Source organism: Papio anubis, chromosome 8 (genome assembly GCF_008728515.1).
Source record: "Papio anubis isolate 15944 chromosome 8, Panubis1.0, whole genome shotgun sequence".
Classification (NCBI taxonomy): domain Eukaryota; kingdom Metazoa; phylum Chordata; class Mammalia; order Primates; family Cercopithecidae; genus Papio; species Papio anubis.
In genome coordinates, this window is record NC_044983.1 from 26,629,109 (window position 1) to 27,782,541 (window position 1,153,433).

A 1,153,433-nucleotide genomic window follows, 5' to 3' on the forward strand; every position below is an offset into this window, starting at 1 on the left:
CTGGATTACTGCTGTTTACTGCTGCAATCTCCTAACTGGTCTTCCTGTCTCTCCTTGCTCCCTTTACCAACCCATCCTGTATAGGGTTACCGGAGTAATCTGCCTAAAAGCACATTTTATCCTGTCCAGACCTTCCTTCCCATGGTCCACTGCAGGACTTAATCCATGTTCCCTGGGAAGACTGTCGTCTATGAGCTGAACCAAAACGGTCTGCCCTTGTATCAGATAACCCTGACCTTTCCCCAATTCATAGAGAAAACAAAAGTTAGTGGATAGAACTTTCTCAATTTGTAAATATTTTTCCCTATATGTACTTGTTTTTCTGTAGTAGTAAGTCCAAGCTTTCATCTGCTACTTTTGTAGGGGACAAAATCAATGAATAAGCAGCAAATAAATCATAAAGATTTGGCCAAAGGAGATCATACTTACTTTGATAGATTGGTTTTCTCATGGGCACATATGGGTGGTTGTGATTTTTACAATGCACGTCAATCAATTATATAGCCATTTTCTTAAAAAGCGTTTCTGTTTGTTTCGTGATGGAATTCAATATATCAAAATTTTATCATGAATAAGAGAAAACACTGCCCTCCCAAACAAATACTTGGCCTCTTATTCAGTTTTCCCAGCCAGATCGCAGCGACTCCCCTTGATAGCAAAGTTGTCTAATCTCTGTTCATTTTTGCTTTCTTATTTGTTTGCTTTGCATAAACCACTCCATGTCCCTGGCACTCTCCCCCTATTCCTGTCTGCAGAAACCTCCCCAGCCTTAAAAGACCAAATTAACCCTCTACTTGGTGAAAACTTCAAAAATCATGACGACTCCTTCTAACTCAGAGCATGTCTTCCCTCTGTTAGTCATCTGGCACTTAATCAAGTACTGCCTAGTGGATTCGTACTTTCTTGTGTACACAGCTGTAGTTAACTCATTCTTCTGACCAGGCGGGGCGCTGTGGCTCACACCTGTAATTCCAGCACTTTCAGAGACAAAGGTGGGTGGATCACCTGAGGCCAAGAGTTCCAGACCAGCCTGACCAACAGGATGAAACCCCTTCTCTGCTGAAAACACAAATCATTAGCTGGGCTGGTGGTGCATGCCTGTCATCCCAGCTACTCTGGAGGCTGAGGCAGGGGAATCGCTTGAACCCGAGGGGCGGAGGTTGCTGTAAGCCGAGATCGCGCCGCTGCACTCCAGCCTGGGCGACAGAGGAAGACTCTGTCTCAAAATAAAATATAAAATAAAATAAAATAAAAAACTCAGTTCTTCTACTTGTCAATGCAAGGATACTTTCCTTTCTGAATTGCACTGGAAGCAGAGTTCAAGTGTTGGAGTAAGATAAAATAAGATTGAAAAGCTGTTAGAGAACTTTGTTAGGAGTTCAGACTTTGTTTTATAGGACAGGGTTTCCTACTTTATAAGCTTTAATGTGCGTACGAATGGAGGGAGAGCTTATTAAACATTCAGATCCTGTGCTTGCCTCAGCAGCACATATACTACAATAGAAATGATACAGAGATTAGCATGGCCCCTGTGGGAGGATGACACTCCAATACATGAAGCATTCCATATCTTTAAAGGAATCGGCCAAGTGCAGTGGTTCACACCTGTAATCCCGGCACTTTGGGAGGCCGAGGCAGGTGGATCACTTGAGGTCAGGAGTTCAAGACCAGCCTGGCCAACATGGTGAAACCCCATCTCTACTAAAAATACAAAAATTAGCTGGGTGTGGTGGCGGGTGCCTGTAGTCTCAGCTACTCGGGAGGCTGAGGCAGGAGAATCGCTTGAACCTGGGAGGCAGAGGTTGCAGTGAGCCGAGATCATGCCACTGCACTCCAGCCTGGGCAACAGAGACAGACTCTGTCTTTAAAAAAAAAAAAAAAAAAAAAAAAAAAAGACTCACCTCCTTTTTGTATCTGCTTATTTCACTCAGTGTAATGTCCTCAAGGTTCATCCATGTTGCAGCATGGGTCAGAATTTCCTTCCTTTTTAAGGCTGAATAACATTCCACGGTGTGGACCACATTTTGCTTCTCCATTCATCTCTCAATGGCCCCTTGGGCTGCTTCCACCTCTGGGCTACTGTGAAGAATGCTGCTGTGAACATGGGTGTACAAATATCTGTTTGAGCCCCTGCTTTCAGTCCTTTTGTGTATTTCCCCAGATGTGTGATGACTGGATCCCATGGAAATTCTGTTTAGTTTCTTGAGGAGCGTCATATTGTGTTTTGCTTGTTTTTTGAGACAGAGTCTCGCTCTGTCACCCAAGCTGGAGTGCAAGTGGCACGATCTCAGCTCACTGCAACCTCCGCCTCCCAGGTTCAAGCAATTCTCCTGCCTCAGCCTCATGAGTAGCTGGGATTATAGGTACACACCACCACGCTCCGCTGATTTTCTAGATTTTTAGTAGAGACGGTGTTTCACCATGTTGGTCAGGCTGGTCTTGAACTCCTGACCTCAAATGATCTGCCTGCCTTGGCCTCCCAAAGTGCTGGGAGTACAGGAGTGAGCCACCGCTCTCAGCCCATACTGTTTGTTTGTTTGTTTGTTTGTTTAATTGCAGCTGCACAATTTTACATTCCCACCAGCAATGCACAAAGGTTCTAATTTTTCCACCTCCTTGACAACTTTTCTGTTTTATTTGTTTGTTGTTGATAACAGCCATCCTAATGGGTGTGAAGTGGTTGGTTACTTTTTTTTTTTGAAATGGAGTCTTGCTCTGTTGCTAGGCTGGAGTGCAGTGGCATGCCTCCAGGGTTTAACCGATTCTCCTGCCTCAGCCTCCTGCGTAGCTGGGACTACTGGGGTGCCGCCACTACGCCCAGCTAATTTTTGTATTTTAGTAGAGACAAGTTTCACCATGTTGACCAGGCTGGTCTTGATCTCATAACTTTGTGATCCGCCCACCTCGGCCTTCCAAAGTACTGGAATTATAGGCGTGAGCCAGCGCACCTGGTCAGTTGGTTACTTTTTTTTTTTTTTTTTGAGACGGAGTCTCACTGTGTCTCCCAGGCTGGAGTGCAGTGGCGCGATCTCGGCTCACTGCAAGCTCCGCCCCCCGGGTTCACGCCATTCTCCCGCCTCAGCCTCCCAAGTAGCTGGGACTACAGGCACCCGCTACCGCGCCCGGCTAGTTTTTTGTATTTTTAGTAGAGACAGGGTTTCACCATGTTAGCCAGGATAGTCTCGATTTCCTGACCTTGTGATCCACCCGCCTCGGCCTCCCAAAGTGCTGGGATTACAGGCTTGAGCCACCGCGCCCGGCCCAGTTGGTTACTTTTTAAAGTGGTTATGTTTCTTTAGACTTTTAGTTGTTCAAAAACTGACAATGTGATTATTTGCTTGAATGATTCTAATGGAATCAAAGACTTGAGTGGAATAAGTGAGTGCTTCTCTAAGGGTGTCAGCATGTATATTCAAAATTTCCCAGAGCCCCTGCCTAGTAGTGATGGAATCTGTGTTTTCATGAACGTCAGTCCTGTTTGAATTTTTGAGACACAAATGGGTAGTAGTGATGTGCCCTGATCTCAAATAAGAGGGGAAGGAGCGCCCTCTTGTGTTCCTTCTCTGCTGGTGTCAGTGACTACAGAAAGCCTGCTGAGAAATGCACATTTTGGATCTTCCAAAGACATTCCAATGACAGTGCTACTGTCAAAAGCCAATCATGTGTCTACTGCGTGAAAGAAAATGTGGAAATATGGCATGAATGAAACTGGAATCCTTTGAGGAATTCCCAACCTAGTGGGGGAATAAGATACATGCAGAAATCACTCGAGTAGAAGACAGATTGAGCAAAATGAACAGAGTATATATAACGTGAATACGGGAAGATCAAGACTTCGAAGGGGAGAGAAGTCGAGATTCACATCAGAATGTAAACCTGGCTGGTTAAGGAGGAACTTGAGATGGCACTGGATTTTTTTGTGGTTTTTGGGTTTTTTGTTTGTTTGTTTAGTTTTTTTGTTTGTGGAGACAGAGTCTCACTCTGTGGCCCAGGCTAGAGTGCAGTGATGCAATCTCAGCTCAAAGCAACCTGTGCCTCCTGGGTTCCAGTGATTCTCCTGCCTCAGCTTCCCGAGTAGCTGGGATTACAGGCGCTCACCACCACGCCCAGCTAATTTTTGTATTTTTAGTAGAAATGGGGTTTCACTGGCCAGGCTGGTCTTGAGCTCCTGACCTCAAGTGATCCACCCACCTCGGCCTCCCAAAGTGCTTAGATTACAGGTGTTAGCCATCTCACCCAGCCAGCACTGGGGTTTTTTAATGGTGCCAGCTTCTGCTTGTCTGGACCTGGGAGGGCCAGCCACATAGGTCTAGTTGTCGGGTTCCCTAGTCATTTGGAACGAGGACCCCAGAACTCACGGGTTCCCTGTCTTCTCAGTAGTGCCCTTCCCACAGCAGTCTCTCTCTTGAGTTTCATCCCCCGAACTCTCCCATTCCTAAATTGGCTGATGGCAGGGGCACTGCCTCCATAGCTTCCGCTGTCCATCATGCACACAAAGAAACTTACATAGGTCCTCCGGTTTTAGGATTTTGCAAATATAATCAGGGTAGGGACAAGTGACAAAGGGATTAAGAAACTCTTGAAATCTCTGTTTCTGAGAGCAGCCTTCTGCCATCCTCTTAGAGTCCTGGGAGGTGACGCTCCCATCCCTCAGTCTGCATCCTTCTGTCTCTCTGTTTTTTGTTTTGTTTTGTTTTTTGATGGCGTGTTTCTCTGTTGCCAGCCTGGAGGACCGTGGCGCCATCTCAGCTCACTGCAACCTCGGCCTCCCTGGTTCAAGCGATTCTTCTGCCTCAGCCTCCCAAGTAGTTGGGATTATAAGTGCGTGCCACCACACCCAGCTAATTTTTGTATTTTTAGTAGAGATGAGGTTTCACCATCTTGGCCAGGATGGTCTCAATCTCCTGACTTCATGATCTGCCCGCCTCGGCCTCCCAAAGTGCTTGGATTACAGGCCTGAGCCACCGCACCCAGCCAAGAAAATTCTAAGTTCTGCTATTTCTCCTGAAGACATTCTACAACCTCCTTGTATTCTCTCCACCCTCCTCCACTACTTTCAGTTCAAGTCAGCAGCATCTCTTCCCTGGAAAACTGTGATGGCCCCAAACTGGTCTTCAGTGTTGCCCCTCTCCTGCATTATCCAGAAGTCAGAGCTCTTTCAAATGCAAGTCCTAGCAAGTCACTCTCCTCTTTAAAATCCTGTCCTGATTGCTCAGCTATGTTGGAGATAAAGTCTTAACTCCTTAGCACAGCCTGGCTTCCCATTTGGGCTCCTGGCTATCTTTTCAGCTATCTCTCTTTTCCAACCCTGCTGCAACTCAGCCCCACTCCTCTAGGCTCCAGCTGCACTGGATGTTTTACAAGGACCACTCACAGTGACAAGAAGTTTCCTGGATGTAGATCTTGTGGTGCTGACGCCAGGACAGCACTGGCAAACCAGGATGCTTGGTCACCCAGGTTTGGCCTGGGGTCTCTTTACTTTATTTGGCTTACTTTATTCCTCTCCGTCCTCTCTGTGGAATGCTCCCCCTTGTACACTCAAACCTCGTAGTTACTATGAAATACTGTTCATCCCATCCCAGGTTTCTCCCTCCCTCCTTCCCTCCCTCCTTTCCTTCCTTCCTTCAACAGAGTCTTGCTCTGTCACCCAGGCTGGAGTGCACTAATGCAATCTCAGCTCACTGTAACCTCTGCCCTTTGGATTTGAGCAATTCTAGTGCCTCAGCCTCCTGGGTAGCTGGGACTGCAGGCACCTGCCACCACGCCTGGCTAAATTTCGTACTTTTTTAGTAGAGTCAGGGTTTCACCATGTTGGCCAGGCTGATCTCGAACTGCTGACCTCAAGTGATCCACCTGCCTCGGCCTCCCAAAGTGCTGGGATGACAGGTGTGAGTCACCGTGCCTGACCCATCTGGAGTTTCTGCTTGGACATCACTTCTGCAATGCCCCGTGGAGTGGCTCACTCCTTGCTTCTGTGAGCTTTCACAGCCTGGCCGCTCTGTCTCCTTCGCAGCTATGATCACCGCGTTGAAGGCAGGAACAGTTTCTTTCTCATATCTGTATTCCCAGAGACTTGCATGAAGTCTGGTGCAAAGTGGGCATTCATAAAGTTTTGCTGAATGTGGCCGGGCGCGGTGGCTCACGCCTGTAATCCCGGCACTTTGGGAGGCCGAGGTGGGTCGATCACCTGAGGTCAGGAGTTCGAGACCAGCCTGGCCAACATCGTGAAACCCCATCTCTACTAAAAATACAAAAATTAGCCGGGCACGGTGGCGCATGCCTGTAATCCCAGCTACTCGGAGGGGCCGAGGCAGGAGAATCGCTTCAACCTGGGAGGCGGAGGTTGCAGTGAGCCGAGATCATGCCATCACACTCCAGCCTGGGGACAAGAGCGAGATTTCATATCAAAAAAAAAAAGTTTTGCTGAGTGAATGAATATCAACACAGTTTACCAACCATTACCTGGTTCCTACCACAATGGGAGATGTGCCTACCTCACATGTCTGTGTCCAATGTATGGCAAGGGTTGCCCAGGGAACCATCCTGGGGCACAGAGCCTACCCCCAAATGATCACAAGATTATTTCCCATCTCACATGTTCTCCTAGAACCTTGCAGCTCTCCCAAGTCTTCGTCCTCTCTGCTTGAAATTGGACAAGCCCCTCTGGCCAACTGGGGATGGTGGAAGAGACGAGGAGACTTCCAAGGCTGGGACCTCAAAGGTGATTCCGGTCAATCTGGCTCTCTCTTGGGACCCTCATCCTTAGAACCCAGCCCCCCTGCCATGAGAACCCCAGGCCACATGGAAAGGTAAAGAGGCCCCGCCCTCAGTCCCAGCTGAGCTCTCAGTGGGTGGCACACACCCACTTTCCAGCCATGTCCCTGTATCCCCTCGGACATGGATCCTGCAGCCCTCAGTTGAGAGGACGTGGAGGATGCTGTGTGGGTCGGAGGTCTTGTCTCTGAGAGAGAGACAACCTCCCCACAGAGCCCAAACCACAGATTCATGAGGAAAATGACGGACTTGCAAGCAAGTGCATTCAAGGTGGTTTATTACACAGAAATAGATAACCCGAATACTCCTTAAGACAACATGCAGGCTGGGCGCGGGGGCTCATGCCTGGAATCCCAGCACTTTGTGGGGCCAAGGTGGAAAGATTGCTTGGGCCCAGGAGTTCAAGACCAGCCTGGGCAACATAGGGAAACCCCATATCTACAAAAAATTAACAAATTAGCTGGGTGTGGTGGCACACGCCTGTAATCCCAGCTACTCAGGAGGCTGAGGTGGGAGCACTGCTTGGAGCCTGGGAGGTGAAGGTTGCCGTGAGCTGTGATGGTGCCGCTGCACTCAGCCTGGGCCACAGAGAGAGATCCTATCTCAAATAAAAGAGACAACATGCAGCCTCTGGCACTGGAGGGGCCTTTCTTTCTCCTGATACGTCCTTGCCCCAGGGGATCTTGGCTTATTCTGAAAAGGGCTGTGAACAGACTCTGGTCTGGCCCATTCAAACATCTGCCTGCAATGTGACAGGCTCATGATATAATCAAAGAATGCACTGGCACAAAGGGGGTTAGACGCACGGAGCTACAGGCCATCCCAGCTTATCTGTCTGTCCCTGGCTTCTGGGGGCAGCCCAGGAGGAAACCCTTCCTGACAGCCGTCTTCTTTTGGAACACATGGGAGGAACACAAGGTCTCGACTCAGGGAGACACATTCGCTTCACCCTGGATAGGACAAACAAATCAACTGAACCCACCTATCATTTGGGCATCAATACCCCTGTGTCCGGGGCCTTCCGCCCAGGCCACTATCTTTTTTTTGAGACTGAGTCTCGCCTTGTTGCCCAGGCTGGAGTGCAGTGGCGTGATCTCGGCTCACTGCAAGCTCCGCCTCCCAGGTTCACGCCATTCTCTTGCCTCAGCTTCCCGAGTAGCTGGGACTACAGGCGCCTGCCCACCAGCACGCCCAGCTAATTTTTTGTATTTTTAGTAGACACGGGGTTTCACCGTGTTAACCAGGATGGTCTCGATCTCCTGACCTTGTGATCCACCCGCCTCGGCCTCCCAAAGTGCTGAGATTACAGGCATGAGCCACCGTGCCCGGCCCAGGCCACTATCTTTTGTGTGTGTGTGTGTGTGTGTGTGTGTTTGTGTGTCTCTTTATTTTTTCATCTTTTTCATTTTACAAGAGATGACCCTTTCAATAACCAGACAGTGGATGTGACAGGAGAAGTTTCAAGGCCAGGAGTTTGAGACCAGCCTGAGCAACTGAGCAACACAAGTAGGAGAGCCCAAATGAAAAAAAATGAAAAAAGGAGGAGGAGGCCGGGGTGTGTGTGTGGGGGTGGGTGTGTGATGGGGGTGAGGGTGGCTGGGGGAAGGAGAATGAAAGAAAAGAAAAGGAAAAAGAAAAGCAACCACCAAGAAAGTTAACATTCTCCAATTGTGCAGGCACAAAAAAGTGTGATTTCATGTCTTTTCCAACAACACGGATAAAGCAAGAAGCAAGTATGTACCCAGGGAACTGCCAGGCCACTATCTTAAACCATGCCAAAGTATATATTTACAGTATGTAGCGCAAGGACATAAGTGTTCAACATTACAAGCTTGGCAAACGTGTGTGTGAGTGTTTTTGTTTTGTTTTGAGACAGAGTCTTACTCTGTCACCCACGTTGGAGTGCAGTGGCACGATCTCGGCTCACTGCAACCTCCACCTCCTGGGTTCAAGCGATTCACCTGCCTCAGCCTCACGAGTAGCTGGGACTACAGGTGCCTGCCACCACATCCGGCTAATTTTTCTATTTTTAGTAGAGATGGGGTTTCCCCATGTTGGCCAGGCTGGTCTCAAACTCCTGGCCTCAAGTGATCCACCCACCTCAGCCTCCGAAATTGCTGGGACTACAAGTGTGAGCCACTGCACCCAGACTCTAGGATTCTAATCTAGTTAAAGCAGAATGATAGAAAAACAGATGTTAGCTGGGTGCAGGGGCTCACACCTGTAATCCCAACAATTTATGAGGCCAAGATGGGAGGATAGTTTGAGCCGGGAGTTCAAGATCAGCCTGAGCAACGTAGGGAGACCTTGATTCTACAAAAAACCAAAGAACAATTAGCCAGGTGGCATGTGCCTGTGGTCCCAGCTACTCAGGGGGTTGAGGTGGGAGGATGCCTTGGGCCCAGGAGGTCCAAACCCAGATGGGTTTGATCAAAGGGAGGTGCTATTGAAAGTGAGGAAGGCTGGGAAGGGAGAGAGGTGGGGTCTTCTCCGTCTTCCCTCCCTGCTAGGCCTTGGGGTTTCTTTGTTGTTGTTTGGTTTTGTTTTCTAGAGATGGAGTCTCACAATGTTGCCCAGGCTGGTCTCAAACTCCTAGGCTCTAGTGCTCCCACCTTGGCCCCCCAAAGTGCTGGGATTACAGGTGTGAGCCACTGCACCCAGCTCCCAGGCCTCAGTTTTGATGTGGCTGTGTTGCTCGGCCACACCACACATGTCCTGGTGGACGGCCCCTCTTCCGTGGCTACAGCTCTTCACTGATCCCAGCAACTCCACCTTCTCTCTCTCCTTTGCCTCTCCAGCGTAAGGGATGATAAAGTTTTCTGCTGTTGCCAATTCCTGGGCACTTCACCAGCCCTTCTTCATGCTCTTTTTATTTATTTATTTTGAGACAGAGTCTCACATTGTTGCCCAGGCTGGAGTGCAGTGGTGCCATCTTGGCTCACTGCAACCTCTGCCTTCCGGGCTCAAGCGATTCTCATCATGCCTCAGCTTCCCAAGTAGCTGAGACTACAGGCGTGTACCACCATGTCCAGCTACTTTTTTCTTTTCTTTCTTCTTTTTTTTTGGTAGAGATGGGGTTTCACCATGTTGCCCAGGCTGGTCTTGAACTCAGGGGATCAAGCGATACGCCCACCTCAGCCTCCTAAAGTGCTAGGATTACAGGCGTGAGCCACTGCACCCGGCTCCTTCTTCATTCTCTTAACTCTGCCCACAGCATATGTTATGGGCTACACTATGTCTCCCACAAATTCTATGCTGAAATCTTAACCCCCAGGACCCCAGAATGTGACTGTATTTGGAGATAGAGTGTTTAAAGAAGTGGTTAGGGTTAAATGAGGTGGTTAGGGTGGGCGGTAACCCAATAGGACTGGCGTCCTTTTAAGAAGAAATTAAGGCCAGGCACCGTGGCTCACGCCTGTAATCCCAGCACTTTGGGAGGCTGCGGTGGGTGGATCACCTGAGGTCAGGAGTTTGAGACCAGCCTGGCCAACATGGCGAAACCCCATCTCTACTAAAAATACAAAAAGTTAGCTGGGCACGGTGGCGGGTGCCTGTAATCCCAGCTACTCCAGAGGCTGAGGTGGGAGAATTGCTTGAGCCTGGGAGGCAGAGGTTGCAGTGAGCTGAGGTGCCATTGCACTCCAGCCTGGGCAACAAGAGTGAAATTCCATCTCAAAAAGGAAAAAAAAAGAAGAGGAAGAAGAAGAAGGAGAAGGAGGAGAAGAAAGGAGAAGAAAGAAGAAGAAGGAGGAGGAGGAGGAAGAAGAAGAAGAGAAAGAGGAGGAAGAAGAAGGAAGAAGAAGAAGGAGGAGGAGGAAGAAGGAAGAAGAGGAGGAGGAGGAGGAGGAGAAATTTAGACACAGACATATACAGAGGGATGACCACTTGAGGATGCAGGAAGAAGATGGCATCTACAAGCCCAGAGAGAGGCCTCAGGAGAAACCAGCCCTGCCAGATCCTGGGTGTCTAGCTTCTAGAACTGCAAGGAAATACATTCCTGTTGTTGAAGGTTCTTGGTCTCTGGTGCAGCCCTAGCAAACTAAGATACCACGGTAAACAGCCCCTCCATTCAACTGCTCATGCAGCCTTGGGAATGAGCCTGTATCCTTCTGGGACCTGTCTCACCCACCTGGTACTACCAGTGGTGCCGTTATATGTCCCATCACCAACCTCATGATATCTATCATCATGTTTCTACATCCGTAAATCTGTCCACATTTATGCCATGAATTCCTTTTTACTGAAATACTGTAGGACTCACTACCACAATAAGTACTTAAGCTGAAAGTTTCTAATAGGAGCCAAGTAAATTCAGCTCTCCACTGTGCAAAGCATCTTGTCATTTCTATAATAGAAGTCTTTCTATGTTGTTCAGTCCGCTTTGGCTCTGGAACCTGGATGAGTCATGCCTGGGGCCCAGGGTGCCTCTGAAGATGCTGCATGAGAATTTCAGCTGTGGTGGCAGTGGCTGGGAGTCCCACTGACTCAGGAGGAGGCCAGGCGAGATGAGCTGGAACTTTTAGGGGAGAGCTGGAACTTAGGGACATCTAGAAAGGAAAAAGGAATCATGAAAGCGAGAGTTATTAAAACACCAAGGGAGCTATCTAGTTAAACTTATTTTTAATGACATAAAACAATTTTATAGCCGGGCGCGGTGGCTCAAGCCTGTAATCCCAGCACTTTGGGAGGCCGAGACGGGCGGATCACGAGGTCAGGAGTTCGAGACCATCCTGGCTAACACGGTGAAACCCCGTCTCTACTAAAAAATACAAAAAACTAGCCGGGCGAGGTGGTGGGCGCCTGTAGTCCCAGCTACTCGGGAGGCTGAGGCAGGAGAATGGCGTAAAAACCCGGGAGGCGGAGCTTGCAATGAGCTGAGATCCGGCCACTGCACTCCAGCCTGGGCGACACAGCGAGACTCCGTCTCAAAAAAAAACAAACAAACAAACAAAAAAAAAAAAAAAAAAAAAAAACAATTTTATAAAAGTATAGGGCTAACTGGGATTTATTGAGATTTCCCAACTTCACTTCCCTCTGCCCCCATGCAGTCTTCACCCCGAGCTACAAATAATACGGTCTTTAGCGTCCAAAGTGCTCTCACATTATTTCATCTGAACCTCAAGATCACATGCAGTAGAGAGGATAGTATTAATAAGTTTCATTTTGCAGATAAGTGAAACTGAGGAATTTGAGTGACAGTCCAAGTTCACACAGCTAAAAAGTGTCACAGCTGGAGCTAGAAACTTGGGATTTTTAGATGAGACTATTGGCATCATTTCCATATTTTAATTTAAAATATTTTTTAAAATAGATATTTTTTAGATATGAGGTCTCCCTATGTTGTCCAGGCTAGTCTTGAATTCTTTGATCCTCTTGCCTCTGCCTCCCAAAGTGCTGAGATTACCAGTGTGAGCCACCGTGCCCAGCCTGTTCCCATAATTTACACTCTCCATTAATCAATGCATGCGCTTGATCTCTCTAAAAAGGCAAATGTCACAGGTTGACATCACAACCAAAACTCACAGTGGGAAGGGATTTCTCCTCGACATCTGGCCGTGAGCAGGAAAGCGAAGAGAATGGAGAGAGGAAAAGAAAGAAATAATCCGAGTTGAGCTTGAAGGGAGAGAGAGTGAGGCACTCTTTAAAGTTCGCCCTTATCTTGGTTCCAACTGTGCAAGGAGAGACCTAAGAGGATTGGGCTGAACACAGATACCGTAGCCTCCCCTGAGCACAATGCCCCCCCCCGTTACTCCATACTAAGCTGCCAAGTCACAGGAGTCTGATCAGAGTCCTTGTTATCTCTTTAACACTGTGGCGGGTATGTTTGCAATACACAGGGTTTCTGTAAGTCTGGGAAAATCCTACTTTAGACTTTCATTGACTCAGCAACGACATCCACCAATGACAGCTCTCTGGTCCTCCCCTTCAGCTAACGGGCTCCCTCTCATTCCACAAGGAAGCTCCACACCTGCCTGAAGTGCTCTCTGTAGTCCTCCCGTAAGTCTAACCGGTCCTTCCAGGCCTGCCTTCCTGCAAGAAGCTTGCGTGTCTCCATCCACAGCATGTTTCCAGCAGGTGGATTCCCGAAGCCTTTATTACCGACTTCTCTGGCTTCGTGTTGAACATATGCTCTAAAGCATTAGTACTCACTTCTAAGTGTAATTCTTTGTCCCCCAGTGAGACTGCAAACTCCCTGAAAGCAAAACTGAAATCTGTATTTTATTTTTGAGACAGGGTCTCACTCGGTCTCCCAGGCTGGAGTTCAGTGGCACAATCATAGCTCACTGCAGCCTTGACCTCCTGGGCTCAAGCAATCCTCCCATGTCAGCCTCCCGAGTAGCTGGGACCACAGATGTACACCACGATGCCTGGCTAAATTTTTTACATTTTTTTTTTTAGAGATGAGGGTCTCCCTATGTTGCCTAGGCTGGTCCTGAACTCCTGAACTCAAGCAATCCTCCCGCTTTGGCCTCCCGAAGTGCTGGGATTACACGCCCACTGTGCCCAGCCAAAGCTGGAAGCTTACACTTCATTGAATCGACAGGTGTCTGCCTATAGTAGGTGCAGACATGTTTGTTGATTTTTTCTGGGAAAGACGGGGCAAAACTGGGGTTAAAGTAGCAAGTTGTCAGCATCAAAAAGGAAAAGGGGGAAGAGATGGGAGTAAATAATCTTCCCTCGTTTGAAGTGTTTGGTGTTGATTAAGATCCCTGTAGTGGAAGCATTTTCATTGTTGTTTCAAGATCAGCATGAGGTAAGAAAATAAACAGGAAGGTTCCTCTATGCTCTTTTAGTGACAATGAAGATAAAATAATACCTGTTGAATGGCCAGGTGCAGTAGCTCATACGTGTAATCCCAGCACTTTGGGAGGCCGAGGCGGGCGGATCACCTGAGATCAGGAGTTTGAGACCAGCCTGGCCAACATGGTCTAGTAGAAACCCTGTCTCTACTAAAAACGAAAAAAATTAGCTGGGCATGGTGGTGGGTGCCTGTAATCCCAGCTACTCAGGAGACTGAGGCAGGAGAATCTTTTGAACCTGGGGGGTGGAGGTCACAGCAAGCAAGACCACGCCATTGCACTCCAGCCTGGGGAAGAAGAGTGAAACTCCATCTCAAAAAATATAAATAAATAAAATAAAATAATACCTGTTGAATGAAGAAAAAGCCTAGCTCTCTGTGATACAAGAATGGGCTAGTCACATCTCACCTGTAAGAGTTTCAAATTTAATCCTATTACCGAGTAATGCTTATCTGTCACTGCATTTGCAGAACCCCTTTCTCCTGAGTCCCCGGGCAGTTCACAGGTCCAGGCAGGCTCCTCACAGCCCTCCCATTTCACCATGGCAGGTCCCAGGGCTTCCCCTGCTCTCCTCTCCTCTTGGTAGCTGTCACCACCCATCCAGACTATGGCATTTCTCTTCCCTCCAAGATGGGCTCAAGGAAGATGGTCTCCTTCCGGCCACCATTTCTTGTGGTCCCGGAACACAAGCTCACAGACCCTCTTCATTTTGAGACTTTCATGTCCATTATTACAAGAGAAAAGACAAGATTTAAGGGAGAAAACATGGGGAAGTTCTATAAAAGGGTAAAAATCTTACAGTTCTCGATCCTGCTCTATAGCACCGGACTATCTGGTTGAAATGATAACTAGAAGTTTCTTCTATACCAATGTTGGGGTCTCCCAAACCTTTTCTTTCCTTCTGATCTTTTCCCCTGGCTGTGAATCCACCCCCACCTTCTTCCCCCAGAAAGGTCTGTCTTCACAGCACATAGACTTCACAGCAAGAAGCACCTTAGCGGGATAACTCAGGCCGAGTTTCACATGGTTTAACTTCTGAGCACCTCGAGACACAGCAAGGCACATTTCACGACACCTCTATTCTCCGTGAGAATCTTCCCTAAAGGGCATTTTCCTATGGCTCCTCAGGGATTATTTTTGCTTGTCTCTTTGAAAATAATTAAGCTTGTTTATTTTTTGAATAGGTTCCTTTTCTACATAGTTCAATATTCAAAAGGTACAAAAGCATTCAGCGAAAAATCTGCTCCCACCTCATCCTTGAGCCTCCTAATTCCCTTTCTCAAAGTTACCAGGGTTGTGTTTTTTTGTTTTTCTGTTTTGTTTTTTGTTTTGTCTACTTCCAGTGATATTGTGTATGCATGTGAGCAAATGTAGACATAAAATGCAAATGTACCAGCCCACTCTCCTTTTTAACACAATTGGTAGCACGCTGTGAACACCACTGCTGTTTGCTCACTATATATGTGAGAGGCTATGTATGGAGTGTGTGTGTGTGTGTGTGTCTGTGCGCGTGTGACTGTTACAAATCAATACACGAGGCCGGGTGTAGTGGCTCACGCTTGTAATCCCAGAACTTTGGGAGGTCGAGGTGGGCGGATCACCTGAAGTCAGGAGTTCGAGACCAGCCTGGCCAACATGGTGAAACCCCATCCCTACTAAAAATACAAAAATTAGCTGGGCGCGGTGGTGGGCACCTGTAATCCCAGCTACTCAGGAGGCTGAGGCAGGAGAATCGCTTGAACCTGGGAGGCAGAGGTTGCAGTGAGCTGAGATCGCACCACTGCACTCCAGCCTGGGCAACGGAGTGAGACTCCATCTCAAAACAAAACAAAATAACAACAACAACAACAACAAAAAACCCAAATCAATACACGAAGAACTTCCCTAGTCTTTCAATGGCTGTGGAGCAGATGAACCATACCAATAGATTATTTGGGCCATTTTCAATGTCCTGCTCCTACAAACGACGCCAACATGAATGATCCTTTATGATTGTGCAGGCCCCCCCGCTTTTTGGTAGGTGGACGTTGCCAATGGCCATGCCATCTATCAGCATTCCTAGTGCTGCCCTGGAACACCATCGTAAGAATATTCCGGCCAGGCATGGTGGCTCACGCCTGTAATCCCAGCACTTTGGGAGGCCAAGGTGGGCGGATCACCTAAGGTCAGGCTTTCGAGACCAGCCTGGCAAACATAGTGAAACCCCATCTGTACTAAAAATGCCAAAAAAATTAGCTAGCCATGGTGGTGCACTCCTGTAATCCCAGCTACTTGGGAGGCTGAGATGGGAGAATCACTTGAACTCGGGAGGCGGAGGTTGCAGTGAGCTGAGACCGCACCACTGCACTCCAGCCTGGGTAACACAGTGAGACTTTGTCAAAAACAAAAACAAAAACAAAAGCAAAAACAAAACAAAACAAAAAAACACAACAACAACAACAAAAGAATTTTCCAATCCCCCATCTGTCCCTATAAAGAGGGATGGGATCAGGTAATTCAAAGATATTTTTCTCATTAGTTGAGCTTTCTGTTCTTTTTCTAGAGGTATTTACACAATATCCTGATGTGCCGTTATTGTGTCTTGAAAGGGAAGGAAATAGAAGAGAAATGCAAGGCAATGTGTTTGGCATTGGAATTCGCCAGGGTTCTGTTCTTGGCCCGCTTCCTGGCCAATCAGTGCCTGAATCTTCCATGGCTGGATGTGTTTCTGTCGCCCTGCTATTCCCCTGGGCTCCGGGCCCATCTATTCAGACCTCTTCTGAACTCGTATACTTGTGGTCCCTGAGGTACCTCCAACCTGACATTTCCCACTAGGTTTCCAGTCCCACTGGGGAGAGGCAAGAACCTTAATACAACTGCCCGCCCCAGATTCCTGGGACTTTTCCCTTGCTGGGCCAGAAGCTCTCCCTTGTAGCCTGGAAGTTCTCGAGGGCAGGGGCTGTTATCTTATGATTATCTCCCTAGGGCTAGTTCAGTGCCTGTAAAATCCTTGTTCATTAATGATACACATACCAATGCTTCCTTCTTCTTTCTCATCTCAGGGCAATGGCTGAAACCACCTTGCAAGTGAACTTTAGATGGGGATAGAAAATCCCTATTTTCAGACTGGATGTCATTTTACTGGGCGCAGAGAAATGGGTGAGAATGCCAAGAGGCTACTGAGGGTGAGGGGCCAAGAAAGACAAGGGTCCCACAGGAGGCTAAGGCCCAAGAAGAGGTAGAAACAGGAACAGCCTGTGTATACTAGCTTGTCTACAGACCTGTGTTTTTCACTCCTTGATTGATTTTTTTTTCTTTTCTTTTCTTTCTTTTTTTTTTTTTTTTTCTTGAGATGGAGTCTCACTCTGGTGCCCAGGCTGGAGTGCAGTGGCGCAATCTCAGCTTACTGCAACCTCTGCCTCCTGGGCTCAAGCTATTCTTCTGCCTCAGCCTCCTGAGTAGCTGGGATTACATGTGCCTGCCACCACGTGGCAAATTAGCCCAGCTACTTTTTGTATTTTTGGTAGAGGCGGGGTTTCACCATGTTGGCCAGGCTGGTCTTGAACCCCTGACCTCAGGTGATTCGCCCACCTTGGCCTCCCAAAGTGCTGGGATTACAGGTGTGAGCCACTGCACCCGGCCCCTGATTGATTTTTTTGTTTGTTCTCCATTCATGTTATTTGCAGATATCTGCAAATGATCACTGATGCAAACAATACCACTGGATCAACCCGAGGATCAGTGAAGTGAACACATTAAGTAAAGAAGTATGTGGATACGGAAAATAGATAAATATAGTAACAACAATGACAGCACCTGCTTTGTGCCAGTCCCTCTTCTAGGAATACCAATGACGGTAATAACTGCAAATACCTGACAGCCAGGCATTGTGCTAACATGCATTTATTAATTCATTTCTTCTTCACCACAAGCCTGTGATGTGGTAAAGAACCTTACCACATCTTCACTTTTTGTGACAGTCTTCACTTTGTAGAAGATTCACCTCCTCCCTTTAAAAAAATCTCCATCTCAACGTTTTATGATGATTCCCAGTTGAGTAGTCGATGCAGGATTTTTCTTGGCCCCTTTGCCAGACTTGCAGCAGGGGCACCCTGTCTACTCAGCCTGCTGTGCTCAGCCCCTTGCGGGAGGGAGCATGCGAGTGAGTGAGTGCGGAACCCAGTCGGCCACTCTAAGCACCAACACAGGAGCAAGCTCCATGTGCAGGGCCTGCAGCCAGGCCAGGCATGTTACCTCAAGGGAACGTGGTGGCTCCTGGACAAGGGTGCCCACGACCCTGAAGCCCCAGAGGGGGCGTCAGTGTGCTGATTAGCTCTTTTAGTTCCGTTGTCCATAGCCCAATGGATGGCAGTATATTAGCACTCATTGGCCCCTGCACCTGTCGCGTGGGGCAACTGCCCTCTGCTAGTGAGGGCAAAAGGCCAGTGTGGCAGCCTTTTTGGGTACCCACACTCGGTGGATCCTAAGCTCTTGTCCAGCATCCAAGAAGAATGAGGTCACGCTGACAATAAAGGGTGATGAGGGCAGATTTTTTTTTTTTTTTTTTTTTTTTTGAGACAGAGTTTCACTCTTTCTGCCCAGGCTGGAGTGCAATGGCGTGATCCTGGCTCACCGCAAACTCTGCCTCCCAGGTTCAAATGATTCTCCTGCCTCAGCCTCCCGAGTAGCTGGGATTACAGTCACCTGCCACCACATCCAGCTAATTCTTTTGTGTGTGTTTTTAGTAGAGACGGGGTTTCACCATGTCGGCAAGGCTGGTCTTGAACTCCTGACCTCAGGTGATCTGCCCGCCTTGGCCTCCCAAAGTGCTGGGATTATAGGTGTGAGCCACCGTGCCTGGCCTGAGGGCAGATCATTTTATTGAGGACAGAGCAGCTCTCAGCGGAGAGGGGAGGCAGAGGGGTGAGGAGGTTCCCCACCCCCACAGTTGGGTGGTTTCTCTCTCCCCATGTGGCTGGGTCAGGGCTTTTAATGGACTCAGAATGGGGAGTGCATGCTGATTGGTTTGTGAGTACACAAAAAAGGTTAAAGCAGAGACACCATTCAAAGGTGGGCACAACAGTGTAGAAAACCAATTAGAAAAGGGTAGGTACATGTAAAATAGGTGAAGGCTGGGGATCAATCAGGGGAAAGCACGCCAAACGGGAAGACAGATTCTCAGTAGGTCTGTGGATTTGACTCGTAGCATGGCTTTCAGGCTTTCAACTGTCTACGGGTTGGTGGTGGGATTCCACCAGGGATCCACCCCTATCTGCCCAGGCATTTGGCTGCCTCCTGCTGCTATCAGAGTGATGTGGTAATATTGTATATAAATATGGATTATTGTGTTTGAAAAACATAAAATCAGAAGTTATTGGTTTTAGCAGTGCAAGCACAGTTTAAACTTACCCCTGTAAATTGCCTAAAGCACAGGTTGGGGGCTGAGGTCATGGGTAGAGACAAAGCCTCTGAGTGCAGAGGAGATGGTTGAGGAGGTCCTCCCCGGGGGGGCCTTCCTCTAAGAAGAAGGACTAAGAGGCTGATGCTAGTCCCAGTCCCAGCTTCATCCGGTTGAGAGGATGCTTAATCCTCAGGATGGAGTTGCTTCAAGGACTTTCCATCTAGGAATTCTGGAGAAGGACCCCTGCTGTCTCCTGTCTGATCAGGAGCCCAGAAAGCTGCTCAGTCCTGTCTGGACACCTTCCAGAGGGCCCCCGATTTGGCCAACACCTATAAGCAAAACATTCCCTTTCACTCCCAGCGTTTGCTTCTGGCGGAAATAAAGGCAAGGTGTTAGAAAGAAATAACCAACGCAGTTTTAAAGAATCCATAGGCCTGGCTTTGTGTTTATCTTTTAAGTAACCTTGGGGTAATATTTTTAGCTGCAGAGGAAGGCTAAGCAACTTGAGCCAGTGTTTTGAAATTTAAATCCAAGACTATGTGACTATATCTTTCATGCTTCCAAGTAGGTGAAATAGGCCATAAGGTCTGAGTGGTTGGTGGTTAGTAATCATTGTGAACATCTGTGTCTTACAAAATCGACTTCCAGTGTAATTTGTGGTAAAGTACCATATTACTAAACACACACCACACACACACACACACACACACACACGGTACATACATATATCTTATTTTATGTTATATATATATATATATATTTTTTTTTTTTTTTTAAGAGAGGGTCTCACTGTCACCCAGGCTGAATTGCAGTGGTGCAATCATAACTCACTGCAGTCTCAACCTCTCAGGCTCAACCAATCCCCCCAACCTGAGCCTCCCCAGTAGCTGGGACCACAGGTGTGTACCACCATACCTAGCTAACTTTCATTTTTTGTAGAGACTGAGGGGGTCTCATTATGTTGCCCAGGCTGGTCTCAAACTCCTGGACTCAAGTGATCCCCCTGCCTCAGCCTCCCGAAGTGCTGGGATTATGGGCATAAGCTGCTGCATCCAGCCTACATACATATATATTAAACCCCAATGGTAAGAGTGACTAAAGCATGTTATAACAAATATGTATATAACTAATAATATTATATAAATCACAAACACAGTTCTCTTCTGGTAGGTCCTGAACAGAAGTTAATTTGTGTCAAATATTTTGTGTTAAAATAAAAACAAATAGCCATTTGGCATTGGTCTAAATGCTCAGTGAAGAGAGCAGGTAGAATCATTTCCATTGGAAATATCACAGTAATTTATTACGGATAGCCTGATGAAACGAGAGGCAACAAGACAGAACAAGTAAACTCAACTCTCTTCCAGGCAAAGGAGAAATGCAAAGACTCCAAGTAGCGGGCTCGCCTGACAGTTGATTTTGCCCCAAGGATTCTTGCCAAGGAGGCTTTTTCATCTCTTAGGTATAAAAAATTAACAACAACCAAGATTGTAGTTCTCAGGCAGTGGAGTGCACATAGCATATAATTCATGGCACTGAGTTCAACACACATGTACTCTTCAGTCTAGGAATATGGAGTAAAAAACAAAACACTGGCTAGGTGCAGTGACCCACACCTGTCATCCCAGTGTTCAGGGAGGCAAGGCAGGAGGATTGCTTTTGGCCAGGAGTTCAAGACCAGCCTGGGCAACATAGTGAGACCCTGTCTCTACAAAAAATTGAAAAATTAGCCAGGTGTGGTGGTGTGCATCTGTATTCCTAGCTACTTGGGAGGCTAAGGCAGGAAGATCGCTTGAGCCCAGGAGGTCAAGGCTGCAGTGAGCTCTGATTGCACTGCTCCACTCCAGAATGGGCAACAGAGCGAGACTCTGTCTCTAAAAAAAGAAAAAGAAAAAACAAGGACCACCACAATGATGAGGAATACACACACAGGCACAAGACTATATGGAGGCCATGCAGGAGCTGAAAATATATGGCTTACATTCCACATAGCTATTGATGCAACTGTTTCTTACACAGTGGAAACTGACTATAAGGGCCAGGTGTGGTGGCTCACATCTGTAATCCCAGCACTTTGGGAGGCTGAAGCAGGCAGATCGCTTGAGACCAGTAGCTCGAGACCAGCCTGGGCAACATGGAGAAACCCTGGCTCTACTAAAAGTACAAAAATTAGCCAGGCATGGTGGTGCACACCTGGAATCCCAGCTACTTGGGAGGCTAAGGCATGAGAATTGCTTGAACCTGGGAGGCGGAGGCTGCAGTGAGCCAAGATCGCACCACTGCATTCCAGCCTGAGGAACAGAGTGAGACTCTGTCTAAAAAATAAAGAAAAGAAAAGAAAAGAAACTGACTGTAAGGAAGAGAAAAGACAAAGGGGGGAAGAAGAAGATAAATGGGAAAGGTCAAGGAAAAAGCGAAAAGGAGACTCTTGTTCCATGGACCAGGGCCTCCCGCCAACGCTTTCTGGCTGCCTGGCAGGTCCCTCCTCCATCTATCTCTCAGCCGCAGCTCAGCATCAGATTTCTCTTGTCTTTCATTGTGGGCTCGGGTGATGGCTTAGTATGATTTTTACTGCTGTTACTACTACTATTACCACTACTGGCTTTGAGCTAGGTACTATGCTAAATGCTTTACATCCTTCTCCCAATTGAGTGACGTTAGTTAGTCTTGTTACTAACTCCATTTTACAGATAAGGAAAAAGAGGCTCAGAGAGGTTACACAACTTGGCCAAAATCACCAGACTACTAAAATAGTGGTACGATGGGCATTGAACCTAGGCTATTTGCATCCCAATCTGTGTCCTTAGAAAGCAAAGTAGGCTGGGTGTGGTGGCTCATGCCCGTAATTCCAGCACTTTGGGAGGCTGAGGCAAATGGACTACTTGAGGTCAGGAGTTTGAGACCAGTCTGGCCAATACGGTGAAACCCCATCTCTACTAAAAGTACAAAAATCAGCCGGGCATGGTGGCAAGTGGCTGTAATCCAAGCTACTTGGGAGGCTGAGGCAGGAGAATTGTTTGAACCCAGGAGGCAGAGGTTGCAGTTAGCTGAGATGGCCCCACTGTACTCTAGCCTGGGCATAGAGTGAGACCCCGTCCCCCCCCCCAAAAAAAAAAAAAAAAGAAGAAAGAAAGAAAGAAAATAGAAAAATAATATGATACTGAATGACAGCACAAACATGTATTACATGCTTAATATAGACCTGGGATTTAGGTAGGTGTCATTATTCCCATTTTACAGACAAAGAAACTGAGGCTTAGAGAGGTTAAGTAACATCCGAAGTCATACTGTTTAGTACAAGAACCCAGGTCTGTCTGACTGCAAATCCCATATTCTTTCTTACTCCTCTTTCCAAATGGAATTCCCAGGAATTTCATTGGTTGAATGAAATAATTAAAAATATCTCCCATGGATATTTTTGGTTCTGCACATTCAAACCAGACAGACATTGTTATAGAATGAACACCTGGCATTGCAGAGTGGCTCATTCCTGTAATCCCAGCACTTTGGGAGGCTGAGGCAGGAGGATTGCTTGAGGCCAGGAATTTGGGACCAGCCCCGGCAAAATAGCGAGACCCTGTTTCTACAAAAAATACACCCCTAAAAAATCACAATTAGCCAGACTTTGTGGTGCACAGGTGCTGGCTACCTGTGACGCTGAGGTGGGAGGATCCCCTGAGCTCTGGGAGTTGTTGAGGCTGCAGTGAGCTGTGATCACACCACTGCACTCCAGCCTGAGTGACAGAGTGAGACCCGTCTCAAAAAAAAAAAAAATTAATTTAAATTTTAAAAACCCCAAATACCTGAGGAGTGCATCAGAATTTGATAAGAAGTATATTAAAGACTGCCTGCAAGGAACCTTCTACAGAAACTGTTTTATAAATTCTTCTGTTTTGGTTCATTATACTTCCTAAAGTTCAAAGAAAAAGATTGGAAACAGAAAATAGTTTGTATTGGTTTAAAATTAGGATTCACGAATGTAATGTTTTTTTATTTTATTACTACTATTATTATTATTTATTTAAGTGCTCTGTCACCCAGGCTGGAATGCAGTGGCACAATCATGGCTCACTGCCCCCTTAACTTCCTGGGCTCAAGTGATCCTCCTACCTCAGCCTCCCAAGTGGCTGGGACTACAGGCATGCGACACCACGCCTGGCTAATTATTTTATTTTTTTTTGTAGAGACAGGGTCTCGCTATGTTGTCCAGGTTGGTCTCAAACTCCTGACCTCAAACCATCCTTCCACCTCAGCCTCCTGTGTCCCTGGGATTACCCAGCCACTGCACCCACCAAACTCTCATTTTATAAATGAGGAAACAAAGACTCAGGGGATTTGAGTGACTACTCATTAGTGGCAGAGTTGATACTAGAACTGGGGTTTCCTGATTCTTAAACCATTGTTCATTCCACAATATGATCCAGGAATCACTGTAGAGTATATTCCTGTTTTTTCTTTTCTTTTCTTTTTTTTCCTCTTTTGAGTGAAGGAAAAAAGGTGAGAAAGCGTGAAGAAGCACTTTTAAAAATCAGGACTCTAAGAGTAAAGTTATCCCTGGAAAGAGGTGAAGAAAGTAATTTCAGAGGCTGGAATTAGCAGAGGACAGAAAAAGATAAGGTCTAATCTAAAGCAATTAGAGTAAGCAGGCAATTAAAGACTTTTGTTACTTGTATTTAAGTGAATGCTCTGAAATGGCAGGCTTTTTGAAATCCGTGGCTGAACCAGGACCTAGAAAGTGAGGACACCTAACTCCCAAGTAAAAGTTCAGTGTTAGACAAGAGGTATTTGTATTTATACTTGATAAAGGAAAAAACAAAGAAAAGAAACAAGATGTCAGCTAGGGTCCTCTTAGCCCAATTCCAGGGCCTCGGAAGTTCAAAGCCCATCTCCTTATTTTCTGTGAATTGTCCTAAGGAGTGTTCATTTTCTTAGCTTTCTAGACTTCTAAGATCTTGCTTCCATGTGTAAATGGAGTAGAATTTGCTGCAGAGATGGAGGCAGGTATTTACATCCCAGTAACGGCAAACAGGTTTAATTGGAACAGGTGGTATCTAATACTGTTCCTACCTTTCTCCCCTACCTAATCTTGGCTTCTCTCCTCCTCCTCCTCCTACCTCTTTCCGCCCTACTCCCGCTCCTCCTCCTCCTCCTCTTCCCTTCCAGGAGCAGAAACAACAAATTCTTCCTCTAATCTCTAGTTGAGCAGGTTTTCCCTGTCTCTGAAGGCCTAGAGTCTGCTGACATCCTTGCTCTCAAGGCCTCCTCCTTCCCTATGAGTTTAGTAGTCTCTCCCTCAAGAAGACAGCTCCTTTCTTCCCTAAGAATTACATGGAACTGCTGTTAAAATTTAAAATATAGGGCTGGGCACAGTGGCTCATGCCTGTAATCCTAGCACTTTGGGAGGCCAAGGTGGGTGGATCACCTGAGGTCAGGAATGTGAGACCAGCCTGGCCAACATGGTGAAATCCCGTCTCTACTAAAAATACAAAAATTAGCTGAGCGTGGTGGCAGGTGCCTGTAGTCCCAGCAACTCGGGAGGCTGAGGCAGGAGAATCACTTGAACCTGGGAGGTGGAGGTTGCAGTGAGCCGAGATTGCGCCATTGTGCTCCAGCCTAGGCAACAAGAGCGAAACTCTGTCTCAAAAAAAAAAAAAAAAAATTAAAAAATATATATATTGTATGTCTTTACACAAGGTTGAAAATCTTTGAAGTTTAATGAAGATGGTATCTGACTACTGTGGAGTTTATATATATATATGTATATATACATATATATACACACACAGTGGAATTTATATATATACACACACATATATATACACACATATATATATATAAACTCCACAGTATGTGTGTGTATGTGTGTATGTGTGTGTATATATATATATTGTTTTTTTTTTTTGAGACAGTCTTGCTCTGTCACCCAGGCTGGAGTGCAGTGGTGTGATCTTGGCCTCCCAAGTAGCTGGGATTACAGGCATGCACCACCATGCCTAATTTTTGTATTTTTAGTAGAGATGGGGTTTCACCATGTTGACCAGGCCAGTCTCCATCTCCTGACTTCGTGATCCGCCCTCCTCGGCCTCTCAAAGTGTTGGGATTACAGGCATGAGCCACTGTGCCCGGCCGGAGTTTATATTTTTAATTGCTTTGTTTTATATGGAATCTTGTTCTCATAACTAATTGTAATGGGAGTGTCTTGACATTTACATAATTTTCATAAGGAGCCTTCAAAACTGTAAAGGATTAGCAATCAGGTCTAAGCTTTATTCCCATCTTTTTTCTTTTTTTTGAGACAGAGTCTTGCTCTGTCACCCTGGCTGGAGCACAATGGTGCGATCTCAAGTCACTGTAACCTCTGCCTCCTGGGTTCAAGTGATTCCCTTGCCCCAGCCTCCCAGGTAGCTAAGATTACAGGTGCCCACCACCACACCCAGCTAATTTTTGTATTTTTAGTAGAGACGGGGTTTCACCAGGTTGGCCACCTGACCTCAGGTGATCCTCCTGCTTCAGCCTCCCAAAGTTCTGGGATTACACGTGTAAGCCACCTTGCCCAGCCCATCGTTCATCAATCATTCACCCCAAAAAATGGTTAGACTAAGTGGTTCTAAGGCAGCACTTGGGGTCCGCTTTAGAATCAAAAGCAGAAGAGCAAATCAGGTACACTTGCAAGGGGGCGGGCTTTGAAAACTCAAACTCATCGAATAGGAAACATGACAAGCTCACCGCAACATGTGGAAGATGTGAAACCGTTTCCCCAAGTATGGTTCTGTTTTTGGAGAGAGCACTCACATCTGTAGGCTTAAGTAATGATACGCGAAAAGGGAGGCTGGTGTCAGTGATCTGAGAGCCACATCCCCAGAGAGATGAACTAAGGAATATTACCTGTACTTTTTTTTTTTTTTTAAGATAGGGTCTCACTCTGTCACCCAGACTGGAGTGCAGTGGTGAGATCATGGCTCACTACAGCTTCAAACTCCCGGGCCTAAGTGATCCTCCCACCTCAGCCTCCAGAGTAGCTGGAACTACAGGTGCATGCCCCTGCCATGCCTAGCTAATTCAAAAACGTTTTATTGTAGAGATGGGATCTTGCTGTGTTGCCCAGGCTGGTCTCAAACTCCTGGCCTCAATTATTCTCCCATCTCAGCCTCCCAAAGTGCTGGGATGACAGGTATGAGCCACTGCCCCCCAGCCACGTGTCCTCTTTTATTCTCCCATTATCTTCTCTCTTCCTGCCCTTTCCATTTAACAAAGCCTCTTTCCTGATAATAGGAGCGAGGAATCTTCAAGTGTTCAGGTCTCAGGTAACCTCCTAGGTTTGAGGGTCAGGGTTTGGGGGTATGTCACTTTCATCTTTGTCTTTAGAAGGTGCTCCCCTAAGTTTGTCCTGCTCACCCACTTCTCTAGGTCCTCCTGAAATCTTCCTCCATAAACCTGTCTAAATGATGGGGGAACTTTCTGTCAGAGGTGTTTGAACCAGAGCAACTCCATCTTGAAGGGGGGCTGGGTAAAATGAGGCTGAAACCTACTGGGCTGCATTCCCAGACGGTTAAGGCATTCTAAGTCACAGAATGAGATAGGTGGTCAGCACAAGATACAGGTCATAAAGACCTTAATGATAAAACACGTTGCAATAAAAAAGCTGGCCAAAACCTATCAAAACCAAGACGGCGACATGAGTGACCTGTGGTCATCCTCACTGCTACACTCCCATTAGCACCATGACAGTTTACAAATGCCATGGCAACGTCAGAAAATTATCCTATATGGTCTAAAAGGGGGAGGCATGAATAATCCACTCCTTGTTTAGCATATAATCGAGAAATAGCCATAAAAATCGGCAACCAGCAGCCCTCGGAGCTGCTCTATGGGGTAGCCATTCTTTTATTTCTTTACTTTCTTAAGAAACTTGCTTTCACTTTACGAACTTGCACAAGATCCAAGAACTCTCTTTTGGGGTCTAGATCCAGGCCCCTTTCTGGTAACATTCATGTATCAAATGAATACATGATTTTCTGCACTGGAATCACACCTGGGCTATGTCTGGCGTAACAAATTCACTCTATGGCTGCAGTTACCAGAGTTTTACCCTCACTTTCCTTTGTTCCCCCGATTGGATTTCCTCAGTACCCATTTCCTCTTCTCTTCTTCTTCTTTTTTTTTTTGAGACGTAGTCTCGCTCTGTCACCCAGGCTGGAGTGCAGTAGTGTGATTTTGGCTCACTGCAACCTCCGCCTCCCGGGTTCAAGCAATTCTCCTGCCTCAGCCTCCTGAGTAGCTGGGACTACAGGCGCGCGCCACCACGCCCGGCTAATTTTTTTTTTTGTATTTTTAGTAGAGACAGGGTTTCACCGTGTTAGCCAGGATGCTCTCAATCTCCTGACCTTGTGATCCGCCCACCTTGGCCTCCCAAAGTGCTGGGATTACAGGCATGAGCCACCACGCCCGGCCTATTTCTTCATTTTCACAATCATCTTGCATCACTTAGGAGGCTGATGAGGGCGAACTACTATCCTGTGGAGAGGAGAACTGAGTCACACCCGCCTTGTATCCCAAACAGCCAAGCTTGTCTTTGGCAAGCTCATCACCGGCATGAGTCATATATCACAGCATACTTTTTGGGGGATTTAATGATGCCTTATACTCTTTATCAAAACTACAAAACATAAATAGTGATTATAATTAGTATATTTACAAAAAAACACAAGAATAGACAGACACACTTAAGAGCCCCGTTCACGAAGAGCTAATTCTTCCATCATTGCTTAACGTACTCTGGTTTCCCTTTCAGCCTTAATTAGTACAACTTCTTAACTTTTTAATTTATAATGAATGCTTTCACTTAAGCAAGCCCTGCTAGTGTTTGACAGATGGTTAATGTCAAAAGCCCATGGGGATGGCTTAGCTTTGGGTTTTGTGTTTTCGAAGCAGGAGAAATGTCTGACTGTGCTGATAATTTCTCAGCATGCATCACCATCAATTTTTATTGTCCTTCAAATTCCCCATTCTCCCTTGGACTTCTCTTCCACTTCTTGCCTATCACGGCCTGGAGACCAGGCAGAAGCACGCCATAATGGCTCATGTGATAAGCCTCATAAAGTTATTTTTCTCAGTTAATGGCTTCACTGACAATTTTACTGCTTTGCTCTAAGCTCCCCCATTCCCTTGGGCATCAGTACACACGTCTATGATAAGCCTCATCCAGCCCAACAAAACTGGCCCTACAGAATTCAGATGGCCCTGTTTAAAGAAGCTCATCTCTCTGCTTTTTTTTTTTTTTTTTGCAACATAACACTTGAAAATACATTTAAACAGAAAGTAATAGAGCTTTAAAGCAGAGCTATAAAAGTGATTTATTCCTGAGTACGTACTGTTTCCTCTCCCAGCTGACATCCATTTTATATTAATTTTCCTTGAGTGTGTATCTTCATCTCTTTTCTAAATCCTTACTACTATATATGAACTTTTAATTTCACCCTTAGTCCTTTCTACTTCGTGCCAAAGACTTGCATAATGTGCTGAAAGATCCACAGGGCTTCGGAGCCACGATTTGGGAAACTCTGCTATGCAATGATAATGCTCCCTAGTCACAATTACTGGCTTTATTAGGTAGTCAATTCGCTGTTTTTTAATTAGGAAAGGAAAAGTTCTTAATTCATGTTTTCCAAAGTTACTTTAAATGCATTTTCCTTTTTTTTCTATTCTTTTTTTTTTTTTTTTTTTGAGACAGTCTCACTCTGTTGCTCAGCCTGGAGTGCAGTGGTGCGATCTTGGCTGACTATAACCTCTGCCTCCTAGGTTCAAGCCATCCTCCTGCTTCCCCCGCACCCACCACAGGCATGTGCCACCACACCCAGCTAATTTTTGTATTGTTAGTGGAGACAGGGTTTCGCCGTGTTGCCCAGACTGCACTCGAATTCCTGACCTCAAGTGATCCTCCTGCCTCAGTCTCCCAAAGTACTGGGATTAACGGCGTGAGCCACCATGCCTGGCCTAAATGCACTTAGATCAGGGGAACCTTCCTTCACTTAGAGATAGCAATTTCTGATAGCACCTCCCCCTGCCCCAAAGGACTCGGCAGAAAAAAGAACCACTGATAAAAAAAAAAAAAAATACTTCCCTTGGCCAGGAACGGTGGCTCATGCCTGTAATCCCAGCACTTTGGGAGGCTGAGGCAGGTGGATTACCCGAGGTCAGCAGTTGGAGACCAGTTTGGCCAACATGGAGAAACTCCATCTCTACTAAAAATACAATAATTAGCTTGGCATGGTGGAGGCACCTGTAATCCCAGCTACTTGGGAGGCTGAGGCAGGAGAATCACTTGAACCCAGGAGGCGGAGGTTGCAGTGAGTCGAAATCACGCCATTGCACTCCAGCCAGGGAAACAAGTGCAAGACTCTGTCTTAAACAAACAAACAAACAAACAAAAATACTCCCCTTATATCATACAGTTTTCAAAGCAATTTCATACACATCAGTTCATCCAGTCTTTTTTTTTTTTTTTTAAAACAGATGAGAAAACAGAGGCTCCGAGAGATTAAATAAAGTGTATCTTCAAGGTCATGGCTTCTCTGTCTGTCAGTGTCAGAAACCCGAATTTAATCACCACTCCATGATTCTGATTAAATAAACGAATTCAATTTTGCAAATAGTATTAGAGATCTGGAGATTTTCATTAGTGTTATGGTGACGAATCTTTTATAAACAATACTTACCATTGATTGTGCTTTTCTTAGCCTAGTTCTGTCCTGCAACTTATTTTTCTTATCATGTGACTGTCGGCTGAAATCTGGGGTCATTTCGTTTCTTTTTTTTCTTCTGTAAATTGGAAAGCAGTGGGGAAATTATAAAGTATCTTTTTAACACTCGGTGGTTTGCATAGCTATTTGTCTGTTTGAGTTTGTTGTTGCCGTGATTTAAAAGATTGTCTCCACTTAACTGGAAATAAGCCAAATATCTATCAATAGAGAACTAGTTGAATCAACTCTGGCATCTCCACACAATGCAGTACTATGAGCTGCAAAAGGAAGGTAGGATGTTTCTATATTCAACTGTAGAAGGATCTCCAGGATATACTGTTACATGAAGAAAGAAGGGTGGATGAGACGGTATGTACTGTGTGCTGCCATTCATTTCAAGAAGGTATTAAGATCTCTGCCTCTACATATTGTGCATATATATTTACTTGTACTTTTTAAAATGGAAGGATTATGGCCAGGTGGGGTGGCTCACGCCTGTAATCCCAGCACTTTGGGAGGCCAAGGCGGGTGGATCACCTGAGGTCAGGAGTTTGAGACTAGCCTGGCCAACATGGTGAAACCCCATCTCTACTAAAAATACAAAAATTAGCCAGGCGTGGTGGCACACACCTCTAGTCCCAGCTACTTGGGAGGCTGAAGCAGGAGAATCACTCGAACCCAGGAAGCAGAGGTTGCAGTGAGCCGAGATCGTACCACTGTACTTCAGCCTGGGCGACAGAGTGAGACTCCATCTCAAAAAATAAATAAATAAATAAATAAAATGGAAAGATCAAACCATAAAATGAAAAACAGTTACCTACAAGTAGGATTCCCATGTGAACTGATCAAAAACAGGGAATGTGAGCTGGGCACGGTGACTCATGTCCGTAACCCCAGCTCTTTGGAAAGCGAGGGGGAAGGATAACTTGAGTGCAGGAGTTTGAGACCCACCTGGGCAACACAGTGAGACCCTATCTCTACAAAAAATTAAAAAATTTAGCTGGGCATGGTGGTGCATGCCTGTAGTTTCAATGACTCAGAAGGCTAAGGTGGGAGGATCGCTTGAGCCCTGGAGGTCCAGGCTGCAGTTAGCCATGACTACGCTACTGTGCTCTAGCCTGGGCAACAGAGACCCTAAATCAAACAAAAAAGAAAAAAGAAAGAAAATTAAAAAAAAGGAACAAGTAATACGGAGGAACAGGGACCAAAAGTTAGATTTCTCCAAGTATAGCTTATTTTGTATATTTAATTTTGGAACCATCTAAATTTTTCTCAAAATCATAAAATAAAATGAACTGAAAAATATCTAAAATCTGAAAAGCAAAATGAAACATACATATTATCTATTGAGTTGGTGGCATTACTACACACAAAGGAGTTACTTCATGTGAGTTTAATGCAGTAATTTGTCTGAATATTCTTGATAGAATATATCTGAGAGATAAAAACACAGACAGGGAAGTCAAACTGTTTTCAGTAATCACATCACTTGCTTTAATATTAGCATTTGTTTTCTAAAACTCCTGTATATATTAGGATAAAGTAAGGATCCTCCAACCACAGCCCACAGGCTCAAGCCAGTCTGCCACCTGTTTCTGTAAGTAAAGTTTTATTGGAACATAGTCATGCTTATTTCTTGCACATCGTCTATTACTATATTCAGGCTACAATGGCAGAGTTGAGCAGCTGTGACAGAGACCATATGCCCTGCAAAGACTAAAATATTTCCTGCCTTGCCATTTACAGGAAAAGTTTGCCTGATGTAATAGATCTAGGCGATGAGTATCCATGGCTACCAACACAAGAGAGACAACCAGAAATGATGGGCGTTGTGACGGAAGTACATATCCCTGTTCAGTATATACATAAGCCTCTAGGTCTGACTCTCAGTATAGCCAGGTACAGGGGACAGAAGAACCTGTTAAAATGCATGTGGGCGGTGCAATCAACAAAATCCAGAATGTGAGAAGCTCTCCAGGATAAATGGTCTGATAGCTATAACAAATAAATTGCAAGGAAAAAAAAAAAAAAAAGGACAGAGGGGAAATCTATGGAGAAAACAAAAGAAAAGAAAATGCTGAAGTGACATGTAGATCAAATGCATGTATATTGCTATGTAGGCTTCTGTTTTTTTTTTTTTTTTCTTGAGACAAGGTCTTGCTCCATCACCCAGGCTGAAGTGCAGTGGCACAACCATGGCTCACTGCAGCCTCCACTTCCTGGGCTCAAGCAATCTTCCCATTTCAACCTCCTGAGTAGCTGGGACTACGGGCATGCACCATCACATTTGGCAAATTTTATTTTATTTTTATAGAGACAGGTTCTTGCTATGTTGCCCAGGCTGGTCTCAAACTCCTAGACTCAGATGATATTTCTGCCTCAGCCACCGAAAGTTCTGGGATTACAGGTATTTGCCACCACACCCGGCCTGATCTTTTTGGGAGTTCACTCCAACCTCTCAGCTCAGCTCCCTTGGCCCAATAAAGAAGGGTGATATGGGCCAGGCGCAATGGCTCATGCCTGTAATCCCAGCACTTTGGGAGGCTGAGGTGTGCGGAGCAAGAGGTCAGGAGTTCGAGACCAGCCTGGCCAACATGGTGAAACCCCGTCCCTACTAAAAATATGAAAATTAGCTGGGCGTGGTGGTGAGCACCTGTAATCCCAGCTACTAGGGACGCTGAGGAGGAGAATGGCTTGAACCCAGGAGGCAGAGGTTGCAGTGAGCCGAGATCATGCCACTGCACTCCAGTCTGGGTGACAGAGCAAGACTCTGTCTCAAAAAAAAAAAAAAAAGAAAAAACAAAAAAGAAGGGTGATTTGCATAAATGTCCAAAAAGAAGATCAAAATTGGGGGACTCCCACTTTCTGGTTTTAAAATTTATTACAGAGCTACAATAATCAAAACAGTGTCATACTGGTGTAAAGACCAACATAGAGAACAATAGAATAGAATAAGGAGCCCAGAGTTAAAACCCTCACATATATGGTCTATTGACTTTCATCTAAGACTATTCAGTGGGGCAAAGGACAGTCTTTTCAACAATGGTGCTGGGGAAACGGGATATCTACATGCAAAACAATGAGGTTGGACCCCAACTTTATACCATATGCAAAAATTAACTCAAAATGGATCAAAGACCTCAACCGCGGAACTAAAACACAAAACTCTTAGAAGAAAATGTACAGGAAAATTGCCATGACATTGGATTTGGCAATGATTTCTTGGATATGACACCAAAAATTTAGACAAATTGGACTTCATCAAAATTGAAAACTTTTGTGCCCTAAAAGATGCTATCAAGAGAGTGAAAAGTCTGGGGTGTCAGGTCTACTTGGGGAAATGAGCTTCAGGGTTGCTCCGTTTCATTTGTTTAATCTTTGCACTATCTCTTGATTTTTCTGTCACCAACCTGACTCCAGCTCAGTCTTTCCGGCTTGCTCCATTCCCAGGACTCTGATCTCAATTATGTGCCTCTGAAATTGGACCTCTGTGGAGTAATACCTCAGCCTTTCTTGTACCTGTGTGCTGGTTCATACTGGGCTGGCGCTGTCCATCATGCCGGCAGTAGGCACCAAAACTTATGAAGACCTAACCACTAGCCGGGCATGGTGGCTCATGCCTGTAATCCCAGCACTTTGGGAGGGCGAGGTGAGAGGTTCACTTGAGTCTGATCACTTCAGTCTGGGAGTTAGAGACCAGCCTGGGCAACATAATGAGATCCCATTCTACAAAAAATAAAAAAAATAATAATTTTTTAAAAGGCTTAGCACTTTTTTAAAAAGACCTAAATCCTTGACAAATCCAATCCAATGGTCCTTGATTTGTGTTTAATTCATCTAGAAGTGAAAGGTAATGCCCTTTTACTAAGGGAAACATTTAAGCAAGAAAGAGGCACTTCCATCCCTGCACTCACCCAGCCTTCTTCTTTGAAGTATAATATTTAAATAAACAACAAAGGAGCTCCACCAGGAAACCTGAAAGATCCAAGGCTGTTTCACATATTCCACATCTTTGGGGAGAGCTGAAGAGTCACTTTCAGCTTAAGATATTGTACTAGAGCCCTATTGGCTCCTGACAGGATGTTTCTAGGTTTGAAAGATACTCATGAAGAGATTTCTGGTGTGTTTGTCAAAGAACCAAAAATATTTTTTCTTTGTTTTCTTTCTCTCTTTCTATCTCTCTATCTCTCTCTCTTTTTTTTTTTTTTTTTTGAGATAGGGTCTAGCTGTGTTGCCCAGGCTCGTCTCAAACTTCTAGGCTCCAGTGATCCTCCTGCCTCGGCCTCCCAAAGTGCTAGGATTACAGACACATGCCACCTTACCCAGCTTTACTTTCAGAATTTATTTATAAGTATATATACATACATACATACATATATATATATAGAAAATACAATCAGTAAATCTAATGAGTGTCAGGTTTCTTACCATCAGAAAAGGGAGGTACAAATACAGAAAGAATAACGGCTAGAATGAACCCTTTGGTGCTGGATTGCAATTTAATATTAAAATATTAGAAGAAGCCAGGCACAGTGGCTCATGCCTGTGATCCCAGCACTTTGGGAGGCCGAGGCATGTGGATCACCTGAGGTCAGGAGTTCAAGACCAACCTGGTCAACATGGTGAAACCCTTGTCTCTACTAAAAATACAAAAATTAGCTGGGCATGGTAGCAGCCGCCTGTAGTCCCAGCTACTTGGGAGGCTGAAGCAGGAAAATCACTTGAACCTGGGAGGTGGAGGTTGCAGTGAGCTGAGATTGCGCCACTGCACTCCAGCCTGGGCGAGCGTCAGAGACTGTCTCAAAAAAAAAAAAAAAAAAAAAATTAGAAGAAGCAATGTTAAATCATTACTATTACAAAATGCAAACATACTGTAACCAATAGAGCAAATTTGCTAGTAATGGTTAGTATCCTGTTCTATTACTTTTTGCTTCTATGTACTGAAAAGCTTTTGTATTTCACAGTAAGTTCTATTTTCATCTCTTCATATACTGAAATGCCAATAAATTATTTCTAAAAACAAAGACGTTGAGAAGAGCATGGAGCTTCTTACCCTTGCCAGACAGTCTCCAAGGGGTCACAGTTGTCTAGGTAATTAAAACGAATGATATCTGTTGGATGCTTATCAGAAGATCGCCAGGGTGGAAGTGCTTTCTGCCCTGAGTTATTCTTCTTTCTTAAAGAGGAAGAGGACCGAAAAGCTGATAAAGGAGACTGTTTTTCCTCTGGAGAATTGCTTGTAACTAGTTGAACGTCAGCGATTACAAATCCATCCTTTGGGGGTGTCTAGAAGAAGAAAGTTAATTATGTTCTCAAAACACCATAATACGCTGGGTGTGGTAGCTCACGTCCATAATCCCAGCACTTTAGGAGGCCAAGGCAGGCGGATCACCTGAGGTCAGGAGTTCGAGACCAGCCTGGCCAACATGGTAAACCCCATCTCTACTAAAAATACAAAAATTAGCTGGGCATGGTGGCGGGTGCCTGTAGTCCCAGCCATTCGCGAGGCTGAGGCAGGAGAATCACTTGAACCTGGAAGGCGGAGGTTGCAGTGAGCCAAGATCGTGCCATTGCACTCCAGGCTGGGTGACAAGAGCGAGACTCCATCTCAAAAAACAAACAAACAAAAAACAAAACCGCACCCTATAATAACAACAACAACAATAAAACAAAGAATATATTGAACATCCTATACCATTACCATGGTGACAATGATTATAGCAGCCACCACTCCAGGAGTACTTGCCATGTTGCAGGCACTGTCCCAGGCAGTTTTCATGCATTATATTGTTTAACCTTCACAATAACTCTATAAGGTAATCATTACTACTTCTGTTTTGCAGAAGAGGAAATAGAATATAGAACAAACTAATTAATTTGCCCACTACTACAAAAGTAGTAAGTTGGAGGGCCAGAATTTGAATACAGAACTGTCTTGCTTCAAGCCCATATATAAGACCTCCCTATCCTACTCTTCTACCATACCATTGTCTAGTTTGTCACAACTGCAGCTAATTTATTCATAAAAAGTACACATTCCCCCAAAAAAGTACTCCAGCTCTCATGACCTCTAACACATAGAAACAACTTATAGAAACAACTTTGAGTTGTAGAGACGTAGACTAGAAATTTTATCAATTATCAAAACCTCAACCACTCCCAAAGAATACTTCTGCTTTAATCTCCAAAACTGAAAGCCTGTCTCGTGTCTGTGAAATTCATAATGTTTTTATGTGGTTGTAGCCTAAGGAAAGTACTATTGGTAAGTTGAGAAGCCACTAAGGGCTTAATTTTTGTTCATTAAGAGATTAAGGAAGCTTTGCTTGGTAAATCACTTTGCTTCCATTGTTGGTGAAAATCAAGAAATTCCTCAGTTCCTCCAAGCATAATCAGTTAGTTTCTCATCCTTGTTTCAACAGCTCTTTGTATACAATTCTATTGGATAACGCTTTAGTACTCAGTGTTGTAATTATTTGTTTATTTTTCTATGTCCTGGGCTACTAGACTAGTCTGTGAAAGCAGGGCTGGGGTCTTTCTATGTTTAGCACCTAGCTCACAACAGTGTTTAATAAATATTTATTCAGGCTGGGCGTGATGGCTCATGCCTGTAATCCCAGCACTTTGGGAGGCTGAGGAGGGTGGATCATGTGAGGTCAGGAGTTCTAGACTAGTCTGGCCAACATGGTGAAACCCTGTCTCTACCGAAAATACAAAAAAATTAGCCAGGCGAAAATACAAAAATATTAGCCAGGCGTGGTGGTGCATGCCTGTAATCCCAGCTACTGGGGAGGCTGAGGCAGGAGAATCGCTTGAACCCCGGAGGCAGAGGTTGCAGTGAGTCGAGATCGCGCCACTGCACTCTAGCCTGGGCGACAGAGTGAAATTTGTTTATTCAATGAATGACTGTAACCTAGAAGCAGATTAAGAAGACATTTCATATTTACAAAATTGATAGCTCATTATTGGTTTAGTATTCAGTATTTTGTGCAAGTCTCATTCAGAATGGACATTCATTTCATTTCCCTGAGCTTATATTGAATTAAATCTGTTTTTGCTGGAAGAGGTCTAGTTTAATACTGCTGGGAATAAATAATATATGATAATAAAAAATAACTTCGGGGAAAATTTTAGGCATAAATGCTAGTAGTCATATGTAAAAAATCATTAATTCTGTATAGTACAAAATACTTACACTTTAACAAAATAGGTAATAGTGAAACCTGTGATAACTTATTTGTATTAAGTAAACAAAATTTTTGTTCACATCGCCTGGAGTCTTTTTGAGAATTTTCCTAATCATGAATAGATGTTGAATTTTGTTAAATGCTTTTGTTTGGATATATTGAAGTGATCATATATCTTTCCTCTCTTTAAAAAAATATGGACTGCTTCATGAATTTGCATGTCTTCTCTGCATCGTTCCAATTTTAGTATATGTGCTGCTGAAACATGCACTTTTTTCTCTTTTATTTCGTGAATTACATTGAATTTTTTTTTTTTTTTTTTTTTTTTTTGAGACAGTCTTGCTCTATCGCCCAGGATGTAGTACAGTGGCTCGATCTCAGCTCACTGCAACCTCCAGCTCCCAGGTTCAAGTGATCCTCCTGCCTCAGCCTCCTGAGTAGTTGGGATTACAGGTGCATGCCACCACGCCCAACTAATTTTTTTTTTTTTTTTGAGACAGAGTCTTGCACTGTCACCCAGGCTGGAGTGTGGCACAACCACAGCACACTGCAGCCTCAACCTTCTGAGCTCAAGTGATCCTCCCAACTCAGCCTCCCAAGTAGCTGGAACTGCAAGAGTGTGCTACTGCACCCAGCTAATTTTTAAATTTTCTGTAGAGACAGGGTCTTCCTATCTTATATAAGCTGGTCTCAAACTCCTGGCCTCAAGCAATCCTCCTGCCATAGCCTCCCAAAGTGCTGGGATTATAGGCATAAATCACTGTGCCTGGCCCCAAAGTCAGTTATATATGTATATATATAAAAAACTCACAACTTCTTTTCATTTTACTAGTTGGTTAATCACTTTTCTCTCCTCTGCCCCTGAACAGCCTGAGCTTCCACTATTGCTTCCTGAGAATGAGATGCAGGAGAAGTCTCACTAGGAAAGGAGTCAGAGCTACGGGAATTTTCAAGAGAACTTTAAAAATTCTTCACTTAAAACTCTCTTTTTAAAAGAAATCCTCATGGAGCATACCAATTACTGAAATCAGGAAGACTTTTATCATTGCAATTGTAACAATATTAATTATGCATAGTTTATTACTGTATTAAGTGTAGATGGAGCCTATTTCAAGAAAACACAATAAAGCCTAAACTGAAATAAGCAAGCTAGGAGTTGACTGTTCATATTTCAAAAGGATTCTCCAATTTTAACAGGATTCATTGCTGTTTTTTTCACTAGCTTTAATACCCCTGTGGTTTTAAAAATCATTTTAAAAATGTAATTTACACATAATTTTTCAGGAACTCATCTATTGTACAAAATTATGCACAACTCTGCATGTGTATAGATAATACTATAAACAAAGGGCTCATAAAATTTTCCCATAAATTATCTCATTAGCTGGGACTATACGAATGAATATAAGCATTGGTTAGAATGCATAGGAAGCCACTAGAAAACATTATTCTTGAATTATTTACTTTTTATTAATATATGTAAATGCTCTACATTGCTTAGTTCCTAGCAAAAACTAAGAATTCTAATATGCCCATGGGGCCCTTCCCTGATGACTCATTTATTAGAAAACTTTTCCTTATAAACGATACAAAAATAAACTTCAGCTCACCTGGTACAATCACAGAAAATTTGAATTAGTAAAGTAAAACTTGAAGACCCATAGGTAACAAATACTTCACATTACCCACAGAGTTCCCATGTAAGAACCGTCTGATGTCACTGTCAGAGACACAGAAACCAGGGACCTGGACAGAGAAAAAGTTCCGTGGTCCTAACCGCCTGGATGCAACTGTGGTTTGGGAGTGGCAAATGAGGGCTCTCAACTAACATGAATGTCTTGAAAACAACTATCAAATCTCAGGAAAGGAGAATGTTGAAATCACAGTATATGTCCTTTGAACTACCTCCCTTCCCCAATTTCCAATCTGATCCTTTATTCTTAGTTCTAGAATTTGCAAAGAGTCAATGTTGGCAAGCTTGCGGCTTTTGGTCTAAAATTCACCTTAGGCTTGGTAACATGAAGTTCTTTCACCATTTGAATATAGTGCTTCTTCCAGATCCCCTGCTCAAAGGGAGTTGGAGAGAAATTGATGTACCAGTTAAACCGTAAACATTTCAGCATCCAGAGCTGATCCAGCTCGGCTAGGTTCTTCCAATGCCAGCACACCTGGAAAAACAATTACAATTAAACAAAACCAAATCGAACAACCCCCTCAGTTTATATGCCCACTTTCTCTAGGGTTTGAACTGTCATCCTGGGCCTGAGATAACTTTTTTTGTCCTTTGCCTCCAAACCATAGCTTAAATGGTCACCTCCTACCTGAAGTGTTTCCTACCCAGGCAGATTTAAAGTAAATTAGCATTTGCTTTAAATTCTAATTCAGATTTAGAATCAGAGTCAATTAATATTTATGGAGCACCTATTAATTATCTTCATAGCAACCTAGGGAGGTAAGTACAATTATTACTCTCATATTGCCAATGAGGAAATTGGGGCTCAGATAGACTTTGGAACTTTCCAGAGGTTTCCAAAGGTCATGTAAAAGATGTATAAGGATTATATAAACTTGGGTCTGCACTTTATTTATTCTTTTCATGGTGTGCTTCCTTTTCCCTCCTACCTTAGTCTGTTTTCACATTGCTGATAAAAACATACCAAGACTGCGTAATCTATAAAGAGAAAGAGGTTTAATGCACTCGCAGTTCCATGTGGCTGGGGAGGCCTCACAATCATGGTGGAAGGCAAAAGTCATGTCTTACATGGCGGCAGGCAAGAGGGAACGAAAGCCAAGCAAAAGGGGAAACCTTTATAAAACCATCAGATCTCATAAGAGTGACTCACTACCATGAGAACAGTATGGGGGAAACCATCCCCATGATTCAATTTTCTCCCCCTGGGTTCTTCCCACAACACGTGGGAATTATGGGAGCTACAATTCAAGATGAGACTTGGGTGGGGACATAGCCAAACCATATCACCTCCATTCTTTCAATTTCACTAAATATAAATGTTATAATGAAATATAATCACTGATACCATGTGATGTATAGAGCCTTTAGGATTCCACAAAGCAGAAAGCATTTATTCTGTACATACCAGTTCCAGAGCATTATGGCTAATTCCACCCATCCAGCAAATGGCGGAGATGGCCCTACTATGTGTAGCAATATTTATAATAATTTACCCAAGGGTTTGAATAAGTCTTGCCAGAAACTAGGATCAAGTTCACATATAAAGCTGAAACGAGGGATTCAGTGTCTTTGTAAGAGTTGCAAAGATGACATATAGCCTTCAAGCCCAAATTTCACCCTTAGAAAACTGGCCTCTTTTTCAAGATTAATTAAATAATTAATAATTTTTGAGTGCCCCTTCACCCCCAAAAGGGAACACTCCGTAATGGCCTTGCTGTCCATACACCTATTTTTCTATCCCTCTCTGCCTCCCCACTTCCACTCACCATTTATTGAGTTCCTCCTATGTTTAGTATTGTTTTATGTGCAGAAGATGAGACGTTGAGGAAAGAGTAGGGCACAATTAGAAGAAATAATAAATTCAGGAAAGGTTAGGGAAGGAGGAAAAAGTTAAGGATTTGATAGAGCCCTATAGGCAGCAACAGAAATCACATTTAGTTTGTTTGACCCAGAAATGAAACAACACCAACCTCATCTCCGTATGGTAAATTCACTCAGAATTCAATGGGGAGATGGAGTTTTTGGGAAAGGGAAGGGGGAGAAAAGTCTCAATTTTCATTCCTTTTTTCCTTATTCTTCTTCTTTTTTTTTTGAGACAGTTTTGCTCTTGTTGCCCAGGCTGGAGTGCAGTGGCGCGATCTTGGCTCACTGCAACTTCCGCCTCCTGGGATCAAGCCATTCTCCTGCCTCAGCCTCCCGAGTAGCTGGGATTACAGGCATGCACCACGCCTGTCTAAGGGTTTCTCCTCTTCTTTAGATAATGTTTTGACCTGAGTACTTAAGTTGTTTTTCTTCCCAAGGCAAATATAGTTTTTGTTTTTTGTGTTTTTAGTGTTATTTTGTTTGTTTAAAGGTAGAGAGGAATGAAGAGAATTGAAAGGTAAGTAAGAGCTTTCAAATCTACAGGACACAGTTCCTCCACAACCTTCCATCTTTTTAAAACAGCAGGGACTTTATATGGTTTACTTTAAATTGAGCTGAAGAATGATGGTCTGTGTTTCCCCCACAGTCAGTAGCGAGGAGAAATTATGTCTTACAGTGCATACAGATGATAGAATTAGCAATTTCAAATAACATTTCCTTCTAATAATAATATTATCCTTGTGGAAAATGAAAAATTCTGAGAAGTTTAACCCATGACCCCATTAATCAGAGATGACCATTGTTGACAACCTGCTACAGTTCTTTTCCTTTCAGTCTTTATTTGAAGTATATACAAAAGAAAATCAGGAAACCCTATATACAACTTAAAATATTTTTTCATTTTAAATATTATAACATCTCTGTTCTTCCAAAACATGTTTACTAATGGTTGCACAATAATGCATCATAGGCCAGGTGCAGTGGCTCAAGCTTGTAATCGCAGCACTTTGAGAGGCCGAGGCGGATGGATCACCTGAGGTCAGGAGTTCCAGACCTGCCTGGCCAACATGGCAAAACCTGTCTTTCCTAAAAATACAAAAATTAGCTGGGCGTGGTGACACGCGCCTGTAATCCCAGCTACTCGGGAGGCTGAGGCAGGAGAATCGCTTGAACCTGGGGGGGCGGAGGTTGCAGTGAGCCGAGATCGAGTCATTGCACTCCAGTCTGGGAGACGAGAGCAAGACTCTGTCTCAAAATAATAATAATAATAATAATGCATCATATATGGCTGTATGATACCCTCTTATTACTGGGCATCCAGATTGCTATGCTCTTTTAAAAAGTCATTTCAGGCCAGGTGTGATGCCTCACACCTGTAATCGCAGCACCCCTGGAGGTCAAAGTGAGTGGATCACTTGAAGTCAGGAGTTTGAGACCAGCCTAGCCAACATGGTAAAACCCTGTCTCTACTAAAAATACAAACATTAGCCAGACATGGTAGCGCATGCTGTAATCACAGCTACTCGAGAGGCTGAGGCAGGAGAATCGCTTGAACCCGGGAGGCAGAGGTTGCAGTGAGCCGAGATTGTGCCACTGCACTCCAGCCTGAGCAACAGAACAAGACTTCATCTCAAAAAAAAAAAATCATTTTTGGAATAGGTATGTGCATATTAACACCAAATTCAAAGAAACAAAGGAAGTCCCTCTCCCATCACTATTCCCCAGTCACCCATTCTTCTCCTTGGATGAGACCACTGTTACCAGTTTCTGGTAAATAATTCTTGAATATTCTAGGTATATAGTAACAAACATATATATGTATTTTTGAGACAGGGTCTCACCCTGTTGCTCAGGCTGGAGTGCAGAGGCATGATCATAGCTTACTGCAGCCTTCAACCCCCAGGCTCAAGCAATCCTCCTGCCTTACTTAGTCTCTCAAGTAGCTGGAACTCTAGGCACATGTCACCATACCTGGCTAATTTTTTCTTTCTTTCTTTCTTTTTTTTTTTTTTTTGAGACAGGGTCTCACTTTGTGACCCAGGCTAGAATGCAGTGGCATGATCTCAGCTCACTGCAGCCTCCTCCTCCCAGATTCAAGCAACCCTCCTGCCTCATGCCCCCCAAGTAGCTGGGTGCAGGTACAGGTGTGTACCACCACACAGGGCTACTTTTTGCATTTATAATAGAGATGAGTTTTCACCATATTGGCCAGGCTGGTCTCAAACTCCTGACCTCAAGTGATCTGCCCACCTTGGCCTCCTAAAGTGCTAGGATTACAGGTGTGAGTCACCTCCGCACCTGGCTGACCTAAGTTTTTTTTTTGGTTTTTTTTTTTGAGATGGAGTCTCACTCTGTCGCCCAGGCTGGAGTGCAGTGGCGCGATCTCAGCTCACTGCAAGCTCCACCTCCCGGGTTCACACCATTCTCCTACCTCAGCCTCCCGAGTAGCTGGGACTACAGGTGCCCGGCACCACGCGCGGCTAATTTTTTGTATTTTTAGTAGAGATGGGGTTTCACCATGTTAGCCAGGATGGTCTCGATCTTCTGACCTCGTGATCCACCCGCCTCGGCCTCCCAAAGTGCTGGGATTACAGGGTTGAGCCACCGCGCCCGGCCTAATTTTTTGTATTTTTAGTAGAGATGGGGTTTCACTGTGTTAGCCAGGATGGTCTCGATCTCCTGATCTTGTGATCCGCCCACCTCGGCCTCCCAAAGTGCTGGGATTACAGGCATGAGCTGCCACGCCCAGCATGACCTGGCTAATTCTTAACTTTTGTAGAGACAGGCTCTTGCTATGTTGCCCAGGCTCTAGAATACAGTGCTGCAATCTTGGCTCACTGCAGCTTTAAACACCTGGGCTCCAGCGATCCTCCCACCTCAGCCTCCCAAGTAGTTGGGACTATGGTCATGGGCCACCACACCTGGCTAATTTTTGTATTTTTTGTAGAGATGGGGGTCTCGTCATAATGCCCAGGCCAGTCTCAAACTCTTGGCCTCAAGCATTCCCCAGCCTTGGTCTCCCGAAGTGCTGGGATTACAGGCAAGCCACTGTGCCTGGCTGTATATATTCTTTATTCTTTTCAAAATGTGGTAGGATAGTTCTACACCTCTGCTTTTTTTTTTTTTTAACCAATGACATATCTTGGAGATAGTTGCAGTTTATTTACCCAGTCCCTCCTGGTAGATATTTTCATTGTTTCCAACCTATTGCTAGGACAGACAATCGTGCAATATTCTTATACAAGTGTGGCTTTTACCACGTTGCAGGATACCCATCAGACAAATTCCAAGAAGTGGAACTGCTGGGGCAAAGGGAATTTTTATTTGAAATGTTAATACTGCCCAATGGTTCTCCATGGTGGTTACATCAATTTATCTACCAGCAATATATGAAAGTTCTTGCTTTCCCACATCCTCACCAATATAGAATATTATCATTTAAAACAAATCTCAATCTGAGTCATGAAAGATGGCATGCCAGAATGAGGCTAAGCATCTTACATATTCTAGAGACATCTGTATTCCTTTTTCTGTAGATTACTTGTTCATTTCCTTTGCTCATTTTTCTCCTGGGTTGTTGGTCTTTTTTTTTTTTTTTCTTAATATAGATTTATAAGAGCTCTTTAAAAAAAAATAAAGAAATTAGCCCTTGCATGCAATCGATTTTTTTTCCCTGCCTACTGTTTGGATTTATTTATGGTGTTCTGTTCCATGAAGAATATTTTAATTTTTATAGTCACAGTTTAAAAATCTGCTTTCTTCATTCTTGCTCATGATACAAAAAATGGAGGAAGCAAGATTTTAAATTGTGTATTTTCTTTTAAGACTTCTGGGTATGATGGAATACTGACATCCTTTCCTGTTTTCTTTGAGGACTTTAATGGTTTCCTTTGGTTTCATCTGTCTTTTATACTACTTAATTTTTTTTTTTCCAGAGAGTTGCTCAATTGTCCCTATACCATTTATTGAATAATACATTTTTTTTTTTGAGACAGAGTCTCACTATGTTGCCCAGGCTATAGTGTAGTGGCACAGTCACAGCTCACTGAAGCCTCAACCTTCTGGGTTCAAGTAATCCTCCCACTTCAGCCTCCCAAGTAGCTGGGACCACAGGCACACATCACCACACCCACCTAATTTTAAAATGTTTTGTAAAGATGAGGTCTCCCTATGTTGCCCAGGTTAGTCTTGATCTCCTAGGCTCAGACAATCCTCCCACCTTGGCCTCCCAAAGTGCTGGGATTACAGGTGTGAGCCACCACACCCAGATCCATCTTTCCTCCTGCATTCATTTTCTTAATTTTAAAAACTCAAGTTAACATGTCACACATATATGAATGCACACGGGCGGGTTATTTCCAGTCTTGCCAGACTCTATGAAAAGACTCAACAAAATGACTACCAGTTTTATATCTAAAATAATTTAACTTCATTTTAATACAGGACGGAATTACTTGTAAAGGAAAAAAATAATAACAATCACCTACTTTTCCAAGGCCTGTATGAGCACACCTGCCCACTTGGATCTCTTTTAATCTCATTCTCTTTTGTACATATCTCATTAGGTCCTTATTTTGAGCTTTTTCATTCATGAATGACCTGCACTGTACAATTGAGGACTTTATTGCAACTGAATGCCGTACAGTATAAGACCATCCTGCTGACGAACCATTTCTTACATGTATATGTAATTCCCCAACTAGCTAATACTTCTTTGTTGTATACTAATGTGGCCTATACTTTTTTCCCCATTTGAGTTCTAAACAGAGTTGGACGCAAAGATGGTGAAGGTTAATACAAATGTACGAACATACTGATCTTCCCATCTCTTTCTTAGTTTCGTGTGTGTGTGTATATGTGTGTTTGTGTATGTATGTGTATGTTTGTGTTTATCTGTATGTCTGTGTATGTGTATGTGTGTTGCGCGCACATGCATCTGCATGCCCATATTGCGCATGCGCGTATGCGCGGCTGCGGTCGTGCATCCAGGCCTGTGCGTACGTGCTCCAGGCTCCAGGCTCAGATCTGCGCAACTGTACGCTGCCCAGGCTGCGCATGCGTTCTACGCGCGCACATCTGCCCAGGCGGCATGTGCGCATACGATGCGTCTGCGGCATTACGTCCCAGGCCTGCGCGTACGCATTACGATGCGTCCAGGCATTACGTCCGGTGGCTCAGTGTATGTGTGTTTCCCCTTAACTACTTCTAGTTTCAAGTTTCCTAAGGCTGTTCTCAGAAAACATTACATACCCCTTCCTTGCCTTTACCTGTGCACAACGACAGAGGCTCCGGGGGTCCAGGAAAGAAAAGATGTATAAAGATAACACCCTTGGAAGCTTGGTTGTAAAGTCCAGGGCTTCTGCTGGAATTTTCTCTTGAAGCTTTCGACAGCAGAACTTTTGCTGGGACAGCGAGCAGCGCTCCAACAGGCCTGTGAGGATTCTTCTTCTCTGAGAGTCTGTCCATTTGTCAAACTGGAAAAACAAAAGAAAGCAAAATGTAAAAAGCTCCAGGTTTAGTCTGATAGCAGATTCATTACAAGTAAGAGATGACAATGGCACAGAAAGGGAGTTTAGTAACTTATTTCTAGTGCAAATCAAGTATTTATTTCCCTAATCAGCAAATTCCATGCTTTGCCACCTGTCTTCTCTCACATTTATATGGGAGCATGTGCATGGCCTAAGTGTGTACACAGAAGTGCATGTGACCTCAAAACTTGCAGTCACATATGAACAATAAATTGGGAGCTGCCCATATTCATAAACTGAGAATATATCTGCTTATAAAAGACAATTTTAAGGGAAAATAACTGCGCAGCTCCTCCCCGCAAATAGTTTCTGCATTATCCCATCAGTGCTTAAAACGGCAGGACCAGAAACAAACCCTTGTATTCACAACTGGAGATAAAGTATTACAAGCAAATATCCCTGAGAAGGAAAGTATATTGGAGTCAACTCTCACTAGTATGTAAATGACTGATATGATCGGAGAGGATGTGTTGATAAAGGAGGACTTGAAGAGAGGAAGTGAATGCCAAAGGAAGCCAGGGTACGTCCAACAATTGGCTACCTCACAATTTTCCTCAGAGATTGCCCTGAACAACACCCAAGATCAGGGAATGACCAAGGATGAGCACCTTGGGACTGCCCAAAACCAAAAGAGAGGAAGGAAAGAACACCTACCAGCTCAGTGAGCCACTTCACTGGAAGTCTAAATCTCTTTTCTTCCCTGGCCCATTGGGGAAGAGAAAATAGGGAAGTTTCAGCTGGCTGTATTTTTGTATATTATTGCATTTCAGATATAGATATTCAGTATAGTTATAAACAGACTTTTTTTTTTTTTTTTTTTTACATGGAGTCTCGCTGTGTCGCCCAGACTGGAGTGCAGTGGCGCAATCTTGGCTCACTGCAACCTCCACTTTGTGGGTTCAAGCGATTCTCTGGCCTCAGCCTCCCAAGTAGCTGGGATTACAGGCATGCACCACACCTGGCTAACTTTAGTATTTTTAGTAGAGACAAGGTTTCACCATGTTGGTCAGGTTGGTCTCGAACTTCTGACCTCGTGATCCAACCACCTTGGCCTCCCAAAGTGCTGAGACTACAGGCGTGAGCCACCACACCTGACTATAAACAGAATTTTATAATCTGTTTATAATCGTTTAGTCGTAATCATAAAATACACTGACTACCTAAAAAGGCATGTAAAGGAAAAATTTATTTTTTGCAAGCATTACAAGATAACTTCATTATAGTTATACAATATATTTTAAATTTAATTTGATTTTTTTTTTTCTTTTTGGCTTCTCAAGGGTCAACTTGATTTTTTTTTAATTAATAGTGTTAAAAAACAAAATGTCAACAAATTGCATTTAAAGATCTAATTGGCTTTTATTAGCGATTCATGAATCAGGCAGCATCCCATCAAAAGAACAGACAGCAGGTCCTCAGAGTTGAGCAGAGGAGGTTGGTTGGCTTCAGGGTTGGAAAAGGGTTGAAGAAAGCAGAAATAGGCCCAGTGCGGTGGCTCATGTCTGTAATCTCAGCACTTTGGGAGGCAGAGGTAGGAGAATCTCTTGAGCCCAGGAATTCGAAATCAGCCTGAGCAACACCCCATCTGTACAAAAGAGTAAAAAGTTAGCTGGGTATGGTGGTGCACAACTGTGGTCCCAGAAACTCGGGAGGTTGAGGTGGGAGAATTGCTTGAGCCCAGGTGGTGGAGTCTGCAGTGAGCTGTGGTCATGCCATTGCACTCTGGCCTGGGCAACAGAGAGAGACCCTGTCAGAGAAAAATAATAATAATAAAGTAAATTTTAAAAAAGGAGAAATAAGGAACAAAAAGTGGATTATTTCAGAGTTACTTTCCTCATAAGATTAACACATAAGACTTTCTTATGCCAGCTCAGATAAACTGGGACCCTTCAGATTGGTGGCTGTGAATCTCCTGTTTTAGGTTTGTTTGTTTGCTTGGTCCTGTTTTTCATTTTTAATTTAAACTGGCCCTTTTTAAAGTTCAGTTTGATTACGTGAGAGTGCCTCCATTCCGGGTTGGTTTGGTCTGTTGGGGCCTAGTATAGGAGCTCAGGCCAAAACAATGGCCTTCCATAAATTTTAACAGTAGAGGCTCGGTGGCTCACGCCTGTAATCCCAGCACTTTGGGAGGCCGAGGCCAGTGGATCACGTGAGGTCAGGAGTTCGAGACCAGCCTGACCAACATGGAGAAACCCCGTCTCTATTGAAAACACAAAATTAGCTGGGCATGGTGGTACATGCCTGTAATCTCAGCTATTCAGGAGTCTGAGGCAGGAGAACTGCTTGAACCCGAGAGGCCGAAGTTGCAGTGAGCCAAGATCGTGCCATTGCACTCCAGCCTGGGCAACAAGAGCAAAAACTTCGTCTCAAAAAAAAAAAAAAAAAAAAAAAAAATTAACAGTAGAATAACAGTAGAAATACTTCCTAATTAAAACTATCCACTATTATAGATTTATTCAATGACCCACAAATCTCACTTTGGAGACTATCACTGTGGTGGGGAGGAGGGGGATCCTAAAATGAACAAACAGAAACTTTAACTGCGAAGACCACAGGAATAAAACTGATTCATATGTGAGTGTTCCCTGACTTCTAGCCCCGTTTCTATACAAGCCGTATCTCCAACTGCCATAAAAGGAGACTTCTGGCTGGGCGCAGTGGCTCACGCCTGTAATCCCAGCACTTCAGGAGGTCGAGGCAGGTAGATCACGAAGTCAGGAGATCGAGACCATCCTGGCTAACACAGTGAAACACCATCTCTACTTTAAAAAAAAAAAGGAAAAAAAAATTAGCCAGGCATGGTGGCGGGCGCCTGTAATCCCAGCTACTGCACTCCAGCCTGAGCAACAGAGCAAGACTCCGTCTCAAAAAAAAAAAGGAGACTTTTTTCCCAGCTCTTTCGGATGGGTTCTCAGGAGAATGCGTAGAGAGAAACCAGGCCAGAATGGCTAAGGCCAGAGGAACTGGCCCCAGAAGCTGAATTGATCTATGAAATAAAGAGCCAAAAAGAAGGTGAGAAGAGAGAGAGGGAGAACAGTTGGAAAACTGGCTTGATGGGAGTCACAGGGGTGATAGTAGCCTCTACAGTAGCTAGTGTGGGAGCGCTCGGGAGTGAAGGAAGACTGGAGGAGTATGGCTATGAGTTTTGAACTGGATTTCTTGTTTTCTTTGAAAGAGACAAAATGAAGATTGGAATTCATTTTATTTATTTTTTATTTCATTCTGTTTTTTTAGAGACAGGGTCTCACTCTGTCACCCAGGTTGGAGTACAGTGGTGCAATCCTAGCTCACTACAACCTCAACCTCCTGGGCTCAAGGGATCCTCCCACCTCAGCCTCCTGAGTGGCTGGGATGTGCCACCACATCAGGCCTGGAATTCATTCTAAAATGACATTTGGGCAGTGCTATGTGAGTCTGGCGAGGCTGAGCTACGTTGAGACCCAGGATGATTATGGTCACAAAAAATTTTCATAAGGTATTATGGCTGCCACAAAATCAAAGATAACTCAAAATGCCTAGTAGTAGGGAATCAGCTAAACAAACCATAATATAACAACATGATAGGGGAAAGCAGGGCATTATGGGTTGATGGTGGGCTTCAGAATAAGACAATTTGCTGTCTCACTCCCAATATTCTATTAGTTCTTTTACTCATCAAAAATATGTCAGCCTCGATTTCCTCATTTACACATTAGCGATAATTACATCTACCTTGTAGGGTGGTTGAGAGGATTAAATACAATAATATATGTATAAAATTCCTAATAGAGTACATGACTCATTGTAGACATGGCAGCTACTATTAGAAAATGTCACAGTGATGTTAAAAATAATATGTATGTGGGTTAAGTAACTATAAAAAGAAATGCGCATAAAATTACCATGTTTGTACATTGACAAGGATGGAAAGTGCATTTAGAATAAATGAGGCTAGCTCATCCACTTTCCTGCTGCCCTCAAAAGAGAGTGGGCTCACGTTGCAGAATGAGTGATTTAACACAAATATAAAAGAACATCAGGATGATAAAATACTGAAGAAATCTATAAAAGAAAACATTAAAACACTTTCTCTAGCGATGAAAAAGATAATTACATTGGTTCCTCATTTATTTCCCTGATTACAATGGTCAGAGGTAATTTGTTTGGCTTTGATAGGTGTTCTTTGCCTCAAGGGATTTTCCTTTCCAATTATGTTTGTTTAGGCTAATAGAAAACTAATTTACATTCCTTGAACTACCAACTGAAGAAGGTCGGGAGATGACTCAGAAGAATGCTGAACAGTAGGGGAAAATCCCTTTAGGATTTAGAAGGTGCTAGAAATAATCCAAAAAGTACATAATCCATGGAAGGGTTAACTGTACAGGAATTCAGTTATCCCCCACATCTCTTGCGTCACCTCTCAAGGAAAAATACCCCTGACTGAGTAGCCAGGGACCTCATGTATGAGACTAGGGGACTGTCAGGACCATTATTCTCCTATTCTAGCATCACGTACGGTACCTTGCTTCACGATTCATTCCTGAAGGATGCCTTTTTTAAGGCTTTCTTGACTCAATATAACTGTGCACATCCTATTTTTAGAGTAGTTGTTACAAGGATTCTTGCTGCCGTTTGAGGAAGTGAGAAGGTTGCTGGGGTGATCAGGTTCCACCCACCTCACACTGAATGGTAAACAGAGGGTGGGAGGGAGATAAAGAGAGAGGCTTGTGGCAAAAAGAGGGTGGGAGGGGGATAAAGAGAGAGGCTTGTTTTTGCTGGCTTATTCGTTATATTATCTCTTCTGGTTGAGTTTCTGAGTCCTATTATCAAAAATTTAATTTCACAAAGTGTAAATACGTTTTTGTCTTAGAAGTTTCAAACAGGGCTGGGCGAGGTGGCTCACGTCTATAGTCCCAGCACTCTTGAGAGGCCAAGGCGGAAGGATTGCTTGAGCCCAGGAGTTCAAGACCAAAACCAGCTGGGCAACACAGCGAGATGGTTTCTTTAAAAAAAAAAAAAAAAAGGGCTATGTTGGCGTATGCCCGTAGTCCCAGCTACTTGGGAGGCTGAGGTGGGAGGATCACTTGAGCCCAGGAGGTAGAGGCAGCAGTGAGCCGAGATTACACCACTGCACTCAAGCCTTAGCTACAGAGCAAGACTCAGTCTTGAAAAAAACAAAAGTTTCAAGCAGACACATATAGAATCAATAGAATAAAAAATGAAAAGCTTCTTTAACACTGCTCCCTATCAAATCTCACTTCATCTCCCAGAGATAACCACTGTTCAAAAGTTTGATGTTCATGCATTTCCTTTTTTTCTAACTAAAAATAAAAAACAATTTTTAAGGCCAGGCGTGGTGGCTCATGCCTGTAATCCCAGCACTTTGGGAGGCTGAGGCGGGCGGATCACCTGAGGTCAGGAATTTGAGACCAGCCTGACCAACACGGAGAAACTCCGTCTCTACTGAAAAAAATTTACAAAATTAGCTGGCCATGGTGGCGCATGCCTGTAATCCCAGCTACTCGGAAGGCTGAGGTAGGAGAATGGCTTGAACCCAGGAGGAGGAAGTTGCGGTGAGCCGAGATTGCGCCATTGCACTCCAGCCTGGGCAACAAGAGTGGGACTTGAGGCGCACACCACCATGCCTGGAAGATGGTCATGCATTTCTATACGTTCACACACACACATATCTCCATCAAGTTGGAGGTAGTGAAATAAATTAGAGTATACCCATCCCAGGGAATACCATGCAGCAGTTTAAAAAATACACAAAATGGCCGGGCGTGGTGGCTCAGGACTGTAATACCAGCACTTTGGGAGGCCAAGGTGGGTGGATCACAAGGTCAGGAGTTCGACACCAGCCTGACCAACATGGTGAAATGCTGTCTCTACTAAAAATACAAAAATTAGCTGGGCGTGGTGGCACACGCCTGTAATCTCAGCTGCTCAGGAGGCTGAGGCAGGAGAATTGCTTGAACCTGGGAGGCGGAGGTTGCAGTGAGCCAATGCACTCCAGCCTGGGTGACAGAGTGAGACTCCATCTCAAAAAATAATAATAATAATAATAAATAAATAAACAAAATGTAGCCACACATGTCCTGATATGTAATGAACTCCAGGGCATATTGTCTTCTCATTCTGTCATAGTAGGATGAATATAGCATTTTTTGTTTACTCAATTTACTACTGATACCATTACTACTGATACCTTTCCAGTAGGAAGAAAGAAAAAGAAGGGGGAGGAGCAATATCTTGGTACATGCTTTTTCATGCCTTTTCATGTTCTGAATGAATAAATCTCTAGTATACATAAATATAGAGGCTCAAAGGGTACGTGCATTTAAAATTTTAACAGATCCTGTCAAATGGTCTTTAAAAGGTCTTTACCATTTTACATTCCCTCCAAGTGAGTTTAAAAGTATCTTCCTGCTCTCTAGTGAATCCTTCCTTACAGCGTATATTATATATATAATATATATAATGAAGAGTTATATATATTATCTAATTCTTCAATTTTTGCCATACAGGCAAGGAAGAGAGAATTTGGGAATTTCATTGTTTTCATTTGCATTTCTCTGATTTTGGTAAAATTGAGCATATTTTATATGCTTAGTGTTCATTTATTTTTTAAATATTCCTCATTCTTATATTAGCCCATTATTCTGTAGGGACATTTGTATTTTTCTTATTGACTTGTAAGAACTCTTTATATATCCTGGATATTAATCATTTTTCTGTCATGCAATTTGCAAAATAGTTTTCCTTGTTTCTCTTTTGAATTCTAACTCTGATTATGGTTGTTTCCAGCAAGTTAAAAGTGATGTCATCTACTTTATTAAAATAGGTTATGATATTACTACTATTTATACTAGCAACAGAGCAGAAGCTGAGAGAAAATCTGAGATTCTTTCCCTTTTCACTTCTGCTGTGTTCTCTCTCAATTTGGGAGGCAATAGCCTTTTCTAACAGGGATTGAAGGGCAGAGATTTGAGAGGAAGGGGATTAAGTAGTAGCATGAAACAGCAAAGTAGAAGAGCTTTTCAGTTTCTCTTGATTATTTTATTTGCTGTTGTACAGAACATTAGACAGAACCATGTGCAAATAAATGAACAAAAATTGCCAAATTCTATGGCCAAATATGAAAACACTTCCAGACTGTCTATCATTGAATACAATTCATATTACATTTTATCTCTCACTGTCTAGATTCTTTTTTAAAAAATGACTTCACTTCTAATACTAGATTAAACTTTAAAACTAACACAGTGCTGGATGCCTACAGTGAAAATTCCAAGCAATGCTAAGTAAAAACACTGGTATCTTTATTTCTCCTTCTTCCCTCCTTCCCTCCCTCCCTCCCCACCTCCTTCCTTTCTCTCTCTTTCTTTCGAAAATGCATTTCTTATGTTACTGTCTTGAAGTCCAAGAAAATCTAAAAATTAAAATGGAGACAGAAATGTAAATAAAGTAGAAATATCTCCCTTAAGCCCCATTCATTGGGTTTTTGCAGGGGTACATAGGCTACCATATGACTTAGTGATTTTAAGGAATAAGTTTGTTTGGGGAAAGGAGAAAAACAAGAGACCATTATTTATTGATTTAGAAAATATCTGTTAATGCCTGGTAAGCATCGAGGTATGTACAACGAAAAACAGGATAGAAGCCAGCCCTGCCTCCGTAGATTATTCTCTTGAAGAAAGAAAATAGAGAATCTCAAAAAAAAAAAAAAAATGCCCAGAGATGGATATTTTGATCAACATCCAGGGATGGCCATTGAGACTTTGTGTCCCTCCTTTTGAGGAACAGATGAGAAAGTCCTAGTTTTTGATGAAGGACAGTTGTATCTTGTTAGGTAAAAACATAACATTGTTACAGTTCTTGTATGAAAGTGTCAGGATCTATAGAAGGGTATATATGAATGCTGAGTAGCCAAATGGGTAAACCGTGCTGGTTACTAAGTTATTGTCCCTCAGATCCAAATTCATCTTTCTATTTTGGGGTTTGTTTGTTTTGAGACATGGTCTTGCTCTGTTGCCCAGGCTGGAGTGCACCAGTGCAACAGCTCACTACAGCCTTGAACTCCTGGGCTCAAGCAATCCTCCTGCCTCGTCCATCCCAAGTAGCTGGGACTATAGGAATGCACCACCATGCCTGCCTAATTTTTTAAATTATTATTTTTGTAGATATGGGGTCTTGTTATGTTGCCCGGGCTAGTCTCAAACTCCTGGCTTTAAGCTCTCCTCCTCCCTCAGCCTCCCAAAGTACTGGTATTACAGCTGTGAGCTATTGCACCTGACCCAAATCCACCTTTCTGTGCTCTACTTTGTGGGCATAGAAGGCAGGATCTCTTGGGCTGGGCATGTGGTTCACACCTGTAATCCCAGCACTTTGGGAGGTCAAGGGTGATGGATCACCTGAGGTCAGAAGTTTAAGATCAGCCTGGCCAACATGGTGAAACTCCAGATCTACTAAAAATACAACAAACTAGCCAGGCGTGGTGGTGGGCACCTGTAATCCCAGCTACTCAGAAGGCTAAGGAAAATCACTTGAACCCGGGAGGCAGAGGAGGTTGCAGTGATCTGAGATGGCACCATTACACTCCAGCGTGGGCAACAAGAGCAAACCTCCGTCTCAAAAAAAGAAAAGAAGGCAGGATCTCTATCACCATATTTCTCCTTTGACAGCTGGCTCCCTGATAAATGCTGCCAATGAGGAGGAAGGTGCTAGAGGGAAACTGAGGGACGAGAAACTTACTCCTGCTTGGTTGCTGTTCCTATCAGGATCACCTAATTCTTGACCCTGACAGTAGCCATTGATTCCGAGGTCCAGCTTTTTTTCCCATACACCTAGAACCATCATGTTTTGCCAGCTGTATCAGAACCAGCTGGCTGTGATGTCATCTGCTTTACTCCATAGAAATCTGGCTTCCCTATGGTGCTGAAGGTCTTCCCTCTGAGCTCCCAGTACCAGGAGAGCTGGTGGTAGCTAATTCCCACAGTTCTACCTCCTTGGAACCTCAGCCTTCCCTTTCTGTCTCTTCTGTTCTCCAATATTTGCTTAACCAATCCTTTTCATTTAATTATGTCTGTTAAAATAAGATACGATTTCTGTTTCCCTGACCAAATCCTAACTGACACTTACAGAAAGCACCTGTCATGCTTCTCAGGAAATGAGGAAGCACTCCCTTAAATCCAAAATGAATTCTCTGGGCTCTGTGATAATGCTACAGACTGAATGTTTATGTCACCCCCAAATTCATGTTGAAATCTCAACCCCCCAGTGTGATGGGATTAGGAGGTGGGGCCTTTGTGAAGTGATTAGGTCATGAGGGTGGGCCTCAAGAAGGGGATTATTGTCCTTATAAAGGAGACCCCAGATAACTCATTCCCCCTCTTCTCCACGTGAGGACACAGTGAGGAGGTGACTGTCTATGAAGAGAGGCCTCAGCAGACACTGAATCTGCCAGCACCTTGATCTTGAGCTTCCTAAGCCTCTGGAACCATGAAAAATAAATGTCTGGGGTTTTTTTCTTTCTATCCAAGTTGAGTAAAAAAATGCCTGTTATTTGTAAGCCACCCAGTCCGATTTTTTAAAAGCAGCCTGAAAGATGAAAACAGATAACATAATGCAAAAACACTATGTTTTTAATATAAATATAAACTATATTTTAAATGTTTACCCATTTGCCAAGCAGGGCTCTTCTTTCTTCAAATACCTATAATAAGTAAAAAAGAATATGGTAATTTCATATATCATAGTTCAAAATACCCATTACAAGAACGATATCATTAAGGGATCTGTGAATAAATATTCATTGTATCAGCTGAATATAAAAAGACAGATTTTACTCCTGAGGTTATGTATTTTTACCCTGGGCAAGGTTTCTCTCTTTTTTTATTTCAGTTTCTACATGTGGAATAATTCATATGAAAGAAGAAGTAATAAGGCTGGGTACAGTGGCTCACACCTGTAATCCCAGCACTTTGGGAGGCTGAGGCAGGCAGATCATTTGAGCTAGGGAGTTTAAGAGCAGCCTGAGCAACATGGTGAGACTCCATCTCTACAAAAAATACAAAAAATTAGCCAGGTGTGGTGGTGTGTCCCTGTAGTCCCAGCTGAAGCTGAAGTGGGAGGATTGCTTGAGCTCGGGGAGTTGAGGCTGCAGTGAGCTATGATCATGTCATTGTACTTCTTACCTGGGTGACAGTGCCAGACTCTGTTAAAAAAAAAAAAAAAGAAGAAGAAGAAAAAGAAAGAAGTAACAGTTGTTTAAAGGGAAAGAAATTTTAAAAATGGAATTATAAAGGTAAATCAGTTTTAGAATTTGAAAGGAGATGAAAAAACTAACAAAAAAACAGGAACATGAAACTCCCCCGTCTGAAATATTTCAGTATTAATAGTATGAGAATTTACGAAACAGGTGAATGATCAGTTCTGTTTTTCTATTTCAGTGTATACACATATCAGTGGGCGTACAAGTATGTACACATCTGTAGGATTAGAAATGTGTGTGTGTACACCTCTGGGCTTCCACTTGAATGTTTGTTGGTATAAGTTTATTACAATATACTATTTAGGACAGAAACTAAATCTTATTCATCTTGACATCTCCAGCAGAGTGCTTACAGAGCATGTTACAGGTATCTATGTTTATTGAATTGAATGAATGTGATTGTGAGAATGAATATCCTTATGGATGTATCAGTACAATGTGAGTATCTTTATATATTGGTGTTGAGGTGCTTTTCTGAGCATCAGTGCATATGCACATTTCAGTGAGTGAGGAAAGGAAGACTAATGTAGGTACATGTGGCAGAGAAGGGGCTTATTAAGAGAGGAAGAGAAAGAGAGTAATGAACATATTTGAATGTCTCACTTGCTTTATCCCATACACCCTCTGTCAGCTTTCAAAATCGGGATTGATATTTTTCCCTCCTCTTGGCACTCACTACATTCTCTAGTGCTGTAAGAATGTTCCCGCTTGGAGAGGTGGCTCAGACCTATTTCTTCTCTTTTTATGGAAGAGGTTGAGGAGCTGGTTTTATGCTTCCCACAGATCGTGTTTTCCTTCCTTTTTTAACTCTCAAGCTCTGGTTGCCAAGGACATACAAAATAGGAATTGAAATAACTGGTTCAGCCACCACCTCGGGACCAGTGAAATGTCAGTTTTGCTCTTGGCCAGGGAATCTCTTCTGTCACAGACAGACACTTTTTGCACATAAAAGAAGAATAAAAAGACCCTTCCCCGCAGCTAACTGCCACCTGGGCTACCAGGACCCTCAAATAATGGCAACAGATAAACTCAGAATTTCTAGATGAAAAGAAGTAGAAGAGAATCTGTAGAACACAGAAGATTCAAAATATCTGGATTCAAATATTGTCTGAATTCTTCTCTATCAATCATGCATCACCCAACCCGTGCAACCAGTGTTGTCACTTTTCTGAAGCCCGCGGATTTCTCTCCTCCCAACTCCTACTCCATTTATAGTTCATGCTTCACTTAGACTTTATAGTGTTTGTTTTGCTCTCTAGTGGTGTCTGTTAATTTTATCTTCCCAAGTAGATTACAACCACTTTCTCTTACATGCTCCATAGGACCCTCAAGTACAGAGTCCATGGAAGGCCCTCAATAAACCATTTTGCTGATTGACTAACAACAAGAAGAAAGCTTCAGAAGTCATCGAATTTTAGAGCTAAAAGGAATCCTAAAGATCTTTTTATTCCATTCCTATATTTTAGAAAGGATAAGCAGAGGACCAAAGAGGTTATATTTACAGATATTTAAAAAATCTCTGCGTCCAAACTATGTGTTCAGCTCAACACTGCACTTGATTCCTCACCAGATCCTTGGTCTTCCCCATTCTGACTTCCAGCCTTACATTCTTGATGAACTTCTGCCCATGCTTTGGTCTGACTATAAGAAGAAGCAGAGGTTAGGTCCTGAGACCACAACAGAGCTTCAAGAGGAAGTTGAAGCATGGTGTCCAATGATGGTGTAACCCATTGGAAACAAAAGGAAACTGACTTAAAGGGGAAAAGACGGTCAACAAGAGGGTAGTAGAAAAGGAATGGGGTGGATATTGGGAAGTGCTACACAGGCTAAAACATGAGACAAAGTCTAAGCAGAGTCCATGCAAGTCCAGCTCTTTACCAGAAGGTAAACTCAAGCAGAAACTGATGGGACACAAGGGGTAGAGGAAAGACACTAGACTGAAAGTCAGGAGACCCCAGATCTGGTTCTGACTCTACCTTTGACAAGACGTATCATTTTGGGCAGATAATTTTGTCGTCAGGTTCTCAGTTGGACTTACAGTCTTACACACCCTGGTTTGGAGCAAGTCTTTATTTCAAAGATTTGCAATCAGGTTCTTCATTTTAAAGAGCTGGAAAACAAAGTATTTCTTCCAAATGGAAATATTAAAATGGATCTTCTTTTCTTGCAAGATGCTGCAGTCTGTTTATATCACAGTTTACTCAGAGCCTGCTGTTAAGTCAGAATCCCACGGTTGTTATTTTAGTCTGTTGACACTGTAGTTACATATTTCACCGTGTGACATCATTACAATGTAGGAGTGAGATATTTAGGGGCCCCTAAATAATGATCGATTGATGGTAACTGGGTGCTTTTTCTCAGAACACCTTTTTTTAACATGTACTGTACAACATGTGTCAGCCATACTCTAAAAGAAATGTGGATCACTTTCTTTTCTTTTTAAAAACTGTGTATATTTAAGGCATACAACTTGATGCTTTGATATATACATACATAATGAAATGTCAAGGAAATTGTCCTATCCATCACCTTCCACAGTTACCTTTCTATGTGTTTGTGTGATAAAGATCACTTTCAATTAAAACACTAGTTGGCAAAGAAATACACATTTTAAAAACATTCCTTCACTCAAAATTCACAATGCTTGAATAACTTACTAATCCGTTAAATATGCCTATCCTGGTGATGCTGGATTTTTTTTAGGCATCTAAATTTGAATTTAGAGAATTCAACCTCTCTGCTTAAAGCCTGCTGTGAAGTTAAAATCCTGTGACTTTTATTTTAGTCTAAGATAGTTACATATTTCACATTTTACTACAGAATAGAAGAAAGACAAAATTAAAACAAAAACTTAAAACCAAGAAACCTTAAAATTTCACTGATCATTGGTGACAAATACCCTCATTTAGAAGTGTGGAAGCCCCTTGAAATGATTGTCTGCATGCCTTTTGGCCGGCTGTCTCCTTGGGCATCTATTTTTAATTCCTTTCACACAGTTAGAATGTTAGAACCAGAAGAGACCTTCAAGGTCATCTGATCCAATCCACTCATTTTACAAAGGAGGATAAAGCCCAGAGAAGGTAAAATTGGTACAGCTGATTTGAAACCAGAGTTTTCAATTCCCAGAGTTATCGTCCTTTGTTTGCTTATATGTACGAATATGTGTGTGTATAATATATGATACATATTTATATTCTAATTTGTTTTAAAATTGGAAACTGCTGCATTGTATGAAGTAAGAAAATGAAAGCTCTCTCTTCTAACAGACCCTCCTGTGTCCACCAACACCCATATAACTCTTCGGGAAAAACCAGTATTAACAGTTTGATATGGCTGGGCATGGTGGTTGATGCCTGTAATCCCAGAGCTTTGGGAGGCTGAAACAGAGGCTCACTTGAGCTCAGGAGTTTGAGACCAGCATGAGCAACATAGTGAGACCTTGTCTCTACTAAAAAAAAAAAAAAAAAAAATTAGCTGGGCATGGTGGTGTGAGCCTGGTGGTCCTAGCTACTTGGGAGGATGAGACAGGAAAATCACTTGAGCCCAGGAGGTTGAGGCTGCAGTGAGCCGTGATTGTGCCACTGTACTCCAGCCTGGGTGACAGAGTGAGATCCTCAAAAACAAACAAACAAACAAACAAACAAACATCAGCTTGGCATAATCACATACAAATTCCATGTGTGTGACTGTGCATTCGTACACATACTTCTGTGTATATATACACACTAAGATTTTTAAAAATAATTTTACGCCACACAATAACCTAACTAAACCAAAAAATGATTTTTTTTTTTGGAATAAAATGGGAGTTCGGGACAATGCAATACATATTATCTTGAGAAGTGATCGTTAAATTGGATAAAAATCTGTTAAAGAAACAATGAGTGCTGTGATGCACTCGTTCCCCTCCAGAACTGAAGGATTTATTTCCCCACCTGCTGGAAGGCTGCTGGTTGACAGTCACAAGCTTGAGAGAGCTGCCTTGCCCAAGGTCAGACTTGGCGGGGCGGGGGGGGGTAGGCAGCTGGCGCCCACTGAATGGTCGGTCAGTGTGGAAGTATAAAGACCAGACCCTCTTCCCCGCTTACCCCTTGCCACAATGTAAGACAAATGATGTGGTTTGGATCTCTGTCCCCACCAAATCTCGTATCAAATTGTAATCCCCGGCCGGGCGCCGTGACTCACACCTGTAATCCTAGCACTTTGGGAGGCCAAGGCCAGTGGGTCACTGAGGACAGGAGTTCAAGATCAGCCTGGCCACCATGGTGAAACTCCATTTCTACTAAAAATATGAAAATTAGCCAGGTGTGGTAGCTGCAATCCCAGCTACTCAGGAGGCTGAGGCAGGAGAATCGCTTGAACTGGGAGGCAGAGGTTGCAGTGAGCCTAGATCGCGCCATTGCACTCCAGCCTGGGCAACAGAGTAAATTCTGTCTCACAAAAAAAAAAAAAAAAAAAAAAAAAAAAATTGTAATTCCCTATGTTGGAGGTGGCGCCTGGTGGGAGGTGATTGGATCATGGGGGCGGTTTCTCATGGTTTAACACCATCTCCCTAGCACTGTCATCAGCGGGAGTAAGTTCTCATGAGATCTGGCTGTTTAAAAGTGTGTGGGACCTCCCCTGTCTCACTCTTCCTCCTGCTCCTGCCACGTAAGATGCCTCCTCCTGCTTTGGCCTCTGCCACATGGAAAGCTCCTTGAGGCCTCCCCAGAAGCAGATGCCATTGTGCTTCCTGTACAGCCTGCAGAAGTGTGAGCCAGTTAAACCTCTTTTCTTTATAAATTACCCAGCCTCAGGTATTTCTTTACAACCAATCTGAAGCATCATGGCAGCCTCAGGGAGTCCTATGGGGTCAGCGGAGCCCTCACTGAGACTGCATTCCAGCCAAACTTCTTCCTCTGTCCCACATCTGCCCCTTTTCTCTTCCTTTTATTTCCTTCCTTTCCCAGGTGCTAATCCAGAAAGTCCTCTCCAGTCAACACTCTACATGCTAATCTCAGAATCAGCTTCTCTAAAAATCGAACTGCAAGAGGCATTCAGGAAATTTTTTGCCTCCTAAGACACTTTTCTTCTCCACAGCTGCTAAATTGATCAAGACTCATAATTTTTCGAAGAAAATTTCTGAAAATCAAGGAATCCAATGAACGCCTATTTGAATTCAAGTCACTTTTTCACATGTGTGTAAAACCTTCACAATTCTATGGGAAGACAGATTTCAAAATGAGACCCTGAAGTTTTGGTAGGGGAACCAGATAAGCTGTTATACAAACTGTGGGAGAGTTTCAAGCATTGCAAACAGGTGCTGAGTAAATTACTGTTGAGCTGGATAAAAACGATTTTCTTTCTTTCTTTCTTTTTTCAGAGACAGGGTCTCTGTCACTCAGGTTGGAGTGCAGTGGTGCAATCGTGGCTCACCCCAACCTCCAACTCCTGGGTTCAAGTGATCCTCCTGCCTCAGCCTCCCAAGTAGCTGGGACCATAGGCATGCACCACCATGCCAGGCTAATATTTTATTTTACTTTTTTTTTTTTTTTTTTTAAATAAAGATGAGGTCTCACTACGTTGCGCAGGCTGGTCTTAAACTCTTGGCCTCAAGCGATCCACTGGCCTCACCCTCCCAAAGTGCTGGGATTACAGATGCGAGCCACTGTGCCTGCCTCCCAAAATTTTTTCAATAGATTTGTTTGGTGTTCATGGCTAGATGAAGGCTGAATCTTTCTCTCCCTCTTTCTCTGCCTTTCCTTTTGTTTCTACAGGTCCCTCTATTTTTTTTTTTTTTTCGTTCTTTTTCCTCTTTCCTCATTTCCTTTATCATTTTCCTTTTTCAGTCTCTCTCCATTTTATTTCTCACTATTCCAATCTCTACCTTGGCCCTTCTGTTCCTTTCCTAAAATTGCTCATCAGTAGAAACTGATTTGACTAGAAATAGAAAGTACCGAGCAGGAGGGTTCAGGTTGGATGAGAGCTTTGCCAAGGGATGAGCCCATCTGTTGAGTTTAGAGGGGCAGAGGGGTAAATCCAGGCTAAGGACACAAAGATGAAGAGGCAGGAAGACAAGAGTCCATGAAAGAGGTACCAGGGAGTAGACCTGAACTCTGATTCAATTTCCCTCCCTCCTTCCCTCCCTCCCTTCCTTCCCTCCCTTCTTTCTCTCTTTCTCTCTTTCTTTCTTTCTTTTTTTTCTGAGACAGAGTCTCACTCTGTTGCCCAGGCACTGGAGTGTAGTGGCACAATCTTGACTCACTGCAACCTCCACCTCCTGCGTTCAAGTGATTCTTCTGCCTCAGCCTCCCGAGAAGCTGGGACTACAGGGGTGCATCACCACGCCTGACTAATTTTTATATTTTTTAGGAGAGACGGGGTTTCACCATGTTGGCCAGGCTGGTCTTGAACTCCTGACCTCAGGTGATCCACTCGCCTTGGCCTCCCAAAGTGCTGGGATTACAAGTGTGAGCCACTGTGCCCAGCCCTGGCTCTATTTCTTATGCTTCAGGAACCAAACCAGGTTCCTGGGGGTACACAGAGAAAAGACAGAATCTCAACTCTTCATGCATGGGAGTTGACTGGGAAAGCCAGTAAATAATGATGAGAGCAAAGAAAAGGAAGCAGGATGCAGCGGGAGGCTTCACAGAGGAAAGGACATTTGAATTGACTCAGATAGGAGGCAACAGCAAGAGCACATGCAAAGGCATGGAGGTGTGGGACAGCAGGGTTCACCTGGGGGCCCTGAACTGGGCCTGGGCATCGGATGTGAAGGAGCAGTGGCAGAGATGGAGCTGGGAAGTTGGCTGAGGTCAGATCATGAAAGATCCTCAATGCTATGCCTGGGGGTGTTGGAATTTACTCTTGGGAGTGGAGCCTACTATTGGTTTCACATAATAGAATCGGAATCTTAGAAAGATCTCTCTGGGACCAGAAAAGAGGATGGATCGGCAGGGACAGAGGCAGTGAAACCAGTTAGGGGGTGACTGCAGTACACTAGGCAAAGGGTGCAGACTGTGAGCTGAGAATGGAGCTGGAAGTAGATAGGCGGGTGGAGAAGAGAGGCCTGAATGAGAGATTGGGAGGAGGACTCAGAGTACTGGAAAGCAAATTACATATGGTGGCAAGGGAGCGTTGGTAGACACTTCTCTGTGTGCCTCTCACACTCTGAAACATCTTGGCATGCCAAGAACGTAAGGTCCTGAGTATTCGTGGCCGAGCACGGTGGCTCACCCTGTAATCCCAGCACTTTGGGAGGCCGAGGCAGGTAGGTCAGGAGGTCAAGAAGTCGAGACCATCCTGGCCAACATGGTGAAACCCTGTCTCTACTAAAAATACAAAAATTAGCTGGGTGTGGTGGCGTGCACCTGTAGTCCCAGCTACTAGGGAGGCTGAGGCAGGAGAATCACTTGAATCCGGGAGGTGGAGGTTGTAGTGACCTGAGATCACACCACTGCACTCCAGTCTGGCGACACAGTGAGACTCTGTCTCAAAAAAAAAAAAAAGCAAGGCCCTGAGCATTCGTGACTTGGGCCATTCTTGCAGGTTGTGTCTGCAGTAGGGCAACCTTGAGGGATGAGGTAATGTCTCCCTTCGGGAGCAAGAGCAGGGTTACTTACTGCTTACTATCAAAAACAGTGGATGCCCTGGGCTCATTGTTCCTCAGCTGTGGTTCAAACCACTGTATGTGTAGCATTTATCTGGGCCCTAGGCGTCACACCTGTGGGACGGGGAGGACCAGCAGAACCCATGCAAACATAATGTTCATGCCACTTGCTGCTTTGTGAGTAAAGTTGTTTTTGACCCAAGAATCTCATCTTTTATTGTGAAACAGCAGAGTCTTCTATTCCATAAGTCACAGGCTAACTTTTTAGCTTGTAATCTGGGGGAAAATCAAATCCCAGACTGGACAGGGAGAAGCAGAATTTCTGGCTTGAGTGACTTGGTATGAAGTAGTGTCTCTCACCGGGGGAGGAACTGGTATGTAGGAGCGAGAGGATGAGGTCAGTTTTATACATGGTGATTGTGTTTTCCTGCCAAATAGGTGTGGTTCTTATATACAGCGATTGGTCACTGGAGCTTACAGACCTGTTGGTAAATTTTGTCCCTAACTGAAGCAGGAACAGAAACCCCTAGAGGCTGGTCACTCTCACACCACAGCCGTCCACCGTGATCCTTTAGTGTGTTCCGCTGGTACATTCCCAGAGTGCAGGTGGAAAATAAATATCTTTGTTGTTGTTGCTGTTGTTGTTGAGATGCAGTTTCCTCTTGTTGCCCAAGTGGGAGTGCAATGGTGTGATCTCGGCTCACTGCAACCTCCACCTCCCAGGTTCAAGTGATTCTCCTGCCTCAGCCTCCCAAGTAGCTGGGATTACAGGCACCCCCACCACCACACCCAGCTAATTTTTCTTTTTTCTTTTTATTTTTTTGTATTTTTAATAGAAACGGGGTTTCACCATGTTAGCCAGGCTGGTCTCGAACCCCTGACCTCAGATGATCCGCCTGCCTCGGCCTCCCAAAGTGCTGGGATTATAAGCATGAGCCACTGCACCCGGCCATGAAAATAAACGTCTTAAGAGAACCTGAGTAATGTGAATAATCAGCTGAAATGTATTCTTTTTATATATCTTATTAAATGTGCAGCGTTACCCAGCAACCTCAACTATACCAAGAAAACCGGGTTTTGGGGAATGCCGTGGACCACTCTCTCCTTTCTCAGTTCTGGTGGTTCTAGGGAGAACAAGCAATGGAAGAAAAAAGGCAAGTGGGGTGGGAGAGGAAGGTGACAGTGGGCGAAAGAGCAAATCCAAGACATTTTCTTCTTGGGCAAGGACTCTGTGTCTATTGCCAGCTTTGCCCATATAGCAAGGGTTCAGTAAAAGTTTTTGAATATCTTCATTTTGGTTTTTGTTCATCCATTACACAATCCTAAATAATTCCTGTTCACATTTTGGTAAGTAAAATTTTAATATCTTTTTTCCTTTAAGTCATGGATTCAGTTGATAAAATAGTTCTGGTCACTTACCCGGTCATTCAATAGCTGATGGTTTAGGGGTGTCCAGGTGCTCATCTTTGTCTGCATTTTGGGACCATCTAGGTTTTTTGGAGGTGCAAATGCCATCATGAAACAACTGGATATCCTTCCATAAGAAAAACAGCACCTATCAGAAGAAGTGAATCATATAACCCTCAGAAAACAAAAATTACTAATACCGGCCGGGCACGATGGCTCATGCCTGTAATCCCAGCACTTTGGAAGGCCGAGGTGGGCAGATCACTTGGGGTCAGGGATTGGAGACCAGCCTGGCCAACATGGTGAAACCCTGTCTCTACTAAAAATAAATGTAAAAAAAAAAAAAAAAAAAAGCTGGGCCTGGTGGTACATGCCTGTAATCACACCTACTAGAGAGGCTGAGGCAGGAAAGTCACTTGAACTTGGGAGTTGGAGGTTGCAGTGAGCCAAGATGGCACCACCGTACTCCAGCCTGGGCAGCAGAGCAAGACTCCACCTCAAAATAAATAAATAAATAAACCAATACTAATACCATATAATTTTGTAGTATGTTGGCAGAGGGAATGGGGTGGGAAGAGCATTTATTGGGGGCATCTTATATGTCAAGCCCTTCATATGTCTCCTCAATGGAAGCGCACAATTATCTGGTAAGGTGGTGGGTTTTAACTCATTTTACACATGAGGAAAATTTGGCTTATTGATGTCACCCTGTCCAAGGTCATACAGATAGCAAGTGGTGGAACTGGTAGTCGGACCCAGGTCAGTTTAATGCCACTTTATTTTCACTGGACTCTGGGGGGAAATCCAGAATCACCGCTAGCTGAGGACATACTATATGGGCCAGGAAGAGAAGTATTTTAAATTTGAAATCATCATGCAATATGAAACACTTCATTCTTGTCCCTTGTGATATTAACTCTCCTCCTCCCCTCTTAACTTCCAGATATCCAAGTAACAAGAACTCCTGCCTGAGAGCGTATTAAAGAGGTAGCATGGCGGGAGAGACAAAGCCAAGGCTTTGGAAATGAACAGATTTGAGTTTATTGGGGAAAATTTGCTATTTTTAGTCATCCAGTATATGTCTGCCTCCTTTTGATTAAAGCACTTTAATTTTCAGGAGGAATTACTTTTCCCTCATTGTTTAGAGCCTGATGGTTTAATTAATTAAGGTAGCCTGTCCTTCCCTAGCCAAGAGATGGTCATGAGACCAAACTAGGCCAACTGGGCTGACAATGGCTTATTCTTTTATTCTTATTTTATTAACCGATTTATTTATTTTGAGATGGAGTCTTGCTCTGTCACCCAGGCTCGAGTGCAGTGACACGATCTCGGCTCACCACAACCTCCGCTTCCCAGGTTCAAGCGATTCTCCTGCCTCAGCTCCCCTAGTAGCTGATGGAGAGTAGTTCTGATATATACACTCAGGGTTGCAGGTTTCTGCATTTTCCACACTCTGATGGTGGGTTTCACAAGGACAGGTAGCAGAGATGGCTAATGGGACCAGGGCCTGCTTGCCTGATCAATGGGCTCCACAAATGACCCCACAGCAACAGATACTGGATATTTTTTATTTTTTGAGAAAGAGTCTTGCCCTATTTCCCAGGCTGCAGTAGAGTGGTGCAGACACGGCTCACTGCAACCTCCACCTCCCAGGTTCAACCTCCACCTCCCACGCTTCTCCTGCCTCAGCCTCCCGAGTAGCTAGGACTACAGGCGCCTGCCACCATGCCTGGCTAATTTTTGTATTTTTAGTACAGAACGGGGTTTCACCATGTTGGCCAGGCTGGTCTCGAATTGCTGACCTCAGGTGATCTGCCCACCTCAGCCTCCCAAAGTGCTGGGATTACAGGCACAAGCCACTGTGCCCGGCCTTGGATAATTTTTTTAAATCATTATTTTTTGGCTGGTATGGGATTTTCCCAAACACTATCTGAGATCTTTGAGGTTCTCATTTGACATGTAATACTCTCTCTCAGGAAGATAAAGCCCACGTTTTAAACCCCCTTGGGTGCCAAGACAATGCCTTCCTGCAGTTGTCTGCTGCCAATATGCCACTGGAATGAGGGGCGCTCAGATCAGCACTCAGGTTCTTCTCAGCCTCAACAGCTACTATCTGAGACACATTTAGGTGAGTTACTAAGCCAAAAGAAATGATTTCATTACAGTAATATTAACTGGCAGCTAATGATAAAAGTACATGTGAGCAAGCTGGCATGGTGGCTCACACCTGTAATCGCAGCACTTTGGGAGGCTGAGGCAGGTGGATCACCTGAAGTCAGGAGTTCAAGGCCAGCCTGACCAACATGGTAAAACTTCATCTCTACTAAAAATACAAAAATTATCTGGGCATGGTGGCGCACCTGTAATACCAGCTACTCAGGAGGCTGAGGCAGGAGAATCGCTTAAACCCAGGAGGTAGAGGTTGCAGTGAGCTGAGGTCGCACCACTGCACTCTAGCCTGGGTGACAGAACAAGACTCTGTCTCAAAAAAAAAAAAAAAGTTATAGATACAAAGTGTAGCCTCTGAGTCTGGCTCTCCCCAGCTAAAAAGTGATATATTTGTTTTTGTTGTTGTTATTTATTTTCTACATTTCTTCTTCTTATTCTTCTTTTTTTTTTTTTTTGGAAGAGTTTTGTTGTTGCTGCCCAGGCTGGAGTACAACGGTGCTATCTTGCCTCACTGCAACCTCCGCCTCCTGGGTTCAAGTGATTCTCCTGCTTTAGCCTCCCTAGTAGCTGAGATTACAGGTATGAGCCACCAGGCCCAGGTAATTTTATTGTTTTAGTAGAGACAGGGTTTCACCATGTTGGTCAGGCTGGTCTCAAACTCCTGACCTCAGGTGATCCACCCGCCTCGGCCTCCCAAAGTGCTGGGATTACAGGCGTGAGCCACTGCCGTGTCTGGGCTACATTTCTTCTTTTTAAACTAGTTTTTTTGTTGCCTGTAATCCCAGCACTTGGGAGGCTGAGGCAGAAAGACTGCTTGAGCCCAGGAATTTGAGACCAGACTGGGCAACATCGTGAGATTTTGTCTCTACACAAAGTAAAAAAACCCAGAAAATTAGCTGGGCATAGTGGTGCACGCCTGTCGTCCCAGCTACTTGGGGCAGGGGCAGAGGGCTGAGGTGGGAGAATCGCCTGGGCCCAGGAGGTTCAGGCTGCTGTAAGCTGTGATTGCGCCACTGTACTCCAGCCTGGGCAACAGAGCAAGACCAATTTTTATTATTTTAAAAAGAGTAATTTTATTATTTTAAAAAGAGCAATTTTTAAATTATTTTAAAAAATAATAAAAACATAAAAATTAAATGAGTTGTTTTGAATCCTTTCTTAAGAGCTACATGGCTCTTGGAGAATATGATGAAAGCTATGAATTCTTCCCCTAGAAAAATGCACATACGCACAAAATTTTGCTTACCCCTGCTCTATGCTGAACAACTCTCTCCTTTCCAGTTTGTGTAGGAAATCATGTGACTGATCCTAGGCACGTTCTTCTGAATGAGGACAAGTAGCTCTCCTTGGTAACTCCCCCAAGGGTCTGCACTGGTTGTTTTCTTTTTCCTGGTTCCTCAGAGCTACATGTCACTTAGATTAGACTTTCTTTCAACCTGCTTAAAGATAGATGGGTTTTCAGCAGACGGGCCTGGCCCCGGGAAGCAGCCCTCTTGGCCATATAGGCCAATGTGGATGTCCTGCCTCGTCTCTTGCTATTATCCTTTTACAGTATTTTCCTCCTTCCATTCCAGAAGACAGGCAGTATGTGTATTTGCATGCACATACATGCTCACAGAACAGACCACTTGCTATTATTAAGACAGATTTTTTTTTCTCTTTTGAGATGAAGTCTCACTCTGTTGCCCAGGCTGGAGTGCAGTGGTGCGATCTCGGCTCACTGCAACCTCCGCCTCCAAGGTTCAAGTGATTCTCCTGCCTCAGGCTCCCGAGTAGCTGGGATTACAGGCATGCACCACCACCCCTGGGTAATTTTTGTATTTTTAGTAGGGATGGGGTTTTCCCCATGTTAGTCAGGCTTGTCTTGAACTCCTGACCTTAAGTGATCCGCCCACCTTGGCTTCCCAAAGTGCTAAGATCACAGGCATGAGCCGCTGTGCCCAGCTACAGAGATTTTTATATAACACATACAAAACATAATTGTCCCCACTTAACAAAACAAAGCCAGTTGTCATCCTCTCCTTCCACAGATGTCTTGCTGTTGCTTTTTGTAATCTCCTTCCTTGTAAGGACTACCTTTGAATATTCATCTTTTTCTTTCTTTTTTTTTTTTTGGTGGGGGGGGGGGGGGGGGCAAAGTCTCACTCTGTTGCCCAGGCCGGAGTGCAGTGGCACAATCTCGGCTCACCATGACCTCTGCCTCCCGGGTTCAAGCAATCCTTCTGCCTCAGCCTCCCGAGTAGCTGGGATTCATGATCAGCTAATTTTTGTATTTTTAGTAGAGACGGGGTTTCAATATGTTGGCCAGGCTGGTCTCAAACTCCCGAACTCATGATCTGCCCACCTTGGCCTCCCAAAGTGCTGGGATTGCAGGCATGAGCCACCACGTCCAGCCAAATATTCATCTTTTTCTTAGAATTAAAATACAGAAAGAGGGCCTAGGACCCTAGTTCTTGACATATGGTTCTAGTCTCATTTTCAATAGCAAGGATGGGTCCTCTGGCCACATACTTCCAATTTGATCTTCTAAGCCTTTTTTTTTTTTTGACAGGGTCTTGCCCTGTCACTCAGGCTAGAGGGCAGTGGTGTGATCACAGCTCACCATAGCCTCAACCTCCTGGGCTCAAGCAATCCTCCATGTCAGCCTCCCAAGTAGCAGAGAATACCGGTGTGCACCACCACTCCTGGCTAATGTTTTTGTATTTTTTGTAGAGACAACGTCTTGCTCTGTTGCCCAAGCTGGTCTCAAACTTCTGGGCTCAAGCAATCCACCACCTCAGCCTCCCAAAGTGCTGAGATTACAGACATGAGCCACCACCTCCTGCCTTAAGCCATTCTTCACACTGTCATCATTATTTAACCACCTTACTAAGTACCTACAAGGCAGATGTTAGGGGTACAAAGATAAGATTCTGCTTTAATAGAGCTCACAGTCTCCTGTTAGGTATTTTTTAAAAGACCAGTTGATCATGTCACTTTTCAGCTCTAAACCTTCAGAGGTTCACTGATGGCTACAGGATCCAGACTTCCTTGCACGGAAGTCTAGGTCTGCCATGATTTTACCTCCATCTACTCTTTCAGCCTCACCCGACCCCACCTTTATGCACTCTCTGCCCAGACACACTGAACTCATGGCCACTCTGAGAACGTGCCACACAACTCTGATGATTCTTGGCTTATGTGGTTTTTCGGTGCTCACTGCTCACCTGAATCATCACAGTAGTATATCATAGGTACTCAATATTTGTTAAATCAATAGAAAAAATGACTACAGCAGTGGAAGTGGGGAGCAGTTTAAGGATTAAAACTTGTAGAAATGTTTGGGAGGCTGAGGTGGGTGAATCACTTGAGCTCAGGAGTTCGAGATCAGGCTGGGCAACACAGTGAAATCCCGTCTCTACCAAAAACAAAACAAAAACAAAAAATTAGCAGAGTGTGGTGGTATGTGCCTATAGTACCAGCTACTCGGGAGGCTGAGGTGGGAGGATTGCCCTGGGAAGCAGAGGTTGCAGTGAGCCAAGATCATGCCACTGCACTCCAGCCTGGGGGACAGAGTGCGACCCCATCTTGAAAAACAAAAAAACCACCACCACCACCACCACAACTTGTAGAAATGTAGGCCAGGTGTGGTGGCTCATGCCTATAATCCACGCATTTTGGGAGGCTGAAGCAGGAGGATCTCTTGAGCCCAGGAATTCCAGACCAGCCTGGGCAGTACAGCAAAATCCTATCTCTACCAAAAAAAAAATAAAACATAAAAAATTGCCAGGTGTGGGTGTGGCGGTGGGTGCCTGTAGTCCCAGCTACTCAAGAGGCTGAGGTGGAAGGATCGCTTGAGCCCAGGAGTTCAAGGCTGCAGTAAGCTATGATTGCACCACTGCAGTTCAGCCTGGGCAACACAGCAAGACGCCATCTCAAAAAACAAAAAAACCAAAACCAACCAACCAAAAAAACCAAAAAACAAAACAAAACCCTTGTAGAATTGTAGAAATGTAGAGTGAAACTCAGAACATGATACTGGGCTCTGGGGTTATATGCAGAGTTCGCTGAGCAGAATAGGATTGGGTCTGTCTGCTAACAGAATTTACCCATATACTGTAATATCATCAAACAAGGGAATCTCAAATTATTATCAGGAAATTATCAAGAAATAGGGTATGGGTAGATTTAAATACGAATTCATCGTCCGCTTAACTAGTTTTTTAAAAAGCAAGAACTATAATACAACGCAAAGAGCTAGTGTTTGGTACGCATATAATTATCTGTGGGTTGTTAATTTCACAAGTATGAATATCTGGCAGTTGCACTGTAGCCCAAATGAGAGGGTACAATGAAATCCCCAGGAGCACTGACAAGGCTCATGAGAGACCCAGGAGCTTTCCAAAGAGAGTCTCCATCTTTTTCATGCACTGCCCACAGCTCTCACCTCTTTTAGCTTGTCTCCCTCTTCAAGCCTCGAGCGCTGACGTTACCACAGTTGCATTAGGTCAGCTTTTCTCTGACTCCCTCCAGCCCCTCACCCCTCCCAGCTTCCAGCAAGCCCAATCACCGCCTATAAATCCCGTCGCTGGCATCCGGGGTCTCTTAGGCAACAATGTGTGGGCTCTTGATTGGCCGCGAGATCCAGGAGGGCTGGCTACAAAATTGGGCACGGGGATAAAATTAACAAGTGTGGCGGCCGAGAGCGTGGGAAGGACTGCAATGTCTCAATATAACCCGAGAATGAAGATGCGTCGAATCCTGAAACAAGCAGCGTTGAAAACCTTCATTCAAGACGTAGTGTGTCCCAAATCAGCCCTACCTACCTACGGAGCATGCCCAGTCACATTGTCCTGGTCACTCCGGAGCTGCGAAATGCAGGCTCCACTGTGCCAGGTTTTAAGAGTGGCCAACAGGTAAACAGAGGGTTGGAGGAAGAAGAATTCGAGACTGGTTCAATGAAATAATAGCACCTGCAACAGGAAGTGGAAGGATGGGGCCAGGAGGAATTGCCCAGCACACAGACACACAAATGCTTAAATGCAAATTTCAATTTATTGGATTATAGAATTCAGGCTGACTGACAGATACACCAGGGAACCAGCAGATGGCATGCCCTAATAAGAATAACTAAATTTGGGAACTCTTAGAATCCCGTCCAATTCATTAAATTTATTGAGCGCCTGTCTTGTAATAAGAAGCGAAATGAGAATACAAGGATAAAAAAGAAATCTAAAAAGGAAGACTGGAAAGTGCAATATACAAATACCTAATGGAAGGCTCCCACGGTTAACAGCTGTTGTAGAGTTATGAACAAGTGCTGGAGGATACCAAAAAGTTCAAAATTCTGGAACAGAGGTCCTTTGGTCAATGTAAATCAGGTCTTATAAGCAGCAGTGAACAACAACAAAAAGCAAAACAAAACAACAGCAAAAAAGACTTTCCTCACTATCTTTGTTTCCCAAAACCAATAAGAAGGCATTCTCCGACTTAAATGTACAAACCCTGTGTTTCTGTTGTGTTTTATAGTTTTTATTTTTATTTTTTAGGGGACGGAGTTTTGCTCTTATTGCCCAGGCTGGAGTGCATTGGTGCGATCTCAGGTCACTGCAACCTCTGCCTCTCAGGTTCAAGCGATTCTCCTGCCTCAGCCTCCTGAGTAGCTGGGATTACAACCATTTGCCACCATGCCCGGCTAATTTTTTTTGTATTTTTAGGGGAGACAGGGTTTCACCATGTTGGCCAGGCTGGTTTCAAACTCCTGACCTCAGGTGATCTGCCCGTCTCGGCCTCCCAAAGTGCTGGGATTACAGGAGTGAGCCACTGTGCCTGACCTGTTTTATAGTTTTTAAATAGGCAGCATTTGTGTATCTCCAGTTTGAAAAGAAAAAGTGAAGCTCATAGAAGTTGTTGCTTTCCTTAGATTAAAATGGATCAGTAAGTGGCCAAACTGAAATTAGAACCTACGTTGTTTGAATTCCAGCCTAGGGATTTTTTCCATATGACCAGGTTGTACCTAAATGAATAAACAAAGCCTTGGGGAAAGGGGCGGTGAGGGGGTGGCCTGGGGGAGGTACTTAGATGCAATACTAAATTACCATGTATTACCAGTTAGCTTTTATGGTTTCAAAACGGGTTCATCCAGAAAGAGACCAGTTTTAACAATGTCGGGAGTGCTGTGTCTCTCTATGAAGTTCCCGCTCATTAAAGACTTCGTATTTGTGGTTACAACATGGAATGAAAGAGAGATGGGATCATAGAGAGCATCTCCTTTAGCCCTGTTGGATTTGAATATTTTCATTCCTGAAAAGAAGATCTCTTTCTTCTTGCCTCTCAACCAACACCTTCTGGGCCTCTTGTTGTCCTGCACCTCATCATCAGACTACTGTCCTCCCAAAAGAACCTGAGCCACACCGTCCAGACTGTCTGTGTTCACAGTGAGTTCTCAATGTCTGACACTGCAACATTACTTTTTATTTATTTATTTATTTTTAAGAGACAGGGATGGCTTTGTTGCCCAGGCCACAGTGTAGTGGCACAACCATAGCTCACTACAGCTTTGAACTACTGGGCTCAAGCAATCCTCCCAGGCTAATTTTTTAATTTTTATTTTTGTAAAGACAGGATCTTGCTATGTTCCCCAGGCTGGTCTCCAACTCCGGGCTCAAGCGATCCTCTCTCCTCGGCTTCCCAAAATGCTGGGATTATAGGCCTGAACCACCTCACTCAGCCCCAAATATTAATTACTTTTAAGGGGGACATTTCGAACATAAAGAAAAGTTTGGACACTTTCATAAGAAACACCCTTGATTCTCCAGGGAGATTTAAAAAAAAATGTTACATTTGTGTGTATTTCACAGATACAGGAGAAGCTTCTTTTGTCTCATTCCCAGGTCTCATTCCCTTCCCTGCCTGCCTAGAGGCAGTCATTGTCACGAAATTGGTGTGCAGCCTTTCTGTCCATTTTTATGCTTTTATTATATGTATCTTTGCCCTCATAGACATTGTATAGTATTGCTAGTTTGTTTTTTTTCCTAAAGAGGCATAATCACTTATATATCTTGTGTCCGCCCCACCCCACTCAATGTTCTTTTTCTGAGATTTAGTCATGCTGATACAGTGGTGATCATTTCTACGTCATTCCCACCTCCCGATGTTGAGCTATGATGTGTCCCATTCCTGACAGTCTTTACAGGATGGTGGCTAAATTGAATAAAAATGCACCTCGCACAGCATCTCCGGAGGTTCCCCAGCTACAAGGGATCTGATACACACAGATTTCCCCCACACTATCTGCCCCCTCACTCACTCTCCACAGAGGCACCGCTGGCTCCAGAGGATACACTGCCCTGCCTAGAATCAACCTAAGAATCAATATTATTTTAAACATTGTTTACTGCATAAGTATTTACTTATTAGAGAAACTGAAACTGTCATTTCAGATCTCATTTATCATGCCTGTTCACACAGCTCACCTTCTGATGTGAAACACTAGGTCTAAGTTCAATACTCTTAAACATTTACTTAACACGTATCAAGCGCCTTTCTAAAAATAATTGTAAAACACACACAACGTAAACGCACCATTGTAACCATATTTAAGTGTACAATTCTAATAGTGCTAAGTCCATTCACATTGTTCAATTTCTTTAAGTTCTATGTGCTACCAAATGAACAAAATGATGCCCATGCAATCTAGGTTCACGAGGAACGAAAAAAGAAGAGAAAGAAATGGTTAAACGGTGCAGTGAAAAGAAAAACAGCCCTTTTCTTTTCATCCCAACAACAGGTTGGGATGAATCCAGGCCCTGTTGTTAAAACGCTGCATGGCTTTAGGTAAATCATCTAACCTTTTGGGGCGATCTTTTCCTCGTCTGAAAAATGAGAGGTTCAATTTAGACGATCTTTAAGAATTCTTTCAGCTTTAAAGCCAATTATGTAGAAAAGGAGAGGAGAAACATTTCCTAAGGAGCAAAAATTGGGGCGCGCACCAGTAACGACCAGCTCCACCTGTTTCCAAAGGTCTTGGCCAAGAGGCTATGAACTATCCCGGGCGAGTAGCCTGTCTGCCATGCTGTTTCGCGTGGAGCTCTGTAGCAGGCCAGAGCTCCTGCACCCCATTCCACCCTCAGCATCAGGGCATCTGCCTCTTGAGCACCCCAAATCCCCAGGTCCAGAGGTCGGCACCTCTGGTTCTCAGACCAGGTGTAGGTGGTCCTGCAATCACACCTCCGCGCTCGCGTGTTATCAGGGGAGGGAGTGCATTGCCAGCAGGCCCCCGAGTGCATCTCAGATTAGCGCCTCCGGGGCTGGGAACCAGCACGCCGGAGCAGGGCAGCTCCAGACGTCAATCAGCGCGAGAGGCACAGAACAACGAGACACGCCGGGCCAGCCCGGTATGCCCAGGCTCCGGCAGGGAGCTTTCGGCCGAGCGTGCTCAGTGCGCCTGCCCCGTGCGTGCGCGCGCGCTCGTGCGCTCGCTCCCCGGGCCGCGCGCCCTGGCGCTCGCGAAAGCTCGCTGTCGCTGGGAGGCGCGCGCCGGCGGTCCTCCGCCGCTCCGGGTACCTGAGGGACGCGCGGCTGCCCTCGGCTGGCGGTGCAGCCCCCACCGCTTTGGAGCCAGACGCCGGGGTCTGAGGTGAGCCCCCCGAAGCGTGTGGGCCCCTGGGCCGGGGCAGCGGGAGCGGCGAGTGTGGAGCCCGCGGACGCGCCGCGCGGCTGCCTGCTCCTCCGCCTCAGCCCGCGCCGAGGAGCCAGCAGCAGCCCGGCGCCTCCTCCTTAGGGATCGTTCCTCTCGTCGCGGCCACAACAAAAGCCTTGGGCACCGGGCTGTGGCGGGCGGCGGAGCGGGGGCCTGGGCCCGCGGTGGCGGCAGGGGGCCTCGGGGACTCCTAGTTTGGGGCTGAGGGCTGACGGGGGAGCTGCCCCTGGAGACGGTTAACCCTGTCCGCCCTGAGCCCGCGCTCGGCAACCTGTGCGAGTGTGGACCGCGGTTCTCTCGCCTCCACCCCGGCCCAGACCCTGCGCGGCTGGGAGAGGGGCCTGGTCGGAGCCGGCGGCAGCGCGGGGCGCCGGGGGGCGTGGGCGGAGGACAATGCGCCGGTGGCTCCCTGCAGCCCGAAGCGCGCGCCGCCAGGCTCCCGACCCCGGCTCGGGTCAGCTTCGGGCCCACCTTTGCCTGCCCACGCCTGAAAGTTTCCCCGCCGGTCCGTCAGTTTGCAAAATCCTTGCTCCCTTCCGCGAGCTTCCCCCGGCTGCCTCCTCCGCGGGCTGTGGGTTTGCCGTGGGGTGGCCACTGCTGGATGCCCGAGGGTCCGCATCTGAAATCAAGCTGTTGTGAAATAGCCTGCAAGGTTAAGGAGCCTTGTGTCCTTTCAAGACACGTAAACATTTTCCTAGAGGTGTTTTACATCCTAGGAGTCTTGAGTTCGATCCCCCTGTTGTAAGATAAGCCAAGGGGGCTTTTCTTGGCTTTGTTTTTAAGAACAAAAGCACGTGCCATGAATTGAGGCAGAGGAGTAGACTTCAGATTTAGAGAGATCGGCCCCATGAAGGAGGTTCGGCGGTTTGCCCAGTGTAGAATGACTCTTTGAATTTTGGTCCCCGTCTGGATTGAGGGAGATGCAGCAGCAGTACAGAAGAGCAGCCACATCAGTGACTGCTATGGGAAAGTGTTCAGACACAGCTTCATCTTAGAGAAGTAATTCTGATAGGGAATGCTTATTAATGGGAATTGAGTTACTTTGTAAAGCCAGTATGATATGAGCAAGGAAACAAAGACCTGACTACCCCTGGGGATGTTACCTCCTTCCCTCATCCTCCTTTAGTCCTTGGTGGTGTGCTGGTGCCGTTCCTGCATTTTAGTCTGGAAAAGGAATAGAAATCCTTAGTTCTGTTATTAAGAAGTGGTTACTCCTGAAGATAATGCTTTCCGTCTTTACTATTAAACAAATCAATACTATCTTTTTCCTCCAGAAAAAAAGAAAACCCACAAAGATTAAAAAAAAAAAATCAGAGTCGGAGAGCCTAGGAAAGAGGTGTAAGAGCTTGACTGGGCGGGGCTGGAAGGATAGAGCTGAAGATAAAGTATAACTAAGAGGCAGCCCTTCTACTATATCCCCGTCCCACCCCATTGTTTGAAACTGTTAGGAAAATAAGTAAATTACGGGTAAAGCCTATCATTCTGCCCTCTCTTTCCTCCTATCCTTTTTCCCTCATCCACTACTAAAATTCTGTATCTCCATTTCTCCTAAATCTGTAAAAGCGTCCCATTTATAAAAGGAGAAGAAGGACAATGAGCCGTTTCCTCATCCTAGCTACTCTATGCTTCTGAGCTTTATTTTGTGCTTTGAGCATTCAGGTGGATATTTCTTGGGAGTTCCGTGATTGAGATATTTGAAGTAGAGAGGGCTAAGGGAATTTAATAGCAAAGTGCACATTCTTTCTTTGTATAGAACAAAGTGAAAGCTTTATCACTGGGGAAGGAGAGAGGAGTTTTTTACTCACAATAAGTTGTCTGTTTCCCAGGAAACAAACTTAAATTTCATATTAGTTTGATAGTGAAACTCTAAGATTTTATATTCAAAACTTTTTCTGAGTATGTGAGTTTGTTGATGTTAAGCTGCTGTTGACTTTCTTTTCCTTCAGAGACAGATAGTAGGAAACAATTCGTACCACTTCTTTGAGCGGTTTTGGCCTGAAGTTTTTGGTTTTTTTTTCCCTATCCCCAGAATTCTAGAATTATGCATAATTAAAACTGCAGCTGTGCACAAAAATAAAAAGAATGATTTTGAAAATATGTACTGGATAAATTATTCAGCATAGATTGGAGGAAAATTTGTGGTAGTCTCGAGGAAAGAAATTAGATTTTCAGTAGTGATATTTCTATAATGCTAGGAACAAGTGAAGTGTAACAGCTTCTTGCTGGCTAGGAAAGAGTTTTACCTACTATGTCAAAAAATCAATTTCCTCTTTTTGCTTTCCAGTTCATCATGTTGGGAACTACTGACAGTTCGGTATATTCAAGGAGTGTATTGCACATTAAGTTTGAGATGAATATAACTAGGCTAGTGGACCTGAAAACCAAATCCTGGTCCCCAGATTTTATCTCATTAAAATAATTCCGTAGTCAAAGCATGCAAACCATACAGCCTTGTTAAGGGGGATGGAAAGCAGGGACTTGGTATTAGAGAATTTTTTGATAGCAGATTTAAGAGAAGCTGGACTGAAATTTCAGCCCATTTTAAAGTCCAGAATCTATCTGTCTCTTAACTTTTCAGTTTTATTTTCAGGTCAATTTTTAAAGATCTTCTGTCTTCTTTAGTCTTAGTAATTAATAATTTCTAAATTGGACTGAACTTTGATGCCTACCATTCATTTAAATTTTGAACCTAGATGGATTTACTTTTCCTCTGTGTGCGTGTGTGTGTGTGTGTGTGTGTGTGTGTGTGTGTGTGTGTGTTTTAAGCCTTAATCACTTAACACATTGGAAGATTAAGTTATTTGTTGTAATCAGTAGATGATGACAAATGGACTTTAAACATTAGATGAAGTAGGAAAGTTCAGAAAAGAGATTCTCTGAGATTAGTAGGAATCTAGGTCCTGTGAATTAAATATGAAGCTATATAAACTTTCTTGTAGCAACCAGTAGGCAAAGGGCCAAAGACTATATAGACTTTAAGAAAAGGAAAGTACCATTTGAGCAATGAGTGTTCGCTGAGTGTGTATTTTGTCTAACAAGACAATAATTTTCTTAAGAGAAGGAACTGTTATTTAGAGATAGTTATTGCTAATCCTTGCAATGCGTTCTTGAAAACGTGTCTGAAAAAAGACAAAGAATATTCCTCCTGTTCCCTCTGTAGGCACTGTGTAACCAGCATTTACTTCTTGAGACAACCTTTAGATGATCTTTCTCAAGTTGAAATGCAAAATGTTACCTGCATTTATCAGGTGTCAAGAAAATGAATTCTCAACAGAACAATGAAATGGAGCCCTATCTGTAGAGAAAGTGTAAATTGGAATAGAGTTGCTGAACATAATCTTTTGTTGCAGAACCCCTTTGACAAACCCTTAGGGCCCACTTCTCTCATCATCCTTTCTTCTGGGATTCAGTCTGCTTTCCTCTTCCCAGTTGCCACCTCCTGCATTTCCCACCGAGTTCTTTGGGTCTGATTTTGCAGCCAGCCTGGGAAGATGGTCTTCCAAGATTGGAATCCCTTCCCTTTATTGCTGTCTTTCAGGAGAAATACTTAGTTTATTTTATTTTAAAGACTTTTTGTCATCAAAAGAAACCTGATAAATAATGGCTGGGAAATATAAATTCCTAATGTTGTACATTCATAAAAATAGAAATGTGTAAACTTTAAAGTATCTAGTCCTTTTTGTTTTCTGAAGGAATGTTAACCAAGTAACTTAGTCTGAAATCAGCTTTCCAGATATTCTGTATTGCTCTATGGAGAAGTGAATGTGTCTCTTTTCCCCTACAAAGGGCATGAGCAACTGTTGCATAGCATTCACTTTTTGCAGGGCCCTCACCCCTGAAGCTGCTCACTCCAATTATGTTAATCTAGTAGGTCCCCCCTTTGTTTTTCCAGTTGATATACTGCAGTTTCTTATAATAAAAAAAGAAGATAATATCAATAAGAACGCCCCAAACAACTCTTAACCTTTATTTAATGACTTGCTACATTTGGATAGGATCTCTTTGGCCAGAATCTTTACTATGTCCTGCAAATCTGGAACTTCAACTTACAGCTTTTCCATGGATGACCCTACCTTAGGAAAAATGGCATGCTCACATGATTGTGATTAAAGCAGATAATTCATTATGTTATTGAAGACATATTATTTGGAATGTTTATCAAAAGTTTTAATTTTTTTATTTTATTTAATTTTTTTGAGACAGGGTCTCACTTTGTCACCCAGGCTGGAGTGCAGTAGTACAGTCTCTGCTCACTGCAACCTCCGCCTCCCACGTTGAAGCAATTCTCGAGCCCTTCCTGAGTAGCTGGGACTACAGGTGCAAGCCAGCTACTTTTTGTATTTTTAGTAGAGACAGGTTTTTGCCATGTTGGCCAGGCTGGTCTCAAACTCCTGGCCTCAAGTGATCGGCCCGCCTTCGTCTCCCAAAATGCTTGGATTACAGGCGTGAGCCGCTGTGCCCAGCCAGGAATGTTTTTAAGTTGTGCATACGATTTGATTCAGTTGATTGGTTATCTGATTTTTTTATTATTGAAAATCAGATTTTGACTCTTACTATATTGATCATCACTGATTTGCTTTTCTTACTAGGTACGGTAGAGCAGTAACGTGTTCCTTGGCTTGTTGCTTAATTAGTAGTCAATAAACCAGTCATTTCACTAGTAGTTTTTCTTGTCAGCTAGTCAGCACACATTTATAGATTGAGCAGAGTTAATTACTTCATACACAAAATAATGCATGATAGGTTCTTTAACAAAATTCCATAAAGCATTTAATATTTTATTTTTAAACAATCGAAATAGTTTTACTATATTACGTGTACATATATTTTTTCTGACAAAATGAGCTATATACATATACTGTTTTGTAAACTGCTTTTAAATTTTATTTTTTATTTATTGTTACTATCTTACCATATCCACAAATACAGGTTTATGCTCATCATTTTTAGTAACTATATAATATTCCATCATGTGTTTATACCATAATTTATTTAACCAATTTCTTATTGGTAGACGTTCAGGTTGTTTCCAACTTTTAGGTTTTTTTTTTTTTTTTAATTGTTATAAACAGTGTTACACTAATATTTTGGTTGTGCATCATGTGTACTTATGTGTTTACTTAGAATAAATTATAAGATAGATTTGCTGGATGAAATTGTGTACATTTTAAGGGCTTTTGATGTAAGTAGCCCCCCTTTTTTTTTTAAAGTACCAACTAGTTTACTATTAGCATTTGAAAATGTTGAAATGTTGAAGGTGTTCTTTACCCTGTACTCCCACCCTTTACTATGTTCTATCATTATTGTTTTTTCCCATCTGATTGGCAAAAATCTTATCTCACATTTGCATTTTTTATTAGTGAAGTTGAATATCTTTTCATATGTTTCTTGGCTACTTGTCTTTCTTTTGTAAATTTATGTCTTTTGTTTATGTTTCTATTAAAATGTTATCCCCTATCTGCTTTTATTTTTAAAATTCATTTTATGTATATAATTATATAAATGATACCTTTATTCTTTTTAATTATTCTGTTCTAGGATAGCATTTCTCAAGACCTGACATGGAGCACTTGTAACCTGAGGTAATCATTAGAATGCGTATCATTCTCCAGGATTCAGATTTCTGGGAGAATCCATGAATCTGCTACACTTTAAGATTAGAGAACTGCTATTTTGGGGGAAATGAAAATTCTTTAACACCTGTACTTTGCCTGTTTTCTTTTTGTCTCACTGAATTCCACTGCTGTTTTTTCCCTTCTTTTAATAATCATAAACTACAGTCTTTCTGTATCAAGATTATTGTCCTTTCACAGCTGAACAGTAGATTTTACAAAAGCATCTTGGTACATGGTAATGTGAATGTCATAGTACATAAGGAAGCACTTTTATAAGAAGGTGGGATACTTTACTTGCAAGTGAGGCAAAAGGAATAAAAGAGGAAACCAGGTAAAATAGATGGAGTAGGCAGAATGTAGGGGCTATCAGCTAGTTTTAAAAGCTGAATGAGATATTGCTCAGTTTCTTCCTCAGGTTTTATGTGGTAGTATTCTTTGAACCATTGATTTGAAACCCCTACCTGCTTGAAAAATAGATTAGTTTAAATGAAATTTTTGAAATTCTTGGTGTTACTATATACATATTCAATAGGGAGTAATGTTCCCTTTAATTTTTTTTTAGTTGCAGGCAGATGAATATGCTGCATAAGCAATAAACAACAAAGACTGAACTTACATGGATGTTTTAATACTACAATCAAATAAAACTTTCAACAGTTATTTGATGTATTTAATGATATGCATAGTTGTTACTGTGCTGCATGGTAATTAAGATAAATATGTTTTTAACTATGGTTAATATCAGTTTTCTTTTCTTTTTTTTTGTGATGGAGTTTCGCTCTTGTTACCCAGGCTGGAGTGCAATGGCGCAATCTCAGCCCACTGCAACCGGAGCCTCCCAGGTTCAAGCAGTTCTCCTACCTCAGCCTCCCGAGTATCTGGGACTACAGGCGCGTGCCACCATGTCCGGCTACTTTTTTGTTTTAATAGAGACGGGGTTTCACTATGTTGGCCAGGCTGGTCTCGAACTCCTGACCTCGTGATCCACCTGCCTCAGCCTCCCAAAGTGCTGGGATTACAGGCATGAGCCACCCCGCCCAGCCCAGTATCAGTTTTCTATAGGCAGACCTCCACATTTGTGGGGAGAAAAAAAATATGGCAGGCCAAGAATCCGTTTCAGAAATTTCTGATGTAGAACATGAGGAGCTTTGGGGCTTTTTGAGCAGGGTTTACTTTTAACCTTAGTTTCCTAATTCTAGGGACCATACACTTTTCTCTTCCGTTAGTCAAGACCATCTGCTAGAGGGAGAAATTGGGAAGATTCAGCCATTGTTTTACTTTCTCCAAATAGTTTTCTGTCTAGTAACTGAAGCTTGGGACATAGAGTTCCCAATCATTGATAGTTAATGCACAAAGGATAGTTTCTTTCCCCGCTTAAGCCAAAGCAGTTCCAGGTCCCACAATCTAAGTTATTATAGGTGCTAGTATTTGAGTTGTCCTGTTAATCTGGGGCTTTGAGAATTTCTGAACCTGAATTTCTCATCTTTTCCCAACCTAGGCTCTCCACAACAAACATAAAACTATCCAATGCATATGAAACAAATTGAAATGAAAGCAAAGTTAACATCATTACTAAACCAAATCGAAATGTGATAGCTTAGAATATGCCTTTTTCATACCAGACCTGCCTTCCACTCCACCCACACCCTCTCAGCTCCAATTGAGAATCACACATAAGTTTGCCCCTGGAGAAGTACATACAAGTTAGAAATTCTAAAGCTCCGTGGAAACAATAACTGGGAATTATTCTTATTTCTGCTGTGACTTTTTAGGGACGATTTCTATTCTCTGTGCAGCATGGCTATGTGTAATGACCATTCGTTGATGAAATATTTCTTAGTGCTACATCTGTGTTGTTAAATTTTTGTACTATCTAAAATATAATGTAATACTGTGAAAATTTCCTAGTATTTTAGAACCTTCTATACGTCAGTTCAGTATTGGTTGATAGAGGTAGCATTTGTATAAACTAATTCAGTGATTAAAATGTCTAATGTTTAATACTGCTTTACCATTTATAAAGTACCTTTGCGTTCCTTGTCTTAATGATTCACTCATATCATCCCTGTGAGCGAGGTGGTATTGGAATCATTTTCAAGAAGAAAAATTCTGGGTGCATAGAAGTTAAGTGGTATGTTTACATTCACACAGCTAGCAAGAGACTTGAATCTGTATCTTTTGACTTATTTTTCAGACCACTTTCACAGATGTCTTCTGCTACATCAGTTAATGCAAAAATATACTGTTAAAGATTAAAACACATACAATTTTAAGTTCAATAATTTAGGTTATAAGCATAATATTTATATTTTAAATAAAATTCAAGACAATAGCATAAGAATTTTTCAAAATGAATCAATTATATATTGTGACTGATGAAAAATTGCCATTATAGATGAGAAGTTAAACCATGTGTTATATAAGCAACTGAGGGAAGAAATGAAATTTGCATTTAAATGCTGTTTAAGAATCATTTTAGTGTAGCTATAGCATAAATGATAAAGTAGAAAAATTATATCTTTATAAAGTACCCACATATTGTTAACTATTAGGTCAGTGTAATATCTCTCATCAAAGATTATTAATGTCAAGTCCGTAATACTTTGAGAGCAAATTACTAATTTCTCCCATTTTTAAAAAATAATACTTTCCAGATATTTCAGTCGAAGGAAGAAATAGCTCTTCTCCTAAGATGGAATCTGTGGTTTGGGAATGTGGTTGATCAACTTGATATGTTGGCCAAATGTGCCCCATGTAATAAAATGAAAAGAAGAGACAAGATGATGTCATTTTCCCATATTGTGAAACCAAAAACAAACGCCTTTTGTGAGACCAAGCTAACAAACCTCTGACGGTGCGAAGAGTATTTAACTGTTTGAAGAACTTAACAGTAAGATATAGAAGAAGTATCTTCGAGCTGAGACCTGCAGGTGTATAAACATCTAAAATACATATTGAGTAGGCCTGATCATCGGAATCTCGTTCAGACCCAGGAAGGATGGCTATGACTTGGATTGTCTTCTCTTTTTGGCCCTTGACTGTGTTCGTGGGGCATATAGGTGGGCACAGTTTGTTTTCTTGTGAACCTATTACCTTGAGGATGTGCCAAGATTTGCCTTATAATACTACCTTCATGCCCAATCTTCTGAATCATTATGACCAACAGACAGCAGCTTTAGCAATGGAGGTAAGACTTGGTCTATTCTTTGATGTATCTTAGTGAATGACTCTTGTGTTGTCCCATCAGCCAATCTAATGAATGTGTTTGATAAACAACAGGAAAATAATATGCTATTTTAAATTATGTCTTATACATTTAAAAATTTGTATGTTTTGCTTCAGACTCTAACAGATTGAAGAATTCACATTTGGTGAATGTAACTGTTATATTTTAGACATTATACTTTTATAAAGAAATTTGAAATACCAGAACATGGGAGATAATAGCCATTCAGAAGTTTAAAATTTAAGAATAACTCCCAAGCAGTGAAAAAGTTTTTGTCAATGCGAATTATCTGTTCTTGATCTCTCAGAATTTTATGAAAGTTTGCTGCCTTATTTGAATTTTTTTAATGGTAATTCTTCAGACAGTTCTTAATTATTTTAATTTAGAAACTATTTCAAATTTACAAACTGTGGACACATTAATTGATATAGTTAATAATAGGTTTAAATAAGGGTATTTATATCTATAATGGTTTTAGAATTGAGGACAGGGATATATATATACCAGATAAGAACTGGGAGGCAGTAAGCAGTGGTGGTATTAAGAATAGACTTTGAGGTAGACAAACCTGTTTGAATTCTACATCTACCACTTTCTAACTGTATACTTTGGCCACGTTATATGAACTTTCTCACCACTTTCTCACCATAGTTTCTTTGCTTGTAACTTAGAGACTTCTGTAAGGTACAAAGTGAAAATCCATGTATAGTACTTGGCACATAGTAAGTACTCTATAAGTGATAGCTTTTACCATTTGTTCATATTCTCATATTAGTGAGGCTACCTAATATAATTTAGAGGGAATGCTTGATACATTAGACTTCAGCCTGTTTCCATAGCGCTTTCAGCAAATGGAAGCCTGTGTTTTAGAATTCTTCATTTTATAGTAAAATCGAAAAACCTAAGTCTGAGAAAATTTGTAAGATTATTATTCATATATTTTGAAATAAGGAGGGCATCTTATATATTCCACATATTTGAAAATGCTGTAGATGTTGAACAAAACATTTTTTGCTTTTCCTCTGAGTACACGAGGTCTAAGTGGTTGAAGAGAGAGATTTGGTATAGGCTATCAGATTAGGATATATAAAAATGGGTATTGGTTTAATACAATAAGTTGGTTCCAGGTATAGTAGTCTTTGCTATGTATTAAAGCTATTGATTTCTCACAGAAAATTGAATTAGAAACATTTTTATGTCTGGTATCATTTTAAATCATAACTCCTTTGGGAAGCAAATGGGTTAATAAGAAACAGGTCATAAAGATGCTTGTCCTGACTTGGGTTCAACTTTTGGCTCTGCCATGTAGTAGGTTTAAGACTTTGGACGAGTTACTTAACAAACTCCTGATCTTTGTTTTCTTCATTTGTGAAAAGGCAGTATATGATATACCTTGAAGGGCTGTTGGGATTAAATAAGAGATTTATAAAGTAGCTAGCACAATGCATCATACACAATAGGTGATTTGCAAATATTAATTCTATTCCAAATTCCATTTCTAAATCATCTAAAGGGAAGTACTAGAAACACCACATATTTGCTCCAGTGAATTTGCATCCCTCCTTGTAGGTTCATGGGGCATTCATTCATAGTGATAGCGTGATAGGCCCTCTCTGCCTTCTCAAATATACACAGGTAGTCTAGATATTTCAGTGACAATGGGGTTGCCTCTGTTTGAATTTCAGACATTCTAGGGAGAGCACCTAAGTGAGTAATAGTTTCTAAGAGAAGGTTCTAATGACTTGAAGTAATGTTGGGAATAGTTGCATATTGCATGGTTATCATATCAGGACAGTGATGCCACTGGCTGAAAGAATAATCAAACACAGTTTGAGAGTGTAACATTTCTTTAATAGCAAATGACGTGGAAATTCAGCAGACAACACAGCCTGTTCAGTGCTGCTGATGACTCTCTCCACCTCCATCCCTCTACTGATCCAGGAACCAGCTTAGCAGGCACAAGTAATTGGAGCAAACCCAGCACATTCTTGAGTGTTTGCTGTGAGACTGGATGAATTCAAAGACAGTTTCCTAGGTGTAGCATCTTTCAGCAGGCCCCAGGCTTTAAGCCTGCCTAGAGTCCATTCCTTTTTTCTTTTTTTGTGTGTGTGTGTTTTTTTTTTTTTTTTTGAGACATGTTCTCACTCTGTGGCCCACACTGGAGTGCTATGGTGCAGTCATGGCTCACCACAGCCTCAACCTCCCAGGCTCTGGTGATCCTCCTGCCTCAGCCTCCCAAGTAGCTGGGACTACAGGTGTGTGCCACCACCCCTGGCTAATTTTTTTGTATTATTTTTAGAGACAAGGTTTTGCCATGTTGCCCAGGCTGGTCTTGAACTCCTGGGCTGAAGCGATCCACTTGCTTGGGCCCGCCAAAGTGCTCGATTATAGGTGTGAGCCACTGCGCCTGGTTGGAGTCCATTCCTTTACTGTTTTGTGAGTTAAAATGAGTGCCTGGAACACAATGGTATGTGGGCAGTAAGCTAGATTAGCCACAAAGAGGGGAACAGAATCTGGGTTACTTTAAATTTTATTCACAATCAAGTTGGATTTCTTACATCGTGTCTGCAGGGTTCATACTCTGTACTTTTATTGAGATTGGGACATGTTTAGATGGGTAAGTGTCAATCCATTAAGTTAGAAAAGAAGATTCTTGCTAATATGTTTATTTCTTTATCTCTGCTTTCCAAAACATGCACGTCGATATACAAACATACATGCTACATTCTTCTAAGTTGTTAACTTGATGTTCTCTTTTCCCCCTGGGAATGAGTAGCTTTTGATAGGAAAAAAAATTCTCACTTCTGAGCCTTCCAAACCATTTTGAGCTGTCCAAATTGCTAAGTAAAGTTTTGGGAACTGTTCAGCATGGAGCAATAATCAACAAATGTCAGTAGCAATCTTTACTGAGCCTCCTATTATCAGGTATTTACGACTCTAGTGGTAATAAAAGAGATCTGGGCAGGCTTTTCCTCATACTGAATAGTTGAACCAAATTGGCTAGGATGGGAACAGATTAGTGTAAGAAGCACTAGAATAGGGATAGAAGACTTGTATTCTGTCACTAACTAGGTTTGAGACCTCTTTGTGTTGATTTCCAATAGGAAGTAAATTTTTTCTCCTGCCATTTTATAGGTTATTGTTAAGATCAAGTGAGATAAGTGGCATTTATGTTAAAGAATTTTGAAAAGTTAAAGTGCTGTGTGAATACAGAGCATTATTCTTTGTTGCCTGTCACCCTGTTTTTTAATTTCAGTTAGTGTGTAGAACGAGCAATCTTTAATCTCTTTGGGAGGCTGATTGCTTGCCCCTCCCCACCCCGTATATAGAGGAAAGTAGGCCTCTCTGTAGGATAATCAGAGGAAAAATTCGTGGGATGGTTTGTGTTTGCCTCCATTTCCTGTTTTCCTTTGTCATTCTCATTAAAGATATTTTTATGATTTAAGGTTTTCTTATAATGGGAGCATGGGAATCTGGCAGTGAAATAATCCTAGTAGGAACACAGAGCTTAAAAGCCTGAACATCCTGTATCTTTTATGGTTCATTAAGAACCAAGTATGTTTGAACCAGTCTCCCAGTTATCCAAACTCAAATTTGAGCTTTTTACTAAAAAACTTTATTATGGTAATGTTCAGTATATACAAATAGAATAATATAATGAAATGCCATGTATCCAGCATCCAGCCTTAAACATTACCAACTCGTAGCTAGTCTTGTTTCATTATCACTGCACGCCCTTCTGGGTCACCTTGAAGCAAATCCCAAATATCAAAATTTAATCCACAAATATTTTGGTATATATCTCTGAAAAGTAAGGTCTCTTTGAAAATACATGAACACAATACCTTTATTTCTTTATCAGTGTCAAGTATCAAATTAATGTTCAAATTACTCTTGCATATTCCACAATTTTTTTTCATACTGGCTTTTTCTAATCAGGGTTCATACATTGCATCCGATTGATGTCTCTTAAGTCTGTTTTAATTTATAGGTTTTCCTTTCCTGTTCCCCTTTTTTCTTGTAATATATTTGTCTTATAGAGTTTCCCATAGTCTTTATTTTGCTGATTGCATCCCTGTGGTGGTGTTTACCATGTCTCTGTCTCATTTATTTTTGTAAACAGGCACTGTAGAAGCTTGGTTTGACACCAGTTTGGTTTTTTATTGTTGTTTTGGAAGGAATACTTCATAGGTAGCTAACATACTCCTGCCAAGAGCACATAATATTAAGTTGTTGCTCTTTTTGTAAATGTTAGCAGCCATTGATGATTTCCTAGACCAATAGTTTTGTTAGGGGTTTGCAACATGGTGATATTCTAATTCTGTTACCCTTTCTTCATTTCTTAGCTGGAATATTTGGAAGCTTCTCATTGACTATTGGATTACTTTCTTGTACAGTTTATATAAGAAGGATAGGATAAGTGCTTCCATGTTCCCCCTTTATTAGTTTTTAGAATAATTAGTTGATTCCCAACCATCCATCCAAGGTGACCAGTGAGGGTTCTTTTTTTTTTTTTTTTGGTTTAAGTTTCATTGTGAACTCAAGGTTGTTTTTTGTTTGTTTGTTTTTAACATATTTGATGTTTTAAATCTATCACAGTGATTATTGAGGCTCAGAATATTCCATGTTTGGTAGTGGGAGCCTCTACATGGTAGCTCCTGAGTGTTTTATTTTTGAGACAAGGTCTTGCTCTGTCACCCAGGCTGGAGTGCAGTGGAGCAATCATAGCTCGCTGTAGCCTCAAGCTCCTAAGCTCAAACAATCCCCCTACCTCAACCTCCAAAGTAGGGACTACAGGTACATGCCATCATGCCTGGCTAATTTTAAAGAACTTTTTTTTTTTTTTTTTTTTGTAGAGACAAGGTCTCACCATGTTGCCCAGGCTGCTCTTGAACTCTTGGCCTCAAGCTATCCTCCTGCCTTGGCTTCCCAAAGCATTGGGATTACAGGCATGAGCCACTGCACCTAGCCCTCCTTAGTGTTTTTGACACCACCCTAATGATATTTAATAGTTTCTTTTCTTTCTGGTGTGATTCAAGCTCACTTCATAAAATTCCGCATCAAACCCTGAATCATCAATTTCTCTAGGAAGCACTGGTTCCTTTTATTTTGGAAATGATAGCATTAAGAGATCACTATCTGGGTGCTAAGTCTGTTGATACTAAGTCATTTTTAGGCCTTTTCATGAACACAGCAAGGGAATACTTTTTTTTAAAGAGAAAGTCAATCATAAGTTTATACTGATACTTGCAATTCAAGTAATACTGCAGGATGTTGTTTTGTTTTTGAGACAGGGTCTTGCTCTGTCACCCAGGTTGAAGTGTAGTGGCACAATCACGGCTCACTGCAGTCCTAATCTCCCAGGCTCAATTAATTCTCCTACCTCAGCCTCCTGAGTAGCTGGGACTATAGGTGCATGCCACCATGCCTGGCTAATTTTTGTGTTTTTTGTTTGTTTGTTTGTAGAGACAGGGTTCACCATGTTGCCAAGTCTGGTGTCGAACTTTTGTTCTCAAGCTATCCACCAGCCTTGGCCTCCCAAAGTGCTGGAATTACAGATGTGAACCACCATGCCTGGCTATGGATTTTATTTAGCATCTTTAAATTCATTTTTGTTTCTCTATTCTCTTATACTCAAGTTTATTATACACATATATTATAGATTTTCAGAATAATATTAGTAATATTATTACTAACAATAATTACAGCAAGCAGTTTAAGATTTCTTTATACTTTTTTGTCCTTTAGGGACAAAGATTTCTTTTTTCTTTTTTTTTTTTTTTGAGACAGAGTCTCGCTCTGTCGCGCAGGCTGGAGTGCAGTGGCTGGATCTCAGCTTACTGCAAGTTCTGCCCCCCGGGTTCACGCTATTCTCCTGCCTCAGCCTCCCGAGTAGCTGGGACTACAGGCGCCCGCCACCTCGCCCGGCTAGTTTTTTGTATTTTTTAGTAGAGACGGGGTTTCACTGTGTTAGCCAGGATGGTCTTGATCTCCTGACCTCGTGATCCGCCCATCTCGGCCTCCCAAAGTGCTGGGATTATAAGCTTGAGCCACCGCGCCCGGCCGTGGGACAAAGATTTCTTTATACTTTTTGTTCTTTAGGGATGTATATCAGCAAGGATGTACAGTGAAATTATTGTGTTTTAAGTCACTGAAATATTTTTTCTTCATGTGGTTAAACACAATACACAGGTTCATACGTGTTATTTTGATTTTGAGGAATGACATTTATTTTGTGATTATACTTCAAGGTACGTTGAGAGAAGTCTAGTTTCTATCCCTCTCACCTCTATCTTTCTTTTTCCTTTCACCTAAAGGTAGCCATTTTTAAAAAGTTTTTATCCTTCCGTTTAAAAACCTTAAATGTAACACTTATATAAAATATTTATTTAATATATATCTATATATATTCTTTCACCTTTTTTGATACAGTTATACTGTTTTTTTCCCTACTTTTTTTTCCACTTAATATATTTCGGATATTTCATAGTAGCATTTATAGATGTTCCTCATTTTAAAATTTTAAAAAATTGTGGTAAGATATACATAATACAGTTATGTAACATAATTACAATTCCATCTCCAGAGTTTTCTCTTCTTCCAAAACTGAAAATCTACACTCATTAAATAACAAATCGGTCCCCATTTTTTCTTCTTCCTAGTCTCTGGCAACTACCATTTTACTTTCTTTGCCTCTGGTATTTTGTATAAGAAGAATCACAGTATTTGCCCTTTTGTGACTGGCTTATTTCATTTAGCATAACATCCTCAAGGTTCATCGATGTATCATGTGTTGGAATTTTCTTCTTTTTTTAAGGCTGAATAGTATTCCATTGTAGGTATATAACATGTTTGGCTTATCCATTTATCCATCAGTGAACCCTTTGGTTGTTTCTACCATTGGAGTATTGTGAATAGTGTTGCTATGAACATAAATGTACAATCTGAGTTCCTGCTTTAAATTATTTGGGGTTTGTAGTCAAAAGTGGAATTGCTGGGTCGTATGTTAATTCCATGTTTAATTTTTCGAGGAACTGTCAAAGTGTTTTCCATATGGTGGCACCATTTTACATTTCCACCAGTAATACACAAGATTCCAGTTTCTCCACATCTTGGCTAACACTGGGTATTTTCTGTTTTTTTTTTGTTTTGTTTTGTTTTGTTTTGTTTTAATAGCTGTCTTCATAAGTATGACATGATCTTTATTTTTTTATAGTTAAATTTTACTCCATTGGGTTGGATATACAGTATTATGCGTTCAATTCCTGTTGATGGACACAGGAAACAACTGTGTTTCTGGTCTTTTACTGTTACATAATCTTACAAGTGTGTTTTCACATTTTGACTAGTGTATTTTTGGGATAGGTTCCTAGAAGTATAAATGTATGTGTTACTTTCCTTAATATTGCCACACCTCTTTATAGGGGTTGTACCATTTTGTGTTCCCACTAATAATGTGTGAGAGTATCTGTTTCTTCACAGCTTTACCAAAATAATATGTTGTCATATTTGTTTGTTTTAAACCAGTATGATAGGTGGGAAATGTTGTCTCAATGATTTTCATCACCTACTTTACAGAGACAGAAACACCTTCATAATTATTGATACATGAGGGATCTTAGTACCGACAAGAGTATGAAATTCAGAGACAAAGCAGTTCAAGCCCAAGTTTTGCTACTTATCAACTGCGGACAGTAACAATATAATATCCATGTGCCATCATTAGAATGGAATTGGTTATGAGGATCAAACGAGATATGTGAAAATTGCTTTTTAAAATAACAGTGGGCCAGGTGTGGTGGCTCAGGCCTATAATCTGAGGACTTTGGGAGGCCGAGACGGGCGGATCAGCTGAGGTCAGGAGTTGGAGACCAACCTGACCAATATGGTGAAACCCCATCTCTACTAAAAATACAAAAATTCGCCGGACGTGGTGGTGGGCACCTGTAGTCCCACCTACTCGGGAGGCTGAGACAGGAGAATTTCTTGAACCTGGGAGGCACAGGTTGCAGTGAGCGGAGATCATGCCACTGCACTCCAGCCTGGGCAATGGAGCAAGACTCCATCTCAAAAATAATTAAATAACACTGGCAAGGTGCGGTGGCTCACGTCTGTAATCCCAACACTTTGGGAGTCTGAGGTGGGCGGATCACCTGAGGTCAGGAGTTTGAGACCAGCCTGACCAACATGGGGAAACCCCATCTGTACTAAAAATGCAAAAATTGGCCGGGCGCAGTGGACCTACGCCTGTAATCCCAGCACTTTGGGAGGCTGAGGCGGGCAGATCACGAGGTCAAGAGATCAAGACCAGCCTGGCCAACATGGTGAAACCCTGTCTCTGCTAAAAATATAAAAATTAGCTGGGCATGGTGGCACGTGCCTGTAGTCCCAGCTACTTGGGAGGCTGAGGCAGGAGAATAGCTTAAACCTGGGAGGCGGAGGTTGCAGTGAGCCGATATCCCGCCACTGCACTCCAGCCTAGCGACAGAGCAAGACTCTGTCTCAAAAAAAATAAAAAATAAAAACAAAAACGAGGCGTGGTGGTGTGCTCCTGTAATCCCAGTTACTTGGTAGGCTGAGGCAGGAGAATTGCTTAAACCTAGGAGGCGGAGGTTGCAGGGAGTGGAGATTGTGCCACTGTACTCCATCCAGTCTGGGTAACAGAGTGAGACTCCATCTCACACACACACAAAATAAAACATCAGTGCCAATCCTTGCCTAGAGGATCAAATCCAAAGCATAATAGACATTCACAAATTGGCTTCTACTTATTTAGCATTCCTTAAGTCTATCAAGTCTGTAAATGCTATCTCTGCTTGGAAGGCTTTTGTAGTATCCCATTTGGTAATGTCTTAATTTTCAAGGCCTGGTGTGGCTGTTATTTCCTTGTGAAACCTGGGATGCCTAGAAGTTAGTGACTCTCTCCTCCATACTCACCAGTGTGTTTTATATGTACCTCTATTTTTGTGTGTATATTATTATATTGGAATTGTTTACGTTTTTATTCCTTCTACTAGAATTAACCCCTTGAAAGTAGAGCTTGTCTTTATTCATCTTTGTATGCCTAGTACCCGACACAGAACCTCACACATAGTAACTGCTAAATAAATGTTTGAATTAATTCATGAACTTTATAAATCCTAAATCCCTTAGAGGTGGCAGTAGTAATTGATTACGGTTTAGTGCTATACCTAAGCTCTTAATTTCCTAGGGTTATAAATAATTCTGTGGTTGGTGGAGATGGTGATGGTAATTCCAGTACCAAGGTTACCATATACTTTTGCATACTAGTATTTTACTTTTCTTTTTTTCTTTTTCTTTTTTTTTGGGGACCAGGGTGTCAAAGTGACTTGAATCCTTCAACATTATGTGTTTCTACTTATAAGTGGTATAATTAAGCAAAGAAAGCAACACAACTTTCTCATCTCTAGGCCTCTCATGTTTCTTCTGCATGCATATTCTCCATCTTTGCTTATCAAAATTCTCTTGTACTTGATCCATTGTTAGGTTGAAAAAAGAAAGTAAGGTAGATAGCAAAACATTAGTATGGTATCATCCTGGTTTGGTTGAAAAACATATATGCATGTTCATTCAGAGTGAGTGATCTGGTGGGATTTTCACCAGGACCAACAGTGGTTGTTCCTGAATTAGTAGTTTGTTTGTGTTTTTTATGTTGTTCTTCTTTTTTTTTTTTTTTTTAATTATACTTTAAGTTCTAGGGTACATGTACATTTTCTGGTTTTCCTGTAAGGAACACATTATGCTTTTAAAATAGTAAAACTAGCAAATTTTATTTTTAAAAACTTTCAACTGTCCTTTTTTGCTTAGCTCCTGGTGCAGGGTCTAAGATTTAGTATTTATTAAATATATTTTGATTGGATAAGTACAATATAGGGAAGAACTTGGTAAATACTGCAAAAAAGCAAAGTGCTAAGGGGATTCAAAGAGAGAATGGTCGTATGTTGAAGGAGTCATGGAAGGCTTCAAATCGCAGATGGTATTTAAATGAACCTTGAAAGACAGATTTTTTTACTGTAGTTTTTATTTTAGGAGAATAGTATAATGTGCCCCCATATAACAATAATTATTAACATTTTATGGATAGGGTTTTTAGAAAATGAAACTTCTTTTATTACATTTATAGAATTCATGGTGTTAATCTTTAGAATATGTGCATTATCAAACAGATTTACTTTATTATTTTTTGTTAAGGTTAATATTAATAGGTGGTTTTCCCTAAACAAACATCTAGCAAAGTGGCCTAAGAAGCCTGGTGTGACGAGAAACCAGCCAGGAATTAAACTTCCAAATTCAAAAAGGTACATACGAGTAGTAAATTGCATTTAGTCATTTCAGACTTTAGGACAAAAAATAGCAGCTTCTGAAATTTTTGATTGATTTTCTTGTGTGACAAATCACTATAAAGTGATTTGTCTTAAATTATTAAATGCATTGAAATTTGGTTTGTAAAGCTTTATCTTTTGAGACTTAATTCAGAACCGTCCATGATACTGGAAATATTAAAAGTTTACTTCCCATAGGAGAGTCAGATTTATGGACCTCTCTGGGAACTCGGCTTTAACTTATGAAAATACATATTCTTCTCTGATAATGAGAAATTTCTGTAAAAAACTCACTGAAAAAGTATTGGAAGGTATTTAATATGCTATCACAGAACATTTTTAAAAATTAAGATTTGAACAGGAAAATAAATCTATGAGATTAAAGACATTTTTACAAACCTAGAGTTTTTTTTTTTTTAATACAAAATAATTATTAAAGTTTGGACCTTTTCTCATTAGGCATTTTATTGTTACAGAAAGGGGATTTTTAAAAGGTCTCATTTTTAGTCACTTACAGTTACTCTAAAAAGTTGTTTTTGAATAATTTCTCATTCTAAGGGATCTGAAATAGCCATTTTTAAATTTTCAAGACCATTCCACGTTTGGTTTTATATTTAGTGAATTTAGTCATAAAACTCCCAAACCCCATAGGGTACAGTTTCTATGGTTACCAGACCCTTTGTAGAGTGACAAAGGTTGGAATTCTGATTCTCATGAGTCAAATTTTGGCCTTTGACTGGGTCTCCTCTGCACATCCTTGCTAAGCTTGGGCTGTTGCTATGCTTGAAGGCTTGTCAGCAAGCAGGTTCCTATGGTAACAGGAATGGAAATTTGAAAGAAGAAAGAGAATGGTAGCACAAAGACTTGGTTGATTTGAATTTGAACAAAGAATGGAAGGTTCCCTGTAGTGCACCTTTGTTGTAGAAACCAGAAATTTAATTTTAGAAAGTTACTTTCCAGTTTGTAAACTTCCTATACCCTGGTCTTGATTTAGTGAACAAAAGTATTATGGTTTAGGGAAGTACTCAATAAGAATCTTTTAAAATTCAGTTAGCTAAAGTTCCTTTTCTGTAGTTCATAGAGCTTTCATAGTGTTTCTTATGTTATCCATTTGTTCTCAGATTTTTGGTGTTCAGGCTACCTCATTTAATTTTGATTTTGCTGAGGTCAGAAATTGCTAAGGTTAAAATCAGGGCAATTTGCTTATTTGAAAAATGTTAATATTTGTATTTGTTTTTATGTAACAGCTCTATTGAGATATAATGTGAGTACAGTAAACTGCCCTCATGTAAAACATTCAGTTTGATGAGTTTTGACAGATCCTGTGAAACCATCACCACAGTCGAGATACAGAGCATTTCTATCACCTCAAAAGCTTTCTTGTGCTGCTTTGTAGTCACCCCGCTCTCTACTGCCTGCTCCAAGCAACACTGATCTGCTTTCTTTCATTATGGATTAGTTTCCATTTTCTAGAGTTTTGTATAAATAGAATCATGCAGTATCTACTTTTTTATATCTGGTTTCTTTCATTCAGCATAATGATTTTGAGATTCATCTGTGTTTTATTTTGTTTTTTTGAAAACTTCACTTTAAAAACTGTCTCACTTGGCAGTTGAGAACAGGGAATTTAGCAAGGTTCCTCCTTATGCCCACCAAGTAGGCCTGCTACAGCTCTATTAACTTGCACCTTTTCCCCAATCCCTTTCAAGCTATCATTTATTAATTGTGTTCTGTATGCTAACTTTATCTTTTTACTTATGAGTTATTAAGACCATTTTACAGAAGAGGAAACTGAAGCTTAGAGAGATTTGAATACAACAAATTTGTTAAATGCAAGGGCTCTGGATAAGAATGCCGAGATTCGACTTAATCTTGGATCTGTCTTTGTAGTTGTGTGATCTTGGAAAAGCTACTTAGTTTTCTATATCTCGTTTTCTTCACGTGTATTGTAAAATGAGTTCATAATAATAGTACTTACCTTATAGGATTGTTCTGAAGGTTAAATGAGATAATATGTGTAAGGCATTTTGAACAGTGCTTGTATTAGCATTGGAATGTATCCAAATCACACAGCACCGAAGTGTGTTACCAGTGGCAGCGAATCCATACGGGTCTGCAGCAACCTCAGTTCTTGCCTCCTCAGAAGAAAGAATTCGACTGAGGGGCATAAGGCAGAGTGGGAGACTGAGGCAAGTTTTGGAGTAGGAGTGAAAGTTCAGTAAAAAGCTTTAGGGCAGGAACGAAAGGAAGTAAAGCACACTTGGAAGAAGGCCAAGCAGGTGACTTGAGCGATCAGGTGCGTGGTTTGATTTGACTTATGGTTTTATATGTTGGCGTACTTCTGGGTCTTCTCCCCTGAGTCTTCCCTTGGGGTGGGCTGTTTGCATGTGCAGTAACCTGCTAGCACTTGGGAAGGGGCTGCATGTACAGTGTATTTACTGGAGTTGTATGCATGCTCACCTGACGCATTCTTCCCTTACCCGTCTAGCCTTCCTAGAGGAAGGTCATATACCAGTAAAATGCTGCTATTTTGCCTCTTAGTGAACATGTTTGAGCCCACTCCCTCAGCTCCTGAGATCTTATCGGGAAGCTGCTAATCACCAATTTCAGGTTTTTCTTATCTGTTGGGAGGATGCCGTTCCCTGGCATCAGCTGAAACCAATTATTATTTTAGAGCGGCTTGAACGTCAAATATTTTCTTCCATTCTGTTGGTTGTCTGTTCACTCTCCTGATAGTGTCCTTCAGTACACAAAAGCTTTTATTTTTGTTGAAGTCCAGTTTACCAATTTTTTTCTTTTCAACTTGTGCTTTTGGTGTCATATCTAAGAAACCACTGCTAAATCCAAGGTCATGAAGATTTGCCCCATGTTTTCTTCTATGAGTTTCATAGATTATGCTTTTATACTTAGGCCTTTGATAAAATTTTGAGTTAATTTTTGTATATAAGGTAAGGTAAGAGACTAATGTTATGCTTTTGCATATGGATTTTCTCTTATTCCACTGTCTTTTGTTGAAGAGACTTTTTTCCCATTGAACAGTCTTGGCATCTTTGTTGAAAATGAATTGGCCACACATGTGATGGTTTAATTCTGGACTCCTGATTCTGTCCCATTAAACTATATGTCTGTCCTTATCTAGTACACACTTTTGATTCCTATAATAGCTTTGTGATACGTTTTTAAATTGGAAAATATGAGTACACCAGTTGGTTCTTTTTCAAGATTGTTTTGGCTATTCAGAGTCTCTTGTAATTCCATATGAATTTTAGGACCAGCTTTTCCATTTCTGCAACAACAGAAGGCCATTGGGATTTTTGAAGGGATTACACTGAATCTGTAGGTCTTTTTTGGGAGTATTGCCATCTGAACAACGTTGTCTTCCAAACCATGAACACAGGATGTCTTTCTGTTTATTTAGGTCTTCAGTTTCCGTCAACAATATTTTATAATTTTCTGTCTTACGTGATATTGGATAAATTTATTCCTAAGTATTTATTCTTTTTGATACTCTTTTAAATGGAATAATTTTTTATAATTTTCTTTTCTGTTGGTGGTTTTTAAAATTTTCATTGATCTACTTGGGTTTATATCTACAGTCTTAATATTTGATTTTAATTTGTTCAAACTATTTTGCATCCTTTTTTTCTCTCTTATCTTGCCTTCTTCTTTTTATTGTTTGTTTCCCTCTCTGTTGCTTTGTTAGTTGTGCGTTCTTTTATTGTTTACCCTAAAAATTATGATAGGTACTTTTGACTTATAATATTCTGATAGAAATAATTACTTCAACCATTCCCCCATTAGTGTTCTTCTGACCCTCCACCGTTTCCACTTTACTATAATGTATGTTAATTTTACGTGTATTTTGTATGTATTTTAAGATGATATTATTTTTGTTGGCACAGAGTATTCGTTTATATTTTCCCACAGTCATCCCTTTTGTTGCTCTTAATTCATTTTTAATTTTCATCTTAGATCATTTCCCTTCTGTCTAAAGAACTTTCAAGCATTTCTTTTAGTGCAGTTTGCTGATGGCTATTTTTTCCTTTTTTGTCTATCTAAAAGTGTATTTATCTTCATTTGTAAATAATATTTTTACTGGCTAGAGATGATAGGTTTGCAGTTATTTTCTCTCAGCTTTTTAAATAAGCCATTCCATTGTTTTCTGGTTTTCTGAAGTCAACTCTGAAAGTTACTGTCACTTCCTTGAAGGTAATGTCCTTTTTCCACTGACCGCCCTTAACATATTTTTCTTTGGTTTTCAACTGTTTAAATAAGATATGCCTAGCTGAGGTTTTCTTGTATTTATCCTTGCGATTTGGGGAACTTCTCAAATCTGTAGGTGATTGTCTTTAATCAGTTTTGGAAAATCCTTAGCCATCATCTTTGTAGATTTTGCCTCTGCCCCGTTCTTGCTGATCTGTCCTTTTGAGATTGCATTTACATGTGTTAGATCTTTTTTGTGTGTTTCACATGTTTCTTACCCTCTTTTCTGTATTTTTTGGTCTGTGACCTTCCTTCTGTTTGAATATTTTCTTTTGCCTTGTTTTCTGTTCTGCGAGTCTTATCTTTTGATATCTCTAATAAGTTCTTAATTTCAGTAATATAATTTCAATTATAGAATTTTAATTTTATTATAATTCTAACTTTCTGATGAATTTTTAATCTTTTATTGAAGATAAAAAAGATAGTCATAGTTATATACAGTCTTGTCTGTTAACTCTAAGAGCTGGATCACCACTTTTTTTTTTTTTTTTTGGGGTTTTCAGTTATATCACCCTGTCTCTTGAGATGCCCAGTAATTTTTTACTAAGTGCTAGACATTATAAAATATTAGTGAGATTCCAGATAGGTTATATTACTATAGAAAAGATTAATCCTCTTTTCTGCTTAGCAGATAAATGCAATTAGCACTTTACTTTTATTTATTTGTTTTATTTATTTATTTATTTTAGAGACAGGGTCTCACTGTCTCCCAAGCTGAATGTGGTGATGTGATCGTAACTCACTGCAGCTTCGATCATAGCTTACTGCAGCCTTGAACACCTGGGCTCAAGTGATCCTCCTGCCTCTGCCTCCCAAGTAGCTGGGACTACAGGCATATGCCGCCATGCCTAGCTTTTTTTTTTTTTAAAGTAGAGATAGTCTTGCTGTTTTGCCCAGGCTGATCTCAAATTCCTGAGCTCAGGTGATCCTCCTGCCTTGGTCTCTCAAAGTACTGAGATTACAGCTGTGAGCTGTTGTATCCAGCCAGCAGATCACTTTAATTCAGTCAGGAACTGAGCTGAGTTAGAGGCTGCATTGCAGTGCTGGTAGGTCTCTCCCTCTGATTTGTCTCTGCTACTAGGGTGTAGTCATTCAGGACTTCTCAGCAGAAAGTTTGGTATGTTGAGATGCTGTGTGGAGGTTGAACTGTAATTCATGTCTCTTTAGACTGATAAGACTGCCAGAATCTCCACTCTGTTCTCTTTCTGCTTAGCTTCTTAGCTTCCTTCCCTGTGTAGCTTTAGAATTTTCAGATACACATAGGGAAAACTGACTCTGTGTTAGGCTCAATCCTTCCCACTTCTTCTCACTTAGATCTTATTTCTTTCATTTCCAATTTTGTCTCTATAGCCTGAAAAGACCACCTACAGCTCTGCTAGTTTCTCAGGTTCTCCAGCACAGCCTAGGCCGAGCTTGATTCCTAGCCTCTTGTCTTATGCCCAGTTCAACAAATACCTGCTTCGAAAAGTGGCTGTACGTATCAGGCTACCTGTTTGTGCTTTCCTGCTCTTTGAATTTATTCCATCTGAAGTTCTTTAGCAGTTCTCCAGTGGCTTTAAATAGATAACTTAAAACTTTTTTTCTCTTTGTGAGTTGTTCTTGATGGAAACATTGGTGTAATACAGAGTACTCTTTCTTAGAAGTGAAGGTCATAGTTTGTTATATATCAGTTATTATATTCATTTTATAGTTCTCTGACATCAGTTTCTTTAAGTGACTCTTGATTTTCTAATTGTATTATGTATAGGAGGCTCTGGAAAATAATATACATCAGTCCAGAAACAAATTGATTCGTCCACATTAGAAAGGCCTGGTGGTAAGAATATCTCAAACAACTTCAAAATCAGCAGTGACTCAAACTTTTATATAAATAAATGCAAAAAATATTCCATAGTCAAAAGCACAGACGCACATCCTTGGGATATTTTTTCTATTCCTGTGGTTGAAATGATTATTTTACGGGGTTTTATGTTTGGGGCTACTGGTTTTTTTTTCCTTAATATTAACTTACAGCATTAGCTTTGTTTACATCATGTGATTTCACAGTATAAAGAACTCTGTTTAAAATGTGAAAAAGGCATGGTGCTGTAATCCCAGCACTTTGGAAGGCTGAGGTGGACAGATTGCTTAAGCCCAAGAGTTTAAGACCAGCCTGGGCAACATGGTGAGACCCTGTCTTTACAAAAAATACAAAATTTAACCTGTGTGGTGGTGCGTGCCTGTAGTCACAGCTACTCAGGAGGCTGAGGTGGGTGGATTGCTTGAGCCTAAGAGGTAGAGGTTGCAGTTGGCTGAGATCCTGTCACTGCACTCTAGCCTGGGTGACAGAGCGAGACCCTGTCTTTAAAAAAAAAGAAAAAAAGATCAAGAAAATTTGAGCCCAAAGTGAGAGCCCTTTCCCTACCCTCAATGCTTAAATTGCTACTATGTTGCTACTTACCTTCCTCTCCTCCTCCCATTTTTTCTCCTATTACTTGTCCTCTCTCTCCTGTTGACTATTGTTAATTGAAGAGAATTTAGAAATTGAAATACTTAAAGGAGGCCAAGTGTGGTGACTCACACCTGTAATCCCAGCACTTTGGGAGGCCAGGGTGGGCAGATCACTTGAGGTGGGGAGTTTGAGAGCAGCCTGGCTAACATGGGGAAACCTTGTCTCTACTGAAAATGCAAAAATTATCTGGGCGTGGTGGTGCATGCCTATAATCGCAGCTACTCGGGAGGCTGAGGCAGGAGAATTGCTTGAATGTGGGACGTGGAGGTTGCAGTGAGCCGAGATCATGCGCCTGCACTCCAGCCTGGACAACAGAGTGAGACTCCATCTCAAAAAAAAAAAAAAAAAAGAAAGAAAAGAAAAAGAAAGAAAGAAATACTTAAAGGAAGAAAACTAAAATTTCTTGTAATCCCGTCACCAATCTAGTCACACTTTTGAACATTTGGTGCATGTCTTTTGTGTATTTATTCTTTGTAAAATGGATTTTGTCAGTGGTTCTCAACCCTGCTTCTTCATTAATATCACCTAAAATATAGATTCTGGGATACACCTCACATTTAACTAAATCAGAATCTTCAAGGGTAGGGCTAGGAGAGTTTTATTTAAAAAACCAAAAAGTCCCCTTCAGAAAATTTTAATAACCCTCAGAATTTTCTTTTAATGAAAAAGAGAATGTTGCAATATTATAGAAAGCTTTAACTTGTATACAGCTCTTTAACTAATTATTCAATTTTAACTTTTCCCTAGCCATTCCACCCTATGGTGAATCTGGATTGTTCTCGGGATTTCCGGCCTTTTCTTTGTGCACTCTATGCTCCTATTTGTATGGAATATGGACGTGTCACACTTCCCTGTCGTAGGCTGTGTCAGCGGGCTTACAGTGAGTGTTCGAAGCTCATGGAGATGTTCGGTGTTCCTTGGCCTGAAGATATGGAATGCAGTAGGTGCGAAAATTGTAGATTTTCATGGATCATTTCTTATGTTGCAATATGTTTGAAATTACTTGTCTTCTTTTCCATCTGTTTTAAAAAACTTTTTTTGAAGTGTACATATTAGTCATTAATTTTGAATAGCAGTTTTATGGCCTCAGAATTGTTTATTTGCTTAGAAATTTGGAAGCACTAAATGAAAAAGAAAACATTTCTGTGAAGAAGTTTTTAAAAGACTTAAGAATTACATAATCAAGACAGTTGATTTTTCCCCCTTTAAAACATTTTTTTCTGATTATGAAAATAGCACTATTTGTGAAAAATTATACAGAGAAGAAAACCATTTATTACCTCATCATTGCAGGAGCTTAAATACCTTTATGATTTAACTATAGACTTGTAGGATAGTTCTCTCAGTTCTTTTTTTCTGTCAAGTATTAACATACCAAATCCAGAAAATGTCAAATACTTTTCAAATTACATCCAGTATATAGACTATAATAAGCATGTCTTAAAGTTTTGAGGATTTATTAGACATTCTTAAAGTTTCATTTGAGTGAGCATTGTTATTAGTAATAATATATTTATTATATAACAATGTTTTACCTATTTGTATTCTGAAATATTTCAAGGATAAAGATTAAGGTGAATACTTATGTATCTATTATTATCTAGCTTTGCCCAATCTTAACAGTTTGTAATATTGGCTTCAGATTTTTTTTAAGAAATAAAACAATACAGGTTGAATTGAAGGTTTTTCCTTATTATCCATCTTGAGCTTATTATCTTCTTACCCCCCAGGAGTGAGATAATCTTTATGTTGAATTTGTTTTAAAATCATTCCCATGTTTGCTTATATACTCTTACTACATATATGCATATCCATAAACAACACATTTTTGTATGTATCTATCTGTGTTTGTACCTGTAACCTGTAGGTCTGGTACATTCCTTTTAATTGCCATGTAGTGGCCAATTGTATTAATATCCTACAGTTATTTAGCTTTCTACTGATGGTCATTTAGGTTGTTTCCAGGTTTTTGTTATTATAAGCAACCTTCTTTTCTCCTGCATATTTAAAAATAATTTTGTTTGTTGTCTGGCAATAGCCCTTGGAGGCAAGTAAAGCAGATTTTGTTACTTACTTGACAGATGGAGAAACTTAAGAAATAATAAATGCTGTACAGTAAGTCCTCACTTAACGTTGTTGATAGGTTCTCAGAATATGTGACTTTAAGCAGAATGACATTTAATGAAACCAATTTGTTTTCTTTTCTCTTCTCTTTTTTTTTTTTTGAGCTAGAATCTCACTCTGTCCCCCAAGCTGGAGTGCAGTGGCATGATCTTGGTTCACTGCAACCTCACCTCCCGGGTTCAAGCGATTCTCCTGCCTTAGCCTCATGGATACCAATTTGTTTTCTTATAAACGTTATAACAAAATGACGTTGAAAAAAAAAAACAGTGATTTTTAAGGACCTGCTGTATGGTGTCTTGCTTGAAGTCACAGTTTAAAAGAATCTATCTACGATGTTAAATGGGGACTACTGTATTAGCTTCTTGTAGTCAATTCATTGATGTTCTGCTTTCTTATATTTGTCTATTTCCCACCTATTTTACCTGCCCTTTTATTTAGTCCCATCTAACCATTCATCTCTTCTCTCTCCAGACACCTGAAAATGTTGCTAGTTTCTCTTTTAGAAGTCCGTAAATAAAACAATTATGAATTGCCTGGGTAGGAACTCTTGTTTTATGCTTCTTGTATTTAACGCCTATTGTTTAGGTGTCTTTTTATTTTAATAGCTTATATATAAGCATAGAAATCTCATAATCTTTATTTTTAAAATTTGTTTTGATAGGATTAAACCTGTTTTATGTCCTCATTATATCCTGGGATTGCCTAAATTTGAAATCTTAAATTCTGAAAAAGGGAACTTTCTTTTTTTCTTTTTTTTTGAGACGGAGTCCGCTCTGTCACCCAGGCTGGAGTGCAGTGGCGCAATCTCGGCTCACTGCAACCTCTGCCTGCTGGGTTCAAGCAATTCTCCTACCTCAGTCTCCCGATGAGCTGAGCTTACAGGCACCCGCCACCTTGCCCAGCTAATTTTTGCATTTTTGGTAGAGACGGGTTTTCACCATGTTGGCCAGGCTGGTCTTTAACTCCTGACTTTAGGTGGTCTGCCCGCCTTGGCCTCCCAAAGTGCTGAGATTACAGGCATGAGCCACCGTGCCCAGCCTCAAAGGGAACTTTCATAGCAACCTTTTATTCTTCCATAGCTCTCATACTTTTGTACCTACTATACTGGTTGCCTTGGTTCATTTATGCAGCTATAACAAAATACCACAGACTGGGCAAATTATAAATAATAAAAATTTATTTCTCAGGCAGAGGCACAGGCAGGTTGTGTTTCTAGTGAGGGCTGCTTTCTGCTTCCAACATGGCACCTTGTTGCTGCATCCTTCAGTGGATAGGAACACTGTATCCCCATGTGGCAGGAGAGCAAGAGGGGCAAGCTCACTCTGCAGCCTCTTTTATAAGGACATTAATCCCTTAATTGTCCCAAAGACCTCACTTCGTTTTTCTTTTTTGGTGATAGGGTCTCGCTCTGTTGCCCAGGCTGGAGTGCAGGGGCACAGTCATAGCTCACTACAGCCTCAAACTCCTGGGCTCAATCAGTCCTCTTGCCTCAGCCTCCCAAGTAGCTGGGATTACATGTGCGTGCCACCATGTCCAGCTAATTAAAAAAAAAAAAATTGTAGAGATGGGGTCTTGTTTTGTTGCCCAAGGAGGTCACAAACTCCTGACCTTAAGCAGTCCTCCCGCCTTGGCCTCCTAAAGTGCTGGGATTATAAACTGAGCCACTGCACTTGGCCAGGCTCTGCCTCTGAGTGCCACTGCAGTGGGGATTGTTTCATGAATATTCATGTCCCCCAAAGTTCATGTGTTGGAAACTTAATTCTCAGTGCAACAGTGCTGAGAGGTGAGACCTTTAAGAGATCATGAGGACTCCACCCTCATGAATGGATTAATGCCATTATCTCAGGAGGGCATTAGTTATTGCGAGAGTGGGTTCCTGATAAAAGGATGAGTTTGGCCTCTTTTCCTCCCTGGACCCCCATGCTCTCTTGCCTTTTTGCCATGGGTTGGTACACCAAGGATGCACCTCCTTCCCAGATGCAGACCCCCTTGACTTGGACTTCCTAGCCTCTAGAACTGTAAGAAATAAATCCCTGGTTTTTATAAATTACCCAGTCTTAGGTATTCTGTCATAGCAGCACAAAATGGACGAAGACAGCACCTATTCTAATAATTCATGGACAACCCCAGAATTTTTATTTTTTTATCCTAAATAGACCCTTTCTGGTCTCATTTGTTTATTTATTTAGCTTAAATGTTGTGGTCTATCACTTGAAATAACATGTTTGATAGCAGTTTCATCTCATTCCTCTTACTGTACTTATTTAGACCTCCAAATAGACTGATTAATTTTTTTACAAATTGATTATGCTATATATTTAATGATTCTGAAATTACAGCAGTTGTATTTTCTATTTGTAACCACTTGTCTTGGTCAGAAAAATTTCTGTTCATTTTCCTCAGCACTTGTGCCAAATCTGTATCACTTAAACTTGTATCTCACCTTTGTTTCCTTCAACCTCAGCCTGTCCTCCTTTCCTGAAAATGATTCAGTCCATCGTGTAAGTTTCCTTCCTGGATCTTCCTCTTTTTTCTGCCCCTTGAATAATGGTGCTTCCCAGAGTTTGGTTCCTGTTCTCTACAGCCCTCGCTGGATAATCTCATCTCACCTATTTTAACTCTTATTTATATACTGATAATTCCTAAAGCTGAATCTGTAGCCTCTCCCTGCAAAGCTCAAAACCTGCATATATCCAGCAGCTGTTGAAAATCCTAACATATATCCAGTAGCCATTGGAAATCCTGGCCTCAGTTTTCTCAGCAACCTCAATTTTGGCATATGTAAAATTGATTTTACTTCTTGGCTTACTTTTTTATTCCCTTGAAGTATCTTCTGTTCCTACTTCATTGATCTTAATTCCCACATCCAAGTTATGCATTCTGTTGCTTTTAGCTAACTAATTTCATATCCATCTCATTCTCGCTGCCTTATTTGGCTTTCATTTTGGCACATCTGGTGTCCCTGCCCCCATTTTTGCCCCACTCAAGTCTATCTTTTACACTGCTCCTGGTTACCTTTCTGATTACTTGGGTTTGGGTTATATGAATATATTCACTCAACCAACATTCTTTAGTTCGACAGATGTCAATTGAATGTCTTTGGTGTGCTAGGCACTATTCTAGATGCCAAAAATGAGCAGTGAGGAAAACAGAGATCCTGTTCTTATGGAGTGAAAATTCTAGTGGTGGAGGTAAATAAAATTGTAGACAATGTCACAGGAAAATGAATGCTAATAACAAATGCGGTAGGTGATAGGAATACAATATAGGAGAGCAGAGGGATTCTATTTTCTATAGAGTGCTTGGAGAAGTCCTTTTTGATAAGGAGGCTTTGGACCAGGGACTTGAATGAAGTGAGAAAACAAATGATGATATCTGGGGGCAGAGCAGGCTAGGCAGAGGGGAAACAGAGCAGCAAGTACAGAGACTCTGAATTGGAACCATGCTTCCTAAACTCAGAACGACAGGAGACCAAAGTGGTTGGAGCCAAGTGAGTGAGGGAGAATGGAAGGAAATAAGATCAGAAAAGTACTGGGGCTGAGGGTCTGTGTAGCTGTGGTAGGGAATTTGGATTTGACTCTGAGATGAGAAGCCATTAGAGGGTTTTAAGCAGAAGAGAGGGAGAATCACGGACACAGGAGTAGCATATCTTTAAAGGATTACTTTAGCTGCTCTGTGGAGATGGAGATCAATTGGAGGCCCCTCTAGAAGTCCAGGGAAGAAGTATTGATGGCTCAGACTGGGCACCAGAGGGGAGGAAATGAGAAGAGGTCGGTTTCCTGATGTATCACTAAGTAGAATCACAGGAAATGCTGGTAGATTGTGATGTGTATATGAAAGATAAAGGACCTCAACGATAACCCCAAGGTTTTTGGCCTGAGCAGCTAGAAGTAATAGAATAACCGCTTATTGATATGGGGAAAGCTGTGGAGTAGAAGTCAAGAATTTGCTTTCAGAAGGGTTGAAGATTGAGGTGCCTATTATATATCTAAGTGTATATGTTGGGTTGGCAGTTAGATATACAAATAATTTCCATAAATATATCAGTATCGGGTAACATGGGAAAATTGTAGTGTTTACATGGTTTTAAATTTTGTTAATGTTTACACACATACACACACACATTTCTGCAACATGCTTACCTCTCCAGTCTCATCTCCTGCCACAAGTCATGCACACTTTATGTTCCAGCAGTAACAAACACACCCTGTTCAGACACCTATGCCTATGTCTATATTTGCTTACTAGAATGCTGATTGGCTTACTGCTAATACTGATTTAAAATCCTGTATTGGGGAACTTACTCTGTGAAGTCTTTCATAATTCCTACCACTTAGGTAATTAATTTGTCTTTATCATTATCATTTTTGTACCTCATACAGATTTTAATTGCTAGCAGAGTGTCACACTGCTATATTTTGTGTATGTTGTGTTTATAAGTATGTGTCTCCTTCTAGATTCAATGATAGAGATCTGTATTTTTATCTTTTTAACTCCTGGCATATTGCGATGTTCCAATAAATACTTGAATGCAATACATTCTGTCATTGGCTTTATAATTATTTGTAAAGAAAACGGTTTGTATTAGAAAATCTAAAAAATTTGAAGATATTAATCATCTACAGTATAAGGTTATATATGTGTTTGGCAAACTTAATGATAGTTTCTTAGAAACTATATGATACATATAAAACAGCAAACAGCTAGTTACTGGGAGTCTAAAGTCTTAGAAACAGTTATTGGCAAAAAAATTAAAGATGAAGGGAGTTCATGATAATGGTCTCCTTAGTTGCATAAATATCTGCAACACAACCTTGTTTTCTTTGTCTCGAGGCTATCATACTTTCTGAAGACATACAACTAGTATTTTTTGCTCAACTGTCAAAAATCTGGTTGTATGGACCACAAACAAGATATCACCATTTACTTTATTTCTACATATTACATTTGCTCTCCAGGAATAAATAAGGTTGTGAGTGCCAGATTTGGAAATCCAAATTGTTAGATCGTGGTAGATTTCCCCATAAGTAAAAATAGTTCTCATGTTGTTTTGTTTTTTAGGTTCCCAGATTGTGATGAGCCGTATCCTCGACTTGTGGATCTGAATTTAGCTGGAGAACCAACTGAAGGAGCCCCAGTGGCAGTGCAGAGAGACTATGGTTTTTGGTGTCCCCGAGAGTTAAAAATTGATCCTGATCTGGGTTATTCTTTTCTGCACGTGCGTGATTGTTCACCTCCTTGTCCAAATATGTACTTCAGGAGAGAAGAACTATCATTTGCTCGCTATTTCATAGGATTGATTTCAATCATTTGCCTCTCTGCCACATTGTTTACTTTTTTAACTTTTTTGATTGATGTCACAAGATTCCGTTATCCTGAAAGGCCTATTATATTTTATGCAGTCTGCTACATGATGGTATCCTTAATTTTCTTCATTGGATTTTTGCTTGAGGATCGAGTAGCCTGCAATGCGTCCATCCCTGCACAATATAAGGCTTCTACAGTGACACAAGGATCTCATAATAAAGCCTGTACCATGCTTTTTATGGTACTCTATTTTTTTACTATGGCTGGCAGTGTATGGTGGGTAATTCTTACCATCACATGGTTTTTAGCAGCTGTGCCAAAGTGGGGTAGTGAAGCTATTGAGAAGAAAGCATTGCTGTTTCACGCCAGTGCATGGGGCATCCCTGGAACTCTAACTATCATCCTTTTAGCGATGAATAAAATTGAAGGTGATAATATTAGTGGCGTGTGTTTTGTTGGCCTCTACGATGTTGATGCATTGAGATATTTTGTTCTTGCTCCCCTCTGCCTGTATGTGGTAGTTGGGGTTTCTCTCCTCTTAGCTGGCATTATATCCCTAAACAGAGTTCGAATTGAGATTCCATTAGAAAAGGAGAACCAAGATAAATTAGTGAAGTTTATGATCCGGATTGGTGTTTTCAGCATTCTTTATCTCGTACCACTCTTGGTTGTAATTGGATGCTACTTTTATGAGCAAGCTTACCGTGGCATCTGGGAAACAACGTGGATACAAGAACGCTGCAGAGAATATCACATTCCGTGTCCATATCAGGTAAGGGAAACCTTGTTACAAATTTCAGAATGTGTGATAATAAAACAAAAGCATATTACTATAATGAGTTAATATCAGCTGTTTTTTGAAATGTCATGAATCTTCAACTTGTACGTTAACATTTTAAGGGTGAGATAAATACTTTGTAGTAAATATGTAATACACATATTTGATAGACATCTTCATTTTAAAAGATGACTTACAAGTCTACGCTATGGGCTTTTAAGCAGTGTACTTCTATTGGTGATTTTTTTTTTCCAGAAGTGTGCAGTATTGTGGGGGAGAAGCACTTTACCAACATTTATAAAACTGTGCTGTCTTTTTATGGGAATTTTACTGATGTTCAGGTTAGAAATTGTTTTATTAATAGCAGTTTTGCAAAAATAAGATGCAAGTATAAAAACTCTTAATGATCTTGATTTTTCTTCTTTACATACTGAATATTTTGTGATTTCTTTTTGAGTTTAGAGTTCAGAGCCTCTGGTAGTCTTAGAATTATGGAATTTCAAATCTAGAAAGAACTTTAGAGATCATTTATTCAGATTCCCTCTGTAATTTAGAGTTCTTGAACATCTAGCATCATATTTGAAGCTTTGAAATGTTAAATGACTTGCTCATGAGTAGTAAATGAACAGCTAGGATTTAGTCTTAGATAAATGTAGTCAAGGAAAATATATCAGAGGAGTTAATGCTAAGTATTTCTCTCTCCCATCTTTAGTACTTCTAGAATCTATGTTCCTACTATTACCCTATCTTCTTTTATATATTTACGATTATTATTTAGAGACAGGGTCTTACTAGAATGCAGTGGCATGATCACAGCTCACTGCAGCTTCAAACTCCAGGAGCTCAAGCAATCCTCCTGCCTCAGCCTCCCGATTAGCTAGGACTACAGGTGTGCACCACCATGCCCAGCTCATTTTTTATTTCTTTTTTTAAGAGATGGGGTTTCACTACGTTGCCCAGGCTAGTCTCGAACTCCTAGCCTCAAGTGATCCTCCCTCCTGGACCTCCCCAGATGCTGGTATTACAGGCATGAGCCACCATGCCAGCCTCTCTTGTTTCTTTTAAAACAAGTTTTCTTAAAAGAGTACTCTAATGTGGTGTCTCCTGTTTGTCATTTTCCAGATTTCCTATTATAAAAGTGCACCAGCCACCTTTTCATCTCCTCCAACCTTTGTTACTCTAATACTTTTAAATACCTTTATTGAAGTACTTATGTATTATAGATAACTTTTGTTTACTAGTTTGTTTCCCCTACTACTATACAGTGAATTCTTTGAAAGGAAGAATTTCTTTTTTTGTGTTTTGAAGACATTCTGTAGATAATAGTAATGAGAATGTGGGTATATAGCTTGAGAAGAGAAGACATTTTTAAGACATGGTAACAGAAATGTACATTTAAGAAGTGGTTACTGCTACAGAGAGTATGGAGTTAGCACATAATAAATGCTGATACATTTTTGATCACTGAGAATGCCAATTTCCCTTTTATTTTGGTATAAATAGTCCTATACAAATAATATTTATCATTGTATAATATTAGGTACTGATTTTTAAAAAATAAACCAACTCATAACTTAAGAGACTAGGAAAAAATGAATAATTGAAATTTCATTCAATTTCTTGCCAGAACTGCTTACTAAAAACTCCTAATACGAGTTTTCAGACCTAAAGGTAAAAATCCAGTTTTCCTTCTGAGAGAGAGATGTTGAGTTATATTTTATGCTTCCCCATGTCAGTTTCTAAGATTGTAAATTATTATTTTAGGGCTATTGAAGAAATAATGTTTGACCATGAAATAATGGTCTTAAAAAATACCAAACCTCAAACATGTAAATCAGTAGAGTAGTTGGGATGCTGCTTTTTTCATGACATACCTAGAATTCTTTTAGCATCTTTAGAACCAGTTTGAACTACACTGAAATATATATGTGTGTGTGTTGGGGGCGGGATTAATAGTGTTTTCTAAGAAATATTTCCATCATACAGAAATGAATAACAAATGATAATAACAACAAAGGTATTAAACTGTAAGGTATTAAACTGTAGGAGTCCTAGCTTCTTTTCTTACTTTCATTAATTAACTTTATAACCTTGGATGAACTTCACCTCTCTCTGCTTCAGTTCTTCATAATATGAGGATAGTAATAGAATCTACGTCCTAGGGTTGTTTTTAGGATTATGCATGTAAATACTTAGAAGTGTGGCTACTAGTCTAGGGCCACTTCACTCGGAATGCTCTCGATATCTTCTGATCTCGGAAGCTAAGCAGGGTCGGGCCTGGTTAGTCCTTGGATAGGAGAAGTGTGGCTACTACATAATAGGTGCTCAAAATGTTGGCTCTATTCTTACTTGTTATTGTCTATTATTGTTGTTGCTACCATTATTTACATATAAATATGTTTTTTAAAAGCCATCCAGTAGTAAGCTTTAGCAAATGCAATATTTGTTTCAGACTTTTAAAAGAAGTCATAAATTTAGCTGAAACTTCCTGTGTACCCTTCCCTCATCCTGTTCCTCTTATTCGCTCCCCAGAGACAACCATCATCGTGAATTTGGAGTTGTTCATTCCCATAAAAGCCGATACAATTACCAATACATATGTAGTTATAAAAAATGTTTGTTTCACCCATGTTTGACTAAATTCTTTAACTCAACATTTTGTTTTTGAGTTGCATTTATGTTAATACTACAACTCTAGTTTTTAAAATGTTTCCTTTTACTAATATAAAGGAAATTTATAACATATTTCAAATATATAGAGATATAGAAAATAAATATCCATGTACTCACAACCCAACTACTGTGAAATCTTGAAATTATGGCATATGTATCTATATCTGTCTGTGTACCTATGTATCTAATATTAAAGATACAGTTAATACCTCCTCTGTTCCTTTCCATATTCCCATTCCTCTTCTGTCTCCCTCCCTAGAGAAACTCTTCTCATAAATATGGTATTTTTCATTCTCCTGAATATTTTTATACTGTTGCTGAGTGTTTATGTATCCATGAAATTTGCTGTTGATGCAAGTTTCTAAAATGCATATACGTGAGATCATTCTGTAGCTCATTTTTTAACTCATTTTTCTGTTTTTGAGAATATGTATGTTGGTTTGTGTACTGATAATTTGTTTTAACTGCAGTGGAGTATGCTACTGTATAAATATACTGTAATTTATTCACTCATTTATTGATGAATTTCATAGTCATTTTTAATTTTTTGTTATAAGCCATTTTTCAGTGAATATTCTTATAACACCTTCATTTCTTACATATGAACAAGAGCTTCTATTGGAAGTTTTGCATTGTAGGCTATAAGCACGTTCAACTCAAGTGGTTATTTTAATTTATACTCACACCAGAGTATGCGTTTCCCCTTTGTGCCCATTTTGGCACTCTCAGGCTTTTAAATTTTTGCCAACCTTTGAAATAATATCTTAATTCTGTAGTAATTTACCTTTTTCTTATTATAAGTAAGGTTGAATGTGTTTTCGTATTTTTATCGGCCATTTGGGGTTTCTCTGTGATTTACCTATTTTTTATCTTTGTCCATTGCTCTGTTAGATTGTTTGCTTTTTACTGTTTAAATATTCTTGGTATTCTTTGCCAGTCATTTGCATTACAGATATTTTCTGCTTTGTGGCTTGTCTTTTCACTTTATTTGTGCTTTGTCTTTTGTGTTTTAAGATAATCCTTCCCTGCCACTAAAGTCATTAAAAGGGCCTGCTGTATTTTTTCTAGCAGTTTCTACAATTTGCTTTTTTGAGTTATATCTCTAATCCCATAAAATTTATTTTTGTGAATATCATAATTTTATTTTTCCATATGGATAAGACATGTGCTTTCTGCATCATAGATCAAATATTTCATCTATTTCAATTGTAATGCAACCTCTTTCATGCACAAGTTTGATTTTTAGGCTCTCTCATTTGTATAACCATGTGTCAACTTCACATCTTCCTTACCTTGTTCTTCTTCTTCAAAACTATTTTAGCTATTCTTGGTACTTTGCTCTTCGGTATGAGTTTTAAAATCAATTCTCCATGAAAACACTGTCAGGATTTTCATTGAAATCGTTTTCGATTTATAAATGAATCTGGGGAACACTGCTGTTTTTGCAATATTGAGTTTTGATATCTTGTTTATTTACATTTTCATTAAATTGGTTGTTGGTGGTGTACAGGCATGCCATTTAAAAAATTTTTTAATTTATTTATTGTGACAAAGTCTCGCTCTGTTGCCTAGGTTGGAGTGCAGTGGCACAGTCATAGCTCTCTGTAACCATGAACTCCCAGGTTCCAGTGATCCTCCTGTCTCATCCCCCCAGTAAGTGGGGCTACAGGCGTGTGCTACCATACTTGGCTAATTTTTTTTTATTTTTTGTAGAGATGGGGTCTCCCTGTGTTGCCCAGGCTGGTCTCAAGTGATCCTTCCACCTTGGCTTTCTAAAGACTGGGATTATAGGTGTGAGCTACTGTACCTGGCCCGATTGATTTTGTGTATTGGTTTTATATCAGACATCCTTGTGGAACCCCTATTAGTTCTGATTGTGTATGGATTCTCTTAGGTATTCTTTCTAGAAATCATGTTGTTTGCAAGTAGGGACCAATCTGTCTCACTTGCTTTCCAAGTTTTATATTTCATGTAAGAGCTGCCTACTCTTGGAAAGGATTTGCGCGTCCTCCTGTAAAACTCTGTCCTCGTATCTTTGAAGTGAAAGGAAAGAAGTTGGTTAAGAAAGTAGGCTTTTATAAGTTAACCATTTAATCTCTTCAATACTAATGGTTTTATTCAGGTCTTTTATTTCTTCTTGAGGCATTTTTTTTTTCATTTATATTTTTCTGGAACATTATTTCATCTAACTTTTCAAATACATTGGCATAAATTTGTTCATTTTTAAAATGTTTTTACCATTTTACTTTTTGTTCCTAATATATATGTTCCTTTTTTTCCCCCATGATCAATCTTGTTAAAGGATTATTTCTTTTTATTTGTTTGTTTTTGGTAGAGATGGGGTCTTGTTATGCTGCCCAGGCAGGTCTTAAACTCCTGGCCTCAGGGATCCTCCCTCGTTGGCCTCTCAAAGCACTGGGATAACAGGCCTGAGCCACTGTGCCCACCAAAGATTATCTTTTTAATTCAATTATTTCTGGTCTTATTTCATTCCTACTGCTTTCTTTAGAATTCCTTTGTTTTTCTAGATTCTTGAATTGAAAGCTTAACTCATTTATTGTCAATATTTTCTAATTTTAAAAATACATTTAATAGTTACTTTAAATTTAACCAAAAGACCATTATTAACCAGTTTGGTCATTCACACTCATTCTGTCTCCTGAACTTAGCTTTAAGCAACTTTATGATTTTTTTTTTTTTTTTTTTTTTTTGAGAACCTTTATTTATTGAAGTTTGGGAATCTCTCTCTGGCTTTTTGTTCTTCACAGAAATGTCCCTTCACAAAGCTGATGGAAAGGGATGTTTTTTACCCTAACATCTCATGGGTTAATAACACTTGAATACATTTTAAAAATTCCCTCCAATAAGTATTTTTTTCTAGGATTTCCTTTCTCTTTAGCATAATAATTCAGAGACTGTTCTAGAAAATAGTGCTGGTGTGGCTAAAGTTTTATTCTATATGTGAGTCCCATGAATTCCTTTGTGATTCTTGTGCTTTCCAATCTTGCTTGCGTAAGTAGATGTTGAGTTAAACCTGGCCTGTTCAAAAAAAATAAAGCACTATAAATATGAACTCTTATTTGTATAGACGTCATTGTGGGTAAAATCTGTGGTTACTGATATCCACAACAACCTTTTCAAATAGACAGCATGGCTTCATTCCTGCCATTCAAAAGCATTTAAAGCAGAAAGAAGTAATGTGGCTTACACAGTTACATTAGCTTAAGGATCAGCAAACTATAGCCCATCTGAACTGTAGCCTACAGATAAACTAGAGGACCAGCCACCTGTTTTTTTAATTGTAGTTTTATACACATACACACACATTATGTATACGTTCTCATTTTAATCATTTTTAAGTGTACAGTTCTGTGACATTAAGTAAATTCACATTGTGCAACCATCACCACCATCCATTTGCAGTACCTTTTTCATCTTTTCAAACTGAGAAGACTTAGCAAAATGGTTAAGACCCCGTTTCTACAAAAAATAAAAAATTAGCCAGGCATGTTGGCATGCTCCTGTAGTCCTAGCTACTTGGGAGGCTGAGGCAGGAGAATAGTTTGAGCCCAAGAGGTCAAGGCTTCAGAGAGCTGTGATTGCACCACTGCACTCCAGCCTAGGTGAGCGAGCAAGACCCTATCTCAATAAAAATCAGCCAATCAGTGAGACTCTGCACCCATTAAACAATAACTCCCTATTCTTCCCCACATCCCCTGTCAACTACCATTCTACTTTGTCTCTATGAATTTAATTCTAGATATCTCATATAAATGGAATTATACAATAATTTGCCGTACTTTGATTTTTTAAATATTCAGATATTAGGATATTAATATTTGTTTTTGTTCAGAATTTATTTTTAGAGGAATCTTACACAGATTTCTGAATTGAGCACCAGTGATGTGAAATTTTTATATTGAAGTAATACCCCACATACTTGAATAAAGATCTGCTGTTATTGAGTGTGCCTTATAGAACACTTAGTAGGTGCTGATGATAATTCCTAGTAAGTTTTTTAAATGTTTTAAGCAATGATGGAGCAGTCTCCTCAGGTGACTTAGAAAGAGAAAATATTTGAATATATTTGCTTAAAAACCAGTAAGGTTGCTTTACAGTTATCTCTCATATTACAGAAACTTTCAAATATCTGAAAAAATCAGTTCGTGAGTTGTTTATCATGTTTTTTCAAAATACCAATTGGGTTTAGTGCAAATCGCGTGAATGTAAATTCATAATTTAAAGAAAAATTGGCTGGGTGTAAAGTATTTTAAAATGAGTGCTGTGGCTGAAAACAGTTTCACTGGCTTGTTTTTTCTGTTTTCTAAATAAAATTCTAGGTTTTAGCACAGTTTTAGATTGACAGAAAAATTGTGAAGATAATACAGTGAGTTCCCATATGCCTTGTACCAGCTTTTCCTGTTATTAACATCTTATATCACTGTGGTACATCTGTTGTAATTGGCTAACCAATAGGGATACATTATTATTAACTGAAGTCCATACTTTAGTTCGGATTTCTTTAGTTTTTATCTAACGTCCCATTTCTGTTCTAAGATCCCACCCAGGAGATGACATTTAGTAGTCATGTCTCCTTGGCCTCCTCTTGGCTATGACCGTCTTTCAGCCTCTCTTTGTTTTTGATGTCACTACCTAGATTTTAAAATACTATACCAACCATTTTTAGCAAGAAGACTCATTTTTAATGTTTATTAAATAATACTTGAAAAGTAGTATTGAATGCCTAAATTATGAATTAATTATGAAACATAGTCTGAGTAGTCAGAGTAGTATTTCACAATTTAAAAGCTGGTTTATTTCTAGAATACTTTTTTTATATTGTGTATTTAAAAATAATAGATCAGTAATTTTACAGATATTTGGGTTTTTTTGGTCTAATAATAATTTCCTCTGTTTAATGCCTTCTAAGAATTTCAAAGTATCCTATGAAAGAGTTACAGTTCTCAAAGATTCTTGATATTTCTAGAAAAGAATTTGAATTTAGCATGATATTCATTAAAAATGTGGGCTTTAAAATCAGACAGGCTGGGTTTATGACTTGTTGCTACCATTCCTTCATATAAAATGCAGGAAATAGTATGCTAAATACAGTAATATGTACCTCATGGGTGGCAATGAAGATTAAATGAGAAATTTAAACCTCTTACCAGAGTGCTTTGCACAAAGTAAAATTTCAGTATTAACTCCTGTTACTACAAGTACATAATTCTTGAGGCTTTAAAAAGGATTATCCTATACTCTGCACTAGAGTAATTTTTTTCTTTTAAACATCGATTTTGAAAAGCACATGTTTCCTTCCTTTCCTAAAATGCCCCTTCCTTCATTTTTTTCATCTGTTTCATCCATCTAATTTAATGCAGTGTGTCCCAAGGAATTTTGACATTAGAACTTTTATTTCAGCAACAGAAATGTGTTATACAGGCAGCTTAACCAAGACTGTCAAATTCACATTATAACCATTTATAGAATTCTTTAAAAATTATTTTTATAGTCCAGGCACAGTGGCTCATGCCTATAATCCCAGCACTTTGGGAGGCTGAGGAGGGTGGATCACCTGAGAGGTTGGGAATTCCATACCAGTCTGACCAATATGGTGAAACGCTATCTCTACTAAAAATACAAGAAGTAGCTGGGCTGTGGTGGCGACGCACCTATAATCCCAGCTACTGAGGAGCCTGAGGCAGAAGAATTGCTTGAACCCAGGGGGCAGAGGTTGCAGGGAGCCGAGATCGTGTCACTGCACTCCAGCCTGGGTGACAGAGGGAGACCTGATCTCAAAGCAAAATTATTTTTATAGAAAACAAACAAAAAATATTATTTCTGTTCTTCTGAGCACACAAGGCATCCCATCTGTTTTATCTAGTCTTGATTCAGAAAAATACAAAAATAGCAGAATAACATTAAATCTAATTTGTTATGATTTTAGCTTCATTTTCTGATGAGTCTTTCCCTTTACCAGGCAGTTCCAAAAGGAGTCAGAATTGTTTATGAAAGGACCATGAGGGAAATGGGTATGTTTTATGCTTCCAACATTAGACAATGAGTAATTCTTTTTTATAAATATGTAGTACTACTAACCTTTTTTTTTTTTTTTTTTGCTACTAATCTTTAAATTGGTAAATATCCTGCCTACCTATGACTTCCTAGGGCCAAACCTCAAAATTATTTAGTTTCTGTAATAGAGGAAAAGAATGAGAATTCCCTGAAAAAATATTCTATATATCTTGTTTTGCCAGAAAATATTACAGAATAGGATAAGAAGGAAACATAGACTGTTATAGAAATTTATAGAAACCGTTAATACTGTTATGTACTGGTTGTAAAATGCTGTCAAATGACACTTTTGGATAAATATGATAAAATATACAAGTTATTCTGGCCTCTGTTAAACAGAATAACCTGTGTGTTCAGTTTAAGTCTTAACTGCAGAAATACCTGGTATGCAAATAGCTTACACATTTTTAGGAAAAAATTCAATGTACTTGCCATTATCTACAGTAGGGCATGGCAAACTGTCTGTAAAAGATCAGATAATAAACATTTTAGACATTGCTGGCCATTGCTTTTTGTTGCAGCTACTCAGCTTTGTGGCTATGGTACAACTACTCAGCTTTGCTGCTATGGTACAAAAGCAGCCATAGACAATAAGTCAGCAAATGGAAGGAAGTATTCCAATAAAGTTTTATTTGTAGAAACAGGCACTGCAACAGATTTGGTCTTCAGGCTGTAGTTTGTTGACCCCTCATCTATAGCAAGTATTATTCTATGTCATCTTTGATCATTCTTTTATAACAGTGGTTGGTGACCTATGACATTTTTCTGTCCCATATAAATTGTCATTGTTGCATTCTCATTACTACTTTTGAGGATCATCCTTTTACTCTACTGCATAATAGTATTAAAAATATTTAATATATGCTGGGCTTGGTGGCTCACGCCTGTGATCCCAGCACTTTGGGAGGCCAAGGCAGGCAGATCACCTGAGATCAGGAGTTCGAGACCAGCCTGACCAATATGGTGAAACCTGGTCTCTACTAAAAATACAAAAATTAGCCGGGTGTAGTTGGGGGGCGCCTGTAATCCCAGCTACCCAGGAGGCCGAGGCAGGAGAATTGCTTGAACCCGGGAGGCAGAGGTTTCAGTGAGCCTAGATCACGTGCTGCACTCCAGCCTGGGCGACAAGAGTGAAACTGTCTCCAAAAAAAAAAAATAATAATTCAATATAATCTAGTACTGCTATCACTATAGTAAATAAATAAAAATGAATTCTAACATATCACTGTAATAAACACATGTGAATAAGACGTATTTCCAGTAATCTTTGAAGGCATTACCATACCAATTTAAGGAAATAATTTTAGTATTTTATGAGAATAGTAGAGTTAGAAGCAACATAGTTTAATAATCATAGTTTCGTCTAGTTTTTTTAAGTTATATGCTGTGTGTCATGTCTTGTGCTCAACAATTTATACACGTCATCTCATTTAATCCTCACATTAGCCCAGTAAGTTATATTGTACTCAGTTTTACAAAGGAGAAAACTGAGTCTCATATATTTATACAGTTTATCCCAAGTCATACAGTAAGTTACAGAGTTGGGATGTGAGCTGATTCCAAAGTCTATAGACTTAACATCACTTTACACCTCTTCCTATGCAAAAAACACAAGTTTGAGTATTTGGAGAGACATCATGTAGTTCTGGCTAGATCTTTAGTTTTGTGTCTGTAGGCTAATCACTAAGTTTAAACTTTCTTCATCTCTAAAATTTTTAAGGGATTGGATTGAATAATCTGTAGGGTTTTTTTCTTAGGTCTAATATTAAATGAATCTAGAAACTGTTCTCCCTTAAACCACAACTTGTTTTTCCCCTTTTACAAAATTCATTCATTAGTGCAAAACCATTTATTATATATGTACTATTTTGGCATATTGATAGTTGCTGGAGAAGCAACTGTGAGTAAAATACAGCCTCTGCCCTACAGTTCATAGCCTAGTAAGAGAAAATAAACATGGAAATCAGATAATTCTATGACTAAAGAACAGTTAGTTTGTAGTTCTGTCTCATCTCTTAAAAAAAACAAAAACAAAAACGGAGAACCCTAGTAAAAATAAAAATGTCTTTAGGAATATGATAGTTATACCCTATATCAGGGATCTCCTACCCCCAGGCGACGGACCAGTATAGGTCCACACAGCAGGAAGTGAGTGGTGGGTGAGCCAGCAAAGCTTCATCTGTATTTACTCCCCATCGCTTGCATTACTGCCTGAGCCTCCTGACAGGTAAGCAGCAGCATTAGATTCTCATAGCACGAACCCTGTTGTGAGCTGCGCGTGTGAGGAATCTAGGTTGCATGCACATTTATTGACTAGTTCATCTTTTCTCCACTGATCTATAATACTGCCTTAGTCATATATCAAGTTCCCATATGTGAAATGTGTTTTGCTGTTCTATTCAAGGCTACATTGTCTTAATTGCTATCACATAATAAGCCTTTATATTTGATAGGGCGAGTAAGTGACTTTTCAAAGCATAATAACAGTAAAGGTTGCTAAGCAGTGTAGTGTAGTTGCGCACAGAAGCTGCCAAGGCAGCGTGGCCTGCCTGTAATCCCAGCACTTTGGGAGGCCGAGACGGCGGATCACAAGGTCAGGAGATCGAGACCATCCTGGCTAACACGGCGAAACCCCCGGCTCTCTACTAAAACACAAAATTAGCCGGGCGAGGTGGCGGCTTCTGTGGTCCCAGCTACTTGGGAGGCTGAGAGGCAGGAGAATGGCGGGAACCTGGGAGTACGGAGCTTGCAGTGAGCTGAGATCTGGCCATCGCACTCCAGCCTGGGCACAGAGCCGGTAGACTCCGCTCCCCAAAAAAAAAAAAAAAAAAAAAAGTACACAGAAGCAGGAATCAGAAGACCTCCATTCAGGAACTGTTGTCACTTACCAGTTGTATGACAGACTCTGTATGAACCTGATGAATAGCTCATTTTTATGCGGGCTTTAGGTGACCATAGGCTTGATATAAGTCAATATTTTGTAATGAATTTATTTAAAAAAATAAAAGCAAGCCCAATGCAATATGTACTTCTGTTAGTAAAGTATAGATTCCTCTTGATAGGGAAAGAAGCCAAGGATTCTGCCAACCTGATTCAAAGCTAAGGTCTCAAAAACAAGTATTGAATTTAGGCTGCCACAATAATAATAATAATAATAAAATACTTTAAGTGTTTTTCTTTTTTTGCAGGGTATTTCACCCTTAGCATGAGTAGTTTTTTTTCTATTTAATTAAAAATAATTTAAGCCTCAAAGTCTTTGTGGATTATGTATCTAAATAGAAAAATCAAAACGCAGGTAAATGGTTTGTGTATGATGGTTGAAAAGAGTTATTGCAATTCTGTAGATTAAATCGGAGCACTGTTAGTGGAGATCAGTGATTCAGAAGACAGTGAATGTAGGCTATTTATAGCTAGCCAGGCTGTTGTAGAACAGGGACAGTCATCAAGACCCAGGGCTTACAGTAAGTAGATGCTGATGTCTCCCTTTTTTGCCAGGTATTCTCCAGGTAGATCAAAGAAATACATCAGGTAAGTTTTGGGGATTTTTTTTTTTTTTTTTTTTGAGATGGAGTCTCGCTCTGTCGCCCAGGCTGGAGTGCCATGGCACGATCTCGGCTCACTGCAACTTCGCCTCCCAGGTTCAAGCTATTCTCATGCCTCAGCCTTCCGAGTATCTGGGATTACAGGCACCCACCACCACACCAGGCTAATTTTTGTGTTTTTAGAGACAGGGTTTCACCATATTGGTCAGGTTGGCCTTGAACTCCTGACCTCAGGTGATCCACCTGCCTCAGCCTCCCAAAGTGCTGGGATACATCAGGTAAGTTTTTTCCAATTGCAAAGGTGATACAACATCAATAGGAATATAGCGTTTTCAGGAACACTTAAAAAGAATACTTGAAAGTTTTCTTATTTGTCCATTTTAATTATGCAAGGAACTGAGATGTTTTGTGAGTTTTTTCTTTAAAAATTCTATAGCCAAGTGTGGTGGCTCACACTTGTAATCCCAGCACTTTGGGAGGCCAAGACAGGTTGATTACTTGAGGTCAGGAGTTTGAGACCAGTCTGGCCAACATGGTGAAACCTCGTGTCTACTAAAAATAGAAAAATTAGCTGGGCGTGGTGGCGGGTGCATGTAGTCCCAGCTACTCAGGAGGCTGAGACAGGAGAATTGTTTGAACCCAGGAGGTGGAGGTTGCAGTGAGCTGAGAATTGCACCACTGCACTCCAGCCTGGGTGACAGAGTGAGCCCCTTTCAATAAATAAATAAATAAATAATAAACAAATAAATAAAATTCGGTTTATTATAGGGCTTTTTAAAAATAAAAACTAAACACTGTATCCCATTTCCTTTATTTAAATACTTTTCTTTAGTGAGCTTTGCCTTTCTAGCTAGTATATGGCCTATTTTACATACTAACTACCCCACTATTTTTGTGTCTCTGTGTGATTTATAAGTAGATGATAATGTATTCTCCCTCCTCTTTGTTCTTCATTTATAAGGGGACACTCCTTTATAGCAGTAGCTTGGCTGTTCTTCCGTAGTGTCTTGGCCCTCTGGCTCCAACACTCTGCCTGTGGCATGTTCAAAAAACAGGTGTTGTTTGAGTTGCTTTCTTACTGTATCCCTGCCATGGGCAGGTGCTGACTTGTCTTTTCTGGAATTTTGGCTTTAACCAGAACTCTGTAATGCAAAATGTTCTGTGTTACATCCTTGCTGTTTTCCAAATCTTCTTGCCTAATTGGAGGTTTTGGTTATTGCTATTACTGATTTTGTTTTTAGCGCTCCTTCCCTCTTATGCAAGCATTTATGTTATGTGAACAATATTTCTAATTTACACAGACAATTCAGTTTAAGGTGCTAAAGAATAGAAGTTGGAAGATAGGGTGTCTCTCCTAGGATCTCTGTTTTCTTTCCCTTCTCCTTTTTTCTGTGTAATCTTATCCAGTCCCATGTTTTAGACTATACAGCCCAACCTTGTTTCTGTGTTCCAGAATATCTATTTACATGACACTTCCTTTTGAAAGTCTATAAAGCATTTCAAATTTAGTATGTCCAAAACACAGCTCTGAATTTTTCTCAAATCTGCTTCCTGCATCCCATTCCCAGTTCTGCTCCATTCAGTAAATGGTATCATCGTCCACTCGTTGTTCAGACACAAATTTGGAGCTGTCTCTGCACCCTGTCTTTCTCACATATCTCAGATCCAGTCCTTCAGCTTCTCTGTACCTCCACCTCTACCTTAGTCCAAGCCATTCAGTAATTCACAGTGGCCTTCCTATTCATCTTCATGCTTCTACTTTTGTTTGTTTTCAACACAGTAGTCAGAGCGAGTTTTAAAAACATAAGTGAGATCATGTCGCCGGTTTGTACAAAACTCTCCAGGGCTTCCTATTACTCTTAGAATAAAATCCTTTTTTTTTTTTTTTTTTTAAATACTATTCCCTGCAGTGCCATATATGACTTGACCCCTACCTCCTTCTTTGACTTCATCTCCTACCACATCTCTTCCATCCATGCTCACTTTTAGCCTTGCTGGCCTTGTTGTTATTCTTCAGAGACAACAGACTTGTTCTGTCAGGATTATTGTTACTGCCGTTTCTTCTGCCTAAATCCCTACTTAAATGTCATGACCTTGAAGAAGCCTTTACTGACCACTTTGATCTAAAATTGCTTGCTGGCCAGGTGCTGCGGCTCACGCCTTAATCCTAGCACTTTGGGAGGCCGAGGTGGGTGGATCACCTGAGGCAGGGAGTTTGAGACCAGCCTGGCCAAAATGGTGAAACCCCATCTCTACTAAAAATACAAAAATTAGCTGGGCGTGGTGGTGCATGCCTGTAATTCCCAGCTACTTGGGAGGCTGGCGCAGGAGAATCGCTTGAACCCAGGAGGCAGAGGTTACAGTGAGCCAAGATCCTGCCATTGCACTCCATCCTGGGCACAACAGAGTGAGACTGGGTCTCAAAAAATAAATAAAATAGCTTGCCCATCCACCACCACACCACACCCACACACGTTATCCCCTACCTTGTGTTTTTGTTCTTATTGCTACCTGAAATTGTAAGATTTCTTTAGTTCCTATACATTGATAGCGCTGCACCCTTACCCTGTTCTAGAGTGTAAGTTCAACAAGGGCAGATAATTTTCTGACTCATGATCAGTCATCTAGAATTGAAGACAGCCTTGAAGTCATTAAGTTCAAGCCTCTTATTTTATAAAAAGTGATTGGACCCATGTCACATTGCTCAGGCCAGTGCTCTTCATATCACACAATTGTTCTGCTATCAACTCTGATTAGCTCTCTTTATCTTTTTTCATTACAATTCTGTTAGTTTTAATTTTTATGTTCTTTGCCTTCATCCTCTTCATCATATTACTTATGTAAGTCACCTCTTTACAAATAATTATTTTTCTTCAGTTAGTCTTTGTTTTCTCACCATTTATTGAGTATAAGCAAATGTGATTTGAAGTCTGCTTCCCAGCTCTCATTCTTTCCCTTGCCACACTCTACTGTTTTTTGTTTGTTTGTTTGTTTTTTTGAGACACAGTTTTGCTCTGTCACCCAGGCTGGAGTGCAGTGGTGTGATCTCGGCTCACTGCACCCTCTGCCTCCCAGGTTCAAGCAGTTCTCCTGCCTCAGCCTCCCGAGTAGCTGGGATTGCAGACGCCTGCCACCATACCTGGCTAATTTTTGTATTTTTGGTAGAGACGCTGTTTTGCCACGTTGGCCAGGCTGATCTCGAACTCCTGACCTCAAGTGATCTGCCCGCCTTGGCCTCCCAAAGTGCTGGGATTACAGGTGTGAGTCACTGCGTCTGGCCCACACTCCTTTTTTATGAGATTTTCTCTTTTTGTGAGCCAAAAAAATTATACAGTCATGGTTATATGTACATTTTAACTAATATGATAGATTTTTTAATAATGGAAAAGGAAAATAACTTTTGTAGCAAAACTAGTCTCTCATTCCCTTATAAAGTTTTTCCAGATTAATAGGCTCATAGGCTATTAGAATAAATCTTAGAATTTACCTATTCCAACTCCTTAATTTTCAGTGGGGAAAATGTATCTATCAGCTTAGAAAACACTGAGGTAAACAAAATGAACAATTCTTCAGGACTTCTCAGAACCTTGAATATATTAATGTCTAATCCCTCAGGGGCAGGGGGAGAGTCTCATAATACCCAATATCTTTTTAAGATATTCTGTGGTAAAATAAAATCGGATAAAATATGGATTACCTGTTAATATCTTCTGGGATAGTAGTGCTCCAAAAAAGCATTTTTGAATATTTATTAGGTGTCAAACACAGTTCTAAGTACTTTACGCTTTTCAACCTGTTTTATCTACTACATTCATGTGTTCCTCCTTAATATTATGTGAATATCTGCCTTTAAGAAGTAGTATGCCATATTGGATAATACATATTGGAAAATGCAAGAAAGGATGTGTTTGTGTATGCAGAATATAAGTCCTAGGTATTGATTCATTTACAAATTTATTGTGTTTTCTATCTAGTTGATCATTGATTTATTTATATAGCTTACTTTACATATTTATGATATTCCTATATCATATACTGTAGATTAAATATCAGTATAATTTTTGATAATTTCTTAGAGCAATTCATTTGTAGAACATTTGTTGATATCTATCATAATATAAATTTACATTGTGTCTCTTGAACTTGTGGAATTCCATTAATACAGTAAAAGTTTTCTGGTTAAATGTTTTGTCAATTTTGATTATACACATATAGTCTTTTCTACTTTTTAAAAAGTCCAGAATATGTGGGAAGAAAATGATAAAACATACTCAGAGGAAAAGCCCTCTTACCCCTGTAAATCAATATAACCACAATTTACGTTTTTTCCATACTTTTTGATCCCTATGTCTCTAGTCTGTTTTCTGTTGAGTATAACAGAATACCTGAAACTGGGTAATTTTTAAAGAAAAGGAATTTATTTCTTACAGTTATGGAGGCTAAGAAGTCCAAGGTTGAAGGGGCCGCATCTGGTGAGGGTCTTCTTCCTGATGGGAACTGCAGAGTCCTGAGTTGATGCAGGGCGTTATATAGCGAGAGGGCTCAAAGTACTAGTTCAGTCCCTCTTCCTCCTTTTATAATGCCACCAGTCCTATTCCTGTGATAACCCATTAATCCATTTATGAGGCAGAGCCCTCATGACCCAACACCTCTTAAAGGTCCCACCTCAATATTCCCCCACTGAGGTTTACGTTTCAGCGTGAGTTTTGGAGGGGACAAACATTCCAACCATATGTAGCAACCACTATGGTAGCTTCTCTTCAGAGAGATGCAGCCCCCTGCCTCCAACCAGGGAACCACATCTCTTGCTCTTGAGTAGTCCCTTTCCTTAAATCGTGCTGGCACTGTGACTTGCCTTTGATTAGTAGAATGCAACAAAAGTGATTCTGTATGACCCCAGGACTTGGCCAAGATCTCCTGGAATGCTTGCTTTGGGAGAGGTCAGCCTCTAGTAAGAAGTCAGACTATCTTGAGACCACAAGATGTGTGGAAGCCCAGGCTAGTCCTAAGCTGTGTAGAAAGACTTCATGAAGGGAGGGAAACAGAAAGAAAGGTGATTGAGAAGATCAATCACAGAGAGAGGGAGAGATCTTCTCAGTCAGCTCCCATCTTTTCCAGCCATCCTAGCTGACATTTGAGTGAAGAAGCCATCCTGTAGGTATGTCCAGCTCAGACTAGCATCCAGATGATTCCAGCCCCAGCCATCATCTGACTGCAGCTACATGTGAGAGCCCAAGTGGGAATCACCCAGCTGAGCCCAGTCAATTCACAGAACTGAGAGAGAATAAATTCTTGCTTTAAGCCATTAAGTTTTGGTGTAGTTTTTTACACAGTCATAGATGGCCAGAACAGTGCATATTGGTATATTAAAAAACATACCAAAAGTCATATTTAATATATGTATAAATAATGTTATAGATATTATAGTCATGCACCACATAACAGTGTTTCAGTCAACCATGGACCGCATATGGGACTATGGTGTTCCCATAAGATTATAATGTTGTATTTTTATTTTACCCTTTCTATGTTTAGATACCCAAATATTTAATATTGTGATACAATTGTTTGCACTATTCAGTACAGTAACCTGCTGTACAAGTTTGTAGCCTAGGAGCAATAGGCTATACCATAAAGCCTAGGTGTGTAGTGGGCTATACCATCGAGGTTTAGTCTAACTACACTCTGATATTCGCAGAATGACAAAATTGCCTAATGACGCATCACTCAGAACATATCCCTATTGTCAAGTGACACATATCCCTATTGTCAAGTGACTGTATAATTTTGAAACATAAATGGTGATCATATTTGGCACATCGGTCTACACCTAGTTGTGTGCTGTAGCTGGCTCTCAGGCCTGTAAGAGGCAACTCCACGTTCAGTGATATCACACTGGTTGCTTGAAAATGACCATCGAAGTTGGCAGATGCTGCAAATCAGGGCTTCCCTTGACCCAGAGAGCCAGTTGTTGAACTTTTACCAGCACACCACTGTCTGTATTTTCCTTTTTTCATTTACATTATTTTTTTGAATGACTGTTTATTTGGTAATTTGGATGTACCATAATTTATTTAAACAATCCCCTATTATTGACCTGTTATTTCTTTAGGATGTTATTTCTCAAAATAGAATTGCTGAATCAAATGGAATATACATTTAAATTTTTTATAAGTTTTACAAGATTGTGTACTAGTAAGGTTATACCAGTTTACCAACAGTGAGGGTGTTTCCCAGTGCCCCACCCAGCACTTATTTTTATATTTAGAATCTTCATACATATATTTTTTTAAATTGTTTTTTTATCTTTAAGAATTTTTAATGGTTCGAGGCTGGGCGTAGTGGCTCACGCCTGTGATCCCAGCACTTTGGGAGGCTGAGGTGGGCGGATCACATGGTCAGGAGATCGAGACCATCCTAGCTAACACGGTGAAAATCCATCTCTACTAAAAATACAAAAAATTAGCTGGGCATGGTGGCGGGTGCCTGTAGTCCCAGCTACTCTGGGAAGCAGGAGAATGGCATGAACCCAGGAGGCGGAGCTTGCAGTGAGCCAAAATCGTGCCACTGCACTCCAGCCTGGGCGACAGAGCAAGACTCTGTCTCAAAAAAAAAAAAAAAAGTTTTTACTGGTTCGAAACCCAAAAGCTACAAAAGTATATGGGAAAAGTCTCTCTTCTATCACTGCCTGTGCTTCCCAGCTTCCCAGTGCCCCTCTATAAAATTCCAAGTAAAATTCCAAGGGTTACTTGGAATTTTATAAGGAATTTGTATATCCTCTTTCAGTGGTATTCATGCGTGTACAGACAAGTATATTCCTTTGCTCCCTCTTTCTTTTACTCACTTGGTAGCTCCCACACACACTTCCCCACCTTGCTCTTGTCATTTAATGATATATTGGAGATCAATACCAAAAGAGAAAACTCTTCCTCAGTATCTTTTCATGCCCTCATGGTATTCCATTGAGTGGATAAATCATACTGCTTCTAATATTTTACTATTGGTATATGATATATGTACAATACTTGAACATACATCATTTCACATATATATATGAATATATAGCATACATTTTTAAAATAGTTGCTTAATCAAAGGGCATAACTTTGATAGATATTGCCAAATTGTCTTTTATAGAGGTTTATGAATTTACCTCTCCATCGCCAATATATGAGAGTATTCGTCCACACATTTGCTAATGCAATATACTGTCAGACTTTCAGATCTTACCTATTTGATAGGTTGAAAAGTAGAACCAGCATATAATTAACTATGAGTCTGAGCTCTAGATCTGTCTTTTGTTTTCTGTAAATTGTTGATATAGTTTGCCTGTTTTTCTTCGGGTCATGGGCTTTTTTAGTTGTAGGAGTTTATTACTCATTAACGAAATTAGCCCTTTTATCTGCCATATAATTTGCAACAATTTTATATCAGCTTTTTAATTGTATTTTGGCTGCTGTTAACAATAGTTATGGCCATGCAGAAATGTGGGATTTTATCTGGCATAGTTGTTTCTTTCTTTCTTTCTTTCTTTTTTTTTTTTTTTTGAGACAGAGCCTAGCTCTGTCGCCCAGGCTGGAGTGCAGTGGCATGATCTCAGCTCCCTGCAACCTCTGCCTCCCAGGTTCAAACAATTCTCCTGTCTCAGCCTCCCAACTAGCTGGGACTACAGGTGCCCACCATCACACCTGGCTAAATTTTGTATTTTTAGTAGAGACAGGGTTTCACCATATTGGTCAGGCTGGTCTCGAACTCCTGACATCAGGGGATCTGCCTGCCTCGGCCTCCCAAAGCACTGGGATTACAGATGGGAGCTACTGCGCTTGGCTCACTTGTCTCTTTTTGATGGCTTATAAGTTTTGTGTCATTGTTAGAAAGTAACTCCTCATCTCTCTCCCCGAAATAAAAGCTTTCATCTACAACTTTAACTTTATGGTTTTTTTTGTTGTTAATTTTTTTCTTACGTTTGTATTTTTGTTTTTTTGTTTTTATTTAATTATTTATTTCCTTTGAGATGGGATCTTGCTGTGTTGCCCGGGCTGGAGTGCAGTGGCGCCATGCAGCCTCTGCCTCCTGGGCTCAAGCGAGCCACCTGCCTCAGCCTCCCTAAGTGCTGGGATTACAGGCCTGAGCCACTGCGCCTGGCCTGAATTTTTGATCTTTTAGAAATTCATCTAGGTATGAAATATGGTATGACTTCACAGCTGTTTTTTTCTAGAAGCGTGTCCAGAATCCATTTATTGAATAAACATATTTTTTCTGAATGGTTTGAAATGTCACTTACTTAAGTACTGCTTATATTAAACACTGTATACCATAATTACACAGCTTTAATTATTATACCTTAATGATCTATTTTTCTTCTCTTTCAGGACTTTCCTGTTCTTGTTTGTTTTTCCCTATAAACTTTAAAATCAACTTGTCTAATTCTCATATAACTCTTGGTATTTTTATTGGAATTTTGGAATTTGATAACTAAATCAAGGAGAATCTCCTTTCTTATGATAAATTATTTCTAACTAAGAACATGTTTGAAGTGGGGTGTGTTTTAAAACATCTTCAAATAGATCATTTTTCGTATTAAATTTATTCTTAGGTGTTTTGTCTCTTTTGTTATAGTTTGTATTAGTATGCTAGGGCTACCATAATGAGACCACAGACTGGGTAGCTTAAACAACAGAAACTAATTTTCTCACAGTTCTAGAAGCTGCAAGTCCAGGATGAAGGTGCTGGCAGGTTTGGTTTCCTCTCAAGTCTCTCTCCTTGGCTTGTAGACGGGAGCCTGCTTGCTGTGTCCTCACATGGTCTTTCTCTGTGTGTACACATCCCTGGTGTCTTTATGTCCAAATTTCCTCCTCTTATAAGGATATCAGCCAGATTGGGTTAGGATCTACCCACATAACCTTAATTACCTCTTTGAAGGCCCCACCTCCAAATACAGTCACATTCTGAGGTACTGGGAGTTAGGGCTTCAACATACGAATTTGGATAGAGGAGACAGTTTAGCCCATAACAATGGTAAATGAAAAATTTTCTTTCTTATATCTACTAATTGATATTTATATATGTGAAAGTTATTTGTGTATTTTATTTCATACCTAGCCACCCCGCTTATAATTTATAATAGTTTTTACTTTATTCTCTTAGTTTTTCCAGGTATAAAATTATATTATTTATGAATAACGATCACATTGCCTCCTCCTTTCTAGTTTTTATAACCTTTATTTCTTTAATTGCAGTCTAGAGCTGTTGAAATGGTTAACTAAGAGTGGTGGCAGTAGATACTCTTCTTGTATCCCATATTTTAATGAAAATATTTCTGGTGACTTTTGGTGTTTCTATTAAGCATGATGTTTGCTTTTGGATTGTGATATAGATATATAGCGTCTTTAAGGACTCCATCTATTTGTATTTTATTACAGTTCTTAAAAATCAAGAGTGAATATTTTTATCAAATGCCTTTGTGGCATTTATGAAGATGATCATATGTTTTCCCTTTGATCTAATAATATGTTGAATTTATAAATAAATTTACTGATATTGAACCATGCTTGCATTCCCCTGTTTGGTCCTGGCCTATTCTTTTAATTTGCTGTTCAATTCTGTTTGCATACAAATTCCTAAATGAGACATAAATAAATAGTTTCTTTATGGAGCCTTTGTTAAGTATGATTTTATTCTTGCTTTATATCAATAATTTTAATAGCTTTCTTTTTGTGTGTTTTCAGACAATTTGAAATTATGTATTCTTTAATGGTTTATTAGCATTTTCCTATGAAACTCTTGGGTCTAGTGCTTTCTGAGAGGAGGTGGCTCTTTGACAACTTTATTTCTTCTATAATATATCTGTTTAAATTTTTTTATTTCCTCTGGAGTCAATTTTGTTAAATTACATTTTCCTATCATTTGTTTCCATTGGTTTTCAAGTCTGTTTGCATGGAATTGAGCAAAGTAGTCTTTTTAAGATTATTTAATTTTTCTCTATTTGCATCTGTTTATTATCGTTTCTGTGTCTGTGTATTTGCTGTTTTCTTCCCTTTGTTTTGATTAGACTGGAGTCTGGACTATTCCTTTTTCAGTAACCAACTTTGGGTTATTCTGCTATTTTTTGTCTTAACAAATACTTTATTTCTTCTTTTATCTTTTTTTTTTTTTTTTTTTTTTTTTGGAGACAGAGTCTTACTCTATTGCCCAAGCTGGAGTGCACAGTAGCACAATCTTGACTCACTGCAACCTCCACCTCCCCGGTTCAACTGATTCTTCCTGTCTCAGCCTCCCGAGTACCTGGGACTACAGGTGCCTGCTACCACGCCCGGCTAATTTTTGTATTTTTAATAGAAATGGGGTTTCGCCATGTTGGCCAGGCTGGTCTTGAACCCCTGACCTCAGGTGATCTGCCTGCCTCAGCCTCCCAAAGTGCTGGGATTACAGCCACCACACCCAGTCTATTCTTCATTTTCTTTTCCTATAAAGGTTTGCTTTATTGATTGATAATACAATTGATATTTCTAGTTAGTCATTATTCTATTGATTTGATTTAAGGCTTTTTGTTCTATAGAAGTTTTAAATTTTTAATAGTCAAAACTATCAGTCTTTTCCTTTTATTGCATCTTATTTTCACATTACTCTTTTAAAAAGTTCATCTACATCACCACCACCCTTCCCCCGCCATTGTACAAATGCTCTTCATTCTTTCGTGTTTTAGAAGATGACTAATGTCAGCCAAGTGTCTATCATCATATCTATCTAGATAGATAGATATGTCTCAATGTATAGAGTATAAATTTATTGTCAAATTTTCAGGAGTGTGTTTTTTCCACATAATAAGAAAATTACCTATAAAACCTTATAAGTGAGAACATCAAATTTGTAGAATTATTTTACTCTTACTTTATTTAAAAGATTTTGGGTCGGGTGCGGTGGCTCATGCCTGTAATCCCAGCACTTTGGGAGGCTGAGGCAGCAGATCACCTGCAGCCTGACCAACATGGTGAAACCCCCTCTCTACTAAAAATGCAAAAATTACCTGGGCATGTTAGCACATGCCTGTAATCCTAGTTACTTGTGAGGCTGAGGCAGGAGAATTGCTTGAACGTGGGAGGCAGAGGTTGCAGTGAGCCAAGATCACACCATTGCACTCTAGCCTAGGTGACAAAAGCAAAACTCAGTCTCAAAAAAAAAAAAAGAAAAGAAAAGAAAAAGAAGAAAAATATTTCATAATGGCCTTTAATAGAAAGTTATTTTTATATATTTAAGATGCTTTTCTTTCTGTTCTTCCAGGTTACTCAAATGAGTCGTCCAGACTTGATTCTCTTTCTGATGAAATACTTGATGGCTCTCATAGTTGGCATTCCCTCTGTATTTTGGGTTGGAAGCAAAAAGACATGCTTTGAATGGGCCAGTTTTTTTCATGGTCGTAGGAAAAAAGAGTAAGTTGAAATAAATTATCACAGTGTTCACAAACCTCACATTTACGTAATTTTTTTTGTGTTGCTTGTGTTAAAATGATTTGGATTTGGAGAATTATTCAAACAAGACTATAACATTTTCAGCAGTATCCAGTTATGATTGGCACAGTAGCATGTCTTAATTTAAAACTAAAAACTTATTTTGAGAAGATGGCCAAGTAGTCCCGAAGATGACCAAGCCTCCTGTACTAATTCAGAGTATTTGAAGGAAGTCCAGTCTTTGTGAAAAAAATTCAAATTGTAATTTTCTTAAAAGCAAATTAATGCTTTTCTCTACATTCTTATCTGATCTTCATGATATTCCTTTGAAGGTTGACATATATTCTTATCTCTCTTTTACAAATGAGAAAACCAAGATAGTGGTTAAGTGCTTGGCCAAAGTCACACAGGTATTTACTGATAAGAGCTAGATAAACTTCTGTCTCCAGTTGTCCATTGTTCTTCCAAGTGTACCAAAAGTGACATAAAGAAATACTCTTATTCCATTCTAATATAGTACATGTTAAAGCCAAATAGAAAAATGGTATTAGTAGATTAATTGAAATGTGTTAGAGGTTGTTTAATTCATAGTTGGCCATACTGCATATTACAGTGTGATTTGAGGGCATATTTAAGGAATCTTTAAGTGTTTGTACCTTAGTTTGTAAAACAAAACAAAACAAGACCCTTCGGTTTTCACAGTGGAACAAATGATTTCAAACTCTACTTAGTTTTAAGTCTCATAGGTATCTCTATCTGAGTTATCGCAAACTCTGAGTTAGTGGATTCTATATTTCTTATGATTTTACTTAACCTAGGATCCATGAAAGAATGATTTTTTCGTGGGGTAGTCTGTAAATATTTTAAAATTATATGTAGAATGTGCCTAGTATTGGTTAATGTCATTTTCTCATATGATACAATTTGAAGTTACTTTAGTTTCTGCCTCACTAATAAAGTTTATATTCACTAAAATACCAGTAATTAACAATTTCTGTTACACAAATTATATTAACAACACAGTTTAATATACAGTCAGCCTTTTGTATCTGGGGGTTCCATATCAGTGGATTCAACCAACAATGGATCAAAAATATTTGGGAAAAAAAAATTCAAGAAAATTCCAAAAAGCAAAACTTGAATTTGCTGCATGCTGAGCACTACACTGAATCTATGCAAATAAAGTGAGGTACTGTAAGTAATCTAGAGGTGATTTAAAGTATACAAGAGGTTGTATGCAAATACTACGCCATTTTATATAAGGACTTGAGCATCCTCGAATTTTGGTACCTACAGGGGGTCTTGGAACCACTGTCGTGAGGAAATTGAGGGACGACTGTATACATTTCTTATTCTGATATCTGAGACTGCTACTAGTGATATCAGATAATGCATTTCTCCTTTAAATATAATTTCGTAGAGCAGAGAAGGAAAGAAGGGGATGAGCTCACTCAATAGCAACCAAAAACATTTATCTTCTAGGCATATTCATTCTTTGAACAACGAGAACACTTGGACACAGGAAAGGGAACATTACACACTGGGGCCTGTTGTGGGGAGGGAGTAGGGGGGAGGGATAGCATTAGGAGATATACCTAATGTAAATGACGAGTTAATGGGTACAGCACACCAACATGGCACAGGTATACGTATGTAACAAACCTGCATGTTGTGCACATGTACCCTAAAACTTAAAGTATAATAAAAAAAAACAAAAAAAAGAAAGTCTTGTTGAATGCTTACTATGTGCCACCAACTACTTTTGGATACCAGTGATTTGATAGCAAACAGAACAGGCCAAGACCCTGCTCTCTTAGAGTTTCCTCCCTTTTGGGATTTACTGTGATTTATTTGTGTATTCTTTGGAAAACTGTATTGTAATCACAGTAAAACACGATGCTGAGGAAAGGACTTGAATTAAACATTCCTGGACACCTCTGGGCCATATATAAATAATTCTGTAATAGAGTTGCATTAGAAATTTCAGATAGAGCTAAACTGAAGCTTTCCTCAGAGAGATTTATCCTGGATAGTTTGCGGGGATACTGGTTGGGCCCAAATCCTTTTGAAACTGGTTAAAACTCTCGGGCCCTTCCATTTGGATTTCTGCAGCTGTGGATTTCCAACCAACAGTCCTTGTCATCTTCCAAGCCAGAATGTGCTCTGAGCTGGAGTGGCAGCCCCTTATTCTGGCATTCAAGAGTGTGGGCACCCTTTGGCTATTTCTAGCATTTGTCTGGTTAGCCTTTGGGAAACGACTATAAGATAATCATAATAATGGGTACTAATTTATTGGGCATATTTAATACTCAAAGACTGTTCTAAGCACTTTACACATTAAATCGTTTAATGCTGTAAACAGCCTTGTGAGGGAGGACATCATTTTACAGATAAGGAAACTGAGGCATAGAACCAAGATTTCATAACAAGTGATTGCTGACATATAGATTCAAACCCAAACAGTCTGACTCCAGAGCTTTGCTTTTAACTGCTTTGTTATACTATGCTGTAGACTAGTTTCTAACATTGTGCTAATCAAATTAATGTTCTCCCCTTAAGTGAAGCCAGATTTAAGACCATACTTATGCTAATAATTCTGACATAGATTTAAATATTTTTAGAAATCCTCTTTTGGATTACCTGGGTCATTTCACTTAATTTCTCTGGACATTATCTGTAAAATGAGGGGACAAACCTTCACCATTTGAACGTGAGTTAAACTTTTGGGACAACTAGAAGTCAGTTTTAACCAAGTTTAGAAAATAAAGTCAACAACCAAGAATGACTTGGTAGGATGTATGTATATATGTGAATAAGGTCATTGATGACAGAGGAACGAATCCAGATTTTTTTTTTTCCCACTGTTTTTGACTTGTTCTTTTTTCTGTCATGTTTTTGACACTTTGTTTTCCAGATATATATAAACACTGTTTTATCATTACCTTGTAATTAGCCTCTAAGACTTTAAACTTAAGTTTGATCCTTGACTGTTGGTTTTGTTGTGTGATTTTTTGAAAGTTCTTTAATCTCTTAAAACTTTAGTTTCTTTGTCTATGAAATGGGGATTATAATGTCTGTTATTAATAGATATCCAATATTCCCTTAGAAATATACTCTTAGGACATGAATCTCTGTAATGATGACATTATTAAGGGGATTCAAAGAAGAATATATATAAAGTACTCGATAAATACTAGACTTCCTTCAGCCCACCTACCCCAACATGAAAAACAACAGCAATAATGACAATCCTTTTGTAATGTGAAAATTTATAATATATGTAATTTCTCAATATATGATCCAGTCTTTACATGCTGGAGTTTTATTTTTGAAGTGAAATTGATGATCTGATTTTAACTTTATGATTTTTCATAGTAAGTCCTTTATTTACATAATCCAAGACACTAACCTTTACAACTGTTTAGCTCATGTATTAATTTAATTACTGCCTTGTTCATCATCATAAGCCATCTTTCTACTTAATCCTTTGATAGCAGTTAGAATTTTTTGTTTTTGACAATAATTTTTCCCCTAAATGTTTCCCTTTAAGCTTCTAATATGTCTGAGACTTAATCGTAACTTTAATTTTTCATTTTGTTTTATTCTAATTATGACTGCTCATGTTTATTCCAGCACTAGACAACTGCTTCTGCATAAAATCAACTCGTACACTAAAACAACTGCTCTTACAACTTAAATGTTGTATCCATGCTACAGTGAAGCCTCTACTAGTTATATGAACCATGCAAGAAAACAATTTTTCTATTTTAGAGTTATATCTTCATAATAGTTCAGTATCTTGAGAATGACAAATTTCTTTGGCTGAAAGGGACCTTTTAGAAATGATGAAATTGTATACCTTCATTTTATAGATGAAGAAATGAAAGGAAGAGGAGATAATGACATGCTTAAGATCACGTTTTTGTTGATAAAGTTGGAACTAAAATCCTGATTTCCTTATTCTAACACAGGCCTTTTTCCATCATACCACCTTAGGGGACAGATTGACATGGATTGTTGTTATAGTCTTTCCTCTGTCAACAATGTTTCTTCATATCAGTCCTATAGATCTAATTTGGCGAGCAATTAATTTCAAGAATAATATCAGTGTTGCACAGAAGTATTGCTTATTGGTCTGTGGGAAGATTGGTATGTATGTTAAACTTACTATTTTGTTGTCTAGGATAGTGAATGAGAGCCGACAGGTACTCCAGGAACCTGATTTTGCTCAGTCTCTCCTGAGGGATCCAAATACTCCTATCATAAGAAAGTCAAGGGGAACTTCCACTCAAGGAACATCCACCCATGCTTCTTCAACTCAGCTGGCTATGGTGGATGATCAAAGAAGCAAAGCAGGCAGCGTCCACAGCAAAGTGAGCAGCTACCACGGCAGCCTCCACAGATCACGTGATGGCAGGTGAGTTTTGTTAGTAGTGTAGTTTATTTCATAAGCTGAATTATGGTCATACAGCTTAAGAAAGAAGAGCAGCCAATTCTGAAATAGAAGTTGAACATAATTAAGCCTTTGAACTTTGCTAGATAGAGTTGTCCAGACTATGGTCAGACTTAAAGTCAGTCAGAGTCATTTAGATTTGATGCGGTAAGCAATATGGGAGTTATTGCAGGGGATTGAGCAGGGAGAAGACAGGGTAAAAGTGGTTATTTTAGTAAGACTAATTTAGTAAACAATTATGGAACACCTACTACATCTGGCACTGTACTAGGCCCTAAGAATACAAAGATGACTTAGGCATGATCTTTGCTCTTAATAAGCTCACAGTCTATTTAGAAAGAAGTGTAGTCAGTTTGTGGTTTAGAACATGGATCTGGAATGATAAGCCTCAGTTTCCTTATTTATAAAATGAAAATAGTAATATCTGCCTCTTTAATAATGTTGTACAAATTAAATGAGATAGCCTACCTAATTCCTTGGAACAGTGCCTGCCTCAGCGAGTACCTCATATCAGCTTCTATTATTATTGTAATTGACAAAGTAACATATAAGTATGATAGTATAGTTCAGGAGTTAGCAAACGTTTTCCGTAAAGAGTCAGATAGTAAATATTTTAGGCCTTATGAGCCATATGGTCTCCATTGCAACTATTTGAGTCTGCTGTTGTAGCATGAAAGCAGTCGTAGACAATATGTAGTCAAATAGAAGTAATTGCATTCCAATAAAACTTTATTTGCAAAAATAGGATTTGGCCAGCAGGCCTTAGTTTGCCAACCCCTGTTTACTAGGTACAGTAGTAGCATAGAGGAGGGAGTGATTAATTCTGGTGGCTGGGGAGGGGTTGGTTTCACAGAGAAAATGTTTGAGAGAAGCCTGGCTGTGCGTTTCTTGTTAAATTTGAAAAATGAGACACTAGAATTAGAAACTGCTTGGGATTTTTTCAGTAATTTATTTGAGAGATGATAAAAGCTTTTAGGAGAATGGTGGCAGTGGGAGGAGAGGAAGAGCTGACCTGAAAGATATTTAGAAAGAAGAAATGATGTAGCCAGATGTGGTGGCAGGCGCCTATAATCCCAGCTACTCAGGAGGCTGAGGCAGAAGAATCACTTGAACCCCGGGAGGTGGAGGTTGGAGTGAGCTGACATCATGCCACTGCACTCCAGCCTGGGCAACAAGAGCAAAACTCTGTCTCAAAAAAAAAAAAAAAAAAAAAAGGAAGAAGAAGAAAGAAGAAATGATAGAGATTGGTAAGAAATTAATATTAGCAGCTAGAGAAAAGGAATGTGCTAAAGACTTTTTTGGGATTTTTTTGTTTGTTTGTTTTAAGATTTCTAGTTTGGGAAACTGAAAGAATGGAAATTATAATACCTGAAAATGACAGGATTCTGTGTTCACTTGAAAACATCTGTTTCCACAGCTGTTTCTGTCCTGTCAGTCTCAGTCTTCTCCCTGTCCTCCTAGTGTAGGATCCGATTCTCTGTACTTTCCTTTTTTAATCTTCTGTTTTTTCCTCTTAACTTGTTTTCTTTTACTTTCTGTTGGTCAGCTACCCTGTGTTTAAAAGAGCAGCAGTCTTTCTTTGATGCTGATGTATCTTGTATCCATTTCCTTTTCCTTTCCTGGCTAAATTTTGGAAATAACTATTTTGAATATTTTTCTTCCTAATCCATCCTTTATGCCTTGAAAATGTAGTCTTTTTCTCCTCTCTACCTGCCTGAACTGTACCCTCTAACATCACCAGTGACTTCATTTTAACCACAAGGATCCTTTCTCCTTCCTTCCTCCTTTTGTTCCACTTAGCGCTCCTATATGAGAAGCATTCTTCTAAGTGCTGAGGATGCAGAGAAGGAAGACAAAAGAGTAAACAGTCAATTACAATACACTTCAGTAGGTATAGTAAAAATGTGTACAGGGTGCATTGGGATATCAGAGAAGAAAACCATTTAATAAATCATAGAAAGTGAAAGCTTCGCAAGAGATGTCTCTTCTACTTTCAATAGGATTCAGAGGAGGCAGTTGGGAGTTAAAGACAAGGAAACAGCACATGCAGAGGCAACGAAGACAGGCAGGTAGTTAGGTACGTGGGTATGGCTAGAGCATAGACTGCATGTTTCGGCAACTGACGGAGAGGAATTCATACTGAGGAGTTTGCATTTTTCCCTGACAGCAGTGAGAAACTATCATAGGACTTCAGGCATTGAAGTGAGAAAATCAGATTTGTATTTTAGAAAAATCACTTGGCAATAGCATCGGAATGAAGAAAATTGTGAGTAAGACTAGTTAGGAAGTTTCTACAGTAATTTAGGGGTCCCAGCTAAAAATACTGATAAGGAGGGAGGGAATCAGAATTCTTTTAAAATATATTTATCAGTCACCACCCTCCATGAACTCAGCTTTATTTGACGTTATCGGCCTTATCCTTTCTTTCTTTCTTTCTTTCTTTCTTTCTTTCTTTCTTTCTTTATTTATTTATTTATTTATTTATTTATTTATTTATTTATTTTTTGAGGCCGAGACTCACTTTGTTGCCCAGGCTGGAGTGCAGTGGTACTATCTCAGCTCACTGCAACCTCTGCCTGCCAGGTTCCAGCGATTCTCATGCTTCAGCCCCCTGAGTAGCTAGGATTACAGGTGTGTGCCACCACACTCAGCTAATTTTTTTTTTATTTTTATTAGAGACGGGGTTTTGACATGTTGGTCAGGCTGGTCTCGAACTCCTGGCCTCAAGTGATCTCCCCATCTCAGCCTCCCAAAGAGCTGGCACAGGCATGAGCCACGATGTCCGGCCTGGCCTTATCCTTTCAATGATGAATGAATAATTATTTATAGTATAATATCTATGCATGTGACATACTATGTATAAAGATGTATATGGAAGGAAAGTAAGATGTAATTTATGCATTCTAGGAGCATATAACTTTATAGGAAAGATAAGATGTGTATGGAAGAAAAGTAACATGTAATTTATGCATTCTAGGAGCATATAACCTTATAGGAAAGATAAGACATATACATATGAACCAATTAAATAATAGCACAAGCCAGGATATAATTAAGACAGTGAGTGTTAAAGATAATAGATGTAGAACTGCAGGAAAGAGAAAGGTCAGATTGGTTCATGAAAATATCTTAGAGGAGATAAGTAGGGTGAATGAACAGTAAAAGATGAGTTTATATTAAGTAGAGAATTTCTGAGGGCAGTTAAAAATAGATTTCAGCCACTCTCATCTGAATAGAGCTGTAGCTTAGATAAGAAAGTTTACAATCATCAATATGAGGTAGTTGGCAATTAAAATTGTGAGCTAGAATCCCTTGAGTCACTATTAAAAAAAGAACAACAGGCCAAAAACAAGACCTTGGGAAATATTCACAGTAATAATAATACAGGAAGAAGAACAATGGGCATGTGAGTCAGAGAAATTGCTTATCATTCTTTTTGTTATGATCTATTTTCTGTATAATTGTCTTTCCTCAGCTAAGTTTGCAGCTTCTAGAGAATAAGAACTAAGTGACACCACATTCCTTCACAGTATCTAGCACAGTGCTAGGCATGTATATAGTAGGGAATGTACACATCTATCAAATAAATAATGACTTTAGAAATAATGTGGATGTTTCCCAGAAATTCAGGAGCCAGAATGACAGTGGCACCCTACTGAAGGTGTTTTGTAATGTGGCGCACGAGTACTCATACTGTAGGACTCTTTGCTGTACCTAGAACTTTAAGGCAGATTTGAGAGATTCCAAGACTATGGTGAACCAGAAGTCTGAACAAGGATTGTCGTAATTTGAAAAGCCATCTCATGGAGATTTCCTTCTGCTTCAGTCAGTTTTTAACTTTGTGTGTCAACACTATGTTTTGGTCATTTTCTAATCATCTCATTGGCTGTGGGATCTCTCTCTCTCTCACACACACACACACACACACACACACACACACACACACACACACTTCCCAATACTCACTCTGGCCCAGATTCTTTGCTGGATAATTAGTGATCTCTGTGCTATAGAAAACAGAATAGGCTGAGGTGAATACACCTACACACATATGTCAGCTTCAAAGAATAAGTAATTGGTGGTTAGATGAGAGAGTGGGTGAAAAAGGAAGTGAATAAGTAGGTAGGTGGAGGTTTGGGAATGAATGATTAGGTTGGTAAGTGGGTGCCATGACAAGAAAAAGCTAGGGAATAAATAAGGAGGTATTAGTAAAACTACAGTTAATTCAGTTATTTAGATTAGTGATAGCAAATACTATGGAAACTGAAAAAGAGTCAGTCGTCTTCAAGGTTTTTTTATGTTGACTTTGGAAGGCACCACAGTATCTTTTTGACAATAGCAGCAAATTAACCATCCTAATTGTTTTGTCTAAGCTTATATTAAAATTTATTTACATTTTCACATTGTGTTTTAGAGTCAGTGGTCACAGTGGTTTAAATGACTGTCAAAAAATAAACTTGGTAACTCCTACATATACAGTTGAGATTAAACAGTATATTTAAATTTACTTTTCTATGTAGTTGACTCTTAATTATCCATGGGCAGGTTGTTCATATTCTAAAATGTTTTGTGGATGGCCATATGTGTCACTTAAGGAATTTAGATAAAATTATTCAATATAGTAAATTTTTCTATGAAAAATACATTATTTGAGTTTTTGTCACTCAAAGCTTTATATTTCATTTTAGAAAATGCTCAGCTTATATTTTTATATAGTGACTTTTAAAAGATAACTTTATATCATTACTAGAAAACTGCATCATATTTTGCTCTTTTCATTTGCCATATTTATTTGAGACAGACGCTTGGGTAGCCATTGAGAGGTGAAAGATCTCCAAATCAGCTGCCAAGTCATATTTGGAAACTTGGAAAAATCTTCTACTCAGTTTTAAGGCAACAACCATTATGCAAAATAATAATTATTAGACTAGAATAACAAGCCCATTCTGAAACGTTTTCATCTGCATACATTGTCATTATTTACCAAAACATGCAGAACAAATTTAAAACTGTTTTAGGTCCTAAATATGAAGCTATCTTTTAATGAATGAGGAATAATATTTTACCTATTAACACGAGAAATGTTTAAAATATTTATCTTTTCATATTTAACTTTTCTTTTTTTGCTTTACTGAAACAAAAATACATGTTTTTGTTTTTTGAGACAGAGTGTCGCCCTAGTCGTCCAGGCTGTAGCAAAGTGGTGTGACCTCGGCTCACTGCAACCTCTGCCTCCAAGGTTGAAGGAATTCTCCTGCCTCAACCTCCCAAGTAGCTGGGATTACAGGCGCCCACCACCACGCCCAGCTAATTTTTGTATTTTTAGTAGAGACGGGGTTTCACCATGTTCGCCAGGCTGCTCTTGGACTCCTGACCCTGTCAGGTGATCTGCCCTTCTCAGCCTCCCAAAGTGCTGGGATTACAGGCCAGAGCCACTGCGCCCGGCCAAAATACATGTTTTTTTGAAAAAATAATTTTCAAAGGACTTCTCAAGTTTTAAACTCTGATCTAATGAAAATGTTACTAGAAGATCACCTCTGTGGTGTATGAATCTATCTTTAAATTTTATAAATAATTCACACTGAGTCATGAAATTTGTTACAATTATTTTTGTGAAGGAATGGTGGATTAACGCTTTCTGACAGCCAACAGATCTGCAGCTGCTTATGATTAGTTTTTTTGATGACTGTTTAAAAAAAAAAAAAAACCTAGCCTACTATATATTATTTTTAGAAACGTTACTTAAAACTTAATGTTAATTAAAGTTATAGATTATACTAAGTTTTCTTTGAGGTTTATTATCCTAAATCAAATACTTTTACAAAATGGTATATGTATAGGTGTAAGTATAAACAAAAAGTATTTTAAACAAATACTTCTTGAGGCACTAGGGATTAAAGGATAAAATATGGTCCTTACCTTGAAAGAGCACACTATAAAGCCAGAATCATTGATAAATAGCATGCTAGCTCCATAAGCAAAGGCCTAATAAAAAAGTCATAATTGATTTTCCTGACCTTGACTGGCCTAGAGCTAATCTCATTCCTCATGGCAAAGCTCGGTGAGTCAGGACTGCAACAAAAGAAAATTTAACAGCTCCATTGCTGCTTTCCAAGATAAGTGCAGAGAAGGAGACAACCTGCAGTTAGCAGAGGGAGCCCAGCTCACATACTCCAAGCTGGGTCTAGAGCTGAAGGTACAAAGAATTTACTTTAGCTAGAATATAGGTTACAAAGTGTTAGGACGTAACTTCCAAGCAGATGTAGCTTCCATGAAGGAGCGTCTTCACAGCCTGAAGCCCTGATGAGAGGTAATTAAGATAATTTACAGGTAGTTAATTCAGTTGTTAACTGGGCTATCTAGAAAGCAGCTTTCGGCACATACTGTCATCATTGCTTGCCAGTTTATTCATTAATTTTTTTTTTTTAGGTTATACCGATTTCACCTCTGATTTCATATTCTCCCTCTTCCAATCAGTCTTTTAATAAAATTTGAGTGTACTTGTCTACTGATCATAGCCACTCTTCTTGGCTGCCAGGGACAATGCCACATTTCTTCTATTTGTTGTTACCCCTCTCCCTGAACCCACCCTGTTCAAAACTCATTTGAATGACAAAGGTATCCATATCTAGTGCAGCTTTAAATCGATCAGCCTTATTTAATCTTAGCTTCTGTCCTTTTGCAGAGAATGAATGGAACCTTAATTCTGAGTGGATTATCTCTTCTCTTTTGTTGGCCATGTCAATAATTCTACAGTGTTAACGAAGTTAAGCAATCAAAAGTTGGTTATTGGCCGGGCGCGGTGGCTCACGCCTGTAATCCCAGCACTTTGGGAGGCCGAGGCGGGCGGATCACAAGGTCAGGAGCTCGAGACCACGGTGAAACCCCGTCTCTATTAAAAATACAAAAAATTAGCCTACAAAAACTAGCCGGGCGTGGTGGCGGGCGCCTGTAGTCCCAGCTACTCGGAGGCTGAGGCGGGAGAATGGCGGGAACCCGGGAGGCGGAGCTTGCAGTGAGCCGAGATCGCGCCACTGCACTCCAGCCGGGCCAAAAAGGGGAAACCCCGCCTCAAAAAAAAAAAAAAAAAAAAAAAAACAAAATAAACTCTCTCGTGACAGGTACACGCCCTGCAGTTACAGAGGAATGGAGGAGAGACTACCTCATGGCAGCATGTCACGACTAACAGATCACTCCAGGCATAGTAGTTCTCATCGACTCAATGAACAGTCACGACATAGCAGCATCAGAGATCTCAGTAATAATCCCATGACTCACATCACACATGGCACCAGCATGAATCGGGTTATTGAAGAAGATGGAACCAGTGCTTAGTTTGTCTTGTCTAAGGTGGAAAACTTGTGCTGTTTAAAAAGATTTTATTCTTTGCCTTTTGCATGACTGATTGCTGTAACTCACTGTTAACATGCTTTCAGTCAACTACAGATTGTGTCCACTGGAAAGGTAAATGTTTGCTTTTTATATTGCATCAAACTTGGAACATCAAGGCATCCAAAACACTAAGAATTCTATCATCACAAAAATAATTCGTCTTTCTAGGTTATGAAGAGATAATTATTTGTCTGGTAAGCATTTTTATAAACCCACTCATTTTATATTTAGAAAAATCCTAAATATGTGGTGACTGCTTTGTAGTGAACTTTCATATGCTGTAAACTAGTTGTGAGATAACATTCTGGTAGCTCAGTTAATAAAACAATTTCAGAATTAAAGAAATTTTCTATGCAAGGTTTACTTCTCAGATGAATAGTAGGACTTTGTAGTTTTATTTACACTAAGTGAAAAAAGAACTGTGTTTTTAAACTGTAGGAGAATTTAATAAATCAGCAAGGGTATTTTAGCTAATAGAATAAAAGTACAACAGAAGAATTTGATTAGTCTATGAAAGGTTCTCTCAGCATTCTATTGAAATAATCTTCATCCAGAGATATTCAGGATTTGGATAGCAGTGGAATAAAGAGATGGGCATTCTTTCCCCTATAATTGTGCTGTTTTTCTAACTTTTGTAAATATTACTTTTACTGGCTGTGTTTTTATAACTTATCCATATGCATGATGGAAAAATTTTAATTTGTGGCCATCTTTTCCCATGTAATAGTATTGATTCATACAGAACTTAATGTTCAAAATTTGTTTTGTGGAGGCATGTAATAAGATAAACATCATACATTATAAGGTTCTTTGTGGTAACCACACTTACAAAATGGCAAAACATTTTCTCTGTATTCATTGTTGTATTTTTCTATAGTGAGATGTGATCTTGCCAAAGCCACCAGACCTTGGCTTCCAGGCCCTCCTATAGTGAGTTGATTGTCTGCACTTGCCTTGCCCAATAGCCAGTAGGCTACAGCTTTTGCCCCACACCCTTATTTTCAGATTCTGGATCATTCTTGTTTACAACTGAAATATATATAACCTCAGTCCAAAGTGGTGATTGATTTGATATTGGAAAATCACTGTAGCTAAATGAAGCATGATTAGTAGTCTTACTATGAATATCATTTAATCTTAAAAAAAGTAAAAAATGTTTATCTGGTAATGTTTAAATAATTTACAATATAAACTGTAAACCTTATTAGGCATGAAATAATCAGAAGAGAAAGAAAAATGCTGGAACATGCTGGATGTATTATGTAAAAAGCATATTTAAACAAGGGTCCTCAACCCTGACTGCAGATAAGAATCACTTGGGTTACTTTAGATGCCTAACACCTTCTCCTCATACAAGTAAGAATTGGTAGCTTTCTTAAAAAGGAAAAAAGCTTTCCAGGTGATTCTAATCTACAGCCTGGCTTGAAACTCACTTTATAACTTGCCCCTGCTGATCTGATGGCATCATATATCACATGAACATCCACATGGATTCAGTCTTTGGCTTTCATATCATTATCTGATATTCAGTTGTTCTGCATCAGATGCCGAGTTCTGGGCTCCACTCTTAGAGAGACTTAGTAAGGCCAAAGTGATAGGACTTTAAAAATCTGTAGTTATAAAAATACTGCAGGTGATTCTTATGCAGATAATCCAAGAATCATACTTTGAAGATTTATTCTAGACTCTGAAGAGGCCTGGCTCTGCCTTCTGCTATTATAGTTTATGACCTTTAACAATTCAACTTTCCGAGCCTCAGTTCCCTTGTTTGTAAATGAAGATAGAAGATAAATAACTACTCTACCTACCTCACAAAGCTGTCAAATTAAGACCAAGTGAAAAAAAATTCTGTGAAAGCTCTTTGAAAACCATAAAGCATTATGAATGATAAGGGATTAGGTTATTGTGGATTTAAGAGGTGTGAGGACTGCTGTAGTATATTCCTTGACGTGTTGAATTCATGTGTACTTTCTTTCTCACCCTTTAAAACAAAAACTGCCAAGAAGTTAGGTGTTGAAAAAGAATCTTCTCTTCAGGCAGCAAAGTCAGTTTTCTGATAGTAATAATTTGTCTATTATGTTATATATTTCAAAGTACATATATGATAATATGACTTACTCTTCATGGGAGATATTTGAATATTTGGCCCAAAGTGTTTTCAGTTTTTCTCTGTGTTCACTGCCTTGGAACTGGAGTTAATGCTCAAGGCAGGTAGGTCTGAATTCCCTCATAACTGACAATTAATAAACATTTTCTCTGAAAGCCAAACATATAACAACTCATTTATCAATAATTCATGAAGCTTTTGTCTGAGAATCTCTCCTGCAAACAGCATGAGAGAACCAAAACAAACATTCACAAACAAAAATAAGTTAATGTAGAAGGTACCAGTTTGAGCTCGAAGATGTTGTCATTCATTGCCATCTGCATTATATTATCAACTGCCAAAATGTTAATTGGTTTTCTTTTACAAGTGGGCCAAGTATAGACAGTTAAGTGAACATCACTATGAAAATCTTAACTTCGTGCTTCTACATTTTTATATATTCATTTGTATTTTCTCTGTCAAATTAATTGTTGTTATGTATGGGAATACTATAGTGACTTTTCAGTTACTTTCAGTAAGTATCTTAATTTTGTCCCACAAAATTTATGTAATATTGTTAATCCATGGTTTTAAACAACAGTATTTAGTTTGGGCAGCAGTTTCAAGTCTCAACTAGCTTAAACCAATCTGAGTAAGTCTGGACAGTTTTCCTACCATATGTTTAACTTTGATTGGCATATGATAATGTTTAGTGTTTTCTTTTTTCAGTTGACAACTGAGAAAACAATAGTTCTCTCTAAAATGTTAATATATTATCAAAAGCTTTTCAAAAAGTACTTTGATTTCAGCAACATTGTTTTATTCAATAATTAGACAAAAGATCTAAGATAATATTAAACTCAAAACAGTTTGTTTCAAAGAACAATTGGTCAATAACTCAGCTGGCACAGGGCTTCATACAGTTTTTCAATAAATATTTAAATGAACAATTCTTGTCACACAACTTGCTTTTACTCTAGTACTGAGTCTCACATCAAAGAAATTGGAAAGATCTAAATTTAACCAATGTATTTGAAATGAAGTCTCTGCTTTACCAGAATCATATATGGCAGGTAATAAGCATGTAAAATACACTGAATGAAACATATTTTGCATAGATAACAGTCCATGTCACTATTGTAATTAAAGAAATATATGTACAGACATGTACCAATCCTTTTAATTAATTTTAGAAGATAAAGAATGATTCTTAGAAGTGAGTAATTAAACTCCTTTTAGTCTTATGCTGTTAGATCTTTGTGGACCAGTTGGGTAAATTAATCTTCAAATCAACCTTCCTTTTTCTGCTGCTCTTAGAGCAGATTTATAAAAATTCTAAGAATGTGTTCAAATTAGAAAAATTTACTACATTTTAACCTACCTCATCAGTTTCTTTGTGATAATAGCTGGAAATAACTCAAATTGTACCCATCTTAGTTTAGGCTATATCTCTGTGAAATGAAAGGAACAACCTAATTTTTTTATATAAATTAGTGAATCATTTGCTGGAGCTTAGAAAATATCAACATACCAAAATTCCATTATGATGATATTTATATTGCTTTTTGACATGCCAAAGGTACATTTACATATTACCATATTTGGATGACTTACGTAGTCTAGTGTAATGAAAATTCCCATGGGATTGGAATTTAACTCATGATGTCAACTGGGCTGGTCATTTAATTTCTCTGAGTCTTTGTTTCTTCAGTGTAAAATGTGGATAAGGTAATTTTTGGTTTTAGCCTCCCTCACTGGATATTGTAAGGATCAAATGAAATAACATTTATTATAATGGTCTGTAACCCATAAATTATTCTACTTAAAAAAAATTTTTTTTAGGGACAGGGTCTTGCTCTGTCACACAGGCTGGAGAGCAGTGGCATAATCATAGTCCATTGTAACCTTGAACTCCTAGGCTCAAGCAGTCCTCCAGCTTCAGCCTCCCAAGTAACTAAGACTGTAGGCATGCACCACTACACCTGGCTAATTTTAATTTTTTTTTTTTCTTTTTTTGAGATGGAGTCTGGCTTTGTTGCCCAGGGTGGAGTGCAGTGGCACAATCTCGGCTCACTGCATCCTCCACCTCCTGGGTTCAAGTGATTCTCCTGCCTCAGCCTCCCAAGTAACTGGGACTACAGGTGCACGCCACCACGCCCGGCTAGTTTTTGTGTTTTTAGTAGAGATGGAGTTTTGCCATGTTGGCCAGGAGTTTTGCTGTTCTGGTCTCAAACTCCTGACCTCAAGTGATCCGCCCACCTCAGCCTCCCAAAGTGCTAGGATTACAGGCATGAGTCACTGCATCTGGCTTAATTCAAATTTTTTAAATTTTTTGTAGAGATGGTTCTCACTATGTTGACCAGGCTGGTCTTGAACTCCTGGCCTCCTAAAGCACTGGAATTACAAGCATGAGCCACCATGCCTGATCCATAAATTGTTCTACTGATATCATTTGATTTTGTTAGAATTTGGGGGGGGGCTGTAGAAAACAAAGTTACAGTCTTCATTAGTATTTCTTTTTAGCAGTAACAAACAAAATAAGGCAATTAGACCAGTATTCATTTGGTACAGTCTTTAAATCGGTCATCCAATTAACCTTTAAAAAGTAGGTTATGCTTTTAAATTGTATTGGTTCTTTAATATGTGTTATACCAGAGTATGCTCTCAAATTTTATGTAGTTGAATTTCTAGAACAAATTTGGGGATATTCATTATATTTTTCCTTTTATATGAAATTGTGTAAGTACATTAGCTTGACTTAAATTATAAAAATATATATATATAAAGAAGAATGTAGACCCTATAACGTTTCTTGTCTTTGACTTTTTGGCTTTTATGTACCTAATTCTTTCTGATTGAGAACAGTTTTGAAAAAGTCATTCACTTGTTGGTTTTCATCATGGCAAAACTTTACATTTTAAGTCATCACACTATGAGAATTGTACACATTTATAATTTTTTAAAACTGTGTAAAGTAAGGATTTTTTCTCCATTCTTCACTCACAAAGGATAGCATTTTTATGGAACCTAGATGTACAAAGGAACTCATGATTCTTTTAAATGTTTTTATGTAGTTTTACAACTGATTAAGAAAAAATGTTTACATTTAATACAGCTGTATTTCCTAGTAGTAGCTGTATAATCTTATACATTATTCTTATATAATTTTGACCTATTTTGTATGAAAATAATTGTGTTGGCATCTCTTCATAATTTCATTCTTTTCTCTCCTTCTTTTGTTCCAATTAGATGAATTTGGGAAAGGAGTAGGAAGACTATGCCTTCCGTCTGACTGTAATCAGTCTCCTGGGTTTTTTACTGATTTAATCTTAATCCTGTGCTCCTCTTTAGTCATTAAATTGATATAGGATTACAGTTTTCTCTCAGGATCCAAGTCTTCTAAGAATGAAAATGTTAAAGTCTACCCAGAGTCAGCCATCCTTGCAGACATTTCTATTTGGTTGATTTATAAAGATTTAATTTATAAAGATTTAATATTAGTTAAACATGTTTCTTATTCTGTGATCTCTAATTAGGAAGTAAAATTCTGTTGACATAAATATAAAAGAAAGTAAAGTTTTCACTCAAACACCAAACCACTACATTACTTACTTCCTAAGACACAGTAGTTCAATCTGTTGAAATGCATTGAAGGATAATTTCCTTCAGATTACTTTTTTAATCATCATCTGCCTCAGGAAATCTGTTATGTTCTTTCTTGAATATTTTTGTTGGTGTGAAAGTGTTGCTTATACTTTATGCTCATTTTATTGGTCACTGTCACCAGTTTTTCCCAGTAGAGATTAAACAAGTTTTTTTACCTTGAAATAATTCAGATTTTGAAGATTCACTGTTTCATTATATTGCTAATTACCATTAACTGGTAAAGTTAGTCTTTAAAGATTTTTTAAGGTTGATATTTTATCATATTTCCTGAAGTAGGATGGATTACTTTATTATTATTGTAGCATTAAGGCTTTTTGTTGTATAAGTCAGCTTGTTTGTATATGCTAAATTGCAGATATTTCTTTGTGTTGTGCTTATTGGTTTTTTTTTTTTTTTTTTAACTTAGAGCTTAATAATTTCTATTTTCTATCCTGGAGTCTAAAATTAAACAAAAAAAAATTTTCTAAATTGGCAGAATTTTTTTTTTAATGATTAGTAAAAATGCATTATTTTATTTTTAAAAATACCATAGGATTTTGAGTGAGGAAACTTGATTTCTAGTCTTGCCTCTCTTTTGCAGTTAACTGTGTAACTTTGGACAAGGCATTTTACCTCGTGCTGCCTCCATTTTCTCATTCTCTAGGGAACAAGAGAATTAGTTTAGATGGCGTCTAAAATTCCACCCAGCTCTCATTTAGTTCTCCTATGACCATTTTATAATCATTATTTTGGTCTCATTTTTATTCTTGTTATTCATCCCATGAACTAGATCAACTTGTATTATTTTACTAGATTGACTTGTATTATTAATGTCATTTGCATGTAAATTGATGGGATTCAGATATGTTATCAACTTTTTCCATTAGCAATTTTAAGTAATTTCAAAAAAGGAAAATTATATTACAGGTAATAAAATGAAAGAAAGTTATAAATATTAGACATGGCTTTTTTAAATGGGAAAGTCTTCTTAAGTACCAATATAAGCACCTTAAATTGATATATAGAAAAGAATGACATAACATTTTGTGGTCTTTGTTCTCTTAAATGTGAATATAGCTGGTTAGCCTAAAATTTACACAAAATGTATTCAAGATCAAATTAGTGAACAAAGCAGTGGTTCATATGGCTAATTTAAAAGCTATTCAATTTACCAATATTAAAATAATTATAAAATATAAAAGAAATTTCAGAGGAGTTGATTGAAAACTTTTTGTTCAGTAATTATTCTTAAGCTGCATTCTTAGGTTTATTATGTAAATATAGTTGCCAGATTGCCATGGGCAAGTGAATGTCTTCATTTGAAGTATTGTTAGAGATCAGTGTGGCTTGCTATTTTTAATTTTTTTCTGGCTATACAGAAAATGTTTCTCAAAGGGTTCCTTAAATGTCATCGGATAGAATGTAGAGATTGAGGCCAGATGCAATGGCTCACGCCTGTAATCCCAGCACTTTGGGAGGCTGAGGTGGGTGGATCACCTGAGGTCAGGAGTTCCAGAACAGCCTGGTCAACGTGGCAAAACCCCTTCTGTACTAAAAATACAAAAATTAGCCAGGTGCAGTGGCTCACGCCTGTAATCCCAACACTTTGGGAGGCCAAGGCAGGCGGATCACGAGGTCAGGAGATCAAGACCGTCCTGGCTAACATGGTGAAACCCCCGTCTCTACTAAAAATACAAAAAAATTAGCCGGGTGTGGTGGCGAGCACCTGTAGTCCCAGCTACTCAGGAGGCTGAGGCAGGAGGATGGCGTGAACCTGGGAGACGGAACTTGCAGTGAACCGAGATCTCACTACTGCACTCCAGCCTGGGCGGCGGAGCGAGACTCCATCTCAAAAAAAAAAAAAGAGATTGTATTAGTTCCATTTCAGATTTCTCTGGTAGATTAAGTGTTCTCTGTGCACTAGGCCAAGGAAGTTCCTGTTACCTTTAAAGATCATTGTGTTTGCTCTGATTGTCTACATTAGCTCATATCAATCTTTTGAACACTGGTTCAGATCTGGGTGTTGGGATAAGATCTGATGATTAGAGAATAGTGGAAAGTTGATATAGGAAGGTATACTGGTTTCTGGTGTGATTCTTTAGCTCCACTTGATTCCTTGTCTTATGTCATTTCACTGGATCATGTAACTCTCCTGGCTGTCAGAAATTAAATTAGATGCCCAGCCTTTCTCATTCAGAGATGCCTATATTATGTTATTTTGATTGCGTACCAAAAAAAAATTGTTTTCAGTTCTCTGGCTCTGCAAGTCTTTGTGATCACATTTGTTAAATTGAATCTGAGATTCAGATATTCCATTTAATATTTTCTGGGTTTTAATAATTGGATATCCTGTAAGATAAAGCAAGTAATCCTAGAGTGATTTACTTTATGTTTAGTCATCCACCATTTTCCTATTTCTCTACTCCTCCCATTCTAAATTTTTAAAAGGAAATTTACAAATGTCTTCCCTTATCCCTGCCTCAGATAATTTTTCCCTGAACTCATCTTGTCAGCAGAAACATTTAATATGAAATAATTCCATATTTCTGAGACAAGATCAACACAGTAGTTCTTTACATTGAGCTGAGGTGAATGTATACTTAAAAATACTCTTATTTTCTTTTTATATGAACTTAAAAAACTTTAAAAATCATATATAGGACTCCCCAATGTGAAAATTTTAGGCTGGACATTCTCTTGCCATCAGGTGCTATTTCTACCTTAGCTGTGAGTTGGACTAAATCCGAATTTTGTAGCATTCATCTTTTTATAATATTTAACTTCCCTAGAATCACGTCTTTAACCCCAACTTCCAACAACTTTCCTGCTTTTATTTTCAAATGCCAAATTGTATCTTTGTGTTTTATTTTCTCATTGAAGTGTAAAAGTATCACATATATGAAGGAATGACTGATTTAGACATTCACTTTGGCATAATAAAGATTGATATTGATGCCATCCACCATCCCTTTCCTCTAGCCCCAGAAAGAAAAGTTCGACAACTCAAAAACGAGTAAATTCTCTTATCTTGTTATTTAATAGAACAGTGGAAGCTGTTTCTTCAAAACTAAAATATTTTACCAAAAAAATACTTTTTGTATTTTAATCTGATAGTGAATTTGAGGATTATTTATGTAAATGTATCATAATTAACAGTAATTATTAGTTACTTCACTCTCTAATTTGTGATACCCAAGACTCATATTTATTTAATGTGAGGTGTTTTTTGAGCCTTTTTTTTATCTTGTTTTCTTAACTTTTTACAGTGTTGTTAGATGATCATGGTCACATCTCAGCATGTAGATCAGCTCCTGTAGTAGATCAGTTGTTCTCTGTTAGAGTCAGGCCAAGAAGGTTTTTGCTACATGGTCATAATTGGATAATACAGTATTATTCTGAACCACCTGAAATTGCTGGTTTTATTGGTCAAAAATGATCAGATGCTGGCAATTTCATCATATATATATTCAAGAAGGAACAAACAAAAGATCTTTTAGAATAGATATGTTAACTTCTCATCCTAACCCTATCAACATATCAGATGTTTTATGAAGGAGATTCTACAGATAACCACAAGTCTTACCAAGAAAATTCTCCTTAAAAAAATTATCCTTCATTTTGTTGTAAAATTTTCCAGTTTTCAAAAATGTTTTATCAAAATGACTTCATAATTGAAGTAAATACCTTTTGGGAGTATATATATGTTAATAAGGCTTTCACTAACTCTGTGTGTAGTTTAAAGCTTTTATAATCTGAGATATTGTTATATATTAGGTTGGTGAAAAAGTAGCTGCAGTTTTTGCCAGTTTTTTAATGGCAAAAACCGCAGTTAGTTTTTCACCAACCTGACATAAAAGGATTCATCTGTAAGTATCATTTAGAGGCAAAACAATTTTCCCCCTCACATCTAATATGGACTCAAATTTTGGCAACTGGAATTGTATCCTCTTGGTAGGCATTCTAAATTAATGAATACTGCTATGTGGTATAGTAAACAAATTTGCCATAAAATGCCATTTAAAGATTTTCTTTGTACCTTTATTTCAGGTTATAAGAATAAAGGTATATAAGTTGAAGATCATACAAAAAAACAGGAAACTCCTACACAGGAAATCCCCAATTTTATGATTTAATAGGTTGTAAATTGAGTTGTTCCAAATTCAGACTACATCTCATCATATAAATAATATGAATAATAAGGGTAAAAGATTAGCCAACAAAAACTAATCTAGTACACCACAGAGGTACTCTAGATACATTTTTATGGTGGAGAAAGGTTACTTTGATCTCTCAATAATTGCTTGGTACACTTCTTCCTGGGCAATATGCTCATGATACCCTCTTCATGTGACCTATTCCTCAAATGCTACATTCTCCAGAACTTCCCTACCTGCCTTCTATCCCCTAGTTATTCTTATCAATACTTCCAAAATATAACCTATCTCAAGTGTTAGAAATTTGCTTTAACTAATTTATATTAAAGTGTTAGTGACTATAGCCCTTTTAGCTCTCTTAAAGAGAAATCTGCATTAAAAGCAACCACGTTGCTGTTAGCGCAAATTAATCTCAATGAGTAGAATGTTAAGCTTTAAAACAAAAGTGGACATCATTTAAATTAGTGTTGATGGGACATTTTGAGGCAAGAGATACCATTAAGTGACCTCGCTTGGAAATCTGCCCCCTTTGCCCAAACCCATGTGATGTCTGAAACTGCTGTATATTTTCAGTGACCTTGAGAAAGGGAGCTAGTCATTTGTATTTATGGGCCTTATGAAGTCACGGCCTGCTGATCCTGTTTTTTAAGTTCAAGGGCAATGCCTGAAGCATCCTAGATCTCCTTCACCCTCATTCTACCTGACCAACAGCTAGGTCTGTCTTCCACCTCTTTCTCATTGATACTACATTTACAGATGAACACTAACCATGCTTGTTTAAAAAAAAAAAAAGTCTTTCCCCATTTTACTGTTACACTTTTTCAAGAGCTATAAAGGTAGAAAAGGTATCCTTTTCATTATTCTAAAAAATATATCATTTTTAAATAGCTGGCACTTAGAAGTTTAGTTTTCTGAACTATTCTGAATCAAATTGCTGAGGTGATTCTAAATGTCTAATCTTGGTTTATCATATAAACATCTAATTAGAAAGTGTTTATGCTAAAGACTTGTATTTTGTGGCATTAGTTCTTTGTGTTTCTTTTTTATATGTTCATTAAAATGGTTCACTTCCAAATGAGTGGAAAAGTTGCTGTTGTTGGGATGTACAGGGCAAGTGCACTTGGTTAGAGCATGAACTGGGAATTTCACATTAGCTGATGTGCTTTGCACTCTGCTCTTGTAGATTTATTTTGTTTACAGTAGACTGATGTCAGTTTTTGTAAATGTGTTTTCTTAGCACTTTAACTGTGAGTGTACAAACTGATTTTAAATGTAGTGGTTGTATATTTTGGTTATAAATTGGAAATTTTTAATAAAATTAAAAACTTTGTTCTCTTTTCTGTCGTTAGTACCTGATAAATTTTAATTTTCTTTGTCATCTTCCAGACCCTTTAAACAGTCTATTTAACATTACTGCACTGCATTTTTAAATGTTTTCATATTTTAAGTTTTTCATATAATAATGTAGGAATCACAGTAGTCTGCCACATAGAAATAAACACACACCATCCTATATTATATCCCTTTTTCTCTTATTTTGTCAATGCAGATAAAACCCATCTCTGTTCATTGTTATATCTTCAGCACATTACACTATTAGACACATACTAGAGGCTCAATAAATATCGGTTAAATACACTGAAGTATTTATATCAATTTCCCAATAAGAAATCCTACCCATATAAGCAAACAAATTATCAGGTGATTTATTTTCATGCACAAGAAGGCAGAAGAGGATTTAAACTATTAGTAGTATGTATTAGCATATATCTTGCCTCGATCATACAGTTTTTTATTGGGAGACCTTAGAAATCCTAAGGTCCAGCTTAACCTGGTGCAGACCTTCAAAACACCATCCTTTATAACCCTCTGCTTGAATGATTTCAGTAGCAGGAAGCTCACTATGTAAAGCCTTCCATTTCATTTTTATTTTATTTTATATTTTTATTTTGTCTTCGTTTTTTTTGTTGTTGTTTGGCCTTCCATTTCATTTTGAGACAACTCTAATTGTTATAAAAGACTTTCCATATATTGAGTGGAAATTATACCTTCACTCATTGATACTATTCTACAGATATACAATAATTCTATCACAGAAGTACTTTCTAGACATTTGGAAAAAAAAAAAAGGTATCCTATTTCCTCCAAATCTCTGCAGGCAAAATGTGTCCTATTCTCCAATTCCTATTCTCCAGTTCTCCTATAACATCCTGTCAGACCCTAGTTCTTCTCCAAAACACTCCAGTTGTGAATATTCCTCTTAAAGTCTTCCAAAGAACTGAACACTCATCTCCAGATGCTGTAAAATCAGTGAAGATTGCGTTGTACATTATGTGTACATAAACTTTGAATTAACCTCTACACTACTGTTAATCCGAAGTTTATGCAGAAAAACAGGAGCCCTTTTTTACAATCATCTCCCTCTAACCATTGAAGGGTCTAGCCATTTATATGATGAAGATATGTATATATACATATTCATTAATTGTCCAAACAAATTTGTCAACTAAAGTCAAATATTTCCCTGAGGCACTGATTGTCTACTATGTGCCAGGCAGTGAACCAAATAAAGTCCCTAATCTCCTGACTATTTCTAAGATAAACCAAAGACTTAATTAAGATGGAAAAATATCCTAAATTATTGTTGCTAAATTTAAGATTCGCCTTTGAGGGAAGGGAGGAGGGTATTTTTGAGTGTTTTATGTTGATCATTGGCTAACTTGGTGGGCAAATGCCGGTCATTCGCCAGTTGAGGATTAATCAGCGTGTATGCTGGAGCACAGAGGTACATATATGCACAGTTTCTTCATCTGCAAAATGGAAGTATTGGACTAAGCCAGTGGTTTTTAGCTATGGGATCCTTCATCAAATAAAGTAGTATATGTAGTCTCAGTACGTAAAATAGATAAAAGCACCCTTTTGTTTAAACGAAGTGTAAGGTCCCTGAATTCCACTTATTTGGCCCAGCCCTTCTTAACCCCTGTCCATTACAGCATCTCTTGAAGCACCTAGACAGAGCTCTCTTCCAGCTGGAAGAGCCCACTTTAAAAATTACTAAACTGTTCTGTATCTTCACTGGTGGTGGCCACACACATCAGCATGTGATAAAATTGCACAGAATTGCATATACACACACCCAAATGAGTGCATATAAACCAATGAAATCTGATTAATATTGATGGATTATATCTATACCAATTTCCTGGTTTTTATATCATAGTTACCACTGGGGAAAACTGGGTGTGGGTATTCTTTAAACTGCATGTAAATCTACAATTAAAAAGTGTAACAAAATTTTTTCGTAAATTAAAATAATCTCTAGGTCCCTTCTAAAATTCTCTGATTAATGCCCCATTCATTTTCTAGCTGCCTTTCCTTTCTGTTAATTTTAAAGAAACAATTAGCATTTGTTTTGAAGAGACTCTTGGTAAAAGTATCTTACCCGGGAATTTTTCGATTGTTACGTGGCCCTCCTAATTGAGTGTTCTCAGTGAAAACAAGACACTGGTAATGTGCTTTACATAATTAGAAAATAGCCCTCACATTCTACCTGTTTCCAACCCCCCACTTCCTCTAAGCTTCCTAGGAGCAATGATTCAGAAGTCAAACTGCTCAGGACCCCTACTCCAAGTGTGGCAGAAGAATGGCCTCTTAAAGATGTCCACTTCCTGATCCCCAGAACCTGAGAATACCTTACCTTATATGGCAAAAGGGACTTTGCAGATATGATTAAGGTTACGGATCTTGAAGTGGGGAGATTATCTTGAATTATCCAAGGAGACCCTATCTAATCACATGATTCCTTAAAAGAAGAGAACCTTTCCCAGCTGTGGTCAGAGAGAAATGTGACAATGGAAGAAGGCTAAGAAAGGCTCAACATTGGAAGGACTTAACCCAAGGTCACTGGCTTTAAAGATGGAGGAAAGAGGCCATGAGCTAAGGAATGCAGGCAGCCTTTCAAAGCTGGAAATGGCTTTCAGCTGACAGCCGACAAGAAAATATGGCTCTCAGTCCTGCAACTGCAAGGAACTAAATTCTGCCAACAACCAGAATGAGCAAAGGTATTAATCCTTCCTGAATGTCTCCAGAAAGGAACCACTGACATCACGACTTTAAGGCAGTAAGACCCACGTCAAGACTTCTGAGCTGCAGAACTGGAAGTTAATAAATTCATGTTGCTTTAACCCCTAAATTTGGGGTAATTTCTTACGGCAGCAATAGAAAGCTAATATGCTAAGCCTCACACCTCCACATCTGCAAAGTGTAGGCAGTAAACAAATGAGTAATGGAAAATGGCCCAAGGAGGCCATTAAGAGTCAGAAACATTTCAGAGAGCTGGCCAGTTGCCATGAAACAGACTGTTGAGGTGGGTGGAGGCAGGTTGGAGGAATTGAGATTAATAAGAGCAATCGGTCCCTGCTGCCTTTCTTCTGATTTCATCTCTTTTATTATTATTATTTTTTTTTTTACCATTACTTTTTCAGTTTTCATTTATTTCCATATGGTCTTCATTTTTCTCATTTAATCTAATCAAGCATGGTGGTTTTTTGTTGTTTTTTTCCCCAACCCCACACTTCCACCAGCAAATGAACCCATTTGTCAGAAGGAGATGAGGAGCAACTTAGGCTTTGGAAAAATGAGATTTTCACATGTACCAACTATTGAAAAGTTAGGGAACACAGCTTTAGTATCTAGTCTCTGGGTTCTCCTGAGACTGTGAACATACACAAAAAAGAGTTATACACAAATCCACTTATTTAAACAAACAAAAGCTACAACACCAGGCACTCAAAAATATTTTGAAAATAACAAAAGCTCTCTACTAAGGTACTGATGAGTCACTGTCTTCTATTCTGCAGCTGAAGAATTATATTGAGCTCTTTTCACTATCTCTATGGACAGCTCAAGACTAAAAGCCCTTTGGGGCTAATGGAATGTCCTCATCAGCCTCAAATAATACTAGACAAGCTACTGTACAATAATAAAAACAGCAGAGGAGTTTAAACACGCCACATGACACCAGACTTGTTGGAAAAGTGTTTGCTAAATGTGGGAAATACGTTCATACACTATGTATGCAAGCTTTTGATTTCTCACATGTCCAGGTGACCAGAAAGGCAGAAAGAGGGAAGTTGTTCTCTGACGACAGATAGGGTACAGTTGAGCCAGATTAGGGGAACTGTTGGTAACAGCCCCCCAGGGCACAGGTAATGCATGGGCCTCCACTCATCAATTTGGTGGATTCCAAATGAACCCTTATTATAGTGACAAAGATTCCCGTGCATTCTCAGTGTGATGGTAGTAAGCATTTCTGAAAATTCCAAAAATGTATGGGCCAGATATTGGCTTATTTCTGGAGCCCCTGCTACAGCACTAAAATTAACAAATCCAGAGGTTCTCAGGTGGGAACAAGCTAAATCCTGTAACTGAAAACTCCTTGACGTCCTATTTTGGGGGAGAAAAAAACTGAAAAATTCTTCCTTTCTTCTCCTTGTCCTGTTCATTGATAAAGGCTCTTTACGTGACATATTTAACTCTAAGCCTGTTTCAGCTGTCATAATTTTGGTTGTTTTCAGAGCCAAGGGTCATTTGTATATTGTTCCTTGTCTGTTGATGAAAATTGCTTTAGAAAATGATGTTTCAAGTATCTATAACCATTCAATAGCATTCATTCATTCATTTATTCAGTAAATACTAATTTGTTTACCTACTCCTTTTGTAAGACCCTAAGCAAGCAAAGGAGAAAATGACATGGTTTCTTTTTTTTTTTTGAGACAGAGTCTTGCTCTGTCACCCAGGCTGGAGTGCAGTGGCACAATCTCGGCTCACTGCAACCTTTTCCTCCTGAGTTCACGCCATTCTCCTTCCTCAGCCTCCCGAGTAGCTGGGACTATAGGCGCTCGCCACTACACCCAGCTAGTTTTTTGTATTCTTTAGAAGAGACGGGGTTTCACTGTGTTAGCCAGGATGGTCTCGATCTCCTGACCTCGTGATCCACCTGCCTTGGCCTCCCAAAGTGCTGGGATTATAGGCGTGAGCCACCGCGCCCTGCCAGTGACATGGTTTCTAATCTTGCAAAGCTCACACAGCTCACACTGTTGTGAGGAGATGAGCTCCTAAACACCTGAGTACTGCAATACTGCTGTGCTCAAAGCATCATGGAGGCACACATGTGGAAGAACTTCTGCCATGAGGACTGATGGTACAGAGGGGTTTATAGAATATGGAAGAGTCAATCAATGTTTATTGACCACCTATTGATTGTTGAGATTACGTCAGGGAACAAAATGCCCTTGTTCTGTTGAAGTCCTGTAATCAGAATTTTGAATCTAAAGGGAGAACACAAACAATAAACATTAATTTCAGATAGTGATAAATATTATAACATGGTCCGATAAGAGACCCCTAAAGGTCTTCATAAAATATGTGGATATTGTTTAAAGTAATAAACAGTGGTTTTAGTTAAGGGATTAACATGACATAATTTTATTTTTTTAAAAAATTATTCGGCAGCTCCATAGAAAATGGGTTGTTAGGACCAAGATTGCACATAGGATCCTGGGCAACATGGTGGAACCCATCTTTACAAAAAAAAAAATACAAAAATTAGCAGAGTGTCACGGTGTGCACCTGTGGCTCCACGAGCTATTTGAGAGGCTGAGGTGGGAGGATCGTTTGAGCCAGGGAGGTAGAGGTTGCAGTGAGCCGAGATTGCACCACTGCACTCCATACTGGGTGACAGATCAAGATCCTGTATTAAAACACACACACACACACACACACACACACACACACACAAGGAGACCAATTCAAAAAGCAACTATGCTAGTACACATTAGAGATACTAGTATGGCTGGTACTCAGATTCAAGTTGTAGAGATGAACAAAAAAGGGAAGTATTTTGAAAGTACAGCTAGAAGTACTGATGTACTGGACGTGACAGATGAAGGAAAGGGGATGAATAATAGATGACTTTGTTTTTTGACTAGAGCAGCCTGATGGATTATGGTGTCACTTACTGAAATGAAGACTGGGGGAAGAGCAGATGCTGGAGAGAGAAAAATCATATGCTCTATTCTGGACTGGTTAGATGTAAGGTGACTGCTAGCCATCCAAGTGGAAATGCCAGGTAAGTAGGTGGACATATGAGTCTGGAGCTCTGGTTGAGTTTGACCTGAGATAGAAACTTGAGAATCATCAAGATTTAGATGGTATTTAAAGCCATCCGGCTACATGAGATTACTACCTTGGAGAAGACGTTGTAGTGAAGAGAATTTGAGTAGAGGACAAAAGGTCAGGAAAGCAGAGAAGGAGAGACCTGTGAGATAGGGAGACAGTCAGGGGGATGTGTTATCACGGAAGCCAGGAGAGAAAGGAGATTTGTAAAGGAGAGAGTGGTTCAACCAATCAAATGATTCTTAAAGATCAAATAAGGCAGTGGGCGCAGTGGCTCATGCCTGTAATCCCAGCACTTCAGGAGGCTGAGGCCAGTGGATCATCTGAGGTAAGGGGTTCAAGACCAACCTGGTCAACATTGTGAAACCCTGTCTCTACTAAAAATACAGAAAATTGGCTCAGCGTGGTGGTAGGCGCCTGTAATCCCAGCTACTCGGGAGACTGAGGCAGGATGCTTGAACCCGGGAGGCGGAGGTTGCAGTGAGCCGAGATCATGCCATTGAACTCCAGCCTGGGTAATGAGTGAAACTTCATCTCAGAAAAAAAAAAGATCAAATAAAGCCAGACACTGTGTCTTACACCTGTAATTCCAGCACTTTGGGAGGCTGAGGTGGGAGGATTGCTTGAAGCCAGGAGTTTGAGACCAGTTAGGCAACAAAGTGAGACCCCTGTCTCTACAAAAAAGAAATATATATATACACACACACATATATACATATATTTTTACATATATAATATAGAAATATATAGTATTTATATAATATATTAAATATAATATAAATATAATATTTATATAATAAATTATATATAAATATATATGTAAAAATATATGTAAATTTATATATTAGCCAGGTGTGGTTATATATATTTTTATGCATATTATATATTATATATTTAGTATGTATTATTTGTATATTAATATATAAAAATTAATGTATATATAAATACATAGATTTATATAAAAATATATATTAATTTATATTTATTTTTATATATTATATATTAATTTATATATATACACACATACATAAAAAAGCCAGGTGTGGTTAGCTCATAGTCTCAGCTACTCAGAAGGCTGAGGTAGGAGGATCACTTAAAGCCCAGGAGTTTGAGGCTGCAGTGAGCTATGATGCTACCACTGTACAAGACCCTGTCTTAAAAAAAAAAAAAAGATCAAATAAGATGATGACTGAGAAAGACAATTTGATGTGACATCATGGAGGTTATTGAAAAGAACAACTTCAGTGGGTAGGAGTAAGGGCAGTTACGAACGGATTGAGGAGTAACTGGGGAATTTGCATTTCTAGCACTTGAAAGATTAGATACTTTCAGTGACCTTCCCAACAAAAACAGCACAAATTCTGGACTATGTATGAAAATCTTTGTAATTTGCATTGCTAAGCTGCCCTGATCTTACCAATAAAAGTCAAAAACAAAGTGAAAGCAAAAATCATTGGTAATAAGCACCAGAAGCAGCTCTGCTGTGAGAGTTTCTGCTGAACTCTAGAGACAGCACAGCATGTGGGGGCAAGAGATTGAGCCTAAGCTCCAGCCCATTAGAGAATGTAATAGGAGACTTCCAAAGGGGTATACTTTCAATGTGAAGGTGAGGGAGGAAAAAAGAAGTCATGCAGAACAGGACATCAAAGAAACTTAATTGCTTCAAATTTAGCGTTGGTTGGCAGGAGTATGGTGAATCCCCCCTGAGAATTTGTAACCATAACTGCCTTCATGAACATTGTTTGTTCCAAACACACACTTTTCTCTGTGTAGTTTGAACCTAAAGCCAAGAATATAACTCAAAGGGTCCTGGATGACTGTAATTTCATGCAACCGGCAGAAGCAAATGCACCATTTCTTTGGAGGAATGCAATTTCAGTTCAGGTGTCAAGGAATTTCCACAGAGAAATTTGCAAGGTAAATGAAAAGTTCATAGTCAAAACTAGCAAAACACACAAAAGAGCACAAGACATTGTGAGTGAGAGCCTGTTCGCCAAAGACTTCCATATTCTAACATTAATAAAGAATACAAAATAATTTAATATATTTAAAGAAATAAAAGAAGGTATTGGGGTATAACTAAGGAACAAGATACTGTGGAAAATGCCAAGACAGATTTGGAAAAAAAAAGACCTAATTGAATTCATAGGTATGAACAATTTAATTAGAAACAACAGAAGAAACAACTGATGAGAGATTAGTGAAATAAAAAAGTGATTTTTTTTAATGTCCAGGATTCTTTAGCTTTTCGCTTCTAACAAATAGAATAAAGCAGAAGTGAAGCTATACAGTTTTGGAGATAAGGTCATAGGAGTCACTGTGGCTTCCTGCAGCTTCTTGCTGTTTCTCTTGGATCCCTTTCTGGGGAAGCCAGCTGTCATGTCATGAGGGGACTCCAGCAGCCCTGTGGAGAGGCCAGGTGACAAGGAGCTGAGGCCTTGGGGCAAGCCAAGGCCTGGGAAGCAGCTACTCTAGCCCTGGTGATGCCCTCACACGACCACAGCCCTGGCTGACGGCTCCTTGTGAGACGCTAAGCCAGAACCACCAACCAAGCACACCTGGACTCCTGACTCTCAGAAACTGTGAAATGATCAACCTTTGTTGCATTACACTGCTCCCTTTTGGAGTAATTTGTTATGCCACAATAAATAACTAACACAAGACTGATTTGAAGAAGTTATCCCAAATGCAGCACAAGACAAAGAAATAGACGAGAAATGACATTAAATCAGCATTCCAGCAAAAGCAATGGGAAAAAGAAATATTTCAAGTGCTAATAGCTAAGAATTTTCTAGAATTGTTGAAAGATATTAATCATTAAGTCCATGGAGCCCAGTGAATGCTAAGATGAATAATTTTTTTAAGTGCATTTGGACACCTTATAGGAAAATGGAAGAATACCAGAAGGGAAAAAATGATGCAGCCAGAACGGAGACAGATCAATCATAAAGGAATAGCAATTACACCAAAGGCTGGTTTCTTTACAGCAATAGTGGAAGTCAGGAGTCGGGAATATATCTTAGTTTATTGAAAGAAAAGCAATTGTAAACCAGGAATTATCAGTTGGCAAAACTCTCAAAAATGAAGGCTCGGCTGGGCGCAGTGGCTCATGCCTGTAATCCCAACACTTTGGGAGGCCGAGGCAGGCGTTATCACCAGAGATCAGGAGTTCGAGACCAGCCTGGCCAACATGATGAAACCCCGTCTCTACTAAAAAAAAATACAAAAAACGGCCAGGTGTGGTGGCGTGCACCTGTAATCCCAGCTACTCGGGAGACTGAGGCAGGAGCATTGCTTGAACCTGGGAGGCGGAGGTTGCAGTGAGCCAAGATCGCTCCACTGCACTCCAGCCTGGCAACAGAGCAAGACTCCATCTAAAAAAAAAAAAAAAGAATGAGGGCTCAAATGATCTGGGTAGCCAAGATCACCACTATGGCCACCTACCCCAAGTCTCTCCATATCTACCTCTTACTGTTTTTCAAGAAGAATACAACCATACACATCACACACCTTTAGCATAACAAGACAAACACCGCAAATTTCAAATTACCTAAAGCAGGAAAGTAAACACTGTCTTACAGCAGAGATTTCTCTTGAGGCCCCACTGCCAAACTTTGCAGAGAACCAGAGGGTCTAGAAAAACTGCACTTAAGAACGAAAAGGGGCCTGGCGCGATGGCTCACGTCTATAATCCCAGCACTTTGGGAGTCTGAGGCAGGTAGGTCACTTAAGGTCAGGAGTTGGAGACCAGCTTTGCTAACATGGTGAAACCTGATCTCCACTAAAAATACAAAAATTATCCGGGCATGGTGGTGCACACCTGTAGTCCCAGCTACTTGGGAGGCTGAGGCAGGAGAATCACTTGAATCCAGGAGGCAGAGGTTGCAGCGAGCTGAGATCGTACCACTGCACTCCAGCCTGGATGACAGAGCAAGATTCCGTCTCAAAAACAAAAAAGGAGAGAGAGAGAAAACGAGTTTGAGCTAAAATCAAAGTTTCACTCACATTATGAAAATATTGGAAAAGAGTCCTGTCAGATTAGAGGTCGCAGGACTTTAAGAGTACATGCAAGATTCAAGGACACCGTCATCTTCTCGGGGCAAAGAGAGTAAAAACATGGGGAGCAGTAGAGGCAGAAGTGCCCTGTGGAAACTGAGTAGTAAAGGGGAAAAGAACCACGAGGGGAAATTTCAGAATCTTGCAAAATGAAAGAAAACCAAAAAGTCAAAGGACAGCTAAACCCTTCCCTTGACCCTTTCCCAAAATCTGCCCATTGAAGAAATACACTTTACTACCCCATCAGAAGAGGATGCTCCCAAACTCACCACAAACCCTGCTCAGGAAATGCATAGACGTAAACAGTCTTCACTTATATAAACCTACTTCAAGAAAGAAACAGAAAAAGAAAAGCAAAAGATTTTGGCCGGTAAAATTTCCATCACCGCCGCCCAAAAATAATATCTGCAAAGCTGAGAAAAACCAAAACAGAACGCTACCCAGAAATATAAGAAGACTGGAGTCTCCATATTGATAGGGTCCACTGGGCACTGAGAAAACTGATTTGGAATTATCAATTCTGAAACATATTCTGGTAGGTAAACTGTGGATGCAACCGAAATGAATCACACCGCCTGGCATTCACGTCCTTTGTAATCTCCTCCCACACTGACTCTGGCTTGGTCATGTGAGTTGCTTTGGCCAATAAGACATCAGCATGTTGCAAGCAGGTGCTTGTTAAGTGTTTGTGTATTAGGGGTTGTCCTCTTGGAATGCTCCTACTTGGAGCCATTAGCCCCCATATAAAGAGGCCCAGCTACCCTGTGTTTTAGCCACCCTAGCTAAGGCAATAAACATGCGAGTGTCCCAACAGAGACCATGTGTAGCAGAAGAATTGCACATGTAATTCCAACTCAAATTGCAGAATCATGAGATATAATAAATATTTATTGTCTTAAGTCACTAAGCTTTGGGGTGGTTGGTTAACTAAAGCACCTGGTAAAATGATTAGACTTTAAGGACACAGAAAAAAACCCTCGGAGTCTTGAGAAGAAAAAAAAAGTTAACTAACTTAAAAAGACATGAGAATTATTCTGGCATTAAACTTCTCAAAAGCAATATACAAAGCAAGGCCAACATAAAGCCTTATTTTTAGGAGACTCGAGAAAAGAAGGAATTTTATGTTCAGCTAAAGTGTCCTTCAAGTATTGAAGCTTTAGGGGGAAAAAAAACTTTAAACATACAAGAACTAAATAACCAATGGCTCAAATAAGAAATCAGAAGGGAAATTATAAAATACTTTGAAATGTATGAAAATAAAAACACAACATACCAAAACTTACGGGATGTAGTGAAAGGAGGGAAATTTATAGCTGTAAACTACATTGAAAAAAAGAGGTTCTCAAATCAATAACCTAAAAAAAAAAAAAGAGCACACTAAACCCCAAGGAAGCAGAGGGAAGAAAATGATAAAAGTTACAGCAATCAATATCAGGAAATTAACATTGATACAGTACTACCATATAATCCATGGATCCCATTCAAATTGTGAACATACACTTTGAGCCCATGTATATATTCTATTCCTCAACACATTTTTACCCACTTGCTTTTTTTACCCACATCCTTCTGCGAGTTTTACCTGAATAAATGTTAGCAGACTATTACTCTGACAGCTGTCAAATAATTGATTTTGCTAATTCTGTCATTCCTTACACTTTTTTTTTTTTTTTAAGACAGAGTATCCCCAAGCTGGTGTGCAGTGACACAATCTCAGCTCACTGCAACCTCTGCTTCCTGGGTTTAAGCAATCCTCCCACCTGAGCCTCCTGATTAACTAGGACCACAGGTGTGCACCACCACACCCGGCTGAGTTTTCAGTTTTTTTGTAGAGATGAGGTCTTGCTGTGCTCCCCAGGCTGGTCTTGAACTCCTGGGCTCAAGTAATCCTCCTGACTCAGCGTGAGCTACCACGCCCAGCCTGTTTACTTTTTGTTATACCTTATGCTGTAACTTATAATTAATGTTAAAATCTGTAATTTGATGAAACTGTGTTTTCCACAGAATAAGGCTACTTATTTATTCAATGCTTTTTTTTTTTTTTTTAAGAGACAGGTTCTCGCTTTGTCACTCAGGCTGAAGTGCAACAGTGCAATCACCGTGCACTGCAGCCTCAACCACCCAGGCTCAAGCAATCCTTCCCGCTCAGCCTCCTAAGTAGGTGGAACTACAGGCATGCACTACCACGCCCAGCTAATTTTTTTTATTTTTTTGTAGAGACAAGGCCCAGCTATGTGGTGCCCAGGCTGGTCTTGAACTCCTGGGCTCAAATAATCCACCGTAGCCTCCCAGAGTGCTGGAATTACTGGCGTGGGCCAATGCGCCTGGTCTAAAATGCTATTTGAACTTAAACATATTAGTGTATTTTATGGGCCAGGCGCGGTGGGCCACCCTGTAATCCCAGCACTTTGGGAGGCCAAGGCGGGTGGATTGCTTGAGGTCAGGAGTTGGAGACCAACACAGTGAAACCTTGTCTCTACTAAAAATACATAACTTAGACGGGCATGATGGCGGGTGCCTATAGTCCCAGCTACTCAGGACTCTGAGGCAGGAGAATTGCTTGAACCCAGGAGCAGAGGTTGCAGTGAGCCAAGATTGTGCCACTGCACTCCAGCCTGGGTGACAAAGTGAGATTCCATCTAAAAAAAAAAATATATGAATGTATTTTATTAGTGCTACTCATTATTTCAGTGCCCAACCCAACCATCTCTCTCCCCATCTAATAGTTTTGTGGGGCCTCCCAAGGTCCCTCAACCAGACTCAGACTGATGACTCAGCTCTCTTCCCTCTTGGCAATATTTAGGGATATTTTGGGTTCTGTCACGAACCATGAGGTTCATGGTCATGAGGTAATGGTCATGAGGCTCTGTTTGGGTCCTCTTGTCTCCCTAGGCTTGTTGCCTGCAATAAGTCATAATCCTAGGAAGAGTTAACAACAGGCTTAAAAAGTGGGTAGTGTGAGTTAAAGTCAGTGGTATGTGTTGGGCCTGGGGGCAGAGTGGACGCTCCTGGCTTTGAGTGACTTTGGCTCCAGTTTCTGGAGATAAGAAGTCCAGGGTCTGACTGTGGGAGACGGTGACCAAGGTGGAGCGTAGGAAATGGTCATTGGAGATGAGGGTATCAGGTAACCAAGAGGCTTGGATGTAGTGTTGGATGTATTGTTGGCACAGACCTTGAAGCTGCTGAGGCAGCTGCAGGAACCAGGTTGCAGAAGAAACCTGGGACCAGATGCTGCAGTCTTTAGCGCATGAAGGAGGGAGAGGGAGTGGTAAAGAGATGTTGCAACAAGAAGTGGGGGAGGGCCAGGCGCAGTGGCTCAAGCCTGTAATCCCAGCACTTTGGGAGGCCGAGACGGACGGATCACGAGGTCAGGAGATGGAGACCATCCTGGCTAACGGTGAAACCCCATCTCTACTAAAAAATACAAAAACTAGCCGGGCAAGGTGGCGGGCGCCTGTAGTCCCAGCTACTCGGGAGGCTGAGGCAGGAGAATGGCGTAAACCTGGGAGGCGGAGTTTGCAGTGAGCTGAGATCCGGCCACTGCACTCCAGCCTGGGCGACAGAGCGAGACTCCATCTCAAAAAAAAAAAAAAAAAAAAAGAAGTGGAGGAGAATGCTATAGATGGATGGTGCATTCCTCACAGAGGCAGGGCATGTGGCCCAAGTCCTAGAACCCAGTAGATACTCAATTCACTTATTACACTGAAACTCTCAACATCAGAGTTGCGCATAGGTTAGAGTCTAACCGTTAGACAACAGAAATGCAGTTAAAATTCCTTTTCCTACTTGAGAGTGGGCTTTTTTTTCTCTTCCCCATTAGCTTATCAGCATGGATTAATTTACAGATTAACATCTTTGTTTTGGAATGGATGAGATAAAGATAGGAAATTTTGTACGGTAGAAGGAAATATAAGGGTTCGGTTTGGGGATGTAAGTTCTAAGCCTGGAACGTGTTCTGAATGAGGCTAGGCGAAAGGTTGTAGGCACCAAAACCAATTTCATCTATTAGGTTGGTGCAAAAGTAATTGCGGGTTTTGACATTAAAAGTAATGGCAAAAACCACAATTACTTTTGTACTAACCCAATACTTCACAGTTTTAGACCAGACCACTCTTCACTGGTTTAAAACAAACTCCGAGAAAGGAATCCTACCTTCTCTTCAATTCCCCCTTCGTTTGTATTTTCAGTGGTACTAACTGCCAATTCTCAGGCTCCAAATGTTGTCTTCTTCCTCTTCCATCCCTGGTTTTCCTCACTCTCCCTGGCCGTGTCAAAAATAAAATAAATTCTTGATGCAGGAACTCCATAAACATGTCTATGGAGGGGGGAATCCATTCTTTTGAAAAGAATCTCAGGATTGGAAAAGTGCTTAGAAATCATCCAACCTGGGGACTGGCAGACTTTTCCTGTAAAGGGCACACAGTTAACATTTCAGGCTAATTGTGACAGTTGTCTTGGGTGTGACTAGTGGGGCCCATGTTGTCACAGGTAGTAAAAGCATTTACCAAGACAGTCATGGGTAAAGAAAGGAAGATATATTAGAGAAAGGATGAGAATAAGTTGCAAGAATGCAAGGGGCAGCACAGCAAGGAAGGGGCTGTCTGCAAAGATGCAGGGGCCGGAGGGAAGCTGTACAAGGTCATGCTAGAGGGGGTTACATGCAAGTAAGCTTGGGCTATATACACTCAGAAAATATTGGGGTGAATTATAACCGCCAGGCCTTTCCAGGTGCCTGAGGGAAACACTTTGCTGATCTTAGCCTTCTTGCAACTCACATACCTTCATTTCTGGAGCTGCAAGATACTGGCTGTGGTTTTTCACACAAAGGGGTTGCAAACAGGGTTAGGTCCCTGGATTAGGTCCCTGTTCTGCTAGCCTGGCTCCTTCCTAGTTCCTGTTAACTTATTGATTTGTTAGGGCCCCGGTCCCTGGATTAGGTCTATGTTTTGCCAGCCTGGTTCATTCCTAGTTCCTGTTACCTTATTGATTTATCAGACCCCCAGTGCCTGGATTAGGTCCCTGTTCTGCCAGCCTGGCTCCTTCCTAGTTCCTGTTAACTTACTGATTTGTTAGGGTCCCACAACAGTTTCTGTCACAACCCCTCATCTCTACTGTTGTAAAACAAAAGTAGTCATGGATAATACAGAAACAAATGAGTAAGGCTGGTGCCAATAAAACTTTATTTACAAAAGCAGGCTGTGGGCCAGAATGGGTCCAAGGGCTGTGGTTTGCTGACCCCTGATCCAAACCAACAGATAATAAAACTGAGGCCCCGTTAGCCTGAAGGAAAACCAGGACTAGAAATCCACTTTCCGTGAGTCTCAGAGAAGAGCTCCTTCTATTAGAACAGAGATTCTCAAATTTTGCTTTGCATCAACATCACCTGGAGGCCAGAGAGGTGAGGGGCAATTATGAGAAAACAGATTCCTAAGGGATTTTTGATTCACTAGGTCTGCGGTAGGATCCAGGACTCTGAATTTTAAAAGCACACATGATTCTGCCCTCTATGGCCCAGGGATCATACTTTAAAATACATTTCCCCACATCACAGATGCTTTTTTTTTGAGACAGAATTTTGCTCTATCGCCCAGGCTGGGGAGCAGTGGTGCAATCATAGCTCACTGCAGCTTTGACCTCCCTGGCTTCAGTGATCCTCCCATCTCAGCCTACCAAGTATCTGGGACCACAGGTGCATGCCACCATACCTGGCTGTTTTTTTTTTTTTTTGTTTTTTTTTTTTTAGATATGCGGTCTCACCATGTTGCCCAAGCTGATCTCAAATTCCTGGGCTCAAGTGATCTTCCCACTTCAGCCTCCCACAATGCTGGGATTACAGTCATGAGCCCCTCTGCCCAGTCCCCCCACATCAAGGATTTTTGAGTCGCCTGGGCAACAAGTAAACCTTCTGTATCCCAGACAGACAAGTAAGCAGGTGATGACGAGACGTCTTGAAAGCGCCTCTGGATTTGCCCTCCCTTCCCCTTCGCCCCAGCAGCCCTTTCTCTTTAACAGCTGGCCTCAGTCACGGGGAGCAGGTGGGGCGTGTGCAGACACACCTGCCGGCAAGCCCAGAGGGGCGTCCCTCTAGGGAGCTTTCCTAATGAGCACCGCCTGCTGACTGACTGGAGGGGAGGAGCTCATTATTCGCTTTTGGCCCAGAGCCTTGTCTTGTAGGATTGCAAATGAAGGAATGCCTGTGGCTCCCACGTTCACCTCAGTGGAAAGATCTCAAAGCAACAGTGTAGTTCACACATCTCACTGAAAAGGGTCAGAGCAGCTGGAAGGAAGCTTGTGGAAGTTGCTTGGCACAGAATTTTCACACTTGATCTATTCCTTTCTTCCTCCATCCATTACTCCCACCTTGATCCCTTGAATGGGAACATTGTTTGCCCCAAGTCATCTAAAAGCCTCTGTTCTTTTGAACAATACCTGCCCCCCAGCCCCCAGATGCTTAGGAAATATAACCCGTAAGAAAATAACACGAGGTTAAGAATATTATGTCAGCAGTCCTTATTCCTGTAAAGGCGCGGGCCTAATCCAGCCACTTTATTCCTTGTGTTAGCCCTGCTTCAAACCCCTGACGGGACCTTTTTCTTGTAGCTCTTCTTCTCTTGGCAAGAACTCTAGAATGAAAACTCTAGAGCCAAGCCTAGATATTTAGTGTTAAAAGTTAAGTTGGAATTTATAGAAGTCAATTCCAAAATGCCCTCCTGGGCCATCCCCCAGCTGACACCCAAGGAAAGGGAAGAGGCCGAGGGCAGAGGTCAGATTTAGACACAAGGTTGATGGCCTCACTGCAGTAACCACCTTCTTAATCACAAGACCACACTATGCAGACCGGGCGCGGTGGCTCACGCCCAGTAATCCCAGCACTTTAGGAGGCCCAGGCAGGCCAATCACCTGAGGTCTCCATCTCAAAAAACAACAACAACGACAACAACAAACAAACAAAGGACCACAGAAGTGCAAAAAGGGAGGTTCCTCCCTCCACCAAAAGAGGGAGGTTCCCTTCACTGTGCCCCCCTGTTCCTGTCACCCACAGGTCCTAGAAGAGAGAGAGCCTTAGCTGGTCTTCCTGGTAGCCTTTGCACCCGCTGTCTGTCTATGACACGCTGACTCCCACTGCCCCCTGCACTTCTGAGCTGACGTCGTATTCATTCAAAAATGTCCGTTTATCCTCAACAGATGTCCCCGACTTAGGATGGTTTGACTTAACAATTTTTTGACTTAACGATGGTGGTAACAACATGCATTCAATAGAAACCATACTTCCAGTACCCATACAACTTTTCTGATTTTCACTAAATTACATGAGGTATTGAACACTCTATGTAAAATAGGCTTGTATTAGATTACTTGCCCAACTATCAGCTAATATAAGTGTTCCGAGAACATTTAAGGCAGGCGTGGCTACGCTGTGATGTTCTATAGGTGTATTCAGCACTTTTTTTTTTTTTTTTGAGATGGAGTCTCACTCTGTTGCCCAGGCTGGAGTGCAATGGCGCGATCTCGGCTCACTGCAACCTTTGCCTCCTGGGTTCAAGCATTTCTTCTGCCTCAGCCTCCTGAGTAACTGGGATTACAGGCATCCGCCACCACACCCAGCTAATTTTTGTATTGTTAGTAGAGATGGGGTTTCATCACGTTGGCCAGGCTGGTCAAACTCGACCTCAAACCCCTGACCTCAAGTGATCTGCCCACCTCAGCCTCCCAAAGTGCTGGGATTATAGGAGTGAGCCACTGCACCTGGCCGCCTCAATGCATTTTCGACTTAGGATATTTTGAATTTACAATGGGTTTACGGGGATGTAATCCCATCCTCATTGAGGAGCGTCTGTATTTGAATCCTCCATTGTCCAAATGAGAAACAGGGGACTTGAGAGGTAAACAGGGGACCTGAGAGCCGAGGTAACATAGCCTAACAAACCGCAGGACTGTGAGCCCTGCTGTTGCCATGGAATGGTGCAGCTTGGTGAGTTTTGAGTCCATGGCGCTCCCTTTCCTGTGGGAAACCAGCTTTGATAAGGAGAGCGAGGTGGGTGGGGGACACAGAGAGGCACTGAGGGAAGCCCATCTTCAGAGATGAGCCCAGGCTTAGCCTTGCAAGGGCTTCAGGTACATGTGGAGCAGGGGAGGGTGGGGGGAGGGGGAGGAGGCTGCTGGGCCCCCTCCCTGCTGCTCATTCGCTTTCCTTCTGGCTCTTTCTGTGCGTCTCTCCATCTTTCTGCTTCTCTGCCTCCTTCCCTTGGCTTCTGCTTCTCTGTAGCCCTGTTTAGACCAAGAGTTGTTTGGGGCTCCTGAAGTATAGAAACATGTTATCTATTTTATGGAAAAATGGCAGTGAACGTAGGAGTACATGTGTTTTTTTGTAGAACAATTTATTTTCTTTGAGATATATACCCAGTAATGGGATTGCTGGGTCAAATGGTAGTTCTAAATTCTTTGAGAAATCTCCAAACAGCTTTTCACAGTGACTGAACTAATTTACATTTTCAACAACAGTGTACAAGAGCTCCCTTTCACCACAGCCTCGTCGGAATCTGTTTTTTCACTTTTTTTTTGCGAAAGAGGCCGGGCACAGTAGCTCATGTCTGTAATCTCAGCATTTTGGGAGGCTGAGGCGGGTGGATCACAAGGTCGGGAGTTCAAGACCAGCCTGGCCAAGATGGTGAAACCCTGTCTCTACTAAAAATACAAAAATTAGCCAGGCGTGGTGGCACGTGCCTGTAATCCCAGCTACTTGGGAGGCTGAGGCAGGAGAATCACTTCAGGAAAATTGCTTGAACTCAGGAGGCAGAGGTTGCAGTGAGCCAAGATAGTGCCACTGCACTCCAGCCTGGGTGACAGAGCAAGACTCCATCTAAAAAAAAAAAAAAAGGCACCCATAGAAATGGGTTGTTGCCTTCACTTTTTAATAATAACCTTTCTGACTGGTGTGAGATGGTATCTCACTGTGGTTTTGATGTGCATTTCTCTGATGATTAGTGATGATGAGCATTTTTTTCATATGTTTCTTGGCTGCTTGTATGTCTTGAGAAGTGTCTGTTCATGTCTTTTGCCCACTTTTTAAAGGGGTTATTTCTTTGTTGAATTGTTTAAGTCCCTTGTAGATTCTGGATATTAGACCTTTGCCAAATACATAATTTCAAATATTTTGTTATATTCTATAGGTTGTTCACTCTCTTTTTATTTTTTATGTTTGTTGTTTGTTTATTTGTTTTGAGACAGAGTCTCACTTTGTTGCCCAAGCTAGAGTGCAGTGGCATGATCTTGGCTCACTGCAGCCTCTACCTCCTGAGTTCAAGCAATTTTCCTGCCTCAGCCTCCCAAGTAGCTGGGACTATAGGCACATGCCACCATGCCCAGCTAATTTTTGTATTTTCAGTACAGATGGGGTTTCATCATGTTGGCCAGGCTGGTCTCAAACTCCTGACCTCAAGAATGGCATAAACCTGGGAGGCGGAGCTTGCAGTGAGCTGAGATCCAGCCACTGCACTCCAGCCTGGGCGACAGAGTGAGACTCCGTCTCAAAAAAAAACAAAAACCAAAAACCAAAAAACAAAAAAAACAAACTCCTGACCTCAGGTGATCACTCTGTTGATAGTTTCTTTTGCTGTACAGAGCTCTTTAGTTTAATAGGTCCCACTTCTTAATTTTTGTTTTTGTTGCAATTACTTTTGAGGACTTAATCATAAATTCTTTCTTAAGGCCTATGTCCAGACTGATGTTTCCCAGGTTTTCTTCTGGGATTCTTATAGTCTGAGGTCTTACATTTAAATATTTAATCCATCTTGAGTTAATTTTTGTATCTGGTGAAAGGTAGGGGTCTATTTTTCTGCATATGGCTAGCCAGCTATCCCAGAACCATTTATTGAATAGGGGTTCCTTTCCCCATTGCTTATTTTTGTTGATTTTGTTGAAGATGAGGTGGCTGTAGGCGTGCAGCAGCTTTATTTCTGGGTTCTCTGTTCTGTTCCATTCATCTATGTGTCTGTGTTTTGTTTTTGTTTTTGTTTTTGTTTTTTGTGCCAGTACCATGCTGTTTTGGTTATGATGACCTTGTTGTATAGTTTGAGGTTGAATAATGTGATGCCTGTGGCATTGTTCTTTTTGCTTAGGATTGCTTTGGTGATTTGGGTCCTTTTTTGGTTCTATATCAAATTTTAGGATAGTTCTATCTAGTTCTGTGAAAAATGACATTGGTAGTGTCATAGGAATAGCATTGCATCTGCAGATTGCTTTTGGCAGCATGGCCATTTTAAGGATATCGATTCTTCCAATCCATTTCCAATGGCATGAAATGGTTTTCCATTTGTTTGTGTCATCTCTGATTTCTTTCAGCAGTGTTTTGTTAACTACAGAGATTTTGCAGAGATCTTTCACCTCCTTAGTTAGATGTATTCCTAGGTATTTTGTTTTAAATGGGATTGCATTATTGCTTTGTCTCTCAGCATGAACATTATTGGTGTATAGAAATGCTACTGGCTTTTGTAAATTGATTTTTTTTTTTTTTTCAGACAGAGTCTTGCTCTGTTGCCCAGGCTGGAGTGCAGCGGTGTGATCTCAACTCACTGCAATCTCTGCCTCCCTGGCTCAAGTGATTCTCCTGCCTCAGCCTCCCAAGTAGCTGGGATTGCAGGTGGGCACCACCATGCCCAGATAATTGTACATTGAATTTGTATCCTGAAACTTTACTGAAGTCATTTGTCAGTTCCAGAAGCCTTTTGGTGGAGTCTTTAGGGTTTTCTAGGTATAGAATCATACAGTCAGCGAAGAGAGTTTTGACTTCTTTTCCTATTTGGATGCCTTTCATTTCTTTCTCTTGCCTAATTGCTCTGGCTAGGACTTCCTATGTTCCTAATTTTAAAAGCCACCTAGCTGGATATTTTCTCCTTAGAAACATTTTTTTTTTATGAGGATAGTTGCAGGCTGCTTTTGACTTGCCTATGACAATTCACTTTGCCCCCCAGGAACCCGGTTAATGGGAAGTTCCCCAGGATGGCCTACTTAGACATCTGGAGCGTAACGGCTCCCTCTAGCGTCACTGTTTCAGATTGCATATTGCTCGGGTGTGGAAGGTAAGAATTCCAGTCCATGGACAGGATTGGCTGTCAGCAGGCTGTGGGGCTGCCAGGACAGGTGGCTGCAGATGTAGGGGAGAAAAGGAAGAGTCTTATACTGTGCTCCTGAGCAATGCGAGACTTTTCATGATTTGCCTCAACAATTACAGAGAACACCCCTTTGACATTCAAGGGTACAGACTGCACTCCCACTTTGTGGCATTCCGATATCTTGGCATATAAATATTCCCATATGCTGTATTATTTTTCAATGTTGAAATATTGGTATTTTTGTTTGCACGATGCTGTCATTGTGGTATGTTAAAAATCTGGGCTAGGCACAGAGGCTCATGCCTGTAATCCCGGCACTTTGGGAGGCCAAGGTGGGAGGATCACTTAAAGCCAGGAGTTCCAGACCAGCCTGGACAATACAGCAAGACCCCCATCTCTACAAAAAAAGAAAAATTAGCTGGGCATGGTGGCATACACCTGTAGTACCAGTGACTCAGAAGGCTGAGGCCAGAGGATCATTTGGGCCCAGGAGTTTAGGCTGCAGTGAGCTATGACTGCACCACTGCCCTCCAGACTGGGCAACAGAGCAAGACCCTGTCTCAAAAACTAACTAACTAAATAAATATATAAAAGAAACCGTTACATCTTGAGATATATTTAGAGAGTTAGACACTAGCTTAATTTTCAAATGGAGTAAACATGCACTCATCTAGGAAGCATTCTCAGATGCTTTGGTAAGGAGCAAGGACAGAAAGGAAAGTAACTGATAAGAATCTCTGGGAAGAATGAGTCTTAGTTCTCAAAGACATTTGAACCAACACAATATGAACATGACGGCGTTGAAGTTGAAACAGGTAACTCTGCGTTAGAATCTCCAGCTGTCCATGCCAGAAGATGATTAAAAAAAAAATCCAGACAAAAGCTACAACTAAGAGTCAATAAAATGATTGCAGTTCCTGGAAGGTAAGCACAAAGCAGTTGTCCTAAAAAGATTCGTTTCAAAGTTATAAAGCAAGACCAAAAACATGTGTAATTTGAAATGGACTCAGAGAAAAAAGTCAAAGCTGTTAACTCTGAGGATGCCACCTGCATACCACAGCATGTCTGGAGCTGAGATCCTTCCATCCAGCAGATAGTTGTGTGTTTGCATTGCCACTGTGTTTGGTACAGTAACAGGAAAAGGTACAGTAATGAAGCACAGAGCAGGGAAAGCCATGCCTGCTACACCCCGGGGGCATGGTCTCCAATGAAGTAGTTTCCCTATTTCACCTTTAGGGACTGACAAAAGTTACCTTGACCTTCAGGGGTTAAGTGATAACCCAAATTGGAGTGCCTTTTTTGTCTGTCTAAGGACAAGTTTTTTGTTTGTTTGTTTGTTTGTTTTCTGAGGCAGAGTCTCGCTTTGTCACCCAGGCTGGAGTGCAATGGCGTGATCTCGGCTCAATGCAACCTCTGCCTCCCGGGTTCAAGCGATTCTCCTGCCTCAGCCTCCTGAGTAGTTGGGATTATAGGCACCTACTACCACACCAGGCTGATTTTTGTATTTTTAGTACAGATGGGGTTTTATCATGTTGGCCAGGCTGGTCTCGAGCTCCTGAGCGCAAGTGATCCACCCACCTTGGCCTCCCAAAGTGCTGGAATTACAGGTGTGAGGCACCACATCTGGCCAATTTTTATGTCACTAGATGGGTTTTCCCAATATTATCACTATTTCCACTTCATTCTCTCCCTTCACACTCTCTCCTTTCTTCCACTCTGAGTCCCATCCATCCCTGCCTATGTTTCTCCTGACCCTCACATCTTCCCTGCTTCCACCCAACCCTCTCTGTCCCTCACAGCTCTCTTCACCCCCTCACGTGGTTTCATCCAGTCTCTATTTCAGCCCTTCCTGGTTCCAGAAGAGAGCTCCTTATAAGGTCCATCAGCCCGGGATGCGTCCTTCTGTCTTGAGGGGCCTCCCCCTCCTCACGTAGCTTTCTCCTTTTTCCTTTGCCCTTCTCTCGTTTGAGTATGAAACCGATGTCGGATTTTTCTTCTTGGTCACTTTGCAAGCCGGGGACACTCGGTCGGCAACATTCCACCTGGGCCTCGATCGGCCACACTGGCGTGCCCCGGCTCACCTGTGTCATAGCTTGGACCTGTGTTCAGTGGTTCCCAAGCTCTTATACCGCACCCAAGAAGAATGAGGATATGCTGGACATTGAAGGGTGAGGAGGGCGGAGAAGAATTTTATATAGCGATGGAACAGCTCTCAGCGGAGAAGGGACACGGGGCGGGGGTGGCTGGGTAGTTCCCCTATCCGATGGCGCGAAAGTTCCCCTGTGTGGCTAGGTCTGGGGCCTTTTAAGGGCTCAGGATGGGGAGTACATGCTGATTGGTTTGTTAGCATGCCAAAATAGTTAAAGTGAAGACACCACTCAAAGGTGGGCATGACAGTGTAGGAAACCAATTAGGAAAACGTAGGTATATGTCAAATAGGTGAAGGGTGGGATTAATCAGAGGAAAGCACGCCAAGCGGGAAGACAGTTTCTTAATCCGGTGTGATTATTTCACTTGTAGCTTGGCTTTCAGGCTTTAAACTCTCTTCAGCTTGGAGGTGGGGTTTCACGGGGGATGCACCCCTATCTGCCCAGGCATTTAGCTGCCTCCTGCCACTCTCAAAACTGTCACTGAATAGTTGGGATTTGGGTTCTTTGGTCTGACAGTGCTGGTATAGCCTTGCTCTCCAAATAAGATTGGCGAGAATGTCCATCGCGTGCCCAGGAATTTGCACTCATTTCTGTGACTTCCCAAGTGTGAGCCCTGCTCCCACCATGAGTTGAGCTGATGGATCTCACCCAGGCCCTGTAAGTGCTGTGTGGGCTCTGCACTTCCTTGACCCAGAAATGAGACTCAGCCATCCCCCACTTTCCCACCTAAAACCTACTTTCCAGAGGCATTTGTGTGAAGAATAGACTTAGCTGATGTTCAGGAAGAGAGAGTAGTAGGTCTTTCAATATAATCCATAGGCTCACAGAAAGGAAAAAAAAAAAGAGTAGGTCACAATGCTTCAAGGCAAACAGCTGGAAACAGACATCAGAATGTCTGTGTTTAAAAGTCCCTCGGGTAGCCAATGACTCTTGGTCATTTTGCCCCCTTATTGCTCTGTTCTTGTGACGTCTGCACAGCCGCTTCACGCTTCCCTTTCCCGCCTGTCCTCCTCCCGTGATTTTTCTGTTACCCCCAAACACTATACATGTATTTTTCTCTATTTCACAGAGCAATTCTGCATTCTAGCCTACTGGTTTTCAAAGCGTATCATAATCCATTAGCAGGAAGTAGAATAAGCTTAGTGGGTCAAAAGAAGATGTTCTTTTATTTTTTGAGGCTGAGTCTCTCTCTGTCACCCGGGCTGGAGTGCAGTGGCGTGATCTCAGCTCACTACAACATCTGTCTCCCGGGTTCAAGCAATTCTCCTGCCTCAGCCTCCCGAGTAGCCGGGACTACAGGCATGTGCGACCACACCCATCTAATTTTTATATTTTTAGTAGAGGTGGGGTTTCGCCATGTTGGCCAGGCTGGTCTCGAACTCCTGACCTCATGTGATCTGCCCGTCTCGGCCTCCCAAAGTGCTGGGATTACAGGCGTGAGCTACCATGCCCAGCCTAAGATTTTCTTTTTCTTAGTTTTTTTAATTGAGAGGGAGTCTCACTCTGTTGCCCAGGTTGGAGTGCAATGGCACGATCTTGGCTCACTGCAACCTCGGCTGCCCAGATTCAAGCGATTCTTGTGCCTCAGCCTCCTGAGTAGCTGGGACTACAGGCGCCTGCCACCATGCCCAGCTAATTTATTTATTTATTTTTTAAGTAGAGACGGGGTTTCGCCATGTTAGCCAGGCTGGTCTTGAACTCCTGACCTTAGGTGATCCGCCTGCCTCGGCTTCCCAAAGTGCTGGGATTACAGGTGTGAGTCCCCTGTATCCCGCCTAGATTTTCTTTTAATTGAAATAGAATGGAATGGAAAATATCCATGTGGGGTGGTAGGGGAATAGGTATGGTTGCTGGACACAGTGGCTCACTCCTGTAATGCCAGCACTTCAGAAGGCCGAGGTAGGTGGATTGTTTGAGCCCAGGAGTTTGAGACTGGCCTCGGCAACATGGCAAAACTCTGTCTCTACAAAAAATACAAAAATTAGCTGGGCGTGGTGGCACACACCTGTGGTCCCAGCTACTTGGGGGGCTGGGGTAGGAGAATTTGGGCCCAGGGAGGTGAAGACTATAGTGAGTTATGACCACACCACTGCTCTCCAGCCTGGGTGACAGGGGGAGACCCTGCCTCAAAAAAACAAAAAGTATTGTTTTGTGAAATATGTTTGGGTTTTGTTTTTTTTAGGGACAGGGCCTTATTCTGTTGCCCTGCCTGGAGTGCAGTGGTGCAATCACAGCTCACTATATCTGGGAATTCCTGGGCTCAAGTGATCCTCCTGAGTAGCTGGGACTACAGGCATATGCCACCATGACAGGCTAAGTTTTTATTTTTTATATTTTGTAGAGATGGAGTCTCAGTATGTTGTTCAGGCTGATCTCTAGTTGCTGGCCTCAACTGATCCTCCTACCTCGGCTTCCCAAAATGCTGGGATTACAGGCATGAATCACCATGCCTGGTCAGTTTTGATTATACTACATGAATAAGTGTTATTAAGGGTTGTAATTTTTTTTTCAAGTCTGTAAAACACCATCTGGTCCCTATGGTTGAACTTAGCTGCAAGTCCACTTTTTTTTTTTTTTTTGCCTCGCATTAATAAACATTTATTTCATTCAAATTAGAGCAATAATCTTCCATATTTGAGTATCTTCCCTGCCCATAATTCAAAGGAAAAAAATCCAAAATGATTAGTAAAGAAAACAAGTGAGGATTAGTAGATCCTTTTAATTTCTTAAAAAAGTTTTTTTTTTGAGATGGAGTCTCTCTCTGTCGCCCAAGCTGGAGTGCCTGGAGTGGCACGATCTCAGCTCACTGCAAGTTCTGCCTCCCGGGTTCATGCCATTCTCCTGCCTCAGCTTCTCAAGTAGCTGGGACTACAGGCACCCGCCACCATGCAGGCTAATTTTTTGTATTTTTAGTAGAGATGGGGTTTCACTCTGTTAGCCAGGATGGTCTCGATCTCCTGACCTCGTGATCTGCCTGCCTTGGTCTCCCAAAGTGCTGGGATTACAGGTGTGAGCCACCGCGCCCAGCCTGTTTTAAATATTTTTAAGCTTTAAAAAGTGTTTCAAGTTTGTAATTCCTAGTAGGAAAACATTATCTGAATGAAAACCCTAATGGCAAACTACTGTAAGAAGCTTGAGCTGTGGCCAGGTGCAGTGGCTCACGCCTGTATTCGCAGTACTTTGGGAGGCTGAGGCGGGCGGATCCCTTGAGGTCAGATGCTCATGACCAGCCTGGTCAACATGGTGAAACCGTCTCTACTAGAAATACAAAAATTAGCCAGGCGTAGTGGTGGGCGCCTGTAATCCCAGCTACTCAGGAGGCTGAGGCAGGAGAATCGCTTGAACTGCGAGGCGGAGGTTGCAGTGAGCCGAGATTACACCACTGCACTCCAGCCTGGGCAACAGAGTGAGACTGCATCTCAAAAATAAATAAATAAAATAAAACAAAAAATAAAAAAGCTTCAGCTGCATTTGGGGTAGAGGGGTAGGGATTACTGCAGAACTGACATCCATCCAGGGATAGGAGAGCAGAGATGTCTTAATAGGGTTAATCTCAGGGAAGGAGCAAGAATGTTTATAATTTGTAATGTTTCTTAAGGTAAATAACAATGGGCCGGGTGCGGTGGCTCATGCCTGTAATCCCAGCAATTCGGGATGGTGAGGCAAGTGGATCACTTGGGTTCAGGAGTTCGAGACCAGCTTGGCCAACATGGCAAAAACACATCTCTACTGAAAAATACAAAAATTAGCTGGGCATGGTGGCGCCTGCCTGTAATCCCAGCTACTCGGAGGCTGAAGCAGGAGAATTGCTTGAACTCCAAGAGGAGGAGGTTGTAGTGAGCCAAGATCGTGCCACTGCACCCCAACCTGGGCGACAGAGCGAGACTCTTTCTCAAAAACAAAGCAAAAACAAAAACAATGATGGTGTTTTAAACTGTATCAAAAATGCCCTTGCATCAAAGCAGCTGCATCAAGCTGTCACAAATCTAGTAGAATATGGAGTTCCAGGGACCATCAGGCTGGAACCAAGCTGGCTCTACCCACGTGGGGGGAGTGTCTCTTAATTGCCGGCCAAGCAGTCTGAAATAAACTTACCAACTCATCTTGTTTAAGGGGCGTGGAGCGGGGGGAGTGGGATGTGAGTGAGAGGAGCAACCACGACTGCACACCTGCTGTATACAAGGCCTCCTATCTCATTTAGCCTCAAAACAACCCTGTGTGTTAAGTATTATCACCCTAATCTTGAAGATCTAGGAACTGATAATTAGGGTAAGTGACCAGATTTTTTTTTCTTGCCGGGGATTTTTTTAGTGCTCCAGCAAAACTCCTTGCAGGGCTGATTTAAAGTCTGGGCCAGGGCCAGTAATCCCAACACTTTAGGAGGCTGAAGTGGGAGGATCACTTGAGCCCAGGAGAGCAGCCTGGGTAACCTAGCAAAACTCTGTTTCTACAAAAAAATAAAAAATCAAAATAAATTAACACAATAAAGGCTAAGCCAACTGTAGTGGCCCAGACATCAATCTCTAAAGAGTGCGGATACCTTACTGGACACATAATGAGGTGAGACTGTTTTACTTCCAGCTCTTTTCCTGGGGAAAGGAGCATAGACAGCAGCAGATGGTAAGACACAGTTGATGAGTCATACCCCTGGCTACTAGGCGGAGGGTGGAGCAGGGCCCGGTGAATGCAGGGTTTGGGCCAGGTTGCAGTGATACCTGAATCCTCAGGGCAACAGAAGAAAGGCTGAGCAGGGCCACCGGAGGGTCCACTGCTCTTCCTCCCGGCAACCTCACCCCATCATGCCATGCGGCGTGGCCTCCCTTCCACGTACTGAACGTTCTTAATGTTTAGAGTGACAGCTATATAGTTTAAAAATCAAACTTCCACACAGTTATGTACAAGAGTCTAAATGAACAGGAAGTGTGTTTTGTAAAACAAAATTGAGCTTTCTCCAAATTCCTTTTTAAAAGAAACTAATTTAGAATGCTGTAAAGCGTTGTGAGATCTTTCTTCCATAGCCTTGAGGTTTTATGTGAGGGAAGATTGGGAAGAGAGAGGGAATCACTGAGAGGGGGTGGGGATAAAAAAAAAGGAGGAAGACAAGGATGTGTGGGCACAGAGAAGACTATTGTTTTGAAGGAGAGGCAGGTGGTCTGCCTCCCACGGTCCCAGGTAACTTGCACCCAGCCCTGTCTCTCACCAGCATGCAGGCCTCTCCCTGCCCTGGCAGCCTCCCTCAGGGGGCCTCACTTCTCCCCGCAGCCATACCCCAGCTGCATTTCCTCTCTCTGCGGGTCACACGGGATCAATGAAACAACTCTCCCACGACAGCATTCCCACCACGAGGCATTTTGTAAATTACTGTGTATATAAATGGAGACCGTTTAGAAATTGTATGTGATTTTCAGCTGGAGTAAATCTTTTCTGTACTTAATGCCAGCGTTGCTGTAAATTGTTTTCCTGGGGAGAAAACAGCAAGCCTACCACACCACAACCCCAACAGGCGTGATTTCTTTATTTTTTTTTAACCTTTAGAGTGACAGCTATGTAGTTTAAAAAATCAAATTTCCACATAGTAATGTACATGACTCTAAATTAACAGGAAACGCGTTCAGTAAAACAAAACTGAGTTTTTTTCCAAAGTCATTTTTAAAAGGAAATAACCAGGCCGGGTGCAGTGGCTCACGCCTGTCATCCCAGCACGTTGGGAGGCTGAGGCGAGGGGAATCATTTGAGGTCAGGAGTTCGTGACTAGCATGGCCAACATGGTGAAACCCCACCTGTACTAAAAATACAAAAATTAGCCGGGCGTGGTGTCGCGCGCCCGTAATCCCAGCTACTCAGGAGGCTAAGGCAGGAGAATCGCCTGAACCCTCTGCTTGAAAGCCGAGGTTGCAGTGAGCCGAGATCGCACCACTGCCCTCCAGCCTGGGCGATAGAATGAGACTCTGTCACAAAAAAAAAAAAAAAAAAAAAAAGAGAAAGAAAAGAAAAGAAAGAAAGGACAGAAAAGAAAGAAAAGAAAGAAAAACTGGGGCCGGGCACGATGGCTCACGCCTGTAATCTCAGCACTTTGGGAGGCCGAGGCGGGCAGATCACCTGAGCTCAGGAGCTTGAGACCAGCCTGGCCAAAATGGTGAAACCCTATCTCTACCAAAAATACAAAAATTAGCCAGGCATGGTGATGCACTGCCTGTAATCCCAGTAACTCAGGAGGCTGAGGCAGGAGAATTGCTTGAAGCTGGGAGGCGGAGGTAGCAGTGAGCCAAGATTGTGCCACCGTACTCCAGCCTGGGAGACAGAGCAAGACTCATTCTCAAAAAAAAAAAAAAAAAAAAAAGGAAATAACTTAGAATGCTGTAAGCAATCGTGAGATAGAATGCTGTAAGCAATCGTGACATCTTTCTTCCACACCCTAGAGGTTTTACATGAGGGAAGATTGGAAAGAGAGAGGGAATCACCGAGAGGGATGGGGACAGAAAAAGGAAGGAGGGAGACAAGACCATGTGGGCACAGAGAAGGATCTGGGAAAAATAGGATAAAATAGGAGATACAATAGGATAAAATAGGGAAAGGGAGAGACAGAGGCTCGATGGGTGCGGGGCGACTTGTCCATAGTGGATCCCACCCATAGAAGTTATTCCACAGGTGCGGTGCTTTTGGAGAATTTTCCTTAACTCTGAGATAGAGCATGTGTGTGCAATCAGGGAAAACGCAAGGGGAAAAACGCAATCAGAGAAACTTCTAATTCCACCACTTTTCTCAGGGCATACACTCATCTCTTTATCCACAGCCTAGGAGATTGCAAAAGTGCAAAGGGAGGGTCCAGATTGCTGCCTTTGGGGAGGGACGTGTGCTTCCACCTGCTGCGTGTCTGCTTGTCTTGCACACTCACAGCACCCTCAGATGCCACTGGGCACAGACACCAAGCAGGCAGCAAAGTGAGAACGCGGGGAGAGGGACAGAGCCCCGCTCGTTTCTGCTTTGCAATTTGTGATAATCTATGGGTTACTTTATTTTGAATTTCTAAATACATTTTCCTTTTGTTGTTTGTTTGAGGCAGGCTCTTGCTCTCTCGGCCAGGCTGGAGTGCAGTGATGTGATCACCACTCACTGTAGCCTCCCAGCTCATGCGATCCTCCCACCTCAGCCTCCAGAGTAGCTGGGACTACAGGCACACTGCACCTCACAGGGCTAATTTAAAAAATTTTTAGATATATATTTTTTAAATAGTAGAGACAAGGTCTCGCTATATTGCCCAGGCTGGTCTCAAACTCCAAGGCTCAAGCAAACCTCCTGCCTCAGCTTCCCAAAGTTCTGGGATTACAGGTATGAGAATATATTTTCTCACTTTTTGATTGAGGTGTAACTTACATACAGTAAAGTGTGCAAGTCATGACAGTTTCTTACATGTGTATAGGCCCACGTAGCCACCAACCACATTAAGACATAGGATAGGATGCCTCTGGACTCCAGTGGGCTCCTTGTGCCCCTCCCAGTGAGTATCCCCCAGAGGTGACCACTCTTCTAGTCTCCATAACTATGCATTGGCTTTGCCTGTGTGATTTGTACCTATGGAGACAGAGTGCTAGACAGACATATGGAGACACCTCTGTATGCATTAGTTGTGTGTTTGGCCTCTTTTGTTCATTATTGTTTTTGCCATTCATCAGTGGATGGTGGTACATATAGCAACAATTCATCCTTTTTCTTCTTCTTTTTTTTTTTTTTTTTATGAGACAGAGTCTTGCTCTGTCACCCAGGCTGCAGTGGTGCGATCTCAGCTCACTGCAACCTCTGCCTCCCAGGTTCAAGTTGTTCTCCTGCCTCAGCCTCCTGAGTAGCTGGGACTACAAGTGCATGCCACCATGCCCAACTAATTTTTGTATTTTTAGTAGAGACGGGGTTTCACCATATTGGCCAGGCTGGTCTCAAACTCCTGACCTCGTGGTCCACCCGCCACACCCTCCCAGAGTGCTGGGATTACAGGCATGAGCCACTGTGCTGGGCCTATAATTCATCCTTTTTCTTGCTGTGTATCATTCCGTGATGTGACTGATCACAGTGTATCTATTTCATTGTTGATGGGTATTTGCATTGTTTCTAGCTTTGAGTTATGAATAAAGCTGCCATGAACACTCTTGTACAAGCCTTTGGTGGACATAGACTCTCATTTTGCAGACTCAGGAATGGAATCCCGGAGGCAGAGCTATGCACACGTTCAGCTTCAGTAGGCACCGAACCCGCAGTTGCTTTCACCCAAGGTGCCTTGGAGAGAGAAGCATCCTCCATGGAAACTCTCACCTGTGGCTTCTAGAAACCCACTCGGTTGCCAGCTGGTGGGAAGTGGTGAGGGACATAAGGATAAACTGACTGGAGAGTGTCAGAGAAAAGGAGAGAGAAGCAAGGAAGAAAAGGGAGGAAGAGTCAGGTCTCAAGCACATAGAATAAAAACTTATCAGGGGGTGCTGAGGTCAAAGCCAACAAAGAGGGCGGTGTTGAGGATGCTGTCCCCAGAGCGCGCTCCAGGATTGAGTGTTCTCTTGCTGACGACAAAAAAGAAAGAAAATGGAAACGACAAAGCTTTTATAAGAGGTTAAAATCATTCAGAGTTATGTCATTTGCCTGTAAAAATGAGTAAATTAATTTTCCTGACAACAAAATCAGAAATAAATATCTCCTTGAAATCCCTTCTTGTCACCAGCCTGCAGCGGTGGTGGAGCCTTGGTCATGTAGATCAAAATTTACTGTCCCCGAGAGGCAGAGGCCATGAATTTCCCATCTTCTTTACTTAAAAACAAAATTGTATTACAATAGTTGAACTTTATCCTTTACAAGATGCATCTTAGAAAAACTTTATAAGCAAGTATTAAAGTTGTATATTTTCTTCATTAACCTGTAACATTTCATCTTTTTTTTTTTTTTTTTTTTTTTTTTGAGACAGAGTCTCACTCTGTTGCCCAGGCTGGAGTGCAGTGGTGCAATCTCAGCTCACTTCAACCTCCATCTCCCGGGTTCAAGCAATTCTCCTGCCTCAGCCTCCCAAGTAGCTGGGATTATAGGCATGCACCACCACGCCAAGCTAATTTTTGTGGGGTTTTGTTTGTTTGTTTTGTTTTGTTTTTGAGATGGAGTCTCGCTCTGTCAAGGCTGTCCAGGCTGGTGTACAGTGGCGTGATCTTGGCTCACTACAACCTCTGCCTCCCAGGTTTAAGCGATTCCTCTGTCTCAGCCTCCTGAGTAGCTGGGACAACAGGCACGAGCCACCACATCCAGCTAATTTTGTATTTTTACTACAGATTGGGTTTCACCATGTTGGCCAGGATGGTCTCGATCTCTTGACCTCATGATCCACCCACCTTGGTCTCCCAAAGTGCTGAGATTATAGGCATGAGCCACAATTTTTGTATTTTTAGTAGAGACACGGTTTCATGATATGGCCAGGCTGGTCTTGAACTCCTGACCTCAAGTGGTCTGCCTGCCTTGGCCTCCCAAAGTGCTGGGATTACAGGTGTGAGCCACCATGTCTGTCCACATCTGTTTTTTGTTTGTTTGTTTGTTTGTTTGATTTGGAGATGGAGTCTCACTCTATTGCCCAGGCTGGAGTGCAGTGGCGTGATCTTGGTTCACTGCAACCTCCACCTCCTGGGCTCAAGTGATTCTCCTGCCTCAGCCTCCTGACATTTCACCTATTAATTCGCCCCAAATATATATATATATGTATGTATGTATATATATTTTAAAGCCTATCTTAAGTGGATACAAAATTACAGCTAGAATACACTCTAGTTGTAGCACTATAGGGGGACTACAATTAATGACAATTTATTGTATATTTTCAAAAGCTAGAATAACAGATTTTGAATGTTCCCAACACAAAGAAATGATAGATGTTTGAGATGACGGATATGCTAATTACCCTAATTTATTACCTATTGTGTACATGAATTGAAATATCACAAGGCCAGGTGCAGTGGCTCATGCCTGTAATCCCAGCATTTTGGGAGGCCGAGATGGGCGGATCACCTGAGGCCAGGAGTTCGAGACCAGCCTGGCCAACATGGTGAAACTCCGTCTGTACTAGAAATACAGAAATAAAACATTAGCCAGATGTGGTGGCACGCGCCTGTAATCCCAGCTACTCAGAAGGCTGAGGCAGGAGAATCACTTGAGCCAGGGAGGTAGAGGTTGCAGTGAACTGAGATTACACCACTGCACTACAGCCTGGGTGACAAGAGCAAAACTCCATCTCAAAAAAATAAATACAATAATAATAATAAAAAAATAAAATAATTATTATTATCATGAACAAAAGTCTGATCCTAGCAGCTCCTCGTCATCCCTTCAGGATGACTGGACAGAGTGACTTGGGGTTGCTTGGTAATTTCTGAGTGCCTGGCATATTGCCCTGACAAGGGGGAAGGTCTGGACCTCTGGTCTGTGTTACTTGAGCAGATCAGCACATGTTTGGTTTGCATTTGCAGTCTCCCTGTGCTGAGAGGAGAGAAAATAGCTATGAACTGCTGGCAGAAGTTTAAGATCCTCCCCACTCCCTGGGTCTGCTTTCCGTAGTCATACAAAGGTGTTCAGCTACCACCTGACTAAAAGGAATACTGCTCACTCTCTCTTCGATTTTTTTTTTTTTTTTTTTAAGACAGGGTCTTGCTCTGTCACCCAGGCTGGAGTGCAGTGGTGCGATGATAGCTCACTGCAGCCTCAAACTCCTGGGCTCAAGTGATTCTCTTGCTTTATCCTCCCAAATAGCTGGGATTACAGGTGCATGCCACCGCGCCCAGCTAATTTTTGTATTTTTAGTAGAGATGGGGGTCTTGTTGTCCAGGCTGGTCTCAAACTCCTGGCTTCAAGTGATCCTCCTGCCTCAGCCTTCCAAAGTGCAGGGATTACAGGCGTGAGCCACTGTGCCTGGCCTAAAAAGTGTTTTAATTGTGGAAAAATACACATAACAAAATTTACCATCTTAATCCTTTTTATGTGTACAGCTCAGTTGTGTTAAGTACATTCACATCATTGTGCAGTTTCTCCACCATCATCCCCAGAACATTTTCATCTTCCCAAACTGAGACTCTGTCCTCATTCAACACTAATCCCCATTCCTCCTGCCCTCAGTCCCTGGCAACCCCATTCTACCTCCTGTCTCTAGGAATCTGACTTCCCTTGGTGCCTCATGTAAGTGGAATCTTACAGCTTTGCTTGCTGTGACTGGCTCATTTCACTAGCATCATGTCCTTAAGTTTCATCCATGTTGTAGCATGGGTCCAAATTTCCTTCTTTTCTTCCTTTTTTTTTTTTTGTTTGTTTGGAGACAAAGCCTCGCTCTGTCACCCAGGTTGGAGTACAGTGAAACAATCTCAGCTCACTGCAATCTCCACCTCCTGGGTTCAAGTGATTCTCCCACCTCAGCCTCCTAAGTAGCTGGGATTACAGGCGCCAGCCACCACGCCCGGCTAATTTTTGTATTTTTAGTAGAGATGGGTTTTCACCATGTTGGCCAGGCTGGTCTTGAACTCCTCACCTCAAGTGATCCACCCACCTTGGCCGCCCAAAGTGCTGGGATGACAGGTGTGAGCCACCGCATCCAGTCTTCCTTCCTTTTTAAGGCTGAGTAATATTCCATCGAATACATAAGCCACATTTTGCTTATCCATTCACATGTAGCTGGATATTTGGGTTGCTTCTACCTTTTGGATTCCTTTATACATTTTACTAACATTTACTGAGTACCTACTCAGTATAAATAACTGTGATAGTTGCTAAGGGGAGTTTAAAAAAAAAGAATGGCATGATTCTTCCCTCAAGAACTTATGATTTTCTAGGTGTGGGTGTATAAAAGTAATTATATAAGGTAAGATAAAATAAGTACAATAATGTGTGTACATACAAAAGAGTACTGGGGCCAGGAATGGTGGCTCACTCCTGTAATCCCAGCATTTTGGGAGGCCGAGGCGGGCAGATCACCTGAGGTCAGGAGTTCCAGACCAGCCTGGTCAACATGGTGAAACCCTGTCTCTACTAAAAGTACAAAAATTAGCTGGGCATGATGGCACATGCCTGTAGTCCCAGCTACTCGGTAGGCTGAAGCAGGAGAGTCGCTTGAACCTGGGCGGAAGAGGTTGCAGTGAGCTGAGATCGCATCACTGCACTCCAGCCTAGGCGACAGAGCGAGATTCTGTCTCAAAAAAAAAAAAAAAAAAAGAGTATGGGAATCTGGGGAAGCAGTGACCAATCTCAATCTGAAAATATCAGACAGGTTCTCAGAGGGTGCAGCACCTGAGCTGTGCCCTAAAGAGGAAGAAATGGGGTTTCCATAGGTGGTGAGTTGGGGTGGGGTGGGAAGGAGCTCAGGTAAAAGCAAATAGTGTGAAAGCACGTGGCATGCCATGAAAAGAAGGAAATAATTAAGAGTGTCGTGTTTACTTTAGGTAACTGATCCTCCGAAAAGACTGCTAAGCACAGACTTGAGGCAGTAACTTCCGTGCACATGTCTGTGGTAAGAGACCATCCACTGCCATAGCACAGAGCACTGGGAACACAAGTTAACAGTCTTGAAATAGGTCATCAAGGCCGGGCGCGGTGGCTCACGCCTGTAATCCCAGCACTTTGAGAGGCCGAGGCGGGCGGATGACGAGGTCAGGAGATCGAGACCATCCTGGCTAACACGGTGAAACCCCATCTCTACTAAAAATACAGAAAATTAGCTGGGCATGGTGGCGGGCGCCTGTAGTCCCAGTTACTCAGGAGGCTGAGGCAGGAGAATGGCATGAACCCGGGAGGCGGAGCTTGCAGTGAGCCTAGATCATGCCACTGCACTCCAGCCTGGGCAACGGAGCGAGACTCCATCTCAAAAAAAAAAAAAAAAAAAAAAAGAAAGAAAGAAATAGGCCATTAAGCTGGTCCCATTACAGAAACACACAGAGAACTCCCTTTGCAGAGATCTCCTGGCGGAGAGGCCTTCGGATGTCCAGCTAGTTGGGATCACTTGGGGAAGGGTTCAGGGTATCCTGCTGAACTCACCCATCCTGTGACTCCTGCCCAGTGAGCTAGTGCATTTAGGCACAAATGTGCCTAATGTGAGACCATCTTGGGAGTCCAGTGAAAATGAACACTCCCCAAGATAAGGCTCTCCACTTTACTACTAGTTTTTGTGGGTTGGAATTCAGTCTTTCATTTACCCAATCAACATACCTTTGTTGACAGCCAAAGAGTTTCTGGGTGCTAAGATATAGTTAACAAGATACATTGATAAGATCTCTGCTGTCTCATAGAGCGTCCCTTCCCGTAGAGTGAGATAGAAAATAACCAAAGAAATAACCTGGCTGGGCACAGTGGCTCACACCTGTAATCTCAGCATTTTGGGAGGCCAAGGCGGGAGGATCACTTGAGTTTAGGAGTTCAAGACCAGCCTGGGCAACATGGTGAAACCTGGTCTCTACCAAAAATACAAAAACTTAGCGGGTCATAGTGGCGCATATGTGTGGTCCCAGCTACTTGGGAGCCTGAGGTAGGAGGATCACTTGAGCTTAGGAGGCAGAGGTTGAGCCAAGATCATGCCACTGTACTCCAGCCTGGGAGATAGAGCAAGACTGTCTCAGAAAAACAAAAAACAAAAATGAACCAAAAAACACACGCACACAAAACCCAAAGAAATAACCAAGAAAATTATCAAACAGCAATAAGAGCTGGGAATTAAAATAAAATGGCGTACCGGTGAATGGGTGGCTTCTTGTGTTGAGTGATCTGAGATTGTGACATTAGGCTGAGTTCTGAAGGAGCCTACCACACAGAGGTCTGCTAGCAGAGCATCCCAGGCAGAGTCACAGATCGTGCAAAGGCCCTCGGGCAGGACTGAGCTTGACATATTTGAGGCACAGAAACAAGGGCCGATTTGTCCAGAGCACAGTGAGTGAACAGAGAGTGGGTACAATATGAGTTAGAGAAATAGCCTGGGGCCATCACAGAGAATGTGTGACTCAGAGAAGGGAGTCTGGATTTTTTTCTAACTGCAATGGGAAATTGTTGGAAAGCTGCAAGCAGAGGGAAAACTTGATATGGTGCATATTTTTAAAAGGTCACTGGCATGAGGATTTGGCTGGAGGGGAGGGTGGTACAGTAAAAGTGGAGAGTGGACTTGGGTGCATTTCGGACATGGATTCCACAAGCGATAAAGAAGATTTAAAAAAAAGAAATCTAGGGAAATTCCTACAGTTTTGGTTTAAGTTACTGAGTGGATTATGGTGCCTTTTTAAAGATGAGGACCCCTGAAGGAGGAGATCTGGGTGGGCAAAGGAAAGGTGGAATCCAGTTCTCTTTTGCATAAGTTCTTTTGAGGCGTATGCAAGGCCAGGCATGGTAGCTCATACCTGGAATCCCAGAGCTTTGGGAGCCCAAGGTGGGTAGATCTCTGGTGGAGGCCGGGAGTTCAAGACTAGCCTTGTCAACATGGCAAAATCCCATCTCTACAAAAAGTTTTCAAAAATAACCGCGTGTGGTGGTGTGAGTCTGTAGTCCCAGCTACTTGGAAGGTTGAGGTGGGAGGTTCGCTTGAGCCCATGAGATTGAGGCTGCAGTGAGTCGTTATGAAGCTACTACACTCCGGCCTGGATGATAGAGTGAGACATTGGCTCAAAAAAAAAAAATTTAAAAAAGCCAGATGCAGTGATTCACGCCTGTAATCAATCCTACCACTTCGTGAGGCCAAGGCAGGTGGATCACCTGCGGTCAGGAGTTCGAGACCAGCCTGGCCAACATGGTGAAACCCCGCCTCTAGTAAAAATACAAAAATTAGCCGGGCGTGGTGGTGTGTGCCTATAGTCCCAGCTACTCGGGAGGCTTAGGCAGGAGAATCATGTGAACCCGAGAGGCGGAGCTTGCAGTTAAGCTGAGATCCCACCACTTTACTCCAGCCTGAGTGACAGAGCGAGACTCCATCTCAAAATATATATGTGTGTGTGTGTGTGTGTGTACGCATGTGAAACAACTCCAGAGTTAGTCAAGAGTCCTGGGAAAAGAGATCAGGGCTGAAAATATAGATGTGGGGAATCCTGGGGCAACAGGGGAAATTTCCTCATCTCTTTGTTAACGGATCGTTAATTAGGTCCAAGTCAATGTCTTGTGTGCTGGACAGCCGCTGTAACATACCCAGGGATCTCTTTCATTTCCAACCTGACCTAGTCCTGGCAAATACACTACTTGTGGTTGTCATCTGGACCAGAGGAAAAAGGGATGAACTGGGATCCCAGAGCTCAGGCGCTGAGAACCAGCTCTGATTCCAGGAATCAAAACAAAGAAAAATAACAGTTATCGAGCACTTTCACGTGGCAACCCTATGTGGTGCTTCTCAGGATCTCTGTCTTAATTTCCACACCAGAACTTTGTGATGATTCTTACTTTCCCCACTTCACAGATGAAGAAATGGGCTCAGGTTGGTAAAATGGCTTCTTCAAGTTTGTAAATCAAGCCCAGATCTATTTCTTTTTTTTTTTTTTTTAGATGGAGTCTCACTCTGTCTTCCAGGATGAAGTGCAGGGGCGCGATCTCAGTTCACTGCAACCTCTGCCTACCGGGTTCAAGCAGTTCTCCTCCCTCAGCCTCCTGAGTAGCTGGAACTACAGGCACATGCCACCACACCTGGCTAATTTTCTTTGTTTTTTTTTTTTTTTTTTGAGACGGAGTCTCGCTCTGTCGCCCAGGCTGGAGTGCAGTGGCACGATCTTGGCTCACTGCAAGCTCTGCCTCCCAGGTTCATGCCATTCTCCTGCCTCAGCCTCCCAAGTAGCTGGGACTATAGGCACCCGCCACCACGCCTGGCTAATTTTTGTATTTTAGGTAGAGATGGGGTTTCACCGTGTTAGCCAGGATGGTCTCGATCTCCTGACCTAGTGATCCACCTGCCTCGGCCTCCCAAAGTGCTGGGATTACAGGCGTGAGCCACCCGCTGGCTTTTTTTTTTGAGGATGAGTCTTGCTCTGTCACCCAGACTGGAGTGCAGCGGCACAATCTCGGCTCGCAGCAACCTCCGCCTCCTGGGTTCAAGTGATTCTCCCACCTCAGCCTCCCAAGTAGCTGGGATTATGGGTGCCTGCCACCATGCCTGGCTAATTTTTGTATTTTTAGTAAAGAGGGGGTTTCACCATGTTGGCCAGGCTGGTCTCAAACTCCTGATCTCAAGTCATCCACCCACCTTAGCCGCCCAAAGTGCTAGGATTACAGGTGTCAGCCACTGCGCCCCCCACATCTGTTTGATGCTGTTCCACTGTATTACCTCTCCTTGCTGCATGTGCTTGGGCCAGATTTTTAGTCCCTCTGGGCTGGGGTTTCTTCATTTATTAAGTGGGACATTATTAGGATGGGTGTGGTGGCTCAGGGCTGTATAATTACAGCACTCTGGGAAGCTGAAGCAGGAAAACTGGTTAATTCCAGGAGTTGAAGATAAGCCTGGGCAATATAGTGAAACCTCATCTCTACAAAAAATAAACAAAATTAGGTGTGGTGGTGCATGCCTGTAGTCCCAGCTCCTTGGTAGGCTGAGGTGGGAGGATCACTTGAGCCCAGGAGGTTGAGGCTGCAGTGAGCTGTGGTCATGCCACTGCACTCCAGCCTGGGTGACAGAGCGAGACCCTGCTTCTAAAAAAAAAACCACATTGACTGTTATGGTTTCATCTTGCTGTAATATTCTGGATTCTGAATGCATTCGAGTGTGTTTATGTTTCAGTTTTCTAAGTGACTTTGAATCTTACTGTAGCTGAAATGCTTTAGCGAGAGCATGATTTCCACGCTTTCCCAGCAAGAGGGGTGATGATTCAGCAGCTGGGGCATCTGAAATGCAGGGATTTGTTGCTGCGAGCCCCGAGGTGAAAGGCCTCTTGGAAGCATAAAGGATTCTGTCGCAGTCACTTTGCTCCCTTTGCCCCCAGCGCCGTCCTTTCCATAGCTCTGGAAAATAGTTCTCATTTTCTAAATCATTGTGCTTTGAAGACCAAGTCTGATGGCGAATGTCAAAGGGGTCACAGGGTTAAATACAGAACCGAGTCTGTTCACTGCTGGCTGGGAAGCTGGCCGCTATCTCCCACCCCAGCTAGACCTCGTCATCGGGGCTCCCTGCAAGAGGACCGTCATTTCTTTTAGGCTTTGCCAACAGCAAAGAGCAAAGGGCTCTTTCTTCATTGACGTGTGCCCACCTGGATCCAGAACAGTATTCTGATGGCAGACAGGAAGAGCCACTCCAGCTTAGTGGCGTGATGTTTGTTCAAAATCTATCTTCAGTGCAAATGTTCTTCGGATGTTTAAATCTCCTATGGTAACTTTTTGGTGGTTGTACATTTCTAACATGTCTTAAAACTATAGCAAGGTGGGCGGGGCATGGTGGCTCACGCCTGTAATCCCAGCACTTTGGAAGGCTGCGGCAGGCAGATCATCTGAGATCAGGAGTTCAAGACCAGCCTGGCCAACATGGCGAAACCCTGTCTCTATTAAAATACAAAAATTAGCCAGGCGTGGTAGCACATGCCTGTAGTCCCAGCTACTCAGGAGGCTGAGGCAACAGAATCATTTGAACCTGGGAGGTGGAGGTTGCAGCGAGCCGAGATTGTGCCATTGCACTCCAGCCTGGGAGCCTGGGTGACAGAGTGAGACTCCATCTCTTTAAAAAAAAAAAAAAAAAAAAAAGAAAGGAAAAAAAAAGAAAAAAACAAAACTCTAGCAAAGTGAGTTAACTCTCCAGGTATGCTTGACCAATAATCTACCCAGGTAAAAGTTATTATTATATTCTTAATTTTATAAAAGCCCCAGGGTGAATTCTTATCATGAACGGGTGCTGAGTTTTATTAAATGCTTTTTCTGCATCTATCGCTGTGATCATATGAGTTTTCTTCTATAGCCTATTGATGTGATAGATTACACAAATTGACTTTTTTTTTTTTTTCAGACAGGGTCTTGCTCTGTTGCCCAGGCTGGAGTGCAGTGTTGCAATCATGGCTCACTGCATCCTCGACCTCCCAGGCTCAAGCAATCCTCCCACCTCAGCCATTCAAGTAGCTAGGATTACAGTCACACACCACCATGCCTGGCTAATTTTTAAGTTTTTTGTAGCGATGAGGTCTCACTATGTTGCCCAGGCTGGTCTCAAACTCGTGAGCTGATGTGTTCCTCCTGCCTTGGCCTCCCAAAATGCTAGGATTATAGGTGTGAACCACTACATCCAGTCTATAATTCTTTTTAAACATTGTTGTATTCAATTTACTAATAATTTGTTGAGGATTTTTGCATCTATGTTCATGAAATATATTGGTCTATAGTTGTAATGCCTTTGTCTAGTTTCGGTATTAGGTATGCTGGGTTTTTTTGTTTTTGGTTTTTTTGTTTTTTGTTTTTTTGAGACGGAGTCTCACCCTGTTGCCCAAGCTGGAGTGCAATGGCATGATCTTGGCTCACTGCAACCTCCGCCTCCTGGGTTCAAATGATTCTCCTGCCTCAGCCTCCTGAGTTGCTGGGATTACAGCCAACCGCTACTATACCCAGCTAATTTTTGTATTTTTAGTAGAGATAGGGTTTCACCATGTTGGCCAGGCTAGTCTCGAACTCCTGACCTCATGATCCACCCACCTCGACCTCCCAAAGTGCTGGGATTACAGGAGTTAGCCACTGTGCCCGGCCATATGCTGTCTTTTATAGAATGAAATGGGAGGTACTCCCGCTGCTTCTATTTTCTGGAAGAGATTGTATAGAATTGATATCATTTCTTCCTTAACCATTTCGTAGAATTCACTAGTGAAACCATCTGGGCCTGGTGCTTTCTGTTTTGGGAGGTTAATAATTATTGATTTGGTTTCTTTAATAGGTATAGATCTATTCAAATTATCTACTCCTTATGTGAGTTCAAGGAATTGGTCCATTTTATCTAAGTTATCAAATTTCTGGACATAGTTGTTCATAATATTCTTTAATTATTATTTTAATGCCATGGGATCAGTAGTGATGGCCTCTCTTCTTTCATCTCTGATAATAGTAATTTGTGTTTCTCTCTCTCTCTCTTTTTGTTTTTTTTTTTGTTAGCCTATTAGCCTAGTCACAGGTGTATTTTCTTTTTTTTTTTTTTTTTTAGGGACAGGGTCTCACTTGGTGCAGTCATAGCTCACTGCAGCCTTGACCTCCTGGGCTCAAACGATCCTCTGACCTCAGCCTCTGGAGTAGCTAGGACTACAGGCACATGCTACCACACCCAGCTAATTTTTTTATGTTTTTGTAGAGATGGGGTCTCATGAAACGTCATGAGCCCAGGCTGGTCTCAAAATCCTGGCCTCAAGCAATCTTCCTGCCTCAGCCTTCTGATCCCTAGGATTACAGGCATGAGTCACTGAACCCAGTCAGATTTATCAATTTTATTATACTTTCAACAAACCAGCTTTTAGTTTTGTTGATTTTCTCTATTGGTTTCCTGTTTTCAGTTTCTTTGATTTCTAGCCTAATTTTTATTTCTTTTCTTCTGTTTACTTTGTGGGGTTTGGGGGGGGCTTTTTGCTTTTTTTTTTTTGGACAGGGTCTCACTCTGCCACCCAGGCTAGAGTGCAGTGGCACAATCTCAACTCACTACAACCACTGCCTCCCATGTTCAAACAATTCTAGTTCCTCAGCCTCCCGAGTAGCTGTGACTACAGGCATGTGCCACCATGCCCAGCTAATTTTTGTATATTTTGTATAGATGGGATTTTACTGTGTTGCTCAGGCTGATGTCGAACTCTTGGACTCAAGTGATCCACCCACCTCAGCCTCCCAAAGTGCTGGGATTACAGGTGTGAGGCACCCAGCTCTTCTGTTTACTTTGTATTTATTTTGCTCTTTTTAAATTTTCCTAAGGTGCAAGCTTAGGTTGCTGCTTTTGGATATTTCTTCTTTTCTCATATTTCCATTCAATGCTATAAATTTATCTCTCTGCATTGCTTTCACTGCACCTACAAATTTTGATAAATGATATTTTCATTTTCATTTACTTCAAAATGTTTAAAAATTTTTCTTGAGTCTTCTTCCATGTATTATTTAGAATTATGTGTTTTATTTCCAACTTTTATTTTAAGTGTGGGGTACATGTGTAGGATATGCATGTTTGTTACATAGGTAAACGTGTGCCATGGTGGTTTGCTGCACACATCATCCCATCCCGCAGGTATAAAGCCCAGCATCCATTAGCTGTTCTGCCTGATCTTCTCCCTCCTCCCACCCCTGTCCTCCAAATTATGTTGTTTAATCTCCAAATATCTGAGAATTTTCCAGCTATTTTTCTGCTATTGATTTCTAGTTTAATTCCATTGTGGTCTGAGAGCATATTTTGAATGAATTCCATTCTTTTATGTTTCTTAAGATGTATTTTATCCAGAATGTGGTCTACCTTTGTCAGTGTTCCATGTGCGCTTGAGAAGAATTTGTAATTTGCTGTTGCTGGATAAAGTATTCTGTAGATGTGAATTATATTCAGTTGATTGATGGTGCTGTTGAGTTCAGCTGTATCTTTACTGATTTTCTGCCTGCTGGATCTGTCCACTTCTGATAGAGGAATAGAGGAGTGCTGAAGTCTCCAATTACAATAGTGAACTCGTCTATTTCTCCCTGCAGGTCTATCTGTTTTTGCCTCATCTATTTGGATGCTGTTGTTAGGCACATACACATTGAGTATTGTGATGTCTTCCTGGAGAACTGACCCGTTTGTCGTTATGTAATCTTCCTCTTTATCCCTGATAATTTTCCTTTCTCAAAAGTCTAATATGTCTGAAATTAATATAGCTACTCCAGTTTTCTTTTTTCTTTTTTTTTGAGATGGAGGTCTTGCTCTGTCGCCCAGGCTGGAGTGCAGTGGCTTGATCTTGGCTCACTGCAACCTGGGCTCAACTACCTCCTGGGTTCAAGAACTTTTCCTGCCTCAGCCTCCCAAGTAGTTGGGATTACAGGCATGCACCACCATGCCAAGCTAATTTTTGTTTGTGTGCATATATATTATATATTTTTTTTTTTTTTTAGGAGAGATGAGGTTTTACCATGTTGGCCAGGCTGGTCTCAAACTCCTAACCTCAAGTGATCTGCCTGCCTGGGCCTCCCAAAGTGCTGGGATTACAGGCTTGAGCCACCATGTCCAGCCTGCAGCTTTCTTTTGATTGGTGTTAGCATAGTATGTCTTTCTCCAACTCTTGGATTTTATTACATTAAATCTATCACTGGGCCAGGCGGTGGCTCACACCTGTAATCCCAGCAGTTTGGGAGGCTGTGGCAGGCAGGTCACTTGAGGCCAGGAGTTTGAGACCAACTTGGGCAACATAGGGAGATGCTGACTATCTTTTAAAAAAAGAAAAAAGAAAAAATATATCACTGGTGAAATTATTATTGTGAAAAATGTAACTATTCTTACAAAGGGCAGTACAGTAAGGTACTTTCAGTCATTTGTACCTTAGTAAGAATTAGTATATAAGAGACTTTCAATAAACAGGTATACTTTTCTGTGGAGGGAAATGGGGGAGGGGGGTGAGGGATGAAGAGTCAGTAACTGAAGGAGGGAGATGAAAGACCTACAAAGAGAAAGAGAGGCAGTCAGACATGAAAGCCAAAATGTGTGCTCTTCAAGATTCTTACCCAGGGCTGATATTGCCTGAATGCTTAAGAGCTTTCCTCTCTAAGTGAATTCAGTTAACAGGTGTGCTCGAACCCTTTGCACAAAGGCTGCATCAAGGAAACACAGTATGCCTACTAATACTCGACTCCAGGAAGCCCACTTCCTGTTAGAGTGTCTCAGTCTTGAGAGGATTTGTCCTGGCAGGACCTGCTTTTTAGCCACGCCAAGTATGTGGTGTGTCTCTGTGGAATGATTTGAGGAGTGTCTGCAAGATTGCCCTGTCCTACTCATGCCAAAAATTCCACCATGAATGAGTCATACCTGTTGCTAGCAACACCCCGTGCGGGGAAGGCGAGGACACAGAAAGAAGATGGGGCAGCTTCCTTCCTCATTTTGCATGAGGATGGCCTATGACTAGGGTCTACAGTGGAAATAAGGTCTTATGCGGAGGGGAAAACATATGTGAAGTGTAAGCTGATGTTCATTGCAACATTATTCACGATAGCCAAAATGTGGGAACAATCCAAGTGTTCATCACATGAATAAACAAAAAGGAATGTTTATGTACAACATACAATAGTACAATATATATGTACTATTCAGCCATAAAAAGAAATGAAGGTCAGGCCAGGCATGGTGGCTCACACCTGTAATCCCAGTACTTTGGGAGGCCAAGGTGGGTGGATTGCTGGTGGAACCCAGGGGTTCAACACCAGCCTGGGCAACATGACAAAACCCTGTCTCTACAAAAAATACAAAAATCAGCCAGGCGTGATGGCACATGCCTGTAGTCCCAGCTACTTGGGAGGTGAGGTGGGAGGATCACTTAAGCCCAGGAGATGGAGGCTGCAGTGAGATAGTGCCACTGCACTCCAGACTAGGTGACAGAGCAAGACGCTGTCCCCAAAACCAAAACCAAAAACAACAACAAAAAAACAAGAAATGAAATTCTGACACATGCTACAACATGGATGAACCTTGAAAACATTATACTGAATGAAAGAAGCCAGACACAAATGGGCAAATATTGCATGATTCCATTTATATGAAATATCTAGAACATGGAAATTCATAAGACAGAAAGCAGATTTGAACTCACTGGGGTCTAAGGGGAGGGGGGAGTGGAAATTATTGCTTTAATAGATATGGAGTTTATCTTATGGGTGATGACAAGTTTTGGATAGTGTTGATGGTTGCATAACATTATGAATATAGTTAATGCTATTGAGCTCTATACTTAAAAATAACTAAAATGGCAAACTTTATCTTAAATATTTTACCATAATAAAAAGGACAGTGAGGCCGGGTGTGGTGGCTCACACCTGTAATCCCAGGTACTTTGGGAGGCCGAGGCAGGTGGGTCATCTGAGGTCAGGAGTTCAAGACCAGCCTGACCAATAGAGTGAAACCCCATCTCTACTAAAAAAAAAAAAAAGGTATATCATAATAATAGTAAAACTGTAGATGTGACTCGAGATTCCTGGCATGGGAATAGACTGAGGGAACTATGGAAAAGAGATAAAATCCAGAGGGGGAAAAACGCAAAGGCCTAGAATTAGAAGCAAACAAAGCTTGTTGGGAAATGGGAACCTGGGTTCAATGAAGTCACCAGGGGCTGGCAGTGAATGTAGCTGCTGGGGAGCTGAGTGGAGGTCAGATCAGGAGAAGCCTCATGTCCGGCACAAAAAAGGTTGAACCTGGCGCAGCAAGGTTTCTAAGCAGGAAGGAGCTTATGGCTGGTCAGATTTGACCGTGGGTAAAATCACTCCAGCAAGTGTGGGGGATTTATGGCCTGAGAACAGTGCTGAAAGCAGTGAGAGAACGCCACAGCGTCAGCCAGGCGCGAGAAAATAGGCTCTGGCCTCGCTCCCACTCCCCAGCAGCCCCTAGTGCTCCTAAGAGCCAGTGTGAGAAACAGGAGACCCACCTGTGTCTCAGTTCTGTTACCTGATTTAGCACGAGCTTCCCGTGCTCTAACAGGAGACCATATGGCCTTCTCGAGGCTCACCTGGATACCAAGTCTCTAAACTGGGGAGGAAGCCCACATAGAAATTACCTTGGTGATTAAAAAAAAGAAACACCTGTGTGAGCCCTGGACCCTCTAACCTAAATATCTACCTTCCTGGCAAGGTCTCCTGGGGGAGAAGTGAAAGAAGGGGATTTTCCTGCCCCGCTTTTGCACTCCGAAAGAACACGCTTCCTCCTGCTGTGTTGGGGCTCCCTGCCATTCCCCACCCCTGCTGCTCCTCCCTGGACTGACCCACTGCCCATGGCTCCCAGCTCCCCTCGCCCACTGCTGCCAGGTGGAGGTTCTGCTCCTAACCCCCAAGGGCTGCTGCTTTTGTCTGCTTTTCCCCCATGGTGCTCCCAGATACAGCTCCCTGCCAGTAGCTTCTCCACTTTGAGACCCTGTTAACTCAGTCACCTGGGCCCCAGCTCCTTGTTCAGTGACTTCATGTCGGTAGCTTGAAATCAGCGAGGGTGGCAGTATTACAGCACAGGCATCTGCAGACACCACACATCAGAGCTTTTATTTCTGGAGAGCCAGCTGTCATCCGTATCCGTACACCGCCGACAGGGCTTCTGGTTCTTGTAGACAGACTCCTGCAAGAAAAAAAACTGATCCCACAGTGCCAGGCAGGGCTTCAATTCTCTGAGATCCACTAAGTCCCCACCACCTCAGGAGGCAGGGCCAGTGCTCCCTGACATTGTAGAACTTCTCATTTCACCCCTGTGGTCGGGCTAACTGATAGAGGTGGCTCAGTTCACAAGCACATTCTGCAGGCTCCTATGGAACTTGAACTAGAGCGCTGAGTTCTTCAGCAGGAAGGATTGTGTGTGCCATCCAAGAATGGGGACGCTGTTTCCCGTAACTGCCAACCCATGTCCTCTCATGTTCCTGGGGTTCAAATGCAAGGAGATGCTGCCCCTACACCCGTCTCAGGCATTTGGACCGGAGTCCAGGCACGTTAGATTCGCCATGTAGGTTTCATGGCCTCTAGGCTGTCTTAGCTCATTAACATCTCTGAGTTTAACTGGAAAGGCCAGAAAGGTGTTAAACAGAAACAAAAACATTGTAATCAATTTGGTTTGACTGTATTTAACCGTTTAGCTTTCCTTTTTATTTGTTTTAAGAGATAGGGCTCACTCTATCACCCAGCCTGGAGTACAGTGATGTGATCATTGCTCATTGCAGCCTTGAACTCCCAGGCTCAAGTGATCCTCCTGCCTCAGCCTACTGAGTAGCTGGGGCTATGGTGGGCACCATTATGCCTGGATAACTTTCTTATTTTTGTGGAGACCGGGTCTGGCTATCTTGCCCACGCTGGTCTCTAACTTCTGAGCTCAAGCGATCCTCCCCTCTCAGCCTCCCAAAGTGCTGGGATTTCAAATGTGAGCCACAGTGACCACTGTTGGCTTTCTGAGACATTTAAGATCATGTACATTATTGTTAATTATGATTGTTTTTGTCATTCAGTTTGTGTGATTTTCCAAAGAGTACACTTTGAATCTCCTGGTGTGTTTGAATTGTCCCCCTCCTTGCTCACTGACAGGCTGAAGTCCTAAGCCCCAGCACCTCAGAATATGAACTTATTTGGAAATCAGGCGATTGCAGATGTAATTAGTTAAGATAAGGGCATGCTGGAGTAGGGTGGGCCCCAAATCTAATCTGACTGGTGTTCTTATAAAAGGGGGATATGTGGACACAGGAAGAATGCCACGTGTACATGAAGCTGGCCATCTACAACCCAGGAGAGAGGCCTGGAACAATCTTCCCTCACAGTCCTCAGAACTGGAACCAAGGCTGCCCACACCTTGAACACAGACTTCCATCCTCCAGGGCTGTGAGACAGCACACGTCTGCTGAGTTAGCCCCCCCCAGCTTATGGCACTTTCTGACAGCAGCGCTAGCTAACCAATACGCTCTCTAGCAAAACGTACTTTTCCGTTTGTGCCCCACCAGGGTTTGCAGACAAGCAAAATTGTCATGGTTCCCTAACGCCTCAGAATGTTTTCTTCCTAAGTCACTTTTTAAAATTATTACTTACAGTGAGGAAAAACTGAAATATTGCAATGCTATCTACAATTAGGATTAGTCCCAACCACTGAGAAACGTTAAAAACTGATCTAATAAAAATAAAGAACCTTAAGACGCATTAAACTCTTAAGCTGCTCAGAAACTGCTGCTTCTGTTCGTGGACACGCAGATTTGCCACAGTTGACATCACTGGCCACGTGCTGTCTTGTGTTTGTTACTTAACATCGCATGACAAGTATTTCCACGTAGTGACAATGTTCATATCTTATTTAAGTAGCGACTTACTAGTCATTTGTTATGTTCTCATTTTTCACTAAATTTTTGTGTAATTTGTTTAATTCCATTTAAACTTTTTCCTCGGGGCATGTATGGGAAGAATTCGGGATTCCAGTTTTAGCCCCTGTCACACGGAACCCCGTTCTTCTCTAGACTGAGCGGATCTGTGGTTTCCCCAGAAATAAAAACGACGCGTACAGGTTTCTCCCTCCCCTTGACGTCATTTCGTTTGACCCTTTGTAATGATTTTCCCTAGTTTCTCGAAAGCTTGCCCTAGTCTTAACGCTGCTTTCGCGTTTCCTTATATCGCTAAGCGGGAGGTGGCCCCGCACTCTAAGCATCCGGCTCATTGTCATGCTTTACCGGGACCCCAGCGACTCTGCACCCTCGGCGCTCGGCGCCCTAGCCCTCCGCGGCGTGCACCCGGGTGCGGGTGTTGTTGCAGCGGCGCCCGCCAGGAGGCAGCGCAGGCTCGGTGTTGGCTGCGACGTCCCACAATGCACCGGGCTCTGGGGCCTGCGCTACCTCTTGAACCCAGCTGCCGGGCCTCCAGAAGGCGGGCCCGCGAGCCGGCGGGGGCGGGTCCTCCGAGGAAAGGGCCGGGAGCCTACGCGGAGGCGGTGGTCGGGACGTTAGGGGGCGGGGCCGGGAGCGGCCGAGGGGGCGGTGGGCGGGGCATTCGGTCGGGGGCGGGCCCGAGAGCCGCCGGGGGGCGGTGGGTGGGACCGGGAGCCGGCAGGGCCGGGACTGCCGAGCGCCGGGGGCGGGGCCTCAGGGGGCGGTACTGTGGAGAGGGCGGGGCCAGGCCACTGGCCCTGTTGCCCGCCGCAGTGGCAGCCGCTGGAGAGCGCGGGACCTGGCGCTGCAGCGAGGTAGGGGCTCTTCGGGATCTTCCCTTTCGGGAGTGGGAAGTCTTTTCTGCGTCGTGCTAATGGGAGAAGCGGCGAGCTGCTAAAATTTAGAGACGGCTTCGCACTTCTCGCCGTAGCCCGGGCTTTGCCCGGGGAATCGATTTTAAAACTCTTTGTCTGGCCCCGTCGTCCTGTCCGCGGGCCGGACGTGGGGCGCCTGCTCTGGGTGTCTGGGGCGGGCGATTGCAAGCTCGCGGTGCATGCCTCCTGCCTCGAGTGTGGACGTGAACTCCGGGGTGGGCTGGGCTGGGCTGGGTTTCTGCAGAGGCGGGAATGTGTGAGAGCTGGGAGAGTGTGGCTGTCAGCAGGGGTCCGTATCACACTGTGGCCGGGGGTCCCAACCCCTGCTGCCTCGGGTACGGGGTAAGCGGCATCTGCCACCCTCCCGCCTCGCGCGCTGTCAGGAGGCGCCCTCCCCGTGGGTAAGCCCGTGCCGTGGGTGCCCTCCCGTCCCTGCAGCCCCAAACATACCTACCCCAGAGGACACCACAGAATGCGGACCCCAAAGCCAGCTGTACCCGCGAGCCCCTCAGCACAGCTAACTTTAATTTGGTATCCCACAATTGGAGCTTTTCAAAAGTTAAGTTTGGCAGATTGGAAGCCTGGGAATAGGGGGCGCTAGGAATGCTGCATTTTGTTGGTGTCTGTCCTCAGCCTGTTTCTGGGTCACCCTGCAAGGCTCCATCCGTTCAGTCTCACCCCTTGGTAAGAATGTCCTGCCCTGAAGGCTCCAGGCTGAAAGTCTAAGGTGACCCCATCTTTGCCTACTTTTCAAGGTTTGGCAAAGCACGTGTGTCTTTTGATCCTTATCCCCCATGTAGCATAATTCATGTTTTTAAAGGTATGTTTTTATTTCAAACCTTCACCCTATATTTTCATTCCCATAAATACGAATTGGTTGATTTTACTTGTTAACTCCTTTAGGTGTTTAGTAATAAAGGTTATAATTAGGAAAACTGAAAGGTATTCATCAGGTAAACACGATCCTCCTTAACGAATTTGCTGATCATAAAAGGAAGCAGATGGGAAATCAGGCAAGCTTGGTTTTAAAACATTTCTGCCTCTGAGAAGGTTGAACTATTAAAATTACATTTATTGTTCATTCCAAGTCTAAAATGCTAGCAATGAACTCAGATTCCTTTTTTGCTAGACGTTCATACCTGTTGACTTGAGATAATAAAAAGTAAGAAAATTCTCCCCATCCCCAGAACTGAAGAAAATTCTTTCAAATTGTTCTCACCTTACCTATCCCCAGGAAAAGGAGGTAAGTCTCAGGTTGTTGGGATTCTAAATATTTTGTTAAGCAGAAATTCCTGCTGGTCCTTAACTTTGCTCTGGAATTATCAGTTCTTTTTCAAAATGTGAAATTATGAATTGCCTATTATATACAATATTCCACATCTCACATTAATATTCATTTAAAAGTGTTGTGAGGCCGAGCGTGGTGGCTCTCACCTGTAATCCTAGAACATTGGGAGGCCGAGGTGGGAGGATTGCTTGAGCTCAAGAGTTCAAGACCATCCTGGGCAACATGGAGAAACCTCATGTCTACAAAAAATGAAAAAGTTAGCTGGCATGGTAGTGAGCACCTGTGGTCCCAGCTACTTGGTAGGCTGAGGTGGGAGGATCACTTGAACCTGGGAGGCAGAGGTTGCAGTGAACTGAGACCACTCCACTGCACTCCATCCAGCCTGGGTGACAGAGTGAGACCCTGTCTCAAAAAATAAAAATCATTGTGTATTTGTGAGTAAAAAGAAACAAATCTTTAAAAGATTAAAAACAAGAAAAAATTAATATATGTTAGTGATTACCATTTTGACTTCCCTGGAGCGACAGTAAACCCAAAAGATAAAACCAAAATCTAGTTATTAATAGTCACTAATACCATAAGGACTAGAAGGCACCATTTGAAGCTTAAAAAGAAGTTTAAAGACATCTTAAATTCAGACAATAACTTTGCACAGTGGTTTGCGAACATCGGTAAACCCATAGCCTCAAGTGATTCCTATGGAAAGACACTGACACTCAGATCAAGAAATTTAAATACAAATTCAGGGCTTACTAAAAAAATAAGCAGATCAAGGGTCTCCAACATCAACTGTAAATACACATGTTAGGTTAATTTAAAAAATGATCCACTGTTTTTTACAAAATTCCAATGCCCGTATGCTTCCAAAAGGGCACAACTGGCATAGTTTTTGCTTCTAAAGGAGGTAAACTTTAAAAACGGACCTGTAGTTACAGACTGGCACTTAGAGGAGTTAACATAAACAGGTGACTGACTCATCAATTACTCATTTTTTCTGAGGATTATTTACCTACTAAGTGCAAGACTGGACTCATAGCTTTAGCTCACTCCTAGTGAAAACACTGTACATAGGATCTATTAATGGAGGCTGTGTCATCAAGACCTCAGAAGTAGGGGCCAGTGTATTTCTTAGACACTGATGAAACAGAAGCATCTCTCAGAAGAACCACAAAGACATGAGTAGCTCTGTGTTAAAACACATCATTTATTTTGAAGGGAGAAAGGAACAGAGAAAGAACAACAGAGAGGAACTCAGAGCATTTCCTCTGTGGCTTCCCCCTTTGTGGTGCCAATTTAAAAAAAAAGTTCTTTATTGTCTAATGATACTAATTTTTAAATAATAGTCATGTAATGTGAGGCTATAGAAGCAGTTATTCTGAAGGAGAGAGTCACTCATACATGAACTATCCAGGTTTCCAATAATAAAAACATCACTCTATTCCTATTCATGTATTTGTTCAATAAACACCCTAGCACAGTTCTAGGATTAGGAATATGAAGATGAATAGTTTAACATGTGACTTTAAGAGGCTGATCTAGTTGGGGAAATCAACCCAGAGATAATTATAGTATGTACATGGTATGATGATAGATGTCTGCTCGTAGTGCTATTGGACCTCTGAAAAAATCAATGGCTGAAATTATTATTAAAGGATGACTAAGTTTTAGCCAGAAGTGGGAGGAGAGTGCTCCAGGTAGAGGGGACAAACATTAAGAAAATCATGGAGGTAAAGGCCAGGCACGGTGGCTCATGCCTATAATCCCAGCACTTTGGGAGGCCAAGGTGGGAGGATTGCTTGAACCCAGGAGTTTGAGACCAGCTTGGGCAATATAGTGAGACCACATTTCTCAAAAAAAAAAAAAAAAAAATATTAGCCAGGTGAGGTGGTGTACTCCTATTGTCTCAGCTACTTGGGAGGCTGAGGTGTGAGGATCGCTTGAACCTGGGAGGTGGAGGTTACAGTGAGCTGAGAGATTGCACAATTGTACTACGATCTGGGCAACACAGTGAGACCCTGTCTAAAAAAAAAAAAAATTAAATTAAAAAAAGTTTTTAAATGATGGAGATAAAGTACCAAAATATGAGGCCCAGAAAGATACAGAATAAGACTAAAGAAAGAGGAAGGGGTCACACCATAAAAAGTCTTGTAAAGGCAGGGGGAGCCACTGGAAACTTTGGTGGGAGAATAACAGGATCAGATCTGCTTTAAGCAGCTTACTCTGAGAGTTCACTGAAGAATGGACTTAGGAGGATAGAAGGCAGGAAGAGCCGTTAAGAGGCTGCAACGGTGATTAGGAAAGAAATGATGAGGGTGCAGCATTGGTGGAATGTGTGACCAAATGGTCATTCATTCTTAGACATTATCAGCTTTCTTAGACATGATTTCATTTGGTTTTTATAACCACCCTTTGGTTTTTGTAGGGTAGATTAATAGGCTCATTCTACAAGTGTTTACTTAGGTGTTTTGTGTTCACTATCCCTGACTCTTACAAAAACCCTATGAACTGAGCATTATTAGCCCATTTCCCAGAAGTGTGTACTAAGGCACCAGTGAGGGCAGAGGCACAATCAGCCCCAGGTGCGGTCTTTCATACAGGGCTCATTCTGAACAGCAGGTGGGTCCTTGCCTCTGAAGACGGAGGTGGGACAACCCTTCCAGGTAAACCCACACCTCAGGCGCCAGCATGGGAGTGAGACCGCAGTGTCTGGCTTCTCAAGCAGTGCTGTTTATGCATTTAAAAGTCCTCTGGCCTAGTGCGGTGGTTCACGCTTGTAATTCCAGCACTTTGGGAGGCTGAGGCAGGCGGATCATGAGGTCAGGAGATCGAGACCATCCTGGCTAACACCGTGAAACCCTGTCTCCACTAAAAATACAAAAAATTACCCGGGCATGGTGGTGGGCGCCTCTAGTCCCAGTTACTTGGGAGGCTGAGGTAGGAGAATGGTGTGAACCCGGGAGGTGGAGCTTGCAGTGAGCCAAGAGCGCTCCATTCTGGGTGACAGAGCGAGACTCCATCTCAAAAAAATTAAAAATTAAAAAAAAATAAAACAAAATTCCCCTTGAGGCTGGGCACGGTGGCTCATGACTAATCCCAGCACTTTGGGAGGCTGAGGCAGGCAGATCACTTAAGACTGGGCAACATGGCAAAACTCGTCTCTACAAAAAATACAAAAATTAGCCTGGCATGGTTGTGTGTGCATCTGTTGTCCCAGCTACTAGTTGGGGCTGAGCCGGGAGGATCTCTCGAGCTGAGGAGGTAGAGGCTGCAGTGAGCTAGTATAGAAGTTCTGGAAAAAATGAAACATAGAATTATATGATCAGCAATGCCACTTCTGGATTTAAACCCAAAAGAATTGTAAGCAGGGATTTGAATAGATATTTGTACATCCATGTGCCTAGCAAAGTTCTTTACAATAGCCAAAAGGTGGCTGCTGCCTCAGTGTCCATGGACAGATGAATGGATAAACAAGACCTGTCAATACAAACAGTGGAATATTATTCAGCCTTAAAAAAGAAGCTCTGAGACATGGTGTAACATGGATGAACCTTAAGGACATCATGCTAAGTGAAATAAGCCAGTCACAAAAGGACAGATACTATATGATTCTACTTGTATGAGATCCCTAAAGCAGTCAAGTTCATAGAGACAGAAAGCATGGGGGTTGCCAGAAGCTGGGGAGAGGAGGAGTGGGGAGTTAGTGTTTAACGGGTGCAAAGTTTCAGCCTGGGAAGATGAAAAAGTTCTAGAGAAGGATGATGGTGATGGTTATGCAACAATGTGAACATACGTAATGTCATAGACCATTGCACTTAAAAATGGTTAAGATAGGCTGAGCACGTTGACTCAACACTTGTAATCCCAGCACTTTGGGAGGCTGAGACTGGTGGATCACCTGAGGTCAGGAATTCAAGACCAGCCCGGCCAATGTGATGAAACCCTGTCTCTACTAAAAACACAAAAATAATCTGGGTGTGGTGGCACGCTCCTCTAATCCCAGCTACTCGGGAGACTGAGGCAGGAGAATTGCTCGAACCCAGGAGGCAGAGGTTGCAGTGAAGCGAGATCGCACCACTGCACTCCAGCCTGGGCAACTGGGTGAGACTCCATCTCAAAAAATAAAAAGAAGATAGTTAAGATAGCTGGGCAGGGTGGCCTCACGCCTGTAATCCCAGTGACTCAGGAGGCTGAGGCAGGAGGATCACTTGAGCCAAGGTTGAGGCTGCAGTGAGCTATCATTGCACCACTGCTCCAGCCTGGGCAACAAAGTGAGACCTCGTCTCTTAAATAAAATAAAAAATGGTGAAAATGGCCAATTTTATGTTCAGTCTATTTTACCACACACGTAAAAATTTCCATGGAACGTCACGTTATGATCAGATTTTCAAGATCTAGGAGCTTGTGACAAACTTGTTTTTTGTTTGTTTGTTTTTTGAGACAGAGTCTCACTCTGTTGCCCAGGCTGGAGTGTAGTGGCACAATCTCTGCTCAGTACAACCTCTGCCTCCCAGGTTCAAGCAATTCTCCTGCCTCAGCCTCCCGAGTAGCTGGGATTGCAGGTGTACACCGTCATGCCTGGCTCAGTTTTGTATTTTTTGTAGAGATAGGGTTTCACGGTGTTGGCCAGGCTGATCTCCAACTCTTGACAGATTTGTGATAAGGAAGACTAGGAAATGCAATTGGGAAGATTAAAATGGGCATCTCATAGATCACAGCCCAAGGAAAGAATGCTGGCTGGATTCCTGGAGGACAAATCACAGAATGAGAAGCTGAAAGGTGGCAGAGATGGCATTTAGTTCAACTTCCTCTTTTTACAGATGAGAACAGTAAGGCCCGAGTTATCCAGTGACTGCCTAGGGTCACTGAGCAACTTCAAGCAAAGGGAGGATGTGAAGCCAAAACCTGTCCACCCTCCCCCACCCCCACCCTCCCATTCCCCCTGAAAGACAACCAGTGCCTGGTACTGAGAAGGAATCTCTGGGCTGACTGACAAAGCTGTGCTCTGGCTTGCTTTTCAAGCAGAAAACAAACCGAGTTTTCCATCTCCATCAGTCTTGCTACAGCATATTCATAGGACTACCATGGCTGAAGAGATTTGGGTGCTCAGAATTTGGTGTTTGGTTGCTGGCTGTCTAGGTATCAAGGTGGAAAAGTGGTGATGTTAGAGTTCGTTCGTTCATTCATTCGTTCATTATCAAATATTTGAGGGCTGACAACGTGTCAAATATCTTTTCCAATTTCTAGTTTTTCTATCTAGTAACAACCATCTGCCATCTTTATTCTAGATGTTCTGCCAGTTGCCCTTGGACATAAACTCCTTTTACATAAGCTTTCGTTGAGTCCTGGATGGGGCCACTCGGGAATAGGTAGAGTTGGAGGGTGGATGATATGAGATGAAGGTGGGCAGTACCAGATGCCAGACAGAGTTTCAGTTCCGTCAAGGAAGCCACCCAGAGCTACAGGATTCCATTTCAGACGTGTGTCTAGGGGCTGTAACATGCAGAAGTGGAATCCTGTTAGTGTAACTTGCTCCCGCAGAGACCAGGTATGGGGATTGCCTGGAGGTCTAAATGCCTGCATGGATGTTCAGAGTGATACATGCAGCAGAAAACTCAAAAGACAGACTAAAAGGAGAGATATTCAGAGATAAGCAGAGATGCAAAGAGAGAGAGAGAGATGTGGAAGAGAGTGCAATCTGGAAGAACCACAATTTTCCTGGGATGACATCTCAATCTTGTGGCCTCTAAGGATAAAGCCAGACTGACTCGTCACAATGATGCATAAAGGTAGATAGAGCCTCTTTTTCTTTTTTAACTGATACGGTTTCGCTATGTCCTCACCCAAATCTCATCTTGAATTGTAGCTCCCATAATCTCCATGTGTCTTGGGAGGGACCTGATGGGAGGTAATTGATACATGGGGGCAGGTTTTTCCCGTGCTGTTCTCATGATAGTGAATAAGTCTCTTGAGATCTGATGGTTTTATAAAGGGGAGTTCTCCTGCACACACACTCTTGCCTGCCACCATGTAAGATGTGCCTTTGCTCCTCCGCCTTCTGCTGTGATTATAAGACCTCCCCAGCCATGTGGAACTGTGAGTCCATTAAACCTCTTTTTCTTTATAAATTACCCAGTCTTGCGTATGTCTTTATTAGCAGTACTAATACATTAACCCACTATTTGTACCTGCTTGCTTCCAGGAGAGTTGAGTTGTAGACTACACGATAAAACAACTTTAAAAATGAGGCACTAGGGTGGTTTAGTAAAACAATGACCAGCTTTGAAACCACTTATCAAACTCTGGAACCTTGGAAAAATTACCTAACCTACCAGAATGTTATGTTTCCTTATCTGTAAAATGCAGATAACAACAACTTTACAGAGTGTTGGGAGAATTAGAAATCCATTAGTGTTTTCATTCAGCATTTTCACTGAGTGCTACATTAGTGGCAATACTGTGTTAGGAGCAGAACAGGTAAGGATGGGTAAGACATGGTGCCTGTCCCTTGAGAGGCTTATAACTGGGGCGGAGGAAGACAGACACGTAGATAGACAAGTGGGTGAGGTGTCAAAGAACTTTGCTGGAAATGCATACAGGAAAGAAAGAAGGTCTATCAGGAAATGTGTGCAGAAAGAAGGAAGGCATGTCAGGAATGGCATGGGGCCAGGCATATAGGAGACACAGTAGATACTAGCTGTTTTTAAAATTATAAAACATAAAAATGATCAAAGCAATGAAGCAGAAATAAATCTCATGGGACACCTGAGATGAGACATTTTGGCAGAGAATTTGGCTTTAAGTCTCTTAGAAGCCACGACAGAAAAGGAAACAGGTTGGGTGACATCATTTTCTTATTCTAGTAAGAGAAAGTACACAGATTCAACTTTAGAGAGGACTTTTTTTTTTTTTTTTTGGAGCTAAATCAAGGAAGGATTTATCACGTGGACTCCCTTGAATATAATTTTGAAGCTGTGAACAGTACCATCAGTAACATTTTATGGACAGCTCTGATGGTTTTTATACCACGGCACTCCTCTTACCTTTGGTGGAAGCTCTCTGGAGTTATCACTGACGTGTAAAGTGGTTTACTGTTAGAATCCTGGTGTGCTAGGATTCTGGGAGAGTCACTTTCAGGAAGTTACCTGGCGATGAGTCATCAGAAGAACCTGGAGAAGTGAGAGGATTGGAAAAGTTCTCAGTGTTCTGAGCTCAGTTATTTTCTCTGTGCTACAGGGCAGAGGATCCCTTGGCATGAAATAAGAGCTAAGTGGTCCAACAGGCGTTGAAGTGTTAAAACAAGAATAGAATAAGTCCTGTGCTAATCCTGACACAAGATAGTAGGCTCTGGGGATGATAATGCCTACTGCTGATGGGAAGGCCAGGGATTAGCAACCAACCAGGGAATATAGTTCAGATAAACTAAACAGGAGGTAGGGTGATGTCATGGAAAAGGCATAGACTTTGAAGTCAGGTTTATCAGGTTCAAATCCTAGGTCTACTAGTTGGTAGTTTCACAAATTACTTAATTTTCTGATCCTCAATGGGATATTAAGAGTTATCTTGGGCCAGGCATGGTGACTCACGCCTGTAATCCCAGCACTTTGGGAGGCCGAGATAGGTGGTTCGCAAGGTCAAGAGATCGAGACCATCCTGCCCTACATGGTGAAACCCCATCTCTACTAAAAATATAAAAATTAGCTGGGTGTGGTGGTGCACGCCTGTAGTCCCAGCTTCTAGGGAGGCTGAGGCAGGAGAATCTCTTGAACTTGAGAGGCAGAGGTTGCAGTGAGCTGAGATCGAGCCACTGCACTCTGGCCTGACGACAGAGTGAGACTCCGTCCTGCCCCCGCTCCCCGTGCCGCACCAAAAAAAGTTATCTTGGGCTGGGCATGGTGGGTCACGCCTGTAATCACAGCACTTTGGGAGGCTGAGGCAGGTGGATCACCTGCGGTCAGGAGTTCAAGACCAGCCTGACCAACATGGTGAAACCCCATCTCTAATAAAAATACAAAAATTAGCTGGGCACCGTAATCGCAGCTACTTGGGAGGCTGAGGCAGGAGAATCGCTTGAACCCGGGAGACAGAGGTTGCAATGAGCCGAGTTCATGCCATTGCACTCCAATCTGGGCAACAAGAGTGAAACTCCATTTCAAAAAAAAAAAAAAGAGTTATCTCATATTTCTAGTTGTTTTGCCAATTAAAGATAAGGTATATAAACAATAGTAATAGTAATAATAATGAGTGCTAACAATGATTGAGACCTTAGTGCAGGCCCTCTGCTAAGTGCTTTAACTGCATTATTTCATTTCTTCTTCTTTTTTTTTTTTTTGAGATGGAGTCTTGCTCTGTTGCCAAGGCTGGAGTGCAGCAGTACGATCTTGGCTCACCACAACCTCTGTTTCCTGGGTGGAAGCGATTCTTCTGCCTCAGCCTTCCAAGTAGCTGGGATTTACAGGTGTACTACCACGCCCAGCTGATTTTTGTATTTTTTAGTAGAGATTGGGTTTCACCATGTTGGCCAGGCTGGTCTTGAACTCCTGACCTCAGGTGATCTGCCTGCCTCGGCCTCCCAAAGTGCTCTGATTACAGGCATGAACCACCACGCCCAGCCACATTTATTCTTAATAGCAAGTCTCTATGGTACATACTACCTGGCAACTAGAGGATGCTCAGCAGATGGTATATATTGGTATCATTTGTTTCAAATTAATAAATAATAAAAATATTAAATCTGGCCCATTGTCTGTTTTTGTAGTCCATGAGCTAAGAATGGTGTATAAATTTTTAAGTGGTTGAGGAAAAAAATTAAAATAGAGGCCGGGTACGATGGCTAACACTTGCAATCCCAGTGCTTTGAGAGGCCGAGGCAGGAGGATCACTTGAGGCCAGGATTTCAAGACAAGCCTGGGTAACATAGCAAGACCCCATCTCTACAAAATATTTAAAAATTAGGCAGGTGTGTTGGCGCACACCTGTATTCACATCTACTCAGGAGGCTGAGGCTGGAGGATCACTGGAGCCTGTGAGTTTGAGGCTGCAGTGTGCCATGACTGCACCACTGCACTCCAGCCTGGGCAACAGAGGGAGACCTTGTCTGCAAAAAAAATAATAAAAATAAAAAAACAAATCAGGCCAGGTGTGGTGGCTCACTCCTGTAATCTCACGTTGGGAGGCTGAGGTGGGCAGATCACTTGAGTCCAGGAGTTTGAGACCAGCCTGGCCTTCTCTACTAAAAATACAAAAATTAACCGGGTGTGATGGTGGGCGCCTGTAGTCCCAGCTACTTGGCAGGCTGAAGCACGAGAATCACGTGAACCCAGGAGGCAGAGGTTGCAGTGAGTTGAGATTGCCCCACTGCAGTCCCGCCTGAGTGACAGAATGAAACTCTGTCTCAAAAAAAAAATTTATGACATATGAAAATGATATAAATTTAAATTTAAATTTTTTTTTTTAATGAGTCTATTTCTAATAAGCCCAGGCTGTGGTGCAGTATGGCGGATCTCGGCTCACTGCAGCTCGCTACTCGGAGACCTAACCCATTCTCCTGCGGCCTCCCGGTGGCAGCTGGGACTTCCCCTGGCGCCCGCCACCCTCACCGACTGGACCCTATTGTTCTTTAGTAGGCGAGTTCACCATATTAGCCAGGATGGTCTCGATCTCCTGATGACCTCATGATCCGCCGTCGCCGACCTCCCAAAGTGCTGGGATTACAGGCTTGAGCCAACGCGCCTGGCCAAATTTCAGTGTTTATAGGGTTTCCTTAGAACACATTCATGCCCTTTTGTTTACATGCTGTCTAAAGATGTTACATGCCGTCTAAAGCCATCAGTGCTGCATTAATCTTCAGTGGTTGTGACAGAGATACGAATGGCCTGCAAAGCCCTACATGTTTACTATGTGGCCCTTGACAGGAAACGTTTGCTGATCCCTGATTTAGAACAAGACTTCGAGGGGCAGCTACAGAACAGAAACTCAGCCGACCTCTGTAAGCAAGATCGCCCAAGGGTGACTTTTCAGACATGGAATCCGGTAGGAGCAGAAATCCCATCTGCCCCCTTGTTGAGACCCATGGACAGGGCCTGTGCTGGGCAGTCCCGCATGCACATGGGCCGGGTTGAGGAGAGAAACAGGGCTGGGGCCAAGCCCATCTAGGGCCAGAACTTAGTGGAGCAGGCTGAGAAATCTGGGATCTCTGAGCTTTTTGTTTCTATGCTTTCGCATTTGTTTGCTTTTCCCTTTGTATTTTAGCAAAAATTCTCTTTTAAAATTCTCGTTGAAGCTAAACCAAGGAGGAGAAATGATCTATTCACATCTGGGCCAGGAGAGAGTCCGAAGTTCTTCATTGTTCTTAAGCCATGCTGTGTCTGCCTGGCCCCTGTCACTTCCTTGTCGGGACTCCCCTCCTGATCACTCCCTATACCCTGGCTCTGCCCAGGCCCTGCAGCTCGCAGCACCCAGGAAGAAGTCTGCTGCACCCTTCATGCTGTTTTATTCTCTGCTGGTCCCTCTGTTTCCTACCCCTCCACACCTTCCCAGCCTGGCGGAATCCTCAGCCTTCAAGATTCTGCTGAAGTGCCACCTCCTCCTCCAGGAGGCCCTCCCTGGCTCTTTCTGCCCATCCGGAAAGAGATGACCACATCTGCTTTTTTCTTTTTTCTTTTTTTTTTTTCGAGATGGAGTCTCACTGTGTTGCCCAGGGTGGGGTGCAGTGGTGCAATCTCAGCTCACTGCAACCTCCACCCCCTGGGTTTAAGTGATTCTCCTGCCTCAGCCTCTGTAGTAGCTGGGATTACAGGCAGGCACCGCCATACTCAGCTAATTTTCTGTATTTTTAGTATAGACAGGTTTTGCCATGTTGGCTAAGCTGGTCTTGAATTCCTGACCTCAAGTGATCTGCTCGCTTTGGCCTCCCAAAGGGCTGAGATTACAGGGATGAGCCACCGCGCCTGGCTGACATCTGCCTTTTTGCCACACTCTACCTCCTATCCTACCACCTATCACTCTGCATGGGCGATGTCCACTGTCCATGGATTCTTTCCCATTAGGGATGACATTATAAGCTTAGCACCCTACACGGCTCCTGGACCATGGTAACCTGGAGTGTGTGAAGGCTGAAAATGAGGATCAGAGTCCTCTGAAGGACTGGGAGGAATGAACTTTCTCACTCAAGAACTAGAAATTCCTTAATAAGAGATGATGGTGATAAATGGAAACTCAAGCAAGGAAGGCCTAGGGTGGCAATATTCCTGGCTGGGCTTTTTTCTTTTCCCTTATGTGAAGGATATTGAATCATTCAGTAGGAAATACCCTTAACTGTAAAAGACAGAAAGCACTAAGCAAGGAATGGTGGCACGCACTTGTAGTCCCAGCTACTCAGGAGGCTGAGGCATGATCACCTGAGCCAAGGAGTTTGAGACCAGCCTGGGCAACATAGCAAGACTGGTCTCTAAAAAAAAAAAAAAAATTATCTGGGTTCAGTGATGTGCACCTGTAGTCACAGCTCTTCAGGAGGCTAAGGTGGGAGGATCACTTGAGGCCAGGAGTTCGAGACCAGCCTGGGCAACATGGTGAGACCCCCGACTCCAAACACACACACACACACACACACACACACACACACACTAATCAAACAATATTCATGTAATACCTCTCCAAGGACTTATAGCACAAGACTACATTGCAATTCAGAGAAGACATTTCAGGAGGGGCTGAGACAATGTTGTGCAACAACTTTGTTGATGATAAAATATAAGGATAGAATTTTCTTTTCTCTTTTCTTTTCTTTTCAATAGAGATGGGGTTTTGCCATGTTGGCCAGACTGGTTTTGAACTCCTGAGCTCAAGCAATCTGCCTGCCTTAGTCTCTCAAAGTGCTGGCATTACAGGCGTGAGTCACTGCCCCTGGCAGAGGATAGAATTTGAAAAATGCAAATGTTGGCCTAGCGCGGTGGCTCACACCTGTAATCCTAGCACTTTGGGAGGCTGAGGCAGGTAGATCACCTGAGGTCAGGAATTCAAGACCACCCTGGGCAACACAGTGAAACCCCGTCTCTACTAAAATACAAAAAAATTAGCTGGGTGTGGTGGTGCGTACCTGTAGTCCCAGCTACTTGGGTGGCTGAGGCAGGAGAATCGCCTGAACCCAGGAGGCAGAGGTTGCAGTGAGCCGAGATCGCACCACTGCCCTCTAGCCTGGGCAACAGAGCGAGACTCCATTTCCAAAAAAAAAAAAAAAAAAAGCAAATGTCTAACTTGGCCAGGAGATAAGATCTTTCAAGTACACATGAGCTCTTATCACTCTCAACAGAATCTTGTCACAAGACAAGGAAGGATTTGGGGCTGGAAGGATCTTAACTAATAGCCTCTTGTTATCTGCTCTCTCCAAGGGCAATATCTGCCCTTAAGAGAATGGTTGTCTATAATTTTGACCTCAGCTGGGTGATCACTGAGCTCTCAAGACCTTTATCTTATAAGAACAGTTTGAGTTGGTTTTTTCATACTCTCACTCTAGCCTAGGAATCCTTTCGGCCACTTTGGGCCTGTTGTGAGTTCCTAGGGTGGCAGATCTCCATGAGCTTGCCCGTTTACTCTGCAGAAAACTTAGTGTTATAGCAGGTTGGCGCATGGTGGCTTATGCCTATAACCCCAGCACTTTGGGAGGCTGAGATGGGTGGATCACCTGAGGTCAGGAGTTCGAGACCAGCCTGGCCAACATGGTGAAACCCTGTCTCTACTAAAAATACAAAAATTAGCTGGGCATGGTGGCGTGTGCCTGTAATCCCTTATAAAAGAAACCTTTTATAAATCAGTCGTTTTATTGTAATCAAACTTCTAGATTCCATTCTTTCTCATCAGGTTCTGGTAAAATGGGAGCAGTTTCTATGATCAACGGGACTCTCCTAGCTTAGTCTATTTTCTAGCCAGCTTTCTCTCTCTCCTGTTCTCCACAGCAGATTTTCAAACACCCCCATTCCCCTTAAACCTCCCAGGTTCCCATCACTCCCGGCAAAGAGCCAGCCGGCTACTTTATGGAGATAGGAGAGACAGTCAGTTCCTGCTGCCGTCCAGGTGCATCTGAGCAAGTTTTTCTCTCTTTCTATCTCATTCCAGCTGAAGAAGTATCACTCCTTTGATTAGGGCCAACCTTTAAATCTGTTGATTGAATCAGCATGGTAGTGGCCTGTGTCTATAATCCCAGCTACTCAGGAGACTAAGGTGGGAGGATCACTTGAGCCCAGGAGTTTGAGACTAGCCTGGGCAACATAGCAAGACCCCATCTCTAAAAAAAAAAAAAAAAAAGAAAAATCAATCAATCTGTGGATTGGCCTGTGCTCTAGGCCTTCTCCCTCCTTTAGGGTCTCTCTCATTGATGATCACCTCTCCTGCATCCTTCTTGGCCTTTACACCTTGTCCCATCTCATCCGTCAAAGTCTGTCTTCCTCCAGCAACCCGCCCCTTCACAGCCCAGCTTCTTGGCTTAGAATTGTTTCTCTCCAGGGACCTCCTTCCTCTTCGGCTCCCCAGCTGCCTTCACTCTGGCATCTGTTCCCCTGGCTGCACTGAAACCATCCTCGCAAAAGTCACAACCACTTTCCTGCTGCTAAACCCAATGTATGTGTCTTAGTCCTTATCTAACTTATCTCCCGAAAGCACGTGTCTTTGAGAAATTCTCTTCTGCTGGCCCTGTCCTCTCCCACTTTCTTTCTTCCTTTTCCTCGTGCTGTTTGTTCTTGGTCTCATCTTCCTGGATCTCTTCTTCGATGGCAGTTCTGCCCCGGGCCCCCTACTCTCCCTGTACCCATCTTCTTGGAAATCTTTTGGTTCCAAGTGACAGAACCCAAACTCATGGTTTTGTTGGTAGTGGTGTTTTGCTTTGTTGGTTGTAACAGCCAACCAAAGGGATAGTTGAGTTTATGGAGTTATTTATGGTTGTACAATTAGCTCCATAAACTCAACCAACTAAAACACCACTACAAACGAAACCTATGACAAAGGAAATGCATTGTTTCACGCATCTGAAAATCCAGAGGTAGATCTGTGATATCTGGTCCAGAGACATAAAGTAAGGTCGTCATGCTCAGCCTCCCTCTGCCTGTCTCTTGGTTTGTTTTCCTCTGTTTGCTTCACTCTCAGGCAGCCTCTCTCCAAGTGATGGCAAAATGCCTGCCAGCATCTCCAGACTGAGACCCAGTCCTCTTAGCAAACACAAGACAATCTTCTACCCAATTTCTTAAGCTGGAAGTCTAGGATTCTTTTTTGTTTTGTTTTGTTTTGTTTTGTTTTTTGAGATGGAGTTTTGCTCTTATCACCCAGGCTGGAGTGCAATGGTGCAATCTCAGCTCACTGCAACCTCTGCCTCCCAGGTTCAAGCGATTCTCCTGCTTCAGCCTCCTGAGTAGCTGGGATTACAGGCATGTGCCACCACGCCTGGCTAATTTTGTATTTTTGGTACAGACGGGGTCTCACTGTGTTGGCCAGGTTGGTCTTGAACTCCTGACCTCAGTTGATCCACCCACCTCAACCTCCCAAAGCACTGGGATTACAGGTGTGAGCCACTGAGCCTGGCTAGGAATAATTTTTTGTTTTTTTTTTTTTTTTGGAGATGGAGCCTCACTTTGTCACCCAGGCTGGAGTGCAATGGCGTGATCTTGGCTCACCGCAACCTCTGCCTCCCGAGTTCATGCAATTCTCCTGCTTCAGCCTCCCAAGTAGCTGGGATTACAGGCACCCACCACCACACCTGGCTAATTTTTGTATTTTTAGTAGAGACAGGGTTTCACCATGTTGGCCTGGCTTGTCTCGAACTCCTGACATTGTGATCCGCCTGCCTCGGCCTCCCAAAGTCCTGGGATTACAGGTGTGAGCCGCCGCGCCTGACCAGGAATCATTTTTGACTCCTCTTTCCCAACATTGGCTTAGACACCAAGTCCAGTCCCAGGTTCTCAATCTCTCTGCATCCCTGCTGCCAATAATCTAATTCAGGTCACTGTCCTTTGTCTCCATCCCTGTCTGACCACCGGGGGGTTTCCTGCCTCAGCTCCTGCTGCTTTGCACTCCACTCTTCCCATCACAGCTGGGACCATCTTTTGAAAACATTAATCTGGTCCCATCCCTTCAATATACAAAGTCCCCATTAGCAGGAAGCTGAAAGCAAAACTCCCTGTTATGTTTTCTGTAAGGCGCTGCCTGCTGCGGCTCCTGCCTGCCCCTGCCCGCCTACCTCTTTATACTTCCCCTCTTGGTCCCTGTGATTTGGCTTCTGATGCCAGATGAGCCACTCCTTCCCAGTTCTCTCTCCATCCTACTCCCTCCACCTGGACTGTTCCCCTCCTGAGTCCCTCCTGACAGCTGATTTTTGGGTCATAGTTAGACATAACTTCACCGAGGACAGCCTTTCATACTGCAGTGTGTATATACTCTTCCTGTTAGAACATTCTACTTTTTCCATCTTAGTACTTATCACCCTTTCTTGTAATTGCTTTTAAATCATCCATACTTTTGGGTTGGGCGCGGTGGCTCATGCCTGTAATCCCAGCACTTTGGGAGACCAAGGTGGGCAGATCACTTGAAGCCAGGAGTTCTAGACCAGCCCAGCCAACATGGCAAAACCCTGTCCCTACTAAAAATACAATTAGCCAAGTGTGGTGGTACGTGCTTGTAATCCCAGCTACTCGGGAAGTTGAAGCAGGAGAATCACTTGAACCCAGGAGACAGAGGTTGCAGTGAGCTGAGATCACGCCACTGCGCTCCAGCCTGAGCAACAGAGTGAGACTCTGTCTCAAAAAAAGAAAAAAAAATCCATACCCCTCTGCAGACTCTAAGGATCACGAGGGCAGATATTTGCTTTGCTTTATGAAATACCCCCAATATTACAGAATAGAACTCAATATGTATTTGTTGACTTGTACCATAAAATGAGATGCAATTGTGTTAGTGGTTTTCCAGTTCTCTTCTAGATTTTAGAATTTAGATTGATTCCATAAACTGGAAAAATCTAAAAATATAATATCTACTCTTTCTCTTTATTTATATGCTTATCGTTCCCCCTTAACAAACGGTAACGTTTGAGAATTGAAAAGATCGTAGTAAAATCTAGCACTAATTCACTTCATTTGACAGCTTAGGAAGGGAAGGCTCAGAGGGTCTCCGTAACTTGCAGAAACCACAGAGCTATTTATGGTTGCATAATTTGATCCATAAACTCAAACTCAGAGCCCCCAACTTTCAGTCCAGGGCTTCACCATGGTATTAACACTTTTATCAGCATTTTAATGTATTTTTAATTTATTATTTTTTTGAGACAAGGTCTTGCTTTGTTGCCCAGGCTGGAGTGCAGTGGTGCGATCATAGCTCACTGCAGCTTCGACCTTCTGGTCTCAAGCAGTTCTCCTGCCTCAGCCTCCCGAGTAGATGGGACCACAGGCATGTGCCACTACACCCGGCTAATTTTTTTATTTTTGTGGAGATGGGGGTCTCAATATGTTACCCAGGCTGATCTCAAACTCCTGGGCTCACATGATCCTCCTGTCTCAGTCTCCCAAAGTGCTGGGATTATAGGCATGAGCCACTGCACCTGGCTGTCACTAGCACTTTTAACAGACTAGTGTAGTATGATTTTTTTTTTTTTGTATTGATACAAAGGAATCTTATTGCTTATAGCCTCATGTTTTACTTTTTAAAATGTACTTTTGGATCCTGTACATCTCAATAGATTTTCAGGAGGAAAATCACTGCCAGGTCTGTAGATGCCTGGGTATCCTCTAAGGTTCTGTGCTCACAGGTTGGGTTAATATCTAACACATTGCTCAGACAGAGCCAGATGTTACACACTGCTTTCAGTTCTCCTTCAGTTTCACCTCACAAGGATAGTGACTGAGTAGATGCCATCTGGATTTGATGATCTGGGGAATGCTTATATTGTGTAAAAGAAGTAACAGACTTTGGTTTAACTCTTTGTATTAACTGTTCCCCATTGCTTCTGTGAAATCTACAGGACACACTGTTAACTTCACAGGGGCAATGGAACAGTCCATTACGAAATATGAGCTTGAAAAGAAAGTTGTTTCTGTAAGTTAAGGTTTGGAAAAGACCAAGCAAGAGTAACAGTCGAAAAATAATTATTTTAGAATTGGGTATGGATTAAAAAAACAAATATTGGGGAAAAGTATTTAGTTAATTTATTTTTTTTTAAGACGGAGTCTCACTCTTTCCTCCAGGCTGGAGTGCAGTGGCACAATCTCAGTTCACTTCAACCTCCACCTCCCGAGCTAAAGTGATTCTCCTGCCTCAGCCTCCAGAGTAGCTGGGATTACAGACGTGTGCCACCAAGCCTAATTTTTGTATTTTTAGTAGAGATAGGGTTTCACCATGTTGGCCAGGCTGGTCTCAAACTCCTAACCTCAAGTGATCACCCCGCCGACCCCCGTGGCCTCCCAAAGTGCTGGGATTACAGGTGTGAGCCATGGCACCTGGCCATAACTTTTTTTTTTTTATTTTTAATTAAAAATTTAGGCCAGGCACAGTGGTTCATGCCTGTAAATTCTAACACTTTGGGAGGCCTAGGTGGGCAGATTTTTGAGTCCAGGAGTTCGAAACCAGCCTGGGCAACATTGTGAAACCCCATCTCTATAAAAAAATACAAAATTAGCAGGGGCATGGGGACATGCACCTGTGGTCCCAGCCGCTTGGGAAGCTGAGGCAGGAGAATCACTTGAGCCCAGGAGGTAAAGGCTACAGTGAGCCAAGATTGCACCACTACACTCCAGTCTGGGTGACAGAAACACTGTCTCAAAAAAAAAAAAAAAAAAAAAAAAAAAAGGGCTAGTTGTGGTAGCTCATACCTGTAATCCCAGCACTTTGGGAGGCTGAGGTGGGAGGATTTCATGAGCCCAGGAGTTCGAGGCTGCAGTGAGCTCTGATTGTGCCACTGCACTCCAGTCTGGGAGACAGAGCAAGACCCTAGCATTACAAAAGAAATGTTTTAAGAAAACCAACAGTAGAACCGATTGACCAATATATTATGAAACTCCAGTGAATGGACCTATTCCAAAAGGAAATTTCTTGGCCACAGATTGCACATAACTGTTCTTCAAGTGTTAATTTTTTTTTACCATTAACTTTTTTTTAACGTTGAAATTTTATTTTAAAAATTGACATGCAAAAAATTGACTTTTGGGATATATAGTTACAGACTTTTTAATTTTAAATTTAACGTGTAGAAACTACTTTTAAAATGACTTTTATATAAATATTGAGTAGATGCAAAAGAAAATGTGCAATACAGGTGTAGGGTATAGAAACAATACTACGTTGGGCCAGGTGTGGTGGTTCACGCCTGTAATCCCAGCACTTTGGGAGGCCGAGGTGGATGGATCACTTGAGGGCAGGAGTTTGAGACCATCCTGGCCAACATGGTGAAACCCCATCTTCACTAAAAAGACAAAAATTAGCTAGGTGTAGTGGTGGGTGTCTGTAATTCCAGCTACTCAGGAGGCTGAGGCAGGAGAATTGCTTGAACCTGGGAGGTGTAGGTTGCAGTGAGCCGAGATTGAGCCACTTCACTCCAGCCTGGGTGACACAGCCAGACTCCATCTCAAAGAAAAAAAAAAAAAAGAAATAATACCACGGTGAATCCTGTGTACTCACCAACCATTTTAAGAACATGATGGCTTGTCTTAGAGGCCCGCATTGGCCCATTCTACTCCCTTTCTTCCCCCTAAGAAATAACCACTATCCTGAATTTTGAACCTATCATTCTCCTGCTTTCTTTTAGTACATGCCTTTGTATTTCTTAACAATGTGGGTTTTTTGTTTTACGATACAGAGTCTTGCCTTGTCACCCAAGCTGGAGTACAGTGTCACAATCATGGCTCACTGTAGGTTCAACCTCCCAGGCTTAAGTGATCTTCCCATCTGAGCCTCTCAAGTGGCTGGGACCACAGGTGGGCACCACCACACCTAGCTAATTTTTAAAGTTTTGTAGAAATGAGGTCTCACTATGTTGCCCAGGCTGGTCTCAAACTCCTAGGATAAAGTGATCCTTTGCCTCGGCCTCCCAAAATGCTTGGATTACAGGCATGAATCATTGTGCCCAGCCTAAGCCATATGTTTTTAAAACATATTTACAGTTTGATTTTTTTTTCTTTAGTTTGACGTTTAGATAAATTAAATTATACTATTTGTATACTTATGAGCCTTTTTTTTTGCTCAATATTATGTTTTTGAGATTGATTCATTAAAGATGGGTGTGATTCCTTTATTTAGAGTAGTACTCTGTTATATAAAGAGATCACAATTTACTTATCAGTTTTACTATCGGACATTTAGGACGTTTCAAGTTTTTCTTTTTTTTGCTAGTGAATCAGTGCTGCTATGAACATTACTCTGGGCGTATGCTTGGACATAGAATCTCTGAAGTACAGTCTCAACTGTTAATTTAAAAAAAAATGTTTGGCCCAGTGCAGTGGCTCTCACCTGTAATCCCAGCACTTTGGGAGGCCAAGACAGGAGGATCACTAGAGGCCAGGAGTTTGAGACCAGCCTGGTCAAGAGAGTGAGACCCCACCTCTACAAAAATTTTAAAAATTATCCAGGCACAGTGACTCACACCTGTAATCTCAGCACTTTGGAAGCTCGAGGTGGGAGGATTGCTTGAGCCCAGGAGTGCAAGGCTGCAGTGAGCTATGATGGACAGAGCAAGATCCTGTCTCTAAAAAATAAATTTTAAAAGTAAAATAAAATGTTCAATGTATCTTTTTGTTATGATTCCTTGCTTCAACTGGTTATTTCAGTTAATAGAAAAACCTACTCTCTTACTGCATGTATGTGGCTTGTTCTATGCTTCTGAATCTTCATTTATTATAATTTTGCTTTTGAAATGAATTTGAAGCTTCTCAAGGGCTATTACTGGACCTATGGATTTCATATCTCTTAGATCTTACCATGGTGCCTGATGCAATGTTCTGTATACGCCTCTGGTGATGGAGTTTTATTTCCCTAGCTATTGGTCAGGCCAACTAGTCTTTCTCATTTTGGGTTAACATTATCGTATTGTTTTCATCTTTTCTCCTCCTTTCATTTCTTCTTAATTTGGGGCACATTGTTTCTTCTGAAAAGGGGAGTGAGAAAGGAAATAATAGAAGGAACTGCTCAGCCAGTCTCTACTGGGGGCCTGCACTGTGTTTGTCGTGGTACTTGACACTAAAAAAAGAAACTAACATGAAATGAAAGACAAGTTTAAGATATATTTAAAACAGATGTTTGTGCTTTAATTTAAAAATTCCAAATGCAACCCTTTGACCCAGCAAGTCTACTTCTTGAAATCTATCTTATGGAAATAATTAAAACTCGTGCAAAAACATTTAGGTCTAACATGTTCATCTCAGCCTTGTTTGTAATGGAGAAGAATTAGAAACAAATTTTCAACCATGGGGATTTAATACATAAATACAGTGGAATTCCTCTGTTAAAAATTATATATATATATATACACACACACACACACATACATATATATGGATACAGATATTTATGATTTATTAATTGGAAAACATGAGCTATAATGTACAGTGTCATCCTATTTTTGTAAAAGACAAATGTACAACAATGACTAGGAGAATGGTCACAAAGAATATATACTGGTGATGAAAATAAATTTTTTTTGCTTATCTGTGTTTTAAACTTTTCTACAATAAACCTTTATTTTTTATTAGAACCACTTGTAGTCTTACCATAAACTAAGGCTTTCTAAAGTTACTCTGTTTTTTTTTTTTCTTAAGAAATGGGGTCTTGCTATATTTCCCAGGCTGGTCTCAAACTCCTGGGCCCAAGCCATCTACCCACTTTGGCCTCCTGAAGTGCTAGGATTACAAGAATGAGCCACTGCATCTGGACTTTTTTTTTTTTTTAAGTTATTCTCTTATTGATTGATTGATTGAGACAAGGTCTTTCTCTGTCACCCAGGCTAGAGTTTGGTGTTGTGATCATGGCTCACTGCAGCCTCAACTTCTCAGGCTCCAGAGATCCTCCCACCTCAGCCTCCTGAGTAGCTGGGACCACAGCCCACACTGGGCTAATTTTTGCATGTTTGGTAGAGATGGGTTTTGCCATGTTGCCCAGTCCGGTCTTGAACTCCTGGGCTCAAGTGATCTACTGCCTTGGCTTCCCAAGGTGTTGGGATTATAGGCCTGAGCCACTGTGCTCAGCCTAAAATTATTCTTAAATTAAAAACTGCTTCAGCCACCAGAGCTTCTGTTAATGTAATTATTGTATATAGCTCTTTTTCCTCAGAAGTACTCAATTACAAATAAATAACTGTTAATAGTTGAGGTCTTGTGAAAAGGAACACATTTCTTTTACTTTCTTGCATTGATAATGCTTTTCCCCCAGCTGCAGTGGGTTCCGAGTCCATAGCTATGTTAAGTTAGAGCCTTGTGAGAAGAGAACAGGGGACTTGGATTTTGTTTATGGTTGACATACTAATTCTCTTTACAACCTTGGCATATTTACTTTTCCGCTTCTTGTCCAGCAACTCTCTGTGAAATGTGGAGAATGCCTTTCTCATTACTACCCTAGCAGATGTATTAAAAGTCTCCGGGGACTCCCCTCCTGGAATGAAACATGATCCATCTTGGCCAGCCAGGGTAACCTTTCAGGTTACCTTGTAACTTCCAGTGTAACTACTATGCACATTCACTAAATTGTCAAGTTAAATCTGAGTCATTACTTATTCATTAATTCAACAGATATCTGAATATTGACAGGCTGGGTTCACATGCCGGCTTTGCTATTTAACTCTGTGAGCTTGGGGGAAGTTAGTTAATTTCTCTGGGCTGCCATTTCCTCCTTTATAAAATGAATAGTATGAATGCATAATTGTTGCAAGGATTAAATGAGATACAAAATGCATCATAGTAAGTTCTCAAAAAATTACAGCTAAGTGCCAAGTACTGAGCTTTAAGTCCCATTCATTCAGTATACACTAAGTGAATCTTACTATGGGCCGTGTTCTAGGCACTTGGTTACTTCAGTGAACAAAACAGACAAAAATCTCTGTTCTTGTGAGTCTTACAAATTCAAGCAGATTAGAAATAAACTGTATTCTAATCCATGGCTGTTGCTAATAAGCATTCCTATTAATTTAGTTCTTGTTTTTTTGAGACGGAGTTTTGCTCTTATCGGCCAGGCTAGAGTGCAATGGCACGATCTTGGCTGGCTACAAGCTCCTCTTCCCAGGTTCAAGCCATTCTCCTCCTTCTGCCTCCCTAGTAGCTGAAATTATAGGTGCCTGCCACCATGCCCAGCAAATTTTTTGTATTTTTAGTAGAGACGGGATTTCACCATGTTGGCCAGGCTAGTCTCGAACTCCTGACCTCAGGTGATCCACCCACCTCGGCCTCCCAAAGTGTTGGGATTACAGGCCCCAATTTAGTTCTTTCTATGTGACAGCCACTGTGTGGAGTGATTGCCTGCATAATCACTCATACATAATCTCATTTTCTCATTAACTCTGTGAGGCAGAGATTCCTGTTGTCATCTGACGGTATGGCAGCTGAGCATCAGAGAGGTTATGTTAAGTTCAGGAGACAAGCCAGTGGAGAAGATGGTATTCAAACCCAGGCTGTCTGTCTCTAAAGCTCACGCCTGATCCCTGCACGTTGGGAGTCTCGCTTCCAGTGTCTGTGTGAGGCTGTCATTTTTGCTGATGGTGCTTTTCTGACATTCTTGCCAACACTTTTTTCTAAGCAGCAGAAGCTGCCGGGGAAATAAATTTGAGTTTTCCTCATTTTGTATTAAAATATTTAATTATCTCTGCAGGAAATGATTGGAGAAGGCAAAAATGACAGCTCTGCTTAGAATGTTTCTTTGAATCAATCAGGAATTGCAGGTGACTCTCCTCAGCGTGTGAAAAAGAGGTCTCAATTAGAAGGAGAAGTCAGGGTGCAGCCTTGAGGGGGCACTAGATGGGTTGGGGCTGGGGGGTGGTAGGGGAGACCATCAGTGGAGGTCCTTTGATGCTGGTCATGCTACCAGGCTAAGGTGAAGAAATCCAAGAGTTGACGCCTCCTGTACACTGCACAGTGTTGTATGGATATTGGATAATGGATTGGTCCAGCACCTTTCCTGTATTTATTCTTTACTGATTATTTCTCGATTCTTTCCCTACTGGTTTCTTATGTCATTCTGATGCTGAGTTTCCATACAGGTAGGAGTTTGTTTTGGGCCCCTTTGGTTGATTGATCTGGTTATCTATTTCTGGGCTAATATTGTACAGTCTAAATACTATACTTTGTAATTTTGGGTTTTTTTCCTGGCCCTGAGTCTTTCAGAAAGGTGTGCCTCCTCAGCTTCTCCAGCTCCCCCATATCCCTCTTCCTCTGCCAGTCTGCAGTTGCCCAACCCTCTGGAATGTTCACGTCCTCCAGAGGTAATGTTGAATAAGTCCTGCACAAATTTAAAAAATTATCATTTGGAGATATTTCAAGTATTCAGAAAAGTATGAAGAATAACATCCCCTAGTCACTGCTTATCTTTGACACATCATAACATTCTGCCTTTTGGCTCCAGATCCTTTTTTTAAGTAATATGAGAAAAAGTCATGAACACCCACTGTGCACCACTTCCAATTTCACTATCCTCCCTCCCTGCCTCCCTTCCAGAGGCCACCACTCTCCTGAGTGAGCTGTGTGTCATTACAGGGCATGCTATCCTCCTGTTACTATATATCCACGCACAGATCATAAGGCACATACTTTTATTCTTTAAATCTATTTTTATTAGAGATAGGGTTTTGCTATGTTGCCCAGGCCGGACTCAAACTCCTGGGCTCAAGGAATCCTCCCATCTCAGCACTCTGGTAGCTGGGACTATAGGCGTGCACCCACACCCAGCTAAGATTTGTTTTGGTTTCTTTGTTTGTTTGTTGAGACAGAGTCTCACTCTGTCACCCAGGCTGGAGTGCAGTGGTGCAATCTCAGCTCACTGCAACCTCTGCCTCCGGGTTCAAGCAATTCTTCTGCCTCAGCCTCCTAAGTAGCTGGGATTACAGATGCCCGCCACCATGCCCAGCTAAGGTTTTTGTTTTATAGAGACAGGACAGGATCTTACTACATTGTCTAGGCTGTACTTGAACTCCTGGGCTCAAGCGAGCTTTCTACCTCTGCCTCCCAAGTAGCTGGGAATACAGCCATGTGCTAATGTGCTCCGCATAAGTCATATTCATGTATCATTTCCTTGTACCTCTATGCAATTATTCCTCTAGGATATTTATCTAGAGCTGCAATTGCTGGGGCTTAGTGAGTGCACACTGATCTGGTCAAATTTTTCTCCACAGTGCTTGTCCCAGTTGATGGTGTGTATGACAGCTTCTCTACCATGCTTACTACTGTTTTTACTCTGCCTTTACCGTTTTTACTCTGCCTCTACCATGCTTACTACTGTTGGCTGACTTAAATTTTTGTGAATCTGATGCCTGTGAAATTGTGTCTCGTAATTGTTTGTATATGCCTTATTACTAATGAAGTTGAGCATCTTTTCATATGTTTATTGGCCATTTGCATCTCCTCCTTGTTGAATGATCTGTTCATATTCTTTGCTTTTTTGTCCGTTGTGTTGTCATTTTTTGGTTGAAGTAGTTATTCATATATTCTGGTTACTAAACCTTTACCAGCCATGTGCCATGCAGGTATCTTCTCCAAGTCTCTTGCTTGTTTGTTTCTTTACTTTGTCTATGGTGTATTTCAGTGTGTAGATAAGTTTAATTTTAATGTAGTCAGCCATTTCACAATAATTTCTTTGTGGTTTATGCTTTGAAGTCTTATTTTAAAAATTCTTCCTCTACTCCCAAATCATGTGTACATTATCCTATGTTTTCTTTTTAAAATTCTATAAAGGTTTGATTTTTTTTTTTACATCAAGCATATAAGCAATAAGCAGATAATCCAAAATACAGATGTTGTCGAAAGGCCAGGCACGGTGGCTCACGCCTATAATTCCAGCACTTTGGGAGGCAGAGGCAGGCAGATCCCCTGAGGTCAGGATTTGAGACCAGCCTGGCCAACATGGTGAAACCCCATCTCTACTAAAACTACAAAAATTAGCTGGGTATGGTGGTGCACACCTGTAATCCCAGCTACTCTGGAGGCTGAGGCAGGAGAATTGCTTGAACCTGGGAGGCAGAGGTTTCAGTGAGCCGAGATTGCACCACTGCACTCCAGCCAGGGTAACAGAGTGAGACTCTGTCTCAAAAAAAAAAAAACAAAAAAAAACAAAAAAAACCCCAGATGTTGTTGAAGGCCTCTCTTTACCTGTCCCCAGTTTCAGAATGTATTCTGTGATTGGTATGAGGTAGGGGTCCATTTTTCTTTTCTTTTTAATATGGATAATTGATTGGTTCAGCACCTTTATTGTATTTATTCTTTATTATTATTATTATTATTATTATTATTATTATTTTGAGACAGAGTCTTGCTCTGTCCATGCTGGAGTGCAGTGGTGTGATGTCAGTTCACTGCAACCTCCGCCTCCCAGGTTCAAGTGATTCTCCTGCCTCAGCCTCTTGAGCAGCTGGGATAACAGGCATGCGCCACCACACCTGGCTAATTTTTGTATTTTTAGTAGAAACGGGGTTTCATCATGTTGGGCCAGGCTGGTCTCAAACTGCTGACCTTGTGATCTGCTCACCTCAGCCTCCCAAAGTGCTGGGATTACAGGTATGAGCTACTGTGCCTGGCCTGTATTTATTCTTCACTGATTATTTCTCTATTATTTCCCTACTAGTTTCTTATGTCTGTCTGATGCCAAGTTTCCATGCAGGTAGGAGTTGGTTTTGTGCCCCTTGAGTTATCTACTCTGGGCTAATATTGTACAGTCTAAATACTATACCTTGTTAAAAGCCTTGATATCTCATAGGAATAACAAGGCCTACCTTCTTTTTCTTTTTTCAAATTTACTTCTTGTTATTTTCAGTTCTTTGTTTTTCCATATGTATTTTAGAATCAGCTTATCTAGTACAGGTTGAGTCTCCCTTATGTGAAAAGCTTGGGACCAGAAGTGTTTCAAATTTTCTTTTTCTCCTTTTCACAGGTATTGAATGTTTCAGGTTTTTGATTTTTTGGATTTTGGAATATTTGCACTGTTACTAATCCCAAACTGCAAAATCCAGAATGCTGCAATAAGCATGTCCTTTGAGTGCCATGCCACTGCTCAAAAGTTTCAGATTTTGGATTTTCAGATTTGGAATGCTCAATCTGTACCTTTAAAAACAGAATACATAATCCTGAGTACTTTCCAAGGCTTCATCTAGACCCCCATGCTGCTGTTTGCACTAGACCCGATGACATTATCCTTCCTGATAAGCTTTCAGAACAGTTTCTTCTGTTTTTTCCAAAGACACGGTCTAACTTTGTCCCCCACGCTGGAATGCAGTGGCATTATCATGGCTCACTGCAGCCTTGAACTCCTAGGCTCAAGCAATCTTCCCACCTCAGACTCCAGAATAGCTAGTACTACAGGCATGTGCCACCACACCCGGCTAATTTTTAATTTTTTTGTAGAGACATGCTCTCCCTATGTTGCCCAGGCTAATCTCAAACTCCTGGGCTCAAGTGATCCTCTTGCCTCAGCCTCCCAAAGTGCTGGGATTATAAGCATGAGCCACCATGCCTGACTGGCAACAGTATCTAATTCCTGTATTCATAGGTCATTTTGCACATATTACTTTTTTCTTAAAAAAATGTGTTGAAATACATATAACACAAAATTTCCCATTTAAACCATTTTTGTGTATAACTCAGTGGCATTCATTACATTCATAATTGGTGCAAACATCCCTACTCTGACAAAACTCTCTTCCCATTAACCGAGGTTAATAATTCCCAATTCCTTTCTCCTCTCAGCTTCTGGCAACTACCATTAGACTTACGTATCTATGAATTTGCATCTCTTCTTATATGTGGAATCATACAATATGGTCCTTTTGTGTCTAGCCTCTTTCATTTAGCATGTCTTCAAGGTCCATATTGTAGCATGCATTAGAACTTAATTTTGATGGCTGAATAGTGTTCCATTGTGTGTATGTGTATACTGAACCACATTTTGTTTCTTCCCATGTTGGGCATTTCAATTCTAGCTTTTGGCTCCTGTGAAAATACCTCGATGAACATCGGTGTGCAAGTATTTGCCTGAGTCCTTTTTATTTCTTCTGGGTATTTTCGTAGGAGTGAAGTTGCTGGATCATATGGTAATTCTATGTTTAACTTCTTGAGGAACTGCCAAACTGTTTTCCACAGTGGTTGCGTCGCTACATTTCCACCAGCAATGTCCAAGGGTTCCCATTTTTCCATATCCTCTTCAACACTTGCTATTTTCCTTTAAAACAAAAAATTATAGTCAACCTGGTGTGGTGGCTCATGCCTGTAAACCCAGCATTTTGGGAGGCCACGATGGGAAGATCTCTTGAGCCCAGGAGTTCCAGGCCAGCCTGGGCAACATAGGGAGACCCCATAGCTTAAAAAAAAAAAAATTATCTGACTGTGGTGGTGCATGCCTGTGGACTCAGCTACGCAAGAGGCTGAGGTAGGAGGATCGCTTGACCCCAGGAGGTGGAGGCTGCAGTGAGCCATGATCGTGCCACTGCACTGTAGCCCAGACGACAAAGTGAGATCCTGTCTCAAACACACACACACACACACACACACACACACACACACACATATATATATATATATATATAGAGAGAGAGAGAGAGAGAGAGAGGGCACAAGCCATCTTAGTAGGTGTGAAATGCTATCTCATGATTTTCATTTGCATTTCCTTAGTGATTAGCAATGTTGAGCATCTTTTCCTGTGTTTATTGGTCATTTGTGTATCTTCTTTGGAGAAATGTCTGTTCAAGCTCTTTGTCGTCTTTTTCTCCCCATTGTATTATTTTTTAGAGTAGTTTTTAAGTTAACAGCAGAACTGAGCAGAAAGTAGAGAATTCCCATATACCTCTCACCTCCACACATGCATAAGCTGACCCACATTTAACATCCCTCATCAGAGTGGTACATCTAATACAATTGATGAACCAACTTGACACATCATTAGCATCCACAATGCATAGTTTACATTAGAGGTCACTCTTGGTGTTGGTATGCAGGTTTTGATGACTGTATAATGACATGAATCCACATTATAGTAGCATATAGAATAGCTTTACTGCCCTAAAAATCCTCTGTGCTCATCCTATTCATTTCTTCTTTCCTGCTAATCCCTCCCTTTGCACATTTTAAAATGGGATTGTTTTTGTGTTGTTCAGTTGTAGTAGATTTTTATGTATTCTGGACATCAAACCGTTATTGGGTATATGATTTATACATATTTTCTCCCATTCTGTGGATTGTGTTTTCACTCTCTTGATAGTGTCCATTGATACATACAAGTTTTTTATTTTCATGAAGTTTAGCTTATCTATATATTCTTTTGTTACCTGTGCTTTTTAAGTGTCATCCTTAAGAAACCACTGCCTAATCTAAGACCCTGCAGATTTGCCCGTATGTTTTCTTCTAAGAGTTTTATAGTTCTACCTCTTAAATTTAGGCTTTTGATTCACTGTTAGTTTTTATATGGTATAAGGTAAGGGTCCAACTTCATATCGCATGTGGATATCCAGTTTTTTCAGCACCATTTGTTGAAAATACTATCTTTTTCCCATTGAGTGGCCTTGGCACTCTTGCTGAGATCAATTGACTATAGACATTTGGGTTTATTTCTGGGTTCTAAATTTTATTCCATTGGTTGATATGTCTATTTTTATGCCAGCACCACACTTAGTGCTGTTTTGATTACATTTTTTTGATAACTGTAGCTTTGTAATAAGTTTTGAAATCAGAAAGTGTGAGCCCTCCCACTTTGTTTTTCTTTTTCAAGATTATTTGTGGCTATTTTGGGTCTCTTAATTCTTTATGAATTTTAGAATGGGATTTTTCTTTTCTGCAAAAGATGCTCTTGAGATTTTGATAGGAATTGCATTGGATCTGTATAAAACTTTGCATAGTATTGTCATCCTAACAGTGTTAAGTCTTTCAGTCCATGAACATGGGATGTCTTTCAATTTATTTAGGTCCTTTAAAATTTCTTTTGGCAATGTTTTATATTTTTTTCACTGATTACATTTTAAGTTAGTTGTTTACTGGTGCTCTCTAGGAAAAGAGTAGCATGTCTCTAGAATATAAGACGGTCTTTCTGAAATGCTGAGTCTTATAAAGTTTAGTTAGAAAGGGAGAAAGCAATATTTATTTTTAATACCAGAATTGGTTTCCCCAGTCATGATTTTTGAGAATTGTTAAACAGGTGAAAAAGAAACTTGTATGGCTTCAGATTCTTGGGAGATTTTGTGGACTTATTATGTTTAGCAGGTCATAATGAGATGAGTTTACCCTGTGCTGTTTTTGTTTTGTTTTGTTTTGTATTGTATTTTAAAGACAGGATCTTGCTTTGTTGTCCAGGCTGGAGTGCAGTAGCATCATCATAGCTCACTGCAGCCTCAACCTCTTGGGCTCCAGCAATTCTCCTATCTTGGCCACCTGAGTAGCTAGGACTATAGGCATGTGCCGTCACTTCTAGCCAACTTTTTATATTTTGTAAAGATGGGGTCTATGTTGCCCAGGCTGGGGAGTCTGGCTTAAAACAGAATCTTTCAGGAAGATGTTATTGTTGAATCCATGTTCAATATTGTAATATCATCTTTAATACCATCTTCTATCATTATATCCACATTGCAGTCTATATCATATAATAATATAGAACAAACACTTTAGATGTTTGACTTTCTGGAGCCCCATCTTCTTTCTCATACCCCAATTTTGTTGTAATTCTGCAAACATTCAAACCTGAACATTCGAACATTCTAACCCTCTTCCAAGAATGACTCTTAACTTCTTTCTTCAGGTGATGGTACCACATCAAAACACTGCCTAACAAGGCAAACAGAGAACTATTATTTAGTCAAACCTTTTGGGCTTAGGGAAATAAAATGGTAGCAGACCTTTGTTTGGGAGCCAAAGCAAGGTGAGAAGAGTAAAGCCGATGTATTTTTCTGACCCTCGTCATTTCCCTTGTGTTTGTTTATTGACTTTTGTAAGGTTAGCATGAGGTCTCTGATATTAGCAGCATATATTGAATATTGTCTCAATATTCTGAGCACTTTAAAAATCTTTCACCTGATTTAATCTTCATTATGAGTTCACAAGGCCAGGCCTGGTGACTCACACCTGTAATCCTAGCACTTTGGGAGGCCAAGGTGGGAGGATCACTTGAGTCCAGGAATTCAAGACCAACCTAGGTGACAGTGAGGCCCATTGTCTATTCAACAAAAAGAAGAAAAAAATTCTGCAAGATAAATATTATTATGCCTATTTTATAAGAAAGTCAGACTCAGAAAGATTGAATACTTTGCCATGGTCATCCACAGAGTAAGTGATAGAGCTATATTTAAGCCAGAACTAGCTGATTCTGAAACCCATGCTCTTGTGATTTTCCTAGTCTTCTTTAATATACTTTGAGAATAAAAATCATTCTTTTTTTTTTTTTTTTGGAGACAAGGTCTCCTGTTGCACAGGCTGGAATGCAGTGGCATGATCATAGCTTACTGCATCTTTGACCCCCCTGTGCTTAGGCGATCCTCCTACCTCAGCCTCTGGAGTAGCTGGGACCACAGGTGTGTGCCACCACATCTGGCTAGTTTTTTGTATTTTTAGTAGAGGACGGGGTTTTGCTATGTTTCCTAGGCTTGTCTTGAACTCTTGGGCTTAAATGATCCACCAGCATCGGCCTCCCAAAGTACTGGGATTGCAGCATGAGCTGCTGCACCTGGCCTAAATCATTCATTCTTAATGGGTATTTAGCTAACAAGCCCAGGCATCACATTTCTCCATCTACTATTTACAGAATGATTCAACCTGGTCATGATGGGGGCCTGAACAAGGACAGTAGTTGAGAGAGAGGAAGGGACTAATTGGAGACCTATTATTGGCCTAGAAATAATAGGAGTTAGTTGATGATGCAGTGGGTGAGAAAGAGCAGGTGGTGTCAAGATGAGTACAGATGCAGGATCATTGAGAACCTTCTGCCTTTTAGACAATAAATCTTTTCATTTCAGGGAAGCACCTGCCATTAAAACTTATTTTCTCTATGGCATGCTGGACCCTGGTCATTAATAATTTATAATTTATCATCCGTGAGCAATCAGAAGGTTGTTCAACCATTTTTTTTTTTTTTTTTTTTTTTTTTTTTGAGACAAGGTTTCTCTCCCGTCATCCAGGCTGGGGTGCAGCCTCTGCCTCCTGGGAGGTTCAAGTGATTCTCCTGCCTCAGCCTCCTGAGTAGTTGGGATTACAGGTGAGCCACCACACCCGGCTAATTTTTGTATTTTTAGTAGAGACAGGATTTTACCGTGTTGCCTGGGCTGGTTTTAAACTCCTGACCTCAAGTGATCTGCCTGACTCAGCCTCCCAAAGTGCTGGGATTATAGGCATGAGCCACCATGCCCAATCTGTTCAGCCATTTTTTGAATTATATCCTCCAATTCATTCCCCTCTGTGTCATTTGAGTTTCTATAATTTATAATCAAAAGAGTCCTGACTAATAAAGGGGGAAGTTTTTTGCTACAGGGCTGTTCCCAACCTTGGGATTAGGAAAGGTTTTGGGATAAATACCTTGCACACGTCAAGGTCTACTGTATTCTTTCAAGTATTGAGGGGCTTGATTTTGCGTCTGATTTTACTGACTTTATATAAAGCCTTGTGTTAAATGGTGGGAAACTTTGCTAGCTTCAAATATGTCCAAACCTCCTCAAATAGTTTAAATATTTGCTTATTCCTTTCATAACCCCTAAAGAGCTGAGAAAAAAAATTTGTGAAGACTTAAAAATTATTTGTTGTTTCTGAGATGAATGTGACCATCATTATGCTCTTTCTTTTCTCTCTCTCTCTGTCTCTGTCTCTCTCTCTCTCTCTTCTTTCTCTCTTTCTTTTTTTTCATTCATTTTGAGACAGGCTCTCACTCTGTTGCCAAGACTGGAGTGCAGTGGCATGATCTTGGCTTACTGCAGCCTCTGCCTCCGGGTTCAAGTGATTCTTCCATCTCAGCCTCCCGAGTAGCTGGAACTACAGGCGCCCACTACCACCACACCCAGCTAATTTTTTTGTATTTTTTGGTAAAGTGGGGGTTTCGCCATGTTGGCCAAGCTGCTCTTGAACTCCTGACCTCAGGTGATCCACCTGCCTCGCCCTCCCGAAGTGCTGGAATTATAGATGTGAGCCACTGTGCCCAGTCTCATTATGGACTTTAGCGAGTGTAAGGAAGACAGTGGTTTGAAGTGTTGGATAGAGAGTTTTAAACTCAGTGGGAGGAAGACTGGGGAGGAGCTATTGGCCTGGCCAGCGCACTGAGTAACGCAGTCATCTCTGCATCTACTGCCCTTTCTTACCCTGGCACCTTGGACAGCTCCACTCTGCCTGGCCTGACTAAGTGGGCCCCACTGACCTGCAGTCCAAAGATAGTTTCAGCGTTTTGGGAACATTTTTTTGTTGTAATATTTTAATTTTAATTGTTTAGAGCTGTAACATTCTTATGCTGCCCATCTGAGCTTCCTTTTTTATCCTTCAAGGTTTCTGGACTACATGGTTTGGTAACAATCATGGTTTGGTTTTTATTTTTAATGTATACATCTTTCACATTGTACACTCTAGTTTTTTGCTTTGTAAGAGTCATACAAAATTGGAAAATTGGAAAAAAAAAATTGGAAAGCACATCAAAACATAAAGACCAGGGGGGAAAAACCTACCCATTATTACACAACTTGAAGCCAGTAGCATTCGCATTTGGGCATGTTTCTCTGTGGTATCTTTGGGGAGTGTTCCAAGCTTGGCTTGGCAGCTAGCCTTGCCTGGGCTCTTTGACCTCCTGGGCTTCACTCCTCCCTTAATAGTGGTTTACTTAATCGACCTTCCCTTCCGCTTTCTGCCTTCCCATAGACAGAATTAAAGCCAGCTGCTTGAGGATTCTGGTAACTGGTGAGGACAGCTGATCCTGAGCCCGCTGGCAAGAGGGCAGGCTGAGAGGGTGGGCTCGGACTCTGGCTGATGCAGGGGCACCAGGCAGGAAGCTCAGCAGCTGGGCAGGGGCCTGGACACAGAGCTGCCCGCGCAGAAGCCACGTGGTCCCGCTCTCACATTTCCCCTACTGTTCAGAGCCGGCCAAAGCTGAGGGCATATGCTTGACACCGGATGGGGGATGGGGGGTCCCCCAGAAACCAACTTCCTGCTCATTATGTCGGGCCTCAGCAGGGGATATTTGTTCATTATTCTCTTAATTGTTTTGAGTAGGAACATAGTCACATGGTTTATGGAGCAGAAGTCTCCCTCCTGCTCAGCCCCATCCACCCTGTTTTCACCCTCCCTGATCCACTCCAGGTAATCAGCTTTTCATTTCTGTGTGTATTCATCTAGACTTTATTTGTGACTACTAAAGCACATACAAATATATTCTCTATTCTTTGTTTTCCTTCCTTGTAAACAAAAGGAAGTGTCTTATACACCTTTTCTGTACCTTGCTGTTTTTTTTTTTTTTTTCCTACTTAATATATCTTGGAGACTTTAAACATATCTGTACCTTGAAAGCTTCCTCATGCACTTTTTTTTTTTTTTTTTTTTGAGCTCGCTTTGTCACCCAGGCTGGAGTGCAGTGGCATAATCTCAGCTCACTGCAACCTCTGCCTCCTGGGTTTAAGTGATTCTTCTGTCTCAGCCTCCCGAGTAGCTGGGATTACAGGTGCCTGCCACCATGCCTGGCTAATTTTTGTATTTTTAACAGAGATGGGGTTTTGTTGTGTTTGTCAGGCTTGTCTCGAACTCCCAACCTCAAGTAATCCATCCACCTCAGCCTCCCAGAGTGCTGGGATTACAGGCATAAGCCACTGCACCCGGCCCTCCTCATGCACTTTTATACCTTCAAAATATTCCATTGTATGTATGTAGCACAATGTATTTCATCAGTCTTCTATTCAAGGACATTTGCCTTCTTTCCAATCTTTTGTTATTTTGAGCAATGCTACAGTGAGTAACTTAGAGTATATGTTATTTCCTAAGTATGGCTGAAGGATAAATTCCCAGAAGTTAAATTACCGGGTCAAAGGAGAAGCTCATTTGTAATTCTGATCTCTGTGGCCCACTTCGCTCCATGGGGTACTGTGCCAATTTGTACTTCTACCGGGAAAGTATGCAATGCAGTCTTTGTTTCTCTTGGGGGATTATTACATACTTCTTATATGTTGCTTTGAACTGTTCTTCTTCTTTTTTTTTTCTTTCCATTTGGATGCTGTCCTCCCAGTTAGAGGGCAAGTTTATTGAGAGCAAGGGCCAAGTGTTTTATTGCTTTTGAAGTGTCTGCATTTATAAATAATATAATACTGCACCCTAGGAGCATAAGAACTACTTCTGCCTTCAGTATCATTTGGGAGATTAAGCCAATTAAACTTGAATGACAAGAGGATTCTCACGCCTGGTTAGAGTTCAGCTGAACTGATTTCAACTTCTCCCTCCAAAGTCAAGGTATTCCACATCCTTGTTTCAGGTAGTTATGGGAGGAATCCTGAGAGGAGAGTCCTTGACCGGGACGTACAGCAGTTTTGCTTACTTCTGTGTCAGCTTCTATCCTGGATCTGGGTGTCAGTTTCCCAGATGCAACCCCAGGGTTGCCCCTAACATCAGCAAGTCTAATTGCTGCCGGTCCCGTCGCTTACTTTCCTCAATTTGTGCCAGCGCCTGCCCCAAACTCAGCAAGAGAACAAAGAGCTGCTTTTAAGCTTTTTGTATCTGCCACATATGCAAACATGACATCATTGCAAATTTCGTTTGCCTATATCCTGGTGGTGAAAATGTCCTCAGTGTTTCTTTGTTGTCTCGGTTCTCACTGTGCTGGGGTCTCCCCTGTGTCTAATTCTGCCCGGGGGTCCCTGGGTCTTCACATTCTTTGGCTTGAATATCCCCTGAAAGAACTTTGTAAAATTGCATGCCCCCCTCGCATGTTGACAATCTACATGTGACATTTTATTATACGTTTAAACAGTTGTGAGGATATATTTTACAGAATATTGTCAATATTGACACTCAACTTTATTTAAAAAATAAAGTTGGGCTGGGTCTGTAATCCCGGTGCTTTGGAAGGCCAAGGCAGGAGGATTGGTTGAGGCCAGGAGTTTGAGACCAGCCTAGGTAACATACCAAGACCTCGTCACTACAAAAAATTTTAAAAATTAGCCCACTGTAGTGGTATGCACCTGTAGTACTAGCTACTTATGAAGCTGAACTGGGAGGATTGCTTCAGCTAGGGAGGTTGAGGCTGCAGTGAGCTGTGATTGCACAGCTGCACTCCAGCCTGGGTGATAGAGCAGTGAGACCCTGTCTCCAAAAAAAAAGTTGTTAGGTAGACATGTACACATGTATATATATGTTAAGCTCTTAAATAATGATAATAAATATATGTTTGTACACACACACACATATATATACACATACCCAATTTTTTATTTTGTTAAAATATACATAACACAATTTATCATCTTAATCACTTTTAAGTGTACAGCTCAGTGGTATTAAATACATTCATAATGTTGTGCAACCATCACCACTGTCCTTCTCTAGAACTCTTTTCATCTTGTAAAACTGAAACTCTGTACCCACTAAATACTAACTCTCCATTCCCCGTGCCCCTGGCAACCCCCACTCCACTCTCTACCCTTTGATTCTCACTATTCTGTGTGCCTCACATAGGCACGTACAATATTACTTACTTATCACATACTAAGGAAATAGCCCTCTATTCCAATTTTTGGCTTTTTTGTTTGCGATTGCTATTTTAATGGAGAAAGTTTTCTCTCTTTTGTTCGTTTATATTATTTAATACAATAAAGTCTACCAATTTGAAGTGTATAATTTGATAAATTTTGGTCATTGTATGTATAATCTCATCACAATCAGACCATATTCATGTTGAGGCTTTGTATATGAGCTTTATCATATATATATGTACACACATATACACACAATGAATGTATTATGATATAAAGCCTTAGCATAAATATAAATGCATACATGTGTATGAATAGATATGTATATTATATATAATAAAAAATAAATACATATACGTAAATATAAAGCCTAAACATGAATATATGTATGTTGGGGTGTATATAAACACACATATATGTATAGTACACATATGTGTTGATATTAAGGCTGTATGTTATATAAATTATAAATGTAGGCTGGGTGAGGTGGCTCATACCTGTAATCCCAGCACTTTGGGAGGCTGAGATGGATGGATCATTTGAGGTCAGGAATTCCAGACCAGCCTGGCCAACATGGTGAAACCCCACCTCTACTAAAAATACAAAAAAAATTAGCTGGTCGTGGTGGCAGGCACCTGTACTCCCAGCTACTCAGGAGGCTGAGGCAGGAAAATTGCTTGAACCCGGGAGGTGGAGCTTGCAGTGAGCCGAGGTTGTGCCACTGCACTCCAGCCTGGGACACAAAGTGAGACTCCATCAAAAAAAAAAATTAAATAAAATATAAATGTATTTATTACATGTTTCACATATTACACAAACAATATTAAATATGTGAAAGTATAAATATATATAATACAATATAACATATAAATATACTTATATAAACTATAGAGGGTAAATGATAGGTCCTTAACATAAATATGTGTATAGATGTGTGTGTATATATGGGTGTAACATACACATGCGCAGAAACCTGTTACATTATTCTTTTCTTTTGATGGTATACAAAGGAATCTCATAGTGTTTGACTCCCGCCATCATCCATTAAAAGAATACCTGGACAAGCTCTCCTTTAAACATAAGAAATGTTATTCTTTTTTTTTTTCTAAATTTGAATTTCCATTCCACTTCCCACACAGCTTTTTCTCATATATATTTTTATCCTTGAAAGTCTTTTGCTGGTCACCCTATCATACTGCATAAAAAGGATAGACCTAAATTGATATTTTTATTTGCTGTCACCATTGAACAAGCGTTTAATAATTTCTTCTGATGAAGTTGTCATCAGTAGTAGTAATACAAATTGGCCAAAACCACACTATGTATTTCCAATGAATAAATCCTTATTAAATAGGAAGTTAATTTAAGTTAGAAATATATTCCTTAATGAGATGGTTGGCCTTTTTCTCCGATTAGTTTATGTGTCTAGGTTTGGTTCCTACTCACTGCTGGAATCAGTTGGGTTTCTCCATGACACTGCAGAGGAAACTTGTTTGTATAAAGAGTAGAGCCAGGTTTGGTGGTTCACGCCTGTAATCCCAGCACTTTGGGAAGCCAAGATGGGTAGATAATTAGAGTCCAGGGGTTTGAGACCAGCCTGGGCAACATGGTGAAATCCTGTCTCTGTGAAAAATACAAAAATTAACCAGGCGTGGTGGCACGTGCCTGTGGTCCCAGCTACTGAGGAGACTGAGGCAGGAGGATTGCTTGAACCCAGGAGGTCCAGGCTGCAGTGAGCTGAGCTGCAGTTGCGCCATTGCCCAGTTGTTTGAGGCTGCAGTGAACCATGATTGTGCCACTGCACTCTAGCCTGGAAGACAGAGTGAGACCCTGTCTCCAAAAAATAAAAAAGTAGATGGAAATGGAAATAATTGTATTACCGTACTGTCAGTTAATTCTTTGAGCTCATTCTGAGCCAAAAACCCTATTCTAATTTATTGTCAAAAATAATTTTTAATGCTCTATCCACATGCAATTCAATGGGATCTCCTTGGGCTTGAGGGAAAGGAAAAATTTTGGAAAGCCCCTGACTTTGCAAAAGCAAATTTTACTCAGTCCTTGCGGTTATATGTTGGTTCAGCACTAATACCGGGATTGGGTTTGGTGCCCGAGGAAATATGCCATGGTAAGATTAGGATGGGTAAGGGGTGTCCTCTTGTTTTTATAAAGTGGAAAAGGGGCTACTGGGGAAAGTAAGACTCTGCCCTTCCCTTGCAGGCAAGGGCTCAGGCAGATCAGTTGCAGAAAAGCGGGCCTAATGAATACCTGGAAATCAATTCCTTTAAAATTGTTGGTGCCCTCGTACTGAAGAGGAAGTGTTCTTATACCTCCATTTGAAGACCATTATTCTTTTGTTTTTATTTTGTGATGGTGTCTCACTCTGTTGCCAGGCTAGAGTACAGTGGTGTGATCTTGGCTCACTGCAACCTCCACCTCCTGGGTTCAAGCAATTCTCCTGTCTCAGCCTCCCGAGTAGCTAGAATTACAGGTGAACTCTACCACGTCCAGCTATTTTAAATTTTTAGCAGAGACGGGGTTTCACCATGTTGGCCAGGCTGGTCTTGAACTCCTGACCTCAAGTGATCTGCCCACTTCAGCCTCCCAAAGCGCTGGGATTACAAGTGTGAGCCACTGTGCCTGGCCTGAAGACCACCGTTCTTTGAAACCCCTGATCTCTTCTACTTTACAAGACAGCGTTCTCAAATCTCCTCTCAGCAGGACGGTTTCAGGCAGAAGCTGGTTTCTCAGTTTTCCTCTCTGGGGCAGGGCTGAGGAGGCTGCCGTTGCTGGCTGCAGGCTAAAGAATTTGGCTGCTCAGTAGACAGGCATTACGAAGTGAATAGACCCCTGGGAAAAGACGAAGAAAATAGGTGAGGAAACATTGCTGTCTCTTTATCCTTCGAAAATACACATGGGCCCTGACCAGGTGACACCTTCTTCACCAGTGACAGAATGACTATTGGTGAAGACACACTTGACAGGCAGTGGGTTAGAGAATGAGCAGAGAGAAAGACCCGGATTTGGCGGGCTGTCATGGTCTGCTTGGGCTGCCCTAACAAAATACCATAGCAGGCCGGGTGGCTTCAACATCCGGTGTTGATTTTCTCACCATTCTGGAGGCTGGAAGTCTGGGATCAGGGTGCCAGCATCCCCGTCTGGTAGGGACCCTCTCCCTGGCTTGCAGGTGGCTGCCTCTCATAGTGTGCCCATGTGGCCTTCCCTTGGTGAGTGCATGGGCAGAGACAGAATCTTTCTCTCCATCTTTGTTTGTTTGTTTGAGATAGGGTCTTGCTGTTTCACCCAGGCTGGAGTGAAGTAATGTGATCATGGCTCACTGAAGCCTCAATCTCCTGGACTCAAGTGATCCTTCGGCCTTTAGCCTTTCAAGCCGCAAAGCCTACAGGCATGCACCACCAAGCCCAGTTAATTTTTTAAATTTTATTAAGGAGATGAGGGTCTCACTATGTTGCCTCCTTCTTCTTATAAAGCTGCCAATCACCACCAATCTTTATTGAATTAGAACCCTACCCAATGACCTCTTCTAACCTTAATTAACTCCTAAAAGCTCTATCAATAATTAGTCACATTGGGGGTTAGGGTTTGATATGGTTTGGCTGTGTCCCCACCCGAATCTTATCTTGAATTGTAGCTCCCACAATTCCTACGTGTTGTGGGAGGGACCCAGTGGGAGGTAATTGAATTATAGGGGCGGGTCTTTTCCTTGCTGTTCTCGTGAAAGTGAATAAGTCTCATGAGATCTGATGATTTTATAAAGAGGAGTTCCCCTGCACAAGCTTTTTCTCTTTCTGCCACCATCCCTGTAAGACGTGAGTTGTTCCTCCTTGCCTTCCATCATGATTGTGAGGCCTGCCCAGCCATGTGAACTGTGAGTCTATTAAACCTCTTCCCTTTATAAATTACCTTTACCTTTATAAAGTCTCAGGTATGTCTTTTTCAGCAATGTGAGAATGGACTAATACAGGGTTTCAACATATGAATTTTGGGGGACAATTCACTGATTCACCAAGAATCAGGATATGAGGCATCTGATCCTGATTCTGCCACTAAGTGATTGTGATCCCAATGGACTGGTGGCTTGGTTGTTTTTCTGGGTTTCAAGGAAGGCATGTGTGATTATGGGGAAATGGTGACCCAGTTGTGGTTATACATACAAGATCTTGTGTTGAGAGGCAGATTGCATTCTGTTCACTGTGTTGTTTACTGTGACAAAGTTGAAGCTAACATATTCAAGTTTTGTTTTGTTTTTTTGAGACAGGGTCTTGCTCTGTCACCCAGCCTGGTGTGCAGTGGTGTGATCACAGCTTACTGCAACCTCCGCCTCCTGGGCTCAAACAATCCTCCCACCTCAGCCTCCTGAGTGGTTGGGACTACAGGCATGTGCCACTGTGCCCAGCTAATTTATGTAATTTTTTTTGTAGAGACAGGGTTTTACCCTATTGCCCAGGCTGGTCTTGAACTCCTGGGCTCAACCCATCCATCTGGCTTGCCCTCCCAAAGTGCTGGGATTAAACATGTGAGCAACTGTGCCTGGTCAAAAAATATTTTAAAAATAATAAACATTGAAAGATAGTTGGACATTAACATGAAAAGTCTAATTTAAGGCATTAACAAGAAAAGTTCAAGTTCCCAGAGACCCCCCCGTATAAGTCAGGTTTTACAGTATACCAGCCCCAGAAGGATGACAAAAAGGACAAAAAATATCTGTGTAGAGTTAGGTTGATTAAAGGAAAATAATAAGCCCAAAGTCTGAATTTGAGTTTGTTAACTGATCTCTCAGCCAGCACCAGGGCAGAAAGAGGGCAACTGACCCACAAAAAAATGGTGAGCATCTCATCTGTAAAATTAATCACGGTGGTTGTGGGAGACCCAGGCCATCCTCTTTCTGGGGTCTTTTTCATTTCATTTCTTTCTTTCTTTCTTTTTAACAGAGTCTCACTCTATCACCCAGGCTGGAGTACAGTGGCGCAATCTTGGCTCACTGCAACCTCCACCTCCCAGGTTCTCCCGAATAGCTGGGATTACAAGCACATGCCACCACACCCAGCTGATTTTTGTATTTTTAGTAGAGACAGGGTTTCACCATGTTGCTCGGGCTGGTCTTGAACTCCTGACCTCAGGTGATCCACCCACCTCGGCCTCCCAAAGGGCTGGGATTACAGGCGTGAGCCAAAGCACCCGGCCTCTGGGGTCTTTTTTCATTTTGAGTAAGCAAACACCTGAAGTACTTTTTTCATGTGGAATGAGTGGTGGTAAATGATGTGAGTTTTGACAGGTCTGAATATATTTTTTTCATATTAATTCTTTAACTGTATCGGATGATTCTTTATAGAATCCAGAGTTCAAAATATTCCTTTCCCCAGGCATTTGAAGATATTGTTCCATTGTCTTCCAGCAACCAGTATTGTCGATGAAATTTGATGGCAGTTTAATTCCCTTTCCTTTTTATATACATCTCCCCCACTGGAAGCTTTCAAAATTTCCTGGCGTTCTGAAATTTCATAAGAATGCCATTAGGTCTTTCTTAAATTCATTCTGTACAGCAGTCAGTGGCCCCTGTAATCTGACGATGAGTTCCTCTTCAGCTCAGGGTCTTTTTCTCTCATATCTTTGGTGATTTCCTCCCCTTCCTTCTTTTTCTCCTTTGGAATTCCTATGAAAGGAATATTGGACTACCTGACTCTATCACCCTTAAGCCTTTTCTCTCACATTTACCTATTTTTGTCTATTTCCTTCTTATTCTGAAAGTTTTCCTTTACTTTTTTTTTGTTTTGTTTTGTTTTGTTTTGTTTTGAGACGGAGTCTCGCTCTGTCGCCCAGGCCACATCTCAGCTCACTGCAAGCTCCGCCTCCCGGGTTTACGCTATTCTCCTGCCTCAGCCTCCCGAGTAGCTGGGACTACAGGCGCCCACCACCTCGCCCAGCTAGTGTTTTGTATTTTTTAGTAGAGACGGGATTTCACCTGTTAGCCAGGATGGTCTGGATCTCCTGACCTCGTGATCCACCCGCCTCGGCCTCCCAAAGTTTTTTTTTTGTTGTTGTTGTTTTGAGACGGAGTCTCACTCTGTCACCCAGGCTGGGGTACAGTGGTGTGACGTCGGCTCACTGCAGCCTCCACCTCCTGGGTTAGAGTGAATCTCATGCCTCAGCCTCCTCAGTAGCTGGGATTACAGGTGCCCGCCACCACCATGCCTGACTAATTTTTGTATTTTTAGTAGAGATGGGGTTTTGCCATGTTGACCAGGCTGGTCTCAAACTCCTGACCTCAGGTGATCTGCCCACCTCGGCCTCCCTAAGTCCTGCGGTTATAGGCATGAGCCACCGCGTCTGGCCGCTTTACTTTCACATCTCAAGCTCAGTATTCACTTGTTTACTTTTTTTTTTTTTTTTTTTTTGAGACAGGGTCTCGCTCTGTCTGTGGTCATGGCTCACTACAGCCTCAATCTCCTGGGTTGAAGCCATCCTCCCACCTCAGCCTTCCAAGTAGTTGGGACCACAGGCACATGCCACCACACCCAGCTAATTTTTGTATTTCTTGTAGAGATGCGGTTACACCATGTTGCCCATGGCTCAAACTCCTGGGCTCAGGCAATCCTCCCATCTCAACCTGCCAAAGTGCTGGGATTACAGGCATGAGCCACAGTGCCTGGCCTACTTGTGTACATTCTAAGGAAGGCAGTCCTGCCATCTGATTTTTTTTTTTTTTTTTTGCCCTGTAATCATACCTTAATTACCAAGTACTCTTTTTTATTCTTTTCTGGATGGGTTTTCTATGTTTAGCTGGAGGGCAAAAGCTGAAGGTGTTTAAGACAGTGGCGGTCCCAACTCTCCCAGCTTTAATGAATTATCCTAAGGATCGCCGTGGTGTACTTCTGTGCCTTCTGTCTGGCGCCATCCAGTTAGAAGCTTCCATGGACTTCTTTTTTTTTTTTTTTTTTTTTTTTTTTTGAGACAGAGTCTTGCTCTGTCGCCCAGGCTGGAGTGCAGTGGCGCGATCTCGGCTCACTGCAAGCTCCGCCTCCCGGGTTCACGCCATTCTCCTGCCTCAGCCTCCCGAGTAGCTGGGACTACAGGCGCCCACAACCGCGCCCGGCTAATTTTTTGTATTTTTAGTAGAGACGGGGTTTCACCGTGGTCTCGATCTCCTGACCTTGTGATCCGCCCGCCTCGGCCTCCCAAAGTGCTGGGATTACAGGCGTGAGCCACCGCGCGGACTTCTTTTCAAGACCTGGCCTTCCTGGTGGCGTTTGAGTCTGTGGTTTTCTTGTCTACTTTGTCAGTCTCATCCTAATGCTTTCTGCCCTCCAGGACTTTTAAAGATTTCTTGCCTGCTGATCCAGTATTTTGCACCTCTTATTATTTCATTCTTTTTCAAAGTATCTTTTTCATCATTTCAATGGGTCCTTGAATGGGAGATGAGAAGGATCTTAGGTACTCAGTGCATCAGTTTAAGCTCTGGAAGCTTCTTTTCTTTTCTTTCTTTTTCTTTTTGTTTTTAGACAAGGTCTCGCTCTGTCACCCAGGCTGGACTGAAGTGGCACAATCATGGCTTACTACATTCTCAAATAACTGGGCTCAAGTGATCCTCCTGCTTTAGCCCCCCGAGTAGCTGGGACCACGGGCGTGTACCACCATGCCTGGCTAATTTTTTTTTGATGGAGTCTCACTATGTTGCCCAGGCTGGCCTCAAACTCCTGGACTCAAGCAATCCTCCCACCTTGGCCTTCCAAAGTGCTGGGATTATAGGCATGCTCACGCCCAGCCACTCTTTTCTTTTCTTTTCTTTTTTGTTTTTGTTTTTTGAGACACAGTTTCACTCTGTCGCCCAGGCTGGAGTACAGTGGAGTGATCTTGGCTCACTGCAACCTCCACCTCCCGGGTTCAAGTGATTCTCCTGCCTCAGCCTCCCCAGTAGCTGGGATTACAGGTGCATCCACCACATCCAGCTAGTTTTTGTATTATTAGTAGAGATGGAGTTTCCCCATGTTGGCCAGGCTGGTCTCGAACTCCTGACCTCAGGTGATCTGCCTGCCTCGGCCTCCCAGAGTGCTGGGATTACAGGCATGAGCCACCATGCCCAGCCCCAGCCACTCCTTTCTTAAAATTGTATTCCAGTCCTCTCCTCCTGCCTTCGACTCCCTGTTTTATCTCCTTACCTTGCATAAAGGTCCCCACAGCAATGCATCCTGGACAATCCTCCTGGCAGACTCGACTTGAAGGTGTGGGAGCTTCCTGTGCTGCTCCGTCTGTTGACCCAGACACCAGATCCTCTGGGGCAGCAAGGATGAAATACTTTGGTTGTGCTAATGGAGCTCCCCCATTGTTTACCTGTCAGAGAAAAATTGCACTGGACAAGTTAAGTAGGCAAAGAAAACTTTTTTCAAGACTATTGCATTGGGGGTCAAGACTCAACTCTGAATGTAACAGCGGCAGCTGGGGATTTGTAGACAATGGACAGGGTGCAGGGGCCAGTGGATGGAAAAGTAATGCGAGGAACTTGGCAAAGTAACAAATGTGGGGGATTCTTGCAGAACCAGATTCAGCAGGCCAAGGATGAGACCTGGTCAAGAAGAGCACTCAGAGAAGCCTGACTCAAGTTTGGTCAAGGACCGGGAGTCACTGTTGGCCCCTCCTTCATTCAACGTACTGTGAATATTTCTGTTCAATACTGGGTCTCCTGGCCAAGTGTCTACCCTCCTCACTGGACTTGATAGCTCAGGCTTCTGATACTTCTTTATTTTGCATGGTTCTGATTGGTGAGGTTTCCTTAAAGCTTACTCAGCTCTAATGCTTTGGCAAGCAGAATCAAATTGTGTTTAAGCCCAGGCTTTGGAATCAGAAGCACTTGGGTTCAGATCTTGTCTCTGCCACTTATTAGCTGTATGACTTTGGGCAGGTCACTTATTTTCTTCCCTTGGCCGGGCGTGGTGGCTCACACTTGTAATCCCAACACTTTGGGGAATTGAAGCAAGAGAATCTCTTCAGTCTAGGAGTTCAAGACCAGCCTGGGCAAGTGCAGTGACTCACACCTGTAATCCCAGCTCTTTGGGGGATTGAGGCGGGAGAATCTCTTGAGTCTGTCCAGGAGTTCAAGACCAGCCTGGGCAAGATGGTGAGACATTGTCTTTACAAAATAAAACTGGAAAAATTAGTCGGGTATGGTGGCGTGCACTTGTAGTGGCAGCTATTTGGGAGGCTGAGGAGAGAGGATTGCTCGAGCCCATGAGTTCAAGGCCGCAGTGAGGTATGATTGTACCACTGCATTCCAACAACAAAGTGAGGTCCTGTCTCAAAAAAAAAAAAAAAAAAAAAAAAGAAAGAAAGAAGAAAAGACAAAGAATACTTTCTTTCCAGAGTTGTTAACTTTTTTTTTTTTGAGACAGGGTCTCACTCTGTCACCTAGGCTGGAGTGCAGTAGCGTGATCTCGGCTCATTGCCACCTCCGCATCCCGGGTTCAAGAGATTCTCCTGCCTCAGTCTCACCAGTAGCTGGGATTACAGGCACCCACCATCACGCCTGGCTAATTTTTGTATTTTTAGTAGAGAGGGAGTTTCACCATGTTGGCCAGGATGGTCTCGAACTCCTGACCTCAGTTGATCTGCCCGCCTCGGCCTCCCAAAGTGCTGGGATTACAGGCGTGAGCCACCACACCCAGCCCAGAGTTGTTAACTATTGATGTTATCATCATTGTTCACTAAATGGAAGCTATCATTAATTTTCACATTTTATTGATCCCAACTCACTCACATCATGTAGATCTCCTGAAGCCAGGGCCAGCCCCAACATACTTCCCGTATCATGGCTAATGTACAAGTTGACCTAGGCTTGGCATCTGGCAAGCATCTAATACGTACCAGTAACCAATAGCATACCCCTGTCTCCTTTGATAGAAACAGAATCTCTCTCTCTTTTTTTTTTTTTTGAGACGGAGTTTTACCATGTTGCCTAGGCTGGAGTGCATTGGCATAATCTCAGCTCACGGCAACCTCCATCTCCCGGGTTCAAGCAATTCTCCTGCCTCAGCCTCCTGAGTAGCTGGGACTACAGGTGTATGCCACCACACCCAGCTAATTTTTGTATTTTTAGTAGAGGTGGGGTTTCACCATGCTGGCCAAGCTGGTCTCAAACTCTTGACCTCAAGTGATCCACCCGCCTTGGCCTCCCGAAATACTGGGATTACAGGTGTAAGTCACCATGCCTGGCCTGATAGAAGCAAATCTCCGAGGCCCTTTATGGTACCTCTCTTACTCTGAAAAGCATTCATAGTCTTCTTCAATTTGCACTGCACTAACTATAAGGAAAATGTCCTAACTTTATTCCAATAGCAGCATGTATCAAGGCCATTGGAACACTCTTTTTTTAATGGCATAATTATTACAGCAGTTACCTACATCAGTACTTAAAGTGGAGTGGGGTGTTAATGTTATGCAGCTTTGCCGCTCTTTCATGCCTATCAAATGCTTCTCGTCAAGTTACCATTTCCTGCATAATGCTATTACTCTGTTAGATAAATTGATATGTCCTCTATGGCCTCTTTACTTTCAAAAGTATGTCTGAGAGCTTTCAGAAGTTTGAGAAGGAGTGTGTGTTGTGCAAACTAAGGGGGAAATGGAGGACAGAAAGCCCTGTCATTTTTGTAGTAGCTCACATAGAAGCTTCAAGACAAAAGACAGAAATGGAATCTATCCCCATAATTCACAAATTATGGGGAATGTACATGTTGTTTCCACTTTTGATATCATCTCTAACTCCTCTGTTCTCTGATACTAAGCAAGAAAATTAACATCACCCAGAATATTATAGTGGGTGTCTCAGTGACCATGTGTTCCCCTTCCAGCAAGCTTCAACCTTCACTTCCAGGGCTGATGGCACAACAAGGGCTGAAATCACCACTGAGTCATTGAATCTGAATCACCTGTACTGAGATGCCAAGTTACAGATGTCCTTTAAAGGGACTTTGAGGCCGGGTGCAGTGACTTATGCCTGTGATCCGAGCACTTGGGGAGGCTGATGCGGGTGCATCACCTGAGCTCAGGAGTTTGAGAGCAGCCTGAGCAACATGGCAAAACCACGTCTCTACCAAAAATACAAAAACTAGCTGGGCGTGGTGGTGTGTGTCTGTGGTCCCAGCTACTTGGGGAGCTGAGGCCGGAGGATCGCTTGAGCCAGGGAGGTGGAGATTGCAGTGAGCTGAGATTGTACCACTGCACTCCAGCTTGGGCAGCAGAGTGAGACTCTGTCTCAAAAAAAAAAAAAAAAAAAAAAATGGGTGGGGCAGAGGGAGGACTTTGAGACAGGTTGCTAGGAATAGTGCTAATCTTTAGTGAGGTAGAAATTAAGGCAGAAAACAGTGATTTAGAAAGAATTTTTGGTCCAGTGCTGTATTAAGGGATTGCCAGAGAAACAGATCCAATAGAGTATGTGGGTGTATAAAGAAATTTATTACAGAATTGATTTGCATAATTATGAAGGCTGACAAGTCCCAGGATTTGCAGTTGGATGGCTGGAGACCCAGAAGGGCTGGTGATGTAAATTCTAGTTCGAAAACCTGCAGACTTGAGACTCAAGAAGAGCTGACGTCTCAGTTCAAGTCTGAAGGAAGAGGCAATGTCTCAGTTCAAGTCTGAAGGCAGGAAACAACTGAAGTCCCAGCTCAACAGTGAGGCAGGAGGAGTTCTCTCATTCTCAGCCATTTCGCTCTAGTCAGGTCTTCAACTGTTCAGATGAGGCCCAAGCACAGCAGGCTTTACTCAGTCTCTCGAGTCCAATGTTAATGTCATCCCCAGACACCTGAATAACATCTGACCCAATGTTTGGACACTCCTGACCCAATCAAGCTGACACATAAAATTAGCCATCACTAAGTTCCTCCTCCTCAATATCATTTTGGTATTTAAGTAGTCCCTTCAACTATCTGAAACATAAAGGAGGAGAGAATAGAATGGGAGCAAATCTTTACTCCCTTTCCTGACAGCACCGTAGCTTCTGTTTTACTTTTTTTAAATTTAATTAATTTATTTTTTGAGATGGAGTCTCACTCTGTCACCCAGCTGGAGTGCAGTGGCACAATCTTGGCTCACTGCAGGCTCTGCTTCCTGGGTTGAAGCGATTCTCCTGCCTCTGCCTCTTGAGTAGTTGGGATTACAGGTGTGCACTACCATGCCTATCTAATTTTTTGTATTTTAGTAGAGACAGGTTTTCACCATGTTGGCCAGGCTGTTCTTGAACTCCTGACCTCAGGTGGTCTCATCTGCGTCGGCTTCCCAAAGTGCTGGGATTACAGGCATGAGCCACAGTGCCTGGCCTAATTTTATTTTTATCGTTATTTTTTTTTGAGACCGACTCTCTCTCAGTTGTCCAGGCTGGAGTGCAGTGGCACAATCTTGGCTCACAGCAACCTCTGCCTCCTGGGTTCAAGCAATCCTTGTGCCTGAACCTCTGGAGTAGGTGGGATTACAGGCGTGCGCCACCATGCCTGGCTAACTTTTGTATTTTTAGTAAAGACAGGGTTTCACCATGTTGGCCAGACTGGTCTTGAACTCCCGATCTCAGGTGATCCACCCGCCTTTGCCTCCCAAAGTACTGGAATTATAGGCATGAGCCTCCATGCCCAGCCTAGAGCTACTGTTTTAAATGTACCTGTAAATGTTGGCTGCACCCTTTAATCAAACTCACCCCATGTTAACGCATCGGTCACTAAACTAGGATAAAGGTAGGAGTTACTGAAATGCTGCTTTCCACTGGCACCACTTTGTGAGGAAAAGGGAACCCCAGAAGAATAACACTGTGGGCATAATTTCTTTATTGTACAGTGAATTCAGCCTTGCAGTTATTTTTCAGAGATGAACAGAATTTAAAGTGTTAGAACTTATTTGGGAGGCTAAGGCAGGCAAAGTGCTTGAGTCCAGGAGTTTGAGACCAGCCTGGGTAATAGAGTGAGAGCCCTGTCTCTACAAACAAAACAAAACAAAATTATGTTCCTCCACTTTTCCAACATTTAGCTTTTACATACACAGCTGATGTTTTCCTCCCTTAAGTAGCTTGGAGGAGCTGAGGTTGCTGAAGTAATTGTGATAACTGTTTGCTTTCCTTAGAATATGGTTTTCTGGCCAGGAGTGGTGGCTCACGCCTGTAATCCCAGCACTTTGGGAGGCTGAGGCAGGTGGATGACCTGAGGTCAGGAGATTGAGACCATCCTGGTTAACATGGTGAAACCCCATCTCTACTAAAAATACAAAAAATTAGCCGGGTGTAGTGGTGGGCATCTGTAATCCCAACTACTGGGGAGGCTGAGGCAGGAGAATGGCATGAACCTGGGAGGCGGAGCTCGCAGTGAGCCAAGATGGTGCCACTGTACTCCAGCCTGGGTGACAGAGCAAGACTTTGTCTCAAAAAAAAAAAAAAAAGAATACGGTTTTCTTAAGGGAGATCAGATTAGTTTGTCTTGGTTGTGAAGATTGTCAGGTGTAGCAATTGTACTCTTGAATTTACTGTATTCCTTTGATCAGCATCAATATCAAAGTATATTCCTTTGATCAGCATCAGTATTACCTGGGGATTTGTTAGTACTAGGAAATCTCAGGTCCCATCCAAAATCAACTAAATCAGAAACTCTAGGGTTGGACCCTAGAAATCTGCATTGTAACAAGCCACCGAGGTGACTCTGATGCATGCCCATGTTTCAGAATTACGGATTGAGTATATTTGCCATGTAGTTGCTTGGTGGTGATGCCTACATCTTGAAATTGACCTAAAACCTAGAAAGGTAACCAATATGGTTTGGCTGTGTCCCCATCCAAATCTCATCTTGAATTGTAACTTCCACAAATCTCACGTGTCATGGAAGGGACCCGGTGGGAGGTAATTGAATCATGGGGGGTGGGTCTTTCCTGTGCAGTTCTTGTGATAGTGAGATCTGATGGTTTTGTAAAGGGGAGTTTCCCTGCACAAACTCTCATTCCCTCTTGCCTGCAGCCATGTAAGATGTGCCTTTAGCCTTCCGTCACGATTGTGAGGCCTCCTCAGCCACGTGGAACTGTGGGTCCATTAAACCTCTTTTTCTTTATAAATTACCCAGTCTTGGGTATGTCTTTATCTGCAGCATGAAAATGGACTAATACAGTAACAAACCAGAATTCTACAGAACTTCAAAACTACAGATGACACTCTTCCTTTCAGCAGGTATTTTCATCACTGTATGGTTGCTAAGTTTAGTCATATGCCCATGAAATGGTTAATTTTATCTGTCAACTTGACTGGCCATGGGATACCCAAAATAAACATTATTTCTTGATGTGTCTTTGCGGGTGTTTCTGGATAAGATTGACATTGGGATTGGTGGATTCCATAAAGTAGATTGCCTTCCCCAGTGTGAGCGGGCATCATCTGATCAGTGGAGGGCCTGAAGAGAACAAAAGGCAGAGGAAGGAGGAGTTTGCCCTGTTTTTGGTTTCCTGCCTGCCTGCTTGAGCTGGAACATCTCCAGACTGGGATTTACACACCATTGGTTCCCTGGTACTCAGGACTTCGGATGCAGATTTAATTATACCACGAGCTTTCCTGGGTCTCTGGCTTACAGAAAGGCCGGTCATGGGACTTACTATCCATAATCGTGTGAGTCAATTCCTTACAATTAATCAATCTCTTTCTCTCTCTGTTTTTCATTGTGTCTTTGAGAGTGTTTGTGGATGAGACTAGCTCTCTGTATCTGTCTATATACAGAACCAGAAGGAGATATCTGGAGATATCTCTATGTCTATCTATATATAGAGATATCTCCTCCTTGTTCTGTTTCTCTGGAAAACTTTGTATAGATTTTGGCACTGAGAGTGCTTCTAGAGGAACAGAATTTTAAGGATGAATTTTCTGAACTGGTTCTGGGGTTTCTAGAATTGGTTCTCTAATATGATTAAAGGCACTAATGACTCTATTTCCAGTAGTAAAAAGAGTGCTAATAGTCCATAGTGTGAGCTGTTTGTGGAGATACACAGAATACTGTGTTGGATACTCCTAATCAACCAACTATAGAATCAATGAGCTCACTAATGTTATATATGATACTTTTTTGTTTTTTGAGATGGAGTCTTACTCTATCACCCCAGCTGGAGTGCAGTAGCACAATCATGGCTTACTGCAGCCTTGACTGCTTAGGCTCAAGTTATCCTCCCACCACAGCCTCCTGAGTAGCTGGGACTACAGGTATGTGCCACTTTGCCCAGCTTTTTTTTTTTTTTAAGAGACAGGGTCTTGCCGTGTGGCCCAGGCTGTTCTGAGACTCCTGGGCTCAACTCATCCTCCCATTTTGGCCTCCCAAAATGCTGGGATTACAGGTGTAAGCCACCACGCCTGGCTTATATATGATACTTTCAAACATTTTGGAAAATGAATGAATATAATGATGTTGGTTGGAACCCTAATGTCATGCTGGTGGAAGGAAAGGATGAGGTCAGGGATTCATATTCCTAGTTCGTGCACCACAAAAATGACCTAGGAGCTTCTATGTGTGCCCTGAGGGAGACCTTTATCTACTATACAGAAGGGCTGAAATTGCTGAAAATCAAATGCAGAACCTCATCCTGCAAGTGGCTGAATTACAATACAAGTTGAACTCACAGCTTTGCAGGCTCTGTGCAGTTAAAGTGAGAGCATTAATTGGGAAAGAATGGGATCTTGCAAGTTGGGATGGGGATGTTTGGAAAAACTTTGATAAAGCTGAGGACATTGAGCCCCTAAATTCTGATGTCTCCTTTATCAGTCAAGGAGCACTCCCACCTTTGCTTCCCAACCCCAGCAATGGCGGCATCCCCACCCCTCAGTTGTATTGGTCTTTCCCCCTCTGAGAGGAAGAAGCCTGCATTGCCTGAGGAAATAGTAATGGCCTCCCCTGAGGCAGGTGCCGAGCAACACAATGTTAAACTCCTCGGGACCCACCCCACCACTCCTCTTTGTTAGACTTCAGTCCAGCAGCCCCTGAAGATGAGGTACACTGTGTGACTGGCCCATAAGAGGTGTGCTACACTCCACTGAACTACTTGACTTTTTAAATTTCTACAGACAGAAATTCAGGGAATGTGTATGGGAATGGATACTATGAGTGTGGGATAATGGTGGTGAGGAGAGCAAAGATCACCTGGGCAGAGGGCACCAAGCAGACCATCCAGAGGCCAAACTCCTCAACTGAGGGATTTACAAATAATGAGATTCCCTATGATCTAAAGTAGGCATCTGGTATGCGCTTCTTTCTCCAAAATTTATGTGTAACTAGAATTTATGTACATCTCCAGAATGCATGCATGTCAAAACTCATTGTGCAACCCTTGCTGACATCAAGGCACCAAAATGTCTACAAATGTAATCATTTATCATGACCTATGTGGTTAGTATAGTCCAATTTACCATTAAGCTCCCTCTTTAAGGTTCATAAATACCCCTAAGGAAAAGTCCACTGCAGCACGCTCAGTCCTTTTTTGCAGAAGCACTCAGCTGCACTTTTCTGTCTAATAAAACTGTCCTTTTCTAACCTATACTGCTATCAGTAGATTCTTCTTACTACGCTACTATCCACCAGCTTACCACTTTCTGATGCTGGGGCTCTGACACCTCGCCCAGCAGGTGGAAGGAACATAAAGTTGGATCGGGCTGAATGTTTTGACATGGGCTCACTATGGGAGCAGAGATTCTCCTTTCAGTGTTGCAGCTTGGGGCGTTAGAAAGTGTTGAATCCGGCTGGGCGCAGCAGCTCATGCCTGTAATCCTGCAGTTTGGGAGGCCAAGGCAGATGGATCACTTGAGGTCAGGAGTTTGAGACCAACCTGGCCAACATGGTGAAACCATGTCTTTACTAAAAATACAAAAATTAACTGGGTATGGTGGTGCACGCCTGTAATCCCAGCTACTTGGGTGGCTGAGGCTGGAGAATCGCTTGAACCTGGGAGGCGGAGGTTGTAGTGAGCCAAGATCACGCCACTGCACTCCAGCCTGGGTGACAGAATGAGACTCCGTCTCAAAATAAATAAATAAATAAAATAAAATAGAATAAAAAGGAAGTGTTGAATCTGATTGGTTGGCTGGCTGGCTGAAACATACACTCAAAAGTGGTCCTCGTGAGTGAACTGGAAATGGTGGACATGCCTTGGTTTAATGTGGAGGAAGGGATTCAAAGACTTAAGGGACTGGCAGGTTACAGTGCAATTGTCATTTGAGGTCTACTCACCCACCCTGGGAGGGTCTAGAAGGCATACGTTTCATCAGTATTGTGAGAAATAAATATGTGAGGGGTGCCCTGGCATCCTTGAAGAGCTCCGTGATTGCTCTTGTCTGTGGGCCAGACCTTGTGGTGTGCATTTCAGTTAGTGAACTGGGAAGCATAAATGCAGTGGGTGTAGCTGGATCTCAGGGTGGCAGGGGCCAAGGGGGTGGCAGAGCTGTCATACAACCCAGATTATTGATATTGATGCAGAGTGGGTTTAGGAGATAGTAAGTTGGTTTTAGACATAGTTTAGAGAACTGTGCAACATTTTGGTAAGCAAGTCCAGAAAGCAACTGGACATTCTGAGGGCTCAGAGAAACAGTCCTGAGATAGAGACATAAATTTGAGAATCACTGGTATAAACCTATGTTAAAACACACAAATAACCAAATCAACCTTTGGTGGATGAGATCACGTAGGGAAATGATAGAGTGCAATGAAGCCAAGGCCCAGGACAGAGCCCTGGGGAAGGTGCAAGCCTTAAAGGGACGGAGGAAGATCACCCAAAGTGGTGAAAGGAGACAGGAAGTAGAGGCAGTGCTTTTCAGACCCCAATGTGCGTAAGCATCACATGGAGAGTGTGTTGAAACAGATTTTTGGACCCCCAACCACAGAGATTCGGATTCAATAGGTCTGGGTGAGCCTGAGAACTGCATTTCACATCTGGCTCCCTTGGGATGCTGATGCTCCTGGTCCGCAGCCCATGCTTTGGGTAGCATTGGAATAGGCTCGTCCCTTGTCTACAAAGAGAAGGGAAGAGAGTGAGCATCTGAGGGTAGCTGGAAGTTTCTGGGGATGTAAGAAACTTGTACATCTTGATAGGTCGAGGTGAAGGAGGCAGTAGAGACAGGGAGAAGTTGAACATCCTGGAGAGAAAAGGGATAATTAATGAAGGAAATGCATGGAAGAGATTAGAGGAAAAAGAAAATGAAAGCACCAGAGATGTGCACAGTAAAAATATTAAAGAGCTATGGTGCCTGCTTTCAGAAAACTAAAGGCCCTTTGAGGAAGATGATTTCTTATCACTTCCCCTCCTTTTATTATTTTTTTAAAAAAATCTAACTCCTTGGAGCTGCTATTTACTTGTACCTTTCTGACTCCCCCACTGTGCCTAGGAGCCTTTGTCTCTCTGCCAAAATTCTCCCAGGGCTGTAACTTCCGGGTACAGAGACCTGAAGGGATGACTCGCTACAGATGACTGAACAGTAATGAATAGATTTTCAACAACACAAGGCATTTCAAGGATAAAGGAAAATTTCAAAAAACGTATGATCATTATTGCAAAATTGTGTTTCTACCACTTCTTGCTAGAATTGCTGTCAAGCTGTTTGACAGCTCCCCTGGGATATCTCTGTGGCATTGCAATCATTGTGAAGCACAAAGACACATCTCGCTCTCCTCTGTTCACTAAAGCTGCTTCTGTATAGCCTCAGAGCCCTCTGACAAACTAGAAAAGCATCAAAAATCACTTTGTTGTGTTACAAAAAAAAAAAAACAACACACAGCCACCCCAATAATAGCTATGAGCAGCTATCTGCCTGTGTGCTACACACTCTGAGTTCAAGACAACAAAATTTTATTGAGGGCTTGTAATAGAACAAGCACCAGGAGAGGTGCTGGGATCCAAAGATTAGTAAAATACTGTTGGGATTCTGAGAGGTCCTTCATCTTCCTCTCTCTTTTGAGTCCTGAGCCAAACGGTACAGTCACAGGAATCAGACTGGGTTTAAAATGTCAGCTTGATTGCTACTGAAGCTGGCCTGGAGAAGGTGGCTTGGATCCAAGGCCAAAACAGGCTTCTCATTTCTTTCTCCATGAATTGAACTTGACCTTGGACATAGGCATAGTCGCTGGAAACTGCTGTATCTGCTGCTGAGTGGAGAAGAGAAGAAGGCACGTGGCCTGTGGGCAGACATCTACAAAAGAGGAATTCAAAGGGAGCCTGGACAGTGAGTGTGCAGTGACCCTGCACCTAGTCTCATCGATCACACACTGAATTGTTTTCTTCTACAAGGAAGAGTAAGTAAGCAGAGTGCGCAGAGAGAAGGATGGACGCTGAGATAGTTTGGATGTCTGTCCCCTCCAAATGTCATGTTGAAATTTGATTCCTAGTGTTGGAGGTGAAGCCTAATGAGAGATGCTTGGGTCATGGGGGTAGATCCTTTAGGAATAGATTAATGGTGGGAGGAGTGGGTGAGTTCTCACTCTATTAGTTTCTGAGAGAACTGGTGCTAAAAAGAGCCTGGCACCCCCCCCTCCCCTCTTTCTTCCTTTCTTTCCATGTGACCTCTGCACACTCTGGCTCCCCTTCAACTTCCCCCATGAGTGAAAGCAGCCTGAGACCCTCACCAGATGCAGATGCTGGTGTCATGTTTCTTGTGCAGCCTGCAGAACCGTGAGCCAAACAAACCTTTTTTTCTTTGTAAATTAATTATCCAGCCTCAGGTCTTCCTTTATAGCAACACAAATGGACTAAGACAGATGCCATCGCTTCAATACTGTGGAGAAGAGAAAGTTTCCTAGATTCTTGGTCAAAGCAAGCATGGGGAGAAGGGAAGAGCATGATTTCCCCTGTATGTTCCAACTGGTGTCTTAGTCCATGGGTTTTAAAATAAAACCTCTGGCCAACCGAGGATGGGCTGCCCTCTTGCACTGCATGTAGTGGAAGTGATAAAACAGATACCAGGGGATGCAATCCTAGGCATCAATGGCAAATTCAGCTCTAACTTTCTTTTTTTTTTTTTTTTTTTTTTCTGAGACGGAGTCTCGCGCTGTCGCCCAGGCTGGAGTGCAGTGGCCGGATCTCAGCTCACTGCAAGCTCCGCCTCCCGGGTTCACGCCATTCTCCGGCCTCAGCCTCCCGTGTAGCTGGGACTACAGTTGCCCGCCGCCTCGCCCGGCTATTTTTTGTATTTCTTAGTAGAGACGGGGTTTCACCGTGTTAGCCAGGATGGTCTCGATCTCCTGACCTCGTGATCCGCCCATCTCGGCCTCCCAAAGTGCTGGGATTACAGGCTTGAGCCACCGCGCCCGGCCCAGCTCTAACTTTCATGAGGCCTCTCTCTCCCTCACACCAGCTTGTTTGTGCATCTGCCTGGGACCAGGGGTGGACTTTCCAGTCTTGCCTGCAGAAGGTTCTGTAAAGACACAGAACAATGCATTGAGTAGATTAATGCCAGCACTGTGCTATGCTCCAAACCAAAGGGTCATTTCCTGTTCTTGTTCCCATTTTAAGAATGTCCAGTCTAGGCCAGGCACAGTGGCTCATGCCTATTATCCCAGCACTTTGGGAGGCCAAGGTGGGCAGATCACGAGGTCAAGACATTGAGACCATCCTGGCCAACATGGTGAAATCCAGTCTCGACTAAAAATACAACAATTATCTGGGCGTGGTGGCACGCGCCTGTAGTCTCAGCTACTCGGGAGGCTGAGGCAGGAGAATCACTTGAACCCAGAAGGCAGAGGTTGTGGTGAACTGAGATCACGCCACTGCACTCCAGCCTGGAGACAGAGCAAGACTCTCTCAAACAAAAAAAAAAAAAAAAAAAAAAAAAGTGTCCAGTCTGGTGGCTCATGCCTATAATTCCAGCATTTGGGAGGCCAAGGTGGGAGGATTCAGCCTGGGCAACATAAAACATAGTTTTTTTTACAAAAAAACTGTTTTCTACAACATAAAACACAGTTTTTCTACAAAAAAACTAAACATAGCAGGCTGTTGTGAGGCATTCATGTAGTCCCATCTATGCAGGAGGATCGCTTGAGCCCAGGAGTTCAAGGCGGCAGTGAGCAATGACTGTGCCACTGCATTCCAGCCTGAGTGACGAAGACCCTACCTCTTAAAAAAAAAAAAAATGTCCAGCCTTGTCTACTATGATCCTAAATTGTAGCATGAAAGTACTCTAATAACGCCATGCCAGGAAAATAATACTGCCCTGAATTAGGATAGTTGTCTCACTATTCAATTCCAAAAGGCAATTTAAGTTCTTGCATCAAGAAACTCTCAATCTAATAGAATAAGACAAATGCTTAAACCAATGATTACAACCCAATCCAGGCTTTTTATAGTAAAAACAAAAACATTTACAGCTGCTTAAACCAAGCAACATTAGTTCTTTTTTATGTTTTGAAAAGCAAGCTAGAATTTAATATTTGTGGTTTTTTTTTTTTTTTGGTGTAGGTTAACAGTACATAGACAAAATACTATTGCCTTAAAAAAGAACTGATTCCTCAGCCAGGCTCAGTGGCTCATGCCTGTAATCCCAGCACTTTGGGAGGCCAAGGTGGGCAGATCACCTGAGGTCAGGAGTTCAAGAATAGCCTGGCCAACATGGCGAAACCCCATCTCTACAAAACTACAAAAATTAGCTGGGCATGATGGCAGGTGCCTGTAATCCCAGCTACTTGGAGGCTGAGGCAGGAGAATCACTTGAACCTGGGAGGTGGAGGTTGCAGTGAGCCGAGATCACACCACTGCACTGCAGCCTGGGCAACACAGTGAGACTCTGTCTCAAAAAACAAACAACCAACAACAAAAAAGCGTATCGGCCAGGCGCCGTGGCTCACGCCTGTAATCCCAGCACTTTGGGAGGCCAAGACGGGTGGATCATGAGGTCAGGAGATCGAGACCATCCTGGCTAACACAGTGAAACCCCGTCTCTACTAAAAATACAAAAAATTAGCCGGCTGTGGTGGCGGGTGCCTGTAGTCCCTGCTACACGGGAGGCTGAGGCAGGAGAAGGGCGTGAACCTGGGAGGCGGAGCTTGCAGTGAGTGGAGATCACGCCACTGCACTCCATCCAGCCTGGACGACAGAGCAAGACTCCATCTCAAACAAACAAACAAACAAACAAAAAGGCATATCCAGAGAAGAAGTATCCTCTTCCTCTGTTTCTTCTTTTCTTCCCCCCAGCTTTATTAGGGTGTAACTGATAAATAAAAATTGTGCATATTTACAGGGTATGACACGATGTTTTATGTACACATTGTAAAACAATTAAATCAAATGAATTAACATATCCATCACCTCACATACTTAATTTTGTGTGTGTGTGGTGAGAACATTTAAGATCAATCTCTTAGCAATTTATAAATATACATTGTTAACTACAGTCACCATACTGTACAGCAGATCTCCAAAACCAATTTATCCTGTCTAACTGCAACTTGCTACCCTTTGACTAGCATCTCCCCATACCCCCAATCCCTACAACCACCATTCTATTCTCTTCTTTTATGAGTTTGACCTATTTAGATTCTACATATAAGTGAGATCAATGCAGTATTTGTCTTTCTGTGCCTGGCTTATTCACTTAGCATAACATCTCTAGGTTCATCCTTGTTGTTACAAATGATAAGATTTCCTTCTTTTTGAGACTGAATCTCGCTCTGTCACCCAGGCTGGAGTGCAGTGACATGATCTCGCCTCACTGCAACCTCCGCTTCCTGGGTTCAAGCGATTCTCCTGCCTCAGCCTCCTGAGTAGCTGGGATTACAGGTGCCCACCACCATGCCTGGCTAATTTTTGTATTTTTAGTAGAGATGAGGTTTCACCATGTTGGTCCAGCTGGTCTCAAATTCCTGACCTCCTGATCTGCCCGCTTTGGCCTCCGAAAGTGCTGGGATACAGGCATGAGCCACCACGCCTGGCCAATTTTCCTTCTTTTTTGTAAGGCTGAATAGTATTCCACATTTTAAAAATTCATGCATCCTGGCCAGACGCACTGGCTCACACCTGTAATCCCAGCACTTCGGGAGGCTGAGGCAGGCAGATCACCTGAGGTCAGGAGTTCCAGACCAGCCTGGCCAACATTGTGAAAACCTGTCTCTACTAAAAATACCAAAAAATTAGCTGGGCACAGTGGCATGTGCCTGTAATCCCAGCTATTCAGGAGGCTGAGACATGAAAATCATTTGAACCCTGGAGGCAGAGGTTGCAGTGAGTTGAGATTGTGTCACTGCACTCCAGCCTGGATGACAGAGCGAGACTCTGTCTCAAAAAGTAAATAAAATTCATGCATCCCTTGATGGACACTTGGGTTGATTTCATATTTTGGCTATTGTAAATGGCGCTGCAATGAACATGAGAGTGCAGATATATCTTTAACATGCTGACTTCATTTACTTTGGGTAAATACTACAGAAGTGTGTTTGCTGGTCATATGGTAGTTCTATTTTTAATATTTTGAGGAGCCTCCATACTGTTTTTCCGTAATGAGTATGCCAATTTCCATTCTTATCAATAATATAAGCTGGGCATGGTGGCTCACACCTGTAATTCCAGCACTTTGGGAGGCCAAGGCGGGCGGATTACCACAGGTCAGGAGTTCCAGACCAGTCTGACCAACATGGAGAAACCCCGTCTCTACTAAAAATACAAAATTTGCCAGGCGTGGTGGCGCATGCCTATAGTCTCAGCTACTCGGGTGGCCGAGGCTGGAGAATTGCTTGAACCTGGGAGGTGGAGGTTGTGGTGAGCCGAGATCACGCCATTGCACTCCAGCCAGGGCAACGAGAGCGAAACTCTGTCTCAACAACAACAACAACAATATATAAGGTTTGCTTTTTTTACGCCTACACCAACATTTGTTTTCTTTTTGATAATGGCTATTCTAACAGGTGTGAGATGATACTTCATTATGGTTTTAATTTGCATTTTCCTAATGATTAGCGAAGTTGAGCATTTTTTTTTTTTTTTGGTATACTTGTTGGCCATTTTAACGTATTTTTTGAGAAATATTTGTTCAGGTCCTTTGCCCATTTTTAAATTGGGTTATTAGTTTCCTTGCTATTGAGTTGAGTTCTTATGTGTTTTGGCCATTAACCCCTTATCAGATGTATGGTTTGCAAATATTTTCTCCCATTCTGTAGGTTGTCTCTTCACTGTTGATTGTTTCCTTTGCTGTGCAGCAGCTTTTTATTTTTATTTATTTATTTTTGAGATAGAATCTTGCTTTGTTGTCCAGACTAGAGTGCAGTGGTGCAATCTCAGCTCACTGCAACCTCTGCCTCCCAGGGTCAGCGATTCTCCTGCCTCAGCCTCCCAAGTAGCTGAGACTACAGGTGCGTACCACCATGCCTGGTTAATTTTTTGTATTTTTAGTAGAGACGGGGTTTCACCATGTTGCCCAGGCTGGTCCTAAACTCCTGACCTCAAGTGATGCCCCCACCTTGGCCTCCCAAAGTGCTGGGATTACAGGCGTGAGTCAGTGTACCCAGGCTGCAGCAGCTTTTCAGTTTGATGCAATCCCATTTGTCTATTTTTGCTTTGGTTGCCTGTGTTTTAGGGTCATATCCAAAAAGTCATTGCCCAAATCAGTGTCAAGAAGCTTTTCTCCTGTGTTTTCTTCTAGTAGTTTTACAGTTTCAGGTTTTGTGTTTAAGTCTTTAATCTACTTTGAATTCATTTTTGTATATTGTGTGAGATAAAGGTCTAATTTCATTCTTCTGTATGTGGATATCCAGTTTTCCCAGTGCCATTTATTGAAAAGACTGTCTTTTTCCCATTGTGTGTTCTCAGTACTTTTGTGGAAGATCAATTGACTATAAATGTGTGGATTTATTTCTGGGTTCTCTATTCTGTTCCATTGGTCTGTATGTCTGTTTTCATAGCAGTACCATGCTATTTTGATTGCTGTAGCTTTGCAGTGTATTTTGAAATAAGGTCATGATGTGTTCTTTTCATTCAAGATTGTTTTGGCTATTCAGGGTCTTTTGTGTTTTCATATGGACTTTAGGATTATTTTTTCTATTTTTATGAAAAATGTCATTGGAATTTGGATAGGGATTGCATGGAATCTGTAGATCACTTGGGTAATATGAACATTTTAACAACATTAATTTTTCCATTCAATGAATACAGCATATCTTTCCATTTGTGTCTGCAATTTCTTTCACTGATTTTTTTGGGGGGATATCTGTCACCTCAAGCATTTATCCTTCTTGTTTATAACTGTTTCAAACAATCCAGTTATACCCTTTTAGTTATTTTAAAATGTACAATAAATTATTGCTTTATGGTCACCCTGTTGTGCTATCAAATATGAGATCTTATTCATTGTTTCTAACTATCTTTTTGTGCCCATTAACCATCTCCCCTTTCCCCCACCACTGCCCTTCCCAGCCTCAGGTAACCATTGTTGTTCTACTCTCTATCTCCATGAATTCAGTTGTTTTAATTCTTAGCTCCCACAAATACGTGAGAACGTGAAGTTTGTCTTTTTGTGCCTGGCTAGTTTCACTTAACATAATGACCTCTGTTTCTATCCATGTTGCTGCAGGTGACAAGGTCTCATTTTCATATGGCTGAATAGTCCTCCGTTAAGTATATGCACCACATTTTCCTTATCCATTTGTCTACTGATGAACACTTAGGTTGCTTCCAAATCTTGGCTATTGTGAATAGTGCCTCAATAAACATGGGAGTACAGCTATCTTTTTGATATACTGATTTTCTTTCTTTTGAGTATATATCCAGCAGTGGGATTGGTGGATCATATGGTAGTTCTATTTTTAGTTTTTTGAGGAACCTCAAAACTCTTCTTCATAGTGGTCATACTATCTATCATCAGTGCTTTTTGGTTTTCAGAAGGCATTATTTCCATCTGAGGTGGCTCTGTAAAAATATTTTTTTATTTTCACTGAGCATGATGCATGATGGCTCACCCTTGTAATCCCAGTACTTTGGGAGGCTGAGGTGGGAAGATTACTTGAGGATAGGAGTTGGAGACCAGCTTTGGCAACACAGCAAGACCTGTTTCTATAGAAAATAAAAAATGCTGCTGGGTATCTTGGTACATGCCCGTAGTCCCAGCTACTTGGGAGGCTGGGGTGAGAGGACCACTTGAACCCAGGAATTTGAGGCTGTGGTGAGCTGTGATTTTGGCACTGCACTGCAGCCTGGGCAACAGAGTGAGACCCTGTTTCAGAAAAAATATTTTAAAAAATGTTAATTTTGAAAAAATTTCAAACTTGCAGAAATGTTGCAAAAGTAGTAAATCTTAATACAGATTTACCAATTGTTAACATTTTGCTATATATTTTTTCTCTCTAGACAGACACACATACAAACACAGGCTATTTATTTATCTGAAACATTTTAAAGTTGCACATATCGTGATCCTTTGACCTTAAATATTTTAGCATGAATTTTTTAAAGCACAAGGCCATTCTCTTACATAATTACAGAATAACTTTTAAATTCAAAACATTTAGCATTGTTATAATGCTATTATTTATTATATAATAGAGTCAATTTGCAAATTTCACCACTTGTTCCAATAATTAATAAATAAATAAATAAATAAATATATATATATATATATTTTTTTTTGTGAGATGGAATCTTGCTCTGTTCCCCAGGCTGGAGTGCAGTACCATGATCACGGCTCACTGTAACCTCTGCCTCCTGGGTTCAAGCGATTCTCCTGCCTCGGCCTCCTGAGTAGCTGGGACTATAGGCACATGCCACCACGCCCGGCTAATTTTTGTGTTTTAAGTAGAGGTGGGATTTCACCATGTTGGCCAGGCTGGTCTCCAACTCCTGACATCGTGATCCACCCGCCTCAGCCTCCCAAAGTGCTGGGATTACAGGTGTGAGCCAGCGTGCCCAGCCCAGTAATGTATTTTATAGCAATTTTTAAAATACCAATTTAACATCCAATCCAGGATAACACATTGCATTTAGCTCTCATGTTTCTTTTGTCTTGTCTATTCTTGAACGTTTCTTCAGCTTCCCCTTCTTTCTTGCTGTCTCCCTTTTCCTTTCCTTTCCCCCTCCCCTTCTCCCTCTTCCTCCTTTCCTTCCTTCTGCCCTTGCTTTTTTTGATGACATTGACATTTTTAAAACATAGCCTAGTTGTTTGGCCCTGTTGTCCAGGCTGGAGTGAAGTGGCAGGATCATAACTCACCGTAATCTTGAACTCCTGGGCTCAAGTGATCCTCCTGCCTCTGCTTCCCAAAGGGTTGGGATTACAGGCACAAACCACCCTGCCTGTCCTTTCTTTTTTCTTTTGAAATATTTTCAAACTTACGGAAATGTTGCCAGAATTATATAGCATTTTGCAAGTTTTTTTGTACATTTGAAATTATTTTTACTCAGATTCACCAATTTTTGATGTTTTGCCACATCCACGTTTTAGCATTTTTTCTCTCTTCGTGTGTGTGTGTGTGTGTGTGTGTGTATTATATTATGTGTGTGTGTGTGTATATATATATATTTTATATTTTTATTTTTTTCTTGAGACAGAGTCTTGTTCTGTCACCCAAGCTGGAATGCAGTGGCACCATCTCGCCTCACCTACAACCTCCGCCTCCCAGGTTGAAGCAGTTCTGCTGCCTCAGCCTCCCGAGTAGCTGGGATTACAAGTGACTGCCACCATGCCCAGTTAATGTTTGTATCTCTAGTAGAGATGGGGTTTCACCGTGTTGTTCAGGTTGGTCTCTAACTCCTGACCTCAAGTGATCCGCTCACCTCGGCCTCCCAAAGTGCTGGGATTACAGGCGTGAGCCACGGTGCCCGGCCTATGTTTGTGTATACGTAAAAAATCGTTTTATAAAATTGAACCAGGCCAGGTGCAGAGGCTCACACTTGTAATCCCAGCATTTTGGGAGGCTGACAGGGGGGTGGATCACTTGAGCCCAGGAGTTCAAGACCAGCCTGAGCAACGTAACAATACCCTCTCTCTCTCTCTAAAAAAAAAAAAAAAAAAAAGAAAAGAAAGAAAAAAATAAAAAAATTGAACCACTTAAGAATAGATGTCACCCTTTATGTGATAGTTTTGGAAGCGGGCCTTGAGGTTCTTGCCGATTGGACAGAACTTGGTGTGGGGAAGGGAATTAGCCAAAGGGCTCTGCATGTGTGGAGATTCAGCCCGTATGTACATGAATGTTTTGGAGTAAATGGGCTGACGGAACAGGGACCAGAAAGGCAGCTGCAACTTACAACTTATATTAAGGAATTGGGACTTCATTCCACAGGAAAAAAGAAAACGTTGAAGGTTTTAAAGCCAGCGATGATAGTACCAGATTTATTTATTTTAGAAAAATTAACTCTAGGGCAATTAGGAGGAGAAAGGACAAGATAGACCAAGTAGGCAGATAGTGCATTCCACCAGGTAGTGAGGGAGACCCGAAGGAAGGGGATGCAGCGGAATGTTTGTTGAGTGTTTACTGTGCGCCAGCTATTTTACATATGATATCTCATTTAATTATCACAAAAAGCTGAGGTCAGAGAGGTTAAGTCACTTGACCAAAAACAGTCATTAGTAGGTTTATGGCATAGTTAATATTTGAACCCAGGCCCATGTGACCCTAAAGCCCACTCTGAAATACAGTGGGGTCATGTAGGACAGAGCAGGACTCCGGGAAGCCATGAGACTCTGAGGTGGGACTGTCAGGCCCTGCTAGCCAGTTGGACATGGTAGGTGAGGGAGATATAAGGGTAACAACTGATGTTTCCAGCTTGGACTCCTGGCTAGACTATAACAGTGACATTCCAGTCCAAGCTGGAAACTAGAGAAAATGATTACTAGGGGCTGGGCACGGTGGCTTACGCCTGTAATCCCAGCACTTCAGGAGGCCAAGGTGGGCAGATCACTTGAGGTCAAGAGTTTGTGGCCAGCCTGGCCAAGACAGTGAAACCCCGTCTCTACCACAAATACAAAAATTAGCTGGGTGTGGTGGTGCATGTCTGTAATCCCAGATACTCGGGACGCTGAGGCAGGAGAATTGCTTGAACCTGGGAGGCAGAGGTTGCAGTGAGCCGAGATCGCACCACCGCACTCCAGCCTGTGTAAAAGAGCAAGACTGTCTCAAAAAGAAAAAAAAAAGAAAATGATTACTAGGGAAGGGAAGGAATTGGGAATTGGGGAAGGGAGAGAAAATAATGATTTTGTTAACAGTTTGTATAAATTTGGTTTGGATGACTGTGTTTGTGAAAACCTTAGACAATATATCCAGTGGACAGTTTTGCTCAAGAGCTCAGAAGAAAGGTCTGGCCTAAAGATAGTGATTTGGCTGGTGAAGTCTTAGAAGTGTTCACCTAGTGATGAAAAGATGGCTAAGGATGGAGACCCAGGCATACAAGCATTTAAAGGATGGTGGAGAATTAAGACTCAGTGAAAGAAAAGAGAAAGGATGGGGAGAGGCAAAGCAAAGACTGGACCATTTCAAGAAGGTGAGTGACTAGGTCTGTTAAATTCTAAAGAAGAGTTCCAAAGGAAAGCTTGAAAGATTTAGTGGGATAACAAATTAGGAAGTTTCTGGTTATCTTTTTTTCATTTTTTTTTAATTTGTTTTTTTCTATAACCTCACATTAGAAGTGATCACTGGTTATCGTAATGAGAGCAGTTTCAGTAGATTGACAGCAGCCAGCACCCCCAGGGATTAAAGAGTGAATGACAGTAGAGAAGAGATGACTCTTTTATGTATGTATTTTTTTTGAGACAGAGTTTTGTTCTTGTCACCCAGGCTGGAGTGCAGTGGTGTGATCTCAGCTCACTGTAACCTCTGCCTCCTAGGTTCAAGCAATTCTCCTGTCTCAGCCTCCCAAGTAGCTGAGATTACAGGTGCCTGCCACCATACCTGACTAATTTTTTTGTGTGTGTTTTTAGTAGAGACAGGGTTTCACCATGTTGGCCAGGCTGGTCTTGAACTCCTGACCTCAGGTGATCCATCCACCTCGGCCTCCCAAAGTGCTAGGATTACAGGCGTGAGCCACCGTGCCCAGCCTGAGATGACTCAAGAATTTGGGCAAATGATGATGATGACAGCAGTTGATGTTATTGAAGGCTTACTGTATACCAGGCCCTGGACTAACAATTTACATGGATTATCTGGGATAATCCTTACAATACTCCTATGAGGTAGGTACCATTATTATCCCCATGTTCTGATGAGGAAATTGTAGTGGAGAGAGTATAGAGAGGTTATGTAATATGCCCAAGGTGTTCTACCATGAATACATTGTGGCACAAGGATTCAAATCTAAATCTTTCTGGGTTCAGTGCCCGTGTTGTAAGATGATAGTAGCTTGAGCTGAGTTATTCTCTTATTTTCCCGCCGGCCTGAGACTAAGCCTGTTTATAAGCGGAATGGGGGTAAAACCCTATAGTAAGGAGGATAGTGACCATATATGTAGCAAAGAGAATAACTGATCAAACAAGATTTAAAGGAAGGATATTAGATCACATTAAAAAATGGAGCATCTAGTTTCAGAAAGGAGTTAGGGACATCCCTTTGTCAAGGGCCAGAAGAGATGAAAGAAGAACCAGTGAATATGTACTCAGCTGTCAGCTTAAGGCAACATTCTTTTCTGAGATTTAAGTAACATTGGCTTAAGTCCCCATTCCGCATCCATTGGGAAACTCAATCCAAGATTTCTGTGAATTCCTGGAAGCTCCCCTTCTTATGGTTTCTTTGGCTTTGAGTTTCTGCTTCCACTAAATTCTTTATCTTACTTGTTACCGAACTTATGTGGCTGTTCTCATTTCTTGGTTCTTTGCTGACCTGGTTGTGAAACTCAGCCCCTTGCAATCTTTTTTCTTAATTTTCCCCCAGATCACTCACATAAGGCATTTGTGCATGTGACAGATATTACTGAAGGCTTAGGGGATTTTATATCCTTAGCAACACAAATAACTTAAAATTCTGACAATGGATATCTCTATTTTAAACACTCTCCAGCTCCCCATCACTGGGAACTCTCTCCCGCAGATCCAGCCTCCCACACTGTTATTTGAGCCCCATCTCTTTTTATCCACCTCCATTTCCTCTCCTCCAGTCCCCATGCTTTTGGATTTTAAAAAATATAGATCTGACTAGCTGTCTCTTTGCTTCCGAGTTTTATTCTAAGTCATCCTGTCTTCTTCCATACTTCAAATGTCATTTCAAAGTAGTTTCCTAAATAAGGCATTTTCCATCCCTAAGAAGAACTCTAGCATCTACTAAAATAATAGTTTTTCACCTCAATACTTATAGTTTTAAAGGTGGAAGGAAAGCATTTCAAAGAGTTCACATGTTGTCTTCTATTTTCTTAGTGAAATATAAGACATGCTCCTCTTTTGAGGTAGGGATGAGTCTAGCAAAGATTTGGACAGCTGGGGTTAGGGATTCTGTCAATAGACATTTACCAGTTTTCTAAAACTTCATAAAATACCATATTTACATAAAGTAATTCCTTTAAGCATATAAACTTCCAGGATTGATTTCCCTTGCTAGAGATGGATTATTTGGTTTACTGAGTACCCTGGTCAACACAAGAAAAGTAGAAAAAGCAACAGGGAGAAAAAAAGTCAGAGTATGGAAACTAAAGCCAGGGTAAAGGAGATCACAGTCTTTGCTGATCCAATCTCTCTTCCAACTCAGCCATAAATACAGTTTCTGCACCGCACCACATTGCATCCCTGGGGGGCTACAGGGATGTTCATTTTGCAGCTGAAATAGGATAAAAGGGTTGTATTTATTATTTGTTGGTCCTTAACAAATTATCTCAAACTTGATGGTTGAAAGTACAAATATTTATTTAATTAAAAAAATAGTCTGCACATTAATTTTAATTTTTCTTTTCTTTTCTTTTTTGAGAGAGTCTCACTCTGCTGCCCAGGCTGGATTGCAGTGGCACAATCTTGGCTCACTGCAACCTCTGCCTCTCAGGTTCAAGTGATTCTCATGTCTCAGCCTCCCAAGTAGTTGGGATTATAAGCACATGGCACCACACCCAGCTAATTTTGAAAATACAAATATTTATTATTTCACCGTTTCTGTAGGTTAGGAATTCAGAAGTGGCTTAGCTGGGTGTTTTTTGTTGCTGCTGGTGGTAGTGTTTTTGTTTTAACTTTTAAGTTCAGAGGTACATGTGCAGCTTTGTTATAGTAAACTTGTGTCATGGGGATTTGTTGTACAGATTATTTCATCAAGCTGGGTGGTTTTGGCGCAGGGTCTTTCGTGAGACTGCAGTCATCTGAAGGCTTGACGGGGGCTGAAGGATCTGTTCCCAATCTTATTCATGTGGCCGTTGGCAGGAAGCGTCAGTCCCTCACCTGGGCCTCTCCATAGTGTTGTCACAACGTGGCAGTGAGTTTCTCCCAGAGTGATCTAAGAAGGAGAAAGCAACCAAGATGGAAGCTGAAACGCCTCGTGTCGCTTAATCCTGGGAGTGACATACCATCACTTTTGCTGCGTTCTATTGGCCACAAAGATGGATCCTAGCTGGGGTGTGGGTGGAGACTTCACAACAGTGTGAATACCAGGGGGCGGGGATCACTGGGGACCTCTTCAGAGGCTGGCTGCCATGGAAGTCTCCGAAAACATTTTGTATTGGTGGGGGTGAAGTTGGGGGGAAGTGTATGCCTTAATATATACGTGTGTTGTTAGACAGGCTAGACTGGTATTATAGTTACCAGACTTTTAGATTTAATAGACCAGTAAAATAAAAAATAACTGGGTAGGGGATACCAAAATTAGTATATTTCAGTGTTTTGTTGTGTGAGAAAGATACAGAAAAAGCTGCCATTGACCACCACCATGGTCATTTCATAAAAACACATTTTAACATAAAAAAGGGAGAAGGACATAATCTCAGAATAAAGTCTAATCCTTTCAATTGAATCATTCAACTTTGTTAAAAACTCGCAAACTTGTCTGTGCTTTTCGCATTTAACTGTGGACTGATGAAAACTTCATCCTAGCTTGGTCAACAAATTGTTATTCAGGAATTACTGAGCTAGACCATAGGATGCTCCAGTAACTTTCAAGATGACTGTGAGGATCATGTAGAAACATAATAGTTCATTCAAAGTAAGTGAAAAAGAAGGACTTGAAATGGTTGACACAGAGATAGCAATTTTATAAAATCATGCTCATGAGCTGGAAGGAAGCCACAGAGCTGGTAAATATTTAATGTATCAGTTTTTGTGATTTTTTTTTTTTTTTTTTTTTTTTTTTTGCCATTGTGTTCCTACTAATATTTAGATGTTGGCCGGTTGCAGTGGCTCACGCCTGTAAACCCAGCACTTTGGGAGGCTGAGGCGGGTGGATCACCTGAGGTTGGGAGTTGGAGACCAGTCCGACCAACAGGGATAAACCCTGTCTCTACTAAAAATACAAAATTAGCCAGGTGTGGTGGCGCATGCCTGTAATCCTAGCTACTCGGGAGGCTGAGGCAGGAGAATTGCTTGAATCTGGGAGACCGAAGTTGCGGTGAGCCGAGATAGCGACGTTGCACTCTAGCCTGGGCAACAAGAGTGAAACTCCATCTCAAAAAATTAAAAAAAAATTTAGATGTTTATTATTTAATTAATGAAATAAAGATAAATAGAGCATTATTGAAGCCTCGTTAAATGTACATAAAAGTAATACAAGGCTCGGCATGAGCTTTTAAAGGACTTTCATAGTTAATACATTTCACAGATGTTTAATATATTTTTTTATTATTTGCATCATTTATGTCAAGTATCCTTTTTCTAAATAATCACCTCTTCACTTTAAATATATGCTTTTCTTAATAACCTAGATGATGTAATTATACATGTTTCTTTTGACATAAGGGTGAAATATCTAACACTATCCATTAGAGATGGGCTTTGGATTGTTAGTTTTTTGCCCTCCAAATTGATGGATTTGTAGAAATATGGTCACATTTTCATTTGGTTCCACTTTTGATCTATGGCATAGTGTTTGCAAGGCTGAAGGCTTGGGTTGGGAAAGGGATCAATTATTATTTTGTTCTGGGATTGACTTGGACCCTACTGGAATCATGCTATCACCTTTTAGGTTGAGAATTAATTTTGAGTAATATTTAGGAAAAAGGGGGAAACTTTCTCTTCAATAAAATCTTATTGCAGATCTTCATAAATTGGTTTAAAACCTATATATTTTTCTTTTGAAAATCCCTTTGGTGGAAACTACTGTTTCTTTCCATACATAAAGTCCAAATGTTATTAACAAGTTATATATATTTAAAAGTAGCATAATTAGTTTTGGAAATTGCACTTTCAGTTTTGATTTTACAGCCAAATTGGTTGACTAAGAAGCTAATTGATGTGCTTTAAGAACCTCTGTGAATTTTGCCAGTTTTCAGTTGGAACGCCTTGTTCACACAAGGCATTTTTAAATGAAAGTAGTGAGCAGTTGATTTTTTGAATCTATGAATAACATTATTTTGGTGTAAGGACAATTCTAGAGTCATTGAGCTGTATATAAATGTGACACTGGAACTCAGCCATCAACACTCTGCCTAATTTTACTTCTTTCCTCTGGGTATAGCTCTCACTGCACTAAGTTCTTCCAACAGTCAGACCATGTTGTGACATGTTGCGTCTAACTGAGCACATTTTTGCTACTCACCGGCATAATTTAGGGTAAATGTTAGATGCCTTTATGCTTGCCTTAGGGTACATTTGTAGGTACAAGCCTAGAAAATTTTGATGGCATTTTGATACCTGCCGTTGGTGCTAGCTAATTTGAGTCTTAATTGGTCATTACAGGTTAGGTGTCTTATGCAGATAACAGATTTTTTTGTTGTTGTTGAGATGGAGTCTTGCTCCGTTGCCCCGGCTGGAGTGCAATGGCACGATCTCGGCTCACAGCAACCTCTGCCTCCCGGGTTCAAGCAATTCTCCTGCCTCAGCCTCCTAAGTAGCTGGGATTACAGGCACCTGCCACCACACCAGGATAATTTTTGTATTTTCAGTAGAGATGGGTTTTTTGCCATGTTGTCTAGTCTGGTCTCAAACTCCTGACTTCAGGTGATCCCCCCACCTCTGCCTCCCAAAAGTGCTGGGATTACAGGCATGAGCCACAGTGCCCGGCCACAGCTAACAGATTTGAATAAGGCTAAGCTTTCTAATGTGAAACTTGAGTGTTTATTTTTTTTTTACAGCCACATGGCAAGGCAGAAAATACTATGACATGAGGTAATGAGTTAACAAATACTTTAATAATAAAATGTGTCTTGTCTTGAAACTGATATTAACTCAGTGTTCTTGCCACAAATTATCTGTGAGCCACCCAAATGGTCCCACCTTTGGCCAGACAAAAACCAGCTACTTTTAAAAGGTAACATCAAAGTCAGGACTTCTAGAGTGAGCCATTTATCTGGGTAATGAGTGCTATCTCTGGAGCCTTAGAAGATGACCTTTTGGCTTTTTGGCACTGATAGACCAAAGAGAAGAGTAACCTTGGAACCTCAGTCTAGAAATTGTCATGCATTGTTCTAATTATAAGCCACAAAATTGCTTAGTCATTTATATATAGAAGAGATCTTGAATAGCAGCTGTCAGCACTTTCTTTTAAAATCAAAGCTTTACAGATAGACTAAGTTCTTATCTGACTTAACCTCACTGATAATTCCCTTTGAAGATTGCTGGGGGTCACCAATGGCTTGTTTGGGATTGATCTAGAAGGCTTGCTGAGTGGATTGTGGGGCTGGCAGCCATTAGCACGGAAAATGACTCAGGCACCTCCCTCCCTGAGACTTGAAGTAACTGTTATCACCAGTTTCTCCTTCTGTGGGACTCAAACCCCCTTCTTTTGGATATTAAACACGTGGGGATAAATAAGCAATCAGTGGGGGCCCCCAAGAGAGCATTTGCTGAAATCTGTAAAATAATTTCTTGGTAAGAGAACACAGACTTGTTGGGCATATTTGTCACACTCTATGCAATTTACATTTTTCTGGCATGTACACCTCAAATGATAATTCCCTTGTGAAAGAAATGTGCGCACCAGCTTCTCTAGACAGCCAATCTTTTGTATCATCTCTACATTTGAACTCATTTAACAAATCAAATGCCTTTGTTAAATCTAATGCAGCAGACAGTTCACATCGCCATAGTCAGCATTTATCTTGCACCACAGTGGAGGAGAGTTGGTAAAGTTTCAGGCTCTGGAGTTAGACTGCTCGGGTCCAAAACCTGGCACCACCACTTGCTAGGTTGGCGATTTAGGCAAATTAGTTAACCTCCCTGGGCTTCATTTTTCTCATCTGTGGCAAAGGAATAATGGTCCTTATTGTTTAGGGTCATTAAAGGAGCACATGGGATGACACATGCAAAGTGCTTAAGAGTCTGGTTCTGAAATAACTACTTAGGGGCCGGGCATGGTGGCTCACGCCTGTAATCCCAGCACTTTGGGAGGCCAAAGTGGGTGGACTGCCTGAGCTCAGGAGTTCCAGACCAGACTGGGCAACCCGGCGAAATCCCATCTCTACTAAAAATACAAAAAATTAGCTGGGCATGGTGGCACATACCTGTAATCCAGCTACTCGGGAGGCTGAAGCAGGAGAACTGCTTGAACCCAGGAGGCAGAGGTTGCCAACACTGAGCTGAGATTGCACCACTGCACTTCAGCCTGGGCGACAGAGTGAGACTCTGTCTCCAAATAAACAAACAAACAAAGTAACTACTTAGTTACTCCCAGGGAAGAACATCGTAACTTTAGTCAGGGCCATGTTTGGTGACCAGAGACAGAAACGTATTCATGTTAGTTTAAGTAAATGAGGATTGTTTTTTTTTTTTTGAGACCGAGTTTTGCTTTTGTCACTCAGGCTGGAGTGCAGTGGTGCCATCTCGGCTCACTGCAACCTCTGCCTCCTGGGTTCAAGTGATTCTCTGCCTCAGCCTCCCGAGTAGCTGGGATTACAGGCAGCAGCCACCATGCCCAGCTAATTTTTGTATTTTTAGTAGAGATGGGGTTTCACCATGTTAGCCAGGCTGGTCTTGAACTCCTGACCTCATGATCCACCTTCCTAGGCCTCCTAAAGTGCTGAGATTATGAGGATTTTTTAAATAGTAAGGCTACATAAGCAATCACATGGACACCCAGTGTCAGCTGGGACCTGTGGGTACCAGAGGTCAATGTCAACAGCCTGTGAGTCTTCTCCTTGCATCTCTGGTGGGTTTATTTGCTTCTCTCTCTATGCTGACTCTATTTGCTTCTATTTTCTGCAGACCAGCTTTCTGGGCTTATCACTGTGCACAGGCCCAGAAATTCTTTCTCCCAAATCTGTGTAAATTAATAGGTCAAGCACTGTCTCTGTCACGTGACTCAGTTACAGTGACCTGTTCCCACAATTCCAGGTGAGAAGTCCAGTAGGCTGGGACCAGAGGAGAGGAGGTCATGCGGTAAATATAGTGGCTCCTTCCAAAGGCTCCGGTGTCTTATGTCTCTAAGAAGGGGGCATAATGGTGGTGGTGGTGGGGAGGAGGCAGGGAGTGTAGGAATAATTGGCAACTCTACGATAATCATGGTGCTGATGTTCAAGGGAGATTAAAGGTGTCTTACTTTGAGTGCCAATTATTTATTTTTTTAAGACATGGTCTCGCTTTGTCACTCAGGCTGGAGTGCAGTGGTGCGATCATGTCTCACTGCAGCCTTGACTTCCTGGCTCAAGCGATCCTCCCACCTTAGCCACCTAAGTGTGCCACCATGCCAGGCTTTAAAAAATTTTTTTTTAGAGACAGGGTCTTCCTATGTTGCTCAGGCTGGTCAAACTCCTGGACTCAAGTGCTCCTCCCACATCGGCCTCCCAAAGTGCTGGGATTACAGGTGTGAGCCACCACACAAGCCCAATTATTTATTTTTAAAAAACTTTTTATTGAAGGATGACATACATATAGAAAAGACGATGTATGGGAAGTGTAAGCTTGATGAATGTGACAAACTGAACACACCTGTGAACCCAGCACCCAGCTCAAGAAACAGCATTATCACTGTCCAGATGGCCCCTTTTTTTCCCCCTTACTTAAGACTCCATAAGAGTGAATTAGTTTTGCCTGTTTTTAAGCTATCAATGGAATCATATACTGTACACATTTTTGTGTGTCTGGATGCTTTTGTTTAACATTGGGAGAGTCAGCAAGATTGTGTATATTTGTAGAACATTCATTCTTATTGGCGTAAAGTATTGTGTGCATGCATACACTATACATATATATACTTTTTTTTTTTTTGAGATGGAGTCTCGCTCTTTTACCCAGGCTAGAGTGGAGTGGCATGATCTTGGCTCACTGCAACCTTGGCCTCCCAGGTTCAAGCGATTCTCGTTTCAGCCTCCCGAGTAGCTGGGATTACAGGCACGTGCCACGACACCTGGCTAATTTTTGTATTTTTTAGTAGAGACGGGGTTTCACCATGTTGATCAGGCTGGTCTCAAACTCCTGACCTCAAGTGATCTACCCGCCTCAGCCTCCCAAAGTGCTGGGATTACAGGTGTGAGCCATTGTGCGGTGTTATATTTTATATTTTGTTTATCTGGTCTACCTCTGATGGACATCTGGGTACTTTTCTGTTTTTGGGTAAATGGTGCTGCTGTGAGCTTTTGTTGATCATGTACACATTGCTGCTAACTACTTTTACCGCCAATGGCTTATACTAGGTATAATGAATTATCTTCCATCATGTGTAACTGAATTGATGGTCACTCATGAATACTTATGAATACCGTTATGCTTTTTATCTGGTGACTTCTTTTTATGTGGTAACTTTCGTGGTGTGAGGGCAGGGCCATGTTTTACACATTTTGCATACATAATAGAATCTTGCATATATTTCTATAGATGCTCAACTATTTGCTGATTGAATGAATGAACAAATGAATGGTGCGTGCCTCCCTCTTTTTTGGGAACAAGCTCTATTTACAGGTGAGGCCCCCAGCTGTGATGTTTGGACCAGGATGACCTGCTGCTTGGCTAAAGCTGATTGATTAAAGGGGTGGACATGTGACCCAAGCTGGGCCAATGATGTCTCTCTTATGGGAGTTTAAAATTTGAAGCTGAAAGGAGAGTGCATGCTGCTGATGCTCAGTCCTTGTGACTGTGCTCCAGACAGAAGACCCACAGGCTCCTGCTGCTGGGTACCAAAGGTTCAATGCATCCTGCTTTTCCTAATTTCTAGATGTAGATAAATATCTACACACATCGCAGGGCTGGGTGCGGCGGCTGACGCCTGTAATCCCAGCACTTTGGGAGACTGAGGTGGGCAGATTGCCTGAGCTCAGGAGTTCAAGATCAGCCTGGGCAACATGGTGAAACCCCATCTCTACTAAAAATAAATTAGCCAGGCATGGTGGTGTGTGCTTGTATTCCCAGCTACTCAGGAGGCTGAGGCACAAGAACTGCTTGAACCCAGAAGGCAGAGATTGCAGTGAGCCGAAATCATGCCACTGCACTCCAGCCTGTGTGACAGAGCCAGACTCTGTCTCCAAAAAAAAAAAAAAATCTACATACATGACTGTTAAAAACAACAATGCAAAACTATTTTGGATTCAGTTTCAAAATACAAAGTAGAGATAATAAGTGCTGTAAAATGTCAAAATATGGAGAGATCAGTAAAGACAGTGAAGACTCACTTCATTGTGCATACTGTTGCCTTGGCTTCCTTCTTGAGGACAGCTGCTGTGAACGTGACCATATTTTCCAAGCCAGGATTTCAGTGTTAAGGGATGGGCCAGGAGGGGAGTTACGGGGATTGGGAATGAGAATGGGATGTAGGTGTGAAACTGTAGAGGATCAATGGTAGAGATCCTACAAGTAAAGGCTTTAAGTCTTGGAAACTGATTGAATGTGAAGGCAAAGAGAGAAGTTGAAAATGATGTCAGGTTTTGAGTTTCTGGGTTAGGAAAGATAAAGGTAACTATTTTAAACAAGGACATTTGAGAAGTGCAAAGTGGGAAGGGATAAAGATGAGTTTGGTTTGGGATATATTAAATTTAAGGCCCTGGTGAGATAGCCAGATGAGCTCAAGAATTAGGAAGATTTGGAGTCCCATGTGTCCTTTGCTCCATGCTGTGTGGTGTTGGACACCTTATTTATTTAGCTTCTTGAAGTCTCAGTTCCCTATCTGGCAGCCAATACCTCCCTGTAAGGATTGAAGTGAGGCAGTGAATAAAAGGGTTTAGCTTATTGCCTGGCAATTAAGTATTCATAAAGTATATATTAATAGGGTGATGACGGCCCTGGGTGGTGGCTCACGCCTGTATCCTAGCACTTTGGGAGGCCAAGACAGGCTGATTGCTTAAGCTCAGGAATTTGAGACCAGCCTGGTCAACATGGTGAAACCCCATCTCTACAAACAAAACAAAACAAAACAAAACTTAGGCTGGGCGTGGTGGCTCATGCCTGTAATCCCAGCACTTTGGGAGGCCAAGGTGGGCGGGTCACTTGAGGTCAGGAGTTCGAGACCAGCCTGGCCAACATGGTGAAACTCCGTCTATACTAAAAATGCAAAAATTAGCTGGGCATGGTAGTGTGTGCCTGTAATCCCATTTACTTGGGAGGCTGGGGCAGGAGAATCACTTGAACCTAGGAGGTGGAGTTTGCAGAGGGTCTAGATCATGCCACTGCACTCCAGCCTGGGCAAAAAGAGTGAGACTCCATCTCAAAACAAAACAAAAACAAAAAACAAAAATTAGGCACGGTGGCAGGGATGTATGGTCCCAGTTACTCCAGAGGCTGAGGTGGGAGGAACACCTGAGCCCAGGGACATCGGAGCTGCAGTGAGCTGTGATTGCACTACTACACTCCAGCATGGGCAACAGAGCAAGATCCTGTCTCCAAAAAATAAATAAAAATAAGGATGATGATGATGATGGGAGGGTGTCCAGAGTGCTACTGGCAGCAGGGCCCCAAGCTCTGCTGTAAAGGACCAGCTTGCAGATGAAGATGATGCAAGGAAATTGGCTGAAATTAGCAAGAAGAGAGTGTGAGGAGGAAAAAAGTAGCCCCAGTCATATCGTTGACAGAGAACACAAGGTAGGAGAAGGAACAGGAGACAGAGAGGGGAGCAGGAGAGTGCAGGCTCACAAGATCAAAGCGGAGGGGGGGTCAGCAGCAGGTGAATATCCCTGTTCCCTAAAGCTTCATAATCTTTTTTTTTCTTCCCTAGACGGAAACTTGCTCTGTTGCCCAGGCTGGAGTGCAGTGGCGCAATCTTGGCTTACTGCAACCTCTGCCTCGTGGGGTCAAGCGATTCTCCTGCCTCAGCCTCCCAAGTAGCTGGGATTATAGGCGTGTGCCACCACGCCTAGCTAATTTTTGTATTTTTGGTAGACAGGGTTTCACCATATTGGCCAGGCTGGTCTCGAACTCCTGACCTCGTGATCCACCTGCCTGGGCCTCCCAAAATGCTGGGATTATAGGCCTGAGCCACTGCGCCTGGCCAGCTTCATCATCTTTAAAAGCAAGTAAGTCAAAGTTAAGGGCAGCAATGTGTTAAGTTACTCCAACGTAAAAGAAGACAGTCCAACAGGTAGCAGGTACCTGCACGTCCTCTCTCGCCAGTGTGGAGATGAACCAAGGCCTGGTAGTTCTTCCGTCTTCTGTGGTATCTCCTCCCACACTGCCAAGCCCCTACCTGCTACCGCCGCGTACCTTTGGAGGAGAGCCAAGTAGAGGAATTGTTAAAAAAAAAAATAGAATTTATGATACCCAGGCAACACTCACTCCATTTTCATTTCCTGCAATGCTTCTGATTTTTAAACTTTGCCTCCTCCTCCTCTCTTGACTTTCCTCAACAAATTGGTAACAGTAAGGGGTTGCGTATGTACACATCTGATGGCGATAAGACTTGGAAAGCGTTTGTTTATAGTAATCAAGAAGAAAGGACAGGAAAAGTGAACAGGAGAGGGGAAAGCAAGAGAAAGAGGATAGGAAAAGGAGGATCCGAGTAGGGACTGGTTTGGGGGTGGAGAGATGAAGAGTGTGCTCTAGAAAACAGGTTGCTATGGGTTTTTAAAGGTTTGTTTTGCAAACGTCATCCTTAGCCCAAGCTGTCCCCCGTGGGCATCAGTCTTCACCGTTTTCTCAGCCTCCTCGCTGGAGCACTGGGCCTGGGCTCCAGCAGGAAGGGCAAGTGGATAAGGCCGGCAGCTGCGAGCCTGTCTCTGGGGTGCAGTTCTTCTAAAGGCAGCCGACCACCCAAGCGCAGGGCCAGAAGCCAGCCTGGGCGGGCTCTACCCGGCTTCTCCAGGCCCTGTGTGTTTGGGGTTCCCTGGCGAGGAAACCCTGAAGTAGAAGCCCTATGTTCTGGGTATTAAAAACATTAAAAAAAAAAAATACATTGAGACAAATTTGATCGTAGCTCATACTGCAGTTACAGGTTTTAAAAGCTGGCTTCTAAGTTAAGCAGGTGACCAGGTAGGGTGCCTGCTCCCATCCCCATCCCCTGTTCCATTATCCAAGAGGTCTTGTCCTGATTTCGCCAAGTGTGGAAACACACAGTTACGTGTTCCTTGGGACTGTGGAAAATGTGCAGTTTGGGGCTCACAGGGGCTGGCTCTTCAGCATTGACACGGTGTCCTCCTTTCCTGTCTTGTTTTGGTGATATCTCACACGACTGGATTAACCTGTTGTTTTTGCAAAGCCCCAGGATTTTCCTAAGCGTCCAAGCCGTCCGGCCTTGTCTTTGTTATGAAATAGTCAAAGGGCTTCAAAACTGCAGGCCGTTGCCGCGCACGGCGCCCGTCCTTGGAGGCCTTTTCTCTGGGGATGGAGTTTTAGATTTCAGGGGTTTGTGACTTGACTTTTCCTGGGCCAGCGCTACTGCGGACGCGGCGGTGGCTCGGGAGTCAGAGCCGGTTCCCGCGCCGCCGGGAGCATCCTCCCTGCCCTCCGCGGTCGCGTCTTCTCAACTGGGCCCGGCGGCCTTTGCAGGACGCGGGTTGCGAGGCTCCGAAGGCGGCCGGCGCGCCCCCCGCACCTCCCACAATCCCCGGCGCCCGGCCTCGCGCCCTGACCCGGGTGTCACCGTGGCGCTGCGGGAGGCCTCGGCGGTCTTCGGACGCGGTCGGGAAAGTGGAGAGCGCGTGCCCGCGTCCGCGCCCCCGCTCGCGAACGCCGGCTTCGGCCATTTCCGGCGCGGCGCCCTTCGGCAAGTTCCGCAGGCTTCTGTCGGAAATGGCTGCCGGCCGGCAGGGGGAGCGGCGGATCCGGCGCGGCCTGGAAGGCGGGCGGCCGGTAGCCCGAGCGGCTTCTGGGACGCTGACTTTCGCGCAGGCAGCGGCAGCGGCGGCGGCAGGTCCCTAAGCTGGAAGCCGGTAGGACTGCTAGCCGCGCGTGAGCCCGAGGAGCGGGGGCCGCGCCCGGAAGGGCTCGTGGGAGGGTGCCGGGGCTGGCCCCGAGCGCTGGGGACGCGGCGGGAGGAACCGGGTCCGCGGTGCCCTGGGGAGGCTGCTGCCCGGCGGCGGGAGGCGTGCAGCCTCCGAGCGGAGTAGGCCTGCCCGACGGCTCAGGGGCCCGGGGAGAGGCCGCCAGGCCCTCGGCCGGCAGCGGGGAAGGCTAACGGGTCCCTGGGCTGGGGCACCCCCTCCCCGCCCCCACACGCCCTCTCTCGCCCCAGTTTGGGCTGCTCGGGACCCGCCTCCACGTCTTTTCTTGCACGCTCGGTTGCAGCTATTGAGCTTCCTCTGCTCCCTAAAGCCCTCCATCCTCTGTGGCTCGCGGCGTTTGTCCGGCTGCTGGCCCGGAGCATCTTCTGTCGGCGGAGGCGCAGCCCCGGACTACCCCCACCCCTTCCCGTGCACACCTTCCCACATCTGCCCCCTGCTTCTACACGCAGTCGCTTGCTGCCCTCCCCGCTGGCTCTTTTTGCCGGGCTCGCCTCCTTTCAGGAGCCACAGTCAGAGGAGCCGCTTCCTGTCCGATGGTCCAAGTGCTGCAGGACCCTGGCTCCTAGGCCCAGCTCCCCTAGAGCCGGCCTCGCGCTGCCCGGGCGGGACCGGACAGGGCTGCGCGGGGCGTGTGTGCGCGGCGGAGCTCCGAGCCCAGCGACGGGGACAGCACCTATTCCGAGCCCCTCGGAGGCGAGGCAGGGCTGCCCGGCTGCTGATGGGTGCTGCTTTCTCTTCCCCACATTGAGCGAGAGGTTCGGCTCCTTTTATTAATAAAATCTGTATGGCTCTCAGAAGACTTAAATTTTGTGGATTTTGCCCCTCCCCCGCCAGCCGCACCACCCCACCCCCGCCCTTCCCTGCAACCTGGATTGTTTTGCTTCCCCTTTTAAAAACTCTAAAAGCTTCATCAAGTCTTCTTGGTTCGACTGCTTTGGTGGAGGAGGAAGCGCAGAACACCACCACATGTCCATTTTTTTCCCCATATGTGATTTACTTAAGAGGCGTCTTTAGCATTTCTTGTCACTTTGTCCTATTCTTTGTCCAATTTAGGTAGCTTCATTTTTACTGGCCGAGCTCCCCGTGTGTTCTTTTGTTTTTAAAGGCATTGTGTGTTGCAGCCATGCAGACTCTGCAGTTTTCTGTATTTTGTTCGCCAGCGAGTCCTGCATTCTGATACAGTGACTGTCTGTGACCTGTGTGCTGGTATAGTAACAGCGGGGCACAGAGTCTGGAGCGAAGCGAAGCCTTTTCAGCGACTTGCTGTTTAGCAGAGGGACTTTTAAATATTTTGTGATGAAAGAACTGTTTTCTTAAACTGTTATTTGGTGTGTTAAAAATACCTTATCCTGTGGGAATTCCCCATTCTTTTGCCCGTGGGGGGCCCGAAGGATCATAAGAACTCACGAGCATGAGAGAATCTAGCTTAACTAAGTGCTTTCTGGAGGAGTTGGAATTGTGGCTCTTCTGACTTCCGGAAACATGTGTTTAATATCCAGATGTGAGGGGCATACCTACCTAAAAAGTGATTGACAGGCATATGTCTGTATCCCTCCACCTCTGGCTTTTCTAGTGGGGGAAAACTCTGTTAATATTTGGTGTGTAGTTGGAATCTTTCAGTGATGAGGCCTCAGAGTTTTGATCTCAGAGTAAAAAGATTTCAAGTGAACAGTTTGGAGAGAAGTAAGTCAGGGGCCAGGCTGAGCATGGGAAATGTATTTTTAGGAGAGAGGGCAAGTCCAGAGGGTGGTTTGAAGCCAGCAGAAGAATGTCTTAGACTAGACAGAGACCGGTTCTTTTCCGCAGGGCCCTAGGCCAGCTGTGGATTGGAGGGTTATGGGTGATGAGGGGGTGCAGGAGTGATGCGGAGACCCTGTCTCAGTTGAGACTGGTGGTCTTCTGGAGGAGGGTGGGAGGGATTCCCTGTTGTAGACTCCGGTGTTAGGAGAAAAAAATGAAGGTCCCACCAGACCTACTCTTGGTAAAGGTTCGAGTGCCTTGGCATGTAGAGTGAGGCAAGGAATATGAAACCAGGACCTTTCATAACGTCTTAAAACTGCCCACTCCATTCACTGGTTATTAAGTTTAGCTCAGAAAACTTCTGTTAACATATTTCTGTTTTATTTTTGTTACCTCTTCATTTCGGCAACTATCATTTCGAAGACTTTCAATGATAGGGCAGTTGACTAAGAGGGAAGAAAGGATTTTTCACTTTAGAGGTTTCATGGAAATAGCATAGCCCAGGCAGAGAGAGTTGATGAGCTCCAGAGGGACAGAGGTGGGCTCACCTGTAAGCTTCATCTTTTCTTTTCTTGGCGGAATCAGTTGCACAGTCCTTTTAAATTTTCAATCATTCAGACCTCTTGGGTGATGTTACTAGGGAGAAGAGAAGCAGGGTTTTAAAAACCTGTGATCTTGAAAATAGAAGAGGAATGTGGAGACTCATTACTAACATACTTCCCTCTCCCACACTTAGGCCATAAAGTGCAGTGTAGGATACTACTCACACCCAAATGACCCATTAAAAGTCTAGAAGTGGAGCCATAGGAAGATGAACTGTAGAGTCTGTTGGAGAGTGAAAGCATCATATACCTAATATATAAGAATGCTTACTATACGCAGCCATACAAACGGAATCCATAACGGAATGAGCAAAGCTGTATTCCAGTGAACCTTTATCTACAAAAGCAGGCAGCTGCCACTTGCGGGTGCCTGCCTTAGAGCGCCACCCCTCACACACATGCCTTTTCTTTGGTATATTCCTTCATTTGGCTGTATCCAGTACCTTTTGGACTGGTCAATAACATTAATGGTTAACGTCCTGGATGTTTGCTTTGTTGACTGCTTTCCCTTTCAAACCTCTTCTCCAACTTGCTTTTACATGTTTTTTCAGCAATTTTGATGTACTCTTTCCAGCATGGCTTCCTTTCTTTGTTTTTCTTTTCTTTTTTCTTTGAGACAGAGTCTCGCTTTTTTCGTCCAGGCTGGAGTGCAATGGCATGATCTCAGCTGACTGGAAACTTCCGCATCCCAGGTTCAAGTAATTATCCTGCCTCAACCTCCCGAGTAGCTAACATTACAGGTGCGCGCCACCACACCTGGGTAATTTTGTATTTTCAGTAGAGATGGGGTTTCACCATGTTGGCCAGGCTGGTCTTGAACTTCCACCTACCTTGGCTTCCCAAAGTGCTGGGATTATAGGCGTGAGCTGCAGCATCCGGCTTCCTTTGTTTCTGAAATAGAGCTGTAAAATATAAAAAGCACAGTGGCTTCAAATGCAGAAAATAGTTGATGGGATCCCAAATTATTAATGGAGTCTGTGGAAAATTAAGAGGGGCCTTAAAGGAAAGCCTTATGCTTGAAATCTTGGAGGTGAAACGAGAAGGAGGTCTTGGAAATGGCCTTGCTGCCTTGAGTAGATAGGGTGGTGAAATTTTCCCCACAGTAAAACATGTTTTTGTGCTTTCTGGGAGCAAGACAATTGTCAGTCACTGAGGGCCTAGAGTCTAAAAGGATCTTTGAGGTCATCTGGTCTAACCCCTTAATTTATGAGTTAACAAAGGATAAGGAGCTTGTGAGTCAAGAAGGAGGAACTGGGAAGTTAGGGGACCTGATGAATCAGAAAGATGGTAATGATGATGGGATGGTAAAGCGTCTCAAGCTGAATTCACCCACGAAGGGTGAAGGAGGATGCCCGAGTCATAAGCTGATTTAAGGCTGGGCACGGTGGCTCACAACTGTAATCCCAGCACTCACCTTGAGTCCAGGAGTTCAGGACAAGCTTGAGCAACATCATAGTAAGACTCCGTCTCTTAAAAAAAAAAAAAAAACCAAAAACTGATTTATGCATGACTTAGCAAACTTGCCTCACTTTCTGTGTCTCATTCAGGGAGGCCCAGGGCACTAACGACATCAGTTGTATGCCTCCACAGCATAAAATAAAAATCATGTGTTTTGGAGAAGCGGAAAGCATTAGAGAGATTAGTTTATACTCTAGGCACTTGTATTCTAAGTTGACTGTTCTGAGAATAAGTTAGCAAAATCCATCTGAAGACCGTATTTAAAAACCTTGTTTCTACATCTCTACCCAGCCCTTATGAAAATGATGCATCTCATTTTAGGAGGGAGAGTGAGAAAGATAGGAAGAATGCAGAAATGACCTATAATTTCACAATCTAGAAGTGCCTCTGTTGGTGTTTTTGCTTCTGTTTTTCTATTCAGAAATATATACATATGCATTTTAAACTTGTTATACGGCGTATATGGCTTTGAATCTGTATTTTTCCGGTTAACATTATATTGTGAACATCTTTTCTTTTTATTTAAAACCATTGAAAAGCTTCCTAATGGTATGATAGTCATATCAGTGACAGTCACACATTGTTTAACCTTGCTCCTAGTCCTGGACATTTAATTTATATATTTTATATAGATGATAAAGAATAATGAGGTGATTGCATCTTTATATACAAATCTTGCTCACTTAAAATACATTCCTAGAAAGTGAAATTGCTGAATCTGAGATAAGAAAATTTTGAAGGTTTTTTTCTTACAAATGGCAAATTACTTTTCAGTTTACCTTTTTACTGACACAAGAGTACCTGCCACATTGTGGCAGCCAGCATAGTTCAGAGTTGTACTGTACTTTAATCACTTTATTTTAATGTTTTAGTACGAACATTTTGGAAGTTAACTCTTTTTTCTCACTCATGATTCTTTAAGAATAATTTCTGGGATAGAATTACAGGGAAAGAGGACAGGCACAGTTTCACTGTTTCTATTACTGCCAAATTGTGCTCCAGAAAGGTGTGCCAACTTGCAATCCCAGCAGCCAAGTGTGGGAATGTTTACCCTGGATCCTGCTTAGCACCAGATATTATAATTTTACAATTCTTTGATGATTTATTAGTGGAAAATACCACAGTATCTTGTTTGAAATGTGCATTTCTTTGATTGCTAGGAAGGTTAAATATATAAACATGTTTATCACTTGAACCCTTTTTTGTGTAATTTCTTGTTTATATCCGTTGACCACTGTTGATTGCCTTTTTAAAATTCTGTCATATTGCGCAGGCTTCCCAGTTTTTAATCAAATTTAAGCTTTTTTTTCCCTTCTGAATACTTAGAATCCTTTGATTCTTATAGAGTCAAACCTGTTGAACATTTCTGGATTTTAATTCTGCTTGGATTCCTGGAAAAGTGGCTACGCTTAACTTGAGATGAAATTACACTTATGTTTTCCTTTTCTTGTTACAGTTCATTTATTATAATTAACTCTTGAATGCATCTGGAACTTATTTTTGGATTTGGTTTGTCATGTAGTAATCTGACTTTATTTTTTTTTTCCAAATAGATCTGTCACATTATTTATTGAAAAATGTAGTGAGGTGTTTTTTAAAAAAGATTGCAACAAGGTAATATTTTTAATTACAAAAGTAATACATATTGATTGTAAAATGAATTAAGACAAAATGAATCCTCTAAGTAAACAAATGGTAGATAAGTGAGAAGCAGTATACAGGGCTGTAGGTCATACAGACCTGGATTTGTAACTTGGTTGCTGTATTGCGTTGAACAAATTTCCTAGCCTCAGTGATATGCCACTGCTTCATCGGTGAAGTGGGAAAGACAGTAATCCCATGTGGCTGATGAAATGAGATAATATGTGTGAAGTGTGTTATCTAGAGTACTGTGCCTAGCACACTGTAAATATAAATCAGTAGCAATTATGATAAAGCCCTCTTCTCCCCATCTTCCAAGGGCGTGTGGTGCATTGTAGTGTGGACTTTCTGCATTAGCTAAGGGATAGTGCTGTTTGTCTTCTTCAGCTGTCTACAGTTACATTGATTCGGCTGCCATCAATCTGAATCTCCATTACTATCAGTTCTTCATTAGACCAGTGGTTTTGGAGTTAGGGTTGTGTGCTCTGCATTAAAATCACCTGGGAACTTTGTCAAACTGCAGGAGTTTGGCCCCCACACCTAGGAATTCCGATTTAGTTAAAGTAGCTTGGGCCCCGGTTTATTATTTGAAAAAATTCTTAAGTGGTGAATCTGATTTTTACACCTAGTTAAACTTGACTGGTAAGACAATACGATTTGGATTTGTGGGACATTAGCAAACTGGTGGGAAGGGAAACAGGTAAGGCAATGGCATAATTTTCAAATTGAGGACTTACCCAGCGAGTTGAGACTTCTGGGCTCAGGTTTGTTGCCAAATAAACAGATGACTTGGGGTAATCAATAGCCTCATTTTCCTTTTTAGTATCTATATATTGAGCAGCGGAAGGAATGCTCACCACTTATTGATGAGTTCCTTTTGTATTTTGTGATTTGTCTGCTAGTGGCATTTGTGGAACACCTTGGGATTTAGAAATCTGCTCTTAAACCCAAAGAATAACTTGTTTTCCCTTTCTAACAGCCATAAGGGTGGCTCAAACTCCGGTTCTCTGTTTGCGTCATAATCTTCACTCTCGAGTCAGTAGGTCAAGGCACAACCAGTTTTTCACACTTCATTTTGTTTTTTAATTGCTGAGGATGTTCTATTTCGCTTTTTTCATCCAGGCTAAATTATCCAGTAAGAAACCACTGTGGTCGTTGGATTGTGAAAACATAGAGCCTTGGTCTCCTGTAACTTGGGAAGTGTCTATATGTAGTTCTTACAGCTTACTCTTTATCTACAATTAGCTTCCCTGGGAAGTGCCTTTTTTTTAAACAGAAGACAAATCAGTGATCGCGTTGGGAAATGTGTTTTAGTGCTTATTAACATACTTCCAGACTTCACGAACTAGGTACTGTCTTGCCTTGACAGGCTGTTTGTCATGCCTGTACTTAGTAAGGAAATCAGGAAATGATGTTTTTTTGGGTTGTTAGTACTTAAAAACAAAACAATCCTCTGAAATACTGCTTTCAACGACCTCACTGAAATGGTTTCCTGTGGAGAACTCTCTTTACCTAATTGGAAGGGCTCCTGGTGATGACAGCAATGGCAGCAACATGCAGACAGCTCTGTAGAACCCGCACCTGGGTTGTCATGGAGTTCTGCCACTTGATGGGCCCATTTTGACCTAAATGAAAAAGAGAAAATGGTACTATAAGCACAGATATACAGGTGGGTCAAAGGCACACTGGCAAACATATTTTGCTCTAAGTCTGCTATTCTCTTTAGCAGGTAGATACTTTGAATATAGTGTTGACTTTCGGTTTTGGAGGAATATTATGTGTTTCAATTGTAATTATTATTCATGGTTACAGTGGAGTAGCAGTGATATGGAGAATGTAAAAATACACATGATAGGCATGTGTGTGTGCCTGCTTGCATTGTTACTTGTATTAATATAGACAGTGTAACATAATTAAGGCATTAAAGGTATGAGCCTTACAGTCAGCTTGCTTTGGTTTGAATTCAAGTTTCACCACGTAACAAGGGTGACTTATGGCTAATTAGCCTCTGTGCTTTGGTTTCCTCATGTACAGAACAGGAATAACAGTAAATCCACTTCACGAGATTGTTGTGAGGATTAAGTGAGTGTGTTGAGGAATATGTGGTAGTAGGTTTAACCCGGCATATAGTGAGCATTCAGTACCTGTTAGCTATTATCATAATTATTGAAGATATTAGAGGCCATTGAAGGTTTCACTGGGAACATCTGGAAAGCGTCTAGCCTCTCTGTTTCTCGCCCTGTTCTCCCTTCATACCTTCCACACGGAAGGCATAACAGCCAGATGGAGCAGTGACTCCATTCTTCCCCGTTGCGCCTCCTGTCTCTCCAGGTGAGTGTTTTAGTGTAGTTTAACTTTTTTTCTTTCTGTCAGAGCTGCATTGTAGTCTGATAATTTTCTGCGCATAAAATTATACAGTTTTATTAAAAGACGCGAAAGAAGACCTAAATAGAGACATATCCCAGATCCGAGATGGGAAGTTTCAATATCAGTGTTTTTGTTTTACGAGGAGAAAAGTCAAGTCCGTAGGATGGTTGTTATATCAACAAACTCTTGAAAGCAAGGCCGTGAGTAATGTTCCTGCTGATAATCGCAGTTTGCTGTTGAGATAAGGGATGCGAGAGGAGGAGGGCTCTGGTACTTGGAGGTGGAGGGGTGAGAAGGTGAAGGAGAACACCAGCACGTGCACAGTTCTGGATTGGAACTCTGAGCCCCCACTTCTCAGCCCACTGCTCAGACTCTGGAACGGAGTGATTACATTGTAGCTTTCCAGGGCTACAGCTTGGTTCAGCCCTTCAGTGAATAGCTAGCAGATAGAGATTTCTACTTTGCATTTGTCACCAAAATGTCTAATTAGGGAAAAGAGTAAAAGGTAGGATGCTGGCCACAATCTGAATGATAAATCTCTGTATACAACTATTTTAGTTTTTTTCCCCCTGGGAGAAGACACTGTCACGATCCCCTTCTAGTCATAGAAGATGTGCTTGCTGCCATTGGACCTTTGACGTGTAGATGGCTGTGTTGCTGACCACTGGAAAGAGGATATCAGGAGGGAGGTGAAGATGGGAAAAGTAAATTTGAGAGTCAGCCAATCGGGGGCTAACCGAAGCTCACTGGCAAATTCTGGGAGGTGAAGGCAGAGAAGAGGTCGAGGACAAGCCTGCGGGAACAGCTATATTTGGGGAGCAGTGAAAAGGGGTCAGAGAAAGAGAACCAGGAGAGGGCATGGGCAGGAAGTGTAAAATGCAGACTGCCTTAATATGAGGTGCACAGCACGGGTGAGAATGCAAGACACTTTGATAGGAGAAATGAAGGTGTAAGTGGAGAGACTTTTTATGCTTCTGGATAGGATTAACTACATTAAAATACTTAAGACTTCCCTACTTAAATGCAATATAATGGGATTCTTTTTATATGTTACTGAATTCTGTCCCTAATATTGTGTTGAGTTTTTTTGTGTCTATATTCATGAGAGATTTTTTTTGTAGTTTTCTTTCTTTTCTTTTCTTTTTTTTTTTTTGAGGCAGGGTCTTGCTCTGTCACCCAGGTATGATCTCACCTCCCACCTCAGCCTTTCGAGTAGCTGGGACCATGCCTGGCTAATTTAATTTTTTTTTGTTGTTGTTGTTAGAGATGGTGGGGTCTCACTGTGTTGCCAAGGCTGGTCTCAGGCCATCCTCTCCCCTCAGCCTTCTAGAGTGCTGGGATTATAAACGTGAGCCCCAGTGCCTGGCTTGTGGTGGTCTTTTTTTTTTTTTTTTTAGTACTGTCTTTGTTTGGCTTTAGTGTCAGGGCAGTGCTAGGTTTATAAAATGAACTGGGAAGTGTTCCTTCCTCTGGAAGAGACAGCGTAGAATAGGTGTTTAGTTTTCTTTAAATGTTTACTAGAATTCTTCAGTGAAACCATCTGGGACTGGAGATTTCTTTTTTGGGATTTTTAGAAGTATGAAGTCAATTTACTTAATAGTTATAAAACGAATTAGATTATTCCCTAGTGGATGAGTTGTGGTACTTTGTGTTTTCCAAGGAGTTGGTCCATTTCACTGAAGTGTGTAGAGTTGTTGGTAGCCTGCAGTGATAGTCCCTGTTTCATTCCTGTTATTGGAAATTTGTGTCTTTTCCCTTTTTTCTTTGTCACTCTTGCAGGTTTGTCAAACCAGTGACAAACCTCTTTGTTTTCTTGCTTTTTGCTTTTTCTCTTCCGCTTTGCTGTTTTTGATTTTGTTGATTTCTGCTCTTTAGGTTTTGTTTTTTTTCCGGGTTCTTGAAGGAGGAGCATAGGTGATTGATTTGAGACTTTTCTTCAATATAAGAATTCGTGCATACATTTTCCTCTAAGCACTGTTTTAGCCATGTTCCTGTTTTTTTTTTTTTTTCTTCCATCTATAATATCTTAATTTGTGCAGTAATTTTGGCAGTAGGCAGAGATTTTCAGCCTCACTTTACAAAGGAGGAAATGAGCTCAGGGAGATTATGTAACATTCCGAAATTCTCAAGGCTGAGCTGCGTCCTGAGCCAGGTAGTCTAGCTGCAGGTCCATATGGCCATCCAGCTGCCTCCCGACTCTGAAGTTCTCTCTCTGTAGTTTACAGTGTATTCAATACATTATTTGTTCATGGATTCATTAACATTATGTTGAGAGCCATGGGGAACACGTTCAGTATGAGGTAGGAGGACTGGGTCCCAGCAAAGCAGAAAGGGAGGATGAGTCAGGGAAGTAGATGGAACACTAAAAACGCACAGCTTCCTGGAAGTCCAGGGGAGAATTGAGAGTTTGTAGGATGAGGAAGTGATCAGGGATACGACTCATTTATTTAACAAATATTTATAGAGTGTGTACAGTGTGCCGGACACTGGGCTGGGTGCTGGCCACGCAGCAGTGATCCAAGCACAAAGGGTTCCTCCCCTTGAGGATTAGGCTTTGGTGGGGAAGGGAGGGAATTAATAAATTAAAAGATACTGGGAAGTAAATCAGTGGGTCGGAGCCAGAGGGCATCAGGGAGTAAGAAAGGCAACTTTAAATGAGAATGCCAGGAAAGTTGAGACCTGAAGGATAAGAAAGAGTCTGCCAGGCAGAAGCCTGGGGAAAAACATTTCAGACAAAACAGGTGAGAGCGAGAAGCTTGGCATAGTCGAGGAGGTAAGAGGAGGCCAGTGTGGCCGAAGCTGAGAGAGCAAGGGGAACAGTGATGGTAACTGAGATGGGTCTGGGGGGCCCGGCAGTACAGTGGGCAGCCTTGAAAATACCAAGAGGGGAGGCGTGGTCTGAGTCACGTTTCAAGATGGTCCTGGTCGCTGTGTGTGGAGTGCATTGTAGGGGCAGGAATGGAGGCCAGCTGGCAAGTTAAGCATGAAATGCTGTGGCAGGTGACGGAGAATGAATTAGACATGTACATTGTATATGGAGTAAAAAATCTGAAGGTTGCTCCTTATCATTATTTCAGTGACATTTATTTCTAGAGGCTGATATATTTATTGTCATTTTCCAGAGAATGACAGAAGAGATTCTGAGAGTATTCTTTTTCTTTCGGCTTGAAATAATTTAATTAGCTGTTTAGGAAGGAATGCTAATGCTATTGGACATGGACGATGCTTTTGCCTGGCACCAGTAAAAGAGATGGGAATTTAGTGGGGATGCATTCTTTTGAATCATTGTTGAATTATTGGTTTCTGTGAGAATGTTTGTTTTTACTCTCAGCTCTGCTTATATGTAAGTTGGTAGCACTAGAAATATTACACTAAGTATAGTCAGTCTCCAAATGACTTTTTAAAAACCCGTGTTTAGACACTGTATGTGGTATCTTTTTGAATTTTTGGTATGAAAAATTTCAAACCTAGGCAAAAGCAGAAAGCCTGATATAATAAGCCCCCATGGGTACCCATCATTCATTGTCAACAGCAGTCAGCGTACGGCTGATCTTGGGTTCATTTCTACCTGCAAACACTCCCCGCCACCCTCATCCTGTTTATTTTGAAGCAAATTCCAATAATATTTCATCTGTAAATATCTCAGTATATACTTTCAACAAGTAAGGACTTTTCCATATTTTAGTGTTTGGTTTTATTCCACCTTAGAGCACATAAATAGGTAACGTCTGTCTGGATGGTTTGCCTGCGAGAGTCCCCTTGTATACCACTTGTCGCGGTGCGTTTATTAAAAGTCTACCTTTCCACTTCAAAGAGTCTGTTTGGACAGTAAATTATTCGGTGACCTCATATACATGAGAGAAATCTTTTCATAGGGGACAGTAAATACATTGTTTAATAGCACTTTCAGTATTGAGTATTTTTCTAATAGCGTGTCACTGTTCTATTTTTGTTTTTGCTTAATTTTTTTTAATCAGGAGAGCAAGCCCTGGAGGTTCACTCTTTCAAGAAATCATGTGTCGAGGTGTAATGCTACACAAGTCAGAGGAAGGAAGGATCCTGAAACACATGGTGAGGAAGGAGTGAGTCAGCTGGATTGCGGTGATCACGTGATTAAGCCTTCTTTTCTTTGTCTTCCATTCTGTTGTTTCTTTGTTACAATTTGGTCATAAGTGCAAAGAAGATTCTTTTGAAAGCAAGAGATTTAAACATGTGAATCACAAGGATAATGTAAATTCGAGTATTTGGTCCGCTGCTAATTATCCAAGTTTAGATTATCCAAATACTTAAAACTTTTATTAATATTACCGTCAACTTGAGGTCTGATGTCTTGTCAGATGTTCTTTCTAATGGACGAAGTGACTCACACCATCATTTCCCTCCTCTCATTCTTTGCTGTTAACCAATTCTAATATCCTCTTTTCTTTCTTTCTTTTTTTTTTTAAGAGATGGAGTTTCACTCTTGTTGCCCAGGCTGGGGTGCAATTGTGCGATCTCCGCTCACTGCAACCTCCGCCTCCCGGGTTCAGGTGATTCTCCTGCCTCAGCCTTCTGAGTAGCTGGGATTACAGTTGCGTGCCACCACACCCAGCTAATTTTGTATTTTTAATAGAGATGGGGTTTCGCCATGTTGGCCAGGCTGGTCTCAAACTCCTGACCTCAGGTGATCCACCCGCCTTGGCCTCCCAAAGTGCTGGGATTACAGGCGTGAGCCACCATGCCCGGCCTAATGTCCCCTTTTCTTTAGAAATTGTTATTATAGGCCGGGCGCGGTGGCTCAAGCCTGTAATCCCAGCACTTTGGGAGGCCGAGACGGGCGAATCACGAGGTCAGGAGATCGAGACCATCCTGGCTAACACGGCGAAACCCCGTCTCTACTAAAAAATACAAAAAACTAGCTGGGCGACGTGGCGGGCACCTGTAGTCCCAGCTGCTCGGGAGGCTGAGGCAGGAGAATGGCCTAAACTACCAGGAGGCGGAGCTTGCAGTGAGCTGAGATCCGGCCACTGCACTCCAGCCTGGGTGGCAGAGCGAGACTCCGTCTCAAAAAAAAAAAAAAAAATAAAAAAGAAATTGTTATTATAATTTATTGACAGATTAAAATTTAATATCAAATGTCACAATGAAATCAAATGTTACTTGAAAAAATGTTAGAATGTTTTAAGAAATCTTTATTCTGAAAAAAAATTATGTTTATAAAAATGGTAAAAAGGAGAGAAGACTATTACACCTTTAATAGTTAAACATCTTTGACAGAGGTAGAGGCTAGAAAAAGTGGTTGTGCCTCTGTGAATTCCTACTCATCTTATGCTACGTGTACCCTTGTTTGTTTATATCTTATCTCTTAGGCTGAAGGAAGTTCCATGAGGTCAAGGATTATACATCCTAGATTCTCCCACAGTTATATTTAGCATGTCTCAGCCTTGTTAAGAGTATGGTGAATATTTTTTGGAAGAATGAAAAAAGAAACCGGGAATATTCCCTGGCATAGAATATTATGATTTGCTTCCAGCTCTGTTGAGTTTGAGGGAAAGCAAGTGGCAAGCCTCTGTAGTCAGTGGCAGTGAAGCTTGGTGAGAGAGCAGGGCTGGGAGTGTCGTTGAGGGACTGAGTCGCTTCAAGCATCCTCCTGTCCACTGCACTTTGTGTCGCAGCATTGTGGTGCACTGCTGTCTCCATGCACCTATCTCCATTTTAGAAGACTAGGAAACCGAGGTCTGATAGCAAATCTGTCAGCAAAGAATGAGAACGAATGTCTCTCATTTCTAAGTATAGTGTTCTTTCTAAAAGAGCAAGTTACTATTTATATTTTAAGAAAGAGCACATGATGTCTGCTAATGGAAGATAAATGAGAAGCAAACTGGGAAATACATTTTGTCTCAGGATTACTGCATCTACTACTGGATACAGATCAAAAGAGTTCTCTTCAACCCTTTCAACTCTATGTTGAACAAATTGAGCTTTTCAGAGTCTTTTTTTGTAAAGTATTTCCAAAGAAGACTTATAGGTTAGGAGTAAACATAAACTACCCAAGTTGGCTAGGAAGGTATTTCTCTTCATCTAACAGGTATGGAACAGATAAGAAAATGAGACTGTGGACATCTTTGTCCCGTGAATTTAGTTGGTCATTGTGTTATAGGGCTGTGATGCCACTCTAGATCCAGTTAAATAAGAAGTGGGGAGGGGTTGTAAACTGCAGCTTTTGGGGGGCACTTATCCATTTATTACCCCAAGTAAAATACCCGTACCAAACAAAAAACAACATCTCTACATTGTCATTGTAATGTTCTTTGAGACACAGCCAGTGTTCTAGCCGTTGTTCCATCTAAGATTTAAGCATTTTCTAGAAATGTATGGTGGTGGGGGTGTTGAACATAATCTCTTCAAGACTGACATGGTTCTCTTTCTTTTGCAGGCCTGATTGTTGGCAAAGGCATCGTAAGAAGCTGGCATTTATTTCTGTTCTAACCCATTACTGTATAACTGTGAATTGACACTATGCATACTTGTTGGTCAGCAAAGCCAAGAAACGAGCTATGGCAGTTGAGAAAGTCTGTCTGATTCCAGGGTGTTTTTTCTGGGTTTCATCATCAGGTACTTCCTCCCTTTCATCGCAGCAAGAATGTGGCACCTTTTACCGTTTGATAAAGATTAAGGACATGTTCTTTGGTCAACAGCCAGAACTTAAAATCTTCTGGAATAGGGTCAGAGACCATTTCAGCTGCAGCTGAGGAAAATGAAATTTCCATTTTATTTGGTGCCTTGTCCAGGGAGCACACTAACTCTTCCGGAAACGCGTCAGTGAAACAGAGATAGTTTTGTGGAATAGCAATCCATGGTTATGGCGAGTGACCCGACGTGATCTGGGGGGCAGGCTGCAGAGGACTCATGACAGGCTATACCATGCTGCGGAATGGGGGCGTGGGGAACGGAGGTCAGACCTGCATGCTGCGCTGGTCCAACCGCATTCGCCTCACGTGGCTCAGCTTCACGCTGTTTGTCATCCTGGTCTTCTTCCCGCTCATCGCCCACTATTACCTCACCACTCTGGATGAGGCTGATGAGGCAGGCAAGCGGATTTTTGGCCCCCGGGTGGGGAACGAGCTGTGCGAGGTGAAGCACGTGCTGGATCTGTGCCGCATCCGGGAGTCGGTGAGTGAAGAGCTCCTGCAGCTGGAGGCCAAGCGCCAAGAGCTGAACAGCGAGATCGCCAAGCTGAATCTGAAGATCGAAGCCTGTAAGAAGAGCATCGAGAATGCCAAGCAGGACCTGCTCCAGCTCAAGAATGTCATCAGCCAGACCGAGCATTCCTACAAGGAGCTCATGGCCCAGAACCAGCCCAAGCTGTCCCTGCCCATCCGACTGCTCCCAGAGAAGGACGATGCAGGCCTCCCTCCCCCGAAGGCCACTCGGGGCTGCCGGCTGCACAACTGCTTTGATTATTCTCGTTGCCCTCTCACCTCTGGCTTTCCGGTCTATGTCTATGACAGTGACCAGTTTGTCTTTGGCAGCTACCTGGATCCCTTGGTCAAGCAGGCTTTTCAGGCGACAGCACGAGCTAACGTTTATGTTACAGAAAACGCAGACATTGCCTGCCTTTACGTGATACTAGTGGGAGAGATGCAGGAGCCGGTGGTGCTGCGGCCTGCTGAGCTGGAGAAGCAGTTGCATTCCCTGCCACACTGGCGGACAGATGGACACAACCATGTCATCATCAATCTGTCGCGTAAGTCAGATACACAGAACCTCCTATATAACGTCAGTACTGGCCGTGCCATGGTGGCCCAGTCCACCTTCTATGCTGTCCAGTACAGACCTGGCTTTGACTTGGTCGTATCGCCGCTGGTCCATGCCATGTCTGAGCCCAACTTCATGGAAATCCCACCACAGGTGCCGGTGAAGCGGAAATATCTCTTCACCTTCCAGGGCGAGAAGATTGAGTCTCTGAGGTCTAGCCTTCAGGAGGCCCGCTCCTTCGAAGAGGAAATGGAGAGCGACCCTCCTGCTGACTATGATGACCGGATCATTGCCACCCTGAAGGCGGTGCAGGACAGCAAGCTGGATCAGGTCCTGGTGGAATTCACCTGCAAAAACCAGCCCAAACCCAGCCTGCCGACTGAGTGGGCGCTGTGTGGGGAGCGGGAGGACCGCTTGGAATTGCTGAAGCTCTCCACCTTCGCCCTCATCATCACCCCCGGGGACCCTCGCTTGGTTATTTCCTCTGGGTGTGCAACACGGCTCTTTGAAGCCTTGGAAGTTGGTGCCGTCCCGGTGGTGCTCGGGGAGCAGGTCCAGCTCCCCTACCAGGACATGCTGCAGTGGAATGAGGCGGCCCTGGTGGTGCCCAAGCCTCGTGTTACCGAGGTTCATTTCCTGCTCAGAAGCCTCTCCGATAGTGACCTCCTGGCTATGAGGCGGCAAGGCCGCTTTCTCTGGGAGACTTACTTCTCCACTGCTGACAGTATTTTTAATACCGTGCTGGCGATGATTAGGACTCGCATCCAGATCCCAGCCGCTCCCATACGGGAAGAGGCGGCAGCTGAGATCCCCCACCGTTCAGGCAAGGCGGCTGGAACCGACCCCAACATGGCTGACAATGGGGACTTGGACCTGGGGCCAGTGGAGACGGAGCCGCCCTACGCCTCACCCAGATACCTCCGCAATTTCACTCTGACTGTCACTGACTTTTACCGCAGCTGGAACTCTGCCCCAGGGCCTTTCCATCTTTTCCCCCACACTCCCTTTGACCCTGTGTTGCCCTCAGAGGCCAAATTCTTGGGCTCAGGGACTGGCTTTCGGCCTATTGGTGGTGGAGCTGGGGGTTCTGGCAAGGAGTTTCAGGCAGCGCTTGGAGGCAATGTTCCCCGAGAGCAGTTCACGGTGGTGATGTTGACTTATGAGCGGGAGGAAGTGCTTATGAACTCTTTAGAGAGGCTGAACGGCCTCCCTTACCTGAACAAGGTCGTGGTGGTGTGGAATTCTCCCAAGCTGCCATCAGAGGACCTTCTGTGGCCTGACATTGGCGTCCCCATCATGGTAATAGAAAAACGAAGAGTTCGTTTTGGTGCATGAAATAGCGTCACTCTTAATCCCTTTTCCATCTTCCTTCACTTTAGCAATGGTGACTTCTAGTAGAGGAGAATACATGCATACTCATGAAAAACCTGTATAGTTTCCTTTCTTCCTGAAGGATTTGCTTGCTGCTTTTTCAAGCCTTGGTAGTTCTGTTGCTGTTACTCACTTCCTAAATCTAGGATCCCCAAAACCGAAACTGATTGTATATTCAATATACAAAACCTTGTCGGTTATCCCATAGACTTCTTCCATGTCACAACAAGATGATGATGATAATGATAAGCTACGATTTAGGAAGCACTTAGCATCTAGTCACTATAATAAGCATTTTGTGACATATCATTATCACTGTTTCTTCAACTTATTCATATGGGAGCTGAGGCTTAGGTTAATGAATTTGCCCAAGATCATGGTGAGTAATGGAGAAGCTGAGCTTTAGGGTGTCTGATTCCAGAAGCGGCAGCTTTAGTCACCTCCCAAAGGGTTTAGGAAGGCCTGTGTCATTTTCCAGGTATTCATAGAAGTCTTTTGGAAGACTGGGGTTGGGGTTTGATATTTTGGAGTTGGAGAACCAACTCCAGTGGAACCTTCCAGGGTGTCTTGTAGGTTCTTTCTCATTCTTTACTTCATCTCATGGTTAGGTGCTGTATTTTACAGGAAAAATAATAGCTAAATATGTAGGACAGGGCTTTAGTTCTGAGGAGTGTATCCACTTCAGAATGAAACTTGGCATTCTAGAGGAGAGATGGCGACCATCTCTCTTAAATGTGCAGCCTTAGAGCAGGTCTTAAGCAGACTGCCAACTATTTAACCTGCTGCATATGTAGTTACTTTCCGGCAAAAGGTAGCAAAAGGTCTGATGGGCCACACATTGCTAGAAGTCTAGTTTTTAAAAACATGTATTTCATTGGGAAGCCAATTTATTTGAATTGTTTTTCTAAGCAGCAGCATGGTATAATAAGTATGAGATTTGGCGTGATACCGACCTGGGATTAAGTAGTCATTTTGTGATCTTTGATAATTAGCTTTTTTGATCTCGCATTAAAGAGGAATCTAAGATAAGACAACTAAGAATTCTAGAAAGGTGCTCACTTATTTGATTCCTTCTTGCCCCTTAATGTTAAAGGAGATGGAAGCCAATATGTTTGTCTTGCCTATGCTGTGGGCAGCTTCAACTGACTTCACTCATAAAGGCTTCTTGTATCCTCTCTACATCATTTCTGTTTGTGTCATAGTTGTTACTGCCTACTTCTGTGCAAAGTACCTCTTTGCTTTACATTTTTTCTTACTGCTGCTAATCTTATTTTTTTATTTAATTGAATTTATAATCAGAAGCTATTCAAAGACTGTAGGGTTATAAATCCTTTTTATCCCTGTTTATTTTGTATATTAAGCAAAGTTTTGTAAATGAGTTTTTTTAATAGACTTCTCAAAGTTCACTTTTTTTCTTTCTGTTACAACTTTGTCATTGAAATTAAAGAAGGATTTGCTCTGTGAAAGATAGATGCTCCTCAAATAGTGGAATAATAGAGAAGCCGTTGTTTTCCATTTTTCCTGAGTTTTCTTTGATTTTGATAGGGATGTAGAGAAGCTAGTACCACCCCAGTTGACTGAAATTCATCGAGAACTTACCAGAATGAATCCTTTTTAAAAAACTCTCGTGGGAAATAAGTTGTCCTGACTGTTGGGCAGCCCATCGCAATAATACCTAATGGAAAATGCCAGAAACTTTACAAATAGGCCGTTCTAAACAGCTTTCTCATGTTAGCATTACAAGTTTTTTTTCTGATCCTTTTAAAAAAGAGGAAGTAGCTTCAGATGCAGAATTTGACTCCATCCTGCAAATATTCTGGTTGTGCTTTGTATCTAGGAGAGGCAAGTGTTCTGGCCTGCAGTTGAAGTTGCTGACATCTTGGATGTACCTGGGTATCAGAGCTAGAAAGAGACTGGTAGCGCTCTCTGCTATAGAAAAATGGCACTACTATGATACACCTCAGAGTGAGTTTTCCGTCAAGATGTAGATATAGCCAATTCAGTATGCTAGCTTAAACCAAGGTTCCCAGGCATCAGTGAATCTACGCAGGAGCCTCCGTGCCATTTCAGAAAGTGCTGGGCATTACGGGCTTCTCTTATGCTCAGGTTCCCACTAACAATAGGCATAAGTGCTGGATGTTTGTGGGCTGTGAAGTCTATTGAGCACCAGCTATTTTAAGTGGAGAAGGATTGTCTTAGGGATCCCCCATAGGACTTACATGTTAAAATTCCTCATTCTTTTAAATAATTACTTACATAAAAAGATCTAGCTTAGAGTGAAGGTGATCTTTATTGCCACCACCCTTGAACAGTCCTGTTTCAAATGCTCTGTGTAAAGAGAACTTCAGCACGAATGGGATGGTGGCGGGGCAAGGAGGCAGGACTTGTAGAGAGATGGGAGAAGTGTCACCAGTTGAAATGGGTCTCCTGTTGAATGGGGTAGGACTACTAAACAGAGGGGCGATGGTGGGTGTCTGCTCTCTCCCTGGCTCTTGTATATTTTGTAAACATGTGAATCAGGTCCCTTAGCTCCTGGAGCACAACAACAAAATACCTAATGAAAGCCAACTAGAGAGTATTGTTATGCCAAAGGATTTGAGGTCTAGGCTTTTGAAAAACTCTCCACTGTATTGGGGACCACCACTTTCATGGCACCTGACAGATGTTCCACTGTTTCCAGGCCTCTGTTGTTTCTGACGATATGTCAGTGGTTTTCAGATTTTTGTTTCCTTGTATGTAAGGTGTGGTTTTCTCTGGCTACTTTTGAAATTTTTTTTTGTATTTGGTTTTCAGCAGTTTGTGGTATGCCTCAGCGTGGTTTTCTTTGATGTTTATTCTGGAAAGTGTTGATATTTTTGTTTTAGTAGGTGGTTAGTTGTATTGACTCAGACTAAAAGCCCTGTCTCGTGAATGGCCACTCGCATGTTGAGTTATTTTATATGTAGCTGCTCTGCTTACAGCCTGCACCAAGCATGCATGGCTTAGGGGTGGGCCAGAGACAGAGCAGTTTCTACACAGAACTTGGAGCTCCCCCTCTCTGGCTTTCTCCTTTCTGGATTTTTCTCCTTTCTTTCTAGGGGCTATGGTTACCTTATACATTTCCTTTACAGGCCAGAAAGACCATAGGTTTCGTATGAGAGTTTTAGCGGTCTTTCTTGGTACCAACTCTGGCTTGCTCTCAGGGTGAAGCAACAGTAATTCTCCCTGTACCAGTAACTCCCTCCCTCTGAATTTTGGCACCCCTCCATAATTGGTTGTCTTTTGTTGACTCTCTAGTGCCTTCTGGAAATTGCTTTTTTGGGATTTTTGTGCAGAGGTTATAGTTGTCATCTGAGGGAAGACTGGGTCTGGCAGAAGCTTACTCAACTCTCTGGAGGCAGAAACGCCAAGTAATCTCTTCTCGATAGATAGTCCCATTAAAAATTTTGGTTTCAGTTACTACTTTATTCTGACCAGTTTACACATCTTCCTTACTCTGCTTTATACTCTGGAAAATAGTAAGTAGGGTGGCCGTTTTAGAATCTGTCCTTTTGGAGTTGTAACATGTGGGCTCTTAGGAAAGGGACATCTTTCAGTTACTAACAGTGTAGTCTAGCTCACTCAAGACGTTGCTTCTCTTCACACTGTATACTCACTGATTGCTGAGACAGTCTCTTGGCAGCCCATCCCTGAGTCTTAGTTTTTCATTCTTTTCTTCATAAAGGGTATGGCTAATTTACACAGGGTGCCTTGGAAGGGCTCTTAGAAGGGATGACATTTGAGCAGAAGCCTGAATGAAGCGAGCGAGAACGCCACGTACATTCTGGAGGGATGTATGGGGAATGGCAAGCGCCAGAAGCAATACCCTGTGCATCTGGGTGGCACATTTGAAGGAGGTTGGAGTGGGCGGTAGGGCCAGCAGGTGCAGGACAGCGCAGGTCGCGCTTGTCTGGGTTTTATCCTCTCTGCCTTAGGATGCCCTTGGAGGGTGTTGAACAGAGGAGGCACATGATTTTTATGGAACTGTGGGGAAAAGAGCAGAAGCAAAAAGACTTGCAGTAGCCTAGGTGAGGAGCGGTGGTGGAGAGAACCAGTTCAGAGATCAGCATAGCACACATCCTTGCAGACTGCAAGGTCTGTGGAAGTGATGAGGTCAGAATGCACCATTTTTTTTTTTTCCAAATGAAAATGATAGTGCCAGACACAGTGGCTCACGCCTGTAGTCCAAGCACTTTGGGAGACTGAGGCGGGCGGATTGCTTGAGACCAGCCTGGCTGACATAGGGAGACTCCATCACTACAAAAAAATAGAAAACATTAGCCAGGCATCATGCATGCCTGTAATCCCAGGTTCTTGGGAAGCTGAGGTGGGGGGGATTGCTTGAGCATGGTAAGTCAAGGCTGCGGTGAGCTGTGATTGTGCCACTGCGCTCCAGCCTGGGTGACAGAAGGAGACCCTGTCTCTAAAAAAAAAAAAAGAGAGATACAAGATTATTTTCCAGTGCCCTTTTCCCTGTCTCTCAGCTCTTGATATTCAAATCGAACAGGAGAGTTCTTTGTTTGGGTGATGTAAATATCATTCCAGGGGAGTTATTTTCATGCTCTCTCCCCAGTAGCATCTGTAGTGCACTCTTGGCGTCAGGAACTTTCTGGATGGGGACTCTGCCTCTCAGGCTAAGAGGCTTGGCTTCTGGCTAGACCTCAGGCAAGAGAGTGGAGATCGTTCTCAGGGCTTACTCCTTCAAGTGTTGGTAAGCTGTATTTTTTATCTCTGCCCACTCTACTTTTAAAAATGTCCCTTGAACGAATGAGATGATAATTTCCTAAAATTGTGATAGCTAGGTGAAGCCAGTGGGAAAAACCTTGTCCAGCTTCTCCAGGTCCAAGACTGTGCAAGGTCTGGTGCACTTCACTAGGAGCTGGCACATCTGGGTGGTTTGTTTTTCTCTTTGACAACATTTGACTTAATAACTTGGTGGCTATAGCTGTGGCTTTCTGTTTGCGAATGGGCTGTATGGCTGCAAAGGAAAATTATATAAAACAAGGCTACCCCAAACCAAAAATGAATAGCAAGAAATGCAGCAGTTTAAAGGAATTGCCGGAAAGTCATGTTGCATAATTTACTAATTGCAGCAAATTGATTCTTGAGGTAATGTCTTCCCCTCTTAGTTTATGTATACTCTTTTTACTAATTCAAAGTAAGGAATCTGAGACTGTGAGAATTCTGTTGCTTCGGGTCACTTGACTAATTGATGCCTGTATTACTCAGGACTTTTTTTTTTTTTGAGACACAGTCTCACGCTGTTGCCCAGGAGCACAGTGGCATGATCTTGGCTCACTGCAGCCTCTGCCTCCCAGGTTTAAGTGATTCTCGTACCTCAGCCTCCCTTGTAGCTGGGACTACAGGCACACACCACCATGCTCAGCTAATTTTTGTATTTTTAGTAGAGTCGGGGTTTTGCCATGTTGGCTAGGCCGGTCTCGAACTCCTGACCTCAGGTGATCTGCCCACCTCTGCCTCCCAAAGTACTGGGATTACAGGTGTGAGCCACTGCCAGCCCCAGGTCTTAGGACTTCTGACAATAGATATGTATTTTTTTTCTTTCTTTTTTTTTTTTTTTCCGCATGCACATTTCCTGGAGAAGCACAAACTTGTTTTTTAAAATATGTATATAAAATACAGAAAATGTATAAATTAAAATACATACAGAATATAAAATATACATGTAAAGTGTATGACAATTAAAATAGAGACTGTGCTAATATCATGTTATAATAATTGTTAACAGTTTTTGGGCATTTTCTGTGTGCTAGGCACTGTGGATGGTCTTTATCTGCATTCTCTCATTTGTTGACCTGCTAACCTAGGTTTTTTACCTGCACTTGCACTGGGATCATTGGCAACTTTTTCTCTTATAAGTTAAAACAGACTTGTCTCATTTAAAACATGTACAATTTTGTTTTTACTGTATGACATCCATATGTAAAGTTATAAATGGAAAACCAATGCACTGTTACCTTCTTATTCTCTTTCCTTCCTTTGCGTTTTCTTGCTTTCTGCCCCATCACTTGACGTTTATTGAATGAATCCCTTAAATAATGTAGTCCTCAGCCAGGTGCGGTGGCTCACACCTGTAATCCCAGCACTTTGGGAGGCCTAGATGGGTGGATCACGAGGTCAGGGGTTTGAGACTAGCCTGGCCAAGATGGTGAAAACCCCGTCTCTGCTAAAAAACAAACAAAGAAAAAACAAAAATTAGCCAGGTGCGGTGGCGGACGCCTGTAATCCTAGCTACTCAGGAGGCTGAGACAGGAGAATAGTTTGAATCCGGGAGGCAGAGGTTGCAGTGAGCCGAGATCGTGCTACTGCACTCTAGCCTGGGTGACAGGGTAAGACTCCATCTCAATGATGATGATGATGATGATGATGTAGATGTAGTCCTCCTTCTATCATCTTCTTTCTGTCACTCACCTCCCTCCCCACTCACTTCAAGCTGTGTTACCTAGGTCCTCCTGAGTTAGGTGGGCATGACTGTGTGCCTCTTCCTGGATCTCATTTTCCTGTCCTGAGTTATCTGATGGGTTCCTCTTTTAAGTTGGAGGAAGGGGATGATGGAGAACTAAGATCAGTTGCCGTTTCCTTTCTTGCCTGTGTGATGGCTTGATGTTAAGTTTCATTCTCAGATATGGATTTGCTATAGGGATGTATTATGCATGTATGTGTTTTGTTGGAGGATGGAGATTGTTGGGCATGGCTGGGCTGGATATAATCTTAAAGAGAAAAAGGGCATTTCAAGTGTATTTAAATGGCCAAATTTCAGAGGTGGCAGCGTTCTAGGCCACGATTGCTGTCCCTTTTCCTTTGTGATGGGAGGTCAAGGGTCCTGTGAATGATACTGTGCAGAAGAGCAAGTGAGGCACCGTCAGGGAGCCCTGTGTGTGAGACAAGCCAAGCAAAGAGTGCTCCTGGCTTGATGTAGGTGGATGGGTTTTTTGCTATAGAAAACTACACTAAATACTAAGAGGTTTCCTAATTCCTCTCTAGTTATCATTCTTTATTACAGGTATTGAATGTTTACTTATAATTTTGATCTAGAAACTTCTCAAGTCTTTATTTCATACTCTGTAAATAGAATGGCAGGGCTAAATTATGTTCTATTTTCTGCTCATTCATTCATTTATAAAACCATTTGTTGAACATCTGCTATATTGCCAGGCACTATGGTCTATCCATTTTAGTTAATGTCATACCAGTAATTAAAGCCGTAACTTGAAAGTGAGTTTTCCTGTTCACAAGTTACTAAGGTGTAATCATAAGGCATCTAATAGCAATATGCTAGAGTAACATGAAGAAATAGCCAGTATTGTGGGGTCGGGGGAAGAGTGTTGTTTTAATTTGAAACAAAACGACTTCAACAAAAATGGGAACCTTTCCTAAACATGACACAGTCCCTCTGGTTGACTGGTTTCTGTTATGTTCAATCTGTCTTTTCTCAGATTCTTAGAGGCCATGCTAATCTGTGAGTCTGCGTTTAGAAATTTTTTTATTTTTATTTTTTGAGACGGAGTCTTGCGCTCTCGGCCAGGCTGGAGTGCAGTGGCACATTCTCGGCTCAGTGCAACCTCTGCCTCCTGGGTTCAAGCAATTCTCCTGCCGCAGCCTCCCGAGTAGCTGGGATTACAGGCGCCTGCCACCACGCCTGGCTAGTTTTTGTATTTTTAGTAGAGAAGGGGTTTCACCATGTTGGCCAAGATGGTCTCAATCTCTTGACATTCTGTTCCGCCCGCCTTGGCCTCCCAAAGTGCTGGGATTACAGGCGTGAGCCACTGCGCCCAGCCTGCATTTAGAAATGTTTGAACCTCTTTGTTCTTCTGATTTTGGTGCCAGAATGGATAATAGTTGGTTTGCTGAGCTTTTGTTTAGCCATTAAACACTGCAGCTTTGAAGCAAAACTGTTAGAAGAAAACTTTTACTCTTCCATTTAGTTTTAGTTGGTGTTTGCAAAGTTTGTGAGGGCAGAAATCTTTTTGTGGTTATGGGGAAAAGGGGAATGTCTTAGGTAATGAACTGTAGTTACTCTTCCAAGCGCTGTTTGGTTTACTGTCTCCTGCAGGTTGACTCTAAATCAGGGTGTTCAGCAATGACACAGTGACATTTTGGGTCAGATAATTCTTTGTTGTAGGGGGCTGTCTTGTGCACTGTAGGATCTGGTAGCATCCCTGGCTTCTGCCCACTAGATACTAGATGCAAGTAGTGCACCCTTTTCTCCAGTTGTGACAACCAAAAATCCTTTCAGACATTGCCACTGTAGCCTGGGGCAAAATCATTCCTGGTTGAGAACCACTGCTCCGAATTCTTAAAGCTGACTTACTGACTGCAGTTACTTGTCAGCTAACCACAAATAAACTGTAGTGCTTGGTGTTGTGTTTCTGTGAATCTTTAACAGCTTTTCTGTTCTTTTTTTTTTTCTTTTGAGACAGTCTCACTCTGTGGCCCAGGGTGGAGTGCAGTGGTGCGATCTTGGCTCACTGTAACCTCTACCTCCTGGATTCAAGGGATTCTCCTGCCTCAGCCTCCTGAGTAACTGGGAATACAGTTGCCCTCCACCATGCCTGGCTAGATTTTTAAAAAATTATTTTTAGTAGAGATGGGGTTTCGCCATATTGGCCAGGCTGGTCTTGAACTCCTGACCTCAGGTGATCCGCCCGCCTTGGCCTCCCAAAGTCCTGGGATTACAGGCGTGAGCCACCATGCCTGCCCCTTTTATTCTGATTGCTGTTCTGATTATTAAAATGCAGTTCGCTCTACCTGAACAGCTGTTGTCATTCTAGCCCAGAGCAGTTGTGCTCAGAGGGTGAGCGGTGGTGGCAGGCGCCCTGTGTTCCTGGAGTCCTTAGTAGTTGCTCTCTTGTTGCTTCTTGATACCTAAGTAATGGACTTTAATAAACTTACTAAAAAAACTAGTGTGAAATCTAGGCCAAAACACTTTGATATTTGACCTCCAGCTCCATGACCCCACCGAAGTCTTCTAAAGCACAAGTAGGTTCTCTTGATTTGGTTGTTTAGATAATTTTGGATATGACCTAGATATCAAATCATTTTAGTTTTACTTGTTTTTCATTTGCAGGGGCAGAGTTAGGTTGTTTATAGGATTGTCAACTTTGGATGATAAGTAACTTCACATTTTTCAAACAGCATGATGCTATGTTGAGTTAGCAGAGAGGGTGCTTACATTCACACGTCTAGTAAGTGGAGGAGTTGGAATTTGAACCCAAGCTTTTCTGACTGGCTCCAAAGCCATGCTTTCTCCCTCTGTACCAGTGCTTCTCCCCATTTAATGTGCGCAGGAATCCCCCAGAGGCATGTTAAAATGCAGATTCTGACTCTGGGCTTGGGGTGGTGCCTGCACCCCTGCAGGCCCCAGTGGTGTGTGCTGCTGGTCTTCACTTCACACTTTGAACACTGAAGCTCCTAGTTATATTCCTGGTTTACTAATTGTGCCGTAGATAATCCATCTGAAGGTTAACCCACAAAACTGATAATCTTCAAGCCAATATTCAAGAACTGACATTTTCAAGTGGTTTTTCTTCATTTTAAGCTGTGTGTATTCACTGCTGCGGGTGACGGCGAGCTTTGTTTGGCTGAATTGGCAGAATTAGTTCTATACTGAGTGAATGCTAGGTGTGTTAGGAAGGTAAAGTGAATGATCGGGGGGAGTTTGTTGAGGGAGTTTGTGAACAGCTGCTATATGCCATCATTTCCAAGGCAGACCTTATTTTACATTTTGTCATCTCTGAAACTGAGGATGCGTCTTACAATGGATGGCCTCTTACCATTGCCGAGCTTGCCATTCAAGTCCAGCCCCTTCTTGCCACCCTCCCGCCCTGTGGCAAGCAGAGCCGACAGCTGCTAAGGTGAGCACTTGGCATCTCCTCTCCTTGCCGCTCTCTCTTGTCTGACCTAGGCCTCACTCCGTCCTTCGTTTTGTCATTGCGAAGTCTGAGCTTAAGACACCCTGGGCTGTACACTTGGGGATTTTTATGCTGGTCAGACATGCTGCAGGGCAAAGTGGATCTCTCAATCTGTTGCTTGGCTTGGACATCTGTTAACTGTGGTGGCGAATCTGTTGCAGATCCTTCTTTGTCTTGAGTTGGGCAGGAACTCCTCTGGGGCTGAAGTGGAGTCTTAAAGAAAGCTCTGGCTGAGAGTGTTGGCTGTCACCTGTAATCCCGTCACTTTTTTTGGAAGGCTGAGGGAGGGGGAATGCTTGAGACCAGGAGTTTGAGGCCAGTCTAGGCTACATAGCGAGACCGTGTCTCTACAAGTTTTTTTTTTTTTTTGAAATTACCCAAGTATGGTGGTGCATGCCTGTAGGTCCAGCTACTTGGGGGGCTGAGGCAAGAGGATCAATCACTTGAGCTAAGGAGCTCTAGGCTGCAGTGAGCTATGACAGCACCATTGCACTCCAGCCTAGGTGACGAATCAAGACTCCATCTCTTAAAAAATTTTTTTTAAAGTTCTGCAATAAAGTAAACATGGGATCATCAATTTCACATGCCTTCTTAATTAGCAACATTGTTTTTCCTTGATGGTGCACAGATTAATAATGCATTTTCAGGCCAGGTGTGGTGACTCATGACTGTAATCCCAGCACTTTGAGAGGCTGAGGCAGGCAGATGCCATGAGGTCAGGAGTTCAAGACCAGCCTAGGCAATATAGTGAAACCCTGTCTCTACAAAAATACAAAAATTATCCGGGCATGGTGGTATCTGCTTGTAGTTCCAGCTACTTGGGAAGCTGAGGCAGGAGGATCACTTGAGTCTGGCAGATGGAAGTTGTAGTGGACTGAGATTGCAGCATGGCACTCCAGCCTGGGCCACAGTGAGACTCTATCTCAAAAAAAAACAAAACAAAACTGGGCGTGGTGGCTCATGCCTGTAATCCCAGGACTTTGGGAGGCCGAGGCAGGCGGATCATGAAGTCAGGAGTTCAAGACCAGCCTGGCCAAGATGGTGAAACCCCATCTCTACTAAGAATACAAAAAAATAGCCGGGCATGGTGGCAGGCATCTATAATCCCAGCTGCTCGGGAGGCTGAGGCAGGAGAATCACTTGAACTCGGAGGGCAGAGGTTGCAGTGAGCCAAGATTGTGCCACTGCACTCCAGCCTGGGTGACAAGAGTGAGACTCTGTCTCAAAAAAAAAAAAAAAAAAGGATTTTCTATGGTGGCTTTGGTTTGAAGAAGTTTATAAAGTTAACAGAAGTTTAGCAGAAGAAGTACTGGGTTTGGAATCAGAAAGTATGAGTTAGGACCGGGTGTGGTAGCTCATGCCTGTAATCCTTGCACTGTGAGAGGCCGAGATGGGAGGATCACTTGAGCTCAGGAGTTCTAGACCAACCTGGGCAACATAGTGATGAGACTTTAAGAACTTTTTTTTTTTTTTTTTTTTTTTTTTTAAAGGTGTGGATTAGAGTTTTGGCTCTTGCAACTTGCCAGTTGTATGACATCACTCTGGGCCTCAGTTTCTGCATGTATAAAGTGAGAGACACTATAGTCTCCAAAGCCCTTCTAGCTCTGAATTAATTGGATTTTAAGTGTGCTAGAATGAATTAATTGAAGTATGAGGGCTCTGCATTAAGAACACAGAATAAAAGATTCTCCTGGTAAGGAGGGTGTGGCAAGAGGCGTCTTAACTGGGCCTCCAGCGGGAGGATGGAAGAGAAGGTATTTGAAGCTGAAGAGACATGCTAGTAGGTCACAGAGCTCCTTGGAAACCATTCATAAATTTAAGTCCTCAGATGCAATTAATTCATCATGCCAGGTAGAGGTTGTCCTCAGTACAAGTAAAACAGTCTGTTGGAAGTAAGATGATTTTTTGTGGCATTCTAAAAAGATCATTCTTCATGAGATGCTCTTTGTTTTTGGGGTTTGAGAACAAAATAATGGTTCCCCTTTGGTTGGACTAATTAGACAAAGATACTCTAAGAATAAAATGAGCCATCCAGGTACTGACTGTGGTCATGATTTATATGAGTATTAGGTGGCAAGGTGAATAACACAGCTACTCACCCACATTGTAGGTAAACTAAACTGAGATATGGTAAAATAAAAATTGTTTTGTTATATAGTTGTACTGTTTGAAGCACCAATTTTTTTTTATGAAGAAAATACTGCTTTGCATGTATGTAGAATCACTTAGATGTTTTTTGAATTGGGATTTGCTGAAGATGCAGAAGCTGTTGTACTGAGTACATGACACCTTGAAAAGAAAGAAAAAGTTTGTGTACGAGTAGTCAGCACTGTAGGTAGGAATTGCAAAGGTGAAGTAATTAATCTCGACCAGATGGGCTGTGCTCTTTTTTTGGGTTTGTATCCCAAAAAGGCATTAGAATTGGGAGTCAGAAGTGACAGACTCACGAGGTTTCTGAGTTAGGTTTTAAAATTACTGACCAGGCTGGGAACTCCATAGCCATTGGAATCTCAGATCCACTCTGCCACCTTGTGTTCTCTGGGGAGAGTCGTTTTTAATTTCCCTACATCGTGTTTATTGCATGTGTAAAATAATCCTCAGCTTTTGCTTGATTCACAAGAAAATTAGCTAACGAATGAAGCTGAAAAGGTAAATCCATATACATTTGTTGAAGTGTAAGGCAGCTTTTATTCCTGAAAGGCACATGCTAGATTTTACAAGTGCGGAGATCAGTCAAAATTATTCAGTAAATCCAGCCATGATCTCCTTAGACCTAAATACACATTTTGTTTGACCTTCCATAACACAGCCTTGATTTTTAATGTTTTTCCTTCCTCATCACAGGTGGTCCGTACTGAGAAGAACAGTTTGAACAACCGATTCTTACCCTGGAATGAAATTGAGACAGAGGCCATCCTGTCCATCGATGACGACGCTCACCTCCGCCATGACGAAATCATGTTTGGGTTCCGGTGAGAGACTAATTTCCAGTCAAACACTTTAGGTTGCAAGTGACAGAAAACCTGGATTAGGCAGCAAAATGAATTTCTGATGGTAATTGGCTGATGGTAACTGAGAAACCCTTACAGGTAGTCAGGGCTGATGTGGGACGTGGCTGGATGCAGGCTTGTAGATGGCGTTGGAGGAGTCTGTCTCTCTTTACCGCTAGGCTCCGCTCTGCGTTCCTACAGGCCTTCCCTCTGTGGCCGGGGAGGTGGAATTCTTTGATTGGCTAGACCGTGGTTATCTGCCTACTCCTGGTGCTGCAGGTGTATCATCCTTAAATCCAAACCACGTGGGCAGAGAGTAGAGGCAATGGGTAGGGTAGTTCTCTAAAGGAAATAGGAGGGTTTCGTTTTTAGAGGAATGGGAAGTAACTTCCAGGCAGGCAGAAGTGACATGTTACTATGTGTTGGAGCAATGGAACAGTGCCAGGATCCTGGACCCAAAAAGATTTGGGGGAAAGAGGGTGTCAGAAGCAATGATTTGAAAGGGAAAAGAAGGGAAGGAGGAAAAGGAGGTGGTGGTAATGATGGCAGCGATGATGATGCTAAACATGTGTTGAACCCGTACTGTGTGCCAGGGACTAGCCTAGGACTTTTTCTGTCTTATCTCATTAATCCTTCTAAAATTTGATGACATAAATTGTAGCTGTCTCCATTTTATATAGGAGTAAATTGAGATACAAGAGAACAAAACCATGTAGAAGCTAGGAAGTGGCAGCAGAGCTCTGGGTTCAAATGCAGGTTTGTCACACTCCCGACATTCACCCAGCCTTCAGCTCTCGTGCCTTCTTGAGTCTTAGGAATTGCTGAAGGATCCCACTTGAGGGTCACTGCGGGGAAGAGGATGGAGTAGATGAAGGCTACTCCAAGTGTGTCAGGGACTGGGATGTTGGCTTGGGGACAGTTGGTTACCTGTTTATGGTGAGGTAAGTACAAAAATTGAGGGCAAGCATTCAGAAACTTTTAAAGCAATTTGACATTTACTATGAAATCCAAGTATATGATTATTTTTCTTGTAGTTCTTTTTTTTTTGCAACATTTCTTCAATATAATTCATACACCATAAAATTCACTCATATAAGTGTATGATTCAGTGGTTTTAGTATATTCAGAGTTGCACAAACATGACCATGGTTAATTTTAGAAATCTTCATCACCACTGAAGGAAACCCTGTACCTAGTACCTATTAACAGCCACTCCCAATTTTTCTCCAACCCCTCTCAGTCCTAGGTAGCCACTCAATCTTCGTGTCTCTATAAATTTGCCTATTCTGGACATTTTCTATAAATAGAACCGTACAACCACGCATGGCCTTTTGTGACTTTCTTCTTTCACTGAACATGATGTTTTCAGGGTTCATCCATCTTGTAGCAGGTACCAGTTCTTTTTTTTTTTTTTTTTTTTTTTGAGATGGAGTCTCACTCTGTTGCCCAGGCTGGAGTGTAGTGGCTTGATCTCAGCCCATTGCAGCCTCTGCCTCCTAGGTTCAAGCGATTCTCTCTTGTCAGCCTCCTGAGTAGCTGGGATTACAGGTATGGACCACCACACCCAGCTAATTTTATTTTTTGTATTTTATTAGAGATGGGATTTCACCATGTTGCCCAGGCTGGTCTTGGACTCCTGAGCTCAGGCGACCTGCCCGCCTCGGCCTCCCAAAGTGCTGGGATTACAGGCTTGAGCCATGGTGCCCAGCCCAGGTACCAGTTCATCATTCATTTTCTGTTGATGGCTGTTTGGGTCATTTCTATTTCTTGGCTATTGTGAATAATGCTGTGAACCTTCATGTGCAAGTTTTTGTATGAACATGTCATTCCTCTTGAGTGTATACCTAAGAGTAATGTGGATAGCTGCTTTAACATTTTGAGCCTGTCAGATTGTTTTTCTGGGTGGCAGCCCCATACTGCATTCTCACCAGCAGTGTATGAAGCTTCTAGTTTCTCCACATCCTCATCAACGCTTGTTATTTTCTATTTTCAAAATTTATAGCCGTCCTAGTCATTGTAAAGTGACAACTCGTGTGTGTGTGTGTGTGTGTGTGTGTGTGTCTTTTTTTTTTTTTTTTTTTTGAGATGGGGGTCTCACACTGTTACTGAGGCTGGAGTATAGTGGTGCAATCTTAGCACGTGGTAACCTTGAACTCCTGGGCTTAAGTGATCCTCCTGAGTAGCTGGGACTACAGGCTCACATCACCACACCTGGCTAATCTTTACATTTTTTTTTTGGTAGAGATGGGGTCTCACTTTGTTATTCAAACTGGTCTGAAACTCCTGGCCTCCAGCAGGCCTCCCAAGTGCTGGGATTACAGGCATGAGCCACAGTACCCAGACATACAGTTGTGATTTGCATTTCTCTCAATGTTGAACATCTTTTCATGTGCTTATTGATCAGTTAGTTAGCCTTTGTATACCTTCTTTGGAGAAATGGCTTTTCACATTCTTTGCCCATTTTTGTTTGAATTGTCCTTTTTTTTTTTTGAGACAGAGTCTCGCTCTGTCACCCAGGCTGGAGTGCAGTGGTGTGATCTTGGCTCACTGCAAGCTCCGCCTCCCGGGTTCATGCCATTCTCCTGCCTCAGCCTTCCAAGTGGCTGGGACTATAGGCACCCGCCACCATGCCCAGCTAATTTTTGTATTTTTAGTAGAGACGGAGTTTCACCGTGTTGACCAGGCTGGTCTCGAACTCCTGACCTCAGGTGATCCACCTGCCTCGGCCTCCCAAAATGCTGGGATTACAGGCATGAGCCACCGCACCAGGCCAGGATTGTCTTTTTATTATCATGTTATAAGAGTTCTTTATATATTCTAGATGCAAGTCCCTTATCAGAGATCAGAGTTGCACATATTTTCTCCCATTCCATGGGTTATTTTCTTACTTACCTGATGGTATTATTTGAAGCACAGAGTTCATGTTTTGAAATTCAGTGGATCTGTTTTCTTTGGTTGCTTGTGCTTTGGGTGTAATATTTAGAAACCAGGCAGTTCATTTTTGTTGTATTTTACCAAAGTATTAATCTATAATAATTTTGGGGAAAAATTAGTTCTTCCCCACATCATTTGAAAACCACTGGAGGCCAGGTATAGTGGCTCACACCAGTAATCCCAGCACTTTGGGAGACCAAGGCGGGTGGATCACCTGAGGTCAGGAGTTCGAGACCAGCCTGGCCAACATGGCGAAACCCTGTCTTTACTAAAAATATAAAAATTAGCAGGGCGTGTTGGCACGTGCCTGTAATAATCCCAGCTACTCAGGAGGCTGAGACAGGGGAATTACTTGAACCTGGGAGCGGAGGTTGCAGTGAGCCAAGATCACGCCACTTCTAGCCTGGGCAACAGAGCTTAAAAAAAAAAAAGCCACTGGAGTAGATTTCTTTGGAGGTCTTGTTCAAATTAAGTGTGGATCCAGAATAGAGAGTTCTTTCTCTGTGCTTCCATTCTGTTCACCGAAGGCCTAACCTGACCTACCTGGCAATGGGGCTGCCTTTGGCTTAGGCTTGTAAGAGCAGATGCTCAGATGAAAAGAGCAGTGGCTTTATTGCTCATCTGTCTTAAATCCATCTGTAAAGAATGATTTGACACATTTCTGAAAAATTAGAACATCTGTTCTTATTCTCCTCCACCCAGCCTCTCACATTTCCTTTGACCTCTTGCCTAGTGTACTATTGAAGCAAGTCTATTGATAGCTGTGATTTAAAAAAATCCTTGTAAGCCGAGGTGTATTTTTTTTTACACGATAACAAATAGCTGACTCTCTCCATTTGTTTTTATAAAAGGAAAAAAGCCATGCAGTAGCTCCAGGCGTGTTTTGCTGCTGCAGGTGGTAGTGGTAGGGGGTGGGCGGCAGGGAGTGTGTTTCTGCTGCAGCGTGATGTGGTTTGGAGCATGCTGAAGGACTGGTGTGGTGAGCATAGTCGTGGGGTGTTAACAGGAGAACTGCCAACCCTTAGATCCAAGAATGATTTTGATAAGGAGCCCAGCTTTAAGGAGTTTGAAGCTTATTAACATAGCTGGCATTAACATAGCCTCCAAGCCCCTGATTTAGGGATTTCTGACCTTGCCCATGCTATTTTCCAGCAGATTTGCAGGTGGTGAGAGAGTAATGGGAAGCCTTTTAATGTGTCTCTTAACCGTCATTCACGTTTGAGATTTAGCCTCTGGTAATGGAGCTGGTGAATTATTGCTGTCTGTACATCCTAACCTTTTCCTACCCTGGCCCTTTTCTTATGCGTTTGGGCATCCTTTGATCTAAAGCCTTTCTCTTATTAATCTCCCCAATTTGCTTATTTCACCTTAATGGGAATGAAACAGACCTAAGTTGAAAGGAAAGGGTAAGTCTAAGAATTCTTTCCTCTGGCAAAGATAGATCTTGACTCACTTCAACTTATGTAGCCAAGAAAGAGATAGACTCAATCGTAAGGGACAGATAGAAAACGTATACCAAGAGACTTGAGAGCATGTGTCCTTACAGAAAGGAATACATGAATGGCCAGAGCAGCATTATTTGTAACAGAAGTGCAAACAACACAGAGGGCTAAATACTGTGGTTCCATTATGTGAGGTCCCTAGGTAGTCATTCATAGAGACCGAGAGCAGAATAGAGGCTGCGGAAAGATGGGAGTGGGGATGAGTGTTTAATGGGGACAGAGTTTCCGTTTGGGCAGATGAAAGAGTTCTGGAGATGGATGGCCGGGATGATTGCACAACACTGTGAATGTCTCTAACGCCACTGAACCATATATTTAAAAATGATTAAGATGGTACATTTTATGTTTATTTTGCCACAATTAAGAAAAAATCAGTTGTCTTAAAAAACCCACCTAGAAGGCTATTACATTGTGATAGAAATTGTGATTTCTCATCTTTTGGATTAGATTAGAGTCTTCCAGACTTATTAGGAGAGGAGCTCTTTTGAAATAAAATCTGTGTCTTAGGAACTGAAGTTCCATGTAAGTGATGAGGGAGTTTGCAGGCAGTTTAAATCTCTGGCAGCCCTTCTGCAGGCCTGTTGGGTTCTGTGGAGCTTAAAACGCTTTCAGTTCTCCAATTTATCCTGTGACACTGGGGACCAATTTTATTTGTTCTACTTTGCCTATAAATTTGGAGATGATATAAAAGTTTCTACTGAAACATATTGAATTCTCCATTTATTTCTGCCATTTAATGAAACCTTTCAGTTGTATGGTTCTGTAGACCACTTCTCACGATACACGTTTCTCCCTCAGCCCTGCTCAAATTTGGAATTAGGAGTGGTGCAGTTCAGTAGTCTTCTGTAGTTAAACCAGTGGTCTCCAAACCTTTTTATTATGTTCCTTCTTCATAAAAGAAAAGTGTGCAGTATATGTAAATTACATACACGTCCTACTGAACTAATATGTCATGCTCATTAAAAACAAAGCCTTTCTTAGAAAATGTTGGTTCATTCATTTTTAGAGCCAGGTCTTGCTCTGTTGCTCAGGCCGAGTGCAGTGGTGCAATCACAGCTCACTGCACTTGGGCTCAGGCAGTCCTTCCACCTCAGCCTCCCAAGTAGCTGGTAGTACAGTTGTACTCCACCATGCCCAGCTAATTAGAAACAATTTTTTTTTGTAGAGACAGGATCTTGCTATGTTGCCCAGGCAGGTCTCCAACTCCATGCTTCAAGCGGTCCTCCTGTGTTGGCCTCCCAAGTGCTGAGGTTACAGACATGAGCCACCCTGCCCGGCCCTTTCTTGGAAATTAAATAAGCTAATAAAAGAATTGAAAGTGATATCATCTTCCTGCTTCTTAGTAGATTATTGTACATACCCCATTCTGGAGACCTCCTTAGTAGATTATTGTACATACCCCATGCTGGAGACCCCTTTCCCAAGTTATGACTTATTCTTTCTGGAAGGGTTGGAGGATACTGACTGCTAGAGGAACAATGTGCAGGTGCTTATTAAGGAAGCTGAATATGGTACCTTATTTGCTTTTATCCTGTTTGGCTTGTTGTTGATTTTGTTTTATTTTGAAAGGATAAGAGAAGTAAAAGCCTAAGGGCCAGAGCTTGTAAGGTAGAGGCAATAACTGTGAACGCTTTTGATGACCCTAGAGCTTTGTACTCAGGTCTGTGTATGCACTTGTGTTTTTCAAGGGTGTGGAGAGAAGCTCGGGACCGCATCGTGGGCTTCCCTGGCCGTTACCACGCATGGGACATCCCCCATCAGTCCTGGCTCTACAACTCCAACTACTCGTGTGAGCTGTCCATGGTGCTGACAGGTGCTGCCTTCTTTCACAAGGTAGGAAAAAGCTGGTAATAATGGCATTGACTTGGTGAGAGTTTGGCCTTTGTGTGATAGTGGAATGCTGCCCTTAGCTTAGCTCTCCTAATGCTTCTTACGTGTTTCTTCTGTGCTAGAAGTCAGTTGTTTCCATTTTCAGAGACAATGATCAAGATGCTTAGAGCAACTCTAGGATAAAAGGTCAAGATGAGAGGGCTGCCTGTACAGTTGCATGTAGGCTATTTGGAAACCACTTTATCTTTCTGGGCGTTGGCTCTCCCTTTGTAAAACTGAGGGCTCTGGGATAAAAGACACCTCAAATACCTTCCGGTTTCAACATTGCCACCCCAGATGTGGCCCGGCTATCAGAAGGTGACCTGGGCACTTTTCTGACTTAGATGTACCATGCCTGTCCCAGGCCCCGCGATGAGCCTCTGTGTGGCTCTGCCAGTTCTTTGTGATACTTTAGTGCTTATTCTTTCACTGTGTCTCATAATCTGATTTTCACTGAATATCTGAAGCTTAGGACCCTGCAGTCTTTCCTCCTCTGCTGTTCTGTGTTCTGTTTTTTTGCTCTTGGCCTGTCTTCCCTCTCTACCTCTTCCATTCTGTAAAGTGGCCCCTGACCACGTGTGGCCACAGAGCACCTGGCACATGACTGGTCAGAATGGATACGTGCTGTTAAGTGTAAAGTGCACAACAGCCTTCGAAAACTTGTAACAAAGGATGTCACATAGCTCAGTAATTGTTTATATTGATTGCATCTTGAAATGCAGTTAGTTTGGATTACTGGGTTAAATAAAATTATTGAATTTTACTGTCTCTTTTTACTTTTTAACGATGTGGCTTCTAGAAAGTTTACAGTGCTGTATGTGGTCTGCCTTCTGTGTCCGTGAGTGCTGCTCTCTACCTCCCTCCTGAGGTCTTCCCGGGCCCTGAGGAGTCCCTGTTCTAAATTACCCTGGCATTACCCCCACTGCCCACCTCACAGAGCACCTCTTCTGTCCCGAGTCTTCTCTGAAGACAGTGCTCCCTTTAGCCTTTTCCTGTGGACTTTGAGGCACTCATTTCCCCACATCTGTGCTTTGGCACAGGGCAGGCGTAGGGAACGTTTTCATTGCTTACCAATGACACTTCCTTCCCAACTGGCACATAAAGTCTCATTTGCAGCTCCTGTCGTCTGTCTTCCTGCCATCAACTAGCCTTTTCATCGTGCCCTGACAGTCACCAAAGATGGCGGCACCTGCCTCCTTCTCTTTGTCTGCATTCACACCCTCCATGGTTCTGGCGCCTTCACTGTCCTCACAGAAGACCCTTCCACCGCTTTCTCTGCATGGATGGTGAAGCGTCCCGGGGTCTAGCCTCTGTTGCTCTTCTTATTTTCCCTAGGCGTTCTCTCACACACTCAAGGTTTCGAGACTTTTCTTAGCATCTGCAGGCTGGTGATTTCCTCTTCTGTATTCCAGCCTTGGCCTTTCTTGCTGAGGTTTGCGTTTGTGTATTTGTTTTCAGCATATCTCCCATTTGCCTCTCAGACACTTCAGATAAACTTTTCCTTCACCGTCTCTCCCCAGCTCCTTGAAGTATTTTCTCCCTTACATAGCTCACATCTCAGGTGGCGGCATCTTGCCGGTCACCTCAAATAGAACAATACAATTCATTTTTATAGGGACTTTTTTGTTTTTTAAGACAGGGTCTCACTGTCGCCCAGGCTGGAGTGTAATGGTGGGATCTCGGCTCACTGCAGCCTCAACTTCTTGGTACCAGGTGACCCTCCTGCCTCTGCTTCCTGGGTAGCTGGGACGACAGGCATGCATCACTACACCTGACTAATTTTTTTTTTTTTTTTGGTATTTTTTTGTAGAGACGTGGTTTTGCAGTGTTGCTCAGGCTGGTCTCCAACTCCTGGGCTCAAGCGATCTGCCCGCCTTAGCCTCCCAAAGTGTTGGGATTACAGATGTGAGGTGCTGTGCCTGACCTATAGGGACATTTTGAACCAGCCTAAGCAGTCATTAAACTTTCAGCTGTTCTTTTAAAAACTTAATGTGTGAAGTTGATACACTCATCCCATTCTTGCACTTCTCCTCAGGACTTCCTTTCCTTGGGTGGGCTTTGTTTGGGGAATTGCAAGTAGGGTGAGAGGAGCAGGGTGTTAGCAGCTGGTCAGCTAAGAAGGAGCCACTGACTGATCTTAGCAGTGTCTACTCATACCTTGAGGACGTACTTTTCTTCTGAATTGCCTTCTCAGATTCAGATTGTTCTTTAAAACCACGAACGGTCAGGTACCTCTACTTTCAAGAAATCATTTACTTAATGAAATTTAGTATTTTTCCTGTGTGAAAATCTATAAAGAAGTTTACAGACTAGCAGCCCCCAAGCCTCAGTTGGCTTCCAGAGAGATTTTTGGGCCCTCTAGTGTTGTCCTATACACTGACAACTTTTAAAAATCAGAAGATTTCATAGAAGACCTGAGCTGCAATACAAATGAAGATCAGGTCCTTTGAGGCCCTGGCTGGGGCTTCGTGGCGGCTGCTCCTGTAGTTGGGGCCCATGATGGGGTCTGTGTGCGCTCACCTGCCTGTGGCTCCTCGTTTTTCTTACACTCATTTTGTTTTTATTTTTTTGAGACTGAGTCGTGCTCTGTGGCCCAGGCTGGAGTGCAGTGGCATGATCTCGGCTCCCTGCAACCTCTGCCTCCTAGGTTCAAGCAATTCTCCTGCCTCAGCCTCCTGAGTAGCTGGGACTGCAGGAGCATGCCACCACACCTGGCTAATTTTTATATATTTAGTAGAGGTGGAATTTCACTATGTTGGTCAGGCTAGTCTTGAATTCCTGACCTCAAGTGATCCATGCATGTGATAGATATTTTTTAAAGGTTGAAATAAAGATGAAACAAAATTTTAAAATAATGTGATCACTAAAGTCTTAAATTTTAGTGAAAGCAGTATGATTGAATATGTTTTTTTATTTTTGAAAATCTTGATACTGTGTGTTACAGCAAGTCGAGTCTGTTTCTAAATTAAACTTTTTTTTTTCTTCTTTTCTTTTCTTTTTGAGGTGGAGTCTTCTCACTTCTTTGCCGAGGCTGGAGTGCAGTAGTGTGATCTTGGCTCACTGCAACCTCTGCCTCCTGGGTTCAAGCAATTCTTCTGACTCAGCCTCCCTAGTAGCTGGGATTACAGGCATGTGCCACCACGCCTGGCTAATTTTTGTATTTTTAGTAGAGATGGGGTTTCACCATGTTGGCCAGGCTGGTCTCGAACTCCGGACCTTAAGTGATCCACCCACCTTGGCCTCCCAAAGTGCTGGGATTATAGGCGTGAGCCACTGTGCCTGGCCAACATAAATCATTTTTGACGGCAGAACCACATGCTGATGGAAATAACTGAACATTTATTCTGATAATGCTTTCATCATAGTTTTTAAAAAAATTATTATTAAAAGGCAGTTCTTATTATTAAAATGTCACTTCTTTCAAGACATGAGTTATGTTAATACATTCTCATCAGCATACTAAGGACAGTCACTGGCCATTTAAAGGGTCAATAAATTTGAATTACCTTTTTAAAAAAATGTATTATTTTTTATTTTATTTATTCTTACTTTTTTTTTTTTTTTGAGATGGAATCTCACTCTGTCACCCAGGCTGGATTGCAGTGGCACAACCATGGCTCAGTGCAGCCTAGAACTCCCAGGCTCAAGCGATCTTCTCACCTCAGCCTCCTGAGTAGCAGGCATTACAGGCACATACCACTACATCTGGCTATTTTTTTAATTTTTCGTAGCTGTGAGGTCTTCTCCTTATGTTGCCCAGGCTGGCCTTGAACTCTTGGGCTCAAGCATTTCACCCACCTTGGCCTCCCAAAAAAAGTGTTGGGATTACAGGCATGAGCCACCATGCCCAGCCTGGATCACTTTTTTGTTTAAAAAAAGAAAAAAAAAGTACAATTCATTTTTTAAGTTCACCAACTCTTAAGTACTTTGCTGTTTAAGTTAGTTTATCTTAAACAAGCACATTTGTTCTGTGTTACAAAAAAATTTTATTATTTTACTAAATAGATTGTATTGTAGGTAATGAAATATGTTAATCAGTTAATCAGTTTAGCTGGGCACTTCACCTATTCATTTGTTCATTACAGCAAATTGCGACATATAGCAGTTAACATGTGCCCTGTCTTGTAGTATTTGCTGATTTCTGTGGTATGAATAAATATTCTTACCTTGGCTGATTTGAAGTTATCAACATGAGTCACTGAACATGGATTTGGGAAGAGATACACAGTTGTACACCATTACATAGTAATTTCAACATAAACAGTAGATATAGGTAACCTCAAGTTAATAGTAAAATACAAAGTTAGGAAGTAATGAGTTGAAGGTATTTATTGCATGGATTTTTAATATAATTATTTAATTTGAAGTTTATGTAATTACGTCTTTAATGGCTATGTTTAACAACAAGCTCACAACATTCTGAAAATGTAGCGGTCGGCATTCATGAGCAGGTGTGAGTGGCTCCAACACGCCCCTCTGTGGGCCTTGTAGGACAGTCTGAGAACTTTGCCTTTTACTGTGAGTGAGATGGGAAGTGTTGGAGGCTTTGGAGGGAAGGGGTGACATGTTCAGTTGGCTTGAGTGTTAACACAGTCACCTGCTGTGCTGGGACTAGCACATAGGGAAGAATATGGCAGCAGGGAGAATCTTTAGGAGCTGATGTGGAGAATCCAGACAAGAGATGAAGGTGGCTGGGAGCAGGGGGTAGCCAGGGCCGATAGCGAGTAGTGACCAGACTCAAGAATCTGTACAGGAGGCAGCGAGGGATCGTGTGTTTCATGGTTCTGTGATTTATTGAGATCTGAGAAAATAACCAGGCTTTTTTCCCTCACTTATCTTTTTTTTTTTTTTTTTTTTTGCCATTGTTAGAGATAAAATAGTGTTCAACTGAACCAGCATCTGACCTAGTTTGACAAATCTTTATACTGATTTCAAAATTGCTGCGGTACCAAGAAGATGATATGACATTGTTACTAAAGGGGATAATTTGAATGGGATAATTCCTCACTGCAGAAGATCCACACGACAGGATGTCTCGAATCCCCGGCCCCAGCCCTGAGTGCCAGGAATACCTCCTAGTTACTGCCACACCCAAACAGCCCCTCCATCCATGCATATTTTGGCTGAAAGCCAACAACCTGTGTCTTCTAACACAGCATGTGGTTCTTTTTCTTCCTCTGACAGTATTATGCCTACCTGTATTCTTATGTGATGCCCCAGGCCATCCGGGACATGGTGGATGAATACATCAACTGTGAGGACATCGCCATGAACTTCCTTGTCTCCCACATCACTCGGAAGCCCCCCATCAAGGTGAGGTCCCGCCGCTGGTGGGACTGTGGATGCGCGCATGTTTACTTCACTTGTTTCACAGTAGCGCAGCACGTAACTGCACTGTACCTCAGAGTCCTCATTCATACGATAGGGATGATACTACCTACCTCATCAAAGGATTATGGGCTTAAATGAGTTGTTACGACAGGGGCCCTTCATTCCTAAGGGCAATGGATAGAAATCAGAAGGTTTGGAACTTGGGTGGGAAAGATGTTGCATCATTATTTTTATTAATCTCTTACTGGAATTTAGCATTTTCTTCAATTATGAAACAGGCTACAGTTCACAATAGTATTTGTAGTAACTGATTTGTCACCAGTAGAAATCATAGATATCTTCGTATCACATTACCTTTGTTGGAATATCTGCAAAAAGTATTGTTTCTATTTGTTACCACTTTGAATTCACGGCAGTTATTCCCTTTCCCCTAGATGTTGTTATTTAATGCATTAGGAAAAGTGCATGTGTGTCACTGTGTTTTACTGAAACTTCCTTCCTTTGTCATCCTGTGTATTGCAGTTTATATATCTAAAAACATTATTTTGAGGAGTCCACAGCCTTGACCAGATTGCCAAGCCAGAGGCACAGGCGATGTCCATCAAACAAAAAACTTAAGAATTTCTGAGTTAATATATGTAAGGCTTTAAGAATAGTGTTGGCACATAAGTACTATGTAAATTATTTGCTCACAACCAAAAATACCCTCAGAATTTCTAGAATTCCTCTGACAGTATTATGCCTACCTGTATTCTTATGTGATGCCCCAGGCCATCCGGGACATGGTGGATGAATACATCAACTGTGAGGACTACTCACACCTGTGAATTCTAGAAATTCTGAGGGTATTGTTCTGTTTTTTCTTGGAGTTATTAACAAATACACTCAGTGCACGGAAAGCCTGGTTCCACCCCCTTCCTGTCATCGTTGAGGGCTCTGTCAGCAAGTTAGAGCATGCTGGTAAGGGTTAGGATAGCTCAGTCCTTAGAGAAGCAGACGTTATTAGAACCAGTATTACTGTGGAGTCTGTCACTTCAAATGAATATTTGTGACTGTGCTTATGTCTGTGTTTATGTCTGTGTTTATGTCTGTTTCATAATTGAAGAAAATGCTAAATTCCAGTAAGAGATTTGTACCTGATGTCTTTAGAAGGGTCAACAAGCTAATGAGGTCATATTTTCATTATAATCAAAAAGGTGTATTACTTAATTTTATGAAATAAGTTTACCTTCATGGGTGTCATTGCCATGAGTAAATAGTTGTGTTCAGCCTGGCGTGGTGGCTAATGCCTGTAATCCCAGCACTTTTGGAGGCCATGGCGGGCGGATCGCTTGAGGTCACGAGTTCGTGACCAGCCTGGTCAACACGGCGAAACCCTGACTCTACTAAAAAATATACAAATTAGGCCAGGCGCAGTGGCTCACGCCTATAATCCCAGCATTTTGGGAGGCTGAGGCAGGTGGATCACGAGGTCAGGAGATCGAGACCATCCTGGCTAACACAGTGAAACCCTGTCTCCACTAAAAATACAAAAGATTAGCTGGATGTGGTGGCACGCACCTATAGTCTCAGCTACTCAGGAGGCCGAGGCAGGAGAATCACTTGAACCTGGGAGGCAGAGGTTGCAGTGAGCTGAGATCATGTCGCCATACTCCAGCCTGGGCGACAGAGCGAGACTCAGTCTCAAAAAGAAAACACACGCACATACACGCACACACACACACTACACTACACTACACTACACTAGCTAGGCGTGATGGCATGCGCCTGTGATCCCAGCTACTCAGAAGGCTGAGGCCGGAGAATCGCTTGAACCCAGGAGGCAGAGATGGCAGTGAGCTGAGATCGTGCCACTACACTCCAGCCTGGGTGACTTAAGTGAGACTCCATCTCAAAAAAAAATTAATAATAATAATTGGTTCTAGACTAAGTACCCACCAGCATATACTAATAACGATAATGAAATCATATGTTTAGAAGCCAGGTGCAGTGGCACACACCTGGTAGTCTCAGCTACTCAGGAGGCTGAGGCAGGAGGATTGCTTGAATCCAGAAGTTCAAGGCTGAATGTTCCATGGGCATGTCTGTGAACAGCCACTGCCTGGGCATCTTAGCGAGAAGTAAGTCGTAGCTTGAGTGCTAAGCAGAGTGGCCACCAGAGGACGCTGGTTCCATGCAGCAAAGCATAACAGAGATAGAAATGTATTTGGAGGCTAACTGTGGCTCCTGGGTAGAATGTCACTCCTGATTGTCCCAGGGTTTCTTCTGTCTGAGACTTCTGCTAAAGTCTCACAAGAGAAGAATAATTAGCAAAATAATGTATCAATTTTTTTTAACTGTGAAAAATTATAGTCACAAGTATTTATATAAAAATAGTATGTTTTCCAGGTCCAGTGGTAGGTCTCATATTAAACAGTGAAAAGACTTTGTAGACTTTGAGGTAGGGAGGCAAAGGTTTTAGAAAGCAATGAACAATGGGTGCAATTTTCTTTTCCTTATGTTTCCTTTCTTATGTAGCCAGAGACTGGATTTGAGTCAAGATGTGTGCATCAATTTATGCCTCTCTAGTAGACCAGAAGACATGGTCCATGAAAATTTAAAGTATCTGAGTGATTAGGTACCCAATAATAGCATCAGTTACCTGAGCAGGCACAGACATGGGGGATTTTTCATCTTTGTAATGTGTGTTTGTCTACTGCATTATTAGGCCAGTGTTTCATTAGCTAAGCCATCTCTTCAGTGCAGGGGGAAGTCATGTGGGCATGGTGCACATGATTCTTACCAATTGAAAACTTCAAAACCGAGTATTCTCTCTGAGTTTTCTTCATCTTTCTGGAATATATGAAGAATTCAAGATTGGGATGAGTTTTCAAATTCAAAGGCTGAAATTAAGTATGTTTTCAAACTCAGTAATTCCTTCAACTTATGAATCTAATTATTCATAATAAAGAACCAGTTTGAATTAAATATTTTATTTACCTAATTTTAATGGTATCAGGTGTATGTACTATTGTATGTTCAAAAATAGTAATTTTTTTGTTGTGCTTTAAATACCTCCAATTTTTACTGTCAAACTATTCCCTGCTTGAATTAGGGAGGTCTGACTGCTTTGTATGATTGGCAGTGTTCTTTCAGTAATGTTAATATCTTAATGATATTGACTAAAGAATGGGGAGTTAATGTCATATTATTGCTTTGAATAATGTACTACTTTTGCAAGGAGAACACAGAATGTAAATAGGCTTCATTCAGGATAAGAGATTAAAAAATCACCTGTAAAGTTTTGAGAAAACAGATGGCTTAGGTGGTAAGGAAGCCGAAATGCAAGTGAACGTCTTGGTTCTTTGGGGTAATATAGGTTCTTGGCATCTATTGAGGATTTTCCTCATTGTTACTAAGCATAAAACGAATATTTCTCTTAGACTGAGTTACCTGGAATCTTCCATGTAAACTGTGATCCACGATATTGGTTAAATAAGTACATGTCCAAACTTCAGTTTATATTATAGTTATTTCATTCTTTTTAATTTTTTTGCATGTTTTATTATGCAACATAGTTATATACTTACAAATATATTGGGGATGCAGTCTTAAGTGGTTTTTTTGTTTTGTTTTTGTTTTGTTTTGTTTTTTTGAGATGGAGTCTCGCTGTTTTGTCAGGCTGGAGTGCAGTGGCACAGTCTCGGCTCACTGCAACCTCTGCCTCCCGGGTTCAAGCGATTTTCCTGCCTCAGCCCCCTGAGTAGCTGGGACTATAGGCATGTGCCACCACGCCCAGCTAATTTTTGTATTTTCAGTAGAGACGGGGTTTCACCGTTTGGCCAGGCTGGTCTCGATCTCTTGACCTTGTGATCCGCCCGCCTTGGCCTCCCAAAGTCCTGGGATTACAGGTGTGAGCCACTGCACCCGGCTTAAAAGTTTTTTTACTGATGGATTACATGATTAAAAACATTTAGAAACCACTGCTTCCGTGAAAACAACAGTTATAAAGACACTTTTTGTGTCACGTGGAATAATATGCAGGCTAAAGGGCATTTCTCCTGGGGCTGGATTCTGGTGTCTGGCGTGAGAAGGGTTTTTAGATCCAGTGAGAGCCCCATGGAATACTGGACATAGATGCTGTTTGAGAACATCCTTCCCCAGATTCCTGACCCCCACATCCTGTTCCAGGGGGAACCATGGGAAGAGCAGTAACTCGGTGTTGACATGACCCCAAAGGGTTCTAAGGGAGCAGCCAGTGAGTGAGGGGGGATGTGAGGAGACAGGTGGGACCTGGAGGGGAAGCTGTGGAGGTCATGACTGCCCAGAGACTAGATTCTGAGGTGAGCCACCCTTCGAGCACTGGCCTGTGTCTCCTCCCAGTTTAAACTCTGGGACCTGGGCTTTGACGGCGAATACTGGCTGTATACAATGATTACTCTTCTGCTATTAAGTTATGAGATGTGTCTTTCAATTAAAAATTTTCCACTTAATTTATAATAGAAATTTAAAAATTATTTGGGAAAAGAGACATGCAGAAAGAAATCAAAAGTGCTAAAACTTTTGGCTTCTTTTGGTTCTCTGGTATCCTGTCTATTGTGGTGACTTATTTATCCATACATATATATACACAAACACACACACACACGTACATGTGTAAAAATACATATATACATATTTTTTCTTTCTTTTTTTTTTTTTTTTTGAGATGGAGTCCCGCTCTGTCACCCAGGCTGCAGTGCAGTGGCATGATCTCAGCTCACTGCAACCTCTGCCTCCCAGGTTCAAGTGATTTTCCTGCTTTAGCCTCCATAGTAGCTGGGATTACAGGCATATGCCACCATGCCCAGCTAATTTTTTTGTATTTTTAGTAGAAACGGGGTCTCGCCATGTTGGCCAGGCTAGTCTCAAACTGAGCTCAAGTGATCCACCCACCTTGGCCTCCCAAAGTGCTGGGATTGCAGGTGGGAACCACCACACCTGGCCTTATTTTTGTATTTTAAATTTATATACTTGATTTGCAGTCTGCTTTTTAAAAACTTGACAGTAGGCTGGGCGGTATGGCTCACACCTGTAATCCCAATATGGAGGCTGAGGCGGGCGGATCATGAGGTCAGGAAATGGAGACCATCCTGGCTAACACAGCGAAACCCTGTCTCTACTAAAAATACAAAAAATTAGCCTGGTGTGGTGGCAGGCACCTGTAGTCCCAGCTACTTGGGAGGCTGGGAGGCTGAGGCAGGAGAATGGCATGAATCTGGGAGGTGGAGCTCGTAGTCAGCTGAGATCACCGCACTGCACTCCAGCCTGGGCTACAGAGCGAGACTCCGTCTAAAAAAAAAAAAAAAAAACAAAAACCAAAAAACTTTACAGTAAATTTTCTCGGTTTTTGTTATATAGTGGACTAGGTAATTTGAAATAAGTAACAAACTTCTTTTTTCAGTGTATAGTTGAGCTAATAAAAAGGTAAGAGAATTGCCGGAAAGGAAGCAGACGGGAGGACTAAAACTTAGGGTGGCAAGCATGGGGGCGTCGCTGAGGCCATCATGGGGAGCTGTTCTCACCTCAGCTGTATAGAGGCTTGGGTTTTATCACTCATGTGAAGGAGTGAAGAGCCTGTTAAGGGCGGAGAATTAGAATGGAGATCTCCTACCTGTTGCCCCGGGGAGATGACATGCACCTTGTTTATTTTAACCTGGACTCGGACGGGGCGGGGGGCGCGCAGTGTAGGTTGAGAACGTTAAATAGTCTTTTGAGCCTCCATGGGCTTAGGTACTCATTCTGTATGAAATCTAGACCCAGGGCCACATGAGGTGGCTCAAGTCTGTAATCCCAGCACGCTGAGAGGCTGAAGCAGGAGGATTTCTTGAGGCCAGGAGTTCCAGACCAGCCTGGGCAATGTAGGGAGTCCCCAGGGAGAAAATAACAAAAGAAAACTAGACCCAGTCATTGATACCCTTGGACTGTTTGACAGAATAAAACCAAAAATCTGTTGTAAGGAGAAATTACTCTCAGAAGAGGAAGTTCCCACTTCAGAAAAAGAAATTTCTTCACCTCAGGCCACATAGGACATGCACAGGAAAAGCCTCATTGAAGATGAGCTTGAAATGTAAAATTACCATTTAGCCACCAAGGAAACAGCTGATCATGAGCAAGAGCGAACACACATAATAAACAGGTTATAGTTCTCCAAGGATTTCAAGTAATAAAGCCATTAGGTAGACTCTAAAACAAGTAGGCTGAAAATGACTAACCTGAAAACATAAAAAAGCAACAAATCACTCCAAAAAGAACAGATTGGAAAGCCCTAAATGGAACTACTGAAAATGAAAATCATAGTTATTAAAATCTCTGTCAAAAAGGCATGAAAAGATCAGACTTAGGTGAAAAGAAAATTAAGGAAGTAGAAGATAAATTTAAAGATATTTCTGCCCCATGTTTCTTTGTGTGGCGTCCTCCCCTCCCTGCTCCCCTCCATCCTCCCTTCCGTGGAGCCAGTGTTTCCAAAGCCCGCTTTGCAGGTGTTGCTTCTTCAGCCCATTGAAAACCCAAGTTCATGACTATCTTGCAGGATTTGCTTTTTCACTGGCCTCTGAGGATTTCGTTCATTCATTCATTCATTCATTCATTCATTCATTCTTCATTGTTTATTCATGCATGCATGTATGTATGTGAGTGAGTGACAGGCTCTCACTGTCCCCCAGACTGGAGTGCAGTGGTACCATCATAGCTCACTGCAGCCTCAAACTCCTGGGCTCAAGCAGCCTCCCAAGTAGCTGGGACTATACCAAATAACTGGCCTGCTGTCACACCCTGCTAATATTTTTATGTTTTGTGGAGATGAGGTTTTGCTTTGTTGCCCAGGCTGGTTTTGAACTCCTGGGCTCAAGCGATCTTCCTGCCTTGGCCTCCCAAAGTGCTGGGATTAATCACCAGGTGATTTCATTTCTTATTACAGGCTCAGCCCTGTATTTAAAGAGGGTTTCTGTATTTCATCTTGCGTGTTCAGGTGTTCTGAGGGACTTTTATGCCATTCGGCCTGCCACATTGTAATGAAGCTGTCCCTCTTCACACTTTTCTGGTTAGACATTTTCTAATTAATAACAATATGACTAGACTGTAGTATGGCCACTTTCCCATGGCTTTAAATGTAGTTAAGCATCTTTTTTATGGACAGTATTCAAGAATGATTTGACTAGCCCCTCTTTGGGTAGTCTTCAGTATTTTGATTCAAAACATTGATGAAACAAACAACTCGGTACCTAACTATGGCTCTGCAACCAAGTACATACTAGGAGTGGACTTACTGAGACAGCTGACACTACACACGTTAACGCTTGTGGCATCTGAGAAGTGCAGGCTGTCTGGACGGAATACCTGACGATGTTTGGAGACATCTGGTAGGCAGGAGGCCTGGGGCGGGGCTCTGGCTCCTGCCGCACTCTGCAGGGTTGTTGCCTCTGGGGGATCAGCGTCTTCACCCTGGACATGGGGGTTGTGGGATCGGTTCAGCTGCAAGGGTTCTGTTGGTATTAGCTGGGATTCCCACTCTGTGTCTCTCTTCCATTTCCAGGTGACCTCACGGTGGACGTTCCGATGCCCAGGATGCCCTCAGGCCCTGTCGCACGATGACTCCCACTTCCACGAGCGGCACAAGTGCATCAACTTCTTTGTGAAGGTGTACGGCTACATGCCCCTCCTGTACACGCAGTTCAGGGTGGACTCCGTGCTCTTCAAGACACGCCTGCCTCATGACAAGACCAAGTGCTTCAAGTTCATCTAGGGGCAGCGCAAGGTCTGGGGAAGAGGATGGGCAGAGGGAGGAAGATGGCTCCCAAGGTTCCTAGGCATTGCAGGACCTTGGGGACATCTGCTGGGTGGGTGGCCCAGACCCTCTGCTGGGAGGGGCAGCATGAAGAGTGGAAGGAAACCGCTGCCTTTATCTTGAAGTCGGCCACACTGGGCCTGGAGCCCTGGGCGGAGGCCCCGGGGTTCCCCACACAGGGCACTGACTGATAGCTTACACTGAGGACCGTGGAGACTCTGCAGAGTCACTCACACCGTTCATATGCCCAGGACAGCTAGTTTGTGGTTTTTAAATTCAGTAACAACTATTATGATTATTTAAAAAGAGAAAGTTTCAGATTTGCCATTCACGGCTTATTTATATATATGTGTGTGTATATAAATATATGCACACACACTCGCATACATATATATTTTTGGCTGGGGGAGTGTGAGTTTTGCCTCTCTGAGGGAGGGACTGCGCAGGCTCCTTTGTTCTGTATTCTGGCGGAGATGGGTCCTGGCCTTGTGTCACTGGCTTATACTTAAAGATCATCTCCCATCCTCCCCAGCGCCATCTGTGTGCAGAAACCAGAAAGGGATGGACTTGGCCCTCTTACGGGCCTGGATGAGAGAAGATCTGTGGGTCTCTTCCGTACCCTTTCTATTGCCAGTCGGCAACCTGTAACTCCCATTCTCTTCCCAGTGAATCCTTGGGAGCGCCTGACCCTGGTGGGCTGCTCAGCTTCCTGCTGCTGGGGCCAGTGATTTTTGAGGATTTATCTTTAGGCCAGGCTTGCCTCAATACTTATCCCTGCTCTCCCATTTCTCCCTTGTTTGAGAGAGAATGAGGAAGCAAAGAGTGAGAAAGAATAGGGCCTGAAGATGCTACTCCCAGATGGCTCTTTCTGTCTTGTTCTTTTGTTGAAACATACGTGCTGTGGGCCTCAGGCTTTTCTGAAGTGCTCTCTCTTGGATTGGACAGGAAATCAGCAGGGTGCACATCTGCTGTGGTCTGAAGTGGTTTGCAGGTCAGCCTCCTCTCCCTGGTGTAGAGCAAGCCAGTGTCCTTCGAGGACCCCACCCGGCTGGCCGGGAAGTTTTACAGCAAGGCGCCTGCCTTGGGATAATTCCTTGGTGAAATTCACCTTCCCCCTGCCTCTGTCTGGAGCCCCATCCTGTGTTATCTGTGGTTTTTGGACCCCTAATGTCAGCTTGGCTGTAGGACCCCCTGAGGTTTGGTATGTGCTAGAACAATGGGAGGCCGTGATTTGCTGTGTAAGCTCACATCCAGCCTTCGAATCTTAACAGGCATTCACAGCCCGAGTTACCACTTTCCACTCCCTGCTTAGGATTCTGTTCCCTGGGCTGAAACTGAAATAAGCTAGTTTTTTGGGTCATAGTGGCAGTAGGGGAACCTAGGAGGGTGTGAGTGGAATTGGTCAGGGATTTAGCCCATGAAATCTGTTTCTTGAACCCTACTTTCTTGAAGTGGAGTTGACTCGAAGGTTTCTAGCAACTGAACAAAAGCTCAGGTCTGTCCTGGTCATGCACATGCCTTAAGCCAGTTCCGTCTTCCCTAGACCTTGGCATCCTGTGCTTCTATTTCTCGGAATACGTTCTCCTCTGACCTGCCTGTACCACATGGGTCCTCTTCAAGTATTGTTTTGAAGCTGGGCTCTTTTGGTAGCTCCCACCCACCTGTAGGGCTAGCTCGGCTTAAGGGAACGGTCCCCATTGGCAAACCGGACCTGGCTACTGCCAGGACTGTGTTTCCAGAGGTTGCCCCTGGCAACAGCCTGTAGCTCCCCCGCTGAGGCAGCGACCTAGGAAGTGTGGTTTTGTTCCCAGCAGTCGGGGGTCGGATGCTCTGCCTCAGAACTTTCTAGTTGCGCTCTCCCTGACTCCTGACTTGTATTCCTTTTAGCAGTAGCCTTCTTCCCTTGGGGAGCCAAAGAGTGTGGTGTGTGGCGCTATATTGTGGCTGCTATTTTATCTGGTTTATTTTAATGTGAGGAACTCATATACTGACTTTAGTGGGACTTGGTGAGCCGGGGCCGTCTGTGTGGTGGGACCCCCTTTAGAGGGACTTGGTGAGCAAAGGTCGTCTGTGTGGTGGGGTCAGGGGCCTGTCCCTTTAGTGGAGCCAGGTTGTCGGGCCCTGAATGTCACTGGTGGATCCAAGAAGGGCTGAGTGATCTGACACCAAAACGTGCTGTAGGGAGGGCTGTGGTGCCGGTGCTTCCAGCAAGGACAGCCGTCCTTGACCCTGAAAGGAACACTGGCTTGAAGGACTGCAGACAGGTTCGGAGGGGCACGCCCTCCTCGACGAGAGGCAGCAAGGCGGCCACGGTGTCACTGGTCAGGTGCTTCTCACCACGGGAAAGCCGCTGACCTGTGACTCATGCGAGACGGGAAAGTAGCGCCACAGACGCCGGGTCTCCTTGGCTGGCTGTGAGCCGCCCGTGGCCACCTCGTCCTGGCTCGCAGGGTGCAGGACCGCCTCGTTCTCTGGGTGGCCAGCTTGCTGCTCCGGTTTGGGCTGTCCTACTTTAACGCCATCCCAGGGCTCCACAGGCCGCTGTGAGCGCTGGCTCCCTGGGCAGTGCTCCTCCGTGTGGACGGTGCCTCGGGCCAGGGCTCACCAGCTGGGGTCCTGTCCAGAAGGATGGGATCTTTCTGGGAGCTGCGCCGGACCGAGTGGGGAGCTCCTAGTTTGGAGGGGGGAAGCTTTGATATCCATGCCACGTCCATCCACCCCACCCCTTTTCGTCACGAGCACAATGGTCTTACATTGGATTTTTGTAAAAAAATAAAAATAAAAATAAATGGAGACTTTAACTCAAGCAGCTTGGAGTTCTTTTGTGGTTTTCCTCAGCAGGTATGGAAGAGTGACCTGAGAGAAGGCACCTGCTTGATTGCTTGATTCCAGGTCGCCACCTGCGTACACCAGCTGGGCCCGCTCGCAGAAGAAGACAGGAGGCAGTGTGACCAGGCCCTGGTGTGGGCTGTGGACCAGAGATGGGTGAACACACTCACATTCACGCGGGCATACTTGCCTGCGCCCGGTTCCAGGGCAAGTCATTTTGACTAAACAGGAACTTAGGGGCTGTTGAGGTGCTTTGCAGGATGAGGAAGGGCATGTGGCCCATATATGCAAAGTTAATTTTTTCACGGGAATTTAAAAGCGTGTGTGTATATGGAGTGGTTGTGGGGAGCTGTGTGTGCCTGTGATCCCAGGACAGGCGAGGCCTCACTGCGAATGGCTCAGTTCCGTCCATAGGTCATGCCCCTGACCTACAGGGCACTAAGACACCTGTACCTGCACCGAGCTGGCGCTCCCTGACTGCACAGCCCCTTCCTGTTGGTGCCCACAGGCCTAGAACTTGTGCTTGGCTGTGGGATCAGAGGCTTCCTCAGGAGAGGGCACTGAGCTGTGGGCTTCGGGGAGAAGGATGGAGAAGGGAAAGGGGGTAAAGGCGAGGGCTCCTCTCCTGGGCTCTGCAGGTGGCATTTTCGGTCACACTGACAGTCCTAAGAATGGGTGAGACCTAACGGTCAGTGTCCCTCCTCAAGTGGGGTTCACGACTGATCAGGCAGGTTTGCAGCAGCTGATGGGTGAGGTGTCATCTAGGGGCATTCCTCTTTGGGGCATTCCTCTTTAGGTCTGGAGTTTTGGCTGTCAAGCTGCTATTCTTCCAGCCATCCGTCTCCATGTTACGATTGTCCTGGGACCGGAGAGACTTGAGAAGGTAGCACGAGGCTGTAGAAAATGCATCTTCCTATATACGCAGAGATACGATGTCTGCTTTGAGTCTCTACCTGTCGAGTTGTGGCTTGGACTTATGGTCACCCAAGGTGGTGAATGTGAGCTGTTGATGGGATCGTCACTGAAGTGGAAGGCTCCACAAGGTTTACAGAAATGTGTGAAGAAGAATGTTGATGGCGGGGTGTGGTGCCTAACGTCTTAATCTCAGCATTTGGGGAGGCAGAAGTGGGAGGATCACATGAGGCCAGTTCAAGACCAGTCTGGGCAACATAGCAAGACCCCCATCTCTACAAAAAAAATTAAAAATAGAATGTTATGAAGATACCGAAAAGAAGAAAGGAGAATGTAGCGGGTCAAGGTCTGGATCCTAGAACAGACTGGGTGCAGATCCTGGGCTGCCCATCACACTGGTGGAGAGCAAGTTATCTATTAATATTTTAGGCTCTAATCCCACCATACGATGGCAAAAGTTGCGCCCATCTCCTAAGCATATGTTAAAAGTTAAATAACATAATATATGTAGAGTCCACTGTTTGACACAATAAAAATGAACTGTTACTGGAGTAAAATACTGTCCACTTATTCATGGCTCTTTCTGCCTTCCACTAGGTTTGAGCACCAGCGCCTGGCTGTGTGCCCTGCCCACCTCCTATTAGAGCCCCCATGCTCTGTTGCCTCACCATGCTGTGTGCTGGCCACTGCTCTGCCTCCCACACCAGACTGCAGCCTCTTGAGAACACAGCACACAACAGGAGTTCCATAGTTTTCTCATGAATGAGTGCTTTGACAGACTGAAGAGGGCTACTTAGAAATCACAGCTTAGGCAAACTGTTTTACCTTTCTTCATCTGTCTTCATGTTCATGAAAGAGTACAGGCTGGGCATAGTGGCTCACACCTGTAATCCCAGCACTTGGGGAGGCCAAGGCGGGTGGATCACCTGAGGTCAGGAGTTTGAGACCAGCCTGGCCAAAATGGCGAAACCCCATCTCTACTAAAAATACAAAAATTAGTCAGGTGTGGGGGCACGTGCCTGTAGTCCCAGCTACTCAGGAGGCTGAGGCAGGAGAATTGCTTGAACCCGGGAGGTGGGGGTTGCAGTGAGCTGAGATTGTGCCATTGCACTCCAGCTTGGGCAACAAGAAACTCCGTCTCATAAAAATAAGAAATGTAAAGTACAACTGCTGGTCCTGTTGTAGGACTGTCATGTTAGCATTTAAACTACTTAAATTCTATTGATGTAAACGATTGGTCCCACATTTCAAACATACAGCAATGTTGAAATTATTTCTGGGGTATAAATGTATATGTCTGTCATTTTACTGGACCTGCCTTGGAGCGTCCTGTCTTCCCATGCCCTGTCCCTTCACCCATTCCTTCATTCATCCTTTCACGGTGCACTGGGTGCATTTCTGAGTAAACTGGTAACATCAATGCATTTCCTTCTAAATACGTGGGCATACAACTGTCAATTATAGGGCAGTATTTGTTTTTTTAATGTAAAATTTATTTTAAACTTACACACATCTTAAGTGTGCATTCTTTTGAGTTCTGACAAACGCACATGCCTGTGTAACCCAGACCTCTCTCAAGATACGGAACACTATCATCAACCCAGAAAGTCCCCTCATGCTCCTTCCTCCTAGTCAGTCCCCCCATCCTCCATCCCCAGACATAGCCAATGCTGATTGTTTTTTCACTTTGGATTAGTTTTCCATATTCTAGAATTTCATATAAATGGTGTCATACAATTTCTACTGTTGTGTTTGTCTTCTACACACCCAGCATAACATTTTGGAGAGGCATCCATCATTGCTGCATAGATGGGTGATTAGTTACTTTTCATTGCTTAGTATTCCCTTGTATGAATCGAATAAAATCTGTCCATTCTATTGTATAGGTGCTGGGGCTGTTTCCAGTTTTTGGATATTACGAATAAAGTGTCTCTGAACATTCATGTGCAAGTCTTTCTGTGGATTTTTATTTCTCTTGGGTAAATAGGAGTGGAACTGTTGGGTAATATGATAGATGTATACATGTTTAGTTTTATAAGAAACTTCTAGACCTTTTCTCAATGCGATCATTGCATTTTGTACTAACACCAGTAATTATGAGACTCCCAGTTCCACATCCTCACCAATCTGTGGTCTTGTCAGTCTTTTTAATTTTAGCCATTCTGGTGAGTAATGGTGTCTTACCGTTTCATTCTGCATTTTCCTAATGATTTAAGTACCTTTTCATGTGTTTATGCCGTTTATATATATTTCCTTTATGAATTATCTGTACACATCTTTTGCCCATTAAGAAAAACTGGATTGTCCTTTTTTGAATTGCTTTCTTTTCTTCCTACATTTTTAATAGATTTTGAGGGGAGCAGTTTCAGATTTACAGCAAAACTGCATGGGAAGTACAGCGTTTTCCTCTTCTTCCACCTCACCCCTCACTTGCCCTTTATTAACATCTGCCATTAGTGTGATAGATTTGGTACAACTGATGAGCCAGTGTTGACACATTGTTCACTCAAGCCCATGGTTTACATTAGGCTTCATTCATTGTGTTGTATATTCCGTGGGTTTTGACAAATATGTAATGACAAATATCCACCATTATAGTATCATACAGAACAGTCTCACTCCCCTAAAAACTTCCTGCGCTCCACCTATTGGTCCCTCCCTCCCTCTCTGAATCTCTGGCAACCACTGATCTTTTTACTGTTTTCACACTATGGCCTTTTCTAGAATGTCACATAAAATCATACAGCATGTGGCCTTTTCACATTGGCTGCTTTCACGTAATATAATATGCACTTAAGGTTCTTCTGTATCTTTTCAGTTTGATAACCAATTTCTTTTCTCACTGAATAACATTGTATGGATGTATCATCTTTTTTATTGCTGAGTTACAGGAATTCTTTGCCCTGGACACTAGTCCATTGTCAGATATGTTTTGTAAATTATTTTTTTAATTTGTGGCTTGCCTAATCATTTTCTTTATGGTGTCCTCTGATTAGCAGAAGTTTTTAATTTTGAGGAGGTACAATTCTCTTGTTACTGCTTTCAGTGACCCAAGAAACCTGTGCCTACCCAACATCATGAAGATATTTTCAGTGTTTTTCACCAAATGCTGTATGGTATTAGCTCTTGTAATTAAAGATCCATCTCAGTTTTTATGTATGGTGTGTGACAGCGGTCAGGTTTCTGATTCTTTTTATGGGCATTGCAGCACCATTTGTTAAAAAGACTTTCCCTTCCCCATTGGATTGCTTTAGGGCCTTTGTTGAAAAGGTGGCCATTATAGAAGTGGGGCTCTATTTCTGAGCAACCTTTGTTGTTACGCTGCTTGGTTCATCCTCGTGCCAGTTCCATACTGTCTTGATGAATGTAGCTTTCCAACTTTGTTCATCTCCAAGATTGCTTTCAATATTATAGTTACTTTGTATTTCTCTGTCAAGTTTAGAATTAGTTCTATGGTATTAGCTCTTATGCTTATATAAAATCCATCTCAATATTGCCAGTCTCTTCTAAGAAACCTGGGATATCAGATATAAAAATGTAAACATAAAATTTGCCACGTTAGCCATTTTAAAGTGTACCATTTAGTTCCATTAAGTACCTTCACAATGTTGTGTGATCATCACCAATAGCTAGTTTTAAAACTTTTTCATCTCAATTTCTGTACTCATTAAACAGAAACTTCCCATTCCCCCACTACTTCCAGCCTCTGATAACCTCTATTCTGTCTCTATGGATTCATCTATTCTGGATATTTGAATATCAATGAATCATAAAATATGTGGTCTTTTTTGTCTGACTTTTTTCACTTAGCATGTTTTCAAGGTTTACCCATTGCAGCATGTATCAGAATCTCATTCTTTTCTGTGGGTGGATAATATTTCATTGTATGTATATTACACATTTTGTTTATCTGTTCATCTGTTGGTGGATACTTGGGTTGCATCCACCTTTTGGTTGCTTAGGTGGGGAATAATATTGCTAAGAACATAGGTGGTCAAATATTTGAGTCCCTGCTCTCAAGTCTTTTGGGTATCTATATAGCAGTGGAGTTGCTGGACAATATGGTAATTCTGTATGGTAATTCTGTATGGTAATTTCAATTCAATATGGTAATTTAACTTTTTGAGGAGCTGCCAAACTGTCGTCCATAGCAGCTGTGTCATTTTACATTCCACTGGCAGTGTATGAAGGTTCCAATTTCTCCACTTCTCCCAACACTTTTTTTTTTTTTTTTTTTTGATGGAGTCTTGCTCTGTCACTAAGGCTGGAGTGCGATGGTGCAATCTCTGCTCACTGCAACCTCCGCTTCCTGGGTTCAAGCAATTCTCTGCCTCAGCCTCCCAACTAGCTGGGGTTACAGGCACCCGCCACCACGCCGGGCTAATTTTTTGTATTTTTGTTTCACCATCTTGGCCAGGCTTGTCTTGAACTCCTGACCTCGTGATCCACCTGCTTTGGCCTCCCAAAGTGCTGGGATTACAGGCGTGAGCCACCATGCCCGGCCCAACACTTACTTTCTGATAAAAAATTTAAAAAAATATTACAGCCATCCTAGTAGGTGTGAAGTACCTTGTTGTGGGTTTGATTTTCATTTCCCTAATGACTAGTGTTGAATATCTCTTTATGTGCTTATTGGCCATCCATGTATCTTCTTTGGAAAAATGTTTATTCAAGTCCTTTACCTACTTAAAACATTGGGTTAGGTTGTGGTGTGGCTGTCTGCTGGGATGGTATTGTATCAAATCTGTAAATCAATAGGCAGAATTAAAATGTTAGTATTGAGTCTTCTAATCCATGAATATGGTATATTCCTCCGTTTATTCAAGTCATTAATTTCAGCAAGGTTTTGAGACTTTTAATGTAGAGATCTTACATATATTTTCAAAAGTTATCTCACACTATTATGAATGAAGTTGCTGTTTCAAAAACATTTTATTTTCTGGCCGGGTTTTGTGCCTCACACCTTTATTCCCAGCACTCTGGGAGGCCAAGGTGGGTCTCTACAAAAGTGAAAAGAAAAAAAAAAATTAGCTGGATGCGGTGGCATGTGCCTGTGGTCCCAGCTACTTGGGAAACTGAAGTGGAAGGGTCACTTGAGCCTGGGAGTTTAAGGCTGCAGTGAGCCATGACTGTGCCACTGCACTCCAGCCTGGGTGACAGAGCAAGACTCTCAAAAACATGTTAATATATAAAATACAGTTGACTTTTGGATACTAACCTTGTATTCTGCAGTCTTGTGAACTTATTCCAGTAGTTTTCTAGATTTCTTAGAACTTTCTATGTAAAAAGTCTCATCTGAAAACAGTTTTACTTCTTTCCTACCTTTATGCTTTCTCTGTTTGTATGCCTGCCTGCCTTCTCCTCTTCATTTTTGCCTTACTGCAATGACTGGGACTCCAAGAACACTATAGAACAGTAGTATGGATCGGCACCTTGCTTTGTTCTCAATATTTGGGTAAAAGCTCTAGTATTTCACTGAGCTGTAAGTTTTTCATACATGACCTTTATCAGGTTGAGTATGTTCCCTTTTATTCCTGTCTGCTGAGTGCTGTTAGAGAATTTCATCAAATGCTTTTTTCCTGTATCTATTGAAATGATCATATGGGGTTTCTCCTCTATTCTGCTATTATAAATTAGATTGGCTTTCAAATATTTATCCTTGCATTCCAGGGATAAACCCTACTTGGTCATGTCATATTATCCTATTTGTGTATTGCTGGATTCAGGTTGCTGATAATTGAAGTTTTTTTTTTTGTTTTTTGCATTGATGTTCATGAGATATATTTACTTCTCATTTTCTTTTTTGGTAATGACTTTGTAAGGTTTTGGTATTAGAGTTATGCTGGCCCCTTAAAAGGGATTGGAAGCATCCCCTCTTCCTCTTTTTCATAGAGGTTATACATGATTGGTATTATTTCTTCCTTAAATGTTTGATACAGTTTCCCAGGGAAACCATCTAGGCCTGGAGTTTTCCTTGTGAGAAGATACTAAATTTAATTTCTTAAGTGAATATCAAGTTCTTTTTCTTGTTGAATGAGCTTTGTCTATTTGTGTCTTCAAAGGAAATTTTCCATTTTATCTGTGGTGGTAAATTTGTTGGCATAAGTTGGTATTCTTTTTATCCCTTTAATATTTGTAGGCTCTTTAGTAATTCCCCCCTTTTCCTTTCCGATTGGTTGTCGTCTTCATATCCGTAGGATCTGTAGTGATGACCATAGTTTTTTCACTGCCCATATGGGCAGTCGGTCCTGTCTTTCCTTGATCAGTGTAATGAGGTGTGTATCAATTCTGCTGATCTTTTCAAAAATCAGCTTTTGACTTTGTTAGTTTTCTCTATTCTGTTTTGTTCATTTTTCCTTTTATGATTTCTTTCCTCTATGTTCTCTGGGTTTACTTGGCCCTTTTTGTAGTCTTCTAAGGTAAAAATTTAGGTCAATTTTAGGCTTTTCATTTTTTCTGTAAGCATTTAAAGGTATAAAATGACTTTTAAGCACTACTTTAGCAGTATCCTATACATTTTGAGCTTTATTTTTCTGTTCAAAATATTTTCCAATTCATTTTGTGATGTCATCTTTGATCCATGAGCTATTTTAGAAGTGTTTAATTTCTTTCTTTTTTTTTTGAGATGGAGTCTTGCATTGTTGCCCAGGCTGGAGTGCAGTGGCACAATCTCAGCTCACTGCAAGCTCCGCCTCTCAGGTTCACGCAATTCTCCTGCCTCAGCCTCCTGAGTAGCTGGGACTACAGGCACCCGCCACCACACCCGGCTAATTTTTTGTACTTTTAGTAGAGACGGGGTTTCACCGTGTTAGCCAGGATGGTCTCAATCTCCTGACCTCGTGATCTGCCCTCCTTGGCCTCCCAGAGTGCTGGGATTATAGGCGTGAGCCACCGCGCCCAACCAGAAGTGTTTAATTTCTAAATATTTGTGGTTTTCCAAATTATTTTGTCGAGTTTGAATTTAATTCCATTGTGGTGAGAGAAGGTTTTGTGTATGCATTCAGTCCTTTTAGATGTAATGAGATGTGTTTTATCACCTAGCATGTGGTTTTCATGGTAAACATTCTGCTGCTGTGGAGCAAGTACTCTAAAAAGTATCAATTACGTCAAAGTTTTTGACAGTTTTGTTCAGGTCATCTAAAGAATTTACTTTTTTTGTCTAGTTGTTTTAATAATTATTACCAGGGAGATAAAATATGCTAATGGAATTGTTTTTTGTGGTAGGTTGTTCTGTCTACCTACTTACCTAACTACATATGTCCGGAGTTTATAGTTTTATCTCTAGGAGGGTCAGGTCTGATGGGAGCTGTTACATCGCCATTCCATTATTTGACCATTACTTGAATAAGTACTACAGAAATGTTCCAACACACTGAGCAGGGATTGGCGTACTTTTTCTGTAAAGGGTCAGCAAATGTTTTAGGCTTTGTGGACCACATGTGATTTCTGTTGCATCTTTTTTCCAACAAGTCTGCTTGTGGGCCAGATTTGGCTTGTTGGCCACAGTTACCGACCTCTTCTCATCAGGAAGCTGCCCACTGAATCAAGTAGCTATTTTAAAGCACGGGCTAAATGATAGGGATTTTTACACTTATGTGCAGGTTCCCATGTTTAGAATATTGCAGTTAAAAAACTGACCCACCAGGAAATGTTGTTTTGGCCTGTAATTCCTAAATATTTCTGAAATTTTCTTTCCTTACCTTCTTCCCCCAAGCCTCATGCTGGGACAAGGTGGAAAAAACAGACTCTGTCCTCAGGGTGCTCATGGTCCTAGAAATGTGCTCCTCTCTAGCTGTAAGTCTGGGAGAAGGGCTTATCTGTGACGGTGAGCTAAAGCCATGATAGACAGCACAACACACCGAATATGTGAGCAGGTGCCGACTAATGCCCCCTGATGACTGGAAGGTGCTTCCTGATGACTGGGAAAGGCTTTGTGAAATGAAAGGCCATTATTTCCAAAGTATGTGAAGCAACTATGAATAGTTACTAGAGTAAAAACTTAATATTGGATAATTTAACAAAATGTTAGCAAACTTAATTGATAATGTGTTTGGTAACTCAAAATGAGAAGTTACTTTTTACCGGTGATTGATTTGATAACTACATCAGGGAGACTTACACATGGGTTAGGAATGTTTATTGTAGAGAAAGGTAAAGGGTAAATCCTGCTAACACAAACAACATTACGTGGGGGCTACGCATTTTTTTTTCAATGGCCTGCAATGCCAACATAAGAGAAGCAAGAAATATTCTACATGCCTAAGGAGATGGGCGTTTACACCCCTTTCAAAGATCTGTGGTCCTGTGACTCAGAAGTTTACGTTTAATGTGTGTGTGTATATATACACACACATATATACACACATATATATACACATATACATATATATACACATACATACACATATATATACACACACGCATATATATATATATATATTTTTTTTTTTTTTTTTTTGAGACAGTCATGCTGTGTCTCCCAGGCTGGAGTGCAGTGGTGTGATCTTGGCTGACTGCGACCTCCATCCCCCCGCCCCCTCCCCGGGTTTCTCTGCCTCAGCCTCCCGAGTAGCTGGGATTACAGGCGCCTGCCACCACGTCTGGCTAATTTTTGTATTTTTAGGAGAAACGGGTTTTCACCATCTTGGCCAAGCCGGTCTTGAACTTCTGACCTTGTGATTCGCCCGCCTTGGCCTCCCAAAGTGCTGGGATTACAGGTGTAAGCTACTGCACCTGGCCATAATGTATATCATGTTTTATGATGTGATTAAAAGCCATAATGGGCTGCCAAGGAGCAGTAGAGACTCTGGTATTTGATCTTTAGAAGATCAGTTCCTGACGGAGGCTGGATCGAGTCTTCAGTGAGACTGGCCCTCCGGCTCAGCTCAGCACTGCTGGTCTCCAGGATTTACCTGTGACTTCCTCCAGGATTGTCGTTGGTTATTTCCACTCTATTTTAGGTTCAAAGAAGACTACTGTTATTTATCTGTAGTCCCACTGCAGTGCGTTTGAAAGGTAAGTGTTGTCTACCTTCTTATAGATGGCCTAAAGCAGTGAGGCAGCATTCGCTTCTCTTGGCTTCAGGAAAAAAACTGGACTCAGGGCCAGAGGAAGAGTGTGCTCCTTTCCTTCCCACTGGTTGCTTGGCTCCTGTTAATATGTCATTATGCAGGTTTAAAGGTTTCTTCACTCCTGTTTCTGTTGATACTTCATTACAGTTTGGAAACGCCTTTACAGGACAACTGTGAGGGCCAAAAGCTTCAAGCTCTCCAGGGATCGGGGGAGACGGAGTACATGTGACTTGAAAAGCAATGGCCTAAAAGACAGATTTCCATTTCCTGGCCAGCTGCTGACCTGATACTCACCCATGGTGTTGTGGTAAGGCAGAAGCCACTCACTGGCTGTTCTGCGGAAAGTTACTTAACCTCTGTTCCCTCACCCAACACCTGACTGCAGCCGTGTGAAGAGGAGACCCTGAGCCAGGGTCGACCAGCTAAGCCACACCACACCAGATTCCCGACCATAGAAACAGATGAGAAACGTCTGGTTTTTTTTTTTTGTTTTTTTGAGACAGAGTCTCGCTCTGTCACCCAGGCTGGAGTGCAGTGGCGTGATCTTGGCTCACTGCAGGCTCCGCCTCCTGGGTTCATGCCATTCTCCTGCCTCAGCCTCCCGAGTAGCTGGGACTACAGGTGCCCACCACCACGCCTGGCTAATTTTTTGTATTTTTAGTAGAGATGGGATTTCACCGTGTTAGCCAGGATGGTCTCGATCTCCTGACTTTGTGATCTGCCCACCTCGACCGCCTCCTAAAGTGCTGGGATTACAGGCGTGAGCCACTGTGTTTGGGGTAATTTGTTGTGCAATAGATACCTAATATATCACTTTGTACTAAGACTTAAATAATATGAGGTCTCTGCACTATTGTTAAGTTTTTTTCAATTAATCACTAGGATTCCACTGGGTTTGAGTACAAACTTTTCTGGATGTCAGAGTCTTCACCAGGTTGGTGTCAATGTCAGTCAATATCAGTTAGTGTCAGTGAGCCGCATCTCTGATACAGCCAGGCCACATCTGCTGCTCATGCCACTTACGCCACTTCTTCTGAGTCTTCTAATCAACCTGGCATGGTATCCAAATACCTGAACTTTAGGCAATTACTCCTAACTGCTCTTCTCATACCTGGAAAGGCCGGCTCTGGATTTTTCTCTCTTCTCTATAAAGCATGAGTCTTTGCTGCTTCCTGCCTCTGACTGTTGCCACTAAGTGGGTGGTGATGACTTGATTAAAACCTCCTAAGTTTCACCCTGCTCATTGGGCACCCACTGACTCACTTGTTCCTACTGCTTACTTCTTTTGCAACCCCCCTCAAGGGACCAGCACTGGGCTCTCTGATCAAGCCCTTTCACAGCACACAGGCTTGACAGATCCCATCATTCCTAGATAGCATTGCTAGGACATTTAAATAAAACCAAAATTTTTGGTTTCTCCTGAGCTCTAGCTTACACTGTTTTTGCATTTCAGATTTTTTTTTTTTATATGGAGTCTCGCCCTGTTGCCGAGGCTGGAGTGCAGTGGCATGATCTCAGCTCACTACAACCTCCACCTCCCGGGTTCAAGTGATTCCCCTGCCTCAGCCTCCCGAGTAGCTGGGATTACAGGTGCGTGCCACCATGCCTGGCTAAGTTTTTTTGTATCTTTAGTAGAGATGGGGTTTCACCATGTTGGCCAGGCTGGTCTTGAACTCCTGACCTTGTGATCTGCCCGCCTCAGCCTCCCAAATTGTTGGGACTACAGGTGTGAGCCATTGCACCTGGCTCTCAGATGTTTTTAAAATTTAATTTCACTTGATTCTCTCAAAGGTTCTGTTGGAAGTATGCCTGCCTGGGATGCCTATTTGTAATTCTAAAAAGAAAACTAAATGTTTATAGCCATGGCACATTCATCTCTTGTAATGTCAGTCCTGCCCCATGGTTGGAAGCCTCGTTTATTTTGTAGCCTATCCCTTGACTGGAGTGGACCCAAACCTTGGAAAATAGAAACCTGCTTAAGCATTCCTGTGCCCAGGTTTGGTAAGGTCGGAGATGGCAAACTGAAGCAGTCATTCCCACCGATATGATCGTTCCAAGAGAAGTGATAATGCGCCATAAAGCCAGAGCAGTCAGTTCTGCAGCTGTTCATGTTATGTATTTATCGGGTCACTAAATCCCCGTGTGCTGTTCAGCAGTCAGCCGAGTTGGAGGCTGACTTCTGACTGGATTTCAATCACTCCAAGACGGTTAAGAACAGCCTGCGCTGGGCATACTACCTAGCATGGCCCGCCAGGGCTAAGACTTGTTCTTAAAACTCGCGAAGTGTCCCAGCTCATGCTATCTGACCTGGCAACTGTTGGTTTTATACACTTCAAAAGCAGTCGTCTTTTGTGAGGTTACTTTTGTCTGAAAGCTTCCTGTGACGAGTGGCTCTGAGGGTATCCGTGAGTAACACTCGGTTTAACGCAGAGACTGAGGCTCCGTGGGAGAGGTGGCCCAGGTGGAGCCTGAGGCTGGGGTACCGACCTGCATCACTCTCCATGCAGCCACAGCTTAAAGGTGAGCACCTTCTTACGCAATTTAAGAAGAAACAGATCTGTGTTTTTATAAACTGCAAATTATATGATTTAACATACACATCAAAATTTGCTGTGGTGTTTTCTAAGTTCATGCTATCTGTATATTTTCATATTTTTTCAGCTACTAAATCAATATATAGATTGTAGATTCAACAGAGGACAGCTAATTATATAAAAATAAGTTTTTATTAACAAATGTGCTCAGAGTAGAAAATGCAGATAGGTTCACTTTACCATATTTTGGGATCATCTTATTGGGTGCAGCAGTGTAGGCAAGTAAACGAAACCAAAGGCTGGCTCCCCTGCCCAAGGCCTGGGACCCATGTGAGACAGCCAGCCGGTCATCTCCGCATCCCTGGCTCCCATGAGCCTCTTGGAAAACTGCTTCCGTTCCACTTCTGCCACCCTTCAGCTCCTCGGGAGAGCCAGAGTTGAGAAGAAATCTAGCCTGAAGTTGAAAGGGAAAGTTCTTGCCTGAAACAGTGCTGGGAATAAGTCCAGACCATTTCCCTCAAGAGCCACCTCTTCACTCCTTAAGCCAGAGGACACCACAAAGACATGGTTAACAGCCTCTCATGCCACTTGTCAGGTGGCTTGTGAGGGCAGCCAGTGAGGGCCTGCAGGATTTCAGGGAAGTGGCTCAGACGGCCCACTCAGAACTTCTGTAAGAATTTGAGGACAAGGTCCCGCAGTCGCACTCTGAGCATCTCGTCATTGTCGCAGATGATATGGGTCGAGTCTTCTTCAATCTGGATGAGCGTCTCAGCTTCCTGGAGCAGGACGATATGGCCCTTGGCTGTGTCCTCCACCTTAATATCACTGAAGCCGTGCTGCTCCAAAAGAAAAGAGAGAGCGGGGTGGGCGGACTGCAGCTGTGAGATCTACAAACAACACTTCGCAGACTTGACCGAACTTTCTAGAAACTGACACACCTCAACATAATTCTTCAGACTAGTCATAGGGCCTTTGATAGCAATAGTTTCATATACTTGAAAAGAGACCCAAAACATGCAAAATCTCATGCAAAACAGAACAGAATTTCCACAACCTGCTAAGCTTTGTGAGCTCTTTGAGGGCATGTCCAAGCCCTATGTTCAGGAGTCTGGGACGCTCGGTTGCTTGCACCATGCCGTCCCCTGGTGACAAAGCTCCCTCCTAAGTTGCAGCTCTCGGAGCTTCCAGGAAAATGCAAGATACCCCTGACTGTGGGACTTGGCAGAGCCCTCTCAAGAGTGAAGGAGAGAAGGCAGCAGAGCAAAGTTTCCTCAGCTAATGCTAAGGACAGAATTTCCTTCCAAATCAGACGTGACGTGGAAAGGAGGCATGTGCCTGAAACACACACACAGCAGGTGAAGGGCATCGGTGTGGGGAGGCCACCTGTACTTCATGGCTGCAGGCTCCCCTAGGGACTTGGACAGGTGCTTGTTCCTCCTGCATAGAGGAGCCGAGGTGGGCGTGCCAGGGTGGAACACTGGGTCAGGACATAGGCCGGGCCAGGCAGAAGGTCCTCATCTTAAGTTTTAAAAAGTCCAGCTTGAGGCCCATCGATAGGGCCCAGGAGCCCTGCAAGGTCATGGAGGAGGGTGGAGGAGAGCTGCAACCATCCAGCCAGAGCCTTTTCCCTATGGGAAAATCAACGACAGGTGGAGAAAACCAATCCTAGGAAAGGGAAAGTCTTTAAGATTTGAAAGTCCGTAATTGTGATATTTACATTGGATAGAAAATTTGTAGAAATCTCCTTCCATGTAATTATAATTTGTTGCAGTTCTTGCAAGCAGCAGCATGAACAGTATTACCTTTAGCCAATTCCTTCTCCTTCCTATCAAGGACTCTATAATCCTAATAAAGTCATCTCTGAAGTCCTGTGACTGAAGCCAAAATCACAACCTTTAAGGTTAGATATTTTTTTTCTTTTAATCATAGTCAAGAAATCTCATGTCTGGGAAAGCAGCCATCAAGGCTGCTGAGACAGAGGGGAAGGGCCAGTGTCCCCTCCCTCCATGGCCTCCTGCAAATCCTGACACTCAGCTGGAGCCTTGGCTCCCCTCTGACAGCAAGGAGTCATGCGTGGAAGCACAAGGCTCTGGCAGGGCCGGGTCCTCCTTTGTCCTGGCCTCCCTACCCTGCCCCACTCATCACATCTGTGTGTGGAAGCAGCTTTTTCTTCAGTCTGGAGAGGCCTTCTGGTGACCTCGTGCTGGCAGGAAGGACGGGGCACTCCTCAGTCCGCTTTCTTTCTCCTGGGTCTCCCAGCAGGACCTTAGACCAAGCAGATGCCACAGGACAGTGGGGACTAAGCGACAAGCAGCAACATCCACTCCCTGCAGCCAGGGGGCCATAGTGAGCCAGAGAAAGGCTGCCGCATGTGGAGTTTCCACGGTGCCCGTGAAACCTGCTCACCTTCTCCAGGGTCTGCACGAACTGCTCCACGGGGATGGAACCGCTCAACAAAGGCTTCAGGACTTTGCAGTCCGGGACATCATCGCTCACCCGCTTTCTCTTCTTCCCACTGGTGGGCTGGGCGGGCCGAGGAGGGGGCTAGAGCAGAAGGAAAGAGGGGCTTTCATGAGCTTCCTCTGAGCAGCAGGGGCCACTGCAGGCCACACTGAGAGCCTGAGATTATCCTGTCCTCACAGGCCACAGAGCCCTGGCCCAGTTTCCTCAGCTGGCACTCAGTTCAAGTTCCCTGGCTGCCGGGCGCCCCATATCCACATGGTCTAATGCTCAGCTGTCCACCCGACCAACACCTTATTCGCTAAGATCTCTGCCTTTTATCAAGATCCACTGTTAAACTTTCAGGTGGTTCACTTCAGTATCTGCTGAGTAAATTCTCCACAATACACTGTGTCGTGTTGCAGGTACAGTCATGACCCTGTGGCTAGGTACACTCACTGTGCGGTCAGACCAAAAGGGGGAAACCCCAGCTTTGCCACCATCTGGCCAATGTTAGAGAAGCTGCCTACAAAATGATGACAGCAGCGAATTCTGAGGGCTCAGTAAGACAAGGCGGGTCAAGGACCCAGCACAGGGTCTAACAGACTTTAAGTGGTAGCTAGGAGCAATTCTACATGTGGCATAAAAGTGACACAGTCCAGATCTGAAAGGAATTCTTAAGATGCAGTGCCTGCCCTGGAGCCGAAGTGGCACCTGCTTGTGTGCGGGTCAGTGACAGGGTGAGGCTCTCAGGCAGCCACAGCCTCATGCAGGTGCCCTCCGGTTCCAGCCCCCAAGGGCAGGGCTGCACCTGCTGCCCTGCCTTGCATGGCAGCGCTCCCCTATGGAATGTGCCTGTGGCAGCCCTTGGGATGATGTGCGGCCTCATCTCTGGGCAAAGCAGCCTCTCTGAGGCACATGGCCAGGGAAATAATTCTTCAACAAGAATTCATGGGCCGGGCGCGGTGGCTCATACCTGTAATCCCAGCACTTTGGGAAGCCAAGGCAGGTGGATCACGAGGCCAGGAGATCGAGACCATCCTGACTAACACGGTGAAACCCTGTCTCTACTAAAAATACAAAAATTAGCCAGGTGTGGTGGCGGGCACCTGTAGTCCCAGCTACTTGGGAGGCTGAGGCAGGAGGATGGTGTGAACCCGCAAGGTGGAGCTTGTGCCACTGCACTCCAGCCTGGGCGACAGAGCACGACTGCATCTCACAAAAGCATATGAAGTGCTGTTTCAAATATAATCTGTTAGGTGGTCTGGCCTCTTGCTGGGGAGAGGGTCCCCTCCACTCCCGCCCAGCACCCCCTACCTGAAGCAAGTGCTTGTTATCTTTGGTGTGCAGCACGGCCGAGACGGTTGCCAAGGAGATGCCAGGCTTGATCTCCATGGGCACCAGTGAATCTGCGAGCTGAAAGCAAAGGGCACAGTTCAGGCTGGGGGCCTTTAATGATGACTGTTACTCTTCCTTTAATCTGTATTTACATCACTGCAGTCTACAAAGACAAAGTAACTTTAAACAATTTTTTTTTTTTTTTTTTGAGATGGAGTCTCGCTCTGTCGCCCAGGTGACACAGCAAGTGCAGCCTTTCATTCATTCTGGCCTTTAGTTCACCCTCGTTCCCTCTCCAGGTGACCAGTGGCAGGAAGGACAGGGACAGCAGCATGGGGGTTGAGGGAGCCCTCTGCTTGCTGAAAGTCTGACTTCTCCCGATGGTGGGAGCCACGGCTTTACCTGGGGGTAGTGTCTTTCTGACCACCTGCACCTGCTGGGTGCCCTGCCATGCGGCCTGACCTTATGAAGTGTTCTGTGGCTGCGTTTAGCCGCATGGGTTTTAAGACATGTAGGCCTCGACCTAGCCAAGCCACCTTTATTTAAAAACAAAAACACGCAAGAGGCCATTACGTAAACATGAAGATCAGTAACACACAGGCAGAGGAAGCAGCTTAGGATAGTTAAGCAGATTGGCAAATGGTACGTGAGGCCTGTTTCATGAAATAAGAAAACTGCCTGTGGTGAGCGTGAAGCGGCCCTCGCGGAAGAGCAGGGTGTGCGCCAGATCCCGTTCTTCACTTCAGGCCGCCTCCTCCCTGCACAAGGCTGGGGTGGGAGCTTTGGGTTGGCGTTCTAAGCTCTCCAAGAAGACTCTGAAGGAGTCTTTTTTTTTTTGAGATGGGGCCTTACTCTGTTGCCCAGACTGGAGTGCGGTGGTGTGATCATAGCTCACTGCAACCTCAACCTCCTGAGCTCAAGTGATGTTCCCTCCTCAGCCTCCCCAGTAGCTGGGACTACAGGCATGAACCACCACGCTTGGCTAAATTATTTTTTTGTAGAGATGGGGGTCTTGCTGTGTTGCCCAGGCTGGTCTTGAACTCTTGGCATCAAGTGATCCTCCTGCCTTCGCCTCCCAAGGCCTGAGCCACTGTGCCTGGCCATAATGTCCATTTTAAAGGCAATCACTGTAGCAAGTTGGATTGAGACAGTTATCTCCATTAATGATCAAAGACATACAATTTGGCTGGGTGCGGTGGCTCACGCCTGTAATCCCAGCACTTTGGGAGGCCATGGTGGGCGGATTGGAGTTTGAGACCATCCTGGCCAATATGGTGAAACCCATTTCTACTAAAAATACAAAAATTAGCCAGGATTGGTGGTGCGTGCCTATAAACCCAGCTACTTGGGAAGCTAGGGAGGAGAACTGCATGCACCCGGGAGGTAGAGGTTGCAGTGAGCCCAGATAGTACCACTACACTCCAGCCTGGGCAACACAGCAAGACTCTGTCTCAAAAAAAGACATACGACCAGGCACAGTGGCTCATGCCTGTAATCCCAGCACTTTGGAAGACTGAGGTGGGCGGATCACAAGGTCAGGAGAGCGAGACCATCCTGACTAACACAGTGAAACCCTGTCTCTACTAACAATACAAAAAAATTAGCTGGGCATGGTGGCGGGTGCCTGTAGTCCCAGCTACTCAGGAGGCTGAGGCAGGAGAATGGTGTGAACCCAGGAGGCGGAGCTTGCAGTGAGCCAAGATCGTGCCACTGCGCTCCAGCCTGGGCAACAGAGTGAGACTCCATCTCAAAAAAAAAAAAAAGACAATTTAAAATGAGATATCAGTGTATACTTAAATAACTGGAAAAGAATAAAATTGGAAAAGAACTAAAAAAGGACAACATCCAATATTAGCAAGGAGGCAGAAATAAGAGCTGTCTCCAGCTCTGCTGTGGGAGTATAAACTGTTTGCACTCATTCTAGAGGACAAGCCGGCGATATATAGCCTAGAGCCAGAAAGGGATGTTCATAATCTTTGACCCAGAAATTCTAATTTCAGAAAATTTTCTTGTGGAAATAAACATATATGGACAAAGATTTATGTAAAAGGATGTTCTTAAAAGTGTTATTTATAACACAGAAAAAGCAGAAATGAAAATCTATGAATAAAGGAACTGTTAAATTATGACAGACCATTGTGCAACCATTAAAGCTGACGCTTTTGAAATACCTTTTTTTTTTTTTCTTGAGATGGAGTCTCACTATGTTGCCCAGGCTGGAGTGCAATGGCACAATTCTGGCTCACTGCAACCTCAGCCTCCAGAGTAGCTGGGATTACAGTCGCCCGCCACCAAGCCTGGCTAATTTTTGTATTTTTAGTAGAGACAAGGTTTCATCATGTTGGCCAGGCTGGTCTTGAACTCCTGACCTTAAGTGATTCACCCCTGCCTCAGCCTCCCGAAGTGCTGGGGTTTACAGGCGTGACCCACCATGCCCAGCTGAAATATATATATTTTTTTGAGACACAGTCTTGCTCTGTCATCCAGGCTGGAGTGCAGTGGCATGATCTTGGCTCACTGTAACTTCTGCCTCCCGGTTCAACCAGTTATCTGCCACAGCCTCCCAAGTAGCTGGGATTGCAGGCGCGTGTCACCACACCCAGATAATTTTTGTATTTTTAGTGGAGACGGGGTTTCACCATCTTGGCTAGGCTAGTCTTGACCTTGGCTAGGCTAGTCTTGAACTCCTGACCTCATGTTCTACCTGTCTCCCAAAGTGCTAAGATTACAGGCGTAAGCCATCACGCCTGGCCAAAATATCTTTAATTATATACTTACTGTTAGGTGAAAAAGACAGTGTATGAGGTGTGATTCCAGTATGCACACACACAGTGAACAGACAAGGCAAATACGTCAGAATCTTAACATTTATCCCTGGCATTGGGACTGATTTTTGCTTTTGTCTTTATTTCTTAGTTATGCTAACATATAAGGTTTTTATTATTCTTAAATGAATATTTTAAAAATGTCTTAGCTTTAATTTCTCATATAGCAAACATCAATAGACATAACCCACATTAACAAAACCTCTTTGGAGTTCTATTTGTAAGGATGTCTGAGACCAAAAGGTATAAGGAATGCTGGCTTAGAGAGCTGGAATCTAAACCGAGGCCGTCAATCCCAGCCCCTGTAAAATACTAGACAAAAACAATCCAGAGACACATCTAGAGAAAATGAAAAACAAAATCATAACAAAATAATAAAAACATAGTAAACATTAAACAGCTCTAAGGATGGCACCTGGTGGTCCCTAACAGCCTCTCCAGGCTTGTGGAAATGAGTCACATTCAGGAGCTGAGACCTCCAACCCAAGGTCTGGAGGCCATTTCTGAACCTCAAACTCCAAAAGAAGTTTGGGCACACTGGTTTTAACAGTAAGTTTTTGTATTTCTTTTTCCTGTCTGTCGAAAACACATTCAAGTTGCCTCAAGGGGTGAAAGGAAGCCAGAGGTATCCTCCAGCCATCCTCAACGCTGTCTTTCAGGAGAGGCCGCATCCCTCGCTGTCTCCCTCTCAGAGGCGGGCCCAAGCACAGCACGCCACAGCTGTTCCACATGGACAGCGTGCTTTCTGCTCCTTCCCTGCTAAAACTGAAGCTAAGAGTTCACAGACCCGTAAAATACTTAGACTTTGATAGACCAAAACCTGCAAGTATGCTCAAGAGGATATAAATAACCAAGTTTACAATCCTTATGTTTTTGTTCCTGTTATCTCCCCTATCTACCTCTGAATTCAGCGAACTTTGACACTCATAACTAAGGTCCAGGAAGGAAGAGAAAAGTCACCACCCTATGGTATTTAGGGACACAGCGGGTATCAGCATCTCCATTCCCCAGGGCTCTGGCCCGTGATGTGGCCCAGGGGTCACACTGCTGAATGCTAGGTATGGACTAACAGCTGTTACTTTATTACTTGGAAAAGCAAGAAGGCCCTGAAAATCCCCCCTCTTCCCGGTTACTTGGTTCCTTAACCAAGTAACCATGTTCTTTGCTCATTCATACTTGAAGTCTCACTCTGTTGCCCAGGCTGGAGTGCAGTGGTGTAATCTTGGCTCACTGCAACCTCCACCTCCTGGTTCCAGCGATTCTCATGCTTCAGCCTCCCCAGTAGCTGGGATTACAGGTGCGTGCCACCACACCTGGCTAATTTTTTTTGTATTTTTAGTAGAGATGGGGTTTCGCCATGTTGGCCAGGCTGCGTTGGCCAGGCAGATCTCAAACTGACCTCAAGTGATCCACCCACCTTGGCTTCCCAAAAGTGCTGGGATTTCAGGTGTGAGCCACTGTGCCCAGCCTGGTTCATTCATACTTGACATAAATCCAAAAGAAGGCCACCCCTGCACGATCTTCAAGAGCCTCTGGAAAACTCTAGTTTAACCCTAGGAAGGAGAACGGCTCACCTCTGGCATGATCTCGATCTTCTCGTACCGGCGTTTGAAGGGCAGGGCGAGGACCTCGGCCCGCCGATAGGACATGGCAGGGGGCTGGCAGTCGATCATGAGGTCCATCCTGTGGGACTGGGCTGGGGGCGGCTGGGTGTACTGCTCGGGACACACCACATGCAGGGGCTGAGGAACCAATGGGACAGGCGAGAAAGGAGGTGTGAAGTACAGTGGCCCCTGCAGAAGGCCCGTTCCTGACCCCAATCCACTCCCCACCATCACAGGCTCACCACTTCCAGGCCAAGGTGAACTTTCATCCTCTCAAGCCCAATGAACCGTAGAGAGGAGAGGGAACGTGAAGGCACTGGGGCAGAAGAAACATCTCAGAAACCCTTAAGCTGCCTCAGCTTGCATTTGTTTTCGTTTTTTTCACTGTTTACGTAAGTTTCATGGTAACTTCCATGTGTCTGCTCCCAACAGTCTCTGGGCTTCCTGGGGGCACGGTCTTTCTAAAACATTCCCACATGTCTGCTTTTATAAGCTCTTGGCTAATTACCAGGTGCTGTGGGTTCGGAGTTTCTGCTGGATGTGCAGGTCGACTGGTATTAGGCAGTGGACACTGCTCAGGTCATATGCTCACTGTGTACGACCAAGCAGCAGAGGCAGAGGTTTTTTTTTTTTTTTTTTTTTTTAAACAAAATGTCCCTTATCTTGAGAAAAAAAGATTAGTAAACCAATTTTTACTTTGCACAAATATCACCCAAATGAAAAGGAATGCTGGCAGCCCACAGGGGCACTGTGTCTTCCCCGCTTCTACTTAAGAGCTCGGACCAAGCCCTGAATTCCTTGATGAATACGGCTTTCCACCAGGCTGACCGGGCTGAGCTTCCAAAAGCACCTGTTCCTTAGGGCTAATACTTTTCTCCTTCGAACTGCCCTTTGCTCCTCGTCTTGACCTGTCTCAAAGCATATCATGCCACAGTCGCAGCCTGATGGCTTCTCCCAGGTTTTCCTCGCCTAAAGTGGAGACCAGGTGGCCTCCAGTTTCCAGGATTAGCACCTGACAGGGGGGCCAAGAGCTGGTTTAGGGACTGGGATTTGAAGTTAATGAGAAGCAACACGCCCTTCCCTTCACCGCTGCTTCTAACGTGGATGAGCACACAGTGGGGTAGCGAATCACTGCAGACAGGCCCCACATTTGCTGTCTGCTCTCATCATGCCTAGAGAGCGCCAATATTCTTTCTTTGTTGGGCAAGCACATTAATAATCACCAGAATCCGCTCCTGGGGCTCTCCGGGGGTTCTCCGGCTCTCTCTGTTTCTTGTTCTCCTGTCTTAGAGTTTTGACACAGCTCTCTCATCCAGAGGCCGAAGGTGCTGTGCTGGGCCCCTCGGCCCTCATCTCCCTCCTCGGAACACCAGGGAGTGGAAAGGGAGAGCTCTTCCTCGCCGGTGGCAGCTGTCCTCCTTGCCAATTCCAGTGCCTCTCCTGACTCTCAAGAGCCAGCAACCCAGCGAGCAGTGGCCGAGCCAGCACAGTGGTTCCGTGGCCCTGCCTTCCTGCTACACGCTCCTCCTGTGCGCGGATTCTCCTGGTCTATACTGTACCCCAGCTACTTCTCCCCTTTCTCCAGGGCAGAAAATGAGAAGTGAAACAAATGACCAAAAACTACCACAAAACCCAAACCCAACAGCACTGTTTGTGGTACTAGCCTACAGGTGTGACATGGCCCCAGGACGTGTTTCAACTAAACTGTCTCAGCTTAGTGAGTATGTTTCTAGAATGACTCTTTTTGGCAGGGGTGAGAGGATTTGCTTTTAAGCGGACACAGATGGTTTTCTTTCCCTTCCACTTCTGATTTCTTTAGAATGGAAACTGCTGTCAGGGTGTAAAGACCACTCCTTTTCAGTGTGGAGGGGGGCTGGCCTGTGTCCCAGCATTCTGTAGATGTGTGAGAATTGAAGACAAGAATCAAATGCAGCCTCTCTCCCTTCACCCCACACAAGCATGAGCCACACCAAGGTGACATGACTATGTGAAGGCACAAGCAGTGGCCTTCATTACCTGCACTTCTTTAAGCAGCTTTGACACCTGGATGAAGTTCAGCCGGGTGTCGATGGGGCAGTAGATGCATTTCATGGCCAGCGGCTGGTAAGGAGCCAGGGCTTCCAGGTAGGAGAAGTCTGGTTCTACGGAAAGTACAAGAAAGAAATCTTACAATGCAGACTACACAGGAGCTGCCGAGCCAGGCGGCGGCTGGGGCGCTGAGGGCCCAGAGACAGCCAGGGGGTCAGGAGGGAGCCAGGAAGCACACATGGGGGACGGAGGTCAAAGGGGCCCCGTGGAAGGAGGGGCAGGCTGGGATGGACCCTGTGGGTGGGCTCCAAGCTTCAGCAGAGGCAGATGAGGTAAATGAGGGAGAAATACGTATGTGGGGGAGAAAAGAAAGCTCTTCTTTACAACGAAATGCCAAGAAACAAACGATGAAATAAAAACCAAAACCACCATTTGGCAACCATTACAGTTCACCACTTATTCAGATGAGAATCATCAATAAATGCTAAAAATATTAGATACCATTTTGAGGGAGAAGAGGTATATACATAGTTTCAAAGAGTCCCCCACAAGGTACTGATTTAATACAATGAGAAAAACAGTGACTTCACAGTGGAGAGGACTGGCATAGACCCCGGGACCCTAGAATCAGCTCCGAGTTAACGCCCAGGTGTGAGATGCACCCGGGAGACAAGTGCACGGCCCCACCCCCAGGCCTGTGAATGGTCTGTAGACTGAGACTGCAATGCTCCCCAGCAGGCCCAGCCCCTCTGACCAGGAAGAGTCCTCGCCCACTGCTCTGCCCAGCCGGTCTCCTGAGGGCTGCTGCAGCCTGCTTGGCAGGAAACATTCCCCCAACTCGAGAGAGCTACCCGCCTTGAGCCAAAAGACCTCGCTCGGTCCTAACTGATGTGCGCTTTGATTCCCAGTGCAGTCTGCCCAGTGACGAGGGACCCTGGCCTAGGCACACCGGACACACACACGTCCCCACTGTTGTCAGGACAAACTGGCAGAGCTGCCAGGTACGTAAACGCCCATTCCAGTGGGTCGTGTTTCTCTGAGAATACTGACTCCCTTTTCACCTATCCAGGAGTCACAAAACAATAAAAAAAAGGTGGCCCCAACCTCTCCCTGACACGGCTTCTGCCCCGGAAGCTCCATAAACCAGTTTAAATGCAAACCCGTTACCCAGAGTTGTCACGGGAAATCACACAGTCCTAATTTCCTTTTAGCTGAAGAAACATTTGTACTAAAGCCAGGTTACCTACTGTGCTGTGTAGATGCTGTCACCACTGTCATGTCAAATGTCAAGAGTCACCACTCAGCAGCAGGAGCAGGAGACACCAACCTCAGCCCCCACTACGTAGGACATTCTCTGGACAACCTCCTGATTAATGAAATCCTGGCAGCTATGAAGTTCTGGGTGTTGTGAATCAATATCTTGTGGCCCAACTTCCTCCACCGTTAGCTGAAAGTGGGCCTGAGAAGGGGAAAGCAGTCCTGGTGACCGGGCCTCTCCTGGCACTTTCTGCCTGGCCTGGTATCAGCAAGAGCCGGCCTGGCACCCACAGCAAAGCCATGTGTCCTCCTGCTGTGTGAACGCAACTTCCTGGAACACCAACACCTTGACTGACAATGATGGATCCGGCCAAAGACAAGACCCCTCTGTAATCATCCTGAACGCGGAACACAGAACCGTCCTGACCACAGCAGGAGCAAACACCCCGCTATGCCGGCTCCGTTCTTCCTGTGTTCTAGATAAGAATGAGTTTAGAAACCCATCACAGAATGACCCTGCATCCTGATGCCACCCAATACAGGGTGACGCCTCACCTCCGTGAACACCCGTGCATCACTGAATACCAGCCTGACTCCTACAAGGTCTTTTTACCTTGCTTTTACCCATGCTGTGTGTTCCCCTTGCTGAAATGAGGCAATAAACCCAACTTGGTTTGACCACAGGCATGTTCCTGGTGGCCTCTAGGTCACAAACAGAGGCTGGGGGAAGGGCTGAAGTGTCCCTGACCCCCATGCTTCTGGTGTAACTGGACTCCTTCCTCCAAACCCAGCCCCTAAAGCTAGGAAGGGAGGTGGTGACGATGCTTTCCCAACAGCTACCACGTGCCGGGTGATGTGCCTGGTGCCCAGAGTGACCCACAGAGGTAGCTACTGACAGTCCCATTTACCGTGGGGACAGTCATGCTTGCTGGTGAATTGGCTGAAGGTTTTTTTTTTTTTTTTTTTAAACTTCATAGCCTGTAAGATTTCTAAAACCCAAGGCCGACTGAAGATCCTAACCCATGGGTGTCCAAGCTTTTGGCTTCTTTGGGCCACACTGGAAGAAGAACTGTCTTGTGCTACACATAAAATACACTAACACTAATGACAACTGATGAGCTAAAAAAAAAAAAAAAGGTCTGTACGCAATTTCCATGATATCCCCCATCACAGATAAGCAAAAAGGTCCTAGCATTCAAAGGGCTGGGCACGCTACACTGATAAAAATGATACAGTGATTATCTACGTAAACTCTCTACTTGACCTTACCAAAGGAATTTTTTCCCCTGAGGGATTTGTCTCCAGAAGAAAATCCATAGCTAGAGTAAACTACAATCAGAAGAGAAAGATCTACCTCTGTAAACAATCCCTAACAGGTAAAACAAGATCGGTTACTGAATCACTGCAGTTCTTGAAATGGCTCATGATATCCTAGCAAAAAGCACTCAGTAGGATTCTGTCTTGGAGAAATCTGAAAACAGGCATGAAGGCCTTGCTGGATGCCCAGCTGTCCAATGGCACACGCTGCTTCACTCTTTCTCTGTGATTTCTTCATTCTTTGGAACCTATAGTAGAACACTGTTCATATTTACGCCTCACTGCAAAATCCTTCCCTGGGTCTCTACCTTGTTGGTGCATTCACTCATGGCCTCAGTGGAGAGAACCGTTTTCTTTATTTTTTTCACTTACCCGTGAATATGACGGTGTTGAGACTAGATTTTCCCCAGAGCTCCATGAAGTGGACCACGTCCCCGAAGCGGAGGGAAGGGTGCCCGGTGAACACCACACAGGGCTGTCTGAAGTCGTTGCTGAAGTCTCCGTGGATGCTGGGGTAGTGCTTCAGCTTATTGGTCTGAATGAGCTGGAAAATATAGAAAAAGTACACAGAGATGTGAGCCTGCCCAGGCTGAAGGGAGAACCAAAGTACGGGAGGGTGAGCGGGACTGGATCTAAAATACCAACAAAGACAAGCCACGGATTGGGAGAAAATATCTGCAAAAGTCACACTGAGAGAGGACTGTGACCCAAAATGTATGCACTCCGAAACCCCAGCAAAAAGAAATGAACAACCCTACTAAAAAGTGGGCAAAAAAACTGAACAGACACCTCATCAGAGAAGACAGATGGCAAACTAGCATATGAAAAAATGCTCCACACCCTATGTCATTAGGAAACCGCAAATTAAAGTGACGAGATACCACTACACACCTATTATAATAGAATGGCTAAAATCCAGAACACTGACAGCACCAAATGCTGACAAGGATATGGAAGAACAAGGACTGTCATTCACTGCTGGTGGGAACGCAAAATGATACAGCCACTTTGAAAGATATTTTGAAAAATTATGTCCACAAGAAACCTGCACATGAATGTCCTAATTGCTAACACTTGGAAACAACCAAGATGTCCTTCAGCAGGTGAATGACAGAACTGTGATGCATCCAGACAATGGAATATTATTCAGCACTAAAAAAGAAATGAGCTACCAAGCTATGAAAAGACATGGAGGAGCCTATTCCTAACTGAAGGATGCCACTCCGAAAAGGCAAGGCCCCTATGATTCCAACTGTATGACATTCTGGAAAAGGCAAAACTACACAGATAGTAAAAAGCTCAGCAGTCATCAGGGATTCGTGGAGGGTGAAATGAATAGGCCGAGCATAGAGGATTTGTGATGATGTAATGGTGGATCCGGGTCACTGTTCGTTCATCCAAAACCACAGAAAGCACAACGCCAAGAGGAACCCCTAATGTACACTCTGGGCTTTGGGTGATGGTGACGTGTCAATGTGGGTTCACCAGCCGTAGCAAATGCACCTCTCTGGTGTGGGATGGTGCGGTGGGCAACTGCGTGTGTGGGGCAGGGGCATATGATTGCAGTGAACCTAAAACTGCTGTGAAAAGTAATATTTATTAATTTAAAAAAATACAAGTGGATCTTATTAAAATAGTTTTTACCTAGAATGTGATTTCTGGAACACCTGGGCCAGTCAAGTCTTTCTAGTAATACTGACATACTTCCTGGAAACTGATTCAGATTGTTATGGCTTGATTTAGCTGGACTCTTCCTTTATAAACTGCCTGACACTCCATGCCGGGCCTGAAGTTCTCATTATCACTTCTTGTTTGAAGTACAAGTGACTTTCCCAACACTCGTTAGTCACCAAGTAGTGGCGATAGTAAGACAGTACACATCTGTCACACCAGAAACACTGTTCACCAGTACAGGACCTCCTCCTGTGAAGCCAGAGGTTTAAGCTACTGCAGCAACTGAATAAGGACCAAGACCAAAGACTGTATTTTCTGGGATCATTTCTGTTGTTTGCTACTAGAGAAGCTTCTCTGTGTACAGCATGTGGACGTGTGTGCACACATGCACACACACGCACACAGGCACATGCATGACAAAGATCAAACTGGCTTTTAGAAATGTGATGTCCTCGTAACACACACAGTTATATTAAGAAACAGGGGCCAGGCATAATGGCTTACACCTGTAATTCTAGCACTTTGGGAGACCAAGACAAGAGGATTGCTTGAGCCCAGAAGTTTGAGACCAGGCTGGGCAACAAAGCAAGACCTTGTCTCTACAAAAATTAAAAGAAAGTTAGTTGGATACTGTGGCTAGAGCCCAGAAGTTCAAGGCTGCAGTAAGCTATGACTGCAACACCGTATCCCAGCTTGGGTGACTGAGACCCTGTCACTAAAAAAAACACAAATTAAAAACAAAAAAAACCCCAAAAAACAGCACTTTGGGAGGCAGATCACAAGGTCAGGAGATCAATACCATCCTGACTAACATGGTCAAACTCCGTCTCTACTAAAAATACAAAAAAATTAGCCGGGCATGGTGGCGGGCGCCTGTAGTCCCAGCCACTCAGGAGGCTGAGGCAGGAGAATGACGTGAACCCGGGAGGCGGAGATTGCAGTGAGCCGAGATCGCGCCACTGCACTCCAGCCTGGGCGACAGTGAGACTCTGTCTCAAAAAAAAAAAAAAAAAAAAAAAAAAAAAGCAGGTACCTCGCAGCCTCAAAGCGTTCTTTCAAGTGTATGTTTTGAACCAAGAGTCACCCCTGCAGCACAACACTTGACAATCATCTCAGTGCCAGGCCCATTCAAGGCAACAGCAAAGACACTTACGAGTAGATGGCATCTTGTAACGTCTCAGACACTGTGCCTGCCGCCCAGGCTTCCTCGCCCCACCCCAGTATCCAGAGGGCAGACACCCAGACTTCACAGACCCTAAATATCAACCAGGCCAAAGGAAGCACTGCTCTGGGAGGCTGTTTCATGGATAAAGCAATGGCCTGTGATAGGCTCAATCCTGTGGCCACACGTGGTGCATGAGAGGGCCCTGGCCAACACCTTGAAGTGCAAATGAAGTCACCCTAAGAGTGGGGATGTGGTCAGAATGGGACACACCCCAAACAGAAGCCAAACTGTCTTCACCTTGAAGACCTCATCTTTAATTAAAGAGACCTGGTTGTATTAGGAAGACACTAACACTATCCCGGAGATCTTTATCAGCTGTCGCATGCTTGGATGGAATATGAATAGTAAAGCCGGAGCAAACATCGAATTCCCACTTTCCTTCCAGGTAGTCTGCAAGTCAAACTGACATTCTCTTTATAACCTATATGGCCAAAATCATTAACTGTTTCAGTTAAATGGGTGAGCGGCTGTCAAAAGGAGTCTATTGTATCCAGAGATGTCAAGATGATGAATGTGATTCTAAGAATAGCAGCAGGTCTCTGCACACTTAAGTCACTTTTAAGCATTATCTATAGTTCCTGTAGCTCTACTGATCAATGCACAGAAACTAAGATAAATTCATCATTTTTTTGCCAATTGGATCTACCTTTCTAGCCAACTTACTGCATCTGACCAGCGGAAATGAAGCTGTGGGGCAGGAATTTTGGACAGTAATTTGTTACCAGTACTAAGGGCAGAACCATCGTTTCTCATGCGCAATGGTAACAATACCAAGGGTCGACTCCCCTCGTGCCCTAACGATGACAGGTGCACCTGAGGAACCCTGATGGTGCGACCAGTCTACTCACATTCCTAACTCTAAGTGGCACCAGGTCATCTGTGACAGGTGCATAAGTGAGAATGTGATCACCCTCCTAGGAAACAAGCTCTACAGCAAGGCTGACTGCAAAGGAAGCAAAATAGACTTTCAAAAGCAAAGTCCACCACAAGATGTTTTGCCACACTTAATTTTCTGACATTTTTATAATATTTCTAGCCTGTATTTCACTATGGCATTGACACAGCTTGCAAAAACCCTGGCTGCTGAAATACTATTTAGACTACTGCAACCAAAAACTAACTTCTTCAAAACCTTCTACTTGGCATCCTGGTTCACTTATAAGACCTCTCCTTTACAGTATGAAAACAGTAATTACATTTAAAGTAATTAGCAGGACATTTGTTGAAATACGTGTTAAATAGTTAACTCTAAAACAAAACTCTAAAACTAAATTCCTAAATGTATCTATCTGCACTGACATGCTCTATGTAAAAACAGTCTATCTGCCTTAGTTGAGGAAAGGTTATAATTTTGACAAAGAAATGAGTGGGGAGATAATCACAGTTAACATGGATGTATTGTAACAGTACACTCATCAAAAGCAGCAAATGAACACTGACACAATACTGCCCCCTCTCATCTACATGCCCCATTCAGACTTTACCAACTGTTATCAATGCTCCTAATAGCAAACAAACAAGATAACAAACAAGTTCTTCCATTTCCAGATCCAGCCCATGGCCATGGAGTGCATGTATCTGCCACAACTCTTCATTTTCTTGGCAGTTCCTCAGTCTTCCCTTGTCCCCTAGGTCTCTGGCATTCTCGAAGGGTACAGATCAGTTATTTTGTTGAGCATCATCAACTTGGGTCTGAATGCTCATTAGATTCAGGTGAGGCATTTTTAGCAGCAGGATCACAGAAATCATGCTGTTTTCTCAATAATTTGCACTAAGAGCCATGCAGTGTCAATTAGTCCAATTACTGGTGATGTTAACGTTGATTGCATATGTCAAGTTTGTCCAAACTCCAGTTACTATTTCTCTCTTTAAACATGAATTTTGTGGGGACACACTTTTTGGGACTATAAATGATCTAGTTCTTCATACAATTTTTACTTGTTGGTTTTAGCACCCACTGGTGTTTCCTGCAGGAATAAATTATAACTGCGGTGGCTGCCAAATGGTGATTTTCTAATTCGAAGATTCTTTCCTACATTAATTATGTGAGTTTACTGTTGGAAGAACTTTCCCTTCTTGCCTACGTACTCAGTTACCTCACTATGGATGCGGGAGTTTCTGTTATTCAATGGATTATATTCATTACTAGCATTATTTATTTTGATGTTCCAGTGATCTCAGATGTGGCTTCTGACCCACCATTCTCTGAGCACACAGCAAGATCTTTCAGCCTCATGTTGTATTTTCCAAAGAGGCCTGGTTCCTTTTAGTGGAGAATAGTATCTAGAAACAGCATCTGGGAGTTAAATGTGTTCTTCAGTTAGTGGCATGTAACTCTCCCAGGCCCTCTCTCTGGCCAGAGTTGGAAGATACGTATGTACACACACACACACGCATACACACACATGTACAAGTGTATTTCTCTCTGTGTCTGTCTACATACATTGAAAATAGGAGTTCACACCAATACCATCAATTCTATCCAACAGCACAGGATTCATTCCAGCCTTCGCTCTTTCCTTATATCTAACTCTGTACACCTTGATGGATTTTTTACAAGGTGAGCACATGTACATCAAGAAATAAAGCATTACTAGCTCCTCAGAAATCCCTCTTTGTCCCCTTCCTGTCACTACTGTCCCCTCCCCTCCAGGATCACTACCACACTGGCATCTAATACCACAGATTAGTTTATTGTGTTTTGAACTTTTATATAATAAAATCATACCATATCTACTGTTTTATATCTGGATTTTTCACTCACATTATGTTTGTGAAGTTTATCTACACTGCATGTAATTGGAGCTTATTTGTTCACAGTGATGTAAGGTATTGTATGATTATACCACAAAATCTATTCTATTGTTGATGGGCAGTTGAGTATATTTCAGTACTATTACCAAAAAGTTTAGTTTTTTTTTTTTAAAGACAGGGTCTTGCTCTATCACCTGGACTGGTGTGCAGTAGCACGATCACAGTTCACTGCAGCCTCAAACTTCCTCGGCTCAGGTGATCCTCCCACCCCAGCCTCTAGGGCAACTACAACTACAGGCATGCGCCACCACACCCGGCTAATTTTTTGTATTTTTTTGTAGAGACAGGGTTTTGCCATGATGTCAAGGTTGGTCTCAAATTCCTGGCCTCCAGTAATCCTCCCACCTCAGCTTCCCAAAGTGTTGGGATTACAGCTGTGAGCCACCACACCTCACCAAATTCTAGATCTGTGTGTGTGTCTTTTGGTAACATCTCTATGCATTTCTGTTCGATGTATACTTTAGGAACAAAACTGCTGAGGCATAGAGTACATTGTTCAGCTTTAGCAGATACTGTCAGTTTTCTTTTTTTTTTGTTTTTGAGACAGAGTCTCCCTCTGTCGCCCAGGCTGGAGTGCAGTGATGCAATCTTGGCTCACTGCAGGCTCCACCTCCCAGATTCATGCCACTCTCCTGCCTCAGCCTCCCGAGTAGCTGGGACTACAGGCGTCCACCACCATGCACGGCTAATTTTTTTGTATTTTTAGTAGAGACGGGGTTTCACCGTGTTAGCTAGGATGGTCTCGATCTCCTGACCTCGTGATCCGCCCGCCTCAGCCTCCCAAAGTGCTGGGATTACAGGCATGAGCCACCACGCACGGCCGAAACTGTCAGTTTTCTAAGGTGGTGATACCAATTTAGACAACCTTTGAGTGAAAATATAACCAAAAAGAGGAGTAACTTTTGTGTGTTAGCTTCATGGTAGTAGAGCAATAATAACATGAAACACAGAAAAATGTTCATAATATACCCTTGGGTGAGAAGAATCTGACAACAAAGCTGGGTATTCAGCTATACAGAAAACACCCATTTGTTCTGTGAGGGAGGAAGAAGCCTTTAGTTTTTGAACTGAAATGTTATTTTCATCATTAAAAATGTACATATATGACTGACATAACTGGAAAGAACACTCTGCCAATACATAAACCCAATTCAAAAAGGTAGTAGTATGTATCAAAATAAAATTCCTCATGCGGTCAGTAGAACAGAAGCAGGCTATGAATTGCATGAACATAGTACAGGCTAAGCATCCCTAATCCAAAATATTCCAGAATCTGAACTTTTTGGGCACCAACATGATGCTCAAAGGAAATGCTCACTGGAGCTTTTTGATTTCACACTTTCAAATTTGGGATACTCAACCAGTAAGTATATTCCCAAATCCCAAGTCTGAAACAATTCTGTGGCCCCCAGCATTTCGGGGAAGGGCTGCTCCACGTGTGCAACAGAAAGTGTTAATAGAAGGAAAACAAGTGAAGCTTGAGTTAAAATACTTCCCTGTGTCTGACTTGGGAGGCAAAGGGGTCTACAGGTTTACTTGGGGATCTGTTGTATCTAACGACCTGCTGTCTGCATCTGCATCAGGTTATCCACACTGCTTCCTTTCCATGTCCCAGTGATTTTGTTTTCTTACCTCTGCATGAGGAAAAGGTGGTTCTGGAAGATACACCTTACTCTGTTTGTTGTGACAAAGCCTATTAAAGAGGAAAAACACAGCAGCATGTGAGGAAGAGCACACGGTGGCATCTGTTGCCACCTAGAGGCAGCAGTGCAAATATTAAATACTGAAATTTATTAAAAATTTCCTGCCAGCGAATTTCCCCGTGAATGAAAGGCAGTGCCTACAGAGCACAGGCATATCTTGTATTTTTTTAAACTTTAGAAAATTTCTCAATACATTTTTTATTAAGATATAAACTTGTTATTTTCGAATAATTTTAGATTTAAAGAAAAGCTGCAAAGACAGTACAGAGTTCCCATGTCCCCTTCACCCTATGTCCCCAGAGTTAACATCTGATATGACTGGCACAGTCATCAACTAAGAAATTAACATCAAGACGTGACAATCAACGAAACTCCAGACTTCATTCAGATTTCACTCGTTTTTCAATTCATGTCCCTTTTCTGTTCCAGGATCCAATCCAAGATACCACAGTGCATGTAGCTGTGATCAATTTCACAAAGAAAGTGATCTACACCTTGAGACATGGCTTCTGTTTTTGTCTATGTACTCTTTTTTTTTTTTTTTTTTTGAGACAGAGTTTTGCTCTTGTTGCCCAGCTGGAGTGCAATGGCGCAGTCTCGGCTCACTGCAACCTCTGCCTCCTGGGTTCAAGCGATTCTGCTGCCAAAGCCTCCCAGGTAGCTGGGATTACAGGCTACAGGCACCCGCCACCATGCTTGGCGAATTTTTGTATTTTTAGTAGCGACGGGGTTTCACCATGTTGGCCAGGCTGGTCTTGAATTGCTGACCTCAGGTGATCTACCCGCCTTGGCCTCCCAAAGTGCTGGGATCACAGGCGTGAGCCACTGTGCCTGGCCCACACACTCTTTTTAACAGCAGCATTGTTAACTCCAACGAGAGAAGAACAAAGGATCGTGGGCTAGAGACACTGTGAATGTTTTTGGTAATTTACGTTTGCTTTTTCCTAGTCAGTTATGACTTTACAATACTGAGATGTCTGGATAAAGCAAATGTGGCAAAAAGTTTAGTTGATAAATCAATATATGTGAGTGTTGTGCAGGTTTGACATTTAAAAAACTGTCCTACTTAGAGGGGAGGAGCTCAGGGCTTCAGGGCTTGGATTTTGTATTAATACATTGTATCTAATTTTTCCTACCCTTAGTTTCATTTAACTGTGGTTTAAAAAAATCACTGTATACCCTACTTGGAAGATATAAATATGGAAGAGCAAGATGCTTTTGGAGGGTTACCTTATATTATCTAAATAGATACTAGTTCTGTCTTTACTTCTAGCTCAGGGAGACAAACATAAAGTGCTTGGTTCTAAACTTATTTTTATTGTTCCAAAGGACATTATCCTACATCCATTAAAGGCAGAGATTAGGGATACAGAAGAGATTACAATATGATTAGAGATTGTGAAGCCCATCTACATAACACTTAGGCCAGTTCTGCTAACAGATCCTTCATGCTCTGCTCTAGAATCTTCATGCAGGCACAGCAGACAGCAACCCACCCCCTTTCTAAGACAGAGGTTGAAGGACCTGATTAGAGTTTGCTTCTTCTGGGGGTAGCTGCTGGAGTTCAAAAGGAGATCTGTGTATACCAGATTATCAGAAGAGTGAAGAATAAATGATGCTTCCAGGATCATCTCTAATTGGGAATGTGACAGACCCTCCTGCTCCCTGATGGCCAGACCTCAGGTACCACACACTCTTCCACTGCTTGTTCAACAAAGGATCAGAGCCAGGCGCTGTGGCTCAGGCCTGTAATCCCATCACTCTGGAAGGCCAACGTGGGTGGATCACTTGAACCCAGGAGTTTGAGACCAGCCTGGGCAACATGATGAAATCTCGTCTTTACAAAAATTAGCTGGGCATGATGGTGACACCTGTAGTCCCAGGTACTCAGGAGGCTGAGGTGGGAGGATTGCTTTGAGACCAGGAGGTTGAGGCTGCACTGAGCCGTGATCATGCTATTGCACTCCAGCCTGGGTGACAGACTGAAAGCCTGTCTCAAAAACCAACCAACCAACCAACCAACACTCCAAACCCCACAAAAGATCAGAGAGGTCTGTCAAGAGCTATTCCCTCCCATCTCCATCCCCTGCAAAAACAAAACCAACCCAAACAACCAAGCCCCTTAGCTTGGAGCAGGGACAGACACTGGATAGCAAGGGGCTGGGCTTCTGCAGGCATCAAAGCAGGACCATGCAGAAGCCAGAGCAGAATCCATGAGAATGGGAAACACAGAGCCAGGGAACCAGAGTGGCAGGGAGTAAGCCCAGGACAGCAGGCCGGGCCTGAGGCTGAGCACAGAGCAGCCAGGCTGTGAGGCACCCATTCAGAACACCAAAGAGGAGAGGAAGCCAAACGTCAGAACAGGCTGTGGTGGTCCTGGCGTGGGGGCCTGGGACTTGCTAAGTTAATGCAAGTCTGGAGCTAGCAGCTATCCATTTTGGTAACTGAGTTCCTTATTTAGGGAGAAAGGGTGCTTTTCAGCAAGGCTGCATGAAAGAGAACAGCACAGTGAAACAGAAATACAGAGAAATCTCTCAGGCTCAGATTCCCCTGCCTCAACCTTCTGAGTAGCTGGAACTACGGACATGCACCACCATGCCCTGCTAATATTTTAATCTTTTGTGGAAATGAGGTCTTGCTATGTTGCTCAGGCTGATCTTGAATTCCTGGTCTCGAGCAATCTTCCCATCTTAGCCTCCTAAAGTGCTGGGGTTATAGGTGTGAGCCATCCTGACTGGCCTCTTTCTACTTCTTTAACTATTTGTCTTCACACTTTTCCTAAATATTTGTTCTCTACCGACCCCCAAAATGCAGGCATTACTTAAGTCCATCCTTTTCCCACTGCCTGTTCTTCTAACCTGAAATCCTCTCCCCAGGCAATCTCATTCATTCTTGTGGCAATCCCAGCCACTCACAACTACCTCAATGCTGAGGACACTCAACCTGTGACTCCAGCCTGGGCTTCTCAGATCTTTGAACTGGACAAGTTTCACCTGCACATCCCCTGCCTCAGGCACCGTGAATGCCCTCAGGGACAAAACCAAACTAAGCTAACCATCCTTGCTGTATGCACCTACCCTTCCTTTATAGAATCTATTTTGTTTGGGGTCTACACGATCTACCACACTAGAAATTGCAGTGTCAATCTTGATTGCTACCATTTCTGTATCAAGTAACCAGTAAGTACTGCCCGTTGTATTTCCTCATCGCCTCTCAAATCGGTTCCTGCCTTCCTTTCCTCCAGGATGGTAGAGACTGGAGTCTTCTGTCCCTCAGCCTCTGCAAAGACTATTGTCTTATACTTCAGTTTCACCCACTCCCACCACCCCCAACAAACTTCACATAAATGCAGAAGGCTCTATATAAAATGCACATATAATCATGTTCATTTCCTGCTTAAAATCCTCCAATGAATCCCTACCATGGACAGGATCCCTCTAGCCTCGTACCCTGCCACTCCCCACCCTGAACTTCATACTGAAACAATAAAGAACTATGGATAGTTCTCTGAACGAACCAAACCATTCAAACCTCCCATCTATGTCTTGGCCTGTGTTATCCTCTTGACCCACACTATCATCCCCAGCAGCCCACCCAGCTCATCCTTAAGTAGGGTTTCTGTCTGGCTGATTCTTGGTCATTCTTCAGGACACCTCCTTCCAGAATGCCTTTCTTAAACCCCCAAATGGGGTCACCACCCCTTCTCTGAATACCATAAACATATACCTAGGTGTGTGCGTGGGGATGTGTGTATATATCTCCATCAGATTATTTCCAAGTGGTAAGAGGTTTACACAGCTGCCTCTTCCTTCATGGTACACATTCCTCAAGGTCAGGGACCTCTTTGTATCCTCAGTGCTTTGGCACTTAAAGGTTTATGGAATGAACTAAATAAAACTATAGATGGAAACAAGAATAATATGATCTCTGAGTTTAGGAGTCTATGGGAGGAATATTTGAAAGGCTTAAAAGACAGAGACACGTCTCATGTCTCAGCATGGGAAAACTACTGCAAAGATGCTGATTTGTAATTTATAGGTTTTGTGGACTCAAAAAAATATTCTGAAAACTGGCAAAGTGATTCTACAATTCTTATACAAAAATAAGCAAAAATAGCTCCAATAATTCTAAGAGAAATAATAGAGAAATGTACTTTACCACTGAGTACAATTATAAGTGAGGCTGCAGTTATTAAAATATATTGGCAGTATGTTGGCCAAAGAATGAATGGATCACTCAATCAGGGTAGTCTAGAAACAAAATCTAGTACATATGAAAGTCTGGCATATAACATTAATACAAGTCAGTTGAAAAAGTTAACATTATTCAGTAAATAGTACTTGGACAGGTAACTACATGACTGTTTGGGAAAAAAACAAAGTTAATGCTTCTCTTCATACTCTATACTAAAACACATTCCAGATAAAATAGTTAAGGGATGATATAAAAAAAGAAAGTAAGAAGCTACAATAAAACTGAAAGAAAGTATGTTTAGCCATGTGACACCTATCAGGCAAGAATTTTCTAAAGATAATATCAACAGAAGAAACTGCAAAAGAGACTAAAATAATCAGTATAAAACACTAAAAAAACTTATTGCAAAAAAACAAACAAAAAAACCAAAGGCCTAAATGCAATGTGGGACCCTGGATTGGATCCTGAACAGGAAAAAAAAAAAAGAAAAAAAAAATTGTGGAGAAACTGGTGCAATCACAATAAACATCAGAGTTAATAATAATGTACTAATGTTATTTAGGCCGGGCATAGTGGCTCACGCCTGTAATCCCAGCACTTTGGGAGGCCAAGGTGGGTGGATCACCTGGAGGAGTTCGAGACCAGTCTGGCCAACATGGTGAAACCCTGTCTCTACTGAAAAATATAAAAATTAGCTGGGCATGGTGGTATGCACCTGTAATCCCAGCTACTTGGGAGGCTGAGGCAGGAGAATCACTTGAACCCAGGAGGCAGAAGTTGCAGTGAGCTGAAATCGTGCCATTGCACTCCAGCCTGGGCGAGAAGAGCAAGACTCCGTCTTTTATTAAAAAAAAAAAAAAAAAAAAAAGGTACTAACGTTATTTTAAAAATTTGGATGAATGAACATGGTCACGTGAGACATCAACATTAGGGGAAACCGAGTAAGAGGTGTACAGGAACCCTCTGTACGATCTGTGTACTTGTCTGTAAATCTAAAATCATTCCAAAGTAGTAAGTTTATTATTTAAAAATTGGAAAAAAAAAACAGACAAAAATGTGCCAAAATAAGAAAAAAAAGTCTACCTAAATATATCCTTAATACATATATAAGGAGTTCGAATAAATGTATGAGTGATGTACAAAACCTCTAACAAGTAAATGGGCAAGAAGAGAACGATTTACAGAAAAATCTTTCTGGAAAGCAATTTAGATTCAGATAATAAGCATTAAAAACTATTTATACCCTTTGTTCCAGTAATTCTACTTTTAGTAATTTACCTAAAGCAAAAGATGTCATCATATATACAGAGATATTAATTGAACATTTGTTACGAAAAGCAAAAAAATTGGGAAAAGCCCTTCCATCCAGTAGTAAGAAATAGTTAACTACATCATACTATATACAAATGATGTACAAATGATGGAATAATGTAGTCATGTAAAATTTATGTTCTTAAAGATTTGATGCTTTAATATTTAATTTTTTTTTTTTTTTTGAGACGGAGTCTTGCTCTGTCACCCAGGCTGGAGTGCAGTGGCTCGATCTCGGCTCACTGCAAGCTCCGCCTCCCGGGTTCACACCATTCTCCTGCCTCAGCCTCCCGAGTAGCTGGGACTACAGGCGCCTGCCACCACAACTGGCTAATTTTTTGTAATTTTAGTAGAGATGGGGTTTGACCGTGTTAGACAGGATAGTCTCAATCTCCTGACCTCGTGATCCACCCACCTCAGCTTCCCAAAGTGCTGGGATTACAGGCATGAGCCACTGTGCCTGGCCTCTAATATTTAATTTTTAAAAGCAAGATTCAAAATTAAATATTCAGTGTGATACTGATATAGGAAAAATAAATACATCAGAATGCTAAGAGTGGTAAGTTATTTCTGGATAGCAGGATTATGGGGTCAGTTTTTTTTTTTGAGATGAAGTCTCCCTTTGTCCCATGCTGGAGTACAAAGGCGTGATCTCGACTCACTGCAACCTCTGCCTCCCAGGTTCAAGTGATTCTCCTGCCTCAGCGTCCCAAGTAGCTGGGATTACAGGCACCCACCACACGCCCGGCTAATTTATGTATTTTAGTAGAGATGGGGTTTCGCCATGTTGGCCAGGCAGGTCTCAAACTCCTGACCTCAGGTGATCCACCCGCCTCGGCCTCCCAAAGTGCTGGGGTCACAGGTGTGAGCCACTGTGCCTGGCCGGGGTCAGTTTTTTTTTTTTAACTATCTTCTGTAATTTAAATTTTTTTCTATGGTAAACACATATTACATGTATATTAGAAACTAACAAATATCTAAAAACCAGAAACACAAAAACAACCTCCTCTCATTTTTGTATTCTCGCCTTCTGTTGAATAAAATAGTCCAACAACATAAAACATATGTGGTGGGTGAAAACTGGACTTGAAGAGTGCACACCCTGCTGGGATCCAAGCACAGAAGCCCACAGGGCTGGCCCAGGGAGTTATCTTCTTCAGTATTTTTATTAAGGATCTGGAAGCAGAAATTCAGAGCACACTGATGAAATGTGCAAGTGATACTGAGGGTAGACTGCTCATTACTCAAGATGACCTTCCTCTGTTGGGAAAAATGAGACCCTGTTCACAAAGGATAAAATTCACTGGGTACCAATAAAAAGTGACAAAGGGCCGGGCGCAGTGGCTCACGCCTGTAATCCCAGCACTTTGGGAGGCCAAGGCAGGTGGATCACCTGAGGTCAGGAGTTTGAGAACAGCTGACTAACATGGTGAAACCCCGTCTCTACTAACAATACAAAAATTAGCCATGCATGGTGGCGGGTGCCTGTAATCCCAGCTACTCGGGAGGCTGAAACAGAATTGCTTGAACCCAGGAGGCAGAGGTTGCAGTAAGCCAAAATTGTGCCACTGTACTCCAGCCCGGGCGACAGAGCAAGACTCCGTCTTAAAATAAACAAACAGAAAAAAAACGCTACAGAGAAGAATAATTTGTACATAGGATAGAGAAGCCTGTATGAGTCTAAACACAGGTGGGGTTTAGAAAAAAAGACCACAGAAGGGAATGAAAAAAGTACTTTAAAAAAGCAAGGGTTGGGAGCAGCATAATTGAATATGTTACGAGAAGGTGATGCACAAATTCCTTTTTAATTAGAAACTCAGTACATGCTGTGTCTATCTGGTTACCTCACGACTAAAAGGATTAAATGCACCCTAGACTGCCTGTGTCACAGTCCCAGAACGTTTGGGAAGCACCATTCTAAGGCACCATTGGGATATTGTACAAGTTATTTCCCACTTCTCCCTTTATTTTTGGTCAGGTGAGTTACATTCAAACATGCATCTAAATAACTCTAAAAAGGTTCACTAACTTCATATTGTTTAATATTTTGCCAACTCTAGGATTTGATCAATTTTCTGATGTAATAAAATTTTGTCAAATATCATACTATTGCAACTTTAAAAAATCTAGTTTTTCTTCTCAGATTTGGTACTATACATTTTAGACAACATGAGCTTGGGCTTGAAAAATTTTTTTAACTTTTAGAATGTCATTTCACCGAGTAACAGGCAGAGGGTGACATTTGAGAAGTATATAAGATTTTTGTTACCAATTTTGAAAGTGCTGGGCTAAGGTAAGTCTCTGCCTTACATGCTTCCCTCTTTGACAACTATTATTCTAAACTTAGCAATGCCACAGTTTTGGCTTTTAATAATGCAATCTTATCACAGAAAGAAAAACAACAAAATGAAATTTCCATAGTAATGTGAGAAAAAACAGGATTATTTTTATTCTTACTGCTTGAATGTCCTGAATCAAATAAAATCCATAGAAAAAAACTACTGACATACCACTCAGCAAAGATCTGGGAAAACTCCAGTGAACTGTTGGCCACAGGGGAGATGAAGTAGAGGGGGACGCTGGAGAGCCCAGCTGAGTCGATGTACTGATACAGGCACTCCAGGAGGTCATAGATCACTCCAGAAGGGTAGCAGGGAACCAACACGTTTCCTCCATTCCGGACTGTCAGAGCTAGAAAAGTGGATGCCAGAGGAGAAAAAACATCGTATCAAGAGGGCAGTGTTATAGACTGTAACTTGTAAAATAAGATTTGCACTTGTTTACCGACTTCTGTTTTTATGATTCACTCGCCTGTCTAATAACCTGCTTCTTTTGAAGAACACATCAAAGCAGGGGATGCTATAGGCTGATACTGATTTTCTCATCACTGTCTAATCTAGGTCCCTGGGAATAGAGCATGTGATTAGGGGTCTGGGTTTTTACCAATGGCAGCAGAGCTTCAGGACAGAGCCTCCAAGCTCCTTCCTGTTTTAGATCCTGCTCAAAAATTTGCTGGATTTGTCTCTGTTCAGTCTCTGAACATGGCTGAATGACATATAAGGAAATAGGCCAAGTTTTTCTGTTTGAGTAATATTTGTCTGCAGGAGTTAGTAGTATTTTCTTTCATTAACGTTTGTCTGCAGGAAAATCCCCTATACTTTAAGTACTTAGGCTCACCTAGATGCTGTAACTTGAGTGCTGGTGGACTTGCTATTGCTAGAGTATGGTATTAAAGTAGGGTACAGTGGAGAAAATCAACATAACTGGTCATAGCTCAAGAGCCTGGCTCAAATCCTACCTCTGTCCCAACCCACAGGACCACAGGAAAGCCACTACAACCTTCCCTGACCTCAGTTTCTGCATCCGTTACACGAAAAGAATGAATGAGATCAGTAATTTTCAAGCTTCAGTTTGTATGGAAAATGTCAGAGAATATGTTGAAAATGGAACTTTTCTTCTGGGTGTCTCCTTTCCCCAGAGATTCTGACTTACCAGGTAGGGCCCCCAAATTTGCATTTTTAATAAGTAATCCCATTGGTCTTAAGGAATGTGGTTAGTGGACCCCACTTTGGGAGACTGAATTAGAAGTAAGGTTCCTTTCAAGCCTAAAGTTCTTCGAGTAGATGATTCTAGACTATAAACAAACATACAAACCAAGACTATTTGAGATTAGTCCAATTATTTTTCTAAGGTAAAAATAAATTACCTTTGGGTTAGTATCAAAGAACAAAAACAGACTATGTTTATTAGCATGGCCAAGTGAAATTTCTAAGAACAGTGCCTTCCATGTAAATATAAGAAGATGACCACTTCTTCTTCCTAGAGCAGAAGTAGTATCACTTAAAGTTGCTAGAGCTGAAGGTCTGAGCTCATTAACTTAGCTGTTACGGACTGAATGTGTGTGTCCCCCACAAGATTCTTATGTTGTAGGCCTAACCCCCACTGTGATGGTACAGAGAGGCAGGGACTTTGGGAAGTGATCAGGTTTAGATGAGGTCACAAGGGTGCAGGCCCCATGATGGGATTCATGCCCTCGTAAGAAGAGAAAGAGAGGCTGGGTACGGTGGCTCACACCTGTAATCCCAGCACTTTGGGAGGCCGAGGCGGATGGATCATGAGGTCAGGAGTTCGAGACCAGCCTGGCCAACATAGTGAAACCCCGTCCCATCTCTACTAAAAATACAAAAATTAGCCGGGCACGGTAGTGTGCACCTGTAGTCCCAGCTACTCAGATTTACTGAGTTATATCTGAAGGAAAATAAATTTCTTACAGGTAGAAAATGCCCCATACCTCTCTTAATTTAGCCTTTCTCCAAAAGAAGAAAGAATAAAACCAATCAAATATTAGTGGGGAAAAAATATACCTGTTTGGCTGGGTGCTGTGGCTCACACCTGAAATCCCAGCATTTTGGAAGGCCAATGTGGGCAGATCGCCTGAGGTCAGGAGTTCCAGACCAGCCTGGCCAACATGGTGAAATCCTGTCTCTATGAAAAATACAAAAATTAGCCAGGTGTGGTGGCACATGCCTGTAGTCCCAGCTACTCAGAAGGCTGAGGCAGGAGAATCACTTGAACCCAGGAGACGGAGGTTGCAGTGAGCCAAGATCATGCCACTGCACTCCAGCCTGGGTGACAGAGCAAGACTCTGTCTCAAAAACAAACAAACAGGCCGGGCGCGGTGGCTCAAGCCTGTAATCCCAGCACTTTGGGAGGCCGAGACGGGCGGATCACGAGGTCAGGAGATCGAGACCATCCTGGCTAACAAGGTGAAACCCCGTCTCTACTAAAAAATACAAAAAACTAGCCGGGCGAAGTGGCGGGCGCCTGTGGTCCCAGCTACTTGGGAGGCTGAGGCAGGAGAATGGCGTGAACCCGGGAGGCGGAGCTTGCAGTGAGCTGAGATCCGGCCACCGCACTCCAGCCTGGGCGACAGAGCCAGACTCAGTCTCAAACAAACAAACAAACAAACAAACATACATACATATATATATATATCTGTTCACTGTATTGCTGTTGTGAGTTCAAAGTGTAACACTCTTTTCTGTGCTATTATTTGCAAAGATGTACTGCCTCCCTTCTTTGACAACTGCTACCCTGTAAGCACTCCTTCCCGCATTATTGTAAAATAGTATATTTATTATTATTATTATTTATTATTATTATTTTTTGAGACGGAGTCTCGCTCTGTCGCCCAGGCTGGAGTGCAGTGGCCGGATCTCAGCTCACTGCAAGCTCCGCCTCCTGGGTTCACACCATTCTCCTGCCTCAGCCTCCCGAGTAGCTGGGACTACAGGCGTCCGCCACATCGCCCGGCTAGTTTTTTGTATTTTTAGTAGAGACAGGGTTTCACCGTGTTAGCCAGGATGGTCTGGATCTCCTGACCTCGTCTCGGCCTCCCAAAGTGCTGGGATTACAGGCTTGAGCCACCGCGCCCGGCCAGTATATTTATTATTGTAAAATAAATGCAAGATAGAGCATCCAACATAAGATGAGAGATGGTTGCACACCTAGGTTGCTGCAGAATTCTCCCACCATGCCATCTGGGTTTGCAGTGGGGATCTGGGTAAGCCCTGTCAGGACAAGAACATCGCTGTTTTTGAGAGAAGCTTGGTCCATGGGCTGAAAAAGAACACAGAAATATGGTTGGTAATTTTAAAAGGAGCATTACCTGCAAATAGTGAAAGAATAAGAGAACACAGACATTGCTCTTTCTATGTTGAACCCATCATCGAGTTCTCTTACGTTCTCTAAGGAATAGTCTGTCCTTAACCATTGGCTGCCTAAGTTGGGTGGGGACTGATGGCAGGAGGCAAGAGGAAGTTTTACGCAGGGATGAACAAGTTCTGTATCTTCACTGGGGCAGTGATTATATCAAAATTCAGTTTTACACATTTAAGATCTTTATGTTTCACCATATATACATTTTACCTCCATTAAAACAAGGTATCTTGTATTTCTGTAATGATTTCTTCGTTTCAAAATGCTATCTCACATGTCATCAGTGGTTCTCAAGCTTCATGTGAGTCAGAATCCCCTGGAGGGTGTGCTAAAACACGGATTGCTGGGTCCCTCCCAGAGTTTCAGATGCAGGTTGGGATGGGGCCTGAGAATCTGCATTTTCACATGTTCCCAGGAGATGCTGCCATTGCTGGCCTGGGGGATCACACTTTGAGAAGCATACATTATAGAATTTGAATCTTAAAATAACTCTGAAGCACAGGAAGTAAGCATACACTATGGGAATATGGAATTTGGGACTCAAAGAGGTAAGGAGATTTACACTAAATCCCAGTGGCATAGAAGCCATGAAGAACCCTGGATTGGGAACTAGAAGGTCAAATCTACTCCCAATTCCATGACCAGCCTCATGACCTCAGTCATGGCTCTGAGCTGAGTTTCCTATAAAATGGGGCTATTTCTTGACCCATCTCCCTTAGATGACTTCTGTAAGTCTCATAGGTTAACATCCATGATCTTCTTGTGAACTAGGAACTCCCAGGGCACACTACTATGTGATTCTTAGGATGCTGTGTTTTTATTTTTACTCACCACAGCTTGAATTTAATTTTGATTGTTTTCCAATCATTTCAAAAAATATTACCCTTTCTAAATAAATTAGGATTAAAATAAGAAACCAAAATGAGGGCCCATGGATTAAGAAGCTGGAGAGCTCACAGGAGAGCTCATAAAGATTTCCATCTGAAATGCATCCTCTCCTCGTCTCCATTGAAAATACCCAGTGGATCATCAGAAGAAAAAAGCTAGCAACACAGTTTACTATGAAGGCCTATCCCTCTTTTTTCTGTCCCACCCAATTTCGCAATAAATAAAATTCCAAATAATAGCAAAGTCTCAACATCTGCATTGTGGTCTCCGAGGAGCTGTGCCTTGAGTATTTTCCTTTCACCTTCTATTATATATAAGCATGGATACATGAGCTTCATTATTTTTTAAATAACATAATTGTGGTCTTACGTTATAAGCAGCTTTATAACCTGAAAAACATTTAATATGAAAACAGAAAAAGGCCAGTGGTGAAGACAGCTATATGTGAATAGCTTCTATTTTCTATTTGCACAAGTATATTCACACAAGTATGTAAGAGCGTTTTCTCTGCTTGGGCAGAACTCATCTATTTGTACTTCTCCAACAAATACATATGCATCCATTGTTTCCAGAGAAGAGAGGAAGGTAAGTACAGGACAGCGATTCTTAGCAGATGTGTAAGGGGCCTCAGATGATTTCTCATGTGCGAGTATCAACTGGAAAGAAACCAGAATGGTGACAAAGGAACCAAGCATCAATGGGTAGCAGTTAGCTTAAAATGGCAACCATTTTATATGGACCTTGTTAGAATGAACCAATAATGATCCCGAGGGCTGAAGGGAGATGAGGGACTTTAGAGGATCCAGGAACCTTCTGAAATGGTATATACAATTCTGTGTGTGCCTGTGTATACTTTTCTTTTTTCTTCTCATCTTGGCTCACTGCAATCTCCACCTCCCGGGTTCAAGCGATCTCCTGCCTCAGCCTCCTGAGTAGCTGGGATTACAGGTGCTCACCACCAAGCCCAGGTAACTTCTGTATTTTTAGTAGGGAAAATTTTCACCATGTTGGCCAGGCTGGTCTTGTACTCCTGACCTCAAGCGATCTTCCTGCTTTGGTCTCCCAAAGTGCTGGGATTACAGTCATGAGCCACAATGCCCAGCCTCTGTGTATACTTTTCCATAAATTTAACTGGGTGGTGAAATGGGGCCATGATCCTAAAAAGATGAAGAACTGCTAATCCACACTTGAGCTCAGACATTTGAGGCTGCAGTGAGCTATGTGTGTACCACTGTGCTTTGGCCTGGCCGGCATTGCAAGACTGTCTCCCTCTCAAACAAAAAAAAAGAACTACCGATCCAGATAAAAACATGTAACACAGGCAGGGCTCGGTGGCTCACGCCTGTAATCCCAGCACTTTAGGAGGCCGAGGCAGGTGGATCACAAGGTCAGGCACTGGAGACCAGCCTGGCCAACATAGTGAAACTCCGTCTCTACTAAAAATACAAATAATTAACTAGGCGTGGTGGCGGGTGCCTATAATCCCAGCTACTCGGGAGGCTGAGGCAGGAGAATTGCTTGAACCCGGGAGGTAGAGGTTGCAGTGAGCTGAGATCACGCCATTGCACTCTAGCCTGGGCAACAAGAGCAAAACTCCGTCTCAAACAAAACAAAACATGTAACACAGAGCAAACTCTGCAAACATCTCTGAAACTTGGCCATCAGCATCTTCCTCTGAATATTAAAGGACCGCCAACACACAAACAGAGGCAGTGCTACAGTACGAATGTCGCCGAGTGGGAACCATTTTAAGATACCTCATGATCAGGTCAGACTGGATGTTTGTAATTTTAGCCCTTAACTCAGAGACATTTCTCGTTGATTCCCAGGGCTACTGTGATGAAGCAGGCTTAAAAGGCTTTTAGTGACACTCTCCAAAGCAAGCTGACACCTCAAACATCTCCATTTCACCACCAAAGGGCAAATGTATAGATTACTGGTGTCAATGACCACTCACTTGAGTGCTGCAAACGGGAACATTTTGTTCAAACACACACACAAAGAAAAAGTCATCTTGTCCAAGTACCAACTTAAAATACCTTACAAAGTTGAAAGTCACAAACAAGTGATTCTTCTTTTTGGTCACTTTGCAAGCTGGGGACCCCTGGCCAGCGACGCCCCACTCGGGCCTCACTCAGCCATACTGGTGTGCCCCAGCTTACCTGTTACTGCTTATACCTGTGTTCAGTAGTGTCCGAGCTCTTGTACAGCGCCCAAGAAGAATGAGAATACACTGAACATTAAAGGGCGAGGAGGGTGAAGAAGAATTTTATTGAGCGATGGAACAGCTCTTAGAAGAGAGGGGATGTGGGGGGTGGTCCCCCATCCCTGCAGTTGGGTGGTTCTCTCCTATTATTGACTGAGTCTGGGGTCTTACAAGCAGAGGATGCACAGTGCATGCTGATTGGTTAGTATGTAAAAAAGGTTAAAGCAAAGACACCAATAAAAGGTGAGTATCGCAGTGTAGAAAACTAAGTAGGAAAGGGTAGGTATATGTAAAATAGGTGAAGGGTGGGGATCAATCAGGGGAAAGCGCACCAAACAGAAAGATAAATTCTCAATCCAAGTCCGAAGATTTAACTTGTAGCTTGGCTTTCAGGCTTTAAACCGTCTTTGGCTTGGAGGTGTGGTTTCACTGGGTACCCATCCCATCTGCCCAGGCATTTGGCTGCCTCCTGTTGCTCTCACAAACTTGAGGAATAATATTTTCATAAACCCCAAGCCTAAGAGGGCTGTGGCCACGGGATCGGGCCTCTGATGCTTCATTTAGATTGAACACTTGGCACAAGGCATGAGAAGAAGACCTGGTCCCTAGAAGCTTATAATCCAGTTGAAGAAAACATTTATGCATAATTTTAGAAAAAGGATTTTTCAAAAAGCCACAGAAAGTATAACGCAAATTTTCAGTTTGCACTGAGTATACAGATGCCAAGAGGAATGCAGACTAGCAAGCTGCACCAGGCCAGGTGAGGTCAGTAACACATGGCTTTTGGCAGATGATGTTTTGCTCCAGTTTTCTTTTCTTCCTTGGCTAAGGAACTTAAGACTCAATTTCAATAGCCTGGGTCACTCACTGCCTTTGGAACATCTCCCAGACATCTCTCCCTTCCCCAATACCAAGTTGTCCCTTTAACATGTGCCCTGGGGCTTCTAATACTTTCTATCTCAGCACTGATCACTCCAAACTGAAAGTACTATTTACTTGTCTGTGTCCCTCACAGGACTCTGAAGCTCCGTGAAGGCAAGAACTTTGTTTCCCTGTTGCCTAGCAAAATGCCTGGCATACAGCATTTGCTAAAGAAACATTTGCTGAATAGATGAATAAATAAAAAGAACGTGGTCTGGTAGGAAACGTGAGAATTTCACACTGGGAAAGAGTGCAGTAGGAGTCAGGAAGGTGAGAGGAAGCATGACCACTGCAGGATGGAGAGTGTACTCTGGGCTAGAGAAAGGAGTAAAGAGAGTGCAATTGGTAAAGGACCAAAGTGGTCAGGATCATGCCCACTGACAGAGTGGGCAGTGACGAGTCAACCTTCTGAAGCAGCAAATGACATTCTGGTAACAGCAATTACAGATTTTGCTAAAGGAGGTGGGTGAGAGCAAACAGAGAACATTTTTAAGGCCCCTATAGCAGTCCAGACAGAGAGAAACAAATTATGTCATGGCAGGTGAGGAGATGGAAGCACCAGATCCACTTGACTGATCACCTGCACACTGGAGAAAAGTTCTGCATGTACACATCTTCGCCCACTATTACCACTTCTGTAAATTTCATGTTTCTCCTATAGCCTAGCTTACTCTGTTCCCCAAAGTAGGGGTTTAGGAAATATCACTAACTACAGGAGGTAATGAATGAACAACTAAACAAATGCACCATAAATGGTATACTTTATTTCTGAGAGAAGGAAATATTCTGCAGAGAGAAGCTGTACAGCCAGATAAGACAAATAAGATAGAAAGCATGGAAAGAAACAGGTGGAGAGCCAGTAAATTGTCTGGTCTCCCCCTCCTTGCTTTGTGGGACCTACCTCCAACCAATCCATGGACTATTAGTAGCTCAGCTTACCTGCCGCCCTAGCCCCCCAAATATATTAGGTTTAATAGAGCTTCCAGATCAGGGCATAGTACTGCAGAAACAGCATAACATTTGGGGAAATTCAGGGGGAAGAAAACATTACAAAAAACAAAACAAACCTACCTAGCAACTGCCTCAGTTCTTAAAAATTTGATTCGGCTGGGCACGGTGGCTCATGCCTATAATCCCAGAACTTTGGGAGGTCGAGGCAGGTGGATCACTTGAGCCAAGGAGTTTGAAACCAGCCTGGGCAACAGGGCAAAACTCCATCTCTACAAAAAATACAAAAAAATTAGCTGGCATGGTGGTGTGCGCCTATACCTCTAGCTACTCAAGAGGCTGAGATGGGAGGATCTCTTAGGCTCAGGAGGCAGAAGTTGCAGTGAACTGAGATCATGCCCTTGCCCTCCAGCCTGAGTGACAGAGTAAGACCCTGTCTCAAAACAAACAAACAAACAAAAAACAAAACCCAAAAAACAAAAAACCTGATTCAAGAAATCCAAATTTAAGATATTTTCTTTAGATTTAAGAGAAGAAACTACATTACTGCCAGTCTTTGTTTATTTATTTCTTATTTATTTTTGAGACAGAATCTTGCTCTATTGCTCAGACTGGAGTGCAGTGGCGTGACCTCAGCTCACTGCAGCCTCAACCTCCTTGGGCTCAAGCGAGACTTCCACCTCAGCTTCCCAAGTAGCTGGGACCACAGGTGCATGCCACCATGGCCAGCTAAGTTTTGTACTTTTTGTAGAGACGGAGTTTTACCATGTTGCCCAGCCTGGTCTCAAACTCCTGGGCTCAAGCAATCCTCCTGCCTCGACCTCCCAAAGTGCTGGGATTACAGGCGCAAGTCACCAGGCCCAACCAGTGCCAGAGTCTTTAAGACTTCAAGAAAATGAGCCAATCGGAGCATTCCCCTGACCTTCAAAGGGAAAAGGATCATGAAGTACAGGTGTGGGAATTGTGCCAGCTCTAGGAGACCTTCTCATAGGCCAACCACCATCTTCCAACCCCATGGATAAGAAGGAATTCCCACAGTGAAGAATAAAACATCATAAGCTCAGGGAATGACTGGGTGGAAAATGCCAATTCATTTTCTTTTACTTCATTTCTTAAACAAATTCTTTCCAAAATTCTAAGCCAGAGGTTCTTAACCTGAAAAATAACAATGGTCTTCTGAGGACTCCATAAACTCAGGGTCTCCAGAAATAAAAAGCGAAGTCTGTGTCAATGTGCATAAAAGTTTTATTACTTTTTCTGGAGTAGTTCTCATCAGATTATTACTATCAGGCTTTTGGTTAATGACCCACAAAATGTTAAGAACCACTGCTTGAAGGCAGACATCCCCCTGTGGAACCCTTGCTTTCAAATAATCTCTCCTCCCCTTCTTCCTCAAAAGACACAGGAGCCTTAGAAACTAGGGAACCACGTGTCTTAGCTTCAAGGCCAAAAGTTACGTGGGGAGGAAACAGCCCACTGACTGGCTGTGCCTGGTTTTCCAAATTTATTCCTGGCCAGAGACCAAGGTGTTGGAGAGTCTTCAAGGCCTTCAGGTAAGAGCTAAAGGGGTAGGATGGGTACCTTTCCAGGTCTGTTTTGTGGTCAGAAGGATGAGAAAAGATCAAAACAATAAACAAACTAAACCTAAACACAAATGAAAACATACTGCCAAGAGTAACAACAAAATACTCTACCGTGCCCTACAATTTTCCATACTTCAAATCTTAGCCTGGTAAGGACATCAGTGTCACAATCTATTATAGATAAGTTTCTAAAACTAACCAGACCAGGCGTGGTGGCTCATGCCTGTAATCCCACCACTTTGGGAGGCTGAGATGGGTGAATCGCTTGAGCCCAAGAGTTCAAGACCAGCCTGGGCAACATGGTAAAACCTTGTTTCTAAAAAAAAAAAAAAAAAAAAAAATTAGCCAGATGTGCTGGTGCACTGTAGTCCCAGCTACTTGGGAGGCTGAGGTGGGAGAATCATCTGAGCCTGGAGAGTTTAAGGTTGCAGTGAGCCATGATCACACCACTGCACTCCAACCTGGGCAACAGAGTGAGACTGTCTCAAAAATAAATAAATAAATTATAAAACTAAGCCCTAATGTCTAGGTATATGTAGCTTTTGCTATACTATGCTGGGGAGTTTCACATCTAAAACTCAAGTCTACCCCTGAAGTCAGGCAGAGTAGCCAAGAAGCTATTGAAATAATATGACTATTACGTTGCCTTTTCAAACCAACATAATACAAAATGTAGTATTCAAATACAGGTTCAAAAGTCACAAGCAAATCCATTCATTTGATTTCCACAGTCAGAAAGGCCATGACTTCAATTATCAAAAGTGCTTGCTAGTTATTGCCAATACATTTGTGGGATCTTTCCAACAGGTGCTGCTTGTGTTGTTCTATTAGTATTATTTTTAAACTGTGTCCTGGGCCCTCTTTCTGGGCGGACTATACAACTGTTTGAAATAAGTTTTTTTCAGGAAAAAAGTTTTAAACCATTTCAATGTCCAACAGTGAGAAAGAGTTAAACATTTCATGGTATATCCACGGGACAGAGCACTAGACAGGTATCATATGTCATGTGGTAGAATCCATGATGACCTAAGTAAAGTTCACTACACAGTTCATCAGAAAGAGCAGAAAAGCAGGCTGCAAATAGCTCTTAATGTTAGGATTCATACAATTTTTATCTTTTCTCTGAGATTTTTGTATTTTCCAAAATTACTACAATAAATACAAATTAAAATTTTCTAATCAGAAATAGAAGAAAATAATATTATTTCAAAATAAGACGTCTACTATGACTCCTGACAAGACCACACATGGACATGAGCTGCTGGCATGCTCCTAGAATCTATTTTTATTTTTATTTACTTATTTTGAGACAGGGTCTCACTCTGTGGTCCAGGCTGAAGCACACTGGTGCGGCCACACCTCACTACAGCCTCAACCTCCCTAACTCAAGTGATCCTCCCACGTCAGCATCCCGAGTAGCTGGGACCACAGGCGTGTGCCACCACGCCCAGCTTCTTTTTTGATTTTTTGTAGAGACGGGTTCCACTATGTTGCCCAAGCTGGTCTCGAACATCCTGAGCTCAAGCAATCCTCCCACCTTGGCCTCCCAAGGTGTTGGGATTATAGGCGTGAGCCAATGTGCTCTGCCACACTCCCAGAATCTAAACTGAGATGACAGAGGTGCTCAGAAGCAAAGGCAGCTGACAAATGTGAGAAACTAAATCATAAATTCCTGGGGAATAAATTCCTGGGGAAACTAGGGGCCTTGGAATGAGGACAAAAGGGCAGGCAATAGCTTCTACTGCGGATGGAGGAGAGGTTGCGCAAAAACTCTTTGTCCTTTTTTCTTTCCTCCATATTACAGTTGGCAGATTGTGGCCGGTTCAACCCCCACTCTGTGAGGAAGGAAATGCCAGAACAGCGGGATGAAGGTTCACAGAACACTAAGCCACTCCTTGGTTGTTCCCTCACACCACAAGGGCAAAGTGGTGACAAGTCAGGGAGACACTCAGGAGAAACAATGTCTGAAGCAGAGATATGAGAGGAGGGGCCCTGAGGGTCAAGCAAGGAGAGCTCGCAGGGAATCAAACAAGACCACCAAGGAAGGCAGCACCTACTAAACATTGTGAGCTAAAATCTATCTCCACAGGGAGAATTAGTGAACCACAGTAGGAATATATGTATTACAATGTCCCAAAAAATATACAGAGGGAGATTAAAATGAGCAAGTGTAAAGAGAAACATCTAGAAATACTGTGAACAAAAGTATGTTTGTGTGAGGAGCAGCATGAATATGGCCGAGAATGAATTCAGGAGCTGGAAGATTTTTTTCAGGAGGCTTCATGAAGTAGATGGGAAATATACAAGAAAAAAGACATGCAATACACAAAAGTGTCAGTATCTATATACTAGAAATTCCATAAAAAGAAAAAGAAAATCAGCCAGGAGTAAGTAATTTAAAATATGACTAAGAAGTTTTTTAAGTTAAAGGAAACTGGAAGATTTCACAGACACTATATTAACAGGAAAAACACACATTGAAGAGAAATCATTGTAAAACATACAAATATTAAAGTGAAAATTCTAAAAGCAGATCCCATATAATGGAACACAAATCTAAATGCCTTCAGAGTTCTTAACAACAACAAGTGATACAAGTGGAAAATGAAGTCGTATTTCCAAAGCTTTATCCTATCAAAGTTTTTTTGCCTTTGATTTTTAATCCATCCAAGCTATCATTTAAATGTGAGAAAAAATTAAAGACACTCTTAATAATCAAGGCCTCATAGGCTTACCACTTCAAGACCCTCTAGATTCCTTCCCATTCCTCAAGTATTCCTGGAAGAAAAAAAGTCAATCTAGCAGGATGTTATGAGATCCTGTATATGGAAAGTAAGGTTGAAAAACTTACAATGTATCTCAATGAAGATCACTGTTGTTGCAATAAGGAATACATTCACCACCCTATGTGTATTCTAAATGACCCAGAACTAAAATTCTAGATGGTTTCACCATGGTCAGCATGGGGTATGGTGTACAAAGGAAGAGAGAAAGATGGGGGAGACAAGAGGACAGTGTGGCTTTGGGAGGAAACATACAGATACTGATAAGTAAGATAGTCACAGAAAAAATAAACTAAGAAATACCTCAGAAGAATAAAAATAAAATGTGTATTTTCACATATACAGAAGGAAATTTACCCTTCTAAAGGAAGGCAAGAAAGGACTAGGAAAAGAATGAACTAAAAACATGACAGAAGATGGCAAAACTACAACAGCCATCACAAGAAATACAAACAGGCTCACCAACCAAGAGACACTAGATTAAAAAAAAAAAATTCCGGCCAAGCACAGTGGCTCATGCCTGTAATCCCAGCACTTTGGGAGGTCAAAGGTGAACTGATCGCTTGAGCCCAGGAGTTTGAGACCAGCCTGGGCAATATAGGAAGATCCTGTCTCTACAAAAAGTACAAAAATTACCCAGGCACGGTGACATGTGCCTGTAGTCCCAGCTACTTTGGAGGCTGAGGCGGGAGGACTGCTTGAATTGCAGAGGCAGAGGCTGCAGTGAGTTGAGACCACACCACTGTACTCTAGCCTGGGTGACACAGCAAGAGACCTTGTCTCAAAAAAAAAAAAAAAAAACAAACCAAACCTGGGAAAAAGCCTCTTGGCTTTTAATGCAGTTTTTATAGAGAAAAAAAGGAAAGCATCGAAGCATCCTGATAAAAAGAATAACTGATTGATAAAATGATCATGAATATATGGACTCCTGAGTATACAGCATGGAAATATTAAAAACTAAAAATTGGTAAAACTACAGTGAGAAATAATCAAAAACACACCCTTTTCAGAAATCAGTAGCTAAGCAAAGATATAAGACTTGAATGATGCAAAACACTCAAATACATATAGAAATATTTTACCCAACAGTGAATACACATTCTTTTCCAAGACACGTAGAGAACATTTACAAAAATAGATTGTGCTTCAAAGGAAGCCTAATCAAATTTCAGTCCATCAGGATATGTTTATTATAATGCAAAAGATTAGACTCTTGAAACATAGGCTTAAAAAAATTTCCTCTAATCCTATGTCTAATCAGACTGGATGGACTAGAAACAATTATACTGTAAAATAACCTTTGGTTATTTAAATCATGAACATTATAAAGAATATTATGACACTTAGAGATGAATGACAAAGCACTGCGTATCAAAAATGTAACAGAGTAAAATTATACTAAGATACAAACTGGTTGCTTTAAATACATTTGTGGAAAAGCAAACACTGAAACGCATTTAGTAAAAACAGTAAATCTGAAGTAAAGAAGGAAGGAAGGAAATAAAGGGCAGAACAAAGGATGAAAATACAACCAAAACAATTAAAAGCAAAAACTTATTTTTTGAATAAAATCAATAATATAGACAATCTTCTGGCAAGTCTGATCAAGAAGATGATGAAAATAAAATTTAGAATGAAAACAGACTTACACAAAAAGGTTAAACAAATAAAAGAGGATTATAAATAGCTCTATACCTATGATTTTGAAAACCTAGGCAAAAAGGACAAATCTCTGACAAAATTCTGGCACAATTTTGGCCCAGAAAACGTAGTTCAATAATGGTCATCCAGATCCAGACAGTTTTATGGAACATTTGACCAAACTTTCAGGAAAAGATAATCCCTACCTCATATATTTTTTTCTGACATTAGAAAAAGAGGGAAAGGCTCCCAAATCACCTTATGAGATGAACATATCTTGGTTTCTGACAAACAAAAGCAGTATAAGAAAATAATGTATGGGCCCATTTTTCACCTATGACTATAGATTATAAACTTCAATAAAATACTCACCAACTCATTCCTGGAGAGTATTTTTAAAATAATAGATTGTAATCAAGCAAGATTTATCCCAGGAATACTGGAAGGTTGAACGTGAGCAAAGCTAACACTGCAATTCACTACACTAATGGTCTCAAAGGAGAGAAATCAAAGTTGATCGCACATGCTCAACAGCATTTGACAAGGTATAACACTTACATCTGACTTTTAAAAAATCAGAAAGTTGGGGATAAAAGAGACACTCCTTAGCTTGACAAATAAAAATGGTGTAGTAAGCATGATGTTTAACGAAGAAACTACAAAAGCTTTCCTTTTACAGTCTTATACAAGACAAGGATGTCCACTATCATCACTGCTGTGCAATACAGTATTATAGGGCTCAGTCACAAGATAAGAAAAATAAAAGATACAAAGGTTAGAAGAGAGGTGAGAAAACTGTTACTTCATTGCAAGATAATATCAATAGATAAATATCAGAATTAAGAGAATTCAGCATGGTTGCTAAATATCAAATCCATTAAAAAATTAATACTGAGACCTCATGCTCAGTAAAGGCTAGTTCTCTTCCTTCTCCATTTGGGAGGCTGCACTCTTTGGCCTCAATTTTCCTTTAACTCTCCAACCATTCTTACACAAGACTATTTTTGCTTCCTTCCACTGTCTGTTGGTAAAAGTTCCCTATGGCTCAGTCTTTGGCCCTTGGCCCTTTATCTAGATTTTTTTTTTTTTTGAGACAGAGTCTCTCTCTGTTGCCCAGGCTGGAGTGCAATAGTGCGATCTCGGCTCACTGCAACCTCCACCTCCCAGATTCAAGTGATTCCCCTGCTTCAGCCTCCTGAGTAGTTGGGATTACAGGTGAACACCACCACACCGGTTAATTTTTGTATTTTTAGTAGAGATGGGGTTTCACCATGTTGGCCAGGCTGGTCTTGAACTCCTGACCTTGTGATCTGCCTGCCTTGGTCTCCCAAAGTGTTGGGATTACAGGCATGAGCAATCATGCTCAGTTAGATTTTTAAAATGTGACAACTCTCCAGTCTGTCTCCAGACTTGCCTCCACATCCCAGTTCCAGCCCCATATTTCCATTTGTCTAATGTTCTCAAATTCACATTCATGAAATCTACTACCCTCTTCTGCAACAAATGGCCCTCTGCCAACTCTTCCTTGTTAACTGGATTAGTGGCCATTAACACCATTCTCAATGTCATGCAGACATAAGATCTCTAATTTTTATTCTTTCTTTTCTGAAGACAGTGGGCATTCAACAAATATTTCTTGCATTAAAGACCTGCCAATGTTTTAACCCTTTTCTCCATTCTTACTGCCTTCAGGCTTAATCCAAAGCCTTATTTCCCTATGTTTATCAGAATTCTACAGCAGCCTGTGATATTCTTCCTAGTTAGTAAAGATTCTACTCAAATAGACCAGGGGTTAGCAAAGTTTGCTGTAACATTTAAAGTAGAATTCTGCCATTATAACTTTTTTTTTTTTTTTTTGAGACAGGGTCTTGCTCTGTTGCCCAGGCTAGAGTACAAATGGCACAAACATGGCTCACTGCAGCCTCAACCTCCCAGGCTGAAGCAATCCTCATGCCTCAGCCTCCTGAGTAACTGGGACCACAGGCGTACGCCACCACACCTGGCTTCTTTTTTTTAAACTTTTTGTAGACATGGGGTCTTGCCATGTTGCCCAGGCTGGTCTTGAATTCCTGGGCTCAATCATCTTGCCTTGGCCTCCCAAAATGCTGTGATTACAGGCATAAGCCACCCTGTCCAGCCTATGGTGTATATTGAGCCATAAACATTCCATAAACAAACGGGTGTGGCTGTACTTCAACAAAATATTATATGCCAAAATAGGTGGCATGCCACATTTAGTGCCCAGGCCACAGTTTGCTAACTGTGCAATTAGACTATCAAGTTTTTCAAACCAAAACGTTTCTCATCCCTGCCAATTCAACACAGAATCCAATTACGTGGGTAAAGAAAAATCTAATTTTTTTCTTTTTTACATATAACACAGGTCGCCAGCTAGAAATTAAAATTAATTACTTAGGTATGTTGCTCATTACTTTCAAGACATTATTTTCCCTTTAAATTTATGAATCTTGTAAGAATAATTTACTGGAAATTACATCAATAGTACTGTAAAGGCTTTGAACTAAGCAGGACAAATCAGAAGAGTTGGCAGCCAAGTCACCTTTCTGTCTTTTAGGGAAGAACACATCAGGAATGACAGAAGCTGCCAATAAAAAATTTTGATTCAATGAACCAGATGATGGTGACATTGATGGGCTTTTGATTTCAATAACCAGGAAGGGCCCAGAATTCCGCTAGATGCAGGAAAAAATAGCAGCGTCCCCTCTAGACCTTGAGATGAAACTTGGCTATAAAAGAAAGTATAAAGAAATAATGCAGAATGGCAGCTCAGACATCCTATTATTCCCCACTAGAGCACAGCATGGTTCTCCCCATATTAAAATGGGCCTGTTAATTATTGACTTAGCCATTCCATAATGCATGTATATATCAAGACACATGCATACCATAAATATATACAATTTTTATTTGTAATTAAAAGATGAATAATTTCTTGACTTATGGATAGTGCTCTCACAAACATGGTGAATGTTCTTCACACCCACTGAACTTTGTGTAAGAAGCATGGTCAGCACCAACTCTACAGAGTGACATGGTACAAGAAGGGCAAAGATGATCTGTATGCTGAGGGAAAGTGGCTTAATGGCAGGAAGGAGTGGCTACGCAGGCAGACCAAGCCAATCTTCTGGAAAAAGGCTAAAACTACAAATGAGATTGTGCTAAAGCTTAAGTGTTGGGCCCAACTGCAGATCTAAGAGAATGCTGGCTACTAAGAGATATAAGCATTTTTAACTGGGAAGGGATAAAAGGAGAAAACGCCAAGTGATCCAGTTCTTAGCTTCATTTTTGGTTGTATTATGAAGACAATAAAAATTTGAGGTTATGTTAAAAAATAAATAGGCCAGGTGTGGTGGCTATAGTCCTAGCTACTTGGGAGGATTGCTTGAGCCCAGGAGTTTGAGATTACCAGTGAGCTATGATTGCACCACTGTACTCCAGTCTGAGTGACAGAACAAGACCTTCTCTCTCTCTCTCTGTAAATAGATGTAGATAAATAAATGGAATATGGACTCCCACAAGTTACCTAATGTATCTATATACCCATTCAACAGCTAACTAATGTCCCCCACTCCCTATTACAAACATAGAAATAACCGACATTCAGGAAATGAACAGTAAATTATTTAGAAATACCTAAAAAGGAGTAAGTATCACATTCATAACAATGTTTATATGTGCTGGGCTTCTTGCTAAATATGACTGGAATGAGTAACTTAAAACTTTCCAATAGTTTCCCTCTCCATATTAAAATAAAACCAAAATTCTTCCTCACAGCCTGCTAGCACTACATGACATGGTGCCTGCCACTCTCTTGGACCTCACTGCTGACCACCATGCTGAGACCACAATAGCCTTCTCTGCCCTTCAAATTATTCTTGCTTTAGGGGCCCTTCACTGGCCATCCCTTTATAATACAAACACTCACAGCTTCACGTGGCTAATTTTTCTGTTTTTCTTTTTTCTGTCTCTCTCTTTCTTTTTTTTTTTTTTTTGAGATGGAGTCTTGCTCTGTCACCCAGGCTGGGTGCAGCACACGATCTCGGCTCACTGCAACCTCTGTCTCCCGAGTTCAAGTGGTTCTCCTGCCTCAGCTTCCCAAGTAGCTGGGATCACAGGTGTACACCATCACACCTAATTTTTGTATTTTTAGTAGAGACGGGGTTTCACCATGTTGGCCAGGCTGGTCTCGAACTTCTGACCTAAAGTGATCCACTTGCCTTGGCCTCCCAAAATGCTGGGATTTACAGGCATGAGTCACCATATCCAGACTTTTTTTTTTTTTTTTTCTTAAGGCAGAATCTCACTCTGTTACCCACACTGGAGTACAGTGGCGCAATCTCGGCTGACTGCAACCTCTGCTTCCCAGGCTCAAGCGATCCTTCTGCCTTAGCCTCTTGAGTAGCTGGGCCCACAGCATGTGCCACCACACCCGGCTAATTTTTGTATTTTTTGTAGAGACAGGGTTTTGCCATATTGCCCAAGCTGGTCCTGAACTCCTAGGCTCAAGCAGTTATCCCATTTTGGCCTCTCGAAGTGATGGGATTACAGGTGTGAGCCACTGCGCCCAGCCAACATGGCTTACCTCTCCAGATCTCAGTTAAGTGAGATCTTCCCACCGGCTTTCCTGGGCACCCAATCTAAACCAATCTCCATCACTCTGAAAATCATCCTGATTTACTGTTTTCAGTACTTGTATCACAATTGGAAATGGCCATACATTTTATTTTTTTACCTACTATACACCATCCTCTCCCCAACATCATCAACTCCCCTACAACATAAGATCCACAAGAGTGGCTTTGCCCATTGGTCACCACTGAATCCCCAATACACAGATGTGTGCATGACACTTGACACTTGGCCCTTGGGAAGGATTTTAAACAGCTAATATTTGCTGAGTAAATGCATAACTATCTGTGTCCCACATTAGGCTATGGTCTTTGGAAGGACTGTGGGAATTTCAGAACCCTAGTGGTGACCCTCAAGGTAGCAGGACTATTTCAGAGAAACCTGTAGGCCAAAATGTTGGGATTCAAATAGTCTACCTTGGCTAGAGAGTATCTGTAGAAAACCAAATTGGGAAGATTTAAAAATGGCTGATGGTACCCTGGACACATTCCGAATTTGAGTTAAGTAACCAAAAAGCTGAGTTGCAAGAAGAGAATTTGGAATTACCTGGGGGTGTGTGGTAAGCAAGGAGGATCCAGAGACATAAGACACTTTCTCGTAATGAGACTGGATGATCCAGTTGGAGCTCCCAAGGGCATAGCCAGAGCTCAGAGGCGTCACCTGGACTGCACCAAAAAGCTCCTAAAAGAGAACCACAGTAAGAATGTGCAATGAGCTTACAGTGACAGTCACACAAGGTAATTCTGGAGGGAAAAACAACAGAAATATCCTCAGTTTAAAAACAAAAAATATTTTAAAGTAAACCAGAGACTGGGTGCAATGGCTCACGCCTGTAATCCCAGCACTTTGGGAGGCTGAGGCCGGTGGAACGCATGAACCCAGCCTGGGCAACGTGGCGAAACCCTGTCTCTACAAAAAAAATACAAAAATTAGCTGGGCATGGTGGCACATGCCTGTAGTCCCCAAGTAGCTACTTGGGGCAGGAGGATCACATGAGCCTGGGAAGTCGAGGCTGCAGTGACCCGTGTTTGTGCCACTGTACTCTAGCCTGGGTAACAAAGTGGGACCTTGTCTCAGTCAATCAATCAATAAAGTAAACTACAAAGTTTAAGGAAAACAGAAAGATGATGGAGATCATCATGCTCCAAATATAGAAAGCAATCCTATAATCTGTGCTTGTCACCTGAGAGCTCCAGCCCTCTTCCATATCCCTAGGCACTCAAGGTTCACACATTAAAAGGGAGAGATGAAATATTACCATACAGACCAAAGATACGCTTTGGCTTTCCTTTTTCATTTTCAGTTAGGTGTTAGGCCCTTGTTCCTGACTGGAACGGAGGAAAGAACAGAGGCTCTGGATCCTCAGTAACGGAATGGCTTTAAAAACATAACTATAGGATCCTTCGAAACAGTAACAATATGAACGGAAAGCATTCATAAATGACTGAAATGTAATATGAATACTCACAATTTTCTGAGAATATCCCACCAGCTGGATTTTACTAAGGGCAGAGTTCACCTCTTGCATTGTATAGCATCTTCTCCAGGTTGACACTTCCACTGCATCCTTGAGAGGAGAAGGTAACAGCCTGCAAATGGATCACAATATCAACTACCGGGTGAACATTTCTTCATGTTCTACAGCATTCCTTTCCAGTAATTTGTCCATTTGATCTAAATGGTTTAATTTACTGGCATATAATTGTTCATAGGATTCCTTTATGATCGTTTCTCTTTTTTTATTTTTACTTTTCTTGAGACAGAGTCTCACTGTGTCACCAGGCTAGAGTGCTACGGTGCAATCTTGGCTCACTGCAACCTCTGCCTCCCGGGTTCAAGCGATTCTCCGGACTCAGCCTCCTAAGTAGCTGGAATTACAGGTGCCCACCACCATGCCCAGCTACTTTTTGTACTTTTAGTAGAGATGGGGTTTCACCATGTTGACCATGATGGTCTCGACCTCCTGACCTTGTGACAGGCCCGCCTCAGCCTCCCAAAGTGCTGGGATTACAGGTGTGAGCCACCGTGCCCAGCCTTTTCTTTTCTTTTCTTTTAAATAGAGACATGGTCTTGCTATGTTGCCCGATATGTGTCAACAGAAAAACGTTTTATCATTTGCTCCAAAAGAATCAGAAGGAGACCTGAAGGTAACTTCCCTGACATTCACTGTACAATACAGGTCCAAGTACTGGGGTGAAATGAATGCATGCCATTAGCCTCTCCTCTCTCTCCTGAAACAACACTGAACAATAGAGGAGGGCTACACACACACACACACACACACACACACACACACTCACACACACCGTTAAGACAAAGAGAATGAGAGAAGAGACAATAGCAAGGCATTTTAGAAAGCAGAAAGACAAATGATAACTGACTTAGTAGGCCCAGGAAAGTTCAATGCAAATGTTTAATTTCTACAGAAGAACCCACAAAAAGTATGGCAACTGAAAACAACAGGTATATCTGGAAGTTGAATCAATCTAAAAACAAGAGGAATTGTTGAAAAAATAGATGAGATTCTTAGAACCTTCCAGATCTCCTCATTCCTTCCATATAGCTCAGCAGCTATCCCTTCTCCTCTTAGATATGCTACCAGAGATTGTTCTCTGGAGGGAGTAAAAATAGAAATCTGGACTAGGGGAAACCATCAACTGAGGCAGCCTTCCTAAACAAAAATTCATATATTTAGAGAAACAATGTTCCTCTCTTCATTTGGCTGCCAGAGCACTATGAGTAAGCTTATACCCTCCAGGGTAGGGGGCTGAAAGAATCTTCTCTGAAGAATCCGATCAGCCTCAAAGAAAAAAAATTAATGAAGAGATCCTAACACAGGGGGTTCCACAAAGAAACAGCTCAACCAGATTACTTTATGGTAAAGTCTGGAATTGAATAAACCCTACTCATGGCACTCAGACTTTCTAATTAGTTTTTTTTTTTTTTTTTTAATTTTCCAACTCTTAAACATGAGCCAGTAAGCCAAGAACTACCATAAATTTGAGAAAAGTCTCTAAAATAATAAAGGCCTCAAATGGGGGCAGAGGAGCAGGTAGGGAAATTAGAAGAAATAAATTAGGCAGGTAGAAGAAAACTTTAAGTTAAACAGCTTGTCCTTACTATCGTTAGAAAAATAAGATAGTATAGCTAAGAAATGAGAAGAGATTGCTACAGAAAAAAGATTAAGAGAATAAAAAGAGCTGTTAGAAATTAGAAATACAATGTCATACAGAGAGTGAAAGCATGCCAACAATACATCAGAATTTCAAAATAAGCGAAAAAGATTTAAAAGTTATACAAACACGAAAGAGGCACATACATGAAAAACTAGCAAAGCTTATAAATGACATGACAGAACTCAATACAGAATTAGAAATAAAAGAAAACATCACTTTGGAAATGAAGACTAAACTACAGGTTGAGCATCCCAAATCTGAAAACCTGGACGGTGCGGTGGTTCACACTTGTAATCCCAGCACTTTGGGAGGCCGAGGTGGGCGGATTGCCTGAGCTCAGGAGTTTGAGATCAGCCTGGGCAACACTGAAACCCATCTCTACTAAAAATACAAAAATTACCTGGGTGTGGTGGCAGGCGCCTGTAGTCCCAGCTACTCAGGAGGCCAAGGCAGGAGAATCGCTTGAACCCAGGAGGCAGAGCTTGCAGTGAGCCAAGAATCTCACCACTGCACTCCAGCCTGGGTGACAGAGACTCCCTCTCAGAAAAAAAAAAAAAAAATCTGAAAACCTGAGATCAGAAATGCTCTAAAATCTGCAACTTTTTGAGTGCAAACATGATGCTCAAAGGAAATGCTCACTGGATTACTTTGGATTTGGGATTTGGGATGCTCAATCAGCAATATTCCAAATTGGAAAAAATCTGAAGTCTGAAACACTTTGGTCCCAAGTATTTCACATACGGGACACTCAACCTGTAACAGAAACACAAGAGTAGATTAACACAATAGATAATGACACAAGAAAAATGGGAAGAAAAAATAGCAAAAAGAAATGAAGAGATTTAAACAATTCAAAAGAAACAAATGTTGAAGACAGATAAGCAAGATGCCACATAAGGGTAATAGTAGTCCCTAACAGAAAACCAAGTGAGAGAATAAAAATTAATACTCATAACATTCAATTACTAAATATTATAATTACTAAAATAAAGAGACATGAAACTACACACTAAAAGAACATAGTGCACACTTGAGAATACTGACCCAGAACAATGAATGCCAGACATATTCTGTGAAAGTATTTAGACAACAAGCAAACCTTTGGGATCTAGGAAAAGAGCAAGTGACTTACCAAGGAAAGAAAATTAGATTTTATCAGTGGTTTTAACAGCAATGTTTAATATTAGAAAAAAATAGGAGAACATATTTAAGATACTCAAAGAAAGAAAATGCAAGCCAAGGACTATATATCTAGCAAAACTGACTTTCAAGGCCAAAGATCACAGAGAAACAATTATGAACATGCAGGAACTCAGGGAATACTGTTCTTGTGATCCCATCCCAAGAAATCTACTGAAGACTGAGTTTCAGACAATCAGAATGATTAAAGAAACCAGTATGAATGGGCCAGTAGTGAGCATTAAATATACAGTTGCTAGTAGCTGACAGACTAAATGAAGGTTAAAAGGAAGGGAGGATAGTATGTAACGAATATATATTCTGACAACACAGATACGGTACAAGTGTAAAAAGAAAGTGGGGGGAAATATATATGCTCTGTTCTCCAAAGAGTACTAGAAACAATGACCAATTGAGTAGCAATGAGCATTGCTAACAACCAAAATGGGATCTTAAAATTCCACTTCCCATTGGAGAAACCAGGGTTTCTTGGAGAAATGGGTAATTTAGGGAAGAGAATGTACAAGAAGAGTCTTAAACATCCTGCTATCACAGATGGCAAGGAAACAATCAAAGACTATGAGGGTCACAATAAATGACCTAGGGGACAATGAGTCTGTTTTCATGCTGCTGATAAAGACATACCTGAGACTGAGAAGAAAAGTAGGCCGGGCGCGGTGGCTCAAGCCTGTAATCCCAGCACTTTGGGAGGCCGAGACGGGCGGATCACGAGGTCAGGAGATCAAGACCATCCTGGCTAACACGGTGAAACCCCGTCACTACTAAAAAATACAAAAAACTAGCCGGGCGAGGTGGCGGGCGCCTGTAGTTCCAGCTACTCGGGAGGCTGAGGCAGGAGAATGGCATAAACCCGGGAGGCGGAGCTTGCAGTGAGCCGTGATCCAGCCACTGCGCTCCCGCCTGGGCGACAGAGTGAGACGCCGTCTCAAAAAAAAAAAAAAAAAAAAAAAAAAAAGTAGGTTTAATTTGACTTACAGTTCCACATGGCTGGGGAGGCCTCAGAATCATGGCGGGAGGCGAAAGATACTTCTTACATGGCGGTGGGTGGCAAGAGAAAATGAGGAAGAAGCAAAAGCAGAAGCCCCTGATAAACCCATCAGATCTTGTGAGACTTATTCACTATCATGAGAATAGCACAGGAAAAACTGGTCCGCATGATTCTATTATCTCCCCCTGGGTCCCTCCCACAACATGTGGGAATTCTGGGAGATACAATTCAAGTTGACATTTGGGTGGGGACAGAGGCAAACCATATCAACACCTGACAAGGCTTTCAGTGTTCAAAGATGGGACAATTTCAGCTGAAACCACCACCACCACCCCCACCACCACCCAATGAGTTGAAACCATGCAATATTTCAGAGGGGGCTGTGATAGGACTGGAGCTTTTGAGTTGCTGGGAATGTTCTCTTCCTTGACTAGGGGGGTGGCTTTAAGAGTGGTTGCTGTATAGTAATTTATTAAGCAATATATTAGTTTTGTGTGTTTTGATATCTCTGGGTTTTTTTTTTTTTTTGCTGCTGTTGTTTTTAGACAAGGTCTTGCTCTGTCACCCAGGCTGGAGGGCAGTGGCATAATCACAGCACACTGCGGCCTCAACTTCCTAAGCTCAAGTGATCCTCCTGCCTCAGCTTCCAAAGTAGCTGGGACTACAGGTGTGTGCCACCATGCCCGGCTCGGTTTATTTTTTGTAGAGATGGGATTTTGCCACGTTGCCCATGCTGGACTCAAGCAATCTGCCCACCGTGGCCTCCCAAAGTGCTGGGATTATGGGCATGACTAATATCTGTCTTTTATATTACAATAAAAAGGTTAATTTAACAATCAGAAGAATTTATGTTAAAAAATATTACAGCAGGAATGAAACACGGATAGAAAGCTTGGGAAATGAAGTTAAGGGAATTCTGCAGAAGAACAAACAAAAAGAAAAACAGATGGAAAAGAGGAGAGAAAAATATTTACATGACAATCTAGGAAGTTCAGCATCTAATAGCAAGAGTTGCAGAAAGACAGAACACAGAAAAGGGAAGTAGAAAACTTTTTTTAAAACCAGAATTAAAATTCTTAATTTTCTAAATTGGGAATTGGCAAACCTTTTCCATAAGTGGTTGCAGGTATTTTAAGCTTTGCAGATCACATACAGTCTCCACCACAACTATTCAGCTTAGTTGCGTAACAGCATACACAATATGTAAATAAGCGTGGCTGTGTTCTGATAACGCTTTATAAAAACAGTGGTGGGCCAGATTTGGCCCAGAAACAGTGCTGGCCAACAGTTGCCACTCCTGTTCTAAATTGAAAGGGCCCATTAAGTACTCAGCACATGAATGAAACTGCTTTAGTAAGATCCATCATCATGAACTCAAGGAATAAAGATTCTAAAAGCTATCATATGGGAATCAAGAGGTACAAACTAAAGATCTAGGCTCAAAACAGCACTGGACATTTCAACAACACTCCTGGAAGCTAGAAGAAAATATAATAATGTTTTCAACATTGTAAGAGAAAATTATATCTAATGTAGATTTCTGTCAAATAGTTTGAGGGTTATTTCTACCAAATAGTTTTAGATGTGCAGATTCAGAAAATTTACTTCCCACACATTCTTTGTCAGGGAGTTACTGGAGGATGTGGCCTGAAAAATCAAGGAGTAAACAAGAAAATGGAAGACTCAGAAAACAGAGCTTCTAACAGAAGCAAAAGAAGTCTTTGGGATAATGGTGAGGAAAATCCTCAGCTGAAAGCCATGGCATTGGGCCCAAGACAGCTGACATCAGAGAGAGAAGGCTGGGGAGAGGACTTTTCAAGGAGACAAAAGTTGTCTGAATACCTACGGAGACTGAACATGATGGGTGGCAGGATATGCCACCCCAAAATATGCCACTTCAGCATAAAGGTTAGTTTGAGGTAAAGGCACCTGAGAAACAGCAGGTGCAGGAAGAGCTCTCTGACCTCCTCTTTTTCTTCCTGAAAGGAGATGAAATCCCCATATGGAAGATGTCCTTCCTATAGCAGGAGGAAAGTAACATTTTATCTGTAGGGAAAGGGAATGGAGTTCGAGAAAAACCTGTACCAGCAAACCTTGTTAAACCCTGATCTTCCCAGTCACTTCTCCACCCAATTGACTGCTCTGGCCCAAGTCCCCTTCCCTTGTCACATTTTCCCAACGTCCTGCTCTTTGTCCAACTCAGTGTCTGCGTTCAACTCTAACTGCTCCTTTGGGTCTTCATTCTCCTGTGCGGACTCCTACATATATGTAATTTAATCAAATGTGTATGCCTTTCTTCTGTTAACCTGTTTTATGTCAGTTTAATTCTTAGGCACAACTGGATACCCTAAGAGGGTAGAGGAGAAATTTGTAATCACTTACAAACATATTGAGGAGAGACAAGTAGGGGAAGAGTATAGAGACAATAGGTACATAAAATAACTACACAAATAAGAAAACAAGGTAATTAACTCAAGGGAAAACAAAAAGTTGCGCAAGATAGAAAAAATAATCCTAATAATCTTATACGGCCGGTGAATTGCATTTATACAACCATAACAATGGAAACACTGAATTAAGATTTAACCAGAGCAGCACATAGATCAAATTGTTCCTATGCTTTTTACCCTTGTTTCTTTAGCAACAAAGTATCAATGATCCATTGTCATTACCTTCTACATAAACAGATACATGAAGATTTTCTTATTCACTTATCTTAGGTACACATAGTGAACTGCTTTAGGTTTTGCAATATTTATTCTATACATATTTACTTAGCACTGACTGTGGTCTCAGGACGTAAGTCACATAAGGGGAATGACACACACAATACAGGGCTTCTGTTCACACTGTGCTTAAGTCTAAGAAAAATTTAACAGAACAAGGCAACAAAAGGGATGCCAAAGGACTCGAGTCATTCTTGCCTACAGGCTGGCCTTCCCTCCCAGAAAGGCCTAAACAATATACTACAAATGCAAATCTCAAGATCGTATCATCCCCCAACTTCAATGGTTCACCAATACACTGAGGATAAAATCCAAGGCTCTCAGCATGACTTCCTAAGGCCCTTCTTTATCTGGGCGCTGCTTTTGCCTGTACTGTCTATACCGGGCTTTTTCAGTGCAAGGCCCTGCCTGCCTGCACCCCACCTACCTAAGTCCCTCTGTCTTCTACATTTTGAGTGGACAACACTTACTTGCTCTTGCTTAAAACCTAGACACATTTGTCACTTTCTCTCAGATCTTGTGACCCCAGTCTAGGCTAGGTGCACACTCACATGCTCTTCAGGAAGGCTGGCTGGCCCTGAGTCTGGCAGGAGTGCAGGGAAGTGGCACAGAAGCTCCCTCTGGACTGAGGCCACCTCAGGGTCTGCTGCTCCTGCATCTCTTACCTCCACATCCCCATAACTCACGACTGCCTGCTTTGAGGAAGGAGATATTTCTCTCAGAGGCACTGGTAAATAAGGAAAAAAGAGAATTTACAACCAAACAAGTCTAGGTTTACATCCTGGAGTTAGCTCTTCACCTCCAAGCCTCAGTTTCCTCATCTATAAAATGGAGAGAATACTACCTTCCTTTGAGAGTTTCTCTGCAATGGGGAAATGATGTATAATATAATGCATGTGAAGTGTCTGGTGCAGAAAAGATGCTGAGTCAAGGTTTGTCTCCAGCCCTGCTCCAACACAGCGCCAGGAGCATATGCATTTCTCTACAATACTGCAGTGGACTCCAAACCAAGGAGATTGACTCTGACTAGCAGCAACGATTCTGAACTTGAGAGGCCTCAAGGAAAAACCCAAGGTTCTACCCAGCTTTGACTCCTCCTTTAAGTTCTCAGGATCAGGCAGCCCAGGGGCTTGAACCTCCTGGGGCTGCCCTGCACTGAAAATGAAGACCTCTCACTTTGGGCCCAGTAGCAGCCAAAGAGTTTCTTGACTTAAAAATGCCAGAGCTGGAAGGCTGTCATGGGAGTGGCTAGAGAGCAGGGACTGTGATGAATAATGATGAATAACACTTGCAACTCCAACCACATCTCTCCATTCAGCTGAATTTCTTTCACACTGTCCCCAGCTTTGCCAGGGCCCTGCAACAGTCACCTCTCTTAAAGGCTGACTAGAAAGTCACACACAAGGCCAGAACTATGCCTGCTTTCTTTCTGTGATTTTCCTTACCCATTATTTGACAACCAGTACTGCCATTACCCAGAACACCATACCACGTGGGCTTTCCTTCCTGCTAGCTCTGTCTTCTCTTGATGACCCTTCCCAGCACAGTCTCCCCTTTCCATTTAGCCAAGCTAAAAAAGAGGCTTTGGTCACTTTAATGTTTTCATTGTGTGCTGGAGATGAAACAGTCTTACATTCAGCTTATTGAGTACTAGCAGTGTTCTGATCGAACCCTTAGAAGGGAAAGAGGGAAGCATGAAGATGCAAAGCATCTACAACTTTTGTCCTCAACAGCCCAGAACTTATTTCTAGAGAAATTACTGGTGTTTCAAATAGGGACACAATTTTCTTAAGCAAAACAAAAGGCTCCTGAAGATCCAAGTATATTTCAGCCTGAATCTTTCCCATCTTTTCTTTTAAAGTAAATGGTATGGAAATCATAAACTTACGTTCTACAAAAACTGAAGAAAGCATGTTTATACAGAAATTTTCACTACAGATGATTTTTGCTAATCAGATCCATAGAACACTGTAGTTAGAAGGAGAACAGTCTTGTTAAATTCGCCTTTTGTTTTGTATTTTACTAATACCCACTGAAAAGAGTAACGTGTATCTTTTTATCCCATTGTATCATATGATTCACACAGCAATATTTTTTCGTTTTTGCCTCCTCAGCACTGAGCACAGTGCCCAATATAAATGACACTCAAAAGAAAAAAAGTTCAGTTGCTATCCCAGGAAAGAAAAGAACCAGCAATGCAATTATCAACATGTCCCCTCTGAACTGCACCACGTTTGGGTAGAGGTGAGCCCTATAACTGTGAGAGGTGGTGAAAAAAATCAGGGAGGAGCTCAGGGGTAACCCAGAAGAGGAAAGTCAAGTCTTCCCCACTGCCTCTGGTTCAGTCTGACCTGCCCGGTTCAGGGTTTTGTGGCAGGTGCTTCTGCCATGGCTCCAAGTGACCCCCACCTACAGGATTCACCCCCTTGTGGAATCCTCTCCTGAGTGTGAGCTGGATCAAGTGGCTTGCTTCCAATATGACAAAGATGATGATGGGCTGTCACTTCGGTGGTTAGGTTACAGAAGACTAGGACTTCTATCTTGCTCACTCTCTTGCCCGCTTGGAATGGTCTCTTTTTCCTCATTCAAGCCCTACTCAATCTGCCCAGCCCAGCCTAAGTCTTGCCATTTAGCCTCTATTTTCTCTGCTTGACAAGCTCCTTGAGTAGAGCGACTAAATCTTAAACTTTTTTGGGTATTTTTCTACAAACTTATCATAATACCAGGCATTTGGTAGTTACTCAACAACTCTGAAATTGAATTTCATATTTCTGCCCACAAAGTCCTTTTGCTGACATCCTCTTTTATTCTTTCTAGATATTTAGTTACTTTGTTGTGCTTCCGCTATCTCCTAACACATCTTGTCTAACTTAGCTTTCCCAGAAACTCTCCTTAGGCTTACTTGAGGTCCCAATTACGGAGAGGCATTTATAGAGCCATTTAAAGCCATTAGAATTATTGGCTGATTTTGGATAAGAAGGATAAGGAAACCCAGAGGGAACTAGTTCTGTGTTTCTCTGGCTTTCTAATTTATCAAAGTCAAGTTCTCAGAGTCTAAATGCTTCATAAGTACTTTCTAAAGGATTTCATTGTTTTGCTTTGTTCTTACCACACTAGAGTGCCTGATGAACTTCTTTCCCAGGGCTCTGACATGATGCCAAAGCTCTGCGGCCTCTTCCTCCATCCTGCCTGCAAAAGCAGCACGCTTTTGTGTTTTTATTAAATATTAAGACTTTTAAGTCCAGAAGGACCACTTGGAAGGTGGTAAGTAAAAAACTGGCTGGGCATTAAGTGTTTGTTGAATGAATGAATGAATGAACAAAATTAATATAAGGAGAGAATACAAAGAAGATAGGAATCAAGAAAGTTCCCTGCCTGACTCTCATCACAGCAAAGGGCTTAACATGCCCGTTGGGGCTGGGATGGACTGGGTATGTTGGCAGAATAAGGACCCATATGGAGTTTGTGGAGCCTCAAAATGAAGTATGTTTCAATATTAACCAGAAACTAGGTTATAACCCCTGATGTTTATTTTAGATCAAATTATTGCTTAAAAAACAGCAATTGCTTAGGCTACCAAAGCATGACAGGAACAACTCTTGAGAGCAAGTCAACGATCTCTGCTCTAATCCTATGCTCATGGAAAAATTTCTTACCCATAATTTGAGGTCTTAAGTGGACTTCCTGGCTAGCATAGAGTGTCCTAGATAGAAGAGCCACTCTAGTTCTGGAGCCAGTCAGAGGTCTTACTTTAAAGTGATTAATCGGGATTTTTGTTTGTCACTCTACATCCTGGGAGTCTGGTCAGCATGAATCAGTCCCTCAGAGGCTAATCAACTCCGAGTGAAATGAAACAGTGAAGTGACCGGAATCGCAAAGCCCAACCAGCTGTGATTACTCCGTCAAAGCACTGCTGCTCTCTGAGGGCCTGCCTTAAGGAGCCTCTCTCTGGACAACTTTCAGAACTCTAACACAAGTGGACTTAGAGATAATTTAATTCTTATTTTACAGAAAAGATTGAGTCTAAGAGTCTGAGTGACAGTGACAGCTAACTACAGGTAACAGTGGAATTTGAAAACAGTTTTCCTTCTGCCCACTTGACTACCTTGCTTTCATCAGAAAGCCAGTGTCTGAAGGTACATTAGGCTGTGGAAGACAGATGTGTTCTGGTTAACAAAAGCAGATTATGTAAGCCACTTATCTTATTAAAGGAGACAAGGACACTGGCATTTATTGAGCACCTACTGGGTGACTGGCATAATTTTAAGAACTTAGTCATATTACTCATTTAGTCCTTACAACAATCCTATTAAGTTGTTAATATCGCTCCTATTTCATGAAGGAGGAAATAGAGTCTAGAAGGAATAAGTTGCCACAGTTACCAAGAAACAGATCTGAAATTCAAATACCAGTCTATTTGACCTCCAAGTACACACTTTTATCTTCTCTTCCTATCATAGAGTTAGTTGATAAACTGTACACATACCCAAGGGGTGTCAGAGCAGAGGAACTTCAACTTGAACATGCATGGTTTTAAGTCTTTTTTGTTTTGTTTTGAGATGGAATTTCACTCTTGTTGCCCAGGCTGGAGTGCAAATGGCACGATCTTGGCTCACCGCAACTTCCACCTCCTGGATTTAAGCGATTCTCCTGTCTCAGCCTCCCAAGTAGCTGGGACTATAGGTGTGACTAATTTTGTATTTTTAGCAGAGATGGGGTTTCACCATGTTGGTCATGCTGGTCTTGAACTCCTGACCTCAGGTGATCCACCAGCCTTGGCCCCCCAAAGTGCTGAGATTACAGGAATGAGCCATCATGCCTGGCTAGTTTTAAGTCTTCTGTAAGGTATGAAGCCACATTTCAAGTTTCAAGTATTAAAAACTGCCATAAAAATTCAGCCAAGAATATATCAATGCTTAATTGCTTAATGCTTGCATGAGGATGATGACAATATATTGTAATGACTTATCCTTATTGTAACTGTAGATTTCTAATCTTATAAAAAATGTTAGCTTTATACAAAAGAAGTACTAGAGGTGGGGTTACTTTCTTAAGTGGAATATCTTCCTTTACATTTTTCCATTAAAAACCTAAACTTAAGTGAGTGTGGGAAAGTCAGAGACCCAAAAATTATATTGTGAGGGATTCTCCTTTTCCTTCCCTTCAAAATCCATCTCTTTTTCAAGAGTAAACTGTAATGTCAAAGTTAGGAAGAAGGATGGCTAACTTCTTTGATATAAATCTCAAGGAGCACTGTCAACTGAGGCAGGAAGTTATACAGCTGCCAAAAAGTAGGAGTAATAGTTTTTTTTTTTTGGTACATGTACTAATAATAAATCAAATGCTAATTCGAACTAACTTCAAATGATTTACGAGAATTTGTCAGATTCTTTTGACTGAGTTTGAAAATTTTTAATTTACTGTTTTCTTTAGTTGATAGTTTTATTAGTAATGTAAGCTACTAAGATGTATTAATTCTAGGCACTTGACAAGATCTGCTTTGAGTCTGCCTATATATAGTGTAAGTCAAAAATTGGGGGCTCAAGTCTCAAATCGAGTACCTCTCAAAGTACCTCTCAAAGAGGTACTTTGCTCAGATCATACGGGATTTTATTCTAATGTAGCAGCCAACATTTCTAAAAAGATTTTTTAAAAGTCACATTTACAACATCTAGACTTTGAGTTCTAAGGAAGGCTTGGCAACTGTGGGCTCACATTCCCATATGGCCACGATCTGCTGGAGTTGCGAGTCAGCTGCCCCTATAGAGGGGTGTGGTCACTGGTCCACATTTTCCACCAGCCCATCTCACTCCGGTGTGTACCTTCCTCAGCCCTGTAGGCATATGGACCTGTGATCCCTACTTTGGAAGACCTGGACAGGCAAAGCGCAAGAATGAAGAAAATAACAACAACAACAAAAAAAGAATGAAAACATAAAGAGAAGATACAGCCTACATAATGGGAAAAATTTTGGTGAACTAGATAGCAAAAAATAGCATTTGTCAATGTAGCATGCCACAGTAGTTTGGGACGCTAGATATCAACTAGCTTGTGATAGAGAGAAATCTAAAGGTGATGTAAATCCCTTAGCACAAACATTGTCCAAATGCAGCACTTTTAGAACTCTGGTCCAAGATTAAATTCTAGGTGAATATTTCAAAAGAACTCTTTCACTTGATGCCAATTAAAGAATAAATAGCTCTTATGGCCAAGCACAGTGGCTCATGCCTATAATCCCAGCACTTTGGCAGGCTGAGGTAGGCGGATCACTTGAGTTTGAGACCAACCTGGCCAACATGGTGAAACCCAAAAAATACAAAAATTAGCGAGCATGGAGGTGTGCACCTTTAGTCCCAGTTACTCAGCAAATTGATGAGGGATAATCGCTTGAACCCCGGGAGGTGGAGGCTGCAGTGAGCCGACATTGCACCACTGTACTCCAGTCTGGGTGACAGAGACCCTGTCTCAAAAAATTTAAAAAAAAAAAAAAATAGCTCTTCAAATTCTTCTACCACTTCTAATATTTATGCTGAATTTATCTAGGAGAAAAAGAGAACACAGCTATGGAGTGTCTCTTTCACACCTCAGTATATTTTCCAATAATTAGACTCTTCCCTTTCTCTACCAATAACTATGGCTCATCTCATGCTGTCATGCTCAAAAATCAAAGCACAATCTTTGGCCAGGGTGAGAATCAAAGACGGCCTTCTCCAAAAGTGCAAGTTACTACTCTCCTTGCTCCTCTACCAAGTTAGTCTCAACAGTTTCTGATTTTTGCCCACAGTTCAACTAGCAGCTTCTTTTAAAAGGGCGATTTCCATTCTATTATAAAGATACATGCAAGTGTATGTTCACTGCAGCCCTATTCACAATAGCAAAGACATGGAATCAACCAAAATGGCCATCAATGATAGATTGGATTTAAAAAATGTGGTACCTATATACCATGGAATACTATGCAGCCATAAAAAGGAATGAGATCACGTGTGTTGCAGGGACATAGATGGAACTGAAGCCATTATCCTCAGCAAACTGAGGAACAGAAAACCAAACACTGCATGTTCTCACTTTTAAGTGGGAGCTAAACAATGAGAACACATGGACACAGGCAGGGGAACAACACACATTGGGGCCTCTCAGGGAGGGCGGAGTGGGGAGAGAGAGCATTGGGATAAACAGCTAATGCATACGGGGCTTACTACCTAGGTGATTGGTTGACAGCTGCAGCAAACCACCATGGCACATGTTTACCCGTGTAACAAACCTGCATGTCCTACACGCATATCCCAGAACTTAAAATGAAAAAACTTTTAGAAAGGGAGATTTCTTGTGCATCTTAGGAAATACCTTTCAGGCCCCTCCCTAGCCTTCTCCTCCTTTAGCCTCATTCATACTCTCCCTAATGTAGGTGGCACTTCTTTTGTGTGGCCAAATGGGAGGCAAAGAAAAAATGGCCGAGGATTGTGCCCAAGGTCACAAGAGAAAAAGTGAAGTAAGGATTTGGGGCTTCCTAAGACTTTGCCCAAGATTTGGGAGTCAGGAAATATTGCCTTTTTTTTTTTTTTTTTTTTAGACAGAGTCCTCGCTCTGTCCCCCAGGCTGGAGTGCAGTGGCGTGATCTCAGCTTACTGCAACCTCTGCCTCGCAGGTTCAAGCGATTCTTCTGCCTCAGCCTTCTGAGTAGCTGGGACTACAGGTGTCCGCCACTATGCCTGGCTAATTTTTTTTGTATTTTTGGTAGAGACGGGGTTTTACCATAGTGGCCAGGCTGGTCTTGGAACTCCTGACCTCAAGTGATCTGCCCGCATCGGTCTCCCAAAATGCTGGGATTACAGGCCTGAGTCACTGCACCTGGCCAAGAAATACTGACTTTTGAATACTATTTGTGGTGTGCCAAAATTATTTGCAGCAAAACACTATAAATGGTTTATATTTAAGAGGAAGAAGGGAGGTCAGAGCATGCATGTTCCATGGGAAAGAAAACAAAGTCCTGAGGTTTCTGAGAGGGAGATGTAGGGAACTGGGGTCCTGTCCAGTCCAGTGGGCACACGGGAGATGAAAACAAAAGAAGGGAGGTTATCAGAACTGAGGAAAAGAGAAAAGGGAGCTGGGAACAAGAATGCGGTACTGCACCAGGGCAGTCAGATCAAGGAGGCCATTCACATACACTCCGAAGACTTATATATGCACATGTCCAGAAAATGTTTCCTAATGTGAAGCCACGCCCACACTGTACATCCCCAAACAAGGAAATGGACATTCAGAAGATCCTTAAAACACAGGAGAAAATGCACAGATAAGCCTACTTCCTCATCCCCTGACACAAGAAGCGGCTCACATGCATGTGAGAAGAGGCATGTGTGTGTGCACAAGAGGTGGCCCAGCAGATGGGTGAGGAGCATGGACCCTGCAGCCAGGCTAGCTGGCTGGCTGGGTTTGAATGCAAATCTTGCCACTCACTAGCTGTGTAACCTTGGACAAGTTACTTAATCTCTCTGTATCAGTTTTCTCTGAAGGCAGAAGGTGAAGGCAGAATTGCTATGGTTAGAGAAAGCCCAGTGTGTTAACATCCACAGGGGTACTCTGTTGCCAATTTAAGTAAGAGAGCATGGAAGTGAAATTAAGCTGCTGCTTCTACCATATTTCTCCTTACTTCATCTCTTACAGCCTGGTTCCTGGACCTAGCACTCTACGGCAACTCACCTCTTTGGGATTGTTAAGGACTTCCCCATTCCTATAGCCAAGGGCCTCATCTCCATTTTACTTGATATTCCTGCAGCATCTGAGACCAACAACAACCTATATTTTCTGAAACTTCCTTGTCCCTTGGCTTCCACTCAGCTCTCCTCTTACCTTCTTAATTACTTACAGCCTCTTTTACAGCTCTTACCAGTTCTTTTTAATTCTATCTCAGAAATTCCTTTGAAGTTAGACTTCAGCTTCATGCTCACAGATACTGCCTTAGTTCAAGGCTTTGTCATCTCCCCTGGATTTCAGCAGTCACACTGCTGGTCCTCCTGCCTGTCTCTGCATTCCCGTCCATCCTTTATGCTACTTCCAGAGTTACCTTCCCCAAAACAAATGTGGTCATCTGCCTCCTTATAAACCTTCACTGGCCGAGTTCACACTCTCAACAATATAAAACTCAAGTTTCACATATGAGAATCTTCATTCTCTTGCTCCAACTCACCCCTTTACTTGCACCTCTCACCTCTCTACTCACCCTAATCCACACTGAACATCTCACTGTTTCCTGAATATACTATGTCCCACGACACCGTGCCTGGACTTCTCTTCTCAACCTCTGCAATAGGGACAAGTCCATTTCTTCTTCCAAGACCCATCTCAACTGTCATCTCCTAAGGAATGTCCTTCTCAGCCTCCCTAAGCAGGGTTCTTCAGTTTCTGAGAGCCTACAGCACTGTGGGTAAACATCTTTTTTTTTGTTTGTTTGAGATGGAGTTTCACTCTTGCTGCCCAAGCTGTAGCGCAATGGCACAATCTCGGCTCACTGAAACCTCTGCCTTCCGGGTTCAAGCAATTCTCCTGCCTCAGCCTCCCGAATAGTTGTGATTACAGGCATGCGCTACCACCCGGCTAATTTTTTTGTATTTTTCGTAGAGACGGGGTTTCTCCATGTTGGTCAGGCTGGTCTCAAACTCCCAAACTCAGGTGATCTGCCCATCTCGGCCTCCCAAAGTGCTGGGATTACAAGCGTGAGCCACCGCGCCTAGCTGGCAAACATCTCTTCTAAGACATGCCATGCAAACTGTAACTGACCTGAGTTATCTGATTTTCCATTAAACTTTGAGCACCTCATGGACAGAGCCAATTGTTCCTAAAAACTCCAGTACCCAGCATAGCACCTTGCACATAGTTGCCTCTCAAAAAACATTGGTTGAATCAAATGTAACCCTTTCATGTATTAGGAAAAAGAGAATCTTTAATATAACCAAATCATTGTTTAAGCATAGAAGAAGAAATCAAATGAGACTGCTTTGCAAAGCACCTGGCGCTATAGTCTCTGGGAAGAGAGTGGTCTGTTCCTCACCTCTGAATGTCCTTATTCTTCCACAAGGAGGCAGACTGAGCCTTTGGCACTCTTTCAATGAAATTCACCAGCTCTTCCATGAGAAGCCTGAGTTTAAAGAAAAAAAGTGAGGAACACCCATTAAAAAATTAGAGAAACACCCTACTCTAACAGTTGGCCAGGAGAAATGACTTGCCCACCTCCTCCTACACCATCTCATCATCATCTTCCTCTCTGCTGAACATAAACTTGATCACCAGTTGATATTAAGTTAAACAAAATCCTCACTCTCTTATTGTATTTCCGTGCTAAAAATCCTGAACTTAAATAATTTAATTCACCTTTAAAACAAGCCTGGCCCGTTTCTTGTCTCTAAACATAGAAATACACAAGCCTGTTTTAACTCTCACTCTAAGATCTCTACCTTTATGTTACTAAAAATACATAGGGAGAAGTTAAATGACTCAAGTATCTAATTTTGGTGACACAGCAGGGAATGGGCAGGATTTTTTTTTTTTAATTACAATATTAAATGAACTTTTTTTTTTTTTTGAGACTGAGTTTCATTCTTGTTGCCTAGGCTGGAGTGCAATGGCACAATCTCAGCTCATTGCAACCTCCGCCTCCTGGGTTCAAGTGATTCTCCTGCCTCAGCCACCCGAGTAGCTGGGATTACAGGCACCTGCCACCACACAGAGCTAATTTTTTGTATTTTTAGTAGAGACAGGGTTTCACTGTGTTGGCCAGGTTGGTCTCGAACTCCTGACCTCAGGCGAATCCACCTGTCTTGGCCTCTCAAAGTGCTGGGATTACAGGCATGAGCCACCACGGCTGGCCTAAATGAACATTTTAAATGGATAAAATAAGTTTTCTTGACATGTTTTAGGAATTAGCAAAATTCCATCTGGAAGAATACTCCAAGGACAAATGGAGTAGGCTGCTAAATGCAGAAGGCTAGCTCTCTCTGAGATGAGCTGGAGTACCACAGAACCAGGGATGAGGAATCTAAGAAATGCTGCGCTATCAGTTGGATCAAGGTACACAGGCTTTGGGGATTCACAGGACAGAGAACTGCGGGAATTCTTGATGGCCAGAGGATGACCACAAAGCTAGAAATGGATTTAATACCTTGAATCCTCATTCCTAATCTAATACTGGTGATATGTATTGACTTAAATCCCCTCCAAGCTAACATATACATACTGTTAAGCCATTAATGTATTCGTATTTGAAAGCTAAACAACTTCATTTCATTCTCATTTATTTATTTGGCCTAATACCATCTCCTCCTTCCATCTTGAAGGAAGAGTGCTAGTTTCAACATCTCAAGACCTGTGATTCCAGCTCACTGGTGTCCTGGATGTAGCTTTCATAGGAACAGTATGGTGTGCTGATCCTCACTGCTTTAACTTTTCCAGACTAGAGGCTAGTTTTTTAGCTTATCCTCTCAATTGAAATTGATGCATCACTTTGAGTGTTTTACTTTCCTATGAGAGCCCTTTCTCAGCAACCTTATGGTTACATACACAGTGCAGGTAATATGGTTTGACATAAAAACAAGAAAACACATTATTTCATCTATAAGACTCTAGAATCCAACCTAGGAGTCTACAGCAATTCTTAAGTCTCACATTTTGGGACCTGACAGTTTCAACTTATACCATTCTTATTCTTTCAAAAAAATAAATTGACAAATTTTTTTTTCTGGAGTAATTTTCTTTACCTAATTTCTCACTAAATGATGTGGTTACTTGTGGTAACCACCCGTGTCACAAAGGCTTAGTAGGGGCAGAGAAAGGGATGGCAGAGGCTTCTTAGAGTCAAAGGAAAACTACAGTTTTACTCCTAGATTGCTCAGTTTCACTCCGTCAACAGCAGAGACAACTTAACCATCTATTTACTTATCTATCCTATATTTTCTACAAGCTGTCTCCATTTATAGTCTACAACAAACCACAAAAGGGGGAATTTTTGAAAGCAAAGCAATAAAATGTCTTCTTAAAGATGCTACACTCTTTCCCTTTGAAGCCCTCTGCCTTGCATCTTTGTGGCATCTTCCTAAACATTACCTCCCCTAATTAGTATCCTCTGTACAGCTGTCTCCATGAACTCCTTCCAATTAATTTATAAGAAAAAGACCAACAAGGCTACTTGCACCATCAATCCTTAGGCATTTCCAATGAACATTCCTCATCTAGAGAGTCGCCTACTCCTGCCTGTTCTTTGGGTTAGTTGTTCAGAAGGAAGTAACCACCAGCTCTGGTATAATACTGTGACAGCGTCGTCACTGAAGGAGGAGCTCCGTAGCCACATCCTAGCGAGATCAGAATCAACCCTCTCACCTGCCGATCTGGACGGTCGGTTCCGTGGCATACACTGTGCCCGTGAAGCCAGTGTGCTCGGTGATGTATGGCAGCGCCATCATACAGTGATAGTTAGAGATGAGAATCACATCTACCGTAGACAGATCTATTAGCTCGGTCTGAAAAGAAAGGGAGGGAATGATATATATCTGTTCAGGGATCGATCAATATGATGTGACTAAAAAATGATGTTGTCAGAATGCAGAGAAGTAGTTTCTGTATTGCAGAATAACAATGGCTTTCCCTGCAACACTGCCATTCTCTCATTTGAAGAGGTTTTCTACACTGACATTAAGTAGCAGGACAGGATGGCCAGCAATGAGAACACAGCCAGCCCAGAGGCAGCACTCTGATTTTACTAGAACAGAATTCTTCTGAATTAGACTTATGAGGTTAAATGACAGCGGGACCCTTCGGCAGCTGCTGCCAGGCAAGTGAAACCAGGTAACTGGAAGCAGAGAGAGCAGCATATAGGCTGCAAGCATACACTAGAACACAACACCCCACTGCTACAGATTAATGGGCAATGGGGACGCAGCACACAGAAACCAGCTCTTCAAAAGCCAGATGGAGAGACAATTGTTTTGGTTTTTCTTTTGAGGTAACTTTTGTTAGTTTAGTGCTGGTTATAGAGCTCTCCAAAAAAGCAGAGTGGCAGTCATGAAAGGAAATTATCTTTTCATCTTCCATTCTAATCTTAACCCCAGATCTGCGCTTTGAAGTTCATCACTAAGGTCATGTAAAAAGGGAGAAAAGACAGGTTAGCAGGTGAGGGAAAAGGCTATCCAAGTTTGGGTAAATTTTAGGAAAATACCTAAAATTCTTCCATATATTTAAGTCCTACCAGTCTGTCAAGGCGCAATTCTCTTCTTCCACTAGGTCTTCCTGATTTGCTCACAAGATAGAAACCACAACTTCCTCAGAACTCCCAAAGTATTGTATGTGTAACTCAATTTTTAAATTTTTATTTCTTTTTGAGACAGAGTAGCTGGGATTACAGATGTGCCCTACCACGCCTGGCTAATTTTTGTATTTTTAGTAGAGATGGGGTTTCGCCATGTTGGCTAAGCTGGTCTCAAACTCCTGACCTCAAGTGATCTGGCTGCCTCAGTCTCCCAAAGTGGTGGGATTACAGCAAGCCACCAAGCCTGCTCTGTATGTGTAACCCTTATGACAGTTCACAATCTATACACACCTCAAAGTAGCACTTTGTCCTGTGTGACTCCTCTGTCCCCTCCCACCTGTGGCAGCCAGTACTTAACAAGCCTTGGTGTGCTTCTGTTGAAGGAATGCAGCTTTATTAGTGGCATGTTCTGGGAGAAGTGAGACACCGTGGTTCAGAGACAACCCGTCACTCACAGGGCCCTCCGCCGTGGAGGTACATTTCCCATAACTCTGGGAAATGTACGGTGCACTAAGGAAAAGCAAGTGACTCGGTTAAGAGGTGGGTCCTTGAGATAATACATCCCCACGAAGAAGAAATAAGAAGGATGATGTGACACAAGCAGATGAAGAGAGGCAGGGTGCCATTCTGGCTATGGGTATTTTTCAGTTGAGTAACTTTACAAACAAAATGAGTAATTTAATAAAGATGCCAGGCAGCATTGGCCCCCAAGGACAGGATGCCAGCAGAGCTCATAAACTACTCAGTGCCAGGGTACTGCTGTCTGTGTGAACACCATGCCTAATGAACAGCCAACCCATCCTAACCTTCACCCCAAGTTGTGCACTGCCCTTGCAAGACAGTGTCCTCCTCATGAAGGACCATATAACTCTTTGCTGGTCCTACTCTCCACTATCTCCCTAGCATCATTTTTAAACAAATAGGGAAATTAAGACGGAGTAGCACAGTGATAGATCCAGAAGAAAACAATGCGAATCACACTGAAGCAACAATAAAGCTGAAAACCATCGCCACCAGTCTTCATGTATACAGAAACTGGGTGAGAAAACTTGAAATTTCTCTTTAATGTCTAAGAACCAGCCCACAGAGTCTAGAATTAAAAAAATAAAAAATTATTCTGTTGGTATATATCAAAAATGTATGCTGACATAAAACATTTTCCCTCTGAGAAATTTAAATTCCAAACCACATTTATATACATGTAACTCTTGACCAACACAGGGGTTAGGGGTGCTGACCCCCTGGACAGTTGAAAGTAACTTTTGACTCCCCTCAAACTTAACTATTAATAGCCTACTGTTGACTAGAAGCCTTCCTGATAACATAATTAACACATACTTTGCATATATACTATATACTATATTCTTACAATAAAATAAGCTAGAGAAAAGAAAACGTTATTAAGAAAATCATAAGGAGCCAGATGTGGTAGCTCATACCTGTAATCCCAGCACTTTGTGGGGCTGAGGTGGGAGGACTGCTTGAGGCCAGGAGTCTGAGACCAGCCTGGTTAACATAGTGAGACCTAATGTTTAAACAATTAGCCAGGCATGGTGCTGCACACCTGCAGTCCCATCTACTCGGAGGCTGAGACAGGAGGATCACTGGAGCCCAGGAGGTCGAGGCTGCAGTGAATTATGGTTGTACCATCACACTTCAGGCTGGGCAATAAAGTGAGACTCCATCTCAAAAACAAAAAAAATATCATAAGGAAAAGAAAATACATTTACTATCCATTAAGTGGAAGTGAATCATCATAGAGGTCTTTATTTTTGTCATCTTCACATTAAACAGACTAACGAGAAGGAGGAAGAGGGGTTGGTCTTGTTGTCTTGGGTGGCAGAGAGGAAGAAGTGTAGGAGGTAGAAGGCAAGGTAGGAGAAGCCAGCACACTCGGAGTGCTTACAGATATATGTCATAATTTGTTTGACATTTTCACGTTTTCATTTCTCTAAAAATGTTTCTATATGGTATCAACCCTTCTTCCACCATTTTAGTTTCTGTGCCCATATCATAGAAGGATCTAAGTTGTAAAAGAAGTCAAAAGCAGTCTTGAATAATCGCAACCCTTCTGCCTGACTGTCTAATGTCAATTTGTTTTCCAGCACTGCTTCTTCTATGTCTTCTTCTTCATCATCTGGCACTGGTTCAGAAGCACTCATCTTGGTCAGGTCATCTTCTGTTAACTCCTCTGGTGTGCTAATAGGCTCCTGAATTTCTCCAAGTTCCATTATCTTGAAACGCTTCACCTCCCACTTTTTTTTTTTTGGTCATATCCACAATCTCTTTCTTAAGTTCCTTGACTGGTTCTGTTGTAAATCCTGTGAAGTACAACACCTGGACACAGTTTTCTCTAGCAGGAATTTATTTATTGTTTCAGGCTTCATAGCTCTTTCTATAACAATGATGGCAGGTTCAATTGTGTAATCCTTCCAGACTTTCATGATGTTCCATTGGGGTCCTCTTCCATAGAGCTGACAGTAATTTCCACAGAGTACTGTGATGAGGCTCAAAGGTTCTTATGACCTCCTGATCTAGAGGCTGAATTAGTGATGGTGTGTTTAGGGCATTAGACCACTCTGACACCTTTGGAGTTGAACTCATGGGATTATGGGTGGCCAGAGGCATTGTCCAATACTGAAAGAACTTTAAAATGCAGTCCCTTAGTGGCAAGGTACTTCTTGACTTCAGGGACAAAGCATCAGTGAAACCGATCCTGAAAAGCAGTTCTCGCTGTCCAGGCCTTCTTGTTGTACAAGCCAAAGACTGGCAACTGGTGTTTATCTTTTTCCTTCAGGGATCGGGGTTGGCCACTTTATAGATAAAGGCAGTCTTGATTAAAAACAAACACATAAACAAACAAAAAAACCCGAGTGCATTTGCACAAAACAGTAGAGTTAGCCTATCCCTTCCTGCTTTAAGTGTTGGAACTCACTTCTCTTCCTAATAAATGTTTTTTTGTGACATTTTCTCCCAGATTAGGACACTTTCATCTGCATTAAAAACCCATTCAGGCAGATAGTCTTTCTCCTCAGTGATTTTCTTAATGGCATCTAGGAATTTGTCTGCTGTCTCTTGGCTGGCGGAAGCTGCCTTCCCTGTTATCTTGACATTTTTTTAAGCTTTCCTTTTGCTTTAAGTTGTCATACAATGATTTCACTTTTTCTTGAATCACATCAGAGTCTACAGGTATGCCTTTCTTACAGCAGACTTGCACCCACGTAATGCTGCATTTTCAATACAAGGTAAAAACGTATTTCACAAGAAGTACAAGTTTTCATGCCTGTTGGTGTAGCTACAGTGACAGCTTCATGTGTTTTCTCTTGTTTTTCTTTTTCCTTTTTTTTTTTTTTTTTTTTTTTTAACATGGTCCTTTTTTACAATGGTCCTTATGCTGGATTCATTTGTCCCGAAATGGCGGGCAATATCAGCTGCAGACTTCAATCTACATATCAGGCACTTCAACTTTTCCTTGTAATGCCACGACTTTTCTTTGCTTCTTGGGAGCACTTCAAGCATCACTAGTGGCACTTCGTATGGGTCCCATGGTGTTATTCAAGGTTAACAGTACTGCATTAAACATGACGCAAGATCCATGAGAATTGTGAGACATCACTCTTTACTGCAATACGCAATTTACAGGAGAGGGGAACAGCTCACATGGAGATGACTGGCATCACATGGTGTTTTAAGCAGACACTTGAGCTCACCACAACAGCAACAGGAGATGGCTATGAAGTTATAGACTGTACTACAGTTTTATGCATGTGATTAAATACTGAATCTTAATGCTCATTTATGTTTCTTTCGAGTGCAAATCGTGTCATGTACGGTCTGTAACTGTTGGTGTGCATAGTTTTGATAAATTTTAACTTTTCCAGCTGGGCGCGGTGGCTCAAACCTGTAATTCCAGCACTTTGGGAGGCTGACGCAGATTGCTTGAGCTCAGGAGTTCAAGACCAGCTTGGACAACAAGGCAAAACCCCTCTCTACAAAATATACAAAATTAGCAGGCTGTGGTTGTGTGCATCCGTGGTCCCAGCTACTTGGGAGGTTGAGGTGGGAGGATGGCTTGAGCCAGGAAGGCGGAGGTTGCAGTGAGCTGAGATCGAACTACTGCACTCCAGCCTGGGCAATAGAGCCAATGAAAAAAAATTATTGGCTGGGCGTGGTGGGTCACGCCTGTAATCCCAGCACTTTGGGAGGCCGAGGTGGGTGGATCACCCGAGGTCAGGAGTTTAAGATCAGCCTGGCCAACATAGTGAAACCCTGTCTCTACTAAAAATACAAAAATTAGCAGGGGCATAGTGGTGGGCACCTATAATCCCAACTACTTGGGAGGCTGAGGCAGGAGAATCGCTTGAACCCAGGAGGCTGAGGTTGCAATGATCCAAGATTATGCCACTGTACTCCAGCCTAGGTGACAGAGCGAAACTCTGTCTCAAAACAAAAAAATTCTCTTTTTATAATAAATTTGTGTATACTTTATGGTGGTAAATGAGAAAATAGACTAGTTTCTATACATACTTTATGAATTAATGACACGTCTAATGTCTTCTTAATTTGTTTGCTATTTCTAGACTATGCAGTTCATCTGCAAGTTTTTTCAAATTGTCATAATGAAAAACTCCACATGTAAGTGGACTTTTCCAGTTCAAACTCGTATTGTTCAATGGTCAACCATACTAACATATTTACTTACATATGTTCACTCAATGGAATCCAGTAAAGATTACTCTATCTTTAAAACTGTTGTATACCAACACTTGGGGTTCTACAGACCATAAATTCAATCAAAACAACCCTCATTTACTGGTTGCGTACTGTACTGGGATATAAAGATATATAAGCTATTTGTACTAGTTTGTAAATTTCATGACGATTGGGACCTTGACTGTGTGGCTTGCTTACCCACAAGTCAGTGAAGACTGGGCTATAATAAGTGCCTCTCTCCTGCTTCCATTACTCTCCCATTTTTTTTCCAATCATACAAGGCCTGGCTCTACCTTAAAACAGTCACTATTACTAATTTGTGCCCTAAAATCTTGCCTGAAAAAATGTATATGGCTCTAGAACCCTAAATATATCAATAATCCTTTAGCTTGGCAAAAGTGAACTGTGGAATGGTAACTGTCTAATTTAAAAGCTGAGTATCCTAAAGAGTAAGTCAGAAAGCCATCGGAACACCAATTCATAAATTCTACAGTGGTGTCCATAAACAGAAGGTTGCAGTAGTCAGTATCACACGTGGTCAACTGAAAACAAATGTAGCACCTAGGATCAGGAATCTTCAAACAGATGGTGAACTGCCCTACCAATTCCTAAGTGACAAATGAGGATGACAAAATGACTTTGGTTAACAGTGATGGAGAGCTCTGGATTCTTGGATTCCTTCAGCTTTAGGCTTACTACTAAATCTCAAACTTTCTCCCTTATCTGCCAACTTCAATTACCACGTTTGTCTGTGTTTCTTTTTCTGTTTGCTCTGGTACCCTCAAAGACATATACACATACTTCCAAGAGAGATAAAAATGTTGATCTACAGGATATTAAACAAAGTGTAGAAATGGAAAGAGAAGGAAGAAGAGAAAACAAAAATAAGAGAAACTGCACTCCAAATTCTTTTTCTCTTTGGCCCTGAATTTGTGGAAGTATTTTCTACAGGTACTGTGATCCACTGGGCATATAGAAAAAAGAGGATGGCACCTTCTCATGAACCTGCGAGCAGCTCCAGCTTTCCACATTTCACATGTCTGTTAAGAACCGCATCTAGGCTACTCTGGGGATTAGGTCTCTCAGCTGAGATTAGCTGCCTTTAAAACAAACGGAAACTGATCTTAGTTTCCCTTGAAAGGATGAAACTGGCCCCACACCCTAACAATAAGTCTCACTATGATAATAATAAGTAACTGTTTTCTATGACTCAGTTCAGAATCTATGAATTTCAAACAATATTAAATATGGTATTTCAAGTCAGCAAGAATTTTTACAGTTTACTGGCATTGGCTAAATAATAGCAATTGTCAGTTATCCACCATAAAGCAAGACCAGGACACATATGGCTAACCTAAGCACATAGACATCAGAATCATAAAACTAAAAGGCTTGAGTTATTTCCTTACCTTGCTCAGAACATGCCCTAGTAGGAGTATTAGTGGGGATTACAGAAAGAACAGGAAATAGGAAGAAGAGAGTGACGTAAATGACTTACAGACAATATAAAAAGCTGCTAAATGATCACATTTTGGCTGTGTAACAATGTGCCTGGAATAACGGATTCATTTAAACTTGAAAACAGGAAGCTAAGCCTCTTAAAATTATTTCTTGACTTCATTTTGAGCAATTACATAATAAGGTTTGCTTCTACAATAAGATTCACCTTAATCTTACCTCTGGTAAACAGAATTCAGGCACAGAATCCACAAATACATGACCCGAGCACTCCTTTAGCTCCTAAAAGAAATGAAAAGGAAAAACACAAGGAAGAGATACCCAGTACATATAGGACCAAATAAATATACTCCTCAAACAAAACTTTTCACGAAGAATCATAGACTACTAGAGTTGGAGGGAAGTTGGGAGGTTATTAGGCCGACTGTCCTGTGTTTAGGCTCAGGCAGGTCAAGTGTCTTATTAAGGGTAAAATGCTGGTTGGTTGCAGACTCAGGACTTGAATGCACATTTTTTGAAACATCTTCCATGCATGGGTATGTGCTGCTCCCATAACCCACAATCCAGTGGTTTCCAAATAAGGTATGCAAACTGTACTAGCAACACCAGAATTATGTGGGGACGTGGATTACAAAAAGATCCCTGGCCCTATCTAAGACTGAAGGGATCAGAAACTGGGGATGAGGCCATGGAATGTGTGTTTATAACAAGCACCTCCAGTGATTCTGTTATGCTGTCAGGCTAGGAGTCATGGCCCTACATAAACTGTTTAGAGGCTTTTTCTCTACCTACCAAGGGTTGGGAGGAAAGGGGGACGTAAGGAGGGAGGGTCAAGAGCCTGAAACAGGGATTCAGCATCCACCACCAGCACTACCACCATCACCACCTCCTCCGCTACCACCACCACTGCCTCCACCATCACCACCACCACCACCACCTCCACCTCCACCTCCACCTCCACCACAACCACCACCAGCACCACGAATATAACGTTTTTCCTTGCACAACATACCATTTATTTAGCATTATAAACCAAATGTATTTATTCAAAAGAAAAAAGTATATGTATATATAAATACATATATGTATATGTATATGTATAAATAAATAGATATAGTCCAGCTTCTCACCCCATCCATGACCCACCAAATTTAATAAACCCCCACAGTCTTCCCCCCACAGACTGACCCTGAGAAAAGAGTTTGACAGAAGGTAGTTCATATGGGAGGTGCTGAGAAAACAGAGTGGAGAAGTGATCAGTGCAAAGGAAGGTGACAGATAATGGCTTTGTCACTGAGCCACATACAACTTGGGGCAACTGGAACTTATCCCCATGGGGAAACTCAGAAATGATCTAACACAGACAGCTCCAAATTATCCCACTGAGGAGCAATGGGGCTGAAATGTTTATATACCAACTCCTGCATTTTGTGCAGCCTCAGGAAAAAAACTCTCAGGCAAAGCCATACAGACACTGGCAGATGGAATTATGACAGAGGACAGTGAAATAGCAAAGTCCAAGAGATATGGGTGGGCTACCAATAGGGTCTGCTACGATGCCTCCTGAAGGCCACTAATGCTTTCTCCTCTCACTGACACTTTAAACTGAAGTCCACAGTGAATTTTTTGCACCATCAAGGTTAAAGCTACCTATGACTTCACACTGAAACCAGTAAAAGATAGAATGTGGTTGACAGTTTCCTTTGCTCTTTCCAGAAAGGGAAAGATACTTTTGTAATTTTGTTCTATCATGTTTCCATTAGTCACTCAACATATATTATACGTATCTATATATACATGTATCTATAGTTACATATCAGAGTCTGAATGATTTTACTCTCAATCTTTATCTGAAAATAGGGCACTGACTACATAGTACTGTCCTTTTGAATGTTATAAGTCTCATATCAGAACCTTGATAGACAATTTCCTCCCCTTGCCTTCCACTATACACTCTGGTTCCTCTCCTTAGATGAGTACCATTTAACTAGTGACAGGCTGAGCCGAAAGGAGACTGAACACTGTTCTTAATTACAATGTACCTGCCAGCTAAAAACAAATGAGCAATTATGTTTAATGGGAGAAGACTCCCCACTCCCTTAGGATGAGGTTAAAAATGATTAAAGACAAATCATGGGAAATTTCAAAGCTTTGCCTGGCCTTAAATGGGCTATGTAATCTTCTTCCCCATAATGCTACATTTCAGGACAGGGCATATGATGAAGTCTCCTTGCAGGCTGTCATCCTTCCTGACCTGCAGAAGCATATTTGCCATTCCAAACACTTACAATGTCACTGTATTTTATTCACCACTCCCTTCTAATGAAATACTCCCACATACACATGCAAGTCATTTCGCTCACAATGCACTGGTAATGGGATGCTTCAGAGCCTTTTGCAGGGAACAATGATTTATAGCCAGCAGGAGAATCAGGCTGAAATCAGGTGCACAGGTTTCTGAATGTCACATAATTTTACAGTCAGCTCTGAAGAAAATCTGGTTTCAAATTATGCATTTGGCTTGTACTTGAGGCTACAGTGCAGTTACAGGAATTAATTCTGTAAAAAGAACACCTCTTTATTTAATAGTATCTATTACAAGAGAAAATGCTTTATTTAGATGAATCATGTTAAGCATCTTTAAACTCTTAGTTTTTCAAATGTGAAACTGAGGAAAGGAAGAATGATTTAGGGGACTAAGAAGTGGCCTGAGGGGGCTTTACAGTCTTTAACCTTCCTATACCTCTGATTTTAGTACAAAGTTTGACTAGCTTATAGTTGGAACATTTTTTGGTAGCTTTAGTCTTTCATTTATTAAATAACTGTCTAACTACTGATCCGAGGAAGAAATTACTGAAAAGATAACCTAATGTCAAAAATTTAATAGCCTCAAAGAGAAAGAAGTAATTTAAGCCATTTATTTTAGGTGTAGTCAGTCATTAAAGTCGTAATAGAACTCCAAATCCCAGATTCCTAGAACTGTTTTTTTTTTTTTAAATCATCTATAAAGATTATCCATTCTAGACTATCAGGACAGGCTGAAATGGGATCACAGATCATAGTGTGGGAGACCCTCTACTCAAATTTACCTAAGAGCACTGTCCCCTACACACGAAGGCACTGCCAGGGAAGTCAAACACTCTGCTCCTCAGACCATTCCCTACACAGTGGCCAGAGTGATCCAATCTGACAATGCCACTGTCCTTCTGTAACCTTCTGTGGCCTCTCGTTACCCAAAAAAGAACCAAGCTTTTTACAAAGCCCTACCTGATCTGACCCTTGATAGAAGCAGTTTAAAACTCATCTACTTGAGGATTTTAAAGTTATTTAAAAAAAGGTTTTACTCTTTCCAATCACAAAATGAACTGGATTGATTCTTTAAAAAACCTTGTCTTTGAAACACTCATTGCAATTCTAGAAATAACAGTTTTCTTTCTGTGGTGATAAAAGGTATTTGCAGCAGAAGTACTTAAATTTCTACACATGAGCAAAACGGATCTGAATCAGAACAGTGACATTCTCTAAAAGGCACTTAAAAATAGTAGCTACCATGTCCTGAAGACCCCAGCATAGATCTTGGGGTTTTTCAGAGAGGGAAAAAAAAAGCCATCAGTCACACTACTACAGGGTGGCTCTGGTATGAGAAGATAACTTTCCACTGTGTATAGATAGGCTTTAGTTTGTAGTCTTAGATATTACCTTGTCCAAGAAAGCATTTCCATCCTTCAGGGACCAGCCAGGAAGACTGGACAGCCTGGGACTGCAAAATAAAATATTAAGATTAAATTAACCTAGATAGATTACAATCCTCAATGATTTCATGGTAACTGTACTGTCTCCATAAAGTTAAGAACAGTTTAAAATTACTGGTAGTAGTTCTTATCCTAAATACCAATCAAATATAAGAGAAATAACCATGTTGTATCAAGCTTAAAAATTATGTGGCAATAGGATATTAAAAGGTCAAACAGTTTGGCGGAAAATTGGAAAAACTAAAAGAATCGTATGCAGAATAATAAAGAAAAAAGAAAGATGAGACATGAGAGCCTTTTATAGTTGTCCAATCATCCCATCTTCTTTCCCATGTGTCTGGCCACAGTCCTTAGGACAGGGCAGAACAGGCATCATCTTATTGCGGATGAAAAAACAGATGCAGAGAGAATAGGAGCTCTGATGAGAACACTGCCCTACTATCTACCCGTCAGCATTCACCACAAACACGAATACCCGAATTCCAGTCCAATCTATGCTTTGGGTTCACAGCTTTACAAGTGGATTAGTCCCCTGTCACCTGTGACTTGAGCTTCCAATTCTGGAGAATCAAGCTACTTTTCCCAAGTGTTACAAAATGACACCATGTCTAAAGTGAACAGCTTCTAGCAGATGAGGTCAATTTCATGTGTATGTTACATTTTAAAAATCCGAATTAAAAAATCATTTACTACTAGTAATCTAAAGATTTAACTGTGTACTACTAGTTGACCAGAAGAAATATAATGCAAGCTGAAAGTGCCAATAACTCAGGAGAGAAAACAGTATGCTGGTAAAATTAAAAGCGTAATGACCAAGGTAATGTGTGAAGAAAAAGCCCATCAGGATTCCAAGTTGGATGGCAAAAGGATTTCAGCACTCACTACAAAATTATCTTCTGTGATGCAAAAGTTAAGGACAAAGTAAGGGTGCGGGACTACAAGAATCAGAAACCAAGTATCTGTAAGGTCTCTCTTCCTCTTCTCAAAATAATTTGGTCAGATGCTAAGTCTGTAAGTAGATGATAGGTATGAAAGTCAACATAAAAGCATAAATATGTGAATATCTGTGAATCTTTTAGAAATGATTAAAAACCTGAATAAAATATAAACGCATCTACTTTCAGAAAAAAGTGAGAATTGGGGGTGGGGCTAAGTTTTTCGTTGTTGTTGTTGTCGTCGTTTTTTGAGACGGGATCTCGCTCTGTCACCCAGGCTGGAGTGCAGTGGTGCAATCTTGGCTCACTGCAACCTCCACCTCTTGGGTTCACGCCATTCTCCTGCCTCAGCCTCCTGAGTACAGGTGCCCGCCATCACATCCGGCTAATTTTTTGTATTTTTAGTAGAGATGGGGTTTCACCGTGTTAGCCAGGATGGTCTCAATCTCCTGACCTCATGATCCACCCGCCGCGGCCTCCCAAACTGCTGGGATTACAGGCGTGAGCCACCGCACACAGCCGGGGGTAGGGGTTAAGTTTTAATTATTAGGTTGGTGCAAATAATTTTGACATTAATTCCAAACTTCCAGAAAAGTTGCAAGGATGTGAATACAATGGACTCTCACATACCCTTTATCTAGATTAACTGTTTACATTTTGCCTTTATTTATCCAAAAGTGAGAATACTGATGTATATTAGAGAATGAAAATCACTACTGGAGGCCAGGTGCAGTGGCTCACACCTGTAATCCCAGCACTTTGGGAGGCCAAGGTGGGAGGATCATTTGAACCCAGGAGTTTGAGCCCAGCCTGGGCATCATAGTGAGACCCTGTCTTCACAATAAATTAAAAAAATAGCAGGCTGTGGTGGTACATGCTTGTAGTCTCAGCTACTTGGGAGGTCAAGGAGGAAGGATCGCTTGAGCCCAGGAGGTCAAGGCTGCAGGAAGCCATGATCGTGCCACTGCAACAAAGTAGAATCTTGTTTTGAAACAAGACACTGTCTAAAAAAAACAAAAAAAGAAAATCACTACTGAGAGAATCAAATTTGACTGGTATAAATCATACCTGATAACTTTTTTTTTTTTTTTTTTAACTCTGGGAGTTTTTTAAAAAGTTTTTTTAATAAACTCTGGGAGTTTTCTGCTCTAACTTTTCAGAAAAATATGCTATTACCATTAGTTGTTTTAATTCCCACCTCATTTCATAGTCATATATTTTGAAGACTTCTTACTTCTTGAAAAATATATTTGCTATCAGATCAGATTAAGAAAGCAAGTATTGCAATAAAAGTGTAATGACAAGACAATGTGGATACTGTTCTCATTTCATGCATGTTAACTCTCTAAAACAAGGTTGTAAATATCTACTTCCCTTTATAAAGATAACTGGATCAAAGGACACACACTGTCTGTTCCCCATCAGACCCACACAAATCAGACGACAGATGCAGTTAGCTGTCCTCAACAAACGTTGAGAAATAGTAAGTTGCTTATCAGAATATAACTAATTTTTTAACAAGCAAAATTTTCAGGTGTTGTGGTTTACACTCCTGGAAAACATTTTTTAATAACATCAAAGCCATCTATCATACCTGGGTGGTTACTTTGGGTTAGAGCCACTGCTAGTAGATGAGACTGAATGCTGAAAGGAAATCATGACCACGTTGTGACAATAGTGCCAAAGACAAAGGGATGCAAATACATCACCACATGGCAAAGGGATGCTGACTATAGAGATGAAAATATTTGCTTACTGTGTTCCAATGAGTTAATGAATAAACCATAAAGAGTAAATTTTAAGTTACCAAAGGGGAAGGGACTTAGTTTTTTGCTTTTAATGATTACAAAGTTCGATGGTGTAAACTTTGTAAACAAGGAGATAGAGATCTTTCCACAGAAATCTAATAAAATGGCCGGGCACGGTGGCTCATGCCTATAATCCCAGCACTTTGGGAGGCAGAGGTGGGTGGATCACCTGAGGTCAGGTGTTCGAGACCAGCCTGGCCAACATGATGAAATCCCATCTCTACTAAAAATACAAAATTATACGGGCATGGTGGTGCTTGCCTGTAATCCCAGCTACTTGAGAGGCCAAGGCAGGAAAATCACTTGAACCTGGGAAGCAGGGGTTGCAGTGAGCCAAGATGGCACCACTGTACTCCAGCCTGGGCAAAAAGAGCAAAATTCCATCTAAAAAAAAAAAAGAAAAAAAAAAGAAATCAATCTAATAAAACATGGGAGGTAACGTGCCCCCCCCCCCAAAAAAAAGATTGTAGAAGAGCACATCTTTGCACCCGCTATTTTACTAACATTTCTTAGGAAAAAAGGATACCATTAAAATTTTTAGTCGAAAAAATGTATACAAGATTTTTAAAGGGGCCAGGCACGGTGGCTCACGCCTGTAATCCCAGCACTTTGGGAGGCCGAGACCGGCAGATCAGGAGGTCAGGAGATCGAGACCATCCTGGCTAACACGGTGAAATCCCGTCTCTACTAAAAAAATAGAAAAAACTAGCCGGGCGAGGTGGCGAGCGCCTGTAGTCCCAGCTACTGGGAAGGCTGAGGCAGGAGAATGGCGTAAACTCGGGAGGCGGAGCTTGCAGTGAGCTGAGATCCAGCCACTGCACTCCAGCCTGGGAGGCAGAGCAAGACTCCGTCTCAAAAAAAAAAAAAAAAAAAAGATTTTTAAAGTAATTGTTTTTTTTGGAAAAATAGGTAAATTATTCTATTTCTGTGGAAAGATTTACGAAGTTTACACAGTTGAACTTTAATCCTTAAAAGCAAAATAACCTTAGACAAGTAATCTATTGCCTAGGAAAATACTGAAAAGAAGATTGAACATCATACACAATTTCTTTCTTTTTTTTTTTTTTTTGAGGCGGAGTCTCACTCTGTCGCTCAGGCTGGAGTGCTGTGGCGCGATCTCAGCTCACTGCAAGCTCTGCCTCCTGGATTCCTGCCATTCTCCTGCCTCAGCCTCCCGAGTAGCTGGGACTACAGGCGCCCACCACCACGCCCGGCTAATTTTTTGTATTTTTAGTAGAGATGGGGTTTCACCACTTTAGCCAGGATGGTCTCGATCTCCTGACCTCAGGATCCGCCCGTCTCGGACTCCCAAAATGCTAGGATTACAGGCGTGAGCCACCACGCCTGGCCTGCAATTTCTTTTTTATTTTTATTAAAGACAGAGTCTTACTCTGTCGCCCAAGCTGGAATGCACTTGTGAGATCACACCCCACCGCAGACTCAAACTCCTGGGCTCAAGTCTCAGCCTTCAAAGTAGCTGGGACTACAGCTACATACCACCACATCCAGGTATGAAATGTATTACTTTTACAATCAGAAAATAATAATGAAAGAGGCATGAGTCCATTCATTCATTTATTCAAAAAATACTAACAAGCTTAATACCCAGTGCAAAGTGTTGGAATGATAGTAAATAAACAATCCTTTCCTTTTAGGAGTTTGCAATCTAGTATAGGGAGTCATTACACCAGAATAAAATAAGAGCTCTGACAGGGGTACACAGGAGGTGCCATGGGTTCACAGAAAGGGCACTTTTGACAGTTTGCAGTGAGGTGGTAGAGTAGAAAATAGGAGTTAGGAAGTGAAGGTGGAGGAGGTCTTTCAAGAAGAAGGAAACAGGGAAGAGCCTCATCACAGGGTGCGGTGTTGCAGGTCAGTGAGGTGCTCATCACTGATTTAGGAATCTTTTTTTTTTTTTTTTGAGACGGAGTCTCGCTCTGTCGCCCAGGCTGGAGTGCAGTGGCCGGATCTCAGCCCACTGCAAGCTCCGCCTCCCAGGTTTACGCCATTCTCCTGCCTCAGCCTCCCCAGTAGCTGGGACTACAGGCGCCCGCCACCTCGCCCGGCTAGTTTTTTGTATTTTTTAGTAGAGACGGGGTTTCATCGTGTTAGCCAGGATGGTCTCGATCTCCTGACCTAGTGATCCGCCCGTCTCGGCCTCCCAAAGTGCAGGGATTACAGGCTTGAGCCACCGCGCCCGGCCTGATTTAGGAATCTTTATTAGTATGTCAAGATGTTGGTGACAGGACTAGGTGCCAGTGATAGGACTGTGAGCAAAATACTCCCTCCTCCTAAGGAAGCAGGCGAGGCACACGGATCCAGTCAGCATGCAAATTGATGGGGACAAGTGGAGGCAGCATCCAAAGATTTCCCTAGGGACACGAGGACTGAGTTGAGATCTGGACAGGAGCAGAGTCAAGGGGAAACTGGGGGCAGGGCCTGAGGGACTAGAAAAAGTTTAGCTCCCACTTACAGGTGAGAACATATAGAATTTGGTTTTCTGTTCTTATGTTAATTCACCAAGAATAATGGCCTCCAGCTGCATCCATGTCACTGCAAAGGGCATGATTTTGTTCCTTTTTCTGGCTGTGTCGTATTCCATGGTGAACAGCCCAGCAGGTTCCTTCAGTCCTTTTCACCACCAGTCCTTGGCATGGACAGCTTCCATGAAGGTTATTCATTTATTCACATGGAACTTTGAGCAGATTCCAAGACACTCCCTCCCAGTCCCCATCCAGCTAGAATGCCATCATTATGTCCTTCCTACATCAAAACTGTAGTCATGGATGATCTCACACAGTCTTCCAAGCTGGAAAAACAATACATGTGACTGCTCTGAGGAAGGAGTCAGAAGATTTCTTTGAAACTATTTAATAGAAGGAAACAAAGAACAAGAGGCAGAGTATAAAGAAGGTAGTGGAGGGGCAGGCGTGAAGCCTGATACACTGAGACGAGTGTGGTGTTTGTCCTAAGAGCAATGAAAAACCACTGAAAGGTTTTAAACAAGTAATATAAGATTAGATTTGTGCTCCTAAAAGATTGTGGGGAAAACGGAACCATGTGCCTTCTGATGATAGACACCATCATCAACACGGTATTCCTACCAAAAACAATAACCCCAACCTAATCATGAGGGAACATCAGACAAACCCAACTTGAAAGTCATTATATGAAATAATTGGCCATACTCTTAAAAACCTCAAGGTCATAAAACACGGACCGGGAAAGTCTTCCAGATTAAAGGAGTCTGAAGAAATGACAGCTAAATACAATGTGGATGGGATCTGGATGAGATCCTGGACCAGAAATTACCATTTCTCTCTCTTGCTATAATGGGTTTCATAGTGAATTATGAATTGGCAAAAGTGGAGACATATGTATAAGGTATACAGATTAGACACTGGTATACTATCAAGGTAAATTCTCTGATTTTGATTTTTGTATCATGGTTATGTTAGACGATGTCCTTGCTCTTTGGAAATACACTCAAGCATTTACGGATGAGGTGCATCATGCCTGCATCTCACTCTCAAATGGGTCAGAAAAAAATTATGTGTATACATATCAAGAGGAAATGATAAAGCAAATTTGTTAAAATGCCAATAAACTGGTAAAGGCAATTAGGAAATGCTTGTACTGTTTTTGCAGCTTTTCTGTAAATCTGTAGGACTTCAAGTAAAAAGTCACACAAAAAAGATGACTCTTGATTGAGACAGGGTCAAGATGAGAACTGAAGAAACTGGTGAGGAGGCTTTAGTAATGATACCTATAAAAGACGGGAATGACTACAGCAGCACTGAAGAGAAGTGACTGGATTCTAGAACTCTTTAGAAGGTAAAAGTGTCAAGGCTTAATCAAAGATTGCATATGGAGCAGTGAGGAAAAAGGCTGAATCAAAGTTAACTCCCAGTTTTCTCATTTTTATAAAAGGATACCATTTACTAAGATAGGAACTTGAAGAAAACCGTATCTGGAAGGATTCGGGACCCAGTGTGATCATGAAAAAAAGTTTGAGGGCATGTTGAGTGTTTTTTTTTTTTTTTTTTTTTTTTGAGACATAGTCTCTCTCTCTCTCTCTCTCTCTCCGCCCCCCAACAACACAACAGGCCCCGGTGTGTGATGTTCCCCTTCCTGTGTCAAAGTGATCTCATTGTTCAATTCCCACCTATGAGTGAGAACATGCGGTATTTGGTTTTCTGTTCTTCCAATAGTTTGCTGAGAATGATGGTTTCCAGCTGCATCCATGTCCCTACAAAGGACACGAACTTATTTATGGCGGCACAGTATTCCATGGTGTATACATGCCACATTTTCTTAATCCAGTCTGTCACTGATGGACATCTGAGTTGATTCCAAGTCTTTGCTATTGTGAATAGTGCTGCAATAAACATACGTGTGCATGTGTCTTTATAGCAGCATGACTTACAATCCTTTGGGTATATTCCCAGTAATGGGATGGCTGGGTCAAATGGTATTTCTAGTTCTAGATCTTTGAGGAAACGCCACACTGTCTTTCACAATGGTTGAACCAGCTTACAGTCCCACCAACAGTGTAAAAGTGTTCCTGTTTCTCCACATCCTCTCCAGCACCTGTTGTTTCCTGACTTTTTAATTATTGCCATTCTAACTGGTGTAAGATGGTATCTCATTGTGGTTTTGATTTGCATTTCTCTGATGGCGAGTGATGATGAGCATTTTTTCATGTGTCTGTTGGCTGCATAAATGTCTTCTTTTGAGAAGTGTCTGTTCACATCATCCTTTGCCCACTTTTTGATGGGGTGGTTTGTTTTGTTCTTGTAAATTTGTTTGAGTTCTTTATAGGTTCTGGGTATCAGCCCTTTGTCAGATGAGTAGATTGCAAACACTTTACCCCATTCTGTAGGTTGCCTGTTCATTCTGATGGTAGTTTCTTTTGCTGTGCAGAAGCTCTTTAGTTTAATTAGATCCCATTTGTCAATTTTGGCTTTTGTTGCCATTGCTTTTGGTGTTTTAGACATCAAATCCTTGCCCATGCCTATGTCCTGAATGGTATTACCTAGTTCTAGGGTTTTTAGGGTTTTAGGTCTAACATTTAAGTCTCTAATCCATCTTGAATTAATTTTCGTACAAGGAGTAATGAAGGGATCCAGTTTCAGCTTTCTACTTACAGCTAGCCAGTTTTCCCAGCAGCATTTATTAAATAGGGAATCCTTTCCCCACTTCTTGTTTTTGGCAGGTTTGTCAAAGATCAGATGGTTGTAGATGTGAGGTATTATTTCCGAGGGCTCTGTTCTGTTCCATTGGTCTATACCTCTGTTTTGGTACCAGCACCATGCTGTTTTGGTTACTGTAGCCTCGTAGTATAGTTTGAAGTCAGGTAGCGTGATGCCTCCAGCTTTGTTCTTTTGATTTAGGATTGTCTTGGCAATGTGGGCTCTTTTTTGGTTCCATATGAACTTTAGTTTTTTCCAATTCTGTGAAGAAAGTCATTGGCAGCTTAATGGGGATGGCATTGAATCTATAAATTACCTTGGGCAGTATGGCCATTTTCACAATATTGATTCTTCCTATGCATGAGCATGGAATGTTCTTCCATTTGTTTGTGTCCTTTTTTATTTCACTGAACAGTGGTTTGTAGTTCTCCTTGGGGAGGTCCTTCACATTCCTTGTAAGTTGGATTCCTAGGTATTTTATTCTCTTTGTAGCAATTGTGAATGGGAGTTCGTTCATGATTTGGCTCTCTGTTTGTCTGTTATTGGTGTATAAGAATGCTTGTGATTTTTGCACATTAATTTTGTATCCTGAGACTTTGCTAGAGTTGCTTATCAGCTTGAGGAGATTTTGGGCTGAGATGATGGGGTTTTCTAAATAGACAATCATGTCATCTGCAAACAGGGACAATTTGACTTCTTCTTTTCCTAATTGAATACCCTTAATTTCTTTCTCTTGCCTGATTGCCCTAGCCAGAACTTCCAACACTATGTTGAACAGGAGTGGTGAGAGAGGGCATCCCTGTCTTATGCCAGTTTTTAAGGGGAATGCTTCCAGTTTTTGCCCATTCAGTATGATATTGGCTATGGGTTTGTCATAAATAGCTCTTATTATTTTGAGATATGTTCCATCAATACCGAATTTATTGAGAGTTTTTAGCATGAAGGGCTGTTGAATATTGTCAAAGGCCTTTTCTGCATCTATTGAGATAATCATCTGGTTTTTGTCTGTGGTTCTGTTTATATGCTGGATTATGTTTATTGATTTGCATTATGTTGAACCAGCCTTGCATCCCAGGGATGAAGCCCACTTGATCATGGTGGATAAGCTTTTTGATGTGCTGCTGGATTTGGTTTGCCAGTATTTTATTGAGGATTTCTGCATCGATGTTCATCAGGGATATTGGCCTAAAATTATCTTTTTTTGTTGTGTCTCTCCCAGGCTTTAGTATCAGGATGATGTTGGCCTCATAAAATGAGTTAGGGAGGATTCCCCCTTTTTCTATTGATTGGAATAGTTTCAGAAGGAATGGTACCAGCTCCTCCTTGTACCTCTGGTAGAATGCGGCTGTGAATCCATCTGGTCCTGGAGTTTTTTTTGGTTGGTAAGCTATTGATTATTGCCTCAATTTCAGAGCCTGCTATTTGTCTATTCAGGGATTCAACTTCTTCCTGGCTTAGTCTTGGAAGAGTGTGTGTTGGGAGAGGAATTTATCCATTTCTTCTAAGTTTTCTAGTTTATTTGCGTAGAGGTGTTTATAATATTCTCTGATGGTAGTTTGTATTTCTGTGGGGTCGGTGGTGATATCCCCTTTATCATTTTTTATTGCGTCTATTTGATTCTTCTCTTTTTCCTTCTTTATTAGTCTTGCTAGAGGTCTATCAATTTTGTTGATCTTTTCAAAAAACCAGCTTCTGGATTCACTGATTTTTTGAAGGGTTTTTTTGTGTCTCTATCTCCTTCAGTTCTGCTCTGATCTTAGTTATTTCTTGCCTCTGCTAGCTTTTGAATGTGTTTGCTCTTGCTTCTCTAGTTCTTTTAATTGTGATGTTAGGGTGTCAATTTTAGATCTTTCCTGCTTTCTCTTGTGAGCATTTAGTGCTATAAATTTCCCTCTACACACTACTTTAAATGTGTCCCAGAGATTCTGGTATGTTGTATCTTTGTTCTCATTGGTTTCAAAGAACATCTTTATTTCTGCCTTCATTTCGTTATGTACCCAGTAGTCATTCAGGAGCAGGTTGTTCAGTTTCCATGTAGTTGAGTGGTTTTGATTGAGTTTCTTAGTACTGAGTTCTAGTTTGATTGCACTGTGGTCTGAGAGACAGTTTGTTATAATTTCTGTTCTTGTACATTTGCTGAGGAGTGCTTTACTTCCAACTATGTGGTCAATTTTGGAATAAGTGTGATGTGGTGCTGAGAAGAATGTATATTCTGTTGATTTGGGGTGGAGAGTTCTGTAGATGTCTATTAGGTCCACTTGGGGCAGAGTTGAGTTCAATTCCTAGATATCCTTGTTAACTTTCTGTCTCGTTGATGTGTCTAATGTTGACAGTGGGGTGTGGAAGTCTCCCACTATTATTGTGTGGGAGTCTAAGTCTCTTTGTAAGTCTCTAAGGACTTGCTTTATGAATCTGGGTGTTCCTGTATTGGGTGCATATATATTTAGGATAGTTAGCTCTTCTTGTTGAATTGATCCCTTTACATTATGTAATGGCCTTCTTTGTCTCTTTTGATCTTTGTTGGTTTAAAGTCTGTTTTATCAGAGACTAGGATTGCAACCCCTGCCTTTTTTTGTTTTCCATTTGCTTGGTAGATCTTCCTCCATCCCTTTATTTTGAGCCTATGTGTGTCTTTGCACGTGAGATGGGTCTCCTGAATATAGCAAACTGATGGTTCTTGACTCCTTATCCAATTTACCAGTCTGTGTGTTTCTTTTTTTTTTTTTTTTTTGAGACGGAGTCTCGCTCTGTCGCCCAGGCTGGATTGCAGTGGCCCGATCTCGGCTCACTGCAAGCTCCGCCTCCCGGGTTCACGCCATTCTCCTGCCTCAGCCTCCGGAGTAGCTGGGACTACAGGCGCCCGCCACCACGCCCGGCTAGTTTTTTGTATCTTTTAGTAGAGACGGGGTTTCATCGTGTTAGCCAGGATGGTCTCGATCGCCTGACCTCGTGATCCGCCCGTCTCGGCCTCCCAAAGTGCTGGGATTACAGGCTTGAGCCACCGCGCCCGGCCCAGTCTGTGTGTTTCAATTGGACCATTTAGCCCATTTACAATTAAGGTTAATATTGTTATGTGTGAACTTGATCCTGTCATGATGATGTTAGCTGGTTATTTTGCTTGTTAGTTGATGCAGTTTCTTCCTAGCATCGATGGTCTTTACATTTTGGCATGTTTTTGCAATGGCTGGTACCAGTTGTTCCTTTCCATGTTTAGTGCTTCCTTCAGGAGCTCTTGTAGGGCAGGCCTGGTGGTGACAAACTCTCTAAGCATTTGCTTGTCTGTAAAGGATTTTATTTCTCCTTCACTGATGAAACTTAGTTTGGCTGGATATGAAATTCTGGGTTGAAAGTTCTTTTCTTTAAGAATGTTGAATATTGGCCCCCACTCTCTTCTGGCTTGTAGAGTTTCTGCCAAGAGATCTGCTGTTAGTCTGATGGGCTTCCCTTTGTGGGTAATGCGACCTTTCTCTCTCTTAACATTTTTTCCTTCATTTCAACTTCGGTGAATCTGACAATTATGTGTCTTGAAGTTGCTCTTCTCGAGGAGTATCTTTGTGGCATTCTCTGTCTTTCCTGAATTTGAATGTTGCCCTGCCTTGCTAGGTTGGGGAAGTTCTCCTGGATAATATCCTACAGAGTGTTTTCCAACTTGGTTCCATTCTCCCTGTCACTTTCAGGTACACGAATCAGACGTAGGTTTGGTCTTTTCACATAATCCCATATTTCTTGGAGGCTTTGTTTGTTTCTTTTTACTCTTTTTTCTCTAAACTTCTCTTCTTGCTTCATTTCATTCATTTGATCTTCGATCTCTGATACTCTTTCTTCCAGTTGGTCGAGTCGGTTACTGAAGCTTGCGCATTTGTCACGTAGTTCTCGTGTCATGGTTTTCATCTCTATCAGGTCATTTATGGACTTCTCTGCATTGGTTATTCTAGTTATCCATTTGTCAAATCTTTTTTCAAGGTTTTTAGTTTCTTTGCACTGGGTTCGTAGTTCTTCATGTAGCTCTGAGAAATTTGGTCGACTGAAGCCTTCTTCTCTCAACTCGTCAAAGTCATTCTCTGTCCAGCTTTGTTCTGTTGCTGGTGAGGATCTGTGTTCCTTTGGAGGGGGAGAGGTGCTCTGATTTTTTGAATTTTGAGCTTTTCTGCACTGCTTTTTCCCCATCTTTGTGGTTTTATTGACCTTTGGTCTTTGATGATGGTGACGTACAGATGGGGTTTTGGTGTGGATGTCCTTTCCGTTTGTTAGTTTTCCTTCTAACAGTCAGGACCCTCAGCTGCAGGTCTGTTGGAGTTTGCTTGAGGTCCACTCCAGTTAGGTTACTCCCAGTTAGGCTCTCCAGTTAGGCTACTCTGGGGTCAGGGACCCACTTGAGCAGGCAGTCTGTGCGTTCTCAGATCTCAACCTCCGTGCTGGGAGAATCACTACTCTCTTCAAAGCTGTCAGACAGGGACATTTATATCTGTAGACGTTTCTGCTGCTTTTTGTTTAGCTATGCCTTGTCCCCAGAGGTGGAGTCTACAGAGGCAGGCAGGCCTCCTTGAGCTGTGGTGGGCCCCACCCAGTTCGAGCTTCCTGGCCTCTTTGTTTACCTACTGAAGCCTAAGCAATGGCAGGCGCCCCTCCCCCAGCCTCGCTGCCACCCTGCAGTTAGCTCTCAGACTGCTGTGCTAGCAATGAGGGAGGCTCTGTGGGTGTGGGACCCACCGAGCCAGGAACGGGATATAATCTCCTAGTGTGCCGTTTGCTAAGACCCTTGGTAAAGCACAGTATTATTTTCCAGGTGTTGTGTGTCACGGTTTCCCTTGGCTAGGAAAAGGAATTCCCTTCCCCCTTGTGCTTCCCGGTGAGGCAATGCCTCGCACTGCTTTGGCTCTCACTCGTTGGGCTGCACCCACTGTCCGACATGCCCCAGTGAGATGAACCCGGTACCTCAGTTGGAAATGCAGAAATCACCCATCTTCTGTGTCACTCATGCTGGGAGCTGGACGCTAGAGCTGTTCCTATTCCACCATCTTGGCGCCAACAACCCAGTATTTGGTTTTCTACTCTTGTGTTAATTCACCAAGAATAATGGCCTTCAGTTGCATCTATGTCACTGCAAAGGGCATGATTTCATTCTTTTTTTATGGCTGTGTAGTATTCCGTGGTGTATATGTACCACATTTTCTTTATCCACTCCACTGCTGAGGGACAGTTAAGTTGCTTCCATGTCTTTGTATTATGAATAGTGCTAAGCATTTATTAAATGCCCTTGGTGGAGAGTATGATGGCCAAGCAATGAATACTGAAGAATGTCAATACATGATGGCCAATTATAGGAAAACACATCTCCAAAGTATACAGACAAAGAACGGTCATAGAGGTAAGAGGAAAACCAGGAATGCATTATCACGGAGGTCACTGCTACTGAATGGTCAAATAAGATGAGGACTGACAAATGCCCATCACGTCCAATGACATGGAAGTCATGTGGGACCTGAGAGGTTCTAGTGGAGTGGTGTGGGCAGAGTGAAGACTGGACAGGGCTTAGAAATGCTGAAGGGGAAAAACGAGTTGAGAGAAATTAAAATTGTTTTTTAAATTTTAAGTTAAATGTGATTGATTATAATTAAATGACAATCAACATGGAAAAGTCCAAGCAGATATAAATAATAATTTAATTAATTAGTTAATTGTAATAGTAAAAGGACTCTGAAAAAGTGATTAGGATGGAATCCAGAGAAGATAAAGCAACTCATTCATACAACAAATACTTACTGAGTAGCTACCACATGCCAAGAATAGTTCTAGGCAGTGGGGATACAATGGAGAATCAAATTCCCTGCCTTTATGAAACTTACATGTAGTGGAGAAGAAAGACAATCAATAAATATGTACTCATAATATAATAAATGCTACGAAGACAAATAAAGCAACTGAGCGGACAGACAGGGTCAGGAATACCACTTTAGGCAACTGTGCCCTGGTCTGAGCAAAAGGAGACACCTTTTGTAAGAAACCGTATGGACAGCTAACCATTCTGCTAGTAGAACTTCCCTCTGAGAGTGAAAGAATGGGAAGGGGAAGAGAGTTCTCATCCAGTTCTCATCATCCAGGAAATTCATGACCCCATAGAGCAGGTTGGGCTCCCTTTTGGAATCTCTCATGGTATCTTAGACTTCATTTTTTAAGTAATTATCCTAAATATATATATATACTTGTTTTCTAATCACAGGTGTAATTAAATATTCATCTGTGTGATATCTTTCTCCCTGATGGACTGTAAGTTTCATGAGGGAAAGTAGGTTGTTCTGTTCATCTCTAAATCCTCTGGTCCAGAACAGTGCAGATTTTTAATAAACATCAAAAAACAAACATTTTGCTCTTTGGGGGAAAAAGACAATAATATCAGGCTATTTTATTAGGAAATAACCAATTGTCATGTAATTAAGCTCCTCCCAACCCAGTTTTTAGGCAATATCTGTGGGTGGTACATGTACTTCTTTTTTTCTTTTTCTTGTTTTTGAGATGGAGTCTCTGTTGTCCAGGTCAGAGTGCAGTGGCACGATCTCGGCTCACTGCAACCTCTACCTCCCAGGTTCAAGTGATTCTCCTGCCTCAGCTTCCCAAGTAGCTGGGATTACAGGCAGCCACCACCATGTCCAGCTAATTTTTTTTTTCCTGTATTTTTAGTAGAGATAGGGTTTCACCGTGTGGGCCAGACTGGCCTCAAACTCCTGATCTCAGGTGATCCACCTGCCTCAGCCTCCCAAGGTGCTGGGATTACAAGCCTAAGCCACTGCGCCTGGCCTGTGGGTGGCACATGTATTTCTAAATGCTGGGTGTAATTATAACTGAATTCCATCAGCTTTGCATAAAATGTAATCTGGAATTATCTCTGACCTTATCCTCACACCACCTTACTGTACCCCTTATCTCAGAAAAATCAATAGTTGATGAAAATTTTAGATGGTTCATCAGGTTATCGCTGTGAATAATCATTGTACTCAGTGATATCTTCAGGAATGACTGAGATAAACTAGAAAGCTTACCCAGCTTGCTATGCTTTTGAGCTCTTAAATCTGCTTTAGATAGCTTTTCCATATCCTATCTTGTATGTGGTGTCACTTTTTGCTACTGTAAGTATATTTGCTTCTACAAGGTAGTCACATCTTTTATAAACTGTTTCTAAATAGTAGTATGCTGGGAAACCAATTTCCTAAGGCAAAGTCTCAGTTAAGCATAAACAGTGCTATTGTAGGCCTGAGGCAATCTGTCTCATTTAAGATATGAACTTGGGCTACATATGTGGTTCTAAATCTAAGGTTGACTTGGTATGAAAATAATGCACAGAAGCCTATCGAAAAGAAATGTCAGATTCCATGCTGTTAAGTCTCTGCAAAGGCTGTTAAATAATTCTAAAATTCAATTCTTGGGCTCATCAGTTGACCATTTACCAGCTCTTATGTGATGAAAGATGAAATATACATGACTTCAGTTGTACTGAGCAGATGCAGGAACATTTTACAGAAGCTCAAAAGAAGTTATAATAAAGAAGCCAATCAATAAATCAATAGAACACTTCCCATCAACTCAGCCAAAGGAAATTATTTTGATAAAGAACATTTTTAAGGGAACAAAGCAAACTTACGACAATACACTAGGTACTAGTAACATTTATACTAATGGTATCATTTTTCAGCAAACTTAAAGCTCATTTTTTCTTTGGCTGCACCAGCACATACCTTTGAACAAGTGGCAAAGGAAGGAAATTGAGGGTAGAGGTCATGTCCAGTCCACAGTCCAACATAATGGTGGTTGATTTGAATTTGAGCACATTGCATGGTAAGGTTGGGTGCCCTGACAGGCAATACTGAAAAAAATTAAATCACTTTGATCAGTAATCAATTACAGAAGAATCCTACAAAGTAAAATGAATTAAGTAACACTGACGATCTTCTCTCATAAGACCAGAATGTTAAGTTCAGCTAACTTTCTATGTGGTTTCCTCCCTTTTACTGCTTGGGGACTAGTTTCCCCAGCTGTTCAAAATACTCAAGTCTCAGATCACACCCGTCTGTCTTTTCACAGGGTGCCAAGCAAGCCTGGTTTTAGATGGGCCACAGTTATTCAAAATAGAAGGTTTCAAGGCTATAGTTATTCATTCTGTTCTCACAAGACACTGGCGAATTATCATCTTCCCCTTTGTATGGAAGTACTGTCTAAAGCTGTGGATGTCAATGCCACTCTAAGCTAGATACTCAAACTGTGCTCTAGGTTTGGTTTTCTCCCCTTGTAAATAAGTGACCTTGCTCAAAGAGGAACTGGTTAGAAAGGTTAACTAACAAGCATGAGTAAAGGTTTATGCTCAGTCTTGTCAGAAGAAATGACTCAAAAGGACAAGTGACTTCCCTGATGTGCAGACACTAAGCAGGAGTGTGGGAACCTACTTCCAGACAAGTAGGAGTCTTTTGCCTGTGGCGGCAGAGCTCAGAAGTCAAAGGGGCACAAGCCACAATGGTGTCTTCAAAGGAGAGTGAGCACAACACATTGACCCAAAACATTTCTCATGTTCTCCTCAATGTTGTGGCAGTAACAGATCTGCCACACTGAAAATTATCTATATGGGACACGCTCTGCCACTTTTAATAATTCCACTGCTGCTCTGAAGAAAAGAAATGGAGGAAGACCCTTTCCCCAACTTTTAAAGCCCTCCCTTGAGCAACAAACCCCAGAAAACGAAGGGAACAGTGTGTTAAATCCACTAGCAAGTCCATTCTCTCTATTTTTTTCCCCTTGGGACAGAGTCTCACTCTGTCGCCTAGGCTGGAGTGCAGTGATGCGATCTTGGCTCACTGCAACCTCCACCTCCCTGGTTCAAGCAATTCTCCTGCCTCAGCCTCCCAAATAGCTGGGATTACAGGTGTCTGCCCCCATGCCTGGCTAATTGTTTTGTATTTTTAGTAGAGATGGGGTTTCATCATGTTGGCCAGGTTGGTCACGAACTCCTAATCTCAAGTGATCCGCCCGCCTCCTTGGCCTCCCAAAGTGCTGGGATTATAGGCGTGAGCCATGGCACCCAGCCCTCTCCTGATTTAAGCACAAGGACAGCACGAGTGGGAGTGAAGCTCCATCAATGCCCAGCCCCATATGGCTACAGTCACTTAGGCTGAGTCTTTCCAGGTATTTGTTGCTCTGTTGGTTCTATCTTTGTAGTAGATGACTTTTTCCAGAGGACATTACAGGAACTGATAATTTTTGAAAACTGCATGTTCTAAAAATGGTAAGGCCAAGAGCCAAGAAGTTGTATTTTGCAAGCTGCTTCTTCATTCCAAGTTTATGTATGATGATTACATTTTACCAAACAAAAATTCACAAGTCATGGTTTGAAAAGATGCAGGGCACTTACAATGAAAACAATACAAAGTATTTAAAATTGCAATTGTCCTGAAGAAGTCTAGGATCCATGATTTTGGTAATTACATTTTACATAAGTTCCTTCTTTGATAGGTATCAGAATTACAGAAAATTTGTTCCTCCTAATTAAGACAGAGATATTCCTATCTCTACCCTCCATCTGGTTCCCTATTGCTACTCGGTCTTTATCCCCATCTAAAAACTATTTGTTAAAGATAAACTATCTCAAAATGAACACAAAGCATCATGTTAAACTTGCTCCAAATATAGCTAATGTTCCAGGAAAAGCTTTCCTATATTTTTCCTTTCAAAAATAAGAAAAAATCAGATATTCAGAAAAGCATGGAAGAAAATAAAACGAAATGCATATAACACTTATTTCTGAGTGGGAAGATTATTGTCCAATTTTCTTCTTTCGTCTTTCTCTATTTTCCAAAAGTTCAGCAATGAGCTTTTACTACATTTTTATAATCAGAAAAAAAAAATGTGATTAAAACAAAACAGAAAATTTAGCCAGCCACGTTGAATGACAAAATTTTTATCTTCCTCCTTAACTCTAAATTATGGAGGATAAGGTACACCAGAAAACAGAACAGTATGTACAATTTTTAAAAGCTGATGCTCAAAATATTTCAGCAAAGGAAGTTCGCTGAACGACTTTACATTCGTTACTGTCGTTAAAGGCCAAAGGCCAAAGAAAAGTGAGGAACGCTTTCTAACAGCTACCACCAAACGGAACAAACATTTTTAGAGCACTGATGAAAGGTGCCAGGCCCCGAGCTCATTCGCCTTATTTGTATGGATGAGAAGGTTGAGCTCTACCAAGTTTCAGCAGCTTTCCTGGGAAGAGCTGGACACACAGCGAGGTCTCTCTGACTCCAAAGATCCCACTCATGCTTCCCAAACTGCACTGCTCATCATGGGTCAACTGAGCGCACAGGAGCACAGAGTGGCTTGCCTGAGGTTCGCACACTTGTACAGGAGGTGCTTGCAAAGGGCCCAGACCTTCTGGCCTCTAGCGATGCTCTTTGGGCAATTCCAGTTTTCTGCCTCTGTCATCAAGCAGCGTATCATCTACTGAGGGTTATGAGACTAAGGCTCAAAACCAGTAAGTAATTATGGAAATAAAATTATCTACAATCGCACCAATCTGATCATTTTTATATTTCATCTTTTTTCATATTTGTAAAAGCTGTAATTTTAGTATTCATACTGCTCTGTGTGCTGCTTCAACTCTTGATGACTATGTTTTCCTCATGTTACATCACACCTCATTTTTATTGGCCTAAGTAAATATACCATGGTTTGTCTGGTCATTCATTCCCTTATTGTTGAACACTGAGGGTTGTTTCCTGTCACTCTACTATCACAAGCATGGCTGTGGTGATTACTTTAGTGCATAAGTCTTTTTCCACACTGGACTATTTTTTAAGATGATTCCCAGAAGTGATACTAACTGGGTCAAAAAAGATGAGGATTTTACGGCTCTTTCAATCTGCTGCCAAAATGCTTTCCAAAAAGGACTGTACTTATTTACAATGTCATTGGTAATATATCAGATGATCTGTTTCACTGCTCAAACCCATGAGCATTATATTCAAAACCATGTAGAATCTGTACTGAAATGTAGTTATCACCCTAGTAGTAGCCAATTAAATGACCCTAACCAAGGAAAGTTAACTATGTGATAAGTGGCTTTAGTTCTGAGAGGCAGTTTGGTGCAATGATATAAAGTAGGGAATCTGAAGTTAAGACTGCCTGGGCTCAAATCTTGACTGCACTCTGTGTTAACGTGTGATTTGGGCAAGTTACTTAACTTTGGACTGTAAGGTGCAGTAATAGAACCTATCCCTGTAGCAGAGTTGATGGGAGGACTAAATGAATGGACACACTACCTGGTAAACAGTAAGTGCTTTTAGTTGCTATTAGTTACAAAATCATTAAGGGGCTGAAGAGGTCATCTAAGTTTGGATGGAGTAATTTATATTCTGCAGTGGCATTCACTAATATCTTATATATGTGCGTCCCCTAAGACTAGGTGAAATGAATGAACAATTTTATAAATAGTTCCCATTTTGCTAGTCTGCTCTTCAGGAAGATAGATCCACTAGTAAGTACAGAATAAACTTTATTTTTTTCCAGCTTAACAAGCACATAGCAACGCTTTCATGTTCACTTTATTTCTACTTAATTAAAAAGCTACAGGTTTTTCTGTGATCACAATCTATAGTTGGCTCTCCATATCCATGGCTTCTGCATCCACAGATTCAACCAACAACAAATGGAACAATATCTGAAAAGAAAAAGCTACAAATAATAAAATATAACAACGCAGCAAAAGTTATATAAATTTTAAAATGCAGCCTGGGCGTGGTGACTCATGCTTGTAATCCTAGCACTTTGGGAGGCCAAGGCGGGAAGATCACCTTTGGTCAGGAGTTTGAGACCAGCCTGACCAATACGGTGAAACCTCGTCTCTACTAAAGATACAAAAATTAGCTGGGCATGGTGGTGAGTGCCTGTAATCCCAGCTACTTGGGAGCCTGAGGCAGGAGGATCACTTGAACCCCGGAGGCAGAGGTTGCAGTGAGCTGAGATCATGCCACTGCACTCCAGCCTGGGCAAGAGCAAAACTCTGTCTCAAAAAAACAAACAAACAAACAAAAAGCAATGTACAACTATTTGCACAGCAATTACATTGTATTAGATGCTATCTACTGTGGGTATGGAGGGACTACTATACTATCTGTATTTCCCCGTGTGCCTTTTTTTCACAGAATAAGTGGAAACTGGTTTTGAAAGTTACATGTGGCTAAGATAAACATTATATTTTTTGAATAAAAATTTTATCAGTTATACTTAATGTATATATTTCTCATTCTGTTATTTTCATTAAAAAGCTTTTATTATGGGCAGGCATGGTAGCTCATACCTATAATCCCAGCACACTGGGAGGTCAGGGCAGGATAACTTAAGGCCAGGAGTTTGAGGCCAGTCTGGGAAACACAGTGAGACCCTGTCTGTACAAAAAATTTAAAAAAAATAGCCAGGTGTGGTGGCACACAACAGATGCCAGAAGACAATTGGAGTAGTATCTTTGGGGTTTTAAGGTAATTTGCTACCCCACAATTCCAACACCATCATTGTCGAGAAGTAAAGTTAAGAAATTTTCAGACCAATAGTAAGTAAGAATTCACTATTTCAACACCATCACTGAAGGAGGTATATTCAAGGTTATATTTCAGGAAGAAGGGAGTTGAACTCAGAAGAAATAGGATACAAGAAGGATTGGTGAGCAAATAAATTGGTTAAAATATTATTAAATAATAACTATTTTAAAAGTCAAATAATTCATTGACTCTAAAATGTGATGAAAACACATCTGTCTTTTATTTACACACCACTGAGAAAAACAGCAACTATGAGAAATAAAACACAGTGCTTTAATGATGGGACTGAATTATATTATTATGCTAACTTCTTTTTACTTTGAAATTCCTTTCATATAGTGCAAGAAATTTGTCATTTGTCTTCATGTGCATTAGAACAAGATAGGAAATCCCATTGTACATATCTTGGTTATAAAACATCAAAGCTTCAACTTGGCCAGATGTGGGGCTCATGCCTGTAATCCCAACATTTTGGGAGGCTGAGGCGGGTGGATCACTTGAGTGATTAGCCCGTCATGGTGGTGGGCACTTGTAATCCCAGCTACTCGGGAGGCTGAGGCAGGAGAATAGCTTAAACCCAGGAGACGGAGGTTGCAGTGAACTGAGATCGCACAACTGCACTCCCTCCTCAGAGACACAGCGAGACTTTGTCTCAAAAACAAAAAAACAAAAAAACAAAAAAAAACAAAGCTTCAACTTGTGGTCAGTTTTCATAGTAAAAAAAAAAAAAAATCTGAGCGAATCAGAAGAAAAAATAAAAAAAAATCATAATAACTAAAACTTAAAAATCAAGAAATAACAGTATAATCATACTATTGAAAAATATAATGGTAACTAGCAGAGTCAAAAAAGTTGTCTCTTACATTTGGGAACTGGGGACTGAGAGTTTTTCCAGTTTGTAAAACTATTTGATTCATTTTTAACTGTGCATATATAAAATTTTATTTTAAAAAAACCACATTAGACAATGATTCATCAAATGAAAAAAAAAATGGATGTATCTATATGATTTAGAAATAAACCTAGAAAGCTATTTAGAAATAGCCCAGCTACTTGGGAGGTTGAGGCAAGAGGATTGCTCACACCCTGAAATTGAAGGCTACAGTGTGCTGTGATCATGCCACTGCACTCCAGCCTGGGCAACAGAGCTAGACCCCATTTCTAAAAAAATTAGTAAAATTTTTAAAAGCCTGGAAATAGATTTTAAGACAAAGATTATTATATAATGATAAATAGTTCACTGGTAATATATAATAACTGTGACCCTTATGCACAAGCAATGTAGCCTCAAAATACATGAAGTGAAATTTGACAGAATTCCAAAGATTTCAAGGGGAGAAACCTGCTGCCAGTCTAGCTGTTTTAAGCTGCTATTAAAATATGCTCTTTGTTGTTGGTGCTCTGATTTTTCAAACACAGGTATGAGGTATAACTTACTTTCCTTTTGGTTTACGCTTCTAACACATAAGAACTCGTCTTTCACAACTGTGAAAAATACTGTCAGCCATGATCACTTTGAATATGGCCTCTCTCCATTCTTTCTAGTTTCTACTTCTGGAATGCCTATTAAATACATGTGGTAATGTTTCATTTTACTCCCCTTCCCTGTTTATCCTTTCTTTCTTTCTTTTTTTTTTTTTTTTTCTATGTATAGTGCATGCTGGGTATTTTCTTCAGATTTATCTTACATTTTGCTAATTCTTTCTTTAGTGGTGTCAAATCTGCTATTTAACCAACGGGTTAAATACTGAAATTTTCTTCCCGTGACTATGTTTCTCAAATCTAGAAGTCCTCTTTCCTTATTAAAAACAGCATCTTATTCTTTTCAAAGGTTTGGATTCCTTCCTACATGCCTTTAAATCACTTTCACATATTACAGAGTCTCCATGTTACACGATTTTCTGAAGTTCTTGGTAGTCTTATCATGTCTACTCATCCTTACTCATGGTGGATTTCAGATCCTTGAACAGTTTGCATGGTGAGCTCATTTTTGGTAGGGCTTTGTGGGAATTCTGCGGGAACTCTATGAGGAATGGGTTGAGGCAGGTCCCCAATAAATGTCACCATTTTGAGACCATTTTATGTTGATTTCTCAACTTAAATATCTGTACTGTAAGGGGAGCATACACATCAGACTCTCAACACTCTCAAAACACTGGCCCAAGCTCCTTGCAGAGAGGAGCTTCCTTACAGACCCCAGGAGCAAGCAAATGAAATTTTTCTAGTACTCCCTTCACTGATGTATATAGTCCTTGGGAGTTTCTTGATTATCAATCTTGAAATATGCATTTTGAATGTCACATTTATTACTAACAAGATTAAATCATATTATGCAAAGGTTTCAGCAAATCTAATACTTCAAAAATCTGCTGGCTGGGTGTGGTGGCTCACGCCTGTAATCCCAGCACTTTCGGAGGCCGAGGCGGGCAGATCACGAGGTCAGGAGATCGAGACCATCCTGGCTAACACAGTAATACTCCATCTCTATTAAAAATACAAAAAATTAACCGGGCGTGGTGGCGGTTGCCTGTAGTCCTGGCTACTCGGGAGGCTGAGGCAGGAGACTGGTTGTGAACCTGGGAGGCGGAGCTTGCAGTGAGCCAATATCCTGCCACTGCACTCCAGCCTGGGCGACAGAGCTAAACTCTGTCAAAAAAAAAAAAAAAAAAAGAAGAAAGAAAAGAAAAAAGAAAAAGAAACAATCTGCTTTCCAGCTGGGTGCGGTGGCTCACGCCTGTAATCCTAGCACTTTGGGAGGCCGAGGTGGGTGGACTCCCTGAGCTCAGGAACTGGAGACCAACCTGGGCAACATGGTAAAACCCCATCTCTACTAAAATATAAGACATTAGGCCAGGAGCGGTGGCTCATGCCTGTAATTGAAGCATTTTGGGAGGCCAAGGCGGGTGGATCACCTGAGGTCAGGAGGAGTTCAAGACCAGCCTGGCCAACATGGCGAAACCCTGTCTCAACTAAAAAACACAAATTAGCTGGGCGTCATGGCATGCGCCTCTAATCCCAGTTACTTGGGAGGCTGAGGCAGAAGAATTGCTTGAACCCAGGGGGCGGAGTTTGCAGTAAGTGGAGATCGCACCACTGCACTCCAGCCTGGGTGACAGAGTAAGACTCTGTCTACAAAAAAACCAAAAACAAAAAAAACTAGCCGGGCATGGTGGCGAGCACCTGTAATCCCAGCTACTTGGGAGGCTGAGACAGGAGAGTCACTTGAACCTGGGAGGCGGAGGTTGCAGTGAGCCGAGATTTAAAAAAAAAAAAAAAAAAATAGGCTATACAAACAAAATGACAGCCAGCCAACATAATCTCACAAAAATCTTTAAAAGCAGTATGAAATACTGTGAACTTCATTAAAAAAAATTGGCAAATTAGTAAATTTGGCAATTTGGTCATAGGACAAATTGAATTTTAGTGAACTGACTTTGGGTAACAAGTCTGTTTTTTTTTTTTTTGCAAAAAGAACCCTAGTCTAAAACATCATCTATGTTCTTTTCCCTAGTCTTGTTTAAAGTAATTACAATATGCATAGTTATTATGCTATGGTGTTTATTAGGTATCAGGTACTACTCTGTAAGAACTTTATATTTTAACTCTTACAATCCTCCCAAGAACGCCATGAGGTAGGAATTATTTTCTCATTTTACAGATGAAAGAAATGAGGCACAGAAAGTATAAAACTTTCACATGATCTCAAAGTTCTAAGAAAATGTGCCAGGACTTGAATCTGGACGGTGAGCTCCAGAATCAGTACAGTTAGCCAACACAGCATACACACCGTGTTACACAGTATGAAAGGCATTGTCAGAGACCTAAAGAATTATTATTTTTTGCAGAGATGGTATACTCTAAAAGGCCTTATTTTGAATTGGTAAGAATGCAGATGAGTTTATAATCTGGTTCTGAACAAAGAGAATTAGTTAGCTGACTGATGCAATAAAGCAAAGGTCCCAAGTAAATTAAATTATTAAATTGCCCTGCAATCCATTATAAGCAGTAATTTTCTTTCGTTGGTTTCCTTTCCATTCAAAAAGAGTGAGAAGATTCTCTTACTGTAAAGTAGTTTTGCTGCTGAGACTGCCTTTAATTATCTATACTGTAACCTATAACTTCTAGGCTGAATTGATGCCAATAGCTCTTACTCTTGCTTGAGAGAACTGCACAGTCATAAACTGTTTTTTTCGTTAAATAGGCAATGGTGTTAATGAAATAAGTTGTAAATGACATCACCAATTTTTTCCATTTTCTATTTAACCAACCCATGTATCACATCATCCAATATCTCATTTGATGTCAGCATAAAGTATCAGTTCTAACTTTGCTGATACATTGATATTAGCCTGAATGAATCCCTAAATTCTGTGGGTCTCAAATATCTTTATCTGACAAATGAGGAGATTTAACTAGATTATTTTAAGCTTTCTTTTAACACACAAATGTTGTTTCTCATTATTCCACCATTTCACTGGGTCAATCAAAACTCCTCTTTTATATAACCTGTCACCAACACGTTTGTGACATTGTACTCTTTACAATTGACTTTCTGGGCCTGACGCGGTGGCTCATGGCTGTAATCCCAGCACTTTGGGAGGCCAAGGTGGGAGGATCACCTGAGGCCAGGAGTTCAAGACCAGCCTGGCCAACATGGTAAAACCCCGTCTCTACTAAAAATACAAAACTTAGCTGGGTGTGGTGGCGCGTGCCTTTAATCCCAGCTACTTGGGAGGCTGAGGCAGGAGAATAGCTTGAGGCAGTGGAGGTTGCAGTGAGCCGAGATCACATCATTGCACTTCATCCTGGACTACAGAATGAGGCTTCTGTCTCCAAAAAAAAAAAAAAAATTGACTTTCTGAAAATGTAAAAAACTATACAATGCACAAGCTGGAACTAATTTCAAGATCATCTAGTCTAAATACTTCCTTTTAAAAAAATCTTTTATTATTTTCTTTTTAAAAAGTTTAAAATAGAGATGCGGTTTTGCCATGTTGCCCAGGCTGCTGTTGAACTTCTGGGCTCCAGTGAGTGATCCACCAGCCTTGGCCTCCCAAAGTGCTGGGATTACAGGCGTGAGCCACCATGCCCAGCCTAAATATTTCTTTTAGAAACAAGGAACCCTGTTCTTCCAGAGCTTGTAAACTTTTCTCTTCTCCAACACATCCGAGTATTAACATTCACTGCCATCAGTAAATGCAGCTTACTAGGAGACACTCCATGGCCTAACAGGGCATATAAGGTTCCCAGAGGGACAGGGAGCGTCTCTACCTTGTATTACCCCATTCTGAGATGCTAGCTTCCACTGAGGCAAATTTGCCTAATTTGGAGGCAAATTACCCCTGCTAGGAATTTTGGGCCAGGCCCTCCAATAATCAGAGTTCTATAAATACATTTCAATTTTATTTGGTAATCTTTCACTTTCTTCCACTTTGTGTCTTGATTCCATCTCGCAGGAGAGCTGTTAAATGTGCCAATCACACTCACTGTCAAAGTGACTACACAGCTGGATAAAAGAGGATAATTTTCCACTTGTGCAGAAAATCTGTAGCATGCATGGTGAACACAGAAAAGCCACTTTCTGGTTGAAGAGTGGCTAGATATCACACACAGCTGAGTAACTGCCACTTAGGGTTGCTCCCTCACGCTCATCCTTGGCTTTCCATGAAAACGAGACAAGCAGCAGAGGGTGGTCATAAAAAGCAAAATTTCCGCAACAGAAGCACAGGAAGGGTGGAAATGTTGATAGTAAACCATTAAGGGTAAGGGAAGGAAAACAGGTAGGGGTTGCCTTTGGAACCAACATTGTTGGCTATCTGGAACCAGCACTTAATACACGTTAAAAAGTAATTATAGTTGATGAAAAAAAGTTCATGGAACTATATATGTGACTCTGTTTGTTATATATATGTATATATGTATGTATGTATGTATGTATAAAAGACTGTAACTACACACACCAAACTGACTGAAGTGGTTACCACAGGGGAGAGTGGTTGACCATACTGGAACTCTCACTTTCTACTTAGATACTTCTGTATCCTTGACTACTACTACTTTTAAACATTAACCAGAATTTTTTTTTTTTTTTTAAAGAAATCAGAAAAACCCCTTTTTTTCTCTCTCTCTTTTTTTTTTTTTGAATAGTCACTACCAAAGAAGTTTCTATTGGCAACAAAGTTTTTAAGGACAATATAATTTATACAAATTGCTGAAAATGTGCAACAATGACAACTGGCAAGAAAAATGGTTAATGAAATGGTAAAACGTGTACATGGCTAGAGGATCAGCATCAAGAAGGGAGACTTATTAGTGTAATATTATTCAAGAGTAAGCTAAGAATTTATTCTAGCATGTTAGAAATACGCTTTTTTTCTCTCTCTCTTCAAACCACATATAAATGCAATGGTTCAAGTTTCAAGGTTTAGACAAATCTGGACATCACAATCAATCACAAAGCATGAAGCAGAAATACCATGGATACTAGGGAGTTCCTGATCACAATTGTGAAGACAATCAGGAAGGGGTTCCCTAACTTAACAGACTTTCAATGCAGACAAAAGTGTTTTATATTTAGGGGAAGATGCCTGGTATAATACATTTCAGCAAGAAGGAGAGCACGCCTAGTTTCAATCTTTGAACAAATATGCTGCTGGGTGGATCAAGAGTTGGGGGTGGGGAGAAGTTTACGCCCCTTTAGTCACTTCAGTTTTTCAAAGACATGGATTGCCAAACAGCTTTTGATAAATTGAGTAAGTTTTTAAAGACAGCGAACATTTATTAATCACTGACTTCATGCTGGATTATTCGCATGCATTTATGTACGCACAAAAACCAGGCTGACTGGCTAAGTACTAGGGCCGAGAAAAGGCTTTTCAATGGAAAAACTTCTTACTAGTCACACCATAATAAATTAGGAGTCAGCAAAGGAAAGAGCTTCCATTTGCCTCTACCATTTGGTAGAGACTTTGGGAGAGAACGGAAGCAGTAGCTTCTTTACTAACGTATGCTGATCCTATAGATTAGGCAGAAGGGAGAGCCATACTTACTGGAGGAACTAGTTAAGTTTTGATTTTCAGTTTACCTTGGTCCATGATAAAATACTTCTTTGAAAATCTTTATTATGGAATCTAAGCAAGGAGATTCTAAAATTTTAGCGAAACATTTAATATAATTTTGGGGTAGGAGATAACTTTTTTTTGAGACAGGGTCTCACTCTGTTGCCCAGGCTGGAGTACAGTGGTGTGATCATGGCTCACCACAGTCTCAATCTTCTGGGCTCAAGCAATCCTCCCACACCTCAGCCTCCTGAGTAGCTGGGACTACAGATGTAAGCCATTATGCCTGGCAAATTTTTGTATTTTTTTGTAGAGAGGAAGTCTCACTATGTTGCCCAGGCTGGTCCTGAACTCCTGGGCTCAAGCGATCCGCCCACCCTGGCCTTCCAAAATGCTGGGATTACAGGTGTGAGCCATCATGCCTGACCCAGGAAATAACTTTTAAGGCATGATCCTAAAGCCATGATCCTGGGAGAAAACACTGATAGATTGGATTACTTATACTAAAGACTTTTCTATGAGACAAACTACTTTGAATAAAGTAAAAGATTATCTGGGAAAATAGTATTTATAAAACCAAGACAAAAAATTGATACCTTTAATATATAAAGAGCACTAACAAATGAGTAAGAAAAAGACAAAGATTCCAACAGAAAAATGTGCAAAAAGCACAGTTAATTCATGAAATACAAATGAGTGAAAAAACATATGCAAAGATGTAACAGAAATGCAAAGCAGAAACCCAGAAGAAATAAAAGTGTAATTTAAAACTATACTGAGATAAAATGCCCAGTCCATACATTGGCAAAGAAGCTAAAGATGAGGTTGTGGGGAAATGGAAACTCTTATTTACTCTATGGGTAAAAACTAAAGCAGTCCTGAAGAGCAATATTGCATCAAAGTTTAAAATGTGCATGTATAGTCTTTGAACAAGAAATTCCACTTAGGAATTTACAATAAGCAAATACAGTAACTAGATGGGTGCAAAAAATATAAACAATATGTTTTCATCAGCACTGTGCAGGACAGTAGGGAATAAAAACCAAAATGTTCAACAGCATAATACGTCCATACAATGTTATATTGTAAACATATTTAAAACGAACTATATAAATGTTCCAAATGAAAAAGCTTATGACCATTGTCTCTCATTATCTGTATGTCTCTTCTCCTTTTAAATTAGAATCCATGTCTCAGTTGTAATTATGGCCACCTGGAACAAAAACTATTTGCTAGACTTGACTGCAACATCTAGATGTAGCCATGTAAGAAAATGCTGGTCAGGAAGGTATAAATAGAAGTAGCGTACACAACTTTGAGAAAGTATCAAAGGGAGAGGACATGCCTTTCTTTGTCCCTTCCTCCTTCCTTCTGGTTAGAATAGGGATATAATGGCCTGAGCTGGTAGTCATATTGGATCACAAAGAGGAAGTCATGGATTACAGATGGTGGAGCTACAAGCTATCAGGAGAGCCTGGACCTGCCACAACAGCCCTGGACTATTTAACTCAGCACATCATTTACACAAGAGAGATGTAAACATTTATCCTGTTTAAGCCACCATTACTTCAGGCTTTCTGTCACTCAGAGCTGAATCTAATCCTAACTGGTGTACAGCTTTAGGGTGACTCACACAGAAGTTATCACTGTACACACCTATCATAGCAGGTATACCATAATGACTGATTATTTGAGGTGGTGAGATTACAGGTGATTTTTATTATTTTCTTTATACTTCTCAGGATTCAGAAGTATATTCTGAAAATTTTTTCTTACATCAATACGTACTGATTCTGTAATAGTTATTTTTATTTTGAGAAGTTTTCTAAAAATGTGTTAAAAAAAACAGAAGCTTTCTTTTACTTAGTTCCTTGAAACAACTCTCTTTAGTTTAGTCAGATTGATTTCTTTTGAAAAACAACTATATTGCCTGACAGTTTCCCACTGAATCTCAGCAGCCTGCCAGGCACACAAATAGATTTTACTAGGCTGAATTTCTTAAGGTTTCCTGAAGAACCCCACATAAAGATGGTAATTTATCTTTATGGATAGATTTTCCATAATGGATTTATGGATGAATTTACAGATGAAAGGCAGTTTGCCAGTCCTCTACCAAGTTGCTATTTGCAGATAGGTGACATATTCAACAATTTCACCCTTTAAAACTTTCAGGTCAGCATAATGTTGAATTAAAGAAGTCAGACACAAATGAGACATAAGGTATAGTTCCATTTAAATGAAGTTCAAGAACAGGCAAATGGGAGACGCAGTGATTTAAGTCAGAATAGTGATTAACTGGAGGGAAAGTTATTGACTGGGAAGGAAACAAAGTTGGTGGAAATGTTCTGGATCTTAATTTTGATCATGAATACATGGATGCATATATAGGTAAAAATTCATCAAGCTGTATGTATGCTTGAAGTTTATGCTAGCTGAACTGAATGAAAAGTATACCTAAAACCAAACAAGCACCCTGTGGACCGCAACATACTTTCTAGTAATTTGTCTATACTCAACATGTTGATGTGACTGAGAATACATATTTATCAGTTCTGGAAGAAGAGGATACCCCCTGCTCACTATCTCTTCCTCAACAGAGATGAAAGTCAAGGAATTCTTTAAGGTTTCTGTTCCCTCCTTATTCACATCTGGGCATTCTTCTCATACTGTATCATCAACTGGTCCCACTGATTGTCGGGATGCCTTTTGCCCTCTGGTGTATTTGTGAATTCTGTTACTGCTTCCGAGGTCTTCTGTAAAGTGCTAAAAAATATTTTCTCTCCTATGTAGGTAATTCTGACTTGGAATTTGCTTTGATGCATTTGCTAAACTCCCTAATTCTTCTTGTTTTGATTATATGTCACTTTCCTAAATATTTTCTGTAACTGCAATGAAGTCATATTTTTTGATTTCACATTCCAGTTTTTCTTAATTGTGTGAAATAAAGCTCTTTTAACTCCTTGGTCCCAGATTTCCAAAGGGAAAAAATTAAAGGCTCTACATGTTTACAAATTCTTACTTTAAACTCTTTTTTTTTTTTTTCCGCTCAGGCTGGAGTGCAGTGGCGCAATCTTGGCTCACTGCAAGCTCCACCTCCCAGGTTCACGCCATTCTCCTGCCTCAGCCTCCCGAGTAGCTGGACTACAGGCGCCCACCACCACGCCTGGCTAATTTTTTGTATTTTTTGTTTTTTAGTAGAGATGGGGTTTCACTGTGTTAGCCAGGATGGTCTCGATCTCCTGACCTCGTGATCCGCCTGCCTCAGCTTCCCAAAGTGCTGGGATTACAGGCATGAGTCACTGCGCCTGGCCACTTTAAACTCTTAAACTTCCTTGAAACTTTTTCTGGAAAACAGAAAACCTCCACAATCCTTACTCTTTACTGTCCAAACCACTCAGCTTTGTAGTTAAAACCCACCATGCTTTTGCTTCAATTTGCCTAACTTCCCCTTCCAATACACTTATTAGGTCTGCCTCTCCCCCACTTATAGTGATCTATTGTTGCCATCAAATACACAAATCTGTCAGATGTTAATAACATATATAATGAAACTAATTTCATGAGTAGCTGTATTAGTCCATTTTCATACTGCTGATAAAGACATACCTGAGACTGGGCAGTTTACAAAAGAAAGAGGACTTACAGTTCCACGTGGCTGAGGAGGCCTCACAATCATTATGTAATGCAGAGGGGAGCAAGTCACATCTTACATGGATGGCAGCAGGCAAAGAGAGCTTGTGCAGGGAGACTCCCATTTTTAAAACTATCACATCTTGTGAGACACATTCACTATCATGAGAACAGCTTGGGAAGGACCCGCCCCCATGATTCAACCATCTCCCACCAGTCCCTCCCACAACACACGGGGATTATGGGAGCTACAAGATGAGATTTGCGTGGAGACACAGATCCAACCACATCAGTAGTTGATATTCTGAACTATCCAAATAGGAAGATGTCACCAGGGGGAAATAAGTCCATTTTTGTACACACTGCTACAGAGCACTACAAAGCAAAAAATACAAAATAAATTGTACACATACATTATTGGGGAAATGGAACTTCTCCAAATTATTTTTACTTTAGCTGTTCCTTCTACTTGGAATAAGACAAAACACTCCTTCTTGAACATATTTATCAAAGTACTTTTCAAGGTCAGTTCAGATTTTGCCTCTCTAGGGAACTGTGATTCTCCCATTGGAATTCATCTTTTTTTCTTTCCTTCAACTTTTAAGTTCAGGGGTACATGTATAGGATGTGAAGGTTTGTTACATAAGTAAATGTGTGCCATCGTGGTTTGCTGCACCTATCAACCCATCACCTAGGTATTAAGCCCAGCATCCATTAGCTATTCTTCCTGATGCTCTCCCTCCCGCTACCTACCTGATGAGATTAATCTTCCATAATCTTAATCTTACATAGGTAGGTCCCTACTGCCTGTATCAAAGGCTATCACCAAAACGTTATATTCTCAATCACATACATTGAATATACACAGTTTGTTCAATAGTAACTGATAGGTAGGATCTATGTCTTATTCATCTTTATGTCTCAGAGCACTGAGAATGTTTTATACGAGATAGACATTTAATAACATTTGTTCAATCGTATAGCCAAACAATGGATTTTTGTTATTGCTTCTCTTATCCGTTAGCTGTAACTATCACAGTCATCAACATAATCATCAACAGTTTCTTCCTACTGGATACATAGCTTCAATCAAAAACCATTTAAAAATAAGCCACCACCTACGGCTCTGAGCCCCTTTGTGTTTCTACACAGATTTTTTTTTGTGGGGGTGTGTGTGAGTGGCCATTGTGTTTATTTTAACAGATTGATTGTTTACATTTCTTGGGTTTATCAGGCCTCTCTCTCAAGTACAGAGAAACTATTTCTGGCTGTTCTGTTTTCCAAGGAAACCTTGCAATTTTCTTTTAAGGTCATAGAAATCTATTACTCATTTCTTCCCTGTGTTTTGGCTAGGATCATGTGTAGCAATCTATTACTTCTATGAGTCTGCTATGCACCACCTAAGACTTTAAGTTATAAAATCCATTGTTTACTCAAAAGTCTGGAAAGGGCTTACAAGATATAATTAACTGCCTAGGACACACAATAAAACACAAATATATTTTCTCTTTAGAAAAATAACTTATTGTTAGGCTATGTAAAAGAATCTCACTTTACTAATGACTAGAAAATTATGGACCAAGAAAGCAGCCAGCTACAGCATGTAAATTGAAATATATAAAAATTTCAAGCCAAAAGTCAGTATGCCCACTCTAATCAGAAACAGAGATGCCTACCACCAAAACTCCTATTCCAAATCATTCTGTACATGTAAGCCACTGCAATTACATCAGAGAAAGAAATGAAGTGTAAAAAAAATCTGCAAAGTTATGCACCTGGAAACCCCATGAGAATCAACTGGAAAAGGCATTAAAAATTAAAATTCAACAAGGGGCCTGTGTAGTGAACACAAGAAATAAATAGCCTTCTTACATGAAAACCACACAGGAAAAGATTTCAGTTTCAGTAACAATCAAAAAGATAAAGTATTTAGATATAGATTTAACAAGAAATATCTAAAAGCTATATTAACAAAAGGTTTTAAAACGCTACAAAGAAACATTTAAAAAAAGATTTAAATAAAGGAAAAGATGTCTTATTCTTAGACTCAATGATATAGTAAAATAAATTAGTCAATTCTCTTCTTAAATTTTATAAATTCAACCTGATCCCAATAAAATTACAAAAAATATTTTACCAGGAACTAATAATTGTAAATTTATACGAAATGTAAAAATCTAAGTTTTATACAAAAAAATAAATGTCTGAGAGCAGCCTGGAAAATTCTGAGACACAGGGCAATGAACAGGAACAAATACTATAAGATATTAAAATATACTCCAGAACTACATAAGGTAAAACAGTTTACTACTGGAATATTAATAGATCAAGAGGAAGATAACTGAGCAGGAAACGGAAATACAAATGCTTTTATAAATATATAAAAATATGCTCCACATTGCATACATATGAGAACAATCAAATTTAAAATATAATGATATAATATTTTTTCACTTTTCAGTGAGAAAAAAACAAGTTTGATCATTACATTGTAGTGGTAAGCATTAGGATATGCTACTGGCAACTGCAATTTGATAAATCTCTATGGGAGCATTTTTGCAATAAACCTTAATAAAAAATGCATATGCCCTTTGAACTATCAATTTCACCAGTAGAAATGTATGCTATAGATGTACTTCCTAAGAGGTTCACAAAGGAGATAATCTGTAAAACATGAGCTGTAATTGCAAGAGACTGGAAACAATTAATGTTCATTGATAGAAGTTTTGTTAGATAAATTATGGTATATTTAAACAACAGAACATTATGCAACTGGTTTTTCTTTTAGCAACAATATGAATGTATTTTTGAGATATATTGACACTAGTTTCATAATTATGTTTTAAATCAGCAACAAAAACCATGCCCTAAACTTTAATCATGAATGATTTTTAAAATAGCTGGGGAAGGGTATAGGTGGTGGAATGATATCTTTCAGGCAAATACCCACAATTCTAAATTCTTCCTACAAGCAATGAAAATAAAAAGTGTGTCAGAAATATTTTCTAAAAATATTTGAGAGCAGTATTGAAAATATTTCATTGTTCAGAAGAAAAGTATCTTGAAACCAAAAGAACTAGGATCTTGTTAAATGCAGATTCTGTTCATTAGGCATGGGTATGCAGTCTTATAAAATGAAGTCGTTCTAGATATTTATATGAAATAATCTTAAAGACACATCTCTAACTTAAAAAAGAAAAAGCGATATGCCAAACCAATGTGGATAATATCTCACTATTTTTGTCAAAAATAAAATAGGGATGAAAACTATATACATGCATGAAAATCCACAGAATATCTTTGAAAAATATAAAGCAAACTGATAACTGAGATTGCTCCTGGAAAGGAGGATAAGGAGTGAAAGAGTGGGAGGGAATCATTTCACTGTTTCTGTTTTCCTGACTTAGGGTTTCACTCTGTTGCCCAGTCTGGAGTGCAGTGGAGCGATCATGGTTAACTGTGGCCTTGACCTCCTGGGCTCAAGTGGACCTCCTACCTCAGGCTCTTGAGTAGCTGGGACTACAGGTGCGTGCCACCACATCCAGCTAAAAAAATATATATATATATTTTGTTCTGTAGAGACAGGGTCTGACTGTGTTACCCAGGCTGGACTCAAATTTGTGGGCTCAAGTGATCTTCCTGCCTTGGCCTCCCAAAGTGCTGGGATTACAGGTGTCAGTCACTGTGCCTGGCCTTCACTGTTTTTATGTTTTTTTTTTTAAGTAAAGTATACTTTAAAAATGTTGGGCTGGGCGTGGTGGCTCACGCCTCTAATCCCAGCACTCTGGGAGGCCGACATGGGCGGATGACGAGATCAGGAGATAGAGACCATCCTGGCTAAAACTGTGAAACTCCGTTTCTACTAAAAATACAGACTTCATGTCTAAAACACCAAAAGCAACGGCAACAAAAGCCAAACTTGACAAATGGGATCTAATTAAACTAAAGAGCTTCTGCACAGCAAAAGAAACTACCATCAGAGTGAACAGGCAACCTACAGAATGGGAGAAAATTTTTGCAAACTACTCATCTGACAAAGGGCTAATATCCAGAACCTACAAAGAACTCAAACAAATTTACAAGAATAAAACAAACAACCCCATCAAAAAGTGGGCAAAGGATATGAACAGACATTTCTCAAAGGAAGACATTCATATCTTGACACATGAAAACATGTGTCATGAAAAAATGCTTATCATCACTGGCCATCAGAGAAATGCAAATCAAAACCACAATGAGATACCATCTCACACCTGTTAGAACGGCAATCATTAAAAAGTCAGGAAACAACAGGTGCTGGAGAGGATGTGGAGAAATAGGAACACTTTTACACTGTTGGTGGGACTCTAAACTAGTTCAACCATTATGGAAAACAGTATGGCGATTCCTCAAGGATCTAGAACTAGAAGTACCATATGACCCAGCCATCCCATTACTGGGTATATACCCAAAGGATTATAAATCATGCTGCTATAAAGACACATGCACACGTATGTTTATTGCGGCACTATTCACAATAGCAAAGACTTGGAATTAACCCCAATGTCCATCAGTGACAGACTGGATTAAGAAAATGTGGCACATATACACCATGGAATACTATGCAGCCATAAAAAAGGATGAGTTTGTGCCCTTTGTAGGGACATGGATGCAGCTGGAAACCATCATTCTCAGCAAACTATTGCAAGAACAGAAAACCAAACACTGCATGTTCTCACTCATAGGTGAACTGAACAATGAGACACTTGGACTCGGGAAGGGGAACATCACACACCGGGGCCTATCATGGGGAGGGGGGAGGGGGGAGGGGGGAGGGATTGCATTGGGAGTTATACCTGATGTAAATGATGAGTTGATGGGTGCAGCACACCAACATGGTACAAGTATACATATGTAACAAACCTGCACGTTATGCACATGTACCCTAGAACTTAAAGTATAAAAAAAAAAAAAAAAAAAAAATTAGCCAGGCATGGTGGCGGGTGTCTGTAGTCCCAGCTACTCGGGAGGCTGAGGCAGGAGAATTGCTTGAACCCGGGAGGTGGGGCGGAGGTTGCAGTAAGCCAAGATGGTGCCATTGCACTCCAGCCTGGGCAACAGAGCGAGACTCCTGTCTCAAAAAAAAAAAAAAAAAAAATGTGCACAGGCAGGTCGTGGTGGCTCACGCCTGTAATCCCAGCATTTTGGGAGGCCTAGGCGGGTGGATCACCTGAGATCAGGAGTTCCAGACCAGCCTGGCCAACATGGTGAAACCCCGTCTCTACTAAGAATACAAAAATTAGCCGGGTGTGGTAGCAGGCACTGCCAGCTACTCGGGAGGCTGATGCAGGAGAATCACTTGAACCCAGGAGGTTACAGTGAGCCAAGACTGTGCCACTGCACTCCGGCCTGGGGACAAGAGCAAGACTTCATCTCAAAAAAAAAAAAAAAAGAAGAAAAGTGCACATATTACCTAACTAAAAATATACCAAAAAAAAAAAAAATACTCAGCATAACTAATCATTAGGGACATACAAATTAAAATCACTAGATATCACTTCACACCCATTACAATGGCTACTATTTTAAAAAACCAGAACACCAATCATTAAAAAAAAAAATAGAAAATGACAAGATGGGAAGAATGTGGGGAGAAATCAAAACCCCTGTGGACTGCTGGTGGGAATATAAAACAGTGAAGGTGCAGCCACTATGGAAAACAATGTTAGTTCTTCCAAAAGTTAAACACAGATTTACCATGTGATTTGATCCAGGGATTCCACTTCTGGGTATATACCCCAAAAATCAAAGGCAAGGACTTAAACAGATATTTGTACACCCATTACTACCAATAGTCAAAGAGCAGATGCAACCTAAGTGTCCATCAAGGGATAAATGGATAAAGAAAATAATACCACATTGTTTGTGGCATACACAAACGATGAAATATTAGCCTTTAAAAAAAAAAAGGGCATTCTGATACATGCTACAAAAATGTATGAATCATTATGTTAAATGAAACAAGCCAGACACAAAAGGACAATACTGCATGATTCCACTTATATGAGGTACCTAGAGTAGTTGAATTCATACAGATGGTAAGTGGAATGGGGTTTGTCAGGGGCTGGAGGGTGTGGTGGCGTGTGCCTGTAGTCCCAGCTACTCGGGAGGCTGAGGTGGGGGGATGGCTTGAGCTCAGAAGGTGGAGGTTGCAGTGAGCTGAGAGAGCACCACTGCACTCCGGCTTGGATGACACAGCTAGACTCTGTCTCAAAAAAAATAAATAAGAAAAAAAAAAAGTGAAAGTACTTAATGCCACGGAATTGTTCAGTTAAAAATGGTTAAATGATAAATTTGACCCAGTTGTGTGTATTTTGCCACAATTTAAAAAGAAGTAATGCACAAATAGAAAATCTGAAAACACCTATGGAAGTTAAGAAATTGAATTAGTTGATTAAAAACCATCCCCGAAGAAGAGCCCACCCTACATGGCTTCACTAACAGATTCTATCAAACATTTAAAGGCTGGGCATGGTGGCTTATGCCTGTAATCTCAGCACTTTGGGAGGCCCCAAGGAGGCCAGGTAACTTGAGGTCAGGAGTTCGAGACCAGCCTGACCAACATGGAAAAACCCCGTCTCTATTAAAAATAAAAAAATTAGCCAGGTGTGGTGGCAGGTGCCTGTAGTACCAGCTATCCCCGAGGCTGAGGCAGGAGAATCGCCTGAGCCCGGGAGGTGGAGGTTGCAGTGAGCCAAGATTGCCCACTGCACTCCGGCCTGGGTGACAGAGTGAGACTTCGTCTCAAAAAAAAAAAAAAAAAAAAAAAAAAATTAAAGAGGAAATAATACTAATTCTTCATACACTCTTGCAGAACATAGAGGGATAGAGGAGGAGGAAACATTTTCCAACGCATTCTGTGAGAACAATATTACCTGATACCAAAGCCAAACAAAGATATCACGAGAGAACTACAGACCAATATCCTTCATGAATACATACACAAAAATACTTAACAAAATGTGAGCAAACCAAATCCAGCAACATATACAAAAGATCATGATCAAGCGGAATTTATTCCAGGAATGCAAGTCTGGCTTAACATTCAAGATTCAATTAAAGTAATATATTAATATAAAGGCAAAAACCACATGATCGCCTTGATAGATGAAGGAAAAGCATCTGACAAAATCCAAGACCCATTTATGATAAAAACACTCAATAAGCTGGATAGAAGGGAATATCCTCAGCCTGACATAGGGCATCTATGAAAAACCTACAGTTCACATCATATTTAGGAGTGAACAACTGAATATTTTCTTCCTGAGATGAGGAAAAAATCAACGATGCCTGCTTGCATTACCTCTATTCAACATTGTACTGGAGGGTCTAGCTAGTACAACCTTATAAGAAAAAGAAGTGAAAACCTGGATAAATTAGAAATGAAAACTTATGTCTACACAGTCATAACAGCCAAAAAGCAGAAATAATTCAAATGTCCATCATCTAGTGCAGGAATAAACAAAATGCAGAGTACCCATAGAGGAAAGTATTATTCAGCAACAAAAAAGAAACAATTGATATATGCTACCACATCAATGAACTTCAGAAACATTAGACCAAATGAAAGAAGATGTCTTAGCCACAAAACACCCATATCAAATGAGTTAATTTACATAAAATGACGAGAAAGGGCAAATCTACTGAGACAGAAATTAAATAGATTCGTGGTTGCTGAGGCCTGGAGGTAGTAATGGAGATCTTTTTGGAGTGATGGAAATGCGCTAAATCTGGATTATGGTGAATGAGGCACAACTCTGAAATTTACTAAAAGTCAATGAATTTTGTTTTATATGCATGAATTTTACACATTACATATTACACCTCAAAAAAGCTGTTTAAACCATGTAAAAAAAGGTACCTATAATAATATCATTTACATATTAAAACTACTGCTTTTTACCCATATTTCCACATGCTGGAAAAAAATAGAGGAACAAAGACTTATAAAGCTAGAACATCTCATTATGCTTGCCTTCATATTAATGGCATAGAAAAATGTAGAAATATTGTATTTAGAAAAAGAGACTAATTAAGCCATAAATCTGAGAAATGGATTATACAAGACATTTTATTATTCACCTCCCCCACCTCTTCATAAACATGAGTGATGAGAAATAAACTAATCTAAGGCCAAAAAAGGTGTTAGTTTTACAATACCTATTAAAGAATAGCTTTCTTGAACATCATTTGTCTGATTACCTATCTTCGAGAGAGCTAAAGTTCACTCAAATGTGCTTTCAATAAATTTAAACATTTTAAATCTTCGAGGCATTTCCTTCAAATTGATGGTAAATCAGGAGCCATTTAAACCCATTGTTTTTCTCGCAGTAAAGTTCCCACCACACAGTTACTACTCATGATCACTGAGCAACCTGTGACTTTCAAGCCAGCGCCTTTCTCTTACAGGGTCTTCTCTATTTCCCTTCCTGTGCTTGCTGTTCCTACTTTTGCCTTTTCCTATGATCTCTGCAAATTTCTGGCATGTACCCCTTTCTTAGTCCTGCCTGATGTGTCAACTGCAGGCTTCCTCTCACTGGCCTTCCCTTTTGTGGGGAGGATAGGGGATTTCCTCTGCTATCTACCCACACTTCCCCAGCTGCCTCTCCAATCTGTCTGATCCCATAGTACCATCATCTTAATTCCTACATCTATGCACTGGCATTTTCAAAGCAACACCATAGATCTTTTACAAGCTTCCTTTTGAAGATTCTTATGGCACCATATTTTTATCTGAAGAAATGTGTTCCCCTTTCTGGTACATCTTCCCACGTCTGCAATCACTACTCTAGGGACATTTTACTAAACATGGATGAAGTCTATAGTAGACTGAGAGCATGTGAGGATAGATCAAAGAAGAAAGTTACATTTGGAACACAAATAGTAAAAGTAAAGAAACAGCATCATTGGCAAGGGTGGGGAAAATGCATTCTCATATACTACCTGTACAATGGAAAACTAGTGAGCAATTTGGCCTCATCTGTTAAAATATTCAGAAAGCATATTACTGGATACAATTAAATATAGTTTTGACCATTACAAGTAACAAAAATATTTGAGCCAGTGCCCAAGGGTATCTCTAATCAGGACATTCAATGTAATACTGTTTGAATTGGATAGTAAACCCACGAGGCTTCACATTCCATATAGGCTGGGGATAAATCTGTTTTGTTCACTGCAATATGCTTAGTATTTTGAGCAACGCCTGGTACAGAGGAGGTGTTCAGGTTTGTTGAGTAAATAAATGAATGATGCAGATCTGAGGGTTGGTTTATGCCTGGACCTCTGCTGGTGTTCAGCAAACCAGGAGTGTATTTTCCATGTGGAATGACTTGGTGGCCATGCTGCAACCTGGGCCCTTGTGAACTATTAACTAAATATTGCTGAGCATCAGAGCAAATGCCAGAGGGATCTGAGTACTCAGAGCAAACCAGTCACAAAACAAATGTGCTGTTGTGGTTATAGCAACAGTAATGCTGTAATACTTGTATTAGAATAGTCTTCTGGCTTTGCTGATTGACCATAGCTAAGCCAGAATTTTTTTTTTTTCAATTCAACTATTATTACCAAAAGTCTGTCATCAGTGTATTTTTTTTTTTTTTTTTTGAGACAGGGGCTTGCTCTGTCACTCAGGCTAGAGTGCAGTAGTGCAATCAGCTCATTGTAACCTCAAATCCCCAGGCTCAAGCAAACCTCTCACCTTAGCCTACTGAGTAACTGGGACTATGGGCATGATACACCAGGCCTAGCTAATTCTTAATTTTTTTTGTAGAGACAGGGTCTCACTATGCTGCCCAGGCTGGTCTGGAACTCCTGGGCTCAAGTGATCCTCCTCCTCAGCTTCCTGAAGTGCTGGGATTACAGGTGTGAGCCACTGTGCTTGGCCCGGTATATTTTTTTGTCTTGTTAAGTATAAAAAATTTAATCTTCAGAACAACAATTTTGGACTCAGAAATGCCTAAGAGTAAAATATCCATCTTTATCACAGAGCATTACTGAGCAAGGTATGTAACTTAGCCTTATGTCACACGTAGCTTTTCAGAGTTTGAGGAAATCATGAAGGAAAAAACCTATTGAGGTTATGATAAAATATGACCTTTGAAAAGCTTGAAATGACATTACATCCTAAAGACACAGGAGGGCACTCTTATCAACCAGCAAAGAAAAACAGAAAAGACAGTGAAGTCAAGCTGACATTTTAACAAATTGTACTGCAATAGTTGAATCAGGCACTGGTAAAACGTTGAGGGCTTGTAATTTATAGCCCAAGATTTCCTGTTTTTCATGTACAACCTAGCAAGCCAACAGGATTCTCCAACCATGTAAATTGGAGGAAGAATCCAACACTCGCAGATCCAAGGTGAGGATTAACCACGCCCCTTTCTAATGATTTCTTAAACTGACCTTGGGGCAGGATTTGCCCCTTTCAAGCAATCTTCTACATAATCTACAATTGCACTCAGTATTTTACTTGTCTTCCACTGGGAGCAGTCCATGAATTCATTTCTTTGCTCCATCTGTTTTCCCAGGAGAAATGGCAAGTTAAAAGTTTAAGCCAGTAGAAATGAAACAGCATTTTGAACAAAGGAGCATAGACCACTGAAGAATGTATTTCGTGGCTTTCTCAAGTTTTAAAATTTGTAAACACAACTACAGAATATAATTTTCTCCATCAAATTTAGTTAGTATAACAAGCATTTAAATGACCTTCCTTTAAGACTTTTAACAAGCCGGCTTCTGCAGAGCTCCATGGATTCTGAGGCACTCAGGCCCCTCCCAAAGGATTATCATTAATCTTAAAGTCACATTCAAATTTGTGTCTCAGCAAAGTTATAAATAATTCCATGTCACAGGGGTCAAATGTAATGGTTAAAATGGAAAGCGTTAAAACTGTGAATGCCAAGGGTATGCTGTGGTTGCATAATAAATCTTTGTTGACTGAATAAGCCAGAAGAGTCTCTCCATCTCAGGTAGTATCTGTAGGAAGTACAACACACAGGCTGCATTCTTGAACTGCTTCGGACTATTTTATTCGCTTGAATCTTCATCTTTTTAAATGACTGGGTTGCTGGACATGATGTTTCAAACTTAATTTCTGTCGATGTGCTCAGAATTTTTTGTTCCATGGTCTTTCGGTAAGGGCCTTTGTGAATTCCAGTTTCTATCCTTAGCTGAACTGGCCATCAGGGTACCCAATTAGGCTCAATCTATATGAATAACAGAACATGTTCTAAAATGCGCTAATTTAAAAGATACATTTCTAATTTTCCTCTGCTTTTTAAAATGATTCTGGTTAACTGAAAATGCCAACGAGTTTTCTTCAGTTAAATAAAGCTGCCTGAATATTGCATATTATAAATATGGAAGGCCACTGAAATCCTCTGAGTTGGTATCTAAGAAGGAGATACCCAAGTATTACATTAAAATGGCATCCATTGTTTTCATGTGGGTGTGTGAAAAGTCACCAAGAGGGTGATGTGCAAAGTTGGAGAATTATAAATGGTATCGCAGGAACTAAATTTGGAATATAAAAAAGACTAACTTCCAAATCAAATTGGTATGCTCTGATATGGGGGCCTTTAGCTCATCAAGAAAGTTTCCAAACTTAAAAAAAAAATTTTTTTTAACCAATAACCTTAAAAATTTTTTTTGTTTTTGTTTTTTGTTTTTGAGATAGGGTCTCATTTTGTCACCCAGGCAGGAATGCAGTGGTGCCATCACGGCTCACTACAGCCTGGAACTCCTAGGCGCAAGTGATCCTCCTGCCTCAGCTCCCCAGGTAGCTGGGACTACAGGCACATGTCACCACGCTCAGCTAATTTTTGTATCTTTTGTAAAGATAGGTTTTGCCATGTTGCTCAGGCTGGTCTAGAACTCCTGATCTCAAGCCATCTGCCTGCCTCCGCTTCCCAAAGTGCTAGGATTACAGTCATGAACCATTGCACCTGGCCTGAAGATCTTAATTGAACCACACTTGCATTTAAAGCTAATTTTAAAAAATAGCCTTGAATACATTTTGGGTATGCACTCTACCTTCCTTTTTTAAAGAGATAACCTAGGCATGATGCAGGGTGCTAGAGTTCCTACCCTCACTAAATAACAGGGAAACCTGGGTTTAGATCTTGACTCTATCATTTGTAATCCGTGCTAACTTTAAGCCACTTACTTCACCTCCCTGAAGCTCACATTGTTCTGTCTGTAAAATGGGAATACTGTCATCTGAATCAAAGGATTAAATGAGAGACTATACAGCAAATACTTAGCACATTGCCCGGCATACAATAATTGCTTTATAAAAGGTAGCGATTATTCCTTTTTCACTTCAATTGTTACTGCTTATTGTAATCTCTTTAATTTCATTCTTTAATCTTTTCTCAAGGGTATTCATTGATAATATGATAAACCTTGATAAACCTTCAGAAATTATTTACTAATTATTTACACAGAGTCTACATGGGGGAGGACAGACACAGTCCAATAATTAATAGTGCTACATATAGGAAGTATGCCATCAAACATATGACAGGGGTATTTAATTCAAGGAGGCCCTGACGAAGTGTTATTTAGACAGAGATCTGAAATATATGAAGAAATTAGCCAGGCAAAAAAGAGTGAGGCCGGCAATGGAACACATTCAACCAAGTTAAGTGTAGGAAGTTATCCTAAGGGCAAAGGAAGATACTGAGAGGGTTTCATGGAACTCTGCAATTAAAACAACTTCTGGATGCAGAGGAAAGAATGAATTTGAGAGGGTTAAGACTGAATACAGGGAGACCAGATAAGGGGTCTTGTTGAATTCCAAGCAAAAAGAGCCCACTACAAAGACAGTATTCTAGTTGGACTGGAGAGAAACAGAATCTATTTAAGAAAGTTTCATTTAGGAAGTAGAATCAATAAGAGGTGGTCATAGATTGTATGTGGGAAGGGTACTCTGGAAAGTCAATCTCAAAAATGAGAAAATGCTAAACAAAATTATGTATTTTTGTTTCATAATTATAAACTTAAAACACAGCCTATCACATATTCCTGAAGCAGTACACAAAATTAAAACTTTTAGGCCATGGGAGGACTTATTACCACCATTTGGGAGGCATGACGCATCAATCTAACTTACTGAGCAACAATGCTTTTGGTATGTTGATGGAAATTCTCAATTATATGTATCTATCAACTACCAAATAAGTTTTAGTATGTAATACATAGTTGCAAAGTAAAGAGAGAGTATGAGTATCAGTAGAAGACTTCCTTTTCCTCTGAGGCATCTTTGGTTCTTAATGGAAAAAATAATTTTCCACTTTTTTACTTTTTCCTATTCCCTGGTTTCCTATTTCTAAATAAATTAAGCAGAAGGATTTTATGAGCAAACTAAAGTATACGTAAAGTAAACTCTGGCTTTTTGATACCCTCACTAATGAGTTGTTATGGGAAAAACTATTTCACACTTCCCTGCCTTCTTAAACTGAACACACCAAGTATAATTTGTTCTTTATTGAGAACACAGGGTCTGTGCTTTAGCCAATAAGTTACCAAGGTCTTCTGCTCCTATAAGCTGACTTCTTTCATGGAAGGTCCTGGCTTACTTATCCTTCTTATCAGTTCAAGAGTCAGTCACCTTTCGAGGAAGCTGTCCCTGACCTCCCCAATCTTCTCTCAATTCCCAAAACCCTGAACACGCCTCTATTTTACCATAAACACAGTGAATTGTAATTTCGGACCAGGCACGGTGGCTCATGCCTGTAATCCCAGCACTTTGGGAGGCCGAGGTGGGCAGATACCTTGAACCTAGGAGTTTGAGACCAGCCTGGGCAACATGGTGAAATCCCATCTCTACAAAAAAATTAGCAGGGTGTGGTGGTGCGTGCCTGTATTGCCAGCTACATGTGGAGACCGAGACGAGAGGAATCGCTTAAGCCCAAAAGGTGGAGGTTGCAGTGAGCTGAGATCGCGCCACTGCACTCCAGTCTGGGCCCCACAGAGCCAGACCCTGTCTTTAAATAAATAAATAATAACTTTGGTTTACTTCTAATCTTCTTCTTAGGTTGCACGCTTCTGTAGGGCAACTGCTATGACTTTTAATTCTGCATTCTTAAATGTATAGCACACTGACCCGGGGTAAATTGCTATTCTCAAGGTTTAGTGACCCGCATCCTTCCTCTTATATAAACATCTTTACATGGAGACAATTTCAGAATTGAATCCACTTTTAACACTTTGACTACGCAGAAAACAGCTGGCTTTGCAGAGTATATGCCTGTAGCAGAATGATTATCAAGATGAGGGTAGGTGGGTTGTGTGGTTTGGAAAAGCATATTCAGATAATTATATAAATGGTAAAATAAACTTTTTTTTTTTGAGACAGAGTTTCGCTCTGTCGCCAGGCTGGCGTGCAGTGGCGCGATGTCGGCTTACTGCAACCTCCGCCTCCCGGGTTCAAGCGATTCTCCTGCCTCAAGTAAAGCTTTACAGTAACTTGGCTGCACGAATATGGATTTTAAAAGGTTGACAAAGAGAGTTTCACACCTGCCGTTCTACACTATGTTATTACTAATTGAATCGAGTTGGAATAAACTAGTCAGACCTGTATGCACAATGAGTCAAATGGCTCAAATCAAAGGTTTGAGAAGTCTCCATGAGCCAGGTGCTTGAGTTGTGTGATGTTAAGACTTCAGGTATACCGGCACACTTCATCCAGACTTGGCTCATGCAGTCCCTACAGTCTTAGAATGGAATACCATATAACACTTCTCTCCCCATCTAAATCCCAGTTAGGGTTTAAGACTCAACTTCTCCACACTCTGACCTCGTCCTGAATTCCAAGGGCAGTGAGGAGTCTATACAACAGGATATTTAATAAGTGATTACGTTCTGCCGAATGTTTTTTTACTGTCTGCTTAAATCTAGCCAAAGTCTCAACAACAGTAGGGAGACAGGCTACTCAAGCGCCAGTCGAATGGAAAGGGGTTGTTAACAGCCTATTATAACCCTAACGTGGGAGCCAGGACGTCCAAACCTGGTTAACAGAGCCCACAGAGTTCATAGGGGAAGGACTGTGACAGAGTCAACGTCTTGTCTGAACAAAAAGACCCACCAACGAGTGAAAGAAGACCTCCTGGGAGGGATGGGGGGCGGGAGAGGGAATTCAAGCCTTCTTAACAACAAAAAGCAGCTTTCTTTAGCCCACTCCACTTTCCAGCTACTTAATTGCTACCCCTCCTTTGTGACGATTCCCTGCCCAAAGTAGGAAAAAAAAAGGTCCAAAAGGATATAGCATCAACTTTGCCCTCTGACCTAGGAGCGAAGACTCACCAGTTTCATAATGGACTTTTGGTGGTTCAATAGCAGTCACTGAACTCCTCAAACGCAGGAAGCGTCTTCCGGTGCAATCTCCGCCACCTGCCAGCCCAGAGCATCGCGGGACTTGCAGTCTTTCATTCTCACGTCCCTTCCAGGGGAATCATAGGAAATGTAGTCTCCCCTCCAGGCACCATGGGAACTGTGGTCGCCTTTCCTTTTCCTCCCTTTCCTCTGCGGACGCCTCCTTCCGTCAGCTCAAATTCATCCCCGCCGCCAATGCATCCTCCCTCTCCACCCCAGCATGATATCATGTCCCCATTACGCGCCTGGAGCCCATGGTGTTCTGGGATGTGTAGTCCCGACGGCTCCGGGTCCCCTTTCCCCTCCTCCCAAAGGGAAGGCGGATGGGCACGGGGCTTGCCGGGAGTTGTAGTTCTCTTGGGTCTCTAGGCGCCGGGCTCCGCGCTTTTACTCGGGGGAGGCAGGAACTACAACTCCCAGGGACGCCGGGCGGCAGCAGGTGGGAGCGGGGCTGTTGATATCAATATGGCGGTTGTCAGCCAGACAAAGACAGTCAGTCTGATGTGATTGAGACAAGGGAGTTTTTTCAGGGGGAGACTGGGAGATAGGGGCCTCCCCTCCCCCTTCTCCTCTTCCTGCGCCGGCCTCAACCCCTCCCCAGTCCCCTCCCGACGGGCGCCCCACGCGGAAGACACCCCTCCCCCTCCCGCTTTCCCTCCTCCCTACCTCAGCCTTTCGTACTGGGACGTTGGGGAGGGGGCTCTGCCGGGCGGAGAGAACTCAGCGAGGATTCTGAGGTGAGTCGAGCGGTTTTGAAGCCGGACAACCTCAAGTCTCTTTTCTCACTTCTTTCTCTTCATTTAAAACAATTTTTTTTGGAGGGGTTTTGGGGAGGAAGTGAGCGGACGCTGGGGATGGGTCTCGTTAGCGGCCGGATTGAGAGGAGGGAGGAAGCAGGGGGCTTCCGAGTGGGTGATCCAGACGCGGGCTGTGGGGTGGGGCAGTTCGTGGGGGCCGGTCCTGGAAAGGCGTCGACTACCCCCCAACTCTTCTGGTTTCCTCTACTATGAGCGGAAGGTTTGAATCCTGGAGGTGGGGTCTCTGGTGTGGAGTTCGAGAAACTGTGAGGTGATTTGCAGGTGTGTTGGTTTGTTTGGGGTGTGGAAGTGTGTTTAAACTGTGTGACGTGTACTTGTGTGCTCTGCTTGTTTTGGAGCGGTGTCTGTAGATGAGAAGTTAGACAGCGCGAGTCCTCGCTCGCTCTGGGCCTGGGCTGAGGGGCGGGCGTGAGGTCCTGGTGCTGGGCATTTGGGCTGGCGACGTGGTGCGGGGCAGCCGGGCTCAGCAACTCGCTCGTGTCCCGTCGCCCGCTCACACTCCGCCACTCGCCTCCGCCCCCTCCCCTGGACGAATCTCCACCCCAAACTCCAGCCACGAGAACTGTAGAGATGGTGTGATGTGGAGATGGGTTTTTTGCATCCTCAAGTCGGTAGATAGGTGGGAAAGGAAAAGTGTTTCTTAATATTTTATTCCGGAACCGTGTTTTGGTTACACTATTGGGGCTACTTTGAAAGGCGTCCTCCACCCACCTTCACCCCGAAACAGTAGGTAGAGGTATCTTGTCTTCGTGTGAATTAGATGAATAATTGCTGAAGATTCGGGGGGGCCTGGGGTGGGGGTCGGGAGTGCTGGATTGTGTACGCGTCTGTGTATGTCTACTAAAGAGACGGAATGTCTGCTGTGTATCTTGAGATAGGGCGACTTATTTTCGTAGTAGGAAGAACTGTTGGAAATTATTTGCGGGAGAGGGGGTGCGCGGAAAGGCGCTGCTTGTATTTTTCTTCTACTCCACCCTGTTCTGTCTTGCATTTGCCTGAAAGCTGGTGGAATGGAACAGTGAAGAAGCATTGGGTGAGTAAAGGGAAGAATGCAGTTGGCATTAAAGATAACACTGTGTAAAGTTGAATGGTATAAAGTGATTACTGCTTTTATTTACACTGAAGCTTAAAAAAAATCACCCATGTATCATATAGGGTAGAGTGATGTGACTAGCTCATTTCTCTGGGATCCTGCAGGTATAGAAACCTCTGGCTTCCCTCTTCCTTCCTTCCCTCTTCCTTCCTTCCTATCCTCCCTCCTTCCTTCCTTAAGTCCTTCCTTTCTTTCTTGGCTTAGTACGACATTTCTCGTTCTGATGGACATAATACCGCCTGTGTCTTTTTATTTAGTTTGTGCTAATATGGTTGTGCTTTTTGTGGTTTTACCATAAAATGCATAATTAAATGCATTTATTATTTTGCATTTATGCTGCAGGTAATTAGCACATCAGGATTGCAGTGCTTTGCATTAAACTTATTTTAAAATTGTACAATTAAGTTGCTTGATCTAGTTGAATTATGTTTCTAAGTCAAAGTTGGGAAATTTGAATTCTAAATTTTTTTCAAATTTCAATTAGAGTTAAAAAGAAAAGGATTGCAACATATTTCTCACAGTTTTTAATATTTAATAACACACTAGAAGAATTTAAGATCACATATTTTGTACTTATTAAGTTCTTCAATAATTCTTATGTGACAATTTTTTTAGTGTAACGGATTTTTAAAATAAAGAAATTGGCATAATTTCTATTTCAACTGTTGAGAGTTGAATATATTCCCCAAACTTATCAATTCTTGAATCTGCCACCTGTCATCAGTAAGGGACCTTTAGATTCTATGATAACTGAAAACCACATTGATAGTGTATAATTTTATGGTATGTCCTCTAACCATTTATTTGAAATTTTTGCTGTTGATCATTCACACAAATAAGGGGGACTGAAAGAATGAGGTAGCATGTATACTTCAATTGACCTGAATAGAAAAAAACTGTGGTTTCTAAGTCTTCAGATGTAGAATATACAATATGTTGATTCCAAACTAAGCCATTAGTTTGTGATAGACCAGGATTTTCAGAATCATTTGTTTTAAGCTTGTGTCTTAACTTGAAACACTACTTTGCAAAAGCTGGAGAAAAATCCTCCATAACTACTTAACGGAGTGTTTTGTTTTATTTTTCTGAAGCATATTATTATAGTCATGGAGGTTTTTAAAAATGTTTAATAGTTATTTTAGAAGTAAAAAACCTACATGTTTGTTAATATTTTGAATTGGAAAAGCATGAGTATTTTCTCTTCCATCCACCCTTACCTCAAAATTTCTTTTTGTTTTGTCCATGAAAGTACAAAGTTATTTACTGGGAAAAGCGTTCATTAAACTTTTTCTGACTACTAGTGGGATCAAAATCATCACGTGTAAACCAAGTATATTCCTAGCATTCATTGGGGGTGATTCCGTTGCATTTTAAGTACTGGGCATTAAAATGATGTAAAGCCTTTACTGCAGGTTAAAGCATAAAACGTTCTCAGCATGTGGGAGTCATATGGTTTACGAATAAAGTAGAAAACCAGGGCATTGGTGCTTGTCCAGCTTAAAATTTCATCGCGTAACTGTGAAAGACACTTTTATTTTAATGTGATTGCTTCTAAAGATGTTGCTTGTATTATGGGAAGTTGAAAATCTAAGCTACTTTTAACTAATCTGTTGCTAGTTTAGTGTACTGCATTTAGTGAACACTATTTATGATCACAAATATGCATCAAGGAAAGGAGCCTTTAGCTGGAAGTTGAATGCCTTTAGTGAGGCTTCGTTTTCACTGCTGTACGAACAGATTTCAGTCTTCTAGCCCAAATCCTCAGTTAAAACATTGCTAATAGAAACTTAATAGCTCAGTGTTGGTAAGTTACAAAATATGTGGCAACAAATCTGTCATTGTTACATCATTTAAAAAATAGAAGCAACCAGCTTATGGCAATTTTTGTGGCAAGTGTTGATTGAAATTCTATTGTTTGTTTCATAGATATTGAATACATTGGGAATATTTAGGCTTAATATGTGCATTTTGAGTCTCCTGTACACTGTATTCAGTACATCCCACATTTAGTGTTTCAGGCAGCTACCATGTAATTTGCTTCTGTTCTTTTCATTGTAGCTCTTCTCTTATTTTTGTATACAGCTCTTTAAACCTGAATTATTTCTCTTGGGAATTAGGTATTTATGTAGAATGTTGTCATAAGTGAAAGTTGACGTACTACTCAACTTTTTAAATACATGAACATTTATAGATAAACCGAATAGTGCTCATTGAAAATGTGTTGGTTTCGTTTGTTTTGTGAACCTGCATTATTTAGTTCTTTGGCTTCTGGAATTAATTTTGTAGCTCACTTTGCTATTCTTTGGCTAGATTTTTCTGTTAACGGTTGGCTTTTACTTCTCACTTTAGAAGAACTGTAATTTATTAAAATACTGTTGTGAGTGAAAAGCATGGCTTGTCTAGAGTGTTATATATGTACACCCACACATGCACTCACACATAAAATACCTTTATGTTTATTTATGAAATTGGTATATATCTATCAGACATGCCTCCCATAAGAAAGAATCTGAGCCACAAATAGCAGGAGACCTTGAACTTTGAGTGAAGCTAGAAACCAAAGAGTAACCAGCACATGTTGTCCACATTATAGAAGCTAAGGAGATTTTCAGTGTCATTCCAAGCCATTATTTTCACAGATTTTGTTAAAATATAGTTCTCTCAAAATGGAAGCTATCGATATTGAAAGTTTTCTCAAAATACTACTAAGTAACACGTAGCATGGATTCCTAGGTGCAGCTATTCCGCCACATTGCCCTTACTGAATTTAGGGCCCATGATAGGTACAGAGTAAAGATTTTTCCATGGGATTATTTGATGTAAAACTTTTAGTTGCAGTGTATTCAAATATAATCCAGTGCTTTAGATAATTTGTTTTCCTTGACCTTAGATGAAACAAGTTGGAAATTTACTATAACATTGTTTTGGACACTTTCCAAGAGCATTTAGCTCCTGGAAGGGCCCTGGCTTTAGCATGGTTTTTACCCTCATAGTGATAATAAGGTTGAAGTTACATTAAGTTTTTCCAGTGGCTATTATAATCTTAATGCAATATTTGACAGCTTCTTAGGCTATAGTGTTTTTTTTTTTAAGATTTACAAAAAAAAAAAGGTAACAATAGTCTGATTTTAGCTTTGAAGTGATCAATTATTTTAACTTTTTCGCCCTTAAAATGGGTGGCACTAGACTCCTTCCTGTTAAGTGGTAAAATGATTCTAATTCAGTCAAAGGGCACTAGGTTTTTCTTAGAGTGTGGATTGTGATAAAAAATGTTTACTAAATTCCACATGCTGAATATACTCTCTGGCTGCTTCTTTGTTTATCTTATGTCCAGAGATGGTCCACATGTGGTGTATTGAAAATATTAGTAGCCTCATTACTGTATACATATTAAATAGTGTGGAGTTGCCAAGTGGCAGTAACTTTAATTTGTATCTAGTCACAATTTTTATAGCAAGAAAGTGAAATGCTGTGGTTACTGCTGAAACAGGGATGACTTAAGACTGAACTGATTTAAGATTTTGATAATTTAGGCTGGGCATGGTGGCTCACACCTGTCATCCCAGCACTTTGGGAGGCCAAGGCGGGCGGATCACCTGAGGTCAGGAATTCGAGACCAGCCTGGCAAACATGGCAAAACCTTGTCTCTACTAAAAAGACAAAAATTAGCTGGGTGTGGTGGTGCATGCCTGTAATCCCAGCTACTCAGGAGGCTGAGGCAGGAAAATCGCTTGAACCTGGGAGGTGGAGGTTGTAGTGAGCTGAGATTGCGCCACTGCACTCCAGCCTGGGCGACAGAGCGAGACTCAGTCTAAAAAAAAAAAAAAAAAAGATTTTGATAATGTAATAGTATTGTTAAAACATGAAAGTCTTGGCTTGGGTATAGTCACTCAAGCCTTGAAATTGGATTAAGTTCTCTCTCTTCATCCAGTCGTGAAGTCAAGTTGGTTTCATGTTTTGTATACATTTCTTTCTATTAATGTTCTCTTATTTCACGCCTTCATCATTTCTGGTTTATTGCATCAGTATCTTAACTAATCTTGTTTGAAGTTTTTTTCATTAGTCATGCTAAACTCCTACTTGGAGTATCTTGCCAAAATAAAACGTGAATTTGATTGTCAGCCATACTTTGCCTGTGATCCTTTAGTGGCTCCTCAGACTTTCACAGAAATCAAAAATTTAGAGTCATAGCACCTGTGTCCAAATCCTGACTTTGCCAGTTACTAGCTATGTGACCTTGGGCAAATCATTTAAAATAGCTGTACCTCAGCTTCCCCATCAATAGACTGGGGATAAAAATAGTAGCTACTTCATAGGATTATTGTGAGCCCTTGAAGTGCTGGCAAGTCCTTAGGATGCTTTTGGCATATTATAGTTTACAGGAAGCTGCAAAAATAGTAGAGAGGGCACTGTATGCTTTACCCAGTTTCCCCTATTGGTTACATCCTACATAACTTTAATACAATATTAAAACCAGGAAATTGACGTCCGTACAATGTGTGTGTATAGTTCTATGCCATTTTATCACAGGTGTGTAGATTGCATAACAACCACCAAAATCAAGGTACAGAACTGTTACTGCAAAGGTTGAATGATTCTCCTCTTCTTCATAAGTTCTGTTGTTTTGTCAATATAGCTAAGGAGAAAGACACCAATTATTGGATCAGTAATTTCGTTCTTTTGCCTTATGTAATACAGTCATATAGTACATAATGATGTTTCAGTCAAAAACGGACTGAATATATGACAGTGGTCCCATAAGATTATATCATATTTTAATTGTACTTTTTCCAAGGTTTAGAAACACAGATACTTTCCAGTGTGTTACAGTTGCCTACAGTGTTTAATACAGTAAATGCTGTGCAGGTTTGCAGCCTAGGAGCAATAGGCTCCACCACTTAGGCTTGTGTAAGTACCCTCTATGGTGTTCACACAACAATGAAATTGCCTAATGGTGCATTTCTCAGAATGTATCTCTGTCATTAAGTGTTGCATTGGCACATCCTGAAAGTTTTTATGAAAAATTCCAATTAAACTTTCTTTTAAAAGTTTATTTTTTAGATGAACTGACATTGCAAGCATACCAATTTTTTTTGTTATAAGAATCTAAATATTGGCTAGTTTGTTTTTGTTTTGTTTTGTTTTGTTTTTGAGATGGAGTTTCGCTCTTTGTTGCCTAGGCTGGAGTGAAATGGTGTGATCTCAGCTCACCGCAATCTCTGCCACCTAGGTTCAAGCGATTCTTCTGCCTCAGCCTTCCTGAGTAGCTGGGATCCTGCACCACCATGCCCAGTATTGTATTTTTAGTAGAGACGGGGTTTCTCCATGTTGCTCAGGCTGGTCTCGAACTTCTGTCTCAGGTGATCCGCCCGCCTAGGCCTCCCAAAGTGCTGGGATTACAGGTGTGAGCCACCGCGCCAGGTTGGCTAGTTTTTTTTTTTTTTTTTAAATGAGGAATTATAATATTAGGACCCATTAAAATTTTCTGGTAAAAGTTAACGATAACTTTGAAATTGTCCACAAATGTGTAAGATTTAAATGAGGCTGGGTTTGGTGGCTTAGGCCTGTAATCCCAGCACTTTGGGAGGCCGAGTTGGGCGGATCATGAGGTCAGGAGTTGAGACCAGTCTGACCAACATGGTGAAACCCTGTCTCTACTAAAAATACAAAAATATAGCTGGGTGTGGTGGTGTGCACCTGTACTCCCAGCTACTCAGGAGGCTGAGGCAGGAGAATCACTTGAACCCGGGAGGTGGAGGTTGCAGTGAGCCCAGTTCGTGCCACTGCACTCCAGCCTGGGCGACAGAGCAAGACTCTGTCTCAAAAAAAAAAAAAAAAAAAAAGAAAAAGATTTAAATTTTAATGAATTCAAGGCTTACATGATATGTTTCTTGCTAGAGACGATATGTTAGAATCTGTGTTAGATAGCCAAAATTATAGCTATTTTGACATTAGTTTGGTTTTGACAGTGTTAATGCAAACTTGTCAGATTAATTGATTGTCAGCATATGTCATAGTTTTATTTTGTACTTATTGCAAGGGAACTAGCTTTAAAGAAAGTTAATTCAAAGATATTTTCAGAAAAAAGATCTTTACAGAATAAAAAGGGAGGTTATAGTTACTATTTTTGTTAGGTACAAGTTAAAGGATAGTTACACGGTTGGTTATACTTTGCTGCCCCTTAATCAGCCATATGATTATAAAGCCTGTCTTAAAAAGATGAGGCTGTTAATCCAATATACTATCGATTATTATAGACAACAACAGAAGTCTGCTTTGAACAGGCTAACAAAATATTTTCAAATGTATTCACAAAGGTAGATCACCTGATTTTTGTCTTCTCTGGGTTTGAGACAGTTTTCCATATGTCAATACTGTGATAATTTCCATTGAAAAAAAGACCAATTAAAGTTTCATTTGTTTCATTAGTAGGAATACATCAATATAAATATTGATGGCACTTCCTGATAAATAAGATTCATATTTATAAAGCTTTTTGGCTACCTGTGATTTCAGTTTTTTCCTGGTAGAATTATTTTTTCCTCCTTGGATTTATGTTTCTAGCTTTTTATTTGTCTTGGTGTACCTTCTAAAAAATAATGCTTTAATTAGGGATCATTTGGCTTCAAGGACAGGCTGTTGTAGGGATTCAGCTGTTTTGGGTTGAAGAAGAGTGACTAGACCTTGTGTGAATGGGAGAACTGTTAGGAATCTGAGAAGCTAGTCTCTCAAGCTCTCTGGTGTTAAATGGTTTCTTGTCTCAGCATCTCCTTCCATGTCTGCTTCATCTCCCTTTCTCATGTCTTCCTTCCAGTTCTGTTTGTCTTGCCCTGGTTTTTCATAGTCTCTGCTTCTCCAAAGTTCTGACTGGAAAGTGGATTTGATTGCCATGGTATTGACTTGAACTGTTCTTTCAACTAAAGTTTACCTGTTGGTGGTGACAGTATGTTTCTTTTAGTTCAGTTGGGAAGAGAGAAATTGGAATGCATTGCATGACCACCGTGACTTAAATGCCTGTCCTTATCCCATGACCTTGGTGGGTAGGGTGGAAAGCACCTTTTGTATGAGGCTTAAGCTTTTAGATGCTTTATATGAGGAGGGTTTTCTTGTTGGGGTTGAACAAGGCACTCAGTTAAACATGTCAAGTCTAGCAGTGCATGATGAGGTACTTTGTGGGATACAAAGGTAAGTTGGATTTAATCCTTTTCTGCAAGGATCAAACAGTTTGCTGGAAATAGCAAAAAGACTCCTATAATTTAATATTGGCTTTTTATTCTAGTCACTTCAGGCAAACTAGAAAGATGACAAAGTAGGACTGTAAGAACTAGGTAGGATTAAGGAAGGAGAATGAGAGGTAGCCCTGGATACATGAATGTACTATCTCTACAATTTGGATCACTGACCTACTAAGCATGAAAGCATCTAGAAGCCATGTATCAGGATCCTCATTGTTGCTATCAAAGACTATCCCTTATTGAATAAAGAAGCTCTTATTCATATCAAGCAGACATTCTTTTGTCCCATCGTTAAGATCTAGAGACATCTTAGGAGAACTCATTTCATCACTATTCTAGGAACTGGAACATTCTCATAGGTACCCTCTATCTATATAGTGACAGCTATTCTCTTAGCAAATGTCATTCATCCCTAACAAGACAATTTGTGCCTTCTTACTTTAGAGGCAATAAGCAGGAATTCAAATAGTTGAGTCTGTAGTAGTGAGCATCTTGTTCTCTGCAGATCTGGCAACAAGAGAATTGACATATTGGGTCAATCCAATGTCCAGTCAACAGCATATGTGATATTTAACAAAAGCTCCATGAGTTCAGGTAAAGGAACTGGACCTTTTTATTCCTATGTCAGTATTGGAGTTTATATGGACTTCAGAGCTAAAATTTCCAAAGCTAAGTCTTTATTATATTACCAAATCAGGGCCAAGATTTTTAGAAATAAGTACAAGTCAAGGGTAGGCAACTAAGGAACCTAGAAGATTGGAGTCACATTGCAGATCCACAGGAGATAAATAGATGGGGAGTCACAGAGTTCTAAGCACTTAGGCTACAACAGAAGGAAACAGTGATCTCAACTTTTGTGCTGAAGAATTGCCTGGAAAAAGTATTAATATTTTAGTTTCTGGCTGGGCGCGGTGGCTCATGCCTGTAATCCCAGCGCTTTGGGAGGCTGAGTGGGGCAGATAATGAGATCAGGAGTTCAAGACCAGCTTGGCCAACATGGTGAAACCCCATCTCTACTAAAAATACAAAAAAATTAGCTGGGCATGGTGGCGCACGCCTGTGATCCCAGCTACTCAGGAGGCTGAGGCAGGAAAATTGCTTGAACTGGGACCTGGGAGACGAGGTTGCAGTGAGCCGAAATTGCGCCACTGCACTCCAGCCTGGGCTACAGAGCAAGACTCCGTCTCAAAAAAAAAAAAAAGTTGTTTCCTGAGCCCTACCCCCAGATTCCTAAAATCTGAGATGGGCCTAGGAATATATATCCTTCATAAGTATATCAGGTAATTCTAATTGGTAGAGTCCTCAGAATACTTGGAAAGTGCATAGACAGCATAATACCTACTTAGAACCTATTATGTGCTTTGTTCTGTGGAAGTCTCAAATATCTGTTTATAATTGGGAGTGTTTCTTTCCTGATATGTGCCTGCCTCATATTAAACACTATGTCCATCCTCTCTGATTGCTTATGTCAGTAAATCGTGACATGGGATATATTTTGGGTAATTATGATTATTTTTCTAGATGTCGTACTTAATAGTATTATGCCCTAAACATCTAGTTTTTATGGTTATGGCATCAGCTCATTTTCCTTTTTTTTTTTTTTTTTTTTTCTTTTGAGATGGAGTCTCACTCTGTCGCCCAGGCTGGAGTGCAGTGGCGCGATCTTGGCTCACTGCAAACTCTGCCTCCCGGGTTCACGCCATTCTCCTGCCTCAGCCTCCTGAGTAGCTGGGACTACAGGCGCCCGCCACCGCGCCCGGCTAATTTTTTGTATTTTTAGTAGAGATGGGGTTTCACCGTGGTCTCGATCTCCTGACCTTGTGATCTGTGCCCGCCTCGGCCTCCCAAAGTGCTGGGATTACAGGCGTGAGCCACCGTGCCCGGCAGCTCATTTTCTTAAACTCTGTATTTTTATATATGAACTCTTAAGAAGACAGTCTTTTTTTATTCCCACCTTTCGTCATTAAGTCCTCCTTTATTCTAATTTTCTGGATCTAGTAAGCAAGTTTTTTGTTTGTTTGTTTGTTTTTTAACTTATATACTTTGGAATATCAGCCATCTCTTGAACCTTTGCCCTCACGAATTAAATTTCTCACCTTTTTTTTTTAAGGTCTGTCATTCTTTTTGGAGTCTTAATTACTCTTAGGATATTGAGCTGGTTGAAAACATGAACTTTGGAGCTGTATTGTCTAGGTGCAAATCTGATCTCCACTACTTAACCCTGTAATTTTGTGTAAACCTCTATGTGTCTCATCTGTAAACTGGGCATAGATAAATAATAGTATTTATTCATTTACTAATAGGATTCTTGTGAGTATATGAGGCATCATTTGCTAAGTGCTTAGAGTAGTGGTTGTTACACCTTATCTTATTATTAGTTGTCCTGTTCTTCTTTTTCCAAGGTAATACTTACTCCCCTCCTTAATCTTTAGAATTCTCATTTGTTGTAAATAATCTCTTTCTGGCTAATTTATTTTGTCTTTGTGCATTATTTATTTTCTTCTCAGTTTTCCTTTTGTAGCTCTTAGCTGCATTAGATATAATATTTCCCCTTAAAATTCTTTCTATACAAGTCTTTCTTCCATCATTCTTTTCTCTCTTGTTAAAATTACCGCTGGTCTTGAAGTTCCTAGAATTAAAGGCTTTAAATCTCCCTTTAGTACTTTTCTTTTTGTTCTTTTTTCCCTTCTCCTCTCATCTGATTTGTCAGTGATCTGCTGATTCTTTCACCCCATAACATTGCTTAGATTATTCTCTTCCTTTATTGTCCGTAATTGCCATCCTCATTACTTCTTGTTAAGATGACTGCAGAAGTAATACTGACCTTCCTGCCACTTCCCTACTCTATTCCATGGTGCACAGCACTCTTAGAATAATTTTTATCGAACTTTTCATCAAGTCATTTAAGAGGTTACTATACCTTAGTTCAAATTGTGCCATATGCCAAATTTTAGTCCCCGTGCTTTGTAATGGGTTTGCTGACATTTCCTTTCCTCCCTTTTTCATGTCTTATTTTCTTATTCCAGAAGATATGTTCTACATTGCATTCAAATAAATTACCTTTCCTCCTGCTGTATATTTTCAGTCTTTGTTTCTTGGTATTTGCTACCCTACCCACTTAATATATTTGTATATCCTTATCTTACTAGTTAAAACCTTATACTTAAAACCCAGTTAAATCCTTCTGTCGAAGAGACATGTCCCAGTGAACCTCGACACACTTAGACCAGTCATTTACTCCACATATAAGCTGTATTGACATAATCATTATTGTAACTTTTTGTATTTATTTGTAAGGTATGTGACATTTAAAATAGTTTAGTTTTCATGTTATGTATATGAATTGGATTCCTGGTTGAAGTGTAAGATCCTTGAATTTTCTACTGACTTGCCCCTGGGAGGGGGCAGGGGTGAGGGGACTGAATTTATCCTCAGAAGATAATAAACCTAAAATTTCTGGTACCCCTGCCGCTGGTGCCAGCATTCTACAGCCAATAATACTTGTCAAGAACTTAGACACAGCAATCTGTCTAGTACTGAGGGTACTGGATCAGAGAAATGACGTTCTTTCCCATCCCCCCTTCATTTTCACAGTTCGTTTGTTAACTTCCACTTATTTAGCCAACAATGAGTGAGATGTAGGCCTACACTTTAGGAAACTCACCGTTTGGTTTCAATAGGATCAGAAAGAGGACTCAACCATGAGGCACAGATCTCAGTACTGCACATGGGGTATGCTTGCTTCAGTCATTTCAGTCATCTGAGCTAGCTTACTCATGTGCTCACTGTTCCTTTGGGGAAAACATACTGTCTTCTTAGGCATCTCCCAGTCTCTGTGTGGTCTCTCCAGTATGGTGGCTTCAGGGTAGCCAGACTTCTCACGTAGTGCCTCGGGGCTCCAAAGGCAGGTGTCCCAAAAGAGAAAGGAAGTCAGGCTTATTGTTTTTTATGACCTATCCTTGGAAACTTGAGGATTACTTCCACAACATTCTACTTATGAAGGCAGTCATGCAGGCCTGCCCATGTTGGAGAGCAGGGAACAGAGACTCTACTCTACCTTTTGATGGGAGGAGTGGCAACATTCTCAAAGAGCATGTATGATGGAAATGTTGTGGCAGTTTTGGAAAATGCAATCTGCCGTACCAAAAGATAAATACTGTTAATAATTTGCTTTGCTTTCAGGTTACAAGTGTATTCTCTCCTCTACAATGGTGTCATACTATCACTTATATTTCTTTCTTTAGCGATATATAATGGTGTCAGCATATAAAGACATAACTCATTTTTTTAAATGTAAACAAATGAAGTATAATTTAACCATTTACCCACCAGTGGACATTTAAGCTTTCTTTTACACACACACACACACACACAGAGAAGCAAAAACAAACAAAAAGCCTAAAGGCATAATATAGTTTTAGATTTCAGTTGAATTTTGTCTTACCCCAAGTTGGTAGGATTTGTGAGGGCATCAGGGAGGGCAGTGATGATGCCACTTGTGGCCTTTGAAAGAGAATAATCCTCTTCACTCTTGATTTATCAGCCTTGGTAAGTAATTTTAGTAGGAACCTCTTGTTTGGTGTTAGATTGGCCTGTAGTAAACATTGCTGTGAATGGGACTAAGAAGGCAAGAGGTAATAAGCTTTTTCCTTGTGCCACTATTCCAACCATCTGGGAATTGTTTCTTACGTCTCCTTTTTCCCCCCTTTGCTGCTTTTTCTTTCTTTTTTCCCTGCTACAACCTCCTCAGTAATCCTGTGCTTCTGTCTTGATCTCAGCAAAAGATACGGATGAGATGGGGCTATCATCAGGTACAAAGATATCTCATTTGGCACTTGATCAGGTGAAGGATTATTTTTTGTCTTTCTTCCTGTTGTGTATGCAAAAGACATCTTAAATGACTTAACTTGAACTAGGAGTTGATCAATTGATTTTAAAAAGTTGGTTATAGTAAAAAGCATTAAAAACTGATGACTTAAACATTTTACTTTAATCAAAATATATAGACGTGCACACATTTGTTAGTTATTTGGTACAGGGACAGTGGTTCTCAACTGGTGATTTTACCCTCCAGGGACATTTCGCAACATTTGGAGACATTTTTGATTGCCACTACTGGAGTGGGAGTGCTACTGCCATATAGTGGGGAATAGCAAAGGCAGGGATGCTGCCAAACATCCTTCAGTTCACTGGCCAATATCGCCCCCTCCCAACAGAGAATTCTCCCATCTAAAATGTCAGTAGTACTGGGATTGAGAAACTGATCTAGGGCCAATGCCTTTTCTTTGTATGTGAATTTATGGATTGACTGACACTCTACATCAGCTTTTCATGCATAAACCATACCCATAATGTATCATTTATTATTTCCATTTTTTTTTTAAATGGAAGGAGACCTTAAAGACATTTATAATCTATGAGTCAAATCTTAATATTTTATTTCTCCCAAATCTTTTTTTTTTTTTTTTTTTTTGAGATGGAGTCTTGCTCTGTCTCCAGGCTGGAGTGTAGTGGCGCGATCTTGGCTCACTGCAACCTCTGCCTCCCAGGTTCAAGCGATTCTCCTGCCTCAGCCTCTACAGGTGCGTGCCACCACGCCCAGCCGATTTTTGTATTTTTAATAGAGATGATATTTCATCATGTTGGCCAGGATGGTCTCCATCTCTTGACCTTGTGATCCGCCGCCTAGGCCTCCCCAAGTGCTGGGATTATAGGCGTAAGCCACCTTGCCCGGCCCATTTCTCCTAAATCTTTTACAGTAGTCTCACCTATACTCAATTCAATAGCATTCGTATTTTTTTAAGGAAATCATCTTAAATTGTGCCAAACATTTAACCCTTTTTTTGTGTGTGTGACTTACTTTTAATAGAAACAAGTCTTCACACACTTTTTTTTTTTTTTTTTTTTTTTGAGACGGGGTCTCGCTGTGTCACCCAGGATGGCATGCAGTGGCACCATCTCTGCTCACTGTGAGCTCTGCCTCCCAGCTTCATGCCATTTTCCTGCCTCAGCCTCCCAAGTAGCTGGGACTACAGGCACCCCACCACCACGCCCAGCTAAATTTTTGTATATTTAGTAGAGACAGAGTTTCATTGTGTTAGCCAGGATGGTCTCGATCTCCTGACCTTGTGATCCACCCTCCTCAGCCTCCCAAAGTGCTGGGATTACAGGCGTGAACCACTGCGCCCGGCCTCTTCACACTCTTATTTTGTTAGTTTAGATAGTATAATCAAATTCCACAGTTGCAAGAACAACTTGTCTAAACAGTAAGGGAATAAACCAGCTTGCTCTTGGTTGGCACACAGTGGAGTGTTTGAAATAGCCTAATAAGCATCCTTGTCAATTTGTTTTAGAAGGGGATCTAGAGAATATTGGTTGATTATGATGGTTGGTTAATTGGAGGTTGACCAAGAGCTTCTACATGAGCAATAGGAACTGAAGGGTTTTTTTTGTTGTTGTTGTTGTTGAAAAGAATTGTTTTCAAAGTAAGTTCACCGGAAACTTTTGCTTAAGCCAAAAGAAAAACAAAACAAAACAAAAAAACAGGCACAAACACACATGCAGAGAGAGAGAGAGAGAAGCAAAAACAAAAAGCCTAAAAGCATAATACAGTTTTAGATTTCAATTGAATTTTGTCTTATCCCAAGTTGGTAAGATTTGTGAGGGCATCAGAGAGGACGGTGATGATGCCAGTTATGGCCTTTGAAAGAGAACAATGCTCTTCATTCTTGATTTATCAGCCTTGGTGAATAACTTCAGAAATCTTTGGGTATTTAGGATAATCAGGAAGCTCTGCCTATCTAGAAGTGATTCAGTTATTTTGCTAGGTTTCGGTTCGTTTCATAAAATGTGCTTAATCATATTTTTGTGTGTGCTTCAAGGGCTGCTACCAGCTGGCCTTATCCTGTTTAACAACTCTGTTTTAAGCAGACCAACAGCCTCGATCATGTCCTCTGTATTTCTGGAATACTTTCATATGGGCCTTTACATACTAAGCCCCGTCAGCCAGTCTCATGCACTTTGCCAAAACATTTCTTAAACTTCTTTAAAATACTTAAACCCAGCATCTCAGTTTTCACTAAAGACTTGATTCTAACACATTTCCAATCTTTGTAACAGCACATTTTTTTCAGCTTTGATTATATGCATTTTCAGAATATATGCATAATTTTGGCTACATGAATTTATGCAGGCTGACTCGTTGCTTAATAAAAGTGATGTTTTTTTAGAATTTAATCAGAGATTAATCAGAGAGGTCCAGAAACCGGCATTTTAGATAGTCTAATGGATTCTCTAGTAACCAACACCCATTGGGAAATCTAACCTGAATAGATTGTTAATCTTGTCAGAGCTAGAGGATTAAAGCTGAATTAGCATAGACTTGTTAAAGTTGTTAATTACTGTTTCCGTAGTTTTTGGGAAAAATGTTAGCCTTTCTTTCCTGCACTTTCTGCTAATGATGGTGGTTTCTTTATCTAGAGAAACTTTAAGATTATAGAAGGATAAGAGATTACTTGGAGCAGCATGCCTAAGTTAACTCTTAAGGTAATGAGATTTTTAAACATAATCATTCCTTCCCTCCAGGCTTATATTAAAACAAAAATCACCATATAAAAAGTTATTTTGTGTATTTGTATGGTTATCTTACATTTATAAAATACTTAGTATTTGAAACTTTGTTCAGTTTTACATGTCCATTTCCTCTCACTTTTCAAATATAATGACTTATGTACAGATTCTTAGTAAATGCTTTTTGAAAATGGTAGTTTATTATTATTATTATTATCATTATTTTTGAGACAGAGTCTCGGTCTGTCCCTCAGGCTGGAGTGCAGTGGCGTGATCTCAGCTCACTGCAACCTCCGCCTCCCGGGTTCAAGGGATTCTCCTGCCTCAGCCTCCCAAGTGGCTGGGATTACAGGCGTTAGCTTGACCACACCTGGCTAATTTTTTGTATTTTTAGTAGAGATGGGGTTTCACCATGTTGAACCAGGCTTGTCTTGAACCCCTGACCTCAGGTGATCTGCTGGCCTTGGCCTCCCAAAGTGCTAGGATTTCAGGTGTGAGCTACCACACCTGGCCTTGAAAATGATGTTTTTTAATGGGTTATCAAACTAATAATTCCAAACTGATCAAGATGGTAAATTGCAAGTCAGTTATAATGTTAAATGTTATCAAAGTTACTGAAAATGTTATCAAAATTATTGAAAAATGTTATCAAAATTATTTGAAAAATAATTACATGGCTTTATAGCAGGAATTAATTTATTTTCAAGGCATAAATGAAAGATTATTTTCCAAATGAACCATATATATAGGGTTCATTTTAGAAGAAGCACAGTAACCTTTTAAGGCAGTGTATTCCTTGTGGTGGTGGTGGTGGTTTGCATTGTTGATATTTAAATCAACAAACTGTAATGTAGATTTCTTGAAAGGAAAGGACCAGAAATAATCTAGTTTATCACTTGTGTCCAGTAGGGAAATGAAGGGAGTAACATGTTCTTGTCTAAAGTCTTATTGCCAGGGTAGAACTCGGTCACTTATCTCCTAGTTTTACATTTTCTCCATTGTACTACCTGTTGCCAAAGGTGGCTGAAACATTCTAATTCATTGTGCTCAAATGCTACTAATTTGTGTTAGACACTTAGGATTTGAATTACTTCCTTTTTGTAGATATGTATTGATTTTTAATAGTAATTCAGTTTATCTCTATTATATAGTGTACATTGTCTAAACATCTCATCCAGGTGATATAAAAACGATTAGTGCAATCAATGATTTGTTATGTGTCTCTGCTCCTGATTATGTGTCTTAAGAAGCCTACAGGCATCTCAGCATGTCTGTGGGATCTTAGACAGCTTCTGTTCTGCTGTTGTCCTGAGTCTTCCAGCTATTTGCTGACCACCGAATTATAAAGCACCTCTCCTAGAGATCTCTTGAGTATATGTGTATCCTTGGTTATTATATTGCCTGATTTAATTCATTGACATACATTTGGGACATTTCGTTGTATACTATATAAAATATACTGATTTCTTTCTTCCCCTCCCTCCCTCCCTCCCTCCCTCCCTTCCTTCCTTCCTTCCTTTCTTTCTTTTTTCTTTTTTTGAGACAGGTTCTTGCTCTGTTGTCCAGTTTGGAGTCCAGTGGCATGATCTTGGCTCACTGCAATCTTGTCTCCTTGGCTCAAGCCATCCTCCCCACCTTAGTCTCCCGAGTAGCTGGGACCACAGGTGCACGCCACCATACCTAGCTAGCTTTTGTATTTTTTGTAGAGATGAGTTTTCGCCATGTTGCCCAGGTGGGTTTCAAACTCCTGGCATCAAGTGATTTGCCTGTATCAACCTCCAAAGTGGTGAGATAACAGGCATAAGCCACTGTGTCCAGCCTAAAATATACTGATTTATATATTATGTTTTAGATTAATTTCCAAATGGACATAGGAACATATTTGGTTTGTACTGTTATTTTTAAATGAAAATATAATTAGCTTGCCTTGTTTTATAGGACCTTTCCTAGGACCATAATTTATTAGAATTCAAAGAGTAGATTTATTTTTCTTCAAATTCAAACCTACTTTTTTAATTAAGGGAAAGGGAAGAAAATTGACATTAATTATATACAGCTTGAATTTTTATCTTTTAATTATAAACTTGAAAGTCTATTTATAAAAACGGGAACACAAACAAAAATCTATTAAAATACGGGTTTGGGGCTGGGCGTGGTGGCTCACGCCTGTAATCCCAGCACTTTGGGAGGCTGAGGCGGTAAGATCACCTGAGGTCAGGAGTTCGAGAGCAGTCTGCCAACATGGCCAAACCCCGTCTCTACCAAAAATACAAAAATTAGCTGGGCATGGTGGCGCATGCCTGTAATCCCAGCTACATGGGAGGCTGAGGCAGTGGAATTGCCTGAACCTGGGAGGCGGAGGTTGCAGTGAGCCTGTAGTGAGCTGAGATCATGCCACTGGACTCCAGCCTGAGCGACAGAGTGAGACTCTGTCTTAAAAAAAAAAACCTAGGTTATATAGAAGGACTTAAAATTTAGCGTTGTGGCGGGGTGAGGTGGCTCTTCCATGTAATCTCAGTGCTTTGGGAAGCCGAGGCAGGAGGATTGCTTGAAGCCAGGAGTTTGAGACCAGCCAGCCTGGGCATCATAGAGAGACTCCATCTGTACAAAAAATGTTTAAAAATTAGCTGCGTGTAGTGGCATGCACCTGTAGTCCTAGCTACTCAGGAAGCTGAGGCAGGATCATTTGAGCCAAAGTTGGAGCCTGTGGTGAGGTATGATTGCACCACTAAACTCCAAGATGGGTGATAGAGTAAGACCCTATCTCTCAAAAAAAAAAAAAAAAAAAAAAAATTAACGTTGATTGTACCACCAGGGTAGTTGGGGTATTTGAAAGCATGTTTATGTATTTTTTAAAAGTTAGTTTGACAGGATAGTTAACCTACCAGTCTATATGATGGCCAATTGTAGGATGGTAGAAAAACCTTGTTGAGCAATGTTTTTTGAACTATCTGGTAACGCAACATTTTTATAATCTCATTGGCTGATAGTGTCTTTTGTAAAACAATAAAAATGGGTAACTAGAAAAATTAAATGGGAAAAATAGCCAAAGAAATACGACACAAGTCCAAATATCAGTTTCAGGAGCTATATTAATTTATCAAATTGCTATTAACATTTCTAAACACTTAGTCTCAATTTCTGTAATTATCTAGTCATGGACCAGTTTCAGACAGTAACAGTGCCCATGGATCAATGTTGGTCTACAGACCAGACTTTGAGACAAACTGTCCTAGAATATACAAATGCTGTGTAATAGGAGTCATTGCTAGGCTGAAGAGTTGTCTTTCACACCAGACACAGCTTCTGCAAGCAATATAAAGGTGCCTCGCCTGCTAGAGTGCTTAGTGGCCTTCTATGAAGACCACAAAAATGAGACTTGAGAACTTTATTTTAAAAAGAAACAACAAACTTTATTGACATATAATTTATATGGTGTAAAATTCATCTGTATTAAGTGTACTGTTCGTTGACTTTTAGTGAATTTTCCAACTTGTGCAAAACACCACCACAATCCAATTTTATAACTTTTTCTTTTTTTTTTTTTGAGACCAGGTCTTACTTTCGTCACCCAGGCTGTAGTACTGTGGTGTGATCATGGCTCACTGCAGCCTCGACTTCCTGGGCCCAGGTGATTCTCCTACCTCTCAGCCTGTTCAGTCCCAGAACACTTTCATCACCTCCACAAGAACCCTCATGTTCTTTTATACTTAATCCCTATTCCTAGCCCCAACACTAGCTCCAGACAACCACCATGCTTTATGTGCTTATACCAACCAAAATACCTTTTGTGTTTACAGATTTGTCTTTTCCGGACATTTTATGTAAATGGAATCAGACAGTATGTGGCCTTTTGTTTCTGGTCTCTTTGACTAAATGTAGTGTTTTTGAAGTTCATCCACATCATAGCATGTATCAATATTCTTTTCTTTTGCTAAATAGCATTCAGTTGTTTTAAAATACCACATTTTGTCCACCAGCTGATGGTTGTTTGGGATATTTGCAGATTGGAAGATATTTTTAAAAATGTCTCTATGACATTTGCATGCAACTTTTTGTGGGAACATGTTTTTCTTTCTTGGATAGGTACCTAGAAGTGGAATTGCTGGCTTGCATGGTAATTTATGTTCAGCTTTTTAAGAAACTGCAAAACTGTTTTACTTTTTCACCAGTAATATATTAGAGTTGCAGTTTTTTCACATCCTTGTCAACACTTGTTATTGTCTTTTTTTATTATAGCCATTCTAGTGGGAATGGTATTGGATTGCATTTCCCTAATGACTAATGATGTTGAGCATGTTTTCATGTGCTTATTGGCAATTCATATATCTTTTTTGATGAAATACCTATTCAGGTATTTGCTCATCTTATGGTTGGGTTGTCATCATATTGAATTGTAAGAGTTCTGTATGTATTCAGGATACATGTTTTTTATAGATATATTAATATGTTTTGCAGATATTTTCTCCTAATCTTTCCCTTGTCTTTCTCTTATTGAGTTGTTTTGAAGGGGGAACCTTTCAATTCTTTGTAAAATTGATGCTCATTTTAAAGAATCACAGGGACTAATGAAATGAGAGAGCAGTGACAGCCCTTATTCTCCTTCAGCTCTGTTTCAGAAAGTAATTATCTAATTGTAGAGTTCACTTGCTTAGTGATGCTAAATGACCATGTCACTGTTTCAAACCTGAACATTCTGGTGGTTGTACTGGGGGAGTCGATTTGCCACCATACCACTGACAGAACATCATCTTTTACTGTAATTCCTTAAGCAGTCAGATTTCTTAGTTGGAAGCAACAAAAACTGATTTTGGCTTATTTAACCTAGAAGTAAATTTATTAAATAGACATTAGGAAGCTCTTAGACTTGCTAGGAAGGCTGCAACCAGGCTTGTACGATGAGAAGACCTGTGGGGGGCTGTTCCTTGGCAAAAACCATAGTCAGAGCCACACCACAGGTGCAGTCTGATAAGGACAGCAATACCCTTGCTTGCTTACTGCTGGCACCACTGAATGCTGCTGCTTGACTTTTTTTGAAGTCTCCCTCTGTTGTCCAGGCTGGAGCGCAGTGGCGCGATATCAGCTCACTGCAACCACTGCCTCCTGGGTTCAAGCGATTCTCCTGCCTCAGCCTTGTGAGTAACTGGGATTACAAGTGCCTGCCACCGTGCCCGGCTAATTTTTGTGTTTTTGTAGAGACAGGATTTCACCACATTGGCCAGGCTGATCTCGAACTTCTGACCTCATATGATCCACCCACCTTGGCCTCCCAAAGTGCTGGGATTATAGGCATGAGCCACAGCGCCCAGCTGCTGCTTGACTTTTATTGCTGCTGCCCCTAAAACTTGCCCCTGCTGCAGTGGTCATCTCTATTTGAGAGGGTTCTTTCTGGTTGTGACACCACCACTACACCATTTTATATAAGTGATTTGAGCATCTGTGGATTTTGGTATCTGCAGTGTCGGGGGAGGGCAGAGGGGAGTATTTTGGAACCAGCCCACTGCAGATACCAAGGGACAGCTGTATAGATGATCCCCGACTTACCATGTCTTGTCTTAATGATTTTTTGACTTTATGAAGGTACAAAAGTGATATGCATTCAGTAGAAACCATACTTCATATTTTGAATTTTGACTTCTTTCCCAGCTGGCCATATGTGATATGATACTTTTTCACAATGCTGGGCCAAATAATCTAACCAAAGGCTATTTTATAATAAAGTGTTGAATATCTCATTTAATTTATTGAACACTGTACTGAAACTGTTCTGAGCACATTTTGTTTAGGCTAGGCTAAGCTATGATGTTGGATAGGTTAGATGTATTAAGTACATATTCAACTTTCAACTTACTATGGGTTTATCAAGATGCGACCTTACGCTAAGTCAAGGAACATCTGTACTGTATTTCTAAAGGAAGCCGGGGTATGAATATCTGGCACTTTCAAGCTTCTTAATGAAAAATAGGTGCTCCGTCTTATTAGTATTAAAGAATCTCGAGTGTTTCCCATCTTAAAGTAAAAAGACACAAGCTCCCTCAACCTCACTTTCCCTCATTTCCCTGTCCATTATTTCTTTGTGTCTCACTTTAAATACTTCCCTAAGTTAGGTTAGGATATTTTCTTACATGCTTCTGGAATACTCTGTACTTTCCCTATAATATACATTACAACTTATTGTAATTATTTGTCTGTTTTCCCACTAGACTGTAAACTGCATAGGGTTAAGAACCATCCATTTCTCTTTCTCTCCCCATAGCACCCAGCACAGTTCTTGACTCATAGTAAATGCTTAGTAACTATCTGCTAAGTGAATAAAGATCCTTTAATCTGTTTTATTTTTATTTATTTATTTATTTTGAGACAAAGTCTCACTCCTGTCGCCCAGGCTGGGGTGCAGTGGCATGATCTTAGCTCACTGCGAAGCGTCCACCTCCTGGGTTCAGTTCCTTTTTTTTTTTTTTTTTTTTTGCAGAGGTGGGGGGATGGAGTCTCACTCTTGTCACCCAGGCTGGAGTGCAGTGGCGCAATCTCGGCTCACTGCAACCTCCATCTCACAAATTCAAGTGATTCTCCTGCCTCAGCCTCCCAAGTAGATGGGACTACAGGCATGTGCCACTGCATACAACTAATTTCTCAGCAATTTTAAGGCGGGGGTTTAGCCATGTTGGCAAGTCTGGTCTCGAACTCCTGACCTCAAGTGATCTGCCTGCCTAGGCCTCCCAAAGTGTTGGGATTACAGGCGTGAGCTACTGCGCCCGGCCTGATCTGTTTTAAAAAGAGATAACCTCCTTGTATTAAATAAATCAACCTAACCACTTGAGATGGGTAAGTTCAGTGTTGACATTTATATTCACCTACGGAAAAACTACCGAGAATTTTATAAACCTGCATTGTCAAAGAGGATATTAGAAAACTATTGGGACTTATGTAGTAAAATCTGCATTTAGGAACTTAAGGATCAAATTGTAAATGTGGAATCAAATAGATACCCCATCTATTAAAGAATGGCCAATGGGAAATTTAACATACTAATTAAATGCTTAAAAAATTGCGTCATCAGAATCATCTTTTCCCACTTTAAACTGTGGGCAGCCACTGTTTTGCTAGGTAAGCAAATATCTGAACACATGTCTTCCCTCATCTTGGTCAAGACAAACATCTGTATAAACGTCAGCTTAGCATTCTTTGAACCACAGCACAACAGACAGCCGTGACAGTTAATGTGACATTGAAGCCTATTTGACATCCCTAACCTAAGTTAGAGGGTCAGTAACATTTGAATTAATAAAATAAATATGTGGTTTTCATTTCAGTGAAAATTTCTTTTTTTGCTGTTCTTATTTCTGTGAGAACCTCTTTGTTAGAATATATTCTACTTTATTTGAATACAATGTTATACTTGTAATACCTATAATGGAAATGCAATGCTTTATAAAAACCAGTGAATGCATTATAAGCATATGCGAATAGAGTGAAAAAACTGCAAAGGAAATTCTGCAGAACATATTTTTATTTCTTCAAAGATGGCTATAGAAGTACTTCTGGATTAGATATTTTCAGTTGCAAAACAACAAATTCTACGGAAACTAACAAACTATAAAGGCAATTTATTTGTTTATATATCACAAAATCCAAAGACAGGGAAGGCTTCTGGCAAAAGTTGATCCAGAGGCTCTAAGATATCATCAGTAATCTTTGTTGTTGTTGTAATGTTGTTGTGTTGTTTTACTTTGCATTCTCAACTTCCTAGAGCAGCTCTCTCCAATAGGAATATAATGCCTATTACATTTTAAAATTTAAATATTCTAGTTACTACATTTTATGAAGTAAAAAGAAACAGATGAAATTCTTTTTTTTTTTTTTTTTTTTTTTTTTTAAAGAGACAGGGTCTGGCCCGTTGCAGTGGCTCACGCCTGTAATCCCAACACTTTGGGAAGCTGAGGTGGGCGGATCACAAGGTCAGGAGATGGAGACCACCCTGTCTAACATGGTGAAACCGCATCTCTACTAAAAATACAAAAAACTAGCTGGGCGTGGTGGCCGGCGCCTGTAGTCCCAGCTCTTCGGGAAGCTGAGGCAGGAGAATGGCGTGAACCCAGGAGGCGGAGCTTGCAGTGAGCGGAGATGGAGACAGAGTGAGACTCCGTCTCAAAAAAAAAAAAAAAAAAGAGAGAGAGGCAGGGTCCTGATCTGTTGCCCAAGGTGGAGTGCAGTGGCTATATTCACAGGTGTATGAGAGTTTTGACCTGCTCTGTTTCTAATCTGGGCTGGATCACCCCTCCTTGGGCAACTTGGGTGGTTCCCCACTGCTTTGAGTGGTCACCATATTGATATGCCATACTTAGTGGGGGCACCTGATCAGCTTTAGCACGCTATAGCACAGAACTCCTGGGTTCAAGTGATCCTCTTGTCTCAGCCTCCTGAGTAGCTAGAACTATAGACATGTGCCACTGTGCCTGGCAAAATGAATTTTAATAACAGGTTTTATTTAACTCAGTATTTCCAAAATACTACTATTTCACATGGAATTAGTATAAAAACTGAGATATTTTACGTTCTTTTTCAAGTCTTCAAAACTGGTATTTTGCTCTTACAACATGTCTCAATTAAGGCTAGCCAGATTTCAAAGGCCCAGTAACCACATGTGGCCAATGGCTACTATTTTGGACAGCAGTTATAGTTTCTACTTTGTCTTAGGGCTGGCTCTCATTTTCTCAGGTTGGCCACTGCATCAGCAGATTTATGTGTTTTCTTGTTTATATCTTTAAGAAGACAGCATATTTTCAGTATCTGCCCTTTAAGTAAGGGGAAATTTTTCCCCAGAATCCCTCAGCAGATGTCACCATGAGTTTCGTTGTTCGTATTGGGCCTTCTGATCATGATTCCTGCCCCTGTAACCAGGAGGATGAAATGTACTGAATGGTATGTGCCAATCGGGAATCACCCATGGGATATAACCCAGGATCACAAATCCTATGTGATTCACAAAGAGTTTTTCTCCTGTGTTTTGTTCTAGAAATTTTATAGTTTTGGGTTTTCCATATAAATGTGACCCATTTTGAGTTAATGTGTGTAGAAGATTTGAGGTATGGGCAAGGTTTTACTTTTTTAGATATAGATTTTCCTGTGTTCTAGCTCCATTTATTGAAAAAGGCTATCCTTTTTCCATTGAATTGACTTTACACCTTTGTCAAATATTAATTGACCATATTTGTGTGAGTCTGTTTCTGGACTTTCTATTATTCTGTTTTATTGATCTGTCTGTCTGTCCCTTTTGTATGAACACACTATCTTCATTACGGTATTGTAAGTCTTACAGTCCGTTAATATGAGTCTTCCAACTTTTTAAAAAATCTAAATTGTTTTTACTATTTTCATTCATTGGCCTTTCCATGCAGATATTAGAATTAGCTTGTTAGGCAGACGTGGGAGGATAGCTTGAGCCCAGGAGTTCAAGACCAGCCTGGGCAATAGAGTGAGACTTTGTCTCTACAAAATATAAAAATTAGCCAAACTTAGTGATGCATGCCTGTAGTCCCAGCTACGATGCATGCCTGTAGTCCCAGCTACTTAGGAGACTGAGGTGGGAGGATCACTTGAGCCCAGGAGGCAGAAGTTACAGTGAGTGGAGATCACATCACTGTACTCCAGCCTGAGTGACAGAGCAAGATCCTGTCTCAAAAAAAAAAAAGAATTAGCTTGTTAATATACACCAAAAGGTATTCTAGAATTTTTATTGGGATTGTGTTGGCTGTTAGAGCAATTTGGGGAGAATTCACATCTTAGCAATATTAAGTCTTCTGGTCTGTGAACACTGTATTTAGATCATCTTTGATTTTTTTCTGTCTATTATTTTCAGCATATAGATTCTTCATCTATTTGTTAGACTTATGCCTAAATATTTTATGATTTTGGAGCTATTATAAATGGTATGTTTTTATTGGATTGTTAGTTCATCGTTAATATGTAGAAATGTAATTGATTTTTGTATATCATCTTTGTATCTTATAGCCTTGCTAAATTCGTACATTAGTTTGAAGAGTTTTTTTCTAGAAACCTTAAGATTTTCTACATGACAATCCCATTGTGTATGAATAGCAAAGGTTTTACTTTTTCCTTTCCAATCTGTGCTTTTTTTGTTCCCTACTGTATTATACTGACTGAGGCTTTTGGTATGATACTGAATAGTAGTGGTTAGAACGAACAAACTTGTCTGTTTTCAGTGTTAAGGCAAAAGCATTTTATCTTTCATTATTAAATATGATGTATTTAGGGTTTTCATGGATGCCATTTATCAGCTTAAGGAGGTTCTATTTCTGGTTTGCTCTGAGTTTTGGTCATGAATAAGATACTGTATTAACTTTTATCAAATGCTTTTTCTTCATCTTTTCTTATTTAGTCTGTGATTATGAAGAATTACATTAACTGATTTTTGAATACTGAATAAACCTTGCGTGCTGTATTGTTCTTTTCATATATTGCTGGATTCAGTTGGGTACAGTTTTGTTGAGGATTTTTCCATCTGTGTTCATCAGGGATATTAGTTTGTAGTTTTCCTGTCATGTAATTTAATCCTCTGGCTTTTGTATTAGGATAATGCTGGCCTTCTAAAATGATTTGGGAAATTCTTTCTTCTCTTCTATTTTCCAGAAGAGATTGAGTAGGATTGGCATTATTTCTTTGAATATTTGGTCAAATTGGCCAGTGAAACTATCCAGGCTGCAGTTTTCTTGGTTGTGATATTTTTAAACTATGAACTCAGTTTCCTTAAGAGCTATTCAACTATTCATGTTATTTTTATTTATTTATTTATTTTTGAGATGGACTCTCACTCTGTCACCCAGGCTAGAGTGCAGTGGTGCAATCTCGGCTCACTGCAAACTTTGCCTCCTGGGTTCAAGCGATTCTCCTGCCTTAGCCTCCCGAGTAGCTGGGACTACAGGCACCCACCACCACGCCCGGCTAATTTTTTGTATTTTTAGTAGAGATGGGGTTCCACCATGTTAGCCAGGATGATCTCAATCTCCTGACCTTGTGATCTGCCCGCCTTGGCCTCCCAAAGTGCTGGGATTACAGAGGTGAGCCACTGGGCCTGGCCATGTTGTTTCTTTTGGTAATGTATGTATTCAAGGAGCTGGTCCATTTCATCTGAGTTACTGAATTTATGAACATAGACTTGTTTATAGTATTACTTGATACTTTTAATTTCTGTAGGGTCTCTACTGATGTTCCCTCTTTCGTTATTAAAAAATCATAACTGGTGAAATGTTTGTGCTTTATTTGAGTTTATAAACATCATTTTACCACCAGCACACTAAGTTTAAGTGCTTCCCACCTTTCATTTAACATAAATATCTTCAAGTAGTAAGAATCACTGTCATCAAAAGCATCGTCATTTTCTGGAACATGAATACAAAATAAGGTCTGCTTCTATTTATGATATATTATCAAAGTTGTTTACACACCTGTATTCAGTGTGTAAAGCCATAACCCAGTTTTAAAAACAGCCGGAACTTCCGAAGACATTCAAATAACTATAGCAACTTTCAAAGCATTTCTTTATACTATCAATTCTAAATAGAAAAATTAGGGAATTAAAAAATGGGGAAGTTCTTTTTCTTGAGGAAAACGGAGAGGAAAGTGACAGAATATTGATTGCTCAGTGTTCATGTCATAAATTTTTCTCCATTGGTGAAGGATTAACCCAGTAACAGATACAGTTAGCCTTCAAACTATATACTGTGTTTTTGACTGTGTCTTTGTCTGTGGGGAATTGGTTCCAGGACTCCCTTTGGCTACCAAAATCTGCTGATATTCAGGTCCCTTAGATGGCCCTTCTGTCTCCAAGGGTTCTGCATCTGCAGATTTAACCAACCGTGGATGGAAAACACTGTGTTTATTTCAGTATTCATTGTATTATAGCCAACACAATACTGTATTTTCATGTAATTTAATTCTCTGACCTTTTTATTGGGATAATTTTGACCTCATAAAATGATTTGGGAAATGCTTTCTTCCCTTATATTTTCTGGAAGAAATTGAGTAGAATTGACATTATTTCTTTATTGAATATTTGGTCTGTAAATCTCAGTATTTATTGTGTTACAGATAGCACAATACTGTATTTTCAATAATTTCAATAAACAATACAGTGGATTGTTTATTAGCTCCAGATTTCCATAGTTGATTGAATCCTCAGATGTAAAACTCGTGGACATGGAGGGCCAACTGTATAGGTAAAAGATGTAGGATGTCCACAACTCGAATGACTTCTTTATAATTTTGGATGTCATAGTGATACACATACCCACACACATTTTAATTTTCTCTTGGCAAAATCCGTTTCCTTGGAAAGTAGTATGTAATATGAATTTTTATAAATCAAATTTTGTTGCACATGCCCTAAGCAAGAACAAGGAAAGCTAAAATGAATACTCGAGATCAGTGTTATACCTTAATTTTAAAATGAAAGCCATAGTCAAAAAGATATTTCAAATGCTAAATATTATAAAGAACAAAGTTTTGTGTGTGTGTGTTTTATTTTCAATAGCTAGACCTAGAGATGTGTTGCACACAGAGCTGGCTTATGAATAAACAAGAACATTTATTGTGACAGATACAGCATTTTTTTTCTACATTTCTTCCAAGATTTTACATCAACCAGGTAAACTTGATAACCCAGTTTCAAATTTATATGTTAACCTTTTCTTTATATTCATTGTTTATTAGCTCCAGATACTATTTACTAACTTGTGCCTCTCTGCATCAAATTCGTTAACCTGTTTTTATTAACTAATTTATCAAATCACTATTGAGTTCCTACTATAAACAAGGTACTGTGATAGGGCCTTGGAATGTAGTTGTGAATAATACAGTTGGTCATCCAAACTCATAAGCCCTTCATATTTGCTTATAAATTAAAACCCTAAGCAGTATTTGCCTGAAGTTTAAATACATTATATTTTATTATGATAATTTTTTGTGTTGCCATAATGGAAAAGATGTAACTGTTATGATATTATATGATTAGATTATCTCATGAGATTTATCTTTTTAAATGATTCTCTGTAACATGTATTCATTTATGCATAGTACCCTCATGCCCAAATATTTCCTCGAAGAAATTAATGGGCATTTATTGAGTACCTACTATGCTGGAGACTGTCATTAGGTTTACTGTCTGATGAAGGAGATACGAATATGAACGAGCCCAGCGGTATGATTGTTGCCATAATAGAAACATGCTCAAGGTGGTATAAAAGGAAAGTGCTTAATCTGCCTTGATTTTTTAGAGGAGAGTGTCAGAAAAGTATTCATCTATCTTTTGAGAGACCAGACATTCTATAAAATAATGAGTAGATGAAATAATCATAGTGGAAAAGCTAGGGTAAGTGAAATTTAAGTAGAGATGTATGTTATTTTACTTTATATCTGACTTAAAGAATAACTTAGTCTAATATAAACTAGACAAAAAATATAAGAAAACTTTTATGGATTCCAGAATAATTTGTAATAAGTGGTGCTAAATACACTATAACGTTATGATATAAATAAATCTTTAAAACAAACATTTCATAAGCATTTAAAATCATAGCTTAACCTGGCTGGGCACAGTGGTTCGCGCCCGTAATTCCAGCACTTTGGGAGGCTGAGGCGGGTGGATCATTTGAGGTCAGGAGTTCAAGACCAGCCTGGCCAACATGTTAAAACCCCTTCTATACTAAAAATACAAAAATTAGCCAGGTGGTAGTGGCATGTGCCTGTAATCCCACCTACTGGGGAGGCTGAGGCAGGAGAATCACTTGAGCCTGGGGGGCAGAGGTTGTGGTGAGCTGAGATCACGCCACTGCACTCCAGCCTGGGCAACAGAGTAAGACCTTGTCTCAATCATACCTAAACCAAATATATTTCCATAGACCTTTGGCCATCACTTGATATCAGGATGATGGATTATGACCTTTTATTTTTAGTTTGTTATGCAGTGAATATACTGTATAAAGGAAATCTGTAGACTTGAGAAAGATTTTAATAAACCTTCTCTATGTGTAAGTAAAATAGGCAAGAATGAATACTACCAGTAGTACCACAAAGCATTAGTAGATCTGGTTGACCAAATGAACCAACATGATTAGGAGATACTTTAATGATGGGTTTGATAACTATATATGTTTCATTCATTATTCAGTGTTATGATAACTGCAGTATTACTCCAAAATACACATCCTCATTTGAAGCATAGAACATATACCATACTAAATAAAACATGCTTATATTTAATTTTAAAAGACATAGCAAGCTTATAAAAATAAAATAGTTTTGTGTTGTCTTTTATGTTGTAGGGCTACTAAATAAGTAAAATACAAAACCTCTATCAATTGAGTGGCTTCTCATTTATGGAGATAGAGAAGACTTATACGCAAAAGTACTTGGGATCAAGGTAGTACATAAGATGTTGAATCATGCTAAATCAACAAATGAGTACATAAGAAGCTAACCATCACAAAAGTAATACTTAGAAGAGGAGTATTAGAAAAGGGAGACAATTATGAACTAGTGTCATCAGGAAAAGCTACAGGGAGGAGGCAGAACTTAAACTTTGCCTGGAAATATAGTTGGTTCTGTATATCTGTTGGTCCCACATCCATTGATTTATGCAGATATGGATCAAAAATATTTGGGGAAGAAAAAGTAAAGGTTGTGTCTGTCCTGAACATATACAGACTTTTTTCTTATTATTCCCTAAACAATACAAACAACCATTTACATAGCATTTACGTTGTATTAGATAGTATAAGTAATCTAGAGATGCTTCAAAGTATACCATAGGATGTGCGTAGGTTCTTTGCAAATGCTACACTATTTTACATAAGGGATTTGAGCATCCATGGATTTTGGTATCTGTGTGGAGAGGTGGAACGGCGCGTGGTCCTAAAATCAATAGCCCGAGGATACCAAGGGACAGCTGTAATAGACCATTGCTTTCTTGGGCTTTTATTTTTGAATTCTACTTTTTAAAGCACTTTTATCTTTGCAAAATCAAATCTGTGCTTTGAGAAGTGAAGCAAAACATTCTTTGTTTAATGTTTTCTTTGTGGCTTATCAGTAGTTGTTAACCTGGATACCGTTGAAATCTAAAAATTATGAATTCTTACAGTAATACACACACACAATTTCCACATAATTTCAGACAGTTCTCAGACCTCTAGTTAACTCACCAGGCATTAATTTTATGTTATTTTCTTAAGTTATTCTTAATCTGTAATGGAGACTTTGAACACATTAAGTTGCGTTTGAAGAGGAGTAACAATATATTATTTCTAATATATTCTATGAGTTACTACTGTGAAATCTCATTTATCCATAGTGTGCTTTGGTAGCAACCATTCTTTTCTGGCATAATAATCGTTCCCTGGAATAATAATAATTTATTGTGAGTAAAGTGATGCTATGTGTCTGATCTCTCTTTACACATCAAGTAATGCTATAAAAAAGCCTACAGGTGGATGGGCATTATCCCTTTTTTGTACTTGTTCTTTTGTTTTCTTAAAATTTAAAATTATGTAAATACACATAACCTAAAATTGACCATTTTAACTATTTTAATGAGTACAATTCAGTGACATTAAATACATTTACAGTATTGCACAACTGTCACCACTGTCTGGTTCAGAAGGTTTTCATCTAGGGTTCAGTGCAGAAGGAAATTATACCCATTAAGCAGTCACTCCCAATTCTCTCCTGCCCTCATCCCCTAGCAACTGCAGGTCTACTTTCTGTTTCTATGAATTTGCTTATTCTGGACATTTCATATAAATGGAATCACACAGCATACTACTTTTTGAATCTGGCTTATTTTGCATAGCATAATGTTTTCGGGGTTCATCTATATTGTAGTATGACTCATTACTTAATTTCTATAGTTGAATAATACTCCATTTTGTGGGTATGCCACATTTTATCCATTCAATTTGTCCAAATTGATGGATATTGCTATGAAATTAGAGCTAAAACCAGGAGCTAACAAAGAAGTTTTCATTTGAACACCTGTTTCCATTTCTTTGGGATATATAGCAATACTTTTTTCTTGTCATTATTCCCTAAACAATACAGTATAACAACTATTTACATGGCATTTACATTATATTAGTTATTATAAGTAATCTAGAGATGCTTTAAAGTACGCCAGAAGTGGAATTGCTGGGTCATCTTGTAATTCTGTTTAACTTCTTGAGGAACTCCCGAACTATTTGCACAGTGGCTGTACCATTTTATATCCCTACCAGCAATATACAAGGGTTCCAGTTTTTCACGTCCTCACCAACATTTGTTATTTTTCTATTTGTATTTTTTGTTTTTTTAATTCTAGCCATCGTAGTGTGAAATGGTATCTCATCGAGGTTTTGATTTGTATTTCTCTAATGACTAATGTCCTTGGGTATCTTTTCATGTGCTTATTGGTCATTTATTTATCTTTGGAGAAATGTCTGTTTAAACCTTTTGCCTGTTTTTAAATTAGGCTTTTTTGTTGTTAAGTTTAGTAGTTCTTAATATATTTTGGATATTAATCTTGTATCAGATATACATGATTTGCAAATATATTTTCCGATTATATATAGGTTATTTTTTTCTTGTTAGAGTGACCTTTGCACATAAGTTGTGTTTTTTTTTTTTTTTTTTTTGAGACGGAGTCTTGCTCTGTCGCCCAGGCTGGAGTGCAGTGGCGCTATATTAGCTCAGTGCAAGCTCCACTTCTGGGCTTCACGCCATTCTCCTGCCTTAGCCTCCCGAGTAGCTGGGACTACAGGCGCCCGCCACCACGCCTGGCTATTTTTTTTTTTGTATTTTTAGTAGAGATGGGGTTTCACTGTGTTAGCCAGGATGGTCTCAATCTCCTGACCTCGTGATCCACCTGCCTTGGCCTCCCAAAGTGCTGGGATTACAGATGTGAGCCACCGTGCCTGGCCCTGCACATACGTTTTTTATTTTGATGAAATACAATTTATCTAATTTTTTTTTTTTTGGTTACCTGTGCTTTTGGTGTCTTGCCCGAGAAATCCTTGCTAAATCTGATGTCATAAAGATTTTCCTGTTTTCTTCTAAAAGTTTTATAATTTTAATTCTTATATTTAGGTATTTGATCCGTTTTGAGGTGATTTTTGTATATGGTATTCTTTTCTTTTTGAGACGGAGTTTCGCTCTTGTTGCCCACGCTGGAGTGCAATGGGGTGATCTTGGCTCACCACAACCTCCGCCTCCTGGATTCAAGCAATTCTGCCTCAGCCTCCTGAGTAGCTGGGATTACTGGCATATGCCACCATGCCTGGCTAGTTTTGTATTTTTAGTAGAGACGGGGTTTCTCCATGTTGGTCAGACTGGTCTTGAACTCCCGACCTCAGGTGATCTGCCCACCTTGGCCTCCCAAAGTGCTGGGATTATAGGCACGAGGCACCATGCCCAGCCTCTTTTTTTTTTTTTAATAGTTGAAGAAAGTGGAGTTCAGTGAAGTTATGGATTACATATAAGAGCAGAACTTGTTATCTTTTCTATTAGTGATCTTTCTTTTTTACTAGGAGTTGATAAACCATGGCCCAAAGCCAAATTGGATTCACCATCTGTTTTTGTTCAGTCGTAACCTAAGAGTGATGTTAAATTTTTAATTAAAAAATTAAAAGAATAACATTGTGTGACGTGAAAATTATATCTTTCAAATTTCATTGTCCACAAATCAGGTTTTAGTAGAACGCAGGCGTACACATTTTGTTGGTGTATTGTCTGTGGTTGCAGGGAACATAGGGTGTTTTGTACCAGTGACTAAGAACTTAGCCCCTGAATAAGAATACTTTAAAGGGAGAATAACCCAAGGTTTGCATCTGATCAGCCTGGTTGCAGAGAAAACTATTTTGTTTTTTTCTTCAGGGTGTTCCTTAGTTCTAGTTTTGTTCTTTTTAAATGGCAGCCATATAGTTATTGTTTAATCCTTTCTTTTGTTTATTGGCAAACACTGTATTCATTATTGTTTGCCCTCAGTTATGTGGCGGTAATGGGGAAAATGTTTTGAAAGCACATAGAGTTCTGTAGTTGAAAATAAGATGTGTTGTTTTTAGTAAAGCACTGCAGATAAACCACCTTGACCCTGTCAGAAATACGGACTTAGCCTTGAGGTTTTGACCCTGGCATTGAAAAAAAAATCTCTCTCATTATTTTACAAGTATCCATCTATTCTGTTTCTTCCTCATTATGTTGCTTCTTTTGTGTCCTTTTAATGAGAGGCTTTTATGTCAAGAAATCTTTTTATTTGATCCTTATAAAGGCATTTTTTAATATTTTAACAATAATGTATTAAAAATAATATAAAAGTAGTTAATTACTTTTCTCTCAACTTGTTTTTGGTGACCTTGAATCTACTACTTTTAGACACTTGTGATAAATGAAAGATTAGAAACAGTTAAAACCTGGTGTGTTGATGGTTAAATGATGTTTATTTACTCAAAGTATAAACATGTCATCAGCTTCAGGTTTTTTTTTTAATAATGATTTCTTATGGTAAAATGAACCTGAACGAGGTGTGGTGGCTTATGCATGTATTCCCAGCACTTTGGAGGTGCATGGCAGGCAGATGGCTTGAGCCCAGGAGATTGAGACCAGACTGGGCAACATGGTGAATCCCTGTCTATACCAAAAAAATGCAAAAACTAGCTGGGCACGGTGGCATATGCCTGTAGTCCCAGCTACTCAGGAGACTGAGGCTTACCTGAGCCCGGGAGTTTGAGGCTGCAGTGTGACTTTATTAGAGATAAACATATATGTATTTATTCATGAGAGAGAGAGATATATATATACACATACACACATATATACTTTGGATGCATAAAATATAAATGTTCATTTAGAAGTAGATGGACTAGATGTATTAGATATCTTTGTACTGTTCAAATTTCACCTTTGAGTTTGAGAGAATACCTCTGCCAGAAAAAATTAAATGCTTCTAACAACCTCATGACTTATTCCAGATCTAGTCTAATAGGCATAGTTAACTTTAATCTGTAATTTACTGGAGTAAACCTTGAGAAGTAGAGCTTTTTATATTTTTTTATTTTTTGAGACAGGGTCTTACTGTGTCCCCCAGGCAAGGGTGCAGTGTCAGCCCAAGCTGGAGAGCAGTGGCACAATCACTGTTAACCTCAAACTCCTAGGCTCAAGTGACCCTCCTGCCTCAGCCTCCTAAGTAGCTAGGACTGCAAGTGTACACCACCATGCCGAGCTAATTAAAAAAAATTTTTGTAGAGATGGGGTCACTCTGCTGGCCTCAATGGATTCTCCCAACTTGGCCTCTTAAAGTGCTGGGATTACAGGTGTGAGCCACCACACTTGGCCTGTAAAATAAGGTTTTGTACTATGAACTCAATAATCTGTTTTAAGTTTTTCCATAGCAATTTTTGTGAGGCAGAGAGTTTTTAATCACATGACCCATTCAAAAAATATAAAATTGTTGGATGATTACCAGAGGCTGGAAAGAATAGTAGGGGGTTAGGGAAGAAGTAGGGATGGTTAATGGGTACTAAAAAAATAGTTAGAAAGAATGAATAAGACTTAGTATTTACTAGCACAACAGGATGGCTATAGTAAAAAATAACTTATTAGTACATTTTAAAATAAGAGTATAATCAGATTGTTTGAAACACAAAGGATAAAATGCTTGAGGGGATGGGCACCCCATTTATGCTGATGTGATTATTATGCGTTGCATGCCTGTATCAAAATATCTCTTGTAATCCATAAATGTATATACCTACTGTGTACCCACAAATATTAAAAAGAAAAATATATATTTTAAAATAATAAACTTGTCACTTTTAGTCCATTTGTGTTGCTATAAAGGGATATCTGAAGCTGGGTAATTTATAAAGAAGAGAGGTTTATTTGGTTCATGGTTCTGCAGGCTGTACAAGAAGCATGACACCAGCATCTGCTTCTGGTGAGGGTGTCAGGCTACTTCCACTCATGGTGGAAGGCAAAAGCTAGCCTGAGTGCAGAGATCACATGGCGAGGTAGGAGAAGGAGGAGGAGGAGGAGGAAAAAGAGAAGGAAGAGAGGGAGGTACTAAGAGTGAGAACTCACTCCCTTGAGAATGACACCAAGCCATTCATGAAGAATCTGCCCCCACAACCGAGAGAACTTCCACTAGGCCCCATCACCAACAGTGAGGATCAGATTTCAAAGTGGGTACAAACAAACCATATGTAACCACTAGAACAACTTCTATAAAGAACTACTCATTTTGGGAGGCCAAGGTGGGCAGATCACCTGAGGTGGGGAGTTTTGTTGCATGGGCAACAAAAGCGCAACGCCTGTAATCCCAGCACTTTGAGAGGCCTAAGAGATCGAGACCATCCTGGCCAACATGGTGAAACCCCGTCTCTACTAAAAATACAAAAATTAGCTGGGTGTGGTGGCATGCACCTGTAGTCCCAGCTACTTGGGAGGCTGAGGCAGGAGAATCACTTGAACCTGGGAGGTGGAGATTCCAGTGAGCTGAGATCACACCACTGCACTCCAGCCTGGCGACAGAGCAAGACTCCCGTCTCAAAAAAAAAAAAAAAAAAAAAAAGGAACTACTACTACCACCATAGACAACTATTCTAAAGTAAAGATGCAGGGTGTTATGCATACCAGTTTGCCCTAGTATGGGAAGTCAGTGAAAACTTCCCAAGAAAGTACCTCTTGAGCTAAGATCTGAAGGATCAATAGAAGTTAACCAGTCTAAGAGAGAAGAGAAAACCAATCAAACAGAAGCCCAGTAGTAAGTTGGAATTTGACAAGTATAAGGATCAGCTGGTATGATTAGAGTCAAGAAATCTGAGAGGTGTGTTGGGAATGGAAATTAGTACAATTGTTATGGAGGGCAGCATGGAAATTCCTCAAAAAATTACAAACAGAATGACTATATAAAATCCAGCAATCCCACTTGTGGATATATATCCAGAGGAAATAAAGTCACTATCCATGCACTCTCAGGTTCATTTCAGCATTATTCACGATAGCCAAGATATGGAAAAACCTAAGTTCTGTCCCCAGATGAATAAAAAAAATGCAGAGTGTGTATGACGCACATATGCACAATGCAAAATTATTCATTAGAAAACAAAGATACTGTTGCATCAAAGAGAAAATAAGGATAACTTTCTATTTGTGGCAACATGGATGGACCTGGAGGACATTATGCTAAGTGAAATAAACCAGGCACAGAAAGACAAATACCACGTGATCTCACTAGTATGTAGAATCTTTGGAAGTTGAACTCATAGAAATAGAATAGAAGGGTAATTACCAAAGGTAGGTTGCAGGGGGAGAAATGGGGATGTGTTGGTCAAAGGGTACAAACTTTTGGTTATACGATGAATACGTTCTGGAGACTTAATGTACAAAATGAGTATGAAAGGGTGGAATGGGGTCAGGTTACCCATAGCCTTTTGTATCAAGTTTTAAGGAAATTGGTCTTCATCGTAAGAGCAATGAAAGCATATGAAGTGTTTTAAGCAAGTTGAAAGATATGTTTGGAAAATCTCATTCTCGTTGCTCTGTAAAGAATGATTGTGAGAAGGAAAGTGAGAAGGCAAGATGAATGAAGACTGATAAAATAAAGGTGATGGTAGCCTGCATTTGGGTAGTAGTGGTGGCAATGGCGATGGCTATTGATGGAGACAGATGACAAATGCCAGAAATATTTAGGATGTTAAATTGATAGGACTTTGCATTGGATATGGGGAAGAATGAGAGAGTGTAAGATACTAAGAATAGCTTCAAAGTCTGGCTTTTACCGTGTTTTTGGAGGTTATTGCTCTTTATTGAAGTAGGATGGTTGTTATTGCTTACTGTATTTGTTTGGGATAGAGAGATGGGGAAGGCATTTATGTATTCCATTTGGACCTGCTTGAGTTTGATAAGCTGTTGAATATGCATGTCTGGAGCTCAGAGGACATTTCCGAGTTGAAGAAATAAATTTGTGAGGCCCACTCTTGACTATTTTAAAGTGAAGCAGTACTGTCCCCTGCCCACCCACGGGACTCGATCCTTTTTACTGTACCTCTGTGTACAATTCAGTAGCATTTAGTGTGTTCACAGTGTTGAATAGCCATTGCCTCTATCTAATTCCAGAACGTTTCTAACCCCCACCCCCCCAACGGAGACTCTCTAATCGTAAGTCACTCCTCATTCCTGCCCCCTACATCAGCAGTCTTTTTGAGAAAGAAGGGCACTGGGCCTAATGTCAGGGAAACATATTTCTCTTGGTTAGAGTGATGGTGGGCATAGAAGACTGTCTTTGGAATGAGTGATAGGGGTTCTAGAAACTAGATGTGCTGCTGTTGCTTCAAACTCATATGTCCGAACCAGACTCTTTACTACTAAAAACAGCTCCTCCCCATCTGGACTTAAATATTTCTCTCAATTCTGCCATCCTTCTCCTAGTAACTGAGGTCTAAGACCTGGTAGCCTTTTTATCTCCTTCCCCGGTTATCACTATCACCTTACAAATTTCTTCCTTTCTGTTCCCACTGCTGTCACTTTAACCTGAGTCCTTTTTAGCTTACTGCTGAACGGTCATAACTAGTCTCCCTGCCTCCACTTTCTTTATCCTCTAATGATGGAGTATTCCATCATAGACACGTAGATACTGCTGCTAGATATTTATAACCTGATATTCAAGGCCCTCTACAATCTACCCTTTCTTGTGCTGCTGTTTGGATAGTCAAATAACATAAGTGAAGTATTATGCAAATATCACTATGGTTATTAGGCTTTGTCTTTTTCCCTCACTGTTACCTTTACCAGGTTTAAATCAAACCAGTCTAATCAGTATCCTTAAGCATACTTTTTTTTTTTTCTTTTTCAGCATCTTTGTTATAGCAATTCCACTTCCCTGGAATTCCCTCCCTCCCTCGCTTCTTTCCTCCTATATCCTTTTTGAAATCTTCCTTTTTGAAATCAGAGTCTCAGTGATCATTCACTTCTTTGAATCAATTGTAACATACATTTTTTGTACCGTGTGTTATTTAGCCTGTGCATCCTTATTGTTTGATTTGTGTTAACTATATTTTTCTTATCTCGACATTTAGGTTGTGAAACTTTTGATGGTAGGGAACATGTCACCTAGCACCTAGCTGTGTATTCTGAATATAAATGATTGGTAAATGATCTATGATTATATGACATGGTACTGAGAGAGTCATCAGAAATCATTTTGGGAACAATTTGCCCTTTCTCCTCAACCCTCTTATTATTTGTTGTTGTTGTTGTTGTTGTTACCATGTTGACTTTTGGCATGAAATGTTAACTCAAAAAGTGATTTTTTACATTAAACTTAATAGTAATTTTTACATCTCATTTTAGGTGAGGAGATTTAAAAATCTAGATTATTTTCCAACACCTAATATATATTTCACATGATTAAAAAATAACAAATGTAGAAAGTTATATAGTGACAGTTTAGATTGTGTATTCAGTTATTCTGTGAAGACAATTATAGTCTAAACTTTCTCTGTGGAAACACTAGTTTTACTTCCTGTGCTCATGCATAGTCCTGGTCTGTAGCATGAAGTGTAGGGGTTGTACTAGAGGAGACTGCATTTAGTTAAGTGTGACAACTTATTAGATAACCTAATACTTGTACCTTTCAAAATACTTAGTTTTCCATTAATGGGGAGCTTAGTCTTTCTCATCCCCCTTCTCAGTGGGGTGGAGTGAAAGTCCAAAACTAATACCTTATCTTGGTCGTTGTCGTTGTTTTTTGAGACAGGATCTTGCTGTGTCACTCGGGCTGGCGTGTAGTGTTACAATCACAGCTCACTGCAGCCCCTACCTCCCAGGCCCAAGTGATCCTCCCACCTCAGCCTCCTAAGTAGCTGGGACCACAAGAGTGTACCACTGTGCCCAGCTTATTTTTTCATTTTTGTAGAGATGGGATCTCCCTATGTTGCCCAGGCCAGTCTTGAACTCCTGGGCTCAAGTGATCCTCCTGCCATGGCCTCCCAAAGTGCTGGGATTACAGGCGTGAGCTACTGCACCCAGCCAATACCTTATCTTTACGTAATGTAATTAATAGGAAAACAAGGACCTTTTATGTGCCAGGCACTGTGTAAGATCCTGGGATGGAATGGTGAACGAGCCTGAAACAATCTCTACTTTGATAGGGTTGGGAGGACATATATAATAAATAATTTTAGATAGTAGTAAGTGCTAGAAGCATATAAGTCAGGGTTATGATAGTATTTTAAACTTAGGGGCTCAAGAAAGGTCTCTTTGACGTAACATTTAAACTAGTACCTAAGTAATAAGAAGGGACCAAATGTGAAAAGAATATTTTAGGCAGAAAGAACAGTTAAAATATCTAAAAGGAATTCAAGGATCAGAAAGAAGGCAGTTGTGCCTAGGGAATGGTGAGTGAAGGGCAGATGCCAAATCTTATAAGGCAGTATAGATCATGAGATGGAATTTGAATTTTATCCTATGTACAGTAGGAAGCCAATTGCAAGATTTTAAGTGGGAGTATTACATTATTTGAGTTACGGTTTTGAAGGGTGATTCTGACTACCATTGAGAATGGCTTGTAAATTCTGCTTTTTAAAGAGAGGGATTAGTAGACACTGATAGACAGTGTAAAACTAGTGTATAAATTATAGGAAGTCCTTATATAAGCTTTTCTGCCTCATACTTAGCTTTTTTTTCTTTTTACTTTCATGGTTTTAAAAAAGTAGGGTTAGCAGTATTTCAGTCAACTTTATTCTTCCATATGTTTTCCCCTTATTATCAAACCTTCAAGAACAAAACCTTTTCATCTATTTTTTATCAGTACTCAGTAGTTTATTTGTAGACTGATCAACCACTTCAAAACTACATGACTTAAAACAACAAGAATTTACTATTTCTCATGATTTTGAAGGTTGATGGGGCTGTTATTCTGTTGATTCTGTCTGTGCTTACTCAGGAGCTGCATTTAGGCAGAGGTGTGGCTGGGCTAGAAGGTCCAAAATGGCCTTAACTACATGTCTAACTGTTGATTGGAGTGCCTTCGTTCTCCCTGATGATGGAGATCTGGTATTAAATCAGAGAACCAAGGCAGTTTCCAGTAAACTAGATCATTTTCTTTACATGGTGATCTCTGCGTAGTGTCGCCAGTGTCCCTTAGAAACAGATGCAGAAATCCTTAATAAAATATTAGAAAATGATAAACAAAATAACAAATTGAATCCAGCAGTATAAAAATAAAAGGTTAATACCTGATGACTAAAAGGTTTGTATATCAAAAAATGTAATGATGGTTTAACAATCTAAAATCAATATGATTCACCATATTAACAGACTCCAGTAGAGAAACTATGATCATTTCAATAGATGCAGAAAGACATCATTCATAATCTAAAAGCAAACCAAAACTTAGCAAACTAGGCATAGAAAAGAACTTCCTTAAACTGAGAGAGGGTATCTACTAAATACCCAAAACTTACATTGTACTTGATGGTGAAAGCCTGAATGCTATTCTCTTGTGACTGGCAACAGGGCAAGAATTTCTGCAGGTACTACTACTATTCATAATATACTATAGCTCCTCGCCAGTAAAATAGGAAAATAGAAGGCATATGGACTACAGAAAAAAGAACCAAAGCTGTCTCTGTTCACAGACAACATAATTGTGCTTGTAAAAAAAAAAAAAAATCCTAAGGGATATGTTTTTTAAAACTCTTAGAATTATTAAGTTAGTTTAATAAAGTCACAGGATATATGAAATAATATACAGAAATCATTTTTAGTTTTGTACACCCTTATATTAGAAATAAACAATTGGAAAGGGAAAGCACAATAACATTGCCACTTATAGTGGCATCAAAAAATGAAATACTTAAAAATAAATAAATATGTACAAGACCTGGTACTGAAAAATATACAACACTGCTGACATAAATTAAAACCTGAATAAATTAAGATATATACTATGTTAATGGATCAGAAGACTCAATAATTTGTAATTTTCAGTTCTTTCCAAATTGTTCCAGAAGTTGAACCCAGTCTCAATCAAATCCCTGGAAGGATTTTATAGAACTTGATAAGCTTAGTCTGTCACTTATATGGAAATTCAGAATACCTACAGTAAGCCAATTTTTAAAAAATTAGAGGAATTACACAACTAAAGACTGTGATGTTAGCATAGGATAGATGAGTTGAACAGAATAGAGACTAGAAAGACTTTTGTTTATGGCTCATTAATTTTTGACAAATATGCCAAGGTAGTTCATTGAGGAAATGGAGGTGGAAGAACTGAATATCCATTTGAGGGTAAGGGAGAGCATTTCTTGACTCTTACTTCATACTATATACAGAAATTAAGTTGAGTAGATTATAGTCCTAAACCTAAGAGGTGGAAGGATAAAGATTCTAGAAGAAATACAGAAGAAAATATAACTTTGCTAAAGCCAAGTTTCTTAGAGAGAAACCAAAAAACATGAACAATAAGAGAATATTGGTAAATTCTATTTTATCAAATTATAAACTTATAAAGACATGATGGAAGAGCAGCAAGGTCACATTACAAAAGGACGTGCAGCATGAGATGGGTATAATTTGCAGCTTTATTTTGCAATGCATTACTCCAGTATAGCATAGAAAAGAGTGTACTGAGCTTAGTCAGGAACCTCTAATATATAATCTTGACTCTGACACTTATCAAAGATACTGTTTAGTAAATTAGTGTTTTGTTATTTTCTCTGTGTATTGGCTTTCTTTTTTTTGTAAAATGGTAATACTGATGCCTGCTCTCTAGAATTACATAGAAAGTCAAATAAAAAAATAGAAAAGAAAATATATATAAAGTGCTCTTGCTATTCTTATTTAATGTGTCATCATCACCATTGTTGTTATTATACATAGTTGGTCCTTAATAGTTCCTCAAAATGCTAAGTATGAAAAGATGTCTCTTTTTCACAATACTAACTATAATTATCTGCTAAGGGGAGTGTAAAATTTTTTAATGTTTCAGTAGATGTATAAACTCCAGTTTATTTTAACCCTCTGATTCTTGACTGTAGGAATCAAAAGTGGGTGTAATCACATTTTTTTTTCTCATAAGAGAAGAACTGCTCACACTGTTACACTCTGTAGTTTTATGTCAGACCAGTCCCTTTCACCAGTATTATTTTTATGAGCAATTAAAATATAGAGATAATAATATCATTTATAATTATATGAATTAATATTACATTATAAATATATACTATGTATTATGCATTTAAACTATAATAATAATAAAACTGGTCATTAGAGTACTTTTTGCCTAGAAATTTTCTCCACGTACTTTTTTAGTTGTAGTGAGATTCAGCTGTACTCTAAAACATGTAATTATCCACTGTGAGAAATGAAAGATAGTTAAGTGGTTCCCAAGAACATATTAGGCACTTTGAGCTAAAATGAGAATGATTTCATGTCAAATGAGATGAACTCTATGGCTTCACAAATCCACTTGTCTTTGGCACAGAGAAAATGAATCTTTTTAATATCTGAGAGTTAGGTTATAGAGATTCATCCATTATAAATTTAAACTTTCTATATTACACAAGTTAAGAGTATTTTTTCCATCAAGGACCACTGAACCAGAGGGTTAAAAAAAAAAAAAAAAGAAACAGCAACCAAGGCCACTTTCAAAGAGCTGTGCTGAGGGTTTTGGGGGCAAGAAAGATTTTTAAAAATTACGTTCATTCTACTTTTAATATAAAAACAGGAATATAGAATTTTGTTCAATTAATACAATTAAAGTACAATATTATTCTTCATTTTAGGGAGTACAGGATATAAGACGGTAGTATTGAAAAGAGTGAAAGAAAAAAATAGGCTATCATCTTCTTTCTATATGTATATTTTTCAGTTGTTAGTGCACCACCTTTCCAGTCAGCCAGACAAGAAGGAAGATGTGAGATTGCTAGTGAGGATAGCATAGCTAGGATGGAAAAAGAGACTTATAAACTGGTTCTAGCGGTTTTGAAGTGGGTGTCAGCATTTCTGTACAGATGTCCTAAATCTTTTGGGTTGTAGTAATAAGTTGTTTGTTATCCGTAGTCATTGAAATTCTGTTTTTCTCACTAGCAGTTAATGTTTATTCCTAATCTCTGTTCTTTCTAACTTTATGCCACCCTAAAGGAAAATTATTCTTATGTGTACCACATTATTATCTCATAAGAGTACTTGCTATAGGCCAGATAGATTCATAACCCAAAGGCCTCCAGTTCCTTGGATTAATTTCTGTGTGACATGGAATTCTTTCATCATGGCTCTGAAAGTTTTGTTCTTCCATTTAAGAAAAGTTCTTTTTGTTTATGAAAATAGAGTGCAGCCCAACACATTTTCTTCAATACAATCTTGGGAAGTAGTCTTAGTACCTAGCGGTGTTGCCAAAATACTAACCTTGAGACTGGAGACCTCCTCTTTGTATCTTCCATAATATTTTGCGCAAAGTGGAGGTTTAATCTCAAAGGCAAGACTCTTATCATTTCTAGAGCCCCCCTGTGTTAGAAAAGGAAGAGAAGAATAAACATGTTTTACAGCCAGGAACAGCATAGACTTAGAAAGTATGATGATCATCAAAGTTTTCTTGAAGGTAATTTATGGGAGAAAACTGAAAAATAACTTTAAAAATTAGAAAGTAAATTTTGAAGGTGAAACATGGATCCGCCATCTATTCACTTTTGTCCCTCAGTATATTATGCTACTTAGTTTTGTTTTTTCTCCCCTGTCCATAATTTTTTTTTATACTTCAGTTATTAGGTGTCATCATAGATCCCTCATTGAATCTCCGTCTGTCATTTTCTCTTTTTGACTGCCTCAGGAGACCTCTTGCTCATTGCCTTTATTAATTGAAGCCAGGATAACAGGCTTTTGTTTCAATTTGTCATACTAGAGTTCTTGTATGTCTGGCATCGCAGGCCTACTCAGTTCTCCATATTTCAGATAACAGACTTTGATAAGTATGTTTTCCACATCATGTCGGTCAGGAATCTATATGTTAAAAACAAAGAGCAGTGTTGAATTGTGACTTTGCACAAGTAAACCTCCCTCAGTTAGTTTTATCTGCAAAATCGAGAAACTTAATATCTGCTCTTGCAATGTAATAGAATTTGTTGTGAGTATAAAATTAAAGATTTGTAAGCTGCAAGACCTCTGCAACTTTCAGGTATTATGAGAATGATATTTCTAAAATAAGTACCACTTAGGAAGGGCTACAGTAAAATAAAATATTCACACTCACAGGAAGCAGCAAGGGGTATCTTTTTTTTGGTTATTTTTAGTTTTTTAAGAGACAGGGTCTTTTGCTCATTAGCTTAGACTGGAATACAGTGGCACAATCATAGAATCATAGTTCACTGCAGTCCCGAACTCCTGGGCTCAGGTGATTCTCCAACTTCAGCCTTAAGAGTAGCTAGGATTACAGGTGCACAACACCACTCCTGGCAATTTTTTTTTTTTTTTTTTTTTTTTGGTATAGACAGGGTCTTGCTATGTTGCTCCAGCTGGTCTTGAACTCCTGGCCTCAAGTGATCCTTTTGGCCTTGGCCTCCCAGAGTGTTGGGTTTATAGGCATGAGCCACCTCACCTGGCCAGGAGTATCTTTTCATTTGCTTCTTTTCTTTTTCTTCTGGAGTAGTAGCCTTTTTCTATCTGTGGAAATTCAAAGCCTAGGGTGATGGCACCACCTTCATAAATTCTTCCTTTCTAGATTAAAAATGATGGGGGATCAGGCCTGCAATCCCAGCATTTTGGGAGGCCAAGATGGGAGGATTGTTTGAGGCTAGGAGTTTCAGGCCAACCTGGGCAAGAAAGCAAGACTTTGTCTCTTTAAAAAAACAAAAGAGGCCAGGCGTGACTCATGCCTATAATCCTAGCTCTTCGGGAGGCTGAGCTGGGTGGATTACCTGAGTTCAAGAGTTCCAGACCAGCCTGACCAACATGGTGAAATCCTGTCTCTACTAAATATAAAAAATCAGCCGGGCATGGTGGCATGTGCCTGTAATCCCAGCTACTCAGGAGGCTGAGGCAGGAGAATTGCTTGAACCTGGGAGGCGGAGGTTGCGGTGAGCCGAGATTGCACCATTGCACTCCAGCCTGGGCAACAAGAGCCAAACTCCGTCTCAAAAATAAAAAATTTAAAAAAAAAGAAAAAGAAAAGGAAAGAACAAAAAATGATATCACCCTCTAGAATGCAGATAATTTAGCAGCTTTTGAATGGATGTAGCAGTTCTTCTATTTTTGCATTGTTTACAGTCACCCGCTATTCCTGAGTGAAACTTCTTGGATGCTCTGAAATAATCATTGGAATAGGGCAGGAGTCACTGAAACCTTACTTTGTTTTTTGTTTTGTTCTTGTTTTTGTTTTTTGAGATGGAATATTGCTCTTGTCGCCCAGACTGGAGTGCAGTGGCGCCATCTTGGCTCACTGCAACTTCCGCCTCCCTGGATTCAAGTGATTCTCCTGCCTCAGCCTCCCTAGTAGCTGGGACTACAGGCACCCACCACCACGCCTGGCTAATTTTTGTATTTTTAGTAGAGATTAGGTTTCACCATGTTGGCCAGGCTGGTCTCGAACTCCTGGCCTCTGGTGATCCACCCGCCTCGGCCTCCTGAAGTGCTGGGATTACATGCGTGAGCCACTGGGCCCGGCTGGGGAGCTTGTTAAAAAACACCAGCCCTAACCTTACACTCTGATTGCAGTAAGCTGGGGATGAGGCAGTGTGTCAAACAGGCTGCTTTTTAAAAAAATCTCTTGTATTTTGGCCCCTCCCATAGTAGGTCTTTTATACATAATGTTCCCTTTGCTTCTTTGTCTATATAATGTCTATCCTTCAGATCTGAGCTTTATCTTTTTAAAAACAATTGTTTTAGTTTTTTTTGTTATTGTTTTTGAGACAGAGTGCAATGGTGCTGTCTTGGCTCACCCCAACCTCTATCTCCTGGGTTCAAGCAATTCTCCTGCCTCGGCCTCCTGAGTAGCTGGGATTACATTCATGTGCCACCACATCCAGTTAATTTTGTATTTTTAGTAGAGATGGGGTTTCCTCATGTTGGTCAGGCTGGTCTTGAACTCCCAACCTCAGGTGATCCACCCGCCTCGGTCTCCCAAAGTGCTGGGATTGCAGGTGTGAACCACTGCGCCTGGCCTGTTTTAGATTTTTTTAAAAGGCTAGTCAGTGAACTTTATCATTAGTTCCCAAGGTGAATCCTTTCCCAATCTCTCTGACAAAGTCAACTCTCCCACATTATATGTTCTTATAGCACTCAATACCCCATTATAATGTTTATCACAAGTGCAACTTTGCATTTATTTGTATTGTTATTTATGTAATGACTCTCACTACACTGGAAGCTTCCTAACGGTAGAAATACGTACGTTCTTTTTCTCTGTTATGTTCCTAATGACTAAAATAGTTCCTAGAACACAGTTGTTGCATAATAAATATTGAGTGGGTGGAGGAATAATGGTCTGCAGACATCTTTTGGACAAGCATTGGACCAGGAGTTCTGGACCCTTGCATTCTGTCTCTGACTTACAACTGACATATAATTTATCCCTTAACTTTTCTCTATCTCTTTTAGTATTGCAAAACTGAATGAAACCTGCCCTACCTACTTCACAGGGCGTTGTGAGCATCAAATGAGAAATGTGAAGGTACTTTGAAAAGTATAAAGGTTCTATTCACATATAAAATTACATTAAATAGCTCCTGATATAGGTGGAAGGCACTGTGGTGGATACAAAGTAATAATATTAATACATGGATCATGTTATTGTTATTTATTCTATAACCTCTAGGAGTTGTATTTCAAGATGGAGTTTAGTTTCTAATTCTTGTATATTTTACTTTTTGCTTATCTTAGAAATTATCTTACTGTCCATTGTTTAGAGTAGTCAATATTGTTTATTTCCCCTTGTGAAAAACATGTAAACCAAAATTACCTAAGGCTAGTCCTCATATTTTTTTCTATGGTTCAGAAAGCTCTATGGTTTCAGCACAAACTGTCTTTTACAAATGGCTCATCTATGTATTTATAAATATTTTGTGCTGTGGGGCACAAAGAGATTGTATATGTTAACTCTGTGTAAAATGGAATAGGAAAACATCAGTTAGATAAATTAAATTGAAATAAATACTTTGTTGTATTTTTGGAACAGGGCAAGATGTCCTCAATTTAAAAAACAAAACAACTCTATATTAGGTCATTACATAATTTCCTACCACTAGGTTATTAAAATATATTTATGGTTTCCCCCTCTCTTTTCTGTTCCCAAATCTTACCTTTACTTTTTTATTTTTCTAATTTTTCTTCTTTTTAACTTCAACAATCTGGGTTGCAGAGGAAAAAAACCTGGCAGTTAATCAAGAACATGATCTCATTGCTTTCAATGGCTTAGAAAAGAAACATTTTAAAGCAGTTGAAAGATTTCACTTTAGAAAGTAGGTACTGCATAACTAAGTGTGTTGGTTCCCAGCAGAGCCTTGAGTAACCTCTTTCCAGCCATCCTCATGTTTTTTCTCTACTTCCTGTTCAGTGAGCAGTAGCCTAAGTTTAAAAAAAATTCAGTAAGAATTTCCTTTGGTTCTCTTGCCAGAGTATTGTTTTCTGTTCTTTTACTTCTCTACATATTACTGTTATATTTTTATAGGTTGATTGCTTCTAGGGCTTCATCACCAAAGGCAGAGATAGACAATAACTTTTAGTTTCCTCTTGCTTACACAAACCACCCAGCCCTTTCAGAGTCCTCTTCAGTATTTCTGGGAGCCCTCGAATGGAATGTGACATGTGTTCAAGAACAGAAACGAATACTCCTTCCTTACAGCCTCCCTTGGGAAGTCCATCCTCTCTCAGGCCACCCCAGTGTGGCATCTATCAATGCCACTGCTACTGGGTCCTCTGTGAGAGATAGTAGCGGTGTGAGAAATGCTGTCTTTAGTGCTTCAGAGCTGCCAGTCTTCAGGGTGCCCTGGAGGTACCAGACTGAATTAGACCCAGTTCAAGGAGCCAGATGGAAAAAGACACCATGCCATTTATTCCATTGTCCTTAGTTCATCGCAGTCTCCTTCTGCTCACTCCTTCACCCCCTCTCGGTTCCTTCTGAAATCTCCAGCATCCTTGAACAAGGCAAAATAACATATATATGGAGGGAGGGGGTCATTGCCACACCAGTTCTGGTAATTACTTAATTTCTTAGTCATATTTGGAATCAGCTCGGCCAATTTGTTACATTTTTAAAACTAATTTTTACCTGCTACAGAACTGCCCCCATCCCTCAGTTATTAAGTTCTCCTCCTTGAGGGAATTAATACTACCAGTTTCTTCTGTATCCTTCCAGAAATATTTCATGCGTGTGTAAAAACAAATCTATATATAGTTATTTATATTCTTCCCCACTTTCCTCCTCCTGCTGCTCCTTCACAACTGACATATGTATATTCAGCTCCTTGTTCTTTTCTCTCGGAGTCTGTTTCATATTAGCACATAACGAATTTTCTTATTTTTTTTTATAGTTGCATTGTATGGTTATACTGTAACTTATTTATGTAGTCCCCTAATGGTGACATTTAGGGTGTTTTCTGATCTTTTGGTGTTACAAATAATACTACAAAGAATAATACTGAACATAAATTATTTTGCTTATGAGTGTATCTGTAGCATAAATCTCTACTACTGGCATTGCTGGGTTAAAAGTTGTGTGCATTGTAATTTGGATCCTGCTACCTTTTCAGTTACTAAAATCTGAGGGGCTTTGTCTGGCTTTTTGGCTTTTGTTTTGTCTTTGATTCCTAGCTTCTACTCTAGACTCCTGCTTTTTGTGAACTGCTTCATCACCATCTGATTTTATTTGATGATTGCTCAGGAAGTGCCCAGGCAATATAAGTAAGTGGACCAGGTATAAGGGGAAAAAAATAGATTGTTTTGTTTCACACTGTGGGGGAGGTAAAATTTCTTCTGTGTACATTTAGGGTCTCTAGCCGGGCTTAAGGATTAAACTGATGTAAATTAACAAGAGAAAAAGCATACAAATTGTTTTCAATAATTTACATGTACATGGGAGCCCTCACAAGAAAATGAAGACCCAAGGAAGCAGTGAGGACCAAAACCTTATATACTGAGTAGACAAAGAGTAGTAAATTGTGAAAACATGACAAGGCAAAGGGATATGGGCTAGAGCAGTTTGTCGTGGAAAACTGACTAGGCAGATAAGGGTTAGTTTGACAAGGTTTGTTTGTACAGATTTCTCTTGTCCTCAACTCCCAGGTTCTGGTGATAAGAATGTCTTCCTTCCTCCTGGTACAGGGAGGGCACCTTTCACATGGAAATGTTATCTTCTGCTTTCAGGAAGGAAAGGAAGGTCAGAGTGCCTTCTTGTATCTGCTGTTTTTCTAGTGCCCTTAACTCAAAATAATCAATATGCCAAAGTAACATATTTTGGGGTGGCATGCTCCGAACCCTGTTAACACTTCTTATAGAGACATAAGTGTAAAGAATTACGTCTCTTGCGTGGGACAAACCACAGTATAACCTTCAATGATAAATGAGAGTTGATACTTGGTGTCTAGAGATGGTGGGGTGACCACTGTCACTCTGCCCTGTGGTGAACTGAAAGGTGCATGTCCTATATCAAGGGATTACATGAAGGATTACAAACTCAGTGGTGACAGATGCTGCACTTCTTCTTCTATAAAAACAGAAGCCTCAATATTTATATGCAGCCTCCCAACTTTTAAATACTGTGTAGGTCAATATACATCCACAGGATTGATCCAGCCCCCTAAGCCAGGAGTTTCTGCCCTCTACTGTTGTACCTACAGAGACACATTCTTGGCTTGTTTCTCTAGCTCTGACTTTCTACATATTCTAGTCTCTCATCATCTGCTGCAGGCTAGATATTGCCCCTAGATGGTCCACTGATTTTTACAGTATTCAGTTCTGCATATCATCATTGTCTGTCTTCTGAAATCTTTATTTGGAGTTTCCTTTACCCTTGATGTTTTTTAGTCACAATATACAGAATCATGAGATTCAAATACTGCATTTCTGTTCATTTAATTATTCATATCCTATAAATCCAACAAGCATTTCTATTTTGTAAGTGTAGACTTAGAATTTTAGCAACTAGAAACAGAAAATACAGACATTTGTTATGTTCTCTTCATGATTTCTACCAAGATTCTTTCTAGAGTCTGGTCATTATTTGAAGGAGCAGGAGAGCATGATCATTGATATTGGTTAAGTATTATTAATAAAATAAAGCTTACCAATAAAAGTTTTTCTGTCTGAAGTCATTCATGGCATCCTTTGAATGTGGTTTGTTCTGTGAGGTCCTGGAAGAGGAATTAAGAACTTGAGCTAAAGTTTCCAAGCATTGGATTACTATTTCCATTGGATCAAAAATCTTAACCTGGTGGGTCTCCAGTACTATATCCTTATTTTAGTTTTTAGAAATTCCCACTGGAGAGAGGTGTACAGTTGTCACTAATCATTTCTTCTCTTCCTCTTGTTGGACCTGTTTCCAATCCATCAAAAGAGATTACACAGCTTTTGGGAAGAAAAAGGTAATTCCTTCAAGGTGGTTAGAAACTACTGCTTTGATTCTTTTTCTCAAATAGTAATTTATTCATAATTAGAATAATTAAAAGGTTCATTAGAGGCACTGTAAAAACCTGAATTTTGGAAAGAAACTCGGGACAATGAGTCCTTGCAGTTGCTGGGGGAAAGCAAGTCTCATCCAAGCAGTTCTTGGCTGAGAGATACCTGCCTAGCTCTGGATTTCTGCGTATTTAGGAAACAACTTTCTCATCATAGTTTGATTCTGCAAATAAACTCCCCCACTCAAAAGCAAGTGTTCTCAGTAGGCCATTCCAATGTTGTTATTTTTGTTACAAATACTACCTCCTGTGACTTTATCCTCCTTAAGAGGTTTCCCTAAAGATGTGATAGCTTTTAGAAAGGTTAATGCTTCAAACTTTCAAAGAGGCAAAAGTGCTAACATTTCTAGGTGCCTACTTTAGAAGCTTCTTCTACTGTATCTTTAATTCTCATACTGATCCCTTGAGGAAGATATCATTGTCCACAGTTTACAGAAGAGGAAATGAGGGCTTAACAAGATTAAGACATTTGTACAAGATCAAACTGCTAACAAGTGTTAGAACCTGAGGTCAAACACACAACAGTGTTGCGTAAAATCTTATTCTTTGTAATCTCTTATTTTATCCAACTCCCAGTTTTTTATTTGAGGAAGATTACTTTGTTAATGATGTATAACAAGAATAGGACGGAAGGTAGGGAGAGTGGTTGGAAATCATTACGTTAGTACAACAGAAAGAGAAGGTCTCAAGTAAGATAGCAGTAGGATTGGAGAGAAGGTTATAGATAAAAGAACCTGCTAAGGAGGGCAGTTGGTACCACTTAGTGTAGCATTTTTGTATTTTGGTTTAGTTTATCAAGTAAAGAATGAATTTTTCCAGATGTGAATTTCTGTTTAAAAGGATGACCTATCAATTATATTTTGAATTTATCTAATAACACTTAATATTGTGGGATATGACATAACATAAAGTATAAAGGCAGAATTTTAATAGTCCATTATTCTCTGCCTTTCATGGGGAATATTTTTTTCCCCCCACTTTTTGAAATAACTTTAATAAGATATAGTTCACACACCATACAATTTACCCATTTAAAGTATACAGGTCAATGAATTTTACAATATTCACAGTTGTGTAACCATCATGAAATCCTTAGAGCATATTTTTTTTTTTTTCTTTATTGAGATGGAGTCTTGCTCTGTCACCCAGACTGGAGTGCAATGGCACGATCTTGGCTTACTGCAACCTCCACCTCGCAGGTTCAAGTGATTCTCCTGCCTCAGCCACCCAGGTAGCTGGGATTACAGGTGCCTGCCACATGCCTAGCTAATTTTCATATTTTTAGTAGAGATGGGGTTTCACCAAGTTGGCCACACTGGTCTCGAACTCCTGACCTCAGGTGATCCACTCACCTCGGCCTCCCAAAGTGCTGGGATTACAAGTGTGAGCCATCGTGCCCGGCCCATAGGGGATATTCTTAATACGATTGTGTTGCCCGGGCGTGGTAGGTGGCTCATGCCTGTAATCCTAGCACTTTGGGAGGCCATGGCGGGCAGATCACTTGAGGTCAGGAGTTCAAAACCAGTGTGGCCAACATGGTGAAACCTCATCTCTACTAAAAATACAAAAAATTAGCCTAGCATGGTGGTGGATGCCTGTAATCCCAGCTACTTGGGAGCTTGAGACAGGAGAATCACTTGAACTCAGAAGGTGACATGGTGCCATTGCAGTGAGCTGACATGGTGCCATTGCACTCCAGTCCAGGTGACAGAGCAAGACTCCATCTCAAAAAAAAACACAAAAACACACACAAAAAATAATGTTTGATATATATTTTCAAATCATTATTTTTATGTATCTTAGCTCAGATAAAATAAGTAATAAAGAGCATAGGATATAAATTTAGCTCATTTAAAAATGCTGGTTAGAAATAACATAAAAGAATTTAAAGCCAATTTGAGTCTGGAAATTATTCTAAAGATCGAAGAGGTCTTGCCACCTATAGTTACATATAAGTCCATAGAACAATGGGTACTTTGTGAGACCTCATTATATTTGGTTGCACACAATAAATACAAATATTAACACTGTATATTTGTATGGCACATTGTAGTTTATAATTGTCATTATAGTTTGAGAACCCAGGAGCTTGTCAGTAGATATCTGAGGAAAATAATTCAGGATAAGGGATCTGAAACATATGAATACTTTAGAAGATAAAATTGAGATAAACCCTTGTCATTTTGGAGTAGAATACATTATCTTGAGGAATATAGAGGAACATAAGAAAGAGAAAATGTGATGCTTATCTGTAGCCCAGGTGTTTAAAGATGGGTGTGTAAGAAAGATGTATGCTCCACAACTCAGATGGAGAAGCTTTTTTCATGAATTCAGGTAATTTTTATGTCTATTAGCAAGGCAGTATAAAATGTGAGGCCCTAAAATAACTCTCTATAGTAGACTCTGAGGAATGCAGAGAAATAAACTGTTGTCCTTGAGTTGCTTACAGTATTACGAGTATTGGGTAAAGAGTAAGTTGGCTCTGTGGAATTTGTTAGACTTCACCTTTTAATTGTGAACCATTATCTGACTGGCCACCTGGTTATTCTGAATTATATATTAGCATATCCTCCTGAGATACGGAAAGTAAAACACTTCTCCACTTCTTTTGCAATTGAGAGCATATGAATTCTCTCATCTTCTGCCTTCTTTTCTTCCTTTCAGCACTCACCACCTAGTAAATTGACTGATGATGCATCAAAGCTAGTCGGAAGAGTAGTTGATAATACTCTGAAGTACAATTTAATGGATGCTGGGAATGTCCAAAATTAATGTCTCGAGTAACCTGTTGATATTATCAGAAATTCTACCATTAGCAATTCATGCTAAATCTCCTGTTAAATTGGATTATCCCTACTAAGGCTGTTGACTTAATCCACGTTAGCTAAGATAATATTTCATATTTTTAATAGAGATTTTCAAGTGTAGATTCTCCTTTGATCTGGCCCTCATGCCCCTGATTTCATGTTCTCACGTGTTACTTTGTTCATGCAGCTCTAACCATATTGTCTTCGTGCAGTTTCTTTGAAACTGGTAGGCTGCGAGATCTTGATCTTGAATGCTTTGTCCTTGGTATCTACATGGCTTGCTGCCTAACTTCATTTATTTATTTATTTGTTTATTTATTTATTTATTTATTTGAGACAGGGTCTTGCTCCATTGCCCAGCCTGGAGTACAGTGGTGCGAATACACTCACTACAGCCTGAATCTCCTGGGCTCAAGTGATCCTCCTGTCTCAGCCTCTTGAGTAGCTGAGCTGGGACTAGAGGTGCATGCCATGATACCTAGCTAATTTTAAAAAATTTTTTGTAGATATGGGGTCCCACTATGTTGCACAGTCTGGTCTCGAATTCCTGAGCTCAAGTGATCCTCCTTCTTTGGCCTCCTAAAGTGCTGGGAGTGCAGGCTTGAGCCACTGTGCCAGGCCTAACCTAACCTTATTTAAATCTTTATTAAGATTTTACTTTCTCAATAAGACTTTCTCTGAGCATTCTATTTAAAATCGTAATCCTACCATCCACTGTCCCTATCAAATTTCCCCACTTTTTGTTTCTCCATTGTAATTATCATGACCTGAAAATACATTGTTTTACCACAAGAATGTAACTTCCATGTGAGCAGGAATTTTGTTTTGTTCATTGCTATATTTCCCAGTGCCTAGCATATAATAGGTGCTTAGTAAATATTTGCTGAGTGCATAAATGAATGAATACTTGGGTCTTGCAGGATTGAGGCATAAAAGAAGTGCCTGTATAGAGAGGATACCATTTATCTCATGTTACAGGTTTTTTAAAGATGGTATTCTGTGAAAATATGTTTTAAAATTTTATTTTCTTCTCCTTCTACAGGAAATCCTTGTCTATGGCCAGCTATAGAAGGCTTCTGTTTGCACATTTATAACAATTCTTAACTCTTAACAAAACTTTTGAATGACATGCATTTAGTAGATCTTAAGTTTCTAAATGTCTGGAATTTTTGCTTTTATTTATTGTGCAAATTAGTGTTAGCACTAACCTGGGAATCAGAGTTTCTAGCTCCTACGATCAGATTTTTTTTCATCTGTAAACTGATGTGACTGGAAAACATGATTGTTAACATCAGTTCTAGCTTAATATAAGATTTTATTATTTACCTTATTCTAGCTTAATAAAATATCTTTCTCCAATTCTATAATTATTTCCTTTATTAAGGATTGGGAAACTTCTGGGGTAAGGGAAATGCAAAATAAGGATGAAGACATTAAATCTTCCAGAAACTCAAGACCACAATTTTTTGCTCTAGTAATTGTTTATTCTACTCTGCCTGCAAAGCGAAGAGAGTAGAGGTTTCAAAGCTACATGAATGAGTAATAAATCAGGGCATCTGTATTATATTCTGTATTAGTTCTATGAGTAAACTTTAATTTTTTAACATGAAAATATTCCAGATGTATGCCAGTAGGAATAATTTTTGTTTGTTTTAGTCCAGGAGATAGTTTCCTTTTTTGAATAATAGTTACACAGACGTTAAAATTATTTATAATGATGATAGGAGACTCTGCAATTCAGCTTTTTAAGTTTTCCTGTTGGAGTCAACTCTGGAGAGCTGTCATGGGCTAAGCAACATGGAGATGTTGATCTGGATTCTCTGGTATTTTTTAGCTACCTTGGTGGAGGAGTGGGGCACCTGCAGTCTTAACAGAGTTTGGCCTGCAAGGCACTGTGAATATAGATCGTAAACCAATGACAGGGTAGGGTGGGTGGTAACTCTTTCATCCTGAGAACACATATTATTTACCCAGTTATCAAGAACAAAGCCTATTTATCTTTGTAACTTTAGCATTTTGGCTTGCAGTGGATACTTAATAAATTCTTATTAATTATCTTGGAAAATGTCTGAATTATGCTATTTTTAAATTTAGTATCATAGAATCTTTTGGTGCTAATTTTTAGGACTGGAACCCTTAAGATGATCTTACTTGAATAAGACTTCAAAATGGGCATTTTCTTTCATTTCTTCACTAAGCAAAGATTTATTTACTGCTTGTTGCCAGCTCATTGGTAGCAGCTGAGACTGCAGCAATTGATAAACAATCCCTGCTCTTCTGCTCACATTCTAGTAGGGAAAGACAGATAGGTATTCAAATTATTGTAATACAGGATAACAGAAATATATGTGTGGTGCTGTACTAGCAGAGGTTTGAAAGACTATTTGCTGTCCTGAAGCCAGTAGAAAAGAAAGGGGAGGAAGGTATTCCGGTTCAGAAGGTCTACAGGACCTGATTGGCTGGGGCAAGTAATTACTATGTGGGATGAGAGCAACAGAGGTTAGAGACTAGTTTGGGAATTCTTATGAGTTACTTTCACCAATATCGTATATGAATTCCTTTAAAGTAGACATATCCTAAGTGCTGTCAAGTTTATCTTCACTTATGATTAAATCATTAAATGTATTTCATCAATTCAGCTTGGAATGCCAGTATGTATGTCTTTATGCCTAGACATTATATTTTACCCAGGAGATAAGGTATTGCATCATGAGAATTTTTCTTGTACTCTAAACCAGTACATAGTTTCCAAGTGGAATTATCTTAGGAGCCATTTAAAAATATTCTTGGACCCCCACCTCTAGTTTGGATTCAGTAAGTCCAGAGTTGGCTGGGGATTTTTCTATGCTTATAAGAGACTTACATGTGATTCTGATGTACAGCACAGTTTGGGAACAATTGCACTAAACTGACATGGAGAGAAAGTTCTACCTGCTATAATACATTTGTACTGTAATTCAGTAAGAATGGAATAGGTTCACATATAACTTAACAGTAACGACCCCATGGGAGTGGAGCACCCTGAGATTTCCATAGAAGGGAATGCTAAGTAGTATATTATAAACAGTGGCGGCTCCTTAGATATGTTTAGACGAATCTGAAGATCTGAAGTCAAACCACAGATTGTACAGTTACAACTCTTTCTGAAACAGTGAAGCCACAAGGGAAGTGACATTTAAACTGACTATGCTTGAAGGTAATCATGGTTGGAGTCAGTACATTAGAGGCACAACTGTATAGAGGTAGAGATGGTAGCTCAGCTCTGACCTAGGGATAAGTATTCTCTGACATTTCCTAGCATAGTTCAACAGAGTTTACCAGTTACTCACTATTGATAATAGAGAAATATATATTTCTATTTCAGATTACATATTTTAGAATAGAAAAAAGTAGAGAACATAATTGAGATCAGCAGTAAAAGCCACCATGTGTTTTAAAGTAATCAAGACCTGTAATTCCTGTACTAGACTATTACAGTAAATTCTGGAGGGTATGTGGCAGTCATGTGGCTTTTCTGATTACCTGTATTTATTGATAAAGCTCTAACATCATCTAGCAGTAGCCTGGAGCCTCTTGTCCAGAAGCCATAAAGAATGTGATGTTTTAAACTCTTCTCTCTATTCATGAATTAGTTCAGCAAATATTATAGTGCCTGTTATGTTCCAGATATTTTATTTATTATTATTATTATTATTTTTTTTTTTTTTTTTTGAGACAGAGTCTTGCTCTGTCACTCAGGATGGAGTGCAGTGGTGCGATCTCAGCTCACTGCAAACTCCCCTCGGGTTCACGCCATTCTCCTGCCTCAGCCTCCCAAGTGGCTGGGACTACAGGCGCCCGCCATCACGCCTGGCTAATTTTTTGTATTTTTAGTAGAGACGGGGTTTCACCGAGTTAGCCAGGATGGTCTCGATCTCCTGACCTTGTGATCCGCCCGCCTCGGCCTCCCAAAGTGCTGGGATTACAGGCGTGAGCCACTGCGCCCGGCCTATTTATTTTTTTTTGAGCGGAGTCTTGCTCTGTTGCCAGGCTGGAGTGCAGTGACGTGATCTCGGCTCACTGCACCCTTCACTTCCTGGGTTCAAGCGGTTCTCCTACTTCAGCCTCCTGAGTAGCTGGAACTACAGGCGCACGCCACTACGCCCAGCTAATTTTTATATTTTTAGTAGAGGCAGGGTTTCACCTTGTTGGCCCAGATGGTTTCGATCTCTTGACCTCATGATCCACCCACCTCGGCCTCCCAAAGTGCTGGGATTACAGGTGTGAGCCACTATGCCCGGCCCAAATAATATTTTAGGAGCAGATATAGATAATAGACAAATAAAATCAATATATAGTATGTCAAGTGGTAATGCCTGCTTAGAGGAAAAAGTGAAAATAAGACTATTTTGCTTAACAACAACAACAAAAGCTGAGTTTAGGAAAAGGAAGCCTGGAGAAAAGAGAAGCTTGTGTGGTTGCATCATACATGTTTAATCAATGCTTCTTGAATGAATGTGCAAAAGACATAAGGGTTATCTGCACATCTAATATACAAAAAAATGATGTGGTGATGAGAGAAAGTACCGAATATAATTTTAAAGTACAGGCCCAGAGAATTAATAGTTTCCTTGCATTCTGCTCTGGTTAGGCTCTCTGCAGGAGTTTTGTGCTGAATTTGGGGAGCCACTTTTTAAGATAAACTCTGACATGCACATCTGAAGAAGGCAGTCAAGATAATGAGAAAATCAGGCTGAGCGTGGTGGCTCACACCTGTAATCCCAGCACTTTTGGAAGCCAAGGGAGGAGGATCGCTTGAGTCCAATTAGGAGTTTGAGACCAGCCTGGGCAACATAGTTGGATCCCTGTCTCTACAAAAGTATTTTTTAAAACTCAGCTGGGCATTGTGGCATGTACCTGTAGTCCCAGCTACTCTGAAGGTTGAGGTGGGAGGATTGCTTGAGCCTGGAAGGTTGAGGTTGCAGTGAGCTGTGATGGTGCCACTGCACTCCAGCCTGGGTGACAGAGTAAGACCCTATCTTAAAAAGAAAAGAAAAGTAGAAAACCATATCCAACTGGAATCAGAACTAGGAATATTTATTTATTTAGTTGTATTTTTGAGGCGGAGTCTCGCTCTGTTGCCCAGCCTGGAGTACAGTGGCATGATCTTGACTCACTGCAGCCACCACCTCCTGGGTTCAAGCGATCCTCCTGCCTCAGCCTCCCGAGTAGCTGGGATTACAGGCCCCCGCCACCATGCCCAGCTAATTTTTGTACTTTTAGTAAAGATGAGGTTTCACCATGTTGGCCAGGCTGGTCTCGAACTCCTGACCCTCAAGCCATCTGGCCACCTGGGCCTCCCAAAGTGCTGGGATAACAGGCGTTAGGCACCGTGCCCAGCCAGGACAAAGAATATTTAACATGGAGACTATTTGCAAAGATTATGCTGATTTTTAAAAAGGCTGACTTGTGGAAGAAAAAAGAAATTTAATCTTTATCAGTCCAGCCAGATGAATAGGTTGAAGTTACAGGAAACAATTTTAGAAACTATAAAAGGAAAATCTTTATCAGTAAAACTCTCCAATACGCTTTCTGGTCACTGGAAGTGTAGGAAAGGCTACATGATTATCTATAGGTCTATCAATTTTTGACAAGTACTATATGTAATAATTCTTTCGGAATAAAAATATCCATGATATGTGATACATGTAATTTTAATCACAAATCATAATGATGCTTGACTTCTTGCATAGTACTTATCAGAAGTAAACATTTGCTCCAGAGAAATGATAACAAATAGTATTTGAATCTTACATTTTGAGAAAGGTGAAGCCTACTATAGCAGAACTACAGTTCTGCTAAGAAAAGAGAAGTCCGTTAGCTGATTGACCTTGGGCAAGTAGTGTCTTGTCTTAATTACCAACCTGAAGGGATTCTGAGATTAAATGAGCTATTAAGTGTAAAGTACTTATTTACCAGTGAGTGTCTGACCCAAAGAAGTGTTCATTAAATGGTAGTAGTAGTTTTTCTTTACCATTTTAAACTATCAAGAGGCATTATTTGAGAGATTCATATCTTAATTATCATTTTTAATTCCTGTTTCTATGGTATGTGTTTTCCTTGTGTCACCAACCATCCTTCACCCCAGACCCTCCATGTGTCTGTCTCTCAAGTCACAGCTAAATGTAGTAAGGCCTCATTTATTGGGTATTGTTTGAGGGAAAAACCGTTTGGCGTGAGTGCAATACCTGCTGATTAACTTCCTAAAAGGTAAACTTGTCTTTTAGCCATTTTAGCTTTAAAAAACATAGTTTCCTGCCTGTTTAAAACAAAGATCCTAAACATGACTTTAACTTCTTGATGAGTCACTGTTATGTGTAGCTGTAATTAAATAGTTGTTTTCATTTACTTTATTTTCTTCTCTTCTGGTAGCTATCATTTTTTCCCCCCCCCCAGTGGTTAAGCCTTTTTATACTCTCCCAACCACTTTTTAAGTTTCTATGTCTACTCTGGATTTGGAAACCAAATATTGAGCGTTTGCTAAGAATTTTACATGTTAAAATGATGAGATATCTGATACCTGGAATTTGCTTGAGAATACCTCTTGGAGCAGGGAGAGGAAGGGATATAAGATTGGCCATGATTTGCTAATTGTTCAAGCTGGATGATAGTTATATAAGCGTTCATTAACTGTCTCCTCTTTCTGCTCTTTTACATGTTTGCAAATTTTCGTAATAATAACTGATTTTAAAGAACCTCCAGTTAAAAATAGAGTTGTATGTTAGCTATATGCAGGCCTATGCATATTTTGTATCTTTGTTTTTATTTTTGTAAGGATTCACAGGAAAGCGTGGTATTTATCTTTGGTCAGTAGCACTGAGAGCTTAGGGGAAAGGATTCACTTTTCTTTTTATCCTGCAGGAGTTTATGATATTTTTTCCTCTATGAGTTGTGTTTATTTTTATATTTATATATGTATTTTTAAAAAATTTATAGTCAGGAAGGAGGTTCATATTCTAGTCTGTAAATTGAAAGTACCAGTAATGTCTAATTTATGGGATTCTGAGCATTGCATACTTTTCTATTTTAAACTTTTTTGGTTTTATTTTTATAGATATTTTAGATGGGTAAAATTGGGTTCTGTGTAAGGGAATAAAAGAGCAGTAAAAGGGGCTCTGTAATGGTGTGTAAACTTTTGGGGATTCTTTTTTACTATCCAAATCTGGGCTTAAGGGTCTTACTAGTTGGTCTCTGTAGTATACCCTGTCATCTCTCCAAATGATGGCTTACTTGCTGCCTGTGCCACCCTTTCTTAATTCTTTGCTTTCTTCCAGAAGCCTTACATTCTTAATATTTCTTTCTTCCCTGATTTAAATATTCTGCCCTTTCTGTGTGTACCATTATTGAGTGAAACAGATCTGTGCCAAGCTGTACAATGTAAATTCAATTTTAAGTCACCACTAACATACTGGATTCACAATGCAGCATTTTTTGAAGATGGGCGTATAAACTGGTGCCTCTTTGGGAGGCGATTTGACAAAATCTGTCGTAACTTAAAATGTATATACTCTGTCACAACAATTGTTCTGCTAGTATTTTACCCTGATGACGTACTTACACGTGTACAAAGATGTATGAAAAAGGACGGATGACAAGAAACTGTATGGTGTGTGAGTGGAAAAGAAGGAGTTTGGGGTGGGAGGTCAGCTTACCTTTCATTTTATGTTTTTCAAAGTTTACTTTTTTCTGTACCTTATACAGTAATTACTTTTTATATTCAAGAGAAAAACTAGAGTAGAATGAGCCATTGTGCCACCTGCAGGCAATACAGTATCGACAAGTTCTTATTCCTAACAGATTTTTCTTCATTATATTTTTCTTTAGAGGTCAACATTGTTGATGGTAGGCGTCTTCATTGCTCAACTTGACTTCATGTAATATTTTGACAGTTCTAGTCCTTTGGTAATTAAAAGTTTATTTCTGATGGTAGGAATTTTTATAATTTTATCAAATATGCATATATATATTTGTTACATATACATATATATGTAAATGTGGCCATATACTTTTTAAAAAGTATAGTTTTTTTTTTTTTTCTTCTCAAGTTGTTTTTTTTCTTTACCTCCTTCATTTCCTTGGCTTCCCAGGCCATTCACTTTTCCTTCCTGATCATATCCTATACGCACACCCATTCTTCACCCCAGTTCCATTGTGTGTTGCTCACCTGTTCTTGTCTTCTGTGCTCTTGTACATAGAGATGTGCATATGTATGTATGCCTTTAGATATGCAAACTGACGTCAGAACACACATATAAAGGGATATTTTGGTTGTAGTTTTCTTTTTTAAAATCTGATCATATTATGCTTTCTTAAAATAGCATTTTGTTTTTTACACAACACTGCATTAAATAAATTCTACCAAACCACTTGATAAAACTCTAATTCTTTTTAATGATTGGATTTATGTTAATTGATCAAAGTATATTGTAGTTTATTTAGCCATTTCTGTGTTGATTGAAACAACGCTTTGTAGAGATAAGAAATTGGGGCTGGGCATCGTGGCTTATGGCTGTAATCCCAGCACTTTGGGAGGCCAAGGCAGGTGGATCACCTGAGGTCAGGAGTTCGAGACCAGCCTGGCCAATGTGGTGAAACCCCGTCTCTACTAAAAATACAAAAATGAGCCGGGCATGTTGTTGGGCACCTGTAGTTCCAGCTACTAGGGAGGCTGAGGCAGGAGAATCACTTGAACCTGGGAGGCGGAGGTTGCAGTGAGCAAGGATCACGCCACTGCAGTCCAACCTGGGCGACAGAATGAGACTGACTAGGAAAAAAAAAAAAAGAAATTGGAAAGTAGGTGATTTTCCTATATATATATCCCTATGTATGGTTACTTTTATTTCTATAGAATTGATTCTCAGGAGTAGGATTGCTAAATTAAAGGTGCAAGTTCTTTAAATTTTAATATATATCACAATATTTCTTTCCAAATGATGTCATAATCACATTTAGACCAATGAAATATGGTAGCATGATTGAAGATATATCTTTTAAATTTTTACTGAAGTGACATCTCATTGTTAAGCTGTTATTTCCTTGACTTCTAGTGCATTTGAGTATTTTTTGAGTGAACTTGATAACTTGGATCTGCTCTTTCTCTATATGTCATATTTTTTTCAGTTTAACTGCTTAGTTGTTTTTTTTTTTCATAATAAGGAATTTTTAACCTTTTGTTTATCTTTTGAAGTTTCTGGTCTTTGTTAAGCATATCTACAAGACCTGTCATCTTCTAAATTTTGTTGTAGATGTGTTACTGTGATTTTTTACATTTGTCTTTATTTTGCCTGATACTTATTTTGTACATATAATATAAGATAAAAATGCAATTGTTTTTTTGCTAGATGATAACCAGTTTTTCTATTATAATTTTAAAAAATATTTATTCTCTCCTGCTGAATTAAAATGTAACCTTTGATAGCACATTGTGCCGTACTTGCTGTAATCTATAATTAAGATCTTTATTCTGTCCTGCTCCTTCGTGTGTCTGTTTCTATACCAGTGCCATATTGATTTCATTACACTGGCTTTTGACTTCTCTGGTCAGAAGTCCACTTTTGGTTTTCTTCTTTTGCTCAATTTTCTTAGTAGTTCTTAAACTGTCTGTTCTAACCCCATTAAAAAGTGGACAAAAGATATGAGCAGACATTTCTCAAAAGAAGACTTATAAGCAGCCAGCAGACATGAAAAAATGCTTATCATCACTAGTCATCAGTGAAATGCAAATCAAAACTGCAATGAGATACCATGTCACACCAGTCAGAATGGCCATTATTTAAAAAGTCAAAAAACAACAGATGTTGGCAAGGCCACTGTGGAAAGCAATTTGGAGAGTCTTCAAAGAACCAAAAATAGGCTGGGCATGGTGGGTCATGCCTGTAATCCCAGTACTTTGGGAGGCCAAGGCGGGCAGATCACCTCAGGTCAGGAGTTCCCCACAAGCGTGATCAACATGGTGAAACCCTGTCTCTACTAAAAATACAAAAATTAGCTGGGTGTGGTGGTGCACGCCTGTAATCCCAGCTACTTGGGAGGCTGAGGCAGGAGAATCACTTGAACCCAGGAGGTGGAGGTTGCAGTGAGCCGAGATTGCACGACTGCACTCCATCCCGGGTGACAGAGCCAGACTCTATCTCAAAAAAAAAAGAAACACAGAACTAAAAGTGGAAAAATTCTACTCAGCAATTCCAGTAGATATATCTCTGTCTCCAGTATACACACACACACACACACACACACAGAGTATTTCCAGTATATGTATTTCTAGTGTGTGTGTATATATATCTAGTATATATATATCCTGTATATATATATATCTTCAGTATATATATATTTCCTGTATATATATCTCCAGTATGTGTGTGTGTATATATATATATGTATGTGTGTGTGAGAAAATAAAAGGATATTATATAAATAAATATTTGTTATTTTAGTGTTCTGCCAAATCATTGACAAAAAGATTTTTTCTCCTTTATTCCAATATTTTTGCCGGTTAATTGCCAGGATAGATATAAATAAAATATCCTTTTATTTCCTTTGGGTATAAACCCAAAGGAAAATATATTGTTCTACCAAAAAGACACATGCACCCATGTGTCCATCACAGCACTATACACAATAGCAAAGACATGCAGTCAGCCTAGGTCCCTATCAACAGTGGAATGGATAAAGAAAATGTACATTTACACCATGGAATACTACCCATAAAAAAGGAACAAAATTATGTCCTTTGCAGCAAGGTGGGTACAGCTGGACGCCATTATCCTATGTGAATTAATGCAGAAATAAAATTAAATACCACATGCTCACTTATAAGTGGGAGCTACACTTTGGGTACACATGCATGTAAAGATGAGAGCATAGACACTGGAGACTCCAAGACAGGGGAAGGAGGAAATGAGGGGCAAAGGTTGAAAAAAATAACTTGGGTACTATGCCCACTACCTGGGTGATGGGTTCAACTGTACTCCAAACCTCAGCAGCACACAATATACCCTTGTAACAAACCTGCACATTTACCCCTTGAGTCTAAAATAAAAGTTGAAAAACAAACAAAACCTTTCTGCTCTATTAGGTCCTGTTTTTATTTATTTTTACTATTACTATTTTTTTGAGATAGCGTCTTGTCTGTCGCCCAGGCTGGAGTGCAGTGGTACAGTCTCGGCTCACTGTAGCCCCAGCTCCTGGGTTCAGGCAATTATCCTGCCTCAGCCTTCCGAGTAGTTGGGATTACAGGTGTGCGCCACCATGCCTAGCTAATTTTTGTATTTTTAGTGTAGACAGGGTTTCACCATGTTAGCCAGGCTGATCTCGAGCTCTTGACCTGAAGTGGTTGGCCTGCCTCAGCCTCTCAAAGTGCTGGTATTACAGGCATGAGCCACCACGCCCAGCCTAGGTCCTATTTTTAAATTGAAAGGAAAACCTTTTGGGCTTCTTTCTCAATATAGTTATTCATAAATATTGGGAAAGGTTACCACTGTCAATGAAAATCTCTTTCCCATTCTTTTTCTAGGTGTTTCCTGCTCAATTAGAGAAACTTTTACTTTTAAATGTATTGTATCATATCTCAATTTAATACTTTCTTTTATTTCAGGGTTTTGTTTTGTTTTGTTTTTAAAGATACCAGTTTTGCTATATTGCCCAGGATAGTCTTGAACTCCAGGCCTCAAGCAGTCCTCTTGCCTCAGTGTCCTGAGCCGCTGGGATTACAGACATGAGCCCCTACACACAGCTAATTTTCAGTTTTTTGATAATATAATTGCTTGAGTTTTCTAGACATTGTTTTGCCAAATCATTGACAAAAAGATATTTTTCTCTTTTATTCCATTATTTTTGCCAGTTAATTCTTTTCTGTGTCTTACCATTTTTCCTATAAACTTTAAGTCAGTGTTTACTTATAAAGGATTTAGTGGGCGTCTCACTCTAATTCCTAATTTTATTCATTTGATTTATTGAATAGGTAATAACAATCACATGGTTAAAATAATTTTTTAAAAAAGCTTCCTATGAACAGCTTTCTTCCCATTCCTCTCCATAATCTCTCTAGTTCCCAACCCCGCATTCAAAGTAACCACTGTTATTGGATCTCTTCCACGGATTATTTTATGCATATAAAAGTGAAATTACACACATATATACTCTATATATTTATTGTGTGTGCATGCAATCTTAATTTTATTTGAAATGCTTTTAGTGTTTTGCTGTTTAGAATAATATTTTCCTTTCTTATGTTTTTACCAGAGTGTTTTTTTTCTAGCCTTCTTTTCCGTAGAGCTTTTTCTTTAAAATGGCTGCTAAGTTTTACTGAATGCCTTTTCAACATCTATTGATATAACCATATAATTTCTCTGCCTTAAATGTGTTGACATATTGGATTATGTTGATTCCTAAAAATGAACCACTCTTGCATTTCTGCGTAGATTATAGTGGTATACAGTGAACCCCCCTTATCCACCGGGAATACATTCTGAGACTCCCAGTAGATGCCTGAAACTGCAGATAGTATCAAACTCTATGTATACTGGGTGCAGATTTCATTTTCCTTCTTCACAGTTTCACAGAAGATTCATTCTTATAGTTCTTAGTAACCTCAGCATATGATTTTTTTTTTTTAACTTAAATTGAGAACTTTCACCTTTTCACTGAAAGGAAGCACTTTTGGCTTCTATTTGGTGTATTGAAATTGCCAGCATCATTATTCTTGAGCTTTGGGGCCATCATTCTGTAGAATAAGGATTACTTAAACAGGGGCACTGTTAGATACCAGGACAGTCAGTGTGATAATCTAGAGAGCTAGTAAGTGACTAAGGGGCAGGTAGGGTCTACAGTGTGGATGCCCTGAAGGAGGGGCATGAGGTTTCTAAGTTACTAAGAGTGGCTCAAATTTTAAAACTCATGAATTGTTTATTTCTGGAATTTTCCACGTAATATTTTCGGACCATGGTTACTGCAGGTTACTGAAACCACAGAAAGCCAAAGTAAAACAGCAGATAAAGTGGGGGACTACTGTATTATTTCTCATATGTCCTGCACTCTATAGTCTAATGTGAGTTTTTACTTAGAACTTTTACATTTAATTTTTAAGTGAAATGGTATGTTTTGTGTACTACCTTTATTAGGTATGCTATTGAATAATTCTGGCTTCATAAAATGGATTGGAACATTTCCTGTATTTTTCTATAGTTTAGTATTATTAGAATTCTGTTTTTAAAATAGATTGAATCTACTGAGAACTCAGCTGATTTTGATGCCTCTTTGTGTAGATTCTTAATTACCTTTATTTTACGCTATTTGGTTCAACTAAAGAATTTATTTTTTGGTCAACTTTGATATATTCTATTTTACTGGGAAATCGTTTTTCTCTTTTAGGTTTTTAAATGAATTGTCATGCGGTTGCATTTATAATTTCTTAGGGTTTTTTTTTCCCCCAATGCCATGGCTGTATTTTTCTTTTCATTCTGAATCTTAGCAGTTTTTTTCTCTCTCTTTTCTTTATTAGACTTTCTGTGTAATTATTTAATAGTCTTTCAAAGAGCCAACATGTGGACTTACGCCTTCCGTAGCTTCATTTTATATTAATTTCAACTAGTATTTCTTAGTTTCATTTTTCTAGCTTATTTTGATGTATAGTATTTTATTTTTCTAGTTTTTTAAATACTGTTTTTTCTTTTGACTTTTAAAAATATGTAGGCTGTAAATTTTAAAACAGTAAGAATATGAATTTTAAAATATTAAAGTCTTTAAGGCCATACATTTACTTCTAAATACAACTTTTGTTGGGTCATTTGGGTTTTCTGGGGTTTTTTCCCCCCTCAAGGCGGAGTCTTGCTCTGTCACCCAGGCTGGAATACAGTGTCGCTCACTGCAGCCTCTGCCACCCAGGTTCAAGCAGTTCTGCCTCAGCCTCCTGAGTAGCTGGGATTACAGGTGCGTGCCACCACGCCCAGCTAATTTTTGTATTTTTAGTAGCGGCAGAGTTTCACTGTGTTGGCCAGGCTGGTCTCGAACTTCTGACGTCATGATCTGCCCGCCTCGGCCTCCCAAAGTGCTGGGATTACAGGCATGAGCCACCGTTCCTGGCCTGGATTTTCGTTATGAATAATAATCCTCTTTTTTTGTCATAGTGTATAGCTATGTGGATCATAATTTCCTTTGTGATTTCTTCTTTGATCCAAGGGTTGTTTATGACTATCTTGTAGTTTATAAGTAGTTATTTTTGTACATTTTTCCTTAGATTGTTTGGATTATATATATGAAATTAAACCTTTTGTTTTACCATGTTTGTGATCAATTATGGTAGTGGACAAAGAAAAAAAAAACTTCTTTGTTAAAAGGTTTACAAAGTATCTTTTTATCTTTAAAATTATGTTTATTGATAATACAGCAAATTTCTCTTTTTAAAATTTTCTCCAACTATATTTGTTCATTGTAAAAGGTATACTGAAATAACTCATTTATATTTTTAAAAACAAAATTATTAAAGTTGTTATGATTTTTGCTTTATTACCTCTCATGTTATTTGGTCTTTGTGTTTGTAACTCATATCTTGGTCATAAACTGTATATTTTATAATTGTATAATCTCTTTTTCTTTTCTTTTCTTTTTTTTTTTTTGGAGACCAAGTCTTACTCTGTCGCCAGGCTGGAGTGCAGTGGCATGATCTTGGCTCACTGCAACCTCTACCTTGCAGGTTCAAGCGATTCTCCTGCTTCAGCCTCCTGAGTAGCTGGGACTACAGGTGCATGCCACCACGCCCAACTAATTTTTGTGTTTTTAGTAGAGACGGGGTTTCACCATGTTAGCCAGGATGGTCTTGATCTCTTGACCTCATGATCTGTCTACCTTGGCCTCCCAAAGTGCTAGGATTATAGGCATGAGCCACCACGCCCGGCCTCTCTTTTTCTTTTATAGGTTGCTTGTTTTCTATGACCAGGTGCTTGAATGTGATCCAGCATCCATAAATTTATATCCCTAATGCCTTTTAATATAAGGTTTTTATTATAATGTTCTACTTTTTTATTGTGTTGAAATATGCATAACATAAAATCTACCATTTTAACTTATATAGTTCAGTGTCATTAAATACATACAGTATACAGCAGTCACCACCATCCATTTCCAGAACATTTTCATCCTCACAGATTGAAACTCTGTACCCTTAAGTAATAACTTCTCATTATTCCTTGCCCATTTTACTGGCCATTCTACTTTCTGTCTCTCTGAATTTGACTACTCTAGGTACCTCATGTAAATGGAATCATATAATATTTGACCTTTTGTGATTGGGTTGTTTCACTTAGCATAATGTCTTCAATGTTCATTCATGTTTTTGTGTCAGAACTTCCTTCCTTTTAAAGGCTGAGACAATATTCTGTTGTTTATATATATATCACATTTCATTTATCCATTTATCTGCCAGTGGACATTTGGGTTATTCCCACCTTTGGCTTTTGTGAATAATGCTGCTGTGAACACAGCCTGATTCTACTTCTTTTGGATAGATATCCAAAAGTGGAATCGCTGGATCATATGGTAATTCTGTATTTAGTTTTTTGAGGAACTGACATACTGTTTTCCATAGTGGCTTCACCATTTTGCATTTCAGCCAGTAACATACAAGGATTCCATTTTCTCCACATCATTGCCACACTTGTTGTTTTATGTTTATTTTTTAAATAATAGGCATTCAAATGGGTGTGATTGTATTTTGGTTTTTTGTTTCTTTTTTTTTTTTTTTTTTTTGAGACACAGGACTCACTGTGTTGCCCAAACTAGCCTTGAACTCCTGGCCTCAAGTGATCCTCCTGCCTCAACCTCCTAAGTAGCTGTGATTACAGGTGTGAGCCATTGCATTCAGTGTGGATGTGATCTTAATACCCATTTTGATTTAGTTCTTAATCTATTTTTAAAATAACTTCAAAACATCTGTCAATTAGAAAAAAAATAATCTGTCTCCTCTGCCAGAAGAGCTTTGTGAAATTGAGAGAATTCATAACATCTTGTTTGCTTGGTCCTCTGTTTTTAGAACATTTTGTTTTTGTAGAATATTTTAAGCCCATTTATGTCTGAAATATAACGGACAAAATTCAGTGTCTTATGGTTACATAAATTTGTATCAGTGACTTAATCTGTTTTCTTGTCTGTTAAATCAGGGTCTTTGATGATAACTTCCTAGCATGGAAGTTATCAAAGGATCCCCTCTAGAAGGGGATCCTGACCTTTATTCTATTTTCATGGTGCATGCTACATGTAAACATGCTGCATGGTTCTCATGATTACAGAATAAAGGCCAGGATCCCCTTCTAGATCATCTACTCCTCACACATACTGTGTTAAAGGCCAGCAACACAAGCCTACTGATTACCTAAATAAATCTCATAATTTCTTTTCACTGTTCCCTCTTCCTGGAATCTTTCCTCCAATGATTCTCACCTCCCTCTATGCCTTGATGTTGTGGAAGTCTTGTTCTAATCCTCAAATAACAGCCAGATTTCACTCTAAGAAATCTTCCTAGTTCTCTCTAACCTAAATTAGTTTCTGGATTGTTATTCATATAAACGTTTTATTTTTAGTCTTTCTTTAATGTTACACTTTTTATTCGAGAGAGGCGTGTCTATAATTTTTGTCCCCAGTCTCTATTCTCCCCACCTTCTGCCATTTAATGAGCTCCTAAGCTCCTCTACTGTTGGGACCATGTCTTACTCATATTTTGGTTCTTGTGTCTATGCCAGGGCAAGCAGGTGCTTCATATGTTTTAACTGAATTTGAGCAGATAGTGAAAAATATGTTTTGACCAGTAATCATTTTTGTGTCTTTGGTTTACTATTTTGCCTAGGAACTACAATGAGGAACAATTTCAGTAGTTTCATTTTGTACTTTATATCTACTTTTTTAGGACAGGTTCACCCTCCTAGCCCAAGATGGAGTTTCGCTCTGTGGCCCAGGCTAGAGTGTAATGGTGCGATCTCGGTTCACTGCAACCTCCGCCTCCCAGGTTCAAATGATTCTCCTGCCTCAGCTTCCCAAGTAGCTGGGATTACAGGCATGTGCCAGCACACCTGGCAAATTTTGTATTTTTAGTACAGTTGGGGCTTCGCCATGTTGGTCAGGCTGGTCTCGAACTCCTGATCTCAGATGATCCACCCGCCTTGGCCTCCCAAAGTGCTGGGATTACAGGTGTGAGCCACCGCGCCTGGGCCTGTCTTTTAAGTCAGCAAGAAAATTATCTACAACAGGATCTTCATTAATGCTACAATTTAGAACATACAAATGTGAAAGGTTTCTAACTTTACCTTGTACATTTTGCATATATCATTAGTATTGTTGGACACTTCAGCCATGCATAATGTAATTCAGTACTGAATGTGTATTTTAATGTGAGAGTTTTTGACATCAACATTTTTAACTTTTGTCTAATTTATAATCTTAACTTAGAGTTAATGGAAATCGGTGCCTCTATGGCTATGGTTTTAACCAGCTAATAAGTTGTCTTCATGATCTTTAGCTTCTAAACAATGAATAGTAAATACCATTTTTTGTGAAGATCTGTGTCTGAATTGAAAGGGATCAAACTGTATAGTGAATAAAGCAGTAGAATGCAAATCAGAAGACATAGTATTTAACATGATTAGCTAGTGTTAACTTTTGATATCCATAAGTTATATAATTAAAATTTTTATTCAACACTTGATTAACATAAATATTTCTCAATTTTCTATCTTTGTTCTACAGAATGGTAGATAACACAGATCATCTCTGGAAAGGATATTGATCCACCTCATGTAAAGTATGCTCAGTTCCTTTCCAGTGGTGTAAGTATCAAGTCCTTCTTGATTTTTATCTTCATAGTCATTTTAATAAAGTTAAGATGTCATTATGATTATGATCCAGATTCGACAATGGGTGTTCGTAGAGTTGAAAAGTTTTTTTAGGAAATGAATCAAATGGTATACCTGTTTGACATTAAGGTGAATAAGTGTCGTGATCATGTGGTGAGAAATGAATCTTTAAATCTATCAGCCTTCTCTTACCATTTCTGTTTTCAGCTTTGAATTTTGACATTAATTTTAAATTGAATATAAAATTACTTATTATTTTTAACTGCTTAAAGCTTAGAAGCATCTAAGATAGATGGCTAACAGTTCAAGAGAGCTAATATTGGATTCCTTGTGACAAGCAGACTACTGGAAGCATACACCTTCATGTTGCCTTTTGTGTGAAAACTCCTAGCATCTTAACCATTTTCCTTTACCTGCTGGGGGCATGATAATGTAGTTAAGCCTATTAGCTAATGTGCTAGCCTTTCTTTGGAGTCAGGCAGAAAATACAAATTGAGATAGTGGTATTGTGTTGAGAGTGTTTTTGTGCTAGGATATGAACTATAACCACCAGTTCATATTAAATAGGCCTTTGAATAAAAGTATTCCGGGAATTTCAGATATTAGAGAAGACAGAGTATCTATTAGCTCATTAAGTGCATCTTTAGAGTCTAATGCAGAGTGCCTTAGCATAAGTATTTTCTAAAATTTGATGGAGTCTCCACTTTGCTTAAATTTCTTCCGTTTTGGTTGACAGTTCTATAAAACAATAAGTAGATATTAAGAGAGGTTTTCCTTATTATTTAGGCTTTTCATTATAGTTCCCCCCCACCCCAATAGATTCTGTGACACAATGAAAAGTTTCTGGAACAGACCTAGAAGATGTGAACTGTAGCCTGACTTTCTGCTAAGTAGCTATATCCTTGGGAAGGCACTTCACCTCTTTGGGCCTTAGTTTCCCTCCCCACTTTTTAAAAAAATTTATTTGCTAATAGCTGTTTTCAATCTATCAGCCTTCTCTTTTATCATTTCTATTTTCAACTTTGAATTTTGACATTAATTTTAAATTGAATATAAAATTATTTATTATTTTTAACTGCTCAAAGCCTAGAAGTTTCTGAGATAGATGGCTAAGCATTCAAGAGAGTTAAGATGTCTAATGGCTATTGAAAATAGTAAGATGTCTAATACTTACTGAAATGAATGTAAGCATCATGAAGCTGTGAAATTTTGCATGATTTGTTCCTTGTTGTGTCCTCTGTGCCTCGCATAGGATCTGTTACATAGTAGGCACTCAATAAATGTTACTTAAATGGATGGTTTTTGTCTAAATAGTCTCCAGTTTTCTCATTCCACACCTAATTTATATCTCCCTCTATAAATGTGCATGTTTGTACTTGGATTTTTGTTACATATGGTAGAAATAGTATGATCAATGTATGATTTCATGAATCAGAGTGTTTATTGCCATACAAAGAGAATTTTTTCTTGACTTAACAATACTTAAAGATGGGGAGAGTAACATGGACAGACTTCACAGGGAATACACTCAATAGATGAGGTACATTAACCACATTGTGAGTGTGTTCCAAAGCTATTAAAGTGTCTTTGCTCAATTATGATGAAAGGAGGCCTCTGTGTTCAAGTGAAGGCTAAAAGTGGAAGTGTACCTTTATATGAGCAGTTCTTGGGAGAAACTGATTTGACCACCATAGCTGAGATCCAAGACCACAAGTAAGGCCCCTCATTGCTAGAAAGTGCTGGCCTGCAAAGTGTAAAAGCTTTGAGGTCTTTTGCAGCCTGAGCTCTCCGGTTTTGGAGAAGCCGCTGACAGAGAGTAGCCCTGCCACAGCCTAAGCTCCCAAAGTGTCTGTTAAGCTCTTGAGTGTATATGTATTTTGAAGTCCAGTAGTTGTGACAGTAACTCACATATACAGTTTGATATGAGGTGACATTCCTGAGAGGATGGAGAGTTCACTCTCTGTAAAAATATTGTGATTGACTCTAGAGTGTGTTAAATTATCATGCAGTAAATATCATGTATGCAAAACAAAACTAACCTATTTTGCCTAGTCATTCTAGATAATAAAAATAAAGAGCAGAATTGCGCTGAAGAAAAAGCTGTTATTCAATAAAATTTTACTAACTGTTGGTGCTTTACAAGTAAGGTAGTAATGTCCTTTCTACCCATGTTATTTCAAGGTTAATTATTTGTGAATGCTTTAATCTTCTCTGCTCTATATGTTTGTAGAATTTAGCTTATGAAATTATATTCTGGACCTCATGCCTTATCCAAGAAGGGTTTAGGTACATATTCAAGTCAGGATAAAATGTATTGTGGAAAGTTATTATGGTCTTATGGTATGATATTTTCTTAGAATATCAGTTTATGAACTGAGCCATAATTCCTGAATTTAATTGTTCTTTTATGCCTTAAACATTCTCTGTTATTACAGTGTTGAAATTCTTCTCACATCATTTTCAATTATTGTTGGCCTGAGTCTGCATTCAGATTAGTAATTTAAAGTGAAAGATGTTCCTTATCCTGTGAACAATCCTTGTGCAAAAGAAAATTAATTCAATTCTTACATGTTATCTTTTTCTGTTATAAAAGAATTGCTGGTATCATGGACTTAGATGACCTTTGTAGGTCATTTACTGCCATAAATTCGTGATTATGTGCTTAAACTAGGTAAATTATGAGAAATAAAATTTTGAAATGGCAGTGTATATGCCTTTGTTTATATTAGTACACATTGGAACATTATTCTCAATATCCAGGAGAGCTTCTAGTGTCAGCGTTTTCTCAGTAAAATATCGTATCTTCAGTGTCACATGCATGCTTTGATCTTGTTTGTTATGCTCTTAATCATTTTGCTTTGTAGTGATCATATGAATGATCATTCTAGCAATTGTGGATCATTTTGCTTTAGGTTATGTTTGCATTAGGGACCTCTCAGTGCAGGGCACAGACATCTAATTTGAACAAGGTGATACATAAAGGGAAATGTATTCTCTGATGAAACAAAACAGCAAGAAGAGCAGGGATGTATCAGGGGCTTAGGGATTATTGGAACAAGGGATATGAGCACTGCACAGCTTTTGCCATCGGTCTGTTCTAAGTTTCTTGGTATGTCTGCTTCATCTTCCCATGAACTAGCTGCTTCCGTATAATAAGGAATTTACCAGACTAATATCTTCCTGAAACCGAGCACAGTTACGGTGACTGTTCATCCTTCCCCTCGTCTGACTAGAAAATTGTGGGGAGAGCAAGGTTTGGCTTTCTTGTGCGCCCACCCCACTGGCCAGAAGGTGGGGTATTATGAGTGATAGCCCAAGAACATGTGCTTGAAAACAATGAGGTGTTCTAGGCAGACAAAGTAATAGGTGGCCTATTGTTTCTCCTTTTATGACTTGGAATAAAAGTGGTTCTAATAGTCAATGAATCTGAAATGACATAAAATATTAGATTGTTTTATATGCTGTGAAATCTTTAGTTTTGACAATTCTAATTCAAGTGTTAGGATGGATACTTTTCAGTAATAAGTGAAAGTCATATAACTTACTTTTGTTTTATGCTAATACAGAGTGCTGCTCCATACCAGGAATAGTTTGAAGAACTGTATACAGATAACTAACTGCTCTGATGTGAATACTGTAGGAAAATACTGTGATTGGGAATTTTTGTCCATATAATAAAACAGTTATTGAAGTCATCTGAAGTAAGATCACTTTATGAAATACTTTGATAACATGAAGGCTGAAGATAGCAACAAACAGGTCTACTTCATTTTCAAGGGAAAATAATAATGTTTATGTTTAATATTTTTCATTACAAAATATTGTGGGGGGAACTTAGGCCATCAAGAAAGAATATACTAATCATGAAAATAGGTCTTTTTAAAATGATGCCTAGCTTGTTACAAGTGAGTATCGGAAGAAATCAGACCGTAACATTTGTAGGTGTAGGTCAGATACTGTGGCCCGTGGGCACAAATGGCCTGCAACATGTTTAGGTCCACAGAATATGTGTGTTTGGTTGTGTTCTATTTTAATGAGCTTGTTTTTAAAACTAGGGAGATTTCATCTAAAGTTCTAGATTTCTGCTTACTTATTTTAAAAAGAATTTGAAAGATAAAACAATCAGTAAAATGGAATAGACTATCCAAAGGTAATGCAGATTCATATGGAAATTGTGTGTATGATAAAGGCAGCATTTCACATCAGAGGAGAAGACAGATATTCAATAAAAACATATGACATCTAGCTGTCCATTTGGGATGAAATAAAACCCCAATTTTTTATACTTGTTAAGTCAATAAAAATTCTAGATGGAGCAAAGATTTTAAATGTAGAAAACTATTACTAGGACCCCTAGGTTCATCAGTAATTAGAGTAGTTTTATCTAAATGGCTTTAAATGAGACTTAAAGGAGTAGAATAGCCTGTGTCCCATATCATATGTTTCCAGTTAAGTCCTGCAAGGTATTGTAGAGGACAATGATGTGTGCTTTTGGAGTCAAGGCTTAAATCTTTTTCCTAATGTTTACTCAGATTTTTTGTAAGGTATAAAACTACTCTGAGCCTTAGTTTCCTCAACAATCAATCCATCAACATAAAATGAAATGAATAAAGAACATCTACCATGAGAGTTGCTGTGAGAATTGGATGAGATTATGTTATGTGTGAAACTCTTACCCAATACCTGCCTAGAAGTGACTGTTCAATAAAGTTTTCGTGTAGAAGGACAAAGAAACAGTGAAACTTTCAATAGCTGTGGGGCACTGGCCCAGAGCAGATGTTTGTTTGAGAAAGATGAAAAAACTTCTTGACATCTATTTCCATCTGCAAACACTTATTGAGAGCCTATGCATGCCATGCATTATATTTGGCACTAGAACAATAAATATCAAAATAAAAGAGATTACCACTTCAAAAAATCTTGAATGGAAAAGTCAGGTCTTATAAGAAAGTAATTCAAGGCCGAGCATGGTGGCTCACACCTGTAATCCCAGCACTTTGGGAGGCCGAGGTGGGCGAATCACCTGAGGTCAGGACTTTGAGACCAGCCTGACCAACATGTTGAAACCCCATCTCTAACTGAAAATACAAAAGTAGCCAGGCTTGGTGGCAGGTGCCTGTAATCCCAGCTACTCAGGAGGTTGAGGCAGGTTGAACCCAGGAGGTGCAGGTCGCAGTGACCCAAGGCCGCGCCACTGCACTCCAGCCTGGGTGACAAGAGCGAAACTCTGTGTCCAAAACAACAACAACAACAACAACAACAACAACAACAAAGGAATTCAAACAGTGAGAATTTTTACAGTATTTGACTACTCTCTTAATATTGTTATTCACCCTAAGAAAACATTTTCTGATATGCTGCAGTATCTTGTGCTAGTTAAAGGAAACATGTAAAAGTAATTTCCTAAGAAAAATGAATAGCATTGTCTGGCTACAACCACGAAATATCTTTCTCAGGGTAGCTATTAAGAGAGAATGCATTACCAGAGATGAAAAACTTAGGAAATTGCTAAGTAGTGAATGAAATGGTGCTTTTTTTTTTTTTTTTTTTTAATGTACCTCTCTTTTCCACTTAAATATTTTTGCTGGTTATTAGCATTTGCTTGGACTTAGCTTAGCAAATCATTTGTTTACACTAAATGAGGTTGTAGAGAATTCCTAGGTCTGTGTAGCTAATAGTTGGTAAATAATATAATACAAACTATTTTTTCAGCAATTTTCCATTAATACTCTAATGTAGAGTAATACACTTGAGATGGGCAAAACACTTCTGAGTTATCACATAGCCTGGGTTTAATGCATTCCATGTACCTAATCTGTTGTTTTGGTATTATTTACATAACTAAAATTTTGGTTCTGATATTTTCCAAAATTGAGGAAAATGTAAATTGTATGCCATATGAAATTAGGTTTTATGTTACACCTATGTTCACCTACTAACACATTTAGTGTCTGTACCAATCCATTTGCCATGGCACAATCATTCTAGCATGGGACATGCTTTCATTTTCAATAAAGAAGCTTGTGTATAAATACTGCATCTTCTGAACATTCTCTAATGATATGTGCTTTGGTAGATACTGTCAATAAAGAGACTTCTTTTTATCTTTTTCTTTTTTTTTTTTAGTTTGCTGGAAACCATGTCTCATTATACAGATGAACCCAGATTTACCATAGAGCAGATAGATCTGCTTCAGCGACTTCGGCGTACTGGAATGACTAAACATGAAATTCTCCATGCCTTGGAAACTTTGGACCGTCTTGATCAAGAGCATAGTGACAAGTTTGGAAGAAGGTCCAGCTACGGAGGAAGTTCATATGGGAATAGTACCAACAATGTCCCAGCATCTTCCTCTACAGCTACAGCTTCCACACAGACGCAGCATTCGGGAATGTCCCCATCACCTAGCAACAGTTATGATACTTCCCCGCAGCCTTGCACTACCAATCAAAATGGGAGGGAGAATAATGAGCGATTATCTACATCCAATGGAAAGATGTCACCAACTCGCTACCATGCAAACAGCATGGGTCAGAGGTCATACAGTTTTGAAGCCTCAGAAGAGGACCTAGATGTAGATGATAAAGTGGAAGAATTAATGAGGTTAGTGACTTTGCTTATTCAGAGTCCCTAGAAACATCTGTATTCTTAGATTGTTTTTAAGTAGTATGCTGCATTTCAGCTACTTAGCTATAAGAACTGTAACTTCCTTCTCCCACCTTTGGAGATGAAAGGAAGTTCAAGCTTTATGTTTTTAATTTAAATTTTCTCTTCTTTACTTCAGCCCTTTCTCTTTGCTGCTTGATAAGTCTTTTCCATTCTCTTTATCAAACACTAATCTTCTCTATGACTCTACTAGCTTATTTCTGACTAACAGACACATTCTAATCTTGAAATCTGTAGTAAGTAGTTTTTCTGAGGGATAATTTTATCTTGATACAGAATACATACACTCTTAATTTTTCTCTCCAACATTCTAATCAAGAAAATAATTTGGGGTACCTATTATATAGGTTCTAATTTTAGCAATAGATGACACACACACTCACACACACATATACACACATTGTCTTATAAATGTAAGAACTCTTAGAGTTTTAAACACTGAGAAAAGAAATCTACTTTTTTTTTTGAGATGGAGTCTTGCTCTGTATGCCCAGGCTGGAGTGCAATGGCGCCATCTCAGCTCACCTCAGTCTCCGCCTCCCAGGTTCAAGCAATTCTCCTGTCTCAGCCTCCCGAGTAGCTGGGATTACAGGCATGCACCACCACGCCCAGCTCTTTTGTATTTTTAGTAGAGACAGGGTTTCTCCATGTTGATCAGGCTGGTCTTGAACCCCTGATCTCAGGTGATCCATCTGCCTCAGCCTCCCAAAGTGCTGGGATTACAGGCATGAGCCACCGAGCCCGGCCCACAAGAAATCTACTTTCAACAGAGATAATTAGGAAAGGCTTCACACTGGGACGCTTTGAGGGTAACACCATGTGTTTTCCATTATTGTGCCTCCAGGATCTGGAACTTTCCCTGGCACATGGTAAGGGCCTAATATGTTTAATGAATGGGTAACCTTGACCTAAATGGTAAAGAATAGCATTTGTTTTTAAAATACAGGAACTTTATTTAAAATTAAGGGACTAGTAAAGAGTAGAAAAGGCAAGGCGTGTCTTCAGTCTGATGAAAATTACTGACAGGTAAGACAATGTAATAAGAATAATATATTAGGAAACAATACAGGTTTTGGGATACTTTGAGTTCATACTAGTTTATTTACTTTTGTTGGAATTGAGGAGTTTTGTAAAAACTTCTCTAGGAATAGAGATGATAAAGGTATTGTTTTCAGTAGATTTCCACTACCATAGAAGGGAAAGAGCCTGCAAATAAATTAGCTACAGTAGATAATGAAAGAAACTGTAGCAGGAATTTGTCAGAAATAAAAATAGTACCTGTAAGTATCATTATAATTCTTCCTAAAGATTTTTAAACTTCAAGATTGAATAGTAGTGACACATAATATTGCCACTTGGAAGATCTGTCCAATAGTACCACAATGTTGAAATATCCTTCAAACTGTCCTGAATTTATTTTTAGGTAGATCTTTATTATATGAAATTCTGTGCTAAATCAACTATTTTATCTGGATTTCAGATACAGTATAAATAAAGTATAATATTAATACCTGTAATGAATAATATGATACAGCAGTTATAGTTACAAGTCATTGTTTTGTTTTGTTTTGTTTTTTTGAGAGGGAGTCTTGCTCTGTCACCCAGGCTGAAGTGCAGTGGTGTGATCTCGGCTCATTGCAACCTCTGCCTCCTGGGCTGAAGTGATTCTCTTGCTTTAGCCTCCCGAGTAGCTGGGACTGCAGGCATGTGCCACCATGCTCAGCTAATTTTTTTAAAAGTTAAAAATAAAAGAGATCAGTTTGAGTTTGAATTCTTCTTCATGTGTTAAAGTAAGTGACCGAAGTTCAGGTGTTGCTTTTGAATTTAACGTTGTTAAGATTAAGAGGGAGAACCATTTGGGCAAATAAAAGTTACTTCACTCATTGAAACATAACAAGATTAGCTTTTAATTATTCTGAGTAGAGAGGATATCAAAAATTTAAAAAGGATGCCAACCTGGTTTTTTCGGTGGTGTTGCTGTTCATCAGTTTTGATAAGCTTTTGACATAACAGTTAATTCTTAAACGTGTATAAGACTAACAAGAAGTATGGGAGAGCTCATTAGTAAAAGTCTCTAGAAGATTGTTTGGAAAAATAAAGGTCTAAAAACTTGACTTTTAACTCATAGGTTGGCATGATGTTTTAATTCAAATATATGCTCAAACTAAACGAAAACCTATTTAGCAATGACTGGGATTTGTAGTTAAATCCTGTAATTACACCCATTCCAGTTTCACTGTGAAATATATACAGGTTTATACTTTGTTATCAGTATTTATGTACTACCAGTTGTCGCTTAATCAGGACACTTGATCTTTTTCCATTTCTCTGCTTCTTTATTAGAACTGCTCCTTTGGGTTCTCTTGATCATCTTGGGGTCTCAATGGTCCTTCTAGATCTCTCTGGTTCTCTGCCATTGCACTCTCACCCACTGCTGCACTCCTGCTTTCCTCCATTGTTTCCGTCTCTTACGCTTCTCAGGTTGTAGATAATAACAATCCTTGGATCAGTGGGAAAGTTTATTGGATGACATTGTCACTTATTAAAATCATGATGTGAGGTTGATCAGAGAAACTGAGATTCACAAAAATTAAATACTTTGCTCAAGAGAACTTCAATATTAAGTGGCAGAGCCTAAATTATGTCTTTATTATCAATATATCACTAGTGTACATTGCCTCTCCAAATAAATTTTTCATGTCTGTAGATTTTAATAAGATTTTAGGAAAGGTGGTTAATTAACATAAGACAAAGTATGAATTGCCTTAATGGGCTTCGCATCCCCCTCCCCCATGATATTTGCTGCTTCAAAACAATCACTTACAACGTGAATTTTTATTTAGTGGAATGTTAGAGAAATATTTTGAGCGGTGGATCTTTCTGAGTATTCTGTGCTCTTTTAGGAATATACTGCCCTTGCTGATCACTAGATGCTATGGTGATATTATAGCCCGCTGGAAGTGGTGGTCTCTGGTGGGGGAGCCTGGATATCTGAATGCTTTCCTGTCTCCTTTTCTACCTGTGTGCTTCACCTCTTGCTTGTTCACATTCCTCAACTCAAACATAAGACGTAGTTTTAAAAATCTTATAATTCATTCACTTTACAAATTTCACTCCTAAAAATTTCAAGATACATAATGGAGATTGTTTTTTTTTTTTTGAGACACAGTCTCACTCTGTCAACCAGGCTGGAGTGCAGTGGTGCAATCTGGGCTCACTGCAACTTCTGCCTCCCAGGTTCAAGTGATTCTCATGTCTCAGGCTCCCTAGTAGCTGGGATTACAATGTGCACCACCAACCCCAGCTAATTTTTGTATTTTTAGTACAGACGGGATTTCACTATGTTGACCAGGCTGGTCTCGAACTCCTGGCCTCAAGTGATCCTCCCACCTCGGCCTCCCAAAGTGCTGGGATTACAGGCATGAGCCACCGTGCCCAGCCCATAATGGAGATTTTTTTGTATAACTTCATCAAGTTATAATTGTATACCTTATCAACTCATTAAGAAACAGTGAGAAAGTAGCTTTCACTTTTTTCATTTTTGAGTTAGGTTAAAAAAATAAAGGTAAACTAGGATATGAATTTAACAGATTGTTGAATATAACATTTTAGGAAGGACTTTAAAGCCAGAAATAACTGCTTTACATATTAATGTTTAAAAATGCATCTATTAATATATAAATATATGTGTAGGGGTATGTGTGTATACACATCTGCTAATACAGTGTATAGATACTAGTGTGTGTTTTATGTACATATTATGATATAATTTAAATGAAGCTTATCAGAATTTGTTAATAATGCCATACATTAAATACATTATTCTTAACCACCCATATACTAAATTTTATGATATGTTAGTATTTTGTATAAAACTGAGGCTTTATTCTAAGTTGGTTATCTATAGGCTAAGTATTTTACTTGCATAGGTAGGATGTGCATGTTCTTTAGATAAGACAAAATGGTCATGACATCCAGTTACTATGTTATTGATACGTATATAGTAACTTTTATTTTTGAGTGAATTTTTAAAATTTAAAGTTATACTTTGTCTCCATGGGTAAAAATGTATGGGGATAGGTTTTATTCAAATGTGAAAGAAATTTGTACATCATTGTGTTTTTCCAAGTGTGAAATAGTCTGTCTTGGCAGGTGTTGCTTCATCTCTGGAAGTCTTTCAGATAGATGATTACCTTTCAGAGATCCTAAAAAATGTGCAGTGTATATTAACTATGAAAATATGGAAGATCTTAAAGCATATCATTTTTAAAACAGGTGGTCTTTATTATTCTTTGTTCTAGAAAAGGAAACAATGTCATTTCGAACTACTATAAATAATTCTTTTCCTTTCTGATTTGGTAAGCTTAAATCTATTTGAGAATAAAAATTTAAAGCTATTTTATAAATTATCTAGATCGGGCTTTCCATTTTACAACCTTTTTTCTCCAACTACAGAATTGTTCATTCCTTGAACAAATTAAGCTCTATTATATGCAAACCCCATAAATGAATAAGGCACAATCTTTGTGCTAAAGGACTAAGGACTTTACAGCATAGTAGGAGAGATAAGACAAGATTAGAAACAACCATAATACAGAACAGCATGTAATATATTAGCATGTGAGTAGTAGTATTGAAATGTTAAAAGTTAGCCATTGCAAGAAGATACCTTTTTTAGCTGTGAAGATCAGGGAAAACTTCTTTGAATAGATGACAGTTAAATTGTGTCTTAGTAAAAGGGGATTCCACAAAGAGGCATTACTGATGAATTCATCCAGATATTAAGAAAGGTCTGTAAGTAACAGTGAAAGTTTAGCAAATTATAAAAATAATGGCAATGGAGGGTGGGAAGGAAGAATTTCATCCTGGCGTGGAAATCACCAGATGAATCTAGCATGGCAATGATTTCAAAAGGGAAGTAGGAGGCAATGACATGGACTTGAACTGGTTAGCTACAAGTCAGGTGGGTATCTTATCTTGAAGTAAGTAAGCTGTGGAATGAAAGACAAGATCAGCCTGCTCTTCACTTTAATTCCATAAGACTTGAGGCATAGAAATCTTGAAGAGTATGAGATTTTATAAGAGAGGAAGGAGGGGATTTATTCTTTTTAAGGAGGATGTAAAATTGCAGATGAAGAGAGGAAGTGAGGGGTGGGAGAAGATGAGATAATTAGATTTAGAGTAAATGAAGTTTTTACACTAACAAAGTGGTGATTCTTAGATTACAATGAGGACAATAGGAGTAGCAGGTCCTTAAAGAAGGCTGAATGAGGAGAGAATGAGGGAAGGAGGTGATGTCAAAGTTTGAACAACAAAGCTAACCCACTAGAATGGAACTTTTAAAAATATTTAAGAGAATTGGACACAATGAAAATAGAATGTGTTTAGTATTTTGAAAATACCTAGTGAAACCAACTAAATGACACATCACTGCTTGTGTATAGAATTCTTTTAATGCCACCTTAAAGTACCTGGTACAGATGTTTACTTCGGTCTTATATGATTATAGCAGATCATTTGTTTCTTCTTTTCTTGGGAACCTTTCTGAAGTTTTATAAAATAATAGTCAATGTTTAGTATTTTTACAATTTCAAAAAAAATTTTGCAATGAATTTTTGATTCTATGTATTACAGACATATGTATATACACAATATTTAATTTCATTGCTAGGAGACAAATTTTAAAAGCCTTGTGAAGGGAGTATTGATGCTTTTTGTTGTTGTTGTTGTTAGATGGAGTCCCACTTTGTTGCCCAGTGGCGCAATCTTGGCTCACTGCAGCATCCACCTCCTGGTTTCAAGCAATTCTCATGTCTCAGACTCCCAAGTAACTGGGATTACAGGAGTGAGCCACTGTACCTGGCCAATGCTTTTATTTTATCAGATGATACAGCCAGGGCCCAGCTTTGTTAAATGTCTTGCCCTTGCACACCCTTATCTTTTAAGTCTTTTCTTTTGCTTTTTGAAAAAGCTCTCTGGTAAAGCAGTAAAGAGTTTTTTCTTTTTTTTTTTTTGAGATGGAGTCTCGCTCTGTCACCGAGGTTGGAGTGCAGTGGTACGTTTTTGGCTCACTACAACCTCTGCCTCTGGGGTTCAAGCAATTCTCCTGCCTCCGCCTCCTGAGTAGCTGGTATTACAGGCACATGCCACCACACCTATTTGTTAAATATTTTTTTTAACTATTTGTTTAAATTTAACTATTTGTTAAATATTTTTGGTAGAGACGAGGTCTCACCATGTTGGCCAGGCTGATCTTGAACTCCTGACCTCAAATGATCCGCCTGCCTCAGCCTCCCAGAGTCCTGGGATTACAGGCGTGACCCACCGTGTCTATTTCTATGTTTTTAAACATTATTGATACTTAGAAACTTGTCAAATATCTAAAAATGAAAATTGCTACTGTTTGACATATTTTTGGGATTCCTTCTGTCTTGTGCAGTCCTTAATAATATCATGCTGCAAGGCTGTGAATAATTTACAGACTGGATATTTCCTATTTCAATAATTGAGTGTTATCTCTTCTGTATGATTTAGTGTCTAAATGAATTTGATTTGAAATAAATTGATTTAAATATCAATGTAAATTAGTCAAAAAACCTATTTAATTCTTTCCCCCACAAAGGTACATTTTTAAATTTAACCTGAACAAATATTCTTTTAAATTCAGCTTCATTTTCCTAGAAGATCATTCTATATATAGAAATGCAATACTTTATTTAAAAATTTTCAGATTAATTTTATAGTTATATTAGAAACCAAATGATTTGTTTTGTTTATATAAGCCAATTGAAATAGTGCTGAAGTTCTCTCTTGCACACTGATTATCGATGCACATTTGAAAGCTTTTGTTCTACATTACCTGCATTTTAGTCAGCAATTATTTTGTTTGACTTTAAAATATATTTATTTGTACCTTTTTCTTTTTCGTATACACAATTTTTAAATAAAATGTGAATGCGTATTTTTCAAAGAAATATTTCAGGCTGGGCGCAGTGGCTCACGCCTGTAATCCCAGCACTTTGGGAGGCTGAGATGGGTGGATCATGAGGTCAGAAGATCGAGACCATCCTGGCTAACATAGTGAAACCCCATCTCTACTAAAAATACACACACACACACACACACACAAAATTAGCCTGGCGTAATGGCGGACACCTGTAGTCCCAGTGAGTTGGGAGGCTGAGGCAGGAGGATGGCGTGAACCCGGGAGGCGGAGCTTACAGTGAGCTGAGATTGCGCCACTGCACTCCAGCCTGGGCGATTGAGCAAGACTGTCTCCAAAAAAAAAAAAAAAAAAGAAATATTTCAAATATAGACAGGCATTTTGGGAAGAATCTAACCAGAATCTAGATCAGTATGAGAAAATTTAAATACTGCATTAGGCAGCTGATTATTTTTTTCCTTTAAGAATATTTTTGGTTAGGATTTCCAACTGATAAATCAGCAGTATACTATAGAGCTACAGATTGGAAACTCACCACTATCACCTCTCTGTTTTTTTCCAGAATTCCCCAAAGGGAGCATGGTCTTACAACAGAGTCCTTACAACAGAGCATGTAACAACTACTCATCAGGGAGCTAAAATCCCTCATCCAAGTTAAATCACAACTCACTGTTTTTGGATAGGATACTTAACTTCCTCCAAATAGTCTACAGAGAAATGTGAACCCCTAAAAAGAGTTTGTGGTTCTTTCACAAAACAATTATTAAGGTTTTGTGATCCTTTGTCTCAGATCAGGGGTCAGCAAACTTCTTCTCTAAAGGACTAAAGAGTAAAAATTTTAGACTTTGTGGCCAAGAGGCAAATTTAAGGATATAATGAAGAGACATAGGCTGGGTGCGGTTGCTCACGCCTGTATTACCAGCACTTTGGGAGGCCAAGGCAGGAAGATCACTTGAGGTTAGGAATTCAAGACCAACCTGGCCAACCAACATGGTGAAACCCTGACTCTACTAAAAATACAAAAATTAGCCGGGTGTGGTGCTGCATGCCTGTAACCCCAGCTACTCAGAAGGCTGCAGGAGAATTGCTTGCGCCCGGGAGGTGGAGGTTGCAGTGAGCCGAGATCGTGCCACTGCACTGCAGCCTGGGCAACAGAGTGAGACTCCGTCTCAATTAAAAAAAAAAAAAGGATATCATGTAGAGCCACATACAAGACAGAAAACAAACAGCCACAAATTTTTATTGACAAAAGTCAATACAGAATAATAATAATTGGGTAGAGTTTTTAAAAATATAGGCCTACTAGTCAGAAGAGTGAAATTGCAAGGGGAGGGATAATATTTTGCTTAGTTTGTGTTTATCGTTTGCATTTTCTGTCATCAAATCAATTGCAAATGTCCATCTCTGAAAATGATCCTTAGCTCACAGGTTGTGTAAAAATAGGTGGCAGGCTAGAATTAGCCCATAGGCCGTAATTTGCTGACCCCTGTGTTAGATAAGAAGTTACCTCTATTCTGTGTTACTTTTGAGCTTGAACAGAAACCACTGCTCTATTTATGTAATCCTTTTGAAGATAAAGCATTGAAAGAGAGATTGGTCAGTTTTAAGGGTTTAACTATAATTTTTGTTTATTAATTCTTGTTCTGGTGAAATAACAGAAGTCTTGCCACTCATTGTCATTTTTGTGGATGTCTGGTCTTTTGAGAATTTGTGGAGTCTTTAAAAATTTGGAACAAGCATTTTAGTGGAGGAAAAATGAGGTCTATAATGTATTCCCAAGGACACAGAATATTGTGTAGTTTTAAGTATTCTTATATATAATACAAAATGAATAAATGCCTTTTTAATACTAAAACTTTATGTTCAACTGATTCCCACTTTTTTTGTTTATACAGGAAAAGAAGTTAAAGGGCAAGCCTTAATCATTTTAAAGGTTTTTAAATGAGCATTGTTCATGCAGTTGTGTAGTTAACATGCAAGCCCACAGTCTGCTCACAACTGAATTTGTTGTTGTTGCTCTTTATTTTTCTAGGATTTCTGTCTCTGTAAGATACATTCATTCCCCAGTAATGAAACTTTGTATATACCATATGACAGCCTTGTTCCTAATATGAATTATACAGAGCATGCGATTAACCATCCTCTGGTATGAGACTTATATCTATTATGGTCTTCACTAAAGCGTCTGTCTGATGGTGTGATGTTTTAGGACTTGAATATTTGGTGTTTCTTGGTTCATTGTAATTTCATATTTTCACACAAGTTTGGTCTGTTTACCCTTTATTTTTGTGTCCTTTCTGTGTTCTCCCCACCTCTCTGCTTCACCTTTCTTTTAGCAAAGATGAGGATTTCTACCTTCAACATACATTGTTGGTCTTGTCTTCTGTTTTTGTTAGGAGGGACAGCAGTGTGATAAAAGAGGAAATCAAAGCCTTTCTTGCCAATCGGAGGATTTCCCAAGCAGTTGTTGCACAGGTAACAGGTAAGAGCTGAAGAGCCCTTTATTCTGGAATCATGTCTAGTCTCTGCCTTCTGGTGCAGATGTTGGAATAATGCTTGCATTTCTGCATTGCAGTGCAGATCTGTCATCATAGGCATAATTATGTATGCCTGTGATTTAAAACCCATTGTCTCCAATATCACCGAACTTCTCTAGTGATTTTTTTTTGACTTGTGCTAGTAAACTTTATAGCATTTGTAATAAGCACAAAATTCCCTATTTTGTGGCTAAAAAAGGTTCCTATAGTTTGCTTTTGATTGTAACAGAGCGTATGACACATGCACATCCAACTGCTTTCTATACTATATATTTTTAAAAGCTTTGTAGTCCTCCAAATATAATCCCTGATTATACCAGTTAAAAAAATGATTCATGAGGGTAAAGAAAGTTGTTTTTTAAACCACTTTTGCATATGTAAAAGCATTCCTTGAAACATTACTGAGAAGAGTTACCATTGTCTTCTCTTTGTTCTTTATATCCCATCCCATTCTTCACCCCCACCCAAGCCCCATCCTTAGTATGTGGTGTATTTTGTCATTCTCTATTCAGATTGCATTTTTTAATGAAGTTCTTAAATTTGGGGGCAGATGTCTTTTGTTTGTTAATGTGTGAACTTCCTTTCTTAGATCTCAGTGATTTATAAGATCCTTAAAAAATTAACTGGGCCTTAGTCATTAGAAGAACTGGACAGTCTTTCAAGTACATTTTGTAGTTGCAACGTTGTTATACTTTGTATATTGATAGATATAAAAATTAATTCTCCCCTCCTTTTATTAACATTCTACTAGCTGGCTATGTGAATTTGGGCTTTTTAACCTCTGTGCCTCCGTTTTCTTCCTTCTACGATGAAATACTTGGATCTGATCTTCAACAATAACTTACGATTTAAAAATATTATTTCTGTTCTCCAGACCATGATACATATTGGAATTAATTTACCTAAAAGGTTGTTACTGGCCATTAATTTTGTTAAAAATGAAACTCCAGAGTTTAGAAGTCTTACATTTCATCCCAAGTATCTAAGGTCAGCCAATCTTTTATAGTGTGTGTGTGTGTTTAATATATTACACTAGTAATATATTTTTATAAACGACACTTCTGTTTATGGTAAAATACTTTAATTAAAGGTATCCTTCGGTGTAGAAGTCTTATACCAAAGGATAGTGTGTTAGTTTAGTTGTTGTAGTATTTAGGTGTTTTTCTGTAGGATATTTAAAATATGTTGTTAACCTTTATCTTCAAGGACCAAGTTATGGTGCTTAATGCAATGTAAGGACAAGTCAAGCAGGTTTTAGTGAAACTCACTGATCTGGACTTTGAAAAGATGAAATGTTGTCTTTCAGTACTTACATTTCAGCCTCCATTACTAGAAGCAATAGTATCTTCCAGTTTGCCAGCCTAAAACTAAAAAGACAAAATTTTAGTGTTACAGAATAGCATTGCAATGTTGATTTTTTTTTTCAGGTAGAAGCATTTCTTAGTGTATTGAATTCCCTGAATCTTGAATCATTTAGGACTTTTAAAATAGTAGCTTTGAAACCCATCCAACCTTAGTTAATACAAATCATAGTAACATACCTTTAAAAAGCATTTCTTGAACATATCTAAAGGCATTGGATAAACCATAATGGGTTAAACATGATGCCTTAAATATAGTATTGCTTTTTTGGAAAGGGAAACTGAAAGATATGTTTTCCCATCTTGCTATTCAAAATATAGTACATGGAACAGCGTTTTTGGCATCACCTGGGAGCTTGTTAGAATTGTAGAAATACTGAATACTGCTCTAAATGTGCTGAAACATAATTTACATTTTAACCACAAGCCCAGGTGATTTCAGTTTGAGAAATGCTATTCTAGGAGACTGGTAAACTTTACTGACTTTAACTTCAGTGGATTGGCATTGTTTAACATTACCTCACTCAGTAATGGTCATCATGATGCCATCCCCTGTTTTTATTTTTGTTTTTGTTTGTTTGTTTGTTTGTTTGTTTTTGGTTTTGTTTGAGACAGGGTCTTGCTCTGTTCCTGAGGCTGGAGTGCAGTGGCCGGTGATCATGGCTCACTGCAGCATCCACCTCCTAGGCTCCAGTGATCTTCCTGTATCAGCCTCCTGAGTAGCTGGTACTACAGTTGTGCACCACCACACCTGGCTAATTTTTATTTTTCACTTTTTCTTTTTTTTGAGATGGAGTCTTGCTCTGTCGCCCAGGCTAGAGTGCAATGGTGTGATCTCAGCTCACTGCAACCTCCGCCTCCTAGGTTCAAGTGATTCTCCTGCCTCAGCCTCCCAAGTACCTGGGATTACAGGCGCCCACTACCATGCCTGGCTATTTTTTGTGTTTTTAGTGTAGGTAGGGTTTCACCATATTGGCCAGGCTGGTGTTGAACTCCTGAGCTCAGGTGATCCACCCACTTTGGCCTACCAAAGTGCTGTGATTACAGACATGAGCCACCGTGCCCAGCCTATTTTTTACTTTCTGTAGAGATGAGGTTTCACCATGTTGCTCAGGCTGGTCTTGATCTCCTGGGATTACAGGTATGAGCCACCACACCTGACCATCATCTTCTGTTTTTGCAAGCAAGAACTGAAAATACAGTTACACATTTATTATCTATTGTACCACATGGACCTTTCTTTTGCTGCCATAACTATGGGATTTGGTGGTGTTACAAACTTATTTCCCCCTTTCAGCCTCACCCCAACTTGTTCTTCCTCCTCTTCATTTCTACTCCAAAAGCTTGGGTTCCTCTTCCCTTGATCAGATATCTTTTGATGATTCTCCATTGTCTAAAAAATGAAATTTCTTGTAATCTGACTCCAGTCTTCTCTTTTGTTGCCATCCTCTATTCAGTATGCCCCCAGCTGAATTTCACTATTTGCCATTCCCAGAATTCTGCTCAGTTGGATGCTTCCGAAGTTTTGTTTGTGCCAAAGATATCTTTCACCTCCTCATCCCAGCCTTACGAATTTATGTTTATCAAGATTATCTCAGTTGTTACCCTCATTTTAACTTCTAGACCAATTTAGTCCTTGCAGACCTCTCTTTTTTTCTGAAATGAATTACACTTAGTTCATCACCCTGAGGTTTAGTACTCATTTTAGTTATGCATTTTAGAGCAGTGTTCTTCAAGAGTGACCTTTCCTTACACAAAGAGTCTAGCATTGTGCATGTACTCTGAACATTCCATGTTTATCTAGCCACCTTATAGTATAAGAGGAGAACTGGTGATGCTGACACAAGCTATACATGTGAAAATTTGTCCAGTGTGACTTTCTTCAGTGGTGTGCCCTCTCCAAAAATAATAATTCATTTGCTCGACAAATGCTGTGTGAATTTTTGCCGTTAAGGAACTTGCATTTTTCCTTTATCTACTTCAGTTGTTTATATCAGGCCTGGGGAATGAGGATGATTGATAACCATATTGGTTCGTTGTCCTATTGGTCAATTTACTGAACTCCTATGTTTTTTGTGTATTATTGTGTTAACATTTTTTTACCCAGACTGCCCAGCCATCAAGCTAAACTCAGGGGCAAGGCTTCTCATTGCAGAGAAGAGATCCAGCTAGAGAATAGTGAGGCGGTAGAACTGAATAAAGCCTTGTCCTCGTAATTGGTCCACTTAGGCTAGAGTGAACCTGAGTATGGAAGCCTTCTGGTCACCTAGAGCTCACTCCCTGCAGTACCTCATCAGTGTATATACATATTTTTTTGTCTTTAAACAAATTAGTTAAGTGTATCTTCAAAGAATATGTACCTAATGAAATCTACCTTAAGGTTTAGGATGTAGTTATCCTGAATCTTATAACAAGTTATCTTAAAAAGATTTAAGTTCAACTCTAATATGTGAAATAAGTCAACCTTGAGATAAAAATGAGAATGAGTGGTGCATAACAAAAGAAAATGCTAAATAAAAAGTGTAATGAGGTGCAAAATTATAACACATGTGCTTGTTCCAGAAACAAATACAGAAGTTTCTTTTTATAGATTCAGAGGATTTCTATAATAAGATAAACAAGAAGTTCATGGGTGGGGTCTGTATAAATAATATCCTACTGATAGGAAAAATGACAGTATAAACAGGATATAATAACAGTGCCTGCTGAATTCCCAGCATGTTATTTGTAGCTTCTTTCACAGTCGCAGCTGTTCCCACCAAGGGTGGATTTTTACCTCTGTAAGAGGTCAGCCAAGATTCTAAATTCTCACTAACAATGGTGGGTTGGTAAGCATAGTCTTTGCTTTAGTAATAAGCACATGTATTCTCTATTCACTTTCAGGGTAAAGTGTTTTCTTAGGCTGTTTAAGAATGCTTAAAAATAGTTTTTTTAATGACCTTTGGGGAAAAAAATCAAGCATGCAGAATAAATGAGTAAATGGGCAGAGCTTGATGAGCGCTTATCAGCCAAAGAAATATACTAATTTGATGCATCTCCTCTGAAGAAATAAATACACAGAAGAAGAAAAAAACAGCGCCTCTGAATTTTAAGAAATTTACCATAATTTTATTTTCTTAAAATGTAGTATAATGAAGAAGTAACAGAATCTCAATGTTCTGGTCTTTCTGCCATAAAATAGCCTTGTGACCCAGAGTCTCATTTTCCTTATTTATAAGATAAAGGACTTTGACTAAATAGTTTCTTTCTTAGGTCCATTTGAACTGGCTGCTCTAACGAAATACCATGAACTGGGTGGCTTATAAGCAACTGAAATTTATTTCTCACATTTCTGGAGGCTGGGAAGTCCAGAATCAAGCCAGATTCAGTGTCTGGTGAGAGCCTGCTTTCTGACTTACAGACCATGCCATCTCATTGTGTTCTCACATAGTGGCAGGGGGAAAGGGTCTCTCTTGGGCCTCTTTTATTGGGGGACTAATTCTGGTTCATAAGGATTCAACTCACATGACCTAATCACCTCCCAAAGATCCCACCTCCTAAAATCTTGAAAGTAACAATTTCAACAAGTAGGAATTTTAGAGGGACATAAACATTCAACCATAGCAGCTTCTATATATCTTTTCTAGCTGTCAAATTCTATTGTTTTTAAGTTGTAAATGCATTTTATCAGATGTGCATCTTACCTGTACCTAGTGATTCTCATTCCCAAAACATAAGAATTTGTGTAAAGACAAGTTCTGAACTGGTTTTACAAATGTTCCAACTGTACTCAGATCAATTCCTTTTTAACTTCTCTTTAAAATATGGGATAAAACCACTGCATATTCTATTTAATTATAGCAAAAAATTTTTTACAAAGGTAAAGAATTAAGTTCCCTAATCAGAGAACTTAAGATCAGACATTAAAAATCAACTAAAGTTTCAGTATATTAAAAACAACAACCACCACCACTTCATTTTCTACAGTAGTTTTAGGTTCACAGCTGCCTTCCATACATCCCCCTGACCCACTATCACCATCCAGCACCAGAGTGGTACCTTTGTTAATGCCAGTGAACCTACATTGACACGTCATTGTCACCCAAAGTTCATAGTTTATATTGGTTTTGCACATTCTGTGGTTTTTGGACAAATGTTTAATGACATGTATCCACCATTGTAGTATCACACAGAGTTGTTCCACTGCCCAAAACATTCTCTGTGCTTTTGCCTGTTCATCCCCTCCTCCCCTCAACTCCTGGCAACCTTTTTATTGTTTCCCTAGTTTCGCCTTCCAGAATGTCATATAGTTGGAGTCATACAGTGTGGAGCTTCAGATTGGCTTCTTTCACATAGTAATACACATTTCACGTTCCTCCCTGTCTCTTCATGGTTTAATAGCTCATGTCCTTTTAGCACTGAATAATATTCCATTGTCTGGATGTACCACAGTTTCTCTATTCACCTACTGGATGGCATCTTGGTTGCTTCCAAGGTTTGGCAATTATGAATAAAGCTGCTATAAACAAGTGGAATTTCTATCTATATTAGTAAAGCAATGCTGGTAGACTATAAGTCACAGACTGTGGAATTGTCCTATTATAATACAACCAGAAATAATTATCTTGCTCATTTAACAAGATTTTATGAATTTCTGCCTAATGGATTTTACCAGTTTTATGTGGATCTCCAATTTGAAGGCTATCACCTATCTACAGAATGGGTGGGCTTCTACATGAAAGATGTAATTCTCTCTCCAAATGGAAGAGGTTTAGAAGTTTTCTTTTTGTTAGCAGAAACCTTCTTTTCAAATCTTCTCTGAATGTATTTCATTCACTCATGTTATAATTGTTTTCGCAGAGTGCATGTTGGGATTTTCTTTTGTTTTGCAGCCTTGGGGGAATAGGAACAGATGTTATTCCATGGTTCAAAAAATTCTTACTTTTTAATCTCATTTCCTTCTGTCTTCTTTAATTTTTTGGAAAACTATTTTCTTATAAACATAACACATGAAGTTACTTTTTTTTCCCTCATAGGAAAAAACCAGCCTTTTCTACATCTAAATGCCCATATTTTCTCACTTTGTTGACAGCTAAGTGAGGAACTGGAGTGAAAATAATTTTGGAGGATATTTTTTGTTGTTTGAAAATCAGTTCTGTACAGTTATTGAAATTCCTTGTCCTGCCAGGGCTTCGATCATCTCAGATACAATGCATAGGAGTATACATTTTTGGTGTAAATACTAGGAAGACTCATTGTCAGGTATAAAATGGCATCTCTTTCACCTGTATATAAAGGAGAAACTGTATTTTTAAAAACACTACCCTACCACAGGCCCTGATAATGACTTATAAAGGTTAGGCACAGATGTGGTTTTTCCCTCATTCAGTAATTACCATTTTTGTTTCTCTCCAGTTCTTGTTTCCTAAGATTATGGGGAAAAGCCTGTACTTAGATACAATGTTCCTTTGATTGTTGTGTGAAATATTTCTTGCCTAATGTAATTTAAAAATTGTTATATTAAATATGTTAATTGTTAAATATACAGGAATAAATGACAAAAAGAGGAAGTGATACCCAAGTAAGAAAGTCAGAAGGTATCTGTGCGTGATAAAATAGCAAAACCTTAGATTCAGCTGTAGTCTGTCAGTCTTAAACGGTGGCTCAAGCCTGTAATCCCAGCACTTTGGGAGGCCGAGACGGGCGGATCACGAGGTCAGGAGATCGACACCATCCTGGCTAACACGGTGAAACCCCGTCTTTACTAAAAAATACAAAAAACTAGCTGGGCGAAGTGGCGGGCACCTATAGTCCCAGCTACTCAGGAGGCTGAGGCAGGAGAATGGTGTGAACCCAGGAGGCGGAGCTTGCAGTGAGCTGAGATCCGGCCACTGCACTCCAGCCTGGGCGACAGAGCGAGACTCCGTCTCAAAAAAAAAAAAAAAGTTTTACTCAGAGTGAGACCTTAAATCAAGGTGCTGCAAATAGTTTTGTCGGGAAGATGTAATACTATATTTAGTGTTACTAAATCTACTTAAGTAAGGAATTGACGCTTGCACTAACTAAACTACAGCTGAGAGCCTTGATACCTGAGAGGCCTATAAAATTTTGAAGCAGTGTTTCAAATTATTTTGGCTTAGAAGAAAAGTTTCTAATATCAGAATGTGTCAACTTCAGCTAAATTTGACTATATCATTTGATTCTCACAAAATAAACTTGGAGATATGCAGGGGAAATCGTTTTTTTCTTTGTTTTTATCACCTTTAAGATAAAATTTACCTAAGAGTATAGGTTTCTGAGTTGTACCAAACTTATACAGTAGTATAATCATTACCAAATTCAAGATATGAGTATTTCAGTATTCCAAGAAGTTGTCTCATGCATCTTTGCAGTCAAATACTGTTATCCCACCCCCAGTCCCTGGCAACCATTCATCTGTATTCCTTCAGTATTGATTTGACTTTTCTAGAATTTCATGTCAGTGGAATCATAAAAAACATACCTTTTATGTCTCCAACTTCTTTCATTTAGCATGATGCTTTTAAGATTCGTGAGTGTTCTTACATGTTTCAGTCATTATGCCTTTTGAATGCTGAATACTAATCCATTGAATGGATATAACAAAATTAGTTTACCCATTAGTCAGTAGATGGACATTTGGGTTGTTTCCAGGGCCTGACTATTTTGAAATAAGCTGCTATGAACATTTTGTGTACAAGTTTTTGTGTTGGATTATGTTTTTATTTCCTATGGGTAAATACCCAGGAGTGGGATTGTGGGATTGTTGGTAAATATACATTTAACTTTTTGAGAAACTGCCAAACTGTTTTCCGGTGTGGCTCCACCATTTTGTCTTCCCACCAGCAAAGAATGAGGTCTTACTGCTCTGCATTCTCTTCAGTGCTTGGTGTTTGTGCTTCTCTGTGAGTTTAGTCATTCTAGTGCAGTTATAATGATATCTCACTCTAGTTTTATTTCGCATTTTTCTAATGACTAATTATGTTGAGCATCTTTTTATATGATCGTTTGTTATTCATGTATCTTCTTGGGTGAGATGTCTGTCAAATCTTTTGTCTATTATTTTTTGCCTTATTTATTATTATATTTTGCCTTATTTATTATAAGAGCTCTTTGTATATTCTGGGTACAAGTCCTTAAATATACAGATATACATATTTTCTAGTCTAAGGCTTGCGTTTCCATTTTCTTAATATCTTTCAAAGAGCAAATGTTTTAAATTTTTATGAAGTTATGTTTATCCTTTTTTTTCTTTTGTGGGATCTTGCTTTTTGTGTTCTAAGAAAATTTGCTTAAACAGGGCCGGGCGCCGTGTCTCACGCCTATAATCCCAGCACTTTGGGAGGCTGAGGCGGGCGAATCACAGGAGGTCGGGAGTTTGAGACCAGCCTAACCAACATGGTGAAACCCCGTCTCTACTAAAAATACAAAATTAGCCAGGCGTGGTGGTGCTTGCCTATAATCCCAGCTACTCGGGAGGCTGAGGCAGGAGAATTGCTTGAACCAGGGAGGCGGAGGCTACAGTGAGCTGCGCCATTGCACTCCAGCCTCGGCAACAAGAGTGAAACTCTGTCTCAGGGAAGAAAAAAAAAAAAAAAGGAAAATTTGCTTAAACAAAGTCTCAAAGATTTCCTCATGTTTTCCTTTGTAAGTTTTATAATTTTAGCTCTTACATTAGGTCTGTGGACCATTTAAAGTTAATTTTTGTATTGAGATAAGGCTTGAGGCATTTTTTATTTTCTTATGGAGATCCAGTTGTTGGAACATCATTTTTTGAAAAGTCTAGTCTTTCCCCATTTGATTACTTTGTTATCTTTGTGGAAACTTAGTTGGACATCCATGCAAGGTCTGTTTCTGGGCTTTGTATTCTCTTCTGTCAATCTTTATTTGTATACCAATACAAACTGTAGATTATTATAAGTCTTGAAAGCAGAAAGTGTAATTCTCCCAATGTTGTTTTTCCTTTTCAAGATCACTATTGACTTTATAGGTCTTTTGTATTTTTATATACATTTTAAAACTAGCTTTCAGTTTCTACAAAAAGCACATCTGTAGTGAGATTGGGATTATGTTGAATATATAGCTCAATCTGACATTAGGAATTTCATCTTAATCATATCAAGTCTCAATCTATGAACACAGTTTGATACTTCATCACTTGTTTAGGTCTTTTTTATTTTCTCTCAACCATTTTAGTGGTTTTCAGTGTACACATCTTGTACACATTAAATTCCTCTCTAAATATTTTATATTTTTGTTGCTATTATATTGGTATTATTTTTAATTTCGGTGCCCACTTCCTTGTTTCCTGTATCATAGATCAATTGTTTTTATTATATTGACCCGTGAACTTGCTTAACTCATTTATTTGTTCGAGTAGCTTTAAAAGATTTTTTTTGTTTAGGATTTTCTATACAATCATGTTATCTGTGAATAGAGATAATTTTACTTCTTCCTTTTCAATATGTCTTTCTTCTTTCTTTGTTCTTTTTGCCCTTTATTGAACTAGGACTTACAGGTCAATCTTGAATAGAGTGACAAAAGCAGACATCCTTACCTTGTTCCCAATCTTAGGGAGAAAACATTCAGTCTTTCACTGTTAAGTATGGTCTTAGCTGTAAGTTTTTCATAGTTGCCCTTTACCAAGATTCCTTTCAAGGAAAGTTCTATTTATAATTTTTAATAGTTCTTACCATGATGGATGTTGTATTTTATCAAATGCTTTTCCTGCATCTTTTGAGATGACCATATGGTTTTTCTTGCTTAGTCTTGTTAATATGGTAAATCACATCGACTTATATTCTGGGAAAAGCCCCATTCAGTTATATTATCCATTTTATATTATTTCATTTAATTTGGTGATATTAAGAATTGTCACATCTGTGTTCATGAGGGACATTATTCTGGGTTTATGTTTTACTTCCTATGTTCTTTCTATTCTTTTTTTTTTTTTTTTTTTTTTTTTTGAGACGATGTCTTACTCTGTCTCCCAGGCTGGAGTGGAGTGGCGCAATCTCGGCTCACTGCAACTTCTGCCCCGGGTTCAAGCAGTTCTCCTGTCTCAGCCTCTGGAGTGGTTGGGATTATAGGTGTCTGCAACCACGCCTGGCTAATTTTTGTATTTTTAGTAGAGGCAGGGATTCAACATGTTGGCCAGGCTGGTCTTGAGTTCCTGACCGCAAGTGATCTGCCCACCTCGGCCTCCCAAAGTGCTGGGATTACAGGCGTGAGCCACTGTGCCCAGCCACTTTCTGGTCTTACAATGTCCTTATATAGTTTTGTTATCATAATAACATTGGCCTCATGAGATAAGTTGGGAAGTGGTCCTTTCTCTTGTATTTTCCAGAAGCATTTGTGTAGAATTGGTATTATTTCTTTCTTAAATGTCTTTGCAAATGTGCCTTTTTTTTTTTATAGTGAATATCTTACACTGGTCATAATTTACTAACTGGATCTTAGGGCTTGTGCCCTGTACTCAAGTCAGCAGAATAGAATATAGAACAGTAGAGATTATTGGGTCCTTAATATTTGAAAGATTGCCAGCACTTTTCTACATGATTTTACTCATGGCAGGAATATTTTTCTCTTGCCAGTTGCCTAAAATAACAGATTTACTAACCACAAACCAAATTAAATTAGCTTTGAATAAGCAGTGGCCCTTCCCTTATATCCTTGTGATGCCTGAGTAAAGAACATAGTTTTTACTTGCTATGCTATGAGATTTTGCTCCCTATAGTAGTTTTAAAAATATTGAGTGGCCTGTCACTAGATCTCCCAAACAGATCCATGAACACCATCTTGCTTTTGAACATGTTGATTTTAAAGTACAAGTCCTAATATTGCCCCAAGCTCATCATTGTTCTTGATGAGAAATGTAGTCCAGGATTCTTAGAAACTTTCTTAATGTGATCTTTTTCATTGAATGTTCTGAGTCATTTTAAGAACTAGAATATGCTATTTTCTTAAAAGTGCTTTTTACTCCCTTGACAGTTTTAAACATACTGTCTTTTGCTTCCAAGCCCTTCCATTGCTGAACAGTTTTTGCAGGACATTTTATTACCAGTTTGTCTTGATTTTTCTTTTTCTTTTTTTTTTTTTTTTTGAGACGGAGTCTCGCTCTGTCGCCCAGGCTGGAGTGCAGTGGCCGGATCTCAGCTCACTGCAAGCTCCGCCTCCCGGGTTTACGCCATTCTCCTGCCTCAGCCTCCCGAGTAGCTGGGACTACAGGCGCCCGCCACCTCGCCCGGCTAGTTTTTTTTTTGTATTTTTAGTAGAGACGGGGTTTCACTGTGTTAGCCAGGATGGTGTCGATCTCCTGACCTCGTGATCTGCCCGTCTCGGCCTCCCAAAGTGCTGGGATTACAGGCTTGAGCCACCGCGCCCGGCCGTCTTGATTTTTCTAGGAGATAAAAAAGAGTCTTTGAAATGCTTGAGTGCTGTGTGTTAAAATAATTACTATCATGCATAAGAAATAATAATAAGAAATCTCTTAAGCCATTGTTTAGCCACATTGTTTTTAGTCTTCAGCTTTATCATTAAGCTGAATCCCCATCAGTATCTAGCCGTCCAAGTGACTTATAGATGGCCAGTGGTTCTGCTTTTTACTAGCCTGCACCCTCTTAGCTAACCCTCTTTTTTTTGGGGGGGGTTTTATTTTTAGCTATAACTTGTTTAACACTTATCAGGTGTTAGATGTCATGCTAACTGTTTTATATACTTGAGAAGCAGGTGTTAACTTCCTCAGTTACAAATGAGAAAACCCAGGCTTAAGGGGATTGACTCATTTGCCAATAGTCATGCAGTTAATTGCTGTTTGTTTTGCCACACAGCCACTGTTCTTTACATAGCAATTTGGTATACAGAGAAAATGTACTGCCATGGTCAAGGGCACTTTGTTGATGGACTGCCTGGCTTCAAAAATCTGATTTCCATCCCTTACTTATTATGTAACTTTGGCCAAATTACTTAAGCCTCAGTTTCTCCTCTTCTAGAAAATAGAAAGAATAACAACAGTACCTACCTAAACGGATTCTTGAGTGGATTAAATGAGTTAGTTTTGGTAAAGTTTCAAATGGCATATAGTAAATGCCATAGAAGTTTTTCTGTTATTATCGTTAACCATTATAATTGCTTAATTTTCAGCAGGCAATCATTTTTCATTCATGTCTCTCCAGTTAGACTTTCCTAAAGCTAAGTTTCTTGAGACTAAATATGTTAACCATAATTTTTATAGCTTTGGGCCACTTGATAATGAACTTTTGAACAATAAATTTACTTTTTATATTACAAAATATACTCATGTGGTTCAAACTTCAGAAGTACCCTTAGAAGAGTATACAATGCTGGCTGGGTGAGGTGGCTTACTCCTGTAATCCCAACACTCTGGGAATCCAAGGGAGGGGGGATCACGAGGTCAGGAGTTCAAGACCAGTCTGGTCAACATAGTGAAACCCCATCTCTACTAAAAATGCAAAAAATTAGCTGGGTATAGTGTTATGTGCCTGTAATCCCAGCTACTCAGGAGACTGAGGCAGAAGAACCGCATGAACCTGGGAGGTGGAGGTTGCAGCGAGCCGAGATCCTGCCGTTGCACTCCAGCCCAGGCAACAGTGGGAGACTACGTCTCAAAAAAAAAAAAAAAAAAGAAGAGTATGCAATACTAAATCTCCTTTCTCCTCTGTTCCTCAGCCATATCCCCTTCCCGGATGAGACTAATGTTAACAGTTTCTTCAGAAATTTTATTCATTTATTAGCAAATAAGTATGTCCATTGTCCTTTTGTGCCAAATCAACACCTAGGTTTTTTTTAACTTGGAAATTGTTCCATGTCGGTATATAAGAGTATTATCAGTATTTTCGGAAAGAACATAGTATACCATCTTCTAGATACATAAATTTCAACTATTAATAGTTAGCAATTAAGTAACTATTTTAAACTATTTTTTGCCTTTATTCCACACAAAATAGACACTACTTATGTAACAAATTAAATAAGGTATATTTTGATAAAGATTTAGATAAGATTTCAATTTGATGATGTATTATTCTTTAAGATATACATACTTTTGTATGAGTAGGATTTTTTAAAGTTTTGACTGTGTAATTTAGGAATTTATCCTATAGAAATATTGGCTTATGTCTAGAATGATGACAGTAGAAGAATATTTATTGCAGCATATCGTATGATAACAAAATGCTATAAATAACCTACATGTCCACTAGTAGAGGCTAGCTAGGTAAATTATAGTACATCTATACTGTGGAGTACTATTTGCCCATAAAAGAATAAAGCAGCTCTGTATGTCTCCAGTGGAATGAAGAAGGGGATAGGTTGTAAGGTATGGATGGAAGATGACTTATTTTTGTTCCTTTTGGATTTTGTACTCCATGTATAAGTTCTGTATTAAAAAAAAATTCCAGCACCAATTTTAAAAACAAATATTATGTCACAGACTCAACAATAATCTCTACTGGCCGAATTCAACCCCAGGGTTACCAGTTTGTTCATTGTGCTCTCTGATACCAATGAGAATCGTAACAGGATTTTGTTGTTTTTGTCAACATGAATCTAAAGTTTATCTTTAAGAAAAAACTACATAAGAATAACTAAGAGATTGTTTAAAAAGAACAGGGGAAGGCCAGGCATAGTGGCTCACACCTGAAATCCCAGTACTTTGGGAGACCAAGGTGAATGGATTACTTGAGGTCAGGATTCAGGACTAGCCTGGCCAACATGATGAAACCTGTCTCTACTAAAAGTACAAAAGTTAGCCAGGTGTGGTGGTGCATGCCTATAATCCCAGTTATTCGGGAGACTGAGGAAGGAGAATCATTTGAATCCAGGAGGTGGAGGCTGCAGTTAGCCAAGATTGCACTACTGCACTCCAGCCTGGGCGACAGAGTCAGACTCCATCACAAAAAAAGAAAAAAAGGTGGGGGGGGGGTTGTGGGGGGAAGAGTTGGCCACATTTGCCCTACCAGATATTAAAATACGCTACATAAAGTTAGAGTAAGTAAAACAGAGTCATTTTATTGTCAGATAAATATATCAGTTGTACAGGATAGAGTTCATTAATAGATCCTTGGAGATGAGCAAATTTAGCTTAAATAAAGGAAGCCCTTAAAATCTGTAAGGAAATAATGTTTTTCCATTGATTGTTTGAAAATGAAAAAATAAATATAGATGCCAATATTATACTGGAAGCAAAAATCAGTTTTCATACAGAATAAAGAACTAAACGAATATACTTTTTAAAGCTGGAGAAAAGATTCTACACTACTGTTAAAAGAAAATAATGAATATTTTTATTATTTTGGGATAGGAAAGGCTTTCCTAAGCAACACATAAGACCCAAAAAATAAAATTGTATGGGTTTAACTGCATAAAAATTTTAAGCATATATCCAGTAAAAGATACTGTAAAGATTCACATTGACAGATATTTGTAGCATTATAGAGCAAAAGATTGGTATCTATGATGGTATCTCAAAAGAGCTCTTACAGGTTATTGTGAAAAACGACAAGTAACCTAATAAAAAATTTGTAAAGAGTAGCAGTGTGTAACTTACGCAAGACAAAATATAAATGGCCAATAAACATGAAAAGATGTAAAGCATCATCTTAGAATATTAAATAAGAACAATTTAATTGCAAGAGATCGGGGGGATTTTTGCCCATTAAATCAGCAAACTTTAGAAGATTGAGGGATATCAGTGGTCCACTTCTGTCCATCAAAACCCAGCAAAGACAATAAAACAAAAATAGAAGAAAAACTAGTGAAGCAGTAGCTAGAACCTTAAAACACAGACCAAGTCAAATAAGAATTCTGGATCAAAACAGGAAAATGGTGGGAATTCTTGCATAGATACAGTCTAACATAGAAATCCATACCCATCAGCAGTAATTCCTAATCCCCCAGTCCTCCAAGCCCTGGTATGCACTAATTTACTTTCTGTCTCTGTAGATACAGCTACAGACAAACTTCCCGACATTTCATAAGATTGAATCATACACTACATAAACTTTTGTGTTGGTCTTCCTTTTACTTAGCATAATGTTTTTAAGATGCACACATGTTATAGCATGCATCAGTAGTTCATTCCTTTCCATAACTGAATAATATATCGTTATATGCATATACTGTATTTTATTTATTCATCAGTTGGTGGACATGTGGATTGTTTCATTGGCTATTGTCAGTAATAATGCTGCTATGAACATTTGTAGATAAGTTTTCGAGTGGACAGATTCTCTGGGAAATGTGCCTAGGAATAGAACTGCTGGGTCACATGGTAATTCTGTGTTTAATGTTTTGAAGAACTGCCAAAACTCTTTTCCGTTTTATAAAACCACCACCAATGTATGACATTTCCAATTTCTTCACATACTCACCAACACTTTATGATAGCTATCCTAGTGGATATGAAGTGGTATGTCTCTCATTGTAGTTTTGATTTGCTGTAGTTTTGATTTAGTGAGTAATGCACTTTTCACATGCATCTTGGTCATTTAGGTATGTTTTTTGGAAAAATGTCTAGCCAAATCCTTTGTCCATTTTAAAAATTGGGTTATTTGGCTGGGTGCGGTGGCTCACGCCTGTAATCCCAGCACTTCGGGAGGCCAAGGCGGGTGGATCACTAGGTCAGGAGATCGAGATCATCCTGGCTAACACGGTGAAACCCCGTCTCTACTAAAAAAAAAAATACAAAACATTAACCGGGCGTGGTGGCACACGCCTGTAGTCCCAGCTACTCGGAAGGCTAAGGCAGGAGAATGGCATGAACCCGGGAGGCAAAGATTGCAGTGAGCTGAGATCGTGCCACTGCACCCCAGCCTGGGTGACAGAGCAAGACTCTGTCTCTAAAAAAAAAAAAAAAAAAAAATTGGATTATTCATCTTTTTATACTTTTTATATTGAAGTGTTAAGAGTTCTTTTATATTGAAGTGTTAAGAGTTCAATTATATATATATATATAATTATATATTATAAAATATATTGAAGTGTTGAGTTCTTTATATAAGTTCATATATAAATTGAGTTCTTTAAGTTCATATATAAGTTCATGTATAAGTTGAATTCTTTATTTAAGTTCACGTATACACACACATATACGTGAACTTATATCTGGCAAGTCGCTTATCAGATGTATCCCTTAGCAGATATGGTGTTTGCACATATTTTCTCCCATGTTTTTGGGTTGTCTTTTCACATTCTTGGCCAACATGATGAAACCCGTCTCTACTAAAAATACGAAAATTAGCTGGGTGTGGTGGCGCATGTCTGTAATCCCAGCTGTTTGGTAGGCTGAGGAAGGAGAATCCAGCAGGTGGAGGCTGGGTTGTCTTTTCACATTCTTGATAGTGTTCTTTAAAGCACACAAGTTTTTAGTTTTGATGAAGTATATATTGTTTTGTTGTTTTGTTTTTGCTTTTAGTATCATAGCTAAGAAAACATTGCCTATTCCCAAATCATGCAGATTTGCATTTGTGTTTTCTTCTAAGAGTTTTATACTTTTAGCTCTTATGTTTACATCTTTGATCCACTTTGAGTTACTTTTTATATATGATGTGAGGAAGGGATGTGAACATTCTATTAATGTGGATATCCACTTGTCCCATGTATTTTATTCTTTTTGATGCTATTGTAAGTAGAACTGTTTTCTGAATTTTATTTTTGGATTGTTTATTGTTAATGGATAGAAATAAGGTTTATTTTGTATATTGATCTTATATTCTGCAACCACGCTGAACTCATTCGTTAGTTCTAATAGGGGTGTGTGTGTTTTGTTTGTGTATTCCTTTGGATTTTTTACATGCAAAATTATGTATCTGCAAGTAGAAGTAGTTCTACTTTTTCCTTTCCAATCTGGATGCCTTTTCTTTCTTTATCTTGCCTTCTAGCTAGAACCTCTAATACAATGTATAACAGAAGTGGCAAGAGCAAACATCCTTGTCTTATTCCTGATCTTAGGGAAAGTGTTCAGTCTTTCCGCATTACGTATGATGTCAGCTGTTGTTTGTTCATAGATACATATCAGGGTAGGGAAGTTTGCTTCTATTCTTAGTTTTTTATATCATGAAAGATTGGATTTCATCATGTTTTTCTGTGTCTATTAAAATAGTTATGTGGATTTTGTCATTTATTTATGTGACTGCATTACATTGATTTTCGTTTGTTGAGTAAACGTTGCTATCCTGGGATAAATCCCACCTGGTCATAGTTTATAATCCTTTATATTTATATGTGTTGTTGGATTCAGTTTCCTAGCATTTTGTTGAGGATTTTTACATCTGCATACGTAAGGGACATTAATCTGTAGTTTTTTTTGAGACTGGGTCTCACTCTGTCACCCAAGCTACAATGCAGTGGCACCATCAGGGCTCACTACAGCCTTGACCTCCTGGGCTCAAGTGATCCTTCCACCTCAGCCTCACAAGTAGCTGGGGAGTACAGGTGTGTGCCATCATGCCTTGCTAATTTTAAAATTTTATTTTGCAGAGATGGGGTCTTCCTGTGTTGCCCAGGCTGGTCTTGAACTCCTGGCCTCAAGTGATCCTCCCTCCTTGGCCTCCTAAAGTGTTGGGATTACAGGTGTCAGCCACCATGCCCAGCCTGTCTGTAGTTTTCCTGTGGTGTCTTTGTCTGATTTTGATATTAGGATAATACTGCCTCATGGAATTGAGTCAGAAGTGTTTTTTTCCTTTTTTATTTTTATAGAAGCGTTTGTGAATAGTTGTTAATAGGTGTATGTGCGTTAATTATTTTTTATATGTGTGGTAGAATTTACCAGTAAAGCATTCTGGCTTTTCTTTGTGGGAAGATGTTTGACTATGAATTCAGTATCTTTATTTGCTATATAGCTGTATTCAGATTTTCTGGGCCTTGAGTCAGCTTTAGTAGTTTTTTCCTACAATTATGTTCGTTTCATCTAGATTATGTAATTTGTTGGCATATAGTTGTTTATATAATCCTTGTTGATCTATGTATTTGTTCTGCCTATTATTGAAAATGGTATATTGATATCTCCAACTATTATTGTTGAATTATCTCTTTCTGTCTTCAGTTGTCAGTTTTTGCTCTATGCATTTTAGGGCTCTGTTGTTTGGTATATATACATTTATAGTTATATCTTCCTCGTTAATTGAGCCTTTTATTATGTCTTTTTTTTTCTAGTAACAAGTTTTATCTTAAGGTCTGTTTTGTCTTACATTAATATTTAACTGTCACTCAAGTTCTCATTTGGTTATTTTTATATGATGTATCTTTTTCCATTCTTTTACTTTCAACCTAATTATGTGTTTGAATCTGAAATGTCTCTCTTATAGACAGCATACAGTTGGATTTGGTTTCTGCCAATCTCTGTCTTCTTATTGGAGTTTTTAATCTATTTAAATTTAATTTAATTATGATAAGGAAGGATTTATATCTGCCATTTTGCAATTTGTTTTCTATATGTGTTTCATCTTTTTGTTCCTCTGTTTGATTACTTTCTCTTTTGTGTTAAAAATAGTTTTCTCATGTACAATTTGAAATCCCTTGTTATTTCTTTTGCTATATTTTTAGAGTTATTTTCTCAGTCATTGCCCTGGAGATTACCATTAACATCTTAATTTATGACAACTTAATTAATACCAACTTAATTTTAATAGTATAAAAAAACTTTTCTCCTATAATAGGTTCATTTTGTCTTATAAATTACATTTATATATTGTGTGCCCCTCAACTTAGATTATAGTTATTGCATTATATAGTTTCCTTGTATAAATAAAGTAGGAAAAGGAGTTATAGACACAAAATATTTAGTTATACTCTCATTTATATTTACCTACATAGTTACCTTTACCATCACTCTATTTCTTCAGGTGTATTTGAGTTACTGCTTAATGTCCTTTCCTTTCAGCCTGAAGACCTCCCTTTAGTATTTCTTACAGGGCACATCTGCTGAGAGCATATTTTCTGTAATTTTCCTCATCTGAAAATGTCTTAATGTCTCCTTCCCATGGTTTCTGATGAGAAATTAGCTGTTTATCATATTGAGCATTGCGTGTATGTAATGAGTCACTTCTCTCTTGTCACTTCCAGATTTTTCTCTTGGTCTTTGGTTTTCAATAATTTATGATGTGTCTAGGTATGGATTTCTTTGAGTTAACCCTACTTGAATATCATTGAGCTTTTTAGATGTGTGCATTAATGTTTTTCATCAAATTTGGGAAGTTTTGGTCACTATTTTTTCAAAATATTCCTCACTTTTGTCTCTCTGTTTCTTCTGGGATTCCCAGTATGTGTATGTTAGTAAGCCTAATGGTATCCCATAGGTTTTTGAGCCTTTGTTCCATTTTCTTCATTCTTTTTTTCTTTCTGTTCCTTATAATAGATCATATCCATTGACCTGTCTTCAAGTTTGCTGATTATTTCTTCTTCCAGTTCATATCTACTGTTGAGTCCTTTTAGATAATTTTTCGTTTTATTTTTTATACTTTTCAATTCCAAGATTTCTATTTGGTTCTTGTAATTTTTGTCTGTTTATTGATATTCTGTGTTTGGTAAGGCATTTTTCTCATACTTTCCTTAGTTCCTGAGACATGTTTCTTTTGATTCTTTTAGTCTTTAAAATGGTTAATTTAAATCTTTGTCTATTAAGTTCACTGTCTGGATTTCTTCTAGGACACTTCTTATTGACTGCATCTACTGTGTATGAGCCATACTTTCTTGTTTCTTTGCATGTCTCATAAGTTTTGTTTTAAAACCTGGAAATTCTAAGTAATGTGGAAACTGGAAATCAGATTCCTTCCTCCCTTGGATTTATTATTACCGTTGTTGGTGATGTTTGTTTAATGAATTTCCTGATTTAACATTATAAAGTTATTATTCTTTTTAATGGTCAGATAATTATTAGGTAAAGAATTCCTTAAATCTCTAGAAACAATAAGTCTCCCAGCTTTTGTCAAGGGTCTCTCTCTGTGTACTGGGCACACCTTTAATGCTCAGGCAGACAGCTTATAATTCTGCTTAACCCTTCACTTTCTCTTTGTACTAGGTCTCAAGGTCAGCCAGAGGTGAGAGCTTCGAGTCTTCATGGGTCTTTCCTGTACATCTTAATAGCCCTATACATGTGCACAGCCCTACTCAAGTTGAGGACCTTCTAGATTCCTAGGAATATGTCATAGCTTTTTGAAGACTCTCATGGACATCTCATACCTCCACTTCTCTGTTGAAATATTTTGGTCAGCTTCTTGTTCACATCAGTTGTTGTCATTGCCTCAGGCAGCTGCAGTGTTAACTTACTGGCACTGATTGTTTTCGACAAATTACCTCACATCTGTCTTTCCTCCTCAGAGAGAACCTGTTCATACTGAGTGAGATCTTGAGTCAGGTCAAATAAAGCAACCCTTGCAAATAAAGATTTCCAGGTAATTGCCAGACAGGTCAAATAATGACAGGTCTCTTAGAAGGGTGTTTTGAGGAACTTCAAACCTGTCCTTTCCCCTCCAGTGGCTACTAGGCCACACCTGGTTTTCACTGTGATTGCAGTAATGTTGGTTTTTAAGTCTACTATAATGATAGTATGACAGGTATGGGAGGAGGCCAAGTTAAAATGTCACATGTTGTTCTTACCAGAATTCAGCATTTTTTAAAATAAATGCTGTTTGGTTTGTTGGAAAGCCTTTGGTAGTTTCTAAAGTTCTGAAGAAGTTGATTCTGACAATTGTTGACAGTGCTTTGATGGAACAGCAGATTTTACTGTTTTTGCTTTTATGGAGGAGTAGCTTTTCAGAGGTTTTTACTTCACCATTCTCACTGATGTCACTCCAAGAGATTTTGAAGGAAAGCTGACCCCAAAAATTTTCCCTGTAGAATTGTCCTCAAAGTATAAAAATGGAGACAAACATACAAACATACAAGGGCTGGAAAATACAGCACCAGTTAGCCTATGCTGTTAAAAACTACTCTGTGAAGAAATCTATAACCAAAGTTATATTTAAAAAGAAGGCATTTTGGCCGGACACAGTGGCCCACTCATGTAATCCCAGCACTTTGGGAGGCCAAGGCAGGTGGCTCACCTAGGGTCAAGAGTTCAAGACCAGCCTGGCCAACATAGCAAAACCCTGTCTCTACTAAAAATACAAAAATTAGCCAGGCGTGGTGGTGGGCACCTATAATCCTAGCTACTCAGGAGACTGAGGCAGGAGAATTACTTGTACCTGGGAGGCAGAGGTGGCAGTGAGCCGAGATCATGACACTGCGCTCCAGCCTGGGTAATAGAGCGAGATTCCTTCTCAAACAAAACAAGGCATTTAGGTATTGACTGGAAAGGGAACAAGAGGGACTTTTCAAGGGGCATAGAAATAATCTATAAATTGATTTGAGCATGCATCATGTACATTTATCACATGCATCTGTACATTTATCAAAACTCATTGAACTATATACTTAAAATTTTACTGTTTGTAAAATATAACTCAAAACAAAACAAAAATGGAGTTGAGGAATGGAAAAACTAAGAAACTCTATGGTAAATCCTAAATCTTTTAAAATCTATAACCGTGAGTGTACAGCTGTGGCAACTATGAATTCAAAACAGAATGTAAATGTTGACCATCTAAACATATGTTCTAAATATGAGGAGATGGGTGCAAAGGCTGGGATATGGAAATGGGGGAACTAGAGTGTAAGGATGTGTGTTAGTTATCTGTTGCTACATTAAGAACTTAGCATCTTGTAACGTAAACCTTTATTATCTCACTCAGTTTGTATTGGCCAGGAATTCAGGAGCAGCTTGGATAGGTTGTTTTGGTTCAGGGGGTCTCTTGAGGTTGCAGTCATCTGGAGGCTTAAATGAGATTAGAAGACCCTCTTCCAAGATGACTCACTTGCATTGGCTGTTAGCAGAATGCCTCAGTTCTCTGTCACATGGACCTCTTCATAGGACTGCTTGAGTGTTCTCATAACATGGCTAGCTTCTCCCACAACCAGCTATCTGAGGGTGGGGCAGTGGGAGACAGGGAGAGAGGGAAAGAGAGAAGGAGAGAAGGCAGAAGATGTAGTATCTTTCATGACCTAGCTTCAGATGTCACAGACCATCATTTGTGCCACATTTGTTGGTTGCACAGAGCAACCCTGATGCAGTGTTGGAGGGAATTACACAAAGGTAGTAAGACCAGAAGGATCATTTGGAGGTTGGAGGTCCCTTTGGAGGTTAGCTACCACAGTCTGCTAATTTCCTTAGCTTTTAAAGCTTGGAACCATTAAATAGTGCCCGTAAGTTTAAAAAAAAAAAATGCATCCCAATGATATAGTGTTTTTATATAATGCTTTTGCCTTGCTTTAGTGGACTCTTTCAGGAACCTCATTTCTCTTATGGAAACATTTACAAAACTTCAGATCTTTTTTCACTCCAGTTAAAAAAAATCCTGTGTTAAAATAAAACTAATTTTTTTATACATTTTAAAATTCTGTCTGTAGTATGGTCTCATTTCAGTTATTACTTCTACCTGTCCTATGTCTATATATGCTTGGAGTGATCTTAGAATTAGTGTATTTATTTCTAAGGGGCAAGAATTCAGGTGTGTGGTTTTTAAAATTCGCTTTTCTCTTAATTTTTCCTTTCATCTGAATTACTTAGGATTTTTAAAATAATGGATATGTATTATGCTTACAAAAAGAAAGTCAGACTTTCAAAACAGTTTTATAATATTCAGTAATGGTGAGAATGTAGGGAAACATGCTTATCACTATGGTTAGAATATAAAATTAAGTACAGTCTTCTTTTTTTTTTTCTTTTTTTATCTAAGTAGGAGAGGAGTGAGAGTACAGTCTTCTTTAGGGGACAGTTAGGTGACATTTGTCACAAACATAAATGCTCTTCACAAACTATGAATCAAAAATTTCATTCCTGTGAGTTAGCCCTAGAGAAATATTTATCTGTCTGCAGAAGGCTATACATAGAGTGTCATTGTGTCGTAGTTTATAATAGTGAAACATTAACAACAACTGCAGTATCCAATAATAGATTCATGTTTTATTAAATTATGGTATAGAATACCTTGTAACCACTAGAATGAAGATTTATAATGTAAATTATACATGAGAACATTCTAAGATATTAGACAAAAGTAAGTTACTTATTATATGTAGAATAACCCCAAGTGTATGTTTTTTAAAAAAACTGGGTGTGTGTGTATATATATATCTATATATATATTTGCGTATTTTTCTGTATTAAATGCATGGGGAAAGTCTGGATGGATTCACACCAAATAAGGATACCTTTAGGATAGGAAATAAGGGATGGGAATGGAGCAACAGCTTTTTTTTTTTTTTCTGCACACATTTATGAATTATTTGAATTTTTGTAGAGAATGCGTATATGTGCTTTAACTGAAATTTAAACATAACTCTGCTTGCAATGTGGAAGGCGAATTATAGAGATGATAGCAGTTCTGAGGTAGAAGATTGCTTGAAGAAGGAAATTTCAATTTTTCAATTGTGAAATGGTCTTCTAATTAAGAAGGAACTTATCATGAGAATTTTGTACTTTGTAGATCTTAAATGGTTTGTTCTTTTTCTTATAGTTACTACAATTGTCCAGGCAAAAGAGACTGAGATTCCAAACTTCTGGAATGAGGATTGGAGAGAACATGAAAAGAATTTTAGGAAGAGAAAGTGATTGTATTTAGTAAATATGTAAGAGTGTGGGGGGAAGTAGAGTGAACAGTAAAATTGAGATGGAGAACACGGGAAGAACAGATTTAAGGATGATAGTGAGTTAAGTTGACTATGTTGAGGACCTGTGGGAAAATCTCATGGACGCTATCTAGCAGATGGTTTGAAAGAATGGTCTGATAGCCTGGAGGTCATTGGCATTTAGATCACATTTTAAATCAATGTTGTTGGTAACTGAGATGACCAAAGGAATCCTGAGGGCCACTAACACGTAAGAAGCTAGCAAAGCAGCCCTGAAGTCGACTGAAAAGATGTGGTGTTGAAATTGTATCCAGCATTCCAAGGAGGAAGATGATGGGAGTAGTCAGTAGTGTCACTCCGCAGGAAGTGGAAGGAAAATTAAACATAAATTAGTGATACTGGAGATTCTGACAAGAATGGATTATGGTGGAGAGCCCTCTAGTGGAAGGGAGTGTGGTGTTTGAGGAACACATAGCCTGATGCAGCTGCTCAGAAAATAATGTGAATGAGGCTGGAAAGGCTTTTCTTCCTTTGAATACCATGTGATAACTTTCTTATTGGAAAGAAATTAATCAGGGCTTAGTTTTAGTCTCTCAATGTGTGAAGGTTATATGTAAATGTTTTCTTTTCCTCTGCCCTGTCAGAAGTAGACAAGATGAGGTTTTGAGGAACTAAAACTTGTGGGCAATGACATTTTCTTCTGCAGTGGGAAGTAGGTGGAAAGTTAAGGAAATTTTCTCCTGAGGAAAAGTATCAAAGCTGATAGTATCAAGAGACTGCCAGGGCTTATGAGACTGTGCTCAGCTGAAGGACCAAAGCAGCTCGAAGCATGAGTTCGTGGAGCCTTACCCATCTGTTAACAGGCTGCTAAGAAAAATCACTGTAAAATGTGTCCTTTTATGCTTTTATTTTTTTTTTTACAGTGCTTCTTTTGGAAAAACTACCTGCTTTACTTATTTTCTACGTTTATTATGTGAATACTGAGATTAAATTTAGAGGGAAGAAATTCTTGTTTATTTCTTCCTCACACAAAAGACAGGAGAATATTCTATATTTCTCTTCTCCCTTTGTTTTATTAAAGTAGTAATTACATATAGAGAAAATTGTGGAACAACATATGTGTAAATAGCTAACCTTGCTTACTTCAGAAAGTAGAATTGGAGGGGGAGGACAGAAATTCTTTGCAACTATTTGGTTGTTAAAATAACCAATAAAGTTCTGTATGTAGTATTTAGGGTGAAAAGCCAAAAATAATTAATGCGTATTTATAGAAAGATTAAGAAAACAATATAGAGATAGAAATGTAGGAATAATCTGCCACTTTAAATTCATATTGTATATCTTTAGTTATATATTAGCTTTTGTTACTATACAGACAGAATTTAGAATATGTAAAATTGTATATTCATAAAAATATATACCTTTTCATTTATTTTGTGGGCATCTTTCCATATTGATACATATCCATTTACTTCATTTTTTTGAAACTACATAGAATTTTAAAAACATTTTTGGGGAGACTTTTTAAAATTTAAATATATACACAGAAAACTGTCCAACTTAATGGACACATAAAAGTCAAGTGAGGACACCCATATAACCACCCTCCAGATCGAGATAAAGAGAAATGCTGGTCACCACATAAACCTTCCTCATTCTAACTCCCAGGCAGAAACCTCCCTCCCATGTGTGTAACTACTATTCTGATTTCCATCCCTATAGATTAGTCGTGTCTGTTTTATAACTTTATATAAAATGAATCATATATAGTTATGTATGGCTTTTGTGTATGTGTGTCTGTGTTATAAGATTTTTCAGTTAACATTATTTTTGTGATGTTTATCCATGTGGTTTCATATAGCGGTAGTTTATCTTTTTCTATTTAGTATAGTAGCCTGTAATAGAATGTGTAGCTATCACAGTTGATGCATTCTTTTTTTTTTTTTTTTTTTTTTTTTTGAGACGGAGTGGCATTCTGTCACCCAGGCTGGAGGGCAGTGGCACAATCTTGGCTCACTACAACCTCCACCTCCTGGGTTCAAGCAGTTCTGCCTTAACCTCCCGAGTAGCTGGGACTACAGGCACACACCACCATGCCTGGCTAATTTTTGTATTTTAGTAGAGATGGGGTTTCACCATATTGGTCAGGCTGTTCTCGAACTCCTGACCTCAGACAATCCACCCGCCTCTGCCTCCCAAAGTGCTGGGATTACAGGTGTGAGCCACTGCGCCTGGCTGATGCATTCTATTCTTGATGGGCATTTAGTTGTTTCACATTGGGGTCTATTATGGAAATGTTTATAAGAGCCTTCTTGTCTCTTCTGAACATACTTCTGTTGAGCAGGTGCACATTTCTGTGGGATATATGCCTAGGAAAAAAATTGCTAGGTCATAGAGTATGTATACGTTCAGCTCTAGCAGTTATCATCCAACTATTTCCCAAAGTGGCCCTGCCATTTTACCCTTCCATCAGCAGTGTGAGAATCTTATATGCTCTATAACCTTGCCAACACTTGGTATTGATGGCTTTTTGTTTGGTTGGTTCTGCTTTTTTGTTGTAGTTTTCTGGGGTTTTTTATGGCTTTTTAAAAGCATTAATTTTAAAACCTTCAAGTGTTTTGTTATATAATATACTCTAACTTAACTAACGTCCGTTTGATGAGATTTTGTCCTCTTCTCTCACTATAGCAAAGTCAGAACCTGGACAGCACTGTTGTCTAGCGAGTTCTGAGGCTTGTTCTATGTATGATCTGACTAAGGAAGATTTCATATTGGAACCAATTAACAGAGCTGATAATATATTTTTTCCTAACCAATTTTTCTGAAGTTTTCTGTTTTGAGTAGTATGATAGCAACATGAAAAATTCATGTAAAATAATTTTATTTTGCTAACATGAAAATCAATGCTGATTTCATGATGGTTGTTTTCTTCACCCTTTAGAAAAGCAGTATAGGCTGGGTGCGGTGACTCATGCCCATAATCTGGGCACTTGGAGAGGCTGAGGTGGGCGGATCACCTGAGGTCAGGAGTTCAAGACCAGCCTGGCCAACACAGCGAAACCCCATCTCTACTAAAAATACAAAAATTATCTGGGCATGGTGGCACATGCCTGAAGTCTCAGCTACTCGAGAGGCTGAGGCAGGAGAATTGCTTGAACCTAGGAGGTGGAGGTTGCAGTGAACCGAGATCACACCACTGCACTCCAGCCTGGTCAACAGAGTGAAACTCTGTTTAAAAGAAAAAAAAAAAAAGTAGTGTTAAAAGATACCCTAATGTCTGAAACTAGACTTTTGGTGAAAGCCGAATTAATTATCCAGAATAATTTGCATTTTCTTAGAAAAGGCATACAGTGCGTCCATCACATAAATCTTTAGTCCACTGGAAAACTGCTGTGTGAATTATTTGAGAATATAATCACTTAGGTTTTGGAAAGCTGTTTGAATTTTGCCTTTTGAAGTTGAAAGATTTTTCCAGGAGGGGCATGGTGGCTTGTGCCTATAATCCCAGCACTTTGGGAGGCCAAGGCAGGAGGACCACTTGAGCCCAGGGGTTCAAGAGCAGGCTGGGCAACATTGTGAGACCCCATCTCTACAGAAAAAATAAGAAATTAGCTGGATGTGGTGGGGCCTGGTACAGTGGCTCATGCCTTTAATCCTAGCACTTTGGGAAGCCGAGGTGAGGGGGTGTGGTGAGCCATGATTGCGCCACTGCACTCCAGCCTGGGAGACAGAGTGAGAACCTGTCTCGAAAAAGAAAAAGAAAAACGAAAGATGTTTCCAGTTGGAGAACTTTGCTTCACAGTCTTTCTTTTAACACTCCCCTCTCCCATTTCCTCAAATTTTCTTTTGACATAGGTTTTTAAGTGTGTGAAACTCTAGGGGCTTGCTTTTAATGAGTTAAATGTGATCCTCGGGACCTCCTGCTTTTTCTGATGTTAGAGGGTATGATTTCTTCATGATAGCTGCTCTTCCTGTTGGGCAGTATAGCTTTAAACAGGTGTCAACACAGGTGGTATTTAGTAATATTAGGTTACCCTCAGTAATTCCTTGGGAGGTTTTAGGTATTGGTAACGTTCTCTGGTAGCTGAATGGTCTTTTGGAAAGTGCCTTGTGAACTTACAAGACAGTTTTGTCTTTCCCATTGTTACTTGCTTTTGCCAGTTTGTACTGAATTACTCACTTTTTGGAATAGCTATGAATGATCAAATGAACATGTGATTCTCATACTAGTAAGGTTTAGGCATGCTTTTTTACTTTCAGATGTAGAGATTCTTTACATTTCTAAGTAATTGCTGTCAAGAGCTTCTTGGAGATAGCAGAAAACTACTGCTTTATATTCTATTCAGTTTTGTGGAAAGCATGTGTTGGAAAAATGTCTTTAGCTGTTGAGATTTCTTAAGAGGTCATATTGTAGCATACATAACTCTAAAAGTCTGCTAATTCTTCTCTGTACTAATGGTAATGCCTCTAAAAATGGCTAAATGAATTAACAAATAAGCCAAAAAAAAAAAAAACCTTACTAAGACAGTATTTTCAATGACCTTTTGTTTCCTAGCCCCTAAATCTTTTGGTCAATATCTGTAATGAGTAACAAAACTTGCTGACTTGACTTTTTTGCTCAATATCTGTTAAAAGTTTTATTATTCTAAATTAGGGGTGGAATGGAGAGCAGTGGTAATTGAAGGAGCACAAATATAATAAACTCTGACAAATAACTCTTACTTTAGGAATCTTTATCTCAGATTCATGGACCTTTTTTGGAGATTAATTTTAGAGGCCATTGTCGGGTCTTAATTAATAAACTGCCTTGACGTCTAAGAGATAATTTCTGAGTATATCCTAGCCAGCTCAGTCTTTACAGTCTTATTACAAAATCCAATAATAGTTTGCTCAGGTTGCAACTTCCTTATGGACTGGACACAGAGAATAAAGCACCCAGTAACCTAGAACCAAAGGAACCTTTATTAATTTCACTGTAATTTCTGTGCCCCCCAAAACTTATTTCTATTTCTACATAGGTATCAGTCAGAGCCGGATCTCTCATTGGCTGTTGCAGCAGGGATCAGATCTGAGTGAACAGAAGAAAAGAGCATTTTACCGATGGTATCAACTGGAGAAGACAAACCCTGGTAAATAGCATTTTCTTTTATTTATTGCATCTGAAACAAGACAGATATAATGAATTACTTTAATGACTCCATGTGCTAACTTGTTCAGTAAGATAGTTTCATACTTTACTATGGTTGCTTTATGCAGAAAAACACTCTTAACGGCAAAAGCTAAACCCTGATTGTAATAAATTTTATTTTATTGTCTAATATTATCTAGTTGTATTCATTTCTCCCCCTAAGACACCTCTTTGCTTTCAGGTTATATGATATTTCTAGCCATAGTTTGAAAGAACGCCATGAATGTTCAGTGGCTGATTTTGTTTTCTTCAACTACATAACTATGTAAGATTCCGTATCTTTTTTTTTTTTTTTTTTTTTTTGGCAAATCTTGTTTGAATTAGTAATGTAAATTTAATATTTTTATTTAATTCATGCTGTACCATATCCAATGATCTCTGCTAATGATTTCTTTTTTTCTAATTCTAATGACCTGGGTAATGGATGTGTCTTTGGACTTTAGGATGCAGCTGCCCTGATGACTCCCAGGAGCAGCAGTAGATTGGAAAGCAGAATGAAATCTTAAGAAAACTAAGATGACAAAAAAAATGTATGTCTAGAGTTGGAAGAAGTAGGCAAGATCTATTCAAGATACTTTTAACAGGTGATTTTATAAAGTAAAATCTGAAGTTATGGGACTATCTCAATCTATACTTTACGCAGGCAGGTGGCCGTGAGCCTGCCCTCATGTGTAAATTTATGATTGGGTTGTGTATTCTGTAATGCTGCAGCCTTAAAGCCTTTGCACACAGACTGAATCACTAGTCAAAATAGCGCATAATAATAGCATTGGCTCTGAGGTAGAAATAAAGAATGTCATAGACATGTATTTTTGTATTTAAGTATGTGATAAGATTTTTTTCCCCAAAGGTCAGTTTCTCAATCCGAATGGTTCAGACAGGGTGAAACACAAGAGACCATATCAACCTCTACAATAATATTAAAAGTCTGTTCTGACCCCCAATTTTTATTTTGAAATGTTTCAGATGTACAGAAAATTCAAAAGACTAACACAGTAGACACCTGTTTACTCTTTCTTAGATACAGTAATTAATAGATAGATATAATAGTTACCATTTGGCCAGGTGTGGTGGCTCATGCCTGTAATCCCAACACTTTGGGAGGCTGAAGCGGGCAGGTGGGCAGATCACTTGAGGCCAGGAGTTCAAGACCAGCCTGGTCAACATCGTGAAACCCTGTCTCTACTAAAAATACAAAAATTAGCCAGGTGTGGTGGCGTATGCCTGTAGTCCCAGCTACTTGGGAGGCTGAGGCAGGGAAATTGCTTGAACTCGGGAGGCAGAGGTTGCAGTGAGCGGAGATGGTGCCACTGCACTCCAGCCTGGGTGACAAAGGGAGACCCTGTCTCAAAAAAAAAAAAAAAATATATATATATATAAAATTATTAACATTTTACATTTGCTTTATTCCTATAAAAGAAATAAATTAAGATTTATGTATGTGTGTATTCAGCATTCATCTCCTAAGAATAAAGATAATCTGTATTACCACAGTCCTCATTATTATACCTATGAAAATTAATAATAATTTCATATTATCATTTTATATCCAGTCTGAGTCACATTTCTCTAGCCGTTAGAAGAATGTCTTTTGTAGCTCTTTTTTTAGTATCTCTTTTAGGTTGGAAAATTAGGATGTCTCTTAAATCTAGTAACCCAAACTTTTTTTTTTTTAATGACATGAACTTCTTAAGCCATGTAATTTGACAGAATGTCCCACATGCTGGATTTTTCTGTTTACTTTTATTATCAAATATCTCATTTCTTTATCTTCTATATTTCTGTAAACTGGAAGTTAGAATTAAAATCTGAAGTTAGGATTCATGTTGAATATTTTAGGCAAGATTACTTCATGGATTATTTAGGGAGGCACGTACTAATGGCAGCAATTTATTTTGAAATGCATCAGAAAATAAAATGGATTTATATTTAGGGAAATGGATAGGTATGTGATAAAGTAAAATATGTGGTATGAGTATGGTTTTCACTTAAAAAATTATTTCACTACTGCATGTTTGAAAATTTTTGCAATGAAACACTGGGGAAAAATACTTTGTAGGTAGTGTTTACCTAATATTGCCACATATTAAAAGGCCTGTCAGCATTAGAAGGTTGTAGCACTATTCATATGCCAAGTTTGATGGTTTTGTTAAAATGGTAACCACCAGATCTTTTCTTTGCAGTTTGTGAATAATCTTTAGGGTGACATTTTGCCCCTGGATAAATATCCTTTCCTGCAGCAGCTTTCACCAATGGCCTTAGCATTCATTGATGATTCTTGATTGAATCTGTTATTCTAATGGGGATTGCAAAATGGGGTAATCAACTGGTAAGGCCAAATTCCCTCACTGGAGTTTCGGGGTTGGACTCTAGTCCGGCTCTGAACTAGAAACAGGAGGGAGGACTAAGGTGCAGCTCCAGGGCCACGGTGGCATTGTTGCAGCTGATCTGATAGCCAGTTGTTGGATACTAACTACAGGAGTCCAGCTTTAGCACTGGGCTGATAGTGTTCTTCCAAAACTGGTTTTATTTATTTTTTTATTGTTATTTATTTTAGCTTTTAAAAGTCTTATTTCCTATTTTAGTTTATCTTGAAACCAGAGCTGGGCCCACTCATTATCGGGAAATTAGAGGAAGGTAGAACTAGGGAATTGAAACTAACAGCATTCTTCTATCTGATCATTAGGAGCTGATTTCTTTAAGGACATAGTGCCTCCTTTTAAGACGTTCCTTTAATTATCTGCATTTGGTTTTTGGTGAGGTTGCATTATTGTCACCTTTTTAAAAGAAATACTTTCTATTTTTTGTTTAAAAACCAAATCCTAACTACTGGTTTTCTTGTCAAGTTTTTCTGTGGGACATAATTTAAAGGCAGCCAGAGATAAGAGGGTAAGTTCATAATTGCCAGTCGGTAGTTGTTGTTGCATTAACAGCAATTGGGTATTAGCAGTTGAAATTTGTTTATCTTTTTCTTTGTATTTTCACCTTTATTATAAAGGCAAATATGGCATAGAATTCTTTCTTGATAAAAATGATTTTGTTTTGTTGACTGTAAAATAACCTTTGATTTTAGCTAAAGAATTTGGAGCTACTATTGCGTTTGGTTAAGATGAACTAAAATTATGTTAGCTTATAGGACAGCAGATCCTTTGTTGCAAGTCATTTCAGACCTGATTAGAATCCACCCAAATGTCCCTCAATTGAGAACTGGTTAAATAAATTAATGGCACATCTGAACAATGGAATCTTATGGAGCTATGTAACTACTTTTTGAAGGCAGCTTTATATGAATTAAATTTATATGAGGTGATATGGAATTCATAAGTAAAAAAAGGTACATAACAGTATCAAGGGCATATTTATGTAGGGGAACACACACACACATACACATGTATATACTTACCTAAGCATAGAAGATCTCTGAAAAGCTGTGTTAGGAACTGGGAAGAATAGCTCTGTGGAGGGGAACTGAGTGACTGGGAGTACAGGGGTAAGGTGTTAACTACACAGCCTAATGTGTCTTTCTAAATTTTGTACTATGTACTTGTATTGCATATTTGAAAAATAAAGTGTAATAGGAAGGAGGGAGAGACCAAAAGAAATCAATCTGCCTTGTAAGAGAAAGAAAGAAAGAAAGAGAGAGAGAGAGAGAGAAAGAGAGAAAGAAGAGAAGAGAAGAGAAGAGAAGGAAAAACTTAGGTTTATATAGTCCAGACCTGCTTTTGAGAAGCAAGTAGAAAATAAGTTGTCTGTGATTTTTATCAAGTAATTCTTTTATTTCATAATTTTTTGTCTGTCTAGGAAAGATAGCTCATTAGGGTAAGTGTAAATAATGTGATCCCTTTACATATATTCTGAGAAGAAAATGCAAAATTAAGAAAAGTCACAAAATGAAAAACTACTTTTTCTTTTTTCTTCTGTAAATTTAAGCATTTAGAAAACAAAAATGTTTCTATGTTCTATGACTCTATTCCCGTGCGTTAGAGGATTTCTCTTTGTATACTTTGAGTGAAGTTCTTGTTTTGTTGTTGTTTAGACAGTCTTGCTCTGCCGCCAGGCTGGAGTGCAGTAGCACAGTCTCAGCTCACTGAAACCTCTGCCTTTCGTGTTCAAGCAGTTCTCCTGCTTCAGCCTCAGGAGTAGCTGGGATTACAGGCACACACCACGGCGCCCAGATAATTTTTGTGTTTTTAGTGGAGATGGGGTTTCACCATGTCGGCCAGGCTGGTCTTGAACTCCTGACCTTGTGATCCACCCACCTGGACTTCCCAAAGTGCTGGGATTATAGGCGTGAGCCACCGCACCCAGTGGAAGTTCTTTTTTTCAACCTCTTCAGTCTGGATCCAGTTGGATATGGCTTTTGGTTTTTTGTAAGTTTCTCTTTAAGTGGACTCAGCAAGAAAAATAATAGAATGGATATTTAGGTTAATTTTACTGATAACCCAGTTGATATAGTGTAGTTCTCTGATAACAGACTCATTATCAGAATTTACCAGCGTAACTGAAAGCCTGCCAAGGCATATTAATAAAATAGGCTGATGTAAACGAATCAGATAGATTTTATCTTGTTTCCTGTGAAAACACTTACAAGAAAATACCTTTTTTTTTTTTTAAAGTGAGTGCTAAATTCAGCATGGTTGACATCAGAAGTCCCTTTATTTGATCAAATTAAGTTCACAGTCTTTTTCCCTTGCCTAATTTAAACATTACTATAGCAGACAGGGTTTGCTGAGTTCCTCTTGGCATGTGGCGCATATTCTGCATGTTTCTAAACAATTAAATAAAATTTGCCAAGAAGGTTATGCAGCAAGTACATGAGATAAATGTCATCAGAAGAAATGTCCAGTCTTTCACTTTCAGAGTGTTAGATCTCAGAGAAACATGTGTGTGACATGGGGGGAGATGTGAAATTTTGGAGAGGCTAGTTCCTATGGATGGCATAGTAATGATGTGCTTATAGTCCCTCACCCAGAGCTAACCCTGATCAGCAAGAACATTATCTATCATATATGTAAAGAGAACACTTAACAAAATTTTTAAATCTCTTAACAAATTATGAAAAGAGGTTTTTTGTTTTTGTTTTTGTTTTCCTCATGGGTTTAGATTTGCTAGGTGAAGGTGCAAAGTTTTGTTTTAATGAAAACTTAGATGAGGAGAAAAAACATTTCTGTAAGGAAATAGACAATACACTTTTCCTGTTAGGACCTTAGCTAACCCAGAACTCCTGTATTTTACTTCAGAGGAGTTTAAAGGCTTATTTACATTGTTCCTGCATTCTAGTATCTTTTTGTTTTTCTGTTAGAGTCCGTAGTTTTGAACTCATTCTTGGATTTTTTCATTGCTTTTCATCCATTTCAACCAAAACAAGATGAACTAAGGTTTCCAGAACAAATCTGTTCATTAATAGACTGTTTCCAGAGTACTTTTTTGTGCTGTTTTTAACTACCGCTACATTGAAAAAGAAAAAGGAGCCAGAAAAAAATCTGAAAAGTAATGTAATAGTATGTTTTAAATTAAGCATTTTGATGAATTTAAGATTATTCATTTTTCACCTTCTGTGTGTAAACTGTCTTGATTTCATTCTTTTTCCCCCCGAGACAGTATCGCTCTGTCACCCAGGCTGGAGTGCAGTGGCACGATCTCAGCTCACTGCAACCTCTGTCTCCCGGGTTCAAGTGATTCTCCTGCCTCAGCCTCCTGAGTATCTGGTGTACGCCACCACACCTGGCTAATTTTTGTATTTTTAGTACAGATGGGGTTTCACCATGTTGGTCAGGCTGGTCTTGAATTCCTGACCTCAGGTGATCCACCTGCCTCAGCCTCCCAAAGTGCTGGGATTACAGGCATGAGCCACCGCACCCAGCCTTGATTTCTTTCAAAATAACCAGGCCACTACTTACTTTTCTATCTTCTTTTTCTCCTTTTTTCCCTTTTTTCCTCTCCCCTTTTCCTTTTCCTTTCTGCCCAGTTTTATTTCATCTGAATTTCCTTCAGTTCTTGAGACGCTCTTGACAATACAGAATATTATAAAGAAGTATAATATTAACAATAAACCCCAATACCAAGAAAGAACCAGTATTATTAGTTGGCTTATTTCCTTCAACCTCTTGGTTAAGATTCTTTCTGTTCTCTGTTCTATTTGTACACATTTATCACTCTGCTTACTGAGGAGCGTGCCGCAATTATGGATGTGGCCTACTACCTGGAATTCACTGACCTATTGCCCACCTTTCATCCTGAAACTCTTTCTTTCTTTACCAGGGTCAGCCCCTAGACAAGAGGTTGTATTCCCTTATTGAGTCTATTTCTACCTCTATCTTGATCAGCCATGATAACCGGTTGGCTGTGTTTTAGTCCTTTTCACCCTTGCTGTAGAATAAAATTTATATAATTTTAATTAGGTAGATTCCAGAGCTCTTGCTGTGCTGTAATCCCTGCTTGTTTTCAGAAAAGTACTAAAGACTGTGAAACCCTCCAGCCCCCAAATTCCTGCTTATGTCTAAACTTAGTTAACTTTCAATTAGGCCCAGACTAAATTCTCAGTTTATTTTGGCAGAGTGAAACCCTTTTAAATTGTTTAAAGAAGAGTTTCGGTTTAGAGTTTCATGTTGGGTAGAGCAGAAATGTTTTTAAACCAGGGGTCAGCAAACTCTTCATATAAAGGGCCAGACAGTGAATATTTTAGGTTTTGCAGGTTATATGATCTCTGTCACAGCTACTCAGCTCTTCTGCTTCAGTGCATTCATAGCTATAGACAATCTGTAAATGAATGAGCATGAGCATGCTGCAGTAAAACTTTATTTACAAAAATAGGCAGCGGGTATAATTTGCCAACTCTGTTTCAGGGTGGGCCTTAAATCTCTAAAGCATTATATGATGACAGGCTTACTTTTTTGAGCAGAAATGTTAAGTAGTTAAATATTTACTTTCCATCACATGCTATAGGAAATCACATACATACTAAGGGCTGAAACACAAAATGAAAGATATAAAAATACCCTGAGTGATATTCAAACCCATTGGCCATAATACAAAAGACTGACAAATTTGACTATATTAACAATTAAGATCACAAAGCACACTATAAAAAACAAATGAATAACCCCCTATAAAAGGAACAACAGATAGGACTTCACAAGAAAAGATATAAATGGTCAATAAACAGGAAAAGATGCTCATTCTTGTAAGTAGTGAAGCCTCTATATTAAAGGGAAATTTTTTGCTGCCAAATTTATACATTTGAATAATTAATAATGGTGTATTGGGGGATAAAGGGAAATAAACAACTGGGGATGATTGTGATAATTTTTATTAGTTATCTATTCTTATACAATAAATTACCCACAATTTAGTAGCATAACACAATCAGCATTTATTATCTCATAGTTTTCATAGATCAGGAATCCAGGAGTGGCTTAACTGGTTGTTTCTGGCTCAGAGTTCTGTAGAGGTTGCCGTCCAGCTGTCAGCCTGGGCTGCAGTCATTGAGACTGGATGGTCCACTTGGAAGTTCACTCGTGGACGTGGACAGGTCCTAGGTCCTCACTGCTTGTTGGTCAGAGACATCAGTTCCTCACAACATGGCCCTCACCGTCCACTGCCTGAGCGTCCTCACACATGGCAGGTAGTTTTCCCTTGAGTGAATAAGAGAGAAAGCATCCAAGACAGATGCCACAGTGTCTTCTGTATTCTGATCCTGGAAGTGACATACCATCACTGCCACATGCTGTTGGTCACACAGCCTAATCATGGTGCAGTGTGGGAAGGGACTACACAGAGGTGTGCAGACCAGGAGGCAGGGATCCTTAGGGACGTTGGAGGTTGACGTCTACTTTCATGTGCCGGGACTGAATGTCTGAGGCCTTGTTTCTGTCTGTCACCTGGTTTCTGCACTTCTCCATGTGGCATTTGCTGTGGCTGCAGTGTCCAAGATGGCTTTTTCTCTCAAATGCTGGCACCTGGGTGGAGTTGGCACAAGCCCCTGGGGACTGTCAGAGCATCTTTCACTCCATGTGGCCTCTCCACGTGGCTATCCTGGGCTTCCTTACAACATCATAGTCTCAGGTTAGTCAGACTTCTTATATGGCCACTCTGGTTTCCCCCAGAGCCAGCATTTTGGGAGACCTAGGCAGAAATTTCAAAGCATCTTATAACGTAGCCTTGAATTGTTTAGGTTTTCTTGCTCAACAACCTGTCATAGGACTGACCCAGATTCAAGGGCATGATTAGCCAGAGGTATGACTTACTGTGAAGAGCCATCTTTGAAACTTATCCCAGGAAACCATGATTGTGAGAGATGATGCTGACGTGTTCTAAAAGTAGTAGCAGTGCAAGAACTAAAAATTGATCTGATACTGGAAATATTTTGATAAAATGAACTTGCCTATGAATTAGTTATGTGGTAGGTGGGAGAATTAGAGAAGTGAAAGATTAATTTGAGAATTTTGAGCTGAGCAGTTTGAAGAGTGGGTATCTATTTACTGAGATGGGAAAGACTGCAGGACAGTAGGTTTGAAAAGCAAAATCAGTATTGATTAATATTTTGGACATCTGTGTAAGAGAATACGTCTAAAGATGTAGCTATTAAGAAAGGGATCTACAATAGGTCTGTAAGTCTTGAAGTAGAAATGCTATCCATAGTATTACTTGCAAGGTACAATAAAGAGAGTATTCTGTTAGAAAGAAATATTTATTAATATTCATTAACATAAAATTAATATATGCATTAATGTTTGCATAAACTACGGGTTCTAATGTGTCTTTCTAGACCTCTATTAAGAGTTTGAATTAAACTACAGGCAGAGAGAACTTGTTGAAGGTTTTTTATTAGAAGACCGATATGATCATAATTATGTTTTGGGAAGATGAATTTAACAGTGTAAGGAGTGAAAGAAGAGTGGGGTAGCCAGGGACTGAACTCCATGAAAGCATATACCAAGTTACACTGGAAGTCTATGAAATAAGTTCATGGAGGTCAGAGACAATGTTGCTTTCCTGGTTGTATTCTTAGCTTCTAGCCTGGAGCAAGCCACTTGAAAAGGATTTGATAAATGGTAAATGAATAATGAATGTGTCATTGGCAATTCAAGCTATTTGAGAAAAGAGTAATCTGAATTAGTAAAATGTCTCAATTATAGATATTTTTCATTGAAATTTTATTATGTTCAAGAGGTAACAGAATCTAGTATAGCATCTAGACCTATAGAGACCTGATTTAGTTAGTAGACAAAAAGCACATCAAATATCATCTTATTTTCTTTCATGCTGTATTTCACTCTTTAAAAAAAAGAGTTTACAAGAATTAGGATTATTTTAAGTTTATCTCCTACATGCATAAATTCCTAACCTCATAACTTATTTGAATGGTAATGAAAGATTCTGAACATCTGAGGTATATTGTTCAAAAAGTATAACTATCAAGCAGGAATTTCAAAAGAAATTTTTCAGAGGAAGATACATTGATTAAGTTGTCACTAAGCCAAAGACCATACTTCCCTAGTCCCATAGGAGGTAGATGTCATATTGGTTTAAATTAACTGCAAGATATTTGCTAAAACTGTCTTATTTATTTCAGGCGCTACACTAAGTATGAGACCAGCCCCCATTCCAATAGAGGACCCTGAATGGAGACAAACGCCTCCCCCAGTCTCTGCCACATCTGGTACTTTCCGACTACGACGAGGGAGTCGATTTACTTGGAGAAAGGAGTGCCTGGCTGTTATGGAAAGGTATGTGTCTCCTTTTTCTATGAGAAATCTCGCAAACTTAGGGAAGACATCAACTCTGGATAGATTGGGACAGTTTTCACTTCAAACAAGTAATTGGGTATCTTGGTTCTATCTCTAAAAGTGCATTAGAATATTATAAATGCTTTATTATTGAAATAAGGTGATCTTAGCATTGAGAATTCATAAAGCTGGAGTTAGCATCTGTCAATTTATTTTACTTATAATAGTGTCCCCAGTAATTTAAGAAATGTTGGAATAAATATTTTTTGAATTCACATCTTTGTATTATATTTTGGAAAACTCTCTGAAGTCTTCTTTTCATCAAAAATATTGAATAATTGTATAGGAGACTACTGAGATTTAACTTTCTTTAATAAGGAGTATGGTCTAAATAAGCTTTGTCTCAAAGGTTAAAAATACTTATTTTTGACTTTGTTTTAGTAATTTATCCTCTCATTCTACAGTACCTGATCCATAGTAGGTACTCAGTGATTTTTTTTTTAACCTAAATTTGACCGTAGCTTCAATTTTCCTATCTGAAATGGTATAAATTAATTATGATTCTGAAATGTTTGGCATACTTAGCATAGATCCTATAGTAGAATTATCTTTTTAGTCATCTACTTGTAAGTGATGTTTACAGAGTTTTTTTTTCAGTGGAATTTTGTTTATATGCAGTTAGGTAATAATGTTCCAGCTGTACATTTTTCTTATCTGACCTGACTAGTAGAATTGGTATATTGGACAGAGCACTGGACTCAGAGTCGGAAGACTTACACCCAACTAACTTTGTTTAGGTCACAAATTCTCAGCTGTAACTTCATGTCTAAAATGAAGTTTTTTGATAGCCAATATGTCATCTAAGACTTTTGCCATCTCTCATCCTGCTACTTTCTGATTATTTCCCAGCTCATGAACTTCACTACCTGAAAGAGAGGGAGATTTAAAATGCCGAAATTCGGATGTTTTTGTTCATGTGATATGGTTGAAATTAATAGGTTTGCTTAAGGTGAAGGTGAGATCCAGTATCCAAAATGAGATTATAGGTTATCCATTGATATTGTCATCTATTCCTTTCCTCGCTCTCTTTATTATAGATAAGAGCAGAAGCCATTTATTGAATAATGAATCCTTATATTCTTGAGTCATTAAAGTGAAAGAATGAGACATTATTGTCCTGGAGACCTGACATTTACAATCTGCTCTATTTTTCTCATCTAGGAATTTTTATTCTTTTTGAAAATTTCTTTAGAACTTGGCACACAGCAGATGAGAATTAAAATAATGTCTAACCTAAATTATTTTCAATATTGTACATTTTCCTTTAGGTATTAGTTTCTACCTGGTGCTAAGTTCTAATTGTGCTAGTGACTTAGCCAGTTAGTTTTTTTCATGAAAATACCAGTATATATTTATCACAAAATGTCAGCATGAGAAAGAATTAAGTAAAAAATTGATGACATTAATATCAATAGGTGATATTCCTAATGTACTTTCAGAGTTGAACCTCAGAGACTTAGGGATTCTTATTTTTCCTAGGCGACAAGAATTAGACACAGAATCACACTGAATTTTAATTAAAAAGATATTGAGCATTTACCCTGTTCTATGACTCCTATTTAGTCTTAATTTATGCTTTTTAACATTAATTTTAATTAACAAATGGCTTTATCTAATCCAGGAGTTGGTTATCTTTGGCTTAATTTTATGTTACCTGGCACAACTAGAAAGAGGATGCAGTTTATGCCAATAGTTGCAAAAGTGCAGAAAGCCTTTCAAAATACTTAATAGTACAGAAGGTCACAGTATGATTTTTGTTCTGTAAAAATGTAACTTTTTGTTTTCCAAAATGAAATGCAAAATTCCTACCCTTAGTATGACACATAAAATTTTTTCTTGACTGAATGGACAAATAAATACATAATGCATAGACTGTAAAACCAGCAAAGAAAGCCTTACTCAGATATTAGTATAAGAGAAAAGTAAGGCTGGACATGGTGGTTCACACCTATAATTTCAGTTTTGGGAGGCCAAGGCGGAAGGATCAGTTGAGGCCAGGGGTTCGAGACCAGCCTGGGCAACATAGCAAAACCCCATCTCTACAAAAAATTCAAAGAATATCTGAGCGTGGTGGCATACACCCACATTCCTAGCTACTCAGGAGGCTGATGTGAGAGGACTGCTTGGGCCCAGGAGTTTGAGGTTACAGTGAGCTATGATTGCACCACTGTACCCCAACCTGGGTGACACAGTAAGATCCTATCTCAAAAATTAAAATGAAATTTTAAAAAAGTAAAAAATTATTCCATTCTTCATATATCAAGATAAATTTCAAATGAGTCAAAGAAGTGAATCCATGTAAATAATAGAAGAAAACATGAATCCATATAAATAATAGAAGAAAACATGAGTGGTCCCTTCATATCCTGGGAATGGGAAAAATATTTCCTAACTGTGACTCAAAATCTAAAAACAATAAAGGAAAAGATCGATAAATATGATTACATAAATTAAAAGAAAAACTTTGGAGGGAGAAAAAGCTGAGCAAAGTAAAAGACAAATTGGGGAAAAAAATTGCAACTTTTATTATCTCTAATAAAGAGCTCTTAAAAGAGAAAAGACCAAGAACTCTATCCTTATTGGGCTAAAGGTAGGAGAAAAAAATGCAAATGGTCCTTGAACATATGAAAATATGCTCAATCTAATTGATAGTAAGAGAAATTCAAATTAAAACTACATTGAGATACTATTCTTATCACATTGACAAAAATCCAAAAGTTTGGCAACATTTTCTATTGATTGGGCTGTAGAGAAACAGACACTCTCATACATTACTTGTAGAAATGCAAAATGAAACAACTTAATGGAAGGGAATTCGGCAATATCAAGGAAAATTACCTATGAGTTTACCCTTTGACTTGACCTTCCTACTTCTAGAAAATTATCTTAGGACCAGTGGGTCACACCTGTAAATCCCAACCCTTTGGGAGGGCTGAGGTGGAAGAACCACTTGAGGCCAGGAGTTTGAGACCAGCCTAGGCAACATAGTGAGACCCCATCTCTACAAAAAATACAAAAAAGTGTGGTGGGGCATGCCTGTAGTCCCAGCCATTTGGGAGGCTGAGGCAGGAGGATTGCTTGAGCCCAGGAGTTTGAGGCTGCAGTGAGCTGTGATCACACCACTGCACTCCAGTCTGGGTGACAGAGAAAGACCCTATCTCAAGCAAAAAAAAAAAAAAAGAAGAATCTTAAAGATATACTGGCAAAAAATATGAAAAGATAACAGCACTGTTTTTACTAATTTCAAAATACAGAAGATGACCTAAATGTCTATTTGTAGTGACTAGGTCAGGAAATTATAGCACATCCATGTATTGGATGTTGAAGCCCATGTAATGGAGTACTATGCAGATAAAGAACAAAAAACTCTGTATACAGTGATCTCCAGGATACAACATTAAGTTAAAAACAAGGCAGAATCAACTGTATATAATGCAAAGCTATCATTTATGTATTTGCTTATAACTTATTTTAAAATGGAGGAATAAACCACAAAATAAATGGTTATCAATAAAAGAGAAACAACTTGGAAGAGGGAGGGGTAGAAGCTAGATTTCTCGGAAAACACTTTGTTTTGACCTGTGACTTATAAATTATAAAACAAAATTTAAAATCAGGGAAAAAATGGGGGGAAAAGGGTGATCTTTAAAAAATAACTAAAATGAAACCTGTGTATCAAAATAGTGACTTAAACACCCAAGAATTCTCAAAATGTGTTTATAACACAGTAATTTCACTATATTTCCCAAGTGGGAAACAGCTTAAGAAAAAGAAACAGCAAAAAAATCTTACACTGTTTCTCCTGAATTTGGTGTCATAGATACTGCTATTTAGATACTATTTTTATTTATATAGCTAGATAGGTGTAGATATAGATGTAGGTACAGATAAAACAAATAGTCATATTAAAGTTATTAGGAACCAAGATTGTCAGTGCAAAGGAAAAGAGAAATATAAAATCAAAAGATTTAAATAAAACACTGTAGTCTTCTGTGTGTATGTTTGCATAGAGATAGAAATTTATCTTGATTTTAAAAAAAACAGCCTTAGTGAAATACAGTTCATCTATTTAAAGTGTACAATTTAATGCTTTTTAGTATATTCACAGAATTATGCAACCATAACCTCAGTCAATTTTAGAACATGTTTATCAGCCCCCTTCCCTTTTTGAGACAGAATCTTGCTCTGTTGCCCAGGCTGGAGTTCAGTGACATGATCATGGCTCACTGCAGCATCAACCTCCTGGGCTCAAATCTTTCTCCCACCTCAGCCTCCTGAGTAGCTGGGACTATAGGCACGCACCACCATGCCTGGCTAATTTTTATATTTTTGTAGAGACAGGGTTTTGCCATGTTGCCCAGGCTGGTCTTGAACTCCTGGGCTCAAGAGATCCACCCACCTTGGCCACCTACAGTGCTGGGATTATAGGCATGATCCACCGCTACAGCACCAATTTTAGTAACCATAAGATTGATCAGTGAATTCAGTGTTACTTTCTTGATTCACTTATTAGAAAATCCCCTATTAACCATCTGCCTAATACTTTTAGAGCATTGATTCTTAAATCTGGATGCATATTAGGATCACCTGAGGAGCTTTAAAAAAAAAAAAAAACTATCAGGGGGCTTCACCCCTGACGGACTGAATCTTAATTTCTGGGTGTAGAGCCTAGGCAGAGATATATTTTGAAAAGTTCCCAAGTGATTCTGAAGTGTAGGCAGGACTGAGAATCACTGTTTTGTTATCTATTGATGATTGCTTCCTAGTCATTTTTTCCATAAGGAGTCACAAAATTGTTGTATTGAAATTTGTTTATTTCTTGTACATTAATCAGCTGGAATTCTGTAAAGAACTTTCCCTCATCAACTCTTTGGTTACCCTGAAATGTACTCCCTCACAAATGTGTGGCGGCAGGGAGGGAGCTAACATGTAAGTAATTATGGAACTGAGAACTGAATGCTGTTATGACAAAAGGAGCATGTAGAGAAAAGTGGGAAACTACACCGAAGTGGTAGCATTTTGGCTGCATTCAGATGAGGGATAGGAGTTCACGAGTTAGAGAAAAGGCATTATAATGTTAGGAGCATTCTTACTTTGATTATTCAGAACTTGGTTATATTGTGCATTCTATAATCAAACAAGCACCGTGTTTAATTATACCATAAGCGTTGGCATTCGGGCCTTATGTAGGAGATATATCTGATTAGATAATAGTGGTGGGAGTATGGATAATGGACAAGAAATCAATCAAGTATGTATTTTAACAGATACTACATGCGTATAATTGGAGAAATAAATGTAATATATATCCAAGTTATAGTATCTCCCTTCGTAAATCTTAAGGCAGTGATAGCTTACATTTGAATAGGAATTTAATTACTATACAGTTACTGATCTTATTGATAATTATATGAAATTATTTTTATTTAAGTTTCAGAATTCTGTACTGTAGGTATTTTATTTGCAGTTTATATATAAGAACCTCAGAGAAAGGAAGTGACTAACTCATATGCAAATGGATTAGAGCAGGGGTCCCTAACCCCCTGGGCTGTGGACCTCCACACAGCAGAAGGCAAGTGGCAGCAGAGCAAGCATTACTGCCTGAGCTCCACCTGCTATGAGATAAGCAGTGGCATTAGATTCTCACAGGAACTTGAACTCTATTCATTTTCATCCCTAAACCACCCTTCCTATCCCCCACCCCATCTGTGGAAAAATTGTCTTCCACGAAACTGGCCCCTGGTGCCAAAAAGGTTGGAGAACACTGGATTAGAGGAGGGATAGATGGAGGCCAGCTTAGGAAGCTATTAGAGTAACCTGTGCATGACTGCTGAGGGCCTAAGCTATATTGTATAAGCAAAAGGATAGCAAATGGATAAAAAGTGATAGATATCAGAAAAAAAAAAAAAAAACGGAAGAAAAACAGTCTAACCTAGTTACACACTTTGGAATGACAAAACAGGAAGTATTTAAGAGTTTAGCATAGTGATTAGAGAGCATCTGGGAGACAGTACGTGTTATTGGAAAATGCTTTCACTGACCGGGCTCAGTGGCTCACGCCTGTAATCCCAGCACTTTGGGGGGCCGAGGAGGGCGGATCATGAGGTCAGGAGATCGAGACCATCCTGGCTAACGGGGTGTGAAACCCCGTCTCTACTAAAAAATACAAAAAAAATTAGCCAGGCGTGGTGATGGGCGCCTGTAGTCCCAGCTACTCTGGAGGCTGAGGCAGGAGAATGACGTGAACCCGGGAGGCGGAGCTTGCAGTGAGCCCAGTTTGAGCCGCTGCACTCCAGCTTGGGCGACAGAGCGAGACTCCATCTCAAAAAAAAAAAAAAAAGCTTTCACTTTGGGCAAATCATTCAGCATCTCTGGGTCCCAGTTGCCACATTTATGAAGAGTTAAATATCATAATGAAGTAAAAAGATGGACTTCAGAGGCACACAGACTTAGGAATTAGTCACAGCTTCACTTTAATCTGTGGGAATTTCAGCTTTCTGTAAAGTGGAGATGGTTATTATGAGAAGAGTTATGAGAATTATTTGAGATAATATGTATAAATCACACAGTAGAATGCCTTTCTCATAACCCTTATTAGACCACTGTTCTTTTTCCATCTAAGCTTCTTCTAGTTTAATGCTTTGACTGTGAAGTCACCTCAAGATTTCTGTGTTAGGAGAGTTCAGTGGCACTAGAAATGGAGATTTGGGAGTCATCAATATATTAGGTACAGTTAAAGCCATGAGTGTGAATAAACTCTGGTTAAATATATCCACTTATACAGTTCGTGCATTTTTGCAGCGAAATGTGGCTGGAGAAAAACTTAAAACCCTACTGACTGATCTCATTTTAAATTCATGACCTTGAACCTCAAGTGGGTCTTTAATTCTGCCAAGCAGAATATTATACCTTTCTGGTTTATTTTTTCCCACTCTCCTATAAGATTATTTCACACTTTCTTCTTTCTCTGCAAACTCCCCATCCTCATTCTCTCATGGTGACCTTGCTCATCATGAAAGGAAATGAAGAAAATAAAGCAATCAGAGACTGTCCACAAACTACCTACTTGCTACCATGCACACACACACACAGAGTTTTCCTGCCTCTTAACATACCCAGAGCACTTCAATGATATGTATATTTCCTAGTATGTGTCTTGGTGCATCATTCATATATATGTGCGTTTTCTCCTTCTCTGACCTCATTCCACGGTGTATTCCACATATTTGACTTTTAAAATATTTAATTCCAGAAACATTTATTGTCACAAAGGACAGTATTCTATGATTCCATTTAGATGAAGTATCTGGAATAGGCAAACCTATAGAGACAAAAATTAGTTAAGTGGGTTACCTAGGGCCAGGGGAGGATACGGGTGTTGGGAGGGGTATGTGATGGCTAAGGGGTATGTGTTTCTTTTTGGGGTGCTGAAGATTTCTAAAATCAGTTGTGGAGGTGCTTGTACAACTTTATGAATATGCTCAAAACTATTGTATGCCTTAAATAAGTGAAGTTTTTGGTATATGAATTATATCAAGCTGCTTTTTTAAAAAAAGCATTTATTCAGTGCACTATTAGAAGCTTCACATATACTTACCCTCCGTATTTAATTCTCACTGCAGTCCTGGTTTTTCCTTTTTCTAATGAGGCAGTCAAGGCTCAAAGAGGTTGAATAACTAACTTCTTAGGACCACAAAGCTAACAAGTGTCCCAGTCACATGTAGATCTTTTTTTTTTTTTTTTTTTTTGGAGACAGTCTCACTCTGTCACCCGGGCTGCAGTGGCCAGATCTCAGCTCACTGCAAGCACCGCCTCCCGGGTTTACACCATTCTCCTGCCTCAGCCTCCCGAGTAGCTGGGACTACAGGCGCCTGCCACCTCGCCGGGCTAGTTTTTTGTATTTTTTAGTAGAGACGGGGTTTCACCGTGTTAGCCAGGATCTCCTGACCTCGTGATCCACCCGTCTCGGCCTCCCAAAGTGCTGGGATTACAGGCTTGAGGCGCCCGGCCACATGTAGATCTTTAACCAGTGCTATTCATAGATTTGAGTTCTTCTTATTAACTAAGAAGAATGTTATTTTAATTTGGGTATATACTGATTGTTTTTAATTCGTGGACTTGGGCTTTATTAACTCTAAAGTCTGATGTCCCTAGATTAATATATGTTGCAACCTTCCATTTGTTTAAGAGCATATGGGGATTAGAATGGGGAAAAGATGAAACAAGAATGGCAAAATGGTTGCTAATTGTTGAAGCTGGTATGTAGGGGATTGTGGGTTTATTATATTTTTGTGGGTTTAAAATATTTATAATTAAAAAGGATTTTGTTTTTAAAAAGAGGACCTGACTAGATTTTAATGGATAAAATATATAATTGACTAATATTTATTCGTTTTTTAAATAAAGCATTTGCTGTGTGTTAACAGTAACCTAGGCTTACCTTAAGTAGTTTACAAATTCTCAAGGGGAAAAAAGTCATCTATAGTGAATGTCTGGAATATCTGCATATGCAGATCATGTGATTCTACATGCTCAAACGTGATTCTACAAACCTAACTGTCCCATTTGTTCATTCATTCAATGAAGTACTTAAGGGCTGTGAGGCAAAGTGCTAGGAATAGAAAGAATAGATACATTTAAGGATGAGAAGAGTGAAAGGAGTAGAGCTGAAGAGAAGGTTTATGTCAGAAGAAGTTTTGGAGGCTTCATGGCCTAGGAGAGTGACTTCTAATATACTCTTTCCTTACTAATCTTTCAGCAATTTGGGCTAGATATTCCTTTATCTTTGGAAACAGGTGTGTCTCTAGAACATTAGCGTATGTGACTGGGACACAAAAGAGTAAGACCTGGCTATAGCACCTATTCTGGTCACAAGGGAGGAAGGTAAAATAAGCCTCCAAATCTCCTTACAGGTTTTTCAGCCCAACTAAGCAAGAACGAAAGAGAAGCAACAACTTGGAAAAAAGCTTTGACTGGATGCAGGCATAAATGTGAGAATACCTAGCAGTGATAGATAGAAGCAATAGAATATAATGGTTAATAGTACCAGCTTTGGGGCCAAATTTATGTGGAAAGGTTACTTATTGCTATCATTTTTAATCAGAGTGGCTAAATGATGACCCTGTATTTGGGTGTATCCAGGAACATGCAAATTAAATGCTAATGAAGGCAAATGAATACCTCTGTTTGTAATGAAAACTATTGCATGTTTTATTTTTCTTATGGATAAGTATATTTAATATGTTTTTGTTATTAAATTCTGTTCATGTTCATCTTCAGTGAGCAATATGAAACAAAATCATTAGTAAAACCTAGAACCCTCTGAAATTATACGGAAAATATTTTGTTTTTGTTGTTTTAACCTCTGTCAGTCTCCAAAACAACTTTAAAAAATTAATCCAAAATATTCTCCCAGGCAAGGAATCAGCATTAAAAATTTTAGCTTGAGAGTATCTCTTTCCCCCAAATTTAAGCATCTAAAAATCAGGTCTTACAATAAAAGTGTCTTCATGAACAACAATAGCATCACAACCACAATACTATAACGAATCAAAATTATATCATAGTTTTAAATTTGGTGTCACTGCTGTTAACCTGACATGTATATAATCTGAATTAGAGACATGCATCTAGTAACCAAGTGGATTTTATTCAAGGATGCTTTACATACTGGGAGAACTAGCATGGAAGAGACAAATCAGCTTGTAAAACGATTTCTAGAACATTGCTTGAGGTTTCTGTAATTTAATTTTCTTGGTCTTTACTGCATTTTGGAATTCTTCCCAGGACAGTTTATTAGTACATAGACTTTGGTTTCAGTCTCTTTACTTTCTCCTTTTTACTTTTAATTTTTTCAGTGAAGGTTAAGACTAACAGTTCCAGAAACTAAATTCTATATTTAACTGCAGACTGGGTGTGGTTGGTTCAGACAACTGCAGTGCAACTTGCCTAGTGTTTTGCAAGTCATCAAAACCCTGACCTGCAAAGAACATTTCTTTTCCTAGTCTTCTGACTCTGAACCATGCGGAGCGATGATATGATGATCTGTAGTAATACTTTTCGTATGTGTAAAGACAAAAGAGACGCATAGGTTCAAGCTTCAAGTGACTGTGGAAGATCAGTTTCTTCTGTGTTCTTTTATAGCAATCTCTGAATAATATTAACCTGCCCTATTTTCCTAGTGTCACTTCCTGTTATTCTTTTATTACCTTTATTAACCACTGTGAGATTTTAAAAATATTTACCCAGGAAGCTCTCTCCACTTCTTCTCTCGTTTCATGAAGCTATGCTTTCATTTAATATATTTTTTCTTGTTTGCTTTATATAATTTGAAGCTTTCTTAATTGTCATTTAAAAATGAAGAAATAACTTCTAGTAGGATTTTCCCCATCTTAAAAAAAAACACTCTACCTCTTGAAGAGAATCCTGTTACTTTGCAAAATGCAAAAATAATCACGTTTTTCTTCCTTAGCAGTATCCTCACTTTGTTATGGCATTGTGATAGTGATGCTATTTTGTTTATATCTTTCATTATTCTGTATAATGTACCAATATGTATATCACTTATGCAGAAACCTATGGAGTTAGAGACCCTTCTAATGTCAGTAAGATTACTCCTAGCCAGAAAAATAATTAGAGCAGAAATACTTATAAATCCTTTCTAATATTGCTCTTCTGAGAAATTAAAACCTATCTGGATGTTTCTTTGGACAGCAGCTTGTGTCATGTGAACAGTAAGTGACTTTTGCTCTTGTTGTACAAAAAAATATAAATTGCATCTACTGACCACTGATTCCATGTAAGCAATCCAGGTGTAAGCTGAGAGCCTTCCTTTGATTTCATTTACCTATATTTGGTCACCATTACTGCAAAGAATAAGGAAGTGACCCTAAAGATCATCTAGTTCAGTTTGTTGTTTAGATCAAGAACCTGTAATTCAAAGAGACTAATTAACTTGGTTACATTCACACAAGAAATAAGATTAAGTTGCTTATTTTGAGACCTTACAGTTATGGGAACCGTAAAATATGATTTGAAAAATAATTCTACTCGTTGAACTTCTTAGCCCTTTATCTTCCTTAACTTTTATGTGGTAAACATTTATTGACTGTTGCTAAGGTTTAGACTAAGAATTGGGACACAGAGATGAGGAAGACAAAAGTCCTTATTTCATTTAACCCAGATTTCTTCTCTTTGTTTCTTTATTCTTGTTTCTCTTAGGCCCCCTTATTATTATTATTTTTGTTTATTTTCGTTCCTAAACTCCTTTCTGTATCTTCCTCTTCCTCACCTTCTGGTACTTTAGTTTGCCAAAAAGACTTCTGTCCATTTCTTTTTTCTTTTCTTTTACACTTTTTTCTTTTAAGCACACCCTCCAACTCTGTTCTTAGTTTTGTTGATTATAATGTAAAACTGAAGTATGTGCTTTAGTGTATCTTATACTTTCTGAATAAAGTATTAGGTTCCAGGTTTTTTTTTTCATGTAAAAAACAAAATTGTTTTCATTTAAAAAGCAAATTTATTTATTTATTTATTTATTTATTTTGAGACGGAGTTTTGCTCTTATTGCCCACGCTAGAATGCAATGGCGCGATCTCGGCTCACCACAACTTCCGCCCCCCAGATTCAAGTGATTCTCCTGCCTCAGCCTCCCAAGTAGCTGGGATTACAGGCATGTGCCACCCCAGGCCCAGCTAATTTTGTATTTTTATTAGAGATGGGGTTTCTCTATGTTGGTCAGGCTGGTTTCGAACTCCCAACCTCAGGTGATCTGCCTGCCTTGGCCTCCCAAACTGCTGAGTTACAGGTGTGAGCCACCACGCCTGGCCGATCAATACCTGTTTTTAAAATCAATTAGTAAATGTTATATAATTTCTTAAAAGGTCCTTCAAGTTATTAAAATTATTATATCACTCTATGCTATGATTGTAAATAATTTCCTGTTTTTGTGTAGAGTCTTTGTTTTCTCTGAGATTCTGTGGCTTTGGATAAGAAATTATTTCCCACCCTAGAATTAAATCTTTGGAAAATAACTGATTCTTAGCATAACAACACAAACAGACTAACTTCAGAAAACAAAATCACGTCCATAACTAAGCTCTTGCAGAAGAGCAGTTCTTCAGGACTGTGTTTTAATGCATATTCTCATGAGCTGTCTTAATAGTTTGTTTAGCAATTGGCTTGGATTCTGGTTCCCTCAGTTTTTATGGTTATGCATTACAGAAATGAAGTATCTTGAGGTTGCTGCAATCTGAAAATCCTAAGAAATTATTGTTCACCTACCTTTTTATCAGTCTAGGTAGTTAGAATTACTTCCTTCTTCCTTATAAATGAGAAAACTAAAAACTCACCTTCCTACTGCTTAGAAGAAATCAGCTTCTCTTATTTTTCAGTTTATCTCTAAAACTTGTTTCAGCGCTTTACAGTTGCAAAAAAACTTACATTTCATTTTCTTCTTTATTATGTTGCTGCTGAATTGAGCGAACTAGGTGAAGATATCTTCTTTATATGTCATAACAAAGAGCCCATGTATCTGACCAAGATGGTGGTTATATTTGGATAGGAAATTCAGTGAATGTTTTTCCAGCTTCTTTACATTCACCTCTGATAGCTTTGTAGCAAGTGGCTAAGTCAGTGATGATGAATTTATTAAGTGGAATATCATCGTAAGATGACAGATATGGCTTATGTAAGTTTGAAGAAAAATGCAAATGAAATAATGTTAAGCAAAAGAAGAAACAGTATATTATAATAATGTAAAAAGCCATAAATATCCAAATATAAATAATGAGAGAAATAAATAATTTACCTTATATACTGAATAGTTTGTACTTTTTTTTTTTTTTAAGTTTTTTTTTTTTTTTTTTTTTTCTGATGACATAATGGTTAAAAACACAGACTTTGGAGTTAGAACAACTGGTGCTCCAGGCCCTACCCTCTTACTCACCAGCTATGTGTCCTTATGGAAATTGCTTGTTATAAACGATTTTAATAACCATACCTATCTAATACGAGTACTTTGGTATGGCTTTAGGAACATACTTTTTCTAATAGTGTTGCTCCTCAACGCTGTACCCCGTGCTGAGGAGTATGGAAAGATTAGCTCCTAGCCCTGGCAGGCTCAGTCCATTGGAGGAGTCAGGTTAAAAATCTCACACAAGAGATGGGTACCAAGTACAATAAGGACACAGGAGAGTGGTGCAAGGAAAGGAAACCTTGAGGTCACAGTGGAGTGGGGTCCTGGAGAGCAGTACAGTTTCGATGGGGTGAGAAGAGGAAGAATGACATGGCCAGCAGTGGGAGCAGCATGTGCAAAGGCACAGAGACTGGAAAAATGAGGCTGCTGAGTGTCTGCTCAGTCGGGTTGGAAATGAGGCTGGGTGAGTAGGTTCTAGTCAGATTGGGAATGACCTTACATTGTGACATTTGCAACATTTGTCTTTCTCAAAGCATGCTATTTGTATCTATGTGAAGTATGTTCTTTTAATAACCAAAAAACAGTTTTCTTAATCAGTTTTTGGAATTGTTGGTGCCACTTTTCTCCCAGATATAAAAGAGAAGTAATAACTCTTTTATGCCAATGATTCAAACTATTTTGCAGGTGGGGAGTGGATTTTCTGTTAATATTTATAAAACATCCTGGGAATTAAAAAATTGAAACTGTTTTGAAAAATCTTTCTAGCCTTCCTTTTTAAAGACAGAAGCCTAAATAAGATTCCCCTTTCTACGGGATCAAGGAAACATCTTGAAATTCTAATCATTTTCAATTAGAAAGAAGAAAAAAAATCTTTTGATCAATTTTTTTTCCTGATTCATGTTACACAGGTACATTGTTAACAAAAATTAGATAATTCAGTTTTTCTTTAACTGACTTCTATTATAGAGGTACATTGCTAGGATGAAAATTTGGGCAATATCTTTGCCAGAATGAATTACTTCACCATCTGCTGAGTAAAGTCTACTTGGTATTTCAGTGGTGCAGTTTTTATGCTCCTTTGGGCTAGGGTTTGGTTATACTCGGCTGGTCTGTAGGCAGGCATAGTGCTATGTATGAAGTCTGATATTACAGAGTGTCACTTGAACTTGATCGAATATTTAAGAAGATCCTATAACTTCAACAACATTAGAAAATGTTACCACCCTTTTTCCCCCACCGTACATGTTAGACTTAACGTGGGAGATACGGTAGTGCAGTATTTTCTAATTTTGTTAAAATCCTAAGTCATTCAAATCAGTTTGATGATAAATAATAATAATCAGAAGCTTTAAAGTGATCCAATCAAAATGACTCAAAAAAGCAGGAAAATTACTTTTGAATGCCTCAGTGTCGTTTTCCTTAGAACATTATATCATTTTCATCCATTTAAAAAAACATTTTGTGGGAGCAGAGTTGAGTCCTTTAAAATGTGATGTTTGTCCTGGCCTGTAATGAACGAGGATGTAAAACATGCACTCTGCCCTCCCTTAGGTTGTTTTGCCACCACTGCAACCCCTGGCAAGCTGGTCTTCCTTCCCCTCTCTTCTGATGTCATTGCTGTTCTAAGAGAACATGATGGAAGAATGCACTATAAATTTTGGAATTCATTATGCTGGAAGTTGTATTTTAAAAGGAGTTTACCCTCTTTTATACTCCTTATGGAATGACTCGGGTGGAACATAATGAACTACACCTCCTGTATCTCTCTACAAATAGAAGGCAGTTCTTAACATTTATATGAGACAGCAGGAGCCTGGACATGACCTCATTTCAATCCATTAGACTATTTGAGGAAAAAACAACAAAACTTTCCCACTTATTGACAGGTAAAGTTATCCCAATCCATTTCTCATAGCCAGTAAGAAGATGAACTGTGCTTAAATGCATTTTAAAATTGGCAAATTATACTTCCTGGTTCCTTTTTGGTCAAACAGAAATAGCCAGAAGAGAAATTATCATGATGTTTTTGAGGCAGATTAAAATTTTTCCCTATCCTCATAGAGATGCTTTGCCAGCAGTTTCATATTGTACAAATGGTATACCCCTTATTTCTCTAGTCCCCAAGCCAATTAAACAGGGCAAAAGACCCCATGTTCCTCATAACATTGTTCTGTGGCCACCGTTTACAAATAAATTAAGCATAGTTAGGTAAATACTGGTATTGTATATAACGAGTGACCAGTTAAGTATATGATTCATCCCAGAGCAGAATTCTAGGCATCATATTATAAACATTAATACCAAGGGAAATCAACTTATAGATGAATTGGAAAATCTTCACAGAAAACTAGTGGACCTTCAAAAACTCAAGCAAATATGTATTGAGCTTCTACTTTGTACCAATCATTGTAATAGATACTGGGCAATACAGTAATTAACAGGACAAATGTGGTTCTGACCTTAATGGCATTAAGAAATCATTACTGTTATACTAAACATACACAACATGTACAGAGGCTTGTATATGTCTTTGGTGTTTGAAGATCTCAGTTGGTAGGATCTGAATGGACTGTGCTAGTTTAGTGGTAGGAGGCATCTAAAAGTGGTCTTAAGAGTATACTTTGAAAACCTAGGAGCCCTGATTATAATAGTGTCTCATCCAAATATTCTGTTTAATTGGTTCCTACTTTGACATGTCATCCGTTAAATTAAAATGCCAGATTAAGCTTTGTTTCTGTCTTTCTTGACACTACTATGTGATTATCATCATCTTACTAGGCTTGTCATCAAAATATTTTTGCTCTGCAGTGTTACTGTGAAGAAATTTATTTAGCTTGTATACAATTGGTAAGATAACTTTCCAGCTCTGTCAGTATTAATATAAGTAGCACATTTTTTGGTCAGATGTGATCAGAATTAATTTGGCTTTTTAAAAGGCAATTGAGGGCCAGGCACAGTGGCTCATGCCTGTAATCCCAGCACTTTGGGAAGCCGAGGCGGTTGGATCACCTGAGGTCAGGAGTTTGAGACCAGCCTGGCTAACATGGTGAAACCCGTCTCTACTAAAAATACAGAAAAATAGGCCTAGTGGTGCGCACCTGTAATCCCAGTTACTTGGGAGACTGAGGCAGGAGAATCACTTGAACCCAGGAGGCAGAAGTTGCAGTGAGCTGAGATTGCGCCATTGCACTCTAGCCTAGGCAAGAGTGAGACTCCGTCTCAAAATAAATAAATAAACAAAGGCAATTGAAGACTCATTTATCTATATCCTGGTAGTTTGATTGACTCCCACCTAAAACAGCAGCAAACCTAAGAAAAAAGAAGTAAAAGTCTAGGTTTAAGAAAAAGTAATAAGTATCCCTGTATATAAAGTATTGTGTTTCTCCCTCTGCCTTCAGAGACATATCAGCATAATCCCAGACCAATGCACCTCTGATTCTTAAAAGAATCTATGCTGTTCTCCATGCTTGGTTTGCTGCTTATTGAGATAAAGAATTTGGATTGATCCCTGGGCGGACCAGCTCTCATTTTAGATACAGACAATACAATAGCCTTTTAGCAAGAGGTAGTCATTTTGCAGAAGCATAGTATTGATCATAAGAAAAACCATGCAAAAAACAATGGATTGATCCTTATCAATCCTGTTCTGTTGATCTCCATGTTAGAATAATTATTGATCAGTCGTGTCAAGTTTGTAAGTGACCAGTTTATAATTCAGCACTTAAAAAAAAAAAGAATAGATTCCCTGCCTTGGGACACCTTGTACACCATGAATGAGAAACTTAATTCTGGGTCACCTTACAAACCTTTTTGGTAAACCTACTTTCTACCAGTGAAGGCTGACAAAACAGAGAGAGAAAGATGCAGCTGGCATCTAGCTAAAGTGGAGCAAATGGAGGAAGGAGTATACCACTACCTGTGCCCTAGGAGTTTGGAAACTGGTTAAGTGCGGTTTACTCTCCAAGGTACCGTGGCTTCCACTGGTGTGAGCTTAGTTATCACTCACATTTGGTCTTTTCATTAGGAAACTAAGAAATCCATAGACTAACAAAACCAAACACTGCCCTCTTGTGCATGTTCTTTTTCTTCATTATTTAAATAAAATGGAGGGCTAAGCAAATACTTGCTAAATTCAGTGGTAGTCAAAAGACATGTTTTAGGAGAAATACTGTTTCTCAGTTTTTCTTTAAGATTTGGTTCAAATTTGTCAGTTTTACTGTTTTTGTGACAACTCTAGAAAATTGTCTCCATTCTTTTCATGGTCTTCACAGACATAATTAAAAGATAGTACACATTAGAAGGAAAACCAATTATTACATAGTAATAAGACTCACACCAAACCTCTAATATGGTAGCACTTCATTTAAGACTGCATGTTTTAGGACAAGTGATAGCCTGTGTTGTTTTGAGAGCTTAGTAATAGGATAAAGTGTACTAAAAACTCACCTTCTAAATCCAGTGTTATGCTTGACACCTGTTTATCAATTAGCAAGTGGGATCTAGTGGCTATTAGCATGCTGCAAGTAAATGAAACTTTTAAACATAGAGTCTTTGCAGTGAAGGGCCTGGGGAAAGGAAAACTTTATGTTAGGGCACATTTCATACATGGTGTCCATAATTCTCATTCTCATGTATGGATTTTTTTCTTTTTTTTAAACAAGTAAAGAAAAGCATCCTACCATCCTGATAATGATTTGGAAGCTTTGTTTTCTGCTAGTGTCTGAAGAGGTACTAACTCTTCTAAGATAGGTTAACTGTGTAGTAGACACACTTAATGGGTGTTGATGTTCTGTTTCAAGTGAGAAGTCCCAGGGTTTATTTAATTCTCCTCTGCCCAGGAAAAAAGGGAGGTCAGTGTTATGGTTGTGTCTCCAGAGCAATTAGATTTCCTTTCCCAAAGAGGAAAAGGCAAGGCTAGATGAGATGTAACTGTGGTCCTTGGGCTATCACGAGTTTCTTTCTGGTGCCACCACATCTTTGCTTCCAGGAACTCTTGTGAAATTAACAGAAACTTGGTCTAGGTGATTCATTGATACAGAGATTTGCATTACATACGTTAAATGAAGTCGGAAACAATACCATGTCTCTTAGCTGAGTAATGGCTTTTCCTGATCTAGTGAACTAAGTCAAGAAACCTGAGATACAGGTCACGTGACCTTGAGCAAGTCAGTTCTCTCTGGCTCCTCATTTGCAAAGTTCATGTCCTCCCCTGCAAAATAAAGAAGCTTTCAGCTTAAAGGTCTTTGATTCTTTGTAAGATCTACTCTGTGTTACATCTAAATCCATGTGTAATGAGCTGTGTTATGGGATTCCATAGGCATTTGTAAATTAGGCTTCAAGAATTCACTTTCTCATGTGAATCTCTTCCTAGGTCAGTACTTATTTTTCCGTTTAGAACTCTCTTCTCTTTTCACAGGCTATTCTATTTTAAAACCTTAAGATGCTGCAAAGTCATGAAAACTTACAGCTTCTTCTGTAACAGAACTCATTTATATTTTAGCTTATGCTCACACCTTCTAAAAGGTTGATATGGACAGAGCCATTATTTATTTTATTAAGTCCCCATGGAGTTAAAAATAAGCTCATCTGTAAAAAATACATTAGTATAGAACATCTTTTGTTTGTTATTCCTCAGTGTGTATGCAAAACAAACTTTTAAAATGTAAAGTGGTTTGTTGCTAAAAAGCATTAAGGCAATAATTTTAATCTAATTCCATTTTGCTGATACTTTAAGACAGCAAACTTTATTTTCAAATAATGCTTTTCTAAATTATAAAATTAGCACATGCTTAATATATAAAATTGAGGGATACACAAGAAAATATAAAGAAAATTAAAATACCTCTTAATACTACAATCCAAAGATAGTAACTGTTAACATTTGGCATATTTCATTTGGGTCATTTTTCTGTGTATTATGTATATATCTACACATCTTTTCAAACAAAAGATGATTGTGCCAGATATGTAGTTTTATACTTTCTCATTTATATGATCTTTGAAAACATGATTTTCATTGACTAAATCCATTTTAAGAATATCCTCTTATTTATTACCCAGTCCTTGGTGGTTGGATATGGAAATCGTTTTGTTTATTTCCAGAGATCATTTACCACATAGATACTCTCAAATAGGAGATGGGACTTAGGTTCTAAAGTATGTTAGTTTAAAGCTGGTTTTTTTCCTTCTTCTGAAAGAGTAATCTTTCTTCTAAAAGCAGGCCTTTCCTGCCCACTGCCCAGTAAGTTTACTTGGTGATGAAGAAATACACACTGAATTGTACTTAGTGGGACATGTCTGGCAATTCTAAAACCTTATTTTGGATAACTGAAATGATGAGGTTTAAATATCTCTTTAGCAGAGGTAGTTCACAGGAAGGCACAGAAGAACATGTTCATTTACATGGCATTATCCCTTGCTTGGAGAGTCAGTCTCTGTCTTTTCTATATGCTCATGCAGACACAAAAGAAGGAATTCTTTGGCTGCAATTTTTATAGACTTCAGTGTTATTGAAATGAAAGTGGTTCAAGGACATTTCCATTTGTTACTAGCTTATGCTTTCTCATCTCATGTAAATTATTTTGCCACTTTTCATTTTAATTCTTTGCTGTCATTGTCTGGCAAAAGATCATTTGGTTTCTCCCTGTGAAGACATTCACTGATCACTCAGCCGACGGTGTCCTTTGTCTGTAGAAGTGTAGTGCCCTCCGGATTTATTTTATCACTTTTTTATTGCTACCTGTGGACTTTTGTTTATACTTCTTTTCCTGTTTTGTCTTAGGAAATGTCTAGGGCTATATACATTTCATATGGACTAGAAGTATGTTTTGAGCTCCAGAGTTTCATTTCAGAAACAGGTCCCCTTTAGAGTCCAGCAGCCAAGTTCTCCTACAGTTTATCCACTTGGTAACAGAAATTTCTAGTCCTTCAAAATAATCTAAAATGTTGGAAGGTGAATAACAGTGTGTACTGTTCTAGGGCTGTCTTGAATGCATTTTATCACCATTCCGAAGCATCTCTTGAATCTCACCTTTCTTTTCTATGTCCAGGCCTCAACCTACTTCAGGCCTTCTCCACAGCCATCATCACAGCTGCCTAACTGGCTTCTGCCTCTAGTATCAGCAGAGATATTGCCCTACAAAAATAAGTTTGATCTGAGAATACCTCTGCTTTAAATTATAGCTCCCAGTTGCCTACAAAGTTAACTCCATACCCTTTAAAATCTGGACCCAACCTTTCACAACCCCCCGTCATACGCTGTGTATTCTAGCCATACTAAACTCCTTCCCATTTTCGGAACATTGTAAGCTCTTTCGTGACTCTTTCACTGCCTTTGGATATCGTGTTGTTTCCTCTGCCTAACAACATTTCCCTGCACCCACCCTCTCTGCCCTGAAAACCCTTGCTATTTCTTCAAGACCCTGCCCAAATATACATTCCTCTCTGCTACCGCGGTACTGTATTCATACAACTAATACAATTTCTTTTACAATACTTCATATTATCTTCTTTACATACCTGTATCTCCTGGTGACTACTTGGGGAAACTTTTTCTGGTTCACCTTTGCCCCCATTTAGCCAACTGCCTGGTATACACTAGGACTTAACATTTTTGGGTGATTGAAATGAATGACTAATTCAGTATATTCAAAATCAAAGTTATTAGATCTATTTCCCAACTTCATTGGCAGTTCATTTTGGTTATATATAGCTCAGAAATAAACACAAATGTCAAAAATAAATACAAATAAAACAAAAATAGCTTAGGCTAAAACCACCAAATTTACTTAGAGAAGATAATTGTACAAAATGGTGAAATCCTCACTTTCTCCTGAGATAGTCTGGGTTTTACCAAAAGTCTTAACTGAAACCACCGTTTTCTGTTTTCACCTTTGTTTCCTTTTCTCATTCATTTATTCCCTGATGTATTCATTTATTCAACCATCTGTTCATTAGATACTTACTGTCTATTATATGCCAAGCATATTTTTTGGGCTTAAATACCTCCTTTTGTGAGTAGATAGAAACTATAGCCATCTTCCTCTTGATGCTTCCTTTTTTCTGAGCAATTACCATATCCTCCTCGTCAGAGCACATGTGAAAAAGATTCAGAGGATTTTAGTTGACATTAAATTCAGATATATATATATATAAAATGTAGTGTGGTCCTAGAGTAGCCATATAATTTATTGTCCAAAGCGGGACACTCTGGGAGATTAAGATGGGATTTGTTAATAATCCAAGAAAACAGCACTATGTCAGGCAAACCAGCGTGTATGACCATCCTTCTGTAAGCCCTATAGCCTAATCAGATCACATCACTAGTTGCCTTCTGTTTTTCAAGCATGTCTTAAGTTTTACACCTTCATATTTTTGTCTTTACTATTACTGTTGCCCTTGCCTCTCCAATGCCTGCAACCTGCTCACCCCTCAGAAGCCTGCCCAATTCAATGAGCTTTCCCAGATCAGCCCAGTCCATAGAGATATCACTCTTTTCTGAATTTAACTTGTTGTTTTATACTTAATTAGAAGCTAGATGCATTTTATTTTGTCACAGTTATGTTTTGACTCCTTTTATTATTTAATTTTTTTATATCTTCTTCTCAACTGAACCATAATCAGGGCCCATATTTTGAAATTACTCATACCCCTCAAGTACAATGCCTTATGCATAGTCATGTAATACATAGTTGTTTGGTATTTTAATTTCCTGGTCTACCTTTATCTTTTCAAAAAACTCTTCTACTTATATCAACATTGTGTCTTTTCTCACAAAAAAGTTTTAAGAGTTTTGCAGTGAAAAATCTTATTACGTTTTAAACTTAAATTTTACCATGAGGTACTGTAAATGTCATTTTATCCATTTAGATTATACTCTGTATCTTGAATTAATATTTTTTAAACATTGAAACATTACAGAAATAGAGAAAGAAGAGAGTTGTGCTAACAGTCCTTTGTATACTCCTCCAGCTGCAATAGCACGTTTCAATGAAAATTCATATTTTTTAATAGGCCTACATTTCTTAATTACAAAAATAACAGGTCTTTAGTAGAGAAGAAAGGATTAATTAGTTACCAGACTTAGAGATTTAAAACCATATTGAATCAATTCTTATTTTCTTTAGCCTTTGATTTGGAAAAAGTTACTGATTTCCTTTTTTACTCTAGTCTTCTTTATTTTATATAGTTAGATCCTAAAAATACAGATTAATTTTAATCTTTAATTAAATTTAATTCATTTTAAACCTTTTTAACTCAGTACAAAAAATTATATATACCATGAATAACTGCAAATTCTAATTTAGCTTCCAGAGATAGCATGGCTTTATCTATTTGTCACAAGAACAGAAATCACAATCCTAATATTTTCTAGCTGGTCCAAATACACTTTCCAAACATAAATAGTTACAGAGTTGTATTAATCATTAAACTAGTTCTTAAATATTGTACTGTCTCTCCCAAGTTCTCTTCTTAAAAAGTAATTTATAAAAATAGCATGTGTTTATTTCAGAAATTCAACAGAGAAGTATATAAGGCAGAATGTCAATTTTTTAAAATTTTTTTCTTATTTCTCCAAGAAAAAGTGAAAATCATTCTTAATTGCCACCAATATTTTCCGTTTTTACCCCCATCCCCAACACTGTCACTTCTTGGAGGTAGTCATTGCTAACCCCTTAGTACGTATCCTTCAAGATCCGTTTTGCAATACCTATTTGCCCTCGCTCGTTAGCAGTTCATTTACTGTGAGATCCATTTCTTTTGGAGGCCCCCACACTGGGTTGGTGGTGCCTTTGTCTATCATTATTGACTCGTCAGCACTATCATTAGTGAGGAGTGCATGTGAGGATGAGTCAGACTTGTACCCTGGCATCATGTGGTTTTCAGTGCAACAGAAGACAGATGTATACAGTGATAACTGTAATACAAGATGAAAGATATATAAGAGAGGAATAGATGAAGTGCGGTGGGATCCATAGGGCAAAGAAAATACATTTGATTGGCCAAGAGGTGATATTTGAGGTGTACCCTGAAAGATAAGATTTGCACTGCGGGGTGGGGGGAGGCAAAAAGCTGATGTACTTGCAAGAGAAAGGTATAGAGATGCAAGGAGTTTATAGAGTTATTCCATTTTCCTAGGTGGTAGCATGCATATATGGGAGTAGCAGATAAAGATGTAGAGGTTGTTTGCTGAGAATGATGGTTTCCAGCTGCATCCATGTCCCTACAAAGGACACAAACTCATCCTTTTTATGGCTGCATAGTATTCCATGGTATATATGTGCCACATTTTCTTAATCCAGTCTGTCACTGATGGACATTTGGGTTGATTCCAAGTCTTTGCTATTGTGAATAGTGCTGCAATAAACATACATGTGCATGTGTCTTTATAGCAGCATGACTTATAATCCTTTGGGTATATCCCCAGTAATGGGATGGCTGGATCAAATGGTATTTCTAGTTCTAGATCCTTGAAGAATCGCCACACTGTCTTCCACAATGGTTGAACTAGTTTACAGTCCCACCAACAGTGTAAAAGTGTTCCTATTTCTCCACATCCTCTCCAGCACCTGTTGTTTCCTGATATTTTTATGATTGCCATTCTAACTGGTGTGAGATGGTATCTCATTGTGGTTTTGTTTTGCATTTCTCTGATGACGAGTGATGATGAGCATTTTTTCATGTGTCTGTTGGCTGTATGAATGTCATCTTTTGAGAAGTGTCTGTTCATATCCTTTGCCCACTTTTTGATGGGGTTGTTTGTTTTTTTCTTGTAAATTTGTTTGAGTTCTTTGTAGGTTCTGGATATTAGCCCTTTGTCAGATGAGTAGATTGCAACAATTTTCTCCCATTCTGTAGGTTGCCTGTTCACTCTGATAGTAGTTACTTTTGCTGTGCAGAAGCTCTTTAGTTTAATTACATCCCATTTGTCAATTTTGGCTTTTGCTGCTGTTGCTTTTGGTGTTTTAGGCATGAAGTCCTTGCCCATGCCTATGTCCTGAATGGTATTACCTAGGTTTTCTTCTAGGGTTTTTATGAGGTTGTTTAGAGGGGACTTTGAACACCTCTCTAATAAACCTTTGAAAATTTCTGAACAGGATAGTAACTAGAGATATACTTTAGGAATATTAATCAGGCACTGGAGTGGGTACAGTGTCATCACAGGCTTTGCAGTCACTTGGAAGAAAAGTTATCACAATGAGGTGTACTGGCCAAAGAGCTATTGCTTAAAAGGAACCCGTAGGTCTTAGCAACTAGTGTATCCCATCAAGTCTAAGAAGGCCTTAGATTGTAAGACACACCTTATTTGACGTGCCAGTAAGGGAGACAGAACACCACCAATTATAAAATGCATCCTGACTTCAGAGATCACAATAATGAAGAAATATGTATTATAAAAACAGTGAAGTAAGATCACTGTATGGGCACATGGAAAAGATGAGATATGCAGGAAAGAAAGGAGAGAGTTGAGAAAATGAAAGGAAGGGGAATGAGGTCAAAGACAAAAGCGGAGAAGTTGACCTTGAAGAGGAGGAGAATGCATGCATCTTCCTCTGCCATAAGACAAATGAATGAGTAATGCTTAGAACAGTGTACAAGTTGAGAAGCCAAGCAATTAACTCATATTAAATAATCTCCATCTTCATAAGAGAGAAAGCAAGGTCATCTGCAAAAAGTGACAGTGGTCAGTTTGAGGGCTTGGGGTAAGAGAGTGCAAAGTTTTCAGGTAAATGGGGCAGGAAAGATGGGATATGAAAGGCAATTGGTTAGAAAAGACCAAAAGAATTCCGAACAGAAATGAGGGTCTCAGTTAAGGTTGAAAAATGTGGATTTATTAAAAAACCAATTGGCCCTATTTTATGACTTTGTCCAGGAACACTTGGTCCCCTGAGAAAAGGATGGAAGAAAATAAATGGAAGTTGCTTTCTGCAGGGTAGGAGATTGACTGGACAGGTATGGTGGAAGGACAGAAAAGCTAAAGAACCTAGTTTCTCTAAGGGAAGTTGCTGATTTTGCATGCCATGGAGTTCAGGCTAAGAAATGACAGGTGAAGCCCAAAGAGGAGTGAAAAACAGAGATTGTTTTTGTTTTTGTTTTGTTTTGTTTTTTTAACTGGTGGTTGGGGGAATTAAGGAGTTAAAATAAAGAAAGTGCAGAACAAATTATTTTGAAGAGGAGGCATAGGTAAATACAAAGTTGACTGGGGAATTTCAGAATTGAAGATCATGGAGGTAGAATTCCAAGGGTTAAGCCTTGAAGATAAAGTGTTGTCTTTTAAAGAACAGATGGGAGTATATCTCTGTGTATCTTGGAAACCTCGAAGGCACCCCGTTTATTTCAGTATGAAGTCTTCTTGAGGAACACACAAGGGTCTTCACAAACTGGCCCCATCCCACCTTTCCAGGCCAGTATCTCATTGCTTTGTACAAGCCCTATGTTCTAGCCACATTTAACTCCTCTATGCCCAGAATCCTCAAAAGCTTTTATCTGCTATTTTGCCTTTGCATATGCTGTTCCCTCTTAAATAAAATGCTTTTCCTCTTATTCTCTGCCTTGCAATCTCCTGCACATCCTCTAGACCTAATTCAGATGGCACTCCTCAGTGATGCCTTTCCAGGCTCCTGCTAACAACACTGAGCACACATTCATCCACGCTCCCTCAGTGCTCTGTCCGTACATCCTATGGCATTTCACCACAGGGTATTGACTTACATGTCTCTCTCTAGTGGACTGTGAACACTTCGGAGTCAGAAACTATATCATCTTTCTTTATCCACAGTGACAAGCACATATTAGGTACTTAGTATCTGCTTTTTGTTAAATTTTGTGTAAATGAACTCATCTAGAACATCTCAGAAGTTATGACCTGTGCATTTAGGTCACCTGGAAATCTTGTTAAAATTCAGATTCTGATTTAGTAAGTCTGAGGTGGGGTCTGAGATTCTGCTCTTCTAACTGGCTTCTAGGTGACGGCCATGCTGTTAGTTCTCAGAGTTAATCCAAAGCTTCTTAGCCTAAGTAAATAGCAGACATAGAGCAGAGACAGAAGCCATTAGAAATGTGAAAGTGAAGCAATTATGAGGGTAGTGACTTGGAAAAATCCTCAGTATGCACACTGGAGTCCCAGAAATGACAGCAGAAAATTGTGCAGGAAGAGATGCTCAAATAAAGCAGAAGACCATGGTGGAGGGTGGTAGTTGACAAGACTGGGAGGATATAGCTATGTGACGTAAGTTTTACAGAAAAGGTAGTTAGGTGGGGACAGCTGCTGTGAGTCAGGACTACATCAGATGAGACATCAGATGAGGTTAAATAAATAAATAACTACAGTGAAGGCATGCCCTCCGAGGAAGAGTGGGCGGTGAGAGGAGGGAGTCAGTGTTAGGAGCTGGGTTTGCAGGTCATCGTCAGGAAGGGCTGGGGCCTCCAGTGCTGTTCACAGTAGGATGGCATTTCCACCAGTGCAGACAGGAGTGCTGAAGGCTTAAGAAAGGCTGGATTACAGGGAAAGGGAAACCCGTGAAAAAATGGTAGGTGCTAGAATTTGACAGGGGCCCATTTCCTGATTGGAAGTTTCCAAGTTGAAACCATGAAAGTTCTCCTTTTCTTTTTTTAAACTCATGGGTGACTGAAAAAGTAGCACTAATAAGCATTCTATTCCCACATGCAGTCTGATGGGTCTGAGAATTCTAAGGATGGGTTAAGTAAATTTATTCTTTCTTTAAAGTACTATTGTTCTTTAAAAAGTGCAAAAGTAATACATACTTTTTTAACAAATGAAAAAGAAAATGTTTAAACTCCTCCCACTAAGCCCCCTCCCCACAAATCAGTAACCAGTATTTAAGCTTACTGTGTAGTCTTCCAGCTTTCATCTATGCAAACTTATGTACACATAGGAATTTTTTTTTTTTTTTTTTTTTCTTGGCAGGATGGAGTCTGCGGCTCTATGCAGCCCAGGCTGGAAGTGCAGTGGCTGGGATCTCAGCTCACTGCAAGCTCCGCCTCGGGTTTAGCGCCATTCTCCTGCCTCAGCCTCCCGAGTAGCTGGGACTACAGGCGCCATACCTCGCCCGGCTAGTTTTTGTATTTTAGTAGAGACAGGGTTTCACTGTGTTAGCCAGGATGGTCTCGATCTGCTGACCTCGTGATCCGCCCGTCTCGGCCTCCCAAAGTGCTGGGATTACAGGCTTGAGCCCCTGCGCCCGGCCACATAGGAATTTTTAAATTCTGTAATGATATTTTCATATTATTATTGGTATAATACCAATATTGAAAATAACAGTGTTTTCAGTATTATTCTGCGGATAGTTTTCCTCACTTAGAAATATGTCATAAACATCCCTCCAGGTCAGTGGACAGAACTCTAACTTATTTTTTCCTACTAGTTTTAAATAGCAATGTATAAGTATAGATATCCCATAATTTGTTCTGCCATTCTCCTATTGATGGATATGTGGGTAATTTCAAATTTTTGCTATATCAATGACATCTTTTAATGAAGCACAGCAGTATGTAGACCTGTTCTGTCCCATATAATAGCCACTAGTCACATGGAGCTATTCAAATTTAAATTAAAATTAAATAAAATTCAAATTCCATCCCTGACATTAGCCTCCTTTCAAGTGCTCAGTAGCCATTTTTGAGTTTTGACTACCATACTGAACAGCATAGAAGATTCTACTCTCACAGAACATTCCATTCGACAGCCTGGACCTAGACACTTACGTGTGGCATCTTACAGCACATATTTTTCAACAAGTTAAGTGTTTTAATGAGAGTATGTTTGAAAAATAAAAACTTTGTGTTTGTATTGGTTGCCTCTGCAGTTACTTCAATGAGAATCAATACCCAGATGAAGCAAAGAGGGAAGAAATTGCAAATGCTTGCAATGCAGTTATACAGAAGCCAGGTAAGGTCGCAGGCACAGCCTTGCTCTGCGGTGGTGCAGCACAGCGCTTGGTTACAGGTTGACATCTAGGACAGTTAGTCTTGTGCGTGCATTGGCATAGTGCTCCCAGCTCAGTCTGTGCCATCCTTCAGCAGGTGGCCAGTGCCCTGTCCTGCTCACACAGTACTTCTGAGGGATGTTTTTATGGTACTCAAAATCAAATGCTCACATAGGAGAGTTTTCAAGGAATGACCCTACATGAGATATGAGACCTTGAAATTACTATTTTTTTAATGTGTAGATTTCCTTTTCCAAGAATTTAGCTAAAAGATACTATGAAACAGTGTTAAAGTTTTAAATATTTAAGCAAGCTTTGTCAATATAAAATTAAGATAGAATTTTTTAAAACAATTGTTATAAATTGTAAAATGCTGTATTTCTCTTTGGGAAAAGAATTCTTTTTGTAGTTAGTTTCTATCTCCTTTACACATTGAGATGACTTCTGCTTGCTTAGCTAAGAAAAATTTAGGGCAGGTACCATTTTGAAGTCCTGTTGTTCCAAACTCAACAAACCCACTTAAATATTTCAAATGTATTTTCTTCCTTGTGCTAAAATATTATTTCACATTTTACAGATTTTGTTAAACATAAACCATTTTCAGTTAATAGATCCAATTGATTTCCATGTGGCCAGTTATTTTGATTGGCCTAAAGGCTACATATGAAAGTATCAGTGTTTTATAAAATTAAGTAGACCTTCATTCTCCCTCACCCAGAAGCCAGACTTCTAGCAATGTAGACCCTACAAACTCTGCTCCAGTGACACATAAGTGAAAGGAATCTGTACCCTGTTTCAAACATGCCAAAAGTCCCAGCCCTAAAGCTGTGCAGAAACTTGAACTCTCCCTGGAACATGTTGCCCTCGTATCATCAAGACCCTAACAAACCTGCTTTCTGGTTTCTTCACACACTGGATTAATAGCTGAAAAACAAAAGGAAAGATGAGGAGGGAATGTTACAGAGGGGTCTGTATTGGCAAGCATGGTACTATCCATAAAAAACCACATTGGACTTCTTGCCGGGTGTGGTGGCTCACGCCTGTAATCCCAGCACTTTGGGAGGCCAAGGCAGGCGGATCATGAGGTCAGGAGATCGAGACCACCCTGGCTAACACAGTGAAACCCTGTCCTTACTAAAAATACAAAAAAATTAGCCGGGCGTGGTGGCGGGCGCCTGTAGTCCCAGCTACTCGGGAGGCTGAGGCAGGAGAATGGCGTGAACCCAGGAGGCGGAGCTTGCAGTGAGCCGAGATTGCGCCACTGCACTCCAGCCTGGGGGAGAGAGTGAGACGCCGTCTCAAAAAAAAAAAAAATCACATTGGACTTCAAAGATGGTAAATCTAAAATGCAACTTGAATTGTGCTATGTAGTCAAACCCAGTTACAATAATGGATAGTCATAGCGGCCTTCAGCCTTCAAGAAAACATGTATAATATCCTCTGTCCTAAGACAGCAGGTAATTAGTTAACATAAGGTCTTAAAGATGTAAGTAAATTTTTGTTGTCTGGATACTTGACAAAGAAGAACTTATCTTGGGTCGTTGTGTGGCTCACGCCTGTAATCCCAGCATTTTGGGAGGCCAAGGTGGGCAGATAGCTTGATCCCAGGAGTTGGAGGCTACCCTGGGCAACATGGTGAGACCCCATCTCTACAAAAACCACAAAAATTAGCTTGGTATGGTGGCTTGGGCCTGTAGTTCCAGCTACCCAGGGGGCTGAGGTGGAAGGATCACTTCAGCCCAGGAGGTCAAGGCTGCAGTGAGCTATAATTGCACCACTGCATTCTAGCCTAGGTAAGAGAGTAAGACCCTTTCTCAAAAAAATAAAAAAGGAGTAACTTATTCTGATACAATAATGGTAATTAAATGAAACCCCCATAGTACTGTCACATGAACATGGATCTGGCACCCTAGCCAACTGACTTTGTGGAATTCTCTAATATTATGTATGGCTTTCTGAATTGAAGCATGTTGTGTTACTAGTTGCTGTGTTTGTATTCATTTACATATTTATTCATTCAATAATTGGGGTGTGTACATGGTACCAGGTAATACTTTAAACATCCCTCTGCATCTATAGTTTTGGCAACAAATGTAATCAAAAGCAACAAAATAAAAATATTAGCCCTTAAAACTAGTTTATTCTTGGATCCCAGATACAGATTATCTGAATTTTATTGCATGTATTTACAGGCAAAAAACTGTCAGATCTGGAAAGAGTTACCTCCCTGAAAGTATATAATTGGTTTGCTAACAGAAGGAAGGAGATCAAGAGGAGAGCCAATATTGGTAATGTATCAGTGAGGCTGCTTTTCTCTTGTGCTGCAGTTGTGAACGTCATGTTTATATTAAGATTAACTTCAGTTTAGAAACTGCAAGTCTAAAGGATCCTAACTTCTTTTTTTTTTTTTTTTTTTTTGAGATGGAGTTTCGCTCTTGTTGCCCAGGCTGGAGTGCAGTGGCGCGATCTCGGCTCACCGCAACCTCTGCCACCCGGGTTCAAGTGATTCTCCTGCCTCAGCCTCCCGAGCAGCTGGGATTACAGGCATGCGCCACCACACCTGGCTAATTTTGTATTTTTAGTAGAGATGGGGTTTCTCCATATTGGTCAGGCTGGTCTCGAACTCCCGACCTCAGGTGATCTGTCCGCCTCGGCCTCCCAAAGTGCTGGGATTACAGGCGTGAGCCACCATGCCAGATCCTAACTTCTAGGACTAACAAAAATTGCCCTAATGTCTTTCATTGTATTTTTAATAAACCACAGTTAGTAGTATTTGCACTATTTGTATTGTAATGGTAATGACATTTTTATAAAACTCATTGTTCTTAAAGTTCTAGAATATAGAATTAGACTTGGCCCCTGAGCAATTGATTACTCCTGTGGTACATATGAAAGATACTTGTAGGGTCTTGAGAAAGGGAGTGTAATACCCAGAATTTATTATTACTGGACTACGACTTAGATATTACAAAACGATTAATAGTTTGGAATGAAAGAGACTTAATAGACAAGGAATGCAGCAAAAGGCAGAGATAAAGAGCGTTTAAGAAATATGAATTCTCGATGTAATCATGTATACATGTATATATACACATATCAAAACATCACCTTGTACATTATAAATATATACAATTTTTATTATATTTCAATAAAGCTGAACAGAGAAAACAAAAATGCCAGAAGTGCCCTAGAGGGAACTATGAATACAACTGAAAAAGGAAGAAATAAAGGATTTTTTCCCATTCAAAACTGTAATAGTAATACATAAGAATAAGAAATTTAAGTTGGTGAGTCAGGTAGGATGTTGGTTTTTAGCTTCTAAAATTGAATTTCATTTCTCCCATCCAAGTACTAACCAGGCCTGACCCTCCTTAGCTTCCAAGATCAGACGAGATCGGGCACATTGAGCGTGGTATGGGCATAGAATGCATTTCATTTCATTTCCTTTCCTTTGTAAATATACTTTTTATTCATCAGTACAGTTCTCATATGCTTTATAGAACCCTAAGATAGGAGGACTGTTTAGTTAGTTAGCAAGTATTTATGAAGCACGTAACATGCACAGCAGCAGAGACCCCAGAATGGCAAATGTGTGCCTCCCTTGACCTACATGCATTTGAATTTCATCCATCTTACAGTCTAAAAGAAACAACTGTAGAGAAATATAGGTTTTTGTTTAATTATATTCTAATTTCCTTAGCACAAAAATTCATTCAGTGTTTCAGCCATTGTGATAAGGTAACAGATAATTTAGGGATCTATTTGCTTTTTTCGAAGAAGCAGCAATCCTGGAGAGTCATGGAATAGATGTGCAGAGTCCAGGAGGCCACTCGAACAGTGATGACGTCGACGGGAATGACTACTCTGAGCAGGTGAGCCCCTGCACAGCTGGGCGAGGTTCTTGGTGCCTGAGCAGGGGAACAGTGGGACAGCTTAGTTCCGTGGGTGTGGCTGATGGGGTGGGGGAGGGGAAGCAGTCACTGTCCCTCCACTCTGCTCCTGTATCTAGTTAGAGTTCATGTAATTTGAAAGGAATGTGGTAAGATTCGGTTGTCCTGTTGAATTTGTGAGAAATCGTTATTCACCCACATGGATTTATTGTCATACAACAGGATACTTGGCAAGTACGCAATGGGGAGGAGGAGGAGGGAAGAAGTTCAGAGGGAGGCAGAGAAGCAGAGAAGGTAGAAGAAGAGAGGAGGATCTGATCCAAACAAGCAAGTTACACCATTCACGACACACACTCAGTGTTTGAGAAATACTAGGGGCAGCTGGACCCCATGCCTAAACATGTACCGATGCAGGGCACGATGGAAGGCCCCACTGCAGTGGGAACCCTCCTGCCCAAAGGAGTGGTTCTTCCAGAGTCTCTGGCACACTGACACATGCATCCTCTCATAAGTGCAATACCTGCATGACTCGTCACCTCGCCCTGATTTATTCTGCATTGCTTTTGGGGAAAATGTATTTAATTGTAGCCACTGCATGGAGTAATTCAGTAACTAAGACCGTGGGAGTTCCTCCTTGACCCCACATAGATGTTGACAGATTTCATTAAAATTTTGATAGGATGTAAATTTCCCATTTGGAATATGCAGAGAACGCATGGTGCCTTCCCCTAGACCACAGCAAGAAAACTTCTCATTTTTCTGGGGTCTGTGCTTTTTCCTTGCCCCCCAGCCAGCTCATATAGTCCAATGCGTTCTTTAACAGCCTCTGTTTACCACACGCCTAGAATGCATGCAAGTCTGTGCTGATCCCTTTGTAAATTCTAAAAACTAATCTGTGAACATCAGAAGGAAACAATGATGTCCACACTTCCAACGAACTACCATTTTTTTCCCTTTAGGACTCTACTTCATAGCCCCAAGAGAATATTCTGTAAGTCTTTCTGTTCGTATACATTCCTGTTATTTTTCAGTCTACCCACAAAGATGGATCATTTCCATCTTTTTTTACAGATGCCCTAAGGGCAGCACATCCCATGTTTTGTTTGTTTTTTTCCTTAAGGGACTTACCCTTTGTCCAAAGCTCTTTGATACAGAATTCCCCTGAAGATGACAGGTGAGAAACGTACCCCTTATTTGTAACACCGTCTTCAGTGCCTGACGTACATCCTGCAATGCCAGCTTCCTTCACAGCTTTATTGTTTAACACATTGAGCTGCGCGGGGAGGACAGCTTCACACTTGTTCTAGGTAAGACGCCTGCCACTGCCCTTGCACAGCTGCCTCCAGCAGGAGAGCTCCACACCTTCCTCCCCTTTCTCCCATAGCCATTTCCAGCAGAGACACGTGTCCTGTTGTAATTGAGAATTCCTTTTTTTTTTTTTTTTTTTTAACAAAAATGCACTTTTTATCTGTAAGATGTAATTGTAAGTTTTGTCTAGTTTTCTCAGTTCAGAGAGGGACCATGAATTCTAATAATCTATTTGTAAAAGCAGCAATCTAGAATTTAATAGCTCACTAGTATGGTCTTCAGTGATTAGTGCTATATTTGTTACAAACAGAAAGATCCAAATATCCAAATTGTTGGTTTTATATCAATCACTGCAGGTTCGATCATCATCACCAGCAACCTTATTAATAGAATGAATAGAATTCTCAGTGAGGAAAAACATTTTTTGTGCTTTTTACTTGTTGAATCCTAAAATTATCAACTGAAAATCTTTGGACCTATATCCATTCAGTGTCTACTTAAATACAGTTTACCTCTATTCTATCATGAGCCCCTCCCCCAGTTTCCTCCCACGAATGTTCTGCCTCCCCTTGCCCCAGCATGTCTTTCTGTGACTGAAGAATTCTTCCAATCCACTAATAACATTTCTTATTTCTGCACATCTAGGATGACAGTACGAGCCATAGTGACCACCAAGACCCCATCTCATTAGCTGTGGAAATGGCAGCAGTCAACCACACTATCTTGGCATTGGCCCGACAAGGAGCCAACGAAATCAAGACAGAGGCCCTGGATGATGACTGATCAGGGAGGTTAAACACGACAAGTTAACTTAGTTTAGACGTAGCACCTTAGCAGACTTTCCTCGGTCCTTAACATGTGTTCTTACAGTATAACTTGCAGTTTCTTGTATGTCAGGTAGCCGTTAGGGTCTTGTTCTGTGAAGATGGCATGGTGCCCTCAGCCTTTGCATATACTCTCTCAGTATTAATTCCCAGTAAATAATAACCAACCAACCAACCAAACTTCCCTCTCCCAGCCCGTGAGGCTAGAAAATCTTGCTGCTCCGTCTTAGCATTCCAAGAAAGTGCTTCCAGGTATTTAGATAGCCCTCAGTTCTGAAATATTAGGCTATGTGTAAAATCTTGGGTACCTTTAGATTCTTGTAACACTAGTCTGTACCCCCTTTTCCTTCCCCAAGACTGATAGGATGCAAGCTGAGGTCGTGGCACAGGAATGACAGACACCATTTGGGGAGTATCCACAGAGTCAAAGGAACACTAGAATCCCCACCTCAGTGTGAGGATAATTGATTTCCAGCTGCAATAAGCCGTGCCTCATTATAGCCACACTGTGGCTAGATTATACTTCTTTGGGTGCTGTGCTAAGAATGTCAATGGAAAAAGTCGATCTCAGATTTTGTTTGAAGTTAACATGCCTGACACAGACATCCTTTCCTCTCACAAGCTGTGTGACTTAGTAGATAAAATACTGCCTTCTGCCTTTGGGACCATGATTAAAAACAAAGACAAAAACCAAACGTCATAAAAAAAAAAAAAAAAAAAAAGGCCCAGCTTGAGAGCATTGGAAAAAAACATGAGCTGAATGTCTAATGGATGCTAAGTCCAGTTTTCAGAACCACTGTACATTCCGCGGCACAGTTAGCAGTGCCTGCCTGGAAAAGTTTTGGAGGTCATCGTGGAAGTTGCTTTGCCTCCTGTCAGTGTCCCCTTTCCCTGCTACCAAAAAAGTCTTTCAAGGATGGAGCTAAGGTCAAAAATGAGTGAAAAAACTTGCAGTGTTTGTATCCATTAAACGGAAGCCCCCTCAATCTGAGAGGTCGCTAGAGGACTTCATAGTGGGGTTGTGCTGCCTGTCACAGACGCAGACACTTGCCCAGACAGGAGCAGAGAAAAGCAGGGGACGTTTCCTACTCACATTGTGGCTGTACGAGAACACGATGGGACTGCTTTGCTGTTCTCTTTACTCTGTCCTTGGAGAGGTGTGAAAAGCTGTATTGCTACAGGCAATTTATTTAATAATTGGAAGCCATATTGATAATGGATGTGGTAATATTTGTAAAGTTTAATCTACTTTAAGCGGCAGTAACTAATGGAATTTTTTTCCTTGATCACATATGTAGCACTTTTGTTACTTTTTAAAGATATTTATATTTGATAAATCTTTTTTTCATTTTGAGAACTCAAAATACCAAACAGTGAACTTGCGTTATAAAGTCACCCTGTGATCACCTTGTCATCTAGTAGCAAAATGATGAACTATTCATGCATCAAAGAAAATTACATCTGCTGGCCTTGTATGAAAATGATCTCTTGGCATCCCGATTAAATGACACACTGTCACTGTGGGTAAGAGGAAAGAGCCTTCAATGTAGCAGCACAGGGTGCGTCTGAAAGAGGCACAACTGCTGTGGTTTCTGCCTTGCTCCATCTCTCCTATGTATAATGAAGCCTTGTTTAAAGGGGCATGTGGGGCTGGCTGTTAAGCAGGGCTTCTTTTTGTCCATTACCTGAAAACAATTTCTAAGATAAAAGGAAGGTGCCGTTTCCTTACCTCTTCACCCATCCTCCTCCACCAAATGTATTCAATGGCCTTCCTCAATTTTCTTTCTCATTCAGGAGATACTGAATATCCACCAGTTTCCAACTGGTCTCCTTCCACTTAAGGCACACGCTGACTGCGTCATTTCCTTATCTGTTAATCCTGCTTATGTGAGTGTGAGGAAAGTCTTCGAGAGGGCATGAAAGTGCCACCTTATATATGTGACTTTAAAGAGCTATATGCAGGGCCTGGTCCTGCTGTTGTCCATGGATTTCAGGGGGAAAAAATATATGTACTTTTTTCAGCTTCCAAGCATTGAAGTAAAGTGGAGCCGTCTCTTCTGTTTTACTGTATTACTTGAACCAACAAATTCAAGAGTAGCATTTGTTATTCTCAGGAATGAGCCTCCCCCCCGCGGCCAACTCATATTCTTTCTTGGTTTATCTGACTTTTTATTTCAATTAGGAGATTGTGTTCTCTTGCTTTCCTTTTATTTTGCTTAAAGGAAATGTAACATATTTCCATTTTTGTGGAATTTTGACTGCTTATTCCCAGTTGAATCAAAATACAAGGAGACAGAGAAATATCCACTCTGACAAGCCACATTCATGATTGATTGTAAGGAGATTATTATAATTGATAGCTTCTTTATCATGGGATTGCTAGTATCATTTGTACTTGCTAGTCTTTTTAAAGGAACAGACTCAAACTGTTAAGACAGCTGCAGTTTCTAAAGAACTACAAAGATTGTCATAGATGTACTCAAAGGTTTCATTGTTTTAACACCTTTACGGGAGGAAAAAAGCTTCAGAGAATAAAGGCAAGTTCGCATCCATGAAGGGCAGTACCAGACCCTATATGGCAATGTGGTGAAACTGAAAGAATATTTCTGCCACTGCAGGAGAATGTCCTGGAGAGCTCAGTGGGAGCAGGAGGAAGGCATCTTCCACCCACAGCTATTCTTGTCATTGGAGAAGACCGCTGGCTGCTCTGAAGACCCACTGCCTTACATGTCACTTTTGCTTTTTCACCAAGAGTGAGAATTTACTTCCTCTGGGCGTAGATTTAAACCTGTTAGTTTTCTGTTTGTCACCAAGTTCAATTCTGCCATCTTGTCCAGGCCACCTTGGTTCTTATAATGGTGTGTGGCACTGCTACTGTTATATTTCTAGTGTCTTTAGGTAGTATATTTCTCTCTTAAGCTTTTTCAGGTTTTAGTGGCGGAATTAAACTAGAAACCCTAAACTTCCTTATTACTGAAGGGAAAGCAGCCAGGCTCTAAAAACTCACACTGTGTGCTTCTTGGTTGTTCTGCTCCCCTCGCCCTGCCCCCCGCCCGACCCGGGTTGTACTTCACTCTCTCCTTCAGGTCCCAGGAGACTCCTGCAGGGGCTGTTCCTGTCGAGGCAGACTTTCAAAAGTCTTTTGAAGTGGGATGTGGGGGAACTTGCCAACAGGTATTCATATAATTTATTTCTTTAAAGACACCTTAATTGAATTACTATGGTCAGATGGGTAAACTTTCCAAACTTTAAAAACACTGACACAGGGACCTTTTAAAATGGGCCATCTTGATGAGATCTCTGCCCATCTGTTGATAACCCTAACAGCAGATGAAGGCTGGGAGGGCAACACACTGCATTCTTATCTGAGCCCTTCAGTGCTATTCAGTCCCAAATAGATGTTTTGATTTGTTTCAGCAAAGCCAGTAATGTTGGAGTGCCCTTACAGCAATTTTCTTCACAATCAAAATCACAGTTCTTTAAGTGGTTAATAAATGTAGTTGCCTTCCACCCACCTATGACTCTGGACAGTCCCCATCCCTGTCACTCACAAGGGCAGTCCTCCCACCCCACCCCCATATTCACATTCCCATGGCCCATCACAGGAAGAAGGAACCTGAGGCAGAGAGGAGGAAAATCATTAATGCAGAAGTGTGCACATCCAGTTCTCTAGTTCTTGGTAGATTGATGGTGGCAGCCCGTTCAGTGATCACCACCTGTGTTAGGTCCGTGTATCCAGATATATTTTACCTCAAAGGAGATGACTGAAGAATTGACCAATATAGTTATTTCCTTTCTGCCTGTTTAACGTTTGTCTTTAAGAAATGTTGACTTTAGAAACTTCTCCCTTGGATATCAACCATCAGGCACCAAGTATAAACAGACTCATTGAATCAGGAGTCTCCAGCCTCATCCTGTCTGTGAATAGCTCCTCTTCTGTTTCCCTCTGACAAGGCCTTAAGCTGACTTCTTTGCTGGAATTTTCTAATCTTGTGACAGCAGGGAAAAGTAGCTGGATGTGGTCCATCTCTTAACACAAACACTCCTCCCTGTCTTGACCAGCTACATATTCCACTGAACAGCCTCATCATCTTTGCCCTCAACAGTGGAAATGATCCCTTTCCCACAGATGTTCTCCCACCTACCCTCCCTCCCTTCCTCTTCCTAAAAATGTGAAGTCTTAAGTCTTTACTCTCTGGTCTTCAGAGGGTTTGGTTAGAAGCAGTCTTCCCATTTAATTTGTGGCTCTGCCTTTTAAAATTGTTTTTTGTCTTTTGTTGTTCAGGGAACAACCAGAGTATTTTCTCCCCAGTGTGTCCCAACAGATTCTTAGGCAGTAATTTTTCTTGTTGATGATCCTGTGCTCAATAGCACACTACATTGAAGAACCCTGGCCCTCACCATTGTGCATTGGTTTCTGTGTTAATCTCTGTGATCTGAATCATGTCAGAGAGATGATAGATTTTATCATTTTGTTGTGATTATTAGTAATGTTTTACTACTGTATTCATTGGGGCTGCATTGAGACCAGCCAAATCCATTTATAGCTTTACTGAGCCGGATTGATTTGTCAAGATTTCCCAAGTGAAAGTTGGGCACATTGCCCAGCTCCTGCTGGTGGTATCTTTGGGGAGTGTGGGATGGGGTCGGGGGATGTCCTGGGGCAGGGGTGGGAATGACACATATAAGGCATTCCTTTTGGTTTTTTTTTGCTTGTGCTCATTACATAGCAAGGGTGTTTACTCGGGATTTGGGGATCAGTTGTCAGCCATGTTGAATTTGGCAAACTGAGCTGCGTGCCCTGAAAGCCCTCTTTTTATTTATTCATTTCCATATTGTCTGACTTACTTCGCCTAGGAATACCTAAGTTATCCAGTCCAGTGTTCCCTGATGAGAGTGGAATATTTTCCTGGAAAGGCAGCTGTCCATGCCAGGTCATCTGTCAGGATGTTATGGTGGTGTGCGGTCAGAGCAGAGGGCCTTTCTTTTCCTGTAATGTGCTCTACTTCCTTAAGCATGCTTGGTTTCAAAGATGACCACCACTTTAAAAGAAAGATTTCCTTACAGCTCTCCAGAGAACTATCATACTAAGGTGATAGGAAAGGCTTCTCAGATACAAGCCAACATTCTGTTTTCTGATTACAGAAACTCCTCTCACATACAGGTTGTGTTTGGAAAGGCTGTCCCTCAATTCCACCTATAAACTGAAAGTGATAAGCTACTGTCTTGTGATCTTGCAGAGCCAACAGTTGAGTCACTCATCTCTGAAAGGTAACTTTGTTCATATCTATGTATTTTCAAACCTGGAAGTTCGTAAATTGAAAGTTTCAGTATTAGCTGTATTATTCTTTCTTGATGAGGAATAGAAATGGCAGCAAAAAGCAAGCCAGCAATCTGAAAACTCCAGTCTCCTCTAACACTGGCTTTGTTTTAAATCAAGACGGGAAGAGATACATGAGGGGAGGGAGGGAAGATTTGCTGGCTGCCCATTCTTATCTCAGTGACATAGATGCCTCGGGATTACAGGCATGCGGAGCACTGAACCTCTTTGTTGTCGTTCTTCCTATGACATTTGTGGCAGAACTTTCTAGGTGATTCTGTTCACATGAAATGTGACAAGCATTTTTACACCATGAGACAGTTTACTACCCACATGCCACACCCATTGTCTGTCTCATCAGCCAGCCCCATAACCGCATCCAGAGGGATGCAGCTGAAGGGGAGCCGTGCCTTTCTCCTCTCCTGACACTCCTTTCACGTGGCAGGTTTGCAGGTTGGTCGGCCCCAGTCTGGACAGCTGTGTCCGTGCCTGCTCGGCTGCCCTCCAGTTGGTTGGTGCGGCCGGCGTGGGCATGCACAACCCGGCTCCCACTTGAGAAGTCTTGGGGTGCCGGCTCCCTCGACTCCATTTTCATTTTCTCTTCTTTTAAGTAAGAGTGGCTCTGTATAGCCATAATTAACTCTCAAATTCACATTGGTGTGCTGTGATCAAATGAAGGTTGGACTGAATCTTTTCAAATTGTAACCATGGTAATTGAGGGGGGTGGCATAGAATGAATATATAAAAATATAATGGCAATTGTTCTGAATGACTGAGTGTCCTCCTGACATGTAATTAGCTGTTTTAGCAGGATGTAGATTGGCATGGTCATAATTAAAAGAATTTCTGTCCTTTATGTGATTGGAAATGGCAGCGCTCCCATCCCCTGTTCCCTCTTAGCACTAATGCTCCCAAGAACATTTGGAACAGCAGCTCTGTAAACTAAAATAATGACATGGTGCTTCTGTTCTCCCCTAAGTGAAACAGCAGAATTTGGAGTTGTTTCAGCTTCAAAATGGAAGCCTTTGATTATTGTTCCCCATTTGACTTCTAAGTTCTTTGAAACTTCATTCAACATCCAGTTCCAACTTGCTCCACCTCTGGCAGAAACGACAGTCGGGACCCCAGAAGGAGCCCCTCTGACCAGCCTCTAGTGCGTTCCAGCCCATGGTCTGGCCAGCTCAGGGCCCTTGCTTGCCTAACTCGAGGACACTGCTGCTTGCTGGGCTCTCTGGGATCTTCAGATTTCCCTTGGTTGCTTGATATTTCCATTGATGTCACTATCAGAAAGCATTTCCCAAACAGAAGTTTACAGAAAATTGAATCAAGGTTTCCTCATTGAATCCTAAGACTCAGACAACATGACAGGACACACATAACTAACACAGGCTTTAAACACGTGGGGGCATGAATGGAGTACTATTCATGACATTCTAAAGCTACTGGAGCATGGGACACATGTGTCTGCGCTCCTCTCACACCCCTTGGCAGGTGCCCCCTCCCACCGGCGCTGTTGCCCTGAGTCTTCCCCACTGTTCCGCTGTGCCAGTGTGAGCATCTCCCTGGCACTCAAGTTCATGTTCTCTCCCTCCCACTCTTCCTCCTGTCTCTTCCGTGCTCCCTGTCGCACGGGACATCATGTGGGCTTGATGCCATACACAGTCCCTGACCATGGTCCCCTACTTTTCTCCGGAAGTGTCACACTGGACAGGAGCTGCTGAGTCACCCACTCACCTTTCCCTAGAATGTGGCTTTGTTTTTTTTCCCCCATCACTTGCAGAGGTCTGTATTCAATTATATGATCAAGAATGCGTCTACAAGGATACCAGCACCAGACATAGTGCCAAATGGCCTTTTGCAAGCTGTTCCATGCCCAAGAGGCTCACACTTGTGCTGGGTGAGCCTGGGACCATGAGCCTTTTCTTTTCCAGGTCTGGACACTCCAGGGTTGGTTTGGCTAGCCACTGGGGAGAGTACAACTCTGGCCTTTTTTCATATTTTGCTGCTTCTCTTTGTACAGATCTTTCCCCCTCCATATACCAAAAGGAATCCTAACCTAGTTGAAATGCTAGTTGCAAATCAGTTTCATGAGAATGCTGAAGTAGGCTACTGATTTAAAATTTTCCTCTTCCCTGAAAATACACACACCTAGAGAATTTAGGGAAAGGCTCTTAGGCCTTGGGAATCTTATCTTTTCATTCCCCGCAAAATACCTACAAAAAAATGTGTAGTATTCCTTCAGTATTCCTCCTCTTATAGGCCCTGAAAGCAACCTCATTCCCACCCAGTCCTTGCACACCTGCATTCAAGATCCATGCATGCAGTTGTTGAAACTGTTTTCTTTGGGATCCTATCTTTATGACAATTGGAATGATTACAGATTTACGACCCCAAAGAGTAGAGCATTCCTTTTCCTATTTTCCCACCTGCTAAAAGATGACTATCTCCATTAGAATTTAGAATCCATCTTAAGATTAGAGATGGTAAGAACTGACTGGATGGGTCTAATTCTATGATTTGTGAGACATGCATTAAAATCGTCAGCAGAACATTCTGATGATCCACCTACACTCAAAACACCACCACAGTTAAAACCTTCTAATGGAGCCCCTATCTTAGGGATCAAGGTATTAGAGGTGCTGCCTCAGGGATGGTGCTACTTCAAAAGAACCGAAGTTGGAGAGACACCTCCCTTCCCAAATGCTTCTGCAGGCCACTCTGGTGCTTCAGAAAACCCCAACCATATATTCCTTTATCAGCAGCCCCCACCCCTTTCCATCACAACTCAGCTTACCAAAATCAGTGAAAATCGAGGCAGTGCTTACCCATGAAATATGTGGGTTTTGTTCTTGTAGGAAACTAAAGATGCCACCACTGTAAATCATAGTATGACAGAGACAAACGCACAGGTCTCCCAAGCACCCCAAAGTCAATACAGCCCATGTTTTCTGAGCACGTACTGTGTGCGGGGCGTCGTGCTGGACATGTGTGCTGCCTCATGACCCAACACCAAGCAAGTCCCCTCGCCCACGTCAAGGCAAGTCTCCCCTCGTTTCTTTCATTTCAGTAGGACATTCATCTTCAAACAACAGACCGCATAGGACAGTCTGCCCTCTGAACACTAACCTGGTTTGTTTTCTCACGCAGCAGTGCCAGGTACCCCCAGGCGCACTGTGGCATCACCCCCACCTCTGTGAGCTGAACTCCCTCCGTGAGGGTCTGGATGCTACAGCCTCTCCAGAGTCTTCCTCCTTGGTCAGTGGTGAGGACAGGAGTGCAGGGAGGCGCCGCAGTGGTTGACAGGGTGGGAAGCCTGTGTGGCTGAGGGGAACTTGAACTCCAGCACCCCTTGCCTGCAGTTAGCAAAGGCAGAGACCAGGAAACCTTCTTGCGCTTCCCGTCTTCTCTCTTCAGCTCTTGTAGCACTTCCCTGGTCGTTCCTTCGGGGCTCCTGCTGTGTTCAGGAGCATCTTGCCTAGCTGGCCCCTCCTTCTCTCTAGAACCCGAGGGTCTGGGATTCTGGAATTAGATCAGTGTCTGCTCTGCCTCAGGCCTCCCTGGCTCCTCATGGGTCCTGACTGCAAAGACATACCTTGATTTGGGCTCAGCGTAAGAACTTTCTAGAAGTCAGAATCCAGCTGAAGCACGAGCTCCTTTGAGGTAGAGGTCTGGTTCCTGTCCTGTCACATTTCACGTGGAACTGCGGTGACTGTTGTTAGGGACATTGAACAAGGGACATGGGTGCCAGGCTGACCTGAGGACTCGGCTAACTAAAGTTCCACGTTTCTTCCCTTCTCCACCTGTCTACCTCTTTTCCATCAAACATAAGTGGTCCTCTAGGGGTTGGCTCTCTCATGGTCTCTCTCTTCTGATCTGCTCTGCCCTGTTGTGGGCATCTTGGAACCATCTCAGAAGCAAAGCCACAGCTGTGGACTGGTCCTTGTGAGAGTCTCCCTGGATCCTATGTACCTGTAATAGGTACATAGTTACGTTATTATCCAACCTCCAATCCCCAAAAAGCCTCCTTAATTTGAAAGAGAAAAGGTGTATGTGCCTTGCATTTTGTTATCGGTCCAGATTTTGCATCTGGTGGTGGCTGGGGTGCCATTGGGATTTTGGAATGGGAGTAGTTTGATTCCTCCCTAGGAAGGAACTCATGGCTCTCACAAACCAGTGTCTGTGGCAGTGACAAGTCACAGAATTTGTGTTTCAAGGTTTATTCTTTCTTCCCTTTAGGACTTTTTCAACTTCCTGTCACTTCGGGCTAAGTCTAAATTTCAGTCATGTTTTCTGGCTTCCTTTGAGCACAGAAACCTCTCCTTTCCTTCCATTACTGGAACTAAGATCCCAGCATAAACTCGTGAGAGTCACTTTTCCACCTCATCATTTGCTGGAGGTATTAAGCTGGACACAGAATGACATCAGTGTCATACTAATGTGAGCAGCAGCCACTCTGGTGTGTTCCATTGAACTCTTGTTCTTAAACCAGATTCACGGGGGGCAGGCACAGAGTTAGAAGAGTGGGCTGCATGAAGACGTGTGTTCAGCGGTGGCTGCTTTCAGGCAGCATTGTTGTATGCCTTGAAAACCACATTTCATTATGTTAGAATCGGTGATCCCCTTAATACTGCATCTCTGAAAACGGGCACCCTGAAACCAAAACCAAAGTTCTGGAGGTGGGGAGTGGAGCTTTTCTTTCAAAGCACTGGGAGCTTGGGCAGGGCGTCCCCTGACTGCTCCTCAGTTTTGTCGGAACACTCAGAAGGGCCTCCTCTTTTCCTAGTAGTTGCCTCATGTTGACTCTAGAAAGCGTGTGCAGCCTGTGCCTCCCCGACCCATGGCGGGCATCTGGATAGACCCTGGGAGCCTCCCCACCCCTGCCTCTTCTAGCCACTTCTCCAGGGGGCTGTAGAACACGGTCATGGGAAGGCCTCTGCTGGGCCAAGTCCCTGGCCCCTAAGCCATCACAGCACTGGTGTCGTCAGACACACCCTGGCTGCAAGGCAGGACACTCCCCTTGCCGAGAGACGCCAAGTGCGTCATCATTGCCTCCCCTGGAAGAGCCCACAGCCTTCTATGACCTCCCCCCAGCCCGGGCTCGCCCTGCCTTCCACGGCCATGGTCACATTGGGTATGCAGTACCTTTCAAGGATAAATTTTTGTTTATGTTTTTTAAGTGCCTAAGCAAGTTACAGACCTCTGGAACCTGCCAGAGAGTCGGCCTGTGCCCTGTCCCCATCCCTCCCCACCCTGCACTGGCCCTTGAGGGTGGGCACTGGGCGGCTGCCCCTCTCCAGTGTCCCTGGCGTTCTGCAGGCAGAACAAGGCAGGGACAAACTAGCGGGGGAGATCGCTTCACAGCCACAGCAGGCTGGCTTCATCACTGTTTTCCAGCGTTTGTTTCTTTAGGGCTGTTTCTGTTTATGTGGTTTTGGTCTTGGTTCATAGAGAATTTAAGTCTGCTTAGGGAAATCTCAGTAGCCACTAAGAAGACAGGAGAGCAAGACAGCCTCACAGCAGCATTCCAGCTCTGGCTTTGGTAGGAGTTGGAAGTGTGTCCACATCCAAGAGGGCAAAGCGTCGAATCATCCTAGCTCATGAGCCTGACTCAGCTGCCAGCATGAGCCACTGGAACCCCAGCTGCCTTTGCGAGCCCTCTCTTCCTAGACTAGAGGGGTCGGGATGTCTGCTCACGAGGGCTTGGGAAAACCAGCAGTCGGGCATTCAGATCCAAAGTGTGTCTTTGGAAATGAGTGTGAGTGTATTTGTTTCTTTTTTAAAAAATAATTTAAGTCTGATCTAAATATGGGGCCTTTATTCTGTGATGGGTGTACGACAGATTATTTTGTGACTGCACTCTGTTCAAATCACATCACTAAGCAGCGCTCAGATGATTTGTTGGTGCATTAAAAGGTTTTGCAAAATGGAACAATCCATACCCAGGCACTTTATTTTCATTAATAATCCAGCATTTTTGTTCAGACAATGTAATGACCCAAAACACTGGGTATTCATATTTGACACATGGGCAAACTTGCCAGTGGAATTATGACCTGATAGAGAAGGGAAGGCAGGCTGACAAAGGTGATCGAATGGGGGAACAGTGCTGTGGTGATCACGAGAATGAGGCTTTTCTGTAGCATGTAAACCAAACCAGGCCCTTGGCAGTGCGTCATTCCTCAGTTCTCCAGATGCTATTTTTGCAGGTTCTACCAAGTGCTTGTTGATTACCCTAGTTGTAATTGTCTAGGGAAGAGATGAATGTAAGTGAGAGTGCAGAGCACTGGGTAGGGCGACAGTGAAATGCCATTAGAGGCAGCAAGAGAGTCCTAGTCTGTTCTCACGTAACCGGACTTGAAAGCTCCAGCGCGAGCAGAGTGCTGGGGGTGGATTCCACTGCCGAACCGCGGCACCTTTGCTTTACTCTTCAGCATGGGGGTGGTAACTAGCTGCACAGCAAGTTATGAAATGGAAAGCAAGCTTAACGGCTGTAATCTCGTCGGATACCCCGGAGCAGATGCCTTGGGATTGCCTGAAGTGTTTTGCATCCACCAAATGAGTTGAGTTTCTAAGATGGGCCATGCGGGATCCCTGCCACATGGGCGTGGGGGCAGCGCGCTCCTCCCTGCCTCGGCTGCTGTGTGTCTTAGTCTTCGTGTTTCCCCTTGGCGTCTCCTCTAGTCCCTGTCCATCTTGTACACCATGTGTCCCTGAGGGTGAGTCACACCTGTGTCTGAGTCTGCTGTAAGGTGTTCAGTCTACCTCAAGGGGTCATCATGGTAAGCTCTGTCCCACGGCATCCTCCGTCCATCACCACACACACTGGAATGTATCTCCCCCGCCCTGCCCCTTCGATAACCTCCTGACCCTGTCTTTCCTATAATCACCACAAACTCCTAGTGCAAATTGGATGCTGCTTTAAATGTGAAAACAATTGTTCAAAAGCTATAAAACCTGAATGAAAGCTGAAGCTGAATTTATAAGCCTTGTTGCGTATGAGCCAAAAGTGCAAAAAGCTCTATATAATGAACTAACCTGCCACTCGTATAAATATAAATATATATAAATATATTAAAATCAGACTGTTCTACAAAATTGTGTATTTGTATTTTTGTGTACGTACAATTTTCTGCTAAGCAGAAGGAGGATGTAGTATAGGATGCTGTGAGAAGAGATTTGGTTTAATCCTATTTCTTTGTTACTTATTTTTGTTAACATCAGATGCCTGTCTTTGTCTTATATGTGTATGACACTGTTTGGAAAGCTGCAGTATCTCTCTTCCTGAGGTCCAGAGGCCATTAAAGAATAAACATGGGGCTTAGAGTTGTCTTGGCCACCAAACACAGACAGGTAAGCCAACAGAGTTCAGCTCCCCTACACGGTGTGGTGGGACCTGGGACCTGGAGCCACTCGTGGTCCTGAGGTGGGACTGAGGGAGGGAAAGGGCTCCCCCACTTCAGGCTGGTCACTGTATTTTGACTTCCCTCTGGGAAGCAAAATCCCACTCGTAAAAATCAACTTCCAAGACAAAAGATGATCCGATGTCACTTTTCTGGATCCACCAGGAAAGGACACAGGATGTCTCTGAACTTTGGAACAGCCCCTCATATTTTGGGGCCAGAAGTTTGCCCAGAAAGCAGCAGGTGGCTCTGCCTGGCTGTAGCCCGGCTCATCGGCTGTCCCTGGGCTTCGTCTCCCTCTTCTGAGTAGTTGCTGCCTTTCTTCAGATCAGGTTACCACAATGCCTCCCCGCTGCTGATGCTTCATCCCCCACACCTCCAGCCCCAGTTACCTGGAGCTTCTCAGAACCCACTTTGCCGGTGCTAAAACACAAGAGGGGGTGAAAGTGGCTGCCAGTAATGGCCAGAAACCAACCACCAGAGGCCAGGCTGAAAGACAAGCTCCGGGTGCCCAGGGGCTGACGGGCCAACCATGTGGCAGGTCCCAGGCCCCACCCACTGCTGCCATCCGCCTCTGAGCTCCACGGTGGTCCCTCTAATGGGAACCTCCTCTAGGGAGAGCGATACTGCACCTCCACCCGTAGGACTCATATTTATAACAATGTGTAATGGCTGTAGCAAAAAGCCCTTGTTTCTAGATGTAAATGGTCAAAGAAACAAGCGCTCTATTGTATTGAATAAAATAGTTCAAATGAGTCCTGTATCATTGTATCTCCTATTCTGGATTAGTGCCTTTTGGACAGTAGACTGTTCTGTAATTAAAATGTAGTATACTGCTTTTTTGTACAGTTTTGTTTTAATAAAACTTTTTTTTAATTTGTGTTTATTTTAGTATTGTACCTATTAGAGAATAAAATGTATAACTGAATACAGACTGGCTGGGATTTCTTTGGATCAAAGTGATTATTTGGGAAGTGACCGACCCAAACAAAGAGATGGAAGTGTTCCATTTTGAACATTGGTCCTTTTGTGCATTTAAAATGACTGGGAAAGGCTCACGCAGACTGCTGCACACCACCTGGGTAAGAGGGCAACACCGAGCCAGGAAAGCCCCTGTGCACATCCCACTCCCTGATCCTCCAGCCTGCGTTCGGCACGTGTCTGGATGACACCAGGAGAGGCTGTGCCTTCTGGGAGTCCCCCGACTGCACCCTCAGTATGGCACATGCCCACCCGGCCTGCCTTTTCCCCACCATCTTCAAGCTACACGATCACATGAAGATCTGGCCGCCCCTAAAACCGTCAGGATCCTAGCAGCTCTCCCCGAACTAGGAGTGCAGCCTCTGACTTACGCCAAGCGGCTGAAGTCCATGCAGCTTTTCTCTTCCATTCCAGGCCACGCCCTGAGCCTCATTTTCTTAAAAGAGCTCTGTCTCTGTTGGGGCTGCACCTTCAGCAGTAAATAAAAAACACAGTAAATAAAGCCAAGCCTTCATTATTGGTTTTCTCTAAAGGCTTCCATTGGTTGGCATCAAATTCTTAAGCAGGACTCAAGGACAAGGTGCCCTGGCTTCCCTCTCCCTTCTCAGAGGAAACCTAAGACACAAAGGGTGTGTCTTTTCTTCTTCACAAGCATCATGAGAAAAGATGATGCCAAATTTTCAGCTGCCCCAAACCCTGTTGAAGTTGCCAAGTAGAGGCAGGGAGGGGTTCGGGGTTGGGGGGTGAGGACAGGGGCCAGCTCTGACGACATCCCCACCCGTGTTCCCCTTTCTTGGCCCGGGATTGCTATTTCTGCTTAAGCAGAAGCGCTGGTGAACCTTCCTTCCCACAGCCCACCCAACCCTTCTCCATGCGCACCGCATAGCCCAGATATCTCCCGACTGCCCTGTGTCCTCAGAGCACTCGAGGGCCAACTCCCTCAACCCCCCAGGCCCTCCTGGGTGCACCAGGGCCGCCCTACCATGGCACCCATCAGGAAAGCTTGCTTCTGTCCTCTCCATGAGGACAGGCACAGGGTAAGCATGTGAATGTTAGTTAAGCGACTAACAGTGAGTGGAAGGAATGAACTGGGCGTGACATCCATTAGAGCCCATCTCAGGGTCTGGGCAACTCTGAAAAATACACACAGCCTTAGGCAAACAAAAGACATCTCATTGAGTTGCAAGAGAGTAGCAGCTTGAAAAGTAAGATCCACTCTAGGCGCTGTATCAATTTTACGTTCAGATTCCTGCCTCATTCAGAGCAGGGCATCTCCTGCTGCCAAATTTCTGTCATTATTCAGCAGCGCTTGTCTCCGAGCATTCTTCTACACTGGGGAATGTAACCCAGCCCTGCCTGGCTGTGCTGGCTGATGGACAGCTCTCGTCGGCCCTCGGAGTGGCTGAGCCCTCCACTTGCAAGTGTATTTCATATCCAAGGGCCAACTGATTCGCTGGCACAGCAAGAAAAGCTTTACACAGGGCCACAAGTGCCTCTGTGTCCTTGTGGGAATGTGTACTGGCTGCGGGCATCCCTCACTGGTACTGGGCTGGGGCCCTGTGGCTGAGTGGGAATCCACTGGCGAACAGAAGGGAGCGAAGTCACCTTCCCCGACTCAAAGGCTGGGCCCAGCATCCTCAGTACCGTTCTAGGCCCACACGGCACAGCTGGGCAGGGTGGTTGCAGAATGCAGGCCTCATTGGCGAGCAGGGCCCGGCAACACCAGTGTCAGCCCCGCAACCATGATCCCCCACTTCCCAAAACCCCTTGTTACAGAAGCCCTGCCAGAGGCTGCCCACCTCTGCAGCGGGGAAAGAAGTCCTCTCACCCCAGTTGGAGGGAAAGGGGAGGTCCAGCGTGGGGACTAACACGAAGGTCACGGCAGACAGTGGAGTCATGCCTGAGAGCCAAGGACAGCCCTTACCAGGTCACCTGTCTCCCAGTAGCACCACTTACCTGGGGTCGAAGGGCCCCAGAAAGTTTCCGTAGTTCCTGGCTTCTGTAAGGGGCTGAAGTCCAAACAAGGAAAGATGACTCGGAACCAGGAGGCCTCCCTGGGCTCTTTGGTCCAAATCATGAAGAGTTTGGCCTCTGGAGTCCATGGGCTGGAGAGGCGAGCATGGCCTGCTGCTGTTCCCTGATCCTCCTCCTCCCAGTCTCCGTCTGGAAAAGCCCCACCACCACCTTTGCTGAGAACAAGGCTACGCCATGACAGGATGGCCTGCCAGGAGCCCCAAAACCCTATGTTGGGGTCAGGGGAAGGAGAAGCAACAAGAGTGACCTCAGACGTGATGCAGGTGAGAAATCATCTGGCTTTATTGAGAAGCTGTCGGTCATTTGATGGAAAGACATATATGGTACAAAATTACAGGTGGTTTAGTTCATTACATGATACAAATCATTAGAGTCTTTACAAGTCATTGCAGTCTTTGGATTTTTTAAACTCCCATTTACTGTGTACCAAATCAATATAATCCCAAATCAAAGTCACTTCTTTATATGTGAACTCCTCGCATTTACACGAATCCACACATAGAGAAGCTGTTCTAAGACCCCCCAACACCATTAGTGTCAGCAGCCCACCAGGAAGGCACCGCGGACTCTGCGGAGAAAGATGCTTTGGGGTTCAATGGGTCAGTATCTTGGGCAGGAAGCACAGGGTCACTCCCGTCTTGTGTGCGTGCACACAGCCACACACACACACTCAGGACTTCCTGTTTCACATACAGGGAACTTTTAAGGCAAGAGGAGAAAATGCTAGGAAGTAACGGGGGGATCTAAACACCTCCACCGGTCACCGTCCCAGCTCCGTTCTCTTATTGAACACACAAGGCCCACCTTGGTGGGACCAGAAACACCGTCCCCTCCTCAGCTCCGCCCTCCCACTCCCTCTGGTCAGGCCTGAGCACCCGGGACTCCAGTCACACGCCTGCCCCCGTCCCCTCTGCTGCCGGACACAGGGCCCTGGGCAGAAGTGAGCCTTCTCACCCTGGAGCCTCCGTCCTTCACAAGGGCCCAAGGGAAGTGGCGGGGCAGGGCCAGGGACGTTCTAGGCACGCAGTGGGGAGGCAGAGCCCCCAGAAGCATCTCCCATCCCCATCTCTGACAGCACCGTGTGTGCGGTTACTGCCCTTCCCGACCTCGGGTGCCATCTGCGGGCCAACCCGCACTAAGGTGCCACTCCTGGGGCCTTCCAGGAGCGCTTCAGGAGTCCTAAGGCGGGTAGGCGGGCAGGCATTCTTGGGAGGAGAGTCTGCTGGTCAGGGAGGCAAGAAGTGCAGACTAGAAGACGGAGGCCAGCCCGTCCTGGCCCGCCACTCTTTTTTTTTTGAGACGGAGTCTGGCTCTGTAGCCCAGGCTGGAGTGCAGTGGCCGGATCTCAGCTCACTGCAAGCTCCGCCTCCCGGGTTCACGCCATTCTCCGGCCTCAGCCTCCCGAGTAGCTGGGACTACAGGCGCCCGCCACCTCGCCCGGCTATTTTTTGTATTTCTTAGTAGAGACGGGGTTTCACCGTGTTAGCCAGGATGGTCTCGATCTCCTGACCTCGTGATCCGCCCATCTCGGCCTCCCAAAGTGCTGGGATTACAGGCTTGAGCCACCGCGCCCGGCCGGCCCGCCACTCTTGAGACCGCACCTCCTGCCATCGCTGGCCCGGGTTGGCGGGGCTCAATGCCTTAGCGACCACGGCGCTGCACGTCCCTCTTTCCCAGCCACAAGCTGACATTAGTCTGCACCGAGAAGCAAGAGTGAACAGGGCCTGGGCCCAGGTCCACCTGCTCCACTCAGGAACTCTGGCTCGTTCTACTCCACTGTGAGTCAAACCGATGGTAAAAAGCACAGCACACCCGTCCCCCAGGACTTTCCCGAGACAGTGCCACAGGAGGCCACTGCTGGGTGGATGGCTCAGCCACCACGAAGTTCCAGGTCCCACCCACACTGCCCAACCGCCATTCCCAGAGCGTCCCCACTACACGGCCCAGGGGCTCCCCCCTCAGGGCAACAGCAGTGCCGGCCTCTCACCCAGGCCACAGTGACACCAGCAGACCCAGAAACCAACTTCTCAGTGAAACGGGTTTTAAAAAGAAAGCTGCTGTGCTGGGAAGCGGGTTGAGTTAAAGGGCAAGGCAGAGGTGACAGCTCTTCATCCAGGGACAGGTGCCACAGGGTTCCCTCGAAACTCTGGCTAAGAACAGGGAGAGCCCTGCAGGGAGTGCCTCCCCGCAGGGGCCAGGCCCTCTGCCAGTCCGGCCTCGGCCTTCGTGTCCCTCACAGCAACTGGGGAGAAAAAGACAACCTGTCCTCGCAGCCAGGGCTGGGACAGGCCCACCATAGAGGCCACTCCGTTGGAGGCTTCAAGACCCTGGAGAACGAGTCTTCCACAGCGCTTTCTAGGTGTTGTCTAAACATGAGAACTAGAAACCAGCTCCAAGAGTGGCTGTATGAATCCTGACCCAGGGCTCCTGTCCCTAGATTGGTGGCCTTCCACACACAGACACTAACCGCCACCCCACAAACCTGCCACCAAAGGCTCCAGGAGCAGAAGTGCCCCAGCAAGGAGGTGGAGGCCACCCTGGAAGCTTCCGGCTGTGTCGCCCGCACCATGCACAGTGGGCCTGGGGGCGCAGCTGCTGCCAGGGTCCGGAGACAAACCAGGCACACTCCCTGTACCCGCCCAGCCGCCAAGTCCCAGCCCTACACTCTCAGGGTCTGGGAGTTGCCAAGAAGTTAAAATGATCCAAAGACCTTCCTAGAAACCAAAAGTGCACCAAATAAAGTAGCAATGCCTCTTCCTTTGTCACCGACTACAGAAGCACATCATTCTCCCAGGTTTTTGCTTTCATCCAAGTTAAGAGTAAGGCCACTGTGGATCCGCAATAGAGTGACGTGAGGAGGGGGCTTTATCCTCTGCTGCCCCCAGGACCCTCCACCCGGGCAGGAGGCCAGCAGCTCTGCAATGGCCAGAGAGGCCGCAACGTGCAAGGCAGGCCCTGGGCCCCCATACACAGGCAGACGACGATTGCGGCTCGCAAATGATTTCGGATTTTGAAAAAATAAATATAAATAAATACATTCCAAGCCTTCTGTGAAGGGAATAAACGGCAAACATAAGAGACTTTCCAGGTGTAAAGATGCCAAAACACCCACAAAGAAATCACTAAGAAACCCTGGCAGAGGAGGGATAGGGGGCTCAGGCCCTCGGCCCCCGCCTGGGGCACCAGAGCCATCTGCCAGAGCCCAGGGCCCTCCAGAGGCACTTGTGGAACCTGGGACCAGGGTGGGAGGCTGGGGGGTCCCCAGAGGCACTTGCAGGAACCTGGGACCAGGGTGGGAGGCTGGGGGGCTTGAGGAGTGAGCCAGGACATCCAGGGTGGCGGGGGGTCTTGCCCTCCAGTGGGGAGGAAAGGCACTGGTTACAACTATGGTTTAGGTTAAGACATTAGTGGGGCCACCAGAATGGAAATGATAGAAAGAGCAACATAAGGCCCCAGGCACAGGCACACAGCAAGATGGCCAGGTGCTGCACCACCCAGGGCCTCAGTCCTAGCATCCCCCAGCCCTTGCGGGCACCCAGAACCTTCCATCCACTTGAGGAGGTATAGCTGAGGCCCTCACTTTCCCCAGGTAGAGAAGAAACAAAGCTTCCAGAAGCCCAGGGAGGTCACCAGCTCTGTGTCGTGCAAAAAGCATTCATTGCCCCGCCCCTGGGGAAGAGGCCACCAGGCTCCTGGCTCCCCAGGGCTGTCACTGGCAGGGCTCAAAAGGGGCTGGGCACCCCAAGAAGAGTTCGCCCTGAGGCAGCAGCTCAGTTGGCCCAGGATTTCCGGTTCTCAGGGTTCTTGTGGCTCCTGTCGGCCTTGGCCAGGGCAGCTGTCAGCGAGGCCAGGTTGGTGGCGGAGCCTGAGAGAGTGGCGCTCCGGCGGGCCTCTGAGACACCCAGCCGGAGCCCTGTGCTGCGCCGCCGCACAGGGCCCGTGGCTCTGCGGACCCGGTTGGGCCTGACCAGCAGCCCGTAGCCGGGGTTACACCTGAAGTACTGCTTCCCGCCGATGGAACCGTCATTCTTACCTGTGGGGGAAGGAGAGGGTGACATGGAGGGCAGCCCAGCTGCAGACTCCCCCCTACACCTCCCTCACCTCTGCAGAGGCCATGTGCCCACACTGCCATCCCCCTGGCACAGGCCCTGCACAGTCAGCACTCAGACACTGGCCATTGTCTGGCAGGGACTGGCTAAGTGAATGTGGCCAGGGCACGGAGTGACCGCCTCCCACGACAGTGAACAGTGGTGACCAAGGATGCACAGCCCATCCTGCAGCTTCAGGTAGGAGGTGACAGGCCCTGGGGAGTGCCTTGCGGAAACGCAGGTACAGGTCAGCCACTAAGGCACAGCTGGTCCGATCCGTGGGGGAACAGACCCTTCTCCATCTGGACCCAGGCCTGGGCTGGGTGGCGGGAGAATGGTTCTTTTGCTGAATCTATGAAGTGGAAACTGGCAAAACTGCCAAATGACGGCGAGTCAGAGGCCAGCGAGATGTGTCCGGATGGGGTGAGGAAGAGCCTCCTCCAAGGGCAAAGCAGAGATGCTCTAAGGTGAAGGATGAGAAAGCAGAGTCCAGGGAGAGCCAAGGGCGGGGGAGACCAGAACAAAAGGAGCAGGGGCAGCCATGGCAATAGGGGGGATGGGTACAGCATCTTTGTAGCCAAAATCATCAGGAATCTTCCACGCCATCTCCAGGGACTAGCCCTGCCCCCAGCTTCACCCCCGCAGGCCCAGCCACTCCTGCAGCTTCAGCCAATCCGCTGCCTCCCAGCTCCTCCTCTCCTGCCTGGACCCTGTCCCCTCTCAGGTCGGCCACGCTCCTGCCTCCCCCGACCCCCGGCACCGCCCTGGAGCCCGGAGTGCCCGGTACCCACCTGAGGGCAGGTCGAGCTCCACGCCGACCCACGTGCCCTCCTGGAAGTCAGCGGGCCCCACGTATCTCACCACACCTGTTTTGTGGGCGCCCACGGTGACGAACTCGCCCTCTCGGAGCCACTCTGGGACCTCCTCAGCTTCCTCGGAATCAGAGGCCAGGGCCTGCCCCCCAGCGCCCGTGGCCGACGCGTCCCCCTCAGCCCCTGGGGAGCAGCCGGGGTCCCCGGCCAGCATGCGCGAGAAGGAGCGCAGCTCCGAGGCCCGCACCCTCCGGATGCGGAAGGGGGAGCCGGGCGCCGGGGCCTCGAGGTCCGGGCGCTCCTGGCCGGGGCTCACGAGCTGCTGGGGGCCAGGGGGCTCCTCGGCAGAGGCGGCCGTGGGCGGCGGGGGGCGGCTGATGGGCGCCTGGGGCTCGGCCTCAGGGGCGGTGGGCATGGAGCCGGGCGGGGCCGCAGCGTCCAGGCCTGGGCCCAGGGCGTCCGACAGGGTCGCGGTGGAGACGCTGTGGGAGAAGTAGCCGCTAGAGGCTTCACTCAGGGGGCTGGGGGGCCCGTCCTGTGCCTCTGGGGCCGGGGTGACCGCTGTGACAGCTATGACAGGCGGTGGGGAAGGCACTTTGGCGGGTTTGTCGCAGATCTTCAAGGCTGGGGCCCCCATCGTCTGCACCAGCACGTCAGCGCCCATCTCTGGCTGAGCCTGCAGCGGGACAGGGGAAGCAGGGGCTGAGAACAGAAAACTTCCCAACACAATCCAAACAGGCAGCGATGACTTGGAAAAGAGCATAAGGTCAGGGGCACTGGCTCAGCCTGTAACCCCAGTGCTTATGGAGGGCAAGGCGGAAGATCACTTGAGCCCAGGAGTTCAAGAACAGCCTGGGCCACATAGTGAAACCCCATCCCCACAAAATAAATAAATAAATAAATAAATAAAAGAGCATGGCTGGGACCCGGCCAGGCCTGGTTCCCACACTGGTTCTGCCACTTAGGGCTGCGTGGCCCTGGCTTCCAAAGTGACAAAGGTTGAGGGGCCGACGGTGCACTCTGCAGGCCCTGTGCTGTGTGCCCAGGATCAAGAACACTGACCATGGCCACAGTCCCTGCCCCATCTACTTTTTACCTTTCATACAGAATAGAATCCAGCGCCTGCCATGCAGGGCCAGCATGCTACTAAGACCAAGACCCCTTGCCACAGAGGGCAGCACACAGTAGGTGCACACCAAAACTCTGCTAGGGCGAGAGCTTTCCTCCCATGGAGACAAAGGCCCTGCCCACCCCTGACCTCACGAAGAGACTGAGTCACTAAAGTGGCCAGAGGAGCACTGTTTTCTCCGGCAAAACCTAAACAATGATCTCACTGGAGGACTGGAGCATGCTCAGCACAGCCTGGCCAGCTCAGGCACCAACAAGGAGCCACAGGCCTGCAGCCTGGCTGGGCATCCTGGGCAAGGCGGCAGAGGGGTGAGGAGACAGGCGAGGAGGGGGATGAAGAGGCAGACGAGGAGGGAGACAAAGGCTCCCTGTGGGCCGTGGCCCTTTCTCTCCAAGGCTGCTATTCTGGCTGCTATGGAAAGCAGGTGCCATGTCAGGGGCTGGGGGGGCCTCGGACCCTGGAGAGAGGCCAGGAAGCAGCCCCCAGGGAGAAGCCACCAAGTGAGGCCAGCTGCTCTCCTCATGTCGGTCACTCTGTCTGAGTCACCCAGGCAGAGGACACACACACACATGCAATGCCCACATCTCATGGGGGATAGCAGCCACCGCTTGCCCCAATCCTACTGTTTCTGGGGTATTCTTTCGTCTATAACGGAAACCATGTGAAGAAGCTGCCAGATCATCTTTCTATTCCTGTTCACAGTGACCGAAGAAAAGGAGAAGACGGGAACAGGGAATGAGATTGGTGGGGTGGAGAGCACTGCTATCCAGAAGAAATATGTTTTCCGATATTTACGGAAAAATTATTTATATTACAGGAATGGTCATTTTCCATTTGAAATACAGGATTTATTTGAACGGGGAAGCGGCTGAGATCTATAAGTCTCTTACAGTTACTTGGCTTACCTCAGCAGCTTGATAAATCATGCGTTTTCCCAGGAACTGTCATTTATATTCCCGTTTCCAAGGGCCCTCTTTTCCCCACCAGCCACACTTTCAGGGTGTGAAATTAACGGCACCTCTTGAGATTAACAGCCCATTTTTGTGATGAATCTCTAGGCTGCAAAATTTACTCAATCCAATAGATCAATAACTGTCACCAGCATAAATACTCTAAAAGATTAGGCAATCCTTCAATCATTTTTCCTTTGCACATTGTCCATGTTTTTTATTTATTCTATTTTAGTTTTAATATCACTGACCTAGCAGGGAAGAACACGCAAAACTACGAGAGCTGGGAATCTGAATGGTAACCAGGGTCCTGATGGCTTCTGTTCCCTGCCCCCACCCGGCGTGAGGCCAGCCACTGTCACTTCAGCACCTGGCGCTAAGGGCCGGCCAGGTCAGGCTGTCCCAGGATGAGGCCAGCTGCATGCCTCAGATTTGCAAGTATCATCATCCCATTGGCTTCCACGGAAGTCACTGGCTTGGGCTGGGCTGGAAGGATCATCACATTATTCTACAACAGGCCTCCAGAGGGGAAAGCCCTTATCCAAGGCTGCTCGAAGTAAAAAGCCAGGAATTGGGGGCAGAGCTGCAGTGTCAACAAAGGAGGGAGCAGGATGGTGGAAAGCACTGACTAGCACTCCAGGCCACGCCCCCATTCGACTGGAGTTGATTTGGGAGTTGAAACCCAGGTGCCTTCTCTGGATTATACCCTTGCCACTGAAGGAGACATTTCTGGAGATTTCTGGAAAAGTCCAAGCTTGGAAAACTACCATGATGAACCACAGAAGCTACTGCCTTCACTGGCAAGGGGCCTGCTCTGACCGTCCCGCTGACCGGGGATGCTCAAACCTGCCTCAGCAAAGAGACCAGCACCACTCCGGGGGGAGGGGGCACCCCATCCCGTCCACAGCAAATTCGTGAATGCCCAGCGTACACTGGGATAGTTAAAGGGTCGTTCAGATACAAGTAAATTCATGGAGATCTGAATATTCTTTCAAATTATTGTGCCTCTGTTGCTGTTGTTTTAATAAAGAAAATTTTCCTAAGAAGATAGAGCATTTCCTAAGAGAATGAAAGCGCAGTGGGAGAAAATAGATTTGCTGTTCATAAGATGAGAAGTGCTGTTGATCTGTGGGAGATCATAAGAGACTATTTTCTCCCCCAGTTCAGCATTCGCCTTTTCACGCTGATATCATCAATCAGAATGAAATATAAAACTGAGAATTAAGCAAACATTTAGAAGGAGGAGATTGTTCTGTTTATAGAAATCTCCTCTGCCTAGCTGTGGGCTATTAAGGCAGCAGACTACATTAGCAGTCAAGCACCTAAAAGTTTAGCAATCATATGATTAACAAGTTGAAAATAGAAAAGTGTAACAAGGAAAATAGAGAGGGAAAAGGCAGTGACCTATATTATAGCTAATTACCAAAACAGGAATGCTAACATCAAAAACCGCGGGTGTGGACTCAACCGTTTCAGCATCAGGGCCACCCGCTCGCTGTAGGCGGGGTGGCCATCCCTGGCCCGACTGACTCACCTCCTCCATCCTGGTCACCCTGACGTCCGGGCCGGCTGCCTGCACCATGATGCGGGGCACGGGCTGAGGAGGCAAGTGCGCAGGTCAGGGGTCGAGAGGACAGAACAGGGGTAGCGGAGAGGCTTCCGCTGCACAGGCTGGAGGGCCAGGACCTGCCCGAGGGGAATCGGCCCATCAAGTGAGCAAGTGCGAGGGGCTCCACACCCTCCAAGGAACAAGGGACCCAGCCAGGGGCTACTCCTCCAGCCAGAGAAACACACTGCATGCCAAGATCACCAACACACGTGGTGCACTTAGACGCATGTGACACTCCCTCCCTCCCTCCGATCACATATGCACATGTGAACCGAGGACTGGGCCTGTACAGACAAACATTGAGATAGGAAAGATCTAGAAAGACTTCCGGCAGGAGGTGAAAGCCACGCCAGGCCCTGATGGCTGGGGAGAGGAAGGAGTGTAGTCACAGGAGGGGAGGAGGAAGGAGGCCAGGCTGGCTGGAGCACAAACCCAGAGCCCAAGATGGCAGGCGCAGGTATGCAGGAGGCCCTGGGCATTGGAAACTAACCCTACTCAGGAGAGGAAGGGGGTCCCCACTGAGTCCTGAGCAAATCAAGAAGACAGCTGAAAGCCAGAGAGACTGACCAGGCGGGGACACAACCTGACCAGAAGAATATTTAAAGTCCAAAGAAGCAGATCAGTAATGCAATTCCAGCAACAGAGCTGGGGTGAGGAGGTAAGAGCCACAGGAAAGGGCCTGGTGACTTGTGGACACATGGGCCAGGGAACATTAAAGAGCGAGAGGAAAGAATCATCAGAGCCAAGAAAAGGGAAGGCTGGAGGAGAGAAGGAACCAGAGCATCATTCTTTGCTGCGGAGTGGCTGTGGGACACACAAGCAGCTGAACAGATGTGCTCATCCCGGAAGAAGCTAGGAACACGTCACTTCTGCCCCTCACCCTCCCAACTCCCCAGCTGCAGGAACTGGGCCTGGCCTCACATGCTGGGCCTCACGAGGGCTCCATTCTGCCAGGACAGCCGCAGGTCGGGCTTCTTCCTTGTTGGGTCCACAGGGCACAGCTGGTGGATGCTCGGTTACTGAACTTCAACTGCCCAGAGGTGTGGACTCCACCTCTCCCGCCTCCTTCCTCCCAGCCCTTGGCAGTCCTGGTGCTTTGGCTCTTGTGTGTCTGGGCACCTGAGGCCTCGATGGAGTCAGGCCTTCTAGACAGAGCCTGCAGGCGTGCAGTCGGACTGCCCAGGCCTTCCTACTGGGAAGCCTGGACTCCAGCCATAGGGAGAAGAGCCCCAGAAGAAGCCAGTCCGCTCAGCAGGGTGCTCACCATGTTTACAAGCATGGAAGAGCCTCGCTTCACCAAAGGGCACCACTATGACCACTTGTGCCTTGGGGCTGCTTTTGGAAGAAAAGTGTAAGAGGGAATTGATTCTGTGGAAGGTAAGGGGGCAGTGGCAGGACTTGAGAAAAGGCACGGTGGAGAGGACTCGAGAGGAAACGCAGCGATCAGGCTTAAAGACCTGGAAGGACTGGAGCCAGATGTGGTGGCGCACACCTGCAGTCCTAGCTCCTCAGGAGGCTGAGGCAGAAGGATCACTTAAGCCCACGAGTTGGAGGCTGTAGTGAGCTATGATCACACCACCACACTCCAGCCCGGGCAAAAAAGCAAGACCCTGTGTCAAAGAAGAAGAAAAGAAAAAAGGTGGAAGGACCAAGGAAATGAACAAAAGGAATGGGTACTTTACCCTGCAAACACTGGGGCGCTCCTGCGGTGGTCTGAGGTCAGGGACAGCTAGGACCAGGGTCCACTGATAACTATGTGAGCAACCAGTGGGACAGAATGAGGGAGGGTCCCCTAGTGGCAGTTAGGCCACTGCACATGACAACGCCAGAAGAACAAGATCTTCAGCCTCCACCTCAATTCCTTGACCAGAACAGACTCTCCTCTGCGCCCCTCCCAGCACTGAGTTCCTTCCGTCCCGGCTGTTGCTCTCCACAGTCCCGCCTGTGGCCTCCCAGAGAAGAAAGTGAGGCTCAAGCGTGCATCCCGCACTGCCAGGCAGTCCTCGCATGCCGGGGCTGGTGTCTTCATTTTTCTCCCCATAGTATTTAACGTCCCCACAAATGGGAAGGTGTTCAAGGGTATATTTCATGACAAAAGCAGCAAAAACATTTCTCAAACTCCAGAATACTTGCATCCTTCAGCTACATGTTACCAAAAGTGGACAAGATTGGGGAGCAACTGTTTCCACTACGGTGAAGTTTATTCCCCTTAAAGCCTAAAAATGTAAATACTCCAAGGATGGGATGTTAAGTGCCTAACATGAAACCTTTTCTAAAATCATATGATTCCTGCCCTCTGAAACAGAACATGCAAACAAGTTACACTTTCCTTCAGGACCCAGTGTGATTAGAAAAACCCAGTAGATAGATGCTTATTAAATATTTGCTGAAATGGACTCAGGGACTGGACTGCCTGCCACTTTGGTTCTCACCCTCCACGTAAAAAAGTTCAGCTCAACAGAGACTGCATCAGGTCCTACCACGCGGTGGGCATGGCACCAGGTACCTCGGGTAACATAAACATCAGAGGCATGGGCTTTGCTCTCAACAGATGGGCAACCTCATTGGTGGGGAACACGTGAGCAAATCACTAAAATCAAGGAATGTGACAGCGGAATGGAAACTTCAAAAGCAGGGAGGAGGCCGGGCACAGTGGCTCATGCCTGTAATCCCAGCAGTTTGGGAGGCCAAGACAGGAGGATCACCTGAGGTCAGGAGTTTCAGACTAGCCTGGCCAACATGGTGAAACCCTGTCTCTACTAAAAATCAAAAAAAAAAAAAAAAATTACAGGGCATGGCGGCAGATGCCTATAATCCTAGCTACTCAGGAGGCTGACGCAGGAGAACTGCTTGAACCTGGGAGGCAGAGGTTGCAGTGAGCCAAGATAGTGCCATTGCACCACTCCAGCCTGGCCAACAATAGCGAAACTCCATCTCAGAAAAAAAAAAAAAAAAGAGGATTCAGAGGAGGAAGGGGTCATAAATACAACGGGTGCGAATACCACATGAGGGGGGCTTTTGGCACAGGCCTTGGGTATGAGTTCAGCAACCTTTTTAAGGATGCCAAATACTGAATACTGAAGAATACTGAAACTGTAACTGACTGTAACTGTGCCATCGTCCTTCACATGTAATAGCTGAAATTTTCAAGTGTCTGTCTGCACCTTCATGCTCTTCTACATCTCCCCCGTACAGGCAGTCACCTCCTGTTTCAGGGGCTCAAAACATTTCAGATCATAAGTTCATTAATCCTTACGACACATCTGGTAACTATTAATAAAAATGACTGTGAAGTATTTTGCAGCTATAAATATTAAGGAGAAGTCCCATGAGGCAAGTGAATATGAGTATAATTATCTACATTTCACACTACAGAAACCGAGGCTCAGAGAGCACTTACCTAATGGTTAAATGTGTTCACGTGGCCCTATGAGTGAGTGACACAGATGGAAAAGGACTAAGTTCTCAAGTGCTGGCTGAACCTGCAATCACACTGTCTACTGAGCGTTGCTGAAACTGAACAGATGAGTAGCTTACAGGCAACAGAACGGCTTAGAAATATTTCAGGGAAAAGGTGCCAGTCACTGCTCTAATCATATTGCGCTATTTTTTAACTCTGGCTTTCACATTCTACATGAACACACGGGAGATCAGATCAGAATTTCAAAACCTGGAATAAAAGCTGTTTTGGAGACCCCTCTGCCAAGAAGAATAAAATTAACCCTTTGACATGACATACAAAATCTCCAAGGGGATACACCTTGCCTTGCTTGCTCTACTAGGCCACTCAGAATTCCCTCAATGGACGACTTTTCCACTCAGAATTCCCTCAATGGATGGTTTTTCCAGAACCTTCCTCATGCCACTCCACCCCCCTGGGGAATCGTGTTCCACCTAGTGAATACAGATTCATTTCTAAGTCTCTGCTCAAGCATGATCGAATTCTCCTGCAACTGCAGGGAGCAGCGCCCACTGGCTTCACTGTGTCATCCGCAGACACTCACACGTGACGGTATCTACATCATCCTGCACTGTCTCTTCATCTGCTCATGTGGCTCTAAAGGGGCTTCTCTAAACTTCAGGGTCTTGGAAGGAGACAGACTACGTCTCATTCATCCTTGTATTTCCTTACATAAAACAGTAGCTCAGTGTTTGTTGAATGAACAAATGCATAAATTACTTAGCAAGTGACAAAGAAGACTAAATTGTACAGTTACATAGGAATGTGGGATAGAACAGACTCTGAAATGTGGGCATCAGAGGAAGTAAAGGGGAAAAAAGGTCCCAGCTGAAGCAAAAAAAATAATCACTTCAGAACTTCTCCAACATTGAATTTTCTGATGCATATTTTTTCTTGTTTGAAAATAAACCTTTCATGGCTAACAATCACGCCTTATCCTGAATTTCAAAAATTCTTAAATGTCATTTTTTAATGGTGCTTAAACTAATACGATCCTTTAAGTCTTGTTTTAAATACTAACCAATGATTTAAATCCAAGTATAGAAAATTATTTTTTAATGGAATATACAAGATATGTAAGATTTATTTTTTGTTACAAGTAACTAGTAGCCAACCTTTCATTTTCCCGCTGCTGAAGTGTGAAAAACCTAAGAAACAAAAGGAAGCAGAGCAAGGGCATATAAGGAAACACCTGCTAACCTCCAAAAACGTTCTGATAAAAGTAATACACAACGGATACAAATCAGACACAGTGCGCAGTGGCTCTCGCGCCTGCAATCCCAGCACTTTGGGAGGCTGAGGCAGGAGGATCCCTTGAGCCCAGGAGTTCGAGACCAGCCTGGAAAACATGGAGAAACTCCATCTCTACAAAAAATAAATTAGCTGGGCATGGTGGTGCACACCTATAGTACGAACTACTTGGGAGCTGAGAATTACTTGAGCCCAGAAGGTCGAGGCTGCAGTGAGCAATGATCACGCCACTGCAATCCACCCTGGGTGACAGAATGAGACCCAGTTTCCAAAAAAAAAAAGACATGTACAACCCAAACATTAAGCCTCAGTAATAACCTAATCAATATAAACACTTTTCTAAGGTTGTCTTGACCAGGGGCCTGGAAGAGAGGAAAATGAAGCGTTCCGGGAGGCGAGCAGGGAGAACACGTCCAGCCCTGGATTGGAGCCTGTGATCCAGGCTCCGGCACGTGAGGCCTTCAGTGACCGGGACACGCAGCCACCCTGTGCGCCTGGAGGCTCTAGATCCTGACAGGCTGATCTGGAGGAATGTGTGAGCCATGATGGCAGCAGCACTTTTGTCCAGTTGGCAGGTGTAGTTATTTTAAATGCATGGCTTGGCATTGTAACTTTCGTGTAAAAACCTAATCACCTCTGGGCTTCCACACCTGTCTGCAAGGGGGTGATCCCATCCACATGAATTCTCTAAGCAGGGAGGCGGGCCGGTGGCTGCTGATGCCCGCCACAGCCACCGTGACCCTGCCTGCCACATACCCCTCCAAGCAGTGCCTCGAAGGACTCAACACCAGAAGGTGACCGCGGGTTTCTGACCCACGTGACAATCCCTGCTGAGGGTTCTACCCACACTCGAATAGTGTCTTCTAGCTCCATTCTCTTCAAATCCACTTTCCAAACTGCAGCCAGAGGGAGCTTTCCGAAAAACAGAAGTGACCATGTCACTCTCTGCGTAGCAGCTGCCAGGATTTCCCACTGCAGCACACGAGGAAACGCCGGCAGGTCCCGCGTGGTGTATTTCTGCTGCTCGATCCTTCCCTCCTACAAACGCTCTACTGATTCATTCATTCCACAAATACAATGACTTGGTTATTCTTAATCACTGTCAGCGAAATCTCTTATGGTCACATTTGAGCATTTAACCTCGCTTTCTCAATGGGAAGCTCAGTTCTGCCACTCCCAAGGCTCTGTAACCAGAGACAGGTGCGCACCCTCCCCATTTCCCCAACAGGGCAGCGGCCCTGACATGGCAGCCACCGGCCCCTGGTGGTAACCCAGCACTGAGAATGAGGCTAATGTGATTCAGGAAGTCCATTTTTTATTTTAATTAATAAAGTACAACCTTAACTGGTTATATAACTGAAACGGTTTTAAGTATGTTTAGAACAGCCTCGGCATGTGGGTCTGCTTTTTCAACCATAAATTTTATGAATTCTAAATGCAGATCAAGTATTTCCGACGGAACTTTAGTGTCTGAATTGCAATGTGCTAGAAATGTAAAATACGCACCTGATTTCGAGGACTTTGTACAGAAAGAAGGATGGGAATATCTCAATCTTTTTTTATACTACAGTTGATATGAGAGTACTTTCAATACACTAGGTTAAACAAATGTTATTAAAAATAATCTGACCTGTATTCTTTTTACTTCCTTAATGTGGCTACTAGGAAATTTTAAGTTACATACATGACTCGCATTATATATCTATTGCATGGTGCTTGTCTAACTCAGTCCTGTTGTTGAGATGGCGCATTAAAATTCCTGGTGTGGTGCCAGGTACACTGGAAGCTCTCGGCACATTTGTAAAGTACTTCATTGGAATTTTGTGTCTGGTCTTCCTAGATATCTCTAAGTTGGCTTACTAAAAGTACATTTTTAAACAGTCAATAATTTCATCTGATCTAGAAATCACAAGTTTTGAATTAACTGAATCAGTCCCAAAGTCATTCCAGGATGAATTCCATTTTCTTTCAAAAGAAAGAAACTAAGATTTCATTAATTTACTCATTCGCAAATATGTACCAGGCACCTACTACATTCTAAAGACTGTGGTAGGCACTGGGGATGCAGTGTGAGCAAAACTAGTCCCTGTGCTCTTCAACACTAGGCACTCAAGGTCTAACATTTATATTCCTATTTAATTTCGGTTACACAAAACAATTAAAAGGCCTATTTTTCCTATCAACAAGTAAATTATTTTATCACTGGATATAAGTGAATAATACCATTCATGTGGTCTATAAGACCTTAGATATGTGTTATAGTCTAACTTATTCTAAGTATTACATAAATAAAATTTTAAATACTAATATTTCCAGAGCTACCAGAAAAGGTATCGCTTCTGATTTTTAGTATCTAGCCAGTTTACTTTAAAAACTTCTACATAACAGCCTGGGCAACATACCAAGGTCCCATTTTTATTAAAAAAAATTTTTTTTTTAATTAGCCAGGCATGGTGGCACACTCCTGTGGTCCCAGCTACTTGGGAAGCTGAGGTAGGAGGATCACTTGTGCCCCAGAGTTCAAGGCTGCAGTGAGCTGTGATCACACCACTGCACTCCAGCCTAGGCAACAGAGCAAGACCTTGTCAGAAAAAGTAAATTAAAAAAAAAAAAAAAAAAAAAAAAACTTCTACATAATAATACTTAAAACTGATTTAAACATTCATATAAGAAAATTAGACACAGAGATTTTAAAAAATATAACGCTCACTTCATCCAAAATGAGTTACTAGTTTTTCAAGTGCCCATGAAGGATTAAGGATGCTTAAAGAATGTTCGCTAATCTAAAAGCTTTAAAAATAGGGCCTTGTTGGGCGGGGTGGCTCACACACACAATCCCAGCACTTTGGGAGGCTGAAGCAGGAGGACTGCTTGAGCACAGCAGTTTAAAACCAGCCTGGGTGACATAGGGAGATCCCGTCTCTACAAAATTAAAATTTAAAAATTAGCCAGCCATGGTGGTGTGTACTGTAGTCTCAGCTATTTGGGAGACTGAGATGGGAGGATCACTTGAGCCCAGGAGGTCAAAGCTGCAATGAGCCATGATCACACCACTGCACTCCAGCCTGGGCAACAGAGCAAGACCCTGTCTAAAAAAAGAAAAAAGGCCGGGTGCGGTGGCTCAAGCCTGTAATCCCAGCACTTTGGGAGGCCGAGGCGGGTGGATCACGAGGTCAGGAGATCGAGACCATCCTGGCTAACATGGTGAAACCCCGTCTCTACTAAAAATACAAAAAACTAGCCGGGCGTGGTGGCGGGCACCTGTAGTCCCAGCTACTCGGAGGCTGAGGCGGAAGAATGGCGTGAAACCGGGAGGTGGAGCTTGCAGTGAGCCGAGATCGCGCCACTGCACTCCAGCCTGGGCGACAGAGCGAGACTCCGTCTCAAAAAAAAAAAAAAAAGAAAGAAAAAAAAAAGTCTTCATCCAGCCTGTCACCAGCTTAATATGCCCTATGAAATAAGAAATGGCTTTTACATTCTTAAGATTGAAACAAATCAAAAGAATGTTTCATAACATAAAAATTATGTAAAATTCAAATTTCAGGTTATCAAGTTTTACTAGAACACAGCCAGACTCATTTGTTTAATACTGTCTATGGCTAGTTTTGACAGAGACCACATGGCATGCAAATCCTAAAATATTTACAATCTGTCCCTTTATAAAATAAAGTATGGCAACCCTTGGTCTAGAGAATAAAACAAAGCCCATTCCTAAAAAATGGCTGGCAGATGCACCTCTTCAATCGACTTCTTTACTGCCTCAGAAACCCTCTTACTTGCTGAAGTGAATTTAAGTTAAATTTCATTATTTTTCAGATCAGCTACTAAACCTGATTATGAAGACAACTCTGACATCTCTAACTATGTCCACTATGTTACCCATAAATGCATGGGGCGAGGCTAGACAGCAAAATGCTGTGATTTTAGAAAACTGAAAGAGTGATAAGAGTCTTACAACAATGACAGGATTGCCTAAAAATTCCTCCCTACACTGAAGAGAAATCAATTGCCCTGAATTTTTTTTAAAAAACTCTTTGTTAACCCCAGAACAAGTGAAATGCAGCACACTATATCAATAGCTGCTTAAGATGGGCGGTATTCAACTACAGAGAAAATGCTCATATGTTATTTTTTAAATAACCTGAAGGTTTAAGAAAAATGAAGGCTGGGAAACAAGGCCTAGATGTGTTTTCTTTTTTTTTTTTTTTTTTTTTTGAGATGGGAGTATCGCTCTGTCACCCAGGTTGGAGTGCAGTGGTGCCATCTCAGCTCACTGCAGCCTCCACCTCCCGGGTTCAAGCGATTCTCCTGCCTCACCCTCCTGAGTAGCTGGGATTACAGGCGCCTGCCACCACGCCCAGCTAATTTTTGTTTTTTATCAGTAGAGATGGGGTTTCATCATGTTGGCCAGGCTGGTCTCGAACTCCTGACCTCGTGATCTGCCCGCCTCGGCCTCCCAAAGTGCTGGGATTACAAGCGTGAGCCACCGTGCCCGGCAGTGTTTTCTTCTTTTAGTTAGGATGTTGAACCTTTACTTGAGACACAAGGATATGTGTTTACATAATTCATTTAATCAAGGAAGTATGGCTAGTTTAAAACAGCATCCTTGTGTACAAGGCAAGAATTAGTATTTGTGCTTGTTTCTCCCTGTTTTATATAAGAAAGAATCACAGTCATGAAAGATGGATAATTACACAGACATCTTTTCAATTAGCATCAGAGATGGGCAGGGGCGTGCTCTTTCTACACAAGCCTTTATCTACCTACCACACATGAGGCTATGTTGAAATAGGAGAAAAATATCCCTGCTGTTGATAAGGCAGCCCTAACCAAAACGGACGGACACATAAATCAAGACAGGCCAGCAATGTGACTGTGCTTTTGATAGTGGAAATTAAATCTGACCATTAACTCTTTAACTCTCCAGATTCATCAAAGATGCCATTTACAGTTCCTAACTTTGAAGTACATAAATAGCTTCATCTGAACACAAACTTCTAGATACATGAAAAAAAGCTATTATGCCAAATTAATTCAATCTAACTAATTAGAGAGCAGGAAGTTCCTTCAATTATTTTATGTGCTGTCTGAGAAACACACTTGAATATGAGTACAGATTTCATTAATTGCAGTTCATTATTTTCCAGATTAGTTACTAAACTTGCATCAGAAGGTCAAAGACAGCAATTTTGTCAGCTGCCACCTCTTTCAGTGCAGTATTTTTGCATTTCTGGAACTCAGACAGAAATTGATTACAAACAAAAACAAATCTCCATAAAAATGAGAAACATAAGTCCTTATGAATATGTTCAAACCAAAAGATCTTGTAAATTTAAGAATATCTTTGTTTTTAAACCTTCTGAATAAACTGTTGACTTTCATCTTATAAAAAAAGATCCAGGAACCTTTTCATTTCCATTTGATAAACAATATGAAGATAAAGTAACAGGAAAACAATAACATCTTCACCTGAGAACCTGCTGATTCCAAAGAACAGGTTAATAAGCATCCAGGTTTTCATTAAAGCTTCTCTGCGGTTATGGGTCTGTGTATCTTTGCATGAGGGAGGGAACTGAACATTCTTGTCTGAAAATGTCAAGGACACTCTAATTAAAAGTATTTTTTGATAATAATCATTCCTCCATTACACAACTTGTACCTCTTTTCCACTTAACATAACAAAATATAAGGAATGACTGGTAAAAACAGGACTCATTCTATTCCTTAGTCCTTACCTGGATTATTTCATATTCTCATAAACTTTGTTTTTATTTTTATTTTTGAGGCAGGTATGTGTCACCACACGCAAATACTATTTTTTTAATTTTTAGTAGAGACAAGGGTCTTATTATGTTGCTCAGGCTGGTCTCGAACTCCTGAGCTCAAGTGATCTGCCTGCCTTGGCCTCTCAAAGTGCTGAGATAAAGGTGTGAGCCGCCGCACCCAGTCTAACTTCCTGTTTTTAAGTAACAGAAATCCACCCCCTCCTTTTTTTAAAAAAAAAAAGACAGGCAGGCTGGGATGGCAGGATCCCTTGAGCCCAAGAGGTTGAGGCCACAGTGAGCTGTGATAGCACCATTGCACTCCAGCCTGGGCGACAGAACAAGAGCCCATCTCAAAAAAAAGAGTACCTTGCTATCTGTAAACCATTTTCCCACTGTCAGCTGTCACCATCCTCTCTGTTAATTTCATCACTATGGCCCTAGGACCCTCCACTGCTTTAGCAAAACCATCCCTAACAATCCTTCCCTCCTCGGTGCTGGTATCCCTTGAATGCTTATACAGTCAGCTCTCTTAGTCATTGTTTGGTGAAGCTATAAATAACTCCTTTAATCCTTCCTCATAAATCATTTTTGATGTTATTCTCTGAAACAATTCCAACTGGTCACTGCATTTCTAGTAGTAATAAATCCAGAACCAAGTACAGTAATCTGAGTGTCATCTAATAATATCAAAGAGAGCCCAGGTTGGGGGCTGGGGCTTTGTTTAGATAGGATAGTGTGAGTTTCTGCATTATTGCAACTGTTTCAGAGAAGTTTTAAGTCTCCAAACTAAACTGGAATAAAAACATATGTGGGTGACTGAGGCAGGAGGATTACTTGAGGCCAGGAGTTTCAGATCTGTCTCAAATAAAATAAACTAAAAAGCAGTTTCAGTATCTTTCATGACAGGTGGGAAACGGGAGACAAACGGTTTCAGGAAGTGTGTTATTAAACATGACCTGCTTGGTTTCCATGCCGATCCCCAAACCGTTCGGGGTGTTTTGTTTTTGTGCTGTTTCACATTGTCACCCTTAAGCGATGTTAACTATCTGTCCTAAGTCTTTATGCCATATTAGTATCACTATTTCCCCCTTCCTATATTGTACTATTGATCCAGATTCCTTTTAGGCATATGAATGGACCTGGATTTTTCTGGATTTTATCTTGATGTTATCTAAACATTTAAATATCTGATATTGCTTATTTCACAACCATTTAATGGTCATAGACTATTGAAACTGGTGCACTAACAGGCACTAGCAAATAAAAATGAAACACAGACTCAAAACTGGAGAGGAAGGTTCCGGGTACTTGTGTATTTCTTTAAAGGTGCTGCTAAGTCCAGCACTGGATGCCTCACACAGGGCCATAGCCACACCAGTGTGTGCGCAGGGCAGTCCAGCCACCGTCATCAACATCCACTCTGCTTCAGGCTTACGTGATTGGTGACACAGAGGAAGGCCCTGGCCGCAGTGCCACTTTATTTCCATATATGTATGTAACACAGTCTCCCACAAACTCTTTGGCAGAAAGAGGGAGAAGTGTGGAGTGGAGAAGGTAGTACTGGCTACATGGAACTGAAATGTGTTGGTCTGTCACTCTGGCTTGACAAGTGATGTCTACTTCCAGGTATAGAGCTCTGCCGTAGGCCTTATTATGTTCAATATCCCAATACTCTCAAATGCAGAGAGATTACAGCTTTAGAAGTATGTGGACGGCCAGAATATATGCATTTAAAAAAAAATTACTCAGAAAGATCTTGATATCCTGGGAATGTTAAAACAACATCAAAGATAAAAAATTCTAGGAATGAATCTGAAGTTCCTCATTATTTTCATACATCAATTACACCATATAATAAAAGAGTAGTAGTACGGTGACAAGCTATCAACAGACAAAAAACCTGGTGATGTTACCTGACCAACAGCACAATGAGCTAACACCTTTCAAAAACAAGCCCCACCAAGCGCGGTCCCAGGCTGCGTCAGCAGCGTGATCATTTAGATGAGGAAGGAAACACTTCCACCATTTGCAAGTCCAGGGGGAACGCTCTCATTTCTGGACTCCTCACTTTAGGGAGGACCCTGGCGAGACAACTGTGGAATGACAAAGCATGTCTCAGATGAGATGTGGGAGACTCATCTAGAGCTGTTAAGACGGGGGAGGCCTGAGAGAACAAAGATCCTAAGAGAGCTATCATCACTCCACTGCACTCCAACCTGGGCAACAGAGCGAGATCTTGTCACAAAAAATAAAAATAATTTAAAAAACTTCAACATAATAATAGTTAAAACTTATTCAAATATTTATATAAGAAAATTATACATATATATTTTGGCAGGGCACGGTGGTTCATGCCTATAACCCCAACACTGTGGGAGCCCAAGGCAGGCAGATCACGACATCACGAGATTGAGACCATCCTGTCCAACATGGTAAAACCCTATCTCTACTAAAAATACAAAAATTAGCTGGGCGTGGTGGCGGGCACCTGTAATCCCAGCTACGCAGGAAGCTGAGGCAAGAGAATCGCTTGAACCTGGGAGGCAGAGGTTACAGTGAGCTGAGATCGCACCATTGTACTCCAGCCTGGGCAACAGAGCGAGACTCCGTCTCAAAAAAAATAAGTATATATTTTAAAGGATATAATACTCACTTCATCCAAAATGATGGTTATTAGTTTCTCAAGTGCCCATGAAGGATTAAAGATGCTTACTTAAAGAATGTCTGCTAATCTAAACACCTCAAAAATAGGGTCTTGTTGGGCAGGGTGGCTCACATATATAGTCCTGGCTCACATATACAATCCTCCCCACTCCCTTTACTTCCTGGTAAGAACAAACTCTGAGGCAAAGATTGGTTGGAAAAATGACGATCTCGTTCCTGTAGGACCCCCAGGAGGGGGAGTAGACATTGTTTTAGAAGCTCAAACTTCAAATTGTAGGTATCGAATCTGACTTTCAAGTGCATGGAACTCCATTATAATAATAAAGCTTACTATTTTTAAAAAATGAGGAACACTAAAGGAGTCTAGCCAATACAGCATTTTTCTTCTTCCTGTTATTTGCAATTCCACAGGCACTAAAATGCCCTTTTTCAAAGATGAAACACACTTCAGAGTACAACAAGTGAAAGCATAAAGCATATTCAAAGTATATTTCAAGTATGCTTCACTTGTTGTACCCTGAAGTGTGACCCAAGTAAGAAAAACAGTTTTCTTGACATTATCATCTACAGTTCTAATTTATTTCTCACAGAGCTTTAGTAGAGATGGTCAGTGAAAATGAGATAACCAAGATCATCTCTGATCAACTAAATCCAAAATGAAAAGCTAAGATTTTTCTCTCCTTTGGAAATGTTCTTTAGCACTTCCACCAACCTAGGAAAGAAGGTTCTTAAATATGGCTTCATCCCTCTAATCCCCACTCAGCCGTGCTTCTTTCATCTCTAAGCTGTAAACACAGTCCTGTCTACCACTGAGTAACACTTGGGACCCACAGTCTAATATTACAGTCTGGGCACAGTGGCTCATGCCTATAATCCCAGACACGTGGGATACCAGGCGGGAGGATCACCTGAGCCCAGGAGTTCGAGACCAACCTGGGCAACACAGCGAGACTCTGTCTCTAAAAATAAAAATTTTTTAAAAGTTACCTGGGCGTGGTGGAGCGTACTTGTAGTCCTAGCTCCTTGGGAGACTGAAGCTGGAGGATTCCTTGAGCCCAGAGTTCAACGCTGCAGTGAGCTATAATCGTGCCACTGCACTCCAGACTGGGCGACAGACCGAGACCCTGTCTCTAAAATAATATTATTATAATTTGTTCACATGTCAAACAATAGACATTTTGCATCCTGTATGCACCAGGCACCATTTTGGCACAACAAGTCCTGCCCTCAAGGAATACTGTGGAGAGGGATAATTGATAAACATATAAACCTAACAATAACTCCTGATAAAAAGGTTAGAAATGGGCTGGGTGCGGTGGCTCACACCTGTAGTCCCAGCACTTTGGGAGGCTGGGGCGGGTAGATCATTTGAAGTCAGGAGTTTGAGACCAGCCTGGCCAACATGGTGAAACCCCATCTCTACTAAAAATATAAAAATTAGCCAAGCGTGGTGGGGTGGGTGAGCGCCTGTAATCCCAGCTACTCAGGAGGCGGAAGCAGGAGAATCCCTTGAACCTGAGAAGTGGAGGTTACAGTGAGCCAAGACTGCACTACTGCACTCCAGCCTGGGCAACAGAGCGAGACTCTGTCTCAAAAAAAATAAATAAATAAAAAAAGAAATGGTAATGTAGTGCCTGCGTGTATGGTGGAAGCTGTTCTGGTGTGGCCGTTCAAGAAAGCCCACTCTAGACTCAGAGGTCCTTCCTCAGAGTGGCCTTTCCTGACTGTTCCATGGGAGGCCTTTGGGAAGAGCAGGGTGGCAGGGCCAGCACCAGAGCTCTCCAGACTGAACGTGCTTCGCGTGCTCATAGGCTAAAAAGGCGACTTATCTGACTTAGTACTGGTGAGCAAATAAAGAAGAATGAAGATTCAAGACCGGGGACAGGTCCTGCAGTGCACTGTGAGCCACAGTGAGAAATTCACATTTCACTCCTTTCAGTGGGAGGAAGTGGAAGGTGTCACGCCACTGACGACTGTAAGGCTGTGAAAGACCACTCTGGCTACTCTGTTTAAACAGCTAAAGCCACGGAACTGAATGAAATTTATGCATGGAAGGAAACAGGTTTAAAAATAAAAGAGAGCGTCCTGGTTGTAGCTCTGGGCGCTGGATGTAAAGACTTGATGGAATCTACAGTCCCAGGAGAGGATCAAGGACCGAGGGAAGGGAAGCCAGGGAAAGGAAGTTGCACTGAAGCCTGGAGATGGAAGTGTTTCCAGTGTTATGTTGACGCAAAGTCTGCACCATGAGGACAAGGCGGCATGGACAAGGGGGAGCTCCCTGGCGACCCTGAGAAAAGGGAAATGCCTTCCAAGGAGCAGAGTTCTCACAAACCAACTGGAATGTTCTGGCTCTATTACCAGGTATCTTCATCAAGACCAGTTTTAGATTTATATACTTTATATATTTTTATTTTTATTTTTATTTATTTTGAGACACAGTCTCACTCTGTCACCCAGGCTGGAGTGCGGTGGCACGATCTTGGCTCACTGTATCCTCTGCCTCCCGGGTTCAAGCGATTCTCATGCCTCAGCCTCCTGTGTCGCTGCGACTACAGGAGTATGCCTGGCTAATTTTTGTATTTTTAGTAAAGACAGGGTTTCACCATGTTGGCCAGGTCTCAAAACCCCTGACCTCAAGTGAGCCACCTGCCTTGGCCTCCCAAAGTGCTGAGGTTACAGGTGTAAGCCACTGCACTCAGCCATATATTTTATATTTTTATGAAATACAAAATATATGTATGAGGCCAGCTTTCCCAAACTTTTGCTCATATGTGCTCAAACAATAAATGACCAACTAGAGTAAATGAATAAAAGTTGCTTAAGAAATCTTCCATATATTTCAAGGTAACCTCTAACCTGGGCATTATAAATTATAGTTATTCTCCAATCACTACATTTGTTTCTAACACACTGTTGTTCCTCTCACATCCAGAGAAAGCTAATCACTCATTGCCAACACAGTAAGAGAGTAAGTAAGTTCTACAGGTAGCAGGTGATGTGACTTGCTACAAGCAAAACTGAAAACAGCTTTAAAGGAGAATGGTAACGATGGCAGGCTGACTCCGTGACTTCCAGCGTGATTCCAATTTCCTCCAACCTACGTGACTGCCTTCACCAAACAGCAACTAACAACACTGGATAGCAGACTTCTCTGAATAAAAATAAGAATCACCACAGGCGCTTATAAATGCAGATTACAAGGTCTCTCCAAGTTAGCTATGGGTTCCCAGGGCAGGCCGAGAAACTGTTTTTTAAAACAGCTCCCTTGATAAATCTGACAGTTCATGAATCACACTTTGTGAAACAATGATGCAGAAGTTTAGAACTGAATAACACACACAATAATGACCCACTGGTTCAGTTCTGTTGGATCTCTGGGGAAAAAAAAACACCAGGAAAAATAATCACTGCCTACCTCAGTCCCCGCAGGACTTAGCTCCTGCAGTCATAGATTCATTTCACTAACTCTCAAGCCCCACCATGTGCCTAAATACAATTTAAACAGCTGCAAAATCTTGGTTTTAATTTTTCCATCTACTGTGTATGCTTACTTATATGCTTATATAAAGCTAGAATTTTAAAAATTACATATCTGCATGGCAGCCTGATAAAAACTAATTCCTTCTCCCCTGAATATATGCATTCATACACTTAGAGAATTCTTTAAATAGTTAAGTCTCAGACAACTCACTTGGATTTCTGCAACTCGAATGTTTAGAAGAACGTGGAAAAGCTGATGTCAAAAGACCTATTTGGACAACAGAACTTGCCCTGTATGTGTTTTTGAATGAGTATAAATAAATCCTCATTTATCATTTTCTACTGAGTTAACACCTATATAAGGCTGGAAATTGCATTTCCAATGGGGTTCCCATTCACTATTGCATAAGAGTAGCTTCCTGATTGTTTAGAAAACCTTTTCGCATTTGCTCTAACACTTACCCTAGGGCTGGGTAAAGAGTTTTAAGAAAAACGGAAGTAAGACAGGTGATCACTTTTCAATGAAAGAACAGGTTATCCATAGTAGAGAAAACAGAGGTTGAGAGGGAAGGGCACTCATACAAAATTGTTTGAAAAAAGAAATGAAATCAAGAAATAAAAATAGAATTACATTTTCTACTTGGCAATACACAAACAACACTAAGTGCACTTCATAAATTTTACTACTGTTGCTCTAAGTAATATTACCATAAATCACATTAGCAGTGTCCTTGGCACTTTTTAAAAGCAGAAAGGAGGGAGTGTGTTTGTAAGTTTAAACAGCTCTGTTATCGCTGAAGAGCGTGGAGGAGAAATGACTGACAGCTGTTCCTAGGTTTAAAAACCCGGTTTAGCCCCCACCCGCGAGGCTGTGCCTCCACCTCCAGCCAATTTGGCGCAACACAGAGCACCGGTTTATCAGAAAAACGCTCACGGCTGCTTTCTCGGTGCTTTTTACCTGGTGTGCGAGCGGAGATGGCCGCTTGCCCCTCTTCTCATCGCGGACAGGAAAGAGAGACTTGAGGAGCTTTGGCATCTGTGGCACGAAGGATTTGACAGGATTCAAGTAGGATGCTGCGAGGTTACTTAGTCCTGCCCATATTATAGGGGAAAAAGATAAAACATATACAATTACATAGACATCTTCTTTCCTGTACATTTGCCAGACATCACTTGTCAGCAAATCTAACAAAAACCAAAGGTATCCTTAAAAAATATTAGAAAAACACAGTATTATTGTAGTTTCCGTAATTTCCCTCAAACATAGTAATGTCCCTTTTTTAATTAAATAGCAGTAACTGGGGTGCTGCCAAAATGCTCTGGTGCCAAAATGCTCAGTGTTCCTGTCAGCATCAGAACAGCAATTCACCTCTATCCTGTCAATAATTGGCAAAAGCATTCACTTCTGCCCTAGAATAAAATGGGATTGATTTTTAAGTCACACTGCCAATGACACACATGTATAGCTCTCTGTCTAGACTTTAAGCTCTTTGAAGTCAGGGACTATGTCTTATTCAATCTAATTTTTCATAACTATTTACTGAAGGAAGATGATGAAACTGACCTTTTGGGAAAAGGGTGAATGGTAATGTTTGAGTTATTTATTACAAGTCAGGGAGAGATGCCCTGAACAACTTACGTTCTTATCTGCTGTTAATTTCCAAGGGCTGGGATCAGAGGTATAAACAGGTCATACTTATGATATACTAAGATTTCTTCCCCCTATTAATTTATAGTAAAATCTAATCCCAAGTCATAAGTCGTGAAAAGCTGTATTCATATAACATTTAGAAATGAACAAGCAAGTCATCTTAAGGAATACATTTGCCTTAACAGATGCACACAACTCCCCACAGATCTCTACTCCACACTAACCCTGAAAGGATTCCAAATTTACTGGCAATTCAGTTGGTAAATGGATGGATACAGCTGTAAGGTTTCTACATTTTACATAAAGCAGTAGAATATTAAGTGTAAGCATACTGCAAAAAGTTAAGGATGTACATTGTAATCATGAGGGCGACCACTGAAAAATAAAGCAAAGAATGGCTATACCGTGCCAAGAGATAGATACATCATACCTCAGTTTAGAAAAGTCCAATTATTTACAGCAAGGCAAAAACAAGGATAAGAAAAATAAAAGAGGGGAGACAGAAAATAAAATAAGTTTAAGATGAATAAAGATGCAAAAAGATACAATTATTTCAAAGATGAGGAAAAAAATTACAATCTAGAGTTCTTCATCAAATTAACATTCTAGAGTAATGATAATCCCTCATTAAGTAAAAATCTAGCCAGTAATGAATCAAAGGCCACACATATCACTAAATGAGACCATCAGACATTATGTGTCTCCAACCTCCCCACCACACATCCACACCCAACCACCCTACCACACACATCCTTCTCAAATCAGCTGAATTGAATCAAGAATCTAGCCCTAACTACCAGTTCACAGGCAATACAGGGGATAGAACTGCGTTTCAACAGTCTCATGGCAACGCGACAGGAAAAAATAAGAATGAACAGAGTCTGCTGTGCAAGAACCTGGCCTACTGTACCAGTCTACCGTACAAGAACCTGGTTTCTTCAACAAACACAATGCATGGTCGTGAAGTATTTCTCACCAGTAAAAAATAAATGACTAATGCAAGCAACAATCTGGAAGAATTTAACATATAAGGTAAGCCAAAGAGACAGACACAAAAAGGGCATACATCGTATTGGCTCCATTTATGAAACTGCAGAAGTAATCTAGAGAAGTAGTCATCAGAACACTGGCTGCCCACAGGGAGTGGGAATTAACTGGAGTCATGTCAATGTCCTACATTTTGACTGGGGTATGAATCACATGGGTATATACAAATACATTTGGTAAAACTTATTAAATATGACCCACAGTCAACAAAGGAGTCAATAAAAATAGACCCTGAGATGTCTAGACACTGGATTTAATAGAAAACAACTTTAAGGCAGCTTTCTTAACCAAGTCCAATGATGCAAAGGAGAATATAGTCTTGACAAGTGCACAGACCGGGAATATCAGCAGAGAAATTAAAACCAGAAAAGCAGCAGCAAATGGAAATTCTAGAACTGAAAAAAAAAAAAATGACTGAAATGAAAAAAGTTCCCTGGATGTGCTTAACAGACTACTGGAAATCACAGAAAAAAAATTATCCAACTAGAAAAAATAAAATTAAAAGATTAAAAAAAAAAAAAAAAGAATAGAGCCTCCGTGACCTGTAGGACAATATTAAACAATCTAACCTGTGAGTAATGAGATTCTCAGAAGGAGCAGAAAGAGACAAAAGGATTAGGGGAAAAGTTTTAATGAATAATGTCTAAACATTTCTTATAATTGCTGAAAAACATCAACTGACAGATCCAATAACTTGATAAGCAAGTTAAATACTAAGAAAACAATACCTAAGCAAATCATAGTACAACTGCCACAGATAAAGAGAAACTTCTGAAAGCAGGCAAACTACACAGAGATATCACACTGAGTGGGAAGTGACAAATGATGGCTGAATTCTCAGCAGAAAAGAAGGGGCTGGAGATGAGGAGACGTCATTGAAGTGCCAGAAAAAAAAACCTCCAACTCAAGAGTTCTCTATCCAGTGAAAATATTCTTAACAACAAAACAAAACAGTGAAATGAAGATACTTTCAAAAAAGGAGAGCATTTTTCTCCAGCAGGACTGTACTCTAAGAAATACTAGGCTGGGTGCAGTGGCTCACACCTGTAATCCCAGCACTTTGGGAAGCCGAGGCGGGTAGATCACCTGAGGTCAGGAGTTGGAGACCAGCCTGACCAACATGAAGAAACCCTGTCTCTACTAAAAATACAAAAATGAGCCCGGCGTCATGGCAGGCACCTGTAATCCCAGCTACTCGGGAGGCTGAGGCAGGAGAATCGCTTGAACCCAGGAGGCAGTGGTTGCGGTGAGCTGAGATTGGGCCACTGCACTCCAGCCTGGGCAACGAGCAAAACTCCGTCTCCCCCCAAAAAAAACCAACTACTTCTTCAGGCTAGAAAGAAAGAAAATCAGATTAAAATAAGACCATCAGGAAGGACTGGATACTGTCAGAAATAATCTGAAAAAAAAAATAAATAAATAAAAGATTATCCATTTTTTTCTGTATTCTCTGAAAAGACAAGTAGCTTTTTTTTTTTTTTTTTTTTTTTTTAAAGACAGAGTCTCACTCTGTCACCCAGGCTGGAGTGCAGTGGCGTGATCTTGGCTCACTGCAACCTCCGCCCACCTCCCAGGTTCAAGCGAGTCTCCTGCCTCAGCCTACTGGGACTGCAGGTACCAGCCACCATGCCTGGCTAATTTTTGTGTTTTAGCAGAGAGAGGGGTTTCACAATGTTGACCAGGCTGGTCTTGAACTCCTGACCTCAGGTGATCCACCTGCCGTGGCCTCCCAAAGTGGTGGGATTACAGGCATAAGCCACTGCGCCCAGCCTGAGCTTTTTTTGAGAAAGGATCTCACTCTGTCGCCTAGGTGTGAGTACAGTGATGCAGTTGTGACTCACTGCAGCCTCAACCTCCCGGGTTCAGGTAATTCTCCCACTTCCGCCTCCTGAGTAGTGGGACCACAAGTGTGTACCACCGCACTCAGCAGATTTTTGTATTTTTGTGTGGAGACAGGGTTTTGCCTTGTTGCCCAGGCTGGTCTCAACTAACCCATACCTTGGCTTCCCAAAGTGCTAGGGCTACAGGTGTGAGCTACTGCACCCGGCCTACAAGTGGCTATTTTAAAGCAAAAAGAATAACGTCATAGAGTGAGGTTTGTAACACCTATATATGTAAAAGATGAAACAACAGTACAAAATAAGGGGCCTAGAGGAACAGGTCAATGACTTACACTGTTGCGTGGTTCTTGTACTGTGAGGTGAGGGAAGACATCATATGAACTCTAAGCAGATTTGGTAAGTTAAGGATGCCAAGTAGGGTTTCTGAGCAAAGAATTTAGCAAACAAATACAGGTGTCCAAAAAAGCAAAAAGAGGAAATAAATGAGATACGAATTGTTTTTTATTAACCCAAAAGAAGGTAAATAAGGAGTTACAGTGAAACAAAAAACAGAAGAATGGCCAAGTAGAAAACCAATAATAACATGGCGGACCAGAATGGGAGGCACTGGAAGGGGTGAAGCATGGCAATTAAAGGGCAGGAACTATGAGATGAGATTCAGGGGGAAATAACTGGACCCAAACACACGTTGTCTACAAGGCAATCACTTTTGATTTAAAGACAAATACAGGCTACAATTTTAAAAGCTGAGAAAAAGATACATCGTGCAAACAGTGAATAAATTTGATGCAGTTATATATAAATGATAGGTAAGAGAGATTTCAAGATAAGAGTATTCCCAGAGATAAAAGGGACATTTCACGACAGAAAGGTCACTCCATCAGGAAGATATAACAATCTTAAATGTGTGTGTACCTAATTATCAGAGTTTCTAAATGAATGAAGCAAAAACTGTTATAAAGGGAAATACAAATAATTTTCACAATCGTATTTGGATATCTAAGGCCCTCTCAAGAATTGATAGAATAGGCCTCCACCAAATCAGCAAAGATCCAGAGGATTTGAACAAGGCGATAAACCACAGTGACCTAATTAGATATACATAGAACACCATGTCCCCAAACACAACAGTGCACATAGAATATTAACCAAGATAGAACACAATCTGGAATACAGATTACCCCCAAATATAAAAAAGAATTAATGCTAGTTGATAAGTCACGGATCAAAGCAGCAATCAGAGGGAAATTTTAAAACACTCTGAATAGAATGAAAATGAAAGCACAACATAACAAAATACGTAAAATGAGAAAAATTTAAAAATACAATTGCAATACAAAAATTAACAAAGCCAAAAACTGGTTCTGAGATTAATATATCTGATAAACCTGTCAGAAAAGTATTCAAAACAGAAAATAAAAATTATCAGTATCAGAATAAAAAGAAGGAACATCACAAGAGATCCTATAAGTATTTAAGCAATAAGGTAAAGTAGCCAGGCACAGTGGCTCATGCCTGTAGTCCCAGCACTTTGGGAGGCCAAGGCTGGTGAATCACAAGGTCAGGAGATGCAGACCATCCTGGCTAACATGGTGAAACTCCCATCTCTACTAAAAATACAAAAAGTTAGCTGGGCGTGGTGGCACGTGCTTGCAGTCCCAGCTACTCAGGAGGTTGAAGCAGAAGAATCACTTGAACCCGGGAGGCGAAGGTTGCAGTGAGCCGAGATCATGCCACTGCACTCCAGCCTGGACGACAGAGTGAGACTCCGTCTCAAAAAAAAAAAAAAAAAAGTAAAGTGATGTTTATGAAAATAAACTTAATAATCTAGATAAACTAAGAAACTCCTTGAAAAAAATATAACCTATGATAGGTGACTCAAAAGGAGACACAAAGATCTAGATATTCCCATACTAAAGAAACTTGCCAGGCATGGTGGCTCACACCTGTAATCCCAGCACTTTGGGAGGCTGAGGCAGACAGATCACCTGAGATCAGGAGTTTGAGACCAGCCTGGCCAACATGGTGAAACCTCATCTCTACTAAAAATACAAAAATTAGCCAGGCTTGGTGGCGGGTGCCTGTAATCCCAGCTACTCGGGGGGCTGAGGCCGGAGAATCGCTTGAACCTGGGAAGGGAAGGTTGCAGTGAGCCGAGATCACACCACTGGACTCCAGCCTGGTTAACAGAGCAAGACTCCGTCTCAAAAAAAAGAAACTCAAGTCATAATTTAAAATCTCTCCACAAAGAGGATTCCAGGCCTGGATCATGTAACTAAGGAATTCCATGAAACATTTAAGGAAGAGGTAATACCAATCTTACATAAACTCTCCCAGAAAAAAAATGAGAAACATTTCCCAAGTCATTTTATGAAACCAATGCAATCATAACAAAACCTAACAAAGACATGAAGATGAGAAGATACAACATTACAGATATTTACTATAGAGCACATACACAAAAGTCCTTAACACAGAGGAGCAAAGAGAGTCCAGCAATGTACAGGCTAACACACCATGATCAGGCGGTATATATCAGGGCAATGCAAGATCAATCCAACATTCCAGAGCCAACGGAACTCAACCAGTTAAGAAGAGAAATGAAACAATTCGATGGACATTATCTAGTAGAACAGTGGCTGCCTGGCAGGAAATCCTAATTTAAACTTTCTGAAAGATGCTCAGATTTCTGACAGTAATTGACAAGTGAAAAGATAACTTACCTGGATCTGGAGAATGATTATTTTGGGGAGAAACAGAGAGCGCAGGAGCAGGAACTATTCCTCTGGAAACTGTGGTTTGGGATACATCCTGCTGACTTTCCCACCGGCCCTAGTAAAGACAAAATTGGCAATGGTGTTTCAAGTTATTCAATTAACCAAATAAAAAAAAAGTACAGATACTCAAGAAAAAAACTGTTACATATTACTAAAGCTCCTTTGAATATAAGCTTGATTACAGAAGCACTTTTTTTTTTTTTTTTTTTCTATTTTAAGAGGCAGGTTTCTCTCTGTCACCCAGGCTGGAGTGCATGGGTGTGCCATCATAGTGCATGTAACCTCCAACGCTTAGACTCAAGCAACCCTCCCGCCTCAGTCTCCAGAGTAGTGGGGACTACAGGTACATGCCACCACAGGAGGATAATCTTTTTACTACTTTTGTAGAGATGGGATGTCACTATGTTGCCCATACTAGTCTCAAACTCCCAGCTTCAAGCAATCCTCCTGCCTTGGTCTCCCAAAGTGCTGTGATTACAGGTGTGAGCCACCATGCCTGACCAGCACTTTTCTCCTTGTCATCCTGCTTATTTTATTAATTTCTCCAACAACAACAACAATGCCCCCCCACACACATTTGGACAGCCCCTCCATACTGCAGTTTACAGTCTCCCATTAAGCTCTGTCCTAACATGTTTTCTACTCTGTGCATCCTGTTGCCTCCCACAGAATACAGACATATTCCTTCCGCAATTCTCCCTTCGGTTCTGCTTTGAGACAACTTCTGCTCTTTTGCCTCAAGATGCCCTTTTTCACTCAGTTCTCCACAGAAACCCACGAACAACTCTGTAGTCAGAGGGTGTCTCTTCTCTCTACTCCCAGACTGTGTTTCCACTCACTCACATACAGTGCATAACAGTAAATATTACCAAACCTCTCATTTTAAATAGATATTAAAGATATATTACAGTCAAGCCCAAGTCAAATAATTACAAATTCTCAATGATGGAAGTCTCTGAATTATCAAATTTTATTGTACTCTCAACTTATTTGTAAATACCCATTAAAGACATTTCATCAGCTGATAGATTAAAAGACCATTCCAGGCTGGGCGTGGTGGCTCAGGCCTATAATCCCAGCACTTTGGGAGGCCTAGGCAGGCGGATCACGAGGTCAGGAGATCGAGACCATCCTGGCTAACATGGTGAAACCCTGTCTCTACTAAAAATACAAAAAATTAGCTGGGCGTGGTGGTGGGCGCCCATAGTCCCAGCTACTCGGGAGGCTGAGGCAGGAGAATGGCGGGAACCTGGGAGGCAGAGTTTGCAGTGAGCGGAGATCGCGCCCCTGCACTCCAGCCTGGGCGATAGGGCGAGACTCCGTCTCAAAAAAACAAAAACAAAAACAAAACATTCCAAAATTCATGTTGAGCCATAAAAATAGTGATACCATCAAAGCACTTTTAACTTCAGCCCTATCTAGGGAAGATATAAACCCCAAACGTTGCTTGCTTCTACTAAAACTGGTAAGAGATGAGACCAAATCTTTTAAATGCTTTAAGTTCCCTTTGATCCCCTGATAACCACTGACTTCTTTACCACTGGAGTTTAATAAACACGTGAATATGAGTTTGAGCTAGCGCTGCACAGATGAATAACCCTAATGATTAACTCAAGGTTTTTTGTTTGTTTGTTTGTTTGTTTGAGACTGAGTTTCGTTCTTGTAGCTCAGGCTGGAGAGCAGCTGCACGATCTCTGCTCACGGCAACCTCTGCCTCCCGGGTTCAAGCGATTCTCCAGCCTCAGCCTCCTGAGTAGTTGGGATTACAGGCATGCGCCACCATGCCCGGCTAATTTTGTATTTTCAGTAGAGATGGGGGGGGTTTCTCCATGTTGGTCAGGCTGGTCCTGACCTCAGGTGATCCGCCCACCTTGGCCTCCCAAAGTGCTGAGATTGCAGGCGTGAGCCACCGGGCCTGGCAAGTTTTCTTTACTAATTGCCCTGAACAGCGGGATGGGGACAGTGAGTTCTCCACTGCTCTTGAAGATGGATTGTGGAGGAAGGGCCTCTTAGGTTTCAGAAATGTATTGGAAACTCATCTGCTTTTAGTAGCAACCTAAGTACTGATCATAAAAATCAATAAGCCCTAAGTGATCTGGATCCTGTGTACCTCAGAGAATGCCACTTTTCCCTAGGAACTCTCTCAGCACTTGGACTCATTTTTTAAATTGGTGTGATGGTCAGGATTGATTAGGAAGCAAGGAGAACAAGAGAGACAGGAACACGTGATCAGTGAGACTGTGAGCTCGAGATACTTGACCGGAGGAGCGCTGGCATCCCCATGAATCACACGCTGATTTACATACTTGAATGTTTTGTTAATTTTTGCATTCACATTTCATGATCTGTCTGAGAAGCTGTGGCCTTGTGTACCCCGGGATATCACCATTAGGTGACTGAACAGAGGTCAGCCCTCTGTGGAGTTTCTCAGAGGAAGAAAAGCCACCTGCTTTGTGTACAGTGGCGAGCTCACACATGGCTGTTCTGAAGACAGCTTACTTAATTTGAGAGTATTTATTTTCATATTTTAGATTTTCTTTGTTTGGCAGCTGATATGGCTGCAGTCTGTCCCTACGGAAAACTAAGCCGGTGATCTGGAGTCGGTACCTGGGCTGCTTGACGTAGAATTGGGCCAACAACAAATCATGGAGGTGCCACCTCTTCCCCAAGGCACACCCAGGCCCCGAGGGCTTCAGGGGCAGTTCTTCCCAGCAGGCACCACCCAATCAGAACAGAGCAGTAACTCCATCTCATTTACTCAAATACTGCAAGTGAGAACACTGAAAGCGACACAAGGCGTAGATCCTGCCAGCCCTGCGGAGCGTGACAAACGGAGACACAGCTCACTCTGCCCTCTACCTGAACAGTCGTCTTAACCTTGAGGAACCTCACATGCTCCCCCCAACCCACCTATTCTGATCCCACTGTTCTGAGACAGGGACCTCAAATCGCGCTGGGATGGAACAGGCTCTGCTTCAGAGGGAGCAACCAATGCGGATGCTAAACTGGATACCACTCGCTTTCCTCCTCCAGCTGATGCCTACGTATCTCTGCGGAAACGCTCCACTGGAATTACTCACTCGATTTTTCTCCTGCACTACACCTCCATCCTCTTGACAGAGGTAAAACCTGTGGTTCAGGGTCCGGCTACGCACACTGTTCCCCAAGGACAACGTAACGACTATCTTCCCAATACATTGTATATGCTTGGCTGTCCTAGAGTTACGCTCCCTTTACTGAAATGTTGGGGCAGATAAAAAAAAAAAAAAAAGAAAAATGAAGCAACCCAGTTCAATGTACCTCACAGGGAGATGAACCCAGGACTATGGACTAAAAGGACTTCTCAGGATGCTGGAACTTCTGGCTCTCTCAATAGCTCAGATCTAAAACTGAAAGAGTATGATATCCCTGTTTTACCTCTCCTCCAGTGATCTACACCCCTCCACCTGAACTTGAAAAAGATACATCTCTCATCTGTCTCCAACATCCTGCATGTCTACCACACTTCAGAATCAGCCATGATACAGTTACACAAGAGGGAAGCTGGCTTCGTTTTGGATCCTTACCCAGCTTTACTGCCATTAGGGCACATTTGTCCTCGCAGGCAGACTCAGAGAGATAAAATCCTAGTCGATACTGAAGTCACTGGTAGCCAGCACCATGCTCAGAGGCAAAGTTGACGAGGTAAAAACACAGGAGGCACTGGGGGAGGGCCTGACTTGGTCCCCAGGCACCCCTGCAGTTTTCCCACTCCTGCTCCTCTGCCAGATACAAATTATTTGGGTTTTCTGGGAATGAGTCTGGTTTTGATCAGGAAAGTGACAAAAAGGTAAATAACGAGAAGTGCCAGTGACATTTCGGGTCCAAAGGCAGCTTCCACTGCAGCTGGAAGAGGAGTGACTCATGCTTGGCAGCTCCTCCCAGGGCTGCATGAAACCGTCACGGCTTTCAGGAAGGCGATGGAGCCGACACAAAACTCAATTCTGCTAACTGGATATTTGTTCACGCTATTGACTAATCTTAATTTCCTCAAAAACTCCAATCAAAAGACGACAATCATACAACCTTACTGGCTTATTAAAAATAAAATTTCTCCTAAAATAACTTTGGAAATAAAAATGGTTTTGTCGAAAGCATTTGTCGCACTGCAGAAGACCTCAATGCATAGCTGACTCCGGGGTGGAAAGACCAGCGACACGCCGAAATTCACCCTGCACCTCAACTTCAGCCGGTCTTGGCAGACACTCATACAAACCCTGCTAAGGTTTCATTATACCTACAGGAAATATCTGTACAATAATGACGAAACACCCAATAGCAATAAATAGCAACACTACTTCAATCAGGGATCGTATTTTATATTTTTAATTGAAAGACTTATCCCAAGAGTGATTTATTTTAGGCCCTATGGTGAATTTCGCATTTGGAATAGTTAACCAAACTATTTTTTTAAAATTAATTAGTTCATCAACTCAATCTTGGTGAAGTTCAGCAAAACAATTCTACTTTTCACATGCAGGCGCATCGACAAATAGAGGAATGGAAAGCAGACTGGCCTTACTCCAAGTATTATTAGGCCAAACTGTGAGTTTGTCTTTAGAACCTAATCACTTCCCTCTCGCCTCCCACACCCCTAATCCTATCACACAGAGAGGCATGTGCCTCCCTGCCCACTTTACAATGTCTCTCATGTACCCAATTGAGAAATCTTTGCTACAACATTAACCGAAAACTAAGAGACCCTCACCAGAACCTCCCGGTGGCCTCTCTCTGCTTCTAACATTATTCCAACTAACCTGACCTGACTGCTCCCGTGTGATGTGATACAGAATACACAGCATGACAGACCCTACAATCTACAGTTCTGATTTGTAATTAGCATCAGAGAGATGAATGTATGGATTAATGGAAGGGACCCCAAAAATGTCTGCAAAGCAGACATAACTAATGTCATTATAATTGTCAATGATTTCAAAATGTATTTTCTAGCATTCTCAGCATCATCAAGTCCAGCTTAAAATTACATTTCTGACTCAACTCTCCTGTATATTCAACATTTTCATGCAAAGAAACCAAGATGGTCCCACTGGGCACAATTCTGGTGTGAAAAGGTCACCTAGAGCACCTTCACCATGGTTTGCTCCCCACTCACCCTCACCCAAGCTTCCAGGTCTCCAAAAGTTTATTATTTATTTTAATACGAATTAACTCCAACTCCTCACATTCCAAGACCTTCTAAATCCAGTAGGATGCCTTAATTCCCGGTCTTTTTTGACAGATAAATACTTTTATAAACAGCCTTGGACCCAGGTAACAGGGAACATTTGCAAGGCATCACTTGTACTGGTTGTACCGACAGACAGACATACTGCCGTAGGTATTTTTACAAAAGGGTGAGGGTTAGCGGATCATGAGGTCAGGAGATCAAGACCATCCTGGCTAACACGGTGAAACCCTGTCTCCATTAAAAAATTCAAAAAATTAGCCAGGCGTGGTGGCAGGCTAATAGTCCCAGCTACTCGGGAGGCTGAAGCAGGAGAATGGCATGAACCCAGGAGGTGGAACTTGCAGTGAGCTGAGATCAAGCCACTGCACTCCAGCCTGGGCGACAGAGCGAGACTCTATCTCAAAAAAAAAGGGGAGGGGGGTGAGGGTTAGTACAGTGTAGAATGTAGTCATCTTCTAAAAACTACAGTTAAAAATGCAGTCATAAGCTGGAGGGAAAAGCAAGCATGGTAAGTTTTAGAGAGTAGGATAGTGCTTGTATCCCACTCAGGAGAAAAGCCTAATGAATTAGTTCTCTCTCCCTGGAGCTCTGAAAACTGAGGAACGCAGAAGTCCCCAAAAGAAAAAACAAACCAAAAAAACCACGAGTCTGAGATTCCAATACAACAATGTTTTCAGTATCTCTCCTTTGGGATTTTGTATGCAGGCTGTTAAGGAAAAAGCAACTGGAGACCTCCTCAAAACACTAACTACTGAAGAACAAAAACTTCCAACAAGTTAAAATGTTGGAAAATAAGACTTTAAGATCATCTCTTCACGTGGTCCAAAAGCCAAATAATATAAAAAGGTACACAGCGAGATGTCTCCTCCTACCTCTACCCTGACTTGCTGACCCACTGCATCCTCCCACCCCCATCCCCAGGCAGGTAAAGGAACGATGAATCCTTACAGCTTCTCATTTACATGCAGGCAAATCTATAAGCAACCCTCCCATTATAGACAGTGGTATATTGTTCCGCACTTCGTTTTTAATCACTAAATATATCCTGGCAATCTTTTCATATACTTGAAAGGGTTCCTGGTCATTTTTACAGCTGCATAGTGTCCATTGTGTGTGTGTGTAACAATGTTGCCACCAATGCCCTTGTACATACTACCTGTGTAAGCATTGCCGCGTTAAGGAGTTGTAGGATCCTGAGCATTCTGTGTGTTTAAACACTACTCCCTCCTGAGAAGTGCTGCTACAGGTGGCCCATAGCATTTTGATTTTAAGGCAATGCCACACAATATTTAAAGATGTTTTTCCTTGTTTCATTTAAAAGGCCACAGGGAGAGTCTCTTGTTCCCTGCTGCTATGGGGGTAGAGGGGTGTTTCTTAAGAAAATACAATTTAAAACATTTTTATTTTCCCTAATGTTATTTCAGGATGCTCTATTTTAGGTAAGACCACTGTGAGTCCCTTCCACTGAAAATGGGGAAGCTGTTCTGCACCCCTTACAAGGGGATCTGGAACCAAAGCCCTTTGGGCTAGTCTTTTTCTCCTCTATCACCTGAACTTGCTCATCTGTTAAGGTCGATCCATACAACTCTGTTAAAGAACATTTCTGCTTCACTTCGCCCTGTGGAGAAACAATTCTCCAATTCTGACACGCGGACATTCACCTAACTGGCTGAGCTGACACTTGGTGAGCCCCATGGTGCTGAGGCCCTGGTATCCATGGCAACCTTCCAGGCTTGTGGGTGCCAAAAGCCTCCACGGCTGAACTGGAAGCAAAGCTAGGACTGGCAGGCTGGCATCTCTGTCTCTCCTGACATACTTCACCATTTCTCAGAGGATGGGACTGCCACGGTTGGGGAGAGCCAGAGAGGCCAAAATCTGAGGAGGACCGCAAACCAATGCCATCCTTGAACAAAGGTGCACGACCTTGAGAGCACTATGACCAGGGCTTGAACAGTGCGCAGAGATGCGTCCTTATGCCTGCGCTGGCACTGCCACAGGAGGGGCAGCCGAGCAGCCAGAACCCAGGCTTTCTTCATCTTCACTAAGTTACCCAGGCACCCCAAGGAACCAAAAACCGGAAGTAGGAAGGTCCAGAAGCATTAACACAACTGTGTAACATTATAGTTACTTGCCTAATACGATTTGTCCTGCTAACCCTCAGCTCTCAGCACAGAAGGCACCTTGCACAGGCACACAATGAGTGCTGCAGTGTCGCACCTGAAATGGTCTCCTCCATCCTCACCCCATGCTGTCTCTGAAGCATCTGGATGGAGTCCTTCCTAAAACACTCCTCCCCTGGACTGCTGAGACTCCCTTGGCCCTGCCTTTCTCCCTGGTGCTGCCACCTTAGCACCGTGACCCTAAGCATCACCACCGCCTTGGCGCTCCCTAGCCAACCCAGCCCCTCACTGTCCCCAGTATCCCCTCGGGCTCCCGAACCTGACTTCAACTCAGACACATGAGACCCTCAAAAATGGAACTGAATCATTTCTTCCCCAAGCCTGCCCTACAGTTCATCTCTCGGACCTATATACTGCTGTCCAAAACCCAATGTCACTCAAGTCCCCTCACCCCAGCCCCTCAAATACCAGGCCTCTGCAGGATTCTGGAGTCCTCCTCTTCAACCCATCTGTGTCTCTCCTTCTCTCTCTAGCTACTTCTCCCCTAACCAGTCCCTCCACCCTCCAACTCAAAACCATTTTCCCCCACGTTTGCACTGATAACTGTATACATTTATACCATATAGTTTCCTAATGCAAAATTACACACCACAGCCAGGGACAGGGTGGGACTCAGCTGGACCATTAAAACAAACTTTCTAATTCACATGTGGCCATGTTACTGCTCTGTTTTCAATTCCTTCCATGGTGTCCAACTCCTCTGCCATTCGTTGGGCCATGACGTCAGGATGCCAAAAATAAGGCCCCACGTCTCTGGATTCTGCCCACAGACTCCCTCTTTTTTTTTTTTTTTTTTTTTAAGACAGGTTCTCTGTTACCCAGGCTGGAGTGCAATGTTGCAATCATAGTTCACTGTGGCCTCAAACTCCCGGGCTCCCATGATCCTCCCCCGCCTCAGCCTCAAGTGGCTGGGATTACAGGTGTAAGCCATCATGCCTAATTTTTTAAACTTTTTTGCAGAGAAGGGGACTCCCTATGTTTCCCAGGCTGGTCTCAAACTGCTGGGCTCAAGCCATCCTCCCACCCTGGCCTCCCAAACCACTGAGATTACAAGCATGAGCCACCGTGCCCAGCCCATACGCCCTGTGCTTGACCCCCACCACATGTACTGTCAAGAATACAGCAAGCTGGTTCATCCCCAAGCCTTCCTTCATACAGATCCTTCTGTTCACAGTGTTCCTTCAGCTCCTTCCCTGCCTGTGTGGACCTCAGCGTCATCCTTCAGGGAAAGGCTTAAGAATGGCCTCCACCCTGCAGCCTCCTGTGAGTCGTGTGTGAAGCCAGTGTGGGGTCCACGCCCTCTGCCGTGCCCTGGCTCGGTTCTAATAGCGTCTCTGCTCCTTTGTTCTATTTTTCTGGTGTACATGAGGGACGGTACTTTTCTTTGAAGTAGATTCTATTATGTTCTGTTATTGTATCCATTTAAAATAAGGAAACTGGGCAGAGTTTTTTTTGTTGGTTTTTTTGGTTTTTTTTTTTTTTGAGACGGAGTCTTGCTCTGTTATCCAGGCTGGAGTGCAGTGGCACAATCTTGGCTCACTGCAACCTCTGCCTCCCGGTTCAAGCAATTCTCCTGCCTCAGCCTTCCGAGTAGCTGGGATTACAGGCATCTGGTACCAAGCCCAGCTAATTTTTGTATTTTTAGTAGAGATGGGGTTTCACCATGTTGGTAAGGCTGGTCTCGAACTCCTGACCTCAGGTGATCCACTGGCCTCGACCTCCCAAAGTGCTGGGATTACAGGTCTGGCCTGAGTTTTCTTAACAGAAGAAAAACAGAAGAATTTTGGCCACTTCTTTCAAGGAACTTATAATTGGAGATTTGGGTTAGATGCATTTCCCAAAAAAATGCAGAAAGTCGTATTTTTCTTATATTTTCCTTAAGATATTTTACTTACATTAAAAAATCACGTACAACCAATTTTCAAAAACTCTGCTCTCCTCAGGTAATCACAACTGATGCTAAACTACAGCTAATCGAACCTATCACTGGCAGAGAACAAACAAGCATTCAAACTTCAGCACCCTTACAGAAACCCATGTCCATGCAGGGCTTCAGCGAATGGGTGAGCTGGACAGCAATTTGTATGTCTATAAACATATACATGTATCATAGTGTAGGCAAACTACTCATAATCTAGATCTTAAAAAAGAGTCTACAGCTGGGAGCAGTGGCTCACGTCTGTAATCCCAGCACTTTTGGGAGGCCAAGGCAGGCAGATCACTTGAGGTCCGGAGTTCGAGACCAGGCTGGCCAACATGGTGAAATCCCGTCTCTACTAAAAATACAAAAATTAGCAGGGCGTAGTGGCGAGTGCCTGCAATCTCAGCTACTGGGGAGGCTGAGGCAAGAGAATCACTTGAACGTGAGAGACAGAAGTGGCAGTGAGCTGAGATGGTGCCACTGCACTCTAGCCTGGGCAACAAGAGCGAAACTCTGTCTCAAAAAATAATAATAAATAAATAAATATGCAAATAAACAAATAAACAGTCTAATGTATCAACTTCATCTTCATTGTTCTTAAATTTTTATAAGGAAAATGTCAAACATACACAAAAGCAGAGTGTAGAATAATTAACAATAGGAATAGCATAATGAACCCCACCCAGCTTTAAGAATTATCATGAAGCAGCCAATCTTCTGTCTGTCTCTGTCACTCTGCCTCGTAGATTTGAAAACAAGTCCCTCACATGAGACCATCTCATAAGACCACAGCCGCTACTGACCTCCTCAAGGGCTGCAAATCAACCTGGAGCATGCTGCACACAGATGGCAGCACCAACAACTACCCAGACCCCGCAAAAGCGACAGGCACAAACTATGATGTGTGGTGCCCAAATAAGATGGTTTCAAGGAGCGCTAACCTTTTTTAAAAATAAGAATGAGTTCTCCATGCTTCAAACTCTGTTAAACAGGGAAGGCTCTATTACAAGTAAATAAATTCCAGTGAACAAAATTTCCGTTCCCTTGTTTTTCTTTCTTCTCACAAATAATGTTAACTTTTAGATATAATTTTCTTATTCCTCAAACATTTTCTATCATTATACATCAGTACTTCACCATAAAACTCTGATTTCGGCCGGGCACAGTGGCTCACGCCTGTAATCCCAGCACTTTGGGAGGCTGAGGCGGGTGGATCACCTGCCATCAGGAGTTCACATGGCAAAGTCCCATCTCTACTAAAAACACAAAAATTAGCTGGGTGTGGCGGCATGTGCCTGTAATCCTAGGTACTACTCGGGAGGCTGAAGCAGGAGAATCACTTGAACCTGGGAGGCGGAGGTTATAGTGAGCCGAGATGGCGCCACTGCACTCCAGCCTGGGTGACAAGAGTGAAACTCTGTCTCCAAAAAAAAAAATCTAATTTAAAGTTTCTTTTCTGACAGAAATAGGAAGAAAATTTAGACAGAAGCAAGCTTTAGAGGAAAAATTGTTTTTCAACCCCAGTAGAGTCTAATAAACCTTATTTTAATTGGCAGATTAAAAGAAATGAACTCTAAAATACTTTCCAGTAAGTTTCACATAATACAGATGAGTAGGGGAAATTCTGGTTTGCAAAAATAACCTGAGATTTGAGAAGATGAAAGCTAAATGGGAAATGGGCCTTAAAACACTGATAGAAATAGTTACAAACACCTACCTTGTTGCTGCCTAGACTGTATGATGGAATGAGATCTTGTCGGCTTCCAGACAACTGAAGAAGAAAGAAAGGAGGGTTAGTTCTTTATGCATCAGAGCATAAAAATGTGGTTTAGGCAATGCCAGCCTTTGCCAACCCAGTCAACCGAACGTCAAAAATTTGGGTGGCAGCAGAGAGGTTGTCAAGACGAAGCCTGCACACTAGTGGTCTTTGGGACATTACCAACATTGAATTGGTTATGAACAATTTTCAGATGAGAGGTTTCTGTAAGATCTGGATATTCAGTTCACACTGAGGTCACAACTGGCTGGACCTGAACAAGAGCTGTCCCGTTGGGTGAGCCCTTCTGTGTGAAAGATACCAGGTTACTGGTTGTCTTACCATGGCCTGAGCTTATGATTCCTTTCTCTGGGTATTTGTAGCAACCGTAAATAAACTCACAAACTATTTAAACTATCAGATCCCAAATACTGAATCTCTGCATATATCAGTGTATTTTAATATATCATTTTCTGGAGAAATGAGACGTTATCTGCCTTGAGTTAAAGTGATCTTCCTAAATGTCTGAGATGGTTGGTGGCATCCAGTGTGAAACTCCTCCTATCGCTCTCCCTTCTCTCTCAGACGCTAAGGCCAATGTCAGCTGCCCTTTCTCCCAGCGCTTGTGCTGTAACTTCTCTCTGTGTGAAGTTAGGATGAAAGTGTCATTTTTCATATCCACATCTTCATCAAAAATGAGGAAAAGAGTAATAAATCAAGGGGCCAAGAGCCTATTTCTTTGTGAAGGATTATTCCCACGTTCATATATGCACATAAATTATATCTAGGTTTTTAAAAACAATAATAAACTGAAACCATTGTTATGAAACAACCCCATGTATCTGACGCATGGCCACCACCCTGGCTGTCTTGTGAACAACTGGTTTCTGAACCTAGTCCAGACTCCTCCTCAACTTAAAAATAATTTGAGCCAAGAAAATGGCATTGGCTTGCGATGGGCCCTTGGCTAGTTCTGGTTTAGTTCAACAAACATTCACTGAACACCTCAGTCTATGCTAGGCAGTGGTGATGGGAAGATAAACAACTGAAAGGTACTTAACTGCTACTTCCCCTACAATATTAATTGGAATGGGGCAGAGGTGCACAGACCCAATGGGGTAGAGACCAGGGGCCCTGACATCAGTCCTGGCAAGGGAAGGGTTTCAGAGATGGGGTTTGACAGGTGGAAAAGAGTTACCCAAGAAAAGAGGAGAGGAGAGAAGTCCCAGGCACAGCACAGAGCTTGGTTCCACACACTCACTCTGTTCACATTTGGAGAACTGATACTCCTCCTGCTCAACTTCCCTTTTCCTGTTAACTGTTCCTTCACTGCAACTTCCTGCGAATCAGAAAACATACAGAGGAAAAAGACACGTAAGAGACACACTGCAAAAGCAACACCATGTACAGCAGACTTGCATCCCCCATCTATACAGACATCCCTAGCTATTTAAACAATGCTGTTATGTGATTATTACGTACTGCATGCCTGTATCAAAACAGTACATGTGCTCCATAAATACATACATCTACTATATACCCATAAACAGTTTTATAAAATTAAATAAAGGCTGTTACTTCATAAGACAGAATGATCCAATTATAATCACTCTGGATTATTCAAAGTTCATAAGAGTGAACTCTTCAAATGTTAGGTGCAACAACACTGTGAATTACAGAGTCCAACACAGACTCAGCCTGCATCAGGGCCTCTGCTGCCTGCCCTATCCACGCGGTTGGCTAACCTGGCGCAGACGATCTAAAGTCAGGAGGTTTTCTACAGCCAGCACGCTCCTGAGGTACTTTTCAATATAAGCCTCCGAGTCAGCAGAAGCTGGATTTTCAACATTGGCTGCCATTCTTGCTAATGCTTCCCGTTCCTCCACTCCCTGGGCATCCTGAGGAGTAGAAAGTTGCACATTATAAAAGCTTCTTGATTTACACACATACACGTGTGCACACACACATACACACACATGCACACACACACACAATGTATTCCAAAGCTCCATTTTAAAGTCAGCTTTGGAAGGCCAATGCATTTTTCCAAGGAAATAATGAAAAAGTGATTAGGTGGCTAAGTCCACCTGAAAGGCCGGTTAAGTTAAACACAGCACAGCTGAAACACAGCGCATTCTCAACAAAACTGTTCTCTACTACATTCCCACTGCAAAAAAACCATGACTGGTTAGAAAGGATTTTGTCGACTAGCCAGAAATGTAACCACCATAAAAACAATATTTCAGGAACATTACCCCCCGCCCTGGAACTCCTGAGGGACAGAGAAAGGGAAGAGGGGCTGGGGTGACTGCTACACAGGGTGGCAATCAAACTGCCTCCCAGGGAGGAGGCCCGGTATGAAGAAAATAGTGGACATAGGGTTTCAGCGCCTGCCACCACGCAGCCCAGGGTAGCTAACATATTCAGAACATCGCAGCTTCTAGAACTGGTTCAATCTTCTGCTCGAGTGGCAGAGGCCAAAGGCCTGGAGCCAGCCAAGGAGAGGTTGTCTAGGTAAGTTCTCCTACACTGAGCTTTCTGGTACAGCCCGTCCCCAGTCCTGGGACATGAGCTGGCTGTGAATACAAATGGGAGATGCACAGTCAGAAAGAAGCTTTATTAATGTATTTAGTTATTTCAAGCAAAGTGGGCTCTTAACAAATTACTGTTCTCAGAGAAAATCAGATACTTTATTCACTTGTAAATTTCTTATAATAATGCCCACACTACAAAATGTATATCCATATACCACTGCACCTTAAATGCCATCAACTGTAAGACAAAAGATTTTATACATGATTGAGGGGAAAAAAACTCTGTTAATTTTAACATACCATCAATTACAACACATTCTACTTCAAAGATACTTTAAACAATTTAAGTGAGTCCTAGAACAGATAAAATATGGGAGGATTTGTAAGATGGCTTAAGTTCACAAAAACTTTTTTGTCTTGTACAGTAATTCACTTAAGCCTCATAATAACCATGAAAAGAAGGAATCATCCTCATTTCCTAGATGACAAGAGGAAGACCACACAATTTGCAAGAGTCAAGACTAGAACTTAGGTCTCCCGTCTCCTGGTAGGAAATTCTTTTCACCCCAACACAGAATACTTTCAGTGTCTGAAGGGAACAGACATTATCCTCATTTTATAAGGAGAAAGAAACTGTCTCTGGCCTGGGCTACTTCTTTTGGCCATGATGCCCTATTGGCTTCTGTGATACAGAACCCAAGGAACTTTTGGGGCTTTTTCATGATGAAACTTGCCTATTATGGGATCTTTTTGTTTTGTTTTTGGGTCTAGTCTTTACACAATCAGTTTTATGTTTCATTTTGCCTCTATCATCAGGATTTGATAATGTGGAAACAACATTTGCCAGCTTGGATGTTTAGCTAACTAATAGCACAATTACATGAGGTTATGTTTATCTTCAAGCTGATCCCCCCCATATTTCTTTCCTTTTAAACCCTGTCCTCTGGAGAATAAAAGCACTTTTAAGAGGCATAAGAAACTAAGTGGAAGAGAAGGAAAAGGGAGGGGAAATGGAGAGAGAAAAGAAATGAAAACAGTTTCCTATAGCCATCACTGTTTCTCAACTGCATTCAAGCAATTTACAGAGACAAGATCTGAAACAACTGGAAGATACAGAAAATGTTTAGATACATAAACAGTAAGTCTCTAGCTAGACATAGATGTATATTTGTTTTAAATCTTACAAACAAGAGTGAATGAAGCACACAGAGCAATCTATTACAGACCCAAGACCATGCAACAACTAACTCTGCAAACAGGCTTAATTTTTAAATATTCTGCAAACTCCAAATTAAATAATTAGATGGTTAATATTTGCTATGCAAGCCTAACACTTTAAAGATCCAGGAAAGAACAAGTTACTATCCAACATGATTTGAGAGGCAAAAGCATCCTGCAACACAAGATATCTAAAAGAAAGCCTAAGTACTGTGTAATATTTTTCTTTTCCAAAAGCTGATCTCTGGCAGGGCGTGGTGGCTCACGCCTGTAATCTCAGCACTTTGGGAGGCCAAGACGGGCAGATCAGGAGGTCAGGAGATTGAGAACATCCTGGCCAACATGGTGAAACCCCGTCCCTACTAAAAATACAAAAATTAGCTGGGCATGGTGGCACATGCCTGTAATCCCGGCTACTCGGAAGGCTGAGGCAGGAGAATCACTTGAACCCGGGAGTTGGAGGTTGCAGTGAGCCAAGATCATGCCACTGCACTCCACCCTGGTGACAGAGCAAGACTCAGTCTCAATTAAAAAAAAAAAAAAAAAAAAAAAGCTGATCTCTGTATTAAAATATACACTGTTCGCCTATTGTTCAAATACTCAACAGTGTCGATGGGCAAATCCTAAGCCCTGAAATGACAGGAACCGGTGCTGGTGTTGATGGCATGGTGAGGAAGGGCATCCTCTGATGTCTCACATCCCCCACTTCTCCAACCCCGAGGAAGTGAAACCTCCACCACCTTGCCCACACCCCCTCTTTGAGGGTGAGGGTGGGAGAAGGAATTTTCTCTTTTCAGAGTCCTTCACTTAAGACCCTCATTTCTCCTGGCCCTGCAAGGGATGCCCCATTTCCCGGCTGTGCTGGTATCTGGGTGAAGGAATACACGTCTAATTCAGGAATGACCTATCAGGAAGTACGGATAAGCAACATCTTCCATCAAGTTTGTACCAAGGATAAATTTAAGCTCTGCTTCTCTGAATCCTCTGAATATCTTAATTAGTTCAGAAAGAGAAATACTAATAGTACTAATAAAATAATCGTAGTAACAACAATCGTAGCAATAACATTTTCTCTAGCACATGCACAACCGTTGGTACAAACTGTCTCATTTGACCCTTAAAAATACTTTGTGCAAAGGTATTACTAACCCCATTTGACAAGAAAAAAAATACGGGCTCAGAGTAATGTACGCAAGTTCATTTTGCTAGTAAGTGACAGAAACAAGATTTCTGTTTGACTTCAGGATCCAACTGGAATCTCTATGCTATATTGCCTCCCTTCCTGGGTACAATATGTTTCTCTTCTGTCATCTTCTGTGTAAAAAGGTGTTGATTTGCTTTTCAAAAGAAAGTTCTTCAACAAAATACTAAAACTGGAACTTTTTTTTTCTTTTCAGACGGAGTCTCGCTCTGTCTCCCAGGCTGGAGTGCAGTGGCGGGATCTCGGCTCACTGCAAGCTCCGCCTCCCGGGTTCACGCTATTCTCCTGCCTCAGCCTCCCAAGTAGCTGGGACTACAGGCGCCCGCCACCTCGCCCGGCTAGTTTTTTGTATTTTTTAGTAGAGATGGGATTTCACCATGTTAGCCAGGATGGTGTCGATCTCCTGACCTCGTGATCCGCCCGTTTCGGCCTCCCAAAGTGCTGGGATTACAGGCTTGAGCCACCGCGCCTGGCTAAAACTGGAACTTTTAAAGCCACAAGTACGTTGTACTATGAATTGATATTAGAAAATCGTTCTAAAAATCTACAGCTTCCCTAAACATACACTTTCACTTCATATGTATGTCTTGGGTAGGTCACTTTTCAGGGAGTTGGCTCTTTTTTTAAGTGTTTATTTTTAGTAAATTCAAATTGTATATCCTTCACCTCTGGAATATTGGAGACAATTTCAAAAGTCACTCCACAGCCAGGAATAGAACTTCGATGAGACATCTTTTTTAGGAGACTCTGTGCAAAACCCTAGAGAAAAACAAAATAGAAGATATGGTTTCCCACCTAAAAAACTGAGTTTATATTATTAACAAAAGACAGCATAGAAAATACCGGTTCATTCTAACCAAAAGAAAACGGGTCATGTTTCCAACATAAGCAAGTGAAATCACCAAGTACCGTTTCCTCAACGTCGTCCTATGGTACGAAATCAACTTATTAGACGCCCACCGTGTGTGAAGGGTCCCACACCCAACACAGGAAAAGTACAGACCTCCAAGTCTGTAAACTGGCAGTAGGCATCCAGAAGAACGGTGCTTAAATGCTACAGAAATATAAGCTTGTTGACTTCCACACAATAAAATGACCTTCTAACTAAGATGGAAGCAAGGACTGGTGAGGCTTACACATTTTTTTCTCCCCAGCACGATGGACATCTCGTACCATGAATATTGACAAGTCCAGGCATTAAATTCTTGACCAAAGCAAGATCGTTATGAGGAATGATTTAAGAGTGCACGGTCATTGTTTATGCTGACTGCGCTCTTTGCACAGTTAGGAATTGAACTGTTGAATTAATGCATAGATGACTCATTTCAAGATGCTGTTAAGACTGAACACCCTGCAGAGGTTGAAGAGAGCAGGGATGAGAGCAGAATACCATCAGGGAACAAAGGTAAAGGAGAGAGAACATGAAATGGGCACCGAGCTTTCTACCCACGCAAAAGGAACAGCAGAAACATGTGAAGCCCCCAAGAAAAGAGCAAAGCCAAGCTATTTGGTCTTAGACATACACCATTTCAGAAACCTACCTAATGATAATTTATTTCATATTCAATGATCTTTAAATTTTTAAAAGAATATAGTATCTCAGAATGCAGGGAGACAATTTATGTCATTACTTCTCTCCCTTGACTTTAGCCTTGCAGTGCTGAGCCAAGGCTAATTACGCAAGTCAAGGTATAGAGATCGCTGTCCCTAGGGGTGGTAAAGGGAGATGTCGATGCTACTATTATCCGACCTTTTCGTTTTCCATTTGTATGGAATTCGTGAAGCTGACGTGTGTGTATTAGGGTCATGTGGAAGGTCCTATTCTTGTTATAAAGAAGAAGAGAGCCTTCCACATGACCATTCTTAGGAATGAAATATCTGAAATTGAGAAAATGGCATGCCTTAAAAATACTTCCACATCATTTCAACCAGGAAAAAAAATATATATATATATATATGCCATATAGATATACATATATCCCATATATATATATGGAAACCTATTGTCCCTACAATAGAAACAAAAACCAAGCAACATGTGGTGACTGCACAATGTACCTTTTCTGTCAAGGACCCTGTAGGGCCGGTGGTTGTGGCAGGTCAGTCCCAGGGCCTGGCAACCAAGATGTCTAATTCCGAAATGGAAAATCGCTCTTCAAAATGCTCCTCATGAGCAGTGTGTCTTTTTCAAACCCTCACAGACTTATGAGAAAAGGAAGACAGAGAGAGTGAATGGGAGCATACCATATACATCTATAGCTAACCCCGTGACCTGGATTTTATTGATGTTGGATTGCCAAGCTAAAGAGCTGCAATTTTAACGGCATTACCGCCAGTCTTCATTTCAAAGATTGATATCGGTGTGACATTTAGAACTAAAGATTAATTTTTAGGGGTGGAGATTACATCTAGGAGTCTGTCAACCATGACTGAGCTCTTTTAAATGAAAAGATTTTCATCTGTACTGGTTTTAGTCAGTGTATTGAGAATGCCTCAAAAAAGGGAGATAAGACAGTTAAAAGGATCCCCAGACGCAATCTCCCAAATCCTTATATTTGCAAAACTAGTAAGAGAAAGAATTTAAATTCTTTTTTTTTTTTTTTTGAGACAGAGTTTCACTCTTGTTGCCCAGGCTAGAATGCAATGGGGCAATCTCAGCTCACCACAACCTCCGCCTCCCAGGTTTAAGCAATTCTCCTGCCTCAGCCTCCCTAGTAGCTGAGACTGCAGGCACCTGCCACCACGCCCAGCTAATTTTGTAGTTTTAGTAGAGACAGGGTTTCTCCATGTTGATCAGGTTGGTCTCAAACTCCCAAACTGAGGTGATTCGGCTGCCTCGGCCTCCCAAAGCGTTGAGATTATAGGCGTGAGCCACCACACCCGGCCTTAAATTCTTACCTAGAAATTTTGTATTAAATCCCTTCATATGGCACATGGACTTCCATCATCCAGCTGCAACTATGCGAGAGCCACGCTCCTTGGCACAGGCAGGACCTCCAGCACATGGAGCTCCTCGTGGTCCCCGATCCTACCATGTCCTGCCCTCCCCACTTTTTCTGCACGTGTATTTCCTCCAATCCACAGAACTGCATCTCCTCCTGCTCTGCCTGGCCAATGCCCCTCCTCTCTAAGTCCCAGCTCAAATGCTGCCCTCCTCTCTGAAGCGCCCCCACCACCCCCCAGCTCCCTGGGGCTGAATTCTTCCTTCTCTTACCTGCATTCTCACCACAAGTGGTGAGGACCTGCTGCACCACGTGCTCAGCTCAGGCCGAGAGCAGTTGCCTGTTATGTATCTACCTATGCAAATCAACCTGGCTCTTTCAGGACACAGACTTTTTTGTTTGTTTTTTGAGACACATTGCCCAGGCTGGACTCGAACTCCTAGGCTCAAGTAAACCCGCTGCCTCAGCCTCCTGAGTTGCTGGGAAAGCAGGTGTGCACCACTGCACTGGGCTCATTTCTTATTCACCTTTTTATCCCAAAGTCAAATATACACATCAAAGACTGCAAGAGGTAAAAGGTCTGGAAAGCACCCTGGCAGCATGGCGAGACCCCATCTCCATAAGAAATACAAAAAATTAGCCAGGTGTGGTGGCACGCGCCTGTGGTCCCAGCTACTGGGGAGGCTGAAGTGGAAGGGTCACCTGAGCTCAGGAGGTGACGGCTGCAGTGAGCTATGATCGCATCACTGCACTCCAACCTGAGCAACAGAGCAAGACCCTATCTTAAAAAAAAAAGCCTGGAAACAGCAGAGTAAGAGGGAAACTCCTCATTTGACAGGGCCCAGATAAAAAGGCAACAACCAAACCACTGACCTTGCCCTTGACAGGGCTGTGTGGTACCCAAAAGAATAACCATGATTTGTGAATCTGCCCTAAGAAAGATTCAGTGTAAGAATACTGTCCAGGAGCAAGTGACACATCTGGGGCTTGAAGCAAGCATGGGTACAGGACAGCAGCAGTCACCTGGAAAAGAATAGGTCAGTGCTCCTGGGAGCCTGTTTGGACAGAAGGTTAGAGCAAGCACTGCCCGGCCCTACCCTCGGGTCGCAACTGTGGTTACAGTCGTTTCTTCCACGGAAGACTAACCTGCCGGCCGTGAACATTGACACAGATTCTCTTGCGTAACACCAGTTGCATGTCAGCCGGGTGGCTGAGCTGGACTGTCACGCGCACGATCAGAAACAACCGCTCGTCCGCGGGCGTGCCTTTGCTGAGCTGAGGGCAGCCGTGCACCGCGGAGTCCCAGGAGGCTTCTGCCTTCGCCTGCAGAGAAGACAGAGAGGAAATAGGTTTCTCTCTTCTCCGGAAACACGAAAACTCTTTCAAGGAAACCACCTTGGCTCAGGCTGAAAGGGCATATACCAGTCACCAGCGAAGTTCTACTATGACAGCTGCCCTGAAAAGACAATGGAGTGTGACAGTGTGGCCACAATCACCTTAGCCTGAAAAGTAGAGGGCATGATGATCCCAGTTGGCTTACTTTTAAAGTTTGTATTTAAAAATGCTCAAATGTCAAGAAAAGTTGCAAAAATTCAGTCGAGTGATCTGTAACCCTTTCATCATGATGCACCAACTGCTACCATTTGGCCACTTTTGCTTCTCTTTCTCAAAACTCACACACACACATTATCACTTTTGCTGAACCACTTTCAAGTAAGTTGCATATCATATCTAAGAAATTTAACAGCAATACATTATTATTTAATATAGAATCCATATTGAAATTTTTCAATTTTCCCATCCCGGAACCACACACTGCCTTAGTCATGTTCCTCTAGCCTACTCTAATCTGCAATAGCTCCTCAGCCCTTCCTTGTCCCTGCTGAACTGGAAGCGTGCTGGCCCACTGTTCACAGAATGCACAGCCGCTGTGTGTGTCGGACTGACTCCTCACTGTTAAGACTCAAGTTTTGCTTCTTAGGGACACTACTAAGTAATGATGTGTCCTCAAAGCATCACATACAGCTTTCCTTCCTGATTATTTCAGAATTTTTCAAACATACTCAAAATTAGAAAATAAACTCCTGTGAGATACCCATCGCTCAGATTCAACCATTAAAATCAAGATGTCACCACATTGCCTTCACCTATTCTTTTCCTTTTTAATAAATCCTGGCTGGGTGCGGTGGCTCATGTCTGTCATCCCAGCACTTTGGGAGGCTGAGGCAAGTAGATTACTTGAGGTCAGGAGTTCGAGACCAGCCTGACCAACATGGAGAAAACCCATCTCTACTAAAAATACAAAAATTAGCCAGGCTTGATGACGTGCACCTGTACTCACAGCTACTTTGGAGGTTGAGGAAAGAGGATCACTTGAACCTGGGAGGTGAAGACGTAATGATTGAGATCGTAAGCATTGCACTCCAGCCTGGGCAACAGAGCAGACTCCATCCTCAATAAAAAAAGTCCCACAAAAAGGATTTCCGTACAAATCCTGTTTGAAGCAGTGGCTCACACCTGTAATCCCAGCACTTTGGGAGGCCAAGACAGATGATCACTTCAGGTCAGGAGTTGAAGACCAGCTTGGCCAACATGATGAAACTCCATCTCTACTTAAAAATATATATATATATATATATATATATATATTTTAGCAAGGCATGGTGGCACACACTTATAGTCCCAGCTACTTGGGAGGCTGAGGCAGGAGAATCACTTGAACCTGGGAGGTAGAGGCTGCAGTGAGCCAAGATCCTGCCACTGCACTCCAGCCTGGGTGACAGAGCGAGACTCCATCTCAAAACAAAAAAACAAAAAACAAAAAAACCTCAAAGCAAATCCCAAACCTGGTGCCATTTTACCTCCATGCCCTTCCACAACCCGTGCTTCCATCTCTCACTGGTTGAGGAACAGAGAGAGCCTCAAGCTCCCGACCGCTGCTGACCTGAATTGCTCACAAAAGCTCAGTACAAGTTACCAGGAAAGGAAGGAAAAGGTGAATGGATATAATATGATGCTCAAGCTCCATTCTTCTGCAAGTCATGATGAAAGGTTTTCCTTTATGTATTTTGAGAAATGTAAAGCACTGGCATGATTGCCTTATTAATTGTTTCAAAAAGCTCGAGGAGAGGTTAAGTAAACCACTTTTCATCTGATTGTCCCAAGTTACGCTTTCCTTACCTCCCCATCATGCTGTTTCACAATCTGCAGTTCAAAGAACTCCTCTTCTTCTTCCCCAGTCAAGGTCGCATCCCATCCACCAGCTTCTGGGTCATCAAGATTATCCTGAGAGCTGAAATCATCAGCTAAAAGCAAAGAATTTCCATTAAATACTGAGATCATTTTCAAGGATAACCCCTACCAGCTAAATTTCAATGTGATTATTAAAATTCTTCTGCTTCAAATTTCATTTACTTTTTGCTCTGAAATCTTACATGACACTGAAGATGAGCATTTAAAAGTTCACGGATCTTAGAGATAAGAAAGTGCCTCAAAAAATGGTCTCATCCAATCTGCTACATTTTTGCCTTATTTTATAGGGAAGAGAAATGAAACCAAGATACCTAAGAGGTTACCCAAGGTCATCTCATCAATATCAGTGACTGGGTTATAACGCAAATTCCCTACCATTTAGTGCACTGAAGGAGTGAGAAACGAGCCTGACAGTGACACTCAGCAGGAAGTTCCACTGGCTGTATGGGCTGGAAACAGAAGGGCTACACCATGGTCCCCTGGTTCCTCAGGCCTGAGCCTGGCCCTCCCCACTCCCCTTCACCTGGAGCTCATGGGCAGACATCTGAAGTTCCTTTTCTAGGAGGTGGGCATGGGGGGACCGAGAACATGGACCATGCTGACCAAAGTCCTGATCATCCCCTCGAATGCCCAGACTAACGCGTCTTCCTTAAGCTTATTGTTTTTCACTTTTTTATGCACATCCCTGCCTGCACCCAAATATGAGCACCTCACCTACCCAGGAAACCTAACAGAAGAACAGGCCAGAATCACCCTCAGGCGCCAAGTTCAAAACACCACAGCAGGATAAGGACTTGTGGCAAACATTAAAAAACAAACACCTTCCACCCCATCAGGCAAACAGACAGTGGCTGTATTATTCGGTATTATTCTCCAACTCTATACATAGAAAAATCTTCCATGTAAATAAGCTAAGTGGCAGGAGATCCTAAATGCCTCAGAGATTGCATCTCGCTGTCAGCTAGGTGGAAGAAAATCATGGAGGACATCCACACTCATCTATTAAGGAGAGTTAATGTTAATACACAGTTCTGCAGATGTTTTAGGAATTTAACTGCTGACTTTCAACTTATTTTTAGATCCTTAATCTACCTTTCCATTTTCTATTTTCCCTCCTACAGGCAGAACTCCTACAGGCAGAATATATGTAAAATGTATCCAGGCCCAAAATATTTTACATGGGGGTGAATGGGAAACAGAAAAAAATGAGTTTTTTTTGTTTTGTTTTGTTTTAAACAGGTAATACAGGGATGAATGGCACAAGAACTCATAGGAAAAGTAAAAAATTTATTAGATAATGCTAAGAAAACACCACGAGAAGGAAACATGCTTCATAAGTACCACTAGTTATTTGTCCTTTCCAGAGAGAAGTCTTTCCCTAAGAATTAAAGAGGCTGGGCGCGGTGGCTCACGTCTGTAATCCCAGCATTTTGGGAAGGCCGAAGCGAGCAGATCACGAGGTCAGGAGATGGAGACCACCCTGGCAAACACGGTAAAACCCCATCTCTACTAAAAATACAAAAAATTAGCCGGGTGTGGTGGCACACACTTGTAGTCCCAGCTACTCAGGAGGCTGAGGCAGGAGAATCGTTTGAACTGGGGAGGTGGAGGTTGCAGTGAGCCAAGATCGCACCACTGCACTCCAGCCCAGGTGACAGAGCAAAGATTCCATCTCAAAAAAAAAAAAAATTTAAAGAAGAAAATATTTTCAGTGCAGAAGAACACTGCTACCATCCTAATACCGGGAGAGCAGAGCATCCACATGGCACTGTGAGCTGCAGGAATGAGAGGTGAGGAGCATGGTGAAGTGCGCCTATTACTGTCAAAAACATATTCGACTATGACATAGAAATCAGTCTGTCTACAACCAGGGGACTTGGACACACGTCAAACTGGTTCTAGCCTTAGGAGGACAGAACTGCCTCATGATGCACTTGGTTGGAATCTACATGTTATGAGGCACTAAATTTTCAGAGGTAAGCCTTCAGAAAACACCTCCTAACTTACCGTTTAAGTCCAGGAATATAACAGGAATGTGTGTCTCCATCCCAGGCACTGGGGTCCTAAAACATGAAGAACAAATGGCATCCGAATCAGGTTACTTTCTCAGTGGCAGGCATGTAGGAACACAGCCTTAATGGCATTCAGGGCTGTTAGAGGGCAAAGCGGTAACAACCCTGGCCCTGATTTTACTCTAATCCAGAATCAGAGAGGCCACAAAGCCTCCGCTGTAGCTGCTGCTTCGTACCCTGACATTTGAACTTAGCCTTATAAGACACCCCTACCTGTTTATAGTGAAGTTCTCTTGTTTAAACCTACTTTCTCATAAAATGATACACTTAAGGGCTCCCTCTGGCTAAATTTACTATTTTTAATTTCTATAAAGTAGCACAGAACATTTGCTGACAGCACAGTTTAAGCCAGCACCAAAACCAAAATCGCGTGGAGATGCAATTTTCTTATGACCGAGCAGTCTTCTAAGGGAATGACCCAAGTAATTAACATATTAACTATTTTTTTAATGCTAAGTGCAATGGTATTAAATATTGATTTAAGTTCTCAGAAATCTTAATGACTTTGGCCAATAACAACATTATTTAATAAAACAGTTTTAGGTCATAGTTACTCAACTCATGAAAATAATTTAACAGTTCCTTTAATTTAAACATTTCCCCCCATGCTATTATGACTCTTCCATTAACCGTGGCACACGCAAAATTCAAGCTAAAAGCAGATGGTCTGGTGAGCATTCAGAACCTCACAAGACGCATCACAGGGTTCGTACCATTCTGCTGGGGCCCCTGGAATACCACTGCCAGCAGAGGGGACCATCACCGCGTTCCTCTCCTCAGTTAAGGTCAGCCGCATCTCCAGAAGCTGCGCTTCGCGGTCAGCATCATCCTCTGTTTTATCTAGAACACCAAGAATGAGGATTCAATCCCGAAACCTCACTTGCCATTTATCTTTTTGTCCCCAGTAAAGACTGGATTTGCCTATATTTCAGTTATTAGCTGACAAGTGCTTCCCAGTGATAAAAAACCAACCCACAGCTAGGGAGGTCAGGTGGGCTCCTGCAGAGGCCACCTTCAGTTCCTGGGAGGCCTACAGAGGGACCACACAGGAGTGACTGGTCCAGAGTCAGAGGACTCGAGCCCTCTGGGTAAGAAAAGTCACCACCTTCCTTTCCATTATCTTTGAGGGACCATGTATACTTTGTGCACCATATTTTCTCTTTCTTTGTGAGGGGTGGGAGGAAGACCTCCACCAAGATATGACAGCTGGATAAACGGTATGACATAAACAAGGAGTAGCACTCATCTGCTCCAGCCATCCCCACTACTGATGTGTTCATCTGGTTCTTAACTGATGTGGCTACAAAGGGAGAATAATTAATTATGCACTGATTTGCAAGGGAGAAAAATATTCTATTCATTTTTCCTACCACGTTTACTGACAAGCTTTTGCAATTGTTGATCCAAGTACTCCTGACGTTTTGTTAATGCATTTAGCCATTTTCTACGAAGTCTCTCTAAATCTCGATCCTGGAAGCAAGCAAGGAAAATCATGTTCAATGTAATGTCAAGATAATCTATCTGAAACTGAAGCTCCTATCTTAGAACCTTACTCTGCTATGCCTTGGAAAGGTAAGGTAGTATATAATAATTTATTACTACCACCAGTTGACTGCACCCATCATTCAAAACAGCTATTTTCAGAATTTAAAGCATTATTTTCTTGAACAGAAAGGGCATTCTCAGGTATCCAGAACCAATTTTATTTCTAATGGCTTGGGGGTAGAACTTTAAGCACCTGCAACAAAAATCTTCTAAAAGGTCTCTTTGCTGGATAAAACCCACAAACAGGACTCAATAATCTTCCAATATGGCTGGGCGTGGTGGCTCACACCTGTAATCCCAACACTTTGGGAGGCTGAGGCGGGTAGATCACTTGAGGACAGGAGTGTGAGACCAGCCTGGCTAACACAGCAAAACCTTGTCTCTACTCAAAATATAAAAAATTGCCCAGGCACGGTGGCTAACACCTGTAATGCCAACACTTTGGGAGGCCAAGGCAGGCAGATCACCCGAGGTCAGGAGTTCGAGACCACCCTGCCCAAGATGGTGAAACCCCATCTCTACTAAAAATACAAAAATTAACCAGGCATGGTGGCAGGTGCCTGTAATCCCAGCTACACGGGAGCCTGAGGCAGGAGAATCGCTTGAACTCGGGAGGCAGAGGTTGCAGTGAGCCGAGACCGTGCCATTGCACTCCAGCCTGGGCAACAAGAGTAAAACTTCATCTAAATAAATAAATAAATAAAAATTAGCTAGGCATGGTGGTGTGCACCTTTAATGCCAACTACTTGAGAGGCTGAGGCAAGAGAATTGCTTAAACCTGAGAGGCAGAGGTGCAATGAGCCAAGATCACTCTACTGCACTACAGTCTGGGTGGTAGAACAAGACTCTGTCTCCAAAAACCAAACCAAAACAAAACAAACAAAAAACCACTTTCAATTTATGTACCTTGGAATAATCAGACAAATCCTTTAACTTTTGTAACTTCTGCTTTCTATCAACATAGGCTCTCGAAGACATGTAAATGCTTCTCTCACTTGTTTTTGTGCATTTTGTGGGGTAACAGGTAGGGGAAAAGGGGACAGGGGTTGTCATTAACAGAATAACAACCTACCAGCCAACACCTACATGAATACCAATCTTACCTCATTTCCTTTTCTAATAAGGTTACAAGACTGGGTAGGTCAGTGGAATGCTGCAGATACAGTGTGTCTGGACTTTACTAGGGCACTTAACCAAATAGCCTATGACACTATTGTGGACAAGATGGAGAAACACACGATACATCTACTTCAGTGAAATCACAGAGGACTCAAATATCACATCCAAAGAACAGTGATTAATGTCAGCTTGAAAAAAGTCTCTATTGTTGTGCCATAGGACTCTGTATTTAACCCTATCTGATACAGTGTTTTTATCAGCAACTTATAGGAAAGCAGACATTTCTATCAAATTAGAATGATGTAAAACCAAGAGAGTGACTACACAGATGACATAATCAGGCTCCAAAGAGCCCTGACAGTCCTGAACAATGACTAACAGATGAAACTGCACAGACAGAAACAAAATCTTTAGAAGGTTAGGAAAAGAAAGTAAAAAAACAGATTCCAAATGCTGTATGATCCCCGGAAGTGGGGAAGAAAGATCTGGCTTAAAAAATGCAAAATACAGCCGGGCGCAGTGGTTCACGCCTATAATCCCAACACTTTGGGAGGCCGAGGCAGGTGGATCACAAGGTCAGGAATTCGAGACCAGCCTGGTCAACATCGTGAAACCCCATCTCTAGTAAAGATACAAAAAATTAGCTGGGCTTGGTGGCATGCACCTGTAATCCCAGCTACTCGGGAGGCTGGGGCAGGAGAATCGCTTGAACCCGGGAGATGGAGGTTGCAGTGAGCTGCAATTGCACTATTGCACTCCAGCCTGGGCGACAGGATGAGACTTTGTCACAAAAAAACAAAAATATGCAAAACACCTAGTGCTGACTGAAGCTCAGATTGACACAACTATAATAAGGGCAACGAGTGGTGACTCACTCAGGACAGAAAATGTCCAGGAAAGAGCATCCGGAGAAAAGGATCTTTGGGGGCCTGGCTGGGGAGCTCCAGGTTTGGAAAAGGATCTCAGTCACAAATGATTTCCCACTCCTAAAACACTTTACGGTCTATGAAACAACACTCAATGTTCCCTACTCTGTTTTATTTTAAAACAACAAAAAAAGCAGTATGAATTGTTTAATCTTTAAATAACAGTATAGCCAGATCCAGGAATGTGTAATTACATACTTTAAACATGCTTATTTGAGATGAGATTAACAGGTGCTAAATTACCTGGTAGCTGTCCATGTCTTCCTCTTCCTCCTAAAAGAAAAAAAAATACATTACATAGAACTGAATTATTGATTTATCCAAGAATCAGGCTATGCTAAGCAATCTGACTCTTTACTCATAATTTATATTTTTCAACTGAATTAATATACTATTTCATCTCCCACCTACCCACTCCCTCACTCTGGGTTTTACAGTTGTCAGGAAGTTGGAGCCGCTCACAGAAGAGTGAAGAACACTCATTTGACCTTTTCGGGAACCAGTGCAATGCTCTCCCTGCTGGGTTTATAGTCCCACTCACCAGGGGAAATCAAACACCTGCTGGCAAATAGTCTTTACAAGCCAGTAGGGGGTTTCTCCAGAGGGGTGGGGTGATGTTGAGGAGTTAATCACTAGCAGGCACTGTGGAATCTGTGGAGGCAGAGACGTTTTAACCCTCAGCTTGCCACCTACACCAGGGCAAAACCAGTAATACAGTTCGATGCAATGATTCCATGAAAATGTAAGACACAAAAAAGGACAGCAAAGGTAAACAAAGAGGTTCACAGAAAGTAGTTTTCGTACAGGTTCCAAAAGGCACTCTGGTCTGATTTTGTCTTTCAAGAAGAACATAACAGGCATAGCAACTTACATGGAAGGTCTCATGCATTCTGGGGGTTCTGAGCGGTCTAATTTTGACACATCCAATGCCAACAGACAATATACATTCTTCCATCAGTGGTAAAGTCCCAGATTCCTGCACTGACTTCACTTCGACTTGAACTCTCCGGGACTGCCCCTGGGTCACAGACAATTTAGAGTCTTAAAATCAGTTTCTTGATTTCCAAAAATTTGGTTTAGAGAGACCCCTACAGGCTGATGTTGAGAAAAATGTTCAATTTGGACACTATCACCATACCTTATTGTTAGTTTTTAAATTTGTATTTTAATGCTTAATTAGAAAAAATCATTTCCCTTTTAAGTGAGCTAAAAAACAGAATATATGTTTACATATTCTTTCAATAAGAAGTAACATTAAAAAAATTCTAACAAAGGAAATGCAAACAGTTGGCCAATAAAAAAGTTCAACTTACTGATAAATAAATACATCCAAATTAAATTAAAGCATGATACACCTGTATTTTCACTTCCTAAATTGGCAAATATATTTTAAAAGGGGAATTTCCAATAATGCCCTACATTTATGAAACAAACAATTTCATACACTGTAAGTGGGAATTTAAAATGGTGCAAGTTTTCTGCAAGGCAATTTGACTTAAAAACATGTAAGTTCCTTTAACCCAGCAATTTGACTTTCTAGAGAGCTAAGTAAATAATCATGCATATACACAAAAAATCTTAAGCACTTTTAAGAAAAATTAGACGCAAATTGAATGTATAGTATTGGTAACTTTAAATTGTGAAACATATAATAAAACACTATACAGTTGTTAAAGTATTACTGTAGAAAAACATATGACTTGCTAAAGAGTAAAGCACCAGTAAATATAAATATAAATATAATATCAGTAAATATAAATAAATCAGTATCAGTAAATATCAGTAAATATATTATGTATATAATTTGTATATATAATATATAAAATATAATTTACTGATATAGCAGTATATGTCATAAATACAAATATATTAATTGTATAATTATAAACATAATAATCAGTAAATACAAGTATGACTGTTTAGACTGTTTATTGCATGGGACTTGGTATATATTTACAATGAAGCAATATTTTAAAAGAGAACTCACAGTATTCCCAAATTACTGACTTCGAACTTGGTTTATAAATTTTAGAAATGTAAAATAGCATTTGAAAAATGGAATTTAAATGTTCAATTGCAAGTCAATTACTCTTGCCCTCTTCCATCAGATTTTAGTTCCCAAGAGCTCTGCATGATCAGGAAAATCAGCTAAGGCAACCAATGATCCTATCAAGCTCCATTTGAATGGATGGGATACAGATGTTTTCTGATTTAGTATCACCAAGGACTAAGCCTCAGATACTTTGTGGGAAAAGTCCTAAAGAAAATATTTTAATAGCCTAAACAGTTTTGTCATTTCAATTAGCTACCTTTTATTTGCTTAGTTTGCCTAAGCACTTTCCAAAGTGATCTATTTTGAATCTGTGCCTAAGTGTGAAGGGTGAAGTGTGCACTTTAAGGGAAGATTCCTAGGGAGAGGGAAGAAAAGGAGAGAAAGGATCCGGCAATGGTTTACTGTTCCACAGAACAACTTTTAAAAGTACACTTAAACTATTAGAACTTCTGTCACTGCTGATATTTGACCATTTATTTCTACAAAAACAGCACTTTTCACTTGGTTAAAGTTAATCAGTTGTCCTCTGCCACCTTCCTGTTCAAGAACAATACAACCCAATTTTCAAACATACTACACTCAAATGAGCCTAGCATTCAAGGCCCTCCGAAACCAGCTGCCACAAGCTTCTGCAACCTCTTCTCTTCTGTTTTCCAGCTCTTTCTCCACATGACTTTTTATCCAAATGGACCTAATTTCTGGCCTCTGTGTCCTTAGTATCATTAAGTTGGTGCAAAAGTAATTGCGGTTTTTGCCATCATGTAATAAAAATCCTTTCAGAACTTGATTTTTTCAGCATCAAGGTAAAGAAGCATATCCTTCAAAAAGTCCTTTCCTGACAAACCAACATTTCTTTGAACACTTTTAGTAAAGGGTGTCAGAAGTCTGACAAATACTTAAATATCCAATTTATACTAAATCATAGAAAATTATCCAGTCTTGCCTTCCAGTAGATGATTTTTCTAAGGCTTCGAAGAAGACATATATATTTTTTTAACAGATGCCCAGAAAAAGATGTTCTTCACACCCTTAAGAATTCTATTTTATGGCCGGGCGCGGTGGCTCATGCTTGTAACCCCAGCACTTTGGGAGGCTGACGCGGGCAGATCACTAGGTCAGGAGACAATCCTGGCCAACACGGTGAAACCCTGTCTCTACTAAAAATACAAAAAAAAAATTAGCCAGGCGTGGTGGCGAGCACCTGTAGTCCCAGTTACTTGGGAGGCCGAGGCAGGAGAGTGGCATGAACCTGGGGGATGGAGCTTGCAGTGAGCGGACATCGTGCCACTGCACTCCAGGCTGGGCGACAAAGCGAGACTTCATCTCAAAAAAAAAAAAAAAAAATTATATTTTATGTGTATAACGCATGCTTTAATTTAAACTAATCTCCTTTCACTTTGCTAAAATTTATTTGCTGGGGTCAGAGAACAAGTGTTTATCATCCTCCTCCTCTTAAAACATTCCAGAACTTAAACGTTTAAGCAAATGTTCTCTTTCCTTCAATTTTCTCTATTTTGCTTTGAAAGCTTTCTACGCTCATTTTCTAGAGCGATTCTAGTGTTCTAATGTTTTAAAGTATGGAAACTCACAGAACATAGCAGTCTCCTAAACAATGCATTAAGGTATAGCAAAAAAAAAAAAAATTCCAAATCCTGTATACAAATTAAATTAAAAATTTCCCTGTTGGTTGGCAGCACAGACTCTGCAGATGCACGTGGGGTTACGTGGCCACTCCCATATTCTTCTCTGCTCTGTGGATTCTGGCATGTGTATCTACCCAACTGCGTGTACTTAACACCTGGCATGTCAGGCCCTATGCTTTAAACACGCATCTCTCTTAATCCTCACATTAATCCTATGAAGGTGGTGTTATCATCATATCTACATAACAGGCGAAGGCGAGAGGTTATTGAACTTGCTCAGGGATAGACAGCTAAGACACTGGAGAGCCAGAATTGAGCCCAAGCATTTTAGAGTCTGAATGCTGATTTTTTCTGCCATGTCACATAGCTTCTCCTTGTCTTCCTAAATGTTCTAAAGCTGTTTGATATGTTTGGCGTACGTCCTACAAATCAATTCTAAGTTTTCCTTTAACCTTTTTCTTTTACCTAAACTAACAGAACTAGTTTTTAAAATATTATAAATAGCAATACTTGACTGAGAGCAGTGACTCACACTTGTAATTCCAACACTTTGGAAGGCCAAGGCGGGAGGATCGCTTGAGCCTACGAGTTCAAAACCAGCCTGGGCAACAAAGCGAGACCCTGTGTCTCTACTTTAATAAAAGAAAAAAAAATTTAATAGCAATACTTGTGACACATGAGATAGGAAAATTTTAATGTAAGAAATGGACTCAGTCAGTCTAGATTTCATTATTACCAACATTTCTGCTAAAAAGAAGCCAATATTAAGCTTTCTGGCACCAAAGAATCCAATATAAACATTTACGATTCTGTTACCTGCCGAAGCTGGAAGATTCCTCCTGTTGGGACATCCTTAGCAGAAATCACTTCTACAGGGCAGTATTCACCATTCTCATTCTGTTCCAAGATTTGAACCCAGAATTCCAATTTCCTGGTCACTTCACTCCATCTAGGAAATAGGTGAAGTTCTTGGAAAATCATACATTTCTATTTCATTACAGGCAGCTTAGGGTCCTACACACATAAGAATTAACAACCAAAATGACCTCCAAACAGCGTAATTCAGAATGATCTGCAGTTCAATGAGCACCATGCATGTACATACTGGCAAGTATAATGGAAAGCAAAGTTAAACTCACAGTATTGGAACTAGAAACGGCTCCTTTACTTTGTTCAAAAAGATGTAATGACAAATCTATTTCAGAGTCGTTACTCAAAAACTGGAAATTCTAATCGGATGTACAGAAGCAGCAAGTACACAGCCATAAAAAAATACAACCAAATAAAATCACGTCCCTTCCAGCAACTTGGATACAGCTTGACACTGTTACCCTAAGCAATTTAACACAGAAACAGAAAAGCAAAAACCCCATGTTCTTACTTATAAGTGGGAGCTAAACACTGGGTATTCACGGACAAAAAGATGGCAACAAAAGACACTGGAGACTCCCAGGGGTTGGGGAGCAGGGAATGAGCAAGGGTTGAAAAACTACCTACTGGGTACTATGCTCACTACCTAAGTGACAGGATCAATCATATCCCAAAGCTCAGCATCACACAATATACCCAGGTAACCAACCTGCACATGTACCCCCGAATCTAAAATAATTTGAAACTATTAAAAAAAAAAAAGGAAAAAAAAAAAAGCAAATACAGGGGTTGTCTTTTCATAGATAGACAAAGGTAGTACCATATGCTTCAGTGATTTGCCAAGTATTTTTCTCAGGTCAGGAAGAGAATCAAGAAAAAAATGTCAAATGTCACTTTCTAATTTAGTATTTGCTAAACTATCTAAATGCAAAAAAGTCTGGTTTTCATCTCTAATTAGATGAAAAGCACAAACATATGCAATTTCATTCATTCCCTATTAACACTTTCTTTTAAGTCCACAAAGAAGCCTACCTCTTTCCAACACTGATGCCACTCAGAGCTATGAGCTAAAGACAAAATGTCAACACTAGAGTGAATCTTGATCCATCCTCTCTACAGCTGATTAATTAGAAGTAATTCATAATAGTAAGTCACTATTCTCCAAAATTCATTTCACTGTTTCTTCTTAACCAGCTACAAACTGAACTTTCTTCCATCATTCTCTGCAGTTCACTTCCCTAAGGAAGTTTAATTGTGTCATTAATACCCTGGAGACACCGCCATCCCTCCAGGGAACACTGGTCATGCTCAGGAAATAGTAACCTTTAAAAATGGCAGTACTAATTTCCAGCAATTTTTAAAAATTCTAAATGGAATCTGGCCAGGCATGGTGGCTCACACCTGTAATCCCAGCACTTTGGGAGGCTGAGGTGGGCGGATCACTTGAGTTCAGGAGTTCAAGACCAGCCTGGCCAACATGGTGAAACCCCGTGTCTACTAAAAATACAAAAATTAGCCAGGTGTGGTGTGCATGCCTATAATCCCAGCTACTCGGGAGGCTTAAGCAAGAGAATTGCTTACTCCCAGGAGGCAGAGGCTGCAGTGAGCCAAGATCGTGCCACTGCACTCCAGCCTGGGTGACAGAGTGAATGAGACTGTCTCAAAAAAAAAAAAAAAAAATTACATATATATATAAATGGAATCAGATGAACATCTAATATTCACCTGTCCCGAAGACTACGTGTCTTTGCTTGGATGATTCCCAAATCCCACAGGGCAGGGTTTTTCCGGGGATCATTTATCTTATGTCCATATACTTCGATTGCCAATGCTCCTTCGGAAAGATGCTCGATAAAGTCTTCAGTGATGTTAACAGAAAACTCCTGAAACACAATAGCTAATTACAGAAGAGCAAACTCTTTCTGGTAATCTTATGATTGTTTATACCAGACATCACATACTTAATTATATCAGGGAAAAAAAAAGAAAACGGAACGTTTTAGTTATACAGAACTATCATCTAAAACCCATAATGAATGCTCGGATGGCAAAAGGTTGACTTTAAACATAACTATAAGTCTGAATTTTTAAAAACTTTTCAGATCAAAAGTCTAGTATGTAAGACCAGCATTGTATTCTATTTTGTTAGCAATATTTTGGGAGCTATTTTTAAAAGCATAATTGTATAAAGTATTACAACACTGATCTATAATGTGTTGATATAAAAGTTATATGCAATAAGGTAGTGTGTTGCAAAAACATTTCTTCCCACTTTTTAGAAAATTAACTATCTCTATTAGGAAAGAAACAAAATAAAAATCATTAGCACCAAAAAAAGACCTAATTTGTAAAAATTCTCCCAGCCTATCCATCTTTATAAGATAACATATGGCAATTAGGATTTAGCTCTAAAACAGTTTATTAAAGAAATCACAGAACCTCCTATCTCTGTTGTTGTCTCCACCTCTCTATCTATCTTTAATGCACTGAAGTATTTTGGTTTCAAATGGATTAGAAAGAGGACTCTCTTGAAAGAGATGAAATGGATCAAGTGTGGTGCAGGAGCAAGAAAGACTGGGGGACCCAATAGTCCACATTCTGCTGGTCACCAGCCACAGACAAACCAGTGAAGAACTACTTTGGGCAAAATGACCTCTCTGATTTGTTCGTGTTTTCAGCTGGGAAGGAAAAAAGAAAAAAAAAAAAAACAAACCACACACACACACACACTATCGGCCAGGTGTGGTGGCTCATGCCTGTAATCCCATCACTTTTGGAAGCTGAGGTGGGCAGATCACTTGAGGTCAGGAGTTTGAAACCAGCTTGGCCAACATGGTGAAACCCTATCTCTACTAAAAATACAAAAAAATTAGCCAGCGTGGTGGGCGCCTGTAATCCCAGCCACTTGGGAGACTGAGGCAGGAGAATCGCTTGAACCCGGGAGGCAGGGGTAGGAGTGAGCCAAGATCATGCCACTACACTCCAGCCCGGGTGACAGAAAACAAAACAAACAAACACAAAAAAATGCACTATCAACAAAGACAACTGCGGTGAGGATCCAAATGAAGGAATAACAAAGAGCTTCACAGAGCATTCAGTGCTCAATAAAGTTAGTTCTTCTGTTACCTATGTTCACTTTCTCTAAAATATGTTTCTTAACTGCTTTAGATAATTTCTCCAATAATCTAATATAGGACATAGATTTTCTTTGGAGAAGAATATGCATATATACATACACATGTATTTGTTTCTCACGCAAAAGCTACCTTTGGGTTGTGGAGGAGTATAGATGCATTGACGCTTTTTACTCAATCCCCACACTCTACAGAAACTTCTACAACACATATACTGGTACAATTATTCAAAGAAACAAGGGTCATTTTCTGTTTTGTTTTTACATAAGTAATCTAAATGCTGACCTACTCTGGAAAACAAACTCACATTGCAATGATCAAAGACAACCATGCAGTGCGGCTCTTTGCTGACGGAAGATGAGGAGGTGTCCACTTCAGGAGCGACAATCACCGGCTCCTGTTGATCCCAGAAGCTGTATTTGCAGAACACAAAGTGGGACAGATGCTGTGGCAACCCAGTAGCTTGGAGGATTTTAACCTGAAGGAAAAAGAAGACTGTGTGTTTTGAAACCCAAGGGTTCCAACAAGCACTCGGAGTCAGAGTTGCAGGTTCCAGTCCCAGGTCTGTCACTAATTTAGGTGCTTATGTTTATGTTGGCCAAATCCCAACCACCCTGAGACTGGACTTCTACATCTGGGAAATAGCGGTAGCAATTATTATGTTTAGTGAGAGGGTGGACGCAGGGTTACAAGGACCTTGACTACAGAGGTGGACGTTGTAAAGTCTAAGAACATTTAAATGTTAGTTTCTCAGAATACAAGAATCATCATCATCAATTCAGATGAAGAAAGATCTCAAACATCAGCACTCTTCAATGATATGAACTTGGCCAACCACAGATATGCCATAGAACAGAACAAGATTGTCAGGCACAGCGAATGAAGAACAAAATCAATGTATGTGCCAAGAAACAACAAATATTAAGGAAAGAGCAAAACATGGATTTGATATTTTGAAGTATAAAAAGGAACAAGGTTCTCAGCTGAAGATTTTACACGATACTACAACATTGTTTGGGAGAACTTAAAAGCACCAGAAATGTATAATTTAAAGATGTGGGGGGAGAAGGAAGGGAAGTGAAGATGGTGAATGTTGACCATTTTCTGCACCGTTTATGGAACACCTTCCCTATGCAGATTTGCGGGGAAGGTGTATCAAAGGAAGCGTGCTCTGGACCAGGAGGGCAGGGCGTGGTTGTAACAAAGTGCAACTGGAGATACATGTCTAATCAGACCCAAAGGCCCCAGAAGAAACGCCTATAACAGTTTCTAAGCAGCCAAATATTCTCTCTTTTTTTTGAGACAGGGTCTTGCTGTGTTGCCCAGGCTGGAGTGAGTGGCACAATCATGGCTAACTGCAGCCTCAATTTTAAGGGTTCAAGCGATCCTCTAGCCTCAGCCTCCCGAGGAGCTAGGACCACAGGTGTGCATCACCATGCCCAGGTCATTTTTTTTATTTTTAGTAGAGATGAGGTCTCACTATGTTTCCCAGACTGGTTTTGAACTCCTAAGCTCAAGTGATCCTCCTGCCTCAGCCTCCCAAAATGCTGGGATTATAGACATGCCTGGCCTGGGTTGATTTTTAATTTGGAGTTTTTGTGATAAACTGCGATATTCTAAAACTTCTCCAACTATAAAGAAAATGAAATCCTGAAGTCAGTTAAGCTAAATTCTGACTTTATAACTGATTAAACCAATTTTCACATGACTGAGCATTCATCATAAATGATATTTTTCACTTGGTCACTTTCTGCATGTTGTATGATTTAATCTACCTCCGGTAAATGTATTTAATGAAAATAAATCTGAATATATGACATAAGAGTTCATGTAGTTCAGAAACCACAAACATAACCTTAACATTTCAGGCTATAATCCCAGCACTTTGGGAGGCCAAGGATCACTTAGGTCAGGAGTTTGAGACCAGCCTGGCCGACATGGTGAAACCCCATCTCTACCAAAAATATAAAAATTAGCCAAATGTGGTGGCACATGCCTGTAGTCCCAGCTACTCCCGGAGGCTGAGACACAAGAATCGCTTCAACCCAGGAGGCGGAGGTTGCAGTAAGCAGAGATCGCACCACTGCACTCTAGTCTGGGTGACAGAGAGAGACTCTGTCTCAAAAAACAAACAAGCAAACAAATAAAAACACATTTCGGGAAGCATTGATAATGACACACAAAACTACACACACCAGATAATTTTATTTTCTTCCATACCAGACACACCAGCAACAAACAGGAACCCCCATTATAATTCATCTTTTCTGTGATGTCAACAGGAGTTTGAAACACCTAGATAGCTACTTCCTGACAGGCTACGAAAGACAGACTGGCTGACATATTTTATTCCTCCAAACCAAACTGAGCAAACAGTACTCTGCAATTAATTTTTCCACCAAGTTTTTAAAAACCATCATTTTCTCATTGTTTTTAAATATTTATCTTATTAAGGTACAGCAATATGGCATTTGGGAAAATTCCAAGATGTTGGAGTTACTTAAAATAAATAGAATAAATATCTCGGCCGGGCGCCGGTGGCTCACTCCTGTAATCCCAGCACTTTGGGAGGCCGAGGCAGGCGGATCACCTGAGGTTGGGAGTTCGAGACCAGTCTGACCAACATGGAGAAACCCCATCTCTACTAAAAATACAAAAAATTAGTTGGACGTGGTAGCACATGCCTGTAATCCCAGCTACTCGGGAGACTGAGGCAGGAGAATCGCTTGAATCCGGGAGGCGGAGGTTGCAGTGAGCTGAGATCACGCCACTGCACTCTAGCCTGGGCAACAAGAGTGAAATTCCATCTCACAAAAAAAAAAAAAAAAAAAAAAATCTTGCCCACTTATTAGCTTGTGTGCTGGCTCAAATAACTCAAATTCTTAGTTTTCTTAGGCTTAGTTTTCTCCTAGGTGAAATGGGAATATCAGTAGCTAACTTACTCGACAGGGTTAAGACTGACCACACCAATGGAATGAAATAAAAGAGACCTGTAACATTTTTTTTTTTTTTTTTTTTTTTTGAGACAGAGTCTTGCTCTGTCACCCAGGCTGGAGTGCAGCAGCGCAATCTCGGCTCACTGCAAGCTCCGCCTCCTGGGTTCACGTCATTCTTCTGCCTCAGCCTCTCGAGTAGCTGGGACTACAGGCGCCCACCACCACGCCCGGCTAATTTTTTTGTATTTTTAGTAGAGACAGGGTTTCACCGTGTTAGCCAGGATAGTCTCGATCTCCTGACCTTGTGATCCGCCCGCCTCGGCCTCCCAAAGTGCTGGGATTACAAGCATGAGCCACCACGCCCAGCCCTGTAACAGGCATTGAGTAGATACATGTTCAATACATACTTCTTTGTGAGTAAATGCCATCTGAAAGCCTTTTTTTCCATTCAAAATTAATCACAATTTTAATGTTAAAATAGACAAGAAACAAGATTTAATACGCTGAACTCTCGTCTACAGGCAACCTCTCAGGAATGCAACTGCCAGGAATGAAGACTATTAGCCATAAGAAATGAACACAGGCTGTTTGGGTTTTGTGGGGTTTTTAAAAAAATTTTTGCACACAAAAACTAAAACCACCACAAGGTGTCAGAATACTACAGACTTCAACTTGCAGCTGTTCAAGACAGAGGACAAATGTCTGCAGGGATTGATGCTTGTGCCCAGGTTTTAAACATACAAACTTTACTTCATATCAGTGAAAACATGAAGATGTTAATATGTGCATATAGCCTTGTTACAAAAAAACAAATCCGGACTTCTTTGGGGGCTAATTATACTCATCACCCATGATATCTTAACTGTCTCCAGGCTGGTTTCTTTTGTTTTTCTACCACTGTTTTATTTATTGTCATACAGCTTATTTGTCCTCGTCCTTTTTACATAAAAGGCTATTACATGCCAGTATATGGTCTCTAAAAACCACTTCCCACTGAAAGGAATCAGGTTCCTTGGAGAAATGGCTGATTCCAGGTCTGGGACAGGAAATACACAAGATGAGATCAGAATATTCATCACACCAGAAAACAAGAAAGCTATCCCAGTCCAGGAAGGTGAAAGTTATGACAACAGGACTCAAGGGCCAACTGAAGTGGCTCCCACTGGCCAAAGACGGGAACATTTGTGTTTAAATACAGGTAGTGAATGCAACAGATAGACACACACCAAATATGGTTAAGTCCAAGAGTTCATAATCATGCTGTTAAGACTAAGGACAAAAAAACCCCACTGGTCACATTTTGGAAAACCAATTTATTATTTTAAAAATTAGGCTGGATATGGTGGCTCACACCTGTAATCCTAGCACTTCAAGAGGCCGAGGCAGGTGGATCACTTGAGGCCAGGAGTTCAAGACCAGCCTGGCCAAGATAGCAAAACCCTGTCTCTACTAAAAATACAAAAATTAGCTGGGAATGGTGGCACAACTACTCAGAAGGCTGAGGCGAGAGAACTGCCTGAACCTGGGAGGTGGAGGTTGCAGTGAGCTGAGATCACACCACTGTACTCCAGCCTAGGTGACAGAGTGAGACTCTGTCTTAAAAATAAAATAAACAAAATTTGTAAATAAAGGGAGAGATGGAGCATTTATCCTTCCTTTTCTATATAAATTATCTCTGTAGAGCAAAATAGTTGATAATAGGAAGATTTTCTCTGGAGAAAAACGAAATGACAATAGAATTATAGCACCATTCTTTTGTAACTCCTAACAAAATAATGCATCTAGGTAATAATCATCAGTGGCTGATCATCCCCAAAAGACAAACAGCCAGACAAGATGTGGCTCCTGATGGAAGAACACAGGCCACCACCTACAGAATACCTTGGCTGCCTCCCTCCCTCCCTCAGGTAACACGTGTATACCTAACTACCAATTTTCAGCAAAGCATCTTAACATGCTAAGTAATACCAATCAGCAGAATCCAGACTATAGGAAACTACAGGTCAACAACCCAGTTTCTACAATAAATTGCAGGTTTGGTGAGAGAGGCAAAAAGAGAAAGTGAGCAAGTCAGACAGCACGAGCATACCAGGGCCTAAAGATTCAAACAGACCCAAGAGACATACCAACCAAGACAATTAAGGAAACTGACAATTTTATGATATTAAGAAATTATTAATTTTTGACAAATTACTAATTTTGACAACTATGGTTATATTGGTTTAAGGACTCATCTTTTGGAGACACACACTGAACTATTTACAGATAAGATACGACGCTGGGGTGCCTGGGGTGCTAAGAGAAGGGGCAGCACAGAAGTGGCTGCGTGTATGAATGAAACAAGCTTGACCACAGGTGATAATTGTGGAGTGAAGGTGAATGGGGATCAGTAACACATTTCTCACTATTTTTGTATATGTTTGATATCTTCCATTAAAAAACATGGTATTTTAACTTCATTTCAGGAAGCCCATATCACTCAGAATGTACGACTTTTTTTCTGTAATAAGGATACATTTCCCAAGTGAGAAGTGTCCTTATATGTTATTTTACTTTAATAGCAGAAGGTGATATTTGAAAGTTGCATTTACTAGTCCATCACCTTTAAAATGGGCCATTGTGGGGTCATCAACCCTATGTCTCCATCTCTGATCATCGTATGACTCAAAGAAGCTGCTCTGAAATCAAGTACAATATAATAAAAATGAACCATTCAGTGAATTAAGATTCCTCCCCTTCCCAGTGAAGTAACTGAAACACCAGAAGCCCTCTCAATATATGCGAAGCCTTACAGAAAGCAGCCTGACTCCAACAGCTCCAGTTTCATGCTACTTGTGGCTCACATGTAGCTTACTCCCTTCAACATCAGCTTCAATTCTAAAAACGTTTACTGGGAAAGAGGACTGGTTCTAGGATGAGCTATGAATTAAGAGTCAGGTTTAGGCTTCCTTTGCCTCACCTCACCTCCTTCTCACTTGTACACAGCACCTACGCCCCCTGCTGACTTCCTGCCCTCCAGCACCTTCTTTTTATAACTGGTTCCTGTGGGGATTCTCAGCCACCAGCAGGTCTGGCCCACTAGCAGATGTTTGGAAATGAAGGAGGGGATTTTGCATTTTCCTGAGTGGGGGAGGCTCAGCTCTACTTCCAAAATTTGAAAAGGAACATGATACTTACATCTAACGACCTGCAGTTCTCAAAATCAGCCCCACTTGAACTATTAGGTTGGTGCAAAAGTAACTGTGATTTTTGCCATTAAAAGTAATGGCAAAAATTGCAATGACTTTTATGTCAATGTAATACTAGGATGAAGCTGGGACTTACCATGCACACCAGTTTGTTCTCCTGGGTCTCCTTCTCAAAGGAGACCTCTGTTGCCTCGTCCCCTCCCGCGATCCTTTCCCCAACATCACCACTGATGCGCATCACCTCCACATGCAGCCGGCCTGCCACCTGCAGCAATGGGGGAAGGTAGAAACATTTCTCCAGATTTGGTTCGTGCTCCCTTGAGACGACCTCTCTTCCCTTTTAGAGTCAAAGTGTCAGGTTAATGGGGATTTAGAGGCCTAGTCTCTGACAGTTACTCTGCCCTCAGAGTCCTTGGAAACACAAGGTATTAATAAGACACATTACTGACAAAAAATAGCAACAATATCCCATCACCACCCTCTTGTTTCTTAAACTGTTCTCTACAGGAAACAAGGCATGAAAAGAAAACCAACCAACCTCTCCTTTCTGGTTGATGATGGGGACAGCGTATTGTAACTTCACATCATAGAAAAGGGACTCGAGGAAGACATTGGCCACCCCAATCAGACTGTGATTTTCCTGCTCATCATAGAATGGATCAGCACGTTTGAAGTACGATCGTATGACCTGTAAAGAGATTGAGAACATACAACTTCAGAATAACCACTTACAATAAATGCATTCCACCTACTGCTTTTTGATGCACTCTAGGTCATTAAACTTAACTTTCATCATCCTGACTCTTGTATTTTTTAGAGTAAAACACTCTAAAGTTTTTGCCGAAGCACAGCACTCTATTACTCTCACACACAGTCTTCCTCATTCCCATTCACAGTGGAGGTCATTCCCATTCACAATGGAGGTCAGCATCCTCCCCCCATGACAGAGCGATCCCAGTAACAGGTCATTACTTTTAGCAGTTATTCTACTTTACATGGAAATCCTGCCACAAAATAAACAATACATGTTGACCAGAAAAAGAAGTAGAGTGTGCTAAACTACACTTCACCTTTCTTTTGGGGAAGACAGTAATTCTTATCTGCTCTGCTTGTTCCTAGCAAGTCATCAGATACAACTCTGGTAATGAAAGGTGAGCCCTCACGCCTATAATCCCAGCACTTTGGGAGGCCGAGGTAGGTGGATCACCTGAGGTCAAGAGTTCGAGACCTGCCTGCCCAACATGGTGAAACCCCTGTCTCTACTAAAACTACAAAAATTAGCCAGGTACGGCGGCGTGTGCCTGTAATCCCAGCTACTCGGGAGGCTGAGGCAGGAAAATCACTTGAACCCAGGGAGGCATGATGCAGTGAGCTGAGACTGTGCCACACACTCCAGCCTGATTTACAGAGCAAGACCTGACCCCAAAAAAAAAAATACTGAGACAAGGAGCATGTCTTTCTCTAATTTGAAAATACATCGAGGATGAATTATGGGAAAAAAATGGCTACACTAACACAGAAATTAAAATTAAAAAAAAAAAAGAAAGGAGAGCCCTTATGGAAGTGACTCTTTTGTATTTACTGTTGTTGTTTTATTTCTAAGTTGAAATAGGAGAGGGGGACCAAAGAGACAAACATGTTTTAAGCAAAAACGTCACCTAAGAAACATTTTTATTGATGACAATCTGGAAAAATCATTTTTACAAAACCAAAGGCAAAGGAAGTAAACAACTCTATGCGGAAACAGGCCTAACAGTAATGAAAATATGTTCAGACATACGTAATATGCATTTCTATTTTAAATACATATGAGTACACGGCTGATCTAAGTAAGAAAGCCTGCAAGTGGAGGACAGAGTACCAATGTATATAGATCTACGGCATCTATGTTATGATCAAAACTTCTTCAAAAATGTTCCTTGTAAATATTAAGATACCACTGATGTTCAACTTACAAAACATATACTGTAGGTTTATTATCTGCAAGGTTAAACGGGTTGAGCAATGGGAGGAGAGACAAATAACGAGGCCTGGCCTCTGTCCTAAAGAGTTTCCCAGAGAGCACAGGAGACAGACACCCGCACACCAACAGAAGTCAGAATGGAAAGTGGAGAATTCTGCTAGAAATCTAAAAGACAGAAATGAGAAGAAAAAAGAAGATACCAGAAAGAGAGATTATTAAAATTGTTAATTTGCTAAACAATTTAGGGGATTAAAATAAACCTTACTCCAGAAATAGGATTATAATTTTGGAAAAAGAACAATTTTCCCCTGATAAGGGTAGGCTCATTCCAGCTTGGCTCCTTCCATAATCACCAATTAAGTGATTTTCTCTTAAATAACTTACTGGGTTATCTTCTTCACACTCTTTCCACTCCTGATAAAGGTCTCTCATATCCAACAGCCTGTTGTCCAGTTTTTCCAAAGACCAAATCTGCTTCCCTTTTCCTTTTCTTCTCACCTGGATTGCAGGCTCACTAAGAAGAGAGCCTCGCTGCAGAGAGAGTAAGAATGACCATAAGAAACACACAGGCAGCAGGGGAAGTCAAAGCTGAAAATTCCACCCCCATCAGTCAAATGTCATTACACAAAACTCAAATGGCAATCACCCTTTAATCTGTGGATTACAAAGTTTCCCAAAAGTCTTACAAGCTATAACGTAATACCTTCATACCCAAGTACAATCAAAATCTATTTATAAACTTGAGTTTAAGTATAAACTTACATTAAAAAAATTTTTTGGGGGGGTTGCTGGGCGTGGGGGTTCACGCCTATAATCTCAGCACTTTGGGAGGCCAAGGCAAGTGGATAACTTGAGGTCAGGAGTTTAAGACCAGCCTGGCCAACATGGTGAAACCCCTCTCTACTAAAAATACAAAAATTAGCCAGGTGTGGTGACATGTGCCTGTAATGCCAGCTACTTGGGAGGCTGAGGCACAAGAATAGCTTGAATCCAGGAGGCAGAGGCTGCAGTGAGCTGAAGTCTCGCCACTGCACTCCAGCCTAGATGACAGAGTGAGGCTCTCAAAAATAAATATATACATATGTATGTATGTATGTATGTATATGTGTGTGTGTGTGTGTGTGTGTAAAGAGACAGCATCACACTCTGTCACCCAGGCTGGAGTGCAGTGGCACATCACAGCTCACTGCAGCCTCGAACTCCTGGGCTCCAGTGATACTCATGCATCAGCCTCCCAAGTAGTTAGAACCACGGGAGCATCCCAATAAACCCAGCTAATTTTGTTTGTTTTGCACAGAGACAGGGTCTTGCTATATGGCCAAGGCTGGTCTGGAATTCCTGGCCTCAAGTGATCCTCCTGCCTCAGCCTCCCAAAGCAAAGGGATTACAGGCATGAGCCACCACATTTAAATTTTGACTGTAGTTGGAAATGATTTTAAGTTTAAAACCCAAAAGACCACATTTAACAGCAAGTTGAAATAACAGTGTTTTATTCAGGCCACCATATGACCATAATGTATCAATGGGAGAGAGGGAAAGTTTGCTGCGGTGTACGGGGAAGAAACGTCCCTTTACCTCTCAGAAGGTGAATTTTGTTTTATTGTAATGGATGGCATCTTCATGGGGTATAAAACATGAAACACTTAAAAGAGTAAACTGAAAAGTCCCCAGTTTACCCATGTGGAAACAATAAATGATACCAGTTTCCAAATATGCAGTTCGGGTTTCTTACTAAGATCATACAGAACTAGATGGAGGCAGTGATCACACCACATTGTTACTGTGCCAAATGCCACTGAGTTGTTCACTTCAAAATAGTAATGTTTGGCCAGGTGCGGTGGCTCACGCCTGTAATCCCAGCACTACGGGAAGCCAAGGCAGGCAGATCACAAGGTCAGGAGTTTGAGGCCAGCCTGGCCAACATGGTAAAACCCCATCTCTACTAAAAATACAAAAATTAGCCAGGCATGCTGGTGGGTGCCTGTAGTCCCAGCTACTCTGGAGGCTGAGGCAGAAGAATCGCTTGAACCCAAGAGGAAGAGGTTGCAGTGAGCTGAGATCGCGCCATTGCACTCCAGCCTGGGCGACAGAGTGAGACTCCATCTCAAAAAATAATAATAATAATAAAATAAAATAGTAATGTTCTGTTATGCAAATATCACCCCCCTCCAAAAAAAGGTACGCTCTGAAGTTTTTCCAGCTATAAGAGCAATGTGGATTTTTTTCAGAGCAGAAGAACTTGAGCAATGTATTTTTAACATAGAAAAAAATTTAGAACTTTTAAAACCCACAAAGTTAAAAAAAAAAAAAAAAAAGCCCTTATACATTTCCCCAAGGGAGACTTATCTACTGGTTAGCTAATCAATCTAGGTTTACTGGCTTAATTTTTCAATTATTCCACCTAAAACTTAAGGGAACTTTGAAATACAGGGAAAAATTTAAGGAAACATATTGATGTTTCATTAACATCTTGCCTACAATCATTTTCTAAGAAACAAAATTTAAATAATAAAACAAACATTTGAGAATTCTTACGGTCAAAATGTGTTTTTCTTTTTTTTTAATTGAGACAGAGTCTCTTTCTGTCACCCAGGCTAGGGTGCATGGCCCAATCTCGGCTCACTGCAAACTCCACCTGGGTTCAAGCGATTCTCCGGCCTCAGCCTCCCGAGCAGCTGGGATTACAGGTGCCTGCCACCATGCCTGGCTGATTTTTGTATTTTTAGTAGAGATGAGGTTTCATCATATTGGCCAGGCTGGTCTCTAACTTCTGACCTCAGGTGATACACCCACCTTGTCCTCCCAAAGTGCTGGGATTACAGGCATGAGCCACCATGCCCAGCCATCCTACAGTCAAAATTAAAGGCCCTCCTACCTTATATTCAGTCAGCCAGTGAATAAATCCAAAAATCCCATCTGTGACCTTTGTAGGTAGTGGTTTTCCTGGGGGAGAATGCTGGACCTGGGACTAAATAGCAATAGGCAATACGGTGCAACTACCATAACTTAGCCCTCTTGCAAAATTGAAAATAAGAAAAAAATTTGCCAGAGGAGAGAGTGTTCACAGAATGGATGGGACATTAAACAAGTTTTCAAATACCAAAAAATAGTCTGCTGCATTAAAGACTACAGATTCAGCCTAACTAAACTAAGGAGAGATGTCAGGTGACATGAGTTACTTCTGGGTGTTGACATGGCTACCCCAAAGCAGAGTCACACCTTTCAACAAACCCCAAAATAGATTACAGAGAAAAGGGCTGCAGTCATGTTTAATGGGGAAAAATTTTTCAGATTTCTGCTTTTTTCAACTCGTACACTGTAAAATGAAAGAGGATCTTGTACTTCTCAGCCTTCAAGAAGAAACTAGGCCCTGAACCTTCTCCTTGTGACTGGCCTTCCTCTTTGCTTTTTGGTGAGTCCTACTGTACCCAGACTTTGCCCTTACAAATACTAGTAAGTTCTAATTAAGTAAAATTTTTCAAAATACACACAGAGTATACAAAAACAATGATCTGTAATGATCACATCATATTGACAATACCTTTCTTAAAATACTAAGAATCATATTTGCCAAATATCTAACCCTGTACAAAATGCTGACCTCAATGCTGTGATGTCATAGGGAAAGAAAGATGTAATCCTTGCTATCAAATTAGAATATCTGCCTGTAATTCCAGCACTTTCGGAGGCCAAGGCAGGTGGATCACTTGAGGTCAGGAGTTTGAGACCAGCCTGGCCAACACAGCAAGACCTCATCTCTACTAAAACTACAAAAATTAGTCCGGTGTGGTGGCACACACCTGTAATCTCAGATACTCAGGAGGCTGAGGCAGGAGAATCGCTTGAACCCAGGAGTGGAGGTTGCAGTGACCCAGGATCACACCATTGCATTCCAGCCTGGGTGACAGAGCCAGACTCCATCTCAAACAAACAAATGAACAAACAAAATAGAATATCCAAGATGGAACGATTAAAGCTTTTCTGTATTGACTACTGTAGGATAAACAGAACGCATGGACCTACAAAAAAAATTCATCTGAATAGAAAATTCTACCTAATCCATCAGAAATTATGTATGAATGTGATCAAGAGCTAGAAAAGAACCTCAAAAAAAAAAAAAAGAAGGAAAAAAAACCCAACTGAATGGCAAAGATAGAAGACTGTGATGGGACTTCCCCCTACATTTTATTAAACTTGTTATACCAAAAAAAGTATGATCCTGAATATATACATGACACCATGACACAACTAATGAACAGTTTCACAGAGTAAGCTATTCAAAGTAGAAAATAACATAAGCAAAATGAACACCTAAATTGTGGGAAAGGGGGTGTAGAGTGGTAGCATAAGGAAGAAAAAAAAGACATTTGGGGAAGATGAATCAGAGAAGACTTCTAAGAAAGAATTTAAACAGATTTGAAGGGAGAAAGTTGAGTGAAATGAACTGTCAGGGCCAGGTGAGATGGAGAGAATATTCCCCTAGCAGATAAAATATATATACACTCAAAGGCAGGAAAGGAAGTCAATTCTACCCAAAAGCAAGGAGGACAAAGGATCTGACTTGGGGCAGGCACAGATAGGGATCTGAAGCTTAAATAACACCAGGAAACATCAGGCAATCTTATCCAATGAGATCTTTGTTTTTTTCAAGGAATGGCAACCTCACCTTCCTGTTGGCATCCAGGCTGGAGGCTGGAATCTGTAGGGTAACTTTGTATTCTGTTCTTTTATCCAGCTCCTCAGCAATGTAATTAGCTTCTCTCACCAATAGATTGGCCTTAACAATTTGTTCCCTCAGCCTCATCAGGCTGTTATTCAACGTTGCTTCTCTTAAAAAAATAAAGAAGGGGCAGAGGTAGGGAAGAGATTAACACAAAGCAGCTAGTCAGAAAATCATACAGTGGCAGTACATCATTGCCAAAATGTGAATTGAGCTTTTCCATGGTGGTCTGCACGCAGGGACTGTGTTGCTGACACTGACCCATGCACACACTTGAACCTGAACTACACGATAGGCACTGGCGCACAGCCACACAGCAGGCTGGCTGTAGATAAGGGCAGTGCCCGTGTATGCAGATCACCAGGGGATCTTCATCAACTCAAGATTTTCTCAGCAGGTCTGAGGTGGAGGCCTGAAATCCTACATTTCTATCAATCTCCAGGTGAAAGGGAAGCTGCCTGCCTGCAGACCAAACTTTAAATAATATGAGGTTAGTGAAGTAGTCTGCAACCATGGGATGAGGCATTTCAATACAACGCTGATTATCCCGTACAGAGATGACACTTGCAATCTGCACCTCATCAGCACCATGCTTTAACTACCTGAGCTAATCAGTCCAGATAATCAACTTTGTTTTTCTAAAAATCATCTACCCAAGCTTCAGAACCTGAAGCATAATACAATGATAAAGTGTACTTCTATATCCAAATCCAAAAGCCATACCAACTGAAAATGGAGCAGCACCTAACATCAACAGTTTTAAATAATGCAATATAAATGGGCAATTCCCCTTTTTAAAAAAAAATGCAAAGTAGTTCTTGGCTGTAACACTTATCTTTTAACATAATTCTTTTGTAAGCACCATCTCAATGTTTCCATTTGACACTTTCCCTAGGTGCGTTAGAGGTGGCAAGGCTGAGCTATACGTGTAACAAGCCTCTCTGTGCCGCCTACCTCTCCTCAGCCCACTGTCTCAAGCGCTGCTGAGCGCTGGGCGAGTGGAAAGAAAACCTGTCCATACTCCGGCAGTTCTGCTTCTCAGGAGACAGCCTTCTCCGGAGCTGCTCCAATTCATGCTCATACATAAGCCTCTGGCGCTCCAGTGCGGATCGTTTTTCTTCTTCATGCTGTTGTTCTAGGCTGTTTAATATGGACTGCATTGGATCTAAACACATTTTTAAAAAAGATAAATGATCGCGAGTTACAACATAACAAACTTCAAATGTGGTTCTATATGGTGATGATGTTTGTCATCTTAACTATACCACCTAACTAATACTTTAAAGACAATTTGGCATAAACTTAGCTTTCCTGACTTTCGATCACTCAGGTTGTTATCTATTCTCAGACATATCCTCAACCATCTTCCCTGCAGAAAAGGCAGGTCTATTATATGTTCTACACATAACCTAAGACATGGCGAATCCTCCAGAAATACAATCACAAGCCAGTGGCAGGCAAGTCTCTAAAGCAGAGAGATTTGGCCAGGTGCAGTGGCTCATATCGGTAATCCCAGCATTTTGGGAGGCCGAGGTGGGCGGATCACCTCAGGTCATCAGTTTGAGACCAGCCTGGTCAACATGGCGAAATCTTGTCTGTATTGAAAATACAAGTCAGCCAGGCATGGTGGTGTGCAAGCCTGTCATTCCAGCTACTCAGAAGGCTGAGGCAGGAGAATAGAATCACTTGAGCCCAGGAAGTGGAGACTGCAGGGAGCTGAGATCATGCCACTGCACTCTAGCCTGGGTAACAGAGCGAGACCCTGTCTCAAAAAATTAAAATAAAATAAACCAGAGAGATTCTAGCCATGAGAACAAAGTGATCTGACTGTATATTAAGGCAGAACATTTTGATATAAATTAAAGCCAAAGACACAAAATACAGAGAATAGCAACATAAAGATCTTCCTTTTTAACATTTAAAAAGGCCTCAATCATAAACATTTTTAACACTCTATCATCTTTTTTTTTTTCAAGAGAGAAGGTCTTGCTACATTGCCCAGGCTGAAGAGCAGTGGTTATTCATGGGCACAACCTCAGCTCACTGCAGCCTGGAACTCCTGGACTCAAGTGATCTTCCCACCTCAGCCTACCGAGTAGGTGGGACTGTAGGCAACAGTCTACCAACTGGAACCAGTGCTTAAGAGCACGCCTGACTTGCTCACCATTGCTGCCCAGGGCCTTCATGGTGACCTCCATCTGTGCATATTCGTAATTAAAGTTAATTTCACTGGACACCTCGCTGGAGGAGTCTCCGTCTACATCCAGCTGCTCAGAACTGTTTTCATTCTTCATGGAGGGATCATGGTCCTCATTCTCTCGTTCTGCTTTCTTTTTCTTTTTAGGCAAATTGAGTCTTGGGGGGAAAAAAAGAGTATTATTTTCTGAAGTTAAGACAGGTACTTATTTATGTCATTCATTAAGTAATGGCTTCTGCTAGAAGCCAAGTAGATACCATGTAAGTACAAGGCAATTACTGTACTCAGGAAGTTGATAATCTAGTCATAGGAATAAGACACTCATGTGCCAGCAAAAACTTACAACAGAAAGTGTGACACTAGTCCACACACCTGTGACAAGCTCGGAGTTAAAGGAAAGCCGAGGACGATTTCAGAGCAAGGTGATAAAGGAAAGCGCAACAGGAGGAAATCATTTGAACTGAGTCTTCACGGATACAGAGAAAGCAGGGTAGAGGGAAAGCGTGGGAAAAGATGTGAAAATGGAAACATTCACATTCCCTGGAGAAATGAGTAAAACAACGGGATATTCAAAATTTGTACAGCACACTAGAGCTAAAGCTGGAAAGATCAGCTTCATCCAAACGATGAGGGTTTTGAACACAAAGCAAAGCAGTTTACACGTCATTTAATTTAGGAAGGAAAAAAATGCTCCATGCTCTTTGTGCCCATCTACCCTTTTCTCAGTAACCAAAGTATCACTGGCCCATGGCAAACACTCTCTATTAGCTACAGAAAAGTCAGTCTGACATCTGGAGCACGATGACCAGTGACAGTAACAAGAGACCAGGATGTTCAATTTTTACAATCTCCAGCCTGCCTGCCTTGTCAACGCAACATCAATTTTGTTTGGGAAACCGCATGTACAGCCCCAGGCGAGATACAGTCTTTTGCAGCCCCCTTTGCAACTAAGAAGCGATTTCTAGCAAAGGAGACAGAAGGAGATTGCTGAGGACTCTGGGAAGACTTCTCTGTTTTTTCGGATGAACAGGAGAGTCAGGGCTAGCACAGCTTACGGTTCTCCTTTTTCTTCCTGTACCTGAATGCTGTTTTGACGGCAGTGCAGCATGGCCAACTTCAGGCCATAGAGAGACGCCAAGACAGTGACCAGACTTTAGCCATGACTTTATTTGAGAGGCTTAGCCAACACTAACAACCATGTTCCTTTAGATTTCTGGTTCTGTCAGGGAAATAAATGATCTGTCTCACCCATTACAGTAAAACTGGCCATGACTTAGAGCTGAAAAGAATTTCTAAAAGAAATACCAACCTTATTTTATAGATAAGGAAACTAAAACCACAACCATGTTTCCATAAAAAAAAAAATTAAAAAGATAAACATGTCAGAAAAACTATTAATGTTTATTAATAAATTCTTACACCACACAGCAAAGGAATCACCTTCCAGTGGGAAATAAAAGGGAAAAACTGTGTAGATGAACTCAGTATTTTTCCACAGTGTATTGTTTATATGTCTCTAGGGTTCAGACCATATACAGTGAATGAACACACACACACACACACACATATATATAATATATATGCAGCAAATATATATGTACACACACAATAATATAATTGTTTTAGAGACAGAAAATACATATTAAAGAGTAAACCTATTTCAGAGCACAATCTTCAATAATCTCCTTAAGGGACACGAATGACATCATACCTGAAGAAATGGTTGTTTCCCCATAATATCCTGTCCCCATGGTGTAACTGTATTGGACTGGAGACAGATGACCCATTCACAAATGTTCTGTAAGGAGAAGAGATCAAACGTGAATGAGGAGTGCAGTATCATGTCTTCTGCTTTAAATTCCCAGTAACATAGAGATATAGTTACTAGGGAAAACAATAATTCCCCCAAATACAACCTGTTCTTGGTGAATTTTAATATTTACATTCACTCCTTTGCTGATTCACCTAAAATGTTGATGGTACAAAGCACAGACACATCTCATTTTACTGCGCTTTGCTTTATTGTGTTTTGCAGATATCACATTTTTTACAAATTGAAGGTCTGTAGCTATCCTGTGTTAAGCAAGGCTATGGGAGATTCTTTTCAAACAGCATGTGCTCACTTCACATCTGTCATGGAGGCCTGTGATCAGGGACCTTTGACCTCACCTAATTGTTTTGGAACATCGTGAACTGCACCCATGTAAGATGGTAAATTTAATAAAAGCAGTGTGGGTTTTGACTCTCTCCCTCTCCTCGGGTCTCTTTATTCCAAGACACAGCCATATTGAAATTAGGCTAATTAATAACTACAATAACCTCTACCTGTTTAAGTGAAGGAAAGAGTCACACACCTCTCAAAAGGTGGAAATAATTAAGCTTACTGAGGAATCACATCAAAAAACAAGACAGGACGAAAGTCAGGCCTCTTGTACCAACAGCTGGCCAAGCTGTGAGTGCACATGAAAAGCTCTTGAAGGAAATTAAAGGTGCTTCTCCAGTGACTACATGAATGATAAGGCAGAACAGTTTTCCTGCTGATATGGAGAAAGTTCAGTGGTCTGGAGAGAAGATCAGCCCAGCCACAATATTCCCTCAACTAAACCCTAATCCAGAGCACGGTCCTAACTCTCTTTAATTCTATGAACTGAGAAAAGTGAGGAAGCAACCGAAGAAAAGTTGGAAGCTAGCAGAAGTTGGTTCGTGAGGTTTAAGGAAAGAAGTCACCTCCATAACATAAGAGTACAAGATGAAGCAGCAAGTGCTAATGTAGAAGCTGCAGCAAGATTGCTGATGAGATTTTCGATGTAGATTAAACAGACTTCTATTGGAAGAAGATGCCATCTAGAACTTTCTTAGCTAGAGAAGAGAAGTCAATGCCTGGCTTCAAAGCTTCAATGGCAGGCTGACTCTCTTAGGGGCTAATGTATGGTGACTTTAAGTTGATGCCAATGCTTATTGACCATTCTGAAAATCCTAGGGCCCTTAAGAATTATGCTAAAACAGCTCTGCCTGTGCTCTGTAAATGGAACAAAACCCAGATGACAGTATGTCTGTTTACACCACAGTATGCTGAATATTTTAAGCCCACTGTTGAGACCTAATGCTCAGAAGATTCCTTTCAAAATATTACCGCTCATTGATAAGGCACAGAGAAGGGTATTCTTCGGGTGGCACAGTGACCATGTTTTCGTCTCTGCTTAAACAAAATGATGACGTGGCCTGCTCTGTCTTATTGCATCCCGGTCTTGGAGAACCCTTGCCTGAGGCTGGGGTTCTGTGTGATTATTTATGGCCTCACTAGAGAAGAGCACAGCACAGCTGTGAGGGCCACGCCAGCTTCTGCTCCTGTTTTCTCACTTGATCCTTCCCCAGAGCTTGATAGTGTCTCAATACTTGAAGACTTTATGGATAAAATCAGTGATATTAGTGATTTTTTGATACCATAAAATGAAACAAATCAGCATTTGAAAGGTCAACATAATTCGTTAATCACTGTCTGTAACAGTTACAGACTATTATACTTCCAACTCCCTAACAGGGGATAACAGCTCTATAGCAGATGGAAACAAAGTGACAAACGTGTCATTCATAAAATGTGGAGCCCCTTCACTCCTCGATGGTGTATTAAGTTCCTGTGTACTAGCCTCATATTCTGCGCCAGGAATGGAGAAGCAAAAAAAGGCCCTTGTCCTCAAGCAGCTCACGGTCTAATGGGGTAATAAGGAGTTAGCAGGCCAAAGGACTGGCAGGTGCAGAGGAGAGGAGATAAACCAGGGGGCTATAAGGGATTTTCTATCACAAACAGAGGAAAGCCTTCTAGGGCTGTGGTGGGTGAACCAGGAGGCAACTCAGGGTGTTAGCGGGGGCTCTGATCAAGACTTGATGAGGGCCTAAATATGTAAGGCCATGGCAGTGGGCATACAGAGGAAGGAACGGGTGTGACAGGCATTAAAGCTAAATGTAAGGGGCCCGCCCAACCAACTGGATAGCTTAATGTGGTCAACTTAAAAGCAACAAAGGCCATTGTCGCCAGTAGAGTACTTTCTTCCTCTGAAAAACTCTCATGAACACTAATTCAAGTACGTTACCTGGTGTTCTTCTGAGGAGTCAGCATGACCTGGCCTTCTGACGTGATGTCTATAATACAGTGTTCAGGAAGAATTCCCATGCCGCACAGTTGGATATCTTGGGAATCTGCTGACCCTATCAATGTATGTTCCTAAGAAAAAAATCAAATTCACTGATTAATACTGTATTCTTACAGGTACACAATAGAAATCGTTTACACTGAGCCCTCTTATATGGTCCTATTACCTTTGCTAAAATATTTTTTTATTTTTATTTTACTTTTGAGACACAGTCTTGCTCTATCCCCCAGGCTGGAGTGCAGCGGTGCAATCTCAGGACACCACAACCTCCGCCTCCCAGGTTCAAGCGATTCTCCAGCCTCAGCCTCCCAAGTAGCTGGGATTACAGGCATGCACCACCATGCCCAGCTCATTTTCTTTGTATTTTTTGTAGGGACCGGGTTTCACCATGTTGGCCAGGCTGGTCTCAAACTCCTGACCTCAAGTGATCCACCCACCTCAGCCTCCCGAAGTGCTGGGATTACAGGCCTGAGTCACCATGCCTGGCGTAAAAGATTTTTAAAAAGCAAATGGAGGCAGGCATGGTTGAAACAAAAACAGGAAGGGAGTTAGATTTGGCCTGTGAAAATTAGTTGGCTGACCCTGACCTAGACTAACTCACCCACTCCCACGGCTTTAAATGCCATCTACAAATAAACTACATCTCTATCACCACCCTAGAGCTACATACTTTAGTTTCTTTTTTTTCCCCACCTCCACAACCACTATTGCAGTCTTAGTCACTTTTTTTTTTTCTTCGAGACAGGGTCTTGTTCTGTCACCCAGGCTGGAGTGCAGAGACACCATCCATGCTCACTAAGCTTCACCCCCTTGGGCTCAAGCAATCTTCCTGTCTCAGCCTCTGAGTAGCTGAGATCACAGGCAGGTACCACCTTGACCAACTAATTTTTTTTTTTTTTTTTTTTTGTAGAGACAGGGTCTCACTATGTTGCTCAGGTTGATCTCAAACTTCTGAGCTCAAGCAGTCCTTCCACCTCGGCCTCCCAAAGCACTGGGATTACATGTGTAAGCCACCGTGCCCAGCCTCAGCCACTATTATTTTCTGCCTACTCAGCCTACTTGACACAACTTGGATGTCTGAAGATGTATCAAAGGGAGCAAAGGCCAAAGCTAAACTCTTGTTCCCATCTCCCCCAACCCAACAGAAGTCTATTTCCTTCTCCAATAATAATGGAGGGCACTACCACTACCAGTCAGTCAAATGAAAAGCTTAGATATGATTCTTGAGTCCTCTTTCTCTTACAAGCCCATACCCACCCCATGTCAATCAGGGAGAATCTTACAGATTTTTCCTCCAAGGTCTATCAAGAATCAGCTTGTTTTCCCCACCTCCACAACCACATCCTAGATTCGCCCTCCAGGATCTCCTGCCTGTAGATGCAGGAGCTTCCTACTGTGTCTCCATTGCATGCCACTCCCTTCTACTCCTGCCACAACAGCTGGTCACATCATCCCCTATTTAAAACCTTCTAAGAGTGGGCATGGTAGCTTATACCTGTAATCCCAGCAATTTGGGAAGCCAAGGCAGGAGAATCGCTTGAACCCAGGAGATCAAGACCAGCCTGGGCAACACAGTGAGACCCTGTCTCTACTAAAAAAAAAAAAAAAAAATTGTGGCCAAGCGCAGTGGCTCATACCTGTAATCCCAGCACTTTGGGAGGCCGGGGTAGGCGCATCACTTGAGGTCAGGAGTTCAAAACCAGCCTGGCCAACATGGTGAAACCCCGTCTCTACTAAGAATACAAAAAAAGTAGCCAGGCGTGGTGGCGCATGCCTATAACTGCAGCTACTCGGGAAGTTGAGGCAGGAGAGTGGCTTGAACCTGGGAGGTGGAGGTTGCAGAGAGCTGAGATCGTGCCATTGCACTTCAGCCTGGGCGACAGAGCAAGACTCCATCTCAAAAAAAATAAAAATAAAAATAAAAATGAGGCAGGAAGATCACTTGAGCCCAGGAGATTGAGGCTACAATAAGCCATAATCGCACCACTGCACTCACCTGGGTGACAGAGCGAGACTCTGCCTCAAAAAAAAAAAAAAAAAGAAAAGAAAAAAAGTAAGAATAAAACCTTCTAGTGGCTTCTCTTTGAACTTCCAATAAAGCCCAAATTTTTACCCAGGCTTACGAAGCATTCAACAACCTGTCCTTGCCTGTCTCTGACCCTCACTCTCACCATCTTCCCCTCACAGAGCATGTGCCAGCCACATCGGCTTCCATCTGTTCTTTGAGCACACTGAGCCTATTTCCATCCTATTGCCTTTTACTAGCTGTTTCCTCTGTCTGAAATGTTCTTCCCCTGATCCTGATATGGGTCATTTCTTATCATTTCTATCTCAGTTTTTAAAGTCACATCCTCAGAGAGGTGTTTCCTGAGCTCCCAACTGGAAAAAGCCACTGTCATCCTGCCCTATTTTAACTCCTTCCATGACACTGACTGACTGTGGGTTTACTGTCCATCTTGTACTCCAAGCACTTAACAAAGGCTTGGCATATGTAGGCATTAAAAAAATATAAAAATAAATGCACAATCATTTCCCTTTGTGTGCCTAGGTAATCAAAGTAAGATAAAGTTACTCAGGGATAGCATCTCAGTCTCTTTATTGATAGATGGGTATCATGATTCTAAAGTATTCTATTATAAAGTATCCCAGGATAAATAAAGGGGGTGTTATATTCTAGAAGAGTAAGAGAACTGTACAATTGGAACTAGAAAGAACTTTAGAGATGTTTTAATCCAATGCCTTCACTTACACATGGAGTGACGGAAGTCATCTGCCCAGCATCTAAATTGACTTTTGAATTTGAAGGCATAGTAATAAAAAATGCTCAGCCTCCAAATTCCACCATCCCACATTATGGTATCACTTTACTGAAGCAAAAACGGTTCTTTTACTTAAGCAAAAACAGTTGGTATCACTTTACTGAAGCAAAAAGTATTCTTTTACTGAAGCAAAAACTGTTCATCCTTTTGAATGTGCTTTGTTTTGAAGATATGCTTGTTGTGGGGTCAGCTTGGGCAGTCAAGAAATCAACACTGCCTCAGACTCGGCCCAACAGGGCTGGCCACACAGTCTGAAACAGAACCCAAACACCTCCATACAAGATGACCAGAAACATTTGACGACTCTCCAAACATCTTTAAACAGCTTCTTTAGTTTTTAGTCAAGGAGCAGATATGAATCAGAGATTTTTCTTGATGTGTGTGTTTGTGTGTTCTGATTTGAACTACATTACAATGGAAAGAAAAAGAATTTCTAGTTCTGAAAAAAGGACAGAATATTTAGGTCCTATTCTAACATCGCATCTCTTCCCACATAGTCAGCTCGTTAGCTTTACTTTCCTGGTCACCGTCATGTGACTATCCCCAGCTGACATCCTAACTCAGAATGCTACCAGCACTGTTCAGAAGCAAAGTAGGTAATGGATAATACTTTTTTTTTTTGAGACGGAGTCTTGCTCTGTTGCCCAGGCTGGAGTGCAGTGGCATGATCTCAGCTCACTGCAACCTCCACCTCTGGGGTTCAAGAGATTCGCCTGTCTCAGCCTCCCAAGTAGCTGGGACTACAGGCACATACCACCACCCCTGGCTAATTTTTATACTTTTAGTAGAGACAGAGTTTCATCATGTTGGCCAGGCTGGTCTTGAACTCCTGACCTCAAGTGATCTGCCCACCTCAGCCTCCCAAAGTGCTGGGATTACAGATGTGAGCCACCACACCCGGCCAATAATACATCATTTTTTAATAGGCAAGGAAAATATGTGTATAAGAAACCATAGGAGTATCAAACAAAAAAGTGGAACGTGGAATCTTTTCTTTTGTGTAGTACTTCTGTTTATAAAGTGCTTCTGTATCTCCAACCCTCACAGGAACCTGGTAAAGTAGCCAGAGACACTTCCCTCCATTTACAAAGGAATTAATCTAGAGGGGGCAAAGGGCTTGGCCATAGACTAGAGAGACAGGTCACTCCCTCCTACCCCAGCTTTGGGGCCACTGAATCACAACACCTGAGACAAGCACACATGAAGGTATGCATCAAAGACACAGCCAAACTCACAGCACAACAACACACCGTATAAGACATTTATTAACAACAGGCCTTCTCAAAATGACACAGAGTCACTGCCCCCGGATCTTTCCAAGCTTTTCTGAAATGAAATCATGCAGTTCTCTTAGAGCTGTTTTCCAGGTAGTCAGCTTGTTAGCTTTACTTTCCTGGTCACATTAATTAAACCCACACATGTGAGGGGAAAAAAACTATTATCAACTCTGTGTTAGAGTCGTGCAGTCCATCATATATAATAAATAATTTGTGCTCTGGGCTTGACACAGCCCATTCTGGACACTCCTCGAATCCATGTGGCATCTCAGGGTTCAGGCTTATTCTGAAGTTGTCTCTTATCTTACTAATATATCCCATGATTTATAGATTTCAGTGGATACATCTTTTCTGTTCCATGCTCTGACTCACTCAGTCTCTAAGTAACCTATACTCTCTCTCTTTTTTTTAACAGATTGATAACCCAAATTTTTAATTTTTCCTAAGAGTTATTGGAAACATAAATTTCATACCAACCGGTCCTAAGAACTTTATTTATACATTTTTTTCTTGTGAGCTAACACACTGCTCCCAGAAAAAAGCGCTTCACGTAAACCATAAAAGCTTTAGTATACTTACTAAATGAATCATTTAGTCTTCAAAGTCATCCATTTTTAAAGTTATCTACTTAATTCCTTGATACAAATCACATTAAATAAAGGTAGGAAGGCTATTTAACTTATTGGAAATAATATCAGAGTATCATTTTTTTCTATTGTCAGGTTGAATGGCATCAAGGACTAAAAAAGAAAACTGAGCCCAGAAACCCAAGATGGTCCGTAACTTCTTGCTGTTTTTTGAGTAAGCATGGTTCCCCAAGTTTACTAAAGTACTGTGAAATATTATCTTATTTTGTGACAAGAATCTAGTAGCAAAGCACATTACTTCACCTTTAAGTAGTAGACCAGAAGCTCATTCAGAGCTGGGTCAGCATTCAGATTCACCAGGAAGCATTTATCATCCCCAACTTTGATTCCAGAAGACTGAAGAGATATTCCAAGACTCTCAAGCTGTTTCTGTCGTTCCTGTAAATGTATCAGAGAAGTATTAATTCCACAGCCATTGAGGCAGTGAGATATCCAAGCGCTTACATTACAATGTTACAATTATTCAATAGTGTTGTAATTCAAATACATTCTCTTAGGCTATGGTATTATAGATTTATTGCATTTTTCTCTTCTTTCCAAACTATATAATTTTTGCGTTAATTCTAATTTTATTTTGAAAAATAAAGTCCATTACATATAGTAACTAATTGTACTAGTGAATTCACAGTTTTCATTCTTGAAAACATCTAAAATCTTGAATTCATCTCATTTAACTCTGAATATATGAGCAAAGGTGTGTGCACTTTCCTCAACTGTGATCCTTCTTAAAAGCAAAGGAGGATCAATACACTCTTCTGCTTGACATCTTCAGCGACCTCCCAATCAGGATAAAGGCCAAACTCCCTCAGTAAAGTTCACAAGGCCCTTCAATCTGGCCTGCTTCCCCTCTGGCTTCTAACTTCTGTCAAACCCGGCATGAAACTGCATGAAACAAGTTCCAGGTCCTTGAAAATGCTAAGAATGTTCTCTGAGCTGGGCGTGGTGGCTCACGCCTATAATCCCAGCACTGTGGGAGGCCAAGGCAGGCAGATCACTTGAGGTCAGGAGTTCAAGACCAGCCTGGCCAACATGGTGAAACCCTATCTCCACTAAAAATATAAAAATTAGCCAGGCATGGTGGCAGGCACCTGTAATCCCAGCTACTCATGAGGGTGAGGCAGGAGAATCACGTGAACCCGGGAGGTGGAGGTTGTGGTGAGCTGAGATCATGCCACTGCACTCCAGCCTGGGCGACAAAGAGAGACTCCATCTCAAAAAAACAAAACAAACAAACAAACAAAAAACAAACCAAAAAAAGTTATCTTTGTTCTCGTTAGCTGAAAAGATTTTATACCTCTTTCTTCTATCTGGAGCAGACATGCTCCACTTCGTAACTGTTTATCAGGCCATTTCTCTCACACGGGACTGTGTGCTGTGTGGGCACGGATCCTACCTTATATACTGTTGTGTTCCCAGCACTTAGCAGTGAAGGACACATGGCGAGCACTCAAAACATCAGTGTGGTGAATTTATCCAAAAACAAACAAACTTGCATATGCACTCAAGCACTATCTTCATAATACGGGCCTTTCCTTTTTTGTGCCTGCCTCTGAACCCATACAACATATGAACATCTGTACATCATAAGGGTATAGGCATGGATCTCACAACCAGATGCTCTGTGGTTAGGGTACAGTCGGAGCTGGAGAGGGTATCTTCGACTATGGGTAAACAGCAAGTAGCAATGAGTCAATCACCTAAGACCTCTGATTCTGGGGAAAGGCAAGACAGACTAAGTCACTTAACTACAGCCACACAGTAAGTTTGCTGCATAATTAAAATAAAGCTTCACAATTTTGCTATTTCTAGGCATGCCACTGTAATTTATACAATCACTGCAACTCAGCCAATATATCCTACCTAGAAGTATACTACCACAAAACTGAAATGTGTATTTTGGTCCTGGGTCTTCAAATCAAATCAAGTCTTTAAATCAAGTTCTAACAAAAAGGACTACAGGCTTCTTTCAGAAGTTTTGAGTCATTTAACATTAACCATCAGTGTTTTCTGCGCTCATTTCCAAGAATTTCTCCTTGATAAAGAGTCATGTCCATAAGATGAAGAAAGTAACTATACCTTTCTCTAAGTTATCCTAGTTATTACTGTTTTACGCTACTTCCCTGTGCATGTTTCTGTCATTTGAGATTTTATACTGGTAAAAACGCTACAAAACTTTTGTCTAATCCAAAAGAGGCATAATGGTGGAAAACTGTCAATTCGTTATTGTGTTTCCCACCAAAAACTAAAGTTTTAAAATCATCTTAAAAAATTACGAATGTTTGTAACACCTAGGAATCAGCTCATAACAAAGTACTATATGATAAAATACAGTTTACTGATATCATCAAATATTGCTTCTGATATCAGGGGTTGGTTAACTTTTCCTATAAAATGTCAGATAGTAAATATTTAGTCTTTGTGGGCCATGGGCTCTCTGTCTTATTCATTTCTGCTGCCGAAAACATACATAATACGTAAACAAATGAGCATAGTTGTACTCCAAAAAAATTTACAAAAGCAAGTGGTGGACCCGGTTTAATTCACATGCATTGTCTGTCAACCCCTGACCTATCTCAAGGTTTGGATTTCACTTAAGTGTATATCTTCTAATGGGAATATAAAAGATAAAAATAAGGGACAATGTGGTATAGCAGATATGGCACTGTAATTAGAAAATACTCATCATGAGTTCTTTTTATGCAAAAATATTATTAAGCGTACAACACTAAAAGATAGTCTTTTTTCTTAAGAACCTTACAAACTCAATAGCAACTAAAACTACACATAACAATTAAACAATGGTAAAGTTTTGGATGATGTAGGGTCAAAGGGTGCAGAAGCTGCAGGGAATTCCGTGGCAGGGCCATCTGAGGGCTAGCACCCTATCGGAAGGTGTCACAGAGGCCGGAGGACCCATGGAGAGCCCAGCTAACTTGCAATTGCCCCCAAAATGATGTGAGAAGTCCTTCAAAAAAGGAAGTCATTGAATTCAGTCTGCCTGGAAATTGCCAAATTTATCTGACCATGGACCACGTCAACTGACATGTCTCAAGTCATCTTCCAGAAGATATACTAACACTTTGTGGCTCTACTGTCAGAAATAGATTTTGGAAGATGTCAGTTTGGATTAGGAAGAGGTAAGCGACCAAGAGACCAGGTTTTTTCAATGACAGAAGAAAAACGTTCAGCAGCACTACAGCCTGGGAGCTCTGGAAGGTAAGGCATTGAAGGAGCTGCTGAATAAAATCAGGCAGTGCCCCCAAAAGGGACCCCTGGGAGAGGAAAAGTAAAGGTGCCAACACTAAGCTCCCCGATGCAGACTCACTTAGACTTGCCCTGTTTTCTATCAGCACAACGACTCATCACAACAAATGTTTACTTTTGGAGCAACTGAGAATGGCTCAAAGTGGCTTCCAAATTGGACAATTATTAGAATGACTTATAATTCATAAAAACCACAGGGAGATATGTAATGAGAAATAGTTTATATACTGATCTCTTCTCTATAATTTGAGGGATATGCTTTAAGATAAGCCAATGCAGGGACACAAAAACAACACTGGCCATATGTTGATCTTTAATGAAACCAGGTGATGGGTACCTGTAGATTTAGTATACTTTTTTCTAATTTTTATCTACTTTGAAAATGTCTGCAATAAAAATGTTTTTAAAATCTATTTTAATTCCAGTCTGTGCTAATATAACATCCACTTTATGCTAAGTAACAACAGTACCATCCTACAATATCTGATACACAAATTGATTCTGGACAGCACATTTCAAGATGGAATCTACTGAGTGAGAACAGATGGAACAAGTTCTATATATTCTCTAATACAAGTTAAAACAGTTAAAAACAACAGGGAATTTTAACTTAGAAAAGGAAGAGGAAGAAGCAGAGAGATGACTTTATATACACGAACAACTTGGGTAGCAACAGTCCCTATCTTGTAAGACTACTGAGAGGATTACATCAAGTACTGTAGTTAAAAGTGCTTAGCATAGGGCTCAATACATAAGTGGATCCAATAAATGCTGGCTGTTACTGTCATCACCAGTTCCTGTGTTTGGGTGGGACCTCTCTTAGCTACTAAAGAACAAACTAGGGCCAGTAAGTAGAAGTGAAAGAATAAAAGACTGATTCAATCGCTACTATTAGAGTTGTCTGATCACAAAAAGCCTGTCAGATGTGGTCCTGGGCTCCACATTACTATATATATTTCTAAAACAGAAGTTGGATAATCATGAAACAGGAAAGCCACAGTGTAAATCTATTATTAGGTGGACAGACTTTTTCTCCCAATGCTAAACTTAACTAGATCTTCCTAGACGAATACTAATGTTCCCGCCCTAAGGTTTCTGTTGTGTTTTTTTTGTTTTTTGTTATCGAGACAGAGTCTTGCTCTGTCACCCAGGCTGGAGTACAGGGGCATGATCTCAGCTCACTGCAACCTCCGCCCCTCGGGTTCAAGCGATTCTTGTGCCTCAGCCTCCCAAGTAGCCGGGACTACAGGTGTGTGCCACCACGCCTAGCTAATTTTTGTGTTTTTAGTAGAAACAGCGTTTCGACATCTTAGCCAGGCTGGGCTCGAACTCCTGACCTGAGGTGATCCACTTGTCTCAGCCTTCCAAAGTGCTGGGATTACAGGTGTGAGCCATCACACTGGCCACCACCCTAAGATTTCATAACTATTACTGTTACTAGAAAATGGTGAGAGACAGTCACCTCAGATTTAGGAATTTCATATTACTTTCACTGGGTTTTCACATGGAACCAAGAAGTTCATGGCCTAATACCTAAAAAAAAAAATTAATAATACTTTTTTTTTCTTGGCCACATGCACTGGATTGAGTAATTTTGTAATTTCAGGAAGTTCCTTAGGTCTCTAAAGCACTTAATAGAATGAGGTGTTAAGAGCCAGGGGCTACAAAGGAGTTATTTCATTAAATTTTTTTTAAAAAGATTACTGATACTAAAAAATTATTTCTTACATAAATGATTAAATGCAATTATATCCTGTTTATCCTTCGAATTAATTTTGCAAAGTATAGATTCTCTTAGATCTAGATTCCTAATGATAGTGTTAGATTTGCCATCAACCAAGCTGAAGATCAAAAAGAAACTAGGAAGACCATGTGTTCCACTGTGCAAACTGCCATGAGGTTTCACGCGCTTCATCAGTCAGGAAACACGAACCTGTGCAATCTCCTCCGTTTTCCTTAATTTCTCCTCCCAGGTCACAGTCATTTCCTGGATTAGCTTCTCAGATTCTTCCAGCCGGTCCTTTAGCTCTGGAGATTTCATTGCCTACAAGCAAAATGTTTACTTCATGAAATGTCTAGATGATGCCCTGGAAAAAGAAGTGGCCAACTCTAAAAGGACAAAAGTAACAATCTGCCTCCTCTTGGCTGAATGTCATGCTGAGGTCCAACATCTACTTGAAATGTAACGACAGACCTCCAGCACCTCGATTGTTCTGAGGACCACAAACTCATCGAGTTATCCAAAATATGCCCAAAAGGAAGGCTTTTTTCCTTTTCTGCCACTCTACTGTGAAGATATAATTACATTTAAGGATGCAAAAATGTAAAGCTTCTAAGGGTTTATTTTTAAAATCCCAATAGGTTATACATCTAGACTCAGACACATGATTCATTCTAGCCCTTGCTGATGACTTCAGGAATTAATCCACATATATACAGACTTAACGTGTACATGTTGCAGATTGGATGGTGTTATTAATACCAAGGAGACAACAGTCTTCATGGACTGTAAAATTATTCCTATAAAAACAGGATAAAATTCAACAGGTAAAAATATGATCAAGATAATCATCTTGACCATGTCTCTTACTGATTTATTCCCAGAAAACAGGTATGAGAAAGAAAGCAAACTCCAGAAAGAGTCCCATAGTGCTGAGAAACTGTGGGAAGAGAAATGTTAATGAAAGCAAGAATCCTGGCCGGGCACAGTGGCTCACTCCTGTAATCCCAGCACTCTGGGAGGCCGAGGCGGGAGGATCACCTGAGGTCAGGAGTTCAAGACCAGCCTGACCAACATGGAGAAACCCCGTCTCTACTAAAACTACAAAATTAGCTGGGCGTGGTGGCATGCACCTGTAATCCCAGGTACTCAGGAGGCTGAGGCAGGGGAATCACTTGAACCCAGGAGGCAGAGGTTGCAGTGAGCCGAGATCACACCACTGCACTCCAGTATGGGCAATAAGAGTGAAACTCCATCTCAAACAAAAAAAAAAAAGTAGGAATCTTGAATCTGACACTTCATTCCACTTTCCCAAGAGGATGAGCACTTAGGATTGCAGGTCAGAGTTGGCAGGTTTTCAAATTAATGTAACATTATCCATTACAGAATACACAGAAGACAGCTGTAATAGAATACTACTAAATACATGGGTACTTCTACTATAAAATATTTTCTACAAACATAATTAATCCACAACATGGAAAAGCTAGATTATGAAAGTGTAGAAGACTCAAGATTTTCATTCTGACTTCTACCAGGTAACAAATGAGATTCAACAAAAATCTTGCTCTCCATCATTTTCTGCACAAAAATTAAAATTATATCCACAAGGTCTCCAGCATCTCTCTTCCTCTCCTATTCTATTCTACCTCTCTTTTGTCTGCTGCCTGAATAGAAATGCAAACATTTTCTCAATTCTCTTTATTTGTTCCTGTTCAATCTTTTTCACATCTGTAAAACCTCTTTGGATTCACAAAGTAGAGTACTCATCCCTCACAGCCCAGGGGAAGAAAATTCAAGCTCCAGGCTGACTCCTCTTTCTGGACTCACAGGGCACATGCGGTTGTGCCTCCTACCTCTGCTTTGGTCAGCTGCTCCCGGAGTTTCTCAACTTCTTCCCGGAGATCCCGGATAATTCGGGCATTAGGGTCCTCGTTCACCACAGCGTGGTTAACAATGTGCTTGGCTCGATCTGCATACCGCAGAGTTGAGAGGGTTTCATCATAGTTATCAGCTGCAGGACTCACAGTAGCCACCATGGCAGTCTTGCTGTTACCCCCAAGGCTGTCCTACAGGAGAAAAAAGAAAGTTGAGTAGCATATTAAAGTTGAAACAAGACATCATATGAGAAACCTGAAATCAGAAATGGTGAACAAATTTCCCCGGGTCAAACACGTTCAGTGACAGAGCCAGGGCTAAAATGCAGGTGTACGGACTTGGGTCCTGTGCTGTGTCTTCTCTGCCAAGCCACTGTACTAAAAAGAGGGAGTTTTAGCCTTTGATAAAGGACAGGGAAATGTCATGAAACCTACCTTTATCTCAGGTTAACAAAAATTAATTCTAAGCTATCTGCCCTATTTTATAAGCAAGATGAGACCACAAGAACACAGACTACTCGGAATAAAAAAGGACTCCTTAAATGCCTCCAACATCTTCCTTAGAGGAACAAGCATGATATTTATTTGGCAAGCTCCTCCACAACCCCCTGCACTGGGAGTCTCTGTGAAGCCTAATAATGGCTCAGAAAGTTGCTGTTACAAGCTATCAAGCACCTTGGAAAGTTTTTACAACATAAGGTACAATTATAATCTTACAAAAAATATGTTAAAGCAACTTCATTTTCTTCCCTCTGATAGCACTTCAAAAGCTACTAACGTTACAAGTTCTAGAGAAACACTTCCACCGTTCGGACAATGGTCCTGAGAAGAGATACTGTCTTCATGATACTCAAACTGCTAAGTGCAGTGAAACAGCTTTAGGACTGACTGGCTTCCAATGGAACGAAAAAATGACCCTTGCTTGAGAACATTAAAAATAGAGAGATATAACTCAGGCACAGAACTAGACTTGGGACATCAAGCCCACCATGCTGTACTGCACCACAGACAAGGCTGCCCATGCAGGTGACCTCCTGGTACCCACACCTTGAGTGTGGCCAGGACTTATTCATCGGTCTCCAAGGAATGAAAGTGATGGCATGTCACTTCTAAGGGTAGATTCAAAGAAGATGGTGGCTTCTGTTTTGGGTCTTTTCTTTCACTTGAGGGGAAACGGGCTGCCGTGAAATGAGGTGGCCCTATGAAGAGAGGCCCACAGGAATGCGTTTGGAAGCAGATCTTCTGGACCCTGCTGACAACCATGTAAGTGAGCAGACACCTCCCCACACCGGTCATGCCTTGAGATGATGATGGCACCCCCATCCCCAACACTTTAATTACATCCATGTGAAACAACCCGGCTAGAGCCAGGTTGTTAAGCTGCACGCCCCCCGAGTCTTGACCTATGGAAACCCTGAGACAATAAATGACTTGTTTCCAGCTGTTCCATTCTGGGGGTAATGTGTTACAAGCAATAGGTAACTACTCATACACTAGGACAGCAACCCAGGCTGAGACAAATTATCAAAGCAAACAAACAAAAAGATTGAATATACTCTTTTTGGTAACAGAATGTCACTGAATGACAGACTCTCAAGATTAGAGGGAACACTGCAACGGGCCAGTAATGGGGAATTCACTAGAGCATAAGAAAGCTAACTCTCCTTTGGGGCAGCATTAACCTATGGAAAACTGCTTTTGAAGATACAAGGGTTTGCCAATCTTATTACAACCAAAATGTGTTGGAACAATCTGTGATTTCCCCAGTCTTTGGGCACGTACTTTATTTTACTTAGGTCTCCACCTTTTGTGAATTCAATTTATCACAGAGCCTGGTTTTATCGGTGAGAAAACAGGTCTGTTTGGACAATGGAGGTTAAATCTTGCACTCTGCCTAAAAATCTAGAACTGGTAAGTTGAACAATATCCTAGCCCAGTTAGATTCTGCCTTCAAGTCCAACATGATTTCCACTGCCCACAATACACATTTGGTAACACAGAGAAAATTCAGGTCTGAAGATTAAATAAGGTGACCTGATACCTTTCCAAATTATCTTGCCCTAGTTTCAGAAACAAAATGATTCCTAAGGTGTTACTAAAAGGTCAGTATGATCACAGACAGTATGTCTCTTATACAGTGAAAGTTTAGTTTTCCACAGAAAACATAATTATATGGTTGAAGAAAACATAATTTAATGCATGACACAGAAAGAACTATAACTAATTTGGACTTTAGGAGGTAAAAGCCATGACTGTTCGCTTCGCTCTTCACTTCTAGACACTAATCTCACATAGCTGGTGCTCCAGATTTGGCAACTTCCAGAAAAAATTCATGAAGAGTCCCATGCACATGAATGAAATTCAAATGTGATATAACAAGAGCACAGGAATTCAATCTCATTGCTGTTTGGTTCACGAGCAGCATCGCGCTGTCCTCTGAGAACCACAGCACACTGTCAGCCCACGTGAACAGCAAATGCTGTCAGTTGAAAGGGGATTTGTAACAACTACCACCAAAGGAGAAAAGCATGTATATTGTGCTCCAATTTATGCTGAGAAAAGGAAACCTGGCAAACAACAAATGCTTGATATTTTAAAAGCCCTTGTTCATGGAGTAACAATACCCTTATGTTAAAAATGACCTCATGCCATCAGCAAAAAGGAAATCACAACAAAAGAACTGGCACTCATTCAAGGAAAAAGTAGAAAGCGTCTTGTTTACTCTTTAACTGTTTAATTGGGAAAATCAGACGAGGTTTGTTTCACGAGTGGCAACTGCAAATTAAACAGACACAGGACAGAATTTACTTTTGGAAGTCAGAATTTTTAAAAGTTGAAAGAACTCTGTGAAGACATATAATCAAATTATTTCATTTTACAGATGAGAAAGTGAGACCCAGGAAAACGACAGACTTTTCAAAGGTCACAGAGCTGGTTCAGAGCAGAGCTGAAATTATTCACTCACTCGACTCTTCCTGGAGTTCACCATCTAGGGAGGATGCTGGTAAGCAAACATTATATAACAGGAACTAAGATGATACGGATAAATACAATATGGTCTAAAACAAACAGCAGAGAGCCAAATCTTGAAAGGTTAAGGAAGACTCTCACAGAAAGTGACACGTGAGACTCAAAAATAGAGAAGCATTACCCAGGTAAAGGGAGAGGGTCTGAGAGGAGGCAGGAGAGACTGAAGAGATGGGAGGGGAAAGCATGTTCCAAGTGAAACAAGAGTAAAGTCCTAGAGGTAAGACAACACTCATCACCTAGCTGGAATTTGTAACACCAAGAAGCACAAGATGAACAATAAAAAGTAAAGGTGCTCAGCTCATGAAGGACCTTGTAAGTCACATGCCATTAAAGAATTTGGACTCTGTGGCTGGGTGCAGTGGCTCATGCCTGTAATCTCAGCACCGTGGGAGGCCGAGGTAGGAGGATCACTTGAGTCCAGAAGTTCAAGACCAGCCTGGCCAACATAGTGAGACCCTGTTTATACAAAAACGAAAAAAAATAGAATTTGGACTTTATCCTAAGTGCCTGTGGAAGTTACTGAAGAGACTGAGGGTTAAGAGTATTAATTTAAAAAGACGTTGCAACCTAACCATGGAGAAAGGACTGGACTAAGAAAGCTTGAAGGAAATGATTGTCATCCAAGCGACAGATGAAAGTGGCCTTCATTAGGGAGGTGGCAGTAGGAACAAAAAGAGGGAGATGAATTAGAAAGGTACTCATCATCTGAGCACTCATTACCAGAAATTACTTCATGTTAAGAGGCCCACATTTAGATGGTTATTCAGAGGACCAAAAATCATCTTAATATGAAACAGTTCTCTACTAACCACTTAGCGAATGCATAACCCTCATTTAATGGTTGTTCCATCCTCCCTGGGAGAAGAGCACTCACATCCATCGCGGACCAACTCACCAAGAGGAGCCACAGCTTCTCTCATTCTCAGATGTTACACACATTAAGAGCACAACACAATTACAATGCAAATACGAGGCAGAAAAAAAAAAAGACCCTGGGAAACTGAAAATGTTATAGAAGATGGGCAGTTTTACAAGTTCAATGGAAATTATTCTGGAGAATACAGGAAGTATGCCCATGTCAAAGTAGGATCTGGATGAGTCAGACTAAGAATTTAAGAAGGAAAAAGCAACAGGGACCTGAAACTCACTTTAAAGGAAAAGAATCTGCATTTCCACCAATTTGGAGAGGGCTCTGGGAAAACTGCTTAAGCTCTGGAACATGTTTTGCAAAAAATGCCCCTATTTACCATCTTCTGTGAAGGCTAAATGATGTTAAAAAAAAAAACATATACTTTTTTTTTTTTTTTTTTTTTTTTTTTGAGATGGAGTCTCACTCTGTTGCCCAGGCTGGACGCAATGGCATGGTCTTCGCTCACTGCTACCTCTACCTCCTGGGTTCAAGTGATTCTCCTGCCTCAGCCTCCCAGGTAGCTGGGATTACAGGTGCACACCACCACTCCCAGCTCATTTCTGTATTTTTAGTAGAGATGGGGGCTTCACCATGTTGGCCAGGCTGGTCTCAAACTCCTGGCCTCAGGTGATCTGTCCACCTCAGCCTCCCAAAGTGTTGGGATTACAGGTGTGAGCCCCATGCCCAGCCAGATCACATACATTTTTAAGGAAAAAAATAATGTCAAATATTCAGCAAACACGGGACTTATTTTTAATACATGAAAGTTGTAATTATAACCTAAGTTAACTGAACAGCAGATTAAGTGATCTTTTAAAAAATGCTTATGGTTTCATTCTTCAAGCTCAAGTATTATGAACAGTTTTTTTCATTATTTTCTATCAAACACTGGTAAATATCAAGTGAGTATCCTTCTAATGAAAATAACCTTTGATAAGATGAGCACAACCTTGGCAAAAATAGCTGCACAGTGCTGATTCCAATCCCGAACCTGCCATTCACTAGTTCTGCACCCTCTGTCTCATCTGACTACTGGGAACACCACCCTTTCCGTTCTAAGAAGGAAATGAGATGATGTCCATGAAGCCCTTGGTATGGCACCAGACACTCCTGCAACGGGTGCTCCTGGCCTCCAGCCCACTGAAGCCACCCAGTGATTACCCATGCCATTTTCACTGTGTCGATTAACAAAAGATAGTTCTTGTTTTCTGGTGCTTTTTTTTTTTTTTTTTTGAGAGGGAGTCCCACTCTGTCACCAGGCTGGAGTGCAGTGGCACGTTATCGGCTCACTGCAACCTCCTCCTCTTGGGTTCAAGCGATTCTCCTGCCTCAGCCTCCCGAGTAGCTGGCATTACAGGCACGCACCACCACACCCAGCCAATTTTGTATTTTTAGTACAGGCAGGGTTTCACCATGTTGGTCAGGCTGGTCTCAAACTCCTGACCTCAGCTGATCCTCCCGTCTTGGCCTCCCAAAGTGTTGGGATTACAGGCGTTAGCCTCTATGTCGGACCAACAAAAGATACTTGTTGTTTTAAATGGACTCAAGTAGCAACACTGAAACAAGGACAACGTATGATCAGGAATGTTTCTGTGGAAAGTTTGAGGAAGCATCTTATCAAGATTTCTTCTAGAGGACAGACATGGTGACTCACAACTGTAATCCTGGCAGTTTGGGAGGCCAAGGCAGGAGGATGCTTAAGGCCAGGAGTTCAAGACCAGCCTGGGCAACATAGTGAGACCTCATCTCTACTAAAAATTAAAAAAAAAAAAAAAATGCTACATATCGTGGTGCATACCTGTAGTCCCAACTACTCAAGGAGGCTGATGTGGGAGGATCACTTGAGTCCAGGAGTTCTAGATTGTAGTGAGTTATGACTGCACAACTGCACTCTAGCCTGGACAACAGAGACCCCCTGTCTCAAAAAAAAAAAAAAAAAGACTTCTTATATATTTAAAAAAAAAATTCCTGACCAGTTGCGGTGGCTCATGCCTGTAATCCCAGCACTTTGGGAGGCTGAGGTGCATGGATCACTTGAGATCAGGAGTTCAAGACCAGCCTGGTGAACATGGCAAAACCCTGTCTCTACTAAAAGTAAAAAAATTAGCCAGGTGTGGCAGTGCGCACCTGTAATCCTACTCGGGAGGCTGAAGCAGAAGAATCACTTGAACCAGGAGGTGGAGGTTGCAGTGGGCTGAGACTGCACCACTAAACTCCAGCCTGGGTAACAGAGCAAGGCTCTGTTTTAAAAAAAAAAAAAAAAAAAAAAAAAAAAAAGTTCCTTTGGTAATGAAACAATTAAAAAAATTTTTTTAATACATATGTTTAAGGTGTAAAGCATGTTTGTTTGATATATGTAAACATACTAATATCATTGATTACTACAAACAAATGAATACATCCATCACCTTACACGGTTACCTTTTGTGAGAAGCACACCTAAAATATAGCAAAATTTTTTTTTTGTATACGATACAATGTTATTAACTATAGTCCTTATACTGCCCATTAGATATCCAGACTTAGTATCCTATATAACTGCAAGTTTATTCACTAATTTTAATGGCTTTTATGAAAAAGAATAATTATATTCATCCTCCAAAGTCTTGAATTTTGCAGTTTGCTTGTTTTTCTAATTATTCTACAGAAAAAAACTACAAAACATTTCTGTTAGTCTTACAGAAGTAGAAGTGCTTATGCTGTTTGAGACAGGAAGGAAAAGTAAATTTTTTTTTTTTAGGTTAAAAGCACTGAGGTGTTTAGTTATATAGGCTGACACCAGTGATTCAAATAACAAAATCTGAATAATAATTTACTACTTTAAAAGACTAAAGGTTAAAATTGTCTTTACGGCAGGCCAAGGTGTTTTAATTTTGTTCCTAAAAATTATCTCTTACTCTCTGATGTTTGTGAGGTTGCATGACAAACCTTTACAAGTGGTTTTAATTATCAAAATTTGTTTACACTTTTGTTTAAATTTCTAACAGTACTGCATTTTGGCCAAAGGAAGTAATGGACCTGATTTTCTACTGTGGCCAATTTATTGAATTTTAGCATTACATTTAAGAAAGAACACGCTGACATTTACATAAAGAATGTTTTATTTTAACAAAACATACTCAAACAGTGTGCGGAGTTTTGAATTAAAAAGTTGAACACTAGTAAATCTTGAGAGGAGGCAAAAACCAGGAGAAACCCCTAATTCATTTCACAAAGGCTGTTTTCTAAACATGCTATGGACTAAATCAGTAACTATGTCCTCTACTAAGCTACTGGGGCGGCCCGTGTTGAACTCATCTTAGTACTTTCAACTCCCAATGCAATGCATGCCAGGTGTTCAACAAATTCTTGATCAATAAGAAAATAGAGCATCACAAAATTAAACAGGGCACATAAAATTATTTCTCCATTTTAAAAATAGAAAAAAAAAGAGTATTAAAGGATTTAGTCAGGTGACACCCCTATAAATGGGTTAAATTGTCACTGCAACTTATATCCTCTAATTCCCAGTCCAATATCCAACTCACCACACCACCTTATGAAGACTAAAGGGGCTCCGGAGGGCTGGAGGAAGCTGGAAATAAGTCTCTCTTTTTTCACCAAATTCCTATTACATGTTATCACCATCTCTGTCATGATCTATCACAAATTCAGGTTCTAATATTGTGTGTGTACATCTTATCTCCCTCGTGAGCCACAGAGGGCAAGAAGTGCCCTCTGTTTTCTTCTGTTTTAAAATGGAGGCTGCGTTCTCCTCTTACCACTGCACATTGACTTCCTTCTTTCTCACTTCCATTGCTCTTGTTCATACAGAATCAATCAATTAATGAATGACTGTGTGCCCTACTCTGCAGCCTTTAACAACACCTTTAAGAAGCCAAAAGCAAATTAAAGCCATCATGAGAAAGCTAAACAGAAACCAAGGTCTGAATGCACTGAAGTTAAACAGAAAACAAGCTCCAAAATGTTAGCCCAAGAAAAGGAGTCTGTGGTAGGCCAGGGTGGCCCACTTGAGTGTGAGGGCAGTGGAGGCTCCTCCTCCATGACTCACACAGCAGTCAGATTAGCAGAAGGCCCTTTCTCTACTCCCCCAAATCTCCAGAAGCAATCGTGTGATTCTGTGCGCGTCCAGCAACCTCACTGCATCCAGGTTCTAGTAAGCTGGAATGTGAATTGCTAGGAAAAAAAACCTATGTTTATTCCATCAAAAATGTCATTACCATAAGAGCCTAATAATTATACATTTGCACACCGATGGAGGAAATGATACCTGGAAGAGATTAACAGTCTACTCTTTTTCCTTTCTTCTTGCCAACCACCAAAAGTTTGCCATGAAGAAAAAAACAAACTTACTTTGAGCAGCCAAGTGAGAACTGAGTCACGATATGGAACAAATTTATTCTTGTTTTTGCCAGCACTCTGATCTGCAAGAGCTGAGATAACCAGACCGAGGGTTGTGAGGGACCTGCATGGTACAACAATATATCAAATGCCACATTTTAGCACAAAGATTGAACACCAAGATGCCCTTGTACCTGCATGTGAGCAGCACCCTGTCAGCATTTTGCTGCTCAGTTCAAAAGCACACAACTCGAAATAGCTATTTTCCCCAATACTACTATAAGCAATAAAAATGCTTAGCCCAGTATTTTGTAGTACATAAAAATGTGAGCTATAAATCTTCAGGTCAATATAATACCAAAACCACATATCTCTAAGAAAGCAAGCCAGAAACACAGTAATTAAACCATAGTACAAAGCAAAAATTGTATATATGAGATTCAATAATAGGATAGCATCTGGGTGATGGTGTTCTATCATCTCCATTTGGTTTATGACTCCTATGTGTCCTTCTGGGAGCCACAAGGACAGAAAAGCTTCCTACTCATAATGAGCTAACGATTCGGCTTGAGGGAGAAAATTTGAAGCCCATATGAAGGAACTGGTAAACAAAATATTACCTCGTATTATTCGTAGCACAGGATCACCCCTTCCATGAAAAGAATTACCTGACCCAAAACAGCAATAGGGCCACTGCTGAGAAACCCTGACCTGACTGAGTCTGTGCTCTTCGGCCCCATCAGGCATCTCAACAAAACCTAAAATGAGCCCACATGAAGGAACTGGTGAACAAAATATTACTTGGTAAAGTCTTAGCTTCTTGGACTTGGACAAGCACGACAGTGTCTAGCAAAGGAAAAGCTCAATGTGGTTAGTACATGTTTGTCCAAAGAGCAACACACAGGTCAAGTTTCAACAGCTCCACTCTGAGAGACCAGTTATCTTTGATCTTCTCTATAGCTAAACCAGTGGTTCTCAACTGGAGGGTGACTGTGTCCCCACAAGGAACAGCCATGGATGTTGAAAGTGAGCTTGGGTTGACACACCTAGGGGTGGGGGAAGAGGTGGCAGCTACTATCGCCATCTAGTGGGGAGAAGCCAGGGATGCAGCTAGACACTCTACAAAGCACAGGATCACCCTTCCCATGAAAAGAATTACCTGACCCAAAACAGCAACAGGGCCACTGTTGAGAAACCCCGACCCGAGGCTGTGCTCTTTCGCCCCATCAGGTATCTCAACAAAACCTCAAATGAGCCCAGGGCCATTGAAAATACCAGAAAAAAATTCCAAATCACCTTATTATTTTAATAACCACAGATGTTCCCTCATTGGCTATCAAATCAATAAAGCAATACAAATAAAGCAATACAAATAAGCTTGAGAGCACTTACTTGTTAATGTTGCTCCCTTCCTTCAGCCTGTCCCCTGCAGCGCCCGTCTTCGTTGCTCGTTCACTGCCAGCTAAATCCACCAGGCTCAGTTTGCCCACTTTCTCTCCAGATGTCTACAAAGGAAATCAATCAATGCTAATAAACAGAAACACAAGGCCAGTTGTGGTGGTTCATGTCAGTAATCCCAGCACTTTGGGAGGACAAGGAACGGGGATCACCTGAGCCCAGGATTTCAAGAACAGCCTGGGCAACACAGCAAAATCCTGTCTCCACAAAAAATTTAAAAAAAAAAAAATAGCTGGCCATGGTGGTGCGTGCCTATAGTCCCAGCTACTTGGGAAACAGGTGGGAGATCACTTGAGCCCAGAAGTTCCAGGCCACAGTGAGCTATGACTGCACCTCTGCATTCCAACCTGAGCGACAGAGTGAGACCCTGTCTCTTAAAAAGCAATACAAAAAGCAGTTCTGTCGCAACTAAATGAATTTATGATCTAAACCCTTTATTAAAAGTATTTACCGTTACTTCAAAATTATTTTGTGCTGCTATAACACACTGTAAGAAAACTGTACAATCTAATGATGGAGACACAGAAAATTTATAAAACTACTAATCCAGCCAGGATGAAAGCTAATTATCTCAGAAAAACAGTGCCTCCAAAATGAGCCATTTTGAAGGGTGCCCAAGGAAATTTCCAGAGTAGTATACAAAAGTACTTCTAAGAGTTAAATTTTACTATTACTGGAAACTGTGTTTAAAATTTCATGGATATTTATCAATAATCCTGAGACAAAACACTTGCAATTCTGACATAAAAAAAAAAACTGACCTTTATACAATAGAAGAATCCCTCAAAATCTCAAAACATTTTGTAACATTTACATCTTATTCATATATAATTCCATTTCATGTCGGATGTTAGATTTATATCTTTTTCTAGTTAAGATATTATATACATACAGATACAAAGATATCATTATCAAAAGTGTTTTCTTATCAAGCACATACATGTAACATACTTTGTACTTCAATAGCAATACAAGAAATGTAGGAAACCAATACCAAAATCTACAGACTGAATCATTTTTAAAGCCTTCCTTTAAAATAGACATTTCCATAAATAAACATGCTGTTAACAAAAGGATATTCAGCATCCCAAATCAAAAGCACTTTTAGTTAAAAAAAAAAAAGTCCTCAGTATGTTTTTTGTTTTATGCTGAAAAGGAAATAAGAAACAAAGAACTTTTTGTTGTTACACTAATCTTGCTGTGATGGTAAAAGGAGAAAAATATGCTTTCAGCAGATGAAAATCCTGCCAAAGTATAGCACTTTGCCAGGGTGATTATTTTACCTTCTGGTATTTGAAATGGACACACTAGGGGGTAGGCATCATAATAAAATATGTAAAATTCACATTAAAAGAGGGAAGACGCAAATATACTAGGCAACAGACAAGTCTGCAACGCAGCAGAAGCACATGTATCTCTGACTGGGTTTACTCTTCACAAGATTCAAAACCAAACACTCAAAAAGTTATTCTACAAAAGCGAGTGATTTTATAGTACAATTTCCCCAGTGTCATTTATTCCTTCTAATAGTGTTTCACAGAAGGCAACACTGCAAAAGAACCTCTGCTAAATCAGCTAGAAGTTTTGTTTTGTTTTTTTGAGACAGGGTCTAGCTCTGTTGCCCAGTGCAGTGGGGCAATCATAGCTCACTGCAGTCTCAAGCTCCTGGGCTCAACTCATCCTCCCACCTCAGCCTCCCTAGTCACTAGGTCTATGGGCATGAACCACCCACACCTTGCTAATTTTCAAATATTCTGTAGAAATGGAGTCTTATTATGTTACCTGGCTGTTCTCCAACTCCTGGGCTCAAGCAATCCTCCGGCCTTGGTCTCCCAAAGTGCTGGGATTACAGGTGTGAGGCACAGTGCCTGGGCAAGCGAGAGCATTACCACTGGCTTACTCAGTTAGCCATCACAGTTTAAAACTCAAAAACTGCTGGGGCAGACAGTGGGCCACTGGTCCACTTAACTTCTGCTCCACCTTCCTTTAGTGGGAGTGGGTGGAAAGCTTAAACCCACACTTCTCAGACTCCCTGGCAGCCCAGGCTCAGGATACACCTGCTAGAGGCTGAAAAGCAGAAGTAGAGCATAGGCCGCCTGCTGCCACTTTCTGGCTCTTTCTGCTGGCAGCGGGACTAGGGAAATGCAAGCACATTCTCCAGGTTCCAGGATGCTATGAGGCGGCAACATGGACAGAAGCAACTTCTCTATACCTGCTTCCTGGATCACAGCTATGGGTATGCCTGGAACTCAGCGTTCTAGAGGTGTCCTCAGAGGTGGCACCACCCCGGTGGCCAGATGTGTGCTGTTCAGAAAGTTATTCCTCAAGAGGCAGTCTAGAACCTGGTCCTCCTCAGATGTCCCAACAACCCTGGAATCACCTGCTTCCCTACATGACATCCTTTTCTATTGACCTAGAGTGGCTTCTGTTTCTTGTCCAGAGTCCTCATTGATACACAAGTCTAGCCAGGACTTTAATTCATCTAACACCTGTAGAGGAAAAAAAACCACAATCCACTTTAGAAATATAAAAACAGGTCTGCATCTGAACACCTACCCCAGACTTCACATCGTAGAGAGTATGTGTGAGGGTGATTTTGAAAACTGCATGGGATCGGCTACTCTCCTCGTTCATGTTGGTTGCAGCAACTGTGCGAGATTTGTTACCCTCAGACATCAACGACTCGATATCCTAAGTGGAAACAAATCATAGACCCACATTTCTTTACTTGTGTAATACACACTAAAACCCTGCTACACTACAAAATGCATTACAAGTTTTGCTACTTAGTCAACAACATTTGGAGTTAACATTCTTGTTTCTCAATGAACATTGGGCCCCGTGGAGTACAATAGCCAATACCATCTCTGAAAACTTAAAGTAGATCATTTGCTACAGGTACAGAGGTGGCAGCTTTGACTCAAAGTTCAGAAGCTACACCTTTGGTCACACAAGATGAATAAGTATGCCACGCCAACCTCATCTAATATAGAAATTTGAAAAAACTTAGTTTCTTTAATACAGAAGCAATACAAATTTATTGTTAAAACAAATTAGATTATACAAATAAGCAACACAAATAACTTAAATAACTTGTGTTATTTCTCCTTTCATCCAGGCATATCACCGACTACTACTATCTTAGCAGACCTGTTTTTTATTTATTTTTTTTTTTACTATACTTTAATTTCTAGGGTACATGTGCAGAACATGCCAGTTTGTTACATATGTATATATGTGCCATGTTGGTGTGCTGCACCCATTAACTCGGCAGACCTGTTTTTAAAAATTAGAATGTCAAGAGACTAATTTTCTGCATTGATTTACCACTTGGTTGCTACTACTACTAAAAAAGAGAAACAACAAAATACAATAGGAAGGTCAAGGGATTTTCTTTTTTTTTTTTAATGTTATAAGCTCTAAAACAGTTAACCAACCTGGATTTTAATTGCATTAACAACAATGCAGAGCTATGATACCCATCTGCCTTACAAGGATCTTAATGAGGAGTGAGAAAAATGGTATGTGTGAAAGTTGACTAGATGCTTCCTATTACCCAGTCTTCACTTCGTTCCAGTAAGACAGCCCAATCTTCAACTTGGCACATATGGCCAAGCTAAGAGACTACATTTCCCAGATGCCCTTGCAGCTCACTCTGGCCACATGACATTTTAGTGAATAAGATTTAAAATTAAAATAGGCCATCTGGGAATTCTCCTTCAGGGAGTAGGCGTGCTATCACGTGTTGGTTCTAAGAGCCATCTTGAACTATGGGAATAAGGACATTACCACACCACTCTATGTTGACCACTGGAAGGAATCCAGGTCCCTAATAACACATTTGGGGCCACCATATCAGCCCTGGAGAGCCTACCTCCATATTTCTTTTCCATTAAAAGTCTTGTTTCAATCATCATTCATTCATTCATACTTTCCAATATATACTGAAAGCACCTACCATAGGGCAGGTACTTTTCAAACACTGAGAATATACAATGGACAAAACAGGTAATAATCCATGTTTCAAAGAACTGTTACATTTTTTTAATGTTATGTGCAACTGAACACAATCCTGACACACATCACCAAAAACTGAAAATCACAATTTTCTATTAAAAGAATAATGTTTAAGAAAAAATTCAACACGATACATAAAAAGCCTTAAAGTAAAAACATTAACTGCAAAAGGAAGTATAAGTGGGCCCCAGAATGGGAAAACAACAACAAAAGATAAAATTCACAATTTTCTAGATTGATTCAAACCCACTTTAGATTCACTAAGTCTGATAATTTCTCATTTAAAAGCCTCATCCTATTTAGTCTATATTTATTCACTGGTCTCTGATCAACTACCTCATTTTTAGGATTTTTGTAAAATGGGATTTATTAAGTGATGCTATTATATATGCAATTTTAAAAAACAACAAAGTAAGCCAGGAAAGAGAGCCCACCCTACTACACTAAATTTAAGTCGTTCACATACAGGATGTTGTTACCTTGTAGCTTGTGACAGCCAGTTTAGAAAGTCCGTCGACATAAGGTCCCAACACACTATGCTCTCTGACTTTCAACGTCTGACGGCTTCTGTTCACGAAAAACAAAGAAATGATTTTTTTAACAATAGCCTATTTTTAAAAAGGACTCAGCTCTGCTCCATAAAAATATACAATGAATTCAAGAAAGACCCCAAATAAATAAAACCAACCGACTTGATCCCAGAAGAATTTAAACCAAACTTTAAAATCTTCACTGCAAAGAAAACTTCATAATGTGATTAAATATCACATCACTCAAAGGGTACATTGTGGGATGTCTATTTGCTACTACAAAGAATGCAGAGTCAAATAAATATGAACAATCTATTTGTCTTACACAGAATGTGGTACAAACAGCAGAAACTCAGTAAATGTTAACTGTGCAAGAAAGGAAAACTACAGACCAGTCTGTCATGAAGAAAGACAAACAAAAGACAATAAACTGAATCTAATGATTTCAAAATACAAAATTGGGCTTATCTCAGGGCTTCTAGGCTATTGACCACTGGAAAAAAGATGCTCGCACTTTAATCACATTGACAGCCTAAGGGGGCAGAGGAAGGAAGTACGATCATTTCAATAAATGCATGAAAAAAGATACAATAAAATTAAAATTAAATATTCGTAAGTTTTTTTTTTTTTTTTTAAACCCTCTTAGCAAACAAGGAACTAATAAACCCAGTAAAGGACATCTGAGAAAACTGTAGAGCACAGATAGCATAGTTAATAATATAAACCAAAAATATCAAGAATATTTGTTGAGGTGTTAGTCAAAGGGTACAAAGTTTCCGTTAGGAGGAGTAAGTTCTTGAGATCTATTGCACAGCATGGTGACTATAGTCAGTAACACAGTGTGTGTTTCAAAATTGCTGAGAGTAGATTTTAAATGTCTGCACCATAAAAAAAAAAAAAGGTAAGTGGGTAAGGTGACGGATATGTTAATTAGCTTGATATAATCATTCCATAATATATACATGATCAAAACACACTGTACTCCATAAACATATACAATTCTCATTTGTCAATTAAAAATTAAATTATAAAAAAGAGTGTTAATGATGAGGTTACTGGTGATTTTCATTTTATATTTTTTTCCTTATTTTATACCACGAATGTGTGTCCATTTTTGAACTACACAAAATCTTTTTTAAAAAAGTAATAAATTATAATCTTAAAGTTTTTTTGTTTTTGTTTTTATTTTCAAATGGAGTCTTGCTCTATCACCCAGGCTGGAGCGCAGTGCCAGGATTTCAGCTCGCTGCAACCTCCGCCTCCCGGGTTCAAGCAGTTCTCCTGCCTCAGCCTCCTGAATAACTGGGATTACAGGTGCACATCACCACACCCAGCTCATTTCTGTATTTTTAGTAGACACGGGGTTTCATCATGTTGGCCAGGCCGGTCTCGAACTCCTGACCCCAAGTGATCCGCCTGCCTTGGCCTCCCAAAGTGCTGGGATTACAGGCATGAGCCACCATGCCCAACCAATGTTTCAAATTTTTTGGTGGTTCTTTGATGCCTATGAAGAGAGGTGCACACTCCTCAGCTTGATACGTATGCTCCTTTATAATCTGCTCTTGACTACCTCTTAGTCAGCTCTCCTTATCCTCGCCTTAGGCAGGAATTAATTTACTTTTATCCATTTGTATTATAATAAACTTTGGGCTCTAGAATAGCAAGAATAATGTCTAATTACTTTGGGAGTCTGCAGTTCCTAGCACAAGTCCTGTCACATAAGAATCACTAGATGAATGAACAGACTTCACTAACAAAGTGAAGATGAGAGAGATTAAGGTGACAGAGAGGACTTCAAATGTTAGCTTCCATCATTTGGAGAGGGAGTGCTAGTAACTAAGAAGGCAGGAGAGGAAGGGAAGAAATCATCATTTGGAGAGGGAGTGCTAGTAACTAAGAAGGCAGGAGGGGAAGGGAAGAAATGTTGAACACATACAGTGAATGACTAGCACGGAAGCTGAACCGCATTCAATCGCTAATACCCATAATAAAGAAAGCAAGAAAAGGATAGTTCTAGAATAACCCTTCATATAAACAGTAAAATCAGGGGATAAGGAAATGACTCTTAAATCTAAAATCTATAGTACCCTAGGATCAACCACAAAAAAAATGTCACTTATTACCATGTAACTGGATAAAGCAGATATAGAGTATTTGATTTACTTCTCGCCCCAGGATATATTCTATTATTCACTTTTTTCCTTTCATATTTCCTCTTTTTTCTTAATGTATCCTCTATTATCTCCTGAGTAAAACAACATAATTATATTACTACATACTAGATGCTGAATTAATATAATTAGTACGTGAATAAAAAACGAAGTTTTCTCAAATGGTCTTTGACCGAAATTCACCTTTAGAGATTTTAATCCATTTACTTTGAATCTTCAGAAACTAAAAAAAAAAAAATTCCAAGAAATTTTCACTGGGGAGATAACAGCAGCAGCTACCACTTATTGAGTACTTACTGTATGCCAGCAAATGTTCTAAGACCTCAGGTGTATCATCCCAGTCTATCGTCACAACAGCCCTCTGAGATAATTGTATCCTATCATTTCCCTCTTCAAGTTCCCTCTAGGCCCACAAGTTAGGCCTAGAAAGCGTAAGAAACGTGCTCAATAGGTAACAAGTACAGGACCTAGATCTGGAGCTACGCGAATCCGAAGCTCTTCGGAATTCACTGTTAATTAATTACTGTAAGTAAGCTGTTAATTACTATACCCAAGACAAACACAGGAGAAATTACTAAAGACTGTACGTGTGCAGATAAGTTGAAAAGATGCCATACAAGCACCCTGGATTAAGCAGAAGAACGAACAGGTATGAAGTCAGTCAGCTAAGAATTTCTGGAAGGAGTTAAGTCTGGGCTGGATCTCAGAAAAGTGATGATCTTTGCAGAAGTCAAAGTCCAAGAGAAAGTATTCAAAGCAGAACAAAATGTATATATACACAGGGGTATAATATTAAGTAGGATGTGGGTACCTGGGCCATAAGGTACTCTCTGGCCTCTTTGTTTTGGAACAGTTTTTACTTTTAATTTCTTTTGAGACAGGATGAATCTCTCATCCTGTCACCCAGGCTGGGGTGTAGTGGCACGATCTTGGCTCACTGAAGCCTCAAACTCCTGGGCTCAAGCTCAACCTTGGTCTCCTTTCGTTCCATGTTGACTTCTGTGCATCCTACTCTCTGACCACACTGAACTGCTGGATCATTCTCCAAAGGAGATTTACATTTAATGATTAATTTACACCTTCAAGGTGTGGCAGAGGCTGTTCCCTACGCCTGAGTAGTTCTCACCCAACTTCCCAGTGAACAAACTTCCCACTCAGCACAAAAGTTATCAAGCAAGTACACTCTGTGGAATCTTCCCTTCTCCTCAGGGCAAGATCAGTCATTGTCTCTTTGCTCCCTAATTTGTAGGAGCCTCTTTCACAAGTTAAAAGCAGACTGCCTTGTATTTTAATTATTTGTTTACAAAACTCTCATTCTGTCCACATTGTGAGCTCTTGCATAGTGCCTGGCATACAATGATCACTCAATAAATGTTTGTTAAGTTTGTATAGAAGCACTGAGCATCAATTCAATCTCCCTGAGAGAACCCTGAAGATTATCATCTTGGTCAAGGAAAACTGACAACAGAGAAGAGCTGAGGGTTCTGTTTGCTCTTGACTGAGAGTCACTAAGATTCACTGCCTCTAAGATTCTCTTTTCCTTGATCATCTTCCTTATCCGGCAAAACTAAATGTCCTCCTGTTGTCCTCCAAACTTTCTGTAGGCCTCAGCTTATTTGGCTCTTTGACCTTCCTAATACTGTTTTTACATCAACAAGCCACAGGCTGTGGTCATTATCTCCATCTCTCTCCACTGTCACGCTTCCTTAAAATCTGAACTCAAAGAACTCTCTGTGGAAGGAATAGATTTCTAGATACCTCGCACTTTCCTCACTCAGTTACAGCTGCAGTGTCAAACCAGCATCTGTGAAGGCCTCCTAAGACTTCTGACCCAATTCTCTTTCCAAGTCTGTGCCATGCAATCATGGGCACTTTTTTTTGTTCCTGAGAATCTTTAAAAATTCACTGTCCTAAAGACCAGGTTTCATCGCTCTGATAATGCCTCTCCCTCACCTCACAGCCCGCAAAGAGCTGAATTCCACCTGAAATTTCTTGATTAAAAAAAAACTCTTGAGCCCAGGAGTTCAAGGCTGCAGTAAGCTATGATCATGTCACTGCACTGAAGCCTATGTGACAGAGCGAGACCCTCTTAAAAAGTTAAAAAGTAAGATTTGTACTTAAGCCAATTTAAGTCTGTTTCAGTTCACAATGCTGAAACACTAAAGTCTCAAATTCGTTTACCCTTTGGGATCAAGGAGGTCTCGAACTTTTTCATTATAAATTTCCATGTAGGACACTTCTACTTTAAAACTCTGTTCTTCATTTTCCTCTTTCTGAGTTCGTTCAAAGAGTCCACTGCAAAGTCTTGGGATTAATCCAGGTTGGTCAGCTGTGCCCATCATGGTGTAAGATTTTCCAGATCCTAAAAACAAGGAAATCAGAGTTACTATTGTCTCTTTGAGAAGTTAAATATATAACCCTCTTTCTGTTGCTCATAATAAATTATAAACACTTAGCAAAATGCAATGAAAAATACATCCAAATATGAGAATAATAAGTACACAAGCTTTCTTACTGCACATGAGAAAGTGAAAAGCAAATGTCTTTTAGAAAGAAAAATAGGCGGGGCACAGTGACTCATGCCTGTAATCCCAGCACTTTGGGAGGCTGAGGTGGGCAGATTGCCTGAGCTCAGGAGTTCAAGACCAGCCTGGGCAACAAGGTGAAACCCCATCTCTACTAAAATACAAACAAACAAAAAAAAATTAGCCTGGCGTGGCAGCGTGTGCTTGTAGTCCCAGCTATTCGGGAGGCTGAGGCAGAATTGCTTGAACCCGGGAGGCGGAGGTTGCAGTGAGCCAAGATCGCGCCACGACAGTCCTGCTTGGGCTATAGAGTGAGACTTCATCTCCAAAAGAAAAGAAAAAGAAAAAGAAAAAGAAACTTCTTTACTCATCCTCATACTTTTAGAAAATACCTAAAACAACTGAGAAATAGTGAGGTCTAAAAGTTTTCTGAAATAAGCTGGAAGAGCCATATAATTAATACTATTGTGCCTGCTCCCAACCAGTGATCACAGCACAAAAAAAATAGGTTCTCCCTGCAGACCCCAGAGCAAATTAACTCACTACCCTTTCACTCTAGTATGGAAACTAAAGAATAATCTTATTTTTTCTTATATAAAATTATTTTCTCGGCTGGGCGTGGTGGCTCACGCCTGTAATCACAGCACTTTGGGAGGCCAAGGTGGGGGGATCACCTGAGGTCAGGAGTTTGAGACCAGCCTGGCCAACATGGTGAAACTCCATCTCTACTAAAAATACCAAAAAAATTAACCAGACACAATGGCAGGCACCTGTAATCCCGGCTACTCAGGAGGCTGAGGCAGGAGAATCACCTGAACCTAGGAGGCAGAGGCTGCAATGAGCAGAGATTGTGCCAGTGTCCTCCAGCCTGGGCAACAGAGCGAGACTCCATCTCAGGGGAAAAAAAAATGCATTTTCTCCTTTGTAAAAGAAATATATATTAAATAAAACTTAGAAAACATAGGAAAATAGAAAGAAAAAACTTAAAATTACCATAGTCCTACTGTCCAAAAACAAGTAACTACTGACATTTAAGTATAATTCCGTTTTTAGTACCAGTGTTTTTGCAAACATGCTTTTAACCTACAAGTTGCTGCTTTTGTCACGCAACATTTTATTGTTATCATAATACCTAAAGCTAATGTGCCACATTTCCTAAGTACCAGGACTTCTGTAAAAAGTCTGCACATGGGAACTCGTTATGACAACCCTACAAGAAGGTCTATGATCATCAGCCTTTCCAGGTAAGGACACTAAAGGGCAGAGAGGTTAAGTAACTGCCCAGGTCTCTCCACTGGCCAGCTGCAGGAGCAGCACTGGAGCTGTCGCCACTTGACCCCAGCTTTCTGCTCTTTCAACACGACACGAGGCTTCTTGAAAACATCTGACACATTCTTCGGTGAGAACATTTCTAGTTGGACAAGCTGTACGCTTTACTCTTATAAAAGTAACAAGTTCACTTCAAATAGATTTTCTTTTCTTGACCACAGAGATGCAAAAGCCAAAAAGCTTATTAGTTATTACTGGAGAGACATTAAGAAGTACATTCTTTTTGGTATTTTCTCTGTTAAGATTCTGAAAGCCTTAAAAAAGCATGATCTATGGGCATGGCTAGTAATATGTTCAACGGTCATAGCTCTGTATTTTTTTTAAAAACAACCCTGCTAGTGCCTTGTGAGAAAAATCAGTAAAGATAAAAGATCCCAATCCTAATTTTATCACATTCATTCTAAAATAATGTTATTGACTACTTTCAACATCTACAATACTTTCTGAAAGCAAAAATAACAAGGAATAAATCAGCAATGTTATTCAGTGAAATACACACGGTTCTACTTTCTCCTTCATTGATGGTTATGTGATTCCATGTTATTTAACATTACCAGTCTGTCCATAGGCAAAGATACACGCATTGTAGCCATCAAAAGCATTCTGCAGGATATTCTCCCCAAGGCACTTGAAAACAATATCTTGACCTGAGAGAGAGAGAATAAGAGAAAAGACATTTTAAGCCAAAACTACATATGAACAATTCATAAAACAAAAACAAAAATCTCAAAAACGTATAATGTGCTTATTTATCTCCAAACAAGATTTTTAAATTTGATGAATGTTCCCAAAGGCTTACGCCTTCCAGGTTATTTCTAGATAGCACATGAGGGAAAATCAGCCCCCTGTACTACATACTTGAACAAATAAACACTACTAAGAATCCCCTGCAATGCAGAGCCAATGAGCTGCTCGCTTTATAATCAATGATTATATCTGAAATTTATACTTGGAACCCAGGTGTACCTGGATTTAACTATTTACCACTCAGCCAATGCTTTTATTCAGTGGGTACCAGAGTTTAGAACAATCATATATATCAACCCCCTCTCCTTTCCCTCAGTGACAATTTCTAATTACAGGATCTATAATACATACCAGTTAGGACAGGGAGTCAGAGCCTGGAAATTTCCCCCAGTTTTCATCATGGACATAAACCACAGAGTCAAGTTTATGTCCATGGAGATAAATGAGATATGTCATTTCCCCCCACAGGCCAAATGAGATATGTCAATAGTCAGTAATCGAATGTGAATCTGACAAGTCACCCTACCTCACTTAGTCTCAATAGCATATGGAAGAACTGGATGCTTTTATGTTATGGCAAGGGTATTCCATTATGTCTCTTTTTTTTTTTTTTTTTTTTTTAAATACCAGTTAATTTATACTTCTGATATTGGGCCACCTAGACCAAATGAATCTTAACTTCCAAACAGCCATAATATTCATCTTTCTCATCACAGAAGCCAAAACAATATGATGCTTAATATTTAAAAGAGATTGTTTAAAAACAGGTGACAAAAGCAGTTAGGAATAAAAGCAATCAAAGGCTGTCTCTGTAGTCCTAAACTTGTGGTGAGATGGGGCTAGAGACAGTCATCATTTAGAAGAGATTAACAGACTTCCAGAGCCAAAAGAAAATTTAGAGAGAATATGGTATCTTCCTCTCCATCAAAGAGAGAAAACTGAAGCTCTGACAGGTGAGGTGGGCCTAGGGTTCCTTTTCTCCTTGGCCGGTGCTCCCCTTCTTTCAGTATGCCTTCCTGTCTCTCCCGCCCAATCTCAGGCCTCCAGGGCAATCTAAGGAGCAACCTTGTGCTCCCAGCCTCATGTAAGAGCTGGGGATTGTGAGTGTGGAATAGCCACTGTATGCACTAGTCATGTAATTTCATCAACATATACCAAGAATGGCACATCGTGAGTCTCCCATTTTCCAATCAACATTAAAAACTCTAATAGCAAACACGGGAGGGTGTTGTCTGTACTTTCTAAAGTTATGCAAAATAAGGCTATGGTACTCATACATATCCTATGGTAAATATACAGATATAGGTTACCATCCACAGTTCCTGGCTCATTAACCCTTGTTGCAGTCTTTTACATTGCTGGGGCACTTTAGGCCTCAGGAAACGATCTGATCGCCTACCCTCTTTCTACCTGCCCAAGGCAAGATTCTCCTCTGATTGTGGGTCTAGAGCTTCTCATTCCACAGGTCCTGCCTCATATCCTAGAGGAAGGAATGCTACACACAATGGCCAAGAAAAGTTGAACAGACAGGACACACTGTGTTCAGATCATGCGCTTTATGTCTAATCACATTTCTAATCAGTTGACCATCATGCCTATGTAAGGAAGTCTCCATAAAAACCTAAAAGGACAGAGTTCAGAGAGCTTCTGGATTGCTGAACACACAGGGCCCAACAGGAAGAACTCATCCAACACACCGAGAAGGTGCCACACCACCTCCACGGGGACAGAAGCTCCGGCACTTGGGACCCTTCCAGACCTCACCCTCTGTATCTCTTCATCTGGCTGTTTACCTGTGTCCTTTAAAGAAAATCCCTTGTAATAAACCCCTAAACATGAGTGTTTCCCTGAGTTCTGTGAGCTGCTCTAGCAAATTAATCAAACCAGAAGAGGAGGTTGTGGGAACCCTAACTGGAAGCCAGTAGGTCAGAAGTTCTAGAGGCCTGGACCTGCGCTGGTGGGAAGGAAGGAGCAGTCTTGTGGGACTGAGCCCTCAGTCTGTGGATCTGACTCCGACCCCAGGTAGACAGCATCGGAACTGAATTCGAGGACGCTCAGCCAATGTCTGCTGCTTGGGGTGCAGGGAAAACCACCCCCATGTTTGGTCACACAAAGTCATCTTCTGTGTTGATGATTGTTATTGCGATGTGACAGCAGATGAAACACATAGTTTGGGGGGTTTGCCAAGCAATCGTGTAAAGGAAAAAATACTGAACACCTCTTCTATACGATCAGTAGCTGACAGGATGCTGGATTCTATTACCTGCATACTTTTCTTTGACAGATTCATCCATAGACCAGAAACAATGATCATAAGCAAACACCTGTTGAAAGTGAACATAAGTGTGTATTAAGAAAACCTTAACATTACTTACAAACCATAACTGATAGAACTGTTCATAATAGTGAAATACAACAACTTATTGTCATACAAAGGCAATTAATTATGTATGTAGAGGCTTACAATGAGAACTAAACACCCTATAGGTGATATGACTCTATATTTTACACAGAAAACTATTCACAAAGTAACAAAAGAGGTTACAAAACAAAATGTGTAATAAAATGGCTATTGCACACACACATGCACCTATAGTCACACACACAGTTACACCTATAAAGTTTATTTTTTTGCAACGAAATTAGTGATCTTTGTTTTATGTTTTTATATGTTTTCAATATTTTTATTTTTGTAGTCAAAGATATTTTTAAATAACATTTAAAGATGCTCACTACAGCATGTCCAAAATAGCTTAAAATAGCAGAATGTTTAAATAAATTATGACACGCCCATGCACAAGTATAGATTCGAGGGTACAGAAGACTTACTGATTTAAAAAAAAGTTTATGTTAATGAAAAAGTTATAAAAGTCCAGAGTATGATTCTATATTTGTACAAAAAAACTATATGCATAAAAAGCAGGCACAATCTGTATTAAAATGCTACTTGCTGGGATCTTACAGATAATCTGTTTTGATCTTTCGCCTTATCACCACTTTCTAGAATATCACATAGTTCTTTTGCATTGTTTGAAAAGCTTCTTTTCACTAATTATTTCTTTTTCTTTAAACCAACGAAGCAAAGGCAAGTTTTTCACTGACTGCATCTTTCACTTTTTCAATTTCTGACAGTTTCAAATCTACTTATTCGTGTTTTGTGATTTTACCTCCTTAAAGATTTTAAGTGCAATTGTTTTAAAATGTATCTCGGTTCCCATTTTGTCACACTCTCCCACTTTACGAGTCTGTTGCTATGCTTCCTGATGATGGTGTGCATGTTAGTTTGCAGGTGCATCTTAGCAGGGAGCGTTTATTTTATGGTTTACATGATTGCTTATTTTTTCCTCTCCTGATGGCCACCTTTCCATAACTAGTTTATGTTGTCATTTCCATTACCGAAGCCCAGATTTTGGTCTTCTCAAGGCCCAATGTCTCTATCCCTTCCTATTAACACAGACATTAGCTCAGTGTTGGTGGCCAAAAACTGATTGTAAGCCCGCACTCACAGAGAAGGCTCACCCAAATCAGTTTTCACATGGTGAGCTTGGCTCCAGTCCCCAACCATACACCAGTGCCCCCATGAGTCGGCAAGAGTTGAACTTCCAATCACCTCCAGGCACCTGGTCTGATTTCAAAGCCCTCAAAATATGTCACTTCAGCCCTTGCTTACTGCTGGTCCTTGAAGTTATATATGTTGTTGTTGTATTTTTCTAATTTTGGGTAGAGATGGGTCTCACTATATTGCCCAGGCTGGTCTCAGACTCCTGGCTTCAAGCAATCCTCCAGCCTCAGCCTCCCAAGTACTGAGATTACAGCTGTGAGCCACCATGCCTGGTCTAAATATGTTGTTTTTTAGTATGATGATATGATTTTCACATTTTAAAATATTTTATCTATCCCTGCTATAATTTTGGTGTTGGCAGGAGAAGGTTTCTGTGTAAACTCTCAAGATTATTTGGACCAGAGGTTTAAAGGTTAATTTCTTTAAGAAAGAAAATTAGGTTAAGATGGTAAATTAAGAATGCATAGTGATATCCATCACCCAGCTAAAATTAACTCAAAATGACAGGCGGTAAGGGAAGTGGGGAAAATGCCAAAAAGGGAGAGAAGGGGGAAAAAGAACAAGTTTTTGAAACCAAGAGTGCTTGCTTGTGCCTGGATCAGAATTGAGAAACTCCTGAAAAAATAGTTCCGATGAAACTGATGGGGGTAAGGGTGGGGGCCTGCAGGGAGAACACAGGCTGCAAAGCCAGTGAGCAGTTCTGGGAGGCACCAGGAGGGCAACTAAAGGGGCAGGGAGAAAACCCTGGCAGCAACCAAGAGGACAATTGACTCAGCACCTCTGGACAGGTGAGGATCAGCACACCTGTGTCTCTGTGTGAAACAGCAGGCAGAGGAGACACCTGTTCCCTGGAATGGGGTAGTGAGGAGGAAGCGAGGCCAGGAAGTGAAAGCAGACCCCCAGTGGGTGACAGCTCCCAAGAGCCCTTGGGCCCAGAAGACGTCATCCAGCTGCAGTGCTGTGTTACACACTGCTCACCCTCCATGTTTTTCCAAAGCTAAAATGTATTATCTATCAGCAGTGGTGGCTCACTGAGCCATTTTCAAACAGAGAGGAGCAAAAGGAGGAAGATGGAAGATGGCCCCAAAGGACTGGGCATCAAACTGGGAGGAACTACCTTGCAAACTCCAGGTGTCAACTATAGTGAGAATCATTACAGCAGAGTAGGATTAAATAAAACGTGGAGCTCAAACGAAGTTTCTCCTGCCCTAGCTTTCCACGCTCAGCTCCATAATTTTATTTAATTAATTCTGTTCTTAATAAGGCTAAGTAGAAACCATCCTGATTCTTGTAAGCTTAGTTCTCACTTCAAAAGCCCCATCTCCACATGTGTATACAGTTGTCCCTCAGTATCCTGAGGGGGACTGCTTCCAGGACCTCCTATGAATACCAAAATGCATGGATGTGTAAGTCCTTGTATAAAACACTGTAGCATTTGCATATAACACACAAATATCCTCCCATCTACTTCAAATCATCTCTCGATTACTGAAAACACCTAAGACAATGTAGATGCTATGTAAATAGCTGTTATGCTGTACTGCTTTTGAAATTTTTACTTTTTTTTTTTTTTTTTGAGATGGAGTCTCACTCTGTCACCCAGGCTGAGTGCAGTGGTGCTATCTCGGCTCACTGCAAGCTCCACCTCCTGGGTTCACACCATTCTACTGCCTCAGCCTCTCGAGTAGATGGGACTACAGGCGCCTGCCACCATGTCCAGCTTTTTTTTTTTTTTTTTTTTTTTTTTTGTATTTTTAGTAGAGACAGTGTTTCACTGACGGCAGTGTGCATGCTAGTTTGCAGGTACATCTTAGCAGGGATGGTCTTTATCTCCTGGCCTTGTGATCCGCCCACCTCGCCCTCCCAAAGTGCTAGGATTACAGGCGTGAGCCACCATGCCTGGCCCTAAATTTTGACTTTTATTGTTGTATTATTTTTCATAGTTTTTTAAAAACTATTTTCAACCCGCGGTTGGTTGAACCACAGACGTGAAACCCGCAGATACAGAAGGCCGACTGTATATTTACCAGAGATAGGCTCTAAATGGCACTCTCCTCTCCATTATTATTGGGTTTTTTTTCACTTGTCTTTCTTTTAGGGATTTAACAGTGACATTTCTTATTCCCAATTTCAGTTGAGAGGCTATGACCGAAGCAACCATACCGGAGCTAAGCCCGTGTGCTCAACATTGTTCAAAGGAACCTGAGGAACAAAGAAGGTAAGCGCCTTGCAGCTAGCAGGTTGGGGTGCTGGGATTCCAGCCCACAGTCTGGATCCAAGGTCCCTCCTCTGCACCACTAGGCTAGCCTAGCTCTATTCCCCAATATGAAAGTGCCAAAGCCTGGCACAAAGTTGGGGACTAATAAACACTTTTTATTTACTCCAGCACTCAATCATCCTCTTCAAGGCTTAGCAATTTCATAAATTATTATAGGTATCTTCCAGGCAATGATTTCATAAAGTGGACAAGCCTTTTCTTTCCAAGTAAACACTATAACAAATTCGAATAACATAGAAGCATAAAGGAAAAATCAAGGTCTCCCTGTTCAACAAGTACACCTCTCCAGAGGTGACCTCTGAGGTGTTTAACCTCCCATGTGTTTTAAGTCAACACATTTTCTCTAAACATGCAACTGAATTAAATAAAATATGAACAATTTTTAAATCACCAGGCAATGGTTCCTTCATATCTTCACTGAAACCTCCAGCCTCTGCACCAATAAAAATAAAAAAACAGCTGGGCACGATCACTCACGCCTGTAATCCCAGCACTTTGGGAGGCCGAGGCGGGTGGATCATTTGAGGTCAGGATTTGAAGACCAGGCTGGCCAACATGGTGAAACCCCATCTTTACCAAAAATATAAAAACCAGCCATGTGTGGTGGTGGGCACCTGTAATCCCAGCTACTCAGAAGGCTGAGGCAGGAGAATCACTTGAACTCGGGAGGCAAAGGTTGCAGTGGGCCGAGATCATGCCACTGCACTCCAGCCTGAATGACAGAGCGAGACTCCATCTCAAAAAAATACATAAAAATAAGAAAACAAAAATAATCCAACACATTTTCAGTAGAAAAGATGAGAGAAAGTTTACATATATAAAGAAACCAGCGCCCTATTCAACTTTTTCTTAATAATGTTTTATACTGACAGGGTGACTTTGTTTGTCATTCAGTCCCTGTGGTTAGGGGGAAAAAATTTAATAAATAAAAGATCTTAAAAAGTCAGAGTCCCAAACAGCCATGTCTATAATACACATTTTAGCAATAATAATAGAGAACTGAATTACAATTCAACCACGGGCTCTAAAGGAAAAACAAAACCCCAAGAATGGAGAGAGAAATCTAAGTTTCCTGGAAGTTCCAAGTAACTTCATGGTCAGATAAGAAACAGTCTTTGTGCTCACTTCAAGCAGGGCTCCACATTCCCTAAAAGACAGAGGCGAAAGCATGTTCCCTTGAGGCGGCTGTGGCTGCACAGGCTTCTGTTGGCGGGGAATGCAACCCCAGCTGTCTCGGGAGCAGGGAGGATGAGTCAGTTTTGACCACAGTTTGGAACTACCAGTCTTGAGCCAATCTATGGAGACAGCTTGAGGCCACGCAGGTTTCTGTTGGCCGGGAATGCATCCCTAGCTGTCTCGGGAGCAGGGAGGATGAGTCGGCTTTGACCACAGTTTGGAACTACCAGTCTTGAGCCAATCTATGGCACAAAAGGAATCTGTGTTGTAGCTGCTAGGAGATCAGCCAGAAGTGGTCAAAGTGCAAATACAGCTTTTCCATAAACCTCCGGCCCTTCCCATGCCAATAAATGGCTTCAGATTTGTGAGTAGGCTGACAGCTTGCATTACTTGTATAAGATGACAGAAAATATTTTCCTTTTTGAGAAGAAAAATTCTAAGAGTTCAACAATATGCACATAAGATCTTTACAAGCATCACGTAACAAACCAAATCTCTTACCTTCGTCTGGCCCCTGAGCTCCCAAAACAGATGTCGTCATTGACATGAAAGAAAAGTTAAAACAAACAAACAAAAGTTAGTTTAGAGGACTTTTTTTGAAGGGTAAAATAATAAACATTATGTAAATTCACAGTAAGAATATAAAATACTACCTTTGAAGCCACATAGTAATTTAAAGGATAAATGAATGTCTATAAGCTAGTAAGATAGGCTGCTAATCATAGATAACTTGTGTCTCTCTGGTAGAAGGAGGACTGAGCACAGATAATTGCAACAGTCCTAATATTTCTGCCTTATAGATTTAGCTTTTATCTTTGTGTATGCCTTATAAATATATATTTTTTTAATCTTTTACTTTTTTATCATCTGGTTTCAGGTCCAAGTAGCTTTCTCTGCTTTGAAAAAGCAACAGATACTCTCTTATATGTTCAGGCTCTTCTACAAAACAATGAATTCTATTCTGGCCAAGGAAAAAAGGCGAAATTAAAGAAACCACTAATTTCTTGCCAGTGAGTTAACCCAGCTGAGTATCCCTCATCCAAAATGCCTGAAGTGTTTTGGGTTTCATATTTTTTCTGAATTTGGGAAGACTTGCATTATGCTTAACAGTTGCGCATCCCAAATCGGAAAATCCAAACTCCAAAATGCTCCAATGAGCATTCTGTTTGAATGTCACATGGGTACTCAAAAAGTTCCAAATTCTGGAGCATTTTGGATTTTCTATGTGGGATGCTCAACCTGTACTTACTGAATTACTCACTACTTATTCCTCTCTGCACACACAAGCATTTCTAACCTCCCACCTTCCTCCCACTGAAACTGCCACTTACTGACATCTCATCAGGGGACAGGAAAATAACTCAATGTATACAACCAATGTAATCCTGAGATAGTTTCAAACTTACAGAAAAGTGGTAAAAAGTACAAAGAACGCCCATAGACCTTCCCCTGCAATTGTTAACACTGCCATGACCGCTTTTCTCCTTCTCCTTCCCTTTCCCCCCAGGATTTATATGAATAAATACACATACACACACACACACATACACACACACACACACACACACACATATATATATATAAAAAATATACATATTTTTTTTTCTGAACCATTTGAGGGTAAGTTGCAGACATGCCTCTTTTAACTATCCGGGTGTCCGAAACAGAGAAAACAGTCATGGGTTCCTGGTTTCTGTTTCCGGTTGGGCCAGTAAAGCCCCTTCCTCATCCCTCTTTTCCGCTTATCACTACAGATAGAAACTAAAGACCACGGCTTCAGGCTGCTAAAAGCCTAAAACAAAACAGAACAACAATACAACAAACTAAGGCAGGTCCGCCAAGCTTTTCTAAACTTCCTAAAAAAGATGATGTTCACTTACATAATAACAGGGCAATACTGAAATCAGACAATTTTAAGAATAAAGGAAAGTACTTTTGAAACTGGAATAAAATAGGAACAATAATAATTGGCCCTTCTCAGAGGATCAAAACTCAACTTTCAGGGCCTGAAATGTGAAAGGAAACCGTACATGAAAATGTTTGTTTCCAATTGTCTTCGACCATCTCTTTGTTGCTTTGTCTTCTAAGATTTTCTTCTAAAAGAAATTTAATACTTATTTGTATCAAATGATTTCAGACAAGAACATTAAAACACCACAGAAAGTCTAGCAAATGAGTGATACCTGTTTAAGAGATTTTGGAGTAATATCCAACATGGCTAATACATAAAAGAAAATAATTTCTCTGGAATAACAGATGTGGAAGAACTTCCTGACAAAAAGACTTCTGAAATGCTTATACACTAGTGGCAGATATTTAAATTAGTACAACCTCTATGGAAAATAGTATGCAGGGTTTTTTTGTGGGTTTTTTGTTTTTTTTTTTAAAGACAGAGTTTTCACTCTTGTGGCCCAGGCTGGAGTACAGTGGCGCATTCTTGGCTCACTGCAACCTTGTTCAAGTGATTCTCCAGCCTCAACCTCCCAAGTAGCTGGGATTACAGGGCCATACCACCACATCAGCTAATTTTTTGTATTTTTAGTAGAGATGGGGTTTCACAATGTTGGCCAGGCTGGTCTTGAACTCCTGACCTCAAGTGATCCGCCTGCCTCAGCCTCCCAAAGTGCTGGGATTACAGGTGTGAGCCACGGCACCCAGGCAGAGATTTCTTAAGGAGCTAAAAGTAGATCAACCATTTGATCCAGCAATCCCACTATGGGTATGCACCCAAAGGAAAGTAACTCACTATGTGAAAAAGACACATGCATACGTACATTTATTCTAACACAATTCCAGATTGCAAAGACTTGGAACCAACCTAAGTGCCCACTGACCAATGAGTGGGTAAAGAAAATGTGGTATATATATGCCATAGACTACTACTCAGTTGTATAAAGGAATGAATTCTTGTATTTTGCAGCACCTTGGATGGAGCTGGAGGCCACTATTCTAAATGAAGTAACCCAGGAATGAAAAACCAAATATTGCATGTTCTTACCAATAAGTAGGAGTTAAGCTACGAGCATGCAGAGGCATACAGAGTGATATAATGAACTTTGGAGACTCAGAAGAGGGGGAGTGGGAGGGGTGAAGGATAAAAAGATTACATATTGGGTACAATGTACACTACTTAGGTGAGGGGTACACTAAAATCTCCGAAGTCCCTGTTGTATAACTCATCCATGTAACCAAAAACCACTTGTACCCAAAAGCTATCAAAATAAAAAAAAAATTTTTTTAATACAAAAAAAGTTTTTGAAAATTAAAAAAAAAAAAAAGACTTCTGAAATGCTAGAGAGGTTACTGACATGCTATCATCTTTTCATTGTCATTATAAGCAAAGCAGTTTCTCATCAATTGCAGGTGGCTTTGCTATAAACCTAGAGGGAGGTAAGAAGAGAATTCAACATGGATGAAAGGCCCCACTTTAGGCCAAGTGCACTACATGCTACATGACTCCATTCTCACGATAACTCTGCAAGATACTATTAGGAGTCCAGTTTTACAGATGCAAGAAATAAGGCTCAGAAAAGTCAACCCGTCTAGCACATACTACAGGCTGAACATCCCTGATCTGAAAATCCAAAACATGAAATGGTCCAAAAATCTGAAACATTTTGAGCACCAACATGATGCTCAAAAGGTCATGTTCAAAGGAAATGCTCATTACCTAAGTATAATGCAAATATTCCAAAAAAAAAATCAAAATCCAAAACACTTCCCAAGCATTTTGGATAAGGGATACTCAACCTGTAATAAGCAGAATGGATCTGGGATTCAAAACTAGGTCTTCTGACTCCCAAAGTCCACGTTCTTGCCCACACTGATCAAAACACTCTCAACAATCTATGAATCACACATTAACCACTGCTCCTGCTAACATTTCCCAATGTATTAATTTCTCTCATTCTAATGATTACCTAATAAAAGGTTAGCACTTGGTGCTTATGCTAGAGTACATTTACTATTCATTTTATTTATAGAAACTCCAAAGTGCCTTTTCTGAGGGGAAAAATATATATTGTGTGATATTTCAAGTTTAAATAAAATGTTTTCATACCAAAAATATCAACTCTTCCTAAGAGACAAACAACAACTATGAAATTCAATACCATATGACACATAGCAGAAGAATCCATGGGACTAACCTGAATTCACATCATAATAAAAACAGAAACAAACCAGTAAATTAATTACAGAGCTAAGTTTGCCGCTAGGGATTCTGGTAGCTACGACAGCAAAGCTCAAATAACCTGCACAGGCATGGGACACCCAAAGATGTAATTACAACCCTGTACAAAAATAAATAAGTAAATTAATTAAACAAAACCTTGTCAAAGTGTAGCTGCAATTCAATACAGCCATGTCTCACTCATCCCAAGATCCCTTAATTAGAAATCTCAACTATCCAGATCACTGTGGAGATTCAGGAAGCAAAAGCAGCTGCTGACCAATCTAGAGAAATGTCTCAAAGTACAAGCATTGAAGCCGTAATTTCTCAGCTGAGTTGAATTATTTTTGTTGTTGTTGTTGCTTAACTTCATTTTGAAATACTTTCAGGCTTACAAAAAGCTCCAAAAATAGTACAAAAAAAATCCTGTACACCCTTCTCCAAGCTTCCTCAAATGTTAACCACCAAATGTTTCTTATAACACCACAGCCACAATGACCAAAACCAAGAAATTAACCATCAACACAGTTTATTAAATAACCTATAGACAACCTCCTCCAAATTTTTGCCAGCTACCTCCACTAATGTCCTTTTTTTGGTCCAAGACCTTGTGTTACATATACTTGTCATGTCTCCTCCAACCTGGGGCAGTTTGTCTCTCATGACCTTGACACTTGAACAGGACTGGCCATTTATTTTGTAGAATGTCCCTCAATCTGGGTTTACTTAATACTTCCTCCTGACTAAATCCAGATTGTACATTTTCGCAAGCCTACCACAGAAGTAACATTCGCCCTCCTTGGTGCATTATACCATGAGGCATATGTGGTGCATTGCCATTACTGATCATGTTAATTCTGATCACTTGGTCAAGGCTGGATCTATGAGGTTTCCCACAGTAAAACTACTATTTTTCCCTTTGTAACTAGTAAGAATCATGTGGGGGGGATAAACTTTGAGACTATGGAAACACTCTGTTTCTCATCATACTTCAACCTGCAAATGTTAGCACCCACTTGTAATTCTTGCCTGCAACAACTATTATCTCCCAAATAGTGACTGTTTAGTTACTGGAGACCTCCCCAGCCCAGGTAGATCATCATAGATGAATGTGCTTTTTTGGGAGCAGACAGCTTGGGAAACAACAAACGATATGGCTGCATATCTGGGATAAAGACAGTTTATGAATAAACTAACTTCTTCCTTTTTACTGATCTGGCTTGGGGGCTCGTGCTCACTTCTCATTGAAATAACAAATCACATCATACAAAGAAATCAAATTATATCTGTAATTTCTAGAATGCCAGAATACGAAGAATTTTATAAACTGATCACCTCTGAAAATGTTGTAATACTTCTGTCCATGACACACAAAAAACTTGATATTGTGTCCAAAAGTAAACCACACAGTATCACATATGTGTAAAACACAAAACAGTAGAATGGAAAGTTATAGATCAATTACTGTTATCAACTACCAAAATCAAATACTGAATCCAAATCCCATCACCTCTTTTAATTCTAAAGGTTTGAGTTGCTGAAATCTTCACAACTGAAATATATGGAATCTCCATTTCAACAAGACCCCACCCCAACCCGCTGTATAACAGATGTATACATCACAAAGAGCTTATTCTAATACAGCCATACTACGTCATGAAACTGTTGCTTTTTTGAACTTAGCTGGCACTACCAGCAACCAAACAACAATCTGTGTGATGAGCATGACTTTTTTCTTTGTCACTCCTCCCCCAATGTACTTTCCACACGCGAATGAAGCTGAGCTGACTTGAAATTTAGAAAGTGACTACACTCACAACGGAAGCTTCTCAACGTTTGCTTACTCCAGCCAACTCTCTGTAAGAAGTACAAATATCACAAACAGGCCCGTTCGTTGCGTTCTCAATATCTAGAATTTTCCATCCACTTTTGAAGGATAAATTCTAATAGCAACATTGATAAAATAGAGTATGACTGGAGAATAATAGCATTCAGGAAGCGGGGGGATTTGAAAACTCTACCAGTGAAAGAAGTGGAAATGCCTGGAGTGGGTAAGATGAGAGGAAGACAGGCTGCCCACCCTGGAAGCTGAGGGGACTCATACCTGGCAGGGGAGCTGACTTGTTTTAGGTCACTTCCAGGGCTGCATTCAGTAAAATCTACTGGGAAAAGCTGCCAGAAGTGGGATATCTCTTTATTTTATTGTTGTTTTGAGACGCAGTCTTGCTCTGTCGCCCAGGCTGGAGGGCAGTGGCAAGATCTTGGTTCACTGTAACCTCTGCCTCCTGGGTTCAAGCGATTCTTCCACCTCAGCCTCCCGAGTAGCTGGGACTACAGGCACCCACCGTCATGCCCAGCTAATTTTTGTACTTTTAGTAGAGGCAGGGTTTCGCCATGTTGGCCAGGCTGTCTCGAACTCCTGACCTCAGATGATCTGCCTACCTCAGCCTCCCAAACTGCTGGGATTATAGGAAGTGGGTTATTTCTTTAGTATAAGAATAATTAACACTGTTTCAAAAGACAGCCAGTTCCCCTAGTAGTGGAATGTCTAAGGGGAGAGCAGAAAGCATCTGCTGGGAACTGGCACAAGGAATGTGAAGCTGCCTTGGATTCACTGTACAACTCTTTTCACTGACAATAAGAAAAGGAGCAGTGAGCCTTCAACATCCCTATCAGTGCCACCTGTGGACCACTGGAGGCTCAGGTGTCATCTCCCCCAACACAGCTACGTCATTTCCCTGTACTCCATATACCTACACTTAGATAACACCATTCCCCCTAGCAACTCTGCTTGCTCAAGGCCCACCCACAAGAGAAAGGCTCTTATCACATTTCATCTCCCTCAAACATCCGTCCATATGAACCTATACAAAACTGATTTCCTTCCCCAATTCCTATATAAAGCCGAAACTGTTTCTACTGCTTATGTAGGACCACTCGGTTTGTCTCATGGTAGAATAAACTTTTACATGTCATCTCGGCTAGACCGTAAGCTTCTGAAAGACAAAGTGTTCTTCCTTTACGGGAATGTAAGGCTTTTTGCTTATTCCGCAAATATTTCTTAAGCTGTTCAGGTGATCTGGCCCCTGCCTCTATCTCCAACTACATCTTATACTGGTATTCCTTTCACCCCCATGGGACTGACCCAGGTACCCATTTTTCAGTCTCAGGGCTTTCATACATGACTATTTCTGTCTTGGACTCTAGAGGCTAACTCCTATTCAGTTATTAAACTTCATTTATTCATTTATTAAACTCATGATGATTAAATTTCTCAGTTTAATCATGAGTTCCCTAGATACTATCTTTCCTAAACATCCTATGTTACTCTTGAAAAAGTACTATGGGGAGAATAAAACCACTTCCACCACCATCCTGTGTCTCTAAAATCATGCCCAAAACAATAAAGAAAACAATGTTTCCATGTTCAATGAAACGTGGAGATATTTACAACTGAAACATATAACATTAAGACAGAAAATGCATCCACAAAATACAAGAAAAGACTGAAACTGAGTGGTGCCAATTACCCCAGAAGGTAGAAGGGGAGGGGACCTAGAAAAGGCAGGTTGTTTGAAAAGAGTAGTTAGACATTTCCTGTGTCCAATCTCAGGACAGTTGGTAGCTACCGGTAATTTACAGTCCTTGGAGAAAACTTTCAAAGAAGAAAAGAGTTTGACAACCCCGTTCTATTAGAATCTTCCACCCACACAAACAACAACTGGTTGAGAACAGAGGGATATCCAAGCAATATGGCCACTGAACCACAACTAGTATATTTCACAATCACAGGACTTTAGAAATATGAAGACTCTGATGTATAAATTCCATAATTTCAAACTGTCATATGCTGGGATAGCATAATTGAAAGAATACACTCAGTATTAACTCAATAACTTGCAAATCACTTGTCTTTTCTCATCTGTCAAACACACCGGCAGAGTAAGTTTCATTTCATTGTCCACTTTCACTATAAGAAAGCCTAAATCTAGCCAGGTACAGTGGTGTGGGCCTATAGTCCAGCTACTCAGGAGGCTGAGGTGGGAGGATTGCTTGCGTCCAGTAGTTCAGGACCAACATTGCAAGATCCCCATCTCTACAAAAATTTAAAAGAAAGGAAAAAAAAAAAAAAAAGTTTAAATCTGGCCAAAGAACACTGACTCATTTGCAGAGGGTTTTTTGTGAAGTGTATTTCATGTCCCACATTCACAGGGTAATACATACTCATTTTAATCATGGCAAATTCAAATAACTTCAAGGTATTCTATATACAGAGATTAGAATACATTATTGAGCTGAGGCCCTGGTGCCAGACATCTGGCCTTGGGAGACAGGCCAAAAAAAAAAAAAAAAAAGGACAGATTATTAAGATATTCTTAGACTACAAGCAAAGAAAGCTTATAATTTTTATTTCTCTCAATATTTGTGCTTTTCAATTTAATCCCTATTTTCCATTGTGTTTCTTGATCAGATTAATATGACTGAATTTCTAATTGATTAGATTGAACTGGGGAAAGTGTTCACTGAATATGAAATTAACTAATTTCCCCCAGCCCTTCACCTTTTCTACACCTCTATCTCCAAACCAGAGGCCACACACTCAAGGTCTACAGGCCTGCCCGGGCAAAGTGGCTCACACCTGTAATCTCAATATGTTGGGAGGCAAAGGAAGGAGGATCACTTCAGCCCAGGAGATAGAGGCTGCAGTGAGTTATGATCACATCACTGCACTCTAGCCTGGGTGACAGAGCAAGATCCTGCCACCAAAAAAATTTTTTTAAAAAAAGGTCCACAAGCATTTTGTTCGGGCCTCACTTTATTGATCAAAAGTAGAAAATTAGAAGATTTTACATTAGAAAATCTAAATTTTCAAATTCTCTTGAAAATTCAGAAGACTTGGAAATGCTAGGCTTAAGCTCCCACACAGCAGCAACAGGTAGATCTGAACCACTACCACCTCCTACTAGGACCCTGCAGTTTCAAATTCCTCCTATTAAGAGAAAACAGAAAAAAGTTTTCTTTTCTCCAGACTTGAAGAAAAACACCAACTCACAAATTCATAGGAAAATAAAGAGAACACTTCCAAATCCAAGTCCTAAGAACCTAACAGAGCCATCACAATTATGTTAGGACTACATTACAGATTCTATGCACTCCATTAAATACTACAGTCTGCTTTAAAATTCCAAAACCTAATCCCAGCTAGGCTAAACAAGGAATCCCAAATTCAAATGTCCCTCGCAGCAGTAATGTCATTAGAATTAATAGCTATGAAATCAAATTAAACCTAAAGCCTTTGTCTTCACTATAACCAGCGGTAGGTCTAGAGTTTAGATCTAAGCTGGAAAGCTTGGGACTTCAAATTAAAAACAGGTTGGGCGCAGTGGCTCACACCTGTAATCCCAACACTTTGGGAGGCCGAGGTGAGAGGATCACTTGAACCCAGGAGTTCAAGACCAGCCTGAATAATATAGCAAAATTCCATCTCTACAACAACAACAACAAACTGAGTGTGGAATAGTGGCACACACTTGTGGTCCTCAATACTCGGGAGGCTGAGCTGGGAGGATCAACTGAACTGATGAGTTTGCAGTTGCAGTGAGTTATGATTGTGCCACTGAACTCTAGTCGGGATAACAGAGCAAGACCCCACCTTTTTTTTTTTTTTTAATAAAGAGGCTGGGGATGGGGGCATGCTGGCTCATGTCTGTAATCCCAACACTTTGGGAGGCCGAGGCGGGAGGATCGCTTGAGCTCAGAGTTCCAGACCAGCCTGGCCAACATGGTGAGACCTTGTTTCTATGAAAAAATTGAAAAGAAAAAAAAAGGCATATGTGAAGTGCCTGGCACATGTATGTTGATGCATGCTTGATAAATGTTAGATGCTATCATTTTTGTGATTCTGTCTCATGAAGCAATGTTTTGGGGTTAAGTCAGCCAATAGGTTGAAACTGAAATTTACTATAATTACTCCTCAAATTGATAGGTTAGCAAAGATTCCCTTAACTTCCTTGAGTGAAAATTCAGTTTCCAAAAGTTCCCCGACTACCTATTTCACTACTTACAAGGGAATAAACAGCTTAAGTAACCAAAGATGGCTTTATCCCTGTCCCAAGATATGGTTTTCACCTTGAAATGTCTCACAACCCCAACCTCCCTTTTTCCTTCTGATAGTCATTCAGCAAATATTTAGAGTCTGCTGTGCCAAGCACTAATCTAAGCCCTGGAGAGACAGCCTGGAAAAACGGGACAAAAATCTTGCCCTGCAGGAGCTTAAATTATTAAAAATAGAATGAATGAATGAATGAATGTAAATAAATACGTCATATAATAGGTGCTAAGGGAAAAAATAAAGCAGGGAAGGTGGACTGGGTGTGCGGAAGTGGAGGTAGGGTGGAAATTTTAAACATGGTGGTCAAGAGAAGCCTTGCTGGACCGGGCACAGTGGCTCAAGCCTGTAATTCCAGCACTTTGGGAGGCCAAGGCCGGCAGATCACGAGGTCAGAAGATCGAGACCATCCTGGTTAACACAGTGAAACCCCGTCTCTACTAAAAAAAAATAAAATAAAATACAAAAAAGTTTGCCGGGCATGGTGGCAGGCACCTGTAGTCCCAGCTACTCGGAAGGCTGAGGCAGGAGAATGGCATGAACCCAGGAGGCAGAGCTTGCAGTGAGCCGAGATCACGCCATTGCACTCAGCCTGGGCAACAGAGAGAGACTTTGTCTCAAAAAAAAAAAAAAAAAAAAAAGAGAAGCTTTGCTGAATTGACATTTGATGGTGACCAAGTGGAAGCAAGGGAGCGGGCCACATGGCTGGTGGGGCACAACACTGCCCTGCTTCATGCCCTCCTGGTTTACCACGCACCTTCCCAGCTGTGCTCTCACCCAAGCACGCATCTAAACCACACACTGACCTGGTGGTCATAATTTGGCCTCAAATCCCTCAATGGCTCCCGACTCCCTCCCAGATGAAATTCTAACTCCTTAAGCAAGCAAGGCTCTTCACAGCACCACCACCCCCCAACTCTCCAGCCTCAATCTCCTACAGCTGTGCTTATGCTTCCACTGAATTACTCTAAAAGCTCAGCAAGTCCTTCAGGCTCAGCCACTTCCGTCCTTTCGGTTACCAGGGTGCCTCCCCTACTGTTCAGGCCTGATGATGGTCTACTTCTTCAGAACAAAAGTGACCTTCTCTGTCCCCTACTAGGGACTCCTAAGTCCCTCGGGTCTTCTTTTCTAAGGAAGTATCAAAGCTATATTGCCCTCTCTGTGACTGCGAGCTCCCTGAGGACACAGAAGGTGTTTCTTTCCTGGTGCCTGACATCATCTGGTGGGCACTCGATAATGCTTGTTGGACTCTGACATGAAATGATGAGCTTGTCTAAACTGTTCGGTCCCGATTTATGTTGTCCCCATGCCTGCTATAGTTCTCCCAGTGTACTGATACTCATCCAAAAAAAAAAAAAAAGTTTCAACAGATTCATTAATACACCTTTTTTAATCCAAAGACTGGAATTCCACCTATCAACTATTCAGAATATACTTGAATCAAAAGCAAAAAAAATGCTTTCAGAGATGGAGAAAAACAGAAGCCATGCTTTTCTCTATAGAAGAGGCCAGGTATATGCTTAATTTAAGGTTACAGACCAGAAGGGGTTGGCTCATCTGCTTCTAACAATCTTAGAGTTTTGGAGGAGTTTGAAATGATGGCTTACTATTATAGAAGCCAACAGTTACTGCTCAAAAAATGAAGAGAGAAACATGAAGGAGGAAAGCATGACAGGCAGTCTGGGGCAGGGACCATGTGAGGAGAGCCCTGACGTATTAATTTCAACATTTCCTGAGAGGCTGCAGAACAGGCACAAGTCCTTGCCCTCAAGGAGCTGACAATCCCATAAGTCAGGTATCTCAACATTAGAAAATCACATATTTGCAGTCCATCATGAAAAGGATGCTAAGCCATGATATTCCATTAATTTATTCTGATGGCAGAGAAATAAGAACTTAGAAAGCTTTAAATAAAAATTAGTTGAAATAACCAAAAAAATATCCTTTTTGGTGCTTAATGAGGTTACTCATCAGTATCGTACAATATTGACTCATCTAGCATATTACTTACTTGGTATAGGATTAAAGTAGTGCCATTTAAACATATTCGCATATATATTGATTGGCAATTACTTCTAAGGTGTAAGAAAGTGGTAACAGTCTATACACTTCACATGGAATAATGCTGCATCATAGTCACAAAAAAGATAAAATTGTTACATCTGTATAAATAAAATGAGATCCGTGGTGGGCCTCAATGGGTCTGTGAATCCTTGCTACTGCTTTTTGGTTTTTTCTAGGCAGAGGAGTTATATAGCTTTCAGATTCTTGAAATAGTCTAGAGTCTATAACCCAAAAAAGGTTAAGAAACAGTGCGGTAGAGACAATTCATGAAGAGCTATGAGGTTCCATGTCCTAGGTCAGCGCTGGCTTGGGAGAGACTGAATATTCAAATAGACAGCAGGCAGATCGCACACGACCAGAGCTCTAATTCACACACAGCCTTGGTCATTGGCCCATGAGGGTGGGACCTTGGTCAGTGACTCTTAGCTTCCTTATTTTTCGCCCCTGCTTGCAACCCAGAATCAGAGAGAGAAAGTCAAGTATGCTCCCCACAACAAGCACCTAAGACATCCACTTCTATGAGCCTGCTTCCAGCTCCCCCAGGCCACAGCCTCCTCTCAGAAAACCCTCGAAGCTTTCCTTTTCTCCACCATCAAGTTTCCCACACCCCCACCTGCCTCTGTGCATCTGCCAAACGCAAGTGATGGTGGCTGACTCCCTTGCTGGAGTGCACTCTGGTTAACAGTCTGTTTGTTCTCATTTGTGTGGTCTTAGTTTATTTCCATAGGCTGGTTATCTAACACCTTAGATAAGAAGTAGAGCCACTGAGGACCAAATGTAAATGTAAGACACCAACAGAATAGTAACATTAACTTGCAAGTTTACATTTCTACAATAAGGTAACTTCAAAAGACACTGAAAAAAGGAACTGCCAGAAGAGGAGGAAAACCAGGCACCACTGGGAGGTGAGAGTTTGGATAGAGAAGGCGCCATGGGCAGTAGTACCCGGGCTACAGAAAGAACAGGCTCATGGAGGACAAGAAGGCTCCCTATATCTGTCTCTCCGTTCTGATGTGGACTCAACCATATCTCATTTATTCTCTGCATTTCACATAGCCATCCAAACTACCTAAGCCTCAGAAATCCAAGGAACAAGCTCCTGCCACCATCCTACAGTGGTCTGAGTCCAATGTCACAAAGGCCAGTGAAATGGGAGGTTAGCACAGCAGGCCTGGGTCTCTAGCTCCCAAAGACCAATTTTAAGAGCTGCTTTAATTATTCCTTGAGTTCATCTCCTGTGATTCTGTGTGATGATTCCTGACTCCCCTCTCCAGGCAGGGTGTGACTAAGCATATCTGTGTGACAGTCCCTTAAGGTGCTTCTGTTGCTTCACAGCTAACCAATGCGAAGTGGCACAAGCTTTGGACATACAACTAAAAGGTGAGCATCAAGTACACTCTGAACTAGTATCTAGAGCACAAAAAGATAGAGGGTGATCACTTAACAGGATCATTGGCTAGATGTGGTGGCTCATGCCTGTAATCCCAACACTTTGGGAGGCCAAGATGGGAGGATCACTTGAGCCCAGGAGTTCAAGACTAGTCTCGGCAACAGAGTGAGACCCCACGTCTACAAAAAAAACAAAACAAAAACAAAAAAAATAGCTGGGTGTAGCGACGCACACCTCTGTATTCTCAGCTAGTCAGGAGACTGAGGCAGGAGGATCACTTGAGCCCAGTTGGTCAAGGCTGCAGTGAACCATGACTGCACCACTGCACTCCAGCTTAGGCAACAGAGCCAGACCCTGTCTCAAAAAAAAAAAGAAAAGAAAAGAAAAAAGGATCCTTGATCCACCACATGAGCAGGGAAGTGGTGGGAAGAGTAGGCAGACTACCATGGATCAAGGAAGAAATGGGAAATATAATTAAAGAGAGAGGGTAATGGATGGAAGGGGATGGAGTCTAAAAATATCTAAAATGAGTTGTAAAAGTTCACAGGATTGACATTCAGTATACCTCTGTGTAAACTGCCCAGAACACTTGAATTCCAGATACCATTCCAGAGCACACAGACAGTCCTACAAATCTACTCACCAGAGAAAGGGCTACAGGCTTCACCGTTTCTAGAAATGACTTGAAGATGGAAGAACTGATTGTCTGGACACACCAGCAGGAACGTGTTCAGATCCTTTCTCAGATGAGATCACACCCAAGCACACCCTACGCCACCTCCTTCCAGCCTTATTGCCCCCAAATAATAAGCCTGAGAAAGCATCTTCTTCCCAAGAGTTTATAGGGCTCTATCTTTCATTTAGTTCGATAGAAACAAGAAGTGTATGGCAGATGACACTTGTTTCAATATGAGAACCAACAAGAAAATATTTGGTCATAAGATACTAAGATGGGATCCTGAGACTTTTTATTCCCATGGTGATTCAAAATAAAATAACATGAATGACCTTTTTCCTGGTCCTTTTCCTTTAAATTTTAGCCAAATTTACTTAACCCCTCTTGTGAATGAGAAATACCAAAGAATGTTTCAGAGAGTTTTCATCAATATGAGCCACAAGTAGAGCACAAAGAGCACAAATGGGTTACAGGATAACAGGATTAATTTGTTTTCCCTTCAGCAACTGACATGCTAAACACTGCTGCAGGAAAAGAGGTACCTGGTAAAGTGAGACCACCTGGCCAGGGCCTGCAGTTGTACGGTTTGTGTCCTTCATGGAAGCACCTGACCCAGAGGGGAGTGGGGGCTAAAGAGCAGCCCCTGCCACAGTGGCCAGGCAGAAAAGGGCCACAGCCAAGAAGGGGCACAAAGAAAAAGGCACCATGTCCATAAAACTGAGACAGCTCAGAAGTGGTGCCTTCTTCTAATTAAGTCTGGCCAGAGGGGTCACCTTCCTCTCATCTGCACAAAAACATCATTTACTGGTAAGAACCCTGGAGAGGGCATTGGCTTCCATGTATTGTTTGCCATGGGCATCAGACAAGGCATTTACTATAGGTGTGAAGCCCCAGCCATGATAGAACAACTGGGTCTAGCTCTCCTGCCATAAACAGCAAGGAAACTGGGCAAAAGACCTGAGTGAATGTGTTCAAACAATGGACAACAGGCAGAGTAAAATGAGGATCCCTGAGAGGAGAACAAGGGAAGTGAGCCCTTCAAGTGCTGAGGTTTTCTGCCTATAGACACTTTCCAGATCATGGGCCAGGAAGGGGGAACCCAAGCCAGAACTTGGTGGCCGGAACTGAGTAGACGGGGATTAGAGACCTGAGAAGCTGACGCAGTTACAGTCTGCTGGCCAGGGAGAAGGAAGCAATGCAGAGGGAGAACTCCAGGAATCTGCTCGGGGGCCCTTCAGTCTTTGGCTGAGAAAACTGCACATGCAGGAGGTGAGACACCAAGCAGCTACAAAAATCACCAGGAAACAACTAGTACTGAAGAAGTATGTGTAAGCTGGACAATTCCCAGAGCTCACATGGGGCTTGCAGGCGTGAGTTACAACCAGCCAGAGGAAAGATCTCCTTAAACACCAGGCAGCATTTGGTATAGAGCCCAGTATTGCTAACTGCCACAATTGCTAATTTCTAATTGCTTTGTTCTGTGATACACTTAGCATTATTTATATATATTTTTTTCTTAGTATATTTCCTCTGGGTCCAGGCAACCACTGATCTACTGTCTTTTTTCTGGACATTTCATATAAATTAGATTATAAAATATGTAGCTTTTCTACCTGGTGTCTTTCACTTAGCATGTTTTTGAGACTCATTCATGCACACCCAGCATGTTATCAGTACTTTATTCCTTTTTTATTGCGCACAGTATTTTGTTTATCCATTTACCAGCTGATAGGCAGTTAGGCTGTTTCTAGCGTGAAGCTATTATAAATATTGCTGCTTGGAACATTCAAGAATAAATCTTTGTATACACATTTATTTTTATTTATCTTGAATAGATACCTAAAAGTAAAGTTGTTGGGTCACATAGTAAGTATGTTTATACTCAAAAGTATATTTAACTTTTTAGGAAATGGTAAAACAGTTTTCCAAAACGTATGTACCACTTTACATTCCTGTCAGCAAGACGTGAGAGTCACGGTTTGCTCCCCATCTTCACCAACAGCCAGTGCAGCATCGTCTGTCGTTTTGATTACAGACATTCAAGTGGGAGTGTAGGGGCCTCTCACTGCAGTTTTAAACTTGCATTTCTCTAACAACGAATGATGCTGAGAATCTTCTAAAGATGTGTTTAGACTTCATTTTAGAGAAGAGAAAAATTTTCTCAATTGAGTTTCTCTCCACATTAGACTATTACAAAGATTAATTCCTATCCAAGTCCAAACTACTTCCTTAGCCCATTCACACTGATTTTTCTGTTCCATATCTATTCAGTCCTTTGACCTCTTCAACCACATTCGAGCTCCTTCATAGTCTTAGTGTAGACATTCGTTATTATTTCCCTTGGGTAACTAAAAGTAGAACAGCTGGGTCATGTGGTAAGCATATATTTGTAAACTTCACAATTACTATTTGTTTTGTGGTCCAGATGCCCAAATTAATAATATGTGTTAATTTATTTTGGGAAATTATATTTGATTTCTAATGTTCATACTAGATAACACACGTACCTGAGGCACTATGCTAAAGTAATCGTTATTCCTTTAGGTCTCAAGTCTCTAACTATTTAAGCATGTATAATCAGATGGCACATGAATGTAACAGTCCCAAGCAGCTAACAGTCTAGTTGATGAGACAAGAGGTAATTAGATAATTCAAGATATTAAACTGTCTTCATGACATGACACTATAAGAAACAGTACTTTACACTAAGAGTAAGCAGCCCTCGTTCAGTTTATGGTCTGCCTTGAACATGGGCTTTAGGATCCTAGGTAGTCACTTAACCTCATTCAACTTCTCCGCTACTTCGGTAGTAAAGTGGGGTTACTATCTACATAACGTACTTCACACTACTGTGCATCGTGGGGTGTGACGGAAAGAACATGGCTTGGGAGCTAGGCAGACTTAAATTCAAATCTAGATTCAATAAATGCTTGTGCTCTTACTGGAACCAAAAGCTATTCTAAGTGCATTTCACTTATTATTTTCTCTAATTCTCACAATAACCCTACAGCATCTATCCTATAATCACCCACATTTTATAAATGAGGGAAGTGAGGCTTAAAGATTAAGTAACTTTACTCAAGGTCCACAATTAAATACAGTCATGCATTGCTTAAGGAATACGTTCTGGGAAATGCATGACAAGGCAATTTTAACCTGTGCAAGCACCACACAGTGTATTTATACAAACACAGATGGTGCAGCCTACTATGCACACAGGCTGTATGGTATAGGCTATTGCTCCTAGGCTACAAACCCGTATAGTATTTTACTGGAGGCAAATGTAACACAATAGCAAGCATCTGTGTATCTAAACATAGAAAAGGGGCCAGGCACAGTGGCTCATGCCTGTAATCCTAGTACTTTGGGAGGCTAAGGCGGGCAGCTCACCTGAGGTCAGGAGTTCGAAACGAGCCTGGCCAACATGGTGAAACCCTGTCTCTACTAAAAATACAAAAAAAAAAAAAAAATAGCCAGGTGTGGAGGCAGGCTCCTGTAATCCCAAGTACTCGGGAGACTGAGGCAGCAGAATAGCTTGAACGCGGCAGGTGGAGGTTGCAGTGAGCTGAGATTGCACCACTGCACTCCAACCTGGGAGACAGAGCAAGACTCCGTCTCAAAAAAACTGAATACGAATAAAATAAAATTTAAAAAAGGTACAGTAAAAATAAGATACAAAAGATTTAAAAAATGGTATAGTTGTCTAGGGCATTTACCATGAATGCAGTCTGCAGGACTGGCCATTGCACTGTGTGAGTTAGTGGGTGAGTGGTGAGTGAATGTGAAGGCCTAGGTCATGACCATACACTACTGTAGACTTCATTAACACTGCGCACTTAGGCTACGCTAAATTTATTTTCAAAAATGTTTCCTTCTTTGATAAACTAACCAACCTTAGCTTACTGTAAAGTTTTTACTTTATAAACTTTAACCTTTTTAACTTTTTGATTCTTGCAATAACAGGTTAAAACACAAACACTATAAAGCTCCACAAAAATATTTTCTTTCTTTATATCCTTATTCTAGAAGTTCTATATTTTTAGAACTTTTTTAAAAAACTTTTTAGATTAAAAAAAAAAAAACAAAAAAACCTAAGACACACACATTAGCCTAGGCCCACACAGGGTCAGGATCATCAGTATCACTGTCTCCCACCTCCACATCTTGTCCCCACTGGAAGGTCTTCAGGGGCAGTAACAGGCATGGAGCTGTCATCTCCTGTGATAACAATGCCTTCTTTTGTAGTACCTCCTGAAAGACCTGACTGAGGCTGTTTTACAATTCACCTTTTTAAAAATAGGTAGTAGGCATATACACTAAAATAACAATAAAAAGTCTAGTGTAGTAAATACAGAAACCAGTAACAGTCATTGATGATCATTATCAAGTATTATATGCCACGCATAATTGTATGTGCTAGACTTTTATATAACTGGCAGTGCAGTAGGTTTGCTTTCCCCAACCTCACCATAAACACGTCAGTAATGCATTTCACTACAACTTTACCAATGGCTATGATGTCACTAAGCGACAGTAATTTTTCAGCTCCTTCATAATTTGACGGGACCACCTTCACATAAGCAGTCCACTGTTGACTAAAATGTCATTATGGGGTGCATGACTGTGATACAGTGGTGATCCAAACCAAGGCAGAAGGAATATTTACCTCTAAATAATACTCTGCTGGAGAGACAAAATCAAAACTGTACAGGTCTTGTGACATCATAAGGACTGCATTTTCTCTCCAGGACCTGTTGCTCCAGTGACTCCACGCTCCCTGCATGAGTCGCATATGTTTGTTTCCCTCCTTTCCCCATCCTCATGAAGCCCTGTGTTCTGAGCAGGCGAACATCCTGGAGGAAATGTGTTCCAGCCTCCAAGTAGAGGGAGTGTTATGTGAGGCAAGGGAGGGAAGATAGAGGGCAGAAAAGACTTTTCCAACCTACCTAACACAAGCAAAATATGGCAATTTTGGGGCAACACCTGGAATAGGGAGGGAGGCATAGGAAATGTCTTAGAGAAGAGAAAAAAAAACTAAATTCTTTATTTCATGTCTCAGGATCGATTGAACCAACTCTATAGAACAGTATGCGGACCAGGTGTGGTGGCTCACACCTATAATGCCAGCACTTTAGGAGGCTGAGGAGGGAGGATAGCTTGAGCTCAGAAGTTCAAGGACCAGTCTGAGCAACATAGGGAGACTCTGTTTTTACCAAAAACTTTTTAAAATTAGCAGGCATGATGGCATGCGCCTGTTGTCCCGGCTACTCAAGAGACTGAGGCAGGAGGATTGCATGAACCTAGCAGCTCAAGGCTGCAGTGAGCCATGATGGCACCACTGCACTCCAGCCTGGACGACAAGGTGAGACCCTTTTAAATAAGAGTATGCCTTTCAAGTTTATGGAATTTGTCAACTAAGCTAAAAATGTTTTGTAGAAAACAATGGGAATCTTTGAATGCTTGAAGGACAAAGAAAAAAATGTTTTAAAGTATTAAAAGCTTTGAAAGCAAATTTATAATCTTGGTGGAAAAAAGTAAATGAGGATATGAATAGTAGTTTTAAAACTAAATTGTATACACATACAGGTAACTAGTATTGCCTATAGGAGGTATATCTGAACGTCTGTTTTGATCTTCACACATGGGTGTGTGTGCAGATAAACAGACAAAACACCCAATACTGATCACCTCTTTCCCAGAGGAGCTAAAGGGAGACTTGCCTGAAAAAACTGTTCACCTCTTTGTTTAAAGTTGTTAAATTATGTTTAAGTCTCTATTTTTAATTGCTTTAATAATAATAATAGAGGCTACCTTTTTCAAACTGCTAAATGTCAAATACCTGGTACACTTTAATACACCAACCCTACAAGGTAGGTCTTATCCTCTCCACTTTATAGAGTAACAAAGAAAGCATATCACAAACAGGTTAAATAATTTGTTCAGTAATAAAGCTAGAATCAAACCTAGGTCTCTCATTCTAAAACCACGTACTAGGCCAGGCGCAGTGGCTGACGCCTGTAATCCTAACACTTTGGGAGGCCAAGGTGGGCAGATTACTTGAGGTCAGGAGTTCAAAACCAGCCTGGCCAACATGGTGAAACCCCACCTCTACTAAAAATACAAAAAACTTAGCTGGGCATGGTGGTGGGCACCTATAGTCCCAGCTACTTGGGAGGCTGAGGCAGGAGAATCACTTGAACCTAGGAGGAAAAGGTTGCAATGAACGGAGATCCTGCCACTGAAGTACAACCTGGGTGACAAAGTGAGAATCCATCTCAAAAAAAATTTTTTTAATTAAAAAAAAAAAAAATACAACTATGTTCTTTCTGCTTAAACATTTTGCCCTCCCACCCATGGCAAATGATACAGGAGAAGAAATTAAAGACAACTTTGTAGCAGAAAACTGAATGAAAAGATGCTTGTTTCAAATTATCTTACTTGGATTGTTGTTTTTCCCTTGCCTTCAAATAAAGTGGGCAGCCTGAGACTGGGCTATGAGTAGGGAAACCTATGTGACTAAGTGTAAGCTGTGGCGCAAGGCTGAAGTGATGTGAGCTTCAGGTTCCCCATGCAAATCTTGCCTAGAGGAAACCTGCCCTTTCTCAATATCTGGCCCTGTGTCCATTGACGTATAGTCAGTCCAAAAAAAAAAAGTTTTTCTTAAGTGTACTGTTAAGTGTTAGGGAAAGAATACTTATTCCTCATTCCTCATGTTTCCATGTGAAAGAACTGAAAGTAGTGCTTCTGATGTCCCTAAACTGTCTCACTCTACCTCTTAGTAGAGGATGCATGAACTATCAAATCAGTGGTACTCAAGAGAAGAAAATGAGTACACACAGGCTCTGCTCCTCCACCCTGTAGAGGAGGCCTGCAACTGTCCAGCCTGCCTGTGCCTGCTAAGGCTGTCACTCAGGGGTGAGGGGTCAGCAAGCCTACTTGGCCAATAGACCGAAAGCCATTTTCTCTTACAGCTTTATCAATAACTAAGGTGAAATGAGACAAAGGAAAAAACAGTGGCGAAGACTGGGCTCAGGAACTGAATTGCCTGGTTGTGAATCCCAGCCCCACCACTTACTAAGTGACCTTGGGCAACTAACCTAACTTCTCCAGCCTTCAGTTTCCTGCTCTATAAAACGTAGCCAACAGGAGAGCCTATTTCATAGGATTGCGATGAAGATTAGAACAGTGCCTGGCACATAACAAGCATTCAGTGTTAGTGTCTTTATTATTTATTTCTTATATCTCACCGATCCTTGCAACAATCTCAGTTCAAAACTAGGAGAGGGAACAAAGGCGAGCTGTGCATGGGCTTCCTAAAATCCCAACAGAGAGAAAGAATTTCTTTCAAAAGTAAGAGAGGAAGAACGTCTTTTGGCTACAGTAGCGAGATGATGCAAATATCTCATGTTACTTTCTGGTGAACTAGTTTGGAGAAAACTTCAGAATAACAGCTGGTCCCAAAGACAAAGCACTAGGGTGCCTAGTTCAAAACATCCCCCACCATACTCTACCAACGACAAATTAATTTGCAATGTCATGGTTTTTCCAGTGTGGGGGCTATCAGGACACAGCCCCCAAGATGGTTCATTATAATTTTGCATATTAACCAGCTCTATCACTCACTAATACTCAATGTGAAAGTTTGGTGCTTTTCCTAAAACCACCTCTGCTCTCTACTTGGTATAGGTATCAACTGATTCCCCTTCGAACTTCTTAAACCTGTTTCCGATGTGAAATACTCGACGTGTCTAGGAACATATAAGGACAGTTACACTGTGCTTATTGGATGGGATAAGAGAATTATAGCAATTAAGGATGAAAATATAAGGTTCCTAAACACCTCTAACATCTATTACATGTCATCAACCACTTACAGGTGATCCTGCTGCCTCCACACCAGCTCCTGCACTGGAAATCCTCAGCAACTAAATTTAGCCCAGTGCCTGCCAAATTGTAGGCATTCAGCAAATGTTTATTGAAATCAGAGCCTAGGAATTAGGTTAACCATGACTACAACCTGTCTAAAAAGTAGTTTTCCTCATAAACCGCTCCTCAAATGTCCAGACGCCACTTTTCCTACGTCTGTTCTCTGTCAACATCTTGTCCTTGCTGTACTGTTAGACATAAGATCTTAAACTATGCATTTCCTTAAGAAACCATGAGCTGAAAATTAAAAAGAGACGGAAGATATTAGTTTAAAAGTATTCCTCACCAAATTCCAGACAACAGCTCTATAACAGCAGGTCTAGAGAATAACCAGAAGACAGAAGATTCTAAGATGGAGAGCGTTGGAGGAAATTAATAGAATGGCATGGCTAAGAATGTGAAAACAAAAATTTCAAGAATACGCTAAAGACAGAACCAAGAAACACAAATAAAACTGCAGAAAACACAAAAAGCTGTAAGAGAGTCATGGATTATATAAAGCAAACAAAAATGTGGTATACTGTGATGCAACTGATGGGATTTACGGAAAGAATTTATTTAAACTTTACGCTATGAGCCATTACAGTGCCCTGCACTACAGAGACAGCACCACAGCAAGGGAGAGCCTGATGGGCACTGCGCAAATTGTTCCTTGCTGAGAAAAAATAACAAAGCGTGGGCAAAGGAACGGTAAAACATCCTCATATGCAACCTCTGTGCAAACACAAGTGGTGGCAGCCAGAGGCCTCAGTCAATTTCTCAGAGTTTCCTAAGAAGTGCTCAGGAGTTGGAAGGTCATGTCTGCACAAAGAAAATCTGCAGACATGGCAAAGGCAGAAAAAGAAATGACAAGCTCCATCCCTACTACATGGAACACAAAAGAGAAGTTCCAGGATCCCAATGCATCAAAGAGAAGGAGCCTCCTTTGGCCTTTTTCTTGCTCTGTCCTGAGCACTGACCAAAAATCTAAGGTGAACATCCCAGCCAATCCACTGGCGATGTCGCAAAGAAACTGGGCAAGATGTGGAATAATAATGCTGCTGCTGATGACAGGCAGACCCAAGACCAGAGGGCTGCTAAGCTGAAGGAAAACACAAAAAATCTATTACTGCATATGAACTCAAGAAAGCCTGATGGGGTGAAAAAGGCAGTCATCAAGGCTGTAAAAAAGCAAGAAAAAGAAGGAAGAGGAGGAAGATGAGAAAGATGAAGATGAAGAGGAGGAGTAGAAAAGAAAATGAAGATGATGGGTCAGGCACGGTGCCTCATGCCTGTAATCCCAGTACTTTGGGAGGCTGAGACAGTTGCATTGCTTGAGCCCAGGAGTTCAAGACCAGCCTTGGCAACATGGTGAAACCCCGTCTCTACAAAAAATACAACAAAAGTTAGCCAAGCATGGTGCCTGTAGTCCCAGCAACTCGGGAGGCTGCGGTGAGAAAATCGCCTGAACCAGGGAGGCAGAGGCTTCAGTGAGCCAAGATTGTGTCACTGCACTCCAGACTGAGCAACACCCTGTTTCCAAAATAAATAAATAAATAAGGCAAGGCTTGGTGGCTCACGCCTGTAATCCCAGCACTGTGGGAGGCCGAGGCAGGCAGATCGCTTGAACCCAGGAATTCAAGACCAGCCTGGGGAACGTGGTGAAACCCCATCTCTACTAAAAATACAAAATATTAGCCAGGTGTGGTGGTGCATGCCTATGATCCCAGCTACCCGGGAGGCTGAGGTGGAAGGGTCACATGAGCACAGGAGGCAGAGGTTGCAGTGAGCCGAGATCACACCACTGCACTCCAACCTCAGCAACACAGTGAGACCCTCTCTCAAAAAATAAAAAATAAAATAAAATGATGATGATGAATAAGTTGGTTCTAACATATTTTTGTCTATAAAACATTTAAGCCCCCTGTACACAACTCACTCCTTTAAAGAAAAAAACTGAAATGTAAGGCGATGTAAGACTTGTTTTTAAACTGTGCAGTACCTTCTTTTGTATAGTTAATGCACTACCCAATGTGTCTTCAGAGAGCCCTGTCCTGATGGTATTCCCAGTGGTCATTAACCTTGCCTGGTCCTCTACGGGGCTATAAACTGGCATGGAAATTTAAAGCAGGTTCTTGCCAGTGCTCAGGACAGCTAGTTATATATGCAGATGGTTGTTGCTTTTTCATCTTCAGTTGTCTCTGCTGCAGCTTATATAAAATAACTGTTGTTCTGTTAACTGAACACTACTCAGTAACTGGCAAGGAGGGGAAGGCGGCAGCTGGTTTGTTGACATTCTGAATCTAAGTAAATAAGATTTCTTTATTTAAAAAAAAAAAAAAAGTCTATATTAGAACAGTCTCCATGAAACAGCCCATGGGTTTTGATAATAAGCCCACAGAGAAGGACCAGGAAGTCTAAGACACCCTTTGGTCTAGCAATGACAGAAAAAGATGCATATAACATATAAACCAATGTCAACTTATGAATAAAGAAAGGTGGCTTGTAAAAGAGTGCTGGAAGGAGAAACATGGGGTCTCATAATATTGGTAAGAAAAGAGCAGAGAGATAAAGTTTAAGGTTGATTTAACAAGAAATATGGGTATCAATACGTTATGTAAAAACATCCCAGAAAATCTCAGTACTTTGGGAGGCCAAGTCGAGTGGATCGCTTGAACCCAGGAGTTCAAGACCAGCCTGGGCAACACAGCAAAATCCCATCTCTATAAATAAATATATTTTTATATGTTAAAATTTAAATATGTATATACCTTAACTGAGTGCAGTGACATGCACCTATAGTGTCAACTACTCAAGAGGCTGCTGTGGGAGGATCACCCGAGGCCAGGGAAGCCGAGGCTACAGTGAGCTGGTTTTTTTTTTTGGTTTTTTTTTTTTTTTGAGATGGAGTCTTACTCTGTCACCCAGGCTGGAGTGCAGTGGTATGATCTCAGCTCACTGCAACCTCCGCCCCTCAGGTTCAAGCAATTCTCCTGCCTCAGCCCCCCAAGTAGCTGGGATTACAGGCACATGCCACCACATCTAGCTAATTTTTGTGTTTTTAGTGGAGGCAGGGTTTCGGCATGTTGGGCAGGCTGGTCTCGAACTCCTGACCTCAAGGGATCTGCCCGCCTCGGCCTCCCAAAATGCTGGGATTACAGGCGTGAGCCACCGCGCCCGAACTGCAGTGAGCTGTGATCATGCCACTGCACTCCAGCTAGGGCAACAGAGTGAGATCCTGTATTGAAAAGAAAAGAAGCACAAAAAAGCACTAAAACTAATATAAAAATGAAATAGGAGAAGAGGTAAAAAGGATTGCACATATGAACTTAATCTTCTTCAGGGAGTCAATAAATATGTATCCAATATGATTTTAATATGAATCTTAATTATTCAAGGTACACATGTATCACCTACAGTAGTTCAAGTATTATTGCTCATGTGCCCCAAAAGAATTTTGTGAAGCCTTGTAACTGCTCATACATTTTTAAATCAATGTACAAGATTTTTCAAAATTAAGTTTGAATAGCTGCAAAGGATAACGTACAAAATATTGTTTTTTAAATAAAATTCCTTTCAATATATGCATTGGTATCAAAAGAGCACAAAATTTGGTACTTGGGTATTTTATAGTATTTTTAGTTTTTATATTCACTATCGATACTTTGTAAAATGAAAAACCACTTCTTGAATAGTCAGTAGTTTTGTATCTTTACTTTTTTCCATGAATTCATATTTCCATTCCACTTTCCCCAAAGAATTTTGTCCTAATGTGGAGTCTTATTAGTTAACCACTCTATCACTGTTTTCTATAAAAATATGTACATATGCCAGGCACAGTAGCTCCCAATTACAATCCCAGCACTTCAGGAGGCTGAGGTAGGAGGATTGCTTGAGCCCAGGAGTTCATGACCAGTCTGGGCAACAAAGTGAGACCCCCATCTCTACAAAAAAAGGAAAAAAAATTAGCTGGGCATGGTGGTGTGTGCCTGTAGTTCCAGCTACTCAAGAGGCCGACGCAAGAGACTGCTTGAGCCCAGGAGGTAAAGGCTGCAGTGAGCTGTGTTTATGGCATGGTACGGCACCATACTCCAGCCTGGGTGACAGCAAGACCCCGTCTCAAAAGAACAAAACAAACAGTACTCTAACATCTAACATTATTATTTTGTTTTCTTTATTTTGGAAATGGGTCTCAATCTGTCACCCAGGCTAACGTGTAATGTGCAATCATAGCTCATTTCAACACTAAACTCCTGAGTTCAAGTCCCACACCTGGCTTTTTTTCTTTTTTTTGTAGAGACAGGGTGTCACTACATTGCCCAGGCTGGTCAAATATTATTTTTAATGATCTTTCAGCTAAAGAATGAATTAGATTTCCTGAAAGCAAGTAATGGAAAACTATATGGCTTGCAAAAAGAGTTGTGATTTAGATCATAAAAGTCACTCTTTTTCTCAATTTCTTGGATATATGCCAAAGACTTCACCATAACTTTTCAAATTAATTATACCTGCTACTGTTTCACTTAGTGGCACTTTGCTTAACCTGTTATACACAGAAGGGGTTGAGAAGACAAAACACTGTTAACTTCATCATGCCTTTGACAAAGTAATATTATGTGACACGATATGTTTTCCTCAAAATGTTAGAGCTGCAGATTTAGCTAATTCAATCTATGGGACAATTTGTTATGTGATCTAACAATTTGACATATAATCTAGAAAGTAGCTTTATGATCAAAAATTGATCTTTTATATATATTATCAAATCTATATGGCTGGGAGCTATGGCTCATGCCTATAATCCCAGCACTTGGGAGGCTGAGGCACAAGGATCGCTTGAGCTCAGGAGTTTAAGATCAGCCTGAACAACATGGCAAAACCTCCTCTCTACAAAAAAAAAAAAAACTTAGCCAGGCATGGTGGTGCTCAAGTCCCAGCTATTTTGGGGGCTGAGGCGGGAGGACTGCTACAGTGAGCCTTGACAGGAGGTCAAGGCTACAGTGAGCCCTGATCACACCACTGCACTCCAGCCTGAGTGAGAGAGACCCTGTCTCCAAACAAACAAAAAAAATCAGCTAAATCAAACATTTTCTGTACAAGTCGGCCTCATTTTAAAATTCAAACAAAAGTTTTAACAGCCACTTCACAGAGAACTAGATTATTAAATGTTTTATAAGATTACTAAAAGTAACCAAGGATGAATTTGAATTATGTATCTCTAACAATTTAAATGGATAAAAGATCAATATGCTATTTCTTAGTAATTAATCTGCAATAAAATTTAACATGTAACTAAAATTAGCAGCTATTAATAAAACAAGCCAGATGATAAAGATAGGGCATTCTTCTGATTAATGTATGTTATTAAGTAATCCAACTCCGGTATATTATATTTTTGAAAATAAATAAGAATGAGAAGGAATTCTATCAATTTTCTTTGAGACAGGCTGGAGTCCAGTGGCATGATCTTGGCTCACTGCAACCTCCACCTCCTGCGTTCAAGTGATTCTCCTGCCTCAGCCTCCCGAGTAGCTGGGACTACAGGCATGCACCACCACACCCGGCTAATTTTTTGTATTTTTAGTAGAGATGGGGTTTCACTGTGTTAGCCAGGATGGTCTCGATCTCCTGACCTCGTGATCCACCCACTTCCGCCTCCCAAAGTGCTGGGATTACAGGTGTGAGCCACCGCGCCCAGCCTATCAATTTTTTTTGTTTGTATGTTTTTGAGACGGAGTCTCACTCTTTCACCCAGGCTGGAGCGCAGTGGTGTGATCTCGGCTCACTGCAAGCTCCGTCTCCGGGGTTCAGGCCATTCTCCTGCCTCAGCCTCCCGAGTAGCTGGGACCACAGGTGCCTGCCACCACGCCCGGTTAATTTTTTTTTTTTTGTATTTTTTTAGTAGAGACAGGGTTTCATCGTGTTAGCCAGGATGGTCTCGATCTCCTGAACTCGTGATCCACCTGCCTCGGCCTCCCAAAGTGCTGGAATTACAGGCGTGAGCCACCGCACCAGGCCTCAATTTTCTTAAACATCAATAGTGGGCTTTTTCCCTAAGTATTTAATAAAAGAAGTGAGTATACAGAAGTGTGAACCACTGGCCGGGCATAGTGACTTATTTATTATTAACTAACAGGGTCTAGCATTGGGAATAATTGCTTCAACTTCAAAGTTGTATTGAATGTAAACATCTAAAGATATCTGTAACAATGAGAACATGATATGAAAACAGCTGTGATTTTTATTGGTGACAAAGTCACAGGTACTGCTAATACTATAATTCATTACCTATGTTAATAATTGAAGGAATTGCTAAATTTCATTTGTAAGTTGCTGAGAAACAAAAGTGTAACCTTCTCCCCATCCATATTTATAGACCCCCCATTCATTCTATCCACATTAAGAATCCCTATTCTAGAGCATGCATCCTTGATTAGAGGTGGTCATATGCTACCTCATCCACCCTGGAGTGTGTACTCGTAATTAGGATATCAAATGTTAACTAGTTATTCCTCTGTGTGGATTAAAATTAATGCCTGCATCTATATCACTTTTTTGGGTATACTTTAATAGGGATGATGAGACTTCTGTACAAATGAATACAAACAGTGAGGACTTACGAGGAGATCCAAAGGGGTGAGCCATGAAGTGCAATGCAGTTATGCTGAAGTATTTTAAATTAAAGACACTGTAAGAGGATCTGGCAAACATAAATACGGTAATATGTGTTACAGCTGCTAGGAAAAAAGTGGAGAGAAAGAATGAAAGTCATTATTACTGTTATTCCTTATTTAAGATTGAAAAAGACATCGCAGAAAAATATGTCACAAGGTCTTTGTTGTCTGTGGTCTGGAGTTGAAGCTGTTTCAGACAGAGAATAGCATGACAGTGTGGGAAGGTAGAAAGGCAGGGCCACAGGTGGAGGACGGGAAGGCACAGAAGCTTTTTCCGCATGTGAAGGACAGACTAGTCCAGCCACAGTTATAAGCATTTTATGCATATTAATGGTTTTAGTCCTCACAACAACCCTATTATTTGCATTTTACAGATGGAGAAACAGGCATAGAGAGATTAAGTAACATCCTGAGTCAAAACTAGGTCTGTCTGGCTCCTCCGGACTCAAAACTACTCAATGCAAGATTGCGCTGTTGCTTAGGTGGGAGCATGACTGGAGATAGGAGATCAGGTCAAAGGCTGTTGAAATGATGCTGGCGAAGATACAGTGGCGGTGTACCCTGCCAGTCAAGCATCAGGAACAGGTGAAAAAAAATGTCCAGCCTGGAAATCTAAACATTTGTTTTTAGGCTAGACAGTACCCACAAAATAGGGAATAAAAGTTCAGTGTTTCTGAGTAGAGATTTTTACCAGCAGTTTTAAATATTCCCGTGCCTGGCTGGATCGATTCCTGCGTTACCAGCGTCTCCCTCCAACTAAAGAATGTTCGTCTGGGCAGGATTTTATTGTAATCACCAGCTAATGTTTACACTAAACACCACCTTAGTCCCCTGACCAGATAGGAACAACAGTAACACAGTTTCCAAATGTTCATTATATGGTGACTAAGCTCACAGTTGTCCGATGCTTGCACCAGACAGCAGCAAAGGAAACACTGACCATTTAGCCCATTTGCTAGCAGTTTGCAAGAACTTAAGAGTGAAGTGGGAGGGAACGTTTAAGGTCAAGAGCACGACTGCCTGGCATATAAGTAACTAGGGTCTGTAGCTCTTCACATTGTAGATGGAGTTTCAGATAACTGGAGTTAAATGAAGGTTTTATAAAAACATACCTAACCTACCTTCTGCATTGAATGCATGCAGGATCTAGAGACTGATTGATTCATCTTTGATGTAAAATACAACAAAGTCCCAACTTCTAGTTGCAGGAAAAGAGAGAAGGTCCTGGCAGCACAGTGAATTCTCTAATAAACAGATTCAAGAGACCATAAAAGTAATTTGAACTTACATGACTGCCTGGCATGTAAGTAATTAGGGTCTGTAGCTCTTCACATTATAGATGGAATTTTAGATGATTGGAGCTAAATGGGAGTTTTATAAAAACATACCTAACTCACCACCTGCACTGACAGTCAGCTGGTTCCTGGTCCAAAAGTCTTTTACTGGGCGGGTTCAGATTCAGCTCCTGGCCTTGTATTTGTACCATGGGAGCCCTTCACTTGAAGGTCATTGTTCAGGAGCCTGTGGGTGGGTAGTCTGGAAAGCCCACGGGTGTCCGCTCCCCAGACGCTCACCCACCCAACCCTTGGAGCTATTCCATCACTTTCCCAGGCCCCAGAGAGGTGTCTCCTTATCTAAGCTCTCCGAGATTGCTGGTCAGAATGATTTGTTTTTAACCTACCAGAAAGCAGTGAAGATCTTAAGAACAGTCAAGACTAAATGTTAAAATTTTCACCCTCGTGGTCTCTGACATGTGTTCTTCTCTGCATCCCATGTTTCACTTCCATATTTAAAATTTTCACTTTCATATTGACAGACTAATGGTCTGACTTAAGATTTCTTAGCAAACAGCTTCTGTTTAAGTTTAGTTGTTAATTGTAGTTACTAAAGTGTAAATTTCCAGGTTGGAAAACAGAAGCAATTATTTTCATCTGTTCTTAATTTATGGGCGTTATTTATATTCTGCTCAAGGTCATCACCAAGGTCTGATTGCAAAAATTCAAAAAATTGCAACCTCAGGCATAAATGGGTTAATACTCATCCCTAGACAGGCCATTAGTTGGAAGGTAAAGTACTTTGAAACAGCCAAAGTAGGATGACCGATTACTCTTTTAGGATGCATCAGCTTTATGCACAGATACATTTTTGTACCATTTATTTCAGGCTTTTGATGTACCTTATTCAATAAGGATTCAACAAGGTAGTTAACCTATTTTTATTAAATCACAACATAAAACATTTATTTCAATTACAGTCAATCCTCATCTTAAGTTATGAAATATTTAATATTTTCTGCCGCTTATTAATAAAAAGCATTTTATACAAACTGCTATAGTGGTTTACACTTTATTTTTATTTTCATTTTTTTGAGATGGAATTTCGCTCTTGTTGCCCAGGCTGGAGTGCAATGCATGATCTCAGCTCACTGCAACCTCTGCCTCCTGGGTTCAAATGATTCTCCTGCCTCAGCCTCCCAAGTACCTGGGATTACAGGTGCCCACCACCACAGCCAGCTAATTTTTGTATTTTTAGTAGAGATAGGGTTTCACCATGCTGGATAGGCTGGTCTTGAACTCCTTACTTAGGTATATTTCAATACATATCTGGTTTCCTTTTTAATCCTATGTATTTTATGCTTTTGGAAGATTATTCTGAAAGGAGTCCATATGATTTATCAGACTGCCAAAGGGTTCATGACCAACAAAAGGTTGCAAATTTCTGCTCCAGGCTGGGTGCAGTGGCTCATGCTTGTAATCCCAGGGCTTTGGGAGGCAAAGGTGGCAGGATCACTTGAGGCCAGGAATTCAAGACCAGCCTGGACAACATAGAAGGAACCAAAAATCTACAAAAAAAACTTGAAGAATTAGCTGGGCATGGTGGTGCATGCCTGTAGCCTGAGCTACTCAGGAGGCTGAGGTGGGAGGATCACCTGAACCCAAGAGTTCGAGGTCATGGTGAGCCATGATTGCACCACTGCATTCTAGCCTGGGCAACAAAGCAAGACTTTCAAAAAAAAAATTTTTTTTATGTCTGCTCTCGAAGCAGTTTTTAGTGCCTTCAGCTACCTTTCTTTCCTGATCAACACTAGAATTTTTTTTAACAATTTGTGGGGTTTTTTTTTTTTCTTTTCAAATTTATCACTGGGCATGAACTAGAGGGCTTGTTAATTAGCAAAAGAAATGTAAGAAATAATTTTTCACTGGTAAAGTGCATAGTGTTGAAAGTGTCACTAAAATAATGACTAAAAATATGATACAGGTTCCTCCATTCTTAGGACAGCAAAGTATAAGACTAACAAACCTAGCATCCTGTTCCCTGTCATTTAGTCAGGGCTCTATCCAGACTTGGACTCAGATTCTATTGCATAATTTTGATCAGAAGAGTACCTGAATCCTGCTACATCTGTCTCAAGGGAAACTTCTGGGGAAGGTGTTTGTCTGAGAGCTGTGGCTTCACTAAGCTTACAGGAACAGGTGGCATGACTAATGCTGCGGCTGCTTGCTAATAAAGATGCAGCAGAACCCTGTTAATATCTTGTTACAAATGACCAAAACGGCTTAGATCAGTTCATAACACTCCCGTGAGACTAATAAGGACCATGAAGGCTGGAACCAAATTCTCTTTTGTTTACCAGTGTTTTCTTAGGGTCAACATCCTGATACACAGAGGACACTCTACAGTTGTTGAATGAATTAATGAATATGATACACATTTAGCTGTATGTGGGTTTTTCCTAGCTCCAGAATGTCAGTTCCTCTAAATAAAAAAAAAAGCACGTCATATTTATCTTTCCCATGTCAGGACACTCTGCTGGAGTGATGCATATCAGATGTCAATGAATAACTGCTGAATGTCTTTAGTTCTGATCTAATCTGAATTAACCAGTTACATTTTTCCAAATGTTTGGAGAAGAAACTCTTCTGTAAAATCTTAGAAGGCAATGAGAAGCTGTGATCTCATCTAGTTTTGGAGAGATGAGCTTAGGCAGATCTGAGTTCAGATCCCCACTCTGCCACTTTCTGATCATGTGACCTTGGGAAGCCTTGTAACACCTTTGAGTCTCATTTCCCTTCTGAAAATGTTGAGATAACAATGGTACCTGTATCGTTTGTTGTAAAGATGTCATGAGAACTTATACTCCTGCAAAGGCTCTAACACAATATAAACAATAATAATGCCTATAAATAAATGCTGGTTGTCATCAATGAGAAGATCCACAAACTAAGTCTCTATTCACTTCCTGTATTTCCAAGAATGCTGTGCTGGCTGTCTCTGCATTACCGACACCTTTTAAGCATTCAAAGACCTTGACCACGGAGTTCCTTTTCCTGTGATAATGATAGTTCAAGAAACCAACTCTGAGCAATATTATGCAAATTGATGCTCTTCAGAGGAAACCCACAATCCCTGAAATAAACATCTTATAGTTGCTATCTGGAGCATCAAGAAACTACACTTAGATCTACAGCTTAAACAGCTATGATTATTGTCAATTAAAAGCAAAAGGGCATCATTTGTTATTAGAAACCTGGTATTATAATTGACTACATGTCTAACCCAGTTAACATTTATTGAGTACCTAACATATATGCCAGTGTTATTTGAAAAGAATATTACTTAAAATATGACATGTTTCGATAAATAAAATTTGTTTAAGAGAGTTGACAAGAATAAATAAATCAAGGCAAAATAGCAGCTACCACCTACTAAGTAGGTACCATGTGCCAGGCATTTTACACAAATAACTCACTCATGACCACGGCAATCTTGCATGATCCATATTACAGTGTTATCACCTCCACTTCACAGAAAAGGAAATGGAGGCTCAGAGAGGCGATATAAACTTCCAAATTTTACACAGCTGGTAAACAGTAGACCCAGCACTCACACCCAAGTCTGAGTCATGCTTCTCTTCAACCAACTCTTGCCTTTCCCATCCCCAGACACAGTGGTAATCATTAAACTCCCTCGCAGCACCTCTGTTCTGCAGCTTGGCTACTGCTTGTGGGGTTGATCAGTTTAAAAATTAACCCAATCTATAAATTGGCCTATCCTCTTCCTAATCTTTAAGTTCAGGTCCTTACTATCCACACCAAGTTGTGGGGGGCAAAAGGACCAGATAGGCCCAAAAAGGCCAGGTCAACGGAGAGCCAGCTCAACACACAGCAAGAGAATCCCTGAGGACACAGACAAGGGCTTGCAAGAGGACGTCTTAGTGTGGATTCCTCAGTAAGCAAAAACCAAGGCTTGTGTAGGAGTGCGTCCCAGGCAAGGAGGGAAGGGAGTGAGCGTGAGGAAGTGTCAGATTATGAGCATGTGAAGCTGGCGTGAGCCCAGGCTGAGCTGGCAAAAGCCAGGGTTGAAAAGTGATCAAAGGCTCCGAGGAGAGGTGAGGCCAAGAAGACCTGAAGCGGCACCTGCAAGGGGTCTGATATGAGGCAGAACGATGAAAGCAGAGTCTGAAACCCTAAGTGAAGCTTCTGGAAATGGCAAGGCATAAAGTCCTGGTCCAAAGCCAGAGTGTGACCTAATCTTTTGTTTTGTTTTGTTTTTGAAACAGGGTCTCACACTGTCACTCAGGCTGCAGTGGTGCAATCACATCATCACAGCTCATTGCAGCCTCGACCTCCCCAGACTCAGGTGATCCTCTTGTCTTAGTCTCCCAAGTAGCTGACCACAGGCATGCACCACCATGCCCAGGTGATTTTTTTATTTTTGTAGAGACGGGGTTTCACCATGTTGCCAAGGCTGTTCCTGAACTCCCGGGCTCAAGTGATTTGCCTGCCTCAGCCTCCCAAAGTGCAGGGACTGCAGGCATGAACCACCACGCCCAGACATACGACTTAATCTTAACCCGTCTCTGTCCCCCATCCTACTTTTAAGCATCCTTCCTGATGTAAATAGATGAAGGCTACCATACGGGTTCGGCCTGATAAATCCTACATTCAGAGAAGGGATTTTCCCACAGTAGGGTTTTCCTATACTATTTATATAACTATATTAAAATGACTAACACAAAATCATACCAAACGTGTATGAAATGTCTGGCTCCTCCCATTGTGTCATATTATACCCAATCCCCCAAAGAAGAGGGCAGGTGGCAAGTGTGGCCATGACTGGCCTAGTAACTAAGGAGGGGTAATCACTGAACAGGCCAAGGATTTCGCTTACACACAGGTTTCTGTTGTGGTAACACTGGATGAGAATGAAATTGAGCAAGAAAGCTTCTGTGCTCCTTACATGTGACTAAAACACCAAGTCAGCCAATCTTCTCTGGAAAGGAATATGCAATCTAACAAAATAATAAAGAGCAATGATAAGAACAGCAGTTACCATGCACCGATTCTTACGATGGTTTGAATTTCATATGTAAAATTTATTTTTTAAAACACAATAATTTTGTAGCTGTTTATATCCTCTAAAAAAAAAAAAGGAAAAAGGTTTGCTTTAATGGAAATGTACATATATGTGTGTATGTAAACAAAACAAATAACTCCAATCAAAACTTCTTATGCATTATAAATTCCACTTCCAAATTTTTTTTTAAGAATTACAAAGAATCTGTAAGATTCCAGCTACATATTCCAGTCTGTCCGTGGATCTTGAAAAAATAATTTAAAAGAAATTAGAAATATCTGGGTGCAGCTGGTCATGCCTATAATCTCAGCACTTTGGGAGGCTGAGGAAGGCCAATCACTCAAGCCCAGGAGTTTGAGACTAGCCTGGGCAACATGGCGAAGCCCCATTTATACAAAAAAATACAAAAATTAGCAGGGTATGGTGGTGCACACCTGTAGTCCCAGTTACTTGGATGGCTGAGGTGGGAGGATCCCTTGAACCCAGAAAGGTTGAGGCTGCAGTAAGCCGTGACTGCACTACTGCATTCCACTCCAGCCTGGGCAACAAAATGAGACCCTGACTAAAAATAAATAAATTAGAAATAAATAAAATTTTAAAAATAAAATACATATAGGCTTGGCACTTTGGGAAACCAAGATGGGAGGATCACTTGAGGCCAGGAGTTCAAGACCAGCCTGGGCAACCACAGCAAGACCCTGTCTCTAAAACAATACAAATAGAACAATACACACACACACACACACACACACAAAGAAAGATTCCAGCTACAAAAAAACTCAGAGATCCCGAAATTTGAATTTATACTTCCAAGTAAAAACAAAAATAAAATTAGTCTTGCCATCCTTTTCTCCCTCACAGTGACCACATTCTGCTGATTAGAAATTTTACAGTTTTCTTTTACTTAGGAATATTTTAAAATTTATTACATTACTATAAACTTTCTGACAAATTCACAATTAAATAATTCCAACTTGTTCACAGTAAGCACAACAGTGATCTGTCAAAGGTTTCTTGCTTTTTCCAGGACCCATCGTAGATACTTGTTTCTGCCGCTTCTGTCCTTTTAATATCCTGGTAGACATAGGGACTCCATAGCACCCATACAACTGCCCACTCTCACCCCTCCAGCACCTGAAACTCATTTGAAAGCTTTCAGCCGGGGGTGGTGGCTCACACCTGTAATCCCAGCACTTTGGAAGGCCAAGGGGGTGGATCACTTGAGGTCAGGAGTTCAAGACCAGCCTGGCCAACCTGGCAAAACCTCATCTCTACTAAAAATACAAAAATTAGCTGGGCATGGTGGCACAGGCCTTTGATCCCTGCTACTCGGGAGGCTAAGGCAGGAAAATCACTTGAACCCGGGAAGTGGAGGTTGCAGTGAGCAGAGATCATGCCACTGCACTCTAGCCTGGGTGACAGAGCGAGACTCCATCTCAAAAAAGCTTTCTAAAAACTCCCATATGACACCAAGATTCCATCTTGGTTCTTCAAATCCTGTTCCCACTGTTTACCCACAAACCCTCTCTATCAATAGCAAGAGAACAATCAGAGAGGTTTAGAACCAGGGAATCCTTGCCACCCCAACCCCAAAAGGAGAGGGAATAGCTACATTTCTTGGCATTCTAAGTTGGAATGCTGAACTTATAGAATTACTTGCTCAAAATGTTTTAGTTAATAATGCTATGCACTTCAGAAATACCACAGGTAAATAAGCATGTGTAGCAACCCAGGGATGATTTACACATTTATGTGACATTGCTTATACGGGGAAAAATGTTATAAATGTTCTAAAATTGTGGCGAGTACCTCAGACAATTTTAATTAACCTGTGCTAGCACATTATCTAGATCAGAGATGCTCAAATTTTTTGGTATCAAAACCCCTTTACACTCTTAAATATCAGTGAGGGCAATAACAGCTTTTGTTTATAGGGGTTATAGCCTATAGATATTTTTTGAATTAGAAACTGAGAAATTTTAAAAGTATTTTAGAGCCAGGCACAGTGGCTCATACCTATAGTCCCAGAACTCTGGGAGGCCAAGGTAGGAGGACTGCTTGAGCCCAGGAGTTCAAGACTATAATGACCTATGATCACACCACTGCACTCCAGTTTAGGTGGCAGAGTGAGACCTTGACTCTAATGAACGTATATGTGTGTGTGTGTGTTTTAGTTCACTTAACAATGAGTCATTATATGCTAATATAAACAACATTGTTAAAGAAAAATAGACATTTAATAAGAGTAGCACTGTACATTTTTGCAATATAATGTATTAACTTGAATACTACATTAAGAACATTTGATAATTTATAAACAAAGTCATGTCAACAATTTGGGAATTCACATGGCTACACTTCTTAATAAGCTAAAGAAAAATCTGAGAACATGACAGATTCAGAGTGCAGAGACTGATGGTCTCGAAAACTAATGTGCGATTCAGCAATTCCACTCCTGGGTCTATACCCAAGAGAACTGAAAGCAGGGTCTTGAAGAGATACTTGCACACCCATGTCCACAGCAGCATTACTCACAAAAGGAAAAAGGTGGAAGCAACCCAAGTATCCATCGGCCGATGAATGGATGGGCAAAATGTGGTTCATCCATACAATGAAATATTACTCAACCTTAAAAAGGAAGGAAATTCCAACATGTGCTATAACATGGACGAACCTTGAGGACATGCTAAGTGAAATAAGCCAGACACAAAAAATAGATACTGCATGATTCCATTTACATGAGGTCCCTAGAGTAGTCAAAATCATACAGACAGTAAAATGGTGGTTGCCTGGGCCTAGGGGTGGGAGGAATGGGGAACTCGTATGGAATGAGCACAGAGTTCCAGTTTTTAAGAAGAGTTCTGAAGATGAATAGTGCTATGGTTACAGAACATTATGAATGTATTTAACACCACTGAACTGTATACGCATAAAAATGGTTAAATGATTTATTTTCTTATGAGTATTTTACCAAAAAAAAAAAAAAAAACTTGAGGAAAGAAAAAGTAATGTGAGCTTCAAAACCCAGGGCCAAGGTCAGGAAAGGACATCTTTTGTGACTGAAGCCAGTAAGAATCTACACCAAGGTTGAAAAGGAAAAGGCCTACAGGGGCCTGGCAAATCATATAAATGATGGAATGGAACAGCTGGGGGCCGGAAGAGGGCAGAAAACCCAGGATTGCCAGATTTTCAGATTATTTAAGAAACACAATGAATCTGAATCTTTATCCAAAACCTGATTTTTAAATGTTCAAACTTCAGGCCAAACAAAACATATCCCTGGATAAAATATGGACTATGGTGCCTGAGTATGCAATCTCTAATCTATACATTATAAACAGAATTGTTTTATCTTCAGGAAAATCTTCCCAATGGAAATTTATACTACAGTATAATCCTAATATTAGATCGCAAAGAAACATCAAACTTAAAATATAACCTAGCTCTATAATGGCTTAAAAAATAAAAATAAAATATAACCAATGAACAGCATTGACACGAAAGATTGCTGTCAAAGCGACAAAAGCAAAACAAAGGCTGTGGTGCTTTGGGGGTCTAGAAAGGTTACAGTAATGCAAATGTCACCCTTCTGCACTGTCCAAGCAAGATAATCTATCTAGTGGACAAGGACAGCCACTGCTAGAATACTGAACTCCATAGTGGGATGGAGGAAGACAGCTCATCAGGCTCTGTTGTCTTGAGACGAACCCTTCAGAAATTCCAACTCTGAGACCTGCAAATCACCCTTCAAACTACTAATTGAGGGTAATATCAGAACAGGGAGCCGTTGAGCATGAGCACTAACAGGACCACTGCAATCAATCAAGAGGCATCTAGTACAGACCACCAAAGACCCGGGAAGAAGCCACAGCGGCCCCCACCCGCTTTCTAGCAGCCACAGCCTGAAGAGAAGGGAGTTTTCAAAATGCACAGATAAAAGCAAAGCAGTACCAATATTAGAAAACAATGTCGGACAAACATATAAAAGATGCCACTTACGCAGTGGCATTTCTCAATGAGGAGAAATCATAAATGCTCTAGATTTGAAAGACAGATTACAGGAAGCAAGAGCAGGCTTGAAGATCGCGCTGGCGATGGTGGGTTCCAGAAACTGGTTAGAAGGCTATGTTGTCAACTAAACAGGAGGCAATGAGGTCCTTCACTAGGGCAATGTCAGAAGAATGAAAAGGAATACTGGAATGAAAATATTTACAAGGAAAACAAACACGGTTTGGCATTTGACTCAATGAGGATAATCTAGTTCCTGTAATAATTTCACGTATTAATCCATTCACAGGACAGAACAAACAATCCGGCTTCTTCAACGATGGAGGAATCAATAAATTAAAAACCCTATCACCCAACCTCAAAGTGCAGATCACATCTCAATCCTATTCAAAACAAACCTCAGGGAAAAAAAGACCTTATGAGACAACTGGGCATTTAAACACTGAAAATTTGATGCCACCACCTCACTATATTTTTTTCCTCCTCCTTGCACCTAACTATTGTTAATTGTTTAGATATGATAATGGTATTGCAGTTATGTTTACAAATAATAAAAGACACATTAAAACATCTGTGGGTAAAATCGGATCTCCTTCAAAATAATATGGGGAAGAAGACAGGGACGAAGATGTAGCTAGGACAGTAACAGCCACAAATTAATGGTTTTCAGGGGTGAGTGACAGGAGCATGGAGGTTCATTATACTATTGTACTATTCTGCCTAAATTGGCATATCTTTTAAATTCTCCATTAACAAAAGTTTTTAAAAATTAAATTGCAAATAAAACTTTTACATATTCAATGATCTTTATATAAATTCTATTTCAATTTTCCTAAAAGTGGAACAAAACGATTACTGACTTGTATATATAGGTCAAAACATAAAGACAGTCACTACTCTTAATAATTATAACCCATCCTATATAAGTTTTTACTTAATTAAAAGTATATATAAATTAGGTTTGATAAAAGTAAAGCAAAGGTGAAATTTACCATCTATAAAATACCTGTGCTTTTTAAAAGAACTCTGTGGAAGAAGTTTGAGGACTCCAGAGTTCTAAACTCCTTTCTAAAAGAAAACTTTCTCACAAGAAAATGTACAATTCTCAAAATTAAATAATTTCAAACTTGAGTGTGCAAAATCTAACAAGATGCACAACAGAATAATTTAACTTCTTTTTCTGCTTTCCAGTTTTTTGTTTTGCTTTTTTACTAGTATGCTGAAAGATACATCATGCAAAAAAATGAATAACACAATAAATTTAATGGAACTAAGGATTGGTAAAGATTAACCTAACTCTTAGCTTGACACTTGGCACACTGTTGATGTTCAAATATTGAATACATCACATCAGAAAAAACTATAAACATGTTATGATACAACAACTTTTGTGGTTGAATGGGTTTCTCATGTCACATTTCCTCAAGGAATACTGCTCCCTCCATCTTTAAAACAGAAATCTAGATTCTTTTTGTTGTTGTTGTTTTGTTTTGTTTTTTGAGATAGAGTCTCGCTGTCACCCAGGCTGGAGTGTGGTGGCGCCATCTCGGCTCATTGCAAGCTCCACCTCCCAGGTTCACGCCATTCTCCTGCTTCAGCCTCCTGAGTAGCTGGGACTACAGGCGCCTGCCACCACGTCCAGCTAATTTTTTGTATTTTAGTAGAGACGGGGTTTCACTGTGTTAGCCAGGATGGTCTCGATCTCCTGACCTCGTGATCTGCCCGCCTTGGCCTTCCAAAGTTCGGGGATTACAGGCGTGAGCCACCGCACCAGGCCCAGAAATCTAGATTCTTATACAGTGTCTGATTTATATTAGTAACAACTCCTACCCTAGAGATTGAGACAAAGAGCCCTAAAAAAGTACTGTCAAAAAACCTAAGCAAAATAAACCAAAAAAAAAAAAAAATGCAATAGTAGGACCTGGTAGTTGCCTAAACTGTGTTCATAATTCGATATTTTATTTAGTATATTATATGCAATCTGACCACTTAATGCTGAATCCAGAATTCTAGGGAAATTCAAAACATGTAATTCCTATTATTCATAACTTACTTAATCAAGAGCTGGCAACTAACCATATACACAAACCCTGAGTCCTCATATCAAATGTTAGTATCCAAGTAGTATTTCAAGCACAGAGGTAAAGATTCTCTTTTCTTGCATTTTTAAAAAAGTTTATTCCTTCTTATTGCTGCACCAGTAAAAGTAGTAAAAGCATGAACAATATTTATGTCTAATGATAATGCTAAAATACCAAATTCTACAGTAGCAGTCTACTGTAATTTGTGTTTAGAGAGGTTCACTAATAAGGCTATCAGACAGTTTACTTTGGCAACCAGCTAGACTCTGCTGGTAAAACTTTGCAAAATTTGTATTTGCTGAATTTGACTATCTGCTCCATTAATTATGCAATGATACGCGTTCAACCACATATATTTTCTTATATTTTTAGCTTTTAAGAGTCTCCCTGATTCATTTTCACAAGTATATTCAAAAGCAGTAAATGATCACAGTATTCTTTTTAAAGGGAAAGTTGAGGAATCATATACAACTTCTGAGTACATAGAACCATGCTCTCCCCACTATACTCTAACATAATTAGCAGGACAGGCTCCCTGAGGAAGAGCCCCATTATGAAATTAAAACATACCACGTACTATTCTCCAGAGGAGCAAACTCTATTTGAGGAGAAATATTAGCCCCACTCAAGTCATTTCACAGCAGAGAGAACAAACAGGTCTATTGTGGGTACCATAATTACATTTTGCATGACTTCCTTCAATTAAAATCGCTATTTAAATTAGCATCCACATAGCAGTAGAGAAATCTAAAAGGTCATTATCTAATATGACCTAATGATGCCTTCCACTAACAAGGAATTAGTCTGAAAATGGCTTCATGTATGCCATAAGGCCCTCCCCTCAGTAGAATTATGCAACATAATTTGCAAGAGAACTGTAAGGACATGGGTCAAACTCACTTAATTCTGCACATACTTTAAGGGCTCCAATCTGTACATCTACCAGGGTCAGAGTATACTGAAGCTCCAAAGAAGGGCTGGGTGTGCTTTGTTCATATTAGGTACTCATTGATTACCTAATGATACTGACTAAATTGATGTCTAGTAAAACTATCATTAGGAACAAAAAGATTTTCAATGACTTTACTAAAAAAGATGGTGCGATCAACATCTGTTGTCTCATTAGACTGGCAGCTGTTAACCCTTACACTGTCTATTGCTCATTAGGTTAAACATGACACATGGGGGATGGAGAAGGCAGCACCATCTTTTACTGTAAAACATTAACAGTCTCTGCCTATTTGTGCCATCTGTGGCTACTTTCATCCATGTTAGAGGATCTTCCCCACCTGTTCTAAAGAATAAGTCAACTCACAGAACACCAAAAAAAATCAGTGTTCAGGTTAATGAAGATCTTGACACCTAAACCTCCAAATGCTTTCAACCTCCAAAAGTTCTGGTCTCAAAACCTTACACTTGGGGGTGGAGAGGACAAAGAAAGAATGAAAATTAGCCAGGCATGGTGGTACATGCCTGTAGTCCCAGCTACTCAGGAGGCTGAGATAGGAGGATCACTTGAGCCTGGGAGGTAGAGGCGGCAGTGAGTAGTGATTGCACCACTACATTCCAGCCTGAGCAACAGAATGAGACCCTGTCTCAAAACAAACAAACAACAGCAACAACAACAAAACAGAAAAGAAAGACAGGAGAAACTCTAGGCTGATGTATTTAGCACTGTGTTAATGTGCATAACCCGCCCCCCACCCCCACCCCCACCCCCAGCCACACACGTAATAGAAGACAGAAGGCTAAGAAAGAAAATGGATTCACACTTGACCAAGGAACAGAAAAGTGCAACTGACAGAGAGGTGTTCTTTCCTTTCAGGTTTTGGTTCTGATGTTTAAAGCAGCACCTCTGAGGAGGTATAGCTCCCTGTTTCAGTCTCCAAAAGAACTAGAAGTGTACTAAAACAATTTTCATGGCACACTTTCTTGAAATTCATCGCAAATAAGACAAGACGGGAGAGCCTATGTTCTGATTTTGTTTAAAAGGACAAAAGAGAAACAGAAAACCTAATATTGCATGTTCTCACTTGTAAGTGGGAATTAAACACTGGATACAGGTGGACACAAAGATGGGAACAACAGACACTGGGGACTCCAAAAGGGGGAAGGGGAGGAGGAGGAGGAGGCAAGAGCTGAAGAACTCCCAGTGAGTACTATGTTCACTGTCTGGATGGCAAGATTGATAAAAGCCCAAACCTCAACATTACACAATATACCCTTGTTTTTTTGTTTGTTTGCTTGTTTTGTTTTGAGACTAAGTCTCACTCTATCGCCTGAGCTGGAGTGTAGTGGCACGATCTTGGCTCACTGCAACCTCCGCCTCCCGGGTTCGAGCAATTCTCGTGCCTCAGCCTCTTGAGTAGCTGGCATTACAGGTGCCCACCACCATGCCTGGCTAATTTTTGTATGCTTAGTAGAGATGGGGTTTCACCACGTTGGCCAGGCTGGTCTTGAACTCTTGACCTCAAGTGATCTGCCTGCCTAGGCCTCCCAAAGTGCTGGGATTACACGCATGAGCCACTGCACACGGCCGCAATATATCCTTGTAACAAACCTGTACATGTACCCCTGGAACCTAAAAGGAAAAAGAAACACAAAAGAGGAAAAAAAGAAGAAACAGGAAATTTGATAAAATACCAAGTTTGAGCTTTCTTCCCCAAGCTAAGTGGGTGATATTATTTTTAGCTCCTTTTAACATTTTTTTTTTTGGTCTTTAAAAATCATGCATTTTATTTTATAAGAATAGTGAAACTTTTTCAAGTCACCCATCTGGCCTTTCACTAGAAAAAGGCATTCATGTACACATAATACTGGGCAAACAACTTACAAGTATGCTTAAGAAAAGCAGCTATCATTGTGTGCTTCATCACCACACACCCACAGCAGGAAAAAAAAAAAAAAAACAAGTCTTTTCCACGTAAGAAGGTCCTCCATAAAGTGAAAATGTAAAGAAATACAAGGGAAAGAAGATCCAATTTAAGAAAGTGGTGAACTGTAGTGGAGAGGGAAAGGGTTCCTATGTGAACAGAAGGCAGTTCACATAGGTTTAAATTGCATTGGCAAGGATTTGTTAACCTGATAGGTACATAAAAGTGTTTCATTCTGTAGAACTTTTTGTATACCATATTTTTTAATTTTGCTCAAATTTTTCAAAACATTGTTTTAAAATAAGTAGGTACTGCTCAATAGAGAAGTATACCAGAATCCAGTTTACCAGAACCCAGGGTTCTAAATCAGTAGCCAAGGGCTGAATCAGGCCAGGAGTGTTTAGCTTGGACAGCACTATGTTTGGTTTTGCTTTTTCATTGTAATCTGAATGCCTTGAGGCCGGATATGCACTCTTTAATTAGCCAGAGTTACCTCCATTTTCTTTACAGTAAATGAGAGTTTTTAAAAACTGGAACTCTCACGCATTGCTGGTGGGAATGTAAAATGGTGCAGCAGCTTTGGAAACCAGTTTGGCAATTCCTCAAACTGTTCAGAATACAGTTATCATATGACCCAGAAGCGTTCCATAACTAGAAATGAATCTAAGAGAAATGAAAACGCACATCCACACAAAGACTTGTACACAAGCTGCATTATCCAGGAAGCCAAAAGAGTAGAAACAATCCAAATGCCCATCAACAGATGAATGGATAAACAAAATGTGATAGAACAGCCTATTTCATTATTAAAAGGAATGAAGTACTGATAAATGCTACGAAGTGGATAAACCTCAAGAACATGATGCTAAGAAGCCAATCACAGAAGACCACATCATGTATGATTTCATTTATAGGAAATGTCCAGAACAGGCAAATCTCACATCTACAGAGACAGAAAGTGGATTAATTAACACGGTGATAAAAATGACGTACACAAGCAGATAGTGGTGCAGGCTGCACAACTCAGTAAGTGTAATAAAAACCACTGAATGGTTCACTTTAAAGGGGTGGATTGTATTGTATTACGATTATATCTCAATAAATTTTTAAAAAAATAAACCAGGCACATCTATTTGCTTCTTAGAAACTTATAAACTGGATTAAACCCCTCAAATTGTAGTCTGAGGACTCTTGGGGGTTCCCCAGAGCTTTTCAGAGAGTCTGGAGGTTGGGATTATTTACGTAACAGTACTAAGGCATCTGCCTTCCTTGCTGTGTTGACATTGGTGCTGGTGGCACGAACATGATGGAGGGGAAACTGCTGGTGCCCTGGGCACGAAGACACCACAGCAAAGCAGCAGTCATTGTACGCTTCATCACCACGCACCCACAGCAGGGGAAAAAAAAAAAAGCCTTTTCCACATAAGAATGTCCTCCACAAAGCAGAAAGAATGATTATTCATTTTACTCAGTCTCGGCCCTTGAGTACACAACTACTTAATATTATTGCAGTGAAATGTGAAGATATGAGACAAAATATATTTTTTAAAAAAGATATGAGACAAAAAAAAAAGTATGTTCGAGTTGTGGGTTACACTAGTCAGTAGGTTAAACTTTTCACTTGAAACTAACATTTCCTATGGGAAAATGCACTCCATTTTCCAAACTCACCTATGCCTCAACTTTTATAACACAAATGATTCATACAGTGGAGGCTCCCACTCTCCACGAGAAAATGCACCTTAATTCCTTTTAAGGGAACATTTTAAGTATACCAATTAACTTTTTAGCCAGAGTTAGCAAGAAAGGCCTGTTTGGTGGGTAGAGGAGAGAAAGAAGCAAAAACAGAAGATAAAACTTAGCTTAAGAAACTATTTTTATCGTGCCACCGCACTCCAGCCTGGGCGACAGAGGGAGACCCTATCTCAAAAACAAACAACAACAAAAAGAAACTACTTTCCCTACCATGGTGACAAGCATTAAAGTTTTATTACAATCTCACCATGGCTTTCAAACAACAACAAAAATTTATTATAGGATAAAAGTTTTAAGTTTTAAGATATAATTCAAATAAAACAAGGCATAAAGATTTAGTCATTTAAAGGGAAGCAATTTAGAAATATATTGCTGACAAAGATTTAGAAAATCCCAAAAACTGATCCAGAAAATTAATTGAGGGGAAAAAGATAATTCCAAAAAGATATTAATTGTTCTAGCAGTATAAGCAGTACAGCTCTGCATGAGCAAATAAGTGATAAAATGTTTCCATGTGTATACAGGATTATACACAGAAGAACTACACTGATCTGGCGGATTCAAGTATTTCAGTCACGAGAGTGCTCCCAGCAGTGATGTGGAATAGGAAGAGTTTGTCCTTTATCTTTTCCATATTTGACAAAACGTCCCTTCATTCTTATCCTATGTTCACAGCAATGTTTTGACCTGGTTTTCCAATTCGTTGATACCAAGAAGGAGAAGAGTGGATTGCTGAGATTAATATTTTACTCACTGTAAACATAGAATCAGAGGTCCTGCCTGTCTCCTTAAGAGATGGCATGTTAGTCCCCAAGACTCCACTCAACATTAAGCAAACTGAGTAAAATAAAGTTTCTGACCTTGCAAAGCTGAAATTTCTCTAGAACTAGGTGATTTTTTGGTAGACATGTATACTCAAGTATTGAATACATTTTGGCTTAAAAATGTAGTAACCAGTCAGGTGTGGTGGCTCACGCCTGTAATCTCAGCACTTTGGGAGGCTGAGGCAGGCGAATCATTTGAGGTCAGGAGTTCAAGACCAGCCTGGCCAACATGGCAAAACCCTTTCTCTATTAAAAATATAAAAATTAGCTGGGCGTGGTGATGGACACCTATAATCCCAGCTACTAGGGAGGCTGAGTCAGGAGAATCGTTGAACCTGTGGGGGGCGGAGGTTGCAGTGAGCCAAGATCTTGCCATTTCACTTCAGCCTGGGCAACACAGCAAGACTCAGTCTCAAAAAAAAAAAAAAAAAGTAACAACTGGCCCAGTGTGGTGGCTCACACCTGTAATCCCAGCACTTTGGGAGGCTGAGGCAGACGGATCACTTGAGGTCAGGAGTCAAGACCAGGCTGGCCAACATGGCGAAACTCTGTCTCTACTAAAATACAAAAATTAGCTGGGCATGGTGGTGTACTCCTGTAATCCCAGCCACTCGGGAGGCTGAGGCATGAGAATTGCTTGAGCCCAGGAGGCGGAGGCTGCAGTGAGCTGAGATCATGCCCCTGCACTTCAGCCCAGGCAACAGAGTGGGACTCTGCTTCAAAAAAAAGAAAAAAAAGAAAAGAAAAGAAAAGAAAGAAAAACTTCTTCTCCTGATGTAGTCTCTTGCCATGCTAGTAATGTTCTATTTCTTATCTGGGTGCCACTTATAAGGAGTATGTTCACTATGAAAATTCATCAAGCTGTACATTTTGATGTGTCTCTACATCAATAACAATAAACCTGCCCCTGTACAGAACACTTTGCAAGATCTTTTAAAAATCACTTATTTGATCTTTGTGGAAAAAAACCCTTGTGAGATATGTAAGACAGGTTCAAAAAATTAAAAATAACTCACTACAATAAGATAATGAAGGATTCGATTTCAGATTTTCTCACTCCAAATCCAGTGCTCTTTTCAACTCAATTAAACACAACTCAAAAGAACATCTGCAGAGTGCCAAATACACCACTGTTTCTAGAAGGATTTATGAATCCTACTTTGCACAAAGCCTCATGCCAAACGTCTTTCACCTGTCCTCTCCACTGTCAGGGCCAGTACGAAAACATCTCTGATACAGCTGATCTCCACAAAAGGTCAGCCTATCCCCGCTCTGACCCTCTCTCTACATTGCCAATCAACAACTTTTCCTAATTCTCCTTGATCCTCAGTCATAATACTCAAAAACTGTCAAAAACAAAATCTTACTGACAAAAGCACAGGCCAAACTTCCTCGTCTGCTTTCCAGGTCTTCTGTAATCTGATCCCAGCTTATTTACTGTCCTCCATTTACTAAGAAAACCCAAAATAATCTTTTCTTGCCCCAAATTCATGTTCTTCCCTTCCCTTTTGTTCATACTACCATCCACATCTAGAAATGATGCTCAAATATTCATCTTCAGCCTGAGTCTTTCCCCCAAAGACATTAAAATCCACCGTACAGCTGGAAGTAACAATCCAAAACAATCTATGATTAAATTAAGTAGGACAGATTATAACTGACAGGTATTTAGAGGAAATAAATCACTGAGGGCTGCAGGCATACCTTCATGAAGACAGCACTTGAAATGGGCTCTGACAGCATTTGAACTTGGCAGAAGTAAAAGCCACTATTGCTAAGGAACCGATTTACATCCTAGCTAATCCTCCAGCCAGCTGCACCTCCTTCAAGAAGCCTTCAATTACTTCTCAACGTAACACTCACTGTCTTCTCTGTGCTTCTAATACAATTACTACCTCTAATACTCATTCAGGCACACTGTCATCCCATAGTATAGACTTCATCTCTTCAACTTGAGTACAGGCTCGCAGAAGACGGCAATATGTCTCCACAGGGTAAGCATTCAATATCTATTCAATGCAACTTAATTCAGCAGCCACAGTTGCTTCCAGTTACTTAAATATCCACTGAGCATAGCACTGTTTCTTAACTCACCGGGCATCTCCTTTGGAAAGATTCGTATTTACAGGATTAAGAATAACCTTGTTTGCATCCACATCCACCACACATTTGGTATGCAAGTCAATCTCTGCAGATAGAAAACAAAAAAAAATAGTCATTTTAAAAAGTAATTTATTTCAGAAAAGGCATTTGACAAAAATTCAATACTCTTTCATAATGCAAACACTCAATGAAGTAGGAATTAAAAAAAATCCCTCCACCTGATAAGGAGCACCAACAAAAACCCACAGCTAACATCACACTTAATGGTGAAGGACTGGATGGCTTCCCACCCTACATCAGGAATGAGACAAGGGTGTCTGCTACCCAATTTCTACTCACCACTGTACTAGAAATTCTAGTCAGGGCAGTTAGGCAAGAAAAATAAACAATGGGCATCCAGATTGGAAAGGAAGAAGTAAATCCTAAGACAGAGAAAATCCTAAAGAATCCACTAAAAATCTGAGAACAAGTTATGCAGAATACAAGAATACATAAGAATCAGTTGTGTTTCTATATACCAGCAATGAAAAATCTGAAACTGAAATTAAGAAAACAATTTCATTTATAATAGCATCAAAAATATTAAAATACTTAGGAATAAATGTAAAAGAAATGCAAGACTTGTACACTGAAAATTCCAAAACATTGTTGAAAAAAATTAAAGACTTGTGAGGGATATCCCAATTACTCTGATTTGAACATCACACATTGTATACATGTATCAAAACATCACATGTGGCCGGGCACGGCGGCTCACGCCTGTAATCCCAGCACTCTGGGAGGCTGAGACAGGTGGATCACTTGAGGTCAGGACTTTGAGACCAGCCTGGCCAACATGATGAAACCCCGTCTTTACTAAAAATACAAAAATCAGCCGGGCATGGTGGTAGGCGCCTGTAATGCCAGCTACTCGGGAGGCTAAGGCAGGAGAATTGCTGGAACCCAGGGGGCAGAGGTTGCAGTGAGCTGAGATCATGCCACTGCACTCCAGCCTGGGAGACAAGGGCAAAACTCTGTCTCAGAAAAAAAGAAAAAAGAAAGAAAGAAAAGAAAAACATCACATATACCCCAAAAATATGTACAACTGTGATATATCAGTTTAAAAAAAAAAAACTTTTTAAAGAAATTAAAGACTCAAACGGGAAGACACTGCATGTTCATGAATTGAAAGACAATACTGTTAAGATGACAATACTTCCCAATTGATCTACAAGATTCAAGGCAATCCTATCAAAATCTCAACTAGCTCTTTTACAAAAATCAACAAGGTCTTACAATACATATGGAAATGCAAAAAATTCAAAATAGACAAAACAATCTTGAAAAGGAAAAAGAGGACACTCACCTTCCAATTTCAAAACTTACTACAAAGCCACAGTAATCAAGACAGTGCGGTACTTACAGAAGGAAAGGCATATATAAATCGATGGAATAGAATTGAAAGTCCAGAAATAGATACTGTCACGTTTATGGTCAATTGATTTTGACAATGGTGCCAAGACAACCCAATGGAGAAAGAACAGTCTTTTCAACAAATGGTGAGACACTGGATATCCACATGCGAAAGAATGAAGTTGGATCCTTACCTCACATCACATTCAAAACTCCAAACAGATCAAAGGGCTAAATGTAAGAACTAAAACTATCAAGTTCTTAGAAGAATACATAAGTGTATATCCACATGGCTTTGGGTTGGGAAATGAACGCCCAAAACACAGACAAGATAAACTGGACCTCATCAAAATTAAAAACTCTGGGGCTGGGCATGGTGGCTCATGACTGTAATCCCAGAACTTTAGGAGGCTGAGATGGGAGGATCACTTAAGGCCAAGAGTTCAAGACCAGCCTGGGCAATATAGTGAGACCCCCCAGCTCTAAAAAAAAAACAAAAATTAGCCAGGCATGGTGGTATATGCCTATAATTCCAACTACTGGGGAGGCTGAGGTGGGAGGATCCTTTGAGCCCAGGAGTTCAGGGTTAGAGTGAGCTATGACTGTGCCACTGCACTACAGCCCAGGCAAAAGAGATCCTGTCTCTAAAAACAACAAAAAAATTTTTAATTAAAAATTTGTGTGCTTCAAAGGACACCATCGACAGTGAAAAAGGGAATCAAAAAAGTATTTGCAAATCATATATCTAATAAGGAAACTGCATCACAATATATAAAGAACCCTTACAACTCAATAATAAAAAGACAAATAGGCCAGGTACAATGGCTCACTCCTGTAATCCCAACACTTTGAGAGGCCAAGTTGGGAGGACTGCTTGGGCGCAGGAGTTTGAGACCAGCCTGGGCAACAGAAAGACTCTGTCTCTACAAAAAAAAAAAAAAAAAAAGTGTTTAAAAATAGCCAGGCATGGTGGTGGGAGCCTGTAGTCCCAGCTACCTAGAAGGATGAGGCAGGAGGATGGCTTGGGGCAGGGAGATCAAGGCTGCAGTGAGCTGTGATGGCAACACTGCACTCCAGCCTAAGTGACAGAGTAAGACCCTGTCTCAAAAAAAAAAAAAAAGAAAAATAATCAAATTTTTAAATAGGCAAAGGATCTGAATATACATCTCCAAAACAGATATAAAAATGGCCAATAAGCACAAGAAAAGATGTTCCATATCATTCAACACTGGAATGCAAATCAAAACCACAATGAAATACCACCTCGCACCCACTGGGATAACTATAATCAAAAAGACAGATCATCACAAGGGTTGGCAAGGGTGTGGAGTAATTAGAACCCTCATACATTACCACTGAGAATGTAAAATGGTACAGTCACTTCGGATAATAGTCCAGCAGCTCCTCAAAAAGTTAAACAGCGTTACCACCTGACCCAGCAATTCCACTCCTAGATACATACCCATGAGAACACAAAACTTGTACACAAATGTTCACAGTACCATTATTTGGATACTCATAACAGCCAAAAAGTGGACACAACCCAATGTCCATCAACTGACAAATGGGTAAATGTGGTATATCCCTAGCGCAGAACACTACTGAGCAATAAAAAGGAATGAAGAACTGTATTAGTCCATTTTCACACTGCGATAAAGACATATCCGAGACTGGGCAATTTACAAAAGAAAGATGTTTAATGGCTTCACAGTTTCACGTGGCTGGGGAGGCCTCACAATCATGGCAGAAGGCGAAAGGCACATCTCACATGGCGGCAGAGAAGAGAAGGAGAGCCAAGCGAAAACGGTTTCCCCTTATAAAACCAGCAGATCTCGTGAGACTTATTCACTACCACGAGAACAGTATGGGAGAAACTGACCCCATGTTTCAATTATCTCCCACTGGGTCCCCCCGCAACACAAGGGAATTATGGGAGCTACAATTCGAGATGGGATTTGGGTGGGGACACAGCCAAACTATATCAAGAACTGATACAAGCTACACTGTGTATGAAGCTAATGCTAAGTAAAAAAAGCCAGTCATCAAACACCATACACTGTATGATTCCACTTACTTGAAATATCCAGAATAGGGAAACCTATAGAGACAAAATAAATTAGTGTTGTCTAGGGCGAAGGAGTGACTGCTAACAGGTACAGCTTTCTTTCAGGACTGATGAAAATGTTCTAAAATTGATTGTGCTGATGGCTGTACAACTGGGAGCAAACTAAAAATAACTGAATTGGTTGAATTGTATGGGGCATGAACGATGTCTCAATACAGCTGTTCTAAAAAAGTAAAGACCATGGCTTGTTTATGATCTCATATTTTTATATTCTTATATTTTTCTGACCCAAAGTATGAAACTGTTTCTGTTTCCCTTATCTCCACTACTAAAAGATAAGCTCTGCCAGGCACAGTGGCTCATGCCTGTAATCCCAGCACTTTGGGAGGCCGAGAGCGGTGGATCACTTGACATCAGGAGTTTGAGACCAGCCTGGCCAGCATGGTGAAACCTCGTCTCTACTAAATATACAAAAAATTAGCTAGGTGTGGTGGCGTGTGCCTGTAGTCTCAGCTACTCCAAGAGGCTGAGGCACAAGAATCGCTTGAACTCAGGAGGTGGAAGTTGCAGTGAGCCAAGATCACACCACTGCACTCTAGCCTGGGTGACAGAGCGAGACTCCGTCTTAAAAAAAAAAAAAAAAAAGAAAAGAAGAAGATAAGCTCTAAGGAAAGGAACAATACCATGTCAGAGTTATTCTGTACTTCCTAAAGAATCTTGGCCAAGGTCAATGTCATATTCGTTATAACTTAAGAGTGTTTCCACTCTCAAGAAAGGTAATTGTTTTTTTCACTTTAACTCACATAATTAAGCCAAATGCAAAAAAGCAAAACAAAACAAAAACTTCCTTCCCTGTGCTAGCCAAAACTTAACTTTTCTCACATCAGTTATTTTACATTTATTCTTAAATACATATTCAAAAAGTACTAAGTAGTTAGTGGTCTCTCTTTTAGCCACACATTTTTCAAGCAAAGAGCAAAGAGAATCAAAAGGAAAACTTTAGAGTTATGTTTTACCTAAATGTGGAACACTAACCCAAAAAAGACAAATCTGTTCTAATGTGGTCAACTAGCATTAAAATCTATTTCTAATGTTTTGTGTTTAAATCTACTCTAGACTATCAATCACAGAAATGCTGCAAGAAAGTCTCAGCCACACTGCAACAATTTTTCAAACACGCAATTTTACCTCTTCACTTCCTCAAGCCCAGAGGTCCATGAGAGTTTCTTAAAACCACTGCTTAATGCAATCTGACCATATTGTATCAGCTGGCTCCTCACAGTCAAATCTATATCATACAGAAGCACATTATCAACTCTCCGGAAATCTATTGTGACTCACCACCCACCACAAAGTTGGTCATTAGTTTCTTGCAAGAACATTTGGTCTGCACAGAAGAACTGCAAAGGCAGTTCTCATACAGAATACATCTAGAATGCAGGCCTCAAAAAAATGGGTGGTTCATCAAATATTTTCCCTACAATAGTGCAGTTCCTTCATTTCAAATTATCTTAAGAAGGGAGCCAAACACTGTCCTTCAGCATTCACGTTTCTTTCCTATGCTCTTAACAGCTTCTCCCTCTGCCACCCCCTACACCATGTATGTCATCAGATAAAACCAGTAACTTGGAAGAATTAAATGGTGTGATTAAGGGACCAATCCTGGAAAATCCAAAATAATACAAAAAAAATCACCTAATAACTAATACATCTAACCTAAACTCATTTTGTCCTAAGATGGCAACTTACAAATGTCCCTTACATCCAACACTCATCAAAGATGGCCTTTAATATGTAAACAACTATCTTCACTATTTCAGACAATCTTTTTTGTCAAATAAAATTCCCACCCCAACCCTGTGGATTGAAGGATATTAAGAGAAGGCTTTTCAAAGGACTGTTGAGAATATATACACGAGCAGAACATCTAGGGCACACACCCAAGCAAATAAAGCCAATGAGATTTGAAGCAAGCTTAAGGGTCAGATACATGAAAAGCATTTTAATATGAAATGCATTTCAATATAAAATGCTATAGCTAGTGTACCATCAAATGTTACTAGTTGGTTGAATTAAATTATATTGCTACAAGATTTTAAATGTGACACACTCGCCACTTAAAACTTCTTGCTGTATATAATGCTTAGAGAGCAAAGCAGTGGCGTAGACAACATGGTAAAACCCTGTCTCTACAAAAAATACAAAAATTAGCCGAGTGTGGAGGTGGGCGCCTGTAATCCCCAGCTACTCGGGAGGCCGAGGCCAGAGAATCATTTGAACTCGGGAGGCAGAGGTTGCAGTGAGCCAACATCATGCCTCTGCACTCCAGCCTGGGCAACAGAGGGAGACCCTGTCTGGAAACAGAAAAAAAAAAAAAAAGCAAAAACAATGATTAAATAGCAGTTACAAATTTAAGCCTTAAACTTAGCGTGGAAAAACAAAAAACACCTACCAAAAATCCAAAGGATCAACACCTTTCTCTTGGTTTAAAAGACTAAATTAAAAAGAGCCTAGCTGCTATGCACTGCCTTTGTAAAAACAGCACTAAAGTGTGCCCGTGTTCATGGCAGCAGCTAAAACGCGGAAGCAACCCAAGCACCCACTGATAAATGAATGGATAAACAAAATGTATATACATACACTGCAATATTCACCCTTAAAAACGAAGGAAATTCTGACGCACCATAACATGAACCTTGAAGACATCACGCTAAGCGAAATAAGCAAGTCACAAAAGGACTATGATTCCACTTACATGAGGTACCTAGGGTAGTCAAATTCATAGAGACACAATGTAGAATGGGGGTTACCAGGGTTGGGGGAAAATGAGAAAGAGGAGTTGTTACTTAATGGAGATAGAGTTTCAGTTTTGCAAGATGAAAAACGTTCTGTAAATAGATGGTGGTGATGGTGATACAACAATGTGAAATGTACGCAACGCTACTGAACTGTGCACTTCATAGGCTAAAATGGTAAATATTATATTCTATTTTACAATTTAAAATATAGCACTCAATACTCATTATAAGTAACACATGGACAAGTTTATTCATAGTGAAGCCTAAAACAGCAAGATTATAATTTAATTAGTACTATGTATAAAAAGCAATTAAAAGCAACAGTGATATTAAGGTAGCACTGTAAGTTTATTTCATGACTAACCAAGCTTTACAATACTCAGAACCACGAATGCTTTGACGTACCCACGAGCCAGGAAAGGAAAGGAAAGGAAAAAGGAAAAAAGGAAAGGGGATGGGAGAAGGGGGAAGTGGGAAGGGAGGAAGGGGAAGAGGAAAGAAAGGAAAAAATTAATACATTCCACCAACATTAAAGATCCCGTATTATTTCCCAAACAAGATTCCTTTCCAGGGAAAATTCCCCACAATGAATATTAAAATATCAACAGTTGACAACTCAGTTTATTCAGCCAGCATATTAGTCACCTTGTAAAAGTGAACAATAATTTAAAACAAGTCTTTCTTCGATGTACACATCAGCTATGGCTCGCACCCCAATGACATCATAGTAAAATACGGGCAGGGCCTGGGAGACTCCCTTTACAAAACTCATGTTCCATCTGGGGAAATGCATCATTCTCAGTTTGAACAAAATAATCTGAGTTGCCTACTTAGTAATCTGCTTTTCTAATTCTCCAGAAAATTAGTAATAATTTCCAAACCAAATCTACTATCCAGAAACATAGGTGTACCTCCCTTTACCTACCAGTCAAGTTCCTAAATATCTAACTATAGTTTACTGTTAAATTCACTTGGGTTCATTTTTTAAAGGTAGATAATAAACTATTTGTAAGATTTACTTATTCAACCGCAAACTTTGCATGCCACATGTGATCCTATTTTCAACCAATTAGTGTCACATACCCAACAGTTTTCCATGTCTACACACGTTCATAAATAAAACATTCATCAATGATATTTATGTAGGAAGGACTTGTTTTCCCAATTGGAATCTAACATTTAATGGCATAGCAGGAAACACTACTTATATTACTCTGTTCTATTTATAAGTCACTTGGGACCCCCTTTTTTATTGAGATCTGCTGACACTGGGAGAAAAAAATTATGTGATACCATATAAGTAAAAAGCAAATTGGTCTTTGCTTTCTAAAAAGAAGTACGTAAAATATCCTAATCACTACTTTTATATTGTTACTAGTAAACATGAAAATGTATTAAATAAATAAAAGGTTAAAATATAACTGAGCTCTAACATGGCTAATGTAAGAATGAGACGCCAGGTTAGGAGAGGAGACATGGTAGTGTGAAAATAATTAAAATAATCCCCCAGCTACTCGGGAGTCTGAAGCAGGGGGATCACTTGAGGCCAGGAGTTCAAGACTAGCCTGAGCAACACAGCAAGAATCTGTCCCTAAAACAAATTTAAAAAAAATAATTAGCCAAGTGTAGTGGCATGCACCTGTAGCCCATCTTCTCAGGAGGCTGAGATGGAAGGATCATTTGAGCCCAGGAGTTAAAGGCTGTGATGAGCTATGATTGTGCTACTGCACTCCAGCCTGGGCAACAGAGCAAGACCCCATATCTAAAAACAAATAAAATAATCCTATGTGATCAAAAACATAAAATGTTCATACTCAAGAAACGAATCAGCTGGGCACAGTGGCTCATGCCTATAATCCTAGTACTTTGGGAGGCTGAGGTGGGAAGACCTCTTGAGCCCAAGAGGTCAAGGCCATAGTGAGCTATGATCACAGCACTGCACTTCAGCCTGGGCAACAGAATGAGACTCCATCTCTAAATAAACAAACAGTTTAAAAAAGAAACCAATCAACCTCAGAAGACTAACAAACAGGTATTTAAAAAACTCATAAGGCACCTGGCCAACATGGTGAAACTCTGTCTCTACCAAAAATGCAAAAATTAGCCAGGCGTGGTGGCAGGCACCTGTAATCCCAGCTACTCAGGAGGCTGAGGTGCGAGAATCACTTGAATACGGGAGGCAGAGGCTGCAGTGAACCAAGATTATGACACTGCCCTCCAGCCTGGGTGAGAAAAGCAACACTGTCTCAAAAAAAAAAAAAGTCAGAGGACTTGACTCCCAGTTTCAAAACTTACTACAAAGGTAGAGTAATCACGACAGTGTGGTACTTACGTAAGGAAAGACATATATAAATTGATGGAATGGAATTGGGAGTCTAGAAACATACTGTCACAGTTATGGTCAATTGATTTTGACAAGGATACCAAGACGATCTAATGGAGAAACAACAGTCTTTTCATCAAATGGTTCTAGAACAACTGGATATTCACATGCAAAAGAATGAAGTTGGATCCCTACCTCACACCACATTCAAAACTCCAACTGGATCAAAGACCTAAATGTAAGAGCTAAACCTATCAAACTCTGAGAAGAAAACAAACGAAATCTACATGATGTTAGATAATGGTTTCTCAGAAATCACAGTAAAATCACAAGCAACTGAAAATAAACTGAACTTCATCAAAATGTAAAACTTTCATGAATCAAAGGACACAAGGGAGTGAAAAGGCAACCCATAAAATCAAGAAAATATTTGCAAATCATCTATTTGATAACAGAATGGTATCCAGAATGTATGAAGAAGTCTTACAACTCAGTAATAAATCTCTCCAAAGCTATACAAATGGCCAATATGTACATGAAAAGATGCTCAACATTATCCACCAGAGAAAGGCAAATCTAAACCACAATTAGATACCACCTCATACCCATTAGGATAGCTATACTCATGGAGAGAGAAGAACAAGTGTTGGTAAGGATGTGGAGAAAGTGGAACCTTCATGCATTTCTATGGGAATGTAAAATGGTTCAGATGCTTTGGAAAACAGTTCCTCAAAAGTTAGTTACTATATGACCCAGAAATTCCACTCCTATATATATGCACATATGAGAAAAATGAAAACACATGTCTTCACAAAAGCTTGTACATAAATGTTCAAAGAAGCATCATTCATAATAGCCAAAAATTGGAAACAAGCCAAATGCCCATCAATTGATGAATGAATATAAAACACAGCATATCTGTGTAACAGAATGTTGTTCAGCTATAAAAACAATGAAGCACTGATTCATGACAAAACATGGATGAGCCCTGAATGCATTATACCAAGTGAAAGAAGCCAGATACCAAAGTCCACATAATATAGGATTCCATGTATTAAATGCCAGAATAAGCAAATCCATAAAGTCAGGAAGTAGATTAGTGGTTGCCAGGGGCTGGGAGTGGGAAATGGAGAGTGACTGCTAACAGGTACAAGGTTTCTCTGTGGGGTGATGAAAATGTTCTGGAATTGGATAGTAACGATGGCTGCACAAGTCTGTGAGTAAACTAAAACCCAGTAATGGTACACTTTGGGGATGTGACTTATATCTAAAAACCAAGAAGAAAAAACTTGGAATGGATGACCCCACTATCCTCAACAGATAGAAAATACAGTTAGGGTCCTTCAACCACATTCCTACACATTCACTACTCAGAATACCCCAGCTCACCAAATTCCTCCTACTTTCAATCACCTCACATTTTACCCCATCAAGAAAATGAAGCTTGAAATTCCAGGGCTTTCCCATTATATAATTATTCTCTTCCTCCCATATTTCAAAAACTTATCTCTATTGGCTCTATCTACACAAGGTTCAAATATCTCCAAAAATTTTAAAAAAACAAAGTACCTACCCCTCCAGGTACCACTCTGAACCCTCCCCTTCTACCTGGAGCTTCTTGAAAGAATGTTCTTGAGACTCGCTGCCTCCATACTGGCATGTCCACTCACTCCTCAGCCCACTTCCAATGCCCAACACTAATTCATTTCAGTGAAATTATCCTAAACATTAACACTGACTATCAGAACACCAAATCCACTGAACACAATTCTGTGTTAATCACGCAGCCATTCCTGTGACATGTGATTGCTGACCTTTCACTCTTTTGACACATTTTTCCTTCTTAGGCATCCACAACATTGCTTTCACCTGATTCTCCTGAGGTTGCTCTTCTTGGTCTCTGTGACCGCCTCTATCACAGACACACCTGAGGTGCTCTATCTTCTACCTACAGTAATGACTCCCAGATCTACACCTATGTCCAGTCCCTTCGTTTCAGACTCATATTCACAATGGTCTTCTGGATCCATCCACCTGGCTGCACTTCAGACACCTAAAACCCAATTGTGCTGAGTTGCTTCCAGGCACACTGCATCTTATTCATAGTTGCAGGCAAGGTACATGGCACATAAGCACTGATGACATACTGTTGGACTGTCTGAGACTAGAACTCATCATTTCCCACACCTCCACCCTAAAACCTGCTTCTCCTGTGCTTCTGATTCAGCTAATGACACCAGCATTCACCCAGTCATCTAAATCAGAGGTTTTGCAGGGGATTTCCCAAGTTCAGTGATCCTCAGATGCAACACAAATCCACTGCATGTGCAGCACCCATCTGGACTCCTCCACATCACCTCAGTGGGACTTGGAGCCAAGGGGCCTGCTCAAGCTGTCTTCTGTGCTGTTCTCAAATCCCGCCCCCATTTCTTTAATTCATGATTCGCTGCCATCAGTGCACTAGGTACATACGTTCTTCCAATGAACTCACACACGCATCTCTTATTATCAACAAGACTGGGAGCTCCTTTGGTGGAAGATCAAGACTTAACGCTTCCAGTGTATCCTGCACATCTCTGAAAATGAAGTAATCTCAGGACTGCAAGATCCCCTTAAAGATAATAATGTCCAACACTGTAGTAAACGCACAGGTGGGTTTTGTAGTTCTGGGAATGTTAATTAACCTCTCTGAGGTTCTGTTACACAGAAATGCTACAATTACTACCTTTTATTTTGGAGACAGTCTCGCTCTGTCACCCAGGCTGGAGTGCAGTGGTGCGATTTCAGCTCACTGCAACCTCTGCCTTCCAGGTTGAGGTGATTCTCCCACTTCAGCCTCCCAAGTAGCTGGGATTGCAGGCACTCGCCAAGACACCCAGCTAGTTTTTGTATTTTTAGCAGAGACAGGGTTTCACCATGTTGGCCAGTCTAGCCTCACACTCCTGGCCTCAAGTGATCCACCCACCTCGGCCTCCCAAAGTGCTGGGATTACAGGGGTGAGGCACCACACCTGGCCTACAATTCCTTTTCAAAGTCTGGTTTGAAGAATAAAATAAAGCATTAAAAAGCACTGAACTCCATTGCTTGCAAATAGAAAGCTGTCAAAAAGCAGCTATTTTCTTTTTCTTCAATCGACACTGTTGAAATGAATGACGAATGGATACCATTTTCTAAAGATATCTTTATCTCCTGAGAACAAAAGCCCCATACAGTTAAGTCATGGACTTGTGTGGAGTGGACCAGTTAGTTTCATGCACTTCTGGGGTCACAGGGCACACTGCTCATCTTGGCCGAATTTTTTTTTTTTTTAAGAACGTGCTCTGCCGAACACAAGGGGAACGTGATGAGCAAGCATAGAGATCAATACATCCATTTCCACTCAATCAGCACTTCAATCCATCTCCTTAACTAATAGTTTTGTCAGTGGTTTCTTCCATTTTCAGCACTTACGTGGAAAAGTCAGACAGTCATCGTTTTATGGAGGTGAGAGGGTAAAAGCTAATGCCAATTAAACAACATCGTATTTTATATTATAAATGTATATTTCTTGAAAGGAGGTCTGGCCAGCCAAGGCAACAAAGTGAGACCCTATCTCTACAAAAAAAACATTGAAATTAGACAGACATGGTGGTGCACACCTGTGTACCAACTCCACAGCAGGCTGCCGCAGGAGCACTGCCAGAGCCCAGGAGGTTGAGGATGCAGTGAGTGATGATCATGCCACTGCACTCCAGCCTGGGCAACAGAGGGAGACCCTGTCTCAAAAGAAAAAGAAAAAAAAAAAAACCACACAAGATTTGGGGAAAAGAATTTAAGAGTGTACCTTCTTCTCAAAATGCCTCTGGCCCTATGTGCATATATCCAAATTTCAGTCACTGAGTTGACAGCAGAAACAAAACAATGTTGTAATAGATGTGTGTCTCATTCACCATTAACATAGCAAGCAGATGCTGACAAAACAAGTATCTTCTGTTTTAGCAAATTTCCATCCATGGTCCTTCTTTGGCTCCACATCTGTCAGTGATCTCTCTGAGAAGACTGAAGAATCACCAATGACCCCAGGGGTCAAAGCCACCTTCTCTTGTCCCTTCATTTCCTAAGGGTCACCTATGTCTTCATCTTCACTGACTACCAGCATCTTCTAAGCTTCCTCGCACTTACTGGGTTTTTCCTTTGCCTTCTGAGTCACAGCTGCTTAATTCTGACCGGCTTCCTTACGCTGCCCATCCACAAGGCCTCATTTTCAGCAAGCGCTTTTAAAACCTGCCCAGCTACGCCAGAAATCGGTCATCTACTGAGGTTTCCAATCTTGCTTTGAGATCTACCAATTTTTCTCCACCGTGTTTGTGTCTAAGACCCACACAAGGTCACAAGAAGCAAAACAGAGTGCATGGACCAGCCACCCTAGGTCCAGACTTCTGGCCTGGCCGCATTCAGGGCTTCCTGCAATCCACCTGACCTTCCCGTCCCATCATTCTCTAGCTATCCTCACAGAATCTCCATTCTGGCAGGCAGATCTCGTCTCAGCTGCCTAAACCTGCTTTGCTCATTCTTGTCTCTGCGTCCTCACTCTCAGGCCACACTTCCTCCTCGAAGAATCCATGCCCTCCCCTCCCCCGTGCTCACATCATAAGCTTCCTCCCTGGAAGTCCAACCAAAGTTCACCCTCCTCAGTGAAGTCTAAACTCTCGATTCCCTTATTTCCCTGTCATTCGCCTAGCACTTAATAACTAGCAGCCTGCTACAGCTGTTTATCTTTTAATCTAATCTTTTCACAGGCATTTTCTTTTCAAGCCCATGACAGTCATTTCCTCACAGGCATGAACCATAAAGCATGCTTTAAGAAACTTAATATGATGGTACCAGGCAACCCTAAGAAAACTTTTAGGAAGTAAAATCCCCCTAACAAGAACAATCAATTTCACTTTTTCATGTTTCTTTCTAGCTCTTGCCCATTCCTGTATACATTTTTACATAGTAATAATCATAATAGATTTGATCAGTTACACATACAGCTTTACATTCTTTTTCCACTAACAGAGAAAATGATCTTCCTTGTTAAATGGTTTTGACTGTCATCATTTTAATCGCTGTGCAACAGTCCCTCCATTGAGATACATCATGATTACCAAGGCACTGACTCTAATAGACATTATTACATACTTCTGTCTCTTTCACCATGTCAAGTATTGGAAAATGCAAAGTAAACTCATTTGAAATACCTCCTGAAATAAATTTCTTGTCCATGCTCCCTAACACCTGAAATAATCTATTTCACTGTTTCTATCTTCATTTATTTCGTTTCCTGGTTCTACCCCCTTAGTCTAGATAGGTAACAAAGGCATTCCAAACACCATTTACAGATATTTACTTATTTTGGTAGTTGATCTTACACAGATTTAAACACAGGAAATCCCTTGAGGAAAGGCATTAAGCTCTCATCCTATCTAATATAAGCTAGATACCTGGCAGGCACTCCATAAAAGTTTGCTTAACTATTAAATGTTTTTTAAGCCACCTGAAGTTAGAAAACATCAAATTCCTGGAAAGGAGAATGCTGCTGATCTAACTAATCCCACCAATTATGGCTACAAAACTTTCAGCTCCTGTAATGATTAGACAGGTTAATAATGTATGAATGGGTGTTCTGTGCAGTGCACGGACTGCACACAAGAGTTATCTGTTGAGCTGTACAGTCTGAACAACACTGGAAAACAAACAATATCTGCAAATAGAACTCAAAGATCTTGTGACAAAAACTTACCCCTTTTTCTCTAGTTGTTTAGCTTTGTATCTCAGATGAAGAAAGGCAAAATAAAGGTTGTAATATTAAAATCATGTAAAATTACATACACATGTGAGCACAAACTGGCATGGAAAAGAAAAGCTGTTAGATGAAGAAAGTATGTGAACTTCTTTCCTTTTTATTTTTCCTTTTGTTAGTGTAATGTTAAAATAAATGTATGACTACAAAAATATTCCTGACAAATTAGCCATTACAACTCTTCCCGTTACTGAATTAGGGCCTAATGCTTAACCTTCAAACAACTAAGGTTCCCAATCCCACATACAGTTTAGCAAAAAGACTAAAACACTTCACTTTGAGGATAACTGTTAAATAATAAATCAGCTAACCACCTTAAAACGCCGAACAGCTAAGCACAACCAGACACTGAATCACAGATGGACTTAATACACCGGAGTTTTCTGGAAATTTTCAGATTTTCTTCAAAAGATAACTAATGTGATTCCAAATATCAGAGTCTATACAGTAAAACTACATCATCACAGTAATCCGTTCTCATCCCCTCATTTGTGGACAGTGATTTATAAGGTTGCTTCCTGCACTTATACGTTATGATAGAAACTATTAGGACTCAAGTTTTATTATGTGTCATAATTATACACTATAATTCTAATAACTGTTCAAAGTAATATTCTTTTCAAAATTAAGGGAAAGGTTCCTACAGATCATATGAGGAAGAAAAAAAGAAATTACTGGAAAGAAAAATAGTTTTTAATCTTTTTTTTTTTTTTGAGACGGAGTTTTGCTCTTGTAGCCCAGGCTGGAGCACAGTGGCGCAACATTAGCTCACTGCAACCTCCGCCTCCCAGGTTCAGGCGATTCTCCTGCCTCAGCTTCCCAAGTAGCTGGGATTACAGGCGCCCGCCACCACGCCTGGCTAATTTTTTGTATTTTTAGTAGAGACAGGGTTTCGCCATGTTGGGCAGGCTGGTCTCGAACTCCTGACCTCAGGTGATCCACCTGCCTCGGCCCCCCAAAGTGCTGGGATTACAGGCGTGAGCCACCGCGCCTGGCCTGTTTTAGTCTTTCTATACAAACTTTAGATACCAATTTTTAAGAATCACTGGATTTAGAATCCCACCACACTGTATTCCATAATAACCTTTTTATTTATGTTAACAATTACTTCACAGCAAAAATGGAAAAGAACAAATTTATGTGTGATAATCACTGAAAAAAGAAGTCCAACATGCATGTCAGGAAATATAAGGCTAAGAATGGGCACTAAGTGAACTCAGGAGGTACCTTACTCCAAATAATGCACTTCTCTATATAGGCTAATGGAATCTATGGGTAAACCTCAATTTTAAAATGAGTTGAACCCAAGGATCAGCTCACATCCATTCCACAGCTAAAACTATTATTTCTTTGCCTTCCTCTAAACTCTGATGTTTATTACAACCTTATCAATGGCAATTTATGAGTGAAAAGCATACGAATTCCCCTCAAAAAGTGAAACCAATGGAGAAAGGGAGAGGGAAAGAAGGGCTCTAAATATCTGAGATGTCTTTTGTGGTGGTTGGTTCGCGGCCTCTTTTTAGCACTGACATTTCCAAGTTTTTTGTGAAAAGGAAATTTTAAGAATGTGCTGAAACCATCCTTTCAGAATCAATTCCCAGATATGTTTCATTTGGCTTCTTTCTTTAAATTATTGTGATGGTAAACTGGAAGTAAACTGAAATACAAATACCTGAATATTTAAAAACTGACGCTTCTGAAAATTTTCAGAATTGCATCGACGTTTGCTTTGTGTTGTCAGAGTACGAGATTAGTGAAGCAAAGCAGGACTCAATCTTGCACTAGTTGAGAACTTAAAGTAATTAAGTTCTTAAGGAAAAAAACTCACCTGACAGCCTTAATCGGACCTAGCAGAAACAGGACAAACCAATTCCCATAGACGAGATAACTCCAAGCGAGAAACCAATTTCCCCGAGAAGGACAAACCAACAAAGCTTATGTCAACTGGTTGATCTGTACGTCTCAATATACACAAAAGAGAGCAAAGAAGAGGAAAACAACCTATAATTTCTACATAAAAATTAACATTTGATTTTGCTAAGAAGCTACAACTTCTTAGTTGTCTCTGGTACTTAAAAGATTCTAATTAGTTCAAAGTCTTATCAATGGCAAAGTCATCCCCTGGGACAGTAATAGTGACCCCAATGATAGAACCTTGTATATAAAGCGTTTTCAAATACATTATCTTATTTAAAGCAACTCGCCCAGTCACGCTGCCTTTTACTATCAAAGCCAAGACCCAGCCCACCTTCTCCCCTGACTTTTGGGGTTCTCACCACTCCCTGGGTCTACAGATGACTTCAATGTACTCGGTTTATCTGCTTTCTCTACCCTCCCTGCAGACTTAAGAGAATGTCAGAAAGATACAATTCCACAAGAATCTTGGCACTTAAGCTATTTATTGAGAGATGACCAATGAGACTTCAGGCAAAACCAAAACTTTCTCGACTATCCAAAAACAACGAAAAAGGCATCTCCTCCACCTGACCTCAATCTCAGGACGCCCAGGTGGAAGGAACTCGCCGCGGGGCACCCACCTGGCCCCCCGCCCTCCTTCCCGCCGCGGGCCGCGGCGGTGCAGGCTTGGGAGACCCGGGCGAGACGCGGGGTCCCGGGCGGTCCCGAGGCGGGTTGCAGGGGCTGGCGACCAGCGCGCGGGGGCGACAGTGACAGCTGGCGGGGAAGGCGCGGGGCTGAGGGGCCAGGGCGAGGCGGGGCGACAGGGCCGAGGGCGCCCTCGGGAACCTCCGGGGGAGACGAGAGGGCTAAAGGGCGCCGGGGCGGGGCGGGCGCAGGCGGAAGGGGCAGCGGGGCCGGCACGAGGGGCCTGGCGGCTCCCGGTACGGGACTGGCCAGGGGGGGAAGGGAGGGGAGAAGAGGGAGCCGGGCGACTCAGCGCCGGCGCGGGTTTCAGGGTCCGCGGGCCCCTCCTCGCACCCCGCCGCAGACTATAGGGGCGGGGCCGCCAGACCCCCCACGGCGGCCGAGGGACGGGCGCGCCAGGCACCTGCCGCCTCAGCCCCGGCGGCCCGGGGGGGCTCGGCTCTCACCTCGCCGGTTCATGGGTCGGATCCGCACCGCCACTTTCACTTTGGAGTCCCCCATCCTGCGGCCGCCGAGGCACTCGTTCTGCTTCCGTCTGCCGCGGCCACCGGCGACTCTTCGGGGCTGACCCGGCGGGAGGGGGCCGAGGGCGGGGCGGGGGGCGGGGACCGGGCGGGGGGCGGGGCAGGAGCGAGCTCCCGGCGCGCGCCGGTGCATGACGGGACTTGTAGTTCCCCAGGGTCGTGGGCGGGGCCGCAGCGGAGGCGGAGGCGGGAAAGCTAGGGCGCGAGTCGTTCGCTGGCACTTACGGTCAGCAGTGAGGGCTTTTGTAAATTCCCGTCTTTACACACCATTCTTGCTCTCGCAAGATGTAAGCCTTCGAGAAGTAAGCCTTCGAGAGCTGATACCTTTTCTGAAAAACAGTTGAATAGATGGCGTCAGGGACCCCGCTACCTCTTCCTGCTCATTTCCTGCCAATCTTAGTGTTTGATCCCTGGCTCAAGTTATTTCCTCTGCCTAGATTGCAGTCCAGCCTTGTCTGCTGAGGACGTCCTTCAAGACAAGTTGCAAATCACCTTTTCTGGGAGTGTCCATAGGTGCATAGGTTAACATTGTCCTATGAGTCGCCCTCCTTTGAGACAGGACTTTGGGCTCTGAAAACCATCTGAGTTCAAATCCTACCTCAGCGCTTCCCACTGTGTGACCAGGGGCAAGTTATTTCACCGCTCTGGGTTTGTCTTTAATATGGAAAGTGGAGATGATGCTAGTACCTAATAAAATAGGTACATTTTTAAATAAGATTAACTTACATGTGTAACCTAGCCTTTAGTAGAGACCCATAAACGTTAATTGCAGGAATGAATCAATGAGGCCACACTAAAATTAGCTTTTTATTAGCCCTGGCAGACATTCTAACAGGTGACCCTGTGGGCCAGAGCCAGCCTGCAAACATGTTCTGTTTAGCCCAACAGCGTTGGCCAACACATAAAAATCAGATTTGTGGCCAGGGGCAAGGGGTCACACCTGGAATCCCAGCATTTTAGGATACTGATGCAGGAGGATCGCTTGAGGCCAGGAGTTTGAGACCAGCTTGGGTGACAGAGTGTGAAATCAGATTTGTGCTTGCAGTACTGGGCCTACATTACACATTGGACAGAGTGGATTGGAACTAACTAGCAGCAGCCGCCTTTATCAAAGGCCAGTCTCTCTCCACTTCCCCACAGCCTCCCTCCAGGTGGCTTTACCACACATGTGCCTGGACCTTGTGGGTTGGTAACCTCTGCTTAGATGTGTTTAAATGATAGTAATAGAACTCAGAACCATTTTACAGATGAGTAAATACAGAAAGCTGGCAAGACTTGCCCTTTTATCAACCATCCTGTTACTGAACATCTTCAATATAAGCAGTGTTGTCAAAAAAGTTAAAAATACCTTTTTTTTTAGATGCATCTAGCTCTGTCCCCCAGGCTGGAGTGCAGTGGCACGATCTCGGCTCACTGAAACCTCCACCTCCTGGGTTCAAGCGATTCTCATGCCTCAATCTCCTGAGTAGCTGCAATTACAAGCATGTGCCACCCCTCCTGGCCAATTTTCATATTTTTAGTAGAGACAGAGTTTTGCCATGTTGACCAGGCTGGTCTTGAACTCCTAACCTCAGGTGATCCTCCCACCTCGGTCTCCCAAAGTGCTGGGATTACAGGCGTGAGCCACCGTGTCTGGTCAAAAAATACCTTTAAATGGAAGGAAATTCTGACACATGCTGCAACATGGATGATGGGCCTTGAAAACATTATGCTGGGTGAAATAAGTCAGACACAAAAGAACAACCACTGCATGGTTCTATGTATATGAGATACACACAGTAGTCAAATTCATGGAGATAGAAAGTAAACTGGAGGTTACTAAGGGCGGGGAGAAGGGAGAATGAGGAGTTAACATTCAATGGGTGCAGAGATTCAGCTTGGGAAGATTTCAGCTGCAGAAATGAATGGTGGTGATAGTTGCACAACAATGTAAATGTACTTAACACCACTTAAGAGTGGTTAAGACAGTAAAGTGTTTTAGGTTTTTTTAGGGACAGGGTCTCGCTCTGTTTGCCCAGGCTGGGGTGCCGTGGTGCAGCCTCAACCTCCTGGGCTCAAGCGATTGTACTGCTTCAGCCTCCCAACTAGCTGGAATTACAGGTACGTACCATGACACCTGGCTAATTTTTATTTTTCATTTTTTGGTAGAGATGGAGTCTTGCTGTGTTGTCCAGGTTGGTCTTGAACTCTTGGCCTCAAGTAATCCTCCTCACTTCAGTCTCCCAAAGCACCAGGATTGCAGGTATGAGCCATTGCACCCAGCCAAGATGGTAAGTTTTTTGTTGTTGTTTGTTTGTTTGTTTGAGACGGAGTCTTGCTCTGTCGCCCAGGCTGGAGTGCCAGCATGATCTCTGCTCACTGCAGTCTTTGTCCCCTGGGTTCAAGTGATTCTCCTGCCTCAGCATCCAGAGTAGCTGGGATTACAGGTGTGCATCATCATGCCCAGCTAATTTTTATATTTTTAATAGAGACGGGGTTTCACCATGTTGGCCAGGCTGGTCTCAAACTCTTGACCTCAAGTCATCCGCCCACCTCAGCGTCCCAAAATGTACAGGCATGAGCCACTGGGCCTGGCCAATAGTAAGTTTTATGTTATGTGTTTTTTATCAAAATTTCAAAAAAAGGTTAAAAATAGAAAATGCTACCCCAGAAGGCCCCCTTTTTTAAAAAAAGGAAATTTCTTTCTTAGGGGCACTGCCTCTGCACTTCAGGAGGTCTCAGCTAGACCAGCAGTGGGTTTAGTGTGGCAGGTCCTTTGATTTTCACAGCCCAATAAAGTAAACAGTAACATCAGGAAAACCAAATTAGGATTGCCAGTCTTAGTGTTTGACACTATGACAGCTTCTTAATTTTAGCAAGTATTTTTTTTTTTTTGAGACAGGGTCTCAGGCTGGAGTGCAGTGGCGCCATCTTAGCTCACTGCAGCCTCAACCTCCCAGGCCCAAGTGATCGTCCCACCTTAGCCTCCCAACTAGCTGGGCCTACAAGCGTGCACCACCATGCCCAGCTGGTTTTTAAATTTTTTGTAGAAGCAGTGTCTCACTATGTTACCCACGCTGGTCTTGAACCCATGGCCTCAAGTGATCCTCCCGCCTCAGCCTCCCAAAATGTTGGAATTGCAGATGTGAGCCATTGTGCTAGGTCATCAAGTAAATTATTTGAAAAGGAATGCACACAACAATCACTACCTACCATCACTATCATTTTTTTTTTTCAAAAAAAAAAAGGTCATAAAAGGTATAATTTTATATTGAAATTGTTTTGCCCTACTGTCCTTTTGCTCTTATTTAGTGTTTGCCATGGGCCCAGACTGGTTACCAGAGGTTGGTACTCTTGTCTTAAACACACATCCTAATTACCACCTCCCTACATTCAGGTTATAAAAAATAAGAGTTTGGAATGTCCCAAGGTTCCATACGTCACTTTATATCTCTTTTATAACCAACTTAATTTGTCAATGGTGTGTCCTGGTGCTAACTTGAATCTGGCTTTTTAAACAGAGTCAAAGCAGGCAGAAAAAGATAACCAGAGAACATTTCTATGGAAATATTGTATTTAAACTTAAGCTGAAACTGAAAAGAGAGGAAAGCCCCTAAGGAGCTCAAGCAAGGGAGGAATAGAACAGAGAAGAAGTGAGGACTTTCTCTAAAGTCCTCAAAACCATTTAAAATGTTCTGAAAATATTTGGAGGAAAATGACAGTATCCTCCCCCTAGGGACTGCAGGGGAGAGCCCCTGTGAGCTGTTTCCCCTGTTGACTTCTGTTCACACTACTCTGTCTCCTTTGACTTCTGCAGTGAAGATGATTCTTAAAAGAGAGCCCAAGACTAGAAATGCCCGTATCTTCCCATGGAAAGTGTTCCTCTGATAGGTGGGAGACAGAGGACCAAGATGCAAGTTACAACCTGCAGCCCGGGAGTTTCAGGGGCTTCAACGCCAAATGAAATTGGAGAACTATCAACAGGCTTCGGGGTTCAGCACAGCCTCCAGCAAGACAGAGAGAAAAGTCCTGGTCTGTCTCTCTTTTCTCTTTTCTCTCCCTTTTTTTTTTGTTTTCTTTTTTGAGACAGGGCCTCGCTCTGTCACCCAGGCTGGAATGCAGTGGCACAATCTCGGCTCACTGCAACCTCCACCTCCTGGGCTCAAGCAATTCTTCTGCCTCAGCCTCCCAAGTAGCTGAGATTATAGGCACCCACCACCAAGCCCGGCTAATTTTTGTAGTTCTAGTGGAGACGAGGTTTGGCCATGTTGGTCAGGCTGGTCTCAAACTCACAACCTCAGGTGATCCGCCCAGCTCGGTTTCCCAAGGTACTGGGATGACAGATGTGAGCCACTGCACCTGGCCAGTTTCTCTCTTTTCAACTATTAGAGGAAAAAGAAACAACTAGTAAATAAGGCATTCCCTTGTACCTGTTTCTTAAAGCAAGTACTTAGGAAATCAACAAGTATTTATGGTATAGATACTGCAGCCATTTTGATAGAGCTGTTGAATTTTAGCTGTGTGGATAAAGGGTTTCTCCTTTTTTGCCCTCACATTTTGCAAATCTGCTCATTCTAAAACTGATTTCTAGTTTACTTTCTGTGGCTTTACCCATTCAATAGTTTCTGATGGTCCCTGCATAGGCTATGGAAGTCACTTTGTCCTATCTTTTTTTTTTTTTTTTAAGATGGAGTCTCACTGTGTCAGGATTTCCCTGCTTGCCTGACACCTACCTTTGTGAGAGCACTTAGTTTTCCCAATTGTAACCATATCTTCATCTGCCTCCCCAGCTATAGTGTGCTACTGTGTGCTCTTTGAGCCTGGATAAAGTGTCTTTTGTTTTTGAGACAGGGTCTCGCTCTGTTACCCAGGCTGGAGTGCAGTGGCATAATCATGGCTCATTGCAGCCTCAAACTCCTGGGCTCAAATGAGCCTCCCACCTCAGCCTCCTAAGTAGCTGGAACTACAGGCATACATCACCACTCCTAGCTAATTTTTGTATTTTTTGTCTCGCTATGTTGCCCAGGCTGGTCTCCAACTCCTAGGCTCAAGCAATCACCTGCCTCAAGCCACCCATAGTACTGGGATTACACACGTGAGCCACCACACCCAGCTTGAAAGTGTCTTTTGTAATTTTTTTTTTTTTTTTGAGATGGAGTCTCTCTCTGTTGCCTAGGCTGGAGTGCAGTGGCACAATCTCAGCTCACCATGCAACCTCTGCCTCCCAGGTTCCAGGGATTCTCCTGCCTCAACCTCCTGAGTGGCTGAGATTACAATTGTGCACCACCACGCCCAGCTAATTTTTGTACTTTTAGTAGAGATGGGCTTTCACCATGTTGGCCAGGCTGGTCTTGAACTCCTGACCTCAGGTGATCCACCCATCTCAGCTTCCCAAAGTGCTGGGATTACAGGCGTGAGCCACCACACCTGGCTGAAAGTGTCTTTTTAAAGTCTCTTTATCTCTAACACCTCGTACGGTGACTGGTACTTAGTAGGCACTTAACACATTGGAGAATGAAGATATTAACTACATGGCATCATCATTACTCTCAGATTAAATGGCTTGCCTCAAGCCACACAGCTGGTAGGTGGCAGACTTGGAATGCAAACACAAATTTGTTTGATTCCACAAATCTTTGCCCTTTCCACAAAGAAGGCCCTGTGTGTCTCCTTACATATTTCTCAGGTGTACATTGTCTTTCCAGCATTGTGAACTCCTAGTGAAAGCCTAGATCTCACTAATAACAATGACCTCTTCTAGCTGTTATTTATTGAGTGTTTGTGATGTGCCAGGCATTGCACTTAGCACTCCACACATATGATCTCATTTTTCACAACAATCCCATGAAATTGGCACTATCATTATGGCCTTTAACAGAGAGGAAACAGGCCGGCGCGGTGGCTCATGCCTGTAATCCCAGCACTTTGGGAGGCTGAGGTGGGTGGATCACCTGAGGTCAGGAGTTCGAGATCAACCTGGCCAATATAGTGAAACCCCATTTCTACTAAAAATACAAAAATTAGCCGGGCGCATTGGCGTGTGCCTGTAATCCCAGCTACTCGGGAGGCTGAGAGAGGAGAATTGCTTGAACCTGGGAGGCGGAGGTTGCAGTGAGCGACCACACTCTTCACACCACCTCCATGGCAGTGTTGTTCTATTAGTCATTCTCTGATACATTCAACCTTTCCTTCTCCATTAACCCCTTATCCTCAGCTGAGAACCTCCCATGGAAAAACAAGAACAAACAGTAACACTTGAAGAAAAAACAAGGACAATTTCCCGAAGTCTTCCTACCTCCTCTGGCGCCAGCCCTCTCCCCAATGTAATAGTCTACACTCACCAGCTTCCCTTCTCCACCTGTCATTAGTCAACCAACAATTAATTCAATCACGCTTTCACCTGCACTAAAACTGTCCTGACAAAGCACACCGTTGACCTTCCCTTCGCAAATCCGGGAGCGTGGGTGGTTTTTGGTCCTCCTTTGGTGTCTCTGTAATAGTTGGTGTTATTGAGCATCCCCTTCTGGAAGCTTTTGATTCATCCTTGGCTTCTATGACATGGCTCGTTTCCCCCTTGTTTTAATTAATAGGTTAGTTAAAACACTTCTCTATTACAGGCTTGGAACTATGTTAAGAGCCTGAGATACAAAGATTTATTTTTCCCCAAAGACAGAGTTTCGCTCCTATGCCCAGGCTGGAGTGACATGGTGCGATCTCAGCTCACTGCAACCTCCTCCTCCCGGGTTCAAACGATTCTCCTGCCTCAGCCTCCTGAGTAACTGGGATTACAGGCATGTGCCACCACGCCCGCTAATTTTTGTATTTTTAGTTGAGACAGGGTTTTGCCATTTACCCAGGCTGGTCTTGAACTCCTGACCTCAGGCCATCTACCTGCCTCGGCCTCCCAAAGTGCTTGGATTACAGGCATGAGCCACCTCGCCTGGCCGGGATACAAAGATTTTTAAAAGATGCCTGATCTTTAACGACTAAGAGGTTGGGTCAGATTTCTGGAAATTTGGTAACTTCTTCAGGTTGTATTGCTGCTCTTTGCTGCTCGGTACAGAGTGGAAACCCCCTTTAAGGACAAATACCCTTGAAAAGGAGGAGGCTCAGTTGCTCGACCTGGGGGAGAACGTGGAAGGCAAAGCTAAGGACCTTCAGGAGTTCCTGGGGAAAGAGGAGCTAGAGACAAAGTGGGCAAGCTGGGCACGGGGGCTCACGCCTATAATCCCAGCACTTTGGGAGGCCAAGGCGGGCAGATCACTTGAGGTCAGGAGTTTGGGACCAGCCTGGCCAACATGGTGAAACCCTGCCTCTATTAAAAAAATACAAAAATTAGCCAAGCGTGGTGATTGATGGTGCCTGTAATCCCAGCTACTGGGGAGGCTGAGCTAGGAGAACTGCTTGAACTTGGGAGGCGGAGGTTGCAGTGAGCCGAGATTGTGCCACTGAACTCCAATCTGGGTGACAGAGCAAGACTCTGCCTCAAAAAAAAAGAAAAAAGAAAGAAAAAAAAGAAAAGGAAAAAAAAAAAAAGTGGGCAGCTAAGGAAAGAAAAATGACAAAAGGGTTAGGTGTGGTGGCTCATGCCTGTAATCCCAGCACTTTGGGAAGCTGAGAGGGGAGGATGGCTTGAAGGTTTGAGTTTGAGACTAGCACTGAGTCACATATTGTGCCACTGCACACCAGCCTGGGCCACAGAATGAGACGTCAGCTCAAAAAAATAAAGGGAACAAAAGGCAAAAGAAAGAAATGCTAGTCTGTATCAGAGAGTAGCCTCAGGGGCATACCATGCAAAAAGTTCAAGTGAGTTTATGTACCTCAAAAATCACATCTCTCTTATCCATTTATCCTGAACCCATTGCCATCAACTTTCAACAGCTCTTGCTTTCAAAGCCTTGCATGGCCCCTCCCCAAAGATATCTCCTAGGCAGAAAGTATCCCTCCTAACTGTGCACAGGCATCACTTACTTTGTGATAGCTGGATTGCATTTCTCCTGATAAGGTAATACCTGTGGGTTTAGGAGGCTGAATTGAATTGACTTGGATTTTAAGGGACTGACATGTTTAGAAGGATCTTCTTGGGTGTTGAAGGTTAAAGATGTCCCTAAAATAGGCTAAGGAGAGGGCGAGGTAGCTCCCGCCTGCAATCCCAGCACTTTGGGAGGCCAAGGTGGGCAGATTGCCTGAGCTCAGGAGTTCGAGACCAGCCTGGGAAACATGGCAAAACTCTGTCTTTACTAAAAATACAAAAAATTAGCCAGGTGTGGTGGTGGGTGCCTGTAGTCCCAGCTATTTAGGAGACTGAGGCATGAGAATCGCTTGAACCTGGAGGCGGAGGTTGCAGTGAGCCAAGATTGTGTCACTGCACTCCAGCCTGGCCGACAGAGTGAGATTCTGTCTATAAAATAAAATAAAATAGAATAAAATAAAATAAAATAATAAAATAAAATAAAATATAAAATAAGCTAGGTAGAATGGACTGAGGCAATGTCCACTTTTCCTGGAGTTTGGAATGAGCTAGCATTTACAAGCCCAGAAGGCAAGGTGTACTTTATAAACTAAATTATTTATGTATTGGTTCTCTTTGGGTTTACCCTTTGTGTTTAGTAAATGTTCCTTAAATTTAGGTTTATTTCAGCTGTGCAAGGGGAAGCAAAGGAAAGGACATTGCTCCACATGTGGGACAGAGGTTTGAAAAGGAGGAAGTCTAACCTCTGAGGCCAATGTGGTGGGGGCAGTGGGAACTGGGGAGACACCACAGCAAGAGGCAAATCAGAAGTAGAGATTTGGGCCAGGCACGGTGGCTCACGCCTGCAATCCCAACACTGTGGGAAGCTGAGGCGGGCAGATCACGTGAGGTCAGGAGTTTGAGGCCATCCTGGCCAATATGGTGAAATCCTGTCTCTACTAAAAATACAAAAATTAGCCAGACATGGTGGTGGGTGCCTGTAATCCCAGCTACTCAGGAGGTTGAGGCAGGAGAATCATCTGAACCTGGGAGGTGGAGGTTGCAGTGAGCTCAGATGGTACAAGATTCTGTCTCAAAAAAGATAGATTAGATAGATAGATAGATAGATAGATAGATAGATAGATAGATAGATAGATAGAAAGAAAGATAGATAGAAAGATAGATAGAAAGACAGATAGATAGAAAGACAGATAGATAGATAGAAAGATAGATAGATACATAGATAGATAGATAGATAGAAAGAAAGATAGATAGATGATAGAAAGATAGATAGAAAGAAAGAAAGATAGATAGATAGATAGATAGATAAATAGATAGATAGATAGATAGATTAGAGATCACTGGGTTTTGCCCCAGGAGAGTCTTCTTTTCTTTTTTTTTTTTCTTTTTCTGTTGCCCCGGCTGGAGTGCAGTGGCGCAATCTCGACTTACTACAAGCTCCGTCCCCCGGGTCCACGCCATTCTCCTGATTCAGCCTCTGAGTAGCTGGGACTATAGGCACCCACCACCATGCCTGGCTAATTTTTTTTTTGTATTTTTAGTAGAGATGGGGTTTCACCGTGTTAACCAGGATTGTCTCAATCTCCCGACCTCGTGATCCGCCCGCCTCGGCCTCCCAAAGTGCTGGGATTACAGGCTTGAGCCACCGTGCCTAGCCGAGAGTCTTCTTTTCATACTGATCATACAGCTCTGGGCTCTGGGCTCCACTTCATTCTAGAAGATGACACTTCCTTCTATTCCCAGCCCCTATTTTCTCTTCTCTTCCCAACTGATGCAGTCCCTGTAACCCACACTGTTGCTTTAGTGACTTATACTCATGTTGCTACCTTTTCTAGGATGCTCTTTGCCAGTCGAAATCTAAGCATTCAAGCCCCATTCTCTCCGTAAAGTCATGCTTCACTTATCCTGCAGACATTAATGTTTTCCTTCTGGAAACTTTCCTAGCACTGTGCCATATTCACATTCGGTTACAAGCTGACTTAAATAATGTACGTAGGTCTTGTCTTCTCCAATTAGACTGAGGACTTCTCAGTAGCAGAAATAATGTCTTCCCTTTTTTGGTATCACTCAAAGTGAAGAGTACACAGCTGACTTAATGAATACTCGGTGGCTGAATAGTGACTTCCAGATAAAAGAAGGCATAGAGGTGGGAGAGCCCGGAGCCAAGGAAGGACTTTAATTATTTTGACTGATGCTCTAGATTGACAAGAAATTAGAGGAATTACATAATCTTGGGTAGTGGGAGTAAAGATCTTTAGAATATTCTTTTGGCCTCTTTATTTAAGAAATTTAAGCCCCTTCTAATCTTGTAACCTCCAAAGAGCTAGAACTCTATTTCTGTCAGCAACTTAAAAACCATCTCCAAACGCACAGATTTCACACTAAACTCTCCCAAAGCGTTCACTGTCTGGATGAACATCAATTTACAACCCCCGTTCCCACGTTGTTGAAAAATGTCTCTAAAGAACAACATCAATAATGAATCTCTGATAGGCCTAGTTCATCTCCATAAATCATTCAGGGACAGAGGTCAGGAGAGAGCATTCTTTTGGTATTATTTAAGGCAGATTGTACAGTTCAGGCCCCATTAGTGAGCACAAAAGGACACCCATAAAATATTCATAGGCTGTGGTACAAACGCATTGACTGCCTGGGGAACCCGCCTCCGGAGGGATCAGAGTAGTCAGAAGAACCTGCGGTTGCAGCCTACATACTCCCTTAAGCTCAGAGGTTCCCATAGCTTATCAGCAAATCTGATCTAGAATTTACAGGGATTTTTTGAAACCACAGGAGAAAGAGTGAGATAAGCTAGAGGTAAAGAAACTATTTTGCCCAGGGCCCCTAGCCTAAGGAGAAGCAACTGACTTTTTTCCCCTAAAGAATAATTTGGAGAAGGAGCAAAGCTCTCCTCTGAGAAATACTGGATAAATTAGAGTTGGAAAAAAAGAAACCTGGCAGAGGTAGGCCTAGGGAGGAATCCAGGCCTATGTCCATATACAAAGACACTCTCCTCCCTGTATTCATTATCAATATTTTAAAAATCAAATATAATTCAGTTTAACCAATATTTGATTGCATATGTAATCAATGCAAAGTACTTGCCAAACCGGGAATTAAAGTGAATATGACACACTTGACATTTCCAGAAAGCTAGAATTTGTTTGAAGATAATTATGCTGTTAAAATGGAATCAAATGTCCATAGAATTCCTACTTTGTTACCAGGCAGGTAAACAAGAGCTTGTTTTCCCAAGTATGTCACATGTTGCACCTGCGGGTGGGTGGAAGTGAGGCCTGAGCCTAGGAGGGGAGGAAGAAGAACCAGTCACCCTGGATTCAGATCTAGAAGGTGTCACTTAGGCAGGAAACATGAGGATGGGTGGGAAATCCTGCTTCTGGAGGGAAGAGAAGGTCGGAGAAAATGGCACAGGGTCAGAGAGATGTCACCTGTGGTTTTAATCTTCTGGCCACTGGGCATGAATCAGTTAAAGAGAAACCCAAGACAACTGCAGCCAGGGGCTCCATAATAGCCACACAGAGGAAGCGCATAGAGGTCATTTTTCTATGCCACGAAGGGAGACTTGTTTCAGCTGGGACCCAGTCTGGACGCTGTTCTGCCTACCAGGAAGCCAGGAGCTATAAAACCCTCCCAGTGCCACAGCAAAGCGTGATTCAGAGGCAGCTGAGCAGGCCCCGGAACAGAGGGACAGCTGCTGCGGGCTCACCCTTTTCCATCTTCTATGGGAGGAAAGCAAAACCTCCCTAGAAACAGAGGATGACTTAGCTGTCGTTTACCAATATGAATTCCAGACAAATGAAATGCTTGGTATAAAAACTTGAAAAACTAAAGAAAAGAAAAGTGAATATTTAGCTGATCTCGAGCAAAGGGAGAAGGCATCAATAATAGTAACAGTACTGAGATACTTGCTCAAAGTCTATCTAGGTGGAGCTGGGACTCAAACTTAGAACTCCAGAGCCTCATTCTTTTTTTTTTTCTTTTTGAGACGGAATTTTGCTCCGTCTGCCAGGCTGGAGTGCACTGGCGCGATCTTGGCTCACTGCAACCTCTGCCTCCCGGGTTCAAGTGATTCTCTTGCCTCAGCCTCCCATGTAGCTGGGATTACAGGTGCCCATCACCATGCCTGGCTAATTTTTATATATTTTTTAGTAGAGATGGGGTTTCACCACGTTGGCCAGGCTTGTCTCAAACTCCTGACTTCAGGTGATCCACCTGCCTCGGCCTCCCAAAGTGTTGGAATTACAGGCATGAGCCACTGCGCCTGGCCCAGAGCCCCATTCTTTATTTAAAATATATATATTTTATTTTTTAGAGATGAGATCTATGTTGCCCAGAGCTCAAGTGATCCTCCCCACTCAGCCTCCCAAAGTGTTGGGATTATGGACATGAGCCACCATGCCCAGCCCAGAGCCCCACTCTTAACCTTGCATGAAACTGTCTCCTTCAGGAAAAACTAAAAAGAGGTAACTCAGAAGACAAAAACTTCTATAGTGTGTCCAAATAACCCACCATAAAGAGCAAGCAACAATTTCAGATGTTTTTGCAATATATGATAGGCATAGGGGTATAGTCCTAAAGAAGTCTTAACAAATCAATAAGAAAAAGACAAAAAGAGGTCAGTGGAAATGTTGGCAAACGTTAAAACCAGGCTGCGCCAAAGGAAGTCATTTGGTAAACAATGAACATGTGAAAAATGTTCAGTCTCCCTAGGAATCAAAGAAATGTACATTTTCTCAAAAGTTATTAATCAAATCATTATTTAACATACATTTTCTTGTCTAACAATTTGGCAAACTTTTTTTTTTAAGAGATGGTATGGGGGGGTGGGTGGTCTTGCTATGTTATTCAGGCTGGTCTTGAACTCCTGGGCTCAAGGGATCCACCCATCTCAGCCTCTCAAAGTGCTGGGATTACAGGCATGAGCCACTACCTGGCTAGCAAACTTTTAGCAAAAAGCTAATGCCTAGTTTTTGGGGTATGGTGACCAGCTTTTTAGAGAGTCAACTGAGAAACAGTCATACCAGACCAATATATATATATATATACACACACACACACACGTATGTATATATAATATTTACACATATATGTTACTACTTTAACATAAAACATGAAAAATAGGTATTTATTTAAAATTATATATTCTGTGTTACTTTTCTTCCATAAATGCTATTAAACAAAACCACATAAGACTAGTTAACAGGGGCAATTAGTAGTAATAATAGAAGTAATTAAAAATAATGTGCAAGAAAGTGTAATGATATTTTATAATGTTTCTTTGGATTCTCTGATACAACAATTTTTTTTTTTTTTTTTTTGAGACTGAGTCTCACTCTGTTATCCAGGCTGGAGGGGGGGAGGGCAGTGGTGTGATCTCTGCTCACTGCAACCTCCACCTCCTGGGTTCAAGCTATTCTCCTGCCTCAGCCCCTTGTATAGCTGGAATTACAGGTGTGCACCACTACACTCAGCTAATTTTTGTATTTTCAGTAGAGACGGAGTTTCACCATATTGGCCAGTCTGGTCTCGAACTCCTGACCTCTAGTGATCCACCTGCCTCAGCCTCCCAAAGTGCTGGGATTATAAGCGTGAGCCACCGCTCCTGGCCTGATATAACAATTTTTTAACTCTTTGTTAGATATTTAAATTGTATAGATCATATTATTGTGTATTCTTTTTTTTTTTTTTTCCTTTTTTTCTTTGAGACAAGATCTCACTCTGCAGCCAGGCTGAAGCTCAGTGGCACAGACACGGTTCACTGCAGCCTCAACCTCCTGGACTCAAGTGATCCTCCCAGTGCAGCCTCCCAAGTAGCTGGGACTACAGGCATGTGCCACCTTGCCCAGCTAATTTTTGTATTTTTTATACAGATAGGGTTTTGCTATATTGCCCAAGCTAGTCTTGAACTCCTGGGCTCAAGCAATCTGCCCATCTCAGCCTCCCAAAGTGCTGGGATTACAGACATGAGTCACTCCACCTGGGCCTCATATATTCTTAAAATACACAAATGTAATACTCTTCAAAAGGAGAACATGAATACAATAGGACTAGTTAAACAAATATTAACCTATATCTAATAAAAAATAATGACAGTTGGGCGTGGCGGCTCATGCCTATAATTCCGGCATTTTGGGAGGCTGAGGCGGGTGGATCACTGAAGGTCAGGAGTTCGAGACCAGCCTGGTCAACATAGTGAAACCCTGTCTCTACTAAAAATACAAAGATTAGCTGGGCGTGGTGGTGCACACCTATAGTCCCAGCTACTCGGGAGGCTGAGGCAGGAGAATCACTTGAACCCGAGAGACGGTGGTTACAGTGAGCAGAGATCATGCCACTGCACTCCAGCCTGGGCGACAGACTCTGTCTCAAAATACCAACAACAAAAAACAATGACATATTTCTTTCTGTTCCATAATATAGGATATTTTTACTCTTTGTTTCCTTTTCCAATAATATTCCTCTGAAATGCCTGCAGCCTTTAGGATATCCTTCTTTTTTTTCCTGCAGTGGTGAACTGAATATGGTCAAATGGAAAATTCAGTCTGACCTACAGCTCTGCCGTTATTGATCCCATGGTGTACTAATTTGTGGTGTCAATTTCTTGGGATGACATCAAGCTTAATATCATCTCAACAAAAGCATGTAAGCGTGGAATCCTTAGGATTTTACTTACTAGTAATGGCAGGTTTTTAGACTAAGGAGAATTCATTTCCAACACTCCAAAAATGTCCATCTGCTTTGTATCTACAGTCTTGTTTTGTAAACCAGCTGTTTTCAATGAGGCCCTCTGCATCTATACATCCATCATATAGACAATCCACATCTAAGATATCCATCATTTGTAAACATTCCAGAGGACATTGGATGCCATCATAAGTTAAATCCCTCTCGGGAAAAATGGGTTTAAAGCACAGATGTAATCTGATTTTATGAAATAAAAACTGGATTCCAAATAAGTTGTAGTTTTAGTAAAGAAATGAGAAAGTCCTGTTTAACTTGGCTGCCCTTTTTTGGTAACTTTTTTTTTTTAGATGGATTCTTGCTCTGTCACCCAGGCTAGAGTGCACTGGTGCAATCTCAGCTCACTGCAGCCTCTGCCTCCCAATTTCCAGCGATTCTCCTGCCTCAGCCTTCTGAGTAGCTGGGATTATAGGCATGCACCACCACGCCTGGCTAATTTTTGTATTTTTAGTAGAGACGGGGTTTCACCATGTTGGCCAGTCTGGGCTTGAACTCCTGACCTCAGGTGATCCACTTGCTTCGGCGTCCCAAAGTGCTGGGATTACAGGCATGAGCCACTGCACCTGGCCCTTGTCTCACATTTTGAGAATACAAATTTATAGACAATATTTAATTACCTGCCTGTAATCCCAGCACTTTAGGAGGCCAAGGCAGGAGGATCTCTTGAGTCCAGTCCAGGAGTTCAAGACTAGCCTGGGCAACATAACGAGACCCTCTCTCTACAAGTAATAAAAAAATTCGCCGGGCATGATGATGCATGTCTGTGGTCCCACCTACTAGGGAGGCTGAGGAGGGAGGATTACTGGAACCCAGGAGTCCGAGGCTGTGGTGAGCTGTGATCATGCCCCTGCACCCCAGTCTGAGCAACAGAGCAAGACGCTGTCTCAATAATAATAACAATAGTAATTTTTTATAGCTGGCAGCCAGACAGCTGTCTTATGGGCACATATCTAAGGAAACTATCTCCTTCCATTTTTATAACATCTATTATCTCATTAAGTAATCCTGCAGCTTGGAGGAAACTAACAAGTGACCAAAACTTTCATAATGAAAGCCTCAATGTTACAGGTAACCAAGTCACACTCCTTTTTAGCAATGTGGTGTACAAGGTGTGCAGGATATTGAACAAGAAAGATCATTTTTATTGTCTTTGGTAAGAAATATAAAGATGGAATGAAATTTCCCAAAATTTATATTTGTACTATTTGCCACATATGCAGATAAACCAGCAAGACCTAGTTTATATTTGGATAATATATCAATATTAACTATGTATCAATAATTTTGTTGAATATGTTTTCTATAGTTTCATTAAAATCCTCATAGAAATCAAAAGGATGATTTAAATTTTTTTTTTTTTTTTTTTGGTGAAAGTACCTAAGAAGTAGAGAGAACATTTTGTTGTTGTTGGGGAGGAAAAACCTTCCCTCCACTGTCTTATATTCAGTAATTGAGGCCTGATAATTCAATGAACAAAAGACAGATTAACAGGGGAAAAGATAAAATTTTTGTTTAACAGTTACATACACAGGCATTTACAGAAAAGAAGTGAGACTCAAAGAAGCAGGTGCTTATATACCATTTTCACAAGGAAAAGAGTCCTTTGAGCTGCAGCTGCAAGATAAAAATAAAATAAATAAAAACGAAGTGGTTTGGGCTTCAAGGGACAATCATGGGGAGTAACTAGAAACATATGGGGGAACTGGCCAGGTGCGGTGGCTCACACCTGTCATCCCAGCACTTTGGGAGGTTGAGGCAGGTGGATCACTTGAGGCCAGGAGTTCGAGACCAGCCTGGCCAACATTGTGAAACACTGTCTCTACTAAAAATACAAAAATTAGCAGGGTGTAGGGGCAGGCTCCTGTAATCCTAGCTACTCTGGAGTCTGAGGCAGGAGAATCGCTTGAACCTGGGAGGCAAAGATTGCAGTGAGCTGAGATCGCACCACTGCACTCCAGCCTGGGAGGCAGTAAGGCTCTGTTGCAAACAACAACAACAACAACAGAAATATATGGGGGAACTAATGGAAGATAAGGGTTTCATTAGTAAGGTCTGTTTATGCAAACTGGTCTCAATGTCTTCTACCTGTATCCAGTGATCAAAATGCTCTTCTCTTCTGGGGCAAGGGGAGAGTTACCTATTTTAAGGGGGAATATATGCCTTATTTTTAGACAGATAGGAGGAGGACAGAGAGCTCTTCCCACATCTGCTGTTTCTCAAGTGCCTTCAGCTCAAAAGAATCGATATGCTAAAGTGGCATGTTCTGGTTCCCTTCATGGTGACTGTTGTTGGTGTGATCTAACCCGTTCTTTGATATACTGGTGTTTCATAGAGCAATCAAGGGAATGATATGATAATGTGTGTTCCTTAGCGTGGTAAGTTCAAGCTAATTATTTTTATTATTATTATTTTGAGACGGAGTCTCACTCTGTCACCCAGGCTGGAGTGCAGGGGTGCCATTAGGGTTCATTACAGCCTTGAACTCCTGAGCTCAAGTGATCCTGCTTCCTCAAGTAATCCTACTTCCTCAGCCTCCCTGCAGCTGAGACAGGTGCACACCACCCTGCCTGGCTAATAGTTTTATTTTTTGTAGCAATAGGGTCTTGCTATGTTGCCCAGGCTGGTCTCAAACTCTTAGCCTCAAGTGATCCCACTTTTGCCTCTCAAACTGCTGGGATTGCAGGTGTGAGTCACCACACCCAGCCTTTTTGGTGTCTTTTGAAGAAACAGAAAAACTTTTGGCCAGGTGAAGCCGAGGCAGGAGGCCAAGGTGGGAGGATCCCTTGAGCCCAGTAGTGCAAGACCAGCTGGGCAACATAGCAAGACTGTTTCTACAAAAAATAAAAGTATTAGTGGGGTGCGGTAGTGCGCACCTGTAGTGCCAGCTACCAGGAGGCTGAGGAAAGAGGATTGCTTGAACCCAGGAGTTTGAGGCTGCAGTGAGCCGTGATCACGCCACTGCACTCCAACCTGGGTGACAGCGTGAGACCCTGTCTCAAAAACAAACAAAAACCCAAAAAACCTTTTGCTTGAGAAAGTCTTGCCTGTCTCACCCCAGACTTGTGAGAATCTACTCTATATGTGCCTTATCTCCTGTCCACCACACCCCACCCATCAAGTATGTGCTGTTTCTGATATTTGCCTCCTTAATCAGGCACCCCTGTCCTTCTATCTGTCATTAAAATAGCACAGTTGCTTAACCTTCCTTTTCAGTGACCACTGGGTCTTGCTGGCATTGGTATTGTAATCTGAACTCTTAGAAAACCTGATCGTAATATTCACGGTGTTAAAGATTAAACTACACTATCTCAATACAAACAAAGCACGACAGTTACTCCACAGGCAAAGGCGGAGCCAGACTGTCCACGCTTATGGTGACAAAGCACATGAGTTCTACACTGAAGTCCTATCATGCCCAGCAAGAACTATAGCAGCCCTTGTCCCTAATAATAGTGTCTATTATTGGGAACTACAAATCAGTATCAGTGGCCAATGACCATGGTAGGTGGACAGTCTGTGCACTAACTGCTTGACACCGAAACCAGTGTTACTTTCAACCCCTTTTTTTCGACTGCCATACAAGTTTTCTGCTTTTCCTCAGTCTTCCCCATTGATTGCTGAAAACTGAGACTTCTCATGTCCTGTGGAGGAGTCTTGTGAAATGTGGTGCTTTAACTGCTAAAATCACACATGCACAGCCCCTGTGAACAACACACTTTCAGATCTTTGTGGTAGAAGTTTATATTGGTGCAACTTTTCTTCTTTCTTTCTTTTCTTTCTTTTCTTTCCTTCTTTCCTTCTTTCTTTCTTTCTTTTCTTTCTTTCTTTAGATGGAGTCTCACTCTGCCGCCCAGGCAAGAGTACAGTGGTGCAATCTCGATTCACTGCAACCTCCATCTCCCGGGTTCAAGTGATTCTCTTGTCTCAGCCTCCCGAGTAGCTGGGATTACAGGTGCCCACCACCACACTTGGCTAATTTTCATATTTTTAGTAGAGACGGGGCTTCACCACTGTTGGCCAGGCTGGTCTTGAACTCCTGACCTCAGGTGATCCTCCTGCCTTGGGCTCCTAAAGTGCTGGGATAACAGGTGTGAGGTACCATTCCCAGCCTGGTGTAACTTTTCTGGAGAGCAACTTGAATGTGCATTTCAAGAGTCTTAAACATATTTGTACCTTTGAGTCAGAAATTCCACTTCCGGGAAATTCATCCTAAGGAAATAATTAAAGAAGTTCCTAAACATTTATAGTTATGGATAGTTGACTGGGCTTTATTTATAACATTTGAAAATAGAAAATAGTTTAAATTTTCAACAATAGGGAAATAAACTGTGACATGTATGTAATGTATTAATTTTTTTAACAATGGGATGCAGTCATTAAATACAGTCCTTTTGTTTTATGTTGCATGTTCTAATGAATAAATGCAGTCCTTAAAACTCATGTTTTTAGACCTTAAAACTTATTTATTTTCTGAGATGGAGTCTTGCTCTGTTGCCCAGGCTGGAGTGCAGTGGTGCAATCTCAGCTCACCGAAACCTCCGCCTCCTGGTTTAAGCAATTCTCCTGCCTGAGCCTCCTGAGTAGCTGGGATTATAGGCATCTGCCAGTATGCCCAGCTAAGTTTTATATTTTTAGTAGACAGGGTTTCATTATGTTGGCCAGGCTGATCTCGAACTCCTGGCCTCGTGATCACCTCTGCCTCCCAAAGTGCTGGGATTACAGGTATGAGCCACCGCGCCCGGCTTATTCTTTTTTTTTTTTTTTTAAGAGAGAGAGTCTTGTTCTGTCACCTGGTCTGGAGTACAGTGGTGTGATCACAACTCGTTGCAGCCTCAAACTCCTGGGCTCAGAGGATCTTCCTGCCTCAGCCTCCCAAGTAGCTGGGACTGAAGATGTGTACCACCACACTTGACTAATTTTTTTTTTTTTTTTTTTTTGAGACTGAGTCTCACTCTGTTGCCCAGGCTGGAGTGCAGTGGCATGATCTCGACTCACTGCAACCTCTGCCTCCCGGGTTTCAGCAATTCTTGTGCCTGAGCCTCCCAAGTCACTGAGACTATAGGCATAAGCCACCATGCCCAGCTAATTTTTGTGTTTTTAGTAGCAACAGGGTTTCACCATGTTGGCCAGGCCAGTCTCGACCTCAGGTGATCCACCTGCCTCAGCCTCCCAAAGTGCTGGGATTACAGGCGTGAGCCACCGTGCCTAGCCGACTAATTTATTTTTTATAGAGATGGTGGTCTCGCTGTGTTGTCCAGGGTGGTCTCAAACTCCCGGGCTCAAGCAGTTCTCCTGCCTTGGCCTCCCAAAGTGCTGGGATTACAGGTGTGAGCTCCCATGCCCAGCCAAAACTCATTTTAACAGTAACTTTAAGAAGCAGTTTACAGTGTGATCCAATTTTTAGTCAAACAATGAATGTATATGTATATAATAAAAGAAAAAGAAAAACTAGAAACAAACAATTCACACTATTATATGTGAGTGGGAAGATTATGACGTATTTTACTTTTTTATTATACTTTTCATATTTTCCCAATTTTCTGTAATCAACACCTTTTTTTGGTGCTTTTTAAAAATAATCAAATAAAATGTTTTAGTACTGTCTGAAGGTTGAGTGATTGCTAACTGTGAATATGAAATTTCTGGAGTTAGCAGTAAGGCTCATGCTATAAGGAAATGACTTTTCCATTGCAGACTAGAATGGGATGCTGATGCTGAGGTAAACCATGAGAAATAGAAAACTCCAGGCTGGGTGCGGTGGCTCACACCTGTAATCCAAAACTTTGGGAGGCCAAGGCGAGGATTGTTTGAGCCCAGGAGTTCAAGACCAGCCTAGGCAGCCATATTGCAATCCCATCTCTACAGATAATAATAATAATAAATTAGCTGGGCGTGGTGGCATGTGCTTGTGGTCCCAATTACTCAGGAGGCTGAGGAGGAAGTCTTGAGCCCAGGAAGTTGAGGTTGCAGTGAGCCACAATCGCACCACTGTTCCAGCCTGGGTGACAGAGTGAGACCCTGCCTCAAAACAAACAAACAAACAACAAAAAATGGAAATAAGGAAACTCCGCAAAGAAATTTATCAAAGGTTTCACCAAGATGTAGAGAATTTCCCTATATTATTTATTGTTCTGACTTACATAAGTAACTTTAAGTTAATTACAGAGTAAATTGCCCACAGTTCTCATTCCTTAGTGTAGATTTCCTCATTCTTTGTTGTTGTTGTTGTTGTTTTTGAGACCGAGTCTCGCTCTGTCACCCAGGCTAGAGTGCAATGGTGGAATCTCAGCTCGCTGCAACCTCCGCTTCCTGGGTTCAAGTGATTCTTGTGCCTCAGCCTCCCGAGTAGCTGCGATTACAGGTACATGCCACCATGCCCAGCTAATTTTTTGTAGTTTTAGTAGAGATGGGGTTTCACCATGTTGGCCAGGCTGGTCTCAAACTTCTGACCTCATATGATCTGCCCACCTTGGCCTCCCAAAGTGCTAAGATTACAGCCGGGAGCCTCTGCACCCCACCTCATTCTTGATGCATCTTTTAGTTGATTTTAATGTCTTGAGTTCCCCTGAACAGACTGTGAACTTGGTGGCTCTCAGCTGACAACTGCAGAAGGAATGTAGTGAGCTGATGTGAGAGGTAGCACCTGCTTCTACAGTGGTACTTGTGGCTGTGTCCTGCGAGTCTGTTACAGTTGCATGACTCAAGGCAAGGAGGGACAAGATCATGAGTCTCAAGTCTACTGCAGGGACATTCATTAAGAGCATGGCCCTCCCAGACAAGTGGTGCAAGCCTTGTATTAGGGAACTATATACATGTTGAATCCTTGTCACCTGTAACTCTTGCCTACTCCATAGTCCCAGACGGTTCCTTTGATTCTGAAATTTCATTCTTGCTCTGACGGTATAAGTAACTGTGCTTTTCTATTTGGGCTCCTTGTGCTGCGTGTGATAAAATAGGGGAAAACAAAAAAGGAGGCAGGAATAGATAAGTAGCAGAAACCATGATATTGAAATGGGAAGATGGTGGGTTTTGCACAGTCTACTGGAATACCCCATGCATTATCCTCAGGTTCTTAAGACACCAAAGAAAAGGTAAATTGTGGCCAGTTGCAGTGGCTCATGTTTGTAATCTCAGCATTTTGGGAGGCCAAGGTGGGAGGATCACTTGAGTCCAGGAGTTCGAGACCAGCCTGGGCAACATAGCGAGACCCATCTCTATTTGAAAAAAAAAGAAAAAAGGAAAGGTAAATTGTGTTGGATCAACCCAAAAGACTGCCCCCGCTTTCCCTAGATTAACTTATTCCAAATTTCTCTCTTCCTTGTTTTTCAATGTTCAGTTCGTCACCTAGTCCTTTATCAGAAGAGTAAGTGGAAGCTGGTGACCTGTAAGGCCCCAGTGGCTGAGGTTGGGAGCTGGTGGGGGCAAGAGGGTTTAGAACTGCAGAACGAAAGCTCCAGTTTGCAAAAGCTGAGAAACTAGAACCTATCAAGGTGGCACTCAGTGGGTGCAGCACCAAGGACCAAAGAAAAATAATCACCACCCACTCCAGGACCATTAAGGAGCCCAGATAACGTGAAATTCCAGCCCCAGCTAAGGGGTGACTAGGTCACCGAAAGTCCGAAACTGGTTCTCCATCCAGGATGTTATCGGTAAACCATAAACCAGATCAAGAATCCAGGAAGTTATGAGGGTGGGTTAAGGTGTGTTTGTGGCCTGATTTGAAGACAAGGCTTGTTTGCCTTAGAAGGTACGTCTGTATAATTGCTCCAGGGCAGGAACTGGGGTGAGTTCGCCCTATCCCAGGCAAATGGGGCCCAGGAGAAAGAACCTGAGAACTGTGTGGTTGCAGATGAGTCGACAGACGAAGGTTCAGGTGTGAAGAAGCAGAGGTGACAACAGTGCCACTCAACACTGGCTGCATATTTGACTCACCTGGGAGCTTTAAAAAAAAAAACAAAAAAACAAAACCCAGTGCTCAGCCACACCCCAGACCAATTGGACTGGAATTTCTGGGGGTTGGGCCCAGGCGCTGGTATGTTTTTAAAGGCCCCAGGTGATTTTAATGTGCAGCTACGACTGGGAGCCACTGGATTATGGGCAGGTTTTTAGGGCTGCTCACTAAGAAGTTCATTCTGATGGATTCATTTTCTTGTGACTGCCTAGTAATTACAAAATAAGCTTTATAAAACTAGTGTTGAAAGAAACATTTAAACAATCCTAAATGTGCTTTTTAAACAGAGATAAAATAAATCCTCTTAGACTTCACCACTATACAATTCATCCATGTAACTGAAAACTACTTTTACCCCAAAAACTATTAATAATTAAAACTATATATGTATTTTTTTCAAAGGTCTATATGCCAAGGCAAATCTAAAAAAAGAAATAAGAAAATAAATTATCAATAAAGTTCCTTCTAGCTTTAAAAGGAAAAAAAATTCTACTTAAGCTAAGGAGTTGGGGTTTTATCCACATGGAGCAGGACCCTGGAAGATTTTTTAATTAATTAATTCATTCATTATGAGACAGGGAATCGCTATGTTGCCCAGGCTGGTCTTGAACTTCTGAGCTCAAGGAATCCTCCTGCCTCAGCCTCCAAGTAGCGGGGGCCACAAGTGTGTACCACCATGCCCAGCTTCTAGGAGATTTTGATCAGAAGAGTGATGGAAAAAAAGTGAAAATGTAGGAAGAGTGATCAGACATTGAAGTATAAGGCAGTCAGTTTGGTTCAACAAACATTTATTAATAATAGTGGCTTAGCTGGGTGTGGTGGTGCATGCCTGTGGTCTTAGCTACTCGGGAGGCTGAGGCAGGAGGATTGCTTGAGCCTAGGAGGTAGAGGCTGTAGTGAGCCATGTTCAGTCACTGCCCTCCAGCCTGGGTGGCAGAGCAAGACCCTGTCTCAAAAAAAAAAAAAAAAAGAGGCCAGACACGGTGGCCCACACCTGTAATCCCAGCACTTTGGGAGGCCCAAGTGGGCGGATCACGAGGTCAGGAGATCTAGACCATCCTGGCTAACACAGTGAAACCCAATTTCTACTAAAAATACAGAAATTAGCCGGGTGTGATGGTGGGCGCCTATAATCCCAGCTACTCAGGAGGCTGAGGCAGGAGAATCGCTTGAACCTGGGAGGTGGAGGTTGCAGTGAGCTGAGATCATGCCACTACACTCCAGCCTGGGTGACAGAGCCAGACTCCATCTCAAAAAAAAAAAAAAAAAAATAGTGACTAGCATTTATTGAAGAAAACCCTGTGACAGTGACAGTCTTATTCAACTCTGCCAAGTCTTTTTTTTTTTTTTTTTTTGAGACAATGTCTCGCTCTGTCACCTAGGATGGAGTGCATTGGTGTGATCATAGGTTACTGCAGCCTTCACCTCCCAGGATCAAGCGATCCTCCCACCTCAGCCTCCCAAGTAGCTGGGACTACAGGCACGGGCCACTAGCCTGGCTCATTTTCAAAACAAATTTTTTTGTAGAGATGAAGTTTCACCATGTTGCCCAGGCTGATCTCAAACTCCTAAGCTCAAGCGATCTGCCCACTTTGGCCTCCCAAAGTGCTGGGATTACAAACATGAGCCGCCACCCGGCTGCCAACAGTTCTATGAGGCAGATAGTTTGATGATCTTGCTTTAGAGATGGAGAATCGAAGAGTGAGGGAGGTTAAGTGACTTGCCACAGGTGGATAAAGAGCAAGGCAGGATTTGAATGCAGCTGTCCTGACTGCAGAACCCACATTCATAACCACCCCGCTGACTTCCTCTTACTCATTATGTGATTATGCCACTTCATTACATGTGGGGGCACAAAGATGGATGGTCACAGCACCTGCCTTCAAGACAGGGACAGATATCTCAAGAAAAAAAACACAACCCTGGGCTGGGCACGGGGTCTCATACCTGTAATCCCAGCACTTTGGGAGGCCGAGGTGGGAGGATTGCTCGAGCCCAGGAGTTCAAGACCAGCCAGGGCAAAATAGAGAGACTTGGTCTCTACAAAAAATAAAAAAAATTAGCCGGGCATGATGGCATGCACCTGTAGTCCCGGCTACTTAGGAGGCTGAGGTAGGAGGATTGCTTGAGCCCCAGAGGTCAAGGCTGTGGTGGGCCATGATTGTGCCACTGCACTGCAGCCTGGGCAACAGAATGAGACCCTGTCTCCCCTGCACCCCCAAGAAAACCAACCAAACCCCCAAACCCACAATCCTGGGTGAGAAGTGGCTTCATGGTGTTCTAGGAACATAGGGAGATGTGATTGTGCCTAGCAGAATGATGCTGGAAGGAGGCAACAGTAGAAATGTCCTTGGACTAAAAGGAGAAGAAGGATGGAAGTGGGAAACCCATCTGGAAAGTTATGGTAAGAATCAGCTCAGGAACCTGGCTTGTGGCTCTGGGAATGGAAAGGAAGGGTCAACGGGAGAAGCAAGGTGGGAAGCAAAGTGTCAGGAGGCATCCACTCTCAGGGGACACACCTGCCCCTGGGCCCCTCACTAGTCTCACCTCGTCCTGTCCCCAAGGGTCTACGTGGACAGAGCAATGCTAGAGAAGACACTCAAAGCTTTAGCCACCTTTCCTTCCTTCTGAAGATCCTTGGAGACTTCAACTTAGTTACCTGGAGAATAACCCTGGCCTACAGAAGAAGGCAAGGTAGGGATAGGTTATCCTGAGATGGACATTTGTTTTTAGGCCATTTAGGTTGGAGCTAATTGGCGGGACATAGAAGTGGAAACATGCCACCTGCATTTAGAACACAAGTGGGCCTCAGGACTCTAATTGGGACTAGGATGTTGACTTGGGTACCGTGAGAATGAATGCTTTCAAGCAATAGAATACGCAGAGGCAAGAGCAGAAGACTGAGGGTCTTCAAATGGAGGCCAAGGCTTGCCCAAAGAAGAACAGCTTCATACACAGTGCTCTTGAAAGAGGCCAGGCGCAGTGTGTCATGCCTGTTATCCCAGTGCTTTGAGAGGCCAAGGTGGGAGGACTGCTTGAGGCCAGGAGGTCAAGGCTATTCTGAGCTATGATTGTGCCACTGCAGTCCAGCCTGGGCAATGGAGTGAGACCCTGACTAAAAAAAAACCAAAAAAACAAAAAAGTGAGTGCTAAAAAAGGGAACACAAATTGTGCAACACCCTTTTATGCTGATACCTGAGCATTTATCATAATCACAATTTACATTTTTTTTTCTTTTTCAGAAACAAGGTCTCACTATCCATATTGGTCTTGAACTCTTGGCCTCCAATGATCCTCCTGTCTTGGCCTCCCAAAGTGCTGGGATTACAGGTGTAAGCCACTGTCTCCACCCACGGTTTATAATTGTAATCAATCTTTTAGTTGCTCCCCCTGATCAAACCAAGCCCAGGGTATGGAAGTGGCTTAACAACTGCAGGTTATCTGATTTATTTTCTTTCTCTCTTTCTCTCTTTCCCTTTCTCTCTCTCTCTCTCTCTCTCTCTCCTTTTTTGACAGTCTTGCACTGTCACCCAGGCTGGAGTGCAGGGGCACAATCTCATCTCACTGCAACCTCTCCAAGCCATTCTCCTGCTTCAGCTTCCCAAGTAGCTGGCATTACAGGTGCCTGCCACCGCGCCCAGCTAATTTTTTGTATTTTTAATAGAGATGGGGTTTCACTATGTTGGCCAGGCTGGTCTCAAACTCCTGACCTCATGATCCGCCTGCCTTGGCCTCCCAAAGTGCTGGGAGCTATTTCCAGCAATCTTCCAAACTAAAGGGAGGGCCTGGATTCAAAAGGAATGTACTTCACTGGGGCCCATGCAGTTGAGGGCCAGGTAGGTCAGCCTGTGGCTTGCGGGGGCAGGGATAGAGGATATGCGCAGGTCACCCTGAAGAGGATGCAGAGACTCCAGGGCCATTTGGTCCAACACCAGATAAGCTGGGGTCAGCAAGGTTTCAGACAGATGAGGCCGATCACAATAGCAGGGAGAATGTCCAGGCAAATGGTTTAGATCTTCCGTCAAGCTCTGCAGTGTCTGAAAGATATATCCCGGTTGTGCTAGAAAGTGAGGAGAGGTTACCATCGGCAGACCACAGACCAGCAGGACCCAGATAAAAAGCCAAAGCAATTCTATATCTTCCCCATCACTTCAACTTTCAGGTTTACACATGCAGCTGCAGCAAGTGTCCTGAAATTCTTCTGTTTGGGTTTTCCCCTCTTCAGTCTCTGCCTGGGTCCTCATGTCCCTGCAAACCTTCCTCCTGAACATCCCCACGGGGTCCAGCACCCTCTTGGCATTGAGCAGAGCTGCTGGTCTGGGATCAAAGTAGAACATGTAGCCTGTAATCCCAGCACTTTGGGAGGCTGAGGGAGTCGGATCACTTGAGGTCAGGAGTTCGAGACCAGCCTGGACAACATGGCAAACCGTGTCTCTACTAAAAATACAGAAATTAGCCAGTCATGTAGCCCCAGCTACTCGGGAGGCTAAGGCAGGAGAATCACTTGAACCTGGGAGGTGAAGGTAGCAGTGAGCCAAAATTGCACCACTGTGCTCTAGCCTCAGCCTCAGCAACAGAGCAAGACTCCTTCTCAAAAAAAAAAAAAAATTAAACATCCACCAGAGAAGCAAACCATCACCTTGCTGATATTTAACCCCATTTCATGGCATAATTGGAATACATATTTTATGATAAAAGACCACTTTCTCACCAGGAAGGAAAGACAGAATGAGCAGGATAGAAACCCCCCTCCCTGCTTCTGTGCACGTCAGCTGTAACTGCAGTCATTTATGCTGGAGGTGTGTTTGGCACCACCCCAAAGGGCAGAACCTTCTGGGCCCAAAAAAGCCAGGATTAGAGAAAGTCTAGCTTTCCCAGTGTATCCAGAATTTATTCCTTCCAGTGGGCTCCTGGTCTCACTGACTTTAAGAATGAAGCTGCAGACCCTCAAGGTGAGTGTTACAGTTCTTAAAGATGGTGTGTCTGGAGTTGTTTGTTCCTCCTGGTGGGTTCATGGTCTCGCTGACTTCAGGAATGAAGCCTCAGACCCTGGCAGTGAGTGTTACAGCTCATAAAGGTGGTGCGTCCAGAATTGTTTGTTCCTCCCAGTGGGTTCATGGTCTTGCTGACTTCAGGAATAAAGCTGCAGACCCTTGCGGTGAGTGTTACAGCTCATAACGATAGTGTGGACCTAAAGAGTGAGGAGCAGCAAGATTTATTGTGATGAGCGAAAGAACAAAGCTTCCACAGCGTGGAAGGGGACCTGAGTGGGTTGCTGCTGCTGCTGGTTCGGGTGGCCAGCTTTTATTCCCTTATTTGGCCCTGCCCACATCCTGCTGATTGGTCCATTTTACAGAGTGCTGATTGGTCCATTTTTACAGAGTGCTGATTGGTGCGTTTACAAACCTTTAGCTAGACATGGAGCGCTGATTGGTGTGTTTACAATCCTTTAGCTAGACAGAGAAGTTCTCCAAATCCTCACCCAACCCAGAAGGCCAGCCAGCTTCACCTCTCATTCTCTCCTCTAAATAGGATACCCCAACTGCTGCTGGGAATTGGGTGATGACCACTCTAGCTACTTCCTGCTGGGTAGGGGTGAAGAAGGGGCCCTGTAGCTGAAGTGTCCTCCAGAGGGGAACTCTTTAGGCCAGTGAAAAGGCCAGTGGGTTGGTCCAGGGGTCCTCGGTAGAAGTTGTTAGTTGAGCTCATTTTGGGTTCCATTTGTGAGACCATCTGTAGCTTGATGGCCTCAATTCCAGAGGAAGCAAATTTGACAAGGAGGTTAAAAATACAGGGCCTAAAGGTGAGTAATAGCAAGATGGCTGCCACAGGACCTAGAAAGGGGAGCCCAGTTCTAAGGCTCGGGTAAATGCCACTAGTTCTGTTAACTGGGTGCTGGTCCTTGAGGGAAGAGGCTTACTTTCAAGTATGATTACATCACTAACTATGGCATAACCTGCCCTTCGTATCCCATTCTCCACAAAGGAACATCCATCAGTATATAGCTTAAGGTCAGTATTAGCTAAGGGGACTTCTAAGAGATCATCTTGGGCAGCATAAGTCTGGACTATAATTTGTTGGCAGTCATACTCGATTGGTTCCCCATCCTCTGGGAGAAAAGTGGCAGGGTTGAGAGCCACACACGTACACATTTGAAGCACCGGTCCCTCGAGGAGTAATGCCTAGTATCTAAGTAGGCAGTTGTCTGATACCCATAAACTTCCTTTGGCACCTAGTATGCCAGTTGCATCATGAGTTGTCCAGACAGTGAGATCCTTTCCTTGTATTATTTTGATAGCCTCTGACACTAAGATGGCCACCGCTGCAACTACCTGTAAACAGTGAGGTCAGCCTTTTGCTACTACATCAGTTTTCTTATTTAGGTATGCCACTGGTTGTGGGGTTGTCCCACGAGTCTGAGTAAGGACTCCAAGAGCTATCTCTGCTCTCTCTGTGATGTGTAAAGAGAAGTTTTGTCCTGTGGGAAGGCTTAAAGCTGGAGCTTGTACTAGGGCCTGCTTTAAAGTTTTGAAGGCTATTTCTGCCCCTGGTTCCCATTCTACTAGATGAGTATTTTCCCTCTGGGTCTCTTTGATTAGAGTATAGAGTGGTCTGGCCATCTCACTGTATCCGGGGACCCATAGTTGGCAAAAGCTGATGATTCCAAGGAACCCCTGCTATTGTTTTGATGTCTTAGGGAAAGGATAAGCCAGTATAAGCTGTATTTGTTCCTTGCTGAGGGCCCTGGTCCCTCTGGCTAAGATTAGGCCTAGATATTTGCTCTAGGCAAAGCTGGGCCTTTGACCTAGATGCCTTGTACCCTTGATTAACTAGAAAGTTCAAGAGATCTAGAGTAGCCTGCTGGCATGAGGCTTCTGAATTGGTAGCCAAAAGTAAATCATCCACATACTGAAGGACCAGGGTGTCTGGACTTGAGAAATAGCCTAGATCTTGGGCCAGTACCTGACTAAATAGATGAGGGATATCCCTAAACCCGTGGGGCAAGACTGTCCATGTAAGTTGGGATGTGTGGTCTGTAGGATCCTCAAAGGCAAAGAGAAACTGGGAGTCAGAGTGCAGGGGAATACAGAAGGCGGCATCCTTGAGGTCCAGAACAGTGAACCATTCTGCTTCCTCTGGCATTTAAGAGAGCAGTGTATAGGGGTTGGGTACAACTGGATATAGAGAAATTACTGCCTCTTTGATGAGTCTGAGATCTTGCACTAGTCTCCACTGACCATTCGGTTTTTGTACTCTTAGAATTGGGGTGTTGCAGGGACTGCTGCATTTCCTTACTAAGTGTTGAGCTTGCAAATGTTTAACAATATCCTGTAATCCTTTACGAGCTTCAGGCCTTAAGGGATATTGCCTTTGATAAGGAAAAGTGGTGGGGTCTTTTAGCCTGATTTGGACTGGGTGGGCAATTTTTGCCCTTCCAAATTGTCCTTCCAATGCCCACACTTCAGGGTTGATTACCTCCTCAAGTAGGGTACAACAAATGGGTAACTCGTTCCCCATATTCATGTAGATAATAGCTCCAGCTTTGGCTAATATATTCCTCCCTAATAAGGGTGTGGGACTTTCAGGCATAACAAGAAAGGCATGTGAAAAAGAGCAAAGTCTCCCAATTACAGCTAAAGAGGTGGGAGAAATACGTGGTTACAGGCTGTCCCACGATTTCTCAGATGGTAACAGACCTTGAGGACAGTCATCTGGGACAGGAGATTAACGCTGAGAAGGCCATGCCGGTGTCCAGGAGGAAGTCAATTTCCTGGCCCTCAATGGTTAAACATACTAGGGGCTCAGTGAGGGTGATGGCATGAGCTGGCGCTTGCCCTGGGCATCGTCAGTCCTGTAGTTGGATCATCTGGTAGGGGGCTTCTGGTCCAGAGAATCTTTGTCCTCTGGGGCTGTGTGCCTCCCAGTTATTGCCTCAGCATAGCGGACATGGATGAGAGGGTGGCTTGTTTCTCGTTGGACAATCTTTTTTAAGGGTCCTTGCAAACCACACTGGTAATAAGCCCCACCAGGTGATTGGCCTGCTCCATTTTCTGTCCTATCTGGACCACCAAGATTTGTTTATCTGAGGGCCATGACTAAGGCTGAGGCCTTTCTCTGATCTCACTTTTCCTTTTGGGCCTGTTCCTCTTGGTCCTGTTCCTCTTGGTCCCTATTATAGAACACTGAGGTTGCCAGGTTTAATAATGCCTCCAGATTTTGTTCAAGGCCCAGGGCTCACTTTTGGAGCTTTCTTCTGATATCTGCGGCTGATTGGGTAATAAACTTATCTTTTAGGATCAATTGACCCTCTAGTGAGTCAGGTGACAGGGGAGTATGTTTTCTTAAGGCCTCCCATAGCCACTCAAGGAAGGCAGGATTTTCTTCCTTTCCCTCAGTTACGGTGGACATCATTGAATAATTCACGGGCTTTTTCCTAATTCCCCCTAGTCCTTCTAGAACACAGGTCAATAGATGTTTACGACTCCAGTCCCCGTGATCTGAGTTGAGGTCCCAGTGGGGATCCATACTAGGGACGGCTTGCTGATCGGTAGGGAATTTGTCCCTTTCTTTGGCTGTCATTCTGTCATTTACTTGACTAAATTACCAGGTATCTCCAAACTCTCCGGCTGCAGCTAAAGCTGCATTCTTTTCATTAAAGGCCAGGGTTTGATCTAACAATAGCATGGCATCTCTCCAAGTGAGATCAAGGGTTTGCCCTAGACCCTGTAGGACATCTATATACCTATCAGGATCATCTGAAAACCTTCCCAGATCTACCCTGATCTGCTTTAAATCAGAGAGGGAGAAGGGGACATGTACCTGGGTTGGGCCAAATTCCCCTCCCCCTACAGCTTGGAGGGGACATAACCAATAGCCCAGGGGTTTTTGTGGTCCCTTGGAGATTTCTTTGCTTGTTTCCTTCTGGGTGGGGGAAATTGGAGGAAGCATTTTTTTTTTTTTTTTTTTGAGACAGAGTCTTGCTCTGTTGCCCAGGCTGGAATGCAGTGGTGCGATCTTGGCTCATTGCAACCTCTTCCTCCCAGGTTCATGCCATTCTCCTGCCTCAGCCTCCTGAGTAGCTGAGACTACAGGTGCCTGCCACCATGCCTGGCTAATTTTTTGTATTTGTAGTAGAGACAGGGTCTCACTATGTTAGCCAGGATGGTCTCAATCTGCTGACCTTGTGATCTGCCTGCCTCAGCCTGCCAAGGTGCTGGGATTACAGGTGCGAGCCACTGTGCTCAGCCTGGAGGAGGCTTATTAATAGGAAGGGGAGCCATAGGGAAGCTAGGATATGGGGGTAAGCTGAGAAGTCGTCCTGTAAGATATAAATTGCAAGCTTTGCATAGTTGTGTATTCTCCTTCAATGAAAAGAAAGCTTGGACATAAGGTATTTCACTCCATTTGCCTTCCCTCTTACAGAAAAGGTCAAGCTGCAGGATAGTACTGTAATTTATACTTCCCTCAGGTGGCCATTTTCCCCATCAGAGAGAGAATATTGGGGTCAAGCCGTAGTGCAGAAAAAAATAAGCCACTTCTTTTTCAGGATTTGTGGGTCAAATTGGTCCCAATGGCTTAGGATCATTTCAAGGGTGAGCCTGTTGATGCCTGAGTGTTTCCCATCTGAAAGACAAAACCACCCATGGTTCTGGTTTGTATCTCCCCCTGCCCAAGAACCCACAACGGTCCCTGGACCCTTCTGATAGGAATAGTTGTGCTCACCGGCGCAGCAGCAGAAACACCTCTTGCCCAAGAACCCGCAACGGTCCCTGGACCCTGATGATCAGAATAGTTGTGTTCACTGACGCAGCAGCAGAAACACTAGTTTTCCTCCTAGACCACAAGAAGGACCGAGGAAGGTCGGGTTTAGTGGCCCTTACCAACACATTCTCGAAAACCTTTTAGAGTCCTAAGTGTTCTCCTGTGAGTATTGGGACCTTACCACTGTCCTATAAAGATGTTATGCCCCAAAAATGAAGTGGAGGGCCATATCCTGAGGGAGGGAAGGGATCTCCAGGGTTGGAAGAGTGACGCCTTTTGTCCTCATTTGAATAGGAAGGACACCATTTCTGAGGCTCCCCATATCCTAGCTTCAGGAATAGCTTTTGTTAGGCCTGCTAGTCTGAGGAGGGATCCTAAAATTCCAGATAGTCCCCCGCCCTGATGGGGCTTTGGGCAAAAATTATGTCTTTCTGATTGGTGAGCCTGGGTGCTTAAAGAAGGTAACAGAGTCCTGAAGTTTATACTAGAAACCATTCTTATAGGAGAAACTAGAAAAGCACCAGAGACAGGGAGTGGATTTTAGAAGTGAGACTAGCTTTGGAGAAGAGAGGTGAGAGGAAGTTTGTCTGATAGGCATTAGGACCCAGTAGGCAAGGGTCAGGATACATAGGATAGATGGGTGAGTCTCGCTTGTGCAACATGACTTTGAGAGTTCTGCTCATGGCTGCAGGGTCAACCAACTTGTTATCAGGACCCAGAGCTGAATGGCTTTCCTCCCTGTCGACCCTCGGCTCAGCCCAGAAGTACAGGAAAAGCGGAAGCTGGTCCCAGGCAAACTAACACTCCCAACTCCGAAGAGTCAGGGATTGTTAGAGAGCCCCTTCCCAGAAAGCCTGACACCCACATCTTTAGTCCAGAGGCTGTGCTAGTTGCTTTTAACTGGCCAACAGGTGCCTGGTATTTAGCCCCCAAATTCTAAGGAAAAATAGGACAGAATAGCAAGTGAAAGGGGTCCAATGGTACTCACTGCTTGGTGAGTGTCCCTTCGTGGTGGGCAAATTGTGTCTGGAATTTATTACTTCCGGTGAGTTCTTGGTCTCGCTGACTTCAAGAATGAAGCCACGGACCGTCTCAGTGAGTGTTACAGTTCTTGAAGATGGTGTGTCTGGAGTTATTTGTTCCTCCCGGTGGGTTCGTGGTCTCACTGACTTCAGGAATGAAGCCGCAGACCCTCGCGGTGAGTGTTACAGCTCGTAAAGGTGGTGCATCCGGAGTTGTTTGTTCCTCCCAATGGGTTTGTGGTCTTGCTGACTTCAGGAATGAAGCCACAGACCTTCACAGTGAGTGTTACAGCTCATAATGGTAGCGTGGACCCAAAGAGTGAGCAGCCACAATATTTACTGTGAGGAGCAGAAGAACAAACCTTCCACAGCATGGAAACGGACCTGAGCAGGTTGCTGCTGCTGGTTTGGGTGGCCAGCTTTTATTCCCTTGTTTGGCCCTGCCCACGTCCTGCTGATTGGTCCATTTTACAGAGTGCTGATTGGTGCATTTTTACATAGTGCTGATTGGTGTGTTTACAAACCTTTAGCTAGACACAGAGCACTGATTGGTGCATTTTTACAGAGTGTTGATTGGTGTGTTTACAAACCTTTAGCTAGACACAGAGCACTGGTTGGTGTGTTTACAATCCTTTAGCCAGACAGAAAACTTCTCCAAGTCCCCACCCGACCCCAGAAGCCCAGCTGGCTTCACCTCTCACCAGGGTGGACCTGACCTCCGTTCCCTTACCAACTCCTTGTATTCGACTGAGGAGAGAGCTGCCATTCTCCAGGTACATTTGGGGGGTGGGGGACTAGTCCATGACACTGGTGGACTGGGTGGGGGCAGGGAGACCCCAGCTCATCATCATGGCTTTTGAGTCTGTGAATCCATCACTCTCTGGGCCAGTGCAGGGGAGCACCTACCCCCACTCAACTCTACCTACCTCCGGATAGCTAGGCAGGGATCGTGTGTGTGTGTGTCTGTGACATTCTATTTTGACTTGGTCCTCATTCTCACATCTCCTACAACCATTTTATTTATTTATTTATTTATTTATTTATTTATTTATATGGAGTCTCGCTCTGTGGCCCAGGCTGGAGTGCAGTGGTGTAATCTCGGCTCACTGCAACCTCTGCCTCCCAGGTTCAAGTGATTCTTCTGCCTCAGCCTCCTTAGCAGTTGAGACCACAGGTGTATGCCATCACACCAGGCTAATTTTTGTATTTTTAGTAGAGAAGGGGTTTCACCATGTTAGCCAGGCTGGCCTCGAACTCCTGACCTCATGTGATCCTCCCTCCTTGGCTTCCCAAAGTGCTGGGATTACAGGTGTGAGCCACTGCTCCCAGCCTCGTACAACCATTTAAATTATGCAGTTCTCATTGTGTCCTTAATTACCAATGATTATATTTCTTGTGATTTTTAAAAATATAACACACCTATCATTGACTTTCCTTCCTGTAATGAAGTGATCCATTCTGACATTTTCTAAACATTCTTCAAGACGCTTTTTTTGTAAGTTGCCTCTTCCGGTTTCTGAAAATTTTACTTCCACCTGGGTAGGAATTTTAACAGAAATCCCTATGCCTGCTTTTCTTTTTAATGTGACTAAAGCAGAATGTAAAGTCATAAAATAGTTCCTCTTTCATCATTTCTAGCCACTCTGCTTTCAGTGGCAATTGTGAGGCTGTTTCAGACTATATCAGCATTGAGACTGTTGTTAAATTCAGAGAGTGATAAAGGTGGAAGCACTTTAAAACTACGTCCACTATGCATTTGTGTTTTGCAGGACCATATACATTGTTGCCTGAAATTATACATAATCTAATGAAAAACAGCTAGAGGATGCAACAATGACTTTTACTGTTTTTCTTTTTTTTTTTTTTTTTTTGAGACAATCTCACTCTGTCACCCAGGCTGGAGTACAGTGGCGCAATCACAGCTCACTGCAGCCTTGACCTCCCGGGCTCAGGTGATCCTCCCACCTCAGCCTTCTAGGTAGCTGGGACTACAGGCACACGCCACCACGCCCGGCTAATTTTTGTATGTTTTGTAGAGTAGGGGTTGCACCATGGTCCCTGGGCTGGTCTTGAACTCCTGGGCTCTAGTGATCCGCCCAGCTTGTCCTCCCAAACTGCTAGAATTATAGATGTGAGTCACTGCACCTGTAATTTTACTGTTTTTCTAGTGGTAATTGCCAAACTACTCACCAAATAATTTTTCTACTTCATTATTTTTTAAACATTCCATTCCCTTCAAACCATTAATTAAAAAATAATCCTCGGACTGTCTTACACTTTTACTTTTTTCTTTGTGTCTGCTTTGTAATATTCTAATCTACTCTATTTACTCCTTCTAAGCTTTTCTTTTCTTTCTTTCTCGTTACGTCACCCAGGCTGGAGTGCAGTGGCACAATTACGACCTCACTGCAGCCTCAACCTCCTGGGCTCGAACAGCCCTCCCACTTCAGCCTCCTAAGTAGCTGGGACGTACAGGCATAAGCCACCACGCCTAGCTAATTTTTAATGTTTTTGTAGAGATTGGGGTCTCTACAAAAGACCCCAGGCTGGTCTCAAAAATCCTGGCCTCAAGCAATCCTCCTGCCTCTACAGCTGGTCTCAATCTTTTTTTTTTTTTTTTTTTTGGACAGAGTCTGCCTCTGTTGCCCAGGTTGGAGTGCAGTGGTGCAATCTCTGTTCACTGCAACCTCCACCTCCCAGGTGCAAGCAATCCTCCCACCTCAGCCTCCTGAGTCACTGGGACTACTGGCATGTGCCACCAGGCCCAGCTAATTTTTCAAATGTTTGTAGAGATAGGATCTCACTATGTTGCCCAGGCTGGTCTCAGACTCTTGGGCTCAAGTGATCCACCTGACTCCATCTCCCATGTGCTAGGATTAGAGGTGTGAGCCACTATGCCTGGTCTCAATCTCTTATATAGGGGTGTTAATGTTCATGCTCGTGAACCTCTGCCTCATACGCTGTAATTTTCATTTCTTCCCCACGTTCAAATGTGGATATGCCATTTAGCAGTCTTTTGTTGTTGTTGTTGTTGTTTGAGACAGAGTTTCGCTCTTTCACCCAGGCTGGAGCAAAGTGGCGCAATCTCGGTTCACTGCAACTTCTGCCTCCCAGGTTCAAGCAACTCTCCTGCCTCAGCCTCCTGAGTAGTATCTGGGATTACAGGCACGTGCCACCACACCTGGTTAATTTCTGTATTTTTAGTAGAGACGGGGTTTCGCCATGTTGGCCAGTCTGGTCTCGAACTCCTGACCTCAGGTGGTTCACTTGCCTCGGCCTCCCAAAGTGCTAGGATTATGGGCGTGAGCCACCACACCTGGCCTCATTTAGCAGTCTTAATTACAAGCCACAGACACTGAGTTAGGCAGATAAAGCAGGAAAGGAATTTATGACGAGGCTAATGGGAAGCTTCGCTGGGAAGGCAGAAGGACTCAGCTTGAGGCTCAGCTTCCAGAAACAATGTCCAAACCACACTGCAAGCCTGGCCTGTGAGGACACACCTGCCAGGGCCACTGGGCACCGGACTCCACAGTTAGCACCACTGCCTTTTCTGGGCCCCAGACTCACAAGGTAGCCACTGCTGGAGCCTCATCAACATCTTTGCTGCCTCCACCTCAGACAAAGCAAGTTTCCCTTCCTGGGTCAGAACTGCCTGAGCCCCAGTCCAATAAAAGAGCATCCGATCGGCAGAGCTCATGTCACAGATCTTTGTTATGTGACCCTGGGAAAGGGAAGTGGACTCACAACATGAATGAGAAATTCCCAGGACACAGGAAACACCTTCAAAAGATGCTGTGTGGCCGGGAACAGTGGTTCATGCTTGTAACTCCAACACTTGGGGAGGCTGAGGCAGGAAGATTGCTTGAGTCGAGGAGTTTGAGGCCAGCCTGGGCCACATAGCAAGACCCCATCTCTACACAAAATAAAAAAAAAAATAGCTGGGCATGGTGTTCTGTGCCTTGAGTCCCAGCTACTTGGGAGGTTGAGGCAGGAGGATTGCTTGAGCCCAGGAAGTAGAGGTTGCAATGAGCGAATATGGTACCACTGCACTCCAGCCTAGGTGACAGGGTGACCCTGTCTCAAAAAATAAAAATGATGTTGAGTGGCCACAGATGTTGGTGGGGATGCTGATCCCATGTGGATATGTGATGTCCTCAGAGACCCTGTCGCCCTACCTGGCACCTGTTTCTCATTTCTCTTTTGCATCATCTTTTTTTTTTTTTTTTGAGACGGAGTCTTGCTGGAGTGCAGTGGCGCAATCTCGGGTCACTGCAACCTCCGCCTCCTGGGGTCGAGTGATTCTCCTGCCTCAGCCTCCAGAGTAGTTGGGATTATAGGCTCATGCCACCATGCCCAGCTAATTTTTGTATTTTTAGTGCAGACATGGTTTCACCACATTGGCCAGGCTGGTCTCAAACTCCTGACCTTGTGATCCACCCACCTTGGCTTCCCAAAGTGCTGGGATTACAAGCAAGAGCCACCAAGCCCAGCCAGTCTAAAGTTTTTTGGGTCCTTTCCTCTTCCTGCTACTATAAAGGTTGTGGACTTCTTAGAATAATGGCTAAAACCTTTTGACAGAGACCCTTAGAGAATTGATAGAAAGTTCTGGATTTTCTCTTCAGAAAAATGCACACAAAAGGCGAATTTTGTGGATGGTTTCAGGAGGTTCAGGGGCCCCCAAAAGCCCCCCCATAGGTTCCCTAGGTTTAAGACTCCTGCCCTCAAAGAGGTCTGTGACTCAAAATAAGATCAAGAACCATAACTCCAAGGTGTTCCACAAGCCCTGTTCCATTTAGCAAATGTTGGGCTGCTCCTCAAACATCAGACAAACCTGGGTCACAGTCCTCTCACCACTACCAGCTGTGCAATGCAGGCAAGTGACCGAAGCCAAACATTAGTTTCTCCACCTGCCAAATGGAAATGACAATACCAACCCAGCGGGCTAGTGTCAGGGTTTTCAATAAAATAACCCGTGGAAGCACGTTGCACAGTGTCCTGTCCATAATGGAGCTTCAAAACCTTAACACGTCCTGCCTTCTTCCTTTCAGCCCCTTAGCTGTGCCTTGGATCTTATTCCGTCTCCTGGAAATGGTCTCCTAGGTCATCTATTGAGGATTGTCTATTCTCCTTCAGTCTCTCTTTTAATTTTTTTTCTTTTTTGTGGCTGGGCCTCACTCTGTTGCCCAGGCTGGAGTGCAGTGGCATGAGCATAGCTCACTGCAGCCTCAAACTCCTGGGCTCAAACGATCCTCCCTCCTCAGCCTCCCAAGTAACTAGGATCACAGGTGTATACTACTATGCTCAGATAATTTTTAAATTTTTTGGAGAGATGGGGTCTTGCTTTGTTGCCAGGATGGTTGTGAACTCAAGTGATCTTCCCGTCTCAGCCTCTCCAAGTGCTGGGATTATAGGCGTGAGCCACCATGCCTGGCCCAGTCTTTCTTTTTAAGAGAGTGAGCTCTGCCCCTTGTGATGAGCTGTGTTGCCTGAAACAGTTTTCAGAGCCTCTGCAGAGCTCAGCTGAAATAATCCCAGAACACAGGTACGGTTCTCAGGCTGTTTCCTCGGAGACTCCAATGCATCCTTCCTTCCCTCTGATCAAAAGCTTGGTGCTGGCCTCTTCCTTGACCTTCAGTCTGCACCTCCCCTGGCTCCAGAAACAGTTCCCTCTGGAGCCCCTCTGTTAGCTGCCACTTGCCTGGCAGTTCTAGATGAATCAACTCAGCGTTACTCTTAAAAGCCACTCACCCACGGCCCCCTTTCAATTCCAAAACAATTATTGGAAGCGTCTTCAGTGCTCCCCAAAGGGATCAAACTATTTTCTCACCAGAACCTCTTTTCTCTCATGGGAAGAAGATCTAGTTTCATAGGGCTGGAGATGACGGGAAACCCCCAATCCATAATCTTAGCACTTGTGGTAGTAATGGACGCTATGCAAATATGAATACAGTTTATTTTTATTTTTTAGTTTTGTACAGATGGAGCCTTGCTATGTTGCCTAGGCTAATCTCAAAGTTTTTAGAAAATTTTTCTTTTATTTATTTATGTATGTTTTTGAGACAGGGTCTCACTGTCACCTAGGCTGGAGTGTAGTGGCATGATCTTGGCTCACTGTAACCTCTGCCTACCAGGATCGTGATTCTCCTGCCTCAGCCTCCCAAGTAGCTGGGATTATGGGCACCCACCACCACACCTGGCTAGTTTTTGTGTTTTTAGTAGAGATGCAGTTTCACCATGTTGGCCAGGCTGGTCTCGAACTCCTGGCCTCAGGTGATCTGTCTGTCTCAGCCTCTCAAAGTGCTGGGATTAGAGGCATGAGCCACCACCCCCGACCCAAATATGGTTTTGGAGAAAAAGTGAGATGCCTTTGAGAATGCTAGAAGAGTATATGGGCCTCCTTCAAAGGTTGCTCTTTCTCTTTGAGGGAAAGTCCTGGGAAGCCTTGCACAGGGCTACATGTCCATTAACAGCCTGCACTTAGGACAAGAATGTGCCTCACAGGGTGTCAGCCTGGGCCAAATTCAACCCCCAGCTGTCTTATTTGGCTTCTGTGAGGGTGATGTGGGCTGTTCATTTAGTACCAAGACCTCATATAGAGTCCTTGCTTGGCGCCGTGGGAGATTGGTTCCAGGACCCCCGAGAACTCTATGGATGCTCCAGTTTCTGATATAAAATGGTATAGTGACTAGGAGCAGTGGCTCACGCCTGTAATCTCAGAATTTTGGGAGGCTGAAGCGGGAGGATTGCTTGAGCCCAGCAGTTAAGACCAACCTGGGCAACATAGGGAGACCCCCATCTCTACACAAAATTAAAAAAAAATTAGCTGGGCTTAGTGGTGCAAGCCTGTAGTCTCAACTACTTGGGAGGCTGAGGTGGGAGGATTGCTTGAGCCCAGGAGGCGGAGGTTGCAGCGAGCCAACTGCACCACTGCATTGCAGCCTGGGTGATAGAGTGAGGTCTCATCTCAAATAAATAAATAAATAAATTATTAAAATGGTGTAGTATTTGCATATAACTTACACACATCCTCCTGTAAACTTTTTTTTTTTTTTTTTTTGAGATGGAGTCTTGCTCTGTCACCCAGGCTGGAGTGCACTGGTGCAATCTTGGCCCACTGAAACCTCCACCTCCCAAGTTCAAGTGATTCTTGCACCTCGGCCTCCTGAGTAGCTGGGATTACAGGTGAGCGCCACCACTCCTGGCTAACTTTTTTTTGTATTTTTAGTAGAGACGAGGTTTCGCCATGTTGGCCAGGTTGGTCTCGAACTCCTCACCTCAGGCAATCTGCCTGCCTTGACCTCCCAAATGCTGGGATTATAAGTGTAAGCCACTGCGCCCAACTGCTAGATTATTTATCATACCTAACGCAATGTAATGACTATATAAATAGTTGTTATGCTGTGTTGTTTATTTGTATTGTTTTATTTGTTTACTTTTTAAGGGACAGTGTTTCACTCTGTTGCCAAGGCTGGAGTGTAGTGGGATGAGCATAGCTCATTGCAGCCTTTTGAGGCTGGCCTCAAACTCCTGGCCTCGAGTAATCCTCCTGCCTCAGCCACCCAAAGTGCTGGGATTACAGGTGTGAGCCGCTATGCCCAGCCTGTATTATTTTAAAGTGTTGTATTGTTACTTTTGTCATTTTTTTTCTGAATATTTTCAATTCACAGTTGGTTGAATCTGTGGATGAAGAACACACCCAGTGGGTGCACACTCTCTGATATTATTCATAACATCCTAGAAAGATGATATTACTCTTAATATTACGGTGGGTATACACCCTGTGATATTAGCAGTAATATCCTAGGGAGATGTTACTCCTAGTATCATACTGTGTATACACCTTGTGATATTATTTGTAATATCCTAGGGAGATATAACTCTTAATATCACAGTGGATGTACATCCTGATATATTATTCATAATATCTGAGGAAGTCAGTGCTATTAATATCACCACGTGACATTATTTGTAATATCCTAGGGAGATAGATATTATTCCTAATATCTCATTGGGTGGAGATCTTTTGATATTATTCATAATATCTTAGGAATATAGATATTACTCCTAATATCACAGTGGGTGTACACCCTTTGTGTACACCCTTTGATATTATTCACAATATTCAAGGGAGATTTTACTCCTAATACCATAGTGGATATACATCCTGTGTTATTATTCCTAATATCCTAGGGAGATATTACTCCAAAGAACACAGTGGGTGTACACCATGTGTGTACACCCTGTGATATTATTGGCAATATTCTAGGGAAATATTACTCCTAATATCACAGTGGGTGTACACTCCGTGATATTATTTGTAATATTCTAGGGAGATACTGCTCATAATGTAACAGTGAGTGTACACCCTGTGATATTATTCAAAATATCCTAGGGCAATATTACTCCTAACATCACAGTAGGTACACAGCCTGTAATATTATTGATAATATCCTAGGGAGATATTACTCCTAATATCCCAGTGGGCACACACCCTGTGATAATATTTGTAATATCCTACTCCTAATATCACAGGGCATGTGCCCACTGTGATAGTAAAAGAAATATCTTCATAAGATATTAAGAGTAATATCACAGAGTGTGCACCCACTGTGATATTATTCATAATATCCTGGGGTGATATTACTCCAGATATCACAGTGGGTGCACACCCTGTGATATTAGGAATAATATCATGGGAAGATATTACTCCTATTATCACAGTTGGTGCATATTATACATAATATGATAGAAAGATATTACCCCTAATATCCCAGTGGGTGAACATCCTGTGATGTTGTTCGTAACGTCCTAGAGAGATATTACTCCTAATATCACAGTGGGTGCACGCCCTGTGATATTATTTTTTATATCCTAGGGAGATATTACTCCTAACATTACAGTGGGTGCACACTATGTGATACTACTTGTAATATCTTAGAAAGATATTACTTCTCATATCAGAGTATGTGCATACCTTGATATTATTCTTAATATCCTAGAAAGATATTACTTCTAATATCACAGAGGGTGCACACCCTGTGATATTATTTGTAATATCTTAGGGAGATATTACTCCTAATATCACAGTGGGGTGCACACCCCATGATATTATTTGTATATCCTAGGAAGATATTACTCCTAATATCACAGTGGGTGCACACCGTGTGATATTATTTGTAATATCCTAGGGAGATATTACTCCTAACACCACAGTGGGTGCACAGACTGTGGTATTATTTGTAATACCCTAGGGAGATATTACGACTAGTATCAGGGTGGGTACACACCGTGTGATATTATTTGTAACATCCTAGGAAGATATTACTCCTAATATCACAGTTGGTGCACACCATGTGTGTACACCTTGTGACATTATTTGTAATATCCTAGGGAGATATTACTCCTAATATAACAGTGGGTGCACACCATGTGAGTACAACCTGTGATATTATTGGCAATATCCTAGGGAGATATTTCTTTTAGTATTAGAGTGAGTTCACACAACGTGTGTATACCCTGTGATATTATTCATAATATAGTAGGGAGATATTATTCCTAGTATCACAGTGAGTGCATACCGTGTATGTACACCCTGTGATATTATTTGTCATATTTTAGAGAGATAGTACTCCTAATTATTTGTAATCTCCTAGGGAGATATTACTCCTAATATCACAGTGGGTGCACACCATGTGTGTACACCCACTGTAATATTATTCGTAATATCCTAGGGAGATATTACATCTAATATTACAGTGGGTGCACATCCTGTAATGTTATTTGTAATATCCTAGAGAGATATTAATGCTAGTATCACAGTCAGTGCACATCCTGTGATATTATTTATAATGTCAAGAGAGATATTACTATTAACATCACAGAGGGTGCACACCCTCTGATATTATTCTTAATATTTTAGGGAGATATTACTTTTAATATCACAGGGGTGTACACCCTATTATGTTATTTGTAATATTCTAGTAAGATATTACTCCTAATAGCGCAGTGGTTGTACACATGGTGATATTATTTGTAATATCCTAGGGCTATATTACCGCTAATATCACAGTGGGTGTACCCCCATGATATTATTTTTAATACCCTAGAAAGATATTATTCCTAATATCACAATATGTGTACATCCTGTGATATTATTTTTCATATCCTTCTGAGATATTACTCCTAATATCACAGTGGGTGTAAACCCTGTGATATTATTCCTAATATCCTAGGGAGATATTAATCCTAATACCACCATGGGTGTATACTATATTTGTACACCCTGTGATATTATTAGTAATATCCTAGGGTGATGTTACTCCTAATAGCACAGTGGGTGTATACCGAGGGATATTATTCATAATATCCTAGGAAGATAGATATTACTCCTTATAGCACAGTAGGTGCACCCAATGTGTGTACACCATGTAATATTGTTCACAATATTGCAGGGTGTGCACACTTTTCTTTAATATCGTTTGCAATATCCAGATTGCAAGAGGATGATATTACTTCCTATATCACAGAGAGTGCACACTCCCCTGTGTTATTTTTCACAATATCCAGGAGGCGAGAGGATGATATTACTCCTAATATCACAGGGAGTGTACACCCCACTGTAATATTGATCGCAACATCCAGGGAACGAGAGGATGATATTACTCCTCTCGCAAAATGTGTACACCAACCTGTGATATTCGCAATATCCTGGGGGCGAGAGGATGACATTACTCCCAATACCGCAGGGAATGCACCCTCTCCCCCCACCCGTGATATTGTTCACAATATCCAGGGGGTGAGAGGATGATATTACTTCTTATACCGCAGAGGGGCACACCCCCTGTAATATTGTTCTCAATATCCAGGGGGCGAGAGGATAATATTACTTCCAATATCGCAGGAAGTGCACAAACACCTGTGATAGTTTTCATAATATTCAGGGGGTGAGAGGATGATATTACTCCCAACATCTCAGGGGGTGCACAGTACCTGTGATATTGTTGTAATATCCAGGAGCGAGAAGACGATATTACTTTTAACATTGCAGGGCATGCACACCCCCCTGTACTAATGTTCACAATATTCAGGGGGTGAGAGGATGTTACTTTCGATATCGTAGGTGGTGCACACCCTCCTGTGATATTGTTCACCATATCCAGTGGGCGAGAGGATGATATTACTCCCAATATCGCAGGGGCTGCACACACCCATGTGATAATGTTTGCAATATCCAGGGGTCGAGACAATGATATTGCTCCCCATATCGCAGGGGTGCACACCTTTCTGCAGTATTGTTCGCAATTTCCAGGGATCGAGAGGATATTACGCCCAATATTGCAAAGGGTGCACACCCCGCTGCGATATTGGTCACAATATCCAGGGGGCGAGAGAATGTTATTACTCTCAATATTGCAGGGGGTGCACACACCCTTGTGATATTGTTCGTAATACCCAGGGGATGAGAAGATAACATTACCCAAAATTTCGTGGGAGGGCCTAATCCCCCCTTTGATATTGTTTGTAATATACAGAGGGGGGAGAATGATATTACTCCCAATATCGCAGGGGGGTACAGCCCGCTGTGATATTGTTCCTAATAGCCAAGGCAGGGAGGAGATGACATCACTCTCAATATCGTAAACACCCTGTGTGTACACCACCTTGTGCTATTGTTCATAATATCCAGAAGGAGAGAGGTAATATTACTTCCAATATCGCATGGGGTGTAAACTCCTGGTAATATTGTTTACAATATCCAGCGGGGGAGAGGTGGATACTACTCTTAATATCGAAGAAGGCGTACATACCCTTGTGTTATCGTTTGTAATGTCCAGGAGGCGAGAGGATGATATGACTCCCAATATCTTAGGGGCTATACACCCATCTGTGATAGTGTTCATAATATACAGGTTGCAGGAGGAAGATATTACTCCCAATATTGAGGAATGTACAACCCCATGTGATATTGTTCACTATAGCCAAGAAGCGAGAGGATGATATTAATCCTGATATTGCAGGGAATGTACATCCGACTGTGACATTGTTCACAATATCTGGTGGGAGAGAGGATGAAATTACTCCCAATATCGCGGAGAATGTACACACCCCTTAGATGTTGCTCATAGTATCCAGAGGAAGAGAGGACGATATCACTCCCAATATGGCAGGCGGGTGTACACCCTCCGCGATATGGGGAGTAATATCATCCTGCTCTCCCCTCCTGGATATTAGGAACCAAATCACAGTGTGAGGGGTGAACACCCCCAGCGATATGGGGAGTAAGATCACTCTCCTCTCCCTCTCTGTATATTACGAACAGTATCACAGGAAAGTGAACATCCCCTGCGACATGGGGAGTTGTATCACCCTCCTCTCTCTGCCCCTGGTTACTAGGAACCATATCACAGAGGGGTGTACACACCCCGCAGTATGGGGAGTCATATCACCCTCCTCTCCTCCCTGGATATTACGAATCATATCACAGGGGGGTGAATACACTATGTGTTTACTTTATTAACAGTAATGTCATCTTCCCCCTTGATGTTACAAACTATCACAAGGGGTGTACACTTTTTGCGATATTCAGAGTAATATCATTCTCTCTTCCCCTGGATATTAAAAACAATATCACAGAGGTGTGTACATACAATGCGATATTATGAGTAATATCATTTTCCCCCCTAAATATTAAAAACAATATCACCCGGGTGTGTCCTTCATTTGCAATAATGGGAGTAATAGCATCTTCTCCTCCCCTGGATATTAGAAAAAATATCATTGGGGGGGGATGTACACGCCCTGTGATATTCAGAGTAATATCATCCTCTCTTTCCCTGAATATTAGGACTAATATCAAAGGAGAAATGTACACTCCCTGTGTTACTGGGGGTAATATCATAGTCTCCCTCCCTGGATATTAGGAACAATATAACAGGGTGGGTGTACAACCGCTGCGATATTGGGAGTAATGTCATCCTCTCCTCCTCTGAATATTAGAAACAATATCACAGCGTGGGGCTGTGCATGCCCTGCGATAATGAAAGTATTCCTCTGATTATTAGGAATAATATCCCAGGGGTAATGTGCACCCTCTGTGATATTGGAAGTAATATCATAGTCTTTCTTTCTGGATATTAGGGACAATATCACAGGGTGGGTGACAACCCCTGCCTTATTGGGAATAATATCATGCTCTCTTTTCATGGATATTAGGAACAATATCACTGGGGTATTGTGCACCCCTGCAATATTGGGAGTAATAATATCATCTCCTCCCTTCCTGGATATTAGGAACAATATCACAGGGAGGGTGTACACCTTCTGTGATATTGGGAGTAATATCATCCTCTTCCTCTCTGGATATTATAAATAATATCACAGGGCGTATGTACATTTCATGCTATAAAGGGAGTCATATCATTTTCTTTTTCCCTGGATATTATGAACAATATGGTAGCAGGGGTGTACACACCCTGTGATATTGGGAGTAGTATCATTTTCTCCTTCCCTGGATATTTGGAACTATATTACAGAGGGACTGTACACCCTCAGTGATATTGGGAGTAATATCATTCTCTCCCACCTTGGATATTAGGAGCAATATCCAAGGAGGCTGCACACCACCTGCGATATTGTGAGTAATATCATTCTCCTCCTTCCTGGATATTAAAAACAATATCACAAGGGGCATGTACACTTTGCGATATTGGGAATAATATCCTCTATCTCCGTTGGTATTAGGAACAATATCAAAAGGGAAATGTACATCCCTTGCGATATTGGGAGTGATATCATACTCTCCCTCCCTGGATATTAGGAGCAATATCACAGGGAGGGCATTCATCCCCTGCGGTATTGGGAGTAATATTATCCTCTTTTTTCATGGATATTATGAACAGTATCATAGGGGGGAGTACACTGCAATAATGGGAGTAATATCAATCTTCTCCCCCTTGGATATTAAGAACAATATGACAGGGTTGGTGTACACTTACTGCGATACTGGGAGTAATATCATCGTCTCCCCTCCTAAAAATTAGAAAAATATTACAAGGGCTGCGTACACTCCCTTCGATATTGGGAGTAACATCATCCTGGTCTTCCCGGATATTAGGAACAATATGGCAGGGTTGGTGTACACTTACTGCGATACTGGGAGTAATATCATCATCTCCCCTCCTAAAAATTAGAAAAATATTACAAGGGCTGCGCACACTCCCTTCGATATTGGGAGTAACATCATCCTGGTCTTCCCGGATATTAGGAACAATATGGCAGGGTTGGTGTACACTTACTGCGATCTCTCTCTTTGGATATTAGGAACAATATTCCAGGGGCGGTGTACACCCCTCTGCGATATTAGGAGTAATAATATTCTCTCACCCCCTTGATATTATAAACAATATCACAGGGTGGGGGGTGTACACCTCCTGCCATAGTGGAAGTAATATAATCCTCTCTCCTCCTGGATATTAGGAACAATGTCACAGTGGGAGTGTACATCCCCTGCCATATTGGGAGTAATATTGTCATCTCCTTCCCTGGATATTGGGAACAATATCACAAGGGGGGTGTACACGCCCTGGGATATTTGTAGTAATATCGTCCTCTCCCCCCACCTGAATATTAGGAACAACATCACAGAGGGAGTGTATACTTCCTGCGATATTGGGAGTAATATCATTTTATCCCCCTCTGGATTTTAGGAACAATATCAAGAGGGGAAGTGTATACCCCCAGCGATATTTGGAGTAATATCGTGCTATCCCTTTCTGGATATTAGGAGCAATATCACAGGGGGCGTGTAAAACACCTGCGATATTTACAGTAACATTATTGTCTCCCCCCCTGGATATTAGGAGCAATATCATAAGGGCGGTTTACACCCCTGCGATATTTGGAGTAATATCATTTCCTTTCTCCCTGGATATTAGGAACAATATCACAGAGTGGAGTACAACTTCTGTGATATTGGGAGTAAGATTATCCTCTTTCCCACTGGATATTAGAAACAATACCACAGGGAAGGTACATCCCTGCAATAATGGGAGTAATATCACCATTTCCCCCCCGGATATTAAGAACAATATCACAAGGCATGTGAATACTTCCTGCCTTAAATATTAGAAACAATATTACATGGCTGGTGTATACCCCCTGTGATATTGGGAGTAACATCATCCTCCCCTGCCCCTGAATATTAGAAAAAATATCACAGAGGTGGTGTACACTAATGTCGTCATCTTTCCCCCTGAATATTAGGAACAATATTACAGGTGTACACTAATGTCGTCATCTTTCCCCCTGAATATTAGGAACAATATTACAGGTGGAGTGTACAGCCCCATGCAATATTGAGAGTAATATAATCATCTCCCTCCCTGGATATTAGGAACAATATCACGGGGGGTGTACACACCCTGCGATATTCAGAGTAATATCGTCCTCTCTTTCCCTAGATATTAGATGTTAGAAATAATACCACAGGGGAATGTACACCCACTGCGATATTGGGGATAATATCAGAGTCTCCCTCCCTGGATATTAGGAACAATATCACAAGGGTGGTGTTCACCCCCTGCAATATTCAAAGTCATATCATCCCCATCCTTTTTGGATATTAGGAACAATATCACAGGGAGAGTGTACACCTCCTGCGATATTGGGAGTAATATCCTCTCCCTCCCTGGATATTAGAAACAATATCACATGGGGTGTGTACCCCTCATGCTATGTTGTGGTTAATATCATCCTTTTTTTCTTCTGGGTGCTACGAACAATATCTCAGCAGGGGTGTACACTCCTTGCGATACTGGAAGTAAAATCATCCTCTCCTTTCCTGGATATTTAAAACTACATTACAGGGGGGCTGTAACCCTCTGCGATGTTGGGAGTAACCATTTTCTCCCCCCTTGGATATTTGGAACAATATTACCAGAGAGTGTACACCCCCTGCGATATTGGGAGTAACGTCATTTTCCTTCCCACTCGATATTAAAAACAATATCTCAGGGGGAGTGTACACCCCCTGTGATATTGAGAGTAATATCATTTTCTTCCCCGTGGATATTAAAAAAAAAAAAATCAAAGGGGAAATGCACACCCCCTGCGACACTGGGGATAATATAATAGTCTCCCTCCCTGGATATTAAGAGCAATATCACAGGGGGGTGTTCAGCTCCTGCGATAATGGGAATATTATCCTCTTCTTTCATGGATATTAGGAAAAATATCACAGGGGTGGTGTACACCCCTCTGCGATATTGAGAGTAATATAATCATCTCTCCTTTGGATATTTGGAACAATATTATGGGGGGCAGGGCATAAACCCCCAGCGATATTGGCAGTAATATTATCATCTTATGCCCTTGATATTCGGAACAATATCACAGGCCAGGTGTACACCTTCTGTGATATTGGGAGTAATATCTTCCTCCGTTCCTGCATATTAGGAACAATATCACGGGGAATGTACACCCTCTGCGATATTTGGAGTAATATCATCGTCCACCCCTTGCGATATTAGGAACAATATCACAGGGTGGTGTACAAACTCTATGATATTGGGAGTAATATCATCCTCTCCCCCCTACCTCGGATATTAGGACCAATATTACTGAGAGGCTGTACGCCACCTGTGATATTGAGAGTAATATCATATTCTACCCCCCCTGAATATTGGGAACAGTATCACAGAGAGAGTTTACACCCCCTGCGATATTGAGTGTAATATCGTCCTCTCCCACGCTGGATATTAGGAAAAAACATCACAGTGGGGGTGTACACTCCCTGCGATATTGGGAGAAATTTTATCTTCTCCCACTTGGATATTAGAAAAATATCACAGGAGGGGCCGTCCACACCCTGCCATATTGGGAGTAATATTATTCTCTTTCCCCTTGGATATTATAAACAATATCACAGGGGGGTGTACGCCCCTTGCGATATTGGGAGTAATATCATCCTCTTTCTGGATATTAGAAACAGTATCACAGGGGGAATGTACACCACCTGTGATATTGGGAGTAATATCATACTCTCCCTCCCAGGATATTAGGAACAACATCCCGGGGGGATGTACACCCACTGTGGTATTTGGAGTAATATCATTTCCTCCCTCCCTGGATATTAAAAGCAATATCACAAGGGTGTGAACAACTTTTGTGATATTGTTATTAACATCATCCTTTTTCCCCCTCGATGTTAGAAACAATATCACGGCTGGGAGTGTACACTCCTTGTAATAATGAAAGTAATATCATCTTTTCCTTCCAGATATTAAGAACAATATCACGGGGGGATGTACAGTTCCTGCCATATAGGCTGTAATATCATCCTCTCCCCTCCTAAATGTTAGAAACAATATCATAAGGGGGGTGTACACTCCCTGCGATATTGGGAGTAACATCATCCTCCTTCCCCTCGATATTAGGAACAATATCATGGCGGGGTGTACAGTTAATGCCATATTGGGAGTAATATTATCATGTCTCTCTCCCCAGGTACTGGGAACAATATTACAGTGGGGATGTACACCCCCTGTGATATTGGGAGTAATATTTTCTCCCCCTTGATATTATGAACAGTATCACAAAGGGGGTATATACCTGGAGTAATATCCTCTCTGTCCCCGGATATTAGGAACAATGTCACAGTGGGGGTGTGCACGTCCTGCGATATTGGGAGTAATATCATCATCTTTCCCCCTGGAAACTGGGAAAAATATCACAAGGGGGGTGTACACCCCCTGCAATATCAGTAGTAATATCCTTTCCCACCCCTCCCCCCAGATATTAGGAACAATATCACAGAGGGAGTGTATACCCCCTGTGATATTGGGAGCATTACAAGTAATACTAGTAATATCACAGCATTTCTAGTAATATCCTAGGGAGATATTACTTATAGTATCACAGTGTGTGTACACCCTGTGATATTACTCTTACTATCCTAGGAAGATATTATTCCTAATATCACAGTTGGTGTAACACTGTGATATCACTCACAATATGCTAGGGAGATATTACTATCAAAGTGGGTATACATCATATAATATTATTTGGAATTTCCTGGGGATATATTACTTTTAATATCATAGTGGGTGTACACCACGTGTGTACAGCCTGTGATACTACTCGTAATATCCTAGCAAGATGGTATTCCTGATATCACAGTCAGTGTACAGTCTGTGATATTACTCATTATATTCTAGGGAGATATTACTCCTAATATTACAGTGGTTTTGCAACATGTGTGTTTTCCCTTTGATATTACACATAATATCCTATGAAGATATTGCTCCTAATATCACAGTGGCTGTATCCCATGTGTATACAACCTGTAACATTACTCATGATATTTTAGAGAGCTATTACTCACAATATCACAGTGGGTGTACATTATGTGCATATGCCGTGTGATATTACTCTTAAAATCTGAGGGAGATATCACTTCTAATATCATAGTGGGAGTACAGCATTTGTGTACACCCACTGTGATATTACTCATAATATCCTAGAGAGATATTGCTCCTCATATCACAGTGGGTTTACACCATGTGTGTACTCCCTATGATATTACTCATAATGTTTCAGATAGATGTTACTGTTCATATTATAGTGGCTTTACACTCTTTGAATTTACTCATAATATCTTAGGGAGATATTACTGCTAATATCACATTGGGTATACACACTGTGATATTAGCAGTAATATTACTGTGATATTACTGCTAATATCCTGAGGAAATATTACTTTCAATATCGCAGTGTGTGTACACCCTGTGATATTACTCATAATTTCCTAGGGTAATATTTCTTGTAAATCACAGTGGGTGTACACACATGTTGTACACCCTGTGATATTACTCAGAATATCCTAGGGAGATATTACTCCTAATATTACAGGGGGTGTACACCATGTGTGTACATCCTGTGATATTACTCATAATATTTTAGGGAGATATTACTCCAAATATCACAGTGGGTGCACACCCTGTGATATTACTCTTAATATCCTAGGAATATATTACTCCTAATATCACTGTGGGTGTACCCCCTGTGATATTACTCATATTATCCTAGGGAAATATTTCTTCTAAATCACAGTGGAGGTACACCATGTGTGTACACTCTGTGATATTACTCGGAATATCCTAGGGTGATATTACTCCTGATATCACAGGGGGTGTACATTATGTGTGTACATCCTGTGATATTACTAATAATATTTTAGGGAGATATTACTTTAAATATCACTGTGGGTGTACACCCTGTGATATTACTCATAATATTTTAGGGAGATATTGCTTCTAATATCACAGTGGGTATACACCTTATTTGTACAACCTGTAATATTACTCGTAATATCCTAGGGAGATATTATTCCTAATATAACAGTGTGTGTACACCCTGCGATATTACTTGTAATATCCTAGAGAGATATTACTCATAATATTGTAGGGAGATATTACTCCTAATATCACAGTGGGTGTACATCCTGTGATATTACTCATAATATACTGCAGATATATTACTTCTAATATCACAGTGGGTGTACATTATATGTGTACACCCTGTGATATTATTCATAATACACTAGGGAGATATTACTCCTAATATCGCAATGGGTGTAAAATATGTGTGTATTCCCTGTGATATTACACATAGTATCCTATGGAGATATTGTTCCTAATATCACAGTGGGTGTACCCCATGTGCATACACCCTGTGATATTATTCGTAATATCCTATAGAGATATTATTTCTAATATCACAGTTGGTGTACACCATGTGCATACATTCTGTGATATAACTCTTAAAATTCGTGGATCATATTACTCTTAATATCACAGTGGGTGTACACTGTCTGATATTACACAAAATATCCTAGAGAGATATTACTCCTAATATCTTAGTGGTTTTACATGCTGTGATGTTACTTGTAACATCCTACAACGATATTACAGCCAATATCACATTGGGTGTACACACAATGATATTACTTTTAATATCCTATGGAGATATTACTTTTAATATCACAGTGGGTGTACACCCTATCATATTACTCGTAATATTTTAGATAGATGTTACTTCTTATATCACAATGGGTGTACACCTTGTCATAATAGTAGTAATATCCTAGAGAGATATTTCTCCTAAATCACAGCGCATGTACACCATGTGTGCACACCGTGTGAGATTACTCAGAATATTCTAGGGAGATATTAATCATAATATCACAGTGGGTGTACACAATGTGTGTACATTCTTGATATTACTTGTAATATCCTAGGGAGATATTACTCTGTGGGGGTGCATGTCAGCATATTCAAGCTTATGTACATGGCATTTGAAGTCGGGGCATGGGAAAATACTGAGGCACTGTGTGTATGTTATTTGTGCCTAAGAATGTAAGTCCTTGACCCTAAAAACAGGACAAGGAGTAGAGTATGTAATAAGGAACGCTGAAAACAGCCTCCTGAGTGTGAGATCTGAGGGCTTTTACAAGGCTGCAGGTGTCTCACGACCCGATCTCAGAACGCCATCTAGTGGATGTTTGCGGTATAACAAGCCCTTTCAATAAATACTTAGCGGACGGATCCTGGGGAGGCACTTTCTCAGAAGAGCTGTCCCCCTCCCCGCTCAGCTAGAATTGTCTGAGAACTCATTCTTGGCGTTCACTGCAAGCTATAAGCTTTGTAAGTGGTGCCTCCAATGTGGTGGCCTTGAAGTTACGCGTGAAGTAGGAAAACTGATCAGTTTTCGGGGAATCCCGGTAAGGGACAGCCCTGACTCCCATTAGGAGGACGGTACCCACGCGTAAACTACCAGGGGTTGGGTTATCATAGGTCAATAAATGACTAAAGAACAGAAAGTATTTTGTAACAGCTACTTAAGGCTATCCAGTGCACTGTAGAGCCTGGAGCTCTGCACAAGCTTATGTTTTTAATTCGGCAGGAATGCCCTCGGTTTCCAGATCAAGGAACATTAGAATTAGAGTTGTGGGAGCAGGTAGTTCGCTGCCTGAAAAGCGGATATGAGCAAGGTCATTTTACTACTGTTACCATTTTGACCACCTGAGCGCTGCTGCGCTCTGCGTTGTATCCTCTTTATCTGCAGGATTGCGGTGAGTCAGACCGCCCATCTTCTCCTCCTGAAAGGAATTCAGGAGGTTTAAAGAAGGAAAAACAGGAACCAAAACAACAGGGAGAGACTCCTCCCTCCTCTTCATTCCCTTCTATGGGGAATAAGGAAGAGATTTTTGCTAGTGAGGATGAGGACAGACCGGAGCCCTTTCCTTCCCCTGTGGAAAAGCCATTGCCCTCCTTTCCTCCACCCTTAGAGGGACCTGCATCGGTTCAGCCAACAGCGCCTCCCATCCCCCTCGAGGAGATTGGAGACGCCCAAGAGATGGTTCTTGGATAAGGCCTCGGTCAGTGAACATCTGTGTGATTGGTGGCCGCGTCCTCGATGCCGACTGCCGACTCCTCGTCGAACTTCCTTATTAGACGGATGCCTCCAAGAGGGACTTCGGAAGGGAGACTGAGGCGCTTTTTGGCGCATTCCGTTATTGTTCAAAACAACAGGAGACGGCATGAGAATTTGCCTTTTACTGCCTTTGAAGAGTTAAAGAAAAGCATTCTTGAAAATGGTGTACCTTCACCCTTTACGCAGGGGATGATTGAGGCTTTGGGAAATGGTTATGACTCTATATGATTGGAAAACTTTAGTAAAACTTTCAGTTTCAGCTGCTGAATATACTGTGTGGTGGAGAGAGTACAGTGATTTAGCCATGCAGCAATCCTTACAAAATTTGGATAATAATATCCTAATACAACTTGATATGCTATTGGGAACAGGGCCTTTTGCTTCAGCTCAGGCTCAGGCTTAGGCTCAGGCAGATAGCCGTCTATTTCCTCAATGCTCACAGCTAACAATACAAGCATAAAAAATACCCGTAAGACAATCCCAGGGTTCCTTTATGATAGTTAAACAGGGCGCCACAGAAACATACGTTGAATTTATCGACTGATTGCAGGCTGCAATAAAAAACAGGCACCCTATCCTAAAGCTGCCAAACTTCTTATGTTGTAATTAGCTTTTGAAAATGCAAATAAGGATTGTCAGGCAGGAATAACTCCAGTCCCAGCCACTGCCACTGAAATCAGCATGTTTATTAAAGTGTGCCAGAATATAGGCACTACAACCCATCTGGCTCAGACCTTCGCTGCAATGATAACTGGGGCCACATATCATAATTGTGGCCTAACTGGGCGTATGGCCAAAATAACCCTGCTACTCTTTTCCTACTGGTAAACAAGGAACAATTTCATACTCTCCTAGCCTGTGATCTTAATTGGCAAGTAACAATGACTGACTTTATTGGTAACATCAGCTTTCATTGACCAGCCTCTAAGCTCCTGAACTTTTTACAAACTGTGCCTGTTAAATTCATATCTATCGTTGTCTCTGAGCCTTTGCTTCACGCCACTTCTGTCTTTACAGATGGTTCAGGAAAAACTGGAAAAGTAACTATAGTGTGGCAAGATGCCATGTAGAACTGGCAGCACAAAATCCAGGAACATTTTAGAACCACTCAATAGGCAGAGTTAGGTGCCCTAATATCGGCCTTACAAACTTTTCCTCACCAAGACATAAATATAGTTAGTGCTTCCGCTTATGCGGTGTATAGTATTACTCATTTAGATCATGCACATGTGAAGGGCATTACTAATGAACCCCTACTAGCTTTGCTTCTTGCAGCGCAAGAGCTCCTCTGTGCCCGTCATCACCCTCTTTACATCACACATATTCACTCTCATTCTGGGCTACCTAGTCCCTTATCAGAAGGGAACATTCGAGCTGATGCTGTGGTACAAACACAGATGTGGTTTGCAGATTCTCCTGCCTTTTTGTGAGCTCAAGCTGGTCGTGCTTTGTTTTTTCATCAGAACGCCTGCAGTCTTAAACAACAGTTTCATTTGACACTTGCTCAAGCTCGCATGATTATTAAAACTTGTCCTGATTGCCAATGGCATTCTCTTTCCCCCTTTTCCTTAGGGCTTGGTGCCAACCCATGACGTCTGGTGCCTAATGCTATTTGGCAAACTGATGTTACTCAGTATCCATCATTTGGACGTTTCAAATTTTTCCCGGTTACCGTGGACACTTATACAGGCTTAATACATGCTACCCCCCGGACTGGAGAAAAAAACTGAAGATGCAATTGATCATGTTTTTGAATCTCTTATGACTTTAGTTCTTCCACAAACTATTAAAACTGATAATAGACCTTGCTATCTGAGTGCTCGATTTGCACATGTATTGCAACTTTGTCACATACAACACAAAACTGGTATTCCTTATAACTCAACCAGTCAGGCCATTATTAAACTCCTCAAACTCTTAAAGTGTAACTTAATAAACAAAAAGGGGGAATATGGGGCTCTCTTCTCGAGAATAGGACCTGTTGTTGGAGAATCGACTGACAATGATGACGATGACTCGGAAGGCACCTGACATTACCTGGGGACGGCTACAGAAATTGGACCGATAGGCAACTGTCTGGCTTGCCACCATGGAAGCCCCTGCAACTGCAGAGAATTGGTTTCTTTTGTATCTGGTGGTAATTGGGGGAACTTCTGAGAGAGTAAGACAGACATGGATGTTGAAGTGGTTGGTAATTTTTGTCCTTTGCCAAGTGGGATCAGCTCAAGAACTTGTTTATTGGAGTCATGTTCTAAATCCCCCTGTTTTTAATTTTATTACATGGTGGGATGCTGACCCGCCTTTGCTATCTAATGATACTTCTTGGACAGGAGGTCAATAGATGTCCCTGTCATACCCCTTAACTGAAAATTTGGGATAGATTAAACTTAATGACTCCTTGATTTTGTTGTCTAGTTTTTATCTTTGTTTTTCCACAATAGCACATGATAACTGTGTTACTCTCATTCCTCAGGAGTGTCTTAACTATCAGCCTAAAAGGGATACTAAGCTTGCAAACTTGACCTTTATTTCTACTGTTACTACTAATCTTACTAAGGTCTCTAAGGAAGCTACACAAGTGCCTGATCTTCCTATATGCCATCCAAGTAGGGACTGGCGATGTAAGTTTGAGGCTGTCCAGTGGTCCCCGTGCAGACAACCTGCACCGCGTCAAGGGCCTCTGTTTAATAATGGCACCTCACTTGATTGGGGTCCCCATGGTTATCTTATGTCTGCAAATCAGACTGTTGGGTTTGGGAGTCCCTCCAATAGTTCTATCACCCCGTCAGAGTATGGGCTTTCAGGACCAATATTACAACTAAAAGGGAAGCAAGCTTTAAGCCCTGCTCATACCCAAATTTGGAGATTAGGACTTCCTTCTTTTTGAATGAGTTCTTTTACAGGGTGAATACATTACTAGCGGTGGCAACTATACCCTCTCTTTGCATAATAATGTTACTGACACAGTCCTGATTTGTACTACGCACCGCTATATACTTTTGTTTGGGCAAGGTGTTCCTAACATAAAGCAGAATCAGTCCTTTTATAGTATTGAAGTCTCTTCCAGGAGTTGGTATGCTACTTGCTTGTCTTATCAAAACGTTACACAGTTAAATATAAACCTACGTCATGATCTTAAAACGGCATGCAGAAGTGTGGCTGCCTGTAAATTTAACCTGGAGCTGGGAAGGAAATTCCACCCAGCAGCTATTTAGAAAAGCACTGTCTCATATTCGGAAAAAAAGATTTCTGGCCACTTTAATTGACTTTTTAGTCTCAGCTATTATCATACTAGCAACTGCTGCTACTGCAGCTGTCTCTCCAACAGAATTCACACAGCCTCAGTGGTGAACCACATGGTATAGAATGTAACCCGTGAATTTCAAGAACAGGTAAATATTGATAAAACTATTCTGTCTCGCCTGGAGGCTCTTGAAGCCGACATTGAATGGCTGGGGGATCAGCAGCAGGCATTCATTACCCATCAAAATTTACATTGTGATTGGCAATATAATTCTATCTGTGTCACACCTCTGCCATATAATAGCTTCCAATATGCTTGGGAGACAGTGAAATCACACCTGCAAGGGGCTTATCACGACTATTTTTCTTCTCAAATTTCTACTCTTGAGTGTGAGTTAAAGAAACAACTTGAAGAATGGTCGCAGCAATTACAAGCAAGTACCCTTCAGCAATTACAAGAAGGCTTTGTGGTCAAACCCGACCACTTGGTTGTCTGGGTGATACGTACACATTTGGGTGATGGCCGCTCTGCTTACACTTTTTTGTATCTGTTTGCTGGGCATCTGCAGATGGCTCTGTGCTGCCACCCGGTGCATCTATGGCCAGAGAAGAACGATAGAACCTTACCTTGCATTGGATGACCAGCACGTCTAAGAATTGAAGAAGGGGGAGTTGTGGTGGTCGCACGTCAACATATACAAGCTTATGTACATGGCATTTGAGGTCGGGGCATGGAAAAATACTGAGGCACTGTGTGTATGTTATTTGTGCTTAAGAATGTAACTCCTTGACCCTGAAAACAGGACAAGGAGTGGAGTGTGTGATAAGGAACGCTGAAAACAGCCTCCTGAGAATGCGGTTTGAGTGCTTTTACAAGGCCGTAAGTGCTTAAATTAACCGACCTCAAATGGCCATCTAGTGGATGTTTGTGGTTTAACAAGCCCTTTCAATGCTTAGCGGACGGATGCTGGAGTGGCACTTTCTCAGAAGAGCTGTCCCCCCACCGCCACCCCTGCTCAGCTGGAATTGTCTGAGAACTCATTCTTGGCATTCACTGCAAGCTATAAGCTTTGCATTACTCCTGATATCATACTGGGTGTACACCATGTGTGTACACGCTGTAATATTACTCGTTATATCCTAGGGAGATATTATGAGTAATATCACAGTGGTTATATGCTCTGTGATATTACAGGTAATGTCCTAGAAACATATTACTCCAAATATTACAGTGGCTGTACACCCTGTGATATTACTCCTAATGTCCTAGGGAGATATTACTGCTAATATCAAACTGGGTGGACACCCTGTAATATTACTTCTAATATCCTTGGGAGATATTACTCCTAATATCACAGTGGATGTACACACTGTGATATTACTAATAATATCCAAGATAGATATTACTCCTAATATCACAGTTGGTGTACACCCTGTGATATTACTCATAATATCCTAGGGAGATATTACTCATAGTATCACAGTGGGTGTACACCCGTTGATATTACACATAATATCCTAGGAAGACATACTCCTAATATCACAATGGGTGTACACCCTGTAAAATTACTCGTAATACCCTAGGGAGATATTTCTCCTAAATCAGAGTGGATGTACACAATGTGTATACACCCTGTAATATTACTTGGAATATCCTAGGGAGATATAACTCCTAATAACACAGTGGGTATACACCATGTGTTTATACCTTGTGATATTACTCATAATGTCCTTGGGAAATATTACACCTAATATCACAGTGGATGTAGAACATGTGTTTACACCCTGTGATATTACTCATAATATCCTGGGAAGATATGTCTCTTAATATCAAAGTGGATGTACACTGTATGATATTGCTTGTAATATCCTGAGGAGATATTACTTCTAATATCACAGTGGGTGTACATCATGTATGTACTAAATGTGATACTACTTGTAATAACCTAGGAAGATATTATTCCTAATATCACAGTAAATGTTCACCTTGTGATATTAATTGTAGTATTCTAGGGAGATATTACTCCTAATATCACAGAGAGTGGTACACCATGTTTATACACCCTGTGATAATATGCATAATATCCTAGAGAGAGGTTACTCATAATATCACAGTGGGTGTAAACCCTATGATATTACTCATAATATTCTAGAGAGATATTACTGTTTATATCCCAGTGTGTGTACACGATGTGTGTACACACACTGTGATATTACTCATAATATCCTAAGGAGATATGACTCATAATATCACGGCACGTGTACACCATGTGTGTAAACCCTGTGATATTACTCATAATACCCTAGGGAAATATTACTCCTAATATCAGAGTGGGTGTATGACATGTGTGTATTCCCTGTGATATTACACGTAATATCCTATAAAGACATTGTTCCTAATATCACAGTGTGTGTACATCATGTGCTTACACCCTGTAATATTCCTTGCAATATCTTAGCGAGATATTACTCCTAATATTACAGTGGGTGTATATCATGTACTTACATCCTGTGATATTACATCCTAGGATATTACTCCTAATATCACAGTGGGTGTCCACCATGTGTGCACACCCCATGATAATACTCATCACCCCATGATAATACTCATAATATCCTAGGGAGATATTACCCCTAATATCACATTGGGTGTACACCCTGTGATACTACTAGTAATACTCTAGGAAGATATTACTCCTAATATCACAGTGGGTGAACATGGTGTGATATTACTGGTAATATCATAGGAAGATATTACTCTTAATATCACAGTGAGTGTTCACCCTGTAATATTACTCGTAATATCTTAGGGATATATTACTCCTAATTTCAAAGTTAGTGTACACCACATGTGTACACCCTGTGATATTACTCATAATATACCAGAGACATATTACTCCTATTATCATAATGGGTTTACACCATGTGTGTACACCCTGTGATGCTACTTGTAATATACTTGGAAGATATTACTCCTAATATCATAGTGGGTGTACACCATGTGTGTACACCATGTAATATTACTCATAATATAGTAAGGAGATATTGCTCCTAACATCATAGTGGATGTCCTCCATGTGTGTACACTCTGTGATAGTACTCATAATATCCTAAGGAGATATTACTCCTAAAATCAGAGTGGGTGTACACCATATGTGTACACCCTGTGATATTACTCCTAACATCCTATGGAGATAATACTCTTAATATCACAGTGGTTGTACACCCTGTGATATTACTTGTTATATCTAAAAACACATTACTTCAAATACCACAGGGGGTGTAAGTTCTGTGATATTACTTATAATATCCTAAAGATATATTACTGATAATATTACATTGGGTGTACATTATGTGTGTACAACCTGTGATATTAGTCATAATATCCTAGGAAGATATTATTCCTAATATTGTCATGGGTGTACCCCCTTGATATTACTCATAATATCCTAGAAAGATATTACTCCTAATATTACAGTGTGTGTATAAAATGTGTGTACACCCTGTATTATTTAAAGTAATATCCTAAAAAGATATTACTGCTAATATCACAGAGGGTGTACACCCTGTGATATTACTGATAAAATTCTAGGGAGATATTACTTTTAATATCACAGGGTGTACACACACAATGTACACCAACTGTGATATTACTCATAATATTCTAGGGAGATATGACTCCTCATAAGATACTAGGGAGATATTACTCCTAGTATCACAGTGGGTGTACAACATGTGTGTATTCCCTCTGATATTACACATAATAACCTATGGAGATTTTGCTCCTAGTAAAACAGTGGGAGTACACCCTGTGCGTACACCCTGTGAAATTTCTTGCAATATCCTAGGGAGATATTACTCCTAATATCACAGTCGGTGTACAACATATGTGTATACATGTGATACTACATGTGCTATCCTAGGGAGATGTAATTCCTAATATCGCAGTGTGTGTACACCTTGTGTGTACACCATGTAATGTTACTCATAATATATTAGGGAGATATTGCTCCTAATATCACAGTGAGTGTACACCATGTTTATGCGCTCTGTGATATTACTTGTAATATCCTAGGAAGATATTTCTGCCATTATCATAGTGAGTGTACGCTGTGTGTGTACACCCTGTGATATTCCTCGTAATATCCTAAGGAGATATTACTCCTAATATCACAGTGGTTGTACACCATGTGTTTAAACCCAGTGATCTTACTGTTAATATCCCAGGGAGATCTTACCCATAATACTAGGAATATATTACTTCTAATACCATAGTGGGTGTTATATTACTCATAATATCCTAGGGAGATATTACTCCTAATATCACAGTGGATGTACACCATGTGTGCACAACCTGTGATGTTAGGAGTAATTTTCTAACGAGATATTATGAGTAATATCACAGTGGGTGTGCACAAAGTGTGTAAACCCTATGATATTACTTGTAATAATTTATGAAGATATGGCTCCTAATATCACAGTGGGTGTACACCCTTTGGTATTATTTTTAGTATCCTGGGGAGATATTACTTTTCATACCACAGTAGGTGTTCACCTTGTAATATTATTTGTGGTATCTTGGGGAGATTTTACTCCTAATATCACAGGGGGTGTACACCATGTTTGTACAACTTGTGATATGACTTGTAAATATCCTAGGGAGATATTACTTTTAATATCACAGTGGGTGATATTACTCATAATATACTAGGGAGATGTTACTCGTAGTATCACAGTGTTTTTACATCATGTGTGTACACCCTGTGATATTACTCCTAATATCCTAGGGAGCTATTATTCCTAATGTCATTGTGAGTGTGCATCCTATAATATTACTCATAATATCCTAGAGAGATATTACTTTTAATATCACAGTTGGTGTACACCCTGTAATATTACTCATGATATCCTATGAAGATGATACTCCTAATAATACACCCTGTGATATTACTGGCAATATTCTAGTTAGATATTATGCCTAATATCACAGTGTGTGTATGTCAGGTGTACATTCTAGGGAAATATTACCCTTAATATCACAAAAGTGTACACTCACTGTGATAGTAAGAGTAATATCTCCCTAAGATATTATGAATAATATCACAAGGTGTACATACATGGGGAACACCCACTATGATATTAAAAGTAACATCTCTTAAGGGTATTACAAATAGTATCACAGTGGGTATACACTGTAATAGGATTCGAAATATTCCTAGAATATTACAAGTAATATCACAGTGTGTACACCCCCATTGTAATATTAGGAGTAATATCTCCCTAAAATAATTACTCCTAATATCTTAGTGGGTATACACAATGTGTGTACACCATGTGTATCACAGGGTGTACCACTACTGTGATATTATGCTTAACATCTCCCAAGTATATTATGAGTAACATTACAGGGCATACACACACTGTGATATTAGGAGTAATATTTCCCTAAATTATTGTGAATAATATCACAGGGTGTACACACATGGTATCCACTCACTGTAATATTAGGAGTAATATCTCCCTAAAATATTATGAGTAATATCACAGGGTGTACATATATGGGGTCCACTCACTGTGATATTAGGAGTAATATCTCCTTAAGACATTATGAGTAATATCACAGTGACTGTACACACATAGTGTGTACTATTAGGAGTAGTATCTACCTAGGATACTATAAATAATATCACAAGGTATACACATACATTGTACACCCACTGTGATATTAAGAGTAATATCTCCCTAGGATATTATGAGTAATATCACAGGGTGTACACATATGGAGTACAGCCATCATGATATTAGAAGTAATATCTTTGTAGGATATTACGAGTAATATCACTGGGAGTACATGCATGGTGTACACCCCCTGTGATATTAAAAGTAATATCTTCCTACTATATTGCATATAATATCATAGGGAGTACACACACACATAGACATTAGGAGGACTATCTCCCTAAAATATTACTAGTAATATTACAGGTATATACACATGCTGTAAACACACTATGATATTAGGAGTAGTATGTTACTAGGATATTACGAGTAATATCCCAGGATGTACACACATGTGTACACCCACTGTGATATTAGCAGTAATATCTTTCTAGGATATCTTTCTAGGATATTACTGCTAGTAATATTACGTAATATCCATATTACTGCTAATATCCTAGAAAGGGTACAAACATATTGTATACCTACTGTGATATTAGGAGTAATATCTCCCTAGGATATTCTGAGTAATATCATAGGGTGTATACAAATGGTGTACATCCATTGTGATATTAAAGGTAGTATCTTCTTAGAATATTATGAGTAATATCCCTGTGTACAACCACTGTGATATTATTTGTAATATCTGAGAGGGATATTATGAATAATATTACAGTGGTTTTACACCATGTGTGTACATCCTGTGATATTATTCATAATATCTAAGGACGATATTGCTCCTAAGATCACAGTGAGTGTACACTCTGTGATATTATTCATAATATCCAAGGGAGATGTTACTCCTAATATCACAATAGGTATACACCTTGTGTGTGTACACTGTAATATTATTTGTAATATTTTAGGGAGATGTTATTCCTAATATCACAGTGGGTGTACAGTGATAATATTCGTAATAAGGGAGATATTATGCCTAATGTGATAGTTGGTTTTCCCCCTGTGCATACCCCGTGTAATACTATTTATAATATTTAAGGAAGATATTATGAATAATATCACAGTGGGTGTACATCCTGTTATTTGTAATATCTTAGGGAAATATTACTCCTAATATCACAGTGAATGTACACCTGGAGATATTATTTGTAATATCAAAGGGAGCTAGTACTCCTAATATCAATACCCTCTGATATTATTTGTAATATCTAGGAAGATATTATTCCTAATATCATAGTAGGTGTATACCCTGTGATATTATTCATAATATCTATGGAGATATTACTCCTAAAATCACAGTGGGTGTATACCCTGTGGTACAGACACTGTGGTATTATTTGTAATATCTTAGGGAGATAGTGTGAATAATATTACAAGGTATACACCCAGGGTCATATTAGCAGTAATATGGTAGATCTTGTGAATAATATCACTGGGTGTACACCCACTTTGATATTAGCAGTAATACCAAAGATATTGTGAATAATGTCACTGGGTGTATACATACCCACTATGATATGAGCAGTAATAACAAACATATTGTGAATAATATCACAGGGTGTACCCCCACTATGATATTAGCAGTAACATTGAAGATATTGTGAACAATATCACAGGGGGTACCCCTCGTCATATTAGCAATAATATTGAAAATACTATGAATAATGTCACAGGGAGTACCTCTACTTTTATATTAGCAGTAATGTCATAGATATTGTGAATAATATTACAGGGTGTACTGTACCTCCACTGTGATATTAGCAGTAAAATTGAAGACATTGTGAAGAATATCACAGTATATACGACTACTGTGATATAAGCAGTAATAACGAAGATGTTGTGAATAGTAGAGGTTGTACTTCCACTGTGATATTAACAGTAATATCGAAGATATGTTGAATAATATCATAAGGTGTACCCCCACAGTGGTATTAGTAGCAATATCAAATATATTGTTAATAATACAGCAGGGTGTATCCCCACTGTGATATTAACCATAAATTAAAGATATTGTGAATAATATCAGAGTGTTTACCACCACTTTGATATTAGCAGTAATAAGAAAGATATTGTGAATAATATTACAGGTTGTACCCCCACTGTTACATTAGCAGTAATATCGAAGATATTGTGAAGAATATCACAGGGTGTACCCCCACTGTGATGTTAGCTGTAATATCGATAATATTGTGAATAACATCACAGGGTGCACACCCACTGTGGTATTAGCACTAACATAGAAGATATTGTGAATAATATTACACCGTGTACCTCCACTGTGATATTAGCAGTAATATTGAAGAGAGATATTGTGAATAATATCACAGGGTGTTCCTGCACTTTTATATTAGCAGTAATATCGAAGAGAGATAGTGTGAATAATGTCACAGATTGTACCCTTACCGGGATATTAGTAGTAATATCAAAGATAGGAATTGTGAATAACATCACAGGGTGTTTTTTCACTGTGATATTATCAGTAATATCAAAGATAGATATTATGAATAATACACTTTCAGTGTGATATTAGTAATATCGAAGATAGATATTATGAATAATGTCAGGATGTTTATCCCCACTGTGATATTAGCTGTAATATCAAAAATTTTATGAATAATATCACAGGATGTACACACATGGTGTATCTTCACTGTGATATTAGCAGTAATATTGTAGATATTATGAATAATATCACAGGGAGTACATGTACTGTGATATTAGCAGTAATATCTAAGATATTATGTGTAATATCATAGCATTTACACACATTGTGATATTGGCAGTAATATCGAAGATATTATAAATAATATCACAGTGGGTGCACACCCAGTAATTTTGCAGTAATATTGAAGATATTATGAATAATATCACAAGGTGTATATTCGCTGTGATATTAGCAGTAACATCAAAAATATTTTGGATAATGTCACATAATAATGCTACTGTGATACTGGCAGTAATATCGAAGATATTATGAATAGTATCACTGGCTGTATATCCAGGGGTGTACACACACTGTGATATTAGTAGTAACGTGAAATATATTATGAATAATATCCCAGGGTTTACACATATGTTGTATCCCCACTGTGATATTTGCAGTAATATCCTTGATAGATATAGTGAATAATATCAGAGTGTGTACCCCAATGTGATATTACTAGTAATATCGAAGATATTATTAATAATATTACAGGGTGTACCCCACTGTATTACCCCTGCATTACAGGGTATACACCCAGGGTGTACACCCACTGTGGCATCAGCAGTAATATCATAGATATTATGAACAGAATCACAGGGTGTACACATAGGATGTACACTCACTCTGATAATAGCAGTAATACCATTGAAGATACTATGAACAGTATCACAAAGTGTACACACAAGGTGTATTCCCACTGTGATATTAGCAGCAATATCATTGAAGATATTATTTTTCATATCATAGGGTGTACACCTACTATGATATTAGCAGAAATATCATCGAAGATATTATGAACAGCATCACAGATGTATACCCACTGTGATATTAGCAGTAATATCATCAAAGATATTTGAACAGTAAAGTAGGGTGTACACCTACTGTGATATTAGCAGTAATATCATCAAAGATACTATGAACAACAATATCCCTGTAATATTTATAATATGCAGTGTTCACACACTGTGATATTAATGAAAAATCTCTCTGATATTTATAATATCCAGTGTTAACACTCAGTGTTCACACAGTACGATATCAATAAAATATTGCTCTGATATTTATAATATTTAGTGCAAACACACCGGGATATTAATGAAATATTGCTGTGATATTTATAATTTCCAGTTTCCCCACACTTTTTACACACTGTGATAATAATGAAATATCGCTGATATTTATAATATCCCGTGTTTACACACTGTAAGATTAATAAAATATCTCTCTGATATTTATAATATCCAGGATTGACAGTGTTTACACAGTGATATTAATGAAATATCACTCAGATATTTATAATATCCCGTGTTTACACACTGTGATATTAACTGAATATTGCTCGGATATTCATAATATCCAGTGTTTACACAGAATGTTTACACACTCTGATATTAATGACATATTGCTCTGATATTTGTAATATCCAGTGTTTACACACTGTTACATTAATGAATTATCACTCTGATGTTTCTAATATTCAGTGTTTGCACAGTGTTTACACACCGTGATATTAATGAAATATCCCTCTGATATTTGTAATATCCAGTGTTTACATGCAGTGTTTACACAGTGTGATGTTAATAATATGTCGATCTAATATTCATCATATCCTTTGTTTACACAGTTTACACACTGTGATATTAATTAAATATTGCTCTGATATTTATAATATTCAGTGTTTACACACAGCTCTTAAGCAGTATGATATTAATGAAATGTCACTCTGATATTTTTAATATCCAGTGTTAACACACTGTGATGTTAACAAAATATCAGTATGGTATTTATAATATCCAGTGCTTACACACTGTGATAGTAATGAATTATTGCTCTTATAATTATAATATCCAGTGTTTACACACAGTGCTTACACAATGTGATATTAATAAAATATTGCTCTGATACTTATACTATCCAGTGTTTACACACTGTGATATTAATGAAATATTGCCCTATTTATGGTATCCAGTGTTTACACACTGTGATATTAATTAAATATTGCTCTGATATTTACATTATCCAGTGTTTAAACACAGTATTTATGCACTGTGATATTAATAAAATATCACTTTGTTATTTATAATATCCAGTGTGTACCCACTGTAATATTAATGAAATATCATCACCCTGATACTAATAATATCCAGTGTTTACACACTGATATATTATAATGAAATATAGCCCTGATATTTATAATATCAAGTGTGTACACACTGTGATATTAATGAAATATCACCCTGACATTTATAAAATGCAGTTTTTACACACTGTGATATTAATGAAATATCACCAGGATATTTATAATATCCAGTGTTTGCAATTAATGAAATATCACCCTGATATTTATAATATCCAGTGTTTACACACTGTAATATTAATAAAATATCGCTGTGATATTTATAATAGCCAGTGTTTACACACTGTGATTTTAATGAAATATTGATATTACTACTAATATCTAGTGCTAACACACTGTAATATTAACACAGTGTGATATTATTCACAATATCACCGATATTACTACTGATGTCCAATGTTAACACACTGTGATATTAAACACACTGTGATATTATTCACAATATCACCGATATTACTACTGATGTCCAATGTTAACACACTATGATATTAAACAAACTGTGATATTATTCACAATATGACTGATATTACTGCTAATGTCCGATGTTAACATGCGGTGATATTAAACACACTGTGATATTATTCACAATATCACCGATATTACTGCTGATGTCCAACGTTAACACACTGTTATTAAACAAACTGTGATATTAAATAAACTGTGATATTATTCACAATATTACTGATATTACTACTGATGTCCAGTGTTAACACACTTTGATATTCATGATATCATCGATGTTACTACTAATATCTAGTGTGTGTTATGTTAGCTGACAAATGTTTCCGTATTAGTGGTGAAACTTGCATTTTCAGGTTTTCTAGATAACTATCTGTTTTTTGGAGTGGTGGTTTTTAAAAAATGGCTACACAGAGTTTTTGACACTCTTCCCATCAAGAGGCAGGGTCTGTCTCCCCTCCCTTGGACCTGAGCAGGCTTGAAACCAATTAATAGAGAGGAACTGATGTGCTGAGACTTCTGCAACTAGATCATAAAAGGCGGGTAGCTTCCATTCTGTTCACTGGAACACTCATGCTCTGATCTGTCATGTAAGAAATCTGACTATTCCGGAACCACCATGATGGAGAAAGTATGTATAGGCACTCAAGTCAATAGTCACAATGGAACTCCCTGCTGATGACCGACATCAACAGTCATTTGTAAGTGAGCCATTGTGGATGGCCAACCCAACCAAACCTTCAAGTAAGAGCAGCCCTAGCAAACATTCTTCTGCAACCACGGGAGAGACCCTCAAATAAGAAATGCCCACAGAGCCTTTCTTGGGCTCCTAATTAACAAATGTGTGAGAAAACAAATTGTTGTTAGTTTACAAAAATAAGTTATTGGGTAAATTGTTATACAATGATAGTAATCAAAAGCATTATGGTTTGTGGGCTGTTATGCTAGAAGGGGACTGAATGAAAAGGAATGGAAGAGGAGAAACTTGTGTCGGACATTACTGAATTGCCTTTTAAATCAGAATCTTGTGGGAATTTGTAGAGTCTCTAAGTCTTAGGTGGGCCCAGGAATGTTTAGTTTAAGAATAATCTCCTGTGAAAACGCTAAGCTACGTTTATCACAATAGTAGTAAATGGACAATTCAAAAGGACATAAATTTCCCTCCCTCCACCGTGTGATTCCCTTCTGTTATTTTTTTTTCAAAGCTTTCCTGAATATTTATTTCTCCAGGTGAATTCAAGATCATTTTGCCACGTTCCTCCCAAAATCTTTTTGCTTTTTTGATTGTGATCCCATTAACTGTATAGGTTAACTTATGGAGAAATCATACTATTCAATACTGGGCGTTCTTATCCTAGAATACAGTTCAGATGCTCCTTGATTTATGATGGGATTACATCCCGATAAACCCATTGCAAACTGAAAATATCATACGTTGAAAATGCATTTAATACACCTAAGCCACCAAACATCATAGTTTAGTTCTGCACACCTTAAATGTGCTCAGAAGATATATATTAGCCTACAGCTGGGCAAAATCATCCAACAGAGTTGATTTTATAGCAAAGTGTTGAATATCTCATGTAATTTAAAGAGTACTGTACTGAAAGTGAAAGTCAGGATGCCTGTATGGGTAGTGTGGTGTAAACCCAAAATATCGGAGACAGGTCTCAGTCAATTTAGAAAGTTTATTTTGCCAAGGTTAAGGATGTGCCTGTGACACAGCCTCAGGAGGTCCCGATGGTGGTTCTATACATTTTAGGGAGACATGAGACATCAATATATGTAAGGTGTACATTGGTTCCATCTGGAAAGGTGAGATGACCTAAAGTGGGGATGGGGGCTTCCAGGTCATAGGTGGATGAGAGACAAACAGTTGCATTCTTTTGAGTTTCTGATAAGCCTTCCACTGAAAACACAATTTACAGGAATAGTCACTTAGGCCTTAGTCTCTTAGCGAAACAATATGGCAAAGGAAGCAATCAGATAAGCATTTGTCTCACGGTGAGCAAAGAGAGGACTTTGAGTTCTGTCTGTCCTTTGTTCACAAGGAATTTCCTTGTGGCCTAGTGATTTTGGGGGTCCCAAGATTTATTAGGGAGTTCCATTTGGCTTAGTGATTTGGGGGTCCTGAGATTTATTTTCCTTTTTCAATGGTTTCTACCGAATGCATATCACTTCTCCACCACCATAAAGTCAAACCCTGGTAAATTGGGGACCATCCGTATGTTCCACTTTCTCCAAGTGTTTCTATGTGTCCCGTGGCAGAGATACACCATGTCCATCGTATACATCCTATTTCTGTTAAGGTCTATCATAGGTATGTTATGATTGCAAATGGGATTTTCTACCACTTCTAGTTAATTTTTAATTGATATTTCCTATAGGAAAGCTGTTTTTTATGTTTACTTTGTAATCAACCACTTACTGAATTACCTTATCTCTGATGGTTTCTCAGTTGATTCCTTTTTGTTTAACACACATCATCTGAAAATCATTTGACCTCCCACTTTCCAAATTGTGTACATCATTTCTCTCCTTTGCGAATTACACTGGCCAGTGCTTCCACAATGTTAAATTGTCATGATATAGTGGGAATGCATGTTCAATAATGCCTTTGGTTTCCAGCTTGGGAAACTCATACCAATGAAATGTGATACAAATAATCCACAATCAGCACCAGGGGTACCACTGACATATGACATAACCTTTATCAGCTTACTTCTTCAACCTGGCCTTGATACATAGTGCCCATTTTCATGACCCCAGTGGAATAAGATGTCAGTAAAATTTCTTCAGATTCTCTGAGACACGCTGGACCTCCTCCCCAATAGGGAGGGGTGTTCCAGGAGTGGTCATTCCTTTTGCATTCTTCTATTACAACCAACTACAGGATACAATGATGGCTCCTCGGTGGGAGAGGTCAATCTTAAAGGCCTAATGATGGCTTCTCGGTGGGAGAGGTCAGTGTTAAAGGCCTAAGTGATGACACATAGCAGAGGCTAAGAGGAAGTACCATCTCTCATCATTTACTTCTTCCTTGTCTCTCTGCTACTGGAGAACGGCGTAGCGAAATCAGGCTCTTAGGGATGAGTATCAGCCTTCTCCTCTCGCCTGCCTTGAAGAGTGTTCAGGGAGCAAAAAGGGGTTCATGCCAGGTGCGGTGGCAAGGCTGAGGCAGGAGGATGGCTTGGGTTTAGTTCAAGACCAGCCTGGGCAGCACAGGGAGATCATGTCTCTTAAAAAAAAAAAAAATACTGGGTGCAGTGCCTCATACCTATAACCCCAGCACTTTAGGAGGCCGAGATCAGTGGATCATTTGAGGTCAGGAGTTCAAGACCAGCCTAGACAACATGGTGAAACCCCATCTCTACTAAAAATTAGCCAGGTGGAGGCTGGGCATGGTGGCTCATGCCTCTAATCCCAGCACTTTCGGAGGCCGAGGCGGGTAGATCACCTGAGGTCAGGAGTTCAAGAACAGCCTGACCAACATGGAGAAACCCTATTTCTACTAAAAATACAAAATTAGTGAGGTATGGTGATGCATGCCTGTAATCCCAGCTATTCTGGAGGCTGAGGCAGGAAAATAACTTGAACCGGGGATATGGAGGTTGCAGTGAGCCGAGATTGTGCCACTGCACTCCAGTCTGGGCAGTGAAACTCCATCTCAAAAAGACAAAAACCAAAAATAAAACATTAGCCAGGCAATAATGGCATATGCCTATAATCCTAGCTACTCAGGAGGCTGAGGCAGAATTGCTTGAGCCTGGGAGGCAGATTGTGGTGAGTCGAGATTGTGCTACTGCATTCCAGTTTGGGTGACAGAGTGACACGCTATCTCAAAAAAAAAAAAAAAAAATTAGCCTGGTGTGATGGTGTGCACCCATAATACCAGCTACTTGGCAGGCTGAGGCAGGAGGATTGCTTGAGCCCAGGAGTTCAAGGTTGCAGTGAGTTACAATCATGCCACTGCATTCCAGCCTGGGGGACAGAGTGAGACCTTGTCTAAGAAAAAAAAAAAAAGAAGAAGAAGAAAAGGAAAGAGACACAGAGAGAAGGAGAGAGAAAGAAAGAAAGAAAGAAAAGAAAAGAAAAGAAAAGAAGAGAAAAAGAAAAGAAGAGAAAGGAAAAGAAGGAAAACAAATGGGCTCCGTAAAGAAAAAAAGAAAATAGAAAAGAGGGGAAACAAATGGACTCCACTCCACTGTGCTGTTAAGTGGGCAAGGTTATTAATTGACCCAGCAGTTCTTTCCTACCCTTCCAAGTCGTAACAGCAGAACAGTTTTCAAGGAAAGGTTAAACCAAGCCAGAAGTGGTTGAAAATGTATTTATTTTTTTCAAATGATCTTTTTCAAGCAATAAATAAAACCAGACATATTGACTTCTAAAAAACAAAACCAAACAAAAAAAATCCCCTAAACTATATACATCCTACAGAAATACAGGCATATCAAATGTAGAAATGACATCACTCTGAAAGATGGGGCTATTTACACAAGTTACAAGAATTGCATTGCTGCCTTTAAGAAGCCTCCTCCTTGAATAACTCATAAACTCTAAGGGAGACAGGGTACTGGTGGGGAAGTGGGGTTCAAAGAGGAGACATCCTCCTTCTTTATTGATGGACAAGACAGTCTCAAGGAAAAACATCAATACCCAAACACTGTAGAGTCCCTCAACAAGGATCCACAGATCAGCTGGCTTTCAAAACGCCTGGAAGGGTGCTCCACTCAGGAACTCCCAAGAGAAACCATCTTGTTCCTCAGCCAGACTGGGACTGGTGGTGAGGCCATGCTGAGCCAGTGGCAAACCTGTGGCTGTGGTTTCCACAAGACAATCTGGCTCAGTGCTGTCACACCCAGCCTCCAACAGCGCCTTGACATCCAGAAAGCATGGCAGTTTCCCAAGCTTGGATGCACAGGGGCACCACCTGGGGAGCTACGAAACACACTGATGCCCGAGTCCCCCCTAGAATTGGTTGAACTGGTCTAGGAGAACCTGGCTGTCAGAATTGTGAAAGTTCCCCAGGTAATTCCAACATGGAACCATGGCTGTACTACAGCTTTGGTTGGTGGTCAATTCCCAATCTCCAGCCTCTTCCTGTCATGTTGGAGTCAACTATCCTATCTCCCTCTCTCCATCTTCCCAAGATTTAAAAACTTTTCTCATGGCTTCCCAAATTGGAAAACTCTCTGGAATCCAGCTTGGATGAGCAACCGAACAAAATGGCCTCGGGAGGGAATGATGGAGCTGGGGCCTACCAGTCACCGGCTCACCTGCGCTTCAGCCTAATACTGCTCTGTGGGAAAACTTGGTCCATTTCCCCCAGGGTTCCTCCACACACACCCCTGGGCCAGACATTCTGGGAGGGAATGGGCAGCATTCCTCTATAGAATACCCAGTGAACATCCTGTCTTTCATGGGTAATAGCAAAGTTGACAATCAATGAGTGTCAATGCTTTCCTGTCATTACAGAAACTTCCTGTCACCAGAATCCCTTCATGGGAGGGATGCATGCCTATTGAAACTCACTGACCTTTTGGACTTACCCTGGGGTGGTGCCTTCATCAGATATATTTTAAGTCATCCAAAAGGCTTCTGATGAAAGAACAATTTTTTAAAAGTCCTTCTTTCCAATCAAGCCAATGTCCTATTTTATTTCTAAGTTTTGGGACTCGTGTTGTTATCAAGTGCAAAGAAAATGGCTTTATAAATAGCTGTTTTGACATTGTGATAGGCGGCTTGAATTGGGAGGAAAGATGTCGCTGGAGCTAGTCCTGAGTTCCGACTGTCCCCATGGCAGGAGTCCAGTCTGGGAAAGCAGGACAGTTTTGGCAAATGTGTGCTCGTTCTACAATAATGGAATCCATTCTGCAGGTTATCGTCCCTCCCCGCCCCAGCATCGCCTCTGTCCTGTCTCTCTGCTGCTGGGACCCAGGACTTTTTCAGCTGCAGAACCCACTGGACTTCCAGGAATCAAGGAAAAAGTGGGAATGTCCAACGGTGTTGTCTTTAAATGGTTCCATTGTCTGGGAACCCAACCCTTCCATGCTTCACCCTGAACTGTTATTTCCAGAGGAAGCAGGAAGCCTCTGGCTCTTCTAAAAATTGCCCATGGGAGCTCTGGCCTCGCCCACAGGCAGAGCTTGGCAAAGTCAGGACGAATGATGCCATCACAGATTCGTGGTCCATGGAAGGGACGGTAACCAACCTGGTCCTGTCTAGGATGCCAGATGAGAAACAGCATCCCAACGTGACGTTAACATTGAAGCTTGACATTATTTATGGGTGAGCAAGAATGTTCATTAGATGTAGACTCTCAAACGGCTAAAAAAAAAAAAAAAAAACCATGCTCTCACTTCTAGACAAGTTTGCAATAACCTCTAATCGGGCACTCCATAACAAGACTGTTCCACAATACTACAAACAAAATAGCATGTAGCTTGTTCCCTCCTCCCTCCCCCCCAAACCCTCCCCACAGAAAATGTGTCTCCCTCCAAAGCCATTCCCCATGTAGAAAGGCCGAACTAAGGATTCAAAATGGCACCCACGTGCCCACGACAGATTCAAAATGGCGCCTGCGTGCCCATGATGCACGTCACGGGAGCCAGTGGCCAGCCGGCTCAGCAGCAGTCAGCCGCGACCCCACCCTGGCGCTTTGGTTTCCAGTTTGGGAAATTCATACCAATGGAATCCGATATAAGCAATCCACAATCAGCTCACTGATGCTCTCTTGCCCTTCCACACTTCGAGGAGACCTGAAATGTGGTGTCCATTCCCCTCTCAATTCAAAAGAGGGATTTAGCCTGCTCCAGCATAGTGATTCGAGAAAATATTCATTTAACTAGGAATTTAAAGAACACAAGAAATTGTTGGTATATTTCACTTCAGGTAACTGCCCGAAAATTAAAACCTCCAATTTATGCAAAAAGGAAAAGATGGTGCTTCAATTTACAAAAGGATTCATTTCAGGGTTATCTCTAGTTGTCTGGTTTCCCCACTGGCTGGCCTTGCCAAATGATTTGCTGTAGGAAAATTTGAACTGCACCCAATTTTCCAGGAGCACCTTAGTGTAATATGGCATTGATCACAGACGATAGACAAGTCTTAGGCAGGTTTATGCGAAAAATGCTCCAATCACCTAGTGATCATTGGAGAGAAAAAAGCTTGACTTACTGTGGTCTAAAATTGCTTCAGTGGCCTAGCTGGTGCCCAGGAACCAGCTTCAAAAGCAATTCACATTGGTCATGATGACAAATGCCTGCAGTCCCAGCTACTCAGGAGGCTGAGGTGGGAGGATCTCTTGAGCCCAAGAGTTTGAGACCAGCCTGGGCAACACAGTGAGATCCTCTCTCTCTCTCTTTTTTTTTTTTAAAAGGCAATTCAAACCTAATCCTTTCCTTTCTTCCTCCTCCCACCCACCCTGCCTGCTTCTCAGTGGCAATTAATGCAAGGTGCTCATCACGTTACCTTGCACGTATCTACAAGACACCATTTACTTCCTAACTGCTTTGACATCTGCATGCTACCGCGCTCAGCTGTTTGACATCAACATAAATATATTCTAAATCCACTGTCACTAGACTTCTTGTACTTACATACTCTGAAGAAAGTCTTAATAAATACTTTATTATTAAGCGTAAATATTCACCTGTTGGTGACTGAGAAATGAAAACCACACCCTTGAAGATTTCTTTTAAAAAACGAAATTCCTGTAACCACAACGACGACAACAAAGGGACAAGCACACAGAACCAGGCACTTCTGGGAAACTTGTCTTCCCATCCCTTTGCCCTCCCTTCCTCCCCCTTTAGTAAAGCTGGTTGGGCACATTTGCTAGGATCTGTGGGTTTCATCACTTCAAGCCTTACTGCTTAAAAAAATGAGGTAAGAAATTTCTATCGGAAAAGTGAAACTGACACATAAACCAAACCAAGGTCTTCCCTGGCTGCTGCGGCAGCCGTTATTGCTCTAAGTTGGAGTGTTCTGTTTGCTTTTAATATGTATTCGGAGTCCTTATTGCCATTCTGGCTGGCCTCGTTGTGGGCCAAGGAGAAACGATGGGGAAGGAGCTCGGTCGCCTGCTCCCAGCTGCTCAGTTCCAACTTTCTGCCCGCATGTGTCCCGTCCTACCCTTGCTGGGAGCCAGCTCTGGTTCTGGGGCCCCCAGGGCAGCTCTAACAGCTGGGGGAGGTGGTGATGGGGCTGTGCAGGTAGGGCAGGCTGCTGGGGGCCGAGTGCACGCCCACGGAGACCGGAAAGCTGAAGACGAACTGCGAGGTGGGGGTGGCGGGGGTCTTGCCCCGCTCCCGCAGGGGTCCCGAGGGGCTGGCGGCCTCCGCGGCACAGGACGTGGCCAGCACCTGGGACTCGAACTGCAGCAGCTGCCCCATGAAGCTGAAGTTGGGCGAGATGATGCTGCGGCGCTGCTTAACGAACTCGAAGGCCTCCTCCAGCCTCACCCGCTTCTTCATCATCAGGTAGGCCAGGCAGATGGTGGCTGAGCGCGAGATGCCCGCCTGGCAGTGCACCAGCACGCGCCCGCGGCAGTCCTTCACCGCATCTGGGGACAGGGTTCAACAGGTTAGTGCGCGTTTCTGCAGACCCCGCCCGACCAGGGGCACTGGCCAGCACCTGAGGGTGGGGCGCTCTGAAGGAAGGACTAGCCATGCTAGACCAAGGACTTGGGAGGAAGAAAACCCATGTGGGAGATTCTCTAGAATGCCCCCCATTCTGAGGTCTATTTTCTCCAATCACTATGCTGGAGCAGGTTAAATCCCATTATCCGTTCAAGGATTTCCATTTGCAGAAACAAAACAGTAGGGTCCAGGGTGGTGGCTCACGCCTGTAATCCCAGCACTTTGGGAGGCCAAGGTGGGCGGATCACTTGAGCTCAGGAGTTCAAGACCAGCCTGGGCAATATGATGAAACTGTCTCTACAAAAATACAAAAATTAGCTGGGCGTGGTGGCACATTTGTAGTCCCAGCTACTCCAGAGGCTGAGGTAGGAGAATCACTTGCACCCAGAAGGCGGAGGCTGCAGTGAGCTGAGATGGCACCACTGCATTCCAGCCTGGGCGACAGGGCAAAGCTCTGTCTCAAAATAAATAAATAAATAGAAATAAAATAAAAGCTGTGACTTGATGCTCCCTGTGTCTTCCTCCCCATCCAAAAACTCTTACCATCTAGGCACCGGAGCCACCCAAGGGGACAGTGACTGGCTCTGCAAGCTAAGCCTGGGTGTAGGTCCATCTTCCCTCCTTCCTCCCAACCAAACATCCAACGTGCAAGCCTTCCCAGTGAGGGAGAGGGGCAATGGGGATCCTTGGATTCAGTGCCTCCCATGTCCACCCTCAACCCAGGCTTACAGGGGTTCCTTCTCATCGTTCCCACCAGCCCTTGGACCCAGGAACCTGAGAGCAGGGCCAGCCTACCGATGTACTCTATGGCTTCCATGAACCAGGAGCTGATGTCAGCCTTGTGGTTATCTTCCACCGGGATGCACTTGTACTGATAGTGTCCTTCAAAGTGGTTTGGGCAGTCCGAGGAGACATTCAACAGAGCTGTGATGCCCAGGGTGTCCAGCATGTCTCTCCGGGCAGCATGGTAGGCACTGCCGAGGTAGAGGAAGGGAAGGATCTCCACAGGACCCCCCTGCACAGAAAGGGAAACAAACGCCCCCAAACGACATGAGAGTAAGGTGCCTGGCACAGGGAGTGGAAGCTTGTCTAAGAAGAGCTATCCTTTCCAGGCCCGGGGAGAATGCCTGCTAGCCTGGCCCTCCCAGGCTCCCCCTGTAGCCTCCTGGAGCTCCTGGAGGGGTGATGGGCCCAGTGGGACTTCCCCAGCCTTTGCTCTCTACTTGTGGGCAGGAAGACCGGGGCAGGTAAAGTCTTGTGGGACTCTTCTGCAGCCCACCTCGCCCATGGCAAAGAAGTGGCAGGACAATGCTGGCCTTATGGCACCATCTGTGACACTGAGTTTGTATCTGCTAATCATCAAGCCACTTGCTGTGTGGTTTAGATACTTATTTGGTTGGATATGTATTCACTGGGCATATCAAAAACAGATGTGCAGTGGCTCACGCCTGTAATCCCAGCACTTTAGGAGGCTGAGGTGGGAGGATCATGTGAGCCAGGAGTTCAAGACCAACATGGGCAACACAGTGAGACCTCGTCTCTACAAAAAATGAACCTGGCATGACGGTGCACATCTGTAATCCCAGCTGCTTGGGAGGCTGAAATGGGAGGATCATTTGAGCCCAGCAGTTTGAAGCTGCAGTGAGCTATGATTGCGCCACAGGACTCAAGTCTGGGTAACAGAGTGAGACTCTGTCTCTAAAAATAAGTAAATAAGCCGATGCCTTCTTGGCCACACAGACAAGAGAAAGGATCTTGGTAAAATAAGGCAACGGTGGCTTAAATTCAGCACATGAGATGTGGGCAGCAGAGTCCATCTAACTGAAAGGGCTGGAGGGTGGGCTTGTAAGAAACACAGTGGCTCAAGCAAGTTTTCTTGAAGGGAGGGTGGGTGACCATCTGTGTCCATTTGGCTGATACATGGGGGCAGCCTGCCTGTCGGGGACTGAGATGTATTTCATGGCCTGCTACTTCAAAGGAGGATGACCTCAGCTTCCCATACCGCAGGTCCCCCAGGGCTTCTGAAGGCCTCCTCACTTGTCCACACACCACGCTAGAGGTCAAGCCAGGGAGTCGTGCCTTTAGACTGTTTTCTTAGGAGGATATTTAGAGAGGGAAGGGGAAGATTTCCAAGGAGTAAATGGGCCTTACCAAACATCCCACCCCAATACTCAGGGTTCACCGCATGCTCCCCAAATTGAGGTATAACATTCAAAGACTTAAAAAAAATCTCAGGATTGGATGTGGTGGCTCACCCCTGTGATCCCGACACTTTGGGAGGCCAAAGCAGGAGGATCACTTGAGGCCAGGAGTTCAAGACCAGCCTGGGCAACAAAGCAAGACTCCCTGTCTCTTCCAAGAAACTTTTTAAATTAGCCAGGCATGGTAGCATCACCTGTAGTCCCAGCTACCAGGGAGGATCCCTTGAACCCAGGAGTTCGAGGCTGCAGTGAGCTATGATCACACCACTGCACTCCTGGGTGACAGAGCAAGACTGTCTCAAAAGCAAAGACAAAAAACACCTTCGGAATTCTGAAAAGAAGGCATCCCTTGGCCCCTACGCTGCCCCTGCCCCCCACTTCCAAGCGCTGCCCCCCGAGTCTACCTGGTCGTGTAGTGGGGTCCCACAGGAGCTGCAGCCCAGGTCCAAGGGCTCTGTGGCACTGGGAGGAACCGGGGGTGGAATGGCTGCCAGGGCCTTGGTTTTAGAACAGAATTCTGGGTACTCGGAGGAAAACCTCTCATAGCCGCCTGTAAAGGAGAAAGCTCAGGTTAATGGGGTCACTAAGCCAACAGAAGTCAGAATGAACTCCGGCGGGCTGCTTGGAAAGGCAGAGGCTGGAGTGCTCCCTATTGGCCACTGGGTGGCGCTGTGGACCTAGAGAATGGCCATGGAGCGGTTTCCAGAGATGCAGAGGACACACTCGCCAGGACTGCAGCAAAGCTGGAAGGATAAGCTTTATGGACAAGACCTGGGTTAGAGAGGAAGACATACAAAGGAAGACGTGCAGGGGATGTGCAGAAGGGACTCTGCGGAGTAGCTCCTCAGGGCAATCACAAAACAGAGAAGGGAAGGTCACGCTGGGATTCCAAGGACACTAAGCACCTGTAGAGACACCTGCCACCCCCGATTCCAGCCCTTCCTCGGGGGAGGTTCTCCAATGTGAGAAAGAAGGGGGAAAAAAAAATGACCCTGGCACAAACTCTTCTGGATCTCAGTAAGGGAGCAGATGCCCATTGCACATCCTCATGAACAGCTGTTCTGTCACCAAGAGGCCAGAACAAGAGAAAACGGGCTGAAATCTAAATAAATCCCTCATGCTACATGCACGTTTGGGGCAAGGAAGGATTTCCTGACCTGAGAGTGGGTAAGCCCTGGAATGGTTATCTGTGGGGTCATCTTCCAGAGAAGGGAGATCTTTTAAATAAAAGAGGAGGCGGAGGCGGAGGCGGAGGCGGAGGCGGAGGAGGAGAAGATAAATGGCCAGCTGAGCTGGGATAGGGTGGGTGCTCCTATTCAGGAGGGGTGGAGGCGGGTGGGATTCAGGGAGAGGCCACAGGGAGGCCTTCCAAAAAGACAACCTTTCAAGCCCTATCTCTGGCTTTCTTGTGATCTCTGGGACTTCCTTTTGCGGCCAACTTCCAATTCACAGTGCTATCAATGTATGGCCCTGCTTTTATTTTTATTTTGCAGTTTCGGTAGGGCCAGAAATGGATTTGATTGATTCAGTAGGGCCTGTGCGTTGGAGAACCGCCATTCCAACAGACCCATTCAACTGACTCCAATGACAAGTTGGCCAATGGTCCCGGATGTCGCTACCTTTGCGATCTTCGTGACAGTGACATAGGACCTCTGTGCCCTAGGGCCATTCATAGAAATTTTCCAATGTGCAGACATGTGATGGTGAGTCAGTCACTTGCCCCAAATCCCAACCCTAAAGACTGCTTCCTACTGAGAGGAAGGAAACGGTTCTCTACCACATCATAAGGCTTATAGAAACAGGGTGTACATTTTTTCCTCTCTGACCGGAGGCTTCTCTATTCCCCTCCTCTCCCTCCCTCAGGATATAAATGGATCTCTCTCTGGTCACAGGCCCTTGTTCCTGCTGAGTCACAGTGACCAGCCTCCCTGGATGGAAAACCTGCTGGCAGAGCTGGTACCGCCAGCCTCGGTCATGCTGGTGGGCTCGGCAGCCACCTCATCACAGAAGCACCCCCTCCCTCCCATCATAAACCCCTTTCCTTATTCGGCTGCCATCACTGCTGCCCAAAATGCAGTAATTAGAGGATGGGGAAAGAGGAAGGAAATATCTGTCTGCAGCTGAAGTCCCTCAGGGGCCTCAATTATGGGAAACTTCGGTCCATGCTCCCTTTCGGAGAAAGTGGAAGGGAAACCCATTCATTAACAGTGGTTGAGCACTTGTATCCCAAGCCATCACTTGTTACTCTATATACTTCTCTAGGATTTGCAAAAATTCTAACTACAGGATCCTTTTGTGTCTATTACATAATCTGAGCTATTAAAACACATTTTTAAACGACATGTTAGACACAGGTGGTGTCCTGCAAAAACTCACCACCAAGACAGACAAGCTGTCGCCTGCACTTGGAAGTGAATGGTTGGGTGGCCCAGGAGTGCCAGGGCAGGCCCCATGGTCACAGAGCAGAGCGACCTTCAGGGCTGGAGAAGCAGGAAGAGCCCAGAGCAGCTGAGAGGATGTTGTCTCCATTGCTGAGGGTATGGAACAGGGCACTGGAATGAAGTTCCGAAAAGGGCACAGGCTCTGTTATGAGGTTGCACCCCACTCGGAGCATTTATCAGCTGTGCAGCCCGGCCCTCCTGAACCTCTCAGAGCCTCTTCCTTGTCTGTAAGAGGTGATGAAAGTCCCCTGCACAGAGGCCTTTGAGGACTGGTTCCAACAGCCAGGCTCTGTGCCTTGCATCAGGGAGACAGATTAGGAAGTTTTCCCTTCCCTGTGCCTACATGGAGGGGTGCCCTTGGGTACCCTCAGCAGAGATCCTCAAAGGCCAAAGAGGAACCAGGGGATGGGGTAATGCTGGTAAGGTACTGCACATTTGACAGCCTGCTCTCCCACAAACCTGTCTCCTGGTTTCGGGAGACCTCCAGACCTCATAGTGAAAAAAGAGGAAGGGTTCCATCTTCTCTCCCAGGCATGGCCATTGCTGCCACTCAGCAGAACCCTTCTCAGGGACCTGGAGTCGGCTGCTGGCCACGGAGTGGTGTGGGAGGCAGGGAGTGCCGACGTGACCCATTACGTGGGAAACAGGCTAGATCTGGCCTGAGGGGGCCGTTCGACATCTCCCCCAGGCTGATCACAACTGTTTGGAAAAGGCACCATTAGAAGGCAGCAGAAAAATGATTACGGGAAAGTCAGTTTCCTCTGGGGGAGTTTTAAAGAACAAGCAAAAAGGAACAAGGTGAAGAAGCAAATTCGCTCAAGGGGCAGGAGCACTGGAAGGTTCTCGTCCCTGACAATGGTCGCCAGCTTTTGGGGGTCTGTGGCTGGTTGTCACAAGATGCTACACTAAAGGGAGTTCCTTCTGGTGGGCCCTGGGCTGCACTCAGGCCAGCACTCATGGGTGAGAACGATATGCTCTGGGTTGGTGGAGCCCTGAGGATACAGTGAAGGTGACGCGGGAGGATGCATGCAAGTTAGCATTTATCCATCGGTGGAAGAAGCTGCTCAAGTCCACCTCCCACAGGGCCAAGACCCAGTAAGTCATCTCTGGGTGTCAATCTATGCCACCTCTGCCTTCCATCCCTTCCTGGGGGGCCCTTCTCCAGGGGGCAGTGCCTGCAGGTTTCCTCAAGTGAAGACAGACTTTTCATGCAAAGACAGAACTGATCCAAATAGGGCACTGCTGGTATTTCACCAAACTCTGCTTCTATCCATTGCTTTCCTAATCCAGGCTGTCATTAAAGAGTCATGACCCACATTTTAAAAACTGAATACAATAGAATAGGAATTAGGAGGATGTATTACCCTTAAAGAGGATATCATTTCATGGAACATTTTTTCACATGTGCATGTATCCCTCTCCTGGGTCACGATATAAATTAAAATGCGTTTCTCACTGTGGGCGGGGTCAAAAAAAGATTATTCTAAGGCTACTTCCACTCAGTCCCTCCTATCCATCCCCAAATCCATGCAAGTACCATAGTCACAGCTCTTTCAAGAGCTAGATTTAGACCACCAAGTTTTATTCCAAGAAAATCATGAAAGCGAAAGCTTATTTTCATTGTCTACAAAGGGGCAGGGCTCCATCCTGTGCCCCTAGCAGGTGTGCAAGGAGAAGTGGAGACAGATCCAGGTGAAGTCCAACTCGAGTTGTGGAACTTGGACAAGTATGTTCCCTCCTCAACTCCGGTTTTTCCCACTCTCAAAATGTAAGAATTTATTATTATAATGATCTTTAAGTTCCAGTATCCTGTGCTTCTAAATATCCAGGATCTACTTATTTGCGGGTCAGTTTTGCCAGCTCTGAAGCAGCAGGTGCCTAAATGCTGCATTTCTATCTTCTGAATAATTTCATTATCAGATGTGCCATTCTGAATGAATGAATTCTGTTTCTCCTATGTCCTTTGAAGGTATGAAATGAATGTATTGAACGTGTCTGTGTCCTACTGAATGTAATTCCATAGCAGGTTTCTTACTAATTTCAACCTGTTTTTCCCATGTTCTTATTCAAGAATATATTTTCTATTCCTAAATCTCTCATTTTATCACCTTTATTTTATAATTTTAAAGTCTGGAAGAAAAAAAGAGTGTGATTTTCATCAGACTTACTTGAAGAATAACTCCATCTACAGTTCAACTCCGCCGTGCCTCCTCCTCCTCACATCCTCATACAGGAAGGCAATTTTCAAAGTTTAGTGGAAATGAGGACCCCTCATCAGAAGCTCTCCCCCGCACTCCCCCATCCCTTGCAGGAGTAGGAGATAATGTATGTAAAAGTACTTTAAAAAGGGCAGATTGATGTAGCGCTGATAATATCACCATAATAGCACTGTTAATGCGATTTGTGATGGGGAAGACTGTCCTTTGGTGGTGACTATGGTCATGGATCTTTTTTTTCCCCCAGACAGGGTCTGTCACTGTCACTCAATCACCCAGGCTGCAGTGCAGTGGCACGATCATGGTTCACTGTAGCCTTTACTTCCCTGGGCTCAAGCAATCTCCTTGCTTCAGCCTCCTGAGTAGCTGAGAATACAGAAACATGCCACCTCGCCCGGCTAATTTTTATATTTTTTTGTAGAGACCAAGTTTGCCACGTTGCCCTGGCCTTAAGTGATCTGCCTGCCTCCGTCTCTCAAACTGCTAGGATTGCAGGTGTGAGCCACGACGCCCGGCCTTGATCATGGATCTTAACGTGGCTGCCACTTTTCCCCCATTACGCCCCCAACACTCAGAATAGTGCCAGATCCCAGGCAGGGCTCATGGCCTTGCTCTTGCCAGAAAAGTCATGCTTCTGCAAGAAAGTCTGGGGTTGTTTGAAGGCCATTTGCCTTTGGGAACTCTACTTTAGGTGAGTGTTGACTTAGTAAGCACCGATGTAAATGTTGAGCTGTATTTAAAATCCAACTAAGTGAACTTCTCACCTTGAGACTCTGAACACAGACACCTGGACCTTCCTGCCAGCTGGCTGACACCTAATGCCATGCTGGGGGCTCGAACTGGTTTGCAGTCTCTCCCAGCCCTCCTGGGCGATCTGCTATGTTCAGCAAACTGCCTTCCTTTGGAGTGAACTTTTCTTCCCGTTGTGCTTCCTCTTTGTTAGCTGGGAACTGCCTCCCGGTAAGGAAATCAGCTATCTGGTTTCAGATGTTCTGATTTTTTTTCAAGTAATTTCTTGGTTCAGTAAAGTGGCCACCTTTTCTCTCTCCCTCCTTTTTCTGAGCAGCCCATTTTTGTGGGTGGAGCCCACCTCTCCTATAAGCACCTAGGATAAGCCCAAGGAAGTTGTGATGGTCTAAAGGGTCAAATTTCACTTTCAATTTTCACCTACATCTGTCTTTAGTTACTTTTGTTAGTTGGAGACATCCAATGTAAATGACGCCCAAGGTAGTGAGTTTGCTTCATTGTAATTATTTAACGAATTACAATCTGGGTTAAAAATTACCTGTAAGGCCTAGCACTTATACTTCCAATCCTTGGCTGTCATGGGCATTGTATTACATTTGCAGGCAGAAAAGCTACCGTCTTTGCAATCAGAAAGGCTATTATATTTGGAAGCAGAAAAGCTAGTCACTTTCCCTTTAGGTAGAAAAGGTATGCAATATTGACATCCCCCAGAGCTGTGCTGTTTGATGCCACTGCCCTCCTGGGGAACTGAAGACAGAGATAGCAATGGTGGGGGTAGAGAGAGAAAAAATAGAAAAATGTCACCAGAGTTTCCAGAGCTGTTAAGTGTGCCCCTCTTCCCCCACATTCATCATTGGCCTTAGTGACTGTTTTCTACAGAAACGGTAATATCAGGGACTGTATGGTCAGGCCCTGGGCTATTGGAGGCTATCGGGTACTACAGGGTGAGTGGAAGGAGAACGTGAAATATCTAGATGATCTTCCCCATTTCTCAGACAGCTCCAGGACAGCTTTTAAATAAGAACTGACAAAGGCTGAGGGAAGTTTTGGGTAGGTGGAAAGGAAGGCAATGTTTTTATACCTGAAATCTTTTTGCATAACAGACTGTTTTGTTATTTGGAGTTATTAAAGGCAAAGAATAAGACAAGCAAAAGCTCTTTTTGTCTTTCTCTAATGACCAGGGGAGTCTCAAACTCTAATCCAAGGATTTATGAATGAGAGAGAAAGGGATTTTAAGAAGCGTATTGTGATAAAATCTGAAAAACTTAAAATTTCCAAACTGACCCTAAAAATGCCTTACAGGATTTTAAATGAGTTTTTAAAAAGTTACCCCACTGGAAATCCTTTACTAGCAAAGATAGAAAACATTAGATTTTTCGTTATTGCTTTTAGCAAAAGTCGGGTAATCGAGGAAATGTTAAGGCTAGGCTGTACTTTATTGACATTAAGCAAAGTTTACCTCCTGCCACCTGCGTGGAGTAACCAACTCAACGTGAAGTAAGCCCTCAGCGTGGCAGAAATAGAAAAACTGAATTTTAAAATACAATTAATTAAGCCAATGAGCTAGCTTTGGCTGGGAATGCTGCTATCACTTCTGAAAATATTCTGTTGCTTTTACTGCTTCCCCTAACCCCTCCAAGAATGGCAGGCACCAACCCTCCGGCCTTCCCCTGGCTGTCCTGCTCTACAGACATGCACAGGCACACATGAAATGAGACGTACATAAATTCCCTCACTGGAAAAGAAAATGAACAACTCCAGTAGGAAACAAATTCTCCAACCCTTCATCAATTAAGGCATTTACTAGAGATAATCTAAGGAGCTTTTTCTTCCTTTGCTTCTCAAAATTCCTCTTTAGGTCTCTGCCCCAGAGCCCCCTCCCGGGAAACCACATTTGATCCACTGCACTGGCTTCCAGGCACGGAAGGGAGGTGTATCTGGAGACCTGGGAGACACCTTGATTTCCTTCCCCAGCCCCTACCCGCAGAGCTGTGGGAGCAGATACTGACTTTTTCCTTCTGACCTCTCTAGGGATGCTTTCCATTAGAGGGCAAGGAAGAGGAACTGGGTTAAAGATGGCCTCTGCTGAACACATATGTCAAAATCAGCTAAGCTAAACCGAATAGGGCCCAATTAACCTCAAAGATGTTCATCACCACTACAGAGCAAGCTGGAAGATTTCCCCCACCTCTCAATTTTAAGTGCTTATTTCCAAGGGCAGGCTCCCTTTGCTTGTGAAGTAGAAGCTGAACTTCTGGTTACAGGGGGCAGGGGAGGAGGGGCTATTCCAGAAGAGACGGAAGCTGATCTGTGGCCCAGGCCTGCACACCTCCATCTGCAAGGATGTCCACCTGGCGATGCCGAAGATGATCCTCCCTGCCCGCATCGGGGCCGACTACGAGAGGCAGTGCAGGCTCCAGGAGGAAACAGCCCTTTAAAATACTTCTCTTCCGTTGGCCAGGCACCTCACCACACACCGGAGGGCTGTCATTTTACCAAGAGGCCTATCCCACCCAGTCACTAGCCTCGCCCAGAGTCTCCAGGGCTTCGAATCGGTTTGGCTGAGGAAACGGAGGAGGTTGGGGAGGTGGACTCTCAACGGGATTCACGAGGGACAGGGAAATGCCGCGCGCCCTGGGAATAAACCTTAAAAAATAATCCCTTTTTCCCCGGGAGCGGGGCCTAAGTGGCTGCAACCCCGGAAGCCCAAGGGACGAGGTCCCGGAGATGCCGCTCTAGGGCGGTCCCCTCGGGATTTCTTCCAGGAAGGAAACCAAAACACAACAAAACAAACCCAGACTCCACGTGGGGCTGGAGCCCAGCCCCAGCCCTCCTGTGTTCTCGCGGGTCCCGGGTTTGGAGGCCAGCGAAGGAAGGCGCGCCCGCGCTCTCCATCGGGGGGACTCGAGGGCAGCGCCGTGCGGGGAACATCCCGGCCAGCCCCGGCCACTCCAGGGGACTTGCGTCCCAGAGGAATTGCCCTCATCTCTCCCACCAGCGCCGACAAGCTCAAACAATGGCGCGGACGCCCACCCTGGTGGCCTAATCAGGACCTGGCCCCGCTCAGCGGTCAGGCCTTCCGGGACAAGCCCCTTCCTGGCACTTTCTCTTGGAGCGCTTTGGGGAGAAGGGAGGGGGACTGGGCTCAATTGGAGGAGCAAAAGACGGCCCCCGCGGAAAAAGAAAGAAAAATCAGCAAAATCGCCTTAGCAGTTCAACCAAAGGTCAACAGCAGCGTTTCCCCAGCAGCTGACAGGTCAAATGGGCAGGAAACAACTGCAGAGAACAAAGCCCCCCGCTGTTCGGCAGGGGCGAACCCGGCTCCTCAGCACCGAGCAATTTTGTTGTGTTTTTTGGAGGGGAGAGGTTTCCGCCCCCCCCCCCCAGCTCCCTTCCTCCCTGGTGGACAGGTCGGAAGAGGAGCGGAAAGGAAAGGAAAGGAAAAGAGGGAGGCGGCGAAGGCGCCTGCAGGGGGAGGAGCGGCTCTTTCATGGGGTGTGAGGGGGTCCGAAATGCCTCCCGGGCTCGGAAGCGCAGACCCGACCCGCACGAAAGAATGCGCGGAATGCGGCGGCGGGAGGCGGGGGGCGCAGCGCGGCAGGGAGCGCCCGGACCCCAAGCGCCCTGCCCGCTCCCTAGCCCGAGGGCCGCGGACCCACCCGGCCCTGCAGGTGTGGCGGGCCCCCGATCCCTCCAGGGACTCGGACGGCACGCGATTTTTCCGGGATGACTACAAATGTGACAAGACAGCCCCGCCGCCAAGAGTTTCGCCAGGGCTCGCTAAAATCCGGCACGCGCCGCCATCAGATAGTCGAAAATCCGGGCTGAACAAAAGGTGGTCATTCTCCGCTGCCCGGATTTGCAGGAGCTAGAGGACCGGTTCCGCCCGGCGTCCCCCAGATACCCAGTCCTCCAGCCTCCTGCTCCCAGAGCCTGGATCTAGCCCGGGACGGGAATTGGCCACCTTCCAAGCTGAGCTCGGAGTTGGGCAGCGGGAACGCAGATACAGATCGCTCTACACAGTGTGTGCAACCCAATCTCCTTTCTGCATTGCCAGGGTCTTGTTTTCAGTGAAACCGGCAGGGCCAATTGTACCTCGGCGCCCACCCCTCTTCACCCTTTTCCCCACCTCTCTGATTCTCCAGGTCCGGCTCAGTGCAGGGCCCTGGCAAGCCAAACCAACAGGCCTATCTTGTCCCCACGCGCCCCGTGGTACTTGGGACTCAAGATGGGCCGCGCAGAGTCGCCGCTTCATCCTCGAGGCCAGGACCGTTAGTCTCAATAAACGGGGCCTCGCTAGGACGGTGCGGAATTGCAGGTGAGCGGGGGAACCCGTCCGCACCGTCCCTGAGGACTTGAAGCTCTCACTTGCACAGAAACCTCGCAAACCCGTACACACCAACACACAAAAGGGCGCGCGGGGATCCCCGCAACTACGAATCACGCCGGGGACTCCTTCCCGTGCCAATAAGGTGCAGGCCGCCAAGACCCCCTCCATTTCTCCTCCAGCTAGCGCCCGGAGCCCGCGTTTACCTTTGAGCAGGCAGATGTCAGTGCGCTCGGCGTTACGGCGCAGTGCCTGCACCACCAGCGACACGGTGCTGTCCTCACGGAGGCTCTCGGCGCGCGGGCTGCGCTCGTCGTAGACGATGACCGCCGAGTAGAGGCCGGAGCGCAAGCGGGCACGCACCTCCTCCTCCGCGGGCAGAATCTGCTCCAGGCTCACGGAGCCCTTAGCTCGCCGCCGCACGATGGTGTTGCAGCGCACGTTGACCGAGCCTCGGATGTAGCCCGCGCTGTGCGCCAGGAACGGTCTGCAGTCCAACAGCAGGCACTTGCCGCCGCTCGGCAGCCCCAGGGCGCCGTGGCTGCCGCTGCCGCCCGCGCCGCCGCCGTTCTCGTCCCGGTTCATCAGCCTTTTGAGCACGCTACAGTCCATCTCCCGCAGCTCCTCCATCGTCACCATGGTCGCCGGGAACCGAGGCGGCTGGGCGCGCGAGGAAGAGAAGGGCACCCGGGCCGCCTAGGCTGCAGGAAGAAGCGGGCGAGAGCTAAGAAGGGACGCCCGCAGAAGTGGCCGCAAACTTGGTCCTCAGGGGCTCCCGCGGGCGAGCCTCTTCTCCCCTGTCCCCTGCCTCCCGCAGCCTCGCGGTCACATAGCAGTTGGAGCGGCCTCGGGTGCCCAGCCGGGCGGCGCGCAGCGCGGAGGGGAAGGCGGCGGTGGAGGAGAGTGTGTTTACGGGAGAGGACCGCGGACTCTCTTCGGCGGCTGCCTCCCGTGTATTTTTGCCGGTCGCGCGGCTCCTGTCGCCACCGGCGCAGGCGCTGCCGCTCCCCACGCTCCCCCGACGCGCCGCGCACTACCCCAGCCAGAGTTTCCTCCTAGGCTTAGAGATTTATTAATGCTCCTCGGCGCTCCCGGGGGAGGGGGCGCTAGGTACTACCCCGCCAGGCCCCGCCCCGTTCCATTCCGGGCTCGGCGCCCTCCCCCGCCCCCCGCGCTGACTCCCCGCCCCCTCCGGGCCCCTCCTCCCACCCCCTCCCCGGAGCTTGAATGGAGCGCTGCCGCTGGCTCCTGGTCACGGGAACTCGACGTCACAAAGAGCGGAGTAAACAGGGCGCCGGGTGCTCGCCGCCAGGCCCATTCATAAAACCGAGGCCGAGAGGAAGAGGGAGGCGGCCTCCGACCCGCCGCGAGCTGCAGGCAGCGCCCGGACTTTGTGAATGGAGCGCGCGGCGCCTTTCGCTGTCTGCCCGCTGGCCCAGGCTGCGCCGCGCCTCCAACCCGACACCGGCACCTGTGCCGCCGCTACACCCCGCCGCTAGGCGGGCGGCGTCAAAGGAATATAGCCGGCTGAGGAGGCCGGGGCTCGGGTTTGAGCTTTCATCCCTTTGCACCTTCGCGCTTCCCAGCGTGACAGCCCCGCAGGTCTCTCCCGGGTACCCAAGTGGAGAGGGGACCAGAGCGCCGCTGCCCACCCGGCGGGGCCTGGCACCTCCTAGCCCCAGACTCCCCATGCGCTTTCGACACGGCCAGTCCTTTCTGAAAATGCGATTCCTGAGACGTAGTTTGTATTAGCGTGATCGATTTTCATCCAAAGCCATTAAATCAGTTTTATAGCTTCCTCAGGAACGTGGGCAACCCCCTGCTTGGAAGATGAAAGAGAAAGTCCTCCCGCCCGAAGCCCAGGATCCGAGTGAGGTGTGGGTTTGTTGCTTTACGACCCAAAGGGAGGCATTAATTGCCGGAATGGTGTTCCAAGGGAGGAGAGCCGTCTACACTTCTGTCCACGCTTCCTAAAAGATGTTTGTTTAACCCTGGTCGGGGGAAAAACAAGGTTTTCGGGTTTGGGAAACGTTTTCACCCTATTTTGCATAGTTGTGAATTATCCTTTCAGGAAATGACAGGGTCCACATTTGCTGCGGAGCTGGACCCTGGAAAATGTACCCGTAAAAAATGACCTTTTGAAAGGACTTCAGCTCTGGGCCTGATTCAGGTTTCTGGGCATCCCTTTTTCCTGGTCACGTAACAGCCCTCCCCATCCCCATTTATCTTTTGCGTTTAATTTCCCAGAGGCGGCTTTTGGCTGGGGGTTTGTGCACGCACGCGGTGGGGACCGTGCAGAAGCCAAAAATTATTCGCCCGACATCTTGCCAAGTCTTGTTAGTGAGAATCACAGAGCAAGGGAGTTACAGGACTCGCTCGCAGTTTCGGAGGCTGCAGAGTAGCGTATTCCATTCCAGGGCGCGCGTGGAAGCCCGACCCAGGCAGCGAGGGCAGCGGAACCCGCCGGGTCTCTCCCGCCCCAGCTCGCCCTTTCCCCATGCCTTTGTTCCAGGCGGAGCTGCTCTCTAGAGCTCTCACCTCCGGTCCCGGGGGCATCCCTGCACTCCCCCACCGGAGCTCGGCGGAGCCTCCACTTCCGAGACCTTCGACCAGCCTCGTCCCCCACTGCGCCCCGAATGCCTCGGCCCTCGGGTCCTACTCGGATGGGCTGTGAGGGGCACCGCTTGGGCAAGGTGATATTTCCTTTTGCTCCGGGCTCCAAAATGGCTCACGATGGCACAGCACGGATCCTTTCTCTTTTTAAAATTTAGTATTTTATTAATCATGGATATTTTGCATTTTTTTTGTTTATTTGTTTAAAGAGGCATTGCATCAAGATATTTCTTTTGATTACTGACTTTTCGGCGCCCTTCTTAAATGTTGCGCTCAAGGCTCGTGCTCACCCTAGTCCAGGCCCTGGAAGGGGCCACAACTGTGGACTGACCGAGGCTGCTCGGTGGCGGGACCCTGGGCGTCGGGCACTCCGGGTGGGAGATAAGTGGTCAAAGGCGCACTGCGTGGCCTCCCTGTGGGGAGGGCAAAAGGTGTCGGAGTCCAGTTTCCCATTCTGCTGAATAGGACTGTGGGGGTCTATCTAATAACTCGCTTTCGATAAGGAGCAAGGAGCTCCAGGGGCCCCGACAGTCTAAGGCTGATTTTGCTTTCCCGGGTTGCTCTCTAGCAGCTCAGAAATCCGCCGCCCGTCAGGCCCCAGGGCCGGAGCTCTCCCGGCGCAAGTAAACACCGATACCTTTACAAAGGCTTTAACAAGACATTTCTGGAAAAAGCCTCTCAGGAGGCAGGTCCGGGCCAATTTCCCGCGTGTCGCAGGAGCTAGGGAGACGTCGCTGGGGCGCACGGGTCGCGCTCTGGGCCAGCCTTTGTCTCCCTTGCTCTGGGGTCGCCTCCCCCAAGGGATCCGCGCCTGGCGCTCACGTGGCCCGTAAATAACAGTCAAATCCGGGGGGAGGAAAATACTCATAGAACAAAGAGGCTTGCTTTCTGCACCTGACAGTAATCGCTGGTGGAGAAGCCCTAAATCCCGCAGGCGATTCACACGGAAAGGGGTGTGGGAGGGCGCGCGTGTGTGTGTGTCCACGTGTGCGTGCCCGCGCCTGCGCGGCTGTTCGCTGGAGGGGAGTCACAGCTTAGGACTTAATGTGTTTAAGCCGAGAGCCACTTGAATTGTGAAAGAGAAGGCCTGATTTTTAAAAAAGACTAATTTTTAAAATTCCCTCCCACACCCCATTGCTAACTCAGGAATTTCAGCAAAGGGGATTTAAATTGCCATATTATATTTGTCGGGATACTGTGTAAACACCCTAGATACATGCTTTTTTAATTGTATGTTTGTGAGCCATTTGGTCCACAGTCAAATGAGTACGACGGGAGGGCTATTCCATGCCGGCTGTAGAGATGATGATAAAACCTGTCTCCGATTCGTCTGCAGTCTGTGGACAAAACATAACCAGTTTAAACAGGAACCTTGTGAAACAGCTTGTCAATAACCAGATCTTGGAGAAAACAAAGGCATTTGGGAACAAGACATGGAATGTCATTTCAAAGTTAATTTAATTAACTAAGGCATATTTGCAGGAATTGGGGTGGGATTTCCCAAGGAGAGGTCTTTTATTTATATTCAGCAGTAAACCTCGGGGTGAAAGAACTTTTAAAAATTCACTGTGACAAGTAAATCCAGCTTCTCTTTCATCAGACAGTCCTTAGACCGACCTTATTAGTCACTGTCAGGCTCCAGCAAAACCCCTACTCTTGTTTAGGAACATTTATTTCCAATTAGGAAGTTGTATGATCTGGGAATCTAAAGCCCAGAGTAGAATCCCCAGAGAGAAGTACAGCTTCTATTCTGGTTTTGATGCCAACCTCTGACTCACTGCCCTGTCCCAAAGTGCCTGAATAAAACTTGCCTGAAAAATCATTAATGAATTAATTAAGGTGGTGATGGAAATAAAAGTCCTATGGCTTTTCCTTTCCTGAGCAAAGAGGGAGCCTTGCTATTACGCAGAACTGGAACAGGAATAATCCATTTTGCACAGATCTGTTGGTTAGCCTTCTTAGATCAACTAATTAGGGAACTTGCCCCCGGGTAGTGGGAAGGCTCAAAAGAACTGGGAGACTCTCTCCTGCTCCTGAAAGCAGAGAAGCCTGTGGTCTACACAGCATGTTCTTAGGCAACATTTAGAAATGGAATTGAGAAATGTCTGTCCTTCCCTGCCTGCCTCTGCCCATCAAGTCAGGACTGAAAGCGAAGGAGAGTCTTCAATGTTCACACTGAACCTAACCAAAAACTCTCAAATACATAGCCTGAGAATTATTTTTTTTAAGTCCTGACTTTGTCACAGATCTTCATTTGTTTTCTATGCTTGATACTCTAGCACTTATTAATGATTTAAAAGGCTATGTTTCGGAGGGCAAGGTGGCTCACGCCTGTAATCCCAGCACTTTGGAAGACCAAGGTATGCGGATCACCTGAGGTCAGGAGTTTGAGACCAGCCTGGCCAACATGGTGAAACCCCGTCTCTACTAAAAATACAAAATTAGCCGGCATGATGGGTGTGCACCTGTAATCCCAGCTACTCTGGAGGCTGAGGCAGGAGAATCACTTGAACCCGGGAGGCGGAGGTTGCAGTGAGCTGAGATCACACCATTGCACTCCAGCCTGGGCAACAAGAGCGAAACTCCATGTCAAAATAAATAAATAAACACAAATAAAAATGATAAAAGGCTAAATTTCTAACCCAGGGTCTGTGTAGAAAGGTTTTAATGCATTGCTTTATTTACTGCTTTATTTTAAAACTATTCAATCTAGGCTATGCCACCATCTAGCTTGGTGCCCTTGGGCAAGACAGTCTCCTTTGGCCTCACTTTCTTCACCTGCAAAATGAAGACTTTGGGCAGGATGTTTTCTCAGGTCTGTTCTATTTCCAACCCTGTGTGATTCAGAGCAGAAGAAGACTTGTCAGCTCTAAGTCCAAGTTTCACTAGGTTTCTCATCTCACCCTCTGAAGAGCCGAGCACACTATAATGCTGTAAGATAAAGGACGATCTCTAGCTCCTCTTTGTCCCTGCTTTAGAATATAAACTTATGGAGAGCAGAGCTGATAGTTTTTATTTATTTGTTTAGTCAAGTGCTAATGTCCCAAGCATTTTGATAAAACGTCTTCAAAACTTCAGAAACATCACGCCTGTAATCCCAGCACTTTGGGAGGCCGAGGTGGGTGGATCACCTGAGGTCAGGAGTTCGAGACCAGCCTGGGTAACCTGGTGAAACCCTGCCTCTATTAAAAATACAAAAAACTTAGCTGGGCATGGTGGCGGGTGCCTGTAATCCCAGCTACTCAGGAGGCTGAGGCAGGAGAATCACTTGAACCTGGGAGGCGGAGGTTGCAGTGAGCCGGGATTGCACCGTTGCACACCAGCCTGGGGACAGAACGAGACTCTGTCAAAAAAAATAAAAAATAAAAAAAATAAAAACTCGGAGGCTGGGCATGATGGCTCATGCCTGTAATCCCCTAGCACTCTGGGAGGCTGGTGGATCACTTGAGGTCAGGAGTTGGAGACCAGCCTGGCCAACATTAAAAATACAAAAATTAGCCAGGTGTGGTGGTGGGTGCCTGTAGTCCCAGCTACTTATGAGGCTGAGGCAAAAGAATCCCTTGACCCGGAGAGGCAGAGTTTGCAGTGAGTCAAGACTGGGCCACTGCACTCCTGCCTGGAGGACAGGGTGAGAGAGCGAGACTCTGTCTCAAAAAACAAACAAGCAAAACAATACAAGACAAAACTCCGTTGTTTGAGGTCACTCTATCTGTGCAGATTTTCTTATTCATTCAACAAACATGCTAGACTCAGCAAGAGGTGTGGGAAGTAGGGGAACATATTTGCCCAAAACATTGTGCCTTCAGAAAGCTGACAGTCTCATTGGTGTAGTCAGGGTGTGATTGCCACTGTACATTACCAGAAAGCAGGATCTAACAAATGTCATTAGAGAACAAACAGCATGCCAGGAAGATTCAGAAGAGAAAGGGATCGAGCCATGTTGTGGTATTAGGGAAATGGAGGAAAAGGCCATCACGAGTAAAGTGCATTTCATCTACTTAAATGTTATCCTTGAAATGTCCTTGAGTTCTCTTGTAGGTTCTTTTTTTTTTTTTTTTTTTTTTTTTTTAAACTGTTATCTCACCTCTGACATTCATTCTGCCCTTGTGCCTTGTATTCTTTTCCTTTCATTTGTTAGCATCTCTCTTCCCCAGTGGGGTTGCCTGCTAAAAATAGATGAGCAATTGGTCTGAAACTACAAGGGAGCTAAGATGATGCAAAAGCTCTGTAGAAAATCTGTGCCATGGACGAACAACCGACCTAGAATGGTAGCTGACCTAAGTAAGGGCCTGACTTTTTCATTGCCATCCTAACCAAGTCAGTTGTTCCATACTTTGATTTTACCATCTGTAAAACAAAGGAAAATAATGTAATTATTGTTTACATTTTATATTTACTTTTTTCAGGACAACAAAATGTCTGAATCACCTTTCCAAGGCTTCAACAGTGAATGTATTTTCCAAATCAACGTTGGAGTACATGGTCAGAAAAGATGTCTTTTGGACTTGTGAAATTACTTACATAAAAATTCTTACCAAGAAGGAAGCATTAAAAAACACATTTATTTATATGTTTACTAAATCTTCTTTTATTGACAATAAGACAACCTGAAATCAAGTCTATCAGAGAAAATCGGGGACTTATTTCTTCTTCACTGACAAAATAATAAATGAGACAAAGTGATAGAAGACCTTTGTCATGACACCTGTTTGCTACCAGAGCCCCAGGCCATCGTCATCCACTAATGTCTCCACATGAATTCTGCCGAGGTCCTGGTCAGTCTTCCCTGCCCTGTCTAATGATCAGTTAATTCTTCTTGTAACCACATCATGGCTGACCAGGTGCTAGACAGTGCAAAGAAAGGTGTCAGAGCTTTCAGCTTAAGCCTTGATTAGATGGTGAGCAGGTCTCCTCCAGCTAATCAGTGGCTTTAGAAACCCTGGAGTCCTTCCTTCTGATTTTTCTGGTAGACTGAAGGAAAAGGCTAACACCAACAATTTCTAAATAAGAAATTTCCACCTTAGCTAAAAGCAAAAGGCCTCTGATACTGTATGAGACTGATCAACTCACTTCAGTTGAAATAATGGTTTTCTGAAGTCAAGGCACGAACAGCCTTTCCCCACTGGATGGGACGCTCAGATTACCAGCCCTGCAATGGAACAAAAGGAGAAGCAGAGGTAAGGAGGAGCCAAAGGACCCCCATGTCACCCCGCGCTTCTCAACCGTTTGCCGTTCTGAGATGACACCAGCAGAGCCACAGCTCTGCAGCCTGAGCACCGACGAGTGCCTTGGTCATCCTGCACCATGGAGCTGCTCGTCTCTCCTCTATGTAATCTAATCTTCTATGAGTCTAGTTTTTAAATTTTTAAATTTGTTTTCCTTTTGTTTTTAGTTTACACATAATTGTACATATTTATGGAATATAGACTGGTGTTTTCATGCATGTATCTATCTACATTGTGTAATGATCAAATCAGGGTAATTAGCATATCCATCACCTCATTGATCATTTCTTTATCTTGGGAGCACTCAAAATCTTCTCTTGTAGCTCTTTCAAAATATACAATAAATTGTTGTTAACTATATTCACCCTATGGTGTTATAGAGCACAAGAACTTATTCATCCTATCTGACTGTAATTTTGTATTCTTTAAGCAGCCTCTCCCCATCTTCCTCTCCCTCATATAATAACATTCTCAGCCTCTAATAACCACAACTGCACTCTCTACTTCCATGAGCTCAACGTTTTTTTAGCTCCCACATATGAATGAGGACATGCAGTATTTATCTTTCTGTGCCTGACTTATTTCATTTATGTAATCTAATTTTAAAACAATTATTTGGGCTCTCCGGAATCAATAATACAAAAAGAATACAGCAAAATGTGCTGTTTTCTTTTGCAGAAAAGAATTATAGTGTCTCTCTACCTCTTTCACTGGAATTAGCATAACAGTACTAAAGGGTTTACCCACTGAGGGAAACACCAAGAGTCCCCTTTAAGCAGAGGGTAATTACATCCTGCTATTCAGCCCATTTACTGGAGGGTCACTCATTAGCACCCCGCCAACTCCATTTTTAATCTAATATATTTCTCTCTCTCCTCCCCTAGACTCACAATGCTGTGTGTCCTCTCTGTCACACAGTCCTAAAACTCTCCATCAAGTAACCAGGCGACGAGGTCTGTCTTCTCTTCCAGAAGCCCAAGGTCCCTTTTCCAAGGACTGTCTGGATGCCCCTGCCTTGAATCTGAGTTGTATCTTCTGCAGACCTGGGCTTAGTTTGTTGCACTGAAAAAGGACACAGGCTCTGTAGCCAGACAGATGTGGGCTTTGATGCCAGAGCCACTGTTTTAGTAGCTGGGGAACTTTGGGTACGTTTCTGGCCGTTGCTTTCCACATCTTGTCACTGGGAATGTTATTATTATTATTATTTTATATTATATGTATATATTTTTTGAGACGGAGTCTCACTCTGTCACCCAGGCTGGAGTGCAGTAGCGTGATCTCGATTCACTGCAAGCTCCGCCTCCTGGGTTCAAGCCATTCTCCTGCTTCAGCCTCCCGAGTAGCTGGGATTACAGGTGCACACCACCACGCCAGGCTAATTTTTTGTGTTTTTAGTAGAGATGGGGTTTCACCGTGTTAGCCAGGATGTTCTCCATCTCCTGACCTCGTGATCCACCCACTTCGGCCTCCCAAAGTGTTGGGATTACAGGTGTGAGCCACCGCACCCAGCCGGGAATGTTATTAACACCTAGATTCATCATTGGGAACATTTTCAAAAAATGTATTATTATTCCTTATTCCTTTCTCTTAGACAATTTTTTTAAGCTGAGGGGTGTCAGTGGGGCAACATTTCTGATTTATACATTGTTTTCTCCATGGAGATGCATTTGGCAAAACTCCAGGTGCACGGAAATGCACGGGTGGGTCTTCATGCCATCAGGCTGAGCTGCTCAGTGGCCTCAGCTGTTAGTCCAGGTGTTTGTCTGTCCATCAGCAGAACATGAAAGGCTCCTGGATTCTCTCTGTTGCTTTCCATCCACCTGGACCGCTCCACCTCCCATCTTCCCTGTCTCCTTGATTCATCTCGATGCTACCCCCATTTATCCAAGCGAAGAAAGGCGCTCCTTCCCTTTTTTAGTTTTCTCTCACCCTTCCTTCTTTTCACATCTATTTCTTACTGTGTCCTGCACAGTACTTGTCTTTTCTGTGACATTGTGTGAGCAATTTCTTTGATACAATGGTAGTCTCCAATTATGCTACTGGGCAAGCCATCCCGGAGGTCATGGAATAGAAAGGCTCTCAGACCAAGTTAAGTCACTCATATCGCAAGGTTTATTGAATCAGCTGAAAATGTCCAGTATTTTCAAGGGGAAATATATGAGATATGTTCACCCGCTTAGCTTAGGGTGCAAGCGGGTGGCAGGACCACACGACAGGATCCTCAGTGACTCAGTGTTCATGTGACCGGTGTTCTCTGCTACATTGACCTTCCAAACTCATGGGGTAGTTACTTTGGAACAAGGAGGCTCTGCAGAGAAAACTGCCTAAAGCCAAAACAATCTTGTTCTAGCAGAGAGAAGAAGGCGCAAGTATGCCTGGCCAATAAAGAGCTTGCTAAACAGCCATTGCTTTTATCTGTGTTTCTAGACAAAGCTCATGTGGGTACAGATGGGATTAACGTAGTGTCACCAATGATGGCTGATTCAGCGATAATGTGCCTGTCTTATAGAGGTGGCATAATACACACATTGTAACTTGGCCCTTTCATCTTTTTTCTGAGTATAAGTGTCAGAGGCGTGTGAACCAGAGCAACTCCATTTTAAATCGGAGCTGGGTAAAATGAGGCTGAGATCTACTGGGCTGCCTTCCCAGATGGTTAAGGCATCCTAAGTCCCAGGATGAGGTGGAAGGTCAGCATAAAATACAGGTCATAAAGATCTTGCTGACAAAACAGGTTGCAATAAAGAAGTTGGCTAAAACCCACCAAAACCAAGATGGCCAAGAGAGTGACCTCTGGTCGTCCTCACTGCCACGTGCCCACCAGCGCCTTGACAGTTTACAAATGCCATGGCAACATCAGGAAGTTAACCTATATGGTCTAAAAGGGGGAGGCATGAATAATCCACCCCTTGTTTAGCATATGATCAGGAAATAACCATAAAAATGGGCAGCCAGCAGCCCTCGGGGCTGCTCTACCTTTGCATCAGCCATTCTTTTATTCCTTTACTTTCTTAATAAATTTGCTTTCACTTGACTCTATGGACTTGCCCTGAATTCTTTCTTGTGCAAGATCCAAGAATCCTCTCTTGGGATCTGGACTGGGACCACTTTCCTGTAACGTAAGCAACATTCTTATTTGTTTTATTCTTTTTAAAGAATCGTGATATAACATACAGAACATAAACTTTGCTGTTTTGACAAATGTTTGAGTATAATTCAGTGGCATTAAGCGCATTCACAATGTTGTGCAACCATCACCATTGTCCATTTTCAGAACTTTTGCATCACTCCCGACTAAAAACTGTGTGCATTAAACACTAACTCCCCATTCCCCTCCCCTTAGCCCCTAGTAACCTCGATTCTACTTTCTGTCTCTATGAATTTGCCTATTCTAGATACTTCATATGAGTAAAATCATATAGGATTTGTCCTTTTGTGTCTGGCTTATTTCAATACTTGGCATAATGTTTCCAAGTTCACCCATGTTGTAGCATGTATCAAAATTTTATTCCGTTTTAGGGCTGAGTAATATTCCGTCATTTGTGTATACCATATATTTTTGAATTCACTCATTTGTTGATGAACATTTGAGTGGTTTCTTTCTTTTGGCTATTGTGAGTGATGCTGCTATGAACATGGATGTTCAGGTATCTGTTTGAGTCCCTGCTTTCATTTCTTTGAGAGTTTATACCTAGAAGTGGAATTGCTGGGTCCTATGGTAATTCTACTTAACTTTTTGAGAGACCACCGGTTTCATCCTTTTTTAAAGTCTGTGTTCAATACTCACATATTCTATTTATTTCTATGGCTAACATTAGTTTTTCTTATTTTTTATAGCAAAATTAAGTATTCCTAAATATTGCAGCCAATTCACCTTACAACCCCTGCCCATGTCATCTACCCAGAAGGCACTGTGAGGTCTGTTCTTGAATACTGGCAAACATTCTGCAATCCTCAGGCCACAGCTGTGCACCAAATATTTGGAACAGAGATCAGTTAACTGATTAATTACTGACTTTGTGCTCAGCGAACATGCCAAGCACCAACCCCCCAACTTCCCCGCCCTGCCTGTGTCTCTCTGTTCCCTTTGTGTCCCCTACATTCTTTCAAATACTCTGCAAATCCACCTGCTCCACCACACACCACTGTTGCTGGCTTCCACTTCTTATTCATTTTGTATGATTTTGAGGTTTCCTGCCTGGGTACCCAGGGCCACGACTCCCTCTCTGGAGATACTCATCCTGACTGATACACCCTAGCCACCTCCCCTTATGCTCCTTCTACTCCATCCTCAGTCCAAGAGCTTCAGGCACTTCCAGTCCTGCCCCAGAGATGCAGGTTTCATCCTCTCGCATGCTTTGCAGGAACTTATTTATTTTGTTATTATTTTTTGAGATAGAATTTCATTCCTGTCACCCAGTCAGGAGTACAGTGACGCAGTCTTGGCTCACCGCAACAAAAAAACCCCACCAGGATTTCCACTTGGAATTTCTCAAGTTTGAAGAATACCAAACTGCAGAATGCTAAAAATATAGATTTCCCCTTACTTATGAGAGTTTCTATTCCTGTGCCTTTTTTTCTCTCTTTTTCTTTTTCTCTTTCTTTCTTTCTTTCTTTCTTTCTTTCTTTCTTTCTTTCTTTCTTTCTTTCTTTCTTTCTTTCTTTCTTTTTTTTTTTGTAACAATTGACTGAAGAATCAAGAAAAATGCTGGAGATGGGCTTAAACATTCCCTACTGGACAGCTCTGGCTAAGGCCTTCTCCCTGTATAAAATTCCCCAAGACCTTATATTGCAGAAGATGAAGAGTGTGTATGTATGTGTGCATGTAATTTTTTTTTCTTCTTGAAACACCCATTTCCAACCTCTCCCTCTATTCCTAGATTCATTTTTGTAAAAAACAAAATAAAAAACAAAGCCCTAGTTCCTTCTCCACCCCTTGCAATTGAAAGGAGTTTTCTCCTTCCCGCTTTCTGTGAGTGTTACGTATGTTAGTGTTGACTGATCATGGAATGTACTCAAATTAAATGCTCACAAAATTCAGGGACCAATTTCCTTCCACCTCCAGTCTAAGCTGCTCACTTTTTGGTGATTCTTCAGTCAGTCCTCACTAGAGGAGGTTATCAGCAGTCACTGGGTGGTGATTGATAGGCAGGAACAGGAAAGGTCAAGGGGCACCCCCAGGAGTGGAGCATGTTGCATTTCACTGTGATTATTGTCATGAGAAAGGCAGTTGCTCAAATTAGGCCAAGGGAGGAAGTGCCTGTTTCCCACCCTGCCACTGCCCTCAAAATCAGCTTAGGCCTACAGTCAGGAAGGCTCACCCAGTGTCTGTTTATCCCACTTCCTTCTGTACTCCTTCTGTAAGTCAAGTCCTGTTTTGAGAGAAGTCCAAGGGCAGTTGTTGCCAAGAGAATTAAGATGGAAAGAGAGTTGACAGAGACATATGCCACATATGCCACATGCTGTATTTTATGAGGGGTTTCCTACCTACCTGTCTTAGTCCATTTTGTGCTACTATAAAAGAATACTAGAGACTTGGTCATTTACAATGTACAGAAATTTATTTGGCTCATGGTTCTGGAGGCTGGGAAGTCCAAGACTGTGGACTAGACAACAAGAAACCCTCAGTAAATGGGAACTCGTATGAGTCTACTAGGGCTGCCATTGTGAAGTGCCACAGACTGAGTGGCTTAAACAACAGAAATTTATTTTCTCACAGTCCTGGAGGCTAGAAGTCCAAGATCAAAATGTCACAGGAGTGGTTTCTTCTGAGTCCCCTCTCCTTGGCTTATAGATGGCTGTCTTTTCTCTGGTCTTCTGTCTGTGTCTGTGTCCTAATCTTCTCTTCTTATAAGGACATCAGTTGTATTGGATTAAGGCTCATCCTGATGACTTCTTTTTAACTTAATTACCTCTTTAAATACTTTATCTCCAAACACATTACATTCTGAAATACCAGGAGTTAGGACCTCTATATATGAATCTGGAGAGGGCGTAACAGAAGTGTTTCTGTTTTCCCAGAAAGAGGCTTGAACCTGGCAACACTCTTCTTTCTTATACTCTTACCAGAAGGCAGTTCTGTGCAGTAGAGAGAGTAAGCCAAGGCTGATAAGAGCTTGACTACATGTTCTAGAGTCAGCCAAGGCTGGGTTTGGACCCGAGCTCTGACCTTTCCAGCTACACGGCATTAGGTCAGTTACTTAATGTCTCTGATCTCCAGTTTTCTCTGCCTTGAAATGGGTACAAAATAGACCACCTGAGGGTAAGCCTGAGGATTCAATGAGATGACATAAAACAGCCTGGCATGGTGTCTGACTCAATACCTAATTTTCTTACCTTGATTCCAGGCTCAGGAATGTGTCTTTACTTCTCTGAGGTCTCCAAGGACTTACCTGTTCAGGGATCAGACAGATGCATCTATTTCTGGTAAGGTGAGCAACTATCTCCTGGGTCAATCGCTTGTGCCCATCTCATGACATCTTTGAATCTCTAGGGAAGATCTCAGTCTCCTGGGACCCTCGTCTCTTCCAGGTTCCTGCAGGCACAGCTGAGCCAGCTTCCTGCTTGGTCTCACCCCTCCCAAACCTTCCCCACAGCAGCAGCTCCTTACCCTGCTGGGCTTGGGGTTGAGGGAGAACTAGGGGCCTCCATCCCCCAAAGTTCCATGCCCCGAGACAAGCAGAGGATGGGGCAGAGACCTGGTGAGGATGCCAGAGAGGTGGAAGCCTGAAATAGTAGCCCTCCAGCCTTGAATGGGGGCCAAGGCAAACACCACTTGCACTAGCTGTCGGATTCAAGTGATTAGCAATTCCCCAGGCTGGGTAAGGTGACCTGTTTATTTGTCAGGAGAGTCAGAAACAATTGCTAAGAGCAGCTGAAGAAGGTGGGGAAGAAGAGGGAGAGTGCCAGGTTAGTTGGAAGAACGTGACACTCCTTGCTCTAGAATGCAGTGTATGGAGGACATCCCTGAAGACAGGGAAGGAGCTTCTCTCTCTGAAGGAGGTTGCAGAGCTGCTGGAATCACTGCACCAAGTGCCATTCACTCATCTCCCTCATGGCTCTGTGCTGCTGAGAGTGGGAGCTTCCTTGAAGTCCAGGGCTCTGGTGGGCAGCGACATCTGGGGGACTTTGGGCAGCAACACCTTCTGGGAGAAGAATGATGGGGGAGTGGAGAAGAGCCAGCTAGGCCAAGGGCAGCTGCACGTGTTTGACCCGGCACTGCTTAAGGCAAGCTGCCCTGCTGGTGGCCGTATTCTCCCTGGCCTCCCTGTCTGGCCTTTTCCTGCCCTTCAATGGTTAGTTTCCACCTTCTCCAGAAGGTGCACAAAGAGGAAGAGGTGACAGAGAAGCAAGTCCATTTTGCTTGGCAGAGGCAGCTGTGTTAGATCTGTTTGAGTGTTGTGTACTCAGAAGCACCCCTTCTTCCCGATACAACAGGACATAGACAAAGGGTAAGTCATCACTGGCCATTCCATAGCCCAATCATCTCATGATGCTTTGCCAGGGAGTGGGGAAGGGAATGTGGGATTGAAAGTAGGCTTCCCAGCCTTCCACTGCTTGTCCATGAAGGCACTTAGCCCCACTGCTCCTCAGCCAAGCTTGGCTGGGTGCTTGGAGCTCTTTCCCCACCAGCTGCTAAACTTTGCATGAGTCTGGCAGCCTTACACTGGGTTTGCCCAGGCAGGGCCCAGGCCTGACCTTTCACCATGATTTTCTAATTTCTGCTCCATCCCCTCTGGGCCTGGGTTCTTGCTGCCTGTATCTTATTTCCTTGGCTGGATCTGGTGGTCAGGACGTTCCCCGGGGGGAACTAAATGCTGCTCACTAGATTCCCACCTCCTAAATAAGGGGGGCTGAACCACCAGTTTCTGTGACACCCAGCGTTGGAGCTGGTTACACTGACCACTGGGATTTGCATTTCCTGCCCTTCCTTCCCTCTCCCTCCACCCAGTGGCCAGCTAATCCAAACCAGGTTAATCCCTCCAGGCCACCAACCTGCCCCTGTGAAGTTCAGCATGCTTCCTGGCTGAGTCACAGCCTTACAGCCTGAGAGAGTGACTGTGGAGAAGCATACATATCGGTGGACTTCAGATTGACGGATTGATAGCGGCCTGTCCCAGAGCCATCTGTGACTCCTCCCACCCTCTTCTTTGGCCCCCTCCCTGGCAGCTGGCATGTCTGTCTATAGGCTCTGAGTCTAGGCTTTTGCTACGTCTTACCTGGAATATCACACCAGCCTCTAAACCAGCCCTCTTGCCCCCAGTTTCACAACTCCAATTCTATTTCCTGATCACAAATGTTTTAGGACTCTTTATTGCCTCCCACATTCATGGGATCTGCAGTGGGACCTTGACCTCCCTTCCTAGCATCTCCCACCCCTCATCTGGAATCACCCCTTGCTCAGCAACCTTGAACCACGTGTCTTCCTGGCTGCATTCTCTACTCTATCTCCTGAATGCTTTCGTTCACTCTGTTTTCTCTGCCCTAGTTGCCCCTTTCCTGGGCCTCTTGGGATAGTTCAAGGAAGATTTTGCCCAGCTTGGAGCATGCACGTATGAATCTGCCCTCAGTGTTATCCCCAGCATGCTCCCCGGAAGCCTTATGCAAATCCTGGATCTGTTTGAGAATTGCCCCACGTCTCAATGATGAAAAACAAAAGTAAGAACCCAGCTCAAGAAAGACTTCAAACTTCACTTCTGAATCAATCGGAAATTTGGGCAAAACTTCTTTTCCACGTTATGTCTGTCCCTTTCACTTTCAGTTCAGGGAGACTCACCGACTTTTCTTAAAGGATGTGACTCTCCTTACTGGGTAAACGCTAAGTTTGTGTCTGTAACTGAGACTGCACTGGTTATCTTTGTTCTGTGACATGACCACCTTCTATATTTTCTTGATATTCCAGCCAGGAGTTGCTTTTGAATGTTTTCAGTGTTCCATCTGTTCTCTTGCAGTGATCCCTCATCTTCTTTTATACATTCATTTAACAAAATACTCAGACATTATTTTTTGGTTTTGTTTCTTTGAGACAGGATCTCACTCTCTCACCCAGACTAGAGTGCAGTGGTGGTGTGCTTATAGCTCATAGCTCACTGCAGCTTCAAATTCCTGTGCTCAAGCCGTCCTCCCACGTCAGCCTTCTGAGTAGCTAGGACTACCAACAAGCACCATCATACTCAGCTATTCTTTTTTTTTTTTTTTTGCAGAGATGGGGTCTTGCTATGTTGCCCAGGCTAGTCTCAAAATCTTTGGCTCAAGTGATCCTTCTGTCTCAGATTCCCAAAGTGCTGGGATTATAAACATGAACCACTGCACCTGACTGAGCCATTGTTATTCCACTAGGCTCTGTTATTTGCACTGGGTTGTGGTATTGAGCAAAGCAAACAAATATAGACACAAATCCCTGACCTCGTGGAGCTTACATCATCTATGGGCAGAGACAGACAATCCACAACACAAGAAGTGACATACATGGTGTGTTAGATGGTGACTGGCTGGGAACAAAGTGGAACAGGGGTAGGGAGTATGGGAAAATGCTTCCAATTTTGAATAGGAAGGTTTTGGGAGCTTGACCTAAGCCAGTCTGGGTATGTGCAATTCTTAAGTTGTTTTTAGTAAATAGTAATAGACACTAAGGAGGTTGAGATAGGTGAGATCATGAGCTACTCAGCCATAATGCCAGTATTGCGCACATGGTCCCCTCAGCCTAGTACGCTTCCCAAAGGATGCAGGACTCACTTCTCCACCACCTTCAAGTCTTGCCCAACCACCTTTATAACATTTGTAATTTACTTTAAAATACTTGAGTACAATCAGTGGGATATTATGTATGTGCCAGCTCACTGAAGCTTTAATACTAGAGCCAGTCAGCCAACGTGCAATCGAGAATGCACAGTTCAGCTGGCCCTCTACCAAAAAGACCACCCTCCAAAAGCTGCTAAATCTGAAGAGTTTCTGTCATCTGCATCTCAAGCAACAACCAATACTTTGCTAATTAACACATTAAAATTTTTTAAAAAAGTCTTTATTGGCAAAACTAGCAATATGCTAAATAACATGGTGAAAGTTAAAATCGAGGTAAAATGAGAATTTTTTTTTTTTTTTGGATTGGCTCAAATAATTGACTACAATTATTTACAGACAATCCTCACTTTTTTTTTTTTTTTTTTTTAGATGGAGTTTCGCTCTTATTGCCTAGGCTGGAGTGCAATGGCGTGATCTCAGCTCACTGCAACCTCTGCCTCCCAGGTTCAAGCGATTCTCCTGCCTCAGCCTCTGGAGTAGCTAGGGTTACAGGCACACACCACAACACCCAGATAATTTTGTATTTTTAGTAAAGACAAGGTTTCACCACGTTGGTCAGGCTGGTCTCGAACTCCTAACCTCAGGTGATCCACCCGCCTCAGCCTCCCAAAGTGCTGGGATTATAGACATGAGCCACCGCGCCCAGCCCAGACAACCCCTACTCTTACATAAACAGGGTATAAGAATTACACAAGGCTTGTAACCTGTATTCATCAGGAGAGACTTGAGGCCTAATCTGCCCTGTGTCCATCTGTTGGTTTGAAAGAATGTGTGGCTACATGATTCCAACTACAAAGCCAGGACCTCAGAAATGTAGAGAGTGATGAGAATTCAGAACAGGTTGTATGAACAATTTGCGGTCTGCTTTACTAATAATCATTTGGTTAATAAATACACAAGCAGAATTCCGTTTGAGATGTGCTCTGATTGAAGTGACGGAAGCCTTTGGAGAGTTTTGCACAGAACAGTGACATGACCTGGATTGGATTTTCCAGGATCAATCAGGCCGCCACGTTGAGAATTGACTGTAGGGGACAAAGGTCAAAGTGGGTAAGCCAGTTGGGAGCCTGCTGAAAATAGTCCAGGTGAGACTAGCCAGGTCTACAGATAAGTTGCAGATAGAGTGACAGAATTTGGCGATGGATGGGGGTGGAGTCTCAAGAGTAAAAAAGAACCCAAAGCTAACTTAAGATGTCTGAGCTGAGCAGCCAGAAGATGGGAGCTGCAACTCACTGACACAAGGAAGACTGCTGGAGAAGAGGTGTTGGGGAGGGCAGGGGAGGGTCAGGAATTCAGCTGAACAAGCTTGAGAGGAGGAGTGGTGATGTGGAGTGTACAGTTGCACATAGGAGCCTTAGGTTTAAGAGAGGAGAATAGGCAGGGGTCATAAATTTGGGGGTAATCCACACAGAGATAACACTTAATGCTATGTATCTGCCTGTGATAACCAAGGAAGTGAGTGCAGGTGGAAGAGAGAAAAGAGCTGGGTATGGTGGCACACACCTGTAGTCCCAGCTACTTGGGAGGCTGAGGTGGGAGGATCACTTGAGTCTGCAGGTCGAGGCCACAGTGAACTATGATGGTGCCGCAGCACTCCAGCCAGGGCAATGCAGTGAGATCCTTGTCTCTAAAAAAAAAATAGAGTGGGAAGAGACCCCAGGACCAAGCTCTGAAACTCTCTCACATTAGGAGTTTAGGGAGATGAGGGAGAATTAGAAAGAAGTCTGAGAAGCCACTGGTGAGATGAGATGGAAAAGAACACCAGAGAAGCAAGTGACCAGGCAGAGGAGTGATCAACTGCGGAAGAGGAGGACAGACGTCTGACCACTGGGTTAATCAATGAGGAGGCCACCAGTGCCCTTGGAGAGAAGTAGTGCAGATAAACAACTGGGGTGGACTCAAGAAAGATGGGAGAAGCGGAATTGGAGACAGTGATTATAAACCACTCTTCTATTCAGTATTGCTGAAAATGACAAGAGAAAAATGGAAGGTAAGTCCTTGAGTTTCCAGTGCTATTTGCATGAAGTCAGTCGTATATTTCTTGATCATTTACTGCAGGCTAGGGATGGGTGCCGGATGAACAAGGCCTAGCCACTCCCCAGCAGAGGAAATTCTTCTGTAAACAATGACAATTCCAAGTGACAAATATTCTGATACAGGATTGTACTAAGTTTTGTGGGAGCATAAAGAGGCAGAGACAAGCTTTGTGGAAGCCCAGGGAAGGGGCCTTTGAGCTGGTTGTAAAGGAAGGGTGGTGGCTGCCAGGTAGAGTAGGGAAAAAAGTTGTTCTCAGTGGAAGAAAGAGAGTGTGTCCAGGCACAAGATGGGGGATGTCTGGAATGCATGCAGTGGAGGGAGCTGGGCGCTGAGGCTGTTAAGGCTGTAGACTTCATTGACAATGACCTTGTGTGGAAATTGAACTTTTTTTTTCTTTTTTTTTGAGACGGAGTCTCGCTCTGTCGCCCAGGCTGGAGTGCAGTGGCCGGATCTCAGCTCACTGCAAGCTCCGCCTCCCAGGTTTACGCCATTCTCCTGCCTCAGCCTCCGGAGTAGCTGGGACTACAGGCGCCCGCCACCTCGCCCCGCTAGTTTTTTGTATTTTTTTTTAGTAGAGGCGGGGTTTCACCATGTTAGCCAGGATGGTCTCGATCTCCTGACCTCGTGATCCGCCCGTCTCGGCCTCCCAAAGTGCTGGGATTACAGGCTTGAGCCACCGCGCCCGGCCTGGAAATTGAACTTTTATCCCAGAGACCATAGGAAATGCTGGAAGTCTTTTTAAAAATAATCAATCAATGGGCCGGGCGCGGTGGCTCAAGCCTGTAATCCCAGCACTTTGGGAGGCCGAGATGGGCGGATCACGAGGTCAGGAGATCGAGACCATCCTGGCTAACACGGTGAAACCCCGTCTCTACTAAGAAATACAAAAAATAGCCGGGCGAGGTGGCAGCGCCTGTGGTCCCAGCTACTCGGGAGGCTGAGGCAGGAGAATGGCGTGAACCCGGGAAGCGGAGCTTGCAGTGAGCTGAGATCCGGCCACTGCACTCCAGCCTGGGCGACAGCGCGAGACTCCGTCTCAAAAAAAAAAAAAAAATCAATCAATGATTTGTCAAATAAAAATTGTATATATTTATGGTGTACAACACAATGTTTTGAAATATGTATGCCAGCCTGATGTGGTGGCTTACGCCTATAATCCTAGCGCTGTGGGAGATTGAGGCAGGAGGATCGCTTGAGCCCCGGATTTTGACACCAGCCTGGGGCAACATGGCAAAACTCCGTCTCTACAAAAACATACAAAAAAATTAGCCAGGCGTGGTGGTGTGCACCTGTAGTCCCAGCTACTGGGGAGGAGGAACATTTGAGCCCGGGAGGTCGAGGCTGCTGTGAGCCAGGATCGTGCTCCTGCATTGCAGCCTGGGCAACAGAGTGAGACCCCGTCTAAAACAAAACAAAATAAAACGCCGAGAAGAAATATGTATGTCTTGTGTGTTAAATCAAGATAATTAACACACACATTACCTCATATACTTATTCCTTTTTGTAGTGAGAACACTCGTCTACATTTTTAGTGATTGTCAAGATCACAATACACATTGTTTGAACTCTTGTGCCATGTTGTACCATAGGTCTCTCAAACTTATTCCTCTTGTGTAACTGACATTTTGTGTGCTTTGACCAATATCTTCCCACTCCCTTCCCCCAGCCTCCAGTCCTTGGTCACCACCGTTCCGCTCTCTGCTTCTAAGAGTTCAACTTTTTTAGATTCCACCTGTGCGTGAGATGAAAGAGTGTCGGGATCTAAACTGTACTTGGGGAAGATACTTCTGGGGTCTTAGGGTCAGAGACTGGAGGCAGAGAGACCAGTGGGGGGGGGGGGGTTTGCCATGGTCTCGGCAAGAAACAGGGGGCCAAGATGAGAGCAGTGACTGAGAGGAAGTTCAGGAGGGGAAGGATGTGGTGGGAGCCACAGGGCTTATGACTGCTGGAGATGGGGACTAGTGGAGGGCAGGCCTGGGTAACTCAAAGGTTTCTGGCTGGAACTGAGCAGTTGTGTTGATGAGTCTTTTTATCCTCATAGTACTTACCATATAATAGGTTTCTGAAAAATAGGCCTTGCTTGTTTGCACTTAAATATGAAAATATGAAAAACCTACATATAATTTTTTTTTTTTAAGAGAAGAGGTCTTGCTCTTTCGCCCAGGCTGGAGTGCAGTGATGATCATAGCTCAAAAAACCTATAAGTGGGCCAGGTGTGGTGGCTCACACCTGGAGTTCCAGCACTTTGGAAGGCCGAAATGGGAGGTTTGTTTGAGCTCAGGAGTTCGAGACCAGCTTGGGCAACACGTGGGACCTGTCTCTATGAAAAATTTAAAAATTAGCCAGGTGTGGGGGTGCATGCCTGTAGTCTCAGCTACTCAGGAGGCTGAGGTGGGAGGATCTCTTGAGCCCAGGAGTTTGAGGCTTCAGTGAGCTATGATCACACCACTGCACTCCAGTCTGGGCAACCGAGGGAGAACTTGTCTTTAAATAAACGGAAAGAAGAAAAAGAAAAAGAAAAAAAAATTATATAAGTGAATTCTGAAATCAGTTTGCAAGAAATCAAGAGCCCAGCACACAGAATGTCCAAGTTCATAGAGATTCGCAGGGGGTCTCTGTGTACCTGGCAACCTCGAGGCCTTCCATGGAGCAGGACACTCACCATCTCCCTGAGGAGCAAAGAAAACCGCCAGAAATAACCGGAGCAGTACTGAGTGACAGCGCTGACCATCTGTGATGTACTGTGTGCTGCAGATGGAAGTACTCTGGGGGTCTGGAGAAGAGAAAGACCAGATGAGACTTCCAGGTAGGCCCTGAAGGGCAGGTAGGATGAGGACAGGTGTGAACATTTCTTATGCCTATGCTACCTGCCAGCAGCTGTTCTAAGTGATACCCGAACCTGGTTGATCCTCACCACAGATCTATGAGGGGGACCCTGCGATTGCTCCCAATTTACAGATGAGGACAGTGAGGAGCGCAGAGCTTAGGGCGCTCCTCGAGGTTCTCTGGTAGGAGCTTGCAGGTGGGCTCGCCCCAGAGACTCTTGAAACCTCCACAGTACTCACTGATGTGCACAGGTGGAAGGGCCGAGGATAGCCCTTCAGAGACGCAGCAAGCCTCTGTGACCGGCCCAGGGGTGAGCGGGAGGTGAGCTCTGATAGGCTGTTGGGGAGACGGCCTTCGCAGGCAGTTCTTTGTACCCAGAGACAGTTGGTTACCCAGGGGAAATCCTTCTGGACCATGGAAATCCCGGGGAGGAGGAGAAGGGAAGGAAGTGGAGAGGCTGCAGGGGGGTGCAGGCCCCCAGCGCCAGGGGTGCAGAGTGGGCGGGCAGGGTGCTAACTGCCCAGGGGTGTGGTAAGCAGGGCCCCTGTCAAGGGTGCTTCCCAGGCAGCCGCTGCAGGCCGTGGCCTTGGTCAGGAAGAGTGGGAGGTAAGTGCCCTTGCAGCCTCTAAGGGGCCGGGGCTCAGTGAGTGGAGCTGCTCTCGGCAGCAGGCTTCCCTTCTCCTCCTCATCACATCCTCTGGAGTCAAAGGAGGAAAAGGATCTCAGGAAGAAGGCTGAGTGGGAGCGGGCCCTGTGCAGCTGCAGGCCCCCCAGTCTGCCTTCTGTCTCTTACATAACAGAAGAGACTGCTCTCTCCTGGCTCTCCGGGCGAGGAAGCCGAGTGTGTCTGCTGCGTGTGTGCTTCTGCTGCCAGCCACTGCCCACAGGGGCCACCGGGCGCGTCACAGCCTCTTCAGCCTAGTACTGAGGGCGGAGGAACTCCTGACTCATCCTCAGCCCTGAGTACTGCAGAGCCGCTGGCCAGCTGCCTGGCTGGGTCACACGGCTGCCTCTGATGGCTGGAACCAAGCAGAAGGGGGGCTTTCGGAGCCCCTTTCCACAGGCAGTCCCGGCCGGTGAGGAAGAGGATCCCACCCTGATTTTGCAAAGAAGACAACGCCATATTATTACACATTCGTGCTACAAAGACATAGTGAGTCCCAGATGGGCTGGGTGCTGCTCTGGGCAGTGGAACCACAGCAGTGAAGAAAATGAGTGAGACACCCTGCACTTGAGGAGCACATGTTTCTAGTGAATGAATGAGTGACGCTAACCAGATTCGTGAAAATTCTATGCAGCCTGAAGCTGGGGTTGTCCTGTGGGGCATTCTCATCCTGTGTCCTGCCTCCACCCCAGACCCTGTGCTGCCTGGGCTACCTTATCTTGCCTCCTGGTCCTGGCCACCCCTGGAGTCACTGCAAATTATAGGGAAGGCCAAGATTAGATCCGGAGCTGTGGGCCTCTTCTACCTGCATGGCTCACACCACAGCCTCTGAAAGGAACAGACTTCCCTAAAGCCTGGTTTTTGGCAGAGCTTGCAAAGGAAGACCTGGACGTGCTCAGCCAGACAGAGACAGAGGTGACTCAGGAAGAGTCAGAGTGGCGTTTGCTTAGGAAAATCTCCCACGCAATTTGAGCTTAGGTTGGGCCAAAAGGGACATCCTGGGAAGCTCACATGGTGGACAATAATTTGTCTGGTGTATTTGGAGAGTTCATTCTGAACTCCACACTACCCAGGTCTTTGGTGGGCTATTTGGAATACAAACAGCAGAGAGGGCCCGAGGGCCCTGAGGGAGCCTCAGGGTTATTTGGGCCATTCGCGCTCAGTGCACCATGCTGCTCTGTGATATCGCAGGGCCTTGCAAATGCCCTATAGCAGATGAGGACACAAATTAGACACTGAGGGCACTGGAAGTATTTGGGGCATTTCACCTGCCCAGCACTTCTTCTGGCCACTGCACCATCATTTTTCCTTGGAGAAATCCCTGGTCTTGGTGGAATTGCCAATCAAAATGCCTGCCTACAATGGATACACCCCCACCTCCAGCCCAGCCTATTAGACTCTCTTTCTCTTGAGCAGACATGGGAACAGCTGGCACAAATTTGCCCCAGTGGGACCGTCCATGTGATTCTGCTACTCAGATCCCAGCTGGCCCTAATTCCTGTCCCTCCAAGCCTGGTTGTTCAGTTCTTTTTGCTACTCTGAGAACTACCCGGTATCTGTCTCATACATTCATTTTCTTGCCTAGATTAAGTTGTTTTCTGTTACTGGCAACCTGAGAACAGTAAGTGATAGGAAAGCCAATCTGCAGCTTGCCTTTGGACCTGATCCTGCACAGGAAGAGGTTGAAATAGGTCCAGCCATAGTCACAGGGTCCCTGGAACCCTGCTTTCCGCAGTGATGGTGAAGCTGTGGCAGGAGGAAGGCCAGCAGGCAGAGCCACTCCTTTCCTGTGATGTCATGGAAGAGCTGGGTGGTCAATGTTGCCATTAAGAAAATTCCTTGATATCTTAACCCACGGTTTCCAGAATGTCCTTTTTACCTTACCCCTGTTCTGGATAGAAAGGAGGGGGGTTCCTCTCAGTATGTCCCCAGCGTCCGGCCTGGCCTCCCAGCTCTGACTCTTAACAGGCCTGGCTCCAGGGTCGCTGTCTCCCTCCTTGATCTTCTCCTAAAAGCCCTGAAGCTAGGTCAGTGCTAGTAGACATGGAAAGTGTCAGGCAGAGAAGAAAGAACCAGACCTTTAAGTAGTATCAAACTATCAGCCACAGCGCTGCTGCTTGCAAGGATGCTTTTGCTGCCTATTACATCTCCAGTGCCAGCTCCTGGCGGTTCTGGAATCCATCTGCTCTTAAGGAGGGCAGGCTACCCAGAGGTGCTTCCTTCCCCCTTTGAGTTTCCATAGCATCCTATCCCTATACCTGTCTGCCTGCCGCACTCACCCTGTTAGTTTTGGAATATGCTGCCCTGCGAGGTAGGAAGCACTCTCCTTCAGTGGATTCCCATCCAGTCTGGAAGACCACCTACCAGGGATGTTTTAAGGGAATGCAAGCTCCAAATTGGATGAATGAACTTTAAGATCTTTCCTAACTTGGGATTTGATTATTCTGTATTTCTATTTTAAACTTTTAAAATATTCTTATTAGGAGTTGTTTCAAGCATACTGAAAGGCACAAAAATAATACAACAAATAACAAACACATATGTAACCACCCTGTAACTGCCAGATCCTAACTTTTTGTCACGTTTGTTCCCGATACAAATAAACCCTGTGCAGATTTATTTTTCTAACGAAATCTTTATTAAGGAATAATTTACATATAACAAAATGAATGGATTTTAAGTGTGCAGTGTGGCAAGATTTGACAAATGTGTACATCTGTGCCACCAGCACCCCGGATAAGATATAGACCTTTCCTCATGCATCTTTTCCAGTCAATGCCCCCTGCCAGAGGCAACCACTGTCCTAATTTCTCTCAACACAGATCAGTTTTGCCTGTTCTAGAACTCTATATAAATAGAATCATACAGAATGAACTCTTTTTGTGCCTGGCTTCCTTTGCTCATCACAGTGTTTCTGGAATTCTTCCACGTTGCTGCAAATATTAGTTGTTCTTTCCTCTTTATTTCAGAATAATATTTCATTGAATAAATGAATATACCACAATTTATCTATTCATCCAATAACAGTCCTTTGGATGCTGTATTTACCTAAGATAAATGAAAATATATGTCCACAAAATAATCATACAAGTATATGCATTGTAGCTTTTTAAAATAATACTTCCAAATTGGAAACAATCCAGATTTGTATTTTATTTTTATTTTTTGAGACGGAGCCTCCCTGTGTCACCCAGGCTGGAGTGCAGTGTCACGATCTCAGCTCACTGCAACCCTCCTGGGTTCAAGCGATTCGCCTGCCTCAGCCTCCTCAGTAGCTGGGACAACAGGTGCCCGCCACCACACCTGGCTAGTTTCTGTACTTGTAGTAGAGACAGGATTTCACCATGTTGGCCAGGCTGGTCTCGAACTCTTGACCTCAAGTGATCCGCCCGCCACGGCCTCCCAAAGTGTTGGGATTACAGGTGTGAGCCACCGTGCCGGCATGCATTTTATTTTTTATATGAGCATCTTCCCTTCTAGACAGTGAGGACAAGATGCGTATCTGATTCGCCTGCATACTCTCGGTGTTTTGAACATTGCAGGTGGTCAGTAAGTCTTCGTTGAATGGATGAAAGGTCAGGAAGAGGAGGACGCAGAATTCTGTGATCCTAGTTCAAGGGCTTAGGGGTATCAGTCCCAGTCATCCTGCTAGGAGAAAGGCTGAGTGTTAGGGAAGGTGTAGGAGTTGGTTCACACCAGAGCCTCAGTACTAACCACAGAGCCAGAGCCTAGCACATAAATGTTCAGAATGTGTATGATGAATGAATGAAAAGGAGTTAGCGACTGCCCACTGTGGAATCCATGTTGTCCTCTTACTTCCAGATTATCCTTACTTCATGGAAAAACAACCCTTCCAGGATATAGGGACAAAAGGATAATGTCAAATAGGGAGGAAGGTCTGGGGGAGGGGGCTGGAGATAAGGACCAGGAGGTTAAGAGTTTCCAGAATAAAGAATAAGAGGGGTTCTCGCTCCTGCCCCCAAGCCCCATACCTTACTGCTCTTATTCCTGTATACTGACAGAAGCAAGCACAGCACTCCTTCCATTTAGGATCAAGAAATTCACCTGACCAGGTGCATTGGCTCACATCTGTAATCCCAGCATTTTGAGAGGCCGAGGTGGGCAGATTACCTGTGGTCAGGAGTTTGAAACCAGCCTGGTCAACATGGTGAAACCTTGTCTCTACTAAAAATATAAAAATTAGCCGGGCATGGTGGCGTGGACACCTGTAATCCCAGATGCTCAGGAAACTAAGGCAGGAGAATCGCATGAACCCTGGAGGTGGAGGTTGCAGTGACCTGAGATCATGCCACTGCACTGCAGCCTGGATGACAGTGAGACTCCGACTCAAAAAGAAAAGAGTAGAGAAAGGGAAAGAAAAGAAAAGAATAAAAGAAAAGAAAAGAAAGGAAAAAAGAAATTTACTTGGAGATCCCCAGAAAGCTCACCTAGGTTGGCTCACAGTCATGTCTAGGACTTGTTGCCTCTCTCACTTCTCAGAGTAGCTTCAGACTGGTGCTTCAGGTCCTCTGTTAAGACATCAAACAAAGGCAGATGGTAAATAGTTTTAATTCACCCAGCTAGGGTCTCCAGCCATTCAGCTCCTCAGGAAACCAGACACTTGGCTTTAGGTGGGAAGTTGCTTTTACTAGAGATAGAAAATATGGCCTCGTTTCAGAATGTTTGTTCCAGTGCAGGGATAAATATATTTTGTTAAATGATAAATCTTGAAAACTTTAAGTCCTTCTAGGCAGGAACTAAAGATGTCAAGAGAGGTGTGGAGAAGAGGAGGTATATTAGGCACTCTGACCTCAGCATGACTTTTTTTGTTGTTGTTGTTTGTTTGTTTTTTAAAGACAAGGTTCTGGTCCGTCGCCCAGGCTGGAGTGCAGCAGTGCAATCAACGCTCATTGCAGCCTCAGCCTGCTGGCTCAAGCAATCCTCCTGCCTCAGCCTTTAGAGTAACTGGCATCACAGACCCGTGCCACTACATCTGACTAATTTTTGTATTTTTTTTTAAATAGAGAGAGGGTCTTACTATATTGTCCAGGTTGGCCTTGAACTCCTGGGCTCAAGTGATGCTCTGGCCTCAGCCTCCCAAAGTGCTGGGATTACAGGTGTGAGCCACTGCACTGGGTCAGCATGACTCTTTATCATAGAAAGATTAGTATGGAAGGATCTAGAGATAGTATTATCTCTTGATGCCCCAGCTTGGCCTGGAGCTCACAGGTAATTTAGTTTCTGGTAAGAGAGATTGGAAAAAGGACACTAGGATTTGAAACTCTTGCATTCTTCTGGTTTTGCCTCTAGCTATCATGGGACCTTGAGTGAGTGGGTTTCCTCATCTGTACAATGAGAAAACTAGATTAGACAGCCTCCAAGACCCCTTCCAGCTTTCCAACCAGAAACCTGTGCTTCTGGTATTATGAACTCTAAGCACAGATACCACTGACCTCACCACTATGAACGCATTCGAGGGAAACTTCCCAGCAATCTTTTTACAGGGGGCTCATGTGTGTTAAAGACAGAGATGAATGTTTTAAAGGCTACAATTCAACAGTCATTGCCATTGAGGCGATTTTCCTGCTCATGTTTTTCTCTTTTTGGGTCCAATTCAGAAATGTTTTCAGTCAATATGTCAGTGTGGGTGGAAACAAAAAAAAACCTGGAAGATTTTCTGTTTTATATCCTTGTTGATAAAACTCACAAACAAGGCCCCATCGCCTTCAATGGGCGGTAGAAGGGTAGGAAATTCTCATCCTTGCAGGTCTAAAAATAAGTCCTTGTTGATGATCTGGACAATCTGATTGCTTGAAAAAGCAGCAGCCTGGAGTTTCACCACATGAAACAGAGGGTGCACTTCCCTGGCTGGGCCCAGGACACCAGAATAATAATAAAGTTGACCTTTTGCAAAGGAACATTGAGAACCTTGGGGCCATGACTTTCCCCACTCTCTCATTTTATGGCCCTGTACTGAATTTCATATAAAATATCTGAGTACATATTTTAGTGTAAACGTCGCTTATTTCCTGTTAGGACTTAAAGTGGTTTATATATTCAGCCTGACCTTTAAAGAAGATATGACACAAACAGGATTTTGAAGGATTCACTTTATGGAAGATCTTGAAGATTAAAGATCGTTCAGTCAATAAAAATGATTTTTTTTTTCCTACTTGTTGACTAACAGAACTGATGGCCTCAAATGTTTCCTTTTGCTGGCTTTGTCGGGGCCAAAGGAAAACTACCCCTTTGCCCTCTGAAGATTTGCTGAAAAATCAACTGAAATAAGGCAGATTAATAGGAGGAAAGGCATACAAGTTTATTTTAATGTGCATAGGTGGAAGGAAGCAGAGGGAATCACAAGTGTGATTACCCCACAAGTCAGCAGAGTTTATTTATTTATTTATTTATTTGAGATGGAATCTCGCTCTGTTGCCCAGGCTGGAGTGCCGTGGCATAATTCCAGCTCACTGCAACCTCTGCCTTCTGGGTTCAAGCAATTCTCCTGCCTCAGCCTCCCAAGTAGCTGGGATTACCGGCATGCACCACCACAACTAGCTAATTTTTGTATTCTTAGTAGAGACAGGGTTTCACCGTGTTGTCCAGGCTGGTCTCAAACTCCTGAACTCAAGTAATACACCTGCCTTGGCCTCCGAAAGTGCTGGGATTACAGGCATGAGCCACCACACCCAGGCTTTTTTCTTTCCTTTTAAATCAAAGGTGCCTACCAAGTGACTCAACCAAACCAATAAGTATGACAACCAAGGATGCATGAGCCATCTCCAAAGAGGTGCAAAGAAGGAGTCCCCACAAGATCCAGAGCCACATTACAAAGACAACAAAAAAAGGTACCTAGAGATGAGCAGAAAGACAAGAGCTGTCCACAGGAGGGAAGAGGATCAAGAACAAATAGGCAGTGCAAAAAGTCAAGTCACACAAATACATAATCAAAACAAATAATTCAAACGAATTCTTTTTTGTTTTGTTTGTTTTTTTTCTTGTTTGTTTGTTTTGTTTTGATCTGAGTTAAAGGATTTACATCTTCTAGAAACTGGTTCCCTGACTTGGAATCAAACCCAAGCTACAATGTGAAAGTGCAGAACCTTAACAGGCAAGCAACAGGGTAGAGTGAATGCCTTTTTTTTTTTTTTTTTGCAAATCCCACAAGGAACCCAAAGCAGGTAGTGTGAGTGTACAAGGGATTTTTAACTTTTCTTTTCTTTTTTTAAGAAAGGGTCTTACTCTGTCACCCAAGCTGGAGGGCAGTGGTGCAATCATAGCTCATGCAGCCTTGTCCTCCTGGGCCCAAGGCCCATCTCAGCCTCCTGAGTAGCTGCAACTACAGGCATGCACCACCATGCCTGGCCACTTTGTTTTCAATCTGTTAAAAATCTTGCCAAATGAATTTTTTTCTTTTATTTCCCGGCAGATTCTTGCTCTCTCACCCAGGCTGGAGTGTAGTTGGAGTGCAACGGTGAGATCTGGGCTTACTGCAACCCCCGCCTCCCAGGTTCAAGCGATTCTCCCACCTCACCCTCCTGAGTAGCTGGAATTACAAGTATGTACCACCATGCCTGGCTACTTTTTGTATATTTAGTAGAGATAGGGTTTCACCATGTTTGCCAGGCTGGTCTCAAACTCCTGGTCTCAAGTGATCTGCCCACCTCAGCCTCCCAAAATGCTGGGATTACAGGTGTGAGCCACCATGCCTGGTCCAAAATAATTTTTAATTTTTAAGGCTATGTTTCTTTCCCATCTTTTCACAGGTACCAGTAAGATCGCAATTTAACATGTGAGCGCTCTAAAAAGTTTTAAAAATATATATGGCCAACATACTTATCCCATAAGTGACTCAAGCCAATGAGCCTTTTTCATAAAAAGTCCCAGAGGTAAATTTCCAGGTTTAGAATATCATGGATGTTAGTGCTATTTTAAAAAAATGGTCACAGAAAATGCAGCCTCCATGATTCTCCAAAAATTCACTCCCAGAAATAGGCTGAGATAGCACAAGACTCTTATTGCCACAGATGGTTAAGAATGGTGTTTGTGGATATGGTGCCTCCAGGACCCACAAACTTGTTGGGTGGAAGGGCTTGCCAATCGCAGACCCATTAGTCTGTGACACCAGGTACGCCCTCCTGGGATTGGACTGTCCCAGGAGTACCAGGCAACAAGAGTTGAGACAAAAGCCCCTTATGGAGGGGACCTCTCATTAAGATAAACTCCCCTGAGAGCTTGGCATGCTAGGAACAAAGAGTGTGCCGCTTAAAATTTAAACACGTCTTGTCATCCCCAGTGCTTTTGGACTGGCCACCAGACATGACTTGAAAATCATGCCCCTCGGATAGCAGATGGTGTGTGTGTGGGGGGCTCCCACTTGGTCACAATGAAGCTCTCAAGGACATCAAACAAGGTGAGAGGCGAACCTCATCCTATCTTTATCTCAGAGACCCATAGCACAATTTGTCTGCTGGTCTGATGAGAACCATCAAAATCACCAATCTGTAAGGGCTAGGGAATAAGCTTAGAGGGGCATTAGGCTCACGTTCTACCCTATGACACACGTTTTTGTGAAAAAATGACACAGGAAGACAAAGACAGGAAAAACAAGGACTATTTCTTGGGGGGAGAAGATCAGACCATGAATATTCATAACAAAAAATACATCAGAGTCGCTAAACCTAACACTAGTCACACAAATACTTTTCTCCCATCCATCTTAAACTTGGAAAAGGAAAAAGAGACAAACAGTGACTTTTATCATCCGCTCAACTGGATTCCACATAAGAGACCAGGAATCTGACCGGTAAGAATTTCTTACCCTTCTGCCAGATTGTCAGGTCCTGGGTTCCCTTGACTGCAGCTTCAGAAGAGCAGAGTGGATTTGGTTGTCCTGCTCACAGTGCCAAAACTGCAGGGGCCAAGGGAAAACTTTCTCGCCGCCCTCTGAAGGTTTGCAGAACACCAACTGACAACAGGCAGATTCATAGGAAAAAAGGCATACAGAATTTATTTTAACCTGCACTGGGGGGAACCATAGGAAATCAGTGACCCCATAACCTGATAGGTTACAGACGCTTATATTCCCTTCTTCATAGGGGAAAGATGGGGAAATGTGGATGGCTTTGAGAAGTATAGTAAATGATTTTTAGGATAATTCAATGGACTTAGAGAACATACCATGGCCTAGGTCAAAGTCTGTTGGGTCCACAGAGCAGACAATGGCTGGTAAAAGATTCTCTTTGAAATACTGAATGGGACTGAAGCGGAAGACAATGGTTTGTGACAAGTCTGTCCAGGTGTGCTGATAAGCTTCAGCCTTTCTTCCTGTGATATGAGCTTGGTTAATGAAAACTCAGGGAAGGGACCAGAGGTGCTTGTTTTCTTCTTTGGTGGGTGCAGACTTTAGGCAGATAAGGGAACTTCAGAGAACAGCTTCATCCTTCACTTTGGGACAGAGAGAAGATTGAGAGACAGGAGGGGGAGGTCAGAGAGACCTGGAGCCTGCTTCTGTAGTCCAGCATGTCAACGTGCTGTATTTTAGGTATCAGTTTCTCAGCCTCAACAGCACCATCTTTTCTTTCAAGGGGCAACTGGTCTGTGGGGTTTGGAGAAGATGGAGCTGGTCCCAAATTCTGCCTTTGCCCCTCACCAGCTGTGGAACTGCTGCTGACACACCTAAGCCAGTCCAGTCACTCAGCAAGCAGCAGGGGTCACCTGGCAAAGACAGCGACTTTCTGAGATAAGTGGGCTGAGGTCTCTTTCCTCAGCTGTGTTCCCAATAGTGAGTAACGATGAAAGCTAGTCTTCACCTAAATTCTACTAAGCACGCAAATATTTATCAGCAAGCTGGTACAAACAGTCCTGCAACCTGGTCACCCAACCTGTCCTGCGTTACTCAGACAGGCGCCTTGCCTGGAAGGTTAGCTCAGAAGTGCAGGGAACGTCTTTTGTTAGGTCCACAGGGAATGGAAAAGACAGAATCCACGGGAGTGTCCTCTGGCATGAAAATGCCCGACTTGCCCACCTTTTCAGCCTCAAATATGCAAGGCCACTGGAGGCTGTGTAATATTTCTAACCAATGACCTCTTTTGCAATGAATCACCTATTCATGTAGCCAATACAAATATTTCTAGCATCCCTTATGCTAACTAATAAACTCTATAGTGTAGCTTTTCATACTATAACTTAAATGCTAAGTAACTACCTTTGAAGATATTGATCCTTGATTAGGTCACTTCATCTGTTAACCACTCCTGGAAGGCTGGGTCTTGATTTGTCCTTGAATGCACACTAACTGCCCGCAGTGTATAAATCAGAAGCGTCTTCTGCAAGCATCACACTGTTTTTATAGATGTATTTTCAAGGTTGGCTGTATACAGCAGCTCCCACCTGTACTTCCAGCATTTTGGGAGGCTAAGGAGAGACGATCGCTTGAGCCCAGGAGTTCAAGCCCAGCCTAGGCAACACAGTGAATTCCCATCTCTACAGAAAACAAAAAAAGTTAGCTGGGTGTGGTGGCGCATGTCTGTAGACCCAGCTAGTTTGGAAGCTGGGGCAGGAAGATAGCTTGAGCTCAGGAGTTGGAGGCTGTAGTGAGTTATAATCATGCCATTGCACTCCAGCCATTGTGGTAATTTACTTTGCTTTCAGAGTGAGTTAACTACTGCACAAGCAATGCAGCAGTGACCAAGGACAAATTACTCAACCTCTTGAAGATTCCTGTTCCCCATCTGTGGAATGGCAACATCATTATCTTGTCAGGGTTTACTGTGAACATTAAAGGAAACAAATGTATAGAAAATAAACAAATACACACACAATTTCACGTGCGTGTGTGGGGGGTGTGCACATGAGTGATGGGCACATAGTACTTCTAAACGTGAAGCCTCTGCACTTCCCTACTAAGGTATCTAAGGAATGAAAAGGAGAACATGACAGAGTGGGGAAAGGAAGCACAGATACGGAATAGTGGGAGCCATAGGAAGCCTGGAGGATTCCTTAAGATCATCACAGGCACCCTCCCAGCCTTCTTTAGAAATGTTCCCTGGTAGAAATTAACACTAAGAGGGAAATTTAGCAAAACAGTGAGACTCAGGAATTTTTCAAAGAGGTTTCCCTCTGAATTTTTCATCAAAAATACTCCACATGTCCATTACCCAAATGCCTCGGAGTGATATGTGCTTATCAGATTACAAAGGAGAGACAGGCCTCTGGGACTGTGCAACAGCCTGGCCTCAGGTGTCACTGTGAAATATCCTTACTTGTGATGCCCACAAACTTCCCTGTACCTCACACTCTTCCTATAAACATGGGCCATAACAAAATCTACTTCATGGTCGGGCGTGGTGGCTCACACCCGTAATCCCAGCACTTTGGGAGGCTGAGATGGGCAGATCACTTGAGGCCAGGAGTTTGAGGCCAGCCTGGCCACCATGGTGAAAACTTGTTTCTGTGAAAAATACAAAAATTAGCTGGATGTGGTGGTGCACGCTTGTATTCCCAGCTATTTGGGAGGCTGAGGCTCAAGAATCACTTGAACCCGGGAGGCAGAGATTGCAGTGAGCCGACATCTTACCACTGCACTCAAGCCTGGGTGACACAGTAAGATTCCGTCTCAAAACAAAAACAAAAAAAAACAACAAAAACAACAACAACAAAAACCCACCTAGTTCACAGGGTTGTAGCGGGTGGCATTGGGAATGTTTGACTTTCATAAACCATTTGCTGAAATTTGTTAAAGAACTTTTTTTCTGAAGACTGATTTTCTGATTTTTAATTTTTTAGTTTTTAAATTTTTAAATAGCAGGTGTATATATTAATGAGGTATATGGGATGTTTTGATAAAGGCATACAATGTATAATAATCATATCAGGGTAAATGAGATATCCATCCCCTTAAGCATTTATCCTTTGTATTATAAACAATCCAATTATACTCTTAGTTATTTTATTTAATTTTAATTTTTTATTTTTTTTGAGAGGAAGTCTTCCTCTGTCACTCAGGCTGAAGTGAAGTGGCACAATCTCAGCTCACCGCAACCTCCACCTCCCAGACTCAAGCAATTCTCCTGCCTCAGCCTTCCAAGTAGCTGAGGTTTACAGGCTTGTGCCATCAGGCCTGGTTAATTTTGTATTTTTAGTAGAGACAGGATTTCTCCATGTCAGTCAGACTGGTCTTGAACTCCTGACCACAGGTGATCCACTCACCTCAGACTCCCAAAGTGCTGGGATTACAGGCGTGAGCCACCACTCCCAGCCTTTTAGTTATTTAAAAAATGTACAATTAAATTATTATTGAGGTTGGGTTTGTACCCAGGAGGATTGCTTGTACCCAGGAGGTCAAGACCAGCCTGAGCAACACAGCGAGATCCCATCTCTACAAAAAAGTTTAAAAATGAGCTGGGTGTGGTGGTGTGTACTTGTGATCAAAGCTACTTGGGATGCTGAGGTAGGAGTTTCACTTGAGCCCAGGAGCTGGAGGCTGCAGTGAGCCGTGATCACATTACTGCACTCCAGACTGGGTGACAGAGCGAAACCCTGTCTCAAAAAATACATACATACATAAGTACATACATACATACATACGTACTGAATATAGTCACCCTGTTGTGCTATTAAATACTAGATCTTATTCACTCTTTCTATATATTTTTTTTTTTTTTTTGGTACCTATTAACCCTCTCCTTCTCTGATTTTTAAGTTTTGGCATGAAAAAGTCAAGATCGTGTCAGACAGCACGATAAGACCTCAGATCAGGGCAGTTGTTTAGGAAGGAAGCTGTGTTTCTTAAGATGATGTGTGGGACTAGGAAGTGGAAATAACAGGAAAGGAAATTGGGAGTGAACAACAACCAGAAAATTTCCTTCCTTAAAAAGGAAGGAAAGTAAAAGAGCCATCTCTTTTCTTTAAAAACAAAAAAACAAAAAAACCCTCCTCCACCTCCCATCCCGCTCTCAGACCATCCCCCGCCTCTCATCCCACTCTCAGACATAAGAGATGTGAAGAGGCCTTTGGTTGGCTCATCTCTGAGCAACAAACAGTTGCAGAGTCCCTGCGCACTGCTAAAGCCTCTAATGCCATAGCTTCCATCCGGGGGGCCAACCAAGTAAGCTGCACCTTCTCCAGGGCTCTGCACAGACCCGGGCCCACCCACACCACCCCTTGCCTTGCTTCCAGAAAGAGACTTGTCTATGCAGAGGTTTTGGAGAGAAATTCAGTTTTCTTCTCTTTCTCCTTCTCTGTGGAATCTTGGATGATTCTTTCTCTCTTTTACATACTGTGAAATGATGGAGTTCATTGTTTTACACTCACACACAGATGCCTCCCTCTTTCATGTAAAATTGTGGGCCTTGTTTTTTTTTTTTTTTTTTTTTTTCCAGACAGTCTCTCTGTGTCGCCCAGGCTGGAGAGCAGTGGCGCGATCTTGGCTCACTGCAAGCTCCGCCTCCCAGGTTCACACCATTCTCCTGCCTCAGCTGGGACTACAGGCGCCTGCCACCATGCCTAGCTAATTTTTTTGTATTTTTAGTATAGATGGGGTTCCACCGGGTTAGCCAGGATGGTCTCGATCCCCTGACCTTGTGAACCGCCCGTCTCGGCCTCCCAAAGTGCTGGGATTACAGGCGTGAGCCACCGCGCCCCGGCCAGTTGTGGGCTTTTTCTTTCCAGAAGGGATCTTGCTCTGTCACCCAGGCTGGAGTGCAGTGGCACAGCCATGGCTCACTGCAGTCTCCAACTCTTGAGCTCAAGCGATCCTCCCACCTCAGCCTCCTGAGTAGCTGGGACTACAGGCATGTGCCATCACGCTCTGCTATTTTTTAAAACTTTTGTACAGATGGGGGTCTCACTCAGTTGCCCAGACTGGTGTCAAACTCCTGGCCTCAAGTGATCCTCCCACCTCAGCCTCTCAAAGGGCTGGGATTACAGGCATGAGCCACTACATCAGGACTAAGTGATGGGCTTTAGATGCAAGAGGACTTCTCAATTTGGGGTCCATCTTGTGTCTTCACTCTTCAGCTTTGTTTAACAAAAACCCAAACAACCCCCAATTTCAACTCAGGATACTCACGTTTGCCTCTAGCTTTTTTTCTGTTTCTGTTTTCCTTTCTCCTCTGTGCCTACCTTACCCCTAATTCTTCACACCCTCCTGCCCAAGAAAAGTTTTATCTGCCTGTCCAGGTCTTTGCTTGGGGAAATCACAGAAATTATAATATGCCACCATCCAGGGCAAGCTGTACTTTAAAGAGCTTGGCAGTTGAAAGTTGAGGGGAAGAAAAGGAAGAGGAGATCCTCATAAAATGTTGCAATACATAACTTTCTCCTTTTGTGTTTGTTTTACTTCAAATAAAGCCTTGTTTTATCTGATCTTTATACACCTGAAACCAGATTCTCTCTTTCTTTTTTTTTCTCTCTCTCTTTTTTTCCAATCATTACAAACGTGACCCCCAGGGGGAAATTACATGGCATCCAAATTTGTATTCATGTATTTGAGGTTAGGGAGCTTATATTATTTTTCCTTATATGTGGTTTCTGTGACTCATTTGCTGTTTTTCTTTTCCTCTGATAGGTGACCAAAATGACAAGTCTTCAAGTCTGTTCCAAAAAATAGCTGAGAGCAGAAGCAGAGTCCTCGGGGCATCCTATGTTCCAGGCATGGGTGACAGCCACACAATAGGGCGGAGGGACACACACAGGTGACCCCACAAGCCGGTGTGCACAGTATGTGTGCTCCAGAAGCAAGCACAGGCCCGGCTTTCTTATAGAGGGAGATTAATTTAGACTGGGTGTGTGCGATTATATGGCTAATATATATTCATTATAAAAAGTGTTCAGTTAGGCGTGGTGGCTCACGCCTGTAATCCCAGCACTTTGGGAGGTCAAGGTGAACAGATCATCTGAGGCCAGGAGTTCGAGACCACCCTGGCCAACATGGCAAAACCGTTTCTACTAAAAATGCAAAAAATTAGTCAAGCATTGTGGCGTGAGCCTGGCCAACAAGGTGAAAATAAGGAAGAAAATAAGTTAGAGCACTACTCAAACTTAAAACAAAGGTTTAGATCATCAGACTATCCCTAACCCTTATCAAAATAGGTAATCAGAAAATTGACTATGCATGCATAGATAGCTACTGGAAAAATAAATTCTCAAGATGCATATTAGGTATCAACCTGTCTTGGGAGGCTAGTATAAGAATGTCTAGAAATTGGTCACTTTATTTGAAACAAAGTTGTTTAATTTTAAAACTTTCCAATTCCTCCCATTTATCCTATTTATAGATACTTTTCTTTAAAAAGTAAATTCTTCCTCTCCAAAGGGTGACAGATCTAAAGTTATGGAGAGAACGGGTACAGAGAGGATTGTGGGGTGAGCTCTGATCATCTCTACTTAAGAGATGAGAAATTGAAGTAGGAACATTTACGGTCCTTGATATGAGAATATAAGCCAGACTGTTTCCTCCTGGGACAGCGGACACTTGAACATATAACCAGCACCCTTTCCTATTGTATTCCCAGCACTAATAGATTCATGAGGCTCACCGCTTACCCTTGAGTGGAGAGAATCCAGGAATGGTCAGTGTGATCAAGCAGTCCTGAGGATTTCTCACACGTAGGGGAGAGATGTGAGCTGAGGACTCTGCTGAACCCTTCATTCACCCTGGGCCACAGGCTCCTGTTTTGTAGATTCTTCACTTTGCTTTGCTAAAACAAATTTTACCTGCTTGGCAGGTCTCTACCTCTGGCATCTCTCCTTAGGAGCTCTGGGTAATAACAGCTGTCAACACCACAAGCTTGTGCTGTCAGCTGCTGAGTGGTCAGAGCAGCTGATGCTGGGGACAGGTCTGCACCTGTGTTTCTGAGGTGAGGCTGGAATGAGGTATGGGGAGGAAAGGGCAGAGACATAGGGAAGGCAAACCTGGGGGCAGGGTGTGGGGTGAAGTTCAACTTTGGTATTCCAAACCCAAAGAGTCAATGTGGCCTTCACTAATTAAGCCATGAATTAAAACCAAAGTAAGAAATGGGGACCGCATGACCAGGGGCAGAGGCATGTGCTTGTAGTCCCAGCTACTCGGGAGGCTGAGGCGGGAGGATTGCTTGAGGCCAGGATTTAGAAGCTGCATTGAGCCATGATCACGCCAATGCACTCCAGCCTGGGGAATAGAACAAGACACTATCTCTAAAAAAAGGTGGTGGGGGGATTGTACTTGTTAATGATCAGATGCTAAAACAAGACCCATTTGAAGGCTGTAAGCATTTCAGAGTCCCAGGGCTTAAACAGGGTATCTACAGTGATGTAAACCATTTTTGCATTTTGAAGTTAAGTAGGTCTGGTGCCTTATTAGGTAAAGACTTTTCGGAGCTTGATTCTATCTTGTCTAATGGTTTGTGCTCCCTATCCACTATTGGCTGGAATGGGAGCCTGGAACCTTTTTATTTTCATCCCTCTTCACTCAGGTAGAATGATGTGCTGCAGATGCTGGTTCTGCCTCATAAGGCTGGGGGAGTGGCACTCCTGTGGCCTTTCACCCTTATTCAGGGCCTCTTATGAAGTTCGAGGGAAGTACCATCTAGCACTCAATCTGCCAAAGGCTAGTTTTGTTTCTTCAGTCATTGGGAGTCCTAGAAGCCTCTGGGACCCTTTCATAATGCCCATATCTCTTTCACAATTCCATAATTAAGTCTCCCAGCACTGAGGACTCTGTCTTTATTCTTAAGACTTTCTTTTATACCTGGAAGTCTTTAAATAATTTCTTACCCTAGATACCCACCCAAAAAGCTTTGGGGAACGTTCAGAATTGGTTTAGCTGTGTGTGCTGGATCTTCTGTTAAATGCCTTGCAGGGAAACAGGATCGAACAAATATGAGGAAAGTGTTTTAGAAACAATTTGCCAGATGGCTCTTCTCTGCTTGTCATATTAGCTTGGTTTTGTGACTTATGAGTAAATTTCCTTGTACAATTCCCACCGGAGCTACAGAGTTAGCAAGAGCATGTCAGAGGAGTATCTAAATAAATTCTAAGCCAAGGGGAGTTTTCAATCATAAAACTTCTTGGTGACTTTAATCACATAGAGGATCCTCACAGGGCTTCGAAGGAGAGCATTTATGAAATAACCCAAAAGCCTGTGCAGGAACCAAGACTGCCTCTCCACCGCAAAACCAAATGGAAACCAGTTCGAACACAACTTATGGTTGAGTCTCTCTCCCTCACTTGTAGTTAATTTTACTTCTTTCAGCATTGGCGTTAGATCTACCAAAATAGTATGTATGACACTGGCTTTTCTCAGGCTGCATGGATCACAACCAGGAAGGGGAAAATGCCAAAAGTTTCTCAAGGCAAAATATTTTCTTCGTTTTCCATATGGAGAAGTTGGAAATGGCTTTTCAACTCGTATAAGGAAGGTAGGTTTCTGTGGCTACTACCATCTGATGAACACGGTGCAGAGAATCCTTCCCCAAGAGTAAGAAATACTTCCATTTTAAGGTCTCCTACTTGACTGCAAAATGATTATAGATTTTAGAGTTGATTTTTCCGCCTCTGAAACTGAGTACACAGTAAAACTTCACTCTCCAAAGTCCTTGCTAGCAGGTGCTGTTTCTGTGCTTGCAGGTGGGAGTGGGGCAGAGGAAAGAGAGATATAGTCTATATAATAAACTCTAAGGTTGTTCGTAGGTGAACTCGTCTGTGCCCTGCTATTGCTGGTGATTCTATTTAAGTGGAAATGAACGGGAGTAGTATATGTTCTTTCTTAGTTCAGTTGCGTAGGTTAATGTTGCTTAAGTGCTTGAGTTTTTCTAAAACAAACTAGCAAGAGAATTAAACCTGGAAGTTAAGAGACCTGGGTTCTCTCTGGTTCTAACTCTGCCATTGATTTAGTTTGTGACTTGAACACTCTGATCCTTTTTTTTTCCCATCTGTGAAATAGGGTTTTAGGGGAATGGTTAGATTGGACAACTTTTAAGATTCCATCCACTTGGGAGATAAAATAATTATTTTCCTTTTTAGTCCTCTTTATATTATACCTTATTAGCACTGACCTCCTTTCTTGAGTGGCTGCATAGGCGGTAGCATTTTCTTTAGGAAATTCTTCAAATAAGAATTTTAAGTACCTAGGTGTTAGAAGATTAATGTTTAGCTCTGTCAGGGATTTTATTTTTATCTATTTATTTACTTTGAGACAGAGTCTCCCTCTCTCCCCCAGGCTGGAGTGCAGTGGTGCAATCTTGGCTCACTGCAGCCTCTACCTCGCAGGTTCAAGTGATTCTCTCACCTCAGCCTCCTGAGTAGCTGGGATTACTGGCGTGCACCACCATGTGTGGCTAATTTTTACATTTTTGGTAGAGACGGGGTTTCACCATGCTGGCCAGGCTGCTCTCGAATTCCTGGCTTCAGGTGATCCACCCACATCGGCCTCCCAAAGTGCTGGGATTACAGGTGTGAGCCACCTTGCTCGGCCCTGTCAGAGATTATTTGTATATGTTCTGGGTATGTTGTAGGGCCACCAACTAACTAGACCTCCAAAATCATCACTCTTTTTGCCATTGGTGAACCAATTATGAATAAGACCTTGAATTTCTAAGCAATCATCATAGTGGGCAAGGCCATTCACTCCACTGTCTTCCTCACTCCATCATCTTCCCACTTGCTTGTTCAGGCTGCTTGGAATCTCTCTCCCTAGGATGTTATGTCATTGCCTCCTTTGTATCTGGTTCCCAGCCAAAATGTGCATTCCTCACATCAGGGCCATCTGTGACCACTGTCTAACAATGGTCTCTTTCCATGGCCCTCACATTTTTCTGTTTTATCATCTTTCTTGTTGCTATCTCTTTCTGAAATTCATCTTTTTCTTTTCTTTACTTTTCTTTTTTCTTTTTCTTTTTTTTTTTTGAGACAGTGTCTCACCTTGTCACCCAGGCTGGAGTGCAGTGGTGCAATCTTAGTTCACTGAAACCTCTGCCTCCCAGGTTCAAGTGATTCTCCTGCCTCAGCCTCCCAAGTAGCTGGGATTATAGGCATGCACCACCATGCCCGGCTAACTTTTTTATTTTTAGTAGAGATGGGGCTTCACCATGTTCGCCAGGATGGTCTCAAACTGTTGACCTCAAGTGATCTGCTCACCTCAGCCTGTCAAAGTGCTGGGATTACAGGCGTGAGCCACTGCACCCAGCCTGAAAGTCGTCTTTATTTTTTTTGCTCGTTTCTTACCCATCTCCTTCTACTAGAAGCTCAAGGTCTACTAAGCCTTGTCTTATTCTCTGTTGTATCTCTAACACCAAACATGAGATTCATTAGGACATCCAGTAAATATCTGCTTAATGAGTGGAAAAACTTTTCCCCTTCTCATTGCCCCTTGGTACTCCCACCACCCCAAACTTCTTGCAGCTTTTCAAACATGCCACACTCTTTTCTACCTCCATGCTGTTTGCTTTGCCAAGAAGGGCCCCTTTCTTGGTTACCATTTCACTATCCTTGAAGACCTAGGTCAAACACCACTCCTCTCCTGGATTGGCACTTGGTTTGCATCTCTATTATAGCTCTTTCCACATTGGACTCACTTGTTTTTCTGTCTATCCTGTAATTCTGAAGGGATCTCTAGTGTCAGGGACCATGTCTTGATTATCTTTGTGCCCCAGGCTTATCGTACAGTGTCTGATCCCTAGTAGGGGCCAATAAGTGTTTGTGAATGAATGATTTGCCCTGAAACTTTTGGATAATGAGACTCATATATACAGAGGTTGCCTCATCTCCTTTGGGAGTCCAGGTTTATGCTATTGCTGTGTTGCTGGAGTGGGGCTGACTGAGGGGACTTGTGGAATGACCATCTGGGAGCAGAAAGACACTGAGGGAGGACACAGAGTGGGAGGGGGGCAGTAGACTGCCAGCTGCCTTTCGCTGAGGGACACGAGGCTCCCAAAAGAGTGTAAATCCCTTTATCAGGTTGCATCTGGCCCTTTCTCAATTTGTGCAGCAGATTTCCATTCCACAGTTGTTTGCAGCCTGAAAGCTGTGGAAGAACTGGAAACACTTTCAAGTACTAGTCGTCTGTCTGGGTGACAGATTCTCCTGAGATCCTGGAGGAAACAGCAAACAGGGCCATGAGCCTCACCCACTGCAGGTGCCATTTTCCAGGACTGCATTCCCAAAATCTAGCTGGAAAAAGGGCCTGCCACCAGCGATCTGTTGATAGAAAATCTGGAAAATCTTGCCTGATTACTGCATGCCTCCTCCTGGTCTTACACGGAGAGGAACAGGAAGACCTCACTCTCTTTCTTTCTTTCTCTCTATCTTTGTTTTCCTTTCCCAGACAGGATCTTGCTCAGTCACTCAGGCTGGAGTGCAGTGGCATGAACATGGCTCACTGGAGCCTGAACCTTCCTGGCTCAAGTGATCCTCCTGCCACAGCCTCCTGAGTAGCTGGGACTACAGGCACATGCCACCATGTCAAGCTAATTTTTGTATTTTTTTTGTAGAGACAGGGTCTCACTCTTGCCCAGGCTGGTTTCAAAGTCCTGGCCTCAAGTGATCCTCCTGCCTTGGCCTCCCAAAATGCTGGTATTACAGGCATGAGCCACCGAGTCGGTCAACATCTCTTTTTTTAAAATCTGTTTCTGAGTCACTAGTTGGTTAATTGCGGTAACACGCATGACCCCTCCCCTGTCAACTGCAAGTAGGCAGTGTACAGACTCGTCATTTTTATTAAGAATAATTATCAGAGAACAAAACATCCCGACACATCAATGCCAGTTTTCACTTATAGGGATGTTATTGAAGACTTTTAGAATAATGCAGAGATTTCCTAAAAGTGATGGCAAAAATAACACTGGTAAAACGATATAGCATGCTGTAAGTATTGAGCGAGTGAAAATAAATTTTTTTCCAAAGGTTTGGAAAATATGAAGGCTAGGATAATAACATGTAAGTAACAAAGCCAGCCTTTGGGATCAGTTTTAAAAGTCTTAAATTTGGAAGATTTGGTGGAGGGTTTGATAACGGGGCAAGGTTTCTCGGAGGGCTTGATGGTGTGGTTCTGATTTTTTGTGTGCTGATGTGTCTGATGGATACTATCTTGGGGTAATATTATTCCTGTTGAATTATTTGCCCGATTGACTTTTCAACTGGGTGTTATTCCTCTCTACTCTTAATATCTCAGCCTTTTCTATATTCTTCTGCATTTGTCTTATAATGTTAGTATATTATTTCCCCTATTAATTAAAAACTCTATTGAGGGCAAGGCTTAAAGCTTACTTATCTCTACAGCTCCTGCACAATTCAGCATAGAGATAGAAATTCAGAATTGACTCATATAGCCAAGTTCCCTTAAAATAAAAAATAAGGAGTAAAAAAATAAATTCATGAGAGAGTGATTTATAAATCAGAATACCAATTTATGATCAGAGTTTATGCTCATACTGCTTGTCAACTATTTCTGGTTCTTTCTACTTTTGGGCATATTTTCAGATTATACCTCTCGGCCCCCTTGTAGTTGGGCAGAGAATACACACGACTGAGTCTGGACGTTAAGTTGTGAGTAGAAATGAGATATGTCACATCTGGGCTACAGCTCAGGTGACCAAGTGTCCTAGTTTCCTGAGACTGAGGGGTTTCCCAAGATGTGAGAATTACAGCTCTAAATCAGGACAGTCCCCAGCAAGCTAAACCTATTGTCACGTTAGCTGGAACATTTAATTGCTGGTTCAAGACCCTCCACAATGCACTCTGTTTCCTTCTGGCACAGAAACCGACAACATTTGAGGTGGTGAGTACCCCATCATCCCAGATCCCTGGATCATTACAATGAGCATAGCCTGCCTACCCATGAACCTATAATGGGCATGTAAGCATTAGTGGTAATTAAAACTTTATTCCAGTATAGCACATAGATTTTAGAATTTTTGTTATTGCGACAGAACTTAGTTGATCCTAACTGATACATGCATACAGGTAACAATTGGGCTGCTATGCAGTGGTGAATAAGTGCTTCTTTTCTTCTTTATCTTCTAATGGGACAGTTGGCTTAGGAAATCAAAGAATATGAGAAGATCACTTAGTGAAATCATAAGCAGAACAAAAAGAGTTGGATAGTATTAGTATGTTTTCATCAATCTGTGCTAGGTTTATCCTTCATTCTCTTCTCTACACAGCTATATATGTCAAGCAGACTGGGTCAGGGACTGTCTCCCGTTAGTGGTATTGGAGAAGAATGGGCCAATCAGTGCATTCAGATTTTTCCCTTCAATACTGAACTTCATCATATTATTTTATTTTCACAATTAACAATTACAGTTCTAAGCTAATAATGTGGTTAGCAATGTTTCCATTTTAGGTAAGTTTCCTAGGGATATCTAGGCAGAGCCTCTTAGTCTCATCAGTAAATTTTTCCTCATTCACATTTCCGGGGGTCGATTTCATTTATTAGTTCAACAAATAGTTATTAATGCCTATGTCTGCCAGGTATAAACAAGGCAGGTAAGATCCCTGACCTATTGGAGTTTGTATTTCTCTGAGTTAGGTTAGGGTTAGCTATAGTAATTGAGACTCAGCAATAGTTTAGTGGTATTCATCTCTCATATAACAGTCCAAGGAGACACTCCAGTTGGCAGGCAGCTCTGCTCCACACCAGCTATCAAGGACCCAGTTTCCTTCTACTGGGTTACTCCACCATCAACTATGGTCTTGTCCTTGCTACATGGTTGAAGCTTGGGTGGTGAGTAGGTTTGCTGGTAGGAAAGGGCAAAATAATTCAGAAAAGGCATGGCCACTTTCTAAGGCTCAAGCCTACAAGTGACACATGTCATTTCCATTCACAGTCTGTTGGGTGAGAACTGAGTCACATGACACTCTGAACCATAAAGGAGTCTGGGAAATGTGGTTGGCTTCTGTGCCCAGACATCAGCATGAAATGGTAGGCAGTGAGCAACCTCAATTACAACATTCCGATGGGAGATGTAAGAGCTTATTACCTGCTTCTCTGCATACAAACTTCTTCCTGTCACTGTGGGGTGAAGGACACTAAGAAAAAAAAAGCATTATGTCTTCCATAAGGAATCTGCATCTTATTAGAAGAAATACTCTCTGTGTGGATACAGACACAAAGCTACAAGTATGGCAGAGAATGCTGTAAATGCAAGCAAATGCCCAAAGCACAAAACACACAGAGTTCAAAGGGCAAAGGGTTGTAACATGCTACGATGACCCTGTAGGACAGTAACCTTCCTAGACCCTCTGCTTTGCAACATTAGCTCTGCTCTATTGATGTTCATGCCCTTCATCATTCTCTGTAAAATATCAACTCACCTATAGTTTGTCTGCACTGAGAAACAAACCCTCTCTCTGTCACTCCCCATGGAACATTCGACCTCTTTATAATGTTCCCCATCAGTAGGGTGAAGGAGGGGTCCTTCTTTAAATTGGGGCAAATGGATTGGACGGTCACACTACCAAGGGATATGATGCTGGGATGTCACTGGCTCCTAATGGAGGAATCACCCGAGATTCTGCCCCTTCTCCCTTGTACCTGCTGTGCCTTCTCAACAGGTTTCCTACAGGTAGCTGACTCATAGCTTATAGATTCATGTAAATTTTCTATTAAAAAGACATTTTTCCTGGGGTTAGATATACTGTTTTTTTTTTTTTTGTTTTTTTTTGGCGTGTGTGTGTGTGTCCTCAAGTCATTCAATTTACATTGAAATATTGAAGGTAGAACTTAACTTTTGGTCCTGTAGTCCTTATTTTATTCAGTACAACAATGCCTCATATAAATGACCTGAATTACTTCATTCTAATTTCTGTACTCATAAAATAAACAGGATATAACCAACTTAAACAAAAACTGATCACACAAATGCAAGGCATCTGAAATTTTTTTCTTACTTATTGTTATTTGGTAGGGGTGGAGTGGGAATGAAGGTACAGGGAAAAAGGGGAAAGCTGTGGGAGTATAGTACATATTCTCATGGACTCCTTTTAGGAACAGAGTGGAAGAATTTACAGAATATATCAAGCAAGTTGGAATTTAGCCAATGTGCCTTGCTCTCTCTTTCTATCGGTGGGAAAATGTTCATTTTGAATACAAGTGCCTTATATGCTGACATTTTTCACTGCTGTGGAATATGGGAAATGTGCTTTGTTTGTCATTTTTAAAAGTTCTAAATTCCTTGACCTTGAGACCTTCAGCACAATGATGTAGAAAAGAGAGAGTGGGAACTCCCAAGTCCCCTGAAGTCCCTTGCTCAGTCCTTTAGGGGCTGAGATGCCTTCTTTGTGTCTGGGGAAGATGGCAACTGATGTTAGTAGCCCTTGATTTTTAAATGGGACCAATAGGATTTTTTTAAAATCCCTGCTTTCTCTTTGCTAAGCTTCCTAGGCTGTTTGGGGTTTTAGAAAAAAAATGTTAAAACCAACAACTTTTTATTTATTCAGAGTTCTCTTAACGACAGCTTACCCGTGATCCACTTAAATCCTAAATGAGAAAATTCATTCCTTTATGTGAATGTATTGCTAGCTCTCTTATGGAATATGGGGTATAGGAGTTGTGGGATAGAACTAGATGGAGCCCAAGATACCAGTGGTTACTTGGCTGGCTCTAAAGTCAACTGCTTTAGAGTCCAGAGATGTAGAATATAAGAGTTTGAGTCCCTGGAAACTTTGAGTGGTGTTTACTCACCTACGAGATAGGCACCCTTGTTTCCACAATATGTGGACAATGATAACAGACGAGATTTGCTCAGTGCACCACGTAGCATGCACTGGGTTAATATTTTTTTATATCCTCTCATTTATATCTCACAAAAACTCTATAAGGAAGGCGTTATTATCCTTATTTCGTGGATGAGGAAATATAAACTTAAAGAGATTAAAAATCTTGCCGAAAGTCTCAGTTAAATAATTGACTGTACCAGGAATTGGGTCCTCATCTGACTCCTTGCCTTTCATGGGTTTACTCTCCCAAACAGTGATAAAAAGGAAAGTGAGCCCACTTCTCACAAATGCTATCAATACTTCGTGTGATGTACCAGGGGACTGCACCTTCAAATAGTGCTAAACAATACACTTCCCATTGCTTCTGCTTGTGGCATCCCTGGATTTCCTTTAGCCTTCCAAAGGGAGTTTACCTTAAAGAATACAAAGCAGTAAAATAAGCCGAATGTTTCTTTCTTTGGAGGGAGTGTTGAGTGGATATCAACTGGCAGTGAACGGTTGCAGATGACCTTGTTCAAGGTTGGAACTTCTCCATCAGCAGTAGGCCATGGAAGATCTTATGGTTGGTATGGTTGACCGTGCCCACTTCTTTTCTGGAAAAGCTTGACCTCAATCCATCCAGATTAGGAAAAGTCTACTTTCTGAGGGGATCTTAGAGAATCTCCTGTACTACGGGAATCAGATATTTGCCTGCCTCGCCCAGGCACAGTGGCTCATGCCTGTAATCCCAACATTTTGGGAGGCTGAGGTAGGTGGATTACTTGAGGTCAGTAGTTCGAGACCAGCCTGGCCAACATGGTGAAAACCCGTCTCTACAAAAATAGAAAAATTAGCCAGGCGTGGTGGTGCATGCCTATAGTCCCAGCTACTCGGGAGGCTGAGGCAGGAGAATCACTTGAACCCGGGAGGCAGAGGTTGTAGTGAGCTGAGATTGCACCACTGCACTCCCATCTGGGCAACAGAAGGAGACTGTCTCAAACAACAACAACAAACAAAATCAAAAACAGATATTTGCCTACCTCAAGATAGCTAAAAAATTGTGGCTCAATTTGTTGAAAGATGTTAAATAAAAAATATTCAGAATATCAAGCTATGGATTTAGGCTGGCAGATTCTTTAAAAAGAAATTATCTCTTTCTGGACCAATTTCATATTGAGGTCAAGTCAGATATGACCAATGAATGGTCTGTGATATCCATCTATCCTGTCTGGGCAGAGTGACTACTTGAAATAACTAATTCTGGTTATGGGATTAAAGTAAATTTTATTTTTTAAAGAATATTTAAAAATCTTTTCTACATTTGGTATGTGTTATTTTAACAATTATTAAAATAGAAGTATTATTAAAGATTTATGGCCAGGCATGGTGGTTCACTCCTGTAATCCCAGCACTTTGGGAGGCACAGGCAGGTGGATCACTTGCGCTTAGGAGTTCGAGACCAGCCTGGCCAACATGGCAAAACCCTGTCTCTACTAAAAATAAAAAAATTAACCAGGCATGGTGGCGCATGCCTGAAATCCCAGCTACTCCAGAGGCTGAGGCAGGAGACTTGCTTGAACCCAGGAGGCAGAGGTTGCAGTGAGCTGAGATCATGCCACTGCACTCTAGCCTGGATGACAGCGAGACACTGTTTCAAAAACAAGATTTACACCTTCTCGATTCAAAAATAAAAACTCTTTGCCATGTATTGGAAGGGGTGTATGTGAATGTGAGATTGTGAGATCTCCCATTGTGATTGTCATTTAGAAATGTTTCATTCACTAACAAATTGTCACCTACAACCTGACATTCACTACTTCTAAGACAGGGACCACTGTGTCCTTATCCCATGAGTTGAGAAGCATTCTGCTTTTTATACATTTTATTTATATATCGATTGCATAGGTAGTACTTCCACCTCACTTGACATTCAGAAGGTACAAGAAGTTCCCTTCCTGGAAGCAAACAGTGTTATCAGTTTCTTATGTATTTTTCCAGAGATTTTTCTTGTTTATATAAGCAACCACACACACACACACACACACACACACACACAGAGAGAGAGAGAGAGAGAGAGAGAGAGAGGCATGCAACAATTAGGGGCCAAAATAAGAACAAAAAGACTGGCGATAAAGTGTATTTTGGCTCGCTCTATGTTGGGCTGACCTAACTGCACTATCTTTTATCTTTTTCTTTGTGACTAGGACTTCTGACTTCTCCCTCAGATTCTAATCTCTACCATTTTTTCCTCCCTTCCTCTCTCCCTCTTCCCTCTCTTTATCAGAGAGAAATAGCCACTCCTATTTATTTCTGATCTTATTTCTTCTTCCTCTTTCCCCTGCAGTTGAATATTAGATGATAGAGTGGTACAGCAAGAGGCAAAACTGCAGAACAGATGGGGCAGAAGAGAAGGAGGGGCCAGGCTGACACGGCTTCCAGGAAGCCTGCCTAAGCACCTCCCAAGCTGTGCTCTGTGCAGCTCACAGACCATGGAACATGAATGTCCTTCAAGGAGGTGACTTTATGGACTTTCTCCCTCCTACCTCTGGGGCTCACAGACTTCCTCTTTCATGTCCCTGGCCCATGGCCCTGATGCATCATAGGTGTCCTGGGTGCCTTTGAACCTCCTCTTCATTTCACTCTTGGAAAAGGCATTCTGTAGCAATCAAAGGGAACCTGAAGCCAAAACCAATGGCTGAGCCATCAGCCTGTTATTAATTTGTAGGATTATTAGTGACAGCAAGAATCGCAGGGTTACAACCTTTTTCAAAAAGTAATTTACCCTGCTCTCCCACAGCAGCTCAGTTTTTGTCTGAATTAAATACTGTTCCTCCTACCCAGTTCCCCAGTGCAGTGAATCAGACTCTGGGGAGGGAGGAAAGGGGGACCATGGCGACGATTTGGTCTGGTCCTCTCAATTCACAGGCCCACGCGACTCTCACTGATCTGATTTGAGACTTTCGGGCTTCATGTCACTGTCAGGAAATGTATTTGGTTTTTCTTGAAAGAAAAAGTCCCCTGGACAAGGTCATCTGTCTGTTCCTGATGGGGTTTGTCATTCAGCTTCAAATATGGTGACTCATAGTCACAGGTCGGAATAAGCCTACTCACTATCATTTATTAAAAAGGAGCTCCCACCCAGGGAGGCTGCCTGCCTGGTGTAAATCATGACCTCGGCGCCAGCCGAGTGCTGATGAAATCATTTCTAATGACAAGAACTCAAAAATAGCTCAGGCTTGCTGCCCCTGTGTTTTTTTTGTTTTGTTTTGTTTTTGTTGTTTTGGTTCTTAATCAGTCCTTTGCTAATATTTCAGCCTTCAAATGAGGTACAGAACATTTGGATATTGACCAAAATATGCATGTTTCCCTCTCCTCCTGGCGATGGGCTAGATCTTGTAGAGCAGAGCAGGAGGATCCCCTTAATGGGGGGCGGAGGTTGACACCTGCATATGGCTTCGGAGCCGCCTTGTCTCTTCCACCTCCATGGTGGATGGAGTGTTCCAGTTGGACCAGCCGGCCATGTCCTGTCGTGGATTAGACCTGCTGACCTCACCAGTAATATCTCAAGGGCAGATCCCCCAATCAGGTTCGGGTCTTCTGGTTGGGGTTTCAGAATCCAGATATTCTGATTCAGGCAAAGAGAAACATAATCATCATGATGGTCAAAAGTCTCAAGAGGAGATTATCAATTTAGAATAAGAAATATAACCACAGGAGGACCAGCGGACAGTTCACTAACCAGCTCATCTTCTCCATGTAGACTTATATTATGTGTGAAGCCAATTATAATTTTAGGAAGGTCTTGGTAAAACTAGAACCAGGGGAAAAAGAGGTGGATTTAAAATCTATATCCAGTTTTATTTCCCCCTTCATTGTTCTCTAGTGTTTCCGTGTGTGTGTAGCAGACTTGCTTAAGTAAAAACAAAACCAAAGAAGCTTTACAGGTTATCTGTCACCTATTTCTTTATTTACTATTTATTATTTTCAAATAGTAATAATAAACATGCCTATGCTAAAAAAATTCAAATAGTGCAAAGGGTATACAGTGAAAACAGAATCATTCTTCCCCCTTTGTCTCCAGTTCTCCAGTTCCTACCCATAGCTCCTAATTTCTCATGCTTCCTTCCATAGATATTCTATATGTGTGGAAACATACATGTGTGCCTATTTCTTCCACTTGCATTTTATGTGTGCATATGGCAATACTCTGCATACACTGTTATATGTCTTACTTTTTTCACTTGACATTATATCTTGGGCATCTTTCCATGATGTCTTACTTTTTCCATTGTAGGGATATACCATAATTTGATGGGCATATCTGTGCTTACAATCTTTTGCTATTATACAAACTGCTGAAATGAACGAGATGATTTAAGGGATATTTTCAGCATGGGGCACTCTGATAAAATACCTGTCTCTTGCAATAGAATAGAGATCTCTTATGAATAGAATGGTCTTGTCAACTGGGCCCAGTGGCTTTCTTCCTGGATACTGATCAACACTGACAAATTCTGACTCTTGTTTTTAACACCACCTTCTCCATCTAGCTAGATTTCACGTGTTTACCATTTCCCTTCTTTTTGGATATAATGTACTTAATGAGATTTTTGTCTTTTTAGTTAGACTCATATTTTAGTAAGCATGTCTCTGAGACCATATCTAAGTTGCCAAGGTTATATTTTAGCTTTCCCAAAGCTGTTCAGCCATATTTTTACAGAAAATTGTGTTACTTTTAGGAATGTATTTTGTGTGTGTTTAACCAATATAACTCTGAGAAGATAACTTTATTCTGAAGGGCAAAGGTCTGTGTGCCTTCAGATTAATGTATGCTGTTACACTGAATTGAGCTGCCTTACTTTTATACCCATGACATAGACCAATAATTTGAAAAATCTGAATAACATCTCATCCCCCTTTTGTTTTTTTTCCTGAGGTTTATCAGTGGCCAGTGGTCCAGGGAAGAACAGAACTGCCCTTTCAACATTGCTATCTCTCTCTCTCTCTCTTTTTTTTGTTAATAATTTCAATTTGGCCGGACGTGGTGGCTCACGCCTGTAATCCCACACTTTGGGAAGCCAAGATGGGCAGAACACTTGAAGTCAGAAATTTGAGGCCAGCCTGGGCAACATAGTGAAATCCCATCTCTATGAAAAATACAACAATTAGCCAGGCGTTGTGGCATGTGCCTGTAGTCCCAGCTACTTGGGAGGCTGAGGTAGAGAATTGCTTGAATCCAGGAGGCAGAGGCTGCAGTGAGCCAAGATCATGCCACTGCACTCCAGCCTGGGTGACAGAGTGAGACTCTGTTTCAAATAATAATAATAATAATTTTTATTTTATTTTATTTTATTTATTTTATTTTTATTTTTTATTTTATTTTATTTTTATTTTATTTTTTTTTAAAATTTATTTATTATTATTATACTTTAAGTTGTAGGGTACATGTGCATAACGTGCAGGTTTGTTACATATGTATACTTGTGCCATGTTGGTCTGCTGCACCCATCAACTCGTCATTTACATCAGGTATAACTCCCAGTGCAATCCCTCCCCGCTCCCCCCTCCCCATGATAGGCCCTGGTGTGTGATGTTCCCCTTCCTGAGTCCAAGTGATCTCATTGTTCAGTTCCCACCTATGAGTGAGAACATGCGGTGTTTGGTTTTCTGTTCTTGTGATAGTTTGCTAAGAATGATGGTTTCCAGCTGCATCCATGTCCCTACAAAGGACGCAAACTCATCCTTTTTTATGGCTGCATAGTATTCCATGGTGTATATGTGCCACATTTTCTTAATCCAATCTGTCACTGATGGACATTTGGGTTGATTCCAAGTCTTTGCTATTGTGAATAGTGCTGCAATAAACATACGTGTGCATGTGTCTTTATAGCAGCATAATTTATAATCCTTTGGGTATATCCCCAGTAATGGGATGGCTGGGTCATATGGTACATCTAGTTCTAGATCCTTGAGGAATCGCCATACTGTTTTCCATAATGGTTGAACTAGTTTACAATCCCACCAACAGTGTAAAAGTGTTCCTATTTCTCCACATCCTCTCCAGCACCTGTTGTTTCCTGACTTTTTAATGATCGCCATTCTAACTGGTGTGAGATGGTATCTCATTGTGGTTTTGATTTGCATTTCTCTGATGGCCAGTGATGATGAGCATTTTTTCATATGTCTGTTGGCTGTATGAATGTCTTCTTTTGAGAAATGTCTGTTCATATCCTTTGCCCACTTTTTGATGGGGTTGTTTGTTTTTTTCTTGTAAATTTGTTTGAGTTCTTTGTAGGTTCTGGATATTAGCCCTTTGTCAGATGAGTAGATTGCAAAAATTTTCTCCCATTCTGTAGGTTGCCTGTTCACTCTGATGGTAGTTTCTTTTGCTGTGCAGAAGCTCTTTAGTTTAATTAGATCCCATTTGTCAATTTTAGCTTTTGCTGCCGTTGCTTTTGGTGTTTTAGACATGAAGTCTTTGCCCATGCCTATGTCCTGAATGGTACTACCTAGGTTTTCCTCTAGGATTTTTATGGTATTAGGTCTAACATTTAAGTCTCTAATCCATCTTGAATTAATTTTCGTATAAGGAGTAAGGAAAGGATCCAGTTTCAGCTTTCTACTTATGGCTAGCCAATTTTCCCAGCACCATTTATTAAATAGGGAATCCTTTCCCCATTTCTTGTTTCTCTCAGGTTTGTCAAAGATCAGATGGCTGTAGATGTGTGGTATTATTTCTGAGGACTCTGTTCTGTTCCATTGGTCTATATCTCTGTTTTGGTACCAGTACCATGCTGTTTTGGTTACTGTAGCCTTGTAGTATAGTTTGAAGTCAGGTAGCGTGATGCCTCCAGCTTTGTTCTTTTGACTTAGGATTGTCTTGGAGATGCGGGCTCTTTTTTGGTTCCATATGAACTTTAAAGCAGTTTTTTCCAATTCTGTGAAGAAACTCATTGGTAGCTTGATGGGGATGGCATTGAATCTATAAATTACCTTGGGCAGTATGGCCATTTTCACGATATTGATTCTTCCTATCCATGAGCATGGTATGTTCTTCCATTTGTTTGTGTCCTCTTTTATTTCACTGAGCAGTGGTTTGTAGTTCTCCTTGAAGAGGTCCTTTACGTCCCTTGTAAGTTGGATTCCTAGGTATTTGATTCTCTTTGAAGCAATTGTGAATGGAAGTTCATTCATGATTTGGCTCTGTGTTTGTCTGTTATTGGTGTATAAGAATGCTTGTGATTTTTGCACATTAATTTTGTATCCTGAGACTTTGCTGAAGTTGCTTATCAGCTTAAGGAGATTTTGGGCTGAGACAATGGGGTTTTCTAAATATACAATCATGTCATCTGCAAACAGGGACAATTTGACTTCTTCTTTTCCTAACTGAATACCCCTGATTTCTTTCTCTTGCCTAATTGCCCTAGCCAGAACTTCCAACACTATGTTGAATAGGAGTGGTGAGAGAGGGCATCCCTGTCTTGTGCCAGTTTTCAAAGGGAATTTTTCCAGTTTTTGCCCATTCAGTATGATATTGGCTGTGGGTTTGTCATAAATAGCTCTTATTATTTTGAGGTACGTTCCATCAATACCGAATTTATTGAGCGTTTTTAGCATGAAGGGCTGTTGAATTTTGTCAAAAGCCTTTTCTGCATCTATTGAGATAATCATGTGGTTCTTGTCTTTGGTTCTGTTTATATGCTGGATTATGTTTATTGATTTGCGAATGTTGAACCAGCCTTGCATCCCAGGGATGAAGCCCACTTGATCATGGTGGATAAGCTTTTTGATGTGTTGCTGAATCCGGTTTGCCAGTATTTTATTGAGGATTTTTGCATCGATGTTCATCAGGGATATTGGTCTAAAATTCTCTTTTTTTGTTGTGTCTCTGCCAGGCTTTGGTATCAGGATGATGTTGGCCTCATAAAATGAGTTAGGGAGGATTCCCTCTTTTTCTATTGATTGGAATAGTTTCAGAAGGAATGGTACCAACTCCTCCTTATACCTCTGGTAGAATTCAGCTGTGAATCCATCTGGTCCTGGACTTTTTTTGGTTGGTAGGCTATTAATTATTGCCTCAATTTCAGAGCCTACTATTGGTCTATTCAGGGATTCAACTTCTTCCTGGTTTAGTCTTGGAAGAGTGTAAGTGTCCAGGAAATTATCCATTTCTTCTAGGTTTTCCAGTTTATTTGCGTAGAGGTGTTTATAGTATTCTCTGATGGTAGTTTGTATTTCTGTGGGGTCGGTGGTGATATCCCCTTTATCATTTTTAATTGCGTCGATTTGATTCTTCTCTCTTTTCTTCTTTATTAGTCTTGCTAGTGGTCTGTCAATTTTGTTGATCTTTTCAAAAAACCAACTCCTGGATTCATTGATTTTTTGGAGGGTTTTTTGTGTCTCTATCTCCTTCAGTTCTGCTCTGATCTTAGTTATTTCTTGCCTTCTGCTAGCTTTGGAATGTGTTTGCTCTTGCTTCTCTAGTTCTTTTAATTGCGATGTTAGAGTGTCAATTTTAGATCTTTCCTGCTTTCTCTTGTGGGCATTTAGTGCTATAAATTTCCCTCTACACACTGCTTTAAATGTGTCCCAGAGATTCTGGTATGTTGTATCTTTGTTCTCATTGGTTTCAAAGAACATCTTTATTTCTGCCTTCATTTCGTTATGTACCCAGTAGTCATTCAGGAGCAGGTTGTTCAGTTTCCATGTAGTTGAACGGTTTTGATTGAGTTTCTTAGTCCTGAGTTCTAGTTTGATTGCACTGTGGTCTGAGAGACAGTTTGTTATAATTTCTGTTCTTGTACATTTGCTGAGGAGTGCTTTACTTCCAATTACATGGTCAATTTTGGAGTAAGTACGATGTGGTGCTGAGAAGAATGTATATTCTGTTGATTTGGGGTGGAGAGTTCTATAGATGTCTATTAGGTCTGCTTGCTGCAGAGATGAGTTCAATTCCTGGATATCCTTGTTAACTTTCTGTCTTGTTGATCTGTCTAATGTTGACAGTGGAGTGTTGAAGTCTCCCATTATTATTGTATGGGAGTCTAAGTCTCTTTGTAAGTCTCTAAGGACTTGCTTTATGAATCTGGGTGCTCCTGTATTGGGTGCATATATATTTAGGATAGTTAGCTCTTCCTGTTGAATTGATCCCTTTACCATTATGTAATGGCCTTCTTTGTCTCTTTTGGTCTTTGATGGTTTAAAGTCTGTTTTATCAGAGACTAGGATTGCAACCCCTGCTTTTTTTTGTTCTCCATTTGCTTGGTAAATCTTCCTCCATCCCTTTATTTTGAGCCTATGTATGTCTCTGCGTGTGAGATGGGTCTCCTGAATACAGCAGACTGATGGGTCTTGACTCTTTATCCAGTTTGCCAGTCTGTGTCTCTTAATTGGAGCATTTAGTCCATTTACATTTAAGGTTAAGATTGTTATGTGTGAACTTGATCCTGCCATTATGATATTAACTGGTTATTTTGCTCATTAGTTGATATAGTTTCTTCCTAGCCTCGATGGTCTTTACATTTTGGCATGTTTTTGAGATGGCTGGTACCGGTTGTTCCTTTCCATGTTTAGTACTTCCTTCAGGGTCTCTTGTAAGGCAGGCCTAGTGGTGACAAAATCTCTAAGCATTTGCTTATCTGTAAAGGATTTTATTTATCCTTCACTGATGAAACTTAGTTTGGCTGGGTATGAAATTCTGGGTTTAAAATTCTTTTCTTTAAGAATGTTGAATATTGGCCCCCACTCTCTTCTGGCTTGGAGAGTTTCTGCCGAGAGATCTGCTGTGAGTCTGATGGGCTTCCCTTTGTGGGTAACCCGACCTTTCTCTCTGGCTGCCCTTAAGATTTTTTCCTTCATTTCAACTTTGGTGAATCTGGCAATTATGTGTCTTGGAGTTGCTCTTCTCGAGGAGTATCTTTGTGGCGTTCTCTGTATTTCCTGGATTTGAATGTTGGCCTGCCCTACTAGGTTGGGGAAGTTCTCCTGGATGATATCCTGAAGAGTGTTTTCCAACTTGGTTCCATTTTCCCCCTCACTTTCAGGCACCCCAATCAGACGTAGATTTGGTCTTTTTACATAATCCCATACTTCTTGCAGGCTTTGTTCATTTCTTTTTCTTCTTTTTTCTTTTGGTTTCTCTTCTCGCTTCATTTCATTCATTTGATCCTCAATCGCTGATACTCTTTCTTCCAGTTGATCGAGTCGGTTACTGAAGCTTGTGCATTTGTCACGTATTTCTCGTGTCATGGTTTTCATCTCTTTCATTTCGTTTATGACCTTCTCTGCATTAATTACTCTAGCCGTCAATTCTTCCACTTTTTTTTCAAGATTTTTAGTTTCTTTGCGCTGGGTACGTAATTCCTCCTTTAGCTCTGAGAAATTTGATGGACTGAAGCCTTTTTCTCTCATCTCGTCAAAGTCATTCTCTGTCCAGCTTTGATCCGTTGCTGGCGATGAGCTGCGCTCCTTTGCTGGGGGAGATGTGCTCTTATTTTTTGAATTTCCAGCTTTTCTGCCCTGCTTTTTCCCCATCTTTGTGGTTTTATCTGCCTCTGGTCTTTGATGATGGTGATGTACTGATGGGGTTTTGGTGTAGGTGTCCTTCCTGTTTGATAGTTTTCCTTCTAACAGTCAGGACCCTCAGCTGTAGGTCTGTTGGAGATTGCTTGAGGTCCACTCCAGACCCTGTTTGCCTGGGTATCAGCAGCAGAGGCTGCAGAAGATAGAATATTTCTGAACAGCGAGTGTACCTGTCTGATTCTTGCTTTGGAAGCTTCCTCTCAGGGGTGTACTCCACCCTGTGAGGTGTGGGGTGTCAGACTGCCCCTAGTGGGGGATGTCTCCCAGTTAGGCTACTCAGGGGTCAGGGACCCACTTGAGCAGGCAGTCTGTCCCTTCTCAGATCTCAACCTCCGTGTTGGGAGATCCACTGCTCTCTTCAAAGCTGTCAGACAGAGTCGTTTGCGTCTGCAGAGGTTTCTGCTGCTTTTTTGTTGTTGTTGTTGTTGTTGTGTAGCTGTGCCCTGTCCCCAGAGGTGGAGTCTACAGAGAGAGGCAGGTTTCCTTGAGCTGCTGTGAGCTCCACCCAGTTGGAGCTTCCCAGCAGCTTTGTTTACCTACTTAAGCCTCAGCAATGGCGGGCGCCCCTCCCCCAGCCTCGCTGCTGCCTTGCGGGTAGATCACAGACTGCTGTGCTAGCAATGAGGGAGGCTCCGTGGGCGTGGGACCCTCCCGGCCAGGTGTGGGATATGATCTCCTGGTGTGCCTGTTTGCTTAAAGCGCAATATTGGGGTGGGAGTTACCCGATTTTCCAGGTGTTGTGTGTCTCAGTTCCCCTGGCTAGGAAAAGGGATTCCCTTCCCCCTTGCGCTTCCCAGGTGAGGCGATGCCTCGCCCTGCTTCAGCTCTGGCTGGTCGGGCTGCAGCAGCTGACCAGCACCGATCGTCCGGCACTCCCCAGTGAGATGAACCCAGTACCTCAGTTGAAAATGCAGAAATCACCGGTCTTCTGTGTCGCTCGCGCTGGGAGTTGGAGACTGGAGCTGTTCCTATTCGGCCATCTTGCTCCACCCCAATAATTTTTATTTTAGATTCAGGAGTACATATGCAGGTTTGTTACCTTGGTGTATTACATGATGCTGAGGTTTAGGGTATGAATGATCTCATCACCCAGGTACTGAGCATAGTACCCAACAGCTTTTCAACACTTACCCCCCTCCCTCCTTCTCCCCTGTAGTAGCCACCAGTGTCTGTTGTTGCCATCTTTATGTCCATGAGTACACAATGTTTAGCTCCCACTTATAAGTGAGAACAAGTGGTATTTGGTTTTCTGTTCCTACATTAATTCACTGAGGATAATGGCCTTTGGCTGCATCAATGTTGCTGTGAAGGACATGATTTTGTTCTTTTTATGGCTGTGTAGTATTCCATGGTGTATATGTACCACATTTCCTTTATCCAGTTCACCATTGAGAGGTACCTAGTTTGGCTCCATGTCTTTGCTATTGTGAATTGTGTTGTGATGAACATACGAGTGTATGTATCTTTTTGGTAGAACGATTCCTATTCATTTGGATATATACACAATAATGGGATTGCTGGGTTGAATGGTAGTTCTGTTTTAAGTTCTTTGAGAAATCTTCAAAATGCTTTCCACAGGGGCTGAACTAATTTACATTCCACATCAGCACTGTATAAACATTCCTTTCTCCACAGCCTCATTAGCATCTGTTGTTTTTTAACTTTTTAGTAATAGCCGTTCTGCGTGGTGTGAGATGGTATCTCATTGTGGTTTTGATTTGCATTTCTCTGATGATTAGTGATGTTGATCATTTTTTCATGTTTGTTTGCTGCTTGTATGTCTTCCTTTGAGATGCATTTGCTCATGTCTTTTGCCCACATTTAAATGGGGTTATTTGTTTTTTGCTTGTTGAATTGTTTAAGTTCCTTATAGACTCTGGATATTGGACCTTTGTTGGATGTATAGTTCAATATTGCTCTCTTTTTAATGTGTGACGTGTGTGTGTGTGTGTGTGTATGTACATATCAGACTTGTTGAGGTTTTGAAAATATGGGTTTCTATAATGGCAATGCAAGTAACTTAAAAATAAATATTGGACATCTGTGTTTTCAGAAATCCTTCTGGCACATTGCTACCAGAAATTCCTTACTGACCACATCTCTGCAGATTCCAATCTCCCATAGCCTTTTTAGAGTCGACATGGCTTTCTTATGGCACATTACAGCTGTGAATCCTACGTGCGTCCTGTCATATAGACAACCTGTGCTATCTATTCCTAATGCTAGTGACCTTTTCTCTCCTTTCAAAAAGCTTTTGTTTTTTGTTGTTTTTAACAGAAAGGCTCTTGCTTTGTTGGTCAGTCAACCTTGGACTTCTGGGCTCAAGCAATCCTTCCACCTCAGCCTCTCAAATAGTTGGGACTACAGGCATGCACCACCATTCCTGAAAAGATTTTTAGAAAGAGTATAAATCTGAGTATTTGATATCCTACAGAGAATACAAGTAGGACTCAAGAGCCCTACAATGAACTGTTATCTACCAGTGCCTCTTAGATACTTGATTCTCAAGAGCCATGCCACCAAAAAATAAAATCCATTAGGATAAGCTAACTGATATAACGAATAGACCTTCAAGTGTATAATGGTTCTAGTGCATTCAAAATTTATTTCTTGCTTACATAACAAGTGGGTGATTGAATAGTTCAGTAGGGTGACCCTCTTCCACATAATAATTCTGAGACCCAGGTTTTGCTGGCCCTACTCTTTCCACTTTATGACTTTCAAGCTTGCCTGGAGGTTACCTCCACTCCCATCTAGTTGGAAGGAGACAAAGATCATGGAGGACTGCTGCACTGCAGGCTTCTAAGGGCCAGTCCTGGAAGTAGTGCAGATCTCTTCTGCTCACATTCCATGGCCAGGACTCAGTCACATAGGCACCTAACTGTAAGGGATCCTGGGAAGTGTAGTCCCTGGCTGAGCTTCCACTTTGTGGCAACAACTCTACACTGCAGAAGTGGAGCCTGGATATTTGTTGGACACATAGCTGTCATTGTCTTATAGCCACAATCACAATGTTTTTATATATTACCTTCTGAACACTTAGGAGGCACTGTAGTGTGTATAGATGCACTATCTAATTTAATTCTCACAGGTAGCTATTCATTGTGGATATTATTAATATGTTTTATAAATGATGACATTGAAACTCAGAGATTAAATCACTTGCCCAAGGGCATACATCTAGTAAATTTTGGAACTGAGATTCAAATCCTGGTCTGATTCTAAAACCTAATGCTCTTAATTTTTATGTTTATATTGTCTAAGTAGAACTGTCATGTTTATGCCTTTAATGGCTAAAACAGAAGACAGGGACAAGCCCCAGTGTTCTCCATTAGTTTTCTTAGTTTTTTTTTCTAGCAGGACCAAGCAGGAGGCTCAAGGTTCTGAGTAATCTCAATGGCTTGTGTTTTTTTTTCTCTCTCCTTCTTTCTTTTTCTCTTTTCTTGTCTCTTCTTTTATTTTCTTTCTTGGTATCACTCTGTTGCCCAGGCTGGAGTATAGTGGCATGATCATAGCTCACTGCAGGCTTGACCTCCTGGGCTCAGTTGATTCTCCCACCTTAGCCTCCTGTGTAGCTGGGACTACAGGCCTGCACCACCACACCCAGGTAATTTTTTTGTATTTTTTGTAGTGACAAGGTTTTACCATGTTGCCCAGGCTGGTCTCAAACTTCTGGGCTCAAGTGGTCCCCTGCCTCAGACTCCGAAAGAGCTGAGATTACAGGTTTGAGCACTGCCCCTGGCCATCTCAATGATTTTCGCACTATTCTTCACCTCTTCTGCTTCATTGTCTGGAACAAGCTTGTCCAACCTGTGGCCTGTGGGCCACACATGGCCAAGGATATCTTTGAATGTGGCCCAACACAAATTCATAAGCTTTCTTAAAACATCATGAGATTATTTTGCAATTTCTTTTTATAAGTCGTTGGCTATTGTTAGCCTTAGTGTATTTTATGTGTGGCCCAAGACAATTCTTCTGGTGTGGCCCAGGGAAGCCAAAAAATTGGATACCCCTGGACTAGAATCTAGATTAGTTTCAATTATTTCCAAGTATTCAATTACCATTCATATAAAGATGACTACTAAGTAATTATCTTCTGCCCAAATGTTTCATCTTAGCTTAGGTTCTAACTGCCTACTCGACAGCTCCATGGGCACCTTCATTCAGTTCATTGCATCCTCAAACTGAGGGCATCGTCTTCCCACCTGAAGATCCATTCATTTCTTAGGTTTGTTAGTCAATAGCCTACTGACTTTCATTAACTTCCCAAAGTGTAGGTGTCAGACATTTGTTTCTCCATTACTGCTCACTTCCCAAAGAGTACGTAGATTCACAGCTATTTTGCATGTTTTCTAGACGGTCCAAATGTCATCACTATCGCCTAGAGAGTTGAGGGACTATTTTGAGATGGTGATGATGATTATCTCAAGAAAACGCACTCCATGTGCAGGCCTCTTCTCTTCTCACTTTCTGTTTGACACTGAGGAAGTTGGTGAGAGCTTCTAAATCACGCAAATCCTTAGGCATACAGGCGTGGCCTGAGTCATGTTTGCCCACTCGTGGAGACACTGATGCCTGTGAAAATGATCCTGTAGGTCACAGGCAAATATCCTGCTACCTCAAGTCCCTCTGTCCAGCCTATTTTCTGGAAACCCATTCTCTCTGTCTTCCCCACATTCCTCACCTTTGAGCTGATTTTAATGCAGTAAAGACCATAACAAATCAGAGTTTCTTCTCTGCTCAGGGACTCCTGAAAATCTGGGGGAAGATGTTGCTTGTCCTTAGTAAAAAGCTCAGCCTATGGAAACACAGAGGCCTCTCCGAGATACTTTGTCTCCAAGGAAAACCCAAGCTATTGTTTATAGACCTTGGAGTTTATTGTTACAAAAAGGCTGGAAGATAAACTGTGCCAAGTACTAAATTAAAAAAGAAACACAAGAGACACCCCCGAGTAAGGATGAATGTGAAAGTGGCAACTGATGCTCAGAGAATTTAAATTCTCATTTTCAGCTATCTTTTCTTCTTTGTCAAAAATAATTTGTTATGAAATGTGAAAGAAAATATTTATGACTGTTTGGTTTTCCCCTCTCATATGCCATTTTGCTAATCTTTACAAAAATATTGTAAGGTAGGTAATATACATATGTCTTTCTCAGATGAGAGGACTGACCTTAGAAAGGCTAATTGACAAGCCAAGTTACTTAAATGAAGGTTTTTTTCTTTCCACATTTTTATATCTGTAGCCGTAGATCTAGGATAAAGGACTATGTCTGCTTTGTGAAGTACTGAGGAGCTGGTACAATTCCTGGTACAAAGTAGGGGCTCAGTAAATGCTTGCTGCATAAAAGAATGAATGAAACTGTAAAATGATTATAACAATTGTCTCTTCCACCTAGTAGTGACGTAAATTGGGATGAGCAAGGTCATAATGTGGAACAAACAACCCCAAAGTTTCAGCAGTTCAAAACACAGGTCTATTTCTTATATTCTTACTTAATGTCCATCAAAGGTTGGCAGGGAGTGTGGGGGCGGGGGCTCTAGGCTCTACTTCACTCCTAACAGTTACTCAGCGGCCCAGGCTGATGAAGCTGTTCCTATCTCAAATGTTGCTACTTATGCCGTAATGAAACCATTTAAAGTGGAAGTCACCCACTTCTCTTTGCTCACAACTCATTAACCAAAACTATCCCCACGGCCCCACCTAACTACAAGGGAGCCAGAAAGTGCGACTGTATCACGTGCCTGGAAAAAGGTAGATCCAGAAATATATGGCAAAGGGCACTAATGACATCCATAGGACATAGAAGTCAAATGAAATGATTTATATAAAAATGATTTTTATCACGAGAGGCAGTTAGTGGTGACTGGTGATTATTAGGCTTAGTATGGCCTCAAGTCATTGTGTTTGCTCCTACATTAGGTTTCTCATCAGGAATTTATCTTGGGCAATGATAGAAAGGCCCTGGGACCTTGTCAGAAGGAATATCATGTCCAATCCTGATTCTTTTACACATGTCAGGATGGTTTTCTTTCCAGATGCAATTTTTGCAGCCTCCCAGTCATGGGAGTTTCTCAACCACACATAGGTTGGTTAGGAAGCCACTCTCTGATCAAGAGGATGGATGCTTCAAGAAGGCTCACCACCCTAGTATGCTTGGACCTATCCTATTCTTAAATGGTGAATAATATTGTCCCAATTCCTTTCTTTGCCAAAACACCACAGACTCATCTGGTTTGAAGAGTTGAACTGCAGTGGTTGAAGACCAGACAGTAGAGTTTCAAGCTCTACTGGGATGATTACTAGGTGGGGATCTGTGGACAGTGGAGAAAAGTTCTTACTCATTTTCATCATTGAGGATGGGCCACTGGCGTAGGTCAGCTGGAATTTGAGCAAATAAGGTTCCCATCTATCCTTTTTGGCAAATGTTATAAGTTTCTGGGAAATAAACCACATGGAATCCATAAGTTCATTTCCTAACTCTGTAAAGTGCTGAATGCTTACAAGAGTAGAAAATAAACATACTCATTCAATGCACAATGAAATGATTTTCAGTAATCTTGTACTTGTAGAATTAAAGTATTAGAAGTTATTTGCCACTACATGAAAGTCTAATCCAATCTTTTTTATAAAAGACAGTAAACAGACTGGAACGCCCAATTCATATCTTAGTTCTGTGAGCCACAAGGAGGTACCTGCTTCAGGTTGAAAGATAGAGATGATAATCAAATTTAAGCATAACTCAGTTCCTCCAGATATTAATCATTGGTTGTGTCTGAAGTGTGAAGGGAATTTCCCTCTTCCAGGCATCTCAGGGATATGTGGGGTTGGGGGTGGATTGTGGGATGAGATGATTAGAAATGGTATTGGATTCTGTATAGCCCTGTAGACAGGGGTCATTTGGGGCTATTATCTTGGCTTCCTCTGTGTATATCACCTCTAAAATAATGAATATGTCCTCTCTCATAGATAGGAGTGGAGCTTATCAGACAGCTTATATAGACTCAGAGGACATTGAAGCTATTTCTGATTTTCTTATCTACACACTGAGAGATAAACTATCTCTAGAAGGTCTAATAGCACAGTAACCAAGAGCGTGGCCTTTTGAGTAAGAAAGACCCACTTATTAGCTGTGTGAAGTTGTTCAGTATCTGTGAGGCTCAGTTTCTGAATTTGGAAAGTAAGAAAAATAACAGAACTCACCTTTAAAGGAATGTCTATGATGATAAAATAAGATTATATATGTAAAGAACTCAGCACATAGCAAGCCCTCGATATTTAAAAAATTTCTAAGTTGGGCTGAGTGTGAAGGCACCCCACCGTTGTATTAATTTGTTGACTTTTTGACATATGTGTAGAGTGACAAGATGCACATTTAACATTAAATAATCACTTCAATTTATTCCTTATGTCTTGAAGTACACATGGGATAGTGAGGAATGCGACCAGTCTCTATTCCAGGTGCCATGCAGAATTACATACATTACATCTGAATGTGGTTAAACATAGAGCTGCTGAACAGGCAACACTTATCTATGATGTGAGAAGTCAGGGGTTTCCGTGTGTGCAAGGTGGTCACTGGAAGGGTAACATGGGGCACTTCTAATGCACTAGTAATGTTCTATTTTTTGTCTGGGACCAATTACACAGATGTTTCATTTTTGAAAAATTAATTGGGGCTGGGCATAGTGGCTCATGCCTATAATCCAAGCACTTTGGGAAGCTGCGGTGAGAGGATTGCTTGAGACTAGGAGTTCGAGACCCACCTGGGCAGTGTATCAAGACCTCATCTCTACAAAAATAAAATAAAATAAAATAATTAGCCTGGCATGGTGGCCCACACCTATAGTCCTAGCTAAGGAGGGAGGATGCTTGAGCCCAGGAGCTGGAGGTTGCAATGAGCTATGAGCATGCCACTGCACTCTAGCCTAGGTGACAGAGTAAGATGCTATCTCAAAAATAAATACATTTAAAAAATTTAAAAATGTTAAAAATTATTTGAGCTGTATACTTCTTTTTTGGGGGGAGAGGGGAGAAGGAGTGTTGCTGTGTCACCCAGACTGGAGTGCAGTGGTGTAATCACGGCTCACTGCAACCTCTGCTTCCCCGGTTCAAGTAATTCTCCGGCCTCAGCTTCCTGAGTAGCTAGGATTACAGGTGCACACCACCACACCCAGCTGAGTTTTATATTTTAAGTAGAGACAGGGTTTCACCATGTTGGCCAGGCTGGTCTTGAACTCCTTACCTCAAGTGATCTGCCCACTTCAGCCTCCCAAAGTGCAGGTATTATAGAAGTGAGCCACCACGCCCTACCTCATTGATACTTCTGATAGGTACATTTTTCTCTACTGATATTATATTTCAATACAAAATTAACTCAGTGAAGCTTCTAGGTCATCAATCTAACCTGGGAAGATAATCAACCAAGATTTAAAATACTGCTCCAAGGAGATAGAGTCCATACTTAATTCTTTCTGTCTCTCTCTTTTTTCTCAGATAATGTCCACCTAGTATAAGTGGGAAGAAAGAAAGCAAAACATTTCTGACATTTGAATTTTATGTTCCTCTATTTTATTCAGTGGTTATAAATTTAAATTTCATCTTGTCTGAAATTCATATCTCTACTCCAATTTCTTTTTGCTTTACATTTGCCTAGTATTGCTTTGCTTACCACCTTTTAAATATAAACTTTAAATAATAATAATAATAAAATAGTGACAAATCAATGAAATAATGCTATATGTACTATTTATCTTTGAAATTAGAATATTGTCAAGACATTTGAAGTTCTCTGTACATCCTTTTCTGATTTAATCTTTGTCTCTCCAACTTTTCTTTTCTTTCTTTCTTTTTCTTTTCTTTCTTTTTTTTGTTTTTTTTTTTTGAGATAAGGTCTTGCTGTATTGCCCAGGCTGGAGTGTAGTGGCATGATCATAGCTCACGGCAGCCTTGACCTTCCAGGCTCAAATGATCCTCCCACTTCAGCTTCTTGAGTAGCTGGGACTACAGGCATATGCCACCATGCTTGGCTAATTTTTGTATTTTTTGTAGAGAAGAGGTCTCACAATGTTGCTCAGGCTTATCTTGAACTCTGGGCTCAAGCAATCTGCCCACCTTTGCCTCCCAAAGTGCTGGGATTACAGTTATAAGCCATCATACCTGACCCCATTTTTCTTTATGTATATGTATACGCCACTAAATAATACAGATAAACCCAACTTACGATGATTCCAGTTTAATGATTTTTCAACTTTGTGATGATGTGAAAGCCATATGCATTCAGTGGAAAGTGCTACAGCATCCTTGAGGTGCTTCGCAGGAGCAGTGAGCCACAGCGCCCACAACTGCCAGTCAGCCACATGACCACAGGGCGGACAACTGACACTACAGTGTGCAGTGGTGCCAGATGATTTTGCCCATAGTGTTCTGAGCACATTCAAGGTAGTCTAACCTAAGTTATGATGTTCCATATGTTAGTTGTATTAAATGCATTTTCTGCTTACAATAGGGTTATCAGTGTGTAACCTCATTGTACATTGAGGAACATGTGTATATTATTCTGTTTTTTTTTTTTCCTGATTTAAAATTTTATGGTTTAACTACATTGGATACAGAAGGCCCTCTTTTTCTGAGGTTTCACTTTCTGCAGTTTCAGTTGCCTGTGGTTAACTGTGATCCAAAAATATTATGTACAAGAAGATATTTTGAGAAAGCGAAAGAGGCAAAGCACATTCACATAAGTTTTATTATAATATATTGTTTAAATTGTTCTATTTTATTATTAGTTATTGTTAATCTCTTACTGTGCATAATTTATAACCTAAACTTTATCATAGGTATGTTATGGATAGAAAAAAACATCGTATATGTAGGGTTCCATACTATCCATAGTTTACGACATCCACTGGGGGTCTTGGAACATATCTACCTCGGATAAGGGGGGACCACTATAATGTCAAGTGTTTTTTTAAGGAGTCTTACCAATTTACAATCTTTCCAGCAGTGTTAAGAGTTTCTGTTGCTTCCCATTTCTGCAAATAGTTAATATTGTCGATTTCTTAAATTTTTCCTAAGTTGTCAAATTTCCTACATTGTAAACTGATAGCCTATTGTCATTTTAATTTGCTTTTTACTAATTATCAAGATAGTTTGTTTATTTATTTTTTGAGATAGAGTCTTGCACTGTTGCCCAGGCTGGAGTGCAGTGGCACGATCTTGGCTCACTGCAACCTCCACCTTCCAGGTTCAAGCGATTCTCCTGCCTCAGCCTCCCAAGTAGCTGGGATTACAGGCGCCCACCACCATGCCCTGCTAATTTTTTGTATTTTTAGTAGAGACGGGGTTTCACTATGTTGGCCAGGCTGGTCTCAAATGCCTGACCTCATGATCCGCCCACCTTGGCCTCCCAAAGTGCTGGGATTACAGGTGTGAGCCACCGTGCCCAGCCATCAAGGTAGTTTAGAATTTTTTCACCCAAATGTTTATTTGCTGTTATTGCTTTGTTTTCTGTTAAGTGTTTACAGGTTCTTTATCTGATTTGATTTGGGGTTGTGTGTATTTTTCTTATTGAATGTATGAACAATGTATATACTATACATAAAAGATCTGTTTTTCTTATATGGGTTGCCAATGTCTTCTTTAAGTTCTTGGCTTGTCTTTTTCCTTTCCTTGTGGGTTTTAATCTTTAATTTTTATTTTTATAATAAAATCATTTATAAGTAATAAGTCTAATAAAGACTAAACTATTTTGAAAGGGTACATCAAACTTGGAGGACTTACATTGCCTAATTTTAAGACAATATAAAGTTGTAAGAATAAGTAACTTAGTGAGGCATTAGTATTCAGATGGACATAAAGATAAATGTGACAGAAGAGAGAGTCTGGAAGTAGATCTACACATACATAGTCAATAGATTTCCAGCAGAGTTGTCAGAGGTTTTTGAAGCAGAGCAACTCCATCTTGAATATGGGCTGGGTAAAATAAGGCTGAGACCTACTGGGCTGCTTTCCCAGATGGTTAAGGCATTCTAGGTCACAGGATGAGATAGGAGGTCAGCACAAGATACAGGTCATAAAGGCCCTCACTGATAAAATGGGCTGTAGTAAAGAAGCCAGCTAAAACCCACCCAAACCATGACGGTGACAAGGGTGACCTCTGGTCACCCTCACTGCTACACTCCCATCAGTGCCATGACAGTTTACAAGTGCTCAATATGGTCTAAAAAGGGGAGAAATGAATAATCCACCCTTTGTTTAGCATATAACCAAGAAATAATCATAAAAATGGGCAACCAGCAGCCCTTGGGGCTGCTCAGCCTATGGAGTGACCATTATTTGTTCCTTTACTTTCCTAATTAACTTACCTTCATTTTACTCTGTGGACTCACTCTGAATTCTTTCTTGTGTGACATCCAAAAACCCTCTCTTGGGATCTAGATTGGGATCCCTTTCCAGTAACAGAGTTACCAAGGCAATTCAAAGAAGAAGTGATAATCTTTTGAACAAGTAGTGCTGGAACAACTGGATTTTCATATGCCAAAAGCAAAAACAAAAACAAAACAAAACCACAAAAACACAGAAAACAAACAGGCCTGACCCTTACCTTACACTGTATTACAAAATTTAACTTAAAATGAATCATAGGCCTAAATATAAAAGCTAAAATTATAAAACTACTAGAAGAAAACAGAAAATTTTTGTGACAGTGAATTAGTCAAAAGTGTCTTGGGTAGAACACAAAAATAGTACAAAGCATGAATGAAAAAACTGATAAATTTAACTTCATCAATATTATAAACTGCTTTTCAAAAGACACTTGTAAAAGAATTAAAAAAACCAAGAACTGGATGAAATTATTTGCAGGACATATATATGATAAAGAACTTGTATCCAGAATACATACAGACTTTTACAATTCAATTATAAGAAATTACACAACCCCATTAACAAATGAAGAGAAGGTTTAAGAAACACTTCACCACGGCAAATAGCACATGAAAAGATACTCAATACTGGCCAGGCACGGTGGCTTACTCCTATAATCCCAGCACTTTGGAAGGCAGAGGCAGGCGGATCACGAGGTCAGGAGATTGAGACCATCCTGGCTAACACGGCGAAATGCCTTCTCTACTAAAAATACAAAAAATTAGCCGGACGTGGTGGCAGGCGCCTGTAGTCCCAGCTACTCGGGAGGCTGAAGCAGGAGAATGGCGTGAACCCGGGAGGCAGAGCTTGTAGCGAGCTGAGATGGCGCCACTGCACTCCAGCCTGGGCGACACAGTGAGACTCTGTCTCAAAAAAAAAAAAAAAAAGGAAAGAAAAGAAAAGATACTCAATACCATTAGACATTAGGAAAATATAAATTGAAACCGCAACGAGATATGACTACACACCCACATTCTAGTGTAACATTCTAGGCTAACATTAGAAAGATTGATTTTATCAAGTATTGGCAAGGATGTGAATTAATCTGAACTCTTTGCTGGTGGGAATACAAAATGGTGCAGCCACTTTGAAAAAGAACTTGGCAATTTCTTTACAGTTAAACATACACTTATCATATGACTTAGCAATCCCACTCCTAAGTATTTACCCAAGATAAATACAACATATGCCTACCATGAAACCTGTATGCAAAAGTTTATTGCAGCTTTATTTGTAATAGATCCAAATTGGAAACAATGCAAATGTCCTTCAACGGGTTAAAAAAAAAATTGTGGTATGTCTGTATGATGAAATACACTCAGAAATTAAAAAAGAATGAACTACTGATACACATAGCAATATGGGTGAATCTCAAAACATTATGCTAAGTGGCAAAGAAGGCAGACATAAAAGGCTATATATTGAACGATCGCATTTATATGACATTCTAAAAAAGGTTATAGGGAAGAAACACAGCAGTGAGTGTAGGAACTGGGAACTGGGGGAAGGGATTAACTGCAAAGGGGCACTAGGAATCATTTTGAGGTGATGGAAATTTTTATATCTTGCTTGTGATTGTGGCTACATGACTGCATATGTTATCAAAACTCACTAAACTATACACTTAAAAAAGATTGTTTATTGTATGTAAATATTATATGCAAATTATATTGTACGCAAATTCAGTAAATCTGATTAGTTTTTAAAAGAGTCAAGTAGTTCCACAGTCCCTCACTAAGAGAAAGGGATTTCTTGGGGGAATCCCCTTCATTCTTTTAGCCACATTTTATGGTATCTCTATATAACATTATATTTCTGGCTTTTTCAGTTGTGGGCATTTATCAATTGATCTTCACTATGTGCGATGAGAATTTAGCACTCCTTCAACTCCCACTCCCATCAAATGCACATATCCTTCCTGCCCCACCCTCCCTTATTATTATTTTTTCTTCAGGTGGCCAGAGATCATTTTCAATTTCACTGGCCTGTGTGCCAATGATTTAATCTCATCCTTCTCTTTCTGGCTGTCTGGCCTCCCAGGTAAGCAGTTCTTTTCTCTCTGGGACACAAGTTTGGCTTATAGAATATCTCTAGTGGTAAAAAAAAAAAAAAAAAAAAAAAATCCACAGGCTATGAAAGCAAAAGTGTCTTCATTAGTGTTTGTTGAATAGGTAATGGACCTACAGACAGAGATTTGTGTATCTCACTCTATTACTGTTGTCCTCTGAACAGACTGAAGCAGTAAGAAAATTTTTGTCTGAACTGCTATTCTGCATTTTCATTTCTAGAAACAATCCTTCCCAGAAAAACTAATCTCTCCTGGAGGCTGAGGTGGGAGGATTGCTTGAGGCCAGGTGTATTAGTCTGTTCTCACATTGCAAATGAAGACATACCTGAGACTGGGTAATTTATAAACAAAAAGAGGTTTAATGGACTCACATTTCCACCTAGCTGGGGAGACCTCACAATCATGCAGAAGGTAAAGGAGTAGCAAAGGCACGACTTACATGGTGGCAGGCAAGAGAGCATGTGCAGGTGGGGAACTCCCCTTTATAAAATCACCAGATCTCATGAGACTTATTCAGTATCATGAAAACAGCACAGGAAATGCCACCCCCATGATTCAATCCTACTGGGTCCCTTCCAGGACAAGTGGGGATTATGGGAGTTAAAATTCAAGATGAGATTTGGGTGGAGACATAGCCAAACCATACCACCAGGAGTTTGAGACCAGCCTGGGCAACATAGTGAGATCCTGTCTCTCCAAAAAACAACTTTTTAAAAATGAGCATAATTGTATCTACCTCATAGGGTTGTTTCAAAGATGAGTAGAGACATGGTAAATTGCTAAATAAATGTTAGCCTTATCATTTTAAATTTCAGGGTAGAATTCTAAACACAATGTGTTTGCTTCTAGAGAAAACCAGCTCTGGGATTGGCTTCCGATGGGTCCCAATGTTTCTGGACTTTTGTTGGCAATAATCTTTTTCCAACTATGCACAGAGCATCCCTGTATGGAATTAATTTAGTGTTAGTGTTATTTTATATTTAAAAATCCATTTAGATATTAAATACTGTTCTCCTTTAATGAGTCTCAGAGGAAAGCCCACCGCCTGCTCAGCGGATTTGCCCTGAAGGGAAAGAGGCTAGTGGGATGCATCACTACTAATGGAATAATTAATAGAATGTGTTTAAGACTGAGAACAGAATGATTAAGAAAGCCCTTGTACTGCAAATCAAATCTAAGTTTTCGGAACAAGGGTTTGTGAATGAAACTTGGTATTTTTAACACCACACTATCAGTCTTCAGCAGGTGAGGGGAGGATGAGCAAGAAGGAAAGGAGAAATGTGGGCACGGTGAGACATAAAAGGAAATCCATGATTAGAGAAAAGTCCATTTAATATTGGAGGATAAAGACAGTTAGCTGAAATGCTGGTTTTCCTCTTTAAGAGAAAAACTAGGTAGGTGCCCTAACCTCCCAGATATCAGAATATTAAGACGTTTCTAACCAGAGTGGTGGATAAGGCAGGAATGGACATGAAAACGTGCTTTTGACGTGACTCATTCTTCCCTTGAAGCTGGGTGTTCCCAGGCGGTAGTTTTCCAGATAATCCATTCTCAGTGGACATAGCAGGACACAGATTTTAGGGGTGATATTCCATCTTAATAAAGATGGAATCTGGTGGACTTGTTCAAGAGAGAATCAGGTGATACATACAAAGGGATTAAGGATAATTTTGTTAGGTATGGTAATGGCAATACAGTTATGGTTTTGTTAACATAATAACATGAATAGTTCTGGACTTTTTGCAGCTTTATGGTATGTAAGTAATGTTCCCCCCTCTTTTTTTTGCAGCAGGGTCTCACTCTATGTCACCCAGACTGGAGTGCAGTGGCACGATTTCTGTTCATTGCAGCCTCAACTTCCCAGGTTCAAGTGATCCCCCTCCTAAGCCTCCCAAGAAGCTGGGACTACAGGAAAGCACCACCACACCTGGCTAATTTTTGTATTTTTTGTACAGATGGAATTTCACCATGTTGCTCAGGCTGGTCTCAAACTCCTGAGCTCAAGCGATCTGCCTGCCTTGGCCTCCCAAAGCACTGGGATTATAGGCGTGAGCCACCAGGCCCAGCCATGTCCCAATTTTTAAGAGACGTGTGGAGAAATGAAAGGTCACGCTGCTGTGCATTTGGCGTGGTGGCTCACGCCTGTAATCCCAGCACTTTGGGAGTCGTTAGGTGGGCGGATCACATGAGGTTGGGAGTTCGAGACCAGTCTGACCAACATGGAGAAATCCTGTCTCTACTAAAACTACAAAATTAGCCAGGAGTGGTGGCACATGCCTGTAATCCCAGCTACTCGGGAGGTTGAGGCAGGAGAATCACTTGAACCTGGGAGGCGGAGGTTGTGGTGAGCTGAGATCGTGCCATTGGACTCCAGCCTGGGCAACAAGAGTGAAACTCCATCTCAAACAAACTAACAGAAAACAAAACAAACAAACCATGAAATAAACCAAAATCATAAGAGTCATTTTGTGTAAAAGGTGCAATTAGAAGGAATCTCTCTACCTGTTAAGAATAGAAGAATAATTACAAAAACAAGCATGTTACATTTTAGCAAATGGAAAAAAAAACAATAAAGCTATTTGCAAAATTTAGAAGATACATGTTTTTTCTCTCCAGGATCAAGTGCCTTTGGCAAATCCCTTTTGGTTATGTTGCTATCCAATTAAAAGCAGAAAATACTTGATTGGGTAGAGAGACCCACTTCATGTTCTGCCTGCCAGTCTGGGAGTAGATTATCTGTTGCTACGTGCAATCATCAATAGGATCATAAAGACGAATCCTGCATGGTTGTTTGCAGTGTCTGGATGTTGTTAAATGAGGCATTTGCTTCATCATAAATTGTGCAGTGCCTCTCCCATCCCCCTTCTTTCTTTCTACCACTGCAGCCACGGCATGTGTGCCTTTCTCAGAATGCAGGAGTACACGTGCTTTCCACAAATCATTATACCAGGTGCAAAACCTGAAAAAAAAAAAAAAATCCTTCAACAGACCCTTTTGAGCACCAGCTATATACAGGCAGAAGGGCCCTCGGCTTGATTTAATGCTCTGTTGATGCCTTCTTGAAATTCTCAATGTTTTTTAACAAAAGGGTCTGCATTTTCATTTAGCACTGGCGCTGCAAATACTGTAGCCTGTCTTGAGCAGTAAAACACACACACGGGCATGCACGCGTGCGCGCGCGCACACACACACATCTCTGGCCTTATGTAGTATATTTGCTAGGATGCTAGGATTAGATTTGGGATCTGGCCCTGGGAGGCATACAGTTCTGTGGGAAGAGAGGCAGTTGTGTAAATACCTTCAGCAGAGTGGGAGAAGAAGAAGACAGGAGGCAAAGGTTACCTGGGCAGTGGAGCAAGTTTAACCTTAAAAAAGCAGTAGATGTTGGCTAGTGGAAGTTAGGGTGGACAGGAGAAGATGGGGGATATTTATCCATGAGCAGGGGCCTGGAGGTGCTGGGGGAAAGGGTTCTTCTGTGTGTTTATTAAAGCTGAGCTCATGGTCCGACGGATACCAATGTGATAAGAGTGAGGAGGCCAGAGAGGGATTCAGTCCCTAAAGGAACTTACCTGCCCTAATAAGAAACTGCAACTTCATTGTTGGGTCAGTAACTCTCAACACTTTGTGACCCATTAAGATCACTTGGAGCAACAACATTGTACTAATCCCCTATTGTCACTTAAATCAGAATTTCAGGAATGGGGACGAAGATATTGGCAGTCTTGAGAGCAGCCCAGGTGATTCTAAGGTTTAGCCAGAGTGAGAAACACCAGATTTAGGCAACAGGGAGTTGGGGTGTAGGATATTACACTAATAAAGCTGTACAGAGTGTATTTGGTCATACCCATATTTTAGAAAGATCTAAACGAGTTGGAGGGTGAGTTAGGGAGGCAGTCAGAAGGGACAGTGCTTCGCAAAATTTTCTGTGCTCATGAATCACCTGGGGGTAGTGTTAAAAGGCTGACTCTGCTAAGGTGTGAGGTGGAGCCTAACTACGTTTCTGACAGTCTCTCAAGTGATGCTGAGGTTGCGTGTTCTCTGCCACACTTCGAGTATCAACGAGTCAGGAGATGATTCCAGAAATCTGATTGCAAGAGACAATCAGGGCTGATGAAAGGCAGCATGCGCGGGATGGAGACATTTGTGCCAGCCCTCACGTTTCCTGCTAGGGTGAATGAGTAGAAGTTGTAAAAAGCAAGTTTTTCACTTAGAGCAGCACTTGCCCAGGAGATATCAAAGTTGATTGTCGAGTTTCAGCGCTACTGATTCTGATCTGCCCAAGCAGATAAGGACTGTGCACTTTCAGTGGTCTCCATACCCCAGAACTAAGGGAAGATTCCTTTCTGATGGTATTATGAGCCTTGTTTTTAACCAACTGTCTGCAGATCCGCTGGCTCACTTTATCCAATACAGACTGATAGTTTTCAATGCTTCCATTAGGATAATTATTACATATTCCCCCTTTCTAGCACTTAAAAAGTTACCCTCTTGAGGGAATACTTTTGTTTAAAGCTCTATGGGTTTTTGGTTTGTTCATTGACGATACTGCACCATTTAGCATGTAGGGAACATAGGAGAAAGAACACGTGGTTGAGGGAAAGGAATGTGGAGGGGATAAGAGAACATTTTCGGTTTGGATATGTTAAAAATTGCTGTGACCTTTGATGGATAGTTTCAGTAAGCATGTGGGCATACAGATCTGGATACAGGGAAAGTCTGGGATGCAGGAGTGAATTTGGAGCCATCAGGACATATGCAGTAGTTGAACTTGTGAGACAGAATGAATGTGACAATCCTGGTGGTGGAATTAGGTGGGAACAGGGCCACAGACATGACCCTGGGTGGTATGAACAACTTGGGAATGTGGTTGGGTGCGGTGGCTTAAGCCTGTAATCCCAGCACTTTGGGTGGCTGAGGCAGGCAGATCACCTGAGGTCAGGAGTTCAAGAGCAGCCTGGCCAATATGGTCAAACCCCATCTCTGCTAAACATACACAAAATTAACCAGGTGTGGTGGCAGGTGCCTGGAATCCCAACTACTCAGGAGGCTGAGGCAGGAAGATCACTTGAACCTGGGAGGCGAAGGTTGCAGTGAACCCAGATCGCGCCACTGCACTCCAGCCTGGGCGAGAGAGTGATACACTGTCTCAAAAAACCAAAAACCAAAAACCAACATCTTGGGGATAGGTTGAGGATGCAGAGTCCACAGAAGACACCACAACAGAAGGCTTGGGAATGGCTTCTTTTCTGCACTCTCTCCTCCCCCATTCTCTCTCCTCCCTCCTTGTAGAGAAGCCTGTACGCTTCTTCCACAATGTTCATTTCTGGAAGATGCATAGGCTGGTGGGATGCCCAGGTAGGGAGGGATTATGTCAGACTTATGTTGGGAGGCAAAATTTTACCTCTACCCTTTCAGAGTGTTTTTGTTGTTGTTCGTTTTTGCTGCATCTGAGAATTAAAATGACATAAGTCAAATTAACAGAAGAGCAGACAAATTTATTTAATATGAAAGTTTTATGTGGCTCGGGAGCCTGCATAAGGCAATGAAGACCCCAAAGATGCAGTCAGAGTTGAACACTTACACCCCGAATTGGACAAAGAGCAGAACATTGTAAAAATGTGACAAGGTCAAAGGGTTTGGGGTAGGGCAGTTAATTGTGTAGAGAGGTAGCTAAGAGGATTAGGGTTCATCTAACAAGGTTTTTTGGTACAGATTTCCCACCACCTCAAGTTCCCGTTCTTGATAATAAGAACGATGTTTCCTTTCGTGTCGGGAGGCATCTTTCACATGGAAATTTCATCTCCTGCTTTGAAGAAACAGAAAGAAGTTCAGAGCGCTCTTCTTGTACCTTTTTTTTTTTTTAAGTGCTTTTAGCTCAAAATAATTAATATGGCAGAGTTGTATATTTTTAACTCCTTCAGCTACTATATTGTTTCTAGAACTACACTGTGCCTCCTACTACCAGGTACTGAGAGTTAGGAGAATTTCTCTTCTTCTCTTAAGTTGTATTTTCTTCTCAGAGACCTAAAATCCTCTTTCTCATCTCACTTCTATCTATTCCCCAATCTCCACTTCCCCAGTCTCCGGATGTGCCTGAAAGTATCTGAACCCTAGAGAATCCCAGTCCCCACGCAAATCAGCAGAGGCAAGTGTGTAATTCCATGTGCTGTAAGCATCTCAGCTTCAACCCTTCCAGGATCTCCACCTCATTACAAAGCCCCCAAAGACCTCAGTCCTGTTGCTAGATGGCGGGAGAAGGGGGAAAATATCCATGAAAGAGTAGATCCTTTTAAGACAATTGGGATTTTGTGAGAGGTTGGGGAATGGAAGATAGAGGAAAAGGGAGGAGAATCAGGTAAAAGAGTAACTGAAATAATGGTCATCAAACTGTCCCCATAATCATTCAACAAGAGAACATTATGGGAGGAAAAAGAGAGTAAAATAACAATGATAAAAACAATCCTTCCTCCTAATCATCATCATCAACAACAAAATTCCATCTGCAGTGTGGGTTCCAGATTAATTCTGTTTGGTTGCTTCTTAGCTTCCGGTGTAAACAGCTTTGTTGTTTTCATGCTCTTCACAGCTCTTGTACTGGGGCCCTGGGGATTACTGGGTAAAAGAATGATCTAAGAAAAATCTTCTCAGCTCTATCTCCTAGAACAGAGGTTCTAGGCTGACAGTCCCTTCATCCTTGGGATACTATAAAGGAAGAAATTGTGGGAGTCAGGTGTGGTGGGGATGAGATGAACTGGTTCTTTAACTTTCCATTGACCTAGAGTAGGGCTGCAAGTTAACTGAAATCTCAAGATTCCTTGCTCTTGATTGGATTTGTATCAACTTATTACAGAATTCTTCTCATCTCACACTCATCAAAAACTCTCATAGGTAGATATTGGTGCATTTGATGAGTAGTAGAAATGTGAAAAGTCATCCAATTTTCTTGCAAAATAAACTCTTAAAAATATGGTTTCCATGATGGTGAGTGTGTGGTGAGACTTTTGTGGGGGACAGATTGGAACATTAATAGTAAATGCTTGGTGTTCTGGGACTTCATTAAATAGGTATGAGCAGTAAATAAAAACAACAAACATTTTATGCTGATGACATTTAATATTCAAATCAACCAGTACCATTGTGGTACCTCCCAATGAAACCATCCTCACAGAGTTATCAAGAATTAATAGTTATAATTAAACATTAATCAGAGTGCACTTTGACCTACTTCCTTGTAACCGAAAGTCACGTAGCACTGACCATTTACATCTCCATTGTTTCTACAGATAGAATTTCTGATATTAGAATCATAAAGTTTTTAAGAGTTGCTTAAGCAGATCCTGAATTCCAGTGGAACTGCTGACACCAACCAGTTTAAAGACCCCCAAAGAGAAACTAAATCAGTGTCTTCCTCTCTCTGTCACACCAATCAACAATCTCCACACTTCCATCCACTCCAAAACGATTAAAAAGCCTAGCCCCAAATTCCTTAGGGAGATAGATCTGAAGTTCTTGTCCTTGTTCTATGGGCCCTACAATTAAACTTTCTCTGTTGCAACCTGGTGTCTTTGTGTATTGACATGCTGTGCACATTGGGCAACAAACCTATTATAGTTATACCTTTTCTTTCTTTCTTTCTTTCTTTCCTTTCCTTCCTTCCTTTCCCTTCCTTCCTTTCTTCCTTCCTTCTTTTCCCTTCCTTTCCTTTCCTTTCTCTTTCTTTCTCTCTCTTTCTCTTTCTTTCTTTCTTTCTTTCTTTCTTTCTTTCTTTCTTTCTCCCTCCCTCCTTCTCTTTCTTTTTTCTTTCTTTCTTTCTTTCTTTCTTTCTTTCTTTCTTTCTTTCTTTCTTTCTTTCTTTCTTTCTTTCTTTCCTTCTTTCTTTCTTTCTTTCTTTCTTTCTTTCTTTCTTTCTTTCTTTCTTTCCTTCCTTCCTTCCTTCCTTCCTTCCTTCCTTCCTTCCTTCCTTCCTTCCTTATTTCATTCAACTCTTTCTTTCCTTTCTTTCTTTCTTTTTTCTTTCTTTCTTTCTTTCTTTCTTTTCTCTCTCTCTCTCTTTCTGTCGAAACAGGGTCTCACTTTCTCATCCAGGCTGCAGTGCACTGTAGCACTGCACACTCAGACTCCCAGGATCAAATGATCTTCCCACTTCAGCCTCCCGAGTAGCTAAGACTACGGGTGCATGCCTCCTTGCCTGGATAAGTTTTGTATTTTTTGTAGAGACGGGGTTTTGCCATGTTTCTCAGGCTGGTCTTCAACTCCTGACTCAAGTGATCCACCCACCTTGGCCTCTCAAAGTGCTGGGATTACAGGAGTGAGCCCCTGCCTCCAGCCCTGGTTATATGAGTATAATAAAAGAAAACATACATCTATCAGATTTTTAAAAAATCAGTTGACTTCTTCAGGGCTTTACATGAAAGCAGCTCATTTCATGTATGATGCATCTAAGTAAACACTGAGGTAGGAAAGGGGATGGAAAATCACAGATGTAGTGTATTTTAGTTTTAGTTTTTGTTTTTTTTTTTGAGGTGGAGTCTCACTTTGTTGCCCAGGCTGGAGTGCAGTGGCGTGATCTCAGTTCACTGCAAGCTCCGCCTCCTGGGTTCATGCCATTCTCCTGCCTCAGCCTCCTGAGTAGCTGGGACTACAGGCGCCTGCCACCACGTCCGGCAATTTTTTTGTATTTTTAGTAGAGATTGGGTTTCACTGTGTTAGTCAGGATGGTCTTGATCTCCTGACCTCGTGATCTGCCCACCTGGGCCTCCCAAAGTGCTGGGATTACAAGCGTGAGCCACCACGCCCGGCCTGCATATTTTAGTTTTTAAAACAGCATAGCCAGAGGGTAATGATACAGTACAACCCTTTTACCTCATCGTAGCTATGGGGAGGGAATGGATGACTAAGAAAATTAAATATTCATTCACAGGCATATGAGGGAAGGTAACTTCTTTTTCTTTATTCTTTGTTTTTTTTAATCCAAGTGACAGATTGATTAGTTTATTTGCATATATTCTATACCCTCTGGGTGGTTGGTTATGTTACATGAATTGTTCTTAGATTGTTTTATAAATTTTATGTCAGCTCATGTCAGGATTTAATAAAATAACCCACCTTTAGAGACGGCTACAACCTTGTATTATGAGCAGAGCATGATCAAGCTGTGGTTTCCTTCAGGTAATATTTACCATTCATTTTATGAGAAAACATTTTTAAAAATTAAATAGCTGATATATTTTGAATACCCATGAGTAGATACTAAGTTTTAGCAAAATGCTAACCATCCATTTAAACATTGTATTTCAAACAGATTAAATGTAAATACATTTACATTTAATGATGTAATATATGATGGATATATGTCTTCTTTTATTATATTGGTATAACTGGGGCTGGATGCAGTGGCTCATGCCTGTAATCCCAGCGCTTTGGGATCCTGACGTGGGAAAATTTCTTGATCCCAGGAGTTTGAGACCAGCCTGGCCAATGTGGCGAAACCCCATCTCTACAAAAAATACAAAATTTTGCCAGGCATGGTGGCGGGCACCTGTAGTCCCAGCTACTCAGGAGGATCACCTGTTCCTTAATTTTAAAGGAGTATATTTTACAAAAGATTCATTGGAAAAATAAACTGGAAAAGGAATTTTTGGAATGGAAAAATTTTGAGTCAGTGTCCTTGGATTTGCACCAGATATTCGGTTGGGTGTATGCCAGGCACCTATGGTATATTTTTGGCACTATCCTGATTTGAGCTCAGGCTCCAATTCTATCGTTTACCTCTCCATTCTTAGGTAAATTACACTGACACATTCCTTTGTTCATTTAATTCTCTGTTTGTAAAGAAGGATTGATCCCTTTTTAGCCAAGGTAATATTTTTCTTGTACATAATGAAGCCGGAATTGTGTGAAGCTTTGTGTCCCTAGAGGATTAAAACTTGCTCTGGATTTCAGGGAATAGGAACACACAGAACAAGAGAGAGTGTACAGATGACTCATAAAGCTGACTTTCCATGTCAGAGAGCAAGGAAAAGTCAAATGAACTAGAATTACTTAGACTGGACACTCAATCTAATAAACACTGGTTTATATTTAAATATAGTTTATATTTAATATAGTTTATGTAAAAATGGTTTATATTTAAATATAAACCATTCCCACTGGGATAGGTGTATTGCATGGGAATTAGGAAGAATTTCCAGATAATTATAGTAGAAACCAAAAAAGGAGTTGCTGCTGCAGGATATTATATTATAATCCGTTGAAATGTGAAGAGCAGATAAGATACCCTGACTAATAAAATGACGACCTATCCTCTCTCTTGATGGTGCTGAAGCACTGATTGTTACCCATACATCATCGACACTGAGTAAATGCCCACACGCACTGGGGTGATTTTCAGGCAGAAAGGGTACCTCACAGTTAATAAGAACATTTACTGTTTGTTCATGACAGCCTCAAAGAGGGAGAAATAAGGTTTGTTTTCATTTTCATTATCATATCCTTTGTAGGAGGGTGTAGGACATGGGACTCCTCAGATAAAAATATTCCCCCTGCTTTTTTTGTAACATTTGCTCCATTTTAAAAGAACTGGTAGTTCTGAAAGCACTTTTTCTCTCTTCCTTTCCTTCCTTCCTCCCTTCCTCCCTCCCTCCCTCCCTCCCTCCCTCCCTTCCTCCCTTTCTTCTTTCTTTCTTCCTTTCTTTCCTTCCTTCCTTCCTTCCTTCCTTCCTTCCTTCCTTCCTTCCTTCCTTCCTTCCTTCCTTCCTTCCTTCCTTCCTTTCTTTTTCCTTTTCTTTCTTTCTTTTTGAGACAGGGTCTTGTTCTGTCACCCAGGCTGGAGTGCAATGACTCAATCTTGGCTCACTGCAGCCTCGACCTCCTGGGCTCAAACAATCCTCCCACTTCAGCCTTCTGAGTAGCTGGGACTACAGGCATGCACCATCATGCCCGGATAATTTTTTGTATTTTTTCTAGAGACAGGGTTTCGCTATGTTGCCCAGGCTGGTCTCCAGCTCCTGGGCTCAAGTGATCCTCCTGCCTTGGCCTTCCGGAGTGCTGGGAATACAGCGGTGAGCCACTATGCCCAGCCTGAAAGTACTATTTACTGATCCAGTTGTGTGTGTAAAGTGAGATTCCCTCTGAGAACCAGAAGCTGTCTCACAGCACTTGTGTCTGAGAAGGAACTCTCTGGAGGCTGGAGGCGGCAAGTCTGTCCATTACCAGAAGGACTGGCCAGGTACTGAGTCAGGTGAACGGCTCAGTGGTGGCACGCTTACATCTGAAGGGTGGCAGAATGTGCTGCCCTAAATAAGCCAGTTTGGCAGAAGGATTATTTTGAACTCAAGGCGCTTGGAAAACAGTAGGTGCAAGAAGGGCTCTGTGACCTCCCCTTTCTTCCTGAAAGCAGGGGATGAAACCTCCACATGGAAGATGTCCCTTCAAGACTAGGAGGAAGGAAACAGTTGTATCACCAGGGAAGAGGAATTGAGGCTGAGGGAAATCTGTACAATTGTCCCTTGGTATGGGCAGGAGATTTGTTCCAGGATCCCCTGCGGATACCAAAATCATGTAACATATAGTAGTATTTGCATATGGTAGTATTTGCAAAGTAGTTTTTGCATATAACCTACGTACATCTTCCTACATACTTTAAATTATCTCCAGATTACTTATAATACTTAATACAATGTAAATACTATGTAAATAGTTGTTGTACTATTATTGTATTGTATTATTAAATTGCTTTTTAATTGTATTTTTTTTGTACTGTTATTTCTTACTAGTTTTTTTATTTAAAAAAAAATTTTTTTTTTGAGACAGTCTTGCCCTGTTGCTCAGGCTGGAGTGCAGTGGCATGATCACAACTCACTGCAGCCTCTACCTCCTGGGCTCAAGCAATCCTTCCACTTCAGCCTCCTGAATAGCTGGGACCACAGACACAGGCCACCACACCAAGCTAATTAAAAAAAAAAATTTTTATTGTTGTTGTTGAAATGAGGGTCTCAATCTGTTGCCCAGGCTGGTCTCAAACTCCTGGGGTCAAGTAATCCTCTAGCATTAGCGTCCCAAAGTTTTGGGATTACAGGCGTGAGCCACCACGCCTGGCCTATTTGAATATTTTTGATCCATGATTGGCTGAATCTGCAGATGCAGATAGAGAAGGCCAACTGTACAGACAAAACTTGTTAAACTAATTCTTGTCTTCCCAGTTCTCTCCACGATTAACTACCCAAGTCTGAGCCCTTTTGTCTTGCCATGTTTTCACTATTAACTATTATTTGTTCAACTCAGTACATAAGCACTTGGGTTTTGCCACTTCTTTGAGTCTTTATTTTTCTGTGTGGGCTTCCATGCCAATATTGAGCCACTGCACTCCAACCTTGGGTCCCACAGAAATAAAATCAGTGTGCTTCTCTCCTGTTAATCTGTCCTATGTTCATTTAATTCTCAGGCCCCTGCTGGAGGCTCTAGGAGGTGAGAGGTAACCTGTTGCCTCCCCCACACCTTCATTGTGGATTTGATGCAGCATTCTATTTGAATGAAGAATTCCTGTGTTGAAAGGATTTAAACCTTGACTGAATTAGAATGGAAACAACAACAACAACAAACAAGTACTAGACCAGGAACAATATTTTTGTGTTTTTGTTTTCCTGACATAAACACTGGTACTCAGCTGTGACAGAAAGATACTTCAAATACCTACAGACGGAGAATTCACCGACAGATCCTAAATTATATTCTTTATCAGAATGGAAAAAAAAAAGTGCTTTAATTGTTTTTGCATACCATTAGTGGGTGAGCCTATACCTTTACATTGACTTTCACCTGCCAAAGGCTATTCATTCATTGGGTCTGCAGCAGATTAGAAGGCCTCTGTTCTTTCTCCTAACATTTGTGAATGATATTTATTATGCATGGGATGATTATAAACACTAAGCTAAAAATCGTTTTCAGACTCTTTTTTATGTCATTAAATTTCGTCTTTTCAGCTTTCTCTGCAATGATGTTCTAAGAAAACCAATTGGTGTAGGGGTGGCAAAACCACCGTGAACATCATATAGTAAGGGTATTGTCAGTCCTCTATTTGGCCAGTGTCTATGCCTGGATCCAGGGCTTGCTGGAGTGGGTTAAACGAATGAAGCAATCAGCCTCATTCTAGAAAGGAGAGTGGAAGACTGTTCTTATATGCTTCACTGAGTGAGCCCATGGTCTGGGGAGGGAGTCAACAGCTCTGTCATGTGATCTATCATAGTAGTTAAGGTGAGATAGGTTTTGATGCAAATCGACTTTGGCATTACATAAAGCTGGGTTTGATTATCAGCTCTTTCCTTACAACTGAGTGTTCTGGGGTAAATTACTTAAATTCCTCAGCCTCTGTTTCTTCATCTAGAAAACTAGAGTCAGCATCATGTCTAATTTATGGGAGTGATGTTAGCATTGAATGGAATCATGTTGAAAATGAGTGTAGGTGGCCCGGTGCAGTGACTCACACCTGTAATCCCAGCACTTTTGGAGGCCAAGGCGGGTGGATTACCTGAGGTCAGGAGTTTGAGACCAGCTTGGCCAACATGGTGAAATCCTGTCTCTACTTAAAACATTATTATTAATAATAATAATAATAATAATAATAATAAAAAATTAGCCGGGCATGGTGGCACATGCCTGTAAATCCCAGCTACTCAGGAGGCTAAGGCAGGAGAATTGCTTGAGCTCAGGAGACGGAGGTTGCAGTGAGCCGAGATTGTGCCACTGCACTCCAGCCTGGCCGACAGAGCAAGATTCTGTCTCAAAAAAAAAAAAAAAGAAAAAAAAAATGAAAATAAGTGTAGGAGTGCCTGGCGTGTGCTTGTTTGTTAAACATTCGAATTGAGGTTATTAGAGGGAAGGGTAACCACTGAGAGTCCCCTGTAGGATTTGATCAATAGGTACTCATGGACATCTCCTTCTAACATGTCTTCCCTTATTGCAGAGGTTAGAAAACTAAAAGTGACTGGACTTCCCAGACACTCTTTCAACCAGAAAATTGTTTCTTTTCATCAGAGATACTTATGTGATATTTGCAAGGACAAGATGATATGGTGGCCAATTGCATGATGCTTTTGGCTATTTTCTGTAGGCAAGCAAGGTCATGGGATCATGGAATTTAATGGGGCACTGGTCTAGCTTTATAGGTGGTGAGAAGCAATAACTTTTTTTTCTTTTATTTTTGAGACAGAGTCTTGCTCTGTCACCCAGGCTGGAGTGTGGTGGTATGATCTTAGCTCACTGCAACCACCACCTCCCGAATTCAAGCCATACTCCTCCCTCAGCCTCCTGAGTAGCTGAAATTACAGGCGCCCGCCATCAAAGCCGGCTAATTTTTGTATTTTCAGGGGAGATGGGGTTTCGCCATACTGTTCAGGCTGGTCTTGAACTCCTGATCTCAGGTGATCCACCCGCCTTGGCCTCCCGAAGTGCTGGGATAACATGCATGAGCCACTGCGCTTGGCCGGAAACAATAACTTTTTGATCCTGGCTTTCAGATTCCTGTTTCTTCATCCTTGGATTGCAACTTTGGTAATATGTTCTTGAACACAGTAGTTTCTGGAACAGCCTTCGGATTTGCCACTTTCCTGATTTTAGCAGAGGAAGTAGCTCCCTGGTGGTTAATTCGTTGGTATTCTGGGCGTTTCTCCTGGAGCTTCATCTGAGATCCCATTTCTCCAACCTTTCTACTACTTCTGTAATGAAATCCCTTTGTGTTTAAAATATTGAGTAGATTGTGTTTCAAGTGCTAGATTCTACTTTAAACAGAAAGCAAGACCTATAAGGATAATGGAAAAAAGGGAGCAGATAAAAAAGAAGGGGATGGTGGGAGGTAGAGTTGCAAGAGGAAGGAGAAGCAGAAGGTAACTTTAGGCCAGGAGTGGTGATTCATACCTGTAATCCCAACACTTTGGAAGGCCAAGGTGGGATGACTGCTTGAGGCCAGGAGTTCAAGACCAGCAACATAGCAGGACCTCATCTCTACAAAAATAAATAAATAAATAAATAAAGACATGTTTATGTGCCTGAGAAGGTAACACCTATAACTGCTGACAGTCCAGACAGAACATGAAAAACTCAAGAAGTGACAAGTAAAATTTTCTAGAAACTTGAACAAATGGCTGGGTGCAGTGGCACACGCCTATAATCTCAGCACTTCAGGAGGCCAAGGTGGGAGGATCACTTGAGCTCTGAAAACCGAGACCAGGCTGGGCAACATAGTGAGACCTCACTCTACAAAAAAATTTAAAAATTAGCTGGGCATTGTGACGCCTACCTATAGTCCCAACTACTCAGGAGACTGAGGTGGGAAGATCGCTTGAACCCAGGAAGTCAAGGCGGTAGTGAGCTATTGTTATGCCACTGCACTCTAGCCTGGGCAACAGAGCCAGGTCCTGTGAAGGAATGAAGGGAGGAAGGAAAGAGAGTGAGAGTGTGTGTGAGAGAGAGAGAGAAAGAAAGAAAGAAGAAAGAAAGAAAGAAAGAAAGAAAGAAAGAAAGAAAGAAAGAAAGAAAGAAAAGAAAGAAAGGAAGGAAGGAAGGAAGGAAGGAAGGGAGGAAGGAAGGAGGGAAGGAAGGGAAAGAGAGAAAAAGGAAAGAAAGAGAAGAAAAGAAAGAAAGGAGGGAAGAAAGGAAGGAAGGAGAAAGAAAGAAAAAGAAAGAAAGAAAGAAAGGCGGGAAAGAGAAAAAGGAAAGAAAGAAAGGGAAAAAAGAGAAAAAGAAAGAAAGAAAGAAAAACAGAAAGAAAGAAACTTGAACAAAGTTCAGATATTTGGTCATCGGGCTTGTTTAAGCAGCATGGGGAACTAACTGTCTTGGAGTAAAGCCTTTGCATGATATAAAAACTTCTTTTCACTGACTTCTTTCTCTACTAAGAAAGTATAAGAAACAACTAGCCCCTCTCAGAGAATTGTTCCATAAATGATTTGAATAACAAAGTTTGATGGTAAATAATTACTTGGGTTTCTGGCTTGATTGGACTGGAAATATATAGACTATGAGTGCCATGGGGCTGCAGAGTCATTACCCATTGGTGCTCTCCCACCTCAAGCTTGATGATTAAGCCACTCTCTCCCCTAGGGCTGTGCTCCTATTTCAGAGGCTGATCTGTCACAAGCATAAAGAGGATTAAGTATTACAGAAGCATTCTAGACTATGAAGCATAACCCCCTATTCTGATGATGTTTGTATTCAACTGTGGCTTGGAATAATCATGGATAGAAGAGCCCTTAAGAAAACCCTCTCATTAGCACATTTGTCCACAGGTGTCTAGAGATAACAACTCTTAGTGAAATGTCAGCATACTTACTGGTCTTTGGCGAATGCTGGCTTATCAGCAAGGGTGCTGGGGAAAGGGCACTTGAGTGTAAAGAAAGCAACCATTTCTCTGGCAATCTGTTGTAGGTAGCAGATTGGGACCATTCTGCCTCCTCTTCATACAGATGCTAGTAACAGACGGTTTTAGAAAAGGTTTGATATGCCTGGCCTTATCAACAACTATGGAAGAAGTAAGGGGGTGACAACTGCCTCATCAGAGTTGGATCTTTTTTGGAAAAGATTTCCACTCCCATTCTGTTGAAATATCATCACCAGCAGACACAGATAGGAGACTAAGCATCTGTATAAGACATAATAAAGTTAGGTGGATTTACTAATACAGTAGATTTAAGATGGCCACAAAATCTATAGCCCCTCTCATCAAGAAATGAAATCTATATCCACGCCTCTTCAAGTTGGGCTGGCCTTGTGACTTGCTTTGACTAATAGAATGTTGGAGAGGTGATATTATATGACTTCTAAGTCTTGCAGCTTCTGTTCTTATCCCCTTGAAATGCTACCATTGCTGTATGAAGAAGCCTAGGCTAGTCTATTGGAGAATGAAACTGTAGAACAGAGGTGCTATCCTAGCTGAGACCCTCTAGATCGAGCAGCCCCCAGGCAATCCACCAGGGCCACAGCCTCAATGGATAACTTCAGACAACACCAGCAAAAGTCACCTGCTCACTTGAAACCAGTCCAAAATATTGGCCCACAGACTTATGAGCAAATAAAATAGATTTACTTAAAGCCACAAAATGTTGGCTTGCTATGCACCAATAGATAACAGATACAATTAGCTATACTGAGATTGGCCTAGCTGAGTATGTAGGAAAGAGTGTGAGACATGCAATACTGTGGGTCTTGATGATTGAATCAAAGCCACACCAACTTTTTTTGTTTTTGTTTTTGTTTTGTTTTTTTGTTTTTTTTAAAATGGAGTCTTGCTCTGTCACCATGGCACGATCTTGGCCCACTTCAATCTCCAGCTCCTGGGTTCAAATGATTCTCCTGCCTCAGCCTCCCGAGTAGCTGGGATTACAGGCACGTGCCACCACGCCCAGCTAATTTTTGTATTTTTAGTACAGACGGGGTTTCACCATATTGGCCAGGATGGTCTCGAGCTCTTGATCTCGTGATCCTCCCACCTCAGCCTCCCAAAATGCTGGGATTACAGGTGTGAGCCACCGCGCCTGGCCAGCCAAACCAAGTTTTAAAAGTGGTTCTACATCTTCAAATTGGATTCTGTAAGAACCACAATTAGCAACTTTCTCACATCTCTTTAGAGCAATGTGCTCCTTACCAAAGAATTGTATTTGTAGATGGCATTTTAGAAGATGGCAAATTCAACTACTTCTTTCTTCAGAAATCCCCTTTGTAGCATCTCTAGTGAGTACCCAGCTAGCTTCAGCTTGAATTATTCTAAGAGGAGTTCATCATACTTTGAGTTTGTTTCTTTCAATGCTTGTTGTTAGAACATTATCCCTTATGCCAAAATAGGTCATGCAATAATTTCTACCTAGTATTCCCGATTCTGTATTTTCTGAAGCTGCAAAGAATGACGCTTACTCCAAATTCCTCTTTCTTCCTTCCTGGCCAAGGCTTTTCTTCAACTTACATATTTATAAGTTTATTGACTAATGATTCATTCTGTGATCAACCGTTTCAGATTGTTGATTATCCATATTGCTGGTCATTCAGCTCTTCCACATTCTATTCTTTTGAACCTGAAGATACTTTGCATTTATCCCCTATCTTATCTTCATTATCATACCCATTATCTTCACTATCTCCAAAACAACAACAACAACAACAAAATGAGATGTTTTGCTTACTATCCTCCTCTATTCTAGCACTGAAAACAAAAAAGTCATCCCTCCTGACTTCCTGTTGCATATGCATCTCAAGAATGTGTTGTCATTCAGTTGCTAAGCTTGGAACAGGACAGGTCTGAATATATCCAGACAGCAGTAACCAATGTATACATCTCCAATGTGGATGGAATTTTACCCTTTTGGAAGATAGAAAATAGGCCTGGAGCAGTGGCTCATGCCTATAATCACAGCACTTTAAGAGGCTGAGAGGGGTGGATCACCTGAGATTAGGAGTTTGAGTACAGCCTGGTTAACATGGTGAAAACCCTGTCTCTACTGAAAATACAAAAATTAGCTAGGCATGGTGGCACATGCCTATAATCGCAGCTACTTGGGAAGCTGAGGCAGGAGAATCGCTTGAGCCTGGGGGCAGAGGTTGCAGTGAGCCAAGATTGCGCCACTGCACTCCAACCTGGGCAACAGGACAAGAAGACTGTTTCAAAAAAAAAAAAAAAAAAAAAAAAAAAAAAAAAGAAAGAAAGAAAGAAAAGAAAGAAAGAAAGATAGAAAATAATGAACGTGTGATAGAAAGCATGAAAGCAACAATGAACTAAGCGAAGAATTGATCTGGATTATGTAGTAGGGACAAATTGAAGAATGGTGGGAAAGAAAACATTGGCTGATGTATTAATTTAGATGGTCTTCTCCTAGAGAAACAGACAATGCAATGAATGCTGGCTTAAACCCAACAGTGTGTTGTACAAGAGCTGATTCTTGAATTTTCAGGAGTTTTGTGTGCCAATTGTTAAAAACAGCCATTATTGAAAATTAGACATGTAAATATGTTATTTACATTGTCCATGTGATTGGAATACTATATAATGGTGTGCTATTGTGCATCTCTTTTTATTTTTGAAATCAGACCTAAATGAAAGAATTTTTACCACAAAAATAACAAATGCTAAAAATCAGGGCTTTACGCCCCCACCCCCAACCTCCAAGAGCCAGGAGTTGACACTTACCAATGCTTAAATGCCACGTTTGGTTGTTTATTTTGATTTCTCATGCACCATGAAATCTGGGCACAGGCAGTGGTTACCGTTAGTTCAATGGCCCAAGAGTATCAGGGCTGAGGTCTCTGCTTTTCCCTCATAGTTCTAAGATGTCTCTGCTGTTCTTAACATTATGTCCACATTTTCATCAGGAAGAGGAAGGAAGGCACAAAAGGGAAGAGGTAGTCCCCATATTTAGAAAACCGATATTTCCAAGAAGTCTCTAGCAGACTTCTGAGATTCAAGGACGTATAGGAGATGTAGTTTTTAACCTGAGCACAATGACTTTCCCTCCCACAGAAAACAGGGTTACTGTTAGTAAGTGAAATGGAGAAAATAGATTTTAGGTAGACAGCTTTCAGTCTTGTCCATGGCTGGGTTGATGGTTGGACAGATCATACCTCATGATTGTATAGTGCGCTAGTGTTTACATGTATACATGCCTTCAGTCATTTTTATATTAATAGCAGTTCTGTGAAGCAGAGCAGGTTTCACTGTGACCCATTCTACAGCAGAAGAAACTGAGGCTCAGAGAGTTCATAGAGATTGTTTATCACAAAGTTAGTAATTAGGCCAGGTGCAGCGGCTTACACCTGTAATCCCAACACTTTGGGAGGCCAAGGCAGGTGGAATACTTGAGCCCAGGAGTTCGAGATTGGCCTGGCCAACATGACAAAACCCTATCTCTAGAAAAAATACAAAAATTAGCTGGGCATGGTTGCATACCCTGTAGTCCCAGCTGCTTGGGAGGCTAGGATGGGAGGATCACTTGAGCCTGGGAGGTCAGGGCTGCAGTGAGCTGTGATGACATCACTGCACTGCAGCCTGGGCAACAGAGAAAGAAGAAGTCTCAAAACAAAACAAAAACCCAAAATTAGTAATTAAAACAAGTCTTCCTTCTCCAAGTCCCCAGCTCTTTCCATTTTACCACATAACTTCAGTCCTCTGTTGTAAAGGATTTTGAAAACCAACAAGAAGTTCTCATAATGAGATCTTCTGAAGTATCTGACAAAAATTGGAAGGACAGAGAAAATATCAAGAATGTGAAGACAGTGGAATGAAGTCTGGAGGAGACGTGTTAACACCTTGTTCTATTTTTGCTTCAAATACTTTATATTTATAGCCTATGCTCTTACAGTTGCTTCCTGCTGCTAGAATCAAGGCCGGTGGTTTGATGCATTGCACTGGGGAGTTCACATGTACTTCCTGGAATGTGTTCTAGTTTGTTCATAGTAACTATCTCAGTCTTATCTCAATATTGGTCTTACCAAGTTCTGCTTTTTCTATGGATTATCTGGGACCCATTCCTTGGTCGTCTGAAATTATAAACCCAGACAACTGAGCATGGTCAATTGACCTCCACAAAAACACCCAGGTGAAAAGGGAGTGGGTGTTATTTTCTTTGTAGATTGACTTTACTACGTAACGATCCTTTAAACTTCTGCTTAAAAACCTTTTTAAAAGTGGTGAAGCTGTTCCATAATCTTATTGTCTTAAGAGCTCATTCTCTTAACCACTGAGCTAGATCGTCTCTCAAATTAGTACAGAAAGTGCGAGTTTTTATTTACTTACTTATTTTGAGATGGAGTCTCACTCTCACCCAGCCTGGAGTGCAGTGGCACAATCTTAGTTCACTGCAACCTCTGCCTCCTGGGCTCAGTCAGTCCTCCCACCTCAGCCTGCCAGCTAGGACCACAGGCATGTGCCACCACACCCAGCTAATTTTTTTATGTTATTATTATTATTATTATTATTTTGGTAGAGATGAGGTTTTGCCATGTTGCCCAGGCTGATCTCGATATCCTGACCTGAAGCAATTCACCCATCTTGGCCTCCCAAAGTGCTGGACTACAGCTAGTTTTTATTTATTTATTTTTATTTTTATTATTTTTATTTTTTTGAGATGCAGTCTTCCTCTGTTGCCCAGGTTGGAGTGCAGTGGTGTGATCTCGGCTCACTGCAATTTCTACATCCCTGGTTCAAGCGATTCTCCTGCCTCAGCCTCCTTAGAAGCTGGGATTATAGGCGTGTGCCACCACGCCTGGCTAATTTTTGTAATTTTAGTAGAGACGGGGTTTCACCATGTTGGCCAGGGTTGTCTCAAACTCCTGACCTCAGGTGATCCTCCTGCCTGAGCCTCCCAAAGTGCTGGTATTACAGGTGTGAGTTACTGCACCCGGCCTTATTTATTTTTATAGTAGTTCATTGAGTGGATGATTCACAATGTATTTATCTGTTCCCTACTGATGGACTTAAGGCTGTTTCCATTTTTGCTAGTGCAAACAATACTGCAACGAATAACCTTGTATAAATATGTATTAAAGTAACTGGAAACTCAGAATTCTAGGTCCAATTTAAAAAAATTGAGAAATGAAGAGAAAACAATGGCATTATTATAAAAATGGAGATAATTCATCAGCAGCAAACCTGCACTCAAGGAAATAGTAAAGGGAATCTTTTAGGTAGAAGGAAAATAATTCTTAGATTGTAGTTTACAGATTCTGAAAGAAGAAAACATACAGGCTAAATATTTAAATAAATCCAAATAAAAAGTGATACATAAAATAATAATTGAAGTGTTTTGTGAGGTTTTAGCTACGTATAGAATTTAAAGTCACAGAACAATGGTATAAAAGGCAGGAAGAATTAAATGGAGTTAAAATATTCTAAGGTCATTGCATTGTCTGGGAAGTGACAAAGTGCCAATTTATATTTTACTTAAAAAAAAAAATAGGGTCTCGCTCTGTCATCCAGGCTGGGGTGCTGCAGTGGCACAATCATGGCTCACTGCTGTCTTGATCTCCTGGGCTCAAGTGATTTTACCACCTCAACCTTCCATGTAGCTGGGACTATAGGCATGTGCCACCATGTTCAGTTATTTATTTATTTTTTTTTAGAGATGGGATCTCACTGTATTGCCCAGGCTGGCCTCAAAGTCTTGAGCTCAAGCAATCCTCCCACCTCAGCCTCCCAAAGTGCCAGGATTACAAGTGTGAGCCACAGTGCCCAGCCTATATTTTGCTTTAATAAATCAAGGGTGAATGCTAGATCTCTAGAGTAACCACTGAAAGAATCTTTTTTTGGAAAGTATGATTAACAAGCAAATACAGGGGAAAACGGAGTAATAAAAAACAATTAATCCAAAGGAAGACATGAAAAAGAAAAATAGAAGAAAAGGAACACAGGGTGGGTGGAACAAATATAAAGTAGATGGTAAGATAGTATATTAAAATCTAATGTATCAGTAATTATATTAAATATAAAGAGATTAAATACTCCAATTGAAAGGTGAAGATTATCAGAAAGGATTAAGAAACACTCAAATTATATGCTACTTTCTAAGAATCATACACTAAAGGTAAGGATACTGAAATGCTGGAAGTAAAAGAATGAAAAAAGGTGTATCATGGAATATACTAGATGAAGTCCTATGTTAAACAAAACAAGCTTTAAGAAAAGAAGCAGTATTAAAGTTAGAGGTTCATAACAATAAAAGTTATGCCAAAAGTTAGTGACAGGATAGAGTTCAGAGTGATAAAAGGGTAACCAACTAAGAAAACGTAATAATTCTAAGTTGTATGCATTTAATTGCACTCATACTCAATCTTACTCCTATTAAGAAAATACAAATTTAAAAAAACAAAAAATACCTTTTTAAACCTTATATTAGACAATGAGTAAGTTAATATCACTCTGTTGGCAAGGATATGAGGAAACAGGCATTAGCGGTGACAGTATAAATTGATATACCCTCTTTGAGGGCCTGTTCGGTCATAGCTATCAAAACTAAAAATGCACATCATCTTTGAGTCAAAAATTTTATTTCTGGAAATGTGTTCTACTCACATATTGTGCAAAATATGAGAAAAATTATATGATAACTTAATAGATGCAGAAAAAACATTTGGTTAAATTAACACTCATTTAAAATAAAATTCTTGGTAAAGTAAGAGCAGGAGTTGTAATAACTATTGCTGCATAAGAAATTACCCAAAACTTCGTGGCTCAAAACAACAATAAACGCCTATCATCCTTACATATTTTCTGGATCAGGAATCTGGGAGCAGCTTAGATTGGAATTCTTGCTCTGGATCTCTCAATGAGGTTTTAATTAACATTTTGGTAAGAGTCACAGTTATAGTAAGTCTTGACTCAGAGGATCTGACTCCAAGGTGGCTCACTCACATGGCTGGCAACTTGGTGTTGGTTGTTGGTGAGAGACATTATTCTTTATTCATTATTATTACATGTGAACCTCTTTATAGGACTGGTTGGGTCTTCTCCAGATATAATGGCTGGTTTCCCTCAGGGCAAGTAATTCAAGAAAGATTAAGAAACCCTAGAGAGATAAGACGGACACAGAAATGTCTTTGATGACATAATTTTGGAAGTCACCCATTGATTCTGCCATACTCTTTTCAACACACAGGTTAGCCATGATTCAGTGTGGCAGAATACTATACAAGAACTTGGACTTGGAGGTGAGAATTATTGGGGCCATCTTAGATGCTGACTTCCACAAAAGAGAATGCCCTTAATCTTATAATGTGTGTCTACAAAAATCTCACAACAAACATCATATTTGATAGTAAAATTCCGGCACTTCCCCTTGAAATTGGGACTGAGACAAGGATGTTCACTGGAACCATTTCTATTTAACATTGTACTGAAGTTCTATTCAATGAAGGAGGAGGAGGAAGAGAGGTGAGAGGCATTAGCATTGGTTAGACAAAAAGGAAAAAAAGTCGTTATTCATAGATGACTTGATAATACATAGAAATTACAACTGAATCTACAGATACACTTTCAGACTAAATGAGTGAATTAAGTAAGGTCACCAGTTACAAGATCTACATATAAAAAACTAATAGTATTTCTACAGCAATAAAAAATTAGAAGTAAAATTATTAAATATCACCATTTAGGATAGTATATTAAATCAACTACTTAGGAATAAATCTAATGAAAGATATTGAGGACATCTCCACAGAAAGCCATATAACATTATTGAGAGAAATTTTAACAATTGAAGGAAATTCTAATAAAATTCATATATAAAAATAAAAAGATAAGACTCAGTATTGTAAAGATTCCAATTCTCCCCAAATTGATACATAGATTCAGTGTAATCCCAACTGGCTTCTATTGAGTGCGAGGGAACTGACGAGATTATTTTATTTTAAAATTTATATGGAAATATAAAGGGAAAAGAAGAGTAGCCAAGATAATCTTGAAAAATAGAGAGGTTGGAAAACCTACACTACTAAAATCAAGATTTTATTTAGCTACAGAAATTAATACAGTAGGTAACCAGTACGACGACAGGTAAATAGACCAAACTGATGAACACAGTTCAATAAGAGCCACACATATATGGACACAGGATTTATCACAAAGGAACACTGCAGAGCCATGGGAAATGACAGTCTTTAATAAATAGTGTTGGGTCAACTACATATCCACAAAGAAAAATTAAAATTTAACCCCTATCTCATACATATAAAAATTTATTTCAAGTGGACTGTATCTCCAAATGTGAATGGTCATTCAGTACGTTTTCCAGAACATAGTAGAATATCCTTATGACCTTGGGGTAAGAAAGATTTCTTAAGTAACAAACCAAACATTCACCATAAATTGTATTCATCACAGATATCTTTATGGGAGAGAAGGGCCTCTGTCATGGGAGCAGATATTTGCAACGCATATAACTGACAAATGACTCATATCCAGATACACAAATTATTGCTTACCAATCAGCTAGAAAATACAGATAACCCAGTACAGAAATGAACAAAGAATTTGAAAAGGCCCTCTATAAAAGAGAATACCCAAATAACGTACACATGCATACATATATAGAAAACTATATACAGCTATATAGATATGAAAGGTGTTCAGCCTCATTAATCATCTTTAGTCATTAGGAAAATGTTGATCATGTTTTTGTAAATGTGTTGACCTGGGTGGTGGTTAAGTGGGTGTGCTCGCTTTTGTGGCAATTTATCAAGATGTATACTTGAAATTTGTGCACTTTTCTGTATATTTGTCATACGCCAATGAAAACATTATTTGGCCAGGTGCGGTGGCTCACGCCTGTATTCCCAGCACTTTGGGAGGCTAAGGTGGGTGGATTACAAGGCCAGGAGTTTGAGACCAGCCTGGCCAACATGGTGAAACCCCGTCTCTACTAAAAAAAGTACAAAAATTAGCTGGGCATGGTGGCGTGTGCCCGTAATCCCAGCTATTCAGAAGGCTGAGGCAGGAGAATTGCTTGAACTGGGGAGGTGGAGTTTGTAGTGAGCCAAGATGGCACCACTGCACTCCAGCGTGGGCAACAGAGCAAGACTGTCTCAAAAAAAAAAAAAAAAAAAAAAAAAGTTCCTTTTCATTTGAATTAGCTGTAGACAGGCTTCAATCATTTCTTTTTGTTTGTTTTATTTTATTTTTTTTTAAATTTTAATAGAGACAGAGTCTCACTATGTTGCCCAGCCTTGTCTCAAACTCCTGGGTTCAGGCAATCCTCCTGCCTCAGCCTCCCAAAGTGCTGGGATTACAGGTGTGAGCCACTGTGCCTGGCCGGCTTCAGTCATTTCTAATGCAAGGAGTGAGATTAATATGTCTTGTACAGTAAGAGAGCCCTCACATAATCCAGCCATGTGTTGTGATTTACCTGTGTTTCCTAGATAAATAATTTTAGGGGTCTCATTTCTTCTTCTTGGTTTGTTTCTGGCTGCTTTTATGGAAATACACTACATCCATGGGCAAGAAATCCCCGATTCTCAGGAGAGGGTTATTCCACTGGGAGTCCACAGGAAGTTTGTCTGGCCACAGGTTTTAACAGCCTTACTTCTCCTCACTTGAGCAGTGCCCCAGGAAGACTTCCATTTAGTTTGGGGAGCACCAATTTGATTTCACATTTTTTTTCAGCCTTTGTTGATTGTAGCTCCATTTCTCCACTTGACAATGGTGGTTCTAAACTCTTCTGGATCTGGGACATCTTTGAAAATCTGATCAAGTCTCTGGACCCTTTCCCAATGGGGGGAAATGCACATAGGTACTTTCAAAACAAAATTTTGTTTACAGTTAGGGGACAGAGATGGGAATAGACTGCAGGGAGTTAAAATAGCTGGATTAGTGTAATTGGTTTCTCTACTAGTTAGGGAGCTCAGTTGGAATTACCTATGCAAATTCCCTTTATCACTTTTTATTTAAACCTTTTGGGTTGTAAATGAAGCAGTTATCAATCAAGTTAGGCAACACAATATCAGCTTTGGAAGTAAAACAAGGGACAAAAGCTGTAATCAAAATGCAAATGAAATTTCCTGGGTGTGTCCTTCCTAAATATTTTAAAGAAGAGGGAAAATAGTTACTTGTGGTTGTGGGAAATGCTTTTCCATTAATGGAGAAACTGAAACAAAAAGAGAAAAGCAAGTCCTGAGGTGGTCGTCTTCTTCCTCTTCCTCTTCCTCCTCCTCCTCCTCTTCCTCCTCCCCTTCTTCTTCTTCTTCTTCCTCTTCCTCTTCCTCTTCCTCTTCTTCTTCCTGGAATTAATTGGTCTTCCTAAGATAGGTGGATTCTTAAGGAATGCTCATCTTTAATAGGATATGTCAGGAACACTCAACTCAGACGTCTTCCCTCTATAACCCACCCCAAGCTCCCTCTCTTTAGGGATCAGCAGGGGCCCTTTGGAATCCTAGGTTAGCTACCTAACCTAAGGTAAGGATCCAGCCTGTACCAACTAGAGCAGTGTGTTGGGCTGCTGAACCAATCCCCTGTTCCACCCCTGGCTGGCAAAGGGTAGTTAAGCAGGAAATAATTTGCATGGCAAATTTATATTTAAATGTGAGGATCAGTCTATTTTTAATTTTATTCTATACAGCTAAAGAAGCATTTTAGAAGAGGGGGGAAAGCTTTATGATTCATTAAAATAACTGTTCAATAATGCCATTTTTCCTTCCTCAGAGAACCTGTTCTGAATATTTAATTCATAAGAGCTTAATTTTGGAAAATGCCTTTCCTCACTTCCCTGTTGGAGAGTGAACTGTGAGCCTACCTCTCATACCTTGAGGTGCTACCTTAATAAAATGCCTGGAGGGAGTCCATCTGGTTTATGGCCTGTTTTGTTTCAAATAGTTTTGGTGAAAACAAGCAGATTTTCCGCCTAAAGCAAAGTAAAGGGGCATTTGGGCAATGTAGACACTAATCAAGTGATTCATCCAGGATGTTTTCAGCTTGTTTAGACTTTCTCCTCTACATTTACCTGGATACTTCGCTATATGTGTACAGTTAAAAAATCCAGAGAATCTGGAAATCCAAAAGCACCTTTCTTTTTTCTTTCTTCTTCTTTTCCTTCTCCTTCTCCTCCTTCTTCTTTTTTTTCTGATGGAGTCTCGCTCTGTCGCACCCAGGTCGGAGTGCAGTGGTGTGATCTTGGCTCACTGCAACCTCTGCCTTCCCGGTTCAAGCGATTCTCCCGCCTCAGCTTCCCAAGTAGCTGGGACTACAGGCGTGTGCCACCACACCCGGTTGATTTTTTTGTGTTTTTAGTAGAGATGGCGTTTCACCAGGTTGGCCACGATGGTCTCTATCTCCTAACCTCGTGATCCACCCACCTCGGCCTCCCAAAGTACTGGGATTACAGGCATAAGCCACCATGCCCAGCCCAAAAGCATCCTTCTCAATTCAGTTCTTGATTCAAACTACTTGAAAAAGCTACAGTTCCCCTCCTCCCCAGTCTTAGAATTTGTCATAAATTCTTAACCTCTGAGATAGGTAGTGATACAGTCCTTATTCAGATCTGCATTTTATGATCTGAACAATACACGTTGCATGAGGTGTCAGATACATAGGAAGTAACTGGCAAAGATATGTATGAAAACTCACAAAGATTTCATACATATGAAAATCATGGGTAATCACAACCAGACAAAAATCTTTAAACGTTGAAAGAAAAAAATTAACCAGAATGACTTAAGAGCCTTTCAATGATATTAGTCAGGTAGTTTTCATTTTCTGATAAATCCATTTTTCTTTTTGTAGAAGTAAATAACATGAGCTAGATAGATGCAGATTTAGACATACCAGGAATGCAAATGACTTCAGTTTTAGCAACTCGTTTGACTGAAAAAGTTGTTTTCTCTATGTCTGTATAAGGGAACCCAAAAGGAACCCACGATGTAGTGGAAGCCCTCTTTTTAAGCATTTCGAGTTGAGCATTAACTATGCTGTTCTCTGTACTAGATAAAACCAAATCCAAGGAGGCCTGTGCTCAGAATAGGTGTGGTTGAGTTAGTAAGGTCCTCTTCTCTCCTCACTCATGTTTTAGGACTATACAGATGCATTTCTTACCTGCAGGAGAAATCCTCAACTCTTCTGGATTGATACCCAGAGTAGCATAGAAATTATAAGAAAGCGAGAAAGAAAATTCTCAGCCCAGGACTAATCCCATTGTATGACACTACAGATGAGTCTGGTCAAAATATTTGTTCAGGGCAGCCATAAAGGAAGTGGCAAAATGGAGAAAGGGTTTTGTGATAAAGAGGAAATGAAGGACTCCAGTTTAAAAAATCGTATTTCAATGCTGATTCATGTGCTAACCTACAGTGCAACTTAGAGCAAGTCAGTTGGTCTTTCGGAGGCTGTTTCCTCATGTGTAAAACTAGGATGTTAATGATGTTTACATTATTAATATAAAATAAAACTTATAGGCGTTCATTGACTTGGCCTGAGCTCCTGCACTAGGCCCCAACAGACCAAACCAAAATGGAGTCACTCATGCTAAAGTTCCATGTCATCAAACCAAAACTAACTTGTTTACCTGACCTTCTGAGAAACCAGAAGAGAGTATAGCCAAATCTTCAAATAGGCCAGTTTTAGCCATCATGACAAGGAAGTCTCTATTTTAAATCCTATAAGGAAAGTAACTTTGAAACCACCAATTTGCTTTGTTCCCTATTTCTGTGTACGTTAACCCTTTTTTGCCAATAAAGTCAACCTCCTGTGCTCAGTTTATCCAAGCATCTTTTCTAAATTTTTAGAGATGCTGCTTTAATTCATGAATCGAAAATAAAAGCTAATGCAATCATTTAACTAAATTTGTTGCAATTTTGTCCTTTGACATGAACAAATGATAGAAAATGGATAGTGTTTGTGAAGCTGCTTCATAGACCATAATTGCTGCACAAATAACAGTACAGGTGTCCCTCACTATCCATGGGGACTGGTTCCAGTGAGAGACAGGACTAGCTGGATTTCCTAGGCCGACTAAGAATCCCTAAGCCTAGATGGGAAGGTGACCGCTTCCACCTTTAAACACGGGTCTTGCAACTAAGCTCACACCCCACCAAGCGGTAGGAAAGAGAGCTCACTAAAATGCTAATTAGGCTAAAACAGGAGGTAAAGAAATAGCCAATCATCTATCGCCTGAGAACACAATGGGAGGTACAATGATACGGATATAAACCCAGGCATTGGAGCCAGCAACAGCAACCTCCTTTGGGTCCCCTCCCTTTGTATGGGAGCTCTGTTTTCACTCTATTTCACTCTACTAAATCTTGCAACTGCACTCTTCTGGTCCGTGTTTGTTATGGCTGGAGCTGAGCTTTCCATCGCTGTCCACCACTACTGTTTGCCGCCTTGGCAGACTCGCCTCGCAGACCCACCGCTGATTTCCATCCCTCCAGATCCGGCAGGGTATCCACTGTGCTCCTGATCCAGCCAGGCGCCCATTGCTGCTCCCGCTCAGGCTAAAGGCTTGCCATTGTTCCTGTACCCCTAAGTGCCTGGGTTCGTCCTAATCGAGCTGAACACTAGTCACTGGGTTCCACAGTTCTCTTCCATGACCTACGGGTTCAAATAGAAGCATAAAACTCACCACATGGCTCAGGATTCCATTCCTTGGAATCTGTGAGGCCAAGAACCCCAGGTCAGAGGACATGAGGCTTGCCACCATCTTGGAAGTGGCCCGCCCCAATTTTGGAAGCGACTCGCCACCATCTTGGGAGCTCTGGGAGCTAGGACCCGCGGAAACACCACGATCTCCCTTGAATCCCAAAATCTGTGGATGCTCAAGTCCCTGATAAAAAACGGCATAGTGCTTGCATATAACCTATGCATCTTCTCTCCTATGCTTTAAATCATCTCTATATTACCCATAATATCTTAATACAAAAATGCTATGTTAGTAGTTATTACATGGTATTGTTTGTGGAATAATGACGAAAAAGGCCGGTTGATGTTCAGTATAAACACATTTTTTTCCCAAATATTTTTGATCTGCAGTTGGTTGAATCCATGGATGCAGAACCCATGGATACTGAGGGCTGCCTGCACTATTGCTTTTTATTTGATTTTAGTAGAGAGATAGAAGAAAGTTGAGGACATGTGTCAGAGGCGTGTGAACCAGAGCAACTCCATCTTAAATAGGAGCTGGGTAAAATGAGGCTGAAACCTACTGGGCTGCATTCCCAGACGCTTAAGGCATTCTAAGTCGCAGGATGGGATAGGAGGTCAGCACAAGATACAGGTCATAAAGACTTTGCTGATAAAACAGGTTGCAGTGAAAAAGCCGGCCAAAACCCACCAAAACCAAGATGGCCATGAGAGTGACCTCTGGTCGTCCTCACTGCTACACTCTCACCAGTGCCATGACAGTTTACAAATGCCATGGCAACATCAGGAAGTTAACCTATGTGGTCTAAAAAGGGGAGGCATGAATAATCCACCCCTTGTTTAGCATATGATTAGGAAATAACCATAAAAACGGGCAGCCAGCAGCCTTCGAGTCTGCTCTGTCTCTCGAGTAGCTATTCTTTTATCCCTTTACTTTCTTAATAAACTTGCTTTCACTTTGCACTGCGAACTCACCCTAAATTCTTTCTTGCATGAGAGCCAAGAACTCCCTCATGGGGTCTGGATTGGGACCCCTTGCCAGTAATACATGCACATAGGTATATTTTTACGTATATTTCTGTGTGTGTGTGTGTGTGTGTATGTGCCCGTATTCATGTGTTTGCAAAATACATACCACAGTAATTAAATGAGATAACTTGTTTTGTAAAAATTTTATTTGTAGGTAATTACAAGTAGTCACTTTAGTTTTAGAATCGTTGATCTCTCTTCTTTCCTTCTGGCAGTAATTAGATTGTAGCACCAGATGTCTGTTCAAATTATAATTAGGAATATGCATTTATATACAAATAAGTATATAATGATCCTAAAGTTATTTTTAGCTTTATAGGAATTTTTTTTTTCTCTTTCTCCTGGCCTTTTCTCCTCACTTATTACCGAGGCTCTTCAAACCCCAAGCCTCAGGTAATTGCTTATTCTGATATGGGTGAACCATATTGATTTCCCAGGAAAATCTTGATCTCAACCACCACAGAGTAAATAATAACCCAAGAGTGACTTCCATTTTTGGTTCCTTTGAGCTTTTACATTTGGATGAATCATTTAAGTTTAACCCTATGAAAGTTGGTTGAAGAATATTTTTGTCATGTTTATAAAATATGTAACTTGAGAGTTCTTAGAAAATCTATTTTGGACTATTGCCCAGTTACATTTTAAATTGCTACTTGAAAGAATTCCTTTCCTCAGATGATCTGATATAGTCATGGCACCTGGTGTAATAGTGACTTTTGGAAGCTCCCAATCCTCTAATTTTTACATGTAATAGTTTGTTTCTTAGTCGTATCCAGTAAATTCAGAAGGCTAGAGGAATTGGAATTTGTAGGTGTTGTAATTTGGCACTAGCGTGCTAATAGGACAGTTCTCAAAGGAAGAAACAAACAGAAAAAGCAAAACAAAGCCCTGATCTATAGTACGGGCTGATTTTTCTCTTACAGAGACTCCCATATACTCCCACCATTGCCAATTTCTTTTTTTCTTTTTTTTTTAGATGGAGTCTCGCTGTCTCCAGGTTGGAGAGCAACGGCGCCATCTCTGCTCTCTGCAACCTCCGCCTCCCAGGTTCAAGTGATTTTCCTGCCTCAGCCTCCCAAGTAGCTGGGACAACAGGCGCACGCCACCATGCCCAGCTAATCTTTTTATTTTTAGTAGAGACGGGGTTTCACCATGTTGGCCAGGATGGTCTCAATCTCTTGACCTCGTGATTCGCCCACCTCAGCCTCCGAAAGTTCTGGAATTACAGGTGTGAGCCACCATCCCCGGCCAGCCATTGCCAATTTCAAGCTACCATCAGGTTAGCAACTGACTGTCCAGGGCAGGTGCAAGCTGGCTCTAGCACACTGAGACCATAACATTTGGTGTGAGACATCACTTTTTTTTTAAAAAAAGAAAGGCCAGGTGTGGAGGTATGAGGACAGTGGCTGTTTTTGGTCTGTGCTCTTTGGCATATACTCTATGTATTAGAAGATATTGTGAAGATACACTTCACAATAATAATTAGTTCAAGGAATGTCATTTTAGGACAGTTTCTCTGACTTGTCCATTACTTTTCCTCCCCATTCTGTCTTTTTCAAATCTTAAAGAATCTCCAGAAACAATTGTTTATTGGTAGGTATTTGGAGATGATAATATGTGGTTTACCTTTTTTTTTTTTTTTTTTTTTTGAGACAAGGGTCTCACTCTGTCACCCAGGCTGGAGTGCAGTGGTGCAATTATGGCTCACTGTAGTCTCGACCTTCTGGGCTCAGGTGATCTTCCCACCTCAGCCTCCTGAGTAGCTGGACTACAGGTGGGTGCTACCACACCTGGCTAATTTTTATATTTTTTGTAGAGACAGGATTTTACCATGTTGCCCAGGCTGATCCACAACTCCTGGGGGCAAGCAATCCTGCTGCCTTAGCCTCCCAAAGTGCTAGGTTTGTAGGCATGAGCCACCATGCCCAGCTCTGGTTTACCTTATTTTTAAACAGACTAACTCATAGAAGTGTATGAAAATACCACCTACCACAATTTGTAGGATGCAGCAAGAGCAGTGTTTAGAGGGAAGTTTAGAGCATTGAATGCATATATTAAAAAAGAAGAGAGACCTAATGTAAATAATATAAGTGTTTACCTTAGGAAACCAGAAAAAGATGAGGAAATTAAATCCAAAGTAATCAGAGAAAAAGCAATAATATAAATTAGAGATCAATGAAATTGAAAATAGGAAACCAATAAAGACAATCAACCAAACCAAAAGTTGATTCTTTGAAAAGATCAATAATATTGACAAATCTCTCACTGGTCTAAGAGAAAAAAGGAAAGGCACAAGTTACTTATATCATTAAAAAAAAAAGAGAGGACATCACTACTGATCCCATGGACATGAAAATAATAAGAAATATTAAGAACAACTCTATGTTCGAAATTTTTTGTTTGTTTGTTTGTCCTGGTTGAGATGGAGTTTCACTCATGTCCCCCAGGGTGGCTGGAGTGCAATGGTGCGATCTTGGCTCACTGCAACCTCTGCCTCCCGGGTTCAAGAGATTCTCCTGCCTCAGCCTCCTGAGTAGCTGGGATTACAGGCGCCTGCCACCACCATGCCAGGTGAATTTTTGTATTTTTAGTAGAGACGGGGTTTCACTATGTTGGCCAGGCTGATCTCGAACTCCTGATCTCATGTCACCCACCTGCTTCGGCCTCCCAAAGTGCTAGATTACAGGCGTGAGCCACAGCAACTGGCCTATGCTCAACGTTTTGATAACCTAGATGAAATGGACCAATTCCTTGAAAGATACAACATTACAAAATTCACACAAGGAGAAATAGATAACATGAATAGGCCTAAATCTATTTACAATATTGAATCAACAATTAATAGCCTTTCAAAACTAGAAGAACCAGGCCTAAATCGTTTTACTGGTGAATTCTACCAAACATTTAAGGAAAAAAAAATCAAACTGGTTAACCATGGCCCATAAACTAGCTGCTTGTTTTTATAAATAAAGTTTTATTGGAACCAGAGCTGAGATTAGGGTCGAGCAAGTGAAACAAGACTGTGCAAAGGCAGGTTGGATCTTGTTATTTAAAATTTTGATATCTTATTCATGATGGGTTTTTTTGGCATTAAATTTCATTAAAGAAATGCATTAAAATGTTATCTTGATAACTGAGTTTTTGGTATCCTCAAGTTTTGTCCCAAGGCATGTGCCTCACTTGCCACACCCTAATCTTGCCCTTGTGGGGTGATAAACAGTGAAGGGATAATTGGAAGTGAAAGAGCTGACACTGGGTATTATGAAATGTGGTGGTGTTTTTTGTTTCAGTGGTGATGGTTTGTATTTCACCACCCGCAAGGCACCACGGTGCTAAGCAACTTGTAACAAGAGACACCACGGGTGAGGACGCTGTGTGGTCTGAAATCACCAAAGAGGGCTACAGTCACCTTTGAGCATAGCTGGCTGCAATCATGCTTACATCTGTGTAAGATCAATTATGTACATTCAAAATCTAGGCCACCCATTGCTATTTGGCAAAGTCCATTTGTACTTTTTGATTGACTAGCTTATGTAATCTTTATTGTTTCTTAATGCATTGAACCTGTTATAATGTTCTTTTAAAGGAACTATAATAGTGGGAACAGTTCATGCTGAGTGTGTTTTAAAAGCTTGATCAGCTGGGTGCAGTGGCTCATGCCTGTAATCCCAGCATGTTGGGAGGCCGAGGCGGGCGAATCACAGGAGGTCAGGAGTTTGAGACCAGTCTGACCAACATGGTGAAACCCCGTCTCTACCAAAAATATAAAAATTAGCCAGGTGTGGCGGTGCATGCCTGTAATCCCAGCTGCTCCATAGGCGGAGACAGGAGGATTGCTTGAATCCGGGAGAGAGAAGTTGCAGTGAGTCGAGATCATGTCACTGCACTCCAGCCCGAGCGACAGAGCAAGACTCCATCTCAAAAAAAAAAAAAAAAAAAAAAAAGGAAAGAAAAGCTAGGTCAATAAAGTACTTGTAAGGCTTTGCGTGCCCAAGATTATGGGCTGGCAAACTATAATCGGAAAGTCTTGCCTCTAAAAATTGTCTAAAAATTGATTTAAGAAATGGTTTCCAAATTTTCTAGGAAATGAGTGATTTTTCTCAGAGTTTAGAAGATTGTTAGGTTGGGTGATAGATATTTCTTCCTTCCTTAAACATGTTTTCCTTTCTAAATCTCAATTTGTGGTAAAATCAATTTCAGGAAATGCCAAAAATAAATGCCAAAATAAACATTCATTGGAACATAAGACTATTAACACCTAAGATGTTTACAGAAAGAACTGGGCATTAACACATATACCTTTAGGTCAGTGATCTGAAAATAAAAAGATCCTTAATAATTGAGAACATTATTATGTATCTAGCACCTGTGGTGGAGTTTTTGAAATTCTACAAATTCAATACATGTATGAAATCTTGGCCATAGGTAAACTTAGTCTGAAAAACAGAAATTGACATAGGCAAAATATTCTTATAGTCTTTGTAACAAACTGTTATGAAAAGAGAAATAACCTGTGTCTGAACAGATGGAAAAGCAAGTCATTTTAGAACTGTTGTAAGGCCTTGTTTTTATATTACACTAATCCCACTCCTCATTGGGGAAAAAGGCTTCCCCATCGTGTTTCAGATTCCTCAGTACTTTCTGCTGGCTCATAGTAGCTTGAAGGGGATGGGTGAAGTTGAATGAGAAAGTCAGTGAAGAGAACAACAGCTTCCCCCTCCCCCAGACAGGAAATGGCATCGAGATTAAAGATCTGCCGGTGTCTGTTGCTGGGTTTCCCTCTAGGCTACGAAAACAAATAGAACACATAATTAATATTCTTCCTGCAGCTTGTGGAAGGCCTTTAGGCGGAACATCAGTGCTCATTTTACTATCTATATTCAGGCTGAGTTTTGACACCATGATATTTTTGGGAAAGTGGGGAACATGGTGTAATCTGGGATCATCTGTAAACAAATGTCAGTTTTCCAAACAGAAGGAGAGTCAGCTGGGGGTTGTTCTGTAGGCAGGGCCCCCCTGCTAATCTAAGGGAGATGTGAGAAAAGGAAAAGGGGTGATGATTGCTGGAGAGTAGGAAGGTGTTGTTTTGACAGGGATGGTTACCGTCAGGAGCAGTAGCCTGCCTGCTGTCTATCTGTTCACTTTCAAATCAGTTCTCAATAAATATCTTTTGAGCACCCACCGGACTTGTTTGCTAGTACTGAGGTGCAGAGATAAATAACAAAGAATCGCTGATTAGCTTATAGTCTAAGGTATGCAGATAAGAGAAAGAAGATTTTTAAGTGATTTATCATAGCAGAATTCTGAAGCTATTGCCCAATCACCAAACTCAAAGTTGCAAAGTGTTTTCGGCTTGCCAAGAGCACTTCTGACTGTCAGTCAGCCTGTAGGACTCAAGAAATTTATGGGTGACCAGCCAAATCCAATTCCTTCTTATGGTGTGTGTTTCAGATATGTAAGGGGGAAAGTATAGATTTGACTTACCCCCAAAGTCACAGGAAGCCATGAGATCTAAGTTCCCAGTGTCATTGAATTCATTAGTGTAGAAGGAAATGAAGATTTGGGCCCGGTTTCTGGAGTCTGTGTGCCCCGTCCCCTGCCCCTTGCCAGCAAGGCTTTTTTTTTTTTTTCTTTTTTTCCTTATACAATGGTGAGACATGATGCTGGACTGAATGTTTAGCCCTATTTATATTTTACAAAGGAAATACATTAGCATAAAAGGTGTAAAACCATGCATAGAGTTTTACCATAAATATGGCTAACAGGATTAAGTAACACTTTAACACAGTGCTTTGCAGTTAGAACTAGGAAACTTGTTACCGTGGTTTACTGGCAGACTTTAGGATTAGTTAAAACTTGTGACTGGGTGTGGTGGCTCACGCTTGTAATCCCAGCACTTTGGGAGGCCAAGGTGAGTGGATCACTTGAGGTCGGGAGTTTGAGACCAGCCTGGACAACATGATGAAACCCTGTCTCTACTAAAAATACAAAAAAAAAAAAATCAGCTGGGCATGGTGGTGCATGCCTGTAATTCCAGCTACTAGGGAGGCTGAGGCATGAGAATCACTGGAGCCCAGGAAGCAGATATTGCAATGAGCTGAGATTGTGCCACTGCACTCCAGCCTGGGTGACAGAGTGAGACTCTGTCTCAAAAAACAAAAAACAAGATGGCCAAATAGGAACAGCTCCGGCCTCCAGCTCCTAGCGCAAGCGACATAGAAGATGGGTGATTTCTGTATTTTCAACTGAGGTACTGGGTTCATCTCACTGGGTTTGTCAGACAGTCAGTGCTGGTCAGTGGGTGCAGCTCCACCAGTGAGAGCTGAAGCAGGGCGAGGCATTGCCTCACCTGGGAAGCCAAAGGGGGAAGGGAATTCCTTTTCCTAGCCAAGGGAAACTGAGACACACAATACCTGGAAAATTGGGGAACTCCCACCCTAATACTGCACTTTACCAAGGGGTCTTAGCAAACGGCACACCAGGAGATTATGTCCCACACCTGGCCCGGAGGGTCCCACGCCCATGGAGCCTCCCTCATTGCTAGCACAGCAGACTGAGATCTAACTGCAAGGCAGCAGCGAGGCTCGGGGAGGGGCGCCCACCAGTGCTGAGGCTTAAGTAGATAAAACCTCCAGGAAGCTCGAATTGGGTGCAGCCCACCACAGCTCAAGGAGGCCTGCCTGCCTTTGTAGACTCCACCTCTGGGGCCAGGGCATAGCTAAACAAAAAGCAGTAGAAACCTCGGCAGAGGTAAATGCCCCTGTCTGACAGCTTTGAAGAGAGCAGTGGTTCTCCCAGCATGGAGGTTGAGATCTGAGAACAGACAGACTGCCTGCTCAAGTGGGTCCCTGACCCCTGAGTAGCCTAACTGGGAGACATCCCCCACTAGGTGCAGACCGACACCTCATACCTCACACCTCACAAGGCTGGGTTCACCTCTGAGACGAAGCTTCCAGAGCAAGAATCAGACAGCAGCACTCACTGTTCAGCAATATTCTATCTCCTGCAGCCTCCGCTGCTGATACCCAGGCAAACAGGATCTGGAGTGGACCTCAAGCAAACTCCAACAGACCTGCAGCTGAGGGTCCTGACTGTTAGAAGGAAAACTAACAAACAGAAAGGACACTCACACCAAAACCCCATCAGTACGTCACCAGCATCAAAGACCAAAGGCAGGTAAAACCACAAATTTGGGGAAAAAGCAGTGCAGAAAAACTGGAAATTCAAAAAATCAGAGCGCATCTCCCCCTCCAAAGGAACGCAGCTCATTGCCAGCAACAGAACAAAGCTGGATGGAGAATGACTTTGACGAGTTGAGAGAAGAAGGCATCAGTAGATCAAACTTCTCAGAGCTAAAAGAGGAACTATGTATCCAGCACAAAGAAACTAAAAACCTTGAAAAAAGAATGGAAGAATGGATAACTAGAATAATCAATGCAGAGAAGACCGTAAACGAATTGATAGAGATGAAAACCATAACATGAGAACTACGTGACAAATGCACAAGCTTCAGTAACCGACTCGATCAGCTGGAAGAAAGAGTATCAGCGATTGAAGATCAAATGAATGAAATGAAGCGAGAAGAGAAGTGTAGAGAAAAAAGAGTAAAAAGAAATGAACAAAGCCTCCAAGAGGTATGGGATTATGTGAAAAAACCAAATCTACGTCTGATTGGTGTGCCTGAAAGTGACAGGGAAAATGGAACCAAGTTGGAAAATACTCTGCAGGATATCATCCAGGAGAACTTCCCCAACCTAGTAAGGCAGGCCAACATTCAAATTCAGGAAATACAGAGAATGCCACAAAGATACTCCTCGAGAAGAGCAACTCCAAGACACATAATTGTCAGATTCACCAAAGTTGAAATGAAGGAAAAAATGTTTAGGGCAGCCAGAGAGAAAGGTCGGGTTACCCACAAAAGGAAGCCCATCAGACTAACAGCAGATCTCTTGGCAGAAACTCTACAAGACAGAAGAGAGTGGGGGCCAATATTCAACATTCTTAAAGAAAAGAATTTTCAACCCAGAATTTCATATCCAGCCAAACTAAGTTTCATAAGTGAAGGAGAAATAAAATCCTTTACAGACAAGCAAATGCTTAGAGATTTTGTCACCACCAGGCCTGCCCTACAAGAGATCCTGAAGGAAGCACTAAACATGGAAAGGAACAACAGGTACCAGCCATTGCAAAAACATGCCAAAATGTAAAGACCATCGATGCTAGGAAGAAACTGCATCAACTAATGAGCAAAATAACCAGTTAATATCATAATGACAGGATCAAGTTCACATATAACAATATTAACCTTAAATGTAAATGGACTAAATGGTCTAATTAAAAGACATGGACTGGCAAATTAGATAGAGTCAAGACCCATCAGTTTGCTGCATTCAGGAGACCCATCTCACATGCAGAGACACACATAGGCTCAAAATAAAGGAATGGAGGAAGATCTACCAAGCAAATGGAAAACAAAAAAAAGCAGAGATTGCAATCCTAGTCTCTGATAAAACAGACTTTAAACCATCAAAGATCAAAAGAGACAAAGAAGGCCATTACATAATGGTAAAGGGATCAATTCATCAGTAAGAGCTAACTATTCTAAATTATATGCACCCAATACTGGAGCACCCAGATTCATAAAGCAAGTCCTTAGAGACTTACGAAGAGACTTAGACTCCATACAATAATAATGGGAGACTTTAACACCCCACTGTCAAAATTAGACAGATCAACAAGACAGAAAGTTACAAGGATATCAGGAATTGAACTCAACTCTGCACCAAGCAGACCTAATAGACATCTACAGAACTCTTCACCCCAAATCAACAGAATATACATTCTTCTCAGCACCACATCACACTTATTCCAAAATTGACCACATAGTTGGAAGTAAAGCACTCCTCAGCAAATGTAAAAGAACAGAAATTACAACAAACTGTCTCTTGGACCACAGTGCAATCAAACTAGAACTCAGGACTAAGAAACTCAATCAAAACCACTCAACTACATGGAAACTGAACAACGTGCTCCTGAATGACTACTGGGTACATAATGAAATGAAGGCAGAAATAAAGATGTTCTTTGAAACCAATGAAAACAAAGATACAACATACTAGAATCTCTGGGACACATTTAAAGCAGTGTGTAGAGGGAAGTTTGTAGCACTAAATGCCCACAAGACAAAGCAGGAAAGATCTAAAATTGACACCCTAATATCACAATTAAAAGAACTAGAGAAGCAAGAGCAAACACATTCAAAAGCTAGCAGAAGGCAACAAATAACTAAGATCAGAGCAGAACTGAAGGAGATAGAGACACAAAAAACCCTCCAAAAAATCAATGAATCCAGGAGTTGGTTTTTTGAAAAGATCAACAAAATTGATAGACCACTAGCAAGACTAATAAAGAAGAAAAGAGAGAAGAATGAAATAGACACAATAAAAAATGATAAAGGGGATATCACCATCAACCCCACAGAAATACAAACTACCATCAGAGAATACTATAAATACCTCTATGCAAATAAACTAGAAAACCTAGAAGAAATGGATAAATTCCTAGACACTTACACTCTCCCAAGACTAAACCAGGAAGAAGTTGAATCCCTGAATAGACCAATCGCAGGCTCTGAAATTGAGACAATAATTATTAGCTTACCAACCAAAAAAAGTCCAGGACCAGATGGATTCGCAGCCATATTCTACCAGAGGTACAAGGGAGAGCTGGTACCATTCCTTCTGAAACTATTCCAAGACATAGAAAAAGGGGAAATCCTCCCTAACTCATTTTATGAGGCCAACATCATCCTGATACCAAAGCCTGGCAGAGACACAACAAAAAAAGAGAATTTTAGACCAATATCCCTGATGAACATCCATGCAAAAATCCTCAATCAAATACTGGCAAACCAAATCCAGCAGCACGTCAAAAAGCTTATCCACCATGATCAAGTGGGCTTCATCCCTGGGATGCAAGGCTGGTTCAACATACGCAAATCAATAAACGTAATCCAGCATATAAACAGAAGCAAAGACAAAAACCCCATGATTATCTCAATAGATGCAGAAAAGGCCTTTGACAAAATTCAACAGCCTTTCATGCTAAAAACTCTCAATAAATTTGGTATTGATGGAACATATCTCAAAATAATAAGAACTATTTATGACAAACCCACAGCCAATATCATACTGAATGGGCAAAAACTGGAAGCATTCCCCTTGAAAACTGGCACAAGACAGGGATGACCTCTCTCACCATTCCTATTCAACATAGCGTTGGCAGTTCTGGCTAGGGCAATCAGGCAAGAGAAAGAAATAAAAGGTATTCAGTTAGGAAAAGAAGAAGTCAAATTGTCCCTGTTTGAAGACAACATGATTGTATATTTAGAAAAGCCCATCGTCTCAGCCCAGAATCTCCTTAAGCTGATAAGCAACTTCAGCAAAGTCTCAGGATACAAAATCAACGTGCAAAAATCATAAGCATTCTTATACACCAGCAACAGACAAACAGAGAGTCAAATCATGAATGAACTCCCATTCACAATAGCTTCAAAGAGAATAAAATACCTAGGAATCCAACTTACAAGGGATGTAAAGGACTTCTTCAAGCAGAACTACAAACCACTGCTCAGTGAAATAAAGAGAACACAAACAAATGGAAGAACATACCATGCTCTTGGATAGGAAGAATCAATATCGTGAAAATGGCCATACTGCCCAAGGTTATTTATAGATTCAATGCCATCCCCATTAAGCTATGAATGACTTTCTTCACAGAATTGGAAAAAACTGCTTTAAAGTTCATATGGAACCAAAAAAGAACCTGCATTACCAAGACAATCCTAAGTCAAAAGAACAAAGCTGGAGGCATCACGCTACCTGACTTCAAACTATACTACAAGGCTACAGTAACCAAAACAGCATGGTACTGGTACCAAAACAGAGATATAGACCAATGGAAGAGAACAGAGCCCTCAGAAATAATACCACACATCTACAGCCATCTGATCTTTGACAAACCCGACAAAAACAAGAAATGGGAAAGGATTCCCTATTTAATAAATGGTGCTGGGAAAATTGGCTAGCCATAAGTAGAAAGCTGAAACTGGATCCTTTCCTTACTCCTTATATGAAAATTAATTCAAGATGGATTAGAGACTTAAATGTTAGACCTAAAACCATAAAAACCCTAGAAGAAAACCTAGGTAATACCATTCAGGACACAGGCATGGGCAGGAACTTCATGTCTAAAACACCAAAAGCAACAGCAACAAAAGCCAAAATTGACAAATGGGATCTAATTAAACTAAAGAGCTTCTTCACAGCAAAAGAAATTACCATCAGAGTGAACAGGCAACCTACAGAATGGGAGAACATTTTTGCAATCTACTCATCTGACAAAGGGCTAATATCCAGAACCTATAAAGAACTCAAACAAATTTACAAGAAAAAAACAACTCCATCAAAAAGTGGGCAAAGGATATGAACAGACACTTCTCAAAAGAAGACATTCATACAGCCAACAGACACATGAAAAAATGCTCATCATCACTCGCCATCAGAGACATGCAAATCAAAACCACAATGAGATACCATCTCACACCAGTTAGAATGGCAATAATTAAAAAGTCAGGAAACAACAGGTGCTGGAGAGGATGTGGAGAAATAGGAACACTTTTACACTGTTAGTGGGACTGTAAACTAGTTCAACCATTGTGGAAAACAGTATGGCGATTCTTCAGGGATCTAGAACTAGAAATACCATTTGACCCAGCCGTCCCATTACTGGATATATACCCAAAGGATTATAAATCATGCTGCTATAAAGACACATGCACACGTATGTTTATTGCGGCACTATTCACAATAGCAAAGACTTGGAATCAACCCAAATGTCCATCAGTGACAGATTGGATTAAGAAAATGTGGCACATATACACCATGGAATACTATGCAGCCATAAAAAAGGATGAGTTAATGTCCTTTGCAGGGACATGGATGCAGCTGGAAACCATCATTCTCAGCAGACTATCGCAAGAACAGAAAATCAAACACTGCATGTTCTCACTGATAGGTGGGAATTGAACAATGAGATCACTTGGACACAGGAAGGGGAACATCACACACCAGGGCCTGTTGTGGAGAGGGGGTGGGGGGAGGGATAGCATTAGGAGATATACCTAATGTAAATGATGAGTTAATGGGTGCAGCACACCAACATGGCACATGTATACATATGTATCAAACCTGTACGTTGCGCACACGTACCCTAGAACTTAAAGTATAATAAAAAAAACAAAAAACAAAAATACAAAAAACAAGACAAACAAATACAAAAAACAAGACAAACAACAACAACAAAAACAACAAAGAATATCTGTGTTTACCATCAGTGTCCATAGTTCAGATAAATAGTCATCCTACAAACTGATGCCTGATCAGGTTCTTCAGTTATGAAAGGAGTCCCTTCCACAGATTCAAGTCCCTGCTGGGACTAAAATTCCATGAGTTAGTATTCTATATTGGGTTTTATAGTATTCTCAGCTTTTGCAGGGAGGGTAGGAGAGAGTAGATTTAACCCTTTACACCATGTATCATCAAAAAATTTATCAAGTCTGGGTATGGTGGCTCACACCTGTAATCCCAGAACTTTGGGAGGCTGAGGCAGGAGGATTGCTTGAGTCCAGGATGTCGAGACCAACCTGGGCAACAAAGTGAGATCCTATCTCTATAAGAAAATTTAAAAAATTAGCCAGATATGATGGTGTGCACCTGTAGTCCCAGCTACCTGGAAGGCTGAGATAGGAGGAACCCTGGAGCCTGGAGAGTCCAGGCTGTAGCAAGTCATGATTGCACCACTGCACTCTAACCAGGGCGACAGAGCCAGACCCTGTCTTTAAAAAAAAAAAAAAAATTTCTCAAGATGAGAAGGATAAACACATGTGAAACACCTATAACAATGCAAGTTAGTCTATAATTGAAAAAAAATTTTAAAGCTTTAAGAATCCAAAGAACAGAGTATAAATGGGATCTGAAGATGACGAGGGGATGTTTTGTAGAGGACTTGGTAAGGAAGGGCTTTACCTGGGCAGAGCTTGGGAGATGCGGATTTAGGCATTTCAAATAAATAAATACTGTATGTAGTACCTATAAGTATATATTGGAAAAACATATATCTGCATGCAAGATATTTATATATATTGATTTATTTGTGTGGATATTGTCACTTACCTGTGCATTTATACAAGGAGATGCAAATGACATATCAGTTGTAGAATTTTCTCTTTGGTTCACTTAGGTTTGTAGCATGAATGAATCAATGTGTGATGGATGGCTGCAAGAAACACACACACCATGTCCTGAAATACAATGAAGGCTTCAGGTCTGGTTAGTTACTGAAGTAGTGACAGGTATTAAAATAGTACAGAAACTTCTAATCTACCAGAGAAAATTCCCAAAGTTTGGTGTGAGGTGTTGCCTGTTGAGAATGTCTCTATCTCTACCACCTTTCGGAGTGAATAATTCTCCATGGGACCCCTAGCTTCTCAAACCCAAGCTTGCACGTGGCAAGTACCAACATGAGAAAGGCTTTCTGAAATTTACACACACAGACTGTGTTCCTCTCTTCAAATACTATCTGTTTTGAACCCTCTGGCTCTTTCTCAGAAGAGATAGATGTATTTTCCAAGACACAACTTTGACCTCTGTTTTCAACCCTAACTGTGTGGTAGGAAGTAGGGACCACAAAGGTGGTGCTGATTTCCAAACCTATGTGAATGAAATGACTCATGATAAATAAAAGTGGCATATGCTTATTGCCTTATTTGTGAGAACTGAGACTTAACTGGTGCATAGAGTGCTGTTTGGTGTTACATAGAGATTCATCAATAGGAGAGTGACTGTATAAAATATGGCCCATCCATCCATGGAATACTACACAGCCATGAAAAAGAATAAGTACTAGAAGACTGATGCTGTAAGATATCTACAGTCCATTGTCAAGTAAAAAAAAAATCCTTGTAGAGGCATAATTAGAAATCTATAAAAAACTGCAGACAACGATTACCTCTAGGTAGTAGAATTGTGTGTGTGTGTGAATGCATGTGTTATATGATACATTTTTACAGGGTTTAATTTCTAAAGACAAGCATTTATTTCCTGTAATAAAACATTTTAAAATAGTTTTAGAAAGGAATATATTGATGGACTTCTTTCTTTTTTTTGTTGTGATAAAATATATAGAACATAACATTTATAATTTTAACCATTTGTAAGTGTACAATTAGTACAATTTAAATATGCTCGCAATGTTTTTTTTTTTTTTTTTTTTTTTTTTTGAGACGGAGTCTTGCTCTGTGGCCCAGGCTGGAGTGCAGTGGCCGGATCTCAGCTCACTGCAAGCTCCGCCTCCCGGGTTCAGGTCATTCTCCTGCCTCAGCCTCCCGAGTAGCTGGGACTACAGGCGCCCGCCACCACGCCCGGCTAGTTTTTTGTATTTTTAGTAGAGACGGGGTTTCACCATGTTAGCCAGGATGGTCTCGATCTCCTGACCTAGTGATCCACCCGTCTCGGCCTCCCAAAGTGCTGGGATTACAGGCGTGAGCCACCGCCCCCGGCCTGCTCGCAATGTTTTATAACTGTCTCTGCTATTTATGCCCCCCAATTTTTAATCATTCCCATCAAAAACTTCGTATCTATTAAGCAATAACTTTCCCTTTCCCTCTCCCTGCAGCACCTGGATGCCTCTATTCTACTTTCTCTCTCTGGATTTGAGCAACCAGGCAAAACCTGCCCCAGCCCTGTTGCAGCAGAGGTGAAGTCCTGCCCACAGAACACATTTTTAATTTTCAGAAGTGTCACCTATAATTTTACCGTCTTTATTAACATTTTGGCATTTTTCCATCTAGCCTTTTCCCCTACTGTTACCTCACTACTGAAATTTTACTATATAGGTGGTTTGCTACACTATTTTTTTGTTTAAGATACTGTGAGCATTGTTTCCTTATATTATAAATTATTTATAAATATAATTGCTTTGACAGATGAAAGAATTACACACTTGAGTTAAATATTTGAAATGATACTGAAAGATATTTTGATGCATGTACTATTGTACATTCACGTATACAATAGCACATGTATCCAAATACTTTTTGCCAGGTATTGCTGTGTAGGTGAATGAACAGTACACACATCACAGTACTTCCCCCTACCTCCTTTTTCATGTCTGTGAATTTGCCTATTCCGGGTACCTCATATAGGTGGAATCATACAATACTGGTCCTCTTATATCTGACTTGTGTTACTAACATAATGTTTTCAAGGCCCATCCATTTTGTTGCATATATTAAAATTCGAATCACTTTTGTGGTTGAATAATATTCTATTACATGTATATACCACATTTTGTTTATCCTTTCATCTGTTGATAGTTACTTGGGTTGTTTCTACATTTTAGCTATTGTGACAAATGCTGCTGTGAACTCTGATAACCAAATAATCTACTCCAGTCTCTGCTTTCAATTCTTTTGTATTTATACCTAGGAGTGGAATTGCTGAGTCATATGATAGTTCTAGTTGAACAGCTCACAAAATCGTTTGTAATCAGACTCTTGGATTTATTTGATTTATTACTTATTTATATGACCGCAAGTGAGTTAGAGCATGTTTTCATTAATATATGCTTGGTGAAACATTTGGATTTTCTCTTCTATGAATTATCTTTTCATGGCCTCTTTCAATTTTATTAGTGGGTGACTTTTTTCCTTCTTTTAAAACCTCTGTTCATTATGAAATTTTGCCTTCTGGCTAAACTCTTTATTAAATTCATACCACTCCCCCGACCAAAAAAAAAAAAAAAAAAAAAGATAGTTCTATGTTTAACTAAGAAACAGTGAAACTATTTTCTACAATGGCTGCAGCATTTTTTGGGGGGGCTCAGTGTCTATTGTTTTATTTCATTTCCTGTTGCATTTTATGTTCCCACCAGCAATGTACAAGGATTCTCATTTCTCCACAGCTTGTTCTTTTCCATTTGTTTGTTTGTTTATAGCCATTTTAGTGGGTCTGGGTGGTTACTCATTGTGGTTTTGATCTGCGTTTCCCTGATGACCAATGATGTTGAACATTTTATCATGTGCTTACTAGCAATTTGTGTATCTTTTCTGCAGACATGTCTATTAAAGTCCTTTGCCCCTCTTTGAACTGAGTTTTTTGTTGTTGAATTTTAGAGTTCTTTAAATATTCTGGATGTTAATGCCTTATCAGATATGTGGTTTGCAATATTTTCTCCTATTCAGTAGGTTGTCTTTTCATTCTCTTGGTAGTATCCTTTGATGCTCAAAATTCTGAATTTTGATGTAGTGCAACTTATCTATTTTTTATTTTATTGCCTGTTTGCTGTAAACTTTTTTCTTTTAACCAATAGGAACTTAAATTACATTTTAAAGAGTGATTCAATTGAGTTCATCTGCAAGTTTGCAGCGTGGAATAAAGTGAAACTTCCCTGCACTTCTGAGCCAAGTGCCAGTGAGTCATGTGTGGAAGAATAGGGCTGAGGCTGCCTTGCCTGCTTGGCTGGGTGGCTGGAGAGCACACCTGGCAGATGGTCACTTGGTTCTTAAGTAAGGACACCAAAGTTGGCTTCTGCTTGGTTAATTCACAGATGGTAAAGACCAAGAGATGTTCTGTGTTTGACTATGTGTAAATACCTTAGATAGTACAGGAGCTGCAGTGGATGGTAGACACAGCTTGTTGGACTTCAGAGGCAGAGAGATTTGGACTTGAATCCTAGTTCTGCCACCTACTAGGTATGGATCCCAGAAAAACAATCTTCTAGATCAGGGGTCCCCAACCCCTGGGCCATGGACCCAGTATCAGTCTGCAGCCTGTTAGGAACTGGGCCGACAACAGGAAGTGAGCCAGGGGCCTGTGAGTGAAGCTTCATCTGTATTTACAGCCGCTCCCCACTGCTAGCATTACTGCTTGAGCTCCGCCTCCTGTCAGATCAACAGCAGCATTAGATTCTCATAGGAGCCAGAACCCTACTGTGAACTGTGCATGTGAGGGATCTAGGTTGCAGGCTCCTTATGGGAATCTAATGCCTGATGATCTGTCACTGTCTCACATCACCCCAAGATGGGACCATCTAGTTACAGGAAAACAAGCGCAGGGCTCCCACTGAGTCTATATTATGGTGAGTTGTGTAATTATTGCATTATAAATTACAATGTAATAATAATAGAAATAAAGTGCACAATAAATGTAATGGGCTTGAATCATCCTGAAACCATCCTCCCCATCCTGGTCCATAGAAAAATTGTCTTCCACAAAACTGGTCCCTGGTGCTAAAAAGGTTGAGAGCTGTTGTTTTAGAGCCTCAATTTTTTTTTTATTATGGGGTTTGTAATATTAAATACTTACATGGTAGTCCTAAAGAATAATCCTATCTAAGGTAAACAAAATGCCTCATAGTGCCTGGCATATAGTAGGTGCTCAATAAATCATAGTAATTATTAAAGTAATGATGACGAATCAAGTATTAATATCATTTTTTAAATGTAAAAAGGATAATATTAATAACAATAACAAACACTATTTGAAAAACATTATCTTGAGGTGTTCACATGTCTTAACTCATTAAATTCTCATAGTAATCCCATGAGGCATAGATTATTATTACTCTCATTTTGCCAATGAAAAAATGGAAATATGGAGAAATGATTAAGAAGCTTACACCTGATTGAAATTGTGGACCTGGAATTTGAATCCAAGCAGCTGTTTAACATGGAATATTTCTCACTTCCATTAAGCCCAGTGGATTCTTTTCTGTCTTTAATCATGTTGTTTGTACTCAGAGCAAAGGATACTCATCCTGCCATTAGGGCAGAGACTGGTAGCTGCTTTCTCTCTGTGCTGCCAAAGTAGCATTTACTGTACCCTCCCTTGCATGTTCTAGCCTGAGGTTAAGGCATCATTTGTGACCTTAGAGAGATACCAAGTAGATGATGTGGTCCTAGACTTTGCTTCCATCCATCAGCAGGCAAAGCCTGTCCCAACCTCATTGCAACAGAGGTAAAGTCATACCCACGGGGCACTTTTTTTTTTTTTTAAATAGAGTCTCACTCTGTCACCCAGGCTGGAGTGTAGTGTCACAATCTCAGCTCACTGTGACCTCAGCCTCCTGGGATCAAGTGATTCTCATGCCTCAGCCTCCCCAGTAGCTGGGATGACAGATGTGTGCCACCATGCCTGGCTAATTTTTGTAATTTTAGTAGAGACGGGGTTTTGCCATATTGTCCAGGCTGGTCTTGAACTCCTGACCTCAGGTGATCCGCCTGCCTCAGCCTCCCAAAGTGCTGGAATTACAGGTGTGAGCTACCCTGCCCTGTCACAGGACACAATTTTAATTCTCAGAAACATCACCTATAATTTTACCATCATTATTAACATTTTGGCGTTTTCCCATCTAGTCCTTTGTGCAATTTCCCCTACTGTTACCTCACTACTGAAATTTTATTCTATAAGCAGTTTCATATACTACTCTTTTGTTTAAGACATTATGAGCATTGTTTCCTTGTATTATAAATTATTCATAAATATAATTTTTTGACAAATGAAAGAATTACACACTTTGACAACTATTTTACATGATACTGAAAGATATTTTGATGTATATACTATTGTATATATGAATGAATTTTTTTGTTGACATAATAGATTATATGACAGACTCTATTCTATACTTTTCCTTTTTTTCCCTTCTCTCCTTTACCCCTAAATACAGAGAAACATACAAATGTGAAACTAACATTTCCTTTTTATTTTCACCAAATCTCCTTCATTGATATTTTTCTTTTCCTTTTTTCTTTTCTTTTTTTTTTTTGAGATGGAGTCTTGCTCTTGTTGCCCAGGTTGGAGTGCAATGGCACGATCTCAGCTCACTGCCACCTCTGCCTCCCGGGCTCAAGTGATTCTCCTGCCTGAGCCTCCCGAGTAGCTGGGATTACAAGTGTGTGCCACAATGCTGGGCTAATTTTTGTATTTTTAGTAGAGATGGAATTTCACCATGTTGGCCAGGCTGGTCTCGAACTCCTGACCCCATGTGATCCAGCCACATCAGTCTCCCAAAGTACTGGGATTACAGACGTGAGCCACTGCACCTAGCCATTAATATTTTTAAATACAAAAGTAATACATGCTTATTCTAACAACTGAAGTCATATGAAGATACATAAAGTAAAAGCAAATCATCTTCTTTAGCCTCATCTTCAACCCCATCCCTTTGAGCTGCCAATGCTAACACCTGCTGCAGACTTTCCACATTTTTCCCTTGTTCTTTCAAACAGATGCAAATGCACATTTACATACAGATAGATTGTTTTTTGGTTTGTTTTTACCCAAATATAATTGAAGTAAACCCATTAGTCTACAATTTGTTTTTTATCTCCCCCAGCACTACTGTATACCAGGAACATTCCTAACAATTCAAGACATATGGCTCGATTGTATATTTTTTCTTTTCTAATTTCTCCCTTTCTCCCACTACCACAAGTGTGTGTGTGTGTGTGTGTGTGTGTATTGGTCTTACAATTCTTATTTGCAGTTCGTCTTTGCTGGCACCTCTGCCCACCTTGTTAACAGGCCTACATTTGTTCCATGATGTTCCTAACTCCTAATCCCACCAGTCTAGGTGAAAGGGGTACCACTTAACTGAATACACTTGAGAGACTCAATTCAATCTGATGCCTGCTCCTTGAAGTTAAAGAGAGTGGGAGACCTGTGACCCAGCACTTTTGCATGTGGAAAACCATGGAGCACTTATTTCCTGAGCTTCTAGGCCCACAGTCTTTGAGGGAGGATGTTGTGGATTAAAGAGAGCCAATAAAAAAAAATCCCTTTCTTCCTATGAGTTCTGCATCAATCAAGAGATAGAAACAGAGGTCAGATGAAAATATTACCTTACTGATGAGCTATGCTGAGGACGCAACTTGAAACTACAACCACCATGAACTCAAATCAAGTTACCCATCCATCCCCACACCTATGTGTACCCATAGTCAGAGCTTGATGCCCCCTTCAGACTCTTCCTAGACAGGGGGCTAGGTGTGGCTGTTCCTCCTTCCCAATCCGACCACTCAGAGATGCCACTCAGAGACACCAGGCTTCCTGCTTTGTTGAGAAGTCAGAGAGTTGGAAAAATTGGTAGTTGAAAACGTGGGTAGATGTTTACTCTCTCCTACTTCTGCAAGGGTCTTTTGAAAGGGAAGAAGTTCCAACGTTAAGGGCTGAAGCAGGAAGGTTTGGATGGGAGAAGGATACTGCCCGTAGATCACATGCTGAAGAGTTAGTCATGCCACAGAAGGTAGTTTCTACTTCGTTCTGTTGTTCAACAAGTATACTCTTATCATTTTGATCATCCCAGACAGGTACTACACATCCAGCTGGGGATGGTGTACATTTCGAGAACATCTCTCAAACCCTTAGTGGCAGCTGCACTTCTGAGAGCATGTTTTCCCCCACTGAGGTTTCACTGGAAAGACCCAGAAATTCTGAGCATGACTGTTGCACACCCACGTTACAGGAGGATGGGGACAGGGTGACATGCACCCAGAGACAGCATCCACCCACAGATCCATTTGCTCAGCTGCCAAATGAGGTGGTTGATTCAATTATCTCCCTGAGGACTCCACTGTGTCAACCTTCTGTCATTCTGAAACGCCACCACCCCTGTAACTGCTGAAGACCACCTTGTCCATAAATAAACTGGCAGAGCTGGGTAAACTTGTTGAATTTCCAAAGGCCAAGACACCAGACTGTTCTTTCAGTCTTGATCAGAACAGTATTTTACTGCTAAGCCAAGTGAGCAAGGTTGGGATACATCACTACTGCAACTATGACACTCTCTGTACCTGTAAAAGCCACCACATATGGACTACAGACTGGTACAGCCTCTTGAAAGTACTCATCAAAATAAAAAAATAGACACCTCCCCTTTGCTATGGTCTGAACGTTTGTGTTGGTCCAAAATCCATGTTGGAACCTAAGACCCAATGTGATAGTATTAAGGGGTGGAGCCTTTCAGAGGTCAATAGGCCATGAAGGCTCTGACCTTGTGAATGAAATTTGTACCCCTATAAAAGATGCTTCAGAGAGCCACCGGCCCTTCTATCTCTTTTGCTGTCTGATGACACAGCTTTCACCCCTTCCACCATGTGAGAACATAGCAAGAAGGCACCATCTTGGAAGCAGAGAGCAGCCCTCACCAGACACCAAGTCTCATTTGCCAGTGCCTTGATCTAGGACTTCCTAGCCTCCAGAACTGTGAGAAATATTTTTCTATTATTCATAAATTTCCCAATGTCTCAGTCTGTTTTGTGCTTCTATAGCAAAATGCCACTGATGGGGTGATTTGTAAACATTAGAAGTTTATCTCTCACAGTTCTGAAGGCTGGGAAGTTCAAGATCAGGACACTAGCAGTTTTGGTGTCTGGTGAAGGCTTGGTCTTTGCTTCCAAGATGGTGCCTGGAACATTGCATCTTCCTGAATGGAGAAACACTGTCCCTCACGTGGCAGAAGAGTGAAACAGCCCACTGTTGAAAGTCCTTTTACTAAGGTAGACCAGGTGCAGTGACTCAAGTCTATAATCCCAACACTTCGGGAGGCTGAGATGGAAGGGTTGCTTGAGCCCAGGAGTTTGAGACCAGCCTGGGCAACACAGCAAGATCCTGTCTCTATTAAAATAAAATAAAATAAAATAAAATAATTAGCCATTCATGATGGTGAGCACCTGTAGTCCCAGCTGCTTGGGAGGCTGAGGTGTGAGGATCAATTGAGCCCAGGATGTTGAGACTACAATGAGCCATGATCGTGTCACTGCACTCCAGCCTAGGCAACACAAGACCTTGTCTCAAAAAATAAAAAAAATTAAACCCACCCAGGAGGATGGAGCCTTAATGTCTTAATCACCTCTTAAATGCTCCATCTCCCAATACAGTTACATTGGCAATACATTTCAACATAAGTTTTGGAGGGGAATAAACAGTAAAACCATGGCACCCAGTCTCAGGTATTTTGTTATAGAAGTATATATGGACTAAGACACCTTTGATCTAGCAATTTTACTTCAGGAAATTTATTTTATAGAAATAAATTATACACGTCTCCAAGGATAACTGTACAAAAGATATATATTGAAGCATTCCATGTAATAACAAAAAACTCAAAATAACTTAAATGTCTATTAATAAAAGATAGGTTATATAAATATGGTTCACATATAGAATGGGATAGCCATGCAGCTATTAAAAAATATAATAAGGAGACGCTGTAGATACTGACATGGAGAGCTATCCAAGACAGAGTTTTGATTGAAAACAGTAGGATGGCCCGGGCGCGGTGGCTCACGCCTGTAATCTCAGCACTTTGGGAGGCTGACGTGGACAGATCATCTGAGGTCAGCAGTTCCAGACCAGCCTGGGTAACATGGTGAAACCCCATCTGTACTAAAAATACAAAAATTATTCAGGTGTGGTGGTGTGTGCCTGTAGTCCCAGCTACTCAGGAGGCTGAGGCAGGAGAAACACTTGAACCCGGGAGGTGGAGGTTTCAGTGAGCTGAGATCGTGCCACTGCACTCCAGCCTGGGTTACAGAGCCAGACTCTGTCTCAAAAACAAACAAACAAACAAACAAAAAAGAAAAAAAAGAAAGAAAAAAGAAAAGAAAACAGTAGGATGCCCACTCTTTGTGTTTAGTGTGATTACATTTTTTTTGATGTGTTGGTGGGGAGTTCTTGTCTAGTCTTAGACAATAAAAACACACACCCCAACCTCTTAACAGTGTCTACCTTAGGGGTCTGAATTGTTTGCATTTGGGTGGGGTTATTGGACTTTTATTTTATTTTATTTTATTTATTTATTTTTTTGAGATAGGAGTCTCACTCTCTCACCCAGGCTGGAGTGCAGTGGCATGATCTTGGCTCACTGCAACCTCTGCCTCCCGGGTTCAAGTGATTCTCCTGCCTCAGCCTCCCAAGTAGCTGGGACTACAGGTGCCTGCCACCATGCCCAGCTAATTTTACAATTTTAGTAGAGATGGGGTTTCTCCATATTGGCCAGGCTGGTTCGAACTCCTGAGCTGTGATCCTCCCACCTTTGCCTCCCAAAGTGCTAAGATTACAGGCGTGAGCCACCGTGCCTGGCCTTACTTTTAATTCTTTTTTTTTTTTTTTTTTTTTTGAGACGGAGTCTCGCTCTGTCGCCCAGGCTGGAGTGCAGTGGCCGGATCTCAGCTCACTGCAAGCTCCGCCTCCCGGGTTCACGCCATTCTCCTGCCTCAGCCTCCCGAGTAGCTAGGACTACAGGCGCCCGCCACCTCGCCCGGCTAGTTTTTTGTATTTTTTAGTAGAGACGGGGTTTCACCGGGTTAGCCAGGATGGTCTCGATCTCCTGACCTCGTGATCCGCCCGTCTCGGCCTCCCAAAGTGCTGGGATTACAGGCGTGAGCCACCGTGCCCGGCCTACTTTTAATTCTTATGTATTTCTATACTCTTCAGTTTTTTTTCTAAACAATAAACATTTATTTGTTACTATTACTTTTACTTATAAAAATTTCTTTTTAGAGACAGTCTCATTCTGTCGCCCAGGCTGGAGTGCAGTGATGCAATCACAGCTCACTGTAGCCACGAACTCCTGGGGTCAAGTGATCTTCCCACCTCAGCCTCCCAAGAAGCTAGGACCACAGGTGCATGCTACTATGCCCAGCAGCATTTATTTTTTATTTTTTGGCACCTACACAGTCCCTTCAATCTTCAGAGGAGGAAGAGCTAGCCTTGGCCTCTGCTCCCCTGCTTTCTCATCATAGAACGTAGGACAGTGTCAGGGCTGAGTCAATGGAAATGTGTTAAATCCAAAGCATTAAGGTGACATCACCTTGTCGAAAGTCCTCAGGGACATCTTTGACATCACTGACAGATAGGTTCATTCCAGAGTGCATGGGATTTGATTTGTGAACTAGAGGCTCGATGGGTCTGAGTTCACAGGTACACAAAAATGCCGCTCTTCTGAATGAGAAAACACTGAAAACAACACGCAACCCATGCCTCACCTAGTTTTAAATATCTCTTGGTGGGATCATTTCTGAGCCCCACTATCTTGTGGCAAACCACATTTTCCATGGTGCCCAACAAGGGTTTACATGACTGCTTGTTTTTTATGATTTACTTCTATGGCTGTATTTGTGCAAATCATACATAGTGGTTGACAGAGAGATGAAGGGACTCTCCTTTCTGTGAATGGTTGAGAAACTGTCTACAGTCCCTTTCCTGGGTGGGTAAACTCTTATGTTGCCTGACCTCACAAATGTCAAGAAAAATGAGATTACATTACAGGACTATCCAGGCCCCAATTATGCTTGATCTTTCCACCCTCTCAACTGAAGAACCCCAAAAGCCTTTCAAGGTTGGTCTTCTCCTTCCTGTAGAATGCCTGGGAGTTCCCTGGAGGTATCTTTAATGTAGACGATGATCTTTGGCAGCCTCTTGTCCCACCACTCTGTGTTGGCCTGTGGAGTATATGCCTCTTGGGATTCTCTTGCCACCCTGGCCAGAATCACAGCTTGCTACTTGTAGGGCTGCTCTCCCCAGGCACCTGTGGCCTCCTCAGTGGGGCTGCCTCTCCCACCATGGATGCAGACATACTTAATTTTTTTTTTCCGTAGTGTGCTTCTAACTAGATGGAACTCAATGGGTACTAGAGGATACCATGGTATGAAATGCCACCTAACTCAAAAGCCATATGCATCCGAATCTCTGCTGTGGGAAGCTGAGACTCTCCACCATACTTGTGAAGCACTGCAAGGACCCTCCAGTGGCAATGTGAAAGACTATTGGGTTAGACAAGTGAGGAAAAAAGCAATAATGAAAGAGAAGGAATATAGCTGAAGACTAAGAGGGGGCAGCAGGTAAACTGCTAAGAGAATGATGAAAGAATTTCAAGGCGAGTGGGTCAAAGATTTTGCTGTTTCAGTCTGCAACCGGAGGCTGAATGAGTATCTCTGAGGGATTCCATGGCGAGAGGTTTTACAGAGTAAATCTTTGATACTTGGGGAAAACACTTACTAGACCTTTGGAAATCCCCACACATACAGATATCATTATAACAGAATTTAATGTTAGAAATTGGGGTCAGAAGAAAAATATTAGGGGCCCAGTGAAGTATGTGAGTTGGGCATTTAGCAAGGCCAATTCTTTAGCCAACTGATCTACTCCTTCACTGCTGGCTCAAAACTTGGATTCAAACTTGTACTTCCTCAAAATTACAAATGAGTATGTCATGGATTTTGAGATCATGTGTCAACAGCTGCAGCTGAGAACATCACACATCAGAGTGCTAAGGGTCTATATTATACAGTTCAAGGAGTTGTGTTGCGTCATGCCTTAGAGCTCTCCCAATTTGGGATTATCACAATGAAGTGTGACATTATTTTCCATCATACTCCATTGACCTAAGCAATTTAGCAACGAAGGCTAGATCCTCAGTTCACACCCTGAACAAGTGCTGTCAGCCTGGGAATCCCTCTAGATGAGCCTGTTTCTATAAAACTGTTCTCAGCCTTCTCCTGGGCTTCAGCCAGGCCTTGATGGCCGGGGATGGATTATGCATTTTTCTGTGCATATAGAACCTCTTTGTTCCTTCTTTCTGACTTATTTTTCTCCCAAATAAAGGGCAGGGGAAAGAAGATTATGGAAGAAAGTCTGGCAAATGGGATGCAAGTTATCCAGTTGTACTATTCAATGGGAAAATCTGGCTGTAAGCCTAGGAACTTAAAATGATGTTTCTAGATTTGAAAATATAATCTCAAAATGCTTCCATTTTGTGAAGGGTCAGCCCCCAGCCTGCGTGCATAAAAGATAGACGGGAAGGACCAGGCAGGTGGAGAGTCATGGTCGGGGGTACAGGGAAGAGTGAGGGCTTTTAGAAGGCGTTGTGGCTATAGTTCAGAGTCCTCACCCACCTGGGGTCAGGAGCTGTGGGTTTTCCTGTAGTGCTGCCTCTGACCACTATAATCTTGGGCACATCACTTCGTTTCTTTTCACAACTGAGTATCCTCAATGTAAACAGAAGAAATTAGGCTGGGCATGGTGGCTCAAGCCTGCAATCACAGAACTTTGGGAGGCCGAGGCAGGCGGATCACCTGAGGTCGGGAGTTTGAGACCAGCTTGACCAACATGGAGAAACCCCGTCGCTTCTAAAAATAGAAAAAATTAGTCAGGCGTGGTAGCACATCCCAGTTGTAATCCCAGCTACTCGGGAGGCTGAGGCAAGATAATCACTTGAACCTGGGAGGTGGAGGAGAGCCAAGATCATGCCATTGCACTCCAGCCTGGGCAACAAGAGCAAGACTTTGTCTAAAGAAAAAAATAAAAAAAAGACATTAGACCAGATGTTCTAGAAGATTCCTTCCATCTCTATCAGCCAAGGATCTATGGTTGTGATTACCACCCCTTCTCAGGAGTGGATTATAGAATGATGGATTTAAGACAAACTTACTAGTTTGTAGAGGTGAATAAATACCATTGAATTTATAAATGAATGATCGATCCAAATGTAATCAGCTATTTGTCTTTTCCATAAAACAATATACACTGGATCTTTGGTTTTAACATTAATAAGAATGTAAAAAATATTTTAATTCACTTTTCAAAGTGCTTTCACTGGTATAATTTTTTAAGATACTCCCATCACAAAGCGGGAGTTAAAAATGCATGCCTAACAGGCTGAACTCAATCCCAAATTTTCATCACAGTCTCCTTTATCTCAGCAATACAGAGATGCAAGAAGTATTCTTTCTGGGGTGATATATTCTTTCCTGGCAGCAGGCAGGTGCTGTGGCATGTCCCTGGCCATCTTGGTCCCACAGGCCAGCTCTTGGGATGAGAGATGGACCTTGGTGATTTCTTCCTCCAAGATGTTGCAGACCTACTCCACTACTTCTCCTTTCTAGAAAAAAGCACTATCTCATAGCAGCACCTGGAAGCCACTACAGTGGGTTGGCCTTTGGTCTCTTTTGAGAGTAGCAATTTTTTGTGGAAAATGTATTTTAGGAAACCTTGTGTCTGGGCTAGGTGGAATCATTAGCAATGATTCCATCACATACCACATTCTCTTCTCTGCCCATGGCTTTTTGATCAATGGCCTCTGTATGACAGTTTATGAGATATTTAATAGGCTACACAGGCCCCTTCATTGTGTGGATAGCTTGCTCCTGCAGCAAACTGCAGCCCTACATCCAGCATGCAGGGCAGACCAAGCACTCCCTTGGGCATTCTGAAGGTTAGAGGCCACCTCATACTCTGCCTGAGACAGTGACTTTCTTTCTCGTGATAACAATATTTTTATTCCACTGAATCCAGGTACATGGAGAAATTTCAGAATAATCAACTTATTTGCTTTTGTTTTTCTTATAAAAGTGTTGCATAGACTAAATGCACTAATTTAGGAAGATTGTGTAGATCAAATCTTGGTAGAAGTAAGCATTCACATTTTAACTCTTATTATTGTTATCATAGACTGGCACCAATGGAGCTGCAAGTTGCAACACAACTCAATCTGAAGAGAAGGCCCAGATACCCTCCAGTCTAACCTCTCACTTTGCAAATGGGTGGAACTGAGGTCCAGGAAGGAGGCAAGGCTTGCCTAAGGTCACAGAATTCACTAGTAACATAAATAGAATTAAAAATTCAGTGAGAAATATTTACTTAGACATGTATCTTTGAAGCCAGCCAGCATTTTCCAGCATTTTTTGAGACAATGAAGTGGCAGGATAATCCTGGGTCCCCTAGAGAAATTTTGAAAAGGTTTTCCTATATAATAAAGTCACTTAAAAAGGAAGGATTCATTGCATGGTATCCAACTGACCTGTGAGGTCCCTCCACAGAACTCCAAGGAGCCCCACTTACTCTGGCCCTGGTTCCTTCAGAGGTGGCTAGGCCAGGACTGTGTCTTGGGATTCCCTACAACTGCCACCGCTGGGAGAGATGGAAGTTCGCCATGTTTATTGGAAGCTGAATTCCTCCAATAATAGAAGAGAAAGAAACAAAGTTTGTTGGAATTTTTCATGAATTTTTCCTTTTTAAGTGACTTTATTTTATAGAAGGCATTTGTATTTAGTTTGCTAGGACTGCTGCAGCAAAGGACCACAGACTAAGTGACTTAAACAATGGAAACACATTGCCTCACAGTTTTGGAGGCTGGAAGTCCAAGATCAAGATGTCAGCAGGGTTGGTGCTTTCTGAGGGAAGTGAGGGAGAATCTCTTCCAGGCCCCTCCCCTGCCTTGTGGTGTTTTCTGAAGGCTGTCTTTGATGTTCCTTTGGTTATGGAAGTAATACCCCAATCTCTGACTTCATCTTCATGTAGTGTTTTCCCTGTATGTGGGTCTGTCTCCAAATTTCTCCCTTTTATAAGAACACTAGTCATGTTTGATTAGGGATCACTCTAATGACCACATTTTAACTTGATTACCTCTTTAAAGATGCTATTTTCAAATAAGATCACATTCTGAGGTATTGTGGGTTAGGACATATGAATTTCTGGAGAACACGACTCAACCCCATAACAGCACTGAATAATTTAGACAAGTGAGGATTGTGTCTGCTTCATTTACCATCGCATGCCAAGCGTCTAGCACAAAGCACGTCACATATTGGGCTCTCAAAAATTTGTTGAATTAATAAACACATAGTTATCCTCATCTAATTATACTTGGTGTTTTTCAGTTTGGCTTTTCATGAGGTGTTAATTTTCCCTCAAAGACACAGATTATCCTTGGTGATGTGGGAATTGGAAGACTGTACATTCAGTAATCCCCCATCCTCAGGGTAGCTAATTTCATGTCAGCATCTTCTCACACAAGCACTTTAAATTGCACTATTTCCAAGTGGTAAAACTGACTGACAATGACCTTTGTCTGTCTGGTCTGGAGCCTGGTGGTGGGTACATTGAGTAATGAATTGATCTGAAAGTAGAGGCAGTAAGAAGAAGAAAAGCTCCTGAATAACAGAGTTGGCAGATGTTTGCCCTGGAAATCCTATTCTGCCTTTGACTTCTGATGATACCAGGGTAGGATGACATAGGAGCATCTGCATGGTGCTGGCCATGGGAACATTGCCCGGGCAGACACGAAAATTCTCACAAACGTCTTTGCAACTGGGGAAAAGCCAGTTCTTACCAATCTGTGTCCCATCTGCAGGAATAGTAATGCCTTACAAATTAAACCTGAACTCAGAGGCTGGAGTAGTAAATCCTGTGTCAGTCCTTTATATTTCCTATTAAAGTTGTCCATGCACATAAGCAACAGATGGAAGAGATTAATGAGACATGTTATATTCAAGTACAATAAATTGGTCTGAAATGTGGATGTCATGCTCTTATTGGGCAGAGTGTAAGTTTGGCTCAAATGGAAGGCTTTAATGTAGTGTGCTATGAGACTGCCTGGGTATTTGGGGCAAGAGGACCCAAGTCAGGAACCGAACCCATTTTAGATACCTGTACCCTTTCCACAAAATACTAGAGCACCCAGATCATGCCCCTCAAGCTGTGTTAAGAACGGATGACTATGATAAAAGCAAAAGAACCCATGACACAGGATCTAGCCACTTGTTTATTTCCATGTATTTTGCTCTGTTATGTTTTTGAAGTGGGTGAACTGGCCTGTGCGAGTGGGCCTATGTGGCCATCTGGGCAAAAACTGGAGAACAGATTTCAGGCCCCCAGTTCTTCTGTTTGATTGGAAATTAGCTTCCTCCTTGGACTCCAATTTGCAATGTTTAATGGAATAGAAATGATTGGGAGCTCGTTGTTGACTGTTCATGTTAGAGAGAAGCTGTACTTAGTGCCACACTTGAGCGCTTTGCCCATTTATTGGTTCACTGCAGCGAATGTGAATAGATTGCTGCTCCTAGGCACTTAGACACATTGGCCGGGACCTGTCAGAGGACACAACTAGATCAGAAAAGAAACAGAATGCACCTGGGATGTTTAGCCTGGAGTCAAAGACCTTCTGAAATTTTACAGGCAGTGGGACATATCAGCAGCTGGCCAATGTGGTGAAACCCTGTCTCTGTTAAAAATACAAAATTAGCTGTGTGTGGTGGTACACAGCTGTAATCTCAGCTGCTTGAGAGCCTGAAGCAGGAGAATCACTAGAACCTAGGAGATGGAGGTTGCAGTGAGCCGAGATCATGCCACTGCCCTCCAATCTGAGTGACACAGTGAGACTCCATCTCAAAAACACACACAAACAAACAAATTAACAAAAAAGTAGGCTGGGCCCAGTGGCTCAGGCCTGTAATCCCAGTACTTTGAGAGGCTGAGGCGGGCAGATCACCTGAGGTCGAGAGTTCGCGGCCAGCCTGACCAACATGGAGAAACCTCATCTCTACTAAAAATACAAAAATCAGCCGGATGTGGTGGTGCATGCCTGTAATCCCAGCTACTTGGGAGGCTGAGGCAGGAGAATTGCTTGAACCCAGGTGGTAGAGGTTGTGGTGAGCCAAGATCTCACCACTGCACTCCAGCCTGGACAACAAGAGTGAAATTGTATTAAAAAAAAAAAAAGTATATATATATATATACACACACACACACACACACACACACACATATATATATACACACACATATACTAGTACCTGTCTTCCAGCATACAAACGGAAGATTTATTTTCTATCATGTGCACTTAGAAGTAGAATTTCCGGGTCTACTGCTGCCTAGTGTTCGTAGCTCCCCGTATAAATGCGAGGTCTCCTTTCTCCACGTCCTTACCTATCCATGGTGTTGCCACACCAACATTTTTCACTAGTCTGATGGTATCCATTGTTTTAATTTGCATTTCCCTGATTATCAGGGCTGCTGAGTGTGTTTTTCACATGCTTATTTTCAGTTTTACTCTTCTGTGGTTTGCCTCTTTCTATACTTTGCTGCCTTTTCTATGGACCTTAGTCTTTTTCTTATTCATTTGTAGAAATCCTTTTAACATTTTGGACGTCACTCTTTATTAAAGTGTTGCAAGTATCATTTCCCAGAGACTACACATTGTTGTCTAACAGTTTATGAGTCTTTTAGTGAACAAAATATTTCTATTTTAATGTCATAAAATACACTTTAATGATTTCCCCTCTTTCTTTCTTTCTTTTTTCTAAGGGAAATATTCTTACTCTCCAGAGGTTATAAATGTTATTCTATATTTTCTTCATTAAGTTTTATAGTTCCCTCGACCTTAATTTGGGTTTTTAATTAACCTGGAATTGATTTTTGTGTGTGATATGATGTAGGAATCTAATTTTCTTGTATTTTTCATAAAGATCACCAATTGCCCCAGAATATTTTTTGCATAATACCATTTCCCCATATTGATCCAATTCCACTTGTAAGAGCAAGGCGGGGGATAATGGTAGTGGGACTCAGGGATGACTTGGAGCTGAAGACGGGCCATGCTACAAGAATGATCGTCTAGGGAGATGTAGTTTATGGTAGAAACGTGCCAAAGTAGGAGCATGTCAGGGAATAAATATCTCGACATCTGTCTTCTCCAGGCTTTCTTTTTTCTTTTTTCTTTTTTTTTTTTTTGCTGTTATTTCCCATTGGTCAAACTCCAAAGAAGTTAAACCCAGAGGGCAAGGGTGCCCTGATGATGTGGTCTGTAGGGATAGGCCTCCCCAGGGTTCAGAGCGGGCAGTGAAGGGCAGAGAAGGCATTTCAGTGAGAGTGCAAATGGAAGGTGGCCCACACAGCTCTTCCTGGCGTGCACTGACCTCATTTAATGTGTCCTTCTCCCAGAGATGCACCACCCATTTCTTTATAGTTTTACCACCTACACATGTATTGAGTATGCTTTGGAGATCAGTTTTGAAATACTGGGGGGGGCCAGCCCAAATCTAGTTGTGCAAAGAAAGAGCAATAGTTCCACAGCCAGAGAAGAAATGCTGAATAGGGTCTTCGAGTCACGCTGTGGCTTTAGATTTCTTGAGAATGTATAAAAGCCCCGTCTGCAGAAAGTGATCCTTGGCTACCAAGCTTCTATAGTTAAAAGTAGGAGATTAAAAAGGAGGCTGGAAGCACTGAGAGAATGAGGGAGGCTGGTCATCCCTTGACTTCGCCATGGAGTGACCTCAGTGGACTGTTTATTGGGGAAACCTCTGATGTCAGTCTCTTTAGATCTTTCCTGTTGGATTCCATAGAGAAAAATCTTACGATCTCCTGTCTCAACCAAGTTGCATATGACACATGATCTCCCTGTTTGGAGCAGGACATCTGTATCTGCAGCTGTGTCTGGTGGCCTCCAGTGTAGAGGTCCCTTGCCAGGGTGGGAGAGGGTGGTTATATGCAGTGTGGAGTACCAGGGGGACTCTAAGGATTTACTGTTTCTCAAACAGCTTTCACCAAATCCTGCTTCATGTAGTACCCCCTTCCTTTCCAATCCGGAAGCATTTGGTACTGCCAGCGTCTTAGCTCTAGAGAGTTGCCACCATGTCAACCAGGTTTGTTCCCAGTTCTTCCCACTGCAGGTTTAGGATGTGCCTGTCACAGGTCTGCAGAGTCAGTTATGATTCCATCACATGCATTCCAGCTTCCATCTCTTATTGTTGTTGTCTCCTCCTCTGTCCTCTCTGTTGTGCTTGTGCTTTTTTATCTTAAAAAAAAAAAAAAAGGTCTGGTGCCACGGCTCACACCTGTAATCCCAGCACTTTGGGAGGCCGAGGTGGGGGGATCACCTGAGGTCAGGAGTTTGAAATCAGCCTGACCAACATACCAACATGATGAAATCCCATCTCTAATATATATATATATTAGAGATATATATATATATATATTAGCCAGGCGTACTGGCACAGGCCTGTAATCCCAGCTACTCAGGAGGCTGAGGCAGAGAATTGCTTAAACCTGGGAGGCAGAGGTTGCAGTGAGCCGAGATCGCACCACTGCACTCCAGCTTGGGCAACAAAAGCAAAACTCCATCCATCTCAGACAAACAAGCAAACAAACAAACAAAAACAGATAAGGTCTCACTATATTGCCCAGGTTGGTCTTGAACTACTGGGTTCAAGGCGTCATTCTGCCTCACCCTGCAGAGTAACGGGGATTATAAGTGCAAGTCACCACACCTGGGCTTTTTGTCCTTTTAAGAAATCCTTTCGGCTGAGGCAGGAGGATGGTTTGAGCCTGGAAGGTAGACTGCAGTAAGCCATGATCATGCCTCTGCACTCCAGCCTGGGCCAAAGAGCAAGACCCTGTCTGGAAAAAAAAATCCTTTTACTACAGTTTTATTTAGTGAAGTTTCTGGAGGGAGAGAAACTAGATGTGTGTGTTTAAACATCCTAATGCAGAGTCCTTTCTTCCATTTTCTCTAAATTTATTAGCTTTGAGAAATGATTGATTAACTTATTTTCAATCTTTCTTGCTTTTTAAATAGGTGCATTCAGTTATCAATTTCCCACTAAACAATCATTCCACAAATTTTGATATTTAGTATTTCAAGTATTGGCAAGTTCCAAATATCTAACTATTTCCACCATGATCCTACTTTAAGTTCATGAGTTACTCAAAAGTGAATTTTTAAGTTTCCAAACATATTGCAAAACAATCTTTTTATTATTGATTTCTGATCAACACATGGTTAGGGAACGTGGTCTGTATGGCATGCATTCTTTGAAGTGTATTGAGATATCTTCCATCTCCTAAGGACCTGCATCCATTTTTAATGTATGTTCTATGTGTGTCTCAAAAGGAGGTAGAGTCTGCACTTGTTGGTGAAAGATTCTATATTTTCTATCAGATGGGACTTGATTTTATTGTTCTAACCTTCTGCCATTACTAATTTTTTTTACTGGCACAGTTAGTTTCTTCTCTGTGATTATTTTTGTTTTTTGTTTTTTGTATATTTGAGACTTTGTTGTTACATATATACATATTTATGACTGGTAGATTTTCTTTTTTCCTTCAACTTTTAAATTCTGGGGATACATGTGCAGGATGTGCAGGTTGGTTACACAGGTAAATGTGTGCCATGTTGGTTTGCTGCACAGATCATCCCATCACCTAGGTATTAAGCCCAGCATCCGTTAGCTATTCTTCCTGTTTCTCTCTCTCCTCCCATCACCCCCCAAACGACAGGCACCAGTGTGTATTGTTCCCCTCCCATGTGTCCATGTGTTCTCATTGTTCAGCTCCCACTTATAAGTGAGAACATGCAGCATTTGGTTTTCTGTTCCTGCATTAGTTTGCTGAGGATAATGGCTTTCAGCTCCATCCGTGTCCCTGCAAAGGACATGGTCTCATTCCTTTTTATGGCTGAATAGTTTTCCATGGGTATATGTACCACATTTTCTTTATCCTATGACTGGTACATTTTTTCTATTAAGTTTTTTATAATGTCATTCTTTGTCCCTGTTGATGCTTTTCTCTTACTTTTAATTTTGTCTGATTTAAATGTCACTCCCAGAACTCTGTTGCTTTCTACAAGGTTTCTCATAGAATATACTTTCCACTCATTTATTTCGAATCTCAATCTCTCTCTGCATTTGTATGTGTGTTTTACATGTCTCTTGTAAGCAGCATAGAGCTGCATTTTAACAAAATTTAAATTGTATTTATTTTTGAAATATGTGATCCCTCATATATTATCAAATTCTAAGTATACTAAAGAGTAAACAGTGAATGATTTCCCCCTCATCTCTTTTTCCCATCTTCCCAGTCTTTCTCTCCAAAGGTAGCCAGTATTAATAGTTTCTTGCTGCAAATAATCATTGTGAATATAAGTAAATATACTCTGTATATTCATTCCTTTTATGGTGGCAGTGTAGGCACTGCTAAGTATCTTGTTTTTTCATTTCTTAGCAATTTAACTGTGAATAAAGAGCTTCCTCATTCTTTTCAATGACTACATATTAGTTTATGAATGTTTCCTTATCTATTAAACCTACCTCCCATCAGAGGACTTTTAGGTGGTTTCCAGTGTTTTACTTTTACAAACAATGCTGTAACGAATAATCTTATACAAACATTATTTAAACATGTATATCTATAGGAGACATTTCTACAAATGGAATTGCCGGGACAACTGGCTTCTGCTTCCGTAATTCTAATAGATTTATAGAGATTGCCTAATTTTCCGGCATGAAGGCTTGCCAGTTTACACTCCCACCAGCAAAGGCTGTCCTAATTCATACTCCTACTTGCTGGTTTTCCCACGTCCTTACCATAGCAGCCAGGGGCCAGTCAAGAAACGGAGACATCTCTGGGGGTTTTGAACAAAGGGGGACATAAAACGGGAAATGAGTACCCAGGCGATGGGAGAGCTGGAAAGGTTAACACGGGATAGTGAGGCAGCCCAGGGGAAAGGCAACAGCAGGAGCTGCTACCCCCAGAGCTAGAGAACCACTTGGCAGTGTCATAGGGTCCAGGAGCCAGGGCCATTGATGAAGCCAGGACCCCAGCAGGCATGCCTGTCAGGAACTGGCGATGGAGTGAGGGGCTGTCAGGAGGGAGCGGAGGAGAAGTAACTGCTGATGGAGATGCCTCCTGAAGCAAAGTGGAGGGGAGGAGTGCCCTGGCCTCTACACTCTTGTTTTCTACCAATGTCTCCCATTCCTGCAAACCACCTGAATTCAGCTTGGGAAATAAATGCATTTTCCCGTGATGCAGACCAGAGTGGAGAAGGATGGAAAATGGATCCAGGAACAGCAACAACAACAAATCAAAAACAAAAAGTATGGCACCAGCTATTCTTTTTTTTTTTTTTTTTCTTCCAGACAGAATTGTCCAGGCTGGAGTGCAATGGCATGATCTCGCTTACTGCAACCTCCGCCTCCCATGTTCAAGCGATTCTTCTGCCTCAACCTCTCAAGTAGCAGGGATTACAGGCACCCGTCACCATGCCTAGCTAATTTTTGTATTTTTAGTAAAGATGGGGTTTCACCATGTTGGCCAGGCTGGGCTCGAACTCCTGACCTCAGGTGATCCGCCCACCTTGGCCTCTCAAAGTGCTGGGATTACAGGCATGAGCCACCTCCCTTGGCCTGGCACCATCTAATCTTGTTGCTCTCAGCTTCATACTTAACTGCCAGACAACAACGACTTGGTGCTTCTACCTAACAGAATGTAACTGTCCTTTGTACCAACTCTGACACTTTAGCCCAGACCCCAAAAGGAGATGAGTAAAGTCCTGCTCTCACTATGTGCACCTTGATAGCCCAGGGTCTCAGGCGTGGATGTCGTTCCTCCAGTTGTAAATGTAATTATTATGAACATCTCTCATGCAAAACTGTCAGGGAATGAGAAAGAAAAAGAAAAAAAATGGGTTAATACCTGCCTACAAAAGTAAGTATAGCTGTTCAGTCCTCTTTGTCTGCCACTGGCCATGAGATTGAAGTTGACATTTATCGCAGTCTTCTTCCACCGCTCATTGCATAATCCCCTTGACCTCTGCCAGCACTTGGCTGTTTGAAAATCCTTACCTGGCGGAGTGATTCAAGTCTTTGTTCCCAAAGGATCTGGTTTCTTAATAGTCCTGTCTTTTTATTTGATTTCCCCTTCAGGTCTGCAGTGCCTTCCATTGTCTTTTACTATCGATCATGAAATACTAAGAGGCACTGCTGAGAATCTCTTCAGTTTCAGATGTAGACTTCCCTGCCCCATAATATATCAGAAAGCCGATTTTCTCTGAGAAATTGAGATTATTCTCCTCAGCCAATACAACGTTCCCTGTGCTATCTTTCTCTGCCCATTGGTTTGGTGGCATGAGCATCCCAGAGCAGCCCGATGGTGGTCTCAACTTCCAATTCTGTGAAGCCATTGTATCTCTGGTGGGTGCATTTTTCTCTTAGAAATCAATACTTTTTTTATTTTTATTTTTATTTTTTGAGATGGAGTCTCACTCTGTTGCCCAGGCTGGAGTGCAGTGGCGTGATCTCGGTTCACTGCAAACTCCGCCTCCCAGGTTCACACCATTCTCCTGCCTCAGCCTCCCGAGTAACTGGGACTACAGGCGCCCGCCACCACGCCCGGCCAACTTTTTTGTATTTTTAGTGGAGACGGGATTTCACCGTGTTAGCCAGGATGGCCTCGATCTCCTGACCTCGTGATCCACCCGCCTTGCCCTCCCAAAGTGCTGGGATTACAGGCCTGAGCCACTGCACCCGGCCTCTTTTTTTTTTTTATAGAAATCAATACTTCTAATTGGGCAGAACCGAAGGTTGCAAAGCTGGCAAGCAAAAATTCTGTGAATGGCCATTGGGTATATAGAGAGAAGCCACTCTTTCATCACTTTGTTCCTGTCCCCAGGTATTAAGAAACTATATGATATATTGATCTCTGGTTCAAGGTATGTGCTACCTCCTGTTAGGAGAGCTTACCCACCTGATGGTGTGTGGTCTCACGGCTGGAGAACGATTGCGCTTTCAGCAGGGCCATTCTTCCAGAGGCTTCTTGGTGATAGGGTACATGATAAAAGCAGCATGGTGGAAAAGAGCTGGGAAGGGGCTTGACAGCAAAATAGGTAAATGCCTGGCAAGTTCACCAATACGGCATGTCATCCAATCCTTTGGTCTTGGCTAATCTGGTGGATGAAATATGTCACCTCAACCTGTTTTCATTTCTTTTGAATGCCATTTTATGTACTTATGAGCCATTTGGATTACCTTTTTTGTAAACTATTTTTGTTCGTTTGTTTGTTTGTTTGCCTGTTATTCTTTGGAATGTTGGTACTTCTTTGTGTTTTAGTAAAATGAGCCTCCATCTATCCTGTGTCAGATAATAAGACTATTTTTCTAAGTAATTCTTTACTTCATAAGGGATACAAAAGTGTTTATCAAGAGAAAATATGTGCATAGTTTTATTGAAGGCCTTGTATTGTATTGTGTGGTTTGTAACTTTTCGCGGTTAGATAATGTGTAGGAGAAGAAGTTGTAAATGTAGTTAGGCTCTTGATGATGGGAGGCCTCATATTATAGGCCAAGAACTTTGGGTTTTACCCCAAAAGCAATTGTAAACCACTTTAAGAAAAGTGTAACATAATCAGATTTGCTTTTAATACTATACTAGTGATTGTCTGGGGTAGTGCAAATATATTTTTTTACCCCAGATTTGAAATGCCACTTTGTTCTATACTAAATACTTTTAGGTCTATTTCTGGAATTTTAGGCCTGTTACCTTGATCTGTCTGCTTAATAATGTTTTTTGTTTTTTGTGTTTTTTTGAGACAGAGTCTCACTCTTGTCATCCAGGCTGGAGTGCAATGGCGTGATCTCAGCTCACCGCAACCTCTGCCTCCTGGGTTCAAGCAATTCTCCTGCCTCAGCCTCCTGAGTAGATGAGATTACAGGCACCTGCCACCACGCCGGGCTAATTTTTGTATTTTTACTAGAGATAGGGTTTCACCATGTTGGCCAGGCTGGTCTCAAACTCCTGACCTCAGGTGATCCACCCACCTCAGCCTCTCAAAGTGCTGGGACTACAGGTATGAGCCACCATGCCTGGCCTAATAATGTTTTAATTTGACATTATTTTGTTTACTGTGGCTTTATGTTTTAGCATTTAGTAGAAATTATTTTTCTCCATTGTTGTCCATTTTCAAAATGGATTCCTGGATAAACTGGCTTTATAATTTTCCTGTATTAACAGTCTTAGTCCATTTGTGTTGCTCTAAAGGAATATCCTAGGCTTGATAATTTATAAAGAAAAGAGGTTTATTTGGCTCATGGTTCTGCAGGCTGTACAAGAAGTGTGGCGCCAGGATCTATGTCTGATGAGGGCCTCAAGTTGCTTCCACTCATGGCAGAGGGTGAAGAGTAGCTAGTGTACAGAGATCACATGGTGAGAGAGGAAGCAAGAGGATGGAAGGAAGAGTTGCCAGGCTCTGTTCAACCACCATGTTTAGTTTTCATGGAAACTAAGGGTGAGAACTCACTTGCTTCCTCCAGCGAGAATGGAATCAAGCCATTCTTGAAGGATCTACCCCTACGATCCAAACCCCTCCCCCCCAGACCCCACCTGCAACATTGGGAATTAAATTTCAACTTGTAGGGCCCAAAGAAAACACTTTCAAACCATTGCATTCACTTCACAGTTCTCTTGTCCAGATGTGCTTTTCTCCTAAGAAAAAGTTCTGCTGTTCTTTGTATTGGGATCCCAATCCCAAGCACTACTGTCTTCAGGGACCAGCATGATGTATCCTTGGCTGCTCTTCCACCTCCTCTCCTGACACTGCCCTGAATTTTCTCTGCCTTCCTCGCTCCGGCCCGCTTGCTATTGCTCAAACATGCCATGACCTCCCATGTGCTACTGTCTTCATCTCTGTTGAGCAAGTTTGAGTGGCCTCAACTTAGGACCAGGACCCCATCTATAGTCATTTGGGTGGGATTTTTCTTTACACCCTGGGATTTGGGGATGTGCCAGGTCCAATGTTCTGGTCAGCAGGTGGTGGACACAGGTCCTGGAACTGAGGCTGAACCTTTCCCTCTGTTTTCCCTAAAACAGTCCCAGGCATTGGGCAGGTGCCATTTTTTTCAGCTGCCTCTTGAGTGTCATCAGGCCTGATTCCCTCTCAGCCTCAAGCAGGAACATGTTGAGTCCCTGTTATTCAAGCAGCTGACCTCTCAGCAACCTGATTCTGGCCCCAGAACCCTGCAGGCTAAAGGCTTCAATTCCACACACTGCTTGCTTTTGGATCTGCTTCTCGCTTTTGGAGATGTTTAGCTTGTTTCTGAGACCACCTGTGTCTTAGTGGGTTCCTTTTCCGATATTCTATCTCTCATTTTTATGTGTTCAGAACAGAGCAGGTGTGAGGAAGCATGAACTTCTGTGCACCATCATGACTAGACCATTCACTTAGCTTGGCAGACGCTCTGAGGTCTGTCTCTCACAAGCTCCCACTAAAATGATACATTAACCAGCCTGTACTTTGTGGTGGTTTGGGGGTGCAAATGTTGGACCTTGCAATAATTCCTTCTAACAGCAGCCCAGTTGGAGGAAATGCAGGTGGGTGTGACTACAAATTTGTGGTCTCCAACCACAGCAGGGCCTCTGCAGTTCTGCACAGAAGGTTGGCTGGTTTCCTCTTGTCAGCCTCAGCACTTGATCTGGCCTCTCCATCACAGCAAATATGAATAATAGTGCTGACATTGTTCTTATCAGTACGAATGAGGCCGTCAAGTTAAACACCAGCAAGTCCTCTCATTCTTCAACTGTGCTCATCCTTTCCTCCAGGAATTCGTTTTGTCTCCAGTAATTCTCTGCCTAGAGAACAACACAGTTTCTCTTTACCTTCACACAGCACTTCTAACAGATGTGTGGGTTTTGTTTTGTTTTGTTTTTCAGCCCAAGCAAGTCTCCAATTCTCTGAACACCAGCTAGGAGTCCTAAAATTTCATTAAATTCTGACACTGTCTACCTGGAGTTAGCATCACATCCTACGAGTTCAGGGCTCAGTCTCACAAGCCTGCTCCCCCAACTTCAGATGCCAATCAGAAGTCCAGGCCTGTACTCTCAGGGACTCAGGACGCCGAGTGACTTGCTATCAGTAGAACTCAGGCACTCAGAACTTGGGTTTACTGTTTACTTAGGAAGAGCAGATGGAAAAGATGTACAGAGTAAGGCATTAGGGATGCAGGACATGGAGCTTCCATGCTGTCTCTGGGCACACCACCCTCCCACCACTTGCACAGTTTCAGCCATTTGGAAGTGTACCACGTCTTGTCCTTCAGTAGTTTTTATAGAGCTTAACCCCCAGGACCTGACACCTCTTCCCAGAGGTCAGTGGGTGGGGCTGAAAGTTTTGTTATGTTTTGTTTTTTAGACAGAGTCTTGCTCTGTCTGCCGGAGTGCAATGGTGTGATCTAGGCTTACTGCAATCTCTGCCTCCCAAGTTCAAGTGATTCTCCTGCCTCAGCCTCCCAAGTAGCTGAGATTACAGGTATGCACTACTATGCCCAGCTAATATTTGTATTTTTAGTAGAGTTGGGGTTTCACCACGTTGGCCAGGCTGGTCTTGAACTCCTGACTTCAGGTAATCCACCTGCCTTGGCCTCCCAAAGTGCTGGGATTACAGGTGTGAACCATTGCGCCTGGTCTGAAAGTTTTAGCCCTCTAATCATTTGGTCTTTCTGAGGACTATCCCCATCCTGAAGCTATCAGGGTCCCCTATGTAAGTCACCTCATTGGCATAAACTCAGGAATAATCAGAAGGGACTTATTATTAATAACAAAAGACACTCCTATCACTCAGGAAATCCCAAGGGTTTTGGGGTTCTGTACCAGGCACTGGGGAGAAAACCTGAATATATTATTATACCACACTGCCTCTTCTTTTTGTCTAAGCCTTGTTGTCCAAACTGCCCTAATTCTTACCCTTTCAGGTTTCCTGTTTAATCAATTTCCCCTTCATTTGCATATAAAATCTACATTTTACTCTGGGCTCTTTTATTTCAGCATATTACTATGGTTAAGTGTCTCTCATTTTCAAAACAGTAAATGTATAAGAAGTCTCCCCCTGCCTGGCACCCCTTCTAGAGTCTACCTTCCTTGCCCCTCATCACAAAACAAATTTCTCAGAGCAGTCTTTGCTCTTGCCCCACCCCCTTGCCACCCTTCTCTTCTGCAGCCCATGGCCATCAGACATCTGCCCCATTGTTCCACAGAAAGCATGCAATGAAGGTCAGGAATGAGTTTGTAATTGCCAAACCCAATGGGGCGATTGGTTTGGGTTGCTTGGTTTTTGTTGCTTGGCTTTTCTGCAACATTTACCACTTCTTCCCTTTGGAAACCCACACCTCTTTGACTTCTATGCCATTGTCTCCTGTTCTCAGGACATGTCTCTGAGTTCTGTTTTGCCTCCTGTAATAGTCAGCATTCTCCAGAGAGACAATCAATAGGATATATTAGAGGGAATTTATGAGGAAATTAGCCTAAATAATCGCAGAGATGGAGGAGTCCCATGCTAGGCCATCTGCAAGCTGGAGAACCAGAGAAGCCAGTAGCGTGGCTCAGTCCAAATCCAAAGCTTCAGAACCAGGGAGGTTGACCATGCAGTCCCCAGTCCAAGGCCAAAGACCCAAGAGCCCCTGGGAGGCTGGTGGAACAAGCCTCAGAGTCTGACAGCTGTAGAACCCGAAGTCCAATGTCCAAGGGCAGGAGAAGAAAAGCATCTTGCTCTGGAGGGGAAAGGGGAGAGAGAGTGAGAGAGAGGGATGGAAAGAATAAATCATCCCCTTCTTTCTCCTGTTTGTCCCAACTAGGCCTCCAGCAGATTGGACAGCACCCACCCACACTGAGGGCTAGTCTTCCTCTCTCTGTTCACTGACTCACATGCCAGTCTTATCTGGAAATATCCTCACAGACACCCAGAAACAATACTTCACCAGCCATCTAGGCATCCCTCAATCCAGTCAAGTTGACACCTAGAATTGACCCTCCCACTTCCTTCCCACTGGCCTGCCTCCTCCACTCATGGCTCTTCTCTCCTGCATCTTTCTCTCTGGCTTTCTCATGTGTACAAGCCTGCCTTTCCATTTGCCTGTGGATAATAACATCTCTACTGGATGGAATAGTGTTTCTCAAAATTCATGCCCACCCAGAACCCTGAATGTGACATTGGGAAACAGAGTCTTTGCAGATATAATTAGTTAAGATGATGTCATCAGGATTCAGGTGGGCCCTACGTTCAGAGACTGATGGCCTTGTAAGAAAGCCTGTTCTTACAAGAAGAACAGAGGAGGATTACATATAAAGACAGTGGCAGAGATTGGAGTAATCTCTTTACCAACAAAGGAATACCAAGAATGGCCACAATCTTAGAAAGGAGAGAGGCATGGCATAGCTCTTCCTTAGGGTCCACAAGAAGGAACCAACCCTGTGGATGCTTTGATTTTGAACTTCTAGACTTCAAACTGTAAGCTACCCAGTTTGTGGTAATTTATCATGGTAGCTCCAGGACATAAATCCAATGTTCTTACCCAAATCTCTGGCCCTGACAGCTCTCCTCTAGAGCTGGCTGCTCACTAGGCATCTGAGGGACAGTACCCAGGCCCATACAACATGCCCATTCAAGTGAGCATGCCTGGGTCCTCCACTAAACCTGCACAGCCTTCTGTATTCGCTATCCTGAGTAATACCCTCCGCCACCCCAGCCATCTGAGTCAGAGACTCGTGAGTCATTTTGCACTCCCTCTCCTTCATCCCTTATATCCAGTGAATCATGACATTGGGTCAATTCTACCTTCGTAACATCTCCGGCAACCTTCACTTCTTCCATCCTTATGCCTCCAGCTTGAATTCAAACCTAGACTGTGGTTTGTTCACTCTCCATCCTTTCTCCTCATTCAAATGTAGGAGGTGTAAGAGGTAGGGCTGGAGACCTGACCACCAGTTAGGAGAGCAATTATAGGCATAGGAGGCAGGGCTGGAGGCCTGGCCACCAGTTAGGGGAGTGACCATGGGTGTAGGAGGCAGGCCTGGAGCCCTGACCACTGGTTAGGAGGGTGACCATGAGTAAGAGATGATCAGGCAAAAGACTGTAATGGGGAAAGGAGCACATGGACAGGTATTAAGGTAGCTGAACTGACCATATTTAGAATCTCAGGTATCAGTCCATCAGTGAACATCTGGGGACTCAGGACTTTTCACCAGTTATACACCTTTCTATTATAATATAATAGCATCCAGCCCAAGACAGGACAAAGTTTTTTGTGATCAATTTACAGACAAGATAATGTCCTATTACTTGATAGCTAATGAATTTTCCTCATCTGATCAGTCTAGGAGTAAGCCAACTTCCACTGGGACCTGGGAGGCCAGGAGAGAAGTAATGGTTAGGAAAGAGCATGGACTTTAGGGTCCAAGTTGCTGAATTTCATGTCCTGTTCTTATACTTACTGTCTGTGCAATCTTGAACAAAATACTCCTTCCAAGCTTTAGCTTTTCTTAATCTGTAAATTGAGCATAACAATACCTACGAATTTCCAGAGAAGCTTGTAGGAATAAAATAAAGCAATATAAGTGATAGCATTTTGAGATGTAACAGGGTGGTTAATGCAAGTAGAAGTTTATTCATGATGGACCACTATCTGTGTACAAAGATTGGGAAATGTAATAAGGTTTTCTATCTTCATTTGAAATTGAATTTGTTTCACCAGTTTCAGGCAAAGAAGCTGGAAAATGGTGTATCTTTTTCTAGGAAAGAAGGGCCTACCTCAGTGTGTCGCCCACATGGGAGGAGTGAACCAATATGGTGTCCTGGCCCTCCTTACCCATCTGTGAGGTGCAGTAAGGAAGAAAAAGACAGGGTAGAGCCTGTTTCTTGCTTCTGAGGCAGAATAGCTCGACAGTTAAAAGAAGGTCAGGGTTGCACCAATGGGAAGGGGTCTGTGAAAGGCAATCTACTTCCTGTGGGCTCTCTGAGCAGAGGCAGGAGGCCAGGAGGGCAAATGTAAGGGCTACTTATCTCTTCTCCAGCCTTGTGACTCCTCCTGCAATGGAGCTGTGGTTTTATTTGCTGGCTGGTATGAGTTGAATTGTGTCCTCTTGAAAGATATGTTGAAGTCCTAACTCCTGGTACCTGTGAATGGACTTTATTTGGAAATAGGATTTTTGCAGATATGATCAAGTCATGGTGAGGTCATGTTGTATCAAGGTGGGTCTTAACCTATGACTGGTATCCTTGTAAGAAGAGGAAAATTTGGGTGTAGACACAGACACATGGGGAGAATGCCATGTGACAACGGAGGCAGACATTGGAATCAAGATGCCACAAGGCAAGGAATGCTGAGGTTGCTGGCCACCACCAGAAGCTAGGAGAGGAGCAAGGAAGAGACTTTTCTGGAGTCTTCAGAGAGAGCATGGCTCTCCTAACACCTTGATTTTGGACTTCTAGCCTCCAGAGCTATGAGAGAATAAATTTCTCTTGCTTTGTGGTCTTTTGTTTCAGCCGTCCTAGGAAATTAAAACACAGGCTCTCTCCATACATTGGGTGGATTTCACCAAAGGCAGGAGGCTGTTCTTATGTGGGGCAATTCAGCGCTTCCTTATAGACCCTCACTCATTTTGCTCAGTCTTGAGTTCTTTCTCAATAAGCCAATTTTTGACCAAAGATCTTTTTTTCTTACAATTTTTATTTAATTTTAATTTGGTTTTAATTCTTAAAAAATGTTTTAAATAGAGACACGATCTCATTATGTTGGCCAGGCTGGTCTTGAACTCCTGAGCTCAAGAGATCCTCCCACTTAGGCCTCCCAAAGTACTGGGATTACAAGCATGAGCCACCACGCCCAGCACCAAAGATCTTTTTATTTGACCGAGATAGTAGCTGTGGTGTTGAAGACAAAAAGGTAGGACTTGAATGTTGATTTGTCAATTATTGCTGTGTGTCCTCAAGAGAGTGCAATTTTTTTTTGTTGACTCTGTTTCTCCATTGCTTAGTTGAGGATGTTAGTTTCTGACTTCCTGGGCTTGGAATTCAATGAACCCATGGGAAAAGTTTTTGCTGTGGAGTCAAGCCCATCAATGTTGCTTTCCTCGGAAGGCAGAAGCACGGGAGCAGTGGTTGGAACTCTGTTTTATCCTTGTCATTCATTAATGTGACCATCGGGCTCAACTCCAGTCGATCCCTGTTGTTACTGACACATCTTTAGAAAATCCCTTTCAGCATCTGACACCTTTGTGCAAGCCTTCTCTCTTGGCTAAAACTCCAAGGCATCTTTTGGACCCATGCACTTGGGGGCTTATTTAAGGTCAATGTCATCTCTATCCCCTCTCACTTTCTCCCCCAACAATTGTTACATTTTCTTTTTTTTTTTTTTTTTGAGATGGAGTCTCGCTCTGTCGCCCAGGCTGGAGCGCAGTGGTGGGATCTCAGCTCACTGCAAGCTCCGCCTCCTGGGTTTACGCCATTCTCCTGCCTCAGCCTCCCGAGTAGCTGGGACTACAGGCGCCCGCCACCATGCCCGGCTAATTTTTTGTATTTTCAGTAGAGATGGGGTTTTACTGTGTTAGCCAGGATGGTCTCGATCTCCTGACCTCATGATCCACCCGCCTCAGCCTCCCAAAGTGCTGGGATTACAGGCATGAGCCACCGCGCCCGGTCAACGGTTGCATTTTCTTAAGAATTCTGAGGTTGTCAGAGCGCTGCTCCCTGCTTGTGGCATCACACTGGTTTTTAGACGCTTGCTGGTCTTCTTTGGACTTTCCAAACCTGGGTAAGCTATGTTTTCTCCCAGAGTTAAATAACAACAAAACAAAGATGACACCAAGGGTACTTGGTGTAGCCAGCACTGTTCTGAGAGCTTTACAGATATTGATTCATTTAATAGTCTTCTGTATCTGTTTTATCATCTTCTTTCATGTTAAACAAATATATTTTTTGTGTGCCACTTTAGTTCCTCTTTTTGATTTTTTTCCAGTGTTTTGATTTTTAGTTATTTTTTCATTGGTTGCTCTAGGAATTACTAGATACATCTGAACTCAGCACAATCTGCCTCAGGTTAATACTGACTTCATTCAGGTAAAATGTTACAATTTTGCTCTAATATATTCTCCTTCATGCTTTTCCTTGTGCTGTCATTGTCATGTATTATCCATCTGTAGAGGACATAAACCCAGCAACAGAGTGTTATAATGATTGTTTTTTTGTTTTATTTTTTGAGATGGGGTCCCACCCTGTTGCCCAGGCTGGAGTGCAGCGGCACAATCATGATCACAGCTCACTGCAGCCTCCCACTCTCTGGGCTCAAGCTATCTTCCCACCTCAGCCTCCCGAGTAACTCGGGCTACCGGTGCACGTTCCTGCACTCAGCCTATAATGCTTGGAACTTGCTGGCTATGCAAGTGCCCTTGGTGTCGTCTTTGTTTTGTTGTTCAAGTCTGGGAGAAAACAGAGCTTACTTAGGAAGCTCTGAGGGCGGCCAGTCACCAGGTTTGGAAAGTCCAAAGAAGACCAGCAAGCATCTAAAAGTCGATGTGGTGCCACAGCAAGGAGCATACTCAGAGTCTTGCTAGCTGAGCCCGAGGTGGAGGAGAGACAGCATCTCCTCTGTCCTGTTCTTCCTGCCCTGTGAGTCCTCAGCAGCCCTGGCAAGATGTGTCTCATGTTAGAGTCATTCTGATCTTTTGAAGGGGTGGTAATATGTCTGCTAGGGAGGATTTTCTTGTTTGTACTCAACAGTAACAACATAAAGAGAATTAAGCTCTGTCGTCAGACTTTTAGGATTTGTTTATTCATTCCATTGATGGTGTATTCCATGTCTTCATTTTGTCTCATTGTAATCATGTATTCACCGTGTGCCAGGCACTGTGCCAGCATCTGGGGGTCGGAGATAAATCAGACGAATGCCTGCTCTCAGGGGTCACATGCTTGAGGTTTGGGTATGCTAGGTTTTCCTTCAGGCCCTGTCACTCGGTGACTCTAAACCCTTTTTTCCCTACGCTCTGGATAAGATCTGATAGTTTTCAGATAGTACTCCCAGGGTTACTACTAGTCAGGTAGAACCAGCTCCTAAGATGAAAAATGTTTGCTCTCCTTGTCCAATAGCTCCATTTGTTTTATTTATTTATTTATTATTTATTTAGATATAGGGTCTTGCTCTGTCACCTAGGCTGGAGTGTAGTGGCAAAATCAAAGGTCACTGCAACTTCTAACTCCTGGGCTCAACTGATCCTCCTGCCACCACTTCTAATTTTTTTTTCTTTTTTTTTTTTTTTTGAGACAGGGTCTCACTCTGTCACCCAGACCAGAGTACAGTGGTACGATCTTGGCTCACTGCAACCTTTGCCTCCCAGGTTCAAGTGACACTGCCACCACAGCCTCCCAAGTAGCTGGGATTACAGGCACACGCCACCACGTGCCTGTAATTGTATTTTTTTTAGTAGAGAAGGGGTTTGACCATCATGGCTAGGCTGATCTCGAACTCCTGACCTCAAGTGATCTGTCCCCCTCAGCCTCCAAAGTGCTGAGATTGCAGGCATGAGCCACTGGGCCTGGTCTCCTGTCTAATTTTTTAAAAAATTTTTTGTAGAGATGAGGTCTTGCTAATTTGCCCAGGCTGGTCTTGAACTCCTTGGCTCAAGCCATCTTCCTGCCTTGGCCTTCCAAAATGCTGGGATTACAGGCATAAGCCACTGCACTCAGCTCCCTCCCCATATTTGAACTGGAGCAACTGAGGCTCTTGCTGAACAGGCAGATGTTACTATACTAGCCACCTTGGCAGCCTGAGCAGTGTGTAAGATGAGGGCTGGCAATGCCACAGCACTCTGCATTAGTTATATTCCTATGAGAAGATTACGTGAGAGGCGTTCCTTGTCAGGCCATGACTGGGCTCACAAGGCAACAATAGGTGTAAATGGTCCTGAAACAGCAAGCAGTCTCAGTTCACATCCAGAATATCTATACCTAAACACCATACAGCAGGAAGGTTCCTCATGCTCTCCGCCTGGTGCAGCATGGAATCTGATGTCCTTTTCCCCAGGCCAGGACCTAAGCCGAGTTTGAACTCGAAAGAGAAAAGCGGGTGACGCTGGTGAGGAAGGAACCTGCTCTGCCCACTTCTTCTCTGGCTGCCTTCTTTAATGTCAGTGCTCAGAGCAGCACACAAAACAATACCATGAAGATCCCCTTTACTTCTTAGAACTGAGGACCCTAGCCGCTGAAAGATCCGCTCTGTTCTGCTTTGCTTTAGCTGAAAGGGAAAGTGAAAGCGGCAATGTGAACTCATAGGTTGCTGAATGTCAGTCGATGTGTAATGTACCATCATTGAAAAATGTTCAACCAACCGGGTGTGGTGGCTCATCCTTATAATTCCAGCACTTTGGAAGACCAAGGCAGGAGGACTGGTTGAGCCCAGGAGTTTGAGACCAACCTGCGCAACATGGCAAGACCTCATCTCTACAAATAATTAGAAAATTGGCTGGGCGTGGTGGTGTGTGCCTATGGCCCCAGATGCTTGGGAGGCTAAGATGGGAGACCCGTTTGAGCCCAGGCGTTCAAGGCTGTAGTGACCACATCACTGCACTCCATCCTGGGTGACAGAGTGAGACCCTGTCTCAGAAAAGAAAAGAAAAGAAAAGAAAAGAAAGGAAAAGAAAAAAAGTCCAGCCAAGTGTGAGTTCTGCAGGGAACTTACAGACAGATTTCTTTTAGAAAAAATAAATGTCATACTTAGATTTGAATTTGAGTCACCTATTTTATTTTTCTTGAATTTAAAGTCACATTCCTAGAATATATATTTTGAACTTATTTGGGAGAGGAGGGAACTTATTTACTTTTTAGTGCTCTTTGGCTAAGAGTGGGACTGATGAAATCACCTCTAAAATGCCCTTTGTTTCAGATATTCTTATCACCCTCACACGAGGTGACTTCCCCATGTAAGCAATAACTGAGATAAAATTAAGTTGATAATCTAATGCTATCGTCTGTCTCGAGGCTTGTGATTTGTAAGGGAGGCTGAGTCGAATGACCTATGCAGGGGTGATTAAATGATCCTAGGTAGCTGTTTTGCTATGACTTTTTTGCCCAAACTTTTCCCAATAGTGAAAGTAAAGGCCTAGTTTCCCCACAGACTGATTCTCACAAAGACTCATGCCCAGAAGTAGATATCTTAGTACAATTTGTTTTTCAGAATAATTTGGAAATCACCTAAATGTCTATTAATTGGAGATGGGTAAATCACAGTTTAGCTATACAACAGCCTGCTATGCAGTGATTGAAAATATTTTTATAGGAAGATTTTTTTGGAAAATATTTATAATACAATATTAAGTGAAAGAAACTGGGTGAACTATAATGGTATGACTTCCACTTTTAAAATTATATAAACATATGTATGCATCTATAATGCATATATTGATGTGCATAGTGATACAGGCATTTATTCAACAAGTGTGAATTGCATGCCTTTTATGTACCAGACACTGGGCTGGGGTTGAGGTTAGAGAGATGAGCAAGATTTATTTAATTCCTGTCTCCCTTATAGTCTAGCATAGAAAAAGACATAACAGCAAATATATCCAATATTCATAATAGCATTTTTCTGGCTGGTGGGTAATTTGAATTTTCTTCTTTATGTACTTCTGTATTTTCCAGATTTTCTACTAAAAGTAAATGCCTTTCACAGAAAGAAAAAGACAATAAATGTTATTTTAAAAATTGAGCAGAGCTGAAAATCTGCCCCCAGGCATGAGACTCTGACCCTGAAACTGAAGGTCAGTTTGACAAACGGAAAGATCTTTGGCCTGGGGACCAGGAGGCTGTCTCTAGCCCACTATAGGGTTGTAGACAAGTGACTTTCCTCTCCAGATCTCAGTTCTTCTCCTGTATGATGATAGTTTGGCCCAGGTGATGCTTAAGGTCCTTCCAGCTCTAATGCTTAGGGAAACTCATGGTATTTGCAGACTTTGGAAGGAGAGAAGATTTCCACAGAAGCAAATCTACAGGTCGGTAATATCACCTGCTCTTGTAATTTTCCTAATTCAAAATTTGGTTGTGGCTTCTTATCTCACACACAAATGTCATCTTTAATTTATGTGCAAATCATTTTTTGAGCCTTTTAGATCAACCTCATCCAACCTGCAGCCCATGGGCTGCATATGGCCCAGGACAGCTTTGAATGTGGCCCGACACAAATTCGTAAACTTTCTTAAAACATTATGAGATTGTTTTGTGATTTTTTTTTTCAGCTCATCAGCTATTGTTAGTGTTAGTGTATGTTATGTGTGGCCCAAGATCATTCTTCTTCTTCCATTGTGGTCCAGGGAAGTCAACAGATTGGACACCCCTGTTCTAGACCCTTCCTTCTCCACCCTTTGCCTTGGGAGAAACTTGGGGAAAAAAGATAGCATCAGCTTCCCCAGGTCACCTTCTCTGTATGCCCTAAAGCAGTTTTCCATCAGTTATTGAGAAGCTTCTTCTGCCAAGCCTCACACCAGATACAACAGAGGAAAGAGTCAGGCATGGCTTCCATTCAAGTAGCTTGCAATATTGATGGACAGAGGGAATGGAAGCTTATAAAACATTTGAGAATGACACAGCGGCATATCCCAGGCTGCTTCATGCTGTTCCATCAGTATCTGTTTTAGGTGTTGATAAAGGGAGACAAATAGCACGGGTGGGAGAAGTCAAGAGAAGACCGCCAAAGTCAGCAAGGTGTGACCTACACCTTGTAGGATGAGCATGATTGAAATAGGTACAAGGAGAGGGGATGGCATTTCTAGCAGGAAGACCAGAATGAAAGGGGAGCAAAGACCGTTGGTATTAAGGTTGCCAGATTTAGCAAATAAAAACACAGGATGCCTGGACAAATTTGAATTCCAGATAAATAACAAATAAGTTTTAGTATGTCTCATGCAATATTTGGCCCATATGTATATTAAAAATTATGCATTGTTTACCTGAAATACAAATGTACCCAACTGTCCTTTATTGTATGTGGCGACCTTAATTGGGGTGTGCTCATATGTGTATTAACATCCAAGAAACTTACCTGTCCAAAGTGGATAATTCAAATCATGATGCCACTGTCTTGGACATTTAGAGGATTGTACTGGTTCTGGCACTGAGTCTCTGCTGGGTTACCTTATGCAAGTAATTCATGAATCTGTACCTTATTGTACCACTTAAAAGTGACAATTTTTAATATTGGTGCATGTGTGTTCTAGGGTATTAGAATGAGAAAATTTGACATTGGGTAAGAAAAGGGAACCAGACCCCTCCTGTTGTCCCTCATATTGGAAAAACTGACCCCTCCCTTTTAGATTTCCAGCCCATGGGATTCACTGCTACTTGCAAATATGTTATCCCTTTTCCTTTTGGAAACAGTTGGAGTCTTTCATTTCACTTGTCTTTGTGTCTTTCATCTAGTGTCATGATTGTTTTTCTCTTCATATCTCTGTTTTGCCCTTCTCCAATTCCTTCCCAAATGCAACTGACCCTGTAAGTCCTCTTGAATGCTTGCTGAAGGGGAACAGGAAATATTTAATCTCCAATTCTGTCTTCCCCAGCTCCCCAAAGCAACCTCAGAACAAGGGACGGCAATGCAGACAGACATCAATCCATCCTCTCCTTCTTAACAGGATGGAATCAGCTTGATTTGCACTTGTGGGGATTATATGTTTTCCAAATATGAGGGTCATTTTATTTTTCTTTGCCACATGAAACTCTATGTGAAGACCATGCCTTTTCCCTGTTCTCAGAGGGACCATTGTGGTGTTGGCACCCAGTCATTTTTATGCAATAATGGTGAAGGATTTGGAAATGTGTGCCTTCTTGTCACTTATGTGCTTGTTTATATGAAGTAAATTCCCTTTGAGAAGATTGGGTCTTCAGAAGAGGTAATTTGCTTCTATTTAGTGGTTCACCCACTAAAAGTCTTGAGCTTTGCACCAAGTTCTCCTTGCCCTGGGTGACTTTCGTGTCCTGGTGTGACCACGAAGGCCATGGAGGGTGGTCAAATAACACAGACTCAGCACTCAGCAGCACTGCTACTTTGATGTGATGTTTTTTCAAAATCAGCTCTGGATACAAGCAAATCGTTTGTATATTACCCGCTTCTGGGTCGGGGTTATTTTAAAATAGATCTAGATGACCCCATCCCAATCTACAACCTCTTTAGATCACAGTGCTTTAAAAAAGCATTCATGGGATTCTTACTTTTATAACCATCTTTGGAGATGTATTAGGGCTGATGTTGGGGTTCAGTTTAACTCCCCAGGGGCGAGTATATTCTTCCCACTTTGCTGTGACACAGTCCTGTGTCTGGTCTCAAAATCCGCTTCTTGTAGAGCATACTTCATCAGGCAGCAGTCAGCCTGTGAGTTTCAATTCAGGGAATGACACTGGAATCCATCCATGAAATCTCAGTGACTCCCAAGAAGAAACATCATCACCCCTTGAGATCCTTCGAAAAGCCCAACCTTCCCAGACAGATTCCCCTTTAACCCACTTGATATCTGAGTCCAGTGTGCCAGGTATGTCACAGGGTAGCTGCCTGGAGGAACATGGGCCTCCTGGTTTTTGAGAATGCTTGTGACTTGGCAGGGCAGTAGGACCTGACTTGGCAAAGCCATGTACTTCCTTTGTCTATATTGAGGCCAAGTAAGAGAATTCAGGAACATAAATTCTGAAAGATTAGATTGAATCAGAACAAGGCAGCTGTTGTTTTGCCAGGGTTTAAAGGGCATTGCAAGGGCTGTTGGACCGACTTCTGTTTTATTTAGGGATTTCCCACCTCTCTCATGTGAAAACTATTGCTGTTGGCTTTTCCCTGCTGATTAGAAAGTGGCGTCCCCCTTAGGAGGGAAGAGGTTGTGTCTAGACTTGGAAGGAGGACAGACAGCCCTTGTGCTGCTGAAGACTCAGCTGAGCAGTGGGGAGTGGCAGCCACAGGTTGATGGTCCCAGCTGTTCATCAAGATGATCCCAAGCCTGGGAGCCTAGGTGACTGGTCCAACATGAACCCTTGCCAACCTTCTCCCCCAGGTCTCAACTGGACAGTTAGGACATTTCTAGAAAATGGTGGGGTAATATTTTAGCATCTCCCCTTCCTCCCCTTCTTAACCTTAATTGAATTCAGTTTAGGTTGATTAATGGATGTACTCACTTTCCCAGGAGCTTCCTTAGTATTGACTTACAATCCTGAATATGACTAAAAATCATGGTGTCACTGTTTCTCTCCATTTTCTAGTCTCCCCTTGTTTTGATCTCATCCAGGTGTGAGTCTGGTATAACTAGCTGCCTTAGTTGAGCTCAAGTCCCAAGGAAGGCAACCTTCTCCCACTCTGGGTCCTGGGCAAAATCTAAAGCGTTCTTCTTCATTCACTCAGTGTTAGAATTGTCGCTGGTCTAGAAAGGTTCTTAAGATATCTAGTCTACCTCTCTTAAAACCAGGCCTTGTGGCTGCAGCGCTCTTTCTGCAGCACCACAGAAGCTCATTGCAGATGCCCAAAAGTCAGTCTCCACATGCAGGGGAGGAATGGTGACATCGGCCGTGGAAGCCCAGAAGAAATCTGTGTTTCTTAACAGCTTTATGAAGAAGGTGCTTAGGATTTTACCTTCACACAAAGGCAGCTGAGTGTAGGAAGTCTGCTAAAGGATGGTGAACAACTTCTCTCCTCTGGGGATGCTTCCCCGAGCTCCTTGCAGGGTTGCAAGCCACATGTGCATGGCCTCTGCTCTCTTAGAGCTCTGCCACCCTTTCCTAGTGACTGTCAGTGCCTCTGAGCAGGCAATTAGCAGCTGGGTAAGGCTCTTCTTTCATCTCAGAACAAGGAGACAAGAGGGAAACAAACACCACTGCAAAGTCAGAGGTAAGAGAAAAGTCTCCAGTTAATTTGACTCTTTTTTTTTCTTGAGTTTTATTTTAGATTCAGCTAGGTTTGGGGTATGATTGATCCCATCACCCAGGTACTGAGCATAGTACCTAATAGGTAGTTTTTGGACCCTTTCCCTGCCTCCCACCCATCCCCATCTAGTAGTCCCCAGTGTCTTTTGTTCCCATCTTTTGGTCCATGTGTACTCAATGTTTAGCTCCCACTTATAAATGAGAACATGTGGTATTTGGCTTTCTGTTACTTTGCAGTCTCACAAATTCAAAGGAAATGGTGAATTAATGTACTTAGGATAATGGCCTCTAGCTGCATCCATGTTGCTGCCAAGAACATGATTTCATTCTTTTTTATGGCTGTGCAATATTCCATGGTGCATATGTATCACATTTTCTTTATTCAGTCCACAGTTGATGGGCACCTAAGTTGATTCCATGTCTTTGTTATTGCAAATAGCATAGCGATGAACATACAGGCGCATGTGTCTTTTTGGCAGAATGATTTATATTCCTTTGAGTAGATACCCAGTAATGGTGTTGCTAGGTCCAATGGTAGTTCTGTTTTAAGTTCTTTGGATTCTGAGGCACATTTCTTATGGAGATTCCTGGAGTGATTTTGGCAATGTGTGAAGTCTATGTGCATGTAGCTTATTCTCCTTCCTTGTCAACTCCCAGTGAGAAAAGGGAACACTCCCAGGGGAGAGCACCCTCCTCCCACTTTGGGGTCAGGTCACCAAGAGGATGCACCATCGACTCTCTGGGAGAGGGGCTTTCTAGAATCCACACTGGACGTGTCTCACTCCTGGATGTCTGCCCCTCCCCAGCTGTGCCCAGGGTGGGTCTACTGCAACGTCCTACAAGTCTACACGGCTACCCCTCATGGCTGCAGGGTCCCCCATACATCATCCTTTTCCTCTCAGTCCTCAATCCACACTATTCCTAATGGGTGAGGGCCACAGGGTGACAACCTTCTCCCTGCTTCTTCTGGGCAGATTTCCCTGGGTCCTGAGATGAAGGCCCAGGTGAAATGGGCTCAATTGTCCCATAGAGCTGATGTTTATGGTTTCTTTTGAATAAATATAGAAATTGACCCTCCCATTCTTAAAACTTGATAAAGTTACATTTGTCTTATCTGAGTTCCTTTCTCAGGAAACCAACCATCAGGTCTCCTAGAGAGTATCAAGGAACTGAGACTCACCAGATCACTGCATCTGGACAACGAGATGCTGGACCCCTCACCCATCATGACTGTCTACCCAACCACCTGCTTCCTGTTGACGAGCTCCTCTTCCCTGATTCCCGTTTTCCTGCATATATTTACATTTCTTCCCTGTTAAAATCCCTGATTTTAGTTGGTCAGGGAGATGGATTTGAGACTGACCTTTCATCTCCTTGGCTGCAGCACCTGATTAAAGCCTTCTTCCTTGGCAATAATGGCTGTTTCAGTGGTTGTCTTTCTGTGCAGTGAGCAATAGGACCTAGATTGAACTGCAGGCATTTCAGTAACACAAGGGCTGTGGCCTGGGGCACAGGGTCCCAGGGGCCTGGGGTGATGGGAAATGTCCAGCCACCCCCTACTCTTCATCTTTGTTCTGTGCTTAGCTTTCAGTGTCCCGGAGGGGTGTCCATTTGACTCTAAAAGGCAATAGCACAGTGTAAAATCTATGTTAAGACAGCATTATGCTCCGTGAATGCCAGTGGAGGCCATGGGGCCAGTGGGGATGCTGTCAATCTGCATAAATGTGTGTGTGCTAGAAAGAGTAAATGGCAACAGGAAAAGGATTATTTTTTTCAGGGCTGACAGGCAGGTGTCTATTTGTTTCTGGTTTGCAGGCTCAGCAGGATAGTCATTGGAGAATAAACTTGGAGAGGAGAATCTCTCTTGTTCCCTTCAGAGGAGGCACCCAAGAATCCCTGTTATGTTGTAAATGGATAGCAAGTCCTCCTCGTGTTTTTGTGTGTGTGTGTTTGGTTGTTTTGAGGCAGGGTCTCCCTCTGTTGCCCAGGCTGGAGTGCAGTGGCACAATCATGGTTATCTCCAGCCTCTACCTCCTGGCTTAAGCAATTCAGCCTCCTGAGTAGCTGTGACAGCAGGCATGTGCCACCATGTTCAATTAATTTTGAATTTTTTTTATAGAGAGAGGGCTTCACTATGTTGTCCAGCTGGTCTTGAACTCCTGGCTTCAAGTGATCCTCTTGCCTCAGCCTTCCAAAGTGTTGGGATTACAAGTGTGAGCCACTGTGCCCGGTCCTGCTTGTGGGGCCTTTAAGGGTCACTCCAACATGACTGTGGAAGTTGCATGTGGAGGCATAGGAAGTTAAAGGATTTATTATACTCTCAGCACCTAGAGAAGGAGGGGCCATAGGGAAGGAGCTCCAAGGAACTCAACCAAGCAGGTGAGGAGGAGAGAGGGAGAGAGAGAGAGTGAGGACTCATAGGCAAGTGCCTTTATTGGAAGTTGGAAGAGTATCCCGTAAGAAATGAGTGATTTCTTTGATGCTTTTGAATGTCACTAGGTCATAGTTATGTGAGGGTGAGAAGAGGAACGTGCGGCTAGGACCAGCTTTGTCACCCTAATGTACCTGGTCACCTGGGTGGGGTGTTAACAGCTAGTTTGTGGGGATGTTAAGCCTTGGGAAAATAAAAAGTTTTAACAATTTACAATACACCTGTGTATTTTGCCTTAATGAAATTGTGGTAGAATTCTGCTGACTGAGCCTAAATTTCTATTTAATACACCAACTGATAGTTCTAGTATCAGGTAATATGGGGAGTGTTTGTTGGTAAGGATGCAGTTTGCAAAGCAGTGACTCTGTGCCTGGATATTGGCAGCCATCAGGGAAATGCAAAACTTTACTTTCATTTTCAAATGCCATAAACTTTGCCAGCGCACTGCTACCCTGTGTGAGTAAGACCAAAGTGTCAGCATCCTACCTATTATCTCTGTGTGTGCTTTTAGAATATTCTTTGAAACTGGGAGCAATTTGGGTGAAGGCAGGCTAGACATGGGGAGGTCAGAATGTCTTTGAGAATAGAGGCAAACTTCAATAACCCCTGAACCCTGCAAGAGGAAGGGATTCAGGGGAGTGTCTTTCTGTCCTGAATTTTAGGTGTGCATGTCATTCCTGGACAAGTGTTTACTGCCCTCTGGGAAATTTCTGCCATGTGCTAGGCTCAAGGAAGGTTTATATTTATATATATATATATACGTTTTTTCCCCTGTAAAATCCTAAATGCTTTTGTTGAACAGAAAGCACTCCTAATACCTCCACCTTTTTAAAGCTTAAATTGTGTGATTGTGTTTGGAACTCATCTCAGGAAAGCCTGTGCAGGTCTAGATAAAGGATTACCATAAAGCTTGTTATTTAGATGGAACTCATGAAAAGGCTGAGACAGGATTGCTAATTTAACTCTTTCACCTGAATATGCAACACACAAGTAACAACCACAGCAACAATGACAATAGTAAAATCCACCACATTAACAAACATTTCTTTCTCCCTTATTATGTGCCAGGCATTGTACTAAAAGCTTTGCAAACCTTACTTCACTTAATCCTTGAGACACATCAAATGGTTATCTAGGCAAGGAGGCAGTGAAAGAGTCTCTTACCTCCTTATTTTTCAACTTCTTAGCCCAAAAGGCAGAATTTAAGCCATGTGCTATGGTAAGGGGACTATGTAGGCCTGCTTGCCACTCTTTTCTCAATGGAGGATATCATTTGATTCTATGGAAAGTCCACTGAAATTGATTTACGCTTTCTGCCCTAAGAAAAGGACAAATAGGCACTCAAGGACTGGTCATGTGTTCAATAATTTTGTTTTTTTAGAGACAGTGGTCTCACTGTGTCATCTAGGCTGGAGTGCTGTGGTACAATTATAGCTCACTGCGGCCCTCACCTCCTCCTGCCTCAGCCTCCCAAGTAGCCAGGACCACAGGTGTATACCACCAAAACCAACTAATTTTTGTGCAGAGGTAGAGTCTTGCCATGTTGCCCAGGCTGGTCCCAAACTCCTGGCCTCAAGCAATCCTCCCACCTCAGGGCCTCCTGAAGTGCTGGGATTACAGGTGTGGGCCACCACACCCAGCCTAATTTCTTGAACCATATTTATTATGTGTTCCCTATGCCAGAATCTGTGTTTGGGTGCTGATACATTGCTGCTGATGCACTTAGTTTAGAGATACTCTTGAACTTGCAGCACAAATTGAGTTTTAACATCTTCATCTAGGGCCAAGGAAAACAATTCACACTTGATAGAGTTTAATGGTAAAAGTTAAAAGATACAGGAAAGGATGTGCAAAATGGACGTAGAGTCCCCTTCCATCCCTAAGAATCTATTGCTAGAGATCTAGTATGATCCTCCAAAGGATTCAATACTCCTTGGGCAGAGCCTCTGAAGCAGAGCACAGATTCCTGCAGAAGACTTGTGGGACAAAACAGCAGATATGTAGATGTATTAGTCAGTTCTCACACTGCTCTAAAGAATACCTGAGATTGGGTAATTTATAAAGAAAAGAGGTTTAATTGGCTCACAGTTCCACTAGCTGTACAGAAAGCATAATGCTGGTATCTGCTTGGCTTCTGGGGTGGCCTCAGGCATGATTGAAACTTACAATCATGGCAGAAGTTGAAGGGGAAGCTGGCACTTCACATGGCTGAGCAGGAGGAAGAGAGGGATCAGGTAGGTACTACACACTTTTAAACAACCAGATTTCATGAGAACTCACTCACTATCTTATCTGTCTTATCTGAGTTCCTTTCTCAGGAAACCAACTATCAGGTCTCCCAGAGAGTATCAGGGAACTGAAACTCACCAGATCACTGCATCTGAACAATGAGATGTTGGATCCCTCACTCATCATGACTTTCTAATCAACCACCTGCTTCCTGTTGACCAGCTGTTCTTCCTTATCCTTCACTGATTCTTGTTTTCCTGCATATAGTTACATTTCTTCCCTGCTATATAAAGCCCTGATTTTAGTTGGTCAGGGAGATGGATTTGAGACTGACTTTTCATTTCCTTGGCTGCAGCACTTGATTAAAACCTTCTTTCTTGGCAATAATGGCTGTCTCAGTGATTTTCTGTGCAGTGAATAATAGGACCTAGACTGAACTGCAGGAATTTCAGTAACATAAGGGACAGCACTAAGGGATGGTGTTAAACCATTCATGAGAAACCACCCTCATGAGCCAGTCACCTCCTACCAGGCCTCACCTCCAACACTGAGGATTACAATTCAGCATGAGATTTGGGCAGGGACACAGATCCAAACCATATCAGTAGGTAAGTTACAGATACATCGGCACTATCACATTACCTTAACCTACATTTCTTTCTTTTTCTTTTCTTCTTCTTTTTTTTTTTTTTTTGGTGGGAGATGGAGTTTCACTCTTATTGCCCAGGCTGGAGTGCAATGGTGTGATCTCAGCTCACTGCAACTTCCACCTCCCAGGTTCAAGTGATTCTCCTGCCTCAGCCTCCTAAGTAGCTGGAATTACAAGCATGCACCACCATGCCCAGTTAATTTTGTATTTTTAGTAAAGGTGGAGTTTCACCATGTTGGTCAGGCTGGTCTCTAACTCCCGACCTCAGGTGATCTGCTCACCTTGGTCTCCCAAAGTGCTGGGATTATAGATGTGAGCCACCGTGCCTGGCCAATCCACTACATTTCTACAGTTGATTTCTATTTATCTGTCTGGGTTTCTGTTTTCCTTTCATTTCTGTCCCAGATAAAACTTCTTCCTCAAGTTCCCTAGTCAATAAATGAGTAAGATTCATTCCAATGGATTTATTTGGCCCTCACCTTTGAGGTCAGATTGCATCCCAAATATCCTGAGTCATGAGTCTTTTGGCCTCCACTGAGAAATTTCACTGAATCAGTCTTGCCTTCCTGGGCTCATTGCCTCTGGTGGCTTTCTTTTAGTTGCCACTATTATTTTTCATACTTTTTTCAGGGCTTTCTTTTCTAATGGATGTATCTTATGGTTTCAAAAAGAGCATCACATAACACTTTGGTTTTCTGTAGTCTTCTAAAAAGCTCTTCTTGTGCTTTTTTTTTTTTTTTAAAGCTTTATGCCATCTGAAGTTATTCAAGGGGTATGGCATGGTGACCTAGTTTGTTGTTGCTTTATAAAAGGGATGGATTATCAGAAATAATACCTTACCATCTGGTTTCTTAGCCAGGTCTCCTAGAAAAAAGAGCCTAATGCTCAGCTTAAGTGTTAAAACTTTATTAAGAGGTGCAATCCCAGGGAAGCCAGAATGAAGGGAAAGAGAAAGGAGGTGGAGAAGGTGGCTTTCAGAAGCGGCTGCTATTTCACAAGGCACACAGGTAGGTGCTTGACTCCACGGGATGAATCTAGACAGGTTACACAGGAATATCATGCTTCAGAACAATCCACTGGAGGGAAGAGTGGAGAGGCGATTTAGTTGCTGGCTCCCTTGTATCTTTTGTGTCCTGTAAGTCAAGGTTTGTTCCGTGGGCAGATAAGCCCTGCACTTCCACGTTGCATAGGTCAGCCCTGGGAAAGCCTGACTCACACCCTTTGGTTTGGCTTCAGCAAAATCCAGCAGGGGAGGGAGCAGACAGAGAGGCCCAGGATGAGCGCTGGATGGAGCAAGTGGCAAAAGAGCCTGAGAGTGGAGAGGCTAATTCAATCTGGCCTCCTGATTTCGATGTGGGTTTTCCCAGTCTGAGGAGCTGGGAGATGGCCTGGGAGAGGAGAGGAAAAAAAAATACTTGCTTTGGTGGTGCCCAGGAGGTATTAAGAAGCAGATCTGGCTTTGTCTTCAGGGTTCTTTAAAACAGGAGTCAGCACACTTTTTCTTAAAGGGTCAGGTTGTAAATATTTTAGGCTTTGGGGGTTGTGTGCTAAGAGGCAAAATCAAGGATATTATGTAGGTACTTACAGAACTATTTAAAAATGCCACCATTTAAAAATGTAAAAACTCTCTAGGCACAGTGACTCATGCCTGTAATCCCAGCACTTTGGGAAGTCGAGGCAGGAGGATCAGTTGAGGCCAGGAGTCGAAGACCAGTCTGGGCCATATAGCAAGATCTCGTCTCTTAATAAAAAATAAAAATAAAAAATAGCAGGCATGGTGGCGTACACCCATATGTCCCAGTTACTTGAGAGGCTGAGGTGGGAGGATTGCTTGAGCCTACAAGTTTGAGGCTGCAGTGAGCTATTATCGTCCCACTGCACTCTAGCCTGGGTGACGCAGTGAGACCCCTGCCTCTAAAAAAAAAAAAAAATTAGTTAAAAAATGTAAAAATTATTCTTAGCAGACAGACTTTAAAGTCAGGCTGCTGGCCAAATTTGACTTTGAGGTTGTAAAGTGCTGATCCTTGCTTTAGAGAACAGGGATCAAACTAGGGTTCAGCTCAATTTCAGTTAAGGTCTATGGTATTCCCAGGCACCCACAGAATTATTTTTTTCTAGGACTTTCGTACGACACAGGTCTTCGAGAGCAGAGGTCACTTGGGTTAGCCTGATGGGCCAGTGTGTCTTGCACTCTGCCTTGGGGTGTTGTTTATTTTAGGTTTGATGGGTGTGTGCCTTGGTTTGTGGAACTGGTTCACGCAGGCTTGTGAACACTGATTCTACACATCTCTTCCCAATTCCACATTCAGTGACATCACATTGACAGGTCTTGAACCTGGCCATATGGAGAATATTCACACCATGGAAACTGGCAAATGCTACAAATCAGGGCTTTTTGAGGGACGGTGGGATGGGAATAAGCAATTGTCAACATATACCAGCATACCACTGGGCATTTGCCTATGGCATTAGCTTTCGCTAGAGAGTTTTCTGGTGTTGGTTATATGTCACTGGGAGGGAAATATAAAGAGGTGACACAAGAGCAAAATTAACTTGATGGGGAGAAGGGAAGTGTCCTGAACGAGCTCCAGGCTTGTTAGTCACTTGCCTACTTGACACTTCTGCTTGGATGTCCCAGGAACCCAAACGCCAAAGTCCAAAATGGTCCTAGTATCTCTCTGCTCCCATTAAACGGTGCTGGAATCATCTTGAAGTATTTACTCTCTCTTCTCTCTCTGTCTTTCACCTGTCCTGCCTCCATCAAACAAATGAACCCTCTGGTCTTGCTGACAGTGCCTCTGAGCATCGTGAGATCCATTGTTTCTTCTATTCGCTTTGTTCTCTTATTCTCACCCTGGCTACCATTATCTCCCTTCTGGCCTCCTAGCTCATCTCCTCTTACTGGTGACTCACTCTTTTAGTCCATTTCTTGGCTTGCATAATCTTCTGGATTGCATATTTTTTCTTATCACTCATCGGCTGTACCCTGCAGCTGTACCCCATGGCATCTTGAGTGAAGTCTAAACTTCCCACCATTCTTTGCGGGGCCTGCCTCACAGCCTCATCTCTAACTCCTGGGGCTTCCCACTCTATCATTCTGCATTTTGGTCACACTGAACTTCTGCTGCCTGGAATGGACCTCACTTCTCACAGGCCGTCCTCTCCCCCAGTCTCAGTGTTGGCAGGCTCATTCTTACCCGCCCTTTGCAGCACGGTTCATTAAGTCTTACTTTCCCTGGGATGTTTCCTTCACCTTTCTACTTCATCCCCTCAAGGAAAGGGCTGTCAAGGAATGCACAGCCTGCTTCCTTCCAGAGCCTCATCTGTTCAGGTTACATGACCCTCTGTGCTGATACACCTGTTCTGCTTACTAGAGGCTATTGCAATGTCTCTCTGTGACCCTGAAATGTATCCACCAAACTCCTAAAACAACACTATTGGAAGACATCAAAAGTTCTTCTGGGCTGGGCTCAGTGGCTCATGCCTGTAATCCCAGCATTTTGGGAGGCCAAGGCAGGTAGATCACCTGAGGTCATGAGTTTGAGACCAGCCTGACCAACATAGAGTGAAACCCCATCTCTACTAAAAATACAAAAATGAGCTGGGTGTGGTGGTGCACACCTGTAGTCCCAGCTACTTGGGAAGCTGAGGCAGAAGAATCGCTTGAACCCAAGAGCCGAGATCACGCCACTGCACTCCAGCCCGGGCAACAGAGTGAGACTCCCTCTCTCAAAACAAAAACAAAAACAAAAAACAAAAGCTCTTCTGAACTAACCTGGTGAATCCCAGAAGTTGGACCTTGTAGCAGGTGGATGTAGCTCTTGTAGGAGATCCTGGCGCTGGTATACTGTCCTCAGACTACCATCCATGAAGACAGCATGCACAGTGGACAGTTCTTCCTGACATTCTATGGCCCATGGGAAACACTTTCATTCTTCTTTCTGTGCATTTGGTTTTAAAGCTCAGCCTTTCAAGTACTGCATGTTCTGACTTACAAGTGAGAGCTAAACAATGCTTACTTATGGACATACAGAGTGGAATAATAGACACTGGAGACCACAAATGGTGGGAGGATGGGAGGGTGGTGAAGGCTGAAAAATTACCTATTGGGTACCATGTTCACTATTTGGGTGATGGGCACCCTAAAAGCCCAGACCTCACCCCAGTGCAATAATAGATGCATATAAGACGTCTTGCACTTTTCTCTCTAAATATATAAAAGTTAAAAATTAAAAAAAGGTTTTTAAGAAGTAGAATGGATAAATTGTGATATACTATACTTTGGAACCCTAGACAAAGAATAGGAAGGAACTACCCACAGCACAGATGAATCTTACAAACCTAATATTTGAAAGAATAATATTGAAAGAAGCCAGATCCGAAGAGTACATATATGATTCCATTTGTATTAAGTCCAAAAACAGCCCACACTTACATTCTGTCTCTTGATATAGGTGCTGGTTCCATCGTAGCTGTGTTCACTTTGTGAAAATTCATCAAGTTAGTCCTTATGCTTGGGTACGTCTCTGCATGTGGTTTTCCAATAAAAATTGTACAGACCATCCTCTCCCCACAAACAAACAAAAATAAATAAAACTCCAGATTTTTATGGAGACGGCTGATGATGGGGATAATGATAAGCTTCTGTACATAGGGCAAATGCATAATACATTTTGGGATATTACTGTTACAGTTACAGTTCTGAAAATGGTAACATTTGAGACCTTGTCTATTTGAAAGGATCAAGTCTGGATTAAAATGGGAATGGCTCCGGTATAGCCAGAGGGCAGTTGTGACAAAGAAACAGTACAGCACCTCCCATAGTGGTGACCAGAGAGGTGGGACTGGATTAATGTAGGATTGTGAGAGGAGGCTGCCTTTCTCCTTCGAGCCACTCACCATCTGCCACCTCACTGCACTCACACTCCTGTTTAAACAATTTCCAATTGAGATCCCTTAAAATAAAGCTTAATATGTTCACATCTGGTGGTTTTCCTGCCCTAGTTTATGCTTAGCTTTGGCCTGCATTTTAAAAAAACGATTCTGTGATTGCTTTGTGTTGCTTTGGAAGAGTTTCTGGATCAGGGATTTGTGCCTCTCTTTGATTGCATTGTGATTGCATTTGCAAGTGACAGAACAGAGACGAAATCTGTAGTCTGTTTTTGCCCTGTGTCTACGGGTATCAGCCCCGGCTGCAGATCAACACAAGCATAGCAACTTTTTAAAAGGAAAGATTGCTAATCCTGGATCCAAACCTACAGAACAGAAGCTCCAGGCCTAAGGTTGGGCATTTAGTTTTAAAATATCACCCGGTGATTCTGACGTGCAGCCGAGATTGCTGATACAGGTGATTTACAAAAGGCCTATCAGAAATCATCCGTGTAGTATCTGTCTCTTGAAGAATCCTTTCTTCTGTGCTGACAGTTGAAGTTTTCATTCTAAATATTCATAATTTTGAAATATCATCAAAAGTAATGATTCAATAATACAAGTGTTTACAGGAATGATGGAGAAAAGCATTTGAACTGGGACTTGCATTCAGACCAATTTCCTAAAGGTAGGAACTAGTGAATTCTTACAGGAAGTCTCTTAAATTACAGTGTACTGAGGAACATACATTTCTCTCCTTCCCCTAAAGAATGAAAGAACATCTGCTTTGGAATTAGGCTGAGCTGGTTTTAAGTCCTGGCTCTACCAACTTCTTAGTTAGTACAACCTTAGTTCCTACAACTGTAAAATGGACCTAAAAAAATTTTTCTTGAAGAATTGCAATATTTTTGGAGCAGTAAATCATGCCTGGCACATAATAACTGCTGATAAATGATAGTTTTTCCTCTTTTGGGTATAAGAAAGCTCCTAGAATTTCTATGTAGTCTGGAACGCTTTGGGGCGTTCTTCTCAGGGACCTCGTCACCAAGCATTGAATGAGGTTCCTACCTCTAGCCAGGTACAGTGGCTTGTGCCTGTCGTCCCAGTTACTCAGGAGGCTGAAGGGGGAGGATCGCTTGAGCCCAGGAGGTTGAGATCAGTTTGGGCAACATAGTGAGTCCCTGTCTCTACAAAAAATTTAAAATAAATTAGCCAGGCGTAGTGGTATGTACTTACAGTCTTAGCTACTCAGGAGACTGAGGCAGGAGGATTACTTGAGAACCCAGGAGATTCAGGCTGCAGTGAGCCATGATCATGCCTAAGTGAGAGTGAATAGACTCTTTTTCAAAAAAAGAAAGAAAAAAGAAAGAGAGTGAGAGAGAGAGAAAGGAAGGAAGGGAGGAAGGAAGGAAATGGGAAGAAAGGAAGGAAGGAGAAGGGAAGGAAGGAAAGAAGGAAGGAAGGAGGTAGGGGGAGGGAGGGAGAGAGGAAGGAAGGAAAAAAAGAAAAGAAAAGAAAGAAAAGAAAATGTTCTCACTTTTACTGGGTTCTGTTTCAAGGCATCAACTGTTTTTTTTCCTGGTTCAGTTTTCCCATTTGATATTTTTCCTAAGCATTTAAAGGTGGGAACAAAATAATTTTACCCTTCTGGACAGTAGCTACGTCTCGTGTCCAGACAGTGGGGTAAAACATCCCAGTTTAACCAAAGCAAGCACTGGGGCAAGGCTGTATCTTCTCCCTCCCCTCCCTACACAAAGAAACTAGATTTCTACATCAGCCAGGCACTGCCTCCCCTACCCTCAGATCTTCACAAAATCCTGTCCTGCCTCAGCTGTCCACCTCATCCGGGAAAACAATCAGTTCTCTGCTCTTCTTGCCTCACCTCCACTCTGGCTGATTTTAATTTCTTTTTTTTTTTTTTTTTTTTTTTTAAATTTATTTATTATTATTATACTGTAAGTTGTAGGGTACATGTGCATAACGTGCATTTTCAATTGCTCTCCTGAACCTTGGAGCTTTCTCTAGCATGGATGCCTTTGAACAAAGCTCTTCCTTTGCAAAAACTCTCACAGGATAAGTGTTACAAATCTCTGCAACTAAGTGAATTGAGTAGATTGAGTATCTTGATTAGACTTGTTCTCTTTTCTTTGACAGGGCAAAATCCCTCTCTGAAGAAGAAGGGAGGAGCCTGCATTGATTAACACATTACCATTCCTGAATGAATTTACATTCGTGAATTATAATATTGGACCATTTCTCTGAATTTTATTCAAAAGAGCTGCTACCTGGTATTTATGCAAATATCCCTGTGCCCTACAGTGAAGTGTGTGTTTGTTAAACACAGTAGTTGTGACAATTTTGCAGGACAGATGGAAATTCTAGAAGATGAGAGGAGTTTACCAGATGGGGAAGGGTAGGAGTGAAGTGGGTAGGTGTCTGGGCGAAAAACTTTCCCATGAGAACACTTTGGATGGAACGTTAAAAGTGTGGGTAAAATGAACAAAGAAGAAGGCAAAGGCAGAAATCTGCAGAGCAGATTGATTTGGGGGGCTTGAATGGATGAGTACCTGACCAACGGTTTGGGCTGAGACTAAGAACAGAGCAGTAAGTCATATTAAGAAAGGGAAGTACATTAAACCTGAGACTGTTTGGCCCAACAGTGGGAGGACAAAATGAATGAGGTGGCTTAGGATAAGGAAGTACCCCAAAATCTACTTTGGAATAGTACTTGTCTCTTCTTGTCTACAAAAATGGATCTGACACCATGAGGTGAATTTCTAAAGCAAGGGAAGAGATAATGAGAGATGGGGAGAGAGAAAGAGGGAGAGAGCGATAGAGGAAGAGATGAGTGACAGAGACAGAGTTGAAGACAGAAGTACAGAGAGGTCAACAGACAGAAACAGACACAGAGATTAATGGATATAATATTTCATAGGAAAACTAAAAATAATGAAGTTTTGAATTTGGGGAAATTTAGAGAAGAGATTGAGAGGGATATTTACTGACACCCACTGCATATCCGGATAACATATATATGTGTGTGTGTGTGTGTGTGTATATATATATGGTTTATAATATAACAGCCAGGAAATCCATCTTCTCCATAATTAATGCAATAGGAAGAATGGAGCAACCAGGGATGATTACATGAGGGACAGCAAACACAACAGAAAAACTCTGACTTACGGGTAGGTAGCGCATACCTAGGTTCTATCTCAGGTCTGCTGGAACTTCAGCATTCCTTACCTGCCAAAAAGTTTTGCTGGGCAGATGAGAGGAAAGAAGATTTGAATTGGCTCTTAAGCAGTCCATGGGTCTCAATCAGTGTGCAAAGATACACTGGTATCCCTCAAGCCCTTCTCGGGGAGGTCCCCTCTGTACTGTGACTCTAATGGGCACCAGATATTTGCCAGATTTTCAAATCCAGTTCAACACTTAGGCTAATAGGGAAACAATTTACTATGAGCAAACTCTTGGGGAAAAAAAAAACGTGTTTACTGGGCCATGTGAGAACTTTGCCTTCTCAGTTGTCAGGGCTGTAAACAGTTCTTTTCAATCCTGACTTAGAATTGAAAGCGATAGGGGTAGGAATTGAGTAAATAGTGGTAAATAGTGTGAAAACTATGGGTGCTTTTTTTTTTTTTTTTTTTCCTTCCTTCCTTCCTTCCCTCCCTCCCTCCCTCCCTCCCTCCCTCCCTCCCTCCCTGCCTCTCTCTCTTTCTCTCTTTCTTTCCTCTCTTTTCTTCTAAAGTTCTTTTTTTTTTTTGAGATAAAGTCTCACTCTGTCGCCCAGGCTGGAGTGCAGTGGCGCCCTCTCAGCTCACTTCAAGCTCTGCCTCCTGAGTTCACGTAACCCTCCTACCTCAGCCTCCCGAGTAGCTGGGACTACAGGCGCTTGCCACTACACTTGGCTAATTTTTTGTATTTTTACTAGAGACAGGGTTTCACCGTCTTAGCCAGGATGGTGTCGATCGCCTGACCTCATGATCCGTCTGCTTTGGCCTCCCAAAGTCCTGGGATTACAGGCATGAGCCACCGCGCCTGCCCGGTTTGCGTCTTTTAATATCTTCAAACATTGCACCAAAGTTTTTGACCACGAAAAGTGTAGGAGCACTCAATAAAAGCAGCGCTATGACTTCTCGAGGTTCCTATCAGTTCTCACAGATCAAAAATCTCTGGGAGGGCTTCATCCTTCTTTGATTTCATTATGACCTCCCCTGACACACAGGGGCATTCTGGCCCCTGCCCAGGAATGTCTTGTGTTTTTTCACTTTAAAGCTTGCACCTTGTATTGCCTGGTGTTTTCACATTTTCATGTGTATTCATCTAGAGGGCATGCTTCCCCATCTTACATCCTGTTTATGTTGGTTTGCTTTGTGGTAGGAAGACCAATGTGCGCCCTACCACCTTCCTCCCACTGGCTGCCAAAGATGTCTACATCCTAATCCTCAGAATCTGTGAGTGTTATACTGCATGGCAAAAGGAGAATTAAAATTGCAGATGGAATTAAAGTTGCTAATCAGCTGACTTTAACAATTATCCTGGTCTATCTTATGTTAACACAAAGGGCCTTAAAAGATGGAGGCAGTCCTGGCTAACACGGTGAAACCCCGTTTCTACTAAAAAAAAATACAAAAAATTAGCCAGGTAAGGCGGCGGGCGCCTGTAGTCCCAGCTACTCAGGAGGCTGAGGCAGGAGAATGGCGTGAACCCGGGAGGCGGACCTTGCAGTGAGCCGAGATCGCGCCACTGCACTCCAGCCTGGGCGACAGAGCAAGACTCCGCCTCAAAAAAAAAAAAAAAAAAAAAAAGATGGAGGCAGAAGGGTGGGTCAGAGGTACTTAACGTGAGGAGGACCCAACCACCCTTATTGGCTTTGAAGATAGAGGAAGGCACAGCTTGAGGGTGTTCTTGTAGACACAGAGACCGATTCTTCCCTAGAGCCTCCAGAACAAACACAGCCCTGCTGATGCCTCAATTTTAGCCCAGAAAAACCCATTTCTGACTTCCAATTTCCAGAATTGAAAGATAATAAGTGGTATTGTTTAAACCACTAAGTTTGGGCCAGCCATGGTGACTCATGCCTGTAATTCCAGCACTTTGGGAGGCCTAGGTGGGCGGATCACTTGAGGTCAGGAGTTTGAGACCACTCTAGCCAACATGGTGAAACCCTATCTCTATTAAAATAAAACAGAAAAAAATTAGCTGGGCGTAGTGGCACGTGCCTATAGTCCCAAGCTGAGGCAGGCGAAGGGCTTGAACCTGGCGGGCAGAGGTTGCAGTGAGCCAAGATTGCCTCACTGCACTCCAGCCTGGGCGACAGAGTGAGACTCCGTCTCAAACAAACAAACAAACAAACAAACAAAAACCCACCAGGTTTGTGGTGATTTGTGACAGCAGTCATAGGAAAAGTATAATTTGCATCTCCTACAATGTTAGTTTGGTCAGTATCACACCATCAGGTAGAAGCCATGGGCCAGGAAATGAGCTCCTACTGGTCACACAGATCCTGCCTGGCACCTTCCTGCCAGGACTCTCCTTGCAGGGGGGTGAGGGGAAGAAGACCACGATGCTGAGGAGCTCTGCTGGGAAAAGCATGAGTTATGTCCCCAAGGACCTTCCTCATCTTTGCACACTTTCCAGCACATTCTGCGCACTTGTCATGGGCTCACTTCCTGTTTGGGTCATTTACTTACCAGAAATGTCTGTCCTTTTACTGAGAACAAATCCGCTTGACCATGTAGAGAGAAGCTGTTCAGTAAACACCTACCAAGGTTTCATTTTGAAAAGCTTCATGTGAGAGCTGAGGTTGGAAACCTCAAAGACCCCCAAGTTTAGCAGTGGTGTAGTGAATAAGTAACTGTGAAATGTCCCAGGAATCTGCTTGGCTTTCAAAAACTAGTATTTGAAATATCTAGTCTTCTCTCTAAAAGATGGAAGAGTAATTAGTTTTGAAAATCCTTTTGGCTAAAAGCCTACTGTTCCGCCATATTTTTCCTCCTGGGACTCACTTTCCTAGAACTGCCTGTCTCTGGTACCTTGTATCTGGAACTCTCCTGAGGTTTATTTGCATTGTTGAATTCCTGCCTTAGGGTTATTGAAGAGTAATGAATTGAATGTTTGAGTTGTTTGTGGTAAGTTATTAATTCTCTTTTTTTTTTTGGAGACAGTCTCTGTCATCCAGGCTGGAGTGCAGTGGTGTGATCTCAGCTCACTGCAACCTCTACCTCCCAGGTTCAGGTGATTCTCCTGCCTCAGCCTGCCGAGTAGCTGGGATTACAGGCGCATGTCACCATCCCCAGAATTTTTTTTTTTTTTTTTTTTTTTTCCAGTAGAGACAAGGTTTCACCATTTTGGCCAGGCTGGTCTCGAACTCCTGACCTCAAGTGATCTGCCTGCCTCCCAAAGTACTGGGATTACAGGTGTGAGCCACTGTGCCTGGCCAGTAAGTTATTAATTCCATCAGGGAGAGAGAGGGCTCTGTGGTTAATGGCAGTCATAGGACTATACAGAAGTGTGAAAAGAGGGATCTCAGCTTATCAAATAGAATTTCAGCCAGTGCTGAATTACCTTTGGATGGTCCACAAAGAAGCTGCAGAGATACTCTCCTAGGAGAAATAGCCCCATGAGCCACTTCAGGATGGTTTGACTTTCAGTGAGTTGCCGATAAATATCAGATTTCAGAACAAATTGAATTTGAAATAAAGTTTACATATAAAATAGAAGCCTAAATTATAGATCCCGGAGTGTATAGCGAGAGGAGAGAGAAAATTACACCAGCAATTACATTACAATGTGATAAATGGTAAATACAGGTTGCCTCTCCTCTCTCTCTTTCAATTTCCCTCTCTCTCTTCTCTCTCTTTTTCCCAGTTTTTCTTCTCTCTGCAGAGACCAAAATCTGCCTGAAGACATATGATAAGTTTTACTTCCCCTTTTTCCCCCTCAGGGCCTTGTCTTGTAGGGGCTCAATATGGCTTTATTATTTTACCCTCGGCTGTTTGTCTTTTTAGAAAGTATTTTATGTGTTCTTCTTTAGGTTGGGAGGAGGGTGACTTCTTGGTATTTCAGAAGGACTCCGGAACACAATGCAATAAGTGTTGCACTGAGAAACATCACGTAGCGGGGGAGATTTAAGGGCCAGGCCTTCAGGATCTCTTGTGATTAGATGCTTAAGCCTATTTGTAAGGCCGTGGGAGTACTTCGCCAGGCACGGAGAAGAATGCTGAGCTAACAAAAAAGCCCTTTTCTGCTGTGTACTATATGTCATAACATTAAAAAAAGAGGGGAGGGACATGATGAAAAAGAAAGGCCTGGAACTTTTAAGAGAGATTCTGTTCCCAAGTGGAAGGCATGTTTTTTTCTTATTGCTGTAAGCAGTGGCAGGCATCCCCAGGCCAGCAACAAACATCCGGGAGCCTTTGGTATTAGGCAGGATGTTAGCATGCCAGCGCCATGAAGAAAAGGAACAATGGCTGTTTAATTTGCTTTTTATAGCAAAGCCCATTTGGGAAGAATGAAGACAGCAGGATCTTAGAAGAGCTTCCTTTCCCTGAGGGTTGGCCCATCTGCTCCGTGGAGAGGAGAGTATGCTGACTCAGGAAGCCGAGCCAGCCAGCCCCTGGCCCACGCGGCCACTGCACAAATGGTGTGCAGTGTGCAGGAGGCACGTTAGGGCTCTTAAGGATGGGACAACTGACTTCTGTCCGGGGATTACTGAGACATATGTTCTGTGGCCACCATAAGCATGCTTTCTCTAACAAAGCCTCTTTTGTGGGGTATTGTTGGAGGAACGGAAAATATACAAGCTCCTCTCTGCAAGGGATTAAACATTTAAGGAAATGTGACCAAACTATTTCTAAACATCGTATATCTTTGTTAAAGCAGAAAACAGGGAGCAAAATACAAACCTCTATGAATGTTTTGGGTCATTAATATGAAGATCAAATTTTAAGCATAATCAATGATCATAACTACTATTTTATTTTGGTGTTCAAAACACTGTATTGTGGGCCTGACACAGTGGTTCACGCCTGTAATCCCAGCACTTTGGGAGGCCAAGGTGGGCAGATCACCTGAGGTCAGGAGTTCGAGACCAGCCTGGCCAACATGGTGAAACCCGTCTCTACTAAAAATACAAAAATTAGCTGGGTGTGGTGGTGGGCACCTGTAATCCCAGCTACACCGGAGGCTGAGGCAGGAGAATTGCTTGAACCTGGGAGGCGGAGGTTGCAGTGAACCGAGATAGCACAACTGCACTCCACACTCCAGCCTGGATGACAGAGCGAGACTCCATCTCAAAAAAACAACCGAGATAGCGCAACTGTAGTCCACATTCCAGCCTGGATGACTCCATCTCAAAAAAACAAAAACAAAAACAAAAACAAAACAAACACTGTATTAAAACTTACAGAACTACATCGACCAGCTATAAACTGTGATGCTTTTTGAATTCACGAATTTATTTTTCATCATCCTTCTCTTCCTTGCTGCTTTGACATCGTTTCAGGGTCAGTCTTGGTATTTTCTTCCTTTTTTCTCCCCTACTCCTTTCTACTGAAACTAATAAATTACTTCATTATAGTCATATATGAGGGCAAGAGTAAACAAGCTCTGGAAAGAACCTAATAAGTTTTCTACAAACTTAACTGATAGTGCTTCAGGCTGTTCCCAGGCTTGTTTTTGTCTTCTTCGTACATCAGTGTTTCTGCCTGTCTTGCGGAGGATGCTGCAGTGGTGACTTCCAGATAAGGAAGGCATTTTAGGCTGTGACAGGTGAGCAGGGGTCTTCTCTGAATGGCTCTGATTAGGTTGAGAGTTCGAGGGCACAGACAAGATCTGGCTGAGAAGAGGACCTCTCTGCTGGGAGCTGAGCCCCTAAACTCAGTGACATTTGGCACACTGGATGCTGGTGTTTTCTCTCTGTATAGGCTATCCTTCCTCAAGGCTGAGGCAAAATGAGTTGAGGCGCCCTATCTTTTCCTCATATTTCCACTTAGATGCAATGCACATACCCAGGTGAGTCCCTCCGCAAGATAATGATCCTTTCAGAACCTTAGATGACATCATTTGGAGATTTGTTGAGTGGCTATCAACCACCCCAACTATTGTTGATAAAGAAGAGATAACAGAGTGAAAATATTTGTCATATGAGTTTCACTATTTTTTTTAGTCATATATGTTCTGATGTGGTAGTGGGAGTAAAGAATTCTGTTATGACTATTCTAGATATCAGAGATGGAAAATTCTTAGCTCATTCATTACCCTTCAAGACTCATATGCCATGCGGCTTTCTGTTGATCTTCTGGGCTGATTTCATATGCACCTGCTTCCTTCTCAGGAGATACTAAGTGATAAATGATCTCAGGGCTAGAGAGATATTTCAAAGGAATCACATCCAATGCTGCCATTCGTATTTCATTTGGCCATATTCCTTTAGTGGGTGACGTTTTCCCAGGCTATCAGTCATTCATTTTAGTTCTGAATCTCATGAAACCCAGAGCTAGTCATTTGACAACATTCCTGTGCCTCAATTTCCCTTCTTTAACAGCTTGATAATAGAAACAGAATGTGAGCCACATACATAATTTCAAACGTTCTAGAATTCACATTAAAAGAGTAAAAAAACTAAACCAGACCCAGAAACGCAAATACCATTTGATCTTACTTTTTGGAATCTAAAAAAGTTGAACTAACAGAAGCAGAGAGTAGAACAGTGCTCTCCAGGAAATTGGGAGATGTTAGTCAAAGGGTACAAACTTGGTAAGAGGAACAAGTTCTGAAGATCTAATATACAGCATGGGTGGTGATGGATGTGTTGAAAACAAAACAAAAAAGAAATAAGTGAAGTTAATTTGAATATACATTATTTAACCCAATATATCCAAAATATTATCATTTTAAGGTATAATCAATATGAAACATTAGTATTATTATTATTTGACAGGATTTCATTTTGTTGCCCAGGCTGGAGTGCAGTGGCATGATCATGGCTCACTGCAGCCTCTATTGCTTGGGCTCAAGTGATCCTCCCTCCCAAGTAGTTGGGACCACACCCAGCACAGGCCACCACACCCAGCTAATTTTTAAATTTTGTTTGTAGAGATGGGGTTTTGCCATTTTGCCCAGGCTGGTCTCAAACTCCTGGGCTCAAGCAGTCCTCCCACCTCGGCCTCTCAAAGTGCTAGGATTACAGGTGTGAGCCACCATGCCCGGCCTAAAACATTACTAATGAAACATTTTACTTTCTTATTTTTCATACCAAGTCCAATATTTGTTGTCTATTTTACATGTACAGTGCATCTTTTTTTTTTGAGACAGAGTCTCGTTCTGTTGCCCAGGCTGGAGTGCAGTGGCGCAATCTCGGCTCACTGCAATCTCTGCCTCCCGGGTTCACATCATTCTCCTGCCTCAGCCTCCTGAGCAGCTGGGACTACAGGTGCCCGCCGCTATGCCTGGCTAATTTTTTGTATTTTTTCATAGAGACGGGGTTTCACTGTGTTAGCCAGGAAGGTCTCAATCTCCTGACCTCGTGATCCACCCGTCTAGGCCTCCCAAAGTGCTGGGATTACAGGCATGAGCCACCGCGCCCGGCCTACAGTGCAACTTAATTCAGACTGGCCACATTTCAAGCGCTCAGCAGCCACTAGCCAACACAGCAGTTCTGTATAATGGATGTGTGGTTCCGTTTTCAAGAGTATTGTGTAGTATTTTAGAGTTGAGTGAATGTCTGCTTTAAACAACATGAGAGATACAGGTAGTCATAGTGGTGCCAACCAAAAATATGAATAGTCTTTTTTTCTTTCATGGAGTTGGAGGTTCAAGTAGATCAGATGGTGATCCTATGAATCACAAGAGGCCATAGATGCAAGGACAAGAGCAGGTCAGGGCAATCAGATATGAAACGCAGGGCTAGAATGAGCAAAATCAGCACCCAAGGGGTGTGAAAACTAGAATGAATGTGTCCGATGAATAACTCATTCTACGTTGAGAGAAATTTTATCTGTGAGTCCAAGTAGCTTCCTGGATTTTATTAAGAACTTTTAAAAGATGTCATGGAGATTGAGTTGCTATTTAGAGATTGAGCTGGTATTTAGAGATTGAGTTGGTACTGAGAGATTGAGGCACATTAAGAAAGATGTTGAAATGAAGAAAGGGTTTGTTGTAATGACAAGTGCTAACAGGAAGGTGGTGGCTTGAAGGAGAGTTGACAAATCTGTCATTATCCTTCCAGTCTTGTCCAAGGCAGAGGGCGTTCTTGCCAGACAACATACGCGTTCCAGGGTGCTTGGCAGACTCCCTCAGTGAAGGAGCCTCAGCACAGCAAAAGTCCCCATCAGGCAGATCCCACGCCCCCTGCACAGCTTGTGTAAGGGCACAGCTTGTGTAAGGACAAGAGCTAACCAGATACCTACTACGTAGCAGGCTCTTCAATGATTCTTCTGTAAAACAGATTGTATTCGTTTGCTAGGGCAGCAAAATACCACAGACTGAGTGGCTTAAACAACAGAAGTTTATCTTCTCACAGCTCTGGAGGCTGGAAGTCCAAGATCAAGGTGCCGGCCCATTTGGTTTCCTTGGAGGCCTCTCTCCTTGACTTGCAGATGGTCACCCTCTTCCTCCCTCTTCACCTGGTTGTCCCCTGTGCATGCGTGTGCCTGGTGTCTCTTCCGCTTCCATTCTGAACTTATGAAACAGATTTTAGTGGGTGTAGCAAGATCATGCAAGCTTTGGGACTTGAATGGATTTGAATCTATTCCAATCACATTGGATTAGAGTCCTACCCCAATGGTCTCATTTTAACTCAATCATCTCTTTAAAAACTTCATCTACAAATATACTTACATCCTGAAATTTTGGAGTTTGGGACGCTGACATATGAAATTTGGGGTGACACAGTTCAGCCAATGATATAAATGATATAAGCACTACCTATCTTACAGGTGAGGAAACTGAGGGCCGGTGAGGACATGTAACTTGCATAGGGTTAGTACGCCAGTTGAGACTAGAATCTGGATCTCAGTTGGGTGTTCTTTACACAAAGAACACTTTGTCTCTTGAGGCGAAATGATGTATCTGGTTAGTGCCATCGAAGACATTTGGAAAACTCAGGTTTCTTCATTGCTTGCAAGATTACCTAGGTACTTCATGGGGAATGGTGAGGGGCATGAGGGTGGTTGAGGGATGATCAGTGGAAGCAGTTTGGAGATTGGGATCTGGAATCGGGGTGTGAGTCTTGGCTCTGTCATAGACTAGGTGTATTGCCATTGTCAAGGCCTGCACAATCTAAGCTTATACTGATTAAGATTTATTAAGCAACAGTGCTAAGCAGTGAACACATGTCATCTCATCCCATGTTCACAGCCAGCGTATAAAGTGGATACTATTGCTGTGTCTACTTTACAGTTGAGGAAAAGAGGCCCAGAGAGGCTAAGTGACTTACTCAAGGTCACATAGCCAATAAGGCCTAGAGCCAGGACTCAAACCCACGTCTGTGGATTTCAAAACCTATATAATTAACCATGAACAGAATCAGGAACGGGGCTCAGGGTTACAAAAATCTGCTTTTATAAGGGAGAAAAAGTCTGAGTTTTAATGTAAAATCTCAAGGATTTTCAATGTTGAATAATTCAAGTTTCTTAAACAAAACTAAGCAGCTCAGACAAAATGTATCAGCTAGCCTCAGGTTCATACTGCATTGCCTCTTACCTGTAAAGTGGGAAAGTTGTTCTAGATAAACCTGCAGGGCCTTGCCTGTCCTGATTGTTTATGAACCTCTGATGCCATTTTCAACTTATGAAATAGATTTTGGTGGGTGTGGTAAGATCATGCAAGCTTTGAGACTTGAATGGATTTGAATCTGCACCTTGGCCCTTAGTAGCAATATAAGAAGGCAAATTATTTAATCTTTCTGAACCCCAGTTTCCCTGTCTGGAAACTGGGACTTGTACTTTGTACGTTGATGTGAATATGGAGATGAAGTCTGTAAGGTGCCTGCTGGGAAGCTTGGTAGGCAGTGAGAAAAGAACACCAAGATCATGTTCTTCGGCGTGGGATTGGGAGTCTGTGAGTAGTGGGTGTATGTGAGTATTCGGAGGGGATGTGGTCATGGTATCCACTCTGACAGCACTCCCCACATACCCAAGGAGCTGCCATTTTAAACTTAAGTTTTGGAAACTTCAAGAGTTCCTTTACAAAAATGTCCATCCTTGTTAGAGAGACTGGTTAATACCTTTGCAGGAGTTAGATGCTATTATATTTATTTACTCACTAGGCAAGCGTTTAGTGAGTTTCCAATGTGGTGAAAGGGGAATGGTTCTCAAACCCTAATCTGCAACAGGAAACAGCCAGGGAGCTTGCTTATACTAAAGCTTCTGAGCTGCCACTCCCAGAGTCCAACTTAGAGTGCCATAGGGCCAGGAATCTGCATTTCCACAGCTCTCTGGGGATGCTGATGCAGGGGTCCAGAGACTATCTACTGAGGCCCAGTGTAACTTTACTGTGAGACAACTAGTCACCTTCCCACTCAGAGATGCTTCCCGAGCAGACCACAGCGCCGCCACACCTGGGTAAGCTACCACTCAGGGTGGGCCTGGGGCACAGCCAGACCGGTGAGGAAGTGGGAGGGAAGAGCCTGTTTTAACTAGATAAAATTCCAAAATTCCTTACAGTGAGCTAGCCATTTTTTTTTTTTTTTTTTCTGAGTATCCTTCAGTTGCCCAGCCTAGAGTACAGTGGTGTAATCACATAGCTCACTGCAGCCTGGAGCTCCTGGGCTCCAGTGATCCTCCCACCTCAGCCTCCTGAGTAGCTGGGACTAAGTCACATACCCCCAAGCCCAGCTAATTGTTGTGTTTTTTTTTTGTTGTTTTTTGTTTTTGTTTTTTTTTTGTGACGGAGTCTTGCTCTGTCACCCAGGCTGGAGTGCAGTGGGCAATCTCCGCTCACTGCAAGCTCCGCTTGCCGGGTTCAGGCCATTCTCCTGCCTCAGCCTCCCGTGTAGCTGGGACTACAGGCGCCCGCCACCTCGCCCGGCTAGTTTTTTTAAAATGTATTTTTAGTAGAGACGGGGATTCACCGTGTTAGCCAGGATGGTCTCGATCTCCTGACCTCGTGATCCGCCCGTCTCGGCCTCCCAAAGTGCTGGGATTACAGGCGTGAGCCACCACACCCGGCCGCTAATTGTTTTTTGTAGGGGTGGTGGTGGCGGTAGGGTGTATGTCTCACTAGGTTGCTCTGTCTGGTCTTGAACTCCTGGCCTCAAATGATCCTCCCGCCTCCGCCTCCGCCTCCTTAAGTCTTGGGATTACAGGAGTGAGCCACAACACCCAGCCCAGCCAGTTCATTCTTAATAACTTTAAGACATAAAAATGGACCATTTTGGGCCGGGCGCGGTGGCTCACGCCTGTAATCCCAGCACTTTGGGAGGCCGAGTCGGGCGGATCACGAGGTCAGGAGATTGAGACCATCCTGGCTAACACAGTGAAACCCCGTCTCTACTAAAAATACAAAAAAATTATTCGGGTGCAGTGGCGGGCGCCTGTAGTCCCAGCTACACGGGAGGCTGAGGCAGGAGAATGGCATGAACCCGGGAGGCGGAGCTTGCAGTGAGCCGAGATTGCGCCACAGCACTCCAGCCTGGGCGACAGAGCAAGACTCCGTCTCAAAAAAAAACAAAAGGACCATTTTCGTGTACTGAAATACGCAATAATTTCCACCATCCGAATACGGTGTGTAATGACCTCCACGCGCCTAGTTACTATCTACATTCATAGCTCAGCGAGCAGAGCCTGCCCTGAACGGACTCCTTTCCCACTGCAGACGAGTAGGGGGTTTTGCCCGTAAAGAAGGAACTAGTCTACGTGCGCCTGCAGTAGGCCCTGCGCCATCCTTCATTTCTCGGCTTCCTCCCACGCGCCTTCATGCGGATGTGTAGGTATCTCCTCTCCCTGGCTGAGTCAAGTCACTCAGAGACTGAAAAGAGAGAGAAGATGCGGCGTGAAGCTGAAGTCTGCACCCAGGGCTTGGCACCTACTGGGTTGGGCTGGGAGCTGCGTGCTTGCATTTCCGCGGATAGACCGAGATGGCATCTGGGCTGTGACACTGGCTGCCCAGCTTTTCTTTTCTTTTTTTCCCACAGCATCTGGAAGAGGCTCTGGGAGGGTCCAAGCAACAAACCACGCGGCGTTCTCTGGAGGCTGAGCTGGGATGAGTGGGCGGAAGCAGCCTCAGGTCTGTCTCTTCTCTTCAGCCTGAAACTCACTGCAAATACCAGAGGTTTTTTTTAGAGATTAGATATATTTGCATCCTTCTCCCCCCAACCCCGCCCCTAAGCCAGAGGAAGTGCTTGAGGAAGTAATGTGTTTAAAGAATGTGGGGGAGGGGAGCTTACATTAGGAAGCAGGACTCTCAACTTGTAGCCAGAAACCCCAATAACCTTTAATCTGTTAACCCTTGAGGATACACGGCTCAGTGGTGTACCCACGTGGAGTTCATTATTTATCTCCGAAAGCCCTATCCGTCTCTCATTCCGAGCCTTAAACGAATCGTCTGCAGCTTGGCCAACAATTCAGCTCCAGCTCCCTGGGAATAGCAGCAAATTCCGGGACAGCTGTTCCTTCTGCTGAAAACACCAGGAAAATCCACCCAGCAGCACAGGGTGTTTGACCAGAAAGCCTGGTGTTGGTCACTGTCAGAGAGGACGAAAGGAGGGAAGAGGTCCTTGGCCTGGTCCTTCCATTTTTTTTTTTTTTTTTTTTGGTCCTTGGGAGCTTGGATGAGCTTGTCTTTGATTCCTTAATTGGTTTTGCACTCTTTTCTCCCCTTCATAAATCCATTGAAATGATACATATATTTAAGAGTAAGGCAAACCTCAAATTAGGCTGTCTGTAGAACTGAGCCTCTGCAAAGAGAGTAATTAAATTATTGGCATGAAACGGCAGGAACCCTGGAGGGGACGGCAGGGAGAAGGCACTAGTAAAAGTGGGAGGAAACTACTTGGGAAGATATTGGTGCCTATGCTAGGGAATGACATATATCCAAACCATTTCTCATCAGACTTGAAAATACCGTATACATCTGTGTATGCCAGCAGATGTGAGGCAGATTTCCCTGGCCCGCTGGTCTGTCTGAATGTTCTGTCTCTGTCCCTCTTAGGGGCTTGCCGTGCCACCCCTCCTCCACAGTGTGGAAATAAAAACCTTGAGTTCCTTTAAGGAAAATTCCAGGCACCTAGCTATCCCTGAGAAATTAATGAGCAACTTCATAAGCAAAAAGGTAATCGCAGCATAAAACAATAGCCATAAAATTACAGCCATGAGATGTTTGGTTCCCTATAGAAACCAAAGATACATCTTAACATACGTCCCTGTGTTATTTTTCAGAAACCTAGACCACCACCAAATGGATCTGCTGGCACGTAGACCTCAGAAAAAAGGAAACTGAGGACTGAACTCTGACCACTATTTCTTGTTCTACATTTTTTCTTGAAGGACCTGAAGGAAGTCACGCCCATGGGCCAGACCTAACGTTCTTTTCTGCTAACTCCCAGTTTTTAAATAGAGCTTCCCTTCCTTAACCAATCGCAAATCAGAAAATTTTTGAATTCCCCTGTAACCTGTAAGCCCCTACTTCAACATATCCTGTGTGTTAAGGTCAAACCAATAGGTAGCCTCCATGTGTTGACTTATGACTTTGTGTGTAACCTCTGCCTGCCTGCCTTTAGAAAGAAACCGTTGCTTGCAAGCCTTTGGGAAGGTCAGGTGAGCTGCCTGATTCTCCGTGCTGGGTGCCCTGCAAATAAACACCCTGTTTCCTCTCACTACAAAACCTCAGTGTGAATGTTTGGCTTCACTGTCCTGGAGGCACAGACCTCAGTTCGGTTGAGCAACATGGGTCTCGGTGTGCTGAAAGCCACTTTTTGTTTTCATTAGGGACTTGCTCATGTCAAACATCCTGAATTTAAGTAGAACTTACTATGTTTGGGGAGTTTGTGGGATGGGGTCCCCTTGTGGAGCCCTGAGCCTTCTGCCATCCCCTATCTCTGGTCCTATTTTATTTTATTTTTTTTGAGATGAAGTTTCGCTCTGTCACCCAGTCTGGAATGCAGTGGCACAATTTCGACTCACTGCAACCTCCACCTCTCAGGTTCAAGCCATTCTCCTGCCTCAGCCTCCCAAGTAGCTGGGATTACAGGCATGTGCCATCACGCCCGTAATTTTTGTGTTTTTAGTACAGACGGGATTTCACCATGTTGGCCAGGCTGGTCTCAAACTCCTGCCCTCAAACGATCCACCTGATTCGGCCTCCCAAAGTGCTGAGATTACAGACGTGAACCACCCCATGCCTGATCCCTCTGGTTCTCACTCATTCTAACCTGGATTGGCTCCTGGGTGCTCCAATTCTTTCATTGCTTCAATGCGAAGGTTTCACTTTCCTTTGAGGCCTTACTATACAGGTCAACATTCTGGAGGTATCAGCCTCTGTCCCCAATTGACTTTCACAAGCCCACCAAGCACTTGGCAAAATAAAGGCCTTCCTGTTAACACCATCTGGTGTTAGGGTAGCAAAAATGTGTCCCTTCTCCATATGTAATCCACATATCCCCAAGCCTTCTCTGTCCACGGAAAAGGCTTGAGCCTCCACTCCTGTGGCCCTGCAGCAAATCCAGTCCTCTCACCTCCCCATATTTTTGAGGGTCCCTTAGGGAAGGGCCAGTTACCCATTGTCTTACTCTAGAAGTCATTGCTTGGGTCCTCTTACAGGTTAACTCTGGCCTTTTAGCAGTTCCTAATCTGTGCTGCAGTGGTACCCTTAGCTCAGTCTCTCTGCAGTAAGGTGGGTACAGGAGCCCCCTGCCCATTCCCTGGAAAACAGTGAACACTCTCACTCCTGATTGTCTCTGCCTCCACCCTTGCCTGCTCGTGCCCTGCCCTGGAGGTCACCTCCTGGCCCGGAATCTCTTGCTCCCTGTGATGGTTAATACTGAGTGTCAATTTGATTGGATTGAAGGATATAAGTATTGATCCTGGGTGTGTCTCTGAGGGTGTTGCCAAAGGAGAGTAACATCTGAGGCTGGGAAAGGCAGACCCACCCTTAATCTGGGTGGGCACCATCTAATCAGCTGTCAGTGTGGCCAGGATATAAAGCAGGTGGAAAAACATGAAAAAGCTAGATTGACTTAGCCTCCCAGCCTACATCTTTCTCATGTGCTGGATGCTTCCTGCCCTCGAACATGGGACAAGTTCTTCAGCTTTGGAACTTGATTGACTTCCTTGCTCCTCAGCTTGCAGATGGCCTGTGGTGGGACTCTGTGATCCTCTAAGCTAATACTACTTAATAAACTCCCCTTTATATCTATCTATCCTATTAGTTCTGTCCCTCTAGAGAACCCTGACTAATACAGATTTTGCTACTGGGAGTGGTTCTAGAGGAACAGAATATTAAGGATGGAGTTCTTTAGTTGGTTTTGGGGTTTCTGGAGTTGGCTCCTTAATATGACTAGATCCCAAAATGCTAAGGACTCTGCTGCTAATAGTATAGAGAACACTAATAGTCATTGGTGTGAACTCTTCAGAGAGTTATGGAAAATAAATGCATTTGATACTCCTGATTCACCCCTCGTGAGACGTAAGGAGTTTAGTGACTCTATACATAATACCTTTGACTATATGTGGAGAACCAAGGAACGTAGTGAAGTTGCTTGGTTACTCCTAAGTTCACTGGACGAAGTTATGAAAGAAAATGATGAACTCAGGACTTGTACACTCCCTATCCCTTGTCCCTTGCTCCTCCCTATCTCCTTGCTCTGGCCAGAGGAAGCAAAAATGCCTTAATTCCGTAAATAATTTCTACAGACTCCCTGTCTAAAACAAAGATGGATTTCTACTTAACATGTCAGTCTGAAGCAGTTGCATCTAGATTACTCCACTGTTTTTTGTTTGTTTGTTTGTTTTGTTTTGTTTCTAGAAGAAGACTTGCTGGGGAAAAGGAAGATTCTCTCCATCCTTCTTCTACCCTACAGTACCCTAAAGGATACGACTTTCTTCCTTTAATGTTTTATTTTTAAAAGTTTTAGATATACATAAAGTTGATGGAGTACTGCAATGAATGAATGCCCATATATCCTGTACCTAGATAGATTGAACAGGTGATAACATTTTGCCAGGTTTGCTTTATCTCTGTATATGTAGCTGTGTGTGTGTGTGTGTGTGTGTGTGTGCATGTTTGGCTGGGTCATTTAAAAGTAAGTTGCAGACATCATGATCTTTTATCCCGAAATACTTCAGCTTGCGTCTCCTAAGAATAAGGACATTTTACAAACCACCATACCATTAACGCCTAAAAAAATGAACAGTATTTCCATAATACACAACAACTTTTAAAACAGCGTCTTCATGGCTTTTTCTGGTATTCTTCCTTCATACCTTAGGCCATGTAGTAGTGGCATCTGTGTTATCAGTACTTGGGAACGCCAGTGGTTTTCCTGTCCAAATTGGGGAACAAGGTTGCCGAGAGTTAAATGTAAGATTAACTTAAAATCAGAGCAGAGATATGCAGAGTCATCTTAAAAGATATAAAGAGGGCCCAGTGTGGTGTCACATCCCTGTAATCTCATCACTTTGGGAGGCTGAGGTGGGAGGATCATTTGAGGTCAGGAATTTAAGGCCAGCCTGGGCAATACAGTGAGATCCTGTCTCTTCAAAAAACAAAAAATTATCCAGACATGATGGTGTGTACCTGTAGCCCCAGGTACTCAGGAGGCTAAGGTGGGAAGATTCCTTGAGCCTAGCAGTTCAAGACTGCAGTAAAGTAAAGTTGCACCACTGAACTCCAGCCTGGATGACAGAGCAAGACCCTGTCTTTTAAAAAAGGAGAAAAAAAGAAGAAGTCTATTTATTTGGTTCATAGTCTGTTGACCCCTAAAGGAAGCATCAGAAGCCACTACATAAAAGCTGTGACATGAAACTCAGGGAGATTTTTCTAAGATATTTGCCAGCTACAAGGCATTGTCCATGGGCCTTATTTCCAGAAAAAAACGGGGAGGGAGGAATGCCATGGAATAAGTTATTCTTGAGAGTCTTTGCTTATTCTTAAGGATTGTACTAGGCCCAGCCAGTCTCATTTGCTGCTTGGAAATGAGGGCATGTGCCTCAACGTGTGGGATTCCTATTAAGCATGAAATTTGACCCCATAAGTACTACCTCATCTCATGGGTACTGTCCATGTAAGATTGGGTCTCACATAATGGACCTTTGAATATTTCAGTCTCAGTTGAAAAGTCCTCTCTGTAATGAGAAAGGTGAACTGGCTCTCAGAGCTCGATTCCCTTAAACATGGGACTCTCCCTAACTCCCTTCGTTCAGATTCCATATTGAAAAAGCAGCTGTTTGGCTGGGAGCGGTGTCTCACGCCTGTAATCCCAGCACTTTGGGAGCCGAGGTGGGTGGATCATGAGGTCAGGAGATGGAGACCATCCTGGCTAACATAGTGAAACCCCGTCTCTACTAAAAATACAAAAAGCTAGCCGGGCGTGGTGGTGGGCACCTGTGGTCCCAGCTACTCAGGAAGGAGGCTGAGGCAGGAGAATGGCAACGACCTGGGAGGCGGAGCTTGCACTCTAGCCTGGGTGACAGAGAAAAAAAAAAATAAATAAATAAAAGAAAAACTAGCTGTTTTAGTTTTCTGTGGCTGTTATAACAAAGTATCACAAACTCAAATTGGGTGCCTTAAAACAATAGAAATGTATTCTTGCGTAGTTTTGGAAGCCAGCAGTCTGAAATCAAATGTCCGCAAGCCCAGCTCTCTTGGAAACTTGAAGGAGAGAAAGTTTCTTTGCTCTTCTAGCTTCTGGTGTTTGCTGGCACTCCTTGACTTGTAGATGCCTCACTCCTATTCCTGTGTCTGTGGTCACATGGCTGTCTTTTCCCTGCGTGTATCTGTCTCTTCTCCTTTTCTTTTCTTTTTTTTTTTTTTGAGAGGGAGTCTTGCCCTGTCGCCCAGTCTGGAGTGCAATGATGCGATCTCGGCTTACTGTAACCTCCACCTCGCAGGTTCAATTAATTACATCTGCAAGACCCTGACTTCCAACTCAGGTCACAATCACAAAGTCTTGTGGGTTAGGACTTAAAGAGACCTTTTGCGGGACACAATTCAACTCATAATAGCAACCCTTAGATTATGATGTTGCTCCCATGGAAACTTCCTTCTAGGAAAAGATGTCTTAGTCATACAGACTTTAAGTATTCTAGTTCCTGTGTCGGTGATTTCCTGTTGTAAAATACATAAATTAGACTCCGAGAATGATTTGGCTTCCCGTGTCATCGGACTATAGATAGAAAAAGAATGCATCGATTATATGTGGACCAGGGTTTTGCATTTCCGGAGAGAGTAATTGCTCATTGTGAGCCAATAAATTGACTTTCTGGTTTGATTCATCAGTGTCATGGTCCATCCCTGAGATTTTGGCTAGGAGAGGAGCAGCCACCATATCTATGCCAAAAAACCCTAGTTTCTGAGCTTCTGAGGTTGAGAAGCAGACTTAGTGCTAATTTGCCAGGATGTTGACTTCAACCCCAGGAGCCCACAGCAGTTGAACAATCTGGATATTTCCAAAGCTAGCAGCCCACTACCGCATTGCCATGTGGTTAAATGCGAGGGCCATTATTAGTCTCATTTTGGATTTCCAATAAGTTATATAATATATATTGTATTTCTAATATATAATTTAATATAATAGAAATCCAAAATGAGTCAAATATATGACTCAGACCATAAATATATTACATAGATAAATAAATAATGAATAAATTATATAAAGGTAATATACAATGTATTATGTAATATAATATTGGATTTTTATTAATATAATATGTGGGGTCTATATAGTAATACATATCCCAAAGAAAGTTTGGTCCCTTGGGAAAACAAACAAAACTCCCTATCACAGACAAAAAAAAAAAAAAGGAATTAATTAAAACCAGGAATATTTTAGATCTTGTCTCAGATTTGAACTTAATAAGAAAAAAGAAGAGTTTTAAAGAAAATTGGTAAGATTGTTGGTATAATAGATGAAACTGAAGCATCAACAGAAAAAACCTTGTTGTGGCAATGCCTTAAATCTCTGAAGCACTGGGACCAAATTGTAGCAGATTCGCTCCAAAAGTCATGTTTTCTTCTCTAGATTTCAACCAGTCAGCTATTGAAGAGACGGCAGGCAATGAGTCTGGCATGTTCTATGGGAAGAAAACAGAAACACCTGCAGCTTGTCTGACTGAGGCAGAAGAAACTGTGATGGGAACAATGTTCGGAGGGAATGACTGATGAATGCTTGATGGTGCTGTTTCAAGAGGAGACCTGGACATCGGAAGCGAGTGGAGGGGAGGAGAGTGGGGCTGAGATGTTTAATTTGCTAGGGTCCAGGAGGCAGACTAACTTGAGGGCTAGCACTGTGGAGCAGAGCTAGAAGGAAAGGCAGAGAGAGATTAGCAGACCAGGAGCAAGTCTCCTAGGACCGCTCCTCAAACGTGAGTGTGCCCAAGAGAGCCGGGAGAGCTTGTTTTGTTGGTGTTGTTATTTGTTATTTGTTTTGTTTTGTTTTTTTTTTCAATTGGGACGAAGTATTAGTCTGTCACCCAGGCTGAAGCGCAATAGAATGATCTTGGCTCATTGCAACCCTGGCCTCCTGAGTTCAAGCAATTCAGCCTCAGCCTCCGAGTAGCTGGTATTACAGGTGTGTGCCACCACGTCCAGCTAATTTTTTTGTATTTTTAGTAGAGTCAGGGTTTCACCATGTTGGTCAGGCTGGCTTTGAACTCCCAACCTCAAATGATCCGCCTGCCTTGGCCTCCCAAAGAGCTGGGATTACAGGTGGGAGCCACCACACCTGGCCAGGAGAGCTTGTTCAAACACAGATTTCTGGCTGTCTCCTCTAGATTCTGAGTCCGTGAATCTGGAGCAGGGTTCATATAGTTGCATTTCTATCAAAGCACTGCGAATGCTGCTGATCTGTGGATCCCCGGTAAGTAGCACTGTACTTTAGAACACACTTAACAGCTGGGAGACACTGTTGAAGTTGATTTTCCAAGGAAAGAGCAAATTTTTAGAGAAGAGAAGTTGGGGAAGGAGGTGTTGGGCTATGTATGCAGGGATGTTTCTGTTGCTAATAAAAGACATCTGAGAATGCAAATGCTATCTCCACCTTTGAAGCAAGTCTTTCTTAACTTGTCTGAGTGGCCCGGGCAGCTTCTCTTTGGTTCTCTCAATACACATTTCTGTTATGGCAATTATCTGAGGGTATTATAAATTGTGTGTGTGTGTGTGTGTGTGTCCTCACGAGAGTGTAAGCTCCTTGAATCAGAGACCAGGCCTTTTACTGTTGTATCCTACATAATAGTGCTTGGCACAGGCCTGCCACACAGTAAACACTCAACAGAGGTTTGCTGGACACATTGATACGTGAGTCAGTCCTTCAAGAATTTGAATAAATTGGAGACAGGTGAAGAAGGCAATTCCCGTGCATAAAACAGAACAAGTGTAAATCTAGAGGAAGGTGCAAGACATGCTAGGGAAAGCAAGGCAGTGAGGCAGGTGGGGGAGAGGGTGTGCCTCTGGAGAGTCAAGTCAGGTGGGTTTTGTGTGCTGGAGATTGCCGACTGTGGAGCCCTGAGAAACAGGCAGAGGAGCAAAAGCATTTTGCCTCAAGTGATAAGTGTTTTTGAGTCTGAGCTCGGAAACAGGACTCATATCTAATTTGGGCCTTAGAGCCCCAGACACCAGGTTATACTCTTGAAGCTGTTTTTACACACTATTTTTCAGTACCTTCACGGGTTGGGGGCACTGGCTGAGCTCCCATCCCACCACTAGCACCACCTTTCCAGGGGCAAGAATACGGCATCTTACAACTAATCCTCCAATTCCCAGTTGAACCACCCCAGGTGAGACTGTATGAAGCAGAGATGAGCTTTCCTTCAAGCTTTGTGCCAATTGCACCCTTGTGAGATAGGTAAATGATTGCTGTTTTAAGCCACTAGGTTTTGGAGTGCTGAATAGAAACATAGGGGCTGATTAGTAGTTCTATGAAATGTCATGTAAGTAATGAGTCTAGGACCCCATGCATCCAATGACCTTGTCACTCGCTCTTTTTTTTTTTTTTTTTGAGACAGTGTGGCTCTGTCACCCAGGCTGGAGTGCAATGGCACTATCTCTGCTCACTGCAACCTCCGCCTCCTGGGTTCAAGCAATTCTCCTGCCTCAGCCTCCAGAGTAGTCACTCACTCTTCTATCCAGATCTCATCAGTTTGTAGGTCTTTACAGGTCTTCAGGCAGAGAGAAACAATTTCCAATGAGCTTATCTCAAAGAACTGAACCCAGGACACAGGAGCAGCACACAGAAGTGGATTTGGGTTGGATGTCGCTGAGGGAAAAATAAGAAGAAAGTGTAGTCTCTGTGCTTAAAGGACATCAGCATGGGATCAGAGCTCTTCAAATGCAGTCGGAGGCCAGTTTCCCCTGAGATTGAATTAAGTTAAAAGAGGAAGTCAGCTTGGACTCACTTGAAATAAAGCTGCTAGGATGAAACCAATGTATTAATACAAACAAGACATGAGAAATGGTAACAGCGAAGGGAAGAGATCAATCTTGTGCAGGGGCTTGTGTTGCAATGCGGAAAAAATTTTGTAATCAGAATGAAACGCTAGTGATCGCATAAGCAATGGATGTCAGCGAGGACTATTGGAGAGGCACACGATTCACATGACTCTGAATCCATAGCGGGTGCTGGGAGTGGGAGGCACGGAGAGGTAGGGAAGCCATGACTGTTTGCCAGAGAACAATGTTCCCTTGGGCAGGGAGGGCCACTTACTAGGCAGAGATATGATGGAAACACATTTATGCAGTGGCTCAGTGTTTGGTACCATGGGAGATACCAATTTAAAGACATGGCCCAAGGGATATGATGCACATCTGCCAACCATAGGAACTCTCTATGCAAACTGTTCCATCTCCCTAAGCCAAGGGCCTTCAAGCTTTAAGGAGCCTGGGTTGAAATTCGAGTCTGGGAGTCACAATGTTTGTTGTGACCCCTCACCCTCTGCTCCATTGTCCTCCTGGTGCCCTTTTTAGGAAGGCCCAGGCAGAATAGAAGCTACTGGGACTGTAATTATCTTTACTGTGCTGCAAGCCTTCCTAGGTGCAGTGAGAGCATCTTACTCACACTGAAGATTCTTAAAAACTGCTTATTGACTGGGTGGATGAATGTCTGCTAGGGGAATGAACCCAGTGCCCAGTGGTACAGGAGGGCCTCGGAAAAATGCAGAGGGGCCCTCCAGAAGGAGAGGACAGTGGGACTGCACGGGAAACATCACCCATGCAGGTGGGGATGTGGAGAGGTCAAGTTTAGGAAATCTCAGGCCTTGTGGAAGTCCTTCTAATCAAGTGGTAATAGGGAGGAAGTCTCACTCATTTTTTTCTTTCTTTCTTTCTTTTTTTTTTGAGACAAGAGTCTTACTCTGTCTCCCAGGCTGGAGGGTGGTCGTGTGATCTCAGCTCACTGCAACCTCCGCCTCCCGGGTTCAAGCAATTCTCCTGCCTCAGCCTCCCGAGTAGCTGGGATTACATGCATGCGCCACCACACCCGGCTAACTTTTTTGTGTTTTTAGTAGAGGCAAGGTTTCACCATGTTGGCCAGGCTGGTCTCAAACTCCTGATCTCAAGTGATTTGCCTCCCCTTGGGCTCCCAAAGTGCTGGGATTACAGGCATGAGCCACCATGCCCTGCCCTAACTGGTCATTTTCAGTGTCCCTTGCTCTGCTCTGAAGGGAGGTGCCAGCAGGCAGGGAAAGATGGGAATTGCAGGAACCCACATAAATCCCTAATTGGAGCTCCGGCTCCCTCCCAGAACCAAGGAGCCAAGGGAGCCAGGGCTATGTTCTGTATAACCAATTTCCACAGCCTTTTGAAGCCACCCTCTCCGTGCCGCCAATTCAGTCTTCTGGTCTACCAGCCCAGAGACTGTTGAGTGCTGGCAGCAGAGGGGCCAGGAGCTACTGAGAGGCAGCATCTCCATCCAGAGACCCCTGCCTGGGACGTCTGTCACATCCTGAGTCAGTTGCCTCTGGTTAACCCAGAGTCAGTGAGAGCAGGAAACCCCCAAATGTCACCATAAAACTGGGGACATTTTCAAGGTAACCCCCCCACCACACCCTGGGTAATATAGTTAAACCCCTTCATTTTACAGGCAAGGAAACCAGAGATCAGAAAGGTTAAATGACTTCTCAGAGGCAGTGGTAGAGCAAGTTCTACCCTCCTTTCCATTACAGGCTTAAAGTCAGCATCACTTTAGAGGAGATTTAACCAGCAGGTGAGCAGGTGGCATCAACGCAGAACACACAGTTTGGCAGGGCCGGCTTCTCTGCCCTTCTCCTCTTCCTGTACTCACCCTCCCCAACATGGAAGAAAGTGGCTTTTCCATCCTCTTCACCACTTTGTTCATCATCCCGCCCCACAGCAGGGAGGGAGGCTTTTAACAGAATCACCCTTGGGAAGTTTTGCCTTGGGATTCTATTTAAATGACAGAATAGACCTGTTTGTATGGTGGGGATCCCTCTCAGTAGAATATAGGTATACGGGGTGTTGTAAGTTGAATTGTGTCCCCCAAAAAGACAGATTGAAGTGGTAATGCCTGGTACCTACGAATGTGACCTTATTTGGAAATACGGTCTTTGCTGAAGTAATTAAGACGGAAGTTAAGAGGAGATACTGGAATAGGGTGGGCCCTTAATCCAGTGTAACTAGCGCCCTTATGAAACTGCCTTTGCAAAATTATAACTGAGGAAATTATGACAGTGAAAGAAATCAGCCCTAACCGACTCTATCTTGCTTCTCTGACCCTTAAGCTGTCCTTGTTCTTTCCTGGGCGTAGGCTGAACTAACTTCGGGAAGGAATTCAGTTTATTGTTTGACTCTGAAACAAAATTGATAACTGCCCTTTCCCCAAAAGACCCCCTTCTTGTCTGGGGTCCCAGTCTGCCTCTGGAGGACTAACAAATGAGCTATAAGATTAGAAATTAGCCTCTGGCTTCAAGAGTCTGAACCTCTCCAGATTGCTCCTGGGGGTAACATCACTATTGTAAAATCTCAGATCAGTGCTTGAGATACTTTGCAGACCTTGCACTTGATGGAGCAGTTGACACCACCCAGACCCAACCAGTTCTGCCCAACCAGCTCTGCCATCCCACCCAGGAACACAAGACATTAGGAAAACCTAACTTTGACCCCCTATGATTCCATCTCCAACTTGACCAGTCTGCCTCCCCATTTCCTAAGACTCTACCTGCCAAATTATCTTTAAAAACTCGGATCCCCGAATGCTCGGGGAGACTGATTTGTGTAGTAATAAAACTCTGGTCTCCTGCACAGCTGACTCTGTGTGAATTACTCTTTCTCCACTGCAATTCCCCTGTCTTGATAAATCGCTTCTGTCTAGGCAGTGGGCAAGGGGAACCCACTGGGCGGTTACATTTATAGGAAGAGAAGAGTCACAGCCACACACAGACAACACTTGTGACAGGGCAGACATTGGAGTGATGCTGCCACAAGCCAAGGATGCCCTATCTGCCAGAAGCTGGAAGAGGTAAGGAGGGTTCTTCCCCTAGAGGTTTGGAGGGAGTGTGGCCCTGCAGACACCTTGATTCTGCACGTCCAGCCTCTGGAAGGATGGGAGAATAGATATCTGTTGTTTTAAGCCACCTGGTTAGTGATACTTCCTTACAACAGTTCTAAGAAACTAATTCATAGCGGAGCCCAGGCAGCTGAGGCAGGATAAAGCCAGGACATGTGCAGAGGGGCCTAGAAGAGAGAGGAGGGAGGGGAACCAAGGAGGAAGGGCTCTCAGAAGGGCTTACCCGGCACTGACTCAAAGTTGGGCAAGGGGAAAAGCCGAGCAATGTGTGGGCTGTGTGGGATCCCATTCTGGCTGACGAGAAGCTGAACTCATTTTTTCCCCTTCAATTGTGGGGCCTAACAGTGCGGACCAAAAAGTTAATATCTAGAAATTGAGTCACTGAAGCCATCTCTGGCTGGCCCCTTTGAACTTGCACCTCCTCATTCTACAGCTGACAACTGTCAAGAACTGTCCCCTGCCATTTCACCTGAGCTGACTTGACCTCCCCAGGGGAATGAGCCTCGTCTTGCATGTCCCCTTCTTTGGGTCCCTGACAGTGCTGCTGCAGGTGTATTTAACATGTAGAGGTAGCTTCATACATATGTCCTGGTTGGTTGATTCGGTTTCATAACAGATGTACATAATATGGTGCTTTGGGTTTGTTTAATTTTAAATATACCTGGCAAATCTGTTTCGAGTATAACAAAATGTTTCTACTCCTGGGCAGTAGATAGATCATGTGGCAAGCAGATTGCAGGTCACGTCTACTCCATGCCCTCAAATGGTGATGGCGCTGTCACTGAGCATCACAGAGCCTTCCGATGTGGGCTTTTCTTGTTTGTGCTTTCAAAGTATTTCTTATTTTAGAAAACGCCCATCTGACCTTTTCTTTTTTCTGTATGAACTCCCCAATCTCCCACTCCAGTCACTTTGTTACTCATCTTCCTTTTAAAATTCTTTATTTACTTTTTGTTTTCACAGGGTTCAAGGAGCAAGATGATATGATGAGATATGCATTGAAAAGCTTCAGTCCTGCTTCCATCCTTATCTTCTTCGCCCTGGACCATAAGTGATCATCGTTATTCGATCCTTATTTGTTTTTAGAAATAAAACTCTTATGCAGATACCAACACATACAAATCTGTATTCTTATACCCTCTATTTCTTACACACAAAGTAGCATATTCACTGCTTGACACGTTGCTATATTTATTTGTACTTTATTGAGACATAACATATATAGTAAAATATACACAACATAATGCATAGGCCAGTGAATTTTTTCTTTTTTAAAATTTATTTTTCTTGTATGACTTTTAAAAGGGCTTTATTGAGGTCCAATTGATACATAATAATAAACTGGAATATATATATACACCCATGAACCATCACCGTAATTGAAATAATGAAAATAATCATCACCTGCAAAAGTTTCCTGTTAAGCCAGGTGTGATGGCTCGTGCCTGTAATCCCAGCACTTTGGGAGGCTAAGGTGGGAGGATCACTTGAGCCCAAGAGTTCAAGACCAGCCTGGACAACATGGCAAAACCCCATCTCTGCAAAAAAATACAAAAATTTAGGTGGTGTATGTCTGTAGTCCCAGCTACTCAAGAGGCTGAGGCAGGGGAATCTCCTGAGCCCAGGATGTTGAGGCTGCAGTGCACCCTGATCGTGCCACTGCAGCTGGGTGACAGAGTGAGATCCTGTCTATAAATAAATAAATAAAGTTTCCTCTGGCCTCTATATTTTCTTATTAGCTTGTAAAAGTGAGCAGATTGATGAGTTAGGTTGAAGACATCTAGCAGTAAGCTGATCACACCCTCATGGTTCCTTCTTAGAGACTCCTTTAGCTTCTTTCCCTTTGTTTCTCTCTTTCTCTCTTTCTTTCTCTTTCTCTTTCTTTTCTTTTCTTTTTTCAGATAGGGTCTCACTCTGTTGCCCACGCTAGAGTGCAGTGGTATGATCATAGCTCTCTACAGTCTCAAATTCCTGGGCTTAAGCAACCCTCCCACTTCAACCTCCCAAGTAGCTTGGATTACAGTGGTGTGCCACCATGTCCGGTTATTTTTTGTAGAGACAGGGTTTTCACCATGTTTCCCAGGCTGTTCTCCTAGTGTCAAGAGATCTGCTTGCCTCAGCCTCCCAAAGTGCTGGGATTACAGGCATGAGCCACCGTACCCAGCTGAGGCTGCTTTTGTTTCTTAAGAATCCATGAGACAGGTAATAAATGTACCTCTTTACTACTCCTAAATCTTATTAATCACTTAAATTTCTGACAATTAATGATTGGGACTCAAGGGACTTTGATAAGGTTAATTTGAAGTTCTCAGCAGTAGAAAGTTTATTTTGTCAATCTTCAAAGCTTCTAGTGTCAGAGCTTCTGGTCCAGGGCTGTTTGACTCAAAGAACCAAGGGACTCTTGGAAAAAGAAACAGGACTTCCATGGAATTTCAGGATCTCCATTGTTTATAAGCCAAAATTCTGGGAAGAAGGAAATGAACCCTTATTAAGCACTTCTATGGGTCATCACTTTATATAAAATAAGGAATTTAATCTTCAACAATAACCTGTGAAAGGGATGGGATTACCACCATTTTTACAGAAGAGGAAATAGGATCTGAGAGCCTAAGAAACTTGCCCAAGGTCACTCAGTAAGTGGCATGAACTGGAGTTGAAACCCAGAGCTATATTGTTTTAGAGCCCATCCTTTCTATTTCATGGCCCTACCCTCTGCCCCCATCTCTAGATAGTATTAACAATTGATAGACAGATAGATAAGTAGATAGATAGATAGATACAGATACACACACATATATTTGCGTATCAGGATGTGCTGTATGTTACATTTTATTCATTTCCGAAGGCCTTAGGAAAAAAACAATAGCATTCTATAGAACATGAAGGCAAATGGTTACAAAATACATGGATACGTGTATTTTACTGCTGATATAAATTTATGTCTATTGAATTATTCCCAAGTTAACAAGGACCGAGAAGTTACTGTGGCCTAAGAATTGTGCTCTGTGTGTTAGCAGAGACAAAATAAGCAGCATCTAGTACCAAAGCCTGTATCATGTTGCCAGAGAAGTGAAGCATTAAGTGGAAATTGTGTGTAGTGGCTGTGAGGGCAGCGTGCTTCCCAAAGAGCTTGACTGGCGGGAGGAGGATTAGATGCGAAGTCGCATGTGTAATTGGGAATCTGATCTGTAAACACTGAGGTTTTGATGTCTTTCTGAAGTTCACACAAAGAGCTAATAGCTGGGTTGCGACTGTGTCTTAGGCATCCTGGATAGTTAACATCTAACCAACCTCTGTCTTCTCCAAAAGCTGCACTCTCCTTACGGCAGGAGCCAACATCAGTTTGCTGCAAGGGAGGAGAATGAGGATGATGGTATCAATCGGAGTCCCACAGGAAACCAGTGACACACTCAAAATATGTGATCGAGAGTTCCACGAAGGGGCCATTGACAAAGGTGGAGCTGGTTTGGAGAAAAGCAACAAGGGATGCAGAAGCCTCAGAACCAGCAGCGACAGGAAGCCACTGGCACTAAGGGACAAGGGGTAGGGAGCGGTAGGTGAGGCATGGTCAGCCATGGGTACGGAAGCGCAGCTATTGCCGCATCAGAGTTATCAATATTCCATCCTTGCTCTCCCAATATCCTCTGATCATGCGCCTGGTGCCCTGGAAGCCAGAGGTCACTGGAGCTGTGTGGTTGCAGTCCTTAGAGGTCAGCTTCCTGGCTGGAGCACAGTGCTGAAAGGAAATGGACAGAGGGTGGTTCTGGCAGAACAGATGGAGACTATCCAGTGCAAAATCCATGCCGGGGGAAACTGGGAAGAGTTTTCTGGGGGAGTGCATTAAAGGAGCTATTGCAGGCGCCTTAGAATCTCAGAGTCTTAAAGTCACTCCCTTCCATAATCCAACAGCTTGCTCTGGTTCTCAGGAAAGCTCTGTAATTCCAGGACCTTATTCTTATTGTAGTCACCCTTTCTGCAGAGCACAGACACAAGAGCCAGCTGTTTAGCTCACACCCTTGCTGAAGAGGTGGTAATGGATCTATTCTTAGTTTTGTTATGGGTTAGCAACTGGACGTTCAAGGTAGTGGGCACCTAGATAACTCTGAATGATGGTGTTTGTTGGTTTGAAAGGGGTCCTCCTCATTAATTTATTATCTTGCTGGAGAAGCAGTTGCATTTTGGCTTCAGCCTTTAAATGATAGTGGCTCTATTTCCGACTTGCTTGGAAACTATTATTAACTATTATTCCAAACAATACACTTGCATATTTGACAGCCAGAAACCAAATTTAGCCATGCAAATTATAAGCAACTGCTCTCTTAAAATGTCACTGTGATGTCCCAATTTTTAAGAAATGGAAGATTAACAAAGCCAGCTTCAAATGCTTAAAACAATATTTTATGTAAGAAGCCATTTTCCCCCAGAGATACATAGACCTGTAAAATGCTTCCAGAGCTCTCTGGAAGACAACCAATATTTCTTTCAAAGGAAGGGGAAGTAGCAGAACATCAAATATATGCAAAAACCCTTCAAACCTGGAAGTGCCGTCAACTTACTAAGGAATTATGTTAAAAATAAGGGAAACTTAAGAGGCCACTTAAATGATTTAAACACCATATTTTTCCTCTTCTCCAAAAATCCCCCAAGACAATGCTCATAATGTTAGACTGACCTTTTAGCATATGTGATTTTAGTGAAAGACATTTCTCTTCTTCTAAATATATCTCAAACCATTCTTAAAAGTAATGATTTCTCATTAAGGTTCTTGCACCTGCTTGTGAAGAAAAGACATCTGACCTTTAAAAAATATTCCATGGGTCTGAATCATCTAAGTATATTGTAGCTTTATTCTTGCAGACAAGGGAAACCAAAAATGATCTGGATAATGGAGAAACCTGTGAATATAACTGGATTTGAATCACACTACTAGCTTCAATTCACACAACTTGATTGGGATCCCACTGTGTAATTTTAGGCAAGTTACTTTACCTCTCTAAACCTCAGTCTTCTTATCTCTAAAATAAGGATAATGCGACTATCCTGAATGCTTATTGTAAGCAATAAATGGATTTGTGTGTGCGTACCGTTTTCAGTAAATGAGCATTAGGGTATTTTCTTTCTTTTCCTTTTTCTTTTTTGAGATGGAGTCTCACTCTGTCTCCCAAGCTGGAGTGCAGTGGTGCGATGTCGGTTCACTGCAGCCTCTGCCTCCTGGGTTCAAGCAATTCTTGTGCCTCAGCCTCCCCAGTAGCTAGTACTACAGGCATGAGTCACCACGCCCAGCTAATGTTTGAATTTTTAGTAGAGACAGAGTTTCACCATGTTGGCCAGGCTGGTCTCTAACTCCTGACCTCAAGCGATCTGCCCACCTCCCGCAGTGCTGAGATTACAGGCGTGAGCCACTGCGGCTGGCCAGAGTGCTTTTTTTTTTTTTTTCTAAAGCTTCTTGTCACACAGAATACAGTGAAAGAATCCAACTACAGTAATTCAAGAGTCTTCTCAGAATTTAGAGCTCAGAACTGAGACTGAAGTATTGGCAGAGGACCTAAGAGACAAAGAGAACTTTGTTGTATACATGGATTCTGAAAAAATGTCATGGTTTCTGACAAACTAATCTAGCATACGCCAACCTAAGGGTGCTGGCATCTATTTTCAGACTTATCCCTCGGGGTACCACCACCAGCTTGCCTGGGATTACCTGATCAAGTAGCTTAGAGACCATAATAGTTATAATAATTGAGATAGTCATGGTAGCAGTACTTCCTCTTCCTGTGAAATGATTAGTATGATTGCTCTGCTGCCCATACTTAGGGAAATGATACTTTCAGACATGGAAAGGATGATGATATGAAATTGGGACCTTGTTCTGTTGGAAATGCTTTGAGTTTTAAATAGCTTCAAACTTTAAGAGTTTCAATACAACAGAAGCTCTAAAAATCCAGGGTCTTTGAGTAGTCTTCACACCTCTCTGCCCATTTCCGGAGATGCACTGAATTTGAGCCTTTGAGGAAGAGGGTAATCTGTTCTTTATATTTTTCTGATTTTTAAAATAAATCTTATACGATGGATCATCATTTTACAATTTATAGTAATAAAAATGTTTGCTTTTAAAAAAGTCTTCCAAAGAAAGTGTTTTTGAATGTTTTAAAATATTGTTTACTTTAGTGTATTTTATGTAAACTAGAATCACTGAACCTAAATAGTACATAGAAGGAAGGGAGAGGGGAGTTAGAAGACATTTTTTCCTAAAAGGGCAATGGTAGTAAATTGCCCAGATTCTGGAACCTTCTGTCTCAGTCCAATTCCTGACTAGACCATTTAAAAGTTGCATGAATCTTGGATGAGTTACTTAACTTTACTCTGCCTCAGTTTCATTGTCTGTAAAATGGAGACATCATATAATGTTATGAGAATTAAATGATTTAATATATATTAAATGCTAAGGAAAACTTGGGCGGGTAGTGAACATGACTTAAGTCTTAGCTATCGTGATTATTACCCCTCTCAGAATCATTGCTTAGAATAATTCAGCTTTTATTGTACTTATTTGTTTTAAACTACTTTTTATATTTATCAAAGTTATACATAACCTGGTTAAAAGTCAAATTGTATTTAAAGGGTAGTAATGAAAAATAACAGTCTCCATGTTCACAACCAATCTGTGATCTTGCTGTCCAGAGGCAGTTACTTCCAATCCATTCTTTTAGCTGATTATTCTGGTTTTTAGTTCCTTGGTTCTAAACAATAAGTATAAATGGTTATTTCCTGATTTATCAGTTTTAGACATTATCTATCTATATGTATTATAGCTGTTGAATTGAGCTTTTGTTCATTCTCTCATTTCTCTGATATCTACCAGTGCAATGAGGTTCTATCAAATTTATGGTTAAATCAGATTTGGCATTTACTTTATTACGGTTATATATGTATTGTTCACTTTTGAACCAAGTGATGTGCTATAATTACATTTTGCTTTAGAAATTTTTGTTTTTATTGGAGATAATAATTATTTTTAAAAATTTACTTAAATTTATTTAATTCTCCACCACACCCACGATCACTCAGGTCTATCCAACACCTTCCATTTTACCTTCAAATGGTCAAATATTCTTGATAATTGGCCAATCCCATTGTGCTTCGAAGACATCTGCCCCTGAGCCATTTATCCTTCTAGTCCAGTCTGTACTTACTACTAACGTAGTCCTACTCCCCAGTTTCCTCCTGGATTTTCCTTGCACCTGTTCTGTGTCCTGCATCCTCATCTTATTTTACTCCCTTATTTTTCTGGAGCACATCCTCTAGAAGCCTATTAAGAAAAGGTACATCAGAGGAAAATTTCCCGAGTCCTTGTATATTTGAAGATATCTTTATTCTCATACTTGATTGATAATTTAACTGGTAATGGAATTCCAGGTACATCCATAACTTCCCTCAGAATGTTGAAGTTAGCATTGGTTCAATGTCTCCTGGCTTCCTGTGTTGCTGTAGAGCATTCTGATGTATTTCCAATTTCATTTCTTTTGCATGTGATTGTTTTGTTTTAAGTGCTTTTAGTATCTTCTTTTTTAAATGGCTGGCATAATTCAGTTTGGATCATTGTTTATTCATTTATTATGCTGAGCATTTTGTGGTTACTTTCAATCCGGAGACTCATATTATTTTGTTCTGAGAAGTTTTCTATTATTTCTCTGACAATTTCCTCTCTTTGTTTTCTTTATTCTTTTCTCGGAACTACTATTAGTTGTTTGTCAGATTTCTTGTATTGATTCTTTACATTTCTCATGTTTATTCTTCAACTTTTCTCCTCTTTGTATTTTCTGGCCTTTGTGGGCTCTTTCCTCAAATTTATCTGTCATTCCCTTTACTGAGCACTGGAAACTTTATACTTTGTTTTTTGAATGAATAATATATGCTTTTGGTACAAAATTCAAAATTACTAATGAGAATGTAGATAGAAGTTAGCCTCCTTCTGACCCTTGCTCCTTAAATATCCAATTCATCTACTTGGTGGGGATAAATATTCACAGATGGGACAGCACAGAGGGGAACAGAGGGTTAGGGCTAACAAGCGGAAGTATTTTATGGAAGTTTGCACACTGAATGATGGAAGTCCCAGTTTTCTTTCTCCATCTTATTCCTGGAAAGCAATCATCCAGGCGTATATTCTCCTAGATAGGGAATGGTTGGATTATTTTTCTGGAGAATATAACCTTGGCTGTCAATATCACTGGGTCTCTTCTCCTGGGTTGGTAAGAGTCCTCATAGCAGAATATTTTAATATCTTGCTTGGAGGGCATAAGCCTAGCTGCTAACATTTTGAGAAAAAGAGCAAGCTTGGGAGTGAGTGTTGTCTCTATTTAGTATGCCAATTTCTACTTAAATTTTCTGTTTTTATTATTGTACTACCATCTTCAACTATGCTTGGTCACTAAGTTCAGAGACTCTGTTTTACCTCCTTTAGAGAATATTAAGCCTTTAGTGTTCTGTTGGGGTGGAGGAGGGAAAGTCATCTGGTTGAGTAAAGGAAAGGAGATATTGTTCTAAGTGCCTTTCTATGCTTTAAATTGCATAATTTCTGTTGATTTGTTTTCTTGTTTACTGACGCTTTCCTTTGTTATCTCCTTCCTACTCTTTTACCTAGTAAATATTTTATTTCAGATATTATACTGCTCAGTTCTAGAATTTTTCTTATGTTTCTGTATCTTTGCTAAGATTCCCTATCTTTTCATTCATTATAAGAGTATTGTCTTTTGCATCATTGCACACAGTTATAATAGCTTCCATAAAATCCTTGTTTGCTACTTCAAACATCTGGGTCATCTCAAGGTCAATTTCTGTTAATTATCTTTTCACTTGAGAATGAGTTGCATTTTCCTGTTACTTTATATATGGAATAATTTTGGATTGTATTCTGGACGTTGTGGATGTTATGTTTGGACAATCTGGGAGAGTGTTGTTGTTGAATTTATTTATTTTAGTAGGCAATTGCTTTGGATAGATTCAAGCTAAAAACTCTGATTTTTGGTGGCAGCTCATATCTCCTTGTAGTTCTTGCATACTTAGCTGATCTGTGTGCAATTTGCCCTGTGCATGTGTAGCTAGGCAGTCACTCAGAGTTAACACACTTAATTTGTGGCTCCCCTTCTTTGGCCCCTCCTTTCCAATATTACCTCTTTATTTCCCCTGTGGTTGTGGCTATAGTGGCCCTGAACTCTTTTCTCTGGTTCTTCAGACCAGAAAGACCACAGATTTTCTATTGGAGTTTTAGTAGTGCCACCTGGCCACCTTCCTTAGGTCCAAGAAATAGGAAGAAAGGGGAAACTTACTCTGCTACCTTGTGCCATTCCCTCCAAATGCCAACTCCCCTCCACAGTCTACCTGCTTTTGTTCACTCTGCAGTGCTTTCAGATTTTTTTTTTTAAAGTTGTTCAAAGTTTATTATTATTATTAGAGGCAGAGAGGTCCGGTGGGAGCTTATTCTATTAGAGGTGAACTCCTAACAGCTTGTCAACAGCCTTTTAAACAATTCTATTTACCATTAACTCTGCTTCCAAAGTAACCTGTTATCACCAATTTCTGAGCTTTTTAAAAGTTCTGTGGTGCAAATGACAATAGTCATGGTTAGCATATTTCTCTAAAAATTATTCTTTCTATATTCTCTAAAAATTATTTCAGTGAGCATAAATAACATGTAAACCAAGTGGGAGTTAATGAAAGATTGTGTCATGGAACATTTTAAATTAGACAGAATTCCTGCTGCTCTTGCATTTGGTCTCAAAATGGCATTGGCTAGGTTTTTTTCAGCCTCATGTTGGCCAAAATAAGAGCCTTTCTTTAAACCAGTGTTTTAAAACAATCATCATCTCAACTGTTTTGGATTATCAGTTGGCTGCAAACCAGGGGGTCACCCATGGCAGCATGATACACACCATGTCTGTAGGTTTTCTTTTCTTTTGATTCCAACGAGAACATCAGAGAAACAAAGAACACTTCTTTGCAAGATGGACTCTTTTAGAGGAGATGGTCGGCCAATGGACTGTGTACACAAAGCTCAGAAATTGTGGTCCCTTGGGGCATCTCATCTTGTTAGGATCATCATGGTCTCCTCAGACTGAAATTCATGGGTCGTGAGTCCCCAGCACCTGATTCCCTCAGCACGTGATTCTTCATGAGGTTAGAGCAGTTAATACTGAGAATGTTGCAATCCTGTGAGTAAATAAAGTTTCTGTTTCTGTGTTGGAATTTCCTGTTTTCTGCACCTGGTTTGGATATTTGGTTTATTTGCATAAGAATGAACATGTGTAACTTGGGATTCAACCCAGAGAGGGACTTTTAGAAAAGTCTAAAGTCAGAGGGGACTATTGTCTATATGAGTACACTTTTTAAAGCATCCCTTTCATTAGCTATCAAGGCATAAGCTCTGTTTCCTAAGGAAAGTCACCCCAAACAGCTATGATATAAACTACGAAAGAAGTAGATGTGGACATAATTAGGCACATTTTTATTTCCAATTGAAATGCAATTGGAAACTCTAGGGCTCAAGTCAAAACTTTTGACTTTGTTCCCTGGTCCAGAATTCAAAAACGATTTCTCCCTCTGGAATTGTACTCTTTTTTTCTGAAGATTATTGAATTCAAATGACTTGAAATGGAACCCATCAAATCTAGTTGAATTTTTGGAATTCTTTAAATTCTCAAGCAGGTTGCATTTATCTGGTGCTCAGAAGTTGTTGTGAATGAGCAATATCCTAAGGTGTTCTCTGAACTCAGAACACCCAAATTGTTTTCTTCCTGTAGAATTTTTGCTAAGCCCTGAGGTGCAAAATTTTCCCTCCCTCCCTTCCTCTCTCTTTCTTTCTTTCTCTTTCTTTCTTTCTTTCTTTCTTTCTTTTTTTCTTTTTTCTTTCTTTTCTTTTTCTTTCTCTCTCTTTCTTTCTTTCTCTCTCTCTTTTCTTTTTCTTTTTCTTTCTTTCTTCTTTTTCCCTTCCCTTCTCTTCCCTTTCCTTCCCCTTCCTCCCTCCCTCCCTCCTTCCCTCCCTCCCTCCCTTCCTTCCTTCCTTCCTTCCTTCCTTCCTTCCTTCCTTCCTTTTCTTTTCTTCTTTTCTTCCTTTCTTTTCTTTTTTTTTTTTTGTCTTAAATTATCTCATAGTTTTCCTACTTTCAGATGGGGAAATTTAAACATTGGAAAGGTAAGCATTGGACTTGTGTTTTGGTCACAAACACAGCTTTTGGGGCACAAAGACAGAAAAGTAAAAGACAGATCTCCTTCTCCAATACAAGGCTATGTGAATTCTACTACTGAGCCTTCTATGAAACACTAACTCAGTGGTTCATCCCGTGGGGGACCTGAGCCCATAGGAGTTCTTTAAAGGAAGAAAGAGAGATTTTTGAATAATTTTCATTATTTCAAGAAGTTCAACAGACATCGCACATTTCCCAAAATAAAACTGCATGAATTAACCAGAATGTCATGATATTTTTGCTTTTGATTAGAGTTAAATTAATTCAGTTTGATAACATTGATTATCATGTTGATCTGAAACTTTGATTACAGTTATATATGTCTTAGATGATTAAAATGTGAAAATAGGTTAATTATGTCTTAATAAATTCAGTTTATTTGATAGGCAGAAATTTATAAAACCTGAAACTAATCAGAACAAAATATGACACATTTTCACAACTCCCTATAAGTATCTTAAACAAGTAGAATGCTAAGACATAGGAAACTCTAAAATGTATCCATTTCAAGATTCTTCTGGAAGATTTTGTATATTTTTTTCTATCTAGCTGCCTTAACATGAACAGTATAAAGTCAAATTGTTCTTTCTTATACATTTAACATTAATTATGACAACAGTTCATTGACCAACGTCCACCAATGGTGGATCTCAGCTGTTTAGATTTAATTATGTGTGTATCGACTCTTCTAATCTCCACTTAAGGAGTTGAATATCTGTAGATGCTGATCAGACATTTAAAAGAGGGTAATAACACCAGTGTTATATTGAGAAACAATGAGAAAAGATAAGTTTAATTCATCGTTCTGCTAAAAGTCAATCGACAACATTTTTCATGGGCTAACAACAGTTAATAAAGACAGTTAAGCCAGTTTGGAAAGTATAAATGGAAGAATAACATATTTCCTGATTTCATATGACTCATTAGGCTCATCAAAAGACTTTTCTTAGAGGAAGCACTCAACTTGCTTCTCTGAGCTAACGCTACAGGTTGTGGTTTTCGTAATCATGCAGTGATCACTGTGGCTTTGGGCGTCACTTTTCTGACGCACCTGGCTCCAGCTGTTTTAGATACACAGTCCAGAGTTCACATTGCTGAAGGGCAATGACTGAGATCATTGTTTCCCCAGGGTGTGCCCTTTAAAGGCTAAATCGATGGCGAGATGGCATAGGCTTTGGGGCTGAAGAACACACGATATGCTAAGTTTAGGTCACATTCTTTCCTAGATATTTGGACACCAGAGATGATTTATGGGGTATTTCTTGGTCCTAAGGCAAGGTTGTGCATGACCTACACTGCTGTCTCTGTGCAGGTGCCCATGAACTTGGAGGCAACAGCAGAACGTGCTAAGTATTATCACTCACGGGAGTTCATATTTGTATGATTGCTGCATATCTGTTGGAGCACATTATGTAAAACACTGCTGGTGATGGAAGTTGCTTAATCTACTCAGAGTCCTCATGTGCAAAGGAAGGGTAGGGCAGATGGTCTCTAAGGACTCCCCTATCCCCAGGCTCTGGCCAACTTTCTGTAACACTAAACTTCCTTGAATAAAAAGCCTCAGAATAGAGATAGCCTGGGATGACATACTTGACCAAGCTGATACCAGACAGGTGGCAATTTACATGTGTGAGAGGCTCTCATTTGAAAGTGGGGAAAGCTAGGTGGACACAAAACCTATGCCTCCAAGTATAGATTTTATCCTTAAAAAAAGAAGTTTCACACATGGAAGACTATTCTTTCCTTTCATCGTTTTGTGCCAGTGTACAAAATGAAATGACCAATAACGACACTTGTAAGTATCTTCACTGGAATCTTGTATCCCTGGAACTTAAAGGATTAACAGTTAGAAGACTTTAATGGTATAATTTTCTGTGTTCCCAGACATGCCTTTAAAAGTCTTCACTTCCTGTTTGTCTTCCATTCTAAGCTCTCTCTCCTGCACAAGACCTGCAGGGCTTGGCATCTGTGAGCACTCCAATAAATATTTATTACTAAATTCAGTTGTCATTCATTTAGAATGTACTCGGTGCCAGCCCTTGTTTTTCTAAGCCTATCTTATTTAACCTTTACCATTACCTCATGATTTACTCTTATCCTTATTTTACAGATGAAGAAATGGAGATTTTTGGGAGGCTGAGTAATTGGCCTGCGGTTATATAAATGTGGAAAAGCAGGCTTCAGACTAAAGCACGTTTGACTCAAGAGCTTGTGTTGTTAATCACTTTGCCATCTTGCCCCCCTTCCTTTTGTTGTATGGATGAATAATATGTGCTGTATCATTTAATGAAAAGTGTGGTTTTGGCAGATCTCCTTTGCTTGAACACATCTTCTGTGGTGGAGAGGAAGGGGCTCAGAGGTAGGAATTCTCTCGCCAGCTTCACCAGGAAAATAGAAATATACAACCAGGAAAATAGACAGGAAAGCTGTTTCCTGGTGAAAACAGCTTTACCAGGAAAATAGAAATGTACAACCTAATACCTAGTATACAACCTAGAAAGAACAGATCTCACTCACCAGGAGCAAAGTGTCATGTAGGGACATATAGAAGTTTAAAAATACATACACGCAAAGCAAATATCCACATTTTATAAGGGCACAACCAAGCAAAATGATATATATTAAATCCATTGGATGGTTGCTCTTGGGAGTGGAAATAGGAGTGAAAAATATAGTTAGAAGACAATAAATAAACACATAAAGAGGAGAGGGACCTTCTTTTTTTTTTTTTTTTTTTTTTTTTTTTTGAGACGGAGTCTCGCTCTGTCACCCAGGCTGGAGTGCAGTGGCCAGATCTCAGCTCACTGCAAGCTATGCCTCCCGGGTTCACGTCATTCTCCTGCCTCAGCCTCCTGAGTAGCTGGGACTACAGGCACCCGCCACCTCGCCCGGCTAATTTTTTTGTATTTTTTTAGTAGAGACAGGGTTTCACCGTGTTAGCCAGGATGGTCTCGATCTCCTGACCTCGTGATCCGCCTGTCTCGGCCTCCCAAAGTGCTGGGATTGCAGGCGTGAGCCACCGCGCCTGGCGGAGAGGGGACTTCTAAGGGCCTAATGATGATAATGTGGTGTGAGCTGAGAAATACAATTAACACAACCTTTTACACTTGAGCATGTCTCCTCCCTCCCATAAGATTCAAAGCAAGGGAAAAGTAGATCAAGTCAAGACAATGTGTGGAAGGGCTAGGAAGACATGAGTGAGTGCCTCCTTTTTCACATTCAGGAATCATTTACTTAGTCCTAAGATGGAGGGGCTTTAATGTAAACACGAGCTACACATAGGCATAAGGTTGGCATCAACGGGCATTGAATTTTTGCCACAGAATAAAAAGCTTGAGGTCTTGTCATCCATATACTACATGAGAAACAGTCTAAGAATGTGCAAGCTAAAAAAGATGGTCACAGTTATTTTGCAGATAAGAAAGCCAAAGTTCAGAGTGCTTGAAGAACCAGTCCAAGATGGCACAGCTAGCTTGGGACAGATCCCAAATGGCAAGCCAATTCCCTCCCCTATTGACCACACTGCGTCTCCAGGGTCATCTGCCTCATCTGGTCTCTGAATAGCCCCCACACAGTGATAACTCTGTTTCTCCTGTTGAACTAGGGGTGGATTTGCTTGGCCAATTTTTCTCTTTTTCGTTACCTTGACTCTGGAGAGCCTCGACTAAGGAGGATACTCAGTAAATGTTGGTGACAGTGATAGCCAATATTAAGAATGATGTTTTGACCAGGCGTAGTGGCTCATGCCTGTAATCCTGGCACTTTGGGAAGCTGAGACAGGAGGATCACTTGAGCCAAGGAGTTTGAGACCAGCCTGGGCAACTTAGTGAGACCCCATCTCCACAAATAAATTCTAAAAATAGCTGGGTGTGATGGCATGTGCCTGTAGCCCCAGCTACTTGAGAGGCTAAGGCAGGAGCATCATTTGAGTCCAGGAGTTTGAGGTTGCTGTGAGCTATGATGGCACTACTGCACTCCAGCCTGGGTGACAGAGTGAGACCCATCCTGTCTCTAGAAAAAGGAAAAAAAAAAAAAAAAAGAAGGAGAATGGTGTTCTTTAAATCTTCAGACTCTTCAGTGAGGAACTTCGATTTGTACTGTGCATTCTGGATAGTTGTGGCTTTTCATTTTTTTCTAGTTTCACCTCTGTTGTTTAACTAACTGCATGAACGAGAACTTGCCACCCTTACCTTGGCTTTAGTAGCCTCATTTGGCCAAAGAGGGGTGTGGTATTATTTTCTCCAAAGAGTCTGTATAGTCAAAGTTTCTATGATCAAGGCTCATCTGGGAACCTCAGAACTAGCATTCCTCTTAAGAGTAGGCATGGGAGAATTTATGGTCACCACGTGGCCTCCACCGAACACTTCTGCATTTCATCTTCTCAGCCCTGCAAGATTCTGTGTCATTGCACCCAGAATGGAGTTGCTCTCACTCACCAGGAGCAAAGTGTCATGTAGGGGCAGACAGTCCTTGCCTTCCAGGCACTATTACCAGAGAAAAAAGTAGTAACAAATAGGTACTAGGTTACCACCTAAAAGTAGTAACAAATAGGTGCCACACCAGGACAGAGGATGAAAGTGCTATGGTTGCTTCTACTATGTCAGATCTGGCTGTGAATAGATGGAGAAAGCTTCTCAGAGGAAGTAGGATCAGAGGAAGTGGGATTTACGTTGGATTTTGAAGGGGGGTTGGACTCTGATAAGAAAAGTGATAGAGTGCAGCAATCTAGATGGAAGTCACAAATGGACCAAAGACAGAGTCAAGTGGGCCCCAAATATAAACCCAGTCAAGGCTTGCTGGGACATCTACAGGGAGCTGTGAACTAAAGCAGAAATTGATGGTGTTTTGATCTCAGCTTTCAGATGAGTGTAAACTATGGAGGTTACCCACTGAAGGCATGATGTAAATCAAATTTTGGTCAGTAGGCATTTGACCATGCATCATAGATTGAAAATATGAAAATGTGAATTTACAAAGGTGGTCGGAGTGGATCCACAAGCACAGTATGGTGGTGGCAGGAGACTCTACATGTAAAGCTGGGCACCTCCTGGGGCTGTTCTGTAGCTGTCTGACCATTTGAATGTGGATGCAAACTTACCAGGAACTAAGACAAAGACAGAAAGAGGACACTCAACCTCCTCAGAGATAACACAAAACTGTGTGTGAACAACAGATGAGTACTGGGGCAAGTGGAGATCTTTGCAAGTCAGAGTAATCTAAAAAGGCAGCACAAATCCAACTTTTCTAAAAAAGAAATAGTCACTCTAAAATAAGTTAATAAAGCTGACAAAAGCTTCTCCTGCCCACATTGAGAGTGTATGTGTAATATCTGAACAACTATGTTTTATATCTGAATAAGTGTAGCATGGCTATCAGAGATAATCAATGCACAAATTAATTATAAATATATATTGTTTAGGTGCACTTCACATAAATATATATTGTTTCAGGTACAATTACATCAGTGTGTCCCTCTGGAACTTGGAATAATTCCTTCTCATATAATTATCTGTATACCTTACAGATGAAAAGGTAGATAGAGTAGATAGGTAGGAAGCTAGGTGGGTAGGTAGAACGATATATTAATAGAGAGACAGATGTAATTGGTGTGGGCTGAAAGGCCAGATTGGGAGCAAATTGTGAGGCTGTATACCTAGCTGAGGAATTGACACTTTCTCTTTGGCCAACAGAAAACCATTACTATGGTGTTAGGATGAGTATTTTATGATTGAGCTCCTATCTGCTTTGGGGGAACTAAGTGGGAATTATTAATCATAAAACAGGAAGGGCATAGTTGCTGAAAGTCCTCTGTGAAACCAAAAGGACCTGTTCTCATAGCAGCAGCCGGCTTTGCTCCAGGGAGTGGGAATCATGAGCCCAGGACAAGGCAGAAGGGATGGTAGTACAGGCTTTGCTGCAGCCTCCTGTAAGGGCTGTCACTCACATCAACATAGTAGTGCTTGGATGGAATAAAGCTTGGGCTTCCTTCCTTGGCCTCAAGGGGCTTCCAGCCGGCAGATTCCTCTGCCTGTAGTACAAGAAAAGAAGTCAGATTTTTGGCAAGAATGAAAATCAAGTCCAGATTGCTCTTTCAGCAGGAAACCTGATAGTAACAAGCATGTTTGTGACATTCTTCAGTTGACACTAGATGGAAGCAGAATGGCTGAAGTCAACAGAATTCACAAATCATTGCCTATCTATTTGTTGGGCTGGTCTTCTATTTAGCAGGTAGCTACTTTTGTTTGTTGGTTTTGTTTTTGTTTTGTTTTGTTTTGAGACAGGGTCTCACTCTCTCACCTGGGCTGGAGTGCGGTGGTGCAGTCACAGCTCACCACAGTCTCAGCTCACCAGTTTCGACATCTGAGGGCTCAGGTGATCCTCTCCACTTCAGCCTACCAATTATTTGGGACTATAGGCATACACCATCACTCCCAGCTAATTTTTTTGGTATTTTTTGTAGAGACGAGGTTTTGTCATGTTGCCCAGGCTGGTCTCAAACTCCTGGGCTCAAGCGATCCACCCACTTTGGCCTTCCATAGTGCTGGGATTATAGGCGTGAGCCACCATGCCTGGCCCTGGTAGCTACTTTTTATTTCTGTGGAAGGGAAATGGTAGGAGGCAAATAGAGCCACACTTGGAACTACTTGAATTTTCTAAACATACCACTGTAGAGACTACTATAGTAATAATGATGGGACTCTCTTATATTTGGGGTGCATTAGGCAGTTTACAGCATGGTTTCAAGCACATTCTGTCTTTAGAATCTCACAATATTTCTTTGAGGTCGTCAGAGCTGGCATTATTACCCGCTTCCTCCACCCTATTTATGGATAGGAAAACTGAAGATCCAAGAGCTTATGTGAGTTGCCTGGAAACTCATGGCCAGTAAGTTGCAGAGCTGTGATTCAAATTGAAATATCGGGTCGGTGTTACTTGAACCCTGGTCTGGTGCTCTTCATTTTCTGCCATGCAAGAAAACAGCCTTGATTTTGAGTCTCCATAATTTAGCTCATTCTGCTCCCGAGGTGTTGGGATGCTGCTGACCTCCTGGAAAACTGTGGTGAAAGGCCAAGGCATGACCCAACTCCCCTGGATAGGAGTTTTGGTCAAACAGCACATCACCCCACTCACACGTTCTTATTTGCACAGAGAGGATTGTGTTACAGGGTCATCTTTGTTCCAAGCCATGCTTCCGGGTTTATTTGTATACAGAGAAAACTGTGTTTGGAATTTGCAAAGCCCGGTTGAATATTTCCTTGTTTCATCAGTGGCATTGTTTTAACCCATTGGTGTACTAGTTTTTAAAACTTGGATATAGGAATGGAACTGCCAGTGAGTTTGAAAAACGTTGAGGGTATAAATGGGCCAGAATGTTTTCAATAAGGGAAGATGCCCTGATGATGTCACCATCTCAGGGGACGTCTTGCGTTTTGTGGGGACCAAACAAAGCTGTTTTGAGGAAAGAGAGACAGAGAGAGACTGAGAGAGATTCACTTGAAGGTAGGGACCCTAAGTTATTTATCTTTGCCTCTTGCTTCCATCCCTAGCCCAGCACTTGGAATGATGCTGTCCCATAGAGGACACTCAGTAAATGCAGTGTCTGCATCAATGACTAAAGAACCCAGAAACCTGCTTGTCTGTCCCCTATATTGGTGAGTTCTATTCCTATGGGTGGTTTAGAGTATTAAAGAACTTTGACTAATTCCTCTAGTTTGAAGTTAGATATGCCAATTCAAAGAAAGCCATGGAATGGGTATCCTCTCCTGTGAACCAGCTCCAGGGCAGGTATAAAAATGGTTGTATTTAGAAACAGAGGTATTAATAGCTTTATTTTCTTATAAAGATCTTCTTCTCTTAGGAAAAGAGGTTGTCCAGTATTTTCTATCCAATGCCCCCTCTTTTAACATTTTGGCACTTGGTACCTTGCTTGGCCTGCAAAGAAACAACAATCATCTTGCAGATATAATGATGCCCAAAGGAGCTCTGTGGTGTGGACCACAGAGACTGACATACAAAAAGCTGGAAGCCAAGTGTCTTCATTCCTCCAGTCTGTGCTTAGCCCCTTTTTCCCCCAGATCCTGACTCTTTGGTTGAGAAGAACTTCTCTGGAGTACCGTTTCTCAAAGTATAATTCATGGTGTTAAGAAAGGCTGTGACTTAGTCAGTCAAAGCTTTGGTTTTCTCATCTGTAAAGCACCAATGATAGGAATTAATAAGGTTGTTTTCAGGATTAAATGAAATAATACATGGGGAAAGAGTCTGCCCGGGGCTGGGTTCCCAGGAAATGTCGGGTTCTTTGGCCATTCTTCCTTTTTCTTCTCAATGACAAAGCAGATATGACACATCCTTGAGTTCTTGTGCCATCTTCTCATCTTCTTTTCTATTTATCTCCTTTGCTTCAAAATCCTGTTCAACTCTCATCTCCTGTAAATCTTTTCTAAATGTCTGCCTTGTGGGTCCTTGGGTGCTTTTTGGGTTTCTTAGAGCAGCGTGGTCCTGGCTGAGTTTAATCTGAGAATGGGTAAGAGGCACGTGGGGCCCCCAAGTGTCCCAGGTGAGTTGTTTTGCATGGGAGGAGGATCCAGAAGGGGACCCTTGAGTAGGAAGCCTAAGGTGCTAAGACACCTGGGGACAGAGGAAAGAGATGGTGGCAACGGAGTGCTATCCAGTTCAATCCCTTCCTAAAGGGGCAGTGTCCTCCCTGTTTCTGCGTTTCTGCAGAGCACCAGCC

The 1,153,433-nt window shown here is 41.7% G+C and overlaps 7 protein-coding genes, 1 long non-coding RNA gene and 1 other non-coding gene across 62 annotated transcripts; 5 read left to right on the forward strand and 4 right to left on the reverse strand.

Annotated features, from left to right (window-relative positions):
* The first annotated feature begins 1,470 nt into the window (after positions 1–1,470).
* LOC116268693 lies at positions 1,471–1,574 on the forward strand. The gene has a single exon (XR_004175866.1). It is a non-coding gene; the product is annotated as a U6 spliceosomal RNA (small nuclear RNA).
* An 8,976-nt stretch (positions 1,575–10,550) lies between these two features.
* Positions 10,551–72,232, reverse strand: FBXO16 (F-box protein 16). 7 transcript variants are annotated; one of them, XM_009212767.4, is made up of 9 exons: positions 71,804–72,230; positions 65,221–65,335; positions 55,620–55,655; positions 45,701–45,907; positions 38,881–39,045; positions 34,747–34,979; positions 29,670–29,772; positions 12,298–12,323; positions 10,551–11,321 (listed from the first exon to the last, which is right to left on the reverse strand). In XM_009212767.4, the coding sequence occupies exons 2-9, from the start codon at positions 65,317–65,319 to the stop codon at positions 11,312–11,314; spliced, it is 879 nt and encodes a 292-aa protein (XP_009211031.1). In that variant the 5' UTR covers positions 65,320–65,335; positions 71,804–72,230; the 3' UTR covers positions 10,551–11,311. The 7 variants fall into 7 exon arrangements, with proteins under 7 accessions (XP_009211031.1, XP_009211030.1, XP_009211032.1 ...); XM_009212766.4 differs by having other exon boundaries at positions 65,221–65,356; positions 71,804–72,227; XM_009212768.4 differs by lacking the exon at positions 29,670–29,772 and having other exon boundaries at positions 65,221–65,356; positions 71,804–72,229.
* Positions 72,233–75,863: 3,631 nt separating this feature from the next.
* FZD3 (frizzled class receptor 3) lies at positions 75,864–149,092 on the forward strand. 6 transcript variants are annotated; one of them, XM_009212770.4, is made up of 8 exons: positions 75,869–75,994; positions 81,596–81,639; positions 84,327–84,859; positions 102,743–102,939; positions 109,181–110,198; positions 133,775–133,923; positions 138,125–138,358; positions 145,516–146,640. In XM_009212770.4, exons 3-8 carry the CDS (start codon positions 84,671–84,673, stop codon positions 145,727–145,729), a joined length of 2,001 nt encoding a protein of 666 aa, XP_009211034.1. In that variant the 5' UTR covers positions 75,869–75,994; positions 81,596–81,639; positions 84,327–84,670; the 3' UTR covers positions 145,730–146,640. The 6 variants fall into 6 exon arrangements, with proteins under 6 accessions (XP_009211033.1, XP_009211034.1, XP_017817381.1 ...); XM_009212769.3 differs by lacking the exon at positions 81,596–81,639 and having other exon boundaries at positions 75,864–75,994; positions 145,516–149,092; XM_017961892.3 differs by lacking the exons at positions 75,869–75,994; positions 81,596–81,639; positions 84,327–84,859 and adding exons at positions 95,696–97,537; positions 101,252–101,320 and having other exon boundaries at positions 145,516–145,875.
* A 57,796-nt stretch (positions 149,093–206,888) lies between these two features.
* EXTL3 (exostosin like glycosyltransferase 3) lies at positions 206,889–339,603 on the forward strand. Of its 5 annotated transcripts, none has more exons than XM_021942179.2 (7): positions 206,889–206,961; positions 299,287–299,391; positions 301,725–304,345; positions 317,212–317,339; positions 323,482–323,626; positions 328,847–328,975; positions 336,546–339,603. In XM_021942179.2, exons 3-7 carry the CDS (start codon positions 302,198–302,200, stop codon positions 336,753–336,755), a joined length of 2,760 nt encoding a protein of 919 aa, XP_021797871.1. In that variant the 5' UTR covers positions 206,889–206,961; positions 299,287–299,391; positions 301,725–302,197; the 3' UTR covers positions 336,756–339,603. The 5 variants fall into 5 exon arrangements, with proteins under 5 accessions (XP_021797871.1, XP_009211038.1, XP_003902650.1 ...); XM_009212774.2 differs by having other exon boundaries at positions 299,287–299,380; XM_003902601.4 differs by lacking the exon at positions 206,889–206,961 and adding an exon at positions 287,271–287,429 and having other exon boundaries at positions 299,287–299,380.
* Positions 339,604–352,316: 12,713 nt separating this feature from the next.
* INTS9 (integrator complex subunit 9) lies at positions 352,317–477,892 on the reverse strand. Of its 9 annotated transcripts, none has more exons than XM_031669933.1 (18): positions 477,796–477,892; positions 477,061–477,196; positions 446,186–446,313; positions 430,468–430,528; positions 426,988–427,050; positions 419,673–419,812; positions 417,352–417,438; positions 400,679–400,799; positions 399,757–399,891; positions 383,380–383,491; positions 380,383–380,563; positions 372,297–372,357; positions 365,324–365,495; positions 362,366–362,490; positions 360,320–360,487; positions 355,900–355,998; positions 354,550–354,687; positions 352,317–352,979 (listed from the first exon to the last, which is right to left on the reverse strand). In XM_031669933.1, the coding sequence occupies exons 2-18, from the start codon at positions 477,067–477,069 to the stop codon at positions 352,803–352,805; spliced, it is 1,977 nt and encodes a 658-aa protein (XP_031525793.1). In that variant the 5' UTR covers positions 477,070–477,196; positions 477,796–477,892; the 3' UTR covers positions 352,317–352,802. The 9 variants fall into 9 exon arrangements, with proteins under 9 accessions (XP_031525793.1, XP_021798508.2, XP_031525794.1 ...); XM_021942816.2 differs by having other exon boundaries at positions 477,061–477,580; positions 477,796–477,879; XM_031669934.1 differs by lacking the exon at positions 477,796–477,892 and having other exon boundaries at positions 352,317–354,408; positions 477,061–477,334.
* On the forward strand, positions 477,579–652,927 carry HMBOX1 (homeobox containing 1). Of its 29 annotated transcripts, none has more exons than XM_031669940.1 (14): positions 477,579–477,866; positions 550,123–550,202; positions 556,356–556,832; positions 566,235–566,320; positions 595,435–595,545; positions 605,179–605,332; positions 633,134–633,216; positions 635,446–635,541; positions 637,031–637,125; positions 637,366–637,470; positions 638,103–638,134; positions 638,264–638,450; positions 639,097–644,546; positions 645,041–652,927. In XM_031669940.1, the coding sequence occupies exons 2-10, from the start codon at positions 550,180–550,182 to the stop codon at positions 637,459–637,461; spliced, it is 1,221 nt and encodes a 406-aa protein (XP_031525800.1). In that variant the 5' UTR covers positions 477,579–477,866; positions 550,123–550,179; the 3' UTR covers positions 637,462–637,470; positions 638,103–638,134; positions 638,264–638,450; positions 639,097–644,546; positions 645,041–652,927. The 29 variants fall into 29 exon arrangements, with proteins under 29 accessions (XP_031525800.1, XP_031525804.1, XP_031525799.1 ...); XM_031669944.1 differs by having other exon boundaries at positions 637,366–637,437; XM_031669939.1 differs by having other exon boundaries at positions 638,103–638,450.
* Positions 652,928–657,994: 5,067 nt separating this feature from the next.
* KIF13B (kinesin family member 13B) lies at positions 657,995–848,542 on the reverse strand. Of its 3 annotated transcripts, XM_021942839.2 has the most exons (40): positions 848,403–848,542; positions 830,942–831,035; positions 782,462–782,474; positions 777,208–777,268; positions 774,752–774,844; positions 772,525–772,705; positions 768,122–768,209; positions 766,182–766,316; positions 763,560–763,672; positions 762,180–762,291; positions 753,866–754,078; positions 752,223–752,333; positions 747,269–747,403; positions 742,223–742,353; positions 739,843–739,929; positions 738,099–738,289; positions 736,889–737,099; positions 735,881–736,043; positions 731,599–731,745; positions 729,790–729,939; positions 729,388–729,516; positions 723,435–723,605; positions 721,719–721,876; positions 719,940–720,072; positions 716,299–716,445; positions 715,671–715,700; positions 713,208–713,307; positions 712,551–712,677; positions 711,773–711,828; positions 709,694–709,818; positions 707,660–707,836; positions 704,238–704,330; positions 700,364–700,516; positions 699,880–699,957; positions 698,580–698,633; positions 687,481–687,589; positions 681,177–681,310; positions 663,524–663,586; positions 659,890–660,586; positions 657,995–659,043 (listed from the first exon to the last, which is right to left on the reverse strand). In XM_021942839.2, exons 1-40 carry the CDS (start codon positions 848,455–848,457, stop codon positions 658,781–658,783), a joined length of 5,481 nt encoding a protein of 1,826 aa, XP_021798531.2. In that variant the 5' UTR covers positions 848,458–848,542; the 3' UTR covers positions 657,995–658,780. The 3 variants fall into 3 exon arrangements, with proteins under 3 accessions (XP_021798531.2, XP_031525792.1, XP_031525791.1); XM_031669931.1 differs by lacking the exon at positions 663,524–663,586 and having other exon boundaries at positions 658,030–659,043; XM_031669932.1 differs by lacking the exons at positions 777,208–777,268; positions 782,462–782,474; positions 830,942–831,035; positions 848,403–848,542 and having other exon boundaries at positions 774,697–774,801.
* A 73,404-nt stretch (positions 848,543–921,946) lies between these two features.
* DUSP4 (dual specificity phosphatase 4) lies at positions 921,947–939,313 on the reverse strand. The gene is made up of 4 exons (XM_003902608.4): positions 938,411–939,313; positions 928,878–929,023; positions 927,068–927,287; positions 921,947–926,196 (listed from the first exon to the last, which is right to left on the reverse strand). The coding sequence occupies exons 1-4, from the start codon at positions 938,841–938,843 to the stop codon at positions 925,811–925,813; spliced, it is 1,185 nt and encodes a 394-aa protein (XP_003902657.1). The 5' UTR covers positions 938,844–939,313; the 3' UTR covers positions 921,947–925,810.
* A 181,457-nt stretch (positions 939,314–1,120,770) lies between these two features.
* On the forward strand, positions 1,120,771–1,122,602 carry LOC108587196. The gene is made up of 2 exons (XR_002523743.2): positions 1,120,771–1,121,017; positions 1,122,169–1,122,602. It is a non-coding gene; the product is annotated as an uncharacterized LOC108587196 (long non-coding RNA).
* Positions 1,122,603–1,153,433: the final 30,831 nt, after the last annotated feature.

Coding starts and splice junctions, on each gene's coding strand:
- FBXO16 (XM_009212764.4), bottom strand. CDS start 65,319: ATGATGGCATTTGCACCTCCAAAAAACCTAGATGGTCCCAAAATGCAG. Junction 45,908..55,619: donor GAGCCCTGCTTGGCAAATGG/GTAAACATTTAA, acceptor TTGTTTTTCCAG/TTTGACAAATGGACAGACTC. Junction 34,980..38,880: donor TTCATGTTACCAAGCCTAAG/GTGAATTTTAGA, acceptor TTCTTCTTCTAG/ACACCCCCAAAGGATGGATT.
- FZD3 (XM_009212769.3), top strand. CDS start 84,671: ATGGCTATGACTTGGATTGTCTTCTCTTTTTGGCCCTTGACTGTGTTC. Junction 133,924..138,124: donor CATGGTCGTAGGAAAAAAGA/GTAAGTTGAAAT, acceptor TTTGTTGTCTAG/GATAGTGAATGAGAGCCGAC. Junction 138,359..145,515: donor CACAGATCACGTGATGGCAG/GTGAGTTTTGTT, acceptor CTCTCGTGACAG/GTACACGCCCTGCAGTTACA.
- EXTL3 (XM_021942179.2), top strand. CDS start 302,198: ATGACAGGCTATACCATGCTGCGGAATGGGGGCGTGGGGAACGGAGGT. Junction 304,346..317,211: donor ACATTGGCGTCCCCATCATG/GTAATAGAAAAA, acceptor TCCTCATCACAG/GTGGTCCGTACTGAGAAGAA. Junction 328,976..336,545: donor CTCGGAAGCCCCCCATCAAG/GTGAGGTCCCGC, acceptor TTCCATTTCCAG/GTGACCTCACGGTGGACGTT.
- INTS9 (XM_031669933.1), bottom strand. Junction 419,813..426,987: donor CTGAATTCTGTTTACCAGAG/GTAAGATTAAGG, acceptor CTTTCTTTTCAG/ACCGAGCTAATAGATCTGTC. Junction 417,439..419,672: donor CCGACCGTCCAGATCGGCAG/GTGAGAGGGTTG, acceptor CTTTAAACTCAG/GCTTCTCATGGAAGAGCTGG.
- HMBOX1 (XM_021942820.2), top strand. CDS start 550,180: ATGCTCAGTTCCTTTCCAGTGGT. Junction 637,126..637,365: donor GGAATGACTACTCTGAGCAG/GTGAGCCCCTGC, acceptor GTCATACAACAG/GATACTTGGCAAGTACGCAA. Junction 637,438..639,096: donor GAGGCAGAGAAGCAGAGAAG/GTAGAAGAAGAG, acceptor CTGCACATCTAG/GATGACAGTACGAGCCATAG.
- KIF13B (XM_021942839.2), bottom strand. CDS start 848,457: ATGGGGGACTCCAAAGTGAAAGTGGCGGTGCGGATCCGACCCATGAAC. Junction 713,308..715,670: donor AAGACATGGACAGCTACCAG/GTAATTTAGCAC, acceptor GCTTGCTTCCAG/GATCGAGATTTAGAGAGACT. Junction 699,958..700,363: donor CTTTAGATCGTCTGCGCCAG/GTTAGCCAACCG, acceptor TCTGATTCGCAG/GAAGTTGCAGTGAAGGAACA.
- DUSP4 (XM_003902608.4), bottom strand. CDS start 938,843: ATGGTGACGATGGAGGAGCTGCGGGAGATGGACTGTAGCGTGCTCAAA. Junction 929,024..938,410: donor TGACATCTGCCTGCTCAAAG/GTAAACGCGGGC, acceptor TCTCCTTTACAG/GCGGCTATGAGAGGTTTTCC. Junction 927,288..928,877: donor GGACCCCACTACACGACCAG/GTAGACTCGGGG, acceptor CTTTCTGTGCAG/GGGGGTCCTGTGGAGATCCT.